Raw genomic sequence first — 946,019 nt, 5'->3', positions numbered from 1 at the left:
GCCATAACTTTATTCGCGGAGGCATCGGTGAAGGTCTGATGCCTGATGGACTTTCGGAGTTACAGATCTGTCGGTGCTATCCCTACAGGCCTCGATAGACGATCAAATTCCGAACCAATTCCGATCAAAGGATGACTGGTGGTCACCATCTACCATCAAATTTTGACGGGCCGCACTTTTTTGATCAAAGTAAGAACAGACCGGAGTGCCACCATTCATCATTTCCTGCCATAGGAAACATTTCTGTCAAGTTTTCATTTTAAAATGAAGCAAATTAATGAATTTCAGACTGGTGACTCCCGACACTTTGATGCTACTTTGATCGGAATTGGTTCGGGAATTTGATCGTCTATCGAGGCCTTACCAGAGACAAGAGACCCTCCACTAGTAACTTGGCCATGGTGGAAGCTTTTACTTTCGGGACTTCAGCATTCTACTGTTGACTTACCTACATGGTTGATGTTCAACCGTTGCCTACGAGAATGGAGAGGCCGTAACCAGAGATGGAAAATTTCATGAAATTTATTCGAGTGAAATTTCATGAAATTTCACGAAATTTCATGAAATTTATTGAAACTTTTGAGGATACATTCAAGAGGCCAAGAAACGCCTAGAAACGGTGATTCTCGATATTGAGATTTTTCAGCTCCCCCTGACCTAACCTAACCTCACCACCCACTCTTCCAGCAGCTCAGTTTTTTATCACGAAGATTTCGGTGTCATGTCAGATGTCACTTATGTAAGTCATGGGTCCTTAATTTTCGTAAGTAATGCATCATTGACACTTGAGTGCCTCCGCTCCACCACAAGAACAATTTCCTCCACGCATCGGCATGAAAATACTAGTTTTTTTATGAGGGGGGGGGGGACTTTTATTTGAGAAACGTTGGAGAAATTGATGCTAAAAATTGTAATGCTAAAAAACGGCACTTTTAGTGGTATATTTCTGAACCAACTTAATGTCCTACATATTTAACAATTATACTATAAAGATTATTCTCAGCAGTGCCAAACTGCCAACATATATATTTTAGAGTCGGAAATCTCAGTTTCAAAAATGGATTGTTTTCAATCATCTTGAATTTTATCAAGTAATTCCAAACGTAAGTAACTTTAATTTTATTTGTAAAAACATTTTTTTTTGGGTTGTTATGGATTCTCTATCCTCTTGGATACTACGCGACTGCACCCTTGGATGCTTGGTAAACACTAATTAATATTGCACTTTTTACTCTTTTCGTTTTTTGAGCATCTTCTAGAAAAAAATGAAAGTTCTCAAGAAAATCTACAGGATTTTCAGTTTTGTCTTCTTACCTTTTCGAGCAAAGTCGCAAAATTCAAAGCTTCATTAAAATTAAATCATAAATACCCAAGGTGATTTTGATTTATAAAGGTATTGTTTCAGGAACCTTCTTAAAAGTAGCAGCAATATGCGACTACATTTACCTACTGCCTTTCAGTCGTTTCATAGTAACTCAGAAACACTACAACTTTCTCTAAAACCCCCCTTGTGCCCCCTCCTTTGGGTGTAGCATCTCATTAGTGGGCCATATTCTGCTGCATCAGCAGGAGGATCATCTGAACCGTTTCCGAGGCTTAGTAACAATATTTCTTTGAAAAATCAACAAATTTCAATTTTTTTGAAATTTATTCGGGCCTTGTGAAATTTCATGAAATTTCAAAACGTGAAATTTCACTTTCCATCTCTGGCCGTAATTACGATTCTGTGACGTCACACTAGTAGATGAAACTCGGCCGCGGTTTAATAGAGTCCCTTTAAACCCAGAGTTACGACAACTCACTTTTGGTTGGGCCAGGGTTGGGCTGAAAGTGGCCTAAAAAAAAATCCAATTCTGATTGGTTCTCGCTCATGGAGGCCGAAACGAGTGCACCAAGATGGCGGTACCTTGAATGTGAACAAGAATAATGAAAATATTACCTAATTGTGGTTTATCAAGAGTAAATTGTTATTTCCATCGGTCCAAAATGAAAATAGATCAAGAAATTATTCACAAACCAGTCTCATTTTCTTTTTAATTGATCAATTTGTTGATGTTGTTGTTTTTGTGTGACAGACATCGCAGGATTCCTGATCCTTATCCCTCAATATCGTTCGTTTGGGTGCACTCGTTTCGGCCTCCATGGCCAGCCAAGGCCGGCTGTCAGTCAGCTGATAATCGAGTTGTCGTAACTCTGGGTATAAAGGGACTCTACGGTTTAACACGCGTTCTTATGGGAGAACGCTTGCCGCGCGATGACTTCTCGCCGATATCTCTTTCAGGGTTGATCTGATGCAAAATTTCATAAGAACCGTTTAGAAAGAAGATGAAATTTCACTTTAGAAAACTAACTAGTTCATTTGTGACATTGTCTAAATATCAAGGAAATGAATGCGTTATACCGAAAATCGTTACTCCACTCAGATTCAAACGGGCCGCTCGCGCAACTTCGGCCGATCGAGAGTCACTCTGATTGGTCCACGCAGCGACTGCCTCACTCATCGATGCACTGATGACCCGGAGATGCTTGTTGTTTTCGGTAAATATCTACTAGCTTGACGTCACAGAACTGACTAGTTACGGCCTCTCCATTCTCGTAGGCAACGGTTCAACAACGTGTTGGCAGTTTCGTCTTGCAAACAAGCCGAAAATGGCCGACGTTTGGGAAAGTTGTTTGGCTTATGACGTCATCCGAAGCTCATCATCGACCATGTAGGTAAGTCAACAGCCGAAAATAGGGTGATGACTGTTGCTCGCTCATAATTGTCCATAAGGAATTGTTGAAACCCCGAAAGTAAAAGCTTCCACCTGTCGCTAGGAGGCTAGAGTACCTGTATAGCGAGAGTATGGACAGATGTGAAACTCCGAAAATCCATCAGGCCTTCACCGATGCTTCTGCGAATAAAGTTAGGGCCCAGAAATGCAGCCAACCTATGAATTTCAATTATCCAGAACGATTTACTAATACTATTGTTACGAACCGTCGTTTATTAAGCACGTGTTTGACTCAGTTTTTGCATAAATTTACTCAATTTCGCGGAAGAACGCTCATTTCTGTACATTCTTTGCCATCATGGTTAGAATTGGAATCTGCAGACTGGCAGTGAAATTTTGTGCGTTAGAAGTTGGTTAGAAGGGTGGCTGCACTTTTGGGCCCTAAGCCCTCCATGAAGCGATCTGTCCATACTCTCGCTATACAGGTACTCTATAGGAGGCCAGCGGAGGGTCTCTTGTCTCTGATCCCTACATACGTACTCTAGTTGTGGATGGAATAGAGTACCTATGAGAGAGTATGGCCACTGGGCCCCATGGAGAGGCTTAGGACCCAAAAATGCCGGTGCTTTGTTTTGGTTTTTGTGGATGGGAGTAGAGTCCGTTTATACCCAGAGTTAAGACATCTCGATTATCAGCTGACTGGCAGCCGGCCTTGGTTGGCCATAGAGTACCTGTATAGCGAGAGTATGGACAGATCGCTTCATGGAGGGCTTAGGGCCCAAAAGTGCAGCCACCCTTCTAACCAACTTTTAACACACAAAATTTCACTGCCAGTCTGCAGATTCCAATCCTAACCATGATGGCAAAGAATGTACAGAAATGAGCGTTCTTCCGCGAAATTGAGTAAATTTATGCAAAAACTGAGTCAAACACGTGCTTAATAAACGACGGTTCGTAATAATAGTATTAGTAAATCGTTCTGGATAATTGAAATTCATAGGTTGGCTGCATTTCTGGGCCCTAACTTTATTCGCAGAAGCATCGGTGAAGGCCTGATGGATTTTCGGAGTTTCACATCTGTCCATACTCTCGCTATACAGGTACTCTAGTTGGCCATGGAGGCCGAAACGAATGCACCCAAACAAACGATATTGAGGGATAAGGATCAGGAATCCTGCGATGTCTGTCACACAAAAACAACAACATCAACAAATTGATCAATTAAAAAGAAAATGAGATTGGTTTGTTGTGAATAATTTCTTCATCTATTTTCATTGTGGACCGATGACATAACAATTTACTCTTGATAAACCACAATTAGGTAATATTTTCATTATTCTTGTTGACATTCGAGGTACCGCCATCTTGGTGCACTCGTTTCGGCCTCCATGAGCGAGAACCAATCAGAATTGGATTTTTTTTTAGGCCACTTTCAGCCCAACCCTGGCCCAACCAAAAGTGAGTTGTCTTAACTCTAGGTATAAAGGGACTCTAGATGGGAGGGGGGTCATTGCCAACTTTTGACGGTTATCACCAACCGCACTTGCTGCCAACTTTACTACATCTAAGATAATTTTTCTCAAAAATTGCACACGATTAGCCTTAAAAATATGTAAAGATGTCGCAATAGTGCATTTGAGTAAATTTCTCGTTACGATAAGCAAAGAAAACTACATTTTGAGTCGTTTTGCATTACATTAATTTAGGGCCTCCGCCATTTTTGGGTCGTAAAGGCTCCATCCAGCCTAAGATGGCTGAGCCAATCAGAGGTGGTAAACCCAGTGGCCATACTCTCTCAATACAGGTACTGTAGAGTAGAGTCATGGCCTAACCACAGAATATATAGGCTTCACTAGAGTACCTTTATAGACAGAGTATGGCCATCTCTGTTCCGGTTTTTCATTGGTCGCGAGCGAATAGGCTGACACGATGCTCTTAGGGCCGTAAAGAAACAAACAAGATGGCCGTTATCAGCAAGCAAGATTGAGGTTATGCACATCTTACATCCTCCTGTGATAAAGGTGAAAGGCAATTTAAGGTTAATCTTCAGCTGTAGTTCCGAAAAAATCCACCACGTCGCGCTGCTAAAATACGACTCCGAAATCAGTGATTATTTAAATATCACAATAGGTATCTTAAATTCTAAGACTCATAAGTTCTAGCAGCATACGTCTGGAATCCTTAGAAACAAACGCGAGCTTTGAAAGTCTAATAATAAAAGCTGTAAATTGATCCCAGTTTCTCTTACGCGGGATATCTGTAAGTGCGAGAGAGACAGCTCACGGTGGGAGAGAGATATCTGCCAACTGCTGAGAGCGATCAAGCGCGATTGGTTGCATAAAGGTCATCATGCTTAACCCTACTTTTTTCTGGGATCAAATTGCAGAGCTTCAGAAATGACTTTTCACGTTGTTTTTAGGGTCAATAGGAAGAAGAATGTTATGGCTAGAACTTATAACTCTTCGATTTAAACAGAAATTCCTTCAACTTTTATAAAAGCTCAAGGACTCACGAGGAGCTGTACGGAATCTAAAACACAGCGGTGCCGCCCCCTGCGCGGAGAAATTTCTTACTTCACGCAGCTGTAGATAAACCTTAACAATGTTTTCATGTGTTTTTCGTGTGCTATTCGTAGTAGAGTAGAGTACCTGTATAGCGAGAGTATAGACAGATGTGAAACTCCGAAAATCCATCAGGCCTTCACCGATGCCTCCGCGAATAAAGTTAGGGCCCAGAAATGTAGCCAACCTATGAATTTCAATTATCCAGAGCGATTTATTAATACAACTGTTACGAACCATCGTTTATCAAGCACGTATTTGACTTAGTTTTTGCATAAATTTACTCATTTTTGTGGAAGAACGCTCATTTATGTACTTTCTCAGCCATCTTCGTTAGAATTGGAATCTACAGACTGGCAGTGAAATTTTGTGCGTTAGAAGTTGGTTAGAAGGGTGGCTGCACTTTTGGGCCCTAAGCCCTCCATGAAGCGATCTGTCCATACTCTCGCTATATAGGTACTCTATAGTACTCTAATTCGTAGATATGCTCGTTTAAATTGTTACTGCCGCATAATTGAAATTTTTTTCAAATTCAGCTTCTCATCGATGTTACGGTGAGCCGCCATCTTATTTGTTTATTTACGGCCCTAAGAGCATCATGAAGCCTAAAAACTCGTTGACCAATCAAAAAGCGGAACAGTTTTCCTGTAGTAAAAAGATACGAATGGCCATATTCCTGTCTATAAAGGTACTCTCGGCTTCACCAACAGAAGGTTCACTCCCGTTTACTCCAATGTATCGCGTTTTGTACTTTCCAGCGGCTCTGCAACGTTGCCATGTGAATGCGTTCAGGTAGAAAATGGGGAGTCGAGTGTTCGGCAGAGATTCACTCCTGAGCTCCGAACAGAGTTAAGAAATTTCATGAAAGATTATAAAAAGAAATTTCATTAGGAAATTCCAAGAAATTTCATGGGGAAATTTCATGGGGAGAAAAGAAATTTCATGAAATTTGAGAAATTTCATGGGAAGGACAGAAATTTCATGAAATTTCTTGTGAAATTTCAAGAAATTTCACTCGATGAAATTTCTTTTAGCAACTCTGGCTCCGTAGAGTCCCTTTATACCCAGAGTTAAGACAACTCGATTATCAGCTGACTGGCAGCCGGCCTTGGCTGGCCATGGAGGCCGAAACGAGTGCACCCAAACGAACGATATTGAGGGAAAAGGTATGGAACGCCGTTAGTGTCAAAACCCTTTTCTTGCGCGCGCGGAATTTTTTCTGGCGCGCGGAAAGAAAAAACCCGTTTTCGATGAAAATCTCTGAATTTCCGGATTCCCTGCCGGTTTTCGATATATTTGCGCCGTTTGTGTCAAAACTATTTTTTCCGGCGCGGCGCTCCAAATCTGTTCCGCGCGCGGAATTTTCGATATATCGATTCCTGCTCGCCGCCGGCGCGGCGCTCCGAAATCTGTTCCGCGCGCAGAATTTTCGATATATCGATTCCTGCTCGCCGACTGTTTTTTCCGGCGCTGCACCAGAAAATAATTCCGCGCGCCACTTTTTCGATATATCGATTTTTCTGCGCGCGGAGAATATTATCTCTCTTTTGAACGATTTCCATTATCGATCCTCTGCGTGCCCCTGCCGTATGTGGGTCGTGTAAACAAACGCAGATTGATAACACAAATGATCCAAACAACTCGAAATCTCTTAATTTTAATTAATTTAAATCCATTTTCGACTTCAACCAAGCATTTGGCAATAATATTCATCGTATTTTACAACCTGGAGCCACGGCCTATCGGCTCATTTTAAGGTGCATTCTGAAAATCAGTTTTACAAGTCCAATGTCCAAACCCAGACTTTCTTCTTTCCCTTTTTTTTAACCATTCTCTTTTCACTTTCGCCTCAAATCAAATGTTTTGCAGTTTTTTTATCTTAAGTAAGTGGTCCTGAATTCATTCAAGAGTTAGAAGTTCACGATTTATTTAGTATTATAGCCTTTTGACCTCTTAAGCTTTATCGATATGATCTCATGTAGTTCGAGGTTTCTTTGGCCCAAACCAAGTGATTACTTACACATCTGATGTGAGTCTTATGGCTCTTCAAATTCGCAGTGTAGAATTAAATCAGAGACTACAGTTACTTAATCCAGTTCTGCTCTCTTGTTCAATGTTTGTCATAAGTGTTTGTTCGTGTCTGTTCTTTATAAGTGACCACTGTAGTGCTTATACACAGTTATGCTATCGGTACAGGTATTATTTCTTGTTTTCTACAGTCAGGACTTTCTCTTAAGCGCAATAATTTACCAAAGAAATTCACCTAGTTGCGTAAATAATTTGGTGTATAGATATTCTGTTAATGTCTCCTTGCGGTGATGCAAAGTTTCTGAGATCTGTCATAAGTGGATTTTGCATTTAGACGGTCACTCTTGCCTGATAAAATTACTGCTCTAGCAGCTTCTAATTTATACTTTGATCTCTGATTCATCACTAAATGACACTCGTGCGGTGTCATTTATCTTTAATCAGTTCAAAGCTATTTCGACAATGAATCATCAAAGGTCCGATCGAAGAAGGAATTTTCTGGTGAGTGCTGCGGCTGAACCGACATCACAACTCAACTTTCAAAAGCATCAACTTATAAAAATTTATGAGGAAGTGGTAATCGTAAGTGGAAATCATGGTAGTGCTCGCTTCTTTCTTAAGCAAATTGTGCGCTCAAAATTTCAAAATCTACTCACCTGCATGTATATTTGAAGAGGAATACGACATGATATGTAGCAGGCTACACTTCATCTATTAATAATACGTAAATTTGTCTTCAGAGCATTCTTAGGAAACTTCCACAATTTTTAGTTTTGTTCCTGAGAGAAAATTTTGAGATGACTCTGCTGGTATTCCCAGTGTCTTTTCAGAAATTTTGTACTTCGTAGGTATCATCAAATACTTAAGTATCAACAGATATTGTACAAGATAGAAAATTTATTTGAGGATTCCTGCTAGTATGTTGTGTTTCCTGCAGCAACAAGGCTCATCACATTTCATGGAATGAAGTAATCAAAAACTACTCACTCACCTACAGCTTGGTCAGTTTCATGTCTTTCTAGAGTGAAGAAAATATTTTTTTTCTCTCTATTTAAGAATTCAGGGTGAATCAAACCTGTCCAACAAAAATTTTAATAAAATGCCTTTGTTCAAAAACACCTAAGAATCATTTCAATTGTAAAGATGCCGACGATTCTGGTTAAAAGTCCGAAAGTCGGCTGATTTACTGAATTTCTCAGGTACAGACGGATGGAAGGATTTTGAAAAGACATAGAATTACATCCTCCCATAAGAATAAGTCAGGAACATGGTTAAGGTTATCTGGGGATGACATTTGTAACATTTCGTTGCATGATTTTATAATCGAAGAGAAACAGAAAGTCTGAAACTTTGTAAATCTACGTACATGGTTTTCTAGTTAGGCTATGACATCGATATGCTCGTTTTGTTATCAATTAATCTCCACAAAGGTAAGCATACCTACAAACACTGTTCCACAAGAGATACGAATGTAACTTGTGATACCTAAGTGACTTTACAAATCTTACCTGTTAAACTACCAGCTACCTGATTATTGAAACTATGTCAGCCCGATATGAAAAGACATAGCCCTATCTTCTCCATGTAATATATCGGAATTTGTTGTCTTGTCGGGTTGCTCTAAGCCTTCAATAATCGGCCTGCTGATGAGTTGCAAAATATTTCCACTTCCAGACGAATGATCATGTCTTGGTTGATGCTTTCGATAGTAGAGTTGTGATGTCGGTTCAGCCGCAGCACTCACCAGAAAATTCCTTCTTCGATCGGACCTTTGATGATTCATTGTCGAAATAGCTTTGAACTGATTAAAGATAAATGACACCGCACGAGTGTCATTTAGTGATGAATCAGAGATCAAAGTATAAATTAGAAGCTGCTAGAGCAGTAATTTTATCAGGCAAGAGTGACCGTCTAAATGCAAAATCCACTTATGACAGATCTCAGAAACTTTGCATCACCGCAAGGAGACATTAACAGAATATCTATACACCAAATTATTTACGCAACTAGGTGAATTTCTTTGGTAAATTATTGCGCTTAAGAGAAAGTCCTGACTGTAGAAAACAAGAAATAATACCTGTACCGATAGCATAACTGTGTATAAGCACTACAGTGGTCACTTATAAAAGAACAGACACGAACAAACACTTATGACAAACATTGAACAAGAGAGCAGAACTGGATTAAGTAACTGTAGTCTCTGATTTAATTCTACACTGCGAATTTGAAGAGCCATGAGACTCACATCAGATGTGTAAGTAATCACTTGGTTTGGGCCAAAGAAACCTCGAACTACATGAGATCATATCGATAAAGCTTAAGAGGTCAAAAGGCTATAATACTAAATAAATCGTGAACTTCTAACTCTTGAATGAATTCAGGACCACTTACTTAAGATAAAAAAACTGCAAAACATTTGATTTGAGGCGAAAGTGAAAAGAGAATGGTTAAAAAAAAGGGAAAGAAGAAAGTCTGGGTTTGGACATTGGACTTGTAAAACTGATTTTCAGAATGCACCTTAAAATGAGCCGATAGGCCGTGGCTCCAGGTTGTAAAATACGATGAATATTATTGCCAAATGCTTGGTTGAAGTCGAAAATGGATTTAAATTAATTAAAATTAAGAGATTTCGAGTTGTTTGGATCATTTGTGTTATCAATCTGCGTTTGTTTACACGACCCACATACGGCAGGGGCACGCAGAGGATCGATAATGGAAATCGTTCAAAAGAGAGATAATATTCTCCGCGCGCAGAAAAATCGATATATCGAAAAAGTGGCGCGCGGAATTATTTCTGGTGCAGCGCCGGAAAAAACAGTCGGCGAGCAGGAATCGATATATCGAAAATTCCGCGCGCGGAACAGATTTGGAGCGCCGCGCCGGAAAAAATAGTTTTGACACAAACGGCGCAAATATATCGAAAACCGGCAGGGAATCCGGAAATTCAGAGATTTTCATCGAAAACGGGTTTTTTCTTTCCGCGCGCCGAAAAAATTTCCGCGCGCGCAAGAAAAGGGTTTTGACACTAACGGCGTTCCATAGAAAAGGATCAGGAATCCTGCGATGTCTGTCTCACAAAAACAACAACATCAACAGATTGATCAATTAAAACGAAAATTAGAATGGTTTGTGAATAATTTCCTAATCTATTTTCATTTTAGACCGATGGCAATAACAATTTACTCTTGATAAACCAGAATTAGGTAATATTTTCATTATTCTTGTTCACATTCGAGGTACCGCCATCTTGGTGCACTCGTCTCGGCCTCCATGTGCGAGAACCAATCAGAATTGGATTTTTTTTTAGGCTACTTTCAGCCCAACCAAAAGTGAGTTGTCTTAACTCTGGGTATAAAGGGACTCTATGGCTCCGAAGGTAGGACTTACAAAAAATCCTGCCGAATTTCCATCGCCAACTGTCTAGTGCGCAGTCGAGAGCATCGATGTTCCCTTTCTGCAGACTCTCGGCACTCCGCACCCGGAGTAGAGTCCCTTTATACCCAGAGTTAAGACAACTCACTTTTGGTTTGGCTGAAAGTGGCCTAAAAAAAAAAACCAATTCTGATTGGTTCTCGCTCATGGAGGCCGAAACGAGTGCACCAAGATGGCGGTACCTCGAATGTCAACAAGAATAATGAAAATATTACCTAATTGTGGTTTATCAAGAGTAAATTATTATTGCCATCGGTCCAAAATGAAAATAGATTAAGAAATTATTCACAAACCACTCTCATTTTCTTTTTAATTGATCAATTTGTTGATGTTGTTGTTTTTGTGTGACAGACATCGCAGGATTCCTAATCCTTATCCCTCAATATCGTTCGTTTGGGTGCACTCGTTTCGCCTCCATGGCCAGCCAAGGCCGGCTGCCAGTCAGCTGATAATCGAGTTGTCTTAACTCTGGGTATAAAGGGTTGTCTTAACTCCTGGATAATATTCATATAGGAATTGTATTTCTGACTTATAGCAAGTGTGAACCAACCGGCATTTTTGAACACGGTGGCTTATGGAGGAATCAACGACTGCTTGTGTTTTTTCGACTTTTTTTAATTCCATCGATAATAATTTGTAAAACTTTGCTTGAAATAGATATTCAAAGCCATAACGAATCCATTAATGTATGTTACTCTTAGATAATAATCATATATGGACTCAATTTCAGACTTATTACCGGCCTGCTTAGCTGGTTCAATGTGTGCGGACCTGACAGAGACTAGAGTACTTATATTGAGAGAGTATGGCCACTGAGGTTACCACCTCTGATTGACTCAGCCATCTTAAGCTAAATGGAGCCCTTAGGACCCAAAAATGGCGGACGCCATAAATTAATGTAATGCAAAATGACTCAAAATGTAGTTTTCTTTGCTTATCGTAATGAGAAATTTACTCAAATGCACTATTGCGACATCTTTACATATTTTTAAGGCTAATCGTGTGCAATTTTTGAGAAAAATTATCTTAGGCCTTGTCTCGACGGCGCAACTGTTGAAGGAAGGAAGTGTCTCAAAAATGTTTCACTTATAAGAGAAACTTTCAAGGTCAGAAACCTGGAACCTCAACAGTTGTTTACCTTCTTAGTATTTTGAATTGATAAACGCTGGTTACAAGTGAAGCGGGAGTTTATTACGGGTGTTTTATTCCGGAGCGGTTATTACATAGAAATATTTGTATACATTTCAGTATTAATTTTATATTTTCGTTTGTAGCATATCACTTCAGCAAGAAAATAAAATGTTATCGAATATATTTTCTTTTTATCCAAATCTGTGTTATGTTATTGCTATTTGTTTTATACCTGGTCGAAATAACGCAAAATATTCACCTCCCGTTCATAATTATCAGTTCAGTTAGAGTCCCCTTATACCCAGAGTTACGACAACTCACTTTTGGTTTGGCCAGGGTTGGGCTGAAAGTGGCCTAAGAAAAAGTCCAATTCTGATTGGTTCTCGCTCATGGAGGCCGAAACGAGTGCACCAAGATGGCGGTACCGCGAATGTGAACAAGAATAATGAAAATATTACCTAATTCTGGTTTTTCAAGAGTAAGTTGTTATTTCCATCGGTCCAAACTGAAAATAGATTAAGAAATTTTTCACAAATCAATCTCATTTTCTTTTTAACTGATCAATTTGTTGATGTTGTTGTCTTTGTGTGACAGACATCGCAGGATTCCTGATCCTTATCCCTCAATATCGTTCGTTTGGGTGCACTCGTTTCGGCCTCCATGGCCAGCCAAGGCCGGCTGCCAGTCAGCTGATAATCGAGTTGTCTTAACTCTGGGTATAAAGGGACTCTAAGTTCAGTTACCTCAATTGACATCGTTTAACCTAAAAATATTAATGTTGTTCAAATATTCCCGCCTAAAAGTTCCAGGAACACATGCTTGTGCGTCGAGACAGGGAACTTCGGTTGGTGCAACAAACTCGTAACAGGTGCACCTGATTCCCTCAACAGTTGCGCCGTCGAGACAGGGCCTAAGATGTAGTAAGGTTGGCAGCAAGTGCGGTTGGTGATAACCGTCAAAAGTTGGCAATGACCCCCCTCCCATCCACAAAAACCAAAACAAAGCACCGCCATTTTTGGGTCCTAAGCCTCTCCATGGGACCCAGTGGCCATACTCTCTCAATATAGGTACTCTAACAGAGACATTCTGCTGTAGCGGAGCTGAGTCGGAAATTAGGAGCGCTGAGCGCGAGTCGCGCATGCGTCATCGCTAGTCGCCGCACACTGGTCTCCTAGAGTCCCTTTATACCCAGAGTTACGACAACTCACTTTTGGTTCGGCTGAAAGTGGCCTAAAAAAAAATCCAATTCTGATTGGTTCTCGCTCATGGAGGCTGAAACGAGTGCACCAAGATGGCGGTACCTCGTATGTGAACAAGAATAATGAAAATATTACCTAATTGTGGTTTATCAAGAGTAAATTGTTATTGCCGTCGGTCCAAAATGAAAATAGATTAAGAAATTATTCACAAACCAATCTCATTTTCTTTTTAATTGATCAATTTGTTGATGTTGTTGTTTCTGTGTGACAGACATCGCAGGATTCCTGATCCTTATCCCCCAATATCGTTCGTTTGAGTGCACTAGTTTCGGCCTCCATGGCCAGCCAAGGTCGGCTGCCAGTCAGCTGATAATCGAGTTGTCGTTACTCTGGGTATAAAGGGACTCTATAGTCTCCGAAGTACTGGACAAAACAGCCTCCAAAAGTGGCTTCATCGGCGTTCCAGTACGCACATTGCGACTCTATTGTACTCTATGGGAACGCCGTTGCGGACCAAACCTAAAACGCGCGCGCAACCCAGGAAAATACACGCGCGACACAGTAAGTGTCCCCTGCACAGGAAAATCTGAGTGTTTCGCGGAAAATGTTGTGCGCTGCGAGAAATTTCGATACTTTAACGATTACGCGTAGCGCATAGGAAAGTACGGGAATAACCTCAAATGCTGCGTCGCGAGCCGAACTTCGATACATCCAAATTCTACGCGACGCACAACATTTTTACTGCATCCTTTTCTTCGTCAGGAAACCGTTGTAAACCGTGGGTCAGCAAGGGGTAACCCCCCCCCCCCCCCCCCGTGGGAATTTTAGAGGTGGTGATTTTCTTGAAGCTCTCGACTAGTAGAACAAGATTTTTCTTGTTTACGCGAATTCTATCGTGGTGGAGGGGAGTAAGCCCCCCCTAAATCCCCCAAAATTGCTCAGAATTCCGACTTTTCCGCGAATTTTCCCACTTTTACCCGAAAAGGCTTGATTTTAGGGCAAAACTCCACACAACCATTCTGAGAGCTCGTGAAATTCTGGTTTAGGAAAGTTTTAGGTGACTTTCGCCATTACCCGTGGTTCCCCAAAATTTGGGGGGGGGGGGGGCTTAAAATGTCGAAACATCTCAAATTTCCGCGAAAATGACCGTTTCGCCGCGATTTCTCGCCAATAACAAGAAGGTTGGTAATGTCGTAAAATTGTTTATCCCTAAAATGATAGAGCATTAATTTTTCATACGAGGGGCGGCCTAACCCCTCGTGGGCGGAGGGGGCCCCCCAGCAGTACCCACCCTATAAAAACCGTCAAGATTGGCCGCTTCCTTGATGTAGCGTTATGCGCAAAAATGGGCGGCAAAATGATAAAAAAGTGCGTTTGTTCTGAGAGAACATCAGTGTGACTTCTTGTGGGAGGTGACAGGGGGGGAGGGAGGTACATCCTCCTCCCTCCCCCTCCCCCCAAAAAATAATCACGAAAAATGTTAACTAAACGCGCAAAATTCCACTTTGTAAGACGACTTTCAGGGCTTGTCATTAACACGCTTTACATTAACATAATTTAACGAGGGGGGGGGGGAGAAGGGTTTATCCTCCCCCTCCTCTTCCACCCATTCCCCCTCCCTCCAAAAAATAATCACGAAAAAATTAAAATAAACGCGAAAATTCCATACTCTAAAAGGCGACTTTCAGGGCGTATCATTGTCACGCTCACACTGATATAATTTAATGAGGGGAGAGGGGGGGGGCGTTAGACATCTTAGCCTCCTCAGCCAACATTAAAAAAGGGTGGGGGAGGGGTAATTTAAAAACGTCACTTGCTTAATAATAGGAGGGACGGGGCAACCTAGCTGCAGTAGGAGAATTTCAAGATTTGAAGGGATACGTAATTAAATCAGGGAACGTAGAGATACTATTTTATTTTTCGGAAATTACTGAAACTGAGGGAAGCTTATTCATAATTGACGGAAATGTACATTCTTAAGCCTGAAAATGCTCTGAATATTCTTGAAGCTGAGAATGTTCTATGTCAACATTTTTGAAACGTTTGGAGAGTAGGAATAGGCTCAAAGAGTATTGGATCGTTTGCTGAAGTATTCAATCATATCGTCTATTGGAGGGGAATAGCTGCACTGTTGCCAATACTATGCCTAAAAATCATACAATTGTGTTTCACTTACCCAATTTTTTCAAGATCACGCTTCTCGACCCTTCTTGAAGCTGAATTCACAACCATCAAAAGATTCACGATATCAAATTGTCTCCTATCAGCAGATCGTAACTTTCGTCAAGCCCGAATTTAGAAAGTCCTGGCAACAACACCATTATTCCCCTCCAACGGTTTCCTGACGAAGAAAAGGAAGAAGTAAAAATGTTGTGCGTCGCGTAGAATTTCGATGTATCGAAGTTCGGCGCGCGACGCAGCATTTGAGGTTATTCCCATACTTTCCTGTGCGCTACGCGTAATCGTTAAAGTATCGAAATGTCTCGTAGCGCACAAAATTCTCCGTGAATCACTCAGATTTTCCTGTGCAGCGGACATTTACTGTGTCGCGCGTGTATTTTCCTGTGTTGCGCGCGCGTTTTAGGTTTGAGGTGGTATTGCCTCAGCTGATCTATCTAGAGTCCCTTTATACCCAGAGTTACGACAACTCACTTTTGGTTTGGCCAGGGTTGGGCTGAAAGTGGCCTAAGAAAAAATCCAATTCTGATTGGTTCTCGCTCATGGAGGCCGAAACGAGTGCACCAAGATGGCGGTACCTCGTATGTGAACAAGAATAATGAAAATATTACCTAATTGTGGTTTATCAAGAGTAAATTGTTATTGCCATCGGTCCAAAATGAAAATAGATTAAGAAATTATTCACAAACCACTCTCATTTTCTTTTTAATTGATCAATTTGTTGATGTTGTTGTTTTTGTGTGACAGACATCGCAGGATTCCTGATCCTAATCCCCCGATATCGTTCGTTTGGGTGCACTCGTTTCGGCCTCCATGGCCAGCCAAGGCCGGCTGTCAGTCAGCTGATAATCGAGTTGTCGTGACTCTGGGTATAAAGGGACTCTAGATCTATCATGATAGCGAGGAGAGCATTGTCTCTGCTTAAAAATCGATTCATACCAACATCCGTACTGACTTGGTTAGGAGGTTTGGTTAGGCTAGGTTAGGATAGTTTATCGGCTCTTTATGAAACTAGCGACGACAACATTGTGTTGAATCAATGTTTTTATTGAATTTCTTTTTAAATTTTCGAGTTTTACAATTACGCAATGTTCTGTGAAGTAATTTGTGAACACTCAACACTAGAAGAAGTGTAATAACCAAAAAGACATAAAGACGGAGTGGTCGTATCTAAAAGCAAGGGGAAACAAGTCGGTCATTTTGAGTTCACGAATGACGTTTCCAATGCTCATGCTGGGCATTGGATGTTCTCCCAGTAAAGTGTAAAGTCTCCAAATACGTACTTCACTTCAACTTAATTTTTTTAAATTATAAGGGTTCGAAAAAATGAATGATCATTTAGGTATTCCTTTGTAACCACCACAATCCTTTTCTTTGATTATTGTCCCAGTTTGATTTTTGTTGCCATCTTGAAGTTTTGTGACGTCAGGCGGGTACCCCTTTTGCCAGGCGACTACCGAATCTGTAGCGCGCATTTCAAATCTTCGCCTGCTCTCAACAAGATTAGAACAAGATGAGGACGAGAAGCATTGTTTGATAAGTGAGATGACGATGAGATATAAATTAGATATAAATGATCCGTCACATTCCTTCCTAGAAATGTGCCTGTTCCAGCTGAATTTAGTTTTTTATTTCTGAATGATGAAAGAATCTCAAAGGATCGAAATATGACTAATTACTAGTTCTGTAGCTTGCAAGATAACGCCCTTACCTGAGTTATGAATTTTTCCAGTATCGTTGAAATATAAGTAGAGTACCTAGTAGCGGCACCCAGTGTCACAGTATGTCATACCTATTTGATGTACCTAGGTAATTCTCATCCAAATAAGAGAAGAATAAATATTTACCTTCATTAACACCAAGTAGACGAAAGTTCCACTGTGAACTTAGTTGGCCAATAAAAATGCAAACAATGAAGCAATTATTTTTATTTCCTGACTCCAAATGGTAAGAATTATGGTAAGAACTCTAAGGCATAGTAAAAACTGTATTTATCATTCCTCAATAAATACAAGGTTGACTGTTTGCATGGAAATGATAGTACATTAGTTGGCGGCTTATCTATTATTCTAAACTTTAGATTAAGTTGATGAAGGTAGCAGGTTGTTGTCAGCAAGAGCTGTTGATATGAGTATGTAGTTTAGAATGGTCAATTTTTAATTCTGCCAGAGGAGCATAATTAGTATTTAATACAAAACTCTCAGGGGTCTCTGGATACTATGCCACCTCTTATCAAGAATGTTTATGCTAATTTTGTAGCTATGTGGTGATGGGAGAGATAATTTCAAGATTATTTTGGTAAAAGTCGGACAAATATGAGGATGCCAAGTTTATAAGGAAATCTCACAAACCAAAGTGAACATTGTTTCATGCCTCTGCAATTTTCAGCTTCGGGCTAGGTTCTCGCAAGAAGGTCAGCACAACGCGCTGATCAAACTTTTGTGGAATTTCTTGTTAATTTTAGAATGTGTGCCACAGTCACAGTAAGTATTTCACAAAAATTGCAAATCTGAAAAATCTAGAAAAATAACAAGTACCTCTCAGCCTCCGCGCAATTCGCACCCCTGCTAATAAATGTTGGAGAATAGAGAACACTTTACCCTCAAAACATTACTCGCACTGATTTTAAACTAATATGTAATTATATGTGTACGATGGTGGATCTGAGCTGTACTTACTTACCAAACTTTGTTGAGCGAAGTTGTTACTTAGGGGAAATTCATTAACTGCTGCCAAGGATTCACAAACTCTGACCTTGATAAATATTTCCGACATATACTTGAGATACAGTCAGATGTTTGGAATTCTGGACATTCAGTTATTGTTCACATACAAAAGAAATTGACTAACAAATACAACCGTTTTATATTTACATAACTGCTCAACAGAACATACCGACAGTTGTGATTAGTTTCTCGACAGCACTCTGATAGCGGTAGGATAGCTAAAGGATCCCTACCCTGCGGCAAAAATGGAGTTGATTGAAATTTTGATTCACATGGTGCTAATGCTGTCAAGACTCAAGACAAAATTACACTCCACGCACAGTCAAAGAGTATTTTGATAAGTAAGATTATCCATTAAGGAAGTTGCACAAATCACAAATCAAACCGAAGGACACGGACAAACCAAGGAGCCAGCCATAGCCAGCTCAGAAACTCGGCAATTCAGTTTCTCTCACTGCAAAAGGTGGAACCATCCAAAGTACCATCAATGTTAAGTTGAAGGGGTGAATTACTTATTTAAAGAGTGCTAAGTCATTTTGGGACTTTTTCGAAGAGATTTAAAGGAAAAAATTGGAAAATGCTCAACTATAAAATGAACGTAAACAATCCGCCATTGTATCAAAGCTGACGCACAAATGAAACAAGCGCTAAACACAAGGGTAAAAAGTACATACGTAAATTGATTTTGTTTTATAAGGAAAATGGTGAAAAAGTTAGGAAATTCGTATTGGAAATTGAAGCTTTAAGATATAAAGAACTTCAGATAATTAATACAGTTTATTTAGAAACGGAGTTAAAGAAGGCAAAGTTAAGGAAACTCAGAAGGAACAGGGTATTTTGTAGGAAAGGGTTGGTATGTCTAGAATTGAATCGACGTATCGACGTATCGAACAGCGACTATCGATAGTCTCGAAAAACCCCTGTAAAATACGCACTAATACGATAAGCGGTTACATCAGATCTTATGGGAGCGCACTCACACATACAAAAAATCGCTCTTTCAAGCGATTTTTTACAAGAGAACAGAGGAAAATCTCACTAGCGATCGAGATTTTACGAGATTTTACATTGATTAAACGGCCCAGGGTGAAAGGAAAGTTCTCTCCAGTTGATCACTGGGAGAACAAAAGTGAAGCCTGGTTTGGCGCTGGGTGCTTGTGTGAGTGTGTAGATGAGCGCGGGAATCCATGGCGGCAAACGGTTTGATTTGAACTTGTCCTCTTGATTTTTCCACATTTCTTCTTCTAAACGTGTTTTAAATGCTTACAACGAATATGATAGGAAAGTTTGGTCATTGAATGGGCCTGTTGCAAACTTTTGCTAGAGCAAAAATAAGAGTTGTTTCCTGTAGATGATGCCTCAAAAATCACGATGAGCGCATCGGCAAAGTCTGAAATGCACTCATAACTTCACAATCTGCGTAAGAAATTTGCGTTTTTTTGAGCTTCCCGCTTCAAAAACGATACTACGGCACAGGTGAACATTTTGTTAGAGGAGTCGTTCCATCGGCGGCAATGTTCATCATGGCCGACGCTTTCGCAGTTCCGCGCGTAATTGGAGGAGAGTTCAGGGTCAATCAAGGCGGGCGAGGAAAATATGAACGTAAACACGCCGATTGTTATCTGGTCTAATTCTGTGTTATCTCGTCTCATCACACGTGTTTTGGCGAATTGGCGTCGGCCATGATTAGAGTCCCTTTATACTGAGAGTCAAGACAATGTGAATCCAATTTTGATTGGTTCCCGTATTTTAGGCCTTCACAGTGTCACAAACGGGAATTAAGATTACATTTTCACCGATTGCAAAGATTAAAATCAGGAATGGACCAGGGAATTACGGGTTCGGCAAGGAACAAACGGAATGAGAGAGGGAACGGAGAAAGGAATTTGAGAATGGGCCGAATCAAAGATTACAAAAAACGTTCAATTTCTGTAATCTTTATTCCCGTTCGTGACTCCATGAGGGGGTGTTGTCTTGACTCTCAGTATAAAGGGACTCTAGCCATGATGAATATTGCCGACGATGGAACGCCTCCTCTAACAAAATGTTCACCTGTGCCGTAGTATCGTTTTTGAAGCGGGAAGCTCAAAAAACCGCAAATTTCTTACGCAGATTGTGAAGTTATGAGTGCATTTCAGACTTTGCCAATGCGCTCATCGTGATTTTTGAGGCATTATCTATAAGAAACAAATCTTAGTTTTGCTATAGCAAAAGTTTGCAACAGGCCCATTTTTTTATAATACACATACTTTTGCTCGGTAGCAGGCAGTAATCTCAGATAAAGTTAGTTTTTCTACTGCTCATGGTGGTCCTGCCGGTTCAAACAGGCCGTTACAGTCCTTCATGACCGTTACTCCCAAATGAAATTAATTATTAATAAGTCGATGACGGACAAAAAATAGCCTAAAGCTAAAAAAACATATGTGGGTAAGTAAATTTGGGCAAAAATCAACCTACATTACTTTGTTTACGCAGTTTTATTCAGTTCCGCGCTACATTTGATTTTCAGACTTGTCCCGATTTTGCCGCCAATCCTCTAGCCAATAGAAGAGGTGGTTGAAAAGAAGCTTCATTTTTTGCTTTTAGCCCTCCGTCTTTATGTCTTTGGTAATACCTAATGATGGTCATGCGCCATGCGCGCTGCGGACGGCGCGGCGCGGTGGCGGCTCATGAAATTCTCCCTCGGGTGTCCTGTCGCGATAGCGAAGACAGCAGTAAGTGTCAAATTTTCGGAATCAAGTTTCCTTCAAAACTCGTCTAAAATATTTCAGACGAAATCACTGAAATAGCTAAAACAGCAAAATTCATCATAATTGTTTAGAAACGAGAAATATGAGAAAGACGTAAGTGCGCAAGAACTGACGTTGTTTTAGGCAAGATAGCAGCAAGTGACAATATTCCTTCGAAAAGCCAATGAAAACAGTGCATTCAAGTGAAATGCTGCCCTCTTCTGCCAATTCCTACCTGAAAATGTGATTGTTGTGTGTCCAAAACGCAACCACAAAAGCATGCAGAAGATCGCACTTACGGCTGTCTTGCCTAACAAAAGCAAACAACAGCCTACCATGAAAATGAAAAATAACCTTTTAAGGTAATTGAAATAAAATCAGTCAATTTTCAACCACCCGAACGATTTCTAGGAGTCTTTCGGACGATTAGTGGCAATTTGACAAGGATCAGAGGCCTCTTTCGATACAATTTTCTGCTCAGAAGCTTCTGAGCCCGTTACCTCAAAACTTCATTTTTGCACTTACTGCTCTTTTTGCTATCACGGCAGTGATTTTCAACGTGCACAGTCTCTGCTCGTCCCTCCTTTACAGAGAGAGTGAGCGCCTAGATACACACGGCGAATAAACGCAGGGGCCGAATTTTGTCGGTCCTTCCACCGGACTTACATATACTTAGGACAGGTCTCGACTGCACTTAAGTCTGGCTTACCGCTTCTGATAGGCCAGTGGTGCGGTTTGAACTCATCGGTGGCTGTCGCTCTCCGTGTGAAAAATCTGTCAAAATTCGGCCCCAGGTGTACTTGGTTAATTGCCACGCAACGGGCGAGTGAAATTCTCGGAATTTCTCTAATCGCCGCGATTGAATCCAAAGAAGGAGCCAATCATAAGGGGAGGACACACGTCCAAAGTGATCGCTTCAAAGTGGTGACTGTTAAGCCAAGTGTTGCATTGATGCACTTCAAAGGAGACCATACTTTCATTATTTATTTTTTTCTTCTTTTCTTTCCTGTTTTTCATATTTTTTCCGTTTTTCTGATTCTTCTTCGTTTTCTGATTTTTTACTTTTTTTCTGTTTTTTCAATTCTTTTCTTGACTGTTTAAATCTTGTATTAATTTTTTCCCTCCATTTTTCCTTATTTTTTTTAAATCTCTGGAAGTTTGCATATTTTATTGAAATAATCTACAAAATAAATCTTTTTTCAATTTTTTCTCTCCATTTTTCCTTATTTTTTTTTTAAATTTCTGAAAGTTTGCATATTTTATTGATATAATGCTACAAAATCTAATCCATAACTAAGTTCTTTTAGCAACACGGTCTGACATACAGTGATAATTAAAAAAAAACTCTGCAAGGAACCAACAGTTATACTTCAATTTTAAAAAGTTTGACAGAGGATCTCAATTTATCCACTAATTCCTCCATTTTGGATCGCTGTGCGATAAAATTGGTGGATCTGAACACAATTCAACGCATTGAGGACCGATAAGAACATTGTTGGCCATTAAAACTGCAGGAGACCGACAATTTTACTTTCATTGAGAATTATTTGACAAAGAATGCTGATTTGTCCACGATTTCTCCCCAATGTGAACCACTGTGCGACCGAAAGGACCCTACAACAAAACGGCCAAATCGGCCTAAACACGGAATCATACGATTTTCTCAGGGATGATAGAGGGTCTTCCCAGACACTCAAAACTGGTCATATTTTTTGCCTAACCCCCAGGGAAAAGAGGGAGAGGGGGTCTAAGTCAAAACCTTTAAATTAGCATAACTTCTCAACGGTTTGTCGTAGAAAGATGATCTTGGTGTCAAAATTCCCAGAAAAATGAGAGCTTTCAGAATGTATGTATGAAATTAATAAAATTGTAAAATTTGACCCACTTTTGGGGCATTTTACAAGGTCCCCCTTTCGTAAATTTTCGTTTTTTGAGATTTTCGGTTGTTCGGTTCGCACGGATCAAAACAAAAACAATTTCAAATGAAAGTAGAGCGTTTAAGCTTTAAAACAAGCCCAAGATGATCTGGGGAAAACGATTAAAAGCGGAGTTATGAGTCTTCAAAGTTGACGCGGCGCGCGGGAGCCTTGTATGTTCCGAGTCTCAAGGTCACCTGCGCGCCCCGGATTGCCTGCAAGTTGCAAGTTTTTATGTTTTTATGCTTCTGTAGGTCATTTTTAATGTAAATCATTCAATGAAGATAGTTTAATCGAATTTTTTTAATTTTACACAATGGGCCTTCGGCGAGGTACACCACATTAACGTCAAAAAATTTTAACTGCGTTTCAAATAGCCCCCTCAAGAATAACTGAGACTTATCTTGAAGCTCAAAGCTCGTCTGCTTCTACGAGAAACTATTTGGCTTTACCAAGTGAGTTCCATCAAGCGCTGTAGCTTATAGCTCAATTAACAAATTTTAAAATTAGGGGTACCCCAAAATTTGGCATCAATGGGTTGTAATTTCTAAATGATTCAGTTCTGTATGGAGCATATGTATATTTGAACTGAGGGTCCATGGTTTTTTCTAAATTATAAGAGCAGAATCGTCATCGTCAGCAAATGTTTAATGAGATATGATGGACATAATGGTTGATACTCTAAGCCCCCTCTCGCTCCTCCCGTAAAATTAAAAAATTTCGATTATTCTATCTTCATTGAATGATTTACATTAAAAATGACCTACAGAAGCATAAAAACACAAAAACTTGCAACCTGCAGGCAATCCGGGGCGCGCAGGTGACCTTGAGACTCGGAACATACAAGGTTCCCGCGCGCCGCGTCAACTTTGAAGACTCATAACTCCGCTTCTAATCGTTTCCCCAGATCATCTTGGGCTTGTTTTAAAGCTTAAACGCTCTACTTTCATTTGAAATTGTTTTTGTTTTGATCCGTGCGAACCGAACAACCGAAAATCTCAAAAAACGAAAATTTACGAAAGGGGGACCTTGTAAAATGCCCCAAAAGTGGGTCAAATTTTAAAATTTTATTAATTTCATACATATATTCTGAAAGCTCTCATTTTTCTGGAAATTTTGACACCAAGATCATCTTTCTACGACAAACCGTTGAGAAGTTAGGCTAATTTAAAGGTTTTGACTTTGACCCCCTCTCACCCCTTTTCCCTGGGGGTTAGGCAAAAAATATGACCAGTTTTGAGTGTTTGGGAAGACCCTCTATCATCCCTGAGAAAATCGTACGATTCCGTGTTTAGGCAATTTAGGCCGATTTGGCCGTTTTGTTGTGGGGTCCTTTCCAGAGACAAATAGAGACCGAGCACGTTGGGTTTTCAGTGAGGCACATCTAATTCTCGGGGATCCAACGGAACAACAGTCATGTATTTTCTGATTTCGCCTAAAGTTGACTGATGCTACTCGGCTGTTGGCATTATGGCGGCTTGTTTACATTCTTCCTAATCAATTGCAAAGCGGAAAATTTTCCAATTTTTCATTTGAGACTCTTCCAAATTGTCATAAAATGACCTATTAGAAGGTAAAAAATTAATTCGCCCCTTTTAATCAACATTTGTGATACTTTCGGTGGTTTCACTTTATGTAGTGAGAAGCAGATTCCTCGAGACTCTGAGCCTGGTCCGCAGATTGTTCAACTTCATAATGGATAATTTTAGTTATCGAACTTTCTTTTGACTATAAATGGTGTATAATTTTTTCTAGACTGTATCAATACCTTGTGATCAAATTCTCAATCTATTAACCTCCATATCATGTCGCAGGATAGAGATATTTTAGCTATTTGAGATCTGTTAAGAACCTGATCACAGCAGCACTGCCAGTCTTACAGATACACTGTATTGAAATTTGACGAAAAAAAATTTACTGTCTATGTCATAAGCTGCTCACTATGATAAGTATTAATCGTGGATCAAATGCTTGATGTCTCCAACATCCTATCTCTAAGCCTGATGTAGTGCGTTGAAAGCGGAGTGTTATGGCTGCGAAGCGTCGATATTTGATGTTAAGGAGGCGTGTAAATGAAACGTTTGGATAAGCTCGCAAGCTGTACGAATTCTTTTGTGTGTGGAAAATAACTGAATGTCCAGAATTCTAAACATCTGACTGTATCTCAAGTACCTAAAAGAAATGTTGGTCAGGTCAGAGTTAGTGAATCCTTGGCAGCAGTTAATGCACAAGGCGGATAAAGAATGGTGGTCGCATTTCGTACCCTCTGGACGTCACACGGTATCGGGTACATGGGCTGGCCGAGGCCGGGGGGGCCGACTCAACCCAACTCAACCTCGGATTGCACGGCAAAACCCGTACCCTCCTGACGTCACAACGCTTCAAGATGGCAGCCAAAATCCAAATGAGACCACCATTCTTTATCCGCCTTGGTTAATGCAATTCTTCTGCATATTTAAGGCCTTCGCTCATCAAAGTTAAGTAAGTAAGAGACCGCTCAGATCCATCATATTATGCTTGTCAGTATTAGTCCATAACTCCATAGTGTAAAAATCCTTGGAGGGTGAAGTGCCCATCATCTGATGGAGTTCCTGAGATTTGTTTAAGAACTTTTCTTCCTGATTATTCTCTCAATTTTACCAGAATTGTCTCTTCCACCACCATCATAAAGTATTTCAACCTTGCATTAAATGAGAAATGATGTATACGCTATCAACTTCGCCTTAGAATTCCTAAAATTGGGAGTCGTGAAACAAATAAAGTAGCTTCACCGTAAACATTTGCTAGCTTAGTTGGCAGTAAAACTCTCATTAATTCGGTGAAAATAAAAGTAAATGTTTTTTCTTCGTTCATTTCGATGAGGAAACACATTGAATACATATAAATTGTGATAGGTACTGGATGCAACTAATACTACTTCCTGTAAAATTGGAAAATGTGTAACTCGAAAAAAGGAAAGAGGATCTCACCAGAGTGCTCTCTTACAACTTATAGATCAAAATTCGTGATATTTCGGCCCTTAAAGGTTCTATCATCATTCAGAAATAAAGAAACTAAATTTAGTTTGAACAGGCATCTTTCAAGAAAGAAATGTGACAGCTTATTTGCAGTTTTTAGCTTTTTCATAATGCGTCAAATCTACCTCTTGACGAGAACAGGCGAAGATTCAAACCGCGCACTACTTATTGTTGGTTTACATTTCTCACTTACCAAACTTTAATGAGCAAAGTTGTTAAGTACGTAGGAGAATTTCAGTAACTGCTGCCAAGGATTCACAAACTCTGACCTGACCAACATTTCCTTCAGGTACTTGAGATACGGTCAGATGTTTAGAATTCTAGACATTCAGTTATTTTTCACACACAAAAGAAATTGTACTGCTTACAGGCTTATCCAACCGTTTCATTTACACAGCTCCTTAAAGACACATATCGACTCTTCAGTCGAAATGCTCCGCATTCAATGCATTACATCAGGCTTCGGGATAGGATTTTGGAAACAGAATTATTTACAGAGAATTATCTTGAAAAAATTATACACCATTTACAGTCAAAGAACATTTCGATTGCTAAAATAATTATCCATATGGAAGTTTAACAATCTGAGGACCTTGTGAGAATCTGTTTCTCACTGCAAGAAGTGAAACCACCGAAAGTATCACAAATGTTGAGTAGAAGGGGTGAATTAATTATTTACTTGGTAAAAAGTCATTTTATGACAAATTCGGAGAGTTTCAAAGGAAAAATTGGAAAATTTTCCGCTTTGCAAGTGATAAGGAAGAATGTAAACAAATCGCCATATTGCCAAAAGCTCACCAGATGCGACTAGCACCAGTCAACTTTAGGCGAAATCAGAAAATACATGACCGTTGTTTTGTTGAATCCGCGAGAATTAGATGTGCCTCACTCAAAATACATTGGCGGTAGAGTCCCTTTATACCCAGAGTAACGACAACTCGATTATCAGCTGACTGGCAGCCGACCTTGGCTGGCCATGGAGGCCGAAACTAGTGCACTCAAACGAACGATATTGGGGGATAAGGATCAGGAATCCTGCGATGTCTGTCACACAGAAACAACAACATCAACAAATTGATCAATTAAAAAGAAAATGAGATTGGTTTGTGAATAATTTCTTAATCTATTTTCATTTTGGACCGATGGCAATAACAATTTACTCTTGATAAACCACAATTAGGTAATATTTTCATTATTCTTGTTCACATACGAGGTACCGCCATCTTGGTGCACTAGTCTCGGCCTCCATGAGCGAGAACCAATCAGAATTGGATTTTTTTTTAGGCCACTTTCAGCCCAATCCTGGCCCAACCAAAAGTGAGTTGTCGTAACTCTGGGTATAAAGGGACTCTAATTGGCGGAATAGGGCGTGAGGGATGTCGATTTTTTTGAAAAAATCGATTACGCGAATCGATTCGATTTTTTTCGAAAGATCGATTAATCGATTTAAAATCGTACCTCAAAAATCGATTTTTAAAATCGAATCGAAAAAATCGTTTTTTCCCGCGCACGAGCTAATTTCAGGCTTAGAAATTTTTAAAGTGAAAGAAAGTTCTACTAGTGGCGTTGATTAAATCGGTAGGTAGGATAAAATAAGTAGGTAGTGAAAGTGAAAGTTCAACTAGTTCAAGGAATGTTTGACGTCTGACCGTTTTGACGGTTAAGAAGTTTTGTTTACAGTATTCATTCAAATTTCAAAGAGGTTATGGTCGTTATGGTGCTTGAAGATCTGTTCAGCAATTGCAATTAAACCTAAAAGAATGTATTAGAAAGTTTACCAAACGCTAAATACCTTCCTTCTGGACCCGCGTTTGAACGTAAGTAGGTTTGACGTGACGTTAAAAGAGTAATTTAAACTTTAAACAGAGCGAAAAAGTCTGAACGATTTTTTCGATTTTTTTAAATAGAAAATCGATTGAATCGATAAATCGCCTTTCACAAAATCGATTCAAAAAAATCGATTTTTTCTCTGAAAAAATCGATTCGTCAGAATCGAATCGAAAAAATCGACATCCCTTCGGTCTCTTGTCTCTGGTCCTTTCTGAAACTGAACGCGGTTATACCGGGTGTCCGTTAAGTAACTGAAAAGTGGGTATACATACATATCAAGCCGCTAACTCAGCGCACTAGAGCGCTCTGCGACTCCAAATCTTCATCGGAATCGATCCTCCCACAAATCATCGGGCAGATTACACAGTCTGATCTCCCCCTCCACTGCTCCCTCCCGCCAACCTTTTACTGGACGTCCACGCCGCCTTCTTCCGGGAGGAACCCAATCAAATACCTTTCTGGGCGACCGACTATCTGCCATTCTCCGCAGGTGTCCATACCAAACCAGCTGCCTGGTTTTGATATCGTGCTCAATATCTACCTCAACTCCCATTATCTCACGCACTCGTTTATTACGAACGCGCTCTCTCCGCGAGATCCCTGCAGACCTTCGCCATAAGTCCATTTTGGTTGCCCGTAAAATATCCTCAGATTTTTTCTTCAATTGCCAGACCTCACTCCCGTACGTAATCATGCTCTGCCCGATGGCGCTGTAAATTCTCCGTTTATTTTCCTTCGAGATTCTCTGATCCAAGAGAACCCCGTTTAACATCGCGATGGCTTTTCTTCCTTGCATATTACGTTCTCTGATGGCCCGATCAAACTTCCCATCTTGGGTCAGCCATACTCCAAGGTATTTATACTCTTCACATCTAGAGTACCTGTATAGCGAGAGTATGGACAGATCGCTTCATGGAGGGCTTAGGGCCCAAAAGTGCAGCCACCCTTCTAACCAACCTCTAACGCACAAAATTTCACTGCCAGTCTGCAGATTCCAATTCTAACCAAGATGGCCAAGAATGTACAGAAATGAGCGTTCTTCCGCAAAATTGAGTAAATTTATGCAAAAACTGAGTCAAACACGTGCTTAATAAACGACGGTTCGTAACATTAGTATTAGTAAATCGTTCTGGCTAATTGAAATTCATAGGTTGGCTGCATTTCTGGGCCCTAACTTCGTCGTCTCCCGCACGAAGGAACGTAACTCCAATCCAAGGTTGCCAAATTGACTCCAACAATTAATTTATTTTACAAAAATGTAAGTGTGCAATTAATATCCAAATTTGTCTGATTTTTGCATGAAATCGGAAGAAAAATCAGTGAAATTTTCAGTTAGAAATGTCCAATACTTTTCTGGTTAAAATGCAATTTACGAAAGGAAATTTGGCAACATTGAAATGTAGTTACGTTCTTTCGTGCGGAAAACGACGACTTTATTCGCAGAAGCATCGGTGAAGGCCTGGTGGATTTTCGGAGTTTCACTTCTGTCCATACTCTCGCTATACAGGTACTCTATTCACATCCGTTGATGTACCGGCCATCCTCCAACTCTATACCTTGCTGATTACCACCAATAACCAATTTTTCTGTTTTGGAGACACTCACATCAAGGCCCCATAATCGATATTCCTCCACTAACTTGCGTGTCATATAATCTGCATCTTCTTCGTCTTGCGCTACCACCACTTGATCATGTGTCACCATCTTCCAACGGGACGCCCATATTTGCACATTTCCTCTTCCATTCTTTCAATGCGGTTTCCAGTAGAGTCCCTTTATACCCAGAGTTAAGACAACTCACTTTTGGTTGGGCCAGGGTTGGGCTGAAAGTGGCCTAAAAAAAAATCCAATTCTGATTGGTTCTCGCTCATGGAGGCCGAAACGAGTGCACCAAGATGGCGGTACCTCGTATGTGAACAAGAATAATGAAAATATTACCTAATTGTGGTTTATCAAGAGTAAATTGTTATTTCCATCAGTCCAAAATGAAAATAGATTAAGAAATTATTCACAAACCAATCTCATTTTCTTTTCAATTGATCAATTTGTTGATGTTGTTGTTTTTGTGTGACAGACATCGCAGGAATCCTGATCCTTATCCCTCAATATCATTCGTTTGGGTGCACTCGTTTCGCCTCCATGGCCAGCCAAGGCCGGCTGCCAGTCAGCTGATAATCGAGTTGTCTTAACTCTGGGTATAAAGGGACTCTAGTTTCCAGATCATGAGTGGCGGTAGCCACCACCGGGCAAGTAACCTATCCTCCAACAATTGGCAACACAGCACAGCTCGGTCGAGGCATCATGAGTGGCGGTAGCCACCACCGGGCAAGTAACCTATCCTCCAACAATTGGCAACACACTACACAGCACAGCCCGGTCGAGGCAACGACACCATAGTTACACGAACTTGGCTTAGGTATTTGGGTTTTTAGTTGCGGTCCCGTAAACTTTTAAAAGCAACGGAGCGACGGATTTCAGCAATTTTGGTGTCTAAAGATGCGTCTCGGTCCCGTCTAACGAACTATTGAGTTTCAAGGAGGTTGATGATTTATTAAACGAGATAATTACGCATATGTGCCTAAAATAGCAAAAAGTATCCACTTTGACCATTTTCACGTTCGGACAAAGCTATGGAGAATACGAGGCATCAGTGCCCTAAGTATATAATGTTATATTAAAAGAATTGTCTTGTTCCCGTGTAGTGTGCGTTTTAGTTTCATTAATATCCAAGGCATCCTAAGAGAAATATTGCGTCTAAACTGCTTTTCGGGTGCAATGGGCGACCCGACCCGCCGACGCTTATCATTGAATTTCTCGCTTACACTATTCTGGAATGAAGTTATGGTTATTTCCAGTAATCATCTTGAAGATATGAGGATTCTAAAAATTATACATAAGTTGGGGTTTACTTTTACCGTTTAGGCTGTATCTTGGACAGCATCCCGAAAATCATGAAACCCGACTTCACTAACACATACACACGGTAGAGTAACAGTGTTAGTGCTCTCTGCAGTCATCAACTCACGGGCAGAACAACAAAACAAATCACGAATGTTAGGTTAGTTCCTATTTCATGGACGTCGAGACTCGAGAACAATCGAGACAGTAGCTGCGTTGTCGAAGTCAACTGTTGAGGAGCGTTGGGCAATGGAATTACCCGATGCCCAACGCTCGGCGTTGTTCGACTTCCGTTGGGATTGCCCGATGTCCTGGACTGTTTACCAAACGGAAGTCAACAAGTTATCGGTCTCAGGATATGAAGGGCCGTTTGTAACTAAAGATACGAATGTTGACAATATATAAGAAATGATGTAATACATGAAACATTCAAGATATATATGAAATTTTGAAATATATATACGGAACTGTCGCAATATATAAGAAATGTGACAGTTAGTTAGTTAGTTATTATAATTTTAAGACATTCAGCGCCTATATTTAGGAAATCGACTCCAAAATATACGGCGAAAATCGTGCAATATATAAGAAATGTGTCAATATATAAGAAATCGACTTCACAATATATATGGCGAAATTCGTGCGATATAAAGGGTGATCCATAATTCGATCCCCTCTAAATTTTTACCTAATGGAGGCAAAGATTTGAAACTTGGGGGATGTTCTCAGGTCAAAGGGAGCTACTTTCTGGCCCCCTAAAATTTTCCGGGGAACCCTTAGGGGGGAGGGGGGACGGAAACCAATTGTTTTTTCAATGGGCCTGTTGCAAACTTTTGCTAGAGCAAAAATAAGAGTTGTTTCTTTTAGATAATGCCTCAAAAATCACGATGAGCGCATCGGCAAAGTCTGAAATGCACTCATAACTTCACAATCCGCGTAAGAAATTTGCGTGTTTTTAAGCTTCCCGCTTCAAAAACGATACTACGGCACAGGTGAACATTTTGTAAGAGGAGTCGTTCCATCGTCGACAATACTCATCATTGCCGACGCCAATCCGCCAAAACACGTGTGATGGGACGAGATAATACCATGGATAATACCTGAACTGGATTGGACCAGATAACAATCGGCTTGTTTTAACGTTCATGTTTTCCACGCCCGAATTGATTGACCTTGAACTCTCCTCGAATTACGCGCGGAACTGCGCGCAAGCGTCGGCCATGATGAATATCGCCGACGATGGAGCGACTCCTCTATCAAAATGTTCACCTGTGCCGTAGTATCGTTTTTGAAGCGGGAAGCTTAAAAACACGCGAATTTCTTACGCGGATTGTGAAGTTATGATCATCAATCAGTGCAAAGCTATCTCAACGATGAATCATCAAACGTTATATCAAGGAAGAAATTTTCTGCTGAAAGCTATGACGGAATTGACATTGCAACTCAACTTACGAAAGCATGAACCAGGACCTAAGAATCTGTCTCAAAGTCAACATTTTTTCAACTCATCAGGCAGTTTAGCAGGTGAGAAATCTACAGTTATTAATTAAGGATTACCAGATTACATGCACACTGGTTTTCCAACATTTACGGTAGATAGGGATATTTTTATTGATAATGATTAATGACGAAACGAATATATCAATGCCATGGCCAAACTGGGAAACTACTTACCGCAATCCACAAAGTTCATCCACAAAGACTTTCAGAGTCTTTTCATTTCTCTGCTGATAAATAATTCAACATAATTTCTGAAAACTGTGTAATTAATGACTTTGATGCGCAGAAAATTCTTTTCTGGGATTTTAAGCGTACCTAGTGGTCACGAACTTTTCCCTGATTTTAGAATGTCCTCTTTTGACATTAGGTGTCTCAGATAAAAATTCTTTTCACAAAAATGTTAAGTTCTTACTTGACTTAATTTTAAGTGTTCAGTCTCTTTAAACTGAATAGTCCAATTTTTTTACTGGAAGAAGGAATTTCAATGCTCCGCAGCAAAACTACCTGACATATTTTCACAGTGAGGAGGGCTTAATTTCCTAACTTTTACAGAACCTGTCACCCTGTCTATCCCTCAGAAATTCAGTGAACCAGATGAGATTCAATGAGGGTCGTTGATAACTTTACCACTAAATTGATACCGCTTAAAGGATTTTGGAGGGAGCAATTTTACCTACTAACATTGTTGTCAAACAGGGTTTATTCATCAGAGCCCTGAATTGAGGAACCAAGAGAAAATATTTTTTTTTCATTTACTCCTCAAAGATGATACTGACCATGATGCAGGTCAGTACCTATGAGAACTACATAGATCTCATAAAATTTCAGTAAACATTGTTGCTGGGGGAAAGATCTAATACATACTGAAGATAATCATCGAATAATGTACTCTACTAAATATAGACAAAAATTACAATGAAAATGTTCATTATTTGATGAAAGATAAAGTACAAATATTCTCACAGTCTCAGAGGACACCAAGAATCCAAGAAACTCTTAAAATAATTACCTTTCGCAAACAAAAATAAAAATGACACTGAACATTTCTAGCAGGGCTTCTTGATAATCAGAGAACAAAAATTCTGAGAGCTTGACACTTTTGATCCTTACAATTTTTAGATTGTTACACTAATGAGGTCTGGGAAGCTGTTGAATGCCCTGATTTCCAAACTTCTATTACTCAAGCAGCACACATTTCTTTAAATTTCAATTCCATGGTAAAATTATTTCTATTGCATTGTAGTGTTGAGAATGTTGCCTATTTACTCATTGAAGGAACAATTTTTAGAGCAATTAATTTGAATAAGTACTTACCTACCGTAGTTGCAATTTATCATTGGATTTCTTCGTATTTCTTTTCTTTCTTCTTTTTCTTTTCTTGGGATTCTACAATCGTATTTCTTTTCAGGGATATCTACAGTTGAGTAGATTATGATTTTTAAAACTTATCTCTTTTTAAAACTAAGAGAGCGTTGAAATAATTATCACTTACCATGTATAACTTTCTGCAAAATTTGCCTCAGTTGATGCTCTCACAAGTTCAGTTGTAAAGTCAATTCAGCCATAGCTTTCCGAAGAAAATTTCTTCTTCGACCTAACAATTAATGATTAATCGTCGAAATCGCTTTGAACTGATTAATTAAAAATGGCACTCAAGGGTGTAAAAAAATAAGACGGATCCGAGAAACTTTGCTACACAGCAAGGAGATATCCACTTCATAGCTATAAGCATTAAATGGATTACATTTTGCAATTAGGAACCACTATTTCTGGTCCATTTTAGAAACAGAATACATGCTATTGGTTTCCCTATGCAGATGTGCATGCTCCTATGCAGATGGAAGAGCCAGAGGTAATGGTTCCTTATTGCAAAATGTAATCCAATTCATTCATAAGTGGGGGGACTTGGACTTCATTTGGTAAAATAACAGTCTTCTTGGAAAAATGAGATGATATAAACCCCAAAAACCCAAAAACTTGGGTAAAGAGACTCCGGGCAAGTCACCATCCTCTTGCCAAAAACCTCCAAAAGCTCTTCTTTGTTCCCCTCTTCAGTGAAAAAAGAAAATATCACACTACGACAGTTTCCATTTCTGTCATAGAGTACCCCAAGCGGACCAAAGAACGGAACTCTTAGTCGTTTACACATTACCTATTTAACAAAATCTCCAGGAGGTCACAGACAGGCTGGCAGCCCCTCATCGGACCAAAACGCACACCGTACCATTTTTTCCTTGTAGGTATGTGCCTCCAAAGTAGGTACATGAAATGACTCCTTGAGGGGCGGGCAAGTTTGATTGAAATTCACGTTGTCTTCTGAAAATGAGCTAAAATTTTTACCTTGAAGAAGAAGAAGAAAATCGAGTTATCATTTTCTCCCATACACGGTAGGTATGCCTATGAGAGGCACCAGGAACGCCTTCCAAAATTATTGATGCAACCCGCACGACTCCGAAGTCAGCGGAAACTTTCTTGAAGCGTCTCCTAAGATTTTCCCTACGCAATAATCCCCTTCAAAAATGAATGATGCAACAAGCGCGTCCTGTATGACCGCGAAAGCTCCTCAGATGAGTAGTCTTTTGGTCTGGTCAGAAAAATATTCGATCTTTATTTTTCGTCTTCTCTTCTCATTTCCCGCATTGACGGAGGCGAAATTTTTTGGAAAGCATGACGCGCCCGGCCCAATGCGTAAAAAAAAGTGCGAATAGAATGTGGCCTTCCATTATGAATGATCGTTAAGGAATACTTGTACAACAAAGATGGTAGGTACTGTATATTTGGAAGTGTACAAAGCCCCCTCGTAGTCATTATTGACTTTTTCCATTCTGACCCCGTACTAGGTATCAGTTCGGAAATTGGCCTCATTCTCAGTGAGCCGGAACATCTGTTTCCTAAATATTTATAGCAGTCTATCTACAGGTTGATCCTCAGTGAGAGCATTGGGCCGGGCGCGTCATGCTTTCCAAAAAATTTCGCCTCCGTCAATGCGGGAAATGAGAAGAGAAGACGAAAAATAAAGATCGAATATTTTTCTGACCAGACCAAAAGACTACTCATCTGAGGAGCTTTCGCGGTCATACAGGACGCGCTTGTTGCATCATTCATTTTTGAAGGGGATTATTGCGTAGGGAAAATCTTAGGAGACGCTTCAAGAAAGTTTCCGCTGACTTCGGAGTCGTGCGGGTTGCATCAATAATTTTGGAAGGCGTTCCTGGTGCCTCTCATAGGCATACCTACCGTGTATGGGAGAAAATGATAACTCGATTTTCTTCTTCTTCTTCAAGGTAAAAATTTTAGCTCATTTTCAGAAGACAACGTGAATTTCAATCAAACTTGCCCGCCCCTCAAGGAGTCATTTCATGTACCTACTTTGGAGGCACATACCTACAAGGAAAAAATGGTACGGTGTGCGTTTTGGTCCGATGAGGGGCTGCCAGCCTGTCTGTGACCTCCTGGAGATTTTGTTAAATAGGTAATGTGTAAACGACTAAGAGTTCCGTTCTTTGGTCCGCTTGGGGTACTCTATGACAGAAATGGAAACTGTCGTAGTGCATAGAGAAAAAAAAGGAGGTGTTTGCATTTCGGGCATCTTGGAATTTTTCATAGAGTATCTATAGCTTTGATGACGTCATTGGGTACAGCGACGTTTTTATCCTGTCGATTTTCTTGGAAATGGTGTAATTTAAGGGAAAAAGTCATTTTATAAAAAGTGCTTGAAATTAAATAAAGAGTTGATTTAAGTAAAAAAATCGGACATTATGGTCCGTTTTTACAGCGTCAACATAACCCTCAACGAGCGTCTTGTTTACATTGATGACGTAGGTGGGTACAAATCCTCAAGATGCAAACACCTCCTTTTTTTTCTCTATGGTCGGAGTGTGATATTTTCTTTTTTCACTGAAGAGGGGAACAAAGAAGAGCTTTTGGAGGTTTTTGGCAAGAGGATGGTGACTTGCCCGGAGTCTCTTTACCCAAGTTTTTGGGTTTTTGGGGTTTTAAATTTTAAACGAGGTTGGCGACAGGCAACACCCTTGTTTTAATCCCTTAGTTACAAAAAATCCGGGGGATAAGCCCCCGTGTGATTTAATCCTAGCATATGTCCCATTATAAAATTCCTTAATAGCATTCACCAACCCCCAACTAAAACCACTTTTGTTCAATGCTTCCCAAAGTTTCACTAACGGCACAATATGGTAGGCTTTCTGCAGGTCCACAAACACCAAATGCAACCCCTGGCCCACCATCATTTTCTTTTCGATCACTTGGGTGATGGTAAATAAATGTTCGATCGTTGATCTCCCTGCTCTGAACCCGGCTTGCTCCTCCGCTTCATGTTCTTTCCATTCCTCCTCGATCTTCGCTTTCAGAATCTTGCCATACATCTTGCTCAGCGTTCCTGGGACTGATAAGCCCCTGTAGTCATCACGGTCGTCCTTTCTGCCTTTCCCCTTATACCACGCTGTCACCCAAGATTCTTTCCATTCTTTCGGAACATTACCAGTTGCAATACAATCTTGCATCAAGTCCCTCAAGTGCCTAAACAACTTGCCCGTTCCACATTTGATCAACTGTGCTGGTATATTTCCCGGGCCAGGAGCCCTGCAATTCTTTAAACCCCTGATTGCTTTTACCACATCCTCCAGGTGGACCTCCACGTTGTTAATACACTCCGTCTTTGTGCTTTCGTATTGAAACTCCGGTCCCCTCTCTGTCAATAGATTTTTAAAATGACCCTCCAGTTTTTCAACTGATATCGGAGATATTATGTCGCGTTTCATGTCCCGACGTAGCCCTTTCAACAACTTCCAGCTCTCGGCACTTTTCCTTCCTCCGAGATAGGCATCCAACCTAAGTGGGTATAATTTTTGAACAAAACAAGATAGAAGGTCGCGGTTAGTGACATTCTTCATCATTCGAAAAGGGAAATTTTTCGATGGGGGCTTTTTCTTGGTGGATCCCCCTGGGGGCCCCAGCGGGGGTCAACTTTAAAAATTCAAAGAACAACTCCAATTTTTTCAGACATGGTTAAAAAGAACTTAAAAAGACAAGAAAAATGTCGCAAATAATACTAAAATCGGTTCACTCGTTCAAAAATTACAGCCGGTCAAAAGGAGAAGTATCGTTTTGGGCCTTTTCCGGCCCCACCTGGATTTTGCTGAATGTTTCATATTTTCAAAGTACTAGTCCTAGGTAGACTTTATGCCAAATATTTTACCGAACGGAGCCCATGCAAAGGTGCAACAACGCCTCAAACCCAGAATCTTGGCATCGAAAAATAGTTATTTTCGTCGACTTTTTCGACTGTTATCACTCTTTCAGCAAATGATTCCTATGTATTTTTTTGCGTACTTTCCGTTTCTGGCCTTTTTAAAGGCCTCCGACAAATTTTAAGGGGCCTTATGGTCCATTGTTGCCATTTTTGGCCCATTTTTAGGTGTTTTTTCAATTTTACACACGCAGAAATCAATTCAAACTTAAAACCGTGTACGTTTTTGAAAAAAACGCAAGAAAATGAATAAAAAATGTTCAGTGAAACGGGTCCATTTCCACAGCCCCCCCACATTCGAATCTTAAACCAAAAATTATATCATAATTATGTGCTAATTTTGTGCTATTTTGTGCCGCAAATTAAAAATTTTGTGCTGCAAAATTAAGGGGGGAAACGCTCCTCAAAATTGGGGGGGGCTGTAGAAACGGTAGCCCCCCCACTTTCGAATTTTCGAAAAAAAAGAATGCCATAATTTTGTGCTAATTTTGTGCTATTTTGTGCCGCAAGAAAAAAATTTTGTGCCGCAAAATTAAGGGGGGTAGCAGCATTCCAAATTGGGGGGGCTGTAGAAATGTTTGCCCCCTGTTTCGATTTCTCGGAAAAGGAGTATGCCATAATTTTGTACTAATTTTGTGCTATTTTGTGCCGTAGCAAGACTTTCAATTTTTTCAAATTTAAGGGGGAAAAATTGGTATTTCAAAATTGGGGGGGCTGTGGAAATGTTTGCCCCCCTCTTCGATTTCTTGAAAGTGGAGTATGCCATGCTTCTGCTTTAATTTTGTGCTATTTTGTGCCGTAGAGATATTATTCATTTTTGTAAATTTAGGGGGGTAAACGGGCACATCAAATTTTGGGGGGGCTGTGGAAATGTTTGCTCCCCTTTTTGATTTCTTGAAAAAAAAGTATGCCGTAATACTCTCATAATTTTGTGCTATTTTGTGCCGCAAAAAGAAAATTTTGTGCTCCAAAATTAGGGGTCCTAAATACCACCCCAAATTTAAGGGGGAGGTCGCAGGTGCGGCAGCCCCCCACTTTCGAATTTCGAGAAAAAAAGCACGTCATAATTTTGTGCTAATTTTGTGCTATTTTGTGCCGCAAAAAGAAAATTTTGTGCTCCAAAATTAAGGGGGTTAAATACCATTTCAAATTGGGGGGGCTGTAGAAACGATAGCCCCCCACTTTCGAATTTCGAGAAAAAAAGTACGTCATAATTTTGTGCTAATTTTGTGCTATTTTGTGCCGCAAAAAGAAAATTTTGTGCTCCAAATTTAGGGGGATTAAATACCACTTGAAATGGGAGGGGCGGGGACTGTAAGACAAGTTAGCGCTCCGGCGGAACCCGAATCTTCCGCTCCGGAGTCGCAGGCTCGCAGGTAGCCGGAACCTTTGGCAGCGCAGCGTGGTCACATCTCTCTCCGCTTTGACTTCTGCTCATGGAAACGGACGGAAAGGGCCAAGCACCGTGGCAACTCAATAAAGATCCGGGCGGGAGATCCGGCGCGGCGCTCTTTGCACGGGATATTTAACCAGAGAGATTTATCCTATAATCATTAAGGATCCTTTTTGGAGGGTTATATACAGTTGGGTGTCAGCGAGTTCCAAATCGAATGTTGCTCTACTGTTTTTATTTTGCACGCTACCGATTATTATTTACTGAATCGAACAGTTTTGAGAAATAAATGATTGGCTTTCATTTCAGAAGCAACAACAATTTTGACACGTATCCAGCGAAACATATCATGAAAGGACCATTTTTAAGGAATGTTTCAGAAAATGTGTTATTTTTGATTTCAAGACCTCCGAAATCTAGTTTACATTACCTCACTGGAATGCGCCCTGTGCTCTTTTCCAACTTTTAATAACAAAATTCAATTTTTCCACCATTTTTCGTTTGGTGCCGATGTTTGGTTTCAAATAAAGTGCCCACACAAATACTCTCTAAATCTTGGTGTGGTATTCATGATTCTGAGGAAAACTACTGCACATTGGGCCTCTAGACAAGGTATGAATGACGAAATCTTTAACGTCGATCAATGGTAATTCCCCCTTCTTACGAGAAAATATGTATATATTCCAGGAAATGCTGATGAGATGAAGAAATAGGGATAGTATTATCGGACACAGCGGAAAAAACTCATGAATTACAACCATCGTATGTTAAGCTTTGTTTTCGGACGCAGACCTATGCAATTATTTGAGATTTTTATACCGTCATTTACCCTCCATAAAAGCACTTTCCCATGTTTCACCGCTAAAACGAGAGGTGAATTTATTGTTTTTGAAGTGTCTGATGGGACTCTTCCCTCTCAATTTTTTCGGCTTATTCCGAATACGGTTTCAGATTTTTTCTAGAAATTACCGATTTTCCGGAAAATTGCATTTTCTAAAAAAAAAAAGTGTTCTTCAATGTAAAATCCCATATAAAAAAGATGGCTCAGTCGGCATGGGTTAACATTATTCAATTTGTCTGAAACTTGGCAGAGTCTTTTTGTTCAAATGAATTGATTTCAGGGAGTAAGACCAAAAAAATTCTCAAAAGAAATTTTTTCATGTGTGATTGGGCCACTATAGCCATCGATATGATAAATCCGGTCCCTCGAGTCACGTCACTCCGCTTGATTGCGATCAATGTATTCTGTTCTATTTCGGAGCGACCCTAGCAACCTGAAAATTTTTGCATCGTCTTGCAACACCCTATATACCCCTGCTGGTCGATCACGGAACTAGAAATGCTATTGCTTTTGTTCTTCATGATGGGTCATTTTTAATTACTGGCCGCTATGCAGTCCAACCCCCAAAGGGCCCGCTTCGCAGGCCTTTGTTGCTCAATTTAAGTATACCGGGGGCGCGCTACGATGTTTGGAAAATCGAATGAGTAAATACCATAATCTCGTAATTGGCAACACAGCAATCCTCTAGACCGCTACTCGGCACGCTCGACATCGCTGCCCCATTGTCTCGCGCTTACCTGAATCTGACCCTCGAAATTTCAACCGAGAATTAGACAGCTCGCGAGTGCAACTTTTTTATTTTTTCAAAAAAAGTTTTTTTAGTCTATATTTTCAAATTCGCGGTAAAATTTCGAGCAAATCGGTGGTCAAACCAAAGAAAATACGTGATTCTGCGGCATAGCAAGATCAATAGGATCGCATTTAGCAAACAGGAACCTGCGCAATCACAGTGTTGTTTAAATATTGCTTTTTCATAATTATCTAAAAAAAAATCTCCCTAAGTAGGAAATAGTTCTTGCTTCCCACTAAATAATTTTTGTTAATTTTGAAGGGAAGTTATTCTGTAAAGTTTCATACAGTACATATATTTCGTATTTTTAAAAGAAAAAAAAGTAGTCGCACGATTTTGAAAACACTGTAATCACGCTGGTTTCTTTTTGCTAAATGCGGTCCAATATTTCTTCTGCTGAATTTGCAACTTGCGGACCGACATCTCCGTTGTATATATACAAATCATAAAAAAATTTAGTTCATTGTAATCTGCTTTTTCCGCAGAATGTAAGTTTACTAAGAGAGTTAAAGTCGAAGCAAATCTTAAAAATGTCATCAAATTTCTTTGGAGCTCCAATAGGCCACAGGGGAGGCCAACGGATTGAGATCCATTGATGCCGAGCGGTCTATTGTCATGTTTAAAGGAGACCGGCATCGGCCGAGATGTGGTTGCGCTGGTGTCAGCGTGTGCTGGAAAAACCTCAGGTCCAGACATCATCGTATCGCGCCCTCAGTATAGAGCGGGATTATCCAGGGATTCTCTTCCATTAGTAGCCGCGAAAACCATGAGAATCACCCCGGTTGATCATCCAAACGAACTGAGACTAAAAAAACCAAAATTCAATATCTCTAATTTGGTCGATTTTCCGCCAAATTTGAAATTCCCGTCATTTTTCATGGTAGGGAACTTCAAATTTTGCTTATTGCCCCTACCCTTGCCCAGCTCACCAGTCAACCCAAATATTAGAACCCTGGGTCATATTGCCAAACTCCGCATGGAGCGGGCTCATCTAGGGACTATCGCCTGTCGGTAGCCGGAAAGTAATGGAAATCAACCCAGTGAAACGCTCAAACGAACTGTGACAAAAAATTAAAATTTACATTGGTTAAATGGGGGAATTCGCGACTACCAATTCCTTCATTTTATTGGTCTGTTCAATGCTTTCATAGGGCGGCAAAATTCAAACAAGCCAATCAGATTAAAATATTCCAAACTGATACATCAAACGATGTCATATTTCTACGTTGAAAATGGCAATTTGTGTAAATTCTAGGGCTTTTTGGGGGATATTTGAGCAAATCTGGCGATTTAGGGATTTTTAGCGAAATCTAGGGATTTTTTTCTTCCCGGCTAGGGATTTTTTTCGGGTCAATAATATAATATCTTACTCTTGATCAATTATATATCTTATAGATTCACGCGATGCCGTTGCGCACGAAATATAGGTTTCGAAAACATCAAAAGCGCAATCGTATTCTGCGATAGTGAGAAGGATGCGCATTTGTGCAGGAAAGTGTTGCAAACAATTATTTAGGAAAGGGGAAATGATTTATTAAGGAACGAGGATTTGTGACACGTAAAAGGCGAAAATTAAACATAAACTCCCCTTCCATAAAAAAACCCAAAAAAATTCCCCGAAATTTGTCGCCCGATGGCATAACACCATGCCCCCCCCCCCCCCCATAAATCAGGCTGTGTAAGCGGGCTCATTTAAACAAAATTACCTGTTGATATCCGCAAAAATCATGAAAATCAGCCCAGTAGAAAGCTAGAGCTAAGCTTTACCACAAAGGAAAATTTCGGACACTTCAGCGCTTTTTAGAATAAATAAAGCGTTATTAAAAAATATACATGTACATTGTGTTGGTACTTTATTTGAAACCAAGCATCGGCACCTAACGAAAAATAGTGGAAAAATTGGATTTTGTTATTAAAAGTTGGAAAAGAGCACAGGGCGCATTCCAGTGAGGTAAAGCCAATCATTTATTTCTCAAAACTGTTCGATTCAGTAAATAATAATCGGTAGCGTGCAAAATAAAAACAGTAGAGCAACATTCGATTTGGAACTCGCTGACACCCAACTGTATATAACCCTCCAAAAAGGATCCTTAATGATTATAGGATAAATCTCTCTGGTTAAATATCCCGTGCAAAGAGCGCCGCGCCGGATCTCCCGCCCGGATCTTTATTGAGTTGCCACGGTGCTTGGCCCTTTCCGTCCGTTTCCATGAGCAGAAGTCAAAGCGGAGAGAGATGTGGCCACGCTGCGCTGCCAAAGGTTCCGGCTACCTGCGAGCCTGCGACTCCGGAGCGGAAGATTCGGGTTCCGCCGGAGCGCTAACTTGTCTTACAGTCCCCGCCCCTCCCATTTCAAGTGGTATTTAATCCCCCTAAATTTGGAGCACAAAATTTTCTTTTTGCGGCACAAAATAGCACAAAATTAGCACAAAATTATGACGTACTTTTTTTCTCGAAATTCGAAAGTGGGGGGCTATCGTTTCTACAGCCCCCCCAATTTGAAATGGTATTTAACCCCCTTAATTTTGGAGCACAAAATTTTCTTTTTGCGGCACAAAATAGCACAAAATTAGCACAAAATTATGACGTGCTTTTTTTCTCGAAATTCGAAAGTGGGGGGCTGCCGCACCTGCGACCTCCCCCTTAAATTTGGGGTGGTATTTAGGACCCCTAATTTTGGAGCACAAAATTTTCTTTCTGCGGCACAAAATAATGAGAGTATTACGGCATACTTTTTTTTCAAGAAATCAAAAAGGGGAGCAAACATTTCCACAGCCCCCCCCAAAATTTGATGTGCCCGTTTACCCCCCTAAATTTACAAAAATGAATAATATCTCTACGGCACAAAATAACACAAAATTAAAGCAGAAGCATGGCATACTCCACTTTCAAGAAATCGAAGAGGGGGGCAAACATTTCCACAGCCCCCCCAATTTTGAAATACCAATTTTTCCCCCTTAAATTTGAAAAAATTGAAAGTCTTGCTACGGCACAAAATAGCACAAAATTAGTACAAAATTATGGCATACTCCTTTTCCGAGAAATCGAAACAGGGGGCAAACATTTCTACAGCCCCCCCAATTTGGAATGATGCTACTCCCCTTAATTTTGCGGCACAAAATTTTTTTCTTGCGGCACAAAATAGCACAAAATTAGCACAAAATTATGGCATTCTTTTTTTTCGAAAATTCGAAAGTGGGGGGGCTACCGTTTCTACAGCCCCCCCCCCAATTTTGAGGAGCGTTTCCCCCCTTAATTTTGCAGCACAAAATTTTTAATTTGCGGCACAAAATAGCACAAAATTAGCACAAAATTATGATATAATTTTTGGTTTAAGATTCGAATGTGGGGGGGCTGTGGAAATGGAGCCCAGTGAAACTTTTTCCTACGTTGCCAAATTTTCGAGAAAAATCGTCCCAAAGAGCCGAAAATGGCAAAAATTCTATAAATTGCCACGCTTAAGGTTCAAGAAAGTGGAGTACAACTTTTATATTGACGTACGTAACAGCTCTTACCTATATATACAACATATCAAAAAATTATAGTTGTACCTGGATTCCCACGATGTGAAAATTGACCGGGATGTCGATTTTAGCCGCCTTTTTTTACTTGAAGATAGCTCTTTTGAATGTTTTTCGACCTTAGTCACGCTCTATGGGTGTGTACTATATATATTTTTCTACGTACTTTTCATATCTGGCCCTAAGAATGGATTCCTGTGAATTTGAGAAGGCCTAACGGTCCATTGTTGCCAATTTTCACCAATTTTTAGGGGTTTTTTCAAGGTTACGTGTGTGAAACTTAATTTAATCTAAAAACCGTGTACATTTTCGGAAAGAACGTAAAAAACACATAAAAATGTGATTTGTAACTTTTCCCTGCGTTGCCAAATTTTCGAGAAAAATCGTCCTGAAGCGCCCAAAAATGCCAAAAATTGGATTAACCATCACGGCGAAGGTTCTAGAAAGTGAATTATGACTTTCATGTGGATTATGGGATACTTCCCCCACGCAGTTTCTGTTGTTTGGTATATTTGGCCTGTAGCAAGCATCTTGAGAACCAAGGATCATCTCGAGGTTACAAGAATAAAGAGGTGAACTGGAGTGAAGGATAAGGTAAAAGCACCTTGAGGGTCCGTTTTGTCACGTTCATCTGAGCCATTACATGTTCCGTGAGACGCATTGCAATTTTCCATTTTCGATACGTTATTTGTAGTGAAAGAAAACTTAAAATGCACTTCCTGGAACCTTCGACGTGATGATTAATCCAATTTTTGGCATTTTTGGCGCTTCAGGACGATTTTTCTCGAAAATTTGGCAACGCAGGGTGAAGTTACAAATCACAATTTTATGTATTTTTTTACGTTCTTTCCGAAAATGTACACGGTTTTTAGATTGAATTAAGTTTCACACACGTAAACTTGAAAAAACCCCTAAAAATTGGTGAAAATTGGCAACAATGGACCGTTAGGCCTTCTCAAATTCACAGGAAGCCATTCTTAGGGCCAGATATGAAAAGTACGTAGAAAAATACATATAGTACACACCCATAGAGCGTGACTAAGGTCGAAAAACATTCAAAAGAGCTATCTTCAAGTAAAAAAAGGCGGCTAAAATCGACATCCCGGTCAATTTTCACATCGTGGGAATCCAGGTACAACTATAATTTTTTGATATGTTGTATATATAGGTAAGAGCTGTTACGTACGTCAATATAAAAGTTGTACTCCACTTTCTTGAACCTTAAGCGTGGCAATTTATAGAATTTTTGCCATTTTCGGCTCTTTGGGACGATTTTTCTCGAAAATTTGGCAACGTAGGAAAAAGTTTCACTGAACATTTTTTATTCATTTTCTTGCGTTTTTTTTCAAAAACGTACACGGTTTTAAGTTTGAATTGATTTCTGCGTGTGTAAAATTGAAAAAACACCTAAAAATGGGCCAAAAATGGCAACAATAGGCCATAAGGCCCCTTAAAATTTGTCGGAGGCCTTTAAAAAGGCCAGAAACGGAAAGTACGCAAAAAAATACATAGGAATCATCTGCTGAAAGAGTGATAACAGTCGAAAAAGTCGACGAAAATAACTATTTTTCGATGCCAAGATTCTGGGTTTGAGGCGTTGTTGCACCTTTGCATGAGCTCCGTTCGGTAAAATATTTGGCATAAAGTCTACCTAGGACTAGTACTTTGAAAATATGAAACATTCAGCAAAATCCAGGGGGGGCCGGAAAAGGCGCAAAACGATACTCCTCCTTTTATATTGACCACTTTTCAAAAAATCGCCGGTAAGCTCCAAATTATCGAAAAAACAAAAACAATCCCCCACATAGCACAGAATCTTATGTCAATACTGATACATATTGTTGGATGTTGACATGATATCACCAACACTAATGCAGTATGATATTAAGATTGTCGGTTAAAAGGTATACCGCGTCAGCATGAATATAACACTGATACCTTCAATATATCAAACAACAGTATTGAGTCAATGCTGACGAGGTAAAAAAAAAAAATAACACGAGAAGAAATTAACACGAAAAAATGAAAAAAAAATATAGGAAGAAAAGGAAGCCTAAGAAAACACGGTGTTAATCAAAGTTATAATGAAAGTCGAGCCGCGCACCGATGCTATGCATGCTATAACAGCCTTAACAGGCGTGATTTTAACCCGAAACACCATCAGCTCCCTGTGGCTCAATGGCAGAATACTGGGCTAGGAATTCCGCGGTTCGGGTTCAAATCCACCCGAGGGCGTTCGGGTATTTTACGCTACTAAACGTCGCAGGACATCAAGTAAGTGGTTTATAATATTCAATACTTGTATACTTGTGTAATTCATGTTTCAAATGTAATACATGTGTAGTGCTATGAAAATGACGGTCATCGTCTGAACTTTCATATCTACTTGACAGAGTGCGCTGAGTGTACAGACGTGTCAGTGTCAAGGTAGTAATGCATACATATTGTCGGTGTCCTGCAGTGTTCTGATGACCTTGTCATAACCCTGATTTCCATATGAAATCAACCTTTTCGGCCAATACTGTAACAATATTTTGACAGCTCCAAATCAGTAACTAATAAATACTGGCATAGTCTTGATATAATATTAAATCAGGATACATCAGCATTTTATAAATACTGACACTACTGACGTGTCAGTACTATTGTAGTATTATATCAATATTCTGTGCTATGTGGGCCAGGAATGAAAAGTTTGAAAAGTGCCTTATAGGAAAAGGAAAAACAACTGACGTTGTCACAAGTTTGGATGGCATTGTTTCAAAATAAAATTTCGGAAAATTCAACGTGGCGGCAAATTTGAGGAAACGCGAAAAATGAAAATTCCAGAAACTGTTATCTTTCAAATACCCTCTAGTTTAAGGAAATCAAACATATCAACTTTTATTCCTTTATTTGGCCAAGTAAGAGCAATAATTTGGTGACTTTAAAGTTGTCAAGCGGGGCACCTTCAATCGTTGGAGTATGCGACATAACAGGATTAAGTGTGCTGTCAAGAAATGAAGCCGATGTGAAAAAGCTCTCCTCCTTTGGGATGCTTTAGAAATAGTCAAGGTCCTCCTCCTCAAATTTAACGATAAAAGGAGAATAAAAGAGGAGCGCTTTTTTACATCAGCTTCATTTTTTGACAGCACACTTAATCCTGTTATGTCGCATACTCCAACGATTGAAGGCGCCCCGCTTGACAACTTTAAAGTCAGCAAATTATTGCTCTTACTTGGCCAAATAAAGGAATAAAAGTTGATATGTTTGATTTCCTTAAACTAGAGGGTATTTGAAAGATAACAGTTTCTGGAATTTTCATTTTTCGCGCTTCCTCAAATTTGCCGCCACGTTGAATTTTCCGAAATTTTATTTTGAAACAATGCCATCCAAACTTGTGACAACGTCAGTTGTTTTTTCTTTTCCTATTATGCACTTTTCAAACTTTTCATTCCTGGATTGTTTTTGTTTTTTCGATAATTTGGAGCTCAACGGCGATTTTTTAAAAAGTGGTCAATATAAAATTTTGACCGGCTGTAACTTTTGAACGAGTGAACCAATTTTAGTTTCATTTGCGTCATTTTTCTTGTCTTTTTAAGTTCTTCTTAACCATGTCTGAAAAAATTGATGTTGCTTTTTGAATTTTTAAAGTTGACCCCCGCTGGGGCCCCCCAGGGGTGTCCACCAAGAAAAAGCCCCCATCGAAAAATTTTCCTTTTCGAATGATGAAGAATGCCACAAACCGCGACCTTCTATCTTTTTTTGTTCAATAATTATACCCTCTTTTCAGTTACTTTACGGACACCCGGTATGCACGGGAGCCCAGTAAGAAGATTTACAGCCAAAACCCATCAAAGGTGTAACTTTTTCGTCCATTTTTCTCGTCTTTTTGCTGTAAAAATGCTGTCCAGAATGATGGCGATTTGGCAACTTTGCCTCCCCATTTCTCAAAAACCGTGCGTATACTCAAACTAGAATTTTTACCAGAGTTTTAGGGTATCATAAGGTATCGTTTGAGCCCGGTTTCAGAAAAATCCCTGCTGACCCAAATTGTGCCAAAAAATGGTCGTTTTTGGCATCGCTCTTTTCTGGGAAGACGCAATAAAGACGGCTGTGTATCAAATTAATAGGAATGCAACATAGCTGCACTTGACTTCAAAACACCAGCAGAATTATGGTTTGAATATAAGCTAAATCTCTGCTGAGCATACGCTCTGGTTGACAAACATACATCCAAATTCGATTCCAAATCTAGAGAATGCATACTGATAGGATGGATCAAAAATGGATACAGACTATGGGATATTGAAAATAAAAGAGAGTTCGTGCCTAGGAACGTCGTTTTTGACGAAAATTTTGAGACTGAAGCTTCGACAAAAATTGGAAAAACAGTAGTTAAGAAAGGACAAAGTAATAACAATACAATAGAAGAAGCAAATGAGGTAGTCAAGTCTAAGAATGAACAAGAAATGAATGTAATGAATTCCGACAGAGTTGTACAAAAGCCCCCAAAAACTATGGATTGGATGATTTCGGTGCACTAGCATTATCAGCTTTGGAAACGTTATACCCCATTCCAAGAACATACAGCGATGTACTTAAATCTCCAGTCAAAGAAAAATAGTTACAAGCAATGAATAAGGAAAGGGAGTCTATTCAAGAAAATAAAACATGGGATTTAGTGCAGTTGCCAAGAGATAAAAATGTTGTAGAAAATAAATGGGTGTTCACTATTAAAACAGATGAGAAAGGCCACATCTCCAGGTACAAAGTCCGTCTAGTGGCAAAAGGGTACAGCCAGGAGAAAGGTTTTGATTATGACGAGGAATATTCACCTGTTGTCCAGTTGCAAACCTTAAGACTTTTGTTGTCGATAGCACTTCAAAACGGATGGCCATTTCACGCTATGGATGTCAAAACGGCCTTCTTAAATGGTCATAATGAGGATATTTACATGACGCAACCAACTGGTTTTGAAGACACATCACAAAGCAAAAAAGTATGTAAATTGAAAAAGGCTCTGTGTGGTCTTAAACAAGCTTCATGCTCTTGGAATCTTCGCCTGCGCAATTTTCTTGTGAGTCAAGATATGCAGCGATCCGAGATTGATCAAATCGCCTTTACTTCAAACAAATAAGAGAAAATATGAGAATGCATGTTCTCGTATATGTTGATGACATCCTTATTACATGTGGAGATTTAAACGAAATAGTGAAGTTGAAAACTGGACCGCATTAAACAGAAAGGAACCAAGCCACATCAGCTACTGCCAAATTTAATTGGGCAATTTAATTTTTTACATGTGAACGGTTGTGCGAATTTTCGTTCAAATTTCAGTGAAAATTCTCCATGGTACGAAGCAAATTCCTAAAAATTTTCAAAAAAATCCGAACAAACGTTCTCTCGCAAAAAATTTAATGGCCCAGTTAAACTTGGCAAAGCTGATGTGGCTTGATTTCTTTCAGTTAAACTCGGTCCAGATGTATTATTATCAGAATTTAAAATGACAGACTTGGGAGACATGAAAATGTTTTTAGCCCTATGCATTGTCTACGACCCCAAAAAAGGATTTATAAGCCTTGATCAGACGCATTATTTGAGAAAAATCCTTGAAAGGTTTGAAATGAGCAACTGCAAACCAATTTCAACTCCAATTGAATCTCACCTAAACTTAGATAAAGGACTTGATTTAGATGAAACAAGAAAACTATTTCGCGAACTTATCGGGTCGTTGATGTATTTAATGCTTGGCTCAAGACCAGACATCAGTTTTGCTGTCAACTATTTAAGTTTTTTGAGAGCCACCCCACAGATACTCTCTTTGCATACCTGAAACCGACATTAAGATACTTGAAATATACAGAAAATTATGAACTTGTCTTTAAACGGAAGGAAAATTAAGAACCATTTTTCGGATATGCTGATTCAGATAGGGCTGGGGATTCGAATGACCGCCATTCAACCTCTGGCTATGTTTTTTTTTTTTATATTTGGAAATGCTGTCTCATGGACTACCAGAAAACAAGCAACTATTGCTTTGTAATCAACCGAAGCTGAATACATAGCACTTTCTCAAGCTGCCTGTCAGTCGATGTGGCTAAAAGAAGTGTTACAAGTTTTCTCCGTCTGAACTGGCACTATAATCATCAAGGAGGACAACAAAGGTTGCATAGTTATCAAAGAATCCATCCCATTATTGGAGGTCAAAACATAGAGACATACTTTACCATTTTGTAAGAAACCTTGTTGAGTCAAAAGACATCACAGTAACATATGTATGTAACAACACAGGAACAAATTGCAGATATTTTAACCAAAGGAATTTCTTACGTTCGTTTTTCTGCCTTAAGACGTTTGCTGGGTATTTTGATTACCTAAGGGGGGGGGGGGGGTGTTGAGAATAATCAAAATTTGTCATCATGGTGATGGTTTTTTAGAATTTTTAATTGATTGTATCTGTACATTTTATCTAAATATACTTTTGTTTCCCTCTATCCCTTTTTCATATCAACAATATTATCCGTTTTATAGTGATAATTTGGTTACTTTGGTGATTTTTATGTCCATCAAATCTAGTGTTAGCGTCTGAATAGTACCGTGCGTAATATGATGTGAAAAACGCGATTTGCGAATATTTGAAGTTTACTTTGATTCTGCGTGATGTATCATGGGTGTTCGAAGTCGTGAAATTTTTTAATGCGGCCACATTTTGGCAAAATTCGCTCACTGAGTGCACTTTGCCTCTTACATCATTGCTCTCCGAAAACTGTTACATTCTTAACACAGTATTCTGTCTGGGTGAGTAAGCTAAAGTGTTAAGGCTAACTTCAAACTGACAGTGTGTTCACTTTGTTGCATCGGTACACAGTGGGAAAAAATAGACCTTGGGGCGAGGTAAAATCTGCAGCTTGGAAGGAAACGCCTATTTTTGCTTGAAATTTCGTATAGATCTTTTTTAGGATGTGCTGAGCTTGAATACGAAAGATCAAGAATTTTGACTCAGGTTTTTGGGCTCAAAATGACATGAAAATTCATAAATCTCAACGCTCAAAATCCCTGAGGTCTGCATCTTGCTCCAGAATTTTAATTTGGTAAGTGGGGTTTCGATTACAATGTAGTTTTACTCGTAGAACTCGAAGTTTTGATCGAAAATTCAATAGACCTCACTGGGTGGGCTTAAATTCGAAAGTTAGGCCACTATGAGGCAAGTTAAGGGCAAAAATGTGTAAATCCGACAGATGTCAAGAAGTGAGGGTTCTTGAGGGGTTGAGTGAGGGGGGTTTCATGGGTAACTCTCGTCAAAACTTTCTATCTACGACCTGAGATGGAATATTTTATGAAAAATATAATTTCGAAATTCATGCATTTTTGTGAAAAATTGATGGAATATTGAAAAAATTGTTAAGAACGAAGGAAATCACGAACTTTTGGTTTCTTCAAGCCCCAAACACTGTTTTATTTGACACCTATATCAGATATGAGTAATGCTAATAATAATTACGATTTTAGGATATGGTTTCTTCCTTTTGAGGCCCATCGGACCTTCAAACTGACAGCTACCTTAAGCCCGTGCCGCGATCAAATGAACTCATCAAATGCAAAATGGTGGGTTCATCAATATTTGACGGCCCGCTAACTTTTGATAACGGACTTGGGCGAAAACCTGTCGCCATCTTGCATTAGATGAGTATTTTATGGCTTTATTTTATTTGATCGTGAGACACGGACTTACATGGAAGAGGACTATTTTGTCTGAAATTGTAATCAGAAAACTCTAAGATTCTTTAGTCACAAAGTTTTGATTGGTTTAAATGTGTTTTAGACAGGGCCGGATTTAAGTGAATGGGGAGCCCAGGGCAAAACCCCCTCCCCCTGCCATATTTTATTTTTTCCTGCAAAGGGATTTCTGTAATTATTTCATTCGTGTGGTTTGCAGTGCAGTTGGACCAACCTGTCGGCTTGAATTTGGTAGACAATCACAGATAGACACATGTTAGTGGCACTATTTATTTCAAATGCGTAAAATACCAACTCGATTAATGGGATTGCATTTTGCGAAAAGGAACCACTAGCATTGCAATGTTGCTAAGATTGTGCAACTTCTTTTGTCTTGGAGGAAAAACCTGATTATCCATTAATAGTTTCTATTTTACTCGCTAAAAACTGTGAATTAAAGACAAAAATTACCGTATAAATTTCATAGTTTTTTAAAATTTCCACAATTTCATTGCAAATGATGAAGTCGCACAATCTTAGCATCATTGCAATGCTAGTGGTTCCTTTTTGCAAAATGCAGTCCAATTATTTTCAATTTTTCAGCGTAAACGGCAAAAAATCAGCACTAAAAGTTTTTTACACAAACCAAAAATCAGCACTTCTGCTGAAATTTCAGCACATATGAGACCCCTCGGCGAGGTAATTGTCATGAAAAATGATGAAAGGTGGTATCCAATAGCTCAACAAGTGCATCTACCTACTCGCCCAGAAAGTATAGGGGAGGACACAACCAAAAACCGTGTACAACGTACACTCACTTTTTTGGGTATAACATAAGAAAGTAAATCATTACAACGTTCTTTGTAACTTTTCCTAACGTTGCCAAATTTCGTAGAACGTAGAGGGACTTAGGAGATGAATAATGACTTTCATGCAGATTTTTGGGAAACACTGATCTTGGGTAAGCGGTCTGTAGCACCAAGTCATGATTATAATTATAATATTAAGTCAAGGTCATAATTCACTTTGAAGTGACATCGACGTCATAATAAATCCAATTTCTGTAACTTTAAAACCATTTTTTTCGAAAAATTGGCAATGAAAGAACAAGTCACTAAGAACGTTGATGATGAACTTTTTTACATTCTTTTCAAAAATGAAAAGTACAGCAAAAATACAAACGATACACCCCTATGAAGGATGACTAAAGGTGGAGAAACATTCATAAGATCTGTACACATTCGAAAAGGCCGCAAAAGGTGACATCCTGGACAATTTTCACATCTTCGGAATCCAGATACAACTCTGCTTTTTTAATATGTTGTATAGATGGGTAAGATCTATTGCGTACGTCAATATAAAAGTTGCGCCCCACTTTCATAAACCATGGCGTGGCGATTTATCCAATCTTTTCCAATATTTGGCTCTTGGGTACGATTTTTCTTGAAAATTTGGCAACAGAGGAAAAATGTATACATGAATGTTTATTTGTTATTTTTACGTTCTTTCCCTCAACGCAAACAGTTTTCATAGACCGTGGGCCAGCAAGGGGTAACCCTTCCCCCCCCCCCCCCCCCCGTGGTAATATTTGAAGGTGGTGATTTTCTTGAAGCTCTCGACTAGTAGAATAAGATTTTTCTTGTTTACGCGAATTCTATCATGGTGGGGGGAGTAAGCCCCCCCTAAACCCCCCAAAATTGCTCAGAATTCCGACTTTTCCGCGAATTTTCCCACTTTTACCCGAAAGGGCTTGATTTTAGGGCAAAACTCCACATAACCATTCTGAAAGCTCGTGAAATTCTGGTTTAGGAGAGTTTTAAGTGACTTTCGTCATTACCCGCGGTTCCCCAAAATGGGGGGGGGGGGGGGGGGCTTGAAATGTCAAAACATCTCAAATTTCCGCGAAAATGACCGTTTCGCCGCGATTTCTCGCCAATAACGCGGAGAAGGTTGGTATTATCGTAAAATTGTTTACCCCTAAAATGATAGAGCATTAATTTTTCATACGAGGAGCGGCCTAACCCCTCGTGGGGGGGAGGGGGCCCCCCAGCAGTACCCACCCTATAAAAACCGTCAAGATTGGCCGCTTCCTTGATGTAGCGTTATGCGCAAAAATGGGCGGCAAAATGATAAAAAAGTGCGCTTGTTCTGAGAGAAAATCAGTGTGACTTCTTGTGGGAGGTGACAGGGGGGAGGGAGGTACATCCTCCTCCCTCCCCCTCCCCCTTCCCCCAAAAAATAATCACGAAATACGTTAACTAAACGCGCAAAATTCCACTTTGTAAGACGACTTTCAGGGCTTGTCATTAACACGCTTTACATTAACATAATTTAACGAGGGGGGGGGGGAGAAGGGTTTATCCTCCCCCTCCTCTTCCACCCATTCCCTCTCCCCCCAAAAAATAATCACGAAAAAATTAAAATAAACGCGAAAATTCCATACTCTAAAAGGCGACTTTCAGGGCGTACCATTGTCACGCTCACACTGATATAATTTAATGAGGGGAGAGGGGGGGGGCGTTAGACATCTTAGCCTCCTCAGCCAACATTAAAAATGGGTGGGGGAGGGGTAATTTAAAAACGTCACTTGCTTAATAATAGGAGGGACGGGGCAACCTAGCTGCAGGAGGAGAATTTCAAGATTTGAAGGGATACGTAATTAAATCAGGGAACGTAGAGATACTATTTTATTTTTTGGAAATTACTGAAACTGAGGGGAGCTTATTCATAATTGACGGAAATGTACATTCTTAAGCGTATGTCAACATTTTTGAAACGTTTGGAGAATAGGCTCAAAGTGTATTGGATCGTTTGCCGAGGTATTCAATCATTCATTTGGTCACAGACAGAAACTGCAGTGATAACTCTATCAAAAACATTATTATAAGGGGCTTATTCAGCGATTATGAGGGGGACTAGGGGATACTTTTTCATGAAGGACCCCCAACCAAAATACCCCTTAGTTTGGAAAGTACTTTAGGCAGGTGTAAAAACAAGAACCAACTTATCAATCTATTCTTAATTGAATGGAGCCGAAAGAAATACGCCCAATATTCTCACAGGAAAACGTATATTTAAGGTATGGAGAAGAGTCTACCCAGTTTACTTCCGCTGATGGTGTGAGAGTTGACTTCACCTTGCAAACTCAATAAAAATCAAACTAATAAGAAGCAAACACTCAAATAATTTTTCTTTTTTCCGAGTCGAACTATCTTGATAAATATCTGTCTGTGACCAAATGAATGATTGAATACTTCAGCAAACGATCCAAAACACTTTGAGCCTATTCCTATTCTCCAAACGTTTCAAAAATGTTGACATACGCTTAAGAATGTACACTTCCGTCAATTATGAATAAGCTCCCCTCAGTTTCAGTAATTTCCAAAAAATAAAATAGTATCTCTACGTTCCCTGATTTAATTACGTATCCCTTCAAATCTTGAAATTATCCTCCTGCAGCTAGGTTGCCCCGTCCCTCCTATTATTCAGCAAGTGACGTTTTTAAATTACCCCTCCCCCACCCTTTTGTACTGTTTGCTGGGGAGGCTAAGATGTCTACCGCCCCCCTCCCTCCCCTCATTAAATTATATTAGTGTGAGCGTGACAATGATACGCCCTGAAAGTCGCCTTTTAGAGTATGGAATTTTCGCGTTTATTTTAATTTTTTCGTGATTATTTTTTGGGGGGAGGCGGAAGGGGTGAAAGAGGAGGGGGAGGATAAACCCTCCTCTCCCCCCTCGTAAAATTATGTTAATGTAAAGCGTGTTAATGACAAGCCCTGAAAGTCGTCTTACAAAGTGGAATTTTGCGCGTTTGGTTAACATTTTTCGTGATTATTTTTTGGGGGGAGGGGGAGGGGGAGGGAGGAGGATGTACCTCCCTCCCCCCTGTCACCTCCCACAAGAAGTCACACTGATGTTCTCTCAGAACAAACGCACTTTTTTATCATTTTGCCGCCCATTTTTGCGCATATCGCTACATCAAGGAAGCGGCCAATCTTGACGGTTTTTATAGGGTGGGTACTGCTGGGGGGGCCCCCTCCCCCCACGAGGGGTTAGGCCGCCCCTCGTATGAAAAATTAATGCTCTATCATTTTAGAGATAAACAATTTTACGATATTACCAACCTTCTCCGCTTTATTGGCGAGAAATCGCGGCGAAACGGTCTTTTTCGCGGAAGTTTGAGATATTTTGACATTCTAAGCCCCCCCATTGTGGGGAACCGCGGGTAATGACGAAAGTCACTTAAAACTTTCTTAAACCAGAATTTCACGAGCTTTCAGGAAGGTGTTGTGGAGTTTTGCCCTAAAATCAAGCCCTTTCGGGTAAAAGTGGGAAAATTCGCGGAAAAGTCGGAATTCTGAGCAATTTTGGGGGGTTTAGGGGGGCCTTAATCCCCCCCCCCCCCCCCCACCACGATAGAGTTCGCGTAAACAAGAAAAATCTTATTCTACTAGTCGAGAGCTTCAAGAAAATCACCACCTTCAAAAATTACCACCGGGGGGGGGGGGGGGGGTTACCCCTTGCTGGCCCACGGTCGATCAGTTTAAATTAAGTTTTACAGTAGAATTGTGAGTAAAATTGGAAAAAACCCTAAATACGAGCCAAAAACGGCAACCATGGACTGTGAGGCCCCTAAAAATTCATCGGAGGCCATTATAAAGGCCAGAAATGGAAAGTACGCAAAAAAATACATAGGTATGACCTCGTGAAGCTTAAGAGAGGGAGTGTGCAGACGACTCCGAGCGGCGAGCGGCGCCCGGATTCCAGTCGGCGCGCGAATTATGTGCTCACCCAATTACGCACTTGTTTTTTTCTTTTTATCAATGCAGTATATGACCCGTTGGTAGTCGCGTTTTCCCGATAATTTTAGTATCAGCATATTTCCGCTTGTTTTCGACAAACCAGACTTTCGTCTGATTTGCGACTTGTCACTCTCGTTCTACCTTCCATTGAGGACTGGTGAGCAGTTTCTTTATTTCGAGTCCCGTTGCTCTAATTTTAATATTTATAATTTTGTGTTTGTGAAAAATAAAATATTTTTTTTAAAAAGGTTATCGTTTACCAAAACTCGTGCGGAGCGTAAACTTAGATTGCTCATGACTCCGCTACCAATCGTTTCGCATGGAGCTATGATATATCAAAAGAAATGGAAAAGTACGAATAATTTAAAGAACAGTTTATTGTTCGAATCGAGAATCCGGTGTACTAGGGTTGAAAAAAAAATTGACCCTTAAGAAAGTGCGGAAAATGGTAACATTGCAATCCTAAAGTACCTAAACAATCGAATTGAAAACACATTTCGAAAGAACGCAATTTTTGGAGAATTTTAACGCAAACCGCACCTCAATATCTCTTTTTGTTCAAAAGTTATGGAGCTCGACGGTTTTCAACTTAGCAACGCTGCTACGCGGAAAGAAATGCATTTCAGGCCTTGAAACTTTGGAAAAAGGCGTACCTATCCTATAATGAAGAATGACATACTGAAAATTCTTCAAAATCCTTTAGAGGGGAATTTTTGTCGATTTTGTATACACCCCTTTTTTCCTTTATAGATTGGTAACCTTGTCTTTCTGTCCATATTGCTCATTTAGAGTTGACGTTCGATCGATTAATGGCCTGAGGGAAACCGGAAACCGACCAAAAATCCTCGAAATTTACGCAAAAAGGCGATTTTTCACACCTTAACCGATGCATTCCATGGATTGTAAATGCAATTTCCAATTTTCTCTCTCTATTTCAACCTTAAGGTATATACTTACAAGTATTAAAAACTTACCAACGTGCATCGATACGGCAAGTATCTAAACGGAAATGAAAACCGGCCGGAATTGCTCAAAAATGACGGGAAAAGGCGACTTATCGCATAGTCAGGGGAGCATGTGTTCGAAAATTACGTCCCGTTTGCACATTTGTGATGCAAGTTTACTCTCTTCATTTTGGTCCCTAGAATGAGAAAATCTTTGCAAGACTCTCCGATTTTGATGCCAAGACCCCTAAAACAAGATGGCGGCCAAAATGGTGGCTAAAATTGAAATGTTGGTAAAACAGCACAAAACGTCAAGAGAGGTGTCGATTCTCATGTTTTTTGGATCGTAGAAAAATTAGTCATACACACCCTTCGACCCACAGAAATGCCCAAAATCCAAGATGGCGGCCGATTTTGGCTCTTTAGTGGCCACAACGTAAAATGCAGAGCAAAGAGAGGAGTGAACACTCAAGATATCTGTTTTCGAGGTTATAGATTCCAAAAAAATAGGGGGAAAAACATTTCATGACAAATGGTATAGATTTGGACCATGCAAAGGCCGAACTCATTTCCGAAAGGCACTCATTTTCCAGGTCAGTTTCTATTATTAGCATTATTGGTCTTTTTAGTACAGTACCCCTGCAGGGGCCCTGCAGAATGTGGGTGAATTTTTTCTCAGATACGCAATATTGAACTATTCCGATGTGTTTTGAGCCGCTGAATCTGAAAATTGCGTTTATTTTTCCCGATCACCTCTCTGTTTTTCGGAAAACTGACCGTTTGGACCGTGCAAAAGTCGAACTCGTCATTCATTTTGATTAGGGTACCTATTCAGGAACACTCGGACACTTCGTCTCCTCCCCGGAATAAACCCAATCAAGCATCTTCTTCATCAGTCCTACGTCCGTCATTCTATCGACATGACCGTACCAAGGAAGCTGTCTGATCATGACGTCGAATACGATTTCATTTTCGACTCCCATGATCTGACGCACTCTTTCATTGCGGACCCGATCGCTCCCAAAAATTCCTACAGCGACCTCCTCCAGAAATCCATCTCCGTAGCTCCCAGCATCCCCTGGGTCCGTTCCTTCAGCTGGTCAACTTCACAGTCATATGTAAGAATACTTTGACTAAAACGTTGTAAATTTTCCTCTTGTTCTCTATGGAAATCCGCGGATCCCAGAGGAGTCCATTGAACATCGCTGTAGCCTTCCTTGCTAGTATGTTTCTTTCCTTGATCTCTTGATACGTTCTTCCATCCTGGGTCAACCGCACCCCCAAGTACCTAAAGTGCGCGCAGCCCTTGATCTGCTGCCCATCCTCCAACTCAATGCTTTGCTGATCACCTTTCTATGTTGGTTTCTTGTATTTGCTGATGACCAAGTGGTGATTGCGCAAGATCAAGATGACGCCTAGTGCATGATGCGCACGTTGGTAGAGGATCATCAAAAGCAGGGTTTGGAAGTCAGCATATCCAAATAATTACCATAAAATAATCTCCCAGACGAGATAAGGTGATTCCTACGTATTTTGAGGCTACAGCGATGTTCAGTGGACTCCTCTGGGATCCGCGGATTTCCAAAGAGAACAAGAGGAAAATTTACAACGTTTTAGTCAAATTATTCTTACATATGACTGTGAAGTTGACCAGCTGAAGGAACGGACCCAGGGGATGCTGGGAGCTACGGAGATGGATTTCTGGAGGAGGTCGCTGTAGGAATTTTTGGGAGCGATCGGGTCCGCAATGAAAGAGTGCGTCAGATCATGGGAGTCGAAAATGAAATCGTATTCGACGTCATGATCAGACAGCTTCCTTGGTACGGTCATGTCGATAGAATGACGGACGTAGGACTGATGAAGAAGATGCTTGATTGGGTTTATTCCGGGGAGGAGACGAAGTGTCCGAGTGTTCCTGAATAGGTACCCTAATCAAAATGAATGACGAGTTCGACTTTTGCACGGTCCAAACGGTCAGTTTTCCGAAAAACAGAGAGGTGATCGGGAAAAATAAACGCAATTTTCAGATTCAGCGGCTCAAAACACATCGGAATAGTTCAATATTGCGTATCTGAGAAAAAATTCACCCACATTCTGCAGGGCCCCTGCAGGGGTACTGTACTAAAAAGACCAATAATGCTAATAATAGAAACTGACCTGGAAAATGAGTGCCTTTCGGAAATGAGTTCGGCCTTTGCATGGTCCAAATCTATACCATTTGTCATGAAATGTTTTTCCCCCTATTTTTTTGGAATCTATAACCTCGAAAACAGATATCTTGAGTGTTCACTCCTCTCTTTGCTCTGCATTTTACGTTGTGGCCACTAAAGAGCCAAAATCGGCCGCCATCTTGGATTTTGGGCATTTCTGTGGGTCGAAGGGTGTGTATGACTAATTTTTCTACGATCCAAAAAACATGAGAATCGACACCTCTCTTGACGTTTTGTGCTGTTTTACCAACATTTCAATTTTAGCCACCATTTTGGCCGCCATCTTGTTTTAGGGGTCTTGGCATCAAAATCGGAGAGTCTTGCAAAGATTTTCTCATTCTAGGGACCAAAATGAAGAGAGTAAACTTGCATCACAAATGTGCAAACGGGACGTAATTTTCGAACACATGCTCCCCTGACTATGCGATAAGTCGCCTTTTCCCGTCATTTTTGAGCAATTCCGGCCGGTTTTCATTTCCGTTTAGATACTTGCCGTATCGATGCACGTTGGTAAGTTTTTAATACTTGTAAGTATATACCTTAAGGTTGAAATAGAGAGAGAAAATTGGAAATTGCATTTACAATCCATGGAATGCATCGGTTAAGGTGTGAAAAATCGCCTTTTTGCGTAAATTTCGAGGATTTTTGGTCGGTTTCCGGTTTCCCTCAGGCCATTAATCGATCGGTGAATGTATGGGAAGCGTTGATAGTCTGATTTTATACATCGAAGAGGGTAAACTGGGGAAAAATATCGATAATTAAAGCGTTCATCATTGAAATATTTAAATTAACATGTAAAAAATCGTCTTTTTTTACCAATATTTGACCTTCTTGGGCCAATTTGAATTTTTTTAGGCCCTTAACCGTTCGATAGCAATTGAAAAAAGTATATCAACCAAAAGTATATATCTTAAGTTTGAAGTATGAAAAAAAAATCTAAAATCGGAGAGACAGTTTTTTAGATAATTCAGTTTGAACATTGAATGGCGAAAAAATAGTAAATTTTAAAAAACCCTAAATTACGGCCATTTAAGTAATTTTTAGCTCAATTTCGATGACATATTCAAAATCTACATGAAAAATTGGTTCGGACACTCTTTCAAAGTATGATGGGTTGATACAGAGTCTCGCTATGGAGAGTCAAAGAGAGGGAAGTCGAGAAAATGAGAATCGCTAAAACGGGCTTTTTTGAATATCGCTAAAATTCACCCAATCTTTGGGGGTCAATATCTCGCGAACGGGGCGTCGGAAGGGAAAACCTTTCGATTCGGTTTCTTAGAATGATGTAACGACCCCGTATACCAATTTTCAGCCAAATCGGAGGGGGTCGGGTTCCGAGCTTGGCACAGTTGACGTGGAGTGACCCTACAGTCTTTTTCTAAACTGCCTGTAAATATTGCACGATAATATTGACAAAAAGAAATGTCTAAAGACAGTGGCTAGAGTAGCTACTCTAGTTGGAAGGACATTTTTCGAGCTCATTTTTGCGCATTAAATGATAGTTACTTCTGTTGTGCGGGGAAGTGTGACTCTTTTATAGGTGTGATTTTGAACAGTTAATTTCTTTGCTGCTTAAATAATTCGCGAAAATGTTTCTCCACTAGAATGCACTAGTGTTCTAGTCGAGTCGTAGTGTATTTCTAGTCGAATTTGTGCTAGATACAATAATTTCGGTGACTTTTTGAGGTACAGTGTGGTTCTCCGTAAAAATCTTGTGCAACTGTGCTTGCAGCTTTCACTACTACAGAGTGCTGGGTATTTAATTTAAAAAATTTTCTATGGGCGAATCGATCAAAGAGAGTATGTCCTACAATGCTGGTTTTAAATTTTAAGAATTCAACAATTATTGTTACAACTGCACGCATTTGAATCTTTCATTAGCGTTTTTCTCACATTTGTCATTTCTGTTATTAGTGGTTATTCAAAAGATTTCTTCAAGTTGTGCTGAAATAAATGAATTCTGTTTAATTTGGAATGATGATGATTTTAAAAACGAGACAATAGGTACACTTAAACAACAAGTGAAACAAATCGAAAAGAGCATAACAGAAAAATTGCAGAATCCAGCGTCAGGATAAAAAAACAAGTATTAAAAAACGATTTTGTAAGATAAAATAAGTAAGTAACACAAAGAACATACCTAAATAACAGAATAATTACAGCAATAACCACTATGATGGTGCATACGGGATAAAAACAAGAGGAACTGCTAAGAAATGGAGAAACATTAGGAATACTATCTTTTGGCTTCCAGCAAAATGATATAGTACTTCATGTATCAGTTGACAACCACACAAGTTCGGGTTAGAAGTTCTAACTAAAATTCTATTACATCCAGTGATTCCATTCCAAAAGAAGAGAACCATTCAGGTTTAAAAGCATGAATAAACGAGAGAGTGTTCTTCTAAAATAAAAATTTGCAACTAAAAAAAAAGTAGGTTTTTGATGTGATTCAAAGACATTAAGAGAATAAAATTTCCATAGACTTTTGGGAGAAATTACTCTTCTTGTTCATGCTTCGGCAAGGAGCATGGGGAAAATTGATAATTAAACATTTGAAAATGCTACGAATCTTTGTTGCTTTTCTGAGCGCCTTTAAGATAAATCTTCCCATCTGATTCAAGAACTATGGGCTACATAGGTGCTTCGAAAATCTTGAAATTGTTGGCAAATTGAATTGCGCTTGCACTCATTATCGCAGAGTGCATAAACTTGCAGTATATAACAGAGACCCTGGATCATATCAGTAGCAAAGAATTGAAATATTTATTTGAGAGCCCCTCTTCGTTCTTGATGATAGTAAATGGAAGCCGACATACACTGAATGAAACCAATGTATTGTGTCAAAACTTGCGCTACACGGAGAGTTAGTACAGTGCACGTTCGCTCATTCGAAGCTTTTCAATCTGAAAAGTGTTATAATCCGAAGGCAAGGATAATATCTTTGAAAAAACTCTCTAATTCAAAGAGTTTCAACGTATTTGGTCCCCTCGTTCTTTCAAAATGTTGAGCTCAAAGCCGGCTTGTAAATCAGCTCTGTACATCGAAGTATTCAGCTCCACATGCTCTGTAATTCGAATGGACACACTGGACGCTGTAGTCGGGGTCTGTTACTTGCAAAAGATACAGCCAAATGAGTTCATTTTTAAACGATGAATTCGCTTAAAATGACATTGAGCACATCAAAATAGTCTGAAATCCGCATTGCTTGAACACGTCTATTCAAATTTACCGCGTATGCAGGCGGTTTCTCTTGAAGGCAGGTAGGTTTGTCTCGAGAGAGACATAACCTAAATAAACAAACAATCTCGTGAACTGTTAAGAACTCTCCGTGCGGAAGATTTGAATTGATTTACAGCTTTTGTTTTTGCAAAATAAAGGAAGTCAAAGGAAAAAAAAAAAAAAAAAAAAAAAACGCTTGAGAACAATTGAAATCATAAGATAGAAATGTAAGTTAACTCATTTGATTACTCACATTAGTTTATCTTACTCCTCAGCCTGTGCAAACCTGGTCGGCGGTGACTGAGAAAAACTGTCCACAGACGTAGGAAACATAAGAAAGCGTATTACAAACAATGCAGATTGTGCACTAAGGAATGGGTTTCAGACTTTTTTGACGTACTCAACGTTATTTACGTGCAATTTTACACGTAAAGAGAAAATTTATTTGACTGTATCTCTTGTGAGCAATAGACCCATTCCAAGTCCTCTTGGTGGATGGCAAAGGAATGTCTGAACAGCTGCTTGATTATCCAGGCGCACGCCTCAAAAGAGGAGCTATGTAATCAGTGCGTGAGCGATACACTGGTGGTGCGAGTTTAATTTATTAAGTAAGCACGGCAAGTTAACTTTTACATAAAAAAGAAGAAGTTTTACAGGCCGTTAAAGATGGCCAAAAAAAGATGAAATCGCGAAATCGTACAATAAACCACCGTCAACTTCATCAAAAAGTATGAAAACCGAAGAAAAAATAAAACTTTAGTGCCATAGTGGTGCAACAAAACGGTAATGGTCCAAAGACTGCGAATTACCACAGCTCGAGGAAAAGCTAATGAAAGGGTTTAAACAATGCCGAGTCAAGAACGTTCCTGTGGGAGGGTTTCTGGAAAAACAATAGTGCACGCATCAGAGTTGGGTGGGCATTGTTAATTTTTGGGCAAATGATGGCTAGCTTTCTATTTTAAATTACAAATCTATATTCCATGTGCTTTCCATATGGATGCTGAAATGATAGAACAGGGCCGTAAAATGCTACTGTTTAGACAGTTGCACGGCTCATACTGTCTCATCCACGTTAAAACATATCGAAGTTGAACTTCTCCCTGCACAGACAAGTAGTAAGCTTCAGCCTTCAGACCAAGGCATAATCAAGAAGTTGGAGATGTTCTACTGCACTAAAATTGTGAGATTGGTGCTTGAGTGTATTCAAGAGGATATAGACCCGTCAGAAGTCATTTTGATTGCCATGAGGATGACCCATGAGGCGTGAGCAAATCTTACGGAGGGAACGATTAAAAACAGTTTCGGGCATTGTGGATTTGTGAATGAGAATTTTCCGCCCTCTTCAAACCATAAGAATCTCAGAAGGAAAAAAAATAAAACTTCTGCTTCCTCATCGGCAAAAAAAGGGATGGTGTTCCGATTACTCAGCTGTCTTTAACTTGGCTCCCCTCAATTCTAGTCGAATGGAACCATCTCTAGTCTGTCAAACAACTCCTCATCTCGTTTGCATGAGGAATTCGTTCCATCAGACGATAATCTTAATGTGTGCGGCACTCTCACAGATGCTGAAATAATCGATAGGGTTGAGACATCCAAAAAGATGAAGACGACACGGTGGAAAAAACGACAACGCTGCAACATGCTGTTACTTTAAAGCAAGCAGCTGCTCTTTTGGAAATTTAACGATGCTATCTCGAACAGCTTGATATCAGTGACAACGTTCTCAGAGCATTATCAACAATGGGGTTGTTGGATGGGTGAGGGATTTGAGAATAAAAATTTCATAGCTATAAAACTTTACATGACAAAAACAATGGTAACGTTAAAAAATCAAGAATCGAGTTCTAAAGCCCGAAAAAGCTCGCTGAAGTTCCATCAAATTCAAGTTGGAAATAGAGACTTTTCATTGGCTGCTGTACAGTCGGTCAAACTACGCATCACACCGCATGAGAGTCTCTCCTCACCGCCATTACCCACCCCCACATCTTGACCGCGCGTTTATCTAGTCGTGGTCACGTTAGGTTGAGCTCATCTCGAGCACTGAGTGGCTTCGATGATGAGCGGAGCTGCCGGAAGAACCCGAGCAGGGCCGGTTGCTGCTTGCTACGCACCGCCCTTCGCTCGGCTCCTACGCTCCGTGAAGAAAAGGGGAAAGGAGTAATTTTAACTTACTTTTCGACCTAGTAATCATTGTAAAGAGCCAAAAACTGAGTCTGAAAATTATTTATCTTACCTTTAGGTATCCATGAAGATAAACGAAGCGGGTTTGGTCGGATAACTCGATTTTTCCTGAATTTTTACAATACTCATATTAGCAAGCAGTTTAGATAGCAAAAACCCGAGGGCCGTGCGTTGTGACGTCAGAGTCACGTGATTTCGAGGCGCGGGATGGAACCACGTTTCAAATCGTTCCTGACTTTTCAGGGCTTTTTCTCCAAGTTCCAATTATCAGAAAATTTGTAAAAAAATACCTTGACAATCAGTATACCTCCAACTTGTAGAACTTAAATTAAAAAAAAATCATGCAAAAACCGCGTTAAAAGCAACATGGACCGCGCGGTATGATGCCCTCTCACAGTCCAAGATAACGGACTTCTTTCCGAAGTAGATTTCCCGATTTTGCTTTCTCATCAAGCTTGTTTACAAACCTTGTGATTTGTACTTACAAATCTATATCTTGGACATACAAATTTTCTACTTTCATTAACAATGGTCGTTTTCCATCTTCCTCCTCTTAATTCTGCAAAAAAAATGACAACCATCATCACCACTTTGAACGATAAGAGCTAATTAAAAAATCTCTGTATTTCGACATTTTTTGTCACCACTCTCTGTAATATGAAATCTTTTGTCACCACTCTCTGTAATATGAAATCTCGCCAATTCGAACTCAAGCCACGGTCTCTTGAATTTCGAATTAACGAGCGTGCACTGGATGTATACGCAGATTTAATAACTAAAACGGCCCTATCTAACATCTTGATTTCACAATTAAAAATGTGTGAAATCCCAGAGTGAAATGAGCTCACATTGCTCGGAATAAAAAAAACATCACCGTTCTCTGGCATCATTCACAGTTGCTGGAATTTGCACCTCTAGTCCACTTAAATCTTCAGTCAAAATTATCTGACAACCTAACCTGGAACTGTCAAAAATTACGGTTAGCTGTGCTTGAAATATTGCCCCATCTTGGGGTAAATTTGCTCAACTGATGGTGAGTGGGGAAAGGTTGGATTAGGTTAATTGCAGGGCTATCCATCCAAACCACAGGTGGAAATTCTTGCAGAATTAAGAGAACAAAATTGATTAGCAGCTAGAAGAAATACAAAAACAACAACAGGGTCACGTGATGGGATTACTCATTGTTGATATCTACACCGATTTTTGGTTCAACTTCTAGTAGGAAATCGTAAAAAAAACCATGTTTTTATTTTAAGATTTTTGATTCCTGAGAGTAACTCCGTTTGGAATCTTTTAGATATTATTTCTGATCAAACTAGACGCCTATGCATACATACCTTTTTGTTCATCCATTAGCGCTTTTATCACCTATTCTACTTTTTACCAGCAATTCTTGAAAGCCCAGCTTAAATTAGGGCTAACTGAACCATTGGTGAAAGAATTACCGTTTAGAGTATTTTTTCATTAAAATAGGGATAAAAGTAGGTGAAGTGAAACAGTGCATGAAATGACGTTCAAGATCCGATCAAAAAATTATGAGAACTAAAAACTACTGGTTTAGTTATCCTCATTGAAAGTAAAAATGCTAAAAACTACAGAAACTCTATGGTGATCGAAATCCAATTTTGTTGATTTGTAAATGTTCAAAGCTTCTATTGATAAAACTAGTGCTTCTCACTACTTCGGAAGAAATTTCGAAAGCAGTGGGTAGCAAGAAAAACCAGAATCCTTGGATGCGCAGCGCTACAGTCGTGACATCGAAGGCAACAAGAAAAAAAGGATACGACACTTTTCATTTTTTTTTCCGCAGCAATCTGTAAATCTTATTTGAGGGCGAATGAAACAGGGTAGCTAGCAAATTTCATTTGATCATTCCTTGACTTTTCTCTGACTTCTAATGAAATTCCCTGACTTTTTTACGATAACGTAAAGGCACTTAATTGATGTGGTTAAAACGTTGGCATAACAACGCGATCAGCTAGCCCGCCATGGACCCGATTCTCACGAGGAACCCGTCTCCACAAAAAATTCCCTGATCGTTGACGACATTCCCTGACTTTTCCCTCATTTTATTTGGTCGAGCTGCATTCCCAGACTTCTCCCAGTTTTCTTGGTCGCTAGCCACCCGGTAAAATATATTCTGCGGGATACAAAATTGTTTTTTCTTGTCTCTCCTAAAATTGGTTCTCACTACCTGAAAAAAAATGTTAACTACTTACCTTGAAAAAATTTCTCACTAACCTTGTTAGGTTTTCTTACAAACGTCGTTCCATACATACCTAATTTTACTCTCGGAATTTGTTCCAATATAATGAGCGTTAATAATATAGTACACATGTTCAGCAATCATGGATGATCAGTAAGAATTTTATGTTGCTTCAATTTTTTGCTGATAAGTGGTGTTGGCAGACACACATACTAGAAGTGATCGAGAGTATAATCACGCCCCAATTGAGTGGTGGTGCAGAGAGTTATATAAGATCAGGTCACTCCCCCATTTTACTGGTGTCGTCTTCAATGGATTGGGCGGGTACTGGAAATGATTCCATATAAACTACTGAGGGGAAAACATTGAAGGAAATACTCACGTATCACAAAGGCCATGCGCTAAGTCTAACATGTCTAATTCTTCGTCAGTTGGCTTTTCTGGTAACCTGTCATAGTCCTCTTTCCTTAGAATGACATGACAAGTTGAACAGGTTAATGTTCCTTCACAGGCACCTATTCACAATTACAGAGAAAACAAATTAATGAGAATATTGACCAACTATATTTGAAAATAAAGAAATATGGATAGTAGGTAGTATAATAATAGGAGTGTAACCGTGGATATTGTGTCAAACTGCACAAAAATAGGAATTAAAATTGGCGAGTGTGAGGAGGACAGTGGTGTGGAAAAATTGTGTATTAAAATGGATTAAGTTGAGAAGGTGAATAGTACTGCATGTTGCCTCTTCAATATGTGGTGATACCACATGCTTGGGTATCTGATCCTTTCAAACCTGAGCAGATACCAGTTGCCTCCGAACATCCGTGGGAGGCAGACGTGCCTCGCTCATTAACTCTTTTTAGCCGAGGCAAACCTGAAGTGGATCTCGACCCGAACCGAGGTCCGAAGTTCAGGTGCGTCGAAGGCCTTAAAAGTGCATTGTAGCGGACGGAGTGAAGTTCACGCACCAAAACAATCCTGGAGTCGCGTTCGAAAAAATGTTAACACTTCGTGCCTTGCTGTTATATCGGCAGTACATACTTCGATTGTGTAAAATGCTCACGTAGAATGTTCAAGAAGCAGTTGCCAGCTTTTCAAGAAAGGTATACAAGTGAACCGAATCCGTTCGCTTGAGGTCGATGGACCCAGGTCAGTCCATAAGGAAAGTTGAGCGTGGTAATCTTTGCATAACGGCGACGAGGGCTGTCCACGTTGCCAAAAGATTGCCCCATCTGCTTGTCCCATTCTACTGTTTCCTCGATCCGATCACATTGGTCTTATGCAGATCGAGGGGGACCTATGCAACAAAGCAGTGCAAATTGGGAAACGTTTAGAAAGTAATGGAAAAGCCAATCGATGGAATTTTCGCCAGATTGGAAGATTCTAAAGAACATCTTGTTATTGGACTGACCTAGGTCTATCGACCTTGCGTTCGCTAGAACTAAACGTTTGAGCTGATCTACAAGAATCAAGCATCAACACACAGTTCTGTGACTGACGTGACTGACCCATTTCTTATCACATAAAAAAACTGAAAACGTAAATTTTCTGTTATTTAATACATAAAACATTTTTCAAAAACTCGTGAAAAATCGTGGAGAAGTAACAATTAGAATAACCATTTAGAGTATTATATATTTTAGAAGTAAAATGTCTCATGAAACTTATACAACAACTTTTTGAAAGAAAGACTCGTGTTAGAAGAGTTAGTTTTTTTTTGGATGGCGTTATTCGGCGGTACGGTACCGCCAGATAAAACGTTATTCGGCGGTTGGACCCTGACTGGAAAATCTTCTAAGTATCGCTGAGGTGTTTTTAACGGAATTTCCCCTGACAAGAAAATATTCTAAGTATCGCTGAGGTGCCTTTGCCAGATGACTTTTTGACCGCTAACCGGAAAATTTCGTCGGATCGGCCGATTTAGCTCAAATTCAATACCAAATCAGTCCTAGGGGAGAACTACCACCCGTAAAAATTTCAGCTCAAAATATTCATTTTCGCTCGAGTTATCGAGTGGACAAGATTTGACCTCCCCCCACTTTCGAGCCCCACCCCTCAAAATCTATTGCCTCAAATTTCAATTTTTTTCCGCAGAATAGTAATTCTAATGAGTCTCTACTAAATGCAAAAAAATTGGTCAAAATATCTTTCAACGTAAGAAAGGTATAACTACTCAAAAATCGAAAACTCTTAAAAAGGCGGAAATACATACATACATACATATATATACCCGCCCGGCAAGGGAGCAATGTGTACGTTGCCGCAACGTTGCAAGGCAACATTTTTGATGATATTGCTTTGTAAAGGTAAAGCAGCAACGTTTAAGCAATGTTTCAGCAATGTTGCCTGACATTATATTTTAGACAATATTTTCAAAACGTTTTTAGAAATGTTTCTGGAACATTATTAAAAAACGTTTCAATAAATATTTCTTAGATATATTGTGACAACGTTGTTAAACATTATTAGTCAGGGAGAAACACGATTTGACCCGGAACAAATTGCTGAACAAACTTTTCCTATGTAAACGTCATCAGTAGGTCCTCCTGAAGAACATACCAAAAGTTTACCACGGTCCGACCTCGGAACACCCCCCAAAATGCCTAAATTTCAAAATGGCGGCCATAATAAGGCCTCTGGGATTTCGGTTTTTTAAAATGCGCATATAGTGTCATGTGAGGTATCAATCCCTGTGTAATTTTGGTCGTAGAAATCAGATATGAGGTCAAGCAGATGCTGTGCTGCAAATCGGAGGGGACACTTTTCCACTGTTTCAGGTGTTCTCCTTTCTGTTGTTTCTCAACAGATGATTTTCTCCAATCAATATAAGAGAATGCGCCCTCATACAATGTCGCAAAAATATGTATATGTGTATACAAAAATAAACAAAAATTAATTGATAGATAATTCAAAAAATAAAAAAATTAACAATAAAAATATACAAATGAAGATAAAATTAAAAAAAATAAAAAAATAATTTAAAAATAAAAAATAAAATAAAAAAAATAAATATAAATAATTAGAAAATAATTTAATACAAAATAAAAATACCAAATAATTATAATAATAATAAATTATTATAATATAATTAAATAAATAATTAAAATAATAATAATTTTATTTATATAAAATGAATATATTTATTCAATTCTTTTTTAATTTTTTTTTCATACTCCTTTTTTTTAAAAACTTGATCCTAATATTATGTTCAGTATCCTTCGTTGTAGAATTATGCACAGAAATGCAAGAATATCATTGCTTTCTATCATTGAACCAGATCTAGGGGTGTTTATTAATGCTAAATAACCAAACTCTATCACGCGAGCGTCCGTAGCTGAGTGGCAGCGACACACGGGCGATCACTGAAGTTTAGCAACGTCGGGCGTAGTTAGTACTTCGATGGGAGCCCGCTTGGGAACCCGGGCGGAGCGCGGCTACTATCGGACTTAAAGTGAATTTCGGGTGCCTAAGAAGCGCTCCTCTGCGGTCCACATTGAATTCTAGGAGTAAAAATGCAGAGTACTCCTATAATAAATCACCGAAATTTTTTCACCGTATTTTTGCAACATTCCCATTATGTTGCTAAAACGTATTTTTGCAACATTCCCATTATGTTGCTAAAACACATTGCAGACACATTGCCAATTACGTTCATGCAAGCTGACAAAATTACACGTACCCGCCGGGCGGGTATATATATAATTCTAATTTCATGGTTATTTTATGTTTAATAAAGCGAACTTCATGAGTTGTATAACAACATGAGTTTCATGAGTTTATACAACTCATGAAGTTCGCTTTATTATATATATATATACACATGAATTTGAATGGCATATATTTTCGTGATCTACGACCCGTGATCGGTGCTCTTCACAAGGTCTCGGGTCTGGGTCCGACATCATAGGAGAATGCAATAGTGTATTTCTTCGGAAAATACACTAAAAATAGAGAAAAGTGTCAATCAGCGCGAACTGTTAAGCGCGTCAGCGACGTGCCCAGTCCGTGCCGTGAGCCAAGTTGAGAGTCAGCGCGAACTTTTCAGCGCACCTAAAAGATGTGCCAAGTTCGTGCCGGTAGCTGCTCAATTGACTCAGTGGAGTCAGAAGTCAGGGTAAGTGATGTAACACGGGGTAATGTTTCACACTTTAGATTTATTTGTCGAAGTGACGTACATCAGTTGTACCCACTCTGCGGCAAATAAATAGGATTTGTCTACTGGACAGGCCAGGAGCCTCGAATTCAAGAGAAGCGCAGGGGGCTCTGAAAACGGGACTGAATTGCAGCGGCAAGAGCGGCCGCTGGGAAGACGGGGTCCTCCACTCGGCGAGGAATGCGCGCGCATCTGGGGCGCTGGGGTGGGGATGATACAACGAGGGGTGGCCCTGGCCAAGGAGCCGTCAGGAGACGGAGGGCGAGGGGGGTCTACATAGGAATAAGTCAAATAGCACCGCAGAGTGGTGAACATACAAAAATGAAACTAAATGAATATCTTATGATTAATGAATAAAATTGTACATGTCTGAAAGTAGATAAAAACTTAAAATAGCATAAGTAGGTCGATTGAAATCCAACATAGGGTAGCCTGGGGTTAAGTGGGCACGGCGGGTTAACTGAACACTCGACCTAGCTGCCACCTGGTGGGCAAACTCAAAACCAACTACGCGTCAATTTCATCAGTTTATAGACCCTTACTAGTGTACCTTGCGCTGAGTTGATAATCTTTGTTTTTTTTTGAAGTTATGTTTACAAATGTGTTTCGTGGGGCGAAAAGTAAATTCCCGGTGCTGAGAACTGAAGCCCAAATGACATATCTAGCTTTTGAGGAAGGCTTTGGTAAGTGCTTTATTGTTTCATCTATAGTTTTATGTACTATTTCCAGTGATTACTTTGGTAATTATTCCAATTGAGTACTATTTATGATTTTTTTTCTCTGAAATTCCGAAATGGGGTTAACTGAACACTACCAAATGGGGTTAACTGAACACTACCAAATGGGATTAAAGAGGGCATTCCCAGTTAACCCCATAGATTACAAGTTAGCCAAAACATTCACTAAAACTTGTTTTTTGATTTTAATTGCAGTATTTTAACAACTAAAAAGAGAAAAAGGACAACCAACCATGGGACCTATTCAGAAGTCATTGAAATAAGTTTTCCGTATCTCTTAGTGAAAATGTACATAATATAAGTATTAAGACAAACAAAAAATCATCCTCAGATGTATTTTTTTAATTTTTAAGACTTTTCCACTTGTTCATTTGACTTAATAAAAGTTTCCTCTTTCAAAAGTATGCTTTTTCATCTTAGTGTCCAGTCAACCCACCCCCAGTGCCCAGTTAACCCACCCCACGGGGTTAACTGAGCACTTTCCCATTTTTTACAAAATCTAAATTTTGACCATGAAGAAATTTAAAAAATGAAACATACTATTTTTTGCAGATACCTTACATTATACTGAAGACATTGTACTTTAAAGATTAACTCTATCACCAAATTTGTTTTATGATTTTTCAAACAAAATGGTGCCCACTTAACCCCAGTCTACCCTACCCCCGACCGCGAACTACTCGAGGGCTCGCAATAAAACTAAAAACACTGATCATCGAACCCTATAATGAAACTTACGTATTTACAAGTATTTTATGTCAAAATCACCACGCATGTTGCGCAATGTGTAATTTTGATACCAATCTGAATCTTCTATTTCGATGGACACATGAAGTGAGACCTACTCTCACAAACGATGAGCGAGAACTGAGGCTTCAGAAGAGCTGCTCAAAATTTTAGGGAAGAAAGCAAGTAATAAAATCAAAAAGAGGAGAAAAACATAAAATTGAACTGTTCAGAGCCGTGTTTCATATTGCGGTTTCTTGAGCTGCAAATGAGCCTTTCAAGTTATGAGTGTCTTTGAATGATGAAGCCTTGAGGGCACATGTGGGCCCGTCAAGGTGAGGGTGTCAAGTGGTCGAAGCGGAGGGTGCAGATTTAATGACTGGGAAGAGGGTAAATTTTTACGGCCGGACGCTTGTATGTTCCTCGAGCCGTGCGGACTGTCACCACTCTCACTACACCATCCTTTCCGGGGTGAACGGCATCGATGATTCCTTTTTTCCAGTGAGTTGGGGCGGTATCGTTGTCTGCCAAGAGGACCACTGCCCCAATTTTCAAATCTTCTTGGCGTTGTTGCTATTTTGTCCGTTGAATCAAGGTGTGAAGATAATCTCTACTCCATATTTTCCAAAATTGCTGAGTGATTTTCTGGAGCAGCTGCCAGCGGGACAGCCGGTTAGTAGCCACTTCAGCAAAATCGTATTTGGGTACCGCAACTAACGGCCCACCTACCAAAAAGTGTCCTGGAGTCAGGATGTCAACTTCAGTAGGGTCAGTTGATAGACGACATAGAGGTCTGCAATTTAAGATGGCTTCAATTTTTGCGAAAACTGTAGTCAATTGTTCAAATGTCAAAGATTGGTCGCCAATTATTCGTTTTAAGTGGTATTTCGCTGAAGCGATTCCTGATTCCCAAACAACTCCAAAATGGGGAGCAGAAGGGGGGATGAAATTCCATTCAATTTGTCTGCTTGCCAGTTGATCATCCAGTGTTTGTTTTTGAGAGAGTAAAAATATATAAAGTTCGGAGAGATGGCGTTTAGCCCCGGTGAAATTTGTAGCGTTGTCGCTAAAAAGTTTTTTGCATAAGCCACGGCGGCTAACAAACCGGTCTAATGACGCGAGAAAGGCTTCAACAGTGAGGTCACTGACTACTTCTAAATGAACAGCCTTTGTCGCCATGCATAAAAATAAACACAAATAACCCTTAATTTTTCTCGGATTTCGGCGATTGTGTTCTTTGAGTTCAAAAGGGCCTCCAAAATCCAGACCCACTTCTAAAAATACCTTTGTAGGGTTGACTCGACAGGAGGGCAAGTCTCCCATCAAGGGCGCGGCATTCGAAGGTTTAACTTGAAAACAAGGAAGGCATTTGCTCAGTCTTGAGCGAATGATTTGGCGAGCGCAGGGAATCCAAAATTGGCGAGCTAAGAGAGATTGTAGTAATCTTGGTCCAGCATGTAAGTATCGTTGATGAAAACAATCGATGAGTAAATTTACCAAATGGTCACTTTTTGGTAATAAAATCGGATATTTAGTGCTTTCCGGTAACTTCGTGTTGCGCAACCTGCCCCCGACCCTGAGCAATCCATCAATGTCAACAAACGGTTGCAGGTGTCCCCAATTTTTCGGAATTTGGCCCTGCCTCAAAAGCTTAAATTCGGCAGCAAAGTGTTTGCTCTGCACTGCTTTGATGAGGCATGTAAGGCTGTCTCTAAGTTCTGATACGGATAAGGTCGGTGATTTTACCCGGTTGTCAGGAGTTCGTTTCCAGTTCTGCGCAACACGCAAAATCCATGCAGTGACACGCTGCAATTTATTCAAGTTCGAATATTGCGGTATCAACTGATCCCAAAAAGTGGGATCAATCACTATCAAAACCACGCTAGAATTTTTTCTGGTGGTCTCAGCGAAATTCGGCCATTCATCTATGGGGTCAGATAAAAATGGCGGTCCCGTAAACCACATCGGATGGTTTACTAATTCGTCGGGAAAACACCCACGTGACCCTAAGTCACTGGGATTCAACTCCGAAGGAACATATTTCCATGCGGATGGTTCGAGCCTCTCGAGTATGTAGGTAACTCTGTTAGCTTCGAAAGTCTTCAATTTGCAAGGCAAAGTTTTGATCCAGTCTAGAATTACCTGAGAATCAGTGAAAGCAACAATATTATGAATTTCCATGACGTCACTTTGTTGCTCCTTCAAGTGGATTAGGAGAGTAGACAATAATTGTGCTCCACATAATTCAAGTCTAGGTGTAGAAATTGTTTTGCAAGGTGCAATTCGTGATTTAGATGCCAGTAAAGAAACTTTTACTGCATTTTCGGCTTCAGACCGTACATACACGGCTGCAGCGTATCCAAGTTGTGAAGCGTCTGAAAAGCCGACTAGGGTATGAGACGTTGCGTTCGGCGCCGTAGCGCATCGGTCTATTTTCAAGAGGCTAATCGAAGGCAATTTTTCGTAAAATTTAGTCCATTCCAATTCCAATTCGTCAGGTAGCTGGTCATCCCAATCAAGTCCTTCAATCCACAATTTTTGGATTATAGTTTTTGCCTTAAAAACTATGGGCGATATTAAACCATTCGAGTCAAAATTCGAGCTACCTGAGACAAAATATTCCGTTTCGTCATTTCATGAGGTCCTGTTTCAGCCACGTAATAAAAGTAGTCCGATCGGGCGTTCCAGTGTATTCCTAAAATTTTTGAATTTGCCGCGTATTCATCAGTTAAATCTAATGAAGTGGTGCGGTGCTCAGGTGGTACCTCGAGCAAAATTTCCGGGCAATTACTGGCCCACTTTTGAGTTTCAAAACATCCTTCCTTAAGAAGTCCAATTGTTTGATGCTGCAGCTCCAACAAACGTTGCGTATCCGGAGCCCCAGTTGCCAAGTCGTCAACAAACATGTCCCGGCAGAGCGCAGTGGCTGCTGCAGGATATTTATGTCCTTCATCTTCCGTAAGTTGTTTTCTAAATAGAGTATCTATAGAGGAACCATTTGAGGGTGCAGCAATGAGTGCTACATGCCGCGGAAATTGGTTACCATGGTTGTCAATTTTACCCATTATTATGTATCCAAATACACTGTTCAAAGCTGTCAGCGTACCGGATGGGCCAAAATTCTTTTCTCCCATGAATATCAGTGGAAAAATATCAGCTCCGATCAGAAACTCAACTTCGCGAGCAGTGCCGAAGTGAGGGTCAGCCAATGGTAAATCTGAAAAGTGAGCTCTAACATTTTTCGGAATGAATGACTTAGGCAAATCAACGATTTTCTTTATTACAACTGTGTCAGTTGGCAACACTGGTGAGTCTTGGTGTCTAGGGCGAACGTAACAGGTTGTTTGACCTTTCACCCCTGCTTGGCTCCCTCCGATTCCTGAGACTGCCTCAGAGGTGCGGAAGTACTTTAGACCAATTTTTTGAGCTGCTGCGAGCGATATGAAGGATGACGAGGCGGCACTGTCAACCACCGCGTTAAGAGTGTAATAAACACCATCCCTTCCCAGAACGTTGATTAGGGCAGTCCCTAATAAAACAACAGAATCCAAATTATTTCCTGGTGAGTGTTCACTATCGGTTGTCAGCAATGAAACGTGGGGGGTGGAGGAGGATGCGTGGGACGATTCCTCCCGTCGTTGTTCCCCTGTTGAATCCGAGGGGCTATGAGTAGTTTTCATAGTGGGCGAGTAGCTTGCAGATGAACATAAAAACGTATGATGCAGAGAACCGCATTTTCGACACCTTTTATCTTTCTTCGTGCAGTTAGTTACCAGATGGCCTTCTTCTTCCCCAAGTCTGTATTTGAGACAATTAAAACAGGCACCAATCCTTTTCGCTACGTCTCTGCGATCATGGACGCTTATAGTTTTAAAGCGAGGGCAGCTATAGAGGGGATGCACTCCGTCGTTGCAGCATTTACAGTGGTGCCGCTTCTCATTAGTAACGACAAGAGCGCCTCTTTTCGGATAATTGGAGCTGGTGTCTTTCCGAAAATTACTTGATTTGGACTTGTTACTTTCACTCGTTTCTGGCTTACCGGACAAGTGAATAGAATTTGCTCTTTTCTCCAAATAAGCAAGCAAATGTTCGTAGCTTGGCATTTTATCATCAGTCAATTTTAGTTCCCACTCATAAGCTGTTTTCTCGTCAATTTTAGTCAAAATCAAGTCGATCAAGGGAACACTCCATTGATCAATCGGAGCGTCTAAGTTTTTCATTGCTCTTAAGTTGACCTAGAAAAAATCAACTAAGTTTCCCAATGCCGTTGGTGTATCCTTCTGAAGTTTTGGATAATCACGTAAATTACCATAGTGTTGACGCAAGGTGCGTCGTGGACGATAAAATTTGTCCTTTAAAAGATCCAGGGCCAATCGGTAGTTGTCATCAGTTGTTTTAAAATTGGTAAGCAAATCAGCAGCTTTACCAGTCATCGCAGTTTTCAAATAGTACAGCTTTTTCACGGCTGTAAGTTTCGGGTTCTGATCAATTAAACTGGTGAATAGGTCGAAGAATGAAGCCCATCCTTCCAGGGACCCATCATAGCTAGGTAGTGCTATAGTTGGCAGTTTAACTGAAATCGAGGAAGTTGATTCATTTTCCGCGGAAGTGGAACTATCGGATTTAGTTCCGGTATCCGGAGACTTGGCAGCATCGCGCAAGTACCTACGTGCACGCGCGACGGCTTTGTCAAAAAGGTCAGTGAAAACTTCTCGTTGCTCGATCTCGGTTTCATCGAGCTCTTCGATTTCATCCTGAATTCGGTCAAATTTGAGATATGTTTTTTGGAGAGATTCCAGGCTCTGCTCCAAAAAATCAGAATCCCGGCATTCGGGGTTCTCCTTCCAACCGTCTAGTTTCTTAAAGAATTGGGTGATAGCACCCTGAACATTGCCTCTTTGGCGGCGCAATGTTTTGAGTTTTCTTGTCATTTCTTCTTCACTCATTGTAGGAGTGAATGTCAAAAAATCAATCAATCAATCAAAGAAATTTTGTCGAGAACAATTCCGTGATCCTGTCGATGCTTGAACAGAAAGTTAAGTTTCAATTGCCGGCTCAATGTCTGAAATCCGGCCCGAGGGACCATGAACGGGAACCGTCAAAACCAAAACCAAAAACAAATAAATAAATAATAAAAAATAAAGTATGGCTTTCCCTTGGGGGGGGGGGGGGGGTTTCGACGTCCCTCAACAAATAAATAAAATAATAAAAAAAAGATAGAGAAAAGTGTCAATCAGCGCGAACTGTTAAGCGCGTCAGCGACGTGCCCAGTCCGTGCCGTGAGCCAAGTTGAGAGTCAGCGCGAACTTTTCAGCGCACCTAAAAGATGTGCCAAGTTCGTGCCGGTAGCTGCTCAATTGACTCAGTGGAGTCAGAAGTCAGGGTAAGTGATGTAACACGGGGTAATGTTTCACACTTTAGATTTATTTGTCGAAGTGACGTACATCAGTTGTACCCACTCTGCGGCAAATAAATAGGATTTGTCTACTGGACAGGCCAGGAGCCTCGAATTCAAGAGAAGCGCAGGGGGCTCTGAAAACGGGACTGAATTGCAGCGGCAAGAGCGGCCGCTGGGAAGACGGGGTCCTCCACTCGGCGAGGAATGCGCGCGCATCTGGGGCGCTGGAGTGGGGATGATACAACGAGGGGTGGCCCTGGCCAAGGAGCCGTCAGGAGACGGAGGGCGAGGGGGGTCTACATAGGAATTAGTCAAATAGCACCGCAGAGTGGTGAACATACAAAAATGAAACTAAATGAATATCTTATGATTAATGAATAAAATTGTACATGTCTGAAAGTAGATAAAAACTTAAAATAGCATAAGTAGGTCGATTGAAATCCAACACAATCCACTCGTTGAGAAGGTGAAACTCCCGGTTATGAGTCTCCAGCTGAAAAATACCTTTCTTTACTGATAATAGGGTTTCTATTTCAAATATCTATCCTTATTCCTCTTCATCAGTTAAACGTTATTTTATTTCTCTCGTGTACTTAGGTATTTTTCAGCCAGAGCACAATTCCATGGCGTTTCACCTTCTTTTCACATAGTTTCAAACTTACAACAAATTATTCTTTTTATTGTTTTTACTCTAACCAACATTAAACAGTTACAGTAAGTTTGTCAAATATTTCCATTTTTAACTGAGGTCATATTAATTCTTGTTATTACATATACAGGGTTATTCAAAAGTTACGCACCACTGGCCATAACTTTAGTTCTAATTATGATATCTTTTGCGGTTTGTGGCGTCCTTCCTCATATCGAGGGGGAAACTTTTTGAGGTACTTTTCAGTTCTTCACCCCCCCGGGGGAGGGGGGGCGGGGGGCAACTCAAAAATTTCAAATGGCAACCCCCATCATGTGATACAACGTTAGAAAGAGCATGAAAAAAGAAACTTTTTGGCGCAAACTGGAAGTCGATCTGACCCCCCTGTCAAAAGTTAAGGGGGTCCGTACCTTCATTTTTTAGAGTAGCTTCGTCGGCTCTTGGACATACCGTTTCTCTTTTCAAAGAGTCCTCGAATACTCCAAGTCTGATACCGAAGTCTTCATATTGCCCCCGGGCCACCACAGCCCCCCCGTAGAGGGCGATGGGCCTGTTACAATGAAACATTGCATTAAAATGCGAAAAGTCACAGAAGAGCTTCAAACTTAGCATCAAATCCGAGTGGAACTTCTTGCCAATGTTGACGCAAACGCAGCCTGCGACTGTGAAGTAAGTTTTCAAAACTCTTAGCCCCCTGCCCCCCCCCCTCATTTTTGGTTGCAGAGCGGGTAAAAACCGGGAAATTCACTACAAATAATGCCCGAAACTAATGTCCAACTTGAGGAGGACCCTTGAAACGTTGCGATCAGTCGGAGCATTGAAATACAAGGGCTGCCACCCCCTTAAAGTGCGGAAACATCCAAAACACCCCCGCTGCCCCCCTCATTTTTCGTTGCGGAGCGGGTAAAAACCGGGAAAATCGCCAGAAATGATGCCCGAAACCACTGTAGAACTTGACGCGGACCCTTGAAACGTTGCGCCCAGTCGGAGAACTGCAACACAGGAACTGCCGCCTACTTTAGGGACGGAAACATCCATATAACCCCCGCTGCCCCCCTCTTTTTTCGTTGCAGAGCTGGTAAGAACCGGGGCATCATTTCTGGCGAATTTCCCGGTTCTGTTTGGAAATGTTTGAAAGTGCAATTTGGTAAATTTTCCCGTTTTATTTATTTATTTATTACTTTTTATTTTATTTTATTTATTTATTTTTTTTACGATAATTTGAATCGGAGTTATGATTTTCTTAAAAAAGATCAAATTTGACTTTCAACTCGTCATAACTCGGTCAAAAATTAAGATACTGATCTGTGGTTTGCGCCAAAATTTTTCATTTGTAATACTCTTCCCAATGATGTATCACAGGATACGGGTTACCATTGGAAAAAAGCCCCCTCCCCCCTCCCGAAGGAGGGGCAAACATTTTGACCCCCTTGGAAGATGGTCCTCTTTGAGATAGAAACATTTCTAAAGTTTCGTTTTTCTATCATTAACCGTTCAAAAGTTACCAGGGGGGGGGGGGAAGCAGGACTTTTGGAACACCCTGTAGATATTCTACAGAGAAGGATTATAATGATAATCAGAATAGATAGCACAGCAGGAATGGAGGTGGCACGCAGCGAGTAGCGGTAGTTTGATTTAGGCGGCAAATTAAAAAATGAAATATTTTGAGCGGATGTGATGGCACAGCCACTTAAGCTTACTGTTAGGGTACTGTTAACTCAAGAAACTGGATTTCATTAGCGAACATGGAAGAGTGCTATCGATAGCATAGATTTGTACCTATGTCATTGTTGGGCAATGGTATTTAACTTAGGATCTAAATATCACTCCAGAATCAACCCTTCAAGTGTGAAGATTTACACCGCATTGCTGGCTCATCACATACGTCAAACTGAGGTGTGAGCACAAAACAAAAGAATGAGTTTCCCATTTAGATTCAAAGCTAATGCCCACAATGAATCGAGCCGGCCTCCCGGCACTCGACGTGATGGGTTCCTTTATAGGCTATCGAATCATGCAAGGGTGCACATTATTCTACAAGGGGAATTCGTAAAGTAAGTTAATATTTGTCATGTCTTCTAAAAAAAAAAAAAATAATTTAAATCTGTAAAAAATTTTTGAATTGCTATACTCTTAGCTTTCTAAAAAACATCAGTTTTCAAAATTTGGTCTTCTGAGTGCCAAGTGACATTAGTTTTTCCACACCTGTCCCTCACCACCGCGTGTCCAAAATTTATGCGCGCTGGGGAGGTCGCAGGACGGTAACATGCGGCTTCATCCTGCAAATCGTCAAAATGTGAGTTTTTGTTTAAAATGTAAAATTGTCATGTTAGGGAAGACCTTACTTTACTTTTCCACGTAATCCCCCATCTCGTTGGACACATTTTACACACCGTGACAAGAGCTTTTTGAGCTCATCCATTGTGATTTCATCTGTGTAAAACTGGTGATTCCGTTTTTGCAACCACTTTCATACAGCTTTTTTTACCTCATTGTCAGAACTTTTTTCACCAAAATCCTTCTGTAGCCCAGGTAATACGTGGTAAATCACTTGGGGTGAGATCCTGAGAATTAAGAGGATGGGGGAAAGGTCCCATTTCAAGGAGATCACCAACTGATTGGTCACATGAGCTGTATGGGGCCTAGCGTTATCATGAGGCATCACAGCTTCATGAGACAAAAAGCCAGAGTATTTTCTTTTGAATGCTGATTTGAGCCCTTTGATGACATCACAGTTTCTGTTTGCATCATGTCACTCGGCACTAAGGAGACCGAATTAAAAAAACTAAGGTTTTCTAGAAAGCTGAGAGTATGAAAATTCACAGACTTTTTACAGATTCAAAGTAACTTCATTAATTTAAAGACCGAGCAATTACCGATAAAACAAGACAAATTTGAGCTCTCTGAGCCAAAGAATGACCAAGTTACTGTGTTTTGAAAATGAATCGTAGAGGTGATCCCTCCAGGATTTTTTGGGAAAAAACAAAGATTTGATTAATGAAAAATTCTACAGAGAAATCGTCGCGATCGAATGAGGTTGGCAACATGGTATCAGCCCGGACCTCGCACCCTGCGATTTTTGGTCATTCCATACGTTGAAAAAGGGCTTAAGAGGCAGGAAGTTTAACTCCATCAACGGGATAAAAAGAGCTCTTTTAATAGCTAAGAGCTATTAAAAGAGTCATCAGACAAGAAGAATTCGAAAAAACATATTTGAAGAAGTGGGAAGAACGGTTGCGGCGCTGTGTGGCAAGTGATGGAAGGTATTTTGAGAAGGAAACTCGTGTCCAGTTGTCCAAAGAAGAAGAGTAAATGCTAGTAATCTTGGTAAGATTCTGTAAAATTGATTTAATAAAACCACTTGAATCTTTAATTCTTTGGTTTTTTTCAAGAAAAGAAGCTAAAAATCCTATAGGGGTCACCTCTACAAGTCATTTTCAAAACACTGTAACTTGGTCATTTTTTGACTTAGAGAGCTCGGATTTGTCTTGTTTTATCGGTAATTGCTCGGTTTTTAAGACTACACAAACAGAATTTTGATATCTACTACCGTTCGTCCAAAAAAAAAAAAAAAAAAAAAAAAAAACGTGCAGTACTTTTGGGACAACTTATGTATTTTGGGTCGCTGATTCCAAAAAAATTGTTTAACAGACCCCTTAACCCACGGCAATGCCCAAAATCTCAGATGGCGGCCGATTTTGGCTCTTTAATGGCCAGAACATCACATGCGGAACAAAGAGAGGAGTAAACACTCTGGATATCTGTTTTGGAAGTCGCAGATTCGAAAAAAAAAATGGTGTCAAATCCTTTCTTAAAATTACACCCGAACATTTAATGGAGCGGCAATTCCAGAGCTGGAGGCAAGTCAGTAGAAAATGGAATGAAGCTCGTTGTTTTCATTCATTCATCCCCATTGACAAGCATCTGGATTGGCTTATTCGTCATCAATTGGTTTCGAGAGTAGTTTCTAAATTGATGGTGCTTCATGGCTAATAATGTCAGAATTAATTTCTCTAGTTGTGACAAAGATTTTGGAAGCTGAAAATTCTTCCTTGAAAACCTGATGACAAACGTCTTTGAAAATCTCATTTTTTCGGCACCATAGAGAGGTATTATTACACCTTTTTCAGCTTCCTAGTTGCTTTTCTGATTCCGTGAATGTGAGAGGTCAAGTCACAACTAAGTAGACTCATTTAAGAACAAGAGCTGCTTACTTCAACGTTGACTAAATCTGTGACGGATGTAAGGGATGTTGTGAGCGATAGTTTTGGATTTAGCGTTTAATATCACTTCTAAAGAGCAAAGAAAAATTGACGCCTTGTGATCGATTTAACAACAAAAAACAAAAAGGGGTTCGGATCATCTCCTATCACAATGATGTTGGTGCTTATGCAAGCTGCAACACCCTATTCAACGATATCAAGATCTGCATTCTTTCGCATGTACCACCATACTCCATAGATTAGAAGAGTGTGCCGAATAAGAATAAATCGCTTTTAATTAAGTCCATGCAATGTCCAGTAATAGGAAATGGGCGAATAAAAACCGTATAATCCTCTTGCAGAGATTGTCAAGGAATGCTGAAGACGTAATAGAATTGGGAACGAGTATGTTTTGCTTTTTTTTAATTTTACAGAGCAAACGCGCGTTTTTGATGTAACATTTCTTTCGGAAGTAGTATTTTTCTTTTTGTTTTATTAAATAAAATTTAAACACCTAATTTGGGTTCATGGACAAAAAATACACGGAATAGTTGCCATCTATGACTTGTTCGGTGAATTTTTTTTCAAAAATGCACCCATCCGCCTTTCAAAGAGGTTGTTCCAAAAACGCCGATTTTGCCCCCCCCCCCTGGATTTGGCCCAAACTTTGCTCAGATGTTGTACTAAGTGTCCCCGATGCTTGAGCAAAATTTCAGCCCCCTCGGATAATTAGGGGGGAGGGGGCAGGGGGGCAAAGTTGCATTTTTTTCAAAACTTTAAAAATCGATATCTCCCGAACGGTTTGAGTGTAAGTGTTGCGGTTTGCGCTAAAAAACGTTAAAAAATATTCTCTACACGAATATTGATGCTGTTTGCATGGTTGCGTAATTTATCGTAGTTATAAATAGATTATTTCGATTTTGAAGGCTCGACTTTTTTTCGTTTTTCATCTCTCCTCTCCAGGCGATCGTTGCTATGTGAATAAAAACCAATTGAGGTGATTCTCCATGAAATTCTGCATCTACAACACTTTGTTTGACCTTGGGGAAACGATTCATTCTTGAGTTATAGCGATTTTTCTGCGCGTTCCCGGTTACGCGCGGGCGGCATATCGGCAGCGCTCCATCCGCCCCGGGCGAGGCAGAGGTTGTTTCACTGCTAGGGCCTTATATTCATGCTGTAGGCTGTAATTATAGATATTTTCTCCTTCCCCCACCCTTCCCCTCCTATAAATACGTTTTTTATACTTCGTTATACAGGGTGTCCCAGACCACCCGTACCAGGTCTTTTTCTCGGTTGGTTTAGGTAGTACGAAGTGGGGGACCGCGGGGTTAAACAGGGAATTGACCCCAAGGTATCCGAATTTCATGGTCCCGAAGCCCCCCTACCCTCCCTTGGGAGGTAAAAGAGGGAGGCACAATGTCTCCCGACTTTAGGGATCGTGACCCCCTCTTTACTCCCCAAGGGCGGCATGGAGAGTTTCGGGACCATGAAAATCCGATACCTTGGGGTCTATTCCCTGTTTAACCCCGCGGTCCCCCACTTCGCACTACCTAAACCAACCGAGAAAAAGACCTGGTACGGGTGATCCGGGACACCCTGAATAACGAAGTATAAAAAACGTATTTATAGGAGGGGAAGGGTGGGGGAAGGAGAAAATATCAATAATTACAGCCTACAGCATGAATGCAGGCCCTAGCAGTGAAACAACCTCTGCCTCGCCCGGGGCGGATGGAGCGCTGCCGATATGCCGCCCGCGCGTAACCGGGAACGCGCAGAAAAATCGCTATAACTCAAGAATGAATCGTTTCCCCAAGGTCAAACAAAGTGTTGTAGATGCAGAATTTCATGGAGAATCACCTCAATTGGTTTTTATTCACATAGCAACGATCGCCTGGAGAGGAGAGATGAAAAACGAAAAAAAGTCGAGCCTTCAAAATCGAAATAATCTATTTATAACTACGATAAATTACGCAACCATGCAAACAGCATCAATATTCGTGTAGAGAATATTTTTTAACGTTTTTAGCGCAAACCGCAACACTTACACTCAAACCGTTCGGGAGATATCGATTTTTAAAGTTTTGAAAAAATTGCAACTTTGCCCCCCTGCCCCCTCCCCCCTAATTGTCCGAGGGGGCTGAAATTTTGCTCAAGCATCGGGGACACTTAGTACAACATCTGAGCAAAGTTTGGGCCAAATCCAGGGGGGGGGGGGCCAAAATCGGCGTTTTTGGAACAACCTCTTTAGCCACAATCTTGGATTTTGGGCACTTTCTATTAGCGGGAGGGCTGCTTTGACTTGAGACATAAAATTTACAACCAAAACACAAGAATTGGTACACTTCACTCGCATTTTTTACGTAAAAATCTAAAAAATTCACCCTCCTGCCTTGCAAATTTAGCCGCCATCTTGGATTTAGAGCACCTCCTTCGGTCGGGGAGCTGTTTTGACATTATTAATGAAATACACGACCAAAATTACAAAGGAAACGACACCTCATTTGCCCTATCACGTAAAAGTTGAAAAATAACCCTCTTACCTTTCAAATTTTGCCGCCATCTTGGATTTGGGTCACCCCCTTTGACCTAGGGGCTTTTCGAACTTCAGAAATGAAATCCGCGACCCAAATGACATAGGAAATGATACCTCACATGATACTAAAGGAACATTTTAAAATACCGAAATTCCATAGGCCCTTATTATGGCCGCCATTTTGAATTTTCGTCACTTTGGGGGGTGTTCCGGGTCGGACCGTGGTAAACTTTTTGTATGTTGTTCAGGAGGACCTACTGATGACGTTTGCACAGGAAAAAATTGTTATGCAATTTGTTCCAGGTCAAACCGTACTTCTCCCTGACTAACTGTTTTATTCTTTCTGAAAGAACTGGTGAACCCCCTTTGTTCAAAGCTATGAGAAACCGTCTGTCGAGGAAATATGTTTTCCATGACTTTGAAGATGGGCAGTTTATTGTTCCTCTGCAAAGCATGGACTTGCTTTAAATTTGTTAGAAGAGCTAAATGAAAACCGAGGCTCGAAAATTCCTCTTTCTCTGGTTACTCATCAATATGTTTTTGTTTTATCTTCTTCGGAAAATGTAAATTTTCTCCTAGAAAGGAAAGATGAAGACCCTCTCAAACTATCTGTCAAGAACTGTAGGGCCATCTACAGGGTGTCTCACGAAAAACGAGCCACCTTGAATATCTGCCGAACGCGTCGGAATTTCGAAAAACGGTAAAAGACGTGTTCGTTTATATCGAGGGGGACACCTTTTGGCGTATTCGACATTTTCCCAAACCGCGGGAGGGGCGCGGGGCGGGGGGTGCCCCACCCGTAAGTCGAACTTTTCAAATGGCACCCCTACTTTTTTATTTCAGAAATCAATTCTACGCAAAAAAACAAGCCACCCTGTCCAAACCGAATGTAAACCGGACAATTTTTCAGTGATTGACAGAGTTTGAAACATTTTTTTCATGCTCTTTTCAAAAATTTCCCACGCCCAATGGAATTGCTGTATCAAACCAAACTCTCCGCCAAAAAAATTCCTAAACATTGCACTTTCGAAAAAAAATTAAAAAAAATCTGCTGCACTCGAAATCTGGAGCACGCGGAGCCCTTCTTTTGCGACATTAAAATTCGTTATACCGAACATTTCCGAGGGGCGCTCATCGGGAGGGAGTAGTAAGTTTTAGACGAGAATTATTAATCTTTTTTATGAAGCAAAAGAAACCGTGTCCATGAAGAAGCAGATAAGTAGAAAAACAAATGGATTAGCTTTTTTTTTGGGGGGGGGGGGGGGGGTCAATGACTTGAGCCGGACCTTGATACTTCTGAGGACGCTATTTTTCCGCGGTGCGTTGATTTTCTACTTAACTGTTTCTTCATGGACACGGTTTCTTATGCTTCATAAAAAAGATTAATAATTCTTGTCTAAAACTTACTACTCCCTCCCGATGAGCGCCCCTCGGAAATGTTCGGTATAACGAATTTTAATGTCGCAAAAGAAGGGCTCCGCGTGCTCCAGATTTCGAGTGCAGCAGATTTTTTTTATTTTTTTATCGAAAGTGCAATGTTTAAGAATTTTTTTGGCGGAGAGTTTGGTTTGATACAGCAATTCCATTGGGCGTGGGAAATTTTTGAAAAGAGCATGAAAAAAATGTTTCAAACTCTGTCAATCACTGAAAAATTGTCCGGTTTACATTCGGTTTGGACAGGGTGGCTTGTTTTTTGCGTAGAATTGATTTCTGAAATAAAAAAGTAGGGGTGCCATTTGAAAAGTTCGACTTACGGGTGGGGCACCCCCCGCCCCGCGCCCCTCCCGCGGTTTGGGAAAATGTCGAATACGCCAAAAGGTGTCCCCCTCGATATAAACGAACACGTCTTTTACCGTTTTTCGAAATTCCGACGCGTTCGGCAGATATTCAAGGTGGCTCGTTTTTCGTGAGACACCCTGTATATTCTGGATCACTCTGTTACTCAGTGCCTCCTCAGAACTCTTCAAATTTTTAAAAATGCCCGGAGTGATTTTATTTGAAAAATACAATCAGATAATAAATGAAACCGTTTGTGAAACTGACAGGAGTGTGTTAGGTTCACCCGTGTACGAGGGCTGTCCCAAAAGAAACCGGACTTTTGTCATAGAAGGCGAACCGAGCGTCGTAATGAAGTTTTCTTGGGCTTGTTTGAAAGCTGATAAGCTACTGAAGATGCTTGTTATTACAGAATGCAAACATTCGTCTTGGTAAGGAAACTACACGCTTTGGAATAAAGGAAAGTCAAACTCGAGTTGCGATTTTTGTCTTTGTTTCAAGAAAAATTTAGATACAACTTTAAAAAAAAACCCAGGTTTTAAGTTAAAAACTTCGTTGCTCTCTTATTCAAATGCTTAAAAATAAGGAAATTAACATTTTAAGCAGCTTACCAAGTCTTCACCTTCAGTTCAGTTTCACCCGTCTTCAGTTTTTGCCACCGTTTCTTCAATGGACCACTAGACAAGGTACGAATTTCAGCATTCTGATACAGGTTTCTTAACCGAAATTTCACGTAGAACACGATGCGCACAACAAAAACTACCGAAATCAACTCCTTACGAAGAAATTAAATGATTCTTGATGCGTGAATTCAAACCACCCGCTCATGAAAACTCAATGCTATACGTGATTCACATCGCGCGCTAAACGTCATCATGACAGTCTCTGCTATATAAAAATCTGGCAACCTCAATCTTGACGCTTTGGCTCAGTTATAGCAAATTGCTTATAGTTTGAACAACACATGGTGGGAAATGAACATTGCTCGGTTGAGAAGCTTGCTGAAACCGTTGTAAAGCGCAATGTGACTTACGTAGAGCTTTGAGTTTCTTGTGAGCGGGCCTTTCAAATTCCTCATAACCAATGTGAAATAAAAACGTTAATATCTTCCTTAGGAGTTGATATCAGTAATTTTCGTTGCTCAAATCGTGTTTCGCGTGACATTCTGGTTCGGAAACATGTATTAGAATGCTTAAATTCGTACCTTGTCTAGTGGTCCATTGGGAGAAACACTGTTGGAAATCCTCAGGTTTGAATGATCGCAATTTCTTCAAGGTGTTCTCTTGAATTTCCGGAATGGTTTGAAAACGTCGACCTTTCGAGGTAGATTTAAGTCGTGGAAATAAGAAGAAATCACACGGAGCAAGGTCAGGTGAATAAAGATGATGAGAGAAGACACTCGTGGCATTCTTTGCACAAATTCGCGAATTTGGAGGGATGCTTGGGCAGGTGCATTATCGTGATGCAGAAACCAGGAATTCTCTCTCCAAAGCTCGGGCCTTTTTCTGCGGACATTTTCACGTAATCGTCTCAGAACACCATTGTATTATTCTCCGTTGACAGTTTCACATTGAAGGAATTGCGATCATTCAAACCTGCGGATTTTCAACAGTGTTTCTCCCAATTGAAGAAACGGTGGCAAAAATGCATCGACAAAGCTGGCGAGTATTTTGAAGGGGATAGATGATGACTTGGTACCTAAGCTGCTTAAAATGTTAATATCCTTATTTTTAAGCATTTGAATAAGAGAGCAACGAAATTTTTAACTTAAAACCTGGGTTTTTTTTTAAAGTTGTATCTAAATTTTCCTTGAAATAAAGACAAAAATCGCAACTCGAGTTTGACTTTCCTTCATTCCAAGCGTGTAGTTTCCTTACCAAGACGAATGTTTGCATTCTGTAAAAACAAGCATCTTCAGTAGTATATTAGCTTTCAAACAAGCCCAAGAAAACTTCATTACGACGCTCGGTTCGCCTTCTATGACAAAAGTCCGGTTTCTTTTGGGACAGCCCTCGTATAATCGAAACTTAAAATCCGAAAATGTATCCAAGGAAGTCTTTGTAACATGGAACGGCCCTGAAGTCCTCTCAGCTACTAGCATTTAAAAGGAGCCTTAAATAAAAAGTGCGAAACAAAATCCAAAACAAGCATTCCTACTCCTCACTCTTTTAGAGTCTCCAGACAAAAAGAAAAGTTGAGGCCGTACAAAAATCCGAAGTTGTTGACCGCTTAGGGAAGCGAAAAGGGAAATGTCGCCTTCCTATGTGATCTAGATGTAGATGGTCAAGTGTAGAATTGTAATAATTCTATGATTTCTTCTCATTAATTTCAATTCATTGTTCAGGGTGTTTCAGACCACCCGTACCAGGCCTTTTTCTCGGTTGGTATAGGTCGTACGAAGTCGGAGACCGCGGGGTTGAGTAGGGAATTGACCCCAAGGAATCCGAATTTCGTGGTCCCGAAGCTCCTCTAGCCCCCTTGGGGAGTAAACGGGGGGGGGGGGGGCAATTTTAAAAATCGGGGCTCCTTTCCGAATCGCAAATTGATTGCATCCAAATTGAGGAGCAGAACACATTAACATCTTAAGTGACTCCTAAGAGTTCTAATTGACCCCCCTGAACGGCAGAAAGTAACTCCCTGAGGAAGGGGGCCTCGCCCCCGCCAAAAATTTCTCAGGATTCCTCTTTGGTCGCAAAATTGACGTCGATTCTCCAGAAAAAGACGGTTTCCCATGTAATCGACCCCGAGAACTCTAAATTTCATGTTCCCTGAGCTCCTCGGGGTCGATTACATGGGAGACCGTCTTTTTCTGGAGAATCGACGTCAATTTTGCGACGAAAAAGGAATCTTGAGAAATTTTTTTTTGGGGGGGGGGGACGAAGCCCCCCTCCTCAGGGAGTTACTTTCAGCCGTTCAGGGGGTCTATTAGAACTCTTAGGAGTCACTTAAGATGTAAATGTGTTCTGCTCCTCAATTTGGATGCAATCAATTTGCGATTCGGAAAGGAGCCCCGATTTTTAAAATTGGGCCCCCCCCCGTTTACCCCCCAAGGGGAGCTAGAGGAGTTTCGGGACCATGAAAATTGGATTTCTCGAGGTCGATTACCTGGGAAACTGTCTTTTTCTGGAGAATCTACGTCAATTTTGAGACCGAAGAGAAATTATGGAGGGGAGTACTGGCCCCCTCTTTAGGGGGTCATTTTTAGGCCTTGGATGGTCCGATTTTGGATTTTTAGGAGTCAATTCCACGTGAAATCTTCCCTGCTTTTCAATTCTGATGCGATCTATCCGTAATTCGGTCGGGAACCGTGACTTTTAGCATCGTGACCCCCCTTTACCCCCCAAGGGCGGGGGGTGAGGGGGTTTCGAGACCACGAAATTCGAGTTCCTTGGGGTCAACTCCCTATTCAACCCCGCGGTCTCCGACTTCGTACGACCTAAACCAACCGAGAAAAAGGCCTGGTACGGGTGGTCTGAAACACCATGTATCTTAAAAATTCATTGTCATAATACTTAATTTGAATAAATAACAAACTCTTTTATGCTGAGTTATGAATAATTGCGTTTTGTATGCCCTACTCTTCGACCCTCCTCGTTCCGAATCCCCGACTGAAAAAAAGGTCATCACCTTTTGCAGAAGAGGTCACAAAATTTGATATTGCCTGGTCCCAAAGAATACCATTCATCATTCTAGTGGCTTTTCTCCCCTGCAGATTCCGATCTTTGATTGCCTGGTCCATTTTGCTATCAGATGTTAAGCGCACACCTAGGTACTTGTATGTTCACAACCTCTGATCTTCTGGCCATCCTCTAACTCTATGCTTTGCTGATTGCCTCCTGCCGTTAACTTCTTTGTTTTGCGAATGCTGACTGCTAGGCCCCACTCCCGATATTCGACAACTAGCTTTCAAGCCATGAATTCCGCATGTTCTGCATCCTGGGCAACCACCACTTGGTCATCAGCAAAGCACAAAGTGAAAAGGGTGCCGATTTCATTTAAAGGAACGCCCATGCAAGCACACTTCCTTTTCCATTCTTTTAAAACTTGATCCAAGAAAACTTTAAACAAAGTGTGCGAAAGATGACACCCCTGCTTTAATCCCTTGTTTACATAAAAACCCTCGGAAAATCTCCCCTGACGCCGAATTTGAGAGTAAGCCTCCCGATACAACTGCTTAAACACTACGATAAGTCTCCCAGTAAAACCAGATTTTTCCAAAGCTTCCCGGAGTTTCAGCAGAGGTACACTATCATAGGCTTTTTGAAGATCGACGAAAATTAAGTGCAGCTCTTGTCCTACTGTCAGTTTTTTCTCAATAATCTGGGTGACACAAAACAGCTGGTCAATCGTCGACCTACCTGCTCTAAACCCCGCCTGCTCCTCTGCTTTATTGGGCTTGGGAAACTATAACTCCATCATCAAAAGCATATTACCCTATGGCAGCGAGGTATGACAGTTGAAGAGACGGTCCCAGGACATTTTTAAAGCAACCGAAATGGACTACTGGCATATATCGGTCCGAGTGTCGAGGAAGGATCAAGTTCGGAATGAAAGGGTACGTGAAATTGTGGGCGTCGAAAACAACATAGGTAGTGAATGCCATTTTCACGAAACAGCTTATCTGATATGGGCATGTGCAACGGTTGCCAGATGATAGGTTACCTAAGAAGGTTCTGGATTGTGTACCCCCTGGCAGAAAACGTAGAGGACGCCGTCACGCCCTGCCAAATCAAGGATTGAAAGAATACGGCAGGAAGTGAGGAGATGCGATCTGCCGGAAGAGCTCTGGCAGGAACGCTATCAGTGGCGGTTGGGTGTCACAGAGCGCACGGAAGCGCTATAAGAGTGAGTTATTGTTGTTAGTAGTAGTAGTAGTAGTAGGAGGTCACGAAATTTTGGAAGCACATATTGAATTGTTTTGTGGAAGGAAAATTTTTTAGAAGAATGTGCACCCCTGCATATGCGGTCTCTGATTATTACGTATTTGGGTGGATTTCAGGTAATGGGAGAAAATGGTTCTGAAAAACAGTTAAAAAGTGATTTGGCCATATCAAGCCATAAAATACTTTTCTGTTTTCTCAGAGCTCCATACTATGGGATTTAATTACGTGCATTGCAATATCTTTACGATTATTTTTCTTTACCAAACCTGACATGTCAGTTTGGTTTGGATATGTCAAGTTTGGTGACGTCACCAAACTGACATTTTGCTGTTATTAATTTTTTCTGCCAATTTACAGTAACGAAATCAAACTTATCATTGAGGTTAGGTCGAGAGGCCACCTGTAGATGTAAGAAAAAAATATTTGCTCATATATTCTTCGCATATTCCACCAAAAGTTTTGATGGAAAACAGCGTCACCAAATTGACATTGAATAAGTGAGACACTCCAAAAACCATGGAAAAAACTGAAATTATGCTGAAATTGGAAGAAATATGTGGACTTATCATGTTCTTTGTCCTTTTCCGCATTCAGTCATGCCTTAATCCGCGCACAAGCCCTATCTCTTGAGTGGCCACAAACTAAAACGCATAGCGTCACCAAACTGACATAATATTGAGTTACACGCTTCAAGTCTCAAATTAAATTGAATAATATAGTTATCTGGTGTTTTGATGCAGATTATATCAAACAATATACAATCTAGACTTCAAAAAAAAATTAGATAAAGCTCGCAAAAGGTCCTGGTTTATTTATATAACGATTTGATACATTGGTTACCTCCAAGTAACACGTCACAAAACTGACGTTTTCACTGTTTAGCACGTTGAAAAAAAGGTTTAGCGTTTTTAAAATCTGCTGAGGAATTTTTTCGTGGTTGGTGTGACCTGCTTTTACGCAAAAAACCAAACATCGAGAGAAAATATTATAATTGAAAGTTTTGAGCAACCAGTTACACGTCTTTCCCATATTTTCTCCCATTAGCTGAAATCCACCCATTTGCTCCCTTCCCGTCCATGAGGAGTCTGACAAGATATAGCAGTCTCAGGGTAGTGTAGGATTTCCCCTCCATCATGGTCCGAACTTTGAGAGCTTCATTTGAGCTTGGGGGTTTGTTTCCGAGAAAACCAGTGGCCTCATCGTAAATCTCCCAAAATTTGACATTAGATAACCGAAGTACTTCACTGAACACTCACGCACCCTCGTGGATATTACTTTGTTCGCTTATTGCTCCTTGTCTCGCTTCTATCGCAGTACACGTAACTCCCAGGATAAGCATTCCAATGAAAGGGGAATGGCCGCAGGGATTGGGAGTCGGGTCAGCGGGCGAACTCGGTGCAGGAACGATCTCTCTTCAGCGAGACTGGGTACACACCCTCTGGAGAGAGTCTACCCTTAGCGTGAGACCATCTCTCTCCATCAAGTTTATTTTCTAAGCGAGACCGTATGACGCACTTCCTGAGGCTACAGTCTCTCTGGAGGGGGGCTGGGTCTGGTCTTAACGACAACGTCTGCATACTCTCAGGAAAGGACCGTTTGGCCGGCGGATGCGGTTGCGCATTCATGGGAACTTCTCGCAAGTGGACATCGAGGGTGTTGCGGGGATGGCATGGGTCACGGGCAGGCTGAAAGACGGTATACATTCATGAGGTTTACGGCGAGGATGATTTTCTGGAATGGCTGAAAGCGAGAATCCCCGGCCAAGCTGGAGGCGCACTGCCAGCGTATTTACAGTGCTTGTGTACAAGTACTATTGAGCTTAAATTTCTTCATCTTTTGACAAAGGATCCCGATCTCGTGGTCTGATACCGGGCGTCGACCATTGCCCAGTCTCATGCTAGTGGTCCGAGACTGCCAAAAATCATCGTGGTTGACCAGAACCTCGGGCTCGAGTCTGCCCGTGGCCCGCCTGCCGACCTCGGTCTACGAGACTGAGCTTGAGTCCGAGTCTCCACAGACTCAACTCGCGACACCATTAAAATCCCTGGTGATGGGTACTCGTAATAGTAGGACAATTAGGGCATGCAAAATTCAGCACTTATTCTATGGGTACTTTCCGTTTTTTTCGGACATGTATATACCCAGGAGGGTGATGGCAAACTGCCACCCGGGTCGAAAATTTAGGGAAAATGCCATGAAAACTGCCACCCGTGTAAATTTGACAACTGCCTCCCGTGCGGACAAGTGCCACCAGCATGAATTTCGGCCGCAGCAGCTCACAGCCGCGCGCGATCGAAGAGCAATGGTTGATAACTCGGACTTGGAACTATCAAGGTATGTCGAGGTGTGGAGGTAAGATAGTGTCAGCTAACTGTGAGTTTGTTTGTGGCTCAGTGCAGCGTTGACCATAATGTGCAATACAGTACAAGGCGGAAGTCAAAGGGGAAATAACGTTATTTTTCGGGGGGGGGGGGGTTACAAGTTAGTGTTTCATTAAACCTTGGCGGGGGGTCTGACTCGCTGGACATGTTCGGGGAGGAAAAAACATAAGTGCAAAGCATTCGTGAAGTTATATGAAGACAGTCTAAGTGACAGTTGTGATGTACACCCGCATCCGCCGGAAGAGAAGATTCAGACGTGCCAATTGAAAGCTGACATTAAGAGGAAAGCTACAGAAGATCTTTCAGCTGGTTTTACTCAAACCAGAACTTTTAAACACGCTTGTTGAAAATGATCACTCATTTCTTATTTGAATTTCTAGAAATGATTTCTATCTAGTAAGCTTTTCAACAGACGGTCCTCAGCCTGTTTAAGTGTGAAGGGAAGTTTTCGTTCCACGTTTGCAATCCCGCACCGCGCGAGACGCGTCAGTCCGGTGGCAGTTGTCATATTTACAAGGGTGGCAGTTTTCATAACGGGTGGCAGTCGTCAAATTTACTCGGGTGGCAGTTATCCGTGATTCTAGGAAACGGGTGGCAGTTTGCCGAACCCCACCCAGGATACCTACGTGGTTAGGGAGTTTCACTGCCGATTTTATAAATCTACTTGAATGAGCGGGTTGAATATTTCTCCCCTTCAAATGAATTACAGTACTTTGACATCTATATTATACAGCTACAAGCAAAATCTTGGAAGCACTATTTCTGACGAACTGCCAGACCGATAAGGATGATCTTTACATGTATGTCATCTGTAGTAGATGTAGATGTGCAAAAAATTATGAAACCCCGAACTTTTAATGTTGTAGAGCTTTTAAAGCTCATGTCACTTAAGTCCAATTTTAATAGCGTGAGATATGTCGTTTCCGCTAGAAACGTCAAGGTGTGGGATTCTACCTGAGTGACTCGAATAAACAATAAAACAATGGAAAAGCTCGTAAAGGGCTCCTCATTCGAAGAGTTGAGGAACGGTGCATCGATCAGGGTTCAAGGTTCAAGGTCCAAGGTATAAGGTTTAACTCAATTTTCCCTGCATTCTTCCGGCTTCGATTTGTAGCATTGGTCAATTTACTTGATTGCTGAATTTCTATTAATATTTACAGCAGATACAAAGTGAGAAGGCAGGCGCTGCGTCGCGTCGGGACGGACCAAATATTATTACCTCTTAACGGTCGAAAGCCGAATTTTTTTTTTTTTAAATTAAGTACTTAAAAATAATATGATAAATGGAAATTTCTCCAGTAAGTGGACTGTGAAATTATGTACATCCAGCTATTCCTCATCATTTACAAATCTGAGTGTTACGTCAAAAATTTTGAAATCGATGCAGCTCGAACACAAAATAGTGAATTAAAATGGAAGAACATTTTTGCCTATATATATGCTTTTAGGGCCCGCGAGGCGGGCCTGAGGGCGCGAGGCGCCCTCCCGGGGGTTGGGCCGCGTAGCGGTCAGGGGGCACGGCCCCCTAGTATTTCATAACATCGTAAAATTTCATAAATTTCAAACTTGAAATTTTTCGAAGACATCACTGGTTCCTGCAAACAACTGTAACCGATTGTAACTTACCGAAGGCATCAAAATCTAGATTGTTGTTGACAATTACATCTAATAGAGAGTCTCCTTCTTTCCCTTGCACTGCAATTCTTTCACCATTGTGTCGAATGAATGTGACTCCTATACTGAAATGATAATGAAACATTCAGAGAAAATCCTACCAAAAGAGGAGACTTACCATTACGTATAAATTGATTAAATTTCGGAACATGTAATTAAAATTTCACTTTACAAGATAAAGTCTGCTGGTTTTGGATTTAATTTGACTCAACCATAAGGCGATAAATGTTACTTATGAAATGACAGCGCCCATAAAACTCAGGCTGTAATATGCAGAGAATATCTACCATGATTTGCCAGCAGCCAGCAGTCTGCTTACTACTTTTCTTTTTCCCTCACCATCATCTGAAATCTTAGCTTAAGAGCTTAATACAAAAACGACGTTTTTCACCCCCCTTCTGGAATTTCTTCAAACTTCATATATCAGTTACTCATACTTGCGCACTTCTTTTCCCACCCCCATTTTCTAATCCCCAACAAAGAGCTTGATTCAAAAACGGCTTTTTTCGCCCCCCCCCCCCTCTGAAATTTCTTCAGACTTTGTTTATTGATTTCTCATACTTGAGCGCTTTTTTTCCAAATTTTCAGACCCCTAAAAACTTTTGGGGGGGTGCTAAGGGGGGGGGGGTCGAAGTCATAACCTGTGAACCTCGATATCTCTCGAACGAGGAAATATATCGAGGTCCGGTTTGGCCGAAAAATCGTCTAAAATTGCATACTTTAAGATTCTAAAGGTCAAATTCCCGATATCACATTTTTAAGTTAACGTAAATGCTTCTTTCCAGTTTTTAAGGTCTAGAAAAGGAGGGGTATCGATAAGGGCCGATTTTGGGCCCACTTCAAAAAATTATCCGAACCCATATTTTAAGTACCCTACGGTAGGTGTATTCTGGCGCAAAATGTTTTTTGCGATTGGGCATCGTTTTCCTGTCAAAATAGCCGACTCAATTTTTCGGCTGAAAAATGGTTTTAATTTGATGACGAGCCCAAAAAAGCTTTGCTTCATGGATACGGGAGAAGCTTTTGCGTAATTTTTTTGCGTACTTTTCAATGGAACAGGCGAAAATTGTCTAAACTCACTTTTAGTGGGTCATTCTGGACATTTTCAACGATTTTTGGGGTTTTTTGGCAATTTTTCACCTGTAACTAGAAAACGGTTAATTATGCAACTAAAGCGATTGCAGATTCAAAAAGAGCGTAAAAAATCCGTTAGAAATCATTAGTTAGACATTTTCTCAGCTTAAACCGTCAACACGAAAAACAGCTCTAAACTTGAGAAAACCGAAAAAACTGCATTTTTCACGATTATTAGTCTTCATTTGCACCCAGCACAATTTTGTCACATCACCAAAATTCAACAGATTAAAGTTACATATCAGCACATGAAACACGCCAAAAATTACGGTGTGGAAAAATTGTGCTCATAGTTATAAATAGACCTTTGCTGAATGGTACCATCCTTGAATAAAAGATGAAAATTCTCTAACTCTCCGGGAAGATTCGCCAATCATTCATGGGATACCTGTATCCGGGTAATTTTTTGCGTACTTTCGATTGGAACGAGTGAAAATTGTGAAAAATCATGTCAAGTGGGTCATTCAGAGAATTTTTCACGATTTTTGGGAGGTTTTGGGGTTTTTGTGGGGGGGGAGGGTAGTTAGGGGTTTTTGGGGGGCTTGGGGAGCATTCTTTGTTTGTAATACAACAAAAACAATAACAAATTCAGAAAGAACGCAAAAAATTCGAAAGGATTCGATACTTGACACTCTCTCAGCTTGGACTCTCTACACGAAAAACGGTCTCAAACTCGAGAAACTGGAAGAAACGTCCTTTTCTCCGGCTCATAATTTACATCCTGGTCACTTAACACGTTAGAACTTTAAGCAGTATACAGGATGTAACAACTAAAGGACAAAAAACTTCCCGGGGTTGTTCTTTGGCTCAAATCAAGCAGACGTTTTTAACAATAAATTAACTTGTTTAATAATAAAAAAATAATTGAATAAATCATAATAATAATAATTAAGGGTGCCGCAAAGGAGCTAAAGGGTGCCTTGACCAACTCTTAATATCCAAAACCATCATTGAGGACTGCAGGAAGAACAAGAAGAACCTATCGATCGCATGGCTGGACTACCAAAAAGCCTTCGACAGCATGCCTCACAGCTGGATCATCCGTGCACTGGAACTCATGGGAGTGCACCCGAATATAGTAAACGCCTGTAAGAACATGATGGAGCACTGGTCAACATGCATCCAACTAAGAGGAAAAACAGATACAATTATCACCTCTGAAATTAAAATAAGACGAGGAATCTACCAAGGGGACGCGTTCTCCCCCCTTCTGTTCTGCGTTGGATTAATACCCCTCTCTACACGACTAAACAACATGAACAATGGATATAACATCAAGGCAGGCCATAAACAACTGACGCACCTCCTGTATATGGATGATCTGAAACTGTTCAGCAGCAGCGACGAGAAACTGCAAAATCAACTCGAGACGGTGAAAGAATTCAGTGACGACATAAGTATGAAATTTGGCCTAGATAAGTGTGCCAAGGTAACCTTCAAGAAAGGTAAATACATCCACGGAGAAAACATGGATATAGACGTCGACACCAGCATCCGACAGTTAGACCCAAGTGAAACATACAAATACCTCGGAATGGAAGAAAGTATAGGTATCCAACATAAGACAATAAAAGAAAAGGTAAAGAGAGAATACATACGACGAGTAAGAGCAGTACTAAAGACAGAGCTAACGGCAAAAAACAAGATAACTGCAATCGGAGCGCTAGCCGTACCCGTTCTACAGTACGGATTTGCAATTCTGAATTGGAAAATAAAAGAAATAAAAGCGCTAGACATAAAAACAAGAAAATGTCTGACAATGCATAAAATGCACCACCCATCCGCAGACGTTGACAGGCTATACGTGAGCAGAAAACTAGGAGGACGAGGACTTAGGCAAATTGAATCAACATACAAATCTTCCATCATCAATGCGAAGTACTACCTCCAGGAAAAAAAAAACGAAGACCCTTTTCTCAAAGCCGTATATGCCGTCAACCTTGCTCTAGACAAAGACCACATTGCGAAAGAAGCAAACAAGTTTGAAGCCGAGCTCGGAGAAAACTTTGACGTGGCCCCCATAAACAGCAGGAAACAAAAAATCAAAAAGAAAATCTCAGAAAGCATCAGAACCAAATGGAAAGGAAAGATCATGCACGGGCAGTATCCACTGATGCTAGAAAATGACTCTATCGAGAGTAATCTCTCTACCATCTGGCTCAGTAAAGGTGTACTAAAAGCAGAAACAGAGAGCCTAATTGTAGCGGCACAGGATCAAGCCTTAAACACAAGGTACCGAGAGAGGAAAATCCACAAGAAACATGTGAATAGCAAATGCAGAATCTGTCACCAGTTCGAAGAAACCATTGAGCACATAACATCAGGTTGCCCAATTCTAGCCCAAAAGGACTATATCGAGAGACACGACAGAGTATGCACCCAACTTCACTACAGCCTCTGCAAAGAATATGGAATCGAAGTCGACGCAGATAAATGGTATGAACACAAACCGAAAAACACTGCAACAACCAGAGATGGAGAGACAACGATCCTGTGGAACTTCCCTATCAGAACCGATAGGAACTGTTGAGGCAAACAGACCGGACATCATCCTACGTAGGAAAGGCCAAACGTGTCTGCTGATTGACGACTCTATCCCAGCAGACAGGAACATCACAAAAAAGGAAGCTGAGAAGAAACTAAAGTATAAAGACCTAGAGATCGAAATCAGCAGGATGTGGAAGACCAAAACCCGAGTCATACCCTTTGTGATAGGAGCTACCGGAGCAGTCTCTAAAGACTGGACTAAACTGAAGAACGAAATCCCTGGGAAACATTCGCTAGTATTGGCCCAGAAGTCTGCTGTGTTAGGCACTGCCAGAATCCTCCGGAAGGTCTTAAGCTAGGTGGAGCAGCGCGAATACACCTAGAACGTTCCCACACACCAAAAACACCCCTACCGCCTACCACCTCAGGAAAGAAACCTTTAGGCAGGCGTCCTCCAGACACCTACCCTGCCTCGGTTCCTAAAACAGGTATCCTAGTCCGTGACGAGCCACCCCCCAAGGGGGAGTGAAATAACCACCACCCGGCCACCCAAACCACAAACAGCCCTCATACCTAGGAGCATTGTTTGCCCCTGTGTGAGGGCTTAAAGCAACCCAGCAAAGCTGGTGACAGCAGTGAATATGAAAAATAATAATAATAATAAAAATATATATACCGTAGGGGCAACACATTGTGTTGCACGGGAGGCCCCTTTGGGCTTGCGACCCCGAGGTACCCGAGCAAGCGGATGGGAAAAATCTGGTCGGCCAAATCCAAACCCGTGGCATCCCAGGAGGTAGGTTTGGACTCGTCCCAAGCTAAGGTTCTCAGCCGCGAACCCCCTGTCATAGGGTTTGCAGCCCTATGACAGGTTATCGAGTGTCTTGCAGTGAATCATCAAGAAGAAGCCTCGGTTGCGTCAACTTGTGAGGTAGTTGACGTATCAGTTCATCCTCACAACGCTGGAGCTGAGGACGGCCGTGGATCAGCCCAGCGTCTAACGGTACAACGGCCAACCCCGAGCAGATCCCCTTCACCTCCTGCCTCCGGTTTTTTACCGGCAAGTCAGCCAGCAACCACCAAAGCAGGAATTCCGAGGCAGCGCATGACTTGGACCAGAGAAATGAACATCGATGTCATGCGTTGCTTCTATAGAGCAACACGACTAGACACCAACGCATCAGGGTACAGATTCCACCTACGCCAATTGTTCCTGGCAGCGTACCCTGATCTAACTAATGACACTGAACAGAGGCTAGTGGATCAGAAACGGGTAATCGTCAACAACAAGAAATTAACTGTGCAGGAGATCGAGGAAATAAAGAGAGAAGTTGCTCATGAGTTACATATCGCATCTACTCCTATGGAGGCGGACATTATCATCACGCCATCATCAGTCGATGAATTCTCTCGTCATGCTAGGGATGGGGTGGTGTCCCCTAGAGCGTATCCAATTCATAGGTTTGTCGATTCAGCGGATAGTGTACCAAGTTTTGAAGACACGATGGAACTGGAAACTCGTGAGAAGATTAGATTCTTCAGAGACAAATGGAGAGGGAGTAATCCAAATCTAAGGCCAGCAATTCCAAAACATTGGATGAATAGGATGTGCAAAGACCGCATAAAGATTATTAATAATAAGATCATTAATGAACTCATCTCAGAGGAGGCGGATCTCGAAGAAATCCACTTAGTCGTCTACGCTTGTGCCTGCACTGTCACAGTTTTAAATGGCCAGAAGTTAAGGTCGCAGGGTGAGCAATTTCCAAAAAGAAGGAGGAAACCTGCCTGGCAACTGAGACTCGAGAAAAAGATCGAGAGATTGCGGAAGGAAATTGGTCGAACCACTCAGTACTTAAGAGGTGTCAGAACCAAGAAATTGGAGAAAGAGATTAGTCTTATCATCAGGGACAAAAGTAAGACCGTCGCGGAAACCCAAGAGATTTCGAGGATGAAACTCGCTGTTTACGCAGCTCGCCTTCGAAGGTATAACGAGTCCAATGATAGAAAAAACCAGAATGCCCTCTTCAATAGAAATGAAAAGGCCTTCTACAGGAATCTGACCTCGAAGGAGGTACCAGTTACACCACCTAAGAAAGAAGAAGTGACCGCTTTCTGGAAACATCTCTGGTCTAATCCTGTGCAGCATCGGGAGGGTGGTGAATGGATTGAAAAAGAGATTTCCCGGCAGGAAGCCGGAGCAGACAAACCATGTTATCACTGTAAATGAGCTTGCGGAGACTATCAGGGGCACCCATAACTGGAAATGTCCAGGTGCCGACAATGTCCAAAACTTTTGGTATAAGAGCTTCCCTGTATTGCATGCACACCTAACACAGCAAGCCAACAGAATCGTTCAGCATCCCGAATTGGCACCCGAGTTTTTAACAGAAGGAAGGACGTTCATTAAACCAAAGGATGAAGACACAAAGAACCCTGCGAACTATCGTCCCATCACTTGTCTGCCCACCATCTATAAGATAATCACAGCGACCCTCTGTAGGAAAATTGATCGGCACTTGATATCGAATGATGTCCTAACGGAGGAGCAGAAGGGGTGCCGAAAACAGAGCAAAGGTTGCAAGGAGCAGTTAATAGTGGATAGTGTTATTCTGAAGCAAACGGAAAAGAACCGCAGAAATTTGAACACCACATTCATCGACTATTGTAAGGCGTTTGACATGGTGCCTCATTCTTGGTTATTAAGAGTCCTCGAAATCTACAAGATACACCCTGTGTTGAGACACTTCCTGGCATCCGTAATGAAAAATTGGAAAACGAAAATCTCCCTCAAAACGGAGGACGACCAATTGGAAACTGAATTTATTTACATTAAACGTGGAATTTTCCAGGGAGATGCGCTCAGTGCATTGTGGTTTTGTTTACCCCTGAATCCCCTGTCGAATGCTTTGAAAGACACTGAACTTGGGTTTCACATTAAAGAGCGCAGACAAACTCTGTATATTCTCAGTCATCTGATGTTCATAGATGATATTAAAATCTACTCCTCATCGCCGGGTGAGCTTAAAATCTTGCTGGGTGTTGTCCGCTGATATTTGTATGGAGTTCGGGTTGGAGAAGTGCAGAGTTCTGAATATATATCACGGAAAGGTGGTGGGAGAGGAAGAAGATCAGACTCTCTATGGTACAATTGTCGAACAAATGGATGAAAATGATTCCTACAAATACCTAGGATTCCAACAGAATCGCGGACTACACCATAGGGACATTAAGCAAATGGTTCAACAGCATTATGAGCAGCGTCTCAGGGTCTTGTTACGCTCTAGACTGAACTCAAGAAATCTGTTTAAGGCTATTAATACTTTTGCTGTGCCAGTCTTGACATACTCTTTCGGAATTATCAAATGGACCACCACTGATCTGGAGAATATCAACATTAAAACCAGAGTGTTGTTGACTAAAAGCCGGAAGTTACACCCCAAATCCTGTAAAGAGAGAGTGACTCTCGGTCGGGAAGTAGGCGGAAGAGGTCTACTGGATATCCACGAGTTGTGCAATCGTCAAGTTCATGATCTCAGGACGTATTTTACAAACAGAGAACACCCTTTACATCAGGCAATCGTTTGCACGGATAGGAACTTTACACCTTTGAATTTGGCTTCGCAGGGAGCTGCGTATCCACCATTTCACACGGATGAGGAGAAGGAGACCATCTGGGCATCTAAAGAGTTGCACGGAAGACACTATAGTCAGATCCACCAAGATCATATCTCCAAGAGCCTGTCTTACAAATTTCTTCAGAGCGGGCAGTTGTTTCCGGAAACGGAGGGCTTTATACTCGCCATCCAGGATCAAGTCATTCGTACAAGAAACTATAGGAAATTCGTCATTAAAGATGGGACCGTTGATGACTCATGCAGGAAGTGTCATTTATGTCCTGAAACGATTGATCACATCACAGCAGGTTGCAGACTCCTAGCTGGTACCGAATACACCGGGAGACATAACTCAGTAGCCAAAATAATCCACCAAGGGCTTTCATTACATCGTAACCTGTTGGACAATATGCCTCCGTATTATGAATATAATCCTGAGTCAGTGCTGGAAAATGATGCCTATAAATTATATTGGGACTTTACCATCTATACCGACAAAACTATCCCGCACAATAGGACAGATATGGTCCTTCTAGATAAAAATCAGGGCATTGCTCACCTAATGGATATCTCAGTCCCTGCTGACGCCAATGTAGATGCTAAGTATAGAGATAAGATCGAAAAGTATCTGCCCTTAGCAACTGAAATACAACGACTGTGGAAGCTTAAAGAAGTAATTATTGTACCATTTATAATATCCGTCACGGGGATCACTCCTCATTCTTTCCCGAGACATCTGAAGCAGCTCCACTTAGGTGAAAACGTTCACACCCAAAGCCAGAAAGCTGTTATCCTGCACACCTGTAATATCACTAGATCTTTCCTAAACTCAGGGCAGTGACTGTATTTTTATTATTAATTATGTGACCGACTGCTAACCTATGGTTTATGCTCTTCTATTTTAACAATTTTTTTTTTAAATTTTTAGCAACGCTTTACGATTTTAACAACTTTTTTCGATTTTAACACCTTTTTACGATTTTAACTTTCAAATTTTAGGAATTTTAAGTCAAATTTTAGCAATTTTAAGTCAAATTTTAGTAATTTTAAATCAAATTTTAGCAGTTTTAAATCAAATTTTAGCGTTTTTAAATCAAATTTTAGCAATTTTAAAAGGCTCTAGCTTTGAAAGACTTGGCTATGGTCCGTCTTTCAATGAGTTTCTTTCCACAAACGTATTTTTGTGAGAAAAGTACTTCTGTTCTATAATAATATAATAATAATAAGTGTAGAGCGCTTATGCTGATAAGATAAGCAAGTACATGCCTTTGGCAGACGAAATCAAGTGCCTCTGGAAATTGGACAAAGTAATAATTGTGCCAATTATTATTGGAGCAACGGGGGAGATTCCTGTGAAGTTGTTTGATAGTCTTAGGAAGATCAACCTTAGAGAGAAGCTATATCAACAATTGCAGAAAGCAGCTTTGCTAGGGAGCTGCAGGATTGTGAGGCGAGTTCTGGGTGATGGATAGTTACCACCAACCGATAGATTAACCTGCATTTAAAACTTCAACTTTTAATTTCTACCCCAATTTTAAAGTTTTAACTCCAATTTTAAAGTTTTAACCCCAATTTTAAGTTTTTTTACTCCAATTTTAAAGTTTTAATCCCAATTTTAAATTTTTACTTCAATTTTAAATTCAAGGACTCTCCTTTGCATTGAATTGCCGGGGGAGGACTAAATATCTGCCGGCCTCGAGCTGTGAATTGAGATACGAGAACATAATAAGTGTAATAATAATAATAATAATAATGTACAAAATGCACCACCCATCCGCGGATGTTCACCGACTCTACGTCAGCAGAAAACTGGGAGGAAGAGGGTTGAGACAGATAGAAGCAGCGTACAAGTCCACAATTATCAGTACGAAATACTACCTGAGAAAGAAGAGAAATGAAGATCTGTTTCTTAAATCGGTACACGAGGCGGACACCCAGCTGAACACGCTACACTCGATTACCAAAAAAGCTGACAAGTTTGAAACTGAGTTAGAACAAAACTTTGAACAAACACCAGTTAAAAGCAGGAACCAAATAATCAAGAAGAAAATAGCCGAAACCTTAAGATCAAAATGGACCGAAAAGAACATGCACGGTCAGTACCCTCGCTTACTGGAAGAAGACAGAGTCGAAAGCACTCTTTCAACCATGTGGCTGAGCAAAGGAGCATTAAAAGGAGAAACCGAAAGCCTAATTGCAGCAGCCCAAGACCAGGCTCTTAACACTAGGTACCGAGATCGGAAAATACACGGCAGAGCCCGAGACAGTAAGTGTAGAATTTGCCATCAGCACGAGGAAACTATAGATCACATAATATCGGCGTGCCCGATCCTTGCCAAAAAGGACTACATAGAACGGCATGACAGAGTGTGCACCCATCTCCATCATAACCTGTGCAAAGAGTACAATATAGCAGTCGAAACAAACTGGTACGAGCACAAGCCAAAAGCTATCACAGCAACGGATGATGGGCAAACAACTATCATATGGAATGTTCCTGTCAGAACTGATAGGACGGTTCCGAACAACAGGCCTGACATCATACTGCGAAAAAGGGGGCAAACTTGCTTGCTTATCGACGTGTCAATCCCAGCGGATAGGAACATATCATTGAAGGAAGCCGAAAAAAGACTCAAGTATAAAGACTTAGAAATCGAGATAAGTAGAATGTGGAAAACGGACACGAAAGTCATACCCTTCGTAATCGGCGCGACGGGAGCAGTCTCGAAAGAATGGAAGAAATTTAAGGAAGAAATCCCTGGGAAGCACTCTCTTGTCACAGCTCAGAAAGCAGCAATCCTCGGAACTGCTAGGATACTGAGGAAAGTCTTAAGTTGAAAACCTTAACCAAAGAATCCATACTCATTTGTTCCCCCACAACCTAAACCCCTACCCCACCATCATCGACGAGAAGCAACCTCTGGGTGGGCGTCTTAGGACACAGCTCTCACCCCGGTTACTGCAAACCTTATCGTCGGCTGTAAATTGGCCATTCATAGCCAAGTTAACACCGGCCTCAACCCACTATACTCTCCCTACCAATGAGCATTGTTTGCTCACGTAAAGAGAGCCCAACTACCCAGCAAAGCTGGAGATAACTTCGCATATAAATAATAATAATAATCACAAATCACATGTACATATATACATATTTAAAAAAAAAAAAAAAATCTATGATATACTAATAAGGTAGCATTTAAAGTAAAGTTTCATGCCCTAGGCCCAGCCCGGCATGAACTGGGAAGCCACATACATTTGTGTGAAAATAAAAATGAAAAATATAATAATAATCAGTCAAAAACGACGAAAAACTACTTGGGCATATCTACCAACATGAAAAAGCAAAAATTGAGAAGGTGCGCGAGGGACTACCACAAGAAGAATTAATTGAAAACACGGAAGCTGGTAAAACTGAGACAGAAAGAGTGAAACAAGCTAAGCAAATAACTAAAGGCAGGATACAGAAAGAAAAAAAGCGTAATTGGGAATCAAAAAAAAGTGCACGGCCAGTACCTCTCTGAAACCAAGAAAGAACACGTTGATTGCCAGCTAACCTGGAAATGGCTTCGAAATGGTGGCCTAAAAGGAGAGACGGAATCACTAATCACAGCATGTCAAGGCCAAGCTATTGCGACAAACTACCACAAAGCTAAAATACTAAAACAAGTAGTGGATCCGAAATGCTGCCTTTGTAAAACTGAGCCTGAAACCATACATCATATAGTACCTGCATGCCCAATCCTCGCAAACAGAGAATACATTGAACGCCACGATGCAGTCGGAAGCCATCTCCACTGGAGCATCTGCAAAAACTACAACATTGATACATGCGAAAAATGGTACGAGCACAAACCGGACCCAGTTACTGAACCCGCGGACGTTACAATAATCTGGAATACGCAAATACAAACCGACAGATGCGTTCCGGCGAACAAACCAGATATTATGATCAAAAACAAAAAGGAGAAGACCTGCATCATTATCGACGTTGCTATCCCCTCAGACTACAACATCGTCCAGAAAGAAGCCGAAAAGCGAACCAAATATAAGAACCTGGCAATCGAAACGCAAAGAGTGTGGGGGATGAAAACACGAGTTGTTCCGGCAATAATTGGAGCAACAGGCACCATTTCTAAAAGTGCAGCTAAGGCAATCACAGAGATTCCGGGCACACACAACCTCAGCGTTCTCCAAAAGACAGTCATCTTGAAGACAGCTCATATTGTTAGAAAAGTCATGGACTGAAGTACCTGAGAAATGAGGTACACTTCTGGTACTTTGGCCGCTAGGAAAAATTTGCCGTCCTTAAGACGTGATATAAGGTCAAAATAATAATAATAATAATAATAATAATAATAATAATAATAATAATAACATCCACATCCTGCGAGGTATTTTTCAAGGTGACAGTCTTACAAGGGGAACTTACGGACCTGCCGCCTCCGAGTGGGCTGAATTTTTTTTTAAAGACTCTATGGACCAATTCTAGAGGTCAATTTGAGCCGTTTTCCCGAATGCGCAATAGGAAGGGCGTAAAATATTCCCAAAAGTTGCGTTTTCGGCGTGTGATTTGGTCGTGCGGCGCGTGGCAACACTGAAGCAGCCTCTTGTACCGCTTTATCGGCCTGAAGGTTTCAGCGGTGTTCGGAGCCCTACTGCACAGGCACTGGTTCCATGACAGAGATGTCCTGGGTTCGATACCCGACTTTTTATTTTCCACATGATCACGTAAAATTTTATTTTTAATTCTTCATCCACATTTATAAATCAAGCAGTTCCGATCACTATCCCCCTCATTTTACGTACATTTTCCTCCGATATTTATTCACATTGACCACCAATAACCGCATGAAACTTCATTGACATAAATTAATGAATTAAAAAGCAAAAGAAAACCTTATTCGTTACTACATTATCTTCTAATGTTTTCCTGGAAAAATATGTAATGTGTAAATAAATCGAAGAGCAACCCCAAACCCATGTGCATGCAGGGGCCGCCAAGAAACACATTATTTTGGCCCTTTGCTTTTCAATTCATTAATTCATGTCAATGAAGTTTCATGCGGTTATTGGTGGACAATGTGAATAAATATCGGGGGAAAATCTCTGGTTACAGCTGCCCTTTCGATAAACACAAGAAAGACTTTCGTTCACTAACATGACCCTGCGCAACTGAATGATAAAAGCGTCCATGCAGCGGCTTGGAGGCCCAGGCTTCTAACTGGCCAGCAACTGGGTCTGAGAGTTGTTCTTCATTCAGATCGTGAGAAGCGAGGCGCAAAGGCGTGTAGGATTTGTCTATGGCATTTACTGCAGCATGCAAAGGGCTGTCGTTTCTACTGAGGAAGTAATTTCGCAGGTTACGGACTTGGCTGTGGCAGACCTCCTTCACATCAAGGATACCTCTTCCTCCCTGTTTGCGGGGGATGTGTATTCTCTCCTTGGCGGCTCTTGGGTGATGCTTATTCCACTTGATCATCAAGGTTCTGACTTTCCTATTAAGCCCCTGAAGCTCCGTGTCAGACCACGGGACAACGCCAACTGAGTGGCTAACGCAGGAATGGCGAAGGTGTTGATTGCCTTGGTCGTATGTTTCGAGTTTAGAGAGGTCGTAAGTGTCGCACTCAACCGATCAGCGAAGGTGTTAACCAGGTGCTCTTGGACTTTCACCTTCTGGATGGAAGAATTCTGCCACATTCCGAGGTATTTATAAGCATCTTCTATTGTCAAGCTGTTGATGACGTCACCAGAATTGGTCACAAAACCATCCTCCCGCACTAGGACGCCGTTTTCTACATGGAGCGTCGCGCATTTAGGTACTCCAAGCATCATGCCAATATCATCACTGACCTCTTCAATCACCTTGAAAAGTTGATGCACCTGGTCTCTTTGGGATGCATTGATCTTAATATCATCCAAGTAGGCTAGGTGGTTGATGACGTGGAGTACTTGCCTGTTCTGACGTAGAGGGAACCCCACCTTCTTCTCTCGAATGCAATTTGAGAGGGGATTGAGGCCTAAACAGAACCACAATGCACTAACAAGGGGAACTTACGGACCTGCCGCCTCCGATTGGGCTGAATTTTTTTTTACAGACTCTATGGATCAATTCTAGAGGTCAATTTTAGCCATTTTCCCTCATGCGCAACAGGAAGGGCGTAAAATATTCCCAAAAGTTGCGTTTTCGGCGTGTGATTTGGTCGTGCGGCGCGTGGCAACACTGAAGCAGTCTCTTGTACCGCTTTATCGGCCTGAAGGTTTCAGAGGTCTCCGGAGCCCTACTGCACAAGTACTGGTTCCATGACAGAGATGTCCCGGGTTCGATCCCCGACTTTTTATTTTCCACATGATCACGTAAAATTTTATTTTTAATTCTTCATCGGCATTTATAAATCAAGCAGTTCCGATCACTATCCCCCTCATTTTACATACATTTTCCCCCGATATTTATTCACATTGTCCACTAATAACCGCATGAAACTTCATTGACATGAATTAACGAATTAAAAAGCAAAGGGCCAAAATAATGTGTTTCTTGGCGGCCCCTGCATGCACATGGGTTTGGGGTTGCTCTTCGATTTATTTACACATTACATATTTTTCCAGGAAATTATTAGAAGATAATGTAGTAACGAATAAGGTTTTCTTTTGCCCTTTAATTCCTTAATTTACGTCAATGAAGTTTCATGCGGTTATTGGTGGTCAATGTGAATAAATATCGGAGGAAAATGTACGTAAAATGAGGGGGATAGTGATCGGAACTGCTTGATTTATAAATGCCGATGAAGAATTAAAAATAAAATTTTACGTGATCATGTGGAAAATAAAAAGTCGGGTATCGAACCCAGGACATCTCTGTCATGGAACCAGTACTTGTGCAGTAGGGCTCCGGAGACCTCTGAAACCTTCAGGCCGATAAAGCGGTACAAGAGACTGCTTCAGTGTTGCCACGCGCCGCACGACCAAATCACACGCCGAAAACGCAACTTTTGGGAATATTTTACGCCCTTCCTGTTGCGCATGAGGGAAAATGGCTAAAATTGACCTCTAGAATTGATCCATAGAGTCTGTAAAAAAAAATTCAGCCCAATCGGAGGCGGCAGGTCCGTAAGTTCCCCTTGTTAGTGCATTGTGGTTCTGTTTAGGCCTCAATCCCCTCTCAAATTGCATTCGAGAGAAGAAGGTGGGGTTCCCTCTACGTCAGAACAGGCAAGTACTCCACGTCATCAACCACCTAGCCTACTTGGATGATATTAAGATCTATGCATCCCAAAGAGACCAGTTGCATCAACTTTTCAAGGTGATTGAAGAGGTCAGTGATGATATTGGCATGATGCTTGGAGTACCTAAATGCGCGACGCTCCATGTAGAAAACGGCGTCCTAGTGCGGGAGGATGGTTTTGTGACCAATTCTGGTGACGTCATCAACAGCTTGACAATAGAAGATGCTTATAAATACCTCGGAATGTGGCAGAATTCTTCCATCCAGAAGGTGAAAGTCCAAGAGCACCTGGTTAACACCTTCGCTGATCGGTTGAGTGCGACACTTACGACCTCTCTAAACTCGAAACATACGACCAAGGCAATCAACACCTTCGCCATTCCTGCGTTAGCCTACTCAGTTGGCGTTGTCCCGTGGTCTGACACGGAGCTTCAGGGGCTTAATAGGAAAGTCAGAACCTTGATGATCAAGTGGAATAAGCATCACCCAAGAGCCGCCAAGGAGAGAATACACATCCCCCGCAAACAGGGAGGAAGAGGTATCCTTGATGTGAAGGAGGTCTGCCACAGCCAAGTCCGTAACCTGCGAAATTACTTCCTCAGTAGCAACGACAGCCCTTTGCATGCTGCAGTAAATGCCATAGACAAATCCTACACGCCTTTGCGCCTCGCTTCTCACGATCTGAATGAAGAACAACTCTCAGACCCAGTTGCTGGCCAGTTAGAAGCCTGGGCCTCCAAGCCGCTGCATGGACGCTTTTATCATTCAGTTGCGCAGGGTCATGTTAGTGAACGAAAGTCTTTCTTGTGTTTATCGAAAGGGCAGCTGTATCCAGAGACGGAAGGATTTGTTTTCGCAATACAAGACCAAGTGATCAGTACCAGGAATTACAAGAGGTATATACTGAAGGAGAAGATCGAGAGCGATAAGTGTAGGAAGTGTAACGCTGCATCCGAGACAATAGATCACATCACATCTGGTTGCGCATTGCTTGCAAGGAAGGAATATACCGAGCGGCATAACAACATGGCTAAAATTGGACAGCTTTATGCAATAAGGAACTAGGGTCAAATTTTCGATTTTTTTTTTAAGATGAATTCCGTATCAGGAGGGGATTTACTTACTATTGAGAAAAAGAAAATCCTCAAAAACAATTTTTATCCTGCTTCAGCGACCCCGCAAAAATTTGCCGTCGCAGGATCACGCGAAGTTCATTTTGCAATTGGGACCTATACTATGGTTCCCTATTGCGTAATGCGAAACTCGGATTTCCCATTTTGCAATTCGGAACTATAGACAGGACGGCATAATGCTTTCTCGGCATTCTCGGCTCCTGTTCGACCGATCTTGCTGATTTTTGGGTTCCGGGGGTATTTTTCGACGAGAAACTCGAATTTCTGGTCAAATTTTGAAAATTCAAAAATCCAAGATGGCGGATGTGGCCTAAAATGCTATCTCGGCTCCTGTTCGATGGATCTTGCTGATTTTTGGCATCTGAGGGTATTTTTCGATGGGAAACTCGAATTTCTGGTCGAATTTTGAAAATTCAAAAATCCAAGATGGCGGATATGGCCTAAAATGCTATCTCGGCTCTTGTTCGATGGATCTTGCTGATTTTTGGTATCCGGGGGTATTTTTCGACGGGAAACTCGAATTTCTGGTCAAATTTTGAAAATTCAAAAATCCAAGATGGCGGATATGGCCTAAAATGCTATCTCGGCTCCTGTTCGATGGATCTTGCTGATTTTTGGTAACCGAGGGTATTTTTCGACGGGAAACTCGAATTTCTGGTCAAATTTTGAAAATTCAAAAATCCAAGATGGCGGATGTGGCAGAAAATGCTATCCCGGCTCTTGTTTGATCGATCTTGCTGATTTTTGGTACCAGGAGGTACCGTAATAGCACACCTAGTCTTAGAGATGTTTTTAAAACGTGTCAATGACACCAAGCCTCATTTCTGAAATGTTTCACGTGATACTTTAAAAACCCGAATGAAGTGTCAAACACGAAGCCACTCTGTGTTCAACACATTCCCATGTCACCACATTTTATGTGTCTGTGAAACATTTGCAGATTGTGTCACCGAAATGTTTCGAATTCATTTTTTACATATTTCAATGACACAATGGGCAAAGGTCTCCGTTGGCAGTGCATTTTTGACACATTTCTGACACATTTGTAAAACAATGAGCCTTTAACTCAGATTTTCCTCTGATTTTCTAAATGTTTATGACACATTTTCGGTATAATCACTACAGTCCATGTAGTGTTAAACACGAGCCCACTCTGTGTTGAATACATCCGCATGTCACACTTCTTAACCGTAAAAAAATTTTCAGACATCTGTTTTAGCAAATGTCGTGGAGGCATTATAGCTATCAAATCAAGTACCTGGGCGGCCTGATTACAGACTATGCCTAAGGAGAGTATGGAACTATGGGTTCACGCCATCAGTATTAAACTATCAGAGGGATTAGGAAGTCCTCTCTTTAGAAAAGTATACGCAAAGCATGATGTACGGTTTCAATATTTTAGATAATCCATAACTTATAAGCTCTTATGGAGATAAATGCGATGCATACCAAGAATTTAAAACTATTTTTAACTCTGCATAATTAAATAGCCAAAAAGTAAACATTTAGACAAAAAAATAAACCAAAATTTGGTAAAATTGGAAAATGAAACGTCAACGCTCTCTGGTAGGTTCAGTTTGATCTAGGAAAATTTTTAGAAAGGTCTGAGAAATGTTTTCAACTTGTGTTCACCAGGTTTAAATGAAAATCAAGGCATTGTTTTGTTTAACTGATATATTCCTGACACATTTCTGAAATAAATTTCCTTACCCTTATGCGTTTAAATTAATTTTATAAATGGTTATGACGTACGATCGCCGCGGATCAATTAAATGAGAGTGATACGAGTATTTCAACTAGAGTCGAGCAATGAGGGAAATTCTTACACGAAAATCTGAAGGCGTTTCAAATACCATTCCGTCACGTTTCATACATAGATTCAACATTTAGCTGTACCTTATCAGATTAAAAATACGAAATATCTGCCAGTTGTTTCTGAAACATGTTTTTGAAGGATCTTGGAAACGTTGCTAAATTGTGTCAGAAATATGTCAGGTTTATTTCTCACAAACTTCGAACTTCCAAGAATTTCTGCAGCAACGTTTTAAATATGTTTTAGAAATGTTTCCAAAATATTTAGTTGATCTCCTTTCCCAACATATCGTACACAAATCTAATATGAATCTGTGCCTGGGTCGTTAAAAAAAAAATTGACACAATTACAAATTTTTTCCGATGGATGTCAATAAAGGTTCATTGATTTTCACATAAATTGTGGCAGAAATGTTCCGTAAATATGTTTCAATCATAGGCTTAGCTGTGACAATGGTTTTGAAATGTTTTTGAAACCTTTCTGCTATAGTTTATTGAACGGACTGCAATATATTGACAACACATAGCTGACACGTTTCTCACACATTTTTTGGGTGGGTTATTTATGCCTTTTTGAAATAAGTTTGAAACGTTTCCAACTTATTTTTAAAAAAGTTTGAATGACCGCAATTAGAAACATTTTCGATTTGTTTTCAATACGTTTCAAAGACACGGCCAACTTGCCCATTTCATGTATTCGTTTTGAAAATTTGTTGGAAACATGTGTCAATGACTAATCCGAGATTGACATAATTTGAAACATTTTAAAAACATTCCATTGTGTAACTGTGCTATTAGGGATTTTGGACGGGAAACTTGAATTTCTGGTCAAATTTTGAAAATTTGAAAATCCGAGATGGCGGATGTGGCCTAAAATGCTATCTCGGGCTGCTCGACCTATCGTGGTGAATCTTGGTTGTATAGGGGGTATTTCTGGCCGGGAAACTCAAATTCCTAGCCGAGTTTCGAAAAATTGAAATTTTTCAAATTTTGACATTGAGCTCGTTCAGTGATTTTTGATTTTTGCGTTTTTTGAAGTATTTACTACGCATAAGCCACAAATAATTTCTCCGATATTTTTCGCATTTCAATCCACGAAAAACAAGTTTGAGGTTGCGTCTTCTGAGCTCCCCTTTAAATGTGTGTCCGAGGAATGAAATATCCCCCAGGGGATACTTACTCAAGTAAGGTCATTTTCGGCCACATCCACCATCTTGGATTTTCGAATTTTCAAAATTCGATCAGAAATTCGAGTTTCCCATCCAAAAATATTACCTGGTACCAAGATTTACCGCGATAGATGGAGCACTAGCCGGGATAGCATTTTAGGCCATATCCGCCATCTTGGATTTTTGAATTTTCAAAATTTGACCAGAAATTCGAGTTTCCCGTCGAAAAATACCCTCTGATACCAAAAATCAGCAAGATCCATCGAACAGGAGCCGAGATAGCATTTTAGGCCACATCCGCCATCTTGGATTTTTGAATTTTCAAAATTTGACCAGAAATTCGAGTTTCCCGTCCAAAAAAACCCCATACCCCGAAAATCAGCATGATCGATCGAACAGGAGCCGAGATAGCATTATAGGCCACATCCTTAATCTTGGATTTTCGAATTTTCAAAATTTCACGATTCACGGGTTTGTTGACCTATTCAAGGGTTTATCTATCGATTCACGGATTTTTCGAACGAATCACGGGGTTATCAATCGATTCACGGATTTGCGGATCGATTCGCTGGTTTTTGATCGATTCACGGTCGTCAATCGAATCAGTGCCGATCAAATCACGTCAATCGGTTCATGTTCTAACTTTTCGATCGATTCATGTCGGTCATGTCGGAATCATGACACTGGTTTTTCAATAATTTGTCGATCGAGTCGGTGTTGATCGATTCATGCTTTCATTTTTTGATCGATTCCATGTCAATCAAATCTATAAACCCTCCCGTCCAAATTGCATGTTAATATTTGCCACCATTCTCGAAATATTAGCAAGTCGGTAGGTATCCATATTTTTGGCACACCCTGTTTTTTGTAGAATATCTTTCCGCAGGGACAATGCACCTCCCCCCTTCCTCGTATGATGGAAGGAAGGGGTGTTTTCTCTGTTGGGGTAAACCCTCCAGTTTGTAATAGTGACACCAGGGTCGTCTCCCCTATGCAGTCAGTGCTAAAACAATCTATAGTTCCTAATTGCAAAATGAGCTTCCCCGGATTCTTCATTTTGCAATAAGGAACTATAGCCTTTTTTTTGTAATTATTGGCAACAGTGTGATGTTTTTGACAAATCTGTCAACACAGGGTGTTAAAGGAACTCCATAGCTATAAAATGAACTATCAAACCGCAACATTGATCGTTTTGATGAAAAACGCCAATGGTTTTTGCAAAAGTTGCTCTCCTGAAAACCTACCGTTCTGCCTATAGTTCCGAATTGCAAAATACTATCCAATTATACATCTAGCGCTGGCCAAGGATCGAGAACTATGTGATACTGCTGAACCCTACGACAAATATTGCCCAGCCACAGTCCTGGAGAATCAGCGCTTCCGGCTCTATTGGGATAACCCGATCTTAACCGATAAGACCATCATGGCAAACAGGCCGGACATAGTGCTTGTTGATAAGCGAGATCGCACCGCTTACATCATTGATAGTAGCATCCCTAATAATCATAACTTTGAGCTGAAGTATCAAGAAAATATGGTAAAATATCTGCCTTTAGCTGCAGAAATGAAGCGATTATGGAACCTGCATATTGTTTGCATCAAGCCCCTTATAATGTCATTAACGGGGATAGTTCCAAAAAGTTTAGATCAACATCTTCGAGACCTTGGAATAGATCCTGCTTGATCCTGCTGGACCTGCTTCATTCAATGCAGAAGTCCGTCGTCATAAGCACGTCAAGTATTGTCAGGTCGTTTCTTAATACCGAGTATTTTTTTGATTTCACTTAGAATTTACTTTTTATTGATTTTTTATTTTTTGAATGTTTTGATTTTACTTTAAGATAACATTTACTTTTTATTCAAGCAAGATAGTATGTGTTACTGACTTTGGCCTGTGGCCCGTCAGTAATACTTGTACCGGAAGCGTTCCCTCTTCCAAGTTAAAAAAAAAAAAAAAAAAAAAAAAAAAAAAAAAAAAAAAAAAAAAAAAAATTATAATAACAATAATAATAATATAGGAATAGGATAGGAACTATACACCTTTGAATTTGGCCTCGCAAGGAGCTGTGTATCCACCGTTTCTCACGGATGAGCAGAAGGAGACCATCTGGGCATCTAAAGAGTTACACGGAAGACACAATAGTCAGGTCCACCAAGATCATATCTCCAAGAGCCTGTCTTACAAATTTCTTCAGAGCGGGCAGTTGTTTCCGGAAACGGAAGGCTTTATACTCGCTATCCAGGATCAAGTCATTTGTACAAGAAGCTATAGGAAGTTCGTCATTAAAGATGGGACCGTTGATGACTCGTGCAGGAAGTTTCATTTATGTCCTGAAACGATTGATCACATCACAGCAGGTTGCAGACTTTTAGCTGGTACCGAATACACCAGGAGACATAACTCAGTAGCCAAAATAATCCACCAAGGGCTTTCATCACACCGTAACCTGTTGGACAGTGTGCCTCCGTAATAAGAATATAATCCTGAGTCAGTGCTGGAAAATGATGCCTATAAATTACATTGGGACTTTACCATCTATACCGACAAGACTATCCCGCACAATAGGCCAGATTAGAGTCCCTTTATACTGAGAGTCAAGACAATTCGGCTCATGGATGTCACAAACGGGAATAAAGATTACAGAAATTGAATGTTTTTCGTAATCTTTGATCGGCTCTTTCTCAAATGCCTTTCTCCGTTCCTCCTCTCATTCCGTTTGTTCCTTGCCGAACCCGTAATTTCCTGGTCCATTCCAGATTATAATCTTTGCAATTGGTGAAAATGTAATCTTTATTCCCGTTTGTGACACTGTGGAGGCCTAAAATACGGGAACCAATCAGAAATGGATTCAAATTGTCTTGACTCTCAGTATAAAGGGACTCTAGGCCAGATATGGTCCTTCTAGATAAAAAGCAGGGCATTGTTCACCTAATGGATATCTCAGTCCCTGCTGATGCCAATGTAGATGCTAAGTATAGAGATAAGATCGAAAAGTATCTGCCCTTAGCAACTGAAATACAGCGACTGTGGAAGCTTAAAGAAGTAATTATTGTACCATTTATAATATCCGTCACGGGGATCGCTCCTTATTCTTTCCTGAGACATATGAAGCAGCTCCACTTAGGTGAAAACGTTCACACTCAAAGCTAGAAAGCTGTGATCCTGCACACCTGTAATATCACTAGATCTTTCCTAAGCTCAGGGCAGAGACTGTATTTTTATTTTTAATTATGTGGCCGACTGCTAACATAGTTGTTTATGCTCTTATACTTTAACGATTTTTTAAATTTTTAACAACTTTTTACGATTTTAACAACTTTTTTCGATTTTAACACCTTTTTACGATTTCAACACTTTTTTAAAAAATGTTTATGAACCCTCAAATTTTAGCAATTTTAGAAGGCTCTAGTTTCGGAAGACTTGGCTACGTATGGTATTGGTCCATCTTTCAATGAGTTTATTTCCACAAACGTATTTTTGTGAGAAAAGTACTCATAAAAAAAAAAAATAAAAAAAAAAAAAATAAAAATAATAATAATAATAAAAATAAAAACTTCATTGGAACATTGCCCAAAATAAATACCCAACCGATTAACTGTAAAATTTAATTGATTTAGCCGACCAGGAACACCTGGTCCACGGAAGTGGTTCTCCAAAAAAAACGAAAAAACCTTTTTTTACACTGGTAATGTAAATTATGACTGGGGAGCTGGAGAAAAGGCCGTTTCTTCCAGTTTCTCGAGTTCGAGACCGTTTTTCGTGTAGGGAGTCCAAGCTGAGAGAGTGTCAAGTATCGAATCCTTTCGAATTTTTTGCGTTCTTTCTGAATTTGTTATTGTTTTTGTTGTATTACAAACAAAGAATGCTCCCCAAGCCCCCCAAAAACCCCTAACTACCCTCCCCCCCCCCACAAAAACCCCAAAACCTCCCAAAAATCGTGAAAAATTCTCTGAATGACCCACTTGACATGATTTTTCACAATTTTCACTCGTTCCAATCGAAAGTACGCAAAAAATTACCCGGATACAGGTATCCCATGAATGATTGGCGAATCTTCCCGGAGAGTTAGAGAATTTTCATCTTTTATTCAAGGATGGTACCATTCAGCAAAGGTCTATTTATAACTATGAGCACAATTTTTCCACACCGTAATTTTTGGCGTGTTTCATGTGCTGATATGTAACTTTAATCTGTTGAATTTTGGTGATGTGACAAAATTGTGCTGGGTGCAAATGAAGACTAATAATCGTGAAAAATGCAGTTTTTTCGGTTTTCTCAAGTTTAGAGCTGTTTTTCGTGTTGACGGTTTAAGCTGAGAAAATGTCTAACTAATGATTTCTAACGGATTTTTTACGCTCTTTTTGAATCTGCAATCGCTTTAGTTGCATAATTAACCGTTTTCTAGTTACAGGTGAAAAATTGCCAAAAAACCCCAAAAATCGTTGAAAATGTCCAGAATGACCCACTAAAAGTGAGTTTAGACAATTTTCGCCTGTTCCATTGAAAAGTACGCAAAAAAATTACGCAAAAGCTTCTCCCGTATCCATGAAGCAAAGCTTTTTGGGGCTCGTCATCAAATTAAAACCATTTTTCAGCCGAAAAATTGAGTCGGCTATTTTGACAGGAAAACGATGCCCAATCGCAAAAAACATTTTGCGCCAGAATACACCTACCGTAGGGTACTTAAAATATGGGTTCGGATAATTTTTTGAAGTGGGCCCAAAATCGGCCCTTATCGATACCCCTCCTTTTCTAGACCTTAAAAACTGGAAAGAAGCATTTACGTTAACTGGATTACATTTTACAATAAGGAACCACTATCTCTAGCTCTTCGATAAAAGCACGTATCTGCATAGGGAAATCAATGGCATATATGTTGTTTCTAAAATAAGCCAGAAATAGTGGTTCCTTATTGCAAAATGTAATCCAACTTAAAAATGTGATATCAGGAATTTGACCTTTAGAATCTTAAAGTATGCAATTTTAGACGATTTTTCGGCCAAACCAGACCTCGATATATTTCCTCGTTCGAGAGATATCGAGGTTCACAGGTTATGACTTCGACCCCCCCCCCCCTTAGCACCCCCCCAAAAGTTTTTAGGGGTCTGAAAATTTGGGAAAAAAGCGCTCAAGTATGAGAAATCAATAAACAAAGTCTGAAGAAATTTCAGAGGGGGGGGGGGGGCGAAAAAAGCCGTTTTTGAATCAAGCTCTTTGTTGGGGATTAGAAAATGGGGGTGGGAAAAGAAGTGCGCAAGTATGAGTAACTGATATATGAAGTTTGAAGAAATTCCAGAAGGGGGGCGAAAAACGTCGTTTTTGTATTAAGCTCTTAAGCTAAGATTTCAGATGATGGTGAGGGAAAAAGAAAAGTAGTAAGCAGACTGCTGGCTGCTGGCAAATCATGGTAGATATTCTCTGGATATTACAGCCTGAGTTTTATGGGCGCTGTCATTTCATAAGTAACATTTATCGCCTTCTGGTTGAGTCAAATTAAATCCAAAACCAGCAGACTTTATCTTCTAAAGTGAAATTTATCATAATTAACAGTTTTCTAGTTACAGGTGAAAAATTGCCAAAAACCCCAAAAATCGTTGAAAATGTCCAGAATGACCCACTAAAAGTGAGTTTAGACAATTTTCGCCTGTTCCATTGAAAAGTACGCAAAAAATTACGCAAAAGCTTCTCCCGTATCCATGAAGCAAAGCTTTTTTGGGCTCGTCGTCAAATTAAAACCATTTTTCAGCCGAAAAATTGAGTCGGCTATTTTGACAGGAAAACGATGCCCAATCGCAAAACACATTTTGCGCCAGAATACACCTACCCTAGGGTACTTAAAATATGGGTTCGGATAATTTTTTGAAGTGGGCCCAAAATCGGCCCTTATCGATACCCCTCCTTTATTTTACACGAAAAATTTACAAAGATCTCAATTTTTTATTTGAACCATAACCAGTTTTTTTAAATTGTTCGTTTTTTTAAATTGTTCGTTTTTTTCGCATCCAACGAGTTGTCTATTAAGTCGGGGAACCAAACGGTTTCGGAGTTATGATCGATTGAAGTTTCCGCTCAACGCGCGCCGACTGATTTTCGCGCGCAAAAAAGTCGGATATGACTGTTATTAAATCAGATTGAATGTTCAAACCGAGCAAAATGCATTTTCAGGGACTCTGGAGGGTCGCTGAGTTCACAAATTACAGATCCTTCCAAAGAACTCACTGTTTTAAAATTATAGCTCCATACAGGCCCACTGAGCGGCCAGTCAGTGGGCCGCTAAAATAGCGCTAAGCAGCTTTCCTTTTAAAAAAGTGATTTTTTTTAGGAAGTATCTGTAATTTCTGAACTCAGCGACCCTCAAGAGTCCTTATAAATGCATTTTGCTCGGTTTGAACATTTAATCTGATTTAATAACAGTCAAATCCGACTTTTTAGTGCGCGAAAATTGGTCGGCGCGCGTTGAGCGGGAACTTCAATCGATCATTACTCCGGAACCGTTTGGTTCCCCGGCTCAATACACCACTCGTTAGATGCGGAAAAAGACGAACAATTAAAAAAACTGGTTTTGGTTCAAATAAAGAATTGGGATCTTTGTAAATTTTTCGTTCAAAATAAATTTTCTAGACCTAAAAACTGGAAAAAAGCACATTTGTTAACTTAAAAATGTGATATCGGGATTTTGACCTTTAGAATCATAAAGTATGCAATTTTAGACGATTTTTCGGCCAAACCGGACCTCGATATATTTCTTCGTTCAAGAGATATCGAGGTTCACAGGTTATAGCTTCGACCCCCCCCCCCAGCTCCCCCCCCCCAAATTTTTTGGGGGTCTGAAAATTTGGGAAAAGAAGCGCTCAAGTATGAGTAATCCATAGACAAAGTCTGAAGAAATTTCAGAGGGGGGAGGGCGAAAAAAGCCGTTTTTGCATCAAGCTCTTTGGGACAACCCCGTTTTTCCGTCACGAATGTGTTCCCCCTTTAAAATGTAGCTACTGCTTTGAAATTTTTTTAGGTAACACACTTTTCCTTACCACCACTTTTTAAGTGCTTTTTTCCATCCCTCAAAGTAGTCACATCCTGCGATTTCGCCAACTTTTCCTAACATTCTCCCGGCACGGTTTGCCTGAACGAGTTTAAATTTTTTGACAATCAAAAGCAATGACGCTTCAGATTCATGAAGTGAAGTGTATAACGAGTCATTTAAGCACAGAAGGAAAACATTCTGTCGAGCTCCTGGAAAATAAAGTTGACTTTTTTACTTTCGTCAACATACGTAACTTACCAAAATTCACGAAAATGATTGTTGATTTCAATTTATAAATTCCAAAAACCACTTGCAGCCCACTATTAGGGATGGTCCAATAAATCAATGGTCGAACATTCGATATTCGAGCTATCAGCACCAAGATAATCACATCACATTGGAATGTTGGTGAATTTATTCGAATATTCGATTCTTCTTTGAAAAGGCGAAACTGCAATTATCTCTTATTTCCCCTCCAATAGTTAAAAATTGAAAAGTTCCTTGGCCGCGAGTATCATTGTGGGCCCCCCATGGGGGAGGGTTGGGGAGGGGGCTCCTCCCCCCTGAGGAAGGGGGTTCCGGGGGGTCCTCCTCCGAAAAATGTTGAAATTTGGACCCTTCTGAACGCTTTTTGAGGCACATTTTGGTCCAATTTCTGGAGAAATTTGACAAGGTTAAGACCAGGAAAAGTGCGGCTTTTATGGACGTTACTATTAAAGGTTACTCAAAACCACAGCCGTGTTGGTTTTGACTTGATAAAACCACCACAGACAAAATGGAAGAGAAATTTTCATCTATAGTGAAGAGGTGTGCATCATTAAAATGTCAGAAGGTTATGATAGAAAAGCCATGTTGGACTGTGCCTCTACCCCATCATGCACACAATTTGGCAATCATTTTGGCAAGATAAAGAGATTGTGGTCATAAAATAAGAAAGGGGCGTTTCTTGCGACACAAATGGCTTAAGGCGAATTTTTCAATTTATACTGTCATATGAAGAAAAAAGAATAAAAGTGATAATAATAAAAAGTAATGTTAATTTTGTAAACTTCCATTTACCTAATTTAGAATAAAGCCACCTATAGTACGGTGGGTACGATAGAATAATGTCCCAAACCCTGCCATTTTTGATTGGAAACTGCCGCTTTCAGGGATCATTCTTATGGTCATAAGAAGCCCTTTTAGAAGGGGAACCACTCTGGGGTCCGTGCAGGAACCAAGATGGCGGCTGTTAAAGATGGCCGCCAAGCCAAATTGTGCCAAATTTTGTCAGCGCGCTATATCTCGGAAACTACGTGTCCGATTTTCGTTTTCTTGGTCTCGTTTTGAAGCTAAAATGCTTCTACAGGAGTCTACCTCATAAGTTTTTTCGCCCAAGGCACACATGAATGGTCATTAAGAAAATTATGCAATTTTGAAATTTTACCCAATTTTCAAGAGCGTTTAATTATTTAACACGCGAGAAAATGTCGTTTTTGCCTTCCGTAGCGGTGATGGGAAATTATCGGACATTTTATTTGATAGGTACCAAAACAATTTTTTGCGTCAAAAAATGCACCCGCTAGAGCAATTTAAGTGGAGCGTCGCGGTACGCGGTGCGCGATGAAAATGGCGCAATACGGGCAATTAACGTGCTACGCAAGTCATACGCGGGCTATATCTCAGCACATTCTCGTCCGATTTTCATTATTTTGGGCTTGTTTAGAAGCTATGTTGAAAGTTAACTAGTGTAACGGATATACTTGCGTTTTTCCTCCGAATTTTCCAGGTATTTTTCAAAGGAGCAGAAAATTCTCCAATTTTCAAAATTTACAACGACGAATAATTTTCAATCAGGTGGAGAAACAAACCTCCTCTCGTGTTTAGTAGAAAGATCATTCTCTGACGTTGAAAATGGTACCATAACCATTTTTGTGCGATGATAAATGTAATGATACCTTATGCCAAACACTCTCAAATTCCAAGTTTTTGGCGAATCCATTAGGAAAAAACCGAGGTGACAATTTTCAGCCATTTTAAACTTTAACCGGCGGCCATTTTGGAAATTTCGGTTTTTTTGAAAATCTAACGTCAAATTCGTTTTTCTCGTGTCAAAATACCCCCGCATACCGTGTTTATACCAGCCTCCTCCGTCTGCGAATTCAAATTTTTAAGTTGTAGAATTTTTGGGGCATTTTTTTCTATCTCAACTTTTTGAGAAACTTGGCATCAGCTTGGATGCCAGGATCGCGCGTACCGCCGGACCGTTCGCTGTGTGCTGCTTATGCAACCAGTCCCGCGTCCCACGCACTCATCACGCGGGCACGCGTCGCGTCGCGCGCTCTTATCACGCGGCCGCGCGTCGCGTCGCGGCTATAAAAAGCGAGCGGCCGCGCGTCTCATCACCAGTCGCAGCTCAACCGCAAGAAGAGTAGCAACCACGGTAAGTACCTCCAAGTACATACAGCTCTCATCCATCGGCGCGCTGGTCCATCTCTAACCGAGCTCTCCACGGCTCCAACGACTTGCGGGTCTTCCATGCCCACATCGCCCGGAGCGCTACCGCACTGGGCCAGCCCGAGAAGCCGTCTCTTGGGGTCTCTTCGGCGTCTCCAAGCGCAAAAACCAACGTGGACTTCCATGTCCAGATCGCCCGGAGTGCTATCACACTGGGCCAGCCCGACCGAGCTATCTCGTGGGGTGTTCTAAGCGCTTCCAAGCGCACAAACCAGGTCCTCTACAGGACAGCTGGCACTCGTCCGCTCTTTCTCAGGACCAGCGCTAGCCGACTCTAAAAGTCGCACTCCTTTTCATGGTGCCGAAACCCGGGAACTATTCGTTGAATAGTTCTCTGTACGAATCTTAAAATTAGCTCTCCCAACTAATTCTGATAAGGGAATACCTAATGCCTTAACTCAAATCAACAAACATAAGCATGCGCTTCGAGCATTAGGCTACGACTCGAAGGATTATGGACCTATGGTGGTAGCAGTCGTTTTGCGGAAATTGTCTCCATATCACAAGAAGCGTTTTGAAGACTCCAGGACAGATTCCACTGTTTATCCAACGTTGGAGGATGTCATGAACTTCTTGGAGAAGGAAAATGCAAAAATCGATGATGTCTCATCTAAAAGAGGTGAAAAATCAAGCAACGATAATCGATCACAAAAGAAGGCCTTGTATGTCGGAACAAATTCTCAGTCAAGGAGCAATGCTAACCAAGCAGAGCCAAACAAGTCGGCATGGCGCAAGGGCAAGGGATCATCCAAGTCCCAAAATTCAAGTGGTAAACGACGAAATGAATCTGAAATATCTAATTCTGATTGTCCCTGCTGTCAAGAAAAGCATCCATTATTTTTATGCGCTCAATTTAAGGCCAAAAAGACTGAAGATCGGAGGAAAATCGTCGAGTCTCTGAAAAGATGTGTAAACTGTCTCTCTCCAGGAGACTGCACGAGTAATAGCTGCAAGAGCTCTAGAAGGTGTTACGTCTGCGATGAGATGCATCACACTCTGCTACACCGAGACAAGAATTACTCCATGGGTCAAGAAGATAAAGGCAGTTCCAAGAAGGTGATGATGGGCACGAAAAAATCAACGAAGGCTACAGTAATGTTCGCCACCGTCCTCGTAAGAGTAAAAACTCACAATAGCTCCAAAATTGTGAGAGCAGTTCTCGACTCCGCTGCACAGGGGACGTTTATTACGACCGAATGCACTCATGCTATAGGGTTGCCTATCGTCCAAGGGGCAGGAGCCATCCAAGGCATATCCAGTCTCCCAAGTTCTACTCGTGGTACGGCCACTGTGACTCTGTCATCTGTAGACAATAAAGTGTTCGCTAGGGAACACGAACTAATCATTTTGGATAAAATCACTGATTTTACTCCTTCCACGTTCATCCATGATGACGTGCAGCACTTAGTGCGCGGTTTACCCATGGCTGACCCAGAATGGAACCAGCCTGGGCCCGTAGATCTTTTAATTGGTGCGGACCTCTTTCCTGTCTTAATTATTGGAAAACCGCGGCCTCTGGGCACAAATATGCCCTATCTTATTGAAACGAGGTTGGGACATGTGTTAATGGGATCTGCTCCAACGCAATTGCATCCTCCCATGGTGCTCATGGCTGAGTTGGAACAAGGTTCCATTGCCCAGCTCAGCAAAGATATTCAAAATTTGTGGCAGATCGAGACAATACCTTCCAGAGAGCCAACGAAGCCTCCTGATGACCCGGCTGAAATTTATTTTCGTGAGAATGTCGAGCGTCTGCCCAACGGACAATTCTCAGTACGACTACCGTTCGCAAAGCCTCCAAGCGCGCTGGGAGAGTCCTATCCACAGGCACTTCGGCGTTTTCTGGCTTTAGAAAGACGTTTCAAGCATCAGCCAGAGTTTCACAAGCTATATGTGGAATTCATGGACGAATATCAGAAGAACGGAGTTATGACTCTTGCTCCGGACAATGTTATGGAGGGTTCACACTGCTTTCTTCCTCATCATGGCGTTATAAAGGAGACTAGTTCCACTACGAAACTTAGAGTAGTTTTCGACGCAAGTGCAAAGACAAGTACCGGCGAATCCTTGAACAGCGTGCTCCATACTGGACCTTCTCTACTAAAGGATATCAGAGACGTACTAATGGGATTCCGAAGACACAAGGTTGTGTTCTCCTGCGATATTCGGCAGATGTACTTACAAATTGCGCTACACCCTGAAGACAGAAGGTACCACCTGGTGTTATGGCGTCCTAACAAGGAAGCTCCTGTGCAGATCTATCAGCTAAACCGGGTCACCTTCGGTGTAGGCAGCTCGTCGTTCTTGTCGAGCAGATCGTTAATAGAGCTTGCCACTCTTTACAAAGACCGGTACCCCAGAGCATCCAAGTTAATTCTGGAGGACATTTTCTGCGATGATGTGATCTCAGGGGATAGAACCGTTGAATTAACTCGATCTCTCATCGAGGAGTTAATTGCGCTACTCAAGGAAGGCAACTTTGCGCTCAGGAAGTGGACCAGCAACGACTCAAAGGTTCTGGAAGGCATTGCCGACGAAGATTTAGAGGTACCATTTACCTGGGAAGATCCTATGACTTCCTCATTTTCTATGTTGGGTCTTCATTGGCTCCCAAGACCAGATGCATTTTCATATCGAGTGGACCAACCCATCAGGGCTACCACGAAGAGAGCAGTCCTCTCTGCCATAGCCAAGATTTACGACATCCTTGGCTGGGTATCACCTGTGACATTTCTCGCCAAAACATACATGCAACAGCTATGGTTGCTCAAGTTGGGCTGGGACGAACCCCTGCCAGGGGGATTCCAGACCAAATGGGACAAATTCATGCTTGCGCTCTCATCCTTAAGGCAAGTTCGAATTCCAAGATTATTGGCATTAGAAGAATCCCTTGTGCAACTACATGCCTTTTGTGACGCATCTGAAGCCGGTTATGCAACCTGCATTTATATCAGGACCAATGAGCCACCACATGACACGAACTTGGTAACAGCTCGTACCAGAGTAGCTCCGTTAAAGAAGATCTCTCTGCCCCGACTTGAGCTCTGCGGAGCGACTGTGTTGGCGGATTTAACGGATTATGTGACAAAGCAGCTTGATCCATACTATAATATCTCTGGCATTCACGCCTGGACTGATTCTAAAATTGTGCTCCAGTGGATCCAGACCCCATCTTACAAGCTGAAGACATTTGTGGCAAATCGGGTCTCCCATATACAAGAGCTCTTATCCAATGTAATTTGGCATCATGTCCCTTCTAAGGACAACCCAGCCGACTGTGCGTCACGTGGACTTCTAGCGTCCGAACTCTTGAATCACGAAATCTGGTGGAAGGGGCCAACATGGCTTCGAGAAGACTCCTCACAATGGCCTGCAGCTCCGTTACCGCTCGCGACTGACTCAGTTCCTGAGAGCAAGAATCTTGCAGTATTATTGGTCTCCAAGCCTATTCAAACTTTCTCTAAATATTCTTCATGGACTAGGACTAAGCGAGTCTTGGCTTACATCCTTCGCGCAATCACTCCAAAGAAGTCACGATGTGGAGGAGAGTTAACCATGGGAGAATTAAAGAAGGCTGAGCTGCAGCTATTCCGGAAGGTTCAAGAAGACTGCTTTCAGGATGACTTACTCAAACTGAAGAAAATTCAAGATGGAGTGAACATCTTGTGCGCTAAGCCGGTTCAAACTTTAAGTCCGTACTTGGATGAAGATGGCCTAATAAGAGTGGGAGGTCGCCTTAAGAATGCAGACCTCGCTGAAGGTGAACGGCACCCGATCCTGTTATCCGGGAAGCATCACCTGACTCAGCTGCTTATTCGCGAGTATCATAAGGATCTCGACCATCCTGGAACCCAAACTCTACAATCTCTTCTCACAAGGCAATTCTGGATAACCGGAGCCCGAAGGGCAATTCAACATTGCGTTCATCAGTGTCTCAAGTGCTTCCGAGCGAGACCAAGAAACAGCGCACCGCTAATGGGCGACTTGCCTGCACCTCGTGTAACGCCCAGCTCCCCATTTACTCATACTGGCATGGACTTCGCAGGCCCCTTTTCTGTAAAAACCTACAATCTTAGATCCGCCCGGACCGTGCAAAGCTACATCTGCATATTCGTTTGCTTCTCCACGAAAGCTGTGCACATAGAGTCTGTACACGATCTAACATCTAACTCGTTTATTGCAGCTCTAAGAAGATTCACAGCCCGTCGAGGGTGTCCCACGGACTTGTACAGTGATTGCGGAACTAACTTCGTGGGCGCGGACAACGCCTTGAAGAAATTAATTTCCCAAGAGTCGAATGATCTAAGCGAGCATGCTCTAGCAAGAGGCATTAAATTCCATTTTAATCCTCCTGCGGCTCCGTTTCAAGGAGGACTTTGGGAAAGAGCAGTGCGTAGCATGAAGGAACACTTCAAAAGGATTGTCGGAGACCAAAAGCTCCAGATGGATGAATTTCAAACCGTTTTGTGTCGGATCGAGGCCATCTTGAACTCCAGACCTCTTACGCCAATGTCAAATGACCCAAATGACCTCGAGGTTCTGACTCCTGGTCATTTCTTGATAGGCAGGCCTGTAGTATCCCCTCCAGAGGAAGAACACGGGGACACTCCTCTTCCCAGGCTCAAGAGGTGGAAGTACGTGGAAGCTCTCTCTCAGCAACTTTGGAAAAGATGGTGTAGTGAATACCTGCAAACTCTACAAAAGAGGAATAAATGGCTTAAGACATCAACTCCGCTGAAAGAAGGTGATCTCGTGCTCATTGAAGATCCTCAACTCCCCACCCTTTGCTGGAAAAGAGGTCGGGTGTTGCAGACGTTTCCTGGGAAAGACGGGCAAGTTAGAGTCGCCACCGTGCGTACTCCCACCGGCGAGCTCAAGAGACCCGTGCTCAAGTTATTTCGTTTGCCTGCGGAGGATTGATCACCCACCATTAACTGCTAGTTGTTAAGTCTATCTCTTATTTCATAGTCTTATACAGAGTCTCCAAGCTCTTTAAATAATGTTGTTTCTTTTTCTTTTTCTCTTTTCAGATGTCTTCATCAAGTGAAGAACTCGATGTCACCTCCACGGAGGACGTTACCAGGCCATCCAAGCCACCCTCTCGGCCTGCTTCGCCGGCGCTCTCGCGCCACTCAGTCTACGAGAGAAAGCCCAAGGGTGATCCCACCAAGAGGATCAACTCAAGGAGCAGGATGACTGTGCCCAAAAGAAGGGCTCCAATGGCTTCGGCTAGCCCCAAAAAGCCAAACAAACAGTTCAAGGCAGTAAACCCCCGAGAAGTCGCGGTGAACCCCAAGACAGTGGTGCGTGCCCATCCCTCCATAGAGGTCACCACCTCGGCGGGCCTCTTGACGCAGTCTAAAAGAGTCAGCCGCATTCCTGTAAAATGCGTCAATCCGCGGCCCCGGCCAGCTGCATCAGCCGCTGCTCCAGGCCAATCTGCAGTTGACGGGCCCAGACCCGCCGTTTCCCAGCCGTCACCAGTGACACTCGACATCGAGGGCATCCTCCTCCAAACCCCTGAGCCTATCCGGACGCCGCCCACGTCGTCCCCGTTCCTTCCTTCCCTTTCACCTACTCCACCTGCTCCTCGCCCACAAGCCTCGCCCCGACCCGTCGTTACTCCCCCTACCTTCACCTCGCCAATCAATCTGGTGTCCCCCTCCATTGTTATTCTCTCTCCCATTGCCTCTCCGTCCTCCACGCTGAGGCCGCAGTCCTTGCGGGGCTCCCCTCGGCGGCCTATGATAATCAAGGTCGCCGACGCGAAACTGCAGACTCCAGCCTGGATGGTGGAGAGTCTGATCGAAGAATACCTGGGGAAGGCGCCATCAAAGGCGTTGCCGCCCTGGTTGGTGAGGAAAATGGAGCTGGCGGCGTGTCGGTCGCGCGCGAGGGCGCGTCTTCATCAGGACGAGCAACAGGAAGAAGGACGGCGCAGAGGACAGCACAGCGGGCGACGTCCAGAGCCCCAGAGGAGTCACCAATCAAGCCGCAGTCAGCCACGCTCCGGCTCCAGGGACCAGCGTCGTTCGAAAGACCAGCGTCGATGAAGTTCTCTTGTATTGTCTTTTATTGTATTTTCTTGTATTCTTTATATTATTATGTGTAAGCTGTACTAATAGAGCCAAGTAGCTTGCCTAATCATTTTGTTTTTTTTTTCTCTTTGCCTCTGCCTCCTCCTTTTCTAATGAAACCCCCTTTTGTGGTTTCATGGCGGGCGGTATGTTTATACCAGCCTCCTCCGTCTGCGAATTCAAATTTTTAAGTTGTAGAATTTTTGGGGCATTTTTTTCTATCTCAACTTTTTGAGAAACTTGGCATCAGCTTGGATGCCAGGATCGCGCGTACCGCCGGACCGTTCGCTGTGTGCTGCTTATGCAACCAGTCCCGCGTCCCACGCACTCATCACGCGGGCACGCGTCGCGTCGCGCGCTCTTATCACGCGGCCGCGCGTCGCGTCGCGGCTATAAAAAGCGAGCGGCCGCGCGTCTCATCACCAGTCGCAGCTCAACCGCAAGAAGAGTAGCAACCACGGTAAGTACCTCCAAGTACATACAGCTCTCATCCATCGGCGCGCTGGTCCATCTCTAACCGAGCTCTCCACGGCTCCAACGACTTGCGGGTCTTCCATGCCCACATCGCCCGGAGCGCTACCGCACTGGGCCAGCCCGAGAAGCCGTCTCTTGGGGTCTCTTCGGCGTCTCCAAGCGCAAAAACCAACGTGGACTTCCATGTCCAGATCGCCCGGAGTGCTATCACACTGGGCCAGCCCGACCGAGCTATCTCGTGGGGTGTTCTAAGCGCTTCCAAGCGCACAAACCAGGTCCTCTACAGGACAGCTGGCACTCGTCCGCTCTTTCTCAGGACCAGCGCTAGCCGACTCTAAAAGTCGCACTCCTTTTCATACCGATTTTTGCGCAAATCCATCGACAAATAACCGGTGTGAATTTTCGGCCATTTTGAACTTTAACCGGCCGCCATTTTGAAACGGTTTGAGATATTGACTTCGGGTTTGCGCGAAAAGTTTTCTTTTTTTATGCTCTTTCGAACGAGCTATCACAAAGGGGGTCTTCCCATTTGAAATTTAAAAGTTGGGGGTCGTTGCCCCCCAAGGGGGGCCCCCCTGAAAATTTTAGGGGGGCCAAAAAGTAGCTCCCTTTGACCTAGGAATGTCCCTCAAGTTTCAAATCTTTACCTCAATTAGGTAAAAAGTTAGAGGGGGTGGAAGGGACTTTTGGATCACCCTGTATATAGGTGCATCCATTTCGGCGATACTTGAACGTGCTATGATAATCTAACGTTATCTAGGACGTAGTGAATGTAATAAAATGTACAACAAAAGTATAATAATAGGTACAAAGGCCGTGGTTCCCGAGTAAGTACTCACTCAAATTCTAAAAATGAGAATAAGAGGATCATAGCTTAAAATGCTATTCTGTAACCGAACTGAAGTGAGTTCTTTCAACATACCTTTATCGAAAGCCTAAGTTTCGGTACCCGAAGCATGTTTTACCTCCTCACGGCAGTCAGTACTACTTTTTGATAGGGATGAACTTAAGAGCGATTGAAGACGAAGCAATGTCATCAAAATAGGCAACGGTGGTAGCTTTGACGAAAAAATTGTGCTTTTTAGGAACTTTTTTTTCAAACTCCTCTCATGCTCTCTTCCTCTTTTGTTTTGCATCGCCACTCATGTTGCGCTATATTGTGCTTTTGCGGCATGGTCTAATCCTTATCTTATCGCGTTAATAGGAGCAGTTTAAAGGGATAAGGGCATAGAATAAATAGACTACGTCAACAGAAGCGAAAGCTCCGTAAGAACCAATGTTAACATTTTTCTCCTCTGAGTCGGTCCTTATTGAAACCAATTTCGAGGTTACCTACAAATATAAAAGTGGAAAAAAACATTAAATTTTAAGAGAATTTACAGTAGGTACTTCTTCGGTATAACGATAAATAAGTTAAAAGAAAACTCTTTCAATTCCTTAAAACTTATGTATCCATTATTATTTGACCTCTCCAAAACGTCGACCTACCGCAAACATAAACAGTACTTGTTGAAACAGCCTCCTTTCGTTATGCTTCGTTGACATGAAAATGGCAGTGGCTTTCGCTTCTGTTGACGTTAGTCTCTTTATTCTATGATACGGGGCCTGCCCTCCCAGAATTCCTCTTTGCCTCTTAAAAAAATATATTTTAAGGACCAAGCTTCAGGATCAAATTTTATCACTAAGCAGAGCGTAAACAGTTCAGTTTTTCCCCCTCCACTTTCGTCTGGAGGATGGTTGAAGGGGCCTTCTCAAAGCAAGGCCCTAGGCTGCGATCGCAGCCCTGGCTAGACCGACCCTGGGTTAGACCTTCTCTAACTTCATACTCTGGAGTTTAAGTACGACCAGTATGGTTCGAAAAAGTACATCTTGTGGAAATGATTTCCAATAGTGCGAATAATAGAGCCTTGTGCAAGCTAACTATGAAAAAGGTAAAATTCTTTTAAAAAATCAACGATTGGAGCGCTACTTAATTGAAAATATGAGAATATTCGCTTCAAAGTGTTCCTAATCGCAAGGTTTGATTTTTCAAAAAAGCGCAATTGAAAAGTTTCGAAAATTCGAATTAATGCATTCAAATTCGATATTCGTCCATCCTTATCCGCTATTCTTCCATAAACTGCGGTGTTACAAAAAGCCGCATAGTTCCCATTTTCCAGCAAAGAAGAGGCTAGAGAGGCACCGTTAAGGATTAACTGTAATTGCGCTCCAGTGTTTTGCGACTTTATGGTACCTACTCTATGTTTAGATTGGGCTATACTTATTAAGTCTTGCTGTGCCAACATACTTTAAAGAATTGGACCGTTGTAGGAGGCGGACTCTCTGAACCTCCATGAATCTGAAACCATCACTGCACTACACTCTAATAATCAGAACGTTAAACGTTAATATTCGTAAGTGGGTACTTACCTTGGCTCCTTTTGAAAAAGAGAACAACTGACAGATAAGTTACGTTTGGCGATGGACGGACTTCTACCGTGGCAATTTACTTTCGGGACCAAAAAGCTACGTCTCGGAGTCGAGGGCAATATCGCTGATGGTCGAATTCTCCGGTTTTGAAACAGAATTCGAAGAGCCATTGAATTACTAGGAGGAGAGCCGTGGAAAGGAAGCCTTTGGAAATTGAGAAAAGACGTAGGCAGCCGATGATGCTGAATCATTAAAAAGAAATATCAGAAGTCACGGATAATTGTTCCTATATTAAAAGATATTGTTTTCAGGAATATCAGATCAGCCAGATCAGCTATGTACTAGGCTTCTTATCAGAGCGAGAGCCAGAGCACTAGAGTAGAGTCATGGACCAATAGAATAAATAAGGACTCCCAACTCCCTATGCTACCCTGTGTTAAAAACCGTTAACGCGCGCTCGCAGCGAACCTGGCAGAGGGTGCGGCGAACTAACGCCACAGCGGTCCACGATCGTACCTCTATAGTATGTTATTCCATGCAATGTTCTTTGTTTATCTATGATTTATTTATTTGTGTAGATACTTTAATACATTTTACTTTCGCAAACTAATGAAATTGTATAGATACATACCTTCGGCAGAGGTCAATGCGAAAGACTTTGATGTGAAGTATCTTATCAGAACACGAGCAAAGATGATTCAGTCAACTTCTGACGCAGAATCAAAGAGACTTGCTAATAATCAAATTAAAGGTAATGCTTGAAGTCAAGTATCTTTGATTTTGTGACACTCAGTTGATTTTTATCAGTACAACACTATTTCTCACTAAAAAGATTTCACTTAACAGAGCGGCGCCTTCGGCTAAAAGTACAATCCTGATTCCTGCTGCACACTACATACACACTTCCTTTGGCTTTCTCAACAGCAGTTGCTGCTGAGTAAAACGGTTAGAAATAACACTTCACATTAATACCAGTTTATGTACACGAAGACTGACGAAGATTGAAATGAAAATGGGAAACTTTTCACACTAAACTCTTCAAAACTGCAGGGCGACCACGAGGATACGAGGATCTAGAAACTTCTATGAGCACTACTGAGTGATAAGCCTAAATAGGTGGTGCATGGAAATATAAACAGGAAGACCCAATCATCGGTTTAGTTCACTACACCCTCTGCCAGGGAGCGCTGATGTCAGCGCTAACCGGAGTTGGGGGTCCTTATTTATTCTCTTGGTCCATGGTAGAGTCCCTTTATACCCAGAGTTACGACAACTCGATTATCAGCTGACTGACAGCCGGCCTTGGCTGGCCATGGAGGCCGAACTAAAAGCAAAAAATGAAGCTTCTCCTCCATCACCTCTACTTCCTCTACTATTGGCTAGAGGATTGGCGGCGAAATCGGGACAAGTTTGAAATTCAAATGTAGGGCGGGAACTTACTAAAATTGCGGAAACAAAGTATTTTAGGTTGATTTTTGCCGAAATTCACTTACACACTCACATTTTTATAACTTTAGGTTAGTTTTGGTCCGTCGTTGTGCGATTAATTTCATTTTGGAGTAACGGTCATCAACGACTGTAATGGCCTGTTTGAACCGGCAGAACCACCATGAGCAGAAGAAAAACTAACTTTATCTGAGATTACATACTGTTACCGAGCAAAAGTAGGTGTATTATTAACGCAGTCCCAACTTTCTTAATATATTCGTTTTAGGCATTTAAAATACGTTTCGAAGAGGAAATGTGGAAAAATCAAGAGGACAAGCTCAAATCAAGTTTCCGTTTGCCGCCATGGATTCCCACGCTCATTTACACACTCACACAAGCGCGCAGCGCCGAACCTAGCTTCACTTTTTCCCCGTGCTTTTAGATACGAGCGCTCCGTCTTTATGTCTTTGAACGGAGCCGAGTCGTCAGTGGGGAGCGCCGAGCGCGAGTCTCTGCATATGCGTTACAGAATGCGTCATCGCTAGTTGCCGCACACTAGTCCCCGGAGAACTGGACAAAACAGCCTCGAAAAGTGACTTCATCGGCAATCCAGTGCGATTCTATTGTACTCTATGATTTGTCTCTGCTGACCATACATAAACATTTGTTTTGAGGTTAAGACATGGACCAAGCGAATAAAAAAGGACTCCCAACTCCCTATTGAAACCTGTGACCGGGCTGAATCTAGAGTACCTATATTGAGAGAGTATGGCCACTGGGGTTACCACCTCTGATTGGCTCAGCCATCTTAGGCTGGATGGAGCCTTTAGGACCCAAAAATGGCGGACGCCATAAATTAATGTAATGCAAAACGACTCAAAATGTAGTTTTCTTTGCTTATCGTAACGAAAAATTTACTCAAATGCACTATTGCGACATCTTTACATATTTTTAAGGCTAATCGTGTGCAATTTTTGAGAAAAATTATCTTAGATGTAGTAAGGTTGGCAGCAAGTGCGGTTGGTGATAACTGTCAAAAGTTGGCAATGACCCAAAACAAACCAGTGTTTGTTGGTTTTTGTGGTCCCATCCACAAAAACCAAAACAAAGCACCGCCATTTTTGGGTCCTAAGCCTCTCCATGGGGCCCAGTGGCCATACATACTCTCTCAATATAGGTACTCTAGCTGAATCTATCCGACTCGTATCCGATTGCGCATAGACCGATACACCCGGGCCTCCCGCCTTCCGCGGAACAAGAGGGTGCCGCTAAACTAGTTCTAGCCACCGCCGCGGCGCCGCAGCGCTGCCTACCATAAATTACATCGCCCAACACCCGTTCACATTGTCCCCCTCAACTATTCGAATTTTCTCCGCTATTTCTTTCTGTATACCTGCATCCTCCCTATTTTCTAGGAACAATACGTCAATCAACGAAAAAATAATACGAGAATAGTCTCTTCCTACCGGAAAAACCCCCTTCCGATTACGCGTCCATTCACGATTTCTCTCCGGAATGGCAAATTTCAAGAGCCTATAAATAAAATTTGAAGCGTCCTATTTCGATGAGACATTTTCCAGCCACCCCTATGCATCCTCCAGCATCCCTATGTATCGGAAAATGTGACAATCGTCGTGTGTAAAACTTTCCTTCTACCGGAAAAGCCCCCATCAGAACGGCTCTTCGGCTCTTTGTTCGATGCATTCATTCCGGATCATCATAGGTGGGGTATCGATAAGGGCCTTTTTTGGCCCCCTCCTAGAATCTGGAAATTTATGCGGGTTTTCCAAGTTGACTCAATGTAGTTTACGGAAATGATCATGATTTAGCCCATAGGCCACTGCATACGTGTTAAACGGTTGCCTAAACATAGGTCTGCAGGCGTATTTTAGCGAGAATTCGTGTTTTTCTATCACTCCGAAGCCTTTTGACACCGAGCGCATCGTCTAACTAAAACGAGCTTTTGATATGTTATTAAGGAGGCTTTAGGACACATTTTAACCCTGGTTTGGTTTTAGTTAGATGATGCGCTCATAGTAAAAAAAAAAACTTTTTACAAAAATCGACGTTCTAGGGACACCCCCAAAAATCCTAGGGAAACACGTCTCTCGAACTGTATGCACGCTAAGTATATTATCGAGGGCAGTTATCAAGCCTTGTTAGACTCTTACAAGGAGATTTACTTCAATTGTGTCCAAATAAAATTGAATTTTCCATACAAACAGCTATGAAGATAGCGGATTTTGGAGTAGTGGGATATTTTCACTAAGAGCATAACATCAACTTAAATCTCGAAATTTATGAGGGTTTTCCGAGTTGACTCATTGTAGTTTACGGAAGTAATAATCATGATTTAGCCCATAGGCCACTGCACACGTGTTAAACGGTTGCCTAAACATAGGTCTGCAGGAGTATTTTGGCGTAGGAGTATTTGATTCGTGTTTTTCTATCACTCCGAGGCTTTTTTAACACCGAACGCATCGTCTAACTAAAACGAGCTTTTAATATGTTATCAAGGAGGCTTTAGGACACATTTTAACCCTGGGTTGGTTTTATAGTTAAATGATGCGCTCATAGTAAAAAAAACTTTTTCAAGAATCGACGTTAAAGGGACATCCGCAAACATCTTAGGGAATACGTCTCTCCAACTGTATGCACGCTACGTATATTATCGAGGGAAGTTACCAAGCCTTGTTAAACACTTACAAAGAGATTTACTTTAATTGTATCCAAAAAAAAAAAAACCTAACGACGTAATTCTTTAAAATTTTTGCGGATGTCCCTTAAACGTCGATTTTAATAGATTAAGAAATTATTCACAAAAATCTCATTTTCTTTTTAATTGATCACTTTGTTGATGTTGTTGTTTTTGTAAGAAAGACATCGCAGGATTTCTGATCCTAATCCCTAAATATCGTTCGTTTGGGTGCACTCGTTTCGGCTTCTATGGCCAGCCAAGGCCGGCTGCCAGTCAGCTGATAATCGAGTTGTCTTAACTCTGGGTATAAAGGGAAGAAAAGGGTTTTGACACTAACGGCGTTCCATACAAGAGATCCTCCTCTGGCCTCTAAGCCGACTGCACACACAGCAAGTCTGCCGTGATAGCGAAGAGAGCCGTAAGTGCAAAAGGAGGAGTAACGTTTTGGGCCTTTTCCGGCCCCACCTGGATTTTGCTAAATGTTTCATATTTTCAAAGTACTAGTCTTAGGTAGACTCTGTGCCAAATATTAGACCGAACGGAGCCCATGCAAGGGCGCAGCAGCGCCTCAAACCCAAAATCCTGGAATCGAAAAACAATTATTTTCGTCGACTTTTTCGACTGTTATCACTCTTCCAGCACATGATTCTTATGTATTTTTTTGCGTACTTTTCGTTTCTGGCCTTTTTAAAGGCCTCCGATAAATTTTAAGGGGCCTTATGGCCCATTGTTGCCATTTTTGGCCCATTTTTAGGGGTTTTTTCCATTTAACACATTCAAAACTCAATTTAATCCAAAAACTGTGTACATTTTTGAAAAGTACGTAAAAAATGAATAAAAAATGTTCCGTAAAATTTTTTCCTACGTTGCCAAATTTCCGAGAAAATTGGTCCCAAAGTGTCAAAAACGGCAAAAAATCGATAAATCGCCGCGTCTAAGGATCAAGAAAGTGGAGTACATTTTTCATACTGTACCAGATAACAGCTCTTATCCATCCATACAACATATTAAAATATCATAGTTGTACCTGGATTCCCACGATGTGAAAATTGACCGAGATGTCGATTTTAGCGGCCTTTTTATACTTGAAGGCAGCTCTTTTGAATGTTTCTCGACCTTAGTCACCCTCTATGGGTGTGTACTATATGTATTTTTCTACGTACTTTTCATATCTGGCCATAAAAATGGCTTCCTGTGAATTTTAGAAGGCCTAACGGTCCATTGTTGCCAATTTTCACCAATTTTTAGGGGTTTTTTTCAAGTTTACGTGTGTGAGACTTAATTTAATCTAGAAACCGTGTACAATTTCGGAAAGAACGTAAAGAAATACATACAAATGTGATGTGTACCTTTTCCCTACGTTGCCAAATTTTCGAGAAAAATCGTCCTGAAGCGCCAAAAATGCCAAAAATTGGATTAATCATCACGTCGGAGGTTCCAGGAAGTGAAATTCAAGTTTTCTTTCACTACAAATAACTTATCGAAAATGGAAAATTGCAATGCATCTCGAGGAACATGTAATGGCGCAGATGAACGTGACAAAACGAGCCCTCAAGGTGCTTTTAGTTTATCCTTCACTCCAAGTCACCTCTTTATTCCTGTAACCTCGAGATAATCCTTGGTTCTCAAGATGCTTGCTACGGGCCAAATATATCGAACAACAGAAAATGCGTGGAGAAAGTGTCCCATGAATGTCATAATTCACTTCCTGGAACCTCCGACGTGATGATTAATCCAATTTTTGGCATTTTTGGCGCTTCAGGACGATTTTTCTCGAAAATTTGGCAACGTAGGGAAAAGGTACACATCACATTTGTATGTATTTCTTTACGTTCTTTCCGAAATTGTACACGGTTTCTAGATTAAATTAAGTCTCACACACGTAAACTTGAAAAAACCCCTAAAAATTGGTGAAAATTGGCAACAATGGACCGTTAGGCCTTCTAAAATTCACAGGAAGCCATTTTTATGGCCAGATATGAAAAGTACGTAGAAAAATACATATAGTACACACCCATAGAGGGTGACTAAGGTCGAGAAACATTCAAAAGAGCTGCCTTCAAGTATAAAAAGGCCGCTAAAATCGACATCTCGGTCAATTTTCACATCGTGGGAATCCAGGTACAACTATGATATTTTAATATGTTGTATGGATGGATAAGAGCTGTTATCTGGTACAGTATGAAAAATGTACTCCACTTTCTTGAACCTTATACGCGGCGATTTATCGATTTTTTGCCGTTTTTGACACTTTGGGACCAATTTTCTCGGAAATTTGGCAACGTAGGAAAAAATTTTACTGAACATTTTTTATTCATTTTTTTACGTACTTTTCAAAAATGTACACAGTTTTTGGATTAAATTGAGTTTTGAATGTGTTAAATGGAAAAAACCCCTAAAAATGGGCCAAAAATGGCAACAATGGGCCATAAGGCCCCTTAAAATTTATCGGAGGCCTTTAAAAAGGCCAGAAACGAAAAGTACGCAAAAAAATACATAAGAATCATGTGCTGGAAGAGTGATAACAGTCGAAAAAGTCGACGAAAATAATTGTTTTTCGATTCCAGGATTTTGGGTTTGAGGCGCTGCTGCGCCCTTGCATGGGCTCCGTTCGGTCTAATATTTGGCACAGAGTCTACCTAAGACTAGTACTTTGAAAATATGAAACATTTAGCAAAATCCAGGTGGGGCCGGAAAAGGCCCAAAACGTTACTCCTCCTTTTCGAGATCGAGTTTTCCTCAAAATTCGTCTAAACTCTTTTAGATGGAATTACTGAGACAGCTAAAACAGCAAAATTCATCCTAATTTAATGAAAACAAGACGTATGAGAAAGCCGTAAGTGCACAAAAAATGATATAGTTTTTTTCAAGACAGCCGCAGGTGCATGAGAGCCAATGAAAACAGTGCTTTCCAGTAAAGTGCCGCCCTCTTCTGCCAATTTCTAACACCTGAAAATGTGTTTGTTGTGCGTCCAAAACGCAACCACGAAAGCATGCAGAGGATAGCACTTACGGCTGTCTTGCCTAACAATAACCTAGCATGAAAATGAAAAATACCCTTTTTATGTAATGGAAATAAAATCAGTCGATTTTTAATCATCCATACGATTTCTAGGAGTCTTCCGGACGATTAGTGGCAATTTGACAAAGAACGGAGGCTTCTTCCCATAAAATGTTCTTGTCAGAAGCGCTTCTGAGGTCCAGTCATTCTAGCTTTTTACCTCGGACAAATTAGCACAAACTTTTCCTTTGGTATATAGGGTCCCTAGGTACCCAATAAGACAGAAAAAAAAGTTTACCAAAAAATTCCACCGGGAAAGTGGTCAAATCGCAGTTTTTCAAAATGGCGGCTTGCGGCGATTTTCAAAGAAGGACGTGCATACGGATTTTCATTGGCAGTTTTGTTTTGCAAACAAACCGAAAATGGCCGACGTTTGGGAAAGTTGTTTGGCTCATGATGTCATCCGAAGCTCATCATCGACCACGTAGGTAGGTAAGTCAACAGCCGAAACTAGGGTGATGACTGTTGCTCCCTAGTAATTGTCCATAACAAAGACATAAAGCGAATTTTCGCGATTGAAATCATCGATTTGAAATTTCGAATTCACCTCGGGACTTGAATTCGATTTTTGAATTGATGCAATCGATGTCAGAAACTTCATCTCTCACCAAAATTTTTGTTCTGTCGTCTCTATCTGTTGTGTTTTGTCATAGAGTGCAATAGAGTCGCAAAGTACTGGAGCGCCGATGAAGCCAATCCATGAACAGGCGTTTCCGAGCCGCGTGTGCTCCGGAAAGTGTGAACCATTTGTGAACCCAACGGCATTTTGTAACACGGCGGCTTATGGAGAGATCAAGAACTGCTTGTGTTTTTTAGGTATTTTATAATTCAATCAGCATTAATTTTTGCAAATTTTGCTATTTAAAGGTAGTCAAAGCTATAATGAATCCATTGATGTATATTACTCCTGGATAATATTCATATTGGGATTTAATTTCTGACTTATACCAAGTGTGAACCAACCGGCATTTCTTATCACGGCGGCTTACGGGAAAAGCAACGACTGCCTGTGTTTTTTCGACATTTTTTAATTCCATCGATATTAATTTGTGCAAATTTTGCTATAATTAGATAGTCAAAGCCATAATGAATCCATTGATGTATATTACTCCTGGATAATATTCATACAGGGATTTAATTTCTGACTTATACCAAGTGTGAACCAACCGGAATTTTTTAACACGGTGGCTTACGGAGAAATCAAGGACTGCTTGTATTTTATCGACTTTCTTTATTTCCATCGGTATTAATTTGTACAAATTTTGCTTTAAATAGATATCCAAAGCCATCATGAATCCATTAATGTATGTTACTCCTAGATAATCTATACTATAAGCTCCGAGACCTCCTAATTTTTCGTAACTGGTGACGCTTAGTTCCAGCCTTCTACCGGGCCGATTTTCATGATTTTTGCGGCAATCGACGGGCAACTGTCTCTAGATTAGCCAACTTTTTTCAGATTTTCAAAATATGAACCAGGTTTTTTTATATTATGTGGTAAAGTTGCGAATTCTCCCAATTAAACAATGTAAATTTATACTTTTTGTCATAGTTCGTTTGAGCGTTCTACCGGGCCGATTTCCATGATTTTTGCGTAGATCGTCAGGTAATTGGCCCTAGATGAGCCCGATTTAATTAGATTTTGGAAATAGGACCCAGGTTTTTTTAAAATCACGTTATAAAAGTGAGTAAATTTACAGAATGCTCCGGGACTGCTACCGCTATGCGCGGGAGGATGCGCAGTGGTCGAAGAGGTTGCGCAGTGGATGTGTAGCCTGCGCATCAACTCTACACTTATCTACACAAGATTCGCACCGAAGACCTAATGTCGAGCGGTGGCCGAGTCGTCTAATAAGACGTCGAATGTGTCCAGTCTTAACTCGGTGTGGGTTCGAACCCCGACTTAATATTCTAAATTATTACCCCTTATCATTGTTCATTGTTTTACTGCAATATTTCATCAAGCAATCATTCCAAAACGCGTCCTTTTGATTTTAAAGTAATTTTAGGTGAAGTTTAAAATTAAAGTTTATCTCATATCGTAATTTTTTAGGGGGAAAATAAAACTAAAACTGATAGGAGGGTAAAAATAGGGCCGCGAGGCGGCCCATTGATGGCGCGGAGCGCCTTCGGGGGGTTGGGCCGCGTAGCGGCCAGGGGGCGTACCCCCTAGTATTCATATATGGACTCAATTTCAGACTTATTACCGGCCTACTTGGCTGCTTCAATGTGTGTGGACCTAGCCGACGAACGGAGCCGAGTCGGGAGTGGGGAGGTGGGGAGCGCTGAGCCTGAGCGCGAGTCTCTGCGTATGCGTCGTCGCTAGTCACCGCACACTAGTCTCCGGAGAACTGGACAAAACAGCCTCGAAAAGTGACTTCAACGGCGATCCAGTACTTTGCGACTCTATTGTACTCTATGTGTTTTGTCAATTTAAGTCTGGTGTTTTCGCAATTTCTGTGTTTTAGTGTTTCGTGTTTTCTTATTTTCTTCTTAATTTCATTTAGGAAAAAAATCTGAGCTCTGATTGGCTCCTAACATCACCGATCATCGGCATCACTTTGCACTGATCAATTCGTTTGATGAATGACATTCGATCGCGAAAATTCGCTTATAAAGACGGAGTGCTCGTATCTAAAAGCACGGGGAAAAAGTGAAGCCTAGTTTGGCGCTGGGTGCTTGTGTGTGTAAATGAGCGCGGGAATCCATGGCGGCAAACGGAAATTTGATTTGAACTTGTCCTCTTGATTTTTCCAAATTTTTTTTCGAAACGTATTTTAAATGCCTAAAACGAATAAATTATGAAAGTTGGGACTGCGTCCTATTATAATACACTTACTTACTTCTTCTCGGTAACAGGCAGTAATCTCAGATAAAGTTAGTTTTTCTTCTGCTCATGGTGGTTCTGCAGGTTCAAACAGGCCGTTACAGTTCTAGATGCCCGAAACTCCCAAATGAAATTAATCGGTCGACGACAGACTAAAGCTAACCTAAAGTTCAAAAAATATGAGTGGGTAAGTGAGTTTGGGCAAAAATTAACCTAGAATACTTTGTTTCCGCAATTTTATTTAGTTCCCGCCCTACATTTGAATTTCAAACTTGTCCCGATTTCGTTGCCAATCCTCTACCCGCCGTAGAGGTGGTTGAAAAGAAGCTTCATTTTTTGCTTTTAGCCCTCCGTCTCCATGTCTTTGGTCTATAAGGAACTGTTGAATCCCCGAAAGTAAAAGCTTCCACCTGTCGCCTAGAGTCGACTGCACACACAGCAAGTGGGGACCCGCAAGTTGCTCATCGGTTACATCGGTGAACTTGCAAACTGCGTGGGCCGCGCAGTTTGCACGATCAACACTCAACACAGCGGCACCGGATGTGCCACTTGCAGGTCCCCACTTCTGCCGTGATAGCGAAGAGAGCCGTAGATGCAAAAATGAAGTTTTAGTCCAGTCATTCTAGCCAAAAAAAGGGTCTAACCTCGGACAAATTAGCACAAACTTCTCTTGTGTTTTAAAGCACTCCAAAACATGTCTAGAGCCCCCCCAAAAAAGTTTACCATTAGCCCCCCTCAGGAACACAGTCAAAATTGCGTAAAACAAAATGGCGGCCGTCTGAAATTACGTATAAATTGATTCTTGACTTCGTCAGCGTTTTCCCGATTTTGCGTAATTCTAGTGCATCCAGTGAAAAAAATCATTCTTGTCGTTTTTTTAGAGGATAAAATTTTGCTTACAAATATATATTAGTTGTTTTTAATTTCGACTTGTTGGTGCCGAGCTACGAAGTCCGACACCGAAAAAAAAGGCTAGAATTTTCTTGAAATTTCAAGTTTGGTTTGTAACTTTTAAAATACAGCTTCGGCATAATTTTTTCTCTCAAAACTGTTGGTACCAATGGAAAGAGCATGAAATTTTCTTTCCAAAACACATATTACATCAAAATTTAACCGAAGGTATAAGACCTTAATAGGGCCTTTATGGAATGGTGTCAAATTTGACATTTTTTACTTTGTGTAAATTTTGGCTTGAATTTCGATTAGTGTGACCCTTTTTCACGAGTATTCGACTATTTTTGAAATAAATTTTGTTATTAATTTAGTCATGGTACATAGTAAGGGGAGAAGCACCTTAGAGGGATGGTCGACCGGGGGGGGGGGGGGGGGGGCATACCTGATCCGTTTACTGTTTGGCCTATCGCAGCTAAAGATTCTAAGAAAAAAACTGTAAAACACCTAGTTGTCGGCAGATTTTCATGAAATTTGGTGTACCCCGGTATATCGATCTAGGAAATTCGAATTTGACCTTACTTTCAGTCTGAATCAAAATTCAAGATGGCGGAAAAAAGATGGCGGCAATAATTTGTTAGATACCTATTTATCGACTGATTTGCATGAAACTTGGTATAACCCTGTATTTAGCCCAAGAGAATTTGAATTTGATGTCGAATTTAACCGGAATTGAAATCAAAGGTGGTGGGAAGAAGGTGGTGGCCATAATTTTTTAAAATTAAAGATGGCGGGTACAATTTGAAAACTACCTATTTATCGGCAGATTTTCATGAAACTCGGTGTATCCTGGTATTTTGATCTGGTAAATTCGAATTTGACGTTACTTTCAGTCTGAATAAAAATTCAAGAAAGTGGAAAAAAGATGGCGGCCTTAATTTTTAAAATATGTGTTTATCGGCTGATTTTCATGACATTGAATATTACCTAGTATTTTGACCAATGTTTGTCGGTTTTGGTTGCCCGCCATGGATTCCCGCGCTCATTTACACACACAAGCACCCAGCGCCAAACCAGGCTTCACTTTTTCCCCGTGCTTTTAGATACGAGCACTCCGTCTTTATAAGCGAATTTTCGCGATCGAATGTCATTCATCAAACGAATTGATCAGTGCAAAGTGATGCCGATGATCGATGATGTTAGGAGCCAATCAGAGCTCAGATTTTTTTCCTAAATGAAATTAAGAAGAAAATAAGAAAACACGAAACACTAAAACACAGAAATTGCGAAAACACCAGACTTAAATTGACAAAACACATAGAGTACAATAGAGTCGCAAAGTACTGGATCGCCGTTGAAGTCACTTTTCGAGGCTGTTTTGTCCAGTTCTCCGGAGACTAGTGTGCGGTGACTAGCGACGACGCATACGCAGAGACTCGCGCTCAGGCTCAGCGCTCCCCACCTCCCCACTCCCGACTCGGCTCCGTTCGTCGGCTAGGTCCACACACATTGAAGCAGCCAAGGAGGCCGGTAATAAGTCTGAAATTGAGTCCATATATGAATATTATCTAGGAGTAACATACATTAATGGATTCATGATGGCTTTGGATATCTATTTAAAGCAAAATTTGTACAAATTAATACCGATGGAAATAAAGAAAGTCGATAAAATACAAGCAGTCCTTGATTTCTCCGTAAGCCACCGTGTTAAAAAATTCCGGTTGGTTCACACTTGGTATAAGTCAGAAATTAAATCCCTGTATGAATATTATCCAGGAGTAATATACATCAATGGATTCATTATGGCTTTGACTATCTAATTATAGCAAAATTTGCACAAATTAATATCGATGGAATTAAAAAATGTCGAAAAAACACAGGCAGTCGTTGCTTTTCCCGTAAGCCGCCGTGATAAGAAATGCCGGTTGGTTCACACTTGGTATAAGTCAGAAATTAAATCCCAATATGAATATTATCCAGGAGTAATATACATCAATGGATTCATTATAGCTTTGACTACCTTTAAATAGCAAAATTTGCAAAAATTAATGCTGATTGAATTATAAAATACCTAAAAAACACAAGCAGTTCTTGATCTCTCCATAAGCCGCCGTGTTACAAAATGCCGTTGGGTTCACAAATGGTTCACACTTTCCGGAGCACACGCGGCTCGGAAACGCCTGTTCATGGATTGGCTTCATCGGCGCTCCAGTACTTTGCGACTCTATTGCACTCTATGACAAAACACAACAGATAGAGACGACAGAACAAAAATTTTGGTGAGAGATGAAGTTTCTGACATCGATTGCATCAATTCAAAAATCGAATTCAAGTCCCGAGGTGAATTCGAAATTTCAAATCGATGATTTCAATCGCGAAAATTCGCTTTATGTCTTTGTTATGGACAATTACTAGGGAGCAACAGTCATCACCCTAGTTTCGGCTGTTGACTTACCTACCTACATGGTCGATGATGAGCTTCGGATGACGTCATGAGCCAAACAACTTTCCCAAACGTCGGCCATTTTCGGTTTGTTTGCAAAACAAAACTGCCAACACGTTGTTGAACATCAACCATGTAGGTAAGTCAAGAGTGGAGTGCTGAAGTCCCGAAAGTAAAAGCTTCCACAATGGCCAAGATACTACAGTCTGTCCGAGATGGGAATAACCGTGGAAAGTCGGATTTAATTGCTGTTTGTGGGTGTGAAGGTGGTGGGCTGGAAAGCAAGACTACGAAGCCATTATCACGCTTGAAGACTTTTATTTAACGAAAATGACACACAGCCATCAAAGATATCAAAAGACCAAAAAGACACGCAATACAATGTTCATACCGCCATGATGGTCGGCTCACGAATGAGGGTTGTTGTCATCGATGGCTGGTGAGCCACCGACAACCCCAACACCTCCCTTTTATAATAAAAAAAATTCCTTTTTCCTCCCTTACCCGAAGGAAGCAAATGCAATGCAGCCAGTAAGGCATTTTATAAATAATAGGCCATTTAGGCATTGATAAAAACAGAGAAGCCATTGGGGCATTAATCGTACACATAGCCATTGGAGCATTAATCGAACAAATAGCCATTAGGGCATTAATAACTCACTAGCCATTGGGGCATTAATTGAACACATAGCCATTGGGGCATTTATAAACTCACAAGCCATTGGGGCATTAATAACTCACTAGCCATTGGGGCATTAATTGAACACATAGCCATTGGGGCATTTATAAACTCACAAGCCATTGGGGCACCAATAGAGCAAATTAGATTACCTATCAGGCACAATGAGCAATGAGGTACAGACGCAATAATGAACAGAGAGCCGTAGAAGCCTTCATGAACAAGTAGCCGTAACACAACATTGAACAATGAGCCGCGAAGGTGTTGATTAGTTTAGAGCCGAAGAGGCATTAATCGCAAATAAGCTTTTATGAAGCTAAGATTGATAAAAGACACCATTTTTTGCTAAAATTTTAACACTAAGTTTTATAAATATTAGGCATCATCCTGTTAATTAAAACACAGTTAAAAATATTATACACTAGCATTTCATTTTCAAGTTTATAAAATACACAAGTGCATTTCGTTACTGCAACATTACAATGACAAAAGTAATTACAGACACTGATATAGAATAGGCTGTTAACAGATGACAAATTTGTCTGAATTAGTTGAAAATGTGTTATACATAATGGAATTAGTACAAAAATATTACACTGTTAATTTGGATTTACTTTGTAGTGCATAATATGGTCCGATTATTTTGTAAGAGACCGGAATTTACTTAGAAACAAAGTTGGGATCCAGCTTTTTTGGGCAACCTCTACCGAAAGTTCTAGTGGCAGGTTTGATTGGAGAGGCAAAAATTTGATTAAAGTTACTACTTGATTTATCAAGATTCCGTATGCCTACTTGATGAGTTACAGATTCAGTTTGCTGCACAGGGGTTGATGAGCTTGGTTGAGTCTCAAAACCTAGAAAATCCTCACTCTCTGAGCTTGACTCATTTAATATTATTTCTTGATTTTCAATGACAGTGATATCAGAGTCTTCCTCGCTTAACGGCTCAGATTCTTAGGATTGAGATTCAGTATTCTTTGATACAACAGGTAATTTCACAATGTTTGTTTGACTAAATGCGGGAGGTTCATCACTTTGTATTTTATCGCATTCACTTTCAATTTGAGATTTGGAATTTGAGTTCAACTCATCGAAGATCCATAAATGATTTGTTTGTGTTTGAGGAATATGGCTACACCGCTTTCTGATAAACTTAGAGTTTCTTCTCAAGATTACTCCATTACAGTTTTTAACAATATATGACCTAGGAACATTAGATAATTTTTCCACAATTACTGCTGGGTACCACCTGTTATCTGTGTCAAGAAGCCATATGTTCTCACCACTGTGGTAATTTTCTTCAGATTTTGCTGTTTGATCATAATTATGTTTGACTTTGTCAAGATGATTTTGCCTTTTAACTTCTACATTAACTGTCTCAGCTTTTAAAACTTTTTCACTAATAGGAATTTGAGTTCTCAGGACTCTTGACTATTCGGTTTTTAAAATACAATATCTCATCATTAATTGTTAGATCACATCTTATTTTGAAAAATGGCTGGAGCATTTCTACATTGCATTTAGTCCAGTCTGTCATAAGCAATTGCTTGACCTGATTAAGAGGATCATTTCGAGTAGCGTTTTGAAGTTCTAAGAATTTTGCATTGGACAGCTGAAATTTAACATCCACATAGTGAACAACATCATTCAGTTGAATTTCATCCTCAGGTTTATTACTAACAATAAAGTTTCGTGACAAAAGATCAGCTAGGAGATTATCTTTGCCCGGTAAGTACTTAACTTCTAAATCATATGGAAGCAATTTCAGCAAAAGACGCTGCAATCTGTTGGACATTATTTGAGAGATATTCTTTTTATAACTCGGCTCTAGTGGTTTGTGATCGTTTTCAATTAAGATTTTAAAATCATAGACCATGTTGTGAAAACGTTTTACCGCAAATACAATACTAAGTAGTTCTTTCTCTATTTGAGCGTAGCGCGTTTCAGCATCTGATAAGTTCCTTGACGCAAATGCAACCGGCTTTTGATTCTGGAGCAGACAGGCTCCAAGACCAAATTGTGAAGCGTCACATTGAATAAGAATTGGCTTTTTGGGATCAAAACTAGTCAGATTGCTGATGGCGCACACTGCTTCCTTGATTTTATTAAAACTATCAGAATGAATTTGTTGCCATGTAAACATAGATTTTTTTTTCAATAGTCCCCTAAGCGGAGCAACTAGATCTGCTAATTTTGGGATGTGTTCCCTTACATAATTGATGGTTCCTAAAAAACTTTGTAGCCCTTTCCGGTTTCTGGGATTCTTTAATTGCAAGATTGCTTCAAGATAATCAGGATTCGGAGAGATACCTTCACCACTAATAACATGCCCCATATAGTTGATCGTAGATTTCTTGAATTGGAATTTATTTTTATTAAATTTAATATTGAGCGATTCAGCCCTTTTCATCACTTCTTTAAATGCAATATCATGTTCCTCTTCCGTTGACCCAGCAATAAGGATATCATCGAAATAAATAACGACATTAGGAATGTCTCCAAAATATTTGGTTAATAATTTTTGAAAGATCTCAGGAGCGCACACAATGCCAAAAGGTAATCTTAGAAACCTATAACTACCGAAGGGTGTGTGAAACCCCATTAACTTCGATGCTTCATGTGTAAGTCTACAATGCCAGAATCTATCTTTAATATCCAGCACTGTAAAAACGTTTTTTCTAGCTAGTTTAGGTTTAATCTCTTCGAATGAGGGTATGAGAAATAATTCTCTCCTAATGTTTTTATTTAAGTTCCTTGGATCAAGGCAGATTCTGATCGAATGGTCGTCCTTTTCCACAACAACTAAATTACTATACCATGCAACATCAGAGACATCATTAGATATTATATTAGAGATTAGCAAGGTTTCTAATTTCTTCTTTAAAGATGGTAAAATTTTATGCGGCAACCTCCTGGGAGGATCATTGGAAGGTACAGAATTAGGATTAACAAAAACATCAACTAGATCAGGAAAAGTTCCGAGACCTGTAAAGGAATTAGGAAAATTAATAAGCACTGCTGCTTCATCTTTGAAGGCTGAAACATAATCAATTTGTTGTTTAACAATGAGACCTAGATCAACGCAGGTTTTTAAACCTAAGAGAGGCACAGTGCCTGCTTTAGTTACAGTAAATAAAATTTTGTATAATACATTTTGACCAGGTAAACTGCAATTCAAAAGTACATTACCAAGTGTTTCGATTGGATTACCGCCGTATCCCAGAATGATCGATTTATTTGGCGTCAGCACATTATCCGCATTCTTGACCTTTTGAAAGATGTAGTTGGGTAGAATGTTGATTTCCGCACCTGTGTCCAGTTTGAAGTCAACGAAGGAGTTGTTCACACGAATTATCTGCATCCAGAATTTGGCTGAACTACTTGGTGTATCGTTGATCGCATGGACTGCTTGGGTATTGGTTGGATCCTGTGTGTGAGATGTACTGGCGGTTGCTGACTCACTCAAATTCACCGACATTTCAGGAGAAACACTAGTTTTGTTTACAATACCTGGAGACATGGGCATCACAGAGCAATGATTATAACAATTGACTAGAACATTTTGCTTCACGGAGAAATAATTATCATTCATTACTAGAACATTTTGCTTCACCGAGCAATTAGAATTTAGTGGATTTTGCATGTCGGAGCATTTGTTAATTTCACTTAAGGAATTTGCTTCAGCGTAGTTATTAAAAACACTTAAGGAATCATGCTTCTCGGAGCAATAATTAAAATTTCCACTTATCGGGATGGGTTTTTCAGTGCAAAAATTGGAGACAGAGAACGGATTATGCTTCCTGGAGCTATCATCTATAACACTATTAGGGTTACGCTTTTCGGAGCTGTCATTCGGATAAATTACAGGTTGAAGCTTCTCGGAGCTAGGTAAGGAACAATCAACAACAATTTCATCGATTATTACAAAATCTTGTGCATCAATGTAATTGGCATAATTAGAATTAAACGGGATAGAGGCATTAATGGAAGATGATGCTAAATTGACTGTATCAGCTGAGCGCTGAGCAGGAGCACTAGAGGAAGGTTTAGAGCGCGTTTCACAGACACCTGCGAAGTGATTAAAGAACCCGCACTTTGAACATCTTTTGCGGAAGGCCGGACACTGACGAATAGGATGAAGTTGTCCGCAGTTTTTACAGTTGATCTCACTTACTTGCTGCAGATTTTCTTGGGGTTGAGTTGAGCTGGTTCTTCCTTGCTTGGAGGTACTCGCAGAGTTCTGATGACGATTATTAAAGCTGTTTCGCTGTTTGCTGGAGTTGGGTCTGGGCAGATAGCGACCTGGACCGCATCACTTTTCGCGTCTAATTCGTACCCGATAGAATAGTTCTTGTAACTTTCTTTGAACCGTTTCCAATTCGTTAAGAGATCCCGATAGTTCTAGAGGTGATGGCACTCTCAACTCCATTGTTAAAATTACCGAACAAGAGCACACATAAAATGGAACAAAAGAACAAAAATCGAAATGAGGCTAAAATTGATTAAAACTGGTTATTTAAAACTTCATGATCGAATCATGACTTCGAATGACTAGATTACGCGAGACTTACGAGTCTAGTTACGGTTTTAGAGGCGATGCATGGCGTGCTGGCACAGTTGATGGCTGTCACTTATCCTTCTTGATCCTCGTCGCCATGTTTGTAGGTGTGAAGGTGGTGGGCTGGAAAGCAAGACTACGAAGCCATTATCACGCTTGAACACTTTTATTTAACGAAAGTGACACACAACCATCAAAGATATCAAGAGACCAAAAAGACACGCAATACAAGGTTCATACCGCCAAGATGGTCGGCTCACGAATGAGGGTTGTTGTCATCGATGGCTGGTGAGCCACCGACAACCCCAACAATTGCACTGTAGAAGCAAGGGTAGCGTTCGAGCTATTGCCGCTATCAGACGCTGAATTTAGCACCTGAATGTGGAAGTCAACAGTCATCGCCCAACGGCTGAAATTTAGCAAATTCGAGTTATTTTCATCCAGATGTGTATTAAATCTACTCGAATAGTTCAGACAAATTCAAAATTGGTCCGATGGTTGCTGAGAATCGTTGCTGAATTTTGCGCGTCACGCGCAAAATTCAGGCATCGGGCCGGTGACTTCCACATTCAAGCCACATTCAGCTCCCACATTCAGCGTGTGATTGCGGTGTATTGTAATGCCTTTCTCACACGATCAATATGAGCTATCAATATGGCGAGGTCATAATGCGCGCGCAGCTTGTACGACCAATCACAGCTCTTCGAGGCATCAATATAGAGCGGCGCCGCTCTATATTGATGAGATATTGATAGCTCATATTGATCGTGTGAGAACCCCTTAAGATGAAGACACTGAACCAACTCTGTATCGTGGCGCACCGCACAGAGGGCTGGCTCCTAATGAATCGCTTGCCGCGTCGCGCCGCTCGGCGCCTAGAACAGGAGTTTTTGGCTCCAGGTTCAAATCCCGGGGAAAACCGCTGCTCCGAGGCCCAAAGCCTCCTGTGCGGTGGCTGCGGCGTGCGCGGAAACCCCGACGAGTGACAGTTGACGAGGGTCGAGATACCCCCCACCCTGCAAAATAGTGCAAATTATTCCGACTTTCCACGGTTCTTTCCATCTCGGACAGACTATAGTGGAGGGTCTCTTGTCTCTGGTAAAAATTTGATGCACTAACACACTCACAGATGAGTTCCGAAATTCCGAATGTTTAGGTACGGTCAGTCTAGGGGGTATTGATTCAGCGGAGATTCCTGCCTTGAGCCAGGGACCAGTTCTATAGATACTATTTTCTATAGATATCGACGGTGAAACTACCAAACCACGTATCTCGGTTTGCGACGTCGCAGACTTCCTGTCATACTTTATTTTTTAAATGAAAAACTACTCAACATCCAGTCTTGAAAATTTCTGTGATTTTTCCTCTTCGTGCGGAGAAAATTCCGTGAAAATTTCAAAGAATGATATTGATTTGGTCTACTTCAAAAAAATAAAATGTGAGCGTAGATTTTTAAACACCGCAAACGAGATACGTGGTTTGGTAGTTTCACCGTCGATATATTATATGCTATAGATAATAGAACTCGTCCCTACTTGAGCTCGGAAGGTAGGGTTAACAAAAATCCCACCGAATTTCCATCGCAAACTATCTGGTGCGCAATCGGGAGCATTGATGTTTCCTTTCTGCAGACTCACTGCACTCCCCACGCCCCGAGGGATTTTTGTCAACCCTCGCCTTTCGGGCCAAGCAGGAATCTTTTAAACTCAAACCAACTTAAACGCCCTTTTTTTTAAAGGAGAATCTGCATGATTTCTATTCCATTATACAGGGTGTTTCAGACCACCCGTACCAGGCCTTTCTCTCGGTTGTTTTAGATCGTACGAAGTCGAAGACCGCGGGATTGAATAGGGATTTGACCCCAAGGAATCCGAATTTCGTGGTCTCGAAACCTCCCCACCCCCCTTGGGGGGTAAAGGGGGGGTCACGATGCTAAAAGTCACGGTTCCCGACCGAATTGCGGATTAATCGCATCAGAATTGAAAAGCACGGAAAATTTCACGTGAAATTGACCCCTTAAAATCCATAATCGGCCCATCCAAGGCCCAAAAATGACCCCCTAAAGAGGGGGACAGTACCCCCCTCCATAATTTCTCTTTGGTTTCAAAATTGACGTAGATTCGCCAGAAAAAGATAGTTTCCCAGGAAAGCGACCCCGAGAAATCCAAATTTCATGGTTCCGAAGCTCCTCTAGTTCCCCTTGGGGGATAAGGGGGGCCCACTTTTAAAAATTGGGGCTCCTTTCCGAATCGCAAATTGATTGCATCCAAATTGAGGAGCAGAACACTTTTACATCTTAAGTGACCCCCAAGAGTTTTAATTGACCCCCCTGAACGGCAGAAAGTAACCCCTAAGGAGGGGGGCTTTGCCCCCTCCAAAAATTTTTCAAGATTCCTCTTTGGTTGCAGAATTGACGTCAATTCTCCAGAAAAAGACGGTTTCTGCCCAAAAGGGCGGGTAGCGGAGCTTAGGGACCATGAAATTCAGAGTCCTCAGGGTCGATTACCTGGAAAACCGTCTTTTTCTGGAGAATCAACGTCAATTTTTTAAATATGTAATCCCATAAATTATGTAATAAGGCTTTTAGAAAATCTGATTATAAAAAATGTGTAATAATGGCAAAATTACAGCAAAATCGTGCTCAAGGGGAGTTTCGAGAGAACAACCCCAACCTAACCTCTAAACTAAACGAAAACATTTGCAACGCGCGAATGTTTTAGGCTTTGGATAAAAAATTTCAAAATTTAGAATCACCGTTTCTAGGCGTTTCTTATAGCCTCCTGAATGTATCCCCAGAAGTTTCAATATATTTCATTATAAATTTCATGAAACATTCGAATAAATTTCATGAAATTTTCCATCTCTGGATGTTTACACGCGAAAAATAGGATCCAATCCTACTTTTGACGTGTGGCTCGCGCCGTTCTCGACTCATCCTATTGGTCGAAATCACGAAAACCAGGTTGGCGATCGACAACATGACGGATTTGTTATTACAGCGTTCGTAAACAACTGGTGCTTTTCCCACGATTTTGCTGTAATTTTGCCATTATTCAACATTTTTTATAATCATAATTTTAGTAATTGTTGCTTAAGCACTTTTACGTAATTCCTTAAGCTATATGTGGCTTATTTATCCTTATTTAGCTTGACATAGGGCGTTGTTTTCTAGTTCTAGTGAAGGTGTTTAATGTCAGATCGAATTCGGCCTATCACTGGTTTTCAGATTATTCTTGCTGAATTTCACATTAACTTAAACACAAATTTGGTAGCTCTATTCAAAATTTTATGACTTAAAGTGCGGGATGAACGGTCGTAGTTTTACTCAACTCCAATGGGCCTGTTGCAAACTTTTGCTAGAGCAAAAATAAGAGTTGTTTCCTTTATATAATGCCTCAAAAATCACGATGTGCGCATCGGCAAAGTCTGAAATGCACTCATAACTTCACAATCTGCGTAAGAAATTTGCGTTTTTTTGAGCTTCCCGCTTCAAAAACGATACTACGGCACAGGTGAACATTTTGTTAGAAGAGTCGCTCCATCGTCGGCAATATTCATCATGGCCGACGCTTGCGCAGTTCCGCGCGTATTTCGAGGAGAGTTCAAGGTCAATCAAGGCGGGTGAGGAAAATATGAACGTAAACACGCCGATTGTTATCTAGTCTAATCCTGTTCAGGTGTTATCTCGTCCCATCACAGGTGTTTTGGCGGATTGTCGTCGGCCATGATGAGTATTGCCGACGATGGAACGACTCCTCTAACAAAATGTTCACCTGTGCCGTAGTATCGTTTTTGAAGCGGGAAGCTCAAAAAACCGCAAATTTCTTACGCAGATTGTGAAGTTATGAGTGCATTTCAGACTTTGCCGATGCGCTCATCGTGATTTTTGAGGCATTATCTAAAAGAAACAACTCTTATTTTTGCTCTAGCAAAAGTTTGCAACAGGCCCATTGAGGGGCTTGGAGGACGAGGCGTATAAGTGCAGATTCTGAAAAAAATTGAGTTATTAATGATTTCAAGTAAAACTACAGTCTTAATGCATACCTATGCTGTTAAAAATTCGCTTTTTCTCCCATACTCCAATTTTCAAGCTTCAAGAAGTCAGTTTTAACTTTCTTTACGCCACAAGGATCCATGTAATTTCGAAACTTCAAACATGTAGGTATTTCTCGTAATAACGAAAACTGCACCTATACGCCTTGTCCACAAGCCCCTTAATTATAACCCCTGCAGCTCTAAATGTTTGTGTGTATCAACAGAATTGTGTTACCAAACGGATGAAATTTGCGCATTTTTTACTCCTTTCACTTACCTACCTACCTACCTATTAGTTGATGATATGCATTGATGCTTACCTATCATATTGTCTTAACTAGAACTCATGCTCCTTTTCATCCAACCAACTTTACAGGCAAGACACAGTATACAGAAGCAAAGCAAGCGCAAAGCTTTACAGGCTACAATTGAGTGATAGCCTTACTAGTTAATCATCTGCGGAGAACTTTTTTACTGTATCCACACGATAGTGCACCGAAATTTTTCATCTCAATCTAGCAATCCTCTTATACCCTGCTAAAAATGACAATGTTGGTAACAAGTTGGTCTGGCTCAACAGCAGGGTGAATGGAACCTGTTATCATATACACCGAAAAAAAAATGAAGTTAATTTAACATTCTGGATGTAAAAAAAGTGTGCGAGAACTTACAAAATGCTAAAATACCTGCCACAGCAGTTACTTCAGCAATGCCAAGATGTAAAATTAAGTGCTGTGGCGGGTAATTCAGCACTTGTAAGTTCTCGCACACTTTTTTTACATTCAGAATGTTAATTTAAGTTCCCTTTTTTTTTCGGTGTATATGATATCAACATGTTATCATAATGATATCAACATGTTACCAATATGATATATCACATACTGAAAAAAAAAGTTCCGATAATGCCAAAATGCTGCAATTTAGGCGCGCTGCACGCTCTCAGGCTTAATTTTCATCGCGGTCACCAGAAAAGTGACGCTGAGAGAACCCGACAATTGGACCGCGTTTAGCAGAAAGGAACCAAGCCACATCAGCTATTGCCAATTTGAACGGGGCAATTTAATTTTTTACCAGAAAACGTTTGTGCGGATCCCTTTGAAAATGTTAAGGAATTTGCTTCGTACTATGAAGAAAATTCACTGACATTTTCACGAAAATCCGCACAACTGTTTTCATGTAAAAAATTAAATTAGCCAATAAAATTTGGCAATAGCTGATGTGGCTTAGTTCCTCTCTGTTTAACGCGGTCCAATTAGTATTCGCCAGAATTACCTAAGCCGCGCTGCGCCCGAGTTCCCAAGCGGTCAAAGCAGACCGATCGCATTTTGGTGATCAGCGGCATACCACCGATCAATAAAAGAAAAGCCTTATAGGAGGATGCGTTAGGATGCGTTCGAACGCATCCTTGGAGGCTATGTCTACAACGAATTCGTTGTAGACAACAGTGAAAAAACTGAGGAATATTTCGTTGAGTTACCTATTATCTGCTTGCCAGAGATGCTTTCTTGCATGGTAAACAACGGGCCGCAACGGAAAGTACCCGGTGAGAGCGTGTTGTTTTTTGCTTTGTTTTTTGCCCTGTCAGGACATACTGCAACCTTAATAATTGTTTTTCAGTGTTCTCTTAGCTCTTTCACTAGCTTTCTCCCTCTCTCTCGGGTTTTTCCTCCTCATCTCGCTTTTTCCCCTTCTTTTTTTCGTTTTTCCCCTTCCTTTGATCTTCCAGTCTTTTGGGCGCACCCCTCTCTGCCTGGGGCAACCGCTCCACTCGCCCTTAGGACGCCACAGCCCTGCATGACCGGATATTAGGTAATTTTTTACTTGGTACTCTATTTGTTTTATTTCATCTATATTTAATAGGATGCGAAACCCGCAAAGTTGCCCCCTTAAAGAGAATCGACCATAGAGAGGGAAATGCAAGGGCCATTCTTCAAGGAGTAAAATCATCGATTTGGCATCAAAGCTCGGGGATCAGACTTGATTAAGCTCATTCATTCGAAAGGCTTAATTACGCTATCGTATTCGCCGGAATCTGAAAGGAAGATCCTGGATATGGGGCAAATGAATAATTCATTCAAAGATAAAAGGACAGAGGACAAACCCACGTAAATCCTCAGTTTCCCATAATTATCGCAATGATACTACCTACTTAGTGTGAAATGCTATCTCACGGTTTGCGCCGTGATTACCGTAGTTTTCTCCTTTTCTATAATTTTTCCTTCAGAAACGATGACTTCAACTGTATAATTTTCTTCATAATTGTAAAAACCTCTCTACAAATATTATTGTGCTGGGGGATACGCCCTCCTGGCCGCAACACGGCCTTTCACCCTGAGCACGCTCGAAACGCCTCCTCGCGGCCTTTTTTTGTAGTCGCAACGAAAATATGATTCATATTGTGGTGGTTTCCAGGATCTTTCAGCGAAAGACTCTGGAAACCCCATCAAACACCCTCCAACCAACTTTGGTGGAAAGCTCCAGTGCGTCGTGGGTGGTATGCTCGGGCGACGCACGGCAAGCCAGAGGCAGGCTGAAAGTGGGTCGCACGGGCATTACACCCGTGCAAATGCTGAGGATTGCATGATGTGACTTGTCCTTACATCGAATTTAGCTGAAAGAATGTCCGATCGTGGCCGTTTTCAGCCCGAAAAAGTGACGATTGTTCGGCCAAAATTGCTGACTGATCAATCGTCGGGTTTTCCGGCTTAGAGTGCGGGCACCGCCCCGGGCAACTTTCCGGAGTGAGTTGCGTTTTGGATCCGGGTGAGATGAAGCGTGGTTCCGGTCTTAAGCTGAAGTTGGCGTTTGGCCCGTTTCTCTCCTCCCCCCCCCAACTCCCAGGGGAGATGTGGCTGAGTTGGGACGGGTTTGAGTAGGGACAGTTTAGTTCTTTCATATGACAGTTGGCAGCAGGACGTCGATTTTTGGTGTGGTGTTACCCCTGAGACATCCAAGTAAACAGACCTGCTCGCAAAGTCGGTACCTCCTCGTGGTTGTGAGCGGTAATCCGTGACGGACGACTGTGCCGTGGGCCGACCCAGTCCTCTCCGTGCGGAGCTAACACCGACGTCTGACCCGTTGGACCCGCCACCCAGGAGGGCAGACGGGCGGACAGGGCAGCCTCCCCTCGTCTCTCCGGGCCGGCAGAAGGTCTGCCCATTCTCACACCGACCGATGCCCTCGGGGAGCGACGGCGGACTGTCACTTACCCTCCTCTGGAGGGCGTAGGGGCGAACTACCTTTCGGCGGAGACGAGCGAGGGACTCGTCACATCGAACCGCCGGGGCGCCTCGCGGGCCTAAGGGGGTTACATCGGTATACCGCCCGCGGGGGACAGCCCCTGAACTTGGCCTCCGATGCGGGGGGTGGCCTGGGCTCGGTTTCACCGAGGTCCCATCCTGGCCGCTGCGTTGCCAGACCGCCTGAATACCCGAGCTGCGGGCAGAAGGCCGAACGCCGGACCCCTTTGGCCGCAAGGCTTGGTGCTGCGCAACAACCGTGCGTGGTGCTCCGCGCACGACAGTCTATGATTCGCTCTGGGCCGAAGGCCCGAAGAGGGAGTACACCGACGGGGGTCTCTGTCTCTGTCCTGTCGTTTGGCCGTGAGGCAGGGGCCGCAGCTCGCGGTGCGCCCACCGGGGGCCGAGCAGGGACCGCTTGGCGGGACGGACCAACCGGCGAACCGCCTCACCCGGCCGACGGCGTCATCCGCCGGCCGGGCCTGGGCCCTGCCCGGAGGAGTCTCGAGCTCCGAGGCGGGATCGCAAAGGTGGCCCGTATCTTAACCTGCTTCCGGACACGCGCCTTATGACGCGCGTGCTTTTCTGACTAACGAGCGCTCGGCGGCGGGCGACTTGGTGACGCGAGTCGCTGTCTTGCCGGGGCAAACGACTCGGGGCTTCTAACCGCTAAGTATTGAAGCGGGCCGACCAGATCGGCCCGCGAGAACCCGAGCCGAGTAATGGAGCGAGCCTGTCTGGCGGGCGAAGACTCTGGTGTTCGCTGACAAACCGGGGCTATGCCCGAGGCCAATACCGCGCTATCTGTGTACCCCAAACTCTGAGGCCTCGGGCTCGGACCTCGGCGCCGAGGGGTTAGCGAGGCTGCTCGCCGATCGTGGTAGACGCCGCCTGGCCTCCGTAGCCGTCGGGCGGGTCTCCGGTGCTAAATGCCGGCTGGCTCGTTGGCGGGTGATTTCGCCCGCCGCTTAAGTCCTTGGTGGAGGGCGGTCGTTAAGGGACTCCAATAAACGGACCCACGTAGGCTCGTCTGGAGAAGACCGTTCCCCCTGGCGCTAGGAACAGCGTGTGCTGAGGCCTACAGTACGTCAACCACTCAAACTCAAGTAAATAGACCTGAAAACGGGACCCACTCAGCATGATATCTTAAAGCAATGTTGTTATTTGCTGACATATGTTGATGTAATGTTACTAATAAGAATGGAATGTTAAATCAGTATTGTCAGGATAAGACTGACAATATCAACATTGATGTAAGCTTGATAGACCGGCAATCAAGGAGATGTCAAGAAGTGTCAACCTGATAACAATGTTGACGGGGGAATATCAATATTATGTATGATTATTGTAATATTACTTCAACCTTACTATCAATGTTGTTGCAATGTTCAGACAAGTCCCTGGCAGTAGCACATCAACATTGATGCAATCTTACCTCATTCTTACTAAGATGGATATAATATGGCTGCAATGTTGATGTGTAAGATGTGCAGTATTATACTAAGATTGTATTAAGGTTCTATGCTGAGTGGGGAGTGATTGGCCGTGTTTTGCACTTTTCAGGCGAGATTGCTCTTTTTTGGAGCCTAAAAGCTCGTATATTTTTTTTTAGAAAATGACGTGTGGTTCTCAGAGATTTAAACATTTTGCTGATGTTTTTGTACCAATGTTGAGGGCAAATCTTCTGTCATTAGTTCCCTTTTACGTTTTCTTCCATATTCCTAACCTCAAATTCTCACCATCAATATTTACGCGGAAGGACCTTCCAGTCTGAGTTGGGACAATGCAGTGGTGGAAGAGTTGGGACGGCCCAACTCATAGTATGTAGGTTCTCTTCCAAAGTGTATTGAAGTTTAGTTGAGTTGTGTTTTTTTTTCATTGGTGTTTCGGTGATTGTTAATGAAAATTTTTCTGCATAATTCATAGACAGATGATATGATGTGACAGTAAAAAAAAAAACCGCACTGGGTGAGCTTCCTCTTAGCATTGTAGAAAATGTATACTTTCTTAACAGTCACAGTATATTGGTTGGGTGAGTAAGCAAAGCACTTCTTTTTAGTAAGGATATACAATGGAGACTTCCATAAGAGGGTGAGGTAAGGATTTGTTCCATGTTTAAATATTTTTTTACTTGTTTATGTGTGTATTTCTTTTCCGTCTTTAGAGAGGTCTGAAGAAAAAGGAAGAAGTTATTTTTAGAATATTCATTATAAGGTAATTCTGTGATGTATGAAGAAGAAATGGAAGAATTTGTTCCTCTCATGGATGGGGAAAAGGTTTTTGTTATCAGAAAATGAGCAAGGCGTTCATTGAAAAATTCAAGCATTGTGTGGATTGAGAGAAGATTGTGAAGTGTGATAACGTATCAAATGACTTCCTCCTGAAAAACTGTTCAAAAGATGAAATCAAGAAAATACATCTTTCTCGTCGATTGATTCATTCTAGATGCGAATGAATTTTATGAAGTGGAATAGGCATCCTGGGGGGCACCACTTCAAAAAAAAAAGCACAGGCTGCCCTATTTTTGTGGTGATACCTTTCTCGTGGTATTATAAAAAATTACACTTCCTGAACAGTCAAAGTAGAATTATTGGGAGAGTAAGCACGGCACATCCTCATGGTAAGGAGATTAAATGTTCACTTCCTTAAGAGTCAAAGGTAAGGCTTCGTGTTATGTAAAAATAATTTATTCATATGGTTAAGGGTGAATTTCAGTTCGATTCGTGGTTTTATTTAACCTTGTTCACCGTTAGAATTTCCTCCAATTCCACCACATCCTGCTCTTTACTTGCCTTTCCTTGTCTTTTCTCTATTTATAGGTCTTCTGCTTCGACAACAATTCAAATTACCTGCCCAAGCTACTTTTATCCAGTTTTCCCCAGAACCTTACCCGTATACGGGATGGACGTCGCCGCAAATGGGTCCAATTTCAAAATTTTGTAGATTCTCAAAAAGTTATACAACACTCAAAATTGGGGGAGGAGGGGCCCCTTGCATCCAAAAAGGTACTTTAGTACCTCCTAAAGCCCTTTTGCCTCAATCGTTCGCCCCTAAAACAAAAATTTTGGTCTATACAAAAATTAGCACCGCTGCTCCTTCTTTTCCTATGAAAATATACAATTGACGTCATTTGTAGGTTCAGCGTGACGTATTTAAGCTTTTTCCTTCGAGGTACGTTCGTGACTTATGTCTTTGTTCGTAGGTGTAATTAAATATCGTGTGATATACAGTTTCATTAGCTGTTTATTGGATGTGAACCCTGCCGTAGACTGAAGGACATACAGTGTGTGGCTCAGGATGTTTACCTAGTTCAGGAAAGTAGTTTTGTCTGTAGATATGTTGGCTTCAATACTTATCAGTTTCATAATTAAATGGGATAGAGGGGGCTTACCTACAAAGTAAAAAGCGGAAATCAAAGGGTGTGCAGTACGTGTGGGTGTCCTTGGGGAAGATGCGATATTACTATCTTACAATGTATTAGTTTTGCTTACGGGAAGGAATGACGTAAAAATGGACGTATTTCTATCAAACGGAACTAAGCGCCAATTTGAGTTCTTTTTGAGGAATTTAGAATCCCGGATAGCGCGTTCTGTCAAACGGACCTAACCGCCATGGAAAAACATTGCCAGTATAGGACGGAATAAGCCGAACGCCCGATTCCGCCGCCAATCCAAGCCCCCCTCTACCTTCCTCACCCTTTGGCGCTTAGGTCCGTTTGATAGAAATACGTCCCAATGGTGAGCAGCTCCGGATTTTTTTTTTTTTCAGAAAATATTGTAAAATATCAAAACGTGTCGAATGACTTCATTCTGGAAAATTGTCCTAAAGATTAATTGTATGATGGTTACATAGGCATATAGATCTTTTGTGATGTAAACTAATAATATCATCTAGTGGAATAGGTCTACTGGGTACCATTTTAAAAAAAACGCGCTGATAACCCTACCTCTAAGGTGGTGTGGAAACGGGTTTCTTCATAGCAATACAATCGTGTGTAAACACTTCCTTATAGTACCTATTGGATAGAAATGTGAGGTTAAAATCACTTCCTTATTTTAAAACTAGTCGTGATTAGCTCGCTTTGCGAGCTGACATGTCTAGCCGGGGAGTGCCCCTGGACCCCAGTTCTACGCTTCGCGACGAACTTGCGACTCGCTCCGCGAGCCGCCACCGCCCCGCACAGTTTTTAACATTGATGAGGAGACAACATCCATGTCTTAATCTTCTTTTTCACCAAGTTTTACAGAAATTGATGTTCTAGGAGTCCGGACCGCGTTTTCGTTTGGGGCCGCCATCTTGGATTAGGAAATGTTGAAAATCTGACCAAATATGCGAGTTTTCCGTCGAAATACACCGCCTAATACCGAATTTCACGAAAATCGATGGATCGGAAGCCGAGATAACAATTTAGACCACGTTCGCCATTTTTGATTTTTGAATTTTGAAAATCGGACCTAAAATTCTAATTCCCCGTTGAAATACACACTGAAAAAAATGTTTCCTAAATACAAGGTGGAGCCGTCTTAGACCAAGTAAACTGGATACTTAAAAAGTATCGACAAGAAACGGAGGTTTGAACTAAGACAACGGAGTTACCTTGGATCAAGAAATAGCGTTTTCTCAATCCAACGCTCCACGTCCCCTTAAAAGAAGAAAGCGTTTACTTAAAAAAAGGAAACATTCCATGCCGTGAAAATATTTCCTAAATTTAAGAAGTTATCGTTGGTTTGAAGTGAGTATCCGTCGTATTGATCTAGGTAAACTGTTTACTTAGAAATAGGAAACAGTTGCGTAACTCCCACGTGCATTTACTGGCTTCAAGTTAATGGTTTGTTTAAAATTAGTAAACGGCGTGTTGGACGGGAATGCGCGTTTATTGTATTGAAACCAACTGTTGTCTTAGAATTAGTAAACGGAGACGCCCGGCATGAATGGATGTTGCCTAACTCCCAGGCGTGTTTACTTATTTCTAGCCAATTGTTGTTTTAAATTTAGTAAATAGTCACTGCAGGTATGCACACTGCACCCATATCATATGTATTATTATTGATCAATATTAGCAAAAAATGGTTTAATTTATCGAATTTTTGATGAAAAAAATTTTCAATTGTATATCTGCAAGTATCGAAGACTCGACATGGCAAGTACCGACTTGCAAATTTTGGCCAACCTATCGGGATTTGAACCTGGGACCTACAGTTTACGAACCTAATACCCTACCTACTTAGCCATCGGGGCTTATGTCTACGTCGGCCGAATTTACACTATATAAGTCATTGACTTAGGCTCTCACCATTATTGTGATAGTGAATATGTGCACTGAGAAAAAACTATGGTTTATAAACCTATTAGAGGTAAATATGGAACACCTATAATAGTCGTAAATAAACTAATGATTCTCGGTCTGTGAACCATACTAAGGTCTCTGTACCTAATTAAGGTACAGAGACCATAACTAAGGTATATGTGCTATTATTATATGTAGAGGTACTACTATTAGTGGTGTTCCATATTTACCTCTAATAGGTTTATAAGCCATAGTTTTTTCTCAGTGTGTGAGACCTGATGGGTTAAGATTTTTTGAACCCGAAAAGATGAATTTGGAGCAAAAAAGAACGTGTTACTGTTGTCACTTTTTTTACGTTTATTTTTGTTTCTTTCCCATCTTATATTAATTTTTAATCTCTTTAAAAAGAATTTAAAGCAATGCGCCTTTTTTAAAGTTTTCTCTCTTCATTTTTTCTTGAAGAATCGCTGACTTTAAAAAAATAAGAATAAAGAATGAAACTCTTCGAAAATGTTTGTAACACAATAACTTTTTATTTTTGATGACTGAGATTGTTACATTTTTTAAATATTACTAGTTCTATTCAATTCGATTATAATATTCAAGACTATTCTGGACCATTTATTAGACTTTTCTATTTCAATTAGAATATTAATAGTTCTATTCAATAGTTCTAATTAATTCACATCGGGCGGAAAAGGAAGAATGTGAGCACTATAAAAGAAACATTAATAGTTCTAATTCCTTACTTTAAAAAATAAGATTTGAAAAATAAGCTTTGAGATTTTCTGGATTAAGGCATCTTTTTCCGTGGACAGTCACAATTTATTCATAAAAAAAGTTCAATCTTCAATTACTCTTATATTTTACTCAGTTTACGTAATCACACGCGTGACGTTCTAATATTTTATTGTATAGCTGCACTTCATTTTCGTTACACTCTCTAAAGTTGATAGGAAGGTGGTAAAGAAGTGCTGGATCCACCCTATTTTGCAGGGAAACAAGGTAAAAAGGGTCAAATGCTTCAATTACGGTAAAAAATGTTGAGCTCTTTATGAGTATCCGTACAAGACTGTGGAGGGAGGGGGGGCGGAAAGATCGGTCCCGACAGGCCCTTCGACCCAAAATTTCCCCGGACACAAATGAATCAAAGTTTTAAATATCAACAATTTTGCACTCGCAAATTCTTTTCGAAAATACAGAAAAAACTGTATTTTGTTTTCGATCCACTCCATCGTTGCGTTCATAAATCAAAGGGACCCGGAAAATCGATATTGAACAGTGTAAACACTACGTAGCAGCAGAGTTATTCGAATATCTTCATCTGTCAACTTGGTGGGTGACACGCTGAAAAGTATGATTCTCTCCACATTTTTTTAATTTCTTCCTCGGCCCTCAGCATAAGCATGCATTTTATTTGACCCTTTTTAATTCTATCTGCGAGGGATCTTTCATTCATCAGGACAGGAAAAGTAAGGAAGAAAATAAGTAAAAATAATTGCGATTTTTTAGTGTGAGGAAATACATTGTCCGATGAAACTGAACTGAGGCAATGCAAAAAACTCCCGGCTTCAATCTAATTAGGTATTTAAGTCCTCTTTATGAGGCCCCCTTCATTTAAAAATAAAAATTAAAACTTCAAATGCACAGTGCCGATCTATTTAGAACAACGCAAATATTTCCTCTTCCTCTCCTTCTTTACTTCTTTATTTATTTAATTTTTTGTCGACGCCGAGCATATGAGTGATTTCTCAAAGGACACATTAAATGAATTTCTCCCTAAAGAACAATTATTTTGTAGACAAATATAATGGGCATCTTGATTTTTTAACTTCCGTCTCCTTTTATTCCGTCATAAATGGTGTTGGTTTAAGCAGATGCTAACGGCATCTGGCAGCAATTGCATGTATCATTCTCATAGGAGGCGTCACCATCCGGTTTACTAATTTTAAGGAAACTGGTTTCTTCTTCGAAGCAGAATGTTATATTGAAAGTAGGCAACCGCACATGTCCCATGCCGCATCCGTTCCCCGCGGAAGGGACTCACTCCGTTTACTACTTTTAAGGTAACTGGTTTCTTCTTCTGACGTACCGTGTTTTCTTTCATCAAACAAGCTGTTGGGTTATTAAAAGGCAACAGCATCCGGCTTATTGCATCCTCCCCCGCTGAGGGCGTTCGCCCCGTTTACTAATTCTAAGGAAACCGTTTTCTTCTTTCGACACAACGTGTTTTCTTCTACCAAGCAAGCTGTTGGGTTAAAAGAAGGCAACAGCGTCTGGCTTATTGCATCCTCCCCCGCTGAGGGCGTTCGCCCCGTTTACTAATTTTGAGGAAACCGGTTTCTTCTTTAAACGCAACGTGTTTCACTGTACCAAGCAAACTGTTGAATTGTAAAAAATCAACGGGCGTATTGCTAATTGCATCCGGTCGCCTTGAAAGGAGTTAGCCCCGTTTACTAATTTTGAGGAAACCGGTTTCTTCTTTCGACACAACGTATTTTCTTCTACCAAGCATGCTGTTGACTTAAAAAGAGGCAACGGCCGGACTCAGAAGGCGTTCACCCCGTTTACTAATTTTAAAGAAACTGGTTTCTTCATTCAAGCAAAAGTTGGCTTATTTTAAAACAACGTTTATTTTATTTAAGAAAACACGATTCGCTTGTCTCAAGCGAATCATGTTGTCTTGCATGAAGAAAACCGTTGGTTTCTTCCAAGTCAAACCCGTTTTGAAATAAGTAAAAAATCCAAGTAGACGCGTTTACTTAAATTCAGTAAATCTTTTTTTTCCGTGCACCTCCTAATACCGAATTTCATAAAAATCGATGGATCGGAAGCCAAGATAGCAATTTAGACCACGTTCGTCATGTTGGATTTTTGAATTTTGAAAATCGGACCTTAAATTCTAATTTCCCGTCGAAATATACCCCCTAATACCGAATTTCACAAAAATCGATCGATATCAGGAAGCTATATAGCATTTTAGGCCACGGCCGCCATCTTGGATTTGGAAATTTTGAAAATCTGACCAAAAGTTCGAGTTTCTCGTCGAATAATACCCGTGGATACCGAGTTTCACGAAAATCGATCGAACAGGAGCCGACCTAGCATTTTAGGCCACGGCCGCCATCTTTTGGATTTGGAAATTTTGAAAATCTGACCAAAAATTCGAGATCCCCTGAGAAAAATACCCCTGCTTACCAATTTTCACAAACATTCGTTGAAAAATACCTCCTAAAACCTTAAATTTCGTCTATAAGGCAGTGACGTCACGCAACAGGATTGAACCTGTTCGGCGCAATGCGCGTAAACAACCGCGTATCTCCAATGTAATACTACATGGAGAAATAACTTTTCGCTCTTGCGGGCATCCAAGGCAGCGGATTTGAATGGGAATAATTTTAATCAATTCCTCATTACAATAGCTAAGCGTGTACCAATTTTAAAGGAAATCGCTTCGGCCAATTTTTATCTAAGGGGGGGGGGGGGGCAGAGTGAGTGGGAACAGCAGCTTTATACAAAGTGATCCAAAAGTCCCTTCCACCCCCTCTAACTTTATACCTAATTGAGGTAAAGATTTGAAACTTGGGGGATATCCCCCAAGTTTCGTTTCGGACGTATTGACAGAATTTCTCTTTGCCGTCATATTGCTCAAAATTCAAGATCCTCCAAGTGCTGGATGAGGTTGAGGATGATCCATCCGGGTTAGATTCTCCATTCGATTGACCGGCTGCTGCTCCTGGAATTGCTGGGGCCTGGATTGAGATGCTTGATAGGGAGGCTTGTACCACGTTTAGGAAAGCCGTAAATTGTTCTTCGTTCATTTCTAACGGGTGGAGTCGAAGTTGAGCAGGAAAAGCTGGAAGGAATGCCGATTAATAAATCGCGATTGAGTTGACGCGGCCCGGGTAGCACGAGGTCATAGACGAGGTACGAGGTTGAGGTTACCTCTTCTCAAACGAAGGTTGGAGCTGGAGCCGTGATTGCGGATAAGGCACATTTTCGAGAAGTACCGGACGAGAGAAAAAAGAGAATTGGTAGATAAGTTCTAGTAATGCGAGAACATTTTTTAGAATCCTCGTCGCCAATTTGCTATAACGGAAAAACGAGAACGAGCGAAGACGTTATCACACAGCGAGTTTATTCGATAGAGAAGACAGAGTGCGCCTCCACGGCCTGACCCTGGCGGAGAGACACATCTCCGCCATTACATGTTACCAACCTATGGGATATTACAAAATCTAGGTTCAAATTTGTTTATCTTATGCCAAAATACTCGCAAATTCCAAGTTTTAGGCAAATCCATCAGGAAAAAACCGAGGTGACAATTTTCGGCCATTTTAAACTTTAACCGGCGGCCATTTTGGAAATTTCGGTTTTTTTGAAAATCTAACGTCAAATTCGTTTTTCTCGTGTCAAAATACCCCTACATACTGATTTCCGCGCAAATCCATCGACAAATAACCGGTGTGAATTTTCGGCCATTTTGAACTTTCACCGGCCACCATTTTGAAACGGTTTGAGATATTGACTTCGGGTTTGCGCGAAAAGTTTTCTTTTTTTATGTTCTTTCGAACGAGCTATCATAAAGGGGGTCTTCCTATTTGAAAATTAAAAGTTGGGGGCCGTTGGCTCCCCAAGGGGAGCCCCCTGAAAATTTTAGGCGGGCCAAAAAATAGCTCCCTTTGACCTAGGAATATCCCCCAAGTTTCAAATCTTTACCTCAATTAGGTAAAAAGTTAGAGGGGGTGGAAGGGACTTTTGGATCACCCTGTATAGAGTAATATTTACCTCCTTAAGATGTATTGACTCCTTAAGAAACTTACGGTCATCAGCCGGAGTGCAGTCGGTCACGAGTGGAAAAAACGAACTGAAGACGAAGGTATGTAGCTCCTGGTGACTGGCGCGCGCGTCTGGCGCGACATTGAATTTGTACTATGCACTTCGAGAGCTATGACCTTGGGGGTAGAATTGCATGCGTTCTATCACTTCCTTATAGAATTGGATAAAATCGGGAGGCTCTCCTTTTTTATCACTTTTGATTTGCAATTTATTAGCTTTCCGCTGCAAATCTTGCTCTGCAGTGTTGTCATGATGCGTTCATATCCAGTGACTGTGCGTCTAATCGATAGGTTCTCTCTTTTTACTCCTACTAAATTCGCCAAAAGGTGTCCCCTCGATATATACGAACACGCCTTTTACCGTTTTCGAAATTCCAACGCGTTCGGCAGATATTCGAGTTGGCTCTTTTTTCGTGAGACACCCTGTACCTATAGTAAAAGTTCGCCCGACGGAGACATAAGCCCCGATGGCTATAAGAAGGTAGGGTGTTAGGTTCGTAAACTGTAGGTCCCAGGTTGAAATCCCGATAGGAAGGCCAATATTTGCAAGTCGGTACTTGCCATGTGGAGTCTTTGACACTTGCAGATATGCAATTGAATAATTTTTTTCGTAAGAAATTCGATAAATTTATCCATTTTTTGCAATTAATTTTTTTTTTTTTTTTTTTTTTTAGATTTTTATTTTGTAAACTTCCAAAGGAATTATATACAGTATCTTTACAATGTAATAAATCAGTATACAAAGAGACAACAGAGTAGTTTCTTAATTCTTGAAAGAAAAGGAAACAGAGGTGAGTATAAGTAGTGAAACTACCACTAAATAACCCTCCCCACCCCTAACAAAAACTAACACACGTATAAATGAGTATGAAAATCAGTGATACAAATGAAAATGAAAATTAATGTAAAGATGATGTAAGAAAAGAGGAGCATAGTATACCTAATTAAAAATACAGATCAAATCGAGGAGTGGCCAGCTCCCATGGTTTGCGTCTTTTTAATCTTCTAATTTCTTTATTGTTATCTAGCAACGTAATTGCTTCCTCATTACTGTGTCTATGTAGACGAGCCTCATAGCGAGAGGAAATTTTTGTGATAAGGTCTCCCACAGGCTCAATGCCGAGATCTCTGTGGATATCCCTGTTTCGTTCATATCTTTGTGCCCCACAGATTCTACGAAGTATTTTATTTTTAAGTGTCTGGATCATCTTAATGTTCGTGGGAGCAGCCGTTCCCCATATCTGGCATCCATATGCCCAGACAGGTCTAATAAGCTGCTTATAAATAAGCAACTTATTGCCAAGGGATAATGGAGAACGACCTCCCACCAACCACTGAAGGCGACTAAATTTCCAGTTGCATTCCTGACGTTTTAGCTTAATGTGGTGTTTCCACTTCAATTTACAATCGAGATTAAGGCCCAGATATTTAGCAAAATTTGATATGGGGATGAGGACATTTCCATATTGAAAAAATAAGTTATTGTTTATTATTCGGTTTGAAAAGATCATTCAAACGAATTTAGAAGGATTCATAACTATGTCTTTCTCTTGACACCAGTCATATACCTACCCCCAAGTAGCATTTTTCAACGGAAAAATCGCGATTTTATCGCCGATAAAGTCGCGATTATCCTCGATTTTATCGGCGATAAAATCGCTAGGATCATCAACATTTGAGCGATTATCCTCGATCTTTTCGCGATTCTATTGCGATTTTATCGGCCCGAAAAAATTGCGATTTTATCGCGATAAGATCGAGGATGATCGCTCAGATGTTGATGATCCTAGCGATTGATAAAATCGCCAAAAAAAAGGGGTTAAAGTTATCAGCCGATTGCCGTTAGGTTCAGCCGTCAGGTCCTTTGACGAAGACGAGCGTAAAATCCCCGGAGCCTCCGCGGGGATTCGAACCCCAATCGCTACGGTGGAAGGCCAGCACATTGTCACTATGCTATGACCGCTATATGACTTGCGTGTGCGAATTGAAGCCTCTTATACATGGATCGGCGCTTCGCAACCTCACAACTTATGTCTTTGCGTTGACTGACACCGATTTTTCATTGGATTTTTTTTTTTTTTTTTTTTTTTTTTTTTAATTTTCCCTCCTCTGTATTTTATTTCATACCTTGAAATACGGTTGGTAAAATAAGGTTCTATTGGTAATCTCATCATTCTGTCTCTGTAAAATTACCAATAATAGTGAGATGGCAAAGTTACCGATGGACCTTGGGAAAAACGCCAATAGTTTTTATCGACTGTGGTAGAATTACCGAGATAAAATGGTAAAGTTACCGGGGATTGATTACCAATAAAAGTGGTATTCTTACCTGAAAAAATCAGTAAAAATACCGGTTTTCAGGTAAGCTTACCAGTCTGTCTTTGTAACATTATACTAATAATTGATAAAAAAAAATGAGATGGTTACTTAAGTTACCAACGGATCTCGGTAAAAACGGCTGCGGCGGAATAGAAACATCTTTCATATGCGTCATTCATGCGTTAATGAAAAATTTCAATTTATTGCAATTTTATCTCTATAAAATCGCGTTCGATAATATCGCGATTTTGTTGCAATTTATCGCGATTTTTCTCCCGATAATATTGCAATAAATCGCGACGTCGATAAAATCGCGATACATTCTCCAATTAAATCGCAATTTATCGCGATCACTGCTACTTGGGCGAAGTTAAATTTTCTTGGAGTAGGTATGTCTAGATCGAGCTACTTCTTGGGATAAATTGGACGCCGCATACGCTGTATCGTCCGCGTATTTAGCTAACATGGAATCCCGTACTGCAGGCGGTATGTCTGAGGTAAAGAGAAGATACAGCAAGGGACCCAGTACCGAACCCTGGGGTACACCTGCTAAAATAGGGAGGCTGTCTGATAACGCCTCGTCTACCCGAACTTTGAACGTACGATTCTGCAAATATGATTTTAGCAATCTGGCATGGCAGGCAGGTAAAACCTTGCCAAGCATGGAGATCAAAAGTTGATGTGAGACTTTGTCGAATGCTTGGGCAATGTCTAAAAAAAATTGCCGCACTATATTCACCTTTTTCTAACGCTTTCTCGATAAAGTTCGTTAATCTATTTAACTGTTCAATCGTTGCATGCCCTTTTCTAAAACCAAATTGTTGGGGAGGCAAGATCTTTTTTGCATTAACGACTTTTAAAAGGCGATCGATGTAAAGTCGTTCGAACAATTTTCCAGTGACTGCAAGCAGGGAAATGGGTCTATATGATGACGGTTGAGCATAAGGTTTACCCTTTTTATGGAAAAGGATTATAATTGACTCCTTAAATTGTTGCGGTATATGCTCCAGTCTGATTATTGCATTGAATATCTCTGCTAATTTGTAAACTGCTTTGTCCGGCAATTTTTTAAGAAGAAGCCCTGTAACGAGATCCTCCCCTGGGGCTTTCTTGTTTTTCCCTTTCATTATCATTTTTTGCACTTCTCCTAATGAGCACTCTGGGATCTGTAGGTTTTGATCTATTAACTGATGTTCATCAAGATCATAATGAACATTATTTCTTGTTGCATGAGGTTGCGAATGGGGTTTAAATACCTCTGCTAGATGTAATGCAAAAAGGTCTGCCTTTTCTTTATCAGAACGAGCCCAACCATTTTCCCTAGTCCTAAGTGGGGAATTGTATTGAGAGGGGCGCTTAAGATATCGGGTCGCTTTCCATAGCGAATACTCGGACGCGGGTGTAGCGTCTAGGGTTTTAATGTAAGTTGCTAGGTTATCATCGGCAATTCTAGTAGTTTCAGCTGAGACAGCTCTTGAATAGTAATTAAAAATAGACTTATTAGTTGCCGTTCTGTTGTGAAGCCAGACACGTGTTTTTTATGATGTAAAAGATATTCAAGCTTCGGTGATTTCGGAACATGAGCTGCAAAAAATTTCCTGGGAGGCGGAGTGGCTTCCCTTGCTGCATCTTGCAATACCCTAACAAAGAGCTCCAGGTCCTTCCCGAGATTCTGAGGCGTTTCTATCTTTGATACACTATATAGCTGTATCCTATCGTGTACATATTCTTTAAACAGATCCCAATCCGTTGCTTTATTATGTAGCCTATCTGGGGGACATATGGGCATGGGGCAAAATGAAATCTGATATTGCACGGGCACATGGTCTGAGGATAGATGTTCCTCTAATAATTGAACATGTACGTTATGTCTACTAATGCCCTTTATGAATCCGAAATCAATGACATCTGGGTTCTTCTTAGGGTCCGATGGATAATGAGTAGGTAGCTTTCCCTTGAGAAATAAAGTCGCCATGAAGAGATTTCGCAGCGGCAAATAAGTTTCTACCCTTAGTTGTAATAATTCTAGACCCCCAGAAGGTATGCTTCGCATTCCAGTCGCCAGCTACCACACATCTGGGTCCATATTGACTAATGAAATTCGCATAGTCTATTTCCTTATTATTAAGTCTAGGAGGAGCATAGACAGATGCAACTACTAAATTTCCGGACTCTCCCATCAGTGTGATTGCTGCCGCTTGGAATGCAGGTGCAGAAGTTATGTCATATACGTAATGTTTAATGGATGCTTTAATCAAGATTGCCGCTCCGCCGTACGCTGCATCCGCCGGGTGAATGGCATGATAAAATTTGTAGTTTTTTACAAAGAAATATGACTGACGTCATATGAGTTTCTGAAATTAAGCAAATGTCAATAGATTCATCTTGAAGAAACTGTATGAGTTCCTTTCTACGATAAACAATACCGTTCGCATTCCATGACACAACCTTGAAAATTCTCTCTTTGTTTTCTCTACTCATTATGCCTTGGGACAGCCTGAACGACCCAGGTCTATGGCGTTTAGCCGAAGCTCCATTGCCTGTTGTTGGCTCACTATTTGGCCTAACATTAGCATAATGGTCTCGAGAGTTTGCGGTATATTTAAGTTGCTGTCTGCAGTTTGCAGGGCGTTAGCGTAGCTTTTTTGACCGCTAACGGGAGGGTTGCCCGGTGAGGCCGGGGTAGTAAAACTTACAGATTTGTCATTCTTTAGTAGATTAGCATTTTGTGCTTTCTTAGTTCTGTTTAGTCTATTTTCAGCCAATTTAACTCGTAAGGGACATTCCCTGAAACTTGCAACATGATCACCCAAGCAGTTGACACATTTTGGGCTGGTTGTAAACTTAATCTTACATTGGACTGATAAATGTGGGCCGGCACACTTGACGCAAGCGGGGGGGGGGGGGGGGGCTTGACACCTAGACTGTACATGAAGGAAACCTTGACAACGACGGCATTGCACCACCTGTCCTTCTGGAACCTTGCAAGCTTCAATTTTAACAATTTGGTTATCTATATCCTTAATTTTATATACTCTATTTGAGTCCTCTCCATGTTCAAAAAATAGTTGAAACATAGGCAGTTTGCGCCGTTCAACTATCTTATTTTCCTGTCTAATTTTTGTAAGAATATTAACAGCTTTAATAATTTTAAATCCCTTGTCTCGTAGGGATGTAACAATGTCCTCTTCTAGCGTGGTAGGGTGGAGGCCCTTACACATAACCCTCAGTTCCCTAGTATTCTTATTTTCATAAGTGTACCAAGACATATCTTGGTGTTCATTTAAAGTTTGCGTAACTGCCCGATATGAGGCTTCGTCAGAGACATTCAGCTTCCAAACCTTATCTTCTACAGCTCGTAACTTATACAAAGAGGGCTCTTTAAGGGTTTTATCTAATAATGGCTTTAGCATAGCCACATCATCTATATTTAAAATTTTAATTGGTGCTGGAAGAGCCGGAAAAATCTCCTTCTCCTTGGGCTTAATAATTGGTTCCCTGGTAAAAATGATCAGTTGACGGTGTATCAGTTTGTCAACGGTGTTTTGGCGCGGAGCATCAGTAGACATCAATTGAGATCGGGTCAGTTGATGGCTTCAACTGATCTAAACTGATAAGTGGTGGCAGTTCGAAGTATCAACAGATCTGAAATGATACTTGGTATCAGTTGGTACCATGTATCAACTGATAAGACATAAATTAAAAACGCACTATCTGCTTGTGTAATTTTACGTATTTATTCAGTTTCTCACGTTTATCTCACGATTTGACGACCAGAGAGCGCTGCTGGGAATTACCGTTCTCGTCTTTCTGACACGAGGCTTAGCAGGCAGCGCTCATTCCCAAACGGTCTCCCATCTAAGTACTAACTACGCTCGGCGTTGCTTAACTTTGGTGATCGTCCAAGAGACAGAGCCACTACTCTATCCGCGCATGCGATCATAATAGACGTATTTTTGCCATTTCAGGGCCCCCACTAGAATCAATTTGACAGAGAGTGATGATTTTGTGTTGAATTTGAATCTACACTTAATTTTTTCATTTTATTTTTTAATCACTTAAAATGTAAGTGAAGTTTTACAAGTTATGTTTTCCTTAAAGATGAGACTAAGAAACACAAAATGCGAAACCAAAAATAATAATTAAAGATGTAAAAAAAGGATGAAATGATGAAAAATCAATAATCAACTTATAAGAACTTGAAAATAATCATGAAAAAAATTTGAAAACAAATAATTAAATCTTTATTGCGGGAGGGTCAAAAAAATTTCATTAACATATTTATATGAATTTCATGTGAAAAAAATAATTGATCAAGGTAATTTTATGTGTTTTCGTCACATTCTTTTCATGTAATTTTTATGTGTAAATTATGGAAAAAAATATTTTCGAGTGGTGAGCGTTGAAGAAATTGATATGTCTTTATATGAATTTTCAGTTAAGAAAAAAAATGATCGAGATAATTTTTATGTGTTTTTGCCACGTTCTTTTTGTGCAGTGATAAAATTATGTTAAAAAAAGGATCAAGTTGTCGCCGATAAGGAAATCATTTACTTAAATTCATGTAAATTTTATATGAAAAATGTTTAGTCTCCTCGAAATCACATCTTTTTTCTTTTTACATTTTTTGATATGAATTTGAAGTGAAATTCATGTAAACACTTGATTTACCAAGATTATTTTTCTTCAGTTCTACGTTATTTTTAATATATTTTTTACGTAAGTAAATGTTATTGTAATTTCCAATATTTTTACGTAATTTTACCAGGCGTGAGAAAAAAATTGAAAAGATGTACAATTGATTCCATGGTTAACGCCCTAAGGACATTTTTACGTAAAAAATATAGAAATGTATATAAATTTACGTTTTTTTAAACGTGAAAGCGTTCTAAGAGCCGTCAACCATGGGATAAATATTACATGTTTTGTATTAATATTTACGGCTTATTAAGAAAAAAAAAAGGTTAAAATTTATCTCTTTTTTGTAGTGGGAAAAAATTCTTACTGGGGATGGTATCAACCAAATATAGTATCTAGTAATATGAGATCAGTTGCGATGGGAGCGGCTCAAAAATTACACATTATACCCCCCTTTTACATGGGGGATTCTCCTGATCAAAATCACAACAAATTGAAGTAGGCATCGCACAGAATTTTTGGTATAAAATCCATGCTCCCGTGCCGACAAACCCATGGAACTGGTGTGAAGGACCGATTTTTGTGTAACAGCAAGCAGCGCTGGGTACCCACCTACGTATTGCACTGTCCTTAAACTCCTCCTTTCTTTAGCAAGTGACATAATCTTTGAACGGCCGTAGAATTTCAAATAATCAGCATTAGGTATTCGAGATTTTAAAACCATAAAATAATGCATTTACCTACCGTAGAAAAAAATTGAATGGAAAAGGGATTAAACTAATATAAATATCTCTATTGATGTAGTGGCCCTGAAAACTAGATGCCTTGATGAAGTGGCCTAGTGGGCCTTGTCAAACATGCCAACCAGATCGTCCTGTTAAAATGCATAAGTAGCCTCATTGGACTAAGTTTAAACTTGTAATTGACGTCTATTGAATTTCTGTTTGGATCAGTAGATGTTCAACAGATGTCAGTTCATGCTGGACCGATATCAATTGAACCTCAAGTGATACGTAGCAAATTTCAACTGTTACCTATTGAGGCTCAACATCGATCTATTGAGTATAATCTGGTATCAGTACAACCTCTACTGGTACCAACTGACTCTCATCAAATATCTGTAGACTTTCAACTGGTATCAGTTGGTATCAGTGTAACCTCTACTGGTGCCAACTGTTACTCATCAAATATCTGTAGACTTTCAACTGGTATCAGTTGGTAACCGTCGATATCAGTTAAAATCAGTTAATATCAGTTCATTTCCGCTACTGATTATAACTGATATCAACCTATCATTTTTACCAGGGTTGTGAAGGTTTTGCATTCTTACTTGAAGAGGGGGCCTCCTTTGCGAGAGTATGCTCGAGGGTGGGTTGAACTGGTTTCCCCTTACCTTTGTTGTTCCGCTTTTTCTGATCGGTAGTAACTGAGGGGGATACTTGACCGGATTCTTGTTCTGCTCTTGTGTCCTCGCGCTTCCTTTTGGTTGGGGGAAGCTTAATGCCATAAGTTTCTCTAGCTGAAAGATCCGTATCCTGTGGGGCTAACCAGCTGGTTTCTTGAGCGACCAATTCTTCTTCAGAGTCTGTACCTATATCATCCATATTAACACTATGTATGGAATTTACATCCTCGTTGAGGGGAGAACTCCCTGTTTGATGAGGCGGTAAAGTTACCTGAGCATTTAAATCCTCGACGGGGTGAGGATTCTGGGAATTTACTGAGGGCGGAGGTGCATAACTTGGTGGCTGCGATTTTAGCAGCTGCACCTCAGCCATTAACGCGGCAAGTTTAGAGTCAAGTGCCGAGTTTTGACTCTCAAGGACCGCATAATTCTTAACAATGTTATTATAATGTTCTTGAGTAGTGAGAATAGAGGAATGTAAATGAGTTGTGCATCCCACCAGGTCTGAAATAACTGATTTGAATGAATGAACCTGTGTTCTATGTTCATCAGAGATGACATCGATTTCTGTATCTAGCAAAACTTTAGCATTGTTTAGAGTTTCTATTATGAGTGGCGGCTGAGAAAATTGATCGACATTTGGGGCATTTAATAAACTTTCTGGTAAAACATTAGATGTAGCAATACTTAAATGTTCTTGGTCTGTAGGGTGTGGCGGAGCCTGTGGCGTATTAGACGTCGCGTGATCGGCCATGGTGCCAAACCGTGGTTTGGTAGCCACTGTCTTTACTGCACTGTGTTTCACATCACGAAATTAGCCATATTCGACGAGAAATGACAAAAGCACGAGTCTGTATTATCTTTGATCGAGAGTCAAGATTAGCGCGGAGCCTCGACACTGGCACGTCCGTTCAACACCGCGTTATCAACACGACTCCTTGCAATTAATGATTATAATAATACATATCGACGGTGAAAGCCGGCAATCATATAACTCAATTTGCGACGTCGCAGACATCCTGTTATACTTTATTTTTTAAACGGAAATCTACTCAACGGCAATGCTTTAAAACTGCCGTGATTTTTCTTCCCTGAGCGAAGAAAATTCTGCAAAAACTTCAAGGGAAGATGTCAATTTGTTCTGTTTTAAAAAAATAACATAGAGGCAGAGATTTTTAGACACCGCAAACGAGTTATGTGTTTGCCGACTTACGCCGTCGATATGGTATGGGTGCAGCGTGCATACCTCGATGTGACTATTTACTAAATTTAAAACAACAATTGGCTAGAAATAAGTGAACGCGTCCGGAAAAAACCTATTCCGGCCCAGACGCTCGGCCGTTTACTAATTTCAACCCAACCGTCAGCCTGTAACCAGTAAATGCGCTCGTCAGTAACGCAACCGTTCCGGATTTTAAGTAAACGGTTGACTTAGATCAAGATCACAGGTAGGTACTCTTTTCAAACCGAAGATGATTACTTAATTTTAGTAAATATATTCGCGTCTCGGAAGTTACTACTTTTAGTGTATTTTCCGAAGGAAAGATACACTATTACGTTCTCCCTCATGGTGGGACCTAGACCTGGGACCATGTAAAGTGCACCGATCTCGAGTCGTAGATCACGAATATATATGATTCTGTCATATAGATTAATGTATGGTATGTATGTATGTATGTATGTGTGTATGTATGTATGTATGTATGTATGTATGTATGTATGTATGTATATATGTATGTATGTATTTCAGCCAGCGTGAGGATTTTTCAGTTTTCAGAGCGTTGAGCGTCTGTTAATTTTTAAGTCTCTTGAAACGAAACTTCTGTGGTTTATAGTCCCCTAAGAGTACTTTTAAAATTTGAAGAAGAAATCGGAATACGTTAATTACTTTTCGCACAGCGAGGGGTCAAAGTGGGGGGGGGAGGTTTAATTTTGTCCACGCGATAACTCGAGTAAAAATGAATATTTTGAGCTGAAATTTTAATGGTAGTTAGATATCTACTAAGACTGTTTTCCTATTGAATTTCAGCGAAATCGGCCAACGCGTTCCATAATAGTGGCAATTTACCGTTTTTACGAGTGAGGGGGAGGCGGAGGGGGTAGGAGTTGCGCAGCCAAGGGGAACTGTTTCTTGAAACATATCTGTGGCAAGAGGGGTAGGGTAAATGATTTCACTCCCCAATGTGACACTACCCTTCGGAAAATACACTCATGCCGCGGTAAATGCGCGGACTACAAAAAGAACCGTCCCCTACTTGCCGGCAACCCCACGGATTTTTTTAAGTAAACGTGTTCTCACTCCTAATACACGTGGATTGCTAGTTTGAGGTAACGCGTGTACCTACTTGATTCAATCGAACTCTGTTCTGTTGGAATAAATTTCCGTCACTATTTGATACTTTTTGAGTAAACGGCTACTTGGTCCAAGGCGGCTCCGCCTTATATGTAGTATACTTTTTTTTCAGTGTTGAGGCCAGTAAAAAGAATGCTAAATATCGTTAGCCCTTCATTTTCCGGGTTAGGCATACGAGGTATTGCATGTACCCCCTTCAATCTGCGGGCTATGCAATGGTGTCTATTGCCCCTTCATTTTCCGGGTTATGCAATGGTGTATGTTACCCCTTCAACATGGAGGTTGTGGAACAGTGTTGCCGGACGGTGCACATAAACAAATGATGTAAGTATCGGTGAAACTTGGCAACATAGAATTTTAAAGGTCTGATTCGGGAAATTAAATAATATATCTAAGTCCCGTGCTCGAAAATATTTTCGGAAAATTCCCCTCCTCCGATCCGCCCCGGACCGATGCGATTCTTCTATACTATCAAAGATCGGAAAACTTGACTAGCCGAATTTTGATAGAATTTTTCCTTACGAGAAAATTCGACTTTTGCCTAAGTCGCATGCTTATCTTATGTGTAGGTATATACGAGTTTTTATGATCGCTAGAATTAATGGGGGTTGCTTGTTTACTCTTGACTTTTAATATTGACAGGTTGTATAACTGATGTTAAAAATTCGTCTATGACGCAAATAATTTTTCCTTACATTGTTGTATAATTGTGCAAAAAATTCGGATTTTCGAACTTGAGAAATTCTCGGCAGACCATATCGATGGTGAAAGTGCAGAAGTGCGTATCTGGATTTTTGACAGTTTTGAGTCAGCTGCATAAACGTGTAGTTGAAGATGTCGTCTATCAGCTAGTAAGACATTATAATCGAAGAAAATCGGGAAGTCACCTAAAACCGTAAAACTTTTTCGCGTATCTCGAGCTTAAGTGCAGGAATGCGTATCTCGTTCAGGCCTGTTCATTTTTCGGCGCTCCTTACGCACAACCAATCACAACGCGCGCTCCTCAGCAGCGTTTCCCGCCAACACCGCACATCAGCTGATCAGCTGTTCTGTGTTTGTTTTCAATGGTTTTCATTTATCTATCTAAAAGAAAAGTTGATGTGGATAAATGTGGATAATCAGGCAGTCCAGCATGCATAATATCAGTGAATGCTGGTGATAGGCCGATAGACGAGGGAAGGGGGGATTAGGTACTGTTACTTGACATTAATGTTGCATACGCTTGTAATTGAAGGTGGATTATCACTCGAGGGCCCTCCAGTATCATTTCTTCATAGGTATCTAATACCTACTAGCAGCGCGCGGCGTTCATGTCCATTTTTACTCTCTGGGCCAATGCAATCATGAACTGATTGAACTGACGGTTCATCACACGGTCAGTTTTATCAGAGTCAATCCGGTCAAACGATGCTTCATTTAGTGTATTGGATCGACTAAAGCTTCTAAATAAGTTTTGAGGTTGAATAAATTCTTTTTTTGATCTCAATGATCAAGAATAGCTTCAAAACGCTAATTGCAGAAACGCATATATCTCGTAATCTAATGTCAGTTTCCAATCATGCATACAATGCTTGATCCGGCCGTATGAGGTCAAACTAAAGCTTTTGACAAAGAATTGTAAGCATGAAACCCTTTTTTCAGTTTTTAAATTATCAAAATTCGCCAACAATGGGTTTAAAACACCAATTGCAGAAATGCGTATCTCGCGATAAAGTGCGTCAATTCTTAGTGCCGAAAACGCGAATCTCGGCATTTCGGCCGTATTTTCTAACAGCGCGAGAAATTATTCAAAATATTGATGAAGTCTAAAAAAGCATCTTATATTCTTGCTATCCTCAAGAATTATTACCCTTCTACTGACAATAAGGAGGGATGTAGATGGTTTTTTTACTCTCCTGAAAAATCGTGTTTTCCGAGGTACGCACTTCTGCATTTTCTCCATCGATATCCTCCAGGATGGGTCTGGTATCGGCAGGGGCGTAGCTAGGACATTTCTCTAAGGGGGGGGGGGGGCATGGGACCACCTCTCGTGGTGAAGAGAGCGGGGGGGGGGGGTGAGGAATGGAGGATCCCGTTTTTCTGGGGGGGGGGGCAGCCCCCCCAGGACCCCCCTAGCTACGCCCATGGCGTATCGGAGAGTAAGGTCTGATTCGGGAATTTTATTTTTAGGGTCTGGGTGGTGTGTATCAGAGCGCTTGGAGATGTATATAGCTCTTGTCCCACGATCAAATAAACTCATCAAATAGTCATCAAATGCAAGATGGCGACAGGTTTTTGCGCAAGTCCGCTATCGAATGTTAGCGGGCCGTCAAATGTTGATGAACCCGCCGTCTTGCATTTGATGAGTTCATTTGATCGTGGGACGAGGGCTTACCGGAACCTTGTACTTTGGAATGAGAAATTGGGTTTAGTTATTGCAATGTTCAGTTTGATGAATCAAAAATTTTCGTCAACATCCGCGGCCGTTTTCGATTTGAGTGGTTCAGCCAGCGCCTTTTTCGAGCACGCGCGTCGATGACGGTAAGAAGATATCTGTTTCTTTTGTTGACGGAAGGGGTATACGTTTGCATCTCGACGAGATCGGCTTGCCATACATCGAACAATCCGAGAGTCCGTACTTTACGACGCGGATAGTTCCGTCGTGCACTTTTATGTAATTCCTCAACGATCCCACGTTTCTCTGACGACATGACCGTCGACGTCTTCGTCCACTCTATCGATTCAAATGCTGTGTCGATGGTACTATTTTAGTCAGACGAATGTAAGATTGCTGAAGTTGGTGGATTCATGGCTTATTCCTTTCACTTGGTTTCTGACCATTGTTTGTTCACCGCATCTTCATCGTTTTCGGGATCTTGCACTTGACGAATCCGTTTGTTCGATACGAAATAATTACAGTCGGAATCCAATTGGAATCCGTCACCTTTAGGACCGCGCCGGAACTTTGATCGACCAAAACCGTCTGTGCGACTCATCGCCTCATTTTCCTTTCGTTCGAGTCCCAACCGTTGTTGGAACCTCTGATTCTTTGATCCTATTTTCCAGTAGTGATAATCTCGTCTCGAGTCGTGCATGATATTTTTATATTCTTCCATTTTCCCCCAAACGAAGTTGTGCTAAATTCCTAGCTTCGGTCCACCTCGAGTCTGTCCATTGCTTGTTCACGGCGTCGGTATCCTCTTCGGGATCTTGCAGTTGTGGGATCCGTTTGTTCGATACGAGATAATTCCCGTCCGAATCCAATAGAAAACCGTCACCTTTGAGACCTTACTTCGAGTTGCGAACGTAAATCGCTTTCCATCTTCCAAACCGGTCGGTGTGACTCATTTTCTATGGGTACCTATATTTAGTGGATGTAATCCGCTCTGCGAAGCTCTTCGACGATACTCAGAATTTCACGATCGTGATCGGTGTGACCAGCTTGTTTCGAAGCTTTTTTCAAGACACATTGTTACTCCGTCTCAAACTCAGCTCCATTGACACTTCCGATGTGGTTGGGTGTTATGGGTTATATGCGATAACAGAAGGATTTTGCCAACTCCTTGAACGTGTCGCGGACGAGCACGAAATAATGTATTTCTTGAAGCAGGGGTATAAGAAAATAGTCGAACGGGAGTGGAAGATGGGCATACTCGAGAGTGCAATCCGCAAAGTATTGCACATGAGAGATAGGAGAGCGGCTCTCGGAAGAAGATCTAATCCTTCCACTCTCCAGAAGTCCGGGATGCTCTATGACCGTCGACAACTTCCAAGAGTTGTTTCTCAAAAATATAGAATCCTGGTCTCTCGTGACGTGCTCTATTAAAGACATTCTGGCGATCGATCATTTCAGACGTGAACTTGTCAAGTATATGGATCCTCAAATCGCAATCGATCCGAGCGATGGACAACATGGACACGGTTTATGAGGCTCTCTCATGTAAGATTCCAGGAATTCGAGCAGAGTTGCTGACTAGGTTTGCCCGACTCCTTATTCCAGACACGTTATTACTCCATCTCAAACTTAGCTCCATAGACTCTTCATATGCGGTTGGTTGCTATGGGTCACATGAGATAATTGAAAGAATTTACGAAGTCCTTTGCGAATTGCACTCATGAGTCGGCACATCTTCCACTCCCGTTCGTCCATCTATACTATAAGCTCCGAGACCTCCTAATTTTGCGTAACTGGTAACGCTTCGTTCCAGCGTTCTACCGGGCCGATTTTAATGATTTTTGCGGCTATCGACGGGCAATTGTCTCTAGATAAGCCAACTTTTTTCAGATTTTCAAAATATGGCCCAGGTTTTTTTATATTACGTGGTAAAGTTGCGAATTTTCCCATTTAAACAATGTAAATTTATAATTTTTGTCATAGTTCGTTTGAGCGTTCTACCGGGCCGATTTCCATGATTTTTGCGTAAATCGACAGGTAATAGGCCCTAGATGAGCCCGCTGTAATCAGATTTTGGAAATAGGACCCAGGATTTTTTAAAATCACGTTATAAAAGTGAGTGAGTTTACAGAATGCTCCGGTACTGCTACCGCTATGCGCGGGAGGATGCGCGGTGGTCGAGGAGGTTGCGCAGTAGCTATGTGGCCTGCGCACCTGCTCTACACTTATCTACACAAGATTCGCACTGACCACCTCATGTCGAGCGGTGGCCGAGTCGTCTAAGACGTCAAATGCGTCCACTTTGAAATCTGTGTGGGTTCGATCCTCGACTCATGAATTCTTAAATGTTATTTGACAAAAGTTGTTCAATGTTTTACTGCAATATTTCATCAGGCAGTCATTCCAAAACGCGTCCTTTTAATTTTAAAGTAATTTTAAGTAAAGTTTAAAATTAAAGTATACCTCATAAAGTAATTTTTTAGGGGAAAAATAAAACTAACACTGATAGGAGGGTAAAAATAGGGCCGCTAAGCGGTCCATTGATGGCGCGGAGCGCCTTCAGGGGGTTGGGCCGCGTAGCGGACAGGGGGCGTAGCCCCCTAGTTTTCTTATACCCCTGCTCCAGGAAGTATTAAATTATTTCTTGCTCGTCCGCGACACGTTCAAGAGTTGCTTCTCAAGAATACGGAATCCTGGTCTCTCGTGACACGCTCTATTAAAGACATTCTTACAAGCAAACGTGATTTTTTTAAACATTTAGAGCGCGCCAAAATCATTCAGAACGCTGTCTCTGTGCCCAATGTATGTCCAACGGACGATACTGGGGGGGGGGGGTGTCAGCATGGATTATCATAACTTGTGTAGCTTTCTTTTCTTTATACCCTGCTAAAAATGGTGAGTACAAATGAGTAGAAAATCAAAGTCATATGAATAGAATTTCAATTAATATGAATAGAATTTCAATTCATATGAATAGAATTTCAATTCATATAAATAGAATTTCAATTCATATGAATAGAATTTCTATTCATATGAATAGAATTTCAACTCATGTGAAAAGAATTTCAACTTAAATGAATAGAATTTAACTCACATGAGCAGAATTTCTCTATTCACTTTTCGCCGACTCATATCACTAGAGATTTCAACTCACATGAGTTTAGCGTTGAATCTACCGTGGCCAATATCTCAGAAACTAGTCACCGCATCAAAAAAATTACAAGAAGAAAATGTTCTTATTTTTCAAAGTTACATTTGATGTCGGTGTGTCCTGGTCAAAAACACAACTTCTGAAAAATGAAAAAAATTGAATTCGTATGAGTTGAACTTTCCCTGGTAAAAATAAGCCATACAAATTACCTATAGCCCGGCCATAGGAAAAATCCTATGGTAAATTGAAACATGGCCTTTTGGCGATAGGAATTTTCTATAGCCGGCGATTGAGAATTCCTATGGCTGGCTGTAGGAATTCTCAATCGCCGGCTATAGAAAATTTAGGGGTTCGCAGCTAGGGGATGGTGGAAAAGGGTTAATTGTGGAAATAAATTTTGAAACCATGAAAAATAAGAATAATGAAACTACTGGGATGTAATTTACCCGATTTTGAAGATTAGAAATTTTTACCTACCTTAGGGATTGAACCCGGGACCTGCCTAACACAAACCGAAGACCCTAACCATTAAGCTATACCAGATGCTGCCTTTATGTGACGCAAAACCGATATTTAACGTCGATTTGAACGGGAAACTAGGATATTTTCAATCTGCCTGGATTTGTCCGTGTATTTATTTTACTTTTTACTTTACTATATTTTTTAAATTTATTTTATCGTTTTACTTGATTTATTTCCTTGCTGACTCTATTTTTTTCTTCACTCTATTTTATTTTTTCAAGTACTTCATTTTTTTTCTTAAATTATTTACTTCTTATTCCCTTATTTTGTTTTATTTTTTCAAGTACTTCATTTTTTTCTTAAATTATTTACTTCTTATTCCCTTATTTTGTTTTATTTTTTACTGTAATTTATTTTAATACTTCATCATGTTTACTTTTTAAATTCATTCTATTCTTTAACCTCATTTAGTTTCTTCCCTTATACTTTATTTTTTCTTCACCTCATTTTTTTACTTCATCTCCTTGCTCCCTCTAATTTTTTACTTCAATTTAGTCTTTGACTTCATTTTATCATATATTTAATTTACTTTATTTGATTTCTCTTCTGTTGTCTCTGTAATTCTATTATTTCTGCTACTCTATTATTTCCACTATTCTATTCTATTATTTACTTATTACTTATTTTTATTTTTTCTCTTTAAATTTTTCATTTTCATCGTTGGATTGGTAGGCCTAAAGGGAAGAAGAGACAGTATATAGCGCTAGTGCGAGAGAGAGATAGCCTAGGTGCGCGTGACTTAGGGCCCAACTGAAGCTCCGGTGCGGAGTGCTTTGCGCACTCATGCGACACATCTCAGCACCTATGCGCTGAATCTCACTCCCCTGTTCATTCTCAATCCGGATTTTCCGTTGGACGGAATCAACGATTTTTAACAGTGTATATGGCCGATTCAAATAAAAAAAAATCAAAATCAAATCAAATTTTGGAAAAGTAAGAATTATTGAGAAAAAATTGAAGAAAAATATTTTTAGAAAAGAAACCAGGATAGATTCACTGGCGCTTATGATGATTTTCGAAAAAAATTACTTTTTTAATTGCCCCTCGTGCACACGCGTATTTCCAATCGCCGGATACTGAACATTCTCTTGCCGGCTACAGATGGCTGTTTTGGCAGCGGATGGTTATTGCCGTTATCCACAAGTGGCCAGCTATTGAATGTCCTATCGCTGGCTATTCACGGCTAACGCCGGCTGCAGAACGTTCTATCGCGGCCATTCGTGGCTATCGCTGGCTGTAGAACTTTCTATCGCCGGCTGTAGAACTTTCTCTCGCCAGCCATTCGTGGCTATAGCCGGCGATTGAACGTTCTATCGCTGGCCATTCGTGGCTATAACCGGCGATTGAACGTTCTATCGCCGGCCATTCGTGGCTATAGCCGGCGGTTGAACGTTCCATCGCCGGCCATTCGTGGCTATAGCCGGCGATTGAGCCTTCTATCGCCGGCCATTCGTGGCGATAGAGCTTTTTATCGCCGGCCATAAGGGCGATAAGAAAATCCTATCGCCAGCTATAAAAGCTATAGAAAATCCTACAGCCGGCCATAAGATTTCTCTATCGCCTTTATGGCTTATTTTTACCAGGGTTTCTACTCTTATGAGTAGAATATTCTAGTGATATGAGTAGGATTTCTACTCATATAAGTACGAAATTCTTCTCATGTGAATCGGCGAATTCTGAATAGCCTACTCATCATTTTTAGCAGGGTATGATTTTTTTTCTATTCATTGTACCTAATTGAAGAATAAAAACAATTTATTTTTTTGATTCATCAAACTGAACATTGCAATAACCGAACCCAGATGCTTATCTCAAAACATAAGGTTCCGATACAAACATCTTGAGAACCAAGGATTATCTCGAAGATACAGGAATAAACTAGTGAGATGAAGTGAAGGATACAGTGGAAGCACCTTGAGGGTCCACTATATCACGTTCATGTGAGCCATTACATGTTCGGTGAGACGCATTGCAATTTTCCATATTGGATACTTTATTTTGTACTTAAAATTCACTTCCTAGAATCCTCCATATCAAGGAAAATTGCAATGCGTCTCACCGAACATGTAATGGCTCAGATGAACGTGATACAGTGGACCCTCAAGGTGCTTCCACCGTATCCTTCTTTTCATCTCACCAGTTTATTCCTGTATCTTCGAGATCATCCTTGGATCTCAAGATGTTTCTACAGGCCAAATACCAAACAGAAACTGCGTGGGCAATGTGTCCTACAATCCACATAAAAGTCACACAGGGTGTCCCAAAAGTTCGTACCCCCCCCCCCCCCCCGCCTCCCGGTAACTTTTGAACGGCTAAAGATAGAAGAATGAAACTTTGGGAATGTTTCTATCTCAAATGGAACCATCTTTTAGAAGGTTCACAATCTTAGCCTCTCCCTCAGGGGAGGCGGGGGGGGGGGGGGGGGCCTCAACTTTCTTTTTAAAATGGTAACCCCTATTTTGTGATACATCGTTGGAAAGAGTTATGAAAATTAAGAATTTTGGCGCAAACCACAAATTAATATCTTAATTTTTGACCGAGTTATGATAGGTCAAAAGTCAAATTTGACCTATTTTCAAAAAATCTTAACTCCGGTTTAAATTATTATCGTAGAGAAATAATAAAACAGGAAAATGTAGCAAATTGTAAGCACTTTTAAGTAAAAATTACAGAAATAACCTCCAACTAATTTTAAGGGGGGTTCGGACCCCCAAATACGTCAGTTCAAAGGTCATACGATTTTCCTGCTAAATGCGCCAATTTTCCCAAACTTAACCCAACTTATCTTGGTAAGTTCAAAATGAGTTCAACATTGCGTTTTCAAGTCCCCAAATTTCGAGCAGAAGTTTAAAAAAATGACAATTAGACGGTCAAATTTAATCACCTTAATTATGGTTTTTTTCAACTTCTGCTCGAAATTTGGGGACTTGAAAACGCAATGTTGAACTAATTTTGAACTTACCGCGATAAGAAGAGGTTAAGTTAGGGAAAATTGGCGCATTTAGCGGGAAACTCGTATGACAGACAGGCAAAGGCATAAGTGATCTCACACTCGGTTTGTCTGTCAGTCTTACGGTTTTCAGTTTAAATTGAGTTCTGCGTGTGTAAAATTGAAAAAAAGAAACCTCTAAAAAGGGGTAAAAAATGGCAATAATGGACCGTAAGGCCCCTTCAAAATTCATCGGAGACCCTTTAAAAGGCCAGAAATGAAAATTAGGCAAAAAAAAAAAAAAAAAATACATTGAAATCATTTACTGCAAGAGTGATAACAGCGGAAAAATTTGACGAAAATGACCATTTTTTCGATGCCAGGATTTTGGGGTTGCTGCTCTGCTGCACCTTTGCATGGGCTCCGTTCGATAAAATATGTATTTGCCATAGGGTCTACCTAGGACTGGTACTTTGAAAATGTGAAACATTCAGCAAAATCCAGGTTAGGGCGGAAAAGGCCCTTAACGATACTCCTCCTTTAGTGAAAGCAGTTACTATGAGTAATTACGATCGGATGAGCTGGCTTTACCATCGACCGACGTGTCATCTAAATTTATTTTTAGGTAATTGCAGTTGTATCATATAGGATCATAGAATAGAAGAGTCTCTTTCATCTATGACAGGGTAAAGCAGGGAATTTTTAAACTGGGGCATGTCATAAAACGTGGAACAGTGATTATCACCAAGGCTGCGTTTATTGAAATTTGATGAGCCGACCTTTTGATTTGCCTTGGAACTTTCGGGATGAATTGTCACAATGACGCGGTTGAGGTTTTATTCGCTGTAAACTCGGATCGATATGGTTATATAGGAAAGGTTTTCACGCAACAGGTTTAATGCCACTCTTTCCCTTGGAAGTTATTACCCCTCTTTGTCTCCTTTATTAGTATGTGAAAGGGATGTCACACACGCCCTCAGGAGATTCCTTTTTTTTTCTTCAAAGGTTTTATATTTCAAGGAAATATTCCAGTTTTGAGCAGGATTTTTAGAGAATTTTATGCGCAAGCTCTGTAACTCGTCAGATTTTACGAGGGGAGGGGGACCCAAAAAACCGGAATTTTTCTGTAACGGTGGGGCAACGGTGGAAAATATCCGGGTTTTACCGCTAGGAGGTGTAACTAGGAGCTATGAAAAGTCACTATGGGCTTAATTTCAACGTTGTTGCACATTTTATTTCGTTTTTGCAAGTCCTCGCGTGAGGGATGTTCGCTCGTGATGAGCTTGTCGTTTTTTAGGATGAGTGATTTTTACAGGCCAACACTGCCAACGCTGTCAATTTTTGGAGGGAATCTTGGAGGGAACACACTTACTTTACTTCTACCTCTGTCTCAAGTGAACAAATGTTTTTCTTTCGTTTAAAGTGTGATTTATTGTTCGAACAGCGGATGGACGCCAAGCGGCCGGTCACTGGCTAAATAGTCCAGTACCACATTTGCATCCGTGTGCAGTTTCGTGGGTAAAATTGTTGTGATATGTCATTCTCTTCTTTAGGATGTCTAGAATCAGAATTTCGATGGTGTCAAGTACAAAAATTGAACCGACGCCCAGAATTCAAGATGGCGTCCAAGATGGCCGCCGCCATGGTGAAAGTTTTAAATTTTGCGGATAGCGTCGAGTCAGATGTCGATTCCTATGTAAAATGACACGAGAAACTCTGAATGGGAGATCATTATTCGGCAACAACGCGTACAAGTAAAAGTACAAGTACAAGTCCAATACGTTGTCTTGATTTTAGCTCATAAAATTTTTAAGTAGCTACTATGTTAATAAAAAATAAATGGCAAGAACTTATCGTCACCTTCCGGCCAAAGTATCACAAGCGGCATGCGACGTTTACATATTTTCGCTACCATTTTATTTTTTTACACAGAAATCGATCAACAAATCTGTCCCAAAATTTCGGTGAATTTTCTTTGTGCTACCGATAAAATTCAGTGAATTTTCCAACAGATTTAAGCAAATATTTTTCTGTAAAAAAATAAAATGGCGGCGGAAATTTTTAAACGCCGAAAGCCGCTTGTGATGCTTTGGCCGCGAGGTGACGGCCTATCATGGAGAAGGTGGTGTTGAAATTTAAGTTAATGAATAATAAAGTACCTTATTTCTTCTAAAAACAAATAAAACCGTTGCGCATTCTCGTAGGCAACGTCACCGTTGCCTACTAGCAAACTTCTGCAAAGGCATGACTAAATGACGTTGAGAGTGATTTTTCTAATGTTATTATACAGGTTTTTCCAAAAGTCACCTACCACCCCTGTAACTTTTTTCCTAATTGAGATAGAAGTTTGTCCCACCTGCCCACCAAAAGAAGTCCCACCTGCACATAGTTCTGTTTGTCAGAAATATGTCCAATTAGCTGTAGGCTTAACCCAGCAGGCTTAAAATCCAGCGGTGTTACATCTTCCTTGAAGTGTCATTATTCAAATGATTCTCATCCAATCTTCAAATGCTACAAATTTTAAAACTCTCTGTTCCTGAACGTATTATATTGAGGTGGTTAAAGGATTAAAGGTTTGTGAAATTTGCTTCAACAAAAATCATGAAAAGAAGAAGTGTACACGAGAAAAATGTAAAACATGCAGTAAGAATCATAATTCAATCCTCCATCAGGTAGATTATACTAAGTCAAGTGATACTTTTGCAATGGCATGACTAAATGACGTTGAGAGTGATTTTTGTAATGTTATTATATGTCGTTCCGTCGTAACGTTCCGTTAGACATACAGGGTCATCCAAAAGTCACCTACCACCCCTGTAACTTTTTTCCTAATGGAGACAGAAGTTTGAAACTTTGGGAATGTTCCTCGGTTTAAGGTAGCAACTTTTTTTTTCAAATGGCAACCCCCCTTTTGTGATACCCCATTCGAAAGATAATGAAAAAAGAAAATTTTTGGCGCAAACCGCAGGTCAAAATGTTGATTTTTGACAAAATGGCAGCCGGTCAAAGTTCAAAATGTCGGAAATTTGGCATGTCCGTTTTTTATCGGCGGATTGGTCTGAAACTCAGAATCCAAGGGTTTTTCGGGACGAGAAAAACGATTCTGGCATTAGTTTTCCAGGAATGTCAGTCCTTCTCAAAATGGCGGCAGTAAAAATGGCGGTTTAGAGCGGGAAGTGGATATTTAGGCTGCTTATCGCCGGATTTGTATGAGACGGGGGGTATTTCGGCACGAGAAGAACGAATACTTCATTAGATTTTTGGTATATTTAAACACTTTAAAATGGTGGCGAAAATTTGAATGGTGATGGTGGATGCGGATTTTCCGTTATGTTTCCGCCACCATTTTGACGATATTCAGTGTTTCCAAAATCAAAGAAGATTTCAAGGAAGAATCAAGGAAGATTAATTTTTTTCGAGCCAAAAACCACCAGAGTATTGACTTTCGTGCAAATCTATCGGTAAACAGCCTTGATATGGATTTTCCGTCATTTTTTTGCCGCCATTTTAAAGCTTTTAAAAATTCCAAAAATCCAATGAATGATTCGTTCTTCTCGTGCCGAAATACCCCCGGATACCAAGTCTCATACACATCCGGCAATAAGCAGCCTAAATATCCACTTCCCGCTCTAAGCCGCCATTTTAACCGCCGCCATTTTGAAAAGGACTGACACTTTTGGAAAACTAATGCCAGAATAGTTTTTCTCGTCCCGAAAAACCCTAGGATTCTGAGTTTCAGACCAATCCGCCGATAAAAAACGGACATGCCAAATTTCCGACATTTTGAACTTTGACCGGCTGCCATTTTGTCAAAAATCAACATTTTGACCTGCGGTTTGCGCCAAAAATTTTCTTTTTTCATTATATTTCGAATGGGGTATCACAAAAGGGGGGGTTGCCGTTTGAAAAAAAAGTTAGCCCCCGCCCCCCAAACTTTTGGGGGGGACCAAAAAGTTGCTACCTTAAACCGAGGAACATTCCCAAAGTTTCAAACTTCTGTCTCCATTAGGAAAAAAGTTACAGGGGTGGTAGGTGACTTTTGGATGACCCTGTATGTCTAACGGAACGTTACGACGGAACGACATATAATAACATTACAAAAATCACTCTCAACGTCATTTAGTCATGCCATTGCAAAAGTATCACTTGACTTAGTATAATCTACCTGATGGAGGATTGAATTATGATTCTTACTGCATGTTTTACATTTTTCTCGTGTACACTTCTTCTTTTCATGATTTTTGTTGAAGCAAATTTCACAAACCTTTAATCCTTTAACCACCTCAATATAATACGTTCAGGAACAGAGAGTTTTAAAATTTGTAGCATTTGAAGATTGGATGAGAATCATTTGAATAATGACACTTCAAGGAAGATGTAACACCGCTGGATTTTAAGCCTGCTGGGTTAAGCCTACAGCTAATTGGACATATTTGTGTCAAACAGAACTATGTGCAGGTGGGAAAGATGGGGTGTGCTCGTTGGTGCTAGGGCAATAAGAATAAATGGGATTTATGAGGTGCCAGTGACGTAGCCACCGCCATGCTCCTCCCGCTTCGTCCTTAACTCATGAGCACTGTCTACAAGGCTCTAGATATATGCCTATGGCTCATACACATTGCACATAGTTCCGTTTGACAGGGAACGATATAACCTGCAATTCTATTCAGTGTGCTAAATATTTCTCTTTAAATTGCAGGAAGGGTGTGTCTGGGTAAGGGCACCAAAATACCCCTCCTCACGGATTTTGAGTTGAATGGTCTGAACCCTTTCAGGCGGTCCTAAAAACATGGGTCGATAAATTTTTATCTCCTAACCCTCCACCCCCCCCCCCCCAGCCCCGAAAACCCCATTTTTCCGGGAAGTTTGGGGTATTTTCACGTTTTATTTCATATCTCCCGCGCTTTTCAATTAAAATGCACCAAAATATCACCAAACACACATCGGACCAATCAGTTTCTCGGGTTTAAAAATCGAATTTATCGCACCATATTTGGACCCTTAAAAAAATTCATAAAAATCGTAAATTTCCAATTATTTCTAGATTTTAGCGGTTTAAAAAAAAAGAGAACACATACATTTTTTGTTTTTGCTTTAAAATGTAGGTAATATACCCAGTTGTGACCAAGAAAAAATCCAAGCCATCAAGCATGGTGACTCCCATTGAAAAAATGTTTTTTTTTTGGCACCAAAACAGTGAAAATGGCTATATTGGCAACGGTTTACTCGCACGCTATCCGGATAAAAACACTAAAATCCCTAATTTTTGTTTCCTATGTTTCAAGAGGCATGCCTTAGTATCGACGTATAGATCATATTTCAAGTCGATCCAGTCCTTGCGCCCCACGTAAAGTATCGATTTTTGGCGCCAAAAGTCAATTTTGCTATTTAAGAAGAGGTTACTCGAGTAGGATGGCCCTTGTTTTTGACTTTACGGAAATTTAAAGTGTGGCACCCTGCAAATGGTTCTATTTGATGAGGAAATAATGGGAAAAAATAAAACTGGGGGAAAAAATACCTTAAAAACGCGCCTCGGAGAACCTAAAGTTGCGAGCGTGTTGCGCGAGGACGCGTTTTTCTGTCATTTCGCGAATTTGTTTCCTCCTTTTAAAATGTTGCCACGGCTTTGATATTTTCGGAGGTGACACACTTCTTAAAGCACTTTACAAGAAAAATATTGAACTTTATTTCGCCAATTTTAAAATGCCCTTTTTCTCCCCTCAAAAAGGCCACATCGTGCCATTTTGCCGATTGTGCGTAAAATTCTCCCGGCACTGTTAGCCTGAACGAGTTTGAATTTTTTGAAGAGTCAAAAGCAAACAATATTCAGATTCTAGAAGTAGAAGGTCTACCAAAAAGAAAACAATTCTGTTCAGCTGCTGGAAAACAATTCAATTCAAAGGTATTTCGAGGCTAACATGCAACTTACCGGTTTTAAGGGAAACTCCGCAAAATGGCACGATGTGGTCTTTTTGAGGGGAGAAAAAGGGCATTTTAAAATTGGCGAGATAAGTTTCAATATTTTTCTCGTAAAGTGCTTTAAGAAGTGTGTCACCTCCAAAAATATCAAAGCCGTGGCAACATTTTAAAAGGAGGAAAAAAATTCGCGAAGTGACAGAAAAACGCGTCCTCGCGCACCACGCTCGCAACTTTAGGTTCTCCGAGGCGCGTTTTTAAAGTATTTTTTCCCCCAGTTTTATTTTTTCTCGTTATTTCCTCATCAAATAGAACCATTTGCAGGGTGCCGCACTTTAAATTTCCGTAAAGTCAAAAACAAGGGCCATCCTACTCGAGTAACCTCTTCTTAAATAGCAAAATTGACTTTTGGCGCCAAAAATCGATACTTTACGTGGGGCGCAAGGACTGGATCGACTTGAAATATGATCTATACGTCGATACTAAGGCATGCTTCTTGAAACATAGGAAACAAAAATTAGGGATTTTAGTGTTTTTATCCGGATAGCGTGCGAGTAAACCGTTGCCAATATAGCCATTTTCACTGTTTCGGTGCCAAAAAAAAAAACATTTTTTCAATGGGAGTCACCATGCTTGATGGCTTGAATTTTTTCTTGGTCACAACTGGGTATATTACCTACATTTTGAAGTAAAAACAAAAAATGTATGTGTTCTCTTTTTTTTTTAACCGCTAAAATCTAGAAATAATTGGAAATTTACGATTTTTATGAATGTTTTTAAGGGTCCAAATATGGTGCGATAAATTCGATTTTTAAACCCGAAAAACTGATTGGTCCGATGTGTGTTTGGTGATATTTTGGTGCATTTTAAGTGAAAAGCGCGGGAGATATGAAATAAAACGTGAAAATACCCCAAACTTCCCGGGAAAATGGGTTTTTCGGGTTGGGGGGGGGGGATGGGGTCAGGAGATAGAAATTTCACGAAACCATGTTTTTAGGACCGCCTGAGAGGGTTTAGGCCATTAAATTTACGAGAAACTCGAATTTGTAGTCAGATGTTAAAAATTTAAAAATCCAAGATGGCGGCCGTGGCCTAAAATGCTAAGTCGGCTCCTGTTCGATCGATTTTCGTGAAATTCGGTATCCGGGGGTATATTTCGACGGGAAATTAGAATTTAAGGTCCGATTTTCAAAATTCAACAATCCAAGATGGCGGCCGTGGCCTAAAATGCTATATCGCTTCCTGATATCGATCGATTTTTGTGAAATTCGGTATTAGGAGGTGTATTTCGACGGAAAACTCGCATTTTTGGTCAGATTTTCAACATTTCCAAATCCAAGATGGCGGCCTCGCACGAAAACGCGGTCCGGACTCCTAGAACATCAATTTCTGTAAAACTTGGTGAAAAAGAAGTTTAAGACATAGATGTTGTCTCCTCATCAATGATAAAACTGTGCGGGGCTCGCGGAGCGAGTCGCAAGTTCGTCGCGAAGCGTAGAACTGGGGTCTAGGGGCACTCCCCGGCTAGACGTGTCAGCTCGCAAAGCGAGCTAATCACGACTAGTTACTCTATATAAAACCGCTGTCCCCACTCACTCTGCCCCCCCCCCCCCCCCCTAGATAAAAATTGGCCGAAGCGATTTCCTTTAAAATTGGTACACGCTTAGCTATTGTAATGAGGAGTTGATTAAAATTATTCCCATTCAAATCCGCTGCCTCGGACGCCCGCAAGAGCGAAAAGTTATTTCTCCATATAGTATTACATTGGAGGTACGCGGTTGTTTACGCGCATCGCGCCGACCAGGTTCAATCCTGTTGCGTGACGTCACTGCCTTATAGACGAAATTTATGGTTTTAGGAGGTATTTTTCGACGAATGTTTGTGGAAAATTGGTAAGCGGGGGGATTCTTCTCGGGGGATCTCGAATTTTTGGTCGGATTTTCAAAATCTCAAAATCCAAGATGGCGGCCGTGGCCTAAAATGCTAAGTCGGCTCCTGTTTGATCGATTTTCGTGAAACTCGGTATCCGCAGGTATTTTTTCGACGAGAAACTCGAATTTTTGGTCAGATTTTCAAAATTTCCAAATCCAAGATGACGTCCGTGGCCTAAAATGCTAAATCGGCTCCTGTTATATCGATTTTCGTGAAATTCGGTATCCAAGGGTATTTTTCGACGAAAAACTCGAATTTTTGGTCCGATTTTCAAAATTCAAAAATCCAAGATGGCGGCCGTGGCCTTAAATGCTAAGTCGGCTCCTGTTTGATCAATTTTTGTGAAACACGGAGATCCAGGGTACTTTTCGACGGGGAACTCGAATTTTTGGTTAGATTTTCAAAATTTCCAAATCCAAAAGATGGCGGCCGTGGCCTAAAATGCTAAGTCGGCTCCTGTTCTATCGATTTTCCTGAGACTCGGTATTCATGGGTACTTTTCGACGGGGAACTCGAATTTTTGGTTAGATTTTCAACATTTCCAAATCCAAGATGGCGGCCCCGCACGAAAACACGGTCCGGACTCCTAGAACATCAATTTCTGTAAAACTTGGTGAAAAAGCAGATAAAGACATACATGTTGTCTCCTCATCAATGTTAAAAACTGTGCGGGGCTGTGGCGGCTCGCGGAGCGAGTCGCAAGTTCGTCGCGAAGCCTAGAACTGGGGTCCAGGGGCACTCCCCGGCTAGACGTGTCAGCTCGCAAAGCGAGCTAATCACGACTAGTTACTCTATATAAAGCTGCCTCGCCGGCTCACTCTGCACCCCATAAAGAAAAATTGGCCGAAGCGATTTCCTTTACACTTGGTACATGTTTAGCAATTGTAGTGAGGTGTTGATGAAAATTATTCCGATTACAATCCGCTGGCCAGGACGCCCGCAAGAGCGAAAAGTTGTCTCTCCTAATAGTATTACATTGGAGATACGCGGTTGTTTACGCACACCGCGCCGAACAGTTTCAATTCTGTTGCGTGACGTCACAGCCTTATAGACGAAATTTAAGGTTTTAGTAGGTATTCTTCGACGTATTTTTGTTGAAATGGGTAACAGGCGTTATTTTTCAACGGGAAACTCGGATTTTTGGTCGGATTTTCAAAATTTCGAAATCCAAGATGGCGGCCGTGGTCTAAAATGCTAAGTCGGCTCCAGATTGACGGATTTTCGTGAAACTCGGTATCCTCAAGTACTTTTCGATATGAAACTTGAATTTTCGGTCAGATTTTCTAAATTTCGAAATCCAAGATGGCGGCCGTGGCCTGAAATGCTAAGTCGACTCCAGGTTGATGGATTTTCGTGAAAGTTGCTAACCAGTGGAACTTTTCGGCGGGAAACTCGAATTATCGGTCAGATTTTATAAATTTCAAAATCCAAGATGGTGGCCGTGGCTTAAAATGCTAAGTCGGCTCCTGTTTGATTGATTTTCGTGAAACTCGGTATCAGCCGGTAATTTTCGGTGGGAAACTCGAATTTTCGGTCAGATTTTCAAAATCTCGAAATCCAAGACGCCGACCGTGGCCTAAGAAGCTTTATCGGCTCATGATCCATTGATTTTAGTGGAATTCGGTATCAGAGGTTACATTTTGACGGGAAACTCGAATGTTTGGTCAGATTTTCAAAATTCAAAAATCCAAGATGGCGGCCGTGGTCTAATATGATATATCGCTTCCTGATATCCAGCGATTTTTATGAAATTTGATATCAGGAGATGTATTTTGACGGGAAACTCGAATTTTTGGTCAGATTTTCAAAACTTCAAAATGCAAGATGGCGGCCCCCTACAAAAATGTGGTCCCGGCTCTTGGAACTTCTATAAAACTTGGCGAAAAAGAAGATTAGAACATGGATGTCGTCTTCTCATCAATGTTAAAAACTATGCGGGGCGGTGGCGGCTCGCGGAGCGAGTCGCAAGTTCATCGCGAAGCGAAGAACTGGGGTCCAGGGGCACTCCCCAGCTAGACTTGTCAGCTCGCTAATCACGACTAGCTACTCTATATCAATGTGCTGTTACCACTCACTCTGCCCCCCCCCCCCCCATAGAGAAAAATTGACCGAAGCGATTTCCTTTAAAATTTGTACACGCTTAGCTATTGTAATGGGGAGTTGATCAAACTTATTCCCATTCCAATCCGCTGGCTCGGACGTCCGCAAGAGCGGAAAGTTGTTTCTCCATATATATTTTGGCATTGGAGATACGAGGTTGTTCATGTGCACCGCGCCGAACAGGTTTGATCCTGTCGCCAGGACGTGACAACATTATTTATTTTTCTCCAACTTTCCCTCCTTTTAAATTGTTTCAAAACAAATAGAATAGTATGTAGTTTATTAGTAGAATCTTTACCCTTCATCTTCTTTGCCTTTCTCCAGCCAGATAAATGGCTCTATTTTATCTCTTATATATGTAAGTACACTCTCGTCAGGCTTCATTTTTCGGTGGTAGAAAAGTCGGTATCTTATGTGTAATTTATTCATATAACGTATTATATGTTTCATCCATATCATTGAACCATTCAGCGACTTCTGCATTCGCCGTTAAACGCAGACCAGCTCTCACATCACTATTTGAAATACCTTTTCGTCTCATGAATGATTCCAGTCGTTGAAAATAAATTTCAAGGTCCCTCCATTCATTAGGCATTTTATAGTCTAACACACTGTTGGCTCTATGACACTGTGCCATTTTTTCCCTTCTTTTCTTTTCTTTTTTTTAATACTTTTTTTTTTTTTTTTTTTTTTTTTTTTTAAACTAAAAATAACAAGATAAAAGGTAATTAATCGATCACCCACCTTCAAGATACACTTACCATACGAAACGATATAAAAGTTGTGCCGGAATCGTTACTACCTTTTTTACAAAAGAAAACCCAGCGCCGCTATGCGCCGAACTGCATGCTGATACTTTTCGTTTTGCTGCTAAAGATTATGTATATAAAAAAAATTCTGGGGGAAAAGGTACCGGTACCGCTTACACGAAGACTTGCTCGTATCCGGCGCGTGCACCAAGTTGTGGGGGAGAGGTGGGCAGAAAGCGTGAAAAACAACAACTGAATGTCACCAAATAATCGTACATATATCTATACTAGCCGTTCTGGGCGCGCTTCGCGCGCCCGTCACGCTTGGCCGGGGGCTATGCCCCCTGGACCCCCGGTCACTCGCGTAGCGAGTGACATTCGGCTCGCTTCGCGAGCCGATTTTGTAGTAGTTGCAAATTTTTATCACTATATTTTGAAGATTTCATAGAAAACATTATGAAATTCTCACTCCACAATTAACTTGTAGAATAATAATGGCAGGGCAAGAAATAGACTATATCTTAAAATGGACGGTTCCCACTTAGTAAAAACAGCCAACACCACGTGAAGGTGAGGAACCATCGTCAGCCACTTTTTTTTTTTTTTTTCTTTACTTTTCTGAAAAAAATTTACTGAAATTTTAGTTGCGTCCCCTAAAAGGAAACACGGAGAAAAAAATTTGTGCATGGAACCCGAAGCTGAGATCATATGGATCTCTGAAGTTTTCGGATCACCCGAAAAGTTAAGGTCCATCTGCCGAAGTTCGGGTCAGACAATTGAAGTAGTTCGGTATATACCGAAGGTTTCAGGTCACACATCTGAAGTACTCGGTGCATACCGAAGTGCTTCAGATTTCTGACTCAGAGATTTAGGGAAAACACAGTAGAGAACCAAGGAAATCACAGTAGAGAACCAAGGAAATCACAGTAGAACAGAGAAAAAAATACAGTCGAATAAATAAAGAAAACAATTATCGAAGAAATTCTAATTATAAGAAAGTAATTAGCTGGCGTAATCAATGCGTAGCTGCATAGGAGCATGAGCGAGATTTATCATCAACTGACCGCTGGCCGCTAGGTACCTGGGTGGGCGAGCGACAATACGTAAGCGGTGGCATATGGTTCGATTGACAGAGGAGTGGGGAACGGTCAGACGTAGGGGAAAGGTTCAGGCTGAACCGTTCAGCACAGCGCAGCGTCAGTCACCGGGTGGGGAAGAGAGTCTGGGAGGGGACACTTCCCCTCGAGTGAAATAGAAAAAGGCAGAATCGCTGAAAGTCTGAATCCTTCGAAGTTTATATTAATGATGATGATGATACAGGGTGATCGAAAAGTCCCTTCCACCCCCTCTAACTTTTTACCTAATTGAGGTAAAGATTTGAAACTTGGGGGATATCCCTAGGTCAAAGGGAGCGACTTTTTGGCCCCCTAAAATTTTCAATGGGGCCCCCCTTGCAGGGGCAACGGACCCCAACTTTTGATTCTCAAATGGGAAGACCCCCTTTGTGATAGCTCGTTCGAAAGAGCATAAAAAAAGAAAACTTTTTGCGCAAACCCGAAGTCAATATCTCAAACCGTTACAAAATGCCGGCCAGTTAAAGTTCAAAATGGCCAAAAATTCACACATGTTATTTGGATAGCATTTTGCAATTCGGAACTATATGCAGTACGGTATAGGTTTTCAGGAGAGCAACTTTTGCAAAAACCATTGGCGTTTTTCCTCAAAACGATCAATGTTGCGGCTCCCAAGTAGCATGGATTGCAATTTCATTGCAATGGATTGTGAGTTGATTGCAATTTTTGCTTGTTGCCTATACGTTCATTTGAAGGCGCTTAAAAAGTTGCAATTTTATTGCAATAAGTTTGCAAGAAATGTAGATTATGCTTGTTGCCTAACCTTCTTTTTCAAGGCACTATAAAGACTGCAATTTCGGTGCAATCATGTTGTAACAAATTCACGCCATGTGCCTGGCATCCAATTCTATAGTTGTTTTAAAGTTTTTTCGACTTAAATGTCTCACCTAACCCATATAGCCCAACATATTTTGAAAATATTGTCACCTTTATCAAAATATTTTCTTGGCAATATTGTAATTAAGATATTTTCAAAATATTTTTAAAACATTTTAAAGGAATATTTTGAAAATGTTTACAAAAAATGTTTTTAAAATAATTCAAAAATATTGCCTGTAAACATGCATGTTAAAAATATTCCTTAAGAAAGTTTTGAAAATATTTTAAAAATATTTTTTGAAAATATTTTTAAGTTCTCAAGTTAGTATGTGGTGTAATTTACACCGGTGTAAATTTAGTGTGAGTACCTATAACGTGATATCGAAAAAAAAAAATCAGACAAAAAAAATATGAAAAAAATAAATAACACGAAAAAAAATAAATAATAGGCAAAAGAAAGAAGCCTGAGAAAAACGGCGCGGCGTTAATCAAATCTATGATGAATGTGGAGCCACGCACTGACGCAATGCATGCGATAACAGCCTTAACAGGCGTGATTTCAACCCAGCTCATCATCAGCTCCCTGTAGCTCAGTGGAAGAGTGCTCCGCTATGACACTCGCGGGTCGGGTTCAAGCCCACTCAAGGGCGTCCGGTATTTTATGCTGCTAAACGTCGTAGGACTTTAGGTAAGCATGGGTTCGAATTATTATAATTTCCCCGGAAAATTTAGGGGTTGAAATTTAAAGGTCGTCAATATTGAAATTTCTTTGCAAAAAAAAAAAAATTGCAACTTTTTTACAATGAGGGGGTCAGATGTTGTAAAATAATTGCAATTTTCTTGCAAGAAAGTTGAAATCATCTGGAAATTTTATTTCATTTTAATTGCAATTTTTTCGTTGCAAAATGCTACTTGGGCTTGATGTTTCATTTGATGGTTCATTAAGTCGGAAAATGATGCATCATTTTCGGGTTTTCGGGTTCATGAACGCGAGAAATATGCACGCCGAAAAAATCTTCTTAACCTCATCGAAAAATGAAACATCCAATCTAGAAAGTACGAGGTGGAATTTTGAAAGAGAGACGAGGTGTTCAGTAAGAAAAGTAAAAATGAAGAGATAGGAATACATGTATATCAAATGCACCAGAGATTTAAAGCAGGCTGCAGGAGGTCCCATTCAACAATCATTTTGTTGGAATGACGATGTTTTCGGACGTCACCGAACAATTGGAGCCTAATTTTGCAAGATTAAACAAATCTTAATTTTATTGAAATTCACTGACTGATTGTGAATGGTTCCTTTTGGTTCCCCTCTTGAATCCTGAGTTTTTGGCGAACAAGATGCAGTACCTAATATTTTGATGACATTTTCATTAACCCCTAAGGGTTCAGCATCTAAATGCCGAAGCCCGGTCAAATTGACAGGAGACTTGTTTAAAAAACGTACCTCGCGAGTTGTAAGGGACCGCGCGGCACATACAAGCCGTAGATGTAGGTCGGTAAATTAACAAAACAACCAAACTTCAAATTGAAAGAGAAGAACAAATTGAGAAAAAACAGAGTTGAGACGTAATCGGGCCTAGTTTTTTAAATTTTGTCCTCGAATCTGAGCGACACCTCACTGGCAGCATAGAACGGAGCATTGCGAGTTTACCCCCAGCGCCATCGCACCTTCAATTTTACCTACAGATGCAACATGGACATCCATCATGTACGGATAGGTGTATCTCTACGCCGTCATCAACGCGCTTCCTTTTAATTTGCTCTTTTTCTATACTTTGGTTCTTTTAGTTTGTCGTCTTTGTATTTGTAGCGGTGCTTTACAGGTTGTATGAGCAACACAGCCGTAAAAAGGAGAGCCGTAATAGCCGAGCCTCGTTTCTTAACTTCACATCATTGGCAGCATAAAGCGGAGCTATGCGGAACATCGCGAATTCACAGCTCGAACCGCGCCATCGCGCCTTCAATTTTGCAGATGCAACACAGACATCTCTCAAGCACGAATAGTTGTATCTCTGCGCCGTCGTCAACGCGCGTCCCTCCATTTGCTCTGTTTCCATATTGTGTTAGTTTAGTTTGTCTCATTTGTAGTGGTTCTTCAAGGGCTACGTGAAGGTCTCTCAATCGATCAAAAGGGCGCACGACTAAAAGTTGACTGCACTACCTCTTGTGAGATATAGTGACACATGGCGGATGAGGAAGGGGTGATGAAGCGTCTTTATGTTACCAAAAAGGTGAAATTTTCGAAGAAAAGAATTTTTTACCGATCTTAGAAATTTTATGTATAGGTATTTTGACACTTGACACTAGTTCGAGAGCTATTTTCATTTCCGCACTTAATGACGCTTTAATCATCCCCTTTTGGAAAACTATAATCGAGAAGAATTTTCAATGCCTCAAAGCTAATTTTACGACAGAGAGTGACCAATTTTTCGCGCGAAAGCTAAAAGCGTAAAGCGTAAGTAATAGCGTAAGTTTGCACTTTATTTAATCGAATGTCTGCTAGTGAGTGAAATAATTGTCATTCATTATAGCTTGATTAAACCAGTATGTCTCAATTTTTCACATTCTCTGCTTCAAAACATTGAGCCACGGATAAAATATCTAAATTCAGCAAATAAAAAATTAAGGTTTATCTACAGCTGCGTGAAGTAAGAAATTTCTCCGCGCAGGGGGCGCCACCGTTGTGTTTTAGAGTCCGTACAGCTCCACGTGAGTCCTTGAGCTTTTATAAAAGTTGAAGGAATTTCTGTTTAAATCGAAAAGTTATAAGTTCTAGCCATAACATTCTTTTCTTCCTATTGACCCTAAAAACAACGTGAAAAGTCATTTCTGAAGCTCTGCAATTTGATCCCAGAAAAAAGTAGGGTTAAGCATGATGACCTTGATGCAACCAATCGCGCTTGATCGCTCTCAGCAGTTGGCAGATATCTCTCTCCCACCGTGAGCTGTCTCTCTCGCACTTACAGATATCCCGTAAGAGAAACTGGGATCAATTTACAGCTTTTATTATCAGACTTTCAAAGCTCGCGTTTGTTTCTAAGGATTCCACACGTATGCTGCTAGAACTTATGAGTCTTAGAATTTAAGATACCTATTGTGATATTTAAATAATCACTGATTTCGGAGTCGGATTTTAGCAGCGCGACGTGGTGGATTTTTTCGGAACTACAGCTGAAGCTTAACCTTAAAAACAAAACATCAATTCTCCAGCATTTTTGTTGGCCCAAGCGCCTTTGGGGACTCATTTCCGGTTTACGGTTCCAGGACCTGCATTCGCCTCTATCATGCGTACCTTACATTACTCTTACTTTCTCCTCTCCCGTTCATTTATGAATTTTTCTATGGCATCATTTCCGTAACCCAAGAAAGAAATATTTTACTGTGGAAAGAAAAACTTTTTCACAATAGGAAAAACTTTTTTCACTGGGGGGGGGGGATTTTTTTTAGGAGAGGAAAGAAAATTTTTATGAGGGGAGAAACTTTTTCTATGAGGAGAAAAACTTTTTTTTACCAGGACCGAAATATTTTTCTCGGGGGAGAGAAAAAATTTCTTTTTCCCGCATGAGAAAAATATTTTCCTCCGGTCGAACAAAAATGTTTCTCCACGCGCTACAAAAAGTATCTCTTTCCGAGCAGTGCTTCGCATAGTTGCCAAACTTAGCAGGCGGCGGTCGAGTTTAGAGAGCGCTGCCGCTCCGCCTCGACAAGGAACGGGAATGCAATGAATCTAGTAGTGGGGGCAGTATTCCCGGACGCAGCGCTCCGTGTGCGAGATCCGTACGCTCTGCCGTGATAGCGAAGAGAGCCGTAAGTGCAAAAATGAAGTTTTAAGAAAACGGGTTCAGAAGCTTCTGACAAGATCATTTTATTGAAAGAAGCTTCCGTTCTTTGTCAAATTGCCACTAATCGTCCGTAAGACTCCTAGAAATCGTATGGATGATTAAAAATCGACTGATTTTATTTCCATTAAATAAAAAGGGTATTTTTCATTTTCATGCTAGGTTATTGTTAGGCCAGACAGCCGTAAAGTGCTATCTTCTGCATGCTTTCGTGGTTGCCTTTTGGACGCACAACAAACATATTTCCAGGTTAGAAATTGGCAAAAGAGCAGGGCGGCACTTTACTGGAAAGCACTGTTTTCATTGGCTCTCATGCATCTACGGCTGTCTTGAAAAAAAAAAAACTGTGTCATTTTTTGTGCACTTATGGCTTTTACATACGTCTCGTTTTCATTAAATTAGGATGAATTTTGCTAATTAGCTGTGTCAGTAATTTCATCTAAAAGAGTTTAGACGAATTTTGAAGAAAACTCGATTTCGAAAATTTCGCACTCACGGCTCTCTTCGCTATCACGGCAGCGCTCTACCGCTCTCCGTGCTGCTACTGGCTGTCTCGTCATTCTGTGACGTCACGCGTAAGTTATTCACGAGCAGCAGTTCGCGGATCTTCACTAGAGCAGGTTTCTGGAATTTTGCCGGAATAAGTTAGCGGAACTTTTCCGGAGCATGTTTTGAAAAATTTTGTCCTAATTTTCTGCGAGTAACGTGGTCAACGAAATGGTCAATGTCGCTTCCTCTGCAGTCAGTAGCAATTCTCACTATAAATCCATTTTTTAATGCATACATTTGGCCCAAATTTAAAACACAGGTATTGGTATTTAATGCAGATATGACAGGATATAATGGATATTTTAAAATGAAGAAAAGCTACTTGAACTTCAAAAATACAAATTTACATAAGAACACAGTTTATAGATTGAAAATTTGTGAGCAAAAAAATAAAATTTAAAATGAGGCCAAAAAATTTTCTTGGGATAAATGAACGATTATTATCGTATGCAATTTTTAATGTTATACCTTGAACGCAGCATAATAGTCGCCGATTTAAAGATCCGCGGTGGTTTCATGGGTGTGCTTTGCAATTCAACGATTAACCGCCAGGCATCAATGCACCTTAAACGATCTATAATCTAAAACTGATGTATCTGACTGTGAGTCAAAATCAGAACTTCATGAGGAACCACGAGCGTCAACAGAGATAAGTAAAAGCTCAGAGAATGGATGTCTAGCTCTCTGGTGAAGAAAACAGGGTGTTGTCGAGACCCATGTGTAGATGGATGAATAGAGGATGGAATCTGTATGGGTGTGTTTAGCTCACCGATTATAATCCAAGATGATTTTTGATCAGACATAAAGCGTGGAAAGTGAAAAATGAAATTTTCTGTGAGTCATGTAATCGGCAAGATACATTACATAATATCGAGATTCGTAGTAAAATTTCGAGTGACCGAATAGTTAGTCAATAGGAAACTAATGAATCTGAAAATTATAGTGAATAGGAAACCGATAAATCTGGTGATAAAATCAGAATTGTTCTTGAACTTGATACTTTAGTTAACTCTGGAAAAGGAACCAAGTTAAGGAAATTAAAAGTCTTGTGAGCGACTCAAAAGCAAATGATTGGTGGATAGTCCACAAAACTTACTCAAACTGTAGACGTGATGCGTGCTTGAAACATAAGAGAATGTGAAAGTAAAATGGAGGGAAACTCTATGATAATTTTGACTTCTGAGCACTTAAATTAAAAACTATCATAAGCACAGTAATGCCATCGACATGACGAAGTTAAAATGGAAATACTAAAATAATTTTGAAGTGAGAGACGGATTACTAAGATAGCAATAGTATTGCGAAGGATTAAAAAAACACGAAAGATCAAAACACATTGATGATAGGTAAATATCATACAGGGTTATTCAAAAGTTACGCACCACTGGCCATAACTTTAGTTCTAATTATGATATCGATTTGCGATTTGTGGCGTCCTTCCTCATATCGAGGGGGAAACTTTTTGAGGTACTCTCCAGTTCTTCACCCCGCCCAGGGGGAGGGGGGGCAACTCAAAAATCTCAAATGGCAACCCCCATCATGTGATACATCGTTAGAAAGCGCATGAAAAAAGAAATTTATTGGCGCAAACCGGAAGTCGATCGGACCCCCCTATCAAAAGTTAGGGGGGTCCAAAGGTTATTTAGGGGGTCCGTACCTTCATTTTTTAGAATAGCTTCGGCGGCTCTTGGACATACCGTTTCTCTTTTCAAAGAGTCCTCGAATACTCCAAGTCTGATACCGAAGTCTTCATATTGCCCCCGGGCCACCACAGCCTCCCGAAGGGGGGGGGGGGGGGGTGGGCCTGTTACAATGAAACATTGCATTAAAATGCGAAAAGTCACAGAAGAGCTTCAAACTTAGCATCAAATCCGAGTGAAACTCCGAGTAGAACTTGACGAGAACCCTTGAAACGGTGCGACCAGTTGGAGAACTGCAATATAGGGACTGCCGCCCACTTTAAGGACGGAAACATCCATAAAACCCCCGCTGCCCCCCTCTTTTTTCGTTGCGGGGCTGGTAAGAACCGGGGCATCATTTCTGGCGAATTTCCCGGTTCTTACCAGCTCTACAAGGCTTCTAAATCTATCCACATATCAACTTTTGAGACCAAGACCTCCTTCGAATTCGAAAATTTAAAAAATAAGAAACACCCTAACCTACGACCTGCCTACCTACCTACCTACCTACCTACGTACGCTAGGTACCTACCTAATCGCTTTCACAATATTGCAAGAGAGTCTTATATCTACACTATTTTAACTTCAGTTTCCTGGAAGATTTAAGGAAAAATTTATGTAACTCTCTTTTCACAGGAACAGCAATTCAGCTGAAGCTTAAATAAAACTGAAGGTGAGTAATATAAAACTACCGGTTAAAAATTATTCAGATGCTATGGCTCAAATGGTTACATGTCTTGAAAGAGTTTAATAAAGAAAATGACTTTAATACTGCTGGGGGCTGATTCTTAATTTCTTCGCTACCGAATTGATTTCTCCGTTTTTTTAAATATGCCGCGTATTTCGGTGTAACTCAGCTGCTTTTCGTGCGTCCCATTCGGGGTCCATCGGTCAATGACGTCACCATCGTGTACCTTTGCGTTCGGGCAGCTTCGGTACTCTTCGGATAGGTTCGGTCCTATCCGTAAAGTACACTTGCGAAAAGGTGTATACGAGTATTTTTCGTTCGGATTTCGCCCGTTAGGCGCACTCTGAAACAGGAGCCGACCTAACATTTTAAGCCACGGCCGCCATCTTGGATTTTTAATTTTGAAAATCTGACAAAAAATTCAAGTTTCCCGTCGTAAACTACTCCCTGATCCCGAGTTTTACAAGAATCGATGAAACAGAAGCTGACTTAGTATTTTAGGCCACGGCCGCCACCTTGGATTTTGAAATTTCGAAAATCTTCTCAATCTTATCTCGCTGTGCGAGCTGTCACGCCTAGCTGGGGAGTGCCCTTGGACCCCCGAATCCTCACTTCGCTATGAACTTGCGACTCGCTCCGCGAGCCGCCCCTCTTAGTTATTGACTCTTAAAATAATAAAAATAATAACACCTTTGCCACTTAGGCCACAGCCGCCATCTTTGATTTAGGTATTTTGAAAATCTGACCAAAAATTCGAGTTTATCGTCGCCCCTCCCCCCTGTGACGGTAATATTTTCCGTCACTTAAGTTTCGAATAAGTAATCACCTAGGAAATTTTGTTTAATTTTAAACCGTGCCCAGATTTAATCAAATGTAAAAATTTCGATGGCTACAGATGTAGCAAGTGATTTCGACAGTAGCGCATTCTGTAGGGACGGTGAAGTAGCGGAGTACCGCAGTACACCGGTCGGCCGCCGCGCGCCACTCGAGCGCTCTCGCGGAGCGATCTGGAACCTCTTGTACCCGACTACCCAGCTGTTTAGCGTGTGCACGATGGCTCAGTCGTTCAGACTTCTGAGAAAAAAGTCGGTTATTTATTATTTTAGCTTAATTAATTAATTGTTTTCACCAAATTGATTAAAGAAAATTGTAAAGCTAATTTAGCCAAGTAGTTTGATGTAAGAAAAAATTTATTTAATTGTATATTCAACTTATTGGAGTCGAATGAAGTTGGTCGACGCATACGAAAGCTAGATGAAATGGATTTAATGGGGTCCCAACCGGGTCAACCCGGCAATTGTCCGATTTTCAGATCCTTTCGTTTGCGAATCTGTGCACGTGATGAGTAGCACGCTTGCAAATGAAAGTATGTCTTCTCGTTGTATTTGTGTACTTGTGTGACGCATCCATTTACGGGTAGCTCCTATAGTAAACAGAGAGTATATAGTAAATATTTACATGAGTTTTAAATTTACATATTTCGGAATTAATTTCTTTAGTTGAATTAAAGTTTTGTACAGTCAAAAATAAAGCTCTCTTAATTGATCAATTTCCAAGTGTGCACGTGTTGAGTAGCACCTGGGATTTTGGTTGTTATTGGAATTTATTTTGAAAATATTTATTTTGAATCCTAACTCTACCATTCAAGAGTGAGTGCACGTGGTGAGTAGCACCGGTTGTTTGGGAGATTTAAGGTCAAATAAATAATTAAAAGAAAATTTCATTGGAAAGTTCGAAAACATTTTATGTCCCTCTTACCGTTCCTTTCAAAGTATTTTAGAAGTCAATTCGATCAACTCATTCGTCTTCAATCATCCTAATTTTGATCTCGCATTTAGTTTATTTTTTTTGTTTTGAGAATTTTTAAGTTTGTAATTGTGTTCAAGAAATGGTTTTCTTTTCTCGTCAATAAAAATTGACTCTAGTACGTTCAAATTTGCTCTCATTATTCTTTCCTGCAAAACCTGTCCTCACCTCAGGAAAATCACATTTTTGATTACGCACTTCGAGTGTGTTGGCGCCCGAACCCAGGCGTCCCGACGAGCATCTGGCACCCGAAATTTGTGGCTTGATCTGCTGAAGCTCGATCCTTTCCGGAAGGCTTGCTTTCTGACGATCAGGATCGTACGAGTTCTCGCTTTTCCTCGCCACACCCCCCCCCCCCCTGACACCAATTTTCACGTATATCCGTCGATAAATATCCTCTAAAACCTAAAATTTCGTCTATAATGCCGTGACGTCATGCAACAAGATTGAACCTGTTCGGCGCGGTGAGCATGAAAAACCTTGTATCCGCATTGCATTAGTATAGGGAGAGACAAATTTTCTTTTTTTTTAGGTTTCAGCGGCATTTTTTTTCTAAATTTGATTTTTCAGGCATTTAAAAGTGTTTCTTAGCTTCATTCTCGCCAAGTTTTAAGGAAATCGCTTCGACAGCTTTTTTGCAAAGTGTTGGTGAAATCTCGGCACAGTTGCTATATATATTTAAAAAACGAAATAAGGGGTGAGAATGATCATAAACCGCCAGAAAACAATTTAACATAATCTTGGCAACATTGCGATGCAGTTAGTCTCTTATTTTTGAGCTCGGTACATGTAATTCATGTAAACATCCATCAACTTCATTTTATTTGTCAATACATCGTTCGACGGATGGAAAAAGGAAGCAATTTGGAAGCAATTGGAAGCATTTGGCATTTTCGCGGTTGCGAAAATGCCAAATTCTGCTGTTTCCGAAGTTTAGCACCCTTTAGTGAGTTTAATTTTGCCATTAGTAAAAAAATGTTCACTAAAAATGTTTTAGGAAATTTATTGAGGCTTAATTTTGAGAATAACTAATTTTGTCGTCAGATGAACTCTTTGCGAGTTACAGGCCATAATCCGCCAAAGAAGCTTATTTTAGGCCATTTTTGCGAAATTTGGCAACTTCCCGGTCAGAATTTTTTGGTGCAAAATTGAAATTCGGATTTAACGTCAAAAATGTCGTAGGAATCATCGAAAACATTGCTACCCTGGATTTTTGCAGGCTATGGCCCCTTTTTTGGCTTATTTGCCTGAAATATGAGAGAAAGTTATTAAGAATATTGTTTGGCGGGAATTTTTTTTTTGAAACACTGTTTTGTTATTCAATTAAAATTATTTGCTCATATTAATCGTCAACGGGCGATTTTGACGATTTGGCTATTGGGAGCGCGCAGCGCCTCGGAGGTTGGGTCGCGTGGCGGCCAGGGGGCATACCTCCTAGTTGTAAATACTAGCATGTTTTAAATAATGTGGAAAATACAGTCGGAATGTTCGTAAACATAGGTATTTAAAAATATCTTGGGAATGAAGTCGTTATGAAAATGTTGAAAAGTAATTTTAGGAATATTTTTGCATACTGTCGGTAAGAACATTCTCATGATCGTAAGATTAGTTTTAGAGTATTGCTGAAAAATTGCAGATTTACGAGGTGGTGGATCCCTCTGAAAAGTGTGTAAAAGCGCGGCTCTACCCGACGGCGGCTTGGAAAGGTTAAAGCAAATAAGTGACTATAGACTGGCTCAGTGGCTACAACATTCAAAATAGGTATTGATATGTAATAGTTGCAGGACGAATAAATGATATGTGTGATCGTGTACCTTGGTAGTCGCGACCTTAGCGTCGAAGGTCAAGCAGGTCTCCGGGGCAACCCTTGATCAAAACAGTAAACCCTAAACCCCAAAGTAAAAGTAGCCTCATGTATGAAGCCTGTGTGAGTTAATTGTGTTACTTTAGGTCCTTAATTTATTCGAATTTTGTCATTGGCAAGTCACAAATCAATTGCGATGGCTCATTAGACACGGGCAATGTTGATCTTAAGAAACTCTTAGGCACTTCGCCTACATGACGCAAAGGCTGCGAATGAGAGACAACGTTTTTATTAGTTCACAATGGAAACATGACGTAGGTAGCTACTCAGTGTGTCTATTCGGATGAACGCCGTTGGTACAGCGGCTGCGGACTGTGGAGTGCAGGCATGACAAGAGGCAGGAGGGTAGAAGGGGGTGGGGTTGCACCCCTGAGTTGTGTTTAGTATAAAACTTACCGCCAACATCGCGCGGCTATCTTTCCCGACTCGGCTACTATCTCAGCCTGAGGTAAGAACAATTACCTAGTATTTCTTAGTGTCTTTTCTCACGTTAAACCTGTTTCTCGCCCCCTCGCCCTTTGCCACCTTTTGAAGGGTTCACGAAGGGCCGCGATATGGCTGTATGCTTCAGCTGCAAATCCATCCAGATGGAAACTGAGGATGAATCTTATAATTCGAGCTGTGGCGTAAGTAGGAATGAAAAGGAAAAGCAGCAATAAACATAACTACGTGCATAAAAAATTCTTATCTTACCTTCTTAACACATGTTTTACCTATAAGTAGGTAAAATGAAAAAATAAAAAACAGCGCTGGAAATATATACTTATTTTAAAATTCGCCACTGCGACTCTAACCACGGAAAATTACGAACTATTGGCAAAATGAACGAGCTAACACACCAACAGCATTCTGAATCAATAACAATCATATTTTTCAACATTAAAAAATAAACATTTTTAAAATATTCGCTGCTCCAGCAGTGAATCTGAAACCTGTATCGCAATTCTAGGTAAAATAAATAACTCTCGTGGTGGATTTCACAGCGAACTGGATAGATAAAGTGACAAACGTGTTTACGAGCATGTAATTTGTTTAAAATATAAACAGCAGTTTACATAAATACATAAAAACAGCAGAAGAAAAATAATACATACATGCTAAGACTCTAAAATATTCGGTGTTGGTAGCTCCTAACACGACCTATCGTCAACTTACCATCTCAGTTATATCAGGGCAAATTTCGTCATAAGCGGTGAAATGCGCAGAAATATTTAAAAAAAGAGGTATGCATATCCTCACACGCTTAGCATGTTCGAGACTTATTTACAAAAAAATTAATTTACGCGACAAAAATCGACGTTGAAAATATATACGTACAAATATTTTGAAATATTTGCTGGGTGTTCTCAGCCGCGAAGCATTCCCAGCTAGCATTTAGAAGTATGGATGACGGATGTTCTATCAATACCGTATGGAATAGAATGATATATCCTCACAATATCCGAGGAATATCCTCACGTTTTCCAAGATATCCTCAGGATACCCCACGAAACCGAAAATCCGTCATGTAAGATTCTTCCTCGAATAATCATATGATAATTTCCTTCCTACTCTGTATTGGAGATCTCCTTGAAACATAAATTACGTTATTTTGAATCGTTACTTTTCCATAATTTTCCTCCGTCCCGACCCAGAGAAAGTATGTAAGGCACCTTGCCCCTTCCCTCACCCTTACACCCTCTTTACTTACGTTCAGTCATCACATCTCAGGCTGACCTCGACTCTGCTTTGACACAGGTGGCGATCCATGCGGAAGCTCCGCAAAATAATATGGTTTTGAGTGGTTTGTAGATAAGTAAAAAGTAAATAAGTTTTACGATTAAATCGAGTTTGAACCTGTGAATAAAAAAAATCATTCTCAATCTTATATATTTAATATCCTAAGGCTTTTTTGTCCTCCTTCGATCTCGGAAACTACTCGACCGATTTTCCTCGGGATTTTTTTATACGAAAGCTCTTGGCATGTAGGTGTGCAGTTTTTTCGATTTACGCAACCGACGTTGCGAAATTTACCTCGATTCAAATTGACACATTTCCGGCTTACCGGATGACAGTTTGTGCTACTTCGATCTCGGAAACTAATGGACCGATTTACTTTGGATTTCTTTTAAACGAAATCCCTAAGGCTTTAAATGTGCCAGCACCCCTTGGTTTTTCGATTTGCGCGACTGACGGTGCGAAATTTACCTCGATTTAAATTGACACATTTCCGGCTTACCGGTAGACAGTTTGACAGTTATTTTCAGCTGTATGGTTGTTTTTAACGGAGAACATATATTGTAACGTCACATAAAAAAAAATCGTATTCAAGGAAGTCCTTTAATGACTTGTAGTAACAAAATTACTCGCGGAGCGAGTGACCGGGGGTCCAGGGGGCGGAGCTCCCGGCTAGCGGCGCGAGCGAGCGCATCGAGCTGAAGCAGCTAGTATATTATAAAAAACGCAATTTTTGAAAAATTGAAGTTCACACTAATTTTGCGCGATGTATCATGGGTAGGTATAGGTATTCCCTGGTGAAAATGCTCCATGCGAAAGGGGCACGTGCAAAACGGGCCATTTCACGCTCGTGTTGGATACCATTGAAACTTGCCCTATTTATTCATCTAACAATGCCCTATGTTTTCCCAAAGTTTCAAGTCCCCAAACAATTTTGGGGGGAAGTGGCGGGGGGTCAAAGTTGAAAATCCGCTAAATTTTCGCGAATTTTCTACTCCAACAGCAATCTAAATATTTCTAATAATCCGTTATTTTTATGTAAATATTCTAAATTTTTCGAAACGCGGTTTAAACGAGCGTTATCAGCGTGGAAAGAGCTTGCAGAAAATGTATAATATCATAGGGTTTTGTCGACTTAAACCCGAGTAATCGCCTCCGAAGCGCCGGAACGCTATAAAATGACCCGCTTTTTTGTCACGTTTGGGCCGATCCCCAAAATACTCCATTTTTAATTTCTTTGACAAACTGATATGTTGTTCCTGACTCTCTATGGCACCTATATGTCTTTACCGTATCCTGGGGAAATGTTTTCTTCGCGAGTTATAAGCGCGGAAAGGAGCGAAGGTCGGGAAAATCGGTTATTTTGAACTGCACGCGTCGCATGAGTTAGAAGGAGAACGCCCCCTCCTGCTCAGTTCGGCGAATCACACTCCTCTGCCGACCTCGCACTGTTGCCACATGTCTCCTGATTCGTCGCCGTGCGCAGTTTAAAATAGCCGATTTTCCCGACTTTCGCTCCTTTCCGCGCTTATAACTCGCGAACAAAACGTTTCCCCAGGATACGGTAAAGACATACAGGTGTCATAGAGAGTCAGGAACAACATATCAGTTTTTCAGAGATATTAAAAATGGAGGATTTTGAGGATCGGCCCGAACGTGACAAAAAAGCGGGTCATTTTATAGCGTGCCGGCGTTTCGGAGACGGCGATAACTCGGGTTTAAGTCGACAAAACCCTATGATATTATACATTTTCTGAAAGCTCTTTTCACGCTGAAAACGCTCGTTTAAACCGCGTTTCGAAATATTTAGTAGTTTTCGAGTAAAAAGTTCGCGAAAATTTAGCGGATTTTAAACTTTGACCCCCCGCCACTTCCCCCCAAATTGTTTGGGGACTTGAAACTTTGGGAAAACATGGGGCATTGTTAGATGAATGAATAGGGCAAGTTTCAATGGTATCCGACACGAGCGTGAAATGGCCCGTTTTGCACGTACCCCTTATTTGCATGGAAATCAACCGATGGAAAACTAGGACAGAAACCAGAATCATTTCCATGCGCATATGGCATGGAAACCAGCTTCATGGAAATCAGCCTTATGGAAAATATTAAGCAGTGTGTTTGGTGAAAAAAAGGCATCCCAAAGGATTACTTAAGGAAATAATTTTCGAAATCCAGAAAAATAAAATTAAATGAACCATTGGGAGTCCACGTTATTGTTATGGATTGAATCTGGGACCTACCTAACACAAGTCAAAGACCCTACCGATTGATCTACACCGAGCGATGAGAATGGGAGCCGAAAAACTTGGATTTGACTTTGATTAGAACGGATGACTAGGATATTTAAAATAGAAGTATATTCGTTCGTTTTTTAAAAATTTATTTTATTTCTACTACATTTTATTTTTTCACTTTAATTGAATCAGTGAGATCGAAAACACACCAACTCGGTACTCGGAAATGCTCAATTTTCATTAAAGACGGTCAATTTTTATAAAGGTCATTGAAGTTAGTGCATCAGTTCCAACTTGGACGTTTAAAATTTGCTTAAGTGCTCGAATTTTGGCCCCAAAAATATTTTTTTTCGACTAATTTCTTCATCCAATGTGCAGTTTTGTGTGTGTCTTGATATTTTTCAGTTTTCCGAGTCGGTGTGTTTTCGTTCTCACTAATTTAATTGTATATACTTTATTTTATTTTTTAACTTTACTTTATTTGTTTCCTTTATTTTCTTTTTTTACTTTATTTTACTTTTTTAACTTTTCATTTTTTATTTTATTTTATTTTATTTTAACCTTATTTTCAGTAGCGTGGCGTGCTTTGCGATATATCGATTGACCTACCATTTAAAATTATGAATAGAATCGATAAACAGGGTGTTCGTAACGAACACTTTAATAACCGATCTTTTACCATAGCTGCAAATGGGGAAATATCGATAAATCGCAAAGCACGCTACGCCACTGCATTTTCTTTTACTTTATTTTGTTTACTTCATTTTTTTCCTTTATTGAGCTCGCCCACTCGGGAGAGCTCTTTGCGATCGATTTCTTTCAGCATTACCAGTGTCCGTGGCGACAAATGGATGGTTCTCGTTGCCGTCGGAGGAACGGCCAAAATCCAATTGTTTTCAAGGTTAAAAAGTTGAATTTTGTCTTTTTCTGCGGGTTACAGTTTTCCTTGGTCGAATATTTCCGTTCCTTCATTCAACTGAGGATTAATCGTTCCTCATTGGCTACACTAGAGAGCAGCACTTTCTGGTGGCCGAGCATACCATAGCATGTTGCTATGATTTTATACCAAATAACCTAATTGTATGTTATCATCCTCTTATCTTTTCAATGCAGTTTTTGTGTGCAGTTGTACTTGCAATTGTTATTATTTCTTAAAGTAAAAAACATGGTGACCTCGACGTGATTTAATAAATTGTCCAATTAATTTGAAGTTACTGAGACTAAGATTAAGATTTGTTCGTGATTAATGGATAATCCAAGAGATTGCTGTTATAGGTACCATAAGAGGTTAATTAACCTCAAAATAATTGCATGCTTGAGAGATCGTTTGAGCTTCGCATTGGGATCCCTTCAGAGTTGGTTTGAACCTCATATTAAGGATGCTTTAGGATTCGTTTGTGCCTCGCTTTAAGAATGCTTGAGAGTTCGTTTGAGCCTCGCATTGAGTTTCTTTAGAGTTCGTTTAAATACAGATGGATGAAGTGCTCTTTCGAGCTCCGTGCAATTTATAGTGCGTGAGGTGCTCCATTGAGCCACCGCATACCTATAAAGGCGTGATGTGTGCTCCATTGAGCTACTCGCATACAAAGGCTTGAAGTGCTCTTTCGAGCTCCACGCTAAAATTCAAGTGAATTCCTTTTCAGCTCTTAATGTATACCATAAGTATATTGTGTAAGAATTAAAACTACAAAAACCCTCAAAAACATTTTTCGGGCAAAAAATCCGGTCGAGGAAATTGACGTGTCACTTCCTTTTAATTAAGTATAAGATAGGCAAAAACCTTTGATGAATTCCCAAAGTCCACTAAGAATAATCTATCAAAAATGTCCAAAAACTTACTCGAAAGGAAAAAATTAAAATGAAAAATACAAAAACAAACACAAAAAAACCTTGCCAAAAGCAAACAAAAAACCGATTTTGAGATAAATCCCTCGAATGAACTTGAAATCACAAAATCGGTCGAGGATGTCAACTGAAATTTTCCCCCCTTCAATTATGAGCTCTGCAACAAGCGTGACTCGCTTGAACCTTTTCATACACGAGCCGCACGAATTCAGCTCTTCTTCTCTCCTCTCCTTCCGTCCATGGACAGAGGTCCAAAATTTTTCGGATTTACTGACGCGACCGGCTGCGGCTCGATGCTCTCAGTGAATCGGTGCCTTCTTATCCCTGAAGTCGGCTTCAAGTCGGTTGCATGCAGTCGACCCATTTTTCCATAACCACATGTTAGACTTTTTCGAAACATGATTCACCTGAAACATGGATTTTTTTTTAAGGGAGCTTACAATTTGCTTTGGACGGTAGGTAGGTTGAAAGTAATATACTCTATCAGTTAAGTATAGGATACATCATGGATGACATTTCAACGGACACGTTGGGTCCGGAGAAGTGAGGGGATTTCTGAATCGCCAAATTATTAGAGGAATAGTTATAGTGGAGAGAAGTTGAGTCCCCTCACGGAATGAATCCCACTTAAGTCGACAGGTTGTACGTGTTTCCCTCTACCTTTTGTGTCATCTTAGTAATCCACCCATGTTTACGCATCAAGCCGCAGCCGGTCGCGTCAGTAAATCCGAAAAATTTTGGACCTCTGTCCATGGACGGAAGGAGAGGAGAGAAGAAGAGCTGAATTCGTGCGGCTCGTGTATGAAAAGGTTCAAGCGAGTCACGCTTGTTGCAGAGCTCATAATTGAAGGGGGGAAAATTTCAGTTGACATCCTCGACCGATTTTGTGATTTCAAGTTCATTCGAGGGATTTATCTCAAAATCGGTTTTTTGTTTGCTTTTGGCAAGGTTTTTTTGTGTTTGTTTTTTAGTCCAGTCAATCTAGCCAAAAAAAGGGTCTAACCTCGGACAAATTAGCACAAACTTCTCTTGTGTTTTAAAGCGCTCCAAAACATGTCTAGAGCCCCCAAAAAAAAGTTTACCATTAGCCCCCCTCGGGAACACAGTCAAAATTGCGTATGACAAAATGGCGGCCGTCTGAAATAACGGATAAATTGATTGTTGACTTCGTCACCGTTTTCCCGATTTTGCGTGATTCTAGTGCATCCAGTGAAAAAAATCATTCCTGTCGTTTTTTTAGAGTATAAAATTTTGCTTACGAATATATATTAGTTTTTTTAATTTTGACTTGTTGGTGCCGAGCTACGAGGTCAGACACCGAAAAAAAAGACTAGAATTTTCTTGAAATTTCAAGTTTGGTTTGTAACTTTTAAGATACAGCAATGGAAGAATTTTTTCTCTCAAAACTGTTGGTACCATTGGAAAGAGCATGAAATTTTCTTTTGAAAACACATATTACATCAAAATTTAACTGAAGGTTAAAGACCTTTATAGGGCCTTTATGGAATGGTGTCAAATTTGACATTTTTTACTTTTTGTAAATTTTGGCTGGAATTTCGATCAGTGTGAACCTTTTTCCCGAATATTCGACTATTTTTGAAATAAATTTTGTTATTAATTTGATAGCCATGGTACATAGTAAAGGGAGAAGCACTTAGAGGGATGGTGGACCCGGGGGGGGGGGGGGGGGCTTATCTGATTCGTTCACCGTTTAGACTATCGCAGTTAAAGATTCTAAGAAAAAAACTGCAAAACATCTATTTGTCGGCAGATTTTCATGAAATTTGGTGTATCCCAGTATATCGACCTAGGAAATTCGAATTTGACGTTACTTTCAGTCTGAATCAAAATTCAAGATGGCGGAAAAGAAGATGGCGGCAGTAATTTGTTAGATACCTGTTTATCGACTGATTTGCATGAAACTTAGTAAAACCCTGTATTTTGACCTAGAGAATTTGAATTCGGTGTTGGTTCTAACCAGAATTGAAATCAAAGATGGCGGGAAGAAGGTGGTGGCCATAATTTTTAAAAATTAAAGATGGCGCCCATAATTTGGAAACTACTTGTTTATCGCCGGATTTTCATGAAACTCAGTATACCCTGGTATTTTGACCTGTACATTTTGAATTTGATATTAATTGTAGTCAAAATCAAAATTCAAGATGTCGGCAAGAAGATGGCGGAAAAAAGATGGCGGCCTTAATTTGTAACATACCTGTTTATCGACTTATTTTCAAGAAACTTAGTATTACCCGGTATTTTTACCAAAGTTTGTCGGTTTCGGTTTGATGACATAAAAAGTTAATAAGAAAGGGTAAAAAAGTAATTGAGAGGCTTAAGGAAAAGGCGCATAAGTGCAGTTTTCGAAAAAATCGACATATTAGTGACTTCAACTAAATCTAGGTTTGAAATAAATTCTGTGAAGAATTCACTGATAAAATCCAATTTTTAAGCATCAACATGTGAGTTGGAACTTTCTCTCCGCCATGAGGGTTCATATAATTTATAAACTTTTAACACGTTTTTGTCGAAATAGCGAAAACTGCACTTATGCGCCTTGTCCTTCAAGCCCCCCCCCCCCCCCCCCAAATTGAGGATATAAATGTGAAAATGCAATTTTTTCAGTAACGTCGAATATTTAATTGACACAAATTGAGAAATATAAAGGTGAGTAATGAAATAAAATATCAACTAAATTTTTATTTGGTCTATGGCAAGCTAAAGAATATTTGATTGTATAAATTGTCGTGTATTCGGCTGACAAGATTCCGAGGGTAATTGAAGGTTCATGTTTTTATTACTTTTCTTATTATTTACTTACATTTCCTAATTTCTTTACTTGATTAATTTATTCCCTTTAACTTTTTGTATAAAATGATTTTTAATATTTTTGTCTCTAAAATACTTTTATTCAATATCCGACTCATCGCCGCTAAAGGAAGCTTCTTCCTCGGTATTTTGGCATCCTACCTCCCGACAATTTTCGCAAAGATTTGAGCATAACAAGCCCATTTTCTTGCAGCTGCACCTTAATGTATCGCATCCTTTTGCGTGTTACGTCACCTAAAGCACAGGTGCTACCCGTCTCCCCTGTTGACATCCCCTTCCCGCGTACCTGTACTCGCGTTTTAATCCTTATTTGCGCTTTCGCTAGAGTTGACCGCCCAAAGGTTCCAAACTTTCAATGTTGTATTGAATTTATTATAATTATTAGTTTTAGTATTGATTCCTCCAACGCAAAAAGACCCGCTCCCCGAGCTGCCTTCATTATACAACCCAATCCAATAAAGGGATGGTGCTTAGCATAGAAAATCAACTTTCTGTAAATATTGCCATTTTTGACAATTTTAAATAAAGCCGTGTCAAACACAAAAAATATCGAAATTTTTGAAACAAGGTACCTAATCTTATTGTAAATTTTATGTACTTTCACGTGGTTACAGTGATTTTTTGATCAGACCCCTCTAAAATGCTTAAAAATTAGAAAAATGGAGCTAAAAATTGACTTTTTTCAGAAAAGCGTCAGTTTTGATCCCAGAAGAAATTATCCTACCGGCAAATATAATTACTTGAAAGGATGTTGAACACACTTTTCTAGACCAAAATTTAACGTACTTTTCAGTTACATCATTCATTTTAACTTTAAAGCTCATTTTAAAGCGATAAAATCTCAAAAATAACTAAAACATTAAATTTCATCAATTTTTTTTTAACTTTTTTTAAACCAAAATTCAGTGCTAGGACCCCTCAAAAAGACTTTACGGCAAACTTCACTAGCCCTATGTTATAGAAAATTTTATGAACTTTTCATTTCTTACCTTGTTTTTTTTCTTAAACTCCTTTTAACACGTAAAAAATAAGAAAAATCGCGGGAAAATTTTTTTCGGGCCAATTGCAATTTTTTTCAACATTGCCTCCGCATTTTCACGAGAGACGCCAAAATTCAAATAAAGGTACATTTCTTACATAAAATTTTATCAGCTTTTTGATGATTACCATGGTTTGATGAAAAAAAATGTTTCCAGCCATGAAAAACCACAAAAACCTGAGAAAAAGCCTTATTATTCAATAATTTGTAAATTTTCACCGTCTCAAAAATTGGCTTCTAAGTACACTTAAATACCTTAAAAAAATTTATTCATGGACATTTTTTTAACTTCCATGTGCTATTACATTGGTACCATAAAATTTACTTCAAACAAAAATTACTAAACTTAAAAATTTTGAGTATATGTTAAGAAAGTGGTTCGTAACCGAGCAGCCGGATTTTCCAATAGACAACTTTAACGCCATATCTAACCCTCTTTAAAAAATTCAAACCAGTAATTTCAGGTATGCAATTTGTTGGAAATTTTATGCTCTAAACGATGATTAGCGTCGTTGAATCAGATCCTCAGTTTCCAGCTGTCAAAAAGCCGAAAATCGTTGAAATTCTGAAATTTCTAGAGAAATCAGTTTTTAGCGTAATTCCCTTAAATACGCTTTTCAGGTACATGTTGTAAAATTTAAATGAAAACCAGGGTGTTATTTGTCTTGCAAATTTCATTACCTTTCTAAAAAGTATATATAAGTTATACTTTTGTCGAAAAATAATTGATCAAAAGCGCTGGAAACGGAAAAAAACAGCTGAATTTGTAGTTGAATATTGACTTCATGCTTTTGAATGATTCGTCTCACAATGAGGTCATATAAGATGAAAAGGTAAAATGAATGGGTAAACTTATGTAAAATTTAGCGTACTTTTCAGTGGTGCCGTTGTTTTTAACCTTAAATTAATTATTTTGACCTAAAATTGGTCAAGAACGCGAGAAATCGTGAATTTTCAGCAGATTTTGCCGGTTGTTGTTTTTAAATATTAAAATTCGGAAAGAAAAAAATAAGAAAAGCCTAAGTTTTGTATATGATTCTTAATCAAAATTTTATGATCTTTCAAACTAATGCCAAATTTTTTTGGTTTGACGCATTATTTTTGAGTTATAAAGGGAAATCCGTATGTACGTCCTCTTTGAAAATTGCCGTAAGCCGCCATTTTGAAAAACTGCGATTTGACCACTTTCCCGGTGGAATTTTTTGGTAAACTTTTTTTTCTGTCTTATTGGGTACCTAGAGACCCTATATATCAAAGGAAAAGTTTGTGCTAATTTGTCCGAGGTAAAAAGCTAGATTGACTGGACTATTTGTATTTTTCATTTTAATTTTTTCCTTTCGAGTAAGTTTTTGGACATTTTTGATAGATTATTCTTAGTGGACTTTGGGAATTCATCAAAGGTTTTTGCCTATCTTATACTTAATTAAAAGGAAGTGACACGTCAATTTCCTCGACCGGATTTTTTGCCCGAAAAATGTTTTTGAGGGTTTTTGTAGTTTATATCAGGTCGTTTTTGGGTGGATTTCTTAAAGCGACCTCCTCATCTCCCCTTATAGTCGCTCCTATCCTCGCCAATCAATTTTAGACACAAGATTTATTCAGATGATTTCCTTTGTCCGTTTTTTATTAGTGGTACAATTTTTTTTCTTGTAACCTTTGCTATGAGACCTTGTAAAAAAGAAGCATCATTGAAAGATGTCTGGCAAAAGTAACAAGTTCTCGTCTTGCAGCTACTTTCCAGACTTTTTTACTTAGTCACTACTTTGATGCGTGTAAGTTTCAGTGTCATAAAAAAAATTTAAGCAACCTCCTCATCTCCCCTTATAGTTGCTCCTATCCTCACCGACTACCATTGGACAAGACAGTTTATGGATAATTCTTTTTGTCCATTTTAAGAACTAACAGTGAAAGTTTTCTTGAACTTTCTCAGAAAAAAGGCAAATGAAAGCAGCTTTCGGTCTGTTTGCGGCTGCTTTCCAGAATTGGTTTCTTTTTTCTTTTGCCAGTCCTTTCTCCGTAACTGCGACTTTATTCCATGGTAATTGAGAGGAAGTCTGTGTTAAACGGATTAGTATGTAATTGGGTTGATAAGACTATAGGGATGCAATCTTTCGGTTTTTTCCCAACATTCAATTACTCCGATGCTACAAACTTTTCTTTCTCATACTTCTCCCTCACGGTTGGAGCTTGGTGTAAATTAAGAGATACGCGGAAGAGCAGCCTTGATTGCTACACCAATCGTAGGATCTTATGCTCTCATCGTCCGCTTCAACGTACTGTCCAGCGGTCTGAATTACACTTGTGTAGTGTCCAGACTCGATACTCGAACCATGGTGACGGACATTTGCGTGTAATTCGTACCGATCTGCCCCGAGGGTAAGATTTTTTGTCGGAAGCTCTGTCACTTGGAATCTATCATTTTTCACGAAAATACCTTCCTGAATTTCAGTTGTGCGGAGAATTTGAATGGCCAACACATTGCCTGGGTTTCGTACGACTGTGCGGCTAAAACATTTGCCCGAGCATCTTTGGCCATCCGCTGATATATTCTCACAGCGGATGTCATCGTTCGGAGACCAAGCGCTTAGGGCGGAGTAGAGTCCCTGAATATTACTTTGCAATCCTCGTATTGGCATGGAAAGGATGTATTGGGTGGACTCGATAGGTCTGACAGTGCTGCAATCTGCACATTTCAGCTCTAATACCTCTGTGAACTTAGTACTATCCATCAACGCAGCGTTATGGAGAATCAAGTAATCCATGAATTCCCTCGCACATTGCTGCTGAGCGAGCATGAACTTTTCATCCGTTTCGATACGAACGGTATAAGCAGAAAGCAATCCTCTTCGATAGGTATGATAAAGATTTGCAAGGTCTCTCAACGCACTGCGGCTGGGATAGTTTATCAGAGCAGACCTCAGAGGTTCTAAACTTAACAGAGCTTGTAATGTTGCATTAGCGTAACAGGACACTTTACTCCCATTTTCTGGCATGTTTTGAAATCTTGGGAAAGTAGACAAGTCCGATTTCTGGGCGAGGAGAGGAGGAGCATGGGACCTCTTCGGTGCGTCCGAAAGGGGACCGGCAGTGGTTGCATTCGGAGCGACATTTTTACTCCTGGACTCTGTTGAGGCGATTGTAGCGTCCAACTTCAGTCGCTTTCGAGCTGTTTTGTCAGATCTTGTCTGCGGTGGAATTTCCCCACCTCGTTTGGCGACAGCAGAGGGCGCTGGGGGAACAGTCTTGTCCGTAGCATCCTTCACCGGAGCAGGTTTTTTCTGCCTCGGACCAATATTGGATGGGTCCACTCTGCGGTAAAAGAGGAGCTGAGCATCGACAGACCCTTTCGGCCATCTTCCTACAGCGACGTTACAATCGTCGGCTGATATGAATTTCCTGCCAGACACGACAAGAGCATCGCAGTGGCCTGTTTCGAAATTCGGGCCGTGATGGAATAATGCTCCATGCAACCTGTAGCGATGACCACCGACTGTGATAGTGGTCGTCTGAAGCGCCGGTGATCGAAATTTGGTGTTTTTCACAAGCCTTCCGTCAGGTTTCTTTTCCCACAGTGGCATCTCTACGAAGAGTACATCTTGCAGTTTCTGCAACTCCGAGCACTGAACCTCGCTGTTTCTCTTGCAAGTAGAGCATGTTGAGTTCGAAATGGGGGACCAAGAGAGAATATTTTCTAATAATTCCGTGACCTTGTTCTTGTTCTGTCCCGTAGGTGGTAATCGCAGAATGTACTCGTCCAAAATGTCGACGCTCTTGGTGTCGCAGGTCTTGCATTTTTTCTGGATTATCAAAGCGAATTTGCACATCCCTTGCAAGGTTTCACTCCTCTCGACCAAGGCGTGCAAGAAGAGGGAAGGATTTTGCTCCTGTTTCTCGACAAACCGATGCCCCAATTCTTGGCGGATACCTTCGGAGGAAAGCGAAACTTTTTGTTTAAATTGAAATTGCTTGGCGACAGCTCGCAAAGAAGTCATTCCACTTGAGCTCCGCAATGAATTTCGCACAGGCTCGTAGCTGAGTAAGCATTGTAGATTAGCGTTTGCAAAGCTCGAAACACCATCGCTGTTTACGAAGGCTGGCCAATGAGTGGCGGACGCTCCCTTTTTGGGAGTGGGAGAGTTACCGTAAATGTTTGGGGCCTTCGCATTTTTGGGTGCCCATTGATTATCCGGGAGGTGTTTATTTCTGTGCGTAGAGTACTGCATGACCAGATGTTTTAAGTGAGGAGTCATCTGTCGGAGTCTATTGTACTCAGCGATAGCCGCCTTGTGGGCTTTGATTTTCTCTGGATCGAAGTTGATCAAATGTAAGCCTTCCAGGGTTCTGACCCTGGACAGGGCAACGTAAGATTGTCCGGCGCAGAAGATACGATTTCCAATATCTGCGATGACCGTATCCATGGACATCGCCTGGCTTTTATGGATCGTTCCTGCGTAAGAGAGTCTTAGAGGAAATTGTTTTCTATGAACGAATATGCCTGGCTGTAGTTCAAACTTCCCCACTTCGGGCTCCCGCATTTCCAGGGAATCTTGTTCCGTCCGCAAGGTTACAGCTCTGGGGCGCTTGTTCGAATCGACAACTATATTCTGTGCGGCTCCCGTTGTACCATTCACGAAGCCTGTGGGAACATCCATGTTTTTTGTCAGCATGACTTTGGCGTTCTCTTTGATGACAATCAGTTTTTCTAAACCAGCTGTTCGGGTGGCATCTTCCTCCAACTTTTGAAGCTTGGCGAGCGCTCTGTTCTTGTCCGTCAGTTTGCACTCGATCGAGTCTTCAGCGACGAAATGTATCTCTTCTCCCGGTAACTTCGAGAGTGCTTTTCGGTTTAAAACGTTGCACATTGCTTTTTCGGGCATGAGACATAGTCCCTCTTTTTCTTTACTGAGAACAAAAGATGCCAGTTCATCCGCTCTCTCATCGGGATCGGAACTCTTGAAGGAAAACAAGCGACTGCGAAGAGTCTCTTGATTTTCAGCGGTACAAATACCGAGACGTGCGTTGTCCAACAGTTGGCAGAATTCTGGGTTACTTTGTTGCCGCATGTTGATCAGGAGCTCGTCGTAGTCTTTGAAATATTCCGTCCACAAGTTGATGTTGACGCCACCGGAGAAGTGCTTCTTAAACTCTCGATCGGTCATTTTCTGGAAAATGAACCGCCCCTTCACCGGGCTCAGCTGAAGCAAGTCTCCTACGGCTAGTATATTTATGCCGCCGAAGGGAGCTTTTTCGTGACAGTCGTAAATCTCGGACAGTCTCAGGTGTATCATCATGAAATTCATACTCGAGACCATGGAGATTTCATCGATGACTATGAGAACTACGCCCTCCAGTTCTGCTCTCAATATCTCCAGAACATGATCGGAGAGGCGAGTGTATTTCAAGCTGTCGCCGTGCTCTACAGGCAGTTGAAGCAGCCTGTGGACTGTGACTCCTTTGATTTCGGATGCAGCTGCACCAGTAGGTGCCGTCAACGCAATTTTTCTCTTCAATTCCTGCTTGACCCACTGGGTGAGAGCTTTTATCAAATAGGACTTTCCAGTCCCTCCAACACCGGAGACGAATTTCCTCATCGGGTCCTTCGCCTCGTAGTCGTCAGGATTTTTCTCGTGACTCGTGACGTATCGAGACAATCTTCCTTTTATATTCTCGTAGACTCTACGCTGATCAGGGTTCAGCTGCGATTCCAGCCATGCCAAATCGTGCTCGGGCTGTAAATTTGCAGCATCATGGAAGTCTTGCATTGCCCGTTGCGCTTCCACGCGTCTGAATTCCAGTGCCTCAGGACCTAGCAAGTTGTCGTCCGGCAGTTCTGGATTCTCTTCTCCGAACTCTCTACATTTGGCCTCTATGAGTTCGGTTACTGCATCATGGGCAGCGATGATTTCGGAGACCTTTTCATGGTATTTCATTGCCTCCTGAAGGGTGTGTTTTTCAGCGTCGAACGCCTCCGTATAGGTGTCGTACTGACCTTTCAACGCACCGATTCTTCGCCACGGTTTGAATAGCAACAGTAAACTGTAAAAATACTGTTCTGGCTTTTGTTTCGGGTCGCATCTGTAGTGCTGGATGATGTGCGGTCGCTTCCTTTTGCGCACATATTTCTGCCCGTAAGGATAGAAGGTAGGGAGTGGTTCTCTGATCGGTCGACTCTTAACGATGTCCCAATATTTCGCATAATCGTACAAACAGACGTCGTTCATTTCGCACGGTCTGTTCGGATAGTGGGTGTCGATTATACTAGGACAGAACACGTCAACATCGTTAGGATCCATCTTTTCTATCTCTTTTTTCGGCTTCACCCTCCTGCTGCGAAGGATACTGGTATCGACCCATTTGAAAGTTGTATCGGGGTCTGTTCTGTAAAGCGGTATACTCATTAAAGTATCAGCAGCCTCGAAGGCCCCGCACTCGCGGTTCGCCAGAGATCTGAGCCCGTAATTCCACAGACTTCGGTTCACATCTTCGACGCTGGCAATGGAGTCGAAAACGTCCGTCATGTGACTAGTCTCAGCTTTGGTCTGGTACTTGGAGATGTACTTGCCAATTATGGCGGCTTTGTCACCGACGTACTGTAAGTCCATATTGCCCACCCAAACGAGCATAGTGGCAGGGTTATAATCATTGATACGTTCGGCTCCGTTCGCACGAGGCAAATCGTACAGTCTCGAATTCTTGACCAGATTTCTCCTACCAGCTATAGCGGTAGGTGCATCGCGCAGTTCGAAAGTAGACCGAGCGGCGCGAGGGAAATCAAAGCGGCATACTGTTTTAACACCGTTTTTATAAGTCTTTTTCCGCTTGCAGTAATTGTTACAATGGTGTTGCTGGTATTTAGTGACCTTGGCATGTAACGTTGGGAAAGTCTTTTTGTCCGGAATTTCACAAGTAATGTGATCCTGGATGAACTTGGCTACCTCTTCGCTGGAGGACTTGCCCAGCACCGGTGCATCTTTCACCCAAAGGAGGGTATGCCAATGTGGAGCTCCTCTGGTTTGATATTCCCTGCGCCAAACAAAGTGTTCAATGACGCCCAGAGGTCCTCCACCGGGCTCTGCCAAGAAAGCTAGCATAGCCGATAACTTCTGATGATAATACCTACAGACAGGACCTACATCACCTGCGATGAGACCTGCTGCCTGTTTGGTGTTTTTTTCATCTCCGTCGAGTTCTTTCAAGTACGCCTCGAGATCTTTGTCATCGTAGTCTGCCGGTGCCAAAGTGAGGAAGAAAGTGGGCGGCCCATACGTCTCGATCATTGATAAAATTTCACTGTGGGGCTTTTTCCAGTATTCTTCCGTGTTCCGTACTCTACTGAAAACACTCGTCAGGTCCTTACTGAATTCTCCTGCCTCCATTTTCTTCAGAAACTCCGAGGCGGTCATATTACCGTGAACCACATTCAGAACCTGATAAATGCCAGCCGCCAACTCTCGCATGGTGGCTTGATTTAACAGGTAGAAGAGGTATTGCGTGTTTTTCCTGAACTGAGGTTGCCGATGGAACAATTTCGCATGAACGAAATTCGTAAAGTCGACTTGGACCTCTCTGTCCACTTGGAAATAGTTTTTCCCATCGGGGAACAAATCAGGAAAACACATCGCATCCAGCTTGGCACTTCTCGAGTTAACGCTGGGCTCCTGAATTTTTAACATTTGGTACAAATCTTTGGCGCGATGATTTTCTCTCTTACCGTAAATGGGAAAAATAGTGTAAGGAGCATAAAACTCATCCTCTTTGTCCCGCTGGGTAAGCATGGCAGCTATGTTCTGCAACGGTGGCAGCGAATCATTCAGGCGGTGACCAGGTCGGAGAGGTCTTTCTGGACCTGTTTCCTCGGCTTCGGCTCCGACAATCTCGTCACCATCGATTTGGCCTTGCCCAGCGTCAAGGGAGACGTTCGATTCTTCAAGAAAACAAGCAGGCTCATTATTGACTTCTTGATCGGCATCCGCGTCCGGACAAGAAGTGTCTGCCTGCAAGAGAGGTTCTTCTCTGGCAAGTTCGTGATTCAGAGAGTCGCTCCTCTGCGGAGAATCATGATGTTGCGGTGCATCGGTGGAATTATTTATTAAATCCTCTTCAACATTCAAATCCGCAGCAAGGACATCTGCCGCGTTGATTCCTGTTGAGTCGTGAACAGCTCTTTGATTGACGGACTTTTCTGATAGATTCCTTGCGCCATGCTGAATGTTTTGCGGCTCGTCATCAGAGATCTCTGTGTCCAGACTAGCTTCCGACGGTGCAGGTTGTGCCTCATCGGATTCCGAATCGGGCTCATCCGGATCAGAATCTGCATCAGGTTCGTCCGAACCAGAGTCTGGATCAGGCTCGTCCGGATCACATTCGGCATCAGGCTCGTCCGGATCAGATTCTGCGGTTGAGCGATCTCTTCCCGCAGTGCTTTTCGGAGCCGTTTCTGTGTCTGGGAGGTAACGCAATAGCTCCTCAGCCGATTTCGGTATTTCGACTTTCTCGTACAACGGATTATTCTTCTTCAGCCACTGTAAAGCCCTCAAGACGTTAGTGACGTTCACCACGGACTCCCAGACTTTCCTGTTTTTGGTGGGAAGACCTCTCACTAGAATGAACAATTCTTGGTTGGGCAAAGTTGTTTGCCCTGACTCTAAAACTCTTTTAAGGGTAAGTTCTAAGGGCAGCGGCAAATGGAAAGTCCTCCCCACAACCTTGGAGGTTAAGTGGGCCGACGGTATTTTCCGGTTCATTACCGTCCCCGCTTTGACCACAACTTGGAAGGCTTTAACGAGTTGAATGAACATTTTCTCGAAGCTGTTCAAACATCCAATTTCTGGTGGAATCGGAGGAACTTCCATTTGATTGATGGATGCGATCGGAGGTATGGTGTTGTTTTGTATTTTCGAGTGACAGTAGTCACAGATCCAATCGCAACACGCATCTGTTAGTACCGCGTATGCGAAAATCTCCAGCCACGTCTGATTCTCGATCGGCTTCATCTTCTCGACGGACTTTAAACTTCGCAGATGCATGAGCCTCTCGCAGCACAAGCAGTAGTTTCGCGGGAGGTCCTCCATTAATTTCTTATGGGCTTTAAAGCTTTTTTGGAACTTAACTTGGATTTCATCTTCGGAAACGAATTTTTGTCCGCCCACTTCGAACTCTCCGCCTTTTAACTTCGCTGCTTCTGCCACAGCGGCCAACTCGGATACGTTTCCGTTATATAATGCAAAATCAAGGTCGTCAATCTTATGCAAGAGTCGTTTTAGGGTTTGCAACTGACGAAGTAATGATCTTACACGAGGGTAATGAGGCCCCAGGTTCTGCAACACGACGAACGGAGCTCCTTTACCGTCATCGAGTCTGCAGGATAGCGTATGGCCTGATTTAATAGGGCTCTCAACGCACACTCTATTGGAGCAATCATTCATACTCACGATAAAAAGGACTATTGCCTTTAAAACGACAGACTGAGATAGTTCGGAAAGTATTTTCTTCACTTTATTTGTCGCATCTGCCTCGTTCACTTTACAGACATCACTTTCGCAAGGCCACTTATGAGATTTCCGCGCATTTTCCCAGTATCGAAAGACATTTTGAACAACGCCTTCGTTATCGAAAATGAGGGGACCACGAGCTGAAGGGATGGCCTTGTAAGAGAGCTCATTAAAATAACTCTCAGTGAACGAGGTATGTTGTTTGGGGCCCAAAATGGCGGCACAACAATCGTCTTCTTTCGAGAGATTTCTAGCGATGGTGAGTCGAGTATCGCATTCAGACACCAACTCTTTATGAACACTTTTGAACTGAGCGAGTAACCTTTTACGATGGATCATACACCATTTAACCAAGGTCTCGGCTTCCATCGCTGCGCTTACTTGAGAGCCCTTTAAACGAGAAGAGATATTTTTTTCTATCATACCCTCGGGAGATTGGAGTATGAAGACATTCCTTCTTAATTTACCTCTGGAGTAAACTTTGAAACTTTTGAAAGTTTTATTGAAAATCGGTCGGTTAATCCTGGCTTTCGGTACATTCCTCCGGAACGTAGAGGGCCTCGAAAGTCGGGCTGCTAGCCTTGAAGGATGATTCCTCTTTGAAACCGAAAGTGGCTGCTCACCGATCCTGTCAATCGAACAAGTCTGGACAGGCCCTGGTCGAGGTGCAGAGGAGTCAGGATTCTCGATATTCTTTTCCACCTCCTCTTGAGCGGTGGTATTTCCTACTCTTATCGGTGGAAAGTTATTTTGATTCGGAAGATCATCTTCAGGCGGTGGAGCAGCATTTTTACGCATGGATGCACCGTTACCTTTAGATGAAATTCTTCCTTTTTTCTTTCTACCAAGAGAAGATGATTTCTGCTTGGAGCTACGCTTTTTTTTATTCTTATCATCGTTGTAGCGTCTGAGAAGCCCTGCACTGGAAAATGCTTCCGACACATTTTTGGCAACTTCCTTGCGAATCAGAGCGTACTGCTTTTTGTACCACCGACTTTTTCTGGCTCCCCAGAAATGCAGTTTTCGCTTTCTTTTTGTTGGCACCGGAGAATCAACTCCAATAGAGAGAGATTCATTTCGAGCTACAGTTTCAGATTCACTTTCTGAAGTGGAAAGTGAATGTTCTGCAGCATATGACTCGATGAACTCTTGTGCGCTGAGGTCTTGGCTGAGAGCGACAGCCTCAACCCCAGAATCCATAGATAAGTCCGTACCGGAAAGTTGGACTACTAAATCATTTTCATGCTGATTTAGTAGGTCACAGCTTTCGGAATTGGACAACCTAGGTTTTTTCTTCCGGGGAGATGCTACGGTGACGCAATCAAAGAGTTCATGGCTGGAAGTAACAGCCTCATCTTCAGAATGCATAGATATTTCTGGGCTGGAAAGTTCGACAAGAAAATCATTTTCTTGCTGACTTAGTTCATCGTACCAATCGGTATTTGTTAACCTAGGTCTCTTTGCCGGAGGAGATGATACAACCGAGCCTTCTTCGTTACCATCGGCAGGCACAGAGAGAGAGTCTGCTGAGGGAACGGCTCGGACTCGAATACCCCGATATTCTCCTCCTATCCGCGTTCTTATTTTCTTCATGAATCGACAGATAGGAGTAAGAGGCTCTAAACTAAGATGCTCTTGACCACTCTCCGTATGAGGAGGTGCATGGGGTACATTGACAATGTCACACATGGTGGAAGCACGAGGAGCCTGGGGTTGAACATAAGACCCAGAAATTGGGTGGCTGCTCAACTGATCCTGGAGGCAAACAGACGCCAAATCAGGAGAACAGTTGTAGTTGAGGTTTTGACTGACCTGAGTTTCTGGACAGATCATTGGAGGAGAATCTCTCGGCTCCCCAGCAAGAGAGTGACTACGAGTCAACTTTAGGAGATGAGGCGTGGCCTTCTCACTCAAAATTGAATCATGACAAGTACGGTCATTATTAACGTTAGTTTCATGTCCAAAATGGAGTGGTATTTCGTGAGGACACAAACCATTATCTGATATGTTGTCATCTGCAATTTCTGGAAGGCTGACATATCCAAATTTAGCACCAGAGGCTCCTTCCAAATCGCAGGATGGTGAATCATCTTCCCGTTCAGGCTGATTTTCGCCTTCGGTAGGATCACATTTTGAAAGAGCCTTTCGTACTTTATCGTAGGCTCTTTTTCTAAAGGATTTTTCAATAGTCTTTTCATCAATTCCCTGAATTAACAAAGAGGTTGAAAGAGTATTGCAATCCTGATCGTTAGTACCTGTAGGAAACACAACATCAGATCGCTTAGCAGCATGCTGTGCCTTCCGCTTGGCTTTCAATCGTCGAGCTTTGCTTGGCATTGCAATAAGTGTTAACTACCAAAATATAAGAGGTAGTGGGTGTAAAGAGCAGGAAACTCAAATTACACAAGTACGGATAATCTGCATAAAGAGTGAAACTCAACTTATGCGATGAGAGATAATGCGTATGAAGAGCGAACTCAACTTATACGATTAGAAATTATTTGCATAAAGAGCGAACTCAACTTATGCAATAAGAACTGGTGAGTGTAAGGAGCAAGAAACTCAAATTACACAAGTGCAGATATTTTGCATAAAGAGTGAAACTCAAATTATGCGACAGGAGATTCTACGTATAAAGAGTGCAATACTCAGCTTATACGATTTCAAAATATTTGCATGAAGAGCGAACTCAACTTATGCGATAAGAACTGGTGAGTGTAAGGAGCAAGAAACTCAAATTACACAAGTGCAGATATTTTGCATAAAGAGTGAAACTCAAATTATGCGACAGGAGATTCTGCGTATAAAGAGTGCAATACTCAGCTTATACGATTTCAAAATATTTGCATAAAGAGCGAACTCAACTTATGCGATAAGAACTGGTGAGTGTAAGGAGCAAGAAACTCAAATTACACAAGTGCAGGTATTTTGCATAAAGAGTGAAACTCTTCTTATGCGACAAGAGATTCTACGTATAAAGAGTGCAATACTCAACTTATACGATTTCAAAATATTTGCATAAAGAGCGAACTCAACTTATGCGATAAGAACTGGTGAGTGTAAGGAGCAAGAAACTCAAATTACACAAGTGCAGGTATTTTGCATAAAGAGTGAAACTCTTCTTATGCGACAAGAGATTCTACGTATAAAGAGTGCAATACTCAACTTATACGATTTCAAAATATTTGCATAAAGAGCGAACTCAACTTATGCGATAAGAACTGGTGAGTGTAAGGAGCAAGAAACTCAAATTACACAAGTGCAGGTATTTTGCATAAGGAGTGAAACTCTTCTTATGCGACAAGAGATTCTACGTATAAAGAGTGCAATACTCAACTTATACGATTTCAAAATATTTGCATAAAGAGCGAACTCAACTTATGCGATAAGAACTGGTGAGTGTAAGGAGCAAGAAACTCAAATTACACAAGCGCAGGTATTTTGCATAAAGAGTGAAACTCTTCTTATGGGACAAGATAAAAAGCGCAGTATAGAGAGAAAGGTCTCAACTTATACCATAGCAAAATATGTGTATAAAGAGTAAAACTCAACTTGTGGGATCTTGCCCACAAATGGATTGGCACAAAGAAGAGAGTCTTAACTCATATAAAGTAGGAAAAATAGGTTTCTTTTCCAGAGAAACGAGGAGACACGTTATCCAAGTGTTAGAAAAGGGACTTGGAAAGTTGAGTGTACTTCCTCTCTCAAGCAAAATATGGAATGTAATAAAGCTTAGATATTTTACCTAATTAACGAAGGCACAAATAATTAATAGATCACTAATAGAATTAATAGACTAGAAAGAAATGGCACAGTGACACAGTGTTCACTCAAACTTCACTAGAAGGAGATGGAATGAGGAAAATATGATGAAATCAACGTGTCGTTTTATCTTATATGACAAAACGATAATAAAAAAAGTACGAACACCGTTTGAAATGCACCAACAAGAGTAGATTTTTCTTTATTTAAATCAAAATTGGTTAAAATGATTTTTCTTTGTGTGAAAATGAAAATGGATATAATCTTAAAATCAGTGATCTGAGTGATCAGGTTATGTTTTGTTCCTGTTGTTGGTTTCTATTTGCTGTCTTGTTCGTTCCGCGGTTCAACAATGGGTTCAACAGAGGAAACGTAAAAAAAGGAGCCAATCAGAAATTGATTTCGAAAGACGCTACTGTAGTTAGGACGACTCGAGTGTTCATTGGTTGACAAGAAACTACGTCATTATCAAGGTGGCAACCACATTCGATTTTTCACTGAAAGATGTGTAATAATTGATCAAACGTTTACAGAACTGCTGTTGATCTACATAATGTAAAATAATGAATAATAATGTAATCATCGTAATTTTTATTTAAAAAAAAAGACGCCAGATTAAAGATCAGGGGAAAGGAGCCCCTTGAACCTATGTGTCGCGGATAGTGTGTTCCGTTGGTTGGAAAAAGTTATGTTGGTACCAAGTCGTGAGCTGTCTACGTCATTTTCGTTTTGGCGGACTCTGAATGTGATGATCGTGGAATTTTGAGTCCTTATTTTTACTGAACTTCAGACAGTGGGAAACGCACACAGAACTGTTGTCAAATTAAATGATGTTTCTAATTATTAATAATGGAACTATCGTGATCTTTTTATCCAAAGGATTGACGCCAGATCACGGATCGGTTGGGAACAATTAAATCTATGAATCGCTGCGTTGCAGCTAGTGTCTTTTGTCCACCCAATACAAAAAATTATGTTGGTACCTGCACTTGGTATAAAGATTGACAACTGACTTGACCTATTTAATTTATTATCTTATGTGTTCTTAATGCAGTGAATAAGTCTGGAGATCTAAGTATTGGCATGAGTTCATTAGAAAAAAAGGCTCATCTGAATGTGAGAGGCCAAAGCGGTACTTACGGTCACCATACCTGGGTTCGTAGGCTCACCCTCGTACCTACTGAGACGGCAATCTCCATCTCTTGATCGGAGGATATGCCGCACCTAGTTGGTAAGAGTGGAGAGGCATTTATGATTACATTGATACCATGGGGTCTAATTGTATTTAGCCTTGATTAACACGATCACACTTATTCCAATGGAACTAGGCAGGAACACACGTACCTACGAATCTTACTACTGTAGTCCTCGTAACAGATAAGCAATTTATTCCGTTACGCTTTTGAACAGAGGAAGAATGGACGCACCCATTTCACACAGTAATCGATGCAAGAAAATGAAGCCTTCATTGTATTTATATCATCAACTTATGAAATTATGAGAATAAAACGGGTACATACCTTTCATTAAAGACCTTGTTATACATTGTTGGGCAAAATGAAGTTTCTAACAACTCCTGACGCAAAATCAAAGAGACTCGGAAGAAACCAATTTGAGCAAATGCTCACAGTCAAAGACCTTTGATTATGTGACATTAAGTTGACCTATGATTGAACTGTTCCGAAAAAGGATGGAATTGTGCCTCACATGCTCAGGTTCGCAAGCCACGCGTAACAAGAACGGTAGAAGAGATAGGAGGATTCCAAGATAAATCATGAAGGAAACATGTTCTTAATGTAAATAACACATACACTTCAAGAAGCATAATCACTCAGTGCACATAGGTTGATGGCAAGATATAGAGCGAATAAATTTTGGTCGACGTTCAGTGACAGTCGCATGTGAAGGCCGAGGCTCATATTCCAGTAATTTTTAGACTTTAGTAGTGAGAATACATTCTGTGATGTAAATGCTGCTTCCTTTGGAGAGTTTGGCACAATTTCGGTGTAATTTCGTTAACATAATTTACCTGAATTACATCTATCGCTTAGGTCAGGTACTGACATCAACAAGACGACATAACCTCACTTAAAAATTTGTCACATTTCGTTCAATAAAATAAAGATACCACTTGAACATTTTAAGAGAAACTAAGGTAATAGAATATCGGGCTCCAGTAGAACACGTGAGACGTAATAATATGAGTATGTAAATATAGTAGTTAGCATCTACAAAGAATTAAACTCTTATCCAAATTAGGTAAATCTATTCACAACTAGTTAAAGTAAAGAGGTTGGTAACGACCGACCAGAAATCACTTGAGATTTTTAAGAAACCAATGAAGTAGTGTATCGGGATAAAAGTGGGCGTAATAATATAAGTGTGTAATATTAGTTAGGATCTAAAATGAATTGAACTTTTAAATTAAATCTGTTCATTATTCACAAATAAATACAGTAGATGGAGGTTGATAACGACGACAGGAATTTCGTTCCCGAAACTCGGACGAACCTGAACAGAATGAACCAATGGCGTTGAACCATTATATTACTGGTTTTTTTCTAAATTCAAAAATTATAGCTAAAATTTTGAAGGATGTAAGCGGATGCTGGATTATCCGTGAGATAAAGCGCTTTTTTATGTGGCAAAATGAAATCCTCACATCTTCACGGAGTGCCCTTTACATAGGCTCCATTACAATCTGCGGCCGGGTAAGCGAGAAATCTGTTGTTAAAGATGGTCATGACGGGCAGTTTAGTCGTATTTTCCGTAATTTCTCTTTTGGTTCACTAGGAATGTTAGAAAACTGTAAAAACCCATGGACACGGTAACATGACGATTCTTTAGGTACCCACTTTATGGGTCTAAGGTTACCGTTATCGCGGAATTTGAGTGACTTTTCTCAGGACCCTGGATTCTTGAAATTCAAATTTCCCGGCAAAGTAAAAAGTAAAATTTTCCTTGTTTTGGGTCATTAAGTGCTTATAACTTTTTGAAAACTCGATGGATCTTAATGAAACCCTTAAACGCCATCCGGCTAACTTAGCTGCGTCCATAGACACCAGATCGTTGGAATCCGTGCCGCCGTTTGCTCTGAATTCCATTCTAAATCGAATCAATTTTCAGATTAAGGGAGTTGCCTGTGACTAAGAGTGTCGGCCACCCGTTTGTTATCGGGACTTTAGTAGGACGTCATTTTCCTCGACCGGGGGTGGCTACCGCCACTCTTGATGGTAGAAAAGGTCTTCCGAACCGTGCCCAATAACAGTTTCTTTGAACTGTGCCGATAACAATTCAGAATTTCAGACTGCCAACTTAAGAAAGTATAACCTTAATTCAAGATGGCGACTTGATTTAAAAAAAAAAAAATGAAAATGAAATCATATGGTTTCGTTACATTGTTACCAAGTTAAGAGAAAGTTTATCAACGATGAAAGTCAGAAACAAAAATGCGATGGCAAAAATAGCCATTGCAACATTTGCCGCCAAATCACATTCATAAAAGATAATTCCATTTTTCTCTCTTTATTTCTCTTTATTTATTGTAATATGAAAAATTTGTCGTATGAAAATACATCATAACATTTTGCATCTGCAGGTAACCTCTGATAATTGGGTAAAGATTCAAATAATACATATAAAATTTCAGAAAAAATCAATAATAGATGTTAATAGTTTCACGAAGGAGCAGAGCTCTCCAACACAGTAGTGTTGGAACCAGCAGCTTGTTTTTTTACTTCATTTTTTCACCTCATTTTTTTTACTTTACTTTATTTTTTTCATTATTTTTTTACTTTATTTTCATTTCTTTACTTACACTTTTTTTCTTTAATTTTATTTTTTATAATTCATTTTGAGATTTTACTTATTACTCTATATAAAGCTGCTGTTCCCACTCACTATGCCCCCCCTAGATAAAAATTGGCCGAAGCGATTTCCTTTAAAATTGGTACACGCTCAGCTATTGTAATGAGGAGTTGATTAAAATTATTCCCACTCAAATCCGCTGCTTAGGACGCCCGCAAGAGCGAAACGTTGTTTCTCCATATAGTAATACATTGGATATACGCGGTTGTTTACGCGCATCGCGCCGAACAGGTTCAATCCTGTTGCGTGACGTCACTGCCTTATAGACGAAATATAAGGTTTTAGGGCGGTATTTTTCAACGGATTTTGAGGAAATTGGCCAGCGGAGGTATTTTTCAACGGGGATCTCGAAATTTTGGTCGGATTTTAAAAATTTCAAAATCCAAGATGGCGGCCGTGGCCTAATATGCTAAGTCGGCTCCTGTTCGATCGATTTTCGTGAAACTCGGTATCCGGGGGTACTTTTCGATGGGGATCTCGAATTTTTGGTCGGATTTTCAAAATCTCAAAATCCAAGATGGCGGCCGTGGCCTTAAATGCTAAGTCGGCTCCTGTTCGATCGATTATCGTGAAATTCGGTATCCGGGGTATATTTCGACGGGAAACTAGAATGTTTGGTCAGATTTTCAAAATTCAAAAATTCAAGATGGCGGCCGTGGTCTAAAATGCTACATCGCTTCCTGATATCGATCGATTTTTGTGAAACTTCGTATTAGGAGGTGTATTTCGACGGGAAATTAGAATTTTATGTCCGATTTTCAAAATTCAAAAATCAAAAATGGCGATCGTGGTCTAAAATGCTACATCGCTTCCTGATATCGATCGATTTTTGTGAAACTCGGTATTAGGAGGTGTATTTCGACGGGAAATTAGAATTTTAGGTCCGATTTTCAAAATTCAATAATCAAAAATGGCGATCGTGGTCTAAAATGCTACATAGCTTCCTGATATCGATCGATTTTTGTGAAACTCGGTATTAGGAGGTGTATTTCGACGGGAAATTAGAATTTTAGGTCCGATTTTCAAAATTCAATAATAAAAAATGGCGATCGTGGTCTAAAATGCTACATCGCTTCCATATATCGATCGATTTTCGTGAAACTCGGTATTAGGAGGTGTATTTCGACGGGAAATTAGAATGAGCTTGTTCAGCAATTCGTAATTCTTGCATTTTTGGAAACTAGAGAGTGCACAGAGTTCACAGGAATTTTCCCCGATTTTTTTGAGCAATATTAACCCACGAAATACGAGTCCAAAAGTCCGTATTTTGGGCTCCCATTTAAACGCGCGCTGCTTGGCCCATCTCAAAATGGCGCCCATTATCTCCGTCCGGCGGTGGCCACACTTTTGACCCGGCATGCCAGCGAGGTACCTCTGCATGCCTCTGCCGTGTGTGGGTCGTGTAAACAAACGAAGATTGATAACACAAATGATCCAAACAACTCGAAATCTCATAATTTTAATTAATTTAAATCCATTTTCGACTTCAACCAAGCATTTGGCAATAATATTCATCGTATTTTACAACCAGGAGCCACGGCCTATCGGCTCATTTTAAGGTGCATTCTGAAAATCAGTCTTACAAGTCCAGTGTCCAAATCCAGACTTTCTTCTTTTACTTTTTTTTGACCATTCTCTTTTCATTTTCGCCTCAAATCAAATGTTTTGCAGTTTCTTTGTCTTAAGTATGTGGTCCTGAATTCATTCAAGAGTTAGAAGTTCACCATTTATTTAGTATTATAAGCCTTTTGACCTCTCAAGCTTTACCGATATGATCTCATGTAGTTCAAGGTTTCTTTGGCCCAAACCAAGTGATTACACATCTGATGTGTGTCATATGGCCATGTTCCTGACTTATTCGTATGGGAGGATGTAATTCTATGTCTTTTCAAAATCCTTCCATCCGTCTGTACCTGAGAAATTCAGTAAACCAGCCGACTTTCGGACTTTTAACAAGAATGGTCGGCAACTTTACCATTGAAATGATTCTTAGGTGTTTCTGAACAAAGGGACTTTATTAAAATTTTTGTTGGACAGGTTTGATTCACCCTGAATTCTTAAATAGAGAGAAAAAAAATAATTTCTTCACTCTAGAAAGACAAGAAACTGACGAAGCTGTAGGTTAGTAAGTAGTTTTTGATTAGTTCATTCCATGAAATATGATGAGCCTTGTTGCTGCAGGAAACACAACATACTAGCAGGAATCCTCAAATAAATTTTCTGTCTTGTACAATATCTGTTGATACTTAAGTATTTGATGATACCTATGAAGTACAAAATTTCTGAAAAGACCCTGGGAATACCAGCAGAGTCATCTCAAAATTTTCTCCCAGGAACAAAACTAAAAATTGTGGAAGTTTCCTAAGAATGCTCTCAAGGCAAATTTACGTATTATTCATAGATGAAGTGTAGCCTGCTACATATCATGTCGTATTCCTCTTCAAATATACATGCAGGTGAGTAGATTTTGAAATTTTAAGCGCACAATTTGCTTATGAAAGAAGCGTGCACTACCATGATTTCCTCTTACCATTACCACTTCCTGATAAATTTTTATAAGTTGATGCTTTTGAAAGTTGAGTTGTGATGTTGGTTCAGCCGCAGCACTCACCAGAAAATTCCTTCTTCGATCGGACCTTTGATGATTCATTGTCGAAATAGCTTTGAACTGATTAAAGATAAATCACACCGCATGAGTGTCATTTAGTGATGAATCAGAGATCAAAGTATAAATTTGAAGCTGCTAGAGCAGTAATTTTATCAGACAAGAGTGACCGTCTAAATGCAAAATCCACTTGTGACAGATCTCAGAAACTTTGCATCACCGCAAGGAGACATTAAGTAACAGAATATCTATACACCAAATTATTTACGCAACTAGGTGAATTTCTTTGGTAAATTATTGCGCTTAAGAGAAAGTCCTGAATGAAGAAAACAAGAAATAATACCTGTACCGATAGCATAGCTGTGTATATGCACTACAGTGGTCACTTATGAAGAACAGACACGAACAAACACTTATGAAAAACATTGAACAAGAGAGCAGAACTGGATTAAGTAACTGTAGTCTCTGATTTAGTTCTAAACTGCGAATTTGAAGAGCCATATGACACACATCAGATGTGTAATCACTTGGTTTGGGCCAAAGAAACCTTGAACTACATGAGATCATATCGGTAAAGCTTGAGAGGTCAAAAGGCTTATAATACTAAATAAATGGTGAACTTCTAACTCTTGAATGAATTCAGGACCACATACTTAAGACAAAGAAACTGCAAAACATTTGATTTGAGGCGAAAATGAAAAGAGAATGGTCAAAAAAAAGTAAAAGAAGAAAGTCTGGATTTGGACACTGGACTTGTAAGACTGATTTTCAGAATGCACCTTAAAATGAGCCGATAGGCCGTGGCTCCTGGTTGTAAAATACGATGAATATTATTGCCAAATGCTTGGTTGAAGTCGAAAATGGATTTAAGTTAATTAAAATTAAGAGATTTCGAGTTGTTTGGATCATTTGTGTTATCAATCTTCGTTTGTTTACACGACCCACACACGGCAGAGGCATGCAGAGGTACCTCGCTGGCACGCCGGGTCAAAAGTGTGGCCACCGCCGGACGGAGATAATGGGCGCCATTTTGAGATGGGCCAAGCAGCGCGCGTTTAAATGGGAGCCCAAAATACGGACTTTTGGACTCGTATTTCGTGGGTTAATATTGCTCAAAAAAATCGGGGAAAATTCCTGTGAACTCTGTGCACTCTCTAGTTTCCAAAAATGCGAGAATTACGAATTGCTGAACAAGCTCATTTTAGGTCCGATTTTCAAAATTCAAAAATCAAAAATGGCGATCGTGGTCTAAGTTGTTATCTTGGCTTCCGATCCATCGATTTTTGTGAAATTCGGTATTAGGAGGTGTATTTTGACGGAAAACTCGCATTTTTGGTCAGATTTTCAACATTTCCAAATCCAAGATGGCGGCCCCGCACGAAAACGCGGTCCGGACTCCTAGAACATCAATTTCTGTAAAACTTGGTGAAAAAGAAGATTAAGACATAGATGTTGTCTCCTCATCAATGTTAAAAACTGTGCGGGGCGGTGGCGGCTCGCGGAGCGAGTCGCAAGTTCGTCGCGAAGCGTAGAACTGGGGTCCAGGGGCACTCCCCGGCTGCATATTCCCAAACCCCGCGTTGAATGTGAAATCCAGTTTAGACCCCAACCGCAGCCCCTTTTGCGGGTCTGAGACTCCTCCGCACCGGCCGCGACGCGGCTCGGCTCGGCTCAGGCTGGTCCCTCGTCTTTCGAACAAACCTAGGTTCCAATTTTTGCTTTTTCTATGCAGTGAAAATATTTTTAAAAACAGAATTTGAGGACTTTTTCGGCAAAATGGCGAATGGAGCTTGCAATGCTGCTATGATTGCGCAAGTTTCATAGCGTTCGCGGCAAATGAAATTCATTCACAGTAAATGTACGTCCTTACAACCAGGAAAAACTTGGAGCAGAATCAACGAAAAATTAATAGCAAAACAGTCGGATAGAAAACTACGTTACACAATCTTAGCAGCATTGGACGTCTCATACGCTCTTTCACCGAAAAATGCCTCAATTATGTGCAGTGAAAATATTTTTTAATGCAGAAAATTTCGCAATGTAGAGTCATGCCGTCACCTTCGTTGATCACATGATGAATAAACTTGTCTATTGACTATGCCTGCCGTTTTGTTCTTTGTAAAAAACATTTCTGATGGAAAATTCTCGGAACATTTTTAAAGCAGTGCAATGCATATGCATCTCACAAGCCTCTTTAATTAGTGGAATTTGCGGAACTTCTGCACTGGAAAAAAGATTACCATGTAAGAAGAAATATTCTTGAATTTGCCTCTGAGAGGAGATTTCTCTTGACTTAAGCTGCAAAATGCGTACTTTGAGAAGGAAGCCGCTCATATCAAGCAGGATTCGGCTTTATTCAAGTGATCTTATTCTTGATTCAAGAGCAGTATTCTTGACGAAAAATTCAAGTAATTTTTTTTTTTTCTTTCTTTCAAATATTTCCTTTCTTTTACTTATAGCTCTGTGCAGAACCTATCACCTTGCTTGAAAGGATAAACAATGAATATTCGTAGGTGGTGAAGAAGAGTTATAAAAAAAAGTCTCTGCATTTGCGAGGATGAATATGCACTTGGTGTCTCACCCGAACCAATAAGAGAGATATTAAAACCCCATTAAAGAGGAATAGAAATTTACATGAAAAATAAAAATGTTCCCCAAAAAAGTTCATCATTCAACTTCGTCGTTTCAGAGACTGGACATTAATATTCAATGAATAAGGGCAGAAACCTATAAATGTTGGAGTTTGTTTTGCCAACGTGCGTCAAAGAATTCAGCATAAAGCTGAAAATCTCAATACAGAGGGAAAAGTTCATTCGAGCACAAATTTCCCTCTGTGAGATATGCTGTTTGGAGCAACACTAGTTACGTCCATTCAGGAAGGCAACTGCAGACGCGTTTCGGCCTTGTTGGGCCATCCTTAGTGCAGCGCAGCCTCCTGAATTAACTGCTACCAAGCTCGAGAGGTCGTGAAAACCAGCCTGAGACTTGGGCACGCGGACGCTGGCGGCAAGTATACTTGCGCCATCTAGTGAGTTTGTAAACTTGTAAATACTGAAATTTCAAATGAAAATGATGTTTTAAAGCAAGGTTGATCACTTTTTTCGCGGTGTTTGGAAACATTGTAATGAATCCAATCAGGCACGAACATCCCTCGGACACTGATAAATTAGGAGGCAACACGCCGCCTGCATCAATATCATCGATGTTCGTTATTTGAAATCCATTTCGGAAGAGACAGGGTATGACTTGACTCTGACCTGAAAAAAATCAACCCAAGTGAATCGAATAATCACGGTTTTTCTTGAACTAGTCAATGGTGCATTTAAAAATGCGCTCATCATGTGACAACTCTGCGAAGGGCTTGTTTTGAGGAGGAAGACGATGTTATCCGGAAAACAAAAAGAGTGGACCGTGAGGTCACCCCCATTCATTTCGGAGGGTTGAAGAGACAATCAGACGGGAGAAAGGAGAAAGGATGGCCGCAGTGCCCAAAGCCATGCCGACCGCGGGAGGGCTCAGAAGGCAGCGGATAAAGATTTTGAGGACGGGCTAGATTTTTCACATTTCACGCGGGGTTTGGGAATATGCGGGACTAGACGTGTCAGCTCGCAAAGCGAGCTAATCACGACTAGTTTTTTTATATAATTCAACATAGTTTTCCTTTATTCACTTTTTAATGCACTTCAAATATAGTGGTGGTAATGATTCCATGCTTATTGCATGGCAAAGATAAGATTTCCATGCAGACTACACGGCAAGGATTGCAGTTCCATGCAGATTTCATGGAAAGGATGAAATTTCCATGTAGACTGCATGGAAACGATGACGTTTTCGTGCCGCTTGGAAATTGCTTGAGTTCCACAATGCGCGGAAATCAAAGCCATTGTTATATTTTTTTACTTGCTTTTTTCCCCTTTACTTTATTTTTTTCTTTATTTTTCTTTACTTTGTTTTAATTTTATACTTACTTAATTTAATTTTTTTTTAAATCGTGCAAGTTACATGGAAATGATTTGACTTCTATGCGACTTTCATGGAAACAAATCGATTTCCATGCAAATGCGCATGGAACACTTTTACCAGGGAATGTTCAGTGAAATTTTATAATATGGCCTTTTTTTATATAGTTCGCTTACCTTAATAAATGTTCATAGGAGAAGAGCCTTCTCAGTGCTTCCCTGCTAAAAATGAGTGTAATGCTAGCATTACACGTGTGAGTGTATAGCTAGTATATTGTGATTCGCACTAATGCTAGCATTACACTAGCTATACACTCACGAGTGTAGTGCTTGCATTACTTTGGCATTATACTAATTCTACACGCAGCAGTATTATCTTGACACTTCACTAAACTAGCATTTTACTAGCTAGCATATGCCTAAATACCAATGTACCGTCATCCTTAAAAAGACGGTCCCGCGAGGGTGGTGCTGAGGCCACAAAGAGAGGACGAGGGTACATTATGCCCTTATTCCGCGGTGAGACTTTTGCAGCCGAGTTCAACCCTGTTTTAGGTACCGATCGTACCGTTGCTGAGTTAGATTTCTCAGGTATGCCCAAGTATATTGATATGAAGCTGTGAAAAAGAGAGCGCAACTTTTAACTTCCTATAACTTCTCAAATATACATATTAAAAAAAAAAAAGTGAAATCTCTAGAAGTAAATCATAAACTCCTTAGCAAGTGAGAAGAATAACGAGACAAAAACCATGCATCCGAGACAGGCTTGGGCCCAGAGAAAACTGGAATCGCACATTGAAGAGCACGGCGCCATCTGGTGGCCGTGACTGGTATACACTCATCACACAGTTATACACTCATTAGTGTAATGCTGGCATCACACTAATGAGTATAATACTAGTATAATGCTGACCAGCTTAATGCTAACATATAACTCGTATACGGTTAGCATTACACTTCTGAGTGTAACACTAGTATAATGTTGACCAACTTGATGCTAACATATAACACACATATGGCTAGGATATAATCATTTAGTGTATCACTAACGAACTTAATTCTCACGTATAGCTGGTATAGTACCAAGATATTGCTAACACTACGTTTCTCAGTATTATGCTTAAAAACTTAATACTAACACATTGCTATCAATATGCTAACACACTCTTTTTTAGCAGGGTTGGAAGGCTGGAAATAATCGAGAAAAGAGATGACTATGAAACTAATGGTCAAATTCATCGCTGCTGATTCCTGCAGAGACGCTCAAAATCCAACACCGATACCTACCTATCGATGATACCTATTCAGACTCTGGCATTAGGGAGGTCTTTGTCTGCGTTCTCAGTTCAGAACTTAAAATCCAAAATTTAAAATTCTTGTTTTCTACATTTTGTTTTTTTCCATGTACCTAATATAATTTTCTACATATTTTACGCTTTCACTAAATTTTTCTCAACTATAAATCTTCTAAACACTCTTGAAGTTTTTAAGACGTCATTTTTGTTCAACTGTAGGCAGCTGCCATACAATTTAGAAAGAAATGATTCAGTTGGGTTAGGTCGTATTTGTAAGACTTGAATCGAAAAAAAATGACCAAACCAAATCATTGAAATAAATAAATAGTAAAAGGAATGGTAGAAATCAACCAATTTCACATTAAATGAGTATCTCTAATGAGATCACTAAACAAAATAATTATAAAAGAGGAAAAATAGGACTTTATTTAACCACCTATATGCAAAAGAGAACATTTCTTTGAGAAGAAATGTAGGTAACTTAAACAAAAATATCTTTAGTGAGATCTCCAAACAAAATAATCATAATAATAGTCAAGAGAAAATAGAACTTTTAACTAGCAAAACTAGCAATAAATAGTATAAGACTATCTCGGATCGTATTGATGTATACTTTCTGGGCAGGACGGGACGGTATTGCTGGTGGTATCTGATGGGCCATTTTCTTGTACTGATTTAAACTGACTGACTTTCAGTTTTTCTTGTAAGTTCTGAAACCATTTCTCATATGGGGTTGACATTTTTCTCCAATTAAAACGTCTGTGGACAAGGAAAAGACAGAGATATATTTCAAGGTAATCTCAAGCAACTGAAATTATTCCTAAAAAACTAAAAAAGGCCGCTATAGATTCATTAAAAAAGATAGTTGGTCATAACCGAAACTCTTGCATCATTACCGTACACCCTAGACGGTCTGGGTGGAAGTTACGGTAATGATGGTTACGGTTACGGTAATGATGGTTACGGTAATGAGAAACATTCACATTTCGCGCCAAAAAAAGACATGGGCTTGTTGTAGGAAGGTGAGATTTCATATTTGAGGTTGGTTTAATGCCATGCGTTCATAAATGTAGTAGGTTTGATGATTTTTTCAATCCTTGGTGGATTTTTATATGGTAACGGTAATGGCAGCTGAGAGTTGGACAAAACTCAATTCATCACTGTAAAGTGAACGAATATTACTTTATGATTAAGTAAAAAATAGAGAGCTACTCACCATGGGTCCTTCTTCCAAAACAAACATCAACGAATGTAAGTTCGAGCTGGTGCTGTTGCCTAGCAGCCGAAGTTTGCTCCAAAACAAGGGGTTACGGTAATGACACCGAATCCAGTAACAAGCACAAGATGGCAATTTTTTCGAAGACTTAGAGGAAAATATAACACTAAAAAGAAAGAATTATCAATTCAAAGTATGCTGAAGCCATATTTGATTTCAGAAGCCTGTGACTTTGTATATATTTGCTTGAATTCAGCGATGAAGTTAAGACTTTCGACCGGTAACAGGTTACGGTAATGACAAATTCAGCATTTCAGATCAAATTTGAGCTATACAAAAAGAAAATTCCTGCAATTTAAGCACGGATTCGGATTCAGCGCAAAATTTTCATGAGGATTGATGTGCAAAACACCATACCACTGGGTTGGTTTTGTGAAAAAAGTAGCGGTAACAGCAAAATGAAATCTTAAATAGACTGACCCATTTCATATCGCTTTGAAGCACGTAGAAGGCTCAGAACAATCCATACCTCCTTTTTTTAGTTTCGATAAAAGATGCAAATAGGTGAAGAAAAGAGACCTCGTAACCTCCTAATAACGCTTCACATAGGTACACACAAGTCGTGACTGTTGCATCGCTCATTCATCAAAGGGCTTATATCTACGGTGAAGTATAATTTTTCATTTTTGTTATAAGAAACAAGAAACTTTGGTCTACTAAGTTTAAGACAACGGTTGGATTCTTTATCCTTTTAAATCTAAAGTTTTTTGGGGTTTTTACGGTTTATAGGGGTAAAAAATCATATGATATTACTACCCTACTCCGCGCTATCGGCAAGAAATCGCGGCAAAACGCTGATTTGCGTGGAAAGTTGAGATATTTTGACACTTGATGCGTCCCTAGTGTGCGGCTCATTTTCGTCATGTCGGAAAATCGACGAGGTCCGGGTAAGTTCGGGTGGCAATCGGTGCTACCTATAAAAAGAATAGGCTGTATTAATTTGAGAAAATTTGAAGCTTTTTTAGCTGATGCTCAAAGGGATCAAAACTACGGGGCAAAATTACATTGGTTTAAATGGGCGGAAAAACGCTTGATCTGCGAAAATGCGTTTTTTGGATCTAAAATGCGCTTAAATGAAGAAAACCTGACCAGCTCGCAGAGAGGCATCTAGGCGCCCATTCGAAACGAGAAAATCACACTTTTGATCCATGAATGGGCACAGGGGGGTCACGGCGTAGCCGGTTTTGAGGCGCCGCGCCTGCAGCTAAGTGATCGCTTTTAAGACTTTCTGATTGAACTCAAAATAAGTGTTCTGAGGTTAAAGAGGCAAATGTATCTCACAACTTGATGAGAAATAATGTATAATAGTTGCTTTAGCCCTTGAGAGCTATACTAGGTAAGCCCTTTACAATGTTGCCTTCCATACTATTTACTCGAGCCTTTAACGAAATTGGTGTATATATTTTATCTTACGCTCGAGTGATCCTCCCTACCCACACCCATGGGTCAAAAGTGTGATTTTCTCGTTTTGAATGGGCTCCTAGATGCCTCTCTTAGAGCTGGTCAGGTTTGCTTAATTTAAGCGCATTTTCGCAGATCAAGCGTTTTTCCGCCCATTTAATACCAATGTAATTTTGCCCCGCAGTTTTGATCCCTTTGAGAATCAGCTGAAAAAGCTTCAAATTGGCGCAAATTTAATACAGCCTATTATTTTCATAGATAGCACCGATTGCCACCCGGACCTCGTCAATCTTCCGACATGACGAAAATAAGCCGCACCCTAATGCCTCTCCCCCTCATTTTGGAGTTGCCGCGGGCGGGTCACGGCCAATGAAGTCCCTCGCACATTTTCTGAAACGGAATTGAGCACGAGCTTATTTCAGATCGGTAACGTGGAGTTTTGCTCTGAAATCAAGGCTTTTTCAGAAAAATGGAAAAACTCGAGACCCTGTCGCAAACGTTTGCTAGAGCAAAAATAAGAGTTATTTCTATCAGTAAATGTCTCAAGAATCACGATGAGCTTATTGGCAAAGTTTGAAATGCACTCCTAACTTCACAATCTATGTACCTAAGGAATTTGCATTCTTTGAACCTCCCGCTCCAAAAACGACACTACAGCAAATGTGAACATTTCGTAAGAGGAGTCGTTCCATTCAACCCTTTCGCAATATAGCAATACCTACCCAACATAGCCGACGCTTCCGTGCGCGGATCGCAATCGGGAGCACAAGGTCAACCAAAGCGGAGCCTTTTCAACGCAAGGAAATTGTGAATATAAACACGCTGCGTTGTTAACAAATCGTTAGAATTCCGTCCAGGTACAAGCGTCCAGCCCACTTACAAACTGGGCCTCTCAAACTGGCATCAATTCTTCTATTCCTCAGCCATTTCTGAAAGGAATTCATTGAAAATTTCAAGATCTGATCCGTGACGTATCTCAAACACATCGGTTACCTCCAAAGATCGTTGGCCCGATGATCTTTGAAAGGCAACAGTCAACAGTTCCATCGATGAGCCTCTTTGAAGCCCCTAGTTTGGAGGTGGGTTGGACGCTACATGTATTTTGGCGGATTGTTGTCGGTCATGTTGAATATTGTGTAGTAGTATCCCAGTGCACAGGGGTTGGATAGAACGACACCTCAAACGAAATGTTCATCTGTGCCGTAGTATCGTTTTTGAGCATAGAGTACATAGAGTCGTAATGTAATTGGGAGAGCTGGCGCCACTTTTAAGCATTTTCCATGTCCCGAATTCCGAGACTCCTGTGTGACGCCGGGTCACTTTTCGATACATAATCGATTGTTCGCGATACACGGGTACCCGGCCATCCGACGACAACAACAACAACAACAAAGGAGATAGGAATTACTACGTATTCCACACCGCCATTTTGGATCGAAAATGTATCGAAAAAGCGACCCGAACTCGGCGCACACCGAGCTCGGAATTCGTCGAGCAGAACATGGCGCCAGCTTTCCCATTTACATTACGACTCTATGTACTCTAACGTACCTTGTTGTTTATTCTGTTATCACTGCAGTCTCATTTCAATGACAATTTCACCATGTAACGCCGTTTGCTGGTTTTTATTTTAATTTCTTTTTTATTTTTAATTCTATTTTAGCAGTTGATATAATGGTGCCGGAAGGTACCGAAACGTCCTGCCTTTGTGTTTTGTATTTTAGCCTTGTTTCCGCATTTTCTTGTGTTTTCGATTGTCGTTTCTGTTTCGGGCTGCTTTTACATTCTCTTTGTTTTCCACTGACATTTACGGATAGAAACAACTTCTACTTTTGCTCCAGCAAAAGTTTGCATCATGCCCATTTTGGGGGGTTCTGGGTGGAGAGATTGAGCTTACCTACTCCCCCTACCAAGGTAAAATTCATCGCGGACGAAAAAAATCTCATTCTACTCTGTGCGAGGTAGGTATTCAAGAAAATTACTACCTTCGAAATTTCGACCCCCCCCCCCGGGGGGGGGGGGGGGTTCACTCTTTGCTGGCCCGTGGTTTATAAGTACCTTCTATATCTTTCGATCATTTAGGTAAGAGAAATCCGTAGAGTATTTGAAGTCGTTACAAAATTTTATGAATTGGCACACCTAAAATACAGTTATAGCATGTAAAGTTAAAGGAAGCGTGAGGAGGGTGGCGGAGAGAGAGAGAAAAAATAATCTTATAAATTCGCCTTGAACACAAAGAAGAAGATGGTAGCAAATATAAGTAAAGGCACATGAAACATTCTGGTATTTGTTACAAAACCGAAAGAAAATTCGGGAGAAAAGAAAAATGATGAAAATAGGTAAGAAAAATACGCTAAAGAGGAAGGAGGAAGACGAAGAAGAACTTAAATACAGAGAATGTCTAGCCAGCGTTCTTTCTAGAGTCAAAGTACTTACTTATATGAGGATTCGAATCATTCAAAAGACATCAACACGACGGCGTTTTATCAAGTTCGAGACAGATTTCATACCCGCAGATGAAAGGGTCAAGCAAATGTACCTGAAATGTCACAGGTTTATGTAATAGAAATATTTCGGCACAGAGAAAAGGTGAAAGGTTCCTTTTAGAGACGCCGAGTCAGCATCCACCTTAAATGTTACACTTCCGCGTATTACACTCATCACTGCGGATGGCTATCTTGCTGTCGAGAAGGTTATCCACCGACTGGCCTGACGAGGAGTGTTCCGGTATGTGACAGAAACAACAACTTAAAACGTACAAGAAAATACCGATCGAGTTACCAAATAATTGGAACTTACCTACGTTATCCAAGTAGATATTCCAATTTCCATATTTCTCTAACCTGTCTCGCAATGGGTCACTAAACCTTTTTTATTTTATTGAATATTCTGAAAGTACTATGTGAGGAGATAACGTGGTGATTTTTCCGCATTTTCATGGAGCCAAAAGCGCGGAGAAAACCGCTTTTGAAAAATCTAAAAACTGCAAGACATTTCAAACGCACCCGAATGGCGGGAAACTGACGCGGTTGATGTACTGCGGTAGTCATATCGCAATCTTCTTTCATTTTCCTCTGATGTTTGTTAAAATAAAACGTATTTCAATGTGGAGTTGCTACTTGTTTATTACAGCTAACATATGAATGAGATTCTAGTCTTGAATTCAAAAGATATAATTTCGACTTTCGTATTGTTCTCATATATGAAGAGTAGATAGACATTTGACGGACGTCGTGGAACCCGTGCCCGCCTCTGATTGGTGCCGGATGACATAATTCGGTGCGGCGCGAAAGAGTTTTAAAGTTGGGTATAAGTTGAGCGATTTGAACTGCGCATTTCTCGGTAATTGAGTTACTTGTTCGCGTTTTTAATGTTCGCATCGTGTTATACGCGTCATTTTCCTTCAGAAAACTATATTCGCAAGTCAAAATTCGTTCATGGTTTAGTGACCCATTATTGGTAAAATCTTAACTTGGGAGAATCACTACAACCACATGCACCTTAATTGAGTAATTCTTTTGAATGAGCACATATGGCCGTATACGTAGTTTCACCTGGAGGACGGCTTTTCTAATCCCCTGTATCATAAGGTATCATCATCCTTAATATAAATTTCGAAGGATTCAGACTTTCAGCGATTCCACCTTTTTTTATTTCACTCGAGGGGAAGTGTCCCTTCCCCGCCTCTCTTCCCCACCCGGTGACTGGCCCTGCGCTGTGCTGAACGGTTCAGCCTGAACCTTTCCCCTACCTACATCTGACAGTTCCCCATACCTCTGTCAGTCGAACCCATAGAGTGTGCAATAGAGTCGCAATGTACTGGAGCGCCGATGAAGCCACTTTTGGAGGCTGTTTTGTCCAGTGCTTCGGAGACTAGTGTGCGGCGATTAGCGATGACGCATGTGCAGAGACTCGCGCTCAGCGCTCCCTACTCCCGACTCGGCTCCGCTACAGAAACACGTCGCGTCGTGTGCTAGGTCCACACACATTGAACCAGCTAAGTAGGCCGGTAATAAGTCTAAAATTGAGTCCATACATGAATATTATCCAGGAGTATCATACAATAATGGATTCATTATGGCTTTGAATATCGATTTAAAGCAAACTTTGCAAAAATTAATATAGATGGAATTGAAAAAAGTCGAAAAACACAAGCCGCCGTTGATTTCTCCATAAGCCGCCGTGATAAGAAATGCTGGTCGTTTCACACTTGGTATAAGTCAGAAATTAAATCCCTATATGAATATTATCCAGGAGTAACATACATAAATGGATTCATTGGCTTTGACTATCTATTTATAGCAATAATTTGCCCAATTAATATCGATTGAATTAAAACATTTCGAAAAAACACAAGCAGTCGTTACTTTTCCCGTAAGCCGTCGTAATAAGAAATGCTGGTCGGTTCACACTTGGTTTAATTCTCCATTTACGTCCCTTTTTGAGTGCGTATTATTCAAGAGTATGATACATTAAAGGATTCAATATGGCTTTGACTAGGTACCTGCTTATAGCAAAATGTGGAAAAATTAATACCGATATAATTAAAAAATGTCGGAAAAACACAAGGAGCTCTTGATTCCTCCATAAGCCACCATGATAATAAGTGCCGTTGGGTTCACACTTGGTTCACACTTTTCGGAGCACAAGCGGCTCGGAAAGGCCCGTTCATGGATTGACTTCATCGGCGGAAAATACACTCATGCCGCGGTAAATGCGCGGACTACAAAAAGAACCGTCCCCTACTTGCCGCAACCCAACTCCCCTTTCCTAAGCTCCTCGGTGTTTTATTTGATCTTGCTCATGCTCACATGCAGCTTAGCTTAGATTACCTTAGTGGAGTCGTTTTCTTTGTTATTTTACTGTATTTTTTTCTCTGTTATGCTGTGTTTTTCTTGAACCTAAGTAGCAGTGATCGCGATAAACAACGATTTCATCGGTTGACTATCGCGATCATAACGGTGGCAATTTATCGCAATATTATCGAATGAAAAATTGCGATTTATGACGATTAAATCGCTATGCATCGCTATTTTTTGTTCAAAAAAATCGCGATCAATTTTCGTCGATAAAATCGAGACTAAATCGCCATATATCGCGATTTTTATTGCGATAATATTGCGATAAATTGCCGGGCGATGAAATCGCGATTTTAGTGCAACAAAATCGAAGATAATCGGTCTGATGTTCATGACCTTAGCGATTTCATCGCCCACAAAATCGCAACAAATCGCGATTTTTCCGTTGAAATATGCTACTTGGGAATCTCTTCTGCGTTTGTGTGTCTTTTCTTTTCCTTTCTGTTCTGATATTTCTTTTTCTGTCCTTTGTTCTCTGAGGATATTTTTTTTTAAAATGATCATGGAGCAGCTTCAATTAATGAGGTATTGCAGGACGTGTTGTCTGGCGGCACAATTAATTTGTTTTTTGACATTGTGCGTCGTAAGTGTTATAGGATATATTTCTAAACAAGCATGTTACTCCTTAATTTAGCAGGGTATGCCATTTGTCATACATCTCCCCACTCTACCCAGAATGCATTGTTGTTCGAGAATCATCCATCATGTGCCTGTTACAGTAGGCTGTATTCCATTCTCATTGAATAAAGTAAAGAATAATTAAATTAACAACTTAATTTCAATTATTTCACCCAAAAGGTTATGGGCCTTTAGTTTTGCACTCAAGATATTAGTGTTAGCAAGTTTCGGGTTAAAATGTGCAATTTTTCGCCAGTGTATGAAGTCGAAGTCTAACCTAAACGTAGTTCTGCCAGGACCCTTGAATTATTGCAATCAATAAGTAATCATGAATGATAACGTGAAATTTATCAATGTGCCAGTGTTCTCCGGCACTAATTTCAACAACTGGCAATTCAGGATACGATCGATCTTGGAAAGAGAACAACTTCTCGACGTAGTGGACAACGACCCAGAAGCAGATGCTGTTGCCAAAAGTAAGAAGGATTTTGATGTTTTAGATGCTAAAGCCAAAGCTATTGTCATACAGGGTATCAAAGACAAGCACTTGGATATCATCAAGGACTCCAAGACTGCCAAGAAAATGTTGGAAGCATTATAAAAGCTGTCTTCGTCAGAAACAGTGCTTTTTCGAAATTGACTCTCTGGCGTAAATTACTCACGTTGAAATGTCAATCCTCTGACACATTAGAGGACCACTTCATGAAATTCGATGAAATTAACAGGGAATTAGAAGAAATTGGAACGAAAATCGATGAAATCTGCGACCAAAATTACATAGGAAATGATACCTCACATGATGAGACAGAATGAGCATTTTAAAATACCGATTTCCCGGACCCTCTTATTACGGCCGCCATTTTCAATTTTAACTTTTTTGAGGGGTATTCCGGGGTCGGGCCATTTTTAACTTTTAGGAAGTTGTTCAGGGGGACCTACTGATGACGATTACATTGGGAAAGTTTGTTACGCAATTTTTCCCGGTCAAACCGCTCTTTCCCCTTACTATTATAGCACGATCCTGCTTCTCGAGCCGTGCACTTTTTGGAGGATTGTGCAAAATTGTTGGAACTTTTTTTGAAACTGAGGAAGTTATGATGACATTTGCATCCTCAACACTTACCTACAGTTCATTTACACCCTCTTTCGACTTATTTTCGTGAAAAATGAGTCTTTTACACCTCTACTTTCTAAGACCTCGGAAATTCTGAGGACCAAAAAAATAAATACCGAGTTGAGTTTTTCTAGTTCAATTTGATTTTTATCGGTTACAAGACGTCTTCCTAGCGTAAAATTTCATCCTCTACAAGTCGAGTTCTTTGGCATTTTTCTCGTAAACGCACGATTTCAGCGTAAAATCGAGTTTTTTGTGCGAAATCGAGGTCTAAACCAAAATATCATAATGTCATTACAAAATTGACCTTTGGCACCATTTAAAATGGTTGATATTGGCCCAAATTTTGGCAAACATGTTTTTTTACCAAACGTCATCGATTGCCGCCTGGGGAGCGGAACATTTCAGACTTTCATTTTTTTTGACGCACCCTAGGGCACCCTTTGCATGGGATTTCATAAACCACGTCGGACATTTTCTCGTTTGGGATTTTGGTTTTTAGAGCTGATTTAAACCCTTTCAAATTACACTTATTTGTTGTTACTAGCGATAATCCAAATGGTTTTATTGCGGCACTTAAATTTTCAGAACATGAGGACAAATATGGTCCAACCAACATCTCTTCTTTTTTCCTATTTTTGCGAGGGGGGAAACCGTTGTAGCAAGAATTTATTACCTCTGCAAAAATTGACTCGATAAGTGACCACGGGTAACAATTCTCAATCAACAATTGCTTTGCCTCTTTTATTTTGTCTTTTCTGAGCAAAGGATGTGTCAACAAACATACACGCGTTGCAAGATTTTTTACCACATTGATTTTTTGTGGAAGTGGTTGCACAGACAAAAAATTGAGATATCTACCAGAAAATATTGGTTTTTTAAACCATGACGTGATCAATTTCCCTCTGTTTTTTATGACAGTGACATCCAAGAAATTTAAAGAGTTGTTGACTTCACGCTCGAGTGTAAATTTGATATTGCTCGAAAAATTATTGAAAAAATGGAAAACATTGTCAAGATCATCTTTGTGACAGCATAAGATAATATCGTCTGCAAAACGTTTATAGAATAGCAATTTATAAGGGAACACTTGAAATAATTTTTCTTCAAAGTATTCCATTACCAGGTTGGCAACATTGGCGCTTACTGGTGACCCCATTGCCAAGCCAAATTAATTAATAAATTTACTTGGTTGACTACTATTCCTTTTTCTGTAGTTTTTAATATTTTAGCGTTTTGAGTTATAAATGCTTCAAGCAGATCAACGGCTTGGCAATGGGGTCACCAGTAAGCGCCAATGTTGCCAACCTGGTAATGGAATAAAGAAAAAGAAGAGACGTTGGTTGGACCATATTTGTCCTCATGTTCTGAAAAATTAAGTGCCGCAATAAAACCATTTGGATTATCGCTAGTAACAACAAATAAGTGTAATTTGAAAGGGTTTAACTCAGCTCTAAAAACCAAAATCCCAAACGAGAAAATGTCCGACGTGGTTTATGAAATCCCATGCAAAGGGTGCCCAGGGGTCTACATTGGGCAGACTTCACAGTATGTACATAAGCGCCTTGACGGACACAAGTTTAATAAGCATGAAAAAACGGCACTTAAGCAGCACGTAAAAGAAACAAACCATCAATTTGATTATGATAACACCAGAGTGCTAAAACAAGAGAAAAACGAGCAGGTCCGTTTAAATTTAGAAGGGTTGAGTATCCTTAAAAATAGCAACGCTCTGAATTCACGAACAGAATTTTCCCATTTTGAGGATTATTTGGTAGGTACCGATACCTTTTAATTGTTACCCATTGTTTTGTCGACCATTTATTAATAGCCGTAACTCAGGCAACAATGTTTGTAATGTTCGTTAGATTGTAACTATCTTTTCCTCTCTTCCCTGACCGTGTTGGATCGGAGGACTAGGTGTTTATTTCTCGTTTTTCCTTGTTTTGTCGTCTCAGTCTCGGCCTGATGATGGTGGGAATAATAAGCCACCGAAACGTCGCATTGTAAAAAAATTTTTGTTTAAAATAAATAAAATGTTACGGTTATACAACTCATGAAGTTCGCTATATATATATATATATATATATATATATATATATATATACTGAGATATAAAAACACTGAGAACTGGCCCTAACTGTATGTAACAAGGCGGAGAAATGGTGCTGGGTCCACACCATTTCGCGGGGATACAAAGCCAAGAAATTCCACAAATTTAAATTAGAGCCATTTTTCTCAGTGATAGGTAGGACATTTGATCACTAAGATGTATACATTTTGAAGACTCTGGAGGCAAAAATGATCTCGTTACAGAACCTTGTTGCCGAAGCGTGCCATCATTTGCATATGAATAGATGTGTGGAGATGAAGCGATGATGGGGATCGGTCATTTCTTCAAAAACGCATTTGACTGGGACGTCATCCCATCGGGTGGCGGAAAAAGACAATCCATGGATCTCCTTCCGCGATTTGACTTGCTGAAGTAGCAAAAGTTCATCTTTACCTCTTAAGAAGATTATCGGTGGCGTAGGGGTCTAAAAACTGCTCAACGATAGTATTGTCCGAGTTCCGAATCGCAATGAGCCCACTCGTGTTTTTTTCTTATACTTTCATCGCATATAAATTACTCTGATGTTTTTGTTTTATTCTTTCTGATTGCATATTAGTAATCATATCCTCATTTCATTTCCCTTCCCTTTCCTTTTAGCGGCTCTGGTGCTAGCACCTAGAGCTGTCATTCCGGTCGGTCTCTGCAGTGGATGTTACCAATCGACGGTGAAACTACCAAACCACGTATCTCGGTTTGCGACGTCGCAGACTTCCTGTCATACTTTATTTTTTAAATGAGAAAATAGGTACTTAACGTCCAGTCTTGAAAATTTCTGTGATTTTTCCTCTTTGGGCGGAGAAAATTTCGTGAAAATTTCAAGGAATGATATTGATTTGGTCTACTTCAAAAAAATAAAATGTGAGCGTAGATTTTTAAACACCGCAAACGAGATACGTGGTTTGGTAGTTTCATCGTCGCAATGGTACATCTACCATTGATGAGAGCGCGCGATGGTAGATGGGAATCGTCGCCATTTTCGGCTGTGGACCTTGCCATGATTTTATTTTAATTCATTGTTTTTTCTTGTGAGCGAATGATATATTGTTTACTGTATTTTTGGAATCATGGTGATACTGTCGATAATTCAAAACTGGTCTGTGCTTTAATATCGTATTGAAAAAAATGTAGGTACTTAACGTTTAAAATCTAAATTTTCAAAACGACAAGTTCTCGCGCTTTTTTGGAAGAATGCCATGGTTGGAGCCTCCTAGTCGTACTACTTCATGGACGGATTCGTCCCTCGCGGCGTTGTTGTGTATTAATGCCTAAAATGCTAAGTCGGCTCCTGTTCACTCGATTTTCGTGAGATTCGGTAGCTGAAAGTATTTTTCAACGGGAAACTCGAATTTTTGGTCAGATTTTCAAAATTCCAAAATCCAAGATGCCGGCCGTGGCTTAAAATGCTAAGTCTGCTGATTGTGGATCAGGACAAAGATAACATATTCGCCGCTATTCACCATACTTCGTTAAAAAAGGAAATTCGTTCTTTTAAAAGTTAAAAGCTACGAGGGGCGGCTCGCGGAACGAGTCGCAAGTTCATCGCGAAGCGAGGAACTGGGGGTCCAGGGGCACTCCCCGGCTAGGCGTGACAGCTCGTACAGCGAGCTGAACACGGCTAGTAGTAGTCTACAGATATTTGATGCGTGTCAGTTGATACCAATAGAGGTTGAACTGGACAGCTTTATGCAATAAGAAACTAGGGTCAAATTTTCGATTGATTTCTATGATGAATTCCGTATCAGGAGGATATTTACTTACAATTGAGAAAACGAAAATCCTCAAAAACGATTTTTATCCCGCTTCAGCGACCCCGCAAATATTTGCCGTCGCAGGATCACGCGAGGTTCATTTTGCAATTGGGACCTATACAGGGTGATCCAAAAGTCCCTTCCACCCCCTCTAACTTTTTACCGAATTGAGGTAAAGATTTGAAACTTGGGGGATATTCCTAGGTCAAAGGGAGCTACTTTTTGACCCCCCTCTAATTTTCAGGGGGCCCTCTTGGGGGGGGGGGGGGCAACGGACCCCAACTTTTAATTTTCAAATGGGAAGATCCCCTTTGTGATAGCTCGTTCGAAACAGCATAAAAAAATAAAACTTTTCGCGCAAACCCGAAGTCAATGTCTCAAACCGTTTCAAATGAATTTCGTAATTTTTTATATTATTTATTATATTTAGGTATTATAATACGATTTAGCATATTAATAATATAAATTCTTAATATTATTTAATAATTTTTATAACGACTTACTAGTCCCATCTTCATGGAGCAACATTCTTTTGACTTTTAGCCGCAGATATAAAAGAAATTTTATTCAATGCACAGATGAGTTCCGAAAGTAAAATTGATGAAAAAAATCTGAAGGAAAATTTACTCACAGAAAAAAATATCAACATGGATTTCAAAGATTAATAAGGCCACAAAGGCAATAATAAGAAAATCGTCTTTGAACATATCTATGGATCAACGTGTACAATAATTAAACGCCAACCAAACATTCCGACTTTCTCCGAATATAAATTGAAAGTTCGGTGCGAATAACCGAATGATCGATTTCCGTGACCTTAAAAGTTCGGTTCAACCTTACCGAACTCGGTTGGTCGTGTGTTCCAAACGCCGTAATGCTGTTCGGTTCACAAAACCCAATATTTAGGTTTGTGCCACCGAACAACCGCGTATACCTCCTGAAGGGTTCGGTAAAAGTTACCGAACGAGAAATACGATTCTGGCATTATTTTTTCGGAGACTGTTTATCCTTTTCAAAATGGTGACCTTGAGCGGCAAAGGAATATATTAGGCTACTTATCGGTGGATCTGCATGAAAATTGGTATGTATCAGGGGGTACCTATTTCGGCACAAAAAAGAGGAATTTGCCATTGGATTTTTGAGATTCTGAATAACTTCAAAATTGTTATGTTAAGTACTTCTATACATTGCCCTTCAAAATTGTTATGTTAAGTACTTCTATACATTGCCACCTGAGGAAGCACTGTCGCCTAGCTGTCCGGGAATGTCGGACTTGGCATCTCGCAATACAGTTTGTCATCACACCTGCATCCGTTGAGTATCTCGTGTCCAATCCTCTCATCCCCTCAGGGGATGACCCTAACATGGTGTCAGGTGTGGGGTCAATTTTCTTTTCTCTCCGTCAATATTAGTCGCTAACTCTACCCGCGCTAAGTGATCGTGTGTATGCAAGTGTACAATTTACCGTCCGTTTTCGTCCCAAACTTTCTAACCTCAAACTTACGCGAACTGTCAGGTCGATGTCAAGCTGATCAAGTCGTCCCTCGTGCTATGTAGTTGCTAGTTGAAATCGTCAATCCGTCAAATTTTTTAGTCAAGTTCATGCGTCACGTAAAGCATAGCGTCCGAAATGGCCCTCACCAATTTTGTGTATCGTCAAATACGTCCAGTCCAGGTCAAAACTGCCTGTCTGGGTCAAGTTGTCCGTCTCGTCTCCCTGTCTGTCTGTCCGTCGCATCATGTCTGTCCTGTGTGTCCAGTTAAACGTCCCTGATCTTGTCTTGTCTTGTCGTCTGATCAAACGCTTCTAGTCGTGAGTCTACACATTTCTGATCCAAAATTGTATCGTATCTCTTCTCTCCGTTAAAATCAATCCGTTTTCAGATACTGTAGAACTGTTGTGGCAAGCTATTAAACGCTGTCCGGCTCCAGTTACTTTATTGTTACGGAACGTAAAATTTTGTCGTATCTCTTGTCTCCGTTAACGTCAATCCTACTTTAGATACTGTAGAACTGTCCCCAAGTAGCATTTTTCAACGGAAAAATCGCGATTTTATCGGCGATACAATCGCGATTATCCTCGATTTTATCGGCGGTAAAATCGCTAGGATCATCAACATCTGAGCGATTATCCTCGATCTTTTCGCGATTTTATTGCGATTTTATCGGCCCGAAAAAATTGCGATTTTATCGCGATAAGATCGAGGATAATCGCTCAGATGTTGATGATCCTAGCGATTTTATCACAGATAACATTGCCAAAAAAAAGGGTTTATTAACGTTGTTAGCCGACTGCCGTTAGGTTCCGCCGTCAGGCCCTTTGACGAAGTCGAGCGTAAAATCCCCGGAGCCTCCGCGGGGACTTGAACCCCAATTGCTACGGTGGAAGGCCAGCACTTTGCCACTAAGGTATGGCCTCTATACAGGGTGATCCAAAAGTCCCTTTCACCCCCTCTAACTTTTTACTTAATTGAGGTAAAGATTTGAAACTTGGGGGATGTACCTAGGTCAAAGGGAGCTACTTTTTGGCCCCCTAAAATTTTCAGGGGGGTCCCCTAGGGGGGGCAACTGACCCCAACTTTTAATTTTCAAATGGGAAGACCCCCTTTGTGATAGCTCGTTCGAAAGAGCATAAAAAAGAAAACTTTTTGCGTACACCCGAAGTCAATATCTCAAACCGTTCCAAAATGGCGGCCGGTTAAAGTTCAAAATGGCCGAAAATTCACACCGGTTATTTGTCGATGGATTTGCGCAAAAATCGGTATGTAGGAGTATTTTGACACGAGAAAAACGAATTTAACGTTAGATTTTCAAAGAACCGAAATTTCTAAAATGGCCGCCGGTTAAAGTTCAAAATGGCCGAAAATTGTCACCTCGGTTTTTTGTTGATAGATTTGCCTAAAACCTTGGAATTTGAGAGTATTTTGGCATTAGATAAGCACATTTGAACTTAGATTTCCAAAATAATCAATTTTTGGCCATTTTGAACTTTAACCGGCGGCCATTTTGGAAATTTCGGTTTTTTGAAAATCTAACGTTAAATTCGTTTTTTTCGTGTCAAAATACCCCTACATACCGATTTTTGCGCAAATCCATCGACAAATAATCGGTGTGAATTTTCGGCCATTTTGAACTTTAACCGGCCGCCATTTTGGAACGGTTTGAGATATTGACTTCGGGTGTGCGCGAAAAGTTTTCTTTTTTTATGCTCTTTCGAACGAGCTATCATAAAAGGGGTCTTCCTAATTGAAAATTAAAAGTTGGGGTCCGTTGCCCCTAATAGGAATGAAACGTCACCAGCTCGGCCCACTGGCTAGACTTAACGGAATAGAAAGCCATGAAAGTGTAAAAAGTGTGTATATTTATTCCTTGTTCCGAAATGTAATTTCCATGGTTACCTACCATCTTCTCTGTATTGTCTCTGTGCATTGTATGATCTTGTGTCCGTTTTCCTAAAACCCAGTTTACTTGCTGTATTTATTTAATTATCATTCCAATTACGCCTTATTGTAAGTAAGAAAGTTCTGTGCCCCTCTGTATCATTAAATGTTTCTTGCAGTTTGATTTGGGTCTCAAAAATCTCCTTTTCTAAGGTTCGCTTCTGTCACTTTTCCTTTACTCTTGTCTGTGAGATAATTTTCTCACAGAAAATAGAGGTTAGGCAAAAAACAAGAATAAAGGAAAAGTGACAAAAACGAACCTTAGAAAAGAAGAATTTGGAGACCCAAATTTAATAATATAGACGGGCACAGAACTTTCTTACTTAACAATAAGGCGTAATTGGATCGATAATTAAATAAATGCAGCAAGTAGGTAAACTGGGTTTTCGAAAAACGGAGACAAGATCATACAATGTACAGAGACAATACAGAAAAGATGGTAACCATGGAAATTACATTTCGGAACATACCGCACCCCTTGAACCCTGCATGGGATTCAAAAGATTCTTTTAGGGACTTAATAAGGGTGCAAGCTTACAAATTGGCCTGGTTATGTAACCGTTACTAGTGAAAAGTTCAGCAACTCTGGTTTGTTCTTCCTTGTCGTAAAATAATTTCTTCACACGTCCAAAAATCCAGCTGGCCGGTAAAAAATTAGAACTAGAATTTTGAATTAACACAAGTGTATCTACCTGGTTTTAAATCAGCTTGAGAAGAATTCCATTTGGAGCGTCGTTGCAACTCGACTAAATATTCCGTCTTCCATCTAATCCAAAACTGCTTAGCTCTATTTTGTAATAATGTCCAACGATCATTTAATTTAGCAGACTCAATGTTGGACCTTGAAGTGTAGATGGAAGTGCGGTCAATTCTTGTCCGATTAAAAAATGAGCGGGAGTGAGAGGTGTTAAATAATTTGGATCATCACTCATAGCTGTTAGGGGACGAGAATTCAAACAAGCTTCTACTTGTGCAAGCAACGTTGTTTGGAATTCTTCACAACTTGAAAACAAAATTTCCTGTAACTCTTTTCAGGTGGAATTTTAGTGATTTAATTGCAGCCTTGTATAATCCCCCCAAGTGAGGAGCTCTTGGTGGAATAAAATGCCAATATATAAAGTTACCAGATAGAACATGCTGAAATGTTTCATTATTAGAAAGCGAGGACAACATAACGTGCAATTCTTTATTAGTGCGAATGAAGGTTTTGGAATTATCTGAGTAGATATCTGAGGGGACTCCTATTCTGGAAATAAACCTTCTTAAAGCGACAATAAAATCCTTTGCAGATAAATTACTTACTAACTAGCTGCTCCGGGCGCCCTACGGGCGCCCTCCACAGCTAGCAAAGGTGGTGCAGTAGCTTATTTGGAATCGGAGCAATTAGTTGAATCTATTTAATAATGATGATGATTATGTGGCAGAAGATGAATTAGTTTAACTGCCTCTTTGCGTTACAGGGTGGAGACTGCCATTCTACCAAAAAATGTGATAAAAAGCCCGCATTATAGTTTTTTTTTTTTTTTTTTTTTTATTTTTTAATAATTTTCTAATGACTATTAAAATTTACTTCAAACGAAATGAAGTGTATTGGTCGCGTTAGAGAAGCGCATTATCAGGTTCTTTTGTAATTTTTTATTTTAATTTTTTAATACTTTTTTAATGACTATTAAAATTTAATTTAAATGAAATGAAGTGTATGAAAAGAAGCAGAGGAATTGAATACCTGCGAACAATAAAGTAAAAACATGAATTCTTTTAGGCCTTTGGGAGTTATAAAAGATCAAAGCTCCTCTTTGTAAACGATGTTTTTTGTACGGTTGCCTTCAGGAAGAATTTGTACTCTAACATTTTGTATGGTGAAGCTCGTAAGAGTGCAACATATAGTTGACCATGGCAAAAACTGGTTGGGGTAAATAAATGCCGACTCGCTTCAGTGTTTGACCCTGAGCTCTGTTGATGGTCATGCAGAACGCAATGCAAATTGGAAATTGTCGCCTCTCAAAAGAGAAAGGGAGAGAGGAGTCTGCAGGTGACAAATCAATTCTTGGCAGTAAAATTCTTTCACCGGCCTTATCGCCGGAAATGACATGCAAATCAAGACAATTTTCATGAAGTTTCCGGACGATGAATCGGGCACCATTCAATAAACCTATAGAAACGTTGAGGTTTCTTAAAAGCATGACAATAACCCCCTCTTTAAATGTGAGTTTATGCGGTGGTGAGCCACTAAGATCAAGCCTGTCCAAGAATTCGAGGGGAAAATTGAGAGCCTCTCTCTCTTCCTCTGCAATGAGCCTGTTAACACTAAGGTACGTTTTAGAGTCACCTGGAAGAAGTTCAACAACCTTGCCGTTAATTTCATTGCAATGCTCATTTATAGGGGCCCGAATTGCGCAGTTTGTGAAATCTATACGTTCAAACATGAGGAAGCTATATATTTTCCATAAATATCAGTAATAATATCAGTTTCAGTAATAATGCTTGTCGGTAAATCAATGAATTCCGGCATGTCCTTGTCAGCAGAGGGGTAAACACCATCACCTAAGTATTTAGAGTAAAAATTTTGCAAACTCCGCCTCGTCTTGCAATTTTGCAAATTTGAAACAAAATTAGAAAGAGAAAAGAATAAATAAGAATAAAATGTCTGTAACAATACGTGTTGTTATCAATACGTGTGCGCATCTACACCGCTGCAGTTAATAAGTCAGGGTCAGTCAAGCCGCCAGGATGCCTATGAAGAAGTAGTGAAGCGGAGAAGCCGAGGGATTGCGAAGGTATGTGGGTGGCGAGTGACGAACGACAATGCGACCCAAACCTTCTTCTTTGAGGTTGGTGGGAGGAGAGCTGTACGAAAGAAAACGGAGATAGCCGAAAGAACGTGGCGGGAGGGGTGGCTCCCACATAGCACAGAATCTTATGTCAATACTGATACATATTGTTGGATGTTGACATGATATCATCAACACTAATGCAGTATGATATTAAGATTGTCGGTTAAAAGGTATACCGCGTCAGCATGAATATAACACTGATACCTTCAATATATCAAACAACAGTATTGAGTCAATGCTGACGAGGTAAAAAAAAAATAACACGAAAAGAAATTAACACGAAAAAATGAAAAAAATATAGGACTTTTAAGAGAAAGAAGCCTAAGAAAACACGGTGTTAATCAAAGTTATGATGAAAGTCGAGCCGCGCACTGATGCTATGCATGCTTTAACAGCCCTAACAAGCGTGATTTTAACCCGGAACACCATCAGCTCCTTGTGGCTCAATGGCAGAATACTGGGCTAGGAATTCCGCGGATCGGGTTCAAATCCACCTGAGGGCGTCCGGGTATCTTACGCTACTAAACGTCGCAGGACATCAAGTAAGTGGTTTATAATATTCAATACTTGTATACTTGTGTAATTCATGTTTCAAATGTAATACATGTGTAGTACTATGAAAATGACGGTCATCGTCTGAACTTTCATATCTACTTGACAGAGTGCGCTGAGTGTACAGACGTGTCAGTGTCAACGTAGTAACGCATACATATTGTCGGTGTCCTGCAGTGTTCTGATGACCTTGTCATAACCCTGATTTCCATATGAAATCAACCTTTTCGGCCAATACTGTAACAATATTTTGACAGCTCCAAATCAGTAACTAATAAATACTGGCATAGTCTTGATATAATATTAAATCAGGATACATCAGCATTTTATAAATACTGACACTACTGACGTGTCAGTACTATTGTAGTATTATATCAATATTCTGTGCTATGTGGGCTGAGACTGTAGAGGGGGGTACCTAGGAACGGGCAAGCAGGTAGCGGCCGGACGACCGCTCGAAACAGCTGAACTTTACTCGTCGATAAAAGTAAGAAAATTTGAGAAAATCGAAAAAACAATTACAGCCTGCAAATCTGCAGATCTGAAGCTTTCATTTAAAAAAAAACCCATGCAAATCGGTCCGGTGGTTCTCTCAAAGTTAATGTCCCAAAATGCGGACTTTAGTCTGAATAAATGGGAGAAAATTTGAGCCCAGCTAAACTTCATTCGTCGATAGAAGTAAGAAAATTTGAGAAAATCGAAAAAACGACCACAGCCTGCAAATCTACAGATCAGAGGCTTTCATTTAAAACAAAAATCATGCAAATCGGTCCGGTGGTTCTCTCAAAGTTAACGTCCAAAGATTCGAACCTCCGTTTTAATACATTGGAGAAAATTTGAGAAAATTATAGGAGAAAATTTGAAAGAAATTGGAAAACAAATTACAGCCTGCAAATCTACAGCTCAGGGGCTTTCATTTAAAAAAAAGATCAGGAAAATCGGTCCAGTGGTTCTCTCAAAGTTAATGCCCCAAGATTCGGAACTTTGCATTTTAATATACCTATAGGATTCACAATGAATTGCCTTTGTTGCAAAGCAAACGAATTATGAAACATATGATTTCACTCTTAATTTACTCTTACAGTATGGCTTTAAAAAATAGGACCACAAAAATCGACTCCGCAAATTTTGAAAGGTCGTAGCTCAGTTACTCGGTGAGATATGGTAATGGTGCCATAATTTGGGTTAGAAGTTTGGGGCGAGCAACTCTACATCCAAAAAAATTGCATACGGTGAAATAAGCTTCAGATCGTCCTTTTAAAGGCCAGAACCGTTGTTAATTTATGTCTATTTAGTAATTTTGTAGGAAATTTTTGTGCGTACGGAATTCTTGCATTACGTAAACGACCATTGACCCGAAAAACTCCAGTTTCATCAAGGAAGGGATTTCATGCTAAAAGTTTGCTTTTTTTGTGTAAAATACCTGAGGATGAAATGTCACGCGAAAATACTTAATACTGGGCAATTTTAATCAATTTAATCATAGAACTGTCGCATTCAGCTGCTGTTTATTCTCCAATCTTTCTACATAGCTTGTTTTCGGACTTATAATTGAAAATAAACCGTTGAACAAATGCAAAAACTCTTATCAACTTAGAAAGGGAGGAGTATTTTTCAAATAAGTCAAAGGGCTTAACCGAAATTACGTGAGAAGTACAAGAAGACTGCATTTCAGTAGACAAATCATTATTTTACCGAATATCTTGATGACAGTGTTGGAAAATACCCGGGTTATGCAACATTTCTGGTTCACGCCACCATAAACTTGAGTTCCTCAAAGTAGAACACTGAACCCCACGAGAAATTAAATCAGCAGGATTTTGATCTGATGATACATGACACTAATGAGCATTTTCAGTATTCAACTGAATTTCAGCCACTCTATTCGCTACAAAAGTTTTCCAACGATTTGGCGGTTCACGAATACAGTCAAGAGTAATAATCGTCGAATCAGTTCACAAGCAAATCGCCGAAAAGGGCATCCGCATAGCATTTTAAACTTGAGACAATAATCGTGATAAAAGTAATGCCCCGCATAATTCTAATCTTGGTAAACTAGTAGAATGCAAAGGAGCCACGCGGGATTTTGAAATTAATGATTGACAGTGAGAATTTTCGTCTTTATCAATCGAACGAACGTAAATAGGTACAAGCACCATAAGCTCGGATTGACGCATCAGAAAAACCATGCAACTCAACATTAAAATCATAAGGAGCGAAACAACGTGTCTAGGAACTACTAATTTTGAGATTAACAACATATCTGAACAAAAATTTCTCCATTAAGTAATAATAGACTGAGACAACGATTCATGCCAGAGAATCATTAGCTTCCAAACGTCTTGCATTTTAAGCTTGGCCCGTATCACTAACGGACTTAAGAAAGATAATGGATCAAAAATCTTCCCTGCTAAAAATGACTATGTTGGTAACATGTTGAGACTATGTTGTCACCAACAGGGTCTAAAACGCCCATGTTGGTATCATGATGATATCAACATGATATCAACGTGATATCAACTTGGGGTAAAAGACCAACATGATACCAACATGCTAGCAATATGGCAAGTCCCAATATGATATAAACATGATTTTAAAAAAATGTTGTTAACAACATTGCACAAATATGGTAACATGATGATATCAATTTGGACTTTCTTACCATCATGATAAAGAGTTGATGTAAAGTTTGGTGTCTGTTGGTCCCATCATGGGAACATACTGATATCATTGCACTGAAAAAAAAAGTTCAGTGATTTTTACCGAACCCTCAATTGAATGTTTTATGATATTTTATGACATTTTATCAAATGTTAGTATTATTATCGAATGCATATTTCTATTGAAACATTAATACTGCTAATTCTGTTAATACAACGTTGCAGAGTTGACATAAAAAACCTATAAAAAATGTTCATTTTATCAAGTTTCTTAATTAAAAAAACGAACTTAGTGACCGCTAAAAGATATTTTTGGGGGTTTAGATGCAATTTTATGATAGATTAAGTTTTTTGTTAAAGTTTATCTCAGAATGTAAGTATAGTCCTAACGATACAGAATTGCAACGTTTATATATTTGAGCTTTAAAAATGTCTATATTTTTAAGTTCTGAGTTTCAGAAGCTACCTTCGTAGAGTTTAATCACGATTTGAGGCAGAAAATCAACCATTTATGTCATTTGTAGATGAATGTTTGTATTTGAAGAAGAATACTTTGACCGGTGGTGATACAGTGTTGCCATGCTTAAGACTTTGAACTCTGTATGGATTATGTTTTTTTCTTGTTGAACACGACTTCAATGGGTATCGTAACTCGTATCAAGGCAAAATATCAAGGGCTGATCTCAGTCCCAGGCAACGATTGGTTTTGGAAAAAATACTGCTGCCAAGTTTATTCGTAATTCTTTTCAAACAAAAAATAATACAATTATTTTAAAATAAAGATGCTTCTAATTTAATCTTTTCATTTTATTTTATTTTTTTGTAATTTTTTTAGTCTTTGGTAATTTATATTTTATATTTATTTATTAATTTCCGTGAAAATATTTTCTTCAATTGATACATGAGTATAGTCTTGCCTTCAAATATATGGCATGTACCTCAATATGTTGCCGATTTTTTACTTTTACCAAGTATCTCAATTATTTTGAGGCATCTGAATGAAAGATATGTTTTCAATAGCACCGTATGAATGCCTGCTCCGTAATTTAATGAATTCGGAAACTCAGCTTTCGGATCAGGATGAAAACTCAAGGAACGGATGCAAATAATGACGGAAGCGCAATGAATGTACAGACTCCAAAGAACGAGGATTATGTCTTCGGAATGGTGATGGACACATCGCATATTCTTGGGTTCGGTGTCTGTAGTTCACTAAATTGGGCGCATCCCAAATACCATAATATTGCCATTATGTGGCTGCAGCAGCCAACAGTTCTTGAACCACTTTCACAGGTACAGAACCACTCTCGTATTACATCTACCCCTGCTTTAGCTTTATCAGCTAGGACAAAAATGTGATTATGTTTACCACTGCGGTAGCGCGATTTCATGTATGCCTTGACGAGTAATGACTCTGTAACGTGGATACCTCATTTCCCGAAGTCTAAACCTGCTGTTCTATGTTTCACTGGTGGTTCAAACTTATGTACTAGAAAAATGCCTTCATTTTCATGCTTAGCGTATTATGACATTGCAATGTTGATCTGATAAGGCCTAAGACTTAGCTGATATAAATAAGTAGGGTGAAAACAGGAATTTGACCACAAAAGTTTTTAGCCAAATTGTGCAGAAAAATATGAATTAAATTACAGCGTTGTATAGGGATTATTGTTCAATATGGCAACGCTGTAAAAAGAAAGTATTGCATGTTGCCCCTTCAATATGCGGGTTATGCAATCGTGTATTAATGCCCCTTCATTTTTCGGGTTATGCAATGGTGTATTTTTCAAGATGGCGCAGCAGCGTTGCCGAACGGGGCACGTAAATAAATGATTTATTTATTGGTGAAATTTTGCAACATTGCATTTTACAGTGTTGCCAGATGGGGCGAGAAATTAGTTGATTTTTCCGTACAGTGTTGCCAGATTGTGCAAAAAAATTCGGATTTTCGGACTTGTAAAATTTTTCGGTTTCGAGAGACCGTATCTTGCAGTATGGGCCTGGTATCTGATACTGTAGATTAGGGTCTGATTCGGTACGCTGGACTACGAGGGTTTTCCCACTCTCGCTCTCCGTTCGTTTCTGTTCGTCCCTTCGAAAGGCTTCTGACCGCCATGCAGGAGCCTACCCTATGATTAGGGCCAGTTTTCACAATGTCGCGCAGTGTCGCTTGCACGTTATGCCTGGTAACGCTAACGAACGCTGGACTATACGAGGGATTTCCCACTCTCGCTCTCCGTTCGTTTCTGTTCGTCCCTTCGAAAGGCTTCTGACCGCCATGCAGTGGCCTACCCTATGATTAGGGCCAGTTTTCACAATGTCGCGCAGTGTCGCTTGCACGTTATGCCTGGTAACGCTAACGAACGCTGGACTATACGAGGGATTTCCCACTCTCGCTCTCCGTTCGTTTCTGTTCGTCCCTTCGAAAGGCTTCTGACCGCCATGCAGGAGCCTACCCTATGATTAGGGCCAGTTTTCACAATGTCGCGCAGTGTCGCTTGCACGTTATGCCTGGTAACGCTAACGAACGCTGGACTATACGAGGGATTTCCCACTCTCGCTCTCCGTTCGTTTCTGTTCGTCCCTTCGAAAGGCTTCTGACCGCCATGCAGGAGCCTACCCTATGATTAGGGCCAGTTTTCACAATGTCGCGCAGTGTCGCTTGCACGTTATGCCTGGGAACGCTAACGAACGCTGGACTATGAGGGCGGATACTGGAGAATAGGGTCTGATTCGGGAATTTCAATTTTTCAGTAGCGTGCGCTTGGAGATGCGTATCGGGAACCTTGTGTTTTGGGAATGGATATTGCAATGTTCAATTTGATGAATTAAAAAATTTTTATTATTTTTTATTGGATATTTACAGTTACAGTTTAAAAACAGTTCGCGTTTAGAAAACGCACTAAAAACGTGAGGGTTGTCAACCACAAACATCGGATCCTTCTCCTTCTCCGAACTTTAAATCTACACTTATGTCATCGAGTTTCCGATTGTTATTTTTCCGGGCCATCCTGATGAAACGGAACTTGCAGTCGGATGAAAGGTACTTGGAGTACAGGTACGGTGCGGAGCAAATGAGCGCCAGTAAACTCAAGATGAATAGAAGAACATCCGTCAAGGTAGAGGGTGCGCATTTGATTTCCGGACAGACAGGGCACATTGTGATGTTTGCTTCGGATGAGTTTTCCACCAGTGAGGATTTCACTCCAACAACAGCAATGATGATGGTGATGAGAATTATTTTATCAATCATGATTTCTTCCTTGCGATACTGAGAAGAGAATGCATACTATTTATACGAAATCCAACTGCTAGACCCGCTCTCCTCTCTCTCTTGTGTATAATACTACGCGAATTGCACTTAACAGTCTACCTATCTTCCACTCCTCTTCGTCTACTTTCTTGTACCCCTGCTTTAGGAAGTAAATTATTTCGTGCTCGTCTGCGACACGTTCTAGGAGAAGGCAAAATCTTTCCGTTATCTCAACTAAGCCGTAACACCCGACGGGATCGGAAGTGTCTATTGAGCTGAGTTTAAGATGGTGGAATAACTTGTCAGGAAAAAGGAGTCGGGCAAACTTGTTCAAAAGCTCTGCTCGTATTCCTGTAAATTTGAAAGTGAGAGCCTCATATACCATATCCAAGGTGTTCATCGCTCTGATCGATTGTGATTTGAGGGTTGGAGCGTCCATACTTGACGAGTTCTTGTTTTGAAATGATCGATCACACTTCCTCGACACTATTTATACGTTCCCCCCCGACTCGCATTGATAATTTTTTTCCACTTGAGAAAATTTAGCACTCAGACAGACTCGAGTGGGCGTTATCGAGGTAGAGGCACTTAAGTGGTGGATAACAATGATGCAACTTTCTCGCCTCTTGCATCAGCTACTCGAACCACTCTGGGTGATGCAACTTTCTCGCCTCTTGCATCAGCTACTCGAACCACTCTGGCTGATGCAACTCTCTCGCCTCTTGCATCAGCTACTCGAACCACTCTAGTCAAGCGCAGTAGGTAGGGGAATCATTATGTCTTCGCCTTCGTGGATAATAGTTTCGCCGCCAGCGTCCTCAGTGTCCAGTGCTAACGTATTCGACCTAATCGAGTCTGACAAATTATGACGACATAGTTTGTCCGAGTGAAACCGAGTTTGGTGATTATCAAATACTACTATATTTACTCCGTGGTAAATTATAACTCTACATAAAAGTGTAATTTATGTTACGACTTATGACGACATAGTTTGTCCGAGTGAAACCGAGTTTGGTGATTATCAAATACTACTATATTTACTCCGTGGTAAATTATAACTCTACATAAAAGTGTAATTTATGTTACGACTTATGACGACATAGTTTGTCCGAGTGAAACCGAGTTTGGTGATTAACAAATACTACTATATTTACTTTGAGGTAAATCATGAGTCTACAGTTTCTTTCCGCTCGGTGAGGAAACTAAATATATTTACCTCCGCGTAGAAAACTCGTCAGTCTCACTTTTGATGATATTGGAAACCCTCGAGCTTATAATAGTATTCACTCTGAAATCTTTTCAGAGAACAGAATCTTACAAACGAGAAAATAGTGTTGATTTTCTATTCTGACGAAATCAGAAAATCTCGAGCTTATAATAGTATAAAACTTTGAGCTTAAAATAGTATTCACTTGTTCGCTCTGAAATCTTTTCAGTGAACAGAATCTAGCAAACGTAAAGAAAGTGCAAGTTTTCTTTTCTGACCGACTCGGAAGACTTTGAGCTTAAAATAGTATCTTTATCATGGCTGCTCAAGAACAGAATGTTGAAACTTTCATCCAATGTGATATTTGTGATGAATTTTATAAACAAGGTGAAAAGCATGAACATGGTGCGGAACAAATTAAGAAGGAGGAGGAGGGTATCAACGATGAAACGTATATTAAACAGGAGCTCATCCAATGTGATATTTGTGATGAATTTTATAGACAAGGTGAAAAGCACGAACATGGTGCCGAACAAATTAAGAAGGAGGAGGGTATCAACGATGAAACGCACATTAAACAGGAGCACAACGCGCTCATCCATTGTGATCTTTGTGATGAGTTTTATGCGGAGGGAGAGAATCATGAGCAATCTCCCGAACATATTGAAAAGATGTCCACCTCATCACCTACCGATGACAACAACGATCAAGAATATTGTGACACGTGTAAAATATCATACCATAAAAGAGAAAAACATGAAGAATCTGCAAGTCACATAAGAAATTTGTTCGAGATGAAAGTACCGATTGTTCAAGTTGAGACTGCTTGTCAAAGCAGGTTGAAAACATTTTTCATCACAAACTTCCAGCCAGAGAATCTCATCATAGATGAGTACCTCCTATCGGCTAAAGACCTCATGCTTAAAAAAATAAAAGAAGAACTCACCGGCGAGGCATTGAAGGTTAATATACTAGTTTACGCCGAGTACGAGAAAGCTGACGATAAGGACAAGGAAGGAATGCAGTTGAAAAAGTTTAAGACTAAAAACGAAGCTATTTTCGCGTCAACGGATCTGGACGAGTATTATGAAAAGTTCAGGGCCAAGATCAATAAAGAGTCATTCGATTTTCACATGAACGGATCCGGGTGGGTGCTGAAGAAGATACAAGGTATGGAGCTACGTATCAACCGCTATTACGCGTTACATCGAGGAGGAACGTACGTTAAGCTTCCGTTTCGAACGAACAATGTTGTCAATGTAAATAACGGTGAATCAAACGATTGTTTCCGGTACGCAATGTTGGGAAAGTTCGTCCCGAAGGAAGAGAAGAATAAATTTCGTCCGGAAATATATGTAGATCTGTTCGATCGTTACGATTTCTCGGACGTTCGATTACCCACGAGCATAGATGACATTATCAAATTCGAGAAAAGGAACAACGTATCGGTTTCGGTATTTGGGCTCCGTGAGAGTTTGGTGTCCAACAAGAAAAAGTATACAGTTTACCCAATTAAAGTTGCCGACCCGGAAAGAGAGGACCACACCGACCTACTATGTCTCTCAACCCCCGTACCTTTAAGTTACCATTATTGCTGGATCAGTAACTTTGAACAACTTGTACGTAATCAGTTGACAAAATATCATCATCGTATCTACATCTGCAAGAAGTGCTTTACGTACAAGTACTCGATGGAGGAATTGAGTCAACATAAAGTTCTCTGCTCTTTGGTAAGCAAAGACGCATTTCTAGCTTCATTTCCAGACGAGCGATACCTCAAATTCGAAAATCACCACAAGGAAATAAAACATAATTATGTAATTTATGCAGACTTTGAAGCCTACTTGGAACAAATTCATGGTGACTCGGAGCATCCAGCTTCTGCGTATAGGCGGCACATCTCAAATTCTTACGCTTACCTCCTCGTCACGGAGGATCCCGAATTTAAAATGACGGAACCGAAACTGTACCGTGGCGAAGAGGCACATATCAAATTTCTGGACGATATAATCACTCTCGTAGGAAGAATCAGTGAGAGTTACAATGACAAAGAGAGTAAAATAATAATGACACATGAAGACCGGGCCACATTTGAAGCGGAAAATAGGTGTGGACATTGTGAGGTGGATTTCTCACAACCAGGTATCGTAAAGGTAAGGGATCATGACCATCAAAAGAGAGCGGGAGGGAAAACAAGGTCCAATTATCGAAAAGCCTTATGTTCAAATTGCAATCTTATTTTCCGACATGAGAAATGTGTTAGAGTCGTCCTGCACAATGGTAGCAGGTATGATTTCCACGAGGTAGTGCTGGCTCTGAACAAATATCCTCATCGCGTTGAAATAATACCACACACGGAGGAAAATTACATCAGCATGACGGTCCATCTGGGAAACAGGTTTTCGATCAAGTTCATCGACTCGTTCCGATTCCTCCCCGCATCGTTGGATAAACTGGTTCAGACGATCCCGCGCGAATCTTTCGTTCGCACGAGGAAACTCACTCGCACAGACAATGAGTTCGACATGGTTTGTCGGAAAGCTCCGTTCCCGTACGATTACGTTGACAATCCGGCCAAGCTGAACGAGACGCGTCCACCACCGCGAGAGGCTTTCTTCAACACCCTGACTCAAACGGACATCTCTGAAGAAGAATACGAACGGTTTCTCCAAGTTTGGCAAACTTTCAATTTCCGTAATCTCGGCGAGTATTCAGATTTCTACTTGCGACTCGACGTGTGCCTCCTCAGCGATGTGTTTGAGGAGTTCCGACTTTTCGGAATAAAAAATTATAGTTTGGACTGTGCCAATTATTTGACGCTACCCGGATTCGCTTTCGACGCATTCCTAAAAATAACTAATGTGAAAATTCAACTCTTCAATGATATGGATATGGTATTCATGATTATGAGCTCGATCCGAGGTGGGATAACACAGGTGGTGAAACGGCACGCTCTCGCAAACAATCCTTTGATACCGGATCAGTTTGATCCTAAAAAACCAGTGAACTATATACAATACTTGGATGTGACGGCACTTTACGCACACACCATGAGAAAGCATCTGCCCTACGATAACTACACTTGGGTCCCGGAAGGAGAAGAGTTGCTAACTCTGGCGAAAACTATAATCAACCATCCCGACGACGCTCCTTTCGGGTACATACTCGATGTAGATATTGAATATCCAGAACACCTCCACGACCTGCACAAGGACCTTCCGTTCTTGTGCAAGAACGAAATACCACCATCGGGAGCGGGGAAATGTACGAAACTATTGACGACTCTAGCTAATAAAAACAACTATGTTATCCACTATGTAATGTTGAAAGAAGCGCTCGGTCAAGGATTAAAACTCCTGCGCGTCAACCGGGCCATCAAATTCCGTCAGGCTCCTTTCTTGGCACCCTTCATCGAGCTGAACGCCCGGTTGAGACGGGAGGCTACGAATCCGTTCCACCAAACGCTCCTGAAACTGTGCAGCAACGCTTGCTACGGAAAATTTATCGAGAACCCGTTGAAGCGAAAGAATATTAAATTGGGTACAAACAGCAGACAGATATTGAAAGCCATCTCACGGGTCGATTTCATAGATCGCACGATTTTCGCAGAAGAATTGGTAGCAATCCATTTACGGAGAACAGAGGTCGTCATAGACAGACCAATGATTGTTGGTTTTTCAATCTTAGATCTGAGTAAAGTACACATGTATCAATTCCACTATAATCACATGCTTAAGAAGTACAATCCCGACCAAGTTCAACTTCTCTATATGGATACGGACTCGTTCATTTACGAGTTGACTACACCGAACGTCTACGATGATATGATGTCAGATCTTCACTTGTACGACACCTCCAACTTCCCAGAAGGTCATCAATGTCGCAGCGCGACAAACCGTAAAGTAATGGGTAGTTTTAAGGATGAAACGGGTGGAATACCCATTGCTGAGTTTGTCGCGCTGCGACCCAAAATGTATGCGTATCGTTTTAGCGACGGGGAAACAGAGAAAAGGGCAAAAGGGATATCAACACCAGTGGTAAGATCGCTAAACTTTGCCAATTTTCTCACAGTATTAAAAGATCCTGAATCGAGAATGACCGCCTCGATGCGCAGGATCGGGGCGCGGAAACATCAACTATACTCCTTCGAAACTACAAAAAGAACCCTCTCCGGCTTAGACGATAAACGTTGTATTTTAGAAGACGGTGTTAGCACTGTTCCTTGGGGTCATCGTGAGAACAAAGATCCTTGCATGGTGGATGAAAGTTGCGGAGCCGAGACCGAGTTGAGAAAAATCCTCGCTGTTAAACAACTTCGTATAAATAGTATAGATAATTCTGGAGAACCGTCAGTTAAGAAACCTCGAATTTGAAAATAGGAACATCCTCGCTGTTAAACAACCTCGTATAAATAGTATAAATAATTCTGTTGGAGAACCGTCAGTTAAGAAACCTCGAATTTGAAAATAGTAAAAGTGTAACTAACGAATGATGGCTTGTCTCGATGTACAAGGTTTTTGGAGCCAAGGAAATTTCATCGTCAAAGAGTTTGGTCTTGTGGATATGAAGTGTACTCAAACTGAACTCTATTTATTCAAACCTCCGTTCCCGAGCAGCATGTTGAGCGCTAAAGACGTTGTGACAAACAACTGGTTAACACGCAATTATCATCACTTGGAATGGGAAAGCGGGTTTCTCGAGTACGATGAATTCACTTCAAAAATGAATAGCATCGGGAACCGCTACGATGTACTTTATGTTAAAGGTGAACAAAAACGAAATTTCATCAGTAGTTTCGTGCCGGACAAATGTATCGTTGTAAATTTGGATACTAAAGATTGTCCGTCCTTGCGACTATTGGCTCGTTGGTCGACAGCATATACGTGTCCTTTAGTACATCCATTCTGCGCAATGTCGAACGCATTCCGATTGTGTATGTGGATGTCGGCATCTTATTATCGTGATTATTTCACAGATGAAATCATGCAATGGCAGGAGAAGATTATAGTGGCAGACGAACAAAGGAATCACCCCGATAATAATAAAGGAGTAGTAGATGGAAAGTCAGATTGAACGAACCGAAAAGTGAAATCATCCGTGCTTAATATAGCAGACAAATTGTCGAATCAACCCGACTCAATATATATATAGCACACGAAAAGTGGAATCATTCGCAGACGAATTATCGAAGCGAAATATAGCAGTCGAAAATCATCCGTGCTTAATATAGCAAACAACTTGTTCCACTCGAAATATATAGCGCACGAAAATTGGAATCATTTGTACCTTGAAAGAACTGACGACATGGAAGTTTTCAACAATTCAATCTTGATCGTCAACGCTAAAGAGCTGACTGTAAGCGCCCGCTACAAGATGAACAAACTCATCAAAATACCAACCAAGTACGGGATCACCGTTGCCGCCGATATCATCTTCGAGAATCATCATCGTCTCCTCTTCCTACCTTCGCACATTACGAACCGTTTGACGGACGATGCAATTCAGGATATCAACGCTGGATCCTTCGATCTCATCTACGAAGGCCCGATCGGAAGAACATATAAATTCGCACTCGTTCCAAACGTTGCAGCTTGATTTATATTGTATGTCATGTTTGTATTCTTTGTAAATGATGTAATGTTTGAAAAAAAAAAAAATAAAATAAAATTAAAAAAAAAAAAAAAAAAAAATAAACATGTTATTTTTTTTTTAAATTTTTGCTTAAGATCAATCCAATTGCCTCACGGTTCCGTGCAGTAGTTCGTACGAATACTTTACAGGAGTGATCAGAATCACTTGGGCTGTAGTGTTGGCCGGGAAATTCTCTTTTACCACAACGGTCAACGTGATATCTACCGGAGCTGTTTTTAGATCTTCACCTTGAACGCATTTGATGACAAAAATCGCGCGATCTTTGAAATTTTCAAACAACATAGCTGGCTCGCAGAGTTTCTCACCTTTCCAGTAGTCTCTCATAAAATCGGTGTAGTTCAGGTAGGCGTGATTATAATCCATAGTCGGGAAATCGTAGATCGTATCAACTTGAGGAAACCGACGCTCACCGATTTGAACGCTGACCGAGCGCACATTTACATGGTCGAAACGAGAGGAATCCTTCAGGTGATTGTCCCGTCGATCCGTTTGAAATACCAACACCACGAATTTGGGCTTGTGCCTGCTGGTTGTTCTTACGCTCCATTTGAACGTCTTGGTCGGAAAAATCCCAGGGATGTCGTGCGATTCCCAATTCATGTAACCGAAACTCATCTTGTCGTTCTTCTTCATCTTGAGCAAGATTTGTTTTTCCAGTTCCAACGTGAATTTGACGACGGGAATCTCCCAATAGATTTCGATTATTTTAAATTTAATGGTGTAACCGTCCGCGGTCGCCGCGTCGGTGATATAATATGCATTCTTATCCGTACCACTGCGCACTAGGATCAACTCTTGCGAGCATCTGACTAGAACGTCTTTGAAATGTACTGCGAATCCGCTGAGTGAAGACAACGGAACGACGGCGCACTGAGTTTCATCCAACGTTGTCATATCCCATTCGGCCCATGAAGAAGAGATGTCACAAAACCCGGCAGTTGCGAGTCCCGCGGTTTCCGCTCTAGTGTATGTGAGATAATTTTTCACGGTCGATGTCACTCCGACACACTGCATGCTATCGATTTCCGTCCCGTTCACTTTGTACTGCATACGGTCGAACAAGTGCAGGGGATAATTGTTAGCCCACTTGACTTTAGGTTTCGCAGCATCTGCGGCGGCTCCAGGATTTTTCTCGAGTTTCACTTCTAAACGCATGAAGATCCTCGAATCTTGAGGCACGGTGATCAGACCGTGGGTATCGGGGGTGAACCGGATCGAATCGTTGTTTCCACGCCGTTCGTCGACCGGACCGAAACGGATGTATTCGTATTCGATGATCTCTTGTCGCCAAGCTTCCATTTTGTTCTTATTTCGGATTTTTCACCACGAATCCGAGTTGTGTGAGAGCCCTCTTGGAATATTCGCTCAAAGTTTTCCTCTGCTGCTGCTGTTGTTGACAACTAGTCCGTGGATTATCAATACTATTATATGCGAGAGAATTTAGGAACGTATCGTTGTTCTGGATCCTTCGTTTACCCATAAGTTACTGGTCTCACGTGCAGTCGAACTGTCACTTCTTCACCACCGAAATTGATCGCTCTTCCTTGTTGGTCTACTATATTAACGAGCAAACGTTGGATCTTATCACCCAAGACGGGGTAGTAATGAATCGTCGACGGTTGCTCTACCATTTTGAATCCTGGTTCGATATCGGGAGCAAACGCATAAATGTGATGTCCGCGCACCCCGTTCACGTATCCACCGTCGGCGATGCTGCATTCGATGCATATCATGTTTACAGGTGAGATGTTGACGCGATAGTCAGCTTCGTGCCATTCGTCCGGTGCCAAGAGACGCTTTCCGAATCCGAGCACCTTACGTAAAGTGCCGGGTCTGCGGAAATCGATCCAGTACTTGGATTTGATGCTTACTTTAAGCGTAGCGTTGTTCGCTTTGAGTTTGATAGCTTCCGCTCCGCCAAGATCTCCCTGCAAGTATTCTTGTATACCCTCGATCTCGTAGGCTCCGATCGGGAACGAAATTGCCGAGTAATTCTCTTCAGGGCTCTCGGAGTAGAAAAGCAGTCTGTTCGTTATGTCGATGTTCGGGATGGAATAATAAGTTACAAAACCCGTCAGACCGATCTCGCAAGGTCCGAACAACTCGAGAGGTCTAGGCAGTGCAAACTCGAGAACGTTGCTCCTCCCCGTCAACATGAACGTGTGACATCTTTTCTGAGTTTCCATATTCGGGTTTCGAAAATACTATATATTCCTGGTTTGTACGAGCCATTCTAAACATCGTTTCCCGCAGACGCTTGAGTTGAAATTTTGTTCGCTATCATAATTGTATCCTATTGTCGTCATCGTTGAGCTACCGCGTGAGCGTAAAATGTATCGCGTAATTTCAACGGGTGGTGGTAAATCACCGAAGCTGTCGTAGTACAATGCGTTACCGCACTTTGAAATCCGGTATGCTGTCCAATGTGTACCGGCTCCATCGCTTCGGTCCAGATTGACGATACCGCACTCGGGACGTTTGGGTTTCTTGGTCGCCAATTCATCGATCATGAACACACCGCGGAAATGCGGGATTCGTAATTGTTCTGTCGCAGCGATCCTCAACTCAACATCCGTCATCGCTCGGCGCGGTAGCTCACGGATCAGTTTAAATTCTTTCGGTAAGGTCTCAAGTAAAGTCCGTAACCTTTACGGTACGGTCGCAAGTACAATCCTTCACCGAGGTGTACGTTCTTCTTCAAAGATCCGTCGATGACCGTCTTGATCATTTTCGCTACCGGTGTGATTGTTCGCGCGGCCAGACCGATACTCGTCAGAAGATTCTTGACTCCGGCACCCGTCTTCGGAATAGCCAAGATTCGCTCCGCCGGTTTCTTCTTCCTCTTCGTTTTCGACACCCCGGCACCCATCTTTGGGAGAGCCAAGATTCGTTCGATCGACCGCTCCACCGGTTTCGTCTTCTTCTTCGACGCTCTCTTCTTCTTCTTCTTGGATTTCGGTTTTTTCGCTGCCACCGTCTTGTTTAGTCCCATTCCGAGTTTGGCTTTGAGTTTCATAGCGTTCGTTACGGCGTATGCTGCCGCTCTTTCACCCAACGATGAGTCGGACGCTTTCACACGTTCCCAAGCTCTGTCCGCAAGTATGAGATCGGCTTTGTTCCTCTCGGTGGTGTCTTTGGTCTTACTGTATGCGATGTCGTGGGACTTGCAAGCTTCGTCGAGCGGATTTATACCCGGATCTCCGCGTTTCAATCGTTCTGCGAGGCGAGTGCCCGGTCCGCAGTACCTGTAGTCGCCCGGTAAGTGTAGTTCGAACGGTAGTGAATTTATCAACGAGTTTAACAGTCCACGTCCTCGATTGGTTTTGCTGCAAGTTGATGTTCTTCTCGGTGACATACTCTGACGAAAATCTCCATACTATTTATACGGAGAAGTAAAGAAAATAACTGTCCGATAAAATAGGGAACGAATACGATGCGACTCGTCAAGCAAAGAAAGTCACTGCGAGTCCGGAACCTCGACAAACGGAAGAAGCAAAATGAAAACCGACGACAACGACGACGACACAGTGAACTGTTACCGAACAGTATCCGTTGCATTGTCGTTGGACCGTCCAACTGCGGTAAAACAAACGTGATGGTTTGCTTGCTACAACATCCGAACGGATTGAAGTTCCGCAACGTGTACTTGTACTCCAAGACACCGTTCCAACCCAAGTACGAAGAACTGCGTCGGATATTCGATGGAATCGACGGTCTCGGATACAACGTCTATTCGGACACGGCCGAGATTGTTCCACCAAACGATGCCGCATCAGACTCGGTCTTCATTTTCGATGATGTCGCTTGTGACAAACAAAATGCGATGCGGGAATATTTCAGTATGGGAAGACACAGCTCGGTCGACAGTTTCTACTTGTGTCAAACGTATTCTCGCATACCGAAACAATTGATTCGCGATAACGCTAACCTGCTCGTAGTTTTCAAACAGGACAATACAAACTTGCGACACATCTACGACGATCACGTCAACACAGATTTCACGTTCGAAGATTTCAGACACATCTGCTCGGTGTGCTGGCAGGACAAGTACGGGTTTTTAGTCATCGATAAAGATAGTAATAAGAACGAGGGAAGGTACCGGAAAGGCTTCGATACTTTTATTGAACAAGATGGATAACTTATCGTTGTCGACGATCGCTCAGAAATACGGTAGTATCGATAAAATCCGTCAAGATATCAAACGGAAGTTAAATACCATTCGCACCGGAGAGGCGGACGCTCAGGTGACGTTGAAGAAAGTTTTCAAACCGTTGACAGATCCGCTCGCAGCGTTGCAGAAAACTGTGTCGTCGTCGTCAACTCCCGCACTTGTCGCTGCTCCTCAGGAAAAGAAAACCAAGATCGAAGCTTCAAAATCGGAAACGAAAGATGGAACAACGTTTGTTGATAGTTTATTTGCTTCGTTCGGATCACCGAAAAATATAAACAACGATGATGATGACGATTCAAAGGAGGATGATGATGATGACGATGATGAATCGTTCCAAGATGCAACGGGTAAAGAACAAACAACGAGTCGCACTGAAGACGATGACGTCGATTCTCGAAACACAATCACTGCCCCGCACGTACAGTTCTACTTGGACGATCTGGAGAAACAACCGAAACAATCCGATACCACGTATGGTGTGCGGAAAGCGATCAACGGAAACTATCTTATCGGAAATCGAATCATAAGTTTCGATTCGGACGGACGACTAATCTTGGACGGTGGCGATGAGGTGTTCGAACCGACACCCGGGTTCTTGGAGCTCATTTTCAAGAAACATCCGCGTAATTACACAGCAGATGATCGTGCTAATTTCCAACGAGTAGTTACGCTCACCAATGCGCATTGGAGGAATCACCATCCACACGGTAGACCCAACTCGAACCGCAGTCAAAAATACCGCGATCTCATCAAACCTTTGTTCGCTACATCTACTCCGAGATCAACGAGGAAGTCATCGCGTAAAAAATTGAAGAAAGGCTCTGGTATGAAAATTCACCGTGCGAAACGGGAACTCGTCTATTGGGACGATCCGAACGAATTGGTCCAACGTCTCGTTTTACTTGTAGCTTCGAAACAAGCTGGTCACACCGATCACGATCGTGAAATTCTGAGTATCGTCGAAGAGCTTCGCGAAGCGGATTACATCCACTAAATATAGGTTCCGCACAAAAATGAGTCACACCGACCGGTTTGGAAGATCGAAAGGAACTTACGTTCGCAACACGAAGCAAGGTCTCAAAGGAGACGGTTTCTTACTGGATCCGGACGGAAATTATCTCGTATCCAACAAACGGATCCGACAACTGCAAGATCCCGAAGAGGATACCGACGCCGTGAACAAACAATGGACAGACTCGAGGTGGACGGAAGCTATGAATTTAGCACAGCTTTGTTTGGAGAGAATGGAAGAATACAAAAGTATCGCGCAACGACTCGAGATGAAATTATCACGACTGGAAAATAGAATCACTCAACTAGAGGTTGTGAATCGAATGAAAGGAAAATAGTGTTGCGATGAGTCACACGGACGGTTTTGGCCGATCGAAATTCCGCCGCGGGCCAAAAGGTGACGGATTCTCACTGGATTCCGACGGAAATTATATCGTATCGAACAAACGGATTCGTCAAGTGCAAGATCCCGAAAGCGATGAGGATGTGGTGAACAAACAATGGTCCGAACGGAAGTGGAAGGAAGCCATGAAATTAGCTCAACACTGTCTGGAGCGTATCCACCAACTTCAGCAATCTTACAATCGTCTGGTTAAAATAGTAGCAACGAAACAGCATTTGAATCGAGAGAGCGGACGACGTCGACGGTAATTATCATGTCGGCAGAGAAACGTGGGATCGTCGAGGAGCTACATAAACCTGCACGACGAAACTATCCGCGTCGTAAAGTACGGATTCTCGGATTGTTCGATTTATGGCAAGCCGATCTCGTCGAGATGCAACCGTACGCCTCGGTCAACAAAGGATACAGATATCTCCTTACCGTCATCGACGCGTGCTCGAAAAAGGCGTGGGCCGAACCGCTCAAATCGAAAACGGCCACGGATGTCACTTATGCTCTGCAACGCGTTCTCAAAGCAGCCGGAAAGTCACCGAAACATTTACAAGTCGATATGGGCTCGGAATTCTACAACTCCAAATGTCAGGCATTGATGAAGCGTCACCATATCAATATGTACAGCTCGTTCTCGACAACCAAAGCCTCCATTGTGGAGCGATTCAATCGAACGCTCAAAACGAAGATGTGGAAAGAGTTCAGCGCGCAAGGATCGTACAAGTGGGTAGATCTATTACCGAAACTCATCCGTGTATATAACGGGAGCGTTCATCGCACAATCGGGATGAAACCAATCGATGTCACCGAAAAGGATGTACCGATGATCCTGCAAAAGCTTCGTGGACCGCCGCTGAGTAAAATTGAAAAGAGACGTCTGGCCAGACGAAAACTGAATGTCGGTGATCACGTCCGGATCTCGAGACTCAAAGCCATGTTCGAGAAAGGATACACACCGAATTGGAGCACGGAAATTTTCAAGATTGTCAGCGTCAATCCCACCGTTCCGATCACGTACGATCTGAAAGACGCACACGATACGATCATCAAAGGAAAATTCTACCGCGAAGAACTCCAACCCACCAACTATAAAGATACGTTCCTGGTGGAGAAAATTCTGCGTCGCAAGAAAAACCAGGTCTTTGTCAAATGGTTGGGTCTGGACGCGAGTCACAATAGTTGGATCGATAGTAAGGATTTCGTATAAATAATAATATTCAACGTGTTTGTGTTTTCGAAACGTGTTTGCGTTTTCTAAACGTGTTTGCGTTTTCTAAACGTGTTTGCGTTTTCTAAACGTGTTTGCGTTTTTTAAACGTGTTTGCGTTTTTTAAACGTGTTTGCGTTTTCGAAACGTGTTTGCGTTTTCGAAACGTGTTTGCGTTTTCGAAACGTGTTTGCGTTTTCTAAACGCGAACTGTTTGAAACTGTAACTGTAAATATCCAATAAAAATTTTTGATTCGTCAAACTGTTGAACATTGCAATATCCATTCCAAGCGCACACTAGTACAAAATTTGAAATTCCCGAATCAGACCCTAATCTACACTATCCGATACCGACCCATATGGAAAGATACGGTCTCTCGAAACCGAAAAATTTTTCAAGTCCGAAAATCCGAATTTTTTGCACAATCTGGCAACACTGTATCGAAAAAATCAACTAATTTCTTGCCCCATCTGGCAACACTGTAAAATGCAATGTTGCAAAATTTCACCCAAAATTAAATCATTTATTTACGTGCCCCGTTTGGCAACGCTGCTGCGCCATCTTGAAAAATACACCATTGCATAACCCGAAAAATGAAGGGGCATTATTACACCATTGCATAACCCGCATATTGAAGGGGCAACACGCAATACTTTCTTTTTACAGCGTTGCCATATTGTACAATAATCCCTATACAACGCTGTAATTTAATTCCTATTTTTCTGCACCATCGTGCAACGCTGTTGGATAATTTACTGTTCTAAAATCCCCATTTTCACCCTACTTAAATAATCTAGAGAAAGTTTGGGAAACTCTAATTGCTCGTTGTTCATGTCATTATCAAGCAAAGTATATTCAAGATCTATGTAAGCTTTCTTCACCTGATTTCTTCACCTTTCACTTGGATTACGTTTTAAAATCAGATAATTATTGGAAGTATCCTTATTTTAAACTTATTTTATAATGGAATGTTAAGAGAAACTTAAATAAAATTGGCAACAGTGCCATTTTAATTCCAGTTTTCACCTAGGATTGACAAAAGTCCTCCACATTTCTTTGCTTCACAATATTACGTATCGACGATTGTTCTATTTTGTCTTCAACAAAATAACGACAGAAAATAGACATTTTCCAGGTACAAGTTGAAAACTTTGCAACACTGTATTATCGTATCCTTTTATAAATTATACTATGCATCTACGAGTATCACTAATTGTTGAATCTATGCCCTAAAATACAGTTGGATCTTCAGTATTAGCGGTTTGTGGATGAGAAACTTTAAAAAATGAGCATTTTAAGGCTGAAAAATGTAAACTTAGCAACGGTGTACTGCCAAAACAAGGCTTACGCATAAGTCAAAAATCTTACTGGAGACTTTTTATATTATAATTTTTCGCGTGCGCTTCGTGTAAGTTGTTAGTAGCATGTCAATATGGCAGCTATGTACGCCTAGCCGCCCAGGCTCTGTGGTAGCGGCCCCCTTAATACACTTCTGTCATGGCGTCCTCCTAACTCGTGTCGTTCTTCCTTTCATCGGTTACCGACTAACATAGGTAACATGGTGTCAGTTGTGAACATCTATATCCAAAGTCTTTTTAACCATGTTTTAGTCTAATCGACATATCTTTTCCTCTCTCGCGGTCGCGATTCGGGTCAATCACGTCGTGTACGTGTCATCATGTGTGGCCTAAAGGTCCTCGTGTAGTCGTGTTCAGTCATAGAATGTAAGTCTATTAAATCCATTTTAAACGTTTTATCCTTTGATTTTATAATCCGCACTGTCTGATTCCTACGAAGCAAATTTCTGTCCTATGATTCTGTACCGGCATCCTTTATCATATATCCTAGTCATCAGTCCTTTGTCCTTAACCTAACTCCTAACCAAATATCCAGATTCCAACCATCTTCAAAATGGATTTACGTCGTCTCGTTTTCGTTCGTCTTATTTCATCGCTTGTAACGTGACACACAAGCCAAATTTGGTGTTTCAAGTTAATCGTCAACCTCAAATGTATCGTCAAGTGTCTCGATTTATCGACTCCAGTTCTGCGTCTCTTCTATCACCGTCATGAAGGCAAGTTAATCTACTCGTCAAACCATGTCAATCCGTCTTGTCCGTCCAGTCAAAGTCACAGTCTAGTATCAGTCTGCTAGTCTCCGTCATGTCACTGCGTCCAATCTAAGTCTGTCGAGTCCAAGTCCGTCACGTCAAGTCTATGGCATAGTCCAAGTCCGTCACGTCAAGTCTATGGTCTAGTCCAGGTCCGTCACGTCAAACAAGCCTGGTTCGTCTACGTCAAACCATTTCGTCTCATCCATGTCTGTTTTCGTCTACTTCTGGTCATTGATGTCTTTTCGTCAATTGCGTCTGTCTGCATCTTCAGATACAACCAAGTTCGTCTCATCCATGTCTGTTTTTGTCTACTTCTGGTCATTGATGCCCTTCGTCAATTGCGTCCGTCTGCATCTTCAGATACATCCAAAAGGTAGTCAAATTACGTCTAGCAAATCCCTTAAATTTTCAACGTCTTTGTTCAGTCCACCTTTATAACTGGACATTAAAGTGTTCTTTACCTTTCCGAAAGCATCAACGTCAAAATGTCTAACGAAGATCATGCTTCTCATTCGTCTTCTAGTTACACGCAACGTAACAGTTCTAAATCCAACTTAGAACTAACTTCTTGTTCACCAATGATCCTTAAAGGTGACCTATCTGCTCAATGGAAAGTTTGGAAGTCAGAGTTCAAAATCTTCCTTTTAGCAGCTGATCTCGATCAAGCTGAAGATGCACGTAAAAATGCTCTCCTAATAAAGTGTATGGGCAAACAAGCTTTTGACCGTTTCAAGTCTTTTGATGTAGATGTGGAAAAGATTAAACATGACCAACTCGTCACTAAGTTCAAATCTCACTATTCACCTAAAGTTAATGTGACGGTTGAAAGGCTAACATTATTCAACCGAAAACAAAAACACGGTGAAACGCTTGAAGATTTCTTGACCTCTCTCAAGAATCTTAGCATAAATTGTCAATTTAAAGACCTTAAAGATTCCATCACTAAGGATCTTTTCATCGGTAATCTAAATGCAGAAAACCAACATATTAAAGAAGAATTGATCAAGTCGGATGAAACATCGCTGGACAAAATCTTCAGTCTGGCACAAAAACTCCAGTTAGCAAAAGACAGGTCTGAAATGCTGAGTAGAGAAGTTAATGCATTAAGCCACACAAACTACCCTAACAAACCAACAACGTATCACGATCATGGAAGACCAAACCATCACCGTCATAGATCATCATCATCATCATCTCGAGGGTATTCACGTCACCGATCAACATCCCGTCACAGATCAACATCACGCAACCGCTCAACGTCTTCACATCGCAGATCATCATCTCGCCAAAGATCATCATCCCGTCAAAGATCGTTCCGCAGCTCACCGACTTCTAGCAGACATTCAAGATCACCACACCGAACACGCTACCATGGAAACACAAGATACCGTAGTCCTGATCCTCGTCGTCCGACAAAGACCATAACCGTGTGCGAAAACTTTGGAAATCAATTCCATCGTTTTAAGTGTCCTGCAAAAGATGTGCGATGTCATAATTGTGATTTAGTCGGCCATTTTTCACGTTTGTGTAAATCAAAATCTATCAAAAATGTCCAAATAAATAGTGATTGTGATGAAAGTGATAATGATCTATTTATCGGCATGGTTAATAAACCAAAAGCTCGTTACAATAAATGGTTCACAAATATCTATGTTAATGGCATCCCTGTGAAAGCTCGAATCGACACAGGAGCAGAAACAAATTTAATCTCTTACCATAATATTTGTAAATTAAATTTAAATTCTAACGACATACAACCAACCAAAGATCACCTAAACACCTTAACTAAGGAGAAGTTAGAGGTTATGGGTGAGTCTATTTTACACTTTAATTTTAAGAAAAAATGTTTTAAATCCAAATTTCATGTTGTCAATTTTTCATGTCCGACTTTGATTGGCCTGGAATTATCAGATCAAATGGGTCTCATCAACATGGTACATTGTGTTGAAAGTAAATCTAGCGATTTGCAGAAACTAGTTAAAAAGCACAAATCCTCTTTTAATGGCAAAGGGTGTGTCGAAGACACCAAGATTCATCTTGAGACTGATCCAAATGTTAAGCCAATTAATGATCCACCGAGGAGAGTATCGTTGAAAATAAGATCTCAGGAAAAGATCAACTAACAGGCCTTATTCTCAAAAAATTACCATAAAAAGCAATTCATAAACTAGTTCAAATATTTAATGCTATAATCAAACTACAATATGTCCCTAGTAAATTTAAAGAAGCGATAATAATAGTTTTTCACAAAAATGGTAAACCAGAAAGAAATCCATCGTCTTATCGCCCAATCTCACTACTTTCATCCATAGCAAAGCTGTGGGAAAGGTTATATCTCCCCAGATTATTAAAAGTCATAAACATTAAAAATATTTTGCCAGATATCCAATTCGGATTTAGAGCTAAGCACTCTACGATAGAACAAATACATAGAGTAACTAACTTCATAGAAAAAGCCCTCGAAAAAGGAGAATACTGCGTTTCGGCATTTTTAGATGTAGCTCAAGCATTTGACAAGGTCTCCCATAAACTTTTAATTAAAATGCTAACTAATCTTCTTCCCGCTTGCCATGTTAAGTTAATACAATCTTATCTTTCTGACAGAACCTTCCGTGTTAGAGTAGGAGAGGCCTTGTCAGATGAAAAACCTATTCTAGCAGGAGTACCGTAGGGATCAGTATTAGGCCCATTACTTTATTTATTATTTACCTCAGACATTCCAGCCCCAGTTAGAAAATCTCTACTGGGCAAATATGCAGATGATACTGCATATTTATCCAGTAACAAAAGTCAGGAATTAGCCACCCAAGAATTAGAAGAAAATCTCCAAAATGTTTATAACTGGACAATTGAAAAAGATATCAAACTTAATTGTGGAAAAACTATTTATAAGATATTTTCTAATCGTATAATTAAGGATATCAATATTATATTCAATAAAGTTCTATTAAAACCCTCATCAGTGGCCAAGTATCTAGGTATACACCTAGATACTAAATTAAAGTGGAAAGAACACATTAAAATAAAAATAGATGAATGTAATTACAAAATTAGAAAATTACAATGGTTAATTGGTAGAAAATCGAAACTAAGCATTAACAATAAGTTACTTCTGTATAAACAGATCCTGAGACCCACATGGGCATATGGAGCTCAAATCTGGGGGTGTGCAGCACGGTCCAACTTAGAAATTATACAGAGAGTACAAAATCGTGTTCTGAGACAGATAGTCGGAGCACGATGGTACGAAAGGAATTCTGATATTCATAGAGACCTAGGGATGGAGACTGTCTCGCAATTTATTACAAAGGTTGCAACAAACTACGAGAAACGTCTCCATCGACACCCTAATATTGAGGCAATACAACTTTTAGACAATTCCAATGAGCTCGGACGCCTCAAAAGGATGAAGCCGTGGGAACTGGCCAGCCCCTCGGTTTGAACCAATAATCTTATATTTCTTATAGTTTTTGTACTTAGATAAGTTACAAACTTCTCGGTTGTTTGTATTTTCACTTTTACTTATTCTTTAGAAACAAAGTGTATATTTTCATTGTGAAAGCTCGCTTGATACTAATAAAAAAAAAAAAAAAGATCTGAGTTAAAGAAACACCTTAACGAGTTAATTGAACGTAAAATTATAGATAGAGTAAGACATCACACCCCCTGGTGTAATGCAATGGTTCTCGCCATTAAAAAGAATAAGCAATTTCGCCTCTGCCTAGACCCTAGAAATTTAAACAAGGCAATCAAACGTCCTCAACATTGTTTACCAGATACTGATTTTATTCGTTCTCAATTGAAAAATTCTAAATACTTTACAAAACTTGATATCACCAGTGGTTTTTGGAATTTACAATTAGATGAAGAAAGCGCCAATTTAACAACCTTTAATACTCCTTTTGGTCGTTTTAGATTTTTACGTCTGCCCTTTGGCATAAATGCTTCTTCCGATATTTTTCTAGCTACAATGGTAGACAAATTTAGAGATATAGATAATTTAATAATATATGTTGATGATTTTTTAAAACATGCCAATACCCCTCAGGAACATGATGAAACTTTAAGAAAAGTATTACAAAGAGCTGATGAAATAGGAGTCAAATTTAACCTGCCAAAATGTAAATTTTTTAAAATCGAAATAGAATTTCTAGGTGAAATTTAAAACTACAAAAACCCTCAAAAACATTTTTCAGGCAAAAAATCCGGTCGAGGAAATTGACGTGTCACTTCCTTTTAATCAAGTATAAGATAGGCAAAAACCTTTGATGAATTCCCAAGGTCCACTAAGACTAATAATCATCAAAAAGTTCCAAAAAAAAATAAATCCCTTGCCAAAAATAAATAAAAAACCGATTTTGAGATAAATCCCTCGAATGAACTTGAAATCACAAAATCGGTCGAGGATGTCAACTGAAATTTTTCCCCCTTTAATTATGAGCTCCGCAACAAGCGTGACTCGCTTGTACCTTTTCATACACGAGCCGCACGAATTCATCTCTTCTTCTCTCCTCTCCTTCCGTCCATGGACAGAGGTCCAAAATTTTTCGGATTTACTGACGCGACCGGCTGCGGCTCGATGCTCTCAGTGAATCGGTGCCTTCTTATCATCCCTGATGTCGGCTTCAAGTCGGTTGCAATTTCACCAGTCGACCCATTTTTCCATAACCACATGTTAGACTTTTTCGAAACATGATTCATCTGAAACATGGATTTTTTTTTTAAGGGAGCTTACCATTTGCTTTGGACGGTAGGTAGGTTGTAAGTAATAATTGTTCTTATACTCTATCAGTTAAGTATAAAATACATCTGTACCATTGGATGACATTTCGACAGACACGTTAGGTCCGGACAAGTGAGGGGATTTCTGAATCGCAAAATTATTAGTGGAATTGTTATATGGAGGAGTTGAGTCCCTTCACGGAATGAGCCCTACTTAAGTCGACAGGTTGTACGTGTTTCTCTCTGACTTATGTGTAATCTTAGTATAATCCACCCATGTTTACGCACCGAGCCGCAGCCGGTCGCGTCAGTAAATCCGAAAAATTTTGGACCTCTGTCCATGGACGGAAGGAGAGGAGAGAAGAAGAGATGAATTCGTGCGGCTCGTGTATGAAAAGGTACAAGCGAGTCACGCTTGTTGCGGAGCTCATAATTAAAGGGGGAAAAATTTCAGTTGACATCCTCGACCGATTTTGTGATTTCAAGTTCATTCGAGGGATTTATCTCAAAATCGGTTTTTAATTTATTTTTGGCAAGGGATTTATTTTCCTTGGAACTTTTTGATGATTATTAGTCTTAGTGGACCTTGGGAATTCATCAAAGGTTTTTGCCTATCTTATACTTGATTAAAAGGAAGTGACACGTCAATTTCCTCGACCGGATTTTTTGCCCGAAAAATGTTTTTGAGGGTTTTTGTAGTTTATATCAGGTCGTTTTTGAGTGAATAAGTACCTAAAGGTCTGGCTGTACGAAGAGGTAGCAAAACCGAAGCGTCGAAAAAACACAAGCAGTGTTGTTGATTTCTCCATAAGCCACCATGTTAGAAATGCCGGGTTGGTTCACACTTTGTATAAGTCAGAAATTAAACCCCTATATGAATAAAATCCAGGAGTATAACATACATGAATGGATTTATTATGGCTTTGACCATCTAATTATAGCAAAATTTACACAAATTAACATCGATTGACTTAAAAAATGTCGAAAAAACACAAGCAGTCGTTGCTTTTCCCGTAAGCCGCCGTGATAAGAAATGCTTGTCGGTTCACACTTGGTTTAAGTCTCAATTTACTTCCTTTTTGGAATATTATTCAAGAGTAGGTATGATAAATTAATGGATTCACTATGACTTTAACTACCCATTTGCAGCAAAATTTGCAAAAATGAATGATGATTGAATTAAAAATGTCGAAAAAACACAAGTAGTTCTTGATTTCTCCATAAGCCACAATGATGTTAAGTGCCGTCGGGTTCACACTTGGTTCACACTTTTCGGAGCACAAGCGGCTCGGAAAGGCCCGTTAATGGATTGACTTCATCGGCGCTCCAGTACATTGCGACTCTATTGTACTCTATGGTTCAGAGCGAATCGGAGAACCGGAACGAAAGTAGAGCTCTACTCAGCGCTACTGGTGGAGAAAAGTGAAAGTGAAAACTAGGGTTTCGGCGTTAGCCGCGAGAGAGCGCACCAATGCTGATTCTGAAACGAATCTGCAGGTGTTCATTGGTTGAGAAGTAACTGCATCATGAGAATGTGGCCACCACAATTGAGTCCTTATTTTTACTGAACTTCAGACAGTGGGAAACGCACACAGAACTGTTGTCAAATTAAATGATATTTTTAATTATTAATAATGGAACTATCGTGATCTTTTTATTCAAAGGATTGACGCCAAATCACGGATCGGTTCGGAACAATTAAATCTATGAATCGCTGCGTTGCAGCTAGTGTCTTTTGTCCACCCAATGACAAAAAATTATGTTGGTACCTGCACTTGGTATAAAGATTGACAACTGACTTGACCTATTTAATTTATTATCTTATGTGTTCTTAATGCAGTAAATAAGTCTGGAGATCTAAGTATTGGCATGAGTTCATTAGAAAAAAAGGCTCATCTGAATGTGAGAGGCCAAAGCGGTACTTACGGTCACCATACCTGGGTTCGTAGGCTCACCCTCGTACTGAGACGGCAATCTCCATCTCTTGATCGGAGGATATGCCGCACCTAGTTGGTAAGAGTGGAGAGGCATTTATGATTACATTGATACCATGGGGTCTAATTGTATTTAGCCTTGATTAACACGATCACACTTATATTCCAATGGAACTAGGCAGGAACACGTACCTACGTATCTTACTACTGTAGTCCTCGTAACAGATAAGCAATTTATTCTGTTACGCTTTTGAACTTATTCTGTTACGCTTTTGAACAGAGGAAGAATGGACGCACCCATTTCACACAGTAATTGATGCAAGAAAATGAAGCCTTCATTGTATTTTTATCATCAACTTATGAAATTATGAGAATAAAACGGGTACATACCTTTCATTAAAGACCTTGTTATACATTGTTGGGCAAAATGAAGTTTCTAACAACTCCTGACGCAAAATCAAAGCGACTCAGAAGAAACCAATTTGAGCAAATGCTCACAGTCAAAGACCTTTGATTATGTGACATTAAGTTGACCTATGATTGAACTGTTCCGAAAAGGGATCGAATTGTGCCTCACATACTCAGGTTCGCAAGCCACGCGTAACAAGAACGGTAGAAGAGATAGGAGGATTCCAAGATAAATCATGAAGGAAACATGTTCTTAATGTAAATAACATACACTTCAGAGAAGCATAATCACTCCAGAGCACATAGGTTGATGGCAAGATATAGAGCGAATAAATTTTGGTCGAAGTTCAGTGACAGTCGCATGTGAAGGCCGAGGCTCATATTCCAGTAATTTTTAGACTTTAGTCACGAGCATTCATTCTGTGATGTAAATGCTGCTTCCTCTTTAGAGTTTGGCAAAATTTCGGTGTAATTTCGTTAACGTAATTTACCGGAATTACATCTATCGCTTAGGTCAGGTACTGACATAAACATGACGACATAACCTCACTCAAAAATTTGTCACATTTTCGTTCAATAAAATAAAGATACCACTTGAAAATTTTAAGAGAAACTAAGGTTATAGTACATCGGGCTCCAGTAGAACACGTGAGACGTAATAATATGAGTATGTAAATATAGTAGTTAGCATCTACAGAGAATTAAACTCTTATCCAAATTAGGTAAATCTATTCACAACTAGTTAAAGAGGTTGGTAACGACCGACCAGAAATCACTTGAGATTTTTAAGAAACCAATGAAGTAGTGTATCGGGATAAAAGTGGGCGTAATAATATAAGTGTGTAATATTAGTTAGGATCTAAAATGAATTGAACTTTTAAATTAAATCTGTTCATTATTCACAAATAAATACAGTAGATGGAGGTTGATAACGACGACAGGAATTTCGTTCCCGAAACTCGGACGAACCTGAACAGAATGAACCAATGGCGTTGAACCACTATATTACTGGTTTTTTTTCTAAATTCAAAAGTTATAGCTAAAATTTTGAAGGATATAAGCGGATGCTGGATTATCCGTGAGATAAAGCGCTTTTTTATGTGGCAAAATGAAATCCTCACATCTTCACGGAGTGCCCTTTATATAGGCTCCATTACAATCTGCGGCCGGGTAAGCGAGAAATCTGTTGTTAAAGATGGTCATGACGGGCAGTTTAGTCGTATTTTCCGTAATTTCTCTTTAAGATCACTAGGAATGTTACAAAACTGTAAAAACCCATGGACACGGTAACATGACGATTTTTTAGGTACCCACTTTTATGGGTCTAAGGTTTACCGTTATCGCGGAGTTTGAGTGACTTTCTCAGGACCCTGGATTCTTGAAATTCAAATTTCCCGGCAAAGTAAAAAGTAAAATTTTCCTTGTTTTGGGTCATTAAGTGCTTATAACTTTTTGAAAACTCAATGGATCTTAATGAAACCCTTACACGCCATCCGGCTTACTTAGCTGCGTCCATAGACACCAAGATCGTTGGAATCCGTACCGCCGTTTGCTCTGAATTCCATTTGAAATCGAATCAATTTTCAGATTAAGGGAGTTGCCTGTGACTAAGAGTGTCGGCCACCCGTTTGTTATCGGGACTTTAGTAGGACGTCATTTTCCTCGACCGGGGGTGGCTACCGCCACTTTTGATAAGATACGTCTTCCATATATGCCTTACCACGAGCGTAAGCACAGATTCAATGATACAGCGTTGCAAAGTTTATTTATTTGAGCTTTAAAAATGTTTATATTTTGAAGTTCCGCGTTTAAAGAGCGATTTTTATGGATCTTGTTTTCGAATTTGAGGAGTAAAATCTACCCACGTGTCATTTGTAGATGTATGTTCGAATAAACAGTGATACTTTGATCGGTGGTGGTACAGCGTTGCCAAGCTAACAACGTTAAACTCTTGAAATTATTATTTATGGTAGTTAAAGATGACGTCTATGAATGTAATGCCTGATATCAAGGCAAAATATCGAGGGTTGATGTCAGTTCCGAGTGACAATTGGATTACATTTTGCAATAAGGAACCACTATCTCTGGCTCTTCCATAAAAGCACGTATCTGCATTGGGAAATCAATGGCATATACGTTGTTTCTAAAATGAGCCAGAAATAGTGGTTCCTTATTGCAAAATGTAATCCAATTGGTATTGACAAAAATACTATGATCAAGTTTATTAATACTTCTTTTAAAACGATAAATAAATGAGAAATTAAAATAAGGAATCCTCTAAGAATTGATATTTGATTTTTGTTTTTTATAACTTTGCTTTACAGGTGAGGTTGGGTAACTGGGCAGGAGTTCGGAGAAAAATGTCAAAATTTCAACTTCATGATTTTTTTCCCATCATTATATTGACAGTGGAGGCTACTTTTAAATTTTTTTTAGTAAGTACAACACCTTGTCTAAATGTAGGAAGAGTCAAAAGTCGAATTTCATCTTTCAATTTTTTCCCACAAATTTTCAAAAATTTCCCGTTTTTTTCACCCAGTTACCCAACGTCGTGGGGTAACTGGACTACCCCCCCTTAATTTTTGAGGGGGGCATTATTTTTAATTCTAATTGGCCAGAAAGTGATAACCTGCTCATGAAGGTTTAAGAAAATGTCATTTGAATGTATATAAACATGTTTAAGTGGTTAAGAATGATGTCGTAACAGTTAGCGGCAAAAAAACCCTCAAATATGAGAATTGAATAACGGTAAAAAAAAATTGTTTCCTTGTAGATAAATGCTTAGAACTTTCTGTATTACTACTTATAGAGTAGTATTGTATACCAGGACACTGTTTGGCCACTTTTAGTGAGATTAAGCATGATACATTTTTAAAAAATGAAAAAAAATTAAGCCGCAAGGCTGATCTGGGATAGAGTCAGGCGCCAAAAAGTTCCCTTAATTTTTAAGGGGGGCATTATTTGTAATTCTCATTGGCCAGAAAAGAATGTCCTTCTCATGAGGGTTTCAGAGAATTTCATTTGAATTTATATAACCATGTTTAAGTCGTTAAAAGTGATGTCATAACAGTTAGCGGCAAAAATGTAATTAAGTAATGCTTAAGTTATGCTATAATTGACTTAAGTTAGAAGTTTAGTGTGCTGGGAACCCTGATTATTGGTCTTTGGCACTTAAAAGTCCACAATAGTCAATTAGTTTTGACATTTTCAGAAGTAAACAAACACCGAAGCACAGCAACCTTGCAATGGGTAACTGGGCAGGTGCCACCACTGCTACCTGCCCAGTTACCTTGGGGTGGGTGCCCAGTTACCCCACAAAGGGACAATTTTCAAGGTAACTGGGCATCAACCCTTTGCAGCCAGTATTTTCATCCAATTACGTTGTAATTACTCACGCATTACACAAATACATCATACATGAAGAAGAATTGTCAAAGTTGAATAAAATACTTGCTGGGAGTGAGATATGAGGCTCTTTTCGGGACCACCTCCGGCGTTGTTTTGAAAAAAAAGCTGTCCAATTTTCGGCACTTCACCATTCACCATAAAATTTTTTTTTGAAGTTATGTTTACATGTTCTAGATGGTTTACGTCATAATGAAGGTATGCCAACAGTGAAAACAATTTTTGCACTAATCTGGTAGAAATACAGAGGGTACTGCCCAGTTACCCCACCGCCCAGTTACCCAACCTCACCTTACTTTTTTAATTTATATTTTATTTATATTATTTTTTTACATGTTTAATGTTTTTACATTTTTTAAAAAACAATTATAATTTTTTTTAATTTTTTTCTTCATTTTTTTTTCATTTTTTATATTTATTTTTTTCTTTTGCATGAATTTATCACACATCGGTACAAATTCTGCCTGCAAATCTATGGACAATGTCTTGACACTCTTGACACTGTCGCTAATCTTAAACTTTAACATTAAGAAAAAAAAAGAAAAAAACAAATAAATGATTAAATGAACACTAAAGGAACAAGAACGGATGTGATGGATGAACCCATTATTTTTTCAAGGCATAATAAATGTATTCTCTAGATCAAGATTGATTTACTTATACTTAAAAAAACTCGAAATATTCCGTATTCTATGTTTATTTTTTAATTTTTCTTAACAAAAGGTCGAATTGGCAACTATGGCGAGGCAGAATTTGTTGGGTTTTGAAAGAAACGCTGATGATGAGTATTCCATTAAGCATGACAGGGTCAGTCCATTTAAGATTTCATTTTCAGGATCAGACTTTCACAGCAGTTGGAAGTCAGTAAGTGACTTGTATATGATATTTTTTGGGACCTTTGAACCCTTCAGAATAATTATTGGACAGTGGCATAGCTCTTTTCGGCACCATTTTTTTTATTTCTTGTGATTTTTGAGAGTTTTTGAAAAAACTCATCATTACCGTAACCTATTGATTTTGTCAGTCCAGCACACGCAAAAGAAGTGGAAACTGATCTTTTTCATTTTTTTTGTTTAGTTTAAAGTCTGATAGTTCGAAATAAATACAAATATTTGGATAAGTTATGATTAAAACTTATATTTAAACGAATTTCAATGTCAAATTCGGAATTTTTTGTTTTTTTTTTTAGTTCTAAATTGCCCTACATTTGAGAGAAAAGGATGGGGTCGCATGTATGGATTTTTCTATAAAGAGCTAAACTTATATTTTGTAATTTCCCCCTAAATTGTAAATTTACAGCTTTTTTTCCAATTTTTTTTCAAGAAAAATAAGCCGGTTACGGTAATGATAAATAGTAGCGGTAATGACTGTAAGTATACGGTAATGATTTATTATTGTTATGCATGACGGCCTCATGGGGTAGGATCTCAAGGCTGAAGGAAAAAAGCACTGATTTCTAAAGAAACATTGTATTAAAGCAGTACAAAAATTCGAAAAAATGACCAAACCAAATCATTGAAATAAATAAATAGTAAAAGAAATGGTAGAAATCAACCAATTTCACATTAAATGAGTATCTCTAATGAGATCACTAAACAAAATAATTATAAAAGAGGAAAAATAGGACTTTATTTAACCACCTATATGCAAAAGAGAACATTTCTTTGAGAAGAAATGTAGGTAACTTAAACAAAAATATCTTTAGTGAGATCTCCAAACAAAATAATCATAATAATAGTCAAGAGAAAATAGAACTTTTAACTAGCAAAACTAGCAATAAATAGTATAAGACTATCTCGGATCGTATTGATGTATACTTTCTGGGCAGGACGGGACGGTATTGCTGGTGGTATCTGATGGGCCATTTTCTTGTACTGATTTAAACTGACTGACTTTCAGTTTTTCTTGTAAGTTCTGAAACCATTTCTCATATGGGGTTGACATTTTTCTCCAATTAAAACGTCTGTGGACAAGGAAAAGACAGAGATATATTTCAAGGTAATCTCAAGCAACTGAAATTATTCCTAAAAAACTAAAAAAGGCCGCTATAGATTCATTAAAAAAGATAGTTGGTCATAACCGAAACTCTTGCATCATTACCGTACACCCTAGACGGTCTGGATGGAAGTTACGGTAATGATGGTTACGGTTACGGTAATGATGGTTACGGTAATGAGAAACATTCACATTTCGCGCCAAAAAAAGACATGGGCTTGTTGTAGGAAGGTGAGATTTCATATTTGAGGTTGGTTTAATGCCATGCGTTCATAAATGTAGTAGGTTTGATGATTTTTTCAATCCTTGGTGGATTTTTATATGGTAACGGTAATGGCAGCTGAGAGTTGGACAAAACTCAATTCATCACTGTAAAGTGAACGAATATTACTTTATGATTAAGTAAAAAATAGAGAGCTACTCACCATGGGTCCTTCTTCCAAAACAAACATCAACGAATGTAAGTTCGAGCTGGTGCTGTTGCCTAGCAGCCGAAGTTTGCTCCAAAACAAGGGGTTACGGTAATGACACCGAATCCAGTAACAAGCACAAGATGGCAATTTTTTCGAAGACTTAGAGGAAAATATAACACTAAAAAGAAAGAATTATCAATTCAAAGTATGCTGAAGCCATATTTGATTTCAGAAGCCTGTGACTTTGTATATATTTGCTTGAATTCAGCGATGAAGTTAAGACTTTCGACCGGTAACAGGTTACGGTAATGACAAATTCAGCATTTCAGATCAAATTTGAGCTATACAAAAAGAAAATTCCTGCAATTTAAGCACGGATTCGGATTCAGCGCAAAATTTTCATGAGGATTGATGTGCAAAACACCATACCACTGGGTTGGTTTTGTGAAAAAAGTAGCGGTAACAGCAAAATGAAATCTTAAATAGACTGACCCGACAAAGTCTCTTGAATTTGATTTTGGTATCAGATCATTATTTTTGGAAGTATCCTAATTTTAAAATTATTTTATGTATAAATGTTGAAGGAAAACAAAAAAATAGGCAACAGTGTAATTTTTTATACCAATTGTCATCTTGCTTTAAAATACCGAGACATGTTTGATCGAAGTTTTTTTTTAATAAAAAAACAATAGAAAAGACATGTTCAGAGGTATAAGATGTAAACTTTGCAACGCTGTGTTACTTGAAATTATTGTAGCCTTACATCAATGCACTATGTATCCACGAGTACCACTAGGGGTTAATTTCGTGCCAAAAAATACAATTGGACATTCACTAAAATTGGATTTTAAATAAGAAACTCAAAAATATGAGTATTTTTAAAGCTCAGAAAGGTAAACTTTGCAACGTTGCACTACCTAAACAGGGGTCATACATAAGCTGAAACTTTTACTGGAGACTTGCTTTATCATTATGCTTCATTTACGCTTTGTTTCAGTATTGTAAAGTTCACTCTCATGTTAGTTTTAGGAAGATAATATTTGAAAATATGAAGATTTTTAAAGCTTAAATATGCAAACTTTGCAACGTTGTATCTCCGAAACCAGACGTATACTCAAGCTAAAATTTTTACCGGAGTCTTGGGTCATCGTAAGGTTTCGTTTAGGCCACATTTGAATGAAATCCCCGAGTTTCAGAAAAGGAGCCAAAAAAGGCCCTTTTTTGGGAGGCTCTTTCCGTTTGAGAATGTGTATTTTATAGCTATTTAATACGTTTTTTTCTTCTTTCAAGCCACTCATCCTGTTGCAAGGGTTACATGCCCAGTTCCCAGTTAGCATCTAATCTTCCGAAAATATCCGTACAAAATCCGGCACCTTTACATCATTTAAGAATATTGCGGACAATATTTTCACAAAAAGTCCCCTGGTAAAAATGGCAAGTGCTCAGATCAGTAGCACTTGCCTTTGGAACAGACCTAAGCACTGATGTCAGTGCTGCCGGGCGCTGATCTGCTACCTCAGTGTTAGGTCGTTCCAAAGGCAAGTGCCTCTGATGTAAGTGGCACTGACCTAAGTGTCTCAGACGTAAGCGGAGTGGAAACTCCCAGAAATACTGTACAGGCAAAAATTTCGTTAATTACCGATCTGCCAGGTACGTTAAGTCACTATTTGACGATCAGGGAGGGCTGCTGTGAGTTTTCAATCCCAAGCAAGTATCACAATCTTCAGGGGACATCGCTCGTTCCCATGCGGTCTCCAATCTAAGTACTAACTACGCCCGACGTAACTTAACTTCGGTGATCGTCCTAGCGATTGAACCACTACACTACCTGCGCGTGTACCTGTTAGGGGCGTAATTTTACCATTTCAGGGCCCCCATTGGGGTAATTTTGCCAGCAAATGATGATTTTGTCTTTGAATGTGAATCCGATACTTAATTTTTCTATTATTCTTTTTTAATCAATCAACATGTAAATGAAGTTTTGTAAGTTACGTTTCTTTGAAAAAAAAATGGATCGCACTAAAATTCAAAATTAAAGCTAATGATTCCAAAAAAAATAATGAAAGTTGAAATTATACAAAAAATATAAATTAGCAGATACAAAAATTGAAAGTAAAGGAGTAAAAAAGTTAGAAAAGAATTGAAAATAAAGTAGGAAAATTTTAAAAAAAATTGAGACTGAAACATTTTAAAAACAGTTAAAACTGAAAAAAATTAAAACCAAATTTAAAACTATTTTTTTTATAAAAAAAATAATAATGCTTAAATAAATATATCTAAATACATATTTTAGCGGTGATAATATTTTTATCGATCTCATTTTTTGTTGTGTTTTAATTATTTAAGTGTCATCTTAAACGAAGAGGGTAAAACAAATTATTCAAGAGTGTGGCTACTTAAACTAGTTTTCCTTCCCTCTTAGAAAATCCCACATTCTACAAAATATGCCTCTCTGAAAGATAAAGTTTGTGGTCCCCGTGTCCCGAGGAAATATTCCCCCACGAAAATGAAATAGGGTGGGGGAAGGGGGAGCCATCTCTACTTTTTGGGAGTGAGTGCGGTTCGATTAAGATTGATGTCAGAGACTTACCCTCTGAACCAAGTCCTGACCTCAGTCCCGCTTACCTCAGAGACATCTCTGCACTTAGGTAAGTCTTTCTCCCGACGTCAGTGCCTCTTACCTCAGTGCTGACTTCTTGGGTAAGTGCTTTAACACTTACGTCAGAGAAAACTGAACTGACCTCAGAGCAAATTGCACTGACCTCAGTGGAAAATTCACTGACCTAACACTTGCCATTTTTACCAGGGTCTTTATTGACTTTAAGACTTTATTTGGACTATTAAATTAAGGGAAGTAATGTACTTCATGGGAAAGTGAATAATTTAAAACACTAAATGGGTGGAATAAATTGCATCATTCAAACTTCAAAGAGGGTTATACAAAATCGGCGATTTTACCCCCTTCTTGGATTTTGCCCGGAGTTGGATATGTTGTTCCCTATCACAAGACACGCCTTTTTCCGGCGTTGGCAAGTTCACCCGAAAATTTTCCCGCGCGCTACAGCGTTGCCAAGTTGAAAACAGGCAAATTCCATAAGTGACGTTAAAATTGAGCTATTAAGTTGGGGTTTTAACGAAAATTCTCTAAAAATTGCGCACTTTTAGGAAATGACCATTAATTTAATGTCCCATTAATTTTAACATGCATTGTTGCCAATTTTTCGATTTTTTAATTCGACTAATTTTACAAATCCGCAAATACCCAAAAAAGCTATCTTCAAATTTGAATAAAAAGTTATCCAATCGATAGTTCGTTTGATTCCGCATCCATCGATATATTATAGCTCGCTGGGAAACTTTTGGTTCGCGAGATATCATCTTTTTTGTAAACAGCTTTATGGAGCAACGACGCTTTTTGAGTCCGGGCGGATAGAAATTTTAGCCTCCAAAAACACAGGTCAGCATTAATTCCATGGTTTCCTATGCAATTTTTGGCGCTGAATCCGAATTTGACCATTTCATAACAAAATTGTCACCAAGAAGTTGCCAAATTTGGCAAAAATGGCTTAAAATCGGCCTTTTCGGCGGATTATGGCCAGTGACTTGCCAGGAGTTGATCAGACGACAAAATTGGTTATTTCCACAGTTAAAACTCGTTGAACTTTCTACAAGCTGAGTCAAAATCTTTCTACTCACGGCAAAATTAAACGCGCGACAAGCAGCAAACTGAAAAAAAGACACCAAAATCGGCGCTTTTTGCGGTTTTTGTCCTAAGTTTCTTGTTTTCCTTCTGAATGAACATTTCTTAGGAAAATCTGAATTACACAGAGTGTAACGACAAACTATTGTATTGTTACATACATTACATACATAGGAGCTGCTTTAAAAGTGGTCTTTCGCGCCCTGAAACGCCTAACCACCATAGTTCCTTTTCCTCCAACAGGTCCTCAGTAATTTGGAGCGCCTTCGTTCCTTTTTAAGCCCCTCATTGCCCTTTCCTGGGCGGCTTCTTCACTTTGGTATTGTTACTTTTTTCTATTAAGCTCCATTTTCTCAGAATTATAAAATAAAATTGTATACTGAATATAGGGTGATGAATAATAACGGTCAAATACCGCCAAAATTCAACGATTGTACGTAATTTTGGCAATATTGCAGTGCGTCTTGTCTTGTTTTAATTAAGTCAGTCTGAGGAGTACATTTTATTCGTTAATTTTTAGCGAAAGTTTTCCATTACTGTTTCAAAATGTGATTTATTGACACTATTCGACAAAACTCACTGTTTTGTGAATTTTTCCTCTCTGGAATAAATACCCTAGTAATTAGTTTATATCTAAGTTGAAAATTAAATTATTCCACAAAAGTGTATTATTTTGCACGAGAGATACATTTAAATAATTTAAAAATAAGAAGTGAACAAAGATTATAGGACAAATATCGAAAAAACCAGCGAAAATTCAAGTATTTTGTTTAAGCTTGGCAACATCGGAATAGGTTCGATTTTATTTTATTGTTCATTTTTATTAAATTCTGCTCATGTTGTTCATTAGTTTAGTCAAGAAACATTCTCTAAATCGGAAACAAGAAACTTAGGACAAAAACCGCAAAAAGCGCCGATTTTGGTGTCTTTTTTTCAGTTTGCTGCTTGTCGCGCGTTTAATTTTGCCGTGAGTAGAAAGATTTTGACTCAGCTTGTAGAAAGTTCAACGAGTTTTAACTGTGGAAATAACCAATTTTGTCGTCTGATCAACTCCTGGCAAGTCACTGGCCATAATCCGCCGAAAAGGCCGATTTTAAGCCATTTTTGCCAAATTTGGCAACTTCTTGGTGACAATTTTGTTATGAAATGGTCAAATTCGGATTCAGCGCCAAAAATTGCATAGGAAACCATGGAATTAATGCTGACCTGTGTTTTTGGAGGCTAAAATTTCTATCCGCCCGGACTCAAAAAGCGTCGTTGCTCCATAAAGCTGTTTACAAAAAAGATGATATCTCGCGAACCAAAAGTTTCCCAGCGAGCTATAATATATCGATGGATGCGGAATCAAACGAACTATCGATTGGATAACTTTTTATTCAAATTTGAAGATAGTTTTTTTGGGTATTTGCGGATTTGTAAAATTAGTCGAATTAAAAAATCGAAAAATTGGCAACAATGCATGTTAAAATTAATGGGACATTAAATTAATGGTCATTTCCTAAAAGTGCGCAATTTTTAGAGAATTTTCGTTAAAACCCCAACTTAATAGCTCAATTTTAACGTCACTTATGGAATTTGCCTGTTTTCAACTTGGCAACGCTGTAGCGCGCGGGAAAATTTTCGGGTGAACTTGCCAACGCCGGAAAAAGGCGTGTCTTGTGATAGGGAACAACATATCCAACTCCGGGCAAAATCCAAGAAGGGGGTAAAATCGCCGATTTTGTATAACCCTCTTTAAGAAACCCGAGAATTATTGTGTATTTTCTCAAACATGTTAGTGAATTTTCTTACTATTCTTAGTTGCAGCCTTGAGAACCATAAGATGAAAAGTGCATTGCAACGTTGATATGATAGAGCAACTTTATTTTTTGCAAACCAAAATCATATAGAATTGCAAACTTCAATGCAAAAAAAAATCAGCATAGCCCAGGGAATTTTTGCTAAAAAAGTTTCGCCTCTACATGGTTTTGATTTGCTGCATTTATCGTATACAGTTGCACAATCTTGGCAACGTATCAATGCACTTACCACCTTATGATTTTCAAGGTCTCAATTTTGGTTCTCTTTCAAAAGTAAAATACCTTTTTAATAGGTTTCCATATACCTATTAAATAGCTATTCAGATACCTATTTTATAGCTATAGAGTTAGGTACGTTACAGTGCGCCGGAAAATCCAGAATTACCTTGGCATGAGCCCTCTGTAAATCTTATGCAGATGGGAATTCCAGTAAAATTTGGAGAATATCTGGTTTTTGGAAGTTTTTGAGAATTATAATGATATTAATGTAATTTCTTAACAGTTCCTGACAGTGATTGGTACGAGTACATAACATCGTGTACCAAAATGGCGTAAGCTGATGTGCCGCGTGGAATCGTTAGAGTTATCTTTACCGTTTCCATTAGGTACCGATATCGTTAGCGTTACCATTATTGTTATTTTTACCGTTATAATTATCATTATCATTACCGTATTGTTACCGTCTCTTTCAATCCTCGCTCCTTCTTTTAGGTACCCTAAGTTGGATTTTTACATTATCGATTCTTCGGGTGTTTTTGTCAGGACGATCTAGTGGGACGAAATTTACAGCCGGGCGATTAGTACTTAGAACAGAGGAATGGAATCGTATGAGTGTCAGGACATTCAAGATGAATAGAAGAACATTCTCAAAGGCAAATGGTGCGCATTTGATTTCCTAACTGATCGGACGGGTAGGTGGGAGTTAAAAGCTGCATTTTTCCGTTGCGTCCGTCTGTCGGCCACCGTATTTCATGAAAATTGCGGAAATGTGGTAAAATGTCAACTATGGACCCTTAAGCACAAAATGACACACTTTTCAGAATTTTAAAGCATTTCCAACACAGTCAACACAAAAACACCACCACTACCAACATAACTGACACGGTCCCGGCGGTCCCCGCCAACCTAACAATCCTCGGAAAAAAACTTTAGTGCGGCCTTTTGCCCCCACGTACCCTATGTGATGTTAGCGTCGGTTGAGTTTTCGACCGCTACTATCACCGTGGAAGTCATTCCAACAACAGCGATGAGACGCAACCACTTGACGAATAGTCTTAGATTTTCTTGCCAATCAAAACTTCCTCGACGAGAAACGTAAATCCTCGTAGTTGGGGGGTTGGAGTTCTTTCGCGGTACGATTTCCCTTTGACAATCCCAAACGTGCATGTCTTTCAGTTCGTAGATGGTCGGGAAGGTTCGATTGACGCTAACATCTTTAAAAATCTAATGTACTCCAGTCGGGTGTATGTCCTAGATTTATAGTTCCGCTGTAGTTTGAAATATAAGTGGACTGTTTTATTAATCTCAGAATGCCTGTAAGGCATTCCTTTCCCAAGTACCAGTGATCGCGATAAATAGCAATGTCATCGGTTGGTTATAGCGATGATATCGGTGGCAATATATTAAGATCTTATCCCATTAAAAATTACGATACCTATGACGATTAAATCGCTACACATCGCAGGGACGCAGGGACAAGATCGGGGAGAATCGCTTAGGTGTTGATGATTCTAGCGATTTTATCACCACTAAAATTGCAATATATCTCGATTTTTCCGTTGAAAAATGCTATTTGGGTGAATGCTCTGGCATTAGTAGGTAAATCAGTTTTAAGTTTTGATGAACGTAGGTCCCTTATCCGACGTGGACGGCCAAATTTCGATGGTGAAAGTTGTAAAGCATGCATTTCTATTGTGACCTTTTAAAATCTTTCTACTGTTGTTTTATTTTCTTTTTAGACAAACGAATAATCGGTATTCGGTACCTAATTAATACAGAATATTTTACACACATGAAATCTGTTGAAAAATGTTAATTGACATACTTCTCAAGTGCTTCTCCCACGGTTCCGAAGAGGATTTTAACAAGTACTGTAAATTTGAATAATGTATGACGGATATAAGATTAGAAATAGAAAGATGCAAATGTAATTATCGTAATTTACGAAGAAAGAAAGAGAAAATGTATTTTGGATAAAATGTGCCGCGAAAACTTCAGTGTTAAAAACGTGAAAAACTACCTATGTGTTTTGAGATTCTCACCATCAATACTGATAAAATTGCGAGATCTGGCAACGTCGAACTCCTGCTGCGCGCAGCGACCACGCGGAATGTACCGCGGAATGTGCATTGAGACGTAAAAAACAATCAAGTCGCTGTGACCGAGGCAAGAGACGCGGGGGAAGAAAATGTAAAAATGCGTCAAATGTAACTGGGGAAGTCATATTTAACCGTTCATTCGCTATCCCGCTATCATGCCGCGGCCTCTTTCGTTTCCCTCGAAATTTCCCGCCCAAATCTACATAGTCGCCAATTTTAAAGAATTATCGTGACCGAAAAACTGAAGAGTATGTAGCTCCCTTTTTGCAACCATCAGGAATTTTTTTCTAGGGACTTGTCCATGCGAGGGCGGTTTGCGAAACTTCGGACTTGTTCCAGGAACTGATTACAACTTACAATTGGATGTATTTCTGTTAAACAGAACTAATAGGTGCCAAATTGAGTTCCTTTTGAGGATTTTAGAATCCCGAATAGCGCGTTCTGTCAAACGGAACCAAGCGCCGTGGAAAAGCATTTGCGAGTATAGGATGGACTAGCATCGCGTTTCGCAACATCCGCCAATCCAAGCTCCCCGCTCCCTTCCTCGCCCTTTGGCGCTTAGTTTTGTTTGATAAAAATACGTCCAATGAGGTATAACTTGTTCCTCTAACCCCCAGGTCCTGGAATCAGTTTTCCCAAACTGCGTTCGTGTGGACAAAGCCTAGTGCTCTGGGTAATACGCTGCGAGTGGTTCGGATTATTTTCTTACCAATTTTCCGGTCCGCTTTGCAGAACCGTCGTGGATTGATCGAGATAAAGCGGGCTCATCTAGCAACTATACCCTATCAATGGCTAAAAGTAATTTTCCAAGCTACGAAATGACATGAATTATCAAATATATATATGCTAAGAGTAAGGATAATTAAGGAAGTCAATAATAATGATACTTTACAATGAAAAAGAAAAACATTTTTGTGCAGACCGATTCACATAAAATGACATGCTCAGGATTTTTGAGGTACCTAATGATACTTTACCATACGAAAAAAATCTATTCTATGAATAAGACTTCACAAATCATCGAAATCGAATCGCATGAGTACTTAAGTGGAAAAAAGTAGGTAGATGGATAAACCGTCAGCTCAACGGAATGTTCCTTGAAATGTGGGTTATTAATTTTGTACCATAACCATAGATAGTAGACAGTTAGACCACTTACAGTGCTTATACAAAAACGACCGACAAGAGGCCAACATGGAAAATGGGTCCGGTACATCTGCACAATGTACAAATTAATCTGCAATATGTAACATACCATCTGCATTACCTACTTATGATTGTTTGAGTTTCTCAGAGCCACTCTCGTGTGAAACGGATATAATGCAGTAGGAATATAATTTTTGTTCCTTTGGAGTCTCCCATTACGTATTTGTTTAACACTTGGTAACACTGGGCACATTGCGTATGAATGAAATTGACTTTGACGCAATCTCAACTCGGGCACAAATCCCGGCTGTCACTTGCCTCGCGTATGCTACGCGTGTCACATCGTCCCGCCTTGAGGCTTCATTAAGCTGTTATCTTGGCTCATGTTTTCTAATTCGAACCGGACCCTTTCAAACTACAAAAAATTAGCCTTATACGGCATGCAGCATGTAATCCTCAATTTAAATATCATTCTGTGCGTTTCATTAACGACTTTCTTAGGAGACATTCTGAGAGGTTACCTATCTATATTATACAGCTACAAGCAAAATCTTGGAAGCACTATTTCTGACGAACTACAGGAACGATAAGGATGATCTTTACCTACATGGATGTCATCTCTATTAGCTGTAGATGTGCAAAAAATTATGAAACCCCGAGCTTTCAATGTTGTAGAGCTTTTAAAGCTCATGTCACTTAGGTATGTCCAATAGTAATAGCGGGAGAGATATGTCGTTTCCGCTAGAAACGTCGAGGTCTGGGATTCTACCTGAGTGACTCCATTAAACAATAGAACAATGAAAAACCTCGTGTAGGGCTCATCATTCCGAGAGTTGAGGAACGGTGCATCACTTAGGGTTCAAGGTTCAAGGTCCAAGGTATAAGGTTTTTACTCAATTTTTCCTCATTCTTCCGGCTTCGATTGTGGCGTTGGCACAACCTCGCATAAACGCATATGCGCACCAAGAGCCCTCCAGGGGGTTTGGCCGCGTAGAGAGATATCTAATTGTAAGTATGTTAAATGGTTTATTTGAAAATCTCTTGGGGAACGGTAAAATGTAGGTATGATCAGCTCCGACGAAAAAAAAACTACTCAAATAGCAGAGGTTGCAACAAAATCGTTTGATTCTTGCAACTAATAGATTGATGTGCAGATTGCCTAATAGGTAGGGTGTTAGGCTCGTAAACTGTAGCTCCCAGGCTCACATCCCGATAGGTAGGTCAAAATTTGCAAGTTGGTGGGTACTTGCCATGTGGAGTATTCGACACTTGTGGATATGCAAGTGAATAATTTTTTTCAAAAATAATTCAATTTTATCCATTTTTTGCAATTAATGATTAATAATAATACATACCCTGACAAAAAAATCCCCATCGATTCCCGGATCCCCGTGGGGACCCCATGGAACCCCATGGGAAATATTGATGGGGAATCCATGGGGATTTCTCCCATGGGTCCCCATGGGACCTTTTTGACAGAGTTGTCAAAAATGCCAACGAGATCGTCCTCTCAATATGCATACGAAGCCTTAATTGACACACACCGCAATCACACGCTGCATGTGGGAGCTGAATGTGGCTTGAATGTGGAAGTCATCGGTCCGATGCTTGAATTTTGCGCGTGACGCGCAAAATTCAGCAACGATTTTCAACAACCATCGGACCAATTTTGAATTTGTCTGAACTATTCGAGTAGATTTGATACACATCTGGATGAAAATAACTCGAATTTGCTAAATTTCAGCCGTTGGACGATGACTGTTGACTTCCACATTCAGCTGCTAAATTCAGCGTCTGATTGCGGCAGAAGTAGGTATAAACTTGTAGTTGACGTCTATTGAATTTCTGTTTGGATCAGTTGATGTTCAACAGATGTCAGTTCATGCTGAACCGATATCAATTGAACCTCAAGTGATACGTAGCAAATTTCAACTGTTACCTATTGAGGCTCAACACATATCTATTGAGTATCGTCTGGTATCAGTTGGATAGCATTTTGCAATTCGGAACTATAGGCAGTACGGTAGGTTTTCAGGAGAGCAACTTTTGCAAAAACCATTGGCGTTTTTCCTCAAAACGATCAATGTTGCGGTTTGATGGTTTATTTTATAGCTATGGAGTTCTTTTAACACCCTGTGTTGACAGACTCTTCGAAAACATCACACTGTTGCCAAAACTTACGAAAGAAAGCTATATAGTTCCTTATTGCAAAATGAAGAATCCGGGGAAGCTCATTTTGCAATTAGGAACTATCGATTGTTTTAGCACTGACTGCATAGGGGATACGACCCTGGTGTCACTATTGCACACTGGAGGGTTAACCCCAACAGAGAAAACACCTCTTCCTCCCATCATACAAGGAAGGGAGAGGGGGGGGGGGGTGCATTGTCCCTGCGGAAAGATATTCTACCAAAAACAGGGTGTGCCAAAAATATGGATACCTACCGACTTGCTAATATTTCGAGAATGGTGGCAAATATCAACGACTCGATCGACATATTATTGAAAAACCGGTGTCGTGAATCCGACATGACCGACATGAATCGATCGAAAAGTTGGAAAGTGAACCGATTGACGTGATTTGATCGGCACTGATTCGATTGACGACCGTGAATCGATCAAAAAACTGCGAATCGATCGACAAATCCATGAATCGATTGACAACCCCGTGATTCGTTCGAAAAATTAGTGAATTGATCGATAAACCCTTGAAAAGGTCAACAAACACGTGAATCGTGAAATTTTGAAGATTCGAAAATCCAAGATTAGGGATGTGGCCCAAAATGCTATCTCGGCTCCTGTTCGATCGATCATGCTGATTTTCGGTATCTGTGGGTATTTTTGGACAGGAAACTCAAATTTCTGATCAAATTTTGAAGACTCGAAAATCCAAGATAGCGGCCAAGTGGCCTAAAATGCTATCCCGGCTCGTGCTCAATCTATCGTGGTGAATCTTGGTACCCGGGAGTATCTAGAGACGGAAAACTCGAATTTTTGGTCTAATTCAAAAAATTCGAAAATCCAAGATGGTGGATGTGGCCGAAAATGACCTTTTTCAGGGGATCTTTCATTCCTCGGAGACACGCGTTTAAAGGGGAGCTCAGAAGACGCAACCTCAAACTTGTTTTTCGTGGATTGAAATGCGAAAAAATCGGAAAAAATTATTGTGGCTTATGCGCATTAAATACTTCAAAAAATGCAAAAATTAAAAATTACTGAACAAGCTCACTGTCAAACTTTGAACAGATTTCAATTTGTCAAAACTCGGCTAGGAATTCCAGTTTCCCGTTCAAAAATATCCCGTATACAACCAAGGAAGATCGAGCAGCCCAAGATAGCATTTTAGGCCACATCCGCCATCTTCGATTTTCGAATTCTCAAAATTTGATCAGAAATTCGAGTTTCTCGTCCAAAAATACCCTCTGGCACCAAAAATCAGCAAGATTGATCGAACAGGAGCCGAGATAGCATTGTAGGCCACATCCGCCATCTTGGGTTTTTGAATTTTCAAAATGTGATCAGCAATTCGAGTTTTCCGTCCACAAATACCCGCTCGTACCGAAAATCAGCAAAATCGATCGAACAGAAACCGAGATAGCACATTGCCGTCCTACTAATAGTTCTGAATTGCAAAATGGGAAATCCGAGTTTCGCATTACGCAATAGGGAACCGTAGTACAGGGTGATTTTGCGGCATAGCAAGATCAGTAGGATCGCATTTAGCAAAAAGGAACCAGCGCATTGCAGTGTTTTTAAAAACTTTCTTATTTATAATTATCTAGAAAATCTGCGAAAATAGCAAATCCCTGTTAAAAATGATCAGTTGAGATCGGTTAAGATCAGTAGAGAAAATGAACTGATATTAACTGATTTTAACTGATATCGACTGTTACCAACTGATACCAGTTGGAAGTCGACAGGTATCTAATGAGTAGCAGTTGGTACCAGTAGAGGTTGAACTGATACCAACCGATACCAGTTGAAATTCTACAGATATTTGATGAGTGTCAGTTGGTACCAATAGAGGTTGAACTGGACAGCTTTATGCAATAAGAAACTAGGGTCTAATTTTCGATTGATTTCTATGATGAATTCCGTATCAGGAGGATATTTACTTACAATTGAGAAAAAGAAAATCCTCAAAAACGATTTTTATCCCGCTTCAGCGACCTCGCAAATATTTGCCGTCGCAGGATCACGCGAGGTTCATTTTGCAATTGGGACCTATGCAGGGTGATCCAAAAGTCCCTTCCACCCCCTCTAACTTTTTACCTAATCGAGGTAAAGATTTGAAACTTGGGGGATGTTCCTAGGTCAAAGGGAGCTACTTTTTGGCCCCCCTAAAATTTTCAGGGGGGCCCCTTTGGGGGGGAGGGGCAACGGACCCCAACTTTTAATTTTCAAATGGGAAGATCCCCTTTGTGATAGCTCGTTCGAAAGAGCATAAAAAAAGAAAACTTTTTGCGCAAACCCGAAGTCAATATCTCAAACCGTTCCAAAATGGCGGCCGGTTAAAGTTCAAAATGGCCGAAAATTCACACCGGTTATTTGTCTATGGATTTGAGCAAAAATCGGTATGTAGGTGTATTTTGACACGAGAAAAACGAATTTAACGTTAGATTTTCAAAAAACCGAAATTTCCAAAATGGCCGCCGGTTAAAGTTCAAAATGGCCAAAAATTGATTATTTTGGAAATCTAAGTTCAAATGTGTTTAACTAATGCCAAAATACTCTCAAAGTTTTAGGCAAATCTATCAGCAAAAAACCGAGGTAACAATTTTCGGCCATTTTGAACTTTAACCGGCGTCCATTTTGGAAATTTCGGTTTTTTGAAAATCTAACGTTAAATTCGTTTTTCTCGTGTCAAAATACACCTACATACCGATTTTTGCTCAAATCCATAGACAAATAACCGGTGTGAATTTTCGGCCATTTTGAACTTTAACCGGCCGCCATTTTGGAACGGTTTGAGATATTGACTTCGGGTTTGCGCAAAAAGTTTTCTTTTTTTATGCTCTTTCGAACGAGCTATCACAAAGGGGATCTTCCCATTTGAAAATTAAAAGTTGGGGTCCGTTGCCCCTCCCCCCCAAAGGGGCCCCCTGAAAATTTTAGGGGGCCAAAAAGTAGCTCCCTTTGACCTAGGAACATCCCCCAAGTTTCAAATCTTTACCTCGATTAGGTAAAAAGTTAGAGGGGGTGGAAGGGACTTTTGGATCACCCTGCATAGGTCCCAATTGCAAAATGAACCTCGCGTGATCCTGCGACGGCAAATATTTGCGAGGTCGCTGAAGCGGGATAAAAATCGTTTTTGAGGATTTTCTTTTTCTCAATTGTAAGTAAATATCCTCCTGATACGGAATTCATCATAGAAATCAATCGAAAATTAGACCCTAGTTTCTTATTGCATAAAGCTGTCCAGTTCAACCTCTATTGGTACCAACTGACACTCATCAAATATCTGTAGAATTTCAACTGGTATCGGTTGGTATCAGTTCAACCTCTACTGGTACCAACTGCTACTCATTAGATACCTGTCGACTTCCAACTGGTATCAGTTGGTAACAGTCGATATCAGTTAAAATCAGTTAATATCAGTTCATTTTCTCTACTGATCTTAACCGATCTCAACTGATCATTTTTAACAGGGATTTGCTATTTTCGCAGATTTTCTAGATAATTATAAATAAGAAAGTTTTTAAAAACACTGCAATGCGCTGGTGCCTTTTTGCTAAATGCGATCCTACTGATCTTGCTATGCCACAAAATCACGTAGGTATTTTCTTTGGTTTGACCACCAATGCGCTCGAAATTTTACATGTCATCTCACGGCGGGTCGGAGGAAAGGTTACGCCTTGCTGGCTCATGGTCTATGAATGCTACAGTTGTGATAAATATCGGAAAAAATACTCATGCCGCGGTGAATGCGTGGACTACTAAAAGAACCGTCCCTCTAACTTGCCGACAACCTCAAGAAAAAAAGCCGGCTTACAGCGGCAAAGGCGAGAAGAAAGCTATTACGATACGAGTTACTTAGATTTACTAGCATAGATTGACGTCTTGCGCGAAGCAAATAGTTAGGGAAACGTTATCGAAACTTCACAGTAAAAAAAGGAAGGTAACGACAACGTTTTTGTAGCGTTACCGACGTTGGGCGTTAATTGCTGCACGGGTTTCAAGGCAAGATCCTAGTTGAGAGAAACTGAGACCCTAAATCCTGGAGTTTCTATAAATATATTGCAAACTCTAATTCTTAAGTTCTTTCGAAAAGAGGAGGGCGAATAAACGTTCGCTGTTGAAATGTTCAATTTTATGCCTTTTTTTTTTTTTTTTTTTTTTTTTTTTTTTTTTTTTTTTTTTTTTTTTTTTTTCTTTTAGAACAGAAGAATTTTTTCAGAGCGATTTTCAAACTTGACTATTTGGATGAAGTCTCCGAAGAATTCGCATCTCTGACTGCTTTTTACCTTTGCTCAAAAATAAACCTATCACGAGAGGATCCGAGAGGATGAGCGTAGAAGAAGCATGATTTGTAAACATGACGTCTTTGCTCAAGAATAACCAGACCATTCCTTTTCTCTCCCCCTGGATCTTCACCCTTTCAGAAAACCGTGCCCGCCGCTCTTTCTACTTCACAAGAAAAGGAGCATGGAGTGATCACATTACAAAGACGAGAGGAAACTTGACACGTCTCAGCACAGTCAATGGAGTAGAAAAACACGCATAAAAAGTGCATAATGAGAACGGAAAGAAGGGACGCTGGTGGAGGGAATCAGGGGTTGACAGTGAAATTTCATATTTGCGACTCCCACGGCTATGGACTGCGGCTGAAACCCCTCTTGACGTATAAATCGCGTTTCGTGACTTCAGCCCACAACCGCAAAATATTTGAAGCTCTTAATATGCTAGTATGGTACTCCATAAATTTCGTTGAAATGTTGAAAATAAAACCACAAAACTATTAGATGGGCTCAGAGAGCCATTAATAAAACCACAAAACATGATAGATCAGGGTCTCGTAGAACAGAAGTAAAATTAATGAAACACCACTTTTCAGCCTGAACCGCCCATTTTTCGCCTCACGCTAGGACGTAGCAAAATTGTAATGAACGAAGTACAAAAGGACAGATAAGCCTACCAGTGATGTCGATCCTTTGACTGAGAGTCGATTTTTCAGAATCGATGATAACTGAGTCGGCGCGCGAGGGAGAATCAATCCGATTCAAAGAACGGGTCCATACAGGGTGTTCGAAAAGTCCCCTCCCCCCTCTAACTTTTCACCTAATTGAGGTAGAGATTTGAAACTTGGAAGATGATCCTAGATCAAAGGGAGCTACTTTTTGACCCCCCCCCAAAATTTTGGGGGGGGTTACGGACCCTAACTTTTTTTTTTCAAATGGGAAGACCCCCTTTGTGATACCTCGTTCGAAAGAGCATAAAAAAAGAAAATTTTTCGCGCAATCCCGAAGTCATTATCTCAAACCGTTTCAAAATGGCGGCCGGTCAAAGTTCATAATGGCCGAAAATTGGCACCTCTGCTATTTACACATGGATTTGCTTGAAACTCCGTATCTGGAGGTATTTTGACACGAGAAAAACGAATTTGATGTTAGATTTTTAAAAAAACCCTAATTTTTCAAAATGGCCGCCGGTTTAGGCTCAGAGTGGCCGAAAATTTGACAAACTCGATTTTTTGCCAATGGATTCACCTGAAATTCGGTATCTGGGGGTATTTTGACCCGAGAAGAACGAATTCGACGTTAGATTACTAAACAAACCCTAGTTTTTCAAAATGGCCGCCGATTAAAGTTCAAAATGGTCAACAATTGGCAACCTCGACTTTTTGCCAATGGATTCGCCTGCAACTCGGCGTTCGGGGGTATCTAGGTAGGAGGAAAACGATAAGCTGAGTTTCAGGCGAATCCATTGGCAAAAGGTCGAGGTTGCCAATTGTTGACCATTTTGAACTTTAATTGGCGGCCATTTTAAAATATTAGGATTTGTTTAAAAATATAACGTTGAATTCGTTTTTCTCGTGCCAAAATACCCCCAGACACCGAGTTTCAAGCAAATCCATGTGCAAATAGCAGAGGTGCTAATTTTCGGTCATTTTGAACCTTGACCGGCCGACATTTTGAAACGGTTTGAGAAAATGACTTCGGGTTTGCGCGAAAAATTTTCTTTTTTTATGCTCTTTCGAACGAGGTATCACAAAGGGGGTCTTCCCATTTGAAAAAAAAAGTTAGGGTCTGTAACCCCCCCAAAATTTTTTTTTTTTGGGGGGGGGGGTCAAAAAGTAGATCCCTTTGATCTAGGAACATCTTCCAAGTTTCAAATCTCCACCTCAATTAGGTCAAAAGTTAGAGGGGGGAGGGGACTTTTCGAACACCCTGTAGAATCGATCTTTTGAAAGATCAATCTCACGATCCGATCTTTCCCGCCGATATGCAACTTTCAATATTAACTACCTAATCTAATATGATCCAATTGTCATGCGATGATCATGCATCAATTCAGGATAAGGCCCCCTAGGCCACTTCATCAAGGCATCTAGACTTCCGGGCTACTACATCAACAGAGATATTTAAATTATTTTAACCACTTTTTCATTCAATTTTTCTCTACAGTAGATAAATGCATGATTTTATGATTTTAAAATCTTGAATAATGCCGATAATTTGAAATTCTATGGCCGTTCAAAGATTACGTCCCTTGCTAAAGAAAGGCCGACAGTGCAATACGCAGGTGGGTACCGGAGCGATTTCGACTTTTTTAGGAATTCTTTTGGCGGGTAGTGAAAAGAAGTTGGGAAATAAGCTGAATTTAATGTAGAAAAAATTTCATGCCGAAATTCCGATTTCTTGCTGGCGCGCCTAAGCCTAAAAGGCCTAAATGTTAAAATTGGACATTTGAGGCTTGATGCATATGGTTTCCCATCGGAGTTAACGAGTTGCGGCCCTTAAGGATGATAATTTCTTCCGTTTGACAGTATCTATGACTGAAAATCGAGAATCTGCCATTTTTATGCGCGTGAGTCGACGCGACAGCGAGCGCGCCCGGGAGACGGTGCCGCGCATCTTTGCGCGGCTTCAAAACGTACAAAGATGGAGCATTGAGAGGTGATGAAAGATTTAACCGTGGCAATGTTGGAAGAAAGGAAGAACCTTAGTAACGGATGCAATCTATCTAAAACTATAAAGGAGAGGCCCCAATTTTGTACCCAATGTTTCAGTGACTTCCCGAAGGCGGATTTCCTTGAAACTTTGTACGCATGTGCGGTTCGTGCTGAAGGGGTGCAATTTGTCTTCCGATTTTCGAAATTTTGATTCCAAGGGTTGAAAACACGCTAAAAAAGGGTGATCCGTGTGTTAGAGTGGTGTTCCGCGATCGATCGTCGTCGTCTGGTCGTCGTGGTTTCCCTTCTTTTATTGCGTCTCGATCGGCTGTTTTTTTCTGTCTAATTTTGGAGATTCCGGACCGGAGCAGTGTTGCCGAAATCACGAAATCTGTAATTTCACGTTATATTTTCATATGTGTTAAGAATGTTCTGCGTTCATTCTTGAAAGTTGATGTAATTAGAGGGAAAGGGGAGGGAGATTTAATGCATATTCATTTTTTAAATAAAGATGACCAAAAAAAGGAAAGAAAAAAAACTCAAAGCAAAGACACACTATTTCTTATAGTTACCATGGATTTTTTAAAAGAAGATTCTCATTCTGTGAAATGGTTCGTTTGCAAGATGAACGTGATTTTTTAAAGTTTATTTCATCACTTTTTTTGGGAAGTTGTATTTATTCGCAGATTGATTTTAATTTCTTGGAAAAAATACTGATATTTAATTTGGCGGATTGTATATGTCCTCTTATTAGTAAGAAACACATTTAATGCAAAAGTGGAAGTAAAAGTGAATTTTTTTGACAAGTCTTTCGTTGCGAGGTGTAATGGCTTTAACTGTATGTGGACAATTAAAGGTGAGGTTCCAGTAGAGTTTTACAAGTCTCTTGAAAACTTCATTTTGGATGTCGACTTTGACGTGGACATTTTTCATCGTAAGTATTGAATATAGTATTACACTATAATATTATATTTATTAGCCAGCATGTCTCCTTCACGAAATCCATTTGTTTATTTGTTATGTACTCTTTCTTTTTGTATATGTTTTTTTTATGACCTTTACATAGACCTATACATAGGTCTCATTCAACTATGCTATGATAATCTTCCTCTCTCCCCCCCCCCCCCTTCAACAGTCCAATAGTTTTTAGAGGCACAAGTAGACTGAAAAAACTTATAAAATTGTTTGAGCTGAATTAATTGGTATATAATGTTTGTTCCTAGAACTAATTTTATGCGTTTTTGAGTTGCGAACATTATGTGATTGGCGTTGTAATAATTAGATTATAATATATATAATAGACTATAATAATATAGATTACATTTGTTTTTAATTAGTTTTTTTAAGGGGAAATGTTAAAGTTTGAATCTGAGATGTGGACAACGAAAATTTTGTCGAACACCGTGTCTTTTAATAACTCGCTTTAGGTAAAATTTATTTAAAGTCTTTTTACATGATTGTCAAAGAGTTAAAGAGCGAACGTGAAATTGACTACATTTTGCAATTAGGAACTATAAATTCCGGCCTTGTTTAAAAACAACGTATGTGCCATTAGTTTCCCTTTGCCTATAAGTGTTTCTTCAAATGAGCCAGAATTTATAAGTTCAAATTGCAAAATGCAGTCCAAATGTGAAGCTAAGAGCATTAGGCGCTGGAGCTGACGAAAGTAAGGAGGAGTTAAAAAAAATGTAGTTGGAAAAAGAAAAGAAGAAGTACTGGCGCGCTATTTTCTTTTTCATTATATCATGTAAAAATTCGTAAGTACATTAATATTGTCACTATATTCTTTAGAATTTTTTTATATATATTTGGCAACAATGCATTTACTTTCTGAAAAAAATATGGAGAAATTTGCTCAAATTTTGTTGGAGATTGGCAACGACACAAGGTATGAAGTTATAGAATTGTGTTGGATGATAACACGTGTGTAGTTGTTAATTCAATTTATGAGTTAATTGCAAAAATTTATCCCAACATGAAAAAAATTCAATCAATTCATTATTCATCGTTTGAAGAAAGAGCAATTTTGTCTGCCAGGAATGAAGACGTTCTTGAAATTAACAACTTACGTTTGAAAAATATTGAATCTCCGGAAAATACTTACTTATCAATTGATTCAACAACTGAGATTGAAAATGCAGCTCACTATCCTGTTGAATTTTTAAACACTTTAAATCCTGCTGGTTGTTCTCCACATACATTGCATTTAAAGGTTGCCCAAGTAGCATTTTGCAACGAAAAAATTGCAATTTAAATGAAATAAAATTTCCAGATGATTTCAACTTTCTTGCAAGAAAATTGCAATTATTTTACAACATCTGACCCCCTCATTGTAAAAAAGTTGCAATTTTTTTTTTTTTGCAAAGAAATTTCAATATTGACGACCTTTAAATTTCAACCCCTAAATTTTCCGGGGAAATTATAATAATTCGAACCCATGCTTACCTAATGTCCTACGACATTTAGCAGCATAAAATACCGGACGCCCTTGAGTGGGCTTGAACCCGACCCGCGAATGTCATAGCGGAGCACTCTTCCACTGAGCTACAGGGAGCTGATGATGAGCTGGGTTGAAATCACGCCTGTTAAGGCTGTTATCGCATGCATTGCGTCAGTGCGTGGCTCAACATTCATCATAGATTTGATTAACGCCGTTTTTCTCAGGCTTCTTTCTTTTGCCTATTATTTATTTTTTTTCGTGTTATTTATTTTTTTCATATTTTTTTTGTCTGATTTTTTTTTCGATATCACGTAATAGGTACTCACACTAAATTTACACCGGTGTAAATTACACCACATACTAACTTGAGAACTTAAAAATATTTTCAAAAAATATTTTTAAAATATTTTCAAAACTTTCTTAAGGAATATTTTTAACATGCATGTTTACAGGCAATATTTTTGAATTATTTTAAAAATATTTTTTGTAAACATTTTCAAAATATTCCTTTAAAATGTTTTAAAAATATTTTGAAAATATTTTAATTACAATATTGCCATGAAAATATTTTGATAAAGGTGACAATATTTTCAAAATATGTTGGGCTATATGGGTTAGGTGAGACATTTAAGTCGAAAAAACTTTAAAACAACTAGAGAATTGGATGCCAGGCACATGGCGTGAATTTGTTGCAACATGATTGCACCGAAATTGCAGTCTTTATAGTGCCTTGAAAAAGAAGGTTAGGCAACAAGCATAATCTACATTTCTTGCAAACTTATTGCAATAAAATTGCAACTTTTTAAGCGCCTTCAAATGAACGTATAGGCAACAAGCAAAAATTGCAATCAACTCACAATCCATTGCAATGAAATTGCAATCCATGCTACTTGGGTGGTGTACCCATTATGCTTTTAAGAAATCTAAAACCTCCTAAATTGTACAATGGTACCAGATTAATTATTATTGCTTTACATAAGTACTTAATTGAAGCAAAAATAATTACAGGCCCAAATGAAGGAGAAACTGTATTCATTCCCCAAATTCCTATAATTCCATCAAATTTGCCGTTCCAATTTAAGCGTTTTCAATTCCCTGTGAAACTTTGTTTTGCGATCAGCATAAATAAATCACAAGGTCAAACGTTAAAAACAGTTGGTGTAGATCTAAGGCATGATTGCTTTTCACATGGACAGGTGCACGTAGCTTTTTCAAGAGTTAGTTCTCCAGAAAATTTGTTTGTTCTACAACCAACTTGTAAAACCAAAAATATTGTTTATAAAAAAGTTTTATGTTAATTTAATGCAATCAAACTTTCACAGAGAATTGAAAACGCTTCACATGTGCTTCAACAATTATGAACAACAATAATGAGTTGATTGAATTTTTTTCATGTTGTTTTAAAATCATTGCATAATCAAGATTTACTAGAGATTTTCTTAGACGTAGTAACTCAAACAAAGAAGTCGTACCAAGTCGAATTCAAGACCCAGCAATTCTCGGCACCGATCAGAAATATTTGTATGAAATAACCATCGCGGTCATCGAAAGGTATTGTCCACCCGAACTAGCAGAAAGAGATCCAGGCAATATGACACATGTCAGATGGCTGACGACAGATAATAGAATTTTAAGACTGTATATTGCTGAGGAATGCCTGACAGACACTCTACGAATTTTGCAAACTACATTGTAAATGTTTATGGTCAAATGTGGTTCAACATTAAGCGTGATCATAAATCTTCATCTGGTGCAAAATATCTTTTAAAGACAGTTAGATTGGTCTCAGACCAACCAGAAGAAGTCAAGGATATAGTCAAGTTCAGCCCGTTATTTCAGAACTAGCGGAAAGCCAGTGACTGAAATCACGGGTCTAGATGCTTCACCATACATTTAGTTACGGGGAGCATTAGGCCGATATTGTTTCGGGGATGATGCCACTATTCGACCACATGGGAGCTTATTTTGCCTGAGTGAGCGTGCCATTTCACGACGATACCGCTATTCGACCACGCGGAAGCTCCTGTTGCCTACAGTGAAATTGAAGGCGAAATGAAATGACGTTAATTTATCTTCTCCAGTTTGGTGAAATGCTATTTTTAAAAAACGTTCCAAGTAATCGTGCAATTTCACGATGAAACAGCTATTCCACTATTTCCACGTTCTTATTTTATTTCAATCTCCCTCTTACTGCTTTCTTCTTTTTACTTTTCATTTCTTCTGTCTGTTTGCTTCTCCCACTTTCATTACTTATCCTCTTCTTCTCTCTAAATTTATTCTAGCTTATTTTCTTTCACTCTTCTTGTTCTGCACCATTCGTTGTTATCCTTTTTTTTCATGGTCATCATCAGCATCAGCATCATAATCATCATCCTCATCTCTCTCTTTTAGTGTTCATGTGCTCGAACGGGAAGTAAAAAAAAAAAATAAAAACAGCTTAATGAATATCAGTTAAGAAAAGCGACTACTTTACTGACAAACGCGGTCCCGACATGACATAAAAAAAAATTAGCAGACAGAGAACGTCTATTGCACGGACGGTGATACCACTCTTCGACCACGTGAGAGCTTGTGTTGCCTACACTGATCATTGAAGGCAAACTATCATTTCACGACGACAATACCGCCATTCAACCACGCAGAAACTCGTGTTGCCTACCTTGAAATTTAAGGTGAACTGAAATGACGTTACTGTAATCTTTTCCTGTTTGGTAAACATTTTTTTTTTCTTTTTCTTTTTAATTGGAGAGATCGGCAATCCACTTGATAAGTGTTCAGCACAATTTATGGTGAGAGGTTAAGAGCGTGAAGGGGATCTTGATCCGGCAGACAAAAAAAGTGTAACATAACCTATAACCTACCAATATGTGATTAGATTTTTTTTTTTATCTTAATCTCAATTTATAAAACTCGACACATTTAATTTATTTAAAATTCAATTAATTTAAAATCAAATTCTTTGTCCGGCGAGGATGAATGTTACTGAATTAGGATGAACTTAGATTAAACGGAATAAATGCAGTTTTATGCTTATCAATCCTTTTGCATCTGGAAAATGCAGGAACTTGGTATTACGGACGTTTACGGTTGAATGCGAATGAAACTCTGGGTCCTGTTGGTTTTTGGTTCGACAAAACATGCCTCTTCCGCAATGCATTTCTGAAATTTCAAATACTTTCAAAATGGTAGCATGCGAATCCATCCGTAAACGTCCGTAATACCAAGTTTCCACCATTTTCCTCGCCATTTTGAAGTTATTCAGAATTTCGAAGAATCTGATGACAGATTCGTCTTTTTCATGCCGAAGTGTCCCCTGATACCAAGTTTCATGCAAATTCACCGATAAGCAGCCTAATTTATTCTCTTGCCTCTCAAGGTCACCATATTGACCGTCGCCATTTTGAAAAGGACAAACATTTTCCGGAAAAATAATGCCAGAATCGTTTTTCTCGTTCCAAAAAACCTATGAGAACCAAGTTTCATCCCAATCCATCGACGAAAACGGGGATTTAGATTTCCGATATTTTGAAATTTGACCGGCGGCCAGTTTGTCAAAAATCAAGAGTTTGACTTGCGGTTTGTGCCTAAAATTTTCTTTTTTAATTCTCTATGAATTGATGTGTCACAAAGGAGATGTTGCCGTTTGAAAAAAAAAATTGGGACCCGTAGCCCCTTTCCCGGGAAGGGGGGGGGGCAAAAAATTTGGGGGGCCCTGAAAGTAGTTTACATTGATCTTTAAACATTCCCGAAGTTTTGTTTCAAAATATTAATCAGGTAAAATTTTAGAAGGGGGGGATTGGGGGGGGGGGGGGTACAAACATGACAAACACTGCAAACACAACAAATACATCAAACACATCAACCACAGCAAAATCTTCAAACACGATAAACATCCCTTTTATCCCGGTTAATATCAATACATCCCGTTTTATCCCTACCTACCTATATCAAATATTACCCATATCTATCCTGATTCATTCTATCTATCCCGTTTCAAATTGATTATGCCACTTTCCCATCCTGTTTCATATCGGACAATTTATCAAAGATCGATAAACAAAGATCGATGTATCGAAGGGTGGGATAACCCTACCTATCCTGTTTTATCCTTATCTTTACGGTTACACACTGATTATTCTCCTTTTCTCAAACTTCCTCCATTTAACTCAATTAATATCAATGTCGTTCCCCATCCCGTTTTATCCATGTCTATCATATTTTATATCGAACTATATATCGAAGATCGATAGACGTTACCCTGTTTTATCACTATCTATCCTGTTTAATTCCTATCTACCCCGTTTCACACTGATTATTCCCCTTTTCTTAAAATTCCTACCTTTTATCCCGGTGAATATCAATAAATTCCGTCTTATCCCTGTCTATCCTGCTTTATATCGAACGGTATATCGAAGATCTATATACAATACAATATTTTATCCCTACGAATGAAACCCCAAAATATGATGGTAGGGGTGCAAGGCATGCCATAAGAAAACAAAATATAAATAAAATTAATGGGGGGGGGGGGGCTACGGGAGTTAGAAAAATGAGCTCTGAGGGGAGGGGTAGAATAAATGCTTGCAAAAAAATTAGAACTAACCTGCCAATGATTTAAAAAAAAAAAAAAAAAAAAAAAAAAAAAAAAAAAAAAGTATAAAATCCGTTGACTTGGCCGAGAAATGGAAATAAAACATCAGCTGATAGCAAACAAAGGTTACCAAGGAAACCGAGGAATGGAACTTTCGTAAAAACAGTTTAGTGGAAAACAGCTTGAGTAGGGCACTTACGTTAATTACCGTTCATTAAACGGTAAATGCGATTTAACCGAAAATCTATACAGTTCTTCATCAAATCAAAATGGACAAAATTACAACATTTGAGACAGCTAACGTAAATCTAACGATATTTATCGTGAACGAAAGAATTGCTGACATAGATCCGGTAACTATTATAGGTGGGATAATGGTTACTTCGGTCATCCAGAAAATGTTTTATTGGCAATGTTGGCCGATGAAGATCAAATTATCAAGGAGGAGGCATTGGCATGCATCCTGAAGCTTTGCGAAAATACACGCAAAGCTGGAGCTGTACGGAAATTCAGAGTCCCGCCCGTTAACTTTGAAGAAACGACATACCAAGAACTGGTGGACCTGAATGGCTGTGAGATTATCGAACCACCCATGCTCCAGTTCACCTCAACTGAAGAAATTATAAAATACGTTCGAACTGGCGTTCCTTTAAACATTGATTTCAAGCACATACCGTGTCATACGCAAAATGTGGAGCGCACCGTCCAACTCGTCACTGAGGCATTGAGAAAATGCTTCTCTGCCAACAGTCGAGACGGCTGCATAAGGGCAAAGATCGAGTTGAGGCTTCAGATGCCGGTTTTAGACACGAAAAATTAGTACAGACTCAGATAATATCTGTTTACCTATAGGTTAAAATTGTCAATGAACTTCACATTTTTTCAAAGCAAAATCTAACAAGGATCATTAAAGCAACATTTGTTTTAGGCACATTTGTTGGTTTGTGTATTGAGTGGCGCCATTAAATATAATAAAAGGCTGCGAGATGCAGCATGCAACACGACAGTGGCAGGTGGTAGCGGCGACGCGCGGGGCAGGTGTAGCGTCGCGGCGCCGTCTCCCGGGCGCGCTCGCTCTCGCGTCGACTCACGCGCATAAAAATGGCAGATTCTCGATTTTCAGTCATAGATACTGTCAAACGGAAGAAATTATCACTCTTAAGGACCGCAACTCGTTAATTCCGATGGGAAACTATATACATCAAGCCTCAAATGTCCAATTTCAAAATTTAGGTCTTTTAGGCTTCGGCGCGCCAGCAAGAAATCGGAATTTCGGCCTGAAATTTTTTCTACATTAAAGTCAGCCCATTTCCCAACTTTTTTCACTGACAGTCAAAAGAATTCCTAAAGTCGAAATTGCTCCACCCTACCCAGCGCTGCTTGCTATTACACAAAAATCGGTCCTTCACACCAGTTTCATGAGTTTGTCGGTACGGGAGCATGAATTTTATAACAAAAATTCTGTGCGATGCCTACTTCAATTTGTTGTGATCTTGATTAAGAGAATCCCCCATGTAAAACGGGGGTATAATGTGTAATTTTTGAGCGGCTCCCATCGGAACTGATCTCATATTACTAGATACCATATTTGGTTGATACCATCCCAAGTAAGTAAGATTTTTTTCCCCACAAAAAAAGATAAACTTTAACCTTTTTTTTACTTAAAAAGCTGTAAATATTAATACAAAAGATGTAATATGTATCCCATGGTTGAAGTCCCTTAGAACGCTTTCACATTTAAAAAAAAAAAAAAACGTAAATTTATATACATTTCTGTCTTTTTTACGTAAAAATGTCCTTAGGGCGTTAACCATAGGATCAATTGTACATCTTTTTTTTATCAATTTTTTTCTCTAGCCTGGTAAAATTACGTAAAAAATATTGGAAATTACAAAACATTTACTTACGTAAAAAATATATTAAAAATAACGAAAATAATACTGAAGAAAAATAAGCTTGGTAAATCAAGTGTTTACGTGAATTTCACTTACCTAAAATTCATATCAAAAATTCTGCGAGTTAAAAACAAAGTGGTCCGTACTCCAACTCATAAAAATGGGTACGAGCCCAACTTAAAAACGTGCAATCATCTTCAAACTTCCATGAGATGAGCCCTCTACCGCTGTGAGGTCAGTAAAGCAAGAATTTTCCGACATTATCACTTGTGCAGCAAATAGCAGCGGTCGGCATCACATTGTCCATTCTGCGTGTTAAAAACAAAGTGCTCCGAACTCCAACTCATAAAAACGGGTACGAGCCCAACTTAAAAACGTGCAATCATCTTCAAAAGTGCATGAGATGAGCCCTCAGCCAATAGATCATATCCTCCAGTATGGGCCTCGTATCGGAGACTGGAGAGTAGGGTCTGATTCGGGAAATTAAAACATTTTCGGAAAATTACCCTCCTCCGATCCGTAGCGGACTGATGCGACTCTTTTCCATTATCGAGGATCGGAAAATTGTACGGACCGAATTTTGATACGACTTTTTGTTTTCGAGATTTCGGACTTGTAAACTTTTGACGGCATCCACGATAGACCATATCTTACAGTATGGGTCTGGTATCGGAGACGGGAGATTAGGGTCTGATTCGGGAAATTAAAAAATTTTCGGAAAATTACCCTCCTCCGATCCGTAGCGGACCGATGCGATTCTTTTACACTATCGAAGATCGGAAAACTGTACAGACCGAATTTTGATACGACTTTTAGTTTTCGAGAAAATCCAACTTTTACATAAGTCGCATAGACCATATCCTCCAGGATGGGACCGGTATCAGTGACTGCAGAGTAGCGTCTGATCCGGGAATTTCAATTTTTAGTGGTGTGCGCTTGGAGATGTGGATCCGAACCTTGTGTTTTGGAATAAGCAACTGGGATTGTATATTGCAATTTCAGTTTGATGAATCGAAAACTTGTAATATTTTCGGGATCAATAGACCATAGCCTCCAAGATGGGGCTGGTATCGGTGACTGGAGAGGAGGGTCTGATTCGGGATTTTAAAAAATTTTCTAAGTCCTACGCTGGAAAATATTTCCGGAAAATTACCCTCCTCCGATCCAACCCAGCCCGATACGATTCTTTTACACTATCGAAGATCGGAAAACTGTTCAGACTGAATTTTGATACGACTTTTCGTTTTCGAGTAAATCCAACTTTTACCTAAGTCGCATGCGTATCCTATATGTATATACGAGTTTTTATGCTTGTTTGAATAAATGGATTCTTGACTTTTACTATTAACCGGTTGTATGTCTGATGTTATAAACACGTCTATGACACATACCTATCTTATGTGTATACGCGGTTTTCTTCGTGGCCTTCGTAAATTGCGGTCCTCGCTCCGTCCAGAGTTCAAAATTCATCGTGAACTAACTGTCTGTTCGTGGATCGCGAATGGTCTCTCCTACAACGCACTCTGACGCTCTGTGGCACCCAAACACCACATGGAATAGCGTGTTTAATAGGAGAGTTAATTATTTTTGCTCGATATCTCGAGAACGGTGCGTCCTAGACGATTTTTTTGACGAGACCAATCCGTTACATTTCGATTAAAAATACAATGAGACCAATGGGAAGCCTCCAAAACAGTTAGGAAGCATAAAATCAATCGATCAATAATAATCTTATGGGGATCCACCGTATTGTTTTCAGGGACGTGTTGTAACCTGCGATGGACCGTTCGATCTAACATTTAAGGTAGGGTAAAAGATCGATATTCGGGTCCAAATTACTTCACACTCGATAGAATTCGAAGAAGTGTGGTGCTTCTGCAAACGAAACTTTTTTCTTGACGATTTGAGGAATTCCTGTTTTTCTCGGATGGGATTTGGTTAGCTCTTCTTTTCGGTGCGGCTGACTCACGCTAGTGAGCCGCTATTGGCCAATATGGCTCTTAAAGACGTAGCCGGAGTTCAGTATTACCAAATAATGGAGGTTTCCAAGTTTTTCAAGAATTGTCCTAAATGCCCATTACGGTTTGTTGTTTGCGTAAATGCGTGCAGTAACTTTTGCATTCACTGGTAAGGACCTGCTTGGAGAATTTGATACTGGGTTTTTTTGAGGCTCGAATTTGCGAATCGCATCGAGGCGAATTCTGAGAGGGCGGTGCAAATAGTTTTCTGCTGGGCTTTTACCGTTAACCAAGGGTGTTGCTCTTGCCTTAAAGAGAATTTCTTGGACTTTAGTTTGAATCGATCCCGGCTCATTGTCCATTTTGTTGAGTTTTGATTTGAGCGTTTGGACCATCTTTTCTGCGAGCCCGTTTGTCGCAGGGTGCCCTGGCGCTGTAAAGTTCTGAAAAATTCCCCCGGATTTACAGTAATTTTTGAATTCTGGACAGGTAAAGTATGAAGCGTTGTCTGATACTAGCATTTTACGAAAACCATAATTTATTTTAATATATTTTATTTTAATACTTCATTTTATAATATTTTATTTTATTAATTTATTTAAATAAATTTTATTTTATTAATTTATTTTAATATATCTTATTTCATTAATTTATTTTAATATATTTTATTTTACTACTTTATTTTATAATATTTTATTTTATTAATTTATTTTAATATATTTTATAAACTACAAAAACCCTCAAAAACATTTTTCGGGCAAAAAATCCGGTCGAGGAAATTGACGTGTCACTTCCTTTTCAAGTATAAGATAGGCAAAAACCTTTGATGAATTCCCAAGGTCCACTAAGACTAATAATCATCAAAAAGTTCAAAAAAAAAAAAAAATAAATCCCTTGCCAAAAATAAATAAAAAAAAACCGATTTTGAGATAAATCCCTCGAATCCCTTGAAATCACAAAATCGGTCGAGGATGTCAACTGAAATTTTTCCCCCTTTAATTATGAGCTCCGCAACAAGCGTGACTCGCTTGTACCTTTTCATACACGAGCCGCACGAATTCATCTCTTCTTCTCTCCTCTCCTTCCGTCCATGGACAGAGGTCCAAAATTTTTCGGATTTACTAACGCGACCGGCTGCGGCTCGATGCTCTCAGTGAATCGGTGCCTTCTTATCATCCCTGATGTCGGCTTCAAGTCGGTTGCAATTTCACCAGTCGACCCATTTTTCCATAACCACATGTTAGACTTTTTCGAAACATGATTCATCTGAAACATGGATTTTTTTTTTAAGGGAGCTTACCATTTGCTTTGGACGGTAGGTAGGTTGTAAGTAATAATTGTTCTTACACTCTATCAGTTAAGTATAAAATACATCTGTACCATTGGATGACATTTCGACAGACACGTTAGGTCCGGACAAGTGAGGGGATTTCTGAATCGCAAAAATATTAGTGGAATTGTTATAGTGGAGGAGTTGAGTCCCTTCACGGAATGAGCCCCACTTAAGTTGACAGGTTGTACGTGTTTCTCTCTGACTTATGTGTGATCTTAGTATAATCCACCCATGTTTACGCACCGAGCCGCAGCCGGTCGCGTCAGTAAATCCGAAAAATTTTGGACCTCTGTCCATGGACGGAAGGAGAGGAGAGAAGAAGAGATGAATTCGTGCGGCTCGTGTATGAAAAGGTACAAGCGAGTCACGCTTCTTGCGGAGCTCATAATTAAAGGGGGAAAAGTTTTAGTTGACATCCTCGACCGATTTTGTGATTTCAAGTTCATTCGAGGGATTTATCTCAAAATCGGTTTTTTTTATTTATTTTTGGCAAGGGATTTATTTTTTTTTTTTTGAACTTTTTGATGATTATTAGTCTTAGTGGACCTTGGGAATTCATCAAAGGTTTTTGCCTATCTTATACTTGATTAAAAGGAAGTGACACGTCAATTTCCTCGACCGGATTTTTTGCCCGAAAAATGTTTTTGAGGGTTTTTGTAGTTTATATCAGGTCGTTTTTGGGTGAATAAGTACGTAAAGATCTGGCTGTACGAAGAACTAGCAAAACCGAAGCGTCGAAAAAACACAAGCAGTGTTGTTGATTTCTCCATAAGCCACCATGTTAGAATGCCGGTTTGGTTCACACTTTGTATAAGTCAGAAATTAAATCCCTATATGAATAAAATCCAGGAGTAACATACATGAATGGATTTATTATGGCTTTGACCATCTATTTATAGCAAAATTTACACAAATTAATATCGATTGACTTAAAAAATGTCGAAAAAACACAAGCAGTCGTTGCTTTTCCCGTAAGCCGCCGTGATAAGAAATGCTTGTCGGTTCACACTTGGTTTAAGTCTCAATTTACTTCCTTTTTGGAATATTATTCAAGAGTATGATACATTAATGGATTCACTATGGCTTTAACTACCCGTTTGCAGCAAAATTTGCAAAAATTAATAATGATTGAATTAAAAATGTCGAAAAAACACAAGTAGTTCTTGATTTCTCCATAAGCCACAATGATGATAAGTGCCGTCGGGTTCACACAGCGCTACTGGTGGAGAAAAGTGAAAGTGAAAACTAGGGTTTCGGCGTTAGCCGCGAGAGAGCGCACCAATGCTGATTTCGAAACGAATCTGCAGGTGTTCATTGGTTGAGAAGTAACTCTAACTGCATCATGAAGAATGTAGAGTACCTACCTGTATAGCGAGAGTATGGACAGATCGCTTCATGGAGGGCTTAGGGCCCAAAAGTGCAGCCACCCTTCTAACCAACTTCCAACGCACAAAATTTCACTGCCAGTCTGCAGGTTCCAATTCTAACCAAGATGCCCAAGAATGTACATAAATGAGCGTTCTTCCGGAAAATTGAGTAAATTTATGCAAAAACGGAGTCAAACACGTGCTTAATAAACGACGGTTCGTAACAATAGTATTAGTAAATCTTTCTGGATAATTGAAATTCATAGGTTGGCTGCATTTCTGGGCCCTAACTTTATTCGCAGAAGCATCGGTGAAGGCCTGATGGATTTTCGGAGTTTCACATCTGTCCATACTCTCGCTATACAGGTACTCTAGAAGAATGTGGCCACCACAATTGAGTCCTTATTTTTACTGAACTTCAGACAGTGGGAAACGCACACAGAACTGTTGTCAAATTAAATGATGTTTTTAATTAATAATAATGGAAATATCGTGATCTTTTTATCCAAAGGAGTGATGCCAAATCACGGATCGGTTGGGAACAATTGAATCTATGAATCGCTGCATTGCAGCTAGTGTCCTTTGTCCACCCAATGACAAAAAATTATGTTGGTACCTGCACTTGGTATAAAGATTGACAACTGACTTGACCTATTTAATTTATTATCTTATGTGTTCTTAATGCAGTAAATAAGTCTGGAGATCTAAGTATTGGCATGAGTTCATTAGAAAAAAAGGCTTATCTGAATGTGAGAGGCCAAAGCGGTACTTACGGTCACCATACCTGGGTTCGTAGGCTCACCCTCATACCTACTGAGACGGCAATCTCCATCGCTTGATCGGAGGATATGCCGCACCTAGTTGGTAAGAGTGGAGAGGCATTTATGATTACATTGATACCATGGGGTCTAATTGTATTTAGCCTTGAATAACACAATCACACTTATTGCAATGGAACTAGACAGGAACACCTACCTACGTATCTTAATACTGAAGTCCTCTAAACAGATGGGCGATACATTCTGTTACTCTTTTAAATAGAGGAGGGAAGGACGCACCCATTTCACACAGCAATTTATGCAAGAAAATGAAGCCTTCATTGTATTTTTATCATCAACTTATGAAATTATGAGAATAAAACGGGTACATACCTTTCATTAAAGACCTTGTTATACATTGTTGGGCAAAATGAAGTTTCTAACAACTCCTGACGCAAAATCAAAGCGACTCAGAAGAAACCAATTTGAGCAAATGCTCACAGTCAAAGACCTTTGATTATGTGACATTAAGTTGACCTATGATTGAACTGTTCCGAAAAGGGATCGAATTGTGCCTCACATACTCAGGTTCGCAAGCCACGCGTAACAAGAACGGTAGAAGAGATAGGAGGATTCCAAGATAAATCATGAAGGAAACATGTTCTTAATGTAAATAACATACACTTCAGAGAAGCATAATCACTCCAGAGCACATAGGTTGATGGCAAGATATAGAGCGAATAAATTTTGGTCGAAGTTCAGTGACAGTCGCATGTGAAGGCCGAGGCTCATATTCCAGTAATTTTTAGACTTTAGTCACGAGCATTCATTCTGTGATGTAAATGCTGCTTCCTCTTTAGAGTTTGGCAAAATTTCGGTGTAATTTCGTTAACGTAATTTACCGGAATTACATCTATCGCTTAGGTCAGGTACTGACATAAACATGACGACATAACCTCACTCAAAAATTTGTCACATTTTCGTTCAATAAAATAAAGATACCACTTGAAAATTTTAAGAGAAACTAAGGTTATAGTACATCGGGCTCCAGTAGAACACGTGAGACGTAATAATATGAGTATGTAAATATAGTAGTTAGCATCTACAGAGAATTAAACTCTTATCCAAATTAGGTAAATCTATTCACAACTAGTTAAAGAGGTTGGCAACGACCGACCAGAAATACTTGAGATTTTTAAGAAACCAATGAAGTAGTGTATCGGGATAAAAGTGGGCGTAATAATATAAGTGTGTAATATTAGTTAGGATCCAAAATGAATTGAACTTTTAAAGTACATCTGTTCATTATTCACAAATAAATACAGTAGATGGAGGTTGATAACGACGACAGGAATTTCGTTCCCGAAACTCGGACGAACCTGAACAGAATGAACCAATGGCGTTGAACCATTATATTACTGGTTTTTTTCTAAATTCAAAAATTATAGCTAAAATTTTGAAGGATGTAAGCGGATGCTGGATTATCCGTGAGATAAAGCGCTTTTTTATGAGGCAAAATGAAATCCTCACATCTTCACGGAGTGCCCTTTATGTAGGCTCCATTACAATCCGCGGCCGGGTAAGCGAGAAATCTGTTGTTAAAGATGATCATGACGGGCAGTTTAGTCGTATTTTCCGTAATTTCTCTTTAAGATCACTAGGAATGTTACAAAACTGTAAAAACCCGTGGACACGGTAACATGACGATTCTTTAGGTACCCACTTTTATGGGTCTAAGGTTTACCGTTATCGCGGAGTTTGAGTGACTTTCTCAGTACCCTGGATTCTTGAAATTCAAATTTCCCGGCAAAGTAAAAAGTAAAATTTTCCTTGTTTTGGGTCATTAAGTGCTTATAACTTTTTGAAAACTCAATGGATCTTATTGAAACTCTTCCACCATGGCCTAATTGAGATGCGTCCGTAGATACCAAGATCGTTGGAATCCGTGCCGCCGTTTGGGCTGAATTCGAATGCAATCGAATCAATTTTCAGATTAAGGGAGTTGCCTGTGACTAAGAGTGTCGGCCACCCGTTTGTTATCGGGACTTTAGTAGGACGTCATTTTCCTCGACCGGGGGTGGCTACCGCCACTCTTGATTTTATTAATTTATTTTAATATATTTTATTTTATTAATTTATCTAAGATATTTTATTTTATTAATTTATTTTAATATATTTTTTATTAATTTATTTTAATATATTTTATTTCATTAATTTATTTTAATTTTTTATTATTTTATTAATTTATTTTAATATATTTTATTTCATTAATTTAATTTAATATTTTTTATTAATTTATTTTAATTTTTTATTTTTTTATTAATTTATTTTAATAAATTTTATTTCATTAATTTAATTTAATATTTTTTCATTAATTTATTTTAATTTTTTATTATTTTATTAATTTATTTCAATATATTTTATTTCATTAATTTAATTTAATATTTTTTTATTAATTTATTTTAATATTTTTATAAATTCTTTTTAATATATTTTATTTTATTAATTTATTTTTATATATTTTATTTTGTCAATTTATTTTAATATATTTTATTTTGTCAATTTATTTTAATATATTTTATTTTGTCAATTTATTTTAATATATTTTATTTTGTCAATTTATTTTAATATATTTTATTTTATTAAGTTTTTTTCATATATTTTATTTTACTCTAATTTTTATTTATTTATTTATTTTTTCAAAATAAATGAGTAAATTATAAATAAGAAAATAAGTAGATAAATACAATTTATCTAATTTTTTTATGATTTTTCTGTCTTTGAAACGACATAATGTATACATTTCCATGAATATCACCGCTTTCAATTATAGAATCCACGCTGGGGACGTTTATGAATGCTAAATCACTCTACATTTTCACGCGAAGCATTGGATCTCTACGGCAGCGGCAGTCGGGCGATCACCGGAGCTAAGCAACGTTGGGCGTAGTTAGTACTTAGATGGGAGACCGATTGGGAACGACCTTACCGCGGAGATCTCCCAGCGACAGAGAAGACCCGCCACTAGTTGCCTGAGGGATAGAAACGTCTAACAAGGCAACACTCACTATCGCACATTATCAGTAACCTTTTTTCCCAGCCAAAGATGCCCTTTGTAAAAATGCCCATGGAAAATTTTACATCTTTCGAGACGTAAATTTTACGTCCTGGGATGTTGCTTTAACTATTCTTGGAAGTTGACTGCACAATTTGAGATTATTGTGTTCACATCTTATAGGACGTAAATTTTACGTCTTCAATTCTTGAACATACATGTAACAGGTGTGTGGTTTTAACATTAACCAAAGCTGTAAAAATAACGCAAGCCGTCCTGGCACATTTTTTAACAACCTTGGGTCGTAAAATCAGCGGCGTTAGTTGTTAGCGTAATACTTCTTTTTTTTCGGTGTTGAAGACGTTTCAGCAGTGCATAGAGGTTCCTTCTACAATCTTCACAATTAGATCCGTATACGATTATGTCATCAAAATAGGCTATAACGCATTTAAGACCGGCTAGACGTTTATCTTAAATTTCGCGAAATTGCCCTGGCGCTGTTTTAATTCCAAGGCTTAAGCGGTTCATAAGATAAGTACCTAAGTGTGTTGACAGGGTTTGAATTTTCTTGCTTTTATCATCGACCTCTACGTGCAAGTAGGCTTTAAATAAGTCGATTTTGCAGTAGACTGATGATGCTCCATTGAGTTTACTGATTAATTCATCTATTTTCGGAATTGGGTAATGAGAATCACTTAACTGTGGATTGACTGAGGACTTATAGTCGACGCACAGCCTAACATTGTGGTCGTCTTTAGGGACTGGTACAAAAGGCGAACCCCAATCACTAATTTGACATGGTGTGATGATGCCATCCTTCTCGAGGGTAGCTAACTCCTTCTCTATCGATTCTCTGAGAGCGAAAGGTAGATCCCTGTGCTTTTGAAATTTAGGTTTGCCGCTTGGTTTTAGAGGGAGGTTACATTTGACCCCGGGAATTTTCCCCACTTTTTGTTCACATACAGGGTGTTTCAGACCACCCGTACCAGGCCTTTTTCTCGGTTGGTTTAGGTCTTACGAAGTCGGAGACCGCGAGGTTGAATAGGGAATTGACCCCAAGGAATCCGAATTTTGTGGTCCTGAAACCCCCCCACAGCCCCTTGGGGAGTAAAGGGGGGGGGGGGTAACGATGCTAAAAGTCACGGTTCCCGACCGAATTGTGGATCGATCGCATCAGAATTGAAAAGCACAGAAAATTTCACGTGGAATTGACCCGTAAAAATCCAAAATCGGACCATCCAAGGCCCAAAAATGATCTCCTAAAAAGGGGTACAGTACCCCCCTTCATAATTTCTCTTTGGTCTCAAAATTGACGTAAATTCTCCAGAAAAAGACGGTTTCCCAGGTAATCGACCTCGAGAAATCCAAATGTCGTGGTCCCGAAGCTCCTCCAGCCCTCCTTGGGGGGTAAACGGGGGGGCCCAATTTTAAAAATCGGGGCTTCTTTCCGAATCGCAAATTGATTGCATCCAAATTGAGGAGCAGAACACATTTACATCTTAAGCGACTCCTAAGAGTTCTAATAGACCCCCCTGAACGGCAGAAAGTAATCCCCTGAGGAAGGGGGCCTCGCCCCCGCCAAAAATTTCTCAGGATTCCTCTTTGGTCGCAAAATTGACTTCGATTCTCCAGAAAAAGACAGTTTCCCATGTAATCGACTTCGAGGACTCTAAATTTCATGTTCCCTGAGCTCCTCGGGGTCGATTACATGGGAAACCGTCCTGTATTTGAGGAAAATCTTGCATGATATCTGCAACTGTGATTCGATTGACTGAGAATGAACTAATACTAATTCTACGATGTGATTTCTTGTTGCTATCAAGATCATTTAGATTAACTCTTAGTTGTCTAATCCATATCCGTCCTAATAAAGGTGAGAGGTGAGATGGCACAATATAAAGTGAGAGTTCGGCAGTGATATCGTTAAACGTAACTGAGACTTTAGCGCAACCCAACGGAACAATGAGGCCACCATCATAGGATTTGAAACTCTGTGGTGCGCGCTCAAGCTTTACATTCTAATTCAATTGACGAAAGAAATTTTCTGGTGGGAGCGTGAACCCACAACCGGAATCGACTTCAAAACAGGACTTTTTCCCCTCTTACCAAGTAGCAGTGATCGCGATAAATTTCGATAAAATCGGAGAAAGTATCGCGATTTTATCGACGTCGATTTATTGCAATATTATCGGATAAAAAATCGCGATAGATTGCGATTTCATAGCATTAAATTGCAATAAAATCGCGATTTTATCGACAGCGATTTTTCGCGATAAATTGCGATTTCATCGCATTAAATTGCGATAAAATTCCGATTTCATCGAACGAGATTTTGTAGAGATAAAATTGAAATTTCTCATCAACGCCCAATAACGCATGACTGACGCTTATGAAAGATGTTCTTTAGCGGAGGTGTAAGAACAATTCGATACGAGGTTGGGCGTGGGGTTTGGATGGTGGGAGGTACGCCCACACTGAGAAAAAATTCTCGGCGTTTTTACCAAGGTCCGTTGGTGACTTTACCATCTCACTTTTTTTACCAATTATTGGTAATGTTACCTAGGGAGACTGGTAAGCTTACCTAAAAACCGGTATTTTTACTGGTTTTTTTAGGTAGGGATATGTACCACTTTTATTAGTAGTCAATTTCCGGTAACTTTACCATTTTATCTCGGTAATTCTACCACAGTCGATAAACAATTTTGGCGTTTTTACCAAGGTCCATCGGTAATTTTGCCATCTCAATATTGTTGGTAATTTTACCGAGACAGAATTATGAGATTACCAATAGAACCTTATTTTACCAACCGTATTTCAAGGTATGAAATAAAATACAGAGGAGGGAAAGTAAAAAAAAAAATCCAATGAAAACTCGGTGTCAGTCAACGCAATGACAAAAGTTGTAAGGTTGCGAAGCGCCGATCCATGTATAAGAGGCTTCAATTCGCGCCCGTAAATCATATGAGGACTTACCTGTAACAATAGCGGATGTCGAGTTTTCACATTGTGAGATAATCGCGTTTGAGGTTTTCGAAGCTATGCACTTTGCCGCCCGTAGAACCAAGAGGATTCTTATGAAGATTTTCATGAAGAGCAACCCTTCCTGTAAAAAAAACACTCGTTTTGCGATCTACGAAAGTGAAAAATTGCAGGAGTAACGGCGATTCGAAAAAAATGTGACATCCGCTGTTTTTACTGAAAAAGTTTTTTTATGCATGAAACAAAGCCTTCAGGAGGGTTATGGCTGGTGAAACGATTAAAATGAACCAAAAGTAAGTCAATGCTGAAGTTTTAATACAATTGAACAAAAAACTAGACCGTTTGTAACTTCTAGAACAAAAATAAGGAACAAATTATAAAATCAGTTAAAAAATCACCAATTCTGGCGAGACTGCCCCGATACGTATAATTTGAGTGTCACCTGTAGCCCATGGTCGGTGTGCGGGCAGTTATTGCAAGTGGATTCAAATCTCTACCATGTCCTGCCGTGCCGGTGGGGGAGAACAGTGGATTCTCACATCTGCTGTTTTTAGAAATAACATGGTTTTCAGTTCATATCTCGTCGAAAAATTGTCCTAGAAGTCTGAAACTTTGCACAGGCATTCTTGAGGGTTCCAGAATTCGAAAAAAGCGTTTGCCTTAAAAATGGCAGATGTCGGCGACCGCTGTTGTTACATATAAGTCCTCATATAGGTAGCGGCCATAGCCTAGTGGAAAAGTGCTGGCCTATCACCGTGGCGACTGGGGTTCGAATCCCCGCGGAGGCTCCGGGGATTTTACGCTCGTCTTCGTCAAAGGACCTGACGGCTGAACCTAACGGGAAACGGCTAATAGCGTGGACCCCTCTTTTTTTGGCGATTTTATCGGTGATAAAATCGCTAAGATCATCAGCATCTGAGTGATTATCCTGGCGATAAAATCGCAATTTTTTCGGGCCGATAAAATCGCGAAAAGATCGAGGATAATCGCTCAGATGTTGATGATCCTAGCGATTTTATCGCCGATAAAATCGAGGATAATCGCGATTTTTCCGTTGAAAAATGCTACTTGGGTATAATTACTTCTGCGTGGTAGCGCTCTGAATTCATAAGCCTATCCGTAAGATTAACTGAGGCACTTAAGGCATCCACTTCTGACAAAAAGTTACAATCTGATTCTGAGTTGAAGTCTGTTACATCTGAAGGCAATTCTTCATTGAATATGTGGTTGAATTTCGAGTTTTTCAATTGACGCATTAGAGTTGAGATACATACTATACTTACATGCCCGCGCTTGTTGCAAGTTGAACACTTTAGTTTGGAGCAGATTGTCCTGCAGGAGTCAGTAGAATGATTATTTTTCCCACACTTGATACACCTGTCAGCGATTCCCAATTCATGGAAGTCTACCCTGGATCGACACTTTGTATGAACATTGTCATTCCGGCGATAAGAGTTCCTGCTGTATGCAGATGATGACCTGCGCTTAGAAGAACTGTGATTCCTAGATTGTCTTGGCGAAGATGTGCGATAACGGTCCCTAGATCTGGAATATGAAACCTTATTAATGTCCTTATCAGCTGTGTCTGATGTGAACCCATTTTTAATTTCAAGGTTATCACGGTAAGACGCTTCAAGAGAAAGTGCCTTATCGACGGCTTTTTGAAATGTCAGGTTATTTTCTAATAACAATTTCTCTCTAATTGACTGAATTCGTATCCCCCGGATGAATTGCTCTCGAAGGAAGGTGTCTGAGATGGACAGCCCACAAGAGCATTTGAAGTTGCAGTTTGGCAGAAATTTCCTGAGGGAGGCGACATAGTCACTAATTAACTCTGACTCATTCTGCAAACGAGAAAGGAAGCGATGCTGCTCTAGAAGATAATTAGGAGGAGGGCTTAAATGCTTTTCGATTTTCTCAATTATTTGGTCATAGGTTAAGTCATCCAGGCTACCAGGTGCAGAGATATCTTTAAGGATTTGATATGTTTCACTGCCTATGCAGTTTAGAAAAATTTTCTTTCTTACCGCATTTTCGGTGATACCTCGAATTGAAGCATAGTTTTCGAAACGCTCTCGATACCTACTGCGAGAATTTTTCGTTATTCCGAGCGTGCGGCTCGAAGTTCAGGATGAGAGGTTGTACCGGCGCCGCGTGCGAGGATGAAGTCTGGATTTTCAAGGATTCTTTGACGACGTCCAGGAACTGTTAAAACTGGTCAGCGTCCACGCTTACGAAGATTCTGAAAAGATTGTTTAAATCCTCGTCGCCACTGAAAAGGCGGCCAAATAAAGGCCGTAGGAAAAGGGAGGAACAAAGAATCCGGCTGCTTGCTGTTCACTATCCGAATATATAGGTATGTTTGACAAAGTGTGAGCTGCTCTGCTGAGAATTTTTCCAGTTGTCTTCCCACATGCAGGACAAGCCTCGTCTAAGTCCAGTGCAAACTGTAATTTATGCAATGACAGCTATTCTTTAATAAGCTGCGTTGGCTTGGGATGTTCAAAAATTTTTCTCCGAATTCAGCCGAGATTAATACTTGGAAAATACAGAAAATTATGCATGTGACATCATAAATGATAGCAGTCGGTTCTTTCAATCCTCCTCTTATTAAATTTCTTAAGTAGGTCTTCGCCTCTTCCGTGAGCTCATGTTCAACTTCGAACTGAAGGTCCACTGCACCTTTCACAACTCTGATGCAATCTTTACAGTCAGCGACATACTTGAGCAAGGAATGACTGACATATCCACCTATGTGAAAGAAAATTTGCTCTTGATTCTTTTTCAGCCGTATGTTTTCTGAGGCGTCTAAGCATATTTCAAAAGCATTTATGTCAGCAGTGTCACTCATATCGGGAAAATCATCAAGCTCTAGATTCGTAATCTCAAAATTACCAAATTTTGAGGACTTTAACTTTAGGTAACTCAACACTTTGATTTTCCGTTCCGATTCAAGGATTTGGCAAACTGATACATGATAATGGCAGCCGCTGAGCATCCGATATTTCCCAAATCTACCTTCTAACCGATCCGTCTGAAATTTCCCAAGGAGAATGTAGTCAAATTTGAACTTTGTTAGAAGATATCTACTGAGTATGATGAGAGTTCTTGTGGTGTGCATGATGGCTATGAATGTGTCTCTGGTTAGTTTGCCAGTTTTGTCATTATGTAGTTTTGGGGGTTTTTTCTTACTTGCTGGGTCTGGAGGTGGTTGTTTGAAAATGTCGAGCTCCTGCTCCATCCACTTTTGCAAAACGTCAATGAATTTTTCAAGCCAGGCGAGATTCTTGTCTTCTGTAGATCTGATGGGTTCACGAGCAGAGTCTCTTTTATGAATGCCAGTGAAGGGAGCTCTCACATTCACAATTCACCACGAAGCAAGAATAAACAAAATGAATATGGCTGTTCCTGACACAGATAAGACATAATATTTTTACAATATTGGGCAAATATTGTCAGTACTGTCGCAATATTTACACAATACTGACAATATTTTGATAATATTTTAATCAAAATTATTTTTTTAGAAAATATTTAAAGAATCTTCGTTTTGAATTTTTAAAAATAGGTAATATGTTTACTCAAAATATCATAAAAATATTTTCAAAATATTTGTATGTCAATACTGTAAAAATTTATATTGTGAGAGTATTTTTAAAATATTAGTACATATAATATTTATATTTAAAATATTTATTATATATTTTCAAAATATTTTAAAAGACAGTAATGCATTAGTAAGTATTTTCAAAATATTTTGAAAATATTTAAAACAATAATACTGCTAATCAAAATATTTTTAAAATATTTTCGATATCCTAATCGGTATAAGTCATCATACTAAATGCCTGCCCATAACGAAAAGTATTGAACATAATAAGGTTTAGATTTAAGACTTAGCTCAAATGTGTTCTTTCTGAACAATTTTAAAAAAACCAAAATTTTCGAAATGGCAGCTGCATTAATTTCAAAACGGCCGTAAATTGCCAACTCGGTTTTTTGCTGATGGATTTGTTTGAAACTTGTAGCCCAGAGGTATATTGGCACGAGATTAACAAATTTGGAATTTGATTTCTAAGGGAAAACGATCAAAAAAACCGTACAATATTTTCTCACGGTTAAAAGGTAACGCCTTTACATATCTATTGTATCACAAGAAGCATCTAAAAAGCACACAATGCTTCTTATGATACGGTGAGGATGTAAAGGGGTTACCTTTTAGTTGTGAGAAATTATAGCACGGTACTTTGACAGTATTCTCAGGTGGTATAATACCTCCATGACCGCTTCTCAGGTCAAACAACTACAAGCAAACCTCAGAGAAACCATTAAAAACTCGACAAGAAATTTTTTCCCACGTTTATCTTATAATTCACTTTAACAACCAAAATTTACCTCAATACGGGCCTCGTAGGCCTCAATTAGTCATTCTAGGAGTAGACGCGAAACACAAATTGCAGTCTAAAAAAAAAAATTTCGAATATTTTTTTTTTAGAGAATTATGTTTTTAAGCGTTTCTGTAGAGCTATTTGTGAAGGACAGACTTTTCGGTCAATTACAGCCAATGTGGTTCGAAAAATAAAAAGCCGTCGGGCCCCGTAGACCCGGTTAGTCATCTAAGGGTTAAAGAACCGGAGTTCTCCATTCTGCGGTTTGCGAGTTTTCCAGCAATATTACTCAAGAATAAGACGACCTTCGCTCCTACATGCCTAATTTTGTTTTTCACCAATGATAAACTTAAAGTGGACTACATTTTGCAATTTGGAACTATAAATTCCAGCCCGGTTCAAAATCAACGTATGTGCCATTAGTTTCCCTATGCATATGAGTGTTTTTTCAGATGAGACACAATTTATAATTCCAAATTGCAAAATGCAGTCTAATTACTCCTTGAAACAGTTCGTTGCTTCCCACCGCTTTTTCTCGTGAGCTACACATAGAAGAATATTGCTCGTCGATATTTATCAGTTTTAAAGTTGAGGAGAGGGTAGGTGTCCAAACTTTTGGGGGTCATATACCCAGCAGTTTCTACCTTTCAATATTTGAGCGAATCGGGATCCGTCAAACAATAGACCTCTACACACGGTATAAATTGGTTATAATTAAATATTGGTTTTCTTCTCTTGGGAGGAAGCTACCGACCTACCCTCAAAAAATTTTAAGGAAACCTAACCCTGACCCGGATCCGTCAAACAATAGACCACTATACACGGTATAAATTGAAACACCACGCAACGCGTTCCAACTTCAAAATTTCAAGTATAAAACGAATCGCACGACTTGGAGTCCAGAAATGAGCAACTGAAGAAGAAATAAGTGCTCACAGATAACATTTTTTTCAGGGAAAAAATATAAAGGACATCATTTGTGCCGTTGAACCATCATCTGATTTGACTTAAAAAACTAAAGAGTATCCCGTTCAGCGGTTGCTTTCCGAACCTCTCGTTGTGTGCATAATTTTTTACAATAAATTTTGAAGAGAAAATAAGTGCCGTTAATTATTTAATGCAGACCATGTTCATTGGTCCATCTCCTGTCTAAAGCGAAACAACCGGATTTTCAAGTGCCCATGAAATGTAAACAACCTGACCCCTCTTAATTTTAGCTGAATAATATACGCTTCTCTTAAAACCGCGAGAACAAAAATCGGGGAAGAAAATCTGTAACCTGACCTAATGTAACCCTAAGCAGCGTAGGAACACGATGTATCTCTGTCCCACTGAAACGGTCGGAAAGGTTGAAAGGCTGCGGCAACATGGCACGGAACGAGAAAGATCCGGGCGAGATCCGGTGGTCTTTGCGCGGGATATTTGAACGGTGCGATTGACCCTGATAATTTTGGGTAGCCGTATCCCCCCTAAAAATTGAGTTACAAAATTTATTTTTGGACTTACAAAACGTTACAAAACACTTACGAAACATTGGCGTTATCGGAATTTATCGATCGCGAAGTGGGGGGGGGGGGGCTGGCCCCAAAATTTTGAGGTCGCCGTATCCCCCCTAAAAATTGAGTTACAAAATTTTCTTTTGGACTTACAAAACGTTACAAAACACTTACAAAACGTTGGCGTTGTCAGAATTTATCGATCGCGAAGTGGGGGGGCTGGCCCCAAAATTTTGGGTAGCCGTATCCCCCCTAAAAATTGAGTTACAAAATTTTCTTTTGGACTTACAAAACGTTACAAAACACTTACAAAACGTTGGCGTTGTCAGAATTTATCGATCGCGAAGTGGGGGGGCTGGCCCCAAAATTTTGGGTAGCCGTATCCCCTCTAAAAATTGAGTTACAAAATTTTCTTTTGGACTTACAAAACGTTACAAAACACTTACAAAACGTTGGCGTTGTCAGAATTTATCGATCGCGAAGTTGGGGGGCTGGCCCCAAAATTTTGGGTAGCCGTATCCCCTCTAAAAATTGAGTTACAAAATTTTCTTTTGGACTTACAAAACGTTACAAAACACTTACAAAACGTTGGCGTTGTCAGAATTTATCGATCGCGAAGTGGGGGGGATACCATTTCTCCAGCCCCCCCAAAATGAAGTTATCCATTTGAACCATTTGGAGTGACTTACAAAATTTTTTTTTAGACTTACAAAACGTTACAAAACACTTACAAAACGATGGCATATTTTTCATATTATTTTGTGGAAGTGGGGGGGGCTGGTGAAATGGACCTCTCAGCACAACAGACTGGTCTTCGACATAGGGAAAAAATAGTGTGCGTTCTTCTGTCTGTTGGTTGAACCAATTATTTCTAACACACTTCAACAGGTGTACTGTGTCAAATAATAGGAAAATAGTACACGATGGGTTGTACGGGTTTGAAATTGATGAAACCGGTTGACCATCCCCAAAGATTTCATACATGGAGCGGTTCATCCTATTATTGTCACAGATAAAATTTATGACAATGTATCCAATTTCAGTCAAAACTTTCAAGGTAGCTAAAGTCATCAGGGTGAAAATGGCGACTTTAGCCCAGTAAATTATCCAACAGCGTTGCACGATGGTGCAGAAAAATATGAATTAAATTACAGCGTTGTATAAGGATTATTGTTCAATATGGCAACGCTGTAAAAAGAAAGTATTGCATGTTGCCCCTTCAATATGCGGGTTATGCAATCGTGTATTAATGCCCCTTCATTTTTCGGGTTATGCAATGGTGTATTTTTCAAGATGGCGCAGCATCGTTGCCGCGTGGTGCATGTAAATAAATGATTTATTTATTGGTGAAATTTTGCAACATTGCATTTTACAGTGTTGCCAGATGGGGCAAGAAATTAGTTGATTTTTCCGTACAGTGTTGCCAGATTGTGCAAAAAAATTCGGATTTTCGGACTTGAAAAATTTTTCCGTTTTGGAAGACGAAATTTGAAACATTTTTGAGAAAACTTCTTTGTTTTTAATATTTTAGACCTTTTAGACGTTGGTCTATAAGGTCTAAAATGAAATTAGTTAATTTTTCGATACAATGTTGCCAGATTGTGCAAAAAATTCGGATTTTCGGACTTGTAAAATTTTTCGGTTTCGGGAGACCGTATCTTACAGTATGGGTCGGTATCAGATACTGTAGATTAGGGTCTGATTCGGTAATTTCAAATTTTGTACTAGTGTGCGCTTGGAGATGCGTATCGGGAACCTTCTGTTTTGGGATGACAGTTTGACGAACAGTTTGACGAATCAAAAATTTTTATTGGATATTTACAGTTACAGTTACAGTTTCAAACAGTTCGCGTTTAGAAAACGCAAACACGTTTCGAAAACGCAAACACGTTTCGAAAACGCAAACACGTTTCGAAAACGCAAACACGTTTAAAAAACGCAAACACGTTTAGAAAACGCAAACACGTTTCGAAAACGCAAACACGTTTCGAAAACGCAAACACGTTTCGAAAACGCAAACACGTTTCGAAAACGCAAACACGTTGCATATTATTATTTATACGAAATCCTTACTATCGATCCAACTATTGTGACTCGCGTCCAGACCCAACCATTTGACAAAGACCTGGTTTTTCTTGCGACGCAGAATTTTCTCCACCAGGAACGTATCTTTATAGTTGGTGGGTTGGAGTTCTTCGCGGTAAAATTTTCCTTTGATGATCGTATCGTGTGCGTCTTTCAGATCGTACGTGATCGGAACGGTGGGATTGACGCTGACAATCTTGAAAATTTCCGTGCTCCAATTCGGTGTGTATCCTTTCTCGAACATGGCTTTGAGTCTCGAGATCCGGACGTGATCACCGACATTCAGTTTTCGTCTGGCCAGACGTCTCTTTTCAATTTTACTCAGCGGCGGTCCACGAAGCTTTTGCAGGATCATCGGTACATCCTTTTCGGTGACATCGATTGGTTTCATCCCGATTGTGCGATGAACGCTCCCGTTATATTCACGGATGAGTTTCGGTAATAGATCTACCCACTTGTACGATCCTTGCGCGCTGAACTCTTTCCACATCTTCGTTTTGAGCGTTCGATTGAATCGCTCCACAATGGAGGCTTTGGTTGTCGAGAACGAGCTGTACATATTGATATGGTGACGCTTCATCAATGCCTGACATTTGGAGTTGTAGAATTCCGAGCCCATATCGACTTGTAAATGTTTCGGTGACTTTCCGGCTGCTTTGAGAACGCGTTGCAGAGCAAAAGTGACATCGGTGGCCGTTTTTGATTTGAGCGGTTCGGCCCACGCCTTTTTCGAGCACGCGTCGATGACGGTGAGGAGATATCTGTATCCTTTGTTGACCGAGGCGTACGGTTGCATCTCGACGAGATCGGCTTGCCATAAATCGAACAATCCGAGAATCCGTACTTTACGACGCGGATAGTTTCGTCGTGCAGGTTTATGTAGCTCCTCGACGATCCCACGTTTTTCTGCCGACATGATATTTACCGTCGACGTCGTCCGCTCTCTCGATTCAAATGCTGTTTCGTTGCTACTATTTTAACCAGACGATTGTAAGATTGCTGAAGTTGGTGGATACGCTCCAGACAGTGTTGAGCTAATTTCATGGCTTCCTTCCACTTCCGTTCGGACCATTGTTTGTTCACCGCATCCTCATCGCTTTCGGGATCTTGCACTTGACGAATCCGTTTGTTCGATACGATATAATTTCCGTCGGAATCCAGTGAGAATCCGTCACCTTTTGGACCGCGGCGGAATTTCGATCGGCCAAAACCGTCCGTGTGACTCATCGCAACACTATTTTCCTTTCATTCGATTCACAACCTCTAGTTGACTGATTCTATTTTCCAGTCGTGATAATTTCGTCTCAAGTCGTTGCGCGATACTTTTGTATTCTTCCATTCTCTCCAAACTAAGCTGTGCTAAATTCATAGCTTCCGTCCACCTCGAGTCTGTCCATTGTTTGTTCACGGCGTCGGTATCCTCTTCGGGATCTTGCAGTTGTCGGATCCGTTTGTTGGATACGAGATAATTTCCGTCGGGATCCAGTAAGAAACCGTCACCTTTGAGACCTTGCTTCGTGTTGCGAACGTAAGTTCCTTTCGATCTTCCAAACCGGTCGGTGTGACTCATTTTTGTGCGGAACCTATATTTAGTGGATGTAATCCGCTTCGCGAAGCTCTTCGACGATACTCAGAATTTCACGATCGTGATCGGTGTGACCAGCTTGTTTCGAAGCTACAAGTAAAACGAGACGTTGGACCAATTCGTTCGGATCGTCCCAATAGACGAGTTCCCGTTTCGCACGGTGAATTTTCATACCAGAGCCTTTCTTCAATTTTTTACGCGATGACTTCCTCGTTGATCTCGGAGTAGATGTAGCGAACAAAGGTTTGATGAGATCGCGGTATTTTTGACTGCGGTTCGAGTTGGGTCTACCGTGTGGATGGTGATTCCTCCAATGCGCATTGGTGAGCGTAACTACTCGTTGGAAATTAGCACGATCATCTGCTGTGTAATTACGCGGATGTTTCTTGAAAATGAGCTCCAAGAACCCGGGTGTCGGTTCGAACACCTCATCGCCACCGTCCAAGATTAGTCGTCCGTCCGAATCGAAACTTATGGTTCGATTTCCGATAAGATAGTTTCCGTTGATCGCTTTCCGCACACCATACGTGGTATCGGATTGTTTCGGTTGTTTCTCCAGATCGTCCAAGTAGAACTGTACGTGCGGGGCAGTGATTGTGTTTCGAGAATCGACGTCATCGTCTTCAGTGCGACTCGTTGTTTGTTCTTTACCCGTTGCATCTTGGAACGATTCATCATCGTCATCATCATCATCCTCCTTTGAATCGTCATCATCATCGTTGTTTATATTTTTCGGTGATCCGAACGAAGCAAATAAACTATCAACAAACGTTGTTCCATCTTTCGTTTCCGATTTTGAAGCTTCGATCTTGGTTTTCTTTTCCTGAGGAGCAGCGACAAGTGCGGGAGTTGACGACGACGACACAGTTTTCTGCAACGCTGCGAGCGGATCTGTCAACGGTTTGAAAACTTTCTTCAACGTCACCTGAGCGTCCGCCTCTCCGGTGCGAATGGTATTTAACTTCCGTTTGATATCTTGACGGATTTTATCGATACTACCGTATTTCTGAGCGATCGTCGACAACGATAAGTTATCCATCTTGTTCAATAAAAGTATCGAAGCCTTTCCGGTACCTTCCCTCGTTCTTATTACTATCTTTATCGATGACTAAAAACCCGTACTTGTCCTGCCAGCACACCGAGCAGATGTGTCTGAAATCTTCGAACGTGAAATCTGTGTTGACGTGATCGTCGTAGATGTGTCGCAAGTTTGTATTGTCCTGTTTGAAAACTACGAGCAGGTTAGCGTTATCGCGAATCAATTGTTTCGGTATGCGAGAATACGTTTGACACAAGTAGAAACTATCGACCGAGCTGTGTCTTCCCATACTGAAATATTCCCGCATCGCATTTTGTTTGTCACAAGCGACATCATCGAAAATGAAGACCGAGTCTGATGCGGCATCGTTTGGTGGAACAATCTCGGCCGTGTCCGAATAGACGTTGTATCCGAGACCGTCGATTCCGTCGAATATCTGACGCAGTTCTTCATACTTTGGTTGGAACGGTGTCTTGGAGTACAAGTACACGTTGCGGAACTTCAATCCGTTCGGATGTTGTAGCAAGCAAACCATCACGTTTGTTTTACCGCAGTTGGACGGTCCAACGACAATGCAACGGATACTGTTCGGTAACAGTTCACTGTGTCGTCGTCGGTTTTCATTTTGCTTCTTCCGTTTGTCGAGGTTCCGGACTCGCAGTGACTTTCTTTGCTTGACGAGTCGCATCGTTTTCGTTCCCTATTTTATCGGACAGTTATTTTCTTTACTTCTCCGTATAAGTAGTATGGACATTTTCATCAGAGTATGTCACCGAGAAGAACATCAACTTGCAGCAAAACCAATCGAGGACGTGGACTGTTAAACTCGTTGATAAATTCACTACCGTTCGAACTACACTTACCGGGCGACTACAGGTACTGCGGACCGGGCACTCGCCTCGCAGAACGATTGAAACGCGGAGATCCGGGTATAAATCCGCTCGACGAAGCTTGCAAGTCCCACGACATCGCTTACAGTAAGACCAAAGACACCACCGAGAGGAACAAAGCCGATCTCATACTTGCCGACAGAGCTTGGGAACGTGTGAAAGCGTCCGACTCATCGTTGGGTGAAAGAGCGGCAGCATACGCCGTAACGAACGCTATGAAACTCAAAGCCAAACTCGGAATGGGACTAAACAAGACGGTGGCAGCGAAAAAACCGAAACCCAAGAAGAAGAAGAAGAGAGCGTCGAAGAAGAAGACGAAACCGGTGGAGCGGTCGATCGAACGAATCTTGGCTCTCCCAAAGATGGGTGCCGGAGCGTCGAAGAAGAAGAAGAAGAAACCGGCGGAGCGAATCTTGGCTATCCCGAAGACGGGTGCCGGAGTCAAAAATCTTCTGACGAGTATCGGACTGGCCGCGCGAACAATCACACCGGTAGCGAAAATGATCAAGACTGTCATCGACGGATCTTTGAAGAAAAACGTACACCTCGGTGAAGGATTGTACTTGCGACCGTACCGTAAAGGTTACGGACTTTACTTGAGACCTTACCGTAAGAATTTAAACTGATCCGTGAGCTACTGCGCCGAGCGATGACGGATGTTGAGTTGAGAATCGCTGCGAAAGAACAATTACGAATCCCGCATTTCCGCGGTGTGTTCATGATCGATGAATTGGCGATCAAGAAACCCAAACGTCCCGAGTGCGGTATCATCAATCTGGACCGAAGCGATGGAGCCGGTACACATTGGACAGCATACCGGATTTCAAAGAGCGGCAATGCATTGTACTACGACAGCTTCGGTGATTTACCACCACCCGTTGAAATTACGCGATACATTTTACGCTCACGCGGTAGCTCAACGACCACAATAGGATACAATTATGATAGCGAACAAAATTTCAACTCGAGCGTCTGCGGGAAACGATGTTTAGAATGGCTCGTACAAACCAGGAATATATAGTATTCTCGAAACCTGAATATGGAAACTCAGAAAAGATGTCACACGTTCATGTTGACGGGGAGGAGCAACGTTCTCGAGTTTGCACTGCCTAGACCTCTCGAGTTGTTCGGACCTTGCGAGATCGGTCTGACGGGTTTTGTAACTTATTATTCCATCCCGAACATCGATATAACGAACAGACTGCTTTTCTACTCCGAGAGCCCTGAAGAGAATTACTCGGCAATTTCGTTCCCGATCGGAGCCTACGAGATCGAGGGTATACAAGAATACTTGCAGGGAGATCTTGGCGGAGCGGAAGCTATCAAACTCAAAGCGAACAACGCTACGCTTAAAGTAAGCATCAAATCCAAGTACTGGATCGATTTCCGCAGACCCGGCACTTTACGTAAGGTGCTCGGATTCGGAAAGCGTCTCTTGGCACCAGACGAATGGCACGAAGCTGACTATCGCGTCAACATCTCACCTGTAAACATGATATGCATCGAATGCAGCATCGCTGACGGTGGATACGTGAACGGGGTGCGCGGACATCACATTTATGCGTTTGCTCCCGATATCGAACCAGGATTCAAAATGGTAGAGCAACCGTCGACGATTCATTACTACCCCGTCTTGGGTGATAAGATCCAACGTTTGCTCGTTAATATAGTAGACCAACAAGGAAGAGCGATCAATTTCGGTGGTGAAGAAGTGACAGTGCGACTACACGTGAGACCAGTAACTTATGGGTAAACGAAGGATCCAGAACGACGATACGTTCCTAAATTCTCTCGCATATAATAGTATTGATAATCCACGGACTAGTTGTCAACAGCAGCAGCAGCAGAGGAAAACTTTGAGCGAATATTCCAAGAGGGCTCTCACACAACTCGGATTCGTGGTGAAAAATCCGAAATAAGAACAAGATGGAAGCTTGGCGACAAGAGATCATCGAATACGAATACATCCGTTTCGGTCCGGTCGACGAACGGCGTGGAAACAACGATTCGATCCGGTTCACCCCCGATACCCACGGTCTGATCACCGTGCCTCAAGATTCGAGGATCTTCATGCGTTTAGAAGTGAAACTCGAGAAAAATCCTGGAGCCGCCGCAGATGCTGCGAAACCTAAAGTCAAGTGGGCTAACAATTATCCCCTGCACTTGTTCGACCGTATGCAGTACAAAGTGAACGGGACGGAAATCGATAGCATGCAGTGTGTCGGAGTGACATCGACCGTGAAAAATTATCTCACATACACTAGAGCGGAAACCGCGGGACTCGCAACTGCCGGGTTTTGTGACATCTCTTCTTCATGGGCCGAATGGGATATGACAACGTTGGATGAAACTCAGTGCGCCGTCGTTCCGTTGTCTTCACTCAGCGGATTCGCAGTACATTTCAAAGACGTTCTAGTCAGATGCTCGCAAGAGTTGATCCTAGTGCGCAGTGGTACGGATAAGAATGCATATTATATCACCGACGCGGCGACCGCGGACGGTTACACCATCAAATTTAAAATAATCGAAATCTATTGGGAGATTCCCGTCGTCAAATTCACGTTGGAACTGGAAAAACAAATCTTGCTCAAGATGAAGAAGAACGACAAGATGAGTTTCGGTTACATGAATTGGGAATCGCACGACATCCCTGGGATTTTTCCGACCAAGACGTTCAAATGGAGCGTAAGAACAACCAGCAGGCACAAGCCCAAATTCGTGGTGTTGGTATTTCAAACGGATCGACGGGACAATCACCTGAAGGATTCCTCTCGTTTCGACCATGTAAATGTGCGCTCGGTCAGCGTTCAAATCGGTGAGCGTCGGTTTCCTCAAGTTGATACGATCTACGATTTCCCGAGTATGGATTATAATCACGCCTACCTGAACTACACCGATTTTATGAGAGACTACTGGAAAGGTGAGAAACTCTGCGAGCCAGCTATGTTGTTTGAAAATTTCAAAGATCGCGCGATTTTTGTCATCAAATGCGTTCAAGGTGAAGATCTAAAAACAGCTCCGGTGGATATCACGTTGACCGTTGTGGTAAAAGAGAATTTCCCGGCCAACACTACAGCCCAAGTGATTCTGATCACTCCTGTGAAGTATTCGTACGAACTACTGCACGGAACCGTGAGGCAATTGGATTGATCTTAAGCAAAAATTTAAAAAAAAAAAAAAACATGTTTATTTTTTTTTTTTTTTTTTTTTTATTTTTTTTTTTTTATTTTTTTTTTTTTTTTCAAACATTACATCATTTACAAAAGAATACAAACATGACATACAATATAAATTAAGCTGCAATGTTTGGAACGAGTGCGAATTTATATGTTCTTCCGATCGGGCCTTCGTAGATGAGATCGAAGGATCCAGCGTTGATATCCTGAATTGCATCGTCCGTCAAACGGTTCGTAATGTGCGAAGGTAGGAAGAGGAGACGATGATGATTCTCGAAGATGATATCGGCGGCAACGGTGATCCCGTACTTGGTTGGTATTTTGATGAGTTTGTTCATCTTGTAGCGGGCGTTTACAGTCAGCTCTTTAGCGTTGACGATCAAGATTGAATTGTTGAAAACTTCCATGTCGTCAGTTCTTTCAAGGTACAAATGATTCCAATTTTCGTGCGCTAAATATTTCGAGTGAAACAAGTTGTTTGCTATATTAAGCACGGATACTTTTCGACTGCTATATTTCGCTTCGATAATTCGTCTGCGAATGATTCCACTTTTCGTGTGCTATATATATATTGAGTCGGGTTGATTCGACAATTTGTCTGCTATATTAAGCACGGATGATTTCACTTTTCGTCCGCAATATTTCGGTTCGTTCAATCTGACTTTCCATCTACTACTCCTTTATTATTATCGGGGTGATTCCTTTGTTCGTCTGCCACTATAATCTTCTCCTGCCATTGCATGATTTCATCTGTGAAATAATCACGATAATAAGATGCCGACATCCACATACACAATCGGAATGCGTTCGACATTGCGCAGAATGGATGTACTAAAGGACACGTATATGCTGTCGACCAACGAGCCAATAGTCGCAAGGACGGACAATCTTTAGTGTCCAAATTTACAACGATACATTTGTCCGGCACGAAACTACTGATGAAATTTCGTTTTTGTTCACCTTTAACATAAAGTACATCGTAGCGGTTCCCGATGCTATTCATTTTGAAGTGAATTCATCGTACTCGAGAAACCCGCTTTCCCATTCCAAGTGATGATAATTGCGTGTTAACCAGTTGTTTGTCACAACGTCTTTAGCGCTCAACATGCTGCTCGGGAACGGAGGTTTGAATAAATAGAGTTCAGTTTGAGTACACTTCATATCCACAAGACCAAACTCTTTGACGATGAAATTTCCTTGGCTCCAAAAACCTTGTACATCGAGACAAGCCATCATTTGTTCGTTCCGTTAGTTGCACTTTTACTATTTTCAAATTCGAGGTTTCTTAACTGACGGTTCTCCAGCAGAATTATTTATACTATTTATACGAGGTTGTTTAACAGCGAGGATGTTCCTATTTTCAAATTCGAGGTTTCTTAACTGACGGTTCTCCAGAATTATCTATACTATTTATACGAAGTTGTTTAACAGCGAGGATTTTTCTCAACTCGGTCTCGGCTCCGCAACTTTCATCCACCATGCAAGGATCTTTGTTGTCACGATGACCCCAAGGAACAGTGCTAACACCGTCTTCTAAAATACAACGTTTATCGTCTAAGCCGGAGAGGGTTCTTTTTGTAGTTTCGAAGGAGTATAGTTGATGTTTCCGCGCCCCGATCCTGCGCATCGAGGCGGTCATTCTCGATTCAGGATCTTTTAATACTGTGAGAAAATTGGCAAAGTTTAGCGATCTTACCACTGGTGTTGATATCCCTTTTGCCCTTTTCTCTGTTTCCCCGTCGCTAAAACGATACGCATACATCTTGGGTCGCAGCGCGACAAACTCAGCAATGGGTATTCCACCCGTTTCATCCTTAAAACTACCCATTACTTTACGGTTTGTCGCGCTGCGACATTGATGACCTTCTGGGAAGTTGGAGGTGTCGTACAAGTGTAGATCTGACATCATATCATCGTAGACGTTCGGTGTAGTCAACTCGTAAATGAACGAGTCCGTATCCATATAGAGAAGTTGAACTTGGTCGGGATTGTACTTCTTAAGCATGTGATTATAGTGGAATTGATACATGTGTACTTTACTCAGATCTAAGATTGAAAAACCAACAATCATTGGTCTGTCTATGACGACCTCTGTTCTCCGTAAATGGATTGCTACCAATTCTTCTGCGAAAATCGTGCGATCTACGAAATCGACCCGTGAGATGGCTTTCAATATCTGTCTGCTGTTTGTACCCAATTTAATATTCTTTCGCTTCAACGGGTTCTCGATAAATTTTCCGTAGCAAGCGTTGCTGCACAGTTTCAGGAGCGTTTGGTGGAACGGATTCGTAGCGTCCCGTCTCAACCGGGCGTTCAGCTCGATGAAGGGTGCCAAGAAAGGAGCCTGACGGAATTTGATGGCCCGGTTGACGCGCAGGAGTTTTAATCCTTGACCAAGCGCTTCTTTCAACATTACATAGTGGATAACATAGTTGTTTTTATTAGCTAGAGTCGTCAATAGTTTCGTACATTTCCCCGCTCCCGATGGTGGTATTTCGTTCTTGCACAAGAACGGAAGGTCCTTGTGCAGGTCGTGGAGGTGTTCTGGATATTCAATATCTACATCGAGTATGTACCCGAAAGGAGCGTCGTCGGGATGGTTGATTATAGTTTTCGCCAGAGTTAGCAACTCTTCTCCTTCCGGGACCCAAGTGTAGTTATCGTAGGGCAGATGCTTTCTCATGGTGTGTGCGTAAAGTGCCGTCACATCCAAGTATTGTATATAGTTCACTGGTTTTTTAGGATCAAACTGATCCGGTATCAAAGGATTGTTTGCAAGAGCGTGCCGTTTCACCACCTGTGTTATCCCACCTCGGATCGAGCTCATAATCATGAATACCATATCCATATCATTGAAGAGTTGAATTTTCACATTAGTTATTTTTAGGAAGGCGTCGAAAGCGAAACCGGGTAGCGTCAGGTAATTGGCACAGTCCAAACTATAATTTTTTATTCCGAAAAGTCGGAACTCCTCAAACACATCGCTGAGGAGGCACACATCGAGTCGCAAGTAGAAATCTGAATACTCGCCGAGATTACGGAAATTGAAAGTTTGCCAAACTTGGAGAAACCGTTCGTATTCTTCTTCAGAGATGTCCGTTTGAGTCAGGGTGTTGAAGAAAGCCTCTCGCGGTGGTGGACGCGTCTCGTTCAGCTTGGCCGGATTGTCAACGTAATCGTACGGGAACGGAGCTTTCCGACAAACCATATCGAACTCATTGTCTGTGCGAGTGAGTTTCCTCGTGCGAACGAAAGATTCGCGCGGGATCGTCTGAACCAGTTTATCCAACGACGCGGGGAGGAATCGGAACGAGTCGATGAACTTGATCGAAAACCTGTTTCCCAGATGGACCGTCATACTGATGTAATTTTCCTCCGTGTGTGGTATTATTTCGACGCGATGAGGATATTTGTTCAGAGCCAGCACTACCTCGTGGAAATCATACCTGCTACCATTGTGCAGGACGACTCTAACACATTTCTCATGTCGGAAAATAAGATTACAATTTGAACATAGCGCCTTTCGATAATTGGACCCTGTTTTCCCTCCCGCTCTCTTTTGATGGTCATGATCCCTTACCTTTACGATACCTGGTTGTGAGAAATCCACCTCACAATGTCCACACCTATTTTCCGCTTCAAATGTGGCCCGGTCTTCATGTGTCATTATTATTTTACTCTCTTTGTCGTTGTAACTCTCACTGATTCTTCCTACGAGAGTGATTATATCGTCCAGAAATTTGATATGTGCCTCTTCGCCACGGTACAGTTTCGGTTCCGTCATTTTAAATTCGGGATCTTCCGTGACGAGGAGGTAAGCGTAAGAATTTGAGATGTGCCGCCTATACGCAGACGCTGGATGCTCCGAGTCACCATGAATTGGTTCTAAGTAGGCTTCAAAGTCTGCATAAATTACATAATTATGTTTTATTTCCTTGTGGTGATTTTCGAACTTGAGGTATCGCTCGTCGGGAAATGAAGCTAGGAATGCATCTTTGCTGACCAAAGAGCAGAGAACTTTATGTTGATTCAATTCCTCCATCGAGTACTTGTACGTAAAGCATTTCTTGCAGATGTAGATACGATGTTGATGGTTTGTCAACTGTTTTCGTACAAGTTGTTCAAAGTTACTGATCCAGCAATAATGGTAACTTAAAGGTACGGGGGTTGAGAGACATAGTAGGTCGGTGTGGTCCTCTCTTTCCGGGTCGGCAACTTTAATTGGGTAAACTGTATACTTTTTCTTGTTGGACACCAAACTCTCACGGAGGCCAAATACCGAAACCGATACGTTGTTCCTTTTCTCGAATTTGATAATGTCATCTATGCTCGTGGGGAATCGAACGTCCGAGAAATCGTAACGATCGAACAGATCTAAATATTTTTCCGGACGTTGTTTATGCTTCGAATCCCTCGGGAGAAACTTTCCCAACATTGCGTACAGGAAACAATCGTTTAATGCACCGTTATTTACATTGACAACATGCTTCGTCGAAAATGGCAGCTTAACATACGTTCCTCCTCGATGTAACGCGTAATAGCGGTTGATACGTAGCTCCATACCTTGTATCTTCTTCAGCACCCACCCGGATCCGTTCATGTGAAAATCGAATGACTCTTTATTGATCTTGGCCCTGAACTTTTCATAATACTCGTCCAGATCCGTTGACGCGAAAATAGCTTCGTTTTTAGTCTTAAACTTTTTCAACTGCATTCCTTCCTTGTCCTTATCGTCAGCTTTCTCGTACTCGGCGTAAACTAGTATATTAACCTTCAATGCCTCGCCGGTGAGTTCTTCTTTTATTTTTTTAATTATGAGGTCTTTAGCCGATAGGAGGTACTCATCTATGATGAGATTCTCTGGCTGGAAGTTTGTGATGAAAAATGTTTTCAACCTGCTTTGACAAGCAGTCTCAACTTGAACAATCGGTACTTTCATCTCGAACAAATTTCTTATGTGACTTGCAGATTCTTCATGTTTTTCTCTTTTATGGTATGATATTTTACACGTGTCACAATATTCTTGATCGTTGTTGTCATCGGTAGGTGATGAGGTGGACATCTTTTCAATATGTTCGGGAGATTGCTCATGATTCTCTCCCTCCGCATAAAACTCATCACAAATATCACAATGGATGAGCGCGTTGTGCTCCTGTTTAATGTGCGTTTCATCGTTGATACCCTCCTCCTTCTTAATTTGTTCGGCACCATGTTCGTGCTTTTCACCTTGTCTATAAAATTCATCACAAATATCACATTCGATGAGCTCCTGTTTAATATTCGTTTCATCGTTGATACCCTCCTCCTTCTTAATTTGTTCCGCACCATGTTCATGCTTTTCACCTTGTTTATAAAATTCATCACAAATATCACATTGGATGAAAGTTTCAACATTCTGTTCTTGAGCAGCCATGATAAAGATACTATTTATACAGGCTCAAAGTCTTCCGAGTCGGTCAGAAAAGAAAACTTACACTTTCTTTACGTTTGCTAGATTCTGTTCACGGAAAAGATTTCAAAGCGAACAAGTGAATACTATTTTAAGCTCAAAGTTTTATACTATTATAAGCTCGAGATTTTCTGATTTCGTCAGAACAGAAAATCAACACTATTTTCTCGTTTGTAAGATTCTGTTCTCTGAAAAGATTTCAGAGTGAACATGTGAATACTATTGTAAGCTCGAGGGTTTCCAATATCATCAAAAGTGAGACTGAAGAGTTTTCTACGCGGAGGTAAATATATTTAGTTTCCTCACCGAGCGGAAAGAAACTGTAGACTCATGATTTACCTCAAAGTAAATATAGTAGTATTTGTTAATCACCAAACTCGGTTTCACTCGGGCAAACTGTGTAGTCATAAGTCGTAACATAAATTACACTTTTATGTAGAGTTATAATTTACCGCGGAGTAAATATAGTAGTATTTGATAATCACCAAACTCGGTTTCACTCGGACAAACTATGTCGTCATAAGTCGTAACATAAATTACACTTTTATGTAGAGTTACAATTTACCACGGAGTAAATATAGTAGTATTTGATAATCACCAAACTCGGTTTCACTCGGACAAACTATGTCGTCATAATTTGTCAGACTCGATTAGGTCGAATACGTTAGCACTGGACACTGAGGACGCTGGCGGCGAAACTATTATCCACGAAGGCGAAGACATAATGATTCCCCTACCTACTGCGCTTGACTAGAGTGGTTCGAGTAGCTGATGCAAGAGGCGAGAAAGTTGCATCAGCCAGAGTGGTTCGAGTAGCTGATGCAAGAGGCGAGAAAGTTGCATCAGCCAGAGTGGTTCGAGTAGCTGATGCAAGAGGCGAGAAAGTTGCATCATTGTTATCCACCACTTAAGTGCCTCTACCTCGATAACGCCCACTCGAGTCTGTCTGAGTGCTAAATTTTCTCAAGTGTACTTGAGTCCTAACTGTGTAGTCATAATTTGTAGTCGCAATATAAAACTACGCTTTCATACAAGTGGGAAAATTATCAATGCGAGTCGGGGGAACGTATAAATAGTGTCGAGGAAGTGTGATCGATCATTTCAAAACAAGAACTCGTCAAGTATGGACGCTCCAACCCTCAAATCACAATCGATCAGAGCGATGAACACCTTGGATATGGTATATGAGGCTCTCACTTTCAAATTTACAGGAATACGAGCAGAGCTTTTGAACAAGTTTGCCCGACTCCTTTTTCCTGACAAGTTATTCCACCATCTTAAACTCAGCTCAATAGACACTTCCGATCCCGTCGGGTGTTACGGCTTAGTTGAGATAACGGAAAGATTTTGCCTTCTCCTAGAACGTGTCGCAGACGAGCACGAAATAATTTACTTCCTAAAGCAGGGGTACAAGAAAGTAGACGAAGAGGACTGGAAGATAGGTAGACTGTTAAGTGCAATTCGCGTAGTATTATACACAAGAGAGAGAGGAGAGCGGGTCTAGCAGCTGGATTTCGTATAAATAGTATGCATTCTCTTCTCAGTATCGCAAGGAAGAAATCATGATTGATAAAATAATTCTCATCACCATCATCATTGCTGTTGTTGGAGTGAAATCCTCACTGGTGGAAAACTCATCCGAAGCAAACATCACAATGTGCCCTGTCTGTCCGGAAATCAAATGCGCACCCTCTACCTTGACGGATGTTCTTCTATTCATCTTGAGTTTACTGGCGCTCATTTGCTCCGCTCCGTACCTGTACTCCAAGTACCTTTCATCCGACTGCAAGTTCCGTTTCATCAGGATGGTCCGGAAAAATAACAATCGGAAAGTCGATGACATAAGTGTAGATTTAAAGTTCGGAGAAGGAGAAGGATCCGATGTTTGTGGTTGACAACCCTCACGTTTTTAGTGCGTTTTCTAAACGCGAACTGTTTTTAAACTGTAACTGTAAATATCCAATAAAAAATAATAAAAATTTTTTAATTCATCAAACTGAACATTGCAATATCCATTCCCAAAACATAAGGTTCCCGATACGCATCGGAAAACCCTCGTAGTCCAGCGTTCGTTAGCGTTCCCAGGCATAACGTGCAAGCGACACTGCGCGACATTGTGAAAACTGGTCCTAATCATAGGGTAGGCTCCTGCATGGAGGTCAGAAGCCTTTCGAAGGGACAAACAAAAACGAACGGAGAGCGAGAGTGGGAAAACCCTCGTAGTCCAGCGTTCGTTAGCGTTCCCAGGCATAACGTGCAAGCGACACTGCGCGACATTGTGAAAACTGGCCCTAATCATAGGGTAGGCTCCTGCATGGAGGTCAGAGGCCTTTCGAAGGGACAAACAAAAACGAACGGAGAGCGAGAGTGGGAAAACCCTCGTAGTCCAGCGTTCGTTAGCGTTCCCAGGCCCATACTGCAAGATACGGTCTCTCGAAACTGAAAAATTTTACAAGTCCGAAATCTCGAAAACGAAAAGTCGTATCGAAATTCGATCCGTACAGTTTTCCGATCTTCGATTATGGAAAAGAATCGCATCCGTCCGCGGTGGATCGGAGGATGGTGATTTTCCGAAAAATTTTCAATTTTACCGAATCAGACCCTAATCTACACTATCCGATACCGACCCATATTGTAAGATACGGTCTTCCGAAACCGAAAATTTATACAAGTCCGAAAATCCAAATTTTTTGCACAATCTGGCAACATTGTATCGAAAAATTAACTAATTTCATTTTAGACCTTTTAGACCAACGTCTAAAAGGTCTAAAATATTAAAAACAAAGAAGTTTTCTCAAAAATGTTTCAAATTTCGTCTTCCAAAACGGAAAAATTTTTCAAGTCCGAAAATCCGAATTTTTTTGCACAATCTGGCAACACTGTACGGAAAAATCAACTAATTTCTTGCCCCATCTGGCAACACTGTAAAATGCAATGTTGCAAAATTTCACCAATAAATAAATCATTTATTTACATGCACCACGCGGCAACGCTGCTGCGCCATCTTGAAAAATACACCATTGCATAACCCGAAAAATGAAGGGGCATTAATACACGATTGCATAACCCGCATATTGAAGGGGCAACATGCAATACTTTCTTTTTACAGCGTTGCCATATTGAACAATAATCCCTATACAACGCTGTAATTTAATTCATATTTTTCTGCACCATCGTGCAACGCTGTTGGATAATTTACTGGGCTAAAGTCGCCATTTTCACCCTACTAAAGTCATTTCATGTAGCTTCTCCGCTGTAGTAGTGTTAACAGGAAGCAGAGCCACTATATCTTCGTTCTTGCTGGTGAGTGAAGTGATCATAAAAGCTTGAATTTTGTTGGCGCCTAATCCATTTTCTGTTGTACCAATGACTTTCCCTCCTTTGCACTCAACCTTAGAGTCTGTATGGATTTCATCGAGCAGTAAATTGACTATTGCATCCCTGTCATTCTCTAGGCTCTCGAACTTGGCAGAGACCAAGAGACCTTGACCTTTGATATTTGACTTGCTCATTACTGAGGCCTACCTCTGATTTCAGAGATCCTGTCAATCTTTTGATATGTAATGGATGCGGAAGTGTTATAATACCATCATTTCTTATCGATAAATAAGCACTTGGGAACGACAAACAAATTGAGCTTGCCCAAAGCAAGAGGTTTGATGAGTACCTTGGACAAATAAATGTTAACAGTTTCATCTGCTCTAGTAAAAAATTTAACTTGGTAAGTTTTGATGACTCAGTTACAACCGAGGGGTTCTCTGCCGATGGAGTCCAGAGTTTTAAAATTAGTTCCATTTGCTCAAACAAAGCTTGGATGTCATTTGCAAAACTGCTAATGTCTGTGGGGGAAATTGCATTCACATGACTCATGAGGCTTCCAAATGCAGTCCAATACTTCAGCTCATTACTTTTGCTAAGGAAACCTTTAAATCTTGAAGAGGGAAGGCAATTGTTTCTGAAATATACTTGCACTTTCAGATTACAAAAAATTTTGACGCTGCACATTATTTCCGGGACATTGTTCAAACTGGTATTAACTTTAAAAAGCAAAATAAAATCGTTGTAGATCTTGTGATCAAATGTTGAGGGTGCAATTTTGCTCTGAAACTTACTAAGGAAATCTGAAAAGTCTTTAATTTCATCCGTAGCACACCAATCGTTAAATTCTGCTTCTTCCCTGGCAACCAACGACTGGCGTCTATCCTCTAGAGGTTTCCTTTTGGTTGGTGGGTCAGTAGTGAAGTAGCTCGGCTGATTCGGGAAAACGGAGGGAACAGCATCATCAGTTAATCTTGGCCGCTCGAGTTCTACAATATCTTCAATCCGTGCATTTTTCTTCTTCACAGTTCGAATGATTTGTGACTCTTTAAAGTGCAAAATGCAAACACATGTGTTCTTGGTAACTTCAAAGTCTCGTGGCCGATGAATGGCATTTATCCACTTACACTTCAGTTGCTCATTTTCAGGAAAAGAAAATGTGGAAAACTTTTCCTTACAAGACCTGTACCCAGTCTTACAACCAGGGACACTGCAAGCACGACCCATTTTAGGTGATCACAAAAACTTCCTACAGCACTTTTTGTCACAAGTTCTGGAGGCTAACAAACTGTTGCTAATCCATTTCAGCACTACTTCCGTTGTCACGATAGATTTCAGAGAACACGAAATTCACTCACAAAGTACGACGAAAATAATCTCAATTGAGCAACTGACCGCGTGAGAGTCATGCCGACCGAACCTAAACAGGTGCATGTTTGATGTAACATCGCGAAAACCGCTCGATAATCTTGCCGAATTTGCTCAAATAAACGATGAACTGAACACGATGTCACATGAACACTTCCTGACACGATATGCGACCATTGAGAAAAAAAGACTTCTTCAAACTACTAAAAACGCGTTAAATGAAATGCCAAATCCGAGTACGAAATCCGACTTCCGGCAGCCATTCGAGAAACTACGGAAACTAGCACCACTGTCGAAAATCGAAAACAACAACATTCCGGAAGTAAGGGGGCCTTTATATCTCGGAGCCTACGGTTCCACAGGCGACCTGAGCATGGGGTTGACAACCAGGAGTCGCCTGGGTCTTATTCAGACAGTCGTTCCTCAAGCCCGTACTTCAAATTCACCGAGCAGGTCCGCTCATGTAGCGGACCACTTTTTTTCCGTGTGTAAAAGCTCGCGAGAACACGACGGTGCCACTGATTTTCTCTGAAATCAACTCCCAAGCTCAAAAAAAGCTCTCAAGTTGAGGCCAAAATGGAGGAGATATCCCACGCTATCCTGAGAGTCCACCTCTACATCAAGACAAACTCTCCATGCAAAGATAAGGAACAAATACCTAGACTGACAGGGCTGCCACTTTATTTGGGGACTCCACAACTGAAAACACGGCAATCCTGCTAATGTATTCGCTCCCTATCTTCGCATCGAGGGTAGGTAGTACCGTCAGTTGGGGTAACTTGGGACAGTTTTGAACTTTGAACTAAAATTTCTCCATTAAAACAAAACAAATAATAAATTGTTAAGGCTCTCATTTGTTGGTCTTAGTTAGTACTCTAAACCTACGCCATCTTCTTTTTTTACTTTTTTTTTTATTTTTTTTTTTAAAAAAATGTTGGTGTCCCAAGTTACCTGAATAGTTGGGGTAACTTGGGACACTAATGTATTTTCAGTGTTTGGCTCATGTTTAATAGTTATCATGTAACTTGGGACAAAAATTTAAGTTTTAAAAAATATATAAAGCCATTTGGCATGAAAAAAGTTACTCATGTTAACCTATTTGTTTTAAGACCCGAAAAAGACACCCATTAGTTTAACCTTTTTTACACTTACTTCTACATTCTTATACATATTTTTCCAACCAAAGTCTAGATATCCTAAATATTGTACACTATTCCGTAGTTTTCTGAAATCTAATTGTAAAATATGTAGAACACTACGGCAACACCCGGCTGAAAATCAAGCCAAGTCATTAATTTAATGACCATGAAACTAGATTTTGATCTAATGGGAATTTGAACTTCATTCCTTGAATGACTCATGCAATAAAATTAAGTAATCGGGCAATGTAAATAAACAAAGACTAAAATTTTAAGGATAGACTATAACTATATGAACCACATTAACTATATTATATAATAACTATATTAATGTTTGTAAATAGATACTATTTACAAGCCTACAATTACCTAGAGTTTAATATTAGACTCATAAGTTCATATGCCAATCTTACTCTTATTTTGACATAGAGTACAATAGAGTCGCAAAGTACTGGATCGCCGATGAAGTCACTTTTCGAGGCTGTTTTGTCCAGTTCTCCGGAGACTAGTGTGCGGCGACTAGCGATGACGCATACGCAGAGACTCGCGCTCAGCGCTCCCCACTCCCGACAGTCCCGCCTCGGCTCCGTTCGTCGGCTAGACACACACTGAACCAGCTAAAATAAGTAGGCCGGTAATAAGTCTGAAATTGAGTCCATATATGAATATTATCTCGGAGTAACATACATTAATGGATTCATTAAGGCTTTGAATATCTATTCAAGCAAAATTTGCACAAATTAATACCGATGGAATTAAAAAAAGTCGAAAAAACACAAGCAGTCGTTGATTTCTCCATAAGCCACCGTGTAAAAAAATGCCGGTTGGTTCACACTTGGTATAAGTCAGAAATTAAATTCCTATATGAATTTTATCCAGGAGTAATATACATCAATGGATTCATTATGACTTTGACTATCTAATTATAGCAAAATTTGCACAAATTAATATCGATGAAATTAAAAAATGTCGAAAAAACACGGGCAGTCGTTGCTTTTCCCGTAAGCCGCCGTGATAAGAAATGCCGGTTGGTTCACACTTGGTATAAGTCAGAAATTAAATCCCAATATGAATATTATCCAGGAGTAATATACATCAATGGATTCATTATGGCTTTGACTACCTTTAAATAGCGAAATTTGCAAAAATTAATGCTGATTGAATTATAAAATACCTAAAAAACACAAGCAGTTCTTGATTTCTCCATAAGCCGCCGTGTTACAAAATGCCGTTGGGTTCACAAATGGTTCACTATTTTCGGAGCACACGCGGCTCGGAAACGCCTGTTCATGGATTGGCTTCATCGGCGCTCCAGTACTTTGCGACTCTATTGTACTCTATGTATTTTGATCATCATCATGTAAAAACAATTAATACGTTGTAGTTTTGTTTATAAATAAAAGTTAAAAAAAAAAAAAAAAAAAAAAAAAAAAAAGTTTAATAGTTATCATGTAACTTGGGACAAAAATTTAAGTTTTAAAAAATATATAAAGCCATTTGGCATGAAAAAAGTTACAAAAAGAGAGAAAATTCAAGAAATAATGTGCATTTTAATAAAAACATTCATAAAAATAAAAAAATAAACATGAACAAAACGAGCATTAAGTAGGCACTGAAGAAAATTGTTTTCTAGGAAACGTTGGTCAAGGACCTTACAAGTTACAACAATGGAAAAGACTTATAACTAGGAAATGGAACTTTTAAAGAAAATAGTAGGTACCTATGAGGCACCGAGGAAAATTGTTTTCTAGGAAACGTTGGTCAAGGACCACACGACAATGAAAAAAAACTTACAAGTAGGAAATGGAACTTTTAAAGAAAATAGGTACCTATGACAAAGACTAGGTAGCAAATTGGTACCTTAAAAAATAAATACTTAGGTAAAAAATGAGAACATTTATGAAAAATTGAGAGAAAGTAGGTACTTGACTAGGCGATTCAACGCAAGTAGAAAAGAAAGAAAAAATTTCACTTGTTATCACTTGAATAAACGATAAATAATACTATATGGCACTTAAAGGTTATATGTATTGTTGAAGGAATGAAGCTTCAAAAGTACAATAAACAGACATTCATGGGCGTCCCATGTTCGATGGGAAATTGTCCCAAGTTTGCTGACAGCTCTGAAAGATTAAATTTTCCTAAAAATTTCAAATTCATTTAAAAATTTCCAAAAAGAAAAGCTTGGGCCTTCAAGAGGTGCACTTGGATGAGATGATATCAGGTCCCCCAGTTCCAGGTGAATGACCGGCATCTGAATACAATAGACTTTGTGTACAGCATAAAATTCCTCCAAAATAGATATTCCGACAAATTTGAAAATTTTAAATCACTTGCCATTTCAAATTCTCGCACCACGCGTTCTACAGACTCTGCTGGCTTGGGTGTTTGAGGTTAAGGCCTCAGAAATCAAAATATAAACAATGCACGGTTGCCATATCACGATTACGAAAATGGGACAATCTGTCCCAAGTTAGACCGCAGTCCCAAGTTACCCCAACTGACGTATGTCTTGATGTATTGGTGGACTCTCAGGATAGCGTGGGATATCCCCTCCATTTTGGCCTCAACTTGAGAGCTTTTTTTGAGCTTGGGAGTTAATTTCAGAGAAAACCAGAGGCACCATAGTGTTTCTCGAGAATTTTTACAGATGAATCAGTAGTCAAATTGCAAATTCCTCAAACCTGCAACATCTCCATTGCCTCAAATAAGTAGTCACTTCGGCAGCGATGTTCGTCGCTTGTTGCGTGCGCTTCGAGGATCTATACTCTTTTGCCGAATTTTTATTATTTTCGAATCGTTCTTGACATTATTTTATAACTCGGGCGGTAGCCGAAGCCGGTCACAATACACCAAACGAGTGTATATTTGCTCACAGAAATACATTTCCAGTCTTGAATCCTCTCCACTCCCGAATGTCTCGCCCCACCCTTATTCCCTCCCCTTATCTTCCTCGGATGCAGTTTCAAGCGTTAAATTAGATCATCCCTCTGCCTTGTCGGCCGCCGCGGTTTTCCTCGCACGAGAGTAACATTGTGGGAAGATGTTCTGAGGGGGACAGATTATGTACGATTTAAGAAGTGGCCCTTTCTTTTAAAAAGCCCAGGGGTTAGAGTATGATATCGCGGGCCTCTGCATTTGTTTCCGCTGCTATGTCCTCCGAATATTCCCCGTTCGAATGTCACTGCCATTACTCTCTCGTTGTTCAAGGATATAAACCTATAGGTAGTTTAACGGAGAGGAACCGAATCGCAAAAGATGGGACTGAGAAGTGGGGGGATTGAAGTTTTGAAGATAGCATGAGCAGCACATTACGCTATTTACAAAAAAGATGGCACGACCCTGGCAAAAATTGGCAATAGGAGCTGCGTTTTAAAATATAGGTACCGTAGAAAATCTTATAGATGGCTGGCCGTAGAAAGCGAAGAAAATCGTACAGCCGGGTTATACGAAGCTATAAAAAATTACCGATACAGCCGGGGTACAGGTAGTTCCTATCGCCAGGCTATAAAGTTTATCGCCCGGCATGTAGCTTCATCGCCATCGGCTATAAAAGGCTATACTTAAGAAATAGTACAGCCGGCTATAGAATAAACTGACCGTATTCAGCTCACTGTAGCGAGCTGTCACGCCTAGCCGGGGAGTGCCCCTGGACCCCCGGTTCCTCGCTTCGCGATGAACTTGCAACTCGCGAGCCGCCCCTCATACATATTAACTTTTAAGTTAAAAATAATAATAATAAGAAGATAACATCTTTGTTACTTTAGCAACGGCCGCCATCTTGGATTTTGAAATTTTGAAAATCCTACCTAAAATTCGAGTTTCCCGTCGAGAAGTACTCCCGGGTACCGAGTGTCACAAAAATCGACTGAATAGGAGCCGACATAGCAGTTTCGGCCACGGCCGCCATCTTTGTATTTTTTTTTTTTGATGAGGTAAAAAATTTGCTGCAGTGCCCCCATCATGAGGGTCGCCGAAACGCCCCCCATGAAAGGGGCTCACCCGGAGGACGGCAACGGCCATCAGCTGGTGAAGAGCCGCCGAAGCTTCCCCTAACCGATCCGACCGCTATGAGATGGAAATACCCGGTTATGTAGGGTTGGAGCACGCTGTTTAGAGGGTACGGAACTTCCGTACCCTCTAAACTACCCCTTTAGGCCACACCCCGTGCAAAAGTGGCCCATTGGGCGCTCTATCCTCCCATCGGATGTCCCTAAGGCACTCTTTGAACGGCAGTCCCCGACCCCGGCCCCGGTGAGGCCGGCGCCCCTCAGGCCCCCCACTTGAGAGAGGGTCCCACCTGTAACGGGGCGAATCTCCCTCAAGATCTCTCCTCTCGAGGCAAAGCGCAAAGATAGGTTATTGAGGCCTCATAGGAGGAAACCTCGGAATAAAAGATCCGCCGTCGTCACTTCACGGTGCCGGATAAACTGCAGTGGTGTCAAGTATAGCGACTCTCTGACGTTGCTTGCCTCTCCTTTGTTCAGTTGGCACGGCTGCTCTGTTGACCGGGGAAATTTCGAGTTTGCTTTGGAGCATCACTTGAGAAGTTCCCCTGGCCAATCAGTGGAGTGGATTGCTCGGCTGATCACTGGAGGGGGGAGCAACGAGTTGGTGAGGAATGGAGTGCGTTTCGTCGGATTATTCGGTCTGTGTGCTCTGTGAAGTATGGAATAAAAGTTTGTGTCATCGAATCAAATTGGGTTCTCTCTGCTCTCCCAACCCGGCCAATCGCCAACCTTAACATGGTGCCGAAACCTCGGCGAACCCTTGAGGACTGAATAGCCTGAGATCGAGTTTCCAACATCGTCATTGACTTCTCACTGGTGGCCTAAATCCGCATCCCCTCGTGATGGACATTCCAACGGCAGCTAAATAGTTTCCAACCTCGTCATGGACTTCTCACTGGTGGCCTAAATCCGCATCCCCTCGTGATGGACGTTCCAACGGCAGCTAAATAGTTTCCAACCTCGTCATGGACTTCTCACTGGTGGCCTAAATCCGCATCCCCTCGTGATGGACATTCCAACGGCAGCTAAATAGTTTCCAACCTCGTCATGGACTTCTCACTGGTGGCTTAAATCCGAATCCCGACCTCGTGATGGACATTCAAACGGCAGCTAAATTCCACTTCTATCCTTAACCAGGTGAATCAATTTCTAAGTTCATGCTTTGTTCCCCAAATGTTCTTCTCTTCTTTTCAGGTTGCATAGCATCGTATTTTGTAAATGTCCCACTCAGAGGCGGAAGATGATATTACTGTAATTGACACGTTACTTGGTCTTAGTTCTTCCCAAGACCCTTTACGGCACTCTACGCGTCCCACAAAACTCCCAAGCGCCCTTTCAGACTTTGTGGTTCCATCCAAAGTAGTCCGTAAATTAACTTTTAAGAAAACAGTTTCGGTAATGTCTAACAACAAGGAAAATGACCCACCAGGTGATAATGTGCCTCCATCACACTTTAAACATTTTCCAATTATCTTACCCACAGTTTTCGACGGGAATAATGTGACTGTGGAGAAATTTTTAGAGTCTTTGGATGCGGCAGTCCAAGTCAACAACTGGAAAAAAGAATATGTGCCTCTCTTCGTTCAAAAATATTTAAAAGGTGCAGCGCTTGAATATTTTGAATTTTTGAAAACATCTTACCCTGCCCTGACCTTTGAACAGTTTACCGCTAAATTTAAATCTCAATTCAAAGACGTAGCCAAAGTTTCTCGACTCACAGTCCAATTAGAAAATTTAAAAGTTGATTCTGCGGAGGATCTAAAGGAATACTCCTTTAAAGTGCGTACCATCTGTAGGAAAATCGATCCAAATATGTCGGATGCTCAGGTTATTTTTCATTTGTTAAAAGGCATGCCCATGGCTATTAAAACCACATTTTCCCTCTTCCCACACAGTACGATGGATGAATTTGAATCCTCCTTAAAGAAGTTCGAACAGCGTCATATAAATTTAAACATTGCTAACATTAATAAACCCTCACATAATGAAACAGCTGAGCTCAAACTGGATGAAATCATAAACAAAATTTCTGCTTTACAAGCTAATCACAATATCCAACCTCGTTCGCAAACAAATGATTCCTATAGACCACAACAAAAGAAGAAGAAAAAATTCAACAATCACAAATTTCCACACCCACCATTTTACCAACAACAACCTTTTCATCCAGGCCCAGTGATGCCATTTCATCCACCGTACATTCCATACCCTGCCCAACAACCGAAAACCCAAACTTATCCTAGTGCTACATGTCTTATTTGCGGGTGTGCGCATGATACAACCCAATGTAAAGTACGTTTTTGTGTTCACTGCCGAAAAGCCGGGCATCTAAAGAGAGATTGTTTTGCCTTAAAAAAGGATGGCAACAATCAAAATTTTTAGAAAGTGGTATTTTTAGAAATAAATCTAAGACGTCGATTACCCATAATCGCAAAAGCTTCACGCCAAAGGCAATTGAAAACCCCTGTTCCTCTAGTGTTTATGCAGATCATTTTCCTCCTTTGTCTCGTGTGAAAAAGGACAGTCCTAAAATAGCTCGAAAGGACACCCATTTTAAACGCATGGCTCCGCAAACAAAGACTAAAGTCGCCAAAGAAACCTCTATGTGTACATTAAGCTTAGGCTTGTCTACTTTTATTGATGTGAAAGTTCAAAATCATAGCACCACAGCGCTTATTGATAGCGGCGCTAGTGTATCCGTTTGTTCTATCGCTTTTGCAAATTTTGTCCTTTCCGCAAAAGGAAAGAAAGTCGACTTGAAAACAGCCAACAATGAATCGTTACCCATTGTAAAACGAGGCTTCTTATTGCTCAACATTGCCGGTAGGGAACTGAAAACCTATGTGTATGTTACCAAATCCTTATCGTCTCCTTTAATTTTGGGCGACTCCTTTTTGAAAACACACCAAGCCATCATAGATTATAAATCAAACTGCATTCAACTCACTCACCAAGGAACAACCTTTTCCGCCCCTTTTGTACATAAGCTAGAAAATAGTTTGTCTTCGTTAGAATACCCATTAAGTTTACAAGTAGTAACTAAAAATACCACTTGTCTAGCACCATTATCAGTTACTGACGTGAACATTCATTGTGAGTTTCCAGCGTTTCAAACAAATTTCTTTTTTGAACCAAATTTCAAATGGTTGGAGTCAAAAAATTTATATATTAATAGATGTTGTTTAACTCAATTGTCTTTACCGGTTAAAAACCTCTCTCATCAAGAAATCATTTTATATCCGGATACACCCATTGGTACCATTTGCTTCAAGAAAAACTTGGAGTATTTTCAAAGAACGAACAACTTTGAAAAGAAGGCATTCTTAAATCTAATTAGAAAAGTAGATGCTGACCTTCTTCCTTGCAATAATATAAATGATGTTTCTATAAAGCACTCCAAATCACAGAATAGGAAAAATACTGCTAGTCCAGCTTTTCCACACAGTAAATCTATTACTGGCACTGTTCCTGCTAGTACAGGTAGTGCACCTCCTTGCCAATCAACCAATTCCATTAAAATGGCAGGTTTGAGAAGCAAAATTATCACAGTTAATACATGTCGAAATATATGTGCAAGTAGATTTGTGGATACGCCTACATGCATTAACCGTGTCCTCCCAGCCCAAGAGCTGCAGATTAATTCTGTCATGGGTAATTATTTCACTCTACAATTCCAAAACGCTGAAAATGAAAATGAAACTCACAAGAATGTTATAACAAATATTACTTCCAATACAAATTCTAGTAAGAATATTCCAGAAAATTTGCTCCCTGTTGACAAATCGGGAACACAAATTTTCATCAATAGATCAATACCGCCACTTGTTTTTAACCAGGTCAAGGAAATCATACAAAACAACATTGAAGTCTTTGCATCCTCACAAATTGAAATACATAAAGCACGCTTGATGCCTGCTGAAATAAATTTAACAGATAACATTCCTGTACATTCTCCTCCTTTTCACATGTCACCTATGGAGGATGAACAATTGCATGAATTCATTGGTCAGTTAAAACAAGCTGGTATTGTTCGTGATAGCACTTCGCCTTATGCGTCCCCAGCCTTTTTAGTTACCAAACCTGGAGTTCCAAAAAAATCTACCAATTTATCGCTATCTGACAAAAGATTTGTTGTCGACTATCGTCGCTTAAATGCCAAGGTCATTCCAGACAGGTACCCATTACCAAGAATAGAATCCCTGATCACTGAGCTTCGTCAGTACAAATATTTCAGCAAATTTGATTTTTTGAGCGGATTTTTCCAACAAGAGTTATCTGAAAAATCTAGGAAATGTTCTGCCTTCACAACTAGTAGAGGTTTGTTCGAGTTTAACCGACAACCTATGGGCATTAAAAATGGATCATCATCATTTAGTAGGGCTCTGAACAAAGTGTTTGCCGACCTGTTGTATCACGGTGTCATAATCTTCATTGATGATCTGATCGTCTACAGCAAAGACTATGAAACCCACGTTAAGCTGTTAAATATCGTATTCGAAAGGCTAAAAAAACATTTCTTACGCCTAAAAACTTCGAAATCCCAAGTATGTTGCGAATCGATAGACATCCTAGGATATTTGATTAGTCACAAGTGTATCGCTCCATCAACCAAAAATTTAATCCCAATACTAAATGCAAAACCGCCGAAATCTTTGAAAGAATTACGTTCATTTTTGGGATCCTGTTCTTTCTATCGTAAATTTATCCACAATTTTGCCAAGATTTGCTCCCCATTGTATGATCTCCTCAAAATCTCTTCCGACAAACAGTTTACTTTAACACCTGCAGCAAAATCAGCGTTCAAGACTTTGATTTCTCTTTTCACGCAAAAACCAGTGTTGCAAAACTTCAATGAAGATCATGAAACCGTGGTAATTGTAGATACTTCGAAATTGGCTACTGGCTCTATCCTTGCCCAGCATAACCCAGAAACAAAAAAACTACATCCTATTGGTTATTTCAGCAAAAAACTTCAATCACAACCGTCTTGGGGTTCGACTGAACTTGAACTCCGGGGCCTAGCTTTGGCAGTGCCTCATTTTCGTGATTACCTATATGGCCGCAAATTTACAGTTTTTTCTGACCATAATAGTTTGGAGTATTTTACAACATTTAAAGAAAAGTCATCTAGATTAAATAAATTGGTATCAAAACTTGTCGACTATGATTTTGATGTAATTTACAAGAAAGCTTCTTCACCAGCCATAAAGGCAGTTGACCATTTATCTAGATTCCCAGTAACCGCAATTATAGCCACTTTAGACAAAAACATGCCAATTTCAAACAATAATTTAGCTTTAATATCCACTAATTTTAATTCAGAACAATTAAAGGACCCACAAATTGAGATCATACGAAAGGCTATTATCTCTCCAAAAACAATTTCGGATCGCAATGTTTTACGCCGAAGCCGTCGCTTTTCACTCAGACATGATTTAATTTACCTAAATTTGTGGTGTAAAAATCAAGAGTCTTACGCTTTGTATGTGCCCAAATCCTTGATTAATTCTGTTTTGCACCATATCCATGATGACCTAGTTGCGGGATCAGCCCACTTTTCCTTCAAAAAATGCTACGATAGGCTAAAGAGGCATTTCTACTGGCCAACAATGCGGCAAGATTTAGCCACGCACATCTCTCGTTGTCATTCTTGTAACTTAAATAAGCCAGCAAAAGTTAAATACGGTTTGCTGCAACCCATCCCACCGCCATTAACTGGAAAACCTTTTTCTCACATAATTTGTGACTTCCTCGGTCCATTACCAAGTTCGTACGGTCACAAATATATTTTAATTGCCATTTGTACCCTCACCAAATATGCGATTACAAAAGCAACCCATAATGCTGACGCTAACACAGTTGCCAAATTTCTTATAAGTGATGTTATTTCTCAAAAAGGTTTCTTTAGTAAATTTTCAACCGACAGAGGCTCACATTTTGATAATGAGCTTATCACAGAATTGTCTCACCAGTTAAAATTCCAAAAGCAGCACAGCACTGCTTACAGACCTCAATCACAAGGCTTAGTGGAGCGGCTTAATCAAACTATCGTAACAATTTTGAAGCATTACATAAGTGAATCTAACAAAAATTGGTCAACCATTTTACCTTTTGTTACTTTTGCGTACAATTCTAATGCACAAGCTTCAACGGGCTATTCCCCATTCTACCTGGTCCATGGGTATGAGCCAGACACTTCTCTCACCGCATCCCTAGAACCCCCCAACCCTCCCGTTGATTTGTTGGAATCGATCGAACAATTACTAAAAATCAGACATGAAATGCCTGAAATCATAAAAAAAGCCCAGGACAAATACAAACGACACTATGACAAATCTCATACAGGGTGAGCGAAAAGTCCCCGACCCCCCCTCTAACTTTTGAACGAATTGAGCTAGGGAAACGAAACTTTGGGGATGTTCCTATCTCAAAGGGGACCATCTTTTGGGGGGGTCAAAATTTTGGTCCCCCCCTCAGGGGGGGACGGGGGCCCCCCAACTTTTTTTTTTCAAATGGCAACCCCTATCTTGTGATACCTCATTCGAAAGAGCATAAAAAACTAAAAATTTTGGCGCAAACCGCAGATCAATATCTTAATTTTTGACCGAGTTATGATAGGTCAAAGGTCAACTTTGACCTATTTTTAAAAAATCATAACTCCGGTTCAAATTATCGTAAAGGAAAAAATAAAACGGGAAAATGTACCAAATTGTGTCCGCTTTTAAGTAAAAATTGCAGAAATCACTTCGATTTAATTTTAAGGGGGGGCTCGGACCCCCAAATACGTCAATTCAAAGGTCATTCAATTTTCCCGCGAAATAAGCCAATTTCCCCTGGATTTGCCGCCACATTATCTCAGTAAGGTCAAAATCAGTTCAACATTACGTTGGCAAGTCCCCAAATTTCGGGAAAAGTTAAAAAAAATGATATTTAAGGTCAATTAATTGACCGTTAAATATCATTTTTTTTAACTTTTCCCGAAATTTGGGGACTTGCCAACGTAATGTTGAACTGATTTTGACCTTACTGAGATAATGTGGCGGCAAATCCAGGGGAAATTGGCTTATTTCGCGGGAAAATTGAATGACCTTTGAATTGACGTATTTGGGGGTCCGAGCCCCCCCTTAAAATTAAATCGAAGTGATTTCTGCAATTTTTACTTAAAAGCGGACACAATTTGGTACATTTTCCCGTTTTATTTTTTCCTTTACGATAATTTGAACCGGAGTTATGATTTTTTAAAAATAGGTCAAAGTTGACCTTTGACCTATCATAACTCGGTCAAAAATTAAGATATTGATCTGCGGTTTGCGCCAAAATTTTTAGTTTTTTATGCTCTTTCGAATGAGGTATCACAAGATAGGGGTTGCCATTTGAAAAAAAAAAGTTGGGGGGCCCCCGTCCCCCCCTGAGGGGGGGACCAAAATTTTGACCCCCCCAAAAGATGGTCCCCTTTGAGATAGGAACATCCCCAAAGTTTCGTTTCCCTAGCTCAATTCGTTCAAAAGTTAGAGGGGGGGTCGGGGACTTTTCGCTCACCCTGTATACATTTAAATTTAACACCAGGTTCCCAGGTTTATGTAACTCTCTCAAGACCCAGTTCCAAATTATCACCCCTCTATCAAGGCCCTTATATGGTCGTCAAGAAAGTCTCTGACCTCAATTATGAAGTTGCTATCCCAATGAGGGGAAAGTTATCAAATGAAATTTTACATGTCTCCCGATTAAAGCCTGTGCCCCCTAAAGCCCAATATGTTACTTCAGTACTTCCATGTCACAATATCTCTCGCCAACGCAAATATTCTATTTAATTTTTATATTGTAATACTCTCTACATTTTACTTATAGCACCAAAGAGAAATTTTAGCTGCGACAAGGCTCTTTAAACTAAGATTAATTAAAAAGCTCATTAACCTTTTAAGCTGTGATATTATCGCTTTTTAATTCTTGTTTCAGAAACTGTTATTTGTACACACTCTTGCTGATCCAGTTTCTGGGAACGATTCTACACTCTGGGAAGACCGCAGACTCCTTTTATCAGCTCAAACTACTCCAGCACCTCAATCCAAGCTGTTAATATGGGCTTATCACTGATTACCTCAACATCACGCTAAGAGTCCTGCTTATCTCAACCTGATCACATCTTCTTCACAAACAACTCTTAATCTAGATGATTATCTTCCTCTTAACGCTAAATTATCTTGCAATCCGTTGTCAATCAATCTTACCTTATTTTGTAGAATCGTCCCCTAGAAACACTGATTGTTAACTTGTATCTTATCATAATTGTTTATTGTCAAAGACAGAAAAACACTCTCATTCTAAAACCATCCTTTATTACGTTTCACTTGCTCACTAAAGCATGCTTAACTTTAACAAAATTTTGCGCTTCAAGAGAAAAACTTAACCTCTCATCCATCTTAGTCGTCGGAGGTCCTCCTCTCCCAACAAGGGGGGATGTCAAGTATAGCGACTCTCTGACGTTGCTTGCCTCTCCTTTGTTCAGTTGGCACGGCTGCTCTGTTGACCGGGGAAATTTCGAGTTTGCTTTGGAGCATCACTTGAGAAGTTCCCCTGGCCAATCAGAGGAGTGGATTGCTCGGCTGATCACTGGAGGGGGGAGCAACGAGTTGGTGAGGAATAGAGTGCGTTTCGTCTGGTATTCGGTCTGTGTGCTCTGTGAAGTATGGAATAAAAGTTTGTGTCATCGAATCAAATTGGGTTCTCTCTGCTCTCCCAACCCGGCCAATCGCCAACCTTAACAAGTGGGAAGCCTGGATTCGGGCGCCATAGAAAAAAGAATATACACGGAAAAAAAAGTCCTGTCATTTTAATCGTCGCGACTGCTGAAGGAACAGCCCTTGGCTGTTAAAAAACGGCACAGCATCCTGGTTGTTAAAATAACATTACCTTTGTCTGTTATTACAACAGGCGCTTTGCTGTCACATTGACAGTAAATGAATGTGACAACGACAGCAAAATCTGCTCAACCTTCATCGAATAGTCTGTTACACTGGCAGCGCAGCTGCTGGCGTAAACGCCGGTTCCCCATCAGATTGACGTTCACGCTGCCTTCGATTTAACAGCGGCCGCTGCTGTCGAAATTGCAGCGTCGCTGTTCTCATGACAGCCAGTTCGTTTTTGAATTTAAATCCACGCTGCTGTCGATGTAGCAGCGCTGCTGCTCATGTAAAAGCTAAATCGCTCTTGAATTTTCATTCACACTGCTGTTAATGTAGCAGATACAATGCCAAGCAACTGTAAAAAATTATGGTCATACTTACATGCTTATGTAAATAGCTGATAACTGCTTAACTGGTTTCAAGTAAATGATACAAAAACCGTAGATAATATTCCGGTCAAAGTAACATTTACAGACTAAATCAGTTTCACAATGAGTTAATTTCACAAATATTTTAACAGTTTAAATGCACAGAAACACTACACAAAGTAAACATCTTTGCAGTTCTCGGTGGGGCAGAATTGATCATGGCCTTGGGGTCGTCAACAAATTATGTGAGGCACATTTTAAACCCTTCCTCTCCATCCGTTATTTTCTTTTTTCAAATAACCGAACTTTTCACTCGCAGCCTGGTCAGATACCGCACAGACACTGTATTACACATTGAAACACTTTACGCCATTAAGACAATGTCACGTTGGCATCATCAATAAAAACAACGGAAGAACCAAACAGCAGATCGTGCTTATGAGTTAAAAACACCGAAAATGTATTATAAAAGGTTTCAAAAAATTCTACCAAGATTAAGATTTGCTAAATTATCACTTAATTCATTTCATTTCAATTAGCCTAAATTTCTTTGAACGAAAGAAAAGGAAAAAATTACACAATGGAATTGGGTCGGAAAGTATAGAGGACAGGGCTAATGGTATAATCTACAGGAAACGAAATCAAAAGAGTGCCTGCATATAAATATGTAAGGCACGCTAAAAATAATAATTTGATGCACTGGACGCAAACCAAATTGAGTTGAGAGTGCGTGTAATGTCGATGGTGAAGTTAAAACCAAAAAGCACAAATATACGGCAGCAGAAATTTCGAATTGAACGGATTCATGATGATGCCTCAAAAAATGGCGTCTGCCCGCAACTGATTACAGTGTGCCCAAATTTGCTTATATCGTAAGAGTTACTTTCCTATGGAGCTACTAATTTTGCAGATCGCGCACTGAGTATCAAAACTAATCACTTTCTTCGCCAAAATTCACTCGCAAACACAATTTGAGCACGATTTCGAAACGCAAGCGCAAGACTTCTCTGACTCAAAACCACTGACTGTTGAGCAAACGAAATCCCTTTAAACAATGACATGGCGGCCTCTCAGCGAACAGACTGGAATGCGGGAACAACGCCGAAGGAAGAAACAACCGAACGCCAGGCCCGGGCAGGGCCGGGCGGTTGGAGTTCTGAGAATTTCCCTGACCGGGCCCTTTGTCAGGACGGCGCGCAACCCTCGAGAAGGAGGGTGGGCAGTGTGGCGGGTAGGGTAGGAGAGGTTTTCTGCGTCACCGCTCGCAGCGGGGCGATCGACAACTGTATACAACTGCGCATGCGCGCTGCGCCGATCGCGCGGGACTGGCCGGGATGGAATGCTCCGTGCAACGGACAGCATTTTACTGTCAACTCGCTGTTAAACGAGAGGCTGCTATTTCGACACCCTCGCTGTTGCTTTAGCAGATTATTTCTGCAAATTTAACGACCTTCAAAACATTAGACCAACACCTGCACGAGTGTAAATTTAAAATCCAAACGAATGTCAAAATAACGTGTGGACTGTAAAATCAAAAGTCAATGACAGTCATTCCAAAAGCTTCAGGAACTGTTGATTTAATGACTGCGCCTGACGTTAACTCAGCAGTCGTGTGATGATGGAATAACATACAGAATGTTATTTCAAAAGCATCAATAAGATGTTGAGCTAACAGAGTTGCACACTTTTGTTTCAACATACTTAAAATGTTAAACTATCAGTCGCGACAACTAAAAGAACAGAGAAACGTCAAACAAATTTAACATTCAATGCGACTGTTAAAATGACAGGTCTTTTTTTCCGTGTACGGGAGTGAAATCGAAATTGAGAGAGAGAAATTTTATAGAATCAAAGGGAAAGGAAAATTGAGCAGAGCTCGGTTTGATGCTGCTCAGACCGGGCACCACTACTTCGCTCTACTTCTGAAGAATTCGGAAGCGTTCTTCCAAAATTTAGGTACAAGGATTTATTAAACGATAGAATTAGGATGAGATTTGGCAACATTTTTCCACTCGTAAAATAGTTCTCATTTATTTTCTAAAACTTCCTGACTGGAACTCAAGGGAATCTACTCAAAAACCACATGGTAAATAGTCGTCTCAATAAAATAAATCGCTTCCAACTGCTATAGGGTCTGCGCTTGCCTTATCAGAACCCACAGTGAAATGCGCCTCAGCCCAGGCACCTCTATCCGTAGTCTCCTCGAGGGAAAGCCCTCTCCTCTATTGCCACGTTCAAGAGGGAGATGCATCTCAGCCCGGGCACCTTGACCTATTTGTCCGAAGCCGTAGAGGTCCAAAGTTAGAGAATTTTTTCGATAGGATTCGCAGTGCCCCCACCGCCGAAATTCTCCAACCGCAAACTCCTGCTAAAAAACGTATAGTAAAGAGGGAAACGCAAGCGCACCCCGCTGCACCTCGACCGACGTACTCGTTTCGTAGCGTAACTGTCTGCTGGATCGGAACGTTCCCCCCCGATCGATGGTTCTGGTCGGGAGGCTATTAATTTAAAAATTTCAAAAAAAAGCAAGTGCCCGAGCTCCGTTCATTTTTGTAAGCATACAAGATTTCATGAAAAATATAAAACTTACATCGTTGGCTTTGCCTTGACTTCTTTTATCAATCTATACAGTTAGAATTATGGGTCATTCCACGTCAACGCAACCAAGCTCGGAACCCGACCCCCTCCGATTTGGCTGAAAATTGATATACGGGGTCTTTACATCATTCTAAGAAACTTATTTGAAGGGTTTTCCGATCCGACGCCCCGTTCGCGAGATATCGACCCTCAAAGATGGGGTGAATTTTAGCGATATTCAAAACAGCCCGTTTTAGCGATTCTCATTTTCTCGACTTCCCTCTCTTTGACTCTCTGTAGCGAGACTCTGTATCAATCGATCATACTTTGAAAGAGTGTTTCTAGACCAATTTTTCATGTAGATTCTGAATATGCCATCAAAATTGAGCTAAAAATTATTTAAATGGCCGTAATTTAGAGTTTTTTAAAATTTATGATTTTTTCGCCACTCAATGCTCAAACTGCATTATCTAAGAAACAGTCTCTCCGATTTTCGATTTTTTTTTATACTTCAAGCTTAGGATATATACTTTTGGTTAAATACTTTTTTCAATTGCTATCGGACGGTTAAGGGCCTAAAAAAATTCAAATAGGCCAAAAAAGGCCAAAAATTGGTAAAAAGGACGATTTTTCACACGTTAATCCAAAAATTTAGATAATGAACTCTTCAATTATCGATATTTTTCCCCACTTTACCCTCTGACATGTATAAAAACGGACTATCAACGCGTTCCATACATGCACCGATCGATTAACGGCCTGATGGAAACTGGGAACCGACCGAAAATCCTCGAAATTGACGCAAAAAGACGATTTTTCACACCGTAACCGATGCATTCCATGGATTGTAACTGCAAAATTCCAATTTTCTCTCTCCATTTCAACCTTAAGGTGTATACTTTCGAGTAATGAACCCTTACTAACGCGCATCGATGGGGCACGGATCCAAACGGAAATGAAAACCGGCCGGGAATGCTCAAAAATGACGGGAAAAGGCGATTTGTTGCATAGTCAGGGAAGCATGTGTTCGAAAATTACGTCCCGTTTGCACGTTTGTGATGCAAGTTTACTCTCTTCATTTTGGTCCCTAGGATGAGAAAATCTTTGGTGGACTCTCCGATTTTGATGCCAAGGCCCCAAAAACAAGATGGCGGCCAAAGTGGAGGCTGAAATTGAAATTTTGGTAAAACGGCACAAAACGTCAAGAGAGGTGTCGATTCTCATGTTTTTTGGATCGTAGATTCCAAAAAAATTGTCATACAGACCCATCGACCCACGGAAATGCCCAAAATCCAAGATGGCGGCCGATTTTGGCTCTTCCCAAGTAGCATTTTCAAGGGATAAATCGCGATTTGTTGAGATTTTGTCGGCGATAAAATCGCTAAGATCATCAGCATTTGAGTGATTATCCTCGATCTTGTCGCAATAAAATCGCGATTTTATCGCCCGGCAATTTATCGCGATATTATTGCAACAAAAATCGCGGTATATGGCGATTTAATCTCGATTTTATCGTCGAAAATTGATCGCGATTTTATTGAACAAAAAATTGCGACGGACGCCGAGCGTCAGCTGATTTATTATTCCTTGGCTCGCTGGTGCAGACGCGGCGGTGCCAAGCATGCGCGTTCGAAACTTTCTTATTGTTTCAATTTATTACTCCACGTGAGCTTATTAAACTTAAAACGGGGGAAATATAGCCCCGTTACACCCTCATCCCTTGGGACCAATCTGCCAAAGCCATCATTGTACCCGGAGTCAGGACCCGCCAAACCTTGCGGCAACCCCACGGCAGGGCTCTGGAGTCGAGGACTAGAGGGGAGTGAGGGCAGACCAGCTACGTCTCGCTCAGCCCACGAAGCACCCGATCTTATGCGACCCCAGAGGGGGGCAGCCTACACATGACTCAGCTCTACGAGTGATCTTGGATTTTGAAAATCTAACCAAAAAATTGAGTATCCCGTCGAAAAGTACCGCCTGACACCAATTTTCACAAAAACCCGTCAATAAATACCCCATAAAATCTAAAATTTCGTCTATAATACTGTGACGTCACGCGATAGGATTGAACCTGTTCGGTGCGATGCGCGTGAACAACCTCGTATCCCCAATGCATTAGTATAGGGAGAAACAACTTTTCTTTTTTGGGCTTCAGCAGCATTTTTTTCTAAATTTGATTTTCCCGGCATGCAAAAGGTGTTTCTTAGCTTCATTCTCGCCAAAGTGTTGAAGAAATCTCGGTATAGTAGCTTTATACAGGGTGTTCGAAAAGTCCCCTTCCCCCCTCTAACTTTTGACCTAATTGAGGTAGAGATTTGAAACTTGGAGGGTGTTCCTATATCAAAGGGAGCTACTTTTTGACCTCCCCAAAATTTTTAAGGGGTCCCCCCTTGGGGGGGTTACGGACCCTAACTTTTTTTTTTTCAAATGGGAAGACCCTCTTTGTGATACCTCGTTCGAAAGAGCATAAAAAAATAAAATTTTTCGCGCAATCCCGAAGTCATTATCTCAAACCGTTTCAAAATGGCGGCCGGTCAAAGTTCAAAATGACCGAAAATTGGCACCTCTGCTATTTGCGCATGGACTTGCTTGAAACTCGGTGTCTGCAGGTATTTTGGCACGAGAAAAACGAATTTGACGTTAGATACTTAAAAAAAACCCTAATTTTTCAAAATGGCCGCCGGTTTAGGCTCAGAGTGGCCGAAAATTTGACAAACTCGATTTTTTGCCAATGGATTCACCTGAAATTTGGTCTCTGGGAGTATTTTGACCCGAGAAGAACGAATTCGACGTTAGATTTTTAAACAAACCCTTATTTTTCAAAATGACCGCCGATTAAAGTTCAAAATGGTCAACAATTGGCAAACTCGACTTTTTGCCGATGGATTCGCCTGAAACTCGGTGTTTGGGGGTATCTGGGTAGATCTGGGTAACCAGATAAGGCATCTTTTTCCGTGGACAGTCACAATTTATTCATAAAAAATGTTCAATCATCGATTACCTTTATATTTTACTCAGTTTACATAATCACACGCGTGACGTTTTAATATCTATATTATACAGCTACAAGCAAAATCTTGGAAGCACTATTTCTGACGAACTGCCGGACCGATAAGGATGATCTTTACATGTATGTCACCTGTAGTAGATGTAGATGTGCAAAAAATTATGAAACCCCGAACTTTTAATGTTGTAGAGCTTTTAAAGCTCATGTCACTTAAGTCCAATGTTAATAGCGTGAGAGATATGTCGTTTCCGCTAGAAACGTCAAGGTGTGGGATTCTACCTGAGTGACTCGAATAAACAATAAAACAATGGAAAAGCTCGTGAAGGGCTCCTCACTCGAAGAGTTGAGGAACGGTGCATCGCTCAGGGTTCAAGGTTCAAGGTACAAGGTATAAGGTTTTTACTCAATTTTTCCTCATTCTTCCGGCTTCGATTTGTGGCATTGGTCAATTTACTTGATTGCTGAATTTCTATTAATATTTACGGCAGATAAACAGCAGATACAAAGTGAGAAGGCAGGCGCTGCGTCGCGTCGGGACGGACCAAATATTATTAACTCTTAACGGTCGAAATCCGATTTTTTTTTTTTAAATTAAGTATTTAAAAGTAACATAATAAATGTAAATTTCTCCAGTAAGTGGACTGTGAAATTATGTACATCCAGCTATTCCTCATCATTTACAAATCTGAGTGTTACGTCAGAAATTTTGAAATCGATGCAGCTCGAACACAAAATGGTGTATTAAAATGGAAGAACATCTTTGCCTATACATATGTGTATAGGGCCCGCGAAGCGGGCCTGAGGGCGCGAGGCGCCCTCCCGGGGGTTGGGCCGCGTAGCGGTCAGGGGGCAAGGTCTCCTAGTTTTATTATATAGCTGCACTTCCTTTTCTTCACACTCTCTAAAGTTGATAGGAAGGTGCTGAAAAAGAAGCGCTGGATCCACCCTATTTTGCAGGGAAGCAAGGTGAAAAGGCTCAAATACTTCAATTACAGTAGAAAATGTTGAGCTCTGATGAGTATCCGTACAAGACTGAGGGGGGGGGGGGGAGGGGTTGCGGAAAGATCGGTCCCAACAAGCCCTTCGACCGAAAATTTCCCCGGACACAAATGAGTCAAAGTTTTAAATATATGTATCAACGATTTTTCACTCGCATATTCCTTTCGAAAATACAGGAAAAACTTTATTTTTTTCAATCCACTCCATCGTCGCGTCCATAAATCAAAGGAAGCCGGAAAATCGATATTGAATAGTGTATAAGTAAGTACACTACGTGACAGCAGAGTTATTCGATTCTCTTCATCTGTCAGCTTGGTGGGTGACATGCTGAAAAGTATGATTCTCTGCACAGTTTTTAATTTCTTCCTCGGCCCTTGGCATAAGCATACATTTTATTTGACCCCTTTTAATTCTATCTGCGAGGAATCTTTCATTCATCAGGACATGAAAAGTGAGGAGGAAAATTAAAAGAATGCGATTGTTTAATGTGAAGAAATACATTGTCCGATGAAATTGAACTGATGCAATGCAAAAACTCCCGGAATCTACTTAAATATTAAAGTCCTCTTTATGAGGCCCCCTTCATTTAAAAATAAAAATCAAAACTTCAAATGCACAGTGCCGAGCTATTTAAAACAACGCAAATATTTCCTTCTTCTTCTCCTTCTTTACTTATTCTTTATTTATTTAATTTCTTGTCGATGCCGACCGTATGAGTGATTTCTCAAAGGACACATTAAATGAATTTCTCCCTAAACAACAAATTATTTTGTAGACAAATATAATGGGCATCTTGATTTTTTTACTTCCGTCTCCTTTATTCTGTCATAAATATGGTGTTAATTTCAGCTGATGCTAACGGCATCTGGCAGCGATGGAGATGTTGCATGTGTGAGGGATTTGCGATTTGATTGTTAATTCTTATGTAAAAGTTCGCGAGAAACACGATGATGCCACTGGTTTTCTCTGAAATCAACTCCCAAGCTTAAAAAAAGCTCTCAAGTTGAGGCCAAAATGGAGGGGATATGCTATCCTGAGAGTCCACCTCTACATCAAAACAAACTCTCTATGCAAATATAGGGAGCAAATACTTGTCTCTGGCAAATACCTACATTGACAGGGCTGCCATTTTATTTGGGGACTCCACAACTGAAAACACGGCAACCCTGCTAATGTATTTGCTCCCTATCTTTGCATGGAGAGTTTGTCCTGATGGAGAGGTGGACTCTCAGGATAGCGTGGGATATCCCCTCCATTTCGGCCTCAACTTGAGAGCTTTTTTGAGCTTGGGAGTTAATTTCAGAGAAAACTAGAGGCACCATAGTGTTTCTCGAGAACTTTCACATAAGAATCAGTAGTCAAATCGCAAATTCCTCAAACCTGCAACATATCCATTGCATGCATCGTCCTCATAGGAGGCGTCACCACCGGCCGTTTTCTAATTATAAGGAACCTAGTTTCTTCTTTCGACGCAACTTGTTATCTTTCATCAAGCGAGTTGTTACTTGGAATCAGGCAACGAGCGTAGTGCTAATTGGTTTTCCCCCTCAAAAGGCGCTCAGCAGTCAGCCCGTTTACTAATTTCAAAGATATTGATTTCTTCTTTCGACGCACCGTGTTTTATTCGATCAAGCAAGCTAATGACTTGGAAAGAGGCAACAGACGATCGCAGAAGGCTTTCGCCCCGTTTACTAATTTTAAGAAAACGGGCTGCAATATGTTTGATGAAATTACCTTTCTCCCGATCACTTTTTATCCGGGTTTTAGACGATATAGCTATTTCGATGTTAATCATCATCATCAGGTCACTTCGACTTCGATTTGGTACCTAAACACTAACAGTCACATCTTATTTTATTAAAATTTACTAAAATTTTCTAAAAAGCACTTTTAAAGTACTCGTGGGTGCACCCGTCGCCGCGAACGCGTTCTTATCACCGTTGCGTCTCGATGACGCAACAGCCGGAACACCGGTGATAAGAACGCGTTCGCGGCGACGGGTGCACCCACGAGTATTTTAAAAGTGTTTTTTAGTAAATTTTAGTAAATTTTAATAATATAAGATGTGACTGTTAGTGTTTACCAAATCGAAGTCGAAGTGACCTGATGATGATGATTAACATCGAAATACCTAGCTATCGTCTAAAACTAAAAACCGGATAAAAAGTGATCGGGAGAAAGGTAATTTCATCAAAATTTAAGAAAGCGATTTATTCTTTCGATGCAACGTGTTTTTTCTCTTTCAAGCAAGCTGGGTAGTTGAAAAAAGGAAACGAAGGTGCTTTGAGGGCGGTGTCCCCGTTTACTAATTTCAAGAAACAGATTCCTTCATTTAAGTACACGATCGCTTATTTTAAAACGCCGTTGATTTAATTCAACAAAATAGGACTTTCTTGTCCCAGGACAATTCTGAGTGTCTACTTTGAGAAAACCGGTACTTTCTTCCAAGGTAGATCCGCCTTGGAATTAGTAAAAAATCCAAGGCAACGCGTTTACTTCATTTTAGTAAGCCTTTTTTTTCAGTGTAAGGTAACTAGCCGTGATTAGCTCGCTTCGCGAGCTGACGCGCCTAGCCGGGAAGTGCCCCTGGACCCGTGCTTCTTTGCTTTGCGTTAAACTTGCGACTCGCTCCGCAAGCCGCCCCCGCTCCACATACCTAGTTGAGAAGACAACATCTTCTTCCCCATCTTCTTTTTCACTCAGTTTCACGAAAATCGATGGAAGAGAAGCCGAGATAGCATTTTAGGCCACGGCCACCATCTTGGATTTAGAAATTTTGATAATCTGACCAAAATTCGAATTTCCCGTTGCTAACACCCGTTGATACAGAGTTTCACGAAAATCGATGGAAGACATTTTCCTCCAGGAATTCGGCGGAATTTACATTTGTCCGATTGTGATACCATCAGTGTTGCATTGGAGCAGCTCAGAATTTTAGAGGCTGATCCTGATTTATCGACTGAAATTCTTCTTTTCAATTCACCTCAGAATAAACACACCCAACCAAATAGTCCGGCTTCGTCAAAAAAGCCTTATGGGATGCATCAAGTAGATTTTGACCATAGAGTGCCATAGAGTCGCAATGTACTGGTACGCCGATGAAGCCATTTTTGGAGGCTGTTTTGTCCAGTGCTTCGGAGACTAGTATGCGGCGACTCACGCTCAGCGCTCCCCCCACTCCCCGACTCGGCTCCGCTACAGTGCTAGGTCCATACACTTTGAACCAGCTAAGTAGGCCGGTAATACCTAAGTCTGAAATTGAGTCCATACATATTGTCCGCTAGGAAACAGGATGGGAAAGTGGCATAATCAATTTGAAACGGGATAGAAAGAATAAATCAGGATAGATATGGGTAATATAGGATATAGATGGGGATAAAGCGGGATGTATTGATATTAACCGGGATAAAAGGGACGTTTGTCGTGTTTGAAGTTTTTGCTGTGTTTGTTGTGTTCGATGTCTTTAATGTGTTTAATGCGTTTGTTGTGTTTGATGCATTTGTTGTGTTCGATGTGTTTGTTGTGTTTGATGTGTTTCCCAAGTAGCAGTGATCGCGATAAATTGCGATTTAATCGGAGAATGTATAGATCGACGTCGATTAATTGCAATATTATCGGATAGAAAATCGCGATATTATCGACGGCGATATATCGCGATAAATATTGCGATTTCATCTCATTAAATTGCAATAAAATTTCGATATCATCGAAGGAGATTTTGTAGAGATACAATTGAAATTTCTCATCAACGCCCAATAACGCATGAATGACGCTTATGAAAGATGTTCTTTAGCGGAGGTGTAAGAACGATTCGATACGAGGTTGGGCGTGGGGTTTGGATGGTGGGAGGTACGCCCGCGTACTGAGAAAAAATTCTCGGCGTTTTTACTAAGGTCCATTGGTAACTTTACCATCTCACTTTTATTGGTAATTTTACCGAGACCGAATTATGAGATTACCAATAGAACCTTATTTTACCAACTGTATTTCAAGGTATGAAATAAAATACAGAGGAGGAAAACAAAATAAACATCCAATGAAAACTCGGTGTCAGTCAACGCAATGACAAAAGTTGTAAGGTTGCGAAGCGCCGATCCATGTATAAGAGGCTTCAATTCGCGCTCGTTAGTCATATAGCGGCCATAGCCTAGCGGCAAATGGCAATGTGCTGGCCTATCACCGCTGCAACTGGGGTTCGAATCCCCGTGGAGGCTCCGGGGATTTTACGCTCGTCTTCGTCAAAGGACCTGACGGCTGAACCTAACGGCAATCGGCTAACAGCGTAAACCCCTTTTTTTGCAATTTTATCGGTGATAAAGTCGCTAGGATCATCAACATCTGAGCGATTACACTCGATCATATCGGGATAAAATCGCAATTTTTTCGGGCCGATAAAATCGCAATAAAATCGCGAAAAGATCGAGGATAACCACTCAGATGTTGATGATCCTAGCGATTTTATCGCCGATAAAATCGTAAAAAATCGTAATTTAATTGCGAAATATCAGGATTTTTCCGTTGAAAAATGCTACTTGGGTTGATGTGTTTGTTGTGTTTGATGTGTTTGATGTGCCTGTTGTGCTTGATGTGCCTATCGTGTTTAATGCGTTTGTAGTGTTTGATATGTTTGTTGTGTTTGATGTTTGATGTGTTTTTGTCATATGTTTGATGTGATTGTCGTGTTTGGTGTGTTTGTCGTGTTTGATGAGTTTGCTGTATTTGTTGTGTTTGATGTGTTTGTTGCGTTCGATTTTCCTGTTCTGTTTAATGCGTTTGTTGCGTTTGATAAGTTCGTTGTGTTTGATGTGTTTGATAAGTTTGCTGTGTTTGATAAGTTTGTTGCGTCTGATGTGTTCGTTTTGTTTCCACTCAACCCACCTATATTCTATCTTCAAGTATACAGGGTGTCCCAAAAGTCCCTTCCACCCCCTCTAAAATTTTACCGAATTAATATATTGAAACAAAACTTCGGGAATGGCTCAAAGATCAATTTAAGCTACTTTCAGGGCCCCCCAAATTTTTTGCCCCCCCCTTCCCGGGAAAGGGGCTACGGGCCCTAGCTTTTTTTCAAATGGCAACATCCCCTTTGTGACACATCAATTCAAAGAGAATTAAAAATAAACATTTTTGGCGCAAACCGCAAGCTAAACTCTTGATTTTTGACAAACTGGCCACTGGTCAAATTTCAAAATAACGGAAATTTAGGTACATTCCCGTGTTCGTCAATTGATTGGGATGAAACCTGGTTTTCAGAGATTTTTTGGAACGAAAAAAACGATTCTGGCATTATTTTTCCGGAAAATTTTTGCCTTTTTCAAAATGACGGCGGTCAATAATATGGCGACCTTGAGCGGCAAGATAATTCATTAGGTTGCTTATCGGTGAATTTGCATAAAACTTAGTATCAAGGTGCGTTTCGGCATGAGAAAGACGAATCTGTCATTCGATTTTTTGAAATTCTGAATAACTTCAAAATGGCGAGGAAAATGGTGGTATTACGGACGTTTACAGGTGGATTCACATGCTGCCATTTGAAAGTATTTAAGATTTCAGAAATGCAATGCGGAAGAGTCATTTTTTGTCGAACCAAAAACCAACAGGACCCAGAGTTTCATTCGCATCCAATCGTAAACGTCCGTATTACCAAGTTTCCGCCATTTTCTAGATGCAAAAGGACTGAAATGCATAAAACTGCATTTATCCCGATTAATCTAAGTTCAACCTCATTCAGCAACACTCATCCTTGCCAGACAACTTGATTTTAAATTAATTGAATTCTAAATAAATTAAATGTGTCAATGTTTAAAAATTGAGATTAAGTAAAAAAAAAATCCAATCCCACATTGGTAGGTTATAGGCTATGTTACATTTTTTTGTTTACTGGATCAAGACCCCCTTCACGCTCTTAACCTCTCACCATAAATTGCGCTGAACACGTATCAAGTGGATTGCCAATTTAAAAAAAAAAAGTGTTTACCAAACAGGAAAATAATACATTAACGCCATTTCAGTTCGCCTTAAATTTCAAGGTAGGCAACACGTGTTTCTACGTGGTTTAATGGCGGTATTGTCGTCGTGAAATTACAGTTTGCCTTCAATTACTAATGTAGGCAACACAAGCTCCCACGTGGTCGAAGAGTGGTATCATCACCCGTGCTTTAGACGTTCTCTGTCTGCTAATTTGTTTTTAAGTCATATCGGGTCCGTGTTTGTCAGTAAAGTAGTTGCTCCTCTTAAAAGTTATCCATTAAGCTTTTTTTATTTTTTTTTACTTCCCGTTCAAGCACACGAACATTAAAAGAGAGAGATGAGGATGATGATTATGATGCTGATGCTGATGCTGATGCTGATGATGATCACGAATAGGAAAAGGAGAACAACGAATGGTGCAGAACAAGAAGAGTGAGGGAAAATAAGCTAAAATAAATTTAGAGGGGAGAAGAAGATAATGAAAGTGGGAGAAGGAAACAGAGAGCAGAAATGAAAAGTAAAAGGAAGAAAGCAGCGAGAGGGAGATTGAAATAAAATAAGAACGTGGAGATAGTGGAATAGCTGTTTCATCGTAAAATTGCACGGTTACTTGGAACGTTTTTAAAAAATAGCATTTCACCAAACTGGAGAAGATTAAAGTACCTAACGTCATTTCATTTCGCCTTCAATTTCACTGTAGGCAACAGGAGCTTCCCCGTGGTCGAATAGCGGTGGCACGCTCACTCAGGCAAAACAAGCTCCCATGTGGTCGAATAGTGGTATCATCCCCTAAACAATATCGTCCCCGTTATTGAGTTAATAATTTTTGGTGAAGCATCTAGACCCGTGACTTCAGTCACGGCCTTTCCGCTAGTAAGTAATATGGTCATAGGCGGACCTTTTAAAACCATTTTTTATCATAGAATTGTCAAATTTAGTAAGCCAGCACCTTGGTGCTGCCTTTAGATCGTAAATACACTTTTAAGAGTGGCGGTAGTCACCCCCGGTCGAGAAAAATGACATCCTACCAAAGTCCTGATAGCTAAGTGGTGACACACAGTGGTGTGTCTAAACACACCTGACTCCCTTAATTTGAAAAATGATTCGGTTTGAACTGGACTGCAGCTCAAACGACGGCACGGATTCCTACGATCTTGGTGTCGACGGACGCATCTCAATTAGGACTACAATGTGGAAGAGTGTCATTAAGATCCATTGAGTTTTCAAAAATTTATGAGCAGTTAAGGACCCAAAACGACGAAAATTTTACTTTACGAGGGGCCGTTTGGCGGGCAATTAGAATTTCAGGGTCCTGAGGAAGTTACTCTGATTCCGCGATAACGGTAAACCCTAGACCCGTAAAAAAGGTACCTATTGGATCATCATATTACCGTGTGTGCCGCGCGTTTGACTTTATTTTAACATTCCAAATGTTTTAGAAGATAAATTTCGTAAAATACGACTAAACTGACTCCCGACCTCCCCGTCATGACCACCTTTCACAACAGATTCCTCGCTTGCATGGTGACCGATTCCAATGGAACCTACAAAAGATCATGCTTGAGGATATGAGGATTTCATTTCTACCACATTCAATAGGGTTTCAATGCTCGGATAATTCAGCATCGGCAAATAACTTTCAAAATTTTAGCTATAATTTTTTGAATTTAAAAAAAAACCGGTAGTGGTTTAATGCCATTGGTTGATTCTGTTCAGGTCCGTCCGAGTTTCGGAGACGAAATTCCCCTCGTCGCCACCAACCTCCAACCACTACTGCAACTTAATTTTAAAGTTCAATTCATCTTAGATCCGAATTATTAATTAAACACTTATATTATTACGTCCCATTTGTTTTGTTTGAGCCACATAATCTACTTCATTAGTTTCTCTTAAAATGTTCAAGTGATTTCTTCTTATTGAACGATGAGGATTATGAGTGAGGTTAGGTTATGTCTAGCTGGCTGTGTCTCACCCAAGCGATAAATGTAATTTACGATAATGGAATTACAGATTTGTGCCAAAGAATCAAAAAGAAGCAGCAATTACAACCCTGTTTGCATTCTCATAAAAAACAGCCCCTACAAATGTCAATACCATTTCGTGCATTTGTACACAAGCGGAAAGCGCAACAGTGGATCGGAGGAATATTTCCCTCGTGTCACAAACGCTAGTCGTCGCATCTTGCAGACATGAAGTCTTTTAAGTGGACTTTATTAGTTATGAGTTAAGTTCTAAAAGTTACTGAATGTGAGCCTCAACCCTTCCTACGACATGCTACTGTTCACTGTGCTCAGACCAAAGTTCATTCGCTTTAAATTTTGCTATCAGCCTATGCGCTCTGAAGTGATTGTGTTTTTCTTCAGTACATGTTATTGGCGTGGCAATGTTTTCTGCGTGATTAGTCTTGACCGATTGAGCATTTTTGCAGGCAAAGACCCCCTACGATGTGCGATGTTTACTTTTTGCAGGCAAAGACCTCCTCGAATGTGCAGGCAAGATGGCCGCGACGCGCGACGGGAACTTAGAGCAGTTCGAGCACTCTCTAACCAATACCTACCTACTCTAACCCATCCTATCGTCCGTCGCCTAGCTCCCCACCGTATCCATCCAAGTAATCATGTTTCCAATGTAAAATGTCATCAAAGGTACCTAACGCTATTTATTTATGCTCCCATATTTCACCCCTTGATGCCTGACTGGTAAAATTTACCACTTTTTGGATCGTTATGTACTTTTGTAGGTATAAGTTATCAAAAGCAGAAATATGCACTATAATATCGCAGAAGATGCCTTTGAAGGGAAAGGTGAAAAAGGGAGACACTGGTCTAAGAAGAAGATCACATTTTATTGACAAGCTAACAAGTGCCCAACCAGGCTTCACGACCTACTAGGGCAAATCTCCCTAGCAATACATACTACCAACTTGACGGATACCACAATCTCCGCAAGAGTGCGAAGAAAAAAAATTTATGTTAATAAATTTTTTTCTAATGGGACAGAAAAATAAAAATCTGAAAATTATTTAACAGTGTTACAGAGAAAGAGCAATAATTCAATTTGTTACTCTGGAGAGTATGGTTCCTTAGGTTTAACAATGCGACCAAAAGTCGAAACACCAGGTTTAACTGAAAATTGTTTTTTGGTGGTTTTAGAAACACCTCTGCCTCGACCTTTGTTGGGTTTTGATATAGGTACATTTTTAGGAGTAACGTTGATAGATTGACTAGAGGATTCTGCATGTTGACTAATCGGTGACTTGAGATGTTGTGGTGAAACATCGGGTGAAGAGCTAGAATCTGAAGTTGACTGGGTCGGTGAGCCTTTTTGCGAAGGTTGGTTAGAAGTAGACTGTGGTTGAGTAGATAAATTTCCCGGAGAAGATTGAATTGATAAGTTCCTCGAAGAAGATTGAATAGATGAGTTCTTCGGGGAAGATTCAATAGATGAGTTCTTCGGAGAAGATTCAATAGATGAGTTCTTCGGAGAAGATTGAATGGATGAGTTCTTCGGAGAAGATTGAATAGCTGAGTTTGAAATTTCATCATGTGAAGTTGTACAAGGAGTTGAGTTTGACCTATCAGAAAGAACAAGTGGTGAGGTTTGAATAAAAGTAGACTCCGGTTGAGGGCTAGAGGTTGCGTTGGATACAGGAAAGAATTTTACCCGTTTTCTGGTCGTTGCATCAGCAGCATTCGGAACATCAGTGTTGCAATTAGACGGTGAAGGGTGGTCAAGAGTGATTCCGCAAGACAGTAATTGGTCAATGTGACGCTTGTGTTCTTGGTTTTTGTATTTGACCAGGTAGTGCAAGGCACCGAGTTTTGCAGAAATCACACCTCGCAGCCAGGGTTTCGGACTATTGTATGACCGAAACATAACCTCTTGATTTATTCTGAAGGAACGGAGCTTCTTTGGAAAGCTGATGTCTTGTCGTTGATTAACCATGACTTTGAGATTCGGATGCATAGCATCAAGCCGAGTTCGGGTTGTTCTGCCGATGAAGAGTAAGGAGGGCGGTTGTCCCGTTGCTTGATGAGGTGTTCTATTATATCGTTGGACAATGGTGTTTAAGGAGTCTTGGAGGGTGTGGATTGTTGCCGCCATGTATTTTAAAGAATTCTTGACGGTTTGTACCGCTCGCTCTGCTTGTCCGTTGGTTGCCGGATGGTATGGCGCTATTTTTTTGTGAAATAGGATTCCTTGTGATTTTAGGAATTGTTGAAAATGGTTTGAGACAAAAGCAGGACCGTTGTCCGAGACGACTGTGACCGGAGCACCGAACAGGGAGAATGTGTTTGAGAGTAGCTTACAGGTTGCTTCACTAGTCATGGACTGAGAAGGGAAAACCTGTAACCATTTGGAGTAAGCGTCCACTACGATGAGCAAATATTTGCCACAAATTGGACCTGCGTAGTCTATGTGAATTCTCTCCCAAGGAGCTGTTGGGTATTCCCATGGATGCGAGAATTTTGGAGGAGCTTTGCTGTGACTGAGACACGCCTCACAGGTTTTAGCGAGTTGCTCAATATCTTGATCAATGTTTGGCCAGTACACAATTGATCTGGCAAGGCTTTTCATTTTTGTAATGCCAGAGTGCGCAAGATGCAGTTCTTCTAATATTCTTTTTTGCAATTTAGCTGGAATTACTAAACGGTGACCCCAAAAAAGGCAATCACAAGCCTGCGTATATTCTGCTTGCCGTCCGGTGTAGCCAAGTGAGGTTAAGTCCTTCCCTTGTTGGATTGCTAGCAAAATCGGTGAAAGTTGTGGATCTTTCCTTGTTTCTGCTGCAATTAGCTGTGACGTTACAGGAAGTAGCTCAATTTGGTTGAGAATAAAAATATCAAAATCGTCGAAAGATGAGGAAGGTACGCTGAAGCTGTGGATACGAGACAAATAATCAGCATTGCAATTTTGAGTTGAACGCCTGAATTTGATGTCGTAATTAAAGTTGGACAGGTAGGATGCATAGTTTGCACAACGAGATAAAGTAAATTTTGGAAGGAGAGCATTTGGTGCGAAGATATGAGACACAGGTTTATTGTCAGTATACAAGGTGAATTTTCGACCATACAAGTATTCAAAAAACCTTTTTACTCCCCACACAATAGCAAGAGCTTCTCTATCAACCTGCGGGTACCGTTTCTCCACGTTGTTTAAAGCTTTACTCGCATATGAAATGGGTCTCTCCGTTTCATCCGGTAGGGAGTGTGATAAAACTGCGCCTAAAGCGAAGGGACTGGCATCGACTGCTAATGTAATCGGCAGTTTTGGATCATATGGAGTCAATACTTGGTCAGAGATCAAAATTTCCTTCAGTTTGTTGAAAGCAGCAAGGCCTTCTTGAGTCCAACTGAAAATTTTATGTTTCAGTATTTCTCTGAGAGGATGAGTGATTGTGGAGAGGTCTGGTATGAAAGAATGGTAGTAGGTTACTTTACCCAGAAATGTTCGGAGTTCATCAACGTTTTGAGGTTTTTCGGCGTTTACTATAGCATTAACATGTTTGTCCAGTTTGTGGAGTCCATGCTGATCGATCCTATGGCCCAGAAATTCAACAGAATCTAGGAAGAACTGGCATTTGGGTCGGTTGAGTTTGATACCAATCTTTTCTAGGCGATCCAGAACCTTGGCTAAAATGAGAAACATTTCTTCTACAGAACTGGCATAGAGCAAAATATCATCAAAAAAATTTGTTGCGCCTTCAATGTCTTGAAGATGCGAATGGAGCCTACGCTGCCATACAGCAGGGACGGGTGTTAACCCATATTGTGCCCTGGTGGGCCTAATCAGACCATGAGTAGGAGTATTCAGGGTCATCAATTCACACGATTCATCGTCACAAACGAGATGCATAAAGGCATCAGTTACATCTAATTTACAAAAAACTTTGGCATCCTTCATTCCATGAAAAACTTCTTCTACTTTGGGAATCGGATACTCATCTGCTATCAGCTGTGGATTGACGGTTGATTTATAGTCGCCGGTAATTCTTAGTTTCCCATTTTTCACTACTACATGAGTTGGAGAAGCCCATCTGGAATGTGTGACTTTTTTATAGTGGCCAGATAGTAACTTTTTCTCAATATTTTGAGCGTAAGCCTCGCGCATAGTGTAGGGAAGTGGGCGAGCCCGTGCGAAGACTGGTTTTGCATCTTTGTCTAAGTGCCATTTTTCAGGAGGACCTTCTAATGTCCCAGCAGTTTCATCAAAAATTTGATGATGTTTCTGTAAGAGTATTTGCAATCGATGTTGAACATTGGGTGTTAAGTGGGGGTTACTTGTTTGAACTTGCTTTACGCTGTAAAGTTTATCAAAGGACAAGAATTTTGCAAAGTGAACGATCCATTCACGACCAACAATATTGTCGCATGGAAAATCTACAACAAATAAATTCAAAAACTTTGTTTTGTTTTTAAATTGCACTTTAACTTTAGCGTACCCCAGACACTTAAAAGGTTCCTTGGTGAAACTAAAAAATGGCCTAGTAGTAGGATGTAAAAGAGTGTTTGGCAGCAGTTTTTTGAAGGTGTGGACGTTGATGACGGAACAAGCACCACCGGTGTCTAGCTCCATTTTGATGAGTTGGTCATTAATTTTGACTTCCAAAAAAGTTGGGGGTGGTGGAGCGTTAAGGATGGATTCATCTGTGGAAGAAACCTTATGTATAGACGCTCCAAAGTACGAAATACCCAAGTAGCATTTTGCAACGAAAAAATTGCAATTTAAATGAAATAAAATTTCCAGATGATTTCAACTTTCTTGCAAGAAAATTGCAATTATTTTACAACATCTGACCCCCTCATTGTAAAAAAGTTGCAATTTTTTTTTTGCAAAGAAATTTAAATATTGACGACCTTTAAATTTCAACCCCTAAATTTTCCGGGGAAATTATAATAATTCGAACCCATGCTTACCTAATGTCCTACGACGTTTAGCAGCATAAAATACCGGACGCCCTTGAGTGGGCTTGAACCCGACCCGCGAATGTCATAGCGGAGCACTCTTCCACTGAGCTACAGGGAGCTGATGATGAGCTGGGTTGAAATCACGCCTGTTAAGGCTGTTATCGCATGCATTGCGTCAGTGCGTGGCTCAACATTCATCATAGATTTGATTAACGCCGTTTTTCTCAGGCTTCTTTCTTTTGCCTATTATTTATTTTTTTTTCGTGTTATTTATTTTTTTTCATATTTTTTTTGTCTGATTTTTTTTCGATATCACGTAATAGGTACTCACACTAAATTTACACCGGTGTAAATTACACCACATACTAACTTGAGAACTTAAAAATATTTTCAAAAAATATTTTTAAAATATTTTCAAAACTTTCTGAAGGAATATTTTTAACATGCATGTTTACAGGCAATATTTTTGAATTATTTTAAAAATATTTTTTGTAAACATTTTCAAAATATTCCTTTAAAATGTTTTAAAAATATTTTGAAAATATCTTTATTACAATATTGCCATGAAAATATTTTGATAAAGGTGGCAATATTTTCAAAATATGTTGGGCTATATGGGTTAGGTGAGACATTTAAGTCGAAAAAACTTTGAAACAACTAGAGAATTGGATGCCAGGCACATGGCGTGAATTTGTTACAACCTGATTGCACCGAAATTGCAGTCTTTATAGTACCTTGAAAAAGAAGGTTAGGCAACAAGCATAATCTACATTTCTTGCAAACTTATTGCAATAAAATTGCAACTTTTTAAGCGCCTTCAAATGAACGTATAGGCAACAAGCAAAAATTGCAATCAACTCACAATCCATTGCAATGAAATTGCAATCAACTCACAATCCATTGCAATGAAATTACAATCCATGCTACTTGGGTACCTGTATCAGGATACTCCGTCTCCTGAAAATTAATGTTATTGGTGGGTTTTTTACCACATACTTCAAGCAAATGACCAACATGTTTACAGTAATTACACCTAGAGCGTCTGTACCTACAATTCCTTCTTTCATGCTCAACATTGCAAGAGCGACAAGAGACATTGATGAACTTCCTTTGATTTGGCTGAGTCGAAGACTGCTTATCACTAGAGAAGTTTGGCTTGTTACCTTGATTTGAGCGGTGTTGAGATTTAGAACGGAAATTTGATGATTGCTTCTTCTTGACCTTTGGTTTGCTATCGTAGAACTTGTGAACGGTTGCTGGCTGGTTTGGTTTCAGATGAGAGGAAGCCTCCTGTGATGCTTCAAGGGCTTGAGCGATCTTGAGAGCTTCTTCGAACTGATCTGGCTGTTTAGTGATAATCTCGTCACGGATGTCATCATCGAGCACTCCATGGATGAACTGAACAATTAGAGAATAATTTAAAAAATCATCGAATTTACAGAATCTTGCTGCCGCTTTGAGGCGAGCCGCAAATTCATGGACCTTCTCTCCATCTTTCTGGAAAACTTTGCGAAAATTGATGGCTTCAGTATATTTGTTCTTTTTCTTAACAAAATGATCGATGAGCATGGAACAAATTACATCAAAGGAGAGTGAATCTACCTTAGAGGGGTAAGCAAGGTCTCTGAGAGTGGAGTTGAGCTCTGCCCCCATGTGAATACGCAGATTGGCTGCCCATTCTTCCTGAGGTACTTTACACTGACCTAACTGAAGTTTAAACCGATGCAAATAGTCATCTAGTAATTCAGGTGAATTCAGATTATAGGATTCAAAGGTGAATCGGGGAGGCCGATTTGAGGATCCAGCCTGTTGAGATAACTGGAGTTTCGTGAGCTGTGTAACGAGATTTGTTAACAGAGAAATTTGATCATGGATGGAGGGCGATTCTGACCCTGTGGAACCATTAGTATCGTCAAGCATTTCAGTGAAGAAATAGTAATGAAATTGAGATTACCAAGAGACGTGTAGATTCGATCGAAATTCGAAAATCCGTTTCAACGTGCAACAAGTGAGTGGCCTAACCTTATCAGCAGCGCAGCGCCGTGACGGGAGCGGTGAAAAAAAATTGGTCACCTGGAACGTGATACAAATGGCGCAGCGTTTCATGGTTTCGTGAAAGTTCTTCGTGCTTCGGATCCCGTACTCGTCGCCATTATAATATCGCAGAAGATGCCTTTGAAGGGAAAGGTGAAAAAGGGAGACACTGGTCTAAGAAGAAGATCACATTTTATTGATAAGCTAACAAGTGCCCAACCAGGCTTCACGACCTACTGGGGCAAATCTCCCTAGCAATACATACTACCAACTTGACGGATACCACATGCACAGATATTTTTTTAGCAAATTTTTCAAGAAACAGGCACCTTAACAGGAAGTTTCCAGAAGTTGTGCCATTGTGCCACAAAAAAAACAAGCAGTGAACTCCAACACAATGTGTTGATAAGGCGCGTCATTAACTCGCACATATCAACCCCTTTATTTTTCATTTACAGAGATTTCAAAATGGGCTAGTAGCGAATTCATACGATCCAACACTTCAACGACGCACTTTGACGAGACCGTGTATTCTGAATGTAGAAAGCCATTCGAACGAGTTTTAGTTTTTTGATCTGCCCCCAGCAAAATCTTATCAGATTCTTAAAGAAAAGTGCTGCGTAATAATTTAAGCGAAGAAAGGAAAAGTTCTATCGAACTCCTGTAGGATAAAGTCGATTTAAAGGTATTTTGGGGCTAAAATATCTAAATCACCGGTATTATACATCCCGTTATATTATTGAGAAGAAATTGCCTCGATATAAATGCAATTGCATTAAATGTGTCTCGATTTTGTTATTTCAAACGTATTTCCATGCAAAGAAGTTCAACCATGTCCATACTTTATTCATTCATGAATTGAAAGTAAGCAATCTACATCCCGAAAATCTACCAATTTGCCATGAAAAATTGCAGAAACTTGATATACCAGGTCGATGCACCCACTCGTTGAATTTACCAACTAATTTCGGGAGGGCAAATGTATAAAAATCAATATGCTATAGTCATTTTGGGTGTATTTATTTATCATGAAACAATAATAATTTTAATCCCGAAAAACCATCAATTTTCCGTATAAAATCGAAAAAATCGAAATTTGTCGAAACCCTGACGTGAAAATTAGATTCTACGTGTTAAAATACTTACACATGGATATGCTGAACAGAAACCATTTGTGGACACAGTTAGCAGTCTACGGCAACATCAATTCAACAGAATAACGGTAAAAATTAGGTTATGTGATTTTTCCATTTCACCAGGTTTGATAAATGTTATTATAAGGTTGATAAAAATGGATTGATAAAAAAGAGGACATAATGAGAATACTAAGGAAACAACGATCTCGCCAAGAAGCTAAGGTACTCTTCAATAAGAACATACCAAAAAACGACAAGTGGATTGCCATACCCTTCTGCCAAGGAATATCAGAACAAGCAGAAAAGATAATCCGGAAAGAACACAAAACCACTAATGTGACCTACCACAACAACCAAAATTTAGGACGTCAACTCATCAACACGAAAAAGAACCATACAGATAAATTAAATACCAGTGGGATTTACAAAGTCAGCTGCAAATGTGGGAAATATTACATTGGGCAAACAGGGCGTACTATAAATACCCGCACCAACGAACACCTTGCCAACGCACGCCTCAAAAAAACAGGACACTCCTCGCTCAGCGACCATCTCATAGAACAAAATCATGAATCCAAAAAATGCAAAATTGATGTGATCCATACATGTAAAAAGGGCAAAAAAATGAACTTGTTGGAACAAATGGAAATCGAGCGCGCGAAAACATCCGGCAACATCCTCAACACCCAAATTGAGTCGATAGTAACACCTCTGATAATGCCACGTTCCTTAGCCCCGTGGACAAGAGCCGAGGAAGAAGGATTACGAAATCAATGAATCGGTCGCGCCTCGTGCAGTTCTCAGTCAATTTTAGTCTACGTGTAGTTTTATTTTTATTTTTCGGTTTTTAACATTTTAAAGTATTCTCGAAACTCGAACGCGCACGGATTATAGTGCTAGTGAAATATGTGTGGCCTGAAGATGGAATAAGGTGTTCCGAAATGTACAGCGCTACTCGAATGGAAGAATCAATTAAGATAACCAGGACGAAAAAATAAATCAGGTAATAACGGTAAAAATTAGATCGGATTTTAGCCGCTTCGCCCGCCTCTCCTCGTTATTTACAAACCGCTCCCATACTCATCTCAAAATTTTTCTCACAGCTTTGAGTTATTATCGGCTTCCATTTAAATCCCGGTTCGATGACCGAATCAGCTGCCCAAAAAGCAAGCCATTTTTGAAAGGTTGTATGAGAAATTCGTGATATTATCGGCTCTCAGGAAATCGCTCCATGGCTAGAATTGGTGGTAAAAATGTTTAAGTGCTTAAAATAATCGTATTCAAGAAACTAAGGCAATAGACCATGGAGTTAATTTCGTTTTAATAATATAACGGGATTTACTACTGGTGATTTAGCTATTATAGCCCCAGAATACTTTTAAAGCGCCTTTACTCTCCAGAATCTTGACGGAATTTTTTTTTTGCTTAAACGACTCAAGAGACAGTGTAGTTAAAAAATATAAAGCATTTTCGATTTTGACAAAAAAAAAATGTTCGTTCAGGCACACCGTGTATTGTATGGAGTACCGCTGCGATTCAACCTTTGTCTTCAGTTCAAAATTCTTACAAGGAAGCCCCTTGCAAGAGGTGAATTTTTTGTTATTTCTCCCAATTTTTTCTCCATTATATAATTGAATTCCTTGTCAAATTCTGAGGTAAATTATATTTAATTGTAATTTATACATTTCTTTTTTTCCCTTCGTTTTATTTTTTGTATGGAGAAGTTGCGTTGATTTCTTCGGATTTCGAATACTGTAACTTCCTTCTATTCGGCCGATTTTTATGAATGAGACCCCTTTTAATTCGTCTTTTAACGAAGAGTAAAGAAAAAATTGCTAAGTAAACGCGAAACAATTTTTTCGAAAATTGGACGGATCCTAGCGTGACAGTGAAATGGCGCAAAAAGGTAGGTGACATCACCTAGAAGGTAGGTGACATCACCTAGAAGGTAGGTGACATCACCTATTTTCAAATTTAACGGCGCGAAAGGGTAAAGATTAATCACCGATTCTCTTGGAAGAACACGTGAGCTGTTGTAAAAAAGTTAATTATTAATAAAACCTGTACTGCCGTAAAAGAGAAAATTATCTCCTGAAAAAAACACATCAAAATTAAGTAATTTTAATGTAAAAAAAAACAAAAGACAAAATCAAGAAAGCAAAACTCTAGACGCACTGATAAGAAACCTGGAAAACCGAGAATTTATCATGAGCACTGCGACGGAGGAAATGCGTGGCAGGTGTTCCGAGTCAGACAGCATAACCTTGGTAAAATTGATCACCTAAGAAGTAGGTGACGTCGCCAAAAAAATAGGTGACATCACCTAGAAGGTAGGTGACATCACCTAGAAGGTAGGTGACATCACCTAGAAGGTAGGTGACATCACCTAGAAGGTAGGTGACATCACCTAGAAGGTAGGTGACATCACCTAGAAGGTAGGTGACATCACCTAGAAGGTAGGTGACATCACCTAGAAGGTAGGTGACATCACCTAGAAGGTAGGTGACATCACCTAGAAGGTAGGTGACATCACCTAGAAAGTAGGTGGCATCGCCTAGAGGGTAGGTGACATCACACAGGTCGCATTTGAGTTTCAGGGTTAAGTAAGGAAAAATTAAACATTAACTAGCTAATTATTGGATAATTTCATGGGTAGATAATAGAACATTTGCTTTGTGCTAAACATTTTTATATCTACAGTGGAAAAAACTCTAAGAATAAATATATGTAAAAAAAGGATATTTAGAATATTAAGTAAAATAAAAACAAGAATGAAGTAAAAATAAAATAGATTAAAGATATGGAATGTCGTAAATAAAATATACGTTAGAAGCGGACGTTAGACAATGAAAAAAGTGAAAAACAAAATAGAGTGAAAAATAAAATGCAGTCTGAAAATGAAACATAGTAAATAAAATAAAATGAAATAGAGAAAAAAAGTAAAATAATATAGCGTGAAAAAATAAAAAATTAAAAAATAAAGTAAATTAAAAAAATAAAACATAGTAAAACAAGCAGTGAATTCCAACACAATGTGTTGATAAGGCGCGTCATTAACTCGCACATATCAACCCCTTTAGTTTTCATTTACAGAGATTTCAAAATGGGCAAGTAGCACAACAAGAGAATTCATACGATCCAACACTTTAACGACGCACTTTGACAAGACCATGTATTGTGAATGTAAAAGCCTAACCATTCGAACGAGTTTAAGTTTTTTGATCTGCCTCAACCAAAATCTTATCAGATTCTTGAAGAAAAGTGCTAGGGAATAATGTAAGCAAAGAAAGGAAAAATTCGGTCGAACTCCTGAAAGAGAAAGTCGATTTGAGGTACGACAATTAAGACGCGGAATGCCGCCGCGGAATCGTACGCGGCGGACGACCCGAGCGAGCGAGGCGTCGAGTAAGTTTCCGCTCCGCCGTGCCCGGCAACTAAGCAGCGGAATCGCCTCCAAAATTCCGTCGTGTCCGTCGGCAGTCTCGTCATAAATCAGTATTTGATGATAACTCGCGAGTGTGTGTTTTGCCTTGCTACGAAGTACAATGAACACTCACCACGTTTCAAAATATCCAATATTTTTTACGTGGATACCAACCAATATCTGTTTGTAAAATTTCTAAAAGTATTGTTGAATGAGCAAAACAATGTTTACAAAAAGTCCAAAATAAGCCTCCTATCAACAGTTTCAAATTAACGAATGAAACGTGAGCAGAGAGTTGCAACATTGCAAGCAAAGACACGCATTTTTTTACTTTCAGGCATGATGTTCAAAACAAGTTGGTTGATAGCAACGTCTAAATAAATTGTTCAGGTGCCGAAAAGCTCTAAAATAATTAGTTCGTTTTGTTTTTACAGATTTATCTCCTGGAAAAAAGGTGTCATATTTTTTTACCTACTTGTGTGGTATTATTTGCACCTGGCACGAGGTAGGAATGCCATGCGTTGATATCGTGCTACAAACATATTTTTATTTCATGAATCCAATAATTCACGATGGCCCGCAATTTTCCATTGGTGTTGCCACCGCGATCCGCGTTTCGGCACGTAGACATGAAAACTCATCGAAAACCTCGACGGACGAGGCGGAATCTCCGAGGGATTCCGCTCCGATCTGTTCTCGACAGATCGCCGCGCCGCGCCGTGACACCGCGGACTCCACGGCGTCGCTCCGCTCCTTAGTTGCCGCTCCCATTGAAACGCGTGTAACAGATTTCCCTTCCGTCCGCCGCGTACGATTCCGCGTCTTAATTGCCGTACCTTAAAGGGAATATTGAGGATTCAAGGAAAAAGTATCTGGCATTAAAACTGTATAGAAACTTATAGAAAAACTGGAGAAAGCTTTTTCGATGGAATTTTTAAGATTTATTGGCCACGTTTTCTAACGAGCTTTTTGGAGAGTGAAAAGTGCGCAATTGAAAAAGTGTATACATCAAATGAAAGCTCTTGAGGAAAAGTCCTAGTGAGCAAATTGTCATCCTGTGCAACCGCGGAGCCGTGGTAAGGTCTTAGACGGTTGCAGTTTAGGACGCGCTTCTATATACCCAAGTAGCATTTTTCAAAGTTAAAGTTGCAAGAAGTTGAAACAATATTGGTTAAAAGTCGCAACTAAGTTGCAACTCTTAGTCAACATTTGGTCGATAAGTGCCGATTTTCGGCGATCTGTTCGGAAGAAAAGTCGCAACTTATAGCAATTGAATTCCATAAATCTTGCAGCTTATCGACGTTGCCAAAATCATCCCTGCTAAAAATGACCATGCTGGTAACAAGTTGGTCTGGCCCAACATGGTGGCAACAGGGTGAATGGAACCTGTTATCATATATGATATCAACATGTTATCGCCATGATATCAACATGTTACCGATATGATATCACACTGAAAAAAAAGTTCCTATATGCTTAAATTTAGGGGCACTGCACGTTCTTAGGCATAATTTTCATCTTGGACACCGGAGAAGTGCCGCTAAGAGAACCCGACAATCAATGTACGCCAGAGTTAAGCCGCGCTGCGCCTGAGTTCCCAAACGGTCACCCATCGAAGTACTATCTGTGTCGTTGCCACGCCGCCACGGACGCTCGCGTGGGGGAGGTGGCTAATATAGCACTAATAAACGTCCGCAGATCTAATTTAATGATTAGAAGCAATGGTATTCTTGCAATTTTGTACATCATTCAGTTTCACAATGAAGGATACCTACGAAAATTATATAAAGTACCTAGATCAAGTGTTTGAAAGAGAGGAGTAGGTGCGAACAACACATGAAAAAATAAAATAAAATATGGACGGATATATAGTTATTAAAAATGAAAATATCAAAAACGAAATGAGATAAATAAATAATATAAATCAATGAAAAATGAATAATATTATTAATAATTTATTAAAATATATCATAACTTATTACCTATATTATGTTTATTAAATTAAGTAAAGACCCGTCACGTGACGTCCTTACCAGTTTGCGAAGAAGGCCGCGATATTCAAATTTTAGCCAAATGTAAGGACCGGGAACGATATTGAAGTTGGAACATGTTTCAACTTATTTGCAACAAGTTCCAACAATGATAGCTCATTCGGGGGAAAGAATAGGCAATCTGAACGTCAATCTATTAGTTGCAAGAATTCAACGATTTTTGTTGCAAGTTGTTGCAACCTCTGCTACTTGGGTATTATCCGTGCAGTGTGAGAGGTTCCTAAGTTCCCCACTCCAATACATCGCCGTTGGGCGATTATTCGATGAAATTTTGATGAATTCTCATCCCTTAGAAAGACACTTTAACGAATTCATCATCATCAATACCTGCAAAACTGAACACTCTCAAAAATGACATTTTTCGCGTGAAACGGGCCTCTCTGGCCCACAGTGCATCGGTCTCTGGGCTTCCAAATTCACATCGGGGGTTGCGTTGATAAAATTACTTAATTGAGACGAATAATGAGCATTGTGATTATATCGCATCCACTTAATTTTCGAATTCACTCGCACTTGACATGGCTGAGAGGGCATGATTTGCTTGGAAAGCTTTTTAAAAGAGCTCACATAATTGAATGTTAAAATTAAAAGAAAACTTCTAAGAACCGTGTGATCTCTCAAATACGGAGGCAATCTGCACTAAGATCGGATCGGGAATTCGGAAGAGCTCGCAAAGAATACGTTCATTTGCATAAACAAACTGTCGAGCCTCCCAAAATCTTTTACATATTTAAAGTCTTGTCTTTTATATTCACCTCCTTGCGAAGGCTTGTACTTTACCTACAAGCCGTGCGCCACCCAGGACAAATAACTTTCTACTCTCGCAACCACGCTGCCTCGGAATGGTGATAAATTAAATGGTGTTTTTCAATGGAATGGTGGTGATACGGTGGGAATCAAATCAAGTTGGTATCACTGTCAGGAACACCATAACTAAAAACAAATGGTGAACTCCAACGCAACGTCATTGAATCGCGAGTATCTTCTTTTAAGTATAAAAAGCTACGATATCGAGATTTCATCAACACTTTACAAAAAATCGTCTAAGTGATATCCTTCAAACTTGGCAAGAACAAAGCTAAGAACCATCAGAGCATGTCTAAGAAATGAAATTTAGAAAAAATAGCTGCTTCGGGCGCCCTACGGGCGCCCTCCACAGCTAGCAATGGTGGTGCAGTAGTTTAATTGGAATCGGAGCAATTAGTTGAATCTATTTAATAATGATGAATAAAATGTCTGTAACAATACGTGTTGATAGCAATACGCAATACTGCAGTTAATAAGTCAGGGTCAGTCAAGCCGCAGAGAAGATGCCAGGATATCAAGAAGCTGTGAAGCGGAGCAGCCGAGGGATGGCGAAGGAATGTGGGTGGCGAGTGACGAACTGACGAACGACGATGCAACCCAAACTTCCCTCTTTGAGGTTGGTGGGAGGAGAGCTATACGAAAGAAAACGGAGATAGCCGAAAGAACGTGGCGGGAGGGGTAGCTGAGCCCGTAGAGGGGGTACCTAGGGACGGGCAAGCAGGTAGCGGCCGGACGACCGCTTGAAACAGCTGAACTTTACTCGTCGATAAAAGTAAGAAAATTTGAGAAAATCGAAAAAACAATTACAGCCTGCAAATCTACAGATCAGAAGCTCTCATTTAAAAAAAAAACCCATGCAAATCGGTTCAGTGGTTCTCTCAAAGTTAATGTCCCAAAATGCGGACTTTAATCTGAATAAATGGGAGAAAATTTGAGCCCAGCTAAACTGCACTCGTCGATAGAAGGAAGAAAATTTGAGATAATCGGAAAAACGAGCACAGCCTACAAATCTACAGATCACAGGCTTTCATTTAAAAAAAACCCCATGCAAATCGGTCCGGTGGTTCTCTCAAAGTTAACGTCCAAAGATTCGGACCTCCGTTTTAATTCATTGGAGAAAATTTGAGAAAATTATAGGAAAAAATTTGAAAAAATCGGAAAACAAATTACAGCCTGCAAATCTACAGCTCAGGGGCTTTCATTTAAAAAAAAGATCAGGCAAATCGGTCCGGTGGTTCTCTCAAAGTTAATGCCCCAAGATTCGGAACTTTGCATTTTAATATATAGGATTCCGCTGAAGCCCAATAAAGAGAAAAGTTGTTTCTTTCAATAGTAAAGCATCGGGGATACGAGGTTTTTTTATGCGCACCTCTTTCATCTTCAACCTCCGTGACAGGGCAGACCAGTCAGAGTCGGACATCTTGGATCAGTCTTACTCCTAGATCAAGTAAATGAGGTGGCTTAAAATAGGCCTTTTTGGCGGATTATGGCCAGTGACTTGCCAGGAGTTGATCAGACAGCAAAATTGGTTATTTCCACAGTTAAAACTCGTTAAACTTTCTACAAGCTGAGTCAAGTTCTTTCTGCTCACGGCAAAATTAATCGCGCGACAAGCAGCAAACTGAAAAAAAAGACACCAAAATTGGCGCTTTTTGCGATGTTTGTCCTAAGTTTCTTGTTTTCCGGCTAAATGAACATTTCTTAGGAAAATCTGAATTACACAGAGTGTAACGACAAACTATTGTATTGTTACATATATAGATAAGAGCCACTTTAACAGCGGTCTCTCGCGCCCCGCGACGCCTAACCGCCATAGTTCCTTGTCCTCCCACTGGTCCTTAGTAATTTGGAGCTCCTTGGTTCCTTTTTAAGCTCCTTTTTGCCCTTTTCTGGGCGTCTTCTTCACTTCGGTATTGTTACTTTTTTCTTTTAAACTCCATTTTCTAAGAATTATAAAATAAAATTGTATACTGAATATAGGGCGATGAATAATAACAGTCAAATACCGCCAAAATTCGATGATTGTACGTAATTTTGGCAATATTGCAATGTGTCTTGACTTGTTTTAATGAAGTCAGTCTGAGGAGTACATTTTATTCATTAATTTTTAGCAGAAAGTTTTCCATGATTGTTTCAAAATGTGGTTTATTGACACGATTCGATAAAACTCACTATTTAATGAATTTTTCCTCTCTGAACTAGGTAAATACCCTAGTAATTAGTATATATCTAAGTTGAAATTAAAATATTCTACAGAAGTGTATTATTTTGCACGAGAGATACATTTATAAAATTTAAAAATAAGAAGTGAAAAAAGAATATAGGACAATAATAAAGAAAAAACCAGCGAAAATTCAAGTATTTTGTTTAAGCTTGGCAACATTGGAATATGTTCGATTTTATTTTATTGTTCAATTTTATTAAATTCTGCTCATGCTGTTCATTAGTTTAGTTAGGAAACATTCTCTTAATTGGAAAACAAGAAACCTAGGACAAAAACCGCAAAAAGCGCCAATTTTGGTGTCTTTTTTTCAGTTTGCTGCTTGTCGCGCGATTAATTTTGCCGTGAGCAGAGAGAATTTGACTCAGCTTGAAGAAAGTTTAACGAGTTTTAACTGTGAAAATAACCAATTTTGTCGTCTGATCACCTCCTGGGAAGTCACTGGCCATAACCCGCAAAAAAGGCCGATTTTAAGCCATTTTTGCGAAATTTGGCAACTTTTTGGCAACAATTTTTAAATGAAATGGTCAAATTCGGATTCAGCGCCAAAAATTACGAAGGAAACCATGGATTTAATGCTAGGTACCTGGTGTTTTTGGAGGCTAAAATTTCTATCGGCCCGGACTCAAAAAGCGTCGTTGCTCAATAAAGCTGTTAACAAAAATGATGATATCTCGCAAAATAAGAGTTTCCCTGCGACCTATAATATATTGATGGATGCTGAATCAAACGAACTATCGATTAAACAACTTTTCATTCAAGTTTGAAGATAGTTTTTTTGGGTAATGCAGATTTGTAAAATTTGTCGAATTTAAAAATCGAAAAATTGGCAACAATGCATGTTAAAATTAATGCAACATTTGAAAGATGGTCATTTTCTAAAATTGTGCAATTTTTAGAGAATTTTCGTTAAAACCGCAACTTCATAGCTCAATTTTAATGCCACTTACAGAAATTGCCTGTTTTCAACTTGGCAACGCTGTAGCGCCTGGGAAAAATTTCGGGTGAACTTGCCAATGCTAGAAAAAGGTGATAGGGAGTTGTGATAGGGAACAACATATCCAACTCCGGGCAAAATCCAAGAGTAGGGCAAAATCGCCGATTTTGAATAACCCTCTTTCCATTTCCATAAAACTTAAAGAATGACATTGGTTCGATACTTATTATTAGGTATAAAATGTGCATTTGAGACACACCTATAAAAAATCATGTAAAATACCTATCAAATAGATGGATCTAAATATGTATATTTTATACCTCATAAAATAGCCATTAGGGAAATACCTTTAAAATAGGGTATCTGTACGATACCTATTCGATGGCACTATTTTGGCTACTAGGGGGCCGGCTGCTGCGCACCGCCCTCCGCTCACCGCCGAACGACTCCTTCGTTCCGTGAAGCAAATACGGGGAAGGAGCGGTTTTTAACTCACTTTCCGACCCATAAATCGTTGTGAAAAGCCAAAGACCTAGTCTGGGAATGATCCATGTAACAAGGTGGAGAAATGGTGTTGGGTCTACACCATTTTGCGGGGTAATCTAAGCCAAGAAGTTCCAAAAATAATAATTAGAGTCAAAAGTACATTTTTTTCATTTAAAATGACTTAGACTCTAATCAGAATTTTTGGAGCTTCATAGCTTTGATTTCCCCGCGAAATGGTGTGAACCCAGCACCATTTATCCACCTAGTTACATACAGTTCGGGCCACTTCTCAGCGTTTTTTTTTTCTCTCTCGAATGATTCATCTTATCTTCATTTATCCTGATTTATTTTTTAAAGGAAAAACTCATATAAACACGTAGTTTAGATAGCAAAAATCTGTGGCCGTGCGTTGTGCCGTCAGTCACGTGACTTTGAGGCACGGGAAGGAACCCCGTTTCAAATCGTTTCTGAACTTTCGACGCTTTTTCTCAATGTTCCAATCATCAGACAATTTTTAAGAAAATACCTTAACAATCAGGACACCTCCATAGAAATTGAATTTAAACAAGCAGTGAACTCCAACACAATTTGTTGTTAAGGCGCGTCATTAACTCGGACATATCAACCCCTTTAGTTTTCATTTACAGAGATTTCAAAATAGGCAAGCAGCACATAGTGGTGTAACGGACTTCCGCTGCCCCCCCCCCCCCCAAATTTTTTCTAGGGGCCTCCCATGTCGATAAATTCCAAAATCATCCCCCCTCTCCCTCCCTCACCCCTTCTAGTTTTTTCTCTTATGGTCTAGGCCCGCAGCACGAAAATTTTTGAGAAAATCAGCCTTAACCACCAAAAAATCAAAATGGCGGTAACTTATATCTTTTTACCTTTAGGTATGGTATGTGCAGGATTTAGCCTACGTTTACGTTGTGTCCTGAGGTGGAATGCGATTCTTTTGCATGTTTGCGGAAATAAATAAATTAAAAAAAATAAAATAAAGAAATAAAATAAAAACGTAAAAGTACCTGATTAAATGGAGCCCCTAAAGAATCAAGGATCTAAAGGAAGGCGGGGGCTCAGCCCAGACCCAAGAATCAAAGGGCCCCCCAGGCTTTTAGATTCTTGAGCCTCCCAAAACCCGAAATACGAAAAGCGACAAAAGAAGAGAAAATTATTTAGGAATCATTGAGTGGACATGAGAAGGCAGGGGCCCTCCAGCAAACAAAAAGTTAGGAACAGTCCAAGAGAAGTATGAGAAACCCCGAGCTAACAATAATAATCAGAGGAAGAAGCCCCATCTCGATAAGAAAAGGCCCAAAGTTTGAAACCAAAGCTAAGCATCAAAGAGAGAGAGAGAGAAAAAGAAAAATCCGGCGGCCGAGGGCCCCCCGGCATAGCAGGGTCTGCGGGGGCGCCCGTTACGCCACTGGCAGCACAACAAGAGAATTCACGATCCAACTCTACAAGGTCGACGACACACCTTGACGAGACCGTGTATTGTGAATCTAGAAAGCTATTCGAACGAATTTAAGTTTTTTGATCTGCCTTCAGCAAAATCTTATAAGATTTTTGAAGAAAAGTGCTACGGAATAATTCATGCGAAGGAAGGAAAAATTCTGTCGAACTCCTAGAAGATAAAGTCGATTTTAAGGTATTTTGGGGCTAAAATACCCAAATCATCGGTAGTATAAATCCCGTTATATTATTGAAAAGAAATTGACTCGATATAAATGCAATTGTATTAAATATGTATTGATTTTGTTATTTTAAACGTGTTTCCATGCAAGGAAGTTGAACCATGTCCATGCTTTATTCATTCATGAATTGAAAGTAAGCAATCTACATCCCGAAAATCTACCGATTTGCCGTAAATAATCGCAGAAACTTGATACACCAGGTCGATGTACCCACTCGTTGAATTTATGAATCAATTTTGTGAGTGCGCATATGTAAAAGTCAATACGCTGTAGTCATTTTGGGTGAATTTATTTATCATGAAACAATATAATATGTAAGTAATGTTAATCTCGAAAAATTCCGAGGTCAATTATATTTAATTGTAATTTATATATCGACGGTGAAACTACCAAACCACGTATCTCGGTTTGCGACGTCGCAGACTTCCTGTCATACTTTATTTTTTAAATGAAAAACTACTTAACATCCAGTCTTGAAAATTTCTGTGATTTTTCCTCTTTGTGCGGAGAAAATTCCGTGAAAATTTCAAGGAATGATATTGATTTGGTCTACTTCAAAAAAATAAAATGTGAGCGTAGATTTTTTAACACCGCAAACGAGATACGTGGTTTGGTAGTTTCACCGTCGATATTTATTTTTTCCCCTTCATTTTATTTTTTGTATGGAAAAATCGAGATTTCGTCGATTTCTTTGGATTTCGAATACTGTAACTTCTCTTCTATTCGGTCGATTTTTATGAATGAGGCATCTTTTTATTCGTGTTTTAACGGAGTGTAAGGAAAAAATTGCTAAATACGCGCGAAATGAAAATCGGATGAATCTTAGCGTGACGGTGAAATGGTTAATCAAGCGAAAGTAATTGGGCGAGGGGCAGAGGATCCCGGCCGCCTGGCGACCCTCATCAGCTATTGTTCGTCGAGACACCGACGCAGTGATCAGGAGCGTGGGGACGAGAGGGCTAAGTGGATTCCTGTATGAGCCACGTTTAGCAAATGGTCTAATGAGTCTCGAGGCTCATCACAGATTGCACTTACGGCTGCCGTGGCTATCAGAGCAGTGGTACCAAATTTTGAAAAGCATAATAGGGGTGTGGAGATCTGTCAAAGCAACGTTTTGAACAAAACAAAAGGGTGAAATTCTCATTCGAAGAGTGCTAACCTGCTCAGAAATCCTCGAATCAGTTCGTTTGCTTCTACTGATATATGCATATTTTAAATCAGCGCGGCGCATTCTTAGGTTTTTTTTTTAAAACAACCAAGTAACGTAGACTCTTGGTATTCATTGCACATAAACTAGAAAGCCCCAGAATGTGAAAAAACTTTAAATCATAATTATTGACGGATTAGTAAACTTTTTACACGCTTTGGAAAATCTCAGAAGTTCGCGGTAGTCAATTTTCGGTAAGGAAGTAAGGGACTCGGTTATTGTATCGAGTGGGAGGTCGAAACGATCGCAAAGGCGGTATACTACGTATACGCGCCAAAAACCATGCAACAACCCCATTGATTAAAAAAAAACAAACTTACTTTTAAGTAGTAACAAAGAAGTAAAAACTCATGCAAATGGCTGAATACAGTGGACTCTCGATAATTCGAACCTCGATAATTCGAAAACCTCGTTAATTCGAAGGGAAGTCTGTTTCCTTGAAAATCTCTCGATAGTTCGAAGAAAATCAATGTATTTTTCTCCCCTCGTTATTTCGAAATTTGTAAGCTGGCGCGGCCCTCTACAATTCGAAATTGCGACGAAAATTCTCTCTGTAATTCGAAGTGTGGGAAGTAAATATGGTCCTCCCTCTATAATTCTAAATAAGACGGTATACATTCCCTCCACAATTTGAAGTCAACTGGTCATATGTGCCTGGGTGTCTGAAAGAGCTGATAGGATTGTCAACATGTAAACAAGTCCCGTGAGTCTCTCCGCGAAAAGCTTGATCAGCTGATTAGTAAGCAGCTGATTAAATATAAATAGTTAATAATTAATAAACTTAGCGTAATTTGTACTCCCGTAAAGAAATAAACTGATATTTTTGGTTATTTTTGGCGTAAATCCGTCCATTTGTCCCTCATATTCGAACCTCTCTAATTCGAAATTTCTCCACATGGAATCTCTTTAATTCGAACTCTCTTTATTTCGAAACCTCGCTGCTTCAAATAAAAAGCCGATTCCCTTTAATTTCGAATTATCGAGAGTCCACTGTATTGAGCTAACGTTCATGTCTGTTATCAGTACCTATGGCCAATATAAACAATTATGTATATTGAATACAATTTTCATTAAAAATGAGGTCTATTCCGTCGGTTCTTATTAATGAAGGTTTTACTCATTTAAACGTTCAAGGAATCCATTTCTGAATTCCATTTTGATAAAAAAAAATTCAATTGACTCGATATATATTTGCATTTGAAAAGCGGCTGCCAATTTCTTATCGGAAAATATATTGTAAATGATGAAAACCAGGTTTGTCATGAGATGTGACGTAACGAGTGTACCGGATCAGTTCCCGCGTAAAAGTGACCGTTTCGAATGGGACGGTTCCAAAAACAGCTTTTTTCCAGTTTGAGAGGACATTTCAAGCTGTTTTAGTAGCGCCATCGTTCTTTTCGTGAAATTTGCCACTATAATCAATAACCAATCCGCAAATCCCCGTACCCTACAACAGACCCATTATGACCCTTGAACGGCAACCATAGACGAGTTTAATCCAATGGAAAAAAAAAACAAGCAGTGAACTCCAACACAATGTGTTGATAAGGCGCGTCATTAACTCGCACATATCAACCCCTTTAGTTTTCATTTACAGAGATTTCAAAATAGGCAAGTAGCACAACAAGAGAATTCATACGATCCAACACTTCAACGACGCAATTTGACGAGACCGTGTATTCTGAATGTAGAAAGCCATTCGAACGAGTTTTAGTTTTTTGATCTGCCCCCAGCATAATCTTATCAGATTCTTAAAGAAAAGTGCTGCGTAATAATTTAAGCGAAGAAAGGAAAACTTCTGTCGAAAACGTGGACGCACGCAAGAAAAACGTGGCCGCAAAATTAAACGCACTTCACAGTCGTAATTAAACTTTTTTTCTTCTTGGAAAAGATCTCTTCCAATAAAAGAAAATATGCGTCATTCATAATGTGTACGTTATTACCTTTTTTGTTTTCAAAAAGAATGTTAAATTACTTTATTAGTGACTGTCATGTATTTTAATTTAGTAACTTCGCCTTTTTGTCTCCGTTTCTAAATTAATAAGGCATGTTGAATTTGTAATTTCCAGCCGATCATTGATCAATCGGTGTGCCGAACCCTATCGGCCATCTACCCCTCTTATCAACATTTTTATATCCGCTCATGATCGCAGCCAGTTAAGTTGTATAAGTTATTTAATTTAAATCAAATGTATAAGTATTTTAAAGGAATAAAAATGCCTCCGCAAAAGCTTTCAGTGATAAACCGGTATTTTTATTGTTTTAATTCAACAGAAACCTCCCACAGTATGACGTGACCAAAAATTAGGTGGGCTGTAAATCAGTAATCTCGAACAATAATCCGTTAACCTAACAAATGTTTTTTCTGTTCTTGTGAGGTGTTGAGAGGATTTGGGCATTGAGTTTTTTTTCTAAAAATTGCTATTTTTGAGCAATCCGTTAAAAGGGGGGGGGGGGGTTTACAGCACTACACAGTTAATGAATTGCGTGGGTATTGCATGAATTGTCTGACACATGCCATCATTTGTAGCGCAGAGCATAGCTGTTATACGTAAAATTTATCGATACTGTTCGTGATACGAAGTGTATCTGCCTAGTGCATGTCCGTTTTTCCTCCTTTTTTTCTATTATCCTATTTTTTTTGCTACCGTTACCATGTTTCAAATAACCATGCAGGGCTAATCCCCAGTCCACTGCAGGAGACCGACAATTTGTCGTCAATGAAAGTATTTAATTTTAATTTTCGTCTCCTTAATGAACTTCCCAGCTCCACAAACAACACGTCAGCCGAGCCGCGACGCGACGACGTATCAGGGTGTGAGTAATGCTTTAACCAAGCACGATCATTATCTAGGCTCCTCAACCAATTCAAGTTTTCGTGAGTGGTGCGTAACCTCTAAAAGTTAAATTAAGAATCAACATCCGGGCAAATATATTACGTGAAGACGTGTCATTTTCTACAATAAGTTAAATTGAATTTTAAGGTATTAACAGTAGGCTCCATTGCTCAAGGTCATGGGGATCTGCGGTTTTAAGTCATAAATATGGAGATAGGTACCAAACCTGAACATTTTGAAAGGATCATCGAAAATTCTAAAAATCGGCCGCCAAAAAAGGTTGCTTCATCAAAGTTCCATACGGAACTCTGCGGTGTTCCATCAAAATAATAATGATCGCAACTGAAAAAGAAATATCAATTCATTTTAAGGTTTGGTAATCCAACAAATTTTACGGGGAAAATAAAAATAATCTTGGGACGCATTGGCAACTGAAAATTATTTTTACTAACGGTATATATGTATGATTTGAGTCCCGTATGAAAAAACTTTCCCGTGTTCTCTAATTCATTGCTTTTTTTTTTTTTTTACAAAAAACCGCCTGTCAAATGAATTTAACATTTGTGTATAATCTAAAGTATTTTGTACAAAAAATTATAAGCCCAAGTAGCAGTGATCGCGATTAATAGCGATTTTATCGGTTGGTTATCGTGATTATATCGGTGGCAATATATCGAGATATTGTTGTAATAGTGAAATATAGTATTAGTGCAGTCAGGTTGGCAATGACTGTAATGCCACACCTGAGAGGATAGTGCGCATGCGCAAGGTGAAGGTGATCCAAGGGAGGTTATCTGTTATCTGTTATCAGCTGCTGCCGGAATGGCTTGTTCGTGATTAAAGATGAATAAATCTATAATTCCGTAAAGTGCGTTGATTCATTTTCATCTCATCGAACATAACATGGTGCCGAAACCCGATGGTTTTCCGCGATCGAAAAAGTAATTACGGTATACGGTTACGGAAAAGTCGCGAGTGCTACTGCCATGTGCCAGTGACAACCATTGAAGCCTAAGATTGTGCCATCAATCAAAGCAGGTAGCCTGCAATTCCTGCAAAGATCAAGAAATAGTGTGCCAACACAAAGCATGAGCAATGCCGAACACAAGTGCAAATGGAGAGACCGATGGAGGAACAGCATCCCATGGGTCCACGAAAGCAATATCTGCCAAGATAAAGCCGCTGGAAATTGTGGCTGGAGTGAACATGGCTGAACGCTGGGAGGTTTGGAAGGCTAAATTCGAAATCTTCATGTGTGCAACGACGTGTGATGGAGAGTCAGACGCAAGAAGAAATTGTTTGCTACTACAATTTCTTGGGGATGATGCATATAGCATATACGCATCATTCAATAAGAAGTACAACGAACTCACACACAAGCAACTCATAGAATTGTTTGATGCACATTTCAAGCCAGAAAAGAATGTAGAAATGGCTTTATATAAATTAATAACAAGAAAACAAAAAGAAGATGAGACATTGGATGAGTTCGTCACAAGTTTGAAGAATTTAAGCCTAGCCTGTAACCTAGACAATCAAAGGGATAAAATTGTCAAAGCAATTATGATTGCAAATTTGCTTCCAAAGTTTGAAGAGGTGAGAATCCAAGTATTGATGAAGCAGGATGAAACATTGGAGAATGCCATCAAAATCATCAAAACATTCGATGCATCAAGGCGTCAGGTGCAGGAGATGGATGCAACTGAACCTGTGGTAGGCAAGATCAGCAGACGTTATCAAGACGATGCAAGGCAAAGTACAGAGCAGCGCAGTCATCAAAGAACTACCAACAGTGCTAAGCAGTATGCGAGTGGCCCAAAGCACAAGGGACAATCAAGTCGGCGGTACGGTTCTTCTAAGGTGCAAGCCGATGACTCGAGAAGGACGGGAAACTACAGTAGGTGCAAAAACTGTGGAAATACCAAACATTATTCTGGAAGGTGCCCTGCCATTGGGAGAAAATGTGACAATTGCAATGGGTCAAATCACTTCTCAAGAGTGTGCAAGTATGCTGAGCGAAAAGTGAGACTGGTGGATGAGGAGTCGACTGATAGCGACGATTACTATTCGGAAGATGATGGTCCTGAGCTATTCATTGGTGCGATCGAATCCAAGCAGGAGGCAGAGACCGCAATAGCTCATATCCGAGTTGCCTCGGCCTCAGGTATCAAGAGGCAACTGTACCGGGAATTCCCTCGGTATTGAAATCTGGACGGGGATCGGAACGCGTACCGCGCTGTCAACCCCTTCGGAGGCGCGAGGGGATGTGAAACGCATGCGGTTAAAATCAGGACCTCGGATCGGTCTCTTTTCCGATGAAAGTGAAATCTTGAGTTAACTATCCACGGCCGGATAGTTCGCTCAGAATCAGTGATTTCGAGTTGATTCAACGGTCGGCGACAATTTGCTCAACCTCCGCGATTTCAAAGCCTTGTCCAGGCACGGGATGGTGGCTCTGGTTTGGCCGCGTCCTCTCGTGTTTCGTTTTCGCCCGTCAGACTGAAATGATGCATGAGAACAATAACATCTACTTTTTCTATACTTCGCTATTTCCTCTCAAACCTTAACTGTTTATGCTCGCTCATTTCTTTCATATATTTTACACAATAGGCTCCTTACAATTATTATGTGTCATAAAAATTCACGATCGTGAAACGGGTTTACCGCAGGGAACGTATATTGAATATCTTGAGGCTCATTCAATTTAAAAAAAAAAATTGCTTAAATATTATTAGACAACATTACATTGTTTTATTTTAAACAAATGTTTTGATTCCTAATTAGTCAATCTACAAAAAATTGCTTTCAGTTGATTCGACCATAATATCAATGATCAATGATCATGACGTATTTTTTTATGTTATTTACCCGTCGCTTTTACAGTGCTCCCGGCGGACGCTTTGCTACACCTAATCGCCATCCTTGTCTATCGGAACAGAGGTCATCGGTAAATATATAGATCCTCGTAATTTCATTTTGAATGCCACCAATCCAAGATTTTGCTGGGCGTCTCCTATACGTTTCCTTCCAAGGGGAAACTATTTCAGTACCTCCTCAGGCAGTCTTTCATCCGCCATTCGTTAAATATGACCATACCAGATAACCTGATTTTTTTACACGTAAAAGAACTAAAAATTTAAATTTTCCCTAATTTAGTTAAAAGAGGAGGGTGTAAATTTGAATAAATACAACTTCCCCCATTCGCAACTTTATCGCGAAAGCCTGGGCAGATCTTAGATTTCGCCCGCAAAATCAAGCGTATGCAATCCGGCACTCCGCAGAGTTAAAGTAGTTGCATGTTTGGTTTGAACCCAACTTCGTACATAAGTATATTCATCGATTATGATATGCCCCCCGCAATATTCAAATAACGAGGGTATATTTCGGAAAGGGATCTCAGTTAGTTTATCTACCGTCATTTTATTTGTGATGAGTTTTCTTTATTAACTGAAAAGCCCTCAGGAAGTTAGGACACGGGATATTCTCGGATATTTCCAATCCAAAGAGAGTAAAGGAAATGAATTTGAAAAAAAAAACCAAGCAGTGAACTCCAACACAATGTGTTGATAAGGCGCGTCATTAACTCGCACATATCAACCCCTTTAGTTTTCATTTACAGAGATTTCAAAATCGAATCAGTTCGCTTGCTTCTGCTTATATATGCATATTTTAAATCAGCGCGGCGCATTCTTAGGCTTTTTTTTAAAAAAACCAAGTAACGTAGACTCTTAGTATTCACTGCACATAAACTAGAAAGCCCCAGAATGAGAAACAACTTTAAATCATAATTATTGACGGATAAATAAACTTTTTACACGCTTTGGAAAATCTCAGAAGTTCGCGGTAGTCACTTTTCTGTATAAGGAGCTAAGGGACTCGGTTATTGTATCGAGTGGGGGGTCGAAACGATCGCAAAGGCGGTATACTACGTATACGCGCCAAAAAACTGAAAATCGAGTTACTTTAATTAATTTTTTGATGGGGAGAGGGATTGGAATTATACTTATACCACTTCACTTGGATATGACGAGAGCCTAAAATGTTAGTTCCAAAAGAGAAAAAAGAAAGAAGAAAAAATCGGAAAATATAGTCCAATTGTTCAATCTTCTTCGCATAACTGCATACCATTGTGGTTTCGATTTGTTTGTTGCATTACGTATCTTCTAGATTTGTCGATATTTCACATTAGACACTAATCCCCGTACGTTTGACCGCAGAGCAGGCGAAAGGCGGACCCTCTGGTATTCTACCGTACCTAATAGCGAAGAGAGCAGTGACTGCAAACATGAAATTTTGATAGAACGGGCTCAGAAGCGTCTGACTAGAAAACTGTACTGAAAGAGGCCTCCGTTCTTTCTCAAATATCACTAATCGTCCGAAAGACTCCCAGAAATCGTTTGAATGATTAAAAGTTGACCGATTTTATTTCAAATTCATGATAAGGGTATTATTTATCTTCATATTCGGCTAGTTTTAGGCAAGAAAGCCGTAAGTGCTATGCGGAACTAATAACCGTGTTTTTCCCACGCACGGGAGCGTTGAACATACTGGGTTCCTCCCTACATTATGGATGTTGATAACCGCGGAACACTAATGCCGCAATCAGACGCTGAATTTAGCACCTGAATGTGGAAGTCAACAGTCATCGCCCAACGGCTGAAATTTAGCAAATTCGAGTTATTTTCATCCAGATGTGAATTAAATCTACTCGAATAGTTCAGACAAATTCAAAATTGGTCCGATGGTTGCTGAGAATCGTTGCTGAATTTTGCGCGTCACGCGCAAAATTCAGGCATCGGGCCGATGACTTCCACATTCAAGCCACATTCAGCTCCCACATTCAGCCTGTGATTGCGGTGTGAGGTAAAAACATTAAATAGCTCAACAATTTCCTGGTACATGTGCACCCCTAAAACCGTAGTATAATCACGAAATACACTCGACCAGCTGTCAAAGTTGCATTTAAAACTGAGAAAAATTGAAAAACTGCGACATGACAAACCCTTTGGTAAACCATTTCTATTCACCGTGGTTCATTTTTTCTATACATAGACATAATAGACTTGCTGATCATCATTGCGAATTTTACGAAAATGGTGAGCTCATTAAATGAAATGTTCTGTTTGAACAGCACTATAGTCTGTCCGAGATGGGAAGGTCCGTGGAAAGTCGGAATAATTAGCACTATTTTGTAGGGTGGGGGTGTCTCGACCCTCGTCAACTGTCACTTATCGATGTTTCGCGCACGCCGCAGCCACCGCACAGGAGGCTATGGACCTCGGAGCGGCGGTTTTTCCCGGGATATGAACCTGGAGCCGCAAATTCCTGTGCTAGGCGCCGAGCTGCGCGATGCGGCAAGCGACTCATAAGGAGTCAGCCCTCTGTGCGGTGCGCCACGACACAGGGTTGGTTCAGTGTCTTCATCTCTTACAATGGCTCGAACGCTACCCTTGTTTCTACATAGTGCAATTAATTCCGACTTTCCACGGACCTTCCCATCTCGGACAGACTATAGGCCCATTTCCTTGATAAAATTCAACATTCTGACTAACTGCCCTCTCCGGTAATCCAAAATAGCTCCTTGCTGGTACCTTTCCCAACCCAACAATACACTCACTTCCTCAAGCCATATCGTCTCCCAGACTTGGATCCACCTTAGGCGTTGTGGTGGCAGGACAAAAAAATGGCAGCTTTAGTTCTGATAATTACTTGATTTGCTCTCTTCATAAATATTCAGAATACCAAACATTTTTCTACTGGGTGAATAATTGACTTTTTGGATTTTTTTTTCTATCACTTTGATTGAAATTTTATGCAGAATCCGAATACATTGAGAAAAGTTAATCCCAGAAAATGAGAAACAAAAAATTTTCCTTGAGCTTATACTTTAGTTACCCCGGTGCAAGGAGCAGTTCCGGGAACGGGAAGCGAGGCAGGCTGAATGGAGCCTTGCCGCGGTGCGAACTGCGAAGGGTATCGGCGAGGAGCCTGCCGTGTTGCCATTCACATTGTTCACACATTGCTTTCATCCCCTAATGACTGATGAGGGGATGTCGATTGGAAACTCCATCTTCATCCAATTCCAAATCTCTGGCTAGACCGTTGCCGTTGCTGTTTTTTGATATTGGGCTAGTGACAAGTGATAGGTCCTTTAGAGGCATTACCTCCATTTACAATGTCTCATACCACTGTTGTATTGACCAACTTTTGGGTTGCTTATAGCGTCGCTTCTTTGACGTTAGGGTGTACCTCGGTTTCTGTATGAGCCCCAGAAAGCATGAACTTATATGTGAACCGCAGCTCACGAGGAAATTGAGTTACGCCCCTCCGCCCGAGGAGCGGCAACTTACTCAAATTTTCTAATTTTCCCGTTGAATTGATGTCTTTTCCGGAGGACTTCACAGAAAAAGAATGGTTTTAACATCATTTTTGAGAGTCTCAGGGTTTTTTTTTTGGGGGGGGGGGGGGAGATGTCGGTTCATTGCGTTTCCGCAAATTATGTTTTCTTTACGATTTGCTATCGTCTGTTATGTGCCTACGACGCTGATTAGACGGACACAATTGCGTGTTCGGGCAAAACTTTTTTTGATTAATCTTACGGTAAGGCGACCAAAAAATTCTCAAATTGTTGACAAAGCCTCGACCAATGAAGTAGGCTGAAAATTCTATGCGTTCAACCTGATTCGCAAAATTAAGCAATTTTTCGCTTTTGGTGCTCACTCTGAGTGATGATTCAAAATTCCCACGAAAACAGAGAATTGTGTTCCGGTGCACTTCTTTACGAACTTTTACGTGACGGCAACGAAAAATTTCTCAGATTTTTAACGAGCCTAGTGTATAATCTCTCAATTGGGCTCACAACAAAATAGGTAAGCCCAACAAGCTAGGTAGCATTCATGATTTTCCGCCATTCGGTGCCTACTTTCAGTAATGATAAACATCACCTAAAGAGAGGAAATTTTTCAGCATTTTATCACGTACATTGACACACACGGAAGCTACAAAATATCTTCATGATTTTTGAAAATCCCTTTTTTTCGAGAACCAAGAGCAACTTTGACTTTAGTAGTGGGGGAACTTCTCTCCATAATCTTTAACAGGTTGCATTGAAAATACCCACCATCTTTACTTGAAATTCACTACGAATCTTCACTGACCTTAACACCTCGTTCTGCAACGTCATTGGGTTTTTTCAAATGGAAAAGGAAGCACTTAAAAAAGTGCCCCGATCTATTAGTATCGGGAATCTAGAGTGCATTGTAGATTAGCACTGGGCCCATACTATTCTGCATGGATATATATCAAAGTCAAATGGACTACATTTTGGAATTTGGAACTATAAATTCTAGCCCGGTTTAAAAATAACATATGTGCCAGTAGTTTCCCTAAGCACATAAGTGTTTTTCCAGAAGAGGCAGAATTTATAGTTCCAAATTGCAAAATGCAGTCCAAATATTCCACAACATTTTCATTAAAGAGAACCTTTAATATGAGTATGTGTACGACTGAGAGGGTGAATATTCAACTCTGGCTGATACATTGGAATACAAAGCAAAGGTCACGCCGAGGGATCCATTTTCCTCATCGATTTGAGTTTTGTTATACTTCATCAGTTGGCCAGCTTAAGAGCCATAAATTGGGCTTCTCAATAATTTGTGATTTTGCCTTCTGTTATCGCGCTAGGGCCCACAAAACCTGTACCGAAACTTACGTATCCCTGTCCTTAGGCATTAATGATCATCACTTACAGCAAGAATCAAAGTGAAAAACTGCTTTCTTCGCGAATCAAGTTGGGCGCATAGGGGTTTTGGCTTTGGCCCATTTTGCCTGCCGCCGGATGCCGGGTTTTTCAAAATTTTTAGAATTTGTTGCAGTCTTGCCTGTCAATTTAGCATACTTGTCATATACATACAAAATACTGCAGTATATTTTTGAGGAATCAGCCAGTGATTTTTTTAGGAAAAAATTAACAGCCAAACAATAGCCAAAACATATCTGCATATTAATCGACAGCCAAAACAAATCTTCGATTCATATAACAAACTATGGCAAATTCTCAAGAAACATACTTTGCGGAAACGAAAAATACAAAAATTGCTTGTAAGATACTCCTCAGACACCGCTAATAATCATTTTTCTCCATGAAATCATCCTCCCGAAAATTACTTATCATCAGTCATCGATTCAGCGGGTAATACCATGAGATTTTACACAACATGTGAATGAGAGTCACTATACTTCCACGTGATGTAATTTAATAAAATGAGTCACGCACCGCGCCCCCTCCACTCCCTGAGAAGTTGACAAAATTATTAAAATGAAATAAACTGTCTTTATAATAACCAAGATCCGTCGCAAATGATTATCAGTAAAATATTTCTTTGAACTTAGATAACTGAATTTCTGATCTCTCGATCATGCGATGCAAAATCCGTCGCTCTGTCGCAGGCCCCTTGACTTGACCAACCAAGTCGCCAAATTGATCCCAAAGATTGAACATTCTATAAAATCGAGGATGGTCCACGAGCGCGTCGTCAATTAGAGGAGAGGCAGGACTTCATACTGCTTCGCGGCCGTCATGTCATCAAGATCGACGGAAACACGGAAAGGAAAAGTTAAAAGTGAAAGAGGAATGTATGCGGGATCGGTGCCACGGGCTACGGAGAAAGGGTCGCGACAAAGATCATTTGACTCAATTATCCACCACGCGCACGGGTTTTCCAGGGTGGCGTCTGACCAGATTTCGGCCGTGTCTAGCTCTCGTTCAGCAATCGAGAGCTGGTGGCTGTTCGCCTGGAATTAAAAGGCCAAACTGGCCGGTTGAATGCGAAATTAAATGCACAAACTGACACATGAGCAGCCGGCCACTGTCTTTTGTTGAAGGGATGCATATCGTCACCTACCTGACTTATGGGCGTAATTACACTCTACAATAAACCCTGTCTTCCATACATTTCAAAGCTTTTCCGGGCTCATTTCAATTTGCAGTTACGCCCCTATGTTAGCCAAGCGATGCATCGTCTATGCATAGCCAAATCGTGCATTTTAATCCAAATTTGAACTGCCATTTTAGCTGTCGGGGAATATACCTAAAAATCTTTCTGCCGCAGAAAATATGCTGCCTTCTCAAGCTCTTGAGCTATAATATAGAGTAAAATAGCAAGAAAAAAATCTTTGAATAATTGCGCGATCCAGTACCGGTAAAAAGTTTAAATTAAGCATAAAAAGAAAATATGTACAGAAAAAGCTCTCGAAAAAAGAGTTGCCTCAAATTATTGTTTAAAAAAAGTGTCGAAAAAGAGGAAAATCCACGAACTTGTGTCATGTGCTGACGAGTATTCTAAAATCTAATAGGCAGCTCACGTTGAACTCGATGGTTTAAGAAAAATCAACTAAGGACTGGCTGTGCGATCAACCACAAATTTTGTATATTTTAGTCGTTTGCCAGACATAAATTAAGTTAAGATTTGTTATTGCTCTGTGTTCACCTGCTCGACAGAGATTACATATCGATGCCTAAAGTGCGAGACCGCATATATCTGTTTGCGAGATTCTAGACTCTCAGCCATACGTTATTTTTTTCTTGTAAACTTATAGTCAACGTAATTTTAACAAAACTTCTTTAATTTTTTTCTCTGTTGTTGGGATATTCTGTATAGATATCAAGCTATGAAGCTGACTTGTTCCTCCTTGAAAAAATAAATTATAAGCGGAGATTTTGAGACACCGCAATGGAGATACGTGCTGTCACACTTTAGCCGTCGATATGATATGCCTCGATATTTCAGAGATTAGTGCATCACGTCCGGTAATGGGGGCGGAGGGCTGATCTGATGGAGGACCCGTCTGATAGATTTTTTGTGAAGCAAAAAATTCGATCAAAATACTACACCATGAGAAAATAAAGAGAAAATGTCATAATCTACGATTTAATACGCTTTTGCTAATTTATTTAATATGGTATCGCCGTCGAGAGGGAAGTGCGTCTACAGTTCCTCTTGCACATTTTTTGGGCCATGAAATAGTCTCAGTGGTACTATTAACGCCACAATTGTGTGTATTTGATCACTGTGCGATTAGGGATTGTTCAGAAAATACGTAACGCTGAACTCGGAGTTTCCGAACCTCCCCCTCCCCGCTTATCTAGCTTTAGTGACGTGGGCCCCAATCCTTTAAGATGTAAAAACAAAATTGTCTAACGCTCTCCTCACTGCTGTCATAGCGTAGAGAGCAGTAAGGGTCAAATTTTCGAAATCAAGGCTCCTTCAAAATTCGTCTAATCTATTTTAGATGAAATCACAGAAATAGCTTAAACAGCAAAATTCATCTTATTTTCATGGAAACTAGACATATGAGAAAGCCGCAAGTGCGCAAAAAATGACGTAGTTTCAGGCAAGGTAGCAGTTCTGCCGTGATAGTGAAGAGAGCCGTAAGTGCAACATTTTCGAAATCGAGTTTTCTTCAAAATTCGTCTAAACTCTTTTAGATGAAATTACTGAGAAAGCTAAAACAGCAAAATTCATCCTAATTTAATGAAAACGAGACGTATGTAAAAGCCGTAAGTGCACAAAAAATGACACAGTTTTTTTTCAAGACAGCCGTAGATGCATGAGAGCCAATGAAAACAGTGCTTTTCAGTAAAGTGCCGCCCTCTTCTGCCGATTTCTAACCTGAAAATGTGTTTGTTGTGCGTCCAAAACGCAACCACGAAAGTATGCAGAAGATAGCACTTACGGCTGTCTTGCCTAACAATAACCTAGCATGCAAATGAAAAATACCCTTTTTATGTAATGGAAATTAAATCAGTCGATTTTTAATCATCCATACGATTTCTAGGAGTCTTCCGGACGATTAGTGGCAATTTGACAAAGAACGGAGGCTTCTTTCAATAAAATGTTCTTGTCAGAAGCTTCTGAGCCCGTTTTCTCAAAACTTCATTTTGGCACTTACGGCTCTCTTCGCTATCACGGCAGGGTAAGTGACAACATTCCTCTAGAGAGCCAATGAAAAAAGTGCATTCAAGGAAAGTGCCGCCCTCTTTTGCCAATTTCGAACCTGAAAATGTGTTTGTTTTGCGTGACAAAATTGCAACCACGAAAGCATGCAGCAGATGGCACTTACGGCTGTCTTGCCTAACAATAACCTGGCATGAAAATGAAAAATACCCTCTTTATGTAATTGAAATAAAATCAGTCGATTTTTAATCATCCGCAAACGATCTCTAGGAATCTTTCGGACGATTCGTGATAATTTGAGAAAGAACGGAGGCTTCTGTAATAAAATTTTCCGGTCACATGCCTCTGAGCCCGTTTTACCAAAACTTCATTTTGGCACTTGCCCTCTTTGCTATCAACGGCCCATCACGTTGACACACATTAATCACCGCATCTGTGGGTACTGAAAAGCAATATCGTGATCTATTAACTCAAAGGCTCCAATGAATCGTCATTTTCGGAAGTGGCTGAAATCTCGGGGATGGCAGGTACTTAATATACAGGGTGATCCAAAAGTCCCTTCCACCCCCTCTAACTTTTTACCTAATTGAGGTAAAGATTTGAAACTTGGGGGATATTCCTAGGTCAAAGGGAGCTACTTTTTGGCCCCCCTAAAATTTTCAGGGGGGCCCCCCTTGGGGGGGGCAACGGCCCCCAACTTTTAATTTTCAAATAGGAAGACCCCCTTTGTGATAGCTCGTTCGAAAGAGCATAAAAAAAGAAAACTTTTCGCGCAAACCCGAAGTCAATAACTCAAACCGTTTCAAAATGGCGGCCGGTTAAAGTTCAAAATGGCCGAAAATTTACACCGGTTATTTGTCGATGGATTTGCGCGAAAATCGGTATGTGGGGGTATTTTGACACGAGAAAAACGAATTTGACGTTAGATTTTCAAAAAAACCGAAATTTCCAAAATGGCAGCCGGTTAAAGTTTAAAATGGCCGAAAATTGTCACCTCGGTTTTTTGCTGATGGATTTGCCTTAAACTTGGAATTTGAGAGTATTTTGGCATAAGATAAACAAATTTGAACTTAGATTTCTAAAAAAATCAATTTTTTGTCATTTTGAACTTTAACTGGCGGCCATTTTGAAAATTTCGGTTTTTTTGAAAATCTAACGTCAAATTCGTTTTTCTCGTGTCAAAATACCCCTACATACCGATTTTCGCGCAAATCCATCGACAAATAACCGGTGTGAATTTTCGGCCATTTTGAACTTAAACCGGCCGCCATTTTGAAACGGTTTGAGTTATTGACTTCGGGTTTGCGCGAAAAGTTTTCTTTTTTTATGCTCTTTCGAACGAGCTATCACAAAGGGGGTCTTCCCATTTGAAAATTAAAAGTTGGGGGCCGTTGCCCCCCCCAAGGGGGGCCCCCTGAAAATTTTAGGGGGGCCAAAAAGTAGCTCCCTTTGACCTAGGAATATCCCCCAAGTTTCAAATCTTTACCTCAATTAGGTAAAAAGTTAGAGGGGGTGGAAGGGACTTTTGGATCACCCTGTATTAAAGGGAGTAGTACTATTATTGTGGGTATAATTAGGCCGGGGAAATAACCCGAAAATGACGCGAGGTAACAGTGACAAGGAGCGTATTGAGATTTGGCAAGATGGAAACCAAAAACACGAAAGGTGATTATGTGATGGAGGTGTAAGGTTTTATTCCTCCGCGCACTTCATTGTAAAAGAAAACTTTCAATTTCTGTGTTCGCAATGAAAGTTTTGTTTCACATATATGTGAATCTACACGTCGGGAGAAAGAAGAAACGCAGACCCTCCGGTATCTTTTCTAAAACAATAATTTTTTTTTCCTAGGCTCTGTCAAATTTTTCGCAGGAAATATCGATGAGACTTTTCTTCCCAATAAATTAAAACCAATAATTCCGAAATGCGGTCAGGGTAGAGAGGAGGGTTCTACACTTCTACCATCAAAAGTATAAACAACACTATGAAGATGATTTGACCTAGTAAAAGCGAATACGTGAAGCACTTTTCACAAACTCTTAAAAAATTCGTCAAGAAGTATTAATTAGAATAACACTTTTGGTATATTTTTAAAGGAAAAATGCTTCAGGACTTTTACATAATAGATCTCTGAAAAAGAAGCCTCGTGTTTGAAGCATTATTATGATTTTTTTCTTTCAATTCTTTCAATTCTGGTTAAAACCAGATTAAGTAAAAAGTTACAGTACAGTCAAATGTTTCAATTTCTTTACTGATGTAATTTTAATTATTGATATAATGTTTCAAAATTGCACACTAAAAAGGGCTTTATTAGAACTACTTTTAAACAATTTTTCTTGAAATTGTCTGTTTAAAATTTACGAGTTTCTCGATGCGAAGATCATTTGAGAAGAAGAGGAGAAGGAGGAGGAAGAAGAAGAAGAAGAAGGAGGATAAAAATAGTAGGATTGTAATAATAATTAGAATAGATAACGCAGTAGGAATGGAAGCGCCGCGCGGCGAGGTAGCGGTAGTCTGATTTACGCGGCAAATTCAAATATCGGATATGTTGAGCGAACTTGCCGGGGCCGGCTAGTTAACTCCAAAGACTGGATTTCGTATATCATTGCCGGGCAATGGTATTTAACTCAGGATCTAATGATCACGCCCGGATCGATCCCTCAAATGTCAAGATTTCAACCGCATTGCTGGCCCATCGCCTCCGTCTACCTGAGTTCTGATCGCAGAACAAAAGAAAGGGAATCCCATTCAGATTTGAAGCCAGTGCCCGCGATGAATCGATCCGGCCTCTCGACACTCGACGTGATACGTGCCTTTATGAGCTATCGAAGCATATCATATGCAGTCTCTGGCAGGAGGACGATCAGTGAACAACAATAGACGAGAAAGCCTGCTTCCCCACGAAATTGCAGATTATCCTTACCAAAAAGTAGGCATGGATTATATGGAATTCAACAAAGATCTGTACATAGTGATAGTGGATTACTATTCTCAATATCCAGAAATAGCAAAAATCAGTAGTACCAAGGCCAGTAGCCTCATAACACAGGTAAAATCCATATTTGCTAGGAATGGAATTCCTGAAATTATTTTTTCTGATAATGGGCCTCCATTTAATTCTAAGGAATTTATCAAATTTTGTAATCTATGGTCAATAAAATCTGAAACTTCTAGCCCTCAATATGCTCAATCCAATGGTTTAGTTAAAAGAACAATTCAAACACTGAAGAAAATGTTAAAGAAATGTGTAGAATCAAAGCAAGATCCTTACATAGCTTTGTTAAATTTTAGAAATTCAGCTAAAGGCAAAATGCCTTCCCCTGCGAAACTGTTAATGTCGCGTAATCTAAGAACAAAAATGTATGTTGATAAGTCTATGCTAAAACCACAAGCAGTCCCATATGAGACATTTCATAACTTGAAAACTGAACAGGTGGAGCAAATGAAAAAATACCACAAGGGTCATGGAGAATTATCAGAATTCCAAGCAAAAGACCGGGTATTCTTTAAAAAATTATGGAAAGGTGATTGGGAACCTGGCAAAATTGTTAAAAAATGTCAACAACCCCGATCTTATGTAATAGAAAGTAAGAATGGAAAGCAGTACAGGAGAAATCGATTATTTATCAAACCTATAGAAAAGACTGTCAGGATGAAGATAATCTAAATAGAGGTAATAAGATCTTGAAAAAACCTCAAACAGAGGACAATAAGGATAGCTGCATCGTAGTGGAAAAAACAGCAGAAGTACAGAAATCAAAGGCTTCAGAAAATGAGTTAGAAGAAGATACCTATCCAATTTTTATTTGAAAGTCCAAGTACTTCTCAAATTGATCGAAATTCTAATAATGGTCAACAAGAAAGCATTAGTTCAGTTTATCAAAGTCCAGTTGCTCAAAGTTCAAATGTAAATTTCCAAAATTCCAATAAGGATCATGTAAAATCGCGAGGTAGAGGTTTAATGCGAGGCAGAATAATTATAGAAGAGCAAAGAATTAGAAAACCTCCAAATTATCTTAAGGATTATGTAACTAAGTAAAGAAATTAAAGACAAATTGTATGTATAAACTGTGTTAAAAAAAAAAAAAAAAAAAAGGGAGTTGTTGTAATAGTGAAATATAGTATATATTAGTGCAGTCAGGTTGGCAATGACTGTAATGCCACACCTGAGAGGAGAGTGCGCATGCGCAAGGTGAAGGTGATCCAAGGGAGGTTATCTGTTATCTGTTATCAGCTGCTGCCGGAATGGCTTGTTCGTGATTAAAGATGAATAAATCTATAATTCCGTAAAGCGCGTTGATTCATTTCCATCTCATCAAACATAACAGATATTACCGCATTAAAAATTATGATAAATGACGATTACATTGCTACACATCGCAATTTTTGGTCCGATAAAATCGTGATCAATTTTCGTCGATAAAATGTCCGCTTTTAGCTCTTTTCTCAATTCGTCTAATAGGTTGGAGAGTTCAGCTATATCCATCCTGGCTGGAGTTGTTTACAACTGTTATAGACGCTATTAGTGGCGACGTCATCATAGGGATTCTCCATTATATCGAATTGGATCCAAACAATAACATTGGCGTCTTTCAATGCTACCAATGCGAAAAAATCGATAAATATCGCTTTTCTGTAACGTTGCACTAATAGCGTCTATCACGTTCGAAGGATGTGTTTGTTTACCTACAGTATCTCCGCGCCACTGTCACCGGTCGACCTTATCGATTGTTCGCTTCGTCGATTGCTCGAATGTATCGATTACTCGCACTATCGCTGGGTCGCCGCGCGTACTATGGTGATAACGAGAAATTCCAATGTTGACCGAAAATAACAATATTGAACTCTAGATACGGGACCGCCATGCTACGAGGTCTTCATCGTCATATTGACATCTTACGTAATCTCAATCTGAACCGGCACTAATCAGTCTTATATTTGCTAAAAAAGTTCACTTTGCTCAATAATTTTGCCAAAACCACTGTTTCATTAGGTAGTTGAGGACATTCTGCACATATCTACAGGGTGATCCAGACCACCCGTCCACTATCTTTTTCTCGAAAATGGCGGAGAATTGAGCTTCGGGACCAAAACTTTCATGGGGTAAATCGACCCCAAAGAATCGAATGAAAATATTTTCAGCCCCCCAAAATGGTCCCTTGGGGGGGTTTTGGGAGGGGAGCCCCCCCGTTTCTCGCAATTTTCAAATGGGAAGGGTATGTTTTGACTTTGGATTCGGAATCTACGGTAAAAATAAGAACATTTTGTTCTTTGCACTTTTTCCCTAAACCCCCATTTTTTGGAGTTATGGGGCATTTTTGGGGCAATTTTCAATTCGACGCTGTAAGCGGCCAAATCATCCAAATTTCAAAATCAAAAAATCTCCTGAGAGGAGGTCAATACCTTTTTATTGATGTGGCACATGCCCCTGTTGCTCCAAAATTTTGGGGGCCACGACCCCCCAAAAATTTTGGGGCTTTAGAGGGCCACGAGTCGAAAATGTCGAAGGGCAAGGGTATGTTTTGACTTCAGATTTGGATTCTACGTGAAAAGTTACGTAGAATTGACATAGCGCATGGCCTGTTTGCTTCAAATTACCGAAGAACCCCATTTCCCCATAAGAAGCCGTGTATTTTTGGACAAAATAAGGGGTAAAAAAAAATTTGAGCAAACAGGCCATGCGCCATATCAATTCTACGTAACTTTTCGCGTAGAATCAGAATCTGAAGTCAAAACATACCCTTGCCTTTCGACATTTTTGACTCATGGCCCTCCAAAGCCCCAAAATTTTTGGGGGGTCGTGGCCCCCAAAATTTTGGAGCAACAGGGGTCATGTGCCACATCAATAAAAAGGTATTGACCTCTCCTCTCAGAAGATTTTTTTATTTTGAAATTTGGATGATTTGGCCGCTTACAGCGTCGAATGGAAAATTTCCCCAAAAATGCCCCATAACTCCAAAAAATGGGGGTTTAGGGAAAAAAAGCAAAGAACAAAATGTTCTTATTTTTTACCGTAGATTCCGAATCCAAAGTCAAAACATACCCTTCCCATTTGAAAATTGCGAGAAACGAGGGGGCTCCCCCCCAAAACCCCCCCAAGGGACCATTTTGGGGGGCTGAAAATATTTTCATTCGATTCTTTGGGGTCGATTTACCGCTGAAAGTTTTGGTCCCGAAGCTCAATTCTCCGCCGTTTTCGAGAAAAAGATAGTGGACGGGTGGTCTGGATCACCCTGTATATATTGCAACAAAATATTTTCCGCGTTTAACCGGCGTACATTTCACGATTTGAGGAGCGTTGCAGAAACACGTGCGCACTGGCACAGGGACCGATCTATAAAGACCAAATTCATGTGCACAATGGTCTAATTTTCAGTTTAAATTGTATAATTATACCGGAATCAAAATGTTCAGAAATCTTAGCAAATATTCACGAGGGTCACGTGGGATTTAAGGCATGTTTTAAAAGAGCTAAGTAATTAGTTTTCTGGCTATTCATGAAATCAGATATTCAAAATAATTGCCTCAGATCTGAAACATGCATGAAATTTTCCAACAACAATCAGAAACAGCCTCTTCAACCACGTAGAATGTTACCTTTACCTACGAACGAATGTTACGAATGTTACGTTACCTTTCGAAAAACATGGCATTGATCTTTTTGAAATCACACCGAAAAAAAGGCGTACTATTCTTAAGTAAACGCGTTGTCGCGGATTTTTTAGTATTTCGAAGGCGGGTCCGCATTGGAAGAAAACTTCGGGTTTCTCAATGTAGGCATTCAGAATTGTCTTGGAACAAGAAAGTCCTATTCTGTTAAATTAAATCAACGGCGTTTTGAAATAAGCGATCGTGTACTTGAATGAAGGAACATGTTTCTTGAAATTAGTAAACGGGGACAACGCCCTCAGAGCACATTCGTTTCCTGTTTTCAACTACCCAGCTTGCTTGAAAGAGGAAAACACGTTGTGTCGAAAGAATAAATCGTTTTCTTAAAATTAGTAAACGGGGCGAACGCCCTCTGAGATCGTCCGTTTGTTTCTTTCCAAGTCATTAGCTTGCTTGATCGAATAAAACCAAAGACATAAAGACGGAGTGCTCGTATCTAAAAGCACGGGGAAAAAGTGAAGCCTGGTTTGGCGGTGGGTGCTTGTATGAGTGTGTAAATGAGCGCGGGAATCCATGGCAGCAAACGGAAATTTGATTTGAACTTGTCCTCTTGATTTTTCCACATTTCTTCTTCGAAACGTATTTAAAATGTCTAAAATGAATATATTAAGAAAGTTGGGACTGCGCCCTATTATAATACACCTAATTTTGCTCGGTAACAGGCAGTCATCTCAGATAAAGTTAGTTTTTCTTCTGCTCTTGGCGGTTCGGCCGTTACAGTCGTAGATGACCGTTACTCCCAAATGAAATTAATCGGTCGACGACCAACCAAAACTAACCTAAAGTTATAAAATTATGAGTGTGTAAGTGAATTTGGGCAAAAATCAACCTAAAATACTTTGTTTCTGTAATTTTATTTAGTTCCCGCCCTACATTTGAATTTCAAACTTGTCCCGATCTCGCCGCCAATCCTCTAGCCAATAGTAGAGGTGATTGAAAAGAAGCTTCATTTTTTGCTTTTAGCGCTCCGTCTTTATGTCTCTGAATAAATCACGGTGTGTCAAAAGAAGGAATCAGTATGCATAAAATTAGTAAACGGGCCTAGCGCCTTCCGAGGGGGAAAAACCAATTAGCACTTCGCTCGTTGCCTGATTCCAAGTAACAACTCGCTTGATGAAAGAAAACCCGTTGCGTCGAAAGAAGAAACCAGGTTCCTTAAAATTAGTAAACGGGGTGGTGACGCCTCCTATGAGGATGATGCATGCAATTGCTGCCAGATGCCGTTAGCATCTACGTAAACCAACACCATTTATGACGGAATAAAGGAACCCATCCATCAAAAGTATTGTGAACAAGAAATACGGTTCTTCCAAGGAGGAAGGATGCAAAGATGCAAGGATTAAAATATTTTGATTAGAACAGGGATTGGGAGTTGAGTTTGCGGGCAAACTCGATGGTTAAGGCGATCTCACGTCGGAGAATCTGGATGCGCATACGCCGGCACAGAATATATTGACTGCATTTTGCAATTTTTAACTATAAATTTTGGCTCTTCTGGAAAAACACTCATGTGCATGGGGAAACTAATGGCACATACGTTGTTTTTAACCGGGCTAGAATTAATAATTCTAAATTGCAAAATGTAGTCCAATAGGCAATATTCTATGATGCTGGTCTGACTCTATCTGTTGCGTGAGTGCAACACTTCGACATAGGTCCATCAAGTCTATCCTCCCAGAGGATCCGTTGGCAGACTTACAGTAGCTGCATCAGGCTCTCTGGAGAAAGTGTAGTCCGTTTGGCCGCCGAATTTGGCTGCGCGTCAGTGGGGAAATTCTCGGAAGTGGACATCGGGGATGTTGCGGGGATGGCACGGGTAGGCTGCGACGCTGTCAGACAATATATCGACGGTGTGAGTCGGCAATCACATAACTCGTATGCGGTGTCTGAAAATCTACGCCTCTATGTTATTTTTTTAAAGGAGAACAAATTGATATCATTTCTTGAAGTTTTTGCAGAATTTTCTTCGCACAGAAAAGAAAAATCACGGCAGTTTTAAAGAATTGCCTTTGAGTAGTTTTCCGTTCAAAAAATAAAGTATGACAGGAAGTCTGCCACGTCGCAAACCGAGTTATGTGATTGCCGACTTACACCGTCGACATATTCATGTGGTTTACGATGAGCATGGTTTCCGGAAAAGCGGAAACCGGGAATCCCCAGCCGCGGCGAAAGGGCACCGCGATTTGATAGGTACCGGGGGTTGGTATGCGCTGGGTATGACGCTAGAGTTTCAAGACTGTTGTGAGACAATTAAAATCCTTGGTTTTGCAGTTAAAAAATCAAGATGCCCCTTATATGTGTCAACAAAATAATTGTTGTTTAGGGAGGAATTCATTTAATGTGTCCTTTGAGAAATCACTCATACGCTCGGCGTCGACAAGAAATCAAAGAAATAAAGAAGGAGAAGAAGAGGAAACTATTTGCGTTGTTTTAAATAGATCGGCCATGTGCATTTGAAGTTTGAAGTTTTATTTTTAAATGAAGGGGACCTCATAAGGAGGACTTAAATACTTAAGTAGATTGAAACCGGGAGTTTTTTTCATTGCAACAGTTCAGTTTCATCGGACAATGTTTTTCTTCACACTAAACAATCGCATTTTTTTTTATTTTTCCTCCTTACTTTTCCTGTCCTGATGAATGAATCATCCCTTGCAGATAGAATTAAAAAGGGTCAAATATAATGCATGCTTATGCCAAGGGCCGAGGAAGAAATTAAAAAATGTGGAGAGAATCATACTTTTCAGCATGTCACCCACCAAGATGACAGATGAAGATAACGGATAACTCTGCCGCTACGTACTGTGTACCTATACACTGTTCAATTTCAATTTTCCGGGTCCCTTTGATTAATGGACGCGACGATGGAGTGGATTGAAAAAAAAATTAAGTTTTTTCTGTATTTTCAAAAGGAATTTGCGAGTGCAAAATTGTTGATATTTAAAACTTAGATTCATTTGTGTCCGGGGAAATTTTGGGTCGAAGGGCCTGTTGGGACCGATCTTTCCGCCCCCCCCCCCTTCTTAGTCTTGAACGGATACTCATAAGAGCTCAACATCATTAATATAAACTTCGAAGGATTTCACTTTTAAGCGACTCCACCTTTTTCTATTTCACTCGATGGGTTGCGGCCAGATTGTGAGATTAATGTGAATATTTTATACAGGGTGTTCGAACAGTCCCCTCCCCCCTCTCCAACTTTTGACCTAATTGAGGTAGAGATTTGAAACTTGGAGGGTATTCTTAGATCAAAGGGAGCTACTTTTTGACCCCCTTAAAATTTTGGGGGGCCCCCCTTGGGGGGGGGGGGGGTTACGGACCCTAACTTTTTTTTTCAAATGGGAAGACCCCCTTTGTGATACCTCGTTCGAAAGAGCATAAAAAAAGAAAAATTTTCGCGCAAACCCGAAGTCATTATCTCAAACCGTTTCAAAATGGCGGCCGGTCAAAGTTCAAAATGGCCGAAAATTGGCACCTCTGCTATTTGCGCATGGATTTGCTTGAAACTCGGTATCTGGAGGTATTTTGGCACGAGAAAAACGAATTTGACGTTAGATACTTAAAAAAAACCCTAATTTTTCAAAATGGCCGCCGGTTTAGGCTCGAAATTTTGACAAACTCGATTTTTTTACCGATGGATTCACCTGAAATTCGGTATCTGGGGGTATTTTGACCCGAAAAGAACGAATTCGACGATAGATTTTTTAACAAACCCTCATTTTTCAAAATGGCCACCGATTAAAGTTCAAAATTGTCAACAATTGGCAACCTCGATTTTTTGCCGATGGATTCGCCTGAAACTCGATGTTTGGGGGTATCTGGGTGGGAGAAAAACGATAAGCTGAGAATCCTGAAGCTGAAGCTTGAAATTTAACACGAATCCATCGGCAAAAAGTCGAGGTTGCCAATTGTTGACAATTTTGAACTTTAAGCGGTAGCCATTTTGAAAAATGAGGGTTTGTTTAAAAATCTAACGTCAAATTCATTTTTCTCGTGCCAAAATACCTCCAGATGCCGAGTTTCAAGCAAATCCATGCGCAAATAGCAGAGGTGCCAATTTTCGGCCATTTTGAACTTTGACCGGCCGCCATTTTGAAACGGTTTGAGATAATGACTTCGGGTTTGCGCGAAAATTTTTCTTTTTTTATGCTCTTTCGAACGAGGTATCACAAAGGGGGTCTTCCCATTTGAAAAAAAAAAGTTAGGGTCCGTACCCCCCCCCCCCCCCAAGGGGGGGCCCCCAAAATTTTAAGGGGGTCAAAAAGTAGCTCCCTTTGATCTAAGAATACCCTCCAAGTTTCAAATCTCTACCTCAATTAGGTCAAAAGTTAGAGGGGAGGAGGGGACTTTTCGAACACCCTGTATGGGTTTAAACTGAAAAAAGTCGTGAAAAAGAGACTTATCTGGCAACGGAAAAGTCTGGGAGGGACGAGAGGCTTTCTTCTTGGGAAAACCCATGATTTAGCGGGAAATGCCATTTAAACAAATGGGTTCCGTTTGAAGGTTCAAATGTATAGAAGGGAAAGCTATTTTAAAATAATAATTGTAAATGGACACAGATACTACAGAGAGGGAAAAATGAAAGGTAAAGGAAATGAAATGAAGACATACTTACTTATGAAATCAGAGAGAATAAAACAGAAACATCAGAGAAATTTATATGTAATGAAAGTATAAGAAAAAAACATGAATGGGCTCATAGCGATTCGGAACTCGAACTATACTATCGTTGAACAGTTTTTTGGATCCCTGCACCATTGATAATCTTCTCGAGAAGTAAAGATGAACTTTTGCTACTTTAGCGAGTCAAATCGCGGAAGGAGATCCACGGTTGTCACTTTCTTCCACCCGATGGGACTGACGTCCCATGCAGTCAAATGCGTTTTTGAAGAAATGATCGATTCCCCCAACTACTCAGAAAAATGTCTCGCAGAGCGAGCCGAATGCCACTCGCGTAGCGAGTGATCGGGGGTTCAGGGGGCGCAGTCCCTTGGCTAGCCGTGACGGATGCGCGAAGCGCGCCCAGAACGGCTAGTTTTTACTGTCACTGTGCAACAAAAAAAAATGACAAAAATGTCTCCCGTACGAGATAAAGTGATCCTTATGTATTTTGAGGCGCTGAATCCGAATATGACCTCCGTTTTTTCCCATCACCCTCCAGTTTTCCGGAAAAGTCGATTTTACCCGGAAAAATGGCCATTTTTGGGCATTTTTGGTGTTTTTGCGACTATTACCCCCTGCAGAATGTAGGTAAAATTTTTCTCCGGTACGAGAAACGGCTAATCCGATGTATTTTGAGCCGCTGAGTCCGAAAATGACCTCCGTTTTTTCCCATCACCCTCCAGTTTTTCGGAAAAGCGACTTTTCCCCCGGAAAATGAGCAAATTTGAAGTATATTTGTCATGCATGCAATTTATTTGTATAAATTTTTCTGGACCCGTGGTACAGTCATTCTTATGTATTTTAAGCCGCTGAATCCGAATATGACCTCGGTTTTTTTCCATCACCCCCCAATTTTCCGGCAAAGTCGATTTTTCCGAGCCTAAATTTGTGAATAAGCTTTCCCGGACTCAAAGAGGATCAAAAATATATTTTAAACGTGTCCGCGACGTGCGATACATCGATTCTTATGTATTTTGACTCGCTGAACCCGAATATGATCTTGGATTTTTCCGATCACCCACGATTTTCCCGGAAAATCGATTTTCCTTGGAAAACTACCTTTTTCGGTGTTTTTTGGACGATTTTCCTGTTGTGAGGAGTCTAAGAAATTTTCTGAGATCCTCTCTAGGTCTCTTCTGCTATATTAAGAGCAGCTGAATCCAAATTTGACCTCTATTCATCTCTGACAACCCCCCGTTTTCTAGAAAGTCCGATTTTTCAGGGAAAAAAGCTTTTCCGAACCGTCCCCACCTCCAGGGAAATTTGAAAATTTTTCCGCACGTGTGATACATCGATTCTTATGTAATTTGAGCTGGAAAACCCGAATATGACCTCAGAAATTCGTTATCACCCACCATTTTTACGTAAAACTCGATTTTCTGGGAAAATTTCGGAAATATACCAAAAAACACGTTCTCCAAGAAAAATCTACTTTTCCGACAAAATGGAGGGTGATGGGAAAAATTTGAGGTCATATTCTGATTTAGCATCTGAAACTACATAGGAATCTCCCCTTCACGGATCCAGGATAATTATTTAAATAAAGAATTGCATGCCAGACTAAAATAAGTCAATTTCACTCAGTCTCCCGGCAAAAAGTGTCTTTTTTACAAAACTGAGGGCTCATAGAAAAAAATAGAGGCCATTTCCGTACTCAGGGACTCACAATACCTGATGTACAATCTAATTTGTAGCTAAGAACAATCTTACGCACATTCCACAAGGAGCAACAGTCGCAGAAACACCGTAAATGGTCAAAAATACCCATTTTTCCCAAAAGATCGAGTTTTTCGTAAAAATGGTGGGTGATAACGAATTTCTGAGGTCATATTCGGGTTTTCCAGCTCAAATTACATAAGAATCGATGTATCACACGTGCGGAAAAATTTTCAAATTTCCCTGGAGGTGGGGACGGTTCGGAAAAGCTTTTTTCCCTGAAAAATCGGACTTTCTAGAAAACGGGGGGTTGTCAGAGATGAATAGAGGTCAAATTTGGATTCAGCTGCTCTTAATATAGCAGAAGAGACCTAGAGAGGATCTCAGAAAATTTCTTAGACTCCTCACAACAGGAAAATCGTCCAAAAAACACCGAAAAAGGTAGTTTTCCAAGGAAAATCGATTTTCCGGGAAAATCGTGGGTGATCGGAAAAATCCAAGATCATATTCGGGTTCAGCGAGTCAAAATACATAAGAATCGATGTATCGCACGTCGCGGACACGTTTAAAATATATTTTTGATCCTCTTTGAGTCCGGGAAAGCTTATTCACAAATTTAGGCTCGGAAAAATCGACTTTGCCGGAAAATTGGGGGGTGATGGAAAAAAACCGAGGTCATATTCGGATTCAGCGGCTTAAAATACATAAGAATGACTGTACCACGGGTCCAGAAAAATTTATACAAATAAATTGCATGCATGACAAATATACTTCAAATTTGCTCATTTTCCGGGGGAAAAGTCGCTTTTCCGAAAAACTGGAGGGTGATGGGAAAAAACGGAGGTCATTTTCGGACTCAGCGGCTCAAAATACATCGGATTAGCCGTTTCTCGTACCGGAGAAAAATTTTACCTACATTCTGCAGGGGGTAATAGTCGCAAAAACACCAAAAATGCCCAAAAATGGCCATTTTTCCGGGTAAAATCGACTTTTCCGGAAAACTGGAGGGTGATGGGAAAAAACGGAGGTCATATTCGGATTCAGCGCCTCAAAATACATAAGGATCACTTTATCTCGTACGGGAGACATTTTTGTCATTTTTTTTTGTTGCACAGTGAATTGAAGTATTTGAACCTTTTCACCTTGTTACCCTGCAAAATAGGGTGGATCCAGCACTTCTTTACCACCTTCCTATCAACTTTACAAAGTGTAATGAAAAGGAAAAGCAGCTTAACAATAAAATATTAGAACGTCACGCGTGTGATTATGTAAACTGAGTAATATATAAGAGTAATCAAAGATTGAACTTTTTTTATGAATTAATTGTGACCGTCCACGGAAAAAGATGCCTTAATCCAGAAAATCTCAAAGCTCATTTATCAAATCTTATTTTTTAAAGTGAGGAATTAGAACTATTAATGTTTCTTTTAAAGTGCTCACATTCTTCCTTTTCCGCCCAATGTGAATTAATTAGAACTATTGAATAGAACTATTAATTAACTAATTGAAATAGAAAAGTCTAATAAATGGTCCAGAATAGTATCTTGAATATTACTCGTATATAGTCGAATTGAATAGGACTATTAGGTAATATTTAAAAAAATTTAACAATCTCAGTAATCAAAAATAAAAAGTTATTATGTTACAAACATTTTCGAGGAGTTTCATTCTTTACTCTTATTTTTTAAAGTCAGCGATTCTTGAAGAGTGAATTGTATTAAATTCTTTTTAAAAAGATTAAAAATTAGTATAAGATGGGAAAGAAAAAAAATGTAAACATAAAAAAGTGACGACAGTAACACGCGTATTTCTTTTTTGCTCCAAATTCATCTTTTCGGGTTCAAAAACTCTTAACCCGTCAGGTCTCACGCATATTCTCTATCACAATAACGGTGAGAGCCTAAGTCAATGACTTAAATAGTGTAAATTCGCCCGACTAAGACAGAATCCCCGTTGGCTAAGTAGATAGGGTGTTAGGTTCGTAAAATGTAGGTCCCAGGTTTAAATCCCGATAGGTTGGCCAAAATTTTGCAAGTCGATACTTGCCATTGTTGGAAGTTGGTATGGTTCCATTGGAAGGAAAAGATTCGTTTATTCACACGGATAAAGTTTATTCGTTATTGCAGAGGACATGATGATGAACAAGTAATCAACAAGTAATAATAGGCACAGTACAGAGAGGTTGTGGTGACTACTTGAGTCACCGGTGTACAACACCGATTTGTATTGAGTGCGGGAAGTATGAATTAGCATTCATTCCAACATGCCTCCCTAATTTAGTATCGTTTTTCTAGAGATACTAAATTAAAATCAATATTCAAAAGAAACATGTTAACTATCAGTATAATTGCTATTTAACAAAAAAATTGTCTTCTTAGACATAGTACTAAAGAAAAATTAATTATTAGCCTTTGGATTTCATTGGTTACAATTTTCTTAACAATAATAGAGTTTAACGAGTAATGTCATAACATTAATCGACGATCAAAACAAAATTTATATATTTTTCTTATTCGCTTTATACATTTGTTTTTCGAATTCAGCATTAAATATACATTAGAACATAAAATTTCAGAAGGAATTTAATTATCGTTTTTATTATGAATGATTGACCAAATAACATTATTCATTTTTCTTTTTATTTCTTTGTTTTTTTTAAAAATAATTGTGTTTGCAACCACAATTGTTTGAATAGAAAAATTCCTGTTCACAAATCAAGAGAACACGCTTGCAATCATGCCTCCCTGATTTGGGAATGGAGAACAAACAATAATTTAACAGTTATTTGAGAGAAAGGCGATTTCTGAAAATTTCGAACAGATGTTTGCCTAACGGTTTGGTCAATATGTCTGGAAGTTGGTCATCCTTACTTATTTTGATAATTTTTATAATATTTTTCTTAACATAGTCATAAACAAAATGATATCTTATTTCTATATGCTTAGAGTTTTTATGGAACCTTCCATTTCGAGCTAAGTCATAGGCTCCTTTGTTATCTTCAAAGATTGGAATGGGTTGTTTAAAAATAATTTGAAAATCTTTCAGTATGCCTATAATTGGAAGAAGTTCAGATACTGTTTCTGATAGTGCATAGTACTCGGCATGTGTCGATGCTTTAGATACGACCTGTTGTTTTTGGGATTTCCACACGATTGGTACATGGTTTAAACGAATTAGAATGCCTGAAGTTGATTTACGATCGATAGGATCGGATCCATGATCAGAATCTGAAAAAGCATCTAATTGTATTCCTTTAGGATTATGAGAGAAAGTTAATTTGAGGTCTTTTGTCGAATACAAGTATTTAAGAACACGTAAGGCGTAATTGTAATGCGTTTCTGAGCAACAATTCTAGAAACGTGATAAGTAGTTGACAGCAAAAGAAACATCTGGGCGTGTACCCGTTGATATATACAGTAATGTTCCGAGTAAATTTCTATACTTAATTGACGGATTAGCTTTATCAGCAGGTAATAATCTCAGTTTATCCTCCATCGGAGTGTTGAACGTTTTTGTTGGGAGAATGTTAAATTTTAATGCTGCAGCTTTAATAAAATCAGTCTGATCAATGGTAATTACATTTTGGTTCCTATTATGTGAAATATTGAAACCTAGATATTTTTTGACTTCATTTAAATCAGTCATTTTAAAGATTTTACAAAGTTGGTTCTTGAGATTAATAATTACAGATAACTGAGAACATCCTAACAGCATATCGTCGACATGAATCAATATGTAAATATAAACACCATTTATTTTCTTGTAATACAAGCAACAGTCATATGCGGATTGGGTAAATTTATTTTGGATAACAAAATTGTGAAAAAAATCGAACCAATCACGTGAACTTTCTCGAAGTCTGTACAAAGATTTGTTGAGTTTTAGCACGTTGTTGCCTATGCTGAGACCTTTCGGGGGATGTATGTAAACTTCCGACTTAATATTGGCATTAAGAAAAGCGGTTTGGAAGTCCATTTGGTGGAGATGCCATCCATACTGAGCTGCTAAAGCGATAAGAATTTTGACAGTGCAAATTCTTGCAACGGGTGAATAGATTTCCTCCGATTCTATAAAATCGTGTTGAAAGCCTCGAGCAACTAGACGCGCTTTGAATTTCCCATTAGTTTTGATACGGAATAACCATTTTGTATCTATTATTTGTTTGTTAGTTGGCTTCTTAACAATATTCCATGTTTCGTTCTCTACTAAGCTTTTTAGCTCTTCTTCTATTGCAACTTTCCATGAAAGTTTGTTTTCACTTGCCATGGCTTCCTCATATGTTTTTGGAAGAATTGTATCACATGTGTTAGCAAAAATGGGGTCATCTATCAATCGCCTCGGAGCTTGTATTGTACTTCTGTTTCTCAAATTTGGCGGTTCAATAGGCGGGGGCTGATAATTATTTTCGGGAGTTTGAAAGTTTTCATTTGGGTCATTTTGATTTAGGATTTGCGTATCATTTCCACTGTGAATTTCAAAGCGTGAATATTCTTGTTTATCTGTTGTATTTCCTAGGAAATTATCGCACATACTATCTCTAATTAACTTACTGTCCTCTTCTATAAAAATTACATTTCGTGACACTATGACTTTATTAGAATTGTTTAGACGAATAAAATATCCATGATCGGCATATCCTATCATGGTACCTTTTTCAGCTTTATCACACAATTTGTTTACTCGACATTCATCAGGGATTCTTACAAAGACTAGAGATCCAAATCTTTTCAGATTAGAAATATTTGGTTTTTTGTTAAGGAAAATTTCGAATGGAGTTTTGCATAATTTCGTGTTGGCAAGACTACGGTTTCCTAAGTAATTTGCTGCTTTGGCTCCATACGTCCAAAAAGATGTTGGTAATTTTGCTTCTAATAACAAGCACCTAATTCTATCTAAAAGAGTTCTTTGATATCTTTCAGCACAACCATTTAGTTGGTGTGTGTATCTAGGGCATGTTTGAATATAAATACCTTTTTCCTTGGCAAAATTGCACATGCGGTTGTTTAAATATTCTTTCCCATTGTCACATCGCAATGTTTTAATTTTATGACCAGTTAGATTTTCAACTAGATTTGTGTAGTTTTGAAAAATATCTGGAACTTCACTTTTGTTTTTGATGCAGTAAGAAAAGGCAAATTTTGAAAAATCGTCTATAAATGACACAATGTATTTTTCTCCATTGATACCAGTTGGGAGCGGGCCATTGACGTCCGAGTGTACTATTTCTAGGAGCTCGTTTGCTTTGGTCCTATTATCCTGATATTTTAAATTGTTCATTTTTGCTTTTAGACAAATTTCACACTTATTGAATTCACGTTTTAAATGTGGTAACCCATCAACCAAGTTTAGTTCGCTCATCATTATTAAATCTTGAAAATTTACATGTCCCATTAGTCTATGCCATTTTTCTAAATTTGAAACATAACATGGCATTGCCATCTTTACATGATGAGTGTATGTACTATTATGGGTTACAATTCCTTTTAATTTATAGAGATTATCTTTTTTGTTTGCGACTGCGGTAACAGTATTTTCGTTGTTCATGATTAATGCTTGGTCATTTTAAAAATAATCGAGTGACCAAGGTCAGTTATAATTGAAACACTTAACAGATTGACTTTCATTTGTTGCACGAAGTATACATTTGATATTTTAATGTTATAAATTGTATTGTTTACATTGCATTCAAGATTAATATTTCCTACTTTAGTCGCTGTCAATGCATATCCATCTCCTACGGTAATAGCGTTAGGTTCTTCCAAAGTTACAAATTCTGAGAATAGTGATTCGTCATTAATTATATGATCAGTACATCCACTGTCGAGAAGAAATTGAACTGATTTATTTTTCTTATGGTCGACATTGCTGAAGAAATTATGAGTTATTTCAGGTTTATTGCATGAGTAAAAGGAAAATGAGTTACTCGGTCTATGATTGGATGTAGTACCGTTACCGTTTTCAGTACACCAATCATTAGAATAATTGTAATAATTATAATTATCATTGTATCTAAGATTACTATTGTGTGACTCTGTATCTCTTTGAGGAAAGCTAGACTGAAAATTTGTGTATAGGTTTTTCCAGTTATTTTGATTTCCTCTTTGCCTAAAATTTCTTCTATTCCCTCGATAACCTCTAGAATGAAAATTTCTGCCACGGTAAGAATTATGAGGATGGTAATTTTGACCATTTCCTTTTCCTCTCCAGTTTTTGGCGTTGGATTTTCTCCAATTATTATTTGCCGACGAGTCACCTTTGAAAGACGATGAGTTTCTACTTCTATTACATTCATTTCTATATCTATGAAAACCTCTTTTACCTCGATTTTTATTACTCACTTGCATTGCAGAAAATTAATTGGATAATTCATCGGTATAGCTACTTTCATCACTTTTATGAGCATCACGTTGGTGAATTGAAATTATTTTATTTTTCAAAAATTCAGCGGTTTTGTTTTCTTCAGGAATGTTGTCCATTAAGTCTATGATATGATTTAAAGATTTAGGTAGGGCTAACAGTAAATATTGTAGTTTTTGTTCATCAGATACGGTTTCTCCCGAGTCTCTGAGTTCATTCATTAATGTTTCAAATTTGTTGATAAATTTAACAGGGTTTTCATTATCTTTGAGCCTAAGGTCGAGAATTTTTCTCTTAGTATTGAACCTAGAAGATTCCGACTTTACAGCATAGATGTTTTGCAATTTTTGCAGCATTTCTTTCGGATCTTCAATATTCATGAGCAAATTAATTTGTGTGTTATTAACACTAGAAATAATTATGTTCGTAGCTTTCACTTGCATTTCCAATCAACTGTCCGCTGTAATATTCTCTGGTCTCTCCTCTAAAGTTATAACCTTTTCACAATTGTTTAGTCTCATTACAAGAGTTAACCTGAATTTCCATTTGTGAAAGTCTTTGCCGTCAAAGACTGGCACTTTCGCTTTGAACGTTGACATGATTTAATAAGTTTCTTCAGTAGAAAATGTTGTAGATTAATGCTCATGCAAACGAGATAGGTATACAATGAAAAAAATTACTACGCATGTTGCTAATTTGTGAGGTAAATGGGAGATGCTTAATCACTAAGTATTATTCAGTATAGGTAAAGTTTGTACCTTTAATCACTTGTCTTGTAATTGCTCTGTTCACTGAAGATAGAACGATCCTGATGAAGAAGAAGTTGATGATGATTGCGTCGATGCACTATGAAGAAGAAGTTGATGATGATTGCGTCGATGCACTCGGAGAATTCCTCTAGCTGCTTAGCCGCTTGGCACTGTCCAAACCCGTTTAAATCTTCATTTGTGGCCTTTTAATTGAATCTGGGTGGAGGCTTACCCGTTGTCTTCCTTCCTGTCCTGCTTAGCTGCTACATGATGAGTTCACAGGGGTTTTCCTTTGGTTAACCCGTAACCAACAGGGGTTTTCGTCACTACTGGGTAACCCGTAACGCACTGCTCCCCAAGTAGCATTTTGCAACGAAAAAATTGCAATTTAAATGAAATAAAATTTCCAGATGATTTCAACTTTCTTGCAAGAAAATTGCAATTATTTTACAACATCTGACCCCCTCATTGTAAAAAAGTTGTAATTTTTTTTTGCAAAGAAATTTCAATATTGACGACCTTTAAATTTCAACCCCTAAATTTTCCGGGGAAATTATAATAATTCGAACCCATGCTTACCTAATGTCCTACGACGTTTAGCAGCATAAAATACCGGACGCCCTTGAGTGGGCTTGAACCCGACCCACGAATGTCATAGCGGAGCACTCTTCCACTGTGCTACAGGGAGCTGATGATGAGCAGGGTTGAAATCACGCCTGTTAAGGCTGTTATCGCATGCATTGCGTCAGTGCGTGGCTCAACATTCATCATAGATTTGATTAACGCCGTTTTTCTCAGGCTTCTTTCTTTTGCCTATTATTTATTTTTTTTCGTGTTATTTATTTTTTTCATATATTTTTTTTGTCTGATTTTTTTTTCGATATCACGTAATAGGTACTCACACTAAATTTACACCGGTGTAAATTACACCACATACTAACTTGAGAACTTAAAAATATTTTCAAAAAATATTTTTAAAATATTTTCAAAACTTTCATAAGGAATATTTTTAATATGCATGTTTACAGGCAATATTTTTGAATTATTTTAAAAATATTTTTTGTAAACATTTTCAAAATAATCCTTTAAAATGTTTTAAAAACATTTTGAAAATATCTTAATTACAATATTGCCATGAAAATATTTTGATAAAGGTGACAATATTTTCAAAATATGTTGGGCTATATGGGTTAGTTGAGACATTTAAGTCGAAAAAACTTTAAAACAACTAGAGAATTGGATGCCAGGCACATGGCGTGAATTTGTTACAACATGATTGCACCGAAATTGCAGTCTTTATAGTGCCTTGAAAAAGAAGGTTAGGCAACAAGCATAATCTACATTTCTTGCAAACTTATTGCAATAAAATTGCAACTTTTTAAGCGCCTTCAAATGAACGTATAGGCAACAAGCAAAAATTGCAATCAACTCACAATCCATTGCAATGAAATTGCAATCCATGCTACTTGGGTCATCAGACACAAATAGGCTAGTCTGGAACATCTAAAAGTTTTGGCTATGTTTTGAGGCCATTTCCTTAAACTTTAAGAGATATTTTCTTCACCGTTGAGTTGTGATAAGTGAAGGCACTTAAGAAGAGAAATGCACTTTCATGCTACCGGCATGATGAGAGGTTAGGTTGTAACGAGGTAGAAGTCTTTTGAGTAAATTGTCACTTTCGAAACTAATTTGCGGGAATTAATAGGATACATACGTTAACCACGCTCTGCTACCATGTTGGAAGTTGGTATGGTTCCATTGGAAGGAAAAGATTCGTTTATTCACACGGATAAAGTTTATTCGTTATTGCAGAGGACATGATGATGAACAAGTAATCAACAAGTAATAATAGGCACAGTACAGAGAGGTTGTGGTGACTACTCGAGTCACCTGTGTACAACACCGATTTGTATTGAGTGCGGGAAGTATGAATTAGCATTCATTCCAACAGCCATGTCGAGTCTTCGACACTTGCAGATATGCAATAGAATAATTTTTTTCATCAAAAATTCGATAATTTCATACATTTTTTGCAATTATTGATGAATAATAATTTATATTGTATGGGTGCAGTGTGCATACCTGCAGTGACTATTTACTAAATTTAAAACAACAATTGGCTAGAAATAAGTAAACGCGCCTGGGAAAAACCTATTCCGGCCGTTTACTAATTTTAAAGCAACCGTCAGCTTGTAACCAGTAAATGCGCTCGTCAGTCACGCAACCGTTTCCTGATTTTGAGTAAACGGTTGACTTACATCAAGATCACAGGTACTCCTTTCAAACCGAAGGCGATTACTTAATATTAGTAAATATTTTCGCGTCTCGGAAGTTACTATTTTTAAGTAAATGTGTTTTCACTCCAAATACACACAGTGCTAGTTTGAGATAACGCGTGTATCTGATTCAATCGAACTCTGTTCTGTTGGAACAAACTTCCGTCACTAGTCGATACTTTTTCAGTAAACGGTTACTTGGTCCAAGACGGCTCCGCCTTATAAATAGTATACTTTTTTTTCAGTGCAGCTGCGCAAAAAAACCTTCTCCTTCTGGACTATTACTCCAAATATCTAGAGGTAGTCTCCTTAAAACAGGCTTCAACAAGTCAATTTGTAATAAATGCCTTAAAATCCATCTTTGCTCGCCATGGCATACCAGTTAAGATTATGTCAGATAATGGTTCACCTTTCAATTTCCGCTATACCCTCAGTCTAACGGCCAGGTTGAAAATACAATTAGGTCTGTTGAAAAACTAATTAAGAAATGTATTGATAGTGATCAGGATTTTCACTCTGCTCTTTTAAACTTCAGGAATACTTCCGAAGAGGATGCTCCAGCCCCGAGTCAATTGCTTATGTCTAGGCCATTAAGAACTAAGCTACCTGCTGTTAAGGAAAACTTAACACTCCAAATATCTAGAGGTAGTCTCCTTAAAACAGGCTTCAACAAGTCAATTTGTATTAAATGCCTTAAAATCAATCTTCTCTCGGCATGGCATACCAGTTAAAATTATGTCAGATAATGGTCCACCTTTCAATTCTAAAGAATAATTTGCACATTTTACGTCAGAATGGCAAGTGAAATTTTAGCCGATAGATTTCCCTGTAACTCGGTATCGAGGGGTCTTTTAACGCGAGAAAAAAAAATTTGACGGAACATGGTCAGAAAAATCAAAATTTTGAAAATGGTGGCTGGTTAAAGTTTAAAATGGCCGAAAATTATTTTTCTTAGAACTATTCTTTCAAATTTGTTAATTTCATGTCGAAATACCCCTAGGTTCCATGTTTCAAGGTAAATTCATAAGCAAATAACCGAGATGCCAATTTTAGGCCATATTGAACTTTAGCCGGCCGCGATTTTGAAACGGTTTGAGATATTGACTCGAGTTTGCGCAAAAATTGTTCTTCTTTTATATTCTTTTCGAACGGGGTAGCATAAGAGGGGTCTTCCCTTTTGAAAATAAAAAGTTGGGGTCCCCCCTCCCCGAATGGGGGCTCTCCGATCATTTTAGGGGAGTCAAAAAGTAGCTCTCTTAGACTTAGGAACGTCGTCCAAGTTTCAAATCTCTACCTCAATCAGGTCAAAAATTAGAGAGGGGGGAGGGACTTTTTGCACAATCTGCGTGGACAATGCAATGGGCCAGTTGCAAACTTTTGTTAAAGCAAAATTAAGAGGTCTTACACATACGAGGGTCATCCAAAAAGTAAGTTTCCCTACCTTTTATCTTCCGCACGAAAAGAGATAAATCAAATCGGTAAAGAGGCACATATAAGGCATACTCTAAGCTTTAAAACAAGCTCAAGTTTTTGAAAATCGGTCAAGGGGTTCGCGAGTAAACTTAATTTTACTGAGACAACCTCCTGTCGCCGCGTGCCCACCTCCGGGGTCAGGATGCGCGGAGAGTCGATTATAGAAGACTCGGGTTATCGCCTCTACACATCACATCAACAAGAAATTTTAATGTTTTCATTGAGTAGGCCTTACCTTACTCTTTGACATAGTCTCCACATCTTCTTTGACATTTTTGGTATCATTACAGCAGCTTCTTCATGCCTTCCGCGTAGAAGCTTTCGCCTTGACTCTGAAACCAGTCATTGACAGCGATCTGTACCTCTGAATCGGTTGAAAATCGCTTCCATCGTGGAAGTTTTTCCGCTCGGGAACAAATGAAAGTCACATGAAGCTAAAGTACGAAAGTTTGAAGGATTGGGGGAAAATTTCCCTACGCAAAGCAACTGATTTGGGAGTGCAGATCGCTGTCAATGACTAGTTTCGGAGCCAAGACGAGATCTTCTACGCGGAGGGCGTCAAGAAGCTGCTGTAATGATACCAAAAATGTCAAAGAAGATGTGGAGACTACGTCAAAAAGTAAGGTAACCACTACTAACTACTAGTAAGGTAGTTACTCAATGAAAACTTTAACATTTCTTGTTGATGTGATGTATAGAGGCGATAACCCGAGTCTTCTACAGGGTGTCTCACGAAAAACGAGCCACCTTGAATATCTGCCGAACGCGTCGGAATTTCGAAAAACGGTAAAAGACGTGTTCGTTTATATCGAGGGGGACACCTTTTGGCGTATTCGACATTTTCCCAAACCGCGGGAGGGGCGCGGGGCGGGGGGTGCCCCACCCGTAAGTCGAACTTTTCAAATGGCACCCCTACTTTTTTATTTCAGAAATCAATTCTACGCAAAAAAACAAGCCACCCTGTCCAAACCGAATGTAAATCGGACAATTTTTCAGTGATTGACAGAGTTTGAAACATTTTTTTCATGCTCTTTTCAAAAATTTCCCACGCCCAATGGAATCGCTGTATCAAACCAAACTCTCCGCCAAAAAAATTCTTAAGCATGGCACTTTCGATAAAAAAATAAAAAAAATCTGCTGCACTCGAAATCTGGAGCACGCGGAGCCCTTCTTTGCGGCATTAAAATTCGTTATACCGAACATTTCCGAGGGGCGCTCATCGGGAGGGAGCAGTAAGTTTTAGACAAGAATTATTAATCTTTTTTCTGAAGCATAAGAAACCGTGTCCATGAAGAAGCAGATACGTAGAAAAACAAATGGATTAGCTTTTGGGGGGGGGGGGGGGGGGGGTCAATGACTTGAGCCGGACCTTGATACTTCTGAGAACGCTATTTTTCCGCGGTGCGTTGTTTTTCTACTTAACTGCTTCTTCATGGACACGGTTTCTTATGCTTCAGAAAAAAGATTAATAATTCTTGTCTAAAACTTACTGCTCCCTCCCGATGAGCGCCCCTCGGAAATGTTCGGTATAACGAATTTTAATGCCGCAAAGAAGGGCTCCGCGTGCTCCAGATTTCGAGTGCAGCAGATTTTTTTTATTTTTTTATCGAAAGTGCCATGCTTAAGAATTTTTTTGGCGGAGAGTTTGGTTTGATACAGCGATTCCATTGGGCGTGGGAAATTTTTGAAAAGAGCATGAAAAAAATGTTTCAAACTCTGTCAATCACTGAAAAATTGTCCGATTTACATTCGGTTTGGACAGGGTGGCTTGTTTTTTTGCGTAGAATTGATTTCTGAAATAAAAAAGTAGGGGTGCCATTTGAAAAGTTCGACTTACGGGTGGGGCACCCCCCGCCCCGCGCCCCTCCCGCGGTTTGGGAAAATGTCGAATACGCCAAAAGGTGTCCCCCTCGATATAAACGAACACGTCTTTTACCGTTTTTCGAAATTCCGACGCGTTCGGCAGATATTCAAGGTGGCTCGTTTTTCGTGAGACACCCTGTAGAAGACTCGGGTTATCGCCTCTATACATCACATCAACAAGAAATGTTAAAGTTTTCATTGAGTAACTACCTTACTAGTAGTTAGTAGTGGTTACCTTACTTTTTGACGTAGTCTCCACATCTTCTTTGACATTTTTGGTATCATTACAGCAGCTTCTTGACGCCCTCCGCGTAGAAGATCTCGTCTTGGCTCCGAAACTAGTCATTGACAGCGATCTGCACTCCCAAATCAGTTGCTTTGCGTAGGGAAATTTTCCCCCAATCCTTCAAACTTTCGTACTTTAGCTTCATGTGACTTTCATTTGTTCCCGAGCGGAAAAACTTCCACGATGGAAGCGATTTTCAACCGATTCAGAGGTACAGATCGCTGTCAATGACTGGTTTCAGAGTCAAGGCGAAAGCTTCTACGCGGAAGGCATGAAGAAGCTGCTGTAATGATACCAAAAATGTCAAAGAAGATGTGGAGACTATGTCAAAGAGTAAGGTAAGGCCTACTCAATGAAAACATTAAAATTTCTTGTTGATGTGATGTGTAGAGGCGATAACCCGAGTCTTCTATAATCGACTCTCCGCGCATCCTGACCCCGGAGGTGGGCACGCGGCGACAGGAGGTTGTCTCAGTAAAATTAAGTTTACTCGCGAACTCCTTGACCGATTTTCAAAAACTTGAGCTTGTTTTAAAGCTTAGAGTATGCCTAATATGTGCCTCTTTACCGATTTGATTTATCTCTTTTCGTTCGGAAGATACAAGGTAGGGAAACTTACTTTTTGGATGACCCTCGTAGAAAGTGTCTCAAAAATAACGAAGAGCGCATCGGCAAAATCTGAAATGTACTCCTTACTTCACAATGGGCCTGTTGCAAACTTTTGCTAGAGCAAAACTAAGAGTTGTTTCTTACAGATAATGCCTCAAAAATCACGATGAGCGCATCGGCAAAGTCTGAAATGCACTCATAATTTCACAATCTGCGTAAGAAATTTTCGGTTTTTTGAGCTTCCCGCTTCAAAAACGATACTACGGTACAGGTGAACATTTTGTTGCAGGAGTCGTTCTATTGGTGGCAATATTCATCATGGCCGACGCCAGTCCGCCAAAACACGTGTGATGGGACGAGATAACACCTGAACAGGATTAAACCAGATAACAATCGGCGTGTTTACGTTCATATTTTCCTCGCCCGCCTTAATTGACCTTGAACTCTCCTCGAATTACGCGAGGAACTGCGCAAGCGTCGGCCATGATGAATATTGCCGACGATGGAGCGACTCCTCTAACAAAATGTTCACCTGTGCAGTAGTATCGTTTTTGGAGCGGGAAGCTCAAAATAACGCAAATTTCTTACGCAGATTGTGAATTTATAAGTGCATTTCAGACTTTGCCGATGCGCTCATCGTGATTTTTGAGGCATTATCTATAGGAAACAACTCCTCATTCTGCTCTAGCAAAAGTTTGCAACAGGCCCATTCGCGTAAGAAACTTGCGTTTTTTCGAGCTTCCTGCTTCAATAACGATATCACGACTTTGTTGAACATTTCTTTAGGGGAGTCATTCCATCTAACCCCTGCTCTCAAGGATACTACGCAATATTCAACATAGCCGACACCAATCCGCCAAAACGCATGTGACGGGACGATGATTCTAACCACCTGATAACAATCGGTGTGTTTACATTCACATTTTTCTCGCGTTAATAGATATCCGCCTTGATTGACCTCGTGCTCTCCTCACCTTGCGCGCGGAAGCGTCGGCCATGTTGAGCAGGGATTAAATGGAATGACTCCTGTAACGAAATGTTCACCTGTGCTGTAGTATCCTTTTTGGAGCGGGAATCTTAAAAAATGCAAATTTTTTTACGCAGATGGTGAAGTTAGGAGTGGATTTCAGAGTTTGCTAATGCGCTCATCGTGATTTTTGAGGCACTGTTTGTAAGGAACAACTCTCATTTTTGCTGTAGCAAAAATTTACAACAGGCCCATTGAGAAAAATGAAATTTCTGGCCAAACACTGACCACGAGATAGAGGTAAAAACGGGAATAGTTGCACAAACGGACACTACACACTAAGACTCACTATTGAAATTTTCAAGTGGAATTAATATAGGTACTGAAAAATATAGAAATGTCGGAGCGGTTTTGAGCACCTCTGGACTCGTGGCGATGTCAAGACGAGATTTTTCAAACTATGTTATACTCTTTACTGTGTAGTTTCTGCTTTGTATGATTGTTTGGTTTTTGATAAGCTTTATAATGGCTCTGCGAACCGAAAAGTACTGAACAGCATGAAATAGAAATAAACACTAATTAAGGTATCAAGGCTGAAATACTACCTTTCTTCTGCTTCGATTGTGTGCGTGTTTTATTGTTAGGGTCGTAGGGCTTTGAGACGTAAGTGAACCCACGGAAAAATATCTGTTATGTTATTTTTCCGTTTAAAAAGTGGTAGGTAAGAGTCCATTGACACGTTCAATTCCCGGAGTGGAAATTGCCACTACCCCACCCGAGTCGTGCACTCCCAGTTCTAGATCCGATTCTGGGGTGATTCCCATTTCGGCAAAAAAGAAAGTAGACGTTTCGGCAAAATTATTCCAGCACATCGAGGGGGAAAACGGACCAATTCGGCAAAAGACCAATATCAGTAAGCTCACAGAAAGTTTCAGAAAAAATGCCGAATTCGGCACGAAAGCTGACATTGGTGCGATTAGAGGAATGAATGGTACGAACTGCGCATCTTTGTAAGCTTCAAGCAGGACTTTACTTTTTTTTACGTTCCGCCACCAACATTGCCCCAGATGAAAACGGCAGCATCTTATTTGAACACCTGGAAAAACATATTTCGCCGCATCATGAGCTGCAATTTCGAAATCAAAAATCATTTTTTTGGGTTCTAACTTCAAATTTAATTCAAGTGACACCAGCTCTTTGACTTTTGTAAAAAAATTGCACGTAACATTCTGTTGTTTTGCGCGGTAAAAATCCATAAACCAAAGGAATATAGTGTCCATTCAGTGCGCCATATAATGTGTACCATTGATACCATTGTTTTGGCGAATAGCAGAATGTTCCGTCACCTATTATTTGCACGGAAGGATTAGCTAAAAATTGCAAATTTTGTGAGGAAGTGAAAATCACTATCTCAGATTCCGGGAGGGCGTGTACGGACAAGCTGTTATCAAACTCAATAGCTCCCTCTAATATCATGGAAATGGAATCCGCACGGTTTTTGGGGGCAGGAGGTAAATGTTTTCTCCTTTCTCTATACATCGCTTTACGCATGGCTCCCACATCGCTTCCTCTAATCGCACCGATGTCAGCTTTCGTGCCGAATTGGGCATTTTTTCTGAAACTTTCTGTGAGCTTACTGATATTGGTCTTTTGCCGAATCGGTCCGTTTTCCCCCTCGATGTGCTGAAATAATTTTGCCGAAACGTCTACTTTCTTTTTTGCCGAAATGGGTAAAATTTGCCGAAATGGGTAAAATTTGCCGAAATGGGTTGCGCCCCCGATTCTGAATGGACGTCGCGATCAACAAGGGTGAATGAATCCCGCTTTATCTCATGCCGGGACAACAAGGCCGAGTAGCCGACCACGACTAAGCTCTTTGATCAATCACACCGTCTCGCATTCATGGAGTCTAATATAAAGAGAGCTTTACGCGAGAAGGGATAATGGCGCTTTCAGCTTTCCTCGTCCGATCGCTCGTCAAATAATAAACATGGATCCTTACCGGTTGGCAACACTCTTTCTTCTCACTCAAGAACATCAGTGCCGGATTTAGGGTAGGGAGACTGGAGACCCGTCCTACCACACACGGCGTCGTCAAAAAAGAGTAGGTAGGTGCCTAGTTGAAGTTTACTCTGATTGATCGGGATGTATCATGGGTGTTCCAAGTTGTGAAATTTTACAATGCGCGACCCTTTTTTGACAAACTCTGCTCCCTTCATTTAACAGCAGCCAGTCACCCACATTTGAAGCTCCCGCCAAGAAGAGGAAGTGAGAAAGGGGGGTAGCATCAGCGATTTTAGCGGTGAGAGTAAGAGAAAGTTGTCTAAGAAGTTCTGTTTAAAGATCGCGTCGAGTTTTCCATGAAATGTAAGTGTTGGAGTTTTCACCCCTTTTTAGGGGTTTCTCCCCTTTTTATCATGTAGTGCTCCCTACTTCAGTAAGGAGTTTGCGGGGTGGTCACCGGGCCACGACATGTTTCATCCCAAGACGTTCGTTCTTCATTGATTCACCTTGAATCGCCATCATTGAATCACCACTCCTTACCACCTCGAGGTTCGAAGGCTCGCTCCGTGCGGCCTTCGAGACCCTTGTTGAGTAGGATATCATGACCGAATTTTGATACGACTTTTTGTTTTCGAGATTTCGGACTTGTAAAATGTTCTGCATCCAAAGACCATAGGTATCCTACAGTATGGGCCTGGTATCGGAGACTGGAGAGTACGGTCTGATTCGGGAATTTCCATTTTCAGTAGTGTGCGCTTGGAGATGCGTATCGGAACCTTGTGTTTTGGGATGAGCAACTGGGATTGGTTATTGCAATGTTCAGTTTGATGAATTAAAAAATTTTATTATTCTACAATTTGGTACAATAAATAGAAAAATTATATAAAGAAAAGAAAGCTACACAAGTTAAAATAATCCTTGCTGATACATCCGAGTATCGCCCGTTGGACACACATCAGGCATAGAGACAGCGTTCTGAAGGATTTTGGCGCGCTCTAATTGTTCAAGAATTCACTTTTGCTTGTCAGAATGTCTTTCATAGAGCATGTCATGAGAGACCAGGACTCCTTATTCTTGAGGAGCAAGTTTTCGAGGTTTTCGACGGCCATAGAGCGTCCCGGACTTCGCTGCACTGTTAAAAAAAAACGGAGTGAGACTCAGCACAAGCGCGAGTAAGAACGGGCCCTCACTTCGCCGGACCGAGGAGTCACTCCGATGGAGAATCGGCTGGACGGATTTTGGGTGCCGTACGCATAGAAATCACTCCGACGCCGGACGGATTCGCGGGAGCCGCAAAGAGCTTGATGCAAAAACGGCTTTTTTCGCCCCCCCCCCCTCTGGAAGTTCTTCAGACTTTGTCTACTGATTACTCATACTTGAGCGCATCTTTTCCCAAATTTTCAGACCCCCAAAAAATTTTGGGGGGAAGCTAGGGGGGTGGAAGTCAAAACCTGTGAACCTCGATATCTCTTGAACAAAGAAAGATATCGAGGTCCGGTTTGGACGAAAAATCGTCTAAAATTACATACTTTAAGATTTTAAAGGTCGAAATTCCGATATCACATTTTTAAGTCAACATATGTGCTTTTTTCCAGTTTTTAGGTATAGAAAATTTCTTTTAAACGAAAAATTTACAAAGATCTCAATTTTTTATTTGAACCAAAACCAGTTTTTTAAATTGTTCGTCTTTTTCCGCACCCAACGAGTGGGCCATTAAGCTGGGGAACCAAACGGTTCCGGAGTTATGATTGATTGAAGTTTCCGCTCAACGCGCGCCGACCGATTTTCGCGCGCAAAAAAGTCGGATTTGACTGTTATTAGATCAGATTGAATGTTCAAACTGAGCAAAATGCTTTATTAGGGACTCTTGAGGGTCGCTGAGTTCAGAAATTACCGATACTTCCAAAAAATTCACGTTTTTAAAATTGCAGCTTCGGACAGGACCACTGAGCGGTCGGTCGGCGCTCAGTGGGCCTCTAAAATAGCGCTGCGGAGCTGTAATTTTACAAACGTGAATTTTTTGGAAGTATCGGTAATTTCTGGACTCAGCGACCCTCAAGAGTCCCTAATAAAGCATTTTGCTCAGTTTGAACATTCAATCTGATCTAATAACAGTCAAATCCGACTTTTTTGCGCGCGAAAATCGGTCGGCGCGCGTTGAGCGGAAACTTCAATCAATCATAACTCCGGAACCGTTTGGTTCCCCAGTTTAATGGCCCACTCGTTGGGTGCGGAAAAAGACGAACAATTTAAAAAACTGGTTTTGGTTCAAATAAAAAATTGAGATCTTTGTAAATTTTTCGTTTAAAAGAAATTTTCTATACCTAAAAACTGGAAAAAAGCACATATGTTGACTTAAAAATGTGATATCGGAATTTCGACCTTTAAAATCTTAAAGTATGTAATTTTAGACGATTTTTCGTCCAAACCGGACCTCGATATCTTTCTTTGTTCAAGAGATATCGAGGTTCACAGGTTTTGACTTCCACCCCCCCTAGCTTCCCCCCAAAATTTTTTGGGGGTCTGAAAATTTGGGAAAAGATGCGCTCAAGTATGAGTAATCAGTAGACAAAGTCTGAAGAACTTCCAGAGGGGGGGCGAAAAAAGCCGTTTTTGCATCAAGCTCTTTAGGGGTTCGCAGCTAGGGGATGGTGGAAAGGGGTTAATTGTGGAAATAATTTTTGAAACCATGAAAAATAAAAATAATGAAACCATTGGTGCATGATTTAACCGATTTTGAAGGTTAGAAATTTTCTACCTACCTTGGGAATTGAACCCGGGACCTACCTAACACTAACCGACGATCCTACCGATTGAGCTATAGCGAACGATGCATGAAAGTGACGCAAAAACGGTATTTAACGTCGATTTGAACGGGCCGCTAAGATATTTTCAATCTACCTGGATTTGTCCGTGTATTTAGTTTACTTTACTATATTTTTTAACTATATTTTATCGTTTTACTTTGTTTTATTTCCTTGTTGTCTCTATTTTTTCTTCACTCTATTTTAATTTTTCAAGCACTTCATTTTTTTTCTTTAATTATTTACTTCTCATTCCTTTACTTTGTTTTATATTTACTGTGATTTCTTTTAATACTTCATCATAATTTTTGGACTTCACTTTACTCTTAAAATTCATTCTATTCTTTAACATCATTTAGTTGTTTCCCTTATTTCATTTTTTTCTTCATCTCCTTGCTCCCTCTAATTATTTACTTCAATTTAGTCTTTGACTTCATTTTATCATATATTTGATTTACTTTATTTTATTTCTTTTCTATTGTCTCTGTTATACCAAAATTTCGACTATTCTATTATTTCCACTATTCTATTATTTTTTCTATTTTTTTCTCTTTAAATTTTTCATTTTCATTCTGAGAGTGGTAGGCTTAAAAAGGAAAAGAGACAGTATATAGCGCTAGTGCGAGGGAGAGAAGGTGCGCGTGACTCCGGGCCGTACTGCAGCTCCGGTGCGGAGTGCTTTGACTACACATGCAGCCCGTCTCAGCACCTACGCGCTGAACCGCACTCCCGTGTTCATTCTCACTCCGGATTTTCCGTCGGACGGAATCAACGATTTTTAACAGTGTGGAGAGTGGAGGGATTAGGTCTTTTTCCAAGAGCCACTCTCCTCTCTCTGATGTACAATGCTTTGCGAATCGCACTCAAAATTCTGCATATTTTCCAGTCCCGTTCGTCTATTTTCTTGTACCCCTGCTTTAGGAAGTATATTATTTCGTGCTTGTCTGCGACACGTTCTAGGAGATGGCAAAATATTTCCGTTATCTCAAGTAACCCATAACACCCAACGGGATCGGAAGTGTCTATTGAGCTGAGTTTAAGATGGTGAAACAACTTGTCAGGAAAAAGGAGTCGGGCAAACTTGTTCAAAAGCTCTGCTTGTATTCCTGGAATCTTGTAAGGGAGAGCCTCATAAACCGTGTCCAAGGTGTTCATCGCTCGGATCGATTGCGATTTGAGGGTTGGAGCGTCCATACTTGACGAATTCTTGTTTTGAAATGATCGATCACACTTCCTCGACACTATTTATACGTTCCCCGACTCGAATTGATAATTTTTCCCCACTTGCATGAAAGCGTAGTTTTATGTTACTACTATATTTACCTTGAGGTAAATTATGACTCTATACAGTTTCTTTCCGCTCCGTATGGAAACTATACCTATATTTACCTCCGAGTAGAAAGCTCGTCAGTCTCAGTTTTGATGATATTAGAAACCCTCGAGCTTATAATAGTATTCACATGTTCACTCTGAAATCTTTTCAACGAACAGAATCTTACAAACCAGAAAATAGTGTTGATTTTCTGTTCAAACGAAATCAGAAAACCTCGAGCTTATATATTCCATTATTCCATTATTTCCGAGCGTATTCTATTCCATTGTTCACTCTGAAATTTGTTCAGTGAACACAATCTTACAATCGTAAATTTAGTGTAGATTTCCTGTTTTGACGAAATCAGAAAACCTCGAGCTTATAATAGTACTTAGTTGTTCGCTCTGAAATCTTTTCAGTGAACAGAATTTTACAACATAAAGATAGTGTAAATTTCCTTTTCTTACCGACCCGGAAAACTAAAGGCTGAAAGTAGTTTTTTTATCATGGCTGCCCAAGAACAAGCACAACAGATTGTTGAAACTTTCATCCAATGTGATATTTGTGATGAATTTTATAAATAAGGTGAACTGCACGAAGACTTTGCGGAATAAATTAAAAAGGAGGAAGGTATCAACGATGAAACGCATATTAAAAAGGAGCATAACGCGCTCACCCATTGTGATCTTTGTGATGACTTTTATACGGGAGGGAGAGAATCATGAGCAATCTCCCGAACATATTGAAAAGATGTCCACCATAAAAGACGCCTCATCACCTGCCGATGACAACGACGATGAGAATCAAGAATATTGTGACACATGTAAAATATCATACGATAAAAGAGAAAAACATGAAGAATCTGCAAGTCACATAAGAAATTTGTTTGAGACAAAAGTACTGATAGTTCAAGTCGAGACTGCTTGTCAAAGTAGGTTGAAAACATTTTTCATCACAAACCTCCAGCCGGAGATTCTCATCATCGATGACTACCTACTAACAGCTAAAGACCTCGTGATTGGAAAAATTAAAGAAGAACTCACCGGCGAGGCATTGAAGGTTAATATATTAGTTTACGTTGAGTACGAGAAAGCTGACGATAAGAACAAGGAAGGAATGCAGTTGAAAAAGTTTAAGACTAAAAACGAAGCTATTTTCGCGACAACGAATCTGGATGAGTATTATGAAAAGTTCAGGGCCAAGATCAATAAAGCGTCATTCGATTTTCACATGAACGGATCCGGGTGGGTGCTGAAGAAGATACAGGGTATGGAGCTACGTATTAACCGCTATTACGCAATATATCGGGGAGGAACGCACGTTAAGGTGCCATTTCCGACGAAGCATGTTGTCAATGTAAATAACGGTGAATCAAACGATTGTTTCCGGTACGCAATGTTGGGAAAGTTTCTCCTGAGGGATGCGCAGCATAAATATCGTATGGAAAAATATTTAGATCCGTTCAATCGTTACGATTTCTCGGAGGATCGATTCCCCACGAGCATAGATGACATTGTCAAATACGAGAAAAGGAACAACGTATCGGTTTCGGTATTTGGGCTCCGTGAGAGTTTGGTGTCCAACAAGAAAAAGTATACAGTTTACCCAATTAAAGTTGCCGACCCGGAAAGAGAGGACCACACCGACCTACTATGTCTCTCAACCCCCGTACCTTTAAGTTACCATTATTGTTGGATCAGTAACTTTGAACAACTTGTACGAAAACAGTTGACAAAACATGAAAATCGTATCTACATCTGCAAGAAATGCTTTACGCATAAAAATTCGATGGAGCAATTGAGTCAACATAAAGTTCTTTGCTCATTAGTTAGCAAAGACGCATTCCTAGCTTCATTTCCAGACGAGCAATACCTCAAATTTGAATATCTCCATAAAGTGATAAAACATAATTACGTAATTTATGCAGACTGCGAAGCCTACTTAGAACAAATTCATGGTGATTCGGAGCATCCAGCGTCTGCGTATAGGCGACACATCTCAAATTCTTACGCTTACCTCCTCGTCACGGATGATCTCGAATTTAAAATGTCGGAACCAAAACTGTACCGTGGCGAGGAGGCACATTTCTGGACGATATAATCACTCTCGTAGGCGAAATCAGTAGGAGTTACAATGACAAAGAGGGTAAAATAATAATGACACATGAAGATCGGACCACATATGAAGCGGAAAATAGGTGTGGACATTGCGAGGTGCGTTTCTCACAACCAGGTATCGTAAAGGTAAGGGATCATGAGTAGTATGAAAATACCGACTTGAGCGCAGTAAATTAGCCAACAGCGTTTCACAATGGTTCAGAAAAATATGAATTAAAATACAGTGTTGTATGGTGATTATTGTTCAATATGGCAACGCTATAAAATGAAAGTATTGCATGTTGCCCCTTCAATATGCGGGTTATGCAATGATGCAATGTAGCCCCTTCAATCTGCGGGCTATGAAATGGTGCATTCTTCAAGATGGCGGTTATGCAACAACGTTGCCGGACGGTGCACATAAATACATTATTTAATTTTGGGTGAAATTTTGCAACATTGAATTTTACAGTGTTGCCAGATGGTGAAAGAAATTACTTAATTTTTCGGTACAACGTTGTCATATTGTGCCAAAAAATTCGGATTTTCGGACTTGTAAACATTTTCGGTTTCAAAAGACCGTATCTTACAGTATGGGCCTGATATCGGATACTGCAGAAGTAGTGCTATGAAACTAAAAGCTAAACTCGGAATGGGACTAAACAAGACGGTGGCAGCGAAAAAACCGAAACCTAAGAAGAGGAAGAGAGCGTCGAAGAAGACGAAACCGGTGGAGCAGTCGATCGAACGAATCTTGGATGGCATTTTGATGAGTTTGTTCATCTTGTAGCGGGCGTTTACAGTCAGCTCTTTAGCGTTGACGATCAAGACTGAATTGTTGAAAACGTCCATATCGTCAGTTCTATCTGCTGTATATCAAGGTACGGATGATTCCAATTTTCGTGTGCTATATATTTCGAGTGAAACAAGTTGTCTGCTATATTAAGCACGGATGATTTCAATTTTCGACTGCTATATTTCGGTTCGATAATTCGTCTGCGAATGATTCCACTTTTCGTGTGCTACATATATTAAGTCGGGTTGATTCGACAATTTGTCTGCTATATTAAGCACGGATGATTTCACTTTATCTGTCTGCTATATTTCGGTTCGTTCAATCTGACTTTTCATCTACTACTCCTTTATTATTATCGGGGTGATTCCTTTGTTCGTCTGCCACTATAATCTTCTCCTGCTCTTGCATGATTTCATCTTTGAAATAATCACGATAAAAAGATTCCGACATCCACATACACAATCGGAATGCGTTCGACATAGCGCAGAATGGATGTACTAAAGGACACGTATATGCTGTCGACCAACGAGCCAATAGTCGCAAGGACGGACAATCTTTAGTGTCCAAATTTACAACGATACATTTTTCCGGCACGAAACCCTTAATGAAATTTCGTTTTTGTTCACCTTTAACATAAAGTACATCGTAGCGGTTCCCGATGCGATTCATTTTTGAAGTGAATTCATCGTACTCGAGAAACCCGCTTTCCCATTCCAAGTGATGATGATTGCGTGTTAACCAGTTGTTTGTCATAACGTCTTTAGCGCTCAACTTGCTGCTCGGTAACGGAGGTTTGAATAATTAGAGTTCAGTTTCAGTACACTTCATATCCACGAGACCAAACTCTTTGACGATGAATTTTCCTTGGCTCCAAAAACCTTGTACATCGAGACAAGCCATCATCTTCTCGTTCCGTTAGTTACACTTTTTATTATTTTCAAAATCGAGGTTTCTTAACTGACGGTTCTCCAGAATTATTTATACTATTTATACGAGGTCGTTTAACAGCGAGGATTTTTCTCAACTCGGTCTCGGCTCCGCAACTTTCATCCACCATGCAAAGATCGCTGATGTCACGATGACCCCAAGGAACAGTGTTAACACCGTCTTCTAAAATACAACGTTTATCGTCTAGTCCGGAGAGAGTCCTTTTTGTACTTTCAAATGAGTATAGTTTATGTCTCCGCGCCCCGATCCTGCGCATTGGGGCGTTCATCCTAGATTCAGAATACTGCAATACGTTCCGAAAGTTTTCAAAGATTAGCGATCTGAATGCTCCCGTTAATACCCCTTTTGCTATTTTCTCCGTTTCACCGTCGCTGAATGAATAGGCGTACATTTTCGGTCGCAGCGCGACGAACTCGATAATGGGTCTTCCCGCCGTTTCGTCCTTAAAAGTACCCATCACTTTGCGGTTCGTCGCGCTGCGACATTGATGTCCTTCTGGGAAGTTGGAGGTGTCGTACATGTGTAGGTCTGACATCATATCATCGTAGACGTTCGGTGTAATCAACTCGTAAATGAACGAGTCCGTATCCATAGAAAGAAGCTGAACTTGGTTGGGATCGTACTTCTTAAGCATGTGATTATAGTGGAATTGATACATGTGTGCTTTACTAACAAGGGGAACTTCCCAAGCTGCCGCCTCCGATCGGGCTGAAAAAATTCGTACGAACTCTTTGGATGAATTATTTGACCCGTATTTTTTTGTTTTTTCCAATGCCCCCCAGAAACACCCCAAAAAAATTCCGGAAAGTTTTGCTTTGAGCGCTTGAGTCTATATACGCAGTATAGCAGTGCTCACCTACCGTCAAGTGGTGGCTCTCAGGTAGCGCGCTCGCCCAGTTATCCGGCGGGCCCGGGTTCGACTCCCGGGCGCCGCGCCAAATTTTTACGACCGAATTTTATATTCTCACACATTTTCACATCGATTCCCATTTGATACATTAGAACTTTAAACATCAATTAATTTACAACCATCAACGATCAATAACTTCTTCAATTTGAAGTGTAGATTTTTTTTTGGGAGGGGGGAGGGGTCACGCGCACGATATTCTCGCCAATCACTGTACTTTCACATTAGCAGACGACCCGCTCCGCCCCCTCACATCGACATATTTCTCCCGATCACCCGTATGCGTTATGATTTTTCCCATCATTATCCAGAAAATGAGAATGAAAAATTGTAGCATTTTTAATTTGAATGTTCGAAGTAATTTTCCATTATCATTTTCTGGATAATGATGGGAAAAATCATGACGCATACGGGTGATCGGGAGAAATATGTCGATGTGAGGGGGCGGAGCGGGTCGTCTGCTAATGTGAAAGTACAGTGATTGGCGAGAATATCGTGCGCGTGACCCCTCCCCCCTCCCAAAAAAAAAATCTACACTTCAAATTGAAGAAGTTATTGATCGTTGATGGTTGTAAATTAATTGATGTTTAAAGTTCTAATGTATCAAATGGGAATCGATGTGAAAATGTGTGAGAATATAAAATTCGGTCTTAAAAATTTGGCGCGGCGCCCGGGAATCGAACCCGGGCCCGCCGGATCACTGGGCGAGCGCGCTACCTCAGGGCCACCACTTGACGGTAGGTGAACACTGCTATACTGCGTATATGACTCAAGCGCTTAAAGCAAAACTTTCCGGAATTTTTTTGGGGTGTTTCTGGGGGGCATTGGAAAAAACAAAAAAATACGGGTCAAATAAATTCATCCAAAGAGTTCGTACGAATTTTTTGAGCCCGATCGGAGGCGGCAGCTTGGGAAGTTCCCCTTGTAAGATCTAAGATTGAAAAACCAACTATCATTGACCTGTCTATGACAACCTCTGTTCTTCTCAAGTGTATAGCTACCAAATCTTCGTCGAAAATCGTGCGATCTATGAAATCGACCCGTGAGATGGCTTTCAATATCTGTTTACTGTTTGTACCCAATTTAATATTCTTTCGCTTCAACGGGTTCTCGATAAATTTGCCGTGGCAAGCGTTGCTGCATTCTTTCAGGAGCGTTTGGTGGAACGGATTCGTAGCCTCCCGTCTCAACTGGGCGTTCAGCTCGATGAAGGCTGCCAAGAAAGGAGCCTGACAGAATTTGATGGCCGGGTTGATGCGCAGGAGTTTTAATCCTTGACCGAGCGCTTCTTTAAGCATAACATAATGTTTTACATAGTTGTATTTATTAGCTAGAGTCGTCAATAGTTTCGTTGATTTCCCCGCTCCCGATGATGGTATTTCGTTCCTGCACAAGAACGGAAGGTCCTTGTGTAGGTCGTGGAGGTGTTCTGGATATTCAATATCTACATCGAGTATGAACCCGAAAGGAGCGTCGTCGGGATGGTTGATAATAGTTTTCGCCAGAATTAACAACTCTTCTCCTTCCGGGACCCAAGTGTAGTTATCGTAGGGCAGATGCTTTCTCATGGTATGGGCGTACAGTGCCGTCACATCTAAGTATTGTATATAGTTCAGTGGTATTTTAGGATCAAACTGATCCGGTATCAAAGGATTATTTGCGAGAGCGTGCCGTTTTACCACCTGTTTTATCCCACCCCAGATCGAGCTCATAATCATGAATACCATATCCATATCATTGAAGAGATGGATTTTCGCTTTAGTTATTTTTAAGAAGGCGTCGAAAGCGAAACCGGGGAGCGTTAAGTAGTTGGCACAGTCCACACCATAATTTTTCATTCGGAAGAGTCGGAACTCCTCGAACACATCGCTGAGGAGGCACACGTCGAGTCACAAGTAGAAATCTGAATACTTTCCGAGATTACGGAAATTGAAAGTTTGCCAAACTTGGAGAAACCGTTGGTATTCCTCTTCGGTGATGTGCGTTTGAGTCAGGGTGTTGAAGAAAGCCTCTCGCGGTGGTGGACGCGTTTCGTTCAGCTTGACCGGATTGTCAACGTAATCGTACGGGAAAGGAGCTTTCCGACAAACCATATCGAACTCATTGTCTGTGCGAGTGAGCTTCCTCGTGCGAACGAAAGATTCGCGCGGGATCGTCTGAACCAGTTTATCCAACGACGCGGGGAGGAAGCGGAACGAGTCGATGAGCTTGATCGAAAACCTGTTTCCCAGATGGACCGTCATGCTGATGTAATTTTCCTCCGTGTGTGGTATTATTTCGACGCTAAGAGGATACTTGTTCAGAGCCAGCACTACCTCGTGGAAATCGTACCTACCATCATTGTGTAGGACGACTCTATCACATTTTTCACGTCGGAAAATAAGATTGCAATTAGAATATAAGGCTTTTCGATAATTGGACCCTGTTTTCCTTCCCGCTCTCTTTTGATGGTCATGATCCCTTACCTTTACAATACCTGGTTGTGAGAAATGCACCTCGCAATGTCCACACCTATTTTCCGCTTCAAATAAGACCCAGTCTTCATGTGTCATGATTATTTTTCCCTCTTTGTCATTGTGACTCTTACTGATTCTTCCTACCAGAGTGATTATATCGTCCAGAAATTTGATATGTGCCTCCTCGCCACGGTACAGTTTCGGTTCCGTCATTTTAAATTCGGGATCCTTCCTGACGAGGAGGTAAGCGTAAGAATTTGAGACGTGTCGCCTATACGCAGAAGCTGGATGCTCCGAGTCACCATGAATTTGTTCTAAGTAGGCTTCAAAGTCTGCATAAATTACGTAATTATGTTTTATTTCCTTATGGTGATTTTCGAACTTCAGGTATCGCTCGTCGGGAAATGAAGCTAGAAACGCGTCTTTGCTTACCAAAGAGCAAAGGAGTTTATGCTGACTCAATTGCTCCATCGAATTTTTATGCGTAAAGCATTTCTTGCAGATGTAGATACGATTTTCATGTTTTGTCAACTGTTTTCGTACAAGTTGTTCAAAGTTACTGATCCAACAATAATGGTAACTTAAAGGGACGGGGGTTGAGAGACATAGTAGGTTGGTGTGGTCCTCTCTTTCTGGGTCGGCAACTTTAATTGGGTAAACTGTATACTTTTTCTGTATTCTTTTACTTAGGTGATGAGGCGTCTTTGACGGTGGACATCTTCTCAATATGTTCGGGAGATTGCTCATGATTCTCTCCCTCCGCATAAAACTCATCACAAAGATCACAATGGATGAGCGCGTTGTGCTCCTGTTTAATGTGCGTTTCATCGTTGATACCCTCCTCCTTCTTAATTTGTTCCGCACAGTGTTCGTGCTTTTCACCCTGTTGATAAAATTCATCACAAATATCACATTGGATGAAAGTTTCAACATTCTGTTGTGCTTGTTCTTGAGCAGCCATGATAAAGATACTATTTTAAGCTCTAAGTTTTTCGGTCGGTCAGAAAAGGGAATCTACACTATCTTTACGTTTTAGGATTCTGTTCACTGAAAAGATTTCAGAGCGAACAACTGAATACTATTATAAGCTCGAGGTTTTCTGATTTCGTCAGAAAAGGAAATCTACACTATCTTTACGTTGTAAGATTCTGTTCTCTGAAACGATTTCAGAGTGAACCACTGAATACTATTATAAGCTCGAAGTTTCATACTATTTTAAGCTCGAGATTTTCTGAACAGAAAATCAACACTATTTTCTCGTTTGCAAGTTTCTGTTCGTTGAAAATATTTCAGAGTGAATATGTGAATACTATTAGAAGCAGGAGGGCTTCTAATACCATCAAAAGTGAGACTGACAAGCTTTCTACTTGGAGGTAAATATATATAGTTTCCTTACCGAGCAGAAAGAAACTGTAGAGTCATAATTTACCTCAAAGTAAATATAGTACTATTTGTTAATCACCAAACTCGGTTTCACTCGGGGAAACAGTGTGGTCATGAGTCGTTACATAAATTACACTTTTATCTAGAGTTATAATTTACCTCAGAGTAAATATAGTAGTATTTGCTAATCACCAGACTCGGTTAAACTTGGACAAACTGTTTAGTCATAATTTATAGTACCAATATAAAACTACGCTTTCATGCAAGTGGGGAAAATTATCAATTCTAGTCAGGGAATGTATAAATAGTGTCGAGGAAGTATGATCGATCATTTCAAAACAGGAGCTCATCAAGTATGGACGCTCCAACCCTCAAATCACAATCGATTACAGCGATTAACACCTTGGAAATAGTGTATGAGGCTGTCACTTTCAAGATTCCAGGAATACGAGCAGAGCTTTTGAACATGTTTGCCAGACTCCTTTTTCCTAACAAGTTGTACCACCATCTTAAACTCAGCTCAATAGAAACTTCCGATCCCGTCGGGTGTTATGGGTTACTTGAGATAACGGAAAGATTTTGCAGTCTCGTAGAACGTGTCGCAGACGAGCACGAAATAATTTACTTCCTAAAGCAGGGGTACAAGAGAGTAGACGGACGGGCGTGGAAGATATGCAGACTTTTGAGTGCGATTCGCATAGCATTGTACACCAGAGAGAGGAGAGCGGCTCTTGGAAAAAGACCTAATCCTTCCGCTTCCCAGAAGTCCGGAACGCTCTATGACCGTCGGAAACTTCCAAAACTTGCCCCTCAAGAATAAAAAATCTTGATCTCTCGTGACATGTTCTATTATAGTCATTCTGACAAGCAAAAGTGAATTCATGAACAACTTAGAGCGCGCCAAAGTTATTCAGTACGCTGTCTCTGTGTCCAACGGGTGATACTGGGATGTATCAGCATGGATTAGTTTAACTTGTATAGCTTTCTTTTCTTTATATGATTTTTCTGTTTATTGTACCAAATTGTAGAATAATAAAATTTGTTGATTCATTAAACTGAGCATTGCAATATCCAATCCCAGTCGCACATCGCAAAACACAAGGTTCCCATACGCATCTCCAAGCGCACACTACTAAAAAATGAAAATTACCGAATCAGACCCTAAAATCCAGTCTCCGATACCAAGCCCATACTGTAAGCTCCGGTCTTTCGAAGCCGAAAATTTTACAAGTCCGAAATCTCGAAAACAAAAAGTCGCATCAAAATTCGGTCCGTACAGTTTTCCGATCTTCCATAATGGAAAGGAATCGCATCGATCCGCGGCGGATCGGAGGACGGTAATTTTCCGAAAATTTTTCAATTTCCAGAATCAGACCCTACTCTCCAGTATCCGATACCAGGCCGTTACTGTAAGATACGGTCTTTCGAAACCGAAAATCCGAATTTTTTTCACAATCTGACAACATTGTATCGAAAAATTAACTAATTTCTTGCACCATCCGGCAACACTATAAAATTTGATGCGGCAAAATTTCACCCATAATTAAATAAATTATTTAAGTGCACCGTCCGGCAACACTGTTGTATAACCATCATCTTGAAAAATACACCATTGCATAACCTGCGTATTGAAGGGGCTACATTACACCATTGCATAACCCGCATATTGAAGGGGCAACATGCAATACTTTCATTTTACAGCGTTGCCATATTGAACAATAATCACCATACAACACTGTAATTTCATTCCTATTTTTCTGCACAATATTTCTAAAAACTTTTGTGCTCAAGTCATCATTTTCATACTACTGCCGCGATATCTATAATTTTTGGTCTTTTTATACCTCATCAATGGATCACACTCGCCATGTAAACCCAACTGAAAATCTCGCAAAATCCAAGACGGCATCAAAGCTCAAGTTCGAAGTACAAGTTTTGTATCGGAAGATGGCAAGTTTCGTACTGGTACTCATTGGACCTCAAAATTTTTTACTCTGATTGAAAATTTTGGAACTTTTTGGCTTGGTTTGCAAAACAGTGTGAACCCAGCACTATTTTGCCACCTTTTTACACAGTTCCTGTTACGTTTTTGGGATTTTTTCTATATTTTTCGTGATTCCAAGGAAAATGGTCGAAAAATCACATTTTAAGGGCGAAGCTAATAAACTGCTGTTTCACAGGATTAAATCAAGTCTAGGAACTATTGACATATGTTTGTTAGCAATAAATTTTAAGCTCCTTTCAATGAGCATAACAGTTTTTTTCTCAGATAATCGTGGCTGGAGGTATGAAGTAATGTTTCTCCTAAAATCTGCAAAAACGGGCCTTTTTAAAGGAAATTTTTTAAGAACGTTAATTTCGTGACCAAAAAATTGAGCTAGAAAAAACAAAGGAGGGTGATTTCGGTAGGAAATTCTATGTGCTTTCCGCGGGTTTTGCTGTTTTTTTCGTGGGATGAACCGTTGAGGAGATATTTGAGAAAATCTGATCGTGGGTTTTCTCAATTTTGAAAAATTCAAAATGGCGGCGCCCTGAGGACCAGCAAATTTTCCTGAAGTTAATATGGCCATTTTCGGGCTTCCTTTGCACCTAGGAATCGAAAAAAATTGGTTTGAAGTTGGTTGGTTGGTTGGGATATGTTTGGACGGGAAACTCAAATTCCTAGCCGAATTTCGAAAATTTGAATTTTTTTTTAAATTTTGACGATGAGTTTGTTCAGTAATTTTTGATTTTTGCATTTTTTGAAGTATTTACTGCGCATAAGCCACAATAATTTTTACCGATATTTTTCGCACTTCAATCCACGAAAAACAAGTTTGACGTTGCGTCTTCTGAGCTCCTCTTTAAACGCATGTCTCCGAGGAATGACCCAATCGGAAGAAGAGCTAGCAGAAATATTGAGGCAAGCTTGAGGAATATTGCAGAATGTTTGTGAAGTAAAGCTTGGAAAAAAAAACTTGAAACAATATTATGACAACCTTTGAAATCCTCGGTTGGCTAAAAAATATTGTCTGAATATTTATTTTCCATTGAAAATTGAAGCTTTCGGAAATAATATTGTACAAAAATTTTAAAATTTATAATATTTCTAGCTTCCAATTTAAATATTGCTGTAATACTGTAAATTTGGAACCACTGCAAGGTTCAGTATTAAACCTTTCATAAATATTAATCATTCAATTCAAAATAAAGCTTATGTTTTGAAGGTTGAAGCAATATTTATACTTTCAGATATTACTTAACCTTTACATCCCCAGGGTCACGCAAACTTCAGGCAATATTAATTAAAGAAGCTTGGTAGTGATTTCTATGCCAAGGTTTCCTCAATATCCTGCTTGTATTGTAAGCCTAAACTTTCGGTTTCGACCATAAAACAATATTGACACAGTATTAGAATTTCAAAGTTAGTTGAGGTTTACTGAAAAATCTTTACTAAATATTGGAAATTAAATCCGAACCGAAGCTGACGTTTCAAAGATTGAAGCAATATTCAAACCGCAAGTTTACACTAACCTTGGTTTTTCAACCTTAAGGCAATATTAATTTTAGTTGCCTCTTAAAATTTTCCAAAACAAGGTTGTCCCAATCGGAAATTTGAACTTGGGGAGATTGAAATAATATTGTGATAACCTTAGTGAGATTGTGAGCAGATTTCAACAGTAAGGTTGGCCTGAGAATCTTGGTACAATATACTATCAATACTGGTTATATAACCTCAGTATTTTAATATTGCACCAATATTAGCAATATTATAAATCCAACGTCAGGTATCGCTTGCTGATTCTAATATTGTCACAATGTTGACACAATATTGGTTTTACAATGTTGGTAAAATAATACTGTCATAACATTATTTTTTTAATATTGTAGTAATATTCGCATTTTAACATTGCTACAGCATTAAGAAAATAAACATTTTAGGCTTCTGTTTGTAATATTGTCATAATATTGACACAATATTGTGCGCAGCGAGCACAATTTCGACCGCGTTTGCTGTTTCCGCCACCAGGGCACTCTCGCCGTGGATCTGCCGTTGCGGTCCCTTTATGGGCAAATTAAAGGGCAAAAACTGCGACTTTCGCTTTTTGACGTAGAAGCACATGATCCATAGGCGTCTAACCCATCTTACCTACCGATATTCTTAGGTCAATGGCTCAAATGGTGCCTTTTGGCAACGGTCCGCGCGCGGCCGCCCCGTCAATGGGGCTGGTTCTCGTTTCGCCTGGGCAGCGCCCGTTTCAGTAGGCATCCAATTTAAAAGCTCAAGCCAATGAAAGCAGTCAAGGAAATAGCTGATTTTACTAAGTCTCTCGGCACTCCAACGTTCCGTGTGCCCTCCTTAAGCAGTGCGACCAATACGGCGCCATGAATTTGCTTCCGCGGAGACGCCAGATATTACGGCGTCAGTATTGTAGAAATGTTCATGCAATAATCGCACAAGACTCAAAGTTCATTGAGATTCCAACCTTTAGACAAGATTGCACCTGCAACTTTGTCCCAGTATTCGCCATTAAAAGGTGGCTAGATTGGTACAATTTTGCCACAGGCTTTTGACTTCGTTCAAAAATCAACCATCTGACAATATTAGTGGAACAAAATTGTCTCAATATTTTATATCGGAGGGTAAAACAGGAACGTATCATTATCACTACAATATTACTACAATATTGATACAATTTTACTGGAAGACTTCGATAAGACTTCGCACCTTCTCTCCCAATCTTGTTTCAGAGGAACCACAAGATTGACACAAACTCTTTTTTCCGATTGGGGAAAGATCCCCCAGGGGATACTTACTCAAGTAAGGTTATTTTCGGCCACATCCACCATCTTGGATTTTCGAAATTTGACCAGAAATTCGAGTTTCCTATCGAAGAATACCCCACGGCACCATAAAATTTGACCAGAAATTTGAGTTTCCCGTCCAAAAATACCCCCTGAAACCAAAAATCAGCACGATCGATCGACCAGGAGCCGAGATAGCATTTAAAGCCACATCCCTAATCTTTGATTTTCGAATTTTCAAAATTTCACGATTCACGGGTTTGTTGACCTATTCAAGGGTTTATCGATCAATTCACGGATTTTTCGAACGAATCACGGGGTTGTCAATCGATTCACGGATTTGTCTATCGATTCGCAGGTTTTTGATAGATTCACAGTCGTCAATCGAATCAGTGCCGATCAAATTACGACAATCAGTTCGCGTTCCAACTTTTCGATCGATTCATGTCGGTCATGTCGGATTCATGACACCGGTTTTTCAATAAATTGTCGATCGAGTCGGTGTCGATCGATTCACGCTTTCATTTTTCGATCATTTCAAGTCAATCGAATCTATAAACCCTCCCGTCCAAATTGCATGTTAATATTTATGCCACCATTCTCGAAATATTAGCAAGTCTGTAGGTATCCATATTTTTGGCACACCCTGTTTTTGGTAGAATATCTTTCCGTAGAGACAATGCACCTACCCCTTCCTCGTATGATGGGAGGAAGGGGTGTTTTCTCTGTTGGGGTTAACCTTGTGTAATAGTGACACCACGGTCGTCTCCCCTATGCAGTCAGTGCTAAAACAATCTACCGGGTGTCCGTAAAGTAACTGAAAAGTGGGTATAATTTTTGAACAAAAAAAGATAGAAGGTCGCGGTTTGTGGCATTCTTCATCATCCAGAGGGGGAAATTTTTCGATGGGGGGTTTTTCTTGGTGGACCCCCCTGGGGGGCCCCAAGGGGGGGCAACTTTCAAAATTCAAATAGCAACCCCCATTTTTTTAGACATGGTTAAAAAGAACTTAAAAAGACAAGGAAAATGACACAAATAAAATTAAAATCGGTTCACTCGTTCAAAAGTTACAGCCGGTCAAAATTTTAAATTGACCACTTTTCAAAAAATCACCGTTGAGCTCCCAATTACCGAAAAAACAAAAACAGACCTGGAATGAAAAGTTTGAAAAGTGCCCTTTAAGGCAAGGAAAAACAACTGACGTTGTCACAAGTTTGGATGGCATTGTTTCAAAATAAAATTTCGGAAAATTCAACATGGCGGCAAATTTGAGGAAACGCGAATAATGAAAATTCCAGAAACTGTTATCTTTCAAATACCCTCTAGTTTAAGGAAATCAATGGTATCAACTTTATTCCTTTATTTGGCCAAGTAAGAGCAATAATTTGCTGACTTGAAAGTTGTCAAGCGGGACCCCTTCAATCGTTGGAGTATGCGACATCACATGCACAGGATTAAGTGTGCTGTCAAAAAATGAAGCCGATGTGAAAAAACGCTCCTCCTTTGGGATGCTTTAGAAATGTTCAAGGTCCTCATCCTCAAAAAAGAAGAAAGGAGAAATTAAGCAATTTTTACCCACAAACTTGGTGAGCCAAAAAAACATGGTATATCCTGATGGGGTAGGGGCGGTTGACATTTTTGACATTTCTCTATCTGAAAATTGAAAACGCAAGAATAATTGTGATTCTCTAATTCCTGGCACTCCAAGTTGGCAAGAAGGATATCTGCTACGCTTTCAATTCCGAAAACGCCGTTCTACTCTTGATTATTATCTGAGTTGAGATTATCTTATTGACAGCCTCAACCTCACGATTTGAGGAACCGATATTTTAGGTAATATTTGATGCAATATCTGATCGGTAACACTATATACGAATCTGAAATCAGTATGCTAAGTTCTCTTGATCATACTGCCTTCTGATTTAGTTGGCAATTACTATTGTAAATTTACTATTGTTTGCAGCAAAATGAAGATCACTTTGAACATTTGACGGAATAACAGAGCATCAGGTATAAGAACTTCCACTTTAAAAAATAATAATAATAAAACAATTGCTCCATTTTTCTTTTCTTCTCTTTTGAGGATGAGGACCTTGAACATTTCTAAATCATCCCAAAGGAGGAGCGCTTTTTCACATCGGCTTCATTTTTTGACAGCACACTTAATCCTGTGCATGTGATGTCGCATACTCCAACGATTGAAGGGGTCCCGCTTGACAACTTTCAAGTCAGCAAATTATTGCTCTTACTTGGCCAAATAAAGGAATTAAGTTGATACCATTGATTTCCTTAAACTAGAGGGTATTTGAAAGATAACAGTTTCTGGAATTTTCATTATTCGCGTTTCCTCAAATTTGCCGCCATGTTGAATTTTCCGAAATTTTATTTTGAAACAATGCCATCCAAACTTGTGACAACGTCAGTTGTTTTTCCTTGCCTTAAAGGGCACTTTTCAAACTTTTCATTCCAGGTCTGTTTTTGTTTTTTCGGTAATTGGGAGCTCAACGGTGATTTTTTGAAAAGTGGTCAATTTAAAATTTTGACCGGCTGTAACTTTTGAACGAGTGAACCGATTTTAATTTTATTTGCGTCATTTTCCTTGTCTTTTTAAGTTCTTTTTAACCGTGTCTAAAAAAATGGGGGTTGCTATTTGTATTTTGAAAGTTGCCCCCCCTTGGGGCCCCCCAGGGGGGTCCACCAAGAAAAACCCCCCATCGAAAAATTTCCCCCTCTGGATGATGAAGAATGCCACAAACCGCGACCTTTTATCTTTTTTTGTTCAAAAATTATACCCACTTTTCAGTTACTTTACGGACACCCGGTATAGTTCCTAATTGCAAAATGAGCTTCCCCGGATTCTTCATTTTGCAATAAGGAACGGTAGCCTTTTTTTTTTACAATTTTTGGCAACTTGTGAGTTTTTTGAAGAATCTGTCAACACAGGGTGTTACGGGTAGTCCATAGCTATGAAATGAACCATCAAACCACAATATTGATCATTTTGAGGAAAAACGCCAATGGTTTTTGCAAAAGTTGCTCTTCTGAAAACCTACCGTACTGCCTATAGTTCCAAATTGCAAAGTGCTATGCAGTTGACACTAAAGGAAATGTAATTTTTGCCTCTGATTTTACTGTATTTGAATTTTTTTGGTGAAAAACTTTACAGTTTTTTGTTGATTAGGTATTGAAATTAAGAGAAACATTTTTAGGACGTGTTTTAATATGGAAACGCGTACGTCTGTATGTTTTGTTGTTTGGAGCTTGGAGCATATATGATTGGGGTTCCTTACATTTACGGATGAGACGGATGACAATAGCAGGGGACCAAATATCTGAAGGTGATGTTGGAAGTAAATTTTATCGTTGACGGATAATTCGCTTAAAGGTTTTGCACGTGCAGTGCGCTTAATCATAGTTTGTTTTCTTTTTTCTAGGGTATGTCTATATTTGTTGCTATCAATTAAAATAGGTTTAAGATGTTGAGCTGTTGTTGGTAATTTTGTACGTAAATTGCGTAGCATTAGCAGATTGGCAGGTGAGGGTCCATCTGCTTTGGGTGTGTTACGAAAATGGAGCAGTGCTAAATGGAAATCCTCACCACTCTCAATACCTACATTTGTACAACAGCTTTTTGACAGATTGAATTGTTCTCTCCACTATTCCTTTAGAGCGAGAATAATTGGGTGAAGATGTGAGATGATTGATATTCCAAGACGATATGTGAATTTTTTGAACTGTTCGGCATTGAACAGAGGGCCATTGTCACTAATTGAAGTATGAGGAATGCCGTGTCGTGCAAAAATGGACTTAAAAGCTTCAATGGACCACTAGACAAGGTACGAATTTAAGCAATCTGATACATGCATCTTAACCAGAATTTCACGTAGAACACGATTCGTACAACGAAAATTACTGAAACCAACTCCTAACGAGGATATGAACGATTTTATTTCACATTGGTTACGAGGAATTTGAACTGCCCGCTCACAAGAAACTCAAAGCTCTAAGTGAGTCAAATCGCGCACTACAAAGGTTTCAGCAAGCTCCTCAATCGAACAATGTTCATTTCCCACCATGTGTTGTTCAAACTATAAGCTATTTGTAATAGCTGAGCCAAAGCGTCTAGATTGAGGTTGCCAGATTTTTATATCGCAGAAACTGTCATGATAACGTTTAGTGCGCGATGTGAGTCACGTAGAGCATTGAGTTTTCATGAGCGGGTAGTTTGAATTCACGCATCAAGAATCATTAATTATCTTCGTAAGAAGTTGATATCGGTAACTTTCGTTGTGCCTATCGTGTTTTACGTGAAATTTTGGTTGCGAAGCAGGTATTAGAATGCTGAAATTCGTACTTTGTCTACTGGTCCATTACATATTTGGGTGAGGTGGCAGTATTTAAAGATATGACTTCAGGATATTTTGAGGAATAATCGACAGCAACGAAATACTTCTTACCCTTAGAATCACAGAAATCGGCACCAATTTTTTGCCATGGGATTAAAGGTATCTCATGTGGCGTTATGGGAGGTTTCCTATTATTGTTTGAGTGTTTAATGCATATGTTGCATTGATCAACTAGATTTTGTATAGATCAGCATTTGAAAAGGGCCAGTACACCACATTTTTGGCTCTAAATATGATGATACGAAACCTTGATGACCTTCATGGATAAGTTGCAGAATATCCTTTTGCAATGTGTTTGGTACAATTAAACTATCTAATTTAAACACCATATCACTGTAGACAGTTATTTCATGCCGTACATTAAAGGATGGTTTAGCTAGATCATGGACCTGTTTCTTATTAGAGGGCGACCCATGGTAAAAGTATTGTTTCAAAATTGTAAGTGTTTCATCTTTGGAAGTTTCTATTTTAAAAGTATTAAGTTTTTCATCAGATATGTAAGAGTCCAATGTTAAATCTAGGAGGGCAATTTGGTATTCCATTTCATCTTGTACTTCTGACATAAAGGAACTGTTATCTTTGATTGCCGCTCCCCACATAGCACAGAATCTTATGTCAATACTGATACATATTGTTGGATGTTGACATGATATCACCAACACTAATGCAGTATGATATTAAGATTGTCGGTTAAAAGGTATACCTACCGCGTCAGCATGAATATAACACTGATACCTTCAATATATCAAACAACAGTATTGAGTCAATGCTGACGAGGTAAAAAAAAAAAAAATAACACGAATAGAAATTAACACGAAAAAATGAAAAAAAAAATAAAGGAAGAAAAAGAAGCCTAAGAAAACACGGTGTTAATCAAAGTTTTGATGAAAGTCGAGCCGCGGACTGATGCTATGCATGCTATAACAGCCTTAACAGGCGTGATTTTAACCCGAAACACCATCAGCTCCCTGTGGCTCAATGGCAGAATACTGGGCTAGGAATTCCGCGGATCGGGTTCAAATCCACCCGAGGGCGTCCGGGTATCTTACGCTACTAAACGTCGCAGGACATCAAGTAAGTGGTTCATAATATTAGTATATATATAGTTATTATATAGTTATTAGTATATATAGTAGTATATATATAGTATAATATATAGTTATTATAGTATACTTGTGTAATTCATGTTTCAAACGTAATACATGTGTAGTACTATGAAAATGACGGTCATGGTCTGAACTTTCATAACTACTTGACAGAGTGCGCTGAGTGTACAGACGTGTCAGTGTCAACGTAGTAACGCATACATATTGTCGGTGTCCTGCAGTGTTCTGATGACCTTGTCATAACCCTGATTTCCATATGAAATCAACCTTTTCGGCCAATACTGTAACAATATTTTGACAGCTCCAAATCAGTAACTAATAAATACTGGCATAGTCTTGATATAATATTAAATCAGGATACATCAGCATTATATAAATACTGACACTACTGACGTGTCAGTACTATTGTAGTATTATATCAATATTCTGTGCTATGTGGGTCGACTCAAAGCATCGGCAACTACCAACGTTTTGCCAGGTACCCATTTGACACGAATGTCGTACCTTTCTAGTTTTAACATCACTCTTTGCAATCTGATTGGAACATTCTTATATTCTTTTTTAAAAAGCGTTTGTAATGGTTTATGGTCAGTTTGTACATTTACGATTTGACCAAACATAAATTGGTGAAATAATAAATTTCCAACAATTCTTTCTCAATTTGTCCCCAAGATTGTTCAGTTTTTGTGAGGGTTGTTGATGCGAAAGCTATAGGTTTGTATTCTTGTAAAATCACAGCTCCCAGAGCATCCTTGAGTTTGAGTGGTTGACGTACTGCAGGCTTCAGCACGTGCTGTTCCTAGCGCCAGGGGGACGGTCTTCTCCAGACGAGCCTGCGTGGGTCCGTTTATTGGAGTCCCCTAACGACCGCCCCCCACCAAGGACTTATGCGGCGGGCGAGATCACCCACCAACGAGCCAGCCGGCATTCAGCACCGGAGACCCGCCCGACGGCTACGGAGGCGAGGCGGCGTCTACCACGATCGGCGAGCAGCCTCGCTAACCCCTCGGCTTCGAGGTCCGAGCCCGAGGCCCCAGAGTTGGGGTAACACAGATAGCGCGGTGGATGCGTCAACAGATAATAACACAGGTTTATTTATATCGAGATTGGTTAGAACAGGAGCATTAGTAATTGCCTCCTTTAAGTGAACAAATTCATCGTTGTGAGTTTGAGACCATTCCCTTAAGTTCTCTTTTTTTGAGTAATTTTCCTAAATTGTCTGTTTTCTCTGATAAATTAGGTATGAAGGATCGCAAGTAATTAACAACACCCAAAAATCTTTGCAATTCTGTTATGTTGGTTGGAGGAGGCATTTTCTGTATGGCTTCGACTCTACCTGGATCGATGCGAACTTTGTTTTCCGCATAAATTTTACCTAAAAATTCTATTTCGATTCTAAAAAAATTACATTTTGGAAGGTTCAATTTAATTCCCATTTCATCAGCTCTTTGTTATACTTTTTTTAATCCCAAGTAGCATGGATTGCAATTTCATTGCAATGGATTGTGAGTTGATTGCAATTTTTGCTTGTTGCCTATACGTTCATTTGAAGGCGCTTAAAAAGTTGCAATTTTATTGCAATAAGTTTGCAAGAAATGTAGATTATGCTTGTTGCCTAACCTTCTTTTTCAAGGTACTATAAAGACTGCAATTTCGGTGCAATCATGTTGTAACAAATTCACGCCATGTGCCTGGCATCCAATTCTCTAGTTGTTTCAAAGTTTTTTCGACTTAAATGTCTCACCTAACCCATATAGCCCAACATATTTTGAAAATATTGTCACCTTTATCAAAATATTTTCATGGCAATATTGTAATTAAGATATTTTCAAAATATTTTTAAAACATTTTAAAGGAATATTTTGAAAATGTTTACAAAAAATATTTTTAAAATAATTCAAAAATATTGCCTGTAAACATGCATGTTAAAAATATTCCTTAAGAAAGTTTTGAAAATATTTTAAAAATATTTTTTGAAAATATTTTTAAGTTCTCAAGTTAGTATGTGGTGTAATTTACACCGGTGTAAATTTAGTGTGAGTACCTATTACGTGATATCGAAAAAAAAAATCAGACAAAAAAAATATGAAAAAAAATAAATAACACGAAAAAAAATAAATAATAGGCAAAAGAAAGAAGCCTGAGAAAAACGGCGTTAATCAAATCTATGATGAATGTTGAGCCACGCACTGACGCAATGCATGCGATAACAGCCTTAACAGGCGTGATTTCAACCCAGCTCATCATCAGCTCCCTGTAGCTCAGTGGAAGAGTGCTCCGCTATGACATTCGCGGGTCGGGTTCAAGCCCACTCAAGGGCGTCCGGTATTTTATGCTGCTAAACGTCGTAGGACATTAGGTAAGCATGGGTTCGAATTATTATAATTTCCCTGGAAAATTTAGGGGTTGAAATTTAAAGGTCGTCAATATTTAAATTTCTTTGCAAAAAAAAAAAATTGCAACTTTTTTACAATGAGGGGGTCAGATGTTGTAAAATAATTGCAATTTTCTTGCAAGAAAGTTGAAATCATCTGGAAATTTTATTTCATTTAAATTGCAATTTTTTCGTTGCAAAATGCTACTTGGGATGTTTCATCATGTTCCTGAGGGGTTGTGGCATGTATTAAAAAATCATCAACATATATTATCAAATTATCTATATCTTTAAATTCGTCTACCATTGTAGCTTGAAAAATATCGGAAGAAGGATTTATGCCAAAGGGCAGACGTAAAAATCTAAAACGACCAAAAGGAGTATTAAAGGTTGTTAAATTGGCGCTTCATCTAATTGTAAATTCCAAAAACCACTGGTTATATCAAGTTTTTTAAAGTATTTAGAGTTTTTCGGTTGTGAGCGAATAAAATCAGTATCTGGTAAACAATGTTGAGGACGTTTGATTGCCTTGTTTAAATTTCTAGGGTCTAGGCAGAGGCAAAATTGCTTATTCTTTTTAATGGCGCGAACCATTGAATTACACCAGGGGGTATGATGTCTTACTCTATCTATAATTTTACGTTCAATATACTCGTTAAGGTGTTTCTTTAACTCAGATCTTATTTTCAACGATACTCTCCTCGGTGGATCATTAATTGGCTTAACATCTGAATCAGTCTCAAGATGAATCTTGGTGTCTTCGACACACCCTATGCCATTAAAAGAGGATTTGTGCTTTTTAACTAGTTTCTGCAAATCGCTAGATTTACTTTCAACACAATGTACCATGTTGATGAGACCCATTTGATCTGATAATTCCAGGCCAATCAAAGTCGGACATGAAAAATTGACAACATGAAATTTGGATTTAAAAATTTTTTTCTTAAAATTAAAGTGTAAAATAGACTCACCCATAACCTCTGACTTCTTCTGATGGTTTATTGGCTTATATTCCAAGAGAGGAACCTAAAGCCATCTATAACCTCTAACTTCTCCTTAGTTAAGGTGTTTAGGTGATCTTTGGTTGGTTGTATGTCGTTAGAATTTAAATTTAATTTACAAATATTATGGTGAGAGATTAAATTTGTTTCTGCTCCTGTGTCGATTCGAGCTTTCACAGGGATGCCATTAACATAGATATTTGTGAACCATTTATTGTAACGAGCTTTTGGTTTATTAACCATGCCGATATAGATGCCCGATATAGATCATTATCACTTTCATCACAATCACTATTTATTTGGACATTTTTGATAGATTTTGATTTACACAAACGTGAAAAATGGCCGACTAAATCACAATTATGACATCGCACATCTTTTGCAGGACACTTAAAACGATGGAATTGATTTCCAAAGTTTTCGCACACGGTTATGGTCTTTGTCGGACGACGAGGATCAGAACTACGGTATCTTGTGTTTCCATGGTAGCGCGTTTTCTGTGGTTATCTTGAATGTCTGCTAGAAGTCGGTGAGCTGCGGAACGACCTTTGACGGGATGATGATCTTTGGCGAGATGATGATCTGCGATGTGAAGACGATGAGCAGTTGCGTGATGTTGATCTGTGTCGAGATGTTGATCGGTGATGTGAAGACCCTCGAGATGATGATGATGATGATGATCTATGACGGTGATGGCTTGGTCTGCCATGACCATGATACGTTGATGGTTTATTAGGGGAGTTTGTGTGGTTTAACGCATTAATTTCTCTGCTCAGCATTTCAGACCTGTCCTTTGCTAACTGGAGTTTTTGTGCCAGACTGAAGATTTTGTCCAGCGATGTTTCATCTAACTTGATCAATATTTCTTTAATATGTTGGTTTTCTGCATTAATATCACCGATGGAAAGATCCTTAGTGATGGAATCTTTAAGGTCTTTGAATTGACAATTTATGCTGAGATTCTTGAGAGAGGTCAAGAAATCTTTAAGCATTTTACCGTGTTTTTGTTTTCGGTTGAATAATGTTAGCCTTTCAACCGTCACATTACACGGGAAAAAAGGCCTGCTACCCAAGCGGACTAGTCCGTACTGGTGCAGGAAAGTTCCTGTGAATATAGCGCTATAGAGGGTTACGGGGGTTGACGACTGTAATAGTACCCGTGAATTTGATGGTCACTATGCCGAAGTGGACAACTGCGAATGTCTCGCGCAGACGAACGCATTGTTCCTCCGCTGACCCATGCTCCTCCGCTCTGTATTATGAACTCGCCGGTTTTAGGATTCTCGGGCATCCAAGGTACCTGGCGCCGCCCGTCCTACTCAGTCACTACTCCAGCGAGGTCCGCTGTGAATACCGGAACTCCCGATCGTTAGGAAAGCTAGGACTGATGTAATCATAGTACCGAATTTCTTTTTCTACCCCCCCCCCCCCTCTCAGCCCTGCTGCTCCAGGGATCCTCAGGTTTTCGCTGTGCATTAGACCAGTTATTATTCGTTGAGAAAGCTCTTGTTCCTACGTAGGAATAAGAGTTTATTAGTTCTTCAGATTTGCATCCGTTTTAGCAATTTCGTACTTCCCGTTCATGCGCAGTTCATGATGTAAATCAGAAACCCAAAAAATTCCCACAATCAAGATCTGGTGCTCCTGTATCAGTTTCTGTTTGATTTTGATAGTTTTTCCGAAAGATGAGAGTGTTTTAAAAGAGCTGTCAGGCGTCAAAGTCGTTCAAAAGCTCAAAGATGTGTGTGTTTATCAGTCATTGAACACCGTCATGAATGTTCTACCAATTTTCAAAATTCGTCACCCTTTAGTTACTTATTAACTGAATAAATAAGCAAAGCATGGGGGGAAATAATTGTTTCATGTAACTTATTTGCTTTGAAGTTAACGTGCATCATGCGTTTGTCGATGTCAGTATTTTCTCTCTTTGGATTTCAGCGTTTCGATAAATCAGTGGGACTTAATAGTCGCGTTACTAATGTCGTGAATGTGTAATGAAATGCCAGTATTCTTAAAAATTCAAATTGCGGATTTTATCATTGTTTGATTTCTAAATGAGTGACCAAATAACAAATATACAAGCATTATAAAACCATCGATTCCATTAAAAATGAATGAATGCAAATATGAATTGAATATTAGTTACATAAAATTCCTCACTAGCTGATGTCTAGCTATGCGTAACTCAAAGGGTAAATATTCTCGCGTTGTACTTGATGTAAGTATAAAGTAGGTATGCACTTGTTTGCAGGTGTGATGGGGCAAAAACAATAAAGATCCATGAGATACAAAAAATTGAATGATTCTGTGAAGCAAAATGTGTGAAATGAAATAAGAAAGATAAAAGTGTGAGTAATAATGCATGAGTGACGAATTCTGAAAATCTAGAATATTCAAGGGCCTAAAATGGCCTAATAAACACACTCACCTTGACAATACACTTAATCCTTAACTGCCTACAGCTCCCGTAGAATCGTCTCAGAGTTCTTCAAATACATCAACATTGTGCACAAAAACAAAACAGAGAATAACACAGTGTTCACACAGATATTAATATTCCAACTGAAACTTGGAAAGCAGTTAAAACGGTCAGAACGGTTGGAAGTCAAACACCAATATCGCGCGCGGTGGTAAGTGGACGAAAACCATGCCAACGGTAATTAGTTGGCCGGACAGACATGCGGAAATGCGGACCAACTTGGGGTTGAACCCTGATCCTTTTAGGCCGACGGGGGTCGATGCGTCCGATATCCACGGGGTGGACTTTCTCCGTTCGTTGGTGCCGGCCAGCCGCTCGTCATTACTGAAGTTACGGTATTTATCTCAGACCCGAACAGTCGGGTTCCACAGGCGACCTGAGTATGGGGTTGACAACCAGGAGTCGCCTGGGTCTTTATCAGACAGTCGTTCCTCAAGTCCATACCTCAAATTCACCGAGCAGGTCCGCTCATGTAGCGGACCACTTTTTTTCCGTGTAACTTTTGGTGAAAAGTGAGATTCGAACTTAGTGACGAGTTGGTCATGTTCAATCTTTTCCACATCTACATTCAAAGATTTGAAGATGTTAAAAGCTTGTTTACCCATACACTTTATTAGGAGTGCATTTTTACGAGCATCTTCAGCTTGAGTGAGGTCAGCTGCTAAAAAGAAAATTTTGAATTCTGACTTGCAAACTTTCCATTGAGCAGATAGGTCACTTTTAAAGATCATAGGTGAACAAGAAGTTAGTTCTAAGTTGGATTTGGAACTGTTACGTTGCGTGTAATTAGTAGACGTTGACTGAGAAGTGTGTTCTTCCTCAGACATTTTGATGTTGATGCTTTCGGAAAGGTAATGAACACTGTACTTAATATCCAGTTATAAAGGTGGACTGAACACAGACGTTGAAAATTTAAAATGACTTGCTAGACGTAATTTGACTATCTTTTGGATGTATTTGAAGATGCGGACGGACGCAATTGATGTAAAGGCATTATGACCAGAGGTAGACAGGGGCATGTCCAACCTGCCCCCACAAATTGACACGGACCCTACCCTACGTGAAAATGTGCACTCCTTGAACGCCTCGGATAACCTTAAAATTCAACAAACAGTCGCGAAACATTACAAATTACCGAAAATACTAATTTTCTCGACGAAGCTCAACATTTTCAGAATAGTGGTGAGTGATAACAAATTCCTAGTTCCATATTCGAGATTTTTAGCTTTTATTACCTACGAAATAATTTACAACGCATTCGCAAAATTCTTTAAATTTTCCTAGAAGTGGGCACAGTCCGGGAAAGCATTTTTACACCCCTGTCGCATTGTGGAACGAGTCAATGGTAGGAGTCGGACATAGGCGATTTCGGTCAATCCCATGTCTGGCAGCTTAGAAGTGATCCTTAAGGGTTATACGTACAGGATCTGGTACTATTTTGGGGCAAATCATTTCCCTTTGCCATGCCACAGCCCCCCAATTATAGGTATCACGCATACCTATTTCAATTTCTTCTGAGTTATCTATGATTCTTCCTGCCGCATCTAATTTATCACAACAACCACTAATTTAAATGTCAATTATTTAATGTTATTCTGCAGAGTCTGGAGAACATTTCCACTACATAACGTATTTTTTATATTATTTTTTACGGTCATAACGCCCGTTCAAAGGTAGGTACCCATCTCAAAAATCCTTAAAAAAAAAGTTTATGTAGAAATCTAAATAGTTGTGCCAAGGAGTGCCAAGCTTTCCTTTGTAAAAAGAGACACTCTTAGGACCCTTTAGAATGATTATTTACAAAAATCAGCTGCCACTTTCTGCCACTTTGACTGTGACTCCACTTTATCTGTTGAATTTCGCAGTTGCGCGCTTCCCTTCCCTCGCAAATACGTCATCGCTGCTTACGGTCAGGCGGCCTTATCTGCAATTTCGACGGTTGATTCCTATTTTATGGAGCTTGGAGAATGTTTTCCACGTTTTAGGACCCCCTGCCCCTCCCTTCTAAATGTGTTTTATTGGCATTCACCTCAAAAATACCAAAATAAAAATAATAAATAAAGTAGGGATTTAGTTAGTATTACCAATATCTTTCAAGTTATATTTTGTACAGGAACATTTGCAGGACACCTGAGAATAATAATTCACCACGTTCAGTGTTGCGACCAGCTGCCGTTTTGCCTGCGACGGCACTATCGTTAAATGCCGCAATTGTGCTCTACGCTTACCTCTCGAATCCGTCGCGGCGTCGTCTTTTCTGCTAGCTGTTATGATCAAATGACCTAGTGTGCAAAAATAGCGATTCTAACATTTGATTCCTATTTTACAGAGCCTGGAGAACATACCTAATTTTTTTTTCTTCTTTTTTAGCTCATAATGTCCGTTTAGAGGCACCCATCACAAAAATGTCATGAAGAGTTTAAGGCGAAGTGAGATTAAAAACATCAACCTTTCCAACATAAGGGGCATTTGCAGGACATGAAGAGTTTAAGGCGAACTTAGATTAAAAACATCAACCTTTCCACCATTTAGGGACATTTGCAGGACCCTTTAGAATGGCATTATAGTAAACTTAGCTGCCATCATCTGCTACTATGGCTATGTGAAATCACCTTATCGGTTTATACACTGCAGCCGCGCGCGACTCTCATCCGCGACTTAAGGACGCGCGTGGGATTCAACCGAATCTGTTATCTCTATAATTACGATCGAGTAACACGCTGACACTAATTGACTCTGAAAAAGACGAACAATTTGAGAGAAAGAATAATGAAAAATCAATATTATTAATGTTAACAGATCGATTCAGGTAAATAACTTATTCTTATCCAAACATTCCCGATGAAAGGTCCCTTCGGCCCCCCTCCTCCATTCCCTATATGTTTTTAAATTCTAGCGGTAAAAAAAATTAAAACTTAACAAACAGAACAAACATAGCAAACACATCACACACGCTAAACATCCCTTTCATCCCGGTTAATATCAATACATTCCCTGTTTTATCCCTACCTATCTTATATTGGCCCTATATATCCTGTTTCATTCTATCCATCCCATTTCACATTGATTATGCCTCTTTACTATCCTGTTTTATATCTAACGATTTCTCAAAGATGGATAAACAAAGATCGGTATATAGAAGGGTGGAATAACCCTACCTATCCTGCTTTAACCTGATTTTACGTTATCCACCGATTATTCCCCTTTTCTTAAGATTCCTCCATTGAACCCAATTAATATCAGTACATCCCGTTTTATCCCTGTCTATCTTACCTTATATCGAACGATATATATCGAAGATCGATTAGCAATACCCCATTTTATCCCGTTCTATCCTGTTTACCTAATCCTTACCCATCCCATTTCACCCTGATTATTCCCGTCTTCTTGAAATTCTTACCTTTTATCCTCGTTATTTTCAAGAAATCCCGTTTCATCCCTGCGAACCATAAATCGAAGATCGATTAACGGAGATTAATATTCTCCCTTTTATTCCGGTTGATAACAATACATCCCGTTTTATTCCTGTCTACCCACCTGTTTTATGTAGAATGATACATTGACGATCGATAAATTTAACTGGCTATCCTCCCTTTTGCCCCGGTTACCTAATGTAATTAAATCCCGCCCGGTAATGGTCCGTTGCAGCAACGTTGTAGCAACGTCGCAAAAAATCGATTAACGTTCCTGGCTAACGTTACCACAGCGTTGAGAGGGCGTTACTTTTGTCCGCAGAGCACAACGTTTTGAGGTAACGTTGTCGCAACGTTTTAAGATAACGTTGCCGCAACGTTGTTAAAAAGTTGCGACAACGTACACTGAAAAAAAAGTGCGGTGATTTATTTTAGGCGAACGGCACATTTTAACTCTTAAAATTCAATGCGGAATGGGGAGAGAAGTGATTCTCAGGCACCCGAAAAAAAAAGTCCGAAAGTAGCCGCGCTCCGCCCAGGTTCCCAAACGGGCTTCCATCGAAGTACTAACTACGCTCGACGTCGCTGAACTTCGGTGATCGCCCGTGTGTCGCAGCCACTCAGCCATAGAATAAAGAGACTAACGTCAACAGAAGCGAAAGCCACCGCCATTTTCCTGTCAACGAAGCATAACGAAAGGAGGCTGTCTCAATTAGTACTGTTTACGTTTGCGGTAGGTCGACGTTTTGGATGCGAGGTCGAATAATAACGGATACATAAGTTTTAAGGAATTGAAAGAGTTTTCTTTTAATTTATTTATCGTTATACCGAAGAAGTACTGTAAATTTTCTTAAAATTTAATGGTTTTTTCCACTTTTATATTTGTAGGTAACCTCGAAATTGGTTTCAATAAGGACCGACTCAGAGGAGAAAAATGTTAACATTGGTTCTTACGGAGCTTTCGCTTCTGTTGACGTAGTCTATTTATTCTATGACTCAGCCACGGATGCTCGCGTGAAGGTATTCGGTTATTTAGCATTAATAAACGTCCCCAGATCTGGTCCAATGCTAGAAAGCAATGATATTCGTGCATTTCTGTGCATAATTCTACAACGAAGGATACTTAAAATAATATTAGGAAGATCAAGTTTTTGAAAGAACGGAGTTTGAAAGAACGTTAAAAAAGAATTGAATAAATTTATTCATTTTATATGAATAAAATTATCATTATCGTAATGATTTATTATATTATATCATATTATGTTATATTATAATTATTTATTGTTTGTATTATTTCTTACATTATTTTCTAATTATTTATTAACGTAATTATTTATTATTTATTGTTTATTTTTATTTTTTATTTTTAAATTATTTTTCTATTATTTGAAATTTTATCTTTATTTATATATTTTTTATTTTTATTAGTTTTCATTTTTTTATTTTTCCAATTGTCTATCTAATTAATTTTTTTATTTTTAATTTTTTTCAAAAATATATATTTTTCGGACATTGTATGAGGGTGCATTCCCTTAAATTGATTGGAGAAAATCATCTGTTAAGAAACAACAGAGGAGAGAACACCTGAAATTTCATTGTAAAAGTGACCCCTCAGATTTGCAGCACATCTTGTGCTTGCACGCGCTCTTTGCCAAGCTATGACATTTTTTATCAAACATTATAGCAATGTAAACGAAAACGATTTGACAACAGAGCAATAAAACGCTTTTACAACGTTTGGGTAACACAGTAGAACAACATCCTTTAACAACGTTTTTACTAATGTTTTTTAAAGCGTTTTTATAACAATTTTATCAGGTAACGTTGTAAAAACGCTATAAAAAAATGTCGACTTAAAACTTTTTCACAACGTTTTGACAACAATTTTAAAAACCCCGCCACAAAACGTATTTCGAAGCAATGTTAAAAAACGTTGCGGCAATGAACTCGCAACCATCCTTGCCAGGCGGGATTCAATTTTAGGTATCCCTGTCTATACTGTTTTACATCAAACGATACACCACAGATCGATAAACGAAGATCAGTAAGGGTGAGATGAATTCAATTTTATCACACATCACTCATCAGACACAACAAACACATCAAACACGTCAAACTGCGATACAAATTGATTATCGCATGTATCGATTATCGCATGTATCGATTATCGCATGTATGGCGATATACATCGAAAAGGTAGATGCCTAGCAACGCATGCCTAGCAACCGTGGGCCCGTTCCTCTTCCCAATTTCACCATTTTTTCACGGTAAAATCCCGAAATTACGACAGGGAGAAAATTGGAATAGCCAGCGACACTCATCGTACTGGAGAGGATCAGTGCACAAATTTTAGGGCAGATCGGACAAACGGTATGACCTCCATTTCGGCAAAAGGGTCAAAACTGACCTATACTTCATACAGGGTGATCCATAAGTCCCTTCCACCCCCTATAACTTTTTACCTAATTGAGGTAAAAATTGAAAACTTGGAGGATGCTCCTAGGTCAAAAGGGAGCTACTTTTTGGCCCCCTAAAATTTTCCGGGGCCCCCTTGGGGGGGGGGGGGCACTGGATCCTACCTTTTAATTTTCAAATGGGAAGACCCCCTTTGTGATAGCTCGTTCGAAAGAGCAAAAAAAAAAAACTTGTCGCGCAAACCCGAAGTCAATATCTCAAACCGTTCCAAAATGGCGGCCGGTTAAAGTTCAAAATGGCTGAAAATTCACACCGGTTATTTGTCGATGGATTTGCGCAAAAATCGGTAACTATCGGTATTTTGACACGAGAAAAACGAATTTGACGTTAGATTTTCAAAGAAACAGAAATTTCCAAAATGACCTTCGGTTAAAGTTCAAAATGACCGAAAATTGCCAACTCGGTTTTTTGCTGATGGATTTGCCTAAAACTTGAAACTTGAGGGTATTTTGGAATAAGATTAACACATTTGAACTTAGATTTCAAAAAAAAACAATGTTCGGTCATTTTGAACTTTAACCGACGACGGCCATTTTGGAAATTTCTGTTTCTTTGAAAATCTAACGTCAAATTCGTTTTTTTCGTGTCAAAATACCGATAGTTACCGATTTTTGCGCAAATCCATAGACAAATAACCGGTGTGAATTTTCGGCCATTTTGAACTTTAACCGGCCGCCATTTTGGAACGGTTTGAGATATTGACTTCGGGTTTGCGCAAAAAGTTTTCTTTTTTTATGCTCTTTCGAACGAGCTATCACAAAGGGGGTCTTCCCATTTGAAAATTAAAAGGTGGGGTCCGTTGCTCCCCCAAGGGGGCCCCCCTGAATACTTTAGGGGGGCCAAAAAGTAGCTCCCTTTGACGTAGGATCATCCCCCAAGTTTCAAATCTTTACCTCAATTAGGTAAAAATTAGAGGGGGTGGAGGAGACTTTTGGATCACCCTGTATGTAAGAAAATAACATGAATGAGATTAGATTCTTTTGATTCTAAAGATATTGTTTCGAATTTCCTAGGTATTGTTTTCATAAACAAGGAGTAGAATAACATTCAACGGAAGTCGTAAATGACCGTGTTCGCTTTTGATTGGTACCTACCGAATGACATCATCTAGTTCGACGCGAGTCGAGAGCCTTTTAAATCAGTGGAAAAGGTGCGCATTTCAAAATGCGTCTTAAAAATACGTCTCACTCGGACTCAGAGGTAGGTACTATCTCGAGTGTTTGATGCAGGCATCGGTTTTCACGCGATATTTACTTTCGGAACAGTAGGTATCTATACGCAAGTCGTAATTCGCTCAAGATTTAGTGAGGTATGGGAGAAAATGTAATCTTCAATCTGGTTTGTTTCACCGTGAAGGCCTAAAATACAGGAACCATTCAGAGACGGATTCCTTATGTCTTTACTCTTTATGACGACTAAGACCTCTCTTTTACATAAACATAATATTAATTTATTTTAATTTGTTTCGTGAATGCACATGCACTTAATCGAACAGAGAGAACCAAGTCCCACATTTGAAAAAAAAAAATAGGTTAGTCCTATTTTTTAGCTTAAACATTTTTCCACATCAGACTTTAGAGGTCGAAAAAAAAATACTTCAAGTGAATGTGAAAATGTGCGTTGAATTTAACCTTCGTATATGACTTGGTTCCTTTCTCTCAATTTTGGTCCAATAATGATTGTAATCGGCGAAGATAAGGAGCGCCTTTAATTTTCTAACATGCAACATGCAAGTCCGTCAAGTAGGGATTGCTGCCTACACCGAAGGCCCTATCATGAGTGGCGGTAGCCACATCCAGGCACGTCACCTATCCTCCAACAATTGGCAACACAGCACAGCCCGGCCGTGGCACCGAGACCATAGCTTCACGTATGTACCTACTTCGCTTATTTGGGTTTTTAGTTGCGGTTAGAAGTTGCTGCCAGTGACGCGTCAGGTGGCTCGATCGTTGCATGTGCCTCCGGTGTATGAAGAAGTAAGCATATTCTTGCGGGGTGGATGCATTTTTTATCATCTCCACATCCTTTGCTATAGTGCCGATTGCACAGATAGAGGTGGAAAAGTGCTGTGTAACGTCGAGACCTACCGGGTGTCCGTAAAGTAACTGAAAAGTGGGTATAATTTTTGAACAAAAAAAGATAGAAGGTCGCGGTTTGTGGCATTCTTCATCATCGAGAGGGGGAAATTTTTCGATGGGGGGTTTTTCTTGGTGGACCCCCCTGGGGGGCCCCAAGGGGGGGCAACTTTCAAAATTCAAATAGCAACCCCCATTTTTTTAGACATGGTTAAAAAGAACTTAAAAAGACAAGGAAAATGACACAAATAAAATTAAAATCGGTTCACTCGTTCCAAAGTTACAGCCGGTCAAAATTTTAAATTGACCACTTTTCAAAAAATCACCGTTGAGCTCCCAATTACCGAAAAAACAAAAACAGACCTGGAATGAAAAGTTTGAAAAGTGCCCTTTAAGGCAAGGAAAAACAACTGACGTTGTCACAAGTTTGGATGGCATTGTTTCAAAATAAAATTTCGGAAAATTCAACATGGCGGCATATTTGAGGAAACGCGAATAATGAAAATTCCAGAAACTGTTATCTTTCAAATACCCTCTAGTTTAAGGAAATCAATGGTATCAACTTTATTCCTTTATTTGGCCAAGTAAGAGCAATAATTTGCTGACTTGAAAGTTGTCAAGCGGGACCCCTTCAATCGTTGGAGTATGCGACATCACATGCACAGGATTAAGTGTGCTGTCAAAAAATGAAGCCGATGTGAAAAAACGCTCCTCCTTTGGGATGCTTTAGAAATGTTCAAGGTCCTCATCCTCAAAAAAGAAGAAAGGAGAAATTAAGCAATTTTTACCCACAAACTTGGTGAGCCAAAAAAAACATGGTATATCCTGATGGGGTAGGGGCGGTTGACATTTTTGACATTTCTCTATCTGAAAATTGAAAACGCAAGAATAATTGTGATTCTCTAAAGATTGTGATCTAATTGTGATTCTCTACTCCGGTTGAGGACTAGTGGTTGCGTTGGATACAGGAAAGAATTTTACCCGTTTTTTGATCGTTGCGTCAGCGGCATTTGGAACATCAGTGTTGCAGTTTGACGATGAAGGGTGGTCAAGAGTGATTCCGCAAGACAGTAATTGGTCAATGTGACGCCTATGCAGTTGGTGTTAGTATGTACTTAACCAGGCAGTGCAAGGCACCGAGTTTTGCAGAAATCACACCTGGCAGCCAGGGTTTCGGACTATTGTATGACCGGAACATAACCTCTTGATTTATTTCGAAAGGACGGAGCTTCTTTGGAAAGCTGTCGTTTTGGCGTTGGTTCACTATGATTTTGAAACTCCGATGCATAGATTCAAGCCGAGTTTGGGTTGTTCTGCCGATGAAAAGTAAGGAGCGTGGTTTTCCCGTTGCCTGATGGGGTGTTCTATTGTATCGTTGGACAATGGGCCTGTTGCAAACTTTTGCTAGAGCAAAAATAAGAGTTGTTTCTTATAGATAATGCCTCAAAAATCACGATGAGCGCATCGGCAAAGTCTGAAATGCACTTATAACTTCACAGTCTGCGTAAGAAATTTGCGGTTTTTTGAGCTTCCCACTTCAAAAACGATACTACGGCACAGGTGAACATCTTATAAGAGGAGTCGTTCCATCGTCGGCAATACTCATCATGGCCGACGCCAATCCGCCAAAACACGTGTGATGGGACGAGATAACACCTGAACTGGATTAGACCAGATAAAAATCGGCGTGTTAACGTTCATATTCTCCACGCCCGAATTGATTGACCTTGAACTCTCCTCGAATTACGCGCGGAACTGCGCGCAAGCGTCGGCCATGATGAATATCGCCGACGATGGAGCGATTCCTCTAACAAAATGTTCACTTGTGCCGTAGTATCGTTTTTGAAGCGGGAAGCTTAAAAAAACGCAAATTTCTTACGCAGATTGTGAAGTTATGAGTGCATTTCAGACTTTGCCAATGCGCTCATTGTGATTTTTGAGGCATTATCTATAAGAAACAAACCTTATTTTTGCTCTAGCAAAAGTTTGCAACAGGCCCATTGGACAGCTTTATGATATAAGGAACTAGCGTCAAATTTTCGATTTTTTTTTTTTTTTTTTTTTTTTTTTTTTTTTTTTATGATGAATTCCGTATCAGGAAGGTATTTAGGTACTTACTATTGAGAAAAAGAAAATCCTCAGAAACGATTTTTATCCCGCTTCAACAATCCTACAAAAATTTGCTGTCGCAAGATCATGCGAGATTCATTTTGCTATTGGGACCTATACTATAGTTCCCTATTGCGTAATGCGAAACTCTGATTTCCCATTTTGCAATTCGGAACTAGAGGCAGGACGGCAAAATGCTATCTCGGCTCCTGTTCGATAGATCATGCTGATTTTTGGTTCGAAGGGATATGTTTGGACGGGAAACTCAAATTCCTAGCCGAATTTCGAAAATTTGAATTTTTTTTAAAATTTTGACGATGAGTTTGTTCAGTAATTTTTGATTTTTGCATTTTTTGAAGTATTTACTACTCATAAGCCACAAGAATTTTCGCAGATATTTTTCGAATTTCAATCCACAAAAAACAAGTTTGAGGTTGCGTCTTCTGAGCTCCCTTTTAACCGCTTGTCTCCGAGGAATGAAAGATCCCCTCAATAAGGTCATTTTCGCCCACATCCACCATCTTGGATTTTCGAATTTTTTTAAATTAGACCAAAAATTCGAGTTTTCCATCTAGATACTTCCGGGTACCAAGATTCACCACGATAGATCGAGCACGAGCCGGGATAGCATTTTATGCCACATCCACTATCTTGAATTCTCGAATTTTCGAAATTTGACCAAAAATTCGAGTTTCTCGTCTAAACATACGTCCTGCTACCAAAAATCAGCGAGATCGATCGAACAGGAGCCAAGATAGCATTTAAGGCCACATCCGCCATCTTGGATTTTCAAATTTTTAAAATTTGACTAGAAATTCTAGTTTCTCACCCAAAGATACCGCCTGGTACCATATATCAGCGAGATCGATCGAACAGGAGCCGAGATAGCATTTTAGGCCACATCAGCCATCTTGAATTTTCGAATTTTCAAAATTTCACGATTCACGGGTTTCTTGCCGATTCACGGGTTTATCGATCAATTCACGGATTTTTTGAACGACTCACGGGATTGTCAATCGATTCAAGGATTTGTCGATTGATTCGCAGGTTTTTGATCAATTCACGGTCGTCAATCGAATCAGTGCCGATCGAATCACATCAGTCGGTTCACGTTCCAACTTTTCGATCGATTCATGTCGGTCATGTCGGATTCATGACGGCGGTTTTTCAATAATTTGTCGATCGAGTCGGTGTCGATCGATTCACGCTTTCATTTTCCGATCGATTCATGTCAATCGAATCTATTAACCCTCCCGTCCGAATTGCCTGTTAATATTTGCCACCATTCTCGAAATACATAATTAGCTATGCTTATGCGAGCCTCTGAACCTAACTTCAATCGAAACCTGCGTCTGAAACCAAGGTTCAAATCACGGCATAAACGATGCCGAACTAACGAAATGCAGGTTTCCGAAATTTGTGTTTGAAACCTTTTTTTACACTAAAGACTAGGTTTTCGCATTCCACATAAACGAACCGGATGTTGAAATTAGTTGAAATTCGACTTCAAATGCGATTTCCAGGTGGGCGATTGGCAACATGGCGGATTTGTTTTCATAACGTTCGCAAGCAACTGGTGCTTCTCCCTCGATTTTGCTGTAATTTTGCCATTATTCAACATTTTTTTTATAATCATAATATTATTTTGTTGCTTCAGCACTTTTACGTAATTCCTAATATCTAATTAAAATATAATCTAAATAATATAATTCCTCCTCCTTCCTAAACTATGTGGCATATCCTATACATTAAAATGCAAAGTTCCGAACTTTGGGCATTAACTTTGAGAGAACCACCGGACCGATTTTCCTGATCTTTTTTTTAAATGAAAGCCCCTGAGCTGTAAATTTGCAGGCTGTAATTTGTTTTCCGATTTTTTTAAATTTTCTCCTTTAATCTTCTCAAATTTTCTCCAATGTATTAAAACGGAGGTCCGAATCTTTGGACGTTAACTTTGAGAGAACCACCGGACCGATTTGCATGATTTTTGTTTTAAATGAAAGCCTCTGATCTGTAGATTTGCAGGTTGTGATCGTTTTTTCGATTTTCTCAAATTTTCTCACTTCTATCGACGAATGAAGTTTAGCTGGGCTCAAATTTTCTCCCATTTATTCAGACTAAAGACCGCATTTTGGGACATTAACTTTGAGAGAACCACCGGGCCGATTTGCATGAAATTTTTTTAAATGAAAGCTTCTGATCTGTAGATTTGCAGGCTGTAATTGTTTTTTCGATTTTCTCAAATTTTCTTACTTTTATCGACGAGTAAAGTTCAGCTGTTTCGAGCGGTCGTCCGGCCGCTACCTGCTTGCCCGTCCCTAGCTACCCCCCCCCTCTACGGTCTCAGCCACCCCTTCCTACGTCCCTTTCACGTTCTTTCGGCTATCTCCGTTTTCTTTCGTATTTCGCTCTCTTCCCACCAACCTCAAAGAAGGAGGTTTGGGTCGCATCGTCGTTCGTCACTCGCCACCCACATTCCCTCGCAATCCCTTGGCTGCTCCGCTTCACAGCTTCTTGATATCCTGGCATCTTATTCTCTGCGGCTTGACTGACCCTGACTTGTTAACTGCCGTATTGCGTATTGCTATCAACACGTATTGTTACAGACATTTTATTCATCATTATTAAATAGATTCAACTAATTGCTCCGATAACAATTAAGCTACTGCACCACCATTGCTAGCTGTGGAGGGCGCCTGTAGGGCGCCCGGAGCAGCTAGTTTATCCTTATTTAGCTAAACGTAGGACGTTATTTTCTAGTGAGGGTGTTTAGTGTCAGATGGAATCCTGGCTTATTACTGCTTTTTCAGATTATTCTTGCAACTCTACTCAACATTTTATGACTACAGAAATAAAGCAAGCAAAGAGCTTTACAGGCTACAATTGAGTAATAGCCTTACCTACCAGTTCATCATCTGCGGAGAACTTTTTTACTGTATCCACACAATTTGCCCAGGATTTCAAGATAAGGCACCCTGTTACCCTTTAAGTAGTGCACCGAAGTTTTTCATTTCATTCAATCTACCGATTAAATCTAAAATCTGATCCAATCTGAGCTGTGTAGCTCTTGAATTTGTGTGTTATCCGTGCATCTATTGCATGGTTATCCTACTGAAAGTGTGAGACCAGCCACAACCGTGACCTGCTGACTTATTTCTTTGATCCAATCTCTTGTAAATGATCACTCAAATTCCGAGGCCATCATTTATTGAAACTAGTTCAAAGTTATTGCTCCAAAGTATCGTCACTCTTTCATACTGAGGCAGAAGGAAGGAGATTTTTTGGTGAGTGCTCTGTTATCCAAGATTTGCAATTTGAGATAAGAATACGGTTTTTATTGAGGCGTGTAACAATTTTTGGTCGTTGAATCACTTGTCATAATTGAGCCTTGGCGTTAGAGATGCATCAACTGTGGAAAGTGGCTCTGCCTGTGCAAAAATATCTTGTGACAGCAGTAAATGTTAGTTAATGCGCTTTACAGATAGACTAAAAGCTCCATCTTCCAATCTATCCAAATAATCAAATTCAGAAGCATTTTTGAATTGAGTTCATATTGAATCCCAACGGAAGAATAATATACAGTCTAAGCGAAAGAATCAATGGTAAGGTTGGGTTTGTGTCTTTGGTTAGTGAAATGTAATGGCAGGTTCTGAAATCTTTTGTGTCAGTTGCTGTTTAAGTACATGAGTCGGTACTTATGCAGACAGTACGTCTACAGGAAAAAGGGCTACAAAGAAATGTGCCATCTTTTTTAGTCTACAGTCAAAACGTCTAAATTAAAATGTCCACTAAAGTGATGTCTACAGTCAAATATGTCTACGCTATTAAAATGTCTACGGTTTGTTTGCCCACTTCAATATACATATGTTGGCCACTAAAAATATATAAAATAAAAAAATAAATAAAATATGCATAAAATATACATGTTGATATTTATAGGATCAATTATTTGACTCACAATTTTTACGCATCAGCTCCTGTAGCATCCACAGCCTCGTCCTGTCTTTGGGGATACACTTTAGGTCGCACAATTTTGATTCAATAACTGTTCAAACATTCGACAGTTAAAATGAGATTCTTATTAGACGACATTTGACATTTTCAGAGTAGGCAGTCAAACCGTAGACATTTTAATACCGCAGTCATATTTTACTATGTAGAAATTATTTTAATAGGCATTTTCATGTAGACATTTTGACTCTAGACCAAAGAATGTAGCCCTTTTTTTTGTAGCCCTTCTTCGTGTAGACCTACTGTCCGTAAACCCATGAGTCACCTTTGAAACTCAAGTTTAAGGAAAAAAACAAATACGCCAAGCAGCAAGTAGTAGGTAGCTCGCCTATTTTCTTTCTCTCTTGCTCATGGACTCGGAGATCAGTCGGAAAGAGGGGTGAGAAACAGGATTTCAGTGCGTGTCTCTGGGAATGTGGAAATTCAAAATTTGTGAAGCGTCATCAGTTTGTTGAGATTGTCACTGTCCCTTGCCTCAAGAGGATTTAGACGCTTCTGCTTCACCAATACATTGTTGACCTATCAATAACCTCTTATTTTGATCATAATTTGAAGGAGGGATTCCCATAAGTAGGTATTCCTGATTCCTTATTTGTTTCACAACAATGGCAGACGTACTATCTCTATGACACCATGGAGTGAAGGTGCGGTGCTTTACTCGATTACGCTCCTACACTTTCAATACCTACCTATTGCAAGATCATTAGAAGCTCAATCAACAACATGATGAATTTCTGCGCCTGCCATAATTATTTTTAACATCACTAAAATTACCTATGATGGCTTCTTTTCTGAACTCAGAATACATGCTCGAGCATGATTTGGAGGGTTATTGAGATTAGGTATTCATTCAATTTTTAAATATGAACGTAAAGTGATTACAAAACCACTGTCATTTTTCCAGTTGTTGCTCAGAAAGTCAGTAAAGGCTTTTCTAGTGAAGATGAAGCCTCCGCTTATATATTGCGGAAAAATTGTGGAACATACACGGGATAAAAGCGTTATACCTAATATTTTATTGAATCAATTCATAGTGAAAAAATGATGTATCGCTTGTGAAAATGGCGCCATCGCATGAAATTTAAGTTCAATCGAAAATATGCGCATAAACAGCGTCAGAATCGGAAAGTTTTTGATTTCCCGCGAAAGTCGGGTTACAGCGCCCGCATAAACCCGACGGAGGAAACTTGCATTACAAACTCGGGTTTCGTGAAACCTCGGTTTCGAGCCTCGCATAAACGTAGCTATTAGCATGTTTGTAGGTATCCATATTTTTAGTACACCCTGTTTTTGGTAGAATATCTTGCCGCAGGGCTGATGCACCTCCCCCCTTCTTGGTATGATGGGAGGAAGGGGTGTTTTCTCTGTTGGGGTTAACCCGCCAGTGTGTAATATTATAGCCTATATGAACTAGGTGCATTTTGCAATTTGGAGCTATTAATTCTAGCCCGGTTTAAAAACAATGTATGTGCCATTAGTTTCCCTATGCATATAAGTGTTTTTCCAGAAGAGCCAGAATTTATAGTTCAAAATTGCAAAATTTAGTCCATATATTCTGTGCCAGCGTATGCGCATCCAGATTCTCCGCCGTGAGATCGCCCTAACCACCCTGGTAAAAATGTTCCATGCGAAATTTGCATGGAAATCAGCTACATGGAAAATTGGGACGGAAAAGTTTCCATGCGCATACGGCATGGAAACCAACTTCATGGAAATCAGCCGCATGGAAAATGTTAAGTAGGGTAGTTGGGGAAAAAGAGGCACCCCAAAGGATTATTTAAGGAAATAATTTTCGAAATCGTGAAAAATAAAATTAATTGAACCATTGGGAGTCCATGTTGGCGTTATCGTAGGTTCGAATATTTTTTGCCTGCATTGGGGATTAGACCTGGGACCTACCTAACACTAGCCGAAGACCCTACCGATTGATCTATACCGAGCGATGAGAACGGGAGCCGAAAAACCGGGATTTAACTTCGATTAGAACGGAAAACTAGAATATTTAGAATACAGGTACATTTGTTCATTTTTAAAAATGTATTTTATTTTTACTTCATTTTATTATTAACTTTACTTTAGTTGTTTAAGTACTTTATTTTATTTCTTAACCCTTTTTTAACTTTACTTTATAACTTTATTTTCTTTGAATTTATTTCTTTACTTTATTTTTTTAAATTTTTTTTTTACTTTAATTAATTTTTCCTTTATCTGATCATTTCTTCACTTACTCCTTTTTCTGTAATTTTATTTTTCATAATTTATTTTAAGGTTTTACTTATTTTTTATTTAATTTAATATTACTTTTCTTTATTCAGTTTTTGCTGCATTTATGCACGCCCAGTCGACATATCGATCACAGAAGAGGGAAATGCCAACGATTTTTTGGGAGCTGATAATGCAACCCGCAACAATCGTCTGTGAATTCTTTAAAACATTACGTTTGACTCATCTTTTTATTTCTCCTATTTTTTTTTTTTTTTTTTTTCCCCAAATCAAAATTAAGATGTTACCGTATAATGTTATACTGAGCTCAGTGTAGAAGGTTTCAAAAATTATTGAGGTTAACGAAATTTCATTTTATGAAGTTTGATAAAATCTTGCATATCTGGTTTGACCCATCGTGATTAGTACCAAGTGTTTCTGTTTTGTTCACAATGCAGTAGGGGAGAGCCGGGCAAAAAGGGAACACTTTTTTTCAACGAGTTACAGAAAATGTATTTTAACTACCTAAAACATTATGTTTATTTATAATTGAAGTTCCATCGCTCTTTTATCAAAAGAAGGTGAAAGAGGCCGAAAAAGTTTTCAAAAGGCGCCAAGAAAATTAGATTAATAAAAAGAGGCAAAATTCCACATTGCCCGACTCAAGTCGGGCAAAGTGGAATTCGAGACACCGCCCCTTGAAATTGTATTAATAATTATAAGGAGAAACCGATTCACGTAAATTTTGTTTTTGAAATAGATACTAGAGCAATTACTGATTAAGTAGGATTCATGGATTTATTAATTTGACACTTCTAAAAACGAACAAGCTCTCACGAGCGCGAAACAGATCTGGCGAGGGTCGGCTAGTTACTTTCGTGATTCATCATTGCTTAGGTATGTTTTTTTTTTTTTTTTTTTTTTTTTTTTTTGAGAGCTTGCGCACTCTAGGTATAGTTCATTGGCCTTAGTCGTGTAGACAAACAGCCACCGCTAAATGATGGGAAGATTACAACAACAGTAGAAACAGAAGTACAAAGGAAGAAACGAAGAGAAACATCCATGCCACTCCACGGTGACAAGATCTGAGACCATCAAATCTTGCCACCGAGGCCGGGATTCGAACCTGGGACATCTAGGTCTGTGATCAGTTGCGCTAACCACTGGACCAACCGATGTCGGCCTTAGGTATGTTGGTCTTTTTGCATAAAAACAATTTCTAGCGGATAGGTAAGTATACCCTCTCTAGTTTTGATTTCAAGCACCACAGGACGAAACGATTTTCAAAATGAGCATATTCCACTTTACCCGCCCATTCCACTTTGCCCGTGGCCCCATAAGTTTTCTCAGGCGCGAAAAAAATTTACGGAGGACCGGTTTTCTATTGAGGTCATTTTTTATTGGCAATGGTATTGCTTTTTGCATAGAAACAGTTTCTAATAGATGGAAACCCTCTCTAGTTTCAATGGTTGAAACCACCAACCACCAATCAGGGTTGAAACCACCAGGGTCGTCATGATGGAAATCAGGTGATTTCCATGCAAATTCGCGTGGAACATTTTTACCAGGGCATCGAGTTTGCCCGCAAACTCAACTCCCAATCCCTGTTCTAATCAAAATATTTAATCCTTGCATCTTTGCATCCTTATTCCTCCTTGGAAGAACCGTATTTCTTGTTCACAATACTTACTTTTGATAGATGGGTTCCTTTATTCCGTCATAAATGGTGTTGGTTTAAGCTGATGCTAACCAAGATCCATCCATATAGGTCAGTCATTACGCAGATTTCCCCGCTCGGGGTAAGCCCCTTTCCATTGGCTCGTGACGTCAGCATTACTGTCGCGAAAACCAGAAAAGTCGGAAACAATGCTTTTCTTATGGGAGAGAGCAACTTTTTCTTAACGAGTCATTTAAATTTCATACTTTTGAATCCTTTGAAACTTTCTGAGTGTCGAAAGGAACGTTTAGACATTAGCATTCAGGGTTTCGATTTTGCCGAATTTGTGTTATTTCATTTTTACAGTTTACTCTGCATCAGCCATTTTTACACGCGAATCTATACCACCAGATGGCTTGTTACATCGCTGACTTCAAAAATCATTTAAAAATATAAAAACGCAAATTCAGCTGAATTTAAACCCTGGACGCTAATGTCTAAACGTTCTTTTCGACACTCAGAAAGTTTCAAAGGATTTAAAAGTAAGAAATTTAAATGATTCACTAAGAAAAAATTGCTTTCGCCCATAAGAAAATCATTATTTCCGACTTTTCTGGTTTTCGCGGCAGTAATGCTGACGTCAAGCGCAGAAGATTCTCATTTCGGTTTCGGGAATGACTGACCTATATGGATGGATCTTGGATGCTAACGGCGCGGCATCTGGCAGCAATTGCATGCATCATCCTCATAGGAAGCGTCACCACCCCGTTTACTAATTTTAAGGAACCTGGTTTCTTCTTTCGACGCAACGGGGTTTCTTTCATCAAGCGAGTTGTTACTTGGAATCAGGCAACAAACGTAGTGCTAATTGGTTTTCCCCCCTCGGAAGGCGCTCAGCCCGTTTACTAATTTTAAGCATACTGATTCCTTCTTTTGACGCACCGTGTTTTATTAGATCAAGCAAGCTAGTGACTGGAAAGAGACAACGGACGATCTCAGAGGGCGTTCGCCCCGTTTACTAATTTTAAGCAAACGATTCATTCTTTTGACACAACGTGTTTTCCTCTTTCAAGCAAGCTGGGCAGTTGAAAACAGGAAACGAATGTGCTCTGTGGGCGTTGTCCCCGTTTACTAATTTCAAGAAACAGGTTTCTTCATTCAAGTACACGGTCGCTTATTTTAAAACGCCGTTGATTTAATTCAACAGAATAGGACCTTCTTGTTCCAAGACAATTATTCTGAATGCCTACATTGAGAAACCCGAAGTTTTCTTCCAAGGCGGACCCGCCTTCGAAATAGAAAAAAATCCGCGACAACGCGTTTACCTACTTAAAAATAGTACGCCTTTTTTTCAGTGTTCCTCGTGATGTAGAGTGGTACGTAAAGGAGTAAACACAGTCATAGTATTTTATGGTTACTTAAAAATATTTACTTCTTTAAGAAGGGTTGACTCCTTTCGTGTGTAAAAGCACTTCCTTATACCTAGTAATATGAGGCCCCTCTTTCTGTATAATAGCGATGTTTTCTCTTTTTATAACTCCTGACTTTAATTCAACTTTCTTGTCATCTTCATTCAAAAAAGTTGCAACAAAAATTATTCCAATAAGTTACAACTTTCTTATGATGTTGTCGCAACAAGTTGCAATCGTGCCTACTTGGGTGCTTAGCGGTGATAACCCAAGTCTGAATTAATATGAGTCTCTGAACATTCTGACTCCGGAGGTGGGCACGCGGCGACAGGAGGTTGTCTGAGTTAACCTCGCAATCGCTTGAGCAATTTTCGAAAACTTGAGCTTTTTTTTAAAGCACAGAGTATGCCTAATATGCGCCTTCTTGCCGATTTGATTTATGTATCTCTTTTTGTTTGGATGATACAAGGTAGAGAAACTTACTTTTTTGATGATCCTCGTTCAAACACATCCTTCTGATTTTATTAAGTATTACCTAGTTCTTTGAAGCGTTATTCAGCATTTTCCCATCTTTCCTCAGACAACTGGCAAACCCAGACATGTCAAACGAATGGAACGGAGTTTTCCTTGATCCCACCAAACGGAGGGGGGGGGGGGGTTAGAGGTACCTATGGATTACCAAAGGGTGTATTTAGGTTTGGTTCGGGAAAAAGGGGGGCGTACGTCCCCTCTTCACCCACCCGCAAAATCCTCCTGTCCTTACAATCCTTTAACATCAATCCTTTCTGTTCCACGGCGTGTTCTGAAGCCTCGTGTTCTTAAATTATTTTCATCTTCAACGCAAGTTTTGGGTTTAAATCTTTCCCAAACAATTCACGCTTAAAGTATCGTTTGCACCATGCACTAGGTATTTTATGAAAAAACGCAGTCTAAAAATTGTCATGGGAATGTTTTTTGAGTTTGATGTCGGTGTCCTATGAAAGGTCGCGAGGCGAGCCTCAAAGATTGGGGGTGCAGAGAGGAAACTTCTGTTATGCCGTAAGGACGCGCACAGCGCGCCCCGAATAGCTTGTATTAAAATGTGGCTATCTCTGTCTTCCGACCATGACAACCGGTCGCCCCTTCCCTCGTCGAAAGTGCTTCAAACGATTTCTCGCCCAAGACAACAGAAGGATATTTGCATTCTTGAGGGATACGTTTAAGAATTCATGTCCAATCCGTCGAAAGCACTCTCAAAAAAAAGGAGCTTATTTCCCATCATTCGAATGCTTTCTGCTGAAACGCAGATCTCTCGTCTTTGTCCGCTATATGGAGGCAATTGAATACGTGGCAAATGAGTATTCATGCTGCGTTCGAACTGGCTCCGTGCCCTAAACTCTCGCATGGCCTCAAAACTCCGCATTTGTTTTGACGCTCCAATAGATTACCCCAAAAATCAATAGTAGGTGATAGCGCATATCCCCTTCGTTTATTCTTTTTTTGCTAAAATCACGCACAGATACACGAGGGACCGTGGTGATTAATTATTCATGGGTACAACTTGTGTTTTTATTTGTGTTTAGCGGTTGATAAAGGCCGCTTCCCATTCGAGAAAACGGCCCCAGATAGGTACCGAGTTCAGCAAAAATCGATGTAGCAGGAGCCTAGATAGAATTTTAAACCACGTCCGCCATCTTCGATTTTGGAATTTTGAAAATCTCACCGAAAATTCGAGTTTCCTGTCGAGAAAAAAACCCCTGCTACCGAGTTTCAAGAAAATCGGTCGAAGTGAAGCCAAGATAGCATATTAAGCCACGGTCGCCATCTTAGATTTAGACATTTTGAAAATCTGACCTAAAATTCGAGTTTCCCGTCGAAGATACCACCCCATACCGGTTTCCACGAAAATCGATGGAAGAGAAGCCGATAAGCATTTTAGACCATTGCCGCCATTTGGAAATCGGGCCTGCAATTCGAATTGAATTCGAAATTGTCGAAAAATACGCTCTCATACCGAGTTAAGAGGAGGGAGCCGAGATGGCATTTAAGACTATGTCCACCGTCCTGGATTTTTTTTTTTTTTTTTTTTTTTTTTTTTTAATGAGAGGAAAAATTTGTCACAGTGCCCCCATCATGAGGGTCGCCAAAACGCCCCCCCCCTCATGAAAAGGGCCCGCCAAATACCGGGACGGTAACGGCCATCAGCCGGTGAAGAGCCGCCGAAGCGAGCCCTAACCGACCCGACCGCTGTGAGATGGAAAAATCCGGTTATGTGGGGGTAGAGGACCCCCATGTTCCGTACCCACTAAACGACCCTTCCAGGCCACACCCCGCGCAAGTGTGGCCCATCGGACGCTCTATCCTCCCGCCGGACGTCTCTAAGGCACTCTCCGAACGGCAGTCCCCGACTCCGGCCCCGGTGAAGTCGGCGCCCCTCAGGCCCCCCACTTGGGGGAGGGTCCCCCCATCCCGCGGGACCGATCTGCCGAAGCCCTTCATAGTACCCGGAGTCAAGGGCGTAGGAGGAGAGCCTAGGCCCAGCTTGCGCCAAACCCTACGACAATCCTACGGCAGGGCTCTGGAGCCGAGGACTGGACGGCAGGAAGGGCAGACCAGCTACGTCTCGCTCAGCCCTCGAGGCACCCCATCTTATGCGGCTCCAGAAGGGGGCAGCCTACACATGACTCAGCTCCACGGGTGCGTCGAACCCGATACCCCCAATTGGATAGCCTGCGGTAAACAGGGCCAGAGACCCGAGGTTTCTGACCCACAAAGAGGTATCCGTTAACATCAAGGTTATCCTCACTGGCGGTGATCAGTTCTGCGGATGGTTACACATAAAACGGGTTTCGCTAGGCTACACACTATCCATCTTTCCGTTTACTTGACAATACACGCGACGCGAACCGCTCAAACGCAAGCCAATTTCCTTTGTTTTCTAGTAGCACACCCATCAGCTCTTCTGGAGGTGGGATAGCACCCATGACTCCCTCAAATTTTTGCCTTTCTGCAACCCATTTGCCACAGTTGTACATCGCGTGTTCCGCCGAATCACGTTGGCTGCATTGAGTGCCTTGATCAGAGTCTTTGATCTTGAACCGATGTAGATGAGCCGCAAAAGAACCATGGCTAGTCAGCAACTGAGTTGTCGCGAAGTTTACTTCTGCAAACTCACTTTTCATCCACAAATTAAGATCCGGGATCAGTTTTCGAGTCCATTCAGCTTTCCCCGTGTTCGAGTACCATCTATCTTTCCAGGCGTCATACGTCATTTTTTCAGCCATCTTCGGATCTTGCGTGTCAATGGCGTGCCAAAATGGATATTTGCTAGTACGTCTAGCGCCTCATCTGGCATAGTTCTGTAGGCCCTTGTCACTTTAATCTTGATGGGTCTGAAAGTTTTCCTCACTATATCAGCATAAGTTTTCGTCCTGACAATGTCTGCCTAAACTGGAGCTGCACATGAGAGTATGGAAATGGCCACCGAAGCGATAATATTCCTTTTCCTTGCAGCCCAATTAGGAGGGCGCCTCCCACCACAAAGTCATAGTAGACCAGCCACAAAAACGGCGACAAACAGCTACCCTGGGGCACTCCACACGAGGTTTGGATTTCTTCTCCGTCTAATATGATGCTACGCTCCGTGAAATATTCTTGAAGGATTCTGAGTAAATAAGTTGATACGCCTTTGATCCTAGTTGATTCGATTATTCCTTCCCGCGGTGCTGTGTTACTGCCGGAGGGCTTCCACTGCTCTGGTCACCTCCCATAGGGAGCGATGTCCTCCTGAACAACATTTGCCTGGCTGGGTAACGTGTTTTAGAGTCCCATCTTTTTCCGATCCCAGTAGTCTCAGCCGTCAATGCACCCTTCTGAATGAACGCAGAGCCCTCTCCCACGAGAGTGCGGGGTGTCACGTCCTCTGCCTCGTCTATTCGTGCTTCCGTCCGATTTTCATCCACCCTCGGATTGCCTCTATTCGAGTGGTCCTCGTCATCGGCCCCGCCGCAATGCAGCCTCATGAGAGGCTCTCCCTTGGGCCCTTCATGTATTTCGTGCCACAGAATGAGGGTAGTCTTGCAGTCAAGTGCGCGGCCCACCCAGCGCAGCTTCGCGTCCTCCGCGTCTCGCATCAGTTGCCATGTTTCCTCTGGTGCGCTACCATTGAAGCCGTAACACTGACTCATCAGCTTGGACACGGAAGACAAGGGCATCCAGAGCCGTGTCGCGTTCCGAACATCGTCAACTGCGAGGTACAATTCGTCCCCTTCCAGCGCACTAGAGACCTCCTGAGGTCCGCCCCAGCGGGGTGGAAAGTCTCCACTTTCCTCTCCGGGGAGTGGCAGGGGTCCTAACGATTTCCAGGGCGGCCCGCTTCCCGAAAGTAGAGTAGTCTTCTGCGTTAGGGAATATAACCCTCAGTCCAGAAGGTTTCCTTCTTGCCAAACTTGTTCGAAGAGCCACTGCAGGATAGGGAACTGTAGGTGCACTATTAACTTTGGCTGCCTCGTCGTTTTGGCTCCTCGAAAGTACAACACCCTCGAGTGTCTCATGTCTCGGTTGAAGGCACCGATTCCGTCTTCCCAGGTCTCTGGTGTGGTGTATAAGGTGGAGTGCTCACCCAAACTGTACAGTTGCTTATTTAGGCCAAACCAAGCAACAGCTTGGTAAACGCATGTATGGCCATAAATACGATGCCAACGAAAAAACTGCTTTGCACGATCACCAGAACACCATGGGACATACGTTTGATTTCGATAATGTTAGAATCTTAGCGCGCGAAAATAATGACTTTGCTCGGTCAATAACAGAAATGGTGCATATCATAAAAAACAGGGACTCAGTGTTCAACTATCGCGCTGATGTTGTTAAACTGAGTACGACGTACCATCAATTTTTCCTGCCCCCTTGAGACACCCAGTATCGGTGTTTGATTGGTTTTTCTGGAGCACCCTGTACTTAGATGTTTGTTAATGTTTTTTTTGGTTCGTACATACGTACATACGTACATACGTACATACATACATACATACATACACCCATGTACGCCATGTACGTAGCGTATACGTATGTTTGAATGAAATCGCTTCGACAGTATTTTGGGAAAGTGTTGATGAAATATCGGTACCGTAGCTTTATACATTTTACTTGCCGTGATTAGCTCGCTTTCCGAGCTGACACACCTAGCCGGGGCGTGCTACTGGACCCCCGGTTCTTCGCTTCGCGATGAACTTACGACTCGCTCCGCGAGCCACCCCCACCACACATAGATTTTAACTTTAATGGGAAGACAACATCTTCGTCTTCATCTTTTTTTTCATCAAGTTTCACAGAAATCGATGGTCCAGGAGCCGTGACCGCATGAAAGAGCACAGCCGCCGTCTTGGATTTAGAAATGTTGAAAATCTAACGAAAAATTCGTGCTTCCCGTTCGAGAAAGTGGCCCCTAATAGGTACCGAGTTCAGTAAAAATCGATGTATTAGGAGCCTAGATAGAATTTTAAACCACGTCCGCCATCTTCGATTTTGGAATTTTGAAAATCGCACCGAAAATTCGAGTTTCCTATCGAGAAAAAACCCCTGCTACCGAGTTTCAAAAAAGTCGGTCGAAGTGAAGCCGAGATAGTAAATCAAGCCACGGCCGCCATCTTAGATTTAGGAATTTTGAAAATCTGACCTAAAATTCGAGTTTCCCGTCGAAGATACCTACCACCCCATACCGAGTTCCACGAAAATCGAGGGAAGAGGAGCCGATATAGCATTTTAGAACATGGCCCCCATATTGGATTTGGAATTTTGGAAATCGGACCTATAAAATTCGAGTTCATCGTCGAAAAGTACCCTCAAATACCGAGTTTCACGAAAATCGATAAAAGAGGAACCGAGATAGCATTTCAGACTATGTCCGCCGTCTTAGATTATGGAATTTTGGAAATTGGACCAACAATTCGAGTTCTCCGTTGAAAAATACCCCCGGTTACCGATTTTCTTCAAAATCCGTCGAAAAATACCTCCCAAGCCCTTAAATTTTGTCTATAAGGCTGTGACGTCACGCAACAGGATTGAACCTGTTCGGCGCGGTGCGCGCAAACAACCGCGTATCTCCAATGCAATACAATATGGAGAAACAACTTTCCGCTCTTGCGAGCGTCTTAGGCAGCGGATTCGAATGGGAATAATGTTAATTAACTCCTCATTACAATAGCTAAGCGTGTACCACTTTTAAAGGAAGTCGCTTCGGCCAATTTTTATCTAGGGGGGGCAGAGTGAGTGGGAACAGCAGCTTTATATAGAGTAACAAGTTGTGATTAGCTCGCTTTGCGAGCTGACACGTCTAGCCGGGGAGTGCCCCTGGACCGCAGTTCTACGCTTCGCGACGAACTTGCGACTCGCTCCGCGAGCCGCCACCGCCCCGCACAGTTTTTAACATTGATGATGAAGGGAAACTAGTTTGAACTACAATAAAAAACAATTTGAGATTCATAGCGAGGACACTTTAATTAAACTCTTGTAGGCTTTCACATGATTACACAGAATAGAACATAGAGGAGGACAGCATACAATAGACACACGTTTTGCGCAGGCGCCATATTGAAAATACCTACGTCACACTATTCATCACTCAACACGCTTCCTTACTTTTTTGAATTTTTAACAGGATAGTGCACAAAAGATATATGTATACAAAATTCGAAGAAAAGTACATATGAAAAAATTTTAGAACAAAAGCACCTCTTACATTTTGACCGCTACTATCGAAATACAATTCTTACGCTTCCTTGCTTTTTGAAAAAATTTATTTTATAGTTTAGAGAAAAAAAAATTGCTTTACTGCTCTCCAATACGGAGCATCTTTCTGAATTTAAAAAACTTTTCTTTTGGTAGAGCTTTAGTAAATATGTCTCCCATGTTCTCGTCAGAGGAAATTTTCACAATATCAATTACACCTTTTTTGTAATTTTCATTCACAAAATGAAAGTTTACTTTGATATGTTTTGAATTTCTTGTTAGGTTCCCAAGTTTGGCAATCGTAAGTGCTCCTGAGTTATCCTCATAAATATTTATTTTATTTTTAACATTTATGCTAAAAGTTTCTAAGAGATTTAATACAAACAAAATTTCAGACGTAGCTTCAGATAACGCAATATATTCGGCATGGGTTGATGATTTTGTGACAAAATTTTGTTTACGGGTTTTCCAATAGATTGGGTTGCCGTAGAATCGAATGACATATCCAGATGTAGATTTACGATCAATATGATCTCCTGCCCAGTCTGAATCAACAAATGAGTCCAGAACTTCATCGACATTTGATTTCTTAAAGCATAATTTTAAGTTTTTAGACATGAGTAAATATTTCAAAATTCTGAGTGCATACCTATAATGTGTCTCATCAGCACAAGTAGTAAATCTACTAAGGTAATTAACGCTGTACGTTATGTCTGGACGAGTCGCGCTACTTATGTACAGAAGTGCCCCGATAAGATTTCTAAAAGATAAAGGGTCTGGATTCTCAGCAGGATCTATATGAAGATTACTTTCCATGGGTGTATTATACAGTCTTGCATTTTGAATTTGAAATTTTTCACATAGGGATTCAATATAATTTGTTTGACTTAGGGTCATTGTTCCTTTTTTAACATCATAATCAATATCAATACCTAGATACTTCTTAATTCTGCCAAGATCTTTCATTTTAAACCTTTTTTCAAGTTTCTTCTTTATTGAGTCGATGACTCTTCTCTCTTTACTAGCAACCAGTAAATCATCCATAAATACCAATATGTAGACTACATGTCCATCTGAAGTGTTCATAACATACAAACAATTATCAACTTTGCTCCTTATGAAACCTAAACTAATCAAATAATCATTAAATGTATCATACCAATTTCTAGGGCTTTTCCTTAGTCCATACAAAGATTTTTTTAATTTATAGACCATGTTCTCTGAGCCTTTTTCAAAACCTTTAGGCTGCTTAACATAAACAAGAGAGGTAATTTTGCTATTTAGGAAGGCTGTTTCTACATCCATTTGATCAATATCTAAATTGTGCTGACAACAATATGCTAAAAGTAATTTTAAAGTTTGAGTCTGGGCAACAGGTGAGTAAACTTCATCAAAACTTGAATCTTCTTGCTGCTAATAGCCTTTCACTACAATTCTGGCTTTATAAACATTGTCTCCTTTCTTTGCGAAAACCCATTTTACATCAAGAATCTCATCGTCCGGGGGTCTTTTAACTAGTTCCCATGTTTCATTAGCTTCAATCTTATCAAACTGTGTTTGCATAGCCTTCAACCATTCATCCTTTTCTTTGCTCATTATTGCTTCTTTGTATGTTAGTGGGACTGTTGCATCACAATAATTTACATAAATAAAATGATTATACACAAACTGATCATCTCTTTTAGGTTTTGGAGGTCGCGATGACCTTCTTGGTTCTGCGGCATTATCTTCCTTATCGGTATCTTCATTTTCAGAGTCGCTATCTTTACTTAGGCCAATGCAGTTATTAATATCCTCAATAAATTCTACATGTCTTGCGACAAAGACTCTACCTTTAACAAGTACTCTATATCCTACATCTGAGTAGCCTAATAAAGTTCCTAAATCGGCTTTCCTGTCAAATTTGGATGACCTTTTTTCTTCAGGCACCCTCACATATACTTTTGACCCGTACAGTTTTAAATTTTCGACATTAGGTTTCTTTCTAAAAAAGATCTCAAAAGGCGTTTTATGTTCTTCAGTTGTCGGTAATATCCTGTTTTTAAGATATACGCTGCAGTTTTGACAACTTCAGGCCAATATTTTCTTTCAATTTGGGCTTCAGATAATAGACATCGAGCCATGTCCATAATTGACCTGTTGTAGCGCTCTGCAACCCCATTTAATTCATGGACATAGGGTGGACACGGTTTTAACTCTATACCTTTCTCTCTAATAAAGTTATAAATTTGCTGATTAAGATATTCAGTACCATTATCACAATACAATTTCTTTACATATTTACCAGTAAGATTTTGAACAAGGTTTACATAATCTACAAAGCAATCAAAGACTTGGTCTTTGCTCTTAATGCAATATACCTTTGATAATTTGCTATAGTCATCAATGAATGATAAGAAATACTTTTCGCCAGTATAGCCAGTAGTTGAATGTGGCCCATTTAGATCTGAATGAACAATCTCCAAAATATCTTGGGCTCTGGTTCTGTTATTTTTAAAAGGCATGTTATGCATTTTATTCTCGAGACAAATGGCACATTTCATAAATTGACTTTCAACACGGGGAGGAGCACCCTCAAGTAAATTACCTTTTAACATTTCATCTAAACAGCTAAAATTAACATGACCAAGTGTACGGTGCCATCTTTCTTTAACGGACATATTTAATAAACTTTTACATGTGAAAACCTGAGAATCTATTGGCTTTTTAATTACTACACTGTTCAATTTGTACAGACTACCCTCTTTAATTGCAATTGCTATGAGTTCTCCCATTGGGTTGTAAATTCTAGAGGCATCTCCTTTGGATACAATTTTATTTCTTTCTGTTACCTGAGAATAACTTATTAAATTCGCCTTCATGTCTTTCACATAAAATACATTTGCAAGATTAATTGGAATATTATGACCATTTACATTGAACATTGCCTCAACTGTACCAATTTTAGTTGCCATTAAGATTCTTCCATCACCAATTCTAACCTCAACTGGGTTATTCAATGTTACATACTCACTGAAATACTTGTCATCGTTCACAATATGATCCGTGCAACCACTGTCTAATAACCATAAAATTTGATTATCGTTACGCACATGATCACCTTCGGGGGTAGATTCCGTGGCATTTACCTCTACGTTGAAACTATTAGCACTGACATACGCTTCAGAGTTTTGGTTGTCGTCACCTCGGTTTTGCCAGTTTCCAGAGCGATATCCTCTACCACCTCGACTGCGGCCTCTCTGATATCCTCTTGACCACTGTCTTCCTCTTGAGTATCCACCTCTACCTTGACCTCTGGAGTAACTTCCTCTTCGCTGGTTTCCTTGATTCCACCCTCGCTGATGATGATCACCTCTGGATTGACCTCCTCGATGATTCCCTCGGACACAGTCGCGCTGATAATGATCCGGGCTATTACAGTTCCAGCACGTTCCTCTAGTCTCTGTTACAAAGGCATTCGCACCTTTTGATTCGTCACTCAAGTTCTTCTTCAGATTTTCTTTCAAGGAAATCTTGGTTTTAACGTACTCGACCGTTTTCTCTTCCTCCTTCAATACATCTATCAGGTCACCGATGTGACTGTATGATTCTGGCAAGGTCCTTAACATATAGTTTAGTTTCTCCTGTTCGGTTATTTTTGCTCCGGCCGCTTTAAGCTCGTTAACCGCCTTTTCGAATTCATTGAAAAAACTAGCTGTGTCCGAAAATTGATTTAGGCGGATGTTCTCGAGGCGATTCCGACAGACGATTTGTAATGCTGTTGATTCTTTTGAATACATTTCATCGAACTTCCTCATAATCAAATACGCACTTTCAAGGTCACCGATAAATTCCGACTGTTTGTTGCTAATCGCACTATAGATGTAATTTGTAGCTTTAACATCCATTGTGGTCCAGTCCTCGTCTTTGTCAGACTCTGTTTTGCTTCGAGTAGCAACCGTCGCGCACTTTTTGAACTGTAAGAATTTCAAAATCCTTTTTTTCCAATTACTATAATCTTCCCCGTCAAAAATGGGAATGGTTACATCGTCCGACCGCATAAACGACATTTTGGACACGGTTTTCACTCACGAACGCCACGAGGTTTTCTTGATCAGAGGGTACTGCGCGCTCACGAACACGACCTTTCTCGGTTTCCCTTTCAGACTCTCACTAACTTTAGACTTCTTATTTGTCGAGCACATTTTCAGCACCAACCAAGCTCTGCTGCCATGAAGGGAAACTAGTTTGAACTACAATAAAAAACAATTTGAGATTCATAGCGAGGACACTTTAATTAAACTCTTGTAGGCTTTCACATGATTACACAGAATAGAACATAGAGGAGGACAGCATACAATAGACACACGTTTTGCGCAGGCGCCATATTGAAAATACCTACGTCACACTATTCATCACTCAACAGATGAGGAGACAACATCTATGTCTTAATCTTCTTTTTCACCAAGTTTTACAGAAATTGATGTTCTAGGAGTCCGGACCACGTTTTCGTGCGGGGCCGCCATCTTGGTTTTGGAAATGTTGAAAATCTGACCAAAAATGCGAGTTTTCCGTCGAAATACACCTCCTAATACCGAATTTCACAAAAATCGATGGATCGAAAGCCAAGATAGTAATTTAGACCACGTTCGTCATCTTGGATTTTTGAATTTTGAAAATCTAACCAAAAATTCGAGTTCCCCGTCGAAAAGTACTCTAGATCTCTGTGTTTCACAAAAATCGATCAAACAGGAGCCGGCTTAGCATTTTAGGCCACGGCCGCCATCTTGGATTTTTGAATTTTGAAAATAGGACCAAAAATTCGAGTTTCTCGTCGAAAAATACCCGTGGATACCGAGTTTCACGAAAATCGATAGAACAGGAGCCGACTTAGCATTTTAGGCCAAGGCCGCCATCTTTTGGATTTGGAAATTTTGAAAATCTGACCGAAAATTCGAGTTTCTCGTCAAAAAATAGCATTCCGACTTAGGATTTTAGGCCACGGCCGCCATCTTGGATTTTGAAATTTTGAAAATCTGACCAAAAAATCGAGTTTCTCGTCAAAAAATACTCCTTGTTGCGTACATTTAGCAACAATCAGAACTATTGAATAACTATTCAACTTCATAATAATGATATTCATAAGAATACTGTGGATATGACTTTATTCACACGGGTTTATAGCGTTACAACGCGTATGTATATAGAACTCTGTTACCACGGAGACATATCTGGTTAAAGCTTAATTAGCTTTAACACCCCTGGATACCGAGTTTCACGAAAATCGATATAACAGGAGCCGACTAGGCATTTTAGGCCACGGCCGCCATCTTGGATTTTGAGATTTTGGAAATCCGACCAAAAATTCGAGATCCCCCGAGAAAAATACCCCCGCTTACCGATTTCCACAAACATTCGTCGAAAAATACCTCCTAAAACCTTAAATTTCGTCTATAAGGCAGTGACGTCACGCAACAGGATTGAACCTGTTCGGCGCGATGCGCGTAAACAACCGCGTATCTCCAATGTAATACTATATGGAGAAATAACTTTTCGCTCTTGCGGGCATTCGAGGCAGCGGATTTGAATGGGAATAATTTAATCAACTCCTTATTACAATAGCTAAGCGTGTAACAATTTTAAAGGAAATCGCTTCGGCCAATTTTTATCTAGGGGGGCATAGTGAGTGGGAACAGCAGCTTTATACAGAGTGAAATAATAATAATGTTGACATTCATGAAGAATCAACTAGGTCCAAGAAAAAGTATGGAACGTACTTGATTACGCAAGCTTTTCATTTCAAACTGTCCAAAAATCCATGAATGTTATTGAGAAATACGAAAAATTTGTTTTTTTCCAGAAATCGAAATTTTTATGTCTTTTTTTTCAAACAGTGACACGCCCTTGATAACTTTTTTTACAAAGAGAAGATTTTCAGACCACGTGACGTTCTATGTTTCAGATGAGGTCATTTCTGGTAGCGTTGTTCACATGGCTGCCGAACGTGTTGTCTGAAGCAACGTTTGAGGATAGCAAATTGCCATCAGACGAAGAAGTGCTCCAAAATCTCCTAAGCAGGCAGGGACAGCCCGAAGAGGAGACCTCACTTGGCTTGCCCACCGACGAGGAGAGCTTCAATGAGATCAAGTCATTCCTTCTGGGCACAAACAGCGGTACGCATCATTTTGTTGCTGCCTCTTTTCCTGGTAATTCCTCTCTCTCATCGTACATGGTCCTTTTCCCCCATACTACGGAGAATGAGCGAGAGGAGATATACCTAAATCACCTCTCAGATTAGAGGAATGACGGTATTATTACGTCAGAGCTATCGCAGCGGTTCACTTGCCGCCGCAGCCGCTTACCAAACCTCTGCGCGGTTATTTTTACGACCTATCCAGGATTTGAAGCGGAAAATCAGAAGGTGCGCTGTGCTGATGATGGGTAAAACTAGACCCGAAATGCGTCTACAGCTCCTTTCCTGACAGTTATAACAAGACTAGTTCCAAACAGAAGAACTCTTAAAAGGACCAAATAACTTTGTTTTCTCCCCTTATAATGCGTATTTTTGTTTTAAGCACCCATGACTGTAGCGTGAACTGTCAACACCTCTTCGGTAGCATGGTGAAAGGATAGTTACCGACTATTGGGTCCATTTTTGATTGACTTGTCCATGTCAGGTTTCAAGGTACTATACCTATCACCCGAAAAATGGCGAGCGTTACCTATTGTCATGGGAACTTTATTTCTCTATGACTTTAAAAGCGATCTGCCTGTTTGCCTATGCTGTAGCATGGATTCCTGTGACCAACAACGAAACCATGAAGAGTCCAGTTTTTGGTTAATTTTTGGTCTCACCAAAAACCGTTGTTTCTTTTAGCCGAATACGTCTCTACTAGAGTACCTTCACAAGCAGAGTATGGACACTGAGCCCATGGAGGACTTAGGGCCCAAAAATGGCGGCGCTTTGATTTGGTTTTTGATGATGGGAGGGGGATCATTGCCAACTTTTATCGGTTATCACCAACTGCACTTTCCAGCAGTAGGCTGTTATTATTGTCATTTATTTTTCGTATATCCATCCATCATCATTCATCATTTTCGTAGTCCATTTTTCGTAAATTCTTTATTTTTGAACTTTCATTTTGCATACACTTCAACTTGTTGGGATGTGTTTATTTTGCCTGCGGTCAGCCGTTCACGTTCCGTCAGACATTGGTCCAACATAATAACAATTTCTGTCCCACTGGTCACGTTGATTCTATAGAATAAGATTGACCTAAAATATGAGAACTTTGCCGAAGAATCTGCCAACTTTTTGCAAGTCATAGGAAACGGAGAGTATCCCTCAGCAGACAACCCGCCCGGCAAACAACGTTGTCACAACATTGCCACGGCAACGGCGTTGAGTGGCGGCAACGTCAAACGTCAACGTTGCTACTTCGTTGACACAATATTATATTTGCTACCCGAGTCAATATTGCCCCAAACATTGACAGAATATTGCCCTGCAATTTTGCTTGCAAAATGTTCCCAGAATATTATGATCACGTTGCTCTGCAATGTTAACCGCATAAAGCCGGAAAAGTTACTAAAAAATGTTGGCCGGCAATGTTACGAGAAAAAATCTCTGGCAACTAGATGGAACATCCAAATTGAAGCTTCCCAAATGCGGCCATGGCGCGCAATGTGAAGAGTGACAATATAGTTACACTTTTCACATTTCGTGCCAAGACCCCATTTGAGACACTTTCATTTGATGCACGCTTTCATTTTGAAAATGCTTGACGCCAGGTTGTTCACTCTTTCGCCTCCTGACTGTCATTTAAAACACATAGGTACGTACGTTTTTGTTTAAACAAAATTATTTTCACAAGGCTTAAATTGGTTTTACAACAATTTTTAACTATCCAAATGAAAAATTATAGTCAATTTTTAAGTCAGAATCAATGACTGAAGTAAAATAACTGAAAAAACATAATAAGCACATATTTCACACACAGCCACTGTATTTCGATTTTCGCATGAATTGCCAGTTAGGTTCCTAAAAAAGTAGTCGCCATATGTCTTGGAATATTTATAAAATATTGTCTGTTTACATTGTCATGTAATATAAGAAAAATATGTGAATACAATATTGCTACAAAATATTAGCAAAAACATTGTTGATCAATGTTTTCTCAATGTTTTTAATAAACATCGCAACAAATATTGTTCAGCAATGTTTTGTTCTAACTAACAAGTCGCTCGTATAGCGCTTCTGTGCGCTCTGCGACACCCAAGCAACACTGATAGCGATCCTGCCAGAGCTCCTCCGGCAGATCGTATCTCCTCATTTCCTGTCTTATTCCCTCAATCCACGATTTGGCAGGGCGTCCTCCACGCTTTCTGCCAGGGGGGACCCAATCCAGAACCTTCTTAGGCAACCTTTCATCTGGCATCCGTTGCACATGACCATACTGACCACACATGACCACATCGCCTACTACCGTTAACTTATCGCAAAACAGAGAATGTTTTGTCAACCTTGTAAAAAATATAACACGAATATTTCTATCTCAGTATTATTTGGCAATATTTTAAAAATTGTGTGACAAGGTTTTTTTTTAAAAAATATAGCCGCGTCAGTATTGCCGGTAACGTTGCCGCCACCCCCCTTGACCAAGAAGCAGAGGTTGCAACAACTTGCAACAAAATCGTTGAATTCTAGCAACTGTTAGATTGACGTGCAAGTTACCTACTCTTTCCCCCGAAGGAGCTTTCATTGTTGGAACTTGTTGCAATTAAGTTGAAACGTGTTCCAACTTCAATATCGTTCCCGGTCCTTACATGTAGCTAAAATTGGAATATCGCGGCCTTCTTCGCAAACTGGTAAGGACGTCACGTGACTGGTCTTTACTAGCCAATCACGTTACGGCTTTACGGTATTCGGAACGCTTCTCGCCCAACAACGGACCGGTCCATATTCAGCCGCCATCTTGAACCTATCTTGCAAAATTTAGATAGACGCGTTTAGTAGGGTGAAAATGCCGACTTGAGCGCAAAAGATTTTAGCCAAATTGCGCAGAAAAATACGAATTAAATTACAGTGTTGCGCGGCGATTATTATTCAATATGGCAACGCTGTAAAAGTAAAAGTATTGCATGTTGCCCCTACAATATGCGGGTTATGCAATAGTGTAATGAAGCCCCTTCAATCTGCGGGTTATGCAATGGTGTATTCTTAAAGATGGCGGTTACAACGTTGCCGGACGGTGAACTTAAATAAATGATTTAATTATGGGTGACATTTTGCAACATCGCATTTTACAGTGTTGCTAGATGGTTCGAGAAGTTAGTTAATTTTTCGATACAATGTTGTCAGATTGTGCAAAATATTCGGATTTATGGACTTGTAAAATCTTCGGGATCAATAGACCATATCCTCCAGTATGGGCCTGGTATCGGAGACTGGAGAGTAGGGTCTGATTCGGGAAATTAAAAAAATTTCGGAAAATTACCCTCCTCCGATCCGGAGCGGACCGATGCGATTTTGTTCCATTATCGAAGATCGGAAAACTGTACGGACCGAATTTTGATACGACTTTTAGTTTTCGAGAAAATCCAACTTTTACCCAAGTCGCATAGACCATATCCTCCAGGATGGGACTGGTATCAGTGACTGCAGAGTAGCGTCTGATCCGGGAATTTCAATTTTTAGTGGTGTGCGCTTGGAGATGTGGATCTGAACCTTGTGTTTTGGAATAAGCAACTGGGATTGTATATTGCAATTTCAGTTTGATGAATCGAAAACTTGTAAAATTTTCGGGATCAATAGACCATAGCCTCCAGGATGGGGCTGGAATCGGTGACTGGAGAGGAGGGTCTGATTCGGGATATTAAAAAATTTTCTAAGTCCTACGCTGGAAAATATTTTCGGAAAATTACCCTCCTCCAATCCACCCCAGCCCGATACGATTCTTTTACACTATCGAAGATCGGAAAACTGTTCAGACCGAATTTTGATACGACTTTTCGTTTTCGAGAAAATCCAACTTTTACCTAAGTCGCATGCGTATCCTATATGTATATACGAGTTTTTATGCTTGTTTGAATAAATGGATTCTTGACTTTTACTATTAACCGGTTGTATGCCTGATGGTAAAAACACATTCATGACTCATACCTATCTTATGTGTATACGCGGTTTTCTTCGTGGCCTTCGTAAATTGCGGTCCTCGCTCCGTCCAGAGTTCAAAGTTCATCGTGAACTAGCCGTCTGTTCGTGGATCGCACAACGATGGGATGTCTGGTTTTAGTTTCTACAGATCAAGGGAATCAGAAAAACGTAAAATTTCATTGCGGATAGCCCGGGGTCATAGAAAATGCTCCTTTGAAGTGATGATTTTTTTTTTACATAAAAAAAAAAACGAATTAAATTACAATGCTGTATGGCGGATATTGTACTATAAGGCAACGTTGTAAAAATTGTTCAACGAAATGGCAGAGTAATGTTACTCCTTCAATATGCGGGTTATACAATTCTAATAATACGAGGTATTGCATGTAGCCCCTTCAATCTGCAGGTTATGGAATGGTTTATTTTACCCTTCAACTTGTAGGTTATGCAACATAATTGCTACTGATTGAATTACCGGTGATACTTGACAGTATGACATTGGTTTTTGTAACGAAAGTTGATGATTTCGATTATTTACCACAACTTTATATGAGAATGTTGTTGGTTGATGATTTTGATACTTTACCATAGATTTAAATGGAAAATCAATAAATAATCGATGGTTATTGCTCGATATCTCGAAAACGGTGCGTCTTTGACGAATTTTGACGGCACCAAATGCACCGAAGGCTTATTTGCCATCCGCTACCCCTCAATTATGAATGCAATGAGACCACCGGGAAGCCTTCATAACAATTGGACGTATTTCTATCAAACGGACCTAAGCGTTATAGGGTGAGGAAGGTACAGGGGCTTGGATTGGCAGCGGAATCCGGCGTCCGGCTTATTCCGTCCTGCACTCGCAATGCTTTTCCATAGCGTTTAGGTCCGTTTGACAGAACGCGCTATCCCGGATTCTAAATTCCTCAAAAGGAACTCAAATTAGCTCTTAGTTTCGTTTGATAGGAATACATCCAATTAGCAAGCCTAAAATCAATTAATCCATTATGGACAATTGGAGTTCGCTCGATATTTGGTACTGTACAAGTGAAATTTGTATTGGTTATGCGGTAGTGTTTGTAATAACATAACATGAATGGTCTCTCCTACAACGCACTCTGACGCTCTGCGACACCCAAACACCACATGGAATAGCGTGTTGAATAGGAGTGTCAATTATTTTTGCTCGATATCTCGAGAACGGTGCGTCCTAGACGATTTTTTGACGAAACCAATCCGTTACATTTCGATTATAAATTCAATGAGATCAATGGGAAGCCTCCAAAACAGTTAGGAAGCATAAAATCAATCAATCAATAATAATCTTATGGGATCCACCGTATTGCTTTCAGGGACGTGTTGTAACCTGCGATGGACCGTTCGATCTAACATTTAAGGTTGGGTAAAAGATCGATATTCGGGTCCAAATTACTTCACACTCGATAATTTACCATCGTTTTAAATAGAGTACCTGTGTATAGCGAGAGAATAGACAGATGTGAAACTCCGAAAATCCATCAGGCCTTCACCGATGCCTAAGCGAATGAAGTTAGGGCCCAAAAATGCAGCCAACCTACGAATTTCAATCATCCAGGGCGTTTTACTAATACTATTGTTACGAATCATCGTTTATAAAGCATATATTTGACTTACTTTTGCATAAATTTACTCATTTTTTGCGGAAGAACGCTCGTTTATGTACATTCTTGGCCATATTGGTTAGAATTGGAATCTACAGACTGGCAGTGAAATTTCAGGCGTTAGAAGTTGGTTAGAAGGGTGGCTACACTTTTGGGCCCAAAACCCTCCATGAGGCGATCTGTCCATACTCTCGCTATAAAGGTACTCTAGTTTTAAATAGGAATACATCAGTATTCAATTATTTCGATTCATTACCATAGTTTTTAATAGGAATACATCGATGGTCAATTATTTCGATTCTTCACCGTAACATTAAATGGAAAATCTAGTCAGTTGATGATTGCGAATATTTATCGTAATGGACCACCAGACGAGTTTCTTAGCCAAAATTTTACGTGAACCATGATGCGCACACCGAAAATTACCGAAATATGATTCTTGCTGTGTAAATTTAAACTACCCGCTCATGAAAGCTCAATGCTCCGCGTGATTCACATCACACGCTAAACGTTATCACAACAGTTTTTGCGATATAAAAATCTTGACACTTTGGATCATAGCTATAGCAAATTGTTTACAATTTGAACAACACATGATGGGAAATGAATACTTATTGCTCGATTGAGAAGCTTGCTGAAAGCGTTGTAGTGCTCGATTTGATTGTCGTAGAGCTTTGAGTTTCGAGCAGTTCAAATTCCCCGTAACCAATGTTAAATGAAAACTTTCCCTGGTAAAAATAAGCCATACAAATTACCTATAGCCCGGTCATAGGAAAAATCCTATGGTAAATTGAAACATGGCCTTTTGGCGATAGGAATTTTCTATAGCCGGCGATTGAGAATTCCTATGGCTGGCTGTAGGAATTCTCAATCGCCGGCTATAGAAAATTTAGGGGTTCGCAGCTAGGGGATGGTGGAAAAGGGTTAATTGTGGAAATAAATTTTGAAACCATGAAAAATAAGAATAATGAAACTACTGGGATGTAATTTACCCGATTTTGAAGATTAGAAATTTTTACCTACCTTAGGGATTGAACCCGGGACCTGCCTAACACAAACCGAAGACCCTAACCATTAAGCTATACCAGATGCTGCCTTTATGTGACGCAAAACCGATATTTAACGTCGATTGGAACGGGAAACTAGGATATTTTCAATCTGCCTGGATTTGTCCGTGTATTTATTTTACTTTTTACTTTACTATATTTTTTAAATTTATTTTATCGTTTTACTTGATTTATTTCCTTGCTGACTCTATTTTTTTCTTCACTCTATTTTATTTTTTCAAGTACTTCATTTTTTTTCTTAAATTATTTACTTCTTATTCCCTTATTTTGTTTTATTTTTTCAAGTACTTAATTTTTTTTCTTAAATTATTTACTTCTTATTCCCTTATTTTGTTTTATTTTTTACTGTAATTTATTTTAATACTTCATCATGTTTACTTTTTAAATTCATTCTATTCTTTAACCTCATTTAGTTTCTTCCCTTATACTTTATTTTTTCTTCACCTCATTTTTTTACTTCATCTCCTTGCTCCCTCTAATTTTTTACTTCAATTTAGTCTTTGACTTCATTTTATCATATATTTAATTTACTTTATTTGATTTCTCTTCTGTTGTCTCTGTAATTCTATTATTTCTGCTACTCTATTATTTCCACTATTCTATTCTATTATTTACTTATTACTTATTTTTATTTTTTCTCTTTAAATTTTTCATTTTCATCGTTGGATTGGTAGGCCTAAAGGGAAGAAGAGACAGTATATAGCGCTAGTGCGAGAGAGAGATAGCCTAGGTGCGCGTGACTTAGGGCCCAACTGAAGCTCCGGTGCGGAGTGCTTTGCGCACTCATGCGACACATCTCAGCACCTATGCGCTGAATCTCACTCCCCTGTTCATTCTCAATCCGGATTTTCCGTTGGACGGAATCAACGATTTTTAACAGTGTATATGGCCGATTCAAATAAAAAAAAATCAAAATCAAATCAAATTTTGGAAAAGTAAGAATTATTGAGAAAAAATTGAAGAAAAATATTTTTAGAAAAGAAACCAGGATAGATTCACTGGCGCTTATGATGATTTTCGAAAAAAATTACTTTTTTAATTGCCCCTCGTGCACACGCGTATTTCCAATCGCCGGATACTGAACATTCTGTTGCCGGCTACAGATGGCTGTTTTGGCAGCGGATGGTTATTGCCGTTATCCACAAGTGGCCAGCTATTGAATGTCCTATCGCTGACTATTCACGGCTAACGCCGGCTGCAGAACGTTCTATCGCGGCCATTCGTGGCTGTCGCTGGCTGTAGAACTTTCTATCGCCGGCTGTAGAACTTTCTCTCGCCAGCCATACGTGGCTATAGCCGGCGATTGAACGTTCTATCGCTGGCCATTCGTGGCTATAACCGGCGATTGAACGTTCTATCGCCGGCCATTCGTGGCTATAGCCGGCGGTTGAACGTTCCATCGCCGGCCATTCGTGGCTATAGCCGGCGATTGAGCCTTCTATCGCCGGCCATTCGTGGCGATAGAGCTTCTTATCGCCGGCCATAAGGGCGACAAGAAAATCCTATCGCCAGCTATAAAAGCTATAGAAAATCCTACAGCCGGCCATAAGATTTCTCTATCGCCTTTATGGCTTATTTTTACCAGGGTTAATATCTTCGTTAGGAGTTGGTTTCAGTAATTTAGTTGCGTGAATCGTGTTCTCCGTGAAGTTATGGTTAAGAAACACGTATCAGAATGCTTAAATTCGTACCATGTCTAGTGGTCCATTTTAAATGGGAATGCATTTGGTTTTGTTTTAAGTGGTCCATTTTAAATGGAAACAATACTCGATGATTTCGATTAGGTACTTACCACAACTTCATATGAGAATGTTGATGATCGATGATTTCGATACTTTACGTCAGATATAAAGGTAAAATATCAATAATCGATGGTTTTTGCTCGATATCTGGAAAACGATGCGTCCTACACGATTTTTGACGGCAACACACCCGCTACTTTTCAAATATGAATGCAATGAGACCACCGGAAGCCTCAAAAAATTTTATCAAGCCTAAAAGACGATGAATTTCAAAGCGGGAACCCTCCAGTTGCGAAGAACGGTATTGAAAAGCTTCAGTAGGTACATTGCTTTACGGTCCCCGTCAAAATCAGAACTGAGAACTCAAGAGGGAACTGATGCATTTGATTGTGAGTCAAAATCAGAACTTCATGAAGAACTTGAGATAAAGGAAACCACAGAAGCGGATCATAACCCTAGTAAAGACAAAAAGGGTGATGCGAAGATCCATGTAGAGATGGATAAAAAACCATGTTTTGAAGCCCCAAAATCGTGAGAATGATTTTTCTCATATTTCCTTAGGATTTTATGACTTATGATTCACTCCACTAGGCTTCCAAGAAGTTTAATTTTCATACGAGAAGCCACGAGATTGAATGGTGTGATGACTATGAGAAATCAAAAATGCTCAAATTTTGGACGCGCATCGCCAGGTTAAGTGTCGAGTTGCAAAAAGACTCATAAAAGGTCCTGACTACTTGCGTAGCATTGCGCATTACGGTGAACATGAACAAGCTGATGATAGGGACAGGAAGGAATGCAGTTGAAAAAAAAAATTTTAAGACTAAAAACGAAGCTATTTTTGCGTCAACGGATCTGGACGAGTATTATGAAAAGATCAGGGTCAAGATCAATAAAGAGTCATTCGATTTTCACATGAACGGATCCTGGTGGGTGTTGAAGAAGATACAGGACCGATATTTAACGTCGATTTGAACGGGAAACTAGGATATTTTCAATCTGCTTGGATTTGTCCGTGTATTTATTTTACTTTTTACTTTACTATATTTTTTAAATTTATTTTATCGTTTTACTTGATTTATTTCCTTGCTGACTCTATTTTTTTCTTCACTCTTTTTTATTTTTTTAAGTACTTCATTTTTTTTCTTAAATTATTTACTTCTTATTCCCTTATTTTGTTTTATTTTTTACTGTAATTTATTTTAATACTTCATCATGTTTACTTTTTAAATTCATTCTATTCTTTAACCTCATTTAGTTTCTTCCCTTATACTTTATTTTTTCTTCCCCTCATTTTTTTTCCTTCATCTCCTTGCTCCCTCTAATTTTTTACTTCAATTTAGTCTTTGACTTCATTTTATCATATATTTAATTTACTTTATTTGATTTCTCTTCTGTTGTCTCTGTAATTCTATTATTTCTGCTACTATATTATTTCCACTATTCTATTCTATTATTTTACTTATTTAAACTTTAAATTTTTCATTTTCATCATTGGATTGGTAGGCCTAAAGGGAAGAAGAGACAGTATATAGCGCTAGTGCGAGAGAGAGAGATAGCCTAGGTGCGCGTGACTTAGGGCCCAACTGAAGCTCCGGTGCGGAGTACTTTGCGCACTCATGCGACACATCTCAGCACCTATGCGCTGAATCTCACTCCCCTGTTCATTCTCAATCCGGATTTTCCGTTGGACGGAATCAACGATTTTTAACAGTGTATATGGCCGATTCAAATAAAAAAAAATCAAAATCAAATCAAATTTTGGAAAAGTAAGAATTATTGAGAAAAAATTGAAGAAAAATATTTTTAGAAAAGAAACCAGGATAGATTCACTGGCGCTTATGATGATTTTCGAAAAAAATTACTTTTTTAATTGCCCCTCGTGCACACGCGTATTTCCAATCGCCGGATACTGAACATTCTGTTGCCGGCTACAGATGGCTGTTTTGGCAGCGGATGGTTATTGCCGTTATCCACAAGTGGCCAGCTATTGAATGTCCTATCGCTGACTATTCACGGCTAACGCCGGCTGCAGAACGTTCTATCGCGGCCATTCGTGGCTATCGCTGGCTGTAGAACTTTCTATCGCCGGCTGTAGAACTTTCTATCGCCGGCTGTAGAACTTTCTCTCGCCAGCCATACGTGGCTATAGCCGGCGATTGAACGTTCTATCGCTGGCCATTCGTGGCTATAACCGGCGATTGAACGTTCTATCGCCGGCCATTCGTGGCTATAGCCGGCGGTTGAACGTTCCATCGCCGGCCATTCGTGGCTATAGCCGGCGATTGAGCCTTCTATCGCCGGCCATTCGTGGCGATAGAGCTTTTTATCGCCGGCCATAAGGGCGATAAGAAAATCCTATCGCCAGCTACAAAAGCTATAGAAAATCCAACAGACGGCCATAAGATTTCTCTATCGCCTTTATGGCTTATTTTTACCAGGGGGGTATGGAGCTGCGTGTCAACCGCTATTACGCTTTACATCGAGGAGGAACGTCCGTTGAGGTGCCATTTTCAACGAAACATGCTGTCAATGTAAATAACGGTGAATTAAACGATTGTTTCCTGTACGCAAGGCAATACTTGAAAAGGGTGTTACGATACCTAAAAGGCTCAAGGAATTTGAAATTGACCCATACAAAGAAACTTATATCTACTGATATCTTGAGTGGTCACTATGTGATTCTGATTGGGTAACAGATGAAAACGATATTATAGAAAGAGCACGACAGGCTTCCTATTTCCATTATTTGAAAACTGTACCATTTGTTGGAATACCAAAAGCAAAACTCTATGACTGCCTCATCCACTGAATCAGAGTATTTGGCGCTTTTTGAAGCTGTCAGGGAAGCTCTATGGTTGAAATCGTTTCTGAGTAGTATTAATATGACTGCAATAACTCCCATTTTAATTTATGAAGACAGCACCGGTTGTATAAGTATTGCAAAGAATCCAAGTAGCCACAATAGATCAAAACACATGCATGTAAAGTATCATTTTTCTAGAGGACAGGTAGAAAAAGGGCTAATAAATGTGAAATATGTTCCAACAGGTGATCAGCTAGCCGATTTACTAACCAAACCGTTGTCCACCACAAAATTCAAGAATTTAAGACCAGGGCCGGATCTTCAAAATTAGCAAAATTAGAAATTAGCAATTCAAAATTCAAGTGGACTCGTTAAAAATTCAAGTGGACTCGTCAAAATTCAATATCCTTCAGCGCTCTCTAAGTTTTTTCTTTGATCTCCTCCATCGAGTTGAAACGGATCCTTTTCATCGGAAACGTAAGCTAAGGAAACAGACAAAAGTCGCAGGGAGCTAAATCTGGACTTTAGGAGGATGCGGTATGTAGGATGCTGTGTTTCGCTAAAACTGTGGCCGGAGCATTATCATGATGGAACATCCAGTCACCGCTTGCCCGCAATTATTCAGGACGTATTCACCTGATAGAACGGCCCACAAACGTTGTAAAGTTTCCCTGGTCAGTTTCTTCTATAATCGTTGTACCGCGAGGAATATATTCATGATGTCCAGGGTGCAATCCATTTTGGATTCCAATAATTTTACTTCTTTCATGCCTTTCTTTCCTCCTTTTATTTCGTTTCTGTTTTTGTTACTTTTAATTCTTTGAATTTTTTATTTCATGCAAGTGCGCCGGTAAGGGTTTCGTTTCATGTCGGAGCTATATAATGTGTGAAAAGTGAGGCACCCGACAGGTAGCCTGGCTAGCTCAAACGGTAAAGGCGGCGCACGGCAGTAATCCGAAGGTTGCGCGTTCTAATCCCGCCTCGGACAGGAGAATTTAAAGGGTGCTGGATGATTGAATCATGAATTTCCTGTCAATTCCGGCAAGATCGGATTTTCGAATGGATTCTGCAACGTTGTAAAAATTAGGGTAGACTGATAAATTCCTCAATTTTCCTAAAACCATTTGGCACCGCCACAAATAGCAATGACATTGCTATTAAGTATGGATTTTTTTTATCGATCTGACCTGACGAAATCGGGAAAAATCGTCCAAATGTTAACTGAGAATTGCTACTTTATAGCTATATTATTGCAATATTTTTTAACAACTTTATACCTATAAATTGAAACATTATATCAATTTTTACGTTGAAAAATGCTACCTACTTGGGGAGGTCTCTCCGGAAAATATCGATAATTTTTTATCATTTCAGATTTTAATGCAGATAATGGCCTGGACTTTATCCTCCTCTACATTACACTTACACAACAGAACTTCGATAGCCTTCGCGAGCTGACATTAGAAAGATAACTGATCAAAATATGCGTGTCAAGTGCCATGCTCGCGTTTCCTTCTATTTTTTCGTAAAATGACCGAGGGTGAAGATTCATTAAATTTTACTTCAAATGAGTGTACGGATACGACCTTGAGACAAAAGCACAGTCCTCAAAATGGATTGCACCCTGGACATCATGAATATATTCCTCGCGGTACAACGATTATAGAAGAAACTGACCAGGGAAACTTTACAACGTTTGTGGGCCGTTCTATCAGGTGAATACGTCCTGAATAATTGCGGGCAAGCGGTGACTGGATGTTCCATCATGATAATGCTCCGGCCACAGTTTTAGCGAAACACAGCATCCTACATACCGCATCCTCCTAAAGTCCAGATTTAGCTCCCTGCGACTTTTGTCTGTTTCCTTAGCTTACGTTTCCGATGAAAAGGATCCGTTTCAACTCGATGGAGGAGATCAAAGAAAAAACTTAGAGAGCGCTGAAGGATATTGAATTTTGACGAGTCCACTTGAATTTTTAACGAGTCCACTTGAATTTTGAATTGCTAATTTCTAATTTTGCTAATTTTGAAGATCCGGCCCTGGTCTTAAATTCTTGAATTTTGTGGTGGACAACGGTTTGGTTAGTAAATCGGCTAGCTGATCACCTGTTGGAACATATTTCACATTTATTAGCCCTTTTTCTACCTGTCCTCTAGAAAAATGATACTTTACATGCATGTGTTTTGATCTATTGTGGCTACTTGGATTCTTTGCAATACTTATACAACCGGTGCTGTCTTCATAAATTAAAATGGGAGTTATTGCAGTCATATTAATACTACTCAGAAACGATTTCAACCATAGAGCTTCCCTGACAGCTTCAAAAAGCGCCAAATACTCTGATTCAGTGGATGAGGCAGTCATAGAGTTTTGCTTTTGGTATTCCAACAAATGGTACAGTTTTCAAATAATGGAAATAGGAAGCCTGTCGTGCTCTTTCTATAATATCGTTTTCATCTGTTACCCAATCAGAATCACATAGTGACCACTCAAGATATCAGTAGATATAAGTTTCTTTGTATGGGTCAATTTCAAATTCCTTGAGCCTTTTAGGTATCCCCGCCCGGCAAGGGAGCAATGTGTACGTTGCCGCAACGTTGCAAGGCAACATTTTTGATGATATTGCTTTGTAAAGGTAAAGCAGCAACGTTTAAGCAATGTTTCAGCAATGTTGCCTGACATTATATTTTAGACAATATTTTCAAAACGTTTTTAGAAATGTTTCTGGAACATTATTAAAAAACGTTTCAATAAATATTTCTTAGATATATTGTGACAACGTTGTTAAACATTATTAGTCAGGGAGAAACACGATTTGACCCGGAACAAATTGCTGAACAAACTTTTCCTATGTAAACGTCATCAGTAGGTCCTCCTGAAGAACATACCAAAAGTTTACCATGGTCCGACCCCGGAACGACCCCCAAAATGCCTAAATTTCAAAATGGCGGCCATAATAAGGCCTCTGGGATTTCGGTTTTTTAAAATGCGCATATAGTGTCATGTGAGGTATCAATCCCTGTGTAATTTTGGTCGTAGAACTCAGATATGAGGTCAAGCAGATGCTGTGCTGCAAATCGGAGGGGACACTTTTCCACTGTTTCAGGTGTTCTCCTTTCTGTTGTTTCTCAACAGATGATTTTCTCCAATCAATATAAGGGGATGCGCCCTCATACAATGTCGCAAAAATATGTATATGTATATACAAAAATAAACAAAAATTAATTGATAGATAATTCAAAAAAATAAAAAATTAACAATAAAAATATACAAATGAAGATAAAATTTAAAAAAATAAAAAAATAATTTAAAAATAAAAAATAAAATAAAAAAAATAAATATAAATAATTAGAAAATAATTTAATACAAAATAAAAATACCAAATAATTATAATAATAAATAATTATAATATAATTAAATAAATAATTAAAATAATAATAATAATTTTATTTATATAAAATTAATATATTTATTCAATTCTTTTTTAATTTTTTTTTCATACTCCTTTTTTTTAAAAACTTGATCTTCCTAATATTATGTTCAGTATCCTTCGTTGTAGAATTATGCACAGAAATGCAAGGATATCATTGCTTTCTATCATTGAACCAGATCTAGGGGTGTTTATTAATGCTAAATAACCAAACTCTATCACGCGAGCGTCCGTAGCTGAGTGGCAGCGACACACGGGCGATCACTGAAGTTCAGCAACGTCGGGCGTAGTTAGTACTTCGATGGGAGCCCGCTTGGGAACCCGGGCGGAGCGCGGCTACTATCGGACTTAAAGTGAATTTCGGGTGCCTAAGAAACGCTCCTCTGCGGTCCACATTGAATTCTAGGAGTAAAAATGCAGAGTACTCCTAAAATAAATCACCGAAATTTTTTCACCGTATTTTTGCAACATTCCCATTATGTTGCTAAAACGTATTTTTGCAACATTCCCATTATGTTGCTAAAACACATTGCAGACACATTGCCAATTACGTTCATGCAAGCTGACAAAATTACACGTTGTGGCAACGTTACCACAACGTTGCCCGAATACGTAAATGGCGAAATTGCAACGTTTTGGCAACGTTGCCACAACGTAATTTTGCCGGGCGGGATCGTAACACCCTTTTCAAGTATTGCCTTGCGTACAGGAAACAATCGTTTAATTCACCGTTATTTACATTGACAGCATGTTTCGTTGAAAATGGCACCTCAACGGACGTTCCTCCTCGATGTAAAGCGTAATAGCGGTTGACACGTAGCTCCATACCCTGTATCTTCTTCAGCACCCACCCGGATCCGTTCATGTGAAAATCGAATGACTCTTTATTGATCTTGACCCTGATCTTTTCATAATACTCGTCCAGAGCCGTTGACGCAAAAATAGCTTCGTTTTTTGTTAAGTTGGTACATAATCTAATACCACCTCTAGTATTATTTCTCTCTCTTATGTTGGTAATATACATGTGTGCGTGCGCACCTCTCTCCCCTTGTTCGCTCTCTGTGCTTTAACCCTAACGATTAATAAAAGTAAGAGCCTTCGAGCCATGTCATTAACTGAATTCACTTTCGTTATCTTCTCCGTCCTAATCATTCCCTGTTGAATAAATCTGCCATCCGACAGGTTATGGAGCCCAGTCGCGTTCGCGATAGAAATTAATACCGTGATCAGCCGTCAGTGAAACGTGAAACGTAATCGACCAGTCTCTATTAAACCGTGCACGTGTTGTCGCGACCGTAAACCTTGTGCCTACCCAGTTTTATTATTCGAAACTTGATCATGGAGTCCCAAGTGAAAGTTGAGCGTTTGCTTAAACTAGACGAGACGAACTGGAAAACGTGGAAATTCTCCGTTAAAGTCGTCCTGGCGGCCAAAGACCTATGGGATATAACAACAGGAGTCTTGAAAGCACCGGTAGTTCCAGCAGTTATCAAAACCGGAGAAGGCGATGCTGAAGCTGTATCAGCGTCTGAAGTGAGAGCAGCAGCTGCACTGAAGGAGTTAAAGGCATTCAATTTGAAAGATGCTAAGGCCCAAGAAGTCCTGGTAACGAGAATGAAGGAGGGTCCTCTTTCGCATGTTCTGTCCTGCGAAACCGCTCATGGAATGTGGTCGAAGTTGATAGCCATCTATGAACGTCAGTCCAACGTAAGTGTTCATCTATTGCAACAACAATTTTTCAGTGCTTCTTTTGATGGCTCCGTCACCGATTTCATAACCAAGATGCAAAATATAGCCTCCGAACTGCGACTTAGGGAAGAGGTTATCCCGGAGAAAATAATTGTAGCAAAGATTTTAATGTCTCTCCCAGAATCTTTCAAGCATTTTTTTTCAGCATGGGAGTCAGTGCCCACTGCTGAACAAAATCTAGATAATTTAACTGCCCGTCTACAAATTGAAGAAGATCGATTGAAGTCGACAGAAGAGGTAACAGCGTTACTTTCAAAAAGTAACTTAAACGAAGAAGCACAGTGTTACAGTTGCCGTAAACGTTGGCAAAAGGCCAAAAAGGGTAAATCAACATCACGCCGCCGTTATTGTGAAAAGTTCAAATCTAGCGAGTCATATGAAAGTGACAGTAGTTCTGAAGTCTGTGGTAGTGTGCGGGATAAGTCACAGGAACCCCCTCGAAAGGGGAGACCTAGATGTCATGTTTGCAATCGCATTGGCCATATAGCCAAACATTGCTGGTTCCGCAAGAATAAACATCAAGACCAAAGAAAGTCTAAAAGCGAGGAGGAGAAATCCGTGGCCATGATGGCATGTAATCGCAACATATCTGACCAAAATTGGTATCTCGATAGTGGAGCATCAGACCATTTCTGTAAAGATAGTGAGTATTTTAGTTCTTACTCTCCCTTTGATACAGCTAAAGAAATAACTATTGCTGATGGATCGAAACTATCATCTTTGGGTCAAGGTACTGTATCAGTTAAATCCTTCAATGGCACAAGTTCCGTTAATGTAGATTTGCAAAATGTCCTGTATGTTCCTAAACTTCATGCCAACCTTTTTTCACAAACCAAAGCATTGGATAAAGGGTTCTACCTGGTATCAGATGCCACTAGTGCGAAATTTGTATGTAAGAACTCTAACAAACCCTGTGCCTGGGCCCTTCGGGAAGGCAATTTGTTTCGAATGAATTTCAGAACACCTAGAATTTCAGAACACCTAAGAAATCAGCTAACTGTTTAAATGCACGTCTAAATCCTACAAATTCAAAGAACAATTCCAAGTGCGAATCATTTGCTGTATGGCACTGTAAATTGGCTCACCAAAATTTTGTGCATGTCAAAGAAATACTCAATACCAAGGGAATAAAGTGGCTTGAAAGTGAAACCTTTTGTGAAGCCTGCATTGAGGGCAAACATCAAAGAAAGCCCTTCCCACCAAGTGAAACTAAAACAGCTTCTACTTGTGAAATTATTCATGCTGACCTCAGTGGTCCTATGGAAGTTAACTCCCTGGGCGGAGCCAGATATTTACTTTTATTAACAGACGACTTTTCTAAGTATAGGGGAGACCGGGGCTATGTTGACCAGATTTTTTGAAAACTTGTGTCTGAAGAAACAGAAGAATAGAATGCCATTTCTTTAATGCTCTAATCCTTGAGCATACAGTGTAAAATTAAAATCAACTGAAAACATTGGACAAAATACTTTAATTTTGTGAGTTTCATGCGTTTTTAAAAGAAAATCCATTTTGGTCAACATAGCCCCTGCTTGGGGCTATGTTGGCCACCCCCGGGGCTAAGTGAGCCACCTGTAAGGAAGCTATGTTAACCTTGTTCAGTTGATTGTAATTGCACATAAAAAAGCTTAGTATTATGCCCTTACACTTATCTTTCGTAATGTTTGTAAAACTCAATACCTTTGGAGCTGAAAATTTAAAAAAAAAAAAAAAAAAAAAAAAAATTTTAAAGAACAGTATCAAATTTAATAAGTGAGTTGGCGTGAAAAGCAACTTAAAAAACAATAAGAAGATCTACTTCTCCACTAAATAGGATCGTTTTAAACTCAAAGAAAATGGATTTGAAACCTTACGCAAAAAAAAAATTTAAAATGTATGTTTTCTTAGTAGGTCAACATAGCCCCAGAAAAATGGTCCACATAGCCCCGATTGAGATTACCTCAAATCAAAGTCATCCAACTAAGAAACAAGGAGTCAAAAGCCATAAATCCATACACTAAAATCAAAGGAATGGGGTCTACTTCAAATAGAAACAAAGATTAATAAGATACAAAATAAACACTCGCCACAGCAAACAAAATTTAAAATTAAAAAAATCGCGTTTTCGGGCTATTTTCGAAGGTAAGCAAGAATGTTACAGTACAGAGCATAACAGAGGGGGACACCATCGATGTTGATATTTTAAATTGTTAGTCTACATCTCTGCCAACCTTTTTTCTCATCAAAACATCAAATTTACGTTTTCCTCTACAAAATTCTCACGATGGTTATCATAGCCCCGTGGCCAACATAACCCCGGTCTCCCCTAGATTTGCTTACTTCCTAAAATCTAAAGCTGAATCTTATGAAAATATTTTATCCTTCTTGAAGCTGTGCCAAACTCAACGTAACAAAACAATCAAGAAATTTCGTACTGATAATGGAAAAGAATTTGACAACCAAAAATTGCAAAAACTTCTTTCTGAAAATGGCGTCATTTATCAGAAAACCTGTGCATATAATCCAGAACAAAATGGGAAGGCGGAACTTGAGAACAGAACCATTATCGAAGCTACTAGAACCATGTTAGCTGAGAAGAAGCTACACAAGAAGTTTTGGGCGGAAGCTGCAAACACAGCTGTTTACATCATAAACAGAACCGGTAACTCTTCAATTCCAGGAAAGACCCCCTATGAGCTTTGGCATGAAAATTGTTACAACATTAGTTCACTTGTAACTACATTTGGTTCCAAGATATGGACTCATATTCCAAAAGAAAAACGACTTAAGTTAGATGTCAAAAGTTGCCAAGGTCTTTTCATGGGCTACTCTGAAACATCAAAAGGTTATAGAGTGTACTTCGAGGATAAAGATACCGTGAAAATTGTACGAGATTTCATCTCAGTCCCAGAAAATTTTGTTCCTCCCACCCAAGAAGAATTTGAGTCTCCCTCTGCAGATGAAGACATATCTGAAAACAATGATCCTGTTATAGCTGCACAACCTTATCCACCTCATGAAATTCCTGAAAACCAACCCTTGATGAATCAAGACGATCCTCCAGAAATTCAACCAGACAACAACGTCGCTGACGATGAAGCAGTCCCCGAAAACAGACCAGCGAATCTACGTCCGAAAAATGTGTTGCATCTCCCCGCAAAGTTTGCTGATTATCAGCTCAGTATGTTGTGCATTACTGATGATGACGAGCCGAAATCTCTTAATGACGCCTTGAGTTCTAAATATGCTAGTGAGCGGAAAGAGGCTATGAATCGTGAATTAGATTCCCTTAGGGAAAACCAAACATGGTCTGTCGTTGATAAGCCTCTTAAAAAGTGCGAAATTGACAGCAAGTGGGTCTTTAAAATTAAACGTGGCCCTTCAGGCGAAATAACTCAGTTCAAGGCCCGCTTAGTTGCCCGCGGATTTCAGCAAGACCCTTTTGGTCTAGAGACCTATGCCCATTTGGCGAAACTCACAACTGTTCGAATGATTCTCGCGGCAAGTGTGCATTATTCATGGCAAGTGCATCAAATGGACATAAATAGTGCCTTTCTGCAGATTTACCTTAAACTACCTGATAATTGCGAACCCATTGATCCTGGTAAGGTTATCAAACTAAACAAGCCCATTTATGGCTTAATCATTTCGTCTAATTGTTGGTACAAAAAATTTGATAGTTATATGTTAGCTCAATCCTTCACCCGCTCACCTTATGATTGCTGTCTTTACTACAAGGTAGAAGGAAATAATCACTTATATGTAGTTGTATTTGTCGACGACATTATTGTCGCTGGCACTGAAATTGCTAATTTTAAAAGGGAAATTGCGAAACAATTCAAAATGAAAGACTTGGGTCAGATCTCTTACTATCTTGGAATTAACATTTTGAAAGATGCTAAGTCTGGCTCTTTATCTTTAAGTCAGAAAACTTACCTTGAAAATGTTCTAGGAAAATTCGGCATGTCAAATTGCAGAGGAGTTACAACTCCAATGGATAAAAACTTTGATCATTCATTTTTAATGAGACAGAAACCTGAATCCTCAGACATAGAAACGAAATGTAGGCAATTAATTGGATCTCTCATGTACCCAATGCTCGGCACAAGGCCGGACTTATGCAATAGTATTTGTATACTAAGCAGGTACCAATCTTGTGCAAGTGCTGATTTGCTTCAGTGCTTATTTAGAGTTCTACAATATGTCAAACACACTCTTGATTTGAAGTTAGTTTATAGAAGGAAACCAAATTCGCCTCCAATCGAGGGGTATTCAGACTCCGATTGGGCAGGGGACAAAATCGATAGAAAATCTACAGGGGGATATTGCTTTAATGTCTTTAATTGTGCTGTTGCATGGTCATCTAAAAAGCAAAACTGTGTTGCAACCTCGTCAACAGAAGCAGAGTATGTAGCCCTAGGAAATTGTGTAAGCGAAGCATGCTGGATGAGAAACATGTTCTTAGATGCCAAGATAATTAACCATCCAAAATTCATTGTTCCCATTTTTGAAGATAATAATTCTGCTGTAAGAATGAGTACATCTATTGAGCAACCCAAACGCCTTAAGCACATTGACATCAAATATCACTTCATCAAGGATAAGGTCCAGTCTAAAACAGTCCAGATTGTTCACATTCCAAGGAAACGGCACCCGTTTCAAGGTATGACTTAAATCTATTCTATAGTACTTTTATGCGCTCTTGCATTGAATCATCATCAGATGTTCATTCAAATTAAGGACATCTCAAATCAGTGCTTCTTTTGGTATTAGCTTAAGGGGGGTATGTTAAGTTGGTACATAATCTTATACCACCTCTAGTATTATTTCTCTCTCTTATGTTGGTAATATACATGTGTGCGTGCGCACCTCGCTCTCCCCTTGTTCGCTCTCTGTGCTTTAACCCTAACGAATAATAAAAGTAAGAGCCTTCGAGCCATGTCATTAACTGAATTCACTTTCGTTATCTTCTCCGTCCTATAATCATTCCCTGTTGAATAAATCTGCCATCCGACATTTTTAGTCTTAAACTTTTTTTTCAACTGCATTCCTTCCTGTCCCTATCATCAGCTTCTTCATATTCACCGTAATGCGCAATGCTGCGCAAGTAGTCAGGACCTTTTATGAGTCTTTTTGCAACTCGACACTTAACCTGGCGATTTGCGTCCAAAATTTGAGCATTTTTGATTTCTCATAGTCATCACACCATTCAATCTCGTGGCTTCTCGTATGAAAATTAAACTTCTTGGAAGCCTAGTGGAGTGAATCATAAGTCATAAAATCCTCTGATTATCTCCACACCGCTTCACACGAGTTTACGGAACTCGACGGTACACTTGGATTCGCGTCCAAAATGAGCATTTTCTCGAAAACGAAAAGTCGTATCAAAATTCGGTCTAAACAGTTTTCCGATCTCCGATAGTGTAAAAGAATCGTATCGGGCTGAGGTGGATTGGAGGTGGGTAATTTTCCGAAAATATTTTCCAGCGTAGGACTTAGAAAATTTTTTAATATCCCGAATCAGACCCTCCTCTCCAGTCACCGATACCAGCCCCATCCCGGAGGCTATGGTGTATTGATCCCGAAAATTTTACAAGTTTTCGATTCATCAAACTGAAATTGCAATATACAATCCCAGTTGCTTATTCCAAAACACAAGGTTCGGATCCACATCTCCAAGCGCACACCACTAAAAATTGAAATTCCCGGATCAGACGCTACTCTGCAGTCACTGATACCAGACTCATCCTGGAGGATATGGTCTATGCGACTTGGGTAAAAGTTGGATTTTCTCGAAAACTAAAAGTCGTATCAAAATTCGGTCCGTACAGTTTTCCGATCTTCGATAATGGAAAAGAATCGCATCGGTCCGCTCCGGATCGGAGGAGGGTAATTTTCCGAAATTTTTTTAATTTCCCGAATCAGACCCTACTCTCCAGTCTCCGATACCAGACCCATACTGTAGGAGACGGTCTTTTGAAATCGAAAATTTTTACAAGTCCGAAAATCCGAATTTTTTGCACAATCTGACAACATTGTATCGAAAAATTAACTAATTTCTCGAACCATCTGGCAACACTGTAAAATGCGATGTTGCAAAATGTCACCCTAAATTAAATCATTTATTTAAGTGCACCTTCCGGCAACGTTGTAACCGCCATCTTTAAGAATACACCGTTGCATAACCCGCAGATTGAAGGGGCAACATGCAATACTTTTACTTTTACAGCGTTGCCATATTGAATAATAATCACCGTACAGCACTGTAATTTAATTCGTATTTTTCTGCACAATTTGGCTAAAAACTTTTGCACTCAAGTCGGCATTTTCACCCTACTGCGTTTCGGTATAATTGAATAATAACGCAAATATGTGCATGCTTCGTCTTCGGTTCTAAGTGAAAGTGATATGTGCATTGTGCAATTTACCTCACACTACAATACACTGTTAAAAATCGTTGATTTCGTCCGACGGAAAATCCGGAGTGAGAATGATATAAATAGGGGAGTGAGATTCAGTGCACAGATGCTGAGATGGGTCGCATGAGTGCGCAAAGCACTCCGCACCGGAGTTTCAGGAGGACCTTAAGTCACGCGCACCTCTCTCTCTCTCTCACACACACTAGCGCTATATACTGTCTCTTCTCCCCTTTAGGCCTACCACTCCCAGAATAAAAATGAACAATTTAAAGAGAAAAAAAAGAAAAAATAATAGAATAGTGGAAATAATAGAATATAGTAGAAATAATGGACTAACAGAGACTTTAGAGGAATTAAATATACGAGTATGATAAAATGAAGTTAAAGACTCAATTGAAGTAAAAAAGTAGAGGGAGCAAGGAAATGAAGAAAAAAAAATGAGATGAAGAAAAAAATAAAACAAGAGAAACAAGTAAATGAAGCTAAAGAATAGAATAAATTTAAAGAGCAAACTGAAGTCAAAAAATTATGATGAAGTATTAAAAGAAATTAAAGGAAATATGAAATAAAGTAAAGGAATAAGAAGTAAATAATTAAAGAAAAAAAATGAAGTGCTTGAAAAAATAAAATACAGTGAAGAAAAAAATAGAGTCAGAAAGGAAATATACTAACAAAGTAAAACGATAAAATAAAGTTTAAAAAATATAGTAAAGTAAAAAGTAAAATAAATACATGGACAAACCCAGGCAGATTGAAAGTATCCTAGTGGCCCGTTCAAATCGACGTTAAATACCGGTTTTTCGTCTCTTGAGAGCATCGTTTCCTATAGCTCAATCGGTAGGGTCTTCGGATATTGTTAGGTAGGTCCCGGGTTCAATCTCGAAGAAGGTAGAGAATTTTTAACCTTCGAAATCGATAAAATTACATCCCAATGGTTTCATTATTTTTATTTTTCATGGTTTCAAAAATTATTTCCACAATTAACCCTTTTCCACCATCCTCTAACTGCGAACCCCTAAATTTGCGACTCCCGCGATTCCGTCCGGCGTCGGAGTGATTTCTCTGTACGGCACACACAATCCGTCCGGCCAATTCTCCGTCGGAGTGACTCCTCGGTCCGGCGAAGTGAGGGCCCGTTCTTACTCGCGCTTGTGCTGAGTCTCACTCCATTTTTTTTAATAGTAAGGATTTTTTTTTTTTTTTTTTTTAAATTATCCGGGACATTCCCCTTCTAACTTTATTCAGATATTTGTAAATACAAGGACATAATGAGTTTGTGTACATATTGTAACGTTTACATGAAGTTAATAAAATTATTTGCATTAATATCGAAAGGGACGGAAGTATCTGGTGATATAACTATCGCCCTGGTTAGAAAAAAATTAATATTATGATAGGTCAAATATAATGATATAATTTCTAAAGTAAGAGAGTACAGGAAAACTACAATCTAATTTCGTTTAGGAAGGTCCGGGAGGATAGACCCCGGGACCGTCTGCTGATATTACATCGGGGATTGGTGAATTATTTACATGTATATTATTTGTTAGTTCTTTAAAGTATTTATTTTTTATTTCTAGAATATCTTTAATATAAATGTAACCTTTATGCCAATTATCCTTATTACTAAGCATAGTGTCTACTAAATTATTTTTATTTACATTGATTCTTAATTCATTACCTAGTTTGGTTAATTTGTCCTTAATAAGCGTACAATGGAAAAAAGTATGTTCAGGCGTGTCTATTTCACCGCAGGAACATAATGGAGTAGGTATTAGTTTTCTCTTCTCAAGATAGTTACCAAAGGATGGTACCGGATGGTACCGGTTACCATGGCCCGATAGAAATTGAGTTATATGGAAGTCTGGACATCCATGAGATCTGTCAAGCCAGGCATCCAGATCAGTTATTAAAGTTTTTATCCATTTATTTCCTAGTTCATTATTCCATTTTGTCTTCCATTTTTCTCTGATGTTAAGCTCTACTTCCAATCTATTTTCTTTTCTCGCAATTCTTAGTTTTAATTCGGTGAGAAGTTCAATGGGAGGGACACCTGAGATGACATCCTGGGCAAAATTAGAGACTGACTTATATCCGCAGATGAGGGTTCTCTTAAGAGGACGGATTGATGATTCTAACATATTTATTGTCTTTTTCCACTGTAGAGCTGTTATCCATATAGTGATACCATAAAATATTATTGATAATAAAGAATAGAATATAATTTTACGTTTATAAAAAGATGGGCCAAAAGTATTAGGTAAAATATGTCTATAATGATTCGCAGTATTATTCAATTTTTTACAAGTTAATTCGAGGTGCTTATTAAAATTAAAGTTTTTCGTTATGAAAACTCCTAAATATTTTAGGACCTCTCCTGTGACAATCTCGGTTTCATCTATTTTTATCTTAGCTATTGAGTCTTCTTTTTTGCTACTTAAAATTAACGCTTCTGTCTTACTTTCTTCCATGCTGAGGTCTTTAATTTTCAGTTTCTTTTCTAATTTTTTTGTTGTGATTTCAGTTTCTTTAATAAGGGTCTTTTTATCTTCAACTTCGAATGCAAGTAGTGTGTCATCCGCATAGACATTTTTCTCTGTGCCCTTATTTAGTCTAAGTCTAACTATATCGTCAAATATTATCAAAAAGATAAGGGGTCCTAAAATACTTCCCTGCGCACCGCCAGAATTTAATTTTATCTTAAAGTTAGGGAAAACTAAGTATCTATCAGATAAGTATGATTTCAAGATCTTAATTAGGTAAGGAGGGATATTTCTGTTATACAGGGTGGTAATAAAATCTATCCAATTTATGCTATTGAAAGCATTCTTAATATCTAATGACACTAAACAAAATATACCTCTTTTACTAATTGGTTTTCTAAGATGATATTCATATAGTCTTGTTACAGCTTCCATGGCAGTTAAGGTTGATTTATTTTTCCTAAACCCGTGTTGTCTTATATCGAAATTAAATGAATTTTCTAATCTAGTCGCTATAATTCGTTCGAAAATCTTAGCGAGGGTATTAATAAGACATATGGGTCTATAGCTTTTTTGGGGGTTTCCAGGTTTTATCTTAGGAAATAGTATTAGTTTCGCCTCTTTCCAGCTGTCAGGAAAAGTGCCTTCTTTCAAGAGGATATTACACATGGACGTAAATTTCTTTAGATTTGTGTCAATGAATAGTTTGGTAATAAGAGGTAAAATTTCCCGTTTTTAAGTTTTTTCATTGATAATCTCATTTCATCGTATGATATCTCAGGAATATCGTTGTTGTTGTTTTTGGTTTCACTCCATATTACTTCTCCATGATCTGGAAATAATTTGGAAATTTCACTGAGCAATTCTTCCTCTGAGAGAGTACACTCGTCGTGTATTTTAGGGTTTTTTAAGCGACGTCTGAAAATTTTGAATCCCTTACCCCAGATATCATTATCAAGATCATTTAGTAACTCGGTATATTTTTTCTTTTTTGACTCTCTAATTTTAGCAGTGAGTTCTTTTTTTAACGTTTCGAGTTCATTTAGTTTATCCAATAGGGGTAAGTAGTTGTTTCCTTCTTAGTTGCATAATTTTTCGTCTGAGTTTTTGACAATTTTTTCTGATATTACCTATATCTTTAGTCCACCAATATAGAGGTGTATGTGGAATAGCAGTTGATTTTTTTACAAAATTGATATCTGAGGCTTCGGAGATTATTTTTTCACATAAAGTGGGGGAAAGTTCACAATTAGCAGCATATTTGGTCGTTAGTTCTTTAACAGATTTTACAAAATTCGGAAGTTTATCTTTTTTGATAAACCATCCCAGTTTCTCGAAATTAGGTGTTTTGTAAGTGTGATCATTAGAGGTATTAGATAGAATATTGACAACAAGACATCTATGGTCCGACAAAACATAAGAATCAAGAACTTCGATCTTTATCCTGTCAGTTAAATCAAAGCTGGAGATTACTAGATCAGGGATTGATTCGTAGCCCCTAGAATTAATAAAAGTGGGCGTAAATTTCTCATGATTGTTATGGATAATTAGCTCATTCTCAAATATCCAATCTTCTATGATATGTCCTCTGGTGTTATACTTCAGATCGCCCCAAGCAGGAGATCGTCCATTAAAATCCCCTAGAATTATGAAAGGATTTTTTAAATTTTTAATTTTGCTTTCAAGTATGAAAAGAGCTTTTTTGAGGTCAACATTGTTATCATTAGGCGACAGATAGATGCCAATTATGGTTATGTCTTGCCATTCATAAGAAATATAGAAAGGTCCGGCTTCCCAGTTCTTAGTGGATCCGATAAGATGTCTTGTTGTGTTGGCACTAACCCATAAGTCTAGACTTGAGAATAGATTGTCGACTTTAGCCTTATTAACATTTGGTTCAGTGAGGATACATCCAGATAATTTACGATTAACAATAATATTTTTAAGAATGTCGTGAGAAAGAGGATTATTATTTACATTGCCAAGTAATAGTGAAAATTCGTATTCTTTTTCTTTGTCTAAACTGATTGACTGGTTACTATTTTCTGGCATTGATTTCTCATTATGGAAACGAGTAATTTTTAATAGATTATCAGGGGGAAGGTGACGATCAAACACTTCTTCTGGTTTTACGTTTTTGAGAGTGATCTTATCTTTCTTAGTAATGAAGGTATCATCTGAGTCATCTGTCATATTATCAGGGTTATTAGTATTACTATTACTAGGACAGTTGGGGGAGATATAAAGAGAGTTAAGCATACTACTCGCATGCATACACACACATGTCTACACACACACACACACACACATGTATGTATGTCTACATACTCGCGCTTGTGCTGAGTCTCACTCCATTTTTTTTAATAGTAAGGATTATACAAATAGGCACTCGGAATTTGAAGAATCAGGTACTCGAATTTTACGATGTATGTAGGATATGGCTCTCTTTACCTCATGTCTCGTAAAAATTACGAACGGCCAGAGAGGCTGGATAGGGTGTCTGACAGAGTGCTTAACGGGAAAAGATTGCACGATGATTTTGGCAACGTCGATAAGTTGCAAGATTCATGCAATTCAATTGCTATAAGTTGCGACTTTTTCCGATCAGATCACCGAAAATCGGCACTTATCCACCAAATGTTGACTGAGAGTTGCAACTAAGTTGCAACTTAGTTGCGACTTTTAACCAATATTGTTTCAACTTCTTGCAGCTTTAAATTTGAAAAATGCTACTTGGGTGCCAGGCGGGAAAGGGCGTCAATGATTTGCCTGAAAATATCATTGCAGAAAACAACGCAATTACTAAAATATACAGCAACAACAGTAGGTATACGTAGCATCTTTAACTGCGACTGAGCCAACAAAAAGTGCCAATCGAGCACCAATAAATGACCAGTGCAATGAAATTAACAACAAAGTAATGTTTATACCAGGGATTTAGAGCTGAGGTTTGAGGCAGCATCATGAACGGAGCAGCATCGGCGCGGAATTCCATGCCGCGTCGAACAGTGCGCCGGGGGATCGCATTTTGTACCTAACCCGGTCTCCCGACTTATAATTTGAATAATGCGCGGTTTGGTCCTTCAGGTCCCAGGGCACGTTGATTGGTCTCTCTCTACGGGCTGTCGGCCAGTGGGGAGAGGGCAATTGGCATTGCCTGGGGAGTGGGAGGCCCGGCCGCCATTCAGTCTTTTGCCGTCTCCTAGAGATACGTGATGTAAGTTTTCATCATCTTTTTAAAAAGGTGGGGCTTCGGCCCCATCTAGTGTTTTTTAGATTATAATTCGTCTTTAGTCATGTGCTTCAAGGTCCTTGCTCCGCTATTGAACCTTAAACCGACTCGTGTTCATACTTAGCTACACTTTTCCTTCATCTATCTCATCTGTGGCTTACAGGCCCCGGCTTCAATTTGCCCGTGAGGCGGCTTAACCTGGTGAAGCCGACACCCGGCTTGACTTTTTGATGTCGCCTCAATTTTGATGCTGGGTCCAGTATCAAAATTGAGCCGGCTTCAATTAGCAGACACATCGGACGCCAGCGCCCCGGGCCCGGCTGCCGGTCGGCTAATCGCACCGGGCTGTGTTTTCAACCCTTCCTCGGCGTCCACTTCTTAGAACTTCTCGGCGCGGCGTGAGCCGCCGCCAAGACAAAGGGGTGTTCCGCGAATTCATCGCCAAGTCCAAGGGTCGCATACCCCGGCGGTCTTCTGGGACAGCCCCGTCGGTAATGAAGCTGGGTGGCGGGACCGAAAATTGATGCTGTATTGGGCCGCGAGCCGAGGGTCCGGCTTCAAAAGTTGAAGCCCATGTTGGTTCCTAAGCCAGCATCAAACCTCAGCATCAGCGCTTAATGCCGGCTCGGCCGGCACGCCGGCACGCCGGCATTGGGCTTTAATGACCGAGGCTGGAGTAAGAAAGGGGATTTTCAACGTCTTAAACTCGACTCTTGAAATGCCTCACGGCGTTCTTTCGCGTGCGTTTCCAATTCGGAAGATAATCTAAAGTTACACAATGTCCACAGAGTTTACATCCTGCCTTGATTTTAAAAAATGTGTAATGGTCGAGTCTTTTTGTTTCGACAGAAACTAATTTCAACCTAGATGCAACTTTTTTTTTGTGGCAACTAAAAGGATTGCAGCAATACTTAATACTGAAACCTTTTAATTTTGTTCAATACATTTCTAAATGGGCTTCGCATACAGTTTCCAATTTAGAATTTTCTAATTCTCTTCTTGAGACTAAAAGATACTTGTCTGATTCTGTGAAATCCTCAAACAAATAGATTCGTTTATTTTCATCACCCAAGTAGCATGGATTGCAATTTCATTGCAATGGATTGTGAGTTGATTGCAATTTTTGCTTGTTGCCTATACGTTCATTTGAAGGCGCTTAAAAAGTTGCAATTTTATTGCAATAAGTTTGCAAGAAATGTAGATTATGCTTGTTTTTCAAGGCACTATAAAGACTGCAATTTCGGTGCAATCATGTTGTAACAAATTCACGCCATGTGCCTGGCATCCAATTCTCTAGTTGTTTTAAAGTTTTTTCGACTTAAATGTCTCACCTACCTAACCCATATAGCCCAACATATTTTGAAAATATTGTCACCTTTATCAAAATATTTTCATGGCAATATTGTAAGTAAAATATTTTCAAAATATTTTTAAAACATTTTAAAGGAATATTTTGAAAATGTTTACAAAAAATATTTTTAAAATAATTCAAAAATATTGCCTGTAAACATGCATGTTAAAAATATTCCTTAAGAAAGTTTTGAAAATATTTTAAAAATATTTTTTGAAAATATTTTTATGTTCTCAAGTTAGTATGTGGTATAATTTACACCGGTGTTAATTTAGTGTGAGTACCTATTACGTGATATCGAAAAAAAAAATCAGACAAAAAAATATGAAAAAAATAAATAACACGAAAAAAAATAAATAATAGGCAAAAGAAAGAAGCCTGAGAAAAACGGCGTTAATCAAATCTATGATGAATGTTGAGCCACGCACTGACGCAATGCATGCGATAACAGCCTTAACAGGCGTGATTTCAACCAAGCTCATCATCAGCTCCCTGTAGCTCAGTGGAAGAGTGCTCCGCTATGACATTCGCGGGTCGGGTTCAAGCCCACTCAAGGGCGTCCGGTATTTTATGCTGCTAAACGTCGTAGGACATTAGGTAAGCATGGGTTCGAATTATTATAATTTCCCCGGAAAATTTAGGGGTTGAAATTTAAAGGTCGTCAATATTGAAATTTCTTTGCAAAAAAAAAAATTGCAACTTTTTTACAATGAGGGGGTCAGATGTTGTAAAATAATTGCAATTTTCTTGCAAGAAAGTTGAAATCATCTGGAAATTTTATTTCATTTAAATTGCAATTTTTTCGTTGCAAAATGCTACTTGGGCATTATTATGACCCGAGAGACGAAAATATTTCATATCATAATGACTATAAGACTGCAGCACTGGTCCATTTCAAACGAGAGGGAATGTCAAATAACTTGAAAAAGCTGTTGGTAGAAAGTAAGGAAAGAAGACAAGACGAAACACAACTGTGACTTTCCGGAAGAGAGAGACAAGAACATAAGAAAAAAAATACTCTAAATTGGAACTCAAGAAGGGAGAGTAACAAAAGTATAATTTAAGTCTCCGAGGCATAATTTAAAATTGGGGAAAATGAAACTAAAACATGCAAGAAAAAAACTTCTTAGCTGCAAGTATTCAAGAAACGTGAGCAGTCCCGTCCACAGAAGGACGCGATGAAGCGGATAAACACCAAGAAATCAAAATACCAAGTGCAGAGCAATTGAATTCTGAGCAAAAAGTTAAACCTCAGGGTTATGAATGAAGTGAATGTAGTAACCTTGGTCGTAAGAGCGCAACGCACGGTCAGCTGGTGGAATATCTGCATTGAAAAAAAGGCTTCCTAAAGAGGCTATCCCATTTCCCATAGGAAATCAGAATCAGAAGATCTCCGGTGGGTGATAACAAATTTCTTTGGTCATATTCGGGTTTGTCAGCTCAAATTACATGAGAATCGATGTATCACACATGCGGAAAATGTTTTGAATTTCCCTGGAAGTGGGAACAGGCCGGAAAAGCTTTTGGCCCGGAAAAATCGGACCTTCTAGAAAACGGGGGGGGGGGTGTCAAAGATGAGAGAAGGTCAAATTCGAGTTCAGTGCCTCTTGATACAGCCTGAGAGACCTGAAGAGGATCTCGGAAAATGCCTGAAACTCCTTAGAACAGAAAAATCATCGCAAAAATATCTGAAAAGAGCGTTTTCTTAGGAAAAGCGACTTTTCAGGAAAAATGATGGGTGATCGGAAAAATCTGAGATCATATTCGAATTCAACAGATCAAAATACAAAGGAATCGATGTATCACAAATCGGAGACATTTATACAATGAATTTTGAATAGGTACACTTCGATCCGACAAAGCTTTTACAATACACAATTTTAGGCTCGGAAAACTCGGCTTTACCGGATATCTGAAGTGTGATGGAAAGAAACCAAGGTCATATTCGGATTTAACAGCTCAAAATACACAAGTAACATACTACCAAGGGTCCAGGAAAATTTATAAAAATGAATTGCATGTACGACAAATATACGTCGGATTTGCTCATTTTCTCGAGAAAAAATTGCTTTCCCGGAAAACTGAGAGGTGAACGGGAAAAATTAAGGTCATTTCCGGACTCATCAGTTAAAAAGACATCTGCTTAATTGAATCTCGTAGCTACGAAAAATTTTACCTTCATTCTGCAGGGGAACAGTCGGGAAAAACACCGAAAATGCCCAAAAATGGTCATTTTCCCGAGTAAAATCGGCTTTTTCGGAAAATTGGAGGGTGATCGAAAAAAACGAAGGTCATATTCGGATTCAGCGTCTCAAAATACGTAAGGACTACCTTACTTTGCCCGAAAGGCATACTGAAAAATATGCGTTTTCGATTTTTGAGAACCGTCCACGCACAAATCATGCGAAAACCGCTAATGTCCGCAGTTTATTGCTGGGAGTTTTGTGATGAAACTTATTCTAAGTACCGCAATTGTCCGAAATTTTATTTTTTTAACTTTATGTAAATGATTATCTAGGTACCGCTTTAACATCTTTAGAATGAATTTTGAAAATATCAAACGGCTCCAAAACTCGGCGATTTTTAAGTATCATGCGAAAACCGCTAATGTCCTTATTCCTTTCTTTTTAATTACTTCATCCCAGACAGAAGAGGAGCTGGAGACTGTTAGGGATCCTTTTCTTTTAGGGACAATCTACTCTTGTAATAATAAACTTCTGAACATTTTTTAATCCCGCATTTAAAAGGCTTCTACAGTTTTTCGCAGTTTACTCAAAATAAGAAGAAAATGGACATTAGCGGTTTTCGCATGAGCCGATTCATTTGTCTTCTTTAAACTTGACGTAACGAGAGAATATTATCATGCATTTTGCTGGATCCTATAAGCAATATCCAACAGTTGCGAACCAACTAACACTGTTTTCTCACTCCCGTCATCCCACAACTTTAAATGTACCTACTAATTCCTCTGCGAAAGAAAAGCAGCCAAATACTTAAAGAAGGCGTCATGGATTTTTTCAGAACTAACGCTCATCAACGCTGTAGATTAACCCTCATTAAAGGACTCGGTACAGCACCAACTCCATAACAGGAGCATTCCGACTTTTTTGACTAGTGGGGTTGATTTTGTTTGTATTACCATAAGAAACTTGTTTACCTTGTTGAATACCTACTAGAGTTAATTTTTTCTGTATTATCATAAAACACGTGCTTGCTGTTTAGGGTAGGTGGGGGTAAAAGGCCGCATTTTTCCGTTTCGGCCGTCTGTAGGCCGCCGTATCGCGTGAAAATTTCTGGAATGTGGTAAAATATGTGCTAAATACCCTTAGGCACAAAATGGCACACTTTCCAGAATTTTAAAAGCATTTTCGAATTTTTTATGAATTTTTTTCAAAAATTTCGTTAGTGCGGCCTTTTGCCCCAAAAATGGGGAAAGAGGCCGCACTTCCGTAAAAGTTCGTAAAAATTTCTGAAATGCATTCAAAATTCTGGAAAGTGTGCCATTTCATGCCTAGGGGTCTATAGTTGATATTTTACCACATTTCCAGAATTTCCATGCGATACGGCGGCTGACAGACGGCCGCAACGGAAAAGTGTGACCTTTTGCCTCCACCTACCCTAAATTTTAGGATCTTTGGTAATTATTAATAATATTTAGTGAAATATGTAGTAAAAGATTTAGTATTGGTTATATTAGTTGATAGATTAAGTATTAGTGCTATTTTAGTGAAGACCGCATGCGGCCTTTTGCCCCATTGGACCTGCGGCTTTTTGCCCCATTTGATGACGTAGGTAACCATAACCTCAAAATTCTAAGACAAGGCCATTAGCTGAAAAGTGACGGCGGGATATTCAAACCATCCTTATCATTGTTCGAACTGCAGCTCGTCCGAATTTTTCTATCAATTATAAAACTTGAAATTCACCAAAATAAAACTGGAAAAATCGATTTTTTTTCACGAAAAATCAACTCTCCTCATATTTTCGAGGGAACGCGTCCGTTCGGTCCAAAACTTCGTCAACACAACAGCACCACCACTACCAACATAACTGACACGGTCCCGGTGCCAACCTAAAAAATTTTCGGGAAAAAAGTCGGGTGCGGCCTTTTTCCCCGTGCGGCCTTTTACCCCCACCTACCCTATGTGATTGACATTATGTACCTTCCTACCTACTGACTAAAGTTGCCTTCCAGCCTATATATAGGGGAAATAATGGTTAGCCAATCTCTACCAAAGAGACACTCCTGACTGTTGTTGCGTACAACGATTAAATCCAACTTAAACTTACCTATTTTTGTTAAAAGCAACACTGACGGGCATTTTGCCTAGGACGGGCAAGACACTGGGATTCACGGGATAGAACTTTTTGTTGAATTTGAACAAATATGTAGTTTTGGGAATTTCTCCTTGAACTATCGGCAGGAATCGGAGTTCTACTCGAACCTGAATCAACTTCAAAGAAAATCATCTTACCGTTGACTACTAATTAAAATAACAATGGGTCTGACGGCATGTCCGACCGAACTAATTGACAACGCTCCTTAACAGAGTTTGATTAATCTTCCGTCTCTCGAGGTTGATCCCAAAATGGAGATTTGTAGCCTTTGCCACCACAATTATAACAGTCCCATGCCTTAGAGGGGCAATTATCAGGATCATCGTAGGTAGCAAAAACAACCACGACAATGTTTCTTTCTAAACCTAGACGACGATCTTTTACTTATTGACCTCGAAGAGTGATGAGGCGAGGACTCAGAGCAAAAACTGCTGCGGTCCGAAGAGAAATACTTGTGATTATGTACCTATTCTTACGGTATGACGACTTTTGTGGTCAGAGGGTGACCTAGGATGTTTTTCCACGAGCCGACGACCAACGACAGGGTTTGCGACCAGGAGGACCCCTTGTGGCGAGAAGCTGACCTCCTCTTGGACGACGACCTTTTCCGAGGTTTTCCGAGGACTAACAGGCAGTCTTCTGCGATTGCGACACTGCTAAGCCTTCCGAATCAGCTGACTGGTTTCATATTTGAGCGGACGATTGCTGAGCACTTTCCAGATTGGAAACAATTACACAAGCCTCTTCAAACGTTAGCTTATGCAGTATCCTCAAAAAGCAGACGATTAACAATGTTCTTGTTGGAAAGACCAAAGACTAATTAGATCGCATTTAACAAACAAGAACCAGCGAGATTACAGTGTTTTCAAAATCGTGCAACTTCTTCTTTTCTTTTAAATTATTACTCAACATATGTAAGTACCTATAGTATTAAAACTTACACGATAATTTTCCTTTAAAATTTTCAATTTGTTGGTGGAAAAGAAAAACTTTATGTTATTTTGACGATTGTGAAGGAGAAACATTTAATCAACACTGCAATCGCGTTGGTTCCTTTTTGCTAAATGCGATCCAATGGATCCCTCAACGCGCGAATGCAATGTTCACAAAGGTTGCAATGTTGTTCCAATTTGGCAATTTAATGATACCTATATGTTTGAAATCTTCAATGAAAGGTAACAAGCTCCCATCTGTTCGTTGTTCACGGTTGTGAAATTTGAATGTTTCGGTCATTACATTTGTTGTTGGACTAAAACGTTCGTTGAGGAGTGACACTGATCGCAAAGAAATGATCAGAAAGCATGGTCGAAGATAGGCCTCTCAGTGAATCCAAATGGCTACTCACATATTCGTGATTGTTCTGACATCTTTGGTGCCTATGCCATCTGCCCTCTATGCGTTGTAGGTATCTACACTTTATTTGTATGATAGGTACCACTGTATTTGTACACTGTGTTTGTACCACTTGTAAGCGTCTCAAGCGGCTGAGTTTTTACCGGATTAAATAGGTATGTACTCATAGATTTATTCCTATTGTGTCGTTGTAGTCAATTAGCCATGCGCCAACATAAGAATGTATTATCAAGTCTAAATCACAGTTTTCAAGAGAAAATATTTCGTTGTTTTCCATGACATTACAATGCCAAGTTGGCGGAAATGAGGGGATATAGCAATTCCATGTTTCCTCCTTTTTTTTAAAAAAAATACATGTCAGGGACATGTTAGTAGTAGTTAGGCAACAGTCGAGGAGAGGGCAACCCTGTATCAATGTATTACGAACATATGCCCTGCTAAAAATGTTCCGTGTGGATGATTTCCATGAAGTTGATTTCCATGAAAAAATGACACGGAAAAATGGAACAGGAAATATTTCCATGTGGCTGATTTCCGTGTGGCTGATTTCCATGTGGCTTATTTCCATGAAAATTTTTCATGGAAACGAAATCATTTCCGTGACAATTTTTCATGGAAACGAAATCATTTCCGTGACAATTTTTCATGGAAAGAAAACCATTTGCATAAAAATGATCACAAGAAGGTTTCAGTACCATCCAAATTGCTCACGGAAATTAAATAAATCTTAGAATCAAGACAAAGGAGACAAGCGTCCCAATGGGAGCACATGATATTTGGACCATGCAGACATGCTCAGTAAAATAGAAAATGAACAAACAACACTCACCAACTCGCTCAAGTCTGTAATCCACTGGGTCAGAAAAATCCACTTGAAGACAATAAATCCAAATTTCCGATTAGAACTGGTGCAGGTACGAAGGAACTTTTGAAAACACGATGAGTGCATTGTAAAAATATCTAAAGCACTCTTTAACGTAAGAGAAAAATTAGCACCATGATTTACTAGCTGATCAATACAGAACACCACTCTCAGAAAAGCACTGACACAACACGATTTTTCAGTTTAGTTTTAGAGGAGAAAGCATTTTTCAAAAGATGCGACATCATAGATCCACAGCTTAAATAATTTCACGATTTACTACGATTATTGATGATATTAAGGTAGCCATCGATTCTCTACCCGACGTTCCTTCCACACATGACAGGAAACATCTACAGGCATAGAGCAAATGGCACTGAGCAGCAATGTACATCTGATAAGGCAAGCTCCTGGAAGTGTCGATCTGCAAAAATACAAAGCGGGAGACAGATCATCAAATTGATCTACCTATGGTTAATGGCCGTCCTTGGAGACAGACAATAAACTACGTAACAATATATCAACCACCTTTTGATAACAGAACGAATTTAAAATGAGAGCAAGACCCTTCCTTATGGAGGGAGGGCCAAGAAACATTTAAAAACGGAACATTTTACTACCGACAGGTCTGAGCCACTGAATAAAATACATTCCACCAATCAATAAAATTTTAAATTTTGAATGTTGATGGATAACTTGATTGCCAGTATACATTGAGTTGAAACATCTGATACGTAGAGCGGTTCATTCTCATAGAAGCTTTTGTAAGTAGTTCCAGATAGGTACTTTAAAATTAGACACCGGTCAAATGTAGTACAAGAGGGGAAATGGGTGCAACAAAACTTTAATTGTCCTTGATTCTTTCGAAGACACAAGGAAAATGCAGGCAGTATGAGGATGTTCCAACAGACTACCTATAGCACTCGCCTGCAAGAGTTGGGAAGTTTCTACTTGTGATGAAGTCCGCGGATAATAAGATTTGCACTTAGTGAGTGCAACAGAAGATCCACCATCTTGATTCTGGTCTTTCCCTTCAATGCTAAATAGATGAAAGATTATCTCCCTTCCCACGGAAGGAGTGGATAGATTTATTAGACGTAGACTCTTCGATCAACTTCGTAACCACGGTTAGGAATAGCACATGGTAGTAAATGCATTCGCAAACCAAGAGAATAGAATTCACAATTACCTCGCTCGTTAGAACATATCGACTGAATCGTAAATCGGCAAAGAAAATTAAACTCGAGTTACTTGATCAGTATAGCTTGACATGACAAATGTGTAATGTAAGTACAAGGTGACAGGCTCATACTTAGGTGTGTCCGTCGTCAAGAAGTGAGAGATAATTTACCTGTGTTCGATGAAACTGAGTATAGTCAAGTAGACGCCGATAATACAATCGATTCTTCGTTAAGAATCATGAAAAGTAGATCAAATTAAGTTTTCATTTTGATATTCACGGCATGGCATGGATGGCTTGGCTGGCTGCTGGCTGAGTGGATTGAATTGAACAATGGTCCGGACCGGAGTTCCGAGTGCGAGTTGGACATCGAGGAACAGTTGGACGAGGGACCATTCCGCGGTTCCGCCTTTTGCCTTTTTATCGAGGTTGCGTATGAAAATGAGTGAAAATCAGCCGCTATAATGATTATAGAAAGCCAGTTTTTGTATTTTAATCCTTTTGAAAACATTTGCCTGATAATTATTTAGATAATAAATACAACCCTGGAAGTATCGGCAAGGAACGATTATTCCAGGAACTAGGAACATCTTCACAAAAGTTAGGTTATATTTATCTCTCACATCACGCACCATATCACCTCAAGTAAGTAATTTAATGAATAATTTTTCACTTTCACACCTTTCACAAAAGAATCAAGGACAATTAAAGTTTTGTTGCACCCATTTCCTCTCTTGTACTACATTTGACCGGTGTCTAATTTTAAAGTACCTATCTGGAACTACTTCGGAAGCTTCTATAAGAATGAACCGCTCTACGTATCAGATGTTTCAACTCAATGTATACTGGCAATCAAGTTATCCATCAACATTCAAAATTTAAAATTTTATTGACTGGTGGAATGTATTTTATTCAGTGGCTCAGACCTGTCGGTAGTAAAATGTTCCGTTTTTAAATGTTTCTTGGCCCTCCCTCCATAAGGAAGGGTCTTGCTCTCATTTTAAATTCGTTCTGTTATCAAAAGGTGGTTGATATATTGTTACGTAGTTTATTGTCTGTCTCCAAGGACGGCCATTAACCATAGGTAGATCAATTTGATGATCTGTCTCCCGCTTTGTATTTTTGCAGATCGACACTTCCAGGAGCTTGCCTTATCAGATGTACATTGCTGCTCAGTGCCATTTGCTCTATGCCTGTAGATGTTTCCTGTCATGTGTGGAAGGAACGTCGGGTAGAGAATCGATGGCTACCTTAATATCATCAATAATCGTAGTAAATCGTGAAATTATTTAAGCTGTGGATCTATGATGTCGCATCTTTTGAAAAATGCTTTCTCCTCTAAAACTAAACTGAAAAATCGTGTTGTGTCAGTGCTTTTCTGAGAGTGGTGTTCTGTATTGATCAGCTAGTAAATCATGGTGCTAATTTTTCTCTTACGTTAAAGAGTGCTTTAGATATTTTTACAATGCACTCATCGTGTTTTCAAAAGTTCCTTCGTACCTGCACCAGTTCTAATCGGAAATTTGGATTCATTGTCTTCAAGTGGATTTTTCTGACCCAGTGGATTACAGACTTGAGCGAGTTGGTGAGTGTTGTTTGTTCATTTTCTATTTTATTGAGTATGTCTGCATGACAGATGTCATCCATTATTACTTTGCATGATGCATATTTAGCTGAAAGATTCTCTTTACACATGCCTAGTGGAAGATACATGTGGGTTTGGAACTGCTAACATGCGAACTTTGAAAAGCTACGCTGCTATGATATAGAAAATCCTACAAGTCCAAGAAGGTCTATGCGCTGATATCAATTACATACTGACATATACCCGTCAAACAAGTTCCCATGGCTGTCATAGATGGCCTGCCCACAAAGTATGTCTGAAAGGGTGGCCCTAATTTTCATCAGGGAGCTTTGAGTACACCATGTACTTTTTAAGATTATTGTGCTTATCATTGCTTTCACTTGAGTGTAGATGTAAGTACATACTAAGCTTTTATCCATCATACATTTTGGCACATTTCTTTAATTATTGAGCTTCATAAAATTTCAGGTACTTGATTTTCAGGGGCTGAGATCGAAATCATATCATTAAAAAAAATTGGTTCCAGCAATTCTTTTCAAATTCTTTACAAAAAAATTTAGAGGATTTAATAACTGAAGATAAAAACATAACATGCTAAACACTACCTTCTGATGAAAAAGTACTTAAGTGATGACCAAAATTGAGACTTTTTTCGATCACCCTGATATGGGGATCTTCTTCACCTCCTTTCTAAACATACGCCTGAGAAGAAAAAATTTGACTGCTAATGCAACCCGCAACAATGATGGTATAGCTCTTCTTTCGGTTTTTTCCTTTTTCCCTTCATTTCCCCCCCCCCCCTTCCAAAACTTAAGATTTTTCCTTTTCATGTCATAATGAGCCCATAGCACAGAAGTTTTCAAAAATGATTGGAATTCACGAAATTTCATTTTATGAAGTTACATATAAAATCTTGCATCTCTGGTTTGAACCGTATACCGAGTATAATTCCTTGGCGCGCACCTTGCGGAGCGCCTTCAACATCGTAGTTATGCTTCAAACGCGACACTCACGCTCCGATGTGTAATTTTCGCATGTTGCGCATGTCGGAGCGTATGTCCAGTTTAGAATTGCCCAAAAATTGAAAGATTTTAAAGCCGCGAAATTCATGTTTAAATCCGCAATTTTTATTTCCATGCCGAACTGAGAAGGGGATTTTCAATTCCATGAAGGCTTGATGGAAATGACTTGGTTTCCGTGTGAGTTGCATGGAAGTGTTATGAGTTCCATGTCGAGCTCACAAGGAAATATTTTCATTTCCATGAAGACTTGATGGAAATGACTTGGTTTCCGTGTGAGTTGCATGGAAACGTTATGATTTCCATGTCGAGCTCACAAGGAAATGTTTTCATTTCCATGACGGCTTGATGGAAATGACTTGGTTTCCATGTGAGTTTCATGGAAACGTTATGATTTCCATGTCGAAGGACATGGAAGTCAGACGATTTCCATGAAATCACATGGAAATCGGGTCATTTCCACGTGAATCCACATGGAACATTTTTAGCAGGGTGACCATAGGCAGGCGTCCCTCAAGGCCAAGCACAGCTCCTCCATAAAGATCTTGATCTCCAACTATTTTTTGCAAAAATGATCATGTAAATTTTACTTCGTTTTACACTTTTTTTTTACGTTTTTCTTTATAAAGGCTGCTACCAGGGTACGCCCGTTACTCTCGCACGCGCAGGAGGAGCAGTGGCTCCGTCGCTTGGACGATCACCGATGTTAAGCTACGTCGAGCATAGTTAGTACTTCGATGGGAGACTGCTTGGGAATGGTCGCTGCCAATATGGATTTGTGTAAATAACTCGACGTGACTGGTACCTTCCTCACTGCAGCTCTCCCTGGTAGTCAAACAGTGAAGTTAACGTGTCTGTCATCATAGCTCTCATTCAATCATTCCTTCCCACAGTCTTCCTAGAAGTACCCACTCCACTTACGTCAGCGGCACTTAGGTCAGTATCACTTGCATCAGTGGCACTTGCCTCGGGAACAGACCGAACACTGATCTAGCATATCAGTGCCCGCGGAGGCACTGACATCAGTGCCCGGGAGTACTGATATCAGAGCCCGGGAACACTAACTTCAGTGCTTCAGAACACTGGCATCAGTGTTCAGGTTTGTTCATAAGGCATGTGTTGCTGTTCGGGCACTTATGCCATTTGTACCAGGGTAATTTTGAAATTCTTGTTGCTAATAACTTCCTTCTAGTAATTGCTTTAATGGAGTGAAAGTGGACTGAACAATGGTTGTTAGACTTAAAAAAATTAATAAAAAATCATTTTAATGTAAGAAAAATGCATAAACAGAATTATTATTTTTAAAAAAAGTAGAAATTTAGCACAAATACTATTCAGTATACGTAGTTTCAGAACATGCGTTATGCGGAAAACCGGCCCAATCTGCAATTGACCGTTTTTCCCCCCAGCTTCTACACAAGTTTTCGTCGCTGTGATGAATCTAATATTTTCAGTGTGAGTTGAAGCGTATATAGTAGCCCCCTTTATCTTTATCCCTTTATCCCCTTTATCCCTTTATCCCCTTATCTTCTGGGAGTAGCCGTCTAGTAGATAAAAATGTTGAACACAATAAAAAAAATATGAGTTCCAATTACTTACGTAAATACAACATAAGCATAAAACCTCCGTCCTAATAGCAGCGAAATTGAGCCGTTTGACATAGGATTGAAAAAAGGTGGTCGGAGAACTGTTGCTCTGCGGGCCGATTATTAAAAATGGGCGACAAAGCTCAATCGACACTATATCGTGTTGATTGGGTTAGCGGAGAGCAATTTTTGAATTTCTCCCCTGGTAAAAATGGCAAGTGCTCAGATCAGTAGCACTTGCCTTTGGAACTGACCTAAACACTGATGTCAGTGCTGCCGGGCGCTGATCTGCTACGTCAGTGTTAGGTCTGTTCCAAAGGTAAGTGCCTCTGATGTAAGTGGCACTGACCTAAGTGTCTCCGACGTAAGCGGAGTGGAAACTCCCAAAAATACTGTAGAGGCAAAAAAGTTAATTACCGATCCCCGTCAGGTATGTTAATTCACTATTTGACGATCAGGGAGGGCTACTGTGAGTTTTCAATCACAAGTAATTATCACAATCTTCAGTGGACAACGCTCGTTCCCATGCGGTCTCCAACCAAGTACTAACGACGCCCGACGTACCTGAACTTCGGTGATCGATCTAGCGACTGAACCACTACACTGCCTGCGCGTATAAGAGTTAGGGGCGTAATTATGCCGTTTCAGGGCCCCTATTGGAGTAATTTTGCCGGCAAATGATGATTTTGTCTTTGAATTTGAATCCTATACTTAATCTTTTAATTATTTTTTTTAATCAATCAGCATGTAAATGAAGTTTTATAACTTATGTTTCTATATATGAAAAAAAAAATGGAACGCATTAAAATTCAAAATTATAGCTAAGGATGTAAAAAAAATAATTAAAGTTATAATGATGCAAAAAATATAAATTAGCAGGTACAAAAATTGAGAGTAAAGGAGTAAAAAAGTTGGAAAAGAATTAAAAATAAATGAGAAAAATTTTTCAAAAAATTAAGACTGAAACATTTTAAAAAGAATTAAAGCTGAAAAAAATTAAAACCAAATTTAAAACAATTTGTTTCTTAAAAAAACTCTCAAGTTTAAAAAATAATAATGCTTAAATAAGTACATCTAAATACATATTATAGCGATGATAATATTTTTACCGATCTCATTTTTTTGGTGTTTTAATTATTTAAGTGTCATCATAAACGAATGAAGATAAAACAAATTATTCAAGAGTGTGGCTACCTAAAAGTTTTCCTTCCCTCTTAGAAAATCCCCCCTTCTAAAAAATATGCCTCCCTGTAAGATAAAGTTTGTGGTCCTCGTATCCCGAGGGAATATTCCCCCATGAAAATGAAATAGGGTGGGGGAAAAGGGAGCCATCTCTACTTTTTGGGAGTGAGTGCGGTTCGATTAAGACTGATGTCAGAGACTTACTCTCTGAACCAAGTCATGACCTCAGTCCCGCTTACCTCAGAGATATCTCTGCACTTAGATAAGTCTTTCTCCCGACGTCAGTGTCTCTTACCTCAGTGCTGACTTCTTGGGTAAGTGCTTTAACACTTACGTCAGAGAAAACTGAACTGACCTCAGAGCAAATTGAACTGACCTAAGTGGAAAATTCACTGACCTAACACTTGCCATTTTTACCAGGGTCGGACCCGACACGACAGGACTAACTGTCTATTCGAGAGGATAAGACAAAGCGGCAGCGTGGCCGTCGTCAGTTGCGTAGCTATCGAATTTTTAAATGTCATCATCCAATCAAAACGCAGCACGGCCAGGTGAATGACGTCAGTCCGACATTTTTACTTATCCTCTTATTAATGACGTAGATTTGGTTGTAAACAACCCGTTGACTGCTGACTTGGCTGACTTATGGTTGGTCATCGGATCGAAAGATCGGATATTCAGCGCTGCGCAATGTGGACCATATGAATGCGTCTGAATTCGTTGGGACGAATCTCAAATAGAAAGTTTCATTTTTTACTTCAAAAATTCATGTTTTACTAAATCGTACGAAAATACTTTGAGGGTACCTATTCATCAACTGAGCCTCTAACGGATGCTCTGGAGGTGCCTTTAGTTTGTCGGGGCTATGTCGTCTCTATGTCCATGATCCAATAAGACATAGATTTCAACAATCGCGATTTCCGCTCAGTCGATAGCGCCACACGACAAAGCGGCGACATAGGGTTGATATCATTTCAATAGCCACCCCTCTGCATCCTTGGGGACAAAGCGTCCATTTGAATTTTGCGCCGTGTGGTGGGAATGGCGGAATACCACGCAATCCTGATAACATGCAAAGATTGAAAATTGTAAGTACCTACGTTCAAATAAATTGCGTCAGAGGAAAAACGCAGATGAGCAAAGGGATAAGACCGCATTTCCATTTCCTGAGAACTTTAATTTTTTTTTTGTTGAATATCATTGCTTCATCGCAGCACGGCTGAAAACTTGCAAGCTTTTACACCAGAGCAAGATTTCTCCTCGAAAACCACCGACGGGACAATACGTATCGGGTTTAAATTAAATATTTTCTCTTCGTCCGTTTAAGTAACTTTGATCTGCTTCTCCACTTCGTCCATTAAACTGAAAATAATATTTTAAGACTTTTTTATTTTTTGATTTTTATTATTTTTTGTTAATTTTTTATTTTTTCTATTTTCTTATTTTTTTCCCCTTTATTTTTTCATTTTTAATTGTATTTTCAGAAGAAAATACACAATTGCATTCTCCCATGATGTCGGACCCAGGCGTCCCAGACCTGATACCTTGTGAAGAGCACCGATCACGGGTAGTTGATCACGAAAATACGTGCATGGTACTCAACTTCATGTGTATATAATGCCGCCCCTCATTTTAACTTCAATTAAAAATAAAAATAATAACGAGAGGACAATATCTTCACTACTTTGGCCACGGCTGCCATCTTGGATTTTGAAAGGTTGAAAATCTGACCAAAAATTCGTGTTTCCCGTCGTTAAGTACCCCGTGACATCAATTTTCACAAAAATCCGTCGAATAATACCCCCTGTTTGAGTAGGTGAAAAATAAAATATGAATCTATTTTGGGGGCTTGATTTCCGATACAAATTAATTGAGTGGACAGTATATTTGGGGCCTAGGAAAACTGATTTCTGGTGAACCTGAAAAAGGCAGGGGTGGGGAAACACATGGGTACATAAATCATTATATGCAATTCATAAAGGTGTGTCTGAGTGAGATACATGAATCATTAAATCGGCTTTCACTTAGTATTAATGTGCAGAAACCATCGAACCATTATTCCTGGGTGACAAGACTTGCTCATGAAGCCATAGAGAAGACTTAACTTTCCATAGTTAGGAGGGATCTTGTCATGACCTTGAACTTGGAGTCTTCAAGGTATTTGGGGTTTTCAGGGTCTTTTCAAGGGGTCAAAAGGGGAGGTATCGTTCACTTTGGGCTCTGATGGAAGCAGTGGCGTGCGGTGGGTTTAGTGACAGGGCAAGCTCTAGCGTTCGCCATCCGGAGGGGGGGGGGTGTTAACGTAGTCTCTTTCCCCTCCTCAGGGAGCCTCCCTAGAAAATTGTTAAAATTTTACGGTATTTGCTCTATTTTTCGGATGAAATCTGATGGAACGTCTTGAAAAACTGTGGTTTTGTTACTTTCTCTCTTACTTATGATTTCGTTTACTCAACTTGTTTCGAATGTTATTGAGCATTAGAGGACGGCTCCATGCTCTTAACTCCTAATTTTGCCACTTATTTGAGGTACTGTAGTCTTTATTCTACATTATTTAGAATTTTCGAGTTTAAAATTAGAAATTAGAAAAATAAGTTAGAAAATTAGAATTTTCTGCGTTTAAAACATGATTGAGAATTTTCTAATTCATCACTAATTCGATCAAGTGAGCGAACTTAAGGGCATTTGCTCCGAAGGAGCAATTACAACCGCGACGGAAAGAGGGAGCAAGATAGCGCATCGGAGGCGGAAGCAGCGCTCTGCGCTGCGGTGACGGGCCAAGAGATGACCAAAAGAAGCGAGCTGCGATCGCGCAGCGAAGGGCTCGGACTCGGAACGTACCGCTCTACCCGCCCGCCTTGATTCCGCCGCCGAGCAGTGGCTCTCGGCTCAGCTGATCGCAAGCGATTCTCCAGCGCATGAGTCGGCCCGTGTTCAGGCCGCGCAGCGCGCTGCGCCACCTCCACCTCCATCCGCTCTGCTGTTTTCCTATACTTTAGTGGCACTATACGTATTTCTGTCTCTCTCTCTTTCTGTTTTTAATGCAATTTACATACTGAACACCTTTTATAAATTATATTTGCTAAAATGTAAAACATGCATGCAACAGGTGTAATTTTCTTCTTTCTTTTGAAATCTTTGGGCAAGCAGTGCTTGCCTTGCTTATCCGGACCGCACGCCACTGGATGGAAGGGTACTCAGAAAGAGAAGGGAACAAAGGGAGGAAATATAATTATATTCGTCGGGGTTGCACTTAGCATCCACGAGGAAGCCTATAGGGGGGGAGGCTAGGGTCCTAGATGCACTAGACTTCGAGGGAGGTATAATTCATAAGTTCTACTTGTATACAACCAGAAAACGATCTTCCAGACGGAATCCGAAAAGGACAGAAAACCTTTACCGAAATGGCAGGGAAAAGGCTTGAGAGAACGAAAAAACCACACGCAGGACCGAGGACGAGAACAAGACGGACAGGGTCCGAACAGGATTCAATAAGCTGAAGGGAAAAACCTTGAGAGAGAGGGCACTGGCAACGCGGCTCAGTATGCACACGGATGAATACATTAGCGGGGTGGGAGGAGGGAGGGGGCGCTAATTGGACGTATTTCTGCCAAACGGAACTATGTGCATTAAGACATGAGCCCTGAGACCCATAAGAATATATGCATAACAGGGCTCACGTCATAATGCACATAGTTCCGTTTGGCAGAAATACGTCCAATTGTCAAGCATACGCGATCTATGGGGGAATTCGACCACTAAATCCGCTAATTGGCATAAAAGGCGAAAGATGGCGAGAGAAGTATGGAAGTTCGATATTTTCGGGGCGCAGGGCGCCAAGACCCCCTAAAACCTGAAAATTCGTCTCTTACGCCGTGGCGTCCAGGGGTCGAGAGGGTTCTCAAGAGGGAACACCGATTTTCAGGATTTCAGCTCGTGAGTAGAGAGGCCTTTGTTTCGAATGCCCTCTCGGTTTGCTAACCCAAACCTTTTGGTCCGGCGCCCGCTCTGAGTTCCCGATACCTGAGGCATATAGCGGCGAAAGCGATACCCATCCCAGAGCGCGATCGATTAGCCGTCCAATTCGATTGCCCTCAAAGAGGCGATGCCAATGACGCTCTAGGGTGGCCCTTATTTTGGACTTTTCCGAATTTTTGAGGTGCGACCCCCTAAAAGGGTGCCTTTTCGTAAGTAAAGGATGGCCCAAAAAGAAATTGGCGAAAAAAAATTTTAAGTGGTGCCCCACGGGCGTTAAAGTTGGGACGCGCGTAAGCGTGATTTCCGCAGATCGCGGTTTTTTACGATTTGGCGCCTCGCGCAAGGTATGATGAAATTGACGTAGACTTCTGAAAACTTGGTAACTCAGTTACTTTTTTACGTAATTTTACGTGGTGACAACAGATTTTTTCTGAAATGTTTAGAAATTTGATTTTTTGCCCCGTAAAGTTGGGGAAAAACACGATTCTTGACCATCGAAAGGCACATTTCTTCGATTCGGCGCGTCTGTTTTGGCATAATGGAATTCACCTGGAGTTATGAAAACGTAGTAACTTGCTTAACTTTTTACGTAATTTCACGTGGTGACAACAGATTTTTTCTAAAATTTTTAGATATTCTATTTTCTGCCCCGAAAAGTCGCGAGAAAGCGCGAATCGGACATTCCTGCAATTTGACGCGTCGCCTCAAATATCGTGTAGTTCACGTAGAAATTTGAAATTTCAGTAAGGCATTAATCACTTATTAAGTTATTTGGTGATATATAAAATTCAGAAAAGTCCAAAATAAGGGCCACCCTAATGACGCTCGTACTCATATCCCATCTTAAGAGGCAATTGAAGAACGCCAGTTTATTCCCTCCTAATTCCCTCTCATCGCTCAGTGGTTGCCTGGTCGCGCGCCGCGCCGCGCTGTACTGCACATCCTGCTTAAAACGGTCCACGCTGAGTCATCCTCCTTTTCCATCCCTTGATTCTTTTGCTTCCTTCGAGCTGCACCATGTCGTCTGAATGCACTGCCAGCCGAGCACAGTTCGTTGACACGCATGTAAGATGAGTAGAGGGTGAAAACGACGAAACACCCCGGACGGTTAGTTTTTTTGTCTTTTCATTTTCTTGACATGTCTCCTCGGTAACCAATCATGACAGTTCATTGTCCACCCAAGCCACGGCGATTTCTCCCTTTGAAACATGGTTATCAAACGTTTTCATTAATTTTTCTTCGCCTCCCCCTCTCTTCTGGGTTTTTCCTGATTCTCCACCCCTTTTCCCCAATATCAATATTAAACACATCGGACTAGGAACAAACTATGATAATTGATAATCATGTTCTTAAAATTGAACGCAAGTATACAATTCGAATAAGTCAGACTTGCTTCAAATTTCCGTCCTTCCTGTATGTCAAAACACGTTTTATCAACCGGTTTTTAATATTTCTCATTAATTTTTTCCTTTTTTATTACCTATTTATTTTCCTCTTAATCTTTAATTCATTTATTTACCTACTGCTATTCCAACTGAGTATTTTTTAATATTTTTTTCATTTCATTTATTCCTTTTTATTATGTTTGCTTACAATCTTACATCTCAGGTGGGGAAAGGTAGGACAGGGATAATAATGAGGCAAAAGTCACCAATCTCAACTGAAAAAACTGATTTTTGGCAAGAAATTAATTTTCTCCTCATTACTCCACAGCTTGCACTAAGGGAATCGGGTATAAAGTTTCATATCTCCAGCAATTATTATACCTCAAGTCAATTTCAGTACTTAAGCGCTTCGATTTCACTTTCCAGAATATGTACCCTGCTAAAAATGTTCCATGTGGATTCACGTGGAAATGACCCGATTTCCATGTGATTTCATGGAAATCGTCTGACTTCCATGTCCTTCGACATGGAAATCATAACGTTTCCATGAAACTCACATGGAAACCAAGTCATTTCCATCAAGCCGTCATGGAAATGAAAACATTTCCTTGTGAGCTCGACATGGAAATCATAACGTTTCCATGCAACTCACACGGAAACCAAGTCATTTCCATCAAGTCTTCATGGAAATGAAAATATTTCCTTGTGAGCTCGACATGGAACTCATAACACTTCCATGCAACTCACACGGAAACCAAGTCATTTCCATCAAGCCTTCATGGAATTAAAAATCCCCTTCTCAGTTCGGCATGGAAATAAAAATTGCGGATTTAAACATGAATTTCGCGGCTTTAAAATCTTTCAATTTTTGGGCAATTCTAAACTGGACATACGCTCCGACATGCGCAACATGCGAAAATTACACATCGGAGCGTGAGTGTCGCGTTTGAAGCATAACTACGATGTTGAAGGCGCTCCGCAAGGTGCGCGCCAAGGAATTATACTCGGTATACGGTTCAAACCAGAGATGCAAGATTTTATATGTAACTTCATAAAATGAAATTTCGTGAATTCCAATCATTTTTGAAAACTTCTGTGCTATGGGCTCATTATGACATGAAAAGGAAAAATCTTAAGTTTTGGAAGGGGGGGGGGGGAGATGAAGGGAAAAAGGAAAAAAACCGAAAGAAGAGCTATACGATCATTGTTGCGGGTTGCATTAGCAGTCAAATTTTTTCTTCTCAGGCGTATGTTTAGAAAGGAGGTGAAGAAGATCCCCATATCAGGGTGATCGAAAAAAGTCTCAATTTTGGTCATCACTTAAGTACTTTTTCATCAGAAGGTAGTGTTTAGCATGTTATGTTTTTATCTTCAGTTATTAAATCTTCTAAATTTTTTTGTAAAGAATTTGAAAAGAATTGCTGGAACCAATTTTTTTTAATGATATGATTTCGATCTCAGCCCCTGAAAATCAAGTACCTGAAATTTTATGAAGCTCAATAATTAAAGAAATGTGCCAAAATGTATGATGGATAAAAGCTTAGTGTGTACTTACATCTACACTCAAGTGAAAGCAATAATAAGCACAATAATTTTAAAAAGTACATGGTGTACTCAAAGCTCCTTGATGAAAATTAGGGCCACCCTTTCAGACATACTTTGTGGGCAGGCCATCTATGACGGCCATGGGAACTTGTTTGACGGGTATATGTCAGTATGTAATTGATATCAGCGCATAGACCTTCTTGGACTTGTAGGATTTTCTATATCATAGCAGCGTAGTTTTTCAAAGTTCGCATGTTAGCAGTTCTAAACACACATGTATCTTCCACTAGGCATGTGTAAAGAGAATCTTTCAGCTAAATATGCATCATGCAAAGTAATAATGGATGACATCTGTCATGCAGACATACTCAATAAAATAGAAAATGAACAAACAACACTCACCAACTTGTTCAAATCTGTAATCCACTGGGTCAGAAAAATCCACTTGAAGACAATAAATCCAAATTTCCGATTAGAACTGGTGCAGGTACGAAGGAACTTTTGAAAACACGATGAGTGCATTGTAAAAATATCTAAAGCACTCTTTAACGTAAGAGAAAAATTAGCACCATGATTTAATAGCTGATCAATACAGAACACCACTCTCAGAAAAGCACTGACACAACACGATTCTTCAGTTTAGTTTTAGAGGAGAAAGCATTTTTCAAAAGATGCGACATCATAGATCCACAGCTTAAATAATTTCACAATTTACTCCGATTATTGATGATATTAAGGTAGCCATCGATTCTCTACCCGACGTTCCTTCCACACATGACAGGAAACATCTACAGGCATAGAGCAAATGGCACTAAGCAGCAATGTACATCTGATAAGGCAAGCTCCTGGAAGTGTCGATCTGCAAAAATACAAAGCGGGAGACAGATCATCAAATTGATCTACCTATCGTTAATGGCCGTCCTTGGAGACAGACAATAAACTACGTAACAATATATCAACCACCTTTTGATAACAAAACGAATTTAAAATGAGAGCAAGACCCTTCCTTATGGAGGGAGGGCCAAGAAACATTTAAAAACGGAACATTTTACTACTTACAGGTCTGAGCCACTGAATAAAATACATTCCACCAGTCAATAAAATTTTAAATTTTGAATGTTGATGGATAACCTGATTGCCAGTATACATCGAGTTGAAACATCTGATACTTAGAGCGGTTCATTTTTGTATAAGCTCTTGAGGTATTTTAAAATTATACGACTTTTAGGTACATGCACAAACTGATGATTTGACTGTGGGTACCTTGAAGGGATAAAATTAGGGCAACATCCGCAGCACTGCAGATGTGCGATTGGTAAAATGTCTAAGGATGATGCGTTTTTAGTTCTCGCTAATGCATTAGCCACCCAATTCATGAGTGAGGCAGAGGATAAGCAGTGTGGATGCCTTGCTTTAGTCAGTATTAAATTGACGGGTGAATGAGCTCTCGTACCTCAGTAGGTAACAGTCGGCAAGCTATTTGGGCGCTCAATTTATAACTTGAATATTTGGAATCGATAAATGCCATCAGGCTGAATTGAAGTAGGGAAAGGTGTGAAAGTGAAAAATTATTCATTAAATTACTTACTTGAACTACTTGAAGTGATGTGAGAGATAAATATAACCTAACTTTTGTGAAGAAGATGTTCCTAGTTCCTGGAATAATCGTTCCTTGCCGATACTTCCAGGGTTGTATTTATTATCAAAATAATTATCAGGCAAATGTTTTCAAAAGGATTAAAATACAAAAACTGGCTCTCTTAAATCAATATAGCGGCTGATTTTCACTCATTTTCATACGCAACCTCGATAAAAAGGCAAAAGGCGGAACCGCGGAATGGTCCCTCGTCCAACTGTTCGATGTCCAAGTCGGACTCGGAACTCCGGAGTCCGGACCATTGTTCAATTCAATCCACCCAGCCAGCCAAGCCATGCCATGCCGTTAATTTGAAAATGAAAACTTAATTTGATCTACTTTTCATGATTCTTAACGAAGAATCGATTGTATTATCGGCGTCTACTTGACTATACTCAGTTTCATCGAACACAGGTAAATTATCTCTCTTTCACCTCTTGACGACGGACACACCTAAGTATGAGCCTGTCACCTTGTACTTACATTACACATTATTTGTCATGTCAAGCTATACTGATCAAGTAACTCGAGTTTAATTTTCTTTGCCGATTTACGATTCAGTCGATATTTTCTAACGAGCGAGGTAATCGTGAATTCTATTCTCTTGGTTTGCGAATGCATTTACTACCATGTGCTATTCCTAACCGTGGTTACGAAGTTGATCGAAGAGTCTACGTCTAATAAATCTATCCACTCCTTCCGTGGGAAGGGAGATAATCTTTCATCCATTTAGCATTGAAGGGAAAGACCAGAATCAAGATGGTGGATCTTCTGTTGCACTCTCTAAGTGCAAATCTTATTATCCGCGGACTTTATCACAAGTCGAAACTTCCCAACTCTTGCAGGCGAGTGCTATAGATAGTCTGTTGAAACATCCTCATACTGCCTGCATTTTCCTTGTGTCTTCAAAAGAATCAAGGACAATTAAAGTTTTGTTGCACCCATTTCCTCTCTTGTACTACATTTGACCGGTGTCTAATTTTAAAGTACCTATCTGAAACTACTTACGAAAGCTTCTATAAGAATGAACCGCTCTACGTATCAGATGTTTCAACTCAATGTATACTGGCAATCAGGTTATCCATCAACATTCAAAATTTAAAATTTTATTGACTGGTGGAATGTATTTTATTCAGTGGCTCAGACCTGTAAGTAGTAAAATGTTCCGTTTTTAAATGTTTCTTGGCCCTCCCTCCATAAGGAAGGGTCTTGCTCTCATTTTAAATTCGTTTTGTTATCAAAAGGTGGTTGATATATTGTTACGTAGTTTATTGTCTGTCTCCAAGGACGGCCATTAACGATAGGTAGATCAATTTGATGATCTGTCTCCCGCTTTGTATTTTTGCAGATCGACACTTCCAGGAGCTTGCCTTATCAGATGTACATTGCTGCTTAGTGCCATTTGCTCTATGCCTGTAGATGTTTCCTGTCATGTGTGGAAGGAACGTCGGGTAGAGAATCGATGGCTACCTTAATATCATCAATAATCGGAGTAAATTGTGAAATTATTTAAGCTGTGGATCTATGATGTCGCATCTTTTGAAAAATGCTTTCTCCTCTAAAACTAAACTGAAGAATCGTGTTGTGTCAGTGCTTTTCTGAGAGTGGTGTTCTGTATTGATCAGCTATTAAATCATGGTGCTAATTTTTCTCTTACGTTAAAGAGTGCTTTAGATATTTTTACAATGCACTCATCGTGTTTTCAAAAGTTCCTTCGTACCTGCACCAGTTCTAATCGGAAATTTGGATTTATTGTCTTCAAGTGGATTTTTCTGACCCAGTGGATTACAGATTTGAACAAGTTGGTGAGTGTTGTTTGTTCATTTTCTATTTTACTGAGCATGTCTGCATGGTCCAAATATCATGTGCTCCCATTGGGACGCTTGTCTCCTTTGTCTTGATTCTAAGATTTATTTAATTTCCATGAGCAATTTGGATGGTACTGAAACCATCTTGTGATCATTTTTATGCAAATGGTTTTGTTTCCATGAAAAATTGTCACGGAAATGATTTCGTTTCCATGACAAATTTTCACGGAAATGATTTCGTTTCCATGAAAAATTTTCATGGAAATAAGCCACATGGAAATCAGCCACACGGAAATCAGCCACATGGAAATATTTCCTGTTCCATTTTTCCGTGTCATTTTTTCATGGAAATCAACTTCATGGAAATCATCCACACGGAACATTTTTAGCAGGGTAATCGAAAGCCCTAAGTAAAGCCTCTAAACTGAGGGGCTATAAAGGTTGTTAAGATATTTTGAATAAACTGAAACACTTCTGGTGACGAAACATTCATTCCAGTGGCAATGAAAGAACGCAATTTCTGAGTTACTGATTGGTTCCATGAACGCAAACCATTAGACGATAAACTGCTTGCCAGTAAATTCATTAAATCCCTACGAAAAATATGAAGGTGGAAAAACTACGGAAACTTAATCTTCTGCTCAAAATAACCACTGAGGCCTTGAACATAGCAACTTCGGGGTGATCTTTCCTTCCCTCTTAATTCTACAATCAATGACTGTGGTATAGAACGTTTCCAAATTTTTTAGTCAATTAATTTCACTTCTTCTCAGAGTAATCCTGCCATTTTTTTCATGAAAAACGTGGGATATAGCGCCTCCGTAACTCTCATATTAATACAAATGTAGTAACAGGGTCGCACGGCATAAATTAGGTATCCTGGCTAACGTGACAGCTTTGTCGCCTAGAGCGGTCTTGCACTCGAAGCCCGATGGAAAATGTGTATAATTGGACGCATTTCTACCAAACAGACCTATATGTGCAGGTGAGAAATATGGGGTGTGTAAAGGTCGGTGGGAGAGCAGACAAAACAAAACAGGATTCGACGACACAGCCTTTTATTACGTTTCACAACCAGAGAGAAGACGGACAAAACGCGCACTCTCATCCCACGAAATCGTCAAAACAAAAGGAGAATCGAAAAATGAAAATTGAAAAGCCGAGTGACGTGAGCCCGGGGATCCTTGGCAGCAAAAAGCCACGAATCCTCTCGTTCCTCACTCACCTGGCGTTGCTTCCCCCCCCCCCCCCTCCAGTGATCAGCTGAGAAATCCACTCCTCTGATTGGCCAGGGGAACTCCTAGAGTGATGCTTCAAAGCAAACTCAAAACCCCGGCCAACAGAGCAGCCGTGCCAACTGAACAACGAAGAGGCAAGCAAGGTCAGGGAGTCACTCGCTGTACTTGACATCCCCCCTTGTTCGGAGAGGAGGACCTCCGACGACTAAGATAGATGAGAGTTTATTTCTTTTGAAGGGCAAAATTTTTTAAAGCTAAGCATGCTTTTGTGAGCAAGTGAAACGTAATAAAGGATCGTTTTAGAATGAGAGTGTTTTTTGGTCTTTGTTATGAAAATTAACAATGATGATAAGATACATGCTTACAATTGACTGTTTCTAGAGGGACGATTCTACAAAATAAAGGTAAGATTGATTGACAACGGATTGCGAGATAATTCAGTGTGAAGAGGAAAATATCCATCTAGATTAAGAGTTGTTTGTGAAGAAGATGTGTTCAGGTTGAGATAAGCAGAACTCTTTGCATGATGTTGAGATAATCAGTGATATAAGCTCATATGAACAGCTTGAATTGAGTTGCAGGAGTAGTTTGAGCTGTTAAAAGGAGTCTGCAGTCTTTCCAGAGTGTAGAATCGTTCCCAGAAACTGGATCAGCAAAGAGTGTGAACGAATAACAGTTTCTGAAACAAGAATTAGAAAGCGATAATTGTTCGAGCCCACTGTGGCTCTCCCTTGTTCCACCGTCCACGCCCCAACCGCGCGCTTTCTCCGCCCCCGCGCAGGGAACCGACTGTGCGCCGACGAGAGGGATCCCTCCAGCTTTTCATCCCTGACCACCAGAGTTCGGGGTCTCATTTACATGCCCGTTCCCTTGTTTTTTCTATGTTTTGAAAAGATAGGGGTTCGGCCAGTTCTCTGGTGAAATCAGACGCTCTCGACTTTGCCCTCGTCGCGCCCTAGTCGGAGCTCTCAATCCCATCCTTTCCATCCCGTGCACGCACGTTTACTGCTGCACACGCCCTTGCTCGCACGTCTACTGCAGCTTCCTATCCTTGTGCTCGCACGTGTACTGCAGCACCCTGTCCTTGTGCTCGCACGTATACTGCAGCGCATTTCCTCCTGTGTGCACGCACGACTAATGCTGCGCCTCCAACCTTCACCTGTCCCTCAACGTCGTTCCCTCGGACATGAGGATTGAAGTGTTATAGCCCTATGTATGTATTTGTCGTGTATTTTTCCTATGTAAAGTGTACATATTGTTGAGAAATAAAGATTAGAACTTTAAGATTAAGATCTCCTGATGATGATCCATGTCGTGGGCTCGTAGCGGCAAATCGACTTTCTGAAGGAATCTTACATATCTTGGTTCTAGTCACAGCTCCTATTTCTCTCAGCTGGGTCCCTCGCGCTCCCGCCCATTTTGGTCCCTCGGGCCGGATCCTTTATTAAAATAATTGAGACACCAGTCCTTAGATTTTACTAGTCTCATTTTTTAATTTAATGTCCTTAGATTTGTTGATTGAAATAACAGCAATCTAATTTTCAAGTTGCTTAAACATTTTTTGAGTTCAAGATTTTATAGTTTAGTCATTTTGTGTTCATTAATTTCTCAAATCCAAAATGCCTAAATTATCAAAAAAGAACCGAAAAGGTTTAAACAATGACGATATCGTCAATCTGGAAGACGAGTTTGGAAGTGCGCCTTCCAACTTAAATGCCGCAAGCGTTCTTACAGCAAAAAGAAACACCGTCTACAATCGCGAGGAAACAATTTTGAAGACCTTTGAGAAGAGGATCTCTCAGCAGAAAACTCAAGTCAATTCAAGATTTTCTACGAAAGACTATCAACTTATCAAGAACAATTTGATGAGCTTCAAGCGGAAATCCTCAGCTTAAACGCTTCGCTCCCAGATGACACTCAAATTGAGTTCAAAAGAACTCAAGGAAAATTCGACAGCATGATACACTCTGCGGAAACGCTGTATCTCTCGTGCTGTCCGAAAATCGCCGAGACAGCGAGCCATGACGCCTCCGCATCCAGCGGAGCCTCGCGCGGCCGAATCCAACTCCCGAAATTGCCCTTGCCGCGTTTTTCGGGTAAATTAGAAGATTGGCGCTCCTTCTACAATCTCTTTGCAGCTTCGGTGCATAACGAGAAAGAGTTGCCCACCGTGAGGAAATTTCAATATCTCTTAAGCTCCCTTGAAGGTAGCGCTCGGGACCTAGTCAAAGGTCTTGACATCACCGAAACAAATTATGACGTAGCTTGGAAACTTTTGTGTCAACGCTATCAATGTGAACGTCGTCATATTTACTACCACTACAATGGACTTTTGGGACTGCCAGAAGTTAAGGATTTGAAACACATTCCGAACTTCCTCACAAAAGTGCGTGAACATACGCAAGCACTTGAAGGATTGGATCACAAACTTCAAGATTATTCATCCATGCTGACAGCTGTGATCACCGCCAAGATGTCGTTTTATTTCAGAAAACGCTTCGATGACTATCGCGGTGCAGATGTAAAATACCCTAAACTTGAGAGCATTCTCGACTTTCTCGAAAAAGAGTGTCTGCAGATCGAAAGCTCTTCCATGGATTCTTCCAGCAACAAGGCTCAGGCGAAGGATTCACAAGTTTCCAGGGGTACCAACTCAACATCAAATCCGTCAAAATCGCACAATAGTTCCCACAAGGTTTTTCTCAACAGTGAAATAGTTGAGTCTACAAATACTTGTGAATTGTGCTCTGGAAATCACGGCCTGTACAAATGCAATAAATTTAAGCGCCTTTCTCCAAGCGCGCGAAAAAGCAAAGTAATCGAATTACGCAGGTGTACCAACTGCTTGTCTAAAAAACATGAAACCGCTGCCTGCGCTAGTGAATATTCCTGTCGATTTTGCAAACAACAGCATCATAGCCTACTGTGTTCAAATCAACGGAAAAACGTCGATGGAGCATCCAATTCTAATTCGCCCCCGGAGAACATTAAAGTGCATCTTTCCTCAGAGTTTGACACTCTGCCGTCTCGAAATTTCACTTCTCTCCTTGGTACTGTGCTTCTCAACGTTAAGTGCCCTGATAACTCGTATACCTAAACCTGTGCGAGCAATTGCTGACACTTCTTCTTCTTCTGACACATTTTCTTACAATGAAGTGAATTTATGTGGCAAACTCACGAAAAGAGGCATACTCTCAGATATCGCAAGAATATTTGATCCCTTAGGTTACATTACTCCTGTAGCCTTATGTGCAAAAATAATCATTCAACAATTGTGGATTGTCCGTGCAGATTGGGACGACCCCGCCCCGCCAGAAATTGGTAAAATGTGGTCAAAAGTTTTGAGTCAATTGCACCTCTTAACTTATTTGAAAATCCCAAGATGGATTTTCCTCTCCAAGTCAAAAATGATCACATTAATTGGATTTTCAGATGGATCTGAGCAAGGATATGGTGCCACGATCTACGTACGCTCTGAAAATGACGAACAATTTAATGTGAATCTTTTAATCGCAAAATCCAAGGTGGCTCCTGTCAAGCCACTAAGTGTGCCTCGTCTAGAGCTAAGTGGCGCTAACCTTTTAGCTAAAACTTTCGCGAGCACAGTTAAAGCCCTTGAACCTTCGAAATATCGCGTTGAAAAAATTGTAGCACTTACGGACTCAACCACGACGTTGAGTTGGATCACCACGCCTCCGTACAAACTGTCTACTTACATCGCAAATCGAGTGGTTTCAATTACTGAAAAATTGTCCCCGGATCTTTGGTACCATGTACCAGGTGATGAAAATCCCAGCGATCTGGCATCCAGACCAGTTTTGCCGCAAAACCTCGTAAATAATCCTCTATGGTGGAAAGGCCCTACCTGGCTCTCTGGACCTGAAGAATCTTGGAAAATCACTCCAATCGAAAAGATAAAATTAAAGGCTATCCCTGAGCTTAAAAGTGTCAAAAAAGCCTTTATTGCCCAAACTACGGATACTTTAAGCCGTTTTTCAAGCCTGACTCGGCTCCGCAACTCAATAGGCTGGTGTTTTCGTTTCGTCTCAAATTGTCGAGCTAAAATTGATCAAAAGAAGAAAAATTCAGCCACGAAAATTGCTCAAGGAGAACTTTCAATTGAAGAAGTTAACTCCCCCATGCTGACAATTTTAAAATTGGTTCAACTTTAAAAATTTTGCTCAAGACATTCAAGCACTACGCAGCGGAAAAACGGTCAGCAATCAAATTCCAAGTTTGAACCCCTTCATTGATCCCCTAGGAGTGCTTAGGGTGGGGGGTAGACTCGATAAATCCAATTTGCCGATGGCCGCCAAGCATCCGGCAATTTTGCCGAAAAACGCTCATCTGACCAAATTGATCATCGACTTTTTTCACCGTCAAAATCTTCACGCCGGACCTCGCTTACTGCAAACCATCATATCCCAAAGTTATTGGATTCTTTCAGCTCGTTATGCGATTAAAGCTCAACTTCATAAGTGTATTATTTGTTTCCGGGCCGCTCCCAGAAATGTTGCGCCGCAAATGGGGCAACTTCCAGAGTTCCGCGTCGTCCCTGCCGCGCGCTGCTTCCTGAAAGTTGGAACAGATTTTGGTGGTCCGTATTTGATCAAATATTCTAAGCGACGAAATGCACCGTCCTTGCAATGGCAGATGGGACGAGTAATCGAGCTGCATCCAGGCAAAGACAGCATTGTTCGTGTCGCATCAGTGAAAACAACGGGCAACACATTGCGTCGTCCGCTCGTGAAACTCTTTCGCCTTCCCGTCGATTGAGATTTGGGCCTCTGCATTGTTGTAAATTTTACGTTTAAATGTGTGTAAATAGAAGTATTTTAGTGTTATTTCTGTAGGTTAAACGTTCCCATTTTAACTCAGCATGAACAGCTGATCCGTCTCGTTCGGGAGAAAATACCCGCTAAGGGATGAACCTTGCGCAGCCTCGGCTGGTTTTATGACTTTCTTCCTGTCACGCCGCGCCGCACGCCGCGCCGCACGCCGAGTCGCAACCCTCCAGGCCGCCCCGTCACTTTCTTCCTTTGTTTTGGGCCACTTCGAGCGATGAATGACCTGAGCCGCGGCCAGTGCATCGTCCACCCCCCCATCCCCTGACTGGAACTGCTTTCTACAGTGCACGTGCACCCCATCCAGACCTCTCGCCTCGGCTCAAAATTAGGTCATCATCCCTCGCTCAAACATCAATGAATTAGCATTTCGAAAACTGATTGAGTCAGCCTTTTCACTCAGCTCGTCAGTCAGTCTCTACGCTCGTCGCTAATCAGCCCACACTATTCTTGTGTAAATTTGTTAATTTCTTTAATTTTGTTTGTAAATTCTAATCTGTGTCCGCTCTGAATTTTTTGTTAACCTTTTTTCACCAATTCAGACATTTTCTCCTCTCAAATGAGCTTTAATGTAATCCTCTTAATTATCTCGTGTTTTTTCCTGTGTCCAATGTGTAAAATTTAACTTGAATTAGTTATCCTCCTTTTCACTTGGTTTTTGTTTCAAAAAAGAAGGAGAGATTTCACCTTCTTTTTGGTGGGGGGAATGTTCGAGCCCACTGTGGCTCTCCCTTGTTCCACCGTCCACGCCCCAACCGCGCGCTTTCTCCGCCCCCGCGCAGGGAACCGACTGTGCGCCGACGAGAGGGATTCCTCCAGCTTTTCATCCCTGACCACCAGAGTTCGGGGTCTCATTTACATGCCCGTTCCCTTGTTTTTTCTACGTTTTGAAAAGATAGGGGTTCGGCCAGTTCTCTGGTGAAATCAGACGCTCTCGACTTTGCCCTCGTCGCGCCCTAGTCGGAGCTCTCAATCCCATCCTTTCCATCCCGTGCACGCACGTTTACTGCTGCACACGCCCTTGCTCGCACGTCTACTGCAGCTTCCCTATCCTTGTGCTCGCACGTATACTGCAGCACCCTGTCCTTGTGCTCGCACGTATACTGCAGCACCCTGTCCTTGTGCTCGCACGTATACTGCAGCGCATTTCCTCCTGTGTGCACACACGACTAATGCTGCGCCTCCAGCCTTCACCTGTCCCTCAACGTCGTTCCCTCTGACATGAGGATTGAAGTGTTATAGCCCTATGTATGTATTTGTCGTGTATTTTTCCTATGTAAAGTGTACATATTGTTGAGAAATAACGATTAGAACTTTAAGATTAAGATCTCCTGCTGATGATCCATGTCGTGGGCTCGTAGCGGCAAATCGACTTTCTGAAGGAATCTTACATATCTTGGTTCTAGTCACAGCTCCTATTTCTCAGCTGGTCCCTCGCGCTCCCGCCCAATAATATCACAGCTTAAAAGGTTGAAAGTGAGCTTTTTAATTAATTTTAGTTTAAAGAACCTTATTACAGCTAAATTTTGTTTACATTTGGTGCCATAAGTAAAATGGAGAGAGCAGTATTGCAATACGAAATTAAATAGAATATTTGCGTTGGCGAGAGGTACTTTGACATGGAAGTACTGAAGTAACATATTGGACTTTAGGGGGTACAGGCTTCAATCGAGAGACATGTAAAATTTCATTTGATAACTTTCCTCTCATTGGGATAGCAACTTCATAATTTAGGTCAGAGACTTTCTTGACGACCATGTAAGGGACTTGATAGAGGGGTGATAATTTGGAACTGGGTCTTGAGAGAGTTACATAAACCTGGGAACCTGGTGTTAAATTTAAAGGTATATGAGATTTGTCATAGTGTCGTTTGTATTTGTCCTGGGCTTTTTTTATGATTTCAGGCATTTCATGCCTGATTTTTAGCAATTGCTTCGATGGATTCTAACAAATCAACGGGAGGGTTTGGGGGTTCTAGGGATGCGGTGAGAGATGTATCTAGCTGGCTCATACCCATGAACAAGGTAGAATGGGGAATAGCCCGTTGAGGCTTGTGCATTTGAATTGTACGCAAAAGTAACAAAAGGTAAAATAATTGACCAATTTTTATTAGATTCACTGGTGTAATGTTTCAAAATTGTTACGATAGTTTGATTAAGCCGCTCCACTAAGCCTTGTGATTGAGGTCTGTAAGCAGTGCTGTGCTGCTTTTGGAATTTTAACTGGTGAGACAATTCTGTGATAAGCTCATCATCAAAATGTGAACCTCTGTCGGTTGAAAATTTATTAAAAAAACCTTTTTGAGAAATAACATCACTTATAAGAGATTTGGCAACTGTGCGTTAGCATCAGCATTGTTGGTTGCTTTTGTAATCGCATATTTGGTGAGGGTACAAATGGCAATTAAAATATATTTATGACCGTTCGAACTTGGTAATGGACCGAGGAAGTCACAAATTATGTGAGAAAAAGGTTTTCCAGTTAAAGGCGGTGGGATAGTTTGCAGTAAACCGTACTTAACTTTTGCTGGCTTATTAAGGTTACAAGAATGACAACGGGAGATGTGGGTGGCTAAATCTTGCCGCATTGTTGGCCAGTAGAAGTGTTTTTTTAGCCTATCGTAGCATTTTTGAAGGAAAAGCGGGCTGACTCCGCGACTAGGTCATCATGGATATGGTGCAAAACTGAAGTAATCAAGGATTTGGGTACATACAAAGCGTAAGACTCTTGATTTTTACACCACAAATTTAGGTAAACCAAATTGTTTCTGAGTGAAAAGCGACGGCTTTGGCGAACAACATTGCGATCAGAAATTGTTTCCGGAGAGATAATTGCCTTTCGTATGGTTTCAATTTGTGGGTCCTTCATTTGCTCTGATTTAAAATCTGTGGATATTAAAGCTAAATCATTACTTGAAATTGGCATATTTTTGTCTAAAGTGGCTATAATTGCGGTTACTGGAAATCTAAATAAATGGTCGACTGCCTTTATGGCTGGCGAAGAAGCTTTTTTGTAAATTACATCAAAATCGTAGTCAACAAGTTTGGATACCAATTTGTTGAATCTATATGACTTTTCTTTAAATGTTGTAAAATACTCCAAGCTATTATGGTCAGAAAAAAAGTGTAAAGGACTATGCACGGTTCTTATGGAAAATTGCCCTCGGTCAAATGCGTTGAAACTTCAGTATGTTGTGCAGCATGTCATCATGAACAAAAGTTCCAAGAGGCCAAACAAGATCCCATGTGCGGTTTTCAAAATATTCGCCGTTTTATTTGCGTAACGGAGGTTTCACGCGCTCCCACCGGAAGCCATACCATTGTGCGGCGCCGCTCGTGCCCTTCCCTCCCAGTCACTCTCCGCTGCCCCGCCGCCCATACCTTGGCTCCTCTATCGCTCCAACTACGACGCTCACGAGGCTGCGCCCATCATTACCGGACCGCGCCCGCACGCCGTCTTCTTACGCGGCCTCTTCTTCGGCCATGTCGCCTCTTTTTCTCATCGATTCTCTCTCTAAGTCTTCAAAAACGTTTAAGAAGTCCATTTTTACTAAACATGATAATGCTAATAACACAAATAATACAAATAGAGAGGAAAAACAAATGATAATCCATGCGAAAGTACGTAGGAGAGTTGGAATGCCTAGGAGACGTTAAATAAAACAAACTTTTGGCGCGTATACGTAGTATACCGCCTTTGCGATCGTTTCGAACCCTGCTCGATACAATAACCGAGTCCCTTAGTTCCTTACCGAAAAGTGACTACCGCGAATTTCTGAGATTTTCCAAAGCGTGTAAAAAGTTTATTTATCCGTCAATATTTATGATTTAAAGTTGTTTCTCATTCTGGGGCTCTCTAGTTTATGTGCAGTGAATACCAAGAGTCTACGTTACTTGGTTTTTTTTTAAAAAAAAGCCTAAGAATGCGACGCGCTGATTTAAAATATGCATATATAAGCAGAAGCAAGCGAACTGATTCGAGGATGGCTGCGCAGGTCGGCACTCGTTGAATGAGAATTGAACTGCTCCGTTTTGTTCAAAACGTTGCTTAGACAGATATACACACCCCTGTATTATTTTCAAAATTTGGTAACCTTGCTCCATTAGCCGCGGCAGCCTAAGTGCCATCTGTGATGAGCCTCGAGACTCATTAGACCATTTGCTAAACGTGGCTCATACAGGAATCCACCTACCCCTCTGTTCCCCACGCTCCTGATCACTGCGTCGGCGTCTCGACGAACAATAGCTAATGACGGTCACCAAGCGAGGCCGGGATCCTCAGCCCCTCGCCCAATTACTTACGCTTCATTAACCATTTCACCGTCACGCTAGGATTCGTCCAATTTTCAAAACAAATTGTTTCGCGTGTACTTAGCAATTTTTTTCTTACTCTCCGTTAAAACACGAATTAAAAGAGGTCTCATTCATAAAAATCGGCCGAATAGAAGAGAAGTTACAGTATTCGAAATCTGAAGAAATCAACAAAACCTCGAATTCTCCAAACAAAAAATAAAATGAAGGGGAAAAAAAAGAAATGTATATAAATTACAATTAGATAAAATTGACCTCAGAATTTGACAAGCAATTCCATTATATAACGGAAAAAAATTGGGAGTATTTACAACAAATTCGCCTCTTGCAAGGGGCTTCCTTGTAAGAATTTTGACCTGAAGACAAAGGTCGAATAGCAACAGTACTCCATACAATACACAGTGTGCCTCAACGAGTTAAACATGTTTTATATATTCAAATCGAAATTTTTTTATATTTTTAACTACATTATCTCTTGAGTCGTTTAAGCCCAAAAAAAAAAATCCGTCGAGATTTATTAGGAACGTAAAGGCGCTTAAAAGTATTCTGGGGCCATAATAGGTAAATCACCAATAGTAAATCCCGTTATACATAGGGTGTCCCAAAAGTACCGGGACTGGTTCTGTAACTTCAAAACAAAGATAGATACAGACATGATCTTGATTTCATTTTAAAGATCAACTCAATACCTATCGATTAAGACTAAGATCAGCTCAATCGAATGAAAATTGACCGAGTTATAGCAATTTGAAATCAGTAAGGAAAGTTTACCCCTACGGTTTTTAAGGAAGATTCTTCATCGCCGTGGATCGAAAAATCGGCCTGTAAAGTGATGCTTTTTGTGTTTTTTGATTTTCGAGGTGTCATTTATCAACATTTTGTACCGCCAAACACAACAGGTGACAGTGCGTATTATTGCAAAGTGCTAAAGGAGTTGAGAATGTACATCTCCCAGAAACGGCCGGACTTGACAGCTTCGTGGATACTCCATCAAGACAATAGGCGGCCTCACACATCAAACTTAACACGTGAATTTATGAGTAAAAATGTAGTTGAAACAATCCCTCATCCCCCTTATAGCCCTGACTTGGCTTCGTGTGATTTTTGGATGTTTCCTACGCTTAAAAAAGGAGCTTCGTGGACGAAGATTCGAATCGAAGACCGAAATCCAGAATGCAGTTCAGAACTTTTTCAACGCCATCCCAGAGGAAGAATTCAGGAAAACAATGTTGAATAAGTGGCAAGAGCGCATGAAAAAGTGCATCTGGTTTGATGGACGGTACTTTGAAAAGCAAAAGGAAGTTATGGAAAAATCGGAGGAAAGCGGATGCGTATATTAACTTTTTGAATTCTGGTAAGGGAAAAATCTTCCTAAAAAACCGTAGGGGTAAACTTAGGTACCTCACTGATTTCAAATTGCCATAACTCGGTCAATTTTTATCCGATTGAGCTGATCTTGGTCTTAATCGATAGGTATTGAGTTGATCTTTAAAATAAAACCAAGATCATGCCTGTATCTATTTTAGTTTCGAAGTTACAGAACCAGTCCCGGTACTTTTGGGATACCCCATGTATTATTAAAAAGAAATTGACTCCATAGTTTAATGCCTTAGTTTCTTAAATACGATTATTTTAAGCACTCAAACATTTATACCACCAGTTTTAGCCATGAGGTGATTTCCTGAGAGCCGATAAAATCACGAATTTCTCATAGAACCCTTCAAAAATGGCTTGCTTTTTGGGCAGCCGATTCGGCCATCGAACCGGGGTTTAAAGGGAAGCTGATAATAACACAAACCTCTGAGATAAATTTTGAGATAGATATGGATTCTGTTCAGCATATGGATGCATAAGCATTTTCTTACGTAGAATCTAATTTTTACGTCAGGGAGAGGACACATTTTGATTTTTTCGATTTTGTACCTACGGAAAATTAATGGTTCTTCGGGATTGAAATTACTTGTAATTGTTTCTTGAAAAATAAAGGCACCCAAAATGACTATACCATATTGACTTTTACATATGTGAGCTCACGAAATTGATTCGTAAATTCAACGAGTGGGTACATCGACCTGGTATATCAAGTTTCTGCGATATTTTAGCCCCAAAATACCTTTAAATCGACTTTATCTTTCAGGAGTTCGACAAAATTTTTCCTTTCTTCGCTTAAATTATTCCGCAGCACTTTTCTTCAAGAATCTGATAAGATTTTGTTGGGGGCAGATCAAAAAACTTAAATTCGTCCGAATAGCTTTCTACATTCACAATACACGGTCTCGTCAAAGTGCGTCGTTGAAGTGTTGGATCGTATGAATTCTCATGTTGTGCTACTTGCCTATTTTGAAATCTCTGTAAATGAAAACTGAAGGGGTTGATATGTGCGAGTTATTGACGCGCCTTATCAACACATTGTGTTGGAGTTCACTGCTTGTTTTTTATTTTCTTCCCTCTTCCTTTCTTTCTTTTTTTTCTTCATTTTTCTCATGTGGAAGCAGTGAAAGTAACTTCTGTTGGAAGATGATGTTGATGTTTTTTCTTTTTTTTTTCTTTCTTTCAATAATGACGTGGCGGAGGTTGAGGGTAATTAGTCAGCTGACGATGCCCAAGTAGGAATTAAGTTTGCTTTAGTCTTGACTTAGCTGAACCGCACCAATGGAGGAGGAGAGAGGGATCATTAATAACTGAACTCAAGGAAGAGAGATGTCCATTTAGGCGTAAATGGTCACATTTTAAGTCGCTCCAACTTGCAGCACCGCCTTATCAGCCATCTTATTATCTGCTGATCGTATCCTCTAATCAGATCGTACATCCAAGACAAACTCCATAGAGATGATGAAAAAGAGTTGCAGGTCGACCGTAACATTCATGCGCGTACGCGGCTTTTTGTGAGTACGAGTTTTCTCCAGGTTCCATAAAAAAGACATTAAAGATGCGGCTGGAAGACCATTGCAAGAAAATCCCTAAGTAACTTTCGAAGGTCGAGGGTTCTGATCGCTGATCGCATTTGACCGAGGGCAATTTTCCATAAGAACCGTGCATAGTCCTTTGCGGCCATATAGCTAATCGCGAAAATGAGGCACTGCTAGAACTAGGCCCTGGAGTTCAAGTTCAGTCGAACCCCAAGACGGTTGTGATTGAAGTTTTTTGCTGAAATAACCAATAGGATGTATTGTAGGATGTATGTATGTAGGAAGTTTTTTTGTTTCTGGATTACGCTGGGCAAGGATAGAGCCAATTTCGAGGTATCTACAATTATCACGGTTTTACGATCTTCATTGAAGTTTTGGAATACTGGTTTTTGCGTGAAAAGAGAAATTAAAGTCTTGAACGTTGATTTTGCTGCAGGTGTTAAAGTAAATTGTTTGTCGGAAGAAATTTTGAGGAGTTCATACAATGGGGAGCAAGTCATGGCAAAATTGTGGATTTTACGATGGAAAGAACAGGATCCCAAAAATGAACGTAATTCTTTCAAAGATTTTGGCGGTTTAGCATTTAGTATTGGAGTTAAATTTTTGGTTGATGGAGCGATAGGTACACTGGTGACCAATCAAATATCCTAGGATGTCAATTGATTCGCAACATACTTGGGATTTCGAAGTTTTTAGGGGTAAGAAATGTTTTTTTAGCCTTTCGAACACAATATGTAACAGCTTAACGTGGGTTTCGTAGTCTTTGCTGTAAACGATCAGATCATCAATGAAGATTATGACACCGTGAAACAACAGGTCAGCAAACCCTTTGTTCAGAGCATACTAAATGATGATGATCCATTTTTAATGCCCAAAGGTTGTCGATTAAACTCGAATAAACCTCTACTAGTTGTGAAGGCAGAACATTTCCTAGATTTTTCAGATAACTCCCGTTGGAAAAATCCGCTCAAGAAATTAATTTTGCTGAAATATTTGTACTGACGAAGCTCAGAGATTAAGGATTCTATTCTTGGTAATGGGTACCTGTCTGGGATGACCTTGGCATTTAAGCGACGATAGTCGACAACAAATCTTTTGTCAGATAGCGATTAATTGGTAGATTTTTTTGGAACTCCAGGTTTGGTAACCAAAAAGGCTGGGGACGCATAAGGCGAAGTGCTATCACGAACAATACCAGCCTGTTTTAACTGATCAATGAATTCATGCAATTGTTCATCCTCCATAGGTGACATGTGAAAAAAAAGAGAATGTACCTACAGGCACGTTATCTGTTAAATTTATTTCAGCAGGCAACAAGCGTGCTTTATGTATTTCAATTTGTGAGGATGCAAAGACTTCAATGTTCTTTTGTATGATTTCCTTGCCCTGGTTGAAAACAAATGGCAGTACAAATGCTCAGCCTATCGAAACGCATCCTTGAGTCTCACTGACAGGAGTAATAAAAAAATAAAAGAAAGTCTCGAACCATCAGGGACTTAAAATAAACAAAAATAAACAAAGCTACGAGTGACCCAGTCTGCTCCTTCCTCGTGGGATCTTCCTCTAGCTGGCTGCACCAGGGGATACTCAAGCAGCTTCAAGCCATCCTGCCGTCAATTCTACTTGAGTTAAGGGACAGGGATTTTAAAAGTGGTGCCGGAGTACCTTCGTCTGCTGGCCGGAACACCGAAACAAAAAGAAATAAAAAAATTGGATACCACCTAGTGGCATCGGCCATCCTGCTTATCCACTAGAGCTGTTCAATCAAAATCAGGCTGCCTCTTACCAACCCTTAGATGTTGGGTGGATTAACATTGTTGAACAGAAAAAAAATTCTACTAGTATTCTGGTTTTAAATGGTGAGCAAAGTTGAAACATCATTTTAAAATAATTTAAGAAATTGCCGAGCAGCCCACACTACTTACCAAATCAATTAATTTTTCTATTCCGCCAAGTTTTGCTTCCATAACAAGTCGCGAAACTAATTGGGACATTCTAGTTAAATTTTGAATAATTTTACAATTGTTTACAATTGTTTTACAATTTATAAAAAAATTTTACAACATAAAATTTAAATTAACACAAGAAGAAAATTGATATTGATGTAGTAAGCAAGGTAACAAACCAAAGTCATCCTTGAAGGTTTTTCTGCCATAATTTAGAAAGAAAAGAAATATAACTTGTCTTTTACCGATGCTTAGCTTAACCATGTGTGAACTAAAATATTTTTACTGAGACTAACATTTTGAAGTAAAAAAATAACAATAGTAAACAAAAAAAGTATGGTTCGATAACACTTAAGTGATGTTTTTCACCCCAAGAGTTAGTTCCTAACATTGAATATTTAAGAACTGATGGGAAAAAAATAGAGAAAAACAGAGTAAGCGAAGGAAAGGAGAAAGACAAAAAAAAATAAAAAAATTAATTTATGCACAGTTTCAAATACTTATTACTAGAGTTTTGCAAAAGTAAATGGAGCTACTTAATTCTAAGAATTTCCCCATTGGGAATGAGTTAGGTACCTCAAAATGTCTTTACTTTTCTTGTGCTGATGCCGGAATATTACCTCAATAAAAAAAAAATTGGAAAATACTTGACCTCTACGGCCATAGTTTTCTCAAAAAAAAATTTTCTAACAAGTTTTGTACTCTTTATCTGTTTTATCATAGTACAATATCTAGCTACTATTTGACCTGAGTAGCATTTTACCCCCGATTCTCCCAAGAGAAGACGGGACTTAGGGTCGTCCTACAAGGAACGAGGGAGAATTGGGGATCGCAATAACAAGTAGTATTAACTTACAGCACCAAAGGATTAGATGAAAACAATTACAAAATACAAAGACAAACAAATATAACAAAATTATTTACAAAGAGAGGTTTTCTTACATCCTTGGTTAGGCTATCTACAGGTTAATCAACATAACCCACTAAAATAGCACTTTGATTACAATATGGCGGCATTTTAGTCGAAAACAGGTTCTTGGACAAATGGTTTTAAGTGTTTAACATTATGGGTACCATAGATTTCGTCGATATCCATATTTTTTAAACTAAAAGTATTATCTCCTACTTCCTTAACGATGGTAAAAGGTCCCTCAAATAGGCAAAAGAACTTTTTAATTTTGCCACTTATAGCATCAGATAGATAGTGGGTTCTTACCAAGACCTGTCGGTCAACTTTAAAATGGTACAGTTCATGTTTATTATCATGAGATACTTTACGTTTCACAGCTTGTTTGCGTGAGGTGGCTTCAAGAATTGAAATTTTGAATTTAAAGTCCACTGGAGAGTCAGAGCTTGGAAAATTGATAATCGTTGAGAGGAAGTTGTACGGACTCTCACGTTTCATTGCCTCTATCGGCGTAATACCTGTAGATTCACTTACCTACAGTGTGATTGGTACAATTTTCTAAGAAGGGTAGATGTTCAACCCATTTTGTATGTTTATCATTACAATATATCCGGCACATTTCACCTTTAGTACGCATATAACGCTCTAACGGATTCGATTCCGGATGGTAAACAGCAGAATGTGTTGGCTCTATTCCAGCTTCTTTTAATTTTGTATGCCAATAGTCTGCTTTGAAACACGGGCCACGATCTGAAATTACTTTTTGAGGTTTACCTACATCTTTTACATAGTTCTCTAAGAACTTTCAAGTTACAATAACGGCAGTACCTTTTCTAACAGGGTACAGTTTTATATAATGCTTAGTATAAATATCTAAGCAAACAAAGACTAAATTACCCTTAGCTCTGGGTAGTTGGCCAAACAAATCAACTGATAAGATCTCTAAGGGTTTACTAGAAGTTACTGATTTTAAAGGAGCATGATACGTTTTGTTCGGTACTTTGCACTTTTGACAGTCGATGCATGCCGTCACCATGGCTCTAACCTTGGCTTCTAAGCGGTTAAAAGTTACAAATGATTTTAAATAACATTAAGTTTTCATGGACCCAAAATGGCCAATAGATTGGTGAGCCAGTTCAATAACAGTTTTTTCAAGTGACTTAGGTATGAATAATTTCCAGGATTCATCTTTCGCAATCATTCGGCACCACTTTCAAAATCCCTGTCCCTTAACTCAAGTAGAATTGACGGCAGGATGGCTTGAAGCTGCTTGAGTATCCCCTGGTGCAGCCAGCTAGAGGAAGATCCCACGAGGAAGGAGCAGACTGGATCACTCGTAGCTTTGTTTATTTTTGTTTATTTTAAATCCCCGATGGTTCGAGACTTTCTTTTATTTTTTTATTACTCCTGTCAGTGAGACTCAAGGATGCGTTTCGATAGGCTGAGCATGGTTCGCACCTTGCGGCTGTTTTTGTTATCCCAATTTTTTTTTATTCAAAACCTCGTAGTTCTGGTAGCAATACTGAGTATGATAGTAAAATTTCTTGATTTTACAAGTTGAATGGGCGGCTAGTAATCTTTCATACAGTTCTGTTATCATGCCAGATTTCAAACTTCGTGTGACGACATGAAATTGAGATTAGTTCTACAACCATAAATTAGGTCGTTTATGGAGTAAGGTTTCCCCAGTCCCCTAGGATTTTAATAGTAGCTTAGACCTAAAAAACTTGTTGAGATTCATCGCATAAATTAACTGCCTAACTGCACCCAATAACGTGTCTGCACAAACGGAAATTTACACACACCCCTAATTATAAGGAGCTGTAAGTAATTTTAAGTAATATCCGATGAAACATCATCAAATTAGTCCTCCCGGACTAAATAACGAAGACGAAAATAAAATTGAAGTATCGATGAAAAAAAAGGAATGATCTGAATTGACTATACTAACCAAATTTGTTTGGCAATGAAATTTTCAAATTTTGTCCAACAGCTAAAATCTAATTTTTTTATATTAACGAAGTTTCGATGTACTGTCATACCTAGCTGTAAACTGTTAAAATCAACTTTGGTTTTGTTGATATTTTTTATACTGTCTCTTTTGTATATGTAAAGTAATACTTATAATTTGTAAATATGTTCGGTGTTTCAAAACAAAATTTTTTTTGAATAAATTAACGACAGAGCCGGTACGGACTAAAAGATTTAAAAAAAACAAGGAATTTCTGCGAGGAGATGAGTTTTCCCAAACTTTGTTTGAGAAAACGTATCTCTAAGCTTTGATTAGATTCTTCCAAATTATTTTTTCATTCTTTGTTTTGTGATCTTTTGCCTGTGTTACGTGGTATCTTCTCTCTCGGGGAACCAGACTTCCAAATCGCCTGACTTTGTCTGAAAGTTTGGGAGTGGCGGGGGGGGGGGGGGGTAATCTGTAGCACGGTAATATATCAGAGAGAAAATAATACTTTCCCTCTGGCTTTCTAGTAGTTTCGCCAGAGGGCGCCACTTCCCCAGTGGTTCTGGACGGCGCATCTCTGATTGGTTGCAGTTGCCGAATGATGATGGATCGACCAATCAGAGATGGCGTGCCCTGAGCCGCTGGGGGGAGGGTCTTCTTTGGCGGGGAGAGGTAGTTGTAGTTTGAAAGGGGTGAGAAAAAGCTGGAATTTTTCGCGATGTGAGAATTGCCTTTGGAAGGGTAGGGGACGTGTCTCCCAGCCCTATTTAAAACCTTTTTAGTAGTGTGTGTGTGTTTCCTGCCGTGCCTCTGATCGTTCATACGATTTCTTTGGTAGTTTTTTCTTCGAGAACATCGTTCTGTTTCATAAGCTAGGCCTAGAGCAGGGTAGCCTAGTCACAACCAATGAAATCCAAAGGCTGAAAATTAATTTTCTTCAGTGCTATGTCTAAGAAGACAATTTTTTTTTGTTAAATAGCATTTACTGATAATTAACATGTTTCTTTTGAATATTGCTTTTAATTTAGTATCTCTGGGAAAACGATACTAAATTAGGGAGGCATGTTGGAATGCATGCTAGATTCATACTTCCCGCATTCAATACACATCGGTGTTGTACAACGGTGACTCAAGTAGTCACCACCATCTCTCTGAACTGTGCCTATTATTAACTGGTTCATCATCATGTCCTCTGCAATAACGAATATACTTTTTCCATGTGAATCGATTAACTCTTCTCATTGAAATGAAACCATACTAACTTCCAACAAGAACAAATGCGTGCTACTGGTGAATGAATATGGTCATCAAAATCATTCATTTGCTGATAACCACGAGCGACCAATCGTCCTTCGTATTTCCCGTTAGGTTTGACACGATATAACCACTTAGTTTCGATAATTTTCTGGTCTCTCGGAATATTAACAATTTTCCAGGTGTCATGTTCTTTTAAGCTTTGGAGTTCTTCATCAATGGCATACTGCCATTCTTCAACTTGAAGACTAGTTACAGCTTGTTCATAAGTTAAAGGGATTTCAACGTCACATCTGTTGGCAAAAATTGGATATTCTATTAATATACGGGGTGCTCTAATGATTCTTCTTGGTAGATTTAAAGGGGGCGGGGTTGTGGGTGGAGTTGGAATTACATTTTTATTCTAATTTTCATTATTTATGTTCACTACTTCATGTTGGATATTTTCGCTATCATCTCTAAGAAATAAAAATTCGTTGTTTCCAGTGAGATTTTTCTCATTTTGACCGTTACATTTTAAATTTTTATTTTCGGTTTTAATGCAGAGGTTGATATTTTCAATAAATTTTACATCCCGGCTTATAATTACTTCCTGGCCAATTAGCACTTTATAGTCGTAGTCAGAATATACGAAGAGAATAACTTTTTCCGCTTTTGGACCTAATTTTACAGATTTCCTTTTTTCAATGGGAACATCAATAAATAGGTAGAGTACAGTAGTACCACATAATTTAAGATTTGAAATATTTGGTTTTTTTCCAAGAAAAAATTTTGTAAGGCGTTTTTCTTAGTTTGGTATTCGCTAATGATCGATTCCCCAGATGCGCAGCTATTAAAATTAGTTCTGGCCGAAATTTGACATTGACTTGTGTTCCATTCAGTAAGCAACGGGTGCGAGCAACAATTGTAAGATTAAATTTTGCTGCAGTCCCATTAAGTCGATGCGTAGAACTAGGGCAAGGTCTAAGATAGATTCCTTTTTCTTCAATAAAATCCCTAAAAGCATGATTAATATACTCTTTGCCATTATCACAATGCAGCTCTTTGATTGACCTGTTTGTTAGATTTTCAACTACGTTAGTGAATTCAATAAATTTATCTAAGACTTCACTTTTTTATTTCATTGCAAAAACTACTGCAAATTTGCTGAAGTCGATAAAGGAAATTATGTATCTTTCTCCTACCTATATTGATAACCGACTGGGTTAATTGGCCCATTTAAATCCGCATGTACAATATCTAAAACATTTTTTGCATGAGTGCGTTGATTTTTGAATTTAGTACGGACCATTTTACTTGTTAGACATATTTCACAATCAAGGTGTCTATTTTCTAGTTTCTTAGGGAGGCCAACAGCAAGTTTCTAATTAACTAACGTATTTAAATCAGAAACATTTAAATGACCTGGTAGTCTGTGCCATTTTTCTGTATAAGTATCAACAGCATTTGCAGTAATTTCCTTGTGCAGAATATGATTTAAGCGGACATACAGTGCAACTTAAAAAGATTTCCACATCTTTTTTCTACGCTCGTCAGTTCATTTTGGAGGTGAAATTTGGCACAATTATTATGGAAGTTTATAGTTTAACCATAATTTCCAATTTTTGATACACTTAGAAGATTTTCTTTCATTTTTGGAGCACAAAACACATTACTCAATGCTTTTTCGACTTGTTGGCCATAAACATCACAAGAAATTACAACTTGACCTACTTTTTCCGCGGTTAGCTTATTACCATTTGCTACAGTGATTTCGATTGGGTCTTCTAGGATTGCAAATTCTGAAAATAAACTTTGATCATTGATAATATGGTCGCTGCATCCGCTATCAAGTAGCCAATACATAGATTTTTGAGATGGGGGATTTTCTAAAGTCAATTTGAAGGTGTTCACCTCTAATCTAGTGGAGTTGTAGGCCATGTAGCTATGAGAGTTTTGATTTGAGAAATTTCCTCTGCGAGAGCGGGTCGAGTCATTTCTGTATCCTCGGGATGGACTTCGGCCTTTGGAATCGGATGGTAGGTATTCGGTAGTTGGATGGAAGTGAGTAGCACTCAGGAGCTGTATGATTTGGTTTGATGCACAGTTGACATTTGGTTTGGGAGTCACTCGAATACTGTCTTTGATTGTTGTAGTTGTGATAACGTGGACCATTTGGACGCCTGTGGAAACCTCTGGAGTGAGGGCGACTTAAGCTCGATGATGCTGTATGCTGGTTCGCGTAACGACTTGAATTTTGATTAAATTGATGCATATTCTTTGCTTTAGAGCCTAAGCTAAAGAATCTTCAAGATCTTTGCGAGCATTGAAAGAAGAGAGAACTTTTTGGTTAATATATGCAACGTTTTTATCAGCGTCGGGGAGGGCATTAAATACATCAGTTAGATAACACATGCTCGGTGGTAAAGCTTGTGATGTGGTGGTGGTGGGCACAAACAACTACACGAATATGATGATGGAAATATGAGTGTATTGTTGGAAAATACAAAAGAACGGAAAATGCACGGAAATGGCGGCCGGCGTGGCCCAGGCCCAAACGGATAATGCTGATGAATGCCCACAGTCAATCAGGAGAGAGCAGTGGCTGACGCCATGACAGGTGACAAGGGCTGCCAACCACACACCTTCCCCCTTATAGAAATAAGTTATTGGTGTTAATCGCCCTGTAAAAGTAATAATTGGCGATAATCGCCTTAAAACAAAATTTAGGCGTTAGTCGCCTTAATAGACATGAGTTATTGGCGTTAGTCGCCCTTGTAAAAAGTAATATTGCGTTAATCGCCATAAAACAAAATCTAGACCTTAATAGAAATTATTAATTGACGTTACCCAAGTAGCATTTTTCAAAGTTAAAGTTGCAAGAAGTTGAAACAATATTGGTTAAAAGTCGCAACTAAGTTGCAACTTAGTTGCAACTTTTACTCAACATTTGGTCGATAAGTGCCGATTTTCGGCGATCTGATCGGAAGAAAAGTCGCAACTTATAGCAATTGAATTCCATAAATCTTGCAACTTATCGACGTTGCCAAAATCATCCCTGCTAAAAATGACCATGCTGGTAACAAGTTGGTCTGGCCCAACATGGTAGCAACAGGGTGAATGGAACCTGTTATCATATATGATATCAACATGTTATCGCCATGATATCAACATGTTACCGATATGATATCACACTGAAAAAAAAGTTCCAATATGCTTAAATTTAGGGGCTCTGCACGTTCTTAGGCATAATTTTCATCTTGGACACCGGAGAAGTGCCGCTAAGAGAACCCGACAATCAATGTACGCCAGAGTTAAGCCGCGCTGCGCCTGAGTTCCCAAACGGTCACCCATCGAAGTACTATCTACGCCCGACGTTGCTGAACTTCGGTGATCGCCCGAGTGTCGGTGCCACTCCGCCACGGACGCTCGCGTGGGGGATGTGGCTAATATAGCACTAATAAACGTCCGCAGATCTAATTCAATGATTAGAAGCAATGATATTCTTCCAATTTTGTACATCATTCAGTTTCACAACGAAGGATACGAAAATTATATAAAGTAGATCAAGTTTTTGAAAGAGAGGAGTACGAACAACACATGAAAAAATAAAATAAAATATGGACGGCTATATAGTTATTAAAAATGAAAATATTAAAAACGAAATAAGATAAATAAATAATATAAATCAATGAAAAATGAATAATATTATTAATAATTTATTATAATATATTATAATTTATTATATTATATTTATTAAATTAAGTAAAGACCAGTCACGTGTCGTCCGTACCAGTTTGCGAAGAAGGCCGCGATATTCAAATTTTAGCCAAATGTAAGGACCGGGAACGATATTGAAGTTGGAACATGTTTCAACTTTATTGCAACAAGTTCCAACAATGATAGCTCCTTCGGGGGAAAGAGTAGGCAATCTGCACGTCAATCTATTAGTTACAAGACTTCAACGATTTTGTTGCAAGTTATTGCAACCTCTGCTACTTGGGTAGTCGCCCTTGTAAAGAGTAACTTGGCGTTAATCACCATAAACATGATTTAGACATTAGTCGCCTTAATAACAATAATAATTTTGACGTTATTCGCCGTCATAATATATTATCATTGGCGTTAGTCGCCCCTTTAAAAGCAATCATTTGGCGTCAATCGCCTTAATCATGTATGGCTATACAAGCTCATCATTTGGGAAAAAACACAATGTGGCGTTAATCGCTTACACAAAACCTGAAAATGGTATTAATCACCGTATAACAGAATTTGGCGTTAATCGCCTACATAAAAACATGTATCTGGCGTTAATCGCCTTTTACACAGACCAAATATTCCTTTCCCTATTAATTCTACAACCTGAAAATTCATTGGTAACAATCAAGTTCAAGTACATATTTTAAGGCACTGACAATAAAAACAAAATATAAGGTGAGGTTGGGTAACTGGGCAGGAGTTCGGAGAAAAATGTCAAAATTTCAACTTCATGATTTTTTTCCCATCATTATATTGACAGTGGAGGCTACTTTTAAATTTTTTTTTAGTAAGTACAACACCTTGTCTAAATGTAGGAAGAGTCAAAAGTCGAATTTCATCTTTCAATTTTTTCCCACAAATTTTCAAAAATTTCCCGTTATTTTCACCCAGTTACCCAACGTCGTGGGGTAACTGGACTACCCCCCCTTAATTTTTGAGGGGGGCATTATTTTTAATTCTCATTGGCCAGAAAGTTATGTCCTGCTCATGAAGGTTTAAGAAAATTTCATTTGAATGTATATAAACATGTTTAAGTGGTTAAGAATGATGTCGTAACAGTTAGCGGCAAAAAAACCCTCAAATCTGAGAATTGAATAACGGTAAAAAAAAAATGTTTCCTTGTAGATAAATGCTTAGAACTTCCTGTATTACTACTTATAAAGTAGTATTGTATACCAGGACTCTGTTTGGCCACTTTTAGTGAGATTAAGCATGATACATTTTTAAAAAATGAAAAAAAATTAAGCCGCAAGGCTGATCTGGGATAGAGTCAGGCGCCAAAAAGTTCCCTTAATTTTTAAGGGGGGCATTATTTGTAATTCTCATTGGCCAGAAAAGAATGTCCTTCTCATGAGGGTTTCAGAGAATTTCATTTGAATTTATATAACCATGTTTAAGTCGTTAAAAGTGTTGTCATAACAGTTAGCGGCAAAAATGTAATTAAGTAATGCTTAAGTTATGCTATAATTGACTTAAGTTAGAAGTTTAGTGTGCTGGGAACCCTGATTATTTGTCTTTGGCACTTAAAAGTCCACAATAGTCAATTAGTTTTGACATTTTCAGAAGTAAACAAACACCGAAGCACAGCAACCTTGCAATGGGTAACTGGGCAGGTGCCACCACTGCCACCTGCCCAGTTACCTTGGGGTGGGTGCCCAGTTACCCCACAAAGGGAAAATTTTCAAGGTAACTGGGCATCAACCCTTTGCAGCCAGTATTTTCATCCAATTATGTTGTAATTACTCACGCATTACACAAATACATCATACATGAAGAAGAATTGTCAAAGTTGAATAAAATACTTGCTGGGAGTGAGATATGAGGCTCTTTTCGGGACCACCTCCGGCGTTGTTTTGAAAAAAAAGCTGTCCAATTTTCGGCACTTCACCATTCACCATAAAATTTTTTTTTGAAGTTATGTTTACATGTTCTAGATGGTTTACGTCATAATGAAGGTATGCCAACAGTGAAAACAATTTTTGCACTAATCTGGTAGAAATACGGAGGGCACTGCCCAGTTACCCCATCGCCCAGTTACCCAACCTCACCTTACTTATAATCTACACATAGTTAAAATCTGTTGATCAGTACTTTATCACAGTTAATCTCGATTCATTACTAAAAATATGGAAACAATTCATTCGAGCTAGGAAGAATTTACTTCAGTTTACCATACACAAAATCATTATTTAGTTTCTTCTTAATTCCTCTACCTGCGTTCCTCAGCCTCGTGTTTGCTCTCCTACCTGGGATAATTGACCTGTATTTTGATTTATGGTTCGGGGCGTCTCTTCCGGATCTGGGTTAAGCCCCAGACATTCACTGCCACTGGTAGATAATACTGTGACATCACTGTCACCATCACTGCCGTTCTCAGGGCTGTAAAATAGCGCTGGCGATTCAATTTCTACAGATGCACTAGCACTTGCATGCTGGCATGTTTCATCTGACTGCGCCAGAGCTTCATTGGACTCCAGTAAGTTCAGAGAACTATTGGATCCAATTGGTGTATTGGCATTTACCACAAGATCCGAAGGAGACGTCGAACCATACCTATTTCTGACACACTGTCTTCATGTTGCTGACTAAAATCAGTTTCTGAGGTCATAGCAGGAATTATTTGTTCGATATTAATTTCCTCTTCGCTAATTATTAATGGTTCTGTCTGAGCAGCAGACTTTTCACACAAGTGTTACAATTCATCAATTTGATCATTTTCGAAGGGTTTAAAACTTTTCCTCAGAAATGAGGAATTTCTTCTTAAGGTTTGCCCTAATTCAGTAGGTATGAACAATATAAGATCGAGGAGGATATTTAAGTTTTTCAACAATTTGACCAGAGATCCATTTCTTATCGCTTAAAACTAACACAGATCCATTAGCCGAAAAGTCTGCTTTTGATTTTGCTGATTTATCATGAAAATATTTCATGTCATTCTGAGACTTTTGAATGGCATCTGACATATCAAGTGTTTCAGGCTTGAGTTTCTTGGAGCTAATCGGCATTTTAGTTCTAAGTATTCTGCCAATAAGCAATTGAGCAGGGGAGGCATTTAAATCCAAAATCGGGGTGTTGTTATATTCTAACAGCGCATCGGCCAGCGGTACATTGGCTTCCAAGGACTTCTTAATTAAAGATTTAGCTCTTTTGACAGCATTTTCTGCCATACCATCAGATTGTGGGTATCTTGGACTAGAAGGAGTCATTAAATTAAATTCACTTGCAAAAGTTCTCATTTCTACTGAATTGAATGGATTATTATCACACACCACTTGGGCAGGAATACCATGATGTTTAAAAATGTCTTTCAGTACAGAAATAACCTCCTTTGCAGTTTTGTTTTTGATAACAATTACTTCTAGCCATTTTGAGTAATAGTCTGTGACTACTAAAAAGATCTTATTAGCTACTTCGCATATATCCATTCCAATCTTGTGAAATGGCAGATCAGGTATGTCATGAGGAATTAACGGTTCTTTAACATTTTTGCTTTGATACTTAGCACATGTTTGACAACCTCGGACAAAATTTTCAATTGCCGTTCGAAACCCAGGCCAAAAAACAACTTGATTCGCTCTAGCAATAGTCTTATTGATTCCTAAGTGAGCTGTCCCATGCATTAATTGCATATAATTTTGCCTAAGTGACAAAGGAACAATTATCCGATTTTCCAGATAAATTATGCCGTCTTCAACCACAATATCATTTCTTAAAGCGTAATACGGTTTCAGTAACGGATCTCCGCAGTTATTCCAACCATGTTGGTATTTAAAATTTTATGTAAGACTGGATCCTTATTAGTTTCATCTCTTAATTCTAGTATTTTATTAGGTGTGATAGCAAAATTAATTTCAAGGCAGTGAACTACCTCTGACGTAGCTTGGTCGATTGGAACATCTGTTTGTTTGAAATTTCGCGACAAATAATCCGCAATAATCATATCTTTGTCTGGATCATATTTCACTGATATTTGGTAATTTATCAATTTATGCATCAATCTTTGCAAACGATTGGACACACACACTGGTTTCCTAAAGATATTTTCCAATGGTTTATGGTCATTTTCTACCAGGATGTCATGTCCGTACACCAATCTATGAAATTTTTTAATCGCAAACACAATCGAAAGCAACTCTTTCTCAATCTGAGAATACCTGGTTTCCGCATTATTTAAGCTACGCGATGCAAAAGCAATGGGTTTTTTGGATTGTATTAAACAGGCTCCCAACCCAAATTGAGACGCATCACATTGTACCGTAATATGCAAAGAAGGATCAAATGTAGCTAACTTTGAGATATTACAGACTGCAACTTTGATGTCTTCCAAACATTCTGAGTGCGCAGCTACCCAAACCCATTGAGCATCTTTCCTCAACAACCACCTCAGGGGAGCAGTCAAATCTGCTAAATTGGGAATGTATTGGCTGAGATAATTAACAACGCCCAAAAATTTTTGTAAGCCTTTTTTATTTTTAGGCGGTTGCAAATCCAAGATAGCTTGAATATGCTCATCGGAGGGCCGTTTACCTTCTTCATCAATCACTTAACCCATGTAATGAATCCTAGGTTGCCGAAATTGGTATTTCTTTATATTTAATTTAATATTAATTTTATCAGCTTGTCTTAACACGCCCAACAAATTACTATCATGCTCTTCTACAGTCTTACCAAAAGTTACAATGTCATCACAGATGACTTCTACGCCGGGTAACGGACCAAAATATTTAGTATTGAGCCTTTGCAGAGTCTCAGGCCCAATCGAAATTCCAAAGGGTAACCTTATAAACGTGTATTCTCCCCATGGTGTTATAAAACCACAATACTTTGAAGAATCTTCAGTAAGTTTCACCCGATAAAACGCATCTTTCATATCCAACACCGTATAACATTTACCTCCTATTAATTTCTCTTTAATTTCTGCAAGTGTCGGCACATAACATGGGCGCCTGATAATAACTAATTAAGTTCAAAAGGATCGAGACAAATACGAATAGACCCATCCCGTTTTTCAACGATGACTAAATCACTATAGGTACCAATCCACATTTTCCACATTTGTTGAAACTACTCCTAAATTCTCTAGTTCGTATAGTTTACTTTTAACTCTAGCGTGCAGCTTTGAAGGGATCTTCCTAGGTGGTCTCGGAATCTGATAAGCTCCCGCTCTCACTCTAATTTCAGTCAAATCTGGGTACTGGCCAAGGCCTTTCAACAAACTTGAAAATTGCTTCAGAACGTACAATGGATCTGATTCAGAAGTAGCCTGTAGCTTTACCTCATTCGCTCGTTTAATTAGATTTAAATCGAAGCATGTGCTAAGGCCCAAAACAGGAGTCGCCTCATTCTCAACTACAAGAAATAATACAGTTTGTTGCCCACTCTTTGTGGCACAATTCACACAACCAAGCGGCTTAGTAATAAAACCTCCGTACGTCTCAATGACCGTCTTAATCGGCAATAAATCACTGTTGTGAGCAATTTGCTCAAATACACTTACAGGCAGCACATTTGCTTGGGCTCCACTGTCAATTTTAAGTTTAACTGGCACATTATTGCAATATACAGGGTTATCCAAAAGTCACTGACCACCCCTGTAACTTTTTTCCAAATTGAGATAGAAGTTTGAAACTTTGGGAATGTTCCTCGGTCTAAGGTAGCAACTTTTTGGTCCCCCAAAGACTTTGGGGGGCGGTCCCCCTTAAGGGGGGCGGGGGCTAACTTTTTGTTTTCAAATAGCAACCCCCCCTTTGTGATACCTCATTCGAAACATAATAAAAAAATACAATTTTTGGCGCAAACCGCAGGTCAAAATGTTCATTTTTGACAACATGGCGGCCGGTCAAAGTTTCAAATGGCGGAAATTTGGCATCTCCGTAGTATATTGACGGATTGGTGTGAAACTCGGAATCCTAGGGTTTTTCGGGATGAGAAAAACGATTCTGGCATTGGTTTTCCAGAAAAGTCTGTGCTTTTCAAAATGGCGGCGGTGAAAATGGCGGCCTCAAGCGGGAAGTGGATATTTAGGCTGCGTATCGTTGGATTTGCATGAAACTTTGTATCTGGGGGTATTTCGGCACGAGAAGAACGAATCTTTCATTGGATACCTGAAATTTTGACAAATTCCAAAATGGCGGCGGGAAAATGGCGGGAAATCAGTGTTACGGCTGTTTACTGATGGATTAGCATGAAATTATTTGATATTTCAAGAATCTAATGAAAGATTCCTTTTTAACCAGCCAAAAACCGCTAGGATATCGAATTTCATGCAAATCCATCGGTAAAGAGCCGTAAAACTGATTTCCCGCCATTTTGGAATTTGTCAAAATTTCAGATATCCAATGAAAGATTCGTTCTTCTCCTGCCGAAATACCCCCAGATACCAAGTTTCATACAAATCCAACGATATGCAGCCTAAATATCCACTTCCCGCTCGAGACCGCCATTTTGACCGCCACCATTTTGAAAAGGACAGACTTTTCTGGAAAACCCATGCCAGAATCGTTTTTCTCATCCCGAAAAACCCTAGGATTCCGAGTTTCACACCAATCCGTCAATAAACTACGGAGATGCCAAATTTCCGCCATTTTGAACTTTGACCGGCCGCCATGTTTTCAAAAATGAACATTTTGACCTGCGGTTTGCGCCAAAAATTGTCTTTTTTTATTATGTTTCGAATGAGGTATCACAAAGGTTGCCATTTGAAAAAAAAAAAGTTAGCCCCCGCCCCCCTTAAGGAGGGCCGCCCCCCAAAATTTTTGGGGGACCAAAAAGTTGCTACCTTAGACCGAGGAACATTCCCAAAGTTTCAAACTTCTATCTCAATTTGGAAAAAAGTTACAGGGGTGGTCAGTGACTTTTGGATAACCCTGTATAGTTTCAAACCAATCTCTAGAATTGAGGCCCTCAGCCGAAACAACAGAAATGTTTACAACATACTCATCATTGACACTAGGGCTGTTCAATCGGTTGTCGGTAAGCCACCGAAACAGTTCCGTTAAGAAAAAGTTACGATAAGAGCGCTCTTACCGATAGCGATCAGAGTTTTCGGAGCTGGCGAAAATAAGCTGTTGCCAATTGTACATCTATTTTACGCGCCGCCGCGCCAGGCAATCTGATAAACCAACACACGGGGCAACAATATATTGAGTGCGAGCTCTCAAAACTCCGATAAGGCCGGCTGTTGTCGATATCATGGCCACTGTCGGTACTGCCGCCAGTTTCAATAAGAGACGATGTCGATAGTGTTCCGGTAAGAATTCGTTTGAACACCCCTAATTGACACATCTACAATCATTAATACAATTACAAAAATCAACCTGTTTCTTCACTTTGGGGCAAACGCTGGCAAAATAATTAGATTCGTTATAATTAATGCATTTCTTACCAAACGCTGGGCAGCAACCATATTTGTGGGTCTTATTGTACTTACGACATGGTGTCTTGAAGAACTGTTGTTGGTGACGGTTACCAGATTGATTCGGTTGATTGCGGTGTCCACAGCTTTGACATGAGTTATTCTGCTGCTTCTGCTGAAAGCGTCCCTTTCCTGGACCACTCTGCTCGATTGGTTTTCTTGCCACAGAAAATACTTCAGATGTCGCCACTGCACCAGGTTGCTTAACATCTTTAGCTCTGCTTCGTCCAGCTTCCACAGCACGGCAGATTTGGACCACCTCATCCAAAGATTTTTCTTCGCCTAGAAGCCTCTCCCGTAACTTCTGGTCGGTGATGCCGATTACTACACGGTCTTGAATAAGGGAGCTTTTAAGGTCGCCAAACTCGCACTTTTCAGCTAGCTTTTGAATGTCCAGAAAGAAGGATTCAAACGGTTCCAATTCTTGTTGGTTGCGTGAATTGAACATGAAGCGAACATTAATTAGGTTGCGCTTAGGTTTGATGTAATCGTCCAACACTTTAATGACTGCTGCCGCATCATCAAGACCAGTTGGTTTTAATGTGAGAACCAGATCGTACACCTCATCTCTGAAAAGATTCAGGATGATGGCCACGTGCACTGCTTTGTCTTGTTCCGCTAACTTGATAGCCACTGAGTAATGCTCAAGACGGGACTTGAACCGCTTCCAGTTGGTTTCCAAGTGCTGATCTAACGGGAAGCACTGGGGAGGCTTAACTTTCGGGTTCGATGACATAATTAATCAAGGAATACGACGCAGGATCACAGAAATAGATTTAAAAATTAAAATTGACAGTACTTGCTTTGGGCCACCGACACTTGAAGGAATGTTGGAGTTATACAGTCCGCGCCAACATAATACAAATTTAAAAGGTTTAAAACAACTTTAAAAGCTAATATCACAGAAACAGTTCAGATGTGTTTAAAACACGATTACTCGATTTTCGTACACGAGATTAAAATAGCGATTCAAAAGTTCGCGTGGTGCGGCCATTTTGATACCCGGTATCCGTTTGGCCATGAACATCACGCATTAAGTTTCCGAACTTTTCACTTTAAATCGAATTTATCCTCGTCGCCCTGTGATGTGGTGGTGGTGGGCACAAACAACTACACGAATATGATGATGGAAATATGAGTGTATTGTTGGAAAATACAAAAGAACGGAAAATGCACGGAAAGGGCGGCCGGCGTGGCCCAAGCCCAAACGGATAATGCTGATGAATGCCCACAGCCAATCAGGAGAGAGCAGTGGTTGGCGCCATGACAGGTGATAAGGGCTGGTAACCACACAAAGCTAGAAGAAGATAAATCAGTCTTTCTTCCTCAGTGATACTTTCGCCTGTTGATTGCAATTCATTTAAGGCTTTTTCAAAGTTAGAGAAGAAATCTTCAGGTTTCTCATTAACTGTTAATTTAACTTCAAACAGTTTGCATTTTACGTTCACTTTCCTCGATGTTCTGTGTACGGCGTACGAAGAGTCAAGCTTAAGTATCACAAGTCTTAGTGTTACCTTCTCACTAATTAACTCTAGTTGAGAGTCCGCCACGGTGTTGATCAGGAAACTAGTCGCTTTTGTCTGCATCGGTCGCCATTCATCTTCGGTTACTCCTGCTGCAGGTCATGCATCGAGAGTGATTGCTCTGTGACACTCGTCAGCTCTAGAAACTTTGTGAGACGAAATTTCCAATTTGCATAATTCGTACCATTGAAGATCGGTATTTTTATGAAATTTTCTATATCCATAGTCGTTACGACAAAGAAAACGATCAGACGACACGAGGTTGAGGAGTACGTGTGTAGGCACAACCGGCACACCATGATGTCTTTCGATATGCGCTTTGAGTAAACTGCTAATACGACGCGGAGTATTTCTGTTAACTTTTTCGAACACTTTCCTTGTTTGTTACAGAATACACCACGCTCTGCTACCATGTTGGACGGATTGACTTTTGGATAAAAGTATATTTAAAATTCAACTTGTACTTTTGTATCACATCTTTTATTTCTTATCAATAACAAAGAAGAGACAACGATCCCCAGTCATCAACTACTGTTGCAACTGTAGGTTTCCTAGAGGAAAAAAAACGGATGAAAGAACTTATTAGTCTAGCTTGGAGACGACAGGTTTATTCGACATGAAAACGTACAGCGGTAGGTGATGAACGAACGGGAACATGGCGAGAGAGAGAGAGTAAGAGTACACAGTTGACAAAGAGAGCCCATAGAGGGCAGCACTGTACCTACGGCAATAGGGTTCCAACACTTCCCCTTGAGGCTAAAATTTTTACATGGACATATCTTGAGTTTTTGAAAAAATTTTACGTCTCACAATAAAAGGTTTTGAAAAAAAAATTTTGCGTCTCACAATAAAATGGAATTTTGAGTTATTAGGACTTCCCCTTGAGACAAAATAAAGAGGTTGTTCCAAAAACGCCGATTTTGGCCCCCCCCTGGATTTGGCCCAAACTTTGCTCAGATGTTGTACTAAGTGTCCCCGATGCTTGGGCAAAATTTCAGCCCCCTCGGATAATTAGGGGGGAGGGGGCAGGGGGGCAAAGTTGCAATTTTTTTAAAACTTTAAAAATCGATATCTCGCGAACGGTTTGAGTGTAAGTGTTGCGGTTTGCGCTAAAAAACGTTAAAAAATATTTTCTACAAGATTATAAATGCTGTTTGCACGGTTGCGTAATTTATCGCGGTCATAAATCGATTTTTTCGATTTTGACGTTTCGACTTTTTTTAGTTTTTCGCCTCTCCTCTCTTTGGAATCGTTGCTACGTGAATGAAAACCTGTTGAGGTGATTCTCCATAAAATTCTGCATCTACTACACTTTGTTTGACCTTGGGGAAACGATTCGTTCGTGAGTTACAGCGATTTTTCTGCGCGTTACCGGTTACGCGCGGGCGGCATATCGGCGGCGCTCCATCCCGCGCGGACAAGGCAGAGGTTGTTTCACCGCTATAGAGCCTCATATTCATGCTGTAGGCTGTAATTATCGATATTTTCTCCTCCCCCACCCTTCCCCTCCAATAAATATTTTTTTTATACTTCGTTATACAGGGTATGCCAGACCACCCGTAACAGGTCTTTTTCTCGGTTGGTTTAGGTAGTACGAAGTGGGGGACTGCGGGGTTGAACAGGGAATTGACCCCAAGGAATCCGAATTTCACGGCCCCGAAACCCCCCATGCCCCCCTTGGGAGGTAAAGAGGGGGTCACGATCCCAAAAGTCGGGAGACATTGTGCCTCCCCCTTTTACCCCCCGAGGGTGGCTAGGGGGGTTTCGGGGCCGTGAAATTCGGATTCCTTGGGGTCAATTCCCTGTTCAACCCCGCAGTCCCCCACTTCGTACTACCTAAACAAACCGAGAAAAAGACCTGTTACGGGTGGTCTGGCATACCCTGTATAACGAAGTATAAAAAAAATATTTATTGGAGGGGAAGGGTGGGGGAGGAGAAAATATCGATAATTACAGCCTACAGCATGAATATGAGGCTCTATAGCGGTGAAACAACCTCTGCCTTGTCCGCGCGGGATGGAGCGCCGCCGATATGCCGCCCGCGCGTAACCGGTAACGCGCAGAAAAATCGCTGTAACTCACGAACGAATCGTTTCCCCAAGGTCAAACAAAGTGTAGTAGATGCAGAATTTTATGGAGAATCACCTCAACAGGTTTTCATTCACGTAGCAACGATTCCAAAGAGAGGAGAGGCGAAAAACTAAAAAAAGTCGAAACGTCAAAATCGAAAAAATCGATTTATGACCGCGATAAATTACGCAACCGTGCAAACAGCATTTATAATCTTGTAGAAAAAATTTTTTGACGTTTTTTAGCGCAAACCGCAACACTTACACTCAAACCGTTCGCGAGATATCGATTTTTAAAGTTTTAAAAAAATTGCAACTTTGCCCCCCTGCCCCCTCCCCCCTTATTATCCGAGGGGGCTGAAATTTTGCCCAAGCATCGGGGACACTTAGTACAACATCTGAGCAAAGTTTGGGCCAAATCCAGGGGGGGGCCAAAATCGGCGTTTTTGGAACAACCTCTTTCGCGCTAAGTGCACGTAGCTTAACATAACAAAGTGACAGTAAAAGTTCCTAGAAATGTAAAGATTAAAATACAGCGCAAAAGTGAGTTACACTCTAAAAGAAAACAATTTAACATGGATTAAATTTTAAGGAGCCTTAATCACATTGATTAAGTTACAAAGGAATTTGGTTCTGGCTCCATTCAAAGGTTTAGTAAAAAGGTCTGCAGGATTTTCTTTACCTGGCACAAATTTTAAATTGACCCTCCCCTTTTCACTCATATCCTCAATATAATAGTATTTTAAGTCGACATGCTTTGTCTTTTCGGAAACTTCCCATGTCTTACTCATAGAAATTGCTGTCTCGTTGTCAGAAAATAATGAGCATGGTTCGGGGGCATACCTTCCCATGCCTAATTCGAACAAGATTTGTGACGCCCATCTTATCTCTTTAACAGCTTCATAAATAGCGTAATATTCAGCCACTGCTGTTGAGTCAGCCACACAAGTCTGTTTCCTGGCTAACCAGATTATAGGACCTTTACCTAGGGTGGCTACAACGCCAGAAATTGATTTTCTATCAAGTTTGTTATTTCCTAGATCTGAATCAGAAAAAAATTTAACAGGCTCATCATTCTTAACGTATTTTAATACAAAATCTTTTGAAAATTTTAGATACCTTAAAATGTGTTTAATGTCCAGCCAATCGTCTGTTGTTGGATTTTCACATTTTTGGCTTACCTTGCACACCGCAAAGCTTATGTCTGGTCTCGCTGAGTGAGAGAGATGCAACAAGGAACCAACAGCCTGACGATATAATGTTTTATTGAAATTTTCTGCTCCATTATTTCCATTCATTCTATTGGCTTCTAAAGGATAACATCTGCCTTTACAATCTGACATTCCAAAAGTTGTCAACAGTTGATCAATGTAGTGACTTTGATCTAGCATTACAGTGTTATGTTCAGTCCTTATTCTTACAGAAAGGAAGTTTGTCAGTTCTCCCATTGCTCTAAATTGGATTTCGCCATTGAGTGCGCCTTTTAGCCAAACAATCTTAACTTTAGTTCCAGTTATTCCCAGATCATCGACATAAATAAATACAACCAGGTTCTCATCAACATTAACATAAACACAAGGGTCTTTCTTAAGTCATTTCATTCTTAAACCTATCAGAATGTCATCTAAAAAATTGTGCCATTCCTTTGCGCCTTGACGGAGCCCATAAATGGCTTTGCGTAATCTGCACACTTTATTTTCTTTATCATCTTCATACATAGGTGGTTGTTCCGTGTACAATTCTTCGGAGAGATTGCCATTCAGGTAAGCAGCCATTACATCGAGATACTCCCTATCCCATTCGAGTTGTACTGATAACGCTATCAACAGTCTAATGGTTTTCTTTTTAACGACAGGTGCATAAGTATCATTAAAATCTATACCAGGGATTTGAGAAAATCCTCGTGCAACTAACCTAGCTCTAAAGCGAGGAGTACTTCCATCAAGTGCAGTTTTACGTTTCGATACCCATTTACAACTAATGACATTCTTCCCCTTAGGTCTATCAACAATTTCATAAGTGTTTTTATTTAACAAATTTTGTATTTCTTCATCCATAGCATGCTTCCACTTGGGTGCATCTATGCTATTCATAGCTTCAGTTACATTTTTGGGCTCTAAATGGCATTCCATAAACTTATGATTATTGTCATGACTGATAAGTGCACTCACACAGCCGCAAGGACAATTTTTGGTTTTGCGACTTCTCTCCGATCCCCTGATTGGCTGTGGGGAGGGTTCAGAAAGTGAATCAGGGTTAAGTTCAGTATGAACTTCACTTTCATCATCATCCTCACTCAATTGTTCAAATTCCACCTCAGAATTTGAATCATCCTCATTATAGTTTGTAGATCGGGTATTATCATTATTGTTTGTTGATTGTTCATTATTTATTGTTACAAAATCATTATCTTCATCCATATCCTCTAATCTAACAATTCTATTTGTTCTTTTCGGGGCATTTAGTTTAAGAGGAAAAACATTTTCACAAAAGGTAATATTGTGAGCAATTTTAATTTTTCGCTCATTTGGCAACCATAGTCTGTACCCTTTGGTATTCTTTTCGTAACCTAGAAAAATGCATTCTACAGCTCTGGATTGCAGCTTTGACCCAAGAACGTGCATCCATGCTTGACAACCAAAAAACTTGGTCTGCAGAACTAAGTTTCTTATTTAACCATAACTCATTTGGTGTTTTGAAATCAATGGATCGAGAAGGACATAAATTTCTAGCATCTGCTTCAGCCCAAAATTCATTAGGCATTCCAGATTCAATCAAGCAACACTAGAGTCCCTTTATACCCAGAGTTAAGACAACTCACTTTTGGTTGGGCTGAAAGTGGCCTAAAAAAAAATCCAATTCTGATTGGTTCTCGCTCATGGAGGCCGAAACGAGTGCACCAAGATGGCGGTACCTCGAATGTGAACAAGAATAATGAAAATATTACCTAATTGTGGTTCATCAAGAGTAAATTATTATTTCCATCGATCCAAAATGAAAATAGATTAAGAAATTATTCACAAACCAATCTCATTTTCTTTTTAATTGATCAATTTGTTGATGTTGTTGTTTTTGTTTGACAGACATCGCAGGATTCCTGATCCTTATCCCTCAATATCGTTCGTTTGGGTGCACTCGTTTCGGCCTCCATGGCCAGCCAAGGCCGGCTGCCAGTCAGCTGATAATCGAGTTGTCTTAACTCTGGGTATAAAGGGACTCTAAGCAACACCTAACAGCATTAAGAATAGTTCTATTGGTGCGTTCTGCTATTCCGTTTTGTGGGAGACAGTAGGGAACAGTCTTCCTATGAATAATACCTTTCGATTTCAGATAATTATCAAATTCATGGCTTATATATTCTCCGCCGTTATCTGATTGAATACTTTTAATTTTTGAATCGTGCAGCAGTTCAACGTCCCTCTGATATTCTATAAATGCATTGAACGTTTCACTCTTCCTTTTGAGAAACTTAACAGTCAGATGCCTGGAATAGTCATCTACAATGGTGATAATATATTGAGTCTTTCCAAGTGATAAGGGTAATTTACCTAGTAAATCAGTGTGTATCAATTCCAGAGGTTTTGCAGTTTTTCTCTCACTATGTTTGGGAAACCTTTCTTTGTCATCTTGCCTTGAATACACACATCACAATTGGTCATTTTACCTTGAGATTTAAGAACACTTAATCTTTCCACATTCTTAACGTTTAGATGAGCAAGTCTATGGTGCCACATTCCAACACTTCTTAATGCAGTACCATCTTTAATCTCAGGGGTTGAATTACTAGCACTGATTACATTAGCTGTTGACAAATTTGCATTATTCTTAACCTTAAGTCTGTATAAACCATCAATCAGGGGTGCAGTAAAAACATGTTCATCATTCAAATAAGCTTTAGCTGTTTCACGATCTAATATTACCTTCATACCTTTCTCACTCAATTTAACCGTTGACATGAGGTTAAAATTGAAATCAGGAACGTACAGTGCGTCCGTCACTGCGAATTCGTTCCCTCCACACTTTGAGTTAGCACTCAGATCTACCGTTCCATAACCTTTCACCTCAGCGGTGCCTTTCCCCATGGAAATCGCACCCTCACACGATTTCAGGTTAGAAAACATGCTCTTATCATTACAAATATGGTCTGTGGCAGCACAATCTACTATTCATTCAGTTGAACATATTTTAGGAGATACTAACGCGCATGAGATACACGCAAACTTTTTCTTATTGGTTTTATCGCTGTTATCCCTACTTTTGGAGTCGTCTTGTGACGAGTAAGTTTCAAAGTCGGGATTTTTAGCACTAGTGGTACAATCATTGGCCCAATGACCCATTTCTTTACATCTGTAACATTTAATTTGAGGACAAAATTTGGAAATATGGCCTGACTCACCACAAACATAACATTTGCCGTCACCTGCATTTCGTTGATTTCTTTTAGTGGCGTTCCCACTGGAATTCTGTCTACGATTTCCACCACGCTTGTTCACCAAAGCCACCGTCTCGTCAGATTTGCGTTGCTCGTTCCCTTCCTCCAGTAGTCTGGACTTCACCAACCTTACAGTCAAGTTTTCTTGTTTCCCCAGTTGCTCGATCAAGGTTTCGTATTTCTTCGGCGGAAGCCCCAGAAGAATGATTCCTGCCAGTTGCCTATCCGTTAAGTCCCAGCCAGAAGATTTCGCGTGTTGATACTGGCACTGGACGCGTGCGACATATTCATGGATTTCTTCGGAGTCATTAAAGGACATAGTGAAGAGAGAGCGTAAGTGTCTCAAGCCTTGCAGAAAGCTTACCTTCGTATGGATTTCTGCTAAAACAATCCAGGCATTTTTCGCCAACGTACAATCAGCTATATCGCTGAGATAACTATCGCTTACATTTTTGTACAGGAAAGCGATAACTTTCCGGTTCAGCCGTTGCTGGTCAAGGTTGAGATCATCAAGTTCCGAGTCACCAAAGCCTGGTTCAATGGCGCACCACACATTTGCTTGTATGAGTTCGGCCTTTGCCCGAAGAGCCCATGCAAAATAGTTTTTGTGTGTTAAAGGCGGTATGTATGTTGCTTTTATATTCCGTATCATTATCTGCCATCGTATCGTTCAAGCACAATCTGTTTCAATCCGACAATCGACACAATCCAACTCTGTTTCAATCCGACAATCGACACAATCCAACGCACGAGGCACGAGGTAGTCCCGGCACAAATTTTAGGCTCAATCACAATCAATCACAATCTAGACTTTCGTTCGCGTACATTGCACATTACATCCCGATCATCGCGGAAAGAGGAGAAAACGTAACTGGAGACCCATAACCTGTAGGTTTCCTAGAGGAAAAAAAACGGATGAAAGAACTTCAGAATTAGTCTAGCTTGGAGACGACAGGTTTATTCGACATGAAAACGTACAGCGGTAGGTGATGAACGAACGGGAACATGGCGAGAGAGAGAGAGAGAGAGAGTAAGAGTACACAGTTGACAAAGAGAGCCCATAGAGGGCAGCACTGTACGACAATAGGGTTCCAACAGCAACGGCGTCAGATACGAAAATGCGCTCGTTACTTATTGCAAGAGTCGCTGAGTAGACTCAATCACCTATAAAACCATATTGCTGAGACGCAGAGTCTGGGTCTGTGCCTGCATGGGAAAAACAAGCATCGCGGTTAGAAACGATGCTCTGTGTTTCCCGTTCAGACAACAGCTCAGCTGAAAATTGCGAGGATGAGACAAAATGACGTCATACAGAGTCTTAGCTCCTCGGTTCCCACGTGGACGCAGTCAGCCCGGAAAATCAGAGTCCCGTGTAAGGTCCTGATTGGCCCGGAGGATTGGGCCGCAGGGGAAAAGGGAAACTAAAGCGACGGTACTCGCAATTTTCAGGAAATCTCTGAAATCAGTCCCGTCTTAGCTCACCAGCGATCCTGGCCAGGCCGCGAATCGGCCCACCACGCCGTGTTTAAACGTACTCCGCGCGGAAGCCGCGTGTAGGTTTGAGAGAGTGTTTTGTGTGTGGTTCTGATGGTGTTCTGATTCTTTCTGTTCTTACTGTGATTTATTAGTGTAATGAGTCTATCGAAAGTATAGAATAAAAGTGTCCGTCGAAATTGTCATGGTGTGTAGTTCGTTTTGTCATCGTGCCCTATCTACTTTTCGCCTCGAGGAGCAGCGGAAGGCTCCTCGCCTCTTTTTCCCCAAAAATTCATACTTCCGCTGGTAGAGTTACCCCCCCCCCCCCCCCCTTTTAAGAAGGGTCGAGTCCTTTGAGTCTGGTTGTGGCTGGTGAAGTCGAGGAGCAGCGCCTAAGTTCATAGCGCCCCAAATCCCCCTCTTCTCTCATCCTCTCTCTCGCCCGCCCCCGCCACCCTCGCGTTCTTTTTTCGCCCGTTCCATTATTCTAAAGCGGTGTTTTCCTCCAAACTGGCTCGGAGCCGTCGCGAAGCGCCGCCCGCCACCGGTTGCCATTTGATTGCGTAGAATAATATACAGGGTTATTCAAAAGTTACGCACCACGGGCCATAACTTTAGTTCTAATTATGATATCGATTTGCGGTTTGTGGCGTCCTTCCTCATATCGAGGGGGAAGCTTTTTGAGGTACTTTTCAGTTCTTCACCCCCCCCCAGGGGGAAGGGGGGGGCGGGGGGCAACTCAAAAATTTCAAATGGCAACCCCCATCATGTGATACATCGTTAGAAAGAGCATAAAAAAAGAAAATTTTTGGGGCAAACCGGAAGTCGATCCGACCCCCCTATCAAAAGCTAGGGGGTCCAAAGGTTATTTAGGGGGTCCGTACCTTCATTTTTTAGAGTAGCTTCGGCGGCTCTTGGACATACCGTTTCTCTTTTCACAGAGTCCTCGAATACTCCAAGTCTGATACCGAAGTCTTCATATTGCCCCCGGGCCACCACAGCTCCCCCGTAGGGGGGATGGGCCTGTTACAATGAAACATTGCATTAAAATGCGAAAAGTCACAGAAGAGCTTCAAACTTAGCATCAAATCCGAGTGGAACTTCTTGCCAATGTTAACGCAAACGCAGCCTGCGACTTTAAAGTGAGTTTTCAAAAGTCTTAGCCCCCGGGGGGCTGGTAAGAACCGGGGCATCATTTCTGGCGAATTTCCCGGTTCTTACCAGCTCTGCAACGAGAAAAGAGGGGGCAGCGGGGGTTTTATGGATGTTTCCGGCCTTAAAGTGGGCGGCAGTCCCTACATTGCAGATCTCCGACTGGTCGCAACGTTTCAAGGGTTCTCGTCAAGTTCTACAGTGGTTTCGGGCATCATTTCAGACTTCGGTACCTATCAGACTTGGAGTATTCGAGGACTCTGTGAAAAGAGAAACGGTATGTCCAAGAGCCGCCGAAGCTACTCTAAAAAATGAAGGTACGGACCCCCTAAATAACCTTTGGACCCCCCTAACTTTTGATAGGGGGGTCGGATCGACTTCCGGTTTGCCCCAAAAATTTTCTTTTTTTATGCTCTTTCTAACGATGTATCACATGATGGGGGTTGCCATTTGAAATTTTTGAGTTGCCCCCCGCCCCCCCCTCCCCCTGGGGGGGGGGGGGTGAAGAACTGAAAAGTACCTCAAAAAGCTTCCCCCTCGATATGAAGAAGGACGCCACAAACCGCAAATCGATATCATAATTAGAACTAAAGTTATGGCCCGTGGTGCGTAACTTTTGAATAACCCTGTATCGCAGTTCGGCCGCCGCACTGCTCCGGGAGCAGTGAAGCGTCCAAAGCAGTACATGGGATCAAATGGGAGACCGGTCGTGCGCCGCGCGCGACATCGCAGCGTCAGTCGGAGGAAAACACTGCTTAACAAAAATGAGCATGAAAAAAGTTAAAAGATGGTCTGCGATATTCCAGTGTTGAGAGAATTCCCGCCAGTTTCCGCGCCAGACATGCCACTTTTCTAATTGTCTCTTGTCTTTGACCTGATGCTTTGCGAACCTGGCTGAAAAAGAAAATAATGGCTCGTTGTGGTGCGTCGGAGGAGGTGGGGGACTAATAAGTGTGTGCGTGCGCATGCGAGGCGTGGGAAAGTTGAGGTAAGATTGAAAGTCCAACTGGTCATGTGTTCCTTGCTCGGCTGCTTTCTAAGTTTACAACGCATTAACTTTCTCACTCCCCTTTTTCAGAGGCGGTGTACCGAATTTACTCGAGCCAGCCGGTGGCGAAGAAATTTTTCTACTCTTCTGTTGAGCGACATTGCTTACTCCTTTTTATTTTAGGTCCCCGAAAAATGTCATATCGACGGTGAAACTACCAAACCACGTATCTCGTTTGCGGTGTTTAAAAATCTACGCTCACATTTTATTTTTTTAAAGTAGACCAAATCAATATCATTCCTTGAAAGGACGACGGACCGGTCTTATGGGAAAAGTGGGCCCGGTTAAATCGGCTGGTGTTTTGATATGTTGTAGGTCTTAACTCACTGATCAAAAGTGTCACTGGGCGTTTCTTCCTATCTCGAAGTTTTACCCCCCATTTTGGGGGTCAAAGTTGCCAATTCGGCGTATAATTGGTAGTTTAGACACCCGGATTTATTGGTTGCCTATAAGATTCTTTGATGGTTTCTTGAGTCTATTGTATCCTCTGAATAGGCTAGAGACCATTCAAACTCAAAAACTGAACAATTTTGCCTTATGGGGAAGGGGGGGGGGGTGTTTACGCCACCGATTTCAGAGTCGGCGAGCCGCATTAAACCGATTCTTTCGCCATGTTTCGGAGAATTTTTTATGCAAATGATTGCGACTGCATCTTGAAAGGTCGACTAAGATGCAGCTCAGAATACATCCCCGGGCGGGGGGGGGGGGGGGGGGGGATGTGTGCGATCGAACTCGAGCAGCGAAATTGGCTTGCACGGGTCGGATCAAACCAATGCTTCTATTATGTTTTGGAGAACTTTTTATGCAAATGACTCAGGCTGCTTTTTGAAAGGTCGACTAAGATGCAGCTCAAAATATACCTCCCCTCCCTCCCCCCGGGGGGGGGGGGGGGGCGAAAACTGGGCCGAAAAGCCGACCGAACTCGGGCAGCGAAACTGGCTTTTAGTACGGTGGCTAATTACCAAAAAAGGGCAAATAGTGGCAAATCGTGATACAGTTTAGCGGCTTTCAGGGATCAAACTAGATGACATTTGAAGAGTTTTGAGTCGAAGAGGCATTTTCAAAGTGGTGGCAGATCCAAGATGGCGGCCATTCAAAATGGCGGCCGGCGCGTACTTTGAGCCGCTATAGATCGAGATCCACTGAACCGATTTTATTTCTCCTTTTTTTGTTTGATAGATAATTGAAAGGTAAATACAACTAAATCACAAACTTTTTGATTTTGACAACATACAGGGTGTTTTTTCCACAAAACCCGGTTTTTGTGCATTGATAAAAAAGCTTTTAACCCATATATCTTTTAAAATCGCATTATTAAGGCCCCTTTAAATACTCGCCATGTAAAAGAGCGTCTTTTGAGCTTTCCAACGATATATTACATGATGGGTCTATAATTTAAGGTTTTCGCACCACTGCGATCCGCGCGACGGCGGCACAGCGCGGGCCTGCATAAATTAATCCAGGGGCATATGTTGAAAAGAAGCCTCCCGTGGAATAGTGAATGTAGCAAGTGTGAAAAGTGGCCTAATCTCTTCTTTTCGATGTGCAGAAAAATAATTTAGATGTTATCTAGCTCAATTTTGCGTTCAACCCCTCCAATTCAAGATGGCGGCCAAAATGGGGGCTCGGGGGTTGAAGATGTTGGAATTTGTTTTTGATGCCGTGTAAGGGGTCTATCACTATGTAACTTTGGTCGTAGAGTCCGAATTTGAGGTCCAAAATTGTCTCCGGCTCAAAGGGATGACCAAAATCCAATATGGCCGCCAAAATTTCCACGATAGGGTCAAATCTCCGAAAGTTGCGTAAAACTGCCAAGTAGCATATCTTTCATAGGGTTTTCTGGGTCGTAAATTTCACCGATGAGGTCAGAATTTCACTACAGGTTTATTGAAGCCCAGAAATTTCAAAATGGCGGCCAATCTGGCTGCCGTTGCGGAGTGAAATATTTTGTTGAGGCTCGTATCCTCGAGTGAGGTGCCCCTGCATTGGATTTTTGGGTCGCATATTCCACAAATGAGGTCCAAATACCGAAACAGGCCGATAAAAGTTCTCTAAGAACCAAGATGGTGGCCAACATGGCTGCCTCTCAGATAATGAGAACGGTAGAGAAGTTACCTTTCTGTCATTGCGGGATTGTCTGATGGTGGAATTTTTGGTATCGATTTATCTTAAATCTCAGCTTACTATCTGATTTTATTTTAAAAAAATAAAAAAAAAAAAAAAAAAATTAAAATCGTGGTGAGAATCCCGCTCTCCAAAGTTGGAATCCCCCTTTGTCCGCTGAACTCCCAAGGGTGACCTTTGTATTCAGAATTTTGTATTTGGTCCTTCAAGCGAGAAAAGTATCTTCTTAGGAAAAATCAGGAAATACGTTCTTGAACATGTCCAAGATGTGCTACCGACAACTATCACTACCACTCCGATGTACTTGATGACTACACACAGAATCAGCGGGGTACATAACATGCACGAAAATTCATCATTGTATGCATGGTAATTTCTCTACCGTTCTCACTATCTGAGCGGCAGCCATGTTGGCCGCCATTTTGAAATTTCTGGGCTTCAATAAACCTGTAGTGAAATTCTGACCTCATCGGTGAAATTTACGACCCAGAAAACCCTATGAAAGATATACTACTTGGCAGTTGTAATACACTTACTACTACTCACTATAGATATACTACTTGGCAATTTTGTATTTGGTCCTTCAAGCGAGAAAAGTATCTTCTTAGGAAAAATCAGGAAATACGTTCTTGAACATGTCCAAGATGTGCTACCGACAACTATCACTACCACTCCGATGTACTTGATGACTACACACAGAATCAGCGGGGTACATAACATGCACGAAAATTCATCATTGTATGCATGGTAATTTCTCTACCGTTCTCACTATCTGAGCGGCAGCCATGTTGGCCGCCATTTTGAAATTTCTGGGCTTCAATAAACCTGTAGTGAAATTCTGACCTCATCGGTGAAATTTACGACCCAGAAAACCCTATGAAAGATATACTACTTGGCAGTTTTACACAACTTTCGGAGATTTGACCCTATCGTGGAAATTTTGGCGGCCATATTGGATTTTGGGCATCCCTTTGAGCCGGAGACAATTTTGGACCTCAAATTCGGACTCTACGACCAAAGTTACATAGTCATAGACCCCTAACACGGCATCAAAAACAAATTCCAACATCTTCAACCCCCGAGCCCCCATTTTGGCCGCCATCTTGAATTGGAGGGGTTGAACGCAAAATTGAGCTAGATAACATCTAAATTATTTTTCTGCACATCGAAAAGAAGAGATTAGGCCACTTTTCACACTTGCTACATTCACTATTCCACGGGAGGCTTCTTTTCAACATATGCCCCTGGATTAATTTATGCAGGCCCGCGCTGTGCCGCCGTCGCGCGGATCGCAGTGGTGCGAAAACCTTAAATTATAGACCCATCATGTAATATATCGTTGGAAAGCTCAAAAGACGCTCTTTTACATGGCGAGTATTTAAAGGGGCCTTAATAATGCGATTTTAAAAGATATATGGGTTAAAAGCTTTTTTATCAATGCACAAAAACCGGGTTTTGTGGAAAAAACACCCTGTATGTTGTCAAAATCAAAAAGTTTGTGATTTTGTTGTATTTACCTTTCAATTATCTATCAAACAAAAAATGAGAAATAAAATCGGTTCAGTGGATCTCGATCTATAGCGGCTCAAAGTACGCGCCGGCCGCCATTTGGAATGGCCGCCATCTTGGATCTGCCACCATTTTGAAAATGCCTCTTCGACTCAAAACTCTTCAAATGTCATCTTGTTTGACCTCCTAAAGTGGTATAACACGATTTGCAGCATTTTGCCCTTTTTTTGGCACTAAGCCAACGTGCTAGAAGGAAAAAACACTGAATAGCACAAAAATAGACATTTTCTATATTGAATAAAAAAGGAGTCGGGGGCTCAGACCCTCCTTAGCTATCTTCAAATTTCTCCGTTGATACTCCTTCCGAACAAAACAAAAAAATCTGAAATCAGTTCAGTAGAAGCGGAACTAGAGCGATATGGCGTATGCGGTACACTGCTATTTCGGAGGTCCATCGCGTGCCGCCGCCGCGCGGATTAAGATATTACGCAAACTGCTAATTACAGACCCATAGTGTAATATACCGTTGGAAAGCTAAAAACAAGCACTTTCGGAATAAACACATCTTAAATTGCTGGTACGCCCATCCTGAAAAGTTATTTAAATGTAAACGATTTTTGGGTTTCTGAAAAACCGGTTTTTGTGGAAAAAACACCCTGTATATAGTCAAAATCAAAAATTTTGTAATTTTTTTATATTTACCTTTAAATTATCTTTTAAACAAAAAAAAGAAAAATTAAATCGGTTCAGTGGATCTCGATCTATAGCGGCTCAAAGTACGCGCCCGGGCGCCATTTTGAATGGCCGCCATCTTGGATCTGCCACTAAATTCGAAATGCCTCTTCGACTCAAAACTCTTAAAATGTCATCTACTTTGACCCCTGAAAACCGCTAAACTGTATCACGATTTGCCACTAAGTTGCAACTAGCCACCGTACTATTTAGCGAGTTTCGACCGATGGTTTCGTCATGTTTTGGAGACTTTTTTATCCCAATGAGATGGAGCACGGAATATGCTGTATGAGAAAGGAGGCTTATTCTCAATCTGCACCCTCCGTCGGAATAGGAACTCTCAGCATAGGTCAGTGTGGTACTGACACTAGTATAGTGACACTTTTTAACGTGGCTAGGACGATTAAAACTTCATACCATTCAACACATCATTCAATTTTCAGCATATCCTGATTCATTTCAGAATTTCGGTGCGGGGAGGGGTTATTTGCTTTTGAAAAGAAAAAAAATTAAAAAGAAGAGGTACATGACCTTGTTTTTTTCTTAGATTTTCTGATTACGTAAAAAAATCTCAGCAAGCTCGCCTCACTTTCTGCACTGAGAGCTTCCAGGATTTGATCCATTACTTATGGAGCTCCAGTTGAAAGAATGAAAAACTCAGAACTGGTAAAATACCTTCAGAACTGATTGCATTATATATATTGCCTTTCTGCGAAAGCTTTGTTTTCTTCCTTGCCTTTCTTGACATTCTGCAAAAGTGTTTAATGCTCGATAATAATATGCGATTTCATTTAAAAAATCACCTCGATGATATATTTTTGAAATCAACCGACATTATATAGTCTCAGCCGTAGGAATCATCTGCACCATCAGCTGTCGCTTATAGAAATATTGGGCTCAGTCAGAAATGCGTGTTAGCTAAAATAGACCCTTGGAATTATGTATGAGTGATGGTGGTGGTGAAAAGTGCCAAGTGAAAGAATCGGTTTAATGCGGCTCGCCGACTCTGAAATCAGTGGCGTAAACACCCCCCCCCCCCTTCCCCATAAGGCAAAATTGTTCAGTTTTTGAGTTTGAATGGTCTCTAGCCTATTCAGAGGATACAATAGACTCAAGAAACCATCAAAGAATCTTATAGGCAACCAATAAATCCGGGTGTCAAAACTACCAATTATACGCCGAATTGGCAACTTTGACCCCCAAAATGGGGGGTAAAACTTCGAGATCGGAAGAAACGCCCATTGACACTTTTGATCAGTGGGTCAAGACCTACAACATATCAAAACACCAGCCGATTTAACCGGGCCCACTTTTCCCATAAGACCGGTCCGTCGTCCTTTTCACGGAATTTTCTCCGCACAAAGAAGAAAAATCACAGAAATTTTCAAGACTGGATGTTAAGTAGTTTTTCATTTAAAAAATAAAGTATGACAGGAAGTTTGCGACGTCGCAAACCGAGATACGTGGTTTGGTAGTTTCACCGTCGATATACAGGATGTTCGAAAAGTCCCGCTCCCCCCCCCCCCCTCTACCTTTTGAACGGTTTGAGATAGAAAAACTAAACTTTGAGAATGTTTCTATCTCAAAGAGGATCATCTTTTAGGGGGGTCAAAATTTTTGCCCTTCTCTCAGGGGGCGGAGGGCCCAACTTTTTTTTTCAAATGGTAACCCCTATCTTGTGATACATTAATGGAAACTACATTAACACTAAGAATCATGGCGCAAACCGCACAACAATATCTTAATTTTTGATCGAGTTATCCCAAATTTGGTCCAAGGTCAAATTTGACCTTTTTTCGAAACATCATTACTCCAGTTCAAATTATCGTAAAGAAAAAAATAAAAAGGGAAAAATTACCAAATTGTATTCGCTTTTACGTAAAAATCGCAGAAATCACTTCGAACTAATTTCAAGAGGGGGGGGGGGGGGGAGTTCGGATCTTTACATACGTCAATTCAATGGTCACTCGATTTTCTCGCAAGATCAGCCAACTTCCCCTAACTTTGCCTCCACATTATCTCAGTAGGGTAAAAATCAGTTCAACATTACGTTGGAAAGTCCCCAAATTTCGGTAAAAGTTCAAATCAACTTCAATGGCCGACAAGTGAGAAGCACGTAAACAAAATAAGAATCCTAACCTCAATTTCGATGGGATAGAGCAGTTCCTTTGACCCATGAGCGATAATACAGCTTTCCAAAGGCCGCACAGTGCAGTGTCCCATGGACGAAAATTCGACTTCGTCGGATAATAACAATGACCGCTGGCTTGAAGAAATGGATGGATGGGAAGAAAAAATTCGTACCTACTTTCTTGACATGAAAATGCTATGGAAGGGGAGGGAGGGGAGGGGAAATCATGGAACCATGCGCGGATGCACAATTAGCAGAGATCCAGCGGCGGGCATCATGTGTTATGACGGGTGATAACTGATATTACCCTACACAGAACGGAACAAGGTAGAATGTTTAGGTATAAGGTATGTTTGTCTTTACAAAAATTCTGTTGATCCTTTTAATTTCTTAAATCAAGGGCCTCTCAGTCCGGTCTTCCTTTGATGATGCCAAAAATTCGATTTATTCCATATACGCATCTTCAAATGTAGATTAAAAAAATATATCAACATAATTTTTTGATATGTTGTTCAGAACACCCTCCAGATTCAGAATATGTTTAGTTATTAGCCACAAAGTGCCACAAATCGACGGAATCGTAATTTTTGTGACCTCAAGTCAGGGCTTAGGGGCGCACTGAGCAGCATATTGGCTTGAAAGACAAATATGGCGTCCGTCCTTTCATGCCAGAAATCAACCACGTGATCGAAAAATGAGATGTGATGTCTTCAAACATAGTTTAAAAAACCGGCGCTCCGCTTCGCTCCGTGCCGGTTTTTCCGTTCTCTCGGAAAAGTCGAATTTCCTAGGAAACTGAGCGGTTTCCGAGACTTTAGATGACCCTGCGTCTAGGTTGCAAGGTCTAATCGTCACAATACGTCACATTGGCATGACTTTATCCAGTTCTAGCCATCTTGGTCTGGAGCTACCTCTGACAGGGCCTGTCGTCAACCAGTAATTTCAGATAAAATCATATGAACGTGCCATGACCGTCTTTTTCCAATCAAAATCGATCTCACTTTAATTGTTACGGCCCTTCCCTCCCTCCCCCCTGCAGGTGCTGCTTAAGAATTTAATCCCATCTAATGATAGACTATATGAATAGGGGGTCTCATGTCAAATTTTCTATCTCTATAACATTACACTCATTTTTAGCAGGGTAGCGCCCTCCAGAATGGCCCATCCACAGTAGTGTCGTAAAAGTAAGTGCGGATAGTCAATCCTAGTAGATTTTGCCGAATTACGACTCCAAGGATCCAAATTTCGTCCGTTTTGGCGTATTTCTAACCGTGCACCCACAAACATGCGGAGAGGGCATTCGATCTATGCACGGCGCGGATCGTAGCGCTGCGTCCACTCGGTGCCCACTTAGACCGATGATTAGGGCTAGCCGCTCGGACCAGGGAAACCCAACGCGACACGCGGCGGCAAGGTGCCGTGTTTGGGAAAGAGGTGTGTGAAACAATGGCCAAAAACGCCTCAAGGCATTCTCGAATTTTGAACACTTGGGATGATACAGTTTCTTTCGAGACGCCCAAAACCGGTCGCCGCGCCGTTTTGCTTAGAAGCGCCGGGTTGCGACTTCGCCATTTTTTAAAGTGGAAACCTTTAAAAATTCATATCTCCGCTGCATCTCAACCGATTTCAATGAACTTTTTTTTAAAATGCTCCTCTTAAATAAGCTGCTCTTTGCTTTAAGAGCTCCTGCTCTGCTTTCTAATGGTGTACCTATAGTTTTCTGGGTTTACTTGGCTTAAAGGGGCACTTGCGCGGTTTTAGCAGTTTTTGATAGACACAAAAATGTTGTTTTTATTTTACCACAATCGTGGAATCGACGGAATCTGAACAAAAACCAGTCTAAATGAGAGTTCAGGTTCTCACCTTTCTAACGAACACAAGATAATTCCGGGGAAACGGTTAGTTTCCGAGATAAGACCGCTCAAAGTCGGTCACATACGCTTTTGCGCAATGTGAATACGTCTTATCACTATGAATCATTCGCGAACAAGGGGTCCCTTACGTCCAATTTACGTTGAAATAATTACACAGAGCAATAAGGTGTCCAACACGAGCCGTTATTTCGCCTTCGGTTGCCGATGTGCGACGTTGCCATTTTTTGAAGTGAAAACTCTTAAAAATGCTAAACTCCGCTGCATTTCATCCAATTTCAATGAACTTCTTTTTAAAATGTGCCCCTCAAATAGAGCTTTCTGATGGAATTCAGGTTTCTGGATTTTATTTACCTTAAGGAGGCACTTACGTCATTTATATAGTTCTTTGCAGAGATTTTTCGTACAAAAGAAAGTAAAAAATGGCAACGTCGCACATCGGCAGCCGAAGGTGAAAAAACGGCTCGTGTTGGGCACCTTATTGCTCTGTGTAATTATTTCAACGTAAATTGGACGTAAAGGACCCCTAGTTCGCGAATGATTCAGTGATAAGACGTATTCACATTGCGCAAAAGCGTATGTGACCGACTTTGAGCGGTCATATCTCGGAAACTAAACGTTTCCCCGGAATTATCTTGTGCTCGTTAGAAAGGTGAGAACCTGAACTCTCATTTAGACTGGTTTTTGTTCAGATTCCGTCGATTCCACGATCGTGGTAAAATAAAAACAACATTTTTGTGTCTATCAAAAACTGCTAAAACCGCGCAAGTGCCCCTTCAAGCCAAGTAAACCCAGAAAACTAAAGGTACACCATTAGAAAGCTCTATTTAAGAGGAGCATTTTAAAAAAAAAGTTCATTGAAATCGGTTGAGATGCAGCGGAGATATGAATTTTTAAAGGTTTCCACTTTAAAAAATGGCGAAGTCGCAACCTGGCGCTTCTAAGCAAAACGGCGCGGCGACCGGTTTTGGGCGTCTCGAAAGAAACTGTATCATCCCAAGTGTTCAAAATTCGAGAATGCCTTGAGGCCTACATTACCGGTGTATGCACTAGAGTGGTAACGTATAAAGAACAGACACGAACAAACACTGAAGGAAAGAGCAGGAGTAGATTAAGTTACTGTAGTCACTAATTTACTTCTGAACTGTTAATTTGAAGAACCATAAGACACATCTTTGATGTGTAATCACTTGGTACGGATTAGAGGAACCTTGAACTGTAATCATATCGGTAAAGTTTGAGGGCTCAACAGGCTTTAATGCTAACCAAGGTGAACTTCAAACTCGTGTATGAATTCAAAACCACATACTTCAGATAAGGAAACTACAAAACACTTGATTTGAGGCGAAAATGAAAAACGAATGATCCAAGAAAAGAATGTCTGGGTGTGAACTTATGAGAACTGACTTTCTGTTTCAGAATGCTCTGAATACACATCACAATGAGCCGATAGACTCTAGCTCCAGGCTGTAAAATACGATAAAACTGATTGTCAGATGCTTTGTAGAAGTCAGAAATGGTTTAAAGGTAAAAAAAATTAAAAGATTCCGAGTTGTTTGGATCCTTCCTGTTATCAATCTTCGTTTGTTTACGAGCCCGTCGTTTCCGATAGCCGATGCTCACTCGCGGACGCCCGGTGAAAAAATTTAGCGAACTTTAACGCCTTTTTTCATCAAGAAAGAGTTAGGTAATTTCGGACGAAACCAAATGTTTCAACAAATTTCTCGTCAAATTTTACCACTAAATCACAATATACAGATAGAAACTTTCGCTAAATAAACAAACCGGGCAGCAGCCATATTGTTCGGACTGACTCGGAATAAACCAAGGGTCGTCACCTAAAGTGTGACGTCAAAAATCGGCGTTCGCGCCAACGGCCCGGATTCAAATAACGTTTTTGAGACCTTCAATTTTTGGTGTTTTTAAAGTAAAATTTCTCAGGCCAAAGAGCTCAAAAAAATCTGAAAAAAATTCTGTATACTCATTTTACCAAGGACTCTCATAGTATGTAATAAAAAAATTCAGCCAAACTGGCTCATTATAAGCAGAAATGTGAAGTAAAGAAGTGTTTTATTGTTTTATTTTCTTATTGGAAAAAAAGGCATTGTGAACAAAAAAATTTACAATTTGAAATTCCATGTATTTAGAAAACATCAGCGTGCTTTATACGCATGACAATAAAACACGATACTCTCATCAGAGGATTAAACTTTAATCTTATCTAAATTATAATAGCACTCTGTAATGCGAGAACGATCATTGCATTATTTCATGAGCATACAATTGACATCAAATGACATCGATACGGAAACAAGCATTTTTTCAGCTTTATACTGCTGAATGTATAAGTGGTTCAGTGCCAGTGTAATGCTGGTATTACACTAATGAGTGTATAACTGCGTGATGAGTGTTTACCAGTCACGGCCACCAGATGGCGCCGTGCTCTTCAATGTGCGATTACCGTTTTCTCTGGGCCCAAGCCTGCCTCGGATGAATGGTTCTTGTCTCGTTATTCTTCTCACTTGTTAAGGTATTTATGATTTACTTCTAGAGATTTCACTTTTCTTTTAATATTTATATTTGATAAGTTAGAAGCGGTTTAAAGTTGCGCTCTCTTTTTCACAGCCTCATATCAATATACTTGGGCATACCCGAGAAATCTGTCTCCCCGATGGTTGCAGTAGTCTCGTTAAGAAGAATGAACATCGCGAAAGCCTCCCCGTGGGATAAGGGCGCAAGGCTTCCCCGCCCTCTCTCCTCGGCCCCAGCGCCACCCCCGCGGGGCCGTCCTTTTAAGGACGGCAGCGCATTGTTATTTAGGGATGTGCTAGCTAGCATAATTGTAATGCGCACATAATTAGTGAAGTGTCAAGATAATACTCCTGAGTGTAGAATTAGGATAATGCCAGTGTAATGCTAGCATTACACTGTAGCTAATAGCTTGTAGAAAGCTAACTATATACTCGTGAGTGTATAGCTAGTATAATGCTAGCTATATACTCGAGAGTGTATAACTAGTGTACGTGTAATGCTAGCATAATGCAATTCTGTGTGCAAATCACATAATGCTAGCTATACACTCACGAGTGTAATGCTAGCATTACACTCATTTTTAGCAGGGCGCGCCAAAACACCGTTGACAAACTGATACACCGTCAACCGATCATTTTTAAGAGGGTCGGTCCCTGAAATATTCTAAGTCCTAAAATCATTGAAAATATTTTAAGTCCTAAATCCATCGGAAATATTAGAAGTCCGAAATCAATGAAGAATGATCTAACAATAACTCGGGAAGAGATCCTTTGCTCCAACTTCAGATATGGGTCCAATTCCGAAAGATACCTGCGAACTGTTCCGCCCGCAGCACAAAATATTCTAAGTCCAAAAATCACGGTTGCACAATCCAAAAATTGAAGCCGAAACATACAAGAGCTTTTTTGCATAACCCGCTGGTTGAAGAGGTTACATACATACTCCTTTCGAGAAGATAAAGTCCGATCCGTATCCTGAAATATTCTAAGTCCAAAATCCGTCGAAAATAATTTTAGTACAAATTTCGTCGAAAATACAGGGTGTTCGAGAAGTCCCCTCCCCCCCCCCCTCTAACTTTTGACCTAATTGAGGTAAAGATATGAAACTTGGAGCGTGCTCCTAGATCAAAGGGAGCTACTTTTTGATGCCCCCAAAATTTTGCCCCCCCCCCCCTTGGGGGAGGGAGGGTTACGGACCCTAACTTATTTTTTTTATGGGAAGACCCCCTTTGTGATACCTCGTTCAAAAGAGCATAAAAAAAGAAAATTTTTCGCGCAAACCCGAAGTCATTGTCTCAAACGTTTCAAAATGGCGGCCGGTCAAAGTTCAAAATGGCCGAAAATTGGCACCTCTGCTATTTGCACATGGATTTGCATGAAACTCGGTATCTGGGGGTATTTTGGCACGAGAAAAACGAATTTGATGTTAGATTCTTAAAAAAACCCCAATTTTTCAAAATGGGCGCCGGTTTAGGCTCAAAGTGGCCGAAAATTTGACAAACTCGATTTTTTGCCAAGGGATTCACCTGAAATTCGGTATCTGGGGGTATTTTGACCCGAGAAGAACGAATTCGACGTTAGAGTTTTAAACCAACCCTAATTTTTCAAAATGGCTGCCGATTAAAGTTCAAAATGGTCAACAATTAGCAACCTCGACTTTTTGCCGATGGATTCGCCTGAAACTCGGTGTTTGGGAGTATCTGGGTAAGAGGAAAACGATGAGCTGAGAATCCTGAAGCTGAAGCTTGAAATTTAACAGAAATCCATCGGCAAAAAGTCGAGGTTGCTAATTGTTGACCATTTTGAACTTTAATCGGCAGCCATTTTGAGAAATTAGGGTTGGTTTAAAACTCTAACGTCGAATTCGTTCTTCTCGGGTCAAAATACCCCCAGAAACCGAATTTCAGGTGAATCCCTTGGCAAAAAATCGAGTTTGTCAAATTTTCGGCCACTTTGAGCCTAAACCGGCGCCCATTTTGAAAAATTAGGGTTTTTTTAAGAATCTAACATCAAATTCGTTTTTCTCGTGCCAAAATACCCCCAGATACCGAGTTTCATGCAAATCCATGTGCAAATAGCAGAAGTGCCAATTTTCGGCCATTTTGAACTTTGACCGGCCGCCATTTTGAAACGTTTGAGATAATGACTTCGGGTTTGCGCGAAAAGTTTTCTTTTTTTATGCTCTTTTGAACGAGGTATCACAGTCTTCCCATAAAAAAAAAAGTTAGGGTCCGTAACCCCCCCAAGGGGGCCCCCCAAAATTTCGGGGGGGGGGGGTCAAAAAGTAGCTTCCTTTGATCTAGGAGCACGCTCCAAGTTTCAAATCTTTACCTCAATTAGGTCAAAAGTTAGAGGGGGAGGGGACTTTTCGAACACCCTTTATGTTATATCCAAAATCTGCCTATTTTTCGCGATGAATGAAGAACCGGCATACAAATAGTGACAAACTCTGTCTGGATATGGCTCTTGACTGGTCAGAAGTCCTGTGGGGCTGATCCAACGTGTAGGTACCAGCGTGGCCCTCCATGCAGCGCTTGCAACGAACGGTTCCTTACCGGAAAATGAAGTTCGATTCATACTTTATCTGCCGGCCAATTCCAAGTCTGCCAGAATTTGATGATGAAGACTGACATTAAAGAGCGGAAGCTTAGCAGTCATGTCTTGTGATCGGGTGTGCGCGCAAACATAGGAGCCCCAGAGCCAGCGTTTGTAAACGAAGTGAACTTTACGTGACATTCAAGCCCCCACTGCGGCGAGGACGAGACACGACTCACAACTTCTACGTCTCGTCTACCGTGTCGCTCAAACTGAGTGGAATCGAGTATTGAGTAAAACCATTTTCCCACGTCGCAAAATGGGATCTGTAAGCGGTTTTCCGAGGCAGTGTTGAATGTTGTTGCTGAGAATTACACGGGCCGTGAAATTTTCGGTACCATCGATGCGGGCCGGTAATCATCAATCAACTGATAACCCGGCTTGTAAGATGATTGTATTTTTGTTTTAAGATTGTTTACAAAACAACATGAGTAGAAGAAACGATATGAACAATATGAGTGAACAATATAACATTTCGATCTGTGGTGAAAGCCTCAAAAAGAAATGAAAAATGAAAATAAAAAGAAAAAAAATCGGAGGAAGTGAAAGAAATGAGAAAGCTCACTTACTGAACCCAAAATCTTCTTTGCCCACGTTTTTTCATCACCAGATCCTAATATGCAGCCATTCGGACAAAGGTTCATATTGATATTCACAAAATGTCATACCTTTTTTTAAAAGTTATCGTAATTTAATATTAATTCAATAACATAAGCACCAAAAAGAAGCTAGAATTGAAAGACAGTTGTCCATTACCGTGTTACTCTGATAACACGCTGAAATTCGAATTACGCGGGAACACAACTGAAAACAATTCGGGCGTCAACATTGAACATTGCATCGGTGACCTCTTTTCAGCTCCTATTTTGCGACGTAGGAACGGCTTAAGGAGGTAATTGATCACGAAGAATTCAGAATCGAGCAGAACGGAAAAATTCGTTATCGTATCTGCACGTGTCTTGGGCAACGAAGACCAAGTTCCGTCTGAAAGTGGACTCTCAATTTGCAAGGAGCAGTCTTAATTTAAGGTTAGTATAAGATTGCAAGATCGGATAATTTTCATGTTACCTATGCGAAGAACAAGGAACGAATAATTTGCACTCAAATTGTTATTGCTTCATCTGAGAGTGAGTGCTTCTAGACAGTGTTCCCAGGCGTACGGATATTTCCGTGCCGCGCGGACATTCCCTATACCCGCGCGGACAGCGTACGGACAAAAACCTTATGGGAAAATTTTTCCCTATCTTATTTTGTCCATACGCTCGCCCGGCCCTGTCCGTGCGTGTGTTTATCCGCTTTTCTTTGCAATATTTATTACTTTTGCGTAAGTTATTGATACAATGATGTTTAGTATGAAAGCCGGGTAGCGTTTGGGAACAAATTAGACACTTTTTGCATTAATTATATTGTATTCTTATCAAAATTCAGTCATTTCATGTATGTCCCTGCGCCCGCCCGGCCCAGTCCGCGCATCTGATAATCCGCTTTTCTTTGCAATATTTATTACTTTTGCGTAAGTTATTGATACAATGATGTTTAGTATGAAAGCCGGGTATCGTCCGGGAACAAATTAGATACTTTTTGCATTAATTATATTGTATTCTTATCAAAATTCAGTCATTTCATTTAATGTCCGTACGCTCGCCCGGCGCAGTCCGTGCGTCTGTTAATCCGCTTTTCTTTGCATTATTTATTACTTTTGCGTAAGTTATTGATACAACTATGTTTAGTATGAAAGCCGGGTATCGTTCGGGAACAAACCCAAGTAGCATTTTGCAACGAAAAAATTGCAATTTAAATGAAATAAAATTGCCAGATGATTTCAACTTTCTTGCAAGAAAATTGCAATTATTTTACAACATCTGACCCCCTCATTGTAAAAAAGTTGCAATTTTTTTTTTTGCAAAGAAATTTCAATATTGACGACCTTTAAATTTCAACCCCTAAATTTTCCGGGGAAATTATAATAATTCGAACCCATGCTTACCTAATGTCCTACGACGTTTAGCAGCATAAAATACCGGACGCCCTTGAGTGGGCTTGAACCCGACCCACGAATGTCATAGCGGAGCACTCTTCCACTGAGCTACTGGGAGCTGATGATGAGCTAGGTTGAAATCACGCCTGTTAAGGCTGTTATCGCATGCATTGCGTCAGTGCGTGGCTCAACATTCATCATAGATTTGATTAACGCCGTTTTTCTCAGGCTTCTTTCTTTTGCCTATTATTTATTTTTTTTCGTGTTATTTATTTTTTTCATATTTTTTTTGTCTGATTTTTTTTTTCGATATCACGTAATAGGTACTCACACTAAATTTACACCGGTGTAAATTACACCACATACTAACTTGAGAACTTAAAAATATTTTCAAAAAATATTTTTAAAATATTTTCAAAACTTTCTTAAGGAATATTTTTAACATCATGCATGTTTACAGGCAATATTTTTGAATTATTTTAAAAATATTTTTTGTAAACATTTTCAAAATATTCCTTTAAAATGTTTTAAAAATATTTTGAAAATAACTTAATTACAATATTGCCATGAAAATATTTTGATAAAGGTGACAATATTTTCAAAATATGTTGGGCTATATGGGTTAGGTGAGACATTTAAGTCGAAAAAACTTTAAAACAACTAGAGAATTGGATGCCAGGCACATGGCGTGAATTTGTTACAACATGATTGCACCGAAATTGCAGTCTTTATAGTGCCTTGAAAAAGAAGGTTAGGCAACAAGCATAATCTACATTTCTTGCAAACTTATTGCAATAAAATTGCAACTTTTTAAGCGCCTTCAAATGAACGTATAGGCAACAAGCAAAAATTGCAATCAACTCACAATCCATTGCAATGAAATTGCAATCCATGCTACTTGGGAATTAGATACTTTTTGCATTAATTATATTGTATTCTTATCATAATTCAGCCATTTCATTTCAGGTCCGTCCCTGTTTTCTGTATTGTTGTGCTTTTGTGTTTGATCACTCTGGCATTTTTTCTTACTTTTTTTCTCAATTTCGCCAATGTTATTGATAGAAGGAAGCCACGAATAAAACTCAGGTATCATACAGGACCTGATTTAGTACTTTTTGCATTAATTTATGTGTTATTCAATTCAGTTCAATGGGTTAGGAATTATGAATTTCATGAAAAGTCAGCTCCTATCTTTTGAATTATTGCTTTTTGATGTAGGTACCTATAATTGTTCCAATTATTTTTTCCTGCCAATGCTTTCTAGAGGACATAGGTAGGTACTTGAATGTCGCTATTCAAGCATGATTTGGACATAGGTAGCTACAACAGTTCGTTCGGCAGCATTCAAAAATCACTGTTCCTGTATAGGTATTTTTTAATAGAGAACAAATCAACATCATTCCTTGAAATTTTCTCAGAATTTGCTTCGCACAGGGAGGAAAAATCATGGAAGTTCTTATAAGAATTGATGTTTAGTAATTCTTCATTTGAGAAATAAAGCATAGGTATCTCCGGAAGTCCACTAGAGTAAGTATTTAAAAATCGCGAGGGGCGATTCACGGAGCGCGGAGCACGAAGCGGCACGGACATACACGAGTCCATCCGGAGAGCGTACGGACTTTTCAAGATAGGAGCACCTGGGAACACTGCTTCTAGAGCTGATCTCGCAGTGTTTGTTTTAAAAAAACTAGGGGGTACGCCCCGTGGCCGCTGCGCGCCCGCGCGCTGTCACGGCTCAAGCATATACATAGAGTGGCTCATCTAGGCAGGGATTTTATCTTTTCGATAGCCAAAAGCAATTTTCCGAACTATGGAATAAGATGAAATATGTATACAAAATAAGATATTATCAATATGTGCTTATAGAAGTATTGAGGAATTCAATAATAGGTAATGACATTGATCCGATTTATTGAGGAAGTCAATACTAACGAAGCATTACAATTTAAAAGAAAAAAAGAAAAACAATTAGGAGAGAGATTCACAAATAATAATATGCTCGGGGTTACCAAGGGATTCAAGAATAATGATGCTTTACCATGAGAAAGAAAACAATTCTATCCTCCTCGGGGGCGGTCGTTCAGTGACTCCTCCTAAACGGGCCCACGCAGGTTACGTCTGGAGTAGATCGTCCCCCTGGTGCTAAGAACGGCGAAGCCGAGGCCTGCTGACACCCCCCGTGCACTCGTAAGGAGTACTTTACGAATCACTAAAAAAATCATGGGAATCACACGAGTAAGTGATAAAAGTATATACAGAAGAAGGAGGAAGATAAAGGGGAAAAATAAATGGCTGAACTACACATAACACAAGAGGAGGTGTTCCAAAGTCGCAGAGAAAACCGGACCAACCGTAAATGGCCAAAAAAGGAAATGGACAAGTAGTCGATCATTTGGACGTATTTCTTTCAAACAGAACTATGTGCATGGGGAAAAATGGAGTGTGCTCATAAGTGCCCGGGCCATGAGAATGAATGGGATATAGAAAGCGTCAGCGAAGAGACCGCCGCGCCGCCGCCTTGCTTCTCTAGCGGCCGAATAACTCATGAGCCCTATCCACAACGCTCTAGATTCACATTCACAGCTCATGAGTGCCGCATTTAGTTGGCTCACAGTTCCGTTTGCTGCACTCAGAAAAAAAAAGATTCCATCAAGCTTGGGCAAGGTTGATTCAGTATGACGGGCGTCTCAAATACGGGTACAAGCTTAAAGCATCTTACGGGAACATAATCAAGAACGTTAAAGAGACATGATATCATACATACATATGAGTCGCTTTTAAAGCGCTCTTTGGCGCTTTACGACGCCTAATCGCCACAAAGCTCGGTCTTCCCACAGGTCACCAGGGAGTTGACACTCCCTCACCTCACTCAACACCCCCTGTCGCCAACCTCTCACTGGGCGTCCCCTACGTCAAGTCCCAGGAGGAACCCAATCAAGCATCTTTGTTGGCAGCCTCTCTTCAGTCATCCTATTGACATGACCATACCAGACAAGCTGTCTGGTCATGACGTCGAACACGATGTCATTTGCGACTTCCATAATCTGACGTACTCTATCATTACGGAACCGATCTCTCCTAGAAATTCCTGCCGACCTTCTCCAGAAATCCATCTCCGTTATGCTCTTAGCATATACCTACTGTGTCCGTTTCTTCAGCTGCCAAACTTCGCATCCGTAGGTATGTTAATATACTTTTGACCACAACATTGTATGTCCTCCTCTTGTTATCTTTGGAAATCCGCTGATCCCAGAGGATTCCATTTAACATCGCTGTAGCCTTCCTTGCTAAGGTGTTCCTTTCTCTGATAGCTTCATCCGTCCTTCCATCCTGGGTCAACCGCACTCCCAAGTACTTAAAGTGCTCGCAGCCCTTGATCTGCTGCCCATCCTCCAACTCAATGCTTTGCTGATCACCGCCAAAAGTCATCTCTTAAATTTGGATATGCTGACTTCCAAACCCCACTTCCGATATTCTTTTACTAACTTGCACATCATGTACCTACTCCACGTCACCTTGATCTTGAGCAACCACAACCTGGTCATCAGCAAAGCACAGAGTGAATAGAGTTTCAAGATCACCCAAGGGGACACCCATACCAGAATACTTCCTTTTCCATTACTTTAGCACACACTCGAGGTAAATTTTAAATAATGTTGGCGACAAACAACATCCCTGCTTTAAACCCTTAGTCACATAAAATCCCGCTGACAACCCCCCATGATACTTAATTTTGGTAAAACTCCCTTTATAAAATCACTTGACAGCATCAATTAACCCCCCGTTAAAATAAGATTTTTCCAAGGCCTCCCAAAGTTTCACCAACGGCACACTGTCATACGCCTTTTGGAGATCCACAAAAATTAAATGCAGCTCCTGAGCTACGGCCATTTTCTTCTCAATGACCTGGACAACAACAAAGAGGTGATCTATCGTAGACCTGCCAGCTCTAAAACAAGCCTGCTCCTCTGCTTCGTGATCCTGCCATTCGTCCTCGATCTTCGCTTTCAGTATCCTCCCGTACACTTTGCCTATTGTCCCGCGGTCACTGAGAGCCCCCGGTAGTTGTTACAGTCGTCCTTCCTTCCCTTCTTTTTGTAGATGGCCTTGATCCAAGACTCCTTCCACTCCCTTGGTACCTCGTCACCCCTGATGCATTGTTGAATCAGTTTTCTGAGGCACTCAAAGAGCTTGGCAGTCCCGTACTTGACCAACTCCACAGGAATCCCACCAGGACCCGGTGCTTTGTCATTTATTAGCTCTTTAACCGCTTTAATTATGTCACAAAGTGTGGATCTCCAAGTTGTTCATTCTTCCGTTGTCCGTGCTATTGTCTCGAAACTCTGGGCGCCTTTCCGTCAAAAGATCTTTTAAATGATCCTCCAGTTTTTTAAGTGATATCGGAGAAACGATGTCGCGCTTCATGTCTCTACGTAAACCTTTAATTAACTTCCAGCTCTCAGCACTTTTTCTCCCCCCTAGGTAAGTTTTAATTCTAGAACAGTTGCTTTCCCAAGCTTCATTCTTCTTCCGTGTTATGAGGCTCCTAACTTTAGACTGAGCTTTCCTGTAAGCAACTTTATCTTCAGCTTTTTTAGACGTCAGAAATAAAAGATGTTTTTGCCGCTTGAGATTTATCTCGTCTTCAATTTCTTCATCCCACCAGTAAGGATGCTGGTTTTTATTACTGGTTTTGCAAATACCTAGGGCTTCTTTAGCTGCAGAGTGGATACAATCTTTAATGAAATGATATTGCTCTTCCGTGGTACCCGAAAGCCCATCCCCAACTTCTCATCCAAGCGTTTCCGATACAGAGCTTTGACACTAGGGTGCTCCAAACTTTCGATGTTGTATCTTACCTCACGCTCTTGCATCCCCTGTCCCTGCTGTTGTTCAGGCACTGGCTCTACATCCTTAGTTCCTTTAACGGGAAACGCTATATCTGCTTGGAGGAAATGATGGTCACTGCCGCAAAACAGTCCCCTACACACTTGCTGCAATTTCAGCTTAGTAGAGTGCTTATCAATCACATATTCGATGATGGATTTCAATCCTCGCGTTGGCTGGACCCAGGTATACTTATGGAAGTCTTTGTGTTGGAAAAAGCCATTCAAAATTCTCATCTCACTTTGAGTACAAATTGAGATGATCACCGTTATCATTAATAGCATCCTCTCCAAACGGTCCGACAACTTTACAATCGACTCTTCGTCCCGTTCTGCTGTTCAAATCACCCATAAGAATGACCTCCCTGCCAGCACCAACGTTCAGAATTTCATCATTCAGATCTTCAAAAAATTGGTCCTTTCACGCGACAGTGGCATCATCATTTACACCGTACACTCCGAGCAGCGTGATCTTATGTCCGTATAGGTTGAGGTTCATTCTGATAAGTCGCTGGTTGATGGCCTCCCTGGTGCCCACAAACTTACGCAGGCTTTTCCGCATGAGTATTGTTACTCCTTGCTGAGCACGCTGATCTTTGGCCACGCCGCTGTAGAATAGATCATAGTCACCGTAATTCTCTGACCCGTGCCCTTTCTTCTTGGTCTCAGTAAGAACAGCGACATCCACTTCAAGCTTCTGGATCTCCGATATCACTTCCGGTAGCTTATTCGAAATGCCTTGGACATTCCACGTCCCAAATACCAATGTCCGTTTTCTTAATTTTTGTCGACGTGTCCGTTTGTTCCCAGTGGTACCGAGGCTTGTTACGTTAGGTCTTTTGACAGTAAAGCCTTTTACAAGTACCGCGGAGTCAGCCCGATGACTCAACCCCCAACCTGGAGGACCAGGGTTTGATTTCGGAGTTGCCTCTCCTAGACAGGTTGCTTTCACTTCAGCTGAGAGCCCTGTCTGCCCTTCTAGCAGGTGGTTCATACGTCCAGAGGCCGGTGCCCATCTGCACTATCCCCTTTAAGCCGGGTTTTCCTCCAACTGGCGCAGCGCACGGCGATCGCGTCAAAAACGCGGTTCCTGGCGCGAATGGCGCGGCTCTGTTCTCCTCGGAATCTGTCAGGCGTCGTGCGCTGAGTACAGCGTCGGCGTTTTCACACTGTTTTTCGTGTTTTTCGATATCAGTGTGGCGTCTAAAGCAACGGGTGCTTCCCAATTTCATTCAGTAGAACCTCGTCCTACACTGGCGTGAACGTTTCAGTTGAAGTCATGATGCAAGTGCACAATCAATTAAAATAAAAATCAACGTCTGCTCTTCAGCAAAAACAATAGAACACTGGAATGTGATCATCTGTGATTCGCACTTGGCGTCCAGACAGGACATCCAACGAGGTTTCCGGAAGACAGGACATCCAACGAGGTTTCATCCCGTCGGGCCGCGGCGCCTTGCGCCGCGCTAGAGGACGCAGCACCGGTCCCGGACCGGTGCTGCGTCTTTGGGCGCAAGCGTTGGCTCGGTGACGCTTGGCGCTCATCGCGCGCTGTCATTTCGGAGGGAACCGGGAGCATTTGATTTCATGCCTAGCAGTGCAGCGCCGCGCCCAAAAACGCCGTCGCCGTTGCGCGCGCCACCGCGCTAGTTGGAGGAAAACCCGGCTTTAAGGCAGGGGCTACCAGCTGGGGTCCGCAGGATTGCTATACCTGTGACAACAGTCCCCCATACGGGACTGACACATGAGACATGATATCGTCATGTTAAATCAACATGACTGTATCATGTTGCCATATACGAAGTCGCCACGTTGACTTAACATACTGTCATGTTGATTTAACATGACAATCATGTTGATTTAACATGACAATCATGTTGATATAACATGACAATCATGTTGATATACGAGTACGTCAAGTGCTACAAATTAAAATAAATTACGTTATTTTTATGAAAATTGAATTGTATTTTAGTGTAGGTATACTTCCGATACTACTCTCAACCCAGAATCATCCCATCCAACCTATCAAATTTTTCCGACGTTTTCGGGATTTGAACGCGCCGGGACCTACCTATTACAAACGGAGTTTTCCACCAACCGAGCAATCTGGGCTTGTGATTCTAAGTGACGAATTTTAAGTGTTTGGATATCCCACTAAATTAATGAGGAAGTAATTCTACTTTCTCATTTTTTTGCCGTCTAAGTTGTGTGAAATGCATAACGCATTAGATTGTTTGGTTTTTCTTTTTTCCCATTCACTTTTTACGAAAAGGAATTTACATTATGCACCATATAAAAATTAAAAATTTATCACGAACTATTTTTTTCCCATCCAAAAACGATGTTTACTTTCTTCAGTGTTTACGATTGTCATTTTTATTCTTATTTTATGTGGGGATAATAATTAATTATATAAATAAATCAAGCATTGAAAATAAAAAATATAATCAGATAATTAGGAACGTATGATTTTAAGAGCCTTAACCCAGGAGCGAAAATGTTTTTGGAGGAAGAATAATAACTATCATCAACTCAAAAGTAATTCTTTTTGTTTCATGTGTAAGTATTATTACCATATTACCATTTATTTGTCATGGTGAGCGTTAATAGCGTTATTCGAGTCGATTTATTTTGTTTCCGAAAGTGTCTCAATTATTGTGTTTTTACCTATTATCTATTGGATATCCAGAAATTTTTTTAAGTAAATACTTTGGAGGGGGGTGTAACGAAGAATTTCATTCTTCGTTTTTGCGACAAATGTGTCACGGCTTGGCGACACCGCGCCGCGACGCCCGGTGACGGTACATCAGCTGTTTGAATAATTAGAAGAAATGGAGTACTGTGTCTCTCCTTTTTCTCTCTCGAAGATGCTCATTGGACTGCGAAATCAGGGTTTTCCGTAGATTTAACCAAAACGAAAAATTGTAAAAAATTCTAAACTACCATAAACTTCTGTAAGAAATTTTCCTACGTCCATTTCTGTAAATTTTATATTTTAATTAATTTTTCTTGTAACAAAAATTTTGCAACGAATGTCGGGATCGTCTTCCAATATCTTCGAATCAATCTGATGGCCCTCCAAGCCAAACATTGTTCATCACCCTCTCCTTTCCGGAGGGTCACCTCCTCTCTCCTTTCTCATCTTTTCTAAATCTTTCTCGACTTGAGGTGCACGTTAGTGAGTGGCATCTCGTCGAGCCCTCTGTCCACTAACTTTCCTCTTTTCTCTTCCCCTGTGCTGAGGTGCACGTTAGTGAGTAGCATCTCGCCCAGCTTCACTCCTCCTCTCCTCTTACATGAATTCTGGAATTTCAAGCCTTGAGGTGCACGTAAGTGAGTGGCATTTCGGTTTCCCTTTTGTTTCATTTCCAGAATTATATATCGTAGATTATTATTATCATCATTTTGAGTGTAGGATCCTCACAAATTTAGTTGATGAAATGACATTTTTTCGAAAGTTTTTGTAAATAAATCAAGAATCTTAAATTTGAGACATAAGATTTCGATCATTCTTCCCCTCTTTCAAACTCATTTTAAAATTCACGCCCGAATCCAGGATCCCGGCGAGCTCATTCCGGCACCTCCAGTAACGTTGGTAGATCTTACCAGAGGACGTATGTGCCTCTGATGACCTGGACCTGCTTCGCAGAGTAGGGGGATTTGCCTCGTTACAGGGGGGGAGGGGGGAGGGGGAGGAAGAGGAGGGAGGGGGAGGAGGAGGGAGAGGAGGAGGGAGAGGAGGAGGGAGAGGAGGAGGAAGAGGAAGAGGGAGAGGAGGAGTGAGAGGAGGAGGGGGAGAGGGAGGGAGAGTGAGGGAGAGGAGGAGGGAGAGGAGAGAGAGGAGAAGAACACGCCATCCCCATTTTCAAGTACGTAGATGATGTTTCAAGAGTACTACGGTACTCCTGAAACAACATGAAAGCATATGGTAACATAACACTGCATATGCTAATTCAACATAGTGTTAAAGTCCTTTCAACCAAAGGAATGGTAAAACAACATGTGAAATACAGTTTCAGTCTGACATAATGCTAAATTTACATGAATTTTGTTGAATTAACATGCGTAATGTTACTCGAATATTACCGTCGTGTTCATTTAACATGACAGGTAGAAGCATTCTCGGTGATGTTGATTCAACATGACGGCAAATGTTGAATTAAGCAAACCATGTTGGGTTACAGGGAGTGCAGTTTTTATCAACAAAATGTCTGTAATGTCATTTCATCATGGCGTTTACTGCTACTTCGACATTTCCTTTTTTTGAGTGTGAATTGGAGAAGCGGGATATCACTTTCTGTTAAACAGAACTGTGTGCACAGTGTATAAGCCGTGCTACTATGAGTTTGAACCCCCCCCCCCCCCCCCTGCCAGGTGGAAGAAACTGATATATGCCGCCTCTACTGGAGCAGGAAGATTCCCACAGAACCATTCCTGATAACATCCCAGACATAGTGCTCACGATGAAGGATACCCTGGTAAAAATGGCAAGTGCTCAGATCAGTAGCACTTGCCTTTGGAACAGACCTAAGCACTGATGTCAGTGCTGCCGGGCGCTGATCTGCTACCTCAGTGTTAGGTCTGTTCCAAAGGCAAGTGCCTCTGATGTAAGTGGCACTGACCTAAGTGTCTCAGACGTAAGCGGAGTGGAAACTCCCAGAAATACTGTACAGGCAAAAATTTCGTTAATTACCGATCTGCCAGGTACGTTAAGTCACTATTTGACGATCAGGGAGGGCTGCTGTGAGTTTTCAATCCCAAGCAAGTATCACAATCTTCAGGGGACATCGCTCGTTCCCATGCGGTCTCCAATCTAAGTACTAACTACGCCCGACGTATCTCAACTTCGGTGATCGTCCTAGCGATTGAACCTCTACACTATACCTGCGCGTGTACGTGTTAGGGACGTAATTTTACCATTTCAGGGCCCCCATTGGGGTAATTTTGCCAGCAAATGATGATTTTGTCTTTGAATGTGAATCCGATACTTAATTTTTCTATTATTCTTTTTTAATCAATCAACATGTAAATGAGGTTTTGTAAGTTACGTTTCTTTGAAAAAAAAATGGATCGCACTAAAATTCAAAATTAAAGCTAATTATGCCAAAAAAATAATGAAAGTTGAAATTATACAAAAAATATAAATTAGCAGATACAAAAATTGAAAGTAAAGGAGTAAAAAAGTTAGAAAAGAATTGAAAATAAAGTAGAAAAATTTTAAAAAAAATTGAGACTGAAACATTTTAAAAACAGTTAAAACTGAAAAAAATTAAAACCAAATTTAAAACTATTTTTTTTTATAAAAAAATAATAATGCTTAAATAAATATATCTAAATACATATTTTAGCGGTGATAATATTTTTATCGATCTCATTTTTTGTTGTGTTTTAATTATTTAAGTGCCATCTTAAACGAAGAGGGTAAAACAGATTATTCAAGAGTGTGGCTACTTAAACTAGTTTTCCTTCCCTCTTAGAAAATCCCACCTTCTACAAAATATGCCTCTCTGAAAAATAAAGTTTGTGGTCCCCGTGTCCCGAGGAAATATTCCCCCACGAAAATGAAATAGGGTGGGGGAAGGGGGAGCCATCTCTACTTTTTGGGAGTGAGTGCGGTTCGATTAAGATTGATGTCAGAGACTTACCCTCTGAACCAAGTCCTGACCTCAGTCCCGCTTACCTCAGAGACATCTCTGCACTTAGGTAAGTCTTTCTCCCGACGTCAGTGCCTCTTACCTCAGTGCTGACTTCTTGGGTAAGTGCTTTAACACTTACGTCAGAGAAAACTGAACTGACCTCAGAGGAAAATTCACTGACCTAACACTTGCCATTTTTACCAGGGTATACCAAAGTTGCCTTTATAATCGACGTCGCTGTATCCAGAGCGGTTACGCTGAGAAGATAAGCAAGTACATGCCTTTGTTGCACTGCATGCCTTGTTGCACTGAGACAATTGAAGGTCCAGGAGAACATCATGCAGAGAATGGAAAAAGCTGTAATTTTAAGCACGTGCAATATGGTACGGAAATTTTTATCGCTCTAAAACAAAAGTATCGCATACAAGCACATGTACATATATACACATACATTTATATTTGGAGAAAAAAAAGGGGAGGGGGAAAAAAATTATATGACATACTAAGATAAGGTATTAAGTAAAGGTTCATGCCCTAGGCCCAGCCCAGCATTATTGGAGCAACGGGGGAGATTCCTGTGAAGTTGTTTGATAGTCTTAGGAAGATCAACCTTAGAGAGAAGCTGTATCAACAATTGCAGAAAGCAGCTTTGCTAGGGAGCTGCAGGATTGTGAGGCGAGTTCTGGGTGATGGATAGTTACCACCAACCGATAGATTAACCTCCATTTTAAACTTCAACTTTTAATTTCTACCCCAATTTTAAAGTTTTATTTCCAATTTTAAAGTTTTAACCCCAATTTTAAGTTTTTTTTTACTCCAATTTTAAAGTTTTACTCCCAATTTTAAATTTTGTACTTCAATTTTAAAGTTTTAATCCCAATTTTTAATTTTTACTTCAATTTTAAATTCAAGGACTCTCCTTTGCATTGAATTGCCGGGGGAGGACTAAATATATGCCGGCCTCGAGCTGTGAATTGAGATACGAGAACATAATAATAATAATTATAAAACTGCAGGGAGGACTGTCTATGGTCTGGGGTATTCACGCACCTCCAGTCCCGAGTCACTTTCTGAGCACTCCCTTTGTGCCAGGAAGTACTTCACTAAAAAGCCCAACCCGGGGTGTAAGCAAACTGTACCCATCGGGTCTCTTGGCATCGGGTGCTTCTGAAGGTGTCTACCCACGGTGCCCTCGGATACCGGGCGACCTCCCAGAGTACGTAGCCTTACCCGGCGAAGAGGCTACCGGGCGGACCGTCCAAATCCTCCTCTACTCGTGGGAACAACATGGATTCCAGAAAAATTACTGAACAACGTAAGAACTCTTCAATCACCCCGAATAGGGATGGAGATGAAGAGATGAACAGACCAACAAACTCGAGGACAAACCGAGCGGACCCAAGAAATGTCCCTACAAACACGCTACAAACTCTCAGCCCTGTCCTGGGTCCCCTTTGAGATAGAAACATTTTCCAAAGTTTCGTTTTTCTATCTTCAACCGTTCAAAAGTTACGAGGGGGGGTACGGACTTTTGGGACACCCTGTATAGACTATCGTAAAGCCTATGACAGTGTGCCACATTCCTGGCTTCTTCATACTCTCAAATTATAAAAAATTAACCCAATTATAATCAACTTCCTACAGCGCTCAATTACAAAATGGAACACCACACTTCATTTGACAATCGGCGACCTCCAGGTCACATCCGAAAAAATCTTAATAAACTGCGGAATCTTCCAAGGTGACGCTTTGAGCCCTTTATGGTTCTGCCTTGCTCTGAACCCTCTATCATCGATGCTAAACGCCACAGGCTACGGATTCAAAATCAAAGGAAGAGGTAACATTCAGGCAAATCTGACGCATCTGATGTATGTGGATGATATCAGGGTATACGCTGCAACCGCTAAACAGCTAAAACACCTTCTCGACATAGTCCAAGGATACACAATAGATATATGCATGAGCTTCGGAATGGATAAATGCAAAACATTAACAATTGAAAAAGGCCAGCTGCGTGTAGAAGCATACCAAGCGATGGACGGAATAATGGAGGCTATGCAGGAAGGAAATGTTTACAGACATCTCGGATTCCACCAAGCAAAACTCATCGAACACCAACAGATCAAAGAGAACCTCAGGGACCAATACTTCAAGAGAATTAGCTCTATACTTCGAACGAAACTGAATGGAAAAAACCTTATCAAAGCAATTAACGCCTATGTTATCACTGTAAATGAGCTTGCGGAGACTATCAGGGGCACCCATAGGTGCCGACAATGTACAAAACTTCTGGTATAAGAACTTCCCTGTATTGCATGCACACCTAACACAGCAAGCCAACAGAATCGTTCAGCATCCCGAATTAGCACCCGAGTTTTTAACAGAAGGAAGGACGTTCATTAAACCAAAAGATGAAGACACACAGAACCCTGCGAACTATCGTCCCATCACTCGTCTGCCCACCATCTATAAGATAATTACAGCGACCCTCTGTGGGAAAATTGATCGGCACTTGATATCGAATGATGTCCTAACGGAGGAGCAGAAGGGGTGCTGAAAACAGAGCAAAGGTTGCAAGGAGCAGTTAATAGTCGATAGTGTTATTCTGAAGCAAACGGAAAAGAGCTGCAGAAATTTGAACACCACATTCATCGACTATCCTAAGGCGTTTGACATGGTGCCTCATTCTTGGTTATTAAGAGTCCTCGAAATCTACAAGATACACCCTGTCCCTAGTAGCCAAAATATTATTTTTAATACTTATCGAAATAGCAATTTAATATGTATCCAAATAGCTATAAAATAGGGTATAAAATAGCTGAAAATAGATATAAAATATCCTATCTAAATACCCTATATGGTGTCCTTTTTTTCAACTATAAATACCGCATTTTATAGCTTTCTCTATAGCTATAAAATAGGTATCTGAATAGCTATTTAATAGGTATATGGAAACCTATTAAAAAGGTATTTTACTTTCGAAAGAGAACCAAAATTGAGACCTTGAAAATCATAAGGTGGTAAGTGCATTGATACGTTGCCAAGATTGTGCGACTGTATACGATAAATGCAGCAAATCAAAACCATGAAGAGGAGAAACTTTTCTAGCAAAAATTCCCTGGGTTATGCTGATTTTTTTTTTGCATTGAAGTTTGCAATTCTATATAATTTTGGTTTGCAAAAAATAAAGTTGCCCTATCATAGCAACGTTGCAATGCACTTATCATCTTATGGTTCTCAAGGCTGCAACTAAGAATGGTAAGAAAATTCACTACATGTTTGAGAAAATACACAATAATTCTTGGGTTTCTTAAATTTGAAGGTTGAATGATGCAATTTATTCCACCCATTTAGTGTTTTAAATTATTCACTGAAAAAAACGTTTCCTAAATTCAAGGCGACGCCGTGTTGACCTAAGAAAATTGGATACTTGAAAAAAGTGGACAAGAAACGAAGTCTTGAATGAAGAAAACGGTATTGCCTTGGTCGAAGAAAACGCGATTTCTTGAACCAAAACTCCTGTTACATTGAAGCACGAAAACGTTTCCTTCAAATTAGGAAACACCGCCGCGCGAAGAGTTTCCTAAAAGTAAGTAAGTGTTGTGTTGTTTTCAGGAAACGTTTCCTCAAAAAAAAAAGGAAACAGTACCTGCAAGCGTTTCCTTAAAATTAGGAAACGGCCGGGCCCGCCGCGTCGCTGCCTTGAGAATCGACTCCCCCGCCTTGTGTCCCTCCCTATCCATATCCGTTGAAGCGCATACCGCTATCGTTGGTACTGCCGGGGGTGAATACCTTCACGTAGTTGACGCGCTTCGCGCTCCCTCTGGTATCCTGATGAAGAACTCCGTTTCGCCCTGGCTGAGATTTGATCCTGTAACCTTCGACATTGTCCCGGGAAGAGTGAAATTCCGACACCGTAGTCCACTCGGCCATCCTACCCTCGCGAGCGGTGAGGAGTTATTTTCCTATGTTAAACCTATTCGCATCTATCTCTTTGGCTACACAGATGCCCACCTGCTACCGTTCAATAGCACTTGGGTTTATCTAGCAAATACTACCTCAATTATCATTTAAATATATTAAATATCCACATATTTCCCTTTTCTTTCTGTTTATCAGCCGGTTCTCAGATATTATTTAAAGACCGTGGGCCATCGCCGCCATAACTTAACCAACGTATTCCCCTTTCTTTTTCATTCGGAGATAGTATGATCATGGAGTAAATTATTTTTTTATTTAGGTCTGGTTAAAGGACAGATTTTCATACGTGCCTCTCAAAGGTAAATTATCACTCATTCGATTATCCAATCTGACGCCCATATCATTAAGGTTAATGCGTAAATCAAAGAGGCTCATGTGAGAACCGCTTCTGCTCATACTGAAAGTAAATATGATTTAAAATTCCAATAAAGTATAGACAAAATAATCTAAGATTATTTAATGCTGGCTATAAAATTGGCACATGAAAGATAAATGATCTTTATGGAGTTTTCAAAATGTACTCGAATAGCGGTAAAGATGTGGTGATAAAGGCATGTATAGGTAATATTTTAGTGAGTACATATCGGGCCGAGTCAAGCTTTCTGGGATTTGAAGACACTTAAAAATGTTCGAAGCTACGACCAGATTCAAAGAGTGTACTTGCAGTAAAATGTTGAAAAGCTTCACATTATTTATTTTTACCTACATTAACGGACGCACGCTTTTGTTTTGAAAATTTAAAGAAATTTTCGTCGAATCAGAAAATTCACCGAAAAATATTAAAGAAACTTTGGCAATCCGTGCATTTCTAGAAAGCATTCTGACATTTTGGACTGAAAACAATATTTTTGATAAGGCACAAAAATTGCGTTTTTTCAAAACCTCCACCTTTCCGACGATTAAATCCCTTACGAACAAGAGATAAATTGATTAAATTTAAACGTACTGAATTTGTTTGGAGTAGAGTGGATCTTACGAATAACGCCATCCAAGCGCTTCGGTCGGATTTCTGTAAAGGACCGTTCAAATAATATGCAACGCTCTAACGGAGAGAAATGGTCAAGGAGAGAGTTACGCCGTTTTGTTTTTACGTGTGAAAGAATAGGGACCTACGTCGCAAAAGTGTTACGAGGGAAGAAGTGAGTAGGGTTCCAAAAATTGGAAATTTAGCGTTACGTTTTTTATGAGCGTGATGTCTCTCATGGGCGTAAGGGTGGGCGTAAGGGTGCATGGTGGTATACGGCCGGAAGGGCTCATCATCTCAAAGTGTAGATGCGCCCTTCCGCCAAAGGAGCGACGGTATATTTGGAAGGCCCCTCTTGAGCAACTCGCCGAATACATGGTGGTGTACGGCACGTTGCATCCACCTCCTCAGTAGGCGTTTGGTAATTTTTTTGTTTCCTAATTTTAAGGAAATGGGTTTCTTCGATCAACATCACATGGATCCTTAAATTGAGGAAACAGGAAATGCTATGCCCGTTTCCTAATTTTAAGGAAACTGATCTCTTCAAACGACACTCCATGGATTCTTCAATTCAGGAAACGGCTTTGCTTCTCTCCGTTTCCTAATTCTAAGGAAACAGGGTTCTTCGATCAACACCACATGGATCCTTAAATTTAGGACACAGAAGCGATTCCCTCGTTTCCTAATTTTAAGGAAACAGTTTTCCCGTTTCAAGTATCCGTTAGTCTGTTTCAAGAAAACGTATACGTGGTTCAAGAAAGCATGGTTTTCTTAACTCAACACAATTTTGTTACCTTGGATCGAGATAACTGTTGGCTTGTTCCAAGCTAACACCGTGTTGAAATTAGGAAACTTTTTAAGGATACATGTTTCCTTAAATTTAGGACAAGTTTTTTTTCAGTGTTCACTTTCCCATAAAGTACATGACTTCCCTTAATTTAATAGTCCAAATAAAGTCTTAAAGTCAACAAAGACTTTTTGTGAAAATATTGTCCGCAATATTCTTAAATGATGTAAAGGTGCCGGATTTTGTACGGATATTTTCGGAAGATTATATGCTAACTGGGAACTGGGTATGTAACCCTTGCAACAGGATGAGTGGCTTGAAAGAAGAAAAAAATGTATTAAATAGCTATAAAATACATATTCCCAAACGGAAATTTTAAACCAAGATAAATGCGCATGGAATATCTATAAAATAGCTATAAAATATGCTATTTGTACGATACGGTATAAAATAACAAAATAAATAGCTATAAAATAGCCTATCCGGCCGATACCTATTCGATAATCATATTTTGGCTACTAGGGGTGTTGAGACACTTCCTGGCATCCATAATGAAAAATTAGAAAACAAAAATCTCCCTCAAAACGGAGGACGGCCAATTGGAAACTGAATTTATTTACATTAAAAGTGGAATTTTTCAGGGAGATGCGCTCAGTGCATTGTGGTTTTGTTTATCCCTGAATCGCCTGTCAAATGCTTTGAAAGACACTGAGCTTGGGTTTCACATTAAAGAGCGCAGGCAAACTCTGTATATTCTCAGTCATCTGATGTTCATAGATGATATTAAAATCTACTCCTCATCGCCGGGTGAGCTTAAGATCTTGCTGGGTGTTGTGGAGTCCGTATCCGCTAATATTTGTATGGAGTTCGGGTTGGAGAAGTATGCAGAGTTCTGAATATATATCGCGGAAAGGTGGCACGAGAGGAGGAAGATCAGACTCTCTATGGTACAATTGTCGAACAAATGGATGAAAATGATTCCTCCAAATACCTAGGATTCCAACAGAATCGCAGACTAAACCATAGTGACTGATGTGGGTCGGTAGCCGAAATAAATGAGACGCTGATGATCACTCAAAGATGTTTATTATAGCGAGATCACGACTTGAACAGGAAGGGCCTGGCTCTGGCTAGTGGCCTGTCTGTCTGTGGGTGCCCCGTTGCCAGGTCGGGCACACACCCTATTGAGTAAGGCTATGATGCCACATAGCCTTACTCAAGCACCTCCCGATTTTTTTTTTTTTTTTTTTTTTTTTTTTTTTTTTTTTTTTTTTTTTAAAGAAAGCACTTGGTGCGTGATTATGTGTGGGATATTTCCACATTCATGTTGCTTTCTGAGCAAAATAAAGCTGTATGGAGCTTAGTAATGTAGCCATTGGGCTGAGAAAATAATAATGTCGCCATTGGGCGTAATGAATTATTTATGTAGCCATTGGGCTTAGAAACTGATAATGTCGCCATTGGGCGTAATGAATTATTTATGTAGCCATTGGGCTGAGAAACTAATAATGTCGCCATTGGGCGTAATGAATTATTAATGTAGCCATTGGGCTGAGAAACTAATAATGTCGCCATTGGGCGTAATGAATTATTAATGTAGCCATTGGCTTAGATACACTTAATGTCGCTATTGGGCGTATTGAGTAACTTATGTTACCACTAATTTACTTGAGATAATTACAATTCAAAGGTTAGGGGTGTGAACCCCAGTCATAGGTACTTTTAAATTGGTATTTCATTTGACTAGTTTCATTTTATACATTAATTAAAATCAATATCACAATTAAATAGATTGAACATTGTTCACGAGGCAAATACACAGGAAGAAATGAGTAGTCACTTGCTTTGATACACAGTTTTTTCATATTAGTACATCAGGTAGCACTCTAATTAATTCACTTCCTTACAAAGTCATTTCCGAGTTTTTTGGGAATACCTCGTCCACCATGTCTTAATTTTTGATTGAATGGGCTATTCTTATTAATATTTATGACCTCCTTAGGTGTTGAAGTGCTTGGTTCTGTCTCAAATCCCAAAAAATCTTCTTCATCTGTACTTTCTGTCTCCTCATTTGTGACTTTTTCTTTTGGCACATTAGGTTCAATTACAGTGATTTCACTAGAGTCATCTGATGAGACAGAGTTAAGGGAATTTTCAGTTGGATTTTTAATCGGAGGAGCCAGATTGAAAGTTTGAATTGGAGCAACCTGATTAGCAGCATTTATGTTATGTTCATTATCAGTGTTCCCTTGTGGTAAATAAAACAAGTAGGGGTTAACATCGTTTTCTGTCCTAGAATTACAATAATTTTTCCTTAGAAATTTTGAGTTTCGTACAATGGTTCCCCCGTCTTCCTTAGATACTAGATATGATCTTGGAGCTTCCAACTTTTTAATTATTCTCCCTGGATACCAGCGGTCATCTTGTTCTCTAATGAAGATCTTTTCATTCTCTAGAAACTCTTGTTTAGGTTTACTACTTTGGTTATAGTGACTCTCTGTTTTTCTCTGATGTTCCCTCATTTTTTCTGAGACATTGATGATCTGAGGGACCAAAACTTTTTGAGACACTGGTACATTTGTTCGGAGGACTCGATTCATTAGCAGTTGAGCAGGAGACGCTCCAAGAGCTGGGATAGGAGAATTGTTAAATTCCAAAATAGCAAGATCCAAGTCGCCTTTGCTTTCTGTGACTTTTCTTAGCAGCATTTTGGCTCTTTTCACCCCGTTTTCTGCCATGCCATTGGATTGTGGGTATTTAGGACTCGATGTTTGGATTTTGAAATTGAACTGTTTAGCGAATTGACTTAACTCAAAAGAACCAAATGGCTGGTTATCTGCAATGACAAGCGCTGGAATACCGTGAATTTTGAAAATCTCTTTAAAAAGTCTGATTACTTCTAAAGACGTTTTATTTCTCATGGGTCTCACCTCAAGCCATTTCGAGTAGTAATCAGTTAGAATTAAGAAAGATTTTCCTGCAAACTCTGCTATATCAGATCCTACCTTGTGAAACGGCAAGTTAGGAATGGTGTGAGAAATCAAAGGCTCCTTTACATTTTTTGGTAGAAATTTACTACACGTGGGACACGCTTTTATATAATTTTCTATGTCTTTGATATAAGTAGGCCAGTAGACAATTAATTTAGCCTTTTCTATTGTTTTGCTGATCCCTAAATGCGAGTCTCCATGCAGTAATTTTAGGTAAACTGTTTTTAATTCAGTTGGAATGATTAATCGGTTTTTAAAATATATAATATCGTTATTCATTGCAATTTCATGCCTGATCTTATAGAAAGGTTTAAGGGCCTCATCGTTACAACTGTTCCAGTCTTGTAAATGCATTTGCTTCACACGTTCTAACATTGGGTCACTACATGTAGCTTTTTGCAGTTCTAGGAATTTTGGGGTTGATAATTCAAAGTTGGTCTCAATACAATGAACCACCTCATTTAATGGGATAAAATCCTCTGGCTTACCATTTAAAAAGTTTCTTGAGAGCAGATCGGCTAGATACATATTTTTTCCTGGAATATATTTTACTTCTAGGTCATACGGTAGCAGTTTGAGTAGTAGTCTCTGTAGGCGATTTGACATAATTTGAGAAATATTTTTCTGAAAACTAGGCTCTAAGGGTTTATGATCATTTTCAACATAAATTTTATAACCATATACAATGTTATGAAAGCGTTTGGTTCCAAATACAATACTGAGAAGTTCTTTTTCGATCTGTGCGTAGCGACATTCCGCATCAGATAAGTTACGAGACGCAAAAGCTATAGGTCTTTTTTCTTGCAAGAGACAAGCTCCCAGACCAAATTGAGACGCGTCACATTGCAGAGTTATCTTTTTCGCTGGGTTAAAATTAGCTAGACTGCTTATTGCACAAACTGCCTCTTTTATTTTATTGAAGTTCTCAGTATGTATCTGTTGCCATGTGAACACTGAATTCTTTTTAAGCAATCCTCGAAAAGGCTGAATCAGGTCCGCAAGATGAGGAATATATTCACGGACATAATTCACACTCCCCAAAAAACTTTGTAATTCCTTACGATTATTTGGATTTTTTAATTGCAAAATGGCCTCCAAGTATTCTGGATTTGGGCTAATTCCTTCCTGATTGAGAACGTGCCCCATGTAATTAATAGATGTCTTTTTAAATTGAAATTTAGATTTATTAAACTTAATATTCAGTTCTTCTGCTCTTCGCATTACCTCTGCAAAAGCTCTGTCATGCTCTTCTTCAGTTTCACCACAAATTAGTATATCGTCAAAATAGATGATTACATTCGGAATATCACCGAAGTATTTGGTCAATACTTTTTGAAAAATTTCTGGGGCACAAATTATTCCAAACGGTAGTCTCAAAAATTTGAAACTTCCAAACGGTGTGTGAAACCCAACGTACTTTGTTGATTCTGGAGACAATTTACAATGCCAAAATCCATCCTTAATATCTAGAACAGTGAACAACTTTTTGTTTGTGAGTTTAAGTTTAATTTCTTCAAAGGATGGTATGAGAAAAAGTTCTCTTTTAATATGTTTATTCAATCGATTAGGATCTAAGCACACCCTGATGGATCCATCATCTTTTTCCACAACGACTAGGTTACTGAACCATATTACATTCTTGACATCATTTGAGATTATGTTCAAAGATTGTAATGCATTTAATTTATCTCGCAGGGGAGTTCTAATTTTATGCGGCAATCTTCTCGGTGGATCATTTGATGGGATTGCATTAGGTGAAACAAATAAGTCAACTACGTCTGGAAATTCTCCAACGCCGGAAAACTGTTTGGGAAATTTTGCAAGAACTGCAGCCTCATCAGTGAAGGCAGACACATAATCTATTTGTTTTTTAAAAATTAGGCCAAGTTGTACTGATGTTTGTAGGCTTAACAGAGGGGTAGAGCCTGTTTTGGTTACAGTGAACTTAATTGTATAAGGAACACTAGTATTGGGTAATTGACATTTTAAGGTTACGTTACCAAAAGTTTCGATAGGAGCTCCGCCATATCCCAGAACCCTTGTTGTATTGGGAACTAAATCATCACTTAAAGTCTTAACTTTTTGATAAAGATGCCACGGTAAAATATTTATTTCGGCACCGGTGTCGATTTTGAAATCAATGAAAGAATTATTAACCAGCAATTGTTGCATCCAGAACTCATTTGTCTCAGCGGAAGAAACTACATTTACATTTACATGATTTGATTGATTAGCATGATGCGTTTGATAGCTTGCTTTTTGATTGCGACCCGCACTCGCTTCACTTTCAGAGCTTTTACCGCACTTGCTCAGATTATAATCAGTAATAGGGGGATTTGAAAAGGACTTTGGAAAATTATGTGGAATGCAACTAATTTCTGAGATATAAACATAATCTGAAGCTTCGACTTCATCAAGGTGCACTGAAGGTGCTGAATTTTCAGGACAAATCACTTCGTTAATACGGCACATTTTTTCAAAATGATTTCGACCCAAGCATTTTTTACACTGCTGCCGATAAGCAGGACACTGTCGCACAGGATGTTGTAGACCGCAGGAACGACAATCAATGATTCTTGACGGCTGCTGTTGATTGGGCGAGTTGTACCTGCTTTGATGGTTGTATCCTTGTCCGAAGTTGTTGTTTCGTCCTTGTCCAGAGTTGTTGTTTCGAGCTCGTCCAGCGAAGTTGTTGCCTTGATTTGAGGGGTTGCCTTGAAATCTTCCACTATTGACTAGATCAACACTTGATGCTTTGGGTTGATTGACTTCATTCGACCTTTTCTTTCCTGCTTCGACGGAGAGGCACAAGGAAACTACTTCTCTAGCGGCAGTTCCTCGCCGAGGAGACGTTCTCTCAGTTGAACATTATGGATGCCTATGATGATTCGGTCTCTGATAAGTGAATCTCTCAGCTTTTCGAATCCACAATCTTCGGCTAATTTTCTAATTGCCATATAAAATTGATCGAATGATTCCCCTTCTTGTTGATCTCTCGTATTGAACAAGTATCTACAGTAAGCTATGTTTAGTTTAGGCTTGGCAAATTCAGTTAGAACTTTTAGAAGACCATCTACTGTTTTCTTTTGAGCGTCAGTAATGATGAGGGTGTTAAGAATTTCTTCTGCGTCAGTGCCTAATATATTGAGAAAGATAGCGACTTGGACTTTCTCATCTTTCTTGTCTAATTCGTAGCCTATACTGTAATTGGACCACTGTTTTTTGAAACGTTTCAGGTTTTCATGGACGTTTCCACTGAGAGAAAGGGGATCGGGAGTTCGCAATTCCATTGTTTTAATTGCGAGTATGAGAGATTCTTGAATGCAATAATTGCTTAGCCTATAATAATGATAGGTGCCTCATCTGGTACTGTTATCAGTCATAACCTTGAAGCGCATGGAGACTAAGACATTATAAAAATTAAAAACAATTCGAACTAAATCGATAGGATAAAATTCACTGAAATCACTGTAGCTGTGGATTCTGCTTGAGCGTCATGTCGGGGGATGAGTTAAAACAATCTATTTACCCATTTTCTTCTGATGATCTGCGGCAGTGAGCATGGTGGCCTAACAGGTGCATGGCCAGTCCCCAGTTCTTAGCTGATCAGGTGAATTCGCTGATTTCCGTCACGTTATCCTCGTCGCCATGATGTAGGTCGGTAGCCGAAATGTATGAGACGCTGATGATCACTCAAAGATGTTTATTATAGCGAGATCACGACTTGAACAGGAAGGGCCTGGCTCTGGCTAGTGGCCTGTCTGTCTGTGGGTGCCCCGTTGCCAGGTCGGACACACACCCTATTGAGTAAGGCTATGATGCCACATAGCCTCACTGCAGTGACATTAAGCATATGGTTCTACAGCATTATGAGCAGCGTCTCAGGGTCTTGTTACGCTCTTGACTGAACTCAAGGAATCTGTTTAAGGCTATTAATACTTTTGCTGTGCCAGTCTTGACATACTCTTCCGGAATTATCAAATGGACCACCACTGATCTGGAGAATATCAACATGAAAACCAGAGTGTTGTTGACTAAGAGCCGGAAGTTACACCCGAAATCCTTTAAAGAGAGAGTGATTCTCGGTCGGGAAGTAGGCGGAAGAGGTCTACTGGATATCCACGAGTTGTGCAATCGTCAGGTTCATGATCTCAGGACGTATTTTACAAACAGAGAACACCCTTTACATCAGGCAATCGTTTGCACGGATAGGAATTTTACACCTTTGAATTTGGCCTCGCAGGGAGCTGCGTATCCACCGTTTCACACGGATGAGCAGAAGGAGACCATCTGGGCATCTAAAGAGTTGCACGGGAGACACTACAGTCAGGTCCTTCAGGATCATATCTCCAAGAGCCTGTCTTACAAATTTCTTCAGAGCGGGCAGTTGTTTCCGGAAACGGAAGGCTTTATACTCGCCATCCAGGATCAAGTCATTTGTACAAGAAGCTATAGGAAGTTCGTCATTAAAGATGGGACCGTTGATGGCTCGTGCAGGAAGTGTCATTTATTTCCTGAAACGATTGATCACATCACAGCAGGTTGCAGACTCCTGGCTGGTACCGAATACACCAAAAGACATAACTCAGCAGCCAAAATAATCCACCAAGGGCTTTCATTACATCGTAACCTGTTGGCCAGTGTGCCTCCGTATTATGAATACTAGGGGGCTACGCCCCCTGGCCGCTACGCGGCCCAACCCCCTGAAGGCGCTCCGCGCCATCACCCTATTTTTACCCTCCTATCAGTGTTAGTTTTATTTTTCCCCTAAACAATTACGATATGAGGTATACTTTAATTTTAAACTTTACTTAAAATTACTTTAAAATTAAAAGGACGCGTTTTGGAATGACTGCTTGATGAAATATTGCAGTAAAACAATGATCAATGATAGTCAGGTAATTATTAAAAATGTGTAAGTCGGGGTTCGAACCTACATCGAGATCCAGTGGACGCTTTCGACGTCTTAGACGACTCGGCCACCGCTCGTCGTTAAACATTTGGCGCGAATCTTAAGTACATAAGTGTAGAGCTGATGCGCAGGCTACACAGCTACTGCGCAACCTCCTCGACCACTGCGCATCCTCCCGCGCATAGCGGTAGCAGTACCGGAGCATTCTGTAAACTCACTCACTTTTATAACGTGATTTTAAAAAAACCTGGGTCCTTTTTCCAAAATCTGATTACAGCGGGCTCATCTAGGGCCTATTACCTCTCGATTTACGCAAAAATCATGGAAATCGGCCCGGTAGAACGCTCAAACAAACTATGACAAAAAGTATAAATTTACATTGTTTAAATGGGAGAATTCGCAACTTTACCACGTAATACAAAAAAACCTGGGCCATATTTTGAAAATCTGAAAAGAGTTGGCTTATCTAGAGACAATTGCCCGTCGATAGCCGCAAAAATCATGAAAATCGGCCCGGTAGAACGCTGGAACTAAGCGTCACCAGTTACGCAAAATTAGGAGGTCTTGGAGCTTATAGTATAGATTATAGTATAGATAATCCTGAGTCAGTGCTGGAAAATGATGCCTATAAATTATATTGGGACTTTACCATCTATCCCGACAAGACCATCCCGCACAATAGGCCAGATATGGTCCTTCTAGATAAAAATCAGGGCATTGCTCACCTAATGGATACCTCAGTCCCTGCTGATGCCAATGTAGATGCTAAGTATAGAGATAAGATCGAAAAGTATCTGCCCTTAGCAACTGAAATACAGCGACTGTGGAAGCTTAAAGAAGTAATTATTGTACCATTTATAATATCCGTCACGGGGATCACTCCTCATTCTTTCCTGAGACATCTGAAGCAGCTCCACTTAGGTGAAAACGTTCACACCCAAAGCCAGAAAGCTGTTATCCTGCACACCTGTAATATCACTAGATCTTTCCTAAGCTCAGGGCAGTGACTGTATTTTTATTTTTAATTATGTGACCGACTGCTAACCTATGGTTTATGCTCTTTTATTTTAACAATCTTTTTTAAATTTTTAACAATGTTTTACGATTTTGACAACTTTTTTCGATTTTAACACCTTTTTACAATTTTACATTCAAATTTTAGCAATTTTAAGTCAAATTTTAGTAATTTTAAATCAAATATTAGCAGTTTTAAATCAACTTTTAGCGTTTTAAAATCAAATTTCAGCAATTTTAAAAGGCTCTAGCTTTGAAAGACTTGCCTACGGTCCGTCTTTCAATGAGTTTCTTTCCACAAACGTATTTTTATGAGAAAAGTACTTCTGAAATAATAATAATAATATTTATTAGGATCAATATTGTTAGTTCCAGCTAAGAGATCATAAACAGTATTTTCTGAGGACACTCGACGGTGACGCTCCAAAGTTTCCAAAGTTTCGTTAAAAGTGGCACCAGGTTTACAATCTGCATGCAAGTCAATCGGAGGCAAGAGAGGATTCATAAGTTTACTTAAGTCTTTTCCATGACTATCTGATACTACAATTACCCTTCGGCACTGTAAAGTAATGGCCGACACGAACTGGGTTGAGGTGGTCTGCTTACCAAATTTAATGAATGGAACTTTAACCTCTCCATTTAGGAGTTCCAGTGTCTCATCTACGCTATTGATGGAGGCTTGATATCGTTTCAAAGAATCGATACCATACATGAAGGAGACATTCATTTTAGGGAATGAGCAAATCTGGTGTTAAAAAGGTAGCAGTCAAACGTTACAGTCAAAAGTGTTTGCAGTGTTACATTTTTTGAACGAACCCCAGTTGCTCCCTTAACCGTTAAATTAGGAACTGGAAGAGTAGGAAGTTCAGTTGTACAATTCTGTTTTAACACCTCAAAAAATTCCGCTCTGACTAGCGTAATTTCGCTTCCTGAGTCAATAAGAACCGAGGTTTTAAACCCATTAACATGACATGAAAAATACGGGAATTTTGCAGGAAAGTTAGGTACATCATTTTGCTCACTTTCTGCTAGAAGAAAATTTTCATTAATACTCATTAAGGTTTGAACCGACTTATTAATGTCATTTGAAAATAAGTGGCCTTTTATTAAATTCAAAATCTTAGTAGGTAGCAACATTACAGAGATTATATTGATATACAGCTGAATTATCACGTTGATGTTCTTGATTGGTACATTTTTCAAAACAAACTGGAAAAACATTTTCATGCTCAGAGAGCTTATGTAGGAAATATTCATTAAAATTGTGTTAAAGTAGGTTTACTAATAAGCATCGACAAATCTGTAGTGAAGTTGCACCAAAAAATGGGATCTTAGATGGAAAAGCAATAAGGGACTCACAGAAGAGCGAAGAAAAGCAAGCTGACATTTGTTTATCAGTAGAGACAGGCTTTACCGTTTTCTCTGAGGATGGAGTTACCAATTTAGAGTAAAGCCAATAATTAGATGGGAATATCACAATCCCGTCAATTGCTGAAGACTTCAAGCTACATGTTTCAGTGCACAGGTTAAAAATAGAATTAGGTTTCAAATTTGATAATAAGCTTAAATGTACAGTAAAAGGCATTTCTGGGATATCTGTGTCCACTATCAACCTCAAGGGTGAGATAACCAAATAAGTCAGCAAAATCTTCTTTGAAGATTCCTGTAGAGTTAGATTATACAAATAAAATGTTTCTAGTGTACCAATATTCTGTGTATCTTGAAAATGAACAGCATTCATATGAGCTAACGTGGAAAAATTTCTACGGATCTCACTCTCCTCAACAGAGTCGTGCTCCAAGTTAGGAGATGGAACTGGATTTAGTCATGCTTGAGGATCAGACTGATCCGAAGTTAAAGGCTCGTATGCCGCTGGAGGTGGCACACTAAAGTCAAAATTCACCTGGTGGACGTGAGAACGTTGGTTAAAAACTTGTTGATTAACTTTCTGGTTACCCGGTGAAATCTGCTGTGAACTGCTTTTAACCGCACCTTGGCGGGGTTTTACAGAGAGTTGGTCAAAAATCTGAAGCGTCGCTATCACCTCATCATTTGGTGCCCTATCACCCCACTCTGGGCCAGCGCTACTGGAACGTTCTGAGGAAAGTGAGAGCTTATCGCAGCGATGTCAGTAGACGAATCAAGAGGAATGTCTAAATACTTTGAGTGTTTGACATAATTCAGGAAATAGTTAGCATAGGTTCCAGGAGTGGGTTTAACCTGAGACGGAGCCAAAATGGCTGAACGTAACTTATTCTGGAGTCCCTTACTCCAGAAATACTTAACTAATTCAGTAAAATTTTTCAAAATCTCCCCTAAATTCCTCACGGTATACTTGATACCAGGTTAATGCACTATCTTTGAGAAGCGAATTCATACCATACCACAAGTCATCGTCAGACGCGTACTGAGTTTCCCGAAAACATTTGACGTTGGAAATAAACTCCTTTGGATGGACAGGGTCCAAGTTACCATTGAACTTAGGAAGCTCTTTAAGGGCTTTCAAATTAAATGGGGTTTTACGTTTACTGTTAGAGAAGGCGTTTTGGGTAACTGGAGGGATAGAAGCTGGAAAAGAGCTAGAGGTGGCTCTAGAAAGAGGATGTACAGGAGAATTGCAGGTACCGCTCCTGGTAGCACTAGTCTGACCCAACTCTCTCTGAACTATCATAGGAATTTCTGCTTTGATGTTTTCAATTTGAGAAGTAACAGATAACGATAAGTTACGTAACTCTTGTAACAGCAAATTCTGATCACTCGACGCGTTACTAGGACTCTATTGGAACGCAGGAGGAGTTGGACCAGAAGCTAAATTAGCATGGTTTTCATACTGAAATCTATTCTGTTGAGACTGAAAGTCAAAAGGACTTGCATTGAAGACATTGTGATTTACCTGAAGGGCATCATAAGACATATCGACGGTGAAACTACCAAACCACGTATCTCGTTTGCAGTGTTTAAAAATCTACGCTCACATTTTATTTTTTTGAAGTAGACCAAATCAATATCATTCCTTGAAATTTTCACGGACTTTTCTCCGCACAAAGAGGAAAAATCACAGAAATTTTCAAGACTGGATGTTAAGTAGTTTTTCATTTAAAAAATAAAGTATGACAGGACGTCTGCGACGTTGCAAACCGAGATACGTGGTTTGGTAGTTTCACCGTCGATATGAGAATTGTCATTACTGGAAGAAGATCCAAGGTTTGGCTGAACACTGCCGAGACCTGGAGGTGCCTTAACCTTAGAAGTAGACGGATGACCGTGGCTAATTAGGACAAAACGTCGCTCATCGACACTAGGCATCCCAGGGCTAGGCTGCTCATTTGGAACAAGCTGATTTGGAACAAACATATTAACCTGTTGATTTAGATGCGGGGGTATACCCTGCTCGGGAATATTATCCACTGGAATATTAGGAACAAGATTATTTCGAGGACCATTGGGGTTTTGGCCTCTAACATTAAAAATAACAGGTCTACGATTGCGAATAAATTCCGTGTATTCGGGTACATAATGACAGATACAAGGTAAGAGGAAATCTAAGGATAACTCTTATCTTAGAGTGATCCCAGATCAATAGAATCAGAACTGCTTGAACACAGCAACTAGAAGACACTAAGTTAACAAGGTAACAATACAAAACTAAAGACTAGGTAATACTACCGGACAGGACAGGACTCAATCAATCTGGAACAGAAGAGATGAAGGTTTTCCAGTTAGTGATGAGTAAGACAGACACATGTTGCGGTTGCTCGTCCACTAAAGTTCCATCAGTCCTTGCCAAGATAAAACGACATGAAGAGGAGGAGGATAGGTCAGTCATCTTTGCATCAGAATCCTTATTCAGGTGGTCCACCCTCGGTGGGAGCCAGGAGGTCGGAATGGAGACCTGTCTTCCTCACCTGGTCCGAATATAAACAGCACTCCAAAAGCCAAGGCTGGGATGATCCGGAGACATCCAGTTGTCGCTTACACCATTGGCTCCATGATTCGACAAAGAAAGCCATTAAAAATTAGAAGAATTATTTAATGTATGGATTTGTGAATGTATTGTGTATGGGTTTAAGTTTAAGGTATGTTTAGCTGTGAATTGGTTTAGTATGAATTTGTTGTGATAAAACTTCAACACTGTATTATTTAATGACACTGTAGAAATAAAAAAACCATCCGCAGGTTGAAACCGTGTTTCCGATGACAAAAAAAAAACGGCGCTCCGCTTCGCTCCGCGCCGGTTTTTGGGGGGGCTTCGCCCCCCCCAAACCCCCCCAGGACGCGCGCTTCGCGCGCGTCTTTTCAGGATCGTCTGCACATCTACTTTTTCTTCTTTTTAAGTGTCCCGCGCATCCACCGCGGGAAGAAAGTGTATTTCCCAAAGTGGAATTTTAGTGTTTGTAGTCATAAAATCGTATGTCTGTAAGTTATTGTGTAATGGATAGTTTTTTTCCAGAAATTTCCTTTCCTTGGGCCGCTGTGCGACGAACAGTTTGTCCGAAAACTTTCTTCATCCGACCCACTGTGCGACGGGCAGTTTGTCCAAAATATTCCTTCCCCTGAACCACTGAGCGACGAAAAGCTTGACCCACAGTGCGACGAAAATTTTGTCCAAAAACTTCTTCCCTCTGACCCACTGTGCGACGATCAGCTTGTCCAAAAACTTTCTCCCCCGACCCACTGTGCGGCCCTGCTCCGGCCGGCTCCCCTCATGCCGCGCACCCCTCGCCTAAAACTTTCAAAGCTCGCCATATTTTTTAAACGGCTCGGCCGATTTGGCTTAAAATCCAATACCAAACCAGTCCTATGGAAGAACTACCACCCATAAAAATTTCAGCTCAAAATATTCATTTTCGCTCGAGTTATCGAGTGGACAAGATTTGACCTCCCCCCACTTTCTAGCCCCACCCCTCAAAATCTATTGCCTCAAATTTCAATTTTTTTTCGCAGAATAGTAGTTCTAATGAGTCTCTACTAAATGCAAAAAAAATGGTCAAGATATCTTTCAACGTAAGAAAGATATAACCACTCAAAAATTGAAAAATCTTCAAAAGACGGAAATACATACATACATACATACATACATACATATATACATACATATATATATACACATGAATTTGAATGGCATATATTTTCGTGATCTACGACTCGTGATCGGTGCTCTTCACAATGTCTCAGGTCTGGGTCCGACATCATGGGAGGATGCAATAGTGTATTTTCTTCGGAAAATACACTAAAACTGTCCGCATAAATAGACGACGAAAAAGTGATAAGACGTTAGGGTTGGTGATGTAAATTCAAGAGTGATGTGATGTTCATCGGTGGATGATGTAAGCACTACTTTGTTGAGTAAGCCGAGACAGCTCAAGCCAAAATGGCCGATTGACGCGCAGGAAAACAACGTAGTCACCGCACCAAACCCGGAACTACTTTCACAGAACGACAAAACGAGATTAACACTTGAAAAAGCCGTTTTCAATCGATGAAGGATTCAGAGGACCGAGCAACACACATAAAAGAATATCGAATTAAACAATTAAACAAGTTGGTTTTTGCAATCGCTAGCGATAGCAATATTCGTCATGGGAACTTTTGCTTCTGGGATATGAAAATTTTAAGGTACAGTTCGTTTGTAGTATCTTCAGAATTGAAGGGGCTATGTAATTTTGTGTCGACATCTCTTTTTTTACATTTTTAATTTTTTTTCTTTGCATACAAGAAAGCTGTTATTTATTTTCGTTGGATTATGTATGGTTTTTGGAAGTTAACGCATTTAACTTTCAGTTTCGTTTTTTCGGCGTAAAGTATGATATTTTTACTCTACGCATATGCCCGAATACGCATCATAACGACGGTGAAACTACCAAACCACGTATCTCGTTTGCGGTGTTTAAAAATCTCCGCTCACATTTTATTTTTTTGAAGTAGACCAAATCAATATCATTCCTTGAAATTTTCACAGAATTTTCTCCGCACGAAGAGGAAAAATCACGGAAATTTTCAAGACTGGACGTTAAGTAGCTTTTTATTTAAAAAATAAAGTATGACAGGAAGTCTGCGACGTCGCAAACCGAGATACGTGGTTTGGTAGTTTCACCGTCGATAAGTGACCAATGTGCTTCCTAAGTTGCCATTTTTTTCATTCAAATAGATGTAACCGAAATGTTAGATGTGTACTACCTATACTACTTTCATGTCATTGCTTTATTTATTTATTTACTTTTTGCGTAGGTATAAATTGTTATTTTTTGCTGAATTTTGGAGAAAATATTGCTTTAAGAACGTGGAATGTAAATTAATTTTATTGAAAAAAGAAAATACCATCATTAATTTGGGCGAACAGAGAAAATATACATCAATATTTGGGTCAACATCTCCCTGATTATATAAAGGATGAATATATTAGTATTTCTGTACCAAAACTTAGCTTTTGTCTTCAGAGATACGATGATTCTAGTCCCAGTCAATTTGTTTTATTGAAAAAACAAAAAAACAAAAAATAAATAAAAAAAAAAACAACCGAAATGTTAGACATACTATTTTCATGTCTTTCTATTTGTATCAATAGGTACTTTTTGCTTAACTTACGAACGTTGAATGCAAATTAACTTAATTGAAAAAAGAAAATAACGTCATTAATTTGGGGGAACATGTGGCTGATTATATGAAGGAGGTATATTCCAGTATTTTTGTTTAACATATTAACTCACGAGAAAATGTTCGTACATTTATCATCTACTATTAATTATTTTTTGATGATTAGTCTAAAACATTCAATACAACCATTAAAAAGTAGTTCCCATCGTCGGGTATCGAACTCCCGATCGCCGGGTGCCCGCACCTAATCAAAAATACGAGGCGGATTAGTCAACTAGGCTATAACGGATCCACGTGAGCGGGAGTAAAAATAGCATTTAAAAGACTCGGGCAATGGGCGGGACTTATCACAAGAGACCTTGACTGCTTTTGGAATATGAAGCGCATTGCTGTAGGAGCCATGGTTCGCACTGTTTTAATGCGTCTCGAGGTTCATCCCAGCATGCATTCCGATCGCGGCAGTTGAGCTAAGGCAATATTTGCGTATCCATGAATTAAATCAATCAATCGAGCTCTGATTTTGACTTCTTTATCCGTAACGAGTCCTCCAGAACAATTTTCCACCTTGTACGATGGTTATTATTTCTTTACTTCTATTTTTCAAATTTGAGGTGGGATAATGGCGGCTTCTCAAGAACACCGAGGTAGGCGATCTTTTGCACCAACGAACAGAAAACTGATGACGAAAAATAACCAATCAGAACCTCCCAAAAAAAAGAATTTGCCCAAAAACGGAACTTCGTGGTTCTGCGCAGATTTACCAGTCAGACACGACATCTCAAGGTGGAAAAAAACTCGCTGAAAGCGAATTTTACAAATCAACACAACTTGACGTAGAGACATGATTGGCTAAAAAATACAACGGTTTTTGATACATCGGAAAATCAACCAAAAATCGGAGACTGGGCGAAACGCTCAAGGTCGCAGAGGTATAGGGAATCCCATAGCGATAGCAACGGAACGATTGTAATATCATGGGGAACTCCGTTCCCATGACAACAAACGGTTATCACACAATATTAAACGGTGACGCGTACCAGACCAGGCCTGATGGCATGGCCTAAACCGGGCACATGGTGTAGAAGTGAAGATGAATTTAAGAAGAGGCGATTCCAAGGGGAATTAGTCTTCTTGCCCCACGTTGAGCGCCAGTTGGACATCTCAGAACTAGGGGACCACTACATTATCCTAACGAGCCACGAAGGCTAGCCGGATCGTGGCTCGTCCGGGAAGACGATTTCAAAGAAGAACAAACACTTTAGGAAAGAAGAGACATATTGGCCCGGCGGCCACCCCGCACAACTCTGAACTCTACATTAGCACATTATTCGGGAAAATAAGAAGATTAACCCCTAGAAGGGGTTAATCCAAAAAACACTTACATTTTGGAAAAAGTTAAATTGCGACGCGCTCGCGATCTCCACAACTTGACAGCGACAGACGACTCCTCACTCTCTCTTCTCTCTCACTAGGTTCGCTGTTGTTCCCGCCGCTCTCTCTCTATGATTCTGGCGGGAACTTCAAACTGTGGGTGACTGGCTGCTACACTTCCATCTGAATTATCCATTTTTAACTATTGGCGATTTTTCAACACTGTATGGGAGGTTAGACTGAATGACGTTAGTCTATACCAAGATGACGTCACGTGACAAGACCATTCCACACAGGTCAGTCATTCCCGAGGACGAATTTTGGAACTCTACTGCGCAGTGACGTAGTATTGAGTGCCTGCAATGTATTTCTTATGGGAGCACCCATTGTGACGCAGCATTGAGTGCAAAGACATTGAATCACGTAGACCGTGCATCCTGTGTTACGGAAGGCGAGGCAACTATTAAAAATTCGCATGTGATGAGTGGTGGCAGCAACCCGCATCGATGAGTTCGTGTGTCCCAGTTGCGCACATCTGCGCATGCGCAGTAGCGGCTCCTAACGGCTCCAGTGAACTTTTTTGGATTGTGAGGCTTTTTTCTTCGGTTAATAATTAGTTCGGAAAAATAAAACAATGCTAATCGGGTGTAAAATTGTGTGTTCTATAACTTTTTTTCTTCGGAATTTTGTCTGAAAATGGACTCTAAACGAGATATTCGTGAAAAACCGAGCGTGGGCATGAATTCTCCATTGCCTCTTCGAGTACTTGGGACACACGCTCTCGTGGTTCTGCTGGTTAAACTGATTCATCAAATGGGCCGTTGCAAACTTTCGCTAGAGCAAAACTAACAGTTGTCTCTTATAGATTATGCCTCAAAAATCACGATGAGCGCATCGGCAAAGTCTGAAATGCACTCATACCTTCACAATCTGCGTAAGAAATTTGCGGTTTTTTGAGCTTCCAGCTTCAAAAACGATACTACGGCACAGGTGAACATTTTGTCAGAGAAGTCGTTCCATTGGCGGCAATACTCATCATGACCGACGCCAATCCGCCAAAACACATGTGATGGGACGAGATGACACCTGAACAGGATTATATCAGATGACAATCGACGTGTTTACGTTCATATTTTCCTCGCCCGCCTTGATTGACCTTAAACTCTCCTCGAATTACGCGAGGAACTGCGCAAGCGTCGGCCATGATGAATATTGCCGACGATGCACGGTGGAGCGAAGCATAGGAATGCCCGGTCATCGCCTTGCGCCCCAACTTGTTTCGACTATTCCACTCGTTCCAATGGCCATTTCGTGATGAAACTTGGGCACCATATGGTATTTTGATCGTAAAATTCATTTTTGACCTTACTTTACTTGATTTATTGACGGAAACACATAATTTTGGGGGTTCTTTTTAACTTTCAGTAGACACGTGAAAACATAAGTTCCTTACTCAAAGGTAAATTTCACTCTTTCCTGTGGACATTTCGTGTTGATACTTCGCAGGCTTGTGGTATTTTGATCGTAGAATTCATTTCTGACCTTACTTTTCTTGATATGTTAACGCAAACGCACGATTTTTGTGGGTTTTCAAACTTTCAGCGGAAACATAAAAAGATAAGTTGCTCAAAGATAAATTTTACTCATTCTTGTCGGAATTTCGTGTTAAAATTTGGTGCAATCATGGTATTTTGAAGGTAAAATTCATTTTTGACATTAGAATTGTTTGTATATTAACGTAATTACACTACTTTGGTTTTTTTTTTTTTTTTTCTTCTTTTTTTTAAACTTCCCAAGTAGCATGGATTGCAATTTCATTGCAATGGATTGTGAGTTGATTGCAATTTTTGCTTGTTGCCTATACGTTCATTTGAAGGCGCTTAAAAAGTTGCAATTTTATTGCAATAAGTTTGCAAGAAATGTAGATTATGCTTGTTGCCTAACCTTCTTTTTCAAGGCACTATAAAGACTGCAATTTCGGTGCAATCATGTTGTAACAAATTCACGCCATGTGCCTGGCATCCAATTCTCTAGTTGTTTTAAAGTTTTTTCGACTTAAATGTCTCACCTAACCCATATAGCCCAACATATTTTGAAAATATTGTCACCTTTATCAAAATATTTTCATGGCAATATTGTAATTAAGATATTTTCAAAATATTTTTAAAACATTTTAAAGGAATATTTTGAAAATGTTTACAAAAAATATTTTTAAAATAATTCAAAAATATTGCCTGTAAACATGCATGTTAAAAATATTCCTTAAGAAAGTTTTGAAAATATTTTAAAAATATTTTTTGAAAATATTTTTAAGTTCTCAAGTTAGTATGTGGTGTAATTTACACCGGTGTAAATTTAGTGTGAGTACCTATTACGTGATATCGAAAAAAAAATCAGACAAAAAAAATATGAAAAAAAATAAATAACACGAAAAAAAATAAATAATAGGCAAAAGAAAGAAGCCTGAGAAAAACGGCGTTAATCAAATCTATGATGAATGTTGAGTCACGCACTGACGCAATGCATGCGATAACAGCCTTAACAGGCGTGATTTCAACCCTGCTCATCATCAGCTCCCTGTAGCTCAGTGGAAGAGTGCTCCGCTATGACATTCGCGGGTCGAGTTCAAGCCCACTCAAGGGCGTCCGGTATTTTATGCTGCTAAACGTCGTAGGACATTAGGTAAGCATGGGTTCGAATTATTATAATTTCCCCGGAAAATTTAGGGGTTGAAATTTAAAGGTCGTCAATATTGAAATTTCTTTGCAAAAAAAAAATTGCAACTTTTTTACAATGAGGGGGTCAGATGTTGTAAAATAATTGCAATTTTCTTGCAAGAAAGTTGAAATCATCTGGAAATTTTATTTCATTTAAATTGCAATTTTTTCGTTGCAAAATGCTACTTGGGTGCAGGTAGAAATGTGAAAAGAAAAGTTACTCGAAGATAAAATTAACTCGTTCTGGTAAAAAATACGTGTTGAATCGTTGATGCACGATCATACTTTCATCTTAGAACCAATTTTTGAGCTTAATTTTGTTATTTTTTTCTCATGCATACGTGCTTTTGAAGGATTTATTCAATAATCGATCGGAATGCACAAAGAAAATTTACGCAGAGATTTTATCTGTTCCGATTGACAATTCATGTTGCAACTATTGATTTCCTGTGATATTTTCATTGAGGAAGCAATTTTTATCGATACTATGTTATCTTTCAATGTAATGAATGCTCATATTTCTATATCGATTATGAAAAAAATATGGTATTACCGTTACCTTCTACACTGAAAAGAAGAGATAGGGGTTTAGTACCAACTGTTGGATGATATGGACAATTCCAATTAATTGTGGTGTTACCCCAATTCATTGTGGTAATACACCGATTAATTGTGGTAGTACCCTTTTTCATCAAGATCGACACCGCTATCTTCATGAAGATCTGAAATGAAAAGCTCGCGGTGGATGTTCTAAGGATCGAGAACTTTTGATTTCTTCTTATTTGAGGAATTATATCTAAACAAACAGAAAACACGGAACACGGAACAACACGAAACACGGAAAATTTAAGGTCAACACTAACAACGAGATTAAATTGCACGGTAAATCGGTCCATCTCATATCACGAATCACGATATCTCAGAATCAGCTGGGACACTTCCAACGCTTTGTAAAGGATTTTATATGTACCACGCCTGAAGCGCCAAGCGCTTCGGGAGGTTGGGCTGCGAAGTGGTCAGGGATGTAACCCCTCCTATGATGAATAATTCATTCAAAAGTATTGATAGAACATTCAACATTTTTATTTTCTCCTTAAAATGCCAAATAATCATATAAGATAAAAGCAAAAACAGCTCTGTTTCCCCGCCTCGATCGCGAGTTCGCGAACCTATCAAATGATGAATTTTGGCCAAAAAATGGGCAAAAGTAAGGTCAAAATTGAATTCTACGATGAAAATACTGTAATTACATCAAATTTTAAAATGAAAATTCGACTGAGTCCCAAGTAGCATTTTGCAACGAAAAAATTGCAATTTAAATGAAATAAAATTTCTAGATGATTTCAACTTTCTTGCAAGAAAATTGCAATTATTTTACAACATCTGACCCCCTCATTGTAAAAAAGTTGCAATTTTTTTTTTGCAAAGAAATTTCAATATTGACGACCTTTAAATTTCAACCCCTAAATTTTCCGGGGAAATTATAATAATTCGAACCCATGCTTACCTAATGTCCTACGACGTTTAGCAGCATAAAATACCGGACGCCCTTGAGTGGGCTTGAACCCGACCCGCGAATGTCATAGCGGAGCACTCTTCCACTGAGCTACAGGGAGCTGATGATGAGCTTGGTTGAAATCACGCCTGTTAAGGCTGTTATCGCATGCATTGCGTCAGTGCGTGGCTCAACATTCATCATAGATTTGATTAACGCCGTTTTTCTCAGGCTTCTTTCTTTTGCCTATTATTTATTTTTTTTCGTGTTATTTATTTTTTTCATATTTTTTTTGTCTGATTTTTTTTTTCGATATCACGTAATAGGTACTCACACTAAATTTACACCGGTGTAAATTACACCACATACTAACTTGAGAACTTAAAAATATTTTCAAAAAATATTTTTAAAATATTTTCAAAACTTTCTTAAGGAATATTTTTAACATGCATGTTTACAGGCAATATTTTTGAATTATTTTAAAAATATTTTTTGTAAACATTTTCAAAATATTCCTTTAAAATGTTTTAAAAATATTTTGAAAATATTTTACTTACAATATTGCCATGAAAATATTTTGATAAAGGTGACAATATTTTCAAAATATGTTGGGCTATATGGGTTAGGTAGGTGAGACATTTAAGTCGAAAAAACTTTAAAACAACTAGAGAATTGGATGCCAGGCACATGGCGTGAATTTGTTACAACATGATTGCACCGAAATTGCAATCTTTATAGTGCCTTGAAAAACAAGCATAATCTACATTTCTTGCAAACTTATTGCAATAAAATTGCAACTTTTTAAGCGCCTTCAAATGAACGTATAGGCAACAAGCAAAAATTGCAATCAACTCACAATCCTTTGCAATGAAATTGCAATCCATGCTACTTGGGGTGTATTAAGACGCCAAGATAATCAAGTAAGATGTAGAGAAACAGCGAATTCCGCCCTCACTTTTTCGGACAAAAATCGATGTAACTCTCAAAGCGGCAGCTGGCAGCAGCTGGCGGCAGCCAAATACGACGGATTCCTCATCCTGGAGGAACACTGGAACACGCCTTATGCATGATTGGACGGCGAAATGCGGCGAAATTTTTAAAAGTCTATTCAAACATTTATTTCCTTATTTTCGGAACCCTGGTAAAAATGATCAGTTGACGGTGTATCAGTTTGTCAACGGTGTTTTGGCGCGGAGCATCAGTAGACATCATTTGAGATCGGGTCAGTTGACGGCTTCAACTGATCTAAACTGATAAGTGGTGGCAACAGATCTGAAATGATACTTGGTATCGGTTGGTACCATGTATCAACTGATAAGACATAAATTAAAAACGCACTACCTGCTTGTGTAATTTTACGTATTTATTCAGTTTCTCACATTTATCTCACGATTTGACGACCAGAGAGCGCTGCTGGGAATTACCGTTCTCGTATTTCTGACACGAGACTTGGCAGGCAGCGCTCATTCCCAAACGGTCTCCCATCTAAGTACTAACTACACTCGGCGTTACTTAACTTTGGTGATCGTCCAAGAGACAGGGCCACTACTCCATCCGCGCATGCGATCAAAATAGACGTATTTTTGCCATTTCAGGGCCCCCACTAGACTCAATTTGACAGAGAGTGATGATTTTGTGCTGAATTTGAATCTACACTTAATTTTTTCATTTTATTTTTTAATCACTTAAAATGTAAGTGAAGTTTTACGAGTTATGTTTGTTATGTTTTCCTTAAAGATGAGACTAAGAAACACAAAATGCGAAACCAAAAATAATAATTAAAGATGTAAAAAAAGATGAAATGATGAAAAATCAATAATCAACTTATAAGAACTTGAAAATAATCATGAAAAAAATTTGAAAACAAATAATTAAATCTTTATTGCGGGAGGGTCAAAAAAATTTCATTAACATATTTATATGAATTTCATGTGAAAAAAATAATTGATCAAGGTAATTTTATGTGTTTTCGTCACATTCTTTTCATGTAATTTGTATGTGTAAATTATGGAAAAAAATATTTTCGAGTGGTGAGCGTTGAAGAAATTAATATGTCTTTATAGGAATTTTCAGTTAAGAAAAAAAATGATCGAGATAATTTTTATGTGTTTTTGCCACGTTCTTTTTGTGTAGTGATAAATTTATGTTAAAAAAAGGGCTCAAGTTGTCGCCGGTAAGGAAATCATTTACTTAAATTCATGTAAATTTTATATGAAAAATGTTTAGTCTCCTCGAAATCACATCTTTCTTCTTTTTACATTTTTTGATATGAATTTGAAGTGAAATTCATGTAAACACTTGATTTACCAAGATTATTTTTCTTCAGTTCTACGTTATTTTTAATATATTTTTTACGTAAGTAAATGTTATTGTAACTTCCAATATTTTTACGTAATTTTACCAGGCGTGAGAAAAAAATTGAAAAGATATACAATTGATTCCATGGTTGACGCCCTAAGGACATTTTTACGTAAAAAAGATAGAAATGTATATAAATTTACGTTTTTTTAAACGTGAAAGCGTTCTAAGAGCCGTCAACCATGGGATACATATTACATGTTTTGTGTTAATATTTACGGCTTATTAAGAAAAAAAAGGTTAAAATTTATCTCTTTTTTGTAGGGGGAAAAAATTCTTACTGGGAATGGTATCAACCAAATATAGTATCTAGTTATATGAGATCAGTTACGATGGGAGCGGCTCAAAAATTACACATTATACCCCCTTTTACATGGGGGATTCTCCTGATCAAAATCACAACAAATTGAAGTAGGCATCGCACAGAGTTTTTGGTATAAAATCCATGCTCCTGTGCCGACAAACCCATGGAACTGGTGTGAAGGACCGATTTTTGTGTAACAGCAAGTAGCGCTGGGTACCCACCTACGTATTGCACTGTCCTTTAACTCCTCCTTTCTTTAGCAAGTGACTTAATCTTTGAACGGCCGTAGAATTTCAAATTATCAGCATAAGGTATTCGAGATTTTAAAACCATAAAATAATGCATTTACCTACCGTAGAAAAAAATTGAATGGAAAAAGGACTAAAATAATATAAATATCTCTATCGATGTAGTGGCCCTGAAGTCTAGATGCCTTAATGAAGTGGCCTAGTGGGCCTTGTCAAACATGCCAACCAGATCGTCCTGTTAAAATGCATACGTAGCCTCATTGGACTAAGTTTAAACTTGTAATTGACGTCTATTGAATTTCTGTTTGGATCAGTTGATGTTCAACAGATGAAAGTTCATGCTGGACCGATATCAATTGAACCTCAAGTGATACGTAGCAAATTTCAACTGTTACCTATTGAGGCTCAACATAGATCTATTGAGTATAACCTTGTATCAGTACAACCTCTACTGGTACCAACTGACACTCATCAAATATCTGGAGACTTTCAACTGGTATCAGTTGGTATCAGTGTAACCTCTACTGGTGCCAACTGTTACTCATCAAATATCTGTAGACTTTCAACTGGTATCAGTTGGTAACCGTCGATATCAGTTAAAATCAGTTAATATCAGTTCATTTCCGCTACTGATTATAACTGATATCAACCTATCATTTTTACCAGGGAAGGGTCATCTTTGATCAGACATTACAACGTATACAATTCAGTAAATTTAACTTTTTAATAGTGAAATATGTTCTTCATACACTCTAGAATAAGATCCAAGCATTCATATTTGTGTCAATTATCGTCACTCGAAGAGGCAGGTATGGAAACCGACCTTAGAAAATAGAGCAAAATCGGCCGTTACAGAAAATGTCAACTTCAGGAGTCCAGGGAGCAAAAGCATTTGAAAAAATCATCAAACCAACACTAGATTCATATAATATGGATCCTTAGGAACACATTCCATCACATCTTTATGCAAAACATGAGAACACCCCATGTCCGAGGTTTTACCAATTTCGTCCCACTGTGCGATGGAGCGACTCCTCTAACAGAATGTTCACCTGTGCAGTAGTAGCGTTTTTGAAGCGGGAAGCTCAAAAAAACGCAAATTTCTTACGCAGATTGTGAATTTATGAGTGCATTTCAGACTTTGCCGATGCGCCCATCGTGATGTTTGAGGCATTATCTATAGGAAACAACTCTTAATTCTGCTCTGGCAATAGTTTGCAACAGGTCCATTGGTTTGATCTTCAAAAGTTAGTCCGTTTGCCCATTAGCATTTCGTCGAACTGGTTCTCCAAACTGGTTTGAACTTCAAAAGTGGATCAAACTGCCGATTAGCACTTGCATTTGAACTTTAGCATTTTACCGGGGGCATCTTTTAATGAGACCCATGTATCAACTGTTTAAGTACATGCGTTTTGTCTCTGATCTTTTTCAGAAATTGATGCCCGAGGGTTTCACGAGTCTGTTTTCAATGGGATCGGTGATTATTTCTCACTGTGGCCGAAGAAAAGGACCATATCTGACGACATCTATCCTGAGCAAATGACGAATGAAGATCTCGGGATATTCCATCTCTATAGGTGTGTACATTTATGGCGGGAGTCCTTTGAGGGAACAATGCAATAGGGTAGGTGGGGGTAAAAGTACGCATTTTTTCGTTTTTTCCGTTACTCCGTGACCGAATCGACTTTTAGGGCGGGAAAAGTGGCCAGGCATCTACTACAAGCCCTCGCGCACAAATTCCGTGCGATGTCCGAATTTAGAAATAAAATCCATGGTCGTGACGAATTTTAAAAAAAAATTTGAAAATGCGTACTTTTGCCCCATTTCATGGGGTAAAAGTACGCAGGTGAAATTTTTTTTCAAAAAACGTCTCCCGGGCTCAAAATCGCTGAAAAATAACGGAAAACGACTGAAACTGGTCGCAAAGGGTTGTAATAGTGCCTAACCACTTTTACTATGAAAAAAAAAATAATTCAGTCTCCAAAAACTCCCAAAAAATTTTCGAAGTAAATTTTTTTAAAACAGAAAAATAAAAAAGTTTAATTGCCCAAACTAAACAAAGGAACATAAAAATTTATTATGATACTTATTAAGTTGCCTACATCTTCTATTTTGAAGTTCCTATACCCCCCTCCCCCACTACGCCCCACTTTTGGGCGCGTACTTTTGCCCCATTCTGGCTGCGTACTCTTGCCCCATTTGTAAACATTGGACAACATAACCTAAAACTTCGAGCCCAAGGCCCGAGGTGTGAAAACAACCACGGATTATTAAAGCCAACACTATAACACTTTGATATGGTGCTTGTCCGATTTTTTCCATCAACTTTTCTACTCACAACAGACAATTCAATTTGAAAAAAAAAACGATCTTTTTTTCATGAAAAGTGAACTTTCCTCATAATTCCGTGGAAACACGTCCGATCTGCACAAAACTTCGTCAACAAGTGAAACTCAACGTTGCCAACAACGAACACCCGGTGTCATCACAAATTCAAACAAAGCGAGCGAAAAAAGTGCGGTGCGTACTTTTGCCCCGTGCGTACTCTTACCTTCACCTACCCTATCCTCCGCGTCTACGAGGCGCGGCTGAAAAGTAGGTAACGCATTCAGCCTCATAACTTGAAAACAACTAAAAATATTGGCATTAACTAAAGATACTCTGCAAGATGTACGTAATTATCTACCTTTCTAAAAATCGATAGGTTTGCAAAATTATTGATCAATTGTTCACGTTACAGCGTTTACTAAACTTCCGACGTATTACTTAACCATGTTGAGGGAAGATATCGTGGGTGACAGGAAACTCTGTCAAACCTCATAGGTTCAGTCGATATTCAAATACCTGAAAATTTCAATTTAAACAATACTGCAGGACATAATAACATTTACAATCCGGGAATCGAATCATACTTTTCAAAGCAACCCCATTCATTTTTTTTTATAATTATTGTTTATTTATTTATTTTTTTGGACGGGATTCAACAACTTGTTATATTTGACGGAAATATCCGGAAATTTTGGATTAGTCCTAATTTCCGTCTGGGCTGATCACACGCGTTTTAATGTAGTGGTTTTTTTAGACTTGGTTTTAATTTTTTATTTGTGTTTAGCGGTTGATAAAGGCTCGAGTGACCAGCCGAAACGTCCTGCATATTTATTTTATTGATTTTAGCCTTGTTTCCCACTGATTTTTGTGTTTTTTGTCGTGTGTTTCGGGCTACCATACCTAACCTCTCTTCCTCTTTTTTATATCATTAATATAAACTTTGAAGGATTTCACTTTTAAGCGATTCCACCTTTTCCTATTTCATTCGAGGGGTTGCCACATTGTGCAATTAATGTGAATATTTTACGTGGGTTTGAACTGGGAAAGGTCATGAAAAATGAACTTATCTGGCAACAGTAAAGTCTTGGAGGGACTAGAGGCTGCCTTCCTGGGAAAACCCATGATTAAGGACATGACATTAAAAAAAAATTAATTCCGTTCGAAGCTTCAAATGTAGGGGAAACTATCTTAATATAAGAATTGTACACATAGATGAATAACACAGATGCTACTAAAAAAGAAAAAATGAATGGGAAAGGAAATGAAATGAGGATATAATTACTTATGCAATCAGAGAGAATAAAACAGAAACATCAGGGAAATTTATATGCGATGAACGTATAAGAAAAAAACACGAGTGTGCTCATAGCGATTCAAAACTCGAACTGCACTATCGTTGAGCAGTTTTTAGACCCCTGCGCAATTGATAATGTTCTCAAGACGTAAAAATGAAATTTCGCTACTTTAACGAGTCAAATCGTGGAAGGAGATCTACGATTGTCACTCTCCTCCACCCGATGGGACTGGCGTCCCAGTCAAATGCGTTTTTGAAGAAACCATTGGAGTTTTTCCTCAAAACGATCAATGTTGCGGTTTGATGGTTCATTTTATAGCTATAGAGTTCCTTTAACACCGTGTGTTGATAGATTCTGCGAGAACATCACACTGTTGCCAAAAATTACAACCCTATTGTTCCTTCCCAAGTAGCCATTTCCGACCAAAATGTTGCAACAAACTTGAAACTTTGTTGAAACTTAGTTCCAACTAAGTTCCAACTTTCTTGCCACCTAGTTGCAACAAGTTGCAACTTCCAAACAACAAAGTGGATGCTTTAATCAAAAAAGTTTCAACAAGTTGGAACTTTCAGACGGAAAATTTGGAACATCATGGAACCTAGCTGCAAAAAAAGGGAACTGTTTGGGGAAACTTTTACCCCTTCCTTCCCTCCTCTTTTTCAGGAGCCTGATGAACCTGGGAGGGAAAATCATGAGAAATCACTCTTATCTTTGTACTTAATTACCTGAAACTTGAGATGAAAATATTTAGAGGGCTCTATGCTTGAGGAAAAGTTCCCCTATAAACACTACTCAATAAATTGACAGTAAAACTTTTACAATTGGTGACATTTGCTTTAAAAGGGAAAAATAGAATGAAATTACACAAAAATATATGCTTTATAACTTCCTTCGAAGGACGTTCTTCACTGACATTTTGCAGTCATATCAAAAAATATTCATCTCACCAGACATTTAATGCGATGATCCTACTGAAATAACTCTGTAGCAAACTGCTTCAACTTACCATCTCAAGATTTTGGAATATAATAGAATAAAAATACACTTATTTCAAGAACACAAAATTGTATTTCTGTGAAGACTCTAAATTGCCTGACACAATGGAATAACAAACAAATAAAATTAAGAGAAAATAAATGAATAAATTGAACTGCACTTCTATCTTAACTAAAAAAACAAAACTTGCAAAAAGAAAGTGGTGAGAGAAAGTTGTACATGAAATAATTACTCAAAGACAAACAGGACTTTAAGAATTTAATAACACAGACAAAAGAATGTAATAGACAGTCAATAAGTAAAGAGGCCTCGATAGCAGAAAAAACCCATTTAGTGCATTGTGATGGTTCAAAAATTTCAAAAATGTATTAGGTTTTCCTGCTTAAACTACTGTAAGAACAGCTCTAAAATGTTACTGATTTCATTGAGAGGAAAACCACTGGAATTTGCATGGCTTTTCATGCGATGGTTTATTGGGGGAAAAATAATACATTCTAGGAAATTTTGACAAGTTTCAATGTACTTATAACACTGATAGCTGTGCTCTGAGGGCCTTAAATGAACACTCAGTCTTTGTTATTAACATTTAACAAGAGAGATTAGAGTAATTAGTTGCAGCCAACAATTTTCCAAAAAAGAACTAGGTAGACATAAAACAGTTGGAAATTTTGAGAAGTTACAATGCATTCATGATACTGATACCTGTGCTCTAAGGCATCAAATGAACACTCAGTCTTTGATATTAACATTTAACGAGAGAGATTAGAGTGATTAGTTTATCAAAAGGATAGCCAAGAATTTTCCAAAAAAGGACTAGACATAAAACAGTTGGAAATTTTGAGAAGTTAAAATGCATTCATGATACTGACACCTGTGCTCTAAGGCATCAAATGAACGCTCAGTCTCTGATATTAACATTTAACGAGAGAGATTAGAGTGATTAGTTTATCAAAAGGACAGCCAAAAATTTTCCAAAAAAGGACTAAACATTTATCAGTTGGAAATACGAAAAGCTGCAATGCATTTACGATACTGGTCCTCGAGATCTAAAGGCCTCAATGCACACTCGGTTTTTTTCACCCTGTATGAGAATTTAGAGGTGTCATTGGGTAACACTCAAAAATAAAAAAAAATAAAAATGACTGGAACACAGTACATTTAAATAAGAAGAAAAATTGAAATTGCAAAACAGATGGCAAATTAGCAAAGTTCCATACACATGATGATGAAAAAAATGAAATAATACAGCATCGAGATGGAGATATGTAGGTAGGAAAAAAAGATGCCAATGCCTCTACCAGTTTATGCAGGATTTTCCTCTTTCTTTTCATCTGCGCGGGTTAAGAAGGTCGCAATTGTGTTATCCATCTGCTCTCGGTAATTGGATACACTTCGGCCATACAGGCTTTTAACAACTTCTGCAAAAAAAAAATACAAAGAAAATACTTGAGTCTTATGTTAAGAGAACACTTGGTCTGAGTTACAACGTTTATAAAGTATATGAAAAAAAAAAAAAACAACTGTAGGAGAAAGCAATAAAATGAGCTTTGCATGATAAATTGCTCATACTTAGTAGCAGGGTTTTTAGCGAGTAACATGGGTAGAGAAATGAAGATCTCCTTACCTTCTTGCTTGGCTAAAGGCTCAGATCAAAAACAGGTCATGCGCGAGCAATAGGAATACTTCACGCTACGCCACTGCTTTTTCTGGGATGCAGGGCTAAATAGACAGATTTCGGTCACAACAAGTCTCTCTTTTTTTTCTCACCACAATGCTTAGGGATAAAGAAATTTTAAATTTGATACAATTCAGCGGAATGAAGTTCTTACCGCAGTTAAGGATGCTTTAACTTAACGAAGTACGAAAAATAAAATTGTCTCCTTTATTCCTACCTGAATGGAAAGGAATTACAGACAATGCTAAAGTGGTTTCTTGAAACTTTTCCAACTTCCCATTTCCTGGCATGCTTCAAAAAATCGATGAGAATGTATAAAAATTTACAGAGTAAACTTAAACATTAAAGTCTACTATGACAGCATCAACATTCATTAATTAATCTTCCCTTTAATTTTTTAAACTGATAAAGTGCTGTAAATGATTCTCTCATGGCAAAAATGACAAAAACTTACTTTTGATGACAGTGTAGATTCTTAACTGATTGAAAGCATCTTTCTTTTGCACTCCTGCTTTCAGTTTCTTCTGCGCATGCCCTCCTTTCAAGGAGTACAATTTTTGCACCTCCTTCGCCATCCACTCTCGAGTGATGTTCCTTGCTGTTTTAGTTAACCCTTGGTCGTTTTGAAATAGGGACTCGAAATGCTGGGCCTGCAACAGAAAACAAATTCCACTTTAAGAATTTAATCTTATACCTACATGAAATAATTCATTTAAAAGATATTTGATCAGTGGTTTAGAGGAGTTTCTTTAAACATCTTCCCACATTCATGCCTCATTCGATTTGCACAACAACCTCTGATGGAAAATAAAGTCAGCAGCAATGTATGTACATGGTTCCATTTCCCCTTTTCATCTCCATTTTTAAGTACCTAGCGGTAGATACCAGGTATTAAGCCCTAGTCTCATCATATTTCTGATCAGCTTTATCTCAGGGGTATACTTAAAAATTTTAAGTACTATTGTGGGCTCATGCTTTCGTATCAACAAACTACAAGAGTAAATTATCTAACTTGAAAATAATGTAAATTCGGCAAAGAATCCAGATAGGTGTTTTTCATTGAACCTTGGTATCATTAGGCGTCAAGAACTTTGTAATAAGTTTTAAGTTACAAAATTGAAATTGAAATAATCAGGAAGAAATTTGGCAATGTAAAACCTTCAATTTTGGAGTAATGCAAAACTAAATTACTGTCTAGGTACTCAGGAAAAGTCTAATGCATTTGCAATGCATCAATATTACACATAGGTCAGAGTGTGATCCTTAAAAAATGTGGGACTACAAAAATGAGGATTTACTGTGAATTTTAAAATTAAACCACACATAGAATGCTACATTAAATGTCTTCATGAGTTTTTTTTCATTAGGGCATCAAAATAATTTTTTCATCACTCACCACGGTGTTTAAGAGCGTTTCATCCTTGAGGTGTTCCTCCGCTTTCATTAAATCTTCCTTGGTTAGGCAGGGTATAATACTCAGAAGGCACTCTGGCAGAGCCACTTCTTCAACATCTTTCTTCTCAGCTTCCTGTCCAGGAGCAGGAGTAGCTAATTTTGCTCGTTTTTGATAATGCAGGATGCTAGTCACATCAGCTAGAATATTCAAGAATATCACTTTAGTTAGGCACGACTTACTTTGGGGAAACTTATTAGTAATTTGAATACCCGTATATTACATGAAATACGTGGTAAAAAAACTAAGCACAACACTCTTAATGTGTAAGAGAGGCTAAAATTTCAAATCATAACACTTACGAAGCCAGGAAGCTTTTGGATCTTAAGAAAGTATAATAATCCATTAGAGTCAGAGACATTTTTAAAGTTGATTCCTAATTGAATTTTCAACAGCTCTTATTTGGACCATTCATTTTATGTTCCTAACGATCCATTATTTTAATGAGGACTGTGGATTCAATCAACTAAATCATTTGATGCAGATCGTAAGTGCCCAGCACTAAGACTAGACCGTTCAGACAGCTCTGGACAACACCTGGGATTTGCATGCTTTCAATATAAATTGCTGTAAACAAGTTTGGAGATACTATAGTAGGAAAAAAAAATCGACAACGAAATTTGATGAGTATAAATAGGTACTCTAAAACTTAAAATAGCTACTCACCAGAGAGTTTGCATAAAATGTGCAGCACCGCCTCATCTCGCGGACACTGCAGCAAGAAGCCGCGTGAGTGTTTAACCTTCTTCCCAATATTACATTTCCCTTTCTTCGGGGCTTCTTTTTCTGTAAATAGTTGTTTCTTCACGGACTCTTGACACTGTGATTTGTTTGGAGATTTGCGGTTGATAGGAGAGGGCTTGCCTGTGTCGTGGGGCGCTGCAGCTAGTCTTTTAAGAGGGGAAGGCGTATCTAAGGCCTCTGGACCACCTTCATCGACAATTAAAAAATTGTTGGCGGAATCTTTCGAACAGGATGCTGAAGCGATGGTTGATTGATGAAATTCTTCAGTACAGGAGCTAGGTTTTGAGGTTTTAGGACGATTGTCAGGGGGCGTGGGTAACTCGGTCTTTTTCAGACCTTCGGCAACTTCTGTCAATTTTTGGCGCATTTCTTCAAGCTTTTGAGATTTTGAGGATGATTTTTTCTTCTTGGACACTTTCGGTTGCGTTTCTTCCTCTGATTCATCGTTATCGTCAGATGAGAGGTGTTTCCTCCTTTTTATGCGTTGACCTCTTCCTTTTGCTTCCTGTTCGGACTCCGAAAGCACCTTGCGGTGACTATTTAAACGCCAGGCATTGGTGTTGCACTTCTCGTAGGTGTCTGGAACAGCAAGTGAAAAAGTATGAGCTAAAAACTTGAAATGATGGCAAAAATATATTGTTAATTTTCATCCAATTCTTATCTTCATTAAAATAAAAATGTGTAGGTGAAAGAGAGACATAGAACCAGGCTAGTTATAACTGAGCCATAATGAAGTTTCTGACTGTCCAGTCCAACTTCACTGTCACATCTGAATTTGAAATGATCATGTTTCATGAGCATTTTTGATCAGGTTTGTGCAATTAAGGGCAGAATAAAATAACTTCTTTTTTTTATACTCTAGGCTAGACTCATTACTTTTCCTTAGGGGTCTGCAATTTATTGAAGGGGCATCACATCATTGAGGCTCTATTAATTAATTACATCTTGCCCAGCAATACTGTCAGGATTTAGTAAATTTGAAAAATTTTGTTGATTGACTAAATATATGCTTCAGGACATTTCTCTCTAACCCTTTTCTTTGAATTTTTGGTCTTGTTTTGGAGAGAAGTTTCAAATTCGGATATTTTTGGTCTTTCATGTTTTAAAAATACATTTGAAGGTGCACCATCGTAGAACATTGACACACAAACAAAACCTTGATGGAATGAATTTCTTTACATCAAATCAAAGAGGATTTTGAAACAATAAATGGAAATAGATTTTTGTTACAATCGAGATGATATGCATTTGACCTAGAGAAGTTGAAGGAAAATAAAGATTGTGAAATATTTATCACCTTTTGGCAGAAGGAATCGGTCTTTTCTGTTTAAAAACTCTTTTCTGATTGACTTCTCAGGTGAAGAGAGCTGTTTCATACCTACACAGTTTGCTGTGGTTGAATCCCTACCACCATTATGTCATGTTTAATTGAGACATACAGATTGTAAGCGGGTACTTTGAGAATGTAGAAATGTAGAGAATGTCATGCGTGACGAAACATATCAAAGCATCTTTTGAAGAGGAGAATTTCATTAGAAAAGGAATGAGTGACATTTAAACATCAGCCTACCATATTCTTTGATGATTTGTACAGGAATTGGTTCAAAGGTTTTGATGTCATTTCCTCCTTTTGCTAAAGTTTTGATTTCTGTTGCTGTGGCGTCTACTGGATATTTAGCCAGTCCATCATTCAGGATCCACTTGTTGGGAACCGAATCGTATTCATCACACTCAACTTTGAAAATTAGGGTCCAAATTCTGTAAGAGAGAAAAGAGAGGATAATTAAGAAAAATACTAAACAGGATGTTAAACATTGAGGATATACTTTAAAACAATTCATGCAAGGTCGGACCCACACTGAACACTGTGCATATCACAGGACAATCTATCAGATAAGTGGAGAGACAACAATACATTTCTGACTAAGGAAACGATGGATCAAATTCAAGTCAAAGTGCAAGCATGAAAACTTGTAGACAAAGTGGGAATAGGAGGAAAAACTGAGAAAAATCTTTGATGACACTCAAAATCCTGAAGCTTTCATGAGAAGTTCAGTATTTGAAACCATTCTGCAAGAGAAATCTGAGCATCTCAGATACTACCTACATAAAAAAATCTTCATGCACCTATCGACCAATAAATTGAACAGTCGCTCCATATACACAAACATTATTTATGTTCCTAGTGTTTTTAAGTAAATAAAAATAACTTATGAAGATTCTGATTTTTTTCAATTTCGTCAAATCTCTGCAGTCATCTCAATTAAGTTCATAGCTACTTATCACTTTTTTATCTCTTGTTACCACCACAGAAAAATAAATAAATAAATGAATAATGGTAACCTAACTGCGCATATATTTTGAATTTCTGTAAGTGTGCAAATGAGGAGGAAAACATGGAAAATCACACAACTTAAAAGTAAAATTGATGGGAGTGCAAAAGTTTAAGTTTTCAAAAATGAAGCTAAAAATAAAGATAAACGTAAAATAACACTAACACTTTCTGATGAAAAATGAGGAATTCAAGGAATTGGTACAAATAAAGGAGATGAGAGGGGGGAAAAGATGTAGAAGAGTTGAACAGCCTACATCACTAGAGTTTCTTAATAATCCTAATAAAAAAATGTCTTACTTTAAACCGTATGCAGCAAGGGAGCCAAAAAAAGGGAGTCACCCTAGTAGCCAAAATACCATATAAAATACAAATGAAGATTCAAAAAAAATTTGTATCCAAATACGTATTAAATACATATTAAATACTGGAAAATACGTATTAAATACGGTATCCAAATACTGTATAAACTTGCTCTTTTTGCCGTATATTATTCTGTATCAAATACGTATCTAGATACGAATTAAATATGTATCCAGAAACAAATTGAATACCTGCTAAAAATTTTCCATGGAATTCCGTGGTGTTTTCCATGGAAAACTTCTCCACGTAAAATTGGTCACGTAAAATTTTTCCATGGAAAATTTCTCCACGGAAAATTTTACCATGGAACATTTCACCACAGAAAATTTGTACCGTGGAAACCTTCCTTAGCACTCATTGTGCCTCATGCAGGTTTCCACCATCAATTTACTATGGTGTTGTTTCTATAAGTCATCATAAAACTGTTCTACTCAAATTTGCTGGTTTTCTTAATATTTAATTAAAAAATTTACAAGTTTACCTTGTAATCAAAATGAATGAAAATGATACACTCACCAACTTGAAGATACATGGTACCAACTATACTTGACAGAGATGTAATAATTCTTTTAACAGTTTATACAACTGAGAAACTACCGCACTGTACCTTTACTTCACATACTGCACGTGCAATGTTTAAATGTAGATTTCATTAAGTTGACATTGTGATAAAATATTTAAATTATTTCACAATAAGCACGGAAAACAGCACCAAAAATAATCACAACACTGTCCAAATTGGCGGGCAAGAGAGTGATATATGAACTGTAGATTTTGGTTTCTGTCTGAGAAGCTTAATTGCATCTGGATGGTTTAAAAGTTGCCACCAATTCCCTGTGAATGGCTGTTCGATAAGATCAAAGGAACTGCCAGATGATAGGAAACAAATGGCGATTGCTGCAGCTGAACAAAGCAGGTAAATGTCTTGGAGTGTCTTTATGAAAGCTCTGAAAAATGAATAATGTACAGTGCATCAAAACCTTGAGTACAACCAATGATCAGCACTAAATTAAAACAATCTCAAGGTGAAGCCAACCAACATTTCTTGAGAAGTTAAAATAAGTTCTGAGGATAGCAAATAATTTTTATGGCTAAAAATGAGATAAAATTCTTGTTGAAAACCTCAAAATTATTGTATTGGTAGCCATAAAAATAGGAAGTAAATTATTGGACATCTGATAATTCGCTGAAACATCATTGATAAGGATGTGATGTTTTAGCCCTCTAGAGTTAGGAGTTTCAGGCCTCATCTGTAACTTCAGATATATCTCTCACACTACTCACATTTGTGAATAAAAATACCCAGTAATAGCTAAGGCTCAATTTAGACGGCCACACTTTTCCTCCACTTGTGTCAAATGAAAAGTTGGATCGTGTAATACAACACGAGAACACAACAATATTTTGAGAGGTTGAACAAAAATTTGAAAGTGACATCACACCAAAGTTTCCGTTCAACTTCTCGAACAAATGTTAGAGCTCGGGCATTATATGTTGAGACAAAGACGTCAAAAGTATTGTTTATGTCACCATTCACCAGTGGTGCCACCTGACTACATGTATCAACCTGTTAAGTGGTGCAAATTCAGAGCTAATCAGAGATTGACGATTGTCTTAACATACGATGCCCGAGCTCTATGTTCTCGTGTCCGTATCAAACAATCCAACTTTACACTCAAAATAAGTGGAGGAAAATTTGGACTATCTGAGGTGGGCTTTAGTTTCCATCACACGGCAAAAAAATCTAGGAGGGCCTGTAATTATGGTTTCTTTTTCAGTCCTAGTTCTCACCCGTGAATTTAATACACAGTCTATATGGGTTACGGCAAACGATAGGAGATGGCGATCTCATATGATTTGACAGAAATCTGATATTATCCCTTAGGGGGACGATGACATGAGCTGATGAGCAGCTAGGAATGGAATGCAGTTAGAGTGTTTAGCATGTGCTGAAAACACGATAAGGGAGACTGTGACCAAAATTCGATCACGGTTCATGTTTGAGGTGCTGACTCGGAGGAGTGACCAAAGAGAAGATAGAGAAAATGGTGAGCCCATATGAATCTACTATTCAACAAATAATGTTAGAATAGTTTATCAAAATGCAGAAATAAATGTACATAATGCTATGATTCTATATCTATAAAGAGGTTACTGAGCGCTGATGGATCACTACCTATTGGTGCCTACATTCAGTAATGGGAATTGCTAATCATTGTTATTCATGACTTACCTAGATTCAGTTCAAGGCCCTTGCATTCAACTCGGATTTGGCGTAATGTAGCGAAAGCAGGAAGTCAAGAAATATATACTGATCTGAGAATTACTGTAAAGTTTGCGAGAGCCTCACCTCACAGCGCCTGACATCTCGCCTCGTTGATAATCTAACCTCAAAATACCGAGTACCGACTAGGCAGGGCGAGGCAGAGCGGGGTGGCACATCTCCTGAGTTGCCGAATTGAATTGAGGATTTTTTATTTAAATCTGCATGATCTATAAAAACTCATTTGCCTATTTATTATTGAAATGCGTAACGCCAATAATGTTTCATATGTCACACCTTCAACTTTTGCGTTCTATTCTTGCTTTCATTTTTTTAAAATAAAATTTCAACATGAAATAGGGCAGGATTGCAACACAGGAGCCGGAGCTAAATCGTAAAGAAACACAAGATGAGTTGTTGGTTATCACTGCCAGAACATAATGTAAGTTTTAATTTTTTTATTTGATTTAAGTAGTTTCAGCTCGAATTCGAGCCTTCTTCGTTACGAAAGTAATGTTACCTCGAAGTTGGTAGATTTTGATTAAACTGAAAGTAAGCCAGCAGTGTATCGTGATGGATTCTTGGTAATCACTCCTCAAATTTTTATTTTGGCCATGCGTAGAAATAGAATGAAAAAATTCTGATAGATACATCTCAATTCTCATTGATTTTCCTATTACAGCTATTCGGTTCTTTCTACAATTCAATGTTGGTTTCACACAGGAGATTTGGAAGTATGATGAGTGAGCTTCAGTAAAGGCAATCGGATATAACTTGCTTTCAGGCGCTACTTTGCCTTATCAGTTTGTTACACACTTCCTTCATAGGCAGTTAACTCCCCCTACCCCAATGAAAATTCTAAAAAATTGAAAGTCTCTGTCTTTCTTCGTGCTTTCCACTGTACATAATATCATCCTATTGAATAGTCAGTGTCTAAACTAATCTTGCAAAACATAGACGTTTGATTTATAATTGACAGACTTTAAAGCTGTACCTACGTTGTATGCGTGGTTTGAAGAAGCTGCGTGTTTTCTGTTTTTTGACATACTATTGCGGTTATTTCAGTTGTCTTAAACAGAGTATAAGCGGCAAATTATTATTACATCTCTGTCAGCCATAGCAAATCTCTAAGTTGATCATATTTTAAATGAATACTTTCTCTGTGTGAAAAGTAATTGCTACCGACTGGTACAATTGTTAAATGGTGGGCATTGTCTTGGGAATGCCATGGTTGTAGGACGGTTGTAGCCAGTGCACTAATCAAGACTTATTCTGTGATAACTGATGACATGAAACATTTTAGTGGCCCTCATTAGTGAACTTCGGTGAGTATAGTTCAACTTAATTCTATAATGCATAACGAAACAGCAAATAGTTGCTGATAGTCAATGATCAAAGGCTTCCAGATTACCATGTTGATTCTTGTGGTGGTCTCCAATGTTTCACGGCGTTTCAATGCATGTCCTTTGCTATTCCGTGACACTCCCTTGGAATTCCATGTAGCCACCACGGAATCTTCTGCTGCCACCATGGAATCCCATGTAGTCACCATGGAAACCCAGGTGTCACCATGGAGTTCCGTGTCTCCTCCATGGAGTCTCCATGGAGTTCCGTGCCTTCTCCATGGAGTTCCGTGTCTTCACCATGAAATTCCATGGAAAACAGCACGGAATACCATGGAATTCCATGAAACATTTTTAGCAGGGATGAATTTACTGCATATCATGCATACCATTGATACAAATTTAACATGCATCTACTACATATACAAATAGTAGGAAGTGTATATGTAACACACGTTGGCAAATGAGTACATAAATAGGAGTATGTTTCTTATGCAAAAGATGTGTCCCTGTAGCCTTCAACTTATACCACTCAGAAAAGCTCCATTTTATGGGCAAATGCAAAAATCAGATACCACATGACCATATTTTACACTGCCTACTTAATTTTTGTAAGTTCTATCTTTTGAACATACGACTAACCATCTTAGAACTTTCTGCATCTTTCTTCTAAATTAAAAAATTACTTAGATTGGAGGCAAAATTTTAAAAAATTTCGGGGGTGGCCTCCCAAACCCCCCACCTACTGGGGGCGGTCCCCCCAGACCCCCCTTAGATAGTTTACTAAAAGAGAGGCCCGCTGACTGATCCGACCCCGGGGCCCACCGATGGAAGTGGGGGGCCTGCTTGGGGAACATGACTGATACCTAGGTACTCACCATGGAGTGCACTCGCCGGGCAGGGGGAAAAATTAAATACATATAAAATACAAATTTTATTTCGCTATAAAATTCATCTATTTTATATGTATAAAATTTATATTAAATACTGAATCCAAATACTTATATTTAATACATGTATAAAATACATATATTATACTGTATCTAGATTCAAGTATTTAATACATGTATAAAATACATATAACATACGAATTAAATACGGTATTTGAAGATACCGTATCTGATACTAGTATTTTTGCTACTAGGGCACTCAGCGGAAGTGCCATGTACTTGGTCATTGCTTCCGAGATTTGCCAATGCTTCCTAGCCGACAAATGTTTACCTTTGAAGATTCCTAAAGAAGAACTCTGTAGGAGAGGCTCACCGTAGAAACTTGTTAAGTCAGTGAATTTTTTACCAATTATCACAACCTCTCTTAATTGCACTGAATAGGCGAAGTTTTCAATCTGAACGATGTCTTCGTTTCTCATTTGGCAATAAGAAGAGGAGGAATTGGCAATAGTCAATTTAAAATCTGGAAGAATCAAAGTTTTGTACTGCGGATTTCTATGAAATAAAGGGAGTGGTCCGTCATTGTGTCTGTTCTGAAATGAAACTTCTGGCTTAGCTTTGCAACTGTACAGCTTGCTCATTAATTTGCAATTAGATAATTCGCTTAAACGATTGGCCACTTGCTGAAGCGTCTTTGCAGGGCCCCTAGTAAGTTTCTTTACTTTTCCTAGGAAGTTCTCGTGGGGGAACACTGTGATTGCGTTTAGAGTGAATTATTGCAAAATGAAGAATCCGGGGAGGCTCATTTTGTAATTAGGGACTATAGATTGTTTTAGCACTGACTGCATAGGGGAGACGACCCTGGTGTCACTATTACACACTGGAGGGTTAACCCGAACAGAGAAAACCCCCCTTCCTCCCATCATACCAGGAAGAGGGGAGGTGTATTGTCCTTGCGGAAAGATATTATACCAAAAACAGGGTGTACCAAAAATATAGATACCTACAGACATGCTAATATTTCGAGAATGGTGGCAAATATTAACATGCAATTTGGACGGGAGGGTTTATAGATTCGATCGACATGAATCGATCGGAATATGAAAGCATGAATCGATCGACACCGACTCCATCGACAAATTATTGAAAAACCGGTGTCATGAATCCGACATGTCCGACATGAATCGATCGAAAAGTTAGGAACGTGAACCGATTGACGTGATTCGATCGGCACTGATTCGATTGACGACCGTGAATTAATCAAAAACCTGCGAATCGATCGACAAATCCGTGAATCGATTGACAACCCCGTAAGTCGTTCGAAAAATCCGTGAATTGATCGATAAACCCGTGAATCGGCAAGAAACCCGTGAATCGTGAAATTTTGAAAATTCGAAAATCCACGATTAGGGATGTGGCCCAAAATGCTATCTCGGCTCCTGATCAATCGATCTTGCTGACTTTTGGTACCAGGTGTATTTTTGGACGAGAAACTAGAATTTCTAGTCAGATTTTAAAAATTTGAAAATCCAAAATGGCGGATGTGGCCTAAGATGCTATCTTGGCTCCTGTTCGATCTATCGTGGTGAATCTTGGTACCAGGGAGTATCTAGGGACGGGAAACTCGAATTTACTGGTCTAATTTAAAAAATTCGAAAATCCAAGATGGTGGATGTGGTCGAAAATGACCTTACTCAGGGGATCTTTCATTCTTCGGAGACACGCGTTTAAAGGGGAACTCGGAAGGCGCAATCTCAAACTTGTTTTTCGTGGATTGAAATTCGAAAAATATCGGCGAAAATTCTTGTGGCTTATGAGTAGTTAATACTTCAAAAAATGCAAAAATCAAAAATTAACGAACAAGCTCATAGTCAAAATTTGAAAAAAATTCAAATTTTCGAAATTCGGGTAGGAAATTTGAGTTTCCCATCAAAAAATACCCCCTCGAACCAAAAATCAGCAAGATCGATCGAACAGGATACTTTAAGATTCTAAAGGTCCAAAACTCGATATCACATTTTTAAATTGACATATGTGATTCTTTTCAATTTTAGAGTCGATAAAATTTCTTTTGAACAAAGAATTCGCAAGGTACCTATTTTTTTTTTTTATTTGAACCAAAACCAGTTTTCAAAATTGTTCGTCTTATTCCTCATCCAACGAGTGGTCCATTAAGCTGGGGAACCGAAGGGTTCGAGAGTTATGAGCGATTGAAGTTTCCGTCAACGCGCCCTGACTGATTTTCGCGCACCCACAAGTCAGATTTGGGTGTTATTAAATCAGATTACATGTTTAAACCGTGCAAAATAAGTTTTTAGGGATTCTTGAGGGTCGCTGAGTTCAGAAATTACACATGTTTCGGAAATTTCACTTTTTTTAAAATTACAGCTCCGTAGCGCTACTTGAGAGGCTCACTGAGTGCGGACCGACCGGCCGCTTAGTGGGCCTCTATGATAGCACTACGGAAAAAAGTGCATTCTTAGAAGTATCTGTAATTTTTGAACTGAGCGACCCTCAAGAATCCTTGAAAATGTATTTTGCAAGATTTGACCACTTAATCTGATTTATTAACACCCAAATTCGGCTTTGGAACCATATTTTGGCGCGCGCAAATCGGTCGGCGCGCGTTGAGCGGGAACTTCAATCACTCATTACTTTGGAACCGTTTATTTCCCCAGCCTTATAGACCATTCCTTGGATGCGGAAAAAGACGAACAATTTAAAACCCGGTTTTGGTTCAAATAAAAAAAATAAGTACCTTGTGAATTCTCTGTTTAAGAGAAATTTTATCGACTCAAAAACAAAAAAAAGCACATACGTTAATTTGGAAATGTGCTATCGGGATTTGGAGCTCCAGAATCTTAAAGAATGCAATTTTAGACGATTTTTCGTCCGAACCGGACCTCGATATCTTTCTTCGTTACAAGACTCTGGTTTGGTTTTAGTTAGATGATGCGCTCATAGTAAATTTTTTTTTTTTTCAAAAATCGACGTTTAAGGGACATCCGCAAAATCATAGGGAACACGTGTCTTCAACGTGCCTTCATACACCCTCACAAGGAGATTTTCTTTAACTGTAGCCAAAAAAAATCCCCAACGGCGTAATTCCCTAAGATTTTTGCGGATGTCCCTTAAACGTCGATTTTTGAAAAAAAAAAATTTTAACTATGAGCGCATCATCTAATTAAAACCAAACCAGGGTTAAAATGTGTCCTAAAGCCTCCTTGATAACATATCAAAAGCTCGTTTTAGTTAGACGTTGTACTCGGTGTCAAAAAAGCCTTGGGGGGGTGATAGAAAAACACGAATTTTCCCTAAAATACGCCTGGAGACCTATGTTTAGGCAACCGTTTAACACGTATTCAGTGGCCTAAGGCTAAGTCATGAAAATTTCCATAAACTACATTGAGTCAACTTGGAAAACCCGCATAAATTTCCAGATTCCAGGAGGGGGCAAAAAAGGCCCTTATCGATACCCCTCCTTTTTTACGAAAATGCTGGAAAAATTCCACCGATCTTTCCAAAATTGAAAGCAATTAATTTTCAATGCAAGTCTTGCAGGGTAAAATTAGGATACTTCAGACCTACTTACTAGAAACTTCACTCAGTCAATTTTTTGACCAGCATAAGAAAGGAAGAGGAAAAATCATATTGAGAGAAATAGGGGGAAAAAATTAAGATTTTACGTCATTGGAAAAAAAATTAAACAAAAAGAAACTAGCTAAATCTTCAAAACTTATTCCGTTTCCAAAAGGAAATAAAACTTCATTTACAAAAAGTATGAGCAAGAAAGAGAAAAAAAAAACAGGTACGGAATGAACTATAATCTTCTAAAAATTCTGTACGTATTAAAACTTCGGCCACCCGATTTGAAATCTGGACGTCAGATATAATACCCGCCTAAACAGCAAAGGCGACTAAAAAATAAATTAGCCAAAAAAAAAAAAAATTAAATAATATAAAAATCTGATCACAGTTTTAACTCGACGTACACAAATAAAGTAGTAAATCTTCAACGAAATGAAGGACAACGAAACTGAAAACAAGCAGTGAACTCCAACACAATGTGCTGATAAGGCGCGTCATTAATTCACACATGTCAGCCCCTTAGTTTTCATTTACAGAGATTTTAAAATAGGCAAGCAGCACAACAAGAGAATCCACGATTCAACACTGCGAGGTCAACGACGCACCTTGACGAGACCGTGTACCTATTGTGAATTTAGAAAGCCATTCGAACGAGTTTAAGTTTTTTGATCTGCCTCAACCAAAATCTTCTCAGATTTTTGAAGAAATGTGCAACGGAATAATTAAGCGAAGAAAGAAAAAATTCTGTCGAACTCCTGAAAGATAAAGTCGATTTAAAAGTATTTTAGGGCTAAAATACCCAAATCACCGGTAGTATAAATCCCGTTATATTATGGAAAAGAAATTGACTCGAAATAAATGCAATTGCATTAAATATGTCTTGATTTTTTTATTTTAAACGTCTTTCCATGCAAAGAAGTTCAGCCATGTCCATGCTTTATTCATTTATGAGTTGAAAGTAAGAAATCTACATCCCGAAAATCTACCGGTTTGCCGTAAAATATCGCGGAAACTTGATATACCAGCTCGATGTACCCACTCTTTGAATTTACTAATCAATTTTGTGGGTGCACATATGTAAAAGTCAATATGCTACAGTCAATTTGGGCGCATTTATTTTTCATGGAACAATAATACGTAATTTCAATCTCGAAAAACTATCAATTTTCCGTATAAAATCGGAAAAGCGAAATATGTCCACTCCCTAACGGGAAAACTAGATTCTACTTGTGAAAATACTTGCGTATCAATATGCTGAACACGAAATCATGTGGGGAAACAGTCAGAAGTCCGCGGCAACCTCATCTCAACAGAAAAATGGCAAAAATTTGATCGGATTTTAGCCGCTTTGCCCGCCTCTCCTCGTTATTTACAAACCGTTCCTATACTCATCTCAAAATCTTTCTCAGAGCGTGTTATTATCAGCTTCCATTTAAACCCTGGTTCGATGGCCGAATCGGCTGCCCAAAAAGGAAGCCAATTTTCAAGGGTTCTACGAGAAATTCGTGTTATTATCCCTGGTAAAAATAAGCCATAAAGGCGATAGAGAAATCTTATGGCCGTCTGTTGGATTTTCTATAGCTTTTATAGCTGGCGATAGGATTTTCTTATCGCCCTTATGGCCGGCGATAAAAAGCTCTATCGCCACGAATGGCCGGCGATAGAAGGCTCAATCGCCGGCTATAGCCACGAATGGCCGGCGATGGAACGTTCAACCGCCGGCTATAGCCACGAATGGCCGGCGATAGAACGTTCAATCGCCGGTTATAGCCACGAATGGCCAGCGATAGAACGTTCAATCGCCGGCTATAGCCACGTATGGCTGGCGAGAGAAAGTTCTACAGCCGGCGATAGAAAGTTCTACAGCCAGCAATAGCCACGAATGGCCGCTATAGAACGTTCTGCAGCCGGCGTTAGCCGTGAATAGTCAGCAATAGGACATTCAATAGCTGGCCACTTGTGGATAACGGCAATAACCATCCGCTGCCAAAACAGCCATCTGTAGCCGGCAACAGAATGTTCAGTATCCGGCGATTGGAAATACGCGTGTGCACGAGGGGCAATTAAAAAAGTAATTTTTTTCGAAAATCATCATAAGCGCCAGTGAATCTATCCTGGTTTCTTTTCTAAAAATATTTTTCTTCAATTTTTTCTCAATAATTCTTACTTTTCCAAAATTTGATTTGATTTTGATTTTTTTTTTATTTGAATCGGCCATATACACTGTTAAAAATCGTTGATTCCGTCCAACGGAAAATCCGGATTGAGAATGAACAGGGGAGTGAGATTCAGCGCATAGGTGCTGAGATGTGTCGCATGAGTGCGCAAAGCACTCAGCACCGGAGCTTCAGTTGGGCCCTAAGTCACGCGCACCTAGGCTATCTCTCTCTCGCACTAGCGCTCTATACTGTCTCTTCTTCCCTTTAGGCCTACCAATCCAATGATGAAAATGAAAAATTTAAAGTTTAAATAAGTAAAATAATAGAATAGAATAGTGGAAATAATAGAGTAGCAGAAATAATAGAATTACAGAGACAACAGAAGAGAAATCAAATAAAGTAAATTAAATATATGATAAAATGAAGTCAAAGACTAAATTGAAGTAAAAAATTAGAGGGAGCAAGGAGATGAAGTAAAAAAATGAGGTGAAGAAAAAATAAAGTATAAGGGAAGAAACTAAATGAGGTTAAAGAATAGAATGAATTTAAAAAGTAAACATGATGAAGTATTAAAATAAATTACAGTAAAAAATAAAACAAAATAAGGGAATAAGAAGTAAATATTTTAAGAAAAAAAATGAAGTACTTGAAAAAATAAAAAAGAGTGAAGAAAAAAATAGAGTCAGCAAGGAAATAAATCAAGTAAAACGATAAAATAAATTTAAAAAATATAGTAAAGTAAAAAGTAAAATAAATACACGGACAAATCCAGGCAGATTGAAAATATCCTAGTTTCCCGTTCAAATCGACGTTAAATATCGGTTTTACGTCACATGAAGGCAGCATCTGGTATAGCTTAATGGTTAGGGTCTTCGGTTTGTGTTAGGCAGGTCCCGGGTTCAATCCCTAAGGTAGGTAAAAATGTCTAATCTTCAAAATCGGGTAAATTACGTCCCAGTAGTTTCATTATTATTATTTTTCATGGTTTCAAAATTTATTTCCACAATTGACCCTTTTCCACCATCCCCTAGCTGCGAACCCCTAAATTTTCTATAGCCGGCGATTAAGAATTCCTACAGCCAGCCATAGGAATTCTCAATCGCCGGCTATAGAAAATTCCTATCGCCAAAAGGCCATGTTTCAATTTACCATAGGATTTTTCCTATGGCCGGGCTATAGGTAATTTGTATGGCTTATTTTTACCAGGGATTGGCTCTCAGAAAATCACCCCATGGCTAAATTTGGTGGTATAAATGTTTAAGTGCTTAAAATAATCGTATTCAAGAGAATAAAGCATTAAACTATGGACTCAATTTCTTTTTAGTAATATAACGGGATTTACTACCAGTGATTTAGCTATTATAGCCCCAGAATACTTTTAAAGCGCCTTCATTTTCCAGAATCTCGACGGATTTTTTTTTCTTCTTCTTCTTCTTGGCTTAAACGACTAAAGAGACAGTGTAGTTAAAAAACATAACGAATTTTCGATTTGGACGGGTAAAAAATGTTTAACTCGTTCAGGCACACCGTGTATTGTATGGAGTACTGCTGCTATTTGATCCTTGTCTTCAGGTCAAAATTGTTACAAGGAAGCCCCCTTGCAAGAGACGAATTTTTGTAAGTTCCCCCAATGCCTTCTCCGTTAAAATAATTTACCTATAATTGAATTGCTTGTCAAATTCTGAGGTAAATTATATTTAATTGTAATGTATACATTTTTTTCTTCTCTTCATTTTATTTTTTGTATGGAAAAGTCCAGGTTTTGTTCATTTCTTCGGATTTCGAATGCGGTAACTTCTGTTCTATTCGACCGATTTTTATGAATGAGACCTCTTTCAATTCGTGTTTCAACGGAGAGTAAGGAAAAAATTACTAAATACACGCGAAACAATTTTTTTTGAAAATTGGATGAATCCTAGCGTGACGGTGAAATTGTTAATCAGCCGTAAGTAATAGGGTCCGGGCACCCGGGCTATTGTTCTCTCGAGAGACTGAAGCTCTGAAATGTTTAATCAAGCGTAAGTAATGGGATGAGAGACTGAGGGTCCCGTCCGCACCGGGCGACCGTCAGCTATTGTTCAACTGGAGACGCCGACGCAGTGATCAGGAGCGTGGGGAATAGAGGGGTAAGTGGATTCCTGAATGAGCCACGTTTAGCAAATGGTCTATTGAGTCTCGAGGCTCATCAAAGATTGCACTCACGGCTGCCCTGGCTGGCCCGGGCTATCAGAGCAGTGGCACCAAATTTTGAAAAGCATAACAGGGGTGTAGAGATCTGTGTATGCAACGTTTGAAACAAAACGGAGGAGTGAAATTCTCATTCGAAGAGTGCTGAACTGCTCAGCCATCCTCAAATCAGTTCGTTTGCTTCTGCTTATATATGCATATTTTAAATTCGCGCGGAGCATTCTTAGGTTTTTTTTAAAAAAAAAAACCAAGTAACGTAATTCAAGAAAGAATCATAATTATTGACGGATTAGTAAACTTTTTACACGCTTTGGAAAATCTCAGAAATTCGCGGCAGTCACTTTTCGGTAAGGAACTAAGGGACTCGGTTATTGTAGGTATCGAGTGGGGGGGGGGGGGGGGGGTCAAAACGATCGCAAAGGCGGTATACTACGTATACGCGCCAAAAAGAAAGAAAGTAGAAAATAAATGAAAACAAAGCGGAGGAGGAAAAATTAAATTACAATCAAGAAAAATTACGAAAAGAAAACGGGGAGAAAAGAAAACAACAAATCTGAAACACTAATCGACTAGCTAAAAAAAAAAAAATTACTCGAAAATTTCAATCACGTAAAAATTCAACAAACAGAGAAAGGCTTACTAGGATCGTTGCACTGAAACTCACAGTTCAGTCGAGGCGCCTATCCATCATGTAATGGACCCGGGGTGAGTTGGGTGTTGGGTCCCGGAGCCCTGAGCCTATCTGTTTTGGGGGCGCAGCGTAGCTCAATACAGGGGACATAACCTCTAACACGGCTTTGATGGGGATCACACTTTATTCCCTTAAACACTTATGAACTAACAGAAACACGGCAAACAAACGAACTTCGTGACCACAAAAATGCACTCAACACAACTAAGCAGGCCAATCTCCGAGTGCTTATGACATCAGACCTCGGCGAATGTACACTCACCCAAAACGCGTAGCCAACTGCCCGGAGTCAAAGCTGAAGCCGGCCGAACATAGCTCTGGCCCCGAAAAGCCGGCCATGAGACATCACTCGTAGCAATCCAAAACCCAAAACTCTCGGTACATAGGACACACACAGTTTCCCCGGAAATTGCGTGTGATCCATTGCAAAAAAATATGGTTTTTTTGGAAAGTTATTGTTACCGTTAAAAAACGTAAAGTTTTCGAATGGTAGTTTTCGTCGGGCCAGACGTCTCTTTTTGGTTTTAATCAGCGGCGGTCCAAAGAGTTTTTGCAGGATAAGCGCTACATCCTTCTCGGTAACATCGATTGGTTTCATTCCAATGTTGCGATGGACAACTCCGCTGTATTTACGAATGCGCATTGGCAACAAATCTACACACCTGTACAATCCCTGCGCGCTGAACTCTTTCCACATCTTCGTTTTGAGCGTTCGGTTGAATCGCCCGACGACGGAGGCTTCGGTGGTCGAATACGAGCGGTACATGTTGATCTTGTGCCGCTTCCTCAACGTTTGACATTTGGAATTGTAGAATTCCGATCCCACGTCAACTTGTACTTGTTTTGGTGAAGTTATTCTGGCGGCTTTGAGCACGCGTTGCACAACAGCAGTGACATCCGTGGCCGATTGCAAATCGAGTGGTTCGGCCTCCGCTTATTTCGAGAACGCGTCGATGACTGTGAGGGGATAATTGTGTCCCTTGTTAACCGAGGTACCTATACGGTTTGAATCTGGAGGAGATCGGCTTCACTCAAAAAAAAGGAAATGTCGAAGTAGCATTAACCGCCATGTTGAAATGACATCACAGAAATTATGTTGATATAGGCTGCACTCCCCGTAACCCAACATGGTTTGACTTAATTCTACATTTGCCGTCATGTTGAATCAACATGACCGAGAATGCTTCTACCTGTCATGTTGAATCAACATGACGGTAATATTTGAGTAACATTACGCATGTTAATTCAACCAAATTCATGTAAATTTAGCATTACGTCAGACTGAAACTGCATTACACATGTTGTTTTACCATTCCTTTGGTTGAAAGAACATTAACATTTTGTTGAATTAGCATATGCAGTGTTATGTTACCATTTGCTTTCATATTGTTTCAGGAGCACCGTGGTGCTCTTGAAACATCATCTATACGTACTGAAAAGGGGGATGGCGTGTTCTCCTCATCTCCCTCCTCCTCCTCATCCCCCTCCTCCTCCTCATCTCCCTCCCCCTCCCTCCCCCTCCCTCATCTCCCTCCCCCTCCCTCCATTCATGATTTCGTTTCATAAGCCAGACATCTAAGCCACCTGACTCGATAGTCTTGACACTTAGACAAGATTGTCTACTCACTGCGAGTAACGTTCAACCTATTTTTTATTCAGAGAACTGGTACTATTACTCTTTTCAAACCATTCGTTGGTACATTCTGAAAAAGTCTCTTAAGAAATACGTCCCAAAGTATTTACTTAAAAAAATTTCTGGATACCCAATTGATAAGGTAAAAACACAATTGAGACACTTTCGGAAACAAAATAAATCGACTCGAATAACGCTATTAACGCTCACCATGACAAATAAATGGTAATACGGTAATAATACTTACACATGAAACAAAAAGAATTACTTTTAAGTTGATGATAGTTTATTATTCTTCGTTCAAAAACATTTTCGCTCGTGTGGTTAAAGCTCTTAGAATCATACGTTTCTAATTATTTTTTATTTTCAATGTTTGATTTATTTATATTATTAATTATTAATTATTATCATGATATAAAATAAGAATAAAAATGACGATCGTAAACACTGAAAAAAATAAACATCGTTGTTGGAGGAGAAAAAATAGTTCGTGATAAATTGTTAATTTTTATATGGTGCATAATGTAAATTCCTTTTCGTAAATAGTGAATGGAAAAAAAGAAAAACCTAACAATCTGATGCGGTATGCATTTCACACAACTTAGACGGGGAAAAAATGAAAAAGTAATTCAGTGGGATATGGAAACACTTAAAATTCGTCTTTTGGAACCACAAGCCCGGATGGCTCGGTTGGTAGAACACTCCGCTTGTAATAGGTGGGTCCCGCGTTCAAATCCCGAAAAAGTCGGAAAAATTTGATAGGTCGGATGGGATGATTCTGGGTTGAGAGTAGTATTGGAAGTATAACTACATTAAAATACGATTCAATTTTCATAAAAATAACGTAATTTATTTTAATTTGTAGCATTTGACGTACTCGTATATCAACATGATTGTCATGTTAAATCAACATGATTGTCATGTTAAATCAACACGACAGCATATTAAGTCAACGTGACGACAGTCATGTTGATTTAACATGACGGCTATCATGTTTCTTCAACATTTTTGATTATGTTCCCGTAACATGCTGTAAGCTTGTACCCGTTTTTAAGACGCCCGTCATGCTGAATCAAGCTTGCTCAAGCTTAAAGTAACATTTTTTTTTTTTTGAGTGTTGCCACAAATCGAGCCATCCGAGAACTCGTACGTTACGAAGCGGATAGATCCGTCGTGCAGGTTCATGCAACTCCTCGACGATCCCACGTTTCTCTGCCGACATGATAATTACCGTCGACGTCGTCGTCGTCCACTCTCTCGATTCAAATGCTGTTTCGATGCTACTATTTTAGTCAGACGATTTTAAGATTGCTGAAGAAGGTGGATGCGCTCCAGGCAATTACATAACTTCCCGCTACCAAATTGTTCACCGCATCTTCATCCCTGAAAAAAATAAGCCATACAAATTACCTATAGCCCGGCCATAGGAAAAATCCTATGAAAAATTGAAACATGGCCTTTTGGTGATAGGAATTTTCTATAGCCGGCGATTGAGAATTCCTATATGGCTGGCTGTAGGAATGCTCAATCGTTGGCTTTAGAAAATTCCTATTGCCAAAAGGCCATGTTCAATTTACTGTAGGATTTTTCTTATGGCCAGGCCACAGTTTCCTATGGCCGATTTTCTACCAGGTTTGTAATCACAACTCGGTGTAGGAAGATGTGACACAAAAACAAGTGCATCATGGGTATACTTTAACTTCCCAGATAACAATTTTAACGTTGACAACAACGTAGAATTCCACGTTTCTCATGAAACCTCCCACGTGGAAAGCAACGTGTACCGGAACGTGTAATTCTACGTGGATGTCCATGTATTAAGTACCGTTTCCGGAACGTTTCAGTGTCCACGTCGCAGGAACGTTGCAATGTCTACATTGCGGGGACGTGGCAGTGACTACATTGCACGAACGTGCAATAACATTAGAATCGATTTTATTTGCAAAACATAGTGTGGCATTCATTTTTGGGCTTTTCACAGTTTGTGCGTCTCTTTCCCTCCTAACGTGTTTACGATTAGAAAATTTCGTTAAAATGGGCCTGTTGAAAACTTTTGCCAGAGCAAGACTAAGAGTTGTTTCTTATAGATAATGCCTCAAAAACCACGATGAGCGCATCGGCAAAGTCTGAAATGCACTCATAACTTCACAATCTGCGTAAGAAATTTGTGTTTTTTTTTGTTTTTTTTTTTTTTAGCTTCCCGCTTCAAAAACGATACGACGGCACAGGTGAACATTTTGTCAGAGGAGTCGTTCCATTGTCGGCAATATTCATCATGACTGATGCCAATCCGCCAAAACACGTGTGATGGGACGAGATAACACCTGCCCAGTATAAGAACAGATAACAATCGGCGTGTATACGTTCATATTTTCCTCGCCTACCTTGATTGACCTTAAACTCTCCTCGAATTACGCGCGAAACTGCAGGAGCGTCGGCCATGATGAATATTGCCGACGATGGAGTGACGCCTCTAGCAAAATGTTCACCTGTGCGGTAGTATCGTTTTTGAAGCGGGAATTTCAAAAACACGCAAATTTCTTACGCAGATTGTGAAGATATGAGTGTATTTCAGACTTTGCCGATGCGCTCATTGTGATTATTCAGGCATCATCTATGGGAAACAACTCTTTTTTTTTGCTCTAGCAAAAGTTTGCAACAGGCCCATTCTACTTATTTGCGATAAATGTCGATTAATTAAAATACAATCATTCACTTCATAGGCACGACTTTCATTTACTTAAGTAGGTGTACGTACTAGAGGAGGAATAAGCACTTTCAGTTTTAGAGTAGAACATGAGGTCTACGGGTTAAAATTGTGGACATTGACTTGAGAATACAGAATTAGAAATAGACAAGTATGTACAAACCAGATGATTAACGAACTTTTATGTATGTAAAACACGGAGGTATAAGCATCACTTCAAGCACAACATTAAACTGCGAAAATCACTTGGTACGCCAATATCAAGATAAAAATGGTGGACACTCTCGAACAGTTGCAACCCGGGAACTTGGTTGGTGCCGACATGGGCTGCGCATGCGCTGTAGACTTTTTGAGTAATCTGCACCGCGAAATGCAGCGCCACCTAGTGGGCGCTCCTGGCCTATGTCCTGCATGTGCCGCCTTTTCTAGTACAACGTGTTTTCGACTACGTTAAATTCTACGTTCCGGAAAGGTAGACAGCGAAACGGCTAAAGTGCGATTTTAACTTTTTAGGTTAGGTTTACAGAGCAACGTTCCTTTCCACGTTCCTGTTACATCGCCAATGAGACGTCTTCGGAGCACCCCTGTTCTTCCATGTTGATTACAACGTGGAAATTGTATACGTTCCCGAACTGTTTCAAGGTCTACGTTGATTTCCACGTTGCTGAAACGTTCGATGTTATATGGGTTATCTGTAACAGGTGAAGATAGAAAAATGAGCGTTTTCGTGACAATTAGTGATTGTTATCCCTGCTGAAAATGTTCCACGTGGATGATTTCCATGAAGTTGGTTTCCATGAAAAAGTGACACGGAAAAATAGAACGGGAAATATTTCCATTTGGCTGATTTCCATGAAAATTTTTCATGGAAGTGAAACCATATCCATGAAAATTGTCAATGGAAACGTAACCATTTCCATGAAAATTTATCATGGAAACGAAGAGATTTTTTTAAAAAATTTTCATGGAAACGAAATCATTTCCATAAAAAATGATCACGAGATGGTTTCAGTGCCATCCAAATTGCTCATGGAAATTAAATAATTTTTAGAATCAAGACAAAGGAGTCAAGCGTCCCCATGGGGGCACGTGATATTTTGACCATGCAAACATTCTCAATAAAATGGAAAATGAACAAACAACACTCACCAACTTGCTCGAATCTGTAATCCACTGGGTCAGGAAAGTCCACTTGAAGCCAACAAATCCAAATTTCCAATTAGAACTGGTATAGGTACGGAGGAACACTTGAAAACACTATGTAAAAATATCTAAACCATTCTTTAACGTGAGAGAAAAATTAGCACCATGATTTAATAGCTGATCAATACAGAACACCACTCTCAGAAAAGCACTTACACAGCACCATTTTTCAATTTATTTTTAGAGGAGAAAGCATTTTTCAAAAGATGCGACATCATCGCTCCACACCTTAAATAGTTTCACGATTTACTCCGATCATTGATGATATTGAGGTAGCCATCGATTCTCCACCCAACGTTCCTTCCACACATGACAGAGAACGTCAAAAGGCACAGAGCAAATGGCAGTAGGCAGCAATGTACATCTAATAAGGCAAGCTCCTGGAAGTGCCGATCTGCAAAAATTCAAAGCGAGAGACCGATCATCAAATTGATCTACCTATGGTTAATGGCCGTCCTCCGAGACAGACATTAAAATACATTACAATTTATCAACCACCATTTGATAACAGAACGAATTCAAAGTGAGAGTATAAGACCCTTCCTCCTAGAGGGAGGGCCAAGAAACACTTAAAAACAGACCACTTTACTACTTACAGGTCTGGGCCGCTGAATGAAATACATTCCACCAGTCAATAACATTTTAAATTTTGAATATTGATGGATAACCTGATTTATCACTGATTGCCAGGATACATTGATTTGGAACATCTGATATGTAGAGCGGTTCATTTTGGTTAGCTGTAGTATAATTTTAAAAGTATACGACTTTTAGGTACAAAAACTGATTTGACTTTAGGTACGTTAAAAGTGATGAAATTAGTGCAAGACCCGCAGCACTGGAGATGTGGGATTTGTAAAATTTCTGAGGATTAGGTGTTTTAAGTTCTCGCTAATACATTGGCCCACCAATTCATGAGTGAGGCAGAGAATAAGCAGTGTGGATGCCTTTCTTTAAGTCAGTATTAAATTGACGGGTGAATGAGCTGTCGTCCCTCTGTAGGTAACAGTGGGCGAACTTTTTGCGCGAGAAGAGTGTTCTCAATTTATAAGTTGAATATTTGGAATCGATAGATGCCATCAGGCTGAATTGAGGTATGCAAAAGGGTGTGCAATTTTAAACTCGTGCACTCAACGTCTAATGTTGACGGATAACCTGAAAGAACACCTGATATGTAGAGCGGTTCATTCTTGTAGAAGCTTTAGTGGTTCTAGATAGGTACTTTAAAATTAGACAACTGTCAAATGTCCTACAGGAGAGGAAATGAGTGAAACAAAACTTTAATTGTACTTGATTCTTTTCAAGGGTCATTCCACGCCTAGGTAGTCCGGGGGGTATTTCCCCCCCCCCCCCCCTCGAAATGACCCAACGATATTTATTTTTGGACTCCTTAATACTCCTAGTTTTTGGAAATATATGGGGTTTACCTCCGTTTTGTTTTTTTTCTCGCAATTTTTACGTGTTTTGTAACCCCGTTGCTTAGCTTCATCCTACTGTAAAAAGAGTGACAGTTTGGTAGCAATGTTTTCTGGTGTTCCCGCCAAAACCAAGTTTCAGGTTATGTTTGCAGTTGTCAAGAAACTGATTCAATGTGCTCCTGCAAAGTTTCAATTTTTAAAAGTAATCTCTGTATATTATATATAACTTTTAAAACTTAGTGTACTGACTGTCACACCCGTTACGCAAAACATGGGTTTTTTAATGTAACTATTTTAATTCTTGTCATTTTGAGATGCCAATTTTTTCTGTACGTCTTCAAGTCAAGTACAGCTTTGGAGTATTTTTTCCAAATTTTTATTTCAAAAATTGATAGGCAAAAATGCGTAACGGGTGTGACACGTTACGAGTGTGACCAATGAGAAGAGGCTTCAATTATGCAGATGTTGCCTCACTTCTCACCATTTTTTCTATGGTTATCACAAGAAATACACTCATATGCATGTTTGCAGTTGTCAAGAAACTGATTCAATGTGCTCCTGCAAAGTTAGAGGTTATGTATACATCTAATAAGAGAGAGATAGCTAACATTTTTGCCATATTTCAGTATTTAAAGTGAATTCACCTTATCTCAAAAGGACTTCAAATAGAACTCGTTGAACTCTCTCCTATTTGATTGACATATTTTCACTTTACTGTAGGCCCAGACCTACCGTACCAGGGTTTTTTCGTGGTTAATTTGGGTCATGCGAGATCCAAGACCGCGGGGACGAAAGGGGAATCCTGGGTTACCCGAAGAAAAGCCCTGGGACGGTAGGTCTGGGCCACCCTGTAGACAAATGTAGTTATGGCATGTTCTTCATTAAAATGCGTCAAATTGCTGCTTGATTTACTGCTTAGGATTGCCTAAAATAAGAGTATGGGAAGAAAAGTAAGTTTTTTAACTTTAAAACTCTCTCAGAAATGATGGACCTCAGAGAGACAGTCTGTCACACCTGTTAGGTCACACCCGTAACGCAAACGGTAGGTCCGGGCCACCTTGTAGAAAAATGTTGTTTTGGCGTGTTCTACATAAAAATGCGTCAAATTGTTGATTGATTTACTGCTTAAGATTGCCTACAATAAGAGTATGAGAAGAAAAGTAAGTTTTTTAACTTTTAAACTCTCTCAGAAATGATGGACCTCAGAGAGAAAATCTGTCACACCCGTTACGCAAACTTTCCCATTTTTTAAGGAAAGGAAAAAAGAAAATTGAAAACGGATCATCGGAAGTTGAAGCAAAAACCCTTGGCTTCACCATATAATTTAATCAGATTTTTACATTCATAAAATTCGCTGAGTTTCCACTTTACACTCACGGAGGAAAAACTCACTTCCAAAATCGGTCACACCCGTTACGCAGCCTTTTAATTTTTTTCTGAGGAATGGAACAAATAAAAAACAATTTCTGATAAACTAAAATGATATATAAAAAAAGTTCTTTCTGCTACTGCAGATAATTTTTTAATTAAACCCCAAAGAGTTGAAATTCTTGTTCAAAGTTAAATTGTTGTCACACCCGTTACAATGGAATGACCCTGATTCCTTCTTTCGATGCACCGTGTTTTATTCGATCAAGCAATTGCTAATGACTTGGAAAGAGGCATCGGACGATCTCAGAAGGCGTTCGCGAACGCCTTCGCCCCGTTTACTACTTTTAAGAAAACGATTTATTCTTTCGACGCAACAAGTTTTCCTCTTTCAAGCAAGCTGGGTAGTTGAAAAACGAAACGAAGGTGCTCCGAGGGTGTTTTCCCCGTTTACTAATTTCAAGAAATACTTAGGTTTCTCCATTCAAGTAGGTACACGATCGCTCATTTTAAAACACCGTTGATTTAATTCAACAAAATAGGACTTTCTTGTTCCAAGGCAATTCTGAGTGCCTACATTGAGAAACCCGGTGTTTTCTTCCAAGGCGGACCCGCCTGATCGTGTGATCATATAGGGAAAAGGGAAAGGAAAACGGGGAAATAAGGGAGCGAATTACATATATGTATACGTAGGAGCGACTGTGACAGGACAAGCAGATTCAATACAATGGAGAGACGTCACTACGGAAACGCATACATATTCCCGCCCCCGCAAATAGGGAGCAAGTAAAAGAAGAAACCATTGAATAATTATACATATTGTTACAACAGATTTGACAAAAAATATTATGAATGCATAAATACAGTCAGAATGAGTACAGTAATAATTAACTGAAGGTGGGCTTAGGTAGTTGTTGGATAGATCAGAGAATAATAATGACAGTGGTTGGACTCACAAGTCGGAAAAAAAATATGGTAGTGGTTGGATCCACAAACCAAAAACAAAACGGTAGTGGTTGGATCCACAAACCAAGAAAAAGAAGGACTGCGGTTGGACCCACAAGTCGAGAAAGGAATAAGAGACTGCGGTTGGATCTACAAGTCGAGAAAGGAATAAGAGACTGCGGAGCTTGTTCCGCAAGTGACTGTGTCTAGTTCAAAAACCTGGATAGGATTCGAGCTATTGAATGTGTATAAAATTCTTTGAAATCATGTGTGCGTTTCCTCAATCCTCACCTGCCTGTACATTTTGGCAATATCGGCTGATACAGCAAATGGATATTGCCGGAAACGCAACAGAATATCAAAAATGTCATTTTGTATTTTTGAACCACTGTGCAAGATGTCATTTAATGATACACCGGTGGAAGATGGAGCCGAAGAAATGAAGACTACTCGAACTTTCGTTGTTAGCCGGTCCATTTTTACTACCGGGTGATGAGGGATGGAATAACAAGGCGAAGAATAATCATATTCTTCAAGAACCTGATGCACATGTCCAAACTCGAGATATTCATTCATAAAATTGCCGTATTCTTTCTTTAAAGTATTATTTTTACTTAGTCTACATACTATCTATAGAAATTGTTTTAATGCTGAACTAAACGACTCGCCCAAAGTCGAGAGGCAGCTTTTGAACGGTAACAAAACTGTAAAATAACCTTCTGAATCAATTTTAATTGAATTTCTATACATTATTTCTGCTTCGTGCAAGTTTTGGGATTATTTAAAGAATGTACTGAAAGAAAACGTGTCTAACATCCTAAAACTTTTTGTTTGCATCGATGTTTTACAGTTCTTATCCTTAATTAATTGAATGATTCTGTGGTAACTGCATACCTGCTTATATCCACACGAATCTAGACTCTCGTAAAAATGGTTTACCAATCCCAAGAATTAACTATTCGGATCCTATAGTATTCCAAAAAATGTCCGTACCCAAAATCATGTGAACTTCACTTACTACAAGGTAAGAAGGATCAGCTAGACTTTTTTCAATGTTAGACGATATTTCTTGAATTTTTGGAGGAGGGGAATTTGGTATCAAAACAGGTAAGGGCGTAACTAATAGACAAGGAATTATAGTATTATACTGAGAATGAAATGATGAATATGTAATTTTACTCTGTGATTTGAGTACGCTGACCCGATTCCGGAAACAACCACATGTACATTTTCTAATGACAATCCTAATTCTTGCGCAAAGGAGGGGTTGCGATTTGGGCCGAAATCGGCCCCTCCGCGGGATTGAATAATTTTTGGATATTTGGCAGTTGACAGTGCATATATGATGGAAATAATCGAGTTTTGCCGATACTCACGTTTTTTGGCTGCGAAACAGGGGCTTAAACATGGCTCCGTGGCCGAAAATAGCTGAAATTTCGCGTTTTTCGCGGTTCTACCTCAGATTTCGACCTGGGCCCAAAGGCGACGGGTGATGAGCTTCGAATATGGTGTCTGGGACACCTAGACTCGTAACATACTTGAATATGATTAACCGTCGCCTTTAGGCCCGACCTCAAAATCGAATTTTTCCAACTTTTTAGCCCGAAATAGCTGAAAATCCATGTTTTCCGCGGTTCTACCTCAGATTTCGACCTGGGCCCAAAGGCGACGGTTGATGAGCTTCGAATATGGTGTCTGGGACACCTAGACACGTAACATACTTGAATATGATCAAGCGTCGCCTTTGGGCCCAGCCTCAAAATCGATTTTTTCCAACGTTTTAGTCTGAAATAGTTGAAAAGTACTGTTTGTGCAACGTTCTATTCAGATTCTGGATTGAACCCAGAACTTGCCTTCGAATGCAGAGAATGGATTCATATCTTCTTGCTATATTGTCTGTCACAAGTCACTTGAATGACTGCGAAAACTGAGTTTCGTACTATTTCACGTACAGGTTAACTTGTCAGGTCCAGATTCCTTGATCGCTTGCTTGAGCTCTCCAGTGCTTCGTAATGTTAACTTTATGAAAAGCTCACTGTAATTAAACAGCATACAGGTTTGTATTTGATGACTATCTCAGGTGAGAGATAAATGATGATAGGAACTTCACGATAGGTTCTTTTTGACTGATTGCAGTTTTCACCAAATGTAACTCTACAGTGCTTATCATGGCCTCAGGAAGTCAGAGAAGTTTGCTTTGTTGGAAAGTTGGAGAAGTTCGATTTTGAAGTTGGGCCAAAAGGCGACGGTTAATCATATTCAAGTATATTACGTGTCTAGGTGTCCCAGACACCATATTCGAAGCTCATCACCCGTCGCCTTTGGGCCCAGGTTGAAATCTGAGGTAGAACCGCGGAAAACATGGATTTTCAGCTATTTCGGGCTAAAAAGTTGGAAAAGTTCGATTTTGAGGTTGGGCCCAAAGGCGACGGTTGATCATATTCAAGTATGTTATGTGTCTAGGTGTCCCAGACACCATATTCGAAGCTCATCACCCGTCGCCTTTGGGCCCAGGTCAAAATCTGAGGTAGAACCGCGAAAAACGCGAAATTTCAGCTATTTTCGGCCACGGAGCTGTGTTTAAGCCCCTGTTTCGCAGCCAAAAAAACGTGAGTATCGGCAAGACTCGATTATTCCCATCATAAATGCACTGCCAACTGCCAAATATCCAAAAATTATCCAATTCCGCGGAGGGGCCGATTTCGGCCCAAATCGCAACCCCTCCTTTGTGTGCTACTAAGTTAGATTGTGAGGCGCAATCTAACAGAATTTTGCACTTTCTAATGATACCCCTGCCATCAGCTACTCCAACAAGAGCAGTCGATAGTCATGCTCTGTCCTGCTGTTTCGATGTTGAACAGCTCTTTGAAGCACCAAGCCAAGTTAATGCTTTCTGCTTGCTAGATTGAGTGCCTTTACTATCAGGGATGTGTAAGAGAGTGTGATGTAATTCTGGATTTGTGTGTCTAATTTTAGGATTAATAGGTACAATGGGGATATTTCCTTTCCATTTTTGATTGATTTTAATTTGTGAAAAACTTGAGTGAATTAGATTTTTTATTTTATCTACTATAATAAAATTAATTCCTTTAATCTTATCATATTACTTATTTTCTATATCAAGATGTTTCTTTGTTATAGTTAGTCCATCTATCTTTGGTACTTTAATAGGACTAAATAATAGGACTATTCAAAAAATAATGGGTTATAGTTCTATGGTTACTATCTGTTGGTTTATTTATAGTATAAGAATTAGGTTAAATTTGTTTCTTCTCTAATTTATAGGATATACGATTATACTTTGCTGACTGATTAATGCTTTGGTTGAGTACAACATCCACCACATTTTAGGCAGCGTTTTGCAGACTCACAAGCGCATGGTTTTGTGATCCAAAAAACAGCTTTTACATTTAGATAGCGAGCTTATTTCGTTTATTCTCTCGTACACCGAGAGAGCTTAAAGTGGGGCATTGATACGTGAAGTGAGGTTGAGAACACGTGAGGCAATGGGCCTGTTGCAAACTTTTGCTAGAGCAAAAAATAGAGTTGCCTTCTATAGATAATGCCACAAAAAGCACGATGAGCGCATCGGCAAAGTCTGAAATGCACTCATAACTTCACAATCTGCGAAAGAAATTTGCGTTTTTTGAGCTTCCCGCTTCAAAAACGATACTACGGCACAGGTGAACATTTTGTTAGAGGAGTCGATCCATCGTCGGCAATATTCATCATGGCCGACGCTTGCGCAGTTCCGCGCGTAATTCGAGGAGAGTTCAAGGTCAATCAAGGCGGGCGAGGAAAATATGAACGTAAACACGCTGATTGTCATCTGATCTAGTCCTGCTCATGTGTTATCTCGTCCCATCACACGTGTGTTGGCGGATTGGCGTCGGTTATGATGAGTATTGCCGACGGATGGAACGACTCCTCTAACAAAATGTTCACCTGTGTCGTAGTATCGTTTTTGAAGCGGGAAGCTCAAAAAACCGCAAATATCTTACGCAGATTGTGAAGTTATGAGTGCATTTTAGACTTTGCCAATGCGCTCATCGTGATTTTTTAAGCATTATCTATAGAAAACAGCTCTTAGTTTTGCACTAGAAAAAGTTTGCAACAAGCCCATTGGAAATTTTTTCTTTTGCAAAGGATCGCGTTGCAATGGACGATGGATTGTTCAGAAAAGAACCACCAGAATAATTAAGAGCTTCCAATACATGGCTTTGCCTCTCTAAAAAGTCAAATAACTGTTGCCTACTTGGAGGCTCCTTACTAGGGGCTACCCTTTCCCACTCGGGTAACGTGAAGGAATGAAATTTTGATATAACCAATGTGGTTATGAGTGGACCCCAGGATGGTGTGTCAATATTTAAAGCTGGGAGTCCATGCAAAGTTTGTTGCACATGCAGTAGCATGTTCTGAGCTGATTCCTTAGTGGAAGTAACGCAAGGCAGGTTCAGCAAAATGCTGGTTTGTTTATGTATTATAGAACGTTTGTTCTCAAACTTATCATTAAGAAGCTTCAGAGCTTCAGCATAGTTTTCGTTGGAAAAATCTAAGTTTTGCAAAACAAGCGAGGCTGAACCTTTTAATACTGATTTTAAGAAATGTAATTTTTGTATCGGAGTTAAATTCATATTTTTATCTATTAAAGAGTACAACATTTGTTTGAATGACGTCCATTTTTCAAATGACCCATCGAAGGTTGGCAATCCTACCGGTTTCAAGTGGCAACGAAATTTAGGTTGAACATTTGAAGAAGTTGCTTGCCATGGATGAATAGAGGATGCAAGTCTGGACTTTGCCGCGGTAATTGAACCAAAATACCTGATTTCAAAATCACTAAGCAACCCAGAAATTTCTATATGTGGAAGTGAGGAGAGTTCACTTAGGACAGTAAGTATTGAGAAAGTATGGGCGTAATAACTGACAATCGAGATTCCAGCTCGATTGTAGTTACGTGAATATCGGAAGCAGCGATTGAAAAGCGAGCTAATTGCTCTTCCAACTGTTTATTGGTAATTTCTAAGCACATAAGTTTGAGCTGTTTATCCTCCATGATGCTTGCGTTGAATTTATAGAGGTATCTCAGGCGGAAAAAAAAATAGTAAAAAAATGTTTGAATGTTTGAGCAATATTAAAAAAAAATATACCTAGTGCAAAATCTCACTGAGACTTTGTTGATGCAACATAGGATAGACAAATAAATAAGGGCTATTGGAATATAAGGAAAAAGGAGACAAATTACGATCTGCTTACGAACTGGTTTATTCGCGGCCCACCACTGGGGCGGTTATCAACGTAACTAGCAATAAATATATTGAAGATTCACAAACAGGAGAGCAAGTTACACAATCATTGAGATCGATGCACTTTATAGATTTAGATAAGTCGACATGCCTCCCTGATTTTTAGGAACTGAAAAATCAGATAATTATTTTATTACAAAATAATTCAAGTATATCCTACATTAATCGATACTATTTATATACTACTTACCTACACTACCCTCCGTGGCGCCAGGTTTACACACATATAATATTACACATCTGTTACAAATGATAATTAGGGAAGAGAGATTCTTAAGCATTTTAAAAAAAATTGCTCAAATCACGAATGAGTAAAGAAAAAGATAATATAATTTTATTTTCCAACAAATGAGTGAGACACTGGCCAGGTGCATCCCTGATTTGAGAAATTTAACATAATGACAACTTTTCTCTTAATTTTTTAAATTGAAATTTGCTCAGTGGTTTAGTCAAAATGTCCGCCAGGTTTTCCTTACCACTTATTTTCTTAATTTCAATTTCTTTTTTATTTCCATAGCCTGTGACAAAATGAAATCGGATATCGATTTGTTTTGATTGCTTCGTAAACCGTCCATTTAATTCTATGTCTTTTGCGCCTTTATTGTCCTCCATAATTTGAACTGGGATTGGAAATGCAATGTTTAATTCTTTTAAAAGGCCCATAAGGGGTAAAACCTCTGTAACTGTTTCAGACAGGGTATAATATTCAGCATGCGTGCTGGCTAAAGAGACTACTTTTTGTTTGGTGGACTTCCATAAAATAGGCGTTTCATTAATGCATAAGAGAGAACCGGTTGTTGATTTTCGATCGATGATATCTGATCCATGGTCGGAGTCCGAAGAGGCTGAAAATATCATTCCTTTCGGATTATATGTATATGTGAGATTTAAATGACGAGTATCATACGCGTAACGTAAGACACGTAACGCATATTTAAAATGGGTCTCTGAACAACAATTTTGAAAGTGGGACAAGTTATTTACACAAAATGATGTATCTGGACGTGAGCCATTTGCAATACAATAAGAGAATTCCGATGTTATTTCTGTAATTTAAAGAACAATTTGGTAATTCAAAAGGAATGATTTTTAGATTTACCTCCATAGGAGTCTTGACCGGCTTACTATCTATATGACATTTTTAATGGCAGACTTTTCAGTGAAATTTCTTTGATCAATTGCAAGAGTTTTATTCTGCTTGTTCCTGAAAATTTGTAACCCTAGATAGATTTCGGGCTCTCCTAAATCAGCCATATCAAAATTATCCATCAATAATTTCTTAACATTTTAGACACATGTTAAATTTTCACTTATGATTAACACGTCATCAACAAAGAACAATACAAACACCTTGGATTTATTTACCTTTTTATAATAAAGACAGCAGTTGAAATTTGACCTTATGAAAGCATTGTTAGTCATAAAATTGTTAACATGGCCGTACCAGTCTCGTTGCGATTCTCTGAGCTCATGTAATGCTCTTTCTAGTTTTAGTATTTCATTTCAGTTTATTTCTGAACCCTTAGGGGGTTTAATGTATACATCCAATTTTACTTAACTATTTGGAAATGCGGATTTGAAATCTAGCTGGTGAAGGTGCCAGTTAAAATGATTTGCTAAAGATAATAATAGCTTGACAGTGCTCAATCTTGCAACTGGAAAATAAAGCTGCACGTTATCATTGAAGTTTTGCTGAAATCCTCTCACAACTAATCTCGCTTAGTGAGTTGCGTCTGTTTTGATTCTGAATAGCCATTTCGTCTCAATAATATCAGTAATTTGAGACTGATTTTTCGCAATAGGCCAAGTGTTGTTTTTCTTTAAATTTGTCAACTCTTCTTTAATTGCTACTTTCCATTTAAGTTTTTTGGGACTTGCAAGAGCTTGTTCAAAATTTTCAACGATTATAACACTACACGTGTTAGCAAAAATGGGATCCTCAATTAATCTACGAGGAGCGGTAAGAGTTTGTCTATTTCTGAGGTTGGGAGGTTCAGGTGGATTAATTATTTGTTCCGGCGTGTGAAATTCTTCAGGCTGTAACATTTCTTCATTATTGTGAACACTATCACCAACATTTACGAGAGAGTTTTCGGTATCAAAGGTTGCGTACTGGTCTTTGAGTGCTAAATTTTTACTAGAGTGCTCGGTCTCTTTAATACATTTTTCAGGTTCTTCTATGAAGATTACATTTCTAGACACGATCACTTTGTTTGAATTAGAAATCTTCATAAGATATCCCATATCAGCATATCCTATTAATTGACCTGATTCTGCTTTATTACATAGTTTGTTTTGACGTTTTTCATCTGTACTTCTTACAAAAACTTTGGTTCCAAAGGGCTTTAAATTTGAAAAATTTGGTCTCTTATTCATAAAAATTTCGCACGGTGTTTTACACAATTTCGTATTAGCTAATGCCCCGTTATGTAAATATACTGCTGATTCAACACAATATGGCCAAAAGTACTTCGATATATTGGCTTCTAACAAAAGACATCCTACTTCATCCATAATAGTCCTATTAAACCTCTCTGTCGCACCGTTTAATTGATGACAATACGGTGGGCAAGGTTGGAAATAAATTCCCTTACTTTTTACAAAATTCGAGAAGTTTTTATAAATATATTCTGTTCCGTTATCACAGCGAAGAACGTTGATGAATTTATCGGTTGTATTTTCTACAAAATTAGTACATTCTATGAAGGTGTTTATTACTTGATCTTTGCTAGGGATACAAAATGAAACAGCAAATTTTGAGAAATCATCAATAAAGCTAACAATATACTTGCCATTACTTACACCTGCTGGTAATGGTCCTATCAAGTCAGAATGCACAATTTCCAGGATATCTTTGGCTCTAGATTTGAAATCTCGGTACTTGAGATTATTCATTTCAGCTTTAATGCAAGTTTCACATCTCGTGAAGGTCTTCTGGAGTTTCGGGAGTCCATCGGCTAAATTTAAATTTCTCATTAAGTATAAATCATTATAATTAATGTGTCCCAAAATTTTATGCCATTTATCTAAACTTAATAGATTACTTATTGTTGATTTTTTGGCTATACTTGCATGTATTTCATTCGATAATACATATCCTTGTACTGTATATAACTCGTTTTCTTTGAATGCAATCATTAAAATTGCATTACTCACTATTTTAGCGATACTCCCTTGAAAAATGATTTTATTGTGTCCGTTCGTAACCTGTAAGGCACTCAATAAATTAACTTGCATTTCCTTGACGTAGTATACTTTACATGACTTATTTTTAACGATTTTGCCAATAACAGTTGTGTGAAACAAAATATTGCCAATTTTAATGGTTTTCAGTGGATGTCCATCTCCAACTCTTATTTTTGTAGGTGTTTTGAGATACGTGTATTCGGAGAAAATCGTATCATCGTTGATAATATAGTGTGAACAGCCAATGTCCACTAAGAATGACACATTAATCTTATCCGTAAATTGATTCGTTTGAAATCTGGCTGTGTGATTTTGAACTATAGGAGACATAATAGTTTTGACTACAATTTGGTTCTGTATTGTCAAAATTTTGAATTTGAGGATTTGAGTGCGTGTTCCTATTATTTTGATAATTACAATCCTGTTAACATTTTGATTTTGCTGAAAAGGAAAATTTTCATTAATTTACTCATACCTTTGCGCGTTTGTATTGTAGACATTTGGCCCTTGATTTTGATACTAGTCTCTTCTCCCTTGGTTGCCTCTTGTGCGAAAACCTCTCCATCTACTGCCTCTTCTGTTAAGCCTTTTTCCGTTTCGTCCTCTCCAGTTTGAATTTCCTCTCCAGTTTGAATTTTGCCAATTTGAATTTACCTGGCCCCTGTGTTGCCTGAAGGGTCCTCTTCCTCTCTGATTGTTTCCTCGGATGTAAAAAGAGTTTAATTGATGAGTCACTTCATCAACATTTGAACATTGCTCGTTCCTCAGAAATGCAGCTTGGATTTTCGTTTTAATGTATTCAGTGTTGCGATTATCCTCGTCCACTGAATCAAGAGGATCATTAATATAGAGGAGAGATTTTGGCAAAGCCAATAGTTAATACTGAAGTTTATCCTCTTCATTTATGGTTTCACTGGTATCACTTAAGTTCTTAATTAATTTTTCAAATTTATTGAAAAAATCCTCCGGTTTCTTTGAGTTTAAGTTCAATTCACTTTTGTTTTGTTAATAATCTTCTAGATTGGCCTTTTCCTACAAAAGTATGTTCTAATTTCTCTAACATATCTTTAGGCTCAGTTGAAGTCATAATATGCTCTAACTGATGATTATCAATGGCTGATACGATAATATTCTAGCTTTAACATTCATGCTGGCCCAGTTTTGATCCGTTATTCTATCCGGTTTTTCATCACGTAAAATACATTGATTGCAATTGTTCATTTCCAGTAATGTGTGATGCGAAATTCCAATTTTGAAAAATTCTTCTGACTAAATACAGGCACTTTTATTTTTGGGCTCTTATTTGCCATATTGCGTTGGTTTAAAAAAAAAAAAAAAAAGAGTTCAAATTATGCACATATTTCACAGTATTTACATTTTCGTATCACGCACATATTTCGCGGTGTCAGTAGGGTGAAAATGAGGACTTGAGCACGGTAAATTATCCAACTGCGTTGCACGATGGTGCAGAAAAATACGAATTAAATTACAGTGTTGTGTGGTAATTATTGTTCAATATGGCAACGCTGTAAAAAGAGAGTATTGCTTATAGCCCCTTCAATATGCGGGTTATGCAATGGTGTATTGTCCCTTCAAGATGTCGATTATGCAACAGCGTTGTCGAACGGTGCAAATAAATAAATAATTTTTTATCGGTGAAATTTTTCAACATCAAATTTCACAGTGGTGAGAGATGATGCAAGAAGTTAGTTAATTTTTCGATACGATGTTGTCCGATTGTGCAAAAAATTCGGATTTTCGGACTTGTAATAATTTTCGGCTTCGAAAGACAGTCTCCTCCAGTATGGGTCTGGTATCGGTGACTTGAGAGTAGGGTCTGATTCGGGAAATTAAAAAATTTTCGAAAAATTACCCTCCTCCGATCCGCCGCGGACCGATGCGATTCTTTTACACTATGGAAGATCCGAAAACTGTACGGACCGAATTTTGATACAACTTTTTGTTTTCGAGATTTCGGACTTGTAAAATTTTCGGCATCGATAGACCGGCTCCTCCAGTATGGGACTGGTATCGGAGACCAGAGAGTAGGGTCTGATTTCGGAATTTCAATTTTTAGTAGTATGCGCTTGGACATGATTATCCATTTTGAGTAGTGTGCGCTTGGAGATGCGTATTGGAACCTTGTGTTTTGGGATGAGCAACTGGGATTGGATATTGCGATGTTCAGTCAGATGAATCATTTTTTTTTTTGGCGCGTATACGTAGTAACAGCCTTTGCGATCGTTTCGACCCCCCACTCGATACAATAACCGAGTCCCTTAGTTCCTTACCGGAAAGTGACTACCGCGAACTTCTGAGATTTTCCAAAGCATGTAAAAAGTTTAGTTGTCCGTCAATAATTATGATTTAATGTTGTTTCTCATTCTGGGGCTTTCTAGTTTATGTGCAATGAATACCAAGAGTCTACGTTACTTGGTTTTTTTTTTTTAAAAAAAAGGCTAAGAATGATCCGCGCTGATTTAAAATATGCATATATGAGCAGAGGCAAGCGAATTGATTCAAGGATGGCTGACCAGTTCGGCACTTTTCGCATGAGAATTTCACTCCTTTGTTTTGTTCAAAACGTTGCTTTGACAGATCTCCACACCCCTGTTATGCTTTTCAAAATTTGGTACCACTGCTCTGATAGCCAGGGCCAGCCAAGGCAGCCGTAAGTGCAATCTGTGATGAGCCTCGAGACTCATTAGACCATTTGGTAAACGTGGCTCATACAGGAGTCCACTTAGCCCTCTCTTCACCACGCTCCTGATCACTGCGTCGGCGTCTCCAGTTGTACAATAGCTGACGGTCGCCCGGTGCGGTCGGGACCCTCAGTCCCTCATCCCATTACTTACGCTTGATTTAACATTTCACCGTCACGCTAGGGTTCATCCAATTTTCAAAACAAAATTGATTCGCGTGTATTTAGCAATTTTTTCCTTCGGTACCCTCCGTTAAAACACGAATGAAAAGAGGCCTCATTCATAAAAATGGGCCGAATAGAAGAGAAATTACAGTACTCGAAATCCGAAGAAATCTACGAAACCTCGATTTCTCCATGCAAAAAATAAAATGAAGGGAAAAAAGAAATATATAAATTACAATTAAATTTAATTGACCTCAGATTTTTTCGGGATTGAAATTACTTACATATTATTGTTTCATGAAAAATTAATGCACCCAAAATGACTACAGCATATTGACTTTTACATACGTGCACTCACAAAATTGATTCGTAAATACAACGAGTGGGTACATCGACCTGGTAGGTATATCAAGTTTCTGCGATTATTTACGGCAAATCGGTAGCTTTTCGGGATGCAGATTGCTTACTTTCAATTCATGAATGAATACGGCATGGACATGGTTGAACTTCCTTGCATGGAAAGACGTTTAAATTAACAAAATCAAGACACATTTAATGCAATTTATATCGAGTCAATTTCTTTTCAATAATATAACGGGATTTATACTACCGATGATTTGGGTATTTTAGCCCCAAAATATCTTAAAATCGACTTTATCTTCCAGGAGTTCGACAGAATTTTTCCTTTCTTCGCTTAAATTATTCCAGAGCACTATTCTTCAAGAATCTCAGAAAATTTTGCTTCAGGCAGATCAAAAAACTTAAATTCGTTCGAATAGCTTTCTAGATTCACAATTCAAGGTCTCGTCAAGGTACGTCGTTGACCTTGCAGTGTTGGATCGTGAATTCTCTTTTGTGCTGCTTGCCTATTTTGAAATCTCTGTAAATGAAACTAAAGGGGTTGATATGTGCGAGTTAATGACGCGCCTTATCAACACATTGTTTTGGAGTTCACTGCTTGTTTTTTTTTTTTTCTTCTTCTTCTTTGGTGGAAAACTGTTACAGTTTAAAACAGTTCGCGTTTAAAAAACGCACGCGTTCCAGAAACGTACGCGTTTAGAAAACAAGCGCGTTCAGAAAACGTACGCGTTTAAAAAACGTGAGGGTTGTCAACCACAAACGTCGATCCCTTCTCCTTCTCCGAACTTATTAAATCAACACTTATGTCATCGACATTCCGATTGTTATTCTTACGGGATATCCTGATGAAACGGAACTTGCAGTCGGATGATAGGTACTTGGAGTACAAGTACGGAGCGGAACAAATGAGCGCCAGTAAACTCAAGATGAATAGAAGAACGTCCGTCAAGGTAAAGGGTGCGCATTTGATTTCCGGATAGACCGGGCACATTGTGATGTTTGCTTCGGATGAGTTTTCCGCCACCGTTGTGGAATTCACTCCAACGACGGTTACGATGATGAGAATTATTTGATCGATCATGATTTCTTCCTTGCGATACTGAGAAGAGAATGTATACTATTTAAACGAGATCCTTACTATCGATCCAACTGTTGTGACTCGCGTCCAGACCCGACCATTTGACAAAGGCCTGGTTTTCTTGCGACGCAAAATTTTCTCCACCAGGAACGTACCTAACCCTATAGTTGGTGGGTTGGAGTTCTTCGCGGTAGAATTTTCCTTTGATGATCGTATCGTGCGCGTCTTTCAGATCGTACGTGATCGGAACGGTCGGATTGACGCTGACAATCTTGATAATTTCCGTGCTCCTATTCGGTGTGTATCCTTTCTCAAACATGGCTTTGAGTCTCGAGATCCGGACATGATCACCGACTTTCAGTTTTCGTCTAGCCAGACGTCTCTTTTCAATTTTACTCAGCGGCGGCCCACGAAGCTTTTGCAGCATCATCGGTACATCCTTTCCGGTGACATCGATTGGTTTCATCCCGATGGTGCGATGAACGCTCCCGTTATATTCACGGATGAGTTTCGGTAATAGATCTACCCACTTGTAAGATCCTTGCGCGCTGAATTCTTTCCACATCTTCGTTTTGAGCGTTCGGTTGAATCGCTTGACAAAAGAGGCTTTCGTTGTCGAGTCCGAGCTGTACATATTGATCTTGTGATCAATGCTTGACATTTGGAGTTGTAGAATTCCGAGCCCATATCGACTTGTAAATGTTTCGGTGACTTTCCGGCTGCTTTGAGAACGCGTTGCATGGCATAAGTGACATCCGTGGCCGTTTTCGATTTGAGCGGTTCGGCCGACGCCTTTTTCGAGCACGTGTCGATGACGGTGAGGAGATATCTGTATCCTTTGTTGACCGAGGCGTACGGTTGCATCTCAACGAGATCGGCTTGCCATAAATCGAACAATCCGAGAATCCGTGCTTTACGACGCGGATAGTTTCGTTGTGCAGGTTTATGTAACTCCTCGACGATCCCACGTTTTTCTGCCGACATGATGATTACCGTCGACGTCGTCGTCCGCTCTCTCGATTCAAATGCTGTTTCGATGCTACTATTTTAGCCAGACGATTGTAAGATTGCTGAAGTTGGTGGATACGCTCCAGACAGTGTTGACCTAATTTCATGGCTTCCTTCCACTTCCCTTCGGACCATTGTTTGTTCACCGCATCCTCATCGCTTTCGGGATCTTGTACTTGACGAATCCGTTTGTTCGATACGATATAATTTCCGTCGGAATCCAGTGAGAATCCGTCACCTTTTGGACCGCGGCGTAATTTCGATCGGCCAAAACCGTCAGTGTGACTCATCGCAACACTATTTACCTTTCGCTCGATTCACAACCTCTAATTGACTGATCCTATTTTCCAATCGTGATAATTTCGTCTCGAGTCGTTGCGTGATACTTTTGTATTCTTCCATTTTCTCCAAACAAAGCTGCGTCGAATTCATAACTTCCGTCCACCTCGAGTCTGTCCATTGTTTGTTCACAGCGGCGGTATCCTCTTCAGGATCTTGCAGTTGTCGGATCCGTTTGTTAGAAACGAGATAATTCCCGTCGGGATCCAGTAAGAGGGGTCACCTTTGGGACTATGCTTCGTGTTGCGAACGTAAGTCCCTTTCGATCTTCCAAACCGGTCGGCGTGACTCATTTTTTGTGCGGAACCTATATTTAGTGGATGGAATCCGCTTCGCGAAGCTTTTCGACGATACTTAGCATTTCACGATCGTGATCGGTGTGACCAGCTTGTTTCGAAGCTACAAGTAAAACGAGGGGTTGAACTAACTCGTTCTGTTGGGTCTTACGCCCAAAAAGAGGTTTTTTAGTTTTTGGCTTAGTTTTAGCGCGGGATCGCCAGCCAGTCGCAGTCGCTCTGCCGCGACTCCGTTGCCGGCCCCACTCCTGATCGTGAGTCGTTGTGCGCAGGCGCCAAGTGACCAGTGCGCAAGCCCACGCGCACGCAGCGACCCACGGCGACGGTCAGGAGAGTGGCCGCGGCGGCGATCAGTCTGCGATCAGCTCTAGAGAAGGCCAACGACAAGAGTTCCCCCGTGTCTAGCTTCTCCGTTCTTGCAACGCCTTAGAGTAAGCCGACTCCTTGTCTTTTTCCTTTTCTCTCCTTTCTAGGACGTCCATTCCCTAGAAAGAGAGTTGCCTCAGGACGTCCATTCCCTGAGAGATTCCCTCGAGACGTTCATTCCTCGAGTTGCGTCAGGACGTACATACCCTGACATGCCACCACGAAGTGCCATGCCGTGGTGATGCTTTTCGTATGTTAGGTTTTCTCGTTCATCTTGTTTTCTGACCAGTTGAGTTTCCGTTCAGGTTTTCTTTCCGCTTTATTTCTCCGATTTTAGTTTATGCTTTCTTCTTCTCGTGGTGGGATGCCTAGGTATGCGGTTCGCCTAGTTGCCTTGGGTTCTGTCCCCCAGATGGATTTTCCTTTCCTCCTTTTTTTCCCTTTTTTCTAGTACGGTCCTCCGGTTCCCTCTCTTTTTCCACTCCGGACCCGACACGTTCGGATCGTCCCAATAGACGAGTTCCCGTTTCGCACGATGAATTTTGATACCGGAGCCTTTTTTCAATTTTTTACGTAATGACTTCCTCGTTGATCTCGGAGTCGATGTAGCGAACAAAGGTTTGATGAGATTGCAGTATTTACGACTGGGGTTCAACTTGGGTCTACCGTGTGGAAGATTATCCCAACAATGCGCATTGGTGAGCGAAACTACTCGTTGGAATTTAGCGCGATCATCTGCTGTGTAATTACCCGGATGTTTCTCAAAAAGGAGCTCCAAGAACCTGGGTGTCGGTTCGAACACCTCTTCGTCATCGTTGTCGCCACCGTCCAAGATTAGTCGTCCGTCCGAATCGAAACTTATGGTTCGGTTTCCGATAAGAAAGATTCCGTTGATTGCTTTCCGCACACCATACGCGGTATCGGACTGTTTTGGATTTTTCTCCAGATCGTCCAAGTAGAACTGTACGTGCGGGGCAGTGTTCGTGCCTCGAGAATTGACGTCGTCTTCAGTGCGACCCATCGAATGTTCTTTATCCGTTGCATCTTGGAACGCATCATCGTCTTCATCATCATCCTCCTCCTCCTTTGAGTCATCATCATCATTGTTCATATTTCTTGGTGATCCGTAGAAAGCGAATAAACTATCGACGAATGTTAATTTATCTTATATTTATTTATTATATTTATTTATTATTCATCTTATAGACCGTCGATTCCGTCGAAAATCCGACGCAGTTCTTCGTACTTGGGTTGGAAAGGTATCTTGGAGTACAATTACACGTTGCGGAACTTCAATCCGTTCGGATGTTGTAGCAAGCAAACCATCACGTTTGTTTTACCGCAGTCGGACGGTCCGCAAACGATGCAACGGATACTGTCCGGTAACAATTCAGTGTGTCGTCGTCGTTGTCGGCGATTTTCATTTTGCTTTTTCCCTTTGTCGAGGTTTGGGACTCGCAGTGACTTCCTTTGCTTGACGAGTCGCATCGTAATCGTTCCCTATTTTATCGGACAGTCATTTTGGCGCGTATACGTAGTATACCGCCTTTGCGATCGTTTCGACCCCCCACTCGATACAATAACCGATTCTCTTAGTTCCTTACCGAAAAGTGACTACCGCGAGCTTCGAAGATTTTCCAAAGCGTGTAAAAAGTTTATTTATCCGTCAATAATTATGATTCTTTCTTGAATTACGTTACTTGGTTTTTTTAAAAAAAGCCTAAGAATGCGCCGCGCTGATTTAAAATATGCAAATATAAGCAAAAGCAACCGAACTGATTCGAGGATGGCTGACCAGTTCGGCACTCCTCGCATGACAATTGCACTCCTCCGTGTTGTTCAAAACGTTGCTTTGACAGATCTCCACACCCCTGTTATGTTTTTCAAAATTTGGTGACACTGCTCTGATAGCCAGGGCAGCCGTAAGTGCAATCTGTGATGAGCCTCGAGACTCATTAGACCATTTGCTAAACGTGGCTCATACAGGAAGCTACTTGCGCACACATGGAAATCTACCTACCCCTTTCTCCTCCGCGCGCCTGACTCCAGCGTCGGATTCTCGAAAGAGACAATAGCTCCGGATCCCGGCGAGCGGCCGCCGGGACCCGATTACTCACGCTTCATTAACCATTTCACCGTTACGCTAGGATTCGTCCAATTATCAAAAAAAAAAAATGTTTCGCGTGCTTTTAGCAATTTTTTTCTTACTCTCCGTTAAAACACGAATTAAAAGAGGTCTCATTCATCAAAATCGGCCGAACAGAAGAGAAGTTACAGTATTTGGAATCTGAAGAAATCAACAAAACCTCGAATTCTCCAAACAAAAAATATAATGAAGGGGAAAAAAAGAAATGTATAAATTACAATCAGATAAAATTGACCTCAGAATTTCACAAGTAATTCCACTATATAACGGAGAAAAAAGTGGGAGTAATTACAAAAAATTCGCCTCTTGCAAGGGACTTCCCTGAAAAAATTTTTACCTGCAGACAAGGGTCGAATAGCAACAGTATACAATACACAGTGTGCCTCAACGAGTTAAACGTGTTTTATACATTCAAATCGAAATTTTTTTTATGTTTTTAACTACAGTGTCTCTTGAGTCGTTTAAGCAAAAAAAAAAAAAAAATCCGTCGAGATTCGGGAACGTAAAGGTGCTTTAAAAGTATTCTGGGGCTATAATAGCTAAATCACCCGTAGTAAATCCCGTTATATTATTAAAAAGAAATTGACTCCACAGTTTAATGCCTTAGTTTCTTAAATACGATTATTCTAGCACTCAAACATTTATACCACCAGTTTTAGCCATGAGGTGATTTCCTGAGAGCCGATAATATCACGAATTTCTCATAGAACCCTTCAAAAATGGCTTGCTTTTTTGGCAGCCGATTCGGCCATCGAACCGGGGTTTAAAGGGAAGCTGATAATAACACAAACCTCTGAGAAAAATTTTGAGATTGACATTAATTCTGTTCGACATATCGATGCATAAGCATTTTCACACGTAGAATCTAATTTTCACGTCAGGGAGTGGACATATTTCGATTTTTTCGATTTTATACGGAAAAATGATGGTTCTTCGGGAATGAAATTACGTGTAATTGTTTCTTGAAAAATAAGGGCACCCAAAATGACTATAGCATATTGACTTTTACATATGTGCACTCACGAAATTGATTCGTAAATTCAACGAGTGGGTACATCGACCCGGTATATCAAGTTTCTGCGATATTTTACGGCAAATCGGTAGATTTTCGGGATGTAGATTTCTTACTTTCAATTCATGAATGAATAAAGCTTAGTCATGATTGAACTTCTATCCATGGAAAGACGTTTAAAGTAACAAAATCAAGACATATTGAAAGCAATTGCATTTATATCAAGACACTTTCTTATCAAAAATATAACGGGATTTATAATACCAGTGATTTGGGTATTTTGGGGCTAAAATACCCAAATCGTACCTAATTCCATTGTGCAGGATGACTCTAACACATTTTTCATGTCGGAAAATAAGATTACAATTTGAACATAAGGCTTTTCGATAATTGGACCCTGTTTTCCCTCCCGCTCTTTTTTGATGGTCATGATCCCTTACCTTTACGATACCTGGTTGTGAGAAATCCACCTCGCAATGTCCACACCTATTTTCCGCTTCAAATGAGGCCCGGTCTTCATCTGTCATGATTACTTTTCCCTCTTTATCATTGTAACTGTTACTGATTCTTCCTACCAGAGTGATTATATCGTCCAGAAATTTGATATGTGCCTCCTCGCCACGGTACAGTTTCGGTTCCGTCATTTTAAATTCGGGATCCTCCGTGACGAGGAGGTAAGCGTAAGAATTTGAGATGTGTCGCCTATATGCAGACGCTGGATGCTCCGAGTCACCATGAATTTGTTCTAAGTAGGCTTCAAAGTCTGCATAAATTACATAATTATGTTTTATTTCCTTGTGGTGATTTTTGAATTTGAGGATCGCTCGACGGGAAATGAAGCCAGGAACGCGTCTTTGCTAACTAAAGAGCAAAGAACTTTATGTTGATTCAATTGCTCCATCGAGTACTTGTGCGTAAAGCATTTCTTGCAGATGTAGATACGATGTTGATGTTTTGTCAACTGTTTACGTAAAAGTTGTTCAAAGTTCTTGATCCAGCAATAATGGTAACTGAAAGGTACGGGGGTTGAGAGACATAGTAGGTCGGTGTGGTCCTCTTTTTCCGGGTCGGCAACTTTAATTGGGTAAACTGTATACTTTTTCTTGTTGGACACCAAACTCTCATGGAGCCCAAATACCGAGACCTCGTTGTTCCTTTTCTCGAATTTGATAATATCATCTATGCTCGTGGGGAATCGAACGACCAAAAAAAAAATCATAATCATCGAAATCATAATGATGGAGTATATCTACATATTTATTCGGATCATATTTATACTTCTTTTCCTTCGGGACGAACTTTGCCAACATTGCGAAGAAGAAACAATCGTTATTTTCACCGTTATTTACATTGACAACATATTTCGTTGAAAATGACACCTTAACATAGGTTCCTCCTCGATGTAACGCGTAATAGCGGTTGACACGTAGCTCCATACCCTGTATCTTCTTCAGCACCCACCCGGATCCGTTCATGTGAAAATCGAACGACTCTTTTTTGATCTAATTGGCCCTGAACTTTTCATAATACTCGTCCAGATCCGTTGACGCGAAAATAGCTTCGTTTTTAGTCTTAAATTTTTTCAACTGCATTCCTTCCTTGTCCTTATCGTCAGCTTTCTCGTACTCGGCGTAAACTAGTATATTTACCTTCAATGCCTCGTCGGTGAGTTCTTCTTTAATTTTTCCAATCACGAGGTCTTTAGCTGTTAGTAGGTAGTCATCGATGATGAGAATCTCCGGTTGGAGGTTTGTGATGAAAAATGTTTTCAACCTGCTTTGACAAGCAGTCTCGACTTGAACTATCGGTACTTTAGTCTCAAACAAATTTCTTATGTGACTTGCAGATTCTTCATGTTTTTCTCTTTTATCGTATGATATTTTACATGTGTCACAATATTCTTGATTCTAATCGTTGTCGGTAGGTGATGAGGTGTCCTTCATGGTGGACATCTTTTCAATATGTTCGGGAGATTGCTCATGATTCTCTCCCTCCGCATAAAACTCATCACAAATATCACATTGGATGAAAGTTTCAACAATCTGTTGTGTTTGTTCTTGAGCAGCCATGATAAAGATACTATTTTAAGCTCAACGTTTTCCGAGTCGGTAAGAAAAGGAAATCTACACTATCTTAATGTTTGCTAGATTCTGTTCACTAAGAAAATTTCATAGCGAACAACTGATACTATTTTAAGCTCGGGGTTTTCTGAGTTTGTTACCACAGAAAATCTACACTATCTTTACGTTTGCTAGATTCTGTTCATTGAGAAAATTTCAGAGCGAACAAGTGATACGATTTTAAGCTCTAAGTTTTCTGAGTTTGTCACAACAGAAAATCTATACTATCTTTACGTTTGCTAGATTCTGTTCATTGAAAAGATTTCAGAGTGAACAAGTGAAAAACTATTTTAAACTCGAGGTTTTCTAATGTCATCAAAACCTAGACCGATGAACTTTCGCTCGGAGACAAATTTACACTTTTCATAACCGAGTGAAAAGAAACTGTAAAGTCATAATTTACCTCAGGGTAAATATAGTAGTAGTATTCGTTCACCACCAAACTCGGTTACACTCGGAGAAAGTGTATAGTCATGATTTAGATCAAAGTTAATATAGAAGTATTTCTTAATCACCAGATTCGGTTACACTCGGACAAACTGTGTCGTCGTAATTTAAATCAAAGTGAATATAGTAGTATTTGCTAATCACCAGACTCGATTACACTCGGACAAACTGTGTCGTCGTAATTTAAATCAAAGTAAATATAGTAGTATTTGCTAATCACCAGACTCGATTACACTCGGACAAACTGTGTAGTCATAATTTGTAGTAGTAATATAAAACTACGCTTTCATACAAGTGGGAAAAATTAACAATTCTAGTCAGGGAACGTATAAATAGTGTCGAGAAAGTGTGATTGATCATTTCAAAACAAGAACTCGTCAAGTATGGACGCTCCAACCCTCAAATCCCAATCGATTAGAGCGATGAACACCTTGGACACGGTATATGAGGCTCTCTTTTTCAAGATTCCAGGAATACGAGCAGAGCTTTTGAACAAGTTTGCCAGACTCCTTTTTCCTGACAAGTTGTTCCACCATCTTAAACTCAGCTCAATAGACACTTCCGATCCCGTCGGGTGTTATGGGTTAGTTGAGATAACGGAAAGATTTTGCCATCTCCTAGAACGTGTCGCAGACGAGCATGAAATAATGTACTTCTTAAAGCAGGGGTACAAGAAAGTAGACGAACGGGACTGGAAGATATGCAGACTTTTGAGTGCGATTCGCATAGTATTATATGCCAGAGAGAGGAGAGCGGCTCTCTATAGTAAAGATTTCGTATAAATAGTATGCATTCTCTTCTTACAATTAGTATCGCAAGGAAAAAAATCATGATTGATAATATATTTTCATCACCATCATCATTGCTGTTGTTGGAGTGAATTCCACAACGGTGGCGGAAAACTCATCCGAAGCAAACATCACAATGTGCCCGGTCTGTCCGGAAATCAAATGCGCACCCTCTACCTTGACGGACGTTCTTCTATTCATCTTGAGTTTACTGGCGCTTATTTGCTCCGCTCCGTACCTGTACCCTAAGTACATATCATCCGACTGCAAGTTCCGTTTCATCAGGATGGCCCGGAAAAATAACAATCGGAAAGTCGATGATATAAGTGTTGATTTAAAGTTCGGAGAAGGAGAAGGAATCGATGTTTGTGGTTGACAACCCTCACGTTTTTAGAACGCGCACGTTTTCTGAACGTGTACGTTTTCTAAACGCGTTTGCGTTTGCGTTTTCTGAACGCGTTTGCGTTTTCTGAACGCGTTTGCGTTTTCTGAACGCGTTTGCGTTTTCTGAACGCGTTTGCGTTTTCTGAACGCGTTTGCGTTTTCTAAACGCGAACTGTTTTAAACTGTAACTTTAACTGTAAATATCCAACAAAAAAAATAATAAAATTTTTTGATTCATCAAACTGAATATTGCAATACCCAATCCCAGTCGCTCATCGCAAAACACAAGGTTCCCGTACGCATTTCCAAGCGCACACTACTAAAAAATTAAAATTACCGAATCAGACCCTAATCTCCAGTCTCCGATACCAGGCCCATAATGTAAGATACGGTCTTTCGAAGCCGAAAATTTTACAAGTCCGAAATCTCAAAAACCAAAACTCGTATCGAAATTCGGTCCGTACAGTTTTCCGATCTTCGATAATAGAAAAGAATCGCATCGAACCGCGGCGGATCGGAGGACGGTGATTTTCCGAAAAATTTTCAATTTTACCGAATCAGACCCTAATCTACAGTATCCAATACCGACCCATATGGCAAGATACGGTCTTCCGAAACCAAAATTTTTTACAAGTCGGAAAATCCGAATTTTTTGCACAATCTGGCAACACTGTATCAAAAAATTAACTAATTTCTCGCCCCATCTGGCAACACTGTAAAATGCGATGCTGCAAAATTTCACCAATAAATAAATCATTTTTTTATGTGCACCGTCCGGCAACGCTGCTGCGCCATCTTGAAAAATACACAATTGCATAAACCGCAGATTGAAGGGGCTATATTACACGATTGCATAACCCGATTATTGAAGGGGCAACATGCAATACTTTCTTCCTTACAGCGTTGCCATATTGAACAATAATCCCTATACAACACTGTAATTTAATTCGTATTTTTCTGCACCATCGTGCAACGCTGTTGGATTTTTTACCTGGCAAAGTCGCCATATTCATACTACTTAACTTATTTCGCTTGAACTTTTTGTGCTTTTTGCAATTTTCTGCTATTTGAAAAGTGTTGCCAGCAGGGCATCATCATGGATGTATGACAAATTTATCCTAATCAGTGACGTTGTTCTATTCCCTTTTACTTTAAAAATCAAATGCAACAAACCTGCAAATTGCTTGCAAGGTTTGCTTCTTTGAACTACCGTGATTGGTCGCATCGAGGTAATTTCGCTGAACCCTAATGTTTTCTAGGATCAAGTTTTGGAGCTTCAGAAATTACTTTTCTTATCCTCTTAAGTGTCAACAGGAAAAACAACGCTACCTGCGACTTATGTCTCTTCCATTTTAACAGAATTTCCATTAAATATCTACGACAGTTCAAGGACTTGCACACGACCCTCCAAAGCGGCCCAAGTGGCCCAGATTGCGATAGGTAGCAGTTACATTGTAAAGATATTGCAATTTCACTGATTGTGAGTTTTGTTTATGTTGCCTACCTCCTATTTGCAGGGGCCCCATTCATTGAAACTTATTGCAATAAAATTGAAATAACCAACTTGTTATTTTTCATTGCATTGTATGTTGCGTATCTATCTGACGCATGGAGTTCATTTTGTTGACTGTTTAAAATCGGCATAAATCGACTAAATTATGTAAAAATATTGCAATGTAATAGTAAAAGAATTACAATGGGATTGAAATCAAATTGCAATTTAATTTAATTAATTTCGTTGCACTGTGCTACATGGGGGGGGGGGCAAATGGACAGCTTTATGCAATAAGGAACTAGGGTCAATTTTCGATTTTTTTTTTTTTTTTTTTTTTTTTTTTTTTTTTTTTTTTTTTTATGATGAATTCCGTATCAGGAGGGTATTCACTTACTATTGAAACGATTTTTATCCCGCTTCAGCACTCCCGCAAAAATTTGCCGCCGCAGGAACACGCGAGGTTCATTTTGCAATTGGGACCTATACTATGGGTGCCTATTGCATAATGCGAAACTCGGATTTCCCATTTTACAATTCGGAACTATAGGCAGGACGACAAAAGACTCGGCACTCTCGGCTCCTGTTCGATCGATCTTCCTGATTATTGGTACCTGAGGGTATTTTTCGACGGGAAACTCGAATTTCTGGTCAAATTTTGAAAATTCGAAAATCCAAGATGCCGGATGAGGCCTAAAATGCTATCTCGGCTCTTGTTAGATCGATCTTCCTAATTGTTGGTTCGAGGGGATATTTTTGGACAGGAAACTCAAATTCCTAGCCGATTTTCGAAAATTTGAATTTTTTTTAAATTTTGACGATGAGTTTGTTCAGTAATTTTTGATTTTTGCATTTTTTGAAGTATTTACTCCTCATAAGCCACAAGAATTTTCGCCGATATTTTCCGAATTTCAATCCACGAAAAACAAGTTTGAGGTTGCGTCTTCGAGCTCCCCTTTAAACGCGTGTCTCCGAGGAATGGAAGATCCCCTGAGTAAGGTCATTTTCGGCCACATCCACCATCTTGGATTTTCGAATTTTTTAGATTAGACCAAAAATTCGAGTTTCCCGTCTCTAGATACTCCCTGGTACCAAGATTCACCACGATAGATCGAGCGCGAGCCGGGATAGCATTTTAAGCCACATCCACTATCTTGGATTCTCGAATTTTCAAAATTTGACCAAAAATTCGAGTTTTCCGTCCAAAAATACGTCCTTGTACCAAAAATCAGCGAGATCGATCGAGCAGGAGCCAAGATCGTATTTTAGGCCACATCCGCCATTTTGTATTTTCAAATTTTTAAAATTTGACTAGACATTCTAGTTTCTCGTCCAAAATTACCACCTGGTGCCAAAAATCAGCGAGATCGATCGAACAGGAGCCACGATAGCATTTTAGGCCACATCCGCCATCTTGGATTTTCAAATTTTTAAAATTTGACAAGAAACTCTAGTTTCTCACTAAAAAATACCGCCTGGTACCATATGTCAGCGAGATCGATCGAACAGGAGCCGAGATAGCATTTTAGGCGACGTCCGCCATCTTGGATTTTCAAGTTTTTAAAATTTGACTAGATATTCTAGTTTCTCGTCCAAAAATACCACAATTTACCGAAAGTCAGCAAGATCGATTGATCAGGAGCCGAGATACCTAGCATTTTGGGCCACATCCCTAATCTTGGATTTTCGAATTTTCAAAATTTCACGATTCACGGGTTTCTTACCGATTCACGGGTTTATCGATCAATTCACAGATTTTTCGAACGACTCATGGGGTTGTCAATCGATGCACAGATTTGTCGATCGATTCGCAGGCTTTTGATTAATTGGACTGAGTTAAGCAGAAAGGAACCAACCCACATTTTGGAAAAAATTTAGTTATGAGTGGTTTTGAACTCAACCACTGCTCTACTGTCCATCACCAAAAATTCAAAGTTTTTGTTGGAGCAAATTTTGTAGAAATTGAACTTGAAGTTTATCTTTTACATTGAGTCTTATGCAGGAGCCGAACTTTATACCTCTTTTTCTCGGTTCGATCCCGATGTAGCTTGGTTCCTTTCTGTTTAACTGCGTCCAATTCACGGTCGTCAATCGAATTAGTGCCGATCGAATCACGTCAATCGGTTCACGTTCCTAACTTTTCGATCGATTCATGTCGGTCATGTCGGATTCATGACACCGGTTTTTCAATAATGGAGATGTTGCATGTGTGAGGAATTTGCGATTTAACTGTTGATTTCTATGTAAAAGTTCGCGAGAAACACGATAGTGCCACTGGTTTTCTCTGAAATCAACTCCCAAGCTCAAAAAAAGCTCTCAAGTTGAGGCCAAAATGGAGGGGATATCTCACCCTACCCTGAGAGTCCACGTCTACATCATGACAAACTCTCCATGCAAAGATAGGGAGCAAATACATTGACAGGGCTGCCACTTTATTTGGGGACTCCAAAACTGAAAACACGGCAACCCTGCTTTGTATTTGCTCCCTATCTTTGCATAGGGAGTTTGTCTTGATGTAGACGTGGACTCTCAGGGTAGGGTGGGATATCCCCTCCATTTTGGACTCAACTTGAGAGCTTTTTTTGAGTTTGAGAGTCGATTTCAGAGAAAACCAGTGGCACCATCGTGTTTCTCGCGAACTTTTACATAAGAATCAACAGTCAAATCGCAAATTCCTCACACATGCAACATCTCCATTTGTCGATCGATTCACACTTTCATTTTCCGATCGATTCATGTCAATCAAATCTATAAATCCTCCCGTCCGAATTGCATTTTTTTTTTTTTTTTTTTTTTTTATTTGCACGAATTAAACTTGTACAAAGGTCGCTAATAGACATACATAGATGTCTTTTAAAGCTTAATTAATCTATAAGTATAACTTAATTATAATATATAAACATTTTATCTTATAAATTTTCAAAGTTTTAACATAAAAATATCATACTACCTCTGAATATTGAGGAGCTCTAAAAACATAATTACTCCTAAAATAAAAATGCCTTTTTGTCTTAACTTTGTTTTTGTCTTTGTTTTATTGAAGACTACGGTCGACCGACACCGGCCGAAGACCTAAGCACCTCTGATCCATCCGAAGATACGGGGAGGCACACTAGTATTATGGGAAAAATTTTGAAAAGCCCTGAATTCCAAGCTCATAGGGCTTACGTCTTTTCAACCTGCGATTACATCGGTCCCATTCCAACAGCGCAAGCGCTTCTTGGTTGGGGTGACGATGTAGTCTCATCTCATACGCAGAGTACATCTTGGTGATGTAGTTCTCTACAGAGTCAATATTGAGGTCAGCGCGAATATCTGCATTCCTCTCATACCACCGAGCTTTAGCAATACTTCTTAGAATCTTCATCTGAATGATTTCGATCTTATCTAAATTTGACTTGGCTGCACAACCCCACAATTGGCAACCATAACTCCAAACCGGCCTCAACATTGACTTGTAGAGAAGCAACTTTAGTTGTAGGGAAAGTCGAGATTTGCGCCCCAAGAGCCACTGCATATTAGAGAACTTTAGTCGCAGTTGAGCGACCTTTTTTTTAATGTGAGCGCCCCATCTGAGCCTGGAATCCAGGTGGAGGCCAAGATATTTTGCGATGTTATCGTTTGGGATTTTAACTTCTCCTAAAAGTAGGGGAATATGGGTAAATGGTCTATTAGTGAAAACAACCTCAACCGATTTAGACGCATTTAGTTTGGTTTTGTCTTTTTTTGTCCATTTATCTATTTTGTTTAAATGAGATTGAGCGTTAAAACGTGCCTCCCTGTAACTTCGAGACGATGTTAGCACGAGAGTATCGTCTGCATAAATGCCCAACTTTCCCCCCTTCCCAGACTGTGGGATGTCCGTGGTGAAGAGAGAGTATAGAAGAGGAGAAAGACAAGAACCCTGCGGAACTCCAGCCCTTACCTATAGGTCTTATGCTGGAGACAGCATTTTCATATCGGACACGAAAATGTCTATCCGTAAGAAAAGATGCTAGGAGCTCCACATGGTTGCAAGGGAGCATTTTATAGAGCTTATCAACCAAACGCTCGTGCCAAACACGATCAAATGCCTGTGCTACGTCAAGAAAGACTGCCACACAGTATTCTCCTTTTTCGAGAGCATCTTCTATGAATTTTGTTACTCTGTGAAGCTGGTCCACAGTAGAGTGCTGGGCTCTAAACCCAAATTGAGCGTCAATAATTAAGTTTTTATGTTTTACTATTTCATTTAAACGTTTGATGTATAGTCTTTCGAATAATTTCCCTATGACCGGTAAGAGCGAGATAGGTCTATAGGAAGCTGCTTCTGCTGGTGGTTTATCAGGCTTCAGTAGAACAAAGATTTCAGCGATTTTCCATTGTGCTGGAATGTATTTACAGCGAAAAACTGCGTTGAAAATAGCAACTAGTTTCATTAATGCTTTTTTGGGTAAATTTTTCAAGATTAAACCTGAGATTTTGTCGAAGCCTGGAGCTTTCTTAATTTTGATCTTTCCTTTAATTTCCTTGGAGAGCTCTGAAGGAGAAATGGTCTTAATTTTAACTGGTGGAATCTTTCTGACTTTTTTACGAGGTTTCAATGCTGACGCCTCCCCCTGATTTTGTGTTTCTGAGACCGAACTGTCAGTGGAAGCTCCCTCCGAATCTGATAAAGATGAATCTGTTTCGATGTCATTGTGAGGCTTAAAAGCTGCCTCAAAATGATCGGCCAAAACTTCAGCCTTTTCTATATCTGAAATGGCCCAAGAACCATTTGCTTTTCTGATTGGAAATTTTAATTGTTTAGGTTTTTTCAGATATCTTGTAGCTGCCCATAAAGAGTAATTTTTGTCTTTTATTGGTGAGAGTGATTCAATGAAATTTTCAAATTTTTTGTTAAGAAAATCTTGTGTGCGTTTCTTAACTATTTTGTTAAGACGGTTGTAGTGACTTTTATCAGTAGGGGTTTTAGTATTTGCTGCAACTCTGTGAGCTTTCCGTTTTGTTCGAATTAAATTTAATAATTCTTTTGGAATTGTGTAAGGACGAGAGTTATTAGTTGCCGTAGGGGTATTATTTCTCGCACATTTTTGAATTTGTTCCACTAACAGTTCAGTCTCTCTGTCAATATCCACAGGAGAGGAGATTGTAACGCTGTTAACAATAAGGTTATCAAAGTCTTGCCGAAACTTATCCCAGTCTGTCTTTTTTGAACAGATAGTTGGGGGTCTGTCAACCAAGACTGGATTTGTAAATATGGACATGATTACTTTTGCATGACCCTGTAAAGGAGGGGGTAATATGTCACAAGTTGTTTTATCTATTAAATTTAAATTTTTATATACAAAGAAATCAATTAGATCCGGATTGTGTTTAGGATCATATGGGAAGTTCGTAGGTTTCCCTGGAGTGACAAAACTTCCACCTGTTAAATTTACTGCTTCCAGAAGGGATTTTCCTTTTGGGTTAGTTATTCTGGAACCCCATGTAGGGTCCTTTGCGTTCCAATCTCCGGCTACCATAAAAGTGGGACCCAGTTCATCAAAAAAGTTGGAATAATCATCAGGTGAGAGAGTATTTCGAGGTGGGGTATAGAGTGAAGCCAAGTTAAACTCTCCAATCTCTGTCTCTAATCTAATCACCGCGCTTTGAAATGCTGGTGTTTCTATAAGTTTAATTAAATTGTGTTTTAAATTTTCTTTTATTAGAATTGAGGATCCACCTCTATGTTTATTGGCAGGGTGTAGAGCGTTGTACATTCTATACCCCACAAAATACCTCTTGTAGTCGTTTCTTGTGAACCAGGTCTCCGACAGAAGGGCTACGTCCACATTGAAATCTCTTAGCGTGACATTGAATTGCTCGGCCTTCACCCGTGTCAGCCCACCGCAGTTCCAAGCCATAAAATTTAAAGACTTCAGGTTTCTATCAGATTTCGTGTGTGGAAGCTGCACTACATCATCGTAATTAATGACTGCGTCATCCTGCACGAAAAAAGGACAGTCATCATTATTTGGAAAAGACAAATAGACATTTTCACTAACAATATTACACATAAAAATACAAAGAAAAGATGAATCATTTATTTAGCTCGGGCTTCTAAGCGGCTAATTTTTTCGTTCAACAATTGAATTTGCACATTGAGTACTTCGATGGTTTTTAGAAGCGTGCTGATAATATCAGATTGATTGGAGTTTGACTCATCATTTTTAACTGCTTGCGCAAAAGACTTTTCTAATGGCTTTGGCTTAGCTACGTTTGTTGTTTTATTTTTTTTACCCATTTGGGGAAAGTTTTTCTCATTATTTTCCGGGTTTTTCTTTCGTTTGAGTTGTTGTTTTCTCGCCATTTGGAATTCCTTGGCGAAAGGACAGCCCCTGTAGCTGGCCGGGTGACCTACAGCACCGCAGTTAGCACATTTGGGGTTAATGATCTTGCCCTGGAAAACACATTCATGTGAAAAATGTTTTCCAGCACATTTGACGCATCTTGGTGTCTTAGCACAGTAATTTGCTGTATGCGCAAAACCACAACAGCGTTTGCACTGAGGCACCAAGGTGGGATCTGTTTTAATTTGCTCAATTTTAACAATTGTGTGGGCAATTGCTTTGATGTTAAATATATTTTCAATTGAATCGGTATGGTCAAAATCGAGTTGGTGAATCGGAATTTTGACCAACTCGTATTCCTTGATAGTTTTTTTAGGAACATTGGAATTATCTTCAAAGGTATTTGTTTTATCTTCTGAGTTTTTAACGGAGGAATCTAAGACTTTTGGTTTTTTTATTTGCTTTTCTACTCTTTTGCGCATGCAGACTACCGAGTTGATTTTGAAATTTTTTGCAAGTAAGTCTTGCATAATTTCCTCTTCAGGCATGGATGGAGGTAAGCCTTTACATACAACTTTTATGTTTCTGATGTTTTTGTTTGAGTGCGAATACCACTGCACTTTTTCAGCATTCAAATGTTCAGTTATTAATCGAAAGGATTCATCTGTGGATGGATTTACCTTCCAAGTTTCATTGTTTAAAAACCTTATACTATAATCTTCGTTAGGAGAAGCTAATTTTAAAATTTTTTTGAGGTTCTCAAATCCCTTAATGCCTACAACTTTAAGTGGAGGAGGAGGAAGGGGTTTCTTATCTATCTTAACATTAGAATTATTAGTAGAGTTCTTATCAATAGACTTATCCTTATTATTGAGTGCGTTGTTTGCAGTTGAAGGATCCTGTGGTGAATTTCCGCGTTTCCTTTTCTTGCGTTGTTGTCGATAAATGAGACGTTTTGACCTGAATTCTGGATCAGAGTTTGCGTCTTCTGAAAGTGAGGCATCTTCTGAGTCCGGATCTGCTGCGTCGTCTTGAGTTTCCATTGTCTCTTCATCTTGAAGAGGTGTGAATTTATTCCCAGTGGGAGTTTGGGTAGAAGATGTGGACGGGTTGGATGTGGCCACTTGGTCCTTTTTAGATGTAAATTGGGTCAATTTAGTTTGACCTGAGTTTTTACGGTTAACGTTAGGTTTAGTTAGATTTTTCATTGAAGAAATATCTTTAGAAATAGAAGACACATTTTTATTAACGGAGCTAGAGGAGCTGCCCGAATTGAGAGTTTTTTCTTGTTTTAGGTCGTTAATCTGTGACTGCAGGTTTGAGATTAATGTTTGGTTCTGTTGTTCATAAACTGATTGTTTCTCAAGAAAAGATTTTAGTTGTGCAGCAAGTTCATCTTTTTCTTGTATTAGCACTTTGTTTTCTTTAGATATAACACTCACCGCATTTTGTGATTTTTGCATAAATTCTTTAACTGAATCATGCAGTGCATCACTTTTGAGAACTGGGGTTAAGTCTGTATTTAAAAGTTCAGTAATTATATCTACCTTGGTTTTGTCGCAAATAATATCGTTCTCATCTTTATCGCAAGACGATTGATCACTTTTATTTTCACCTACCCCCGCCATCGCAGGGGTAGAAAAGAAAATTTGGTTTTTAAATCACTGTGTCCGAATTGCATGTGAATAGGTATTTGCCACCATTCTCGAAATAATAGCATGTCTGTAGATATCCATATTTTTCGTACACCCTGTTTTTGGTAGAATATCTTTCCGCAGAGACAATGCACCTCCCCCCTTCCTGGTATGATGGGAGGAAGGGGTGTTTTCTCTGTCGGGGTTAACCCTCTAGTGTAAAATAGTGACACCAGGGTCGTCTCCCCTATGCAGTCAATGCTAAAACAATCTATAGTTCTTAATTGCAAAATGAGCTTTCCCGGATTCTTCATTTTGCAATAAGGGACTATAGTTTTTTTGTTTTTTTTTCTGTAATTTTTGGCGACAGTGTGTTGTTTCCGAAGAATCTGTCAACACAGGGTGCTAAAGGAACTGCATAGCTATAAAATGAACCATCAAACCGCAACAGTGATCGTTTTGAGGAAAAACGCCAATGGTTTGTGTAAAAGTTGCTCTCCTGAAAACCTACCGTACTGCCTATTATAGTTTCGAATTGCAAAATGCTATCCAAATAATCAAAAGACATTAGTGGCACTCCCTTTGCAGTAAGCACCCTCTAATCTAAGTGATTCCTTTGTTCCACATATATTAAAGAAATCATCATTTAACTTCTAATTTTTTTTTTCCATTCGTAGAGGAAAAGACGAGACCTTCCATCATACGAGATTCGGAGAGGGAGCCTCGAGACTGGCACAGTCTCGCGGAAAACGACAGCTACCATCCCTCGTTCAAAGCTGCAGTCTCCCCGGCATCACCTGCGATCCTTTCTCGCAAAATGGTGGCGAAATAACAGAAATCTCATCTCCCAGTCTCACGCCAACGAAGACGCTGGAAAACTTGACTGAGACAACGACTACTCCGGCACCTAAGCTCACCCTTCCAGTCAGCACGCGGTATCTCGTGAGGAGATCACTACAGGCTGATGCCAGCAAGATTGGTCTCCAAAGTGACGTTATCGCTAAGGACGGCAGTCACAGGAACAGGAACAGTCAGATGCCGACCGTGGACCGCTTACTGGGAGTAAAAGGGGTATCTGCGGAGGATGAGGCGAATCGGGTGGTGACGGTTAACTACATCCTGTCGAAGTTACTGGCAGAGCTGGAAGCCCGACGCCATCTGAAGAGGGCGCTCCAGAAACAGAAGCCAGAAATGAAGTCCTCCACGCTCCACAGTTACGCCTTCTTCAGCGGATTCGGGGAACCCGACGTGATGAAAAGGAAACCGGAGATGTCTTCATCCGGTTTTCACGGAGACACTTTCAACGGGGGCTTCGGTGATTTCGACATTATGAAAAGACGACCTGAGATGTCATCTTTCGGTTTTCACAGCGACGCATTCACCAATGGCTTCGGTGAGTTCGACGTCATGAAGAGGAAACCAAAGATGTCATCCGCTTTTCACGAAGACACATTCACGGGGAGGGCGGAAGCAATTAACGGGATTAAAAGGAAACCGGAAACGTCTTTATCCGGTTTTCACGAAGACACTTTCAACGGGGGTTTCGGTGATTTCGACGTCATGAAACGGCGACTGGGAATGTTATCACCCGGTTTTCATGGAGATACTTTTGACGGTGGCTTTGACGAGTTCAACGTCATGAAGAGAAAATTGGAGATGTCATCCACTGGTTTTCATGACGATGCTGTAACCGGTGGACCTGGTGATTTTGATGCGATGAAGAGGAAACCGAAAATTTCATGGGCCGATTTCCAGAGCGATGCTTTTACAGGAGGATTCGATAAACTCGACGTGATGAAGAGAAAACCAGAAATGTCATCATCTGGATTTCATGGAGACATGTTCAACGGTGGCTTTGGAGAATTCAATATCATGAAACGAAATGTTAGTCCATCAGGCGTGCACATTAGTAAACGGTGTAGAGTAAGCGAAACTGCTCACCATGGTGTCACAAATGTAAATAATGATTATAATCATAAATCGATCTTGATCCACCGTCCACAATCTAGGTTACTTTCCAATCCAGTGGACCAACTACTATCAAAACAAAGGTAAAATAAAGACCATGAAGCTTCAATGAACGATCTGTCAAAACATTGAAAAAGTTAAAAGAAGAGAGTGATTAGATATTTCATTTCTTCTGTCTAACTATTTGTTGTGCCAGTTCGGAATAGCCCTTATACTCAATGGGTCTGTCGTACGCAAGCGATAAAGGCATGTGAAAAGACTTCTTCCAGGTAAAATGGCATGAAAATCACAATGATTTTTTTAAGAAAGTCTACAATCTACTCTTCCTTGCGATTGTGTTGTCTGGAACAATGCGTTTTTATACCTCCTTTGTCAGGGGGCAGAGTTCCGTCATTGCATCTGGAAACAAGCGACGACAATAACTTCCGTTTAACAGAAACTAACTATCCTATGCATAATATTTATCAGTATAACTTGCAGCTCGATGAAATACACTCTAACAACTCAAGGCATGGACCACTATGAAAGATCACGTCTCGCTTGTAAATAAAATAAATATACAACCACCAACCCAAGTAGCATTTTTCAACGGAAAAATCGCGATTTTATCGCCGATAAAGTCGCGATTATCCTCGATTTTATCGGCGATAAAATCGCTAGGATCATCAACATTTGAGCGATTATCCTCGATCTTTTCGCGATTTTATTGCGATTTTATCGGCCCGAAAAAATTGCGATTTTATCGCGATAAGATCGAGGATGATCGCTCAGATGTTGATGATCCTAGCGATTGATAAAATCGCCAAAAAAAAGGGGTTAAAGTTGTCAGCCGATTGCCGTTAGGTTCAGCCGTCAGGTCCTTTGACGAAGACGAGCGTAAAATCCCCGGAGCCTCCGCGGGGATTCGAACCCCAATCGCTACGGTGGAAGGCCAGCACATTGTCACTATGCTATGACCGCTATATGACTTGCGTGTGCGAATTGAAGCCTCTTATACATGGATCGGCGCTTCGCAACCTCACAACTTATGTCTTTGCGTTGACTGACACCGATTTTTCATTGGATTATTTTTTTTTTTTTTTTTTTTTTTAATTTTCCCTCCTCTGTATTTTATTTCATACCTTGAAATACGGTTGGTAAAATAAGGTTCTATTGGTAATCTCATCATTCTGTCTCTGTAAAATTACCAATAATAGTGAGATGGCAAAGTTACCGATGGACCTTGGGAAAAACGCCAATAGTTTTTATCGACTGTGGTAGAATTACCGAGATAAAATGGTAAAGTTACCGGGGATTGATTACCAATAAAAGTGGCATTCTTACCTGAAAAAATCAGTAAAAATACCGGTTTTCAGGTAAGCTTACCAGTCTGTCTTTGTAACATTATACTAATAATTGATAAAAAAAAATGAGATGGTTAAGTTACCAACGGATCTCGGTAAAAACGGCGGCGGCGGAATAGAAACATCTTTCATATGCGTCATTCATGCGTTAATGAAAAATTGCAATTTATTGCAATTTTATCTCTATAAAATCGCGTTCGATAATATCGCGATTTTGTTGCAATTTATCGCGATTTTTCTCCCGATAATATTGCAATAAATCGCGACGTCGATAAAATCGCGATACATTCTCCAATTAAATCGCAATTTATCGCGATCACTGCTACTTGGGAAGGCCGCCTAAAGTTGTCGTTTGCTTGTTTCCGGTGACTAGAAAACTGTCCCCAAACCTGGGAATATTGAAAAAGCGTGTTCCAAAATACGCACGAACGCAAGGATTTCAGACTTTCTAAATGAAACCATCGTAATTATTGTGTTATACCACCTCAATAGCGTCAACTCACAAAGCTGTATCTCTTGCATGTGACAGACCCTTTAAAGTTACGAGGTGAATCAGTATGGGTAGTATGTGGTTTAGAGTTATTTACGGTGTTTTAATCATTCATTCCCTACATATAGATACTCAGCGTCTTCTGTATATGTTATATTTTTCTTGATTCCAAGTTGAAAGGTACTGATGCTTTATAAATTCATTGTTATAACACATTCCTGAGAGGAATTAATTTTGTTTTTTCCTGTATATTTCTTAATATATATGAAGTTTTAATATCTTTTTTTTTAGAGCTTGATTTCCATTTTCATGCCTGAATATAGAGAAAATAACTTTTCAAAAAGGGTTATTCATAGACGCTAATTTCCCATTACTTGGATCCTATGCAGAGTTTGCTAAGTTGTCCCTATTAAAGGCACATCTTTTTCTGTCCATGGCAAGTTCAACAAGTCGGTCATACACGAATGACGTTTCCAATGCTCATGCTGGGCATTGGATGTTCTCCCAGTAAAGTGTAAAGTCTCCAAATACGTACTTCAAATTAATTTTTTTAAATTATGAGGGTTTGAAAAAATGAATGATCATTTAGGTATTCCTTAGTAACCACACAGTCCTTTTCCTTAATTATTGTCCCAGTTTGATTTTTCTTGCCATCTTGAAGTTTTGTGACGTCAGGCGGGTACCACTTTTGCCAGGCGACTACTGAATCTGTAGCGCACATTTCAAATCTTCGCCTGCCCCTGCTCTCATCAAGATGAGAAGCGGAGGAGGACGCGAAGCATTGTTTGATAAGCGAGATGATGATGAGATATGTGCCTGTTCAAGCTGAATTTAGTTTTTTAGTTCTGAATGATGAAAGAATTCAAAGGATCGAAATATGACTAATTCTTACCAATAGCTTGCAAGATAACACCCTGAGTTAAGAATTTTTCCAGTATCGTTGCAATATCAGTAGAGTACCTAATAGCGGCACCCAGTGTCACAGTATGTCATCATACATGATGTAGGTAATTCTCATCCAAATAAGAGAAGAATAAATATTTACCTTCATTAGGAACCACCCAGTAGATGAAAGTTCCACTGTGAACTTAGTTGGCCAATAAAAATTCAAACAATGAAGCAATTATTTTTATTTCCTGACTCCAAATGGTAATAATTATGGTAAGAATTCTAAGGCATAGTAAAAACTGTATTTATCATTCCTCAATTGAAACAAGGTTGAGGGTTTGCATGGAAATGATAGTACATTAGTTGGCTAATCTATTTTGCTAAACTTTAGATTAAGTTGATGAAGGTAGCAGGTTATCGTCAGCAAGAGCTGTTGATAAATGTAGTTTAGAATGATTTTAATTCTTCCAGAGGAGCATCATTAGTATTTAATACAAAACTCTCAGGGTTCTCTGTGATACTATGCCACCTCTTATCAAGAATGTTTATGCTGATGTTGTTGCTATAATGGTGATGGAAGAGATAATTTTGGTAAAAGTCGGACAAATATGAGGATGCCAAGTTTATAAGAAAATCTCACAAACCAAAGCGAAAATTGTTTCATGCCCCTGCAATTTTCAGCTTCGCGCTAGGTTCTCGCAAGAAGGTCAACACAACGTGCTGATCTAACTTTTGTGGAATTTCTTGTTAATTTTAGAATGTGTGCCAAAGTCACAGTAAGTATTCCACAAGAATTGCAAATCTGAAAAATCTAGAAAAATAACAAGTATCTCTCAGCCTCCGCGCAATTTGCACCCCTGCACTGTGGGCCAGAGAGGCCCGTTTCGCGCAAAAAATACCATTTTTAAGAGTGTTCAGTTTTGTATTGATGATGGGGAATTTGTTAAAGTGCCTCTCTAAAAGATGAGGATTCATCAAAATTTCATCGAATAATCGCCCAACAGCGATGTATTGGAGGGGGGAACTTAGGTACCTCTCACACTGCACGGATAATATATAGAAGCGCGTCCTGAACTGCAACCGTGTAAGACCTTATCACGGCCCCGCGGTTGCACAGGATGACAATTTGTTCACTAGGACTTCTTCTCCTAAAAAAGAGCTTTCATTTGACTCATACACTTTTTCAATTGAGCACTTTTCACTGTCCAGGAAGCTTGTTAGAAGACGAGCCTAATAAATCTTAAAAATTCCACCGAAAAAGCTTTCTGCAGTTTTTTCTTTAAGTTTCTTTAGAGTTTTAATGCCAGATACTTTTTCTTTGAATCCTCAACATTCATTTGCACCACAGTTTTGCTGCGGGAAATTGCGGGAAACCCATTTTTTGAATTTTTTTTAAAAAAAAGTCGATTCATCAAAAATAGGATCGAGTTCATATTTCACATATATGACCTTAGATATCGTACAGTAATTAAATTCTTCCGAGTGAATAGTAATAATATTGTTAAATTGAGTTGCTGCGCTTCTGAGGGTGCGCACTTTTTTCCATGGTTGCCACATTTTTTCGTATTTAATAAGTGCAAAAAAGGTTCTCGAGATGACATTTATAAATCCATCTGTCATTCTGTCTTTCATCTTTTTCTTCTTTCTCGTAAGTGAAATTACTACCATACGGCTATTATATGTGACGCAAAACGAGAAAATGCACCTTTAAATTAAAACTGAAATTGTTTAGTACATCAGAAAACAGTTTGAGGGTAAAAAAAAAACACACTATTTTAGTTTTCAGTGATGATATCTCCTAATGTCTGAAGGGCATTGGGTCAATATTTCAAGTCATGATTTGCATTATTAGTAATGTAAGTGTTTAAGGTAGATGGTTCCTCAAGATTGGCAACAGTGCAGACCAATTTTAACTGATGTTTGCTTGGAAAACTTGTTTTTCTCCCTCAGACTTTTAAATGCGACCAAGTGGTCAAAGTTAGGAATATCTTTGCGCCAAATAATGCAGAACTAACCCTTCTAACCCATACAATTTACCTTAAGGCAAATTTTGTCCTGCTGCTTCGCTCATGACGTTTGGTTTCCTGAATGTAATTGTGTCCTTTCACATACCAGAGGATCACGGCGACTCGCCTACGGTTTTCTCAAATGTATTGATGATTTCAATCGCACTAGAAGCTGCTAATGTTGACTAGCTCAATCGACGGCATGGTCGTGGGTATTTGAATGCAGTTCTGATTTTATACCTATACATAAAGGCATTTTTCCCCCCTGAATTTTGAGCATAGCCAATAATTGGTAAAAATTTGGGCGGAATTTATTAGTTGCACCAAATGCAAGAGTGGTAAAAAAATTATGTTCAGCTGACCGTCATTTCCAGTAAACGCTGTAAGTAAATATTGTCCATTCTCATGCCTAGCGCCTCTCAAGAAAATTCATATGATGCTTCTTTGATCCTCTGACATGATACTTGATAGCTTACAACGGCAAAACATAGAACCGTTAAACCACGCAGGGCATTAATTTGCAAAGTTAATCTTTTTATTTAAGCATGGTAACCCACAAGAACCAATAATACGAGGAGACAGTGACAAAAAAAAATTAACATATAAAGCGTTCCTCTATGAATATTCTCGCGTCCTTCATTCTTCTAATTGAAACAATCTTAGGTCGTTTCCCAGACTCTTCTTGGGCACTTTCAAGTTCTCAGTTTTGTTTTTGAAAGTTTCTCCAGTGTTAAAATAGTTTCTAATCCCAGTGCGATTGCTCGAAAAAAGGAGTTATCACTGGATTAGCTCAAATCTTCATAACATGCTTTTCTGGTGATTTTTGAACAAAGCTAACATCAGATTCGAGTTCAGCGACCCAAAAAACCCCCACATACCAAAACTTAGTGATTTTCGTTCGGATTTAACCGAGATATCAATTATTCTCGCGCAACCGGCACCTCTGGCCCACAGTGCCCTGCTAACAAATTTTGGAGAATAGAGAACACTTTACCCTCAAAACATTACTGACACTAATTTTGGACTAATAATTACATGTGTACGATGGTGGATCTGAGCTGTACTTACTTACCAAACTTTGTTGAGCGAAGTTGTTACTTGGGGGATATTCATTAACTGTTGCCAAGGATTCACAAACTCTGACCTTGATAAATATTTCCGTGAGATACAGTCAGATGTTTAGAATTCTGGAAATTCAGTTATTGTTCACATACAAAAGAAATTGACTTATTACAAATACAGCCGTTTTATATTTACATAACTGCTCAACAGAACATACCGACAGTTGTGATTAGGTTCTCAACAGCACTCTGATAGCGGTGATAGCTAAAAGATCCCTACCCTGTGGCAAAAATGGAGTTTAATAGATTGAAATTTTGATTCATATGGTACTAATGCTGTCAAGACAAAATTACACTCCACGCTCAGTCAAAGAATATTTTGATAAGTAAGATTATCCATTAAGGAAGTTGCACAAATCAAACCGAAGGACATGGACAAACCAAGGAGCAGGCTCAGAAACTCGGCGATTCAGTTTCTCTTACTGCAAGAGGTGGAACCGTCAAAGGTACCACTAATGTTAAGTTGAAGGGGTGAATTACTGATTTAAAGAGTGATAAGTCATATTGGGACTTTTTCGAAGAGATTTAAAGGAAAAAATTGGAAAATGTTTAACTACCTATAAAATTGAACGTAAAAATACCGCCATTGTATCAAAGCTAACGCTAACACACAAATGAAACAAGTGCTAAACCCAAGGGGAAAAAGTACGTGAATAGATTTTGTTTTATAAGGAAAATGGTGAAAAAGTCAGGAAATTCAAATTGGAAATTGAAGCTTCAAGGTATAAAGAACTTCAGATAATTAATACAGTTTACTTAGAAATGGAGTTAAAGAAGGCAAAGTTAAGGAAACTAGGACAGAACAGGGTATTTTGTAGGAAAGGGTTGGTAGGTCTAGAATTGAATGGACGTATCGATATATTGAACAGCGACTATCGATAGTCTCGAAAAATCCGTGTAAAATACACACTAAATACTATAAGCTGTTATGAGGGATCTTATAGAAATGCACACACACATACAAAAAATCGCTCCATAGCCATAAAAATCCCCATTTAAACACGGCAAAACCTCACTAGCGATCGATTTTTTTCGAGATTTTTACATTGATGGAATGGCAAGAGTGATAGGTAAGTTATCCCCAGTTGATCACTGGGAGAACAAAAAACAATTACCGTGCGCTACAGCGTTGTCAAGTTGATAATGTGAAAACTCCGTAGCTGGAACAAAAATTGAGTCACCAAGTCGGCAAGTCGCGGTTTGGACGAAAAATTTCCAAAAAATGTACAGAAACCTTAAAGGTTTGTTCACATTTCTGATGTTCCTTTAATTGAATCAGTGAGTTCGAAAACACACCAACTCAGGGACAAAATTGTTCAGGAAACACCTAAAACTGCGCAGCGGGCGAAAAAGTTAGTTTAAGAAAAACCTTTCTGGTGCCTAAGGACAAGTACTTAAAGACTTTGTAAAGCACTAAGTTGAAATCGATACACCATGTTTGATGATAGAGAATTAAGCGTTTAAAAATTTCCGTGTTGGTGTGTTTTCGTTCTCACCGACTTTCAGATACTAATTTTTCATAGTCTGCCCTGAAACAGTTATATTTTTCGACCTGAATAACGCTTGAATATTTATAAAACTTGTTGGTACAAGGTATGCTGAACCGAAAAAAGAAAACCGCAAAATCGGATGGTCACCCGTCTCCCTTGAAAAAGGGCCAAAAATTGGTATTTCCAATGAGAGACTTCGATTTTTCCCTTTTCCCGTCGCTGTTTCGGGCACTTCCGATTGCAATTTTGATTTTTCCTTTTACGTGCAGACGCTTCTATCCATAAGTGTTACTAAACCGTAAAAAAAGTGAAAATAAAAAAAACCCGAATTGGTGTGTTTTCGAACTCACTGATTCAATTTCAACCTGTAGATTACCATTCTCATGATATTGAATGCAGTGTATTTTTACAAATCCGCAAAAATATCTCAATAGGGTTCTATTCTAATGAGAATAAAATTTATTTGATCGACATTTCGTTTGATTGCGCATCTATCGATATATTTTAACTCAAATTGAGAAGATTTGCGAGCGAGTTATGACCAGTTTTGTGACGGCTTTTCGGAGCGACGAAGCACGTACAGTCAAGGCAAATAGGAAGTTTAGTCAGAAAAAATTCTGGTTAACAAAAATTGTTACGTTTCCCACGTGGTTTATAATGCTGAATTTGTGGTTCAACCAAAGACATAAAGACGGAGGGCTAAAAGCAAAAAATGAAGCTTCTTTTCAACCACCTCTACGATTGGCTAGAGGATTGGCGGCGAAATCGGGACAAGTTTGAAATTCAAATGTAGGGCGGGAATCAAATAAAATTGCGGAAACGAAGTATTTTAGGTTGATTTTTGCCCAAATTCAGGTACAAACTCATATTTTTTTAACTCTAGGTTAGTTTCCGTCCGTCGTCGACCGATTAATTTCATTTGGGAGTAACGTTGATCTAGAACTGTAACGGCCTGTTTAAACCTGCAGAACCACCATGAGCAGAAGAAAAACTAACTTTATCTGAGATTACTGCCTGTTACCAAGCAAAAGTAGGTGTATTATGTTAGGACGCAGACCGAACTTTCTTAGTATATTCGTTTTAGGAATTTAAAATACGTTTCGAAGAAGAAATGTGCAAAAATCAAGAGGACAAGTTCAAATCAAATTTTCGTTTGCCGCCATGGATTCCCGCGCTCATTTACACACTCACACAAGCGCGCAGCGCCGAACCTAGCTTCACTTTTTCCCCGTGCTTTTAGATACGAGCGCTCCGTCTTTATGTCTTTGGGTTCAACATTGTGACAAAAGACTCGTGCCCGAAAGTAGCCAGATGCGGCAAGAATGGCTTATAACCTACTTTTACCGTGGATTAGGGCCTGTAACTTGCCATGGCTTCCGACGGCAAAATCGGTCTTTTTAAAAGCTAAAGTTCGTTTGATCTCCTATGAAATTGTATCAATGCTTTCTCATGGCAAAATTAAACTTGCTGAGGGGTGGCAAGCTGAAAAAAGCGCGGCCGAAATCGGCAATTTCTTCTGTGTTTTGCCAATGCTGCCATTTTTCCGACTTAAGTATCTGAATAAACGCACCCTAGGTATCCTTATGACACACACCTTAGTAACCAAAATATGATATTTAAAAGTTACCCATCGAGATTGGTTAGCAGACGTTTAGTCCATTTCATATACAAATATTAGACAGATGACCGCCTCTGTTTTTGTAATTTAATCAAAAAAATTTCGGGAAAAAATTTTCCCGACGGAAACATTCGTCGGGAATTACAAATTCCTCGTGTGATTTGGGATTTGGGGGCGCTGTGTCGGCAACATTCCGGGCCCGCTGGACGATTCTTTTCAAACATTTGTCTTTCGGGATTTCACTCAGCATACCGGGAGTCAGATCTGTAGACGCTGTAGCAACCACACAGTGCGTCAGTCATGGCATCCCATTCCACTGCGCGCTCTTTCAATCTTGCTATGAACTGCCTTGCTCGGATTTTGGCTGGTTCCGGAGGATGGTTGTGAGTGCCAACAGTGTTTATGAACTTTTCACCTTTTGTGTGAAGCCTTCCTCGGCAATGGATTGGCCTGTAGTTTACACATCGCCGAATGTCTACATTCGGCTTTTCTCTCGAATAAAGAAACCCCTCATACACAGCTTGCTTGTTTCGGGTTTCCCTTAGAACTTGAAACAAACTGCATTTTGTAAAAATCAAATGATGAAGTTCATCACCACTTAGAAAACACGAAATTTATCAACGCTTAAAAAAACACGTAGGTAATTGTCGATGCATAAAACACCACTTACCACCACCAATACCAATGAACTGGTAATGGTAAAATTTTTTACGGAATTCTCCTTATTTAAAGGCCCCAGCGCTGCTTGAATAAAGAGTGGAGGGAGTGGATGCACCCTCAATGTTTTCATTACGCGTTACTCTCTCACTAAAAAAAAAAAAAAAAAAAAAAAAAAAACAGAGACGGTCATACGTTGCGTGGCCAAATGGGCCCGCGGTCATCTGTCCGCGGTCAAGTGCCGTGGAACCAACCGACCTTGAAGACGCAAGCTGGATCCGAGCTTCCTTTTTCAATTTCACTGCCTAGGTCCTTTAATAATTATCCAAAGCTTGGTTACAGCTTGTGGCAAGGTTGCTGTGACCTTCCCACAAGCATGCTAAAGCATTGCCATGACCTTGAGGAGGCAGGCTTGATTCAAGTTTGCTTTTTCAATTTCCTTCCCTAGATCCTTAGGTGCTTGTCGAAAGCTTGCTTAATGCTTGTGGCAAGATGGCCTTGATCTTCCCACAAGCATGCTAAGGCATTGACATAGCGGAGCGCATCCACTCCGAAGCATCTCCGGCGGGGTTCCGCTGCTTTTTTTAGCACTGAACTTACATTTTTATCATCTGAGTACATTAACTCTTGAGTTACATCGTATCTTATTTCAGGCTTTTTGTGATAAATGAATCTTAATGAAAGAGGGCCAAGAAATCGGAGAAGTGTGTCTCAAATGAGAAAATCCGGGAAAGTAGAGGATTTTCCGGTCTGTAGTTTTGCAATATGCTTGGGACACATCAGCACTGTGCATAAATGGTATCAGAAGTTTTTAAAAAAAGCGAAAAGAGTTGCAAAAATTTGCCTGAAATTGGACTTGAAGAGAGGGCGAGGATCAACGCACCCTAGTGGCCGATCTGCACACAACATTTTACGCCAGTCCACGGTTGATGCATGATTAGTACGTCAAGATTGGTTAGTCAACCTATCCTCAACCTTGCCACAAGTTGAAAGAAGGAGCTCATCCTGTCCTTGAAACTGCAAGGTTGGTGCAAGTCTGTTTCAAGATTGGTTTTACAACCTATACAACGTATATTATCGAATGTTGTACGATGATTTGTTGCCAAGCTACACGCAAAAAACTAAGGGATTTTGTCTCGTGCTAGAGCGGCAGTTTCTTACAACTTAACGCGTGGCCGCTTGTTAAAAATTGAAATTTCTCCAAAATCATATTTTTAACCTAAATTCATGTAACTGGGAGCATCTACTTGTTTAATAGAGGAATGAGAGCACCTTCTCTTCTTCCACTCCTATTCCTTGTTGCCACATTGTCTACTTATAAAAATTTGATCTCTTCCTGTAGGTGTATACCCTAGTATCAATAAGGGTTGATGGATACAAGAAAGAGGTCAGAAGAGGTTAAAGCTGATTCTCATGTATTTTTGGTCGCTGAATCCGAATTTGAAGTTTCCCACAAAATCTGCTTGAGCATTTTCTGGAAAAGCCGCAAAACTGCCCAAAATGACCTTTAACGGGCTTTTCTGGGCACAATAAATAGCTTGATAATTGTCGAAACGGAAAATTAGTACAGCGCAAAGTTGATGCCTAGTAAATATCCGATAAAATTCAAGAGATTAATTTTTGAGTTAGGACTTGAATTTAAACCACTAAAGCGCGCGAGAGAGGGAACTCTAGGAACATTGGAAACTGGAATCTAATCGGAAAAGGAGTGGGGCTCATGGTGACAGCAAAAGGAAACTAGGGAGTAGTAAGATCGTGGGAGGGTATATTCAAAAAATTCGAAAAGGCAAACAGAAATAAAATGCTGAACCCGCATTACTGCTGAAGTTATATCCTTGGATGATGTCAGCGCATCTATAATAATCAACTTGTCAGGAACGGAAATGTTAATAAAAACTTTATCCTCTATCCTAGGCGTGTTCCAGGTTGTAAATAATAAATAGAGGTGAGAGAAAAGTAAAATTGTTGAAATCACATCAAAACAGTATTGTTTCTTCAGTATTGGAAATGTATATTTTCAGATCAATATTAAATATAAAAATTTCCTTTTTACACCACTGAGGATTCTGCCAGTTAAGTTTCCGCTCCGTACTTATGTCATAGGAAAGGCCTACCGACAGACTTGGTTTTAGGTGTTTTTATTTTTATCAAAACTCCATGCTGATTGGTCTTTGTGATCCTGAAATGAAAGAAAGAATGACAAATTTAGTTATTGTAAAATGTTTGGAGAGATCTTGAAAAACTCTTGGCGAGGTGGATTACTCTTCTTTGACCAAAATAATCGAAGGTAAAGAATCATGTGTAATTTATTTCTGAAAGGTTGAAATAGACATCGGACTAAAAAAATGCACCCACATGATATTATCTGAGCGATGACCTCGTTCTCCATTCTTTCATTCAACTGACACAACATGAAAGTCAATGTTTTTTCGTAAAATAATTTTAAGAATACATCGTGTACTGTTATTTCAGGATAGAGAGGTTAATGAAAAGTATTATCCCGTAAAGTACGCAGCAAAAACCTATGTTGACTTTAAACATTCAAAACCCTTGAAGTTTTTCATTGGAGCTGTGATGGGGAGAAAGAACGGTGCACTGTTGGGCTTGTGTACGTTTAGAGACTGACGTCAGAGCTTTCGAGTTTCATTGACTGCAGTGGCATCTACGCGGCTTGGCCTCTGATCTCGAATACTCTGACGTCCATCTCCAAACGTACACAAGCCCAACAGTGCACCGTTCTTTCTTCCCATCACAGAGCTACTACTGGGAATTATCTATAATTTTGAATGAAAAAAAACCCGCCTTATCTCCTAAACTTTTGTTCCATGCTATTTCTACGAAAAAAAAAAAAAAAAAAAAAAAAAAAAAAAAAAAACCTATTCCAAGTAACAGAGCTTAAGACGTTTTACATCATCAAAAGAATGCTTGCTCGGACATGAGCTTAAAGGTACTCTGTCGTCAAAGACGCAAAGACAGAGCACACGTATCTAAAAGCACAGGAGACAAGTGAAGCCAACCTGTAAGCTGGTGAATTTGTGTGACTTGGAGCGCAAGAATCCATGCGCTGCAAATAGTCAGGAGGTATACGTATTCCCGTGTGCAGATTCGGGAAGGCATATTGTGTGATACATCAATCACTTCGTTTTGATGTCTAGAAAAAGAAAATCGATGATGGCCATCTCAAATTTCATACAAACCCCCCCAAATTCAAGATGGCGGCCAAAATGCCGGTTTTGGGGTAACAAAATTTGAAGTTTTCTAATACGTCGTGTCGGGTGTCGATTCTTATGTATTTTTTATCGTAGAATCCGAATTTTCAGTCAAAAGTTAGCCTAAAGATTATTTTTAGGCCAAAATCCAAGATGGCGTCCAAAAATACCTCTTACGGGTACTAATTTGCCTATTCGGGTCTACATGCATTGTGAGGTATCAATTTTTAGGTTTTCAGGGTCGTAAAGTTCGGAAATAAGGTCCATTTTCCGCTGCGACTCTCAAAAAGCCCTAAAATCAAAGATGGCGCCCAAAATGGCCGCCGGTCTTACGGATGAAACTGCCATTTAGGGCAGTTGTAACAAGCAATACGTTCAAAATTAAGTTTCTTGGGTCAAGAAGTTCGAATAGGAGATCAGATGTTTACTCCTACAAAAAATTAAGCCTCCGAATCGAAAATGGCTGCCGACATTGTTGCCAGTTAGAGGCGCAGACCGGTCAATGACTGATATTGAGGGATTTGCCAAAGGAGGGGTTTCGATAAGGGCCGTTGTTGGGCCCATACCTGAAATTCTTCAATTCTACGATTGTTTGCTCATTTAAAGTCTAAAGTTTGCGGAGTGGATCATGATTTGGTCATTTTCGGTCTATTTAGGGGTCTAATACTGGCCGAAACATGAGACTAAAGGCCGATTTTGGCGAAAAATGCGGGGTTTTTGGCTTTCGACGCGCTGTTCCATAACGATCCCATCATTGGAAGAGCAAACTTTCCTTCAAGTACGTTCACTAAGGATGTAAGATAGTCACTTTGGCCAATTTTCGTTGACGGCAAACCTTGCGCTCAGAGTTAAAACGATATTCTAAGAATTTTCTTGTTTTTCATCATTATTTAAAATGGCATGAAAAGGGCGACTCATCTCAAACCAGAAATACATTCCTTGGCCGAAAATGTACGCAGCTGGTCAAAACCTTCCTCCAAAAAATTTATGGATTAAGGCCTCCCCCCCCCCCCAAAAAAAAGAAAAACCTGTGTTGCCACATTTTATTGCTTAACATCACAGAAAACCGCGTAATTATTTCAGTATTTGGAGGCTGTTCTTCGTCGAGCACATTCAGCAAAGTTCAAAACCCTCGATTTTTCATACGTTACGATCGCATGATTAGTGATTGTATAAATGCAATTATCCATCATTATTTTGTTTATTACATGTATGTATCTATAGAGACTCCCATCATGGCGCGGCATTCCTACATGTCATCGGTAAAAATCGAGAAAAATGCAACATTGGAATGAAAATGAGAATTATACTATCATCGCGCAGAGAATGTTGAGCTTATCCAAAACTAAAAATTCATTGCAAGAAAAACTGTAATATTGGTTAAAAGGCAAAACGACATAGAACATGGTCATGTCCGGGTGGTATTGCCTGTGCAAAGTGGGCGATAGAGTCGTCGACTGCTGAGCTCATATTGCATCTCTCATTTGTTGCCTCTCTCTGCCGTGATAGCGAAGAGAGCAGTAAAGTGCAAAAATGAAGTTTTGAGAAAACAGGCTCAGAAGCTTCTTACTGGAAAATTTTATTGAAGGAAGCCTCCGTTCTTTTTCATATTACCACTAAAAATGCCCGAAAGACTCCTAGAAATCGAGTTGGATGATTAAAAATCGACTGATTTTATTTCAATTACATAAGAAAGGCATTTTTCATTTTCATGCTAGGTTATTGTTAAGCAAGACAGCCGTAAGTGCTATCTTCTGCATGCTTTCATGGTTGCGCTTTGGATACACAACAAACTCATTCTCTAATTAGAAATTGTCAGAAGACGCTTTACTTGAAAGCACTGTTTTCATTGGCTCTCAGGAGAAACTGTGTCATACTGTCTTGCCTAAAACTACGTCATTTTTTGCGCACTTACGGCTTTTTCATATGTCTCGTTTGGATATAATTAAGATAAATTTTGCTGTTTTAGCAATTTCAATGATTTCATCTAAATGATTTTCGACGAATTTTGAAGGAAACTCGGTTTCGAAAATTTGACACTAATTGCTCTCTTCACTATCACGGCAGCACTCAATACAGACGTAAGTCTGAGCCAGAAAAGCCAAGCGTTTGCTTGATTAGGTAATATGCCTCATTTCTCCAAAATTATGAAATGGCAGCTTCAAACAAGAGATCTGATGCAAAAGACAGGGAACCTGACGAAGGAGCAACTGATGAGGAAGCGGTGAGGAGGGAGTGAGGGAAACCAATGGTTTCAAATTATTTTTAGGAAGCAGAATTCTGATCGATCGCAGGCAATGAGAATGGCGGGGGCAGGGATTGTCAGGGTGGTGAAAAAGCAGCATTAAGAACTCGTGATTCTGACACATGGCGTATTTTTTTTTTCGGATCTCAGATCACGGTCAATGACTCAAAGTTGCGTCTTCGTGGGCAAGTATCGTGTACAAAATTCGTAAGATAATGGGTCACCTACTACGCCAAAATTTTAAAACAATTATTACTAACACAAAATATAATCTACTTGCATCACTGAATACTGTAATTCGAGTCTTACATATTTATTTCAAAATGCGCATATTCTGAGAAAGTGGCTGAAATCCTTGGCCAACTCGGATTCTTCGGGAACGCCGCGCCACGATGGGAGTCTCTATAGATACATACACGTAATAAACAAAATAATGATGGATAATTGCATTTATACAATCACTAATCATGCGATCGTAACGTATGAAAAATCGAGGGTTTTGAACTTTGCTGAATGTGCTCGACGAAGAACAGCCTCCAAATACTGAAATAATTACGCGGTTTTCTGTGATGTTAAGCAATAAAATGTGGCAACACAGGTTTTTCTTTTTTTTTGGGGGGGGGGGAGGCCTTAATCCATAAATTTTTTGGAGGAAGGTTTTGACCAGCTGCGTACATTTTCGGCCAAGGAATGTATTTCTGGTTTGAGATGAGTCGCCCTTTTCATGCCATTTTAAATAATGATGAAAAACAAGAAAATTCTTAGAATATCGTTTTAACTCTGAGCGCAAGGTTTGCCGTCAACGAAAATTGGCCAAAGTGACTATCTTACATCCTTAGTGAACGTACTTGAAGGAAAGTTTGCTCTTCCAATGATGGGATCGTTATGGAACAGCGCGTCGAAAGCCAAAAACCCCGCATTTTTCGCCAAAATCGGCCTTTAGTCTCATGTTTCGGCCAGTATTAGACCCCTAAATAGACCGAAAATGACCAAATCATGATCCACTTCCGCAAACTTTAGACTTTAAATGAGCAAACAATCGTAGAATTGAAGAATTTCAGGTATGGGCCCAACAACGGCCCTTATCGAAACCCCTCCTTTGGCAAATCCCTCAATATCAGTCATTGACCGGTCTGCGCCTCTAACTGGCAACAATGTCGGCAGCCATTTTCGATTCGGAGGCTTAATTTTTTGTAGGAGTAAACATCTGATCTCCTATTCGAACTTCTTGACCCAAGAAACTTAATTTTGAACGTATTGCTTGTTACAACTGCCCTAAATGGCAGTTTCATCCGTAAGACCGGCGGCCATTTTGGGCGCCATCTTTGATTTTAGGGCTTTTTGAGAGTCGCAGCGGAAAATGGACCTTATTTCTGAACTCTACGACCCTGAAAACCTAAAAATTGATACCTCACAGTGCATGTAGACCCGAATAGGCAAATTAGTACCCGTAAGAGGTATTTTTGGACGCCATCTTGGATTTTGGCCTAAAAATAATCTTTAGGCTAACTTTTGACTGAAAATTCGGATTCTACGATAAAAAATACATAAGAATCGACTCCCGACACGACGTATTAGAAAACTTCAAATTTTGTTACCCCAAAACCGGCATTTTGGCCGCCATCTTGAATTTGGGGGGGTTTGTATGAAATTTGAGATGGCCATCATCGATTTTCTTTTTCTAGACATCAAAACGAAGAGATTGATGTATCACACAATATGCCTTCACGAATCTGCACACGGGACATATGTTTTGTTACGTATGCCCCCTGACTAAAACGTAAATTTGACCTTCCAAAAAAACAACAAAAATGTTTTTGTACAAAATTTCGCCGAATCCAAAAAAAAGGCCCCCCCAAAAAGGATGGCAGTCCCGTTTGGATTCATCATTTAAAAGGCAATGATATCAAAACGGCCCAATGAGTCAATTAAGTCATTTTTTTTAGTGTATTTTCCGAAGAAAATATTTGCGCGCGCGCGCGCGCGCAATTGTATTAAGAAGTTTGAATATTCGGAAGCCGGTTATTACTGCTACGTAGTTAAGTCCACTTGTCGAAGTTTAAAACGGCTTCTGAATATAATGATAAAGTGGTAGTGGTTTTTCTACCTCAGAGAGATGTTGAGAATATAGAGAATTGGTAAGTAATAAATTTCAAATGTTGCAATGAGTATTGCAAGTTGTTCAGCAATTGTTCGCCTTCTCATGCAGACTGTCAGAGTCTCAGATATTCGAATGTGTATGGCGAGATGCTGAACGTGAGGAGAAATGTAAACTACTTCCGAGCTTCAATTTCATCATTAGTAATAACATTGCAAACGCTTGATACTGTCTCTTAAGGACAGTGTTGCGCAAAGTAAGTAGTTATCAACATATTTTGTTTTTATGAGAGCTGTCTCTAAAGCTATGGCATTCTGTATCTTGAGAAATGTGATCAGTTCACTCCTCATTGGAAAAGATAAACAGTAAAAGTTGATGCTTTTGTAAGCAAAAATTACAGTTGCCACAACTGAAATTTCAATCGCAATGGCATAAATTTTCTGAACTGTAATAAAACAGTTTGATACAATTTCATTTTCAAGAGCCTTCATCTGCTACTTCTGGTCATGCACATTCGGTACTTGGTACTGATTGAGTTTAAATGCGCCATCAGGGTACAACGGAGATTTTTTGGTTATACTTTCAATGATGAAGTAAAGCAATCGATATTCTGTCGCATCGATATTCTGAGGGAATTTTTTAGGCAAGGAGTCAAATGAACAACAACTTGGAAGCCACTTGTTATTTATGACTATTCTGCATTGTCTATCTGTTTTGTACTGTACCAATGCTGTAAAAATGAGTTTACAGCGTTTTACAGTAGAGACATCTCCTATAGGGCTGAATATTATATCCTACTATGACACGTTTCTTTTGATTCTATCAAGCTGATGATAGAATGCAAACTAAATTCTGCAGCTCAAGGCAGGTAAGTCAATAATGTGTTCTATCATCTATACTACAAATAGCCAGCCTCTCTGACCTACCTGACCTCATGCGTACAATAAATCCACCGCGTAGACCTCGGGAACAGATAGTTGTAACGACTAATGCTCCAAAGGAGCGTAAATATTTTAATTTTCTTATCCTCTTTTGAATGATGCAATAAAATTAGGGGCTCCCATTCGAAATTTTAGAGGTAAGGAAAAGGGTTCGCTTGGCAGCCCGGGGACTCCACCTCTAACTTTCTGAAGACCTTGTATAAGGGTGTCAAGTTAGTCATCAAAATTAAAAAAGAGCATGTTATGAGGAATACAGAATACATACCCTTATAACTATTCCAGCTGTTAGGAATTCGTCTCTGAATTGATCACAGGCTTGAAGAAGGGATTTAAATGTATTTGTTGCGTCCAAAACCTATGAGTACAGAAAATTGAAAAAACACAAGATTAAGAATAGTGAAAAAAGTACGTATGTGCTTAAAAAAGTAACAGTCCTCATATTTTGAACAGTTAAGCATAAGGCTATGAGTTTAATACAATTGGAAAGCAGACATCTCGGTGCAACACGGTATTAATACAGGGTGTTTCAGACCACCCATAACAGGCCTTTTTCTCGGTTGTTTTAGGTCGTACGAAGTCGGGGACCGCGGGGTTGAATAGGGAAACGACCCCAAGGAATCCGAATTTCGTGGTCCCGAAACCCCTCCACCCTCCCTTGGGGGGTTAAGGGGGGGTCACGATGCTAAAAGTCACGGTTCCCGACCGAATTGCGGATTAATCGCATCAGAATTGAAAAGCACGGAAAATTTCACGTGAAATTGACCCCTAAAAATCCATAATTGGCCCATCCAAGGCCCAAAAATGAGCCCCTAAAGAGGGGAATAGTACCCCCTCCATAATTTCTCTTTGGTCTCAAAATTGACGTAGATTCTCCAGAAAAAGATGGTTTCCCGGGAAATTTCGACCCCGAGAAATCCAAATTTCATGGTCCCGAAGCTCCTCTAGCTCCCCTTGGGGGGTAAACGGGGGACCCAATTTTAAAAATCGGGGCTTCTTTCCGAATCGGAAATTGATTGCATCCAAATTGAGGAGCAGAACACTTTTACATCTTAAGTGACCCCCAAGAGTTTCAATTGACCCCTCTGAACGGCAGAAAGTACCCCATGAGGAGGGGGGCTCCGCTCCCGCCAAAAATTTCTCAAGATTCCTCTTTGGTCGCAAAATTGACGTCGATGCTCCAGAAAAAGACGGTTTTCCAGGTAGTCGACCCTGAGGACTCTGAATTTCATGGTCCCTAAGCTCCGCTACCCGCCCTTTTGGGCAGAAACCGCCTTTTTTTGGAGAATCGACGTCAATTTTGCGATCAAAGAGGAATCTTGAGAAATTTTTGGCGGGAGCGGAGCCCCCCTCCTCATGGGTTACTTTCTGCCGTTCAGAGGGGTCAATTGAAACTCTTGGGGGTCACTTAAGATGTAAAAGTGTTCTGCTCCTCAATTTGGATGCAATCAATTTCCGATTCGGAAAGGAGCCCCGATTTTTAAAATTGGGTCCCCCGTTTACCCCCCAAGGGGAGCTAGAGGAGCTTCGGGACCATGAAATTTGGATTTCTCGGGGTCGAAATTTCCTGGGAAACCATCTTTTTCTGGAGAATCTACGTCAATTTTGAGACCAAAGAGAAATTATGGAGGGGGTACTATTCCCCTCTTTAGGGGCTCATTTTTGGGCCTTGGATGGGCCAATTATGGATTTTTAGGGGTCAATTTCACGTGAAATTTTCCGTGCTTTTCAATTCTGATGCGATTAATCCGCAATTCGGTCGGGAACCGTGACTTTTAGCATCGTGACCCCCCCTTTACCCCCCAAGGGAGGGTGGAGGGGTTTCGGGACCACGAAATTCGGATTCCTTGGGGTCGTTTCCCTATTCAACCCCGCGGTCCCCGACTTCGTACGACCTAAAACAACCGAGAAAAAGGCCTGGTACGGGTGGTCTGAAACACCCTGTATACACGAAAAAAACACCGAGAAACGTGGCCCGCACTCCATGTAACGAGGGGGTACAATAAAGCTGAGTCCTCATTATTTTGCGAGGAAAACAAAGCTAACAATTTCACTTACGAGTAGAAAATTGTTAACTCTCAAGAGAAATCATCAAGAGGCAAAAGAATCATGATAATAATTTTTTTCGGGGTTCCCTTTCGTCTTGGGAGTTATTCAGCAGCGACGGTAGATGGCGCAAGGATCACACTTTTGTGTCATGCCTTGCGTCCTATTCATGACGGCGGCGTTTCGAAACCGTCTTGGATTTTGCGGTATGCTGAGCTGCGCTCGCTGACGAGTGTAATCTACTGATGAGGTCTAAGAAACCACGAAACGTTATAGATCACTCGGCATGACCTCAAGTTAATATTCATATGCATCTACCTGAGCTGAACACTCTCCCTCTCCGTCTGGTACTGATATTCATTAGAGCTGAGAATGTGTAACTTAAATTGAAGTGTTTCTACTGCTTGGCCTTATTTCAGATTTTGCACGTCAGCAGTCTGTAGTTTTCGGGTGATTTTCAAATGATTAACTTTGCATGCGTCTACCTGCCTCCCAGGACTCGATACTTTTAGTTCCTATTCTAGGTGGCGGTAGCCACCCCGGCCCAATCCTAAAAAACTCCCCCTAAAAATTTGACGACCTAGAAAAAAAAAAAAAAAAAAAAAACCGGGTGGCTGCTGCCTAACTAGTTATACACGAAGAAACTCGATCGGGCTTTTCTGCACGGTTTGCGGTCAATTTAGCTCTCCTGCTAATTAAGACGTAGGTTAAAGCCCAAAAACCCTATAATATTTGGGTAGAATATGCTCAGCTCTACTTGTAATGCTCTCCTTTTTTAAAGTTAGTTGAATATTAAAAAAGTTATTAAGCTTTCACGACAAATTTTGGATCCCAAAACATGACGATGATGAAAATGTTGAGCAGATACGGGGCCCGCGAAACGCTCGACCACCCGGGAGATGGTTGCGTTTAGTCCTATGACCTACAGGTATAACCGAAGAAAAAAACCCTATAAAACTATAGATATTCTGAGTCAGCGTTTAATCATCTACAATTTCATTTTTTTAAATTTGATATTGTGGAGATATAACCTAGAGTGACATATAATTAGGTCATTTATTGATGTTTTGACAGTCGATCTGTCGTCACGGCTGTGGAGGTAAGGGCAGCATAAAACCCATTAAACTAGGGATAATTTAAATCTGTGAACTCCAAGGATCGTACTTCCGAAAAGTTTGCAGAGTTATAATGTCGTAGAAAAGAGAATTAATCGAAAGAAGTAGGGTCCTTCAATTCTTCAAAAAGATTTGAATTTGAAAACAACTCGTAGAGCCGTGCGGTGGATGGTGAGCGCCGACTGCAGAAACCAAATTAAGGTTATGTTTATGTTATTATGGTTTGAAATATTTAAATAATAAGAATAAGATAGATTAATCGATGCATTTTTCTATTTTATGATAGCCGAAGGTAACTGGATCCATTTCTATACCTATAATCCTTTTATGATTTCCGCACCAATGATAAATTTAGTTGTCACAGTAAGTACTCGGATCAACCTGGTATTCCTTCCCAGCGGCCCTGATCTAGTGACCTTTTCAAGTATTGTTCATGAATGATTGATGATATCCCACGATAGTGAGTCCTCGATACTATTTCTCATTAATCAGATTCAGCAACTATCCACCAGAAAATTATCCTTTCCCTCAATGTGATGATGTGGGTCGGGGATCTCAATCTGTGGGGAATGAAGCTGCGTTTCCACTTTCTACTAAAATTTTGCTAGCAGCCTACCTGCTCTGGCGTTGATGGATCTTTTCTCCGTGTATCATGCTACTGGTACATAAAGCCTCAATGTTTTCATAGACTTGTAATGCTTTATATTGGAAAACTGGTTCACGCATTCACCAGTCGGTTGAGATTTAGTGTCTACTTAAAGAAATTACGCTTCACTCTGATAAGGACTTTTGTTGCATTAGTATTATGAAATCAACTCAATGACACAATATCAAAGATACTTGACTTCAAGCATTACCTTTAATTTGATTATCGTCAAGTCTCTTTGATACTGGGTCAGAAGTTGATTGAATCATCAAATTCGCCTGTTGTTGGATAAAGTTCTTCAAATCAAGATCTTTCATATTGACCTCTGCAGAAGGTATGTATCTATAGGTACTACTATTTCATTGGTTTGATAAAATTGAGATGCTAACTTATGCAGATGCAACTAACTTGATGACAACCTCTCTATTCATTGGCTAAAATTTGCAGTACCTTGAGACGCAAACTTTCCGTCACAGCTTACCACAAAAAGGAGATAGAACAATAAAGAGCTGCTGTTCAATATGAAGTATCAGTAACTTTTGACCTCTTGATTTTCTAGGTCCTCACATAAAAAGTTTACTCGCTATGAGAGTGCGACAAAAAATCAGTTGTTTCATTTAGCACTGAAAATTAATATGAATACAATAATTAATTCTTTGTCCCACCCTGAAAGTGCGTTTAAACTCATTTGATGTGGACTTAGGATGACCAGAACTGGCATATTAATGAAGGCTATCAATTAAGACTGAGGCGACTAAAAATATTAGTTGTGACTAATATTTTTGGCTGCAACAGCATCAACATCCACAGAGCATCTTCTTTAACGAAAAGTGGGCTGCTCACATCCCTCGAGATAATGAATGCCAGAGACATCTCTCATAAAACAGAAAATATTGACACCTACTTACTTTGCCTGCCACTGTATTGATGTGAGAGTTACCTTAATGAACAAGTACAAATTACCAACTTTAAGGTAATTAGGAAAGGATCCAGCACGAAAATTGCCACGTGAGAAGTAGTTAGTAACAAAGTAAACAATCAGTATTCAATCCCGAGTATTCAACAGTGAGGTTAGAATCCCACCATCACCCGATGACGACCAGCGGAGGTCGACAACGACTGATGTCATCACTCAGCATCAAGCCATATTACCGCATGCCGCGTGCGGTAGTTTTCGAAGTACCGGACGAGCGACGCTCCGCCCATTTTGATCGACATCACCCGACATCGCGCAAACAAAACACGAGTGATAACATCAAATCGCCTCTGATGCTGAAACAAAACAGCACTGATTTTAATATTGACCTGCGGTTTTTTTTCTGTGATGTACAGGGTGTGCCAAAAATATGGATCCTTCTTATTGATGTCTCGAAAACGATTACATATAATTGACTTGCGGTTTGAACAAACCTTCCTTCAAAAAAGGTGGGCCGCTTTCGAGTGGGGGGGGGGGGGGGGGGTTCGTTACCTCTTTGCCTCGAGCCCAGGAATAAATTTGAAATTTAAAATGGGAACTCTCTTTGCCTGATGTTTCGTAGAAGCCATACCAAAAATACGTGATACCCTTCCCAAAAAACAAAAATATGATTTTTGTACAAAATTTCGGCCCAATCCAAAGAATGTCACTGATTACCAAAAAAAAAAAAAAAAAACAGGCACCCAAAAATATGATGGCGGTACCGTTTGGATTCATCATTTAAAAGGAAATGATATCAAGACGGCCCAATTTTCTCTTTCATGCCCATGCAATATACCATACACCCCAACGTTTTTCGCAAAAAAAAAAAAAAATTAAATACCTATAAGGTGTGATGACCTGAACACGTTTATTTGATCCATCGCTTTAAAGGAGTATGATATCAAATCGGCCGAACTTCTCTGAAATGTCGATCAACGAGTCGATGTGTCTCTGCTGATCTCTGATCAATAACTTTGTCGAGACCTTCCAACTCATCGCTGAGGAGACACTGATCATTACTTGACCCTTAGTATATGTCCTTGTTTAGATGCCAAAGAGGTCCTTATGAGAACTGTAATGAAATTTTTCTTGAGAGAGGTTTTTTTTTTTTTTTAAAGAATTTTATTTAAATATACTGTAACTCTTACAAGTAGGTATTTTCTTGTATCGATCTACATGCCTTAATTTAAAAATAGACTAATTGAATTAATTTTACAGGCTAACATTAGATAATACTATGATAATCTAAAAAAACAGGAATTGTAAAATTCTCTGCCTTTATTTTTAGGGATATTAGAACATGAAGGTTTTTTGTTTAATTGTTTCACATTCTTCCTTTCACACTCCATTCACGCTCTCATTCATACCTTACAGACTATTTACAAAAATCTTGATGGGAGTTCGAAGGTCTCCCACCTTTTTAATCTTTTCACTAATATTGTACTATCTAAGAGGTTCACAGCCTCTTCATTGACATGTTTTTTAAGACGACATTCATATCTCTTCGTTGTATCAGCAGTTACTTCTCTAACCGTGGGTACCTCCAATTCTCTCCTAATGTCTTCGTTCCTTACGAACCATGGCACTCCAATAATTTCTCGTAGAACCTTCGACTGGAATCTTTCTACCTTATTTATATTAGATTTGCTTGCACGACCCCATAGTTGTGAAGCATACTGCCATATAGGTTTTAATATTTGATTATACAGTAAAATTTTGTTTTTCTTTGACAATTTCGATCTTTTGCCTAACAACCAATACATGTTTTTATACTTTTCATTCAATTCTTTCACCTTGATTCTAATATGATCTTTAAAAGTAAGTCTAGAGTCTAAATAAACTCCTAAATATCTAGCGCTTGTAACGTAAGGAACTAGTTCATCTTCTATGAGAACTGATAATTGTGGTATTTTCCTATTTGTAAAAACAGTAAGAGCAGATTTACCTGCGTTGAGCGTGGCGCCATTGTCAGAAACCCATCCAACCATTTCATTAATAGCTTTTCGTAATCTATGATTAGCAATAAAAATGTCTTTGTCTCTTTCTGCTAAGGCAGTATCATCTGCAAAAGTGCCGATAAAGCCCATCTTCGGTTTTGGGATGTCGCTGGTGAAGATATTATATAAATATGGGCCTAGACATGATCCTTGCGGTACTCCTGCCTTTATTCTTCTATATGTTGAATAACAATTATTAAATCTGACTCTAAATTTTCTGTTCTCCAGGTAAGATTTGATTAGTTTATAGTGATTAAATGGTAAAAAAATTCGAATTTTGTAGAGAAGACCCAGATGCCAGACTTTATCAAAAGCTGCTGAAATATCTAAAAAAATCATCGAACATACGTCTTTATTTTCCAATGTCCTCTCTATCAGACTCGCAACTTTATGCACTTGTTCTATGGTAGAATGTGACGTTCTGAAACCGAGTTGGTGACTTGGTATTATCTGTCTTTCTTCTAAAATTGGCAATAGTCTCTTTAAGTAAGCCCTTTCAAACAGTTTACTTACCACTGACAATAATGAAGTCGGCCTGTAGGAGTCTACCTTATCCATGGGTTCATTTGGTTTCGGGATAACAATTACTTCCGCAGTCTTCCAGGATTCTGGCACACATCCTATTTTAATAATTGCGTTAAAAATTACGGCTAATTTGGCAATCACCCTCATTGGGAGCTGTTTCAGAATCTCGCCAGTGATCCCATCAGCGCCCGGGGCTTTTTTTAATTTAACATTTTATTTAATTATAACAAATAATTCTGTTTTTGTAATTTTAGGAACTTCCAAATTTTCTTGCTCTTCTATTTCTAGCAATTTGTCGGCAAGATTGCACTCATCCTTGAGACTTTTCCTAGGAGTGAATACACTTTCCAAATGATCAGCGAAAACTTTAGCTTTCCCTTCATCGTCTTTTACTTTAACTTTATTTTTATCTAATATGGGCGGTGAATAAAAAATCTGCTTTTTAAGGTACTTGGTCGCCTTACAGAGGAAATAATAATCAGTATGAGCCGTAGGTAATAAGTGTTTTAGAAAATTTTCAGTTTCTTTATTTTTAAAAAACCAGCTCATTTTTGAAACCTCCCTATGTAGTCTATTTAATTTATTTTTTAGTGCATTAGTTCTTTCTTTCATCCATAATTTCCTAACCTTCCTGGCCTCGCTAATTATTTCCAGAAGTTCATGCGGGACTTTAGTGGCTAATTTCGTTCGTCTAACAGTTGGAGTATTTCTTTTTGCTGCTGTAATGATCTGCTCTGTGATAAGTGCGACTTCGTCTTCAACTTGCTGTCGTGTATCTATAGGAGTTTTCAACTTAATAATTGAATTTAGTTCTTCTCTGAAAATTTTCCAATCCGTTATTTGTTTGTTATTGAAGTGGTGACCTCTTTTAAAATAGCTGAATTATACATGCCCATATTAATGGGAGAGTGATCAGAGTCAAATTCCTCAGTAATATCGGTTTCACCACAATCTATTGAGATCATAGCAATATTTTTAACTACAAAAAAATCTATTACATCCGGTTGTTTTATTGGGTCAGTCGGCCAATGTGTGGGACTCCCAAAAGAGACATAGTCTCCATTTATGCTTCTTACTGCAGAATTCAACGCTCTTCCTCTTGTTAGGGTGGTTCTGGAACCCCACCTTACATGTTTAGCATTCCAGTCCCCGCCAGCTATGAATCTGTTCCCCAGAGTTTTTAGGAATTCCGAAAAATCGTTATGTTCAATCTTAGGTCCAGGAGAACAATAAATGGAAGCAATTGTTATACCCCCTACTTCTGTTTTCATAGTAATTGCTATCGATTGAATCGCTTCAGATTTATTTTCATTGCATATAAAATATTGAAATTATTTTCTGACCATGATAGTGACTCCTCCGCGTGCATTATCATAAGGGTGATTGACCCAGTGGACATTAAATTCACGCTTGACTATTGTCCGAAAAGTGAGTCTCTGACAACAATACAACGTCAATTTGGTAAAAATCTATGTAATTTGATAATTTTAGTTTCCTCTCTGCCGATAGCCCGTTAGCGTTCCATGGTACGATTCTAATCTTATCAAATTTAATTTTTTCAATACAGTTTAAATTAGATTCAACGTAATTGGGGATTTTATCCCTGTCAAAGGGACTACCAGGAATTCTTTTACGACTATTCGGAGGAGGTCCTAGCCTTCTGCTATGAAGCACCCTATGTGCCATCGTTGCCAAGAAGTATTCCCTCAGAGCATCAAGCTTAGAAAGAATTTGAGCATTAATAGTTGCCTGTTCATTTAAGAAGTTAAGTATTTTCTCCATCAGATTCTCGGGATTTTCTTTATCGTTGGATTTACCATCGCTAGCCATTCTAGCAAAAGATACATTTTTGCTGACTGGTCTCTGACTTAATTTATTTCCTGAAATATCTTTACCACTATTTTTTTGTTTTTTCTTGTTTAAATCTGTCAACCTATACTCTTTGAAAAACTTAGCGATCTCGCAACCGGAATAATTTGCTGTGTGGTTTTGACCACAATTCACACATTTTGGACTGTCTACTTTCTTCTCAGAGCATAAGATACTCAAGTAAGGTCTACTACTTTTAACACACTTAGGATCTTTATGACAAAATGCTTGAGTATGCAAAAACCCCTGGCAACGGTGGCACTGAGGAATCCTTGCCGGGTTGTGCTTAACATTCTTGATTTCTACTTTCTAATGTGCTATAAATTTAATTTCAAAGATTTTCTTAGTATCATCTTTGTTATCGAATATGATTTGATGCAATGGAAGACCTTTCCTCTTCCCATTTTCGTCCTTTTTGCTTAGCAAATCAACAACTTTAATAATATTAAAATCTTTGGATGTAAGATCCTCTGTAATTTTATCTAGATCAGTGGTAGAATGCATCCCTTTAGCTACAAAAACCTTTGGACGAAGATGTTTGTCTGAAAATGTGTACCATTTAGCATTATGTTTTTCAAGATTTTCTCTAACTAATCTATAAGTTTCGTGGTCTACGGTATTAATTTTCCAGACGTTGCCGACTAATGCTGTTAATTTATACTTATCAGAATGGATGTTTTCAACAAATTTTTTAACCTCGCTGATTGATTTTAATTGGGTAACCTTAAATGGAGGAGGAACTAGCTTCTTGCTCACCTCATTTTCCTTTTTTACTTTCAGTATTTTTGGTACCTTTGTTTTTATCTTTATCATTAGAGCTATTGAACGAACCATTGGTGTTTTTACTAGATGTGGCGACTTTCTCGGCACCTCCTCTGCTACCGGACCGCGCTGTATCCGCTTTCCTTCCTTTCTTAGCCTGAGTTTTTTGTGGGGATGAGTCACTTCCTTCGTTTCTCTTCCTCTTCTGCTTGCAAAGTATGCAGTCAGTTTCTTCTGCCACGATTCGATCTTCTGAGTCTTCCTCGTCCATTGGATCATCCTCGAGGTTTTCTTCATCATTGCTGAAAATTGCGTACTTCCCTAAGTAGGTTGCTTGAGGTTGGGGGGTCTCCCTCCAAGCAGTTTCAGAATGTCTTTGCTCCTTTTTTTCAAGCGCGAGCAATCTATTTTGAAGGTCATCAATTAATTTTTGTTGTTATTCTTTTTTTTCTGCCTCTTTTTTAACAATGTTAACAAGTCCTTCAATAGTGGTTTTAAGGCCTTGCACCTGATTTATGGCTTTCGTAACATTTTGAGTGATGGAAATACCCTCTTTGATCACCACCTCAGCCTTCTCCAAAATTTCCTTGACTGAAATTTTAGGATGAGTCTGATTCGATGTTTCAACTGATACTGGTGTGGCTGTATCATCTGTTTTACCTTCGGCATTCGTCCTCGTGGGTGGCCCCTGGGGTGATCTTGAAAGAAGCGAACTCCTCTCAAACGGATTTTTATCCGTTATATTTTTCACTTCTACTGGCTTAATTTCAGAAAGTCCAGTTTTCCTCTGATGTAGCATTTTTGGCAGCCGATGAACTGATCGTCTCTCCAAAAACAATGCACACCATGTTTACACTTGTGTAACGACAGCGACATAGAAGTTTCGGCCGTAACCGCACTTTGTTTACGTTCTCTCGCGGTCGCTGCGCGCCGCGACCCGGGCCGCGAGTCGAACCAAGAGATTTACCGTCTTACAAGCGCACTACAAAGCACGTCTGCACAGTTCGAAAGATCAGCACCGAATCTTGAAAGAGATAAAAAAACAAAAAACCGTCATATAATTGAAACAAAATTCGAAGAAAAAAAAAGGAATGGGCCGGCCGGCCGCACATACAAGTGGTAGATAGTAGGGTGACTCTCGTCTCTCTTGCATATACATGAACAAGTATTATCGTCAAAAGGAGGATCAGTCCTTCTTGAAATCGTCATTGAAAGATAGACTGAAAGATATTCTCACATGAGTGAACAACTTAACAACTTTCAAGCCATGTCATATTCCTTGTTTGTTTCTGATAGAACGCCTCATAAACTACTGAACCTTCGCGTATTATTGCGAATATTATGTGCATCCTAAGTCCTACTTAAAATGCTTCTCTCTTTACCACTTCATAGATGTTGGCAAGACCGGGTCGGTCACCCATGCCAAAATGTTGGGGCATACAAATGTATCTACTTTTCCCCGCTTTTTTTGTACGTGCCGGCCTGCCCATTCCTTTTTTTTCTTCGAATTTTTTTTCAATTATATGACGGTTTTTTGTTTTTTTATCTCTTTAAATAAAAAAAATTTATTACAGTTCTCATAAGGACCTCTTTGGCATCTAAACAAGGACATATACTAAGGGTCAAGTAATGATCAGTGTCTCCTCAGCGATGAGTCGGAAGGTCTCGACAAAGTTATTGATCAGAGATGGGTACATTTCAGAGAAGTTCGGCCGATTTGATATCATACTCCTATAAAGCGATGGATCAAATGAAAGTGTTCAGGTCATCATACCTTATAGGTATTTAATTTTTTTTAGTGTATTTTCCGAAGGAAATACACTATTGCGTTCTACCTTGATGTCAGACCTGGACCAAAGACCATGTAATGAGCATCAATCATTGGTCGTATATTACGAATATGCATGCCGTTTGAATTCATGTTTTTTATATTATTATTACTCTATATAAAGCTGCTGTTCCCACTCACTCTGCCCCCCCTAGATACAAATTGGCCGAAGCGATTTCCTTTAAAATTGGTACACGCTTAGCTATTGTAATGAGGAGTTGATTAAAATTATTCCCATTCAAATCCACTGCCTCGGATGCCCGCGAGAGCGAAAAGTTATTTCTCCATATAGTATTACATTGGAGATACGCGGTTGTTTACGCGCATCGCGCCGAACAGGTTCAATCCTGTTGCGTGACGTCACTGCCTTATAGACGAAATTTAAGGTTTTAGGAGGTATTTTTCGACGAATGTTTGTGGAAATCGGTAAGCGGGGGTATTTTTCTCGGGGGATCTCGAATTTTTGGTCGGATTTTCAAAATCCAAGATGGCGGCCGTGGCCTAAAATGCCAAGTCGGCTCCTGTTTGATCGATTTTCGTGAAACTCGGTATCCACGGGTATTTTTCGACGAGAAACTCGAATTATTGGTCAGATTTTCAAAATTTCCGAATCCAAGATGGCGGCCGTGGCTTAAAATGCTAAGTCGGCTCCTGTTTGATCGATTTTTGTGAAACTCGGCGATCTAGGGTACTTTTCGACGGGGAACTCGAATTTTTGGTCAGATTTTCAAAATCCAAGATGGCGGCCGTGGCCTAAAATGCTATATAGGTTCCTGATGTCGATCGATTTTTGTGAAATTCGGTATTAGGGGGTATATTTCGACGGGAAATTAGAATTTAAGGTCCGATTTTCAAAATTCAAAAATCCAAGATGACGAACGTGGTCTAAATTGCTATCTTGGCTTCCGATCCATCGATTTTTGTGAAATTCGGTAATAGGAGGTGTATTTCGACGGGAAATTAGAATTTTAGGTCCGATTTTGAAAATTCAAAATCCAAAAATGGCGAACGTGGTGTAAATTGTTATCTCGGCTTCCGGTCCATCTATTTTTGTGAAATTCGGTATGAGGAGGTGTATTTCGACGGAAAACTCGCATTTTTGGTCAGATTTTCAACATTTCCAAATCCAAGATGGAGGCCCCGCACGAAAACGCGGTCCGGACTCCTAGAACATCAATTTCTGTAAAACTTGGTGAAAAAGAAGATTAAGACATAGATGTTGTCTCCTCATCAATGTTAAAAACTGTGCGGGGCGGTGGCGGCTCGCGGAGCGAGTCGCAAGTTCGTCGCGAAGCGTAGAACTGGGGTCCAGGGGCACTCCCCGGCTAGACGTGTCAGCTCGCAAAGCGAGCTAATCACGACTAGTGTATGTGTGTGTATATATATGTATATATATACTTATTTATATATCTGTTTATTTAAGTATGTCTTTCCGACTCATCGTGGTTTTTCCGATTTTTGCTTGGTTATATTTCCCTCATTTTAAAAAATTTCCGGGTGAAACTTTTTGCGATGTAAAGTAGAGGAACAGGACTACCATTCTGCGAAAAAAAACGGAGATCGAAGTATTACATTTTGAATGGTGGGGGCGAGAAGTGGGGGAAGGTTCAATTTTGTGGGCGCGATAACTCGCGCAAATTAAAAGCTTTCCCTCCGAAATTTTTACAGAAGGAAGATCTTACTTAGTTCTAGGCTGGCGAATTTGAGCGAAATCGGTCGAGCCGTTTAAAAATGGGGAGCTTTGAAAGTTTTAGGCGGGGGGTGTGCGGCAAAAGAGGAGGAAAGCCGCACAGTGGGTCACGACCTGAAAATTGGTGGACAAGACGGCAATGTTGTCGCACAGTGGGTCACGAACTGAAAGTTGGTGGACAAGACGGCAATGTTGTCGCACAGTGGGTCACGAACTGAAAATTGGTGGACAAGGCGGCAATGTTGTCGCACAGTGGGTCACGAACTGAAAATTGGTGGATAAGACGGCAATGTTGTCGTACAATGGGTCACGAACTGATGAACTGATAATTGGTGGACACGATGGCTATATTGCCGCACAGTGGGTTACAGACTGATAATTGGTGGACAAGACGGCAATGTTGTCGCACAGTGGGTTATGGAGATTCATCCATCGTCATTCAAGCTTGCCACAGCGTTTGTTGTTGACATTTTTTCATATCAGACATTACATGAGGATTGATGTTGCAATCTGGCGACATGAAGTCCTTATTCTAATAATCAAAGCCTTCATAAGTGTAAATGTAAATCCAACCTCCAAACATTGATAACTCCCCGCCCTCGCCGTCAAAAATCGTCTAGAACGCACTGTTTTCGAGATATCGAGCAAGAATGATTTACAGTGCTATTCAACACGCGATTTCAGAGGATACTGTGGCGTTTGGGTGTCGCAGAGCGTCTCATTGCATTCAAAATTGAAAAGTAGTGGATTTTGCCCCGTCAAAAATAGCCTAAGACTTACCGTTTTCGAGATATCGAGGAAAAATTATTCACGGTGATATTCAACATCCATCGGCTTCTTATCAATAAATTCCAATACTTCCGAGCAGTGTTGGGAAAAAATTATTTTAAAATTATTCGTCCAAAAACGAATAATTTGTTCAATCGTGAATGCCGATTGACAAATAATTCGTCTCCTGATTATTTGGTGAAATAATCGAGACCAAATAAATTGTCTAATTGTGCGCGCCGATTGAAAAATAATTTGTCTACTAATTATTTGGTAAACTAATCGGGACCGAATAATTCGTTAGTTCTCAACTGACAACTGACCAAATTATTCGTAGGTCGTCAATCCGACAACTAATAGGGGCCGAATTATTCGTCAATCGTCGGAAACAACTAACGATTAATTCGTGGTTGTCAAATCTACAATTTAATCGGGCCGAATAATTTGTCAATTCGACAACTAATTGGAACCGAATAATTCGTTAGTTGTCAGCAGCGAGTCGTTAGTTTAAAAAAATAATCGGGACCAAATAATTCGTTAGTTTTAGCGAGCAATTAATGCATTTTTTTTTTTTTCTTTTTTTTTTTCTTTTCTTTCCTGGAAAAAAATTTACAGTTGAAATAATATCAACTCTCAAATGCATTCCGATTACTGGCGATTGATCCACTCTCGCAGTGATTAGATTACTTGCTTACAGAGGGAGACGTTCCCGAAATATTTTCTCGGGAATTCCCGGCACCTAAATTTTCTGGGGACCTTGGTAGATTCAGAGTCTGGTGATAATAAAATAGATGAATTTAAATTTCCTCGGCTATCGAACCCTCACTGCGTTAAGCATCTGCTTCGCGCCGGCGCGGCGGCGCCATCAGCCGCCGACCGCGTCTCTTATCTCCCTTTAGCTTCCATGTTTCCCTCCACGGAATCCGCCAGACGTACAGTCGTACGCCCGTTTTTAGACCTTTTTGACCGTTTGCATTGAACTGGTTGTGTTTTAAGTGACAGTGGCCTCCTCCTGTCAACCACGACCACATTGGCATCCCTGCGCCTCACTCGCGTCAGGTCTTATCTTTTCGGGCACGGTATTCACTATGCGCTACGACCCGCTCGGCGGCTCGGCGCTCGCTCACCTGTACCCTTTACCCTGTACCCGGCCGGCCGGTCCCGCTCGCCGGGTCCCGGTCTCTCTTTATTCACCTTGTTTTCCTCATCGTTGCTTTGCTTTCGATCACGGTTGCCTTTTCTTTTTGTCCGAGTGTGGTGTGAAGTCAACCGTCTTTTCATCGTCACCTTAGCCCGTCGCATTATGATTCCAGTTCACTTGTCGGTGATCTGGCTTCCCATTTAGATATTAATACACTCAAAACTATCAGCCCTTGCGATTTTGATGCGCTGAATCCGAATTTACCACGCACCGTCCTGCCGCCTCATAAGTTGCGACCATCCCGGTCTTTGCCATCTATTACTGAACCTCTTTCCACCTCCCGTGTTACATAAAAAATAAAAAAAACCGGCGCTCCGCTTCGCTCCGCGCCGGTTTTTGGGGGGGCTTCGCCCCCCCAAGCCCCCCCAGGACGCGCGCTTCGCGCGCGTTTTTTAGTTTGAGTGTCCGGCCTCAGTTGTTCTGTCTTTAAGTGACCCGCGCGTCCACCGCGGGAAGAGTGTATTTTCCGAAGGGAGGGGAGGGGGTGGGGAGCTATCAATCTTTGGAGGTTGGATCTACGTTTACACTGTTGGAGGCATTGATTATTCGAATAAGGACTTCATGTCGCCAGATTGTAACAACAATCCTCATGTAATGTCTGATATGAAAAAATGTCAACAAACGCTGTGGCAAGCTTGAATGACGATGGATGAATCTCCATAACCCACTGTGCGACAACATTGCTGTTTTGTCCACCAATTATCAGTCTTTAACCCACTGTGCGGCAATATAGCCATCAGTTCATCAGTTCGTGACCCATTGTACGACAACATTGCCGTCTTATCCACCACTTCTCAGTTCGTGACCCACTGTGTGACAACGTTGCCGTCTTGTCCACCAATTTTCAGTTCGTGACCCACTGTGCGACAACGTTGCCGTCTTGTCCACCAATTTTCAGTTCGTGACCCACTGTGTGACAACATTGCCGTCTTGTCCACCAATTTTCAGTTCGTGACCCACTGTGCGACAACGTTGCCGTCTTGTCCACCAATTTTCAGTTCGTGACCCACTGTGCGACAACATTGCCGTCTTGTCCACCAATTTTCAGTTCGTGACCCACTGTGTGACAACATTGCCGTCTTGTCCACCAATTTTCAGTTCGTGACCCACTGTGCGGCTTCCCTCCTTTTGCCGCACACCCCCCGCCTAAAACTTTCAAAGCTCGCCATTTTTAAACGGCTCGACCGATTTCGCTCAGATTCAATACCACCCTAGAACTAAGTAAGATCTTCCTTCTGTAAAAATTTCGGGGGGAAAGCTTTTAATTTGCGCGAGTTATCGCGCCCACAAAATTGAACCTCCCCCCACTTCTCGCCCCCACCATTCGAAATGTAATACTTCGATCTCCGTTTTTTTTTCGCAGAAGGGTAGTCCTGTTTCTCTTCTTTACATCGCAAAAAGTTTCATTCGGAAATGTTTTAAAATGAGGGAAATATAACCAAGCAAAAATCGGAAAAACCACGATGAGTCGGAAATACATACATAAATAAACAGATATATAAATAAATATATATATATATATATAAACATGAATTCAAACGGCATGCATATTCGTAATCTACGACCCATGATCGATGCTCATTACATGGTCTTTGGTCCAGATCTGACATCAGGGGAGAACGCAATAGTGTATTTCCTTCGGAAAATACACTAAAAACTGACTGATGCTTCGAATGTATTACTGCCTACACAAGAAGTGGGGGGGGGGGGTGTCTCTTTAAAAATCATAAGATATATCTGTGACTGCGAAACTGCGCAGTTTGACAATCTCTATCCTATCCTGTTTTAAACGCAGAAACATGGTTTTTCAGCAAACTTATACGATTCAAAAAATTCTCAGCGACAGAAATGGGACTGTCCCATTAAAAAATCTGGCGCTGAAATTCTTTGACATTTCCTTGAATTTTTACAGAAAAAAAGGAAAAGGTTACTTTAAAAATAATGATGAAAACTTTGAAGCACTGCAAATGTATGCATGGGGTTGATACTTGCAAATAACCCAAACAGGAAAATTGTCATGTCTAGAAATATTGTAAATGATTCTATGCCTGAATAAGAAAAATTAGAAGAGAGGGTGGATAACAATAATCAAGAGCAGACCATAGCAGATCCAGAGTTATTCGGAAAAGGGGGATTTGCTAATGTCGAGTGGAGGAAGGGGGGGATCCGAGGGGACGTTCCTCAAAGCAAGGGATACCGGGAGGCCTCCCCTGAAAATTTTATCAAAATAGACTCAGCCAGAGTGAATTTCAAGCAGTTTTAACATGTACTTAGTGCATTGTTTGAAAGTTGAAGATTTACGAATAATACCTCTTTTAGCATAATTTTATTGTACCATATTGCTCATTGTGGGGCTTGGACGACAGGGCGTATCAGTGTAGTTTTTACTATCTCGGTAAACGTGTTTGAAATGTCAAAATATTATAAATCCTTATGGCGGAAAGAAAGTTTAAATAGACTTTTTGATGCTTAAAAATTTGAATTTGGGAAGGAATTTTTCACAAAATATGCATGAAAACTAGTATTACTTGACATCATTAACACCTCACATTTTTCAAAAATTGCTCTTATTTGCCTTGTCTTCCAAGCCCCTCATTTCTTTGGTGTCCAGTATTAATAAAAAATGGACAAAAATGCATAGGATCATGAGAGTAAACAATGTTTCTTGGAAACAAACCATTTCAGTAAATTTCTAGGAGCAATTTTTCTTCCCCTACCTCCCAAGCAATCCTCTTTCCTCCTTTTTTTACCTTCTTCGACCAGGGGGGGGGGGGGGGTGCCATTATGCCCCCCTCCCCCTGAATCCGCCACTAAGAGCAGATAAGGTGTTAATATTTAGATCCCCTCATGTTGAACTAGCGCACAAATCTCGTATTTAGAACCCTAGACACTCGCTTTACGGGAAAAAATTCTGGAAAACTCGGCAAGGCTGACGTGTGGTGCCGGCGTGCAACGGAGGTTTCAGCTGTTAAGCCGCAGCCTTGAGAATTTCCCTGACTCTCCAAATTGTTTTCCAATTCCCTGACTTTTATAGGTGATTCAAGTTTTCCCTGATCTCCACGAGTACTCCCTCTTATAAATATGCATATTTTGGATACTAAATTTCTCTCCAAAGATCATTTTCCTTCATCATTGGAAAGAGCAGAGCTGCGAGTATTCAAAAACTCTTTAATGAATTTGGGGCACCCCTGCTCTGACTAGTAAAAATTCGTTTTTCTGAACTTGGGGGAAAATTTTTTTTCGAGTGAAAATTGAATGTATGGATCATAAACTACACTTAGTATAATTGAAAAAAAAAAATTAAGTCACTTTGACAGCGTCGTAAACTGTGTAAGTACTCTAATAGGTATTTTCTGACCTATAAAATACTGATTTCTATAGCGTTTTGAACCTCTCCTGTATCATAAAATTGGCACTCAGAGTTCTTGCCTGTGCCACTTTTTAGAAAACTCCATGAGCACTGTAGCCCTCAAATTACAATTTTTTTCCGAGCCATCCTGATTCATTCTACACAAGGTAGCAGCTGGATATCTATTTTTCATAAAAATAGATCGGTTTCTCCTAAAAACCTTCATTTTAAAAAAATCGCACCAGTTAGCACAAGTGGAGACAACTTTAGGTTACCTCTCTACATATTCTAGAGAAGTTACTTAAATATTCCGTGCTTTGATTCGCGCTTTTCTTCAAGAATTAACACTAATAAAGTCCTAGTAGTTGTTTAAAATGACAGCATTTGACAATTCTAGCTATTCATCAGGCTGCAGTTGTCTCAAAATTTTTTGAGGCACCACTGAAAACCTGCTCAAGGAGTTTCTATGGATCTTTAAGAAGGCAACAATAGCAACATGTTTGGTTCCTCCTGCCTTTTAGAATATTTTTCGTTTGTACGTGTTTTCTTTAAAAATACTATATGTATTTTAGCCGTGGAAAGTCCCTCAAGATGCAGCCAAAAATGTTCTGAGGCATTTGGCACCTCCAGAGACCCTTTTAATTGGCGTGCGGTAGGTTTAGAGATAGGACAAGCTTTATCGTTTGTAATCGAGAAGGGCAGTATTACGCAAATTATCCTCCCCTACTCAAGGAGGCTCCTCGGAAAATAGTTAAGATTTCGATCTTATACAACCCTTTTTTTACAGTATTTTACGGATGAAATCTGGTGAAAGGTCTTGATTAAGTGTGGTCTTACTTTAGGTCTCTTCTCTCTACTATTTTTGAGCATTGGATGATGGCTCCTTGCGCTTACCTCCTGATTTTGCAACTCTTTATTAAAACTACACAGAAAAGTCAGGGAAAGAGGGGGAATTTCGAAATTGATTAAACTTGCAACCCTGCGAATACATTCCGACCGGTTCGGGAGTTGAAATTGTCGTATCCTGCATTTTAGTGTAGCTAGAGTCTGAAAATCAAGTCATTTCAATTTTTAACTTTTAGTTTTTTACTGACCTCCTCAGTGAAACGTTCGGTAACCTTTACTCGATTCTCCCCGGAGAAAACAATTCTGATATTGGCATTTAGATAAATGCAAAAGAAAGAATGTAGCCCCCCCCCTCCCTCATCTTGCCATCAGATCTGATTAATTGAAAACGGGAGTGAAGAATTAAGTTCGCCTTCAACTCTGAAGATACAAGCGGCTCAGAAGTTGAAACAGTGTATCCCGTATTTTCGTACATTCTATATACATTCTCCGCCTCTGTTTAAGTATTGTTGAAAGAAGGGCAAAAGCATACGTTTAAACAAGACCAAAGATTCTGATTGTTCTAGTATAACTGTTGAGAGCGCATGATGCTGGGACATGTGATGAGGGGGGGATGATTATATAGATGTATTTTTCGAAGTCTAATAATCTTTCCAAAAATAATTTCCGATCTCCGTCAGGAACTACAGAGCCACATGTATACAGGGTGTTCCAAAAGTCCTGCTCCCCCCTTCTAACTTTTGACTTTAATAATCAGAGCAGAGATGTCCCGAACTTTGTAAGGAGTTTTTAATACATGGTGTTTCAAAAGTCCGGCTCCCCCCCCCCCCCCTCTAACTTTTGAACGGTCACAGATAGAAAAACGAAACTTCGGGAATGTCTCTATCTCAAAGAGGACGATATTTGAGGGGGGGGGGGGGGGTCAACATTTTTGCCTCTCTCTCAGGAAGGGGGGGGGCCCCAACTCTCTTTTTTTCAAATGGTAACTCCTATCTGGTGATACATCATTGGAAAGCGCATTCAAAATTAAGAATTTTGGCGCAAACCGCAGATCAATATCTTGATTTCTATCCGAGTTGTGATAGGCAAATGGTCAAATTTGACATATTTTCAAAAAATCATAACTCCGGTTCAAATTATCGTAAAGAAAAAAATAAAACGGGAAAATTTACCAAATTGTGTTCGCTTTTAAGAAAAAATCACAGAAATCACTTCGAACTAATTTTAATTTCGGGATAAGTTCAAATAAACGAAATTTAAACGGCCAAATTTAATCACCTTAAATTTCGTTTATTTGAACTCATCCCGAAATTTGGGGACTTGCAAACGTAATGTTGAACTGATTTTGACCTTACTGAGATAATGTTGAGGCAAAGTTAGGGGAAATTGGCTCATTCCGTGGGAAAATCGAATGACCTATAAATTGACGTATTTGGGGGTCCGACCTCCCCCCCCCCCTTTAAAATTAGTTCGAAGTGATTTCTGTGATTTTTTCTTAAAAGCAAACACAATTTGGTAAATTTTCCCGTTTTATTTTTTTCTTTACGATAATTTGAGCCGGAGTTATGATTTTTTGAAAATAGGTCAAATTTGACCATTGACCTATCACAACTTGGATAGAAATCAAAATATTGATCTGCGGTTTGCGCCAAAATTCTTAATTTTTAATGCGCTTTTCAATGATGTATCACAAGATAGGGATTACTTACTTACTTACTAATGGCGCTACAGCCCAGGGTGGGCTTTGGCCTCCAAGGTGACGCGTCTCCATCCTATTCTGTCCATGACAAGATAGGGGTTACCATTTGAAAAAAAAAAGTTGGGGCCCCCCGCCCTTCCTGAGGGAGGGGCAAAAATGTTAACCCCCCATCCTAAAATATCACCCTCTTGGAGATAGAGATATTCCCAAAGTTTCGTTTTTCTATCTGTGACCGTTCAAAAGTTAGAGGGGGGGGGGGAGCGGGACTTGTGGAACACCATGCTCCTTAAAAAGTTCGGGGCACGTCTGCTTTGATTATTAGAGTCCTTTCTACAAAAAGATTTATCCAAAGACACCGTAAAATGGGGAGGGGGGGGGGGGGTTCACGGAGCGGAAGATGCCGCGCAAGAAACGGTTACCTTTCCTGTTTTAGAGAAAACAATTTTTAAAATTAAAACTGAAGCGGTCGAAAATATTGCAAGGCAAAATCCGGCATTATCAGACAAGATTCTAAAAGTGAGGGTGGCAATCAAGAATGCAAAACTCATGCGTGAGAAGTAACTGCGGCGAGTTCATTAGTATGAGGATGAGGGAGTCAGAGAGGAACGGAATGGGCAGGGAGCGAACGGAAATCTGAGGGGCGCGAGCCTTGCGATCGACGGACGAAGGTGACAGAGTTGACACTCGATCGAAAAGGTATCCGTGATCGAGGGAAAACAAAATCAATATAAGGAAAACAAAGTGAATGAGGATAAGAGACGCCGGCAAGCGTGTACCAGGAGGGGGGACCGGGTGTGAGTGAGCCGACTTGCCCGGAACTCCGGATAATAAGGTGCCGTTTCACCTAGGTTTCGGTTCACGCGACGGCACTGTTACTCTTCTCACAACAAAACCAGTCCAACGCAATCAGTCAAAAAGGTGTAAAATGTACGCCCGACTGAAAGAGAATGCGAGACAGACTTCAGGAAGGGAAGCTATGAAGGGAGATAACAGACGCAGCAAGGAAGGCCGGCCGGCGCGGGCGGGCGGCGGCGCGAGGCAGGTACGCATGTACGCCAATGGCCGATGGCGGTATTGATGTCCGGATCATCTAGCTGACATCCATCGATATTATTTTCACCCGAAGCGGGATCAATGATTCCCGGATAAGGTTGATAAGCTACGTAATGGAAACGAGGGTTCCCGGGAAAATTTTTCGGGAAAGTCTCTCATCCCGTCCCCGCCGTCATCCGCCTCTTTGGTTTCGTTCCACGCGAGGAGGCACTGTAACTCTTCTCACAATAAAACGATTCCAAACGGTCAAAAAGGTATAAAATGATCCCACGATTGAAGGCTGAATGAGAATGTGAGGCGGACTCCAGGAAAGGACGCTTTGAGGGGAGATAAGAAACGCGGTCGGTCGGTGGCCGGCCGGCGTGCCATGGTGCCCATGGCGCAAGCATGCCATGGTGCCCATGGCGCAAGCATGCCATGGAGTATGGCGGTATTGAAATCAGAATCATCTCACATCCATCGATATTATTCTCATGCATCCGATACGAGACGGGATCGAAGATTCCCGAGTAAGTTACGTAACGGGAACGACGGTTCCCGAGAAAATTTTCCGTTCCCGAAAAATTCCCGAAAACTCCCACGGGAATCCTCATAAGGTTGCTTCAATCGTAGGAGACGATTGACAATTATTTAAATTCGAATTATTCGTCAATTGTCATGGCACGATTGACGATTAATTTGCTGCTAGGTTAGTTGCCGGTTTAAAAAACCCGATTTATTCGTCAATCGTCATGCGGCGATTGATCAACTTATTTCCTTTCACATTAGTTGCCAAATTTAAGAATTCGAATTATTCGTCAATTGTCTTGGGACAATTGACGATTTATTTTTTTCGAATTAGTTGCCGATTTTCTCACTCGATTTATTCGTCAATTGCCGGGGGGCGATTGATTAAATTATTTGTCTCCGGATTAGTTGCCAACTTTAATACCCAAATTATTCGGTCAATCGAAATGTTAGTCGATTTAATTGCGTCAATTTTTCGCCCAACTCTGCTTCCGAGGCTCTAATACATGCCAATCTAATGTTTTCCAATTTCATCAAAAATTAAATCTTCAGCAACGCTGTTGCTTAACCTACAAGTTAAAGGGGCAACATGCACCATTGCATAACCAACAAATTGAAGGGGCAACAAACAGAATTTCATTACCCGTAGATTGAGGATGTAATGCGTAATACCTCATATTATTTTAATTCCATAACCCAAAAAATGGAGGGGCAATATACAATACTGTTTACAGCGTTGGCACATTGGCCAATACCCACCCCACAACACGGTAATTTAAGTCACATTTTGTCTGCACAATTTGGCTAAAAATTTTAGCCCTCAAATTCCCATTTCGGTATTTTTATCTTCTTCAATATGACCACTCTCCGTTTTTTTTAAAGATTTTTGAGGTTTGTAATCCATTTGAGGATTGTGGAATCTTGAATGGGCCTCGAGTTAAGGTTAGTAAACACCCATGTTCCAGGCGTTCAAATTTTCCGGGATTTCATGCTGAGACAAAGCGTTCTCACAAGAAAAAGAAACCACTCAAAACCCGAATCTAAAACAAAAAAGAAAAACACGATTGAAGATGTCCATCAACTTCAGAAATATCAGAATCATCTCACCAAAGTAGTAGCATCAAAACAAAACTTGAATCGAGAGGAAAGACGAGAAAGATGTTGTTATGTTCGAACATAAGATGAAAATGAATCAACGCACTTTAAGGAATTATAGATTTATTCATCGTTACTCACGAACAAGCCATTCCGGCTGCAGCTGATGATAGATAACCGATAACAGATAGATGACCTAAAATGGATAACCTTCACCTTGCGCATGCGCACTATCCTCTCAGGTGCGGCATTACAGTGATTGCCAACCTGACTGCACTAATACTATATTTCACTATTACAACAACTCCCTTTTTTTTCTTCTTTTTTTTAACACAGTTTAAACATACAATTTTTTTTTAATTTCTTTACTTATTTACATAATCCTTAAGATAATTTGGAGGTTTTCTAATTATTTGCTCTTCTATAATTATTTTGCCTCGCATTAAACCTCTACCTCGCGATTTTACATGATCCTTTCTGGAATCTTGGAAATTTACATTTGAACTTTGAGCAACTGGACTTTGATAATCTGAACTAATGCTTTCTTGTTGATCATTATTAGAATTTCGATCAATTTGAGAAGTACTTGGACTTCCAAACAAAAATTGGATACCTTCTTCTGACTCATTTTCTAAAGCCTTTGATTTTTGTACTTCTGCTGTTTTTTCCACTACGATGCAGCTATCCTCATTGTCCTCTGTTTGAGGTTTTTTCAAGATTTTATTACCACTATTTAGATTATTTTCTAGGTTTGATAAATAATCGGTTTCTCCTGTATTGCTTTCCATTTTTACTTTCTATTACATAAGATCGGGGTTGTTGACATGTTTTAACAATTTTGTCAGGTTCCCAAGCACCTTTCCATAGTTTTTTAAAGAATACCTGGTCTTCTGCTTGGAATTCTGATAATTCTCCATGACCTGTGTGATATTTTAGTGTATTTTCCGAAGGAAGGATACACTATTGCGTTCTCCCTCATGGTGGGACCTAGACCTGGGACCATGTAAAGAGCACCAATCTCGAGTCGTAGATCACGAATATATATGTCATTCATTTTCTGTCATATATATATATATGTATGTATTTCAGCCAGCGTGAGGATTTTTCAGTTTTCAGAGCGTTGAGCGGCAGTTAATTTTTAGGTCTCTTGAAACGAAACTTCTGGGGTTTATAGTCCCCTAAGAGTGCTTTTAAACTGTGAAGAAAAAATCGGAATACGTTAATTACTTTTCGCACAGCGAAGGGTCAAAGTGGGGGGAGGTTTAATTTTGTCCACGCGATAACTCGAGAAAAATGAATATTTTGAGCTGAAATTTTGATGTTAGTTAGATATCTACTTAGACTGGTTTCCTATTGAATTTCAGCGAAATCGGCCAACGCGTTTCATAATATTGGCAATTTACCGTTTTTACGGGTGAGGGGGAGGGGGTAGGAGTTGCGCAGCCAAGGGGAACTGTTTCTTGAAACGTATCTGTGGCAAGAGGGGTAGGGTAAATGATTTCATTCCCCAATGTGACACTACCCTTCGGAAAATACACTCATGCCGCGGTAAATGCGCGGACTACATAGGCTGTCCCAAAACAACTGAGAGTAAGTCTGTATTTCAGAAACAACAATAGATATTGAAACGCGGTTTGCGAGGGGTTGTAGCTCATATCCTTAGCTATCCAACGAGCCCAAGATTAGCTCATTTGGTCAAAATTTCGCTGAGTTACAGCAATTTTCCGGAGCCGTGTAAAAAATAACCCTACAGGATTTTTGAGTATTTTATTCCTTGTCTGAACTGTTGTGAGTGCTTTCATTGCATATCAGAGTTTTCTTCAACTTCCCAGCTCAGTGAAGCCACCATTGTCTAGCGTTAATGACACGTGTTCTCGTTTAGTGCAATGAGTTCGCCCGCGGAGCTGAAACAAGAGCAACGCTATGCCATCTGTTACTGTGTTCGCCGAGGTTTAACTGCTTCTGATACCGTGAAAGAGATGTTAGTTGCTTATGGAGAAAATTGACTTGGGGAGAGCACCATTTATCGGTGGCATGCAGCTTTTTCCGAGGGTCGCGAGTCGGTGGCTTTGATTCCGCATGGCGGGCGGCCCTCAACTTCTGCGGCGGAGGAAAGTGTCATTAACGATAGACAATGTTGGCTTCACTGAGCTGGGAAGTTGAAGAAAACTCTCATGTGCAATGAAAGCACATGCAAACATGTTAGTACTTACATCTAGACCAGTGCCAACGTGATCCGCAAAATTGCGATCAACTGCACAACTCTCGGAACAACAGTTCAGACAAGGAAAAAAATACTCAAAAATCCTGTAGGGTGTATTTTTTACACGGCCCCGCTGTAACTCAGCGAAATTTTGACCAAATGAGCGAATCATGGGTTCGTTAGATAGCTAAGGATATGAGGTACAACCCCCCGCAAACCGCGTTTCAATATCTATTATTGTTTCTGAAATACAGATTTACACTCAGTTGTTTTGGGACAGCCTATGTACAAAAAGAATCGTCCCCTACTTGCCGGCAACCCCACGGAAAAACCCTGCCGCTTGTGGCAGGGTTTTTTTCATTTGCTCTACCTGTTCAGTTTTCAAGTTATGAAATGTCACGTATGGGACTGCTTGTGATTTTAGCCTAGATTTATCAACATACATTTTTGTTCTTAGATTACGCGACTTTAACAGTTTCGCAGGGGAAGGCATTTTGCCTTTAGCTGAATTTCTAAAATTTAACAAAGCTATGTGAGGATCTTGCTTTGATTCTACACATTTCTTTAACATTTTCTTCAGGGTTTGAATTGTTCTTTCAACTAAACCATTGGATTGAGCATACTGAGGGCTGGAAGTTTCAGATTTTATTAATCATAGATTACAAAATTTAATAAATTCCATAGAATTAAATGGAGGCCCATTTTCAGAAAAAATAATTTCGGGAATTCCATTCCAAGCAAATATAGATTTTACCTGTGTTATGAGGCTACTGGCCTTGGTATTACTGATTTTTGCTATTTCTGGATATTGAGAACAGTAATCCACTATCACTATGTACAGATCTTTGTTGAATTCCATATAATCCATGCCTACTTTTTGATAAGGATAATCTGCAATTTTGTGGGGAAGCAGGCTTTCTCGCTTATTGTTGTTCTGAAACATATTACAGATATTACAATTTTGTAATTTTTCTTTAATTTCTTTTGACACGTTCGGCCAGAAAATTAGACCTCGGGCTTGATTCAGTGATCGCTGTATACCAAAGTGACCTTCATGCACAATTTCTAGCATTTTCTTTCTTAATTCAGATGGAATTACTACTGCTAAGTTTTTATGGAGAATAGCATTATGGAATGACAGTTCATCTCTACAGTAAAAATAGTGCTTTAGCTCACCTTCCACTTTATCTGGCCACTCTGATCTACAGAAATCATTTACTTGCAAGAAAATTGAGTCATTATCATACATTGATCTTATTTCATCTATTTTTTCCTTTAACATAGCAAAATTTTTTGTTATTAGACTTGTGTGTAAATTAGTTTCACGCTCAATTTCTTCCATAATTTCAGCTCTATTAATTACAGCTCTTGAAAGGGTGTCTGATACATACATTTGTTTTCCAGGTACATGTTTTACTTGAATGTTACAGCGCAACAATTTTAGTCGAATTCTTTGTAGAGTTATGGGACATTTACTAATTTCTCTTTTTAACAATGTAATTAATGGCTTATGGTCTGTTTCTACAGTAACTTTCGACATAAACAAACAGTCATGAAACTTTGTACAACCAAATAAAATACCTAAGCATTCTTTTTCAATTTGTCCTGCTTCACTTTGAGCTTGTGTTAGTGTTGAAGATGCACATGCGATTGGAATGTTATTTTGCATTAATACTGCTCCTACAGCGTCTTTTGAGGCATCAACATTGAGCGTTTTAGGTAAATTTACATCGTAGTACGCTAGCACCGGAGCTTTCGTTATTAAATCTTTAACTTTATCAAATTCTTCCTGATGTATTTTTTCGCACTTAAAATGAACTGTTTTCTTGAGCAATTTATGCAAATTTGGGATTTCTAATTGAAGATTTTTAACAAAACTGGCAATATAATTTATCATCCCTAAAAACCGTTGCAGCTGTTTTAGTGTTCTGGGAGGTTTTAAGTTTTGGATTGCTTCAATTCTTTTGGGATCGACTTTGGCGCCACTTTTTTACCAAACATGACCTAAAAAATCTAAACTGGGTTTTGCAAATTAACATTTTTTCAAATTAAATTTAAGACCTAGCTCCTCTGCTCTCTTGAGCACTCTTTTGAGGGTCTCATCATGTGTATTCTTATCTCCATAAATAAAAAAATCATCAATATAAATAATCAGATTTGGAATGTCTCCGAATAATTCATACATTTTGCTTTGGAACATTTCACTTGCACAAGTAAGACCATAGGCAAGCCTCAAAAATTTGAGTCTCCCAAATGGAGTGGCAAAGGTTGTAAGTTTAGAGCTTTCTTCGTCTAATTCTAGGGCCCAAAAGGCTGATTTCGCATCCAACGTTGTGAATACAGTTGAATTTTTTAATTTTGCTTTAACATCATCTAATGTTGGAATATAATGTTTTGGCGTTATAATTTCTTTATTTAAGGCATGAGGATCTGAGCAGATTCTTACTTCTCCATTCGGTTTTGACACCATTACAATAGGATTTACCCACTCAGTAGGCTCCGTTACTCTTTCAATTACTCCTAATTGCATCATCCTTTGCAGTTCTTTCCAAACTCTCCTACGCAATTTATAGGGAATTTTTCTCGGCGGCTCAGCTGTCGGTTTCGCACTATCATTTATTTTTATTTTACACTTGCAATTTTTTATGCGACCTATTCCTTTAAACACTTCAAATTAATGAACTATTGATTTATATTCATCCGCAATTACATTAACTTCCTGCAGTACACCTGATTGCTTACAAGTTTTATAACCTAATATTGGGGGTGTATTAATTTCCGCCACAATAAATTTAATTACATGGGCTTTGCCCGATTGCTCATTAACACATTTGAGATTGCACTCACCAACGACTTGCATTTTTTCTCCAGTAACTGAAGTTAATTTGACATTGGTTTTAAGAATAGGTCTTTTGCCTTTTTTTCTTTTACTTACATTAGCAGGGATTACATTCGCTTGGGCACCTGTATCAACTAAAAAAGTTGTATAGTAGTCATTGACATTCACAATTACATACCACAGATCGTCCTCCTGCTTGGATTCAATCGCACCAATGAATACCTCAGGACCATCATCTTCCGAATAGTAATCATCGCTATCAGTCGACTCCTCATCCACCAGTCTCACTTTTCGCTCAGCATCCTTGCAAACTCTTGAGAAGTGATTTGACCCATTGCAATTGTCACATTTTCTCCCAATGGCAGGGCACCTTCCAGAAATAACCACATTTAACTTAATTTCTAACTTTAAAACTAAAATAAAATTTATAATTAGGTTTTAGCTACTTATAGTAAATATAATACATATTTGTTCTTAGTTAAATTTGGCAAAATAAATTTAAACAACAGTTTAATTTTAACATTAGTTTGGTATTTCCACAGTTTTTGCACCTACTGTAGTTTCCCGTCCTTCTCGAGTCATCGGCTTGCACCTTAGAAGAACCGTACCGCCAATTTGATTGTCCCTTGTGCTTCGGACCACTTGCATACTGCTTTGCACTGTTGGTAGTTCTTCGATGACTGCGCTGCTCTGCACTTTGCCTTGCATTATCTTGATAACGTCTGTTGATCTCTCCAACTACAGGTTGATTGGCATTCATTTCTTGCACCTGACGTCTTGATGCATCAAACGTTTTGATGGCATTCTCCAACGTCTTATCCTGCTTCATCAATACTTGGATTCTCACCTCTTCAAACTTCGGCATCAAATTTGCAATCATAATCGCTTTGACAATTTTATCCCTTTGATTGTCTAGGTTACAGGCCAGGCTTAAATTCTTCAAATTAGTGACAAACTCGTCCAATGTCTCATCTTCTTTTTTTCTGGTTATTAATTTGTATAAAGCCATTTCCACATTCTTTTCTGACTTGAAGTGTGCATCAAACAGTTCTATGAGTTGCTTATGTGTGAGTTCGTCGTACTTCTTATTGAACGATGCATATATGCTGTATGCGTTATCCCCAAGAAATTGTAATAGCAAACAATTTCTTCTTGTGCCTGACTCTCCGTCACACGTCGTTTCACACATTAAGATTTCAAATTTTGCCTTCCAAACCTCCCAGCGTTCCGCCTGTTCGCTCCAGCCACAATCTCCAGCGGCTTCATCTTGGCAGATATTGCTTCGGTTGATCCAAGGGATGCTGCTCCTCCACCGGTCTCACCATTTGCACTTGTATTTGGCATTGCTCTTGTTTGGTGTTGGCACACGATTCTTGAAACTTTGCAGGATTTGATTGATGGCACAATCTTAGGCTTCGATGGTCGTCACTGGCACATGGCAGTTGCACTCGCGACTTACGATTTTTCCGTAACCGTACTTACTTTAGCGATCGCGGAAAACCATCGGTTTTCGGCACCAAGTTATGTTCGATAAGATGAAAATGAATCAACGCACTTTACGGAATTATAGATTTATTCATCGTTACTCACGAACAAGCCATTCTAGCTGCAGCTGATGATAAAAAACCGATAACAGATGGATGACCTAAATTGGATAACCTTCACCTTGCGCATGCGCACTATCCTCTCAGGTGTGGCATTGCAGTGATCGCCAACCTGACTGCACTAATACTATACATTCACTATTACAACAGATGTCATGTCACCAAACAAACGCGGGATCTTCGAGGAGTTGCATAGACCTGTCGGGCAGAACTATCCGCGTCAGAAAGTACGGATTCTCGGATTGTCTCTTTAAAAACGACATGCTTGCCGAATACCGCTCACGCGAGGGCTCACCGAGACGAACGAAAACGTGCTGGGACGTTGCAATGTGGCCCAAATACTCTTCATAGCTCCTAGTATCACCTCCTAGCGACGGAACTTGGGAATTTTCAAGGGTTGTCAAGTTACCTCATAATTCCGTTTTTTGTCCCTTCTCGTATGCTTATGGATTTAAAAAAGGAAAAGACTAACCTCTTTTTCTTTCAATGCTGCAATTGCTACCTTCCTAATCTGATTGCGGAATGCCACTGAGGTAGAGACGACATCCTCCATTAGATTTAGGGAGCTCTTCGAGACCTGGAATTAAAAGCCAACCTATCATTTCACCAGAACAATACCTTGTGCCTGATCTTAATGATCAGCAATATTTCTCGAGAGCAATACTCCTGCTTAACCTACATAATGGAGTTACTGCCAGATTATTGTAATTTTCAGAAAATACATATCTTGCGCGGTAAAAGAACCATAGACGTACCTACGTCATTTTGCTAAAGGGGCCTGGCACCCCTACAGAGCCCCCTTCAGAGGAGGATCCGGAAGACCTCCCCCAGGAAATTTTTGAAATTTTAAACCTGTTGAGACGCATTTTCAGGCTTCCGTGACATCCATTTTAAATCAGTCTCTGCAGAAAAATAAGGTTTTTTTTTTTTACTTTCAGCAAATAATACTTTCGAATTGTTGAATTCAATAGATCCAGAAGATTGTTGCGTTTTCAATTAAGACTCTATGTTAAGAGAGAAAATCATCCTCCATGAAGGCTTTTCCCCGTCATCCAGAATTTCTGGGGGGGGGGGGCGGCAGATGATCCTATTTTCAGTTCTAAGGGGAGCCAGCTCCCGCCCTAACACCCCCCCCCCCCTTCGTATGCCCATGAGAATAACATGGTTAAGTTTCATCAACAGATCAATGATTTTGAATAACCATCTTTACTGCCTGCAGAAAAAGACACAAATGTGTGTGTGTGAGAGAGAGAGAGAGAGGAGAGATGGAGAGGGAGAGGGAGGGAGAACGGGGAGAGAGAAACTAAAGAGATTTGGCTAGAATTTTTGCTAAGCAAGAAGGAAGGAAGCTAAATTTAAATTGAAATCGATGGAAATTTGGTTTGGATTGGAAATTAGAAGCAATTTTGAATTATGTAGGCATCTTTGTCCGGAGAACTGTAAACCTCTATGGTACAGGAAAGTTATTTGGAAAAGCAAGTGGGAAACAAATTGCCACCCGCGATTTCATTGCTTTTTTGTGATCGGTTGGGTGAAGAGAGGCTGTGAAAAAAAGCTCCATTCTGAAAGGCGTGAGAATTCCCCGCCCTCCCTCTCTTACGAGGGCAAATTTTCATTCATGGTCCAAATGAAAAAAAAAAAATTCTGACCGACGAACTTAAAATAATTTGAAAACAAACCTGGGTTGGTTCATAATCGACTCCTAATAGAGACAGAGTCTTTTTTACAAAATTAGCTACGCACGCTACAGCAACAATGCCTTTTGATTCAAATGGCGACTGAAATGGAAAAAAAACAAGATTATTCATAAAAGGAACATGCAAAGAAAATGATGAAATACCATCTCCGAAATCCGTTCTTGCAATAGTAATAAATGTTTTCAAAGAATTCTGATCAAGCATTTTGATAGAATAACCTCTTACAAGTAATCAAATATCTTTCAAATAAAAGTTTTTTATATTGCATCAGTTTTTAACTACATCGAAACTTAAACACGTTGGGAGTGAAAAGACGGCAATGCTGTCAGAGTCTCGCAACAAAACGACTGCTATCGGAATGGGCAGGACAAACTATAATCTCAATGCGCTAAAAAACGCTCAAAAACAGATTTAATGGAATGTGTCTTAACCGTTTTTTGAGTCAAAATCGATAAATTTAATATGGATCATTAACTTCATGTATGATAAAAGAAAAACAATTTAAAATCACCGTGGAATAGTCAATAACAGATTCAATAGTCGGGCATGTATTTTCTGACCCACTAGTTACTGTTGAAAAATTCAACCCGGGACTATGCAAGTCAAATATTAAAATGAATGATACTCTTTTGCCACCTCACTTGGACATAGGTTTGATAGCCCCCTGGAGAACAGATTCAATCAGCTTCCTCTAAATGACAGTGGTGCAGAATTGGTGAAATTTCCCTCTATATATATTAATTACGAATGAACGATACATGTTTTGATCATCCACTACAACACCATATCACTAACACCAACAGTAGAGAACAGAAATCTATGACTGACAAGATTATCGGTAATCGGCAGTTACATCCGCGGCACCTACTTGATATTCGAACTTTACCGTCGGCAAACGCCGGTTTAGATCATGGTCTGGTTTAGCGGGAGCTCCGACTAATTTTAAATCCAGTCCAGACTCGTTCCATGGTAGTCGAGAAATTGTAGGCTGAAAAACTGATAGACCTGCCTATTATAAAAAGCTTTACTGCTCGAGGCTTCGCAGAAAGCTGGAAAGTCTTCTTAGTGATTCTTCAACCGTCCAGGAGCTTTGGCAGCATATAAAGTCGAAGGTGTTCGAGGCAGCGGAAGATGCCGTCGGTTGGCGGAGAGTGAATAAGAAATGAAAGAATAACTGAATACCGTGGTTTTGCGACGAGGTCAAAGAAACAGCGATGACTAAGAGAGGGTCTTGCCTAACGTATAAGTCTAATCTTACCCCTAAAGAACTTGAGAGATATAAAAGAATTCGCAACGCAGCTAATCGAGACATGAGGCAAATTAAGGAGATTTACTGAAAAGGGTATACTAAAGGCTTTGAACGCAGTTTCTATGGAGCTCAGCGTTAAGTGTGGGGCACACTTCGAAACCGGGAAAAGGAGATTTTAGAATTTATGCGTGTTCAGCAGGTGGATAAGGAGCAGTGGTTGAATTATTTTTCCAGGTTATAAGGTGAAGTCGATGGAGACCCCAACAATACTGAAGAATTCAGAGATGAGGATGATTTGGATACAACTCTGGATATGGTATCAAGAGGTATCTAGCGCCCTGCTAAAAGTTTTATTTGAAAGTTGGCATGTAAATGGACGATTTACTTAGGATTTGGCATGTAAATAGCCCACTTGCATGAGATTTGGCATGGAAATCGGGGTGAAATGCATGGAAGGCGGGATGTCTCCATGAGACTGGCATGGAAATCTTGACTACTTCCCCCCACCGGCTGTTCTTTAGTATATGGGCTGCTGAATTTCGGGATGAAATTTGGAGGGTACTTAGGGCACTAATAGAGAAAGATAACTGTGAAATTTCAAGTGTCGGAAATGAATATTCAGAAAATTACGAGCTTTGAAAGTTTCAAAAATGACATGCGAATTAACCGTATATAACTTACGGGTGATCGTCGTCTGCGTCTCGGGATCAGTAGCGCTACCTCTCGGGGGCTGGAGAAACTACTTGTGACGCGCGAAAGTAACATTTTACGAGGCCACTATTAAATCACGATTTTATTTGGGGGGGGGGGGGGGTCACTGTTGGTTCATTGAAAAGATGAGAAAAAAATATGACTCGATAATATCAAATAATATATGAAAAATATGAATGAGAAAATTGAAATTTACTGGAAAAAAATTAAAATTTACTTTTTACAGATAAAACAAATAGTTTTCCTTTTTAATACTTTAAAAGTTTACACAAATGGGGAAATCAATAAACATCTGCGATGTTTTTCAACAGTTGGATGAAAGGATCGGGATTTAGTTTCTTCTGGTTTCTGTGCCACAAGTATTCACAGAGGTGATCAGCAAGTTGCTCCTTTTTGGCACCTCCTCGGGCTAAGCGATGTCTAAGTGCTCTCCAGCCACTTTCGACATTGTTAGTGTGGGTACCTGATGCGGATACAAATTCCTTCGAATGATTAACCGTTTCATGATAGAATCCATCATCTTTCAAAAAACTGTATGCAGCCCATCCGTCCGTATTAATTTCGGTTCCTTTGAATAAAAAAAAAGGAGGGAATTTATAAGAATGAAAGAAAAAGATCCAGGAAATATTGAACATTATTTAAGATACAATGTATAACAACGATGGGGGGGGGAGTAGAACTTAAGGCTACTTAAGGTTAAGTTAGGTATGGTTAGGTTAGGTTAGGTTAGGTATGGTTAGGTTAGGTGAGATTAGGTTAGGTAAGGTTATGGTAGGTAAGGTTAGGCTAGGTTAGGTAAGGTTAGGTTAGGTAAGGTTAGGTTAGGTTAGGTTAGAAGATTATTATATTACCTTTTTTCACGTGTTTATTTATCAAAGCTCGCATCGGCGGTGTATCTCTCTTATTATCGGGACAAATCTCAAGACGATAATCTTTTGTGTCCCTATCAATGAATCCGAGAATCCAGTGTCCATCTACGATTCGACCTCTATGGTATTTTCGGCGGCCTAACTTCATTTCGTCGATTTCGACTAAATGGCCGTCTCCACCGATTGGACCCTCGTCTTCGTAATCACGATCTAAGGCTAAGCAACAAATTTCTCGGCAATAATTATACCAATCCGCTATTGTAGCGTCGCTTACTTCGGTGTCATCTTCTGCTAGTGCGCATTCGCATTCGCGTTTCGCGTCTTCGTATTTTTATATGCGAAACAATATGTAATTAATATCGTTTTATGAACGCCTAATTCCGCGTTATCAAACCATAAGCCTTTAGCACGGGATCTGCGAATATTATTGCCGCGTGATACGTGACTTTTTTGGCATCTGAATTCGCCTATAATTTGCGATCTTGAAAAATCAAGTTTCATATCCCCCCGACAAAAAGGACATTTCTTTGAGCGTTTGATGACTGAATGTTCTAATAAAAATTCCCGATTCCTCAGAACTCAATATTTCACTCAACCGTAATAAATTTATCGGGCGTGACTTCGACATGTTGATACACGGAAACTACGAAAGAAAAAAAGAAAGTGTTAGATGATTATCAACAGATAATTAATTATCTTTTCCTTACTTTGTTTATCTCACCCGCATGTAGGGTCAGTTAATACCATTAGGGTGGGAGGGGTCAGTAGGTGCTTCGTACGTATACTTTTCATAAGAGAGATCACGAGATCGCGCTTCTTCGGTTCGAGCGTGGTGGTGACATAGCGGCAGTTGCTGTGTGTGTAGTTCTCGTCGATGAGCCACGACGATTTGTGTGTTATTTTCGAAACTTTCAAAGCTCGTAACTATCTTAATATTCATTTCCGACACTTGAAATTCACAGTTATCTTTCTCTACTAGTGCCCTAAGTACCCTCCAAATTTCATCCCGAAATTCAGCAGCCCATATACTAAAGAATTTCCCATCCACCTTGCATATATATGAAGTAATTGCAAATTAGAAGTAAATGGATATATGATGGGCGTTAAAGTATGTAGGAGTATTGCTGACAAGTGCGCAAGTGAGGTCCGAAGTGAAAGACTAGGCACTGAAAGCGGCAAAAGAGTTGCTGGCTGCCTCAACAAGATGGTGTGGTGCAGTAACTATATGACCAGGTAGGGTAAAGTTAGGGTCTACAAGACCATCGTTAGGCTACTGCGAACGTTTGCCACAGATACTAGGGTTGAAACAAAGCGAACCAGACAATAATTTCGCACAGTTGAGATGAAAGTTCCAAGGAGGGACACTTTCGGATCGCTGGACCAGCAAGTCCATCAAGGATGCTTCTGGCGTGCAAGATGTTGCCAAGGGGACCAGTGTCAGACGAAGGATGTGGTGGGAGCATGTTGACCAAATGGAAAACGAAAGACTAGCGAAAATTGATGACCAGACAATCCTTAGGAAAAAGATTGACTGAACGACTGCCTATGAGATGGGCACAAAACTGGTTCTCTTCTTCACAGGATGGATGAATATTTTATTGCAGCTTTCATTGATTTGGCGAGTCTTTTATATTTACAGATTTACAATTTTTAAAATATTTATGATTAGGGCCGTGCGAATAGTGAATTTTCCGAATAAAGCGAATAGCCAATAATGTCAGCAACTATTCGGGAATAGCGAGTAATTTAAGTCGATTAATCACAGCTACGAATAGTGAAACGAATAATTTGAAATGACTTTTGCAAGTGTAAAAATTCGCAAATATTACAAAAGTCGAAAAATAAGTGTGATTAATTTTTTTAAGAATTTTTCATTTGCTCATACACCTGCACAGAAAACAATGAAATGCTATGATACCAGCCGAGACTGTTAAGAATGTGTTTGAAGATCCCTGGATGCTGGCTTGACTGTCCCTGCAGTTACGTATGCATTTCCGTACGTAACTGCGCGGGCAGTCAAGCTAGTATCGAAGGATCACCAGACACATTTTAGCATTTTACTTTTTTCGGTGTGAATGAAATTGTGTTCATGAACTTTTTTTTTCCTATTTCAGACATTTCTGTGTCTTTCAATCCTTAATTTGGGCTCTTTGCTTATTTACATCTTCCCTTCTATCAATACTTCAGCTAGATATTGCTATTAATTTAACTTTCAATGTGTAGTACTCTTGCAGCAACCAAGATACGCGGGCTAATCGCAATCGCACTCGCTGTTCGTAAACTCGGCAAAGTCGATAAAGATCAAAGGAGATCCGCCGTTCCCGATCTGCCGTGCTAAGGAAGAATGCCGAATGAACATTCGAGAGTTGCCAATTTCCCTTGATATGACATGTATTTTTGACGCAATTTAAGTATATTTTCCCTTGAAATTTTCAGATATTTAAGATCAAATTGCGTACATACTTGTCTGAAAATTTTGGAAAAAATATTAAGACTTTTCCTAGTAAATTCGGTTTTTATCGACGGAAATGTGGAAACGTCTGAAGGTTCATCCGGCGTTCTTCCTTAGCACGGCAGCGATGTCTCGGATGAAAGGGGAAGCTTTGCGCGGTCCTTGCAACGTTTTACGATTGCCACTTGGAAATTCGTTATTTTTGATGGCGCGAATATTTGAAAATTCGTTCCTCGTGAATATTTGAAAATGTCAGTTCAAAAATTCACTATTCGCGACGGCGGCGCGATTATTCGTAATTTGCGAGTAGTGCGCGAGGCAGACGAAGCGAATAGTCGAAATTGCGATTAGTCGCACAGCCCTATTAATGATTTAATGCGATCGGTACTAGAAGGCGTGACAAATATGGCTTTGCGCTATGCCCTAGTCACTCGTAGAAGTAGAGAAAGAAGAAGAAAAGCTTTTTTGACGTCAAAGTAAATTGCATTAACTCTGGAGGCAGAACAGGGTTCATATGAGATAAAGTCAGTGAATAATAACGAGTTTGTTATTCTTCATATGCCTGGCATACATGAAAGTTGATAGCAAAAGGTGTAATTTCTTACATGCTTATAAGTTAATTTAAAAAGAACTTTCACATATATTTTTACCCGATCATTTGAAATGGCTATGGGTCTGTAGTTAGATACCTCTGATTTGTCACCTATCTCGAAAATTGCGATAACGAGAAATTCATGGGTATTTGACTGGTTTTCGAGCCCCGCCAAGTTTTTGCAGACTGTTGGAAAAATAGGTAAAAGTTTAACACAAGAGTGCATTTACAGCCGGTCACAGTCTTCAAAAAAGTTGTCCCGTAAAAATTAAATAACAGGACTTACAGAACTTTCTGCTTGAATCATATTATTTGTGAGTGAAACTATATCTGTCAACAGCGACATTGCACGGACTGTATTAAAATCATTTGCTAGAGCTGAGCGAACGTTTTCCTCTGTTTCTTGCAGGGCCTGAAAACAAGAAATTAACATACTGGAGTACTATGGACAAAATTATGGAGTTTAAAAGGTATTTTAATATAGTTAACTTAAAAATCTCCAGATCAGAATCGTTAGACAGCAAACGGCAGACATGTATCCATGCAGGAATCAAGGACCCACGGTTTCATCTTTTACTTCCCAAAATTAGAAAGTAGATTATGCTGTGTTGATTTAGTAACCGATACAACTTGACAGTCCCGCCATTTTTGACAGAGTCCAAGTGCAAGAAGCCGAAACTGACTTAAATAATATCTTGGTTATTGACACCAGTAACTTGATATTGAATAAAAAATTTTTGAGCCAGTGCTGAAGAAGGAAGTTTACTGCACATATGAAAGCAGAGACATTGAATCACGTAGACCGTGCATCCGGCTTGGTTTTGTACAGATGAAGCGTGAGAAGTTTCTCGGAACTCCATGATGGGCGGGCGGGGAGGGGGAGAAGGCGTGTATCTTAAGCACGAGGAGAGACTACGGAGAAGCACTGGAGAATTCATTCGCGCGGTCGGTTGTTCGCGAATAACTCGTTTTGAGTCCATTTTCAGACAAAATTCAAGCGGACAAAAGTTTTGGAGCATAAAATTTTGCAAAGAATTGCAAAGTTTTACTTTTCCGAACTTATGACCAACCGAGAAGAAAGCCTCGGAATCCGACAAAAAATCACTGGCGTAGCTACTACGCATTCGTAATGTGCGCAATTGGGACACATAAACTCATCGATGCGAAGTTGGTGCTGACGCTCATCGGTTGGTGCGTCATGCGAATTTTTAAAAGTTGTCACGCCTTTTGTGACACAGGGTGCACTCTCTACATGAATCAATGTTTTTGCAATACAGTCGCACTTACAACGCACTCTGGCGCTCTGCGACATCCAGACGTCACAAGTCACCTATCTTCTCAAAGGTTTATACCGGGTGTCCATAAAGTAACTGAAAAGTGGGTATAATTTTTGAACAAAAAAAGATAGAAGGTCGCGGTTTGTGGCATTCTTCATCATTCAAAAGGGGAAAGTTTTCGATGGGGGGCTTTTCTCGGTGGACCCCCCTGGGGGGGCCCCAGGGGGGGCAACTTCAAAAATTCAAATGGCAACCCTCATTTTTTTAGACATGGTTAAAAAGAACTTTAAAGGACAAGAAAAATGGCGCAAATAAAATTAAAATCGGTTATTTCGTTCCAAAGTTACAGCCGGTCAAAGTTTTAAATTGACCACTTTTCAAAAAATCGCCGATGAGCTCCAAATTATCGGAAAAACAAAAACAAACCAGGAATGAAAAGTTTGAAAAGTGCTTTTTAGGAAGAGAAAAAACAAATGACGTTTTCACAAGTCTGGATGGCACTGTTTCAAAATAAAATTTCGGAAAATTCAACATGGCGGCAAATTTGAGGAACGCAAAAAATGAAAATTCCAGAAACCGTTATCTTTCAAATACCCTCTAGTTTAAGGAAATCAAAGGTATCAACTTTTATTCCTTTATTTGGCCAAGTAAGAGCAATAATTTGCTGACTTAAAAGTTGTCAAGCAGGGCGCCTTCAATCGTTGGAGTATGCGACATCACAGGATTACTTAATCCTGTGATGTTCTGTCGAAAAATGAAGCCGATGTGAAAATGCGCTCCTCCTTTGGGATACATTAGGAATTTTTAAGGTCCTCCTCCTCAAATTTAACGAGAAAAAAGAAGAAAAGTAAAATTTAGCAATTTTTACCCACAAACTTGGCGAGCCAAAAAAACATGATCTATCCTGGTGGGGTAGGGGCGGTGGACAGTTTTGAAATTTCTCTCTCTGAAAATTAAAAATCCAAGAATAATTTTAATTCTTTAACTCCTGGCACTCCAATTTGGCAAGGAGGATATCTGCTACGCTTCCAATTTCGAAGACGCCGTTCTACTCTTGATTATTATCTGAATTGAGATTATCTTATTGACAATCTCAACCTTACGATTTGAGACACCAATCTTTTCGGTAACATCTGATGCACTATCTGATCGGTGACACGGTGAAGCGTAGCAGTTATCCTCCTTGCCAAATTGGAGTGCCAGGAGTTAGAGAATTAAAATTATTCTTGGATTTTTAATTTTCAGAGAGAGAAATGTCAAAAATGTCCACCGCCCCTCCTTAAACTAGAGGGTAGTTGAAAGATAACGGTTTCTGGAATTTTCATTTTTTGCGTTTCCTCAAATTTGCCGTCATGTTGAATTTTCCGAAATTTTATTTTGAAACAGTGCCATCCAGACTTGTGACAACGTCAGTTGTTTTTTCTCTTCCTAAAAAGCACTTTTCAAACTTTTCATTCCTGGTTTGTTTTTGTTTTTCCGATAATTTGGAGCTCATCGGCGATTTTTTGAAAAGTGGTCAATTTAAAACTTTGACCGGCTGTAACTTTTGAACGAAATAACCGATTTTAATTTTATTTGCGCCATTTTTCTTGTCCTTTAAAGTTCTTTTTAACCATGTCTAAAAAAATGGGGGTTGCCATTTGAATTTTTGAAGTGGCCCCCCCAGGGGGGTCCACCGAGAAAAGCCCCCCATCAAAAAATTTCCCCTTTTGAATGATGAAGAATGCCACAAACCGCGACCTTCTATCTTTTTTTGTTCAAAAATTATACCCACTTTTCAGTTACTTTACGGACACCCGGTAGGTCAACTGACAACGTAGCATCTCTTCCTTAATGCCTTGCCATTATCCCTTCATGGAACGTCCCCGTCCCTTTTTTCCAGGCGGTACTCCATCCAAAACTTGTTGAGACAATCTCTCCTCCGACATTCTTGGCACATGTCCATACCACATTAATGGCCTAGGCATGGCGTCAAGCACCATATCACTCTTAACCTTCATTACCTGGCGAATTCTTTCGTTACGGGCACGGCCCCGTCTCGAGATGCCAGCAGATCTGCGCCAAAAATCAATTTCAGTTGCCCTCAACATATCTCGCGTTCTTCGTCAAAGGTTACACTTCACTGCCAAAGAGCACGATACTTTTCTTGATGGAGTCATAAATCCGGTGGTTGTTCGCCTCTGGGATGCTCTGAACCCAGAGCATCCCGTTCAGCATCACGATGGCTCTCCTCCCCTGTATGATCCTGTCCTTAATCGCCCGATACATCTCTCTATTCTTATCTAACCAAACACAGAGATACTTATACTCTTCACAATCTTCGATGGGCCGTCCATCCTAAAGCTATATGCTTTGCCGTTGATGCACCCACAACCAGCTCCTCTGTCTTGGACACACTAACATCCGAGCCCCATTACCCTTATGCTTCTACCGACTTCTTCATCCTCTTCATCTTAAGCTTTTATGATCTGGTCATTGGCAAAGTAAAAAGTATAAAAAGTCTGCCCATCAGGGAGTGGAACGCTCATCCCGGCAACCTTCCTTCTCCATTCCTTCGACACATGTAGGGAGCTTAATACCTTCAAGATTCATGATGAAATTTTGTAACAATTTGTGTGGATACTAGTACTTTTAAAGAGTTTCACATGCCAACTATTCCTAATATCGTAGAATAATTCTGGAGGAGATTTTACAGCTAAAATCATATTGAAAAATTTACAAACCTTAAACAGTTTCACTTCATCCACATTCCCTTGATTATGAAGAGAGCGAATGAAGTCCGATGTATTTTCAAGGAATGTTCCAAATTTTTTTCGCAATGAGATGGCCTTATTCATAATATCTGACTCATATTCTAAACCTGTTAAGAGAAACACAAAATTACAGCTAAATGATAAGGTTTGTACCATTATTCTTTAAATGTTCGTAACACCTAGCTAGTTACCATTATTTTACTGGCAGATGAAGAGAGCTCATCTTTTAGAACAATCCAAAGATTCGTCATTTTTTGAGTAATCGCTTTCTTAGATTCCGCAGACCCTCAAGAGTGCAGGTGCTAAGTTTCAGATATCCATACATATCAGCCACTTTCATGGCGGTCTTTGGCACTCTACGACACTCAGCCGCCAAAGGCCCCTATTCTCCCATAGTCCTTCAAGGAGTTAGCGCTCCCTCATTTTCTCTGAAACGCCTTTTCGCTTCCTTTCACTGGGCATCCTCTTCGTCTCTTCTGAGGGGGAACCCTATCAAGCATTTTCTTTGGCAGCCTTTTTTTCCGTCATCCTGTTATTAACATGACCATACCAGACAGACTGTTTGGTCATAACGTCGAATACGATTTCCTTTTCGACTCCCATAATCTGACGCACTCGATCAGTGCGGACCCGATCTCTTCTAGAAATTCCAGCCGACCTTCTCCAGTAATCCACCTTCGTTGCTCTTAGCACAACCTGTGTCCGTAACTCCAGTCCATATGTAAGAATACTTTTGAATAAAACGTTGTAAATTTTCATCTTGCTCTTTTTGGGAATCCTCGGATCCCAGAGGAACCCATTTAACATCGCTATGGCCTTCCTCCCGTGGGTGTTCCTTTCCTTAATAGCTTGATCCGTCTTCCAATCCTGGGTCATCCGCACCCCTAAGTACTTATAGTCCGCACAGCCTTTGATCTGCTGCCCCTCTTCCAACTCAATACTTTGCTGATCACCTCCCAAAGTTAGTTTCTCAAATTTAGATATGCTGACTTCTAACCCCCACTTCCGATTCTCCTTTACCAAGTTTCGCATTATGTACTCGGCGTATCTTGATCTTGGGCGATCATTACTTCGTCATCACTAAAGCACAGACTAAAGATAGTTTAAAAGTCACCCAAGGGAACTCCCAGCCCAGCACATATTTGCTTCCAATATATTAGCACATAATCAAGATAAAATTCAGATATCCGACATAATTTTCCATCAATATACGAACAAAAAATCGAGTTAGATCTAAAAAAAAGCGGATGTCAGAATGCGCTTCTCATTTAAATACGCCACTGCAGCTCATGAATCTCATTTAGGATGGTGTACATGATTACACTAAGATAGTAATAAGATTTGATAAGGCCTGCTGTATATAGGTCTGTAAGAGACGGCACCCTCTTCCCTATTTCCATTTTTTCAGTTGGGTTACCAAATAATGTTTTTTTCCTCAGAGAATAATTCAAAAAGTCAACGGTAATCTATCTATACTAGTGAAATAGAATTGCATTAATTGACTGATGTATCGACGGATCGCGGAAACGTCGATTGCTGGACACTGAGAGCCCGCACGAGGGTCCCTCTGGAATCCTAGGCGCCTGGTAAGGGAGGATTTCGCGATCCGCTCGGCACAGCGGGGTAAAGACCGTTCTAGTGTTACGTCGCATTTCGAGGTATATCGCGATTTTCGGCCTGGTGCCCTAACCGAGATTCGGTCGGTTCGATTTACGTGGGATTTCCCAAAAGGAACGGAAAGTCAATTTTCAAACACTGACTCTGGGTAGTTTCAGACAGTTTCTGCCGGATTTTCTTGCGATGATGAGTTCTAAACATCCTCAAATGTACATACCTGGTAATAATACCTGGTAAATCCCCGATATCACATCACATACATTAGTTATACTCAATGTATTGAAGCAAGTCCAAAAGGGAGGTTATGTTACCCCTTCGTTTACATTAGTAGTAGGAAAATGATGACTTGAGCACAGTTAAATATCCAACAGCGTTGCATGAAGGTGCAGAAAAATACGAATTAAATCACAATGTTGTATAGTGATTATTGTACTATATGGCAACTATGTAAAAAAGAAGTATTATATGTTATCCCCTTCAATATGCGGGTTATGCAATAGTGTATTCTTAAAAATGGCGATTATTCAACAGCGATGCCAGACGGTGCACATAAATAAATGATTTATTTATCGGTGAAATTTTGCAACATCGAATTTTAGTGTTGCCTGATGGTTCAAAAAATTAATTAATTTTTCAATACAATGTTGTTAGATTGTGCAATAAATTCGGATTTTTAAAAATTTTCGGCTTCGAAAGACCGTCTTCTCCAGTATGAGTCTGGTATTGGAGACTGGAGAAGAGGGTCTGATTCGGGAAATTAAAAAAAATTTCGGAAAATTACCCTCCTCCGATCCGCCGCGGACCGATGCGATTCTTTTACACTATCGAGGATCGGAAAACTGCGCGGACCGAATTTTGATACGACTTTTTGTTTTCGAGATTTCGGACTTGTAAAATTTTGGCGGCATCGATAGACCGTCTCCTCCAGTATGGGGCTGGTATCAAGGACTGGAGAGTAGGGTCTGATTCGAGAATTTCAATTTTTAGTGTATCGGAACCTTGTGTTTTAGGATGAGCAACTGGGATTGGATATTGCAATGTTCAGTTTGATTAATTAATTTTTTTTTTTTTTTTTTTTTTTTTTTTTTTTTTTTTTTTGTGTGGAAATATACTGTTACAGTTTTGTATACTAGTTATACGGAATCCTTACTACCGATCCAACTGTTGTGACTTGCGTCCAGACCCAACCATTTGACAAAGGACTGGTTTTTCTTGCGACGCAGAATTTTCTCCACCAGGAACGTATCCTTATAGTTGGTGGGTTGCAGTTCTTCGCAGTAGAATTTTCCTTTGATGATCGTATCGTGCGCGTCTTTCAGATCGTACGTGATCGGAACGGTCGGATTGACGCTGACAATCTTGAAAATTTCCGTGCTCCAATTCGGTGTGTATCCTTTCTCGAACATGGCTTTGAGTCTCGAGATCCGGACGTGATCACCGACTTTCAGTTTTCGTCTGGCCAGACGTCTCTTTTCGATTTTACTCAGCAGCGGCCCACGAAGCTTTTACAGGATCATCGGTACATCCTTTTCGGTAACATCAATTGGTTTCATTCCGATGGTGCGATGAACGCTCCCGTTATATTCACGGATGAGTTTCGGTAATAGATCTACCCACTTGTACGATCCTTGCGCGCTGAACTCTTTCCACATCTTCGTTTTGAGCGTTCGGTTGAATCGCTCGACAATAGAGGCTTTGGTTGTCGAGTACGAGCTGTACATATTAGTGGAGTTGCTAATGTACAAAAAAGATGATTTGTCTGCAGTATTGTGAAAAAAGTGTATTCGATACATCAATCTCTTCGTCTTGATACGTAGAATCAGATTTTCGATGGTGTCAAGTTCAAAAATCAATCCGGCGCCCCCCCCCCATTCAAGATGGCGCCCAAAAGGGGCGCCGGGGGGTTGAAAAATTATAAATTTTCCTACAGAGTCGACTGAGGTGTCGATTCATATGTAATTTTAGTCGTAGAATCCGAATTTCACATTCAAAAAATCCTCCGACCTAAGGGGGGGGGGGGCCTCAATTCCAAGATGGCGGCCAAAATGGGCCCCTTTGCGGGAAAATGGCCGTAGATGGCTGTATATACTGTATGACATATCCGCAGATAGGTTTTCTGGGTCGGGAATAACGAATATGAAGTCAGAAATTGTGCTAGACCCTTCGGGGAGGCTCAGGGTGCCCCCCAAAATGGCCGCCGGGGGTCCAAAAATTTTGAAATTCCTTAATACCCCGAGTGGGATGTCTATTCATAGGTAATTTTGGTCGTAGAACACGAATTTCACATTGGAACGGTCATCTAGTCTGAGGGAGGACCCCAAAATCCAATATGGCGGCCAAAATTGACTTCATGGTGGGAAAATGACCATGGGTAGCTTCATACGCCGTATGAAATAGATGCCAATAGGTTTTATAGGTAGGGAATTTCAAATATAAGATAAGAAATTGTTCTTTGCTCATCGGGGAGATGCAGGGGGTGAGGAGTGTAACGAAGAATTTCATTCTCCGTTTTAAGTTTTTTAAAATGAACAGCTGTTTGTTACACGCGAAGGAAGGAGTGAGCCATGCAGAGCGGCGCCCGGCGCGATCAGCTGATGCCGGAAGATAAAATTCAAAAAATTGGCCTCCGGCCAATTTATGCGCGGCGCAAGCATGTGGCGCCGGCATGTGGGGGGGGGGGCTTCGCCCCCATCATGGTGCGAGAATCGCACAACACTTTCTCGCTTTTTCGGCGCTCCGCGCCGGCATAGACACTTTTACTGGAATATTTAGAAAAATACTGCCAATTTTACAAAATCATAAAGTTTGATTGGAATTTTGATCGCAGGATAATAGTTATGAAATTTTTATTCAAACCACTGAACTTTATTGTAAATGTCTTCGCGATATGTGATGAATTCATATATTCGGACTCGACTTGTTGATTTTATGAGGCATCTTCAATTAAATATGTAATTGATTAACAAAGTCTCCTGTCAAGGACGGCGATCCGTAAAAATCTTAGCTTTTCTACGATTCATTAGGATCCATTAGATTCATTGACATCATACTTCAGATACGATTTTATATTATTATCTCTCCTTAAGCACGGTCAAAAGCCATCAAATATCTACTTTAATGGGTAGAATGACTATTCGATGTTTAAATAGTCTTAAAACTAAACGGTTTTCGCTTAGCACCTCCCAAATTTTAGATTTGGCGGGCGAATCTACCTGCTGGAAGGTTCACCACACGCCCGCCAAGAGCGCCATCTCCTTACCGCGTATCCCCGTAATTCAAAGCGAAAACAATAGAGAGCGCCCTCCTTGCTGCTGTCGACAAACGTCAACAACCCTCAGGTTATAACAATTATAACCTCCTTTATTAACAAGCATTAAATCAGTCATATTTGTGCCGAATTATTATATTATATTTGTGCTTAGTACCTCGTAAAAAGGAACCGCAAAAGATGGAATCTGCCGGGATTCTAAATTCATTAACAACAAACATATTAGTTTTTAATAAAGATCTAAGTGTCAGTTCTTGGCGTTAGCTTGATGATTCATACTACCTTTGTAATGTGAGTATGTACCTAATTAGTTGTCTAATTTTGCTTTGTGTATACCTACGGAGTAATTTTGGAAATAGTATATGATGCATTATATAATGCATTTGAATTCCTAGGTTTCACCTGACTCAAAGCGTTTGCTGCTATTATCTAGAAGCGTTCCGACTCATCTATCAGAGAATTGAGCGTCTCCTATCGGCCCCTCTGCAATTATGAGATTAGTCTAAGAATCCTCTAGGAACTTAAATTAATGACTCAGATGGTGCTTTTGAGCCAACTTTCAAAGAATTAAAGGCATTTTTTTCAAAATCTACAGTCCATGAGCTCTCCGTGTGACCGAAGTGCTCTCCTCGCTATATGACGCGTAACCCTTCAATTTTTAGTTTAGTCCAAAGACCTCATAGGAACTTACATTATTGAACCAGGTGGTGCTCTTATGCCAACTTTCGAAGAAATGAAAGGCATTTTTTTTCAAATTTACAGTCTTTGAAAATGAATTGTTTGTGTAATGTTGCGGAGCAAAGTGCCCTACTTTTGGGCCTCGTAATCCCTTGAATTTTGAGTTTAGTCCAAAGATCTTTTAGGATCTTAAATTAATGACCCAGGTGATGTGCTTGATGCCCAATTTTAAAGAATTAAAGGCATTTTTTAAAATTTACAGTCCCTCAAAATGAGCTTTCCGTGTGATTTTGCTAAAAATGGACAATTGAGCGTAGCCCCCCCAAATTTTAGCGTACCTCAAAATCGTTGGACGTGCATAAGGAGACCATGGATATGGTGTCCTGTGCCAATTTTGAATGAAATCGAACAGATAGATTCTGAGATATCGCTGTGGACAGATTTGGGGGACGCCACACGGACGGACACACATTTTTTCAAGTATGGTTATTTTTACTCCTGGGACCTTAAAACGTCTAGAAATGATGAAATTTCAACTTTTTTTTCTTTTTTTCTTGGAGGATGACAATACTTCCTCTCTACCCTATGGGAGCGAGAAAGTAAAAAACAAATTGCTCCTCCTCTCTTTTCATAGCTCACACACACATACACAAATTTCCTGTTTTTGAACTTTCCAAAATTGTACGTTTTACTAAAAAAAAAAAAGGGCACTTTTCCAAATTTTAAATATTTGAACGCCTGGGCAAAATTTTTTTAAGCTGAACTATGTAAATATCAGGTCAAACTTTAAATTTCATGTATCAAAATTTTCAGTACAAATGTGAAGATCGCATTCCAAGAACTTGGAAGCGATTTGATGGGCTCATGAGCCAAGATTTGTATAAGGTACCCTCTCCTTCTCGGAGGGTCATCCTCTCTCAACCCTCTCGCCCTCTCTCTACTTTCTCTCTTTACTTTTGGGACTCGTAAGTGCACGCTCTGAGTAGCATTTCGTCCTGCTCTGCTATACTCTCATTTTTCCTCTGTTATCTTCCTCCTGGCGCTTGAAGAGCACGCTCTGAGTTGCATTTCGCCCAGCTCTGTTTCTCCTTACCTGTCTATCATCTCCTGTTCCTAACGAGTTTTAGCTGTGAGACCTTGAAGTGCACGCTGTGAGTAGCATTTCGGTTATTTTAACAAAATTTTTTACGTTTGTTATTATTTATTTATCTCGGGAAAACCTAGAAGTGCACGCTTTGAGTCGCATTTCGGCTTCCTTTTTTATATTTTGTTGAGTGTAGGGTCCTCACAAATTTAGCTAATTAAAAGACATTCTTTTTGTAAATAAACCAAGAAATTTGAGACACGAGATTTTTTGATCATTCTTCCCCTCTTTCAAACTCATTTTAAAATTGGCGCCCGAATCCAGGATCCCGGCGAGTTCATTCCGGCAACTACAGTAACGTTGGCTTATCTTATACCAGAGGACGTATATGCCTCTGAAGAAACGGGATTTGCCTCGTTACAAGGAGGGGGCCCCAAGGCCTTCTCCTCTCCCCCTCGAAGCTTAAAATCCTCCATCGAGAGGCTTTAAAATTCTGAGTAAGTAATTAAAATGAATGTCAAAACAGACATGGACAAGGAACACTGAGCCGCTGAGATAAGTTCTAGAAGAAAATAGGGTAAATCGCTAAGGAGCAATCGCGAGTTGGCAGCCCCCTTCCCCCTGTGGACTTGAAAATTTCAATGGTTTTGCCTTCTCATTATTTTTATCGGTCATGAATTCATTTTGACATTCCGAACTGCCCATCCACACTCCGTTCTTTGCCATAAACCTTAAATGGCCTAATGAAAACATGAAAAAACTTTTTAAATATTCCTCATTTCTAGAGAATAGGGTCTTTTCCATTATAAGAACAACAGCCCGATTTCTTTTCAAATGTTTAGGAAATGAATAAACAATTTATTATCAATACAGAAGGAACACAAATTACAAGGAATGAAATAGACCAATTAATTTTTCATACTTAAAGGAGCCCCTACCCTTCGAGCATGCTCCTGTATTGAAAAGGAGTTTTCTTCCCGTAAATCTGAGATAATGATTTTTGGATTGTGGAAAGCTGAACTATTTGGAAGTTTTGTAGGAAATTACATAGGAAATTAAACGCCAAGTTCACGGTTAGCCAGTTTCCTGCAATATCTTCATCCTGAAAAAGTCGGAATTAGGAGTCAAGAGTTTCGTTTCTGGGTACTGCAAGTCGGCAAAACTACCGAATGTTCATCACAAACTTAGTGCCTAACTTTCAGCACTTTTGTCGTATTGCGGAAGCTGGAACCAAAAATTACAGTTCCAGGTCGCGAGTTTTCCAGGGTGCGGGTGCTTTTGAAAAATGTTTTATAGTTTTCAGATTACCATGTGAATGAGCAAAGGGGCACAAAAAACTTCCTTTTTAGGGGCACAAACAACTTCTTTTTCAAACTAAAAATGAATTGAGATATTGATGCAAAATATTTCATAAATTCAAGGATTATTCTAGGAGTAGCCGTAACTTTCCGAAAGTATCAATAAAACAGGCATAGCACGACAGATCATTCAAACCTAAATTCATAGATTGAAAAACACTGGCCAAGCAGTTCATGCTTCAAAGCATTGAATCAACAAACAGTAAAGTTTCTAAAGTAGGTACTTTAATTAAGGAGGTTTAGAAACCCAAGATATTTCCTCTACAGCCAAAAGTGAGTAAATGAAAAACCATTGCAAAGTACTTAATCAGGCAAAAAATTTCGAATGCACAATACAAGAAGTGTTCGGCAGTATCTAAATCCCGAAAAGCTTGGCAACTGCGGCCAAAATTAGTGGTCCCAGCTGCTAAAATTCGTTAAAATTGCCCAAAGCCCGGCATAGCTATGCGTAGTTTTTGACAGTGTTACCGAATTTTGGCCGCAGGGATCAAAAATCTCGGCCCCAGTGGCCGAGTTTTTCGGAAAAAGGATGTTACCGAAAATGTTTTGCCGCATGGGCAACTTTCCATAAGTAAAATAAAATTAAGACGGAGATGTACGCCCTAAAAAAAAATCCTAAAAATTTAAAATTGAATGGAAAATTTGTTTGTAAGAACAACCATAATATATAAATATGAATTTGAATAGATATAACTCCCTTTAAACACATTAAAATAAATTAAGTTACATTTCACTGACCAGAATGAAAATTTAATTGACATACATATAAGACAAAAATAACGCCTCTCTGTCGTGTGAAGAGTCACTATGTGTCAGTGTACATTGTTGTACTTTCTCCTTCATCTTCGTATTCTTCTTCAAGGTCGAATTTTTCGCAGAACTCTGGAGGTAATCCAGAGTTGTTCGTAGTAAAGGTACCTGAAGGCGAAGTCGCCTTTGCACATCTCGGTACACTTGAGACCGTGCGTCTGACAAGTGTAAGGTGGTGCGCAACTTTTTTGTGCACATTTGCACGGACATAGCTCCATTGCTCCATAGCTCTGGAACTTATGCACTAAACAATTTTTCTTAGGATTTCATATTGACTGACAATGAGTTCATTATGGACAAAATCTTTTTTTTTTTTTTAGTTAAACAAACGTTGTTTTACTAGCGTTAAGTTCAAGTTAAAAAAAAAAGATAGTGAAACAACGTTTGTTTAACTCCAAAAAACAGGTTTTGAGTACAATCCGCAAGAATTTAACGCAAGAAACCAAGTGTTGTTGACCAGAAACGACGCTTCAAGTCAAAATAATATCCCAAGAAAAAATGTTTTGAGTGTGGCCCAGTGCATACGACTTAACTGACTTTTTCTCCAATATTTTTCCTGCCACAATCCACATCTGGATTACAATGCCAGGGGATGCCTAACGTCTTGATGCAAAATATGGACGCCTGGAGGTGAGCTCTAAGAAACACACGGTCCGTCTAGTCAATGGGAGGTTTTCATCCTGGTATTGTTTCTTCGAGAAAATCCACTACCTTGCTTCTTCTAAATCTCTAAGAGCTGTTTTTGGAGCACATCGTTGTCGTACCAACTCCTTTAGGTGTTGTCTAATCTCTTCGGCGAGAGAAAATCCGGAGCCCAACTTCGCGAGAGCTTCCAACACGTTATTGCTTGCATTATTCATTTAGGTATTCCACCTTGTCAGTTAACCTTTATTTATGAAAGATCCGGCGATATCGGCACCTGCAGGAGCGTGTAATTCAAGAAGAGTGGAAGCTTTCAAAAGACGGGGTACGTTTCAAATTGGGATGAGATCGAGGAACTTTTCACGACTTTTAACGATACGATTCGGATATCGACCCGAAAATAATCGGCCTGCAGAATCGATAACTTGACAAAATTCACTTAACGATCGACCACTCAAAGTCGACGTGATTATTTTGCCGCATTAATCGATATTGTTAACAGGATAAACGGTTGCGACGTTGCAGTCGTGCAAACTAATAATCAGCCTATCACAGACCGTCTAATGGTCACGTGATTGGCCGACAGCGCTGCGGCTTGGAGCCGTTGCGGCGAATTTCAGAAATAACTCAATTTTGAGGTTATGTTTACATGGATACGGAACGATAGCCCGGGGGCAACCTTTAGTTAACGACGCATTTATCGACCGATATGGCGAAAATAATCACTCGGTTCTTGATCATGGCGATAACACGACTTTTAACGATACGACTCGGATATCGACCCGAAAATAATTGGCCTGCTGGGCTGTAGTGTTGGCCGGGAAATTCTCTTTTACCACAACGGTCAATGTGATATCCAGCGGAGCTGTTTTTAGATCTTCACCCTGAACGCATTTCATGACAAAAATCAGACGATCTTTGAAATTTTCCATCAACATAGCTGGCTCGCAGAGTTGCTCACCTTTCCAGTAGTCTCTCATAAAATCGGTGTAGTTCAGGTAGGCGTGATTATAATCCATAGTCGGGAAATCGTAGATCGTATCAACTTGAGGAAACCGACGCTCACCGATTTGAACGCTGACCGAGCGCACATTTACATGGTCGAAAAGAGAGGAATCCCTCAGGTGATTGTCCCGTCGATCCGTTTGAAATACCAACACCACGAATTTGGGCTTGTACCTGCTGGTTGTTCTTACGCTCCATTCGAACGTCTTGGTCGGAAAAACCCCGGGATGTCGTGCGATTCCCAATTTATGTAACCGAAACTCATCTTATCATTCATCTTCATTTCGAGCAAGATTTGTTTTTCCAGTTCCAATGTGAATTCGACGATGGGAATCTCCAAATAGATTTCGATTATTTTAAATTTGATGGTGTAACCGTCCGCGGTCGCCGCGTCGGTGATTTAATATGCGTTCTTATCCGTACCACTGCGCACTAGGATCAACTCTTGCGAGCATCTGACTAGAACGTCTTCTAGATGTACTGCGAATCCGCTTAGTGAAGACAGGGGTACGATAGCGCAGAAAGTTTGATCCGCGGTGTGTAATCCCATTCGGTCCATGAATGAGTGATGTCACAAAACCTGGCGGTTGCGAATGCCGCGGTTTCCGCTCTAGTGTATGTGAAATAATTTTTCACGGTCGATGTCACTCCGACAGACTGCATGCTATCGACTTCCGTCCCGTTCACCTTATACTGCATTCGGTCGAACATGTGCTGGATATAATTGTTAGCCAACTTGAATGGAGGTTTCGTAGCATCTGCGGTGGCTCCAGGATTTTTCTCGAGTTTCACTTCTACACGCATGAAGATCCTCGAATCTTGAGGCACGGTGATCAGGCCGTGGGTATCGAGGGTGAATCGAATTTCGACCATGTAAATGTGCGCTCGGTCAGCGTTCAAATCGGTGAGCGTCGGTTTCCTCAAGTTGATACGATCTACGATTTCCCGACTATGGATTATAATCACGCCTACCTGAACTACACCGATTTTATGAGAGACTACTGGAAAGGTGAGCAACTCTGCGAGCCAGCTATGTTGATGGAAAATTTCAAAGATCGTCTGATTTTTGTCATGAAATGCGTTCAGGGTGAAGATCTAAAAACAGCTCCGCTGGATATCACATTGACCGTTGTGGTAAAAGAGAATTTCCCGGCCAACACTACAGCCCAGCAGGCCAATTATTTTCGGGTCGATATCCGAGTCGTATCGTTAAAAGTCGTGTTATCGCCATGATCAAGAACCGAGTGATTATTTTCGCCATATCGGTCGATAAATGCGTCGTTAACTAAAGGTTGCCCCCGGGCTATCGTTCCGTATCCATGTAAACATAACCTCAAAATTGAGTTATTTCTGAAATTCGCCGCAACGGCTCCAAGCCGCAGCGCTGTCGGCCAATCACGTGACCATTAGACGGTCTGTGATAGGCTGATTATTAGTTTGCACGACTGCAACGTCGCAACCGTTTATCCTGTTAACAATATCGATTAATGCGGCAAAATAATCACGTCGACTTTGAATGGTCGATCGTTAAGTGAATTTTGTCAAGTTATCGATTCTGCAGGCCGATTATTTTCGGGTCGATATCCGAATCGTATCGTTAAAAGTCGTGTTATCGCCAAGATCAAGAACCGAGTGATTATTTTCGCCGCATCGGTCGATAAATGCGTCGTTAACTAAAGGTTACCCCCCGGGCTATCGTTCCTAATCGATGTAAACATAACCTCAAAATAGAGTTATTTCTGAAATTCGCCGCAGCGGCTCCAAGCCGCAGCGCTGGCGGCCAATCACGTGACCGGTAGACGGTCTGTGATAGGCTGATTATTTGTTTGCACGACGGCAACGTCGCAACCGTTTAACTTGTTAACGATATCGATAAATGCGGCAAAATAATCACGTCAACTATGAATGGTCGATCGTTAAATGAATTTTGCCAAGTTATCGATTCAGATATCGACACGAAAATAATCAGCCTGCTGATATCGACGCGAAAATAATCAGCCTGCAGGTGATACTGATCACACCTGTGAAGCATTCGTACGAACTACTGCACGGAACCGTGAGGCAATTGGATTGATCATTAGCAAAAATTAACGAGTGCGAATTAGTGTGTTCTTCCGATCGGGCCTTCGTAGATGAGATCGAAGGATCCAGCGTTGATATCCTGAGTTGCACCGTCCGTCAAACGGTCCGCAATGTGCAAAGGTAGGAAGAGGAGCCGAAGATTATTCTCGAATACGATATCAGCGGCAACGGTTATCCCGTACTTGGATGCCATTTTGATGAGTTTGTTCATCTTGTAGCGAGCGTTTACAATCAGCTCTTTAGCGTTGACGATCAAGATTGAATTGTTGAAGACGTCCATGCTGGTGGCTGTCGTCAATTCTATCTGCTGTGTATCAAGGTTCTGATGATTCCACTTTTCGTGTGCTATATTTTGAGTGAAACAATTTGTCTGCTATATTAAGTACGGATGATTTCACTTTTCGACTGCTATATTTCGGTTCGACAATCCGTCTGCGGATGATTCCACTGTTCGTGTGGTATATTAAGTCGGGATGATTCGACAATTTGTCTACTATATTTCCTTCGAATGATTCCACTTTTCGTCTGCTATATTTCGAGTGAAACAATTTGTCTGCTATGATAAGCACGGATGATTCCACTTTTCGTCTGCTATATTTCGAGTGAAACAATTTGTCTGCTATGATAAGCACGGATGATTCCACTTTTCGTTTGCTATATTAAGTCGGGATGATTCAGCAATTCGTCTGCTATATTAAGCACGTATGATTTCACTTTTCGTCTGCTATATTAGCTTTCGATCAATCTGACTTTACATCTACTACTCCTATATTATTATCGGGGTGATTCCTTTGTTGGTCTGCCACTATAATTTTCTGCTGCTCCTGCATGATTTCAGATTTGAAATTTTCCCGACAAGAGGAACCCGACAACCACATACACAATCGGAATGCGTTCGACATAGCGCAGAATGGATGTACTAAAGGACACGTAAATGCTGTCGACCAACGAGCCAATAGTCGCAAGGACGGGCAATTTTTGATGTCCAAATTTACAACGATACATTTTTCCGGCACGAAACGACTGATGAAATCTCGTTTTTGTTCACCTTTAACATACAGGGTGGCCCAGACCTACCGTACCAGGCCTTTTTTCGGTTAATTTGGGTCGCACGAAGTCCAGGATCGCGAGGATGAGTAGGGAATCGACCCCAAGGAATCCAAATTTCATGGTCCCAGAGCCCCCCTGGCGACCCTTGGGGGGTAAGCGGGGGTCCGTATTTCAAAAGTTAGGGTTTATGTCAAAATTTTGAAATTATTTCATCGGAATCAGAACGTACGGAAAATTTTAACTTATATCGACACCAAGAAATCAAAAATCGGCCCATTCGTGTCCAAAATACCGAACCCTAAAGGTGGGGGACAGAGCCCCCTTTCAAAAAAATTCAAGTTCGTTAAATTGACGTGGAGACTCGGAAAAAATGAGTATTCATGGGTAATCGACCCCAAGGAATCCGAATTTGAGGGTCCCGTTGTCCTCAGAGACTTTTCTGATGGGGCACAGGGGGACTCTAAACTTTTAAATTTTACCGGTGTGGAGGTTACCCCAGTGCCCCATCAGAAAAATCTTTGAGGACAACGGGACCCTCAAAATCGGATGCCTTGGGGTCGATTACCCATGAATACACATTTTTTCCGAGTCTACACGTCACTTTAACGAACTTGAATTTTTTTGAAAGGGGGCTCTGTCCCCCACCTTCAGGGGTCGGTATTTTGGACACCAATGGGCCGATTTTGGATTCCTTGGTGTCGATTTAAGTTGAAATTTTCCGTACGTTCTGATTCCGATGAAATTATTTCAAAATTTTGACATAAACCCTAACTTTTGAAGAACGGACCCCCCCTTTTACCCCCCAAGGGACGCCAGGGGGGCTCTGGGACCATGAAATTCGGATTCCTTGGGGTCAATTCCCTACTCATCCCCGCAATCCTGAACTTCGTGCGACCCAAATTAACCGAAAAAAGGCCTGGTGCGGTAGGTCTGGGCCACCCTGTATAGTACATCGTGGTGGACCCCGATGCGATTCATTTATGAAGTGAATTCATCGTCCTCGAGAAACCCGCTTTGCCACTCCAAGTGACGATGATTGCGTGTTAACCAGTTGTTTGTCACAACGTCTTTGGCGTTCAACTTGCTGCTCGGGAACGGAGGTTTGAATAAATAGAATTCAGTTTCAATACACTCCATATCCACAAGACCAAACTCTTTGACGATGAATTTTCCTTGGCTCCAAAAACCTTGTACATCGAGACAAGCCATCGTCTTCTCGTTCCGTTAGTTACACTTTTACTATTTTCAACTTTGTGGTTTCTTAAGCGATCGTTCTCTAGCAGAATTATTGATACTATTTATACGAGGTTGTTTAACCGCGAGGATTTTCCTCAACTCGGTCTCGGCTCGGCAACTTTCAAACACCATGCAACGATCGAGGATTTCACGATGACCCCAAGGAACAGTGTTCACGCCGTCCTCTAGAATGCAACGTTTATCGTCGAGTCCGGACAGAGTTGTTTTCCTCGTTTCGAAGGAGTAGAGTTGATGTTTGCGCGCCCTGATCCTTCGCATCGATCCGCTCATCCTCGATTCAGGATGCTTGCATTAGATTCAGAAAGTTGTCGAAGTTTAGCGATCTTAACGCTCCCATTGATACATATTCTGCTCGTTTTTCAGTTTCACCGTTGACGAATCGGTAGAGGTACATCTTTGGTCGCAGCGCGACGAACTCGACAATGGGTCGACCCGCCGTTTCGTCATTGAAAGTTCCCATTACTTTTCGGTTCTGCATGCTTCGACATTGATGTCCTTCTGGGAAGTCGGAAGTGTCGTACATGTGTAGGTCTGACATCATATCATCGTAGACGTTCGGTGTAGTCAACTCGCAAGTGAACGAGTCCGTATCCATATAAAGAAGTTGAACTTTGTCGGGATCGTACTTCTTAAGCATGTGATTATAGTGGAATTGATACAAGTGCACTTCACTCAGATCTAAGATTGAAAAACCAACTATCATTGGCCTGTCTATGACGACCTCTGTTCTCCGTGAATGGATTGCTACCAATTCTTCTGCGAAAATTGTGCGATCTATGAAATCGACTCGTGCGATGGCTTCCAGTATCTGTCTTCTGTTTGTACCTAATTTTATATTCTTTCTCTTCAACGGGTTTTCGATAGATTTACCGTAGCAAGCGTTGCTGCATAGTTTCAGGAGCGATTGGTGGAACGGATTCGTTGCCTCCTCTCTCAACCGGGCGTTCAGCCCGATGAAGGGTGTCAAGAAAGGAGCCTGACGGAATTTGATGGCCCGGTTGATGCGCAGGAGTTTTAATCCTTCACCGTGCGCTTCTTTAAGCATAACATAATGTATTACATACTTGTATTTATTAGCTAGAGTCGTCAATAGTGTCGTTGATTTCCCCGCTGCCGATGGTGGTATTTCGTTCCTGCACAAGAACGGAAGGTCCTTGTGCAGGTCGTGGAGGTGTTCTGGATATTCAATACCTACATCCAGTATATACCCTGAAGGAGCGTCGTCGGGATGGTTAATAATAGTTTTCGCCAGAGTTACCAACTCTTCTCCTTCCAGGACCCAAGTGTAGTTATCGTAGGGTAGATGCTTGCTCATGGTATGGGCGTACAGTGCCGTCACATCTAAGTATTGTATATAGCTCAGTGGTATTTTAGGATTAAATTGATCCGATACCAAAGGACTGTTTGCGAGAGCGTGCCGTTTCACCACCTGTGTTATCCCACCTCGGATTGAGCTCATAATCATGAATACCATATCCATATCATTGAAAGTTGGATTTTCGCTTTAGTTATTTTTAAGAAGGCGTCGAAAGCGAAACTGGGTAGCGTTAAGTAGTTGGCACAGTCCAAACCATAGTTTTTCATCCCAAAGAGTCGGAACTCCTCGAAAACGTCGCTGAGGAGGCACACGTCCAATCGCAAGTAGAAATCTGAATACTCGCCGAGATTACGGAAATTGAAAGTTTGCCACACTTGGAGAAACCGTTCGTATTCGTCTTCGGAGATGTGCGTTCGAGTCAGGGTGTTGAAGGCCTCTCGTGGTGGTGGACGCGTCTTGTTTAGCTTGGCCGGATTGTCAACGTGGTCGTCCGGGAACAAAGCTTTCCAACAAACCATATCGAACTCATTATCTGTGCGAGTAACCTTCCTCATGCGAACGAAAGATTTGCGCGGGATCGTCTGAACCAGTTTATCCAACGACGCGGGGGGAAGCGGAACGAGTCGATGAACTTGATCGAAAACCTGTTACCCAGATGGACCGTCATGCTGATGTAATTCTCCTCTGTGTGTGGTATTATTTCGACGCTATGAGGATACTTGTTCAGAGCACTACCTCTTGAAATCATACCTACTACCATTGTGCAGGACGACTCTAACACATTTTTAATGTCGGAAAAGAAGATTGCAATTTGAACATGAGGCTTTTCAATATTTGGACCTTATTTTCCCTCCCGCTCTCTTTTGATGGTCATGATCCCTTACCTTTACGATACCTAGCTGTGAGAAATGCACCTCGCAATGTCCACACCTATTTTCCGCTTCAAATAAGGCCCGGTCTTCGTGTGTCATGATTATTTTTCCCTCTTTGTAATTGTACCTCCTACTGATTCTTCCTACCAGAGTGATTATATCGTCCAGAAATTTGAAATGTGCCTCCTCGCCACGGTACAGTTTTGGTTCCGACATTTTAAATTCGGGATCGTCCGTGACGAGGAGGTAAGCGTAAGAATTTGAGATATGCCGCCTATACGCAGAAGCTGGATACTCCGAGTCACCATGAATTTGTTCTATGTAGGCTTCAAAGTCTGCATAAATTATATAATAATGTTTTATTTCCTAATGGTGATTTTTGAACTTGAGGTATCGCTCGTCTGGAAATGAAGCTAAGAATGCGTCTTTGCTTACCAAAGAGCAAAGAACTTTATGTCGACTCAATTGCTCCATCGAGTACTTGTGCGTAAGGCATTTCTTGCAGATGAACACTTGACGTTTAAATTTTGTCAACTGTTTACGTACAAGTTGTTCAAAGTCACTGATCCAACAATTATGATAACTTAAAGGTACGGGGGTTGAGAGACATAGTAGGTCGGTGTGGTCCTCTCTTTCCGGGTCGGCAACTTTAATTGGGTAAACTGCATACTTTTTTCTTGGACACCAAACTCTCACGGAGCCCAAATACTGAAACCGATACGTTGTTCCTTTTCTCAAATTTGACAATGTCATCTACACTCGTGGGGAATCGAACGTCCGAAAAATCGTAACGATTGAACAGATCTGAATATTTTTCCAGGCGTTGTTTATTTCTGTCTCTGAGTGGGAGGAACTTTCCCTACATTGCGTACAGGAAACAATCGTTTAATTCACCGTTATTTACATGGATAACATTGTTCGTGCGAAACGGAAGCTTAACGTACGTTCCTCCTCGATGTAATGCGTAATAGCGGTTGATACGTAGCTCCATACCCTGTATCTTCTTCAGCACCCACCAAGATCCGTTCATGTGAAAATCGAATGACTCTTTTTTGATCTTGACCCTGAACTTTTCATAATACTCGTCCAGATCCGTTAACGCGAAAATAGCTTCGTTTTTAGTCTTAAACTTTTCCAACTGCATTCCTTCCTTGTTCTTATCGTCAGCTTTCTCGTACTCAGCGTAAACTAGTATATAAACCTTCAATGCCTCGCCGGTGAGTTCTTCTTTAATTTTTCCAATCAGGAGGTCTTTAACTGTTAATGGGTAGTCATCGATGAAGAGAATCTCCGGCTGGAGGTTTGTGATGAAAAATGTTTTCAACCTGCTTTGACAAGCAGTCTCGACTTGAACTATCGGTACTTTCGTCTCAAACAAATTTCTTATGTGACTTGCAGATTCTTCGTGTTTTTCTCTTTTGTCGTATGATATTTGACATGTGTCACAATATTCTTGATTCTCGTTGTCGTTATCATCGGCAGGTGATGAGGCTGCTTTTATGGTGGACATCTTTTCAATGTGTTCGGGAGATTGCTCATGATTCTCTCCCTCCGCATAAAACTCATCACAAAGATCACAATGGATGAGCGCGATGTGCTCCTTTTTAATATGCGTTTCATTTTTGATACCCTCCTCCTTCTTAATTTGTTCCGCACCGTCTTCATACTTTTCACCTTGTTTATAAAATTCATCACAAATATTACATTGGATGAACGTTTCAACAATCTGTCGTGCTTGTTCTTGGGCAGCCATGAAAAAGATACTACTTTCAGCTCTACGTTTTCCGAGTCGGTAAGACAAGGAAATTTACACTATCTTTACGTTATCTTTACGTTGTAAGATTCTGTTCACTAAAAATATTTCAGAGCGAACAACTGAATACTATTATAAGCTCAGGGTTTTCTTATTTGGTCAGAGAAGGGAATATTCACTATATGAACGTTTGTAAGATTGTTTTCATGGAAAAGATTTCAGAGTGAACAACGGTTTACTATTATAAGCTCGAGGTTTTCCAATATTATCAAACCGAGACTAACAAGCTTTCCGCTCGGAGCAAATCTACAGTTTTCATACCGAGCGGAAATAAACTGTAACAATAACTGTAAAATAACTGTACCTCAGGGTAAATATAGTAGTATTTATTAATCACTAGATTCAGTTACACTCGGACAAACTGTGTAGTCATAATTTTAGATCAAAGTAAATATAGTAGTATTTCTTAATCACCAGATTCGGTTGCACTCGGACAAACTGCGTAGTCGTAATTTTGATCAAAGTAAAAATAGTAGTATTTCTTAATCACTAGATTCGGTTACACTCGGACAAACTGTGTAGTCCTAATTTAGATCAAAGTAAATATAGTAGTTGTAAAAGTAGTAACATACGCTGACCTGTAAATTACTTAAAATGAAATGTCTGACCTACCATTGTCCGAATGTGCAATTAGGTTTTTGAGTTTTGAAGATTGTGTGTTCATGAGTTTGCATGAAGTACCATTTGAGATGGAGATAAATCTCAACAAGCAACTTGTGCAGTCAATATATTTACGAGTGGAGCCGACTCATCACAGCAGGCGCAGCCATGTGTGTGACTATGAGTGCATGCGTACGTTAGAAGCGATTCTGAAAACTCTCAAATATGAATTGCGCGGCAAACCCGCGTTTTATCGGTGTTTTATGAGTGGTTTTTGTAAGTGGGCTCTAACACATTTGTGCACAAAAAATCTCATTTCGTTGTATATACAAACTGAATTGCTGCTACTCGATTGATGAGTCCGTTTCGCGGAAAAGATACAAGAAATACTCATAGCTGCGTTGCTAAAGTCTCCAGAGAGCTCTCCGGAGTTACCCGGAGACGTAAACAACCGTTGTTCTGACTCCGGAGGAATTACCCGGAGACTTGCTACATCATGCTATGTTAGTCTCCAAACTGCTCTCCAGCTATCCGACCTCTCGAGGTCGGAGAGCTCGCATCGCAAAAGAATCGCATCGGTCCGCGGCGGATCGGAGGAGGGTGATTTTCCGAATTTTTTTTTAATTTCCCGAATCAGACCCTACTCTCCAGTCTCCGATACCAGACACATACTGGAGGAGACAGTCTTTCGAGGCCGAAAATTTTTACGAGTCCGAAAATCCGAATTTATTGCACAATCTAACAACATGGTATTGAAAAATTAACTAATTTCTTTAAATACCTGGCAACACTGTAAAATTCGATGTTGCAAAATTTCACTCATAAATAAATCATTTATTTATGTGCACCGTCCGGCATCGCTGTAGAATAACCGCCATCTTGAAGAATACACTATTGCATAACCCGCATATTGAAGGGGCTACATGTACCATTGCATAACACGCATATTGAAGGGGGCAACATATAATACAGTAAAAGTTCGTTAAGTCGAATTGTCTGAGGACCAATGAAAAATTCGACTTGAGCGGCAATTCGAGTTATTCGTTTCTCCGCTTAGCTCGAAATCAGCGTGAAAATTGCAAAAATTCGACTTAAGCGGCAATGCCGCCGCTTAAGTTGACCAAGCAGTGATAAAAGTAATGAAACACAACTATCGAAAATCAGTCGTTCGGCTGCTTCTTAACTTTATAAACCTCCCAGAGAAACCGCCATCACAAGAACTTAAGATCGACATGTTTACAGCTATGAATTATGTGGCAAACAGCTGGAACTCGGTCACAAGCTCGACAATTGTTAATTGTTTCAAAAAGGGTGGTTTTCAAAAACAGATGTTTCCACGCAGCGTAACAGGTCACTTCATGACACCAGAAATTGCTCAGTTAACGGAGGAAGAATTTAAAAAGGTGACCGCCTACTTCGGAAGTGATGTGCAGCTTCAAGAGTACCTTGATATTGATGCTAATCTGGCAACAAGCGGTATTCTAACAATTGGGGATCTTGTCGAAGCCCATTTGGGAGTAAGTGACACCGAAGGTGATGGTGAAGAGGATCTAGCGACCCCCGAACAAAAACTAATTTCCACAGCCGATGCCCAGTTAGCTGTGGACAACTTGCGAAAATTCTATTGTCAGTGCGAAGGAGCCGACAGCGCAAAAGCGGATTTTTAGAAAAAAAAATTTCGACATAAGCGGCTTTCTACCCGGCTCAAAAATTCGCGAATTCGTCTAAAGCGTAGTTTTTTTAACGTTGTTCCATATGCAACGTCGCGGGACCGAAGAAAATTTCGACTTAAGCGGATTTTCGTCCTGATCGTAGTTCGACTTAACGAACTTTTACTGTACTTCTTTTTTACAGTGTTGCCATATAGTACAATTATCACCATACAACACTGTAATTTAATTCAAATTTTTCTGCACCATCTTGCAACGCTGTTGGACATTTTACTGTGCTAAAGTCGCCATTTTCATACTACTTACATTCTTCTTTGGGACACGGAAGAATATTATTTCTTCGTTTTTATGAAAAAGAACGAAGCATTGGTAGCTTGTAAATACGTTACTGAGTTTATGATCATTATTCGATTCTCTAGGTCGTATTATTGCGACAGTATACAGGGTTATCCAAAAGTCACCTACCACCCCTGTAACTTTTTTCCTAATTGAGATAGAAGTTTGAAACTTTGGGAATGATCCTCGGTTTGTGGTAGAAACTTTTTGGTCCCCCCAAAATTTTGGGGGGCGGCCCCCTCTAAGGGGGGCGGGGGCTAACTTTTTTTTCAAATGGAAACCCCCCCCTTTGTGATACCTCATTCGAAAGATAATACAAAAAGAAAATTGGTGGCGCAAACCGCAGGTCAAAATGTTGATTTTTGACAAAATGGCGGCCGGTCAAAGTTCAAAATGGCGGAAATTTGGCATCTCCGTTTTTTATCGGCGGATTGGTCTGAAACCCAGAATCCTCGGGTTTTTTGGGACGAGAAAAACTATTCTGGCATTAATTTTCCGGAAATGTCAGTCCTTTTCAAAATGGCGGCGGTTAAAATGGCGGCTTAGAGCGGGAAGTGGATATGCAGACTGCTTATCGTCGGATTTGTATGAGACTTGGTCTCCGGGGGTATTTCGGCACGAGAAGAACGAATCTTTCATTGGATTTTTGGAATTTTTAAAAAGTTTTAAATGGTGACGAAAAAATGACGGAAAATCTATATCACGGCTATTAACCGATGGATTTGCACAAAAGTCAATACTCTGGTGGTTTTTAGCTCGAAAAAAATTAATCTTTCATTAAATTTTTCAAACACTGAATATCGTCAAAATGGTGGCGGAAAAATAACGGAAAAGCCGTATCCACCATCGCCATTCGCATTTTTGCCACCATTTTAAAGTATTTAAAAATTTCAAAAATCCAATGAAGGATTCGTACTTCTTGTGCCGAAATACCCCCGGAGACCAAGTCTCATACAAATCCGACGATAAGCAGCCTGAATATCCACTTCCCGCTCTAAGCCGCCATTTTAACCGCCGCCATTTTGAAAAGGACTGACATTTCCGGAAAATTAATGCCAGAATAGTTTTTCTCGTCCCAAAAAACCCGAGGATTCTGGGTTTCAGACCAATCCGCCGATAAAAAACGGAGATGCCAAATTTCCGCCATTTTGAACTTTGACCGGCCGCCATTTTGTCAAAAATCAACATTTTGACCTGCGGTTTGCGCCAACAATTTTCTTTTTGTATTATCTTTCGAATGAGGTATCACAAAGGGGGGGGGGTTTCCATTTGAAAAAAAAAGTTAGCCCCCGCCCCCCCTTAGAGGGGGCCGCCCCCCAAAATTTTGGGGGGACCAAAAAGTTTCTACCACAAACCGAGGATCATTCCCAAAGTTTCAAACTTCTATCTCAATTAGGAAAAAAGTTACAGGGATGGTAGGTGACTTTCAGACAACCCTGTATATGTGTGGACATCATGTGGGGATGAGTAAAGCTGTAGTTGGACAATCCGCTCACCGCTATGGATACTTACCTTTCTCTAGATGTTATAAGAAGATTCTAATGAATGCCTATTACCGTAATATACCTTTACTGAGCTTACGCCAATAAGTGCCTCTCAATGTCAGTGTTTGAGAAGTCGAATGTTATCGGTGAAGTACCTTCAAAATCTTATCGACATCGATAGGATCAAACGGAGACAACTCCTCCACAGCGTCATTGTATGCTAACGGTTATTACCTGGAACATAGTGTCAACTTTCCTATGAAGGTATCAACTGAAATTGATTTAAACAATACCACCTATGAATTGGAATGTTTAGGAGGAAAATTATGGATGATATGAAACAAAACTGAGTGATTTTTGGCTGGAACGAATGAAGCGCAACTATTTAGAAAGGGAGAAAACAAATATTGGTGTCCAATATTCAACTAATTAACTGCAGATGTTTAGGTTTTGTCGTTAAAGATAGAATCTACGAGAAAAACTTACGCAAGAGCCGTGCAGAATTGTTTTATCTCATACATTAGTGATGGATAGAGTCCAAAATTAGAATTTAAACAAAGGGGTAACATAGCCTCACTTTCGGGACTTGCTTCAATACATTGAGTATAACTAATTTATCCGATGCGATATTGAGGATTCACCAGGTAGAAACGTACAGTTGAGGATATAAAGAACTCATAATCGCAAGAAAATCCGGCAGAGACTGTCTGAAACCACCCAGAATCAGTGTTTGAAAATTGACTTTCCGTTCTTTATGGGGAATTCCATGTAAATCGAACCGACCGAATACCGGTTAGGGCACCAGGCCTAAAATCGCGATATATCTCGAAATGTGACGTCATCACTAAAACGGTCTATTGCGGCCGGGAGCCGTCGCTTTTTTTGCAAGAGCAATATGTAAAAGAGAGAATGCGAGGGAAATGGAATGAATTCGACGTTGGGCGCTGGAGAACAGCAAAGAGCTTCAGATATGTTTTTTTTTCCATTAGGGCGATTGCGGGCGAGGGTGCGAAAGAGATGGAAGGAATTTAGCGTCGCGCGTTGGAAAACTCTACAAATTTTGTATCGCCATGCATCCGTTGCAGGATAACTATCTTATGCGCGAACACATCTGGAACGTTTCCGTTTCGGAGGAGTTAGTTTACGTTCTAGTTTTGTTTTCTTTTGTCTTCACGCCTCCTGGGACCCGGGTACCCTTTTTTCGTATAGGATCCAGACCCACAAGGTCACTTTCACAATCACAATTTAAGGACGGATCTAATAAACTGCTGTTTCAGCTGACATATTTTGTCGACCATCTCCTTTAAATCAATAACAAAAGAAGAAAAAACCTAAAAACGTTTCCCACACTTTGTAACAAGGTGGTAAAATAGTGCAGTGCCCACACTATTTGGGGTGGATGGGGGGGGGGGGGGAAGCCAAAAAGTTCAAAAACTTTAAGCTATAATGAGGATCACTACAAAACTGATAGAGGAGAGTGTTCAGCTCAGGCAGTTTGCATTGGAATATTAAGTTCAGGTCACGTCAAGATATCTATAATTTTGGGTCTATTTATACCTTATCAGTAGGTCATACTCGTCAGTGAACCCAACTGAAAATCTTGCAAAATCCAAGACGGCATTAAAGCACAAGTTCGAAGTACAAGTTTTGTACTGCAAGACGGTAAGTTTTGTACTGGTGCTCATTAGAGCGCAAAATTTTTGATTTTGCACTGCACTATTAAGAGCGGAGCTAATAACCTGCTGTTTTACAAGATTGAATCAAGTTCAGGAACTATTGAGATATGATATCTGGAAGTAAATTTTACGCACTTTTCAGTGAGCATAACAGTTTTTTCCTCAAATTATCGTGGCTGGAGATATGAAGCTAAGTTTCTCCTGAAATCAGCAAAAATACGCTTTTTTTCTAGTCGTGGGTTTTCTCAATTTTGAAAAATTCAAAATGGCGGCGTTCTGAGCACCAGACCATTTTTCTGAAGTTAATATGGGCATTTTCGAACTTTTTTAGCACCTAGGAGTCGAAAAAAATTGGTTTGGTTCGAAGGACAGAACCCATGTTGAGCGCTGTTATCCGTCTAAAAGTGATTTATTAGGATTCCGCATTATGAATCAAATTTTGGCACCATTCGAGTTTAGTAAAATAGGCCAATTTTTGATTTTCATGTAATTTAAACTCAAAATTTGTAACTTGTGTCTGAAAATACCATAGAATCAATAACCTACACGGCTATATTGACGAATTTCATGTTTTAGGCCCAAATTGGCCATTTTATGGGCATATTTTGGATCTTCTAGGGACTTGAATGGGACTAACGGACTCACGTGTTAATTTTTCAAAATTTTTCATTCAAAACCTAGGAGAATTGTCCAAAATTACTATTTGATTGTTGACTCATTTGCCCTGGTAAGTTTATCCAGTCAATTTTTGCCTTAAATGATCTGTTTTTGCCCCAATTTTGGCTCATAAAAAGTCGGTAAGCAGCCGTAAGCAAGAAATGTTGAGTTTTTTAGTTGAAAGGTGATTTCTACTTTAGACATGTGTGTATTCGAAGGTGGCATTGGATGATATTCGTTACTTATCCGCCTAAAAGAGATTTATTACGGTTTTCAGCATTAAGTATGAATCAAATTTTGGCACCATTTAAGTTTGGTAAAATAGGCCAAATTTTGATTTTCATGTAATTTTAACCAAACCAATTCGTAATTTTTGTCCAAAGGTACCATGAAATCGATACCTTACACGGCTGTATAGACGAATTTCCATTTTTAGGCCCAAATAGGCCCATTTTTGGCGCCAAAATTCCAAATTAGACTTCTGAGGATGATTTTGCGTAGTGTTCTAGTCGTAGATAGATATGTGTGACGAAAGTAACCCATGAAACCATACCTCACTCGTTGAAATCTGTTGGATACACACATTTGTGCCCTAAATTTGCCTCAAAATGGCCTCTTTTTCAAATTTGGCTCATCCAGTGGGTTGTATCGAATTTTCAATAAAAAATTCGAGTTCTAAGAATAAAATTACGCAAGAATCGATACCTCACTTGCCAAATTAAAATTTTGGAGGAAGATGCTAACCTCGGGTATTTTTAACAATTCGCCATTTTCAGGCCAAAAACGAGAGTCAAAATTTCTGATCTTTCGTATGCGGCCTAAGCATATCCTCAAGAAGATCTGAGCAAAATTTCAAACAAAAATATGCATTTCCCTCCGAGTTACAGATTTTACGCCGCCCTAAGGTCTGTTTTTTCCCACTGTGCGGCGGGGGGAATGGACTCAATGAGTCAATTCCATTCCTACGTTGCACCTGCTTGCGCCAATAGTCCTGTGCCGCGGGCGGTCGACGACTTGGCAAGGATGAATCAGGATGCAAACACTATTTCTACCTCGGATGGGCAAAGTAGACAGTCCGGTGTCAGTGGTGGTGAACAGACAAGAATGGAAGAAGGGAGCAAATTAAAAATCTCTGAGGGACCTAAACTGACCACATTCATGCATCGCAAGAGCAAGAGTGAGCACACTTATTTGAGAAGCCCTGAGTGACTCGATTTTGACTGACTCAGGTCGCAAACCCCACCAAAATTGAAAGACGAAAATTTGGAGGGAAACTAGAATCAAAGAGAGAACAGCAAAATCCGCAGAAAGGCGTGATACCTAAACAAGGAAGGGCGAGATTGGAAGAAGCCGAGCGTGTGGTGGGACAAATAGAGGCCACGGGAGTTATAAGCTTGGGAACGGGCCCGCTTCCTGGATTAGAGGGGGCACAGGGAGCGGGGGGAGGCACCAAAGAGAGATGGGTTGCGAAAGCGGTTGACTGTGGAGGGAGGGGAAGAAGTAGGTATCTTTCTCTCCGTAACATAAACTTCAGTAGACACCCTGCAGGGAAAGTAAACACTTGGTATACAAAAGTCAAAAAAACTTTTTAGACATCCTACGGCCTAGAAGTTCCATCTCTACCATACTTTTTTCCACTCTTTCCTAACAAAAGTTGCATAACATACGTAGAGACTTCATACATTGATTTCTTATAATCTCAGACACAAGGCATGATAGGATTCTAAATTATTATGATTCCGATTTCTTGCTGCTGCAAAGCTATATAAACAGATCAAAGATTAAAAAGTAATGGAACTTGTATTAAGTAATCCTGATTCCTACAATTTATGCAAAATCGTTATAAAGTTACTTACTGTTGCGGTACCGTGATAGTAGACACATGAAACGAAAATCATTAGGCGTGTATTTCTCTAAACATTCATCAACATCTATGGTGTTTTCCAGAGACTTTGACATCTTAGTGGTGCCTTTCAAGAAGAGATGACCTGAAACAAATTTGCATGAAGACCTACTTGTGGTTCGATCAACTCTGTAAGTTTTTATCTAATAAAATGTTCATGCTTTTCTTCAACTATTGCCCCCTTCCTCCTCCTCCTGAAGGCGCTATTAACTAACTCACTGCCCAGGTACCTAACTTGAAAACATTAAAAACTGAGCTAGAACCATAAGAATTTAAGAAACTTAGCTTAAAATTAAAAATTTTAAAAAGTTTCCAGAGAAGTTTCAAATTGAAATTCAGAATTACCATTAATATATACTTCGAAGGATTCAGATTTTCAGTCAATTCCATCCTTTTCTATTTCACTTGAGAGGTTGCCAGATTGTGCGATAAATGTGAATATTTTACACGGATTTGAATTGGGAAAAGTGCTAAAAAAGTACTTATCGGGCAACAATAGAGTCCGGGAGGGACGAGAGGTAGGGTGTACCTTATTTTTGAGTTTTGCGAAAATCAAGTCGGTCAACCCCTAAAAAGCTTCTATGTAGTCTCTAAATGAGCCCCCTAAAAGGAAAAGAATTCTAAAAAAATTTTAACCCGTGCCTCAAAGGGCCTAAACCCAAAATTCAAAAATTTTGGTAAGCGACATATCAATTCTGAAGGAAAATTGCAAGTTACGGTCCTATGGACGGAAATTTTGTCCGTCTTGGCGTATCTACGTTAGCGTTATTCAACATTTCTTTATGCAATGCTCTAGATATCATGGAAAACGAAGAGGATAAAGCATTTTTAATTCTTCACCGAAAACCTGAACGAGAATGCATAATATCTACAGTGGAGGATACTATTCTTGCAGCAGAGGAGAGGAGAGCAGACGAGAAGAAAGCGCGCGCCCTAGAGAGAGTTTCCAGACAGGAAAAACTCAAGCTCGCTTATGAGTCCCGCCAAACAAAAGAAAGTAAGTTTTTTCATTTCATATGAAATCATTGAAGGTTGGAAGTGTCAATACGACTCTGTTTTTCCTCCTTTTCATCGGTGCATTTGAAGCGGCATTAATTAGAAAGTTTTATTCAAGAGGTTCAATCTGGCTCCGCCAATTTACAGCTGATGTTGAATGTTAATTGCCTGGCCTCACCCACGAGGATAAATGTTACATTAGCCACCTCTACTTAAATCTTCACCAGAAGCCAAGCGGTCAAGGGCTTCGCCTACAGTATCTGAGAGCGGGGTATATAAACAACTAGTCGTGATTAGCTCGCTTTGCGAGCTGACACGTCTAGCCGGGGAGTGCCCCTGGACCCCAGTTCTACGCTTCGCGACGAACTTGCGACTCGCTCCGCGAGCCGCCACCGCCCTGCACGGTTTTTAACATTGATGAGGAGACAACATCTATGTCTTAATCTTCTTTTTCACCAAGTTTTACAGATATTGATGTTCTAGGAGTCCGGACCGCGTTTTCGTGCGGGGCCGCCATCTTGGATTTGGAAATGTTGAAAATCTGACCAAAAATGCGAGTGTTCCGTCGAAATACACCTCCTAATACCGAATTTCACAAAAATCGATGGATCGGAAGCCAAGATAGCAATTTAGACCACGTTCGTCATCTTGGATTTTTGAATTTTAAAAATCGCACCTTAAATTCTAATTTCCCGTCGAAATATACCCCCTAATACCGACTTTCACAAAAATCGATCAAACAGGAGCCGACTTAGCATTTTAGGCCACGGCCGCCATCTTGGATTTGGAAATTTTGAAAATCTGACCAAAAATTCGAGTTCCTCGTCGAAAAATACCCCTGGATACCTAGTTTCACGAAAATCGATCAAACAGGAGCCGACTTAGCATTTTAGGCCTCGGCCGCCATCTTGGATTTGGAAATTTTGAAAATCTGACCAAAAATTCGAGTTTCTCGTCGAAAAATACCCGTGGATACCTAGTTTCACGAAAATCGATCAAACAGGAGCCGACTTAGCATTTTAGGCCACGGCCGCCATCTTGGATTTTGAGATTTTGAAAATCCGACCAAAAATTCGCGATCCCCGTTGAAAAATACCCCCGGTTACCAATTTCCACAAACATTCGTCGAAAAATACCTCCTAAAACCTTAAATTTCGTCTATAAGGCAGTGACGTCACGCAACAGGATTGAACCTGTTCGGCGCGATGCGCGTAAACAACCGCGTATCTCCAATGTAATACTATATGGAGAAATAACTTTTCGCTCTTGCGGGCATCCGAGGCAGCGGATTTGAATGGGAATAATTTTAATCAACTCCTCATTACAATAGCTAAGCGTGTACCAATTTTAAAGGAAATCGCTTCGGCCAATTTTTATCTAGGGGGGGCATAAAGAGTGGGAACAGCAGCTTTATATAGAGTAATATTTTTTCGATCAGCTAATATTACATTTTTAATTATAGCTAGTAATTCTGGGGGGGGGGGGGGGATTGCAGTACCAGAAAATGTAAGTGATTAAGCCAGATTGAACCTCTCGAATAAAACTTTCTATTTGATGTCAAGTCAAATGCACTTATGAAAAGGAGGGTAAACATGTACACTATCAGGGATTCTACATTTTTCATTCCATATTGGAATTACCAGAGCAGAGGTTTTCCACGCACTGACAGTGACATTCATATGCAAACACTTCACATGGTATAAATACACTTGAAGACACAAAAAAAACAAAAAACTTACTTTCTTCCGTTTGGCGGGACTCATAAGCGAGCTTGTTCTTCTCGTCTGCTCTCCTCTCCTCTGCTGCAAGAATAGTATCCTCCACTGTAGATATTATGCATTCTCGTTCAGGTTTTCGGTGAAGAATTAAAAATGCTTTATCCTCTTCGTTTTCCATGATATCTAGAGCATTGCATAAAGCAATGTTGAATAACACGTCGATTATTGCCGTAAAATCAGTCTCCAAATTCTCTTGAACCAGCGATCGACGGGTAGTATCTTTTGATACGCGCCTCCACTCCTCATAAACATGTAAACATTTTTGAAAACATGCACACTATGTATCACAGGGATTCTACATTTTTCATTCCATATTGGAATTAACAGAGCAGATGTTTTCCACGTACTGCCATTGACATTCTTATGCAAACACTTCACATGATAGAAAAACACTTGGAGAACTTCCCGAATTTAGGGCAATTTTCTTTCATCAAATTTTTCTTCAACTTTCAGATTAAATTTACACTAATCGCATTTGATCGCGTAAAGGGCTTACTATTCGACAACATCGCACATATCTTTTTAATTATTTAGTCAAATATCAGTGGTTTCCGGTACCTCCGGTGGGTGAGAATTTTGTGTTTTGACGATCAACTGGTATGTTGACAATAATAGTTTTTATTTCCCGGAGATTTTCGGGGCTGTTCTGTAGTTACGGCAAATTTTCTCCACTTACGCTCCTAATCGTACAAACTACACATGTATTTGTCACTCTTTCATCACTTCCTTGTAGAGCTCATATTTCCTCATCTATATTGAAAATGTATAATGCATTTTCATTATGGATAGAAAATGTGGATGCTTTTCCACCGGATATCCCCCTCCCACCCCACCGTCCGTTCCTCTACGCCGGTGTAATGCGGCGATGCGCAACCCTGCCCTGCGCGCGCGCTCAGCGGCCGGCCGGCCGCGGCGCGCCCCGCGGGCCCATAGCCTCACGTCGTCATTGGGCAGTTTGTGACCTCACGCTTCAAGATACGCCAAAACGGACAAAATTTCCGCCCAGAGAACTGTAACTTGCAATTTTCCTTCAGAACTGATATGTCGCTTGCCAAAATTTTTGAATTTTGGGTTTAGGCCCTTTAGGCCCTTTGAGGCATGGGTTAAAATTTTTTTAGAATTTTTTTTCCTTTTAGGGGGTTCATTTAGAGACTACAAAGAAACTTTTTAGGGGTCGACCGACTTGATTTTCGCAAAACTCAAAAATAAGGTACACCCTACCGAGAGGCTGCCTTCCCTGGAAAACTAATGATGTAGCCGGAAATGTTATTAAAGCAAATCGGTTCCGTTTGAAGCATCAAATGTATACTAGGGGAAAGCTATTTTAAAATAATAATTATAAATGGACACAGATGCTACAGAAAATAAAAAATGAAAGGGAAAGGAAATGAAATGAGGATATGATTACTTACGCAATCAGAGAGAATAAAACAAAAACATCAGAGAAATTTACATGCAATGAAAGTAAAAGAAAAAACACAAGTGGGCTCATTGCGATTCGGAACTCGAAGTATACTATCGTAGGAGCAGTTTTTTGACCCTTACGCCACCGATAATCTCCTTAAGAAGTAAAGATGAACTTTTGCTACTTCAGCAAGTCAAATTGCGGAAGGAGATCCACGGATTGTCACTTTCCTCCACCCGATGGGACTGACCTCCCAGTCAAAGGCGATTTAAAAGAAATGATCGATCCCCATCATTGCTTCATCTCCGCATATCTATTCATGTACAGGAGATGGCACGCTCCGGCAACAAGGTTCTGTGACAAAATCATTTTTGTCTCCCGAGTCTCCAAAGTTTATACATCATAGTGATCAAATGCCCAATCATTCAGAAAAATGGCTCGCGGAGCGAGCCGAATGTCACTCGCGTGGTGAGTGATCGGGGGTTTGGACGCGCGAAGTGCGTCCAGAACGGCTAGTAAAATTTTGAAATTTAAAAACTGTCAGTTTTAATGGACAAACTGGTATTTTATTAAAAATTCAAAACAGGAAGTAAACATAGCAGTTGTAACGCTTTTAAATATGTATCGAACTTTTCAGGTTTTACCTCGGTGGCCATCGTCAATGACTCTGCGGACAACCGTGCATGCAGCTTCCCAACAACGGGGTACACTTACATTTGTTGATTGATATAGCTCCTTCCTCATACTCAGCTCTCATAGGTGATTGGACAGCTTTCCTGCAGTTCTTCCGTGGTTCCAAAAAGTAAATAGTAGTCACAATTGCAATGCATTTGCAGAGTCGAAAAGAACTTCTGCACTCCGCTCTCTGCCACTTCTAATTATTATTGGAAATTCAATGCCCTTATTTCCTTTCTCTTTTAAATTATGATCCTTTTATCATAATATGAAAAATGCGCACTGGGGTGTAGTACATAAAGCTGTCGTAAGGCAGCGCTGGCGAGGCCGGTGTGGCCAGCTGGACTCAGCCAGTGTGTGCGGGGACTGAGGTACTCGCTTGGTATTCGTTGAGATGTTAACTGTGTGTAATCGTCATGTATTCGTTAACAGTGTGTAGCCGTTTTTGTATTCGAGTCGTAAACGTTGATTTGTCCCTTGTATGTTGAATAAAAGTATTCGTCTTAAACGACTCTTTCATTCTTAAGACACCTCAATTGGCGACGAGGATAAAAACCGCGAGTGATTGCCGAATTCGAATGCCATTTTCGAGTTCCTCCGTCGAGGAGAAAGACGCAGCATTACGCTGTTTCCAGCGACTTTACGGGATACCAGCATCTCCTCCAAAACCTTTACCACCCTACAAGAAGAAGAAAAACCCAAATCACCCGACGACAAGTGATACAACGTCTCATGAAGTGCTAAATATAATCAGTGATATCGCGAATAGTGCACAATCGGGCTCCATTCCTCGTGAGAAAATGCCTAACGTTTTTGGTGTAACCGACCTCAGATTTGAACTCATTGACGAATGGCAAATGTTTATTGAAAGGCTTGAACTAATGTTTATCTCACAAAATGTAGAAAAAGACAAACAAGTTCCGGAGCTGCTAACGCGAGTGAGTGCGGAAACGTATTCAATTATTCGTGACCTATCAATCCCACAGAAACCTAGTGAGCTTAAATTTGACAAATTAGTCAAATTAGTTGAAAAACATTTAGAACCACCGTCATCAGAACTTGCAAGGCGTCATAAATTCGTAACGGTTGAGCAAAATACAAATGAAAGCCTTAGTGATTTCATTGCGCGGCTGAAAAAAAGCGTCACGTGATTGTAATTTCAGTGATCTTAGCATGGCTCTACGCGATCAATTCGATCATGGTCTTATCAATCATAAAACAAGGGTCGAGCTGTTCCGTAAAGATAAGTTAACATTCGCCGAAGCAGTGAAGATAGCAGAAGATTGGGAATCAGCTGTGATAAATGCTAAAAGTGCTGACAAGTACAGCGACAAGGAGATAACCGGAAACAGTTCAACGTCCGCGGAGGCCGAAGTCAACTACGCGTCCTCTTCCAGAAGGAAATTCCAAGGCAATCGAAACTCCAACTCCTATCGCGACGACAATCGCTCCAACCAAGCTTATCAACAACGCGGCAGAGGGCATCGTCAACGGAGGAACTTTCACAACGACTCATCCAGGGATCGCACAACGCTCGCAATCAGCAACGTCGAGATCACGACACCCGGCATGGGAACCAGTTCTCAAGCGACTCATTGCGACCAACCTCTTATCAACAGTCAAACTCGAAAATTATTTGTTATTGTTGTAATGAACCAAATCATTTAGCCAAATTTTGTTTGTTTAGGTTTAATACTTGTAAATATTGTAAACGAAAAGGGCATATGGAAAAAAGTGTGTCGAAAGAAAAGTAATGTTAACATGATCGAGAATATTCAAAATAACTCAGGAGAAATAAGCGAATCTTCTGATTGTGATTTTTTCTTCATAAAAGAAACAAGTGTGAAGTTTCTGGAAGACAGTAAACCTATGTTCCTACAAATTAAAATTGGTAATTCAAAACTTGATATGGAAATTGATACAGGTACGTTTGCTTCTATTATTTCAGAGAAAACTAAAAATAAATTATTTCCCAATTTTGAAATGCATCCTCCAGATACCAATTTGATGAGTTATATTGAAGACAAAATGAAATGCCTTGGCATGCTACCCAATGTTAAAATAGAATTCAATAGCAAAGAATATAACCTAAAATTGTATGTTATGCCTGGTACAGGGGTCAGCCTTATTGGAAGACAATGGTTGTCAAAAGTTAATTTATGGCCACTGAAACTGACTAATTCACAGGAGCAGACGGTTAACGATTTAACAACTAATTCCATAGAAGAACATTTCAAATTTACGTTTCCTACTTTCTTCTCCAATTCACCTGATGATTTTAATGGTCGAAAAATAAAGTTAATATTTAAGGAAAATACAACACCAGTGCAATTAAAACCTTATAGAGTTCCACTTTCGCTAACAGAAAAAGTTAAAATAGAAATCGATCGTTTATTAAAATTAGGATTTATAGAACCTGTAACAGCAAGTATGTGGGCGACACCAATCATTCCTGTTCTCAAATCAGATGGTTCTGTTTCGTATTTGTGGAAATTTTAAATTAACTGTAAACCCATTCTTAGTTATCAAACGACAGCCAATACCTACAAAACAAGGTTTTTTTGCCAAATTACAAATTGGGAAGAAATGGTCTCAAATTGATCTTACAAAGTCATGCCTTTATGCACACTGAACTACCAGAGGGAATTTCGTCTTCACCGGGTGAATGCCAAGAAACATTGTATAATTTAGTTAAACATATACCTCACACCACGGTCTATATCGATATTTACTGTACTGGTAAAACCGATGATGAACATCTGTCAATTATTGAGCAAATATTAAAAGCATTAGATGACGCCAATTTAAGAGATAACTGGAAAAAATGTGATTTATTTAAAAGTAGTTTAGATTTGTCCTGAACCAGGAAGGTCTACATCCCTCTCCAAGTAGAGTTGAAGCAATGCAGAAAATGGAAGCCCCTACTACACTCAAAGGTATAAGATCTTTATTAGGTATAATTAATTATTATGAAGAATTTCTTTCTCATAGAACAGAAAATTCGAAACCATTAAATGACGTAATGAAATCAGAAAAATTCTATTGGGATAATAATTGTGAAAAAGCTTTCGAATGGATAAAATCAGAGATTACGAACAACATTCTTCAATTGTATGATCCAAAAAAAACTATAGTGTTGGCCTATGATGCAAGCTATTATGGTCTATTAGCAATACTCTCTCAAAAAGACACTAATAATGTAGAAAAGCCTATTGCATTTGGCTCAAAGAAAATTCCAGAAGCTGAGCTGCACAGAGCAATTTTAGACGAAGAAGCTGCAGCAATAGTATTCGGTTTTAAAAAGTATGATCAATTTTTATATGGTAATTTTTGTATATTAAAAACAGACCACGAACCTTTAAAATTCATTTTTGGTGTTCATAAAGCTAAATCGCTTACTCTACAAAACAGGTTGCAACGCTAATCTTACTTTCTCTCTAGTTTTTACTACAAAATTGAAATTGTAAAATCAAAACAAAATGGTAATTGCGATACACTTTCGCACTTTCCTATCACAGATAACACACCTGTCTTTGATACAGATTTTTCAGTGATTAGGTATATTGAAAAAGAAACTCAACTTATAAATTGTAAAGTAATAGCTACCGAAACTAAGGAAGATCCACTTTTAAGTCAAATTATTAAATATGTTGTTTTTCGATGGCCAACTAGTAGTGATAAAATGGATCAAGTGGAGACAAGTTTTTATCAGAACCGTTACCAACTAAGTATTGAAAATAATGTATTATTATGGGGTATCAGAATTGTGATTCCTGAGTCTCTTCAAAATTCACTGTTAGAACAAGTACATGAATCACACTTTGGAATTGTTAGAATGAAGCAAGTTGCACGATCTTTTTTCTGGTGGCCAAATATCGATTTAGACATAGACAATTTTGTAAATTCCTGCAATATTTATCTTGAGAAGCGTAAAGATCTACCTAAAACTAGTTCAATTAAATGGCCTTCTCTGTCCTTACCATGGGAAAGAATACATGATTTATGTGGTCCATTGCATAATGATAAGTAATTAATAGTAATTGATGCACATACAAAATGGCCAGAAATTGCTAATATGAACAATAACACTAAATCTGACAATGTCATTGAATTTCTTAAAACCTTGTTTGCCAGATTTGGGTTGTCTAAACATTTAGTTACAGATAATGGTCCACAGTTCACTAGTGAAGAAATGCAAGATTTTTGTAGAACCAGTAATATTAAACACTTTTTCTCTCCACCCTATCATCCTGCGACAAATGGTGGTGCAGAAAATTTTGTTAACACCTTCAAAAGTAAAGTAACTAAAATTATCAAATCGGGCAGGATGCACACAGTGCAGTGCAACTTTTTCTATTCGACTATAGAGCTACTGAGCAAGCGACCACTGGTAAAACACCAGCTAAATTAATATTTAACAGAGAGCTGTTTACTCGCTTTAAAATACTGAGAGTTGAACCAGTTACAATGGAAACTGAGGAAAAGCCGGAAGTTACGATAGTTAGAGAATTTCAACCCAATGAACAAGTGTGTGTCAATGAATATGCAAACAATAAATGCACCAAAGTTGTGGGTAAAGTTTTAGATAAACTTTCTCCAGTTACTTACAATATTCTCATTAATGATAATGTAGTTATAAGACATGTTGATCAAATTATTAGAAGCGATGTTCGTAAATCCAATAGGCAACGAGTAAAGAAAAAAAAATATAACAATAACGACTGGGGAAATTGACCAAAATCACATTGTTCATTATTTTATCAAAAAACAAAAGTGCTGTAGTGAATCAATTTTTTTTAACGTATTTTTGAAATTGTGTACATTGTTTTTGTTAAGGGGGTATTGGGGTGTAGTACATAAAGCTGTCGTAAGGCAGCGCTGGCGAGGCCGGTGTGGCCAGCTGGACTCAGCCAGTGTGTGCGGGGACTGAGGTGCTCGCTTGGTATTCGTTAAGATGTTAACGGTGTGTAATCGTCATGAATTCGTTAACAGTGAGTAGCCGTTTTTGTATTCGAGTCGTAAACGTTGATTTGTCCCTAGTATGTTGAATGAAAGTATTCGTCTCATAAAATCTGTCATTTTTAAGACAACTCACGCAAAAAATTCGTGCCAGGAATTTCTCCCTGCGCGACGCGCTGCGCGGGTCCACCGGCTGCTCACCGCAACAGTAGCCTCCCTCCCCCTCCCGGTGCCGCACAGTACGGCACTCTGTGGGCACCAATCGAAGTGAGGGATATTTTTTTCTTTCTTTTAAAGCACAATTTAACTTGATGTTCATAAGAAGGGACCCTCTTTTAGGGAGGAATGACGGGTCATTGAAGTATTTCATTCTCAGATCGCGAGAAATAAGCGTGAAAAGTTTATGGAAAAATGCCGGCCATGAAATTCCCCATTGAAAACATATGGGGGGGGGGGGGGGGCTTTCCCATTTAAAAATACTTTTCTCGAGAAATACACAAAATATTCAGAGGTATTAACAATTTCTTATTCTTAAGGTATTCTACATAGGTTGTCCCAAAAGTACTGCACGTTTAGTTTTTTTGGACGAACGGTGGCAGATATCAAAATGCGGTTTGTGTAGTCTTAAAGACCGAGCAATTACCTACTGATAAAACAAGACAAATCCCAGCTCTCTAAGTCAAAAAATGACCAAGATACGGTGTTTTGAAAATGACTTGTAGAGGTGTTCCCTACAGGATTTTTAGCTTCTATTCTGGAAAAAAACAAAGAATTAAAGATTCAAGTGGTTTTATTAAATCAATTTTACAGAATCCTACCAAGATTACAATCATTTACTCTTCTTCATTGGATGACTGAACACTAGTTTCCTTCTTAAAATACCTTCCATCACTTGCCACACAGCGCCGCAACCGTTCTTCCCACTTCTTCAAACATGTTTTTTCGAATTCTTCTTGCCGGATGTTCATTGAGAAAGTTTCAACAGCTCTTTTAATCTAGTTGATGGAGTTAAACTTCCTGCCTCTTCAGCCCTTTTACAACGTAGGGAATAACCAAAAATCGCAGGGTGCGAGGTCCGGGCTGATACCATGTTGCCAACTTCATTCGGTCGCGACGATTTCTCTGTAAAATTTTTGATTAATCAAATCTTTGTTTTTTTCCAGAAAAGAAGCTAAAAATCCTGTAGGGGTCTCCTCTACAAGTCATTTTCAAAACACTGTCACCTGGTCATTTTTTGACTTAGAGAGCTCGGATTTGTCTTGTTTTATTGGTAATTGCTCGGTCTTTAAGACTAACTAAACCGCATTTTGATATCTGCTACTATTCGTCCAAAAAAAAAAAACAATCTAATCTTTGTTTTTTTCCAGAAAAGAAGCTAAAAATCCTGTGGGGGTCACCTCTACAAGTCATTTTCAAAACACTGTAACCTGGTCATTTTTTGACTTACAATTAGCGAGCTCGGATTTGTCTTGTTTTATCGGTAATTCCTCGGTTTTTAAGATTACACAACCCGCATTTTCATATCTGCTATCGTTCGTCCACGAAAAAAAAACACGCAGTACTTTTGGGACAACGTATGTACGTGGACCGTGTAAAGGAATTTTTCCATGTTGCTGCTACTTTCATTGTTATAAGAAGTTAAAGTTGAGGGGGGGGGGGGGGGGGGTTAACGTTATGCTTTTACATTGTTAACGTAGGGCTGATTCGAGGTTGCCAACTTCAAATTGAATTATCTCGAGAAATACGCAAAATACTATGAGATATTAACATTTTCTTCTTCCTTAGGTATCCCTCTTTGATTGAACCAAAGGATTTTCCCATGTCGTTGCTACTCCGTTTGGTTTTCAACGTAAAATGCATCGATTTTTGAACGCGGCGTCACGGTACAGGAATATGGGATTTTCCATTAGGGAATTCTCAAAGAGGCTGTCCCATTTTCCATAGGATTCCATAGGAAATGGCCGCAAGAGATTTTCCATCCATACTTTCAGGAATCATAACGGATAATCGGAGAGGCCTAAATTCGGTGGCCTATTCCGTCTAGCCCTCAAGGGGGGAGGGGGGAGGCGGGAGGGGGTCACAGGTCAAACGCACAGACCGCCATAACTTTTGAACGAAGCAACGAAACAACTTGATTTTGGGCTCAAATGAAGGCTCTTTACAAGACCTTTCATTTGATGTATATTAAAGTCTGTTTTTGGTAATTTTTTAATGTGAATAAAATTATTGTTTGATTTTTCAAGGCCAAAATATTCAGTTTTACGGGATTTTCTATGAAAAGGAACGTATGAATCGTTAAAAAAACCAATTTAAATGAAAGTCCTTGATTCAAGCTTTACAACGAGCTATCATTGAACCTGGGGAAATGAAGGGTTCAAAAGTTATGACCGTTCGAAGTTGACGTGGCGCGCTACTTTTGAGGCGCGCGGAGTGTATACTCGCGTGCCACCCCTCCCTACCGTTTCCCCTGGTGCCCACTTCAGCTGAGAATCTTTCCGACTGGCGACTTGGACGGTCAACAGTTGGAATTCGGCGGTTTACCCCAAATCTCCACCGCGGCGGTGCATGTTCGGGGATCGAGCACCTCAACGTTTTCATGTAAACAACTAAGATGGCGGCGCATATTGCTCGGGTGTTTTGAATTTACGGATCGCAGGCAAGATCCACACCTTGAGCGGACTTGAAGCAACCACGTACTTAATTAACATTTACATTTAAATATTTTTAACAAGTTAATATTAATTCCTGACAGTCGAATAAAGGAAGTTTTCTCCCGTTAAGACAAAAGCTGCAATTCGAAGCTCCTTGCTGCGTAGGCAATTTTTACTGCACGGACTGATAGAAAATTGCCTACGGAGCAAGGGGCTTCAAAACTCTGAAGGATGAATCCGTCACGATAGTTTCGAGATTTCCAAAGCCCCTTGCTCCGTAGGCAAATTTCTAACAGTCTGTGCAGTAAAAATTGCATACGCGGCAAGGAGCTTCGAAAATCTGAAACTTTTTCGAAGCTCTGTTGCGTCGAAATAACGTGTTTCTGGAAAATTTAGTGCAGTGCTTTCAGACCCTGATTTTTTGCGCCTTTTTTGCGTGGTGTAATCCGTTTTTCCAAATATCATCTACCAAAAAAGTTATCGCGGTTTTAAAATTCGGGAATGTTTGTTACGTCATCCTTAAAAACACGAAAAATGAACCGTGCGCTAAAAAATACCCCCCCCCCTCCCCCCCTACATCAAGTTTCAGCTACTTACGACAAAATAACGAGGAGTTACATCAATTTGAAAGAAAAAAATGGCAACTTTGGAAGTGCATATCTCACTTATGAAACGTTTTCAGGCATATGTGTATAGGAAAAAATAGTCATATTTTGAGCCGAAAAATCGATCTTGAAAGTTTAGTACGTTAACTTCCGGACACCCTGTATATTCCATTCTTTGTCACCTTGTAAAGATTGGTTTATTTCCTTTATACTTTCCTCAAAGTATCTATTAATTTCATTCGCCCGCTCAATTCCATGCAGATTCACATCCCCCACTTTCATCAAGTCATTCTTCTCCCTGTCTGATTTTTTACCCGCCAACAACTCATTTCATATCTTCCATACCTTCTTTCCTTTTTTCTTGTTTTCTTTTAAAACTTTTTGCGAGTATTCTGTTTTGAACCTTCCTTCTGACTTCAATTACGAACTTAATCCTCGCTGTTTTGTATTTAACCCACTCTTCTCCGTTTTTTTTTTCATTTTTTTATTTTTTTTGTTTATAAATTCTATATATATTTTATCACTTGCCTTCCTAAATGTTCCCAGCTTCTCATTCCACCATTAGACTTTTCTTTTTAGTATTGGTTTTTTCCTTTCCTCTTTCCATGCTTCCCTCAGCTTCTTCTCAAGTATTCCGTACATTTCTTCTAATGTTTCTCCTTCTATTTTATAGATTCCTTAATTTCTTTTACTTTTTTTGCCTTCTATTTCTCTTATTTTAACCTTATGTCTCATTCTATTAACTCTCTATAACTTACCTTTTAGTGTCAAATTGACCCAGCTATGGTCTCTAATTTTCGGCGTGTGCTGCACTCAAAGTTTCACTCCCCCATTCCAAAGGTAAGTCAATCATTGATTTACTTTTTTCTGCAATTCTAGTGAATTCCCTCACCATCTGAGTCAAACACAGTTCTTTTTCCACCTGTTTTAGCAACTTTGTGTCCCATTCTTTCTGCTCGTCCAACCTTACATTAAAGTTTTCCATAGTTATACCTTTTCCCCCTATTGCTACTTCTTTACCTATGCATCCCTCAAACCATTCTCTAAACTTCTTATCGCTACTTGCTGGCAATCTAAACACACCCCCATTACTCACTTTCTTCCCACCAATTATCATTTTCAAGTTAATCGCCTACCATTCTCTAACCACTTCTTCCTCACATATTTCCACATTTTTATTTATTAGATAATTACTCCTCCAGTATGCGAGCTATGAGAGTCACATAGACACATGTTGTATCCATCTATTCTTAATTCACCCTCTCAAGTTTTCCCAGTGATGTGTGTCTCCACTACACAAAGTATACCTGTATTTTGCTCTTCAATTATTTTCTTTATTTCATCCATTTTTTCATAAAGGCCCCCCCCCCCCACATTGATGCATTTAATTTTTATTTCCCCCATCCTGAGCTTCCTGTTTTTTTCCATACCTGTTTTTGTTGTTACTCTCGCCCTCCCCCATCAATTACCCTCCTTGCTTTCTTTGTCATACTCTCCCTTACCCCTACCTTTAGCTTTCATATTACAATTTATTTGTGCCCCCTCCCTTTTTTCACCTTATTTTCCCTTCTGTACCTTTCTCCCCTTGTTGTTATCTATACACACACTTATTTTCGTCGTAGTTGACACCTCTCTTTTCCCCTCTACCCTATTCCTCCATTTATAACCCTTTTCGCCTACTTTCATACCCCTATTTTAGGGTGTTTCTTATTTTTTAAATTTTCGAATTCGAAGGAGGTCCTGGTCTTAAAAGGTGATGTGTGGATACATTAGAAGCCTCGTACAAGGAAAAAAATTTAAAAACATTTTTACCTGGTGCTCAAACGACTTAAGTGACACAGGTTGAAATTTGAGATTTTTAGACAAAATAACACTGTTTTCCCATGGAAAACGTCGAGTTTTGGTCCTAGAACCCGAAAATTTCGTCCGTTTGGTCGTATCTGCAACACAAAAGCCGCAAAACACCCCAGAAAGGCGCGCGCAGCGAGAGAATAGGAGCAAAATGGGCGCGCCGCGCCGCGCCATAGCGCAACGCGCGCGCGTCCTCTGCACTGCCTAAGCGACAGGCTGCACGCACGCACTGAGCTTACGCGGACCCGAAAGTTCCCGTCCGTTGCAATGTATCATTGCGAATTGACTTGGACACACTTTAACATTAAAAACAGTTGAAATGTATAAATACATCAAAAAGACAATTTTTCTTTGTAAAATATTGGCTATATGTAGGAAAATCAATTTCAACAAATTAAACAGTTCAAAGTCAATAAACTAAATCAAATAATCCACAGTTTACTTAAAGGCTTAGAGTCTTAAAATGGTTCACAGACTATTTTTATTATTTTTGTATGGTTTTATTGACTTTGGCTGTGACTTGTAAGAGATCATGAAAATAATTGTCTTCGAATGTGACCCTAGACATTCGTTAAATTGTACGTTTTGGCGGACAGATGGATTCGGCAACCCTACATTGTGTCTCATGTTGTGAACAAAGACTCTCTTAGTGTTCGATGTAAGTATCTCATCAAATAATGCCAAGGGAACCAAATTTTTACTACAGAGGTACCAACCGTGGCTGGGTAAATTACGGAGCACGACACTACCTGCTAAAGGTACTCTCGTTAAAGCTGCGAAACTTCTTGAGGTCTGCGATGACCTCTGGGTCCTTTTTTCGGGGCCCCAATATGACATATGTGCTCCTCAATTTGTACCTACGCTGAAGAATACCCGGTAAGTCCAGGCTTCTCTCCAACCAACATTCTAGCGTTTTTTTTCAATATCATGGATTTGCCATTTTCATTTCTAGACTCTTGCCCAGCCCCATGGCTATTTACTTCCGAATATCTTGAGGTAAAAAAAAGTAGTTAAGTCATAAAAGTTGTTAATGATCATGCTGAGCGCAAAATTAAAGTGATGTCCACGCCCAAAAGGAGGATAGGTAACATCGGAAGGTAATGGAGATCTTGCATGTGTTGGGAGTTAGTGATTTAAATACTGATTATTACGCACAATTCCGCGAGAAACACGATGGTTTTATCAGTTTCCTCCGAGACAATTTCCAAAACTGAAAAAAAGCTCTGAAAGTTGATGCCGTAATGGAGGGGATATCCCACGCTCTCGTGAGAGTCCACCTCTGTATCAAGTCAAACTCTCCATGCAAAGAGCGAATAATATACATTGACAGGGTAGCCACTTTGTTTGCGGTTTCCAAACCTAAAAACACGTGTTTCCAGTTTTGACCGCATTCCTGCCGATTCACTTCGACCGTGTGAGTCGGCAATCACCCGACTCGGTTTGTGACGTTGCAGACTTCTGTCATACCTAAGTACTTTATTTTTTAAACGGAAAACTACTCAACGGCAATTCTTTAAAACTTCCGTGATTTTTCTTCCATGTGAGAAGAAAAGTCTGAATAAACTTCAAGGAATGGTGTCAGTTTGTTCTTCTTTTGGGTCTGTTCAGAGAATTTCAACCCAAAATTTGAACATGCGTAAAGTTTCTGCAAAGTGGATTCCCAAGTTGTTAACCCAAGCGCAAAAAGAAAAGCGCGTTTCCATCTGCCAACAGCCGCTGGACCGCTCAAATGCTGATGCAGATCTTTTATGTAAAATTGTCACCGGTGATGAAACTTTAAAATTCCCGGAACAGACCCAAAAGAAATATTCAGTTCCACTAGAAGCTCACGAATGGTCAAACGGCCGTCGGTTTGCACTTTTTCGCGAACTTGATTCACGTGAATCTCGTCAGTTGACGTCCTGGGCTTGACTCCATGAACCTCATCTTCCACCGATTCCTGACCGTTTTTAAATCTCTTAAACCATTCGTAACACTGAGTCCGACTTAAACACTTATCACCATAAACTCTCGTTAACAGTGCAAAAGTTTTGGAAAACGTTTTACCCAACTTAGAACAAAATTTAATGTTACACCGTTGTTCTAAAAGCTCACGCGTTTCTCAAAATCGCAACACGCACTTGAACACACCTGAATCAAACGGCTGTAAAATTCGAACTAGTTAAGATAATTGCAGGGTGGCCAAAAGTTTAGAGTATTGAAATTCCCTGACTTTCCCTGACTTTTCCCTGACCTTTCATGAGAAATTCCCTGACTTTTTGACTCGAGAAAATTTGCTTTGCGCGCTTGCTCAAGAGGTAAAACAGCAGAAAAACCAGAGTTTGGACATTAACAGCTCTTACCTTCTCATGGTTGTACCAAACTTACACTTCCCATCCCTCCACAAAGCAATTAAATCAGTGAGAGTGAAGGCACACCAACTCGGAAAAATGAAAATGTTCAGGGGCCATTAAGAACTGCATTGTGGGTGGCGAAGTTAGTCTGGAAAAAATCTTTCGGGTGGGACAAAAACTTATTGACATTTTGAAAGGTAGAGATAAAATAGATGAGCCACCCTTGATGCCATTTATGAAGATAGAGCAACTTTAATGAAAGCTGAGCATTTTAAAGTTAGCGAGGTGGTGTGTTTACAGTCAGAGTCATTCGATTTACGTTTAAGCCTACCTAGAAGGTAAGTTGTGTAAAACCTTGATTATGAAGGCTTAAGAGAAACCATGAAGTTTTTTTGAGTATTTAGTATTCTTAAAGGTATTTCAAAACTCATAAGCTGCCACATTTGAAAGATGTGAGACGGCAAGTGTAGGTACCTACTTACCATTCATAGGATTCCTATCCTCAAATGTCTAATTAAAAAATCACAGGGACATACTTAAAAAATTCTGAAAAAAGTATTTTTGACAAATTTTTGCTGACTGTGTAAAAATTTTCAGCAAATCCAGAGCAGTCATTTGCGGAAAGCTTCCCTATTAGACTTGTAGTTGTATCCTACCTCAGTATTTAAAACTGATTATTAAAATTTGAACATAAAAATATGATTGGAGTATTTATAGCATTTACAGGCTTTCAAAAATTTTCATTACCTGCAAAATGAGATCAATTAAGAACAAGTAATTCAACTACTGTTTTTCAGATAATGTAATAATTTATTTAGGAAAATTCAAAAATGAAGGAAAAAATTAAATACAAGAAAAAAAAATAAAATATCAAAAACGAAAATAGTCGCTATGTTGAGTCATAATTCATGAAATAATGAGCATAGGAATAAAGTATGAAGCAAAGTGATAATAACAACATTGGTAAAGTCAGAGACTCAAAGAATCACAATTCATATAAATAAAATAATGACATTTAGAGGAAGGGTACACATCAAAATAAGTGAGAATGGAAAATATTAGGACGGTAATGAAAAGTTACTATCAGATAATTCAGCCACGATGCTCTCGAAATCATCACTATCTGAACCTGCAAAATCTAACCAACTATTTCCTATCACCTTCATCAATTCATTTTATTTTAAGCCAAAGACCAACAATGCATTTACTTGAAACATCTTTTTCGTTTTTCTCCTGCGTATATCTCAAATTTGCTAGATATTTCAAGTAAATATGCTGGCTGGTTTCCTTTGCAATATTAGTAGGTTGAAGGGGATACTGGAACAGACACAAGGTAGTGAGTGATACTAGATTGACGACAAGGATTTTGAAGGCTTAGAAATGAGCAATTTTATATTGTGTACTTGCAATACTGACAGTGAACAACAAACGAATAACTCAGTCAAATAAATAAGTGAAGTGAATTTTCTTTTGGTTAAAGAAACCATTACAAACTATGGGTATTACTAACTTGAAAGTGAAAATGCCTAATTACCATCAGAGCACAAACAAATTGGAAGTTTTATGACTCTGCACAATATTTTAAATATATTAAATCAACAAAAAAAGGTTAGTACCTTCTGAAAAAAAGACAGTCACAATTGACTAGTATTTTAAAGTAGCAAAATGTGTTACATACTAAAAGGTAACAAAGGTTTCTTAAAACTAATGAGAACAAATCTTATAATTTAATTGGGAACATAGAATGCGTTTAAAGGTTTCTGCGTTACCATAAGATAAATAAATCAGGCAAAGTACCACTAGAGGTACTTGACAAGATGTACACATGTACATGATTTACATGTACTTTACAAGAGACTTGCTTTTTCAACAAAAAAAATAAGTAAATAAATAAAACCTTGTAAAGAGATCTTTACAGGCACAACGGCGACTAATGGACTGCTGCTTCTATCAGAAATGGAAAACTCAACAATTAGTCTAACTGTTTCGACTTTAAGATTTGGAGTTTCTCTTCAAGAGCATTTAACTCTTCAATTCTTCCCCTTTTTTCAGATGAAAGCTTCTCAATTTCAGCTTTTCTTTTTTTACTTTGTAGAGAATTTTGGATTTGTGAATCAACCAAATTCTTTTGATTCTTTAAAGCTTTCAAATATTCACTGGAGGAATTTTTGTGATACATTATCATTGTTTTATTGATGTCAAAAGAAGTTAAATCTTCACACTTTACAGCGTCATATACTTGCCTTAGACCCACTAAAGATTTTTCAGTTAGGTTTTCAATAAGGCATTCCTTGTTCACAGAGAAACCCCTCTCAAGGGCAGCATTTCCATGGCCAAGTATCAAAATTGATTTAAAAAATGCACTTAAATCTTTTAATTTAGAGGAGGGGTTACATTTATCATAGGTCCCAATCATTTTTTTGATCCAGAAATGGTCGAGGCGCTCCTTACCTTCGCCTTTAAAGGATGATATAAGCTCTTCATACCTTGGGAAGGAACATAATCTACCAAATTCTCTTGTTAATGTGTCTGCCAATAAGGGTGAGATCCTCTTTTTGTCCATGAATTCATCAATACAAGTGTTAAATCTGTGATCTCGAGACGATATACTTTTACATACTGTGGGATCTAGGAACGAAATGCCCCTTGTTAATCTAAATTTTAGGGGGCTCTTTTCCACAATTTTTGTGCACGATGCAACTAGTGCTTTCTTGCATTCTTCTCTGAAAAGAAGGATGTCATTGTCTTTCACACTATTATGAGCCAGTTCGGCTGAATTTTTTTATTACATATTATGAAAGTCCTTGGTGAAATGAGTAGACAGAATTTTTTTCAGATTTTTTTGAGCCCTCTGGCTCTGAGAAATCTTACTTCAAAAACGCCAAAAATTGAAGGTCTCTGAAACGCTGTTTGAATCGCGCGGGCTGAGAGCTGACGTCACACTTTAGGTGGTGACGACCCTTGGTTTATTCCGAGTTAGTCCGAACAATATGGCTGCTGCCCGGTTTGTTTATTTAGCGAAAGGTTCTAGCTGTATATTGTGATTATGTGATTTAGTGGTAAAATTTGACGAGAAATTTGTTGAAACATTTGGTTTCGTCCGAAATTAACTCTTTCTTGATGAAAAAAGGCGTTAAAGTTCGCGAAATTTATTCACCGGGCGACCGCGAGTGAGCATCGGCTATCGGAAACGACGGGCTCGTAAACAAACGAAGATTGATAACAGGAAGGATCCAAACAACTCGGAATCTTTTAATTTTCTTTACCTTTAAACCATTTCTGACTTCTACAAAGCATCTGACAATCAGTTTCATCGTATTTTACAACCTGGAGCTAGAGTCTATCGGCTCATTGTGATGTGTATTCAGAGCATTCTGAAACAGAAAGTCAGTTCTCACAAGTTCACACCATTTCACACCCAGACATTCTTTTCTGATGGTTCTTCAAATTAACAGTTCAGAAGTAAATTAGAGACTACAGTAACTTAATCCACTCCTGCCCTTTCCTTCAGTGTTTGTTCGTGTCTGTTCTTTATGCGTTACCACTCTAGTGCATACACCGGTAATGTAGGTTAGATAGGTATAATCGCATATTTTCTACTAGCAGTACCTTCTCTTAAGCGTTCTAATTTAGCAAAGAAATTCCACCAGTTGCAGAAAATTGTGTGCGTAATGAATAAGTGAATATGAATACCTCCTTTTGGTGACTCAAAGTGTCTCAGATCCGTCTCAAGGAGGTTTTGCATGTAGGTGCATGATCAGTTTTGCCAGATGAAATTACTGCCCTAGCAGCTTCAAATTTATACTTTGATCTCTGATTCACTAATAAATGACACTTTATGGTGTCATTTATATTCAATCAGCTCAAAGCTAATTCGACAATTAATCATCAAAGGTCCGATTGAGGAAGAAATTTTCCGGTGAGTGCCACGGCTGAATCAACATTCCAACTAGACTTGCGAAGGTATCAACCCAAACAGATTCCTGAGGAAGTGATACCTATATGGTAAGTGGTAATTCTATTAAGGCTCTTTCATTTCTTAGGTGCGGTGTGCATTAAAAATTTCTAAATCTGCTCATCTGCAGTCATATACTTGAAGAGGAGTACAACATGAAATGTAGGTGAAGTAAAGAAATCGTGGGAATGAGGTAATCCTACAGCTTCTCTCCACTGAGACACGGATGAAGTAATCTGAAAGCCTTAGCTGGAAGTTGCCAATGATGGAGGTTCCATGGTGTTTTTCCTGCCTTGAAAGGTAAGGTTGTGCTGCAGGCCTTAAGCACTATGGAAAATTTGAAATATTGTGATTTTAAACGCAGGCTATACTTCATCTAAGAATATGGAAATCGGTCTCAAGTGCTTTCTCAGATAATTTTCAGAGTTTTTATTTTCATATTTAAGAGACAATTATGAGATGATTGTCCTACTGTTCCTGGTATTTCTGCTTGAGAGTCAACTAGTTCACTTGATGCATTCACTTTCCTTTCAAAGAATGAAATATTAGAGGTGACTCTCAAACACTGCAACCGAGAAAGGGCCTTTTTGCATCCAGTGCCTCAATTACGTATTGACTACGGTGTTCAAAACTTCTACTTTAAGTTTAGATTTTAAATGGAAAACAAGTCGACTTACTGCTCTACATATTCACAAAACTTTCTGCACGTAGAAGATATAAATATCGCACACATTTCAGAAATTTTGTCGAATAATTTTTCCATTAGGACATCAAGAGAAGCAATCAGACTAAAACTTAGTGAATCTAGGTAAGTACTTTCTCAGATTAGCCATGCCACTACTTTTCCTCGCTTTTTCATTAATCATTATCCACAAAGTTAAACATACTTAATGTAAATGTTACACTTAACTTGTGTGTTTAACCTGATAGTACCTCCGTAATTATAATTATCTTACCTGTTAAAGTGTATGATGCAATGAAAAAAATTTCACTTCGAGACAGATGATCATTTCCTGGTTGATACCTTCGCAAGTCTAGTTGGAATGTTGATTCAGCCGTGGCACTCACCGGAAAATTTCTTCCTCAATCGGACCTTTGATGATTAATTGTCGAATTAGCTTTGAGCTGATTGAATATAAATGACACCATAAAGTGTCATTTATTAGTGAATCAGAGATCAAAGTATAAATTTGAAGCTGCTAGGGCAGTAATTTCATCTGGCAAAACTGATCATGCACCTACATGCAAAACCTCCTTGAGACGGATCTGAGACACTTTGAGTCACCAAAAGGAGGTATTCATATTCACTTATTCATTACGCACACAATTTTCTGCAACTGGTGGAATTTCTTTGCTAAATTAGAACGCTTAAGAGAAGGTACTGCTAGTAGAAAATATGCGATTATACCTATCTAACCTACATTACCGGTGTATGCACTAGAGTGGTAACGCATAAAGAACAGACACGAACAAACACTGAAGGAAAGGGCAGGAGTGGATTAAGTTACTGTAGTCTCTAATTTACTTCTGAACTGTTAATTTGAAGAACCATCAGAAAAGAATGTCTGGTGGTGTGAACTTGTGAGAACTGACTTTCTGTTTCAGAATGCTCTGAATACACATCACAATGAGCCGATAGACTCTAGCTCCAGGTTGTAAAATACGATGAAACTGATTGTCAGATGCTTTGTAGAAGTCAGAAATGGTTTAAAGGTAAAGAAAATTAAAAGATTCCGAGTTGTTTGGATCCTTCCTGTTATCAATCTTCGTTTGTTTACGAGCCCGTCGTTTCCGATAGCCGATGCTCACTCGCGGTCGCCCGGTGAATAAATTTCGCGAACTTTAACGCCTTTTTTCATCAAGAAAGAGTTAATTTCGGACGAAACCAAATGTTTCAACAAATTTCTCGTCAAATTTTACCACTAAATCACATAATCACAATATACAGCTAGAACCTTTCGCTAAATAAACAAACCGGGCAGCAGCTAACTCGGAATAAACCAAGGGTGGTCACCTAAAGTGTGACGTCAAAAATCGGCGTCCGCGCCACGGCCCGGATTCAAATAACGTTTTTGAGGGGCACGATTTTAAAATCGCATTTTCTCCCCTTAGCAATTTTTTTCAAAACTTTTTATTGTGCTCATCGTTTTTCTGGTGAAATTTTACATAAAGTGCAATAGCTTTTAAGCCAATCCCTCACCAGCCGAACTGCCTCATTAGCCCTAATTTCAGCGAGAGCCCTTTTGGTCGACGGACTCAGTATAATTTTATTAGCTGCAAGGAGGTTTTCCTGTTTTTTCAGGTCAATTTTGGTTATAGAATCAGCTTCTTTAATCACTGATGGTTTTACAAATTTCATTAAAAGTTCTTGCAAGAGCCTGTGCAAGTGCCTATATAGGAACGGTGCTAATGGCCAATCTGACTGGAATCTAGTGAGGAATTCCTTAAACTCTGAGGAATAACTGAGGAAAAAACATAATTTTGGCTTTAGAAGAGGATCCTTAACAAATTGTTTGACACTTTTATAACTGTCACTGTCCGGCTCGTTTTTGTCATTTTCAACACCTTTTATAAAAGCTCTAATATGCGGTAAGGTTAGAATAGCCGTAGAGGCAACTTCCGTATTCTCTAGCCACCTTACAGAACAGTGCTTTTTGGGAAAAATTTCACTACCGGAATATTGGGTATACAGTCCTTTTCGGGTGGGCTTGTCTTTAAACAAATAATAAGAGTTAGAAAAATACGATGTCAGCTTCCAGTTTGTTGCCTTAATACCAACTTTAAAAGAATTGTTTAACACATGCAATCCACAGGTACCAATAAATAATAACATTTTGGCGAGAGGGTTCTTCTCTAAAATAAGATTTTCGAAATCTTTAAGAAATTTTATGTTTACATTAGGCCCATCCATTGAAACACTCATTACTTTCTCTAAATTCAATGACTCAATAACAGAAATTAGACCTTCTAATAAATCTATAGCTTTGGCTCCCTGAAGGAAGGCTGATGAATAGTAACTGGTTTTGACTTCATTGGTGTCAGCACACCAATATATAACATTTACATCCATCTGCCCTTTTTGGGCTACTTTATTTAGAGATTCATCGAAACCAATGGTAAACTCAGAACATTTTTGGAGAGTCTTTAGTAAATTATGATGAAAATAGGATGCCAAACCATATACTATTGAATAAGAAATTTTAGTTCTCTGCAGGTGTATTTGTTTTGCAATATTTGAATCCGGATACTTGATCGGATCAAGTGATACAATAGATCCCGCACTTCGATAAGATACATGGTTCTTAACAACGTTCAAACAAGTGAGTATTTCTGCTTTGGCTACAAGTTCTTTGGAAACATAAAGATTCATAGGTCCTATGGAACTAGTATTATTTGATGGGACAGAAACAGATGATGCCTCTTTTGATGTGACAGAAACAGATGATGCCTCTTTTGATGTGACAGAAACAGATGATGTTTCACCGGAACCCGTGCTAGAATCTCTGACAGTTTCTTTCGTGCTATAGGACACAGGTTTACAGTAATTTGACAATGAGTTTGACAGGGTTTGCGCACTAACTGCACTTACATGTCGTTTTCCTTTAGCATGACTTAACAATGCTTGCTTGCCCATATTGCTCAGGGAAATGGACGTGTTGCACAAGGAACATCTGGCGTTATGAACACTTGCTGTGTCTGCAACAGCCCAATACAGTGCAGGGTCTAAAGACCAGGATATTTGGTAGCGGGTGTGTTTCGGCTTCATGATTACTGCATTCTGAAAAAAGAAAAGATAATAAAGATAAAGACTACTGCTGGGTTGAGTTCAGTTCAAACAAGACTTCACCTGCCTTTTGATTTTTGCCCCCATCTCAAACGCTAAACAAGAGCTTGTGTTACAAAACTAAATAAAAGAGCGAATGCTGATGCTAGAACTGCTAGGGAGCTCTGATTTTTGATGGCGGAGAAAGGGAGAACATCAAACAGATTCTGTTGTGAATGAGGTCCGTAACTGAGAGAGTTCTGACTTTAAGTACTATGTATTATTGGCATATACAATGTCAATTCTTCACTATACAACGATCTTTATTTGCTTGCACAACAATCAATGTCAAATGAAACTGAAAATTAGAGCCGTCTCCAGAGCCGATTCTACCGTTCCTGGTTGAAGTAAACCCCCTGTCAAAGCAAATCTTTGAATGCTTTTGTCCAAAATTTTAAGAGGTAAACATGGTTGTTTATGGCTTGAATGATACTTTCAGCTATGTTGGGACTAAAGTAATTATCCTTCAGTCAAACTTTAACCAGGTTAAAAAATAACGAAAGGTTGTAAATCCGATGCTCAGTCAGTAGAAGCTTCGATCACAATACTTAACAACTGAAAGAGAGAGTTACCATTTAATATTTGTTGTAATCTAGTCACATTGCTTACTCAACCAAAAGAGCGATGAAAATACAGAGATCTCCGCGGAGATAGATGAGACAAATCTATCAAAATATTCAAAATGCAGCTAGGTAGCAGATGAACTCAGTCATCGCTAATTAATGTGAAACTTCTTTCCTAACGGTTCACTCCGCTCGTGCCATCTCATAAATGATGATACTTAGAAGATGAAAATATTTCACTTACCAAAACTTGCTGCTTGAGTCCATTCTTCGTCGAAGCATTTAGACCGCGGTATGAGTGCGAGATCACGAGAGAAAAAAGTTGAGGTTATGTCACTAAGCACAACAGAACAGTCACAACCAAAACCATAGACGGTCCGCGCATAAGAATTTTTTTGGCGAGACGATAGGTAAGCAACCCGCATTGCACGTATTACCGAGAGAAATCATCAGCGGCAGAAACGACCAATCACATTTCACCAAGCGCCGCTCGCCGATAGCAGCGCCAGTAGCGGAAGTCAGGTGAAACAATCAACAAATAGTTCACTGGAAATGCGCTAGAGAGAGTCATCACAGCCGCACAGCAAACACGAACAACGTAAGCGGAATAAAGTTCCCTGACTTTCTGTCAAAATTCCCTGACATTCCCTGACTTTTCCAGGTCGTTACAAATTCCCTGACAATTCCCGGTTTTCCAGATTTTTGGCCACCCTGTAATTGAAATCCGTAAAAACCAACGTGCTTGTCAGTTTATCAGAAATCGGATAAACCCAAGAAAACGTCGATCCGATCATCTGTTGGCCCACAATGGCCAAAGTTCATCTAATGGATCATACCTCGTATTGCATACGTATTGTCAGTATCAAGGTAGTATTGCATATATACTGTCAGTGTCCTGCAGTGTTCTGATGACCTTGTCATAACCCTGATTTCCATATGATATCAATCTTTCCGGCCAATACTGTGACAATATTTTGACAGCTCCAAATCAATGACTAATAAATACTGACATAGTCTTGATATAATATTAAATCAGGATACATCAGCATTAAATAAATACTGACACTACTGACGTGTCAGTACTATTGTAGTATTATGTCACGCCTAGCCGGGGGCTACGCCCCCTGGACCCCCGGTCACTCGCTACGCGAGTGACATTCCGAGCCGATTTTGTAGTAATTGCAAATTTTTTATCACTATATTTTGAAGATTTCATAGAAAACATTATGAAATTCTCACTCCACAATTAACTTGTAGAATAATAATGGCAGGGCAAGAAATAGACTATATCTTAAAATGGACGGTTCCCACTTAGTAAAAACAGCCAGCACCACGTGAAGGTGAGGAACCATCGTTAGCCACTTTTTTTTTTCTTTACTTTTCTGAAAAAAATTTACTGAAATTTTAGTTGCGTCCCCTAAAAGGAAACACGGAGGAAAAAATTTGTGCATGGAACCCGAAGCTGAGATCATATGGATCTCTGAAGTTTTCGGATCACGCATCCGAAAAGTTGAGGTCCATCTGCCGAAGTTTGGGTCAGACAATTGAAGTAATTCGGTATATACCGAAGGTCTCAGGTCACACATCTGAAGTACTCGGTGCATACCGAAGTGCTTCAGATTTCTGACTCAGAGATTTAGGAAAAACACAGTATAGAGAACCAAGGAAATCACAGTAGAACAGAGAAAAAAATACAGTCGAATAAATAAAGAAAACTATTATCGAAGAAATTCTAATTATTAGAAAGTAATTAGCTGGCGTAATCAATGCGTAGCTGCATAGGAGCATGAGCGAGATTTATCATCAACTGACCGCTGGCCGCTAGGTACCTGGGTGGGCGAGCGACAATACGTAAGCGGTGGCATATGGTTCGATTGACAGAGGAGTGGGGAACAGTCAGACGTAGGGGAAAGGTTCAGGATGAACCGTTCAACACAGCCAGGGACGAGTTCTATAGGACGCCGTTCTGGTGTGAGCGGGTGATTGCAGCGCATTCTCGCGTAGGATCCTAGTCAACTCAGAGGATCCTTCCCCCCGAACCTCGACTCATCCATCGCCCGCTCCAAAAGTGAGGTTAAGCCGGAGATTGAAAAATAACACATAAGGCGGCTGAATTCTTGAAAAATAAGTATATTTTTGGCGTTTTTCGACCCCTTTCGACGAGGAAGGGCCCGCCGCATGTTAGTGTATGGCGAAAAATTCGATTTTTCGCAGTTATACGCGATCCTACGAATTTTAATGAAGTCCAACAACTGATAACAGCAGTGAGTTGCGAGGATCCTACGCGCGATAGCAGCACTAGTACCTGCTCACGAATTTTTACATTGACTCTTACGGGAGTCCAGGGTCCTATAGAACTGGTCCCTGACACAGCGCAGCGTCAGTCACCGGGTGGGGAAGAGAGTCCGGGAGGGGACACTTCCCCTCGAGTGAAATAGAAAAAGGCAGAATCGCTGAAAGTCTGAATCCTTCGAAGTTTATATTAATGATGATGATTCTGTGCTAAGTGGGATCTAGACGGAGAAATACATCAAGATAGATACTCCAAAATACCTGAGTGAATCCAATAGTTGACCCATTGTGAGATATTATGATAGGCACAGCATTGAGCTTCTTCATTTTCATGGTGAGGAAAAAGTAGGTCTATTCCTCCACTGTGTATATCAATTTGGGAGCCAAAATATTTGCTGGAAATAAAGATGAATGTACGGTAAATTAATTATTTCTCTATGAAATAAAAAGAACACAACAAAATGAACGATGTTCTCTTTGTGTACTTCTACATTTTCTATTGGCGTGCCTCTAGGATTCAGTCAGAGAATATACTTTTGTACATTCAAGACATCTTTCACGTTTTTTTCATTCAGAACAGAAACGAAAAGTTCTTCAGTTTGAGGAAACAACGAAGGAAATTTTCTCGATGGTATTCACTGTGCACTTCTTCAGTGAGGAAGAAAGGAAATATATTCTTTGCTTTGTTAATTTTCCAAGTTCCATGATGGTAAGACCGAAAATTTTCTTAAATTCGATTCAAACTCGGTTAGTTTATTTACTTTTCAGGAACTTTGGAGAAAAAACAACTTCCGATTCGATGGGTCAGTTGCGCTGGTCATAGAATCGTGTTTTCATGTTTGCTTCTTTTAGATTGGCTGAAAATAATAGATTAGTCCAAACAGTAACTACCTACGTTCAATATTAAGAGAGGTATTGCGCATTGAAAAGTCGGGTTTTTGACGTCATCCACCGCAGTGGTGACACCCTTGGCTTATGCTTGGCTCTCCTTAGTCCTTATGCTGTTAATGTAGAGTTGCATGGTTTTTCTGATGTGTCAATCCGAGCTTACAGTGCTTGTACTTACGTTCATTCGACTGATAAAGACAAAACTTCTCACTGTCAATTATTCATTTCAAAATCCCGCGTGGCTCCTTTGCATTCTACTAGTTTACTAAGATTAGAACTATTATATGCGGGGCATTACTTTTATCACGATTATTATCTCAAGTTTTAAATGCTATGCGGATGCCCTTTTCGGCGATTTTCTTGTGGACTGATTCGACGATCACTCTTGACTGCATTCGTGAACGTCCAAATCGTTGGAAAACTTTTGTAGCGAATAGAGTGGCTGAAATGCAGTTGAATACTAAAAATGCTCATTGGCGTCATGTATCATCAGATCAAAATCCTGCTGATTTAATTTCTCGTGGGGTTCGGTCTTCGACTTTAATGAACTCAAATTTATGGTGGCATGGACCAGAAATGTTACATAACCCGGGTATTTTCCAACACTGTCATCAAGATATTCGGTATGATGATTTGTCTACTGAAGTGTAGTCTTCTTGTACTTCACAACTAATTTCGGTTAATCCCTTTGACTTCTTTGAAAAATACTCTTCCCTTTCTCAGCTGATAAGAGTTTTTGCATATGTTCAACGGTTTATTTTCAATTTCAAGTCTAAAAACAAGCTATGTAGAAAGATTGGAGAATTAACAGCAGCTGAATGCGACAGTTCTTTAAATAAATTGAATAAAATTGCCCAATCGTAAGTATTTTGGCATGACATTTCAGATCTGCCTTCTGGTGCTTTACACAAAAAAAGCATACTTTTAGCATTAAATCCCTTCCTTGATGAAACTGGAGTTTTAAGGGTCAATGGTCGTTTACGTAATGCAAAAATTTTTTACGCACAAAAATTTCCTACAGTATTATCAAATAGACATAAATTGACAAACTTAATTTTGAAACATGAACATTCTGTTCGACTATTTCTTCCAGGCCCTCAAGCTTTGCTGGCTTCAATACGTCAACGGTTCTGGCCTTTAAAAGGAAGATCTGAAGCTTATTTCACCGTACGCAATTGTTTCATATGTAGAGTTGTTCGCCCTAAACTTCTGACCCAAATTATGGCACCATTGCCATCTCACCGAGTAACTGAGCTGCGACCTGTCAAAATTTGAAGAGTCGATTTTTGTGGTCCTATTTTTCTAAAACCATACTCTAAGAGTAAAGAAAGAGTGAAATCATATGTTTCATTATTCGTTTGCTTTGCAACAAAGACAATTTATTGTGAATCAGTAAGTAATTTATCTGCAAATGATTTTATTGCCGCTTTAAGAAGGTTTATTTCCAGAAGAGGGATCCCCTCAGATATCTACTCAGATAATTCCAAAACCTTTATTCGCACTAATAAAGAATTGCACGGTATGTTGTCCTCGCTTTCTAATGATGAAACATTTCAGCATGTTCTATCTGGTAACTCTATATATTGGCATTTTATTCCACCAAGAGCTCCTCAATTGGGGGATTATACGAGGCTGCAATTAAATCACTAAAATTCCACCTGAAAAGAGTTACAGGAAATTTTGTTTTCACTCGTGAAGAATTCCAAACAACGTTGCTTGCACAAGTAGAGGCTTGTTTGAATTCTCGTCCCCCAACAGCTATGAGTGATGATCCAAATAATTTAACACCTCTCACTCCCGCTCATTTTTTAATCGGACAAGAATTGACCGCACCTCCGTTCCACACTTCAAGGTCCAACATTGAGTCTGTCAAATTAAATGATCGTTGGACATTATTACAAAATAGATTTAGGCAGTTTTGGATTAGATGGGAGACGGAATATTTATTTGAGTTGCGACGACGTTCCAAATGGAAGTATCCTCAAGCTGATTTAAAACCAGGTACACTTGTGTTAATTCAAAATTCTAGTTCTAATTTTTTACCGGCCTGCTGGATTTTTGGACAGGTGAATAATTTATTTTACGGCAAGGATGGACACATCAGAGTTGCTGAACTTTTCAATAGTAATGGTGACATAACCAGACCGATTTGTAAGTCTGCACCGTTATTAAGTCCCTGAAAGATTCTGTTGAATCCCTTGCAGGGTTCAAGGGGCGCGGTATGTTAAGGAATGTAATTTCCATGGTTACCATCTTTCTATCTTCTCTCTGTATATTGATTGATCTTGTCTCCGCTTTCCTTCATGCCGGTTTACTTCCTGTACCTATTTACTTAATTATTATTTCAATTGCGGCGTATTATAAAGTAAGAATTGTTCTGTGCTCTTCTGTATTATTAAATGTTTCGTTCAGTTTGATTGGTTCTTCAAATACTTCATTTCTAAGGTTCATTCTGTCACTTTTCTTTTATTCTTGTTTTCTGCCTAACCTCTAATCTTTGTGAGAAAATGCTCAACAGCCACAACAATCGTTTAAACAAAATAGTCAGAAAACGTACCTGCTCAAGAATTTCTCACAAAAAAATTTGACAAATTCATCAAAACACTCTCTCCAACATCCTACAAAAATCACTCTCTCTAAGCGCAAAGTTGATTAAAAGGAGGTTGGTACATTCAGCCATATTGATGACGTACAAGTGGGACCTCGATCTGGCGCGCAGTTCAAAATGCTTGTTTTGATATGCTATGTGTGGTGTTCCAGAGCACCCGTCTTCGTATCTTTTTCTCGGAAACGGCCGAGAATTGAGCTTCGGACGAAAATTTTCAGCGGGAAATTGACCGCAAAGAATTCAGTAAAATTATTTTCAGCCCCCCGAAACCCCATTTTAGGGAGATGTTAAGAGGGGTACCCGGTACCCCCCCCCCTCTCCCCGTTTCTCGCATATATTTCAAATAGGTAGGATATGTTTTAACTTTGGATTCAAAGTTTATGGCCAAAAACAAGAACTTTGTGCTCTATATGCACTTTCTTCTTGAGTCCCCATTATTTGGAGTTACGGGGAATTTTGGGGCCTTTCTTGCGCTAATTTCAATTGGAGACTGTATGTGCCAAAATTATCCGATTTTCAAAATTTAAAAGTCTCCTAAGAGAAGATATCAATACCTTTTTGTTGATGTGCCACATGACTCCTGTTAACCCAAAATTATGGGGACCACGACCCCCGAAAATTTTGCGGCTTTGGAGAAAAGAAGCAATTTAAAATATCTTGATAATAATAAAACACATTCGAAAATATGTTTCGAATGTGTTCATTTCATGTATATTTTCATATTCTGTTACAATAAATAATGTGTGCACGAGAAATTGTTATCAATAGCATCAGTCTGCTTGCGCGCAACTTGCACCAGACGTCTAAATTCAAACTTTGCGCTACTCGAGGTCCCACTAGTACGTCATCAACATGGCGCCGAAATGGGTGATTGTACCAACCTCCTTTTAATCAACCTTGTTCTTAGCGGCCACAAAATATCTAAAAAAGCCAAAGCATTTAAAATTTCCGATAAAAAAATTAGACGGCTCTTGTGCCAACTCAGACAGTGAAAAAGCAGAGGTGCTAGCCGATCATTTTAAAGCAGCTTTTAAACCACGCACCAACATTGAGATACTCTCATCATATTCTGACTCAGAGGAAGTATCCACTTAACAGCTCAGTCTCAAGACCACAAATACAGGGGGAGATGTCGACATTGAAACCTCGTAAAAACGTCAAGAAAACTACGCTAGTTAAAATCAAAACCATTTCTCCTTCAGAACTCTCTAAAGAAATAAAAGGGAAAATGAAATTTCAAATAGCACTTGGATTTGACAAAATCTAAGGCTTAATTTTAATAAATCTTTCCGGAGAAGCATTAATGAAGTCGGTCTCCATTTTTAATGCTGTTTTGCGCTATAAATACATTCCAGCGCAATGGAAAATTGCCAAAATTTTTGTTCTATTAAAACCAGACAAACCACCAGCCGATGCAGCCTCATATAGGCCAATATTTCTCTTGCCTGTCATATGAAAACTATTTGAAAAACTTTATATTAAACGCTTAAATGAAAAAGTAAAACATAAAAATTTAATTATTGATGCTCAATTTGCATTCAGAGCACAACATTCCACTGTGGACAAACTTCACAGGGTCACAAAATGTATTGAGGATGTCCTCGAAAGAAAGGAATATTGTGAGGCGGTTTTTCTTGACGATGCGCAGGCATTTCATCTTGTTTGGTATGGGCGTCTCGTCGAAAAGCTTTATAACATGCTGCCTAGTATTCATGTGAAACTCCTGTAATCTTTCCTTACGGACTGACAGTCCCGCGTACGCTATGAAAATGCAGTTTCCAGCATGAGACATATAAGGGCAGGGGTTCCGCAGGGTTCTTGTCTTTCTCCTCTTCTATACTCCCTTTTCACCACAGACATCCCACAGTCTGGGAGGGGGAAATAGTTGAGCATTTATGCAGACGACACTCTAGTGTTAGCATCAAAGCTACAGGGAGGCACGGCACAATGCACAGTCACACTTAAACAAAATAAACAAATGGACTCAAAAAGACAAAACTAAACTTAACGCGTATAAATCGGTTGAAGTTGTTATCACTAATAGACTGTTTACCCACATTCCCTTACTTATAGGGGGAGTTCAGATCCCTAAGGATACTATCGCTAAATATATTGGCCTCCAACTGGATTCCAGGCTCAGATGGGGCGCTCACATTAAGAAAAGTTAGCTCACATTAAAAAAAAAAAGGTCGCTCAACTGCGACTGAAATTCTTAAATATGCAGTGGCTCTTGGGGCGCAAATCTCGACTTTCCCTGAGACTAAAGCGGCTTCTCTACAAGTCAATGTTGAGGCCGGTTTGCAGTTACGGTTGCCAATGGGGTTGTTGCACGCATTTTTTTAACTCAGTTTTTACAAGTTGAAGGTAGGCTGATTATTAAAGTATTTTTCTAAAAATTGTCTGATGGTTGGAACATGCAGTAAAAGCTTCGAAAGTTCAGAAACGATTTGAAACGAGGTTTCTTCCCGCGCCTCGAAATCACGTGACTCTGACGTCACAATGCACGGCCATAGGTGTTTGCTATCTACCTAAACTACGGACCTACTAATATGACTTTTTTAAAAAATCAGGAAAAGTAGAGTTTTCCGACTAAACTTTTTTTATCTTGATGGATACCTGAAGATAAGATTAATCAATTACCGACTAGGTTTTTGGCTCTTCACAACGACTTCTGGGTCGAAAAGTGAGTTAAAAGCCACCCCTTCCCCGTTTTCTTCACGGAGCGAAGGAGCCGTTCGGCGGTGAGCGGAGGGCGGTGCACAGCAGCTCGTCCTCCTCGGATTTTCCGGCAGCGTCGTAGCCAATCGGAGCTCGAGATGAACTTAACCTAACCTGACCTCCACAAGATAGACACGCGGTCAAAATGAGGGTAATGGCGGCGAGGAGAGACTCCCATGCGTTGTGACGCATGCTTTGACCAACAGTACAGCAGCCAATGACAATCGTTCATTTTCAACTTGAATTTGATGGAACTTTAATGTAGTCCAGTCAATAGAGCACGTATAGGGGCTAAGTAGAGACAATTTCTGAGGAAACTTTCTGATAAATTATTCCTATGTATCTTTGGTCGCTGAATCCGAATTTCACATTTGCGAAAAGATCTGAGGCGAGCCAAAGCCGCCATCTTGAAAAAATGGCCGAACTTTGCGTTTTTCGGGCAAAAAACCGAAATAACGTGTATATTATGGAAATTACGGCAAAAAGAGTTCTTTTCAAAATTAAAGTTCATAAAATTTTCATTCAAACGAGCCCAAGATCGTTAAGATCGGATGATAACAAATGCCGTTACAGCGTTGCTAAGTTTCAGGCAAATATTGAGGTTAGGCAATTTTCGTAACTTTCCCTGCGAAAAGAGAGCTTTCAAGGCAATTAATCGTTAAATCGTAGAAAAGTGTAAGTATGAATGATAAAAGGAGTGCAATTTTGAGTTCTTGACTTTCAAGAACGGCAGCGGATAGGGGGGGGGGGGGGGGGGGGAGGTCCGTATGAGCGCAGCTGCAGGGTCCTCCGTTCCTCCCCCATTTTCATAGCTCGGGTGCGGCCAGTCGGCCTTGGTTCTCTGGGATAGAAGTGCAACTTGAGTTTTCAACGACGTTGTTCCAATGAACCCTCTCTTATTATTTCGGCGCAAAACTGTTAATAAAAAATCAAATGAGGGACTTCAACATTTTTTGTCAAACTCTCACCCTATACCCTTTTGTTGACCTTAGCAGATGCATAATAGCATGCGTATTAAAGGAACAGTGTCCACATTATATTATGTGTTTTTACGTTTACACCGCGTGTAGATGAAATTGATGACAAGAATCCTACTTATGTCATAGATGTCCGTTTTTTGCTCCATCGAGTGATTTGGAGACAAAATGAGGCATTTTCATCAAGATGCAACAACTATGTGTCCTACGTAAAATCGAAGTATGTTCCGCTAATTCTTTGATCGTTCTCATCCAAGGATATCCCAAGGATATTACAAGATGCAGCAAGAAAACTCTTGGAAGATGGCGAAGAGGACAAGTCTCATCAATGGAAATAAAATTCCATGAAACTATGGTCCCAGGGTGGCCCAATTATACACAGCAAAATTTATTTTGCGAATTTTTTTGGTCTTACCCCCTAGAACTGTTCCATTTGATCAAAAAACACCCTCTGCCAAGTTTCAGCCTAAGTGGATAATATTAACCCGTGCCGACAGAGCCATCTTTTTTATATGGGATTTTACATTTAAAAACACTTTTTTCCAGAAAAATCCATTTTTCGAAAAATGTGTAATTTCTAGAAAAAATCTGAGGTCATATTCGGCTTCAGCAGGAAAAATTGAGTGGGAAGTCATGTACTGGACACTTCAAAAAAATTTTTTACCCCTCGTCATAGCGGCGAAACAACTAAAACACCTAGAAAACGCTAAAAAAGGATAAAATGACGGTGATAAGTCCGAAATTATTACGTACGCCTCACAGTGCAGTGTCCTTATGGGCGGATGGGAAATAATTCATATCTGATCGAATAATGCATGGAATTCAATGAAATTTTGACAGTGTTGAGTATTCATCATGTACTTGCTCGTATTAAAGTCAAAGTTTCCAAAATTCCCCAAATGATTGAATATAGTGTTGCCAATGTGCCGTTATTTTCCCACTTAGTTTAATGACATAAGTACATTACTTTTGTGGGAAAAAGAGAGAAAACCAACCTGAAATCACAACTAATAAGGCTTACGAGGGTATCTGGCCCTCTCACGACCCCTCCATTTCAAATACAGTGTTGCCAACGGGCCTGGAAAAAGCAGTTTTTTTAGCAATAATTCAAGGATTAAAATGTATAGATTCACGCAAGCTCACTCCAAAAATCGACTGTATGCTTACAGATACAACGATGCATATTTTACTTTTTAACTCTGAACCTAGCAAGGCTAAGGTCTATCCTTTCTTTCATTCCGAATTTAAATGCTGCGTGAAATGAAAGCTAAAAAATTCAAATATACATAATAAAATAATGAGGTTTCCGAGGATCAGCATGAGAAAAAGGAAAAAAACTTGGATTCGGTCATATTACAAGTCTATAATAAAAAGGAAAAGGCACTTCAAAAAATAAAAAATTCAGCACGGTAAATCATCACCGAAAATCAACAGCAAAATTAAACTTCACAAGAGACAAGAGAAAAAAGAAAGATAAAAACAAAAAATCCTTAAAACATACAAAAAATCCATAAAAAATACAAAAAATTTTGTCCAATTTTCGTCCAAGACACGTTGGTTTGCGGATTGTTCTCGGAGTTTCCCCTCAATTGTTGTAACTCACTCCTCCTTCGATATCCGTGTCCATAAGTCGAAGAGATCAGAGTTTTTCAGAGCAAGACCTCGAGACAGGAAAAACGATATAACTTTATTATTCGCAGCCAGACGCAGATGGGACTTTAAAATTCAGAATCTACAGGAAATTTGCAATCATTATCACTTGTCAGGAAAAAAGGTTATTCTAGGTTTTTCTTAAAAACGTCTTTAGAATTTAAGTAAGAGGGAAGAATATGAATTTAGAGTACCATCGAAAAACGTGCTTAAAAGTAATGTATAGAAGTTGAAAAAATAATTTTTACGATACAATCTTAATGAAATAACTTACTAGGAGTGTTTGTAGCCATTTTTATCACCAACTGGACATTTGATACCGTGTCAATCAGCCTTGATCACTGCTATCACAACACTTGCGCGTCATCGTCTACCGGTCACCGCGCGCGGAGCTTAAATCTCATCACTTCCTCTCACGCCAATTCGATGCAAATCAGTAAACGAACATTGAAAATGATACCACCAATTTCCCCTTTTTTCGTATATCTCATTACTTTTTTCATTTTATACGTTTGAAAATTTGACTTATTTCCATTGGCACTGCACTATGCGCCTGCATCCGAAAACAAAGCTCAACTTATGGAAGGTGATTCCTACGTACTTTAATACGCTGAGTCTGAAAATGCTATCCATTTTTCTCTATTCCATCAGGATTTTCCGGAATATCAATTTTCTTGTATAAAAAAAGGGTTTTCCGGGGAAAACTCAATTTAAAGGAAATAAACCTCAACATATGACGGATGTTTTTAATGTGTTTTTCAACGCTGAGTCCGAAAATTATGTCAAAGTTGCTCCATTACATCGGACTTTTCCGGAAAACCGATTTTCTTGTGTAAAAAGAGGGTTTCCCGGGGAAAACTCAAGTTTCAGGAAATAAACCTCAACATGTGACGGATGTGTTATATGTGTTTTTTAACGCTGAGTCCGAAAATGAAGTCAAAGTTGCTCCATTACATCGAGATTTTCCGGAAAATCGATTTTCTCGTAGAAAAGGGTTTTCGGGGAAAACTTAATTGTTAGGAAATGAACGATCGACTTGTAATAGAGGTTTTTGATGTGTTGTTTAACGGTGAACTCGAAAATCATAACCGTTTCCCTTTATTCCACTAGGAGTTTCTGAGGAACTACATTTTTCCCGTAAAAAAGGTGATTTTCCAGGGAAAACTCGGTAAATCGATTTTCCGGAAGATCTCAATGTTAGGGAGCAACTTTGACATAATTTTCGGACTCAGCGTTGAAATACACCTTAAAAACATCCGTCACATGTTGAGGTTTATTTCCTAAAAATTGAGTTTTCCCCGGAAAACCCTCTTTTTATACAAGAAAATTGATTTTCCGGAAAATCCTGATGGAATAGAGAAAGAGGGATAGCATTTTCGGACTCAGCGTAAATAAGTACATAGGAATCACCTACCATAAGTTGAACTTTTTTTTTGGATGCAGACGTACGTAATTATTTCGAATTAATCACCGTCATTATATCCTTTTTTAGCGTTTTCTAGGTGTTTCAGTTGTTTCGCCGCTATAACGAGGGGTAAACATTTTTTTTTTTGAAGTGTCCGATACATGATTTCCCACTCAATTTTTCCTGCCAAAGCCGAATATGACCTCAGATTTTTCCTAGAAATTACACATTTTTCGAAAAATGGATTTTTCTAGAAAAATGTGTTTTTCAATGTTTTAAAATCTCATATAAAAAAGATGGCTCTGTCGGCACGGGTTAATATTGTCGATTTGGCTGAAACTTGGCAGAGGGTGTTTTTTGATCAAATGGAACAAATCTAGGGGGTAAGACCAAAAAAATTCCGACATTGCCTTTGGGCCACCTTAGGTCCCAGTAAAATCACAAGCAAATTTTCTGAAAAACGGCAAAAACAAATCTCGTTTGATCCAAAGGCTCATGAAACGTTTCAGGGCGGAAACCATGTCTGTGTTTCAAGCTGAAGAAGTCACTGACACAATCATAGTTTCAAAGGCCTTGGAAATGGCAAAACAAGGCGGCATTGCTGTCATTGTAGGAAAATATATTGACCTTTCTCGTCCTCCTTACAGTTCCGTGATGTATTGTCAAAAATGATTTTCTTCCAAAATCCGGCAAAGATGAGACTCCTTAAATACCTTTCAACCGAGGCAGCCTCCAAAATGATTTGAAAGCCTAACACATACTGTTCATTCGTGCCATTATTGGGTGTAACACAACATCATCACTCTTCAGGCAAGTCAAAATTGAGATTTTAGCAACCCTGAAGAACACCTCAGCTTTAATAAGTAAATCAGCTCAGATGCTTAAAAAATCAGCCTCAAAGCAAGAAGAAATCACTAAAGCAGGAAAATAATTTTTACTCCGATTATACCCACATAGCGCAGAATCTTATGTCAATACTGATACATATTGTTGGATGTTGACATGATATCATCAACACTAATGCAGTATGATATTAAGATTGTCGGTTAAAAGGTACACCGCGTCAGCATGAATATAACACTGATACCTTCAATATATCAAACAACAGTATTGAGTCAATGCTGACGAGGTAAAAAAAAATAACACGAAAAGAAATTAACACGAAAAAATGAAAAAAAAATATAGGAAGAAAAAGAAGCCTAAGAAAACACGGTGTTAATCAAAGTTATGATGAAAGTCGAGCCGCGCACTGATGCTATGCATGCTATAACAGCCTTAACAGGCGTGATTTTAACCCGGAACACCATCAGCTCCTTGTGGCTCAATGGCAGAATACTGGGCTAGGAATTCCGCGGTTCGGGTTCAAATCCACCTGAGGGCGTCCGGGTATTTTACGCTACTAAACGTCGCAGGACATCAAGTAAGTGGTTTATAATATTCAATACTTGTATACTTGTGTAATTCATGTTTCAAATGTAATACATGTGTAGTACTATGAAAATGACGGTCATCGTCTGAACTTTCATATCTACTTGACAGAGTGCGCTGAGTGTACAGACGTGTCAGTGTTAAGGTAGTAACGCATACATATTGTCGGTGTCCTGCAGTGTTCTGATGACCTTGTCATAACCCTGATTTCCATATGAAATCAACCTTTTCGGCCAATACTGTAACAATATTTTGACAGCTCCAAATCAGTAACTAATAAATACTGGCATAGTCTTGATATAATATTAAATCAGGATACATCAGCATTTTATAAATACTGACACTACTGACGTGTCAGTACTATTGTAGTATTATATCAATATTCTGTGCTATGTGGGTATGACTTCAAGGGTGAGCAGAAAAAACTTTGGCTGAATTTAGGTATGAAATCTATGTTCAGACTTTTTTCCACAATGTACAAAATCTCGCTTGTCTTCCACCTTCAAAGGATGCTGCCACATTTCATGCTCCTATCCTCAAGTACGTAGCAATGGATGAGCATCAAGAAATACGCGTGTAACTGGGGGTGAAAGAATAGCAGAAATGGCTTCATCCCCATCATTACCTTGAAAAATCCCGCAACGGGCAAAATTTTAAGCAAGATCTCAAGCAGGTACATTGAAGAAAGTCGCGGCGCCCGCGGTTTTTGGAAGAAAGGCCTTCATTGCAGTCTTCTATGGCTCGTGTGAAAATAGTCAATATGACGCACTTTTAATGGAAGAAGAAGGAGATGATGTAGATGATCCAGAAGACGCTGAATGTTCAGGCAATGACTATGACATGCGGAGAAGTGAAGAGATTGACGAGTGGCTGGAACAAGAGGCAATGCGGCGCAGAGGGAGCCATGACACGGTGTGTATGCATTATGAAGTGTGGTACGCAAGTCATCTGCTGCGGTAAATAGCGAGAGTGGATAGGGTGGAAGTTCGTGCGACTAAAAATGTTGAAGCTCCTCATCTGATTTTTTAATAATAAGTATGCGCTGAAATAATAAATGAGGGTATATTGGAACAACATCGTTTTCAACTCAAATTAAACTCCTCATACTGCTGATTGGATTACAGCGGTCGGCGCGCGTAAACTTAACGGACTCAAAAGTTTGACCCACTATATTTTTGACATAAGCTAGCAGTGCCTGTCTCTTTGGCTTGGTGGCAACTATTTTTGTCATCAGCGAATATACCTTTACGGAGGCACATCAAGATTTTGTCCTCCGGAAAAGGCGCCTGTGGAGGACAGAAAAACTAATAACCAGAGAACCAAGGCCGACTGGCCGCACCTGAGCCATGAAAATGGGGGAGGAACGGAGGACCCTGCAGCTGCGCTCATACGGACCTCCCCCCCCCCTTATCCGCTGCCGTTCTTGAAAGTCAAGAACTCAAAATCGCACTCCTTTCATCATGCATAATTACACTTATCTACGATTTAACGATTAATTGCCATGAAAGCTCTCTTTTCGCGGGGAGGGTTACGAAAATTGCCTAACCTCAATATTTGCCTGAAACTTTGCAACGCTGTAACGGCATTTGTTATCATCCGATCTTGACGATCTTGGGCTCGTTTGAATGGAAATTATATGCACTTTAATTTTGAAAATATGGCCGAAAAACACAAATTTCAGCCATTTTTTCAAGATGGCGGCTTTAGCTCGCCTCAGATCTTTTCGCAAATATGAAATTTGGATTCAGCAATCAAGAACACATAGGAATAGTTTATCAGAAAGTTTCCTCAGAAATTGTCTATACTTTACCCCCCTATTGACTGGACTACTGGGCTTTTTCGGGCTTTAGGACTCGGTTCTTGACTTTTTGAACGTTACCATAGTTTTTACCGCGAAAATTTCTATGACTACATATTTTTTTATTCTTAAATCCCTCACCCATGCAACAACCCCATTGAAGGGTTCTGCAGCCAAGACAAATCTAGATAAAATTGAAGAAATGCGGATGAAAATCCTGCGCAGCATTTTTAAAGCAAAATGGTAAAAGAGAAACGCAGATATTCGCGGTGACCTCGACATTGACTCAGTGGAGAATTACATCACCAAGATGTACTCTGCATACGACATAAGAAAGCATCGTCTTTCCAACCAAGAAGCGCTTGCGCTCCTGGAATGGGACCGATGCGGTCGCAGGCTGAAGAGACGTCAACCCTGTGAGCTTGGAATTCAAGGTTTCACAAAATTTTTCCCTTAAAACAAATGTGCCTCCCCGTATCTTCGGACGGATTAGGGGCTCCTTGGTCTTTGACCGGTGATGGTCGACTGCAGTCTTAAATAATACAAAAGACGTTGAAAGTAAAAACAAAAAGACATACTTAATAGTAATAACTTTGTATCTTTACCTTCCTCTTCAATTCATAGAGGCAGTAAGATAAAATGTGTATAAATAATAGTTAAGTTTTTTGCAGATAAATTAAGCTTTAAAAGACATTATCATACGTCTATAAGTGTTTATTGTAAAATGTTATATTTTCTTGTGCCGCCCTCCCTCCCCCCAAAAAAAAAAATTATTTCGTGACTGCAGAGTTTCTCCGGACATACACATAGTTTAAACCTTGAGCTCACAATGTCGAACGTTATCTCAACGGTTTCCGACCTTTCTTGTGATGCATATAAAACCGTCTACAGTGCGAAAGAGAGGCATCATGACACAACCGAACATACTTGAGAACTGTTTGAGATCAAAGCGCTGATCATTCAAATTGAAACGGCGGAACAGAAATAAATGAAAACATTTTTCATGATGGACCTTCAGCTAGAGATTCTGGATGAAGATGATTTTTAAGTGTCCACTAGACACCCCATTAAAGAGGAAATTTAAGAAGAACTGCGAGGCGAGTTCCTGAAAATTAACGTCATAGTATCTGCAGCATATAAGGAACTGGAAAATATAACGACTGCCCCGCTCGTACAATACTATTTGGACGATCTGGAGACACGTCCAAAAGTTTCCAATACTGTGTACGGCGTGCAGAAAGTAGTCAACGGTAATTTGCTGATCGGTGACCGTGCCATCAATTTCTATTCGGACGGAAGTTTAATCTTGGACGGTGATGAGGCAGAGGTGTTCAAACCGACACCCGGGCTATTGGAACTAATCTTAATACAATACCTGGGCAATTACACCGTATATGATCGCGAGAAATTCCAACGAGTTGTTACACTCACCAATTTGCATCGATATGATATTCATTCACGAAGAATACCCGAGTCGAACCGCAGTCATTAATACTACGATCTCCTGAAATCCCTGTCCGCTACATCAACTCCAAGATCGATCGGAAAGAGACCACGGAACTTCGGTAAAAAATTGAAGAAAGAATTCTGAGTTAAAATTAATCGTGCGGAACGGGAACTCATCTACTGAGACGATCCTAACGAACTAATCCAACCTTTCGTCCTCCTTCTAGCCTCAAAACAGGACGGTCACGACGATCACGATCAAGAAATTTTGAGTAGCGTGGAAGAGCTCCGGGCTCCATCACTTAATATATTTGAATCAGTGAGAACGAAAACAAACCAACTCGAAAAAATGAAAATAATCAAGACAGGCACAGAACTGCACAGAAGGTGAAGATGTTAGTCTAAGAAAAATATTTCTAGTGCCAAAGGACAAGTACTTAAGGATACTTTACAGATGCAAGTTGGAACAAATGCTGTCGCGTATACCGCAACGCGTTTATTCATAGAGGTTCTCTATCTCCCTTTCTCCCATATTTTCGGTCTCTCTCTATGAATTTTCAAAACCTAGCATCGAGCAAGCTTCACTTACTCGTTGCTATGATCACGTCGTACGCATCTATCTTTATTATATTTTTTTATTACCAGCGTCACGAGATGGATTGAAAGATAAGACTCTCTAAGACCGAGCTCCTCTTTGAACAAAAGGAGCCGGGCCACTTCGATTTCGACCTTCCACCACGAAGTCCTGCACTTCGGATTTCTTACCAACTAGCACCGCCATCCATTGTGCTCCGATAGTCAGTCTTTTAATCTTTTGTAACGATTCCATCTTCTTGAAAATACATGCGAATTCCTACGTCACCCAGTAACTCTATCGTCTTTTTTTCATTGCTCTCCCACAGCTAATTTTACCGCCACGGTGAGGATTATTTTAGATGTTTCAGTCCGTCTAAAGCCCAACTAAATCCTTCACCGCGACAAATGCGCTAACTTAAATGCTCTTTAAAGAAATTGACTGTCTTTGATGAAAATTGAGCATTTTCAGGTTACCGTTGTTATCGTTCTGGTTGATTCAGTTTAGGCACGATGAGTCACACCGACGCGACGGGTTCGGAAGCCGTATACGCTCGAAATTCGAATGAAAAACCCAAACGTGACGATTTCTCACTGGATTCGGGCGGGAACTATCTCGTATCGAACACACGGATCCGTCTGATCCAAGATCTTGAGGAGAAGAACGGCGCCGAGGATAAATAGTGGGCGGACTCGAGTGGATGGAGGCTATGAGTTTAGGACAACTTCGCATGGAGGATATCGACCGATGTAAGGAGATCCTTAAAAACGTCAAGTCGGAACGATTGCTGCATCAAAATAACATGCAACGACTCGATACGAAATTATCACTACTCGAAAACAGGATCAAACAATTAGAGGTTTCGTCGTCGGCTGCGGAGCGAACTCCAGGAAAATAGAAATGAAAGTTACGATGAGCCTTACGATGAATATTTCATAATCGACAAATTGAAGGGGAAACATACACTACTCCGTTAAATACCCCACAGATTGAAGGAGCAACATTCAATGCTCAAATTTTTCTGCACAATTTCACAGCATCACCCTACCCATATTTCATATTTTAATGCACAACTTCATAGAATAGCCCGCCCCACCAACTCTATTTTTAACAATTTGTTGCTTAATTTTACAACACTACCCACCCCGCAAATTCCAATCGGCAATTTTTGGAAGAATTTAGCTGAAAACTTTTGACGTATGACCACCGTTTTCATACTACTAAGGCTGCCGAAACAGATACTTGATTGGGTTTCTCCTGAAAGAAGAAGGGGCTACCTACTGCCTATAGGGGGGCGACAAGGGATTTGCAAGAAATGAAGGAGTGTCAACTCCCTAACGGCCTACGGGAGGATAGGGTACTAGGGTGGTTCAGTGTCGCAGACTGCTAGGGAGCACTCTAAAAACGGCTCATATGTGTGTAAATGCAGAGGAAAAATAATGACAACACCAACGCTTAGATTCTCATGAACAGCATTGTAGTATAACAATACAATCGCATACTGGGCATATTGTTTTCAGGACGTGTGACCTCAATACCCATCTTCTTCCCATCCTCCTACTTTGCGACTCTCCAGCCAGTAAAAACTGTTTCTGCCGATTAACTATCTTAGGCAACCAGCGTGGGATACATTGCATCCTCAAAGTGTCATCAGGCAACCTTGTGCCAGTGGTTAAGGGTCGCTCAGGAATAATTTCCTTAGACTATGCAATTCGTGGCAAATGATATATCACGAGGAAAATACAATAAAATTGAATACCCCCCCCCCCCCACCGTAGAAGTGCCACTTTCTTTTTTATCAAAATGCGCACAATGGATTTCACATACACTGCCCCAATTTAATGAGAAAAATGCTCCCTTCTATCTGACCCACATCAATTGCCATAGATTCGTTCCTGAGAAGGACTTTTCTGCTGTACAGCTACCTAGCAACATATTATCAGGACGTTGATATTATGGCGTGTGGCCAATGTAAATGTTGATCACCTGGCCATTACAGAGCATTCAATATGCCAGCCTGGTCTTCCACAGCCCCAAGGAGTTTCCCAAAAGGGCTCATTTGGTTTCATGCCTTTCCACAGAGCGAAATCTAAGGGATGCTTTTTGTGCGGGCTATTTGGTTCCGATAAATTTTCCTCTGGGGTCCAATATAATTTTCCATAACATCCATATTTCTGTGTATCAAAATAAACTGATCCTGGAAATAAAATGAAAATGTGAAAATTAGATACTTGTTGTGGAAATTATTGATTTAATTTGAAAGCCCCTGGATTTCCTGTAATCAATAGGAGAGCAGTGTGGCTAAAGCCAAATCTAGCCGATTAAAAGTCTTTCTACTCATTGAAGGGACTGCAATATGTCTTAAATCACATTCATTTTTTTATTTTTTATTTTTGTCTTTTACTATTTTGACTTTTTTTCCGAGATACTTTCGAAGAAAAAACTAAATTAGACTGAACATTTTGAAATTTCGCAACCGAGAGACATCGATTCCAAATTTCCTACTCCGCATCACTGGCATGTGAGAAAACCTATGGGTTAAGTGGAAACATTCACCCAACACCGCCATTTTTTGAGGAGAGGTGGGTGAAAAGTTGATCTACTAAACTAAATGAATCTGAATGAATCTAAAATGAAATCTGAAAAATCTCTACTCCAATTTGCTAACTGGTACTCCCTTTTACTTACAATCACTAGCTATTGCTGACCATCATCAATTTTGGTGTATAGTTTTTTTTTTTTTTTTTTTTTTTTTTTTTTTTTTTTTTTTTTTTTTTTTTTTTTTTTTTTGATGCGGGGCAAAGGTGAAATTAAACATCTGTTTATGATATTACGACTTTGACTTCCCGCAGAATTGCAGGAACATTTCATGCAGGAGTCTTTCATTAAAATGGAGGAGAATGGGGGGGAGGGGGGGGTTAAACGGTCATTAAAAGGCCTTATTCAAAAGCGGTCATTTCCAACCTCCCCCTGATCTTCGAAATACTTTCGGGGTCCATAGAGGATCACTTCCTAGGTCCAAAACACTGACGATTTTTGAAATCAAACAATTATGGATAGAGGGGAAGGGGGGTCAAAGTTAAAACTTTAAACTTGCATACCTTGTGAACGATTTGTCATTAAGAGATGATCTTAGTCTAAAAATTTAGAGAAATCCGTCAGTTTTTAGACGATAATGATAAAATTGTTCCATTTAGAAAATTTCATCAATTGCTGCCACGTTGCCATGGCTCAAATTTTCAATTTCTTACATTTTTAGCTGGGGCGGTACCTTTTTAGGTCACTCCTAGACAAAATCACTCGTCAAAAATGACAAGATCAGGATAAATGATTAATCTGTAATAGAAATAGGGGAATCAAAGTTTTCGATCATAAAAAAAATTATGTTTACCTTCAACGGTTCTCTGGGTAGAAATAAGAAGAAAAAAGAGGAATTGTTAAGAAAAGCGTGCCATTTGAGCTTTTTAAAAATGTTAAGTCCATCCTAGAGAAACGATTAGAAACAGATTCATGATTTTCTTAAAGTTGATGCGGCGAGCGTCAGCTGAGGCTAGTTCTGTAACATTCATATGTCACGATATTTTGTACTTTTTAAATAATTTGTTTAGGGAACGAGCTAATGGGGTATAAAAAGTATGACCTCGCAATTTGTGATCGATTTGGGGGCATGGGTGATCTTGGGACTCGGAACAAACCAGGTCCCAGTGTACCGCATCCACTTCGAAAAATCTTGTCTCTCCTCCAACTTATTTCCCCAGGATGAACTTGTGCTTGTTTTAAAGCTTAAATGGTCTACTTCCACCACAAAATATTTTTGTTACGTTTTGTGCGATACCCTCAACGTCACAGCTGAAAATGTGAAAGTTTGAAAATTTGAGCTATGGCGACGTGGCAGCAATGGATGACATTTTCATAATGGACCATTCTTTTAAACATTGCCTGAAAGTAAGTGGTTTTCTCTAAATTTTGAGACCAAGATCATCTCTCTACAACAAACCATTAGCGAGAAATGCGAGTTTAAATTTTTTGCTTTGATTCCCCTCCCCCTTCTTCCGTGATTGTCCAATTTCAAAAATCGTCAGTGTTTTGGGCTCGAAAAGTAATCCTCTATAAAGTCTGAAAATATTTCGAAGATCAAGCCAAGATTGAAAATTACCGATTTTGAATGAGGTCCTTTCTTCCTTGCTCTGGTCACAAAACGAGAGGCGAGTGAGGATAGGAATCGATGCGCAATACGTCATTACAAATCTTTTTTTACATTCCAAAGAACCTAAAACGTGAATTCTGACGGTGAATGAGAGAATTTGTTTGTTTGTGTTTCATGTGCGTCTGTGTTAGTGACTATGCGCTCACGGAGGAACGAGTGCGTTTTCAGATGAGCGTTATTAGGCAACGCGCCGCGCCGCGCCGTCGCTAAGTAGTCACCAGAGACTCTGCGGGAAACTAAATTCGTCGATAGAACGTCAATGTAGAAGTTGTATCCCACTTTCTTGAACCTTCGGTGTGACGATTTATCAAATTCTTGCTTCTTTGGCTTTTCGGAACGATTTTTCTCAACAGTTTGGCAACGCAGGAAAAAGTCGACTTAACATTTTTTGTTCATTTTTTTGCGTCCTTTCCAAAAACGTGCACGGTTTTTAGTTTAAATGGTGTCCGGACTTTTTGGCGCGACCGTTTCGGCGCGGGATCGTTCGGCGCACGCTCTATACTTTTTAGAATACAAGAAGGGATTGCTTACCTCATTTTTCAGAACGATTTCCTGTCAGAATATTCCGGAGAGGAAGACAAAGAAAGTGGAAGTAGTGGGTGTGGTTGACAAAAAAAACCAAGAATTTGCTATATAAATGTTTTAAGATAGTCCAGTCTTGGAAGTTTTTACCCCCCTTTTGCCAGATGAGTGCCAAACAACGATGAGATGGGAGAGGAATGAGAGGGGAAGGAGTAGGGATGAAAGTTCACCAGCTCCGCCCACTAGCTGGACTTAACGGAATAGTAGGCCGTGGAAGTGTAAAAAGTGTATTTAACCCTTGGCACTGAGAAATAGATTACTTACTTCTTAAAAATGACTAAAATTAGCTGAGTCCTCAGTAAAGAGCCTTGTCACTAAAAAATAAAGACAAAGCACCTTCCTTAAAACACGTTTCGTTACAAGATAAATGATCAGTGCGACGAGTTCAAAAGTGCCATATTTACTGTCTACTGAAATACACCGAAAAGTCCGTGCGCCGAAAACCCCGAGCGCCGAAAAACCCCGAGCGCCGAAAACCCCCTGTGCTGAAAAGTCCAACGCCGAAAGGTCCGCGAACCGTTTAGATTGAGTTCTACGTGTATAAAATTGAAAAAAAAAAACCCCTGAAAATGGGCTAAAAATGGCAACATTAGACCGTATGGCCCCTTATAATTCGTCGGAGGCCTTTATTTTAAAGGCTAGAAATGGAACGTACGCAAAAAGTACACGGGGATCGCCTGCTGAATGAGTGAGAACGGTCGAAAAAGTTGCCGAAAATACTTGACTATTTTTCAATGCCAGGATCTTGGGTTTGAGGCGCTGCTGCACCTTTGCACGGGCTCCGTTCGGTAAAATATTTGGCACAGAGTTTACCTAGGACTAGTACTTTGAAAAACATGAAACATCCAGAAAAATCCAGGTGGGGCCAGAAAAGTCCCTTAACGATACTCCTCCTTAATTCTAGTGCGAGATTATGACAAAAACGCACTAAAATCTCGTCTAATTACCTATCTTCATTTTGAGCGGATCTTAGTCCAGTCAAATTAGAAAAATTAGAGGAAAAAATTCCCATACAAGCGATTTTTGGCTAAAGTTGTTTGTTAGGGTCTAGAGAGGCACAGGCTAAAAGTCCCCATCGATACCCCTTGTGCCTAGCCCCCCAGCCCCCCCAAAGCCCCCCAAAAAGGCTAAAAAATCGGTTTTTCGGCTATAACTCGAGGACGGTTGGAGATAGCGAGTTGCGTATCATTTGGAGAATGTTCCTTATCAAATTCTGCAAAAAAAAGTTTCTTAAGCTTTTTCTTCCCCAGGCACGCCTTGACCCTCAAAATGGCCGCCGCGTATGGGCGTCATAGCGCGCTTCCTCACTGTACGGTACACATAGGTACGCCTCTAGACCGCGCGGCCGAATGTCTCGACCTTCTCACCCCGTCACCCTCTATATATAGCTGAAATTTACATGATATGCAAGTATTATGTACTCTTACCTTGTTTGCTATGCAAAATTCTGTTTTCAGTCAGTAAACTTTGATGCTTCAGCAATAGCCTGAGGGCGATTAATAGCCAGAAAGGAAGGACACGTATTTTGATGACACTGTGATCCTAATTATTGCCCGACATATTTGCGTGGTAATTTTTTTTAAATCATTCGCAGGTCGATTCACGGTTTTTAAAAAGAACGTAAATCAAGGTCGTAGGAGGGGGGGGGAGAGGAAAAAAAAAGGGAGGAAAGGGCGGTCTGTTAAGGAATGAAAGAACACTTTATTTATGAGTTACAATTTTAGTAGCGGTTAAATAATAAAATGAAAATGAAGTTAATAAAATTTGAGTGAAAAATTTGAGTGAATTTTTTTTTATTAAATAAAAACGAATGTTGTCCAATGAATCATTTTGTTTCTTTGCAACACATAGTCTTAAGAGAATTTTGCTACCGGACTCGGACATGGAATCGAATTTTAAGCCTTGATCCTTAAATGACACGCAAAATCTTGAATATCTTCATTTTTTCCTTAAAGTGGAGAGTGCCATCTTGCCCTTTCCAAAAATTGCCGAGTTAGTATCACACCCGGAAAATGCATGTAAAAATAGCATATAATCTTTTAGTTTCGGACGGGCGTTTAGGCTTTTAAAAGAGTAAATTTTTGCTTCAAAGTTTTGTCAACCAGGTTTTACAAAAAATATTTCCTTATTTTCTGGAGACAACGTACTTAAAATTATTAAAAAATCGACGTCTCCTCCAACAATCACACAATTTTTGGTTGACTCCAATGATAAGATCAAAGCCGTTTAAACAATCAGTGGGTGTGCATCTCCATCTGGAATTTCATTTTGAAGACCGATGTTCCTGAATTTTTTTTGTGGAATTTCTATCAGTCTTGTTTTGTTTTCGTCATTAAATAAAAACTTTTCCTGGATTAAAGTTACTTTTGTTTCTTCATTAAAAGCAATTTCCATGACCATTGATTTACCGTACCTTTAGGATCTCTCAGCATTTTTTGTTGACGGTGTGTCACTCGAATAACCGTCTAAAATAATGAGGCAATTTGTATCAAAATTCCGATGGACATCGGTTATGTAATTTTCTGTAATCTCCAAACTTTTCTGCTCCCTGGGGCCAGACTGCGCGGTATAATAGAAATCTACCATCAAGAATGTATTTGCTGTTACTTAATTGGGGCCTTTTTTTCTAGTTTCGGCTCAAAAATGGCGCATAAAGAGGCTTTTTTCGTTTTCATTATTCTATTGGTATCAAACTGGGACTGAGCGTACGGAGATAATTCATACTTAGAGCAATTCACAAGGCCTTCTTGCAACGTCATAAAAATGGAGATGCGTTGAAATAATCGCAATGGATCACATGTAATGTCATTTTCGTGGAGTAAGTGTTACCTGTGTCTGTGTATGAATTTCGGACTATCATTTTAGGTGATAATTTGATTTCGCCAAATTTTTTCTAGAAATTGTTTCTAAGATTCTAAGTCCGACAAGTTCTGAGGTAGATTTATTTTTTAAAATTCTTGATCTATTCGAAATCCGGGAATCAACCTCACACAAATACGTCGGGCAATAATTAGGATCACAGTGTCATCAAAATACGTGTCCTTCCTTTCTGGCTATTAATCGCCTTCAGGCTATTGCTGAAGCATCAAAGTTTACTGACTGAAAACAGAATTTTGCATAGCAAACAAGGTAAGAGTACATAATTATTGTATATCATGTAAATTTCAGCTATATATAGAGGGTGACGGGGTGAGAAGGTCGAGACATTCGGCCGCGCGGTCTAGAGGCGTACCTATGTGTACCGTACAGTGAGGAAGCGCGCTATGACGCCCATACGCGGCGGCCATTTTGAGGGTCAAGGAGTGCCTGGGGAAGAAAAAGCTTAAGAAACTTCTTTTTGCAGAATTTCATGAGGAACATTTTCCAAATGATACGCAACTCGCTATCTCCAACCGTCCTCGAGATATAGCCGAAAAACCGATTTTTTAGCCTTTTTGGGGGGCTTTGGGGGGGCTGGGGGGCTAAGCACAAGGGGTATCGATGGGGAGTTTTAGCCTGTGCCTCTCTAGACCCTAACAAGCAACTTTAGCCAAAAATCGTTTGTGTGGGAATTTTTTCCGCTAATCCGAGATTTTTGATCTAATTTGACTGGACTATATACGGCGTTTGTTTATGACCGCGATTTGCCGCGAAATGCTGTACATCAGCTCAAAATTAAGATAATTGGACGGAACTTTGATGCGTTTTTATCATGATTTCGCGCCGGAACTAAATTTTTACGCCTAAAAGATTAATCTATCAACGACAAAAAATTTCGGTCCAGGTACTGGGGCTCTTGGAGGAGGGATAAAGGGTGCCCATCGTTACAACCCTGACAATGAACGGGTTGCAGACATCTCTTCGCCTCACAATAGAGGGTGTCTAGCGAGCGGTCCGGTCATCGCGGACCGGACTGATGCGTTGCCATTTACGGATTTTAATGCCGTTAAAGTCTCAGGTTTCGTGAAATGGACTGTATTCGCCGTTTTCCGAACGAAACTCAGTAGATCCTTTCGAAAGTTTTTACGGGAATACTTCAAATTTGTAAGAGAGAAGACGATCACACATCTTAATGAATGGTAGAAAGGGAAATTACTGATAGAAAAAAAAAAGATTAATAAAATGTACAGCTGAGGATACTAAAAAATTCGAGATGACTTTCATTTCAGGGAAACACATGTCACGGTAGTAATGCATAGTGCGCTGTTAGGTTTATTAGTAGGTACGTATGGAGATAGACGTTAGAGCATTTCATTGTCATTGCCTGCGATAGCATTAGTGCTGCTCGCCCGGTGATCTCGTGTATTTCGACCTTCTCTCAAAAAGTACAAAAGCCTATCAGTGTGCCTTGTGAGATAGATTCTCCAGCCACGTGGTCCAGTGTGTGACCCGACTGATTAGTTGGTCTTCCTCTTCCCTAGGAACACTCCACAGGACTATCCCTCATTCGTGGATTTTCCGAAAGCACCAGCTAGCGTTGCTTGTCGTTTTCTTGGCGTGAAATTGAGACATGAAGACCATCCGGAGGGTTTTTTTTCCACAAATAACTGAAAGATCGTTCTAGAAATACAGGGCAGAGTTCCCTACCCAATGAGTTCAACGAGGGCTTGTTAAAATGCTAATGAAATAGGCAACTAGCTCCTACAAATCGTTTCCCCATGTCTTCAATAGTTGTACCTGTGGAAACCAACCCTCGCGATCAGTTTTCTTGGGAAGGCCTTTGTAATAGCAATTTTTGATCACTCTGATGTTTTGCAAATAAAAGACAAATAAAGTTACCGTCTGGTGCAGAATACGCGACTTCTTTCTTCATTAATTCATCAACACAGTTCTGTATTTCCAATATGTGATCTGAAACTCGGGCAATGGTATGTGGAGGCAAAATATTAAGCTTCCGAAGATCCGAAAAAAATTCAAATTCATACAGTTTTGCAAGAGTTTTAAAATTCTCTCTCAGAACGTTTGCCTTCAAAATTATTTTATCATCAATATCAGTTACACCCATTATGTAGTGTACCTTTAGATTAAAAAAATCTTCCAAAATTCGGCGAATAATGTCAAATTTCATGTAGCAACTGAAACAGAAGAAAGCAAAACAATTAAAAAAGCAAAAGTCAGCAACAGCTAACGCTCCCTTCCTGTTGTAATTTGGGATGGATCGTTGTGGAGACATAATTATAACATTAGTTTGAAATTACGATCTTGACCTTTTATTCAGTAAAGTGCACGGCGGAAGATGAGTAACCTGGCAGCACACACGCGTGCGAGCCACACACACACACACACACACACACACACACACACACACACACAACACACACACACACACACACACACACACACACACACACACACACACACACACACACACTATTAATTTACAGTAATAAGCGCTGCCAACTTTATCTTTCAATGAAGATTGCCAACTTCAACATTTCAACACTTCTCTTCAATCGTAACTTAAAAGTGAGAAGATTTATTTTTAAAAAATTGATTTACATACAGATTGTTATAAAATTATTTCGGACATAGGTAACAGAAATTTAAGACATAGGTAACAGAATGTTATACAATTACTAGGGGGCTACGCCTCCTGGCCGCTACGCGGCCCAACCCCCTGAAGGCGCTGCGCGCCATCAATGGGCCGCTTCGCGGCCCTATTTTTACCCTCCTATCAGTGTTAGTTTTATTTTTCCCCTAAACAATTACGATATGAGGTATACTTTAATTTTAAACTTTACTTAAAATTACTTTAAAATTAAAAGGACGCGTTTTGGAATGACTGATTGATGAAATATTGCTGTAAAACAATGAACAATGATAGTCAGGTAATAATTAAAGTTTCATGAGTTGGGGATCGAACCTACACCGAATTCAAAGTGGACGCATTCGACGTCTTAGACGACTCGGTCACCGCTCGACGTGAGGGTTTGGATGCGAATCTTGTGTAGATAAGTGTAGAGCTGATGCGCAGGCTACACAGCTACTGCGCAACCTCCTCGACCACTGCGCATCCTCCCGCGCATAGCGGTAGCAGTACCGGAGCATTCTATAAACTCACTCACTTTTATAACGTGATTTTAAAAAAACTTGGGTCCTTTTTCCAAAATCTGATTACAGCGGGCTCATCTAGGGTCTATTACCTGTCGATTTACGCAAAAATCATGGAAATCGGCCCGGTAGAACGCTCAAACGAACTATGACAAAAAGTATAAATTTACATTGTTTAAATGGGAGAATTCGCATTTTTACCACATAATATAAAAAAACTTGGGCCATATTTTGAAAATCTGAAAAGAGTTGGCTTATTTAGAGACAATTGCCCGTCGATAACCGCAAAAATCATGAAAATCGGCCCGGTAGAACGCTGGAACTAAGCGTTACCAGTTTCGCAAAATTAGGAGGTCTTGGAGCTTATAGTATAGATTTACGACATGGCTTCTCCTCAATCTGTAGGTAATGAGAAAGTGAGAAAAAGCATTTACAGAAGTTGTGCGTTTTTTAAAAAAAATTGTGAATGAAATATTAGATTGAGAAAATATAATATTAATTTTTGAGGCCAAAACCTTCGACACAGAATTTTAACATTTCATTTGGAACAGGTTTTGTTAGCACATCTGCTATCATTAGTTCACCTGGAATGTAGTTAATGCTTAATTTTTTGTTTTCGATTTGTTCACGGATGAAATGATACCTATTATCGATGTGTTTTGTCCATCTATGATGGACAGGATTTTCAGCAAGAGATATGTGAAAACCCAGTTAATTCTTCAAGAAATTTTTTGAGGTAAATTGCTCTTTTAGAAGCATCGGAGAGTGATAAGTACTCCGCTTCACTGCTGGAGAGTGCGACTGTTTGTTGCTTTCTACATTCCCATGATACTGCTGCATTAGAAAGAATAGAAGCATTACCAGAAAGAGATTTTCTTTTTAGGTCATTATTTGCCCAATCAGAATCGGCGAAACCTGTAAGACAGTTTTCTGATTTTTTGCAATTTAAACAGATATGGGCAGAAAATTTAAGATAACGAAGAATGCGTTTGGCTGCAGACCAATGTTGTTGATTAGGTTGCTTTGAAAATTGACTCAGACAGGTAACTGCAAAAGAAATGTCCGGTCGACTGTTAACTGAAAGGTACAATAAAGAACCAATGAGTTGCTGATAGCTTTTTTCTAAGTTAAGATCAGGTGGTAGATTATCAAATTTTGTGTCGATGATTGGAGTAGATATGGGTTTACAATTTGATATATTACATTTATCAAGTAAATTTAAAGTATATTTTTCATGACTTAGTTTAATGGTTTGAGCATTTACATCTCTAGTGACAGTCATGCCAAGACATTGGGATACTTCCTCTAAGTCTTTTAGATTGAAGAATTCAGACAAATTTTTTGTAGGGAATTTTCGTTCTTTTTTATTGTTACTGAAAACAAAAAAATCATCAACAAAAATTGCGACAACAATTAATTCGTCATCATTACGTTTATAGTAAACACATGGTTCATGTTTCGAACATTGATATTTAAGGTTGATGAGGACTGAATTTACTTGAGAATTCCAGGAACGCGATGCTTGCTTCAGGCCATAGACGGCTTTTTTGAGACGAAAAACTTTATTTTGAGGCGCTGCGAGACCTTCAGGTATTTTGACATAAATTGTTTCGCTTAATTCACCGTGAAGAAATGCGTTCATGGCATCTAAGTGATTGATTTTCATATTTAAATCTACCGCTAAAGCGAATAATAATCTTAGTGTGGAGTGTCTTACAACTGGTGAAATAGTTTCTAGGTAGTCAACACCATAGCGTTGTGTACATCCTTTAATTACTAGTCGTTTCTAGGTATTCAACACCATAGCGTTGTGTACATCCTTTAATTACTAGTCTTGCTTTATAAATTTGTTGATTATCACTTGTATATGTTTTTCTTTTAAAAACCCATTTAGTTTCTAGAACCTTTTGGTCTTTTGGTATATTGGTTAATTCCCAAGCTTTGTTTTTGTTGAATGAATTAATTTCACGAATCATTGCTTTAAGCCACAATTCCTTATCGGAGCTCGTTAACGCTTCATGTACAGATTTAGGGACAGAATTGTGTTCATCAGAGGTAGTGTTACTTACAGCTTGAAGTAAGAAGTAGTTATCCGTCCAGGCAGGTTTTTGTTTTGATCTGGTGCTTTCTATTTGATCATTGACAGCAATGACTGTTACATCTTGACTGCTTTCATCTTCGGTGAATAGTTCTGGAATGACTTGAGCAATTTGACTGATATCGGCACTTACATCTGAATTTTCTTCAGGTGTATCAGTTTCAGAGCTTATTTCTTCTTCGCTGGAAGTACCTACTAGAATCTTGAAATGTTTCATTTTCGTTTAAATGTGATGTTCGTTTGTAATTTCTATAAAAGCTGTGGGATTTGTTTCGTTTTCTTGTTCTTTACGTATGTTGTTTTGATCATTTAAATGTGATGATTCATTTGTGAGTGACGATTTAAGTTGGAAAAATTAACCTTCATCAAAGATGACATCACGAGATAGTTCTAGTGATTTGGATTTATTGGGGTCTATAAGTCGATATGCTTTTGTTTCTTCGCATATGCCCACAAAAATCATTTGCTTGCTTTTGGCATCTAATTTGCTTCTTTTGGCTTTCGGGATGTGACTAAAAGCTTTACAACCAAAAATCCTAATATGACTTAAATCAATTTTTCTTTAGGAGTGACTTCTAAGAGGGCTTGAGAGGGCGATCTATTTTTTAGATAGAAAGCATAATTTACTGCTTCTGCCCAGTAAGTAATGTTGATTTAGATTTGCATCTGCTAACATACTTCTGAATTTGTCCATAATAATTCGGTTTGCCCTTTCCGCGACACCGTTTTGTTGAGGAGTACAAGGTGTTGTAGTTTGATGTTTTATACCTTCTGCCTTTAAAAAAGTATGAAATTGCGAGCTGCAATATTCTCTCACATTGTCATCTCGTAAACACTTTATACTAAGATTAGTTTGTTTCTTGAAAAAATGTTTAAATTCTTTAAATTTTGTGAAGACTTCATCTTTGTGTCTTATAATATAAACGAATGTTTTCCTAGTGAAATTGTCTAAAAAAGTGATGAAATACTTCATACCGTTGTGGGATGAGGTTGACATAGGGCCGCAAACATCACTGTGGATTATTCCGAGTTAAGTACTAGCTCGAGAACCACATTTGCTAAAAGGAGCTCTGGAATGTTTCCCCAGAACACATTGTTCACAAGGATTGTAAAGGTTTCCATTAAACTTAACTCCTGTGACCATACCATCTCTCGGCGATTTCATGGAGTGAAAATTTAAATGCCCTAGACGCTTGTGCCATAAATCTACATTTCCACCACTTTTAATTGCTACATTTGTAAGTAAGAAAGTGCTGAAAGAGAGTTTACACCTTGGTCGATGTTTAACTTGTAAATTCCATCAATATAGGATGCGGTTGCCACGACTTCACCGTTTTACGTGAAAGTTTCATCGTGGTAGATGGTGCAACCACTGGGGGTGAAAACAACAGAAAAACCATTCTCAACCAATTTACTTACAGATAGAAGGTTGACTGCTAAATTGGGAATGTACGGGACATTTTTAATGGTTGAAGGCTCATTGTGACCTTGAAGCTGAACTATATAATCACCTTTACCTTTAGATTTTAAGATCTGATTGTTTGCTGTTGTGATACTTTCACTTGAGACATTAGTTTGAAAATTTACAAGATTATTAGCATTATTACACATGTGATTTTGGCTAGCGCCTGAGTCAACAAACCAGTCAGAAGAATTTACATTAATGAACACATGAATTCATCTTGAAGAGGATCGCTGATAGCGGCTACTTGATGAGCTAGATCGAGGCTTTCATGAACGTAAGAGTGAATAGACGAGTGATTTTCTAATCTTACCGAGAATAAGTTTCTTAATAGACGCAATCTACGAGACAAACCAGAACTTTCAAAAGCTTCTTTCAAGTTTTTCCAGGCATCATAAGGAGTAGTACAGTTCCTGATGTGAACGATGCATGCAGGTTCAACCATGAGGGAGATTTTTGCTAGAGCCTTCCGCTGCTCGGCCTTTTTACCATCATCTGCGTACAATGAGGAGTTCTCAGCTACTGCAGGATCGGTGACTATCCATAGGTCGTCCAATTCAAGAAACTTCGACAACTGGAATTTCCATAGGGAGTAATTTTCTTGTCCCTTCAGCTTCTCAAACGACAGTAGCAGGGAGGTGGAGGTAGTCATCCCGATGTATGCTGCACGGAGGTCACGAAACGAGAAGATTCTTGACTAGTGATTGTCAAGATGAGAAGAACACATGACACAAATGGTTGCATAGGCTAATAAATGCCATGTTAAACACCAATGAGGAAATTACGAGTTCCAAGTGAGAAAGAGTTAGATTTGGAGCGTGGTTGTACCACTTAGATTTGGAGTGTGCTAAAGAGAGAAGGTCTGGCACGTCATGTTCTGTCTACAGCCTGATCATTGAAACTTTGTTGACTTGACAAGCCATAGCCCTATCGAAACCATGCAATATATTCCAGTTTAATGTCTTACTCACTATAAACTTTCAATAATCCGCCTGCTAGGCAATGCAGATCAAGTCGGAGAGAACATAGAACTTATATAGTGGCAACAACAGATGCCTTGCCGAACTTGAATGAATAATGGTCTAAATAGACTATTTAAGGACTGTTCGTCATCATGCAACATCCTTCTTTGATCAACATGGTCGTCGAATTTTGATCAAAATGTAGTGCCACCATTCATCATCTCTTGCTAAACTGAGCATTTCCCCCAAGTTTCCGTTTAAAAATAATAGGATGTACCTATCAATTTTAGGACTGATGACTTCTGAAACTCAATTCGGAAACGGTTTAGAAATTAGATCCTCTATAAGTGCCTTTAAGATCATAGACGATTTTTTACGCGATCAGTATACAGCATACAGTTTTCTCATGGACCATGAAAGTAAAGGAGATCCCGATTGAGACAGTTCTTTACGCCTCCTATTTTGCTAGCCCCCTTTATTTGTAAAAATCAAAATTTGTGGTCCCATGCCCCCCCCCCCCCTTGCAGTCATTTTCATCAGTCTCAACTCCTTCACCTTCACTGTTTCTTTGTTACAGCTGACAGATGAACGATTGAACATTGAACTATTGAGAATTCAACCATTCAAAATATCTTGTAAAATATCTGGAACTTGAACGATTCATCACTCAACATGTCCCAGTAAGTAAATAACTTCATTTTAAGAAAATCTCAGAGAACCCGTAACCTTTACAAGGGTCGTTCAAGGAACACTGAGGCTTCTCAGCCATTATGAAATCCATGCGCACTTGGCCCTCTTTCGTCATTTTGAGTCTTAACTAGAATACCATACAGGGTTATCCAAAAGTCACCTACCACCCCTGTAACTTTTTTCCTAATTGAGATAGAAATTTGAAACTTTGGGAATGTTCCTCGGTTTAAGGTAGCAACTTTATGGACCCCCAAAATTTTGGGGGGCGGCCCCCCCTAAGGGGGGAGGGGGCTAACTTTTTTTTTTCAAATGGCAACCCCCGTTTTGTGATACCTCATTCGAAAGATAAAGAAAAAAGAAAAATTTTTAAGCAAACCGCAGGTCAAAATATTGATTTGTGACAAAATGGCGGCCGGTCAAAGTTCAAAATGGCGGAAATTTGGCATCTCCGTTTTTTATCGGCGGATTGGTCTGAAACTCAGAATCCTCGACTTTTTCGGGACGAGAAAAGCAATTCTGCCATTAGTTTTCCAGAAATGTCAGTCCTTTTCAAAATGGCGACTTAGAGCGGGAAGTGGATATTTAGGCTGCTTATCGTCAGATTTGTATGAGACTTGGTATCCGGCGGTATTTTGGCACGAGAAGAACGAATCTTTCATTGGATTTTTGAATTTTTTAAAAACTTTAAAATGGCGGCAAAAATGCAAATGGCGATGGTGAATGCACAATTTCCTGTTATTTTTCCACCACCATTTTGACGATATTCGGTGTTTCAAAAATCTAATGAAAGATTAATTTTTTTCGAGCCAAAAACCACCAGAGTATTGACTTTGGTGCAAATCCATCGGTAAACAGCCGTGATAAGGATTTTCCGTCAATTTTTCGCCGCCATGTTGAAGTTTTTAAAAATTCAAAAATCCAATGAAAGATTCGTTATTCTCGTGCCGAAATACCCCCAGAAACCAAGTCTTATACAAATCCGACGATAAGCAGCCTAAATATCCACTTCCCGCTCTAAGCCGCCATTTTAACTGCCGCCATTTTGAAAAGGACTGACATTTCTGGAAAACTAATGCCAGAATCGTTTTTCTCGTCCCGAAAAACCCTGAGATTCCGAGTTCCAGACCAATCCGCCAATAAAAAACGGAGATGCCGAATTTTCCGCCATTCTGAACTTTGACCGGCTGCCATTTTGTCAAAAATCAATATTTTGACCTGCGGTTTGCTTAAAAAATTTTCTTTTTCATTATCTTTCGAATGAGGTATCACAAAAGGGGGTTGCCATTTGAAAAAAAAAAGTTAGCCCCCGCCCCCCTAAGGGGGGGGGGCCGCGCGCCCCCCAAAATTTTGGGGGGACCAAAAAGTTGCTACCTTAAACCGAGGAACAATCCCAAAATTTCAAACTTCTATCTCAATTAGGAAAAAAGTTACAGGGGTGGTAGGTGACTTTTGGATAACCCTGCAATTTGCATGCATAATTTTGCCCCCCTACTGTAATCAATGCTTTCAAAGTTGAGTTTTAAATTCAGGGAGATTCATATTTTGGACATTCAATAGCCAATCCCATGACATAGAGGTTGAGATTTTCAGACACCGCAAACGAGATATATGATTGCCGACTTACAGCGTTGAAATGTTACTGTAATCATTGTCAATTACTCCACCTACTGGAAGTTTAAAAAATTCTTCATCAAGTCAATTAAAGACTAAAGAGCACAATTAAAGACCCCTTCAGGTGTCTACTAAAAATACCCAATGAAATTCATCTGTTCATGTGAAGAATATTAAAATTCTTGCCAAAAACTTTCCTTGTTTGTATTGGAATGTATAAATATTTCCATGATATGTAGCAACACAGCGTTTGACTGCAGTAGCAAAGAATTTGATGACTACTTGTTTTTACTTTTCAGACAGCGCAACTGCGTCGCTCGCATCTAGTTCAGTCTCCGCAAACCATTCGCCTCGAGCGATGTAGTTTATAAATAAAATTATGTATTTCCTCCTCTCAAACTCGGTTGTTGAATTTAATTTTCCATAACAGCCTTTAGGTTATGGGCCCAGCATACGTCAGACACTCTCGCGATTCGTGTGTGAAAACATCGGTCGTAGCGCAGTTCGTTCGGTCGTGGTTGGTGAAAATTTGGTGAAAAATGAGCTGATTCGGTATTGATTCGGATAACGAGATAACGATCTCTAACGACTTCGATATACACGATTTAGCACTTTACGTACTGTTCGTGATTTTGGTCTTAGTGCTGAGTGCAATAATGATATACCAAAAGTGCAACAAGCTGAAGAGGAGAACCCAGGACATCGAAAGACGCTTTGCAGAGTATCAAGCTTCCCGGTGTTAAATGTGTCAACGAATCCTCGCAAAAACATAAACACAACATAATAGTGACTGCTTGCCTAGCAGAAAATAATAATAACGATAACTACTTGCTCAGTAGAAAATAAAAATAACGAAAACACAACATAATAGTGACTGCTTGCCTAGCAGAATATAATAATAACGATAACTACTTGCTCAGTAGAAAATAAAAATAATGAAAACATAATATAACGGTGACTGCTTGTTTAGCAAAAACTAATAATAACGAAATTACAAAATGTCTACTAAACTCGAAACAAGTAAACTGAGGGCTGTAACCCGCCTCGAAGGAAAATCGAACTTCCAAGACTGATTGTTCGACGTTGAAATATTCTTCGAAGCTGGTGGACTTTGCCAAATAGTGAAAGGCGAAAAGAAGAAACCGGTCGCAGATCCACACGAGTGGATAAAGAAAGATGGACAGGCTAAGAAGATTATCATATCTACGATTAATAAAAGTGTTCGAGGGAACCTCAAAGGGTGCGCAACGTCACACGAAATGTGGAACAAACTTGAAAGTGTCTATGGTACAGGCGGGGAAGAGCGGGAAGCTCGCGTGCTGGAAGAGTTCTATACGGCTAAGCATGAAAAAGGACATGATGTAAACACCCACATCAGCAAACTAGAAGATATCTACTACAGACTGAAGCTTGTGGATAACGAAATTACTGAATCCTGCGTGGTATTTTCAGGAAATAGTGGAGGAAATGTATGTGGGAAATTTCACAGCCAATGCATAAAGTGATCGTACCAGTTGTGAGCACCCCAAAGAAAGTTTTGCCTTTCAAGTTCTAGAAAATCCTAGTTTCGATCAATCAACTTGCGTTTGTTTTTTGAATCCATTCCATATTCTTTTTTTTTCAAAATGTTTATTCATGTTTGGTCTTTGACTTGATATTTGACATCTTTGTCACTTTAGACGAAAGTTTGATTTTACTTGGCGTAAAAAAAAGTAGGTTGAAGCAGATTGGAAGTTTTTCCTGTTGAGAACTTTCTAAATATTCACGTTTTGCAATTGAGTCTTTTTTTAAAAAGGTGTGCGCTCGGTCAAATAATGGCTATAAAAGTTAAATATTGCGGAAAACCAGGTAGAATTACTTGATGGTGCTTTCTAACTGTGTTACAATTCATTAAACTACAACAGAAATAGTCCGGAGGGAAGTCATACCTTTTCTCAAGAAGGTGCTCATTAAAAGAGAAGGTTGCCATTTGCCAAAATGAGCCACTTTTGAAACCAAGTCCTATCAAATATCGTTTATCACATTTTAATCGTTGCAAAAGTGGTTGAATGGTGTGTTAAAGTAAAGGCAAGAATATAAAGAAAATATTCCAGCACTTTAAAACGCAATTCACTGCCCTTCTCTTATTTTTTTAGAAGATTCTAATACGTGTGTTCCAAACTGACACCTACCTTGGGAATTTTTAAAACGGACATGTTTACCGTGTCATTAAAATAAATAGACATGTGATAAACATGTATTGACAATGGTTTATTTTATTTTATGACAGGGAGCAAGAGATTCTCAGGAAGCTAGTGTCCGTCCCTTTAGCCAAAGACTGGTCCTAGTGGAGTTAGGTCGAGCTTGTTTCCAAGACGCGTCTCCGGCCAGGAAAATGAAAGAATTTTTGATCGTTCATCAAGGAATGAAGGAAGGTCATCGAAATCCCGACACCCTTCCCGTGAAAGAACTCGTGCTTGTTCATCAAGAGATGGACAGAGGTCCTCAAGATCCCCAAACACTTCCCGTGAAAGAACTCGTGCTCGTTCATCAAGATCTCCACATACCCGTGACAGAATTCTGGATTGTTCATCAAGAGATGAACAGAGGTCCTCAAGATCCCCAAACACTTCCCGTGAAAGAGTTCGTGCTCGTTCATCAAGATCTCCACATACCCGTGACCGAATTCTGGCTTGTTCATCTAGAGATGAACAGAGGTCTTCAAGATCCCCAAACACTTCCCGTGAAAGAGTTCCTGCTCGTTCATCAAGAGATGAACAGAGGTCTTCAAGATCCCCAAACACTTCTCGTGAAAGAATTCCTGCGTGTTCATCGAGGTCCAGTATTAGTCAACAGCATGAAGGTTCATTTCGATCTTCAGTAAGAATTACTTAACTTTTTTCTTATTCATTGGTTCTTTCTTTCTTTCTTTCTTTCTTTCTTTCTTTCTTTCTTTCTTTCTTTCTTTCTTCCTTTCTTTGGGTAGCATATTTTTAATTGTTTTTTATCTTAGGGGCAGTTTATTCTGGTTCCTTTGAAAAAAGTTCATTTTCACAAAGTTATTTAATCTGCATGCATTTTGATTGATTGAATACGTAAGTTTAAAAAGTGCCCGATTTCAAAAATTTGTCTCAGTGCAGGAAAATGATCTTTGGGCTCTGATGCAAATACTGCTTCATTTATTTATTAGAATATTTTAATCTTCTTCTGTCAGGGTATGGCCCAAATTTTCATCTCCCTCTTCACCCCGAGCCTCAGACCCATTTAGGTCAATATTTTGCATGAAAAGAGTGTTTTTAAGCAATTTTGAGAAATTTAAGGGGGTAAAAAGCCATTTAAGGGATATTAAAGCGACATTTTTAGGCTTAGGAGTCCTTTTCAAAGGCGTAAAAGCCCAATAGGGAGGCCCCAACCCCAATCCCTCTCCCAAACAGATAAAGATTAAAATCTTTGTTAATTTATACTTTCTTCATGCGAATATATGTACCATCTTGTTTATTTAATTTTTTGTAACTTCAATAACATTATCATAAATGAATCTTGATAAATTTGGAAAGCGCCCAACTCGGGAGTTTTTAAATCGCTCATCTTTTCTTAAAATTGAAAGCCAAGGGTGTGTTCTGAACCATAAAAACCCTAAAAACATCCTGATAGTACTTTGCAAATTTTTATCCTTACATTTTGGAAGTTTCACTCAGACCATGTGCTCTTTCGGTTTGTTCTTGATATGTAGATGTTTGCTTTATTTCTAATTCCTATTTTGTTTTTTTTTTAGGGAGGAGATTTACTTTCCGATGGAAGAGTACCTATGCCATCGTGGATGTTTCTCCCTGGTTCAAATTCAAAGGTAAGGATCTCAAAAACCATATTCAGTGTATTTGATTTACTTAAATCAAGTACATGTTGTGATTTATTAATGACAAAGCTCTAAGCTTTAAAAGGGTAATGACAGGTACTAGTTTGCTTTATTTAATAGTTAGTTAAATTTTAAGTCCATGAGGAAAATAGGTAATGAATTAATCAAATTCATGAATTTCATACACACTTTTTTTTAAAAGAAGTGTGGATGGCAGCACCTATGTTTTGACATTCAGCAAAATCAACAGATTTAGGCGTAGCCAAGGCACTATAAAAACTCTTAGGAAAATATTAGGCTTCTTTGGTGCACACGCATTTTTTGATGAAAAATCCATGAAGAGAAGGTGTAAAGCTGCTCCTTGTAACTGTGGGTGATTCATTAGGTATATAGTTAATCTATTTATTTATTTTTTTATTTGTGACCGTACACGAGAAAACGGACCTTAGTCCACGGGGGAAAATTTTTCAGGAGAGCAATTTTTGTTGAGTTGGGTCTAAAAATCTGGATTTAGGTTTTTGATGGAAAACAATCCCCAACATCCCAAAGAATGAGTTAAAAGTGGTTTTATTCATTTTTGTGACAAGGAATATCCTGAGAGAGTATGAAAGAGTTACTCACTCTGCATGTTCACCAAGTAATTTCAAAACTTTAAATAGCTTTTTCTCGAAACTACGTTTTTCTTGCACCGCCAACTTCTAAATTTCATGACTCCGGTTTGGTTCAACTTTTTTGGGCGTTCTTTGGCCTAAAATGCTCCTAGAACCCCCCTCTATCCAGTGGTGGCAAAAAATCAATTTTGAGTTTGGGTGAACTAAGGTACCTCTTCCGTGGACGGTCACATTTAATCATACTTTTTTTCGTGATTTTTTTGTTTGGGGTTGACATCATCTCCTGGTGTCAAGCTGATGTCAGCATGAAGCACCGTGTCTGTCGTCTGACACTTCTTGGACCCTGTATTAAGTGCTAACACGGAGCTTGACATTGGGAGTTGAAATTGACCCTTAGCGGAAGGATTACGTAAGGGCATGCTTCGTCCCCCTTCAAGGCTCTACAGACAAGCTCAGTCCTTCTCCCTCCCTTTAAAGTGTGTCATGTAATAATTGAATGGCTCTTAAAGTTATTGCAGCCAAAACAAGTGAGGCCTTGTTTGTTACTTCTGAGTAGCAGTGGAGAGGGAACTGAAAGGTTCAGTCTCTCCTTCCCTCCCCCGAGCCCAATGAAAAGGGAAAGAAGAGGAGAGGAGAAAGAGGGAGAGAGAAAAGAGGAAAATTGGATGGGAAAAATGAAAAAATATATTTTTTGATGGAAAAACAACAACACTAGAAATTAACAGTTTTTGAGTCCAAGTTCCAAAAATTTTGTAATATGGTCCCATAGATTTTCCACAGCAGTTTCAAGCATGACTATTTCTGGGAGTCTCTGCTGTTTACCTATGCAACAAGCTTCAACATAGTGTTTCTATTGGAACAAATACGGTATAGAGGCTCAATTTTTATACTTCTTGGGTGAAATTTTAAATTTTTCTCTTAGAAATTAACCAGAATTCAGGGTTTTCTGAGCACCAGCTTCTAGAACATTCTCTGTAGAAATGGCTTCAAATTGCATCCAAAAGGCGAATAAAATTTTCAACATTTTGCAAGGGAGACCTCCCGAATCCACCCGCTTGACCCAGGAGTATGAAAACCTCCCCCCCCTCTCCTCCTCAGAGCAAAATCCTGCACAAGCCACAGTTGGGTAGGCTTACGTATCTTATTCCAAACTTCCATTCTACGTAAAATGAAATCTTTATTTTTATTATTTTTGTTTTGTTTTCAGAAGTGTAGAAATTTATCTAACCTTCGAGCCACGACGGCTCCTCGTCACTGTGCACCGAAGTTATACACATTTAAAGCAATCCTGCTGGCGCAAAGAAATAAGCGTACCAAACTAAGCCGAGAAGAAGAAAGGTTTTATGACAGTTGAGGACTGATTTTAGACGTAATACACTTAAACAAAGTTTGGACGGAGTCCCAAGTCCTGGACCATTTAGAAAATGAATTTCGAAATCAACTAGAAGGATGCAGCATAGTAGACATTCTGCAGCCTGGCAGTGTGGGACAACTTAGACGTGTTCATGTTGGGAGTGGGATAGAACTGACGGCAGCAAATTTGTATTCAACTTTGAAACAGAAATTAATGTATTTAGTGCCAAATGAGGATCTTTTTCCTGAAGAAGCTCCGGAAGAAGAACGTACACGAGATTATGACTCCTCAGCCTCTGAAGAATTCCAGTCGGAAAGTTCTCCTGAACGATCAAAATCTGTACGCTCAACATCTCCTGTAGGAACAACATCTCCTGAAAGATCCGTCTCACCTGAACGATCACCCAAACAATCAGCTTCTGGAGAAGGGCAACGAGCGCCGCAATCACCGCCACGACCAGTCTTACCTCCATCTGTTGAAGCTGCAACTACCCTGAGAGAAGTCCTTGATGGGTTAGCCAGTCAGATAAATTCAGAAGATAAGTTCCAAGTGATGGTCAGTAGAGATGAAGGTGTGTTCAAAGTAGTCGGCTCTTCCGCGGCAGACTATTTCCTTCCTCACCACAAAGCAGACTTTCACAAAAAGTTACAAATAACTTTTGACTCGGAACTCGGACAAGATGGAGGGGGGTTAACTAGGGAATTTTTTCAATTAGCCGTTAATGAAATTAAAAAATCTTCCCTCTTCTTGGGAAAGGATAAAGAAAAAATCATCAGAAATAATACAATGGCGGAACTATACAGCAAATTTTTCAGCGCAGGTGCCATAATGGGAATGGCTTTATTATATGGATGTTCCTTCCCAGACTACCTCTGCCCGACTCTGACCGAGAGAATTTTAACTGGAACCGTTACAACACCAACCATTTATCAAATACAGAGTGAACAGCTGCGCAAAGAGCTAACTTGCCTAAAGGCAGCAGGGACAACGGAAGCTGCAAAGAAAGTGATGATGGAGTCCGAGATACTGATTTCGAATGGGTACAGCGAGGACTCCTTTCAAGACCTGAGGGGTCGAGACACAATGATCGATGGTAAGTTGTTTCAAATTTAGACGTAAGTATGTGACCACCAATTGAAAATTTGACTAGTAAGCTTAGCTTTGCCAAAAAGGCTGAATCAGGGTATCTGATGGGTTCAAAAAGTTTGTAAATTTGATAGCTGGTTAGGGAGGTCAGGAAATAAAAGCAGCTGACAGCTCAATTTTTTTTTTCTTTTGAAACTTGAAAGTAAATTTTTTGATTTGCAAAACTATCCAATTTTCAGGAAGCTTGGCACCATTCTTTTTAGATGTTGATCACATCTAATTGTGCATCCAAAACTTAAGAAAAAATCAGAAACGTAGTCAATTTGTAAAAAGAATCGTACGTAGCACATCTCTAATGAATTAGTTTGGAGAAGAAAATTCTTCACTTCGAAGCATAAATTCAAACAGAGGGCTTATGTGATTTTAAATTAATAGTTACATGTAATCCTAAACATAAAGAACCGTCCCAACTTTGGGTCTGAAGAAAACCCCTGTAAGAAACTAAATTTTCTTGTAGAAAATATTTTGATCCTGTTAATTTTTTATGGCAAACTTTCTTCAACCATATTTAGCAAAAGTGTGGTGACTTAAAGTCTGTTAATTAGACTAGCGGGACTGTTCCTTCTTTCTTTGATCCACTTTTTAAAATCATTTTTGAGAATATTGGAATGCTAATGTTCCATCCTCCGACGGAAATTGGCAGTGAGGTCTTGATGCTTTCCTCTGTTATGTAAAAATGGACTGACTGTATCAGAAGTGAACCAATCCACATTTTCAAAAAAGCCGAGTAATAAGTGGTTTCAGACTTGAGTAGTTACTTTGCCCTACCAAAATATAAATTCCATGGAAAATATTTAGTTTGTGTTTATAAGTCATTTGTTACATTGAGCTTTACACGGAAGAAAACTGAACGCAATTTTCTCTGTTCGAAATTTATGAGCATTGGTTTCCTTCTAATAAGCTCAACTCAGTTCTAAAAATCTAAGAGGAATTTGTAAGGCAATAATTTTGTAACTCTTCAAAACATACAAAATAAGTAATGTTCTACTGTCATGTTGGACTTAGCTAACTAAAAGTTATTTTCTATCCTTCATTTTAACAGGGATTCTTCATCATCATTGCATAAATAAAGTCGAAGATGCGACAAATCAATTCCTCGATGGGTTGGCAGTGCTGAGTGTACTACCAGCTACGCGCCTCCATCCCGGCCTGTTCAGACCGTTGCTTTCTAACAACGTACAGAAATTGAATGTGAACAGCTTTCTACAAATTTTTAATGTTCAGCGGTCAGCCATGGGGTCCATCCCGTTCACAGTTGAGGAAAGGATTTGGCGGCGCTTCATTGAAACTCTTCAAAAGATCGAAAGTGAGTTTGAAAGCACATCCTTCTTTTAATTATTGGTTTTGTAAATGTGGGAAAAACCATCACTTTTAGTATGCCAGTAGCGTCAACGCTCTTCTTTGCACATTGTGGAGCTGATTTCATCTTGCAATTTACTTGGACAAAAAGGAATGAACTCTGTGGCCATTTTTCTCATCGTACACACAGGCGTTCAAATGATTCTTGATTGCGGCTGTGTGCAGATATGCTGTGAAAGCCTGATGAAAATTGTGGAATCTTGCCTACTTACAAGAAAGTTTTCAATTGTGTTAGTTTTTTTACAAAAATCTCACTGATTTTGGAAGGCATTTTGGCATTAGGTTATTTGTCTTTAAGATGACGGTCTGAGAATCGAAAAACGGAATTTGGCCAGCAACCCTTCTTCTTGTTACCTGCATGTACATGTCAAAAGTGTATTTGTAGGAAGTCAAATGTTTATTATTTGATAAATTTGTACCTCTAGCTTAACGAGACAACTGCCTACTTCCAGCGTTACATAGAATGGTAACGCATGAATTAGTATTTTGCAGATTATTTTTGTTCAAACTATACATTATAAAAAATAGTCAATGGTATCTAATTAGGACTCAATCCTCAGAAATGGAAACTCACGTCTCGCAAAGCAACACTTCCCTTTTTGGGTTGAACTCCCACTGGATGGGCTCCGTGAGGATCGAGTCTCGCCCTGAAAACTTTGGTTATTTTTCCCATTGTACTATAACTGTTTTCTTTTACCTATTTCCTGATTGTTGCAGATGGTGAAACTTCCATAGAATTAGAGGATATTCTTGTCTTCTGTACTGGACTAGAAAAGGAGCCTCCATTTGGATTCCCTAGTCGACCTGAGATCCTTTTTAATCATAGAAATCCTGCTCAAAATTACCCGGAAGCTGGGGACTGCAACATGACTCTCACCTTACCAATTAAGTACAAAGAACCCACTCAACTTGACATGTTTTTGGGACAATTCATTTACGGGATCACTGAAGGACGTCCTTATGGGGTTGCCTAAGGACGTTTCTTCAGTGATTCTATAGAGGGGAACTGGTTATGGGTGGATCACTTTTTCTCTTGAAGGAGCTCCAAAAACCATAAATTAAAAAGAAAAAATTTGATCCAAAAGACCGATAAAGGTTTTTTGATCATAAGAAAAACTTGAAAGTGTAAGAACCGTCCAAAAGAACGTGGTGCAGTAATGATAAAAAGTCTCCCCCTGGATTTCCTTGAAACTTTTGTTTTTGATTACGCATATTAGGATTCGTCTTTATCAGTTTCAAGTCCCCCAAATAGTCAGTGGAAGCCTAAAGCAGGGGGAGTAATGTTTGTGGCTCATTTTCAGTCGCTCATTTCTCCTTAAGTAAACAGTTCTCAGAAATCTACAACCATTTTTGTTCACTCACTATTTGACGGAAAATTTTAAAAACAGGTTCTTAACAGCATCAGGGGAGAGGTATTTTGTTAATAAATCTTTTTGCATTTTACCTCATTTTTAACAACTCATTAAACCTAGAAAAAACGGGATGGAAAATACAACATGCATTTTTCCTCTGAATTATCTTTTTGATAATATTTTTAAAGGATTTTTCATGCAAAATTTAACTCTCCATCTTTATCTGTATTAAAGACATTACATTTATAAGGTTTCAGCCCCCCCCCCTCCCCCATGCCTCAGGCTCCCCCTAATGTTTCGAGGGACCTTGAACTTTGGATAAAGAGGTACCCTAATATGCGCAGTAAAAAATGAAAGTTTCAAGGAAATCCAGAAAGGGGACTTTTTGGTGTTTTTGCAGCACATTTTTTTATAGGTATATAAGTGGTAGAAAACACCAAATTCAATAAACCACAAACATAAATAGTTTATAGTTAATAGTATATTTAGAAGGCCTAAAGAGTAGTACAAAATATTTGCCATTGGACAAAATCATCTGTAGAACATGAGTTTTGAAAGCAATATATGGTGAAATGGAGCATAAAAATGGTTTCTTGTGAAGGATTTTAGGCCTTCAAATGTATTGCTTGTGATGTGCTGAAAATGGTGCTTTTTCGTAGAAAAGTATTTCTTATTCATGAGAACACCTGTTATATTTTATACTTTACCACTACTGACTCAAGTTTTCATTAGTTTTCACTGAGCTTGAGAACATAATTTTATAAACTTTCATACCTGTTTTTTGCACTCAGATAGTGCTGAGAAAAAGCTTCTTCTGCTATTTCTACTGTTGAGTTTTTCAGGTAAGTCTAAATTTTATGTCGAGAATAAATTTTTTCAACGTGAGATTGAATCATATTTGAAGCATCACAGCTGTGGGTCAAATTAAGGTTGTTCATGTCCAGAATAATGTCGCTTTTAGTCAGATCTCCCTCAAGTGACCAGTTCTCTCTTTTTACGTTTTCATCTTCAGTTTAAAACTCTCGGTCCAATTGTCTCTTCCCCGAAGGAAAACACCATGCTCTTTAGTATTGTATTTTTATTATTATATTTTATTTTATTTTCTTTTATTGTTATTAAGTTTTATTTTTCATTTTTGACAAGGAATCCCCCACCTCTTGGGGGCACTATCTTTTGAACACTCTATTTTTGTGCATCACTTTTCTGAATTGCATTCGCCAATATGTGATGCGATCAGGGAAAAGGGACCATTAGGTGCTTTAACTCATGAGCCTTAAAATAGGTGAGAATGCATGAAACAATGTGCTCACAAGTTAATGCACCTAAGGTCCCTTTTCCCTGATGGCATCACATATGATTTTTCATTTTGTTTGCCATGAGGTTCTGGATCTATATTTTATAACCATTTTGAAAGAATTTTTGTAACATTAAATTTTCAAAAGAAAAAAAAACCAGCTGCAACAGGTATCTGGCTCAAGCTATTACAAAGATTTGTAAACACAAGCTTTGGTTGAAAACGAATTCTCCTTGTCATGATTAATTTTTGTTTATTTTCTTTGTGCTGAATAAAGCCATAATGTGTTCCAAAATTTTGTTAATTATCAGTGTTAAAAAGAGAGTTTATATTCTGCCTCTTGCAAACTTGTCGTATTATTCATTTAACTTGTTTATTCTTTTCCTAGACGCATATTTTGTAAGTTGAGTAACATTGACGTATTCCTCAGTCTTTTACATTTTTTTATGATGTACTTCTAAAATGAGTATCACTGAAAAATAAATTCTTCATTTTTTCCCATTTTTTCCTTGAGAAATTCTAATGAATATATTTTTAACTTGTTACGAATTTTTCCCAGTGTTTAATGTCCTAGATTACTCATATTCTTCATTTATTTTTTTATTTTTTTTGCCCAGTTATTAAAGATTGGAAATTCTTCTCTCTATGAACTGATTTAGTATTTATTCTTTGATGGACTTCTGTAAGAGTTAAAATTCCAAATTATTCCTACCTTGTTTATTTTGTTACTTTGTAGAAACAACATGGTTGCTACTTCTGATAAGAGAGTAAAAGTGAAATTTTTATCATGAGGTATTTTGCTTTTCATGAAAATACTGGAAACTCGGTATCTCAGCGGGCCGATTACCGAGACAAACGGAGCCTATGTCGTGGCCTGACACAGGGATCGACTTCTTTGTGTCCACCTACTTTAGGTGGCGACAGTATGTCTTGTCGTACGACATAGGAATAGACTAGGCTCCGCTTGTTTTGGTAATCGGCCCGCTGATCATGAGAGTTACTTATTCATTCATTTTATTTTTAAGATGTGCATCTTGTTGTATTTGAGCAAACAGAAACAACTACTGTTGACTCCCTTTGTAATTGGTTTCTTTTTACTAACACACTTCAATTTAAGTTTAATTTGACGAATAATTGTAGGTTTGATTGCCTTTGGAATTCATAAGGAGAGAAAGCTTTAATCGACTTGTCGGTTACTAAAAGGCCCTATTTCATTTCTCAAATCATAGGAGTTTCCTATTTTTTTTTTCTAAATGTACCCCTATCATTTTTCTAATGAACCAACTTTTTCTGTATTCAATTATTATTATTTTCCTAACTCCCCGTACTTGGTTTTTAGAGACAAATTTATTCTTTCTATCAAGTACTTGACTATTACTGCCATTTCTTTCACTTGATTAATTATTTTTAAAATACAATGATGATCTTCAATAAAATTTTGTTGTTCCGTCATCTATGTAGGTATAATTTCGATGGTGAAAGTCCAAAAACATGTATCTTGATTCGCAATATTGCAGATTTCTATTGACATATTATTCTTTGAAAGAAAAAGAAACCTATATTTTTCCTTGAAACTTCCCCTGGCTTTTTTTCATCCTACTCTGAAAATTCTCTGGAAATTTTAAGGGATATTGCTCATTAGTTCATCTTTTAAAAAATAAAAAAGGGCGGATATTTTGAAACATCGCAATCAAGATACGTGTTATTGGACTTCCACCATCGAATTTATGTTTATAGTCACAGAAACTCATACAAAGAGATGGTTCATGGATTGTGCAACAGCTCCAGTTCTAAAATGGTATTTTCGAAAAATAAGAAAGTCAATTTTTCCCACCGAAAAAAATGCACATTCTTTCAGTTAGGTAGGTAAATTATTTTGTCAAATAAACTATTGTAACTACTCAATTCTATGCACATAAATAATTTGTTTGACAAAATAAAATACTTGACCAGAAGAACATGCATTTTCTGGTCTAAAAATTTATATTCTTTTTCTTCCTCATCCGTAAATACCATATATGGATTAGAGCAGTTATGTAATTCGTGAAATCTTCCTCATTTTCAAATTTTCATTTGCCATTAAACTGCCATCGCCTTGCTAAGGCGCAGGGCTACAACTATTTGAACACTTCGGAACGCGTGAGGTATCACGCTTCAATTGAAGGCGTTTTCGAATCTTCTGTATTTACAATACGAGACTTTCCAAATTTATTTGCATTATATTGTCGAATTGAGTTCCTTTTAATAATTAGTTAAATTATTCCTGCTTCTTAATTTTTAATTATTCTGCAAAAATTATCTTTTAGCGAAATACAATCATGGCTTTAGCGCCCTTATAGTCCGGCCTTAACCGTCGAAACCGCAGTGGCGGCACAGGAAAGCTGAAAAACAACGTGAGGACGCTACTTCAATATTTAACTTCCATCCCTTGCTAAGGCGCAGGGATACAACTATTTGAACTCTCCGGAACGCATGAGGTATCACGCCTGAATTGAAGGCGTTTTCGAATCTTCTGTATTTACATGACGAGACTTTCCAAATTTTTTGCATTTTATTGAAAATTTGAGTTCCTTTTATTATTTAGTTACATTTCTCCTACTGCTTAATTTATAATTATTCTGCATAACCTATCCATTTGCGAAGTACAACCCTGGTTTTAGCGCCCTGAAACTACGGCCTGAAAGGTCGAAACTGCAGTAGCGGCACAGGAAAGCCAAAAAACCAAGCGGGGGCGCTGCTTCAATATAAACTTCCATCGCCTTGCTAAGGCGCAGGGATACAACTATTTGAACTCTTCGGAACGCGGGGGGAGGTATCACGCTTCAATTGAAGGCGTTTTCGAATCTTCTGTATATACATGACGAAACTTTCCGAATTTGTTTGCATTATATTGTCGATTTGAGTTCCTTTTATTATTTAGTTAAATTTTTCCTGCTTCTTAATTTTTAATTTTTCTGCAAAAATGATCTGTTTGCAAAATACAATCCTGGCTTTAGCGCTTTTACGGCCTTAACGGTCGAAACTGCAGTAGCGGCATACAGGGGCGGACTGGTAGTCTAAAAGTTAGGAGGAGACCTAAATGTAAGGGCCCCTCCTGTCGTTTGGGGGCCCTCCCCCGGTAAATTTTGAAAATTTCACACTTTTGAAACACGTAGGCATTATTGGAGTTGGATTCTACAGTACTTGAACTTCAAAATAACCCATTCTCAGGATTCATCGGGGGTCCCTTTCATCACAAATGCTTTTGGCTACATTCTATGTCCCTTAGAGTCAAACTTTCAAGGAATTCGGGGCCTTTTTGTGATAAAAAAGGAAAAGAAAATTACAACATTACGGGAAAAAACGATGACTCGAAAAAAATTCGCCGCGGGGGCCCCTTCGGGACCTCCGCGGCAAATTGTTAGGGGGCGATCGCCTCCCCACCCCCATGGCCAGTCCGCCCCTGTTGGAAAGAAGTTGAAAAATAACTTGGAAAAGGAGCAAACCGTGCGAATGCAACTATTTCGGGTCCCAAGTTGCGAAATTGCATACCCTCTCTTTTGAAGGCGATTTGCCATGGTGCGAAATTAAGGGCCAGTTCCACGAGTGGGTTTTTTATTCGTTAGGTCGAGTTCGGCTGAGCGGTTTACCTGAGAAAATATTTTTATTCAGCCTCAAAAAAAGAAATTCTGAAGGAGCATCAATTTAGGAATAATCTAAAAAACTTATCACGACTTTTCCCGAGCTTTCATACCTTAAAATACGAATAAATCGGGTCACCCGAACTCGAGTGAAAGAATGAAAAACCCTAATCGTGGCACTGGGTCTTTAGAATATCAATGGTGAAAGTCCAAAAACACGTTTCTCGCTTGCAACATTTCAAAATCTCCGCTAATATCTAGTTTTTCACAAGAAATTCCTTGAAATTTTCAAAGAACTCTCTGCGTTTAATGAAGAAAAATGTATTCCTTTGGTAAAATAAAATGTCAGAAGAAATCTACAACGGAGCAATTTTACGGAGCAATTTTATCCGTACATCCAAATTCGAAATAAATTTTTAAAAAAATCAAGATCGGGTGAAAAAATCATAACATGAGATTCGCCTTTTCGGGATAAATATCGGATCATGGATGTCATATGTAAAATCCGAGGACGGCAAAAACGTAAGTTTAAATCAAATACGCCATCCGGATTTCGAAAATCGGACCTAAGATTCGGTTTTCCCGTCGAAAATCTGCACCCCCCCCCCCCCCAAACTGATTTTCGACGTGATCAGAGTAAATCGAGCCAGGGTTGTAGTTCTGGCCACATATACCGTTTTGGATTTTCGAATTTCCAAAATCTCACCGAAAATTCAGGTTTCCCGTCGAAAAATACCGCTCGATACCCAATTTTCGACGTGATCGGAGTAAATCGAGCCAAGATAGTGCTTTAGGCAACATCCGCCATTTTGTATTTTCGAATTTCCAAAAAAAATCCCTCGAGAGCTTCCGAACCCAGGATGGTTAAACGCGCGTTATGCGAAGAACTTTCTAAACACCCTGTATTTTCTGCGTGTAGGGGGAAGAGGATCAAGGGGTCACAGTTGGATCCTTAATTGCATGAACTTTGTATAATCGAGACGCGTAGACCCGTTACCTACTTCAGAAAAGTGCGGATGCAGCTTACCTATTCAGGGAACATCCGTATTTAATTGCGCGAGAGCGGGAGTAGGGAGGGGGGAAGGGCAAGGAAAAGTTGTTTATCCCTTTTATAAATTCGAATTTGAGTTCGAGTTACCGCTTAGCGGGATTCAGTGGGATCCCGTTATTGCTCGAGGAAAGGAACGGGTGCGACAAACCATTGACTTGTGCACCTATGGAATAGAGTCCCTTTATACCCAGAGTTAGGACAATTGATCAATTTGTTGATGTTGTTGTTTTTGTGTGACAGACATCGCAGGATTCCTGATCCTTATCCCTCAATATCATTCGTTTGAGTGCACTCGTTTCGGCCTCCATGGCCAGCCAAGGCCGGCTGCCGGTCAGCTGATAATCGAGTTGTCTTAACTCTGGGTATAAAGGGACTCTACTATGGAACGCCGTTAGTGTCAAAACCCTTTTCTTGCGCGCGCGGAATATTTTTCCGGCGCGCGGAAAGAAAAAACCCGTTTTCGATAAAGGACTACGTGCAAAACGGGCCATTTGGGGCTCGGGGCCGATACCTTTGAGACTTGCCCTATTCATTCACCTAACAGAGCCCCATCTTTCCTCAAAGTTTCAAGCCCCCCAAAAATTTTGGGGAGACGCGGCGGGGGGTCAAAGTTAAAAACCGGCAAAATTTTCGCGAATTTATTACTCGAAAACCAAGAAGTTTTGGAAAACGCGGTTTAAACGAGCGTATTCAGCGTGACGAGAGCTTTCAGAAAATGTATAACATCATAGGGTTTTGTCTATTTCAGCTCGAGTTATCGCCTCCGAAGCGCCGGAACACTCAAGAAAGACCCCTTATTTTTTCACGTTTGGGCCGATTTAAAAAAAAGCCATTTTTTTATTTTGATAAAAAACTGATATGTTGTTTCTAACTCTCTGTAGCCCCTCTAGCTCTTTACCGCATGCTGGGGAAATGTTTTGGTCGCGAGTTATAAGAGCGGAATGGAGCGAAGGTCGGGAAAATCGGCTATTTTAAACTGCGCGCGCGACGTTGATCGGAGGGAAAACGTCCCCTCCCACTCAGTTCGGCGAATCACACTCCTCTGCCGACCTCGCATTGTTGCCACATGTCTCCTGATCCGTCGCCACGCGCAGTTTAAAATAGCCGATTTTCCCGACCTTCGCTCCATTCCGCTCTTATAACTCGCGACCAAAACATTTCCCCAGCATGCGGTAAAGAGCTAGAGGGGCTACAGAGAGTTAGGAACAACATATCAGTTTTTCATCAAAATAAAAAAATGGCTTTTTTTTAAATCGGCCCAAACGTGAAAAAATAAGGGGTCTTTCTTGAGTGTTCCGGCGCTTCGGAGGCGATAACTCGAGCTGAAGTAGACAAAACCCTATGATGTTATACATTTTCTGAAAGCTCTCGTCACGCTGAATACGCTCGTTTAAACCGCGTTTTCCAAAACTTCTTGGTTTTCGAGTAATAAATTCGCGAAAATTTTGCCGGTTTTTAACTTTGACCCCCCGCCGCGTCTCCCCAAAATTTTTGGGGGGCTTGAAACTTTGAGGAAAGATGGGGCTCTGTTCGGTGAATGAATAGGGCAAGTCTCAAAGGTATCAGCCCCGAGCCCCAAATGGCCCGTTTTGCACGTAGTCCTTTGCGCCGTTTGTGCCAAAACTATTTATGTCGGCGCGCCGCTTCAAATCTGTTCCGCGCGCGGAATTTTCGATATATCAATTCCTGCTCGCCGTTTGTGTCAAAACTATTTTTGTCGGCGCGCCGCTTCAAACTGTTCCGCGCGCGGAATTTTCGATATATCGATTCCTGCTCGCCGTTTGTGTCAAAACTATTTTTTCCGGCGCGGCGCTCCAAATCTGTTCCGCGCGCAGAATTTTCGATACATCGAAAAAGTGGCACGCGGGATTATTTTCTGGTGCAGCGCCGGAAAAAACAGTTTTGACACGATCGGCGAGCAGGAATCGATATATCGAAAATTCTGCGCGCGGAACAGATTTGGAGCGCCGCGCCGGAAAAAATAGTTTTGACACAAACGGCGAGCAGGAATCGATATATCGAAAATTCCGCGCGCGAAACAGATTTGAAGCGGCGCGCCAACAGAAATAGTTTTGACACAAACGGCGCAAATATATCGAAAACCGGCGCGGAATCCGGAAATTCAGAGGTTTTCATCGAAAACGGGTTTTTTCTTTCCGCGCGCCAGAAAAAATTCCGCGCGCGCAAGAAAAGGGTTTTGACACTAACGGCGTTCCATAGTGCACCACTCTGTATATTTATATGAAACTCTTGGGCTATTTGAAATAAGGGAGGACCGCAGATCGGAACTCCGCTTTTAATTGAAGGGGTGTTTAAGGAGGTAGGAGCAGGTTCAGTTGGAATTGCGCGGGAAATATTTGAATATGCCCGGCTTGCCGCGCATCGGTCTTCAACACTCATCAGTCCGTAGAATCAACGGGCATCGGCCGCTGGAGTCCCCCAGCAACACCCTACACCTCTAGAATGGCCGACCAGTGTTAGAGACCCGGAACGTTTTGAAGTTGATATAGGTTAGGTTTACTTGGGCTCACACAGCAGGCTGCCATCTAAACCCATGTCAGACGCTGCCCACATTTTGCCGAATATTGTTGAATAAAGTGATAGCAATGAAAAGATTGCATAATAATCGCACCTCCAAAGGTTTTCTTAACTCAAAAAATAGGAACTTTGAAAGCAAACCTCAAAAAAAATGAAAGTTTACATAGGTTGAAATTTTCACATGTAATCCTTATGGGCAAGACGCAGCAGAAATGGAGATTGAGGTTAGCTATACTTGGGCTCCCACCCCCCTCCTGCCTTCAAAAACCGGCCCTTGCGCGTTACGCAGGTTTGCTATCTCGCGGCCATTCTAGAGGTGTAGTTCGTTGGCAACACCAGCCGTTATTCGACCTAGTCCTAAGATATTTTTTTTTTTCTTCACGAAAAAAAATTATGTATACTTTTTTTTCGGAATTTTTTTTTTAGGGTTACGGAAGCCGTTCCATACTAAATTAAAAACTGAAAATATTTTTTTTTTTTCACACATTTTTTTTTTTTTCAAGTTTTTTTCCTTTTACACCAAATGTTTTTTCATTTGCATAATTTAATTTATTTTTTTCAGAAATATTTATTTTCTTTCACTTTATTTATTTTTTCTTGAATAAAATATTTATTTACATGTAAAAATACATATTTTTCTAGCAGACCGAAAATAGTGTGGTATCACTGCGACATGCGCTGTTGCCGTTTCATTTTGCAATTTTTCTTAATACTGTCAACTGTTCATAACAAAAACTAGAGTACCTGTATAGGGGGAGTACCGACAGATCGGTTCATGGAGGGCTTAGGGCCCAAAAGTGCAGCCACCCTTCTAACCAACTTCTAACGCACAAAATTTCACTGCCAGTCTGCAGATTCCAATTCTAACCAAGATGGCCAAGAATGTACAGAAATGAGCGTTCTTCCGCTAAATTGAGTAAATTTATGCAAAAACTGAGTCAAACACGTGCTTAATAAAGGACGGTTCGTAACAATAGTATCAGTAAATCGCTATGGATAATTGAAATTCATAGGTTGGCTGCCCTTTTGGGCCCTAACTTTATTCGTGGAGGCATCGGTGAAGGCCTGATGGACTTTCGGAGTTTCAGATCTGTCGCTACTCTCCCTATACAGGTACTCTAACAAAAACATGCGTTCCTGGTTCCAACAACAGTAATAACAACACCAAGGCCTTGTCTCCACGAGACGTTTCACGAGATTTGTCCCAGGGAAAAATCCCACTTACGAAGTTGGGAAAAATATTGAGTTAATCAATATTTTTCCCAGTACCAAGTATGGTACTTGTGCCCCTGGGACCCACGGAGAGAAGAAGAAGAAGTGAAAACGAATTGTGCGATATTTTATTCATTACTACATTGTTAATGTTTGTTTAGTTAAAATAATGTGTCTAACTGTCAATTGAGTGCAATTATTATTTTAATCCCGTTTAAATACTCGACTTTAACTAATTTATCTTCCCGCGCAAACTAGTTGCAGGACTGTATGAGCCCCGTCCTGTCAAGACGGTAACTGGGAAAAATCCCAGAAGTTTCATTCCTGCGATTCAAACTTGGGACAAATTCCATGAAAACGTCCCGTGGAGACAAGACCCAACTAAGACGGGCTACTTAGTAAACATTTCCATTCTGATTTCCATCTTAGTGAATCAAATTATCCCATTGTTTTCATCGTTTTTCACCTAGTGCCAAGTGTTGTTTCCAAGTACTTTGACTATGACTCCAGTTTTCTTATTAGCCTTTCCTTTCCCTGATGGCAATCATCTTGCGAATTAGTAGTATCTATGATCATAGTAATCTTATTTGCTTTCAAAGTAATACTTTCGCTGCAGAGATTCTGGAAGTATTCTCACCGAAAGTCGTGTTGGTTTGGTCAGGATTTTATTTGTATGCGGTACCAATATCTTTTCCAGTGTTAACTTCTTTCATTTATTGCTTTGCTTCGAGTATATGTTACACACCTTTTTTTGGCCTATAAGCCTATACACGACCTATACACCTATGGGCTGTTCTTGATGCGGTGTCCTCAATTGTACTAGACGCTCCGACTGTGAGCTATGGTTCTGCAATTAGCGAAGTAAAGTGATTGTGATATGATGTCCAAATAGTTTGTGGCGTAGAATCCGAATTTGAGGTTGGTTTTGAACTCCCTCTCCCCCCTCCCACCGGTCAACGTTCAAGTTCAACGTATATTGCCAAATAATCCATGATCAGTACTGATTTACTAACGCAAATTGCTCTTATGCTTCAAAATCGGGGTTGGGGACGTGTAACCGACCAGACATTTTCGGCCGTTACAGTCTTATATTATTCAATTTTATCATAATTTTTTTTACATATTTTTTAGCATAGATACATGGAGATGTTGCATGTGTAATTTGCGATTTGACTGTTGATTTTTGTGTGAAAGTTTGCAAGAAAAACGATGGTGCCACTGGTTTTCTCTGAAATCATCTCTCAAAACAAGAAAAAGCTCTCAAGTTGAGACCAAAATGGAGGGGATATCCCACCAACCTCTCCATACAAAGATAGGGAGCAAATTAGCGGGATTGCCGTGTTTTCAGTTTTGGCATCCCCAAATAAGGTGGCAGTCCTGTCAAAATAGTATTTGCACCCTATCTCTGCATGAAGAATTTGTTTTGATGTAGAGGTAGACTCTCAAGATAGCGTGGGATATCCCCTCCATTTTGGCATCAACTTGAGAGCTCTTTTTGAGCTTGGGAGTTTATTTCAGAGAAAACCAGTGGCACCATCATGTTTCTTGCAAACTTTGACAAAAGAATCAACAGTCAAATCGCAAATTCCTCACACATGCAACATCTCCATTCAGGGACATCACTCCTATTGAATAATCAACTTGGTTTTCAATCGTTTTGCCGTAAGTCGTTTAAAACCCACGGCGACACGACTATTCCTTTTACCGTGAAATCAGCCTTATGGTTAATAAAATCTGTTCATGAAGAGAATAATGATGGTTGACTTTTCAATATTCCTTAGGTCAAGGAATATGTTTCCTTGCAACTATGTAGCATTGTATTCCATTTTCTAAAAATTTCAAAAGGTGTATACTTGTACATTTTGAAAAAAGATTACTTAGGAATATGTACGTGTAGACTCAGGTTTTGGTTTTCAAATCTGAAATGCGCAGAAGTAAATCCTAAGGTTCTTTTCAGAAATTTCTAAGTTTGCTATTTTCATGCTGGAGAGACTATTTTAGTGAGGAACAAGAAACTACCACAGTGTACTTACCATGCGTGACCAATGTGGGCTTTATCATATACAGTTGGACCACAAGAATACCATTTAACAATCCCTTTCTCATTAAGAATAAAAGGCTCCAATTCTTTGGTGAAACTGCTGTAAATCCTGATTTCAGTGGGAAAGCCGTCCACAGGACGAGCCCACTTATTAACACTAGAACTCAATTTTTTGCCTGTTCTTGAAGTACTGAAAAACTTAAAAATTGCCTTAGATTTGCAAAATATCATTTTGGCAATGGTGCACACACTAAAATACCCTTTGACGTATAATACAAAGTGAATACAATCCAAACTGATGTTTACTCTTGAGAAGGAAAGAGGCATGAAAAGTTGCAGAATCCCCAGCAACCATCCGCGTCGGTCACCGGTCAACGATGCATCTTCTTTTCAACAACAATAACGCTACCCTTATATACTACTTATTTCAGTCAACTTTCCAGTATTCACGGTAGCCCAACGGGTAGCGCACCTGGCTGATACGGTGGAGGTGCCGAGTTCGCCTCCCGTCAGTGGAAAATTTTTTTTTTTTTCCAATCTGTAAAATCCCCCAATCATGATTCTTCGTCCAAATAAGTCACAAAACTCATTTTTACAACAATTAATTTAATATTGAAAATAGTTAGCTCAATCAGCAACTTTTACTGACTTAGCGGTTAGGTCAAAACTCATTTTTACAACAATTAATTTAATATTGAAAATAGTTAGCTAAATCTTGGCTAAATCAGCGACTTTTACTGACTTAGCGGTTAGGTTCGGTTAGGTTAGGTTAGGTTAGGTTAGGTTAGGTTAGGTTAGGTTAGGTTAGGTTAGGTTAAGTTAGGTTAGGTTAGGTTAGGTTAGGCTAGGTTAGGCTAGGTTAGGTTAGGTTAGGTTAGGTTAGGTTAGGTTAGGTTAGGTTAGGTTAGGTTAGGTTAGGTTAGGTTAGGTCATCAGCTCTTTAATTAATTAGTGGCATTCTGTTCAACTAATGTTTTTCAACAAAAAAAAATTAATGTTTCACTCAACTTAAATTTTTTTAAATTCCGACTTTAAAAATTACAATCCTACTGTTTTTTCGAAATTCCCGCGCCAATCTACGAGATAGCATCCGAATAGTCAATGGTCATCGGTCGATTACCGGTGCGCTCGTGGCAACTTTTTAACGCCTCTTTCCTTCTCAAAGTGCTTGATCATCTAAACTAGACCTGTAGCAAGGTTGATTAAGAGGAGGTTGGTAGAGTCTCTTTATACTGAGAGTCAAGACAATTCGGCTCATGGATGTCACAAACGGGAATAAAGATTACAGAAATTGCATAGAGAAAAAAAAGGAGGTGTTTGCATTTCGGGCATCTTGGAATTTTTCATAGAGTATCTATAGCTTTGATGACGTCATTGGGTACAGCGACGTTTTTATCCTGTCGATTTTCTTGGAAATGGTGTAATTTAAGGGAAAAAGTCATTCTATAAAAAGTGCTTGAAATTAAATAAAGAGTTGATTTAAGTAAAAAAATCGGACATTATGGTCCGTTTTTACAGCGTCAACATAACCCTCAACGAGCGTCTTGTTTACATTGATGACGTAGGTGGGTACAAATCCTCAAGATGCAAACACCTCCTTTTTTTTCTCTATGCAGAAATTGAACGTTTTTCGTAATCTTTGATCGGCCCATTCTCAAATGTCTTTCTCCGTTCCTCTTCCTCCTCTCATTCCGTTTGTTCCTTGCCGAACCCGAAATTCCTCGGTCCATTCCAGACTATAATCTTTGCAATTGGTAAAAATGTAATCTTTATTCCCGTTTGTGACACTGTGGAGGCCTAAAATACGGTAACCAATCAGAAAAGGATTCAAATTGTCTTGACTCTCAGTATAAAGGGACTCTAGAGGTTGGTACATCCAGCCATATTGATGACGTTCTAGTGGGACCTCGATCTGGCGCGCAGTTCAAACTGCTTGTTTTGATGTGCTATGTGTGGTGTTCCACGGCACCCGTCCACTATCTTTTTCTCAGAAACGGCCGAGAATTGAGCTTCGGACGAAAATTTTCAGGGGATAATTGACCGCAAAGAGTGCAGTAAAATTATTTTCAGCCCCCCGAAACCCCATTTTAGGGGGATGTTAAAGGGGGAGGGGGGTATCCGTATGGAACGCCGTTAGTGTCAAAAAAACTCTTTTCTTGCGCGCGCGGAATTTTTTCTGGCGCGCGGAAAGAAAATACCCGTTTTCGATGAAAATCTCTGAATTTCCGGATTCCGCGCCGGTTTTCGATATATTTGCGCCGTTTGTGTCAAAACTATTTTTGTCGGCGCGCCGCTTCAAATCTGTTCCGCGCGCGGAATTTTCGATATATCGATTCCTGCTCGCCGATCGTGTCAAAACTGTTTTTTTCCGGCGCTGCACCAGAAAATAATTCGAAAAAGTGGCGCGCGGAATTATTTTCTGGTGCAGCGCCGGAAAAAACAGTTTTGACACGATCGGCGAGCAGGAATCGATATATCGAGAATTCTGCGCGCGGAACAGATTTGGAGCGCCGCGCCGACAAAAATAGTTTTGACACAAACGGCGAGCAGGAATCGGTATATCGAAAATTCCGCGCGCGGAACAGATTTGAAGCGGCGAGCCGACAAAAATAGTTTTGACACAAACGGCGCAAATATATCGAAAACCGGCGCGGAATCCGGAAATTCAGAGATTTTCATCGAAAATGGGTTTTTTCTTTCCGCGCGCCGAAAAAAAATTCCGCGCGCGCAAGAAAAGGGTTTTGACACTAACGGCATTCCATAGTATCCGGTACCCCCCTCCCCGTTTCTCGCATATTTCAAATAGGTAGGGTATGTTTTGACGTTGCATTCCAAATTTATGGCCAAAAACAAGAACTTTGTGCTCTATATGCACTTTCTTCTTAAGTTCCTATTATTTGGAGTTACGGGGAATTTTGGGGCCTTTCTTGCGCGAATTTCAATTGGAGACGGTAGGTGTCAAAATTATCCGATTTTCAAAATTTAAAAGTCTCTTAAGAGAAGAGATCAATAAATTTTTGTTGATGTGTCACATGACTCCTGTTAGCCCAAAATCATGGGGACCACGACCCCCCAAAATTTTGGGACTTTGGTGAAAAGAAGCAATTTAAAATATCTTGATAATAATAAAATACATTCTAAAAAAATGTTTCAAATGTGTACATTTCATGTATATTTTCAAATTCTGTTACAATAAATAATGTGTGCATAAGAAATTGTTATTAATAGCATCAGTCTGCTTGCGCGCAACTTGCACCAGACGTCTTAATTCAAACTTCGCGCTACTCAAGGTCCCACTAGTACATCATCAACATGGCGCCGAATTGGGTGATTGTACCAACCTCCTTTTAATCAACCTTTGAACCTATAGAGAAAACAAGACCAATCCACACGGACAGAGTTGCCAAAAGAAATTTCTTTTTTCCCAATGAAATTTCTTTCGACCGACAAAATGTCAAAAATGCTTATTTTTTCTAACAGAATTTGTTTTTATTTTTAAAGAGAATAATATTCGTCAATTAGACCAGTTGGAGCGCGGTCTTCTCTCAGCTTTTCTCTTCTGGTCTTCTCTTAGGCCTTGTCTCGACGGCGCAACTGTTGAGGGAATCAGGTGCAACTGTTACGAGATTGTTGCACCCATAGAGTACAATAGAGTCGCAAAGTACTAGAGCGCCGATGAAGCCAATCCATGAACAGGCGTTTCCGAGCCGCGTGTGCTCCGAAAAGTGTGAACCATTTGTGAACCCAACGGCATTTTGTAACACGGCGGCTTATGGAGAGATCAAGAACTGCTTGTGTTTTTTAGGTATTTTATTATTCAATCAGCATTAATTTTTGCAAATTTTGCTATTTAAAGGTAGTCAAAGCCATAATGAATCCATTGATGTATATTACTTCTGGATAATATTCATATTGGGATTTAATTTCTGGCTTATACCAAGTGTGAACCAACCGGCATTTCTCATCACGGCGGCTTACGGGAAAAGCAACGACTGCCTGTGTTAATTCGACATTTTTTAATTCCATCGATATTAATTTGTGCAAATTTTGCTATAATTAGATAGTCAAAGCCATAATGAATCCATTGATGTATATTACTCCAGGATAATATTCATACAGGGATTTAATTTCTGACTTATACCAAGTGTGAACCAACCGGAATTTTTTAACACGGTGGCTTATGGAGAAATCAAGGACTGCTTGTATTTTTTCGACTTTTTTTAATTCCATCGGTATTAATTTGTACAAATTTTGTTTTAAATAGATATCCAAAGCCATAATGAATCCATTAATGTATGTTACTCCTGGATAATATTCATATATGGACTCAATTTCAGACTTATTACCGGCCTACTTGGCTGGGCTCAATGTGTGTGGACCTAGCCGACGAACGGAGCCGAGTCGGGAATGGGGAGGTGGGGAGCGCTGAGCGCGAGTCTCTGCGTATGCGTCGTCGCTAGTCGCCGCACACTAGTCTCCGGAGAACTGGACAAAACAGCCTCGAAAAGTGACTTCAACGACGATCCAGTACTTTGCGACTCTATTGTACTCTATGGTTGCACCAACCGAAGTTCTCTGTCTCGACACACAAGCATGTGTTCCTGGAACTTTTAGGCGGGAATATTTGAACAACATTAATATTTTTAGGTTAAATGATGTCAATTGAGGTAACTGAACTGACAATTATGAACGGGAGGTGATTATTTTGCGTTATTTCGACCAGGTATAAAACAAAAAACAATAACATAACACAGATTTGGATAAAAAGAAAATATATTCGATAAAATTTTATTTTCTTGCTGTAGTGATATGCTACAAACGAAAATATAAAATTAATACTGAAATGTATACAAATATTTCTAAGTAATAACCGCTCCGGAATAAAACACCCGTAATAAACTCCCACTTCACGTGTAACCAGCGTTTATCAATTCAAAATACTAAGAAGGTAAACAACTGTTGAGGTTCCAGGTTTCTGACCTTGAAAGTTTCTCTTATAAGTGAAACATTTTTGAGACACTTCCTTCCTTCAACAGTTGCGCCAGCTTCCCTCAACAGTTGCGCCGTCGAGACAAGGCCTTACTCTTTCTCTTCTGGCAGTTCTGGGTCTTCAAGGGGAGGGGGACCGGGGACCCTACCTTCAAATTTCAAACTGTTAATTCCTGAAAAAAATCAGAGACAAATGAAAAAATCATTTAAATTGTTTCAAAGATAGTTCAAGATCCCTCCCTCCCTTTTGTACAAAAAAAGAAGGATATACTATTAGGGGGTACTTAGTACTCGGATTCTTTATAGTCAAGAAATTTGTTTTGCTCCAAATATGAAAGCTAACGTCTTACTTTATCCGTAAAATTTATTTTGGTGTTCAACCGGTACGGCTGTGTGTTCAACCAAAATTTAAGATAAAAAATTCAAAATTATGTTTTTGCTGTTTTACTCAACTTTCTGGGCATTTCTAAAGTTCCCTTTCACAGTTTACCACGTTTGTATACAGGGACTTAAGGAGATTCATAAGTTTCAAGGGTTTAATCCTGAATTCTGCGTGTTAAATGAAATTTCACGAAATTTCATGAAAGGGTATCCCGGGATAAGCATGTCAAAATGCCCTTGTGAACGGATTTTTATTTTAACCATTTTAAGTCATCAAGGGTGTCCTAAAACTTAGGTTTTGGGGAATTTTAGCCCCCCAACCCCCTCCGCCCCCCCTCAGACCCCCAAAAACCGCTTTTTGGGGCTATTTTTGACTATGCTAACGTCTTTTCCTCATAACTTTCGTAATTTTCGATAGAATTGAACCAAAATTTGTCAGAATCTACATCAATTAGCTTAGTTTTTGTAGAAAAAAATTCATTATCATCGGATAATATTTTAGCTTCTAAAAAAATTCGTAAAATTTTAAAAAAAAATCATTTTTCTCCTTTTTTCGCGCTAGGTGACGTATGGAAACGAGGACACAAACAAAAATTGCCTCTTTTCTTAAGTTATACATCCAATAAGATACAGAAAAAATTTCGTGTTGATCGGAGTGGTGCGCCATACTTAAAAACGCAATTTTCTAACCTCAAAACGGCCAAAATGCCACCATAGCCTCCTTTGATGACTAGGCGTGGAGAAATATGTAGAGAGAAACATCCGGTTTTATCGTCTCACCTCTTAAGTGATCCACTTAAGTACCTTGAGCCAAAATTTCGAGTTGATCAGAATGGTGCGCAACACCCAAGCACGCAATTTTCTAACCTCAAAACGGTCAAATTGCCCATTTCGGCACCCATTATCACTCCGTGTCAAAAAATAAGGAGAGGGACATCCGGTTTTATCATCTCACCTCTTAAATGATCCACTTAAGTACCTTGAGCCAAAATTTCGAGTTGATCAGAGTGGTGCGCAACACCCAAGCACGCAATTTTGTAACCTCAAAACGGCCAAATTGCCCATTTCGGCTGATTTCGGCACCATTATCACTCCGTGTCAAAAATAAGAGAGGGACATCCGTTTATCATCCACCTCTAAATGACACTTAAGTACCTTGAGCAAAATTTCGAGTGATCAGAGTGGTGCGCAACACCCAAGACGCAATTTTGTAACCTCAAAACGGCCAAATTGCCCATTTCGGCTGATTTCGGCACCCATTATCACTCCGTGTCAAAAATAAGAAGAGGGACATCCGATATTATTGTCCTACCTCATAAATTAGACACTTAAGTACATTTAGTCGAAATTTCGTGTCGATCAGAGTGGTGCGCAACACCCGAACACGCCGTTTTCTTGTTAATTTAGTTACTAGAATTTGCCAGTACCTACTCAGTGCACTACTACGTATTATTGAAGTTTGGAGGAGGGAACGCTTCTACGTGGGGGATGAGCGAGCCTCGCCTACTGTCATATAATTCCTGGGAGTTCAGAGGTTTCGCTGAGTGATCGGGTCTGCTACGCGGTAGGGTGCCAAAATGAACTTTGAAATGTGCATCATGCACTTTTCAAGCGGGCTCGTCGCTGACATACAGTGATAATGAATGCCAAAATGGGAATTTTGGGAGGTTTCAGGTTAGAAAACGGCGTGTTTCGGTGTCGCGCACCACTCTGATTGACACGAAATTTCGACTAAATTGGGACTCAAATCGGGAGGCTCGCACATCCCCCACGTAGAAGCGTTCCCTCCTCCAAACTTCAATAATACGTAGTAGTGCACTGAGTAGGTACTGGCAAATTCTAGTAACTAAATTAACAAGAAAACGGCGTGTTCGGGTGTTGCGCACCACTCTGATCGACACGAAATTTCGACTAAATGTACTTAAGTGTCTAATTTATGAGGTAGGACAATAATATCGGATGTCCCTCTTCTTATTTTTGACACGGAGTGATAATGGGTGCCGAAATCAGCCGAAATGGGCAATTTGGCCGTTTTGAGGTTACAAAATTGCGTGCTTGGGTGTTGCGCACCACTCTGATCAACTCGAAATTTTGGCTCAAGGTACTTAAGTGGATCATTTAAGAGGTGAGATGATAAAACCGGATGTCCCTCTCCTTATTTTTTGACACGGAGTGATAATGGGTGCCGAAATCAGCCGAAATGGGCAATTTGGCCGTTTTGAGGTTACAAAATTGCGTGCTTGGGTGTTGCGCACCACTCTGATCAACTCGAAATTTTGGCTCAAGGTACTTAAGTGGATCATTTCAGAGGTGAGATGATAAAACCGGATGTCCGTCTCCTTATTTTTTGACACGGAGTGATAATGGGTGCCGAAATGGGCAATTTGACCGTTTTGAGGTTAGAAAATTGCGTGCTTGGGTGTTGCGCACCATTCTGATCAACTCGAAATTTTGGCTCAAGGTACTTAAGTGGATCACTTAAGAGGTGAGACGATAAAACCGGATGTTTCTCTCTACATATTTCTCCACGCCTAGTCATCAAAGGAGGCTATGGTGGCATTTTGGCCGTTTTGAGGTTAGAAAATTGCGTTTTTAAGTATGGCGCACCACTCCGATCAACACGAAATTTTTTCTGTATCTTATTGGATGTATAACTTAAGAAAAGAGGCAATTTTTGTTTGTGTCCTCGTTTCCATACGTCACCTAGCGCGAAAAAAGGAGAAAAATGATTTTTTTTTAAAATTTTACGAATTTTTTTAGAAGCTAAAATATTATCCGATGATAATGAATTTTTTTCTACAAAAACTAAGCTAATTGATGTAGATTCTGACAAATTTTGGTTCAATTCTATCGAAAATTACGAAAGTTATGAGGAAAAGACGTTAGCATAGTCAAAAATAGCCCCAAAAAGCGGTTTTTGGGGGTCTGAGGGGGGGCGGAGGGGGTTGGGGGGCTAAAATTCCCCAAAACCTAAGTTTTAGGACACCCTTGATGACTTAAAATGGTTAAAATAAAAATCCGTTCACAAGGGCATTTTGACATGCCTATCCCGGGATACCCTTTCATTATGAAATTTCTTTTTATAATCTTTCATGAAATTTCTTAACTCTGCACAGAGTTGCTAAAAGAAATTTCATCGAATGAAATTTTATGAATTTTCACAAGAAATTTCTTTCGACCGACAAAATGTCAAAAATGCTTATTTTTTCTAACAGAATTTGTTTTTATTTTCAAAGAGAATAATATTCGTCAATTAGACCAGTTGGAGCGCGGTCTTCTCTCAGCTCTTCACTTCTGGTCTTCTCTTTAACTACTCTTTCTCTTCTGGCAGTTCTGGCTCATCATGGGGAGGGGGACCGGGGACCCTAACCTCAAATTTCAAACTGTTAATTTCTGAAAAAATCAGAGACAAATGAAAAAATCATTTAAATTGTTTCAAAGATAGTTCAAGATCCCTCCCTTTTGTACCAAAAAAGAACGATATGCTATTAGGGGGTAGTAGGATTCTTTATAGTCAAGAAATTTGTTTTGCTCCAAATATGAAAGCTAACGTCTTACTTTATCCGTAAAATTTATTTTGGTGTTCAACCGGTACGGCTGTGCGCTGTGTGTTCAACCAAAATTTAAGAAAAAAAATTCAAAATTATGTTTTTGCTGTTTTACTCAACTTTCTGGGCATTTCTAAAGTTCCCTTTCACAGTTTACCACGTGCCTATAAATGAACTTAAGGAGATTCATAAGTTTCAAGGGTTTAATCCTGAATTCTGCGTGTTAAATGAAATTTCACGAAATTTCATGAAATTTCATTTTATAATCTTTCATGAAATTTCTTAACTCTGTACACACCTCTGATTGGATCAGATTTTAGATTTAATCGGTAGATTGAAATGAAAAAATTCGGTGCACTACTTAAAGGGAAGCAGGGTGCCTTATCTTGAAATCCTAGGCAAATCGTGTGGATACAGTAAAAAAGTTCTCCGCAGATGATGAACTGGTAGGTAAGGCTATTACTCAATTGTAGCCTGTAAAGCTCTTTGCCTGCGTTGCTTCTGTAGTTATGAAATGTTGATTAGAGTTGCAAGAATAATCTGAAAAAGCAGGAATAAGCCTGGATTCCATCTGACTCTAAACACCTTCACTAGAAAATAACGTCCTACGTTTAGCTAAATAAGGATAAATAAGACACACATAACTGAAGGAATCACGTAAAAGTGCTTAAGCAACAATTATAGTAAAATTATGATTGTAAAAAATGTTGAATAATGGCAAAATTACCTAAAGCTAAATCGTGGGATAAGCACCAGTTGATTACGAACGTTATGATAATAAATCCGCCATATTGCCGATCGCGCACCTGAAAATCGCATTTGAAGTCGAATTTCAACTAATTTCAACCTCCGGTTTGTTTATGCGGAGTGCGATAACCTAGTCTTTAGTGTAAAATAAGGTTTCAAATACAAATTTCGGAAACCTACATTTCGTTAGTTCCGTATCGTGTATGCCGTGATTTGAACCTTGGTTTCAAACTCAGGTTTCGATTGAAGATAGGTTTAGAGGCTCGCATAAACATAGCTAGTATAAAGGGACTCTAATTAGGCACCTTGTCTCGACGGCGCAACTGTTGAGGGAAGCTGGCGCAACTGTTGAAGGAAGGAAGTGTCTCAAAAATGTTTCACTTATTATAAGAGAAACTTTCAAGGTCAGAAACCTGGAACCTCAACAGTTATTTACCTTCTTAGTATCTTGAATTGATAAACGCTGGTTACACGTGAAGCGGGAGTTTATTACGGGTGTTTTATTCCGGAGCGGTTATTACTTAGAAATATTTGAATACATTTCAGTATTAATTTTATATTTTCGTTTGTAGCATATCACTACAGCAAGAAAATAAAATTTTATCGAATATATTTTCTTTTTATCCAAATCTGTGTTATGTTATTGTTTTTTGTGAAATTTCTTTTTATAATCTTTCATGAAATTTCTTAACTCTGGTTCTCGCTCATGGAGGCCGAAACGAGTGCACCAAGATTGCGGTACCTCGAATGTGAACAAGAATAATGAAAATATTACCTAATTGTGGTTTATCAAGAGTAAATTGTCATTTCCATCGGTCCAAAACGAAAATAGATTAAGAAATTATTCACAAACCAATCTCATTTTTTTTAATTGATCAATTTGTTGATGTTGTTGTTTTTGTGTGACAGACATCGCAGGATTCCTGATCCTTATCCCTCAATATCGTTCCTTTGGGTGCACTCGTTTCGGCCTCTATGGCCAGCCAAGGCCGGCGGCCAGTCAGCTGATAATCGAGTTGTCTTAACTCTGGGTATAAATAGAGTACCTATATTGAGAGAGTATGGCCACTGGAGTTACCACCTCTGATTGGCTCAGCCATCTTAGGCTGATTGGAGCCCTTAGGACCCAAAAATGGCGGACGCCATAAAGTTAATGTAATGCAAAATGATTCAAAATGTAGTTGTCTTTGCTTATCGTAACGAGAACTTTACCCAAATGCACTATTGCGACTTTTTTACATATTTTTAAGGCTAATCGTGTGCAAATTTTGAGAAAAATGATCTTCGATGTAGTAAGGTTGGCAGCAAGTGCGGTTGGTGATAACCGTCAAAAGTTGGCAATGACCCCCCCTCCCATCCTCAAAAACCAAAACAAAGCACCGCCATTTTTGGGTCCTAAGCCTCTCCATGGGACCATGAAAGAAATAGACTATTTCTCTTCAGTCTATTTCTTTCATGATGGGACCCAGTGGCCATACTCTCTTAATATAGGTACTCTAGGTATAAAGGGACTCTAGTTTTCGGTAAATATCTACTAGCTTGACGTCACACAACTTACTAGTTACGGCCTCTCCATTCTCGTAGGCAACGGTGCAACAAACTCGTAACCAGAGACAAGAGACCTTTATTTTGGCCATGTTGGAAGCTTTTACTTTCGGGACTTCAGCATTCTACTGTTGACTTACCTACATGGTTGATGTTCAACAACGTGTTGGCAGTTTCGTTTTGCAAACAAGCCAAAAATGGCCGACGTTTGGGAAAGTTGTTTGGCTCATGACGTCATCCGAAGCTCATCATCGACCATGTAGGTAAGTCAACAGCCGAAACTTGCGTGATGACTGTTGCTCCCTAATAATTGTCCATAAGGAATTGTTGAAACCCCGAAAGTAGAAGCTTCCACCTGCCGCTAGGAGGCCAGTGAAGGGTCTCTTGTCTCTGCTCGTAACCAAGGTAGATTTACACAGGTATGGACAGAACTTAACAACTGGCCTCTGATTGGCTCTCCAGCGGCCCTTAACGTCAGCCATTTTGAATGTTTTGATTATTTTGATTTATTATGTTCGGTTTATCGTTTGTCAAAATTTTGTGGGATTTTTTGCACAATTTTGATAATGCAATATTAATTTTAACGTTTAAACGCACAAACGTTTGAATGTTAATTTGATTGTAATTTAATTAAAAAACGGGCCCCCTAACCTACGTCACGTAGTCATGTGACACGTACTGAGGCTCATGGGAAATTTTCAACTTTTCCATACCTGTGTTATTAGTGTACCTTGGCTCGTAACAGTAGACAAGAAAGCCTTACGGCGTCATTAAACGGGCTGAATCTATCCGACTCATATCCGATTGCGCATAGAACAATACACACGGGCCTCCCGCCTTCCGCGTAACAAGAGGGTACCGCTGAACTAGTTCTAGAAACCGCCGCACCACCACAGCGCTGCCTACCGTAAATAACATCCGCCAACACCCGTTCACATTCTCCCCCTCAAATATTCGAATGTCCTCCCATATTTCTTCCTCTAAACCTTCACCCTCACTATTTTCTACGAACAATATGTCAATCACCAAAAGCATAAAACCCGGGGAACGCCTCTTCCTACGCGAAAAGTCCCCATCAGATAGGCTCTTCGTTCGATGAGTTTACTCCGGATCTTCAAACTTCAAGAGTCCATAAAAAAAATTTGACGCCTACGATTTTGATGAAACTTTTTCTGAGCCCTCCCAACATACCTGGGAATGGATTAAAATGAAAATCGTCGTGTAGAAAAGTTTCCTTCTACCGGAAAAGTCCCCATCAGATAGGCTCTTCGTTCGATGAGTTCACTCCGGATCATCAAACTTCAAGAGTCCAAAAAAAAAATTTGACGCCTACGATTTTGATGAAACTTTTTTCAGGCACTCCTAGCATACCTAAGGATAGATTAAAATGAAAATCGTCGTGTAGAAAAGTTCCCTTCTACCAGAAAAGTTCCCATCACATAGGCTCTTCGTTCGATGAGTTCCCTCCGGATCTTCAAACTTCAAGAGTCCATAAAAAAAATTTGACGCCAACGATTTTGATGAAACTTTTTACAGGCACTCCTAGCATACCTAAGGATAGATTAAAATGAAAATCGTCGTGTAGAAAAGTTCCCTTCTCCCGGAAAAGCCCCCATCACATAGGCTCTTCGTTCGATGAGTTCCCTCCGGATCTTCAAACTTCAAGAGTCCATAAAGAAAATTTGACGCCAACGATTTTGATGAAACTTTTTACAAGCACTCCTAGCATACCTAAGGATAGATTAAAATGAAAATCGTCGTGTAGAAAAGTTCCCTTCTACCAGAAAAGTTCCCATCACATAGGCTCTTCGTTCGATGAGTTCCCTCCGGATCTTCAAACTTCAAGGGTAACGGTGCGATCGCTCCACGGTGCGTGGACTCCACGCACTCACCCCCTTCCAAAACTGATGCATCGGATCCACGGGTCGTGGAGTCCACGCACCAAATCAGAGAGAAGTGGTGTGTGGAGCCCACGCCCTGTGGATCGATTGCACGTGTGCATCGGCTCCACGGTGCATTCCCTCCACAGGCCCGTTCCCCAAAAAACTGGACCCGGTAATTTCCGGTAATTTTTCGCAGCGTGCCTTCGGACGATTTCCCACCTTGATTTGAACTGTCTGGAATATAGTAATGCAGTATTTTTACTAGTGACCTCATAATATTTCCGAAGAAAGGTTTCATCGCCTTTTCACCCCAGGAAAGTTACAAGGTTTTTGGCAAATGTTCCTTTCCCAAGTAGCAGTGGTCGCGATAAATAGCGATTTTATCAGTTGGCTATCGCGATTAAATCGCTACAAATCGCAATTTTTGCTTGGATAAAATCGAGATTAAATCGCCATTTATTGCGATTTTCATTTCGAAAATAGCGCGATTTTATCGAGGATAATCGCTCAAATGTTGATGATCCTGGCGATTTTATCGCCGATAAAACCGCAGTACATAGCAATTTTTCCGTTGAGAGATGCTACTTGGATTTTAGTTATGCGAATTATTTTGTATTTGGGGGGGGGGGGGGGGGTTCCATTACGTATGGCCTTGTCTCCACGGTACGTTTCATGGGATTTGTCTCAGGGAAAAATCTCACTTCCCGAGTTGGGAAAAATATTAAATTAGTCAATCACAGTGCCAACTAAGAGTCATTGTGGAATCCCAGGAACGACTTGAGGGGATGAACGGAAAAAGCGATCGCCGGCGTCTTCGTCCTTTCCGAGATCTGTAGAAATTGAGGCCTTTTTTAAGGCAGTCAACCTGCAGGAGGAAATAGCGATAGTTACATAATATGCGATAGATGCGACATTATTATTGCAATTTTACGTAGTGTTGCATGTTGCCTATCCTCTCATTCCAAGGCGATAACACCTTGCCTACCGTGCTGGTTGACTCTAACGCGGTGATCAAATGGATCGCAAGGCAGGCACTGCGCTTCAAACCTTCAACGCTTTTCATAGTGCGGACAATCGGAAAATGCTGATTGAGAATTGCAATTGTATAACGTCGTTACTAATCTACCTCTATGAGAATCATTAAGATTAACGTGTAACGCATTACACCCGATGCGCGAAGAGCCTCAAAGGGTTGGACCGCAAAGCGGTCAGGGGTTCCAATAAATGAGAAAATTATGAAATAAAACTCTCTTGAACATTGCCTTAATATTTGCAGGAAATTTCTGATCCTGAAGTGGCGCTCTCAAGATGGCAGGGGGGTGAAAGGAAGTGCGCGGGAATATGGGTGTGGGGCGAGGTGAAAGCAGTCAGTGATTAAAAGTCGTGTCTTTTACCTGTATTGAAGGGTGGCATATTTCGATACCGCTGCCAATTGCGAGGTGGCATGCAGCATCTTTGCATTAGCCTAGTCACCGAAAAAAGTAACTAAATTGAACTCTCACAACACAACACCCCTCTCGCAGCCCTCTCCCTCGCCGCTGCGCCGCGCCAAACCCTTAGCACATCACCGACTTTCTTCCGCACGATACGGTGGCAATTGGAAAATGAAGAAATATTTAAGGGTGAAAAACACGAATGGCAACACTGTAAGGGTTTGAACTGAATAGACGAGAAAGGGTCCAAACGGTTTATTGTTCTTGACTAGCTGTCGTTCGCTACAAATTACAACTCCTCCGGAACCGGCAACCGTTGCGGCGGTGCGGTGCCATGAATTTTGTTGCAGTCTACATACGGTGTCCCCAAATAATTGGGACCAAGTCTGTACTTCGGAAACTATAATAGATATCAAATACGGTTTGTGGGAGGTTGTAGTTCATACTATTAACCATCAAACCTTAAAATTTTAGCTTATTCAGTTGAAAACTCACCGATTTATTGCAATTTTTTGGTGACGAGTTGCAATGCAAATAATCCTACAGGATTTTCGAGTAATTTTTTATTTCGCGAACTGTTCCTGAGCAGCGCTGCAGATTACTCGAAATTAATTACTCGAAAATCCTATAAGGTTATTTGCATCGCAACTCGTCATCAAAAAATTGCAATAACTCGGTGAGTTTTCAACCGCATAAGCTCAAATTTTGAGATTTGATGACTAATAGTATGAACTATACAACCTCCTTTAAACCGCATTTTGATATCTCTCATGGTATCCGAACTACCTACAGATTTGGTATCAGTTGTTTTGGGACACCCTATGTATAATCTTGCATGTTTGAATCTCTACAAAATTTGCAGGAGGCTCATACAAAATCGAATCCAAACAAGGTATTTCAAAATTAAAGTAATTACAAATTTAGCGATGATTCACGTAATAGTGGATCCAATTATGCTGAGAATTGTGTGATTTCCGTCTTTTTATTTTCATGCGTGATTACATGCAAGTAAGTTAGTGGCTCATTGCAAAGAATCCAATGCCTCAAATTGCTGCTGCCTCATTTCCACAGAAGTCCGCTCTAGAATAATCGCACGGGCGAGAGTGAACTAAAAGAGAAGTGGATAGCTTTACAAAATTTACCCGTATTCAAATAGACAGTTTCGAAATTTCTTAGTCTGATTTTGTCTAAATTTTTGTCATACCTACCATATTCTTGAAATGTTATTGGTTTAAATACCACCGAACTGGTACCGGGAATTTAAGTCTTTCAAATATTCAGCAAGATCATATTAGCAAGGGCTCAGAGGGCCGATATTATAGTATTGAAAATAGCATTTATATTATAGTATACCGCCTGACCTCACCTGACGGAACATAATCCTCAAGCATGTGAACCTTACAGTGCATGATTAGATGATAAGAAAGAAAAAGTTCGGTATGCCTTTCACAGGTCATTTGTAGAAAGTGCTTTTAAGCTAATTGCATACGGCCACATTTTGCGTCAGGATAGTCTCACATGTAAGTAGTCTTAAGGCAGCAGCAATTTGAAAAGAGATATTCACCATAATCTTGAGCACAAACTGCGTTTGTAAAACGTTATATTCCGTCCTCTTACTAAAATTGTGGGGTTGAAATGGGTTCTTGCAAAACTCTCAAAAATATGAGCTCACTGACGCTGAGAAATTTTTTTTAAATATGCTCTGGGTTTTCCCTACACGTTTCTATATTGCCTTTCACAGAGTATTCTTTAAAAAAAAAAATATGCGCATGACCTCTCACTGCAGTTTTTGCAATTTATTACTCATCAGCCGCCACTCGTGCTTACCTTTTTGTGTACTACCTCGTTATAAAGTGTGTATCAGAAAATTACGCCAAAACTGTGATCTCAAATGAGTTGGAGAGGAGTATTTTTTTCACCCCTGCACTGAGAAAAATTGACTGTCGGGTCAATTGGATTTAAAATTATTAATACCCAGACGAGAATTCGGAGTCAACTGAGTCAACAAGAAATAATTATCTTTGTTGAGACCCGCGTGTTTTTGTTATTATTCAAAGAGCGTTCTGTCACTGTAAACAGATTTTCAGTTGACTCAACGAGAATTTTCGCCTAGAAATTAATCATCGAGTGGAACACTTTTTGCGGGGTATTTTCTCAAATACTACCTCCATCCTAAAATGGCTGGAGGGGGGCCTAATGGGGCTGTTCAAATAAGGAATGATAAATTCATCTACACAAAGTACGGCGAGTAAGATCCGATTGACCCCAAACATGTTTCTAATATATAACTGACAAGGAGCGGTCATTTTAGGGCTTAAAGTATCAGATGATTATAAATACATTTTACTTATCGTCCCTTAACATGATTTGTTAACAGGTTTTGTTTGATTACCGAAACTAATCATTCATCGCATACACAGTTAATGAATAAAAGAAAGAAAAAAGTCGATCTTTCATTACCTCAAAAATTGATTCAGTTTATATTTCTATTTATTTAGTCTTGAGATACACGGTATTTGGATTTACTGTATACGATGTTATCCTGTATCTATATGTAAATTGGGAATTCTGTTCTTTGATTGAAATTGCCCCTTGAAAAAAGAGTCGTTCGTGAAGAAGAAAATTATATGAATCATCATTATGGAATTATGAGGTGAAATCCGGAGAAGAAAATCAAATTAACGCGCGCCTAGAACTCAAATCTTCCGGAGTTACATGTAGCCGGAACCCTCTGATCCTCAGCAGCGTGGCCGCACTTTCTCCTGCTCGGATTACTGCCCATTGAGAACCGGCGGAAGGTTGAGGGCGTTGCGGCAACATGGTCAGTAGAGATCCGGAATGTGTGCGCGGGATTTTGAAAAATCCACCTCTCTCGTTGACGAATCTTTTTGAAGAATATCATCGCCATACCTACTGCTATTGTTTTGTTGACTACCGCGTATGTCTAGTTCATTAAAGAGGCATGGTGGTATCTCAATTCCTGTTGGCGTCCGGGCGTGAATTATTACATGAGTTTTTCATCCCTTAGGTAGGTAACTTATTTCTCAAATGAGCTTTACTTTTAATTTGGGTGGAAAAATTAGAAATATAATTAGGAGGTCCGCCCTCTGGCCACTCCGCAGTCCAACCCCCTAAGGTTTGTGCCACTGCTATCCTCATAAGAATAATCAAGGAATTTTGAAGAAATGCAGTGCCGCAAAAATATTGAAAGCACATTCTCGTGGTTATGAGATTGGATTGAACAAATGGATTTTATTTTTCGATAAGGAACCGTTGTGGGCTCTCGTCATCAGTGTTCTGCCTCCCCCGGGCGCCATGCGCTAAATGCGCCTAAAAATCGGGCCTTGGCGCCTAAAAATTGGGAGGACTGGGCCATCGTGGCGCCAAAAAAATTTGACACATTGAACTCGCAATCGGGAAGCAGCGGCTAGCGATGAAGCGCTCTCTATATGCACCGTTTGCATGCAGCATTGCCATGGCCCGTATGCAAAAATTTAATTTGGCTCCTAAAAATAGTAGATGGCTCCGCTTTTCGGCCAAGGTGGCTCCTAAAAGGCAGAACACTGCTCGTCGTATCTAAGTGAAGTAGAACAACTGACTCTGCAGTGGTCAGGGTTGCAAACGCTCGAGGAAAACGCAGATCGCACCTGTGCTTACATACTTACTCTATCGCGATTCGCGAGCGCGCGTAGGCCGTAAGCAGATCACATTTCGCCTAAAAAATCCAAAGTATGTATCCCGGCCCACCGCAGAGTTAAAATAGTTGCATGTTGGGTTCGAACCCAACTATAATCTCTCAACGTTCTTCGCGTTTTTAGAATTGAAAGGGTGTTCCATTATCTATGATGTCAAAAAATGAGGCTTAGATTTCAACGAAAGGCTAACTGAAACATTATTACTTCATCCACGTGAGCCGCAAACTGATTAAGGTGTACATATGCCATAAAGCGAACGCAAACCCCGAACCGCTTTTATTTCCACCTAGTACAAGGAAACAAGGAAATCAGTTTTTCAGCCCAATGTGGCTAAAAAATGATTGGATTTCGGGTTTTTTTCGGCACAAATGAACGCCATTATCGAAACACTATAAATCAATGTTTACCAAACGGCACAATTTCTTGGGTGGTAAATTGAGGAATTGACGTGTTCTCTCATGTAGTAGGCGGGGATAAATCAGTATTGCTGCTCTGGACGGCAGAAAAGTGATCGGTTTTTTTTTTTGGTCTGAATGGATGGCACAATGAAACATTAAATATTTGTCCAGCGGCACAATTTTTCAACAGCATCTTTTTCTTTAAACAAAAACTTAGCTCCGTGGCTTGAAATTATCTCGCCCCTTATAATTTTACAGCGCTGGGCGGCTGAAAAGTGAGCGGTGCTAAGTTCTTTTTCTTTCATATGATGGGACGACAAAATTGAAGGACTAAATATATTGCCACTCGACCTAATTATTTCCAAAGCATCGTCGTGCTTAAACACAGCAATTAGCTCAGTAGCGTGAAAATATCTCGCCTCTTGGTTTTTTCGCGATATTTTGACAACGATTCGGCCCTTTGTTTTAATTTCGGTGGAACAAATTAGAAACAATGAGCCACTGCACAGGTATTTGACTTATTAAAATTTGTTCTGAAATGTTGATCAACTTCACGGATTTTTTGCTAATGCTTTCTGTGACACATTTGGGCTTGGCATCGTTAGGAAAAAATTAACACTTCAAATCCTGAAAATTACTTATGTTCCCTTCAGATTCGAAATTATCTCAAAGAATGAAAATAAAAAGTAATGCAGCATCTCCCGTGTACGCAAAAGAAAATAAAGTATTTCGTAAATAGACTGAGTTTATAAAATCTGCTACCATGTCCATACAGGGTGAGCGAAAAGTCCCCGACCCCCCCTCTAACTTTTGAACGAATTGAGCTAGGGAAATGAAACTTTGGGGATGTTCCTATCTCAAAGAGGACCATCTTTTGGGGGGGTCAAAATTTTGGTCGCCCCCTCAGGGGGGACGGGGGCCCCCAAACTTTTTTTTTTCAAATGGCAACCCCTATCTTGTGATACCTCATTCGAAAGAGCATAAAAAACTAAGAATTTTGGCGCAAACCGCAGATCAATATCTTAATTTTTGACCGAGTTATGATAGGTCAAAGGTCAACTTTGACCTATTTTCAAAAAATCATAACTCCGGTTCAAATTATCGTAAAGGAAAAAATAAAACGGGAAAATTTACCAAATTGTGTCCGCTTTTAAGTAAAAATTGCAAAAATCACTTCGATTTAATTTTAAGGGGGGGCTCGGACCCCCAAATACGTCAATTCAAAGGTCATTCAATTTTCCCGCGAAATAAGCCAATTTCCCCTGGATTTGCCTCCACATTATCTCAGTAAGGTCAAAATCACTTCAACAATACGTTGGCAAGTCCCCAAATTTCGGGAAAAGTTAAAAAAAAATGATATTTAAACGGTCAAATTTAATTACCTTAAATATCATTTTTTTTAACTTTTCCGGAAATTTGGGGACTTGCCAACGTATTGTTGAAGTGATTTTGACCTTACTGAGATAATGTGGAGGCAAATCCAGGGGAAATTGGCTTATTTCGCGGGAAAATTGAATGACCTTTGAATTGACGTATTTGGGGGTCCGAGCCCCCCCTTAAAATTAAATCGAAGTGATTTTTGCAATTTTTACTTAAAAGCGGACACAATTTGGTAAATTTTCCCGTTTTATTTTTTCCTTTGTTGTAATATAAGTAATTTCAGCCGTAAATCGGCAACAATGCACTGAAAAGTGCAAGGCGCACATACTTGCATTTTTCCCCGCGGTGGCTTCACCGTTGTTGCTCTTCCCAGTTCAGTTCGTATCTAGGCCTCGAGAATGTAAACAGCCTCAGTCCAAAACTCCATGTCTTATTTCAATAAAACTAGTAATACCGTGTTACGAAATGCGTTGCTTCATATCCTCAAATCAATACAAAACAACAGGTTATGCCGCCCAGTGATCGCATCTGCATTTGTTTTTATTTTTAAAAACCGAATTACGAAGACGGAGATGGAGTTTCTTTCGATTCGTGGATTGTGTCTTGTTCGTGCGTTCATTACGTGTTCGTTGATCGTTCTCCGTTCGTTACGTTTTACTACGAGTCGCGAAGTGCTTAATAATGGGCTGGTTCTCTGACAATAAAGAAAACACCATTAATATTAAAAGTGATCTGGATATTCATGACCTAATGCTATATGCATTATTATTTCTACTGATCCTTATATTAATAGGGTTCTACATTGCGCAGAAGTGCAAAAAACTGAAAACTCGACACGAAGCCCTGGAGCGCAGAATTCGTGGAGTGTAATAACCTTAAAAATTAAAATTAAAACTTAAGAAATTAAAATTTTAAAAAAAAAAAAAATTAAAAAATTAAAAATTAAGAAATTAAAAAATTAAAAAATTAAAAATAAGAAATTAAAAAATTAAAAATTAAGAACCGAAAAAAAAAAAAAAAAAAAAAAACCCGAGATTGAAAACCGATAACATTAAAAAAAATAAAAGTGCTGTGGTTGTGCGACTGTGTTGAATCGAAAAATTATCACGGACAATTTTTTTTCGTGTAAAAGCGGACAATTTATGTATTTTTTGTTGTTGTGTTGATCAGCTTAGATCACAAAAATGGATGCAATTCTAACAAGTGCCGGTTTCTCGACCATTACGAAGTTGAAGGGTGTTTCGAATTACACTCTCTGGAAATTTGAGGTAAAGATCTTTTTGGAAGCAGCAAAGGTTTATAATGTAGCGGTCGGTAACGATGCTAAACCTCTTTTAGACGCGGATAAACTTAAAACCTGGAATGAGTCAGACGCAATGGCGAGAAAAATAATTGTAACTACAATAGATAAGAGCCTCTTGACTCACATTTTGACTTGCACCTATGCTCATGAGATGTGGTCGACATTAAAAAATCTCTTTGGAAAATCAACTGAGCAAGAGAAAAGTGCCTTGTATCAAGAATTTTTTGGCTTGAATTTTATAAAAAATGGAAACGTGGTCACTTATGTGAGCAAACTTGAAACACTCTTTGTGCAGTTGAAGGGATTAGAAGCTGGAATCAAAGATGAAATGCTTATTAATAAAATATTACAGGGACTACCTGACTCATACAGATCATTCAAAACAGGATGGGATTTTCTACCAGTTGGTAATAAAACCCTTGAAACTTTAAAAAGTAAACTTTTGGCGGAGCATAATAGAGAGAAAGCAGTTAAAACCGAAGAACCTGTTGCCTTTCTGGGAAAGGAGAAAAGAACCTGTCACCGGTGCAAAAGAGCTGGACACATAAGTCGTTATTGCAGAGTTAACATTGACAAGAATAATGATAGGTCCGAAAACAATAAATATGATAAATCAGTTAATCGTGGAGACAGTAACCGTCAATGCGGAATTTGTAAAAAAACAAACCATGACGAAAGTCAGTGTTTTTTTCGAAACAAAAATGATAATAAAAACAATTCGGGTAAAAACCCTAAACCTGATAAGAATGTTGCTTTCGTTGCTCACGGGGGAGAAAATGAGTATTGCGAGGACATATGGGTCTTTGATTCCGGCTGCACTTCTCATTTAACTAATAAAATTAACATAATGACCTCAGTAAAAAACGTTAATACAAGAGTATCTAGTGCCAAAGAAGGTGTTGACATACAAATTGAAGCGATGGGAAAGGTAATAACAGACAAGTGTGAGCTCAATGATGTCTTATACTCGCCCGATATTTGTACTAATTTGATATCGATAAACTGCATTATTAAAAACGGAGGAACGGTAAACTTTTCAGAAAAAGGAATAGTCGTATTAATGAATAATTACCCTGTTATGCACGGAAAACGCGATAAAAATGGCTTGTTCGTTGTCACTCTTAAAAGTGTCTTGCAAAACACAGCTTTCTTCGTGTCAAAAACTGAAGATTTGACGCTATGGCATCGGAGACTAGGACACCTAAGCATCGAAAATATTAAAAAACTAACAACAATGTCGGAGGGTTTGCATTTTTCTAAAAATCAGTTTAATAAATTAAAATTAATTTGTGACGTTTGTCCTAAAGCCAAACAAACGCGCGCCTCATTCGGGAAGATGCGGACACCAGCAACACGCCTACTTGAAATTATTCACACGGACGTCTGCGGAAAAATAAGCCCACCAGCATGGAGCAACGACGAAGAATATTTTGTGACTTTTCGCGACGACTTTAGCGGTTTTACGTGCCTGTATTTGCTTAAGAATAAGAGCGAAGTTTTCGATACTATAAAAACGTATGTAGCGTTTGCGGAGCGGAAGCATAACTTACGAGTCGGTAAATTACGACTTGACAACGGTGGGGAATACAGCTCCACTGAAATGAAAGACTGGTGCCAAACTAAAGGAATCGAATTGGGTTATACACCAGCAAATACGCCCTCACTTAATGGCGAAAGCGAACGCCTTAACCGCACGTTGGTTGAAAAAGTGCGTGCTATGCTCTTCAATTCGAAATTGAATAAAGAAATGTGGGGCGAAGCTGCCCGTGTAGCTGCCTATCTCGTGAACAGATCCCCAAAAAGCGGCTCCGAAAAAACCCCATACGAAATCTGGCACGGCAAAACACCAGATTTAAAAAATCTCAGAGTGTTCGGTTCGCGAGTCTTTGCTAAAACTACTACATATCTTAAAAAACTAGACAGTCGAAGCAAAGAGTATATTTTCGTGGGATACGCGGAACATGGATATAGACTTTTCGATCCAATTGATTCGCGAATGATCATCTCGCGTGACGTCATTTTTCGAGAAAATGAAACGATTAAACTTCTCAACAACGCAGACAACGAAGTGCGGATTTTGCTAGACCATGAACCAACAAATGCCATACGGCCGGAAGCAGACAGCCAAGAAGAAGAAGAAGACAGAAGAAAGAAGACGCAAGATAAAGGAGGTGAAGAAGATACGACAGAATCAGAAGAGTCAACTGCTGACGATTCAAATGCTAGCTTATGGGAGCCAAGTGGTGAAGAAACCAACCAAACGGTACTGGAAATTGACCATGATGGAAAACGATACCCGGACCGAGACAGAGCCCCGGTATGCAGATATCCAGACCCGGAGAATCGAGCATTGTACGCGCAGTACGCCTCTGTTTTTGCTGACGCCGAACCTGTGACAGTGCATGAGGCAATGAACTCGGAAAATGCAACTGAGTGGACTAAGGCGATGTCAGATGAGTATCAATCATTAATTAAAAATAAGACCTGGGTTCTAGTTGATCCTCCCTCTAATAAACCAATAGTCAGGAATAAATGGGTGTTTAAAATAAAAAGAGGTCCGAATGGTGAGATAAGTCGCTATAAATGTCGATTGGTTGCTAAAGGATACTCACAAATAGAAGGGGTAAATTATCATGAAACTTTTTCCCCGGTCGTAAGACATTCGACTTTGAGAATGCTATTTGCCTTAGCGGTGGAATTCAATTTAAAATTAGAACATCTCGATGTTGATACAGCTTTTCTTAATGGAGAAATTGAAGAGGAGATTTATATGTATCAACCCGAAAGCTTTGAAGATAAAAGTCAAAAACACAAAGTGTGTTTACTAAAAAAGGCGATATATGGCCTTAAACAGGCCTCTCATGCCTGGAACAAGAGAGCCAATGAAGTTATCACATCCCTTGGGTTACAAAAATCGCGGCTAGAACCCTGCGTCTATTTTTCGCGATCAAAAAACGGCATTTTTATTCTTGCCATTTATGTTGACGATTTTTTCTTATTCTATTCAGATCATGCAATGAAAGATAAGGTCAAAAAGGGGTTAATGGACGCATTTAAAATAAAAGATCTGGGGAAACCAAAACAAATACTTGGGATGAACGTCCACGTAGATGAAAAAAAGGGTGAGGTTAAATTTGACCAGGAAATTTACATCAATCAGATATTGAGACGTTTTCACATGGAAGACTGTAAACCCGTGGGAACACCAATTATAAAAAAGGGTAAAGAGGATGAGAATGAAGACAAAAATAAAAAGGGAGAAATAAACACTGATATTCCATACCAGCAACTAATTGGGAGCTTGATGTACCTATCGGTCTGCACAAGACCTGACATTTCGTATGCAATTAGCTACCTTAGCCAATTTAATAAGAACCCAACGAATGAAATGTGGCAACAAGCTAAGCGTGTATTGCGGTACCTCAAAGGTACAAAAGAGAAAGGGTTGCTTTACAAGAAATCAGAAAATTCAGATGTAATTGTTTTCACAGGATTTATTGATGCCGATTGGGCAGGAAATCTTGAGGATGGTAAATCTTATACTGGATATGTGTATAAAATTAACAATAATACTGTTTCATGGGAAGCGAGAAAACAGAAAACTGTTGCTTTATCATCAACAGAGTCAGAATATTACGCCGTATCCGAAAGTGGCAAGGAAGGGTTGTTTCTAACAAATCTTTTCACTGAAATTTTTAACAAAAAATTCAATCTAAAACTGATTAATGACAATCAAAGTGAAATTAAACTCCACAAAAATCCGAAATTCCATAGTAGGACGAAACACATTGCTGTCAGACATCATTTCCTGAGAGATTTAATCCAAGAAAAAGTTTTATCGTTAAAGTATCTGCCAACAGAGGAAATGGTGGCAGATATGCTAACAAAACCACTGACACCAGCGAAGCATATGTTTTGCCTAAACAAAATACTAACCTGATAATTTTGTTTGAAAGAAAGTAATAATTAAACTTCCGTTGTAAATTTGCATTAAGATTCAAGAAAACAAAAATAATTTTTTTTGATGTAACTAGATTAAGAAAAAATAACTAAACTTAACAAAAACATTTTTGTAAGACGAGGCTAGGGAGTCTCTCGTAAGGAGACTGTAGGGAGTCTCTCGTAAGGAGACTGGGATTGGTTACAATTTTTAAAATTTTACGAAACGATTATACGCCTTCATTATGGGGGGGTGTTGTAATATAAGTAATTTCAGCCGTAAATCGGCAACAATGCACTGAAAAGTGCAAGGCGCACATACTTGCATTTTTCCCCGCGGTGGCTTCACCGTTGTTGCTCTTCCCAGTTCAGTTCGTATCTAGGCCTCGAGAATGTAAACAGCCTCAGTCCAAAACTCCATGTCTTATTTCAATAAAACTAGTAATACCGTGTTACGAAATGCGTTGCTTCATATCCTCAAATCAATACAAAACAACATCCTTTACGATAATTTGAACCGGAGTTATGATTTTTTGAAAATAGGTCAAAGTTGACCTTTGACCTATCATAACTCGGTCAAAAATTAAGATATTGATCTGCGGTTTGCGCCAAAATTCTTAGTTTTTTATGCTCTTTCGAATGTGGTATCACAAGATAGGGGTTGCCATTTGAAAAAAAAAAGTTGCAAAATTTTGACCCCCCCAAAAGATGGTCCTCTTTGAGATAGGGACATCTCCAAAGTTTCATTTCCCTAGCTCAATTCGTTCAAAAGTTAGAGGGGGGGTCGGGGACTTTTCGCTCACCCTGTATAACTCTTTCCGGGTTCAATTTGACATGGATTTTCTGCAAATTTTACGGAGAGTTCAAAAATGCTTACTTACATTTAAAATTATAGACCGAAAAAAAATTGATAGCGCACCAGCGAAACGGTTGCCTGGGAGTTGAAAGGATTCGGGGGTCGTAAATTGCCGACGACAGCCAGCGAGAAACAATGAGCTGCTGGAACTCCCTCCAGGACTTGTCTATTCACTGGCCGTCAGTGTTGCCGTTATTTCACTTTTACCCTTGAATATATTGCTTCCCCAACTGCACTTGTATAGCGCCAAAGGTATAAAGTCGTGAAAAAGATACAAATCAAGCTAGGAACAGACGAAGAAACTATTTGATGAAGAAAGTCTCTCAAAAGGGAGAAAATAGCCAAATAAGAGAGAGTCGATGTATTGATTCGTTCTATTGATTTTTTTCGATCTCTTTCGAATTATCAACTCTTACGTGAATCCGTAATAGCGAATTTCAATCCCGAGAAAGCACCGATGTTCAGTGTAAAATCGATATAACGAATCGATACATCGACTCCTCGACGTGAGTCCCCTCAAAATAGTAAAGTATCGATGTGCTGAACGCATTTGCAAAAGGACCCAAAAGCCTGTGGCAACATCAGTTCAATATTAGATGGAACGACGATACGACGATATTCAATTCGACTGCCTAAAGAGCCGGTCATTTTTTGGAAGGTTCCATGGGAAAGCAATTTTCAGCTCTGATAGGTATAGTTTTAGGTCGCAAAAACATACCATATTATGCCTAAAATCGGTGGTACTATTATTAGTGTTCGATTACATTAAACAACCATATCTAAGAAACTTAGGCATTATAACCATCTAGGAAATTTATTTTCAGTACAATAATATAACGGAACTTTATACCGGCAATTTCAAATTTGCCCATTTTAGCCCCGAAATACATTTAAATCTACTTTGTGTTCCAGAAGCTTAAAAAATCTGCTTTCCATTTAGCTTACATGACTTGGTAGACACTCCACTTCTAGAATCTGAAGAGTTTCTGCTTTTGACGCGTCAAAAAATTTATACTCGTTCAGGCAAACCGTGCCGGGGAATGATACGAACAATCGACGAAATCGCACGATGTGGCCACTTTGAAGAGGGGAGGGAGCATCTTAAGAGTGGCGAGGTAAATTTTGATAATTTTATCAAGAAGTACTTCAAAAAGTGCGCTATTTCAGAAAATTTCAAAGCCTCAGCAACATTTTAAAGGTAGAAAAAAGACCCACCTTGCGGGGAGATTGATACGAAAAATCGCACTATGTGGCCACTTTGAGGGAGAGAAAAGGACATTTTAACATGGGCGAGATAAATTAGGCTATTTGGGTTATTTGGGTTTTTTGTAAGTACTCTCAAAATAGTGTTATCCCTAAAGCCGTAGCAACGTTTGAAAGGGGGAAAAATTCCGCGAAATGGCTGGAAAACGCGTTTTCGCGCGCAGCGCTCGCGACTTTTGGCTCTTAGGGATGCGCTTTAAATTTTTTCCCCCATTCGTATTTTTTTCACGTTATTTTCTCTTTAAATTGAACCATTAGAGGGTGCCGCACTTTAAACTTCCGAAGACTCAAAATTAAGGGCCACCCTAATATCGACTGTAACACGTAAAATTGCTGGAAGGCGCGATTAGATGACTATGAAATGCGGGCATTGATCAACTTTCCATCCTACAAAAATGAGACTTCACTGTTATCATTCTGTTTTTTTTCTTCCTCCGCGATAAATAATACTTATTTTTCTGGTTTCGGAAGATCCCGCCGTTGAATGTTTTGCAATAACGTAATGAAAGGCGTCCTCCTTTACCTTGCGCTATACTATGGGCCTGTGGAGGGAATGCACTGTGGAGCCGATGCACACGTGCAATCGATCCACAGGGCGTGGGCTCCACGCACCACTTTTTTTCTGTCTCTCTCTAATTTGGTGCGTGGGCTCCACAACCTGTGGATCCGATGCATCAGTTTTGGATGGGGGTGAGTGTGTGGAGTCCATGCACCGTGGAGGAATCACACCGTAATCACTTCAAGAGTCCAAAAAAAAAATTTGACGCCTACGATTTTGATGAAACTTTTTTCAGGCACTCCTAGCATACCTAAGGATAGATTAAAATGAAAATCGTCGTGTAGAAAAGTTTCCTTCTACCGGAAAAGTCCCCATCAGATAGGCTCTTCGTTCGATGAGTTCACTCCGGATCATCAAACTTCAAGAGTCCATAAAAAAAATTGTCGTCTACGATTTTGATGAAACTTTTTCTGAGCCCTCCCAGCATACCTGGGAATGGATTGAAATGAAAATCGTCCTGTAGAAAAGTTTCCTTCTACCGGAAAAGTCCCCATCTGATAGGCTCTTCGTTCGATGAGTTCACTCCGGATCATCAAACTTCAAGAGTCCATAAAAAAAATTTGACGCCTACGATTTTGATGAAACTTTTTTCAGGCACTCCTAGCATACCTAAGGATAGATTAAAATGAAAATCGTCGTGTAGAAAAGTTTCCTTCTACCGGAAAAGTCCCCATCAGATAGGCTCTTCGTTCGATGAGTTCCCTCCGGATCTTCAAACTTCAAGAGTCCATAACAAAAATTGGACGCCAACGATTTTGATGAAACTTTTTACAGGCACTCCTAGCATACCTGGGAATGGATTGAAATGAAAATCGTCGTGTAGAAAAGTTTCCTTCTACCGGAAAAGTCCCCATCAGATAGGCTCTTCGTTCGATGAGTTCACTCCGGATCATCAAACTTCAAGAGTCCAAAAAAAAAATTTGACGCCTACGATCTTGATGAAACTTTTTTCAGGCACTCCTAGCATACCTAAGGATAGATTAAAATGAAAATCGTCGTGTAAAAAAGTTCCCTTCTACCAGAAAAGTCCCCATCAGATAGGCTCTTCGTTCGATGAGTTCCCTCCGGATCTTCAAACTTCAAGAGTCCATAAAAAAAATTTGACGCCAACGATTTTGATGAAACTTTTTACGGGCACTCCTAGCATACCTGGGAATGGATTGAAATGAAAATCGTCCTGTAGAAAAGTTTCCTTCCACCGGAAAAGTCCCCATCAGATAGGCTCTTCGTTCGATGAGTTCACTCCGGATCATCAAACTTCAAGAGTCCATAAAAAAAAATTGTCGTCTACGATTTTGATGAAACTTTTTCTAAGCCCTCCCAGCATACCTGGGAATGGATTGAAATGAAAATCGTCGTGTAGAAAAGTTTCCTTCTACCGGAAAAGTCCCCATCAGATAGGCTCTTCGTTCGATGAGTTCACTCCGGATCATCAAACTTCAAGAGTCCATAAAAAAAAATTGTCGTCTACGATTTTGATGAAACTTTTTCTGAGCCCTCCTAGCATACCTGGGAATGGATTGAAATGAAAATCGTCGTGTAGAAAAGTTTCCTTCTACCGGAAAAGTCCCCATCAGATAGGCTCTTCGTTCGATGAGTTCACTCCGGATCATCAAACTTCAAGAGTCCAAAAAAAAAATTTGACGCCTACGATCTTGATGAAACTTTTTTCAGGCACTCCTAGCATACCTAAGGATAGATTAAAATGAAAATCGTCGTGTAGAAAAGTTCCCTTCTACCAGAAAAGTCCCCATCAGATAGGCTCTTCGTTCGATGAGTTCCCTCCGGATCATCAAACTTCAAGAGTCCAAAAAAAAAATTTGACGCCTACGATCTTGATGAAACTTTTTTCAGGCACTCCTAGCATACCTAAGGATGGATTAAAATGAAAATCGTCGTGTAGAAAAGTTTCCTTCTACCGGAAAAGTCCCCATCAGATAGGCTCTTCGTTCGATGAGTTCACTCCGGATCATCAAACTTCAAGAGTCCATAAAAAAAAATTGTCGTCTACGATTTTGATGAAACTTTTTCTGAGCCCTCCCAGCATACCTGGGAATGGATTGAAATGAAAATCGTCGTGTAGAAAAGTTTCCTTCTACCGGAAAAGTCCCCATCAGATAGGCTCTTCGTTCGATGAGTTCACTCCGGATCATCAAACTTCAAGAGTCCATAAAAAAAATATGACGCCTACGATTTTGATGAAACTTTTTACAGGCACTCCTAGCATACCTAAGGATAGATTAAAATGAAAATCGTCGTGTAGAAAAGTTTCCTTCTACCGGAAAAGCCCCCATCAGACCGGCTCTTCGTTCGATGCATTCCCTATTCACTTCGGATCGTCGATTTTCAAGAACCCATAAAAAAAAAATTGACGCGTACGATTGAGATGAGACATTTCCTCGGCGGCATTTTTTTCTTGCGGTAGGGGCGGCCAGTTGACTCGAGGCGGAAGTAGATACCTTTTTGGAGGTAACTCAGCTACCTGACGGAGCCCAGACTATTTTGAGGGGAGGGCACTCCCCCCCTGTAACGAAGAATCAAATTTTCCGTTTTAAGTTTTTTTTTAAAAATATGAACAGCTGTTTGTTTCACGCGAAGGAAGGAGTGAGTCATGCAGAGCGCGGCGGCGGAGTCGGGCCGAGACCGAGCGGCGCCCGGCGCGATCAGCTGATGGCGGTAAATAAAATTCAAAAAACAAATTGCCTCTCCTCTCTTGTCATAGCTCACACACACATACACAAATTCCCTGTTTTTGAACTTTCCAAAATTGTACGTTTTACTATGAAAAAGGGCATTTTTCCAAATTTTAAATATTTGAACGCCTGGGCAAAATTTTCCCAAGCTGAACTATGTAAATATCAGGTCAAACTTTAAATTTCATGTATCAAAATTTTCAGTACAAATGTGAAGATCGCGTTCCAAGAACTTGGAAGCGATTTGGTGGGCTTATGAGTCAAAATGTGATCCTACATCCTCGATCCTCCTCTCTCCTCTCTCTTCTATTCTACATCTTTTCGGCTGAGGTGCACGTTAGTGAGTCGCATCTCGCCGAGCGAACTGTCCACTTCATTTTCCTCTTTTTTCTTCTCCTGAGCTGAGGTGCACGTTAGTGAGTCGCATCTCGCCCAGTTTCACTCTTCCTCCCCTCTCACTTCGATCCTGTATCCTGTACTCCTGGAATCTAAAGCCTAGAGGTGCACGTTAGTGAGTAGCATTTCGGCTTCCCTTTTATTTTAATTTCATTTGTAAAATATTTCCTAACGTATAAGCCTAGAGGTGCACGTTAGTGAGTAGCATTTCGGCTTCCCTTTTATTTTGATTTCATTTCCAGGATTTTATCGTCATTTGTAAAATATTTCCTAACGCATAAGCCTAGAGGTGCACGTTAGTGAGTAGCATTTCGGCTTCCGTTTTATTTTGATTTCATTTTTAGGATTTTATCGTCGATTGTAAAATATTTCCTAACGTATAAGCCTTGAGGTGCACGTTAGTGAGTGGCATTTCGGCTAAATTATTATCAACATTTCGAGTGTAGGTTGAGTAGGATCCTCACAAATTTAGCTAATAAACGGACATTCTTTTTGTAAATTTGAGACACAAGAGTTTGATCATTCTTCTCCCCTTTCAAACTCATCATTTTTTAAATTGGCGCCCGAATCCAGGATCCCGGCGAGCTCATTCCGGCAACTACAGTAACGTTGGCTTATCTTATACCAGAGGACGTATGTGCCTCTGAAGCAACGGGATTTGCTTCGTTACACCCCCCCACCCCGCTGCCGCACCGCCTCCTTTCCGTGAAACACCAAAACTACATCAACAAAACTATCATTCTACCACGGAATGGGGGTTCGGCGGCGGGGAGGGGGGGAGTGCCCCCCCCCACCCCCAAATAGTCTGGGCTCCGTCAGGTAGCTGAGTTACCTCCAAAAAGGTATCTACTTCCGCCTGGAGTCAACTGGCCGCCCCTACCGCAAGAAAGACATTTAAACGCGGGAGGGGGGGGGGGCTAAAATCGCTCTAGGCGCAGACGATAAGATTTTTGACGATTTTTTTCTGAAAGTACATGCAATGCCGAGAATTTTGCCGCCTCGTTTGCCTTTCTGCACCTTTCTGAACCGGACTTACGATTTTTTGAAAACTAGCCTATTTTGAACTTTGACCGAGAATACCTCGAGAACGAAAAGTCGTAGCGACCTCCAGTATGCGCCAAAAAGTTTCTTTTTTTATTATCTTTCCAACGATGTATCACAAGAGGGGGGTTACCATTTGAAAATTTCGAGTTAGTGTGCGCCCCTCGCGGGGGGTTCGCCCCCCCCCCAAAATTTTGGAGGCGCCATAAAGTAGCTCTTATTGATCTAGGAGCATCCCCAAAATTTCGTTTCGATACAAGCATGCGTTCAAAAGTTAGCGGGGGGGGGGGGGGGGGGGGGTCGGGGACTTTTCGCTCACCCTGTATGTATGTACAGGGTTATCCAGAAGTCCGGGACCCCCCTTATAACTTTTGAACAAAAAATGCTAGAGATTTGAAATTTGGGGAATGTTTCTAGGTCAAAGGGAACTACTTTTTGGCGTACCCAAAATTTTGGGGGGCGCCCCCCCTGAGGGGGGGCGGACCCTAACTTTTTTTTTTCAAATGGGAACCCCTATCTTGTGATACATCATTCGAAAGGGCTTGAAAAAAGAAAACTTTTGGCGCAAACCGATTGTCGATACCTCAATTTTTAACAAAATGGCGGCCAAAAAATGGCGGCTCATTCAAAAGTCTGGGCCTCCGCTCATAACTCATGAACAAAAAATGCTAGGGATTCGAAATTTGAGGAATATTCCTAGGTGAAAGGGAACTACTTTTTGGCGTACCCAAAATTTTGGGGGGCGGCCCCCCTGAGGGGGGGCGGACCCTAACCCTTTTTTTTCAAATAGGAACCCCTATCTTGTGATACATCATTCAAAAGGGCTTGAAAAAAGAAAACTTTTGGCGCAAACCGATTGTCGATACCTCAATTTTTAACAAAATGGCGGCCAAAAAATGGCGGAAATGCGTTTTTTGGTTATTTACCGGCGTATTCGCTTGAAACTTGGTTTCCACAGGTTTTCGAGCACGAAAAAAACAAATACGATATTGGATTTGCAAAATACCTGTACCTTTAACCTAAGGAAACCAAGTTTCAAGCGAATACGCCGGTAAATAACCAAAAAACGCATTTCCGCCATTTTTTGGCCGCCATTTTGTTAAAAATTGAGGTATCGACAATCGGTTTGCGCCAAAAGTTTTCTTTTTTCAAGCCCTTTTGAATGATGTATCACAAGATAGGGGTTCCTATTTGAAAAAAAAGGGTTAGGGTCCGCCCCCCCTCAGGGGGGCCGCCCCCCAAAATTTTGGGTACGCCAAAAAGTAGTTCCCTTTCACCTAGGAATATTCCTCAAATTTCGAATCCCTAGCATTTTTTGTTCATGAGTTATGAGCGGAGGCCCAGACTTTTGAATGAGCCGCCATTTTTTGGCCGCCATTTTGTTAAAAATTGAGGTATCGACAATCGGTTTGCGCCAAAAGTTTTCTTTTTTCAAGCCCTTTCGAATGATGTATCACAAGATAGGGGTTCCCATTTGAAAAAAAAAAGTTAGGGTCCGCCCCCCCTCAGGGGGGGCGCCCCCCAAAATTTTGGGTACGCCAAAAAGTAGTTCCCTTTGACCTAGAAACATTCCCCAAATTTCAAATCTCTAGCATTTTTTGTTCAAAAGTTATAAGGGGGGTCCCGGACTTCTGGATAACCCTGTATGTATGTATGTATGTATGTCTGTATTTCCACCTTTTTTAGATTTTTCGATTTTTGAGTAGTTATATCATTCTTACGTTGAAAGATATTTTGACTAATTTTTTTGAATTTAGTAGAAAATCATTAGAACTACTATTCTGCGGAAAAAATAATTGAAATTTGAGGCAATAGATTTTGAGGGATGGGGCTCGAAAGTGGGGGGAGGTCAAATCTTGTCCACTCGATAACTCGAGCAAAAATGAATATTTTGAGCAGAAATTTTTGTGGGTGGTAGTTTTCCCCCGGGACTGGTTTGGTACCGAATTTGAGCGAAATCGGCCGAGCCGTTTAAAAATGGCGAACTTTGAAAGTTTGAGGCGAGGGGTGCGCGACATGAGGGGAGCCCGGCCGTAGCAGGGCCGCACAGTGGGTCGGGGGAGAAAGTTTTTGGACAAGCGGATCGTCGCACAGTGGGTCAGGGGGAAGAAGTTTTTGGACAAAATTTTTGTCGCACAGTGGGTCAGGGGGAAGAAGTTTTTGGACAAACTGCGCGTCGCACAGTGGGTCAGGAGAAGGAAGTTTTTGGACGAACTGTTCGTCGCACAGCGGCCCAAGGAAAGGAAATATCTGTAAAAAAACTATCCATTTCACAATGACTTATAGACGTACGATTTTATGACTACAAAAATCCCACTTCGGGAAATACACTTCCTTCTCGCAGTGGATGCGCGGGACACTTAAAAGAAAGAAAAACTAGATGTGCAGACAACCCTGAAAAGACGCACGCGTCCTGGGGGGGGGGGGGCTGGAAGGGGCTGGGCCCCCCAAAAACCGGCAGTTTTTTTTTGGGCTCTTGAAAGAGGTTGTTCTATCCCCCATTAGATTTGGCCCCCTCTCAAATATGATCCATCTTTTCAGGAGTGATACAGTAGCATGCGAGACGTTCAAATATGGCGGTCATTTTGACTTACGCACCCCCCGGAGAGGGAGGGCGGGGGGTTAAAGACAAAACCTTCAACTGCCTATAACTTTTGAGCGAATAATCGGATTGAGTTGAACTTTTTTTTAAATGAAAGATCTCAAAAAGATCTATCTATTAATACCAGAAAAATTGAATAAAAGGTAAATTTAATGCAAATTTTTAGCAATTTTTCAATTTTTTAGGGGACAAAATTTTCAATTTGGTCGTGTTTCGGCACCGCGCAATGACTCTACTAAAACAAAAACCAGTTTTTTAGATTCTACACTCAATTTCCCATAAGATGTAAAAAACCGCATCCTGGGGAAACGTTTAGATCGCGAGCTATGGCTCGTCAAAGTAAGCCCCGCGCTGAGTGCGCGCCCCTTGCGCTGTTCGCATATCCTCTACGCATCTGCCACCGATCCTGTTGCCCCTCCTCCCCCTTCCTAAATGCAAATTAACCTTCTACTACCCAGCTTTCGTATATATCTGCGTTATAGGTACGTGAAAATGTCAGCAAGTTCGTGATTTCCAGTGGAATTGATGCTTTATTTCGCCCCCCCCCCCCCCCCCCCAACCCGGCCACTGTGCGATATATGCGAAATATTGTGCGAAAAAGAAATATATAAATTTTCTTGTTACATGTTTTTGCTGATGTAGCACCCTGTGACTACGAGATGGAATTGAGGTAATTTTTTATCCCACCTCCCAACCTCCTTGTGTAACTGCTTTCAATTCACTTAATAAATTACTTTTTCTATACCTATTCTGTTCATTTTAGCGTGTGATCTAGAAAACAAATACCTCCAGTTAGACACAAGAAAATACTATTACAACTTGTAGGCAGGGGCACACTTCAGAGCCAGTGGCCAGGTTGGGGGGGGGGGCGAAATAAAGCATCAATTCTACTGGAAATCACGAACTTGCTGACATTTTCACGTACCTATAACGCAGATATATACGAAAGCTGGGTAGTAGAAGGTTAATTTGCATTTAGGAAGGGGGAGGAGGGGCAACAGGATCGGTGGCAGATGCGTAGAGGATATGCGAACAGCGCAAGGGGCGCGCACTCAGCGCGGGGCTAACTTTGACGAGCCATAGCTCGCGATCTAAACGTTTCCCCAGGATGCGGTTTTTTGCATCTCATGGGAAATTGAGTGTAGAATCTAAAAAACTGGTTTTTGTTTTAGTAGAGTCATTGCGCGGTGCCGAAACACGACCAAATTGAAAATTTTGTCCCCTAAAAAATTGAAAAATTGCTAAAAATTTGCATTAAATTTACCTTTTTTTCAATTTTTCTGGTATCAGTAGATATATCATTTTGAGATCTTTCATTTAAAAAAAGTTCAACTCAATCCGATTATTCGCTCAAAAGTTATAGGCAGTTGAAGGTTTTGTCTTTAACCCCCCGCCCTCCCTCTCTGGGGGGGCGTAAGTCAAAATGACCGCCATATTTGAACGTCTCGCATGCTACTGTATCACTCCTGAAAAGATGGATCATATTTGATAGGGGGCCAAATCTGATGGGGGATGGAACAACCTCTTTGAAGATCAAGAGTGAATGCATCCAACGAATAGCCGATCTGATGGGGGCTTTTCCGGGAGAAGGGGAATTTTCGCCACGGAAATTTTGACATTTCCCGATACCTAGGGATGCAGTGGGTGCCTAGAAAATGTTTCATCTCAATCGTACGCGTCAATTTTTTTTTATGGGTTCTTGAAAATCGACGATCCGAAGTGAATAGGGAATGCATCGAACGAAGAGCCTTTCTGATGGGGACTTTTCCGGTAGAAGGAAACCTTTCTACACGACGATTTTCATTTTAATCTATCCTTAGGTATGCTAGGAGTGCCTGAAAAAAGTTTCATCAAAATCGTAGGCGTCAAATTTTTTTTTTGGACTCTTGAAGTTTGATGATCCGGAGTGAACTCATCGAACGAAGAGCCTATCTGATGGGGACTTTTCCGGTAGAAGGAAACTTTTCTACACGACGATTTTCATTTTAATCCATTCCCAGGTATGTTGGGAGGGCTCAGAAAAAGTTTCATCAAAATCGTAGGCGTCAAATTTTTTTTATGGACTCTTGAAGTTTGAAGATCCGGAGTAAACTCATCGAACGAAGAGCCTATCTGATGGGGACTTTTCGCGTAGGAAGAGGCGTTCCCCGGGTTTTATGCTTTTGGTGATTGACATATTGTTCGTAGAAAATAGTGAGGGTGAAGGTTTAGAGGAAGAAATATGGGAGGACATTCGAATATTTGAGGGGGAGAATGTGAACGGGTGTTGGCGGATGTTATTTACGGTAGGCAGCGTTGTGGTGTCGCGGCGGTTTCTAGAACTAGTTTAGCGGTACCCTCTTGTTACGCGGAAGGCGGGAGGCCCGTGTGTATTGTTCTATGCGCAATCGGATACGAGTCGGATAGATTCAGAGTCCCTTTATACTGAGAGTCAAGACAATGCGAATCCATCTCTGATTGGTCAACCGGATTTTAGGCCTTCACAGTGTCACAAACGGGAATAAAGATTACATTTTCACTGATTGCAAAGATTAAAATCTGGAATGGATCGAGGAATTTCGGGTTCGACAAGGAACAAACGGAATGAGTGAAGGAACGGAGAAAGGAATTTAAGAATGAGCCGATCAAAGATTACGAAAAACGTTCAATTTGTGTAATCTTTATTCCCGTTTGTGACTCCATGAGGGGTGTTGTCTTGACTCTCAGTATAAAGGGACTCTAGATTCAGCCCGGTGCGTCTGCACAATTCCTACTTAGCATTCGGCCATTGGAGAATACGTGTGAGAGTGTGTGAGTAATATCTCCCAAGAACAAAGGGAAGCCGCCGGGCTACGTTTGGCGGGTTGCATACGTTTCCCGGTTACCTCCCATACATTTAGTACAGTGACATACATTTAAGGTGATTCGTCAAGCTCACAGATTAGTCCAGATCGCTAACATCGGCGGAAGAGCGTGAGTAGCTTTGTGAGTGCCATTGGCGGGAAAATCCATGGGCATTTAAAACTAGGAACCAAAACTGAAATTTTGGCTATTTTCAGCAGATTTTCGGCGGGAAAATACTTCTTTTTCAGATTTTTGTGGGATGAAACGTTCCGAAGAATTCAAGAATTAGTTTCTCAGTAGAATTTATGTGGTTCAATATTTCCAGATTAAATAATTAAGGTGGAAATAAATAAAGAAGGAGAATTAATTAAAATACGAGTAAACAAGGCTAAAAATTATTGAAACACTAAAAGGTAAGACGTTTCGAGCTGCTTCCAGCTCATTTTCAGCTGCAAAAACACATAAAAACAAGAAAAAAATTGAGTGGCGACCTGACCTCAGCCGTTATCACGTAACCACTCATAATAACGGCTGGGGTTAGGTCGCCACTCAATTTTTTACTTGTTTTTATGTGTTTTTGCAGCTGAAAATGAGCTTGTAGCAGCTCGAAACGTCCTGCCTTTAAGTGTTTCAATAATTTTTAGCCTTGTTTACCCGTATTTTAATTAATTCTCCTTCTTTATTCGTATAATCGGGCTAGGTTTTTGTGCTTTATCGGTGGAAATAAACAAATCAAAGTTCATCAGTATACTGAGTAGATGACATTATTGAAAAAATTTGCAGATTATAATATATCATATTTTTGAAGTTTAAAGCCTTAGAAACCGAAAATTAAAGCAAAATCCTGCCAAAATGAGACTTTTGGTTCCTAGTTTTGAATTCCCGCCAGGCCCCCATGCAACCCCCCATGAGAGCAGTTAATTGCTACCAACTGTTGTAAGAATATTGAAACAGAATACTTAGCATAACAGTACTTGATAAAATCTTATTTGATCAAAAACCATTATTACACATTACTATTTATACTTTTTTCAAGCTTTATAATCAGATTCAATAGGAAATTTCTCTCGATCCGGTCAAGTTCTTTCACTACTGGTAGTGCCATCAATTTTCTAAAGTTGCCTAACCTGTAGCAAAATTTTCAGCTATCGATTTCGGTATCGAATGCGAGGTTTTTTTCCAAACACTATCCTGCTTTCATTTCTCTGAATTTTGCCGATTTTTGGGTTTAGAATGATTCTTCAGGCTCATGCGCAGGGGCTATCGTCCTTTTTTTTGCTGAAAATTCAAAATCTGCCGAGATTTTTGACCTATAAGATGCGATATATCGCATGCCAGTTCGACCACGTCACTTGAGCTTGACGAATCACCTTAATACTTTTTTTCCACAATTTAAAATGTGATTCTGCCGAACAAATTTGTTTCTTTCGATAAAACTAGCCGAAATATTTAACTGAAAATTCCACGCCCGGAATACATTCACTTTCTCAAGTAAAAAAATCAACTTTTTAAGTCCTCCGCTGTACGATCCCGTGTGTTTTCGGGGAGTCGACTGTTCAGCAGAGATTCCTTCCTTGAGCTCGGAATGTAGGGTTGACAAAAATCCTGCCGAATTTCCATCGCCAACTGTCTGGTGCGCAATCGGGAGCATCGATGTTCCTTTCTGCAGACTCACTGCACTCCCCACGCGCCGCAGGATTTTTGTCAACCCTCGCCTTTCGGGCCGCAGGATTTTTGTCAACCCTCGCCTTTCGGGCCAAGCAGGAATCTTTTAAACTCAAACCAACTTAAACGCCCTTTTTTTAAAGGGAAAATCTGCATGATTTCTATTCTATTATCTATATGATTAGGAATTGTAAGTAATAAAGACCATAAGGAATACAAAAAATACAAATAAGGGGCCGTCCATAAATTACGTAAGGCTCTTAGGGGGAGGGGGGGGGGGTCTATAACAGCCTTTCGGTGCCTTACGAGAGGGGAGGCCTCGGCCGAGCCTTACGTCAACTTTTTAGCCTATATTTCAAGAAAATGCAAAAATCCATTTTTCTTCAGGTTGATAATAAAATTCAAGATGAAATAGAGGAAATCAGGAAACCACCGATTGCTGACCGAT

General features: G+C 39.8%; 11 protein-coding genes and 2 long non-coding RNA genes across 29 annotated transcripts; 6 read left to right on the top strand and 7 right to left on the bottom strand.

Annotated features, from left to right (window-relative positions):
* Positions 1 to 16,269: 16,269 nt before the first annotated feature.
* Fdx2 (Adrenodoxin-like protein 2, mitochondrial Ferredoxin 2) lies at positions 16,270 to 133,482 on the bottom strand. Of its 3 annotated transcripts, none has more exons than XM_072297200.1 (4): positions 133,106 to 133,482; positions 96,006 to 96,118; positions 67,318 to 67,450; positions 16,270 to 20,758 (listed from the first exon to the last, which is right to left on the bottom strand). In XM_072297200.1, the coding sequence occupies exons 1-4, from the start codon at positions 133,354 to 133,356 to the stop codon at positions 20,737 to 20,739; spliced, it is 519 nt and encodes a 172-aa protein (XP_072153301.1). In that variant the 5' UTR covers positions 133,357 to 133,482; the 3' UTR covers positions 16,270 to 20,736. The 3 variants fall into 3 exon arrangements, with proteins under 3 accessions (XP_072153301.1, XP_072153300.1, XP_072153299.1); XM_072297199.1 differs by lacking the exon at positions 16,270 to 20,758 and adding an exon at positions 61,266 to 65,288; XM_072297198.1 differs by lacking the exon at positions 16,270 to 20,758 and adding an exon at positions 61,266 to 65,693 and having other exon boundaries at positions 133,106 to 133,480.
* On the top strand, positions 120,977 to 130,289 carry LOC109042656 (uncharacterized). Its single transcript, XM_072297197.1, has 2 exons — positions 120,977 to 124,071; positions 129,176 to 130,289. The coding sequence occupies exons 1-2, from the start codon at positions 123,913 to 123,915 to the stop codon at positions 130,196 to 130,198; spliced, it is 1,182 nt and encodes a 393-aa protein (XP_072153298.1). The 5' UTR covers positions 120,977 to 123,912; the 3' UTR covers positions 130,199 to 130,289.
* A 29,964-nt stretch (positions 133,483 to 163,446) lies between the features above and the next one.
* On the bottom strand, positions 163,447 to 176,544 carry LOC140224067 (uncharacterized). Its single transcript, XR_011899304.1, has 2 exons — positions 170,662 to 176,544; positions 163,447 to 168,430 (listed from the first exon to the last, which is right to left on the bottom strand). It is a non-coding gene; the product is annotated as an uncharacterized lncRNA (long non-coding RNA).
* A 35,620-nt stretch (positions 176,545 to 212,164) lies between these two features.
* LOC140224062 (uncharacterized) lies at positions 212,165 to 738,632 on the top strand. 8 transcript variants are annotated; one of them, XM_072297187.1, is made up of 4 exons: positions 212,165 to 212,305; positions 518,334 to 518,544; positions 671,261 to 671,405; positions 735,226 to 738,632. In XM_072297187.1, exons 2-4 carry the CDS (start codon positions 518,334 to 518,336, stop codon positions 736,601 to 736,603), a joined length of 1,734 nt encoding a protein of 577 aa, XP_072153288.1. In that variant the 5' UTR covers positions 212,165 to 212,305; the 3' UTR covers positions 736,604 to 738,632. The 8 variants fall into 8 exon arrangements, with proteins under 8 accessions (XP_072153288.1, XP_072153284.1, XP_072153285.1 ...); XM_072297183.1 differs by having other exon boundaries at positions 518,334 to 518,577; XM_072297184.1 differs by lacking the exon at positions 212,165 to 212,305 and adding an exon at positions 400,734 to 402,299 and having other exon boundaries at positions 518,334 to 518,577.
* On the bottom strand, positions 220,269 to 235,193 carry LOC140224061 (uncharacterized). Its single transcript, XM_072297171.1, has one exon. The coding sequence runs from the start codon at positions 233,346 to 233,348 to the stop codon at positions 223,695 to 223,697; it is 9,654 nt and encodes a 3,217-aa protein (XP_072153272.1). The 5' UTR covers positions 233,349 to 235,193; the 3' UTR covers positions 220,269 to 223,694.
* LOC140224060 (uncharacterized) lies at positions 270,715 to 279,268 on the top strand. Its single transcript, XM_072297170.1, has one exon. The coding sequence runs from the start codon at positions 273,892 to 273,894 to the stop codon at positions 277,945 to 277,947; it is 4,056 nt and encodes a 1,351-aa protein (XP_072153271.1). The 5' UTR covers positions 270,715 to 273,891; the 3' UTR covers positions 277,948 to 279,268.
* Positions 360,564 to 366,802, bottom strand: LOC109035641 (uncharacterized). The gene has a single exon (XM_072297169.1). The coding sequence runs from the start codon at positions 364,102 to 364,104 to the stop codon at positions 363,004 to 363,006; it is 1,101 nt and encodes a 366-aa protein (XP_072153270.1). The 5' UTR covers positions 364,105 to 366,802; the 3' UTR covers positions 360,564 to 363,003.
* On the bottom strand, positions 671,414 to 701,007 carry LOC109035656 (uncharacterized). Of its 2 annotated transcripts, XM_072297190.1 has the most exons (7): positions 683,248 to 683,405; positions 681,531 to 681,961; positions 679,890 to 680,077; positions 678,242 to 678,898; positions 677,519 to 677,715; positions 676,577 to 676,772; positions 674,519 to 675,865 (listed from the first exon to the last, which is right to left on the bottom strand). In XM_072297190.1, the coding sequence occupies exons 4-7, from the start codon at positions 678,684 to 678,686 to the stop codon at positions 675,750 to 675,752; spliced, it is 954 nt and encodes a 317-aa protein (XP_072153291.1). In that variant the 5' UTR covers positions 678,687 to 678,898; positions 679,890 to 680,077; positions 681,531 to 681,961; positions 683,248 to 683,405; the 3' UTR covers positions 674,519 to 675,749. The 2 variants fall into 2 exon arrangements, with proteins under 2 accessions (XP_072153292.1, XP_072153291.1); XM_072297191.1 differs by lacking the exons at positions 681,531 to 681,961; positions 683,248 to 683,405 and adding an exon at positions 699,907 to 701,007 and having other exon boundaries at positions 671,414 to 675,865.
* On the top strand, positions 682,459 to 690,607 carry LOC140224065 (uncharacterized). Its single transcript, XR_011899301.1, has 3 exons — positions 682,459 to 683,062; positions 683,638 to 683,719; positions 684,450 to 690,607. It is a non-coding gene; the product is annotated as an uncharacterized lncRNA (long non-coding RNA).
* Positions 738,633 to 748,116: 9,484 nt separating the features above from the next.
* Positions 748,117 to 906,776, bottom strand: CysRS-m (cysteine--tRNA ligase-like protein, mitochondrial). 7 transcript variants are annotated; one of them, XM_072297176.1, is made up of 12 exons: positions 906,425 to 906,766; positions 876,925 to 877,220; positions 869,364 to 869,574; positions 852,147 to 852,280; positions 823,953 to 824,084; positions 796,790 to 796,926; positions 793,076 to 793,201; positions 786,899 to 786,997; positions 785,692 to 785,796; positions 781,531 to 781,710; positions 754,888 to 754,977; positions 748,117 to 748,308 (listed from the first exon to the last, which is right to left on the bottom strand). In XM_072297176.1, the coding sequence occupies exons 1-12, from the start codon at positions 906,757 to 906,759 to the stop codon at positions 748,258 to 748,260; spliced, it is 1,896 nt and encodes a 631-aa protein (XP_072153277.1). In that variant the 5' UTR covers positions 906,760 to 906,766; the 3' UTR covers positions 748,117 to 748,257. The 7 variants fall into 7 exon arrangements, 5 of the variants coding, with proteins under 5 accessions (XP_072153277.1, XP_072153279.1, XP_072153280.1 ...); XR_011899298.1 differs by lacking the exon at positions 748,117 to 748,308 and adding an exon at positions 778,238 to 778,518 and having other exon boundaries at positions 754,890 to 754,977; positions 906,425 to 906,765; XM_072297178.1 differs by lacking the exon at positions 823,953 to 824,084 and having other exon boundaries at positions 906,425 to 906,769.
* LOC109035663 (uncharacterized) lies at positions 846,785 to 852,140 on the bottom strand. Its single transcript, XM_019049375.2, has 2 exons — positions 849,838 to 852,140; positions 846,785 to 848,985 (listed from the first exon to the last, which is right to left on the bottom strand). The coding sequence occupies exon 2, from the start codon at positions 848,971 to 848,973 to the stop codon at positions 847,348 to 847,350; it is 1,626 nt and encodes a 541-aa protein (XP_018904920.2). The 5' UTR covers positions 848,974 to 848,985; positions 849,838 to 852,140; the 3' UTR covers positions 846,785 to 847,347.
* On the top strand, positions 880,271 to 890,809 carry LOC140224064 (uncharacterized). The gene is made up of 5 exons (XM_072297193.1): positions 880,271 to 880,933; positions 883,296 to 883,398; positions 887,289 to 887,878; positions 888,774 to 888,845; positions 890,673 to 890,809. The coding sequence occupies exons 3-5, from the start codon at positions 887,394 to 887,396 to the stop codon at positions 890,785 to 890,787; spliced, it is 672 nt and encodes a 223-aa protein (XP_072153294.1). The 5' UTR covers positions 880,271 to 880,933; positions 883,296 to 883,398; positions 887,289 to 887,393; the 3' UTR covers positions 890,788 to 890,809.
* LOC109035662 (G2/M phase-specific E3 ubiquitin-protein ligase) lies at positions 891,033 to 901,087 on the top strand. The gene is made up of 3 exons (XM_019049374.2): positions 891,033 to 891,912; positions 893,008 to 893,271; positions 894,042 to 901,087. Exons 1-3 carry the CDS (start codon positions 891,033 to 891,035, stop codon positions 894,296 to 894,298), a joined length of 1,401 nt encoding a protein of 466 aa, XP_018904919.2. The 3' UTR covers positions 894,299 to 901,087.
* Positions 906,777 to 946,019: the final 39,243 nt, after the last annotated feature.

This window comes from Bemisia tabaci, chromosome 2, assembly GCF_918797505.1.
Source record: "Bemisia tabaci chromosome 2, PGI_BMITA_v3".
NCBI classification, from domain to species: domain Eukaryota; kingdom Metazoa; phylum Arthropoda; class Insecta; order Hemiptera; family Aleyrodidae; genus Bemisia; species Bemisia tabaci.
The sequence above is the reverse complement of the archived record's forward strand: the minus strand, read 5'-3'. Positions and strand labels throughout refer to the sequence as shown.

What these genes read in the sequence shown, in the direction of transcription:
- CysRS-m (XM_072297176.1), bottom strand. Translation starts at nt 906,759, where the DNA reads ATGCCTCTTTCCTTCTCAAGAGTAAACATCAGTTTGGATTGTATTCAC. An exon ending in GAATGCTCTGTAATGGCCAG is followed by an intron (nt 852,281 to 869,363) that starts GTGATCAACATT and finishes CTTTATTTCCAG; the next exon opens with CAAATATTTTGGCTCCCAAA. An exon ending in CAACTATTGGATTCACTCAG is followed by an intron (nt 824,085 to 852,146) that starts GTATTTTGGAGT and finishes AATTTGTTTCAG; the next exon opens with GTCATCTCTTCTTGAAAGGC.
- LOC109035663 (XM_019049375.2), bottom strand. Translation starts at nt 848,973, where the DNA reads ATGAAGCCGAAACACACCCGCTACCAAATATCCTGGTCTTTAGACCCT.
- LOC109042656 (XM_072297197.1), top strand. Translation starts at nt 123,913, where the DNA reads ATGCAACCAGTCCCGCGTCCCACGCACTCATCACGCGGGCACGCGTCG. An exon ending in CAAGAAGAGTAGCAACCACG is followed by an intron (nt 124,072 to 129,175) that starts GTAAGTACCTCC and finishes TTCTCTTTTCAG; the next exon opens with ATGTCTTCATCAAGTGAAGA.
- LOC140224060 (XM_072297170.1), top strand. Translation starts at nt 273,892, where the DNA reads ATGGCTGCTCAAGAACAGAATGTTGAAACTTTCATCCAATGTGATATT.
- LOC140224062 (XM_072297181.1), top strand. Translation starts at nt 427,854, where the DNA reads ATGTTCTTGTCAGAAGCTTCTGAGCCCGTTTTCTCAAAACTTCATTTT. An exon ending in TGTTGCTGCCTCTTTTCCTG is followed by an intron (nt 518,578 to 671,260) that starts GTAATTCCTCTC and finishes GATCTTTTTCAG; the next exon opens with AAATTGATGCCCGAGGGTTT. An exon ending in GGGATATTCCATCTCTATAG is followed by an intron (nt 671,406 to 735,225) that starts GTGTGTACATTT and finishes TTCCATTCGTAG; the next exon opens with AGGAAAAGACGAGACCTTCC.
- Fdx2 (XM_072297198.1), bottom strand. Translation starts at nt 133,356, where the DNA reads ATGATTCAGCATCATCGGCTGCCTACGTCTTTTCTCAATTTCCAAAGG. An exon ending in TCTAGATTTTGATGCCTTCG is followed by an intron (nt 67,451 to 96,005) that starts GTAAGTTACAAT and finishes AATTGTGAATAG; the next exon opens with GTGCCTGTGAAGGAACATTA. An exon ending in GCGCATGGCCTTTGTGATAC is followed by an intron (nt 65,694 to 67,317) that starts GTGAGTATTTCC and finishes AATTTTTGACAG; the next exon opens with TTCCAGGTTAGGTTGTCAGA.
- LOC109035662 (XM_019049374.2), top strand. Translation starts at nt 891,033, where the DNA reads ATGTATTTAGTGCCAAATGAGGATCTTTTTCCTGAAGAAGCTCCGGAA. An exon ending in TCGAGACACAATGATCGATG is followed by an intron (nt 891,913 to 893,007) that starts GTAAGTTGTTTC and finishes TCATTTTAACAG; the next exon opens with GGATTCTTCATCATCATTGC. An exon ending in AACTCTTCAAAAGATCGAAA is followed by an intron (nt 893,272 to 894,041) that starts GTGAGTTTGAAA and finishes TGATTGTTGCAG; the next exon opens with ATGGTGAAACTTCCATAGAA.
- LOC140224064 (XM_072297193.1), top strand. Translation starts at nt 887,394, where the DNA reads ATGAAAGAATTTTTGATCGTTCATCAAGGAATGAAGGAAGGTCATCGA. An exon ending in AAGGTTCATTTCGATCTTCA is followed by an intron (nt 887,879 to 888,773) that starts GTAAGAATTACT and finishes TTTTTTTTTTAG; the next exon opens with GGAGGAGATTTACTTTCCGA. An exon ending in TCCCTGGTTCAAATTCAAAG is followed by an intron (nt 888,846 to 890,672) that starts GTAAGGATCTCA and finishes TTTTGTTTTCAG; the next exon opens with AAGTGTAGAAATTTATCTAA.
- LOC140224061 (XM_072297171.1), bottom strand. Translation starts at nt 233,348, where the DNA reads ATGCCAAGCAAAGCTCGACGATTGAAAGCCAAGCGGAAGGCACAGCAT.
- LOC109035641 (XM_072297169.1), bottom strand. Translation starts at nt 364,104, where the DNA reads ATGGGTCGTGCTTGCAGTGTCCCTGGTTGTAAGACTGGGTACAGGTCT.
- LOC109035656 (XM_072297191.1), bottom strand. Translation starts at nt 678,686, where the DNA reads ATGCGCCAAAAATTGACAGAAGTTGCCGAAGGTCTGAAAAAGACCGAG. An exon ending in CATTTTATGCAAACTCTCTG is followed by an intron (nt 677,716 to 678,241) that starts GTGAGTAGCTAT and finishes TGAATATTCTAG; the next exon opens with CTGATGTGACTAGCATCCTG. An exon ending in AATCTACACTGTCATCAAAA is followed by an intron (nt 675,866 to 676,576) that starts GTAAGTTTTTGT and finishes TTTTTTTTGCAG; the next exon opens with AAGTTGTTAAAAGCCTGTAT.